The sequence below is a fragment of the Talpa occidentalis genome, unplaced genomic scaffold, assembly GCF_014898055.3.
Source record: "Talpa occidentalis isolate TD23 unplaced genomic scaffold, MPIMG_talOcc4v2.1 talOcc4.17, whole genome shotgun sequence".
Lineage (NCBI taxonomy): Eukaryota > Metazoa > Chordata > Mammalia > Eulipotyphla > Talpidae > Talpa > Talpa occidentalis.
This window is the reverse complement of record NW_023601754.1, coordinates 34,713,249-35,866,681: the sequence shown is the minus strand read 5'-3', so window position 1 is coordinate 35,866,681 and position 1,153,433 is coordinate 34,713,249. Positions and strand designations below refer to the sequence as shown.

Here is a 1,153,433-nt window from a genome sequence, read left to right as displayed (position 1 = left end):
GTCAAGCTCCAAAGCAGTGCCACAGGAGTGACTCAGGGGCCATACACTGTGTGGCATTGAATCCTGTCAATATCAGTAACATTCTATTGTGCAGGTGTGAAAACCTGCAGGTTACTTACTTATCCAAAGTCTGTTGAAAGTGTTAAAAGCCAAGGTACATGGGCTTCATGGAGGAAACTAAGGTTTACAAATTTTAATCAACTTTCTCTAAGAGGCACACTAATAATAATTATCTTGTATAGGGCCTCCCCATTGGCCTAGGCATTAAGTCTCAGCGCTATCATGCTGCTGTTATAGGGCAGCCCTGATATTGAATGGGTTGCCTGGCTGTGGGTCCTCATCCGCGCGCTTAAAAAGGACTTATTAATACTACACTACAGGCATACACAAAAGGTTAATAAAAGGTTTATTTACAAGGGAAAAGGAAATAAGGAAAATGTACAACTACCCGATCCACCGACCTGGAAACCCAAAGGCACTCTCAGAGCTGGCCAGACGCTGCGAGCTGGCCGAGAGCCAAAATGGGGGACCCCTCCAAAGCCCATGTGTCTGGCTTTATATCAATCTGGCTGCTTGACCCCACCCTCAGGTCCCAGCCACCTTCCCTTTGGTGGTGATGGGATTTGGAGTTCCCAGTGTCTTTGGCTTTGGCCTGGGGTGGGGGTGGAGTCCACAAAGCCTGTATGGAATTAGCTTTAGGACATCCTTTTCTCCCTAACACTACCACCACAACAGCCTGAGTTCAATACCTGGCCAGGGAGCTACCCACATGGCACAGCAGACCTCTGATGACTCGCTCACTGCTCCCCTCAGCAGTGTATTTCAGTCAATCCACTTGTTCTGCTCCCCACTCTGTCTCTGGTGAATTCTCTCACCCCTGCCTCACCTCTGCCCTACACCCCAGTTCTTCTACACTAAATTAAAAAAAAATTGTTTAGATTTTGTAAGCATGAAATGAGACAATTTGTGTAAACTCCTTAGAAACAATCTCAGATTGGTAAGAATCCAGTGGGTGTTAAATATTATGTTTAGTGCTAATGAAAGTATACACTTTTTAGCTTCTTTCTCTGGGACTAGGATGATATTTCTGGCAGCATAGCTGACAATGACGTAGAGTCCATGGGTATGTCAGTGTGATTTGTTGATTATTGGAAAGATGGTGAATCAAACCATCCTTTATTAAGGGTTATTCCATGAAGAGAAGCAAATATTTGCTCTGGGCAGGTAGAAGATATTTTTGCAGGAGATAATGATGGAAAAGCATTTTTACTAATTAACTCACTTTTAACACAGGAGAAAACTAAAGTTTACAAATTTTAATCAACTTTCCCTAGGAGGCACACAAATAATAATTTTCTTGTATAGAAATAATTATCTCTTATATACATATTAAGGAACTTCTTATATACAAATTTCTTGTATATAATTTCTTGTATACAAATTAAGGAATAGAATTATACAAATTCTATTTGTATAAGCAAGAAAACTTCTAGAAAGAAAGGAAATCATTTCGCTTTCTAACTCATGAATTAGTATTTTCCAGGCTGGTTTTGAACCCTGTTCCATTGAGGCGAAGTCTAGGGATATTCCATTTACATTAAGATTTTATATATTTTTTAAAATATAATAACTTTACATTTGTTTATTTATTATTAATAAGAATGACACCCATGTTAATTTTATTCATGTCAATATAAATAACAACTTTTAATGACTAGCATTTCTCATATATTTTGGGATTAACAGAAAATTTACCTAATGGCTACAAGATAATGTAAAACACATTCAAAGAACTCAGAATATGTCAGTTTAGGATATTAAAATTTCCCTCTGTAACATTTCCTCCTGAGTTAATTAATTCTTCTCACATAATAAAATATATATGTGTTATGACATTTTAAGAAATAGACTCAACTCACTCAATTTTTCATAATCTTACTTTTTTTAGTTTTGGAATTATTTAGTTTCTTCTTGCTAAGATGAAGAGTAATATATTAGAAAAGTCAGGAATTTTAAGTATCCATTAGGCCTATCTGAGAACATTGATAGCATTATATGTTTTTGAAGTTAGTTAAGTTTGCTTAGTAATCTCTTGTAAGATAATCATGCAACACCTAGGAGAACAAAAGAGTGGGAATTGCTCTTCTTCTAGTCTAGAATGCCTTTTGTTATTCACAAAGACAGAAATGTCCACTATTAACTCTCATTGTATTGGGAAACAATAATGTCATGAGAGATTGAACATGGACATTGAACTTTTTGGCTTTTGGAGAGTTACTAAAATGTACATTTTGAAACTTTAATTTTGGTGTTTAAATTGTGTGAATATATCTGCCTGGAAAATTTGATTGAGCTGAATTGCTATGAAATGCATGCATTTATGCAAAGGTCAATTATGATATAGGCAATCTATTTTAGGGTAAGCTTCCTTGCACCTTTGGAAATGATTCCTTTTTTAGCTAAGTGAGTATCTCTCTAGGAATACAAAAATTAAAGAAAAAAAGTCAAGCAGTGCTGTCTTTATTTTTTTTCATATAAGTCTCCCCAGTAGAGGCCCTCACATGCATTTATTCAGCAAAGGCAGCAAACTGCTGAGCCTAGAGAGCATTTAGCAATCACAGACAGGCATATCCTTCTGAAAAGAGAGATTGAAGGAAACCTAAAGCTGAAATAAAGCGATGAGGGGAATGCTGATACAGCATTAATAAAAAACAATAAAAGCAGGATAGAAAACAGCGTCATTCCAATTTTAAAGATGTTTGCATAACTATGTATGCACTGCATAAAAAATGCTGAGAAGAAATGCATCCAATTTTTAATGATGTTTATCTCACCATTGGAAGACTGGTGATTTGCACTTTATATTTTTTGAATTTTTCCATATTTTACCAAGAGAGAAATAGATCATTTCATTATAAAGCAAGTGTTACAGATTTTAAAAGGAATAATAGAAACCTAGTCTCTTTAATAAAAGTCTGTAGTCATCATTTCAAGGGCCATGATTAAATGGATAACCCAGGGAAAGCAAGTAGGTTTCTACTCGTCCTTTATTTCAATCATACTTCTCAGTTCCCCTTACGTGTCGAACAAATAGGGTACAAGATGAACATTGACCCTACGCTATAGATTTCATTCATGTGGAATGAATGTCAGTTCTCATTATTCATGGATTTCATATTTGCAAATCCCCCTACTCACTAAAATATATTTGTAGTCCCAAATCAATACGAGAGGTCTTTGGTGGTCATGATCTTAAGCAGCAAAAAAAAAATTAGAGTTGCCCCAAAGTGCACAAAGGTGACACTTGGCCTTTTTATTTCAGCTGTAATACTGCAAAGAAGTCCTTTCCTTGGTCTTAATGTAGTGCCAATTTTTTCACATTTTTGGTGCTTTGTGTTGGTGATTTCAATGTTGGAGATGGCTGCCAAGCCAAGTGCTGAAATGCTGACTAGTGTAGCCTGAGGGCAAGAAGTCTGGCACGTGCCTGTGGAGAAAATACATGTGCTAGGTGAGCTTCATCCATGCATGGATTGCAGGGGAGCTGGTTGTGTATTCAATGTTCACAAATGAAAATAGATATTAAATAAGGTGTCTCTAAACAAAAACAGGTAACAAAAAATAGTACATGAGAAGAGAACTTGAAATTGTATTTATTCTAGCAGCAATGTTTCAGAATTTGCTAATTCAGTGTTTATGGACACTTAACAAAACACAACTACTGCAAGTAACAAGAATCAACTATATAAAGTATATATAGACTTGCACATATTTGACTATATTATGTATATCCATATATGCAGTTTGTCCACATGTCATACTGTTATAGAGCAACCCCGATATTAAACGGGTTCCTGGCTGTGGGTCCTCACCCACGCGCTTTAAAGGGACTTATGAATACTCTACTACAGACACACACAAAAGGTTAATAAAAGGTTTATTTACAAGAAAAAAGGAAATAAGGAAAATGTACAACTCAGGGAGAAAATAGGGAAATAAAGTCTTTCATGCGTCCTACCCGATCTGATGACCTGGAAACCCAAAATCACTCTCAGAGGTGGCCGGACGCTGCGAGCTGGCGGAGAACCAAAAATGAGGGATCCCCAAAGCCCACGTGTCTGCCTTTTCTATCCACCTGGCTGCTTAACCCCACCCTCAGGTCCCAGCCACCTTCCCTTTGGTGGTGATGGGATTTGGAGTTCCCAGTGTCTTTGGCTTTGACCTGGGGTGGGGGTGGAGTCCACAAAGCCTATATGGAATTAGCTTTGGGACATCCTTTTCCCCCTAACAATACATGATTTAGAAACACACAAACACACACACAAAACACACACAGAAGCCCACACACAACCAATGCATGTATTTTTGTTTGTTTCTTTCTTTCTGCCATTCCTTCCTCTCCAGTTTTCCTGGCTCATACAGAATACAACAGTTTATATTTTATTTCTCAATAACTGCATATTGGAACTGAATGCATAGGAGGGTCCTTACCCTGGCTTTTTTCATCTGCAGAAACTACAGAAGAATGTTCCATCTAAAAATTTGAACTCCCTTAAGAAACAACAAAAAACAATGTTGATAGTAACAACAACACTAATTTCAAAGTCTTGGATTTTTTTTGTTTTATTTTGTTTTTTTGTGTTTTAACTGGGGAGTAGTCATCAAGGAATAGAGGACTCTGTAGTTTAAATTCTACTGAACAACCTCAGGGTTTTATTGGAAAGCATTATATTGAGGGAAAAAAGGAGCTAGATAATATGCTACCTAAGAATGTAAAATACTGGGCCTCCCCTGGAGGCGCAGGCAGTTGAGCTCAGGGGTGTGAGGCTGTCTGCAGCCTCTGCAGCGCTGGTTTGATCCTGGCCGGCCAGCGAGGGTCCCACATGGTGCGGCAGACCTCACCTGTCTTGCCCTCTGCTCCCCTCAGCAGTGTATTTCAGTCAATCTGCCTGTTCTGTTCCCCGCTCTGTCTCTGGTGAATCCTGTCACCCTCCCGCGCATCTGGCCTGTACCCTGGTTCTTGTATAAAAATAAATAAATCTTAAAAAAAAAGAATGTAAAATACAATATCAGCTGATACCCAGGAAGTTGGAGCAGTTTATGCTGTAGTTAGGATAATATTTCTATTCCTGAACATGCATTTTTAAAAATCTTCTTTCTCATAGTTCTATTGCTTGTGTTTTATATTGTTATCTGGTTCTTTGTGATGTTTGTGTTTCATGAAAAGGGTAACTATGAAGAAGAAAGACATATATTTGCATGCCACTCATAAGAAAAAATGTCTGTGCAACATCCATACTGACCGGGAAGTATAAACAAGTTTTGGAAGATAAGGATGAGCATTCCAGACAGAAGAGCAGCATGAGCAAAGCCATAGATAGGTGGAGACAGTGGGAAGCACTTGAAACTGCAAATCTTCACCCAGTGCATACATCAGATTGGTTCTGAATCCACAGAGAGGCTGTGAAAGAAAAGACTAGAGAATTGGGCAGCCTGACAATGACAATGAAGGTCCATGCTGCTAGGTCTCCCTCAAGGCTTGTTTTTTATTCAGAATGCCTTGGGGATCAACTGTGACCTCTAAGAAGGCAAACTTGCTGAGATTTCTATTTCAGAAGCCCTCTGGCAGTCCTGAAGAAGCTGGAACAGGCCATTTAAGAGTTTATTTCAGGATCAGACAGCAGCTAACAGTGGCACTAATTAGCCAAGTGCTTGTGATTTTAGTTTGAACTCCCTTTTGGGGCCACACAACCTCTCTTGCTACTGGGGCCTTCTGTCATTCCTCCTGGACCCTGCACATCTCACTCCAGCTTCCTGAGCCTCCAGCAAGCCTAAGATGCCCATGTAGGCTAAGCAGAAACATCTAAAACATTTAATGGATTCAGGGCCCAATTATTGGATCTTTCTGAAGATAAAGTATCAAATGAGAGTGAATATAAAGATATTATGCCCTTTATTAATTTAATCAACAAATATTTGTTAAGTTGCCAGTATGTACCAAATACTGGATTAAGCAACAAATGAGTAAGCAGTGACACAATATAGAGAATGCTGCTCCTAATTGAGTTTTTGTTCTAGTAGGGGAGATAAGAAAAAAAATAAATACAATAATTACATATTGTTATTTATATCATGGAGAAAATAAATGGAATGGAAGTTTGATCATGCATGAAAAAGAGGCTTTTCTAAGTGGGGGTCAGTGATGGTCTCTCTGAGTATTGCTTGATATTCGAGCAATATTTGAAGGATGAGAACAAAGTAGATGTCAAGAATTGAGAGAAAAGAGTACTTGGGGGGTCGGTGTGCAAAGACACTTCTTTGAGGGGAATTCAGGCCAGAATGTGCTTGCAATTCCATTTGTTTTTAATATGATCATTTGTGCCTTTAAGGATTTTCTATCAGTCTAGCCTACAGTCTGATTTTAGAACTTTTGACCTTTACCACTAGGATGCTACCTCCCACTTACGTAAGATGGTATCTGATTACTTTATAGGCATAATGTATTTCATTATTTTAAAATTTAATATTTTATAACCTATGGTGTTCTGTAGAACATCTTAATTTCCAATTGCTCTATCAACAAAAGGATTTGGGAATCACTGATCTAGTGTCTTCTCTGGAAATGGCTTCCTCAAATCCAGGACTTAGGTTCCTAAGAAGTAGTAAACCTTTAACTTGAATTATTCCTACTTTTAAATCCTTGTAATTATTATGCTGAATTGAAGGATAGCTGGACCAAACAGAATAGCATATTTTCATTTTTCAGCATTTTAAATTGAATAGCAGAGATGTTCATTTTTGTTCATACCAATCTCAAACCTATAGCAAAACAATCAAAATGTAAAATGCCAAATCCAAATACATCATCCAGGATGCAATTTTATTTCATTTTTTTTTTTTTTTTTTTTTTTTTGTTGAGCTGTATCTGTGCAATTTAAATAACTAGACCATGGTGTTTTAATGGGTGATTTGGCTTACCCAATGGCCAAGTCAATATACTGCAAAAATTGACTCCATTATGGCCCACGAAACCAAGTGGACTCTGAATGTACATAAACAATTTCTCTTTTGAGCTATAGTAAAAAGCAAACATTTTCAAATATGGGGAAATGGATCACGTAAGATTGACTCTAATTAAAAAAGCTGTTTTATGTGTGTATATATATATATGTAAAACTTTTGGTTGTTTTGCCCAGTCTGTTTTACTAATTCATTTGGCCTAAACTATGAGAAGAATGGTAACTAACACTTATTGAACTCTTATTATGTGCCAGGTATTATGTGAAGTGATTCTAACTTTGCTGATTTCAGTAACACTTAATCTTCACAACCATTCTCTGAACTAGGCGTTGTTTTTCTTGTTTATAGAAGAGGAAACTGAGCCTCAGGAAATCTGTTTAACTTCTGTGTTGCCACATGCATTAAATTGAGGTGTCACATTAGAGTCCAACATTCTGCATCACTGTTAATCCTCAACTCATGCCACATAAAGAGATTTTTTCAAGACCTAGCACCAGTATTTAGACCAATGCACAAAAGGAACTAAAATATTCATTTTCAGATTTGATCTCTAGAGAATCTCTTCTGTAAAGAGCAGCACTGTTTTTTTTTTAAAGAAGTGATTTTTCTGAATAATTGCAGCTGGTTGCCTCATGCTTTGTTCATCAAGTATCTGCACTTAACCATCTTATTTCAATCTGCAAGTTCTTGCTTGTGTTCTTAACTATTGCCATTGCTTTTAATTACTATCTGTAGACTGGTCACTCCTCTATCATCATTGTGAGCCAGTATCTCAGTAGTGAGTTCCATATGTAGACCTTCATGCCAGACCTCACATGCCCACTGGTATGTAATCACCTGTGGGCAAAAAGGATCTCAAACAAAGTATGTTGGTCACTGAGCATATTTATCATTCCAGAAAGTATCTCTTCCTCCAGTTATGCTTATCTCAGTAGATGGTTTCATCATCTTCCATTTGCATTCAAGAAACTTGGACTAAATCCTTAACAACTTCTTATCCACATCATTGAATTCTGGCTGTTTTGTTTCCTGTATCCCTTGTGCTTATCTGTGGTGACATGACTCTTGTAGGTCATCAGTCCTTTGCCTGTAGGTCTTTATCAGCTTGCAGACTCATGTTTATGTCTTTTAAGCCTTGCCTTCCATCTCTAGTGCCCTCCAGTGTGCTCTTCACATTTCAACAAGAGAGTTCTTTGGAAAATCAAATGTGATAATGCCTTCTTCTGATCTAACCTTGAATTGACTCACTATTAATTTCAGAATAATGTTCCAACTATTGAACTAGACTTGCTGGTTGCTTCATAGTGAAATGCTTTGTTTCTTCTTTGTCCACATCTTGTTCCTTTTCTTTTCCTTACTCTCTGATCCATCCACAATACCATGCTTTGTCAAAGATGCTTTATGTCTGCTTCCTCCCAGACTTTTGCATGTGTATGAAACATTCTTCCCTTCATTTCTTTCTAGGCAACTATAATTTATTCTTTAAAAGTTTTAGCGTAGACATCATTTCTTCTTTAGACCCATCCGTGATCACCATGTCTACATAAGGTACAGTCCCTGTGCTTTTGTATTTCTCTAAGAATGCTTAGGGTACTGCATTATTATAATTGTATATATTTTTGTTTTATCTCCCAATAGATTGCGAGGGTAGGGACTCTGCCTGGTACATAGCAAATTTTCTCTCTATGTAAATCTGGCCTTTTTCTCTCTCTCTCTCTCCATGTATCTACTGAATCATGAATGCATAAGTAATTCTTTAAATGTATACAACTGATTTACCTCCCTTATTCAGCTGTTGTCCCCTGTTAAGTCACTCAATCTGCAATAACGGAAAACATGAAATTTTAGGGTTGGAAATGACTTTTTTAAGTTCAGGGCCAGTTTTAGTACTCATTTTCTACATAAATTTAGATACATCACTAGCTCTCCCTGGGATTTAGGGATCATCTGTTTAAGTTCCTCTAGATTAGGTTCCCTTACTGTCTCTGATTCTAGGTCACTTTAGAAATGACCTTGAATCATTCCCATTCTTTTAACTTATGTGAAACAAAAACAAACAAACAAACAAACTTATAGTTTCATGTACCCATACTTGTCATCAATATCATCATTTCAAGCACTGAAGCTTGTTCTAATTCTGTTATAAGTTTGAATGTGGCTACTTGAACACACAAAGGACCTCCAACAAAGCATGTGAACTACTCAGCACACCAGTTGTCCTTAGAAAGCAGCAGGTGTGAAAGTACCTGCAGTGATTAAGGAGTAGGGTTGACTGACTACATGATCAACCTGGTTATATATACTAGACAGGTATGTTTTAAGGCTTTAATAACTTTTTAAAAAATTAGCTTTCTAAGGAAAAGTTATCTGTTCTCTGTTTAATCAGAAACAGTGTTTCTATCCAATGTTAACCTTTAAAATATTAAGAGTAATCACATAGTTACCTTTTCTAGTTACTGCTGAGAAGTGATGAAAGAATTACTGTTTGGCCAGTACTTTGTACTAAATAGAGTCCGGGGATAATTGACCATTGAAATTTTCTCCTAAATCAAACAAACCAATTCTTTAAATATAAAATTAATCAGTTTTATTTATATCTGACTTCAATCCTTACTCCATTAAATCCTTAAATTCATACTAGGGATGGCATAGGAAGAAAATTAAAATGGGATTCTTATAAAATGAGAAAGATAAAATCATGCCTTCTGAAGAAGCAATTTAATCTTAATAAATTATTTTCAATATTCTTTTTTTTCCAATGAGGCATCACACTGACCATAAAATGAAGTGCAAAAGGGCACTGATTGAGGAAACTGAGTTACAAAAAGACCACTATACCCTTGAATAGTTAGACCTGCAATAATTTGCTTCATAAATTTTTATGTTGCATTTTACATTTTTAAAGAAAACAAGTATTCCCAACAGTGTCATAATTAGAATTGTGAAAGTGTGAGTGTAACTAAAGGAAATTCTATTTGCTCTCTGGGGTATTTAGCTAAATAGTCTTAGGAAGGAATGTGTTGCTTTGTTGGAGACAGATAAGGGTTGACACAGAAGACATTCCCTGTGTAAGGTCCTTAACCTCAGATGGTCTGCACCCTTAAACAGGACTTCATAGAATCGTTGAGGATCCATTAAGAAGACCCGGGAAATGGAGATGATTTACCTAAGAGATTTATGGATCTCCATCTTTAAATATCAAATGTTAATATGCAGCATATGCTAACGCCTTCTCAAAATTTTATTTTGCTGTGCTTTATCGGCATTGTTTGAGAATTCAAAACTTTCACTAAGAAATATACTCCTGAGATACATGGTACATTTAGCAAGACCATTTTTACCTTTTCTGTAAAGAATTGCTCTCTCCACTGTCTACAGTATGAGGATGTTTTCCTGAAAGATATAGAACTGCCACAGTTGTCAAGACTCAGATGGTTTTCAGGAAGGATGTGCCCCCTTCTTAATCTAGCCAGCTTCTACTGCTTACACACAAACTTGCCTCTTGGAAGCATTTATCAGCCACTCAATTCCTGAGGACAGTGCCTGGGGCATTAGAGCTGCTCATTAATGACAGTCGTTCCTGCAGCTGTTCAATGTGTGCATTGTATGATGTGACCTAGGCTACGAAGGAAAAGCAGGGGGCGGTGTTCTGTTCAGGCCCTTATATGGGCCTGAAAGAAAGGACGGATGACCAAAACACAGAAAAAGGAGGGTAGATTTTCAGTCTCTTACCCCCCTAAGATCTGTAGGATGATTTTATAGCTTAGCATATCTGAGGTCCCAGAGAGTAAGATCCATGTTCAAGTCAGAAAAATTCCAGATCCAACTGTAATTCTAAGCATAACGGGAGTTTTTGTATCATTATTTTTATAATTAAAAGAGGCTCTGTCTCTGTTAGCCAGCAAATTCCTTGGCAGAAATAACAGGATAATAAACAAATATGAGTCAGTTGTTGTATAGTCCTCTTCTTCTGTCCTATCTATTGACATTTTTAATGAAAAGACATCTTGGAACAGTATCTATGTCAGTTGTACAAATTTATGTTATCTTGTGAGGGATCATTCTACTCTTTTAATTGTAATAGCAATAATACAAAAACTCTTGTCATGCTTGGAATTACAGTTGGATCTGGAAGTTTTCTGACTTGAACATGGATCTTACTCTCTGTGACCTCAAATATGCTAAGCTATAAAATTGTCCTACAGATTTTTGGGAGGTGAGGGACTGAAAATCTATCCTCTTTCTGTGTTTTGGTTAGCTGTCCTTTCACTGTTTACTAGGATAATCCCAACCAAGGTTATTGTTAAGGAAAGAAAAAAACATCAGGAAAAGATGGACTACTTAGACAAGATCACCCAGAGGTCCTGGGGGAGGACACTTTTGACCCAGTATGAAGCTAATATAATCATTTATTTGGGAATGAGTCACCTGGCACAACTAGGTTTGAAGAGAAATAAATTGAGAATGTTAGGGCACATTGAAGTCCTAATTTGGAAGTCCCTACATGCATAAGCTTGGCTTTGGGGAAGAGGAATTATTTTAGTTTGCCAGGCTTGATCAGAGGTCTATTTCTGGCAGTGGATAACATCATCTCTCAGGCCAATAAAAACCAGGGACATCGTGCAGCTGTGAGATACAATGTGTAGTGGACTAATCCTACCCTCTGATTGGCATGTGTGGGGTGACCAATTTTCTTTGGACTGAATCCCCCAGGTTCTTAGAGGACTCAAAAGGTAGCATGTGGGTCTCCTGCTAATAAAATTCATGAGAATTACTGCAATTAATTAGAAAAAATGTTGAAGGAATGGATTTTGAGGCCAAGTCATCACTTGTTATGCTAAATATACTCACAGGTATTATGTTATATTCAAATCCCTGCAGAACATCTCCTTTTAGATACCCTCATGCATAGCAAATGCAAGTCCAACATGAAGTTTAACATCTTTCCTAATTATGAAATAGCTGTTATTTTGTCTCCATTCCCTGTCTCCATTTCCCCCCTCCATTTTCCCCCCAAGCACCTGAAATAGAAAGCTTACAGTCATTCCAGATGTTTTTATGTCTCACCCTAATGTGTCATTAATTCCACAATGACACAATTCTACATTAATTCCAGCTGTTCTTAATCTCCAAAGTATCACAAATCCATTGTGTCTATGCGTCCCTGTGGCTGCTGTTGTAGGGCAGCCCTCGTGAAGTTCAGGCCAGGCCACTGCACTAATCTCCGAAGGGGATTCCACATGTCTACCCTGCCTCACTTCATTCCATTTTTCCATTCTACTACCAGATAATTACATGCTGTTCTTAAAAAAAAAAAAAAAAAAAAAAGACCTTTTAGCTTTTAGTGACTTAACTAACATTTCTTTGAGGATGAAGCCCGAGTCTTTAGCAGAATACTTTGCCTATTTCTACCACTACATTAAAGATTTTTTGGTAGAAAAACTAAACGTTCATTTTTGAAAAATTCCCCAGGAGCTTGTATATTTTATATTTTGCAAACCCTAAAAAATTGAATTGAATTAATTAGTGTGTATAGAAACAATACTTGGAAAGCTGAATCTTTATAGTGTTCAAGTTCATTGCATAATAACTGTCTTTGGTGCCATTTCTTGCCTGGAATATAGTTTTGCTTCCCTGGAGAAATTCTCCTCATGCCTTCTCTCTCCCTGTTGGTGAAGATTATACCTGCTGCTACTTTATTCCAGGAGCTGGATAACCTTCTGCCTTGTTTTTGTGCTGAGTGACCCTTTTGACAGACCCTGTGGCTCTGACCCTTTAGACAGTAGAAGTATCCTGGTGTTTTCTCTCGGCAGTGGATCGTGATATTTAGAAATCCCTTCGCCAAGCACCTTTGATTCTCCAGGGATGCCCATAATAAATATTTGCATTATTAAAAGAGTCATAAACACAGTATAAAAAAATGAGTGCACATGGAAGTCACCACTTGGCTTTTGATTATGTCTACCCAAATGAAAAATGAATGAATGTGCAATTAATAATAAATGTCCCTGTGTTCTTGTTTTAATTTTAACTCATCAGAGGATGTTAAAATTAAAGTGGAGCCAACAATTGCTTTATTGTTTTATTAAAGGCAGAATGTGGCCCTCATGTAGCCCAATCATGTAACTTCATAAAACATAGTATTCTAATACCTGTGTTGCCATATAGTAGCTGTTAGTTTTATGTAGGTTGCTTTTTCTGTATTAGCTTTGATTTTACAAATGGGGATTTCTAATGGGGATGATAATAACATGTTTTCATAGATCACCTGATGCTATTAAGTGGAATAATTTGCTTAATGTATAGTAACCAGCAAATGTGTACTAAGGTAGCACTTTTTTAGGTCTTACTTATTGTGAGGTAAACAGTCTAATGTAATCTTTTTTTTTTTCATTTGAGAGGTGAAGCAATGTTTTCAATAAAAATACTCTGTCAAAGAGCACTTAGCTCTTCTAAGTTCCACTATAATTTTTTTCAGTTGAAGAGAATGTGTCAAGGAAAATCTTTCTGTGTTCTCTAGCCTCCAGAGAAGAGAGAATTGGTATTATATTTATGACTAGTGATTGACATAGGAGAGGAATTTCACAATTCCTGCCTCTCCAACTTCCCCTAATCCCTTGAGTGGCATATTATAGCATTCTTTTTCAGCAGGAACATTTTTTTCTAGACCTGTCTGGACTTCATGTATTAACAGGGGTGACTGGCTCTAGTTAACCCAATATTAGAGCTTACGGCCCTTCAATCTATGACCATCCTTCGAAATGGGATTTTTAAAATTTTGGTGGGAGAAATGTGATCTTTTCTAAAAGATTTTGCCAAAGTCAGCAGATCTCTCATCCCTCTGTATAACATTTCCCCACGGAACCAAGTCATGTAGGAGAGAAATCATCACCAGTTTGGACAGGCATTTAAAATGATGAACATGTCTAATGTGCTTCCCTCAGGATGGGATAGGATAGGTAGGGAGGCAGGAAGTTCCTGTTTAAAATTTACCTATGACTTTCCTATGACTTAACCTCTCAAATCAGGAGGAGCTAGTCAGAGAGAGACCCCTGAGACTAACTGTGCCTGATAGCATTTTCTTTACTTCTTTTTGTTGCGTCGTGCAACACCACACTGATAAAGACACAGGAGTCGTGGAGCAGGCTGCACAAGGCAGGATGCTGCTGAGAGCAAGATCCTGGCCATTTTTATTGATAGAATCATCATAGAGCATCAGCTACGTGTGTTAGGAGGACAAGGAGAAAAGGATGGTGAAACTCAGGTATGTCATCCTGGGCTTCGGGGACATGAGTCTGCTGATCATGTTATCAGCTTGATGACCAAGTGTTGAAATTAGACCCCAGACCCCAGGCCATGGTCCTAATCTTATTTTCAAGGCATTCCACGATCAGCTTCTGGGGCCCTCACCCCCACCCTGGGTGTTCCTGGTCATACCTTATGATATATGAGTCGGGAGTAAGTTTATGCATCCATCCTCAGTCCTCCGGGGTGTTCCCGGTCATACCTCTTTTTTTTTTTAAGATTTAAAAAAAAAGATTTATTTATTTATTCATTCATTCATTCATTTATTTATTTATACAAGCACTGGGTACAGTCAGAAGCATGGGAGGGTGAGAGAATTCACCAGAGCCAGAGTGGGGAGCAGAGCAGGCAGAAGGACCAAAATACACTTCTGAGGAGAGCAGCGGGCGGCAGGAGAGGTCTGTGTGACATGTGGGACCCTCATTCGGTGGCCGAGGAGCAGCCGGGGATCTAACCAGCGCTGCAGAGGTCGCGGGCAGCTTCACAGTCCAGCGCTCAACTGCTGTGCCACCGGAGAGGCCCCCGGTCATACCTCTTGATGCATACCCTTCCCAGAGTGATCAAGCTTTCTGCTCTTGATTGATACGAGAGGCACCTTGCAAGGTTTGGCTCATATGACTGTGACTGGACAGTTCTGACCTTTGTATAGGAATGAGGAACTGCAGGAAACCATAATAGTGGCTGAGCAGGCCACTTAAGTCTAGCAGCCACTTAAGTATAGCAGACCCACACTTTTAGCCTTAGTTTCTAGCCTGTAGCTCACTGGACTGGGGAACTGTCGAGGGCAAGGCAGTAGCTTCATCTCTGTTTCGTTAGCATTTAGCAGCACTTGGTGAATGAAGGAATGCTTTGTAGACTCTATGGTTGCTTGAAGTTAGATTTTCTTTACCTTTCTATGCAGTATTTCACATGGGACTTGGGAAAGAGGAATCCATGCTGGAAGGACCCTATCCTTAACCCTCATGAATCCCCATTTTGTTCAAGAGTTCATCTGCTCATGGATACTCGAATTCTCCTGTTCACATTATGAACACAGCCAAGTGGGTGGAAGAACGGAATCCCCAACCCTGGGGAGCTGGGTGGGTGTGAAAATACCATCATTCTAGTGAGTTTCATTTACTGGAAGTTGCTATGGCCCAGGTTGCAGCTATGCCTGTGGCTACCTGAAGCTTCAATATTGGGATTTAGGTCGTATCTCATACCACGAGTGAGCGGTTGAAATGCTCTGGATAGAATGGATATATACTGTCCCATAGGGAAGGAAAAGAAAATATCGCTGTGGTGATTCACATTCCTAGAAGCAAAAATGTTCTAGGCAGTGAGGGATTTCTTTTCCATTTGTAGAAGGGAGGGATGAATTCTGTTGGGAAAAGTCTGTATTTGTTCCCCTTTTCTTCCTCACACATACCTCAAACATCACAAGATGTGAGTTTTACCTAGAGTATTGGTTATATTAGTGTTTTTTTTTTTTAATCTGTAAATAGCTTTCTGCAAGAGATAGGTGCCAATGTCAAGGTTACATTACAAGAAGTAGAGGAAGGCCATCAAGTCCCTGAGAAGAGCAATGCTGTCTTCCACCCACATGCAAAGGAGGCTTATCACTCAGAAAAGAGAAACCTACTTTCCAGTTGCTTTTTTAACAACACAGTTTCAGGAAGAATATGTTAAAGTCTTTCTCTATGTATGAAATCTCTTCTTGTTAAGAGGTATTTGAGGGGCTTCCCTGGTTGTACAGGGGGTTAAGATGCAACCTATGAAGCTGTCCACAGCCACTGCAGCACGAGTTCGATCCCTGGCCAGGAAGCTACCCACATGGTGCAGCAGACCTCTCCTGTCTCGCCCGCTGCTCCACTCAGCAGTGTATTTCAGTCAGTCTGCCTGTTCTGCTCCCCACTCTGTTTCTGGTGAATCTTCTCACCTTCCACACCTCTGGCCTACACCCCAGTTCTTGTATGCATAAATAAATAAATCTTTTTAAAAAAGGCATTTGACCACTTAAATGAAAACTGAAATATATCCTCTCAAGGACCACAATAATATTTTCTTCTTTGTTTAAACTGTATTATTTTATTATAGAGGTAACTTTGGTTTGCAACATTGTATATGATTTAGGGGTGTAGGTTCACATTGCTTCAGGCGTATGTTACCAGGCACACCCACCACCAAGGCACCCATAATCCTCCACCACCACTTTGTTCCCCAGTGCATCCTCTTTTGTAGACTCAATTCTATAGTCAGACTTACAGAGTTTGTTTTTGTTAATCTTGATGCTCCCTTGTTTTGTTTCTTCATATTCCACATGAGTGAAATCATCTGGCATATATCTTTCTCCTTCTGACATAGCTCGCTAAGCATAATCCTCTCCAGTTTCATCCATGTTGTCACAAATGTCCCAGGCCTTTACAGGCCAGGAAATCCTTGCATTAGGGTTAGGGCCTGAAAGAGGCTGTAAGAGGCAGGACAGGACACAGTGCAGGTTCTCTGATCCCATGCAGATCGGGTAAAGGAGGAGTCAGAGTCCTCAGTAGTTTTGCAGGTTTTTTATTTGGGGTTCACCAGGCATATGGCAGGCAGGGGTGCTGGCTGGGGGGCTGGGAGGCTGGCAGGCCTCCCAGCCCCCAGCAAGTCCTCACTCTATCTGGGCTCTCTAGCGTTTGTTCTGCTGCTTCTCGGCTTCGGCTGCGGCTGCTGCTGCTGCTGGTGCTGGTGCTGCTGGCGTCCCCCCGTGACGCCACCCTTAAAAGCACAGTCTTAACTCAGCTGAATCCCATCTTCCTATGCCCACACCCTATTCCAGGTGCCCGCCATCAGGCATGCATTCAGGACAAGGATCCATCATCTATCCTGATGGCGGAAGGGCAGAAAAGCCTGACATTTTCTTTACCCTACAGTCCACCCCCTCAGGGTTTTCTGCCATACAGTCTATACATACATATACAATTTTCTAAGCAAACAAACAATGCAGCCATGGCCCACAAAAGCAAATACATCAAATAACAAAATACAACATAACAAAATACAACAGAACACAAATAAGTCCAGGCAGGGCACCAACCAAGTGCAAAAGACAATTATTGGTACCAGCAGATGAGCCACCAAATCTGCTGCCGAAGGCACTGCTCATACGAGGGAGGGGAAATCACACACGGCATCTGCTATAACACACCAGGAGCCGTCAGGCTTCCTGGCCTTCTCTGGCTGTAGTCTCGGCTACAAGGCACACACAGCATCCACCCCCAGGATGCACTAGCTCTGGGATTGGCAATTTTATTCTGTTGGGGGTAATCGCCAACCCTCAGGGTTTCTGTCTGCAGTCGCTCCAACACTCGGCCTTCATGGCCACCCATGCGACTCACAGACCCCTGCACTCAAGCCAACCCACTGCACAAGCACATGGGTCGGGGATCCAAACTCTGCATTCGGCTTGGGCTCCACCCCAAGCCACATTCCCCACCCATCCCCCAAGGACAGGTTCCTCAGCTCCTCACCCTCGCTCAAGAATGAGCAGGGCATCACCCACAGGTGATTTTACGAGACTCACAGTTCTTCAGCATACCCAGGCTGCTTAACAGCCGCTCAGGGCTTCTCAACTTATCATCAGTACCAGCTTTTGCTTTCTCAGTTGGCTTTTCTCCTCCACCTGGCCACTGGGCATACACAGGCTGCTTTTGGCCATCTAGGCCCACTGGCCACCCCAAGATTCTCAAAAAATAAACATAACCTGCTAAGGTCCTCCGCCTTCTGGCAGGATTGTCAGTCCAAAATCATCAGTTCATCAGTCTATCAGTCCATTGGCCTCTCCCTGCTTCAGCAATGGCCTGCTGCCTCAGGGGTCATTGGCTGGTCCTTTCCGGTGTCGTTGGCTGGTCCTATCCGGTGTCGTTGGCTGGTCCTTTCCGGTGTCGTTGGCTGGTCCTTTCGGGCGTCTCCTTCACGCCAGGTCTCATCCTGTAGCTCGTGGACGTATCCATCTTCTATACCGCCATGGTGCCTCCAGCGTCGTCACAGGCAAAGTCTGTTCTCCTTAGTCCCTCCAGGTCTTCGGAGGGCTCCAATACCCGTCTGCATGGATCTTGCCGACATACGCCAATTGTAAGAGGCAGGACAGGACACAGTGCAGGTTCTCTGATCCCATGCAGATCGGGTAAAGGAGGAGTCAGAGTCCTCAGTAGTTTTGCAGGTTTTTTATTTGGGGTTCACCAGGCATATGGCAGGCAGGGGTGCTGGCTGGGGGGCTGGGAGGCTGGCAGGCCTCCCAGCCCCCAGCAAGTCCTCACTCTATCTGGGCTCTCTAGCGTTTGTTCTGCTGCTTCTCGGCTTCGGCTGCGGCTGCTGCTGGCTGGGGGGCTGGTGCTGCTGGCGTCCCCCCGTGACGCCACCCTTAAAAGCACAGTCTTAACTCAGCTGAATCCCATCTTCCTATGCCCACACCCTATTCCAGGTGCCCGCCATCAGGCATGCATTCAGGACAAGGATCCATCATCTATCCTGATGGCGGAAGGGCAGAAAAGCCTGACATTTTCTTTACCCTACAGAGGCTATGTAGGTCTTTTTTGATCCAAGCACAGAAAAGGAACTGTTAACTTCCAAAGGCAGGAAGGAGGGAAAGAAGTAGAAAAAGATAAGAGGAGAATATAAACTACGTTTTTGTGGAGAAAAAAACACCAGGCGAAAATAATGTTAGCTTGCCTCTAATTAGCGTAAAAAACATCGACCAAGTGAACATTTTTTCACTTTGAAAAAAGAAGGCACTACCGTTTGAAATTGGAACTGTTTACAAGACAAACTAAGTTACATGTGAATAACACTATCAGTGTGCCAACACCCAGTCTTGCACCGTATTGTGTATCCACTTAAGAAAAACTGGCTCCAATTAGGGATCTCCTGTCGAGCATCTTATTTATCAGCTTCCAGAACAGCTGTGAGCCATTCAGGATGCCACCAGTTTCTCCTCATTACACTCTCCTTAGAATTACAGATGTGCCTGGCTCATCCCCAGGGAGCTTCGTTCTGGTAAACACATTCTTCTATGTTTCAGGGGCTTCTCCGAAATAAGCTTGTGAACACTGGCTGACATGGTCAGTTGAAGCTGGCTTAAGAGCCTTAAGGCTGTAAATACCCTCTGTGATATCTCAGGGAAGGAAAGCTGGGTAATGAAAGAGACTTAAGATGCATGGAGAAAGGGAGGTAGCCAGTTAAAATAATGCACTTTTATTTATTTATTTATTTATTTTTATTTTATTTTTATATTCCCCATAAAAGTGCAACCCCTTTATTTTTATTTTTAATCAGCTTTACCAAACAAGTTGTATGGGGAACCTGTGACTGAGAAGCGGTGGCTGGGAGTGCACACTTGATGGTCGTAAGTTTATTTAATCAGGGATTAAGGAAAGAGGCTGAGGAAGTAAAAGGGAATGAGTGAATCAACATATTTCAAGCAACATACATATTTGTGCTTTGATAGCCAAACAACTGTAGTTAAAAATCATGTAGTGAGTTGTTTTTGCTCCTGGAAAGTGGTCTAGTAGAAGATGCATAATATGTTTAGCAAGTGACCTCAAAGTCATATTTCCTCTTCCCTTCCTTACCACTGTTTTCTCTCAAGAGTAAATGATTGTGTGAATGGTTTAATTATAGTACTTGTTATTGATAGAGCTAAGGAGGTTCTCAAGTTGTCATGCATGAGGTTATCTAGAGAAAAGAAAATGTAACAGAGAATTTTGAGGAGCATATATGTGGTGAAGATGCAGTGTTGATGCCTGGTGTGTTCACATCTTGCTGTTGTGCCATCTGTGGGTAATCTGGGTCATGTGACCAATGGGGTGTGCCTGATGCAAACAGAGGCTTGCACTTTGGGGTCTTCCTGCCTCTGCTGCTCTGGGAGCCTGCAACTAATTACCTTGTGAAGGATCCCGGGCTAAGCTGCAGTACCAACTTAACCGTGAGGGATTCCAGAATGGGTTAGCCGAGACAACCTGGATTAGAATGATCACCCCAATGATCCTCAGAAACCTGAGCCAAGTGGCTAACTGCTGTCCTAAACTGGTAGTCTTGGGAGTGTTATTCTAAACAAATCTAATCGACAAAGAGCACTGGATAATGAAGTAGCTTAGGGTATGTACTGGAATCACCCATATACCTATATTCAAAATCTATCATTTTTCTGGACACTCTGCAAAACATTAAAAAACAAGTAATTTCGCTTTAGTCTGTTGGAGAAAACTAAATGATCAGTAATACACTAGGAAGCTATTTATATTATAAAAAGGGGAAGTTAGAGTCTAGAGATAGGAAGCCCAACCCAAGTTTGGAGTTGCATTGGGGATCTTGTAGGAAAGTCTCAAAAGTAGTGCCTTAACCATGGGCTTTTGTTATTTAGATAGAGGTGGGTGGAAGTAAAGGGTAAAGGTGAGAGTTGAGTGGTGGTCTAGGCAGAATGAATGGCATGCAAAGCCTGGGGTGACAGCAGGTATTGTCTGCTGGAGGAAACTGGAGAAATGTCGCTGCAGGTCTAGAACTAGCTTTCTATTGTCACTCCATACATGACCTTCCTTTGTGCCTCTGTCCAGGAACACTCAGCTGCATTTATCAAGGTCTGGAACTTGCTTAAATTTTCCTCATGGTCTGCAAATGTAATGCCTGCGAGGCTCTTAGTGACACGTAGCTGAATGAATGCAGCTTGCTCTGTTGGGAGATTTGTGACACCACCTTAGACGAGTGATAAGCCTGGGGGTGGTGCCTGCCCATGTCTGAGTGGCCTTGTGCAGCCAATGGCCATAGCAGGGAAATAGAGCACACAAGAGTGTAAATATCAGATCTATGCTCCCCTTGCATGTCTGTCGTGAATAAGGACTGAAGTGCTGACCACCAAGTTACCTGACTACTTCACAGTATTGTTTTAAGGATAAAGAAATAACAGGGTATAAAGCACCCATTTAAAGTCTTCAAATGTGAGGTGATAGTACAACTATAATTTAATTAGATCTCATGGTTATTCATTATAACACCAGTTTGATGGGCCAAACATTGATATATTTCTAGAGCAGAAAAGAGGTAATAATGGAAGTGTCTCATAAAGGTGTTCTGTTTTTAGAAACCTCTACAACACTATTTGTTAGCTAGTATAATTTATCTTTCGATTTCTGTGTTCCTTTTTCATTTGTTTGCAGAAGGTACCACTAGGGAAAAAGTTGTTTATTTTGGACAGTAACATTCCTGTAAACAAAGTATATGGGTTTATCCAGAGCAATTGAAACAGGGCTGGTAGGGGCAGGAGGCTGGACGGGATACCAGGATAGGCCGGAATGGCTACCACCTGCTGGAGATCTAAGACAAGAGACCTGCCAAAAAGCCCCAAAAGGCCAAAAACCAAAACCAAGGGCTATAGCAATACAACACCCATATGTATGGGGTCCTATGGGCTTTAGATGAACAAAGGATAGTGCCTGATAACAGGACGGGGCATGGTCTGTGGGTTCTCACCCACACACACAATTGCAAAAGACTTCAGGTTCCGGGAACAACCACCATGTTTATTTTGCAAACAGGGGAAACAAAAGTTTATTGGCTGCCTATCTCACCCAGAGAGTGTCCACCAGAAGTGCAAGCAGAGTACCAGTCACCTGTCACCAGGAGTGCTGGACAGCACTGGCAGTAGTGATGGTCACTACTGGTCCCCCTGAGGTGGGGTCAGAGACACCAAGTGTTAAAAGCTCTTTGAGACACCAGGCCTGGAGCCTCTGATGTTCCTTTCTACGATGTCAGACATAGGATCACAGGCTCCATATCTGACAGAGGTCTTTGGCTTCTCTTCCCACCTCACAGGTCAGCTGCTGAATTTGTCTTTTCCTATTCCTACTTTCAGCTTCTGGTTCTTTTATCCTCAAAGGCCAGGAATGGAGTCTTCCCTTTCTTTATTCAGAGGCTGGAACAGTGTTGTTTGTTTGTTTGTTTTTTTCCTTTCTTTCAGCTTCCTCAGATCCTGGCTTGTATCCTCTTTCAGGGTGCCACACCCACAAGTCTGATTGAACCAATTATCACCAATCAGCTAATAGCTTGGATCTGATTGGTCCACTGCATGATCCGGAAAATAAAAGGGTGGTTGCTGGGCTCTGAGGAGCAACTGTCACAACTGACTTGTTGAGAGAACACCACTGTTGCTATCCGCTCCCACCGCTGAGATGGCTGGGATCCAGTAATGCAATGACTGGCAGTCGTCAAGAACTGGTTTCTTATCCAGCTTCCTCATTCTGTATATACAATCAAGTTGAAGTTCTACACATTTCCCTGGCATTAGAGATAGAAATGCTTTACCTTAGAGTGAATATAAAGACAGTTTTCATTGAACTTCCTGATATTTTATCAGTATTATGAACTTTGCCAGGTGGAGTCTCTGCATTGCTTGTGAAGTCTTACAGTTCCTGGCGTGGCAGGCAGCTCACCATTCAATGTATGTGCTTTTCATCCGAGGAGTGAAAATTGAGAAGATAGACTAGTATGGTTAAATAATCTGGATTTGTCAGAATCAGAACTCCGATCTAGCTATGCAATGTGGGACAAATAGCCTTATCTCCCTGGGACATAGAAGTTGTGTTTTATAGGTGATTAAGTAAGTACTGGGAGGAGAGGCCAGTTGACCAGACACTTGAGCAATCCATATCTCTTGCCCCACAGTCGTATAGCAGTATCTTTGGTGTCCAAAGACCTTATGACATTGCATGGTCTACAAGGAAGAAGTGAACTTGTCTGGGGAAGAAGATTGGAGCCCCGAAGACTGGTTTCCATGCTGAGGACCATCTCCTTGAATTCATTGAGGAGACTGAAAGTCACAAATTGATGGAACCCCTCACTTCCTACCTTACCTCCTCTCCTTATTTTATATCAAACTAGAAGATCAGAAACATGTAATCATTAGTAACCTTTTTTTTTACTTTCCACACAACCTTTAAGGACATTTGAGTCACTTTGCGATTTGGATGCTTCAAGATAGTGATTTGCAATGGGAGGTGGAGGGAAGACTTTGTACTCCTCCCACAGGGGCAATTGCCAATGTTTGGTGACATTCTGGAATTCATAACAGTGTGTGTGGTGGGGAATGGGGGCAGTGTTCTATTGACCTGTAGTGGGTAGAGTCCAGAAATGCTGCTAAACATGGTGTGGTGCATAGATTATACCTCAAAGGATTATCCGGTCCCAATGTCCACAGTGATGAGGGTCAGAAACACCGCGTTAGATTTCTAGGGGAGAAATGGGTTAATAATGGAATAACACTCATGATAGTGTCTGGCTTTAGAAACTTCAGCTTTCTACACTGACATTTGGTAACTAGGATGATATGTGCATCTATACAGGTATTTGTTCTTTTAGTGATATTTTTAAATAGTAGCATTTATTATTTGATCTAATTACAAAGATAAACATATGCATTATAGAACGTTTGAAGAGAAACAAAATATGAACACCAAGCAGGAAATGAAAATCATTCATAATCCCGTGACCAGAGATAACCTCTGTTAATTTTTTTTTCTATTTTACTAGTCCTTGTCATATCTAATTATATTTCTCAAAAAGGAGATTGTTGTGTGCTTACTTGGTAACATATTTTATAAACTGCTGCTTGACTGCACCTTAAATGCCTCTCTGTATCACCAAATCCAAAACTATTTGGAGATTGGTGCTCTGATTTATGAATTTATACAGATAAATTAGTCTGTCCACCGAGTTTGGGTTTTTCGTTATTTCCAGATAAATGATTTCGCAATGAAAACTGACAAGGTTACATTTTCCCCAAACCAAAGCCAACTTACTTAGGATAAAATCCAGTAGTTAAGTGCATGCAGTTTTTAAAACTTCCATTCATGATTTGAATTTTCATATTGTATGCTACAAAAGTATTTATCAAGGTTTCCTCCTATCTGCAGAATATTAAAGCTCCTCTTTCCCACCATCTTGCCAACCTGGATAAAATAGTGAGTCTTAAAATGGAAATCGTTATTCTGTAAATTTAATTCTTGCCTGTTAAATAGCAATGCGTAACCACAGCATATGCTTAGAAGCCCCTCCTGCACTGGCAGAGATTATTCAACATTTCCAAGGTAGCATCCCTTGGCCCCGAGGGGATTTCCCTTAAAGAAATTATTGATTTATATCATCAAACACCAAGTATTCAAGAAGCAGTGTGAGACCCTGGCTAAAAGCAAAGTATGTGGGTTTCCCAGGAGTACTATCTGTAAAAGGTTCATTGATTTTTGACCTTTTGGGATGTTTTATCTCTCTTCCTTTTTCCTTTTCAAAAATTCTCCTAATGTTTTATTATGTGCATAGATAACACAAGGAAGAAAGTAAACTAAGGGATAAATGACATGCTTTCCTTGGCTTTTGATTGGTATGGGCCAAGGACCTTAACAGACACATTAGTTTCGTGGTATAAAAAGTTTAAACAAACAAAAATCACTATGTCAAGATACATATCCTCCAATAGTCTGTATACTTTGTTTCCATTTGATTTTATTAAAACCTTCAAATAAGCAAAGAAAAGCTTCTTAGAGGCAATTAATTAATACAATAACCATGTTTATATAAAGCCATGTCATTTCCAAAGTGTTAGACGTAGTCCCCAAACTGGAATATAACTTATTTATCAGCTTTTAATGATCTGTTGAGATTTTCAAAAGTTCCTATAAAATCATCTCTCATAAATTTTCTTCAATATTTTGGGGGGTGCTAGATAACGCTCCTTTGCACATGCTGGATTTCATATCTTTAGGCATCTCAGCATAAGGAAAACCTCATAATTGATATTAACTGAAGGCTGTAAAAATGTCACTTCTAAACATGTAAGCATCAGAAAGCTAGTGGAGAAAAAAGAGAGAACCAATACCCTCTATTCATTGCCAAGGGTGAGAGTTCTGCATACTGGTACATGATCTGTTCATCACCTTTTGTTGTGTAACAACCATCTTCAGGATCCTGGTGGTTTCGAGCACAAGCATATATTTTATTGTTCATGAATCTGCTCTTCTCCTGTTACTCTACTGAGCTTGTCTCTAGTTGGCACATTGGGTTCAAATCTTTTTTTTTTTCATAGAAGAACTGGGGTGTAGGCTACAGGTACAGGTGGTGAGAGGATTCACCAGAGACAGAGTGGGGAGAAGAGCAGGCAGATCTACTGAACTACAATGCTAAGGGGCACAGCGGGCAAAACAGAAGAGGTCTGCTGTGCCATATGTGGGTCAGCAACCTGGCTGGGATTGAACTCGGGTCTTAGTGGTGACAGCGCTGAGCCTTAACTGCCAGGCCACCAGGGAGGCCCCCAGATCTATTCTACCTATTTGTTCATTCACCTTAGATCTGCAGCCACTTGAGGCATGTTCTCCTCAGGTCTGGTGGCCAAATGCAGGGGCCAAGCCAAGCCTGCAGCTCACGTAAAGTCTCTGCTTTGGTGTGTCTCCTGACACCCTTTACCCAAAGCAGGTCAGGTGACCAAGATTAACATCAGTAGAAAATATCCTCCACCTAATCTGTGTAGGGCACTTCAGAGGCCCTGCAAATTTTAATTACTTGCCCAAGGTCAGAGAGAAGTAAATGCCAGATTCAAGATTCATACCTAGCGCCAGCCTATATTGTTTCAATTTAGATTAAGTGGTTTCTATTTTAAAAAAGTTATAATGTTCTATCCATATGCTGTTCTTGTGTCACTCAGTATTAAATAGTAAAATTTTCAAGACAGAAACTTAGATTTTTCTTAGAATCCACCTCAAGCATAGCATTTATAGAGGAAATCCATGAATTGCTAGTGAAATACTAGTTTAATAAATAAATTCAATAAAATATATTCTAGTTGCATACTGGAAACTCAGTCAGATGGCTGAGCAGGGACATGTAGCTGCGTTACCCTAAAAAAATGTGATACAAGTCTTCTCTAAAACTGAATTATTTTAAAATGCCTATGCTTTTGCTCCTGTAGTTATTGTCATTTCAATGAGTCCATTTTATTTTATTTTTTAAAAAGATTTATTTATGCATACAAGAACTGGGGTATAGGCCATAGGTGTGGGGGGTGAGAGGATTCACCAGAAAGTGGGGAGCAGAGCAGGCAGATTGACTGAAAAACACTGCTGAGGAGAGCAGTGGGCGAGACAGGAGAGGTCTGCTGCACCATGTGGGTCAGCCCCCTGGCTGGGGATCGAACTCATGCTGCAGTGGCTGCTGATATCTTCATAGTGCTGAGATTTAACCCCTTATACCACCAGGGAGGCCCTCAGTGAGTCCATTTCAATCTGTTGTCAGGATGTAATGAAAACATGCAAAGTGATTTTATAAGCACTATTCCCTAATTATTTTAGTTTACTTTATCCTGAGTCTTATATCTGTGGTATATGTATACAATCATTTTTCAAGAGAAACAGGTGCTAAAAAGGAGGGGAAGCTTTGAGTGGAATGAATAGTTGACAGTTCCATGAACTCTCACTGTGGTCTTATCCTAGGGATCTGAGCTGCAGTCTTGTGATTTATATTTGCTCATTATTTTCACATTCCTGGTCACAAGAGTGATATATCTGTTACTAGGATCACTTAACATACAACTCTGAACACAAGAGGAAAATGAAAAATGGTTATGTTTTTCTCTACTTCTTTAAAGCTTTGCTCAACAGTATTTAGAACAGAAAGACATATATCGTTATTATACTTTAAGACTTAAATATGTACACAAATATATGGAAATACATATGAATACCTGTGTTTCTATAATAGTGCTAAAGCAAATAGAGGTTTTCTGAAAAGTAATACAAAAGAGGAAATGAAAAATCTTTCACTGCCTCTGTAATGGTATTTGTCCTCATAAATGTCAAAATTTGGAGGATGGGGGTGGGGGACTGCTACATCAGACTTAAATCACCAAATACCATCAGAATTGTTCAGGCTTGTGAATATTAGACAGTCGCAGGGATCCAAAGGCAGTCTATACTAATATATCATAAAAATTATGACTTCTAGATGGAGATCTGAGTTTGAATCCTAGCTCCACCACACCTTGTGTATTTTCTAAGATCACAAAGTTAGATTCTTTGAATCTTAGTTTCTTCATCTTTAAAATAATCACCAAAGGTTATGGTAAGGATTTACAAAGATACCTAAAACACCAAGTTTGATGTGTGCAATCCAGGTGCTAAATAAATTGTATTTCCTAACATGAACCAGAATGAATGTTCTGTCCATGTTGTGCAGCAGCAGATCCTGAACTTCACACTCAGAAATCCATCATTTACTAAGTGTATACCTCAGGCAAATTACTTGACTCTTCTAAGCCTTGATTTCCTAATTGATAACTATAATACATTTACTGAAAAATACTTGTGTTTCAGGAACTATATAAATCCTATTAACATGTTAATTCATTAATTCACTTATTTATCAAGTATCTACAAAGTGCAAGCCACTGTGGGAAGCCCTGGATAAAGAATGAATGAATGGAACTTGCACTGTCTTAGCTTTCATCAAGATAGAGAAGACAGGATTTCCCCCTTTGTGGTGCTTTCTCATTTTAAAATTACATCTTGATAGTCAGACAAAAAGATTTCTGGGAAAGACAGAAATAAAGTGAGACAGACAAGTACATAAAGAGGGCTAAAAGAGGAATGTTTTCACGATAGCTTTCTCTAAGTTCAGACTTGCCAATGAGATGGAGCTAAGCATAGTAATATTCTGTGAAGTGAAGCTTAAAATGTGGGGGATATTTAACCAGTAAAAAGCATCCTAATGTTTGTGGTTGCATGTAGAGTTTTTAATTCTTTTATTTATTTTATATACTTTTATTTTTTTTTTCATTTTTTATATTCCCAATACAATTGCAACCCCGATTTTGACCCCAATCCCTCCTCCCCAAAAAAAGAGTGTCTCTGGTTCATAGTTGTTTGTTGATTTTGATTTTTTTCTTTCTTATAGTTATTCTTTTTCCTGGTCCATATTTAGGTTTTCTAGATTCCTGTTATGAGTGAGACCATCTGGTATTTTTCTTTTTCTTTCTGGCTTATTTTGCTGAGCATGATCCCTTCCAGCTCCATCCATGAATTTTTTTAATTCTTAAAGGCATTGGTCTATTTCTTAATAGCCTTGAATATTTTATTAACCTTTCTGAGATTTTGTTCCCTTATTTTGAAGCTCAGTAAACATCGTTTTTTTTTTTCCTTGCCTCTGCTTCTTATTGTCCAATGTGGCCATATTGAAATAGAAGGTGATAATTTATAAGTAAAATAGATGATGAAAACTAAGTTACTGAACACCATTTATTCCACTTGGTGCACATAATCACTCAGAAATGTCAGATTTTTATGCCACTCTTAATCTTGTTTGTGTTTACTATAACAGAAAAAAAAAGTAATCTAGTTGCCTACTTGTGAATGAGATTAACTAGATGCATATCAATCTCATATTCTTCTGGGCATAGAGGACTCTAGATGCTTCCCTTGAAGGTAGGTTGGCATCATATCATTAGAGATTGACCAATAAAATGGAGGCAGAAGTACTATATGCCACTTGCAGGTTTGGCATGAATGTGTGTGTATTATCCTCCATGCTGTTTCTTTCCATTCTGCAGTGACCGTGGAGGCCTCAACTAATGGGTGTTGCAGAGGAAGAGCTTTGGTCCCATACTTACCATTGTAGGGCAGCCAATGCGAGAGCTACTCCCTGGCATCTAGGTAACAAGTAAACATGAACCACTGAGATCTGGAGATAACTTACTGTAACAGCTAACATCCCATACCCTGACTAATATCCCACACTCTCTGCATGCCCGAGGCCATTATGACCAACATACTGACTAAAAATTTGATTTTTGAGGAAGTCATCCTTTTTAAAGGTTACATTACAACCTATCTTCTTTTCCTAATTAAAAATCCATTTGAAAATGAATCAGATGGGATGGGGTTTGAGAGACAAAAACATTCATAATCCTTTAGGTTGAGATTTAACCACAAAATGGTTTTTAAAGCCCCAGATAGTTCCTTCTTCATTTATTCCTTACAAATAAAGGGAAATAGCTAATGCCCCCATAAAATGTGAGCAAAAGGAGCCCCTATTTGAAAGCAAAGCAAGCTCCACTATATTAGATGTGTTTTTCACAAAAGAATTAAGCAAGCGCGCGCGCACACACACACACACACACACACACACACACACACACCCCTTCTAAAGTACATGACATTTCCATTGTCCTCAGAGGCAGCCCTTTTCTGAGAACATATAATTATTAAAAGCCCTGGTTCAAGGTAAATATTTGTCTTCCAGGCAAGCTGAGCACTCTTATTGAAAACCACTGGTGCAGTTTAACACGGGGGCTGACCACCCACACAGGGAATGTGGACACAACAAAGGGTGTGAGATCAGAACTCAAGTTTGCCTATTACTCTCTGCATCATTTAGGTATGGCATCAGTTTCCTGAAATGCAAAGAGGAAATAATAGTGCTTTCCTTCAGGATAGTTTCATGCACTACATAACCAGTTTGACATTGCTCTGTCTTTTCAGTCTTACATGCTGTTGTGTTTTGAGAGGGATTTACACAATTTTGCAGATTTAACTCCTGTATCCTCAGATGTTTGCTAAGGGTTATTCAACAGTCCTCCATCTATCTCTCATCAGTTATCTCCCCCTTGTCCCAAAATGTCTATTCCAGCTTTACTTATTTATTTTTAAAGATTTATTTTTATACAAGAACTGGGGTATAGGCCAGATGCGCCGGAGAGTGAGAGGATTCACCAGAGACAGAGCGGGGAACAGAACAGGCAGATGGATCGAAATACGCTGCTGAGGGGAGCCGCGGGTGAGACAGGAGAGGTCTGCCGCGCCATGTGGGATTCTCGCCGGCCAGCCAGGATCGAACCCGCACTGCACAGGCTGCAGACAGCATCACAGTGTGGCGCTCAACCGCCTGTGCCCCCAGGAAGGCCCTAAAATTTCTCTCATTTGACTCTCACCCGTAGTCTGTCAATACCCTGAAGTTCATTTCTTGTCGTGTGAGGGGAAAATAAGATCAGAAAGGTTATTTTCCCTTTTAAAAAAATTCCCATCTCTCTCCTCTCTGAAATTAACAAACTCCTCTTCCAAACCTTATTCTCAACTCTTGCTTATTTTCCCTTTAAATCCATGCAGCCACTCCACTGCAACTGCTGTGGACAATGATCTGTTTGCCAAGTTGAAGTGAGTATATTCAGTTCTCTTTCCTTGGACTTGTTTGTAGCACTAGATGCTGCTGCAGTCCCTTGTTGAAATTAGCACTTCCTTTGGCATCTCTGATATCAGTTACCCCTCTGAGTTTTTCTTATTTTAAGTAGTTTACAAGAGTATTTCAAATGTTGGCCTCTGCCAATACTTTGTTAAGGTCACTTTTTCTAAAAATCTCTGCATTCTTCTTTTTAGGTTTAAATCATTCTTTTACTTTCACTTCAACTGACATGAAAATATCTCCAAAGTCTTTGCTTCCACCTTAATTTTCTAAATTCCACACCCAACCATTTACTCACATCTGAATATCCAACAGCCACCTCCATCTTCATATGCTCAAACCTCCACCTTCACTTCTGCTCTGTTTAAAGCTTCTATCAGGCTAGGTTCACATGGTGAATGACATTTTTCAATTGTGTGCTTTATTTAAAGTTACCTGTGATTCCTAGATTATAGTTTCTTTTATATCATCTATAAAATAAGAGTAACAATAGTCAATACAATTATTGTCAGAATGCACAAACAACAGAGAAGCTACTATTTATTACATATTGATTATACTCTATGTGCTAAATACAGTCCTAATATTTTATGTGAGTTGCTATTTGTGAGGGGAAAGTAGGGTATATAAGTGGTTATTGCTGTTATAACCAGGGCTGGGATTTGAAGCCCATTCCCTTCTAAATCCTTTCTCACTGAAACTTAGAGCCATGTCTACATCAGACATTACTTTCCTGAGCAAGATGAAAGCTATTCTTTCAAGTCTTTATTCTTGTATGTTTGGCAACTTCATTCTTCTTCTACCTCAGCAAATCTTTAAACCTATGGGAGAATCCTGCACACCAAATATGCAATTCGTAATTGAGATACATGGATTATTAATTTTCATGGTTCACATTTAAGAATTATTTACAATTCAGAAATATGAATTGTAATTGCTATTCAATTCTGCAATCATAGCTGGTCACCTGGTGGAATCACAGAAGAGAAACATGATTCTGCTTTGGAATTAAGACATTAAACACTTCCAATTCACTCTGTAGGTAGAATAGGGAACTTGGATGAACAGAGGGGGTAGACTTACTGATTTATAGATAAAAATCAACACCATTAGTATTTGCATTTCAATATGAATTTTCCTATCAGAGATTTGCAAGTTAATCTCATATGACTTACAAAATAGCTTGCATTTCTTTTTTTTTTTAAAGATTTATTTTTTATTTATATGATAGCTGGGGTATAGGCCAGAGGTGCGGGAGGGTTAGAGGATTCACCAGAGACAGAGTGGGGAGCAGAACAGGCAGATGGACCAAAATACACTGCCGAGGGGAGCAATGGGCGTGACAGGAGAGGTCTGCCGCACCATGTGGGAATCTCCCTGGCCGGCCGGCCAAAAATCAAACCTGCACTGCAAATGTTGCAGACAGCTTCACAGCGCCGTGCTCAACCTGCTGTGCCACCAGGGAGGCCCTAGCTTGTGTTTCTACACAGCTTGCATGCTCTCATAACTTATACCTAGTGGACTCAGTTGCAGTGGGTACAGTGGACCCATACTTTATTGGTACCTAGTGTCTTTATTCCATATTTATTTATTTGTTTAGTTTTACAATATATGCCAAATTGCTGACAAAATATTATCAGAAAAATTCACAAATGCAACCATATAAATATATATCAAATATAAATTGTTATTTGAAAGAATAACAGGTCATCTAAAGCTATCTATTAACCCTCTCTGGTTTAACCCCAGGTTAAAATTTTTCTCTATTTAGAGGATCTTTAAAGGTCTAGGGAATCCAAGCTTCCCAACAAGAACCATTAGCTACATATCCATTTGTGTAATAAAAAAGCCATTTACACCAGTTTCTTTTCTCAGTACAACTTGCTTCCTTAAGCATTCTCAAAATCTAGCAATTATTTAGAAGGGTTTCTGCTTGAAATTAAAGACATTTCTAGGGGTCAATGGATGAAATACTTAGATGTCTTATGGGAGAGATGGTATCTCTATGCTTGTTAAGAAACTCTTTGGACCTGAAGTGTTAATACCAACCAGAAGGAAGTAACATTAGAATAGAAAATAATTCTATGTAGTAATGTAATGAATAATCTTTTAATTGTAGAAAAATCAAAGATGTTTTCCTTTATTTCCTAATTTGGTGGTTTCCAGAGCATTTTTTAATTTTGTTTAAATAGATTAATAGCATGTATGACTTATTTCATGTATTTGGCCTTCTTGTCGTAATTTAGTTTCAGTATTTTTCATATGTGATCACCCAAGTATCTATCCTTTTTTTCCCCACATATTTGCACTTATTTTATTTTTTTAATTTAAATATTTTATGTAGTTCTTACATCTTTTTTCATCTTTGCACAATGTGTGCATTTTCATTTTGTTTATATTCTCCATACAATTGCACCTCCCCCCTTATTTTAACTCTAGTCCTTCCTTTCCAAGCCCCTCCCCCCCCCAACCCCCCACAGTGTGTCTCTGGTTTATAGTTGCTTGTTGATTTTGATTTTTACTTTGTATTGATTAGTCTTTTTCCTGGTCTCTTATTTAGGTTTTCTAAATTCCTGCTATGAGTGAGACCATCCGGCATTTTTCTTTTTCTTTCTGGCTTATTTCGCTGAGCATGATCCCTTCTAGCTCCATCTATGTTGCTGCAAACTGCAAGTGTTTATCCTTTTTGATTGCTGAGTAATATTCCATTATGTATATGTACCACATCTTCTTGATCCAGTCATCTATTTTTGGGCATTTGGGTTGCTCTCATAGCTTAGCTATTGTAAATAGTACTGTCTATAAACATAGGGGTGCAGGTGCCCTTTGGAATTACTGTTTCTGTGTCATTTGGATAAATACCTAGGAATGGAATTGCTGGATCATATCCTTTATGGAAAAATGACTTAAGTTTCCACAAACTGCTGTTGGTGGTATAAAACAAATTTAATCAAATGAAGAATTAAAAAAAGATTTTGAAAATGATACTCAAAGCATATTATTTTTTAGTGAATTGAATATTGTTTTCATTATTTTCTGCATTTCTCTTTAACAATTTCTAACAACCCTCATGATATTGGATCAGATTTTCCAGAGAGGTTATTTTTGGGATTTGGTCTCATACAGAATTTCACAGAGTGAATAAGAGATGTGCCAGGCAGGAGCAGAGAGGTCAGGCAAAGTCAAAGGGATGTGAGCTACCATTACATTTTATAGAACAGTCTCTTAATCCAAGTGTAATTATTTTGTTAAAAATGAAATTGCAACAACAAATCAAAAAGTTAACATTTCAACCTTGTGGGTATATTTCTTGGCATTTCTTCTGTGTTGGGCTGTTTGTTTTGGTTGTGGGTATTTTGTAGCCGTATGATATGAAGGACGACCATAGCATCAATCAACTTTTCATACTCACTTTCAAGACACAATCACAAACTAACTCCTCCCACATCATAAATCATGCTGCACTTCATTATGCTCTGGTATGTTCATATTACTCACTGAATATTCAATATGTTTCCTCAGTTACTCTATGTAGTAGATGTTATGTTTTCTTCAATAGGAAATGAAAGCCCAGGAAGATAAAATGAAAAGTTCAAGATCAAACAGTTAATGGCAGAACCAGGGTTTGAATCCACTCATTGTGCCTGCAGAGTAAATTCTCTTATCCACTGTACCATTGTTGGAGATAGATTGACAAGCTTGAACACGAAATACAGCAAATCTACAACCCTTCCTTCCATTTGAACTTGAATCACCTTTTCTTTCCTTTATCATAATCTACCCTTATTTTCCTAGCCCCTTCTTCTTGTGCCCACCCCCATAACATTTGAAACCTACCTTCCAGGTTTCGAGATTGATGTTCCAATACACAGTGGGATAAATATTTGTTTGTTTCTCATAGGATCATTCATTTGTATTTTCCTTTTTTGCAGGACTTTCTTTGGAATTCTGATGCTTATAAATGGGAAATTTTTCTTATTTTGTTAGTGAATACTTGCAGCTCTGTCCAGTTTTTTTTGACTGGCCTCATATACACAAATCCTCTTCCCCATTGCAATTTGGTACCAACGGAGTTAAAGAACAGAATTTGTATCATCTTTGCTACTAATGCAAGCTAATGCTAGAGAATACAGCTAATATCTCCAGGGAAAATGTCTTTCAAATAGTGACATTTAAAATCCAGCAAGCTCGGTCCTACACTGCACTGGGACAAGCTCCGACCATATGACAGAATACAATATATGATTTCTGCTGATAGCTTGAGTCCAGAAGGAAAACAAGAAGTAGTAAGGGGATACATTATGCACACATAATTTAACTTTCCAAACTTCCAAGTTGTCTGTCTTCTTTATGCACAAGAGAAGGATGTAACTGGGGATAAGAGGAGAGAAAATGGAGGTCCCAACAAGAAACAAAACTTCTGTAACAGGGAACCACCCCTCCACCCAGCACTCACATATTGTTAAACTAGGATAAAGATTAAAATGTGAAATGAGCCCAATAAAAGCTGTGCATATCACCAATAAAAAGAAAATGCAAAATTAGAGTAAAGGCAAGTGGCATATAAAATAGTTATGTCTTAAGAGGAAAATGAAGGACTTTTCTTTAATGGAGAGTACTTTCTCTTAAGATAGATAAAAGTGGTCAGTAAACTTACTGTTTTTCTCCTATCTGGTGATAGTTTTTAGAAGTGTTTTCTGAAATTGTATAATCTGGTCAAAACATTTCAGGTCAGGAAAGCATAGAAAATAATTCCTTAGATGCTTTGGTTAAAGCGTTGAGAGATGGTAGATTATGACTTGTCTGAAACTGCCCAACAGAGCACACATTTTAAGAGGAAAGCACATTATAGGAAATGTCTGTTTCTTTTGTCAATTGCTTGCGATTCCCCCAAAAAGAGCTGTTGAAAATTGAAGAATGAGAACATGCCTCTTCTTTGTTGTAGGAGAAAGTTAAAAAAAAAAGTTAAGAGGAGAATAATAGCTGAAAGTTGAGATTTGGCAGACAGTATGATATGATCTGATTTTCAATCAATCTCTAAACCGAGAATTTAAACACCTCCATCTGACATCAAATAGAAATGACCCATCGGTCATGCGGTCAGTGTTTCTGAACTCAGGATGCCTTGCAATAAAAGATTTTCTGCTTTATTTTACACTTTCTCCCCCTCTGCCATATTCTCAAATTCCCTCTTCTGCTTCTGGTCCAAACCAGTAGATTGATGAGATGGGACTGTGTAGGGATTAATGTTTTTGAGTATTAAGATATATAATTTTTTGTCTCACAATTATGAAAAGTATGTCTGAGCTTCAGAAGAATGTGGAAACTGATGATAATACTAGTTTTTAGCTGTGAAGGATTTTTCATTTATAATGCGGATGTTCCGTGGGGACAGGCATATCATATCATTGGCATGTCTTGAACAAATAGCACTGTGCTTGGCACATAATACAAGATCAGTTAATTTTAAAGGAATTGTAGGAAGTTGAACTACAAGGATTAAATATAAAAATATAGGCAGAACATGGGTCATGTAATTGTTTTCTAAGTATTACAAGAAAATGACATGGTATGTTTAAAGGAACAGAGAAATTGTGTCCTATCTTCATGTTTGCATTCATGAGTCATAGCAGATAAAGAATCTGGAACAGTTATCCTTTTCCTTAGTTTAAGAAGTTTCAGGTAGATACCACACAACTTAGGGAAATGTAGGAATTTACATACTCAGCAGAAACTTTTGTTTTTGATCCTCAAATGTATGATAATAATAATTTTCTATTTATGAAGTAAAGTTTAAAATAAAATAAATGTATTTGTTCACATAGAACCTTATTAAGAAATTTTTTTTCATCCTGTAAGCCAAGGAAGTATATTATGGTGCATAAAACTCAGATTTTGAAGTTCATGGAGCAGAAATTGAAATCAAAGTAGTCTAACCTCCTGTGTGACTTTGGGGAAATTACTTAACCTTTCTGAGCTTTACTAGCCCCATTTTGTAGATCAGTAAAGAAATCATATCTACCCATTATGACTTGTGAAGCTGAAATAATACATGTAAAACATTCCATATAATGATAAATAGACAAATTTAGTTAATTTTGGCATTCAATTTTTTTTAAAGATTTATTTATTTATTTATACAAGCACTGGGTACAGTCAGAAGCGCCGGAGGGTGAGAGAATTCACCAGAGCCAGAGTGGGGAATAGAACAGGCAGATTTTGATGAAATACCCTGCTGAGGGGAGTAGCGGGCACAGCAGGAGAGGTCTGTGCGCCATGTGGGACCCTCGCCCAGCAGCCGGCCATCGAACGGGTGCTGCAGAGGCTGTGGGCAGCTTCGCAACCTAGAGCTCAACTGCTGTGCCACTGGGGAGGCCCTTGGCATTCAATTTTTGTAAGTAAATGCCAATTTGGCCCCAGGCATTATACGAGGCAGATAAAATCATCTGCTACCAAAAGAAGATTGAAGGTGAGAAAAAATGACTTGCCTAGGTCACAGTTCCATTTGGTGTACAATAAGGATTTATACTCCAGATCTTCTGCTTCCAACTTCCACTAGTACAATTTTCAAGATGAATACAGCACAATTTGATATGGTAAGTATAGGTTAATGCTAATAGTGATCTTTAGAAGATGGAACTCTCTTTATCTATTCTTCCAGGTTTAAACTTTGAAGAATTACAATTGTCTGTCTCCTTGCAGGGTTAGTGATGACACTGCCTGTGTGGTCAGGTCAAAGAACCTCACCAGCCACCCTTCTTTATGGAATCCATGTGAATGGAACTGGGCCGAAGAAGTAACCAGATATCAAACCCAGTTGCCCCGAGAACAGCTTCATTCTGCAAAGCAAGTCTATAAGGTAGAAATTAACTCTTCATTTTATAGATGAGTAAATGAAGTCACAGTGTGTGTGACTAAATTGCTGAAGGCCACAAGCTAATACTACTAGAGTTGTTACTAATACTGGACAGTATTACTGTCAATGTAATTATTTTTAAGTAGTATATCTCTAGTGTATTTTTATATAAATATGCTTTCATGTGAGATAAATATATATATGTAATATATAATTACAAACATATATATCTTGTGGATGTGTTAGAATAATGCCAGGGCCTCCCGTGTGACCTCAGGGATGTCTCAGCATTAGCACCACAGCGGCCTGAGTTTGATCCCCAGCCTGGGAGCTGACTCATATGGCACAGCAGATCTCACCTGTCTCCCCCACTGCTCCCCTCAGTCTCTCCCACTGCTCCCCTCAGCCTCTCTGAGCTGCAAAATGCAAGGTAGAATAGATATTTTAAGACTGGATAATTTCCTTGTGACATCCGAGATTAATCACCAGTTGTCAATCTGCAAATATTGTGTAATACCAATAGTGAATCTGTAGCTTTCAGACCTCAGCTGCATTAAGTAATACATTTCTGATGCCTGGTAATATCCATATTACTGCTGCTTTTAGCTAGATTTGTTTGTTTATTTGGCTAGTAATTGGAGTATTTTTACTATATTAGGTTTAGAAATGATTTTTTAAAATTTAATATTGAGGCTATCTATTATTAATAAAACTATACAAGTTCTATGGTCTATTCTGTCTCCAATAACCTTACAATATCCTCAAACACTAATAACCAAAAAAGAAGATACTGACACCTCTGTAACTAACTGAAAAGCCTGCATTTTATCCCACTGGTGGGCAGACTGGAAACCAAGCCTGATACAACCTTCTTTTCTTTATGGACTTTGTTTTCTCAATTGTATAAATGGAGAGAATGTCAGATCTGTGTCAGAGTTCCCCTCTTAAATTCTCTGAATATCTGTACAAGGGTTCCTTATATTTCAGCTCAATCCTTTCTCTAGATCACATAGAAAAAAATAGTAAAGATGAGAATAGTAAATTGACAGGAAAAGTGCCCAGAAACCCTAAGGCCAAGTCTACCTTAAAAACCCTTTGGTCTTTTAGGCAGGACACAGTTTTGAAGTTCAAGGGCAGAGTCCTTGTGTTAAAAGGTGAGTATTTCCAAAGTTAAAAGCAACACTTTTTCCTTTTTTTTTTTTTTTTTTTCAAATGGCTCCGCAGAGCTGCCAAGGCCCAGAAAAGAAGATAAAGTGGTGCTTTTTCTTTTCTCATTTCTGGTTTTGTTTTTCTTTGTTAATGAGGAAGTGGAGCTCCAGCTGAGGTCAGGATCTTAGCCTCTTTGCAGTGCTGGGTAGAGGGCAGGCCCCATTTCAGTTGAGCTGAAGTGAGGACAAGCACCCATTTCAAGGTGGGAGCTGAATGGGGCCAGCTCAGGGCTGAGGACATCTGTGTCACTCCTGTCATTAGAACAGGGAAGCTGAAAATATGGCCAGGGTAACAGTGGGGAATCAGAAGGGGATGAAAATTTGCCCTCTGACAAATTCTGTGGCTCTGGAAGTCATCACGAGGTACTTGTGAGAGACGACATTATGATTTCTTGCCCCAAGAGTGCAATTGCCGCAAAAAACCTAGGAATAGAAGTTGAGCTTCAGACACAATTCTTAAAAAAGAAAAATCTAAGGACATAGTGAAGATGACTATTTGATATTCTCTCTTTCTGGCAAAATTACCCCTAAGGTAATGATTATATGATTCTGTGGCCAAAGGGGAAATCGAAGGCTAATACAGAGGAAAAGCTATTACAGACAAAAGTGTCAGATTGAGTGGACAGAGAGGTTTAGGGGAAGGAGATGAGAATGTTTCTGTACAGCTAAATTAACAGAAACATATTAGCACAAATGACATTTGAAAGATATTTTTGAATGTAAAAGATATGGATCTGTCTTTTTTGCACACATGTACATATGTGTACACACATACATACTCATTTCCTTCAATGACTGAATCTGGGGAATGAGGACAGGGTGGTAAATTAAGGGGGAAACTTTCCTTTTTTATGTCACTAATTCTTTGATTTTTTTTCAGTTTAAATATCAAATTTTCAGTAGACAAAAATTTATTTAAATTAATCAATTTGTTTATATATATTTTACATCATAGTTCATTTGTGTATAATGTAGGCTTTCTCCTCTCAGGTGTAGTCCCTATAAAATTCCCACCACCAATTCACCCATGAACCATTGCCATAGTCCCTATGCTCTTCCCTCCCCTGTTTTGATCCCTTACCTCCTCTGCAGAATGTCCCTGGGAATCAGGAAATAATAATGATGATAATAATAATAATAAATAAAAAACCAAAACTAATAGGCATCTATAAATCAGAGACAAAAGCTTTCAAATACACCATGTAGGAAGACACTGAAAGTTTTTATTTTTTTAGATTTATTTTTATTTATTTATGTATAGAAGAAATGGGGTATAGGCCAGACGTGGGGGTGGTGGTGAAAAGATTCACCAGAGGCAGAGGGAGGAGTAGAACAGATGGCTCTACTGAATTATACTGCTGAGGGGAGCAGTAGGTGCCACAGAAGAGGTCTGCTATGCCGTGTGGGTCAGCTCCCTGGCCGGGGATCGAACTCAGGCCACAGTGGCTGGTGATAGCTTGATAGCTCTGAGACTTTAATCCCTGTGCCACCATGGAGGCCCAGACACTGAAACCTTTTAAATACACCATGTAGGAAGACACTAGAGCATATTTAAAAAGGAATAAAATTTGTTTTCTTTAGTTGGTCTTGGAGAACAGTACTTTCATGATCATCCCTGGAGTGTGAACTCCAAGGGGCAGGGCTGTCATTACAAAGTTTGGAATAACCAGCCTCTCTCACTTAGTCTGGCATGTGTAAGTCTCTTAGTTGTTGTTGTTGATAAATGTATGGCCTGAGGAGTGAACAAAGGACCTGAATAGCTGAGTGTGCTCCATGTGGACCCGCCACCTGGTGAACACCAGACAGAGCTGTCCTGAAGCAGGGGTAGAGTCATCTTTCTACCCATTGGTAACCCTTTGACTGAATGTCTGGCAACTGAAAGAAGAGAGAACATCTGGGGGTGCTTTTATGCAGTAGCTGGGCTTGGCGTCTGTGGAGCAAAACATATCACATTGACTTACATAAATCCCAATCAATAAATTGGGTGTCACAGATACTACTGAAGTAGGTCTCGCATGGAAGGTTGATAAGGTGGAGGTGTAGAACGTGATCCCTTTGCTACTATGAAAACTGTAATTACTTAATGAAATATGTGAAATGAGAGTAATTCCTCAAGTGAAAAAGTGGAACTTTGTATTAAGTACATGCTAGATATCAGCCTAGATTTCGGTACTTATATGAGCTTGGCATTTGTGTTTTTTATACCGATAAAAAATTTGAGGGTGGAGTAATTACACACATTACAGACAATAATTCAAGGTGAAATATTTCTGTCTGCTGTAATGAGGACAAGAAAAGTGGTCTCTTGTGTGGAGGGGAGGAGAGCAGAGACTGAAGACTAGAATTTCCATTACTTCTTGAAGCTTAAGGTGGGTTTTTTAATAAAGATAGATACTCTCTATAGTGGCCAACCCCTTATCACATTTGTAATGTGAGGAACGATATTTCTGTCTCAGCATTCCTGTCTACTAGTTGAGTACGTGTGTGTGTGTGTGTGTGTGTATAATTTCTTGGGGAGTAACCCATGGGGAGCTCCAGAAGAGGGCACAGGTGGTGAGACCATTAAACCACTGCTTCATTCAGTCATCTGCAGAGTAGGCTCCAATAAGAGCAAGACCTTGACCCTGACAATGATATGACCCCCAAATTCCGATGAAGCTAACACCTGCCAGCTAATCATCCTGCTTGCACCTGTGCTTCTATATTGAAAGGAGATTTGAGAAACCTAGCTCTAATTCTCAGTTCAGTCTTAGTATATTTGGATCTCTTGGTACATTTGTTGATCAGTTCTTAAAACAAATGTTCTTTTCATCATTATACAATGAACTTTGGTGATTATAGCCAAATTTTGAAGGAAATTCTAAAACAAATCCAGTGTTTCATCTGGTAGCGTGATTTTCATAGTTTCATCAAACTTTAATTATTCTGTGAATTTTTACATGTTTGGATCATTAGAAAAAGCTATAAACTTCTCATAAAAATTTAATCAATCAATTAATTAGAGGTAATATTGGGTTGTAGCATTGTATATGATTTAGAAGAATAGGTTCACACCTCCTCAGATATGTATTCCTACCCCCACTCCCCATCCCAGTGGTCCAGAGGGGATAATTCCAATCCCCACTCCCCATCCCAATGGTCCAGAGGGGATAATTCCAATCCCCTCCCACCCCCTACCTCAAATTTGCAGTTATTTGTACATTTTGATTTAGTTCTGTCAGTTCCTTCATTTTGCTTCTCTATATTCCACATATTTATCATTACAAACATTTAATTTCTATACCAATATATATTTATTCAGATGCCCTGGCCATGATGCCAACCATGATTTAATTCATGCTTTGAGAAATAGAGGAAGGAATAATTTGGTTCATTAATTAATTTAAATTGAGATATAATTGATCTATAACATTATATTAGTTTCAGGTGCACAACATAGTAATTCAAATATTTATGTTTTTTGCAAATGACCTAGTTCATTTAATTATTTACTTTTTATAAATAATTCCTGGTTCAAGATAAATGATAATCTGAACTCAGTGCTGTGGGAGGGGTAACAGAGGATCACTAGATAAAGAGCCAGCAAACTCCGAAAAGATGATTTATTACAATGAAGTAGCAAGGAACAGAATATATGGACTCCTGGTGAGGAGAGAAGTTTGCATCAGGAGGTGATAAAAGCTAAGTGCATGTAGACTGTAAAGGGTCACATGTGACAGGGCGGAATTAATCAGCAGTGAAGAGTGTGGCCCCTGTGTCATAGGGAACAGGACTCAGATTCAAATTCTGTCATTTTCCAACAACAAAGAAGATTTTGGGCAGTTCCTCTATCCCGTTTCCTCATCGGCATAGGGGAGGGATGGTGTCTTCTTAAAATATTAAACAATACAATGAAAGCAAAATATCCCAGTGCTTAACACATATAAATTCTCAGTGTTAGATAATTTTTCAAAATAAGGACATGCATATCACTAATATTACAGTTATTTTATGTTACAGTAGTTTAAAAAAATTACTTAACAGTATGCATTAAGCACTCATATACTTCACATTCCTTAAATACCAAAGTCATCTCCCTTTTAAACAAGACCCTCTCCCAGAGGACAGGGTCTTCCCAGCAGATGCAAGCTAACTGGAAAGAGCCTCAGAAATTTGCATTTAGTACTGGAAGCAGATTGCATGGTACTAATTAGCTATGGAGATGGATGCATAGCCAATGTCTCCACAGCACTCACTGCTTTAGATTGTTTTCACAACAGTCTTTACCTGTCTATTTATTGTATTTCCTTTCCTTTTCTATAAGTTAGTGAAAAGCCTGTGGCTATAATCTTTAGGTAGTTAAAAGAAATAAACAATTCAAATGAGGTCTTTGGTTTATGTTTGTTTTCCTTTCTGTCTGTTAATTAGGGATGAATCATGCTTTACATTTATTCTCAAATGGGAAGTGTCCATAAAACTAGCAAGATATGTACAGTCAATTAGGGCAAAAGATGGCAAAGTTTTTGCCAATGACATTTTTACTCTTCTCTTATCTTTCTCTATCTAACCCCCCCATTTAAACTTATCCAGAATCTTTGGTTATTAATTTGTCATCTCTGAGTATCAATAACCCCCAAACTGCTAGATGTTGATGAGTAAGGCCACACATAGAATAATGTGGCTGCCTCGTTAGTGGCTTCTGCTTTCAGTCTATAGCTCCTTTTATCCATCCCAAGGCCGCTTCCAGCGTGACTCTTTAAAAATGTACATATGATCATGCAGGTCCCCTGCTTCAAACCTTTGGGGGTTCCCTCTACTATTGCTTTTTTAGATAAAATTCAAATATGTTAATATAGTGTTCAAGGTTTGTTTTTTTTTTTTTTTCTTTCCAGTTTTAGCCCCCAACTGCTGCCAGTCTCAGATGAAAGATGACATCTTTCATCCTACATTCTTTGCTGTGGAAGGAATAAGCTACCAGGGGAAGCGTTTGCTTTTATGCCCCAGTGCCTTTGCATCACACTGGAGCCCTGTTACATTTCCTCTCTATAGCTCACTCATATTCACAACTAACTCAAGGGTTATCGCTTCTTCTTCTTTTTTAAAAGCCTGCCTTGATAACCTACCTGACTTGGCTAAATTTGGATTCTTTTTTTGTTTCCATAGATACCTGAATAAACCTCCTTAACAGTAATTATGATAGCTTGTTGGAATCTAGTGGCATTCATATTTTGAGATAAGGAGAGGGAAGAGATGATTGAAAGTAGAATTGATATTCAGAATTAGACACAGCAGCTTTGATAAGAAAAATATAAAGGAAAAATTAAAAGCAGTATATCATAATTGTCCATGAATATTTTGACTATTCAGTGAGAATGATTGTAGAAATTTCTCTTGAACACACTTGTTCAGCCCTGTCACATACAAATTTTATGGAACGTCTAAAAATAAGCAGAGTCTATGTTATGCATGCACATGGGACATCATTCCTAAAATTAATAATTGGTCACATTTGTTGGCTTTTCAGACATTGCTTTTGAGCCTGTGATGAAGAGTAAAATACACTCCCTTTGCAGAAGAGAAAACTGATGCTTGAGTCTAAACTGTGCCAGATCTCAAAGTTACTCAGTGGTAGATTGAGAATGAAGCCTCTGGTGGTTACAGGGATAACACTGAAGGCTCCTTAGTGGATCAATGAAGATGAGATTGGCTGAAATGAAAACCTCCAGCCTGGTTTGCCAGACCTTATTGTTTAGCACAATTTGCTTTCCTTTCTAGGCCAAACCTAGGGAGACTAGACACACCTAATAATCTATCTTTAAATATCCTGATTATGATATGATACTAAAAAATCCTTCAGGATCTTAAAACTCATTAGAGGGAATGGGAAAGGGGTCTCTGTACTAACATCATATAATTAGACTGTCCCTTCTATGCTGATTTTTCTACCCAACTGTGAGCAACTTAATGTGGAGATACTTTCTTTTTAATTCTTGATTCCCTAATCAAATTTAATAGGTCCCCCACGGAAGCCAATCAATGTTTCGTAAATGGTGTTGAATGAATGGAGTGCATCAGTCTTGTAGGGGTAGAGTCCAATGTTGAAAGAAAAGTTTAGAATTCTCTTGACAGAAGATTCATAGATTTGGAAGGAAATGTAGGAAGTGGGTCATATAACACCTTTATAAGCCAGTGACCAATACATGCTTAGAAGCCCTGTTTCTGGTTTGCCTACTATCAGACCTTTTTCTTTTTTTACACTTTAATTTTCTCTGAACCAAATGTTTCTCAGATTCATAGCATCAGAGTTGATGAGAGATCTTAGTGTTCACCTTCTCACTTGTTAAAGAAACACAGATCCCTCTGCTCATTCTGGGGACTGGATATCAAGCAGTGTGACTCCGGGCATGTACTTAACTTGTGCCCAGGGTGATGGCAGCACCACAGTGCCCACAGCCTATTGTTTAGGGTTTCCACTGAGGGCCAGAACACTGGGCCTGTTCAAAAAATTCTTCCTGAGCTTTTGGACTACTCTGTTTCAAACCAAAATATTGAAATGTGGCATATAGCCAATATTTATAGCCCTTTTTGCCAAGGAACCTTCACTGAGCTTATTACCAGGAGGATTTTCATGATTAGTACCATTACAATAAAAAAAAGGAATTCATTTGAGAAATAAACCCTTGGGCTCAGTAAACAAAAACACAAGCACATCCAGAAGCCTGTGTTACCTTTGCCAAATTCTCTCCCTTCATCAGGCAATTGCCCAAAGAAATCCTAATGTCTAGCCAACCTGCATTTCATAGAGAAATACTCAGACCTCTCTTGTTTCACCTTCTTTCTTCCTGTCATGATTGCCTTAAAAAAATCTTATAGTGTTCTATAGATTCCATATTCCTAAATCCTAAATGCTAGATTTGGGAGATGGGTACACGTGATCAGATGCTCTGATTATCTGAAGCTGCCAATACTTTTTCACATTGCCAACACCTACAGCTACTCAGAGACAGGGGCAATTTTCCCATGTGAAATTATTACTCTTTGAAGGGGGGGTTAGCTAACAGCACTTCAAAGTCTATCTTCTCCTTTTCCCTAAACCACTTTTCCTTTACTGCCACAATGTGTCCTTCAGGATGGGGAGACATAGATATTTCAATATCATATACAACATTTCATTCATAAGTGTACTTGTTTGACTTGTTTAAGTTGAGATTTGCTAAGCAGTGATTTGCTGGAGCAGGCTCATGTGCTGTGAACTTTTCAGGAATTTTAATAACTGGTTGATGGCCAGAGAATGGATGTTGACAACATGGAAATCGTCAAAGGCAACAGATCGGGACTTTTAATTTTTTTATTTGTTTCAGAGTCTACTACTAGAAGTGTTCACACATTCATTCCTTTGGGCTTTGTTAAAATGCCATCTCCTCTTTGAAGCTTTCTGGAATACATCCCACTAGTCTAAAATAGGGGCCTCCCTGGTGGCGCAAGGAGTTAAGCACAGCACTGTGAGCAGTTTGCATCCTCTGCTGCACAAATTCAAATCTCCGGCCAGGTTGCTGACCCCACATGGCTCAGTAGACCTCTCCTGTCTTGCCTGTTGCTCCCCTCAGCAGTGTATTTCAGTACATCTGCCTGTTCTGCTCCCCACTCTGTCTCTGGTGAATCCTCTCACGCCCTGCACCTCTGGCCTGTATCCTAGTTCTTATATGCATAAATAAACAAATCTTTTTTTTTAAAGGATGATTTGAAATTTTTTTTAAAGATTTATTTATTTATTTATTTATACAAGCACTGGGTCCAGTCAGAGGTGCAGGAGGGTGAGAGAATTCACCAGAGCCAAAGCTGGGAACAGAACAGGCAGATGGATGAAGTACACTGCTGAGGGGAGCAGCGGGCATGGCAGGAGAGGTCTGCCGCGCCATGTGGGACCCTCGTCCAGTGGCCGGGGATAGAACTGGCACTGCAGAAGCTGCGGGCAACTTTGCAGCCCAGCGCTCAACCACTGCACCCTTGGGAGGCCCATAAATAAACAAATCTTTAAAAGAAAAACAGCTAGTCTAAAATACCTTTCTTAATAATCCTTTATTTTGAAACTCTTTGACAGTTTCAGCCACAAAGCATGGATATTTATCCATATCCATGTGTTTTATTTTCCTTTAGTATCTTAGTTTATAGAGTGTTGGATTGCTATCTGACTTTAAAAAATTTATTTTTGTGTAGAAGAACTGGGTTGTAGGCCAGAGGTGTGGGAGGCCAATGAAGGATTCACCAGAGACAGAGTGGTGAACAGAACAGGTGGACTGACTGAAAAACACTGCTGAGGGGAGCAGCGGGCATGACAGGAGAGGTCTGCTGTGCCATGTGGGTTAGCTCCCTGGCCTGCATCAAACTCAGGCTGCAGCAGTGATAGCACTGAGACTTAATCTGTATGCCATCAGGGAGGCCTTGTTATTTAATTTTTTAAAGTCCTCTGAAGTATCTAATGTGATGTCATGCAGGTTTAGCACTCAGAAAATACTTTGCCAATTAAATCAATAAAATAATAGCCCACCTGTGATGCAAGAGTCCACTTATGCTCAATTATACCATTGCTGCATTAAAACCTTTGTTGTTGACCAAGATTCTACCAGAGGGAACAATAATAATATCAAGGTATTGACGTGACCTGACATTTGAAAAAGGTAGAGCTAGGCATGGAATAGGGGGTGACCATCCCTATTGTTTAGCTTCAACTGTTATAACACTCATTATTTTAAGGCTGGTCACTGACTCCACTTCTTTGTATATGAAACTGCTCTCATTATGGACGAGGGTAGGATGGGATGTGCCATATTGTGCTTTTAAACTGATGAATTACTTCAGAGGCTGCATGCCAGAACATTAAGTGTTTTGTTTGTTTTTGCAATAGAGGACAGCTATGAGCATGCTTAAAGAAAAGAAGATTTTAAGAAGAGTGAATGATTAAAGTTTCATGTAGTCATTTTGTCTTCACTCAACAAACATGTATTAGGTGAATAATAGAGTCTAGATTTTATTTTAGGTGCTGAGGGTTTAACAATAAATAAGAACTTAATGTGTCCCTATGGAAATTGCAATCTACTAAAAGAGGAAGGTGAAACAATTTATTTGGATTGTTCCTCAAGATTAGGGGAAATTGCAGAGCCAAACACAATGGCCTTGAAGCATCAACTGAAAAAAAAAAGTTGTAGAATGTGAAATGTGTTGCATCTAATGAAGACTTATACAAAAGGTTCCCTCCTCTTTTTTTAGTAATTGCAGTTGAATTCAGAGGAAAAAAAGGGAAAGAGATAAGAATGTGGGTTTGAATAGATGCCTCCCTCTTCCTGCCCAGATTTAGTCTTCTAAAGGTATATATATATATATATATATATATGCTGTTTATACCCAGTGGAGCCATTAGTGCTGAAGAGCTTAGCACCATGGCTAGTAATTAGGAAGAGGCGATGAGGAAACCTATTTCCCTGCAGGCTTCGTCCTGCTTCACTCCCACAACTTCAGACTGCCCAGTTGTGCAATGGAGATCGTTGTAGCAATTCTGTTCCAACAGTGGCACAAAATAAATCACTGAAAGCCGTTTTGCACTTGCCCAGGGACTTTTAAGAGAGGATCTCAAAGTGGATCTGGGTTGCTGTGTGCCACAAAGAGGACCAACATTTCTCTTCGGCTTTAAAGGATGTCCCATTGTGAGAATGAACTTTGGGTTTTATCTCTCCCTTTGAAATAGAATCCATCAAAGTGAGACATCTGAAGGCAAAGACACAATGATCCCCAATCTAAAGCCAAGTTCAAAAACACAGAGATGAGTTGTGTTATTATGAAATTGTAGTTGCTGGCTGAGATGGAGGACAAAGAAAGATTAACTTGCAAACATAAAACAGGCCTTGAAATTCCTATTAGTCTCGGGCCCCGGGGCACATAGTTTTTCAGCAGGACACTTATATTTTAGAAGTCAGGGAGCAATGGCACATGTAACACATCAGGCCTCGTTTTTCTCCCAGTCTGAAGTGTAGAGTTATTAGAGTGAAATTTATTAATGATTCGATGATGGATGAGGAAAACCAGTTTGGGAAAGTTGCTATTGAGAAGTGTTTCCTTTGGGGGGCCCAAGTTCAGGCTGTTGAAGTCTGCATCTAGTGTCAGGCATTGTAAGTGCAACAAAGGCTTTCTGCATGCCAACTTTCTAAAACCTAATTCTGAGGTACACCTACCTAATTGTAACTGTGCTCAAAACCTAAAATTATGATTATAATGATATATGAATCAATCATGGTAGAGCACAAGTGCTTTCTAACCCAGCTGGATTTCAGTATAGAAAAAAAGCATTTTAAATCTATTCATTAAAAAAAAAATCCTGGTCATCTATATCTGTGTCTGCTTTTTGTTCTAGCAATTCTGGGGTCGTTCCTTTGCTCATTGCACACTCAACACGTGATTCTTTCCTTATACCACCTTCTGTGGTGTGGACCTGGGTTCTGTAGAACCAGACCAGGAGACAGGATTTGAATGAAAGGAGTTGATCCAAGTAGCACCAGAGACATGGTGAGGCAAGTGGATGGTAAGGTTAGAAAGGGAAGCAGCCAGTAGGAGGAAGCCACGATGCTGGCTGAGCAGAGACACTACTGCTGCTGGTGCAGGTCAGATTCACCTCTCTCACTGGCCATCAAATTCATATCCGGCAGGATTGTTCTGAAGCTGAAAAAAGGCAAAGTCACTGAGAATGCAGTGCATAATGATCATCTATCGTTATTATTGTAGCCAAATAATTAAGGAATAAATAACCTCTTCATGGAGCTTCTGGAAATAGACATTGTCTTAAAGGGAGAATTATTGTGTCATATCAGGGAATTGGAAAGAAGATCCATGCTTTATATCTTTTCCCTGAATATGTAGCCTGAAGATCTGAGGATCTTCAATTTTGTCCTTACTAATTGCTTTCATTTGAACACATTAAACATTTCACTGGAGCTGTTAGAGACTTTACAGCTCTTTCTCATCTCGAGTTGAGAGCAAAAAGGCACACTTTCAGAGATGAATTGAGTCCACCTAAGCATGAATGAGAGGAGCAGAGGAAGTTCCCTTCTGGCATCATTTCAGAGATTAGTAATTTGTGAAACTGAGATGATGCAGGGAACAGCATAGAAAGCCATTTCTATCCCCTTTGTCCAGTCTAAATGCAAATTTGAACTTTCCTGGCAGTTTGTTTGCATGTTAATGCCTGTGCCCTGTCACCCTGGAGAGTGCTTTAAATTTCCTAAATTATTTTGGGTGGGTGATTTAAGGAAGGGGTCATTTTATTACATAGGCTCCATTGCAGAGGTACAGTGCACAGAACTGGAAATCTACTGGAGCTTCATTTTATCCTGGGGATGGTGGCCTGATTGAGGCCAGGGGAGAAGGGACGTCAGGGACAAGTGGCTGAACCAAAGTAGCCACAAGTATGTTTCCCTAAAGATGGGGAGATGCAGCGAAAAAGGGTAAGAGTACACCATGGTCTCATTAGCATTTGCTTCTTGTAGTCCTGGAAATGTCAGTCACCAGTTGGTAGCAAAATAAAGATGTAATGTTAGTGATAATGAATTAAATTGTGGTCATTTGCATTGGAATGCCATGATAATGATCTGAAATTACCATTGTATATATTCCCCTTGACAGTTCAAAATTGGACTCCAAGCTAATAGTATTTTGGATGAACTTTAAACCAATGAAATTGCTTTGAGTACACTCCTTTTGGCAAGCCATGTGGATTTGAGAAAGTTAATTTACCTCTGCTTTGTTCAAGCTGTTTGGTAATTGATGAACATACCATAAAAGTTTTAATGAATAACCACAGGGACCATTTAACTTATTTACTAGGTAAAAGTGAAGTGTACTTGATTACTCTGCCTAATCTAGCTCTCCAAAGGAAGTCCACCCAGAATCAACACTGTCTTGTGTGTGTGTGTGTGTGCGCGCGCGCGCAATCTTTGTTGTACAGAACATTGCATGCAAATATTTTAGGAAGTCGGAAAGGGGAGTTGCATCTTCTCCCATTAGCTTCGATTTATAGTCATGCTGCAAGCATTAGACATTGCTTAGGGAGGACGTATGTCTGTGTGCCTGAGGACTGGAGGCTCTGTTGCAGTGGGGTTATGTAGCAACCCACAGAATCAGCACATATCTTCACAGCATCTGTTGTGTGAATAACTCTCCAGCATCACTCCATTATTGTGAAGCAGTTAAAATAAGAGCCACTTTTTTTTCCCCTGGTCTCTGGGAGTCTAATTACACCATAGCATCCTTTCATAAGTAGAATCTTATTATGGGATAAGTGCCCACATATATCTTAGTTTCCCATTAGATTATATTCCTTGGTTTCCTTTGTGCAGTGTTTTTAATGGTGCAGCCACACGCAAAGAAGGGTGCGTTGAATTAGTGGCAGAGTCAAAAGATGCACTCTATCCTGTTCACACCACCTCAGCAGGAATCTCTTACACATGTGGGTTATCTCCAGCATTATCACTTACTAGCTATGCCTTTTGGGACACATTAATTCAGCTCCCCAAGCCAGGGTTTCTGCATCAGAAGTTAAGCACCAACATTAAGTCTGTTGTGAGGACTAAATGATCTGGCTCCTGTGAAACACATGATGGGGTACCTAAGTTTTCTCTGAACCTCACTTCCAGAGATTTTGAGGTCTGAGTGGAGCTCAAGAAATTACATTTCTAACAAGGTCACAGGTGATGCTAGCCCATACTCGGACAGCCAATAGTCTGGAAGATAGAAGAGTTGGGAGTAAATCACTACATCTGTATAAACCTTTGGAGGCGATCCCAATCATAGTTTATCCTTCACGCTACCCATCTAGCCCAGAAACTAACATAATCAGCAAGGAGTACTGAAATAAATTGAATTGTGATTTCTTTTATATATTCTAGAAACTGCATAATATGGACTGTATTCATAGTATGAATATGAATATATTCAGAATATATTCATATATATTATCATATTCATATAATACATACTATAAATACAGATCATACATAATATGAACTGTATGTTCTATCAGAGAGCAGATTGCCTGTGATATTAACCTAGCTTTGCCACATATTATGTTTCCTTGGGCATGTTTTAAACTCCTTCAACCTCTGTCTTCTCATCTATAAATTCGGTACAGTGTATGCATCGTAGTAGTGTTTGTAATAGTTATATTTCTTAATCCTACAAAGTGCTTAGTGCAGTATTGGACACAGAAAGCATCCAAACATTTATAGCTATCATTATTGTAGATATTAATTTCTTTTTTATTCTCCCCACCCACCCCTTTCCCAATATATATTTCTCACCTCAGCTTTGTCCCCTCTGTGCCTAGCAGAGAGAATGAAGACCTCACTATGGTCCTGTTTCTGAAAATGTCACATATTAGAGGAATTTCAGTGTTTTGTTATATTAACTGGAATTGAAGTCTCAATGATTGTTAGACAAGGTTTATTAGATAATCAAAGTGAGGATTTGAACTCAGGAAGCAGTCTGACCAATTTTACTCTGTGAGAGCTCTTTCCAATAAACACAAGTTTGAATTTGGTTTGTTTAATTAGGAGCAGTAAGTCATTGACATTAAGAATGTAATTATTCTTGATAAGAGGAGTTTTAGTTATAAGTAGTCTTGACCTAAAGATATATGATGTTAGAAGAAGGCAATGCAGGATTTAATTCTTCCTTTCTAAAACATGCACTGCAGAGAGGCAAAGACTGGGTACCCACTGTTAAATTGGGGGGTGGGGTGGAGGGAGGTCCCCAGGAGATTTATCAATACTTTAATAGATATTTTCCTCAAAATGCAACTGTTCTTGTGAGTGATGACGTATTATTTAATTTGCATTTAAAAAATTTCTGTGGAAACAAAATGAAGAAATAGGTCCTATGGATGTAGCTAGATCTACTGGGTCAAGTGAAGTTAGTTTCGGATTTGGGGGTGACAGGTATGGAAAAATGCATTAAAGACCAGTTTTTCCTTTTCTGCCATTGTATGTTGGTCTGACTCTACTGTAGGTGGTGAGGGTTCTGAAATCAAGAGGGACCTAAAATAGGGATAGGATGGATAGAGATACTTTCAACTTTGCTTTTGCTTATGGAGGCATTGCAATGATTAAAACAATGTACTTGAAGAAAACAGAGACGTATAAAAAGAAAGTGAAAGCTATCCTTATTTTTATTTTCCATAGGTAACTGTGTTAATTTTTATACCTCTTGAATTTTTCTATATAAACACACAGACTATTTATTAAATCAAAATTATTTTATCCGTGCTGCTTTTAATATGTTCTTTCTCTATCAATAATAAATCATCTATAGCTTTCTATATTAAAAAATGACTAACAGCACTATTTTAATGTCTGCATAGAATTCTGTTTTATGGATATATCATTACTGTTTTATCAAATCTATGAATTGCAGTGTGATGAATACCTTCTAACTTTTTCATAAATTCTTTATGATAATTTATGAATAGTTTAATGATTCATCTAATGTTAGGAAAATTTTAGGATTTCAGAGCAGTGAGTTTATTTTTTACACAGAGTAAAGGAAATGCTTTATATATTGCAATGGTAATCATTTATTCATTAGTGATCATTCATTCATCCATTCATTCATTCATTCTGAATGAGTTCCTGAAATGTGCCAGGCCATTGATTATAGCAACAAATAAGTATACATTGAATTTGCTCAAGATAGAGAAAAGACCAATATATTTTCACTCATTGGCGATGAAACATGTTTTATTCTTGGGAAGGAATATTATCTTGTCCAGATTTTCTTTTCTTTTCTTTTTTAAAGATTTATTTATTTATTTATACAAGCACTGGGTACAGTCAGAAGCACGGGAGGGTGAGAGGATTCACCAGAGCCAGAGCGTGGAGCAGAGCAGGCAGAAGGACCGAAGTACACTGCTGAGGGGAGCAGTGGGCGGCAGGAGAGGTCTGCGAGCCGTGTGGGACCCTCTCCCGGCTGCCGGGGATCCAACCGGCGCTGCAGAGGCTGCGGGCAGCTTCGCAACCCACTGCTCAACCGCTGCGCCACCTGGGAGGCCCCCAGATTTTCTTACGTCATCTGAGCTGCATATTAGAATCACCCAAGAAACTTTTTAGAAATACTAATACCTGGTTTTCTTGACAGCTCTTATGGTTGGTTATGAGCCTCAAATAGTTAAAAATTTCACAGTTGATACTCTGAGCAGTCAGGTTTGAGAAATCCTGATCTGAACGTTCACCCCACTGTCACTGCCACTTTTACAAGACCTTACGTGCAAACTCCCAGCCCAGTTAAGTTTCAGTCGGCCTTTGTGTTCAGGCCTTAACCCACATTGTGACTGTATGGAATTTTTTTTTTTAAAGATTTATTTATTTACTTATACAAGCACTGGGTATAGTCAGAAGTGCAGGAGGGTGAGAGAATTCACCAGAGTCAGAGTGGGGAGCAGAACAGACAGACTGATGAAGTACACTGCTGAGGGGAACAGCGGGTGGCAGGGGAGGTCTGCACCATGTGGGACCCTCTTCTGGCGGCCGGGGATCGAACCGGCGCTGCAGAGGCTGTGGGCAGCTTCGCAACCCAGCGCTCAACCGCTGTACCACTGCGGAGGCCCGACTGTATGGAATATTATGTGACTCCATGGAGAGAATGAATTAATTCCTTCCTTCTCTGTCTCTCTCTCTCTGCCCCTCTCTCTCTCTGTCTCTCTTCTTCTCACTGAGTTGGAGAGGTTTGGGATGAAATTTAAGGTCATTAGTGTTTCCTTTACTGTTGAGATATTCTCAAATTTGAGGTATGTATGTTATATCTGATCTTTCTCCCATTTCGGGCTGTGATTAAAACACACACACACACACACACACACACAGATCTTTCATGCTGCTGAGTGGTGTTAGTTTATCACTGGGAGACCTAGTTTTAAACCATGCTTGCAGGTGGCTACATAATCCTGAGTGATTGAGAGTCTATTTTTTTAACAATATAGTTTAAATACTTGTATTATTAAAATCAAAATATACTTCAGAAAATACATTCTGGAAGAACAAATTGCTTGGCTGGGAAGGAGGATTTCTATGCACAGTGAGCGCCTCGTGGAACTTGTCTGTGGTCAGACGACAGGATCCCATTCATGCCTTTCCCAGCAGTGTGCTCTGAACCTCTGATGTGGGGGTGAGCCTAACACCCCGAGTGTTTGCTTGAGTAACTCAATTTACTTTCCCTGCATGGAGACATTAGGTTTTGAAAAATAGTAAAATGTGCTTGCCTTAGGCAATGTTTGAGAAAAATAAGAATTTCTTTCTTACTGTCTCTTAAACTTTCAAGAATCTTTACAAAGGTTCTGGTTAAAAGGGTTTGCTTTAGTTTACTCCTTTATAAGTATGTGATGTTCCAAAAGAGAATTAGAGTCACAACAATAAAAATTGCATCTCTCTGCCACTTGTTACTAATTTTTATTAAGAGATTGTTTCACTAGTCTTCAAATATGAAAGGATAGTCCTCCCTTCTTGGTAATATTTTTGAAGCTCTCTGAATTCAGATTATGTGCCAGGTATTATGCTGGGTGCTTTGTATTGTATCTCACAGAATCTGACAACTGGAATTTGTGTATAGACCAGGTGTCTGTGCACAGCAGCCAGATAAGTTCATGATTCATCTGCTGAGTCCTGTGCACTGGGTAGAAGGAAAAAGAACTTGTCCTTGATCTTAGGGTCATATGGTGGAAGAAACCCTTTAGGTTATAATAATCAGGTTTACTTTATGCAAGAGAGGAAGAATCAGTGTCTCCCAAAATATGGTACTATTCAGTGAGTCTTGGAAATTCCTGGGCTTGCCCTATTTCATCTCCTTGAAGTCTTAATGGCTCCAGCACTCAAATGTCCACTAATGACATGGAAGTTCTTGAGTACTTATCTCAGGCTTATTGGGTTAGGATGTGTTCAGAGCACAGTGGATTGCCCACTCAGCTGTTTTACACTCTCAGCATCTTTGATTCTCTGGTTCCAAGTTTGATAATATACATTGGGTCTGGGACTCTTTGCCTCTAGGGCTTTATGTGTGATAGCTTATCTTAGAACCTCCTTCAGACCTGGTTTCCTTGTCTTTTCAGCTCAATGACCTAATATGTACTTGTTTAGTAACTGCTTCTTGCTAGCACTCAGTGAAGCCCTGCAGTTTTCAAGAGTGGAAAACAAATACCTTTGAACATATTGTTGACAGGAGACTGTTATTGTTGTTCTTCAGTCTTCCTTTCTTGAGTAGTCTATTGTGTATGGAATACAAACAATTTAAGACTCTTTGACTTATTTCTTGACTGCAGTACTTCACCTTTATTAGTAGTGTAAATTTGACTTGTTATTTGATTTAACTCAAACTTGATTTCCTTACCTGGAGAAGAGGTTGATCCCAGGGCAAAATCTGTCTCCTAGGTTTATTGTAGAAGCCCAGAAATGCAAGAGGGAGTAAAAAAATGTTTATTTAAGCATTTAACATAGAGGAATAAAAAACCTGCAATGTTTATGTGATGGCATGCCATAAGACATCAAAACCAAAGGTGATATTTTGTCATGTGTTCACATGATTGAACCTATAAAAACACCAATATTTAATAAAAATTTAAAATTGAAGTCCATGTATATGGTATGATACTATTAATGAAGAATGAAAAAAATAATGTACCCCATGTTGCCTGTAGCAAAGTAGGAGCAAAGTAGGAGATGCATTTGGGCAGGGAATAAGAGTTCCCATCTTGTTTATCTATGACATTTGATTTCTTACACAAACATAACAAAATGCTGATTTTGCATGTTAAGATGGATACAGCATTTTTCTCATTCTCTTTGGAATTCAGATACTTCTTAATCATGAACTTATAGAGGAGGAGAAAAGGGGAAAGAAAGAAGAGGGAGCTTGGGTGACATACTCCCTCCTTCTCTCTGGGTTTGTCTCTCTTAGAGAAACGTGAAAGAGAGAGAAATTGAAAGTAGATTTAGCAAACAGCTCCACACTACATTATGCCGGCGGCCCCAGTACACAGAGAGACATTCTAATAGGCTACTGGTGAGGCACTGATTGTTTTGGCGGCTTTTGCTCTCATATGATTGAAGCAGCAAAGGTTTTAGAGCTTCAAACCCCAGCTCTGATCTGAAAATGAAGTTAGGTGTTTGAGAAACAGCTGCTCGAAACAGCTCGGCTCCCTCTGGAGCCTCTGGTGGGCTTCAAAGCAGCTGCCGGGAGGGAGGGAGGCAAGCAAACTATTTTGGGCATGTGTGTGTGTTAATAAAAACAAAATGGTTCTCCCTAAATAAAACATGGCTGGTTTCCCTAGGATGAAGAATTCAATTCTAGTTCCCATTTCTGTCTCTTTTGAGCTTTTGAGCAAAAATCTTAAAGCCGCAGTTTTTCCTTTCCCTTGGGACCTTTGAATTCGAGCAGTCCTGGACTCCTATCTTAGAATCTGCTTCAGCCTGGGGGAAGTAGGGCTAAGTAATTAAACCTCTCTGAGCCTCAGTTTCCTCTTCTGTAAGTTAGTGTAGGCCCTTGCTGTGATAATGTGCATGAACAACTTGAAAAATGGTAGAACTCAATGTAAGTGAATAACTTCTACTAACCTCATTTATGTTCATATCTACTTTATTGGACTCTCTTTTGATTGCCTTATATACTAAGAAGGAAGTCAGCTTGTCCTGTTTTGCTTAAGACTTTCCCAATTTTAGCACTGAAAGTTCTGTGTCTTAGGAAATCAATCCCTCAGTTCTGGGCAAGTCAGGATGGTTGGTTACCCAACTCTGTATTCTGGTACAGGAAAGGCAGAATTCATTGTCCTCAGGAAATTTATAAACTAATATTAAGTCTTTATCCTTTCATCATCTTTATATAAGTTGTTTTTATATTATTATTGCTATTATTCTGCAATCTCCCATACTAGACTATACATTCATAAAAAGCAGGGAATACATTATTTTTTGCCCTTATATCTATTTTCAAGCTCATATTTACTAGGGATTCATACATATGCCTCACACGCAAATTAATACATGAGATCAATGGAGTCCTTTTTTCCCCATTTTTTATAGTCTTAGTCATGACACTGAACTGTTTTAGCCTTTAAATTTTTCTGTGACTCACACACATTTATATGCAGAAATGCTGAACTTGACTTTCTCAATCACTGGTGCATAAACTTTAGTATGTTTAAGAATCACTTGGAGGTATTGTTAAGATGCAAATTCTGTGCCTGAGATTCTGATAAAGTAACTGAGGGACTGGGTCCAAGAATCTGCAAACACTCAAAGTGATTTGCATATCTCAGTAACATTGGGAAAAGCAGATTTTGCTCCATGAATAGGATACATATTGGTTTGCTCTGGTGGTCTGAGTTTGTACCAGATGATTCGGTGAAATTATCAACAGTGCCCCCTTTTATCTTGGAGTAGCCTTGATCCTTGACTTAGGAGACTGCTTTGTAGTGTTTAACATGCCCTACAGATAGAGAGGTCTTTTATAGTTATCTTTCTAGGGATTTTTTTTCCCCATAACTTAAAGGCTTCCTAACTACTCCTCTAGTAAAGTAGACATTGTCCCTCACATTTAAAAATCATGCATCATTTTAAAACTTAAAAGCCCAAGAGACTGTTTCAACTTGCATTCCATTCTTAGAGGAACAGGAAAACCAGCTTATGTCCATTCCCTTAATATAATACTTCGATATCCATAATGGAGATTTTTCTAGCCTTGAACTTTAAGATGTGTGTTTGTTAAACACAAAAAAATCTTCATAACCTCATCATTGCATTATCATTTCTGTGCAGGATGCTTAATCCATAAAGCCTGGTGGATTATTTTATTAGAAACCTTCATGAGAAGTGCTGGAGCCAGATTCATATAAGGATAGTCACAGCTTCAACTAAATCCTCTACATTTGGAAGCTACTTGCTTCCTAAAGATTGCTAGGGAAGTTTATTTAACCATGAATTTTATACTTGGAAATTATTCTTTGTATATATTAGTAAAAATAAGTCCTTGGACCCAATGTTGTGGGGATTATGATATTGGTGATAGATAATGTGGTGATTAAGACTTCAGGTCCTGTATAAATGGGTGGTGGGAATGTCATAGGGATTATAACTGAGATGAAAATGCATACATTGTACAAAAATGAGAAATGCTGTTAAAAAAAAAGACTCAGATCCTTGGATCATACCAGGTGTTTGAAGTCCTGTTCCACCACATGCTAGCTGTATGAAGTTGGGGGGAACAATATTAATCCCCCCAATTAATTAACAATTAATTAACAATATTAATTGGCTTTAATTTCCTCATCAGTATGTGGAAATAATAATGACATTGGGTTGTAGGAAAAATCATGATGCATTTTTGCATAGAAAGCAGAAAAATATGACTTTTCCGACAACCCAATAGAAGATTGTGAAGATTAAGTAAATTAAGCTGTGTCGTAGACCTTTTCATTGATTTTGCCACATCTGCTTGTCTTTGATGGATGACTTTGACTCACACAGATCACATCCCACCTCAGCTATTGCTTAGCAACTTTATTTTTTTTTTTTTTGCCCCAGGGCATTTTCCAGAAGTTCCCTTAGCTCATGTGCAAGGGCAGCCAAAAAGTGCAGAGGAGACAACCTTTGTTTAACCAACAGGAGCTGGAAGTCAGTGGACAAATGTCCCAGCCCTGTTGTTTAGAAGAACAACTCTGGAAGTCATTATGCCTGTTTCTTAAAAGTCTTCACCAGGTCAAGACCTTACTGCCCAAATCAGAGACCTGGGTAAAAGATACTTAGTGAAGTTTTTGCTCCTACCCCATCCACTTCCCCTCATTCCCTCATTCCTGTTTCCACGGATCATCTTCCCTCCATGCCCTCCTCATAAAAAAAATCTCCACCTCCAAACTCTAGTCTCACGCTCTAGGAAAATAAAACTAAGCTATATAAAATACAGAGCACAGATTTTAGCACATAATAAACTCCCAGTGAAAGTTAGCTACTACTGCTAATAGTAGTAAAAATGATATTTTTCTTTTGCACTACAGGGTGAGCTAGAGATCTGTATAATTTAGAGTAAAGGAAATGTTCTAATTCTTTTTTGAATTGGACTTGGGTTAAATTTTTTCCATCCAAAAAGCTCATACACCCTTCAGAGTCTTCATTTTTCTCAGATTTTTATCTATTGTTTTTGACTTGCTGCCTCACAGAAATGTCCTAAGAATCATAAGTGAATGCTTTTACTTACTTCTTTCATCCCGCAGGCAGAGAAAAGGAAACCAGGCGAATTCAGGGGAGTAGTTTGTATCGAACACCTGTTAATCTTTTTATATTTTACTGCTGCTTCTGCAGCACGAAAGAGACTAGTTTCATTACTGCCACCAGCAAATGTTATTTTTTGCTGAACATCCACTTGTCCTTGTATTTAGAGAGGTAGTCATCATTGACTTTCTGTTTGTCTAATCACTTTGCAGAAATTCTTATGGGTATTCTGAAGCTGAGAATATATCTCTTCCAGCTTGTTCTAAACATATAAATTTAATCTTCAATGATAAGAGATTTCCAGAGTTTATACATGTTTCCTGACTAGTTCTAGAAGATTATTCTAGAAATTTATAGTGCTAGAAGGGGCTTCATCATAGAAAGACTATTTCTTACACTCTCATCCTCTCCAAATTTTCAGTCTTGTAGAATTTTTCCTAGTGCTCATTGGTCAATTTTTTTCCAAACCATTTCTCTTTTTAAATTTTACTTTAATTCAAAAATAATCAAGAACATGTGTGTTTCCTTTGTTAGCTATATTACGAGAAAGTTGTTGGTATGAATTCCAATTGGTCAAGACCACCCACAATTGGTGTAGGTATCACTCTGCCTGCTACTGTGATGTCTTGTATTTATCCAATCACATCCAAGTAAATTGCCAACATTGTCTTACCTCCTGAACTGCAAGCTGCTGAAAGAAAAACCTTTTCTTAGTCACTGGTTCCTGACTAAAGGCGCTTCATGAATCTTTGGTTCATTTCCATATTATATTTACTTCAATGCCACAAATCCCATCATATAACTTCTCTGTGATAAATGTATAAGTATTAAGTAGAAAATCCTATAATCTGGTTACTAATGCCTATAGAAATAATTCCATTTTGGGCAAGACATATCTTCAATTCAGTGTCAGTGGTAGAAATGCATATTATGAAAAAGAAAATTGTCAAAATTGTAATGAGGTGGTAGTAACTAGTGTAATACTTTATACATCACAAATAATTTAAAGGGTAATAACAGATAACATTTAGTAACATCTCTGTACTAAGCACTTTGCATGCATTGTTTTGGTTGTATTTCACAATGATTCTATGAAATAAGTGCTTGTAAAAGATCAATCTGGTATTCTAACCAAGGTTTGCCTGACTCCAAGATCTATGCATTAACTACACCATATTCTATCTTACTTCCTATCCACTGTCTCATTTCATTCTTACTGCCCAGAGGCTATTAATTTTCCTCTCTTTGAGATAGGGACACTGAGATTGAGGAAGGTTCTGTGCTTAGCCTTAAGCCTACATCCTGGAAGGGGCAGAATTAATCGTGAGTTTGGGTTTTCTCCCTTCGCCTATCACCTCCCCATCCCAGTCCAAAGTATATGCTGATTAAAACCTCAAAGACTTAGTTGTTACATATTTGAGCTGCATATGCTTTTTCTATCTAAATAAAGTTCCGCTGGGGATTGTCTTAAAACAGATTCTCCTGAAAGCAGAGCCTGGGGCACAAGCTATGTGCTAGCATTTTATTAGGGAGAGCAATTTTCAGGAAGCAGAAGTGAGGTGAAAGGGAAATTGAGTGGGGAAGGAGGGAGGGCAAACACAGCAGACCTACAGCTCAGGTGGTCAGAGCTTTGTGAACTGGGGCTGGTTGCTCAGTCTCACTGGGGTGTAACTATCTGTGTAGCCTTTCTTTCTTTTTAAATAGTTAATCTTGGAAGAGGAAAGGAAACCAAGGTTTTCACCATTTATATCTCCCTGTACAAAATTCTCCCCATTATGTGTCACCTACCCAACACTTCTGGATTATTCTCAGTTGTCTGCCACAGGCTTTCTGGGGAGTTACCACACAAACTAAATCACAAGAAAATGGAAGTATCCATATAGCCAGTCAGAATATGTACCAATCTATGGGCAGTTTCTCCCTGGTTACTTGTTTACAGGTCCATGAACCCCAGGGACCGGCCAGGACACCCACGTGGAAACTGGGTAGTCTTCCCAAGTGACAGAGAAATCTGGAGGATGTGTTTTAAGATGTATGAGGCATGATGCTATTTCATGATGTGTTCACAGAGTGTCATCACAGTTCCAAAAAACACTGCAAGGGCCTCCTTGGTGGCTCGGGGGTTAAGTCTCAGCACCATCAAGCTATGACCAGTCCACTACAGCATAAGTTCAATCTCCAGCCAGGGAGCTAACCCACATGGTACAGCAGACCTCTCCTGTCTTGTCTGCTGTTCCCCTCAACAGTATATTTCATTAGATCTGCCTGTTCTGCTCCCCACTCTGTCTCTGGTGAATCCTCTTACCCCCTGCACCTCTGGTCTACACCCCAATTCTTGTATGCATAAATAAATACATACATACATACATACATAAAATCTTTTTAAAAAACAAACACTGCAATCTATGACAGAGAAAAGATGCAAGCAAGATTGAAGAGAATCAGGAATATTAGACACTTGGGGACCTCCTTCAGAGGATGATTTCTGTTTTCTTCACAGAAACAGGTTATAGCTTTCCAAAGAATCTAAATGCAGTGTTTGGGAGTTACCCTTGAAAGCCCTGACTGGATTTGATCAAATAACAGATGTATGTTCACATTTACAAATTATGTCAGGTTGTTTTGAACATTTATATAATAATAGCTCACTCCAAGCAGATGCTCAGCCTCATCATCATATAATATTATCTCTGCACACATATGTTCTCAGATGTCCAATAGGAGCTAAGCTTCTCTACTAGTGGATCTCACTCTGTCTCACTAAACATAAAGACACAGACCCTGACAGAAGGATGGTTGCTTAATTTAATGGCCCTCCCCGCAAAGAAGATAAAAACCAGCTCCTTATAGACTATTAGAATGTAATTATTGCCAGGCACTCTTCCTAAAAGGTTATCAAAGGCATCAAGCAGAAAACCATGGCTGGGCGAATCCAGGGAAGTATTTAAACCTTATTGTTTAAACTCCAATTTACCATGAACCAATGAGAGGGAATAGCTAAGCCTGGATCAGTCTGGATGGTTTTGATTCAGAAGGTGAGAGGGTCTCCTGACACGTGTTTATGTGATGGTCTCAAGTACTTCATGGGATAGAATTGCTATAGAATAAGTGGGGAATTTGGTGCCATGAAAAGCATCATCCCATGGAATAGGAGAGATTTGCCTCTACCCCATGTTCCTGGACTACCTAAGTCCTATCTGAGCAGTTTTTTTTTTTTTTAAGTGTAATCTAAAATACCATCTGCCTCTACTTTTCAATCTGTTGAAATTCCTGGCCACTGAGCCAGGATGTGGTGCATGTAGCATAATACTCCAGTAATAGTATTCCTTGAGTGATAAGCTAGCAAAGGCAGCATTTGTTATGTGATGAACTAAGACAGCCGTTCTGGTAGCAGCTACAGCAGTATTGTCAGTAGAGTCACCTCCCGGGCTCTCAACATCAGACATGACATCACCACACAGACATGAGTGTCTTTGGCTTCCAGTATCAGCAGCCTGGACCAGGCACCCTATGAGCCTCAGCTGCCTCAGCAGCATGAACAGCAGGGGGCGTGCCTTTGTTAAGGGAAGTAGGGGTTCCAGGGCAGCAACCTTGGTATAGAGCCTGCTTTTCTGTGTTCTCTTATTCATCACAGGCTGGAAAACACCCCCCACTCCTTTTCCCTCTTCTAATATTGCACCATTTCTTTCTCTGCCACCAACATTTTATTTTGACTTTATAACTCTTGAACTGCATGAAACATTTACATAAGACAGTAAAGTATAGTGATATATTCATTACTTTTTATTACCTGGAGGATGAGTGAAAATGAAATGTACTCACCAGCCACCGTAGTAAACTGATAAAATTATATGTTCTCCATTCAGCGATCAGTATATAAAACAGCATAAGAAATACATATTCCATTATTTTATAAGGATAATGTGTGAAACTCATAATTGCTCATAACACTAAATTCCAACTCATTCTGCGAGAGTCATGAGGCAAGTGAATAATTGAGGAATCATGTCCTAGGCATAATAAAATCTTCAGGATTATGTGCAAGATGCACATTAATTAAAGTGAAAACAATCCATGAAATCTAGTATCAACTGAATACTCTTGCACACGGATCAGCTTGAATATTTAAATATTTCCCCCTACCCACATAATACATAGGGTGGATATTTCTCTGTAGAGGAATGTGAGATTCCTTCAAGGGCCACTAAAATAGAGTTTCAGAGATAGGTGGTTGTTTCTATGTTTTTTATTATACTGATACATAGTAAGATATACTCATATACACACATATACCCATGGCATACATGCATATATTTACATCCACATGCATACACACATCTACTTACTTGTCAAGTTCTGTTGCTTTTTCTTTTTCTTTTTTCTTTTTATAGATTTATTTATTTATATAAGCACTGAGTACAATCAGAAGCACTGAGTACAGTCAGAAGCGCGGGAGGGTGGGAATTCACCAGAGCCAGAGCGGGGAACAGAACAGGCAGACTGACAAAGAAATACACTGCTGATGGGAGCAGCGGATGCAGCAGGAGAGGTCTGTGTGCCATGTGGGGCCCTCGCTGGCAGCTGGGGATCGAACCGGTGCTGCAGAGGTTGCGGGCAGCTTTGAAGCCCAATGCTCAACCACTGTGCCACCAGGGGAGGCCCCCTCAAGTTCTGTTGCTTTAATATCATTTAGGCTCAGGTTGTGTTGAAGGCAAAAAGGAAGAGAGCTCAGTCATCAACATCCACCTTATTTTCACTCAACAGAGTCTGCCACTGGGCATAGTCTACTCATGACATTATAATGCCAAATGAATTATGATTCAGAACACCCTCTTCATTCCTGCTGCTACCCTTTGGAGCTCTCATAGTCTCCACTTCCAGTGAAGTCAGTTACTCCTCCTTGCTGGTATTCCTTTTAAACTTACTACTCTTTTCATTATATTGAGACATTCTTCATTATTATTTTATTTCAAGCTCATGCGAACTTCCTATTTATCATTAGGAATGCAATAATGTGATCAGTTGTAGAAGATTTATAGTTTTTCAACACCAAAATGCATTTTCTACTATCCTGCTATCATGCCTTTGTAGCTGTTTATAAGTATTCTCAGATAGCAAATGAGCTCTCAATAAATATTACCATTTGCAATCATTGATTTAGGTAATTGAAGGTCTACTGAATATTGTGAAACCAAAAAAATGTAGAAATAAATTAGCTGAGGCATAAAGGAGGCTAGTTCTCATAGTTACTTCCTGATTTCAAGTGATCTTGCTATTTTCATGGGCTGACTTTGTTACAGTACACTTTTGAACTTAGGAAATAAGTCTGTTAACTATAACTTTTTATCAGTTTTACCAAACTTACTATAAAATATTTCTTAAAAGTTTCCTGCTACTTAAAAACACAATGAAAATCAGTGAATCAAAAAAATAAATGTGTTAAAAGGGAGTGCTAACAGGTGAATGTGATATATGCTGAGATACTTTACTAATCTAGAGTCAACACTGAAATTTAAGAAGTAAGTGTCCCCAAGACTAGTTCTCTGAATCAGAAGGAGCCTAAATACTTCCACACAAACTTATTCATTGATCACTGGTATATGAAGAGGCAAAACTTGTCTGTCCTGTCAGATCTGAAGATGCTGCAGTTGGGTTGTCCCTTTGTCACTCTGAACTGTCTAGCATTTTATTTAGTCATTGCTGGACTTCAGCTACAGCTTGCTCTGTCCTTGATGGTGGCAGATGAGAAAGTAGTTCACAAAGCCTGTGTGGCCTTCAGCTAGTCTTTATTACAGCAATAGGAGATACCCAGGTAGCAACAGCAGCAGTGTCCAGGAGAGGCAGCTCCCCTGGGCTCTGGCCACAAGTGTGGCCCCATAAATGGCCAGCAAGTACCCAGTGAGTAGCAACCCCCTCCTCCCCTCGAGGATACTTGCTAGATTTTGTATAATTTATAGACAGGGTCAGCACAGGGCCAAGTTTAAGCCTAGTTTACAGAATATATGTCCGTGCATGTGAATTATACATCAAGGTTACATATTATTTATTGCTTTCCATACTTGTGGATCACATCTCAAGGATCCATGTTATGTGCTAGGCCACCTGTGCTGGAAGGTCATGGTGAAAACAAGCTGAGAAACTGAGACAACTCAAAAAACTCTGTTTTCCAATGGGCCCTGCCACTGTTCGAGGTACTGGGTTAAAAAAAATCAGGCAAGATTCTTGCCTTCAGCGAGTTTAAATTCAGTCAGAGAAAACAAACAGGAAGTGTAATGTATACATGCATTTCTATAATGATAATATTAATTGCATAATACAATATCAATTATATACATAATGGTTCACAGGTGATGAGAGAAGAGTGAAGAGGCCAATGTGCTATAGTGGGAAGGGCAAAAACTATAAAAAACCCTGATTACTAACCTCTCTCCTCTGACATAGACCCTGCCGTTACTTTCAGACCCTTGGTTTTCAAAGTACTCTTATAGCCTTATCTAACCATTTAAAAACACTAAATAATAGAGGTTAAGATACTGACTCAGGGTCACTGAAATGTTATTTTTGTAGGTATTTTTAGTCTTCAGAGCACTGCTTTGCTCTTTAAACCTTAAACTTCTTATTTTGCCCCAAAGAAGCTCCAAAGAGGTTAAGTAACTTCAAGATTGAATAATAAATGCTAGAGATGGGATTAAAATCCAGTACTCTGTTTTTAAAATTGGTGCTCTTCTCCATTCATGGTTTTTTTTTGGGGGGGCCACCTGTACATGGGGAGTGGAATTTTGTGAAAATGCCTAAGAATACAACACGACAAATACAACTATATGTAGATAACAGAAAGTTTGTGAAATTTCCCAAAGGGGATATTAGTGTCATGAAAGCACAATTTTATATTAGATAAATGTAATCCACATTTACCTAATAGTTTTACAACTGGGAGAAAAAATTCCTTTAGAACTTGTGGAATGATGTCAGTTAAAGACACTAGCATGCAAACTCGCATCTGAAGCTTCAGATGCTGGTTGATTGTTAGGTCTGTGGTTCTAAATTGGAAGTAACTTTGTCCTCCAGGAACACTGAAATGTGTGGAGACATTTTCAAATGTCATGACCTGGGTTTGGTATTGCTGTTGCCATCCAGTGGGTAGAGGCCAGAGATGGTGCATATCATCCTACAATATACAGGAGAGCCCACCCTCTACCCCCAAAATCTCTAGCCCCATGTATCATAGTGCTAAGGTTGAGGAACCCCCTATCTTAGACAGGAGAGATAAGATGTAATTTGGGATCTAGAGTGTCTGAATTCAGACAAGCTAGTATTCGTGTTTTGCTTTTAATCAGGAAGACTTATTTTCAAAAACAGGTTACAAATAACATCTTTACTGAGGGAGAGAGTAGGGGCATAGTGAACTGGGGAAGACTGTGTATTTCAAATGGTATAGATATGAGAAAAAACTCTGGACCTGTTATCTGTTTCAGCTGCTTCGTGATTACTTCTGAAATTCTCAGTTTCTTTGTCTATAAAATGTAAGATGTAAAAAGATGTACTTTGCATTGTTTGGAGATTTTTTTTTTAAAAAAACTCAGGTTTGCACCTAAGTTGGGAACCACTAAACACATGTTAGTTATCTTTATTGAACACCTGTTCAAACCGAGAAGATAATACTATTAAATGATGGGAAAGAAGGGACAAATCATTCTCTCAGTTCCATGAGAAATTCTGAGAAATGTTCTCAGGTAAAGGCAGGTTTTATCTCGGTGAAACCAGACTCAATTTTGATCTACAGGTGTCACCTGTTTGATGTACTTTCGACTAAATTTCTCACCCTTCCAAATCTGATGAGAAAGGAAGTGTCTCACAAAGAGAATGCTGGCAATATTTCAAGGATAAAAATCATTTAAAATAATTTAAAGACTACAGTGTGTTGTAACATAGATCTGAAGGGGTATGCTCCTACACCTCTGAAACACATATAGTATTGCAAACCAGTGTTATACCAATACAAAAAATTGAAAATATATATATTTTACGATCTGGCTGCTAAACTTAATTGTTTTTATTTACTTTTCTAATTATAAAATAATGAATTTTACAAAGGAAATTATAATTGTGCATTTTCTAAGTATGATCATGCACAAAAAGTCAGATCACCCTCCAGATCAACATGTAACAAAAAAAAATCAGTGTGATTTGAGAGTTTGTTTTTAAATTGCTATCCTCGTTTTAGGTAGGTTGAATTCCTCCTAGGTTTTTCTTGGTTAAAGCAAAAGTAACAATTCTGACTGCCTGCCATTGAAAGAGGATATTTGTTACATTTAACCTAAAGGGCTCTGCTGGAGCAGGGGCAAGGGACATTCACTATCCTCATGGTGCTCAGACTGCTGTGCCATCTCCCAGATTGTTCCTTCCAGGCTCCTGCTGCTCAGCCTTCAGCAGCTGGGACTGTGTGGCCCTGAAAAGCTGCTGGAGGAAAGACTCAGAAGTGAACAGCTTTTCACTTCTGAAAAACTGTTAGTTATCTGTCACAGTGTGGGTGACGGCTGATCATTTTATGTGGCCTGTTTTATACTTTCAACTGAATCATCAGCTGCTCTTCTCCTCTGGCATATGAGAGCATGTTAAGTAATTGTTCCTCTAAAAACTTGTAAGAAAAAAAGTAGAGTAGCTTCTGGTTGGGAATTTTATTTTTACACTCCTTGATCTTTTTAAAATAAACTTATTTATTTACTTCTTTCATTTCTATTGAGGTAATGTTGGTTTACAATATTGTATGTGATTGGAGGGGTAGGATCACATATCCTCAGGTGAATGTCAACACACCACACCATACCATACCCACCACCGAGGCATCCACAATCCTCACTGTATTTTGCCTTCCCCATCTTATAGCCTGCATTTCCACAGTAAATTTCCTAAGGTTTGATTTTGGTTAGGTTTTATCTGATCCTTTGTTTTCTTTCTCTGTAGTCCACACAGAAGTTGAATCCATTGAGTATTTGTCTTTATCCTTCTAACTTACGTGGCTTAGCATTATTCTGTCCAATTCTATCCCCATTGTTGCAAATGGCTAGAGTTCATAATTTTTAATAGTTGAGTAGTATTCCATTGTGTGGCTGTTGTAAATAGTGCTGCAATGAACATAGGTGTGCATATGTCCCTTAGAATTAGTGTTTTTGCATTTTTTAAAAAATATTTTTATTTATACAAGAGCTGGGGTATAGGCCAGAGGTGCGGGAGGGTGAGAGAATTCACCAGAGACAGAGCAGGGAGCACAACAGGCAGATTGGCGGAAATACACTGCTGAGGGGAGCAGTGGGCGCGACAGGAGAGGTCTGCCTTGCCATGTAGGACCCTCGCCAGCCTGCTGGGATTGAATCGGTGCTGCAAAGGCTGCAGACAGCTTCACAGTGCTGCACTCAACCTGCTGTGCCACTGGGGAGGCCCTGTTTTTGCATTCTTCAGGCATGAACTATTATACAACTATTTTTAATATTTTGAGAAACCTCCATAATGTTTTAATTTATCTTTGAATGTTTGGCCGAACTTACTAGTGAATTGGTGGTTTTTAATACAATTAAGAAATACTAGAAGAAAAAAATTTTATTTCATTTTGTTTTGTTTTTTATATTGGAATCAAGCTTTTTTGTTGTTTTTTAATTGAGGTGACATTGATTTACAACCTGTATATGATTTAGGAGATTAGCTTCCCATCCCCTCACATGTATGACCCCACACCACACCCATCACTAAAGCATCCATAATTCTTTACCATAGACCATTGGGCCCCCCTCCCCATTTATTACAGTTCTACCCTGACTTCCCTTCTTGTACCCTCAATTTTGCAGTCATATTTCTAAGTTGTTTTTTTTTTTTTTAGTTTTGTCAGTTCCTTTATTTTGTTTTTCTGTATTCTATATATGAGTGAAATCACCCAGGGTTATGCTAAGTCAGAAGCAGAAAGACAAAATTTCATTTTAGCCAAGGAATAAGGTATTAGGATCAATATAAATCTTTGTTCCTTTCTGGATGGATGCTATGAAGGGATGTTTAGTTTTCAGTATGGGAAATGCAACTGTGTCCTAGCTGGAATTCTATGGGCTCTATGTAGACATGATAGGCATACTTTGTTATACGAGGCTATCTTTTTGCTAACACTGCAATGATTGTGTGACTTAAGAGGCTCTTTCAGTTTTTTATTTGTTTTGTTTTATTTTCAAGATTGTCTTATGGATAGATGCATATATATATATATATGCAGTAATAATTCTAGTTTTAGACTATAGCATATTTTATATTTCTGTAAGAAATCATCCAACATCCTTAACCATGAGCTAACATCAAAGTATAATAATGGGAAACTTTCTATTTGATTAAAATATATATGGCTAGAATAAAGTTCCTTATATTTCATTGTCTTTTTTTTATGTTCAAAGATAATATAGATATCATGTAATTTCCCCTGCATTCAATCCATTGTAACGTAACAGAGAAGTTTTGCCTTTGAATTTGAGGAATAAATTTCTTTCAGAGATAAACTTGCATAATATTTGCTTCAGAACCTAGGAGATTAATTTATAAATCCCCATTATGTTCATCAATTGTCAGAATAGAAGGCAATAGCAGATGGAAGAGTAAGGAGAGGAGTGTGAAAAACTGACTTTATTAGTATTTGACTTAAAACTTTTTACAGCTATTTTTTGCATAGTTTATATTTAAAGTAGCATCAGTGGCATTTCAGGTTTCCTTGGAGGTACTTGGTTTTGGACAGGAGGAGGTAGTGTAGGGAAGTTATTTTAAACTCCACCTTGACCTAAATGATTATGAAACTTATATATCCTATTTTTAGAGCACTGATACAGGAGCAGGGCTTAACATAAGCAGTTTTACCCATTGTTTTTGTATGTGAAATAAATTATTGAATTATAAATGCAAAGAAGACATAAATTATAATTTTATAGCTTGAAGAAAATTAGTTACATTCAAGTCAAGTAAGAGAATATTGCAAGTACTCCAGAAATACTCATTGCTGCCTCTAACTTACTAATCCCTCCTCATGATTTCTGAAATGGAAGACTAGTTTTATCTGTTTTTGAATTTTATAAAAATGAAGTATGTCTGCTTTTTTCTCATCTCAACATTTTGTTCATGAAATTTGTTACTGTTCTATATGCAACATGAGTGCACTTGCTCTATTTGATGTATGCTGTATTTAAGAAAATGCTTAATTTACTTATTTATTTTTGTTGATGGCTATTTAAGTTATTTATGAAATTTTCTGTTTAATTTTAATACTTTTAAAAATCATTTTTCTTGTGGGGGAAATGCAGCTACTGATCTTTATTTTAATTTTACTCTTGAAATGGAGGTGTTTTTTCCTTCCTTAAAATTTTTCTATTTTTGTTTCTATAAAATTTATTAAGATGTGTAGTTTTTTCCTTGTAATTTATCCTGCTTGAATCTGTACATTCTCTCTCTTTACCATTTGAATCTTTAATTGCATATGAATTAATCATTTTCATGGTCTTTTGCTCTGTTTTTTTCCCAGTGGTCCAGACTAAATCATCTTTCTGACTTATGTTCCAGATCACTAATCTTCTGATCATTTATATCTAATCTGCTTTTAGATCCATTCTGTCGAGTTCCTAAGTTCAATTTTTTCTTTATGTTCACGTCTAGAATTTCTAATTGATTTTGTTGTTAGATCCCAATTCTCTGATGATGTTCTTCATCTTTTTGCTATGGTCATTTCCCCACCCCTCTTCTAACTCTTGGGAGTTCTACTAACTTTTCATTTACTGCTGGTTGTGAACCACAAAAAATTGAAAAGACTGGATGAATCTTTTAGTTATCAGTTACCAATTTTTTAGTTATACAATCAGATCACCATAATTCAACAGAGTTTGACCTATTTACAAGCTGAATAGGGCCTACTTGTTTTCAAATCACCTTTTTTTTTTTTGCTTAGGTACAGTTTTTTGTGGTTACAAACAGAAAGTCTGAGGCATTTATTAGTGTTTATATCCCTTGTTAAACCTATATGTCAGCTTAAACATCTAAATCACTATGAGACTGCTCTGTTAACTATTATACTTCTTAGTGTCTGATTTCTGCTAAGCTTTTGTTGGCCCATGCCCATAGAAATCAGCAGAAATCTCAAGAGGGGAAAATGAGTATAAATTGGGCTCACCACCTGTATGGTGTCTTGAGCCTTCAAGTCTTAATACCTTGATATTCCTCATGCCTTTAAGCAGATATGCAGAGAGCTTTATCTGGTAAAAATTAATCCAACATTATTGGAAATAGATATTATACATGTCTTCTTGTATCTCATTTCACCGTAAACTTCTCTTTTAATATTAATCAGAATTGTAATTTAACATTTATCTTTATGATACTTTCTCTCCCATTATACTGTATACTGTAAGATGGGAATGCCCGTGTGTGTTTATGTGCATTATAATTGCTAGGTAACTAGCAGAGTACATGATACAGAGTATGGAATCAAACATTTATGAATGAATTAATGATTTGGGAGATTCTGAGTATGTGTAAAACATTAAGTATTCAAGTAGCAAGGAAAAACTAAAATCCTGATCTGAAAGGTCATCAGGAAACATATTAAGTTGTCTCTTGATATAAATCTTGAAAAGATGAACATAGACATTGCTGGGAAGTGAGAACAATCTTTTTATTATTTTTGTGAAATATTTTATTTTATTAGTCTTCAACACTGCATATGATTCAGAGGTAGAGATTCACACCTCTTCAAATATGTACACTACACCACACCCACCGCCAAGGCAACCATAGTTCTCAACCATTGGGTCTTTACCCCCATTTACTCTCTACCATCTTACTCTCTCTCTGGTAGACTCAATTTTTGAATCAGATTTCTAGGGTTTGATTTTGCATTGGTTTTGTCTGGCCCTTTGGTTTGTTTATAGCATAAATATAAGTAAAACCACTGATTTTTTGTCTTTCTATCCTCTCCAGTTCTGTCCACATTTTCCCAAATGGCAAGAGAGCATCTCTTTTTTTTTTTTCAGTTGAGTGGTATTCCACTGTGTATATATAAAACATCTTCTTAATCTGTCCATCTGTCATTAGGCACTTAGATTTTTTTCTATAACTTAGCTATTATAGCTAAGTTGTAGAATTGCTGGATCATAGGGTATATCTGTTTTTAATGATTTGAGAAACCTCCATACTGTTTTTCATAAATGTTGGACCACTCTGTATTCCCACCACTGGTTTATGAGAATTCCTTTTTTCCACACTCTTGCCTTTTATATGGGCCATCCTCAGAGATGTGAGATGGTATCTCATTGTGGGTTTGATTTGTATTTCCATGATGATAAGTGATGCTGAACATTTTTTCATGTGCCTGTCGGCTATCTGTTTGTTGGCTACCTCTCTTTTTTTGAGAAATATGTACTTAAATCTTCTGCCCATTTTTTGATTGGGTTATGTTCTTTTTGTTGAATTGTTTAAGTTCTTTATAGATCTTGGAATTAGCCTTTCATCAAGATGTGTGATGTGAAAATATTTTCTCCCATTCAGAATGGTCTTTTTTGTTTTAATGATAATTCCTTTCATTGTACAGAGGCTTTTTAGTTTGAAGTAGTCACATTATTTTATTTTTGCCTTTGATTCCCTTGCTGTTGGAGTCACGTGCCCAAAGACATCTAAGAAGCCAACGGCATGGAATATTCTGCCCATGTTTTCTTCTATGTATTTTATGATTTCAGGTTTTGCATTAAATCTTTAGTCCACTTTGAGTTCATTTTTGTATATGGTGTGAGACACATTCTAGTTTCATTCCTTTGCCTGTGGTTTTCCAGTTTTCCCAGCATCATTTGTTGAAGAGATTCTCTTTTTTTCACTGTACACTCTTGATTCCTTTACCACAAATTAACTCTCCGTATAAATGTGGGTTTATTTCTGGGCTCACATTTTTTTCCCATTGGTCTGAGTAGACACACAAATTTTCATTCAAGCCTTTAAGAGAACTTACAGATACAGAGTGTATTATCAAAGGCTCTGAGAATATAAATATCTGGACCCTGGAATATTTATGAGGATTAAACAAGATATTGCTCTGAAAATGCTCATCACATGCCTAGAGAATATAATAGGTATTCAGCCCCATGGATGGCAGAGTCCCAATCACCAAATGAATACTGACTTTTAAAATTCTGTGTGCTTTGAATTTTCATTCTCTGTTTTCAAAGGAGAATGTTAGTGCTGTTGATTATATAGAATCTTTTGGAATCTTATGTTTGAAAGGGCTTTGGCTATCACTAATATAATATAGCATACACTGAGGGTTTTAACTAAAAATAAATAAGTGGAAAGGCCTGTTTTACAGCTCTGGTATTGGGATTGCTTTGGGGATAGAGAGAAAATATATTTGATAACTTTGTTTAAATAAATCAGGATTGAGCAGAATGTTTCATACAAGACAGTTTAAGTTAAAAATGCAGAACACTATTTTTCAAATTCAAGTTGCCATTGATTCCTTGCAAGTTAAATCAGAGGTTGGAAAATCATTTCAGTATGCATAGTATATTATTAGGGTTGGACATCAGAATCTTCTATTTTCAATCTGGAAATGAGAGTATTTATTCATTTAATGTATGTGGATTGAGTGAATATTTTGTGCCTAACTGAGTCCTAGGCACATGGGATAAAGTCAGGTTGGTAGAAGACTGTGTTACACCTGTAGCCTTACTAGGCATTCAAATATGGTAACTTGAATGCATATAGTGTACGCTAAGTGGAATTAGAAAAGCAGAAGGGAAAGGCTGAATGCATTATCTTGAATGAGTCTAAAGGATACATTCAATGCTAGGAATGGCAAGGTGGCATAAAATGATTTTGGTACTGAACTGCTGCAGGATCCAAGAATATCATTGTCTTTCAATAAAGTAGTTTTTTTAATTTAATTTAATTTTATATAATTTTACATGATTTTTCATTTTTGCACAATGTATGCATTTTCATCTTGGTTATATTCCCCAGGGGAGGTGGGATTAGGGTCAACAAAGTAGCTTTTAATGCACGTGTCCATAGGCTAAATGGCTAGATTTAGGAATGAGATCCATTGTCACAGTGAGCATTCAATGTAGATCTTCCATGAGGCAGCATATCTCAAAGATGAGAAGGAAGTAGACAACCTGGTGTCAAGTCCTGATTCTGCCATTTGTTAACTGCCTGACCGCAGACAAAATCACTAACTTCTCGGCCTTCATCTGTAAACTCACAGTAAGATAATGATTCCACCAATATCAAAGGATTGTCACTAAGGCTTGAATAAGATATTGCATTTTGGTGTTTTCATGGAAGCTGCTACTTCTTTTCATATCTGGCTTTGATCTTATTTACTGGAGAGGAGAAACAAAAATAAAAGATGCATTGGATGACAACCTCAACCCTTCCTTACCTGCCCCCTCCAAAGCACTTAGACAAAACATTTTCAGTTCCTAAAACTGCCGTTTCTTTCTGCGCTTCAATACAGAAGAGGCATTATTTTTAGAACATCCTTGCCAAATGTTAGTGACCTTGACAAGCACCATTAGTTGAAACCCCAGTAAGCTCAGTTTGTCCGGCAGGGATCCACAGTAACTCATCATATTGCATTGTTTTGAGCAGATGCTCCAGAGCCAAACAATCTGTGAAGTGGGTTAGTACTACCCACACACCATCTACAGAAATGACCTGAGATAATTACAATAATTATCAGGGGAAAATATGGACACTTAACAGATTACATGAAGTTGCTGTTATTTTCAATTATGGGTTCTTTGTAAGATGCTTTGACAGGACCGCATTGCAAGTAAATACTAAGAAAATACAATATTTTTTTCCCTCCTGTTTGAAATATTCTTTTTATCATCAACTGTCATATCAGTTCCTCTGTGAGCAAAAGGAAGACCATATCTGCTATTTTACAGACAGAAACAATTAATGGTTAACTTAATTTCCCCCTGAGTATAGCTTGGTACACAGAAGGAATTAATTTTATCTTGTTAAGGAGCTATTTTAAGATGTCTGTTTACCTGATTTATTTATTGTTTATATAATAAGAGAAGATTCCATTCCCCTTCATTATGGAATGCCCATCATGTGCTGGGAGAGCTTAATTTTGGGAAACAAATGATTAACACAAAATTCTTTCCTCGGGCCTTCCCTGGTGGCTCAGTGGTTGAGCGCTGGGCTGTGAAGCAGCCTGCAGCCTCTGCAGCGCCGGTTCAATCCCCAGTCTCCAGCAAGGGTCCCACAAAAAAAAAAAAAAAAATCCTTTCCTTGAAGGAGCTAAAAGTGCAGCAGCAGGCACACAATGTACATACAGAGAGGTAGGTGAGAAACAACAGCATAAATGCAAGTGATGAAGGATCAAGTCTACAAAGCGAAGGGGGAGAGGTTATTTGAGTATTATCACCAGATTTGTAATGGATTGTACTCATGGATGTTGAAATGTCCTAAACTAAAAAAGAGGTACTTTGTAGACGTTGATTAGAATCCAGCTCATGTGGTCTCAGGCAAATTGCAGGGAATTATAGGCAGTTACTAGGGGATGGTAGAATGAGCTTTAATCAAAGAGAAGCAGAATGACTAGTGCAGTCATCAGAAGGTAGATATGGATTTCAGTCCACCAACCATCGTGCTGTGGGATCTGGTTGGTCTACACTGGAGAAGACTTGAGTAAGGACCTCATTTCTTTTCTTTTTTTTTTTTTTAACCAACCTTTTAATTTAAACATAATTGACAAACAACATTATATTAATTTCATGACTACAACATAATGTTCAATATTTTTATATATTGTGAAATGATCACCATAAGTCTAATTAACAACTGTTCCCATATATGGTTATAAAATTATTTTCCTTGTGATGAAATCCTTTAATATTTAGTCTAAACAACTTTCAAATACAATATATTATTATTGTCTATAGTAACCATGCTGTGCATTATATTACCACGATATTTATTTTATAACTGGAAGCTTGTACTTTTTAACTTCCATCTTGGATTTTACCTATTCACAGCCTTCTACCCCCAAGGGCTCAGTTTTTTGTTTGTTTGTTTCTGTGGATTTCACGTATAACTGAGATGATATGGCACTTGTCTTTTTTTGAAAAAAGGGGGGGAGGGGCCATGTACACAACTCAGTAGCAAAATAGCAAAAAAAAAAAAAAGGCAATAAATTTAAAGAGAATCTGAATATATACTTTTCTGAAGACATAAAGAAGGCCAGTGAAATGGTGCTTAGACAAGATAGATAGATAGATAGATAGATAGATAGATAGATAGATCTAGATATATTCATATACAATGGAATATTATTCAGTCATAAAAAGAAAGAAATCTGGCTATTTGTGGCAGCATAGATGAAATTTGAGGGAGTTATACTAAGTGAAATAACTGAGGACCTCATTTCTGTTAAGATAAGAGGAAGAAAATGCAATTTGTGCAATTTGAGGATAAGAAGACATTTTATAATATAAGAATGAGAGTTCCAGAGAGACTATCTGTGTGATGATTAAGGATTATGATGATGAAAGGGATCACAGGAACTTTTTTTTTTTTAAGATTTATTTATTTTTATACAATAGCTGGGGTAGAGGCCAAGGCATAGGAGGACAGGCACTGGGCAGCCTTTGGCTTGGAAATCTCTGTAATGGTTTGCAGTGGCTAAAGAGTTTCTTGTTCATGGTGATGGTTACCTTTTGGCTTAAAGAACTGCATCCATGGTGCTGGTTGGGAAGATCTGGAAAGTAACCAGTCCTGAAAAATCTTATGCTGTTTTCAGACTCTTCCCAGCCCTCTGAGTTATTTGAAACAATTCAATGACTTCTTGACATAGGACAGATTAAAGGTGCAAGAAAAAAAAAAAAAGATTCAATAGGACTCATCAACATTGTCAAGCTCTTAGGATATAAAAGGACACTTTTGTAAACTGAGAAATAGATGATTCCTTTAACTAAGTTATCAAATAGATTTGCCAGTAGTTTATGATAAGGTAAAGATGGTAAGAGAGCCCATGAATGTTAGCTCCTTCTTTGATCTCAGATTCTCTTCCTGCCCTTGCTCATTTTTGGTCAAAGGCAAATATATTTACTTTAATTTCGTGCCTCTGATTGGGTTTGGGCAACAGGAAGGTACTGACAAAATACAGGAGGGTAGGAGGGGATATTTGGGACTTTTTCCTTTCTCTTTCTGTTTCTGCAATCATCTCCAGCAGTTAGGGAGTCTCCTCTTGGCTTCCAGCTCCCATAAGAAAGCCCTTTTCTTCATGACACTGGTACCTTTCCTATAGTTCTCACTCCCAGAAAGGGCCTCACTTCTAGGCTCTAAGTCACAAATTTGTCATGTCATTTGCCCAGTTCTGGTGGAATAGCACCTTTCTGCTCTTAATAAACTCTGAGTTGTCTCATCAGCATCCTCAGCTCTTCACTTCTTCCATATCTAGATAATGGGTTTCCTTGATTGTAGTTCCTTTGTCTTAAATACCTCATTTACTTTCCTTTTCCCCTGCCATATCCTCACTCTTACTGAGGCCAGAGATTCAATAACATTTTGATTAAAAAATAAATTATTAATAGGAGATATTTTGAAGTTAAAAAAAAAAGCCACAAGATTATGAGAATCAATGGGGGCTGCCTCCCTGGTGGCCTAGGGGTTAAGTCACAGCTCTATCACCACTACTGCCCAAGTTCGATACCTGGCCAGGGAGGTGACCCACATGGCCCAACAGACCTCTCCTGTCTCGCCTGCTGCTCCTCTCAACAGTGTATTTCAGTAAATCCACCTATTCTGCTCCCCACTCTGTCTCTGGTGAATTCTCTCAACCCCCTGCGCCTCTGGCCTACACCCCAGTTCTATGCAATAAATAAATAAATAAATATAAAAAAATTGGAATCAAACAATTTGATTGCAATTATCCGTGGTAAGATAATGTGGCCCAGTGAGTAGAAGATGTAGATTAAGGCCCTTTCCTGACATGATCTTAATGACCTGTGCATTTCCAGAGGCCTAAGTCTCAAAAAATATTCGTCCCTTCCTTTAATTAAAAGGAAATTAGATCTTGAGTGCATCACATAATTGTACTCTATTTAGTTTAGGTACCAGAAATTTTTTTTTTGGTAAGGAATGGTGACTGCTTAGAAACTAGAGGCAACCCTGTATGTGCCTGGATGTCTTTTATTATTTCAAGTTTCTTAATCTCAGCATCTGCTCATAACCTTTCAAAGTGAGACTTTCCTGATGAGTGCCTCAGGAAAACAGAGACAATTCACAATGCAGTTGAAAATAATGACTTGATGTCACAGAATACAAGAACAATGACAATTGCCCAGGACACTCAGAACAGCTATTTACTGCTCTCTAATATATGTGTTCTGAGTGTCCCGGGCAATTGTCTTCCATTCTGTGCCATTAGCCTTCTGCCTTAAGTGGTGGCAGTGAATATTTTACAGGAGGAGAGACTGTCTGACGGGAATAAGCAAATGCTGGACTATCACACAGAGCTGTGTCCTGATGCCATGGTACTATATAACACCATTAAACATCATCCCTGGCAGCTACAACTCAACTGGATCAACAGTCCCTGCATCCAGTATCAAAACTTGACAATATCAAAACTTGACACACATACCATAGACCCTGGACACATAGAATGGAGGTTATTCAACAAACATTTCATTATTATCTATTATTCCAGGCCATGTGTTTCATTCAGGCCCACATCACGGAAACTGGCAACCTCTAAGACCTAATGACTATTCATCTTATTTTATGAACAGCTTAGAGGGATAAAATCTCTTCTCATCGTATTCATCCTCTAACACATTCCCTGCCTCTGGCCAGTTCCTATTCCAGTTTAGCTGGTACCTTCTATCACGATCATTTTAATTTCCATCTAATAGTTTCCTAAGTTTGTTCTCATATAGCAGCTAGGTTCTTTACTAGTGCCCCTGCTGTGTCTTTCATCTGAAGTAAATGCTGTAAGTCTGCATTTTAAAAAACCCATTCTCAAATGGCTAGTTATCAGGTTATTTGTACATTCCTCTCATGTGATATATTTGGAGTAGATCACAAGAGATACTTGCATATCTGGCCCCCTCCCACTCTATCCATTAGTTCATGATTGAATGGGGAGTCATTCATCTATGACTCCAGCATCCTGTGCAAAGTCTGACAAGTAGAAACTGTTCAATAAAGATTTTCAAACATTTATTTGTTGAATGAATAGATGAAGGGGCAGAGGAAAGACTTGACTTTCAAAGGGGATAAGTGGAAAATTGAGACTCCAGAAGGGACATCTATCATCTATCACATTGCCATCAATTATTGTCTAATGAAGCTTCATAATTCCATATGCAAAATTCTTTGGAGCAGTTGTGTTGTAGAGTTCAGTATTTGAGAGCTGGGGGTAGATTGTAAAAGGTAATATGAAACTTATACCATGTATTATGACCAATGCCAAGAAAAGTGGGGCTGTGTCACCTAAAAAAAATACATTAATATTTCCACAATGAAGGAAGAAATATTCACATTAAATAAAGCCTTAAAATTGCCATATATCAGCTTAAGTGCAGTTTTGTAGCCAAATGTATTTGCCTCAAATTTATGAAAAAACTTTCAATGTTTGAGCTTTTTGGATTTTGAAATTCAGATAATTGGTGACAAATGCAAACACATATCAACTCAGAGGAGTTTCCAATTGTTTATTGTGGAGATTGCAAACTGTTGGCTGGGGACAAAATCTTATGTGCAGACATGATTTCTCTGCCCTTACGGTGGGCACATACAGTGCTTAAGTAAATAAATGGTAGCTAAATTCTAATAACCAGATTACACATTTAAAATGGTTTCCTTTGAAAAATCCAAGCATCTGTTAACATTGGATCTTGACCCAATTTCTGGGCAATTTAATTAACTTTCTCAGTATTAGTTTTCTCTAATAAAGATGATGATAATAGCTATCACGTGGGATTCTTTTGAAGCTCAGATGAGAGAATACATGCTAAAATTTTAGTGGAGTATCTGATTATTCAAAATATAGTTACTTTTGGGCCTCCCTGGTGGCACAGGGGGTTAAGCACAGCACTGTGAAGCTATCTTCAGCCGCTGCAGCATGAGTTCAATCCCCGGCTAGCCAGGGAGCAATCCACATGGCACAACAGACCACTCCTGTTTCTCCCACTGCTCCCCTCAGCAGTGTATTTCATTAGACCCATCTGTTTTACCCCACTCTCTCTGGTGAATCCTCTCACCCCCCACACCTTTGGCCTGTACCCCAGTTCTTGTATGCATAAATAAATAAATCTTAAAAAAATAGTTAACTGTTGTTTTAGTATGTTATTTAAGTATGATTATTTTAAGTAAGTTTCTCATCTTATTCTATGCCATGGAATTCATACAAATTGTATTTGAGGTAAACTATGGTAGTGCTGAGTTTTTTAAAAAATCTTATTTTCTTAAAGTACTTATGATAAATTTAAAAATAGATTCTTCAAATATTGATGATAAACTTTTTCAAATTTTTAAATGAGAAACTGGGCTTGCTTTTGTGAACATAATTTCATTTATTCATTCTTTTGTTTACTTATTTATAATAATAATTTTTATTTGGGAGTAATAACAGAGCCACATGCAATTTAAGAAATAATTTGGAGATAGTCTATGTACTCTTATGCATTTTCCTTCAATTGTAAGATCTTGTAAAAATATACTACAATATCTCAACAAAGGTATTGATTTTGATACAAAGTACAGAACAATTCCATCTTCTGAAAAATTCTTATGCTGCCCTTTAATAGTCAAACCCACTTTCCTCACTATCAACCACTAAATTCTTTCTCATCTCTGTAATTCTGTCATTTATAAAATGCTGTATAAATGGAATCATACTGTATATAAGCTTTTGGGAATAACTTTAATTGGGTCTGATTCTCTGAAGATTCACTCATTTTCTTATATTTATCAATGCTTTATTCCTATTTATTGTTGTTATTCCATGGTGTGGAGGTACTACACTTTGTTTAGCTATTCATTCAATGAAGGGCATTGCACTGTTTTGAGTTGTTGGCTGTTTTGAATAAAACTTCTATCACTTTCTCTCAAAATGTTTTGTCTAAACATAAGTCTTCACTTCTCCAGGATCACAATACCAAACTATTTTTTCAGAGTGGCTCTACCACTTTACATTTCCACTATGTTTGATGATGTTACAGTTTCTTTACCTCCTGACTGTGGTGTTGTTATTCTTTATATTTGTCATCCTTAAGGTAGTGGTATAGTGGTGCATTACTGTTGTCTTGGCTTACATTTACCTAATGAATATTCACTTTTGTCACCATTAACTCATCCTCAGTTGAAACATCTCTTTGAGTCTTATGTAAAAATACAAAGTTTTTAATCTTGAAGAAGTTCAACTTACTGCTTTTTATTTTAATGGAATTTACTTTTGATGTCAAGCCTAAGAATTGCATGGGACGAAAGTTATTTAGTTATCCTTAGGTTCCACAGATTTTTCTCTGAATTTTCGTAGTTTCACATTTTTTTTTAAGTCCAGGATTTTTTTTTTTTTTTTTTTTAGCTATGGAACTTAAGTTAAAATTCCTTGTTTTTCTTTTCTGGCCAGGCATTTCTTTTCTTTTCTTTTTCTTTTTTTTTTTTTTAAAGATTTATTTATTTATTTGTACAAGCACTGGGTACAGTCAGAAGCGCAGAAGGGTGAGAGAATTCACCAGAGCCAGAGCGGGGAACAGACTAGGCAGAACAACGAAATGCACTTCTGAGGGGAGCAGCGGGTGCGGCAGGAGAGGTCTGTTGCACCATGTGGGACCCTCGCCAGCGGCCGGCAGCCGGGGATCGAACCGGCACTACAGAGGCTACGGGCAGCTTCACAGCCCAGTGCTCAACCGCTGCTCTACCAGGGGAGGCCCTGGCCATGCATTTCTGATTGTCCCAGCCACCCATATATTGAAAGGCTGTCTTCGTGCTGTTGAATTGCTTTTGCACCTTAGTGAAAGTTTCTATTATCAAATTTCTTTCTGTTTTGAGAATGTTTTTAATCATTTTAAAAAAAATAGTACGTCTGTTAGTAACACTTTCTCTTAGTTTTCTTCTATTACACATGTTTTTATTTCTTTATCATTCCTGAAGGCTATTTTTTTGCTGGGTATAGGATTCTTGGTTGAGGGTTCTTTTCTTCCAGCACGTGAAAATTATTTTGTCTTTTGGGTGTCTATTGTTTCTGACAGGATACTTAAATTTATATTGTTATTTCATCCAAGTCTGACTGCTTTCAAGTTTATTTCTTCATTTTCTATTTTTGAAATTTATCATGTATTTTGAGGTAGATTGGTTTGAGTTTATCTTGTTTGGATTTGCCCAGCTTCTTGAATGTGTTCAGGTCTGTATCTCTTGCCAAAATTGAGAAAATTTCAGCCATTATTTTTTCTTTGAGAACTCTTTCTACTCCACTTCTTTCATCTTACCTTCTGGAACACTTTTGAAAAAATGTTAGCTACTTTTGTTATTGTCTCACAGGCCTCCAAGGCTCAGTTCATTTTTTAAAATCTGCTTTTCTTCCCTTCAGACTGGGTAATTTCTAGTGTTCTAACAATTCAATGATTCTTTCTTCTTTTGCCTCCGTTTTGATGTTGAGCCCAATTGCTCAGCTTTTAACTGTGGTTATTATTTTTTTTCAGTTCTAAAATTTCTATTTTGTTCTTCATATTTTCTATTTCTTTGCTGAAATTTTCAATTTCTCCACTGAGTCTTTCAATTAAAAATAGTTAAAGTCATACTTGCTCTTTGAAGCATTTATCATGGCTGATCTTAAATTTTTATCAGATAATTCTAACATCTGTGTCATCTACAGTGATGTTACTGTTTGTTTGTTTGTTTGTTTGTTTTTAATTCACTTGGTTTGAGATTTTCTTGCTTCTCAGGGGGAGTGATTTCCCCTACTAATTTTATGCTCTGAGACTCTGGTTCTTATATCAACCTTCTGTTCTAGTTGGCCTCCTTTGACACCACTCCAGCAACAGAAGTAGAAGGAGCCACATTATATTATTATCATGTGTAGGTTGAAATTTGGGTCCACATTTGTCGTTCATTGAAATCCAAGGTTGTAATAGACCCCTTGTTACTGCAACCCAGGGGTGGGAGTTTATGTTTCTTGTGGTCTTCACTGGCACCATGATATTGGTGTCCTCATTATCACTGTTTACTCATGAAATTCTTAACTTCCCACTAAGATTCCTCTGACACTATTACAGTGGGGAGGAGGAGAGAGAATAGGTCTTGTTACTCTTGTGAAAGTCCTGGTTCCTTCCTCGATGTTCTTTGACATGGCCTGAGGTGTTGGGCACTTTTTCCAGCCTTGCAAGTGTGGAAGCCTCTGTTTCCCACTTAACCTTTGCTTGTATAAAGAATATGGCTAGATAGCATTACTATGTCTTGCACCTTGACCAAATTATAGACAACTTCTTTCTGCTTCTATGTTTGTGACTTTCCTTACTTTAGAAAGTATATTATTCCTTTTCTGCCACTTTAAGATATGTCTTTTTGAAAGGTCAGTACAGAAGGGTTAGTGTCCCTATCTTCTAGCCTTTGTAGGAGATAGGAGCCTAACTGTAGTGGTCAGTCACCAGTGAGTGAACACAGATAACCTAATTATAGGTTTTGCAGACTCAGGAATAGCAATGTATCATGAGATACATTGATCACTGTCCCCAAAACATCCTCCAATACTTTTCTGCTAGTTTATCCCAGTGATTAAAAACATCTTGCTTTTTGTGTAAGCTCATTTGAGTTGAGTCAGTTTCCCTTAATTGCAATAGTCTTAAATAACTAACTTTTGTCCCATGCAATTTTTATTTTGGCAAGTGTTAGGTTGGTGTGGAGAGATTGTTGTCTAATAACTCCTGTCTTGTTAGTCTTCCCTTTCATGGTTCTTTGACTGGAGAAAGTAGGATTTTTGTCTAGCTTTGTGTCTGTATCTCTCAGTGTTTCTGGTCTGCTGGTTTCTTTGGCTTCAAACCTGGAGTAAATGAGCCTGAAAGAAAACCCAGGGAACTCACTGCAGTGCTGTTGCTCAAGTCTTACACCCCCTAGTCACTTTGGTTTCTTCCTGCTTTTCAGAGTCTGTTTGTTTTATGCATATTGCCCAGGGTTTTTAGTTATCCTTAAGAGGTTGGGAAAGTGGGGATAAAATCTTCTACCCTATATTTCCAGAAGTGAAAGTCTTAACTATAACATCACATTTGTCCTTCAAATGGCTACTTGGCCTTTTCAAACTTTTGGTAGTTGTCATTAAAAGAGGAAATTTGTTCATATAAGTGATAACACATTAATTTTCTTTACAATCATTCAGAAATTTATAGCAGTTGACATTATATTTAAAGAATTGAACAGCTTTCCCTTATCTTTCATAGCTAAATGTAATGTTGAAATAAGTTATGATAATGAGTGTGGGTTTAGAATTTAATCAAACTCTTCCATATTTCAAAACAATGACAAGGCTATAATTTGTGGAGTATGTCTCTGTTATTAAGCAGTCATCTGGAAGTTATCATGTGTGCTGAAAGGCAATAACAACAACAACATGAAATGCATGAGCTGCCAATGAGCAGAAGTAGCAGATATTTATTGGCTTGCTGTGTGGAGCTGTTCCTTATAAAGGCTGAATGATCTTCTCGCCTTTTTCTCATCAGCAGCAAGCCAGAACTTGGACTGTCATGTTCTTTGGGTAGTGGGCCAGGTTCCTTCAGCAGCTCCTCATAGAGTTTCTGGATATCTAGTAACACATTCACATCTGCCTGTTGACATAGTTGCCCAGGTGGTAGAGGAACTTCTTGACCATATTTGGCAAGCCATATTGGGCAGTGCCAGATGGTGTGTACTGGATTCTCCAACTTGGCAGGATGGAGGGGAGACAGCAATCAGACACCACTGAGCTCAGGCCAGGCTCCCATGATTCCTAGAAACTTCTGGTCATTCCTGCCTTGAATAACCCATGTCTCATGCACACCAGTAACCTGTTTGCTGCACAGCAATTGAAAAACTGCTTTATGTGCAGATAGTAGGACTTGTCAATCTTACTCTTCTCTTCAGCTCCCATCACCATGCTCGGAGTCTGACAGAATTTAGTGGTCAATAAATGGTCCTAAATAAATTTATAAAAGAATAGATGGATCATCTCTAGGTTTTTCCATGCCCTTGCGTGGAGAGGTAGTTTTACCCTATCATTATTTATAAAAGTCTCCCAATAAAAAGAAGTGGTTATGATAGAAATGGATGTTTTAAAGGTATATAAAAATCTTTTTATTTGTCAAGTTTTGGAGCACCCGTATCCAGAGAAGAATGGAAATAATCCCACAACTAAATTGCCAGACCAATATGTTTTAGCTTCGCGAATATAGTGAGCACAGATTTCATCTTAATTCCTAAAGTGAGAGGTGCTTTGAAATATTTCAACTGTGCACACATGTATTCTGTAGTTGGAAACATCAAACACTAGGCTGACAGCTAACACCACAGATGCTTCTACGGAAACAAAAGGTGAATGCTGTTTGATTATTTCTCAAAGTCCTAAGAACAGTGCACAGTCATTTCATTTGGCTAACAGGAAATAAAAGGCCAGGCACAGCCACCATTTCCTATCTCAAATGGGCACGTTTTCCCCTGCACTTGTTTTCTTTTGTGACTGCTCTACATTTCCTTGAAATATATCCCCGGTCTGTTCTTCTAAAACTGGTATTTCTTAAAAAGCTCAGCTTCAAAAATGTCAAACATAATGAAAAATGAAAATCATAAAGAGAAGGTTGTTCACAGCCATCCCCCTGGGGTTCCCTCATGTTTCTGGGTCACCATGCTGACTCTCCATGTGTTAGAAATAACATCCATAGTATACTTAGCAGGTCACCCCTTGTGATCAGGGTCAGAGTGATCGCCAAATAAACAAAGCCAACCCTTTCTTGAAGACAATGCAACATCTGTTCAGAAATACTCCAACCATCCACCAAAGCAGTTCCAAAAGAAGTTCTCCTTTCAAAGTATAAGAATAAGAAAGCTTCTTTGGAAAATTGTAAAAGGGCACTTTATTTTCATCATTTGGGGCTAAAGCAGATGAAGGGCATAGGAGCAGAGACCTGCCAATAAGTGAAGGGGGGTTTGGGTAGGTTTGATGAAGACCATTCGAAGGAGGCAGTGAATAAGCACTGAGGTGCTGATGAATCAAAGACCTATAAGCTCAAATCAGTCAAGAGGAGAAACAAGTGACACAGAGTCTCAGAAGATTAAAGATAGAAATGAGCCTTATAGATTGTAAAATTCATTTCTGTCTTTTAAGGATGGGGCATCTGACATCAAGAAAGAAGTAGCCAGTACACATTTTATCCCCTATATACTTCCTTTTTAAATATTAATATCATAGATAATCTTAGATACTTTTGAGTGAATATGTGTTTTTGCTCAGACTCTGGTAGAAAGTACTAAAATCTTTGATTCTGGAATTGAAGAGGACCAAATTTGAATAGCACCTATCCCACCTGCTAGCTATGTGACCTTGACCAGATGATTTAATTGATACATTGCAGATGCAATTTCTTTATTTGCAAATTGTTTGCAATAGTAACTTCCTTATTACTTGTGGTTACAATGAAGTAGATAATGTAGCTTAGCAAAGTACTAGACAAATGGTAAATGATCCATAAATTTTATTATTTATATCAACTCAATTGTCATTGTACTAATTTTTATTATATATTATTACTTATATCAATTATTTATATTGACATATCAACTATGTTTATATATATATCAACTACTATGAATATTCCTTTCATTTTCTGCATGCTCTACAAATCAAAACAGGGAGAGAGTCATATACCTCACTTTTCAAACTTTTCCATAAGCAACAGCAGCTTCTGTGCAAAGCTATAAATATGGAGGATGATATTAAACATTGAATCCATTTGATAGCATCCTTTAAGTATTAAATATAGTGAATATTAATATATGTTCCTTATATACATTAGCTGATGCTTTTCCTAGTTTTAGCTAGTATTGTAGTTTCTACTGAGTGCTTCCCTATCTTGATATTTGTAACAGACCCTAGAGTATCTGCATTGCTTCTAATTTTCAAAATCATACTGTGCAGTGATTTTATAAAGGGAATTCACACAGAGAAGAAACACCAGGCAATCCAGTTAAACCCAAACTCTCAGTGCTTCCAATAAGTAGCCTAAATGGCCAAATGCCCTTCATAGCTTTTGAGAGGACTGTTCTGTCTGCCAGTTTTGTTCCAAATTGTTTCATTTGGAAACATCCATGGCACATCAGTGAGTTGTTGGCATGCCCGGATGTGTTTCTGACTGTCAAAGGCTTCGGTCCTTCCTCAGGTTTGTCTCAGCTGCCAGCTTGCTTTGGGATCATGAGCACCAATTTCTAGCTGGATTACATGGTGAAATTCAGAAATTTCACCATTAGGAAATGCTGGTTGTTGAGTATTCTTTCAGTATGACCTAATTGAGTAGAAGGTGAGGCATGCCAGAACTGTGAAGAGGCTGAGATTTTACCTTCCATGTAAGCTAACAAATTAGTTTCATACAGTTTCATAGATGCTGGCAGTAGATATGAGACCCTTGGGCCAGAGACAAAGAAGTTTATTACTCCCAGCACAACAGACAACAAGAACTTTATGTTTGTCGTTGGTTTTCCTTCTCCCCAAATGCCATGGGACAATGCAAAAGTGGATGCTACAGACATCGTGGGTCTGTGTTTCAGTTAAAGAAACTGAAAATATTCTATCTCATATGGGGAAATTCTAGCAAACCTGCCTGGCCTTTTCCCAGAGGCTCTCTGCACAGGAAACAAATCTATCCTCTGCTCCAGAGTGCTACACTGCCTTTGTCTTCCCAGGTTGTTTGCTATAGAAATATCTTTGCAAAGGTAGTCCAGAAGGAAAGAGGCCAGTGCCTTTGCCCAGAAGATGGGAGAAACACAAGAAGCCGTTGGGGAATTCTCTTTCAACAGGGTATAAATACCTGAGGGTCTGTTACAGCACATCTGTTGTGCTGCCATGGACAGGATGGATGGAGATACAGAGGGGTGGCTGTCACTTCTTATTTTACATAGTGGGCTTCTGTGTAAGTCTTCATATATGAAGAAAGATTTCTGTGGTTACCACCAAAACAATCCATCAAATAAGAAAATACCAAAACAAAGCAGTCATGTAATGAGATGTGGTTTAAAAAGATCATGTAATAGACTCTGAATTAACTAATGTGTGGTGGTGAATAAATTGCTTAAACACTAAGAGCCTCAAGTTTATCTGTAAAATGGTGATATTGTTCACCATACCAGGTAATTGGGAAGTTTGAGTAAAATAATGTATTGGAATCTGACACTTAGTACTCAAAAGTAGTGCTTCCCCTCTGTAGCAGATGCTATTGATGAACTGCGCAAATATTCTGGGATTCCTTTTATCAGATTCATCTGTCTATAGCAGTGATGATTCAACATCCTTTCCTAGAAGTATCTTGGACTTATGTCCTTTCTCTACCCCTAAAACCAGTGGTTGACTGCTGCTTATGTTCAGAACTCCATCTCCCATGCATCAAGTTGGGGCAACCTTTGCATGGAGATTTACATGCCAGAGGGCATCTGTGGAGTCAGGCTGAGGAGAGAAACTGCATCTTTACTTAGCTATCTCCAGCATGCCCCTCTTTCTTTCTTTCCTTCCTTACATGTTTCTCCTTGACAGGAATCCATTAGTAAATCACTTGAACATGAATCCCTGTCTCATGTTCTGCTTGCAAGGAACTTGATCTCTATGTTGGACACAGTAAACAGTGTTTAACTTTACCAGGTTAATGATATTCTTTTTTTTAAAGGTTTATTTTTATTTATGCATATAAGAACTGGGATGTAGGCCTGAGGTATGGGCTAGGAGGTGAGAAGATTCACCAGAGATAGAGTGGGTAGCAGAATAGGCAAATCTACTGAAATACACTGCAGAGGGAAGCAGCGGGCAAGGTCTGCTGCGCAAGGTCTGCTGTGGCAAGGGAGCAAGACAGGCAAAGTCTGTGTCGCCATGTGGGTCAGCTCCCTGGCCAGGGATGGAACTCATGCTGCAGTGGCTGCCGATAGCTTCATAGTACTGAGACTTAACCCCTTGTGCCATCAGGGAGGCCGGGTAATGAAATTCTGATGAATTTTAGTACCTATCTCTAACCTCTTGTGTAGTTCCAAAGTGTTGGAGATAAGCATCATATCCCCCTGTTATGTCCTCATGTAAAATAAGAAACATTTTTCTAACATAAATTGAAAAAAGCCAGAATATTTTAGCAGAGAAATCAGGTGACATATTGTTTTCTTTATCTTGTTGACCCAGATCTGTAATTAGCACTTTAATCTGTAGTTAGCACTTTATATATACACACACAGAAACAATATACACACACAGATTTCTGCCATAAGGCTAGTTTGTATATGTGGTTGATATATTAGGGAACCATTTAAGTATGATGTCATTCTTGCATTTCCTTGTGTGCAATGTCATCTATGAGAAACACTAAGTGAATACAGAAAACCAGACAGAACTGACCTGAGTTATGCAGGCCTAAAAACATGCACATGTGCCTGCATGAGCAACCCCCCAACCCACCACATCCACAGCTGTCTTGGTATACTGCAGTCTCACAATGCTGCATTTTGCTCTTCTTTGTCATCTATAAATTTTTCTACACTAAAGTCAAAACACCTATTCAATATCCCAAATGTTTTAGTGTCCTGAGACAAAATAACCAAGCAATTTGTGCAAAAGGGAAACTTTAAATATTAAACATAATGAGAGGACACCTGATATCTCCTGAACAACAGGTATAAAGGAATCCACATTGTGAACTGGCAGAGATAATGCCATGAAAATAAAAGACAGGTCTATGACATCTAGTCCTGTGAAGTCAATAGGAACATGGCCTAAAGAGATTAAAGAAATGGAATGACTGTTAAGTGTATGGATTGAAGACCAAAGAAAGAAGAAAAAGTTCAGGAACCACCTTTCTCACAATCAAAGAGAAAACACTGTAACTGAAGACCTTAAATGAAATCATTGAATCCTGCAGAAGTAACTCCTTTTAGTGATCTTAGTGACTGGCTTGGTGGTTTTGTACCTTGAGAAAATTTCCAAAGCCTTCAGCCATTGGGTGAAGCTGTAAGTGCATAGGAGAAAGCCCTGGAGGAAATTTCCAGCAGTGATACAGAAGAGGGTATTTTGAAAGTTAATTGAAGAAGGTATTCATTGTATTAAATGATCTGTTTTGATGAAATAGATGTCTCTTGCAAATGCATGCCTTGAAGGACATATATCTATAAGGTAGAAACCCATAAAGATTTAAGTCTGCAAAGATTGCCAATTTTGATAAAGTCCTCCTGCTGCTCCCAATAATTCACAAGCTGTGATCTTTCTCATGGTTATTTTCACAAGTGGTTTTCATATTCTTAACCATTTAGCACATATCTTTCCATGCTACCATTTCTATTATGTTCCTATCATTTTTCTGCGACACTCAAGACATTTTTGAGTGTTTTGTACGTAAGCCCATTTTCCCAATAAACCCTGCATTTTTTTTCTTATGGAATTTTGCCCATCATGGTGATTTTTAGGCATGCACGTGTCATGTTACAGAAATGTGTACATGTGTTCTTCCATGCTGCTGCTTCTGCCTATGCATCCTTCCCTCCTTAGTGTTTAAGCAATTTATTCACCACCACACATGTAAGGAGGGATACTTAATCATACTTGATACTTAATCATTCTTTGGATCCATCTCTGTTTCTTTAGGAAAACATACTGTCTTTGATTCATTGTCCATAGAGCAGACTCCGCAACAAGAATTTGGGGTGTATGTAGTTTATATTGGAGAAGATTCTAGGAGCATCCAGTTGGAGAATATAGAAGGCACACCATGAAAGGAAAGAGCATTATGAACAGGCTCCCTTGTGGACATCTGAGGCTCTAGCCTTCTGATACCTTCCTGGAGACAGTGTGGAATGCATTAGAGAGTTGTCCCACTTGGGAAGTTTATCTACCTACTCTCACCTGTCATTGACTGAAGACTTCCTTCAAAAGCATTAATGCCCTTGGGCCTCCCTGGTGGCACAGCAGTTGAGTGCTGGGCTGTGAATCTGCCCGCAACTTCTGCAGCACGGGTTCGATCCCTGGCCACCAGGCAAGGGTCCCACATGGTGCGCAGACCTCTCCTGTGTCGCCCGCTGCTCCCCTCAGCAGTGTACTTCTTTGTCAGTCTGCCTGTTCTGCTCCCTGCTCTGGCTCTGGTGAATTCTCTCACCCTCCTGCGCTTCTGACTGTACCCAGTGCTTGTATAAATAAATAAATAAATAAATCTTAAAAAAAAAAAAAAGGCATCAATGCCCTGGTACTTCCTGTCTGCCCACATGTGGACTGAGAGAAATCCCTTCAATGGAAAATGACAGGTGGCTGCAGTAACATGCTGTTAGCATATAATGAAATGGTGAAATGTTCGTGGATGTGGTGTGTGTTGGGGAGAGGGAGAGAATAACAGCTTCTGCTACCTTCCTTTGACTTCCTTGTCAAGGAAAAAAACCTCCTGTTATACACTTCCTTGAACTAACATTCTAACATTCTTTCCTTTTTTGCATTTACTACTTTGATCATTTTTCATTGACTAATGGATAATGAATATAGATTATCCATATATAATGGCCATTTGACTATATTATTTGATATATATATTCAGGCCACACTCACAAGAACTGATTTTTTTCTGCAGACCTATTGAAGTTAAACTGGTAGTTTGAATAGGCTGGCAGATGAATTTGCAGCATGGAAATTGCTGAACACCAAAACATTTCCCCTTCTTCTCAAGTCCTACCCTTTTCCCCCACTACCTTCTGGAGAGCCAGCTGTTAAACATTTACAAGAACATCCATTGTAGATGTCTGGTTTGGCTCACTAGTCTGTGAGCACACTGCTTTTGCTCTAAGCTATGTTGTAGATTGGGCCTCTCCTATGACTGAACCAATTCCGTGGCTGGATGAGGCGATTGAGAATGCCTGCCTGGATTATGAGGGATATCTGCCCAAAGCCACAATATTAATCTTGGCAGAGTGGATATTGACCTCTTCTTGGCAGTAATTAGGACACAGGAATTTGAGGCCACCATGTCGTCAGTGAAGAGGAGGGTATTTGTCATCCTAATGGCGCTGCTGAGAGAACATTCATCTAGTACATCTTAATGCTAAATATTATTTAACTTTGGAGAAGAAGGGGGAAGGTCATGAATTCTGAGACCGTATCTGAACCTCTGATCACATCCTCACTCTTGTTTTAAAGTATTGTTACCTAGATTTGCCAAACCAGATAAAATCACTGAACTTCATCACCAGTAAATATCCGTATGATTCTAAATAACTAGGATATCCTGCCAATAACTTCCCCGATTCTAAAAATTGTAATGTTAAGGTACATCACTTGGGAAGAAACATCAGCAATAATAAAAAGAACCACCAAAAACGTGCTATGTTTATGTCAGTGGATGAATGGAAAGAAATTTGGGAGGAGGGAGATAAAAGCCTCAGGGAAAAAAATTATCCAAGGCATGTGGATTCAAGCTGATTTGCTATAATTTGATATACTTGTGCACTTCCAGAAACCACTTTCATTGGCTCAAAGTGACTCTCCAAGTGTTGAATACTCACAGTCATATTGTAGAGAAAAATGAAAATTGCTATAAAACAGGCAAGTTTCTAACTCCCAGTGACCATCCATCCAAAGAGCGATTTTTTGTAATTTTTTTTTAAAGATTTATTTATTTATACAAGAACTGGGGTACAGGCCAGAGGGGCAGGAGGGTGAGAGAATCCACCAAAGACAGACCAGGAGCAGAACAGGCAGAATGACTGAAATACACTGCTGAGGGGAGCAGCGGGCGAGGCACGAGAGGTCTGCAGCGCCATGTGGGACTCTCCCTGGCCTGCCGGGAATTGAACCGGTGCCACGGAGGCTGCGGACAGCTTCACAGCACTGCGCTCAACCTTCTGCACCACCAGGGAGGCCCCAAAGAGCAATTATTTTTGACAAGGAATATATTGTTCCTGTGTGTACTTTCTGTAATATTGAGAGAGACCTGGAGTTATTAATGTCATAGAATGAGTAAAGATTTTTAAATTCGTTGCCTGAGATTTAGTGTGTGTGTCTATGTAAAAGGGCAAAACTGTATGCAAAGCTTTTAAGTTTTTCTTTATGATTTTAAAACACAATCCTTTCTTTGACTTCAAACATTACCAGCAACTTTATATTAATCATTGAAACCACCAAATAACATCTTTTCCTGGAATGCTACAGACATGAGGATGTCAGGTATTTGGTTAAAACCATGAACATCCACATCCGGATATGACAAAAGGCTACTCATTCAAATAACCACTAGTGATCCTCATGTCTGCATTTCAGTGAACTAAGAACTCCCAGTTGCTGCTGGTAATCGTCAGGGTTGCAACAGTATGGCTAACACTAGGTAAAACAGAAAAAGGCATTCTATGTCTACCTCCAAATCAAGATCATAATAGAAAACAGTCTGTACATGTTTACTTTTAATTTATTTTTAATCAGCTTCATTTTAATCAGAAAATTGTATCTAGAAAAAAGCTCATTGAATGATATCGAGAAGAAATGGCATGAACACTTGGTATTGTGCTGGCATAGTTGCTAGTGTAATATATCAGCATGGATTTATGCTAGACCGAGGAGATATTTTAAAGGGGAAGCTTAAATATTTAAAGGGCAAAGAAATAAGGAACTTTTTTAACTTGCATGATGTAGAGAGTTAGCCTCAGGATCTGTATATTTCTGTAAGTTTCTCACACTTGTGAACTCATTTTCATTTTCTTATACAAATCATACATAGCAACCATAAAAATAAAGGCTAAAAAAAGTTGTGAATATTACAACTTATTCTTCAGGCATGCTTTTAAGTGAGTTTTACCATTCTTTTAAAATTTATACAGCGTTATTTTGCCAGTATCATTCACTTATGCATGAATCTATAGATCTAACAATGATTGTCCAAGGAGTATGTATAAGCCAACTAACAGTCAGCCTTCTCAAATAATATACAAGTCATTTCCTATATAAAAAGGACACCAAATTTCAAAATTTCAAAACAGATGTCACATGATATACTGAAAAGTATGTATTGACAAATTCTACTATAGCGACAAAATCATGGTCAATGGAACCAGAATTCTTGGGTTAAATCCTAGCTCCGCCTATTATCAGGTCTATAATTTGTGTGTCGGTTTTCTTGCCTTTAAGATGGGAGTATTCAACTCCTTTCTGAGGCACCTAATGGCTCCATACACTGCATTTAAGCAATGATAACGGAGTATTTGGAAAGACCAGAAAGGAGAACTTGAATTATCTCATTCCTGCCATAATATGAGACTAAAGAATTTTTTATTTGTGCTAAAATTTAAGAGTTAGAGCATGAACTGTGAGGTATGATATTTTTGTTGGAATATACATTTTAGTTCATACATGAAATATTTTACTGAATTTCAATAATAAATTTAGTATCAAAAATTTTCCTATTGTTTATTAAACTATTTTGTCATAGCAATAGAGCATCATTTACTCTTAATTTCCCCTGAAAACACATTCATGTAATTAGCAAATACAGGTTGATTCCCTTTTTTGTAATGTTATATGTAATAATTTTTTTCTGAAATGATTATATATATAATGTTTAATAAAGGGACAATTTCCACTGGAAAAAAAGTCAATAAAATGGGAATGTTGATAACAGCAACTAGAGTGAAGATTAAATATAATGGCTATGTATATTTATGTTTGGAAGTGGCCTTAGCTTATAGTAATCATCAACAAGTTATTATTAATAGCTAATGAATGTACAGTGCTTGTTGTGTTCCACACAACAAGCTGGTTTGTGTTACTAACCAGCGAGAGAAATCTGTAAAGCAAATAAATACCTCATATTCTAACAGGGAGACCACCCATCCATAAATAGCTGTTACACAAGTCAGCAAGTAATACAACAGATGAACAAATTCTGTGTGACAGAAGTCAGAGAAAGGAGCAAAAATTGAGCTGAGATTCAAAACAGGACTCTTAGTTCTGCAAGGAGAGAAGAATGAAGTGTGTTGCAAGCACAGAGAACTCAATCTAATTCAAGGAGGCACCTGAATCCATGGTAGAACTACGCGTTTTACAAAAATTAAAACACATTCACAATGTTCACAGTGTATTTTTTTCAGGCAGGTGGTATCTTTATATTTAATTTAAGCTGATTACTTCAGTGACAAGATAAAATATTTTATAATGCCATGGAAAGAACACTGACTTGTGGGTGTAAAGAGCAGATTTTCTCTGCATCAGCTAACTGTGAGATTGGGACAAATTTCCCAAAGGGCTGAGTGACCTCTACTGCCCTTCTACCTCTCCGAGAGTTCTGCTTTTTTTCCCTAACACTTTTGAGTTAAGTTTGCATTTCAACACAAAAGCTCAACAACTTCTATGTAAAATGAATTTTCAGATCTATAAATAAAATTTAGTGTGGATGCTAGAAACAAAGATCAAAATGGATTTTGATGCTTGCTTTGTTAATTCACAAGGGTGTTTACATGACAAGGCAATGATGAAGACGAAAACATTTAGTTTGAATATTTATTGATAAATTTGCAATAATTTGTATTGGTTCAAGGATTGTGTTTTTCCCCAGATCATAAATCTTATTTATATTCTCATGGTTACGTCCATGGATTATTAAATTAATAAAATATTCCTTCTAGTGTGATACAATTTGCTCTTGCTCAACATGTGCCTTAAGGGACTGTATTGATAGTGAGCTCCTGGAGGCAAAGCATTGCAGCAGCTCCAACTTCCTTTCCCATCACTGTAGCAAGTTCTGAATGGTGGAGTGTCTTCTCTTTCCTGAATGTTCTAGCAGATGTTCTAGAATTGAGTGTCCTCTGCACAGAGTGTCCTGACATGGGTCAAGAGTCTTTCAGGAGTTGATCTGTGAGGCCCTGATTATGTTGGCTTTTAGCCTTACATGGCCACTTGGGCTGGGGTTGAGTTGGCTTCACGGAGCCTTGTGCGCTGACATAGGGGAACGGTGGTTTCCACGTAAAAGCTGGGTGGGGCTACCTGAAGTAGTAGAAGATGCTGTTCAGCAAGTAGCAATAAATACCCTGTGCAGACAAGGGCAAGCTAGGCACACAGCTCCACAAAGGGACCGCTTCCACCTACGTGACATAAAATAGCAATGGAATCCATAAATAACTTGACATTTTCTTTTCACTCAGTTGTCTCATTTTAGAGCTCTCTTTCAGGAGAAAGAGAAAGAATTATTATGCCCATTAGTATATGAAATGATGTAATGGCACTCTATGTGTCAAATTGCTTAAAATTATTTGTATTAAGGGCACAAAATGTGTCCCTAGCCTTTGCTCAAATAACATTTGCCTTCTTATTTAAAGATAATATATCCTCAAAACAGAGGAAAAATGGAGAGTAAAATAAAATCTGGAGACACATTGCAGGCAGGCCAGAGGAATTAGAAACTGTAAAAATTAGGTTTAGAAACTAATCATTGTAGACTCCTATTGTAGCTAAATATATATCCAGTTCAAATATTTACTAACATGATGTATGACTTTTAGTCATTGTTGTTGTTTAGATTCTAGGCTTGATGAAAGAAATTATTGTTTCCAGGGCTCAAATACATCTACTAAAATATAGGCAGAGTTTGGGTTAGAACAGATGCTACTCTTCTTGAAAAGGATGAAAAATAATCTGTTTACTTCATATTCATATTTAACATTTTAAAAAAGTATTGCAGGGCAGATAAATTTTTGATTTGGATCTGAAAGACTGCTACATTTCCTCCTCCTGCAAATTATGATCTGTGTGACTTGGGGCAGTTCATTTAATTTTCTTTAAGCTTCTGTCTTATAATGAATAGAATGAGGATTGAAAATCATGCCTACTTAAAGGAGTTATTGTAAGGATGACTTGAGATAGGTCACTTAAGGCATGGAGCACTGTTCCATCTTCAACTATTATTTTTGTTGTAGCTATTATAGAGGCCTACTACTGTTTATGCAATCATTCTGTTGTGGTTAAAAATATATAAATGTATCTATATCTAATTTGTACATTATCCCGAAATGAACATGTTTGTATACAAATCTTTTTCTTGGTAATTTGACTTCTGCCCTTGGAATATCATCCTAAAATGGTGCTCCCAGGCATTTCTAGAGTGTCAATATTTTTTGAAATTCCATTCCGATGCCCCTGATGGAGAGTAACCCGGCTTACTCCTGGATTGGAGCTTCTTATTGCATTGCAAACAGCCATAGGAGCGTGGCTTGTTTTCTGTGGAGTGACCCACACCCAGTGGTCTACTTTCCTGGTTGCTGGCCTTTAAAAAGGCTAACTGACAAGCTGTTAGACTGCTGCCCTTTGAAAGGGCAAATCCCAGACTGCATTCCCAAACCAGAATTGCTTATTTGTTCTAGCTTGATATTTTTGTTCTGCACATGCTAGAAGGTTTTCAGGTTGGTCCTGGTATTTGTTCCTGAATGCTGTGAGAGTGGCAGCTAACAGGAAATGAATAAAAATGTGGCATAAATGGGCCTCAATCTTAAAATTGTATTCCCTCAATTGACTCATTGATTATTTGTTGTCTGGATATGTGTGTGTTTTTCTTAAGGAAAGAATATTAAAGAGAGGGAGAGAGAAAGATATGTAAATAGATAGATGAAAGAAAAGATTCAAGCACTTTTTTTTTTTAAAGAAACAGAATTTGAAATAACCAAGAGTAATACTGCTCACACACTGAAACAGAACAGGGCTGTATAAAAAGCTGAGTTTAGATTGACCAATGGTTCCATTTCATCTGCAATTGAGGGATTTTCTGCAATGTGGGACTTTTCATGCTAAAACTGGGAGTGTCTTGGGACAATTCCTTAGGGGATTAACCCAAATCTTGATCAATAGTCTTTACATAAAAGCCCTGTTTTGCTTAGTCTGTTTTTCTCTGGATTTCTGCCACTTGGTGTAATAACAAGGAGTAATGCAACTTGCTGTCATATGCACCCCTCAACAATGCCTGGGGCACCATTCCCTGCAGGCTGTCCTAGGGTCTGCAAATTCTGTGCAGCATCTTGAAATCCTTACTTGTGTCCACAGAGGCTGCTTTCCTGGTCATAGTGGGCTCTGCCTTCCCGGGATCTGCTTGTCTGACTAGAGTTGTTTTGAACTAACTTTCTTGTGAGTCACACAAATGAATGACAGGAGATGTTCTTGGAAGAGTCTGGTAAAAATGGAAGTGGTAGGGTCATACATTTTTTTCAATTAAAAAACAGTTTTCTTGTTCCCTACTTTGGCTTTTAACACTTTTCCTAAATTCGCTTCCCACGATATTTGTGTTTATGAGTCACCAATAAGACAGATAACTGTGTTACTATTTCTGATCCTCTCCCTCTTCCTCATATTCCTCTTCCATTATTCCCTTCTTTACCACCATCTTCTTTTTATCATTAATGTTATATGGCACAAAGGAAACTTGGACACCAGGGCTAACAAGAAGCATGTTTATTGCACCGATGCTGACTCAGTGGATTTGCATCCAAAGGCTGAGCCCTGTCTGTAGGAAGTCAGGGGCTTAGATACATTTAGATACCTAGAGGTGAGTTGTATAGTTGCATACCAGAGAGTGAGTAAGGGTCAGTTGTCATGAGTACCCCCAGGTTCATTCTGCCTCATTGCGGTACATGGTCTAACATGAAGCAAAATTCATATCAGGAATATCAGGAACTAAGTTGCATACCAGGAACTGAGCAGAAGGTTGTTACTAAGACCTTCAGGCTGCTTATCTTAGGTCACCATGCTTCATTATCAATAGCCTCCATTTACTAAGCAAGTATTGACTGAGGCACTTTGTATATGATCTCATGAATTTCACCATGAATTCTGTAGATATTATCCCCATATCATGGAGAAAAGAATGAAGACTCTATGAGACACGTGGAGGTTTGAGATCAGGCAAACTTACATCCTAATCCTGGCTACTCTCCCTTCCAAAAGAGCAAGCAGCTGTTAAGGGTGAAATGGTACTCTCAATAGAATATTCTTCTCAGATTCTTCTGTGCCATATGAAACTGTTTCTCAAATTGTAATGTACAACAGATCACATGGAGGGCTTGTGAAGATGTAGATTCTGATTGGTAGCACTTGTGAGAGGCCTGAAATCCTGCAGTTCTCACTGGTCCCAAGTGGTGCAGATATCCCTTGGGCAGCAAGGTGGGGCACATACACCCCTGAAGCCATGTGACCCAGGAATCAGCACTGGAGATGTTTCTCATGTGCACAGAGTGCATACATTTCTCCTGACCCGTGGTAATGCTGCCATATCTAATCCTGCAGCCAGAAAATCCAAAGGCTTTCCCCTCAACAACTGTCAGTCTTTGCATAAGAATGCAGAAGGCCTCTGCTTGCCTCAGAAATTAGATTTCCCTTCAATGCTAACCTTCTTGTTAAAAGGGATCACCTTACACACAAGTTAAAGGTGAAGGAAAGGGCAGTTGATTTTACCCTGTGTACCAGTATTTGAGGTTGAAGAATTCAGCTCTAACTCAGTAGATGCCAACGAGTGTTGCTGAATTGTTTCTGCTCCTGTCCTTTTTATTGATTGGTCTAATAATTGATTAACAAGTCCTGTCACACAACACATTGCCTGGGACATCATGAGCATTTAGTGATTGAAGGCTTGTTGAATTCATTATATCCACATATCCCTTAATGATCCTTGAAACACCTCACTTCTTAAGATGTGTCACCAAACAAAAGGAGACTGTTTCAAATAAGTTTTGGAAACTGCATAGCATATACCACTCCTGGCTCCTGGAGGCTCACAGTATATTGTGTGTAAAATTCTCTGAGAAATGTTGCAGTAATAAATCCATTGAACAGATTGTTTTTCTGCTGTAATCTGGCCAAGATTTAGGGACCTCATGAGTCTAGAGTTCTGATTACATGAAAGAAGTAAAGGACTAAAGTAAAGGACTAAAGGACTGGCCTTGTAGAAAGGCCAGTCCCACTGGCCTTTCCCCTAACAACTGACACTAAATTTCAGCACCAGTGACATCCAAATACATTTTCAGGCAGAATCTGAAATAAGAAGTGTGACTGACAATCCTCAGCCTCCTACCTCTTGCTAGCTGCCTCTTCTCACATACTCAACTTTATGAACCTTGTGCTTTGGGGGCAAAAAAGCCAAATCTTAGGCTGACCAGGGTCAAGAGTGCAGTCTCTGGATGTGATACACATGGTTCAGTTTGCTTTTAACCTGCCCCTAAGCGTATGCTGGTTTTTTTTTTTTTTTTTGAATGTATGGGAATCAGCATGCATCTAACCATTATCTGCTTTCTTTATGAATAAGCAATAGAAAACATAACAGTATGCATATCTAGATTTTAGTATAATGTCAACACACAAAATATTCTCATTACTATTATTATTGCTATTATTATTGATAGGTGCATGACAAGACTCATATAAAAATAGTTATCTTTACTTATAGCCACTCAGTTATTCCTTCAGTTTTTTGTTTACCTGGTTCACATTTTCCTCTTCACACCAGTTTTTGTGCCCACCCTTTTACGATTATTACAATACTTATAGTTGACATTCTCAGAAAGGAATCCCATATAATTCCTTCAGTATAAGTTAATAAAGTTCATATTAGAGGGATCATATTGAAAAATAAACAGCTCTATGAAGGTAATATTTTTGTTTAGTGGAAGGAGGATTGGAATGGGAATAAGAGAAGTTGGGTTCTGTCTCTAGTTGTGTTTCTTTAAATCCAACTTTGTACAAACCACAGTACCTCTGTGAGTTTCCCTCCTTTGTCTATAAAAGGACGATGCTGAAAGTTCCCTTTGAGAAGTGGCAGGAATAGCACTGGAGGGCCAACACCTTGATTCCATAGTTACCAAGTTGGTTTGTAAACTTAACAGGCCCTTTCTCTTCTCTGAATTTCAGTTTGCCTTTTTCATAAGAAGACTGCGTTGAAATTGCATAGATGATTTCTGTCATCTTTCCAGGTATGTTAGAACCTCAATCCTCAACCTTCAAATTGTAAAACCTTAGAACCCGGTTCCCTTTTTCAATTTGGAGGCACAGTTAACCCGAATTTGGACCGAGTACCTTAAACTGGGAAATGATTTAGTTGTTTTTTTTTTTTTTTTTTTTTAGAGGCATGTTTTTTATTTATTTATTTTTTTGTTTGTTTGTTTTTGTTTATACATGTACTGGGTACAGTCAGAAGTGCAGGAGGGTGAGAGAATGAGCCAGAGCCAGAGCGGAGAACAGAACAGGCAGACTGACGAAGTACACTGCTGAGGGGAGCAGCGGGCGGCAGGAGAGGTCTGCGTGCCATGTGGGACCCTCCTCCGGTGGCCGGGGAGCAACCAGGGATCGAACTGGCGCCGCAGAGGCCGCGGGCAGCTTCGCAACCCAGCGCTCAACCGCTGCGCCACCCGGAAGGCCCGGAAATGATTTAGTTTTAAAGAAATAAAGAGAGGGGGACAGTATTTTTTCAGTAGTGGCTATTTAATTTAGTGTGGTGTGTGTATATATATATATATATATTTTTTTTAATGTTATGTTAGAGCTATGTTAGAAATGACAAAATTTCTAAACATGCCCACTTCAGCTACAGCATGTCCTTATGGGCTCCTCCTTATGTGCTGTTGACTTTGACGGGGCGGGGGGGGGCGGTGGTCATACAGCCTTTTGTTGAAAGGTAACTGGGCCATCCACACTAGAAAAATGCCTCTGCTCAGACAGATAAAAATTTTATATCCAATTTGAGGGCATCTTTGGATTGCTGAAATCCATATTTATATGGATTTCATATTTATATGGAAGCCATATTTATATGGAAATACATAATTCCTACCAAACTAGTATGGGAGTTTCATGACAATAGAGGTTTTGTTTGTTCAGTCTCCAGTTTCACCATCTAGAACAGCACCCAACAGTAGATGGATGAAGGAAAGCTTTTATGCCGGAAACACCTGAAAGAGTGGGAGAAACTAGTTTCTTTTGTGGCCTTGACCTTTTATGCTAACAGCTTGTGGTCATTATAATTACAGTGATAAAGGCTGCTCAGAGGAGTTAGTGTTAATGTCTGGAGGCGTGACAGCAGCTAACACCATAGTTTCCCAGAGGGGCTAAGATCTGCATGATGATTCTAAATTGGGGGTTGTTTTCCCCTGCCTAACACTGTCAGTGTTGAGAGCATAAGAAATCACAGGGGATGACAATGTCTTTTTCACTTCGGTTAAATCACCATGGTGATTACTAAAATTACAACACAGTCTCATGAGGCTTGTGAGGAAAGATTTCAAAACTGTCAATCATGAGTGTTCACACTCATCCAGAGTCCACAGCAAAACCAAAGGTTACTGTAAGTACTATTTCCGTCATTGACTCCCTAGAAAGACTAGTGTTGAAAAAAGACTAATGTTAAAAAGTTACAGGGACTCTTTATTGCTTTTATCAATTCAATATGTTTTACAGCTATACATTTTGAAGGTGCTTAAGTATTCTTCAGTGGTTTCGCACCATTCTCAGCATGCTATTCAAATTCCTTAGAATTGTATTTGAATTACTTTCCATGTTCTATAGACTATTTACCCCATCTTTTGCCATTCTTTGTCTTGCTCACTCTGCTAAGGTCACATGATTTTTCTGACAACTTCCTCAGCACAGAAAATTCTGCTCAGAATTACTCTTGCTTTTTCTTATTTTGGAGCATTTTCTCTGTGTGGTCTTCATGCCTGTCTCCTCAATCATCAGACCCCCAACTGAATCCCAACTCTCTGAAGAAACCTTCACCAATAACTGTCCAGGGAAGGTCTGTTCCCTAAAATCATCCAGCACCAAACCTTGTTTGTTTCCTTTAGATTCGAATTTATCCTAGGTCTTTTAGAAATGTTTGCCCTCTTATTACTTGGCTAGCTTCCTCCTACCCACCCCCTCTTTTAAAGTAAGTTCCACTAGAGTAGGGGCCAAAAATAATTCTTATTTTCCTTTTACCATGTGCAGTATGCTAGGTCCTAATGAAGGTGTTGAATTAATAATTTCAATAAATGAAAATACGATAAAGGAAAGAATCCCTGTCTGGCAATTCTTTTTGATTTCTTTAGGAAGAATAAATAAACTGTGCAAGACACGATCCATTGCTCTGGAACCCTGATTCCAGTCTCCCTACTTGAAATATTTCCTCAGCTCAGATTTTCAAATCTCCTTTCAGGCTTAGGGTCTGTGAATAGTCACATGGATCAGGGCATTCCTCCTGAAGGAATCACTTTCCTCTCTTTCAGATATTTAACTATTTGATTCATAATATATTTGTGCTTTTCTCAAAATAAAACTTTCATCGTGAGAATAAGAGAATAAGCAAGGCTTCTCTGTTTGGGTTTTATTTAAAATGGTCATTCTCAAACTGAATTATTTTTAAGGCACTAGTGTTGTATTTTCAATAGTGTTTATATAGGTTATTTGTGAATGCAAAATGCTGAAAATCTTACTTTTTCTTATTAATGAAAACTTTAGAATTATTTATCACCTGCATTGAAACACACATAGAGACATTTCAGTGATTTGCTAACACAGAGGTTGGCACACTGTTGTCTGGGGTCCAACCTAGCCCTCTGCCTGCTTTTTATGGCCTCCAAATTAAGACTGGTGTCTGTACTTGTAACTCTAAAATATCAAAGAGACTATTAGTCTTAAAACAAGAACAGTAGTTCAAAGAGTCGATGACCTTGTCTCTTAGCAATATTAACTCTCTGGTCCTTCTCAGCCCACCCCTCATCTAACACATGAATATAGAGTGCAGTGTGGCTGTTGGAAGTCCTGTCAGGAACTGTGTAATAGTAAAAATCTATTCCTATAAAATCTTCATGCTTATATTTATTTGGGGAAACAATAATTGCTGTTCCATTGGTAAAGTCTATAAGAGCTGCCTTTATTCTCTAACTACCAAATAATGAAAACATCAATGATAATTGCCATCATCATCAATTATGAGAATAGATATAATATTTGACATATTAGATTCTAAGCACTACTCTATGAATTTTTTAAAAATCAGCTGTTTCATTTTTTTCCTTGAAAGATATAAACTGCCACTATTAACTACCTAAATCCCTCCCTTGACCAAGTTTTAAGAAAGGGCTCTGCCTGACACTAGTGTTCCTGTTTTTCTGAAAGGCCTCTACAGATGATGAGGAAACTGTCCCAAAGTCTCAGATTCCAGGGGTTGGAAAGCAGCAAGAGAAACAAGTATACTGAGAAAAGACTTATGCCACCTATCACTGTCCTTGCTTCTTCATCAGAGTCCCTAGGAATAAGTGATATATGGACTTCCTTACCAGCCTTCTCTACAAGTATAAGCCTATGTGAACTGCATTTTCTTATACCCAAACTGGTGCTATCTGCTCTTGGGGGTAAAGTGCATTAAGTTGGTACCATCTGTATTTCCAGATCATGTACTGAGAATGTTTACAGTCAGATTGAATGTTATATGCCGTGACCACCCCCCCCCACCTTGCACTATTCCTTTTGAGCCCCAAGAATATCTACGAACTAGCTGCTTTATAAAAGTCAACTAAACTAATAAGCACATGTTTTTGTAAACCTATACAGACGGTATGAGAATAGGCTTTTGGGAATATACTTAGCAGGGCTCAATTCTTTGAGCTCTCTCCACTGACATTTTGAGATTGCTTTCTCTCAGTCCTGTCAGTCACCTCTCAAGCCAAATGGACATTAACTGCTTTTTCATAATTGGGGAAAGAGAATGTGCATAGTGTTCCTTTTTTTTTTTTTAAAGACTTATTTATTTATACAAGAGCTGGGGTACAGACCAGAAGAGCTGGAGGGTGAGAGAGTTCACCAGAGTCAGAGCAGGGAGCAGAACAGGCAGATGGAGCAGCGGGTGAGACAGGAGAGGTCTGCCTCACCATGTGGGTATCTCCCTGGCTGGCCAGGAATTGAACCCACGCTGCAGAGACTGCAGACAGCTTCACAGTGCTGCGCTCAACCCGCTGTGCCACTGGGGAGGCCCCATAGTGTTCCTTTTATTTATGGATTTACTTAAGAATCAAGGAATCAAAAGTTAGGAAAGTAATTGAACTTGAATCTTCTTGATCTGTTACTTGTCTTGTCCTGAACAGTCTTGCACAACTGGAAATATTTTAATATCACCAAGAATGTGTCCTTAGGATTTGAAAGAAAGCTATTTTAACCTCCTTCTTGCTTGATAATACCTCCATATTAAAAGTTCTGCATTGATTTTCCATAATCTATGCTTTCTTTCATTGTTAATGTTCCTATACTGATAAGCATATAATGTGGGGAAGGAATTAATTTTAAGAGGCTCTTGGCAAGAAAGTCGTGGGAACAGAGAAATCCCTTAGCTGAATTGGATGAGAACATCTGGCATGGCCAACAAAGAGGTATGGAAGGACCTGGTATCCTTAATATTACTGGTCTTTCCTACCCTTAGTTGGCATTAGAAAGTATATTAATATGAAGTAGACTTTATAACTGTCTAGTTCTGCTCCAGTTTGGCTGTGCAGAGGGTCTTCATCTATTCTGCCTTCAATATTTCATTACTACTTCCAAAAGAGAGTGGATAATTTTTTCACCGTGCAGGAATTATTTCCATTTTAATGTTTAAGGGCATTTAGGATCCTATGGCGGAGAATATCTACACTGCTTCTCAACCTCATCTTCTATCTCTACTGGACCTGTGAGAACCGAGTCCTACTTTTATGTCTAGATCACATGTTCCCTTGAAGTGTAACCTGACCTGAGATTGGGCTTATTGTCCCTTCCTTTGCACCTTCCATATTTTTATGTCCTCTTCTATTACAGGCACAAACAAATTGGACAATGGGGCTGTTTTTCTGTGTCTCTTGTTCTACCATGAATCTGTAGGCTGAACTGTCTTTACTATTGTATTTTCAATTACTAACTCAGTGCCTGGTAGAGGAGCCACTGAATGAATTGTTGTTAATGAATAGTGAAAAATGAGTAAGTAGAAAAAGATTCCCATTTCTTTGTTTATCTCCTGCTACTACTCTGTTTATATACCCAACCAGCCCCAACCAAATAGAGATTTCTCTAGCAGTTCAATTCCTTTCAAACCTTCTTGGTATTCCTCCTACATGTTGACTCTTACAGTCTTGTTTTCAGAGAAACTTTCTATTTCAAGCAGCGTGCTTGCACATCATGACCTTTATGTGATGTGAAGACAGGTTCAACATCCAGAGACTGAAGTGGTCATTCCCTTGTGTCCTTCCCTCCTGCTTTGTTCCACTCTCTGTCTAGCAGAACTACTTTTAGTGGGAATTGTTCCTCCTCATGAGGAAATGGAAATCCTTTGATCATCAGAACCATGCTTGTTTCAGTAACAAAGAATTGGTGTCATATAATAGTCTGTTTAATGTGGATTGTAGGAAGCTCTAACCTTTACTGGAGCATCATGTCCAAAGATGCTTCTTTATTTCAAATTTCATTCTCAGTCTATGTTAATGGGTCACCATATCCTTTCAGAATTTGGAAAACAAAGAGTTAGAAAGAACAGGTTGAAGAATTCTAAACATCTCACTAATGTCTTTCCTCATCATCTCCTTTTTGGTTAAGCCTTTCCCCAGGAGGCACTTAACCTTATTTATACTAAACACTAAATCACACACTAAAGCTCACTCACAAAGTGACTCAAGTGTTCAACTCACTTGACCCACTGCTTTAATTTGTATTTAATCATTTGGATCCCCCATTTTGGACAACTGTTTACCATTCATTTGATAATATTCTCTCTTAAGACTATGATTTCCTGTGAAGGAAGCAAGCAGTTCAACTGAAGAGAATAGGTTTTCTATCAGGTGCAAAGGTTTCAAAGAAAAGAGATTTGCATTTAATTCTTAGATATGGAGTTAACTATTACTATGGTTAATGGTGTATGAGAAAGCATTTCAAAGAAATCTGTAGTAGAAATGAATTAAAACAATTTTTTTGATACTGTTTCTCTAGAGCCTGTCCCACTTCCTTATCCTCATCTACTTGTTTATTGTAGATGCTAAAAGAAGAGTAGAATTTTTTGGTTGTAGAAATTCATTTTGGGAAAAGTATATAATGTGTTACGCTAGATAATTGGAGGAGGAAAAATTTCAGGGCAGAATGAAGCAACTGCAGGAAAGGGATAGAAATAACATATAAAAAGATAGCACTTCCTAGATTCTTCAAAGCCATCGTGTCCATCAATAAAGCCCCTTTTTAGCTTAGGCAATTTAAATTTTAGCTTGTGTTATTGCAAATAAGAGGCCCAACTAAGAAAAAAATTTCAAAGTCACATTCTGGCATTTGAAGAAAATGAAGACTATATGAATATGTAGGACATAATTTAACTAGAATATTATCGCTCTTCTTTCTATTGTGCCTCCATTTAGGTGACTGTGATAAGGAAACTGGCCTTCTATTTCAATGGAGACTTTGCTCTGGCCAATAATAATGTATTAGTTCATTATTTGTAGACTAATAAGTAAATTGCTGTCCATGTCTACTTCAAGTCTCTGACACCCATCTCCGGGCCTGTGCCTTTAAATTAATAAATTTGATAAGATATGACTGCAATGTGTCTCTACATATAAGGAATAATTTTTGGAAGAAGGGGTGGAATAGCTTTATCAAAATTTGAATATTGATAAGTCCACTAAAGGTACTGATGGGTTTTGTAGGAAAATGGCATGACAATGATCTGTATGCTGCATGGCATTTCATTTTATAGTTTCACATTCTTCAGTCTCCTCTCCAGAGTCTCTGATGCATATCACCATTTTTGCAGGCTAAATGGATTCTTATGTACTGTGAACATACTTTCCTTATTTTGTTAGCTTGCCACTATTTCTGAACTCTTGGTTTTGGATTTTGAAGTGTTCACTGAGTCATATTTGTGTAACTACCATATTCCTTAATAATAGTATCTAACATTTACTGAGGGATTACTATGTTCCAATTAGTCTTCCAAGTACTATTGGTATATTATTCTATTCATTCCTCACAAGTCAGGATGAGGAAGGTACTTTGAATACATATGTTTTACAAATTAGAAAAGTGAGGCAAAGTGAATTAATCAACTTGCTTGAGTTCACAAAGCTACCCAGTGTCATTCAGGATATAACTAAGACCTGTGTCTGGGACCCCACACTCTACACCTCTCCTGGTAACAAGGTTAGCAGATGAGAAAGCCAGATTCTGAGTTCTGACTCTACCATTCCATATCATGGCACCTCTCAACTCTTCTCCTGCCTGATGGGAACAATAAGACCTGCTGCACTGAGGTGTGGAGATTTAATAGGCAACATTCTTACCTAGTTGTGTGAGCAGTGCTTAGGATTTGATCAATATATTTTACTGGTTTGTAACATCTACATGAAAGGTTCTCAACTCGGGGTTGTTGGTAAATTAGACTCAAATGTTAATATTTGTACAACTATATCATTTTTATGGGTAGGTGGTCTGAGTTTGTATAATATTATTCAAGAGATGCACAACTTCCAAAGAGACAGACTAGATGAACATCTAATATATCTGTGAACCAGAAGATCCTTGAGAATAAAATGTGTGTTGGGAGAGACAGAGGAGGTCAGGGAGTATTCAGGGATTGAGTATTCAGGGGTTAGAATATGGAGGGTTTTGGCTACTATAATGCAAAATTAGCACATTTCCCTCTAAGTCATAGGGAAAACTGAATTTTTAGCTTGATTCTGTTTATGGATTTGATTAAGTTTCAGAAGCATTACTCACTTTAAAGACCATGAAATATCTTTTCTGTGATAATAGCATTCTGTGGTTTGACTTTGAAATATCATAAAGAAAGACAGAGGCCACAGGTTAGCAGAACTGCAGCCTTTTATTGGCACATGATAACCATCTGGTCCACACTCGTGTCACTGGAGAGGAAAGGCTTTCACACTGATTCTTTTCTGGGAAGCACCAAACCCATTCTTAGGAGAGGATGGAGAGCAAAATTTTCTGGGGAGACTAGAGCAATTAATCTGGAAACTATTTTGTCTAACCCTGTATTGGACTGGAGAGATTTTTGCATCTCTTACTGTGTGTTATTCCACATAGACCTTGGTGAAATTTGGTGGCACCTCAAGCTAAAGTTCAGACATCAGCAGTGACTGGCAGAGTCATGTCTCCAGTCCTGGCTAGGTTAGTCTGGCTCGCCAAGCAAAAGGTGCTGCTATGAACCTTGCTGAGCCAAACCTACCTTGATTCAGTATCATCTCTTAGAGAAGGAATTAGGAATTTGCCTGAGATCTTGATTCTTTTCATAAGTGATTGCAGATCTTAATATTGTTCATATATTCACATATATTTACCAAAATGTTTTAGGGTGAGTATACCTACTGTGTTCCTTTCTTGTTTAGGGGAAAAATAGGGCATTTTTCTTGAATAAATCGTTAAAACTTTTTTCCCCAAAAGTAAATTTTATCGACTCTTTTTAAAAATATTTATTTATTTATACAAGAACTGGGGTACAGGTCAGAGATGTGGGGGTGTGAAAGGATTCATCAGAGACAGAGCAGGGAACAGAATGGGCAGACTGACTGTAATACATATCTGAGGGGAGCAGCAGTGGAGAGGTCTGCCGCGCCATGTGGGACCCTTACTGGCTGGCTGGGAGCCAACCGGCTCTGCAGAGACTGTGGACAGCCTCACAGCGCTGTGCTCAACCGCCTGTGCCACCAGGGGAGGCCCAATTTTATCGACTCTTATCATCATGGCCCAACGTCTCAATTATTAGACTTCCTGTTGGACATTCTAAGGCATTACTTGCTTTTTAATGAGAAAACATGCAGTTTGCATTTTCCCTTTTTTAATGCACCCTTAAAAACTCTATTTATTTTGCTTTAGAAACCATTTGTTCTTTATTTTTCCAACAAAAATATTTGGGGTTTAATTAAAACCATCAAAAATGCCATTAAAAGATCATTAGTAAAAACACCTGCTGCCTTATTACAGAGCACAATTTTCCCTAGAGTCCAGAAAAGTCTCAGTTTGTGGAAATGTGTGCATCATGTGCTTTATGGAATTGTGTTGCTGGATTTTTGCCAAGGATGGGAATTTTTTTACCAACACAGCTCTGAAACTTCTATTTAGGGCAGACTGGGAAGTGTCACAGCCAAGAGAAACAAGCACCTTTATAATTTCTGAATTAACCTGAATCTAGATTCAGATTTTACTAGACTCTCACTTTCACTTTCAAATTTAAATCAGAAGCAAGAACACTGGGTAAAGCACAGGAATAACCTATACTCACTGTTGCATTCCTGCCATCAAAACGACTCCAGATTTCTGCAGCACATTTGTGATTTACCACTGGAAGGAGCTAGAGGAAAGATATTGAAAAAGCACACTGCAACTGGCTAGCAGTGTGGTTAAAATAACATAGAAGAAAATGACGGGGTGTTGGGGTGTTGCGGGGGGAAGACTGGTCTTACCTTCTGAAAGGCAGAGATGCAAGTTTGAAATTCCATGGCCCTGAGATACGTAAGATCACTTAAAAATTTGAAAAGTGGGACTTGTGTGAAAGTTGTAAGACAATAGCTTGAAAGCCTGTCATTTCCTTTTATTTTGCTTGCATCAAAGATTTGAAAGCTAAACAGAGAAGAAATTAGAGACCATTACTCTAACTCAGAAAACCTTAAATCTTTACAAAGGCGAGATTTAAAAAAAAAGAAAAGACCTGCTACAAATACTTAACTCTTTATTGGCCAAATGTCACAATCTTCTTTTTTTTTTTTTTAAACATTTATTTATTTATTTGTACAAGCACTGGGTACAGTCAGAAGCGCAGGAGGGCGAGAGAATTCACCAGAGCAGGAGGCAGAACAGGCAGGCTGACGAAATACACTGCTGAGGGGAGCAGTGAGCAGCAGGATAGGTCTGCGTGCCATGTGGGACCCTCACCAGCAGCTGGGGATCGAACTGGCGCTGCAGAGACTGAGGGCAGCTTCGCAGCCCAGCGCTCAACCGCTGTGCCACTGGGAAGGCCCAAATGTCACAATCTTCTTATCACAACTTAGACTTCAAATTTATTTGATTTAATGGCAAAACTTTTTCTGAGTCAGGACATTCGTTATCACTAATAATTCAATTAACATGAGAATACAGGCAGAAGTTAAAACTGTAATCAGACTGATTCTGAAAATATTGTCCTCCATCCAGACAAAGGATTCATTCACAAAACATTGAGAAGTAGAAAATTGGTAATTTTTGTTTATATTGACAAGTTTTGTAACTCAACTGCCAATAATAACCACAACATTCAATAATAATTCTTTGTTTCTTGTTATTGGCATAGCAGAAAATTAACCAGGAATTTCTCTTTTTTAAAAAAATGCTTATATAATTTATTTATATAATATATTTTATATCAGTGTTCATTTTTGTACAATGTTTGCTTTCTCCTCTCAGGTGTAGTCCCCAATTCACTTACCCATGCACCACCACCATAGTCCCTTGTGCTCTTCCTGCCCCTATTTTGACTACTCTCCTTCTCGCTCCCCTGCAGAATGTCTCTGCTTTATAGTTGCCTGCTGATTTTTTTAATTATTATTTTTCCCCTGACTCCTTATTTGGTTCCCTTATATTCCTCCTATAGGTGAAACCATCCGATATTTTTCTTTTTCCTTCTGACTAATTTCACTGAGCATAACCCCTTCTAGTTCCATCCATGTTGCTGCAAATGACATGAGTTTATCTTTTTTTGATTGCTGAATAGTGTTCCATTGTGTATATATAGACCACATCTTCCTGATCCAGTCATCTGTTTTTGGGCATTTGGGTTGTTTCCATAGCTTACCTATTATCAGTGGTGCTGCAATAAACACAGGGATGCAGATACCCTTTTGAATTAATGTTTTTGTGTCCTGTGGGTAGATTCCTAGGAGTGGAATTGCTGGGTCATATGGTGTTTGGACCAGTTTGCACTCCCACCATCAGTGGGAACAACATTTGTTATTTCCTCTTTCTTTAAAAAAATTTGTGCCATTCTCACTGGTGTAAGGTGGTATCTCATTGTGGTTTTGATATGTACTTCCCAACCAAGGAAATTCTCAACTCTTCAGCTATTACCCTGAGACCCAGGAGTATCTCCATGTTGAAGTTCACAGAGAAAATTGTAGTCCAGAATGTCCTGTCTTTCAGACACCATCCTATCTGGGCATATCATTCACTTTAATAATCATTTTTTAAAAAATCGAATCTATTTAAATATCTAAATCATGTAGCCATCCTCTTTTGGTGAAATGGTTGACTTTTTGGTGGAATCAACATTTCCAAAAATTAATCTACAACTGTTATGGTTAATTTTATGTGTCAACTTGACTGGGCTAAGGGATACCCAGAAAACTGATAAAACATTATTCTTTGGTGTGTGTATGAGGTTGTTTCTGGAAGAGATTAACATTTGAATTGGTGAACTGAATTAAGGCATACAACTCTCCCCAATGTGGGTGGGCCTCATGGGCAGAATGCAATATGTTGAGGGTCCTAATAGAACAAAAAAGCCAAGGGAAAGCAAATTTTCTCTTTTTCTGCTTGAGCTGGGACATCCAACTTCTCCTGGTATTGGCCATGAGGACTCCTGGTTCTCAGGTTTCTGGACTCACACCATCAACCCTTCATTCTCAGGCCTTTGGATTCAGATGGGATTATATGATCAGCGTCTCTTGGTTTTCTAGACTGTGAGCTTCTCCATTTCCATAATCCTGTGAATCAGTTCCTATAAGAACTGTCTCTGTCTCTAACTCTGTCTCTGTCTCTCTCACATTTATCTATCTATCTATCTATCTATCTATCTATCTATCTATCTATCTATCTATCTATCTATCTTCCTTCCTACCTACCTACCTACCTACTTACCTACCTACCTATTCTCTTATATACTGTTTCTCTAGAGAACCTTGACTAGAGCAGGAGAGAGAGTGATTTAATTTGAATTAATTCAGTTTAGCTTTCTCTTTGAGAGTTGTGATTTTCTTTAGTATATGAAAACCTCTAAAAACTAAAAATTTATTGTTTTGGTTTGTTTGTTTGTTTTGTGGTGTAGGCCAGAGGTGTGGATGGTGAGAGGATTCACCAGAGACAGATTTGGGAGCAGATCACCTTTGACTGAAATACACTGCTGAAATACACTGCTGGGAGCAGCCGCCAAGACAGGAGAGGTCTGCTGCATCCAATGTGATTTAGCTCCCTGGCTGGGCATTAAACTCAGGCCTTTGCAGTGATAGCGCTGAGATGTAACCCCTAGACCACTGAGGAGGCCCTGTGAAATTAGTTTTGCTTAACTCATCCATTTCCAAAATTAGCTGCTCTAAGAACCTTTAAAATTTTTTTCCATAGGGTTTACTTTGAGAAATGTATTATTATACAAAGCAACTTCTAGAGATGATGAAGGATGACCCTTAACACACATACACACACTGGTTGTTCTATATAAGCTATGTAATTTGGCTGATAGGTGTGTGCCCCATTGTTGCTCAAAGATAGCAACTTTTTTGAAGGAAAAGTATTGTTCATTTTGTTTTCCAATACTTGTACTTTAATGTTTCTACCATTTCTATATAATACTGTTTTAGGTAGAGGACTAATATAAATGAAAGAAATTGTCACTTACATTACCACATTTCTGAGCGAGTCAATAAAGATATTGACAGTTAAGCAGTGTAACAAGGGGCAGGGGATTCTACTTTTGGAGTAACCTTGACATTGGTGTGCAGCCACTCCGTCTTTTCTCAGTTTCTTTTGGAATTTTTTAGTTCTTATTTTCATTATTGAAATAGATAAAAGTCACAGTAAGTACAACTGAAATCATTATTTCATTTCAGCTTTATTAAAGTTAGCACAATGCTTTGTTCCCGTACTATAATCAAAACCCTGATACCCATTTTCAATTCATTCAGCCATTAATAGACCATTTATATGAAATAATAACCACCTTGATACTGTCATCAGGTTGGTCTTTTAGGAATTATGCACATAATCTTCTGGCCTGTTGAGTGAGCATTGCATGGTCAGTTCCATTCAAGATCCTTTAACATCTTCCCTTCAAACTACTGACTGGGTTAAAGATAAAGTCTTTCCCTCATAAAGGATAACTATTTCTCTGTAAAGGATTTGAGGATGGTGCCATTCTGTGATTTGAACTCTAATATATAACTGGATATATGAGGGAAAATATAAAAATGTCTATCATGAAAACTAAAGTGAATTGTGCAAAAACAGCCAGAACCTATTCAGTATGTGCCAGTGATCTAAAGTAACAGCTCGAAGGCCATGCATCAAAATTGAGCTTTGACTTTTGCTTCAGGAGAAAGATCGTTTCGAACATTTCTTTTCCTTTATGCTGTTTTTATTGGTTGTGCTTCTGTGCTTATATTGACGGGCGTGAAATATTTTCCTTATTTCTAAGCCTTTGGAAATGACTTCTAGGACTGCTTTTCTAAAAGAATAACTGCTTTTTTTGTCTATTTAGATGCTTGCATTGTTTTCTCATTTACTTTCAAAATGGGTGTGGTATGATCTGCCGATCAAAAGAATCCCTCAGAAATGGCAAATTGTAACAAAACTTTAAATCATTAAATTCAGAGGAAAGAATGATGTCAGAAAATCACTGCAACTTGGTATAATCATCATCAAATTAAGCAGCATGGAAACACACCTTCTAAGGGAGTCCCTTATTCCAATAAGTATATTATCTTTGGAGCCAAATGGGAATTTCTATAATGGGAATTAGGTTCCAGAAATTACCAAAACAGAAGGACACACACACACACACACCCCTTTATACTCATACAGAGAATCCGTGAATATATGATTGCATCCACTTGCCATGGAAATAACTCTGGAATGGGATTAATAGCAATGGGTTCTCTTCCCAGCACTGCAGGAAGTAGCTCTGGGAACTTTTATGAATTCTTTCACATTGTGTATTTCAGGGTTCAAATAGCAAATGACAGGCTTGGGTGATCTATATGTAGAAAGCTCCATTACAGATCTACAATAATATATTTTGCTATGTTATTATTTTCTTGGTCACAGTGGCGGGGTGTAGGAGTAGAACAGTTTTCCTGTGAGATGTTATTAGGCCCCAAACTTATTGGAACTTCACATTCATGCTCATACTTTCTGGGAACCTGGACACTGTTTATTTATAAAATAACCTAAAATTTATCTCTCTAGATTCTGAATCTTCTTGTTTATTGATATACATTCACTGTCAATGTATCTCTCCATATGTCCTCACTTTTTTCTATAGATCAGTCTTAGAACCAAAATATCTACTTAAAGTGCCCCGACAGGTATCAATAAATTAATTAAATCAATTACTATATCATTTTGACCACACAAAACCAGTTTTTAGCTTTGAACTTACCCAGTAAGTTGCTAATTTACTCTCATTTGCTTTTCCTTTTGACTACAATAAGAATGAATGTATTTGAAAATTATGATATTAAATATTGAGCTTAATCCTAAATGACTAATAATAAATACAGTTGGGGTGACACTTGCTTTAGAATTTCTCCAGATTTTTCTTATGCTATTTTAGATATATTAAATATACATAAGTTTATGCATGTTATTTAGTATTTATTTACTTACAGAGGAAATAATTCAAAGCATCAAATTGAAGTTCTGGTACTGGTCACATTTTAAAAATTAGGTTAATTAGAGGTTTTTAAATTGCTAATTTGTCCTTTTAAATAGAACATACTATTTATTTGCTTTTAAACAATCCTTGATTGCCAATGTCACACAATTAGATCTTAAACTTTATGTTAAAATAAGAAAAAATAAGTCTTTGAGTGGAAAGATGTATATATGTATGTGAGAGAGAGCCAGAGGCAGTCAGTAGGAAAGAGGAAAGAAAAATGGTTAAAGGGGATGTGTCATTAGCCAGGTAGGCAGAAGGTAATGTATAATGACAGACAATTCAATTAGAAAATTCTTTTTAGGCAAAAGGGGGCAGCAGAGTAGAAAGTCATGAACTACATAACATTTCATGACACAAATTCCCAGGGTAATCAGTTCCATCCCATTTTCAAATATGTGTATGAGAAAATCCTTGAATTATGGATTTCATATAATATCTTTGCTATGTATTATTTAAAATATTTGTGCTAACTGAAAGTGATCACATACATATATATTTTTTCATTACACTTTTGTGACATGGTTAATATTCTCTGCTTGTGCTTTTAGTATAGGGGCATTATACCAAACTTTGTTTTAAAGCTACAAGAGGTTGTCAGAATTTAGATGGCACTGTAATTATCTGGAAAAAATCCACAGCTACATGATTTTTCCAGAAGCACTCAACAATTGTATGTTGTGTTTTCCATGGAGAATTATGTGAAAATATAAAGGACAGATGTATGCCAGATTTTGGTTTGGTTAGTTTTCTGATTGAGTGTCATGGCTTATTCTGCATTTCACATCCCAGCAAAATCTTAGGAAAAGGCTCTTTTCCCCATCACCTACCTCCAACATGGTGGAACTTATCCAGGGAAAATAGAGTTTGAATGCAAATGACTTAATTATCTGAAAATATCAGACTCTCCAGCCAAAACTCATATATTTAAGCTTCCATCTCAGTAGGAAAGCATCTTAAAGCCAGGATGTCAATTTTGGAAGCTACCTCAAAGCTATTAAGGCTCATTTCGCTTTCATACAAAGGAGATGTCTGATGTAAGTTGGAAATTAAGCAAAGGTGGCATCATATAGCACCTTGAGGTGCTATGTTGTGCTTTATATACTAATAACATGACTCAGAATATAGCAGATCAGTGTAAGGGAATATTACTTTGTGGGCTTACTAATAATAATTTTTTATATTTGGGTAGATATAATGTAAAGAATATAATATATTTTATATTTAACTCTGAATTAATTATATTAACTATTAGCCTATATTCATATTTATCTCATCATGTGATATTAATGCAACATATAATGTGTTATTTTTATATGCTGCAGTAAAATAATCAGTCAAATCCTTTTGTGTAAATACCGTTTCAGTGTCAAACTCAAATTTTAAGGCTGTAGGTGAATGTGAGTGCTTTTAAATGTAGTTCTAATTACTGAAATGACCTGATTCAGTCTACTATTTCTTCAGTGGTTATTTTGTTTAATGAAGCATACTTTATGTAACATAAATCACAACTTTTCTGCACAGATTTAAAACAGCTGCATGTGGACAGGATTATGTCTGATTCATAGCTGTATCTACAGAATCCAGAATAGTACCCAAATACTATAGGTGATCAATGACATTTTTAATAAATGAGTGAACACTGTGTGTGTAGAATTATTATTTTCCCTACTTTAAAAGGTGGTTAAAACTGAAGTTCAAAGGAATTAGAATAATATATGTTAATTTTAATGGAATACACATTAATGCATACATAATCATTCTAATGACAAAACTCTCTTCCATTTGCGAGCTCTTAAGTAAAAGCCAAATCTTGGTCTAAGTCTTTTCCATAATTTCTCTCATTTAATTCTCACATGCCATGTGGATAGATAATTATTCTCATTTTAGAGATGGGGATATGGAAGCTTAGAGAGGTTGACTAATTTTGCACAATATCCTAATGTGAGCCACGGGCGGAGTTGGAATTCAATATGCGTTTTCTCTGATGCCAAAAATCCAACTTTTTAATGTTTGTGACATTTCTAATAGTTCAGATGCCAGCATGCTATGCTTGGTGGACCTAATTGAGTATAAGAAAAAATTCCATAATGTAAATTTTATTAAAAACTAAATCATTATTAATATTAGTATTAATAGAATTCTGAAAAGCACTCTAAAATTATTCAGAATGAATGAGTGTTTAGCTAAGGTGCTTACCTTGGTTGCCAAATTGTTATGTGTAAGACTTTTGCCCTCAAGAATGATGAAAGAATCATTAAAAGAATAGATGATTATTTTTTAACTTTTAAAATTTGAGTATAATGTAGATACAAAAATGCACAAATATACAGCTCACAGAAATTGCACAAATTGAACACATCTGTGTATTTGGCTGAAAGATAAAAACTAGAGTATAACCAGCATGAAGCTTCCTCCCCCTGTGTGGTTTCTAACAGTCACTAATTTCTCCCCTTCCCGAAGCAGGACCACTATCTCAACCCTCTTGACTTCTAACAGCATAGATTAGATTTGTCTATTTTTATACTTTATATCAATGGAGTTACTATCCTTAATTCTCTTCATTTCTTAGTTGATGTTTTATTTTAATTGCTGTATAGAAATGAAAAAAACAAAAATTTTTTCCAGTGGGTTTTTTTTTTTTTTTGAAAATTTCCTGTGAACATTCAAGTACATATATTTTGGTGAACATATTTGCACATTGTTTTGAGTTTATACTGATGAGTGGAATTAATGGTTCATTGTTAGGTGTATATTCATTTTAGTGGTTGTTGCTAAATATTTTTCCAAGTTTATGTTGCCATTAGCAGTGCATGAAAGTTCTGATGGCTCTACATACTTGCCAATACTTAGTACTTTTTGTCTTTTAAAAAAATTTCAATTTTCTATCATGGCAAGTTCAATATAGTGCAGTAAGTACTTCATCATGATTCTAATTTGTCTTTCTTCATGGTGAAATGATACGGAACACCTTTTCATGTTTATTGGTTTATCTTTTACAAAGTATGCATTTAAGTTTTACCTTTTAAGTTGTCTTTATCAGTATTAATTAGTAAGGGTTTCATAAGTAGTTTAGATACAAGTCCTTTGTCGGATATATGTGTTACAAAGAACTAATTTATGATGTGAGAAAAAATTTTACATATAGAAATAGGACAAATTTATATATATTTTAAGATAACTAAGATAATGCCTGTAGTATGTAGTATATAATATGTAATTATGTATTATATGTTATAGAATATGTTGTATATAGTATACAATATAAAATATCATGTATATACTATACATGTTTTTCGTACCTATATTTACATGTCTAAATATATGTGATATATACATCTACATGGAAAGAGATAGTGATAGAGAGAGACAGACACCAAATTTTTACAGTATTAGCTAACACCGGCTCCTTATGACTTTTCTTTTTAATCCTGCCCTCTACATGGATCCCAAGCACAGTGTTTTCTAGGAGATATAGGGGAATGTGTTGTTGACTTCCTGATGATTTACAAAATAAGATACAGTTCTTTGAGATTAAGAAACTAGCACTTTTCCTAACCTGTCTAAACTAACAATGAAAAAAAGACCACTAGAAAATCGTTTTCCAAGAAAACCCTAAACAATCAAGTTGGAAAATTCAGATAGTGATAAAAATTTCAACCTAAACAGCACTGGGTTATACTTACTCTGAACAATTTCCACTCTCTTTTTTTAAAAAAGATTTATTTATTAATGCATACAAGAACTGGGGTACAGGCCAGAGGTGTGGGGGGTGAGAGGATTCACCAGTGACAGAGTGGGGAGCAGAACAGGCAGATTGACTGAAAGTTATGCTGAAGGGTGCAGCGGGTGAGCCAGGAGAGGTCTGCTGCGCCATGTGGGTAGCTCCCTGGCCGGGAATAGAAATCGTGCTGCCGTGGCTGCAGATAGCTTCATAGGTTGCATCCTAACCCCTTGTGCCACCAGGGAATGCCCCCGAACACTTTCCACACTTAAGAAAATCAAGTTAAATGAGAACAACTTTTATAAGTCTGGGTTGAGTTGAGATGTTCGTGCGTCCAAAGATATTAAATCTCAATTTCTGAGGGTTAGAAACAGTAAGACGCCACTTGCTCTTTTCATGGCAAGACTCTCAACATTTTTTATAGAGCTTGTCATGGTATACGTCCCAATGGCTGTCAGCCAGGCTGCTATATATCTTGCTAAATGTAGGTTTGAATTAAAAATCTTCTGGCATTTATAGGAAAGTAGTTTAGATATAGCTGAGGGGACTCTGGAAAAGATAAATGACTCCACGTTCTTCCTATTAAGAACTGACCAGAAACAAGCACATAGACTCTGTTCTGTTTGGAGTAACAAAAGAAGACTGATAGTTTAATTAGTTTTTAAATGTGGTAATAAGTGACAAGTCCTGTGCTCCAGCTAGCTGGTGAGGCATCATTATATATTTAAAAAATATATATATGCCTATCCCACCCCCCCCCACCTCCAAGGAAAGAAAAGTATTTTTATTCATATGCATAAAAGTCCTTTTTAGGACCTCTTTGACACAGATTCTTTAATCATTGTCAGAAACATTGCTTTTCTTAAGTAAGCTTGGCGATTTCATGAATTGTGTTAGGAAGCAGGAAGGCTAAATTTTCCATTTTCATTAACTGACTCATTTATGCCTCCCTAGCAAAAGGGGGAATATTTATGAAAAAGAATGACTTGAAATGCACTGTTTTTCTTCTCAGTGAAATGGGAATCATGAGATTTGGGAGGAACAAAAGTTAGAACTTGCTGAAGTCTGAAAGTCCATCCTTCACCCTCTAGATCGGCTGCTTTTATTTGGATGGTCTTATTCCTTTTTCATCTCTGTTAACAAAATCAGATTCCATCTCTGTTTGTGTTGGACTAAAACATTCAGGATACTATCTGAAATCCTTAATTATGTAAGCAGTTTTCATAGTTCACGTTCATTTGAAAGAGTAGTTTGCCAAAAAAGGACTAGAAACATATTTGTAATACAGGTGACTTGCAAGAGGTATATACAAATATTTTGAAGGTCACCCATAGATTCCCCACAAAATGAAAGAAATGAAATAAAGACAGATCACTTGAATATCATAACCTTTTTCAAAGCCAGTAGTAAAGATAAGTATTAAAGGCATGATTTTCCATGCAATATATTTGCCACAGCCATTCTAATATATCAGATATTGGTTGTTCATTGATCAATATCAGTAGCTTTTATGCACATCATAGATTTTAATATAGATCACCTAGAGAGAATGAATGTATTAGGAAAAGCTAGGAGAAAGAATCGAAAAATGTGGAATGTAGTCAAGGAAGCAAAATGTGCAGAACCCAATTTACAGATGAGTAACTGAGATCCCAAGAGAATCATAATAAGCTTGTTTGAAATGATACAGTTTAAGAAAAAGTGTGCAAAGACTATAAAAGTAGCTCCATTTGCTTCCAAATTCTTATTCTGATCCCCTTTCTCATGCTCTCTTATTGTATCAGGGAAAAGTTGAGCTTCAACTGCTTAACTTCTGGAAAACTACAGAGATAAGTAAACATGAAATAGATAGGACAGTTTCAAATGAGCAATGACACTTTAACCAAAATGAAAATAGCTTTCATTTGAGTAGGATTATGTAATATATTCTAGTTATTTCATGAAACGTTCTCACTTCTTTTCATTGATGGAATAACGTGATATTACATCACTGTGCTATCATGTGGATCAAGAGCTGCTAGAACTTGGTCACTTGATTGCATTTCTAGAGTTTGAGAATACAAAGATAGATGTTTGGAAGGGAGCATTTAGAAGGAGATGCCTTCTATCTTTTGCATCATCTTAAGAGATACAAACAAAATTCCCTAAATACCCAGTGTGTTTTTCCCCCTTTTTCAAGAACAGTAATGTATATTGGGATTTTTTTATCCCAATGCAGAAAATGAAAAAAAAGAAAGCCAACCTTCTTATCCAGACAGTCCTCTCACTGCTGAATTTTTAACTGTTTGTCTATCTATTAAAAAAGTAATAAAAAATAAAAATTATACAAAATCTCCCAAATTAGTTCTCAAAAAAAATGCCAGAACATATGCAGTTTTTAAGGATTTTCTCACCTAAAGAAGTCAAATTTGCATGTTGCTTTTTTTTTTCCTGACTGATGAAGGGAGCTGTCCAGGATTTGTCGGGTAGGACTATATCCACTTTATTCTTTTTTAAGTTTTCATGGTGTGTATCACAATGGTTGTTTTGTAGCCATTTGTCACATTGAACTTCTAAATATTCCTATGAGATGATGATGCTCTGACACTAGGCTGCATCTGTCCCTAAATCAGGGATAAAGGCAGGTGGCTCGGGGAGATTTGCTTGAGATTCCAGGATGGTGAATGTTCGTTACCATATGTTCTATTACATTGGTAATTAGCACGGTGACTATATAATTTATCATCTAAACAGGGACACTTTTGCTAGAGAAAGGGGTGGTATTAATAATTACATCTGGGCCACAGGGATACACTAGGACTAAGTGGGGCAAGCTAGGTACATGGTCACTCTCCAGAGCTATGGGACCACACATGATGGGAGAAATTCTGTCCTGTCAAGATATGAACAAGGATGTAAAACAATGGTAATCATTAGTTAAAAAATGCAAATTACCTCTTTTTAATTTTTATTTATTTATTTATTAAAGATTTATTTATGTATGCATACAAGAACTGGGGGTACAGGCTAGAGGTACAGGGGGGTGAGAGGATTCACCAAAAACAGAGTAAAGGGCAGAATAGGAGGAATGACTGAAATACACTGCTGAGAGGAGCAGTGGGCAAGTCAGGAGAGGTCTACTGCACCTTCTGGGTAGCTCCCTGGCTGCCAGGCATCCTTCACAGTGCTGTGCTTAACCTCTTGTGCCACCAGGGAGGCCCCTCTTTTACATTTTTTACTGTATGCTAATATCACTTCCCCTCACCCTGTCTGTCACCCCTCACAGTTCTGTCAGGAACACACATTTGAGGCCCCTCTCATCAAATCAGTTTTTAAAGCAATAGTGATGCAGGAATTTCATGACCAATAGTATTTTTTTAACTTTCAATGGTTCACAATTTATTAATTAGACTGTACATTGACTTGTCATTCTTTTTATATGTATATTTTGTATTTTTTATGTCATTTTTTAAAAGACTATTGAATTAGTTATTTTAAAATTTAATTATTTTAGAGTATTCAAGAGATTTTCTCTGACTACAATATTTTTCCTTTTGTAATTATTTTTGATTTGTATTCAGTGCTTACCCCAATATGGAAATTCCCAACTTCTTGCTGTTCCCTACTTTCTGTGAGAACTTTGAAAAAAAAATTAACTTAGGCTTCTTCGTGTGTTGTTTATCAGTCAAACAGGAGTAATTCCAAAAGATTGCTTAATGGATGAATGTCAAAATATTAATGTCACAGTGCCTATGGTATCATGGAAAGGAAAAAAAAAACAGCACTGCAATCCTTTGAGTTGTATTCAAATTTCAAGAAACTGTCAAAAAAAAGTCTTAGTCACACACTGCTTCAGCTGGCAGATAAGATAATTCCCCATCTCAAATATCAAATGTTACACAAAGGATAAATGCGTATATGATAAATCAAGTGAGAAACTTATTAAGCTTGTCATTGATTTCATTCACCAATACATTTTGTGAACAGTCATTAATGTTCACACTAGCTATTTTTTAAATTTTATTTATTTTGCATAGAAGAACTGAGGTGTAGGCCAGAAGTGCTGGGGCGGAGGGAGGGTGGTGGTGAGAGGATTCACCAGAGACAGAGTGGGGAACAGAACAGGTGGATACACTGAAATTCACTGCTGAGGGGAGCAGCAGGTGAGACAGGAGAGGTCTGCTGTGCCCTTTGTGTCAGCTCCCTGGCCGGGCATGGAATGCAGGCCATTGTGGTGATAGTGCTGAGACTTAACCCCTATGCCACCAGGGATGTCCTAGCCATTGATTTATCAGTTGATGTAGTTATCAAAACATACCTTGAAACCAACTCAAAATATAAGGATTCCAGGTAGATATTTCAAAACTTGAAGTCTAAAAAAGGATGATACTTTTATTCTTCCCCATGGGAATCAAGAATATTTTAGCAGATATTCAATCTGATTTGAAGATATTTTTAAGAATTCTGGCTGGCAGTGGAAAGTTGTTTGAAAACTAGTTCCATTTCAAGAGGGAGTTTCATATTCCTGAGTTCATAATTTTATTTTTCAAGGTGATTGTTGCTGCCCTACCCCATTAGCATATTAAATGTTCAACTATAAGTTGCTTGGTTCCAAAGCTATTCACCTTCACAAAGAATTTAGTTATTGAACTTGAGAGCCCATCTTTACTAACCCAGGCAAGAAATACTTAAGTGCTCTGTTTTCATGTCTGTCTTCCCTAATCATGCAAACATCTTCAGTACACGCATTCTGCTTTTTCCAATTCTTAGCTCAGAGTAGCATCTACAATCTCAGTAAATGTTTGAACGAATGGCTGAGTGTTTTCTCTTCAACATTTCCTTTGGATATATCAGTTGTACTGGAGACCCCTCAGTTTATTCAGCCTTTCTTTACCTTTTCATGAGATTTAGAATGATGAGAATAAGCCACTACTGATACAAATTTTGCCTAACCACAGATAAGTATATTGTAAAAGCTCTGTCTTTTCAGATCCCCTTTTTATACATAGGTATCTTTTGGAGACTTCAAAATGCAACAGACAATGGAAACATTTTATAAATTTAATGGGGTGAAATTTTCATTTGCCACAAAATGCACATAATTTTCATTTGGCGTGATCAAGTACTCTGCAATTTGTCTTTACATCCTCCTTGGAAAGTTCTGGAATGCTATCATAAGATCATGTCACCTGACAGGAACTCCTGTAGAGCAAGATTTTTAAAAAGGCACTTAGATTACTTTTGAGAAGTGAGAGTTGTTTAAAATACCCAAATTCTTTACTCTTTAAGGAAGATCCTATCTCCCAGAAGGGCTGACTTCTGTGAGGTAGCTTTATTTATGTATTTACTTTTATATATTTTTTACATCATTGTTCATTTTTAAACAATGTTTGCTTTCTGCCCCCACCCCTTCAGTTGTAGTCCCCATAGAATTTCCTTCACCAAAGCACCTGTGCACCATCACCTCAGCCCCCCATGCTCCTCCGTCCCTCCTTTGATCCCTCTTCCTCCTCCTCCCCTGCAGGATGTCTCTGGTTTATAATTTTCCCCTATATTCCTGCTATAAGTGAAACCATCCGACATTTTTCTTTTTCCTTCTGACTTATCTCACTGAGAATAATTCCCTCTGCTCCATCAACATCGCTGCGAATGGCAATAGTTTTTCTTTTTTGATTGCTGAATAGTATTCCATTGTGTATATAGACCACATCTTCTTGATCCAGTCATCTATTTTTTGGGCATTTGGATTGTTTCTAGGTTTTACCTATTACAAATAGTGCTGCAATAAACATAGGGGTACAAGTATTCTTTTGAATCAATGTTTTTGTTTCCTTTTGGTATCCCTAGGAGTAGAATTGCTGTGTCATATGGTAGCTCTATTTTCAGTAGTTTGAGGAAGTTCCACACAGTTTTCCATAGTGGTCGGACCAGTTTGCACTCCCACCAGCAATGTAGGAGAGCTTCTTTCTCACCACATGTGAGGTAACTTTTAGACAACACCCTGGATGAGATGTGACGATGTCGCATAGTAGCTGTTTGTACCTCTCTATCTTGGGATGGCAAACATGTATTTGTGTGTTGAACTTTTATACAAATTCAAGAACAGCTGCCCATTGTGAGAAGCGAAATAAAATGATGGGAAAAGACTGCTGCTGTCATCCTGGGTGAGGGCGCCATCCGCAGGTCACAGTAGCATTTGACAAAAGAAAAACTCTGTGTGCTGGTGGCCTTGGGAGAAGAAGTAATTCTTTGACATGAAGGTGACTCTCCAGGGACTTTTTTTTTTTTTTTCCTTAATTGTTACCCTGCCATTCTGAGAAAGCTTTGGAATGGCAGGGGTTTAAATCCTGTTATCCTGGCAAGGAAGTAAATGGAAAAGTTACATAACTTGTCATATACTTAATGATTACAGATATTTCAGCTCTAACATTCAGTCTTTTAACCTGTAAAATAGGGATAATAGTAGAAACTACTTCAAAAAGTGTCAGTGATGATTCAATGAAATGTTTCTGTACCATATACAGTGGGTAATCAATACATGTCAGCTATTACTATCATATAGTAATTTATCCTTTAGACAGGATTCTTGGTCCAGGCTATGGACTAGCTGGGGAGGGAGATGGAGGAGTGGAGATGGAGGCGCAGAGAATGGCACTTAGAAAAATGATTGACACTTCCTACTCTTAAGGCTCTGGTAGTGTTTAAGGAGGTAAAGCAAACACATTAAAAGCTATTCTATTTGCAAATGAATCCATGATTGCCTTGAAAAGGTACTTTAGGAGTTCTGATTTAGATGTTATTATTTTCAGCTTGGGGTGGGAGGTATGTGAGGTGACTGGGTTTACTGGTTTGGGATACATTCTCTTAGAGATGGAATTCGAAGAATGTATACAAGTTACAGACCTGAGGTAAGGAAGCACCCCAACCCAGAGGGAACCCCAGGGACATGGGAAAACACTTGGTAGAAATGGGGAATGGTAAAGAATTGAGTTTGGATGGAAAGATTGGAAGCATGGCTTGGTGTCCAACTGCTGTCAGCTTTGAATGATAGCCTAGGTGTGTGAAATTTGTTCTGTAGATACCCAGAAGGCACTGAGTATTTTTGACAGAAGAGGATCAAAACAGTTCTTTAAAAGGATTAATCTTCTATAATATATAAGTTGGTGAGAAAAACGAATACAAACAATAAAAACACAGCAAAAAGGCTGAGACTCCAGTCAAAAAACCCTACTTACTAAACTGAATAATTTTAGACTGGTTTGAAAGTAGAGAGGATTCAAAGATAATCAACTGGGAAAAGATGATGGGAGTAAAAGTGATAGAATTAAACATAGACTGATTCCTAATGCCACAGGAACATTATAAGTTTGAATTTGAATTGCTGGGAATTTTCCATTGTTGGAGGAGAAATCAGGGAGGGTGTCTAAATTACTTAAGAAAAGATGATTTTTTATAATTTTGTAACAAGACATCTTGGAGGCGTTATCTTGGAGGTGTTATCCACTAGTTTTATGACTGTGAATGGTCTTATAGACTTCAGAAGTTGTATTTAGAGATGTATACTAGAAATTGGAGGTTATTTGCCAAAGGACTTATGCATAACTCTGTTCTAAATTTTAATCTTTAATAGGGCACAGTAGTTTTCTCACATGTGATTAACCTCTTGGAAATAGCTGACAATTAGTGCAATTTGACCAGAGTTCAATCTCAGTGTTTTAAGCAAAACTATGTTAGACTTAAACTTCATATTAAAAGAAAACTCTGCTTTAGAAGAATGTTCAGATAAAGAGAAGTTATGAATCTCTAATACTGGCATTCTGTTTCCACATTCACTTGTGATGGTTAAATTAATTCACAAAAGATTGCAAATTCAATCTTTTGATTCAATCATTTCAGAAGATTTAAATTCTGTAAGAAAATTTGCTATTCCTATTTCTTAGTTGATTATTACTAAGTAGAGGAAGAAAATGGTGGCACAGATAGTCCCTACTAACTCTGGCATGAACACAGTTTCAGTTGGATAATACAATAAATGAGTTTCTTATACTTTGTATTCCTTTAAAAAGTATTAGACATTGGAATTAGGAGGCCTAAAATCCAGTCCATCTCTGTGGCTACTTAGGCAAATCGTTTAACATCTTTGTCTTTTGTTTCTTTATCATATAAAACTTGGTGAGTTGGGGAATGTTTTTATTTAACTGACCTCATTAATGTCAAATACACCATATATATATATAATGATAGGGCATGTTTCTGAAGACATTTAATCAATGCTAGATACAAGAGAATCTGCATTTGACCTAGAAGATCCCAGCAGTAAGCGTGAGAGTGATGTCCAGCACATAACTGAAACATGTGAGTCACTTTAGAAACATATGCTATCTGAGTGAATGCAATTCAAGAGGTATGTGGAGAAAATCAGGCAAAAGAAATAGGGTATGGTCATATAAATTTGGGACTTTCAACATCAACTAAGTTGATTTTGCTCTTAATGAGCTTTTGTAAGTAATACATCTGGAAACTGGGAAGTTGAGACTTGATGAAGGAATCCATCATCTCAATTAAAAATATTTAATTTCATTTAAATGTGTACAAGACTAAGCTAATACATTTTACATATTAATAATAAACTTTGAAAGCCAGCATTTTCATTGGCTATTTCTGCCACCCCTTTTCCCAGAGATGGTAACTAAGTATGAGAGGCATATTAACTTGCAAGACTTTATCCATAGAAACACTGATTCTGATTGTGATCTACTCAAGCTAATCTTTGAAGGTCACAACTTTGTCAATATTTTCCTAGTACTTTCTAACAGCATCAGAGTAGTGGAGATCCCTTAGCTACCTAGAAATACGGTTCCCACAATGACTTGCTCACTTATTTGAAGTAGTAGCTTAACAAAGCTCAAAGTTCTTTCTGATTCCAACTGACTTTTATCCAAGCTCTCAGTTAATGGGCAGTCGCCAATGTGCAGAGCTGGGAAATGTGATATAATGGTGCCTGCAGGCTAGGAATCTGGTCTGTGGGACATACTGTTATTTACAGAGTTGCCATGAAACTTGGCTGGAGACCCAGCCCTCTATATGGGAGCCAGACTGTGAGTGTCTTTGGCTAATCAGCATGCTTCTGGGGAGAAAAAAATAATTGCTGGTAAGCAAAGGCACTGTTAATCATTAACTGTGTGGCATCTGCTTCCCAATTAAATTTCTGGAAGATCTGGAAAATCACATTCTTTTGAAAATGGTCTAATTGATGTGTTTTTGCTATTGTTTTATTTTTAGCATTGGTAATACCGAGCTAATCACTAAAAGCCTCCAATTTTATAGTATGCACAGATATCTTATTGATTGATGGAAATATCCAGAGAAAGTGACTTGAATCAGCAAAGACAATGATGACTCCAGCCTTTGCCAAACCCAAGGGAGTCAACTGATTGTTTTGTGCATGTTCTTCTCTCATAAGTTACTCTGGGCATAATCAGGAACATATCCCCACCCAATTATATCTTTCTATGCTCACACAGAGAAATAATGAAAAATATGGCCACCATGTAAAATGGGATTTGAATTTAGTACTGACACTAAACATCTGTGTGACAGTGAACATAAAGATTCTCAATATCAGTTGCCTTTTCTTTACAGTATGGGCTATAATTCATGCTTTTCAGTATTCTTATGATGTTTAAATGACACATAAAATGTACTGGCACATAAATTACACTAAATAATTCAGTTAATATTCAATAAATTATAATTTCCTTTCCTCAAATATTAGGGTATTGGTATGATGTCTCAATTTTTATGCTTTATGACCTGGCAAGTTAGAGTCCACTCATATGGACAGTAGACCCAAATATTACAATTTGGCCTGTGCAGCATGTATGGTTTCCAAAGCTATTAGACATTTGGTGAGAAAACTAAATGGTTCCTGGAGTTGAGTTAAGTAACAGAGCATTATGGCACCAATGATAACTGCAGAAACACTGACTGTCAGATTTAGCATTGACCATCAACAAGGCTTTGGTCTCTCCCAGTGAGGGGCACATATATATCAGCCACCAATGTCTTGCTACCTTTCCCTTGACTGTGAATGAGGAGGCTGTGTGGAGTTGACAAAGTGAAAATGAAGCCATCTTACAGACCCTAACGCAGATTTAAAAGAAAATATGAAATTTTCATTTATCCAAGTCTTAGACTTTATATTCTTTTTAAATTGCTACTTAGTTTATTATTTTCCCGATGGGAAAGATAGTCTAAAAATTACTATTGCTAGTTTTTATTGTTAGTTTATTTTATGACAGAAACTATGCTAGTTGATGCTTTTATTTTTACCACAAATATACCCAGCAGTTACTGTATTTCATTTTTCTAGATAAAGAAGCCAAGATACAGAAAGATTAAGTAATTTGTCACATAACATGCATGTAAGTAGTGGCATTGGGATTTGTATCAAGAGCTTGCACCTATTCTGAAGTGAAAGAAAAGAGTTATAATATTTTGAATCTGAAAGAAACTGGACAGAAACTCTTCAGGAGCTGTGCAATGTTTTGTGTCAAATGCCTCTAGTTCTAGTTATTGTTTGGTCCTAATACTTACCTGGGATTTGAAGAACCATAATGTTCATCTTGCCTCTCTTGAAACATTGGCAACTCACCCTTGGTCAAATGGGAGGAGTTTGTCACATGAGAAGTCAGAATTGTTCTTATGTATGTTCTTATGTTCCTATGTCTCTTAGATGAGGATCACAGATGCTATGGAAATATCCAAGGGAATATCACAATTGCTCTGTATCTTGATGCTTTCTAAAATAATTGTGATATTTCTAGCTTTGTCAGCTTTCAAACCTCATTTCCCAAATGACAAGCATTATTCAAGCTTTCTGTACTTAAAGCCTGAGCCAGTTGGGACTCAGCCACCTTCTTACCTTTCCCAGCTTCTGGGCTTAAATTTATGCAGTCAAGTTTTTTGAGCAGGAAGTAGAGCACTTGCTGTCCTTTCCTGTATAAGGAACTTCTTAGTCCTAAATTGTTTTATGATAAAAAAAATACAGGCAGAAATAAAGGCTAAAAAATGAAGGACTAATTTCTTTTATACTCTGAACTCAGTCCATCTCTTCAGCCAATAATTATAGAGATTTTACTATAAAATACATGTGTATTCTTTATAGATTGTTTTCTATATATTCAATAACTTAAAAAATATTGTTTTTATTTTTTCATAGATGTGTGTGCATTTTAGATATTTTAATACTTTTGTTTTATAAAACATTTCTCACAGGGAATTTTCCAGGTAAAAAAATGAAAGACTGAAATAAGAAATATACCAATCTGTCTCTTAATATCTAATGAAAGAAACAATAATTTGAAAACAGAGAAAAAGGACACTTCTGAACCACTACTGAACATGAAAGAACTAGGGTAATATATGTTTTCATATTCTACTGAATATGGAAGCAGAGAGCAGAAGTAAAAGATTCTGATACGGTATCCTGACCCATATCTCAGAAACAGTAATAAGGGCAGGTTCTATACAATCAGGTTCTGCGAGTTTTCATTGGTTGAAAGAAAAATGCACAATGGTAATCATATTATTTTGGAAAAAACAAAGTACGGGAAAGATTTTGCAAATTTAGAGATAAACATTTACAGATTCAAGCTCAGTGTGCATCGAGTGAGTAACTCATAGTCAACTGCTGAAAACCAAATATAAATATAAAAAATATAAAACCTTGAAAGTAGTTAGAGAAAAATGAGGCATTTCATGTTAGAATAGCCAATTTGAATAATTCTTCAGAAACGATGGAGGCCAGAATATTGAGAAAAAACATTGTAAAGTGCTAAGAAAAAATACCCATAATTTTTAATCCAGTGCTAACCTCCTTCAAGAATGTGTGAAGAAGGCCTCCCCGGTGGCGCAGCGGTTGAGCGCTGGGTTGCGAAGCTGCCCGCAGTCTCTGCGGCGCCGGTTCGATCCCCAGCTGCTCCCCAGCCACCAGAGGGTCCCACATGGCGCACAGACCTCTCCTGCCACCCGCTGCTCCCCTCAGCAGTGTACTTCGGTCCTTCTGCCTGCTCTGCTCCCCGCTCTGGCTCTGGTGAATTCTCTCACCCTCCCGTGCTTCTGACTGTACCCAGTGCATGTATAAACAAAACAAACAAACAAATAAATAAATAAATAAACATGCCTCTAGAAAATTAAAAAAAAAAAATGTGTGAAGACATTTTTAGATAAAACTTATTGCTAGCAAGACCTGCACTTGATGAATTGGTTAAGGAAATTTCTGAGACTGAAGGGAGATTATATCAGATGAAATTATATGTGATAACTTTAAATAAAAATTATATGTGATGATTTTAAATAAAAATTATCACACTTTCATGTGGGTTTTATAAACATGTTAGTATTATGATGCATTTGTGAAACAGAGCATAAAAGATGGGGGTAAATGAACTGATACGTTTATAGACTTTCCATATTTTACATGGCAAGAAGTGATATAATATTAATTATAAAAAGACAAAAAGGGGCCTCCCTGGTGGCGCAGCAGTTGAACGCTGGGCTGCGAAGCTGCCCGCAGCCTCTGCAGCACTGGTTCGATCCCCAGCCACTGGTGAGGGTCCCACATGGCGTGCAGACCTCTCCTGCCGCACGCTCCCTTCAGCAGTGTACTTCAGTCCTCCTGCCTGCTCTGCTCCCCGCTCTGGCGAATTCTCTCACCGTCCTGTGCTTCTGACTGTACCCAGTGCTTGTATAAATAAATAAAAATAAATCTTTAAAACAAATTGTTTTTAAAAAAAGACAAAAAGTAGATATATTATAACCACAAGAGCAACCATTAAAAATACAGAAGGCGGGCCTCCCTGGTGGTGCAGGTGGTTGAGCGCAGTGCAGTGAAGTTGTCTGTAGCCTCTGCAGTGTGGGTTCGATCTCTGCCGGCCGGCGAGATACCCACATGGTGTAGCAGACCTCTTCGGTCTTGCCTGCTGCTCCCCTCAGCAGTGTATTACAGTCAGTCTGCCTGTTCTGTTCCCCACTCTGTCTCTGGTGAATCCTCTCACACTCCTACACATCTGGCCTATACCCTGGTTCTTGTATAAATAAATAAATCCTAAAAAAAATACAGAAGGACATGCCTAAAAATCCATTAGATAAATTAAAACGGAATTCTGAAATTAAATAATGTTAAAGATGTTAGGAAAGGAAGAATTTTTTTAAAAAGGGAAAAACACAAGCAATAATAATAATGTACACCTTATTCCAACCATAAAGGAATTACAATAAATGTAAGTGAACAAGTCTTCCCACATAAAGTAGACATTTAACAATGGATAAAAAGGTGATTGCCAGAGGCAGGTAGGTAGAGGGGGAAAATATGTGAAGAGTATCAAAAGATACAAACTCCCATTTACAAAATAAATGAGTCATGGGATGTACATTATTATTAACTCTAGTTAATAATATTGTATTGCATATTTGAAAGTTGCTGAGAGTAAATCCCTTTTTTTTTTTTTAAAGATTTAGTTATTTGTCTATATAAGCACTGGGTACAGTAAAAGTGTGGGAGGGTAAGAGAATTTACCAGAGCCAGAGTGGGAAGCAGAACAGCTAGACTGACAAAGTATACTGCTGAGGGGCGCAGAGGGCGCAGCAGGAGAAGTCTGTGCAACACATGGGACCCTCGCTGGCGGCCTGGGATAGAACCGATGCTGCCGAGGCTGAGGGCAGCTTTGCAGCCCAGTACTCAACCGCTGAGCCACCGGGGAGACCCTGAGAGTAAATCTTAAAAGTTCTAGTGACAAGGTAAAAATGTAACTGTCAATGATGACAGATGTCAACTAGATTTATTGTGGTTATTTCATAATATATACAAATATCTAATCATTAACCTATATATCTACAACTAAAATGATGTTACATGCCAGTTGTACCTCAATTTTCAAGAATGTATTATATAAAATATTAAGGCATTTTTAGAGTTTGAAACAAAAGAAAGAACAGATTTTAAAAAAGCTAACTGCTGTTAGCTTAAGTATAAAAATACTTAAGGTATAAAGACAGATATATTAAATGATTGGGAAAAGATATACTGTACATGTAGATTAAGAACAGTGAACTATAGTAATATCTGACAAAATTGGATTTAAGAAAAAGAGCATCACTAGTGAAAAGGAAGGACAGCGGCCTCCCCTGGTGGTGCAGTGGTTGAGCTCAGGGCTGCAAAGCTGCCCGCAGCCTCTGCAGCGCTGGTTGGATCCCCGGCCACCAGCGAGGGTCCCACATGGCGCGACAGACCTCTCCTGCCACCCGCTGCTCTCCTCAGCAGTGTATTTCATCAGTCTGCCTGTTCTGTTCCCCACTCTGGCTCTGGTGAATTCTCTTACCCTCCCGCACTTCTGACTGTACCCTGGTTCTTGTATAAATAAATAAATAAATCTTTAAAAAAAAAGAAAAAAGGAAGGACATTTCATGCAGTTAGTAAGAACAATTCTCAATTTGTCAGAAAGATATAAGAATAATAAAAATGTATACATGTAATAATAGAGATTCATATTGGGAAGCAGGACTTGCTAGAATTAAGGGGTAATTGAATTGGCTAGATTAAGTTGGATAGTAACTAACTTTATACTGTATATAAAATAAACAGTTTAAATATAAAGACAGAATGGGATTCTAGAACAGGCAAAAAAGGAAAAAAAAAATCAACATAGTAGTTGTCTCTGCTGGGAGATGTGGATGGGACTGACTTGGAGGTTTATGAGGAAACCTTCTAGTGTGATGGTAATATTCAGTGTCTTGATGGAGTTTGGGCTTTAGCTATGTATATATCAATCTGCACTATTTGTGAACTTAATTGTATGTATAGTGTTTTGTTTTGTTTTGTTTTGTTTTTGTGGGACCCTCGCCGTTGGCCGGGGAATGAACCGGCACTGCAGAGGCTGCGGGCAGCCTCGCAGCCCAGCGCTCAACCTCTGCGCCACCAGGGAGGCCCTGTATATATAGTTTTATTAAAAATAGCTGTCAACAAATATTAAACTCCAGTTATTGGTATATGTGCTGAAGTATATAGTGTATTAATTTATTTTAAAATGTATTAAAAACAAAATGCATTAATGTGTGGACAGGGAATACATAGATTCAGATGTGATAAAACAAATATAGTAAGATGTTAATATTTGAATCTAGTTGTTAAGCATATATTTTACTGGGTTAAATAGTGTTTTTCAAAAATTTATGTCCATCTGGAACCTGTGACTGTGACTTTATTTGTAAATAGGGTCTTTGCAGAAATGATCAGGGTTTTTTTGTTTTCATTTTTTTTCTTTTTAAGTGGGGAATAGGCCTTAGTCACGGGGTGTGAGGAGATCCATCAGAGAGAGTGGGGAGCAGAACAGGTGGATCTACTGAAATATACTGCTAAGGGGAGCAGCGGGAGAGACAGGAGAGGTCTGCCTTGCCATGTGTGTTGCTCCCCAGCTGGGGATCTAAATGGTGCCATGGACAGCCTCACAGCACTGCGCTCAACTCCCTGCACCACCAGAGAGGCCCCAGAAATGATCAAGTTAAAATGAGGTCATAATGGATGAGAGTAGAATCCAATGCAATTCCCTATAACTTTGTTTTTTTTTTTAACTTGCCTTGTAATTATTTATTTTTTTATTGATTTAATGTTGGTTTATATTATGGTTTGCATTTTGGAAGTATAGCCTTTCGGTGCTGTTGCTATGGCACCACCAAAGCACCCATAGTCCACCACCATAGTCTATTGTGCTCCCTCCCCACTTCGTGCTTTTCCCTCCTTCTTCCTCTCCCCCTCTAAAAGTCTCAGTTCTGTAGTCTACTTTCAAGGGTTAGTTTTTGAGTTTCACCCTATCGATATTTTGTCTGTTTTCTCAATATTCCACATATAGGTGATACCATGTGGTATTTTTTCTTTTTACTTCTGACTTATTTTGCTTAACATAATCCCTCCCAGTTCCATCCATGTTGCCTCAAATGGCATGAGTATATCTTTATTGATAGCTGAGTTGTATTACATTGTTAATAAATACAACATCTTCTTGATCCACTTGTCTGTTTTGGGGTATTTAGGTTGTTTCCATCATTCGGAGAGTGTATATTGTGCAGCAGTGAGCATGAAGTGCAAGTTTTCCTTTGAATTCATGTTCTTCAGGTAGATACCAAGAAATGAAATCAATGATCATATAGTGGATTCATTTTTAATATTTTGAGAAATGCACATACTGTTTTCCATAGAGGTATTGGAGCCTATGTTTGGACCAGTCTACATTGTATGAGGGTTCCTTTTGGCTACATCCTTGCTAGAGTTGTTTCTGGTCTTTTTGATATGAGTCATTTTTGAAGGCATGAGGTGGTGTCTCATTGTGGTTTTGATTTAAGTTTCCCTGACAATAAGTGAAAATGAACATTTTTCATGTGCTTATTCTCTGCCTGTTTGTTTTCTTTAGAAAACTTTAACTCTTCTGCCCATTTTCAGGTTGGGTTATTAGTTTTCTTTTTGTTGAGCTGTATGAGTTCTTTGAATATCTTTGAAATCAGTCCCTTGTCAAATGTATGGTATGTGAATATCTTTTCCCATTCAGTTGGGTGTCTGTGTGTGTTAGTTATAGTTTATTTTGCTGTTCAGAAGCTTTTTAGTTTAATTTAGTCCCAATTTTACATTCTCTTTTGTTTTCCTTGCTGTTGAAGATGTATCTGTGAAGATATCTTTGGTGCTTATGTCAAAAAGTGTTTTCTCCCATGTATTTTATGTTTTCAAGTCTTACATCCATGTTCTTTATCCATTTTGGGTTGATCTTTGTGAATAGTGTGAAAGATTGATCTAGTTTCATTCTTTTGCATGTGGCTGTCCAGTTTTCCTAATATCATTTATTAAAGGAAAAGGTTTTCCTTCCTCCAATATATATTCTTGACTACTTTGTCGTATATTAACTGTCCAAATACATATAGGTGTATTTATGGGCTCTTGCTTCTATTCCATTGGTCTGTCTGTTTTTGTTCTAGTACCATGCTGTTTTAATTATTATAGTCTTATAGTTTAGTTGGAAGTTTGAAAGTGTAATACCACCATTTTCCCTCTTTTGTGTCGGGATTACTTTGGTTATATAGGATCTTTGTGATTTCATATGAATTTCAATAATCTCTGTAATTCCCTGTTTGCACATGACCTGGAAGAACATAACCCAGAAAGAGACATGCCCATCTGTGCCTCTGGAGATAGATGTGCAACTTTAGATCCAGAAGTACCCTATAACTTGACCATCAGGCTTACTCAGATATGGTCCAGTGACCCCCCAAAAAATCAATGAAGAAATAATGAACTTGAATAATATTGTAGAGCTAATGGACTTAACAGTCATATATAAAGTATCCCATTTAATAACACCACAATACAAATTCTTCTCAAGTCAATTATTCTCTTCTCTGGGATAGATCATATATTGGACTGCAATTTGAGAATATTGAAATCATATCAAATATATTTTCCAACCACAATGGTATGAAACTAGAAATTGATTATAGGAGGAAAGTAGACACACAGGAATCAATCCCTCTGCTACCGCAGATAACAAAAGGAATCATAAGAAACTATAAACAATTATGCACAAATAAATTGGATAACATAGAAGAAATGGGTAAATTGCTAGAAACATACAAACTACAAAGACTGAATCATGAATATCTAGAAAATCTAATCAGACTGATTATTAGTATGGAGGTTGAATCAGTAATCAAAAACATCCCCAAACGGAGAATTGCAGAATTAGATTTCTTTCTGAATGAATTCTATCAAACATATAAAAAAGAATTAGTACTAATGCTTCTCAAACACTACCAAAATAATTGAAGAGGAAAGAAAACTTCAAAACTCATCTTACAATGTCAGCATTACCTACATACTATCAGCAGTCAAGGATAATATAAGAAAAGAAAATTCCAGGCCAATATCCCTGCTGAACATAGACTCAAAAATTTTTAAGGCAATACTAGCAAGCTGAATTCAACAGCATATTAAAATATACAATACTCTGCTGGGAGTTATCCATGGGGTGCAAGGATGGTTCAACATATACAACATATGGTTCATCATATACCATATTAATAAAAGGCTAACACATGATCACCTCATTATATGCTGAAAAAATATTTGATGAATTTCAGCATCCTTTCATGATAAAAATGAATTATGTAGAGAAGGAAACTCAACATAACAAAGACTATATATAACAATCCCACAGCTAAACTTATACCCAATGAAGATATGTTAAAAGTATTCCTGTAAAGTCAGGAACAAGGTCGGGTACTATAGTTTATATCTGTCTTACAGACCACACACCTTTGTGATTATTATAAGAGGTGTATTTCATTCTATAAATATTAGAAATGAGATGTTATAAGAATAACAATATTTAGAATTGACATGATAAAATATTTACATGATGGAGACATGAAAATAATGAAATTGCCCCATAGTTTTTGTTTTCTTTTTTAATTTTTTTTTTATTTTTTACAATAACCGGGGTACAGACAAGATACGCGGGAGGGTGAGAGGATTTACCAGAGATAGAGCAGGGAACAGAACAGGCAGACTGACGAAATACACTGCTGAGGGGAGCAGCGGGCGAGACAGGAGAGGTGTGCTGAGCCATGTGGGCCCCTCGCAGGCCGTCAGGGATTGAACCGGCGCTGCAGAGGCTGCGGGCAGCTTCACAGCACGGTTCTCAACTGCCTGCGCCACCAGGGGAGGCCCTGCACCATACTTTTTCGATGTTAACTGTTTGCACCATAATGTCAGATACTCAAAATGGCATGGAACATGAACTGAGCAGACAAAATATGGGCAATTTCTACAAAGCAAAATTGAAAATAAAAGAAACAAGCACTTTTAGATGACCTGTCATCAATCTCCATTAACTTTGCATCAAATTTGGGGTTGGTAGGGGACAAGCAAAAATATCCTGCACAAAGAAGCAACCCTTTCTGACTGACTTATGGGAATGAGTAAGTGCTTCTGAGAGCTGCTTCAGCCAGAGCTGACTCTGAAGGGTTATATGTCCATAAAAAATGTTTTATCTTTAAGTGGCCTTCACCACCCCAGACTTTACAACATCTTATTAGCTTTTGATTTCAAGTGTCCTTATTTGATGGAATAAATTGTCTTTAGAAATTATATTCAAAGCTCTTTTTAAAATGCTTTTACAAGTAGTTATATTAATAATTAGGGGATACCAGTGATTTAAAGAGATGCCTATTTAATTTTTGTTCTATGATTTAAAATTTTTCCTTAGAACTTCTCTATGTAGACTCACTTTACAAGCTGAATAGGACTTGGCTAGAATGCCAGAGTGTGACATAATTCACTTATAAAATCCTATTTATTGGACATCTACTTTTATCCAAAGTGCTTACTTAGACTAAAAACAATGAACTCAACACATCAAATTCTTTCTTTCATTTTCTCTTCAATATTGGGGGAGAGGAGCACACCTAAAGTACAAATTTCTTTCAGACAGTTCTAAGTGTTTTCAGTACGGTGTACTTTCCAGGGGTTTTGTCTGTTTGACAGAGATAAGAGTATCCGGAGCAAACAGCTAGTGCAGAGGTCCTACAACCGGAATGCAATTGGCAAGGTCAAGGAGCAGAAAGGCTACCATGGTGATTAGCAAGCAGTGAGGGCAGAAAAAGAAATAGAACCAAAGGATGAGATGCACCACTGCATATAAAATACTACGTTTTAATGTTTGAGGATACTGGAAGATTTTATGGATGGTAAGAGAATCTGATATATTCTTTAAATACAGGCCTTTTTAGGGAGCAAGATTGGAAATAGGGATTATTGCAGTCATCATGAGAGAAGATAAATTAGAGTAGAGTGGAGTGGAGATGAAAAGAATTCTATTCAGAATAGCAATGGGAATAACAGGGCTTGAAAATGGTGTAAGAGAAAGTCCAACTCGAAAATACCTGTATCTATGGGTTTTATATTGATAGAATTTTCGTTCCATTCTCTTCTACTGTTTTATTCTATTCTACCTCAGAAGAACCTGATTATGCCATTGAGGACACAGACAAGGAGCACTTAATTTGGAAAGAGATCTTTAAAATCATTCAGCTCATTTAGCATTTTGTAAAGCACTTTCTTGTGGAGCAAAATTTGCTATAGGGAGCAATATAAAGATTCATATTATAAAATAATTGAGATTACAATGAAGGGAAAAAAAGGAAAAAAGAGGGAAGAAAAGGAAAAAGAGAACAGGAAATAAAAGAAGAGAAGGCGCAAGAGCAAGAAGCAAAACAAGAGGAGGAGTAGGAGGAATGGGCATGGTCAGGAAGAGAGAGGAGGAAATTTACAATCACGCATGATCATAGACAGTCCGAGAGAGTCTCATTCTGTCTTACCTGTCTCAGATTTTCTTTTTTCTATGTTTTATCTCTTTGTCCCTCTGTATTTACTTTTGGATGTTTTCTACAATTATGTCTTCCATTTAATGAATTTTCCCTATATGTGTCTTATTTTGCCACTTAGGATTTCCATTCTTGCTCTCTCAATGCATATAGATATATATCTTTGTTTTATTCATCTTGAATGATCATTTTTGATGGTCTCTTTTTTATCTCATAGTTCCAATGTTAGTTCCTCAAATATATTCTGCTTATAACTAATTTCTGCACTTTTGCATCTACCTGTTTATTTTAATTATGTGCTTTTTTATTCCTTGGACCTTATAGGCGCTATATTTTTGGTGTTTATTTCCAGAGATTGTTTAAATTTCATTCTTCCAGATGCCAGGGGTTGTTGTCAACCTAAATCATTAAAGTAAATTTTTGTCTTGACTTTGTTTCTGAAGGCCAGTGATGGCCAGTGAGCAATGATTCACTCTCCTAGGAGACCTTGTTCTACTTCAAGTTAGGGTTAAGATGATTTTCCTTCCAGTTTCCCTTATGGGGATGATATTTCCCCCTAGTTTACAGATTCACAGAAGGTTTGGCAGCATGGAAACTCCACTCTGTGGGGGGAGATTTATGATTTCTCCACACTATGTGGATTAGGGGCTTTGCCTCTAGTGCACTTGATGTGGTTATTAAATGCTTACTTACCCATCTGGATTCCTATTCATATTTTACTTCTGGATTCTGACAATTTCACTTTTCAGCCAAAAGAGGTTTAGAAATATATTATTCAGCACTTTCAGCTACTGTATAGTAGGGTGATTTTTCAATATACCTAATATGCTATATTGCCTAAAATAAAATCCTAAATTCATTTTTATTATTTATTTTCTACATCTAATTTCTTTTTTTTTTTTTTTTTTTTTTTGCAAAATGGGCAACTTTAATTATTATCTCTTGACAATTACCAAAGTGACTGAGAGGTCAAGATGGAAGAACTTTCCTCCTCCTGCTGAGTATTCTCTTCTATATTATGTGTCTTTTATTTATAACTTCCCTCCTGATCTGAATTTATAAATGAACACTGACGAATAAATATTGATTATCTCTGAATCTCCAAGGAGGCCAGACAGCATGGAGGAAGGTGAATGCCTATAATTCAGCAAGTTTTCCAAAGCACATAGAACTGAGACTGCATTTGATGTTTTCTGTGCTCTCTCTCTTTGTCCAAGTCATACTTACTGCCCAATGCTTAGAAGTGCTTTTAAGACAACTAAAAACTGTGCAACCAAGGAGTGTTACACAGAAATTTAGGCTCATAATGTAAATATGGTATTAAGTTTTGTTTTCTTGATTGTCCACACTGACTATTTTCTGCTCTCTTATTTTGCAATGCTAGTTTGGCTAATTTCTTTTCTGATTGCTAGATAGATAACTCCTCTTAGAAATTCCTCTCTGGAGAAGGAGAGTGAGCTTTAGGCCAAACTTTCCACTCAATCAAGATTTGATAATGTGCAGCTTTCATCCCTAACTTAATAATTTTAATTATACTCCCACTGGTCCCCCCCCCCCATACAACATCTTCTATTCTAGCAGTTGCCCCAGAACAAACTTTTTAAAGCTACTGAGGAGATTAACATTGTATTTCTCCTTTACTTAAAGTTTCTGTTTTAATTAGTCCTGTTGCTTTGCTTTATATTATTTTTCAGAGCAACTATAGAAAACACCCACAACAGCTTTCAAATCGAATCAGTAGTGTGTATGCTACTGATATTCTGGAAATTCTTTCACCCACCTTATTAATATATGCTTAGGGAGTAGAAAATTTTCAGATTTTATTTTGAGACGATAAACTATAATGGATCAAATCATGTGAAGATACATATTTAATGCATTTTAATGCCTTTATGGTCTCATTGTTAAAATGCAGAGCCCTAAATAATTCTGTGTAAGAATTCTTACATTATCCACACTGCATTCCCTACAGAGCTATGAATATGTTCTAGTGGGGACTCTACCACTCCAACATGTTGAAATATTTTTATCTCCACAACCTTTGCTTGGCACTGCAATTCCATTGTTAGTGAGTTTCATGTACTATTCCTGTGCGTTGTGCATCCAAAGGTGGAGACAAGTCTTGATTGTGTTTTCCACAGAGATTTTAAGACTAGCATTTTATGGAAGATATCTTGGGAAGCTCTGATGTAATTATTGTGGCTATTGCAAGTCTAGGCTTGTTATTATTGATGTTGAATTTTAATTTATTTTATTGAAGTAACATTGCATTATAATTTTATGAGTTTCAGTTGTTTGTCATTGAGAATCAACATGTGTATATATCACTAAGTCCACTGCTAAAAGTCCAAATCTATCTTTCACCATACCCTATGGAAATCAATTTTAATTTTATTAAATCTGTGCCATAGGTGCTGTTATTCACATTCTACATTTTTAAAAAAGATTTATTTATTTATGCATATAAGAACTGGGGTACAGGCCAGAGGTGTGGAGGGTGAGAGAATTCACCAGAGACAAAGTTGGGAATAGAACAGGCAGACTGACTGAAATACACTGCTGAGGGGAGCAGTGGGCAACAGGAGAGGTCTGCTGTGCCATGTGGATCTCTTCCCTGGCTGGGGAATCGAACTCATGCTGCAGTGGCTGCTGATAGCTTCATAGGTTGTGTCTTAACCGCTCATGCCACATGGAGGCCCCCACATTCTACATTTGAAGATGATAAATAGGTAAGTCACTTTGAGTAATAATGGGCCAATAATTATTGAGAAATTATATTGTAAAGCCTATCCTAATAATTTTGTTGTTTTATCTGTTTTAAAATAACAGTGCTTTGGGACCTCCCCAGGTGGCACAGTGGTTGAGCGCTGGGCTGTAAAGCTGCCTGCAGCCTCTGCAGTGCCTGTTCAATCCCCGGCCACCAGCGAGGGTCTCACGTGGCACGACAGACCTCTCCTGCCACGCCTGCTGCTCCCCTCAGCAGTGTATTTCGTCAGTCTGCCTGTTCTGTTCCCCACTCTGGCTCTGATGAGTTTTCTCACTCTCTTGCGCTTCTGACTGTACCCAGTGCTTGTATAAACCAATCAATCAATGAATCACTCTTAAAACAAAAAACCAAAAAACAATAGTGCTTTGATGTAGGATTATATGAACTCCACTTCCCAGAGTCAGTGAATGTTGGAACTTACATTACAACTTAGATTTTTCTCAACTAGAGATGAGCATATTGACTTTGGGGAGCTGGTTTAAAAGGAAGCACAGTACAAGTAGAATATGAACTAGTCATTTACAAGATTGGTACCTAGTGGAGATTTTAACGCTGACAGTGACTTGAACCTTTAGCATGCAGGGAAGATCTGTGTCCTTATTAGTTTATACATTTTATAGATTGCTGTCCTAGACTCACACAGTTAAGAATATCAAATCTAGGGCCACCCTGGTGGTGCAGGCAGTTGAGTGCCTCACTGTGAAGCTATCTGCAGTCTCTGCAGCGTAGGTTCGATCCTGGCCAGCCAGTGAGATACCCACATGGCATAGCAGACCTTTCCTCTCTCCTGCGCTGCTCCCCTCAGCAGTGTTTTCAGTCAGTCTGCCTGTTCTGTTCCCAGCTCTGTCTCTGGTGAATCCTCTCACCCTCCTGTGCATCTGGCCTGTACCCTGGTTCTTGTATAAAATAATAAATAAATCTTTAATAAATAAATAAAATAAAATAAAAGTAAGTATTTATTATTTTATACAAGAACCAGGGTACTGGCCAGATGCACAGGAGGGTGAGAGGATTCACCAGAGACAGAGCTGGGAACAGAACAGGCAGACTGACGAAATATACTCCTGAGGGGAGCAGCGGGCACTACAGGAGAGGGTTGCCACACCATGTGGGACCCTCGCTGGCCGGCCAGGATCAAACTAGTGCTGCAGGCTGTGGACAGCTTCTCAAGCATGGTGCTCAACCACCTGCACCACTAGGGGAGGCCCAATAAATATATCTTTAAAAAAAAAAAGAATCTTAGAAAAAAGAAGAGTATCAAATCTAGCAGGTCCTCATCAAGACCAGATGAAAATACATATTTTCATCTATTAGTCTAGAGAAAGAGATTTAATTAAAATACACCTTGTACTTTATTTCACATTGATCAATCATTTTTATCCACAACAGAATGTAAATCATTTAAGGTCTACATTGTGCCTCTCTGGCCAGAGCACACAGGGAGTTTGTTATATATTAAGTGAATGAAATTGCTTTTATAGCATTTTTGGCCACCTCATACATGTTACCAGCACTTACCAATTTAAATGCTAGTAACAACTAATGAGAAAACATATGTGTATATGCTTTAAATACTTGAAGGTTTGAATTTATTTTGCAGCATAAGCCTCTATAAAAAAAATTATATATTTTTTTAAGATTTATTTATTTATTTTTACAAGCACTGGGTACAGTCAGAAGCGCGGAAGGGTGAGAGAATTCACCAGAGCCAGAGCGGGGAACAGAACAGGCAGACTGACAAAATACACTGCTGAGGGGAGCAGCAGGCGAGACAGGAGAGGTCTGTTGCACCATGTGGGACCCTCGCTGGTGGCCAGGGATCAAACAGGCGCTACAGAGGCTGCGGGCAGCTTCGCAGCCCAGTGCTCAACCGCTGCACCACCAGGCAAGGCCCTACATTATATTTTGATGATCGAAATGGTCATTCGTTTTTTCTTCATAGTGATAATAAAATAGTGAAATAGTGAAAATAGTGATAATAAAATTTAGCTACCATAATCATCATTATTATTCATAATGAGTTCTTACAAAGTCTTTGGCATGACCCCAAGTTCTTTTATAATTATTACCTCAACTAATATACAAATCAACCCTATGTAATAGGTGACGAGGAAATGAATGCTTAGAAAATTTGGAAACTTATCCAAACAAATGTGTAGCAGAATTGGAATTTTAAATGCACCTTCCTTCTCCTTGACTCATTCTTTCTAATTGTCTTGAATATTAATTGAATTTGTCACAATATTCTATTACCTACTTTTTCTCTCTGTTCCCTTCTACCAATGTAACTTTCTTGGCTGCAGAATCTATTTCTACTTTTTCCCCATTGCCTTCCCAGAATGTAGATTAATGTTTGCCATAAACAACACACTTCTCACATCAGCAGAATTTGCTGAAAAAAATGAATGAATATTGGATTCTAAAGTCACATCTGGGGCCACTATACACATGAAAGTTTCTTCGAAACAGAATTATTCATTTTAAAGGGGGAAAATCCAGGTTTTAAAATAGGTAATGATTTTCTCTGCTAAAATTAGAAATGAGGTAATTTTATAAGAATTTTATGTCATAATTTAGTATCCTGAATTATTGAGTCTGGAGTACACAATCTTAAAATGTGACTTAATTACTGCCATCATATATTTGAGGGAAATTGTAATGAGAGGGGTGACCAGCTGTTCCCCATCTGCAGTGAGTATAGAAGAGGAGGAACAGGGTTTATATTAAAAGTGCAAAAATTAATCCAGTCTCAGAAAGGGCTGGAAGATATTGGGGTAGGCATTGGGGATGATATCAAACATCAGTTTTTCCACATATTTCTATTTACTTTTACTCTGAGTGCTTTCAGATGAGGTGTCCAATAACCTGACTATCTCCTTTCTGACTCCCAATAGACCTGGTGTCACTGGAAATATCAAAGGCCAAGAACAAGCTTTCCAAGTCCAGGTCATCACTGTGTATGGCACCACACACATAATTAATTCTGTTATGCTCTTGTACCAGCCAGTGAGATGAGCGATAATTGGTTTTATAAGTGAGGCAATTTGCAGTTTGTGACAAAGTAAAGGACTTGCTTGAATATCATTTAGACTGTATAACTTTGCTGGATTTAATTTTCTTAATGCATTTGTACTTCTATGTTTGATAATATCACTAAGAAATAGATGTAATCTTCCAAAATGATGATCGACTCTGAAATGGACAATTAGTTGAATCAAATATCCAAATCTGTAATTGATTACATAAGGAAGAAGTTTAATCTTCTCTGGCATTCTCACAGATAAGAAAATGAAAGAATATTGGATCTCCTTTTTATTCATGCAGGGCTAAGTTCTTTTGTTTTATTTAGTTTTGAGTAGAGCTAATTAACAATTTGTTGACCTTAACTTTACCCACTGTTATTTCTTGTGTACCATCAGTCTTCAGTTCAGTAAATATATTTGGGCATCCACTATACTCCACAGTACTTCAGGTGGTGGTGGTGGTGTTGACCAGCAATGAAGGCAAAAGACAGGCAAGGTTCGGAGAAGTTAAGTCCCAGCTCTGGTTACTCACAGATGAAACATTCTGAGAAAACACCATGTGAATGCAATAATTTTCCAGAATGTTTCACAGTTGGATGAACTCCAGCAGCCTTTGCATATTCCAAGGAGTGTCTAAGAACATAGCTCTGAAACCAGATCAAACGCTGTCTCTTCTGTCTGCTATAAGACTGAAGAAGTTACTTAGCCTTTTTGTGCCACAATTTCCTTGTCATCTGAGTGGCAATAGTAATAGTAGTAGCACTACTTTATAGCATTGCCTTGAGGATTTAATGTCTTATGTGTGTGTACATAAAAGAGGTTGTGCTTACAAAAGAGGTTGCACTTGCAAAAGAGGTCAGCACACTGGTCTGCAGGACAGCTTTGGACTGCTGACTGCTTTTTGCATGGTCCTGGGACTAAGAATAGCTTTTACATTTATTTATTTATTTATTTATTTATTTATTTATTTATTTTTAATAGAGGCATGTTTTATTTATTTATTTACTTGTTTGTTTTTGTTTATACATGCACTGGGTACAGTCAGAAGCGCAGGAGGGTGAGAGAATTCACCAGAGCGGGGAGCAGAGCAGGCAGAAGGACCGAATTCACCAGAGCGGGGAGCAGAGCAGGCAGAAGGACCGAAGTACACTGCTGAGGGGAGCAGCGGGCGGCAGGAGAGGTCTGCGCGCCATGTGGGACCCTCCTCCGGTGGCTGGGGAGCAGCCGGGGATCGAACTGGCACCGCAGAGGCTGCGGGCAGCTTCGCAACCCAGCGCTCAATCGCTGCGCCACCGGGGAGGCCCCAGCTTTTACATTTTTTAAATGGAAAAAAGTAAAAGGAAATATATTTTGACACATGAACATTATAAAAAAACTCAGTGTCCATTTATTCAGTGTCCATAAATAACACAATTGTAGTTATTTGCTTATGTGTAGTTATAGCTGCTTTCACTCTATAAAGTTGACTTGAATAATCGTGACAGATCACATAGGCTGCAAAGTCTAAAATTTTTATTATCTGGCCACTTGCAAAAAACGTGTCCAACTCTGGCTCATAACACTGATGTTAAGTATGTGTCTAAATTGTTACTTGCTATTATCGATGCATTTTCTAAGTTAGTAATAATTTGGCTTGAACGTTAGCGTGAGAACTTCAAGAAGCTATGTGTAATGAATTCAAAAGTATTCATGGGGTTGTGAAGTACAACCATGTCTCTGACTGAGATGTTTGTCTCCTTGTTGTACCTTAGAATTTCATTAAGAATGAATGAATCGCAGGTGGCACAGGTAATTGAGCGCAGTGCTGTGAAGCTGTCCGCAGCCTCTGCAGCGCTGGTTTGATCCTGGTCAGCCAGCGAGGGTCCCACATGGCGTGGCAGACCTCTCCTGTCTCATCGCTGCTCCCCTCCGCAGTGTATTTCGTCAGTCTGCCTGTTCTGTTCCCTGTTCTGTCTCTGGTGAATCCTCTTACCCTCCCGCGAATCTGGCCTGTACCCCGGTTCTTGTATGTATGAATGAATCTTGAATCACTTGTCTAGGCAGGTAAACCTTAAAGCTTCGTGGATCAAAATAAGCTTGGTAACTGGTCTAAGTGGTGTGATTGTCACAGAATATTTTTGGAAAATATTAACTAAAGCTCATGGATTTTATCCACCACACTCCTCTTCCCTCCCACCATCACACCTGTGGGAAATTAATCATCTTTGAGAGTACCTAAATTCTGTGAATAAAGGAGTTAAAAATTACCTCCATGGGCATCAGGCTCAAAGCTAACATGGGCTATCTGCCAGCACTCACTTTATCTTTGATGCCAAGAGCCCTCTCTGAGGTATTTCTAGCTGGACGCTCATTCTGGTCCCACGATCAGTCATCAGATTTGAGGAAGTATATTCTCTATACCATTATTTTAATTCCTGCTATGAAGTATTTCTTCAGCGAGGTGACTCATTCATTCTGCTATTATTTATTCATGTGTAGACTTCTTATATAAATTGCTTCACTTACTGCTTTTGGGCTCCCAATTCTGAAGCTCTCTTTTGAAAATCAATAACACCTAACTTCTGAAGGAAACTCTGGGTAAAGCAAGCTGTGATGTCTTTTGTTATACTTCTTGGCATTAATTATTCATGGTTATTTATTGAATAATTCAACATGTTATATGATAATTTTAAAATTCTCTACCTTGTTACTGAAAAGTGCAGACTTTTTGGGCCATCAATTGATTCATACCAAATGAAGCTATTATCAGCAAGAGCATGCAATATGTAAGAAGGTGACATTCAGTTTTCAGGTCTTCATTAAATAAAATAAAGATGATTTGCGTATATTCCAAGGTCCTCATGGTGAATAGGGACCCTATTCCTACTCAGGTTATACTGTAGGTAAAAGGGAACCACCAGTATAATGTCCAAGCAAGATTTAGAGGGGGGAAATAGGAAAGCTTTCTTATGTGGAAAATTGCCAATGAACTAATGAAGTAAAACCTCTTCTCTCTATAACTAATTAAATGATATAAGCTCTTCCCACAAAAGACTCTCTTCTTTTTCTCTTTGTTTTCCACTCCATTTTATTCTCTGGTTTTAATGGTCAAAAACCAAGAAACTTCTTAAGTATTTGCTTTTGTGAGTTTTATTTGTATCTCTATATTTTTTTTATTTTTTTATTCCTTTATTCTGATAATTTTATATTAACTGTCTTTCTGATGCTTATGGGTGTGTTGTAAATGCATAACCCCACCATCTCAATAATATATAAACCAATAAAATTTCAATATATCACTTGTTCTTTGATATAAAAGGCAACAAAATTAGTATTTCTGAGTCTTCCTCAGATTCCTCTCCCAAGTGTTCCAGTATTCCTACAGTAAATAATTCTCCTTTTAGCCTGCCTTTCAAGTACTTTTTATCTACATGAAAATATCTGCATGAAAATATAGCATGGAGACATGCTATATAATTTCAAAATCCTAGAGGTACGTTTGAATCAATGTCCTGTTTTAATATTATATCATCAGGTTGCATATTAAGTCCCACTGAGATGGGGCTGGGGCAAGAAAAACTGAATATGAATTCAATTATTTGTATAATCATAGTGCTACATGGACAAAAGCTTCTGAACTAAACTAAAATGTCCTTATCGAAATTTTTCACTCAGACAGGTCTAAAATTTGATAATATACCTGTAAATTATCAGTGAGTTAATTTTCTAGTTCCTATATTCCATGTTAATGGTAGAGCAAAAAAACTACATATGATTCAATGTAACATGGTTGAAATTTTTGGCATAGCAATTTTGTGGGGGATGAAAGGATTCACTAGAGACAGATCAGGGAATACAACAGGCAGATAGACTGAAGTACCCTGCTGAGGGGAGCAGCAGGCGAGTCAGGCGAGGTCTGCTGTGCCATGTGGATTGCTCCCTGGCCAGGGATCAAACTTGCATTGCCGAGGCTGCAGACAGCTTCACAGGCTGTGCTCAACCCCTTGCTCTGACAGGGAGACCCCTATATATTTTTTTTTCAAATATTTTTACCTATTATGTTTAACTTCATGGAACCAAGTTATTTTTTTCTAATTTTATTGTCTTTATTTTCCAAATTCTTCATATTGGACAATAGTTTTATAAGAAAAAACACTTACAGTTAGAAATTTTCAATTTTGGAAAAAGAGAAATTTCATATCGAAAAATTTAAATTTTTATTTTTATAAATAATTATATTTTAAAATTAATTCCATTCCTCTTTTTTTTTTTTTGCCCTCTGCTGTCTAAACTTCTTAGTAATCAAGGACTGCCTCCGTGAGCAAATGGGGACTTCTATGATTACAAATTATGGGAATACAGGAGGCACATGTGGTCTCTCCAAGTCTGGAACCCAATCTGTACCTCAGTACCTACTCCGAGAAGCTGAAACACAAAGAATGTAACCAGATGCAAACTTAGAACTTTTCACAGGGTGTACCTTTTACAAAGCTGGAATTCTAAAAATAATTGCATTTCTCTGTAGAGATATTTTTTAGAGTCCCTGTCAAGCAGATTTTGAAATCAGAAAGTTTTCTTGTGGTTAAAATGGATAAAACATTGATTGAATGATATCATGTCTTCTCCTGAAGATTTAAAAAGTCATTAAAAAGTAGTGAGGATTTAAATGCTAATGAAAAATGGGGTTAAGGGCATATAAGAGGAGGAATTAGATGACAAAAGTCCTGGAGCCAGGGCCTCCCTAGTGACCCAGTGGGTAAAGTCTCAGCACTATGAATTCAGCTATCCACAGCCATTGCTGCACAAGTTTGATCCCCAGCCAGGGAGGTGACCCACATGTTGCAGCAGACCTCTCCTGTCTCACTCACTGCTCCCATCAGCAGTGCATTTCAGTAGAATCTGCCTGTTTTGCTCCCTACTCTTTCTCTGGTGAATCCTCTCCCCCTCCCTCACCCCTGTACCTCTGGCCTATACTTTAGTACATATGCATAAATAAATAAAAATACATCTTAAAAAAATCAATCCTGGAGCCAGGCTCTGACTCATTGCAAGCAGTTTTTTTTTTTTGTTTGTTTTTATATGAAAACTTAAAATGAAGCATGAAATTTAAGACTGTGCCAATTTTTTCAGTTATTGTGCATATTGTCATAAATATTTTCTGATATTTTTAACCGGTTTGACTTGTTAGTTTTATGAAAAACAATCTTTGGAAATTTTGGTGTTCCTGAAATATGTGTAACAAGGACAGAGTATAACAAAGAGCCCCTAGCTCCATCCACATGGTGTGAACGGGGAGCATCTTCTGTTATATTCTTTCAGCAGGTATGTGGATACACCAGCAAGCTTAGATCATCACTTCTGAGGTTGTGCTCACAAGCATCCTGCCAGTAAGAATGAGTCTAAGAATCAGACCAAGATTTCCATTGTCAGCTTGAGGAACACTGTGTGTGGAATCTGCTTTTTTTCCCTATATGACACTACTATATGCAAGAATTTGCATGTCTTAAATTGCTTATTAAAAGACAGGTTAATGTCGAGACAACTGCATGGAGAGACATGTTCTACTGACCGATTGTGGCCAAATTTTATATTCATTTCAGAGCTAATTTGGGGACTTCAGTTTTATGCTTTATGTAGCTAATAATTCTAGTACTCATAGGCATAACAATGATGAAACTGCTATTTGCCTTACTACAAACCTCATAGCAGGTGTCACATGGGGTATGAATTGATTTTTTGGTTTTAGATGCTGTACAATACTTAAAATGAGGGGTAATTTTCCTTTTTCCTATTTTAATGAATGAAGTCTTTGATTTGGGGGCATGGGAGGCTATTCTTTTCCCTGGTGTGAATTATCAGGTCTTGACAAAATTAAAAACCTGCAATTTAATGGATGATGATATCAGATAACCCTAAAAGAGAAGATCCAAGGATAAGAGAGCCATCCTGGAGAAAGAGGAGTTTTGAAAGAGTGAACATGAAATGAACAGTTCTTTTATCAAGGAGGAGTGGAAAGGTAGGTCAAGATGATCTTCTGCTCACCCAGTGTCATTGAAAAATGGATATAGGGGCCTCCCTAGTGGCACAAAGGGTTAAGTCTCAGCACTATGAAGATATAGGCAGCCACTGCAACCTGAATTCCATCCCCATCTAGGGAGCTACCCAAATGGCTCAGTAGACCTCTCCTGTCTTGCCTGCTGCTCCCCTCAGCCGTGTATTTCTGTTGCTTTGCCTGTTCTGCTCCCTACTCTGTTTCTGGTGAATCCTCTCACCACCCCCACACCTCTGGCCTATACCCCAGCTCTTGTACACATGAATAAATAAATCTTTAAAAAAATGGATATAGGTGGCTGATATTTCCTAGGAGGTTTGATGAGGAATTGTAGGGTTGTGCTTATTGGCATAGATGTGGCTGCTCTGAGGACATCTGTGGCTGGCCTTGTTGCTGCAGGCAGGGCTGGACAGGATATGTAAAGAGAGAGGAAATAACTGTGTTGGCTCTGGTACATCTGCCCCTTCTACCATTTAAGGCTCAAATAGTTCTTCTACCACATGGTTCTCAAATGAGTTCACTGTGGAGGTAGGGGAGAGCCTAAACTTCACTTAATTTAGAAATCTGGTTTGCACTTTCAAGAGTTAGCTAGGTGCTAACAAACACAGACATTGCTGTTGCCTAAATGGTGGTTGTGGAACAAATATATATTTATTAGAGAAGTAAACGCGCAGATATTTTACTTGAACGATGTAATACACAGTTGGTCAGACAATCACACATTTTCTGGAAAAAGGATTTTACTGTGGCTTAAATTTGTACAGCTGGTCAGGACAATGACTACCTTAAGATCTACAGGTATAATGGGAAGGATATATTCTTTTTCTTGCTTATCTTAACTTATATCTATTATTCTCATTCATTTATGTGTTCTCTCAATTACAGCATAAAGGGTGATTGAAGAATGAGTAGCAGTATTAAAATAAAATTTACTGTTAAGAATTTTTGTTGTTGTGTTGAGAAAAATGCTTTCCAGTTCCCTTTTGGTGATAGACCAACCACCGTTTTGGAGGTGACCTTAGAATACTGTTAGTTCCACTATAGAGAATCATTGTCCATCAGAAAAGTTAAAGCCTTTTTCTATGCAGATATTTTCAGAGAATGTAAATGTTAGCAGTTCTCTCTGGCTTCTGTAAATTTTACATTCTACTCAAAATCAGTTCTGTCTAAAAAAGAATGAATCCAGTTTGTCTAATTATTCACTAAAGGATTTTTTTATTTTTGTAAACAGTGTCTCAATAAATTAATTCGTTCAGTTTAGTCATTCTATAGATTCCCCCCAGCCAACTTTTCTTTAAGGCCTGGATAGGTCCCACATATACTATGTAGCATTTATTTTGGTTATAGACATACACTAAAAGAGCTCATACTTAACTAAAGAAGATATAACCATTTGTTAAATGTAAAAGTATAAATGTTATATGGACACATTAGATGAGATTTTTAGTTTAGGGTTTCTCCATTGAGGTAGATTTGCCCCGTACAGGAATTTGGCTATGGTGAGATATTGCTGTTCATCCTGACTGCTGTTGAGGGAGGGCGCTACTGGAGCTGGTGGGTAGAGGCCAGGGATACTGTTCAACATCTCCCAGTGCACCTGTCAGTCCTCATGGCAAGGATTTATCTCCTCCTAAAAGTGAATAGAGGCACCATTGAGAAAGCCTGGTCTGCAGTGATGGGAGATGGCAGGGAGAGGGTGCAAAACTGAGAATTACTGTGGCAACAATATCGCCAAGCAACTGCTTTCTGGATGGTGATACCTTTTAAATATTCCACTCATTAGATGTATAATTCAATAATCCCATTGTGTTTTATAACTAGAGAACGCTTTGTAAAGGTTGGTTGAATAAATAAATCATAAAATGGCAAATGTTAATATGAAACAGATGGCACCCAACCTTCAATCTCCTTCCCTACCCCTTTATTCATTGACAGAATAATCAATGTTCCCCAGGTTTGATCTTGGCTCTGGTTACTGGCTGCATGACCTACAATTGTTACTGAAACTGTCAAGTGGAGATAATGATAGCTTCCCTTACAATTGTTGTGAGAATTAAATGAGAATGTTCAATAAATATAAAGTGTCCTGCGCAGTCTCTGAATAAATGGCAGCTATTAATCAGAGAAGATCACATTATGCTCCGAATGATATAAGTCATAGAGCTTCTGTGGCCCCATAAATTACAGAATTATTATATCTTACATGAAGACAGAAATGGAAATGATTACCTCTTTTGATGGAGAGCTATGTTGTGAATTACTTTTTTAAACCTTCGGATAGATGAGTTATATGTGAAAAGCCCTGGAACACTAAGTGTTTTTACAAGATTTGTTACTGGCAAGAAATGGGCAAGCATAAATGAGATCAGTCCAAAAAGATTACCCTGCAACTTGCTGATGTGCTGTCTGCTAACGTAGTGACAGACCATAAAACTAGTGAGAAAGACCGAGGCATAGGGCACTGGAAATATAAAATGCAATGTCCTTAGATCTTTACAAAGGCATCCTTTTTTAGAATTTATATTTCCACAAGGTTATACCTAGCATCGTGGTCTCTCCCATGTGTGGGGCAAGACACTGACCTGAGTTCAGACGAAGGTAATAATCACCAGGGGCTGCTCTGGTACATATCCTGGGTCGGTACCATGTGGTTGTTGAGTCAGGAGTGTGAGATAAACTGTAATGTTCCAACTCTCCTGAGTGGAAGCAGTGCAACTCAAGTATGTTCCATCACTCAGATAAATGTTCTGTTCTGTGCAATGGAGATATTCATAACACCCTCTTCTTTAGTTGTGTTGATTAAATTGGATAATTCTTGAGAAGCACTTTGTCCAGTACCATGGACTATGATGGTCATCCTCCTACTCATCACCATTTATCTTAAAATTTTTCTGTGTTAAAATAATTTGTACTGGGTCTCCTTGGTGGCATGTGGTTGAGTGCCGCACTGTGAAGCTGTCTGCAGCCTCTGCAGAGTAGGTTCGATCCCAGCCAGGCGGCAAGATACCCACATGGCGCGGCAGACCTCTCCTGTCTCGCCCGCTGCTCCCCTAAGCAGTGTATTTCCTCAGTCTGCCTGTTCTGTTCCCTGTTCTGTCTCTGGTGAATCCTCTCACCCTCCCGCGCATCTGGCCTGTACCCCAGTTCTTGTATAAATAAATAAATCTTTAAAAAAAATAAAATAATTCATACCACTTTTTAGCTTTGAGTAAAGGAGTGCCCTTAAAGTGGTTCTTTCATATGATTTTATTTAAATATGATTATGTTTCCAGATTGACATATGACTACATGGGCTTTCTGATTATATGAGTTTCATTATATGGAAAGAGCAAAGGATTTGTGTGTGTGTTGTGTTTTGTGTATGTACGAGTGTATGTGAGGTTTTCTACTTGATCATGCTTGAATTTGATAATATCTATAGAATTTCTTCTCATTAAATAATGTTTTTTATTTTCCCATTTGCCATTACCGTCTCTTTTATTTATTCAATTTACGAAAACAGCTAGTCAAACAGTATTCACAATTGCACTTGACTTTGTTTAAAATTTGGACAGTGTAGACTGAGGTTTTTCCTGATGTCTGACTTTTTCAAAAAGTGGGAGATGAGAGAGATGATAAAAAGCAGCCCATAACTACCATAGGTTGTGTACTGGGAACTTTCACGCATTAGGTATTTGACATCTTTCTCTTTAGGGAGAAATGGTCTGCAGGCAGCCATTTTTCTCCACCTTCCTGTGGCAGGCATCCTTGTTGATTGTAACATTCATTAGCACTGGTCTCTGAAGTTTTTTCAATTAACACTTAAAGTAGCCTTTATCCATTGATTAATAGCACCAAGTTTATTTTATTTTTTTATTTTTTAAATATATTTTTTATATCATTGTTCATTTTTAAACAATGGTTGCTTCTTTCCCCCCACCCCCCAGGTGTAATCCCCATAGAATTTCCTTCACCAGTGCACCCGTGCACCATCACCTCAGTCCTCTGTGCTCCTCCCTCCCTCTCTCTGATCCCTCTCCCTCCTCCTCCCCTGCAGGATGTCTCTGATTTGTAATTGTCTGTTTTTGTTTTGTTGTGTTTTGATTTGTTACTATTTTTTCCCCCTCATGTCTTATTTGGTTCCCCTACATTTCTCCTATAAGTGAAACCATCTGATATTTTTCTTTTTCCTTCTGACTTATTTTACCGAGCATAATTCTTTCTAGCTCCATCCATGTTGCTGCGAATGGCATGAGTTTCTCTTTTTTGACTGCAATAGCAGCAAGTTTAATGAAATCTCATCCTCATCTCTACTTGCATACAGATCCAAAAGATGCTGGTGTGAATTCTTAGATAAGCTGCAAGAGTAACTTAAAATATTTAGGTTGTATCCAAATATTCCCTGCAAAATTCAAGATGGAGGAGACAACACAACAGAAAGTTATAGGAAAGGTGTTTACTGTATACGTGATATAAGTCAACAAGCACTTGTGTGATGGGATACTGGAGAACCTGTTGACTGTTGTTCAGATGAGGGAAGCTGAGGACACATTTTGAAAGGGATGCCATGAATATGAAAAAGTAACAGCTTTTATGAGATTTGCAATTGGTAGAGTTGATAACATTAATAATCAACGAACTCTAATGATCTTTATTTTATTATTTGGATATATCCCCCACTTATTTCTCCCCATGCATTGGATATCTAAAGGCAGAACTGGATCACAGACACCAAGGCACAATCATCTTCATTTGTATAAAATAGGAAAGTTATATCACAGTTTTCTCAGTATGCAAAACTGTGGAAGTAAAGAGAGAAAGTGGTGAGAGGAGTATGACATTTGAGGGCTTTTTGTAGTTGCTGCTCTTGTTGCTGTTGCTTTTATTTTATTGGTTTGGTTTTGGGGCCTTTGTTTCCAGAGGTAATAAGCAGTGGGTATAGCTTTCTTTGGCTAAACTTGTCAGGGTTTAAATATCCAAGTCTGATTCTGCTCCTTTCATCAGGAATGAAGAGGAAGCACATCAAGACTTGAGATTTCTATCAGAAAAAAGAGTTTAAATGTGAATCAGTATTCAAAGTTATACTAATATAAATTCATCCTTAAAACTCAATATGAAAGATAGTCTTTGCCCAATTAACATATGAGGTAGATAAGCTACATACTCATGTATATATCACACACATACATAAACATACACACACACTGATATTATCATCTAACTCAGTGTTAAATTTGTCCCATGAACTTGAGAATGGGGGATAATTAGCTCCATTTGATGGGTTCAGAGGGGTCGTGTGACCTTGGGTAAGCCTCTTTGTGATTCACGTTTTCACTTTTTCATGTTCTTTTCTTCAGTATCTTTGTAATTATTATAGTATTTTATCATTACATATTGTTGTATTATAATGTAGCATGCATAATATATAATGTTAGACATATATGTATGCATATATACTGTGTAGACATATATGTATATACTATTTACATACTAATAGAGTATAGTACATGCTATAAAAATATTTTCACATATATAAACTCCATATTTTATGCTACCTATCTAGCTGTTGATCACAACATTCTCAAGGTGTTGTCGAAGATTTTCCCCAAATTTAATTATTCTGCAAGTTTTTGTTAGTTTTATTGCTCGCTTATTTTTAAAAAGCCTTGAATTTATATTTAAACAATTAATGGCATTTTTGCTAAAACTCTGGTCCTTATGAATATTTGAACATGTAACTTTCTTATAATTTCATTATATACCAAAGACTGTTTTGTGAAAGGAAGATAGCTAGGTGAAGAGGCACTGGTAAAAAGAGAGACGGAGGGTCACAGACCTGCCCGATGACAGCCAAAAGGCTGGTCCAGTCTTGGTTTTTGGTTTGGAAGAAGTAAGAATGTGTGAACAAATACCCCACGTGGTGTGTCATGTGGAGAAGGCACACTGGAGGCTCACATCTCTATGGGATGCAGATGGTGACCATTTGTTTTCATTAATGTCTCCTGAATAGACATGTAAAATGTATGCACAGAACAGAAATAATGACAAATGGCACTGAACACTAATGTGTCATTAAAGACTAATGCAGAATTTCAGGGGGGCATACACAACAAAGGGTGAATGTCATGGAAACATCTTCTGGGAATGGTGGCAGACTGCTCTAAACCATTTAAAATGGAACATGCAAAACCCCAACAGGATAATTAAGTGATAGAAAACAATCCTTGTTAAAACTGCCTGATTAGCGCATGACAGCCTTACTCTTCCTCATCTCTAGCATCTCATGCTACTTTTCAGTGGAAGAAACTTTTAAATACCTTTGACAAATTGATGGAAGAACTTTATGCAAAGGCCAAGTCTCCCTTCAGCAAGCATTTGTAATATTGATTAAAAGCAAATGCTATTTTGGTGTCTAGCTTTTAGAAATAGGCAACAATCATGTCAAGTCCTTTACTGGGTCATAAAAATGTTTAAAAAATGCAAATACAAGTACAAAAGTGCAAAAATAATGCTCTTTAGAAAAGGAGCTTACAATTTGTTCCATAAAATTATCTTACTTTTTGTCCAAAAAAGCGTGGGCATACTCAGGTATAGCATTGATACTTTAGGGTTAGATTTGTAGTATTATTTGTGCGTAAGAAGTACAGCAAAGATAAATGTTCTTCAGGGTTTTTTTAAATTTATATTTACTTGAAAATTTTAGAAACAAGCACTCCTTTTTGTATTTAGGGATTCTATAGGAAATGGAGTTCCTCCCTGTTGTTCAAATGTAAAAATAGTAAAGGACACAAAATGTTGTGGAATCTAGACACTTGGAACAGCAAGAAGCTCAAAGGGTGGAAAAATATGGGATGGAAATCATGGAACCTAGTCAGCTCTGGGACTGAGTGTCTTCATGGACTTAGAAAGAGAGCTGGATATTGCCCAAGGCTTGACAATAAATTTTTATTTCTTAGAGATACTCTTCTCCACACAAGTTAAAAGGTCTTGTGGTCCAAGAGATTGGTGAATAATAAAGAGTGGGAAATTATAGCCTATTAACAGGTTGCTTTACTTCAAGACTTCTCAGAATTTTTAGATTTTGGAAATATTGAGTTTAACAAAGTGTATCTGAGAAATTTCTGTTAATATTCTATAGGAACTGTGGCCACATGAAATATATTTTTTTAAACTTTATTTTTTTTAAGATTTATTTATTTATTTATACAAGCATTGGGTACTGTCAGAAGTGTGGGAGGGTGAAAGAATTCACCAGAGCCAGAGCAGGGAGCAGAACAGGCAGACTGACAAAGTACACTGAGGGGAGCAGCGGGCGGCAGGAGAGGTCTGCACACCATGTGGGACCCTTGCCGGTAGGCTGGTGATGGAACCGGCACTGCAGAGGCTGCAGGCAGCATCGCAACCCAGCACTCAAACGCTGCGCCACCAGGGAGGCCCATGAAATATATCTTAAAGACATTTCTTGCTAAGTTTATTCTTGAAGATTTTATATTTGTGTTGTAAACTCTGCTGCACCATGTGGGTTATCTTCCTAGCCAGGGATTGAACTCATGCCTCAGAGGCTGGTGGTAGCTTGATAGCACTGAGACTTTAACTCCTGTACCACCAGTAGGCCCTGATGTGCTAATTGCTAATTTTTTATTTAAGATGTTAGCTTTGGTGATCAGAAATGACATTTGCATTTTTCTTTGGGGCACTAACATTGCCAAGTAAAGTATCAATGTAGTTATGCTTAATTAAAAGACATAATTAATTTTTAAGTTGTTTTATGCTTTAAACCAGTTCAAAAGCATTGAAATTATTTGCTCTTTAAAAATTTGGTAGAATTCTCTCACAAAAGAGTTTGGGTTTTTGGTTGGAAGAGCAGTGCCCCAACAATATTCATGTTCAAATCTCTAGAACCTAAAATATGCTGTTTAGATGATGGCAAGGGAGAATTAAGTTTGCAGATAAAATTTAGGCTGCTAACCAATTCACATTAAAATAAGTTTGACCTGGTTTATCTAGTTGGGCTCAATGTAATCCCAGCATCCTTTAAATGAATGGTGGAGGTAGAGCAGGGATGCAAAATACTATGATGTTGGTTTAAAGGGGAAACACAGCAAACAATGCAGGTGGATTCCAAAGGTAGAGAAAGCAAGGGCACAGATTCTTCCTAAAGGCCTCCAAAAGGAATGCACCCCTGCCGACACATTGATTTAAGCACAGTGAGACCCATTTCAGACTTCTGCCTTCCAGAACTGTAAGAGTAAATTCGTGTTGTTTTAAGTTGCTACATCTGTGGTAACTTGTCACAACAACAAGAGGAACTATCACACATAGGTATATATACACATTTATGCTCATGTATATATAGGTATAAATCATACTATCAGTATGTAGGAATATATATCAAAATATCAGTATTGAACTTATAGATTCTATCTTAGCATACACATGAGGCAGTTTCAGAACCACTAATTCATACCCCTGTGGAAACCAGTTTACAGACTACAGTACAATGTTTATATACAGTTTTTTCATCAGCCTTACAGTATACGATAAAAACACCATTTTTTAAAGTTACTTAGGCTAGCTCCCTTTTCCTGCCTAATTCACATACAAAAATGTCTTTGAATAGTGATATATCAATTTAAGGCTACAAATTTTCCTCTGAGAATGTGTTTAGTTATATAGCTTGGTATCATCTATATAATTATCACTTTAACCTAGAACTTTTATTGGTTTTGGTTTATAATCATACTAAGCTAAGAAGTCTTAATACACTTCTCTTTTTTTCAGGTGGCAAGGATGATTTATTTTCTAATTTTATGAGTGTTTTAGTTCTATTGCATGTAATTAGAAAATTTTGCTTTATTTCCACATTTCTGAAGTTTATCGATGACTTTCTTATGGCATATATGATCATTATTGTGAATATTCCATGAGCACAGGAAAAGAAACTATATACTTTATTTTCAGGGATGGCAATTTAATACATGTTAGTTAAATCTTTTTTTATGGTTTTTGAAGTGTTCATTTATTTAGTTTTTATGTGTTGATATTCTATGGTCTAAGCTCTGTGAATTATAACTCCCTGCATATTGTGTACTTGCCTATGTTGTCTTCTCTAGTTTTTGTTTTATCACCACTTCTGCAGGATTATTTGACTCATGCGTATTTGCTGATCTGTTTTTAGTTATTTCCTAATTTTTGTTATTAATTTTTTTAGTTTTTTCTTTGCCTTATTTTTTTCTTTCGTGGATTTTTTTGGCTTTTGATTATTATTCTAATAATTTACCTTCATGATTTTTTAAAAATTATACATAGCTATGTAAATGGATTTTTTTTCTGGAAGTTGCTTGATAAAGTTCCCAAGGTCATCAGTGAATAAGTGATGGAGTCATAATTGTATTCATGTTACAATTGCCTGTGCAGTTTTTTGTTTCAGTCTGTTTTGAGAAAGCTCTCTGGACGTTGAGTATGGAGATATATTTTAATGAATTTGTAAGCCTTCTTGAATTCCCAATACCTTTCCCGCACCCCAGTTACATAAATGCACAAACCAGAAGATGATATGGATGGCTTGAATAAGTGATTGATAAAGATGGAGAAATTTTAGGTAATTGCCTTAACATTATAAGATCAGAGAATGTGATATTTTTTATGCAGAATTTCTTTTGGTTCTTAGCGTTGCTTTGTTTTCCCTCCAACTTTCTTCTCTTCAAAAACACCATGTCAGGAATATATTAAATATTATTGTGACCTGATGAATTTGTTAGCTTGTGAAAGACTTTATGTCACCCTGGATAGTAAAAACTGAACTGTTGTTTTGTCTACTTGCCTTCTCTTAAATCCTCTGCCTGTATACATAGACAGTTGAAAATTAGCAACAAATCACCCATTTAAAAGGAATGCTTTTCTAGAGATTTCATGATAGCGTATGGTAAGCCAGAGAGATACTTGTATTACATATTGTGTAGAGGAAAAAAGTAATGCCTGGCTTCCTGGACAACCACTTTTCAAAATATCTTTGAATAAGACAGTGCAAAATGAAACCTGTGCTAGATTTAATCAAATAAGGAAAATTTTCTGAGCTTAACATTTTCTTTCATAAAATGAGGGATTCATTCCATTCAGAATGCTGACATGTGTGTCATTATCCTTAAATGGAATTTTTCAGAAAAAATATCCAAGCTTTCTGTAGCTACAAAAAGCTGGGGTGAGACCCAGTTCGTTCATTCATTCATTCATTCATTCATTCATTTTTTTTTATTTTTATATTCCCCATACAATTGCACCCCCCTTATTTTGACCTCAATCCCTCCTTTCCCCGCTCCCCCCATAGTGTGTCTCTGGTTTATAGTTGTTTGTTGATTTTGATTTTTTCTTTCTTATAGTTATTCCTTTTCCTGGTCCCTTATTTAGGCTTTCTAGATTCCTGCTATGAGTGAGATCATCTGGTGTTTTTCTTTTTCTTTCTGGCTTATTTCGCTGAGCATGATCCCTTCCAGTTCCATCCATGTTGCAGCAAATTGCATGTGTTTATTTTTTTTTGATTGCTGAGTAATATTCCATTATGTATATGACCACATCTTCTTGATCCAGTCATCTATTTTTGGGCATTTGGGTTGTTTCCAAAGCTTAGCTATTGTAAATAGTGCTGCTATAAACATAGGGGTGCAGGTGCCCTTTGGAATTAATGTTTCTGTGTCCTTTGGGTAAATACCAATGAGTGGAATTGCTGGATCATATGGAAGCTCCATCTCTAGCAGATTGAGGAATCTCCATACAGGTTTCCATAGTGGTTGGAATATTTTGCACTCCCACAAGCAGTGCAGGAGAGTTCCCAGTTCATTTAGAATCAGAGTTCTGTCCACTGTTGGAATGTTTCTTAACTTCTCCGAAGCTCAGTTTTCTCATCTATGGAATGGGGGTAATCATACATAGCTTTCAGATTTGAGAGTTCTTAAATAAGGCAGTTTATTAAAACCACTGGTTGATAAGCACACAAGAACAAGAATTCCCTCGCTAAATCCCTGTCAGACAGGCAATCCAGAGGCTTCCACTGAGTCCCTTAATTCAGTTAAAACCAATTTCGAAACTTCACTCAACTACTTGAACTTTGGACAGCTGTCATGAATGTTCTGTATCAAGAAAGAAATGGGTTCAGTAGGATTAAAACACTCTTGAGCAGCAGTGTCTAGTATATTTTCTGAGAAAATGTGTTTTATTCTCTTGACCAGACCATTAGAAGTTTAGGCTTATCATAGCTTTTGTAACCACGTTGCCTGATACAAACGTTCATATTGGTAAATTTGCTTGCTAATACACGTAAATGCTAATAATAGACTCAGCAATGAAATTAAGTTTGCTTTATTAATTTTTCAATATTAAATTTCACTAACAGATGCATTAAAAATTAATTGTCATCTTTATTATGCTAACTCTAATGGAAAGACATACATCATTAGTGATATACTTACAATATAAAGTATGTGAGAACATTTATGAGAGAAAAATCCATAACCTCATTAAATATCTTTATATTTGTTCCTTCATTGTCAATTATCCCCACAGTTATTAGCATACCACATTATGACATGAAAACCATGAGTAGCATTTTTTTCCATTTAATAACTTGATCTAGGCTGTCTCTAACTTCACTTGTGTTTCATATTTGTTGGATATGTAAAAATCTTAATATTAAAAGAAGTTTGTAATTGAGACTTTATCAGATTTAGTTTTCATTTGCATTTGCATTACACATTTCTGAAAAAGTCAAAATAAACCTGAAGCAACCCCTTATATTAAAATTTTACATATATAAATGATTCAAATTTAAAATTCTACCTATAAGGCAAAATACATCTAGATTCTGCAAAATGCCCTTGTCTGGCAAGTTTTCCTTTTAAATATGAATCTGAAAACTAAGAATATCTTATAATGTCCTCAAGATTTGAAAACCTAAAAGATCACTGTAGACTACAATATTACTACAATGTAATATTGAAATAACTGCTTTACAACAGAAGAAGCAACAGATCCTTGGATGAGTGGTATTAAGTTCTATTAAATTTTCCAAATCTTGTTATTTGATAGACTTATTTTCAATCTATATATTTTACATATGTATACATGTATTTATATTTTGCACTTGTGCTAGATGTGTGTTTAATAATTATTGTTACCACAGTCCTATATTGAAATGTATTCTTTTATAAAAAAAACCTCTGCATTATAGTTGTTTCTAGTAGATGATAAATGATTGTATTCAATCTAAATATTTGAAAGACAAATCAGTGTAACAGTAAGGTAATGGAGGAAGAGAGAGAAACCTTTTCCAGGTACATAACAAGTAAACCTGCTTGGATATCCAGCAAATACTGTGTGAGTTTGTCAGTGTCTGAGATGGTAGGGCGTAGAATAACCAGTGTTTAAAAGAGATCAAGAAAGTAAACAAACGTTAGAATAAAAAGAAAATGTGCCCCCCCACAATTGATTGATGACTCCACTAAATTGAGTAGTCAAGGAATATTACAGTCCTAATAGTTATTATAATCATTGCAAAGCAATCTGAAGGTAGGTCAAGGCCCTCCCAACCTTGTGATTTAATTCTGTGGTTATAAATAATCCAATAGGAAACTCACCCACAGAAATGGAAGTTGTAATGGAATGAAATTACAACCTGGTGCTTGGCCTCTTGAGCCACAATAAATGTGCTATAAGAATGTCAAATACCTGCGATACCTTTTGTGAGAGATCATTTTAATGGCACAAACTGAAACTTAAAGAGACCAATGTGGTCTTTATTTCCACATGGAAGATGAGGAATATGAAATTGACAGTCAAAAATCTTCCAACTTTCCTGCATTGCCCCTAAGAATATCACCATAGCAAGGATGGACTTTGTATTCTGGATTTTAAATTCTTACATTAAATATTTTGGCTTAACTGTATTTTTTAAAGCTTTTTTTTTTCTTTCTCCAGAGAATATCAGAATAGAATGCTGGATTTACTAAGGGAAAAAACCACAAAATTTTAAGTAGTTAAAATTTCCCCTGAGATATTAAAAAAAAATGTTTAAGGTAGATTAAACCTAGACTAAAAATTAAATCAAATTATATTCTGTTGCTCAATTTTCTGTAGGGAACCAAGAGCCACTGGAGTGTAAAATTCTAATTAATTATGTGGAATGCTAATGGATTTTAAATTAAAAATACGTGCTATTTAACACCACCTCACTCCACACAGTTTTGCAAGTGGGTATTACAATGAGACTGTCCTATAAAATCTGGACAGTGTGGAAGGTATAATTGTCACTTCTCCAATTTAATCTAAGGGAAGAGCTAGACTGATCATCACTAGAGGCAGCCTTCACACCTCCTGCTTTGACAATTCAACCTGAGAGTATCCTATTCTACCCCACATACAGCAATGGATTCACAGTGACATTATTTTAACAGCCAAAGTATTATATTTTTTCTAAATTTACAGTAGTTTTTAGTGCTATCTTTTTTTATAGATATAAAAACAGGGTTAGCACATTTAAATGTTTCAGAGGACAGAACCAATGATGATCAGAGCTGACACTCAAAGACAAAGTTTCCCATCACATGTTGAGTATTCGGATAATTACAGAATATAACAATAAATACCTATTATTTTAAAACATCAAGCAGAAACCTTTATATCAGGCCATTACCAATATTTTCCTTAATTTTGTTCTTTTAATAGAAAAAGACCCTTTTAGAAAAGATAGGAGACCATCTAGGGTCAACATAGCTTCTCCCATCCATTTGTTCCTTCTGTGGCCATCTACTTTGTATGCGGAGTTGTTTTTTTTCTTTTTTTTCATGTAGACTCAGCAGTGAACAAAAAACAGATAAAATCTGCTTCCTTATGGAGTGTAGGACCTGGTGTAGAGTACTCTAAAAAAAAGCACAAAACAATCTCTGTCAAATTGTAATAAAAATTAAAAAGAAAAAAGCCAAGTTGAGTGTGGGTGATAGGTGGTTTCTCTTTGGTTCTCTGTGGTCAGAAAACACTCACTAATGACATGTTTTAGCAGACAACTTCAGAGCTTGAGAGAGCAGACTGTAGGGATATTAGGTAGAAGAGAGATCCAGGCAGAGGGCAGTACAAGGGCAAAGGCCCCGAGGTACGGGTACCCTTGAAGTGCATGAGATATGGGGTGGAGACCATATAGACGGAAGTGAACAGGGGCCAAACAAGATGGCTGTAGGAGGCATCTGCTTCCGTGGAGTCATGTGACTAAAGAAATAATGTGATGGCTGACTCCAGTGTCTTAGGAATGAGGATTACAGAGGAGGAAAAAAGATGCAGAAGCCAAGCAAGCGAGGCACACCCCCTTGCCAACTCAAAAGCCTGCTTTTTGTTTTTGAAGAAGCAAGTCTTATACCAGAATCTGTCCAAAAGTATTTCATGAAACACTCAACTAGACAAAAAAAGTGCAAACCCTCATCCATGGTATTTATAATTGAGGTGTCAAGTAAAACTCAAGTTACCAAGTAGCTGCTGTCCCATCTTCCCGTTTCTACAAACACTGTCCCTTGATCTTCTTTTATTGCTCCTTCCTTACCTAACTCTTCTTTGTTTTCAAAACCAAGTGGATGTATTCCAAAAATTTCTCTTCTTGCTGCCTTCCTGGAATCTCCTCCCACTTGGGTCGTGTTAGGTGCTTCTCCTCATTATTTTCCTGCCATCTAAACAAAACCTAAATGAAACCTTCTCAAAAACAGAGACACTGTGTTTTCCTTTCAGTGTTATATTAGCAATAGCTAGAAGAGATCTGGAAAATACTAGGCACTCAACAAGTAGTGAGTGTCTAAGAAGTGAATTAGAAACAGTTAACTCAATAGACGATAGGTAGATGATACCAAAAAGTCATGTTTTGTTTAGTTAAATATACAATTTAGAAGAGGAAAAAAAGTTGATAATTGTTGAAGTTGGGTGATGGATATGTAATATATTATTTATACTTTCATGTGTCTGAAATTTTTATTGTAAAAGCCAAAATTTTAAAAAGTGGCTAGGATTGTCATTCCAGCTGTCATCTCTTTAAGAATCAGTAGTTTGGTCATTTAGATTTTTTAAGCCAAAAACTCAATTCAGTTATCTTAGCAGTTGATTGTTCGTATGTTGTATTATCTAAAACCAGGACCCTCTTGAGTAGAAATGGAGGCACCCCAGTCACAAATCAGCACTGTGGCCTACCACTTTGCAGGAATTTTACCGGATACCCTTAAAAATGCATTTTCTGAAAGTCAACAAAGGAGTAAATATAATGAGCAAATAAGCCTGAGGAACAACGCCAGTTTTTCTGGTTTGAGCATTTACTGATGTGCCTAAATACATGAATGAGGCAGTTACTCATGAAGGGAGGGCTCTACCTGACTCTCCGGGAGTATGCATTTCCAAATGTGGGCTCCCTGGCAGTGAGTCTGCGTGGTTTGGACCCGGCACATGTGGCTAACCCTGTGAAAGTTAAGGAGCTCTCAGGTGCCAATTGGCTATGGAAGATTACGCGGCCCGCTGCCAACCCATACTCCCACAGTAGTCACAAAAGCCTCTTCCTTATCCACATGTCCAGCCAGCTGGCTGGGGTGTGAGCAGCAGACTGTGAGTGAGCTGCTGGCAAGAAGGCCACATGTGCCTCAGGAGTCTCAGGTGAATGCTTGACATGGTGGGCACACAGTTTCCCACATAATTACTTAGGCCTGACACCATTGTGAACACCATTGGTATATTTATAGGAATTGTGCAACTTGACTAATTTATTTTTATGATGAACTGTTTACCATTTCAAACTGAATATCATTTACTAAAATTATTACTTCCAGGTTTGTTTTTTGCCAAAAAATATTAATCTCAATTTCAAGCCAGCCTACGTAACAATACCATAAGAAACATGCCAGAAAGCACTACTCAAAAGAGACTTCATTGTTGGACAAACCTTGTTTTCATTTTCATAAGACTTTTTCTCAAGTTTTGACCTATGACAAATTTTAAGCAAAATATGTGTCTTGCAATCAACATTGATCATTCAATTAATTTGAATTCCTATCAACCGCAAATATAAAAATTATATACCAACTTCAAGAGCTTTGAAAATGCTCTTGGATTCCAACAGTGATGAATTCCAACCTGGGGATTTATGAAAGAAATGATCGAATGTTTTGTCATGATTTTACTTAAGGTTTAAATGAACAATAATTGAGGAAATGATTAAACATTTTGATACAATCCTATTGGAAATATTAGGCAGTCTTTAATATATAATATTTAAGGATATTTAGTGAATGTGAAAATATTAAACTGGTTGGTTTTTAATGCCTACTTTTAGCTAAGGATATTCAATGCTAAAAATGTATGTGTATAAGATAATATCAGAAATCCAATATCCAAAATAGTAGTTCTTATCTCTGACTTTGGAGTTGATGTATAATTATGAGTTTTATAGATATTCTACATTTTGTGAGTTTTCAGAAATGATTATTAATGTAATGATTATTAATGTAATTATTAATTTAATCTTTAAATAAGATCTATATATGTACATATAGGTATATTTGTGTGTACATAAATATATGTGTATATGTGAACACATAAATATCCACTTGCATATATATACATATATGGCAAGATTTATGGCTACTAACCACAGAGCAAGTCAGGAAAGTTTAACTTATTTCCAAATTCTGTCACCTGGAGGTTGTTACCCTGAGGGGTGACTATGTTCTATCATTAATGTCAATCTTAGGCCCATAATGGTTACCACTAATTTATTTAATACTATTGGTTTTAGAAAATTTGTATCATGTGTTTATAGTAAAGAAAGCTCATATTTCTGTTACTTATAAAATGTCTGAGCTAACTGATTGAGACTAAATCAGATATTTCTAAGTATCTGGAAAAAATATAACTTTAGATCATTAGTGGATCATCATTTTTATATAATTCCTGTTTTTCCAATCTCTTGTATGATCACTCAAGTTGTGATAGACATTTGTGTCTCACTTAGAGAGAACAAAATTTAAATTTGATCTTTGACTATGAGTTTCCTATCTTTGAAGATAGAACAATAGTATTAATACCCTATATATTATAAATTTGTGTACATTATATATATATACATAAGATGATGTAGTGCAAGCTGAAGAAATAGACATATAAAATATTACCTACCCATGTTGTTGAGGACTAATAGTAGGGTCAAACTAAGTATTTAAGTCGATTTGTTTTATTTAATTTAGGTGGATAAATGCTAGCTTTGTGATAAATCAAAGTTGTGCTTTGGAATACATTTATTATTTTGTGTACCTAGATAGCAAATGCTTCAAAGCAACAGTCCTTTTCACACAGGCATCTATGAATAATATTTTGGGAATAGTTTTGAAGAGAGAGGAAGATGCCAACATCATCCTAAATCCTTAGTCAGCAGCTCAATTAACAATGAGTAGTCTAGAAATTTTTTCCATGCATATAGCAGTTCTATTTGTTTTTCAGATTCTCCCTTCCTGTCTTTTACGTCCTGCACCAGTAAAAATCCTACTGATAACAACAAAGCTCATTTCAAAAGCCACCTCCTCCATCAGTCTTTTTCTGATTCGTTATCAACAAAAAATAATTTTTCATGCTGATACAATCTCTTTATAACTCTCCTAGGAGAGAGTTACTTTACTGTATATGTACTGTGCGGTGTGTGTGTGTGTGTGTGTGTGTGTGTGTGTGTGTGTGAAAAGTTTTTACATATACCTGATTTCAGTTTGGGGGAAATATATGGACTTTGGGCTCTAACAAACCTTAATTCATAAGTTACGTATCTTTGGCTGGGGATATCAGTTTCTGTTGTTTGTGTTGGGACTAAAATAGGTAATTATGTGGTTAGTGTGAGATGAAGCAAGTAGGTGTCAAAACTGGATTAACTTTACTGAAAATAGCAGCAGTTCAATGATGGCCAATTTATTATTGTTATTATTGCCATTACATTAATATATTATAATTTAATTTTTTTATCCCCAATGTGTCAATCATAGTGTTTATATTGGGAGTTTCAAAAAGTTTAAAACTTTAGTTGATATATGTTGTAATACATAAAGTCAGCTATTTTATGACTGTTGAATATTCTTTGTCTTCAATAAATGTCAAGCCATTTAGCAAATGATAAATGCATTAACTTTTAATTTGTTTAGCTTTATCAGTTTATTATTAACTTTAACCTTTTAATTTGTATACACATTGCATCAGGTAAATAATTTCCTACAGCTATCCCAGTATGCTCGGTGCTAAATGCTTTTTAATAATCTAATGTATGTCTGCATATAACTAAGCAGCATTTAGGGACTACACTACTAAGCATTTGATATTTTATTAATAATATATTTTAGTAGGTTAGGAATAAAGGCTAATCATAATTGTTATTTTCTTGTAATTTACAACCACAATGAATCATCTCAGAAATATTTAAGATTCTTATGATCAAATACTGATTTTGAAAACATAAATTTTGATATTTTTTTTTTGGTGGGGGCCACTTCTAAATGGTTATCTTCATAAAATCTCATTCACTAGATGGTGGTGCTGAAGGGATTTACATGATGCCCAAAAATCTGATTTAAAAATGAAAATACAGGGCCTCCCTGGTGGCGCAGGTGGTTGAGCGCCACACTGTGAAGCTGTCAGCAGCCTCTGCAGCGCGGGTTCAATCCCGGCCAGCTGGCAAGCTACCCACATGGCGTAGCAGACCTCTCCTATCTCACCCGCTGCTCCCCTCTGCAGTGTATTTCCTCAGTCTGTCTGTTCTGTTCCCCACTCTGTCTCTGGTGAATCCTCTCACCCTCCCACGCATCTCGCCTGTACTCCGGTTCTTATATAAATAAATAAATCTTGTGAAAAAATGAAAATACAGGGCCTCCCCGGTGGCGCAGCGGTTGAGCGCTGGGTTGCGAAGCTGCCCGCGGCCTCTGCGGCGCCGGTTCGATCCCCGGCTGCTCCCCGGCCACCAGAGGAGGGTCCCACATGGCGCGCAGACCTCTCCTAATGCCCGCTGCTCCCCTCAGCAGTGTACTTCGGTCCTTCTGCCTGCTCTGCTCCCCGCTCTGGCTCTGGTGAATTCTCTCACCCTCCCGCACTTCTGACTGTACCCAGTGCATGTATAAACAAAAAAACCAAATAAATAAATAAAGAAAACATGCCTCTATATAAAAAAAAAAAATGAAAATACAGATTTTAGATTTGTTTCTACCTAATGTCACATTTTCTTTCATCATTCCTCCAAATGCTGTTTATAAAACACCTTAGTCTTTGTCAGATTGGAATGAAAAACATTGGAGATATAACAGTGAAAACAGTGAATAGATTAGGATAGACTTGTCCTTTGCCTGATTTTAATCACTAAAATTTCATTTTCAGATATAAGGATCGTGTACTCCATTGAAAAAATAATTTATGCTTGTATTTTGACTTCAAAATAATAATTCATTATCAGGTTCTGTCATTATCCTAATCAAAAGACCCCACAATGATTGTCAAGATAGCCATGTGCTTTAGGTAATCCTCCAACAATCTCTGAAATTTTATTCATGAAAATTAACTGTTAGGAAGTGCATTGCACACAGCTTTTGAATTTCTTGAAATTCCACACTGTATATCTTTTAAAATATATAGAAATCTTAGAAAGTAAAATACGTTCACTTCCATCTCCAGCCTTTTAACTTAGAACTAAAGCTCCCCACAAAATAAATTCCACATTAAGTGTTGTGTCTGCCACTGTGTTTCATTAGATTCTGCAATATGGTAAGCATCAAAATGTTGTAAACTAAACAAAGATAACTTTTATGTCTGTTATTCTTCATGTGTCTGTTAAAAGAAAAGCGTGCTTTGTCAAAGTCAACCAAGATAGCCGTTAACTAAAAGTATCATGAATTTTTCTCTGAGCTTCAAAACAGACTGTTAATTCACTATGTAGTCAATGGGATTAATTTCATGAACTGTTCAAGCATAATGAGTAGCCAATGTATTTTAAGCCAGTTATTAACTGGTAGTAAAGTTTAAGGCACATTTAGCCTAAATAATTAGCCAGGTAACCTGTCCAATTTTTCCCACATCAGTTGCGTTGTCTTAAATATTTGCAGCATACTGCATCTTTTTTTTTTTTTTAATAAATTTGGGAACATGATATTTCTTTTTTTTTTTAAAAAAAAAGATTTATTTATTCATACAAGAACTGGGATACAGGTCAGAAGCACGGAAGGGTGAGAGAATTCACCAGAGCCAGATAGGGGAGCAAAATAGGTAGACGGACTGAAGTCACTGCTGAGGGGAGCAGCAGGCGAGGCAGGAGAGATATGCTGCGCCATGTCGGGTTCTCCCTGGCCAGCAGGTAATCGACCTGGTGCTGCAGAGGTGCTCAACCACTGCGCCACTGGGTCGGCCCAGCACACTGCATCTTTGAAAATACACAGCTGGGGCCTCCTGTTGGTGCAAGGGGTTGAGTCTCAGCACTATCACGCTGTCACTAACCACTGTGGCATGGGTTCCATGTGGCCAGGGAGGTGACACACATGGGGCAGCAGACCTCTCTTTTCTCACCCACTGCTCCTATCAGCAGTGTATATCAGTGGATCCTCCTGTTCTGTTCCCCACTTTGTCTCTGGTGAATTCTCTCACCACCCCTCCCCACACCTTTGGCCTGCATCCTAGTTCTTGTATGCACAAATAAATAAAAAATAAATCTTAAAAAAAACTAAATAAAAATACATAGCTATGCACAGTGAATTATAAATTAAACACTTTGCCTATCCTCTGTTCAACTTGACTGCATTTATTCTGATTTTAGCTTTGTAAAAGATATAATATTTTATGTACTGATTATACGTTTCTAAAACCAATTGATTACTCAACAAATATATTCTAATGTCAGACACTGTTTGCCAAAACCGTATAGTGAGAACCATGTAATTTAAATGGATATTAGCCTGATGTCTATATTTGAGAAAAACTAATTCCCACTATTCCTGATTGCATATTAGTTCAGCCTTAAAATTCTCTTACTATAATGATCATCCTACTTAAAAGGCAGATTCAGTATGATTTCCACTTTTCCAACTCCAGTGATGCGTTCTTTAGTTAGGCAATTTCCTCATTGCGTTTGTTACAAGGAACCAAGGATGCAAGTCCGCATTCCCGTGTACAAGAAATGAGGGAAAACCATGCTGAGATAGTCACCTCCACCATCACACATTCTGTTACAATCTACAGTAATAGACTCATACTCCAAGAAGGCTTGCTGTGTTTGTTTGCAAACTAGTGTGCAGTACTTACAAGTCTGTGGTTTTATTGACGTGCTCCTTTCTGTTCCTGTGGTTTTTAATTGAAACCCCACTGTTTTGCCCAGCTTCAGGAATGCAGAATATAGGAGTTTTACATTTACTTTCCAACTCAAACAAGAGGAACTCAGAGGCTCCATACGTGTAACAAAATCTATAGATTTTAGCATTGCCTTGATCTGTAAATAAAATGATGGGTCTGAGTAGGGAGGTTGGGAGTTAATGCCGGAATTAAATCTGAGTTTTTGAGAAATTTCAAATTTTCAATACATACAGATGTCATTACCTGTTGAGCTGGAACTGAATTTGTTTTCTCAAAAGTGCTTTGTGAACATATCCTATTAGGAAAACTCTATAATAAATGCCGAATCTCAAACACGTATACGATGACTTTACTTTTTAACGTAGTTGAGCTACTACACTGTGACAATTATTGCAGAGCATCTAATTGCCCATTTTTATTTATTTATTTATTTATTTGTTTGTTTGTTTATTTATTTATTTATTTATTTTAAAGATTTATTTATGCATGCATACAAGAGCTGAGGTACAGACCAGAGATGTGGAGGGGTGAGAGGACCCACCAGAGACAGAGTGGGGAACAGAACAGGCAAACAGACCGAAGCACACTGCTGCGGGGAGCAGTGGCAAGTCAGGAGAGGTCTGCTTGCCATTTGGGATGCTCCCTAGCGGCCGGGGATAGAACCTGTGCTGCAGAGGATGAGGATTGCCTCACAGTACAGTGCCTAACCCCCTGTGCCACCAGGGAGGCCCCTAGGTGTCTATTTTTATTTGACTTTCTTACTAGATATAGTGAAATAGGTGTTCAGTTCATATTTCTTTCTTTCTGCAGCTGTCAACTGATCATATTTTAATAATAGAGTTGAATATTCGAATGATAGTGAATCTTGTAACAAAGGACCAGGTGGTTCATAAGGATTAATTTGGATGAGTCTTTCCTATCCTTTTACCTCCCTGTTCATTCTTTTTTGAATAGTTTTCAAATTGTATTAAAAGTGAAATCATGTTTTTTTCAAATACTTTTATATACTAAAAATATGTAAAACGTACATGTATTAAAATATGAACACATAAAGTAATTTCTTCACTACTTGAAGAGAGGAAAAATAAGAGTTCCCCTCCCTCCTGTAGTTCCTCTGCCCAGGTCTCAAATTTATATTTACCTGGCCTATGGAAAACACAGAGTCCAAGAATGTTAAATTTATATTGTTATCTCACCAAAGATAGAAAGAATATTAGAGCACACCAAGTAAATCCAACATTCTCTAATTTCTCTGGCTAGATGTTCAGCTGGCTATAAGAAAAACACATATGTGCATGCTCACACACACACACACACACTTGTGAATTATATACATATATATATATGTGTGTGTGTGTATATACACACGTATTCATGTGGAGAAGTATATTGTTACCTAATGTTTTACAAATCCCAATGTAAGTTCTTAGGTGATATACATTATATGTTGATTTTCTTCAGATATGTTGAAGTCACTTGTTTTTACATATGAAAACAACAAATTAAAGATTTTTTTTACAGTGAGCAATAAAGCTAACTTAAAAAATTGTATTACTTGGGCCTCCCTGGTGGTGCAGTGGGTTGAGAGCAGCACTCTGAACCTGTCTGCAGCCTCTGCAGTGCGGGTTCAATTCCCGCTGGCAGGGGAGATACCCAGATGGCGCAGCAGACCTCTCCTGTCTTGCCCACTGCTCCCCTCAGCAGTGTATAGCAGTCAGTCTGCCTGTTCTACTCCCCACTCTGTCTCTGGTGAATCCCCTCACCCTCCTGTGCCTCTGGCCTGTACCCCAGCTCTTGTATAAATAAATAAATCTTTAAAAAAGATTGTATTACTTTTTCTTAAGGTAACCATGGTTTAAAACACTGTACATGATCTAGGTATAGAGGGTCATACCTCTTAGGATGTATGTTACCACACCATACCCACAATTAAAGCACCAATACATTTTTACCATAGTCCACAGGGTACATTTCTCCCTTTGAAACTTACCCTCTTACCCTCCCCTTTCTGTTAGCCTCAACTCTGCAGTCAGATTTCTAGGGTGTGTTGTGATTTCATTTTATCTGTTTCTTCCTTTTTTTCTTTATATTCCACAGATGAATAAATTCATCCTGACATATTTTGTTTTGCAAATCCCTTCCAGTTCCATGCATGTTACCACAGTAAGAAAGTAAGAATTCTTTTTTTTTAAAGATTTATTTATTTATTTATTTATTTATTTATTTATTTATTTATTTATTTATTTATTTATTTATTTATATAAGCACTGGGTACAGTCAGAAGTGCGGGAGGGTGAGAGAATTCACCAGAGCCAGAGCAGGGAGCAGAGCAGGCAGAAGGACCAAAGCACACTGCTGAGGGGAGCAGCGGGCATTAGGAGAGGTCTGCGCGCCATGTGGGACCCTCCTCTGGTGGCCAGGGAGCAGCCGGGGATCGAACTGGCGCTGCAGAGGCTGCAGGCAGCTTCATAACCCAGCGCTCAACCGCTGCGCCACTGGGGAGGCCCAAGAATTCTTTTTATGCATAGTAGAGTAATATTCTATCCTATATGTATATACCACATCTTTTTTTTTTTTTTTTTTTTATAGAGGCATGTTTTATTTATTTATTTATTTGTTTGTTCATTTGTTTTGTTTATACATGCACTGGGTACAGTCAGAAGCGCGGGAGGGTGAGAGAATTCACCAGAGCCAGAGCGGGGAGCAGAACAGGCAGAAGGACCGAAGTACACTGCTGAGGGGAGCAGCGGGTGGCAGGAGAGGTCTGCGCACCATGTGGGACCCTCCTCTGGTGGCCGGGGAGCAGCCGGGAATCGAACCGGCGCCGCAGAGGCTGCAGGCAGCTTCGCAACCCAGCGCTCTACCGCTGCGCCACCGGGGAGGCCCTGTATATACCACATCTTAATCCACTCATCTACTATTGGGTACTTACATTATTTACTTAATGTGGCTATTGTAAATAGTGCTGAAATGAACATAGTAGCGTATATATATGTCAAATAGTTTGTAAATTTAGGTACTAAAAGGTTTCCACTTTTATGAAAAATAGAAGTAAAGAACTTTAGCCCTTAATTATGGTGATGGATTACTATCAATAGGGTGAGATTCATGTTGAAACTTATGTTCCATCAACCCAATTAATAAAATAGTTTCCTTTTGACAAAACAATTTCAGGAAGTTTCTTTCTTTTTTTTTTTTTTTAAAGATTTATTTATTTATTTATACAAGCACTGGGTACAGTCAGAAGTGCGGGAGGGTGAGAGAATTCACCAGAGCCAGAGCAGGGAACAGAACAGGCAGACTGACGAAATATACTGCTGAGGGGAGCAGCGGGCATGGCAGGAGAAGTCTGCACACCATGTGGGACCCTCACCGGTGGCTAGGGATCGAACTGGCACTGCAGAGGCTGCGGGCAGCTTCGCAACCCAGTGCTCAACTGCTGCACCACCGGGGAGGCCCAGAAAGTTCGATGATATTATTCTTTTAGCACATTATATTCATTACTAGTAAGATACAAATGCTTAATAGAACTGTCCTCTCATCATATTTGAGTGATAATACTTTGTAAGACAGAGTTTCTCACTAAATCCTATATTGATATAACACTTGACGAATGAGAATTCTGAGATTTGGAGTGAATGAAGTGAAACGCTGGCTCTATTTCTGCCCCTTCACCCCTTTTTTAAAACATAATTTAACAATATATGTTTTTCCACTGAGATATTGACAAAGCTTATCTAATATCAGTGAAGCAATAGTCTCAATAACTAAAATGTGATATAAATAATGAAAAAAAGAAATTTTTGTTTTTCTCGCAAAACATTACTGGGTCTCTAACATATTTAAGATTTACCCCATTTCAATAACTTCAAGCTTTATAGCTTAAAGGCAATAGAGGTGAAAATATCTCAGACTTACCAGTTACCTGCTTATTTGCAGAGCATTATATGTGAAACGACAGGTTTGAGATTTCTATAACCAGTGCTCATAATCTGACCTCCTGACTTGGGCAGCTTAATGATTCTGAGATCAATTACTACAAAAGAATACAAACTTTGCATAATTTCTGTGAAAAATACAAATAATTGAGGTCTCAAGTCAGCCTTTTATAAGTATTTTTCCAATCTGCAAATCCTATTGTATGCCACTATTTTTTTTTTTTAGTGTATGCAGTTTCAGTGACCATTGATCATTGAGAATGTGGGGTAATTTTAAATTGATTTGGTATAAGTCCTTAAATTTTTAAATAAGCCATTATACACTAAAAGATTTATATTAAATAATTGATTAGAACCATATTTTCTCATTAAGAAAAAACTACTTAATAGCAATTTAATAATTTCAGTGATCATATCATGATATTTCATAAACTTTTTTTCCTTTTTGCCATAGTTCTTCATGGAGATGATCTGTGTTATAATAACTATTTTTCTTGTGCAAGGGAGAGGTTTTGATAAAATCCAGTATCAATTTCACCACTGGAAAAACTAACTGAAAAAGAAACAAAAAGACAAAAACCCAAATTACCAAGAACATAAAAGGAAGATACCAAAAACGATAACAGGAAGATCTTTGGAATAATTTGATAAATACAAAGTTTTTAATTTAGGTGAATAAGATGAATTATTTGAATCTCATGATCCCAAAACTGACACAAAAATAAATTGAAAACATCTCAAAAATTGAATATGAAATGGAAAAACTCCCACAGGATAATTGCAGCTCCAGGTGGCAGTATGTCCACCCAGAAGCAGAAACATTGCAAGGCAAAAACAAAGTGGAACTAAATAAATGGAAGGCTATACCATATTCATGGATTTGAAAACTCAATATTTTTAAGACGTCACTTTTTCCCAATTGCTCTTACCAGTATAATTTTGGTCAAAATTCCAACAAGATATTTTTTTGAGAAACTACAGTTCCACATAAAATTTAGAATCAGATTTCAAAAGACTGAAAGTCAAAATGTCATTGAAGAAACTTGAGTTTTACATTAACACAGATCAAGAGTTACTATGAAGCTACAATTATTAAAATAGCTTGAATATGGACTTACACATGGTCTCCTCATTTATAATTAAATTATCTCTACAGTGCAGAATGATAAGATCACTATAAATGGTTCTTCATTAATTAGATAACGCTCTGTATTTTTTCCAAATGACTATAAATTTAATGATGTAAATGAACAACATACAATAGTTAAATGAACAATCCAAATTTATTATCTTATACTTCTGGATGTCAGAAATCTGAAATGAGTCTCAGTTGCCTAAGATCAAGCTGTCTTTCTGGCTATAGTTATTCTGGAGATTATAGGGGAGAATCCACTTCTTGCCCTTTCTAGCTTCTAGAGGTTGTCTGCATTCTTTGGTTCATGTGCTCACTCTCCAACTTGAAACTCAGAAATACTGGGTTGAGTCTGAGTTGAGTCACAGCATAGCACTGGGTTGTGCTGCAATCTTTCTGGTTCTTTGCTGTCCCTTCTTTCCACTTTTAAAAGATCTTGTGATTACATTAGGTTCTCTCAGTATAAACCAGGATAGTCTTTGCATTTTAAGTTTAGTTGATTGACAGTCTTAATTCTGTATTATAAAACATAAATTATCCTCTGACGTGTAATAGAACATATTCAAGGTTTTGGGGATTAGAACATGGATATCTTTGAAAGGGTTATTATTCTGCTTACCACATCAACAGAAATGCACTGCATTTGTACATACCAATATAAATATAAAATAGCATTTTTGAAATCATTAAAGATAATAACACAATATTGGTACCAGTGTAAATGTCCTGACAGGGGACTGGATAAATATGTTGTATTATAGTCTTAAAATGAAAATGCCTGAAATTATATGGAAAAAAATGTGGCTGAATCTTAGAGACATATGTAAAAAAAAATAAACTGGACACAGAACAGTATACATACATGATTCCATCATATAAAGTAGAATCGTGGGAAACACTAATTTGTAGAGGTAAAGTCAGCATAGTAATTAACTTTGGGGGATTATCAACTTGGAAGAGGGTCTAAAAAAAAGGCTTGTGAGGTTCTAATAATATTCTGTAACTCAATTTATACAGTTACTTCATAGGTGTGTTCACTTACCAAATAATATTTTTGAGTTGTGCACAGAATTGTGTATCTTATTGAATCTCCTCCCATATGTGTATACATACATATACACACACACACATATATATACATTATATGTTTATAAATATATAATCTTCAAGGGTGTTTATCTATGACACTAAAATTAAATTTGTTTCCTTAAATTCCTTCTCACATTTAATAAACATCTTGTTTTATAAATAAAGTACAGCATAGTTCCCTAACATTGAATTAATACATATTTCTAATATACAGCATAGTTCCCTAACATTGAATTAATACATATTTCTAATATACCTCTGTATAGTAAGATATACCCTTTTTTTATTATACGTACCTTATTTGGTTAGTATTATTATTTTTTAAAGATTTATTTATTTATTTATACAAGCACTGGGTACAGTCAGAAGCGTGGGAGGGTGAGAGAATTCACCAGAGCCAGAGCGGGGAGCAGAGCAGGCAGAAGGACCGAAGTACACTGCTGAGGGGAGCAGCGGGTGGCAGGAGAGGTCTGCGCGCCATGTGGGACCCTCCTCCTGTGGCCAGGGAGCAGCTGGGATCGAACCGGTGCTGCAGAAGCTGCTGGCAGCTTCGCAACCCAGCGCTCAACCACTGCGCCACCGGGTAGGCTCTTGGTTATTATTTTAATCTTTCATTTCTTTGAGAAATCTAGCAATCATTACTTGCATAATTGGTCTCAATGGGGTGTTTTTATTAATCTTCAGTAATTAAATATAAGATATTTTTCTTAATAATTAACACCTGCCCTGACTTTCTGGCCATATGAGCGTGTCCTCACACATTCATGCATAGACATATATTTGGACAGCTGCTCCCTGGGTCAGCTAAGGGCAATGTTTATCTTACTCATTGGATCCAAGATGTGAAGTCAATGACAACTATTTTAGATGCCTTTTATTGGCCACCTTATTCAAAGATATAAGTGGAATGGAAAAGTATTATCTTGTTGTTGCAATTTTCAATGCCTATATCAAATTCTCATGCTAATGAGAACCAAAAGCTTATTGATTAAATAGGACTTGCTAATAAGCTTCTCAAAGTTAAGTAAAGATGAATATGAAGTATCTGATACTGTAAAATAGTTATTGAGTTGTTTGTGGAATACATGCTTGCAAACACACAAACACACACACACATGCTTTTAACAGAACAAAGAATGAGTGTGCTGTACCCATTCCAAAGATAAATTAATGTATCTATTACCCTCCTTGAAATTAAAATATTTGCAACCATCCTAGTTTTTGTTTATTTCACAAAACTGAATTTTACCACATTTATTTATAGTCTGAGATTGATATTACAGATTTTAAAAATTCTGTAAATGGTTGTTTATCAAATCCACATATTCAGTATGGACATTCAAATATTTGGGGAATTTTTCTGCATAAAAATATACCAATAATAACTTCATCACCCACATATTGTACTTTGCAGCACTGTTGTATACATGTTTTTATAAAATGAAGAATATATTAATGTATCCATAGTTTTTCCTACATTTTTCTTACTAGACAGTATTAACATTGCCTGTGTTGTTAAAACTATTCAATGTGTGTGTGCTGTTTTAATAACTACATAATCTTACAGCACATGGCTGTACTATAGCTGCTTGTGTGTGTACACACATAATACACACACACACAATTTCTTCTTTTCCTTCTCCTCCCTCTTCCCTTTCCTCCTGACCTTAGGCAATTTTCATACTTAGTCATTACTTAACCTTAATCGTGCCGCTTTCAACTATGAATAGGAGGAAATTCAAGAGCCTAGAAATCCAGTGAGAGATGATCACCAAGAAAGTCAGATCTTTGAAATTACAAGTTGGAATTCTTCATTCATTGGTTTACCTACTACATATGAGTGAAACCATGTGGTGTGTGTCTTTCTTCATCTGACTTACTGCACTTGGAATTGTGGAGCTTTTTGAGAATTGAATGGAATCATACCTGTAAAGCACGTGAAAGCATCTGATATAAAATAGACCCTGAAATGTTAGCTATCTTAATAGTTGTTACTCTTTTTCTATACCTCTCATTTGGATATTTAGTGAGGGAAGAAGGGTTGAGATATGGTAAATCTAGAAATTTTTGGGTCTTGCAGTAATCCTAATGCCACATTATAATATCCTGATCTCAATCCCATGTCAAACTGCATTGACACCCTCTCCCCCACATCGGACAACGTCATAGCTTGGATTCCCCCAGACACTGAGTCTGAGTAAAGATGGGAATGCAAGTCATTTAAGAGGTAAATAAACATGGGTAAAGGAGGCAGGGAATGATATAGAGAATCAAGGCAATAAATGGTAAATCATCAAGCCTCTTTCTATGGGTAACTGGAACTTAATACTTACAGGAACTCTGGGAGTCCGTGCAAAGCATGTGCTTCAAAATGATCTGACTCAAGGGGCAAGCAAGGTAGCCGGGTCATTAATATACCAAATTTAATCATTGATTTAGGGCTATAGGGACAGTATAAAATCCCAGGCCCTTGTAACTCGATCCGCTAGGTAGGCAGCCAACTGGTCTCTCGTGGCAAGAAATATCCTCAGGAAATGAAATGCTGTTCTGTCAGTTGGCAGTTGCGCTAGTATACTCTGAAGGTGATAAGAACAGGGGGCATGTGGGGGCACCAACAGCATCTAGTACTGTCATCAGTGTAATGAGAAATGCTTCTCTGTTCATCCGTCTGGCATTCCCCATGTGAGGTCTTCCATCCAGTGTAGGACAGATTATTTTCACTCATTTAGATATTGCAATGTCTATTCAGTGAAACTGTTCAAGACAAGGCTCTTACTCCAGAAAATTAAATCTCTGTCTCCCATATTTTCAGTAATATGTAATGAGACTGATAATTGATCCTGGGCTTCGATTCCTGGAGCGGGCTGCAAGTCCCTAGTCCCTGTTAATATATCCAAAAATGCTGGCACTTCAGAAAACTCCCAAAGCTGGGAGAAATCACTTAGAGTGCTGATGTCCCTGCCATCTTCTGATATCCAAAGTGATTTACTTTTAAAGGTGGCATTGTGTGAAATCATTGATTTAACTGTCCACTGCAAAGGGGCTTGCCTTTTTTCTTTTGAAGTGTTTTCTTTCAAGTCCTGGCTTTCTCTGTGATAAGCAAAGAAACCTTTCACACTTCAGAACCTGAGTTATTGAATGACATTTGAACAATTTTAGTCTCCTCTTTGTAAAAAAGATGGGGGGAGGGACAGAAGTATTGTATACATTTACATTTTAAATTGTGTAATCATGTTATTATCTGAAACTAATACCATGCTGTTAAAATTTAGATAAAGTGTCCTGTAATGCATACAAAATGTTCATTTGTTGAAGGCCATTAAGTTAATTTCCTGGCAACAAGATTAAATGCAAGGCATTTACATAATCATTAGTCGTGAGGTGTAGAAAAGATAATTAAATATTCCACCACATTAATTTATATTTAATTAACTGTGCTTTAGTGATCCTTCTGTCTGAATATTAATATTGTGTAAATAAACAATTAGAATGCATACTGACTTTATTAAAGATTTTATTCTTAAAATTAAATAAAAGATGAAATTATTAATTAAATTATATCTGATTTGAATCCTAATCATATTAATAAAGCCTAAAAAAGTCTATCATTGGCCTCAGTGATGACAGCTTCACATTTTATATCCCCAACTAGATGTACTTTGTGGATTTAAAAATATATTTATGTAGTTTATGCCAATAGTTAATAAACCTTCATAATATTCCATTCTGTTGCTTTTAATTCAAACCAACATTGTATTTTAAACATGAAAATTAGTTATTGTACAATAAGCCTCACTCAGATATGGCCATATTCACCTGGAACATGGTATTTCTGGAAAATAACTGTATTTATGGAATTGAGGAACAATTAAGCCATCCCAAATGAGGTCAGATTGGTGAAACTAAAGCTAAGGTACATTGCCAATGAAGAGTCTACTAGGAGATAAAATTGCTGAAGTTCTGAGAGGGTTTTGCATATAGCATTAAGAAAGTTCTTGCAAAGATAATCATATATTAGTAGGAGCAAGAACGTGGGTATTTGCTAGTGTTAAATGCTAGATGTTCATGGAGGTCATGGATTGTAGTAAAGAGAAATCCTGACAAAAGATCCACTGTTGTCTAAAATACTGTTGCCTTTATCTACCTGGACAATTTGGAAGCCAGTAAATGGAATGTCTAGGACTTCAATAAACATCCTTAATAGGAGAAGACAAAATATGATGTTGGGTGTAGGGGAGAGGAGGGAAGGTTGATCTTTCTGAATCATGAGAAAGCATTCTCAACTAAAATACAAAGCCACATTAAAATATCACTAAACAACAGTCATGGTTTCCTAAAAGAAGTTTTTTCATGTTAAACTATAACATCCCCAAGCATAAATGTTTGTATTTTCAGTATGAAATATTTATTTGGGCAAACAATTCAATATCAACTTTAAGTGGAATTTTCAGGGAAAAGATGTGTTTCACAAGCACATATTTCCTAATGGAAGCATTTGTTTCTAGAATTATAGGATGGGGAATAATAAGATTGCTTTTGCTTCTTTTCAAAGCTGTTGGGACTTTTATACTTATAATAGAACATGGTTATTATTCCCCTGGGCTGGCCAAAATATATTCCCTCCTGGTTTGTGAAAATAACCATTCTAAGGGTTTGGAAATCATTCTGCTTGTGTGGTAAATTCATACTTCCATACTTCTCAACTTCAAGTATGCAGGCATCATGTGCAAGGAATTCTGCAGTGCCACTTTCTTAGGCTAAATTCCAAACACTGGGTAACATCCACAACCCATGAATCCCATCAGTGGGTGTTCAGTATCTATTCAAAATAAATTATTGGAGTAACTTTCGTTGAGAATATCATATAGTTTTCATCTGTGTAGACCATATTATGATTCACACTAACTTGGACTTTCATCTATCACCATATAATTGATCCCTTTTACCCAAATTACACACCTCCCCTTCCCTTTTCTCCCTGATTAACACTGCTTGTTCTGATAATCTAAGAGTTTGTTTTGTTTTGCTCATTTACTTTGTTTCCTTATCTTCCACATGAGTGAAATCATATGGTATTTGTCTTTCTCTTTCTGACTTATTTCACGTAGCATATTTCCCTCTAAGTCCATCATGTTATTTTAAGTTGAAAAATTTCCTCTTTTTTTTTAATGGTGGAACAGCTTTTCATTGTGTATAGCACATATTCTTTATTACTCCATCTGCTGATGGACACTGAGGTTGTTTCTGTATCTTGGCTATTGAAAATATTACTGCAGTGAACATAAGGATGCATATATATCCCTTCCAATTAGTGTTTTCATATTCTTCAGGTAAATACCCAGGAGTAGAATAGCTGGATCATATGGTATTTCTATTTTTAATTTTTTGTAGAATATCCATACCATTTTCCATACTGGCTGCACCGATTTATATTCCCAAAATAGTGTATGTATAGGGTTCTTCCCCCCGCCCCTTGCCAATATTCTTTGATAGCTTTTTATTTTACGCCTTTCTCACAGGTTTGAAATAACATCTGTTTGAATTGATATTCAGGTAACTGTGACATTCATTGACAAATATTTTTGAACACTTAGTTTCTGACCCTACAAATATGGGTAAGACAAAGTTTCATAACTTTTGAAACTATATTTAAATTCTTGGTAGAGATGTAATAAATGGGTTATCAGTCACTAAGAAGACTCCCCAACTTTGAGGGTTGGATAAAAATGTTTAGGCCAGGGCCTCCCTGGTGGTCAAGGGGTTAAGTCTCAGTGCTATCACCACTATGGCCTCAGTTCAGTCCCTACCAGGGAGGTGACACACATATGATGCAGCAGACCTCTCCTCTCTTGCCCACTATAGATCAGTCTGTTCTGCTCCCCACTATGTCTCTGGTGAATCCTCTCACCCCCACCATACCTCTGGCCTACACCCAGTTCTTCAATGTATAATTTTTTTTTAGAGATTTATTTATTTATGCATACAAGAACTGGGGTACAAACCAGAGGTGTGGGGGTAAGAGGATTCATCAGAGACAGAGTGGGGAACCAAATAGGTAGACTGACTGAAATACACTGCCGAGGGGAGCAGCGGGCGAGACAGGAGAGGTCTGCTGCGCCATGTGGGTAGCTCCCTGGCTGGGGATCAAACTCAGGCTGCAGATAGCTTCATAGTGCTGTGCTTCATTCCTTGTGCCATCAGGGAGGCCCTTTCTGTGCATAATTAAATAAATCTTTTTAAAACATATTTAGGCTAATGACACATGAGTAGCAATTTCAGAAGTTGCATCCCCTTTCCAACAGGAAGTTTGTTTTTTCTAAGTCTCCACTTCGCTGAAGGATAAAACCTATATTGCCAAAGCAAAACAGTGAGACAGAAATTATAGGAAACGTGTCATTGGAGTCTGAGTCATGGAATGTTTCATTGCTGTGACTGATGAATCACTGCCCCTTCTTCTTGGGACAGGTGTTCCCACATTCTCTGATCTATGTGCTGGATCCCTCATGGAATACACAGATCATAAAATATAAAACATTCAGTAAATTGTTCCCTTTCTTCTGTGGGAAATGTGAAATTTCTTTCTTGAAGTTTTTCCTGTTTGATAGCAATATACAGTTTTGCTTGTTTCATTGCCAAAAAAAAATGGGAGGATGGAAGTGAATGCCTACCATTCTACAGGGAGGAGTAGGATTTCAAATTAAAAACAATTATGTGCAGTGTAGTAAGTTCTTCAACCTTTTTAAAATCTTTTTTTATGTTTAATATATTTTATTTTATATACTTCTTCTATCATTTTTCATTTTTGCACAATGCATGCATTTTCATTTTGGTAATAATCCCCACAGAATTGCATCCCCCTTATTTTGACCCCAATTGCTCCCCCACCCCCATAGTATGTCTCTGGTTTATAGTTGCTTGTTGATTTTGATTTTTCCTTTATTATAAATAGTCTTTTTCCTGGTCCCTTATTTCGGTTTTCTAAATTCCTGCTATGAGTGAGACCACTGGGTATTTTTCTTTTTCTTTCTGGCTTATTTTGCTTAGCATGATCCCTTCCAGCTCCATCTATGTTGCTGCAAATTACATGAGTTTATCTCTTTTGATTGCTGAGTAATGTTCCATTATGTTTAGGTACCACATCTTCTTGATCCAGTCATCTATTTTTGGGCATTTTGGTTGATTCCAGAGCTTAGCTTTTGTAAATAGTGCTGCTATAAACATAGGGGTGCAGGTGCCCTTTGGAATTAATGTTTCTGTGTCCTTTGGGTAAATACCTTGGAGTGGAATTGCTGGATCATATGGAAACTTCATCTTTAGCAGGTTGAGGAATCTCCACACAGCTTTCCATAGTGGTTGGATCATTTTGCAGTCCTACCAGCAGTGCAGGAGAGTTCCTTTTTCTCCATATCCTTGCCAACATTTGTTGTTGATAGTTTTTTTTTTTAGTATGTGCCATTCTCACTGGTGTAAGATGGTATCTCATGGTAGTTTTGATTTGCACTTGTCTGATTACAAGTGATGTTAAACATGTTTTCATATGCCTGTTGGCCATTTGCATTTCCTCTTTGGAGGTGTTTCTTTTTAGTTCTTCTGCCCATTTTTTGCCTGGATTATTTTCTTTGTTTTTGTTGAGCCTCATCTGCTCTTTGTAGATTTTTGTGATCAGTCCTTTATCATTAGTGTTGCATGCAAAAATTTTTTCCCAGTCAGTGGGGTATCTCTTTGTTTTGGTTATTGTCTCTTTTGCTGTGCAGAAGCTCTTTAATTTGATGTAGTCCCAGCTTTCTATCTTTGCCTTCACTATCACTGCTTTGGGTGATGTGTCTGTAAAGATGTTACTGAGGTGTATGTCATGTAGTGTTTTGCCTATATTTTCTTCTATATATTTTATGGTTTCAGGTCTTATGTCTAGTTCTTTAATCCATTTTGAGGTTTTTTTTTGTTGTTGCATGGTGTGAAGTAGTAGTCAAGCTTCATTCTTTTGCATGTTGCAACTCAGTTTTCCCAGCACCATTTATTGAACAAACTTTCTTTGCTCCAATGCATATTCTTTGATCCTTTGTCAAAGATTAGTTGGCTGTAAATCTGTGGGTTTATTTCTGGATTTACTATTTGGTTCCATTGGTCTGTGTGTCTGTTCTTGTTCTAATACCATGCAATTTTGATTATTATGGCTTTGAAGTATAGTTTGAAATCTGGGAGTGTGATACCTCCATTCCCTTCTTTTTTTTTTTTTCAGAAGGGCTTTGGCTATTCAGGGGTTTTGGTGGCTCCATATGAATTTCATAAATATTTGTTCTATTTCTTTGAAGAATGTCATTGAAATTTTTATTGGAATAGCATTGAATCTGTATATTGCTTTTGGTAGTATGGCCATGTTGATAATTTTAATTCCTCCAATCCATGAGCAAGGATGTCTTTCCATTTCTTTATGTCTTCTTTGATTTCTTTTAACAGTGTTTTATAGTTTTCTTTGTATAGGTCCTTTACCTCTTCTCTTAGGTTTATTCCCAAGTATTTGATTTTTTTTTGTTTCAGTAATGAAAGGGATGGTTTTCTTGATTTCTTCTTCTTCAGATTTATTGTTTGTGTATAGGAAGGCTACTGATTTTTGCATGCTGATTTTGTATCCTGCCACTTTACTAAACTAATTGATTAGTTGAATTAGTTTTTCTGTGGAGATTTTGGTATTCTCTATGTATGTTATCATATCATCTGTGAATAATGATAGTTTGACTTCTTCCTTGCCTATTTGGATTCCTTGTATGTCTTTCTCTTTTCTTACCTTTTTTTAATCTTTTAAGTAAAATCTAAATTCATCTTCTTTGCAAATAAAATTTTCCTCTAGAAAAATCACACCTCAAAATGCTCAGGTATTCACCTTAGGTGTATTATCTCTTTTATATAATTACATTATTATCTACACATACTTACATATGTTTTTGTGTCTTAATCATCATATTCATAAAATGCTTTGGATAAAAAGAGGGAAACATTCTTTAAACATTAAAAGCCAGGTATAAAAATTCTCAAACTCTGCACATTTCCATGGTGCTAGTGGTAGAAAACTTCCCACAGAATGAAATTTAAGAGCAATTCTGCAATTCTCTTAGCATAAAAAATACAACTCTTTATTTAATCACTAAGTTTGGTGATTTACCCAAGAACTACCAATATTTGTATTATAACCTAAAGCTTCTAGAAAATTTATCTTTTTCTCAGACACCTTTCTTCTGTTACAATTTGCACAAAAGTGTGATTGGTATTGAGCTCATATGAGACAAAAGTATCAAAATACCATGCCCAGATAAGCTGGCTTTGTGGCAATATTTTGATTATTTTATTATGTGGTCTCTGACAATGATCTGAAATACCTTCATTTGGTAATTTCACCTTTCTGCCTCAGTTCCCATAGTAAAATGAGTATGCTGTATAAGTTTAATTCTTTTATGTCCAGTAAGCCCAGTTATGCAATTTCTCCCTTTGGTTTGATTATCATATTAAGATAGGGATGCAATTGTGTTCACTTACAAGATCATATTTATGCATGTGCATATATTACCCTCATAGTAGCAGAACAATTTTTAAATACTTTTCAGTTTATAGATATCTGAATTCACATTTTTTAATAAAAAAAAAAGTCTACCAAACTTTCTCTAACACAGTTGGGCAGTAGATAATGCTAACAGGTTGTTATTTTTCCATTCTTAATTAAGTGGGTGGGAAATGAAAGGACAGGAGAATTATCCAAGTAACTTCAATTTGAATAAGAAATAAAAGTCTCAACAAGTGGCAATTCTTTCTATATTGAAGTTCCTAATTTAATCAAAAACTTATCCTCATGTTAGTCTACTGTCTATTTGATTTACTTTTTCCTCAGATGGACAAACAATTAACAAATCAAGGGAATGGAAACTATGATTAATTTTTTTAAAAAGAGTTATTTATTTATTTATACAAGAACTGGGGTACAAGCCAGATGCGCGGGAGGGTGAGAGGATTCACCAGAGACAGAGCAGGGAACAGAACAGGCAGACTGAGGAGATACACTGCTGAGTGGAGCAGCGGGCACGACAGGAGAGGTCTGCCGTGCCATATGGAACCCTCGCCAGCCAGCCGGGATCGAACTGGCACTGCAGAGGCTGTGGACAGCTTCACAGAGCTGAACTCAACTGCCTGCGCCACTAGGGGAGGCCCTATGATTAATTTTGAATGGAACAGGAGATGCAGAGTAGGTCTTATCATTGGAGTAGTCTTTGTTTTTAAAGATTTATTTGTTTATGCATACAAGAACTGGGGTATAGGACAGAGATGTGGGATGTGTGTGAGAGGATTCACCAGAGACAGAGTGGAGAGCAGAACAGGTGGATGTACTGAAATACACTGCTGAGTGGAGCAACAGGTGAGACAGGACAGGTCTGCTCTGCTGTGTGTGGCTCAGGTCCCTGGTAGGGGATTGAACTCATGCTTCAATGGCAGAAGTTAGCTTCATAGTGCTGTGACTTAACCCCTTGTGCCACCAGGGAGGCCCTTATCAGAGTAGTCTTGAAGGACAAGTGGGTAATTCCATAAGTCCTGACTCAAGAGCTAATTCCTTTGCCTGGTGGGATTAGACCTTTTAGAAATCTCTCTGTATCAAAAGAAATGAAGGAAAAGTCTTGGGGAGGAATTATTGTAATGACTTTTGTTCTTAATTCTTCCATAGTTTAGCATGACTATTTCCAGAAAGGAAACCCCAGATAAGATCTTATCTTAATATCATTATCCAGCTACTTCATACTACTGTGAGATTATTTTATGAGATTTCTCTGTGCACCAGTTTTCCTGTGCCACAATATCAGTGGAGATGATGGTTGGAATTAGCCATGGATAACAAACTAACAAAGTAACAAACATCAACTGCAGTAGAAACCTTCCTGCTATGATTCTTGCTAAGCCTTGAGAGAGAAAAAGAGGAATGTTCAGATACACACTTACTTATTTAAGGGTACTGGAAATTTGCTGTTTTTAAAAATTCACATGGATTCCATCTCCCAGCTCTGCGATTAATGAAGTTAAGATAAATTTTAAAAAATTTCCTTTGCTTCCCATGGGAAGTCAATGTAGTGTGTACTCTGCAGCTGAGTTTCTATTATTAGGAAGCCTCTAATAGTACTTAAATATCCACAGAGATTTATGAAACTAATTGAGCTCTAAACATATTGAAAATATTGATTAATTATATTTTCAGAGTAACCTATTCATGCAAGTATAGGTACAATGAAAATAAAATGAAACAATTGGCAGAATAGAGAATAGAACCTGTCTCTTGGCTCCTGGTATAAAGTTGGTAAAAAATTTCAGGATTTTTTTTATAAAGAAGAACACTGAGGGTTGACATTAGCCGACACTGCATAAATCTATATTTTGTGTTCTGACTTAAAAGAAGATGTTTCTCTTACATTTTATTTCTGATTTAACTTTGAATTAAATTTATTTTTCAGTTACTCTGGTAGAGATGACAGAGAAGTGTGGTGTAGTAGCATGATGTTCTTTGTTCCTTGAAAGCAGAGGCTACTTGAAAATTAATGAATGCATCATTTTTAATTGATGAAGGTGGTAATGGATTAAAAAACCTTTATGGTCACAAATGTATTCATTTACTATTCTGGTATACTCTCTTGCAAATATTCTCCCTTTGAACATATTTTAACTACGTATTTTCTAGAGGTGGTTCATTTGGAAACACATTCTCATTTAACTCTGAATAACTGAGAAAAGGAAGTTGTTTAGTGTGGATAATGGAGAGGCATTTAGGGTGGAAAAGACCTTGGCTTGGATACAAGTAGAATCAGTTTTCACCTGCTGCTTATTCAAGTGCTGTAAGTGGGTAGTTTCTCATTCCTTGTTTCCTCTTGTTCCTTTTTCTTCATTCCCCCCGTTTTGTTTCTCCTCCCTCCAGACCCTCTTCCTCCATTCTTTTATTATTATTATTATTATTTTTATTTTATATATTTTTTACATCATTTTTCATTTTTGCACAATGTATTCATTTTCATCTTGGTTACAGTCTCCATACAATTCCCTCCCACCTTGTTTTGATCCTACTCCCTACCCCCCCATAGTGTGTCTCTGGTTTATAGTTGCTTGTTGATTTTGATTTTTACTTTATTGTAACTAGTCTTTTTCCTGGTCCCTTATTTCAGTTTTCTAAATTCCTGCTATGAGTGAGACCATCTGGCATTTTTCTTTTTCTTTCTGGCTTGTTTCACTGAGCATGATCCCTTCCAGCTCCATCCATGTTGCTGCAAATTACATGAGTTTATCTTTTTTGATTGCTGAGTAATATTCCATTGTATTTATTACCCCATCTTCCTGATCCAGTCATCTATTTTTGGGCATTTGGTTGTTTCCAGAGCTTAGCTATTGTAAATAGTGCTGCTATACACATAGGGGTACAGGAGCCCTTTGGAATTAATGTTTCTGTGTCCTTTGGGTAAATACCTTGGAGTGGAATTGCTGGACAACATGGAAGCTCCATCTTTAATAGGTTGAGGAATGTCCACACAGCTCTTCATAGTGGTTGGATCATTTTGCACTCCCACCAGTAGTGCAGGAGAGTTCCTTGTTCTCCACATCCTCGCCAACATTTGTTGTTGCTAGTTTTTTTAGTATTTGCCATTCTCACTGGTGTAAGATGGTATCTCATGGTACTTTTGATTTGCATTTCCCTGATTACAAGTGATGTTGAACATGTTTTCATATGCCTGTTGGCCATTTGCATTTTCTCTTTGGAGAAGTTTCTTTTTAGCTCTTCTGCCCATTTTTTGTCTGGATTATTTTCTTTGTTTTTGTTGAGCCTCATCAGCTCTTTGTAGATTTTTGTGATCAGTCCTTTATCATTAGTGTTGTGTGCAAAAATTTTTTCCCAGTCGGTGGGGTTTCTCATTGTTTTTGTTATTGTCTCTTTTGCTGTGCACAAGCTCTTTAATTTGATGTAGTCCCAGCTGTTTATCTTTGTCTTTACTATCACTGCTTTGGGTGATGTGTCTGTAAACATGTCTTTGATGTGCATATCATGTAGTATTTCGCCTATATTTCCTTCTAAGTATTTTATGGTTTCAGGTCTTATGTCTAGTTCTTTAATCCATTTTGAGTTGTTTTTTGTGCATGGTGTGAGGAATCAGTATTCATCCAAATTTTGAAGATACAAAAATGTGATTATGTGTTTCTATACTTACTCATTTATTCACAAATTTACTCAGGCAGAGTACTCAGCACTGGGGATATAGTCATCAGGAAGCAATTATTTAAGTTTACAAGGAAGGTAGACTTTATTAGAAGAGAGCATTAGGTAAATAGACGATCATGATATAGCAGGATTTACATGCCACTGACAAATAGTAGGACAATATGAGCATGTGGAAGAAATATCTACACCTTTGGAAAGAGCCCATGTGTTGGAAATCAGAAAACACCTCCAATTTGCAGTTCAGATTTGGCCTGAGTTCTTTCTGAGGGTGCTATCAAAGCTAAGACATGGGAAATGAGGTGGTGATTTAATCGACATTCTTTGTCTAGAAAAAAAGAATTTAAGGAAAACCAAATTCTTTACCCCAGGGAATGTGAATGAGAAAAAAGGTAATGTGAGAAAGGGGAGTTGGGAAGAAAATACAAAATGGTATATAGCTTCACAAGAGAACCCAGTGGTTTTCTCATCAAGTTGGACATGGGAAGAAGTCACAAAGAACCTCTGTTTCTCTTTCCTATCTTTGCTCCTTTTGATCAAAGTTTATTTCATGGGTTGTTAGCCCCAACACACTTCTGGAATGTCTGACCTGATCCGTATAGGCAACCGTTGGGAAAACCAAAGTCTGATCTGGGGACCAGGTTGACCACTGCAGGACACTGAAAACTTGTCCAGTCCAGCCACACTGTTCTCTCAGAGAGCACTAAGAAAATGGCAGGTGTCAGGAGACGAAGCAACAGCAATGGTAAACACTGTTTTGACCATGGGGCCTCTCTGGCAGGATGTGAACTATTGCTGAGCATCTCTGGTGTGAAAATCATAGCTCAATGGCCAAGACCAGCTGGCAGCAAGGGCTCTTTGGAAGCAGACAGTCATTCCAGTGCCGAGAATCCATGTAGTTGCACAGGTGAGGGGCCTTATAGTCCATTACACTGTTTCTTTGCAGTTTCTCAAAGGGCTACCTGCACATATTAAATTTGATGATAGAGATGATAGGAGCAGGCAGATATAGAGCTGAAAGGAATGCCATTTTATACTTTTTCTGGAAGGGATTGTGAACCCATTGCAGGCATTTGCATTTTAAAATATTTATAAAATAATATGTATAACTCCAGATAGTTAATTCTAATTCAACCTGATCCATCATTCTGTACACTAGATGCTTATTAAAAATCGTGTATGAATCACCACTACCACAGTAATAATAATAATGAATGGTAGTAATATTATTAATTTTTACCACATTCACTTTTATAGATGTAGCCTTATGTGCATAATGAAGATATTAACATCTCTCACAGAGTGATGGCATGAAATATTTGTTCCTTATCTCATAGGTAGTAATTGTTGGCTGTAAGGTCTTTATCCAGATATTTAGTCCTTAACTGTGTAGCTGCACTCTCTTTCTTTAGAAGATATTAGAATGTAATTGTCCTGCACCATTATGCAATCATGTAATTCAATTTTTCCCCTAAAGTCTCATTTTACTTTCATATTTTCTTCATTTTTTTAATGCATGTGATTTTCAGAGCCAATCAGCTGTTATTAATCACAAGAATGTTTAAACTGTGGTCTAAGTTAAAAAGTACATAAATACAGGTAGAATTTTCCCTTGATTTTCTTTTGAAAATCAATGATTTTGTACTTGGCAGTTAAGTTATTCAAATAAATCTCAGATTATCTGATGCCTGAGAACAGTTTTCTTCCCTTCAAGGTACATTCTGAATATATTGACAATTTGGCTTCAGGGTCAAAAAAAGTGAATTACCTCCTTGTTTCTTCAATAGTTATCACCTTTTTTCATCTCTTTGTTTGCATTTCTACGTGTTTCCTGAAGCAAGCAAGCAAACAAAAAAAATATTACTTGTGTATGGTAATTACAGATTGTGATTGATAAAAATAAATGCTGTCTTAGGTTGAGCCTGTTTTCTTCTTGCAAGTGAAATTAGGTAGATGGTTTAAGATGAAAGTGCAAGAGACTTTGCACATTAATTTAAAAGAATACATCTACCATATCTGAGTTTGTCAGCTAGACATTCCACTAGCAGCTTCTCACAGTGAAAAAAAGGCATTCTTATTTCCAATTAGTCATCTAAGTTTTCCTACTTTGAGCAACAAATATTTCACAAATGTAGTTTCAAAAATATAAGAATTTTCCATTAGAATGTAGTCAGACCTAGCCTTATCTCTACTCTCCTAGCATTCTACTTAAATGGAGTCTATGATCACAGTCACCTTTCTTTCCCAGTTGTGTCTCAACTTCCTGTTCTGGTTTCTGAGGTATTCATTCATGTCCCCAAACTGCCAGCACTAATGTCACTGATTACTGGCTCTTGGTACAGTTTAGTGAATGATTTTCATTCTGTATCTTTGATGATCTTCCTGTGGTCTTTGATGTTGATTTCTCTCAATTGCTTAAAACTTGCTGGCCTCCACCACTCTATCCTCATATGGTTCTTTGCCTACATTCTTTTTTTTTTTTTTTAAGATTTTTTTATGCATACAAGAACTGGCTTACAGGCTAGAGGTGCTTGGGGCGGGTGAGAGGATTCACCAGAGACAGAGTGGGGAGCAGAACAGGCAGATCTGCTGAAATATACTGCTGAGGGGAGCAGCTAGCAAGACAGGAGAGGTCTGCTGCGCCATGGGGGTAGCTCCCTGGCCGGGGATCGAACTTGTGCTGCAGTGGCTGCAGATAGCTTCATAGGCTGCGTCTTAACACCTTGTGCCACCAGGAAGGCTCCTCTTTGCCTACATTCTGACTGTAGGCAAAGAGTGTCCAGCTTCTTTTATCCCTCTACATTGTCCTTCTAGGAGACAGTTTCAACCAGTTATATTAGGTTGATCGTGAACTACAATAACACTCCAAAACATATTTTTTTTAAAGATTTATTTTATTTATACAAGTGCTGGGGTACAGGCCAGATGCGCAGGAGGTTGAGAGGATTCACCAGATACAGAGTGAGGAACAGAACAGGCAGACTGACGAAACTCACTGCTGAGGGGAGCAGCGGTGTTGTCTGTCTATTTGAAATCTTAACCAGAACCTTAAACATACGTATGTTTTGTGTATGTATATGCATGTGTCTGTGTCTCCTACACAAATGAGTTTATAGCAACTTTCAAATAAGAAAAACTGGAACAATAATATAAATTCTTCCCTTGCCCTTATTATCATGTGTACTTGATGTATCCTTTCCTTTTAATATCTAATAATATACTCTGAGACTTGACCATTTTAAAAAGTTTAATAATGTTTTTATGTCTAACTCATCTCCCATCTTTGCTCATGTTATCCTCAAATTAAACCTCAACAGGGCCTCCCTGCTGGAGCAAGGGTTTACATCTCAACACTGTGAAGCTGTATGTAGCCACTGCAGCACAAGTTCAACCCCTGGCCAGGGAGCTGCCCACATGGCGCAGCAGACCTCTCCTGTCTTGCCCACTGCTCCCCTCAGCAGTGTATTTTAGTGAATCTGCCTGTTCTGCTCCCTACTCTGTCTCTGATGAATCCTCTCATCCCCAGTTCCTCTAGCCTGTACCCCAGTTCTTGTATGCATAAATAAATAAATCTTAAAAAAAATTAAACCTCGACATAACAAAAAAATATTTAAAAATTCAGTATTTCATGTTGTCACACAGATATAAACCTTTCAATAGTAATTACATGCTCCCAGTAGACTCCTAGTTTCATTGAATTGATTATGCAAGGCCCTTCATGATCTGGCACTTGAACAAGCCTGACCAGATTGCCATTTACACTCTAGACTCATGAAAAGTGAATGATTTGCCAACCTTTGAATGGACCATTTTCCCTGTCACTCATCTGTATGTGTTCTCACAGTTGTGTGCCCAGTGGATGGAAGGAAGATGCTTTTATCCATTTCTCTGTGTCTACATGGGTCATGGTTCCTTGACCCCTGGGGTTACTCCCTGTCCTTCTGGATTGCTCATGCGTAAGCACATTTGTTCCAGCATCATACCTGAAGGTGTCAGAGAAGGTGCTGGAGTTATTTAATAACAAGGGGCAGGAATATAGATTTTGTAGTTTTGGCCCGAGAAGGTGCTGTCTGGTTCCACCTGTGTCAGGCTCTCACACAGCAAGGCTGGAATAACAGATAGTACTAAAATCTTTTGATGTGCTATGCAAGAGGTTGTCAATACCCTTGTAATACCTTTCTTGCAGCGTGTCCTAGCTGTGCTACCAAAAAAAGACCCCTGGATACTTATGTCACCCATGCAGCTATGTGTTGTTAACATATACTTAAGTTTCTGTCTCTTATCGAGGGAGCTGCTTGAGCAAAATGAGACCTCTTCACCTCTATTGATATCTCTTCTGCATATGATATTTGGTGATAGATACAGATCTATTTAATTTGTTAACTGTTGCCTAGCATTCTGTCATATGGACGTGTTACATTTTATTTAACCATTCGTAGTTCATGTGAATTTTAGTTTTTTCCATATTCCATTGTCTCAAACAATGCAGTGAATGCACTGTGATGATTTTCTAAGTCCGAGATCTCTTTTTCCATAGATAAACATATGGAAATTAAGAATACCTCTTTGATTATGGAAAGCTTGTATTTTTTTTTGTTTTCTTTTTTTTTTTTTTTTTAAAGATTTATTTATTTATTTATTATTTATGCAAGCACTGGGTACAGTCAGAAGCACGGGAAGGTGATAGAATTCACCAGAGCCAGAGCGGGGAGCAGAGCAGGCAGAAAGACCGAAGTACACTGCTGAGGGGATCGGCAGGCAGTAGGAGAGGTCTGCTTGCCATGTGGGACCCTCCTCCAGTGGCTGGGGAGCAGCGGGGATCGAACCGGCGCTGTAGAGGCTGCAGGCAGCTTTGCAACCCAGCGCTCAACCACTGCACCACCGGGGAGGCCCAAGCTTGTATTTCTTTTAAAAAATTGCAAAGCAAATGTGTTTTCTGTAAATACTCCTGTTCAGAGAAGCCTCCTCTGTGTTTATAGTTAGCTAGGTATTTTCCAGATCTTATACTGGGTATTTTTTTATGTCCGTGTTAACTTGCCACCCTTCCTTCTTAGGATATATAGCATTTAGCATTGCTCATTACATAACATTGATCACAGTGCCCTATTTATAATTTTAATCTGCTTAAATATTTCTTGATCCTTTTGCCCATTTTGAAAAGGACGGCAGCTGAAACCATCATAATAAAACATATCCCCCTTTGTTCAAAGACCAGCTTATGTCTCTGCATTAATTTTCTTTCTTCTCTTTCACAGATAATTAATAGAAGATACTAGGAAGTACTTAACTTTACTTCAACCTATTTGAAGTTTATTACCCTTGTGACTCATACATCACAACTACCAAAAATGGATACATTGTAAAATCTACCAGAGTAAATCTTTCCTTCAAGGACTAAGGCTCCCAAATCTCCTAACAGTACATTTCAGACTGCCCTCTTTAATAACTCTGTCTCCCACAGAGCAAAGACCTTTTAGTACATTACAATTGTTACACTGTTGTTCATACTGACTGTATTCTGGAACTTTCATTTCTGATACACTTTAGATTGCTGTGCTCTGATATACTCCTTCAGTTCTCTCACTTCATGCCATTAATATGAAAGGTTCTGTTTTGACATTTACTCATTTTTGAAAATGGGCACTTGATTCATGGGTCAGAAAGCTGTATGTTTAGAGAGCTGAATATAAAGAAATAAAGTCAGGATTGCAAGAACACTCTTTTTTTTTTTTTTTTTTTTTTTTTTAAGGAAACATCTTAATTTCAGTGAGTTGTTAAATAGATTTTCTGCTGGTAAGAATATGTTCTATTTTCACATCTCCCACATATTTTGTTGCATTTATTTTTTGGATACTATCTCCCTTCTAATCAATCTTCTCCACATGTTTTTTTTTTTTTCATTCCTGCACCCAAGGCTACCTCTTGACATCTTCATTACATATTGCAGCAGAGACAGTGGTGTTCACAAATATTTCATTTGCTCCCTCACTTTTATTTGCCCCCCATGTATTTAGGCAGGCCCCATGACTAATTCTGGACAATGGACTATGGATGAAAATGACCTGGATACTTCTATGAAAACATGGAAGAGGCCAGTCCACTGTCCTCTTTTTGACTCTTTTCTAGACAAAGCATCTTCAAGATGGGGATCTGGGACCCTGAATACCCTTTCCTAATCTATGATGACTTGTGATAGCCATAGAAATAAAGAAATAAGCATCTGCTTTTGTAACCCCCTCAGAATTCCTTAAATCCTTAATGTGTTCCAGAAGCATATAGTCTATCAGCTAATAAAGAAGCCATCATCTCTAAAAGTCTTTTTGGAAGAGATTGAACCATTATTGAACTTGTGTCCCAAAGTCTTTCAAAACCGAATCCCACTCTACTAATGTCATAGAACTCCAAACAATGCAACCTCTATTCTACATAATTTATTCAACTCTTTTGTACATGACTTGGCCTATTATCATTATGATTTTATTTTTACAGTATGTTCTTTTGCTCAGTCTTTTAATTGTTCACTTTTATTCTTAGGATAAACTCCTTTATAAAACTTATAAAGTGCTTGATGTTCTGGCTCTTTGCTATATTTGCAGTCACAGCTTTTGACAGACCTGTTTTTGCTCTTTTTTTTTTTTTTCCGTTCTGCAACAACCTCCTCCCCCTGGCCTCCACTGCTACCTCCACTTCCAGCATACACTATTTACCATCTTTATTTTACTAACTGCTTATTTACAGGTCTCCACTAAGCAGTTGATTACTCAGGGAAGGTTGTTCTCCCTAGGTGAGACCTTTTCTGTATATTCCTTGGGGAAACAGAACTTCCTTCATAATAGCTGTCATTACACTGTATTTTCACTGTCTTGCTGCTTCTTTATATGCCCCACTAAACTGTGGGCTGTGACTCAGTCTGTCTCCTTTGCATATGTTCTCAATGGCTAACATAAAGCCTGGCACATAAGGAGAACACAGCAGGCCATTGAATTATAATATAGCCCCCATGCTGGGGAATATATCTCTAAGTACTTTCTCATTCCAGTACATGTCCCATCTCTTCCATGAGAAAGTATGATTTTATTCCACATAATGCTTTCATTTTGAGATATTCTTATAGACTTACTACCACCCAGTTTAGCATGCTTTTCTCTCTTTGTTGTTTTATTGCCTAAGTATTTTTTTGCAATTATAATCTTTGAAAACAGGAACTATTTTGAGTAAATTATTTATGGTGTTCAGCAGAGGCTTAGCCTGAGCCTGGCACTATGTTTGGATAAGTATGAATAAGGAAAAGGTCTGACCTCAGGGCATTCAGAACCTGATAGGACAAAATGTAAACAGATAAATAAATAGCAATAGTTTTGTTTGTTTGTGTGCCAAGAGAATATAACTGCTAAAATTGCTTTCACACATGAAAAGGCATAGAAAATGTCTTCCCAATAACAAAGGGAAATTATGGGAAATATAATTATCCATGTTGATTGTCAATCCTGGTCAAGTGAAGCAAAACTCCAAGATTATATTCAAAATTCCTCTATTCTGTTTCCATAATTTATGAGGAAGTAAGGAAGTCCCATTGTTTCTTACATTCCTTTAATTATTTATTCTCTACTGTATTATTCTGCCTTCCCAATTTGCCCTTCCAACACCACCCACTTTGTTGTCTGAAGTTATTATTGATTGTCACAAGCCTGTGCAGGTACTTCTCCCCCCAACAATTTCACACACACACACACATACACACACACACAGGGGGAAGGAGGAGGTGAGACAGATACAGGGAGAGAGAGAAGGGATTGGGGGGGAATCTGATTAGCTAAACTATTTATCCAACTCACATCATTCTTCTGTTTCTTTTCTTCTTCTACATTCCCTCCCTGTCTTCTTGGCCTAATCAAAAATACATGGACTTTGAAAATTGTGATTTTCATACTATCTGACTTATTATCCAAGATTCTGTTGGGTCTCTCGATAGATGAATTTGTGATGTTTTGGAAAGATCATCTAATTTTCAGGGGTATGTTGGTTCTAAGTAGACTAAGATAAAATATCTACTATTTAATTAACACTGGGTAGTTAAACCAGAAAGAAGTAAAGTCAGGGTCTTACTGAGCTAATGAGGAAAAAGAGGTGGCATATAAGCCAACAGAAATGTAAAAAACCCAATTTATTTGACATAGACTATTTAAAGAAAACCTAATTTTGTATTTTGACTATTCACCCTCCCATCTTATCCTGCAAATGTGAAATTGCTCATACTTTTATTTATTTATTCTTCACCTTGTTCTAAAAAGGATTTAAGATAGCTTATGAGGATATTTAAAATACATCAAAGCAGCTTAATTAGAAATAGGTGAGAAAGTAGAAAAATAACAAGACTAGAAGCTAGTCAAATCAGAAGTAGGACATAATACATGTACACTTCAATGAAAGTTTTATACACTTACTATTGTTTCTAAGACTTTCAGTGAACTAAGTAGAAAGAACTTGATAAGTGAGGGTGTTGGAAATATTCTGGAGATCAAAACAAATGAGCTATTCAGAAGAGATGGCCAGAAGAGGCGGGATAATCTCTTGAGAGATCTCAGAAAATATACTATACAATATAATGAACAGTACTCTCAGCCATGTTCTTAACAACCAAGTAACCATGGTGAGGTCCATAAGCCAGTTCCCTATTGCATTCTTCTTTATAGGCTGATATTACCAGATTAAAGTAAATTTTAGTGTAAGACACTGATTAACCACTTTGCAGGAGTAAGTAGGAAGGAAGAGGCAATAAGATCTCTAATAGGTAGCTACTGATTGTTTACAATGAATTATTATGACAGATTATGGAATCTTGATGTAATACCTTGGTACCACGTCCTTCATCTGATCCTCAGTATTTTAGTGTTAAAGACCTGTGTCAAACTTTTTTTAAAAGATTTATTTGACTTATGCATATAAAAACTGGAGTGTAGGCCAGAGGTGTGTGTGTGTGTTGGGAGGGAGGGCAGTGAAAGGATTCACAGAGTGAGGAGAAGAACAGGCAGATCTATTGAAATGCACTGCTGAGGGGAGCAGCTGGCTAGACAGGAGAGGTCTGCTGTGCCATATGGGTCAGCTCCCTGGCCGGGAATCAAACTCATGCTGGAGTGGCTGCTGATAGCTTCATAGCACCGAGGCTTAACCCCTTGTACCACCAGGGAGGCCTGGCCATAGCAGAGTTAATCCTAGTGTATGTCTCTTAGCTCCTTGCACTTTCCCTGGGAAATGCTGCCTTTTGCTTGCTTTTTTTTTTTTTTATCATAACCTAAAGCTCTTCATAGCTAAATCACCAAACTATCGTCAAATTTTGTCACATCTCTAATTATAGGTATTTGTTTGTTTACAAAAGTAAGTTGACTATTGAAATCCTAATGATAAAGGAATGATAGTTATTCGATTAGGAAATATTATAATGTCACTCTAAATTGTATTTGGTACATACTGATAATAGATAATGAATTATAATCTTACTTGGAAAGAATTCAATGCAACTTCTCATTTAATGAAATGGCCGTTTCTCCATGTGACATTTCATTACAACACCAGAATCAGGGACTTGAGAATTTATTTTTCCTCCTATTATTCAAGAAATATTACAAAATGCAGTTTCATTGTCATTAGGATGTACTTAAACTACCGGGTGTTATAAGATCTAATCTGTGGGATAATGTCTGCATTAAAGAATCTATGTCAGCTCAACCCTTCTTCCTTTCTGAGAATAATAACAGAAAGCATAACTAAATGATCTTTAAGGTGGCAATAAAAGCTTTTTTTGCTTCATTGTTTCTCATTGAGGGTCTCTCTTTTGATGAGCTCTCAGTATTCCAAAGCTAAAACTTTCCTTCAGAGAAATGAGAGAAACATATCCACTCACTTGTTCAAACTTATTCCAATTGTGTATATTTCCTAGCCAATAATTTTATCGAAGACAGTCAACTTTATTTTTTTCCAAAGAAGAGTGCATTTGAATCTCTGTATGTCTAGTCAAAAATAAAAGGAAAATCCCTATTTACAAATATATCATGAGTTAAAGGAGTATGAGATAAGAAAGTCTTGGCAGAAAATGTTTTAATAAGAACCTGCTATGAGATTTAGGATTGTCTTTGGCAAAAAAAAAGAATAGTGAAAGAGCTCATTTGAAGAGTATATATACCTTGTTCAACTAATGTCTGTCCTATATCCTTGGATTAGATCTGTTCATTTGGGGGCAGAAAGAGAATAGAGCTGCATAAATGTAGTCTTGATAATTAGGGGCGTATCTAAGCATTCATGTTTAGATGCAAAAAGTTCCTGAATGATTCACGAAAGGGTGGCCCTATTCACTTCTGGCAGCTAATCGGCTGAATGCCGAGGTGGGCAAGTCAGCTGTAATCTTCCAATTTGCACTCAACCCCTTTTCTATCATATTTCATTTATGGTGGAGCTTGTCAAGTATTTATTACAACATGAGAGTGTTACAGAGGTCTGCATTTCACTTTCCATAATGAGAAATCCCAAAGGGGAATCTTTATTGTCTTTTATGACTGAGAACAGTCCATCTTTCATTTTTTATAAGGTATCATGAGTCCTGAATGCAGTGAAATTTAAAAGAAAAGAAAAGAGATATGGTCCATGATACTAAATATAAATCAGATAGATAGATAGGTAGGTAGATAGATACATAGATAGATAGATAGATAGATAGATAGATAGATAGATAGATAGATAGATACAGATATACCTCAAAATACTGGAATGTTTCATTCGAGGATGGAAGTTATCAATTTACTCCATTCCATCTATGCATGCATTCTCACCAGAACTTGGTTAACATGGTTTATTGCTGCAGGGACTCAGACAGACCTAAGGAAGATCATATCTCTTGAAAAATAACAACTTTGCTTTCTTCAGCAGATGTTTATTGAGCTTCTACTGTGGGCCACACATTCTGCAATGGTTGGTGAGGATTACAGAGCAGAGATATTTGTGAACTGGATTCCTCTCATATAATGTGTAGCTGAAAAGGACAGACATACTATCACAAAGCATAAAATGGTGCATAATCCTACTGAGGGAATAGAAATAAGGAGTGTGACTATTTAAGAGAGGTTTCCAGGGAAAGTTAATGAATGAGATAGTGCATTTTTTTTCAAGATCTGAGACAATAGAACACATCCATAGTTCACTTATCAAATGGTATGTTGTAAAAATGGCATGGCAGGAAGATGTATGTACAGTTTAATGAAGAGGTACACTAGACTTTTAGGTCCCTCTAGAAGCAACATGATTCCAAACACTAGTGTAATTTCTTGGTGGCATTTTTTTTTAAGATTTATTAATTTACGCATACAAGAGCTGGGGTATAGGCCAGAGGCATGGGGGGTGAGAGGATCCACCAGAAACAGAGTGGGGAGCAGAACAGGTAGACTGACTGAAATATACTGCTGAGGGGAGCAGCAGGTGAGACAGGAGAGGTCTGCTGTGTCATGTGGGTAGCTCCCTGGCCTTGAATCGAATTCATGCTGCAGTGGCTGCGGATAGCTTCTTACTGCTGAATCTTATCCCCTTGCACCACCAGGGAGGCCCCCCTCTCCCTTTGATCTTTCAGGGTCATCAGTTCCAAAACATTTCTTGGCCTCTGCCTCCTGAAACACCCAACTACCACTATTACTGCTACATAAATAGACCTCAAAAACATGAATTGAATCATGGGGATTATACCTAATCACATGTATTGATTAAAAAAAAGAGGAAGATTAATTGGTTTGCCCATTTTCACAAAGCTGGGAAGTAGTAAAATGGGGCCAGTCTCCTTTCAAAATTGAATATTCATATCCTTAAATATAACAGTGCTTGTGTCTGTTGTGATTATTTTTATCTAGTGACATACCATTTGAACTACAACCATCACTTTGGGCATATTCTCCTTCTGTTTCTTCTTCTTCTTGTTATTTTTCAAACTTAGATTTGCTTACATTTGGTTCAAAAGGACTCTGTGTAGAAAACTATTTTTGGAGTTGATTTGAATTTATTTAAAACAGAGGGATGAGCATATATCATTCTGGTCGAACTGCCTTTATCTTCGCTCCATGTTCCAGTTCCAGCAGCATCCTGATCTCCAGGTTAAACAAAAAGCAAGATATTGATTGCATAGGCGCTTGCTGTTCTGATCCTTTTCCTTGCTATATGTAGCCATTGCTTTCCTTCATATGCTTTTCAATTAGTGTGATACACTCACTTCTTGGTCTGACATTCCAAGCCTATTTCCCACTCTCATCTCCACTTCACAACCAGAAATCACCACAGCAGATTCTTGGCTATTGCTCAAAATGTATTCTACTCTGAACATTTTTACAGTCCTTTGACCTAAATATGCTATTTCCTCTCTCTCATACCTTTTCATCATCTGACCTTTCTCTTCCTCAATATTTTAAGCTAAGTGAACAGGGAGTGAAGGAGAGCAGAATAAGTACTATACATGCCTCCAGGTCCTGTTAGATATAACTTCTTTTTTAAAAAAGATTTATTTATTTATGCATACAAGAACTGGGGTACAGACCAGAGGTTTGGGGTGAGAGGATTCACCAGAGATAGAGTGGGGAACAGTACAGGCAGATTGACTGAAATACACAGCTGAGGGGAGCAGCGGGCAAACAGGAGAGGTCTGCTACACCATGGGGTGGCTCCCTGGCTGGGGATAGAACTCATGCTGCAGGCTGAGATAGCTTCATAGGTTGCGTCTTAACCTCTTGCGCCACCAGGGAGGCTCTAGATATAATTTCTACCAGAAGTTTTCAATGACTTATTAATTTTTTTTATCCCTACAATGGGCTCTATTGCCCAACAATCATGTATTTATATAGGAGAGACCCTTTAGTGCAGAGACCAGCCTAGTGCAGCACCTGCCATACCATATAAAGGTGCCCGATGAATGATTATTGAAAATATTGTCATTGTAAAACTATCTATTTGTGTCACTAGAAAATTCGAATTTTGTCATTTCATTTTAAATCTTCCTCCCCCAATGAAAGCCTTGCACCTGGTGTCTGTGCCATCATTTCAATTCACTCCAATTTGGTAAAGTAATATTGTCGATGATGGAGTATAACAGCAGGAAAACGTACAGTGAATTTTTAATATATAATCCATGAGTCTAAATATCTACAAACTATTAAGCATTGTTGCCATTTTGTGTTAAAATTGTTTTTATTGTTAAAAGGTTTCTATAATTCAGTGGCAAAAAGTGCCAAACTAAAAGTTGTCATGAATTGACATTCTTCTTCAGTCATTAGATGTTAATAGATACCCAAAGGTTTTTATAGCTCTACCATTAATTGGAATTGAGCTGGGGAAATCACTCAGAATAGCATTAACCTCTGGGACCTTTTTGAGTATGTTTACCCTTAGGGGCAAATGATTTCCCTGGAGTAGTCATTTGGAACTGGTCAAATTCTCCAAGAATTGTAAATTCTCTGGATGGCCTCTCCTGTGTAAACTTTTCTCTAAATAATAAATTTGTAGCCCAGCAACAAGCCAGACATATTTGTATGACATTTCCACCTTCGTGTGTACATAGTTTGCTCAGCCTTTGAAAAAGTGTTTGGTAAAACACAAATTTGTTGGAAAAAGAAATATTAAAATATCACCCATTACTATTTTTAAAAGAGAAATATTTATCATAGCTGCAAGTCATACTTAGGATTATAACATTTTGGGGGTATAGTATATTTGCAGTCAGTTGTGAAATCAATGTACCTTAGGTCGGGACAAAGACTATTTTTCCTCTAGGCATTTCTGAAAAGGGAAAAAAAAAAACATTATATCGCCTCAGTGTCTCCAATGACCTAAATTCTCCAGGCAGTTAATATAAGATGAAAATTCAAAAAGAACATGAGAGAGAACAGAGATTCATGATTCAATAATGTTTCTGGAGGGAGTCAAGCTGCAGAAACAGAATAGGAACTTCATTTGAGACTTGCTGTGTCCAACCATTACTTCTCTTTTGCCTCTGCACATTAACTTGTAGCCAGTTGCACCATAAACACAGTGACTTACAAGAAGCAAAGTGACACATTCTTTTTATAAAAGAAACTGTGCAGAGCTAGAACTGGGAATATAAAACCAAAACACTCAGCAGATAAATTACATGTCATCTATCACTACTCTAGGACTGGGTACAAGGAGACGCTCCAGAGCTCATAAAGTTGGCTAGACAATTTCAGTGATCTATGGGGACTGACCAGTACCTTCTTGAACTCTGAGGATTGAAATTCAAAAGAATAACCAGAATGGAAGATCCAGGTCTGACTTTAGAAAAAAGGTGGACATAAAATAAAATTAAAATAGCAATGGCCATAGTGGTTAAATATTGTTCATCAGAGGTTTATAGATGTCAGGGAGACTCTCTTTGGAGTAGAAGGGTTTAAGTTTAAATGCTTTTCATATTGGAAGAGGCATAAAGTTGACAGCCTGCCTTTGAGTCCCTTTGAATTCTATTTAAAGTAACTTAATGAAATTCATAAGCTTCCCTCTATATAGTCATTAGGATTGGCAAGGATTGAGGACCAACCAAGAAAGTCTTATATCCAGCAAGTATAGGAATTAAATATATGATAGTAGGTAGAAACAATCAGTTCCAAACTAACAAGTTCTGTAAATAGAGGTTGGACTTTGATTCATTTTTTAAGGTCACAGGTCATGACAAAGAATATTTATCCTTCAGACATTTCTAAGAATACATGAATTATAGTTTATTTGCTTTGCCCTCCAACTCCATATATCTAGAAAGAAAGGACCAGCAGGATTTATAAATCATCTGCTCAATAAAAAAAAAAAAACACCTCTTATTTTTCTGATGGGAATTTTGATTCTCAGAGAACATAAGTGAGTTACAGTCTAGAAGTTAGAGTAGGCACAAGCCAGGAATAGACTCCAGGTGTGAAAGTGTCACTGTCAGAAGTAACCATACAAGGTTACTTGTTAGTTTTATTCTTATTTCCCAAAAGAAAAGTTGATATGAATTCTAGGATTGCTGGCTATTCCTTGGAATAGATGTATATATGTATTTTTCCACATAACCTTTTTGAATGAGTGAAGAAATCTTTTTTTTAAAACAAATATTTGATGATGTCAAATAGAAAGTATATATTGGAAGGATCTAACTATGTAGAGATGTATACATTAAGGTTATTAACCGAAGACTGAGCTTTATTCCACTACCACCTATTAATGGTTTGAATTTTTTCCCATTCTTAGTAGTTTCTTAGCTGCTATAGGGACATATATGTGCTGAATGAGATATCATGAAATTATGCTTCCTACTGATTGCAAAAATGATCTCAGGACCCATCTTTGGGAGAAAGGAGACATGGTAGTTATTGCAACTTATCTGCCTCTTCTCAACTATGTGATTTTGGACAAGTCAGATTTTCTCCATGAACCTTATTTTGTCATTTAACGCTCTCTGGGTACTTACAGTTGGCAACTCCCTGAATTTATGAGCATTAAAAGTTGAGTGAAAATTAAGAATTATAAACTAAAGATATTTAACATTTACTTTCATTATAATTATAGTTTCAGGTCCTTGAAATGCAAGCAAATTTCACAGAGCCATTGCTTAATATCATGAAATTGATGAGCATCAAGGCCAGGCATTTCTTTCCACTAGCCACACTAGTGTTGTTTCTCTATTATTCCGTTGTATCATTATCATGAAGGACACTCACCATACTACTGCTACATCAAGGGTAAATTGTGTAAACTATTAAAAGATCTATAACCTGAAAATACTGACAGATGAATTCTAGTTTCAGTTCCAACTGTTTATGATAACTTGGGTGAATCACTGGACCTCAGTTCCCATAATTATAGAAGGACGTGCTTGTGCTAGACTTATTTCATAGCTAGAATAATTTCGTTCATTCCTTCACTAAGGTATTTCTTACTCTGGACAGCCAGGTAGGTAGTGGAGAGAGGATAAAACTTGGAATTCATTTCCTTATGGCCACTACTTGTTAACACTCCCTGAAATACGGTGGGGGAAGAGTGTGAGACTTCATCCCTATACAGAATACTGCCATCTGTTTGTGATGGCTATAGGGATACTGGAATTATGTGCCACATGTTATCTTTCTGAAGATCATGCAATCTGCTGGAATTTTTCTAAGTGTTTATGGGGTTTGTTCAGGACATCCTTTCCCCTCAACAATGTCCTAAATGAACTCCACAAATACAAGTTCCCACACCCCTACCCACCCCCTCACAGTTTGCCTGTTCTACTCCCCACTCTGGCTCTGGTGAATTCTCTCACCCTCCCGCACTTCTGACTGTACCCAGTGCTTGTATAAATAAATAAATCTTTAAAAAAAAAGATAAAAGCTGACATTGTTATCCTTCCCATGGGTCTCTCACCCACATCTCTTTCAACCACTTCAAGACCAAAAGCAAGTGCAGTTTCTTCACATGTCTCTCTGCTCCACATGCCTCCTCCAGGTCTCTTTCTTGCTCCCCATCTTTATAACTTCTCCCATCTCCTCTCTAGCTTCTTCTCCTCCCTGCTCAGCTCTACCCTCCCTTGGGTGGGGCAGGGAACCTAGAACCTCCCCTTTTCCTGGGGGCCATCCTGTTACAAGGGCACTTATAATCAATGATTACATGTGGTAATATCTAGCCACTACGTGAAGGAGATGACATCAGGATGAATAAAGTTTGCTTTCTAGCCATATAAAATACAATTTACACAAATGAAATGTAGCTAAAAATTGATTTGACAAAATCTATAGCAAAACCTACATGGAATTTTTATTTTAGACATTGAGTCCATTATAAACTAAGTAGGCAGTATTATTGTTTAAAAATTGTTTATGGAATAAAGTTATTCATAGTCCCTTGGAAATCTCTGTTGGGCATGATGAGGTCCAGCCACAGCTGCAAACAATGCAAATTGGTGGAAAGGCCAGGGATGGCCAGTCACACCTAAATAGCTAATGTTTCTGATGTCATTCATTAAAGGGTGTGTTAATGGTGAATAGACTTATTTTATGAAAAGAAGAACATACTCAGGAGATACGAAAGTTAGTAAAAGAAAGCCAAGATTCTCTGTGTCCTCTAGACCAGTAATTGTAATCATTCAAGAATGTGATGAATTCTGAAAACTGATGAAGATGGAAAAACTTCCTAAATGACACCCACCAAGAGGGTAACAGACACTTTGTCTTCATTATAATATAATCAATAATGTGGATGATGATTTAAGAAGCCTCATTAGCAGATATGTAAATTATACAAAGCTGGGAGAGGAGTATTTCATTCAGTGGTGGAGGGTTGTTATCAGTCTGTTCTAATATATTTTAATCTTTAATCATTTGTACATTTTGCCTGAAAATATTATATAATGTTTCAGTCCCCTAGGCACCAGGAAGTTTCAAAATACCACTTCCAACAGATGTTTTAGACATTTTACTTGATATATGGCATAGTTGTTATCTCAGCTGACACTTTTAAATATCCAGATTAATGAAAGCACAGTCCCAGTTTACTTACAGTCATTAACTTTATAATTAAATAAATTTTAAGAAATAAATTGGTAATGTATGTAGAGCATGTAAACAAATGCACTGTGCTGGTAAGTGTGTTGGGACAAATGGTATAATAGAACTTACCACAATATTGCAGACGACACACTAATCAGTTTGGAGATTTGGGTAGTACTTAGTATATTAGGACAGATCAAAAAGCCATTGATCAAAATATGCTTCTTGTATTTTAGGTTCTAGATGAAAACAACTGAAAATACAACTTTTTGGTCACTTTCTGTACACTCATACCCTGGACATTGTCCTATAGCTGTTAATGTTCTGCTGGTGAAAACAGGAAGAAAACAACCATGTAATAAAAGAATTTATTTTCATCAACGAAAATAAAGCTGCTTAATTAAGTGATATATTACTGACATTCCCTTTATTTTGATGCCCTTTAATTCTTTTATAGGGGTCCTTTTGGATCCAAGAACTTCCCGAAAAGGAGGTAGCTCTGACCGAGGCTGAGCCCAAAGGCAGATGCAGCAATTATCCTATGCCTTTTGGAACCCAGGAGCATGAAATAAATGGGAATTCAGTAAAAATGTTTGTGAGAATAAAAATATGTAGCCTCAAACATTTAAGTTCAGTGATTCATTGCATATTTTGTTCTTTTTTTAAAATAGCAATTCAAGAAACCATAAAGGGAGCTGAAAAATTTAGAAAAAAGAAATACTAAAGTTAAGCAGTATTATAGCTGTGAAAATTAGAAGAATCAAAACAATAGAAAGCATCATCATCAGACGTTGCTTCTTTGAAAAGTCTAACTAAATATAACCTACCATTTATTGGCAAGATGTTTGAAAAAACACGAAGAGTCTTTTAGACTGTTAGGTATAAAAAGAGCATCCTTACAGTTATTACAGTTTATAGCATTAGATTTAAATTAAAAAAATAAAAATATTATAAATACCTTGATGCCAAATCTGATAAAAACAAGTTAAGAATGGGAAGTTAAGGATGATTTTGAATTAACATTGATGGAAAATTAAAATCCTAGCAATATATAGCTACATAATGCATAAAATTTATATGATCATGACACTATAGAGAACAAACTTTAATAACACTTTTTATGAAAAAATGTTTGATTCTGTTTCATGCATGCATGCATGCATGTGTGTGTATATTTTAAGTGTTGTAGAAGGAGACAGCAGATACTACACAGAATTGTAAATTGTTATTCTCTATTACTTATGAAAGTATTTATTTGTGAGCTGAAATAGCTAAGCTAACAGCATCACAAAAAAAAGTTTTTGATTCATAAGATCAAAGTTATTAGACTAGAGTAGTTGCAAGACAAATTTACCTCATGATTAAATCTCATTATTTTTATTGACCCAGTCACTAACAAAAGATATTTTTTTAACCAGCATACCTACATTTTTATTTCAAGGTGAAATATTTTATTTATTTTTTAAAGATTTATTTATTTATGTATATGAGAACTGGGATGCAAAGCTTGAACTGGGGTGCAAGGCTAGAGGTACAAGGCATGAGAGGATTCACCAGAGACAGAATGGGGAGCAGAAAAGGCAGATCTACTGAAATACACTGCTGAGGGGAGCAGTAGGCGAGCCAGGAGAGGTCTGCTGCGCCATGTGGGTAACTCCCTGACCAGGGATCAAACTCCTGCTACTGTGGCTGGCAATAGCTTGATAGTGCTGTCTTTAACCCCTGCGCCACTAAGGAGGTCCCCTCAAAGTGAAATATTTTTAAAAGAAATTATAATTCATAGTCTTTAGAAATTATCACCATAATTTTGATGCTTGACAGAAGGTGTGTGTGGAAGCAATTACACTAGGTTTATCTTCCAACACAATAAAAGCAGAGGATGTTCAGTGAGCATTTACTGTGGGTTAGGTATCATACCAAGCACTTACTCTACAGCAACTCATGTGATACTTTCACTACTCTCCGTAGAGCTAAAATTATTTTTGCTTTGTGGAACAATTAATAGAAGTTCATAGAAATTAAATGATTTGTCCAAGTTCATCTATTTAACAAAAAAAAATAGAATTCAAGTTCAATCCACTGATTTTACAACCCATGTTTCTAACAAGTATGCTCTAATGCCCATAAAAGAAAATTAAAATGGGAAATATTAAAACAAACCTAAAAAGTATTCTTTTAGTTTCCTATCCTGTTTTTTGATTTGAAGTATTCATATTCTTATCATTTTTCCCCTATACAGAAAAAAAATTGATATTTGAAATATGGTCATATATATTTTAAAGTTTTTTTCACATAAACCATACAATATTTATGATATGCTATTTGGAAACCATAATTTTAATGTTTGCTTAAAATTGCAGCATATGGGGCCTCCCCTGGTGGCGCAGCGGTTGAGCGCTGGGCTGCGAAGCTGCCTGCAGCCTCTGCAGCACTGGTTCGATCCCTGGCTGCTGGGGAGGGTCCCACATGGCGCGACAGAGCTCTCCTGCCTTGCCCTCTGCTTCCCTCAGCAGTGTATTTCGTCAGTCTGCCTGTTCTCTTCCCTGCTCTGGCTCTGGTGAATTCTCTCACCGTGCTTCTGACTGTACCCAGTGCTTGTATAAATAAATAAATAAATCTTTAAAAAATAAATTGCAGCATATGGAATAATAATTGATATTCCTCTATCCTTGGGCTTACACATTATTCCCAACTCGATGCTGTTATATCTGAATATTTTGTTTTTCTTCCTTGATATTAGCTGTCAACAATGTGACTCTTGGGTTATGTTCTATTTTTTTGTGTAGGTGTTCAAACTGTACATTTTTATATGAGTTACGGCTAGCCTTTCTGGTTTTATTTTGCATTGTTTTGGAATACGGATGATTTGCACTTGAGAGCAACTGTTTGAGCATCTGATTGACATTGATTGAAGGGTTTAGCTGGCTAATTGGTCAGTGGGAAGGTTCTCTTTTCCTTCCTTATTAATATATTTAAGTTGTCCTTGACCATACTGTCTTACTGAGTCTGTCTAATAAAGACTGACTTGTGGGACCCTCGCCGGCGGCCAGGAAACAAACCAGCGCTGCAGAGGCTTCGGGCAGCCTCGCAGCCCAGCGCTCAACTGCTGCGCCACCAGGGGAGGCCCTAAAGACTGACTTGTTCTTTACCAAGATGCAGAAGTAACTATGCTTAACTACAAGACAATCTTTAGTAATTATCATCTGTCATATGTTATCATGGAGAATATGCAAATTGACTACCTAAGGAAATGCTTGTAAAGCATGGTTCAGTTCTAAAACAAAAAATCATTTGTCTTTACGACAACCCATACATACTAGGTTAATAAATTAACTTCCTAATTCTAGTTTTTAAATCTCAAAACTAGATATAACTAAATAGGTCTACATTTACACAGCTAGTCAGAGCAGTCAACTAGAAAGGGCTTGGATAGGATGTTGTGCTTCACTTTGCATCATCTTGACCCAGCAGTTTTACTCCTGACCTGACAGTAACAAACAGCTGTCCATAGGGATTCTGTTCCACATGCAGGCAGGGAGGGCGTTACTGCACGGGACTACTCCTGACTAGGTACTGGCACATCAGTATTTCTCTCTTCCTCTTTAGTGATGTGCATCCTCCATAGCTTCCCAGAGGTTCCCAGTTGTTCAGATTGGTAAACAGATCCATATCCCTCCTTTCTTTTTTTTTTAAAAAAGATTTATTTTATTTATGCATAGAAGAGCTAGGGTACAGGCCAGAGGTGCAGGGGGGTGAGAGGATTCACCAGAGACAGAGTAAGGAGCAGAACAGGTGGACTGACTGAAATACACTGCTGAGGGGAGCAGCAGGTGAGACAGGAGAGGTCTGCTGCGCCATGTGGGTGAGCTCCCTGGGGATCAAACTCATGCTTCAGTGGCTGGCAATAGCCCAATAGTGCCAAGACTTAACCCCTTGTGCCACCAGGGAGGCCCCATATCCCTCCTTTCAGGCCCCTGAAACCTATATCTCATGGGACAATTTCCAAGATGAAGCCTTGAGTAAGATATGAGTAAGAAAGCCATTGCTTCTGGCTGTGTTTATGGAATAACCTAGGCTAAGCCATAAAGAAGTTGTATATTTAATTCCAATGGATAGAAAATGTCAAAACCTTAGTATAAACATTCTGAAACTCAGAGAAAAGACAGACATTTCCCATCTAGGATGCTTGTGGTTCTTTGTTTCCAATATTTGTTCACTATAAAACATTAAGATTAAAAACTATGAAATTAAAAAAAAATCTTACTAGTATTTTCAATTCCAGAAGCAACAGCTATTTATATGTTCATATGCCATGTAGTTTTTTCATGCAACTAAATTTATTTTGTTTGCAAAACTACATGAACTGTATGATCCTAATTTTGTTTATAGAGGTATAGACAGTTAAATGAGCTTTATAATTAAAGAATTGTATTGCACCATATGGATTTACTTGACTTTTAAAAAATACTCCCTTAATTATTAACATTATCCTAGGTCTGCAAAGACTATCACTGAATATAATATTTACAGAAGTATTATCAAAATAAAATAAGGACATATAAGCCTTAAGTATGTTGGTAAAATAATGACTTATTTCTGTTGGAAATTTTGTGTTACATTACATATCAATTAGTGATGTATGAGAATTCTCCTTTTGCTACACTGCCTTGGTTATTTAGTATGTATATATATATGTATATATATATATATATTTAAAGATTTATTTGTTTATGCATACAAGAGTTGGGGTGTAGGCCAGAGGTGCAGGGGGTAAGAAGATCCACCAGAGTCAAAATGGGGAGAACAGGTAGATCTACTGAAATACACTTCTGAGGGGAGCAGCGGGATGGACAGTTGAAGTCTGCTATGCCATGTGGGTCACCTCCCTGGTGGAGGATCAAACTTGTGCTGATAGCTTCATAGTGCTGAGATTTAACCCCTTGCGCCACCAGGGAGGCCCAATATGTATATATAATTGAAGGGAAAATGGCGTCTATATTCATCAGTATTTACATGAGTGTTAGTAAAGTTGAGAATTGCTTCAAGCTCTTAATATCTTATTCACCCTTTGTATTTTTTACTTATTTAATTTAACCTGTTTAGTCTTAAAAGAGCATTTCACAAAAGAAAAATTTCCAACAAGAGTTCATAAAACAGAACTGAGTAATTATGAAAACGATAAAATTGGGCCTCCCCGGTGGCACAGCGGGTTGAGCACAGTGCTGTGAAACTGTCTGCAGCCTCTGTAGCGTGGGTTCAATTCTCGGCCAGCCAGGGAGATACTCACATGGCACAGCAGACCTCTCCTGTCTTGCCCGCTGTTCCCCTGAGCAGTGTTTTCAGTCTGTCTACCTGTTCTGCTCCCCGCTCTGTCTCTGGTGAATCTTCTCACCCTCCCGTGCCACTGGCCAGTACCCCACTTCTTGTATAAAAATAAATAAAACTTTCAAAAAAATGAAAAGGTTAAAATTGGTGCTCCCTAGAAGGGTGATCTAAACACTATGTGCACACATGTGCGTGCACACACACGCACACACACACACACAGAAGGGTGGGTATTAAATGAAACTAAACTTGTCAGATATAAATTTTTCCAGCACTTTAATATTAAATGGATGTAAGAATAGAAATATCAAGCTATCACCAAAAAAATGCAAATGAAAAGAAAAAGACTCATTGTATTTCAATTTTAGCAAATACATATACTCTGCATTTAAGCTTCTCTTCATGCAAAAATCTGGGGGAGTATGGGAATAAGGGTGTAGGATAATGGTGTAATCAACATAAAGCTGAACTGAGCTGAACTTACAGATATGGGCTCTATGTTATAGCTCAAAGAGCACTACATTTGTTTTGTTTATTGGCTGAAGTATTGACTGAAACATGGCCAATAATAAATGGAGTTGAAATGTCTATAGAGCACTGGTACATTGTAGAAGGGGATCCAATGATTTTGGGGTTGGAATGTTAGAGTGGTTTTATCATATAAGACCTGCTCACCCACTGGGGAGGGTCCAAAACACACTTTCCAACATGATTGAGTATTAAGTCTGTGAAGCAAGCTCCAGTATCAATGAAGAGCTCTGTGGTCACTGTTATCTATAGACCAGAAATTAGAGTGAGACCTGCTGTTACTGAGCTAAGATCCTTAAATGCAATGGGAAAGGCAAAGGCCAAGTAGCATTTAATTGCCAAAGACAAGGTGCATGTGGTTACCTTAATAGATAGTAGAGTCAAAATATTGATAGTAATCAAAGTAGTTTGACTTGCACAGAACTATGGCATCAACTAGTTTATCAGTGTGACTCCAGAAAAGATCAGTCTAGGGCCTCCCTGGTGGCACAGAGGGTTGAGCGCCACGCTGTGAGGCTGTCTGCAGCCTCTGCAGCATGGCTTTGATCCCCTGCTAACCAGGGAGAGACCCACATGGCACAGCAGACCTCTCCTGTCTCACCTGCTGCTCCCCTCAGCAGTGTCTTTGGTCCGTCTGCCTGTTCTGCTCCCTGCTCTGTCTCTGGTGAATTCTTTCACCCTCCCGTGCCTGTGACTGTACCTCAGTTTTTGTATGAATAAATAAATCTTAAAAAAAAAAAAAAGAACAGTCTAGTAAATTTTTACTAGATATATAAAGAGGAAAAATTCTAGGTCAATTGAACTGAAGTATAACTTGAATTACCAAGGCATTGTCATGGGCTCTCAACTGATTCTCAGACATGAACACATGAGCCAGTTTTTTTTTAACTACCCAGAACCCTTGGAATGAAGGAAGATCTGGTTCCCATTGAGGACCAAAATTTGTACTGTTAGTATTACTCCCAGCCTTCCCCAAAGGGATCATGGCTTTTTATACGGTACTGGGGAGAAAGGAATGATCAGATTCTCCAGGGATTAGTGGACACTAGTTCTAATCTGACACAGGAGACCTGAAACTTCACATCAGTCAGACAACTGTGACTGATGAAGGTCACTTTTGAAGGTCAAGTGATCAATGAAGCTTTAGCTCAGACCTATCTCATAATAGGTTCAGTGGTTCTCTGAACATATCCTGAGGTTATTTTTCTAGTTCTGGGATGCATAATTAGAATCAACACACTCAGCAACTGGCAGAATTGTGATACCATAACACTTCTGCCTAACATATTGTGATTATCTCAAGTTAAACCAAAAATGTGTGCTTCTTCCCCAAACACAAATCACTCAAAGTCATGATCAGTTATTGAATCTAGCAAGAAGCCCTCAATCTTTAATGACGTAACTCCTTTCTTAGGTTCAGTAGTGTAAAATCAACAGTCCTCTGATTTTGTGAAGTAATCACTGAATTAAATAGTGTACACTCAGCTTTGTTTTTTTATATGCACTATTTTCTTTTTTCATTTTTAATTAATTTTTTCAATTTTTTTACATTTTTTATATGTTCATTTTTAAACAATATTTGCTTCCCCCAACCCCCTCCCATGTAGTCCCTATAGAGTTTCCTTCACCAGTGCACCCATGTACCATCACCTCAGTCACCTGTGCTCCTCCCTCCCTCCCTGTGATACCTCTCCCTCATCCTCCCCTGCAGGATGTCTCTGGTTTATAATTGTCTGTTTTTGTTGTGTTGTGTTTTGTATTGCTATCATTTTTCCCCTGATGTCTTAATTTTGTTCCCCTATATTCCTCCTATAAGTGAAACCATCCAATATTTTTCTTTTTCCTTCTGGCTTATTTCACTGAGCATAATTCCTTCTAGCTCCATCCACGTTGCTGTGAATGGCATGAGTTTATCTTTTTTGATTGCTGACTAATATTCCATTGTGTGTATATACCACATCTTCTTGATCCAGTCATCTATTTTGGGGCATTTGGGTTGTTTCCAGTTTTTACCTACTATAAATAGTGCTGTAATAAACACAGGGGTACAGGTGTTCTTTTGAATCAATGTTTTTGTGTCCTTTGGGTCCCTACATGCCTAAGAATGGAATTGCCAGGTCATATGGTAGCTCCATTTTTAGTAGATTGAGGAAACTCCAGATAGCTTTCTGCAGTGGTTGGACTAGTTTGCACTCCCACCAGCAATGTAGGAGAGTTCCTTTTTCACCACATCCTCGCCAACATTTCTTGCTTAGTTTTTTGATATGTGCCATTCTTACTGGTGTACACTCAACTTTGATGTAATACCTGTGTTAATGACGACTTGCTAGTGCCTTCTACCTCATGTCACCACCATTTCTCAAGAGCTGCAGGGAGTTCTGGGAAGGAAGAGATGAGATGAGCTCTTTTCATGGCCAATACTGCTTTGGTTTGTGTCTGTTTTTTGTTTTTGAAGACTGATGCTTATTATTTGCCATAATAACAGTAGTTGCTGTACATTCTAACTCATATTGAGTGACTAGTAAAATGTAATCTCCCTAAAGCTTGGCATTCAAGTTATTCTTCAACAAAAAGATTCAAGTGGTTTTGTTACATTTGCACACACTCCATTTGGTACTGATTTTACTGAAAACCACACTTCTAAGATGTTTAAATTGTATTTTCACCCACTGAAGTGAAAAGCTACCCTTTCATAAATGGGCTGTGCGATAGTTCAGACCATCAACCAGATATTTCAACCTTGTGCAGCTAACATTGCTAAAAGCATCTTAAGCACTTGATGGAAGAAATCTCTAGAAAATGAATATGAAAACAATCATCTCCTTGCTAGTTGTCCCCAAAGTATTTCTCCAAGGCATTTTGCATGGAATAAATGGCCTAAGATTTAAACTGCATTATGAAAGCTAATGAGGATGAGGAAGATGACGTCATTCATGATCAGGAAATGAAATATGCAAAACAAGTCCACTCTCTTCCACTGAGCAGGGCCTGAGATAGATGTTGTGATAGATGGAAAATTCAGAAGCTGCATTCTATATGATTCAGCAGAGAAGAGAGGGAGTAAAGTTAGAAAACTACAGAATAACTTCCCCAGGACTACATTTTGACTGCTCTGAAGTACACGCAGTGGCAGTCTTTCTTGTTTTATGTAAAAGTGTACGTGGGTGGAAAAGCAAGAATTATGGCTTATAGAAATCTTTTGCTATCAGGGGAAATTCTGATTGCAAAGGCAGAGGAACTGAACTGGGAAAACACACAATTTATTGGCCCCTAACTCATACTTTTCTCTTCACAAAGCAACTTCAACAGATAGAAGCTGCTTCAGAGGAAAGAAAGAAAAAACGATGTTGTATGGCTTTGTTTTAGGATTTCCGTTTTCTGTTTCCCCATATTTCTTTTGATTTTTTTTTTTTTTCAGAAGAGGACATTTGAAGATTTCCTAATTTCAAACTTTCTGAATTTTTCTGTTACTAGGAAAGAAAGCTATGCAGTGGTCACTTTGTTGGGGTTAATTCATAGGCAGTAAGGATACTGCCTTGGTCACAAATGTCCCTAGAACTACATTTTCTTGCTTTCCTATACTCACCACCAGCATTGTCCTCAGCACTTCCCAGAACAAAGAAACATCGATATTTGTTTCTGAATTGGCAGCATCTTGCTGAATGGTTTTGGACTCTTTGTGCACAAAGACTCATACTCTGTGACGTTACAATTAAGTAACAATAACCATAATCTTATAGTCCAACATATGTTCGATGGCATATTTTTGTTTTGTAGATTAAGTTTCTGAGAAGTCTTACAAATAGATGTCAGTCACCTTAAAGTCATTAAATTTAATGCTAATAAAGTAAAAACAAACTATATAAAACTTAAGCTGCAGCAAAAACCCACAACTTTTTGCTGCTGTGGTTAAATTGTATTTCTTTAAGGCAGACGTGACAAGAGAAATTTAGATTTAAATTAAAAATTGGACTGGTGAAACCATTCAGAGAAAACTCCCAAGTACCAGTGTCCACCCCATTCTTATTCCCCCAAGAAGAATAACTATGACATGCAAGGAAAGTAATCACTGTTGACTCAGTGTAGGGTTGGTATTGAAAATAAGTGTTCTATCTTATTTTTTTTAAAGATTTATTTATTTATTTTTATACAAGAACTGGAGTACAGGCCAGATGCACTGGAGGGTGAGAGGATTCACCAGAGACAGAGTGGGGAACAGAACAGGCAGACTGATGAAATACACTGATGAGAGGAGCAGCAAGCGAGACAGGAGAGTTCTGCCATGCCATGTGGGGTTCTCGCTTGCCGGCTGGGATCCAACTGGTGCGCGGACAGCTCCACAGCACGGTGCTCAACTGCCTGCGCCACCAGGGAAGGCCCTGTTCTATCTTATAATTTTGTTACTTTCTGTGCTCAGTATATTGCATTTCAGAAATAAAGTTAGAAATATATTCTTATTCAAGACCATGGTAAAGGCATGGAAAATATGCTAAATCTAAATGTAGAGACTGAACATTAATACTTAGGAATTATGGATTTCGTAATGACTCGGCTAGTCTGATTAAAATTATAGACTATAGAGGTTTCTATATGGAAACAGCTTAAGATACAATTTACAATGGAATAGTAAAAAATGGAATAATTGCAGTTTTTCACAGTTCGTCTTTATGGTGACTTGGATACCTAAGCAGACCCATTTTTCACACATGGAACACACTAGGACTTTGACTCTTAGCATCCTTTGGGATTTACCCTAATTCTTATTTTCCTGAAACTAAGAGAAATATTTTCTTCAATTAGGGTTTTAGATAATTTTAAAAAAGTAGAAGGAATGAATGGACTTACACTTTGAACTGAGGTGTAAGTCCATTTGTTTATGGAGTTGGGTAGACTTTCATGCTGTATCAGTAAATAGGGTCACTGAATCCTTTCTCATCTGCTTTGCAGCAGAGTCTCCCCATTCCTTTGACCAACTTCTATTTCTCTAACTATTTTGGGGCCATTCAGAATTGAGATTGGAAAATCCTCTTTTTTGGTTAAGATCAAACCAATTACAATGTAATTTTGCAATTTTTTTTTGTGAACTAGACTTTCTCTTTGTCTCTGCATACAAATTTTGAGGGGCTTGCAAGCAGTATCTCTTTATAAACATCATCGCCCTTCCCTTGCCCTCTCCCATATACAGAAATTAATTCTCTTCTTTTAGTGGATTAGTTGTTGATGCTTGTCCAATGACACATTAGAACAATACAGAATGAGTCTCATATTCTTCAAATATGTAAAAAGAATAAACCTTAGGAGGTATTCTGAAATAGTGAAGTTATATAATTCCTAAAAGTTGACTCTCTGATTTTATTAAGATACAGGCAATTGATTGATCTAGCTTATTACTAAGTATATTGCTTAGATATCTGTTTTTTAACCAAAATACACTCTAGACACTGGGAAAAGGTAAGGACGCCTGTACCCAAATATCTTAGTCTTGTGGGGGAAGAAAAGTATGAAACTGTTTGCTGTGATATTCAAATCAGAGATAGCTTAATTCCAGGAAGATATTTTTGAAGGGAAATTTCCAAAGGATGAAACCAAATCAGGTAGAGGACAAGGGAACTTCCAAGGTGGCAAAAGAGTGAACGGGCTATAAACTTCCAAGCAAATTGACCAGAAGAGTAAGGCACAAAGAGTCAAAGTAGAAGATGAGGCTGTAAAGGAAGGTTGGCATCTTTTCATGGAGGTTCTTTAATATCCACTTAATTAAATTGAAGCTTATTCACTAGGTATTAGGGAATAATCAATGGTTTTTGAGGTCACAAAGTGAGGAAAAAGTGTTGGGTAATGGACGTAGCAGTGGAACTAGGAGATAATGGAGCCAGACCAGTTATTGCAGGAGGCCAGGCAAGAGGTGATGAAGTCTGAATCAATATGTGTCTGTGTGAAAAACCCTGCAATAATAATGTGAGCCTTTAAAAACCATTTCCTGTGATTAGATTACACTCAGAATATTCAGAATTTAAATGACCTATCAAATTTTATGTAATCATCCTTATGTAATGCTATCCATATTAACCTCTATCTACTAGGTCAGTTACTTATTTTTATTAACTGTGGGCTCTGGAGTCTGATAAATCCAACACTATTTTTAACAAACTGCCATAGCATTGATAGAGAATAGGGTTCACTATCTATAATGCCAACAAATGGGAAATAATTTACATTCTTGCCAGAAATCCAGTGTCAACAGATATCAGCTTCTAGAAATATACTTGTTATTAAAGTGGTAACCATATACAAAACTCATAAATGACCAAAGGAGGAAAGAGACTTTGATAGAAAACTAAACTTAAAGTGCAAAAAAGGGACATGGCTATTATTGATGTCATTTGTTTAAATTTCCTACTTTAAGAAAGCACTTTAATTACCATATGCTTATCATGTTGGTTGAATTCATTTATAGAGAGAATACAATCATTAATTATCATAATTAAGACACCTGAATTCAAAATGAATGGCATTCATTCTAACCTCAGTTGTAGCTATGTTTTATCTCTGACAGTTGGGTTTCCAATCAAATGTTATCTGATTTTTCCCCTTAATCATTAAGAAATGCTTTACTAATTAGCACATGAAATTCATGCCACATCAGACTGAATTGAATCAAGGCCTATTATCTTGAGCAGTGAGACACTTTGAAATTCTCAGTAATAGGGCATGAATATGTTATATGGTTCATACACATTTCATGAACCTCCGCATTAGCACTGTTTTTTTTTTTTTTTTTTTCCAAGACAGTGCCATTAGTTATGCCATTTTCAGGACCTTTAATTCGATCATGCTGTTTAACAGCCTGTTAGATTGTGGTGCTATAAAGTCATACATTAATTTAGCTTTGGTTACACTTTGGCAAAATGATTGTATTTGGTTATAAATATCCCATGTGGAATGAAAAAGAGCAGGCTGTTGAGATTAGCTTGGGCTTTCATAGTTGATGAACAGTCATTTAGGCTTTGTGCCAGATATCCTCTCTCAACTCTCCAAATCCTCTCTCCCTGACCTTCTTCATCCTGATCTCCACCCAGGGTGCTGCCCTGTGTGACCACATCAATGGCTCCCTCTGGGGCTGGCTTCTCTTTAGGCTTGGCTAATGGGGAGCTCCTACTGGAGGCCCCAGGGATGGAGAGAGAGAAGGAGGGAGGGATAGAGGAGAGTCATTTGAGAGCTTTATGCCATTCGCTCCTCCTGAGAATGCCTGCATCTCTTGATAGAAAGTCCCTATTTTGGTCAAAACAAACTTGTCTTAAGAATTTCCTTTCCAGATTTGGTAAATGTCTTCTTTATTTATCATCCCTTCCTGTGCTCTTAGTGTTACTAGTCCTAGTAACACCTAAAATCTCTTACATAAAATTTTGGCCATCACTATTTAAAAATAACGTCAAAGACAAAAGTCCACAATGTAGTTGGTGGTCAACACTGAGAAACTACCAAACATTTTGGATTTCTTGCCTGCAATCTGACAATGCAGAACCCACCTTCCACATGACAACTATTGTGGGGGAGTGGTGGGCTACGTGGGTCTGTACTCCTGGAAGATGAAGCTTCCAATCTACCTCATTCCTTATCAAGTCCTATTTTGCTTTAATCTTCTGCTTTCCTTACAATACTTGATATTCTTTGCAAATACTTAAGTTTGGTATTTTCACACTAGCAGGCTTTATAATAAATGGGTTGTATACCCATGTAATGCAAACATTTCTTCTGGAATAATATACCTCAATCTGCATCATGTGGTCATTGGTCCAAATAATTTTCAGTTGAGCCTCTCCATTTTACAAAGAAGCAGCAGCAGAAAATTTAAGTTATTCAAGCTCCACAAATAATTTGGCAGCACTAAAATTGCTGAAAGGTATAAAAAAAAATCAGGAAAACAAATCCCTTTTTAATTTTTAGGACAGAAAACTTTTTGATGCTTACTAAAAATAAACCAATCCATTGCTGTAAAATCTAAGAGTTAATGTTAAAAAACTGTCACTTACATATAGTATATTGTTATTCATTTGATTATGTAGTATGACATCTAATTTATTGAATAAGTGCTATTAAACACAATATTAATTTGTGATAAAATAAGCCAATAATTTATTACACACCAAATTTTAATACATTATACTAGCAAATTAGATCATAGAAATAGCTAGAAAGAAATTTAAACCAATGTCAGAAAAATAACTACAGTATTTGTATTTTTCCCTTAAGAATAACAATTGTATAAATTATCACCCCTTCAAAAATATATCGTATAGATACCCCGTGATTATCTTAACAAAACCAATTTTAAGCTAATTGTCTCATATATCTTGACATAAATTCTTGGGTTGGTCACCTTTTGCGTAGTTGTAAAGGTTTTTCCTCATAATGTTTACAATATAATACCACAAAGAAGTAAAAATACAAATATTTTGACAAATTTTCTTTGTGCAAATAAGTAATCAATTAAAAAGTTGGGTATGCCATGTATCAGGCACAGAACAGACTGCACTGTTTTGATATATTTTAACTTACCTTTTCCCACTCAGATAATTATAATCTTGGAATCATAGAATTGTAAAGATCAGTAAATATTTATTTGTCATTTACTATGCATAAGGCAAAAAATGTATGTTCTAATAAGACCCAACTTCCTCTATTTTATGGATTCTTAATATAGTTGAATTTTGAATTCTGATTGTTGTTGAGTCAATGAATTTCTATGCCAGGCCAAATAACATGCACACATAAAATAACAAAATAACATGTGCACCCACAATCATGGACATTTTCCTTTTGTACAATGAATAAAAACTATTTTTGTTCATGTTTTTCCACTACACCATTCTTTCAGTAATCAGAAAAAGTCTGGATGCTATAAAATCAAACCTGAAACTATTTGAACAAAGAGTTCTTTATGTCAAAGCCTTGATTTAATTGTGTGTGTGTGTGTATCTTTGTCTGTGTGTGTGGTCAGAGGGAACAAGAACTCCTGGGGATGGCCAGGTGACAGTCCACAATTTTAGAGGTCACGATTTATAGATATCTTTACTTGGAAGTCCTTCAGTTTTCATCTAATTTACCCCTTCTTGACACAGTGGGAAAACTGAAAAACCAGCAAGATACATTATCTTAGCTAATGTCAAGCAGCTAATTAGTGACAGGACTATTTCCTACAATTTATTAATCCAGAGGCTACGTTCCAGATGAAGTTTGAGAACACACTGGGTTTTTGTAGTTGACTTTGTTTGCTCTCTTTCATGGGAAGCAATGAGATTTGCAGTCACACTGTGTGGGGTCTTTGACACTGTCCCAGTAGACCAAATAAAAGACAGTGGATTGCATGCAATGTTATTTCAAGATCATAAGATATTTCAAAAACAGATGGCAGTATACATGAAAGATCACAGGAGAGAGCAGTTCACAGCAGTAATTAAAAGGATCTTGTACAATAGAAAGGCTTTTAAATTAAGGAGTAAACTTTACATAATTAGGTATTCTTTTTTGTCATTGTTCCTCTTTGGCACAGGTTTTAGAGAGGAAGTCCTTTTACTGTAAACAGTATCTTTCCCCTTATATTTTATGCAATGAGGGTATTTGAACATTACTCCCTGTCATAGATCAGGAGAGTGAAGTAAGATCTGGCTGAATCACAGACTGCTTTAGGAATTTTCCTAAAGCCTTACAGTGAGTCCATCCCATTATCTGTACTCCTTGGCATAACACAAGGATAAGCTGACTGAGAAGGAAATGTGACAATGCAGAAATTCTTTGAAAAAGGCATGAGCAGGGCCTCCCCTGGTGGCACAGGAGGCTGAGCGCTACACTGTGAAGGTCTCTGCAGCCTCTGCAATGCGAGTTCGATCCCGGCCTGCCGGCGAGGGTCCCACGTGGTGCAGCAGACCCTCTCCTGTCTTGCCTGCTGCTCCCCTCAGCAGTGTATTTTGTCAGTCTGCCTGTTCTGTTCCCCACTCTGTCTCTGGTGAATCCTCTCACCCTCCCGTGCCTCTGGCCAGTACCCTGGTTCTTGTATAAATGAATAAAAAAATCTTAAAAAAAAAAAGGCATGAGCATACATTTTCACCATTTCTAGTTCTGAAAGAGTGCTTTGTTTCTAGACCAAACTTAAAACAAAAATAGTAACAAAGGATCTGGCATAAACTTTGTGGATTGATTTGCTGAACTGCACAAGCAGAAGCAGAAATCCAGGTAACTCAGACTAATCATATCACTGGATCTGACAGTACTATCAGGTCAATAATCATAGCTATTAATATTTACCATAGCTATGATTTCTATCCCAAATAGGGGGTATCAGCAAAGATTTCTATACAAATAGGGGTGCATCTGTGCAGACATTTTAAAGTCATTAAAAGTGGTAAAGGTAGGGCCTTCCCGGTGGCGCAGCAGTTGAGCGCTGGGTTGCGAAGCTGCCCGCAGCCTCTGCAGCACCGGTTCGATCCCCGGCTGCTCCCCAGCCACCGGTGGAAAGTCCCACATGGCGCGCTGCTCCCCTCAGCAGTGTACTTCAGTCTTTCTGCCTGCTTTGCTCCCCGCTCTGGCTCTGGTGAATCCTGTCACCCTCCCGAGCTTCTGACTGTACCCAGTGCTTATATAAATAAATAAAAATAAATCTTTAAAAAAAAAGTGGTAAAGGTAAAAGGACAGTCATTATGATAAAGGTCAGATGGAAGCAAGTCAGAAACAAGGCAGCGATGACTGATCATCAGAGAGGGGGACCACAGGCCATAGTTTAAGTAATTCTAACAGTGAGGTAGAGATAAAAGCATTATTGTCAATTCTTCGGTCATTTTAGTGGGCTAGAAACTGCCAGAAAAAAACAAAAAAAAATTTTCTTCAGGAAATACGTTCCTCTCTGTGTGTTATTTTGCTGACAACATGTTAGGGGGAAAGGAAGTCCCAAGCTAATTTCATACCGGCTTTGTGGACTCCACCCCCACTCCAGACCAAAGCCATCAAGACATTGGGAAAGACAAATCTCATTACCATCAAAGGGAAGGTGGCTGGGACCTGAGGGTGGGGTTAAGCAGCCAGGTTTGGTATTAAAAACTAGACACGTGGGTCTTGGGGGTCTCTCTCCCTCGCTGGCTTCCTGGCTTCAAGGCTCGTGCCTCAGAGTGCCATTTGGGATTCCAGATCCCCGGATTGGGTAGGACACATTTTAGACTTTATCTCCCACTTTTCTCTCTGAGTTGCACACTCCCTCATTTGCCCTTCCCTTGTAAATAAACCTTTTATTAACCTTTCCTGTGTGCCTGCAGTAGAGTATTGATAAGTCCTTTAAAGTGCTCGGGTGAGGACCCACAGTCAGGCAACCCGTTTTGTATGGGGCTGCCCTGTAACAAACACACCAACAAATGTACATGTATTTCATCACACACATATCTTTACATATTAAATGTGCTTGTGCAAGTCACCATCTTTTCAAACATTTACACCATGGACTATTACTCAGCAATCAAAAAAGATAAACACATGCAATTTGCAGCAACATGGATGGCGCTGGAAGGGATCATGCTCAGCAAAATAAGCCAGAAAGAAAAAGAAAAATACCGGATGGTCTCACTCATAGCAGGAATTTAGAAAACCTAAATAAGGGACCAGGAAAATGAAGAACTATAAGAAAGTGAAAATCAAAATCAACAAAAAACTATGAACCAGAGACACTCTATGGGGGGTGGAGGGCGGGGAGGGGAGGGATTGGGGGCAAAATAAGGGGGTTGCAATTGTATGGGGAATATAAAAATAAAATTTATTTAAAAAAAGAAATAAAAAAATTCTCAATATTTTAATGACATGTTGAAAAAAAAATCCCAATAACTTCGCTATTATAAAATGTAGTATAACATTTAAATATATCAAAACAAAATAAAGCATCACAATGATAGCTTAAAAAAAAAAAAAACCTAACGTTTTTGCCCCCTAAGTAACCCAAGGAAGGTTTGTACTTTACGACAAGATGTAAAGTCCAGAGATTTTTTTTTTCACTTTTACGACAGAAGCCGGAAAGCAGAACGCGTTGGGCTCTGTGGGCGCAGAACCCAGAGCGGCGCGGCCAGAGGCGCGGGCCTCGGTCCCCTGGAGCGACTTCACACAGGCGTGAGGTACCATCCCGCCCTGCTTGATTCTGTGTTATTTTACTTTGCATGTGTTGTTTGGTAGAAGAAGGCAAGCTGTTTTTCGGGTCTGGGAACGCTTCAAAATGCTCCTGTAGGGCCCCCCCTGGTGGCGCAGCGGTTGAGCGCTGGCTCTGCAACGCCGGTTCGATCCCCACCTGCTCCCCGAACACCGGGCGAGGGTCCCACATGGCACACAGACCTTTCCTGTCACGCCTGCTGCTCCCCTCAGCAGTGTACTTCGGTCCTTCTGCCTGTTCTGCTCCCCGCTCTGGCTCTGGTGAATTCTGTCACCCTCCCGCGCTTCTGACTGTGCCCAGTGCATGTATAAATAAATCTAGAAAAAAAAAAAAATTCTCCTGTAGGTTAGTGGCAGTGGCGTCTTGGCTTTAGGCCACTTGGCCTTGTACAGGCTCCCTGTAGGTGCACACGTGTACAGTATGTAGATGTGTGTAGATACACACGTGTGTGTATACATGCACAGACGTGAACACACATGTGCAAATGCCCTTGCGTCCTTTCATGCCTCCTCACAGCAACCACCACGGTGAGGCTTCGCTCTGTGACTTGAGGTAGGTAAATATTTGGTAAATATCAGCGAACCGGCTATGAGTGAGACCATCCGGTGTTTTTTCTTTTTCTTTTTGGCTTATTTCGCTAAGCATGATCCCTTCCAGCTCCATCCATGGCATTCATAGCAGGAATTTAGAAAACCTAAATAAGGGACCAGGAAAAAGACCTATTATAATAAAGAAAAAATCAAAATCAACAAGTAACTATAAACCAGAGACACACTGTGGGGGGGGGGTGGGGAGGAGAGGAGGGATTAGGGTCAGAATAAGGGGGTGGGAATTGTATGGGGAATATAACCAAAATGAAAATGCAGACATTGTGCAAAAATGAAAAATGATGAAAGAGTTTTGTAAAAGAAAATATTTTTTAAAAAATACACCAACGCCTGGTATTCCAGTGGGATTACAGTGGTACATCCAGTAGACGCCAATCCTACAGTGTTTGTGTCGTTCACCGACTGGAGAGACGAGGTTCTCGAGCCTAATTCCGCGTTCTGGGACACCTGGGGGCAGGTGCAGGCCAGGTGGGCTCGCCCGCGTTCTGATGAGCCCAGTGCTGCGTCCTGGTGGGTGCACCTGGCGCCAGTACTCAGGCAGCGCTGAGCGCTCAGGAATGGTGAGGGAACTTTGAGGGAAATGCTTTCGTTGGTCACAGCTTTATTTTTTTTTTCCCCTCCTTTGTGTGTCCATGGCTAAGAAACTATTGGGTGGTTCTGGATAAGCAAGGAATTAAAGTAAATATAATGTTGTAAAAACACTTTAGTTGAGGGTCTCCCAGGTGGCACAGGCGGTTGAGCGCCGCACTGTGAAGCTCTCCGCAGCCTCTGCAGCGCGGGTTCGATCCCGGCCAGCGGGCGAGGGTCCCACATGGCGCACACTTCTCCTGTCTCACCCGCTGCCCCCCTCAGCAGTGTATTTCAGTCAGTCTCCCTGTTCTGTTACCAACTCTGTCTCTGGTGAATCCTCTCACCCTCCCGTGCCTCTGGCCTGTACCCCAATTCTTGCATAAAAATGAATCTTAAAAAAAAAAGTGTCAAAAAAAAAAAAAACCTTTAGTTGAAAGAAGTTGATATTTGATGAGGAAAGTGATTAAAGAAGTCAGTTGGACCCCAATGAACAGCTGGCATTACTGCCATTTTTTGGAAAAAAAAATATTAGAGTTGGAAAATTTCATGATGAACCAGAGAGCAAGATAATAAAACTGAGGAACTGACTAAAATATCTATTCCATGGCTGAAACACCCGGGGTTTATCTTAAAAACCCAACATTTTTTTCAGCTACTCACAGATGGCTATTTAATATATAGCCCTGTTGAAATATTTTATATATAAGCCACAATTTCTGAAAAAGAGTTATAAAATTATTCAGCTAGTTATTGATTTTGTGATTTTATTCATCATATCAGTTAATGTAAAACATAATATATGTACATATATCTACAGCAGACATACACACATACATAACTTGGATCAGAGTCTTCAGGCTTTTGTTGACCTGGTAGCTGTTATTAATGAACTTGGTAGGGATTAAAACAGAAAAACGTAGGGCAACATTTGGCACATTATAAATTAAAAAACTGACAAAAATAACATTTTAGGTCATAAAAAAATACTTTTAAAGATGATTATAATGCACAGGTGTAAATTTAATTTCTTTATTACACTTGACCTTGAAGATCTTGTAGCCATCTAATGTTATTTAGATTTTTATGTGGAAAACTGTATCTATCCTCTTGTTCACTGTGACCTGTTCTCTGTACCTTCTCTGTTAGTTACTTTGTTTTCATTCATGAAGGACATAGAAAGCTGTTTGGCTATGCACAGGAGGTCTTGGATTCAATCTAATGTCCTTTGTTTGCATCTGCAAGTCTCTGAATATTTTAAATGAATAATATCTCAAAACAGATGGCAAAATTCTTCCCCTCATAACTCACCTAAAGTAGTCCTTGACCTCAACGTGAGTTTGGTTGACTTAGTAGAATGTGTTCCCACAGGAATTCTGAATGCTTGAGTATGAGTGGAATTGTGGCTAGTGGGTTTTTTTTTTTAATTTTCTTCTCCCTTATGGTAGCAAATTAATCCCTGAGTTTGACCAATTTAGTCTTTCTTCTATCAGATATTTTAATAAAACCTCACAAATAAGCATGAAATAAATTGTCCTGGTTGGCTGCACACATGTTTCTAAATTGCTTCAGTGGTAAAATGATTCCCAGACTATTTAAGGTTTTCTTGAGTTCTAAAGAAACTTTACATTTTACTCTAATGTGTAAATGTAAATTTGATGTTCACATAGTCCTTAAAGAATCGACGTATTACCACTGTCAGTGTGATAAACAGGAAATGGAATCCTCAATCTTTGTATCCTAGAATTCTACTGAGATGTCACTGGTCTTGCTTTGGCAGAGCCTGATAGTGGTGTTCTTAGTGGAGATAGATGATAGAACTCCTCACACCAGAAATGCATGTATGTAAACTAGAAACCTACCTCCAGAGCAGCATGTTGTGATGGCCACAGTTCCCTCCAGAATAGAACTTCCCTGAGATCAAGATCTAATGACCTATTTGTGTGTGTGTGTGTGTGTGTGTGTGTGTGTGTGTGAATGAGTGACTAAAGGGTGCAGAGAAAGGGCCCTTGATCTGTGATATGAGGGAGTATAGTTTTAATTTTTGACATAGCAAGGGTTATACTTTACTGACATGTTTCTTCTCCTGTTATCTTGATTTGGATTTTTTTATTTTATTCATCATTGTTCATTTCATAGGGTTATTTTTGATCTTTTATGAATACATATTTGTTGAATTAATTGATTTTGTGGGGAAGAGAATTCCAAAGATGAATAGGGAGCAGTATTGTGATTCTACAGATAAAGTAGCTCTTAGAGTTCATAGCGCTGTCCACAAAAAGGGTCCCTGTGAGATAGTGAATACTTTATGTAACCAGGTTTGAATTTGGTAAATCTTGATGTGGTACAGATGCCATCATTAGAATCCTTTCCTACAGACAGATACATTCATTTCTGCAGAGATGACAAGGAAGAGTTGTGAGAAGTATTATTTTACTTGTTTTTTCTTCTTTAAATGTACTTGAGATGTCAAGGTATAGTGTAGGACTAAAGCCAGAAGGTTTTTTTTTTTTTTTTTTTTTTTTTAGTTTTTGGGCAATATATTATTTCTCCCCCCAGGTATGGTCACTGTAGTTCTCTCAACACCAAAGCACCCATATTCCCTTGTGTTCTCCCTTCCACTCTCAGTAGCACCCCTCTCCTCCCGCTCTCCCCTCATGGATGCCTCATATCTATGGTCAGCTTTCGAGGTTTGGCTTTGTCTGACACTTTGTCTGACTTTTCTATATTCCACATCTAAGTGAAACCATCCTGTATTTATCTTTTTTTTTCTTCACTTATTTTGCTTAGTATCAACCCTTCCAGCTCCATCCACATTGCCACAAATGGCACGAGTTTATCTTTTTGGATCGCTGAGTAGTTTTCCGTAGTATATATATATACACCACATCTTCTTTATTCAGTCATCTGTTTTGGGTCACATAGGTTGTTCCCATATCTTGATTATTGTAAGCGGTGCTGCAGTAAATACAGGCATGCGGGCTTCCTTTTGAGTTAGTGTCTTTGTGTTCTTTGGCTAGATTCCTGGAATTGGAATAGCTGGGTCATTTGGCAGATCCATTTCTAGTGTTTTGAGTCACCTCTACACAGCTTTCCATGGTGGCTGGATTAATTTGCATTCCACCAGCAATGTAATAGGGTTCCTTTTTCTCTACATCCTTGCCAGCACTTGTTGCTCCTGTTTTGATTTGCTTCCTTAATATGGATCATTCTCACTGGTTTGTGTCTTATTGTGGTTTTGATTTGTGTTTCCCTGAATACAAGTGATGATGAAAATTTTTTCATATGCCTGTTTGTCATTTGCATTTCTTCTCTGGAGAAGTGTCTGTTTAGCTCTTCTGTCCATTTTTTGATTGGGTGTTTTATTTCACTTTGTTGTGTGAGCTATCGATACTTGTAGATCTTCGATATCAGCCCCTTATCAGGTGTATGGTGTGCAAATATTTTCTCCTATTCCATGGGGTGTCTCTTCATTTTGGTTCCTATAAAGAGAAATTTGTAGATGGTAGATGTGGTATGGTGTGACAATATTCATTCGAAGAGGTGCTAACCTGTACTCCTGAAACATTTGCAGTGCTGTAAATGATGGCCAAAAAAAAAAAAAAAAAAAAAAAAACCCACAAGTTTTTAAGTTAAAGTACTTGAATTTTAATTCTAACTTCACTAATAAGATATGTGACTTTGGGCAGGTTACATAAATTGAAGACTATATCGCTATCAGTGTAGTATTTTTGTGATAATGATTACGGGCACCTCACTTGTCAAAAAATGTTATAATGGCTACTGTTTTCTCTTATTGAAGCTAAATATTTACATATTAATCAGTTTTTATAATGTGTTAGTAACATTAACCTTAACTCCAAATTGTCTAAAAGCTTGCTTAAGCAAGCTTCAAAAATGTCTACGTTTTATGGATATGTATATTTGTGAACTACTCATTGCTTAAGGCTAAAGTGTTACCAAAGTCCTGCCTCATCATAAATGACCATTTTATTTTGTGGATATCAGAAAAACACATCATAACCTGATTCTCTTAAGACTAATTGCATTTGTTGGAGAATTATCAAACACACACAGAAGTATAATTTCTGACATTTAATACCCTAGTCAAAAGTGAAAGTTGAATTAAACCTAGGAAAAATGTCATTTATTTTTAAAGGAGAGCATAAGGTGATAAAAATAGTCTTTCAATTAATGTTCATGCCCTCAGAGTCATACTTCGGAATTAATATAAATTAGTCCCCAGAAATCTATTTCAACATGTCATTTGAGGAGAAAGAAATATGATAATCATATCCCCTGAGAAATAAATAGCATTTCTCAAGATGAACTTGAGCTTCTGGACCAAAAGTGACTGGGTCAAGAAACTTGGATTGAAACAGTAGTAGAAAGAGAATGAATGTTATTCTTAAGCAGGATGGTCCACTTTTGATGAGATTTGCATGAATACCAAAGTCCAACAGAGAAAAGTGGACAAGATGAAAGGACAAAGTGAGATTAAAATTCTTTAATAGAATTCAGAAGTCTTAGGGGATTAACAAGAAAACAACAGAAGACTGCAAAGTCATTTCTGGATCCTTAAGAGGAGATCATTGAAAGCTATTCTGAAATCAAAGAAAACAAAAGTCACTTCAAACATCCCTCCCTAGGACAAAAGGAAATTAAATTTGAGTCCAATTTGCATTGAACTTTGTTTCTAAGAATAAATTGGCTTAAAAGAAGATACAAATTCATTTTGATAGGATGGTGCCAGATTATGAGATTTATCTTTATTCATGAATCCTTTGCAAATTCTTGAAAAATATTATTTAAGTTTCCATCCATTTGATAACCTCACCTTTCTATAAATTTCTAAGTCCCTAAATTGGTATTTTCAGCATCCAGTTACATGGTGATTGAGTCTATTTTCTGAAAATAATGCATCAAGGGGTCTTCCAAAATAGAAAATTTGTTTCTAACTTTAAGGTAGAATAAGTAGAATTCCTCTCATGTTTTATATTTGTTTGTGCCTGAAGCATAGAGAAACCAAATTCTTGCCCTTCTAGGGATTTTATTTTGTTTTATAATTAATGTTTATCTGGATGTCTTCTTTATATCTTGATTTTTTTTTTTTCAGTCAGTGGGACACTTCCAAATCCAAACTGTACTTTCACAGAGACGTTCCTAGGAAAACAGCATTATTAGGACTCTTTCCATAATTTAAAGTTTTTTTTTCCTTAATTCTCAGCCCTTGTGTAACAGGAGCAAAATGTGTTGGGTGCATGGTTGTGGGATTCTGATCCGGAATGAATCTGGAATTTAGGATTACTTGTTTTTGCTAATGGGGGATGTCCTTAATCAGAATGAGTAGAGTCAGAGGTGAATGCCTAGGTGGTGTGAGTAAGTGAAGGAAGTTGTCAGACCAAAGGCATCAGTTTAAAGGGACTGGACATTCTGTTCCCCTCTTCACTGAGTCTTCACACAGTAATGAAAAGGAAAGTCAGCAACCAAGGCACAAAGAATGCAAAGTTCTTGAGGCTCTGTGGTTCTTTTTAAGCTTGACTGTGTATCAGAATTGCCTTGGAGTTTTGTTAGATGTGATAATCCCCAAGTTTCTGCCTGAAAGGTCCTAATTCAAGAAGCCTGGGTTAAAGCGTGACTCGGTCGCTCCAAGATTTCCAGATGAATCGAATGAAGGCAATGTTTGGAAAATTTCTCAGGAATCAAATATGTAGAACTGATGAGGCACAATGACATTTTCTTTCTTTTTTTTTTTTTTTTTTTTAAAGATTTATCTTTATACAAGAGCTGGGGTATAGGCCAGAGGCGCGGGATAGTGAGAGGGTTCACCAGAGACAGAGCCGGGCAGAAGACCGAAACACACTGCTGAGGGGAGAAGCGGGCACAAGAGAAGAAGTCTGCTGTGCCATGTGGGACTCTCCCTAGCCGGCCGGCCCGGAATCGAACCCACACTGCAGAGGCTGCAGACAGCTTCACAGCACTGCGCTCAACCTGCTGTGCCACTGGGGAGGCCCGACATTTTCTTTTTATGTTACCTGTTACTTTTTTTCTAGGATAGTAATTGTTTTGAGGTTGTAAACTATTGTATTTTCTCTTTGTATCTTTAGCATTCTTTTTCTTTCCCTCTTAGCTTTGCTTTATGGTGATTAAGGGTTTTACTCCATAAATCTGATCACTTCCTGCAGGAATCAGAAGCTATTACTGCCCGTCCTCCCCCCAGGTCAAATCTAGCTACATTCATTCATATATTGTCTATGGCTGCTTGTGTGTTTCAATGGGAGAGTTGAATAGCTGCAACAAAGACTAACTGTTTATTTTCTGGGTGTAGTGGCAGGAAGGGCCACAGGGCAGGTTCTCTGTGATTCTAGCAAACCGGGTAAGGAAAAGTCCTGGAGCCCTCGGTGGTTTTTCCAGGCTTTTGTTGGGATTTACCAGGTACAAGGCCGGCTGGCAGGCCTCCCAGTCCCCAGCAAGTCTTCACTCTCTCTGGGCTCTCGGACGTTCTCTCCTGGTCTCGTTCTCCTTCTGTTCTCCTTCCCTCCGCTCTTCCGGTAGTTGAGTTCTGCTGGTGTCCCCGTGACCCCGCCCTTGTAAGTCCACTCTTAGCCCAGCCCAGGTGTATCCACTGATGTATGCCCACACCTTACTCCAGGTGTCTGCCATCAGGCATGCATTCAGGACCACAGGGTTCCATCATCATCCTAATGGTGGGAGGGCAGAAAAGCCTGGTAATTTACTTATCCTACACTGGGGATCTAAATATGTAATATTTAGTTCTTTATTGAAAAAAAGCTTGTCAATCCCTAGTAAATTCATGATAAAGGATATCATTGGGCATACTTGGAAGAACATTCTTAGTGGTCTGAAAAGGGGACACAGAGGCTGATCTGACAACAGTCAAGAGGTTAAGATGGTTTTTTCTATTTTTTTGTTATTTTGTTTTCTCACATCATTGTTTGTTTTGTGTAAAATTTGATTTTTTTCCCTTCAAGTGTAGTCCCTGTAGTTCTCCCACCACCATAGCACCCGTGAACCATCACCAAAGTCCCTTGTGCTCTTGCCTCCCCTGTGTGAACCTTCTCCCACTCCCTCCCCTGCAGTATACCTCACACCTGTGGTTGGCTTGCAAGTTTGTCTTTTCCTGACCATTTGTTCAGTTTTCCCATGTTCCACCTATAAATGAAATAAGGTGGTTTCTTCTAAATCCACTAAATCTAAATGCACTGGACAGGGGCACAAGGTTGCCCAGCAGTTAGGACAACTGATTCGGTTTTAGAATTGGAGTATTAAGTATCAGAATCTTAGGATAGAAAACTTTAGTTAGAGACTGACTCTTATCCTAACCCCTGCTAAGTCAGTAGCTAGCAATCAATTGTTCATTTAAGTCTAAAATTCTTTTGTATCATCTTGAGTCTCATAACAGATCCCTGGTCTGCAGAAGCCAGCACTTACACAGATAAGAATCAAGTTGATAAGGCATTAGAAGGGATTATGAAAGCCAGCTTAATTAAAGAAACTTCAACGGGATCATAAATAATCAGTGCAAGTTATTAACTTTTGACAACTGCTCATCCGTACTGAGTTCGAATGACTTCTGGCCTATAAAGTCCTTAATCTAATTCTGAGTGAATAAGGGAAAATGCCCTTTATAATGCTTTGACTATAATCAACAAATCTTTGAAGCAGAAGTGTCCCCAAATATATTAAACATATTCCGCATTTTCTTCTATTCATACCTCTGATTCCATCATTTTTTTTTTCCACTTAGGAAACTCACTGGTCAAACTTTAGTCTGTTCTATAAAAAAATAGATCAGTTAACATATTCTCTTCAAACTCTACTCTAGACGTCATTGCCATTGCTTGTTTTTTTCCTCTTCATTCACTAAGTATACTTTAGATACTTGCCTTGTAGTAGTAATCTGATTTGGCAATTTAGTCGTGTATAATCTTACACTGCCCGTCAGACCACATAAACTTCAAGTGGTCATAGGCTGTATCTTACTCTGCCATGAACCCCCCAACATGGCTGTATGAAATAGGCACTCAAACTGATCAGTTTGCTTTCCTGCTTTTCATGGTTTCTCTTTGAGATATCATTCATGTTCAGGTACCTAAGAATAATTTTCTCAATAGGAGAAACGTACCGTTTTTCTTGGCTCATATACTTTTTGAGAGAATTCAGCACCTTTTCTAATTTTTTCACTTTTGTTGGCTTATGTTTTTAAACACATTATCAGAAACTGAACAAAGTTAAGAGTGATAGTTTAAAAAAAAAAATGGGTTGATTTAATTTAGTAATTTCCCATGTGTTCACCGTGCTTTGCTGTATTAGTTAATTTTTGCGCAATGTGTACATACATATTGAATTGCTCTGTGACTTTTTTTAAAAAAGGAGAAATGTGAATCAAGGGGTTAGTTGACATCTTTCAAATGAGATGACTTCAGGAACATTCAGTGACCCATTGGAGATTTCTGACACTCTATCTTAGAGGTTCTAGTAAATGTTGTCCAGAATAGATTTTCAATCTGTGTTTCAGTGGATATTGGTAAATATGAGAAAAATAGTTGAATGATTAATTAAAGGCAAATGATTAGACATACTGGGTTTTAAAAAAGTCCACAAAATTTATACTGAGTACTTTTATATTAGATAGGTTGTTGAAAGAGCATTCAAGAAAGAAATGTTGATCTGAAAAGGACAAAGTAGGAATTTATTTGTAGTGAGCAGGATGTAAGATATATGTAGTATTAAAATAATTTTGTTCTATTAAATCTGCATATGGGGTAGCAAATAATGTCAGTGTGTGAACCTACATGCACCTTATATTGAAGTTTTTAGCTATGATGGTTCCAAGTGAGAGAAAGAGAAAACCAGAGCGCAAGAGTCCATTCACTTAGAGAACTCTACAGGGTTCACTGAAGATGGGTGGGTGTAAGGAAAATGGGGTACTCAGGGTCTTTTTCGCCTCTCACCCCTAGCCTCTGCAGCCACCAGATGTACCTTTGCTTTCCTCCCAGGTTGCATTACCTGCACGTGCTACCCTGCTGTTGCAAAAAGTGTTTGGACTTGAGAGCATGGCCTGTGTGCATATGTACATAGACACCTGGGCCGAGGAGTAGGGGATAGAAGGGAGAATCAGAATCGTGGGGGCTGGGGGCTCAGTTGCTACCTCTCCACCGGCTGGTTCTGTCTGTGACTCTGGTCCCCTGATTCAGGATTAAAGGCATGTTAGGAATACTGAGTGCTTCAAAATTCTCTCTTTGTCAGGGGCCTCCCCAGTGGCATAGCAGTTGAGCACTGGGCTGCGAAGCTGCCCGCAGCCTCTGCAGTGCTGGTTTGATCCCTGGCCATCGGAGAGGGTCCCACATGGAGCGCAGACCTCTCCTGCTGTGCCCGCTGCTCCCCTCAGCAGTGTGCTCCGCCGCTCTGCCTGTTCTGCTCCCCGCTCTGGCTCTGGTGAATTCTCTCACCCTCCCATGCTTCTGACTATTATACCCAGTGCTTGTATAAATAAATAAATAAATCTTTAAAAAAAATTCTCTTTGCCTGAATCAACAATGAATCTACCCTGTCTGGGATGGTTGCACAACAGTAGGGGATCCCACTTTCAGCCCCTATAAAGGAGCACATCTGAGTCTTCTTTAAACTTCTTTAAATACTCATGATAAACAGATTTTGTTTGCTTATTTGCTTTTAATTTAGGATTTCTTAGAGGTATTAGAATATACGTCTTGGCTTTCCTTAAAGCAGAGGTTTTCAAGGGGTTGTCTGAGAGTTTAGGGTTCCCTGAGACCTTTTCAGGAGGTCAGTGAGATCTTTCCCTTTCAAATAACCTGCTTCTGTGAGGCCAGATGTTCATTTGCTTCAAACAAAATGACTTAGGCAATAGACTGACTACAGAAGCATATATAAGAATACAGCTGCTTGAATTAGAAAGATATTACAAAGATTTGAAAAAATGAGAAACAATGTGACATTTCTCCTTTTTTCCCAGAATTATTTTTTTACTTAAACTAACATAATGAGTTTACTATTTTAAAATCAGTTAATAAAATTTTTAAATCCTCCATTAAAAAATTTAATATGTATCAGCAGATAGAACCACATAAATCTCTGGAGTCCACTTTTTTAAGAGTGTAAAATTTTCATGAGACAAGAAAAAAATTGAAAACTTCTATCCTAGAGGGAAGTCGGGTGTGATGTGTTTTCCAAAATCATTTGAACAATAACTACAAGCAACTATGCTTTTGTGTACAACAATAGTTTCAAGATAATGTCATCACTAGGAATCATGAAGTAATGAGAGTGGACAGTTGCTGCTTTGAAGGAAAGGTGATGTAGCTTATACATTCATCATTCATCTCCTTTTCTCTTCTGATTGGGGATCATTTTAAATGGCCTATTTTCAAATTCATGGCCTTTTACTTTTGCTTGAACAAGATTGCTTGTGATGCTCCCTATTGCATTTTCTATTTTATTGGACTCTTCAACTCCAGAAATTCTGTTTGGTCCTTTCGCTATGATTTCTATTGAAGAAGTTTCACCTCCTGCAGACTTTGCTGACTGGTTTCAGGAGAGAAATAGTTTCATCAGTTGTCTGGCTAAGAATTCTGAGGCTCCCGGAGGCTTTTATGGACATATGCACTCTACATCTCTTGTTCCCTCTTGTGGGGAAAGAGGGAACTCAAGATTATCTGACTCCTCTCAGTCCTGCAGTGCCAGGCCAGATGCTGAAAGTCCTTGTTTACACTGTGGTGATGCCCTGAACTTAAGTTTCCATGCTTTTTCCTAATCTCGCTAACAGTTTGACTTTCTGTGTGTGTTCACAAGTCATCTGTAAAGTCTTACAGTAATAATCCACTGGGAGCCAATCACAGTGTAGAAGGGGGTTTGGGTGGGTGAAGTACAAGGAGCTTTGGAGGTACCCATGGACCAGTTGGGGGCATCCAACCTGCGTGGTAATCTGTGTGATTTATGGGGTCTTTCTTGTAGTGTTTCTGAAACCCTTAGTAGGATATACAGCCCTTTGATGAATTCTAAGCCTTGGTTGCTATCTCCTAGCTTCTTTCAGTCTCTTTTGTGTGCTAATCACCTCATTCTGGTTTGGGTAAAAAAGAGGTGGGCACCTTAGGCTATGTCCCACATGGATAGGGAGATAAGATACTCACTGTACTCTCTTTCCCAAGTAGGCAGAATTGCAGACCATGAGGTAGATCTCTGTTTCTCTCTTGGCATTGAAATATGTCACCTTTGGGGAGGGGTGATGCATTTAAAATTGAAATTGTTCTAACCTTCTTCAATGCATTTATTTTCAGATTTTTTCATTCCGTTGGTATGCTGGAACTTCTCTGCTGTACTCCTGGACTCCCACAAAGGTACTATCATCCAGGGTGGTGGTTAGGATCAATGTTCTGTGGGTGAATGATGGTAGAAAGCTCCTTTTTCTGTTGTCCTGCTGACATTGCTTTTTGGAATTTATACATTGAATAATCATTTTCACTTTATGGTTTGGATAAAGCAAATTTGGGGAACTTGCAGCTGGAGTGAATATTCTGAATAATTTCTTGAATCACAGTGCTAGGATCTATAGCGATTTCCCATACTGTGAACAAATGGGCTTGAGTGGAAGGGTGAGATTGATAAGAGGATTTTGAAGGTCAGGTTGAATGGAGAATAAGAGACTTAATAGATATTTGTTTAAAATGGTGGAAAAGGAAGGAAGACCCAAAAAGTTTGAGCAAAATAAGAAGGTATTTCAGTTGGATTACAACTGATTCATACTTGCTTATCAATAGATGTTGATAATAAAAGCACCGGGGTGCAGAGAGAGCTGTGCAGTGGGAGGGGTTTCTAAGTGGGGACTGTGAAGTTCAGCATGTCTGGAACTTTAAGGCCTGTCAACCTCGTCTCTATTTGGGCAGCAACACCTTAAGCCTCTAGTCCTTTTACCTTTGATTGGCCCCTGGAAGTGTTAATCATTTTGCTGTTGTTTATTTGTTTTGGATGTGCACTTTATCATGAGGGTGTGGCTATGAGAAGTGAAACCTGAAGGACCCTGGTTATACTGGTGGTGATGACAGCAGTGGGTGGGTAAGGGTGGGGGCATAGATGGAAGATGGTTATTGCAATGTGAGGAAGGGCAAGATGGGCTCAGTTCTTAAAAGGTTTGCAAAACCTACCCCTGTGAAGTAGTTTTGATTTATCGCAGTCCTTGTCTCTCCAAGTTGCTGATATACACAGTACCATCAAACATCGCCTAAGTTGCTATAAGTGAATACAATCTGTCTTTGGCATATTGGTATGGGGGTGTGTGTTATCACAGCACCGGTTCTCTCCATCATGTTGGTGCAAGGTGAGGTCAGGAAGACCTGCGTTGTGCAATGGCAGCATGAGTATCAAAACATTCTATTTTAAAACATGATGTGACTTTTGCTAGTAATGAGCCAGGTTAAATGATTTACAGCTCTGAGACTCCACTTCTTCTTCTTTGTGCTGAAAAGGACTGCAAAATAAGATTTTAAGTATTTACAATCATCTAATAAAATACTTCATGAGTATTTATGAGGCACTTCTTTAACTGGATAAATTGTAATATTAATCAAAATCAAGATTACTACTTGGAGCTCTTCCAAGGACCCAGATCACAAAGCTTTTCAGGTATTTCTCAATTCATTAATTCTCGGTTAAGTTGTTTATCCCATTCTTTCTGGATGTACAAGAATGCAGCCATTTGACAGGAAGTCAAACAATCCCAATACGAATTACTGTTTGCCGGTTTATTAACTAAATCATGATGACTTAGGATATTGTTAATATTAAATAAAATCCCTTCTAAGTGAATATGCATGAATGCAATTTCATTATGTTATGATTTCCTCTTTGTTCTGTGATTGAGACCCTGTGGGAGGCAATTTCATAGCTCAAAGTTAATTCTTTTCACATCCTCTTTCCTTACCCTCCTCTCCTGCACCCACTGGCCCCCTCTCGGTGGAGTAGGGAGCGAAGCATAGTGCTTTACCTCAGTGAGACAGACTCTTTGAGACAGACTCTGAAAGAATCCCTTAGAAGACTCATCTGTCTAGACTCTGAAAGAATTCCAGGAATGATCTAGATTGCTTCAACTTTCTATTTTTTAGTTTTTTTATATTTTTTTATTTTATATATTTTTTACATCATTTTTCATTTTTGCACAATGTATGCATTTTCATCTTGGTTATAGTCCCCATACAATTCCCACCGCCCTTGTTTTGATCCTACTCCCTTCTCTTCCCCCTCCCCAGCCGTGACTTTTTCAAGACTTGTTTGTAATACATAAGCTATGTATTATACATTTATGTATTTATATGCATTATCATCTAAATAAATTAAAATGTTCATTATGTGGGCAGGAGTTTAGCACTTGTCCACATCTTCTGCCTCAAGTTCAATATGTTTTCCTAAGGAATCACTTTAGGTATCCTAGGGCAATTGACCAGTTGTACTAGAACATCAACAAGAAACAGAAAGTAGAAGATCTGGAGTTTGATCATAGGTCTAGCTATGAGATTTTGAAACAGTTATTAAGATCTTTGCACCTCATTTGCTTTTCTATAAAATAGAGATATAATTATCTACCACTTGGATATTTTTATGGTATTTCTGAAGACAAATATATCATACCAGAAGATATAATCAAACATATCTTTTAAAAATAATAATGATAATGAATTTTATAATAAGGATTTTTACCCTTAAGCTCCTTATTTCTTCCACCTGGACTATTATTTGTCTAACTATATTCTTGCTCACTCTTACCCATCTCCAAATGACTTTATCAAGAGGATTGAGAAAATATAACATAATTTAAAAAACAAATGAAATTATGTTGTCCCTGATTAAATTGCTTAGTGACTTGACATTGCATACTACATTATCTAAAAGGATACATTCGTTTATTAATTCAATTAACACTTATTGACTGTGCTAGGCTTATAAAAGATGTTAATGAGAAAACTACAATTCCAGACATTAGGGATTTTAGATAATTTGTCTTTAGTCCCCTTCTGAAGAGTCATTTATAATCTTAGATAATATAATTGGACGAAAGAAAGGAAATGCTAATATGAAAGACAGTTGACATGAACACCTTTACATGTGGGTTACAAAGAGACTGATCCAGGAAATTATGTTATATGGTGTGAAAACACAAGTGTCCATAGGGGAGTGGAGGACTGGACTCATTCACCTGCATGGTGACAGTGCTCCCCTCCACAGGGCTGCAGAGTCGACTGCCATCAGCAATGTCTGTGGATTCCATGATTGTACATTTTCAATTTAGTAAGGGATCATCTGCACAGCTTTCTCAAAATAGGCAAACTTTCCTTTAACCGAACGACTATGCATCATATGAGGCCAGGGGTCTCTTTTTACTGATCACTTTTTACTGAAGTGTTTTTTTTTTTTTTTAATTTATATATATTTTACATCATTTTTCAGTTTTTTGTTTTTTTTTTTTAAGATTTATTTTATTTATACAAGAACCGGGGTACAGGCCAGATGTGCGGGAGGGTGAGGGGATTCACCAGAGACAGAGCGGGGAACAGAATAGGCAGACTGATGAAATACACTGCTGAGGGGAGCAGCTGGCAAGACAGGAGAGGTCTGCTCCCATGTGGGACCCTCTCTGGCCTGCAGGATCTTCACACCGCTATGCTCAGCTGCCTGTGCCACCAGGGATGCCCCTCATTGTTCAGTTTTAAACAGTGTTTGCTTTCCCCTCCCCCAACCTCAGGTGGAGTCCCCATAGAATTTCCTTCAGGATGCACCCATGCACCATCACCTCAGTCCCCTGTGCTCCTCCCTCCCTCCCTCTGATCCCTCTCCCTCCTCCTCCCCTGCAGGAAGTCTCTGGTTTATAATCGTCTGTTTTTATTTTGTTGTGTTTTTTATTGTCACTATTTTTTTCCCCTAATGTCTTATTTGGTTCCTCTAGTTCCTCCTATAAGTGATGACACATTATTTTCCTCTACACAAAAGAAAATGAGATGATGAGATAACTTGGTTCACTTTTGAGCGTTAGCATTCAAGAGCTGCTTGACCTTTGGCAGTTCACATAATCTTCTGAATCTTCTCCATTTCTTCACCTTTGAGGTAGATAGTATCACTGAAGGCTTTTCAAAGTAGGTTTAAGGATACTGTATGCACTACTGAAGAAAAATTCAGTTTATACTCTTCCACTTCTATTCCTTATTTGTATTATTTGCATAATTAGTTGCAATAAGTTGGCCTTTATTTGGTAGAGAAGGGAATCTAGAATTCCTATAGAAATTCTTAGAAATCTAGAAATTACTGGATGATGATGTAATGTAAGAGGAGAATATATTCTGAAATCATATTTCAAAATGATGTTACTCCATTCTTAAAAGGACTTCAGACAGCTAGAATGCTAGCTTTAAATTTAAAAATAATTATTGTTTGGAACCATGTTTTATTCCCTTTTTTAACATTCTCAGTACCAAAGTCAAGCCACATGGAAGGCATACAATAAATATGTTGATAATTTAATAAAATAAAATTAACAGGAGCTATAGAATAAATATGCAAAGTAAATGCATGCAAAATTAAGATTAAAGCTTACTTAGTACATGTCTAGTGCTCACTGTTACTGTACCAGCGTGACAGAAGGGGAGCTCCAGTTCATCTCTTTCTTTCTTCAGTCTCCTCTATGATCCTTTTTAATTTTTAATTTTCCTGGATACTCAGCTTTACCCTTCCTTGGGTGGGGCAGGGAATCTGGAACTCCCCTTTCTATAGCTATCGCACTGTTACCACTGTTTTTTTATATTATTATTATATTATGTAGTTTTATATTATATTATGTTACAAAGTGCATAGTACAAGTTAGTAATCTTGTTAGTACTTTGACTTTTTCTCTAAACTTTCAGGGGAGGTAAAACAACTTGAGTTAAATTGTTCATATTATTCTTTGGCATGATAGGAAAATTTTTATCTACAGAAAAAATTAGGAACAACTTAATTCAAGATATCCTCTCAAAGGCTGGGGGTGGGGAGTCATCTTGCCTCTAACATTGGTTTTGTGAACACCACCAGTATATTACTCAAAATCTATTTTATATGGACAGTATCCAGGAATATGTTTGTGTATAGCAGCCCAAATCAAGGTTATTATATTAAAACATGTAGAAGTGTGCCTAAGTAACTGTTTTAAAAAAGATTTATTTATGCTACAAGAACTGGGCTGTAGGCAAGAGGCAGACTGGGGAGCAGAACAGGCAAATTTACTGAAATATACAGCTGAGGGGAGAAGCAGGCGAGACAGGAGAGGTCTGCTGTACCATGTGGGTAGCTCCCTGGCTGGGGATTCAGCTTGTGCTGCAGTAACTGGTGAGAGCATGATAGCACTGAGACTTAACCCTTGTGCCACTAGGGAGGCCCTTTAGTAATATGGTATAACATTTTGGAGCTGTGAGAAGTTAGAGAATTGAATGATTCTCATTCCTTCCAGTTGAGGAATGGATCGCTACTTTTGTTATCAGTAGGGAATTTCATGTACCCTGGTACCTAGTCATCTAATTTCTGTGTTAAAATTGCTGGTAAAGGATACATTATTCAGTCTTCTTCAGGATGTACCCGTGCTTTTGTATATAGTTGACTTTCCTATTGTTTAGCTCTATCTCTCTGCCTGTTCTTTACATAATAATGGATAATTTAAAATTCAACTCCTAATTGTCAATCTGTCAGATAAGTAAAGAATTTTTTACATAACTAATTCATAGGTCAAATATTGTGGTTCACAGGCATCCTGAATGCATTTGCACATTTTCTTTAATTTAGCTCTCTCTGTAACTCATTTGAAGAGGCTGACTTTTATATACAGTGACCTATATCAGTGCCCCCTTGGCTATCCCAAAACATCTTTTACCATCCGATGGGAAAACAAACTCATTTCCATTAAACAAAACCAAGCGAAAGCAAACTTTTCCAAATCAGGACTAGAGCCCTTCCATTCCATTCTTCCTAAAGTCCTTGGAAACAATTTCTTAATCATAGGAGTAATGGGAATATACTGTAAAGTCTTAATTATATGCATGCCATTTGCATTTTTATGAACAAAATATTTAACATGTACTTCAACACCCTGAAAGGTCTTTCTTCTTCTGGTACCACATTATTCTTGACTTTTTGCTCAACAGTGAGCATGTTATTGGACAGGGAGAGGGGCACCCCAGACCCCCACAAACCTGCCTATTCTAAATGGGTTCTGCCATCCGCCGCATCAACACAAAACATATGACGCTTTAATGGGAAGGAACTTTAATAAAAACTAGGAAACAATACAGGTAAGGCAAAGAGTCTAGTTTCTAAATGAAGCACCCAAAGTTACCCATCCCCTCGTGGGTAAAACTCCATCCATATGGGGTCGGCCCAGAGCAAGGCCCCAAAGCCTGCCACAAGTCTGAAACATCTTCCAGTGGGGACCCACAGAAAAGGGTCACAAACAACCGGACAAGCCCGGAAGGAAAAGAGCAAAATCAACATCCAGATAAAAGCTGCCATTGTCACCTCCCCACGGGTCTCACCCACATCTGTGTCACCCAGTCCACAACCCAAAAGACAAGCGCAGTTTCTTCACATGTCTCTAGGCTCCATGTGCCTCCTCCAGGTCTCCTTGCTCCATCCTGCTTCCTTCCTCAGTCTCTTCTTGCAGCTTCCTCTCTTGCTGCTCAGCTCCACCCTCCCTTGGGTGGGGCAGGGAACCTCCCCCTTTCCTGGGGACCACCCTGTTGCAAGCAGAAAGTGTTTTTTGCACCCCTGTGTCTTTACATGCACTAATTCTTCTATGTGGAAAAACTCCCCCCATACTCATCCTTACCTTAGTGACTTCTTTGCTTTTTTCCAGATATCAGCTCAAAACAGTAGAAATATCTGGCTGAAGTGCCTTACCAGGTCCAGTTCTTCTATTCTTGCTCCTGAAAGTCAGTTTTCTTTTTCCCATACATAAACCAGACATTTACTGCCTTTCTTACTGCCTTCCTTACATCTTCTCACACTAGGCAGGACAAAGTAGGCACTAAATAACTTTTGAATAAAAAAGAATATTACTAAAAAAATGACTAAACAACTTTATAAAGGTTGCTTAAAATTCTGTAGTACAATTTACAAGAAGGTTAGGTCATGAATCATACAAATAAAAAGGGAAAACCTGTCAAAATTGTGTGTAACATTAATAATGGGGAACTAGGAAGATGTTAAAACTGAGTTCAAAGGTGAATTTGAAATAGAGATAATCATACAATCAGGAATGCTGAAAAGAATGTCATGATAGATGCAAAACTGGCTAAAATCCTCCCATATAATGAAATGTAGTATCAAGAATCACCTTTTTCCATAGATAATAAAATTGATTTTATCTTTAGCAGATAAAATTAATTTTTATTGCTGTGAACAGTAATCATTTGCATGATACTTAGTTTTCTACAACTTCTGCCCCCTGGGAGGCGTATAGACAAGTTAATTGAAAGACAATTAAAAGTATTTATCCTGTAGAATCCGATAATGCCCAAAGGGCCCCCATTCCTCTGAAAGGATACTCCATAATCTCTCTTGCCCTTTTCTAAGCATTTGACTCCTTTTTCTGAAAAATATGATTCACTTTTGCAGAAAATTTGAATTTTATTCTCATCCCTATCCCACATGCTTAAAGTGCTATTCGGGCAAAGCTATTACTAATCCTGGTAAGTTTTAATCTTTAGATTTTCATTCCAAGAATCTGTCTCTTAATCCAACTGCCAAAAAAATATTTTGAATCTTTTTGCTTCATTTAAGAAGTGAGAGTATTCAGATAAATAATTTTGTTAGGAAGAAAATGTCATGTAATTTACCCACTCTTGTCATTTGCGTCTCTTACTGGGGAACAAGGCTGACAGTATTGAAAGATAGTCAGCTCCACATATCTCACTTACGTGAATGTTTCACCGAGTCTGTTTAACTCATCAAGCAGGTTATGGTTTTATAAATGATCATAAAAATATTTCAAAAATGAAAATAAAGGCCAGATGGGTTAAATCTCCAAAGCACATAGGCACAGCAGAAAAAAATTACTCAAACCAGAATTAACAACTGTTCCAGTTCTCCAACTGATGGTTGTATGATGAGAAAATGATTTATCCTCTCTGCACCATAATACAAGAAAGGATAGTCTCATTGCTGAAGCCCATGCAAGTCTCTTGGAGTCAGTGACTGAAATAAAAGTCTCAGTGATAGGACGATACAGAGTGTTTTTTTTTAAAGATTTATTTTGCATACAAGAATAGAGGTGTGTGTGTGTGGGGGGGTGCGGTGAGAGGATTCACCAGAGAGAGTGTGGGGCAGAACAGACAGATGTACTAAAATACACTGCTGAGGAGGGCAGCGGGCAAGACAGGAGAGGTCTGCTGCGCCATGTGAATCAGCGACCTGGCCAGCCAGGGATCACACTCAAGCTGCAGTGGCTGGCGATAGCTCGATAGTGCTGTCTTTTAACCTCTGCGCCACCAGGGAGGCCCTAGAAGATAGTATTTTTGGTGGTCCAAGTGAGGATTTGGACCCAGACTGTACTCTGTGAGAAATGTTGGAACAATTACATGTGTGAGTTCAGTTTATATGCCTTGTTCCAGAGTAGAGTACATGTGGAAGAAGAAAGGAGAAGTGAGAAATAGATGTGAAAAAAAAAAAAAAAAAAAAGCCCCAACTGGGGGCTTCTGGTTTTCATCTATAGGTTTATTTTTTTTTTTTTAATTTTTTTTAAAGACTTTTTTATTTATTATTTATACAAGCACTGGGTACAGTCAGAAGCGTGGGAAGGTGAGAGAATTCACTAGAGCCAGAGCGGGGAGCAGAGCAGGCAGACTGACGAAATCCACTGCTGAGGGGAGCAGTAGGCGCGGCAGGAGAGGTCTGCATGCCATGTGGGACCCTCGCCTGGTGGCTGGGGATCGAACCAGCGCAGTTGAGGATGCGGGCAGCTTCGCAACCCAGCGCTCAACCGCTGCGCCACCAGGGAGGCCCTGGTTTTCATCTATAGGTTTAGTTCTTTTGATTTTCTAAGTTATGTTCATCTAAGGAAATGTTGATGCTGCCTACACATGGAAGAGGACAAATGCTGTGGTTTAGTCCTTTTCCTGACTTCCAAAGAATGACTGTGGAGACCCACAGACTAGGTGCCCTTTGTTTATCGCTCCTTTAGCCGACTTCCTGGTCATTAGTAGAGGGTGACAGCTTGGTTTTCCATGGGCACTAGATTCCTGTTTCACAGCACAGGATAAAACCTCTTTGACTTTAAATTTGTGCAGCTGGCTCTGTCTGCTCTCTTACCAGCTGGACCAGGGGTGAAGGGGGGTGTCCTAGGATGTCCACATTATGTTCACAATGGCCTGGTGGATTCCAAGGTCACACTCTTGACTGAGTTGAAAGCCTAGTGCCTACAACCTCCCCTCCCCTCACCCCCTCTAAGGTTTGCAGGCAGACATCCACTCTGAGGTATTGTGTACTCTTGACACTGGGTGGGGGCGGGGTTCCCTCCTCCTATGTGCAGAGCTGGAGGAGCCACAGTGCCATCTTCTTTCTCACTGTGCTGAAATCTCCCTCTTCTTGATTTCTTCCTGCAGTGGATATATCCTTTGCCTCCAGATCCACTCTTTGCCTCTGTCTGCCATGCTTGTTTTCCAGAAGCCTGATGGGTATGGCCGGCATTCAAGAACTTTTTGCTTCTTAGCTGGCAGTTGTCTTCCATTGCTGCATGTTTTGGCAGGAGCAAATGGGGTGGATGGGGTGGAGAAAAGTGAGATGAGGCTTTTATTTACCCTCTTCTGTCACTGCTATGTGTTGCCGTCAGCACTCTACTGAAAGTCACAGCTCCTCTGGGGAAGACCTTGCAGGCAGCTAACCTAGTCTGGATGCTGCTCAGCTACCTTAAGGCCTGAGAGTAGCAAGAGTTCCAAACTTTGCTAGCCTTAGGGCATTGCACTATTTCATGCTTGTTTTCCCTAAACCCTACCCATATGTTTGCAAGCAGCTTATAGCAAGCTCTTCTCAAGAACTAGTTTGAGTGGTTGATCACATTGCTGCAGGGACCCTGCTTCATGGCAGTGCAAAGTCCAGTCTCAAGAATTGTTGCCTTCAGATTGCTGCTGCTTTACTCCCGCCAACATCTTGGATGTGAAAAAGTGCTGGCTAGCTAAAAGAGATGATGATAGGGAGGAAAAAGAGAACATACCACTTTCAAATTGTTCTAACAGGATGTGTTAATGAACCAGTTTCTACTATACTAACCACCACTCTCTATTGTAGACCATTAAATATTTTTTTCTTGTTTTTCATCTCAATTTCTCAAGAGAAAGCTTATATGCCACCATACTTAAGAAACAGCAGATGTTTAAATTATACATTTGCCATGTGTTAGAGTCTCTTTTTTTCAAAGATTTATTTATTTATACATATAAGAACTGGGGCACAGGCCAGAGGGGAGGCAAGGAGAGGATTCACCAGAGACAGAGTAGGGAGTAGAACAGGCAGATTGACTGAAATATACTGCTGAGGGGAGCAGTGGGCGAGGCAGAAGGGGTCTGCTGCTTCATGTGGGTAGCTCCCTGACTGGCCAGGGTATCAAACTCGTGCTGCAGTGGCTGGCAATAGCTTGATAGTGCTGTCTTTAACCTCTGCGCCACCAGGGAGGCCCTGAATTTTTCTTTAAGCATTTCTTCCAGTTCTTGCAAAACAGAAATAGTCTCTATAGTTTCCTTTTTCCTATAGCAGGTGATCTGTTCCTTTTCTGTTTTGTTTAATCTTCTTCCAGATGCCTTGGCTATTTCTGTCAGAATTAGCCATTTTTCCCTTCTCATTGCTCTAAATCATGCTTTATTGAATGTTTAAAATTATGTGTGCTTTTAGAATATTATCAAATATAACACTTAATGATAGCAATAGGAAGAACCTTTACTTTTACCAAACTTTTATTCTCATTCTAACCCAGTGTTGTCATATGTAAGATTTTGTTCAATTTTCAAAGCAATCTGGTAAGGAGAGTATCTATAGAATTACCTTTTTCAGATAGGTAAAGGTGAGAAGAAGTTATTTTGCTGGAAGTTACTCTTCTAAGAAGCAGTAGAATTTGAGCCCATGTGCTTGATCCAGTGCCCAAGCTCTTGTCCATTTTACCAACAGAAAGAACATCGAAAGGCAGCATGGTGTCCTGGGGAAGAAAGCAGACTTCAGAGAGAGAACACACATGTGTAAATCCTGAGTGTTCCCTGATCTAGCCGGTTGACTTCAGGAGTCAATAGGCCCTTGATGCCTCAGGTTCCTTATCTTCAAAGATTGACTGAAATACACTGCTGAGGGGAGCAGCAGTGTAAGGGAGCAATGGTAGGGCTCTGAGGCACTTCCTAGGACAGTGGTGAGAGACTTAGATCCATTAATACAGGTGGCAGCCCAACGGTAGCCATTTAACAACTATAAGTGTTGTAACAGTATTTCAAGAAGGAACCAAATTCTTCCATGGTAGGAATGACCAGGGATTTAAAATTTGTACAAATACTATAAATTCAACATTCTTTATATGACATTGAAGTTAAATACAATTAAGGAGAGTTTAACATGTCTCCCAAATATAAAAAAAGCAAAACATCACCTTTCCTTTTGAAGCTATACCTAATTGCTTCCTCTTACTGCTTCTTCATCTCTTAAGTGGCAACATCAGAAGACCTTATCAGGAAGCGCTTCACGCTGGGCGTGAGCCTTGAGCAGAGCCTGGTTTTATTTATAGTCCTTTGCATCTTCGAGCTGTGAGGACAGCAGTTTCTGCAAGGGCTGATAATTGCAGATTTATGTGACTGAATCAGTAAAGTAGATGTTCAAAACCAGTGTGCTGGGCCTCCCCTGGTGGCGCAGTGGTTGAGCGCTGGGCTGTGAAGCTGCCCACAGCCTCTGCAGCACTGGTTTGATCCCTGGCCACCGGCAAGAGTCCTACATGGTGCAACAGACCTCTCCTACTGCGCCTGCTGCTCCCCTCAGCAGTGTATTCCGTCGGTCGGCCTGTTCTGTTCCCTGCTCTGGTGAATTCTCTCACCCTCCTGCGCTTCTGACTGTACCCAGGGCTTGTATGAATGAATGAATGAATGAATGAATGAATGAATGAATGAATGAATGAATAAATAAATCTTTACAAAACAAAACAAAACAGTGTGCTTACTAACAGACAAACAGATTGAATGGATAGAACCACCACCCCACTCTATAGGCAAATAAATAAAAATTTGGTATCTGAACTATCTTGGATTTCCATAGCCTGATTTTATGATTTTATGTGTTTCAGGAATAAGTTAGCTAACCCACTGTTAGGTATTTTCTTGTTTTCTGGAAACCGTGCAATTTCATAATCTCCTGTGCCACAGCAACTTAATCAGTATATTCTAAGTCTTTATGGAGAGCAAATGCCCTTAGCATCTGAGAAGAAAAAATTTAATCAGAGGGTAAGACAACAATGGCAAAAAGAAAAATAAGTAAATTACACTAATTGAATGCTTTAATTATTTTTTTAACACATACAAGCCTTGTACTAGGTGATGTACCCCTCAGACCTTAGTATCTTTATTTCAAAGAGGGTTAAATTACAAGATGCCTCAAGTTCTTTGAAATTTGACTAATTTATCACTTTTAGATAACCTGTCCAGTGATTTCCACCACACAAGTACACCCACCTGCTCTTTCCTAATCTTAATGCCTGATGGGGTGTCTACCCGGTCTTTGTCATAAAGAAGTAGTCATGTTCTTGATGGGAGATAGTATGGAAATATCTCAGCACATGAGAAGACAAGTATCTGTATTTTTTTGTGTGATATTAACTGCTTTGCCCATTTATAAATCTAAACAAAACTGTAAAAGGCAGATACCGATCCCAGTTAAACTCACCTTTCCTTTCTCTTCTTCCCAATTATCAGTGGAGAATTGAATTGCATGAGTGAACTAAATACGTGGTAACTGGAACTAAATATAAAAATAGGAGGCATCAGGCATTTTGCTAATAATTTACTGAAGCCTCCAGAAGTCGGAGCCCCTCTCTGCTCACATGTATGAGATTCCTGCATAGAAAAGTGCTTCTTTTAGTTCAGAGAAATACTTACCCCTTGTTCGTTAGGTGGTTGTTATTGTTACTTTGGCTTTTGATAAACTTACAAAAAGCAGAAACTAACCCATATGGCCTTTAGGAGAGGTAATTTGTCAAATAAGTAAGATTTACATCAGGGCTTTCAGCTTCCTAACTAATGTATACATATAATAGCTAGATTTCAGACAATTATTGCTGAAATTATTCCGAATACTTTCACAGGGTACACGCTCTCTCTAGACAGCCTTCTTTGATTAAGTTGGTGGCATCTTCCTTCTCTGCTATTACAAAGTCAAATGATTTGTATTGATTCTGCTTTGAACCTGAAGTAATGATATGGTGTTGGCAGAGACTATAATGAATGTGGATCCTAGTGTTGCCCCAGGGTTTATTCTCAGACTAAGTCTTTTTCCCATGTAGCCAATGTAGGTTATTTTTAAAAATTAAATAAATTTGAAAGGATTCATGTTATCTTCTTGTTCCCAGTAAGCCCAGAATTTTCAAGGTGCTATCTTAAGATGAGAAAAACCCTCAGACGTAAGTAATCCTACTGGAAAGATTATATGGGATTTGGTCTAATCCTTATTTTTTTTCCACATTTTTATCTTTGTCTTTCATCAAACTAAATCAATGAATATGACTAGTATTGGGGATCTTCTTATCTTAATGGACTTTTTAAAACATCAGCTAAAGCTTGTTATATTTCTAATTTAGAATCCTAACTCCCCTTAATGAAATGTGTTCCTAAATTCTCATCAGATATTTACTTTGAAAGGATTTCTGTGGCTTCAGAAATTTCTTGAGCTAAAAATGAGAAATAAGTTCATTTAATTTCTTTGTTTGAAATCTTCCTTTGAAATATTTACTTACTTTATAATCATGTTTTTCTCTTCTTTTGATATAATTTTTTTTTTTTTTGATTTTGAAAAGAAACTTTTGTCTCCTTAGGTTTAAAGTCTGAGTTGTTTTTTCTTTTATTTATTTAGATTGGAAAACAATGGCAACAGTTGTAACTAAGTTTCCTCAGAGATTTACTATGTACCTAAGTAATGCATAGTACACATGTATTCAACTCTTGTAACTCACCCAGGGAGGTTATTCTTACTCCTTTTCAAAGTGAGGAAACTGAGGTTTTGGTAGTGTAAGTTCCTTAAGGCTACACTACTAAACAAGTTTAGCTTTGTCTAAGCCAGTGAATCAGCCAAGAAGCAGGCAGGAAAGGAACATATCATCTAATTGGGTACTTTTGACGAGAGTTTAATGAAGTTACCATTTACAAAGAAGGGACAGGGGTAGAGAAATCACTAGGTATCATCAGTTTCTCAGAGATAATAATAGCCAGGACCCTTTTTTATAAGGAGGCCTGAATGTAGAGCAAGAAATTATTACTGGAAATCTAAGAAGAGATCACCTGGACCCCCTGACAAGAGCTGTCCTTTGGTCCAGCCTGGAGAGATGGTGAGGGGATGAAGCCTACAGCAGCAGTAAATTTTGGATGTCCAACAAATTAGTCCTTCCAGGATCAGGTTTCTGGGAGTATGTGCACTCAATTCAGATTGCTGAATCTAAGGAACAACACCTGAGTCTGCATGTTTGAGTAAAGGCCGTAGATGAATTTCTGTAACCCTCTGTAACTTATTAGAGAAGACTTGAAGGTCTAGACAAATTAACCACCTTTAAATTTCAAAAGAACTACTATATAGAAGAGATTGTTGTAGATGTTAGTACTTGAGTAAAGGAGACCAAGGACTAATGAATGAAAGTTATAGGATGGCAGGCATTTGTTTAATACCAGGAAGAGTGATCTTGTAACCTAAGCTGCTGATCTAAATGAGACTCTCTTAGTTGTTCTTGTTATTGGAGGTGTTCAAGCAGTAAATATTTGATGAGATAATAGATGTAAACTACTTCAAAAATGTAAATTTAGGTGATGATAATGATGACAACAATGATGAGGAGATACACAATCATTTATTTGCATTGAAAAACTGAACTGTTAAAATGTAAAGATGCTAATAGTGATGCTAATAACTGTTTGGCACCTATAATGCATCAAGGTGCCATGCTAAGTATTTTATTTAACCTTATCTAATGTAATCTGCAACAACCCCGAACATAAATATGAACATTCTCATTTGCAAGTGAGGAAAGAGACAAAAATGACATCAAAAGTAGTAACAACCAGGGCGTTTTGGTTCCAGGACCTCAATTCCTTTTCCATATGCTATATTTGCTTTTTATTGAGCATATTGAATGATAGACTCTTCTCCAGAGAACAGAGTAAGAAGTCTGTTACTATCTATTCCAGTTTCAAGGCAGACATAGCTAATTGAACAGGTAACCATTTGTATAGAACAGGTAACCATTTGTTGACACCACTGATTCATTCCTGGGGTTAAAACCTAATCATCATCTTTGTGCAGAGTCAATAAATATGCAAACAGAAACATCAAAGTATTAACTCTTGTTCAATAGGCTGGAATAGGATAAAGATGTTTCAGGAAGACTCTGGGTCATTATGTTTGATGGTGTAAAATTCTAAAATGTTGAATGGAGTGTTTAAAAATCTCCCCTGAGCCTTTGGAAGCTTTGAGAGCCATTCCTGTTCTAAAATTTAGTTGGCCAACAATTCTCTTAGTACTGATGTCTGGACTTCCATATTTCTCTGTGAAGAGTCAAGTCAGCAGTCCCTAGTAAGAGTTCAGGTCTCTGTAAAAATTGGAAGCTGAAAGATTTCTAGCTTTGCTCATTTTAGCACAGTCACTGGAGAGTGATTCATTTGTATAATAAAAGAGCAACTTGGGAGGAAAATGGTCACAGCTTTTAAAGGGCAAGCTCATTTTGCCTTGTGCTAGACTATGTCAGGAATGAAAGGATTTAAACTGTGACAGCTGCCTGCCTTGTGCAATATCAGTCCTCACCATTATCACCTTCAGACAAACTTGGGATACAAATTGGAAGGCAATTGTAAGACATTTCACAAATTGACTTTAATATTGGAGATTCAATTAGACACATTGCTTTGACTTTGTTTGCATAGCTGTTGAAACATGTGCTCTTGTGAAGGGATTTTAGTTATTAATGTAAGAATGATAGGGGGAAAAATCCATGTGATACTTTATAACTCTTTACACTCGTAACTTTATCATCCAGGCTGATTTTTTTTTAAGAAATAAATCTTTTTTTAATATAACCATCCTGATTTACGGTTTCAGTGAATAGATTCCAGTTCTTGTACTTTTCTCATGATTGTTCCTTATTAGAAATAGATTCTCAAAATCTTTGGAATATCTATCTATATTGCTTTGGCATGTGATTAACATTTGCTTTTATTTTTGTAAATATCTTCTATTCGGAAGTAATCTCTAGAAGTTAGGTAAGGGCTGTCCATCTCTTTATTTTGACATTTCCTAGTGTGATGCTAAGTATAAAAGTAAGGACTCAGAACTTATACTGGAAATGCTGGTGTCAGCTAAAGAGGATAAGAATGTGGAGGATACACAGAATAGAAATACAGATCTGTGATTGGGAAGCTGGATCCTGGAGTTTGTTTATCTTCTTCCATAAAGGTCATGACCAGAGCACACCTGACTGACAGAACTATGACAAAGTTAGAGGAGAACACAGATCAGCTGGAATAGACTTTGATCTTTCCCAAAAAGGATAATGTAGAATTTGACCTTTCTGGAATCCAGACTGTGAAACCTGGCTCCAGTCTCAGCTAAATCATAGGACCTAACACCCCGGTGTCATTAAACCAACACTCTCTCGCCTACAGCTCCATAAATCCCAAATTCCCAAGTTTTACTCTTATAATATGGTTTGAACATTCCAATGAAGCCTAACTTATGTAGCCTTTATAAAAGACAGTCATCTCAGCTAATTTATTTATTCTTTTGCTGTAATTATCATCATTCAAATTATTTTCATACTTACTTAAGAGGAAAAACTTTTTTGAATAAATATCTCCTTCTTGATTTTCCCTGAAGACCTACCATAAAGACCTACATGAGAGTATTCTAGAGAATACTCTCTAGAGCATTCTAGGAAGACTATCACTGGGCCAACTAAATGTGGTCTACCTTCCTGAAGTTGACCATTTATACGACTGGGTCATCGGTCAGAACCAGGAAAGACTGCCAAGCTGAGGGAAATTTAAACTGAAAACAAAGTTTATTGGATCAAACTGACAAAGGTTGAATGACAGAATCACAGATCATTTCCCTCAAGCTTTTGGAAATATGTTTGGCCTTTGTCATCTTTTGGACATATAGCTGCCCAGAAAATATTTGTGAAATGAAAAGCGAAAATGCTGCTGCCAAATGAGCAAGATGCTGGCGCCTGTAGGCATAAACTTCAGACTGTACTTCCTGCCAGGGGGAGTCAGCCATTCATCACACCTCTCCTCAGCCGTCCCTGTTAACCTCCCTGACTGTGCACTGGGACACATTGAAGCCATCTTCACATATCAAATCCTTTTCGTAACTCTTCACTACATTGAGTGAGAGCTTTCTCATTTTTGTTTTCTTGAGAAATATCCATATTGCTTTCCATAGGAGCTGTACCAACTTGCATCCCCACCAGCATTGGGTGAGAATTACTTATCCATGTGATCCAGCAATATATCTGCTAGTATTTACTCCCCCTCTCCCACCTAAACATGAAAACTTTAATACAAAAGTACTGTCATACTCCTATGTGCATAGCAGTACTGTCTGTAGTTGACAAGTCCTAGAACCAGACTAAGTTCCCATTGACAGGTGAGAAGATAAAGAAAATATAGATTTGTAGTTTGCCTGCTAGTTTTTTTTTCCTAATCTCTTGTTTAGTTCCCCTATATTCCCCCTATAAGTTAAATCATCTGATATTTTTCTTTTTCCTTCTGACTTAATTTCACTGAGCATGATACCTTCCATAATAATACCTTCCATAAGCTGCAGTGGGGATTCCACCTGAGAAGAGAAATCAAACATTGTACAAAAATGAGTAACGATGTAAAATATAAATAAATTTATAAATAAATTTAATAAAAAATAAAAAGATGGAATAGTACCTTTTGGGACAAAATGGGTAGAACTTGTGGTGATTATGCTAAGTGAAATAAGTCAGAAAATGAAAGACAGAGATTAGATGGTTTCTCTGATATGTGGACTATAAATAACCAAAAAACATCTATTAGCAAAATACACAAAAACAAATCTTGGACTTAGTGAAAAATTGTATTGGCTACCAGAGGGAACCAGAGAGAAGGAGAAAGGGATAGGGGAGGGGTGTAAATAGGGTATTGCCGTGGGTGGTTTGGTGGAGGGTGAGTGGAACATGAGCAGACAGGGAGGAATAAAAATACAATCCCAAAATTATAATAATAGTGAACATTACATTTAAAAATGAATGAATATACTAGGGACTGAGAATATAAGGTAGTTAGGAAGATTGATACAATTATTGCTCTCAAGTTATTTAGAATGAGACAGCCCTTTAATTTTGTGTTATCTGGAAACCATATTTCATATAACAAGGTTTCTAGGGACCCAGAGTTCTTATCAACCTCCTCTATACTATCTCTAGTTATCTCTGGAAGCCTTTGTTACTACTATCAGCTTCTACTTTCTTAATAGTTGTATGTACTAAAGCACTAGAGTCTAGTAAAATTATAGTCCCTTTCCAAAGGGTTCCGTAATGACCTAGGATATCTACAAAATGATTTATACAAGTGAGTCTCTATGGAAACACATTGCATCTCATAAGATATTTTTAAAAATTTTAAGGAAGAGGTATAAGTTGTGAATCCCAAAGCAGCAACATAAAGTAATTGGAAGGCAATGCTATGGGTTTGCAGCATCTGTAAATTGTATTTTAGGGATCCCAGTAGAGCAGGTAGAAAACAAGGAGGAAAAGTTAGTGTTAAAAATAAGGGGAAAATAAAATAAAAAGGCAGGTGTAGTGCGCCCACTTTTAGGTTTGGCATGTTGAAGGGGGAGAAAATGATTGTATGTGTGAAAAAGGAAAAAATGTCTTTTCAAATGCTAACTGTAAATTCACAATAAGATGAATTTATCAATAGGCTTTTGAATATCAGTGTGAAAGGAATTTAAATTATTGCTTATCAAATTTTGAATGGCCTTAATGGGAAAGAATAATTGACTGTTTTAGGAAATCAAAGTAATTCCAAATAGATAATGATCTCACTGAGATAAAAGTGTTTGGAGATTACATACACTGAGATGAGTAAGGCACTTTCATGATGATGTAATAGATTTTAGAATATCAATCACATATACTCTTGATGCTCATTGATTGTGTTAGTGAGGTTGCATGATTGATGGAGGCAAGATGTAAATATGCGCGAATGCTGTAATTTTACCTCCATTATTTGAAGTTTTCCTTTCGAACCTCATGTCTGTGTTCTTTTGGACAATAAAAAATGACCAAGAGGAGCCAACATGTTCAAGTAGTTAGAGTTAGAGACTGGAACTTTTGTTATATAAGTTTAATAACATAGTCTTCATTTTATCACTGGCTCATGAAGGAATCCAATGTCCCATTTGGTGAGCTTAATTATCCCCTCTGGTGCTTTTCTATAGTCTATGCTAAATATTAGGCTATGATGTTATATCATTGAGTGGAACAGCTAGGCCATAAAAAAAAAATGGTAAGTCTCTTAGAATTGTAATTTCCAAAAGAAAAAGACTTCAATAATAAAAGCATCTAACTGAAGATACTTGGTATTAGGCTGGGGGCAAAGAAATGGAAGCATGGCTCCATGAACATTAAATTTCTCAGCATGATTGATGTATTATCATTGTTCCTAAGTATACCCTTTTCTCACAAGTTATTTTATTGATTAAGGAAAGATTATTCTCTGGAATGGCTATGTTGACATGTTTGTTTCTGTCTCTAGTTTTGCAATTCCTGTTTGGGATAACCAATTAAAAAGTGTGTAATGTTACATAACTGTTGCATCACTACCCAGATCTACAAGTAACTGTGTGTTCAGGTGTATAATGAAATATATAACTAGAGTTGAGGCCACTGGCCGATGAACTCACAAGTGTAGGTAGTGTGCTACATGAGGGGCAAGTTTTTTACTAATGCCACAGGGTCTTGGCCCAATGAGTGGAGGTTTTGATAATCCTTGCTACAAGTTAAAAAAAGAAATATATATATATATATATATATGTATGAAACTAGGGTATATGAATCACAGGGTACCACTGAGCTAGATACTTTAAAAATGTTAGCAGGAGTGCTGTTGGGTAATTTAAAGCAACAGAAAAGCTCACTGCTGCAAATCTACTCCTTCTATATCTGTAGTAGTAATAATAAGGCAGAAAGGAGAGCTTCCCATTGTGACCTAGCTGGACTTACGAGTTGACATGGTCATGAACAAATCCCCATTATTGTCATAGAAAAGAGGAACACGTCAGAGGTTAAAAAAAAAAAATGAGATGGAGAGTATTTGGAAAAGCTGAAGTGTCACAGGGAGTCTTGAAGTTTTGACAAATCATTTGGAGATGGTTTCCATGATATTTCATCTTTCTATATACTCAACTGAAAGCAGGGAAGGGGCACATTAACTTGAGGTTTAAAATCAAAGGTAGTGCTCCTTTTTCTATTTGCGTGCATAGATATATTCAACTTGGAAATCCTGTAGAGAGGATCTACAAAAACCATTAAAAACTTGACCCTTCTTCCTGGTGTCTCAACTATGGCAGGGCCAGACTGAGGGAGAGGCAGAGGCACCTAGGGTGTAGATGTAAGGAGATACTCATTCTCAGGGATATTCAAGTGCAGGATCAGCCCCTGCATGAACCCGGGAGTGAATGCTCTCATAAATCCCAGTTGTCTAGCATCATGTAACCCTTGACTTTGAATAGTGGAGTCAAACTTTTTTTATTGCTTAATAACTTTCTGACTTTACTTTTCTGACAGTGTTTACACTGTGGTATCCAGAGGATAGTAACTTGGGCTCATATGGCAGGAGAACTGAGAAGCACATTTTCATGGCTGTCTCATTATTGATTATTCTAAGTCCCTGGTCTTCTTTTATTAGGTTACAAAGGTTGAAGTATGTCTCCCAAAGCCAAATTTCTTTTTATTCTTTCTTGAGCTTATCTTTAATTTAGGATCAAAATCCCAAATGAAAAGTGCCAGAGAATCTTAAGTTTAGTATACTGCCAAAAAAATCCAGGAAGCCCCTCTGTACCCTGGGAAGGTCATGATGTATTAACTGAATGAGTCAGACAGGTGCAGGAGGAGGCAATATAGTTTGATACTAACATTGTTGGTTCTAGAAAAGTCTTTCTATACAAATCCCACCAGTTGAACAATTTCACCTTTTAGTTGTAGTTTCTTTACCTATAATGTTGGGGCAATCTTCACAACTATGTACTGAGAGTGTCCTAAAGTGTTTTGAACTGTACCTTACTACAGTGAAAGTGCCTGAAAGTGGTTGAGCAGTTGCCTGCTCTTTGCCAAACCTTGTGCTTGAGATAGATAGGATCTCACAGTCCTCGAGGAGAGAGAGTGGAAGTGGGTATAGAAATGAGGAAATGGAATTGAAAGTTGTTTTGAAGGTAAAACCTACAAAATTAGATAACTGATTGGATGTTGGAGCTTTAGGGTGACCAGTGTCAAGGTAAATTCCCAGCTCTGGCACAAGCAACTGGGTCAGTGGTGGAGACAATGAAACAGAAACACTAAGAAAGGTAAATTTCTGGGGAATATAATGAGTCTTGTTACAGATACTTTCCACTCTAAAGAAATTTTCAGTCTGCCTGCCTGTTCTGCTGCCCACTCTCTCTTTGCTGAGTCCTCTCTCCCCCTGTATCTCTGGCCTGTACTCCAGTTTTTGTATGCATAAATCTTAAAAAAAAAATCAGGACTGGGCTTTATATTTGGGTTACAAATAGGTACATTGGGTTGAAAAACTTCCTATATCTGCCACCTGCTCATGTTAGTGCTGACTTTTCTTTTTCCATTGATACTATTTCCCCAACACACACACATACATGAATGTAAAGCCTGTCTCTAGTTGTTTAAAATATACTAGGATAACTAAATTATCACATTAGAAATAGACTCATGTTTAAAATAAAGTTTAATTCCTTTTAAGTCCTAAGCTATATTATATTGTTTCTGTTTATGATCTGTTCCTAATACAGGCTGATATTTCTGAAACCAAACCACTTTGGCTTTTGTTTGATTTTGTTGGGTACCTATTATGTGCTGACTCCCAGGTCCCTCAATAAATGATCTGGAAGCTGTTTGTTCATTTAACAAAGAGATGCTAATTAGATATTCATGTAGACATCTCAAGTAGGCAGTTGGATCTACAAATATAGATTTCAAGTTAGAAGTTAGGAAACAAGTTATAAAATTTAAGGTTTTAAGGGATAAATGTTTGTAACTATGAAATTACTGTGAATCTAATGTTACAAGAACAGTCACAAAGGCTCAGAAGTGATTTACATTTAATAAGCAATAGAGAAATAGAGAAACAAATAATTACCAGGGGATATAGCCTCAGCCCTGATATTGCTAATAGTTTGAAACTAAGGAGAAGAATAAATCTGATCTTACTTAAGGTTAAGAGAATTTAAGTTATTTTTTAGGAACATACATACTGTGTTCCTGACATTTAATAATTGGACAAATTTATATTCCCACCAACATTGTACGAGGGTTCCCTTTTCTCTATATCCTTGCCATCATTTTTTTTTTAATATCCTATTGTCTTTTTTGATAAATCCCACTTATCTTTTTTGATATATCCCACTGGTGTGAGATGATGTCTCACTGTGTTTTGTTTTGTTTTTTTTTAAAGATTTATTTATTTTTATGCAAGAACTGGGGTACAGGCCAGATGCGCGGGAGAGTGAGAGGATTCATCAGAGCCAGAGCCGGGAACAGAACAGGCAGATTGACGGATGTACACTGCTGAGGGGAGCAGCAGGCGAGACAGGAGAGGTCTGCTGCACCATGTGGGATTCTCACCAGCCGGCTGGGATCGAACCCGGCACTGCAGAGGCTGCGGACAGCTTCACGGTGCGGCACTCAACTGCCTTTGCCACCAGAGAGGCCGCGCTATGGTTTTGACTTCAATTTCCCTACTAATAAGTGATGGTAAGTGTCTTTTCCTATGCCTGGCCATCTTTCTGTCTTCTTTGGAGGATGTTTACTCAAATCTTCTGCCCATTTTTTGTTGTTGAGTTGTAACAGTTCTTTATATACTTTGGATATTAATCCCTTGTCAGATGTGTGAGTTGGGAGTATATTTTGCCAACATCTTAACAGATCAACTATATTTCTCACATGAAATTTAACCTATGCATGCACAGGTTCTCTAGGATTCTGACTGGTTACTTTTCTGGGAAAATTTTAAGAGGAAGTTCATTGATATAGCCTAGCATTCCCAATGCCAACTCCGTTGCATGGGTCTGTCAGCTGGTGTGCACTAAACTGTAGGGCTTCTTTACTAAAGATTAAATCTACTAGAGAGTGACTTTTTGTTCTTGAACTGACTCAAAACTAACATCCTCTCTGTCATCAAATAGTCATTAGAATAATACTCCCAAGTGTGGGGCATTTCTAAATACTGAAGAGGCCTACCCATTGTTATACTTGTCTATTGGTGATAAGTAGTATAAGGCACAATCACATGTCCTTTGCTTCAGAGGGGATGTTGCTGCAAACATGTTCTAGAACTTTGGGCTCCTAAGAATTTCACTGTGGAATTTGCTCCTCAACTTTGTACATTCTTCCAGCTTCTGACCATCATGCACTTTACCATGACTGATGAGGGTATCCAACACATTCGCCACTTACTGGTCCTCAGTTACAGTAGGAAAAATAGTTGGCTGATGTCTTATTCTTTCTTTTTTTAAAGATTTATTTTTATTTATGCATGTAAGAACAGGGGCATAGGCCAGAGATGGAGGGGGGTGAGAGGATTCACCAGAGACACAGTGGGGAGCAGAACAGGCAGATCTACTCAAATACACTGCTGAGGGGAGCAGCAGGTGAGACAAGAGAGATCTGCTATGCCATGTGGGTCAGCTCCCTGGCTGGGGATCGAACTCATGCTGCAGTAGCTGGTGATAGCTTGACAGTGCTGAGACTTTAACCTTGTGCCACCAGGAAGGCCCTGATGTCTTATTCTATGAATTCTCTGGATCATCATCATTTGATAGAAACACAATACAAGACACATATAAATATTAAAGCAATTCTAGTAACCATATTATTAAAAAAGGAAATGTGAAATTAATTTTAATAATCTATCTACTTTAACACAATTTAGTCCAAATATCACATTTTAACATGCTATCAATGTAAAAACTTTTAACAGAGGCCATAACTGCTGTTCTTTTTTCTTTGCCCCGGGTCTGAAAAGTGAACTTTGAATGAGATTGGACAGCCTGTCTCTATCACTTACTCCAGTGCAGGGAAGTAAAAATAGAATGTTTAAGTATATGGCCAGTTATTTCCTCCCAAGGAGAGATGCTGATAAAGAAATGGAGAAAAGACCTAGAAAGAGTAATAGGTTTCCTCTACTATAATGCTACTTAATAAAAACAGTAATAGGTTTCCTCTGCTATGTTCTGGGGTTGAACCACGGAGTAACAGAGACACCCCAGCCTCTCTAAAAAGAATCCATGGTCATTCGGGCTACCCAGGTTACCATCTATAATTTCAACAGCTTTTTCCCATGTTAAGAAAGTATAGCCTAAAGCAGGACATTATTATAGGAATAATCTAGAACCTGTCTAACTGATAAAGAAGTAAGCTGTTTGCGAACTTTCATACTTTATTGCATGCCAAGACAGGTTGGTCCCTCCTAAGGCTAAATTTATGGCTGTCCTCACTTACAGCTCTGTTGTAGATGACATTAGAAATGATCTATTCTGATACCCTCATTTTTCTGATGACCTCCCAGGTAAGCCTTGTAAATCTCTGGATTGGCAACTCTTTTTTTTATGTTTCTTGTTCAGTAGTTTCCTCTGTTTGCTCAGCATTTATTTTTATGTTTAACAAAAGGATGTGGATTATGTTATGTTATAATTGAAAGCCACCAGCATAGACAGTCTAAATCCAATTCCTCTTTATTTCAGTCAAATTTCACATTTCATTACGACAGAATTAATTTGATGGCCAAATCTGGGATGTTATTGCTTTCCAGCTAGATTTGCTTCCAATTTAACATCCTAACTGTGCTTGTAAAATAGACAATAAAACAATCTTTTCTGATTTGGGAAATACTCTTTATTCTTCATTTCTCTCTGCTCCACTGTAACATTTTAGCTGAATTTTATGGAACAATCACTTTCCTCATCTAATTACTGCAATTCCCTGGTAGATGGCCTCCCTTGCCCTGTAATAGAAAAATTATCATAAATACACAATTCCACTGCCAGCATCTCGTCTTGCACATGCGTCAGTGAGCAGAGCTAGGTTTTCCCTCTCTAAATTGTGTTCTTACTAAATTGACAATTTTCGTGTCAACCAATCAACTCTTTCTGTGACATTCCAGCAAATTTCTGAGAAAGTTAATCCTGCTACATAGGTGCTCTTCAGGTTCAGTGGATCAAAACTGAGACTGGCTCCATTGTCCAGCCATGGTTTGTCCTGTCCTTCAAAATGCTCTTCAAAAGAAAGGGAGGAGGGATCCATTGACTCTTAGCAGGAAGAATGGTTATCTCCAACTTTATAAGAGGATCTTTATGAGACTAATCTCCACTTCCTTTTCCGGTGGAGTTCCTGACCACTTGCCAGTCTGAATTTTGTTTCCCTCACATTGCAGTCTTGTGGTTCCCTGACAGAGCTGCCACTTTCTTGCACCTATGCCCCCGGGACCCATCTTCCCTCTGCTGAAATGCCATTCCTTTCACTTGTCTCTTGTTTAATTTATATTCATCTTGAAATCTCAGCTCAATAAAGTTCTTTTGTAAAGCCTGCCCTGCCTTGTCACACATCCAGTTTTCATATTGCATCATAATTACTGGGTTACATATCTTACCTCCTTCACCAGATTGATCACTTAGGTTTTGGAGTAAGAAAGCTGAGTTCAAACCCAACTTTATGACCTGATCATTTCCCATTTTTTTGACGAATCATATATGCAATGAGGTTAAGAACTTGGAACATGGCATCAAACAAATACTTGATGACTCTTGGCTATGTTACTAAAATGCAGTATAACTTCTGGCCAATTTCTTAAGTTCTGTAATTCCCATTTGCTCTTTAGTATAGTAAGAGTAATAATATTTCTGATCTTTTAAGATTGTTGTGAAGATTCAGTGAGAAACATCCTCTCTCTGCCACATAAGGGGCACAGAGAGTTAGCTATTATTGAAATGCTAGTTCTCACTTTCCTTTTTGGGAAATGGGTCTAGAGATACAGAATAGGGAAGAAGAAAGTTCCATTCACAATGCAATTTCATGAGGAAAGAACCTAGTTGAGGCTTGATACTTATTTGATACTCAATGCATTTTATTGCATGAATAAATTAATTAATGATGTAGAGTGTCTGCCGTGAGTGTCATGATGATGTCTTGCTTTTTTTTTGACAAGAAGTTATTGTGGGAAGAACTAATTGGGTATTGCATTCCTTGAGCATGCAAGGAATTTCCTTTGCCCATATTGGTAACATTCTCAGTATAATTCTTTACTTGCTACTCATGTATTTTCAAATATGAGGCATCCAGCATATTTCTCATTTTAAAAAGCACAGACATGTCGGAAGGCAAAATTTATTGATTAATTTTGTTATTTGTTCCCAGAATTGCAACAACATTCTTTTTTATTTCCTGGGATAAAATATATTACTTTATGCATTGTGAGTTAAATATAATTTTTTTTTGTTTGCCAACTGAAAAATCAAGTCTTGGCAAACAATATTTTGTCTCAAATGACTGCCTGGAAATAAACTTTTACAACTTAACCTGTTGACATTGCTGTATATGGCCTCTATGGAAAATACACACACACACACACACACACACACACACACACAAACACACACACGATGAGAGGGAATTAAAAAACTTAATGGGTTTTCCTAAGAATGTGCTTTGCAATGAATTCTTTGAAATTTTCTTTATGATTATGTCTGTATTAAAAGCGAGAAAAAACCTTTTATTAAAGAAGGATAAAAATGTTTTCTATAGAACACTTGCCCATCTGCATCAAAACCATTTTATTTCCCAGCTGCTATTAGTTTATATTGAATGCATATTCAGATGGGCTTCCACATACCCAGAGTCATCTCTTTTTTCTTCAGTGCACATTGAGCCATGTTTGAAACAGGATTAGTTTTCAGCTTAAATGAATACTGCATTTTGATAAATTCAAGTGAATAGCCAATTCAAGTGTATTCAAACTGCATTATTTACAAAACTGGGATGATTTTTTTCTCAATCCTTTTCTGTTTGTTTTCCTTCTTTTTGTTCTTTAATCTACATCTCATGTGGTGAATAGAAAGAATTTTGATAAGGGTTGAAAAGGTTTCTCTCAGGGTACTGCACTGGAACTGAAATTAATTGTTTTCATTTCATTTTTATGTTTGATTGTTTTCTATATTTATAGGGATAATTTAAAAGTTGGTTGTAACCTACATGATCTCGGTGAAGTAGGCATAAAAATCCTGTATTTTAAACTAGGTATTTTTGGAAAATTTATTGTGATGAGAGAAATAAATATATAGGCAAAAAAATCTTTACAACATTTTGCCCTCTGCCTTATTTGGATTATTTCATCTTTTTTTTTTTTTTTATGTATGTGAATTATTGAGAGGGAAAACTGAGAGGAACCAGCAGATTTTTTCTGATTTGTAATAGAATATAAATAACATTAAAGTAGAACAGAAATGAGGGTCTAAAGAGAGAATAGGGAAGAAGAAAATAAATCAAACAAGGTAAAGGTAAAGTAGCATGGAGAGAATATGAGATAATATTAGAGAAGAGAGAGAAGAGAGAATATGAGATAATATTAGAGAAGAAAATGAAGGAGAGAATGATTTGTGTCTGTGGCCCAGGGCCACTATGTGAGTTCCCTGTTGCTGCTGTGACAAACTGCTGACTTAGAACAACAACAACAAAAATTATGATGTTGTGGTTCTGGACATCAGCCCTATACTCAGTCTTTCTGGGTTGAAGTCAGTGTGTCAACAGGGTTACATCCCTTCTGGGAGAGAAATCTGCTTATTTACCCTCTTACCCCCCTTGTGGGGTTTACCTTCATTCCTTGGCTCATGGCTGCTTTCCATATGTAAAACCCATGAAAGCTGGTGGAATCTCATATTACATTGGCTATTCTGCTAAGCAGAATTTTGATTACTCAGCTCCCGGCCAGGTAATCTAGAATAACCACTTTCTTTTAAGGTCAGCTGATAGCATTCTTAATATTACTTGAAACCTTCATTCCCCTCTGCCATTTAACATGACATATTTACAGGTCCTGGGGAGTAAGATGTGGCATATGTTGGGGACATTATTCTTCCTACCACAGACACTAAGTCTGTAGCTTGTATTTTATCCAGAAAAAAACCATCTGAAAAATAAAATGCCCTCTCCTGCAAAGTAAAAGTTGTATAGTATGTTTTGTCGTAATGTGGTATGACTCATTTAAAAAAAAATCTGCAATTTCTTGAATTTCAGTTATTTTTGATGGCTTTATTTTGCCCATAAAACTAGCAAATACCTTTGTAATTTTTGCTGAGCATTTATTCCTTACAAATTTTCATTTTAAGTATCTTTTGATCTCTGTGCATTCTTTTTGTGTAATTTTTTTTTTTTTACTGGAGTTACTATGGTGAGAAACAAGTGATTTACTTTGTTTCTTTCCACAGTACACTGTAACTTAGTTTCATGTTCTTAGTTGGGGACTGAAGTTCTTTGGGACAAGGGTCCTACCTTTGTTAGCTTTCATATTTTATATTTAACAATGCCTGATGTAATGTATACAGTGGAAACAGTTAAATACTTTTCAAATGCATGAGTGGATAAAGGATAGAAGGAATGAGGTAGCAATAAGATTTGGATGAAGAGTAACCAGATCTTGCTTATTATTTAGTCCTGTTTGTGTCACTGATGTTTGTTGTTGTCTCTCAATAATTAAACTGATATGATGTGGCACATCTGGACGACTTTTGAAACTTTTACTTTTTCTAGAACTGAAGTTCTGTGATTGAAATGGCTTCAGACACACCTTTCACTTACTTTCCAAGGAGGTGTCTAATTGCAATCTATTGGAATGTAATTTTGATCTTATGGGGAAGCCAGAGCATCAAAATCGTATCATCCATGATAAAGCTACATCAGCCAGTGGGGGAGGAAAAATATTTGTTCAACATAGGAAACCAGAGGACTAGAATGCAAATGGGGAAAGAGTAAAAAGTGGACTTCAATGCCTGCACATTTTTGTTAAAATGATAAGTAAAATGCTTGGGAAGTTCTTTGAAGATAAGGATACTATTGTCTATCACTCTTTACCCTCGGCCCCCCACCCCCACCTCAGAGAACTGACTTATGCTTTTTTACTTGTCAGTTTTGGCACAGATGGAAACTGGTTTACCAAATGTTGTACCAAATGATGTGCTTGAGGAAAGGGAAGAAAATGCAGCTCTCAGTACAAGGTATTTTGGAGCATTATTGTTACGATGTAGCCAGCCTGAATCAAAGTTATGGTTACTTGACTGTTCCAATTCTGATGTTGGATACTTCTTCCCACTTACTATCTATATGTTCACACACATATTCAAATGCATACACTTGAGGCTTACAAATGCATGTGCATGTAAACACACACACACAGAGGGGAATAAATGCTTACTCTTTTAGATAGCTGAGGGGAAAATGAGGTCAAAGTCTGGATGTGAGGCAGGAACATGCCCAGTGTTCCCAATGACTAGATCCATGGGTCTGTCCCGGTCCTTTTGCTCCTCATTTTCAAATCCATTATCTCTTATACTCTTTGTGGATTGGCCATTACAGCTGGAACCTGCAGCACTGTTTTCCAACATTTTTTTTTTCCCTGAGACTTTCTGTGAACGCCCCTGACTGGTGTTTAATAACAGCTCCTGTTGCCTGCCATTTTATTATCTGGAGCAAAATGCTGAGCTCACATTTAATTTTTGCAAGCAGATTTGTCTACTAGTTTATACACTAGTTAACAAAACAGTCATTTGAGCAAAGGTCTTCTCTTTGCAGGTGACTATTGCCTCCACTTTTGTATATACTTTTTACTTTTGTATATACTTTTTTTTTTTTACTTTTGTATATACTTTTTACTTTTGTTACTGTTTTCATTTTTTCCCTAACATGGTGTTTAACAATGGAGCCTCCTGGCTTTACTCTTAAGGAAAGTGAGATGTGTGCTTTTGTTGGCATTAACAGCAATTGGATCTGTCACTTGTCATAACCCTGTTCTGTATGTCAGCACAGAGAAAGCCCAGTTTATCAGACCAGCCCTCCAGGCACTTTGCCAAATATACAAGAAATGAAGGGCTCACAGGTACCCTGATCATTGTGAAGATATTCTCCTGCAGTTTCGAGCTGGAAGGGCTGGCAGTACCTATGCTATTGTCCTCAGATTTTTTTCTGGCTACAAGTTCAGAATTCACAATGTCTAGAATTGCCACTCTCTGAGTGTGTCCCGAGTGGCTTGTTTCCTTGAGTGTAAATCAACTGTCACTCTTTTTTGTTTTCAGAGACCTCTAGAAATAGTGAGATTTCACTGTGGGCACTAGGGCCTGAGCTAGAAAAATATTCTCATGCAAAATAGCCTCTGGTTTCTTCTATTGGAGTGTGAACATTATCTTCCCATTCCAAATTTGAAATTTGCTCTAATTATTACAATTTAGGCAAAGTGGTGCTGACTTCGAAGTGCCACACTTGTTATACTCTCTGTGCTTGATGTGCTGAGCTTTTTCTTGTCTTACTCATCCTTGAAGATCCAACCCCTGTAAGGAGGCTTCTCAGGTCTATCCAGTAAACATTATCCAGTTCCCATGTTCTCAGGTTACCCTGCATGCTCTGTTCTTGGTCTTCAACCTCGTTCAGTTCCATCATGTAGTTGTGTATCCTCTCACCTTGCTAAAGGTCGATTTCCTCAAGATTGGGAGCAAAGATTTATTTATCTAAATGTGGACAGGGATGATTTTCTGGCTTTTTTATCCTTTTGGTTCTTGCCCATTCTTGCTATTAATAGGGAGGTAAATTTCAGAAAGTAGCTATTCAAAATTTTCATATGAAATGCTATGTATTAGCAAGGTTGAGATTTGAAGGTGCTCTGTGTGAAAGGTCAGCTGTTTTCATCCTTGAATGAGGCCAGGGTGACTCATAATATCCTCAACAGTAAACACCACCCCCAAAATTAAGGGAGGGACTTTGAGGGAGTGAAGCATAGCAGAAGCTGAAAAGAGAAAAGGGAACAAGGGCCATTTAAACCCTGAAGCTATGACTAAAGCTGAAAGGACTGAATGTAAATCCTGTGGAATCAATAAATAATAACAACACCCCCATTTGGAGTCTTGTTTCATGCCTCTGGGTGAGATTCTATCCTTTCTGGTTTTGGGTTATATCTGTAAGCCCTTTGCAAATAATATATGATGAAAAAGCAGGGTTTAATAGATAGATCTAGCTAGAGAGACAGACAGACAGATAGGAGCTATTGCCCAGAATAAATATTTGACAAATTCAATGACTTGCAATTCCTGAAAGAACATTACAAACATCATTTCATCCTGAGTTCATCCTCAGTCAAGCGAGCATTACAAAGAGTGGCTTAGTGTAATCCTCAGCTCCACATCAGCAGAGTCATTAGCTAAGACATGTGGAAAAGGGTAAATACATGAGCTGCTAGAGTGAAGAAATAGTCTGCCTCTGTTGTTCCTGCTCCGTGGACCCAGACCCATGTTTCAGGGGATGGCTTATCACAGACCAGCTATGGCACAGTCGTATTTACCAAGGACAGAGGAAGATAGAGGCACTAGCTTTAGATGGGTGGAACAGAACAAACAGAAATTTGTTTATTTGTTTGGAATAAAAATTAAATAGACCGAGTGAGTGTATTATTTGTACTCTGATACGTTGATGTGGTGGTGCATTTGAATGGCCACATTTTATTCTAAAATGGCCACATTTTAGAATAGTTGGAGGATATTTGTAAAAATTACAAAGGCCCAAGTCTTCAATTAGCAGTTCGCCTTTTTAAAAGAACACTCCTGCATAATTAATGCCACCGGTGTAGTTGAGTGTGCGTGGATTGTCCATGCTGTTTTTTTTTTTAACATTTTTATTTTTTAATGCATTCAAGCAGTGGGGTATAGGCCAGAGGTGGGGGTGGGGGAGTGAGTGGATTCATCGGAGGCAGAGTAGGGAGCAGAACAGGAGCATCTACTGAGATACATTGCTGAGGGGAGCAGTGGGTGAGGCAGGAGAGGTCTGCTGTGACACATGGGTCAGCTCCCTGGCCGGGAATTGAACTCATGCTGCAGTGGCTGGTGAAAGCTTGATAACGCTGAGACTTTAACTGCTGTGCCACCAGGGAGGCCCGTGTCCGTGCTGTTTTTAATGCTATCCATGTCCAAATAGAACATGTTGGAATTTCTTTGTTAAGGAGTACAGTGAAGAAATAACAGTAAGACATTGCTAAAGAATATAACATAGCTGTTAAAAAAGAATGAGGTAGATATTCACATAATGATCTGGATGCATGTTATATTGAGTGAAAAATGTGTACTGTAGGAGTACACACACAGATATAGTCACATATATCTGGAGTTTTCTTAGTATTTCAGCCTACAATAATTTGTATACATATATTTTTTCATGTATATATTTATAAGCATACAGAAAATTATGGGAGTAACTTGCTAAAACCAGGTTAACTAGTTGTATATGCTGTAACCTTTATAAACAGGTGGTTCACTCCAGTACTAGACAAAATGGAACTGAAACAAACTGGTTAAGTATAATTTTCATGGTAGTAAAACTAGAAAGAAGTGGACCTGGGGCTAACATTTAGGTCTAACTGAGCTATGTTTCTCTGCACAAGTTACATTCTTTACTGCTCTGTGTGTGTGTGTGCATTCTGTAAATCTTTGTGAAGTGCAAAAATGTGTCATTGCATAGTTTGTAGGAAAAGGTTGTCCTTGGGGCCAGATGACCTGGTCTTAAGTCTTGCTGAACTGAGCTCTATAATATCTCATTGTATTGAACTAGTCACTTAAAATATCTAAACCATTATTTCTATGATTCTGAAAAGGGAATAATAATTTCTACATTTCCTTATAAGGTGGTTGTGCTGATTGAGTTGATGACACAGGTATTAGAAAAGCAGACTAGAGAATAACCTCCATCGAAGCTGGGGTCACACATATTTCTGTTATTATCCTACACCCAGTGCATAGCACAAGGCTTGGAACATCACAGCTACTTCATAGTCTTTTATTTTAATATAAATTTACTGTGATACAGCATCCTTATAATAGAACTCAGGCATATTAGGTGTAAAGGGATGATTTTTTGTGTAATGTTTAAGCTTTATAACTACCACCTGATTAAGCCTGACCATTACCATTGCCAAAGAAAGGTTTGTTAATTCTGCCAGCCCTTGAACCACTGATCTGATTTCAATCACTAAGTGATAGTTTTCCCAATTCTAGAATTTTATGTGTTATCTTTAGCAGAGCTAAAGGTGTTAATTTTAACTAGCTCTAATTTGGTTTTGTTTTATTTGTGTGTTAAAATATTGTTTGTACTGTTTTGTCCAAAGAAATCTTTTATTTTTTAAATGCTTCTATATGATCTTTATTTTATTTTATATATTTTTACATCATTTTTCATTTTTGCACAATGTATGCATTTTCATCTTGGTTATAGTCCCCATACCATCCCATACCATTTCCACCCCCTTGTTTTGATCCTACTCCCTTCTCCCTCCTGCACCGCCCCCCCCCCATAATGTGTGTCTGGTTTATAGTTGCTTCTTGGTTTTGATTTTTACTTTAGTATAATTAGTCTTTTTTTCCTGGTCCCTTATTTAGGTTTTCTTTTTTTAAAAAAAGATTTATTTATTTATTTGTACAAGCACTGGGTACAGTCAGAAGAGCAGGAGGGTGAGAGAATTCACCAGAGCCAGAGCAGGGAACAGAACAGGCAGACTGACGAAATACACTGCTGAGGGGAGCAGTGGGCGGCAGGAGAAGTTTGCTGTGCCATGTGGGACCCTCGCCAGTGGCCGGGAATCAAACCGTGGCCGGAGATAGAACCGTGACCGGGGATCAAACCAGGGCTACAGAGGCTACGGGCAGCTTCGCAGCCCAGCGCTCAAGCTCTGTGCCACCAGGGGAGGCCCCTCATTTAGGTTTTCTAAATTCCTGCTATGAGTGAGACCATCGGTATTGTCCAAAGAAATCTTTACCTGCTGCAAGTTAACAAAGAAATTCGCCTGTATTTTATTCTAAAAGTCTTAGAGTTCTAACTTTTAACATTTAGGTCTATGATCCATTTTAAGTAAAATTTTTTGCCACGTGCTATGAAGGTCGTGTGTGTGTGTGTGTGTGTGCGCAGGCACATACATATGTTTATAGGTAAATAGTCATTTCAAAACAATTTTTGAAAAGTGTATCTACGCAATTTCCCTTTGGGTCCGTTACTAGAAGACCCCAAGGCCTAGAGAGTTTATTTATATAATAAAAATAATGACACTTGTCAGTGTCAGTTTAAACAGAGTTTAAGTTGGAGGGATTTAAACATGAAATAAGGAGCTTACAAAGGCTTGGAAGAGTTGGAGGGAAGACCTTTTGTTGAGTATCCAGGAATGCATATAGGATCCGCCCTCCAGATCTGTCTATCCTGGGTGATTCCACCTCTTCTGTGGAAACTTAGTAGCTTAAGGCAACATGTTTTAATTATCTCATTTTTCATGGACTTATCATAGCTGGGAATTGTCTTCAGGCTTACATATGGGGTGCAATCAAGGTGTTTTATGCAAGGTGCCAGGACAATATGCAGTCTCCACCTAGGACCATTGAGAATACATGGGAATAACAAGGTGTCCATTGTCCAGGATATTGTAAAACAGCACATACAGTGGATAAATGTTAGGGTGTATCCCACTTTATGTGCCTGGATTTTAAATGACATTTAAAGATAGGAGGAAATTATGATTCTTCTTATTGTACTCAGTTTCATCTGGATTAACTGTGTGCTGGGCACTTGTCTATGTATTTTGCATGCAGTGACTCATATAATCTACACAGTGAGCCAATGTGATAAGCACTGTTCTTCATGAGGTACAGAGTTTAAGACATTTACTGTAGTTCACATATTAGAGCCAAGAATTAACCCCAGGCATCAGAACACCCCAGCCTGACATCAGAACTCATGCACCCACTATCACTCATGCAGTTTCCCTTGCCTAACAAGAGAGTTGTTCTCCTAAGGGTGTGCAGCTGATCAGACATAATGGTAGCTCAGTAATAGCCAATCGATCCTGGAATTTGGTACATGTTTGTGCCAGGAACCTCATCTCCAACACAGTGCCAGGGATCCTTTACACCCATTTCCTGAGTCATACTTTAGGAGACAATTTTAATTTCAAGCATTCTCAAATCAGAGCTTCTCATTATGAGTCTTTAGGCACCCACATGTGGGTGGTGTTGGAATAAAATCCCTTGTTCATCCATGGATACCAATGTCTGATACCAATTTTTCCTTTGAAGAAATTCATTATTTACATCTCCAATTTTAACATACACCATTTAATAAAGAAAATATGGGCTACAACTCTGAAATCAGAGTAAGTTTGTTTTCATTCACCCATTTGTATATACAAGCAGGTCCTCATTCCTTTGATAAGAACTCACTGAGAACATAATTGGTACTAGGAATTGAAGTTTAATAAGATACATTTTTTAAGTAAGGCAAGGAAATAATACAATGGGAAATAAGTCTATTTATCTATGAAGTGATGGTAAAACATTTTACTACACATTTTACCTCATCTATATGATGTTTTGACTAAATGCTGATATTTAACTTCATGAAACTCATGCAGGTATCATTGTATTACTCCACTTCATTGGTGAAGAAACAGACTCTAGAAAGTGAAGTGCATTATCTTTCACTTTCTTCTGCTTTGTCCAGGCTCACAGTAACAAGTTAGAGATTGGGAATTTTTGAAAATTTAACTGTGGTCTTGAGCATATGACTCATTGGATTTGGTGTTAAATGTGAATTTCACAGTTTTGTGAGCATTGTCTGCTGTGCTGCACTTATGTGTGTTTTGCAAAATATGAAGTGTTGAGCAAAATGCATGTCTTGATTGTGGGTATCGCCTGTTCCTACTTGAGTGCCTTCATTTAAGGAAATGTTTCTTTCTGGGAAAAATGGTGTGGTACAGGTGTCTTTGTCCAGGGCTGTCCAGCACTTTTTTCCTTTCTTTCACTTATAGCACCATATTTTCCTTTGGGAAATGACTACTTTCTCATTTGCTTATTTCATGCTCCCCAGGTGGAATTGTCAATCCCAGAACTCTAAATACTTGTTTCAAGTCCAGGCGGATGTTTAATGTTGACTAATAAGAGCCCGTGCCTTGTCCCTACCTCATCCCAGGATTTTGGCTGGAGTTATTGAGAGCGGTTATCTTCTAAAATGGGCTTTGAAGTTCCCAGTTTTATCAGCCAAGATCTTTTCATGAATAAGTTAGTGCAAATGCCATTTCCCACATGACTATCCCCTCCCTGGGAAGTAGAAGCCTGAGGAGAGAATAGCAATGCTTTTCTTATGTTTATTTTTCCATCACAGCATATAGTCCATGGGACATAGTAAACTCTCAGCAAAGCTGCAGGAGTTCACTGCAGTACTTACAGATATTGACTACTTCAGGCAAAGAACAAGTTTTTGAAACACCCAAGGGTTTGATGAATGTGTGGGGGCTCCCTGAACTTCCTCCTCATGTCTCATCCCAGCGTGTCCAATCACAGCATTTAATCCACTTGTTCCAATGTTAAAATAGAAGAGTTGCTCTTACTAGTTGTGGCTGAGCATTGACATGCAAGCTTATTCTCAGAGAAAAGGGCTGCGGTTTTTTACTTAATTATAATTATGTTGAATAGTCAAGCATCAAGGAGGGAAAAACCACATGAAAATGGGTGCCAAGTAATGAACAGGGTGTGTCCTTTGCATTTCTAATGATTTCTTGCTTCCTAGGGAGGAAGGTGGAAAGGAGACCTAACCAAGATGCTGAATATTTTAAGGCTGATCAACAAATGACTTCATTATGGGGAAGATTGCTGCTCCACTTTTGTAATGTCACAACTTTTGGTATAATTCAGCTTTTAAAGACTCTGTGGGGAAGCCAGAATCTCAGAACAAACTGCCATTAATATTTAACACACACACACCAAAAAATATTAGCCCCTTAAGCTTTTATGAAGTCTTTATGGGGAAAAAAACGACAAAACTACAAGTGAAGTCACACTTTCCAAATAAAAAGCAGCAATCTTAACTATAGTATAACTATGGAGAGAATTAATAAACAAATTTCAATTTTGAGTTGTTATGGCTGCAATAAATAGTTATTTTGGTCCTTGGGAAATGACACAAATCCCCCCAACCCCCGCTTTTTTTGGTTTTTATTTGGTGTCTTTGGTTGTGAGAGCAGTTGTAGAATTCTAAAAAAATAGTGTAACATCTGTGACTGTCACTAAATATACCTTAGCACTAGCCGCAACTTCATATTTTGAGTCATTCCCTACTTCTTTTTAAGATTAATGTGCTGGGCCAGGGCCTCATAGAATAAGCAATCCTTCCCCTTCTACCCCTAAGCCCCACTGGAAATGTTGCCTGATTAGATCTTGAGCTAAGGCTAAGTGGTATTTCCTTGCCCTCCACAAGGAAGTAGGGCTTCTAGAATCTTGGCACTCTCTACTTGCTCGTGTAAACGCACCAAGTGCAGTGGTAGCTCCATGGGGAAGGGCAGTTACCCCTTCTGTGACTGGTGCTTGCCTGGCTGGAACTGTCTCATGATGTCCATGTAAAACAGTGCCAGAAAATGCAAAGTTGAGTTGAAGCGCTGAAGGTCACATTGCAAAGTGTTTTGTGAGAATGTCTACCCTGAATCCTACTACTTAGGGACCAAAGGGCACAATCAGGATGGAGAGAAGGCGGAACTCTGAAAATGTAAAAGCCGCTCATCACCGCTAAAAACTCTTGGGGCACAAGGTGGAGACAGATGGACAGAAACAGAAGCAGCAGGTCTTGAGAGCTGAATCACGGCAGCAGGCTGCAAACCTAGATTCAGATTTGGTTTTCAGCCAGTTATTGAACTTTCTGTGCCCTTTCATTATTTTTAAATCTTTTATGAGTGTTATGATCTTTCATAGCTGATTGGTGAGTGCCACTCAATGTATTATAGTTTTTGACTTTTTTTTATAGACTGTGTAATGATGTATTTGCCTGGATTATTTTCTTTGTTTTTGGTGAGTCTCATCAGCTCTTTGTAGATTTTGTGATCAGTCCTTTATCATTAGTGTTGTGTGCAAAAATGTTCTTCCAGTCGGTGGGGTTTCTCTTTGTTTTGGTTATTGTCTCTTTTGCTGTGCAGAAGCTCTTTAATTTGATGTAGTCCCAGCTGTTTCTCTTTGCCTTCACTATCATTTCTTTGGGTGATGTGTTTGTAAAGTTGTTTTTGAGGTGCATGTCATGTAGTGTTTCGCCTGTATTTCCTTCTATATACTTTATGGTTTCAGGCCTTATGTCTAGTTCATTAATCCATTTTGAGTTGGTTTTTGTGCATGGTGTGAGATAGTGGTCAAGTGTCATTCTTTTGCATGTAGCAACCCAATTTTCCCAGCACCATTTATTGAACAAACTTTCTTTGCTCCATTGCGTATTCTTTGCTCCTTTGTCAAAGATTAGTTGACCATTAATCTGCGGGTTTATTTCTGTGTTTTCTATTTGGTTTCATTGGTCCGTGTGTCTGTTCTTGTTCCAATACCATGCAGTTTTGATTATTATGGTTTTGTAGTATAGTTTGAAATCTGGGAGTGTGATGCTCCATTCCCTTCTTTTTTTTTTTTTCAGGACATTCACTATATTTAGTAAAATACTTCTCAGGTCTAAACACCTTGATGTAAGTGATGTCACTTAATTTCTGTAACAACCTTATAACTTAGAGCTTCAGTCTTCTCATCTAGAAAATAAAACCCCAAAATCCAGAATTTAATCAACTTTGACAGTAGTATTGAGAGTTTAGTTAAACAACTCTGTGGGAAAGCTACCTTCGCATATATTTTGCTTGACAGTGTGGCCTATGGGGACCTTAAGTGGACACTAACCCCTCCATATAAGCACAGTCTTAGATAGCAGTTGCAAAGCCACAATCAAATGTAAGCTCCTGATATGACTATCCCAATAGTCTTGCAATCAACAGTGTCCCTTTCTAGCACATGTGTGCCTCATGCCCCCTCTAGGGAAGATCCCCATGTGAAACCCAATCTTTTGGCTTGAGTTGACCTGTCCACTCACCTTGGTGCCCTAGGTCCTCCTCCCTCTTTCTGCACCTGCCTTGCCCTCATGGTGTGGCACGTCTAGCACACCATGTTCTTCCTCCAGGCCCTGTGAGTCATAAACTTCTTTATTTCAATTGCTTTTGTGGTCTGCTCTTGAACTCTGGCTCATCAGGCACCCTGTGTTCCTTATAACAGATGTTAATTTATCAAAATCCTAACACAGTTACAGAAGGCAATGCCAAGTGTAACACAAAGGTCTAGTGGTGGACTCAGAAGTTGAGTCCTTAACTGTCATGCCATAAGTCAGAGCTGATCACATCTGTTTCCATCCTCCCTCTCTGTAGCGAGCGCATGCCTCCACCGCTGCATTCATCACATTGTGTCACAGTTGTTAGTGCTAGCATTGCGTATTTCATGTGACGCTGATCACTGAGGATTCAGGCATGAGACATGGTCCATTTTCATAAAGATGCCATGTCCAAGTGTGAGCCCTGAACTCCTGCAGCTCCCTCCTAACTGTTCCCACTCCTTTTACTCTTTTCGTTCAGACCACTTTACAGTGAGAGCCATCCTTGCAGAATTCTAAACTAATAGTGTAATATCTGTAACTGTTACTAAATACACCTTAGCACTAGCCATGATGCTCTCCAAATGGTTAAAAACAATTTGATTCAGCCATCTGATTATGTCATGTGCCTGACTAAAACCAACTCATGGTTTCCATTGCTCTTAGGATCAAAATGGGAATCCTTCACACATCCTACAGTGCCATCATGGTCTGTCTCTGTGCAGCTTGGTAGTCTTTTCTCTTATCTCCCACCGTGTTCTCTGCTCCAGTCACACAAAACTACAAAACTTCTTGCAGTCCCTCAAGTGCGTGATGCTCATCAGACCACATTGCCTGGAATCATTTCTTCCTCATTATACATGTACTTCCCTCTGCCTAGCACAGATCTGTCTCATAGAGCTTGCTCCGTCTCCGCCTTCCAATTTTAGCTCAGAAACACTTGTTGGGGAAGCCTGCCTTCACCCTGAATATGGAAAATATCCCCTTTATAATTCCTCCATTCCCATTGTGTTTCTCTTCTCTTGTAGCTCTTTCCCTGGGAATAATTTTACTTTTTGTCACGAGTCACAAATATAGGTGTCCCTGTTAGATACTAAGCCCCAGTAAGGTAACTATGTCTCGTTTTGCTCTCCATGATCAGCATCTTAGGCACTGAATTTGTAGTTGTTAAAAACCATGTAGTTGAGAATATGCTAATGGGGAATGGACAGTCCCAGTGCACAGAGGAGTTACACAGAGAAGTATTGCTATAATTAGCAACTTCTTTTCAAGGAATGTTTACTAGTCTTCTCTATCATATTATCTTAAACATGAAAAGAATCTTCAGGTCACCCATCTGATTCCTTGTGGCTACTTGAATTCTGATACCATTATAGAATTTTGGCCTGAAAAGACACTGATAATCAGTAAAAGGAACTTAGCTCCCTGTCATTCCCCAGCCTCAGGCCCCCTGCAGCACTAACCGTGTATACATTTCTGTTCAGATTTTTTTTTTAGCAGAAACTGGAATTGTGATAGATACCATCAATAAAGAAATTGCAAGATATGCAGGGAGGTTACTATTATAAAAATCATGTGACCAATTTTATTGAGACTGAGTAATTGATCAAGAGTACATGGCCAGTTCTAAGAGAAGACTGAGTTTAACTCACAGACTCTATTTTCCCTGTAGGTTAAGTTCATGTTAATTGTGGCCCTGCCACTTAGTAACACTGCTTTCTGTATCACTACTCTGTCCCTAATTTTATTTTATTTTTTTAAAAGATTGATTTTATTTATGCATATAAGAACTGGGGTATAGGCCAGAGGTGTGGGGGGTGAGAGGATTCACTAGAGACAGAGTGGGGAGCAGAACAGGCAGACTGACCAAAACACACTGCTGAGGGGAGCAGTAGGCTAGACAGGAGAGGTCAGAGTGGCTGCAGAGAGCTTCATAGTGCTGAGACTTAACCCCTTGCACTACCACAGAGGCCCAGTACTTAATTTTAAAATATCTGTCACTGGTGATTTTGTGTGTATGTGCGCACGTGCATGCATGTATTATGCTATGAATGTTAATTCAGTAATAATAGTAAAGTTTATGAGCATTGTTATTACTACCATTAATATTGTTGTGGCTGTTTTCTTTATGAGCATTTGACCTGCCCTGGGGTTAGTTATGTTAGGGGAAAAGGATGTCCCAAAGCAAATTCCATATAGGCTTTGTGGACTCCACCCCCACCCCAGGTCAAAGCCAAAGACACTGGGAACTCCAAATCCCATCACCACCAAAGGGAAGGTGGCTGGGACCTGAGGGTGGGGTTAAGCAGCCAGGTGGATATAAAAGGCAGACACGTGGGCTTTGGGGGACCCCATTTTGGCTCTCCGCCAGCTCGCAGCGTCCGGCCAGCTCTGAGAGTGACTTTGGGTTTCCAGGTCGTCGGATTGGGTAGGACGCATTAAAGACTTTATTTCCCTATTTTCTCCCTGAGTTGTATATTTTCCTATTTCCTTTCCTCTTGTAAATAAACTTTTTATTAACCTTTTTGTGTGTGTCTGTTGTAGAGTATTCATAAGTCCCTTTAAAGCGCGTGGGTGAGGACCCACAGCCAGGAACCCATTTAATATCGGGGTTGCTCTATAACAGTTACTTCAGTCAGTATTTGAGAAACCTACATCGTCAGTTTATGTTCTAGCTCCTTCTAAACCACTGTGTTTCTGGGGAGCCGAGAACCTACCTTAGCCTCTGTGGTCACACACAGCAAGTTTAGTTCCTTCAGCTCCAGCTCTATAATTATTGGTCAATATTTATTCCACATGTTTGTTTTTATCACTAGGTGATATATAGCATCATATCTTATGAGCTTTTTCTAATTGTTGCAGGTAAAGTTATTAATAATAAACTTAGTGGTTACTATTGGAAAAAGACATCACTCCCCATAAGCAAACCAAATATGTATGAAGTCATCTAGCAATATATTTCTCACATCGCAGAAAAGGAGTACTTTTCAATTTAGCATTTGTGGCTGTATATTTATACAAAATGGGCATAAATCTACCCCAGTAACACAAAAAGCCAAATTTAGGCTGCTGCTAACACAATTTCCAATGTCACTGAATGTTTCAATTCCAGAGAAGACTTAATAGATTGAGTTTCTTTCACTGGGACAGAGGAGGTGACTTGAGGCCTTGGTTAAATGGACACGAAAGAATAGCTCCTGATATCAGTGTAGCTGGAATCTCATTACTATTCATGGCTCTTGCTGTCCCTTTGTTCTCTGCACTTTCTGAGGCTCCGGGCATTTCTTTTGGGTTTCATTTTCATTTCATTAATTTTCTGACTTTTTTCTTCTCTGCCTGAAGACTTGAATAACATTTTTGCCTTGGACATTCAAATGTAAGGGGCAAGTTCTTTCCTTCCAATGTCCTTGTTTGGTTGTTTTGTACCCCCTCCCCGCAAATTCTGCCTACTTCCACAGAGTTTTTTAGGCAACTCATAACAAGAGCACAAAATACTCACAAGCCATTTTCACAGATTATGAGTCAAAATTAAGTACTGAAAGAGGCCAAGATAGGAAAGCTATATTAGGGAAAGTCAGTCAGGGAAAGTAGTGTTCAAGCATATTTTTTAGAGAGAGAGAGAGAGAGAGGGAGTGTGTGTGTATGTGTATTGCTATTCTGTATTACTTAAGAGTGTGTGTGTGTGTGTATTGCTATTCTGTATTACTTAAGTTAAAATATTTCCAGGAATTTATACATTTTGAAGAATATTCTTCATTGTATCTTTGGGTTCCCTCTAAAGTTCTGCATAAGAAATGCCCTTTAGAATCAATGGTGGGAAGAGTCTGAGGAACCTTAGTATATTCTAAGGACGACTAATATTAATAATCTTATTCCTTTTTTCTCCTTGAATGCCTTTGGGAGATGTATAGCTGGTATGTTTCTCTTTTCTGTGGAATTGATTTTCTTACTCTGTTTCTGTATTTTTCATAAACATATCTTTTGTGTGGTTAAGTGCTCATTTAATGTCAGGGTTCCAGGTTCTTGGAAATTGCAACTTCAATGGAAAGGAAATATAATGAAACCAATTTTACCAGGTAATTCACAGATATAAAAGTTATACTCCTTCTAAACAAAGGTCCAAAACACTTTTAGTATTAAACAGTGCTTTGTATTTATTCATTCATTTTCCAGCCTAGTAATTCCAGTTCAGGGTTGAAGGTGGCAGAGCCTATCCCTGCAGCTCAGGGCATAAGTCAGGAACTGAGCCAGCAGAAGGAGCGTTCAGCGGCAGGGTGCATTCATACCCACTTCTTCTGGGACAATTTAGACTGGTCAATGAGCCAAATGAAGACATGTTTGGAATGTGGGGGGCTGGGGGAGGCCAGCATTTACTATAGTAATACTTGTAGTAACAGTAATAGAAGTTGCAGTGTTATTTTGCAATGGAAACTATTTAGAGGTTAGTTTTTTAATTTGTGTATCAATGCCTTAGCAGTATAGACAAATACAGTGTTATACTACATAATCTCTTTCTAAAAAATTTTAAGTAATAGTCTGCTCAGGCTGCCAGGACAAAATACCACAGACCTGGAGGCCTTAAATTTGTTGCTCAAAGTCCTGGGGACTGGGAAGGTCAAGGTGGCAGTTGATTGAGACACAATTATTTTGATTTTGTGCCTATCCTTCAAGGTTCTTTCAAGTTCCATCATCTCTTAGAGTTAGTATTTGTGACAGGAGTTTTCCTCCCTCCATCCCAGCCATGGGTACACATCAGTAACCTGTGCTCAGCTCCGCTGCAGCACTTGGGTTACTGGGACAAGATTACAGGTCCTATTCTAGAACGCAAGCAGCTCCTTGATGGCACAGACCACCACATGCTCATCTTCACAGTGCCAGTGCCTAATAATTTTCTTTTGCATGTTGTGGAGAGTTAACACATGATCAGTTGTTCCCCTTGGCCTTTTGAACTTTCATGTAAGTTCTTATGCCACACTTGTCCATGTCTTTTACATGCATAAAAAAGACATTGTTATTTTTACACTTAGAAGATATTACAGTGAATTTTGAATCTGAGAAAATTCTTACCCTGTACTGTAGCTCCAGGTATCTGAAAGATTAAAAAGCATTAACACCATTTGTTGGTCAGTTATGGGATTTTTTTTTTGCATTGCTAATGTGTCTTAAATTGAAATTAACTATGTACAGTCCTCAGTTGTCTTAATTCCAACGCAGTCTTTCTGCGCTTTTCACCTTCAGTAAAAGTATAGCCTAGTTGCTCAAGTAGGGGCACCACAAGCATCACTCACTCATCTCTCAAGACACTGTGGATTTATTGTAACAGATGGACCACACACTAGACCCTTCTTAAAATTATATGAGTTGGTATATGCATGGGAGTCATTAAGTGATTCAGTTGCTGAATCATGGAACAGTTACAACAAACCCATACACTGCAGTCCTGTTCCTTAACAAAAATATGCTAGTATAACACTTGTGTCTGCTGGAGATATAGTTGCTGTAGAGAAAGTTACAGTGGCTGCCATCTGCTAATTTCAAACATGGAATTCTTAATGTGCTTCAGGAGCCCGCTACTCTCATATTACCTGATCTTATAGTGATCAACTACATCAAGCAGAACTTGTACTTTGAGGTATTTTTGTTTTCTTTAAAGCAAAAAGAATATGAGATGTTGCATTTTTATAGCCTGAGATCATATTATTCCTAGAATCTAAGCATACATAAAATAAACATACATATATAGAAGACGAAAAAAATTAAAAACCTCATAAAAAGGAGCCACTGCCAACACCAAACTCTGCCTCGTATCACAGGGCCATAAAACAGGTGAGAGTTTGGATTAGAGACTTGATTTGGAGTTGCTGTGTGAACTTTGACAGGTCAGTTAATTTCTATGTGGCTCAGTTTCCTTATTTTTTTTTTTTTGAAATTACTTACATTAATTCATTTTATGTAGGCTTATTCTAAAGATTAAATGTAACTAGATATTGAAAGCGTCAACTGTGATGTTTGGTCATATCAATAACAGAGCTCTCAGTTATACAGAAAGGCATTTCTTTAATATTTGAAAACTTTTTGGGGGGTAATACTTTCTTCCTTTGAAATACACACTAATTTATAATTATCATCTGGTCCTGGATAAATTTAGCACACATCAGACTAAAAAATAATTATACCTATATCCACAAAATATGTATGTTCTGCTTGATAGGTGGGAGAGACACAGAAAGAAAGAAGAGAAGAGACAGGGAAGAGAGGAGGGAAGCAGGAAGGCAAAGAGAAAGGGGTGGGGGAGAGACTAATATCTCTTTTTTTTGACACTAATTTTATCACATGGGCTCCATCCTCATGACATCACCTAAAACTAGTTACCTCCCTAAGTCTCCAAATTCCCCATCTCCAAATACCATCACATTGTGGTTAGGGCTGTAACATGAATTTTAAGGGGTGCACAACTCACTCCAGAGCATGCCCCTTGAGGTTAAACACACTCTAGCCAGTGAACTCTGTGTAGAGGCTTGAATCACCAGCACTGGGAACTCCAGTTTACTCTCCTGCTATAGTGGTCATGGAGTAGTAGGTAAGAGTCTGAATTTCTGAGCACATAGATGGTACTATCTGTAGGGTTAACTGGGACTCCATGGTCTTTTCTAACTAAGAAATAAACTTTGTTATGATTAACCTTTGAAACGTGAGGGTCGTTTATTACCACAGATAACATATCCTATATCTGCTTAATAGAATGCCCAGAGCACATGAGTGCCTTTCCCCAGAAAAATGATTTAGAGATCTGGAGTCTATCAAACTAATTTTAAGTTGTATAATTCTTCGGGGAAAAAAAATCAGTGCTCATAAAATAAATATAATGTGTAATTTAAATAAAACCATAGTGGGTTTTAAATTATTTACTCAATCCACTTGCAGATACTTAGAATTTTTTAAGAACGAAAATGAATTTTAAAAAATAATCAAATTGTTTTTTTTTTTTTTTTTTACAAATTTATACACCAGTTCTTTCAGATGGTAGAAGAGGGTGCTATCTTGAACATTACTTCAGCATAATGTGTAATTTAAATAAAACCACAGTGGGTTTTAAACGATTTCATCAATACAGTTGCAATTATTTTGAATATTATAAGAGGCAAAAGTGATTTTTAGAAATCTTCAAAAATTGTTGTTTTTACCAATTTAGACCATTTTTAGATGGTAATTTAGGATACTGTCTTGAGCGTTACTGAGGTTGGTGCAAAAACAGAGCTTAGTAGGCAGTGGGAGAATCATTATTTCACTGACATTATGAGTTTTTTGGGAGAGTTTTATAAAACATTTCATTATTTGGTGAGATTGATTTACATCATCTTTCAAAAGAAAATATATGGGTGATGGCATATTCTAGAACATCACAGGTCTATTGTGATGGCAACAGAATTTTAAAACTTTGTATTTTTCTTAAAATTTTTAATGAATAGATTTATTATTACCATTTGTGCTGTCACAATTAATAAGATGCATTAGTTTCATTTATTTCAAAATACAGTGATGGTGTTCATTGCTCCCAACTGCTTCAGAATGAGGAAACTGTATATTAACTGTTCACCAAACTAATATATGGAAATTTCAACTTTGTCAAAAATTTTAAACTCTTGTTTATAACAACAATTAAAATCCAATCAAGGAAAAATAGTTCATCATGGCACACCTGTGAAAAATGGGACTTAATTGAAGAATAAATGTGTTAATATTTGGGAAATTAATTAACAGAACTTAGTTTTCATGATTAAAAAATTGCCTTTACTTATTTGCTTGTTTATGTAACTTCCATAGTTCGCAAAACCTCCAGGAGCTTAATTTCATCAAGCTTGTTTTTATTATCTAAATACTTTTAAAAACCTTTTTTTTTTTTTTTTTTTAATATTTGTGTAGAAGAACTGAGGTGCTGGCCAGAGGTGTGGAGGGTGAAAAGATTTACCAGAGACTGAGTGGGGAACAGCACAGGTGGATCTACTGAAATACACTGCTGAGAGGAGCAGTGGGCAAGACAGCAGAGTTCTGTTGTGCTGTGTGGGTCAGCTCTACCCTGGGGATCGAATGCAGGCCATAGTGTTGATAGAACTGACACTTGATCCTGACACCACTAGGGAGGCCCTAAAACCTTTTCTTTGTGGGGGGTAAAAAACAAGCAAGCAAGCACACTGTTCCCTTTCCATATCATTGTATTTTCTTTTTACATACACTCATTTGTCTTAGATTGTAATCAAATAATAGAGCAATCACACCAACTATCTGCACACAAAATCTATAAGGGAACTGTGGTATGGTTAGTAAGTTTGGGAAGAGAGTCTCAAATCCAGGTTTCCAATTCTAGTGCTATTTTTCCTGTTTCCTGAATAACAAGGTCCCATAAACTTAAGAGAATATTATGTTTAAATCCTCTAGTGCCTACCATGAATCTGCATTATTTTTCTTCTAGGTTTGTAGTTCAGCTTGGTTTAAAAAAAGGAAACAGTTTTCTTATTATTCTCACAAAGAAGTATATTTCTTGGGAAGCAGAAAGCCTGTCTTACTGCATTTGTGTCTTTCTAGAATCCTCACTGACTACCATTTATAACTGATCAGAGACCTGGGATTTTTCCTGGTTATGCCTCAGTGACCACTGTTTTACAGCTTACGTGCCTAACACTTTCAAAATCTGTTTATGTGCAAAACCATCAAATATAGTTGCCTTCTGAATGAATTACACTTTTGATTTTGTTTTGGTCAGTTTGCAAATGCTTTTCTAGAACTATAATCTTCTCTGGGTTATTTATGTCTGAAAAGATTATATCTTATTTTGCATGCCACCATTTCTTTAAAATTATTTATTATTCATGTTACATTTTAAACTGGTGCTGGGCTATGCAGATTTTAAATGTGTTTGTCATATACCATTAGTCACTGTGTGAAATCTCTCAGTAATAGTTAGCCCTTGAATTTTCTGCAGCTAAGGAGAATTTAACACTGATTGATGGCAGATCACTTAGCTGGTTGGCAGACTTTCCAATTTACGGAGGGGAAATTGCTCTTTTCTTTTTGTTCATTCCTTCTGCTGCTTGTGCCGAGCAGTAAGACATATGTGCCAGACTGCATGCGAGAAGCAGCACTGGATTGGCAATATGGCATGTCTTTTTTACAATTATGATTTTATCAGTTGCCCAAACTGTACAAGGAATGTCAAATACCTGCGCTGACATTCTTCGATTATCATAGGCAGTTTATTTATGGGTGTCTTGTACTCTAGCCCCTCGTGGGCACGGCATGACCTACCATCTCTTGCATGATAAAGTGATCCTGAACGCCCAAGAAAGTGAAGTTTGTATTTTGCTTATGGGCTGCAGATCATTTCTTTTATCAATTTTACTTTTACTCCTTTATCCTTGCTGAGGAAAACAGTTCTCCACCAGGTTGCATTAGATACCTTACTTAGAAAAGATACTGGCTGCAAGCAACAAGAAGTTCAATCTAGAGTAGCTTAAGGAAGCAATGGATTATTTTTCTTACATAACAAGAAAGCACTTGGTTTCTGCCACTGGTTCAGCTGCTCGTGGGTGTGTTCAATGATACCAGTTTTACTTGTCTTTGCCGCCATGTTTAGAACTGTAGCCGTCAACTGTGGGTGAGGAAAGGCTTACAGTATTCTTCATTTTAAAAACAACTAGTATGCGAAAATTGTGTGAATGGAATTTAATTAACAGTCCTTTACTATAGATCTTACCAATGGGGGAATTTTCAGTTGACTTAGCATTTTATTTAAGAGGCTTATAAAATGTGGCTTGTATTAAACATTCATTTAACAAATACTTATTGAGCAATGTGTGTGTATCCAGCACTAGCCTTGGCACCATGGATAAACCAGATATTAATCATACAAAAATCAGGATCCTCATGGATCATATATTTATCCAACCAACTTAATTGTCTTATTGAAACAATTGCTTCAGAATAGACAGATTAAAAATTATCCCCTCTTGAAATGTCAAACTATCCTTTTCCTACTTTGCATAATACCACCTCATTTAGTGGTGTCCTGACTCTTAACTGGACTCATACTAGCTCCAAAGCACCAATTGTAATATTTTCAGGAAGTTTACTAGCCAAAATTGTTAAACACAACCATTATTGAGAATTAATTATGTAACCTTACAGTTCATTCAATTATATCATAAACTGTGGACTTCTAGTGAGTCCGAACCTGGGACACGACGGGGAGGGAAATCAGACATGGGGGACTGTCATGTCCAGCATGCAATAAATCTTTATTGTCTTAGTGCTCATTATATACTATTTTAATTGCAGCAGGTGTAACATCAAAGCATACCATATAATGATAACATGCATGAGTGATTAGTCTATTTTCTTACTATTATCTATTTACTTCAGACAGTAGAGTACCAGGTGGTTAGTTCTCGTGCACATAATCTTATCGCCCCCTAGCCATAGCCTGGGAAGTTCACTCATTATTTTGTTATTCTCAAGCTGTGGAGATGTACGCAGGTCACTTCCAGGCTCTCAACACCAAGTCCTGTCACCCAGAGGTTTTCCTCCGAGACACATGTGTTTTCACATGACTTAGGGACTCGGGTCAAGGCCCTTCTGCTCACTGCACAGGGTCTCTCCATTTTGTTATTCTCAGACTGTGGAGATGTAGAAGCCTGACTCTACGCAGGTCACTTTCCAGGCTCTCAACACCAAGTCCTGTCACTCAGAGGTTTTCCTCTGAGACGCATGTGTTTTCACATGCCTTAGGGACTTGGGTCAAGGCCCTTCTGCTCACTACGTGGGGTGTCCTCCAACAATAAACCAAAGTAATAGATACTAAAAATAATTTCTTCCTAATTATTTTACTATATTTTACATCCGTGCTTTGGGTTTTATTAAGTAACATTATATGAAAACGGTAGACCTACCATGTAGTGACACAGGAAGTCTGCATGTTCAGTGACACCCATTAAACTCAAGACACTGGGAGATTTACACCTTGAAAATTAGCAGACGCTATAAATTATAACCCTTTTGTTTCCTGGGGATCCAGCTCTGAAACATATACCAGCACACCATTTGGCCCCATGTACAATAAGCCTTTTCTTTCCTTAACTTTTACAGCATGTATTTTTGGTAAAACATAAAGTTCTTTCAGCCTACATCTGCTCAGCTGTATTGAATGCTAGGCACTGGTTATAATAGTGAGGATTGGGGTTTATAGGGTTAAAAGCTCAATCTCTTCCTTGACTTCAGACTGGGATGGGAAGTTTTGAACACACATGGGGAACTGTGCTCTAGATTTTGGGCAGGTAGAGGAACCAGATAATTGTTATTGAAACAGGTCCTGAAGGCCACCTGTGGCCATTAAATAAAGGCTGATGTAAATTCTAAAAATGTAGGGGCCAATCCCAGTCTAACATTTTAGTAGAGAGCTCAGTCTGCCTTTTCTACTTTCCATACTGTCTTTTTTTGAGTTCTTTTTGTCTCACAAACACACAAACCCCACACTGCCTTTTGATTTCCCCCCTCTCATGGCAATGCAATTTAGAATCTAGAAGAGTCAGATAAATGAACAAATATTTCTACTAAGGGAGATGGGCCTTATAATATTTGTGAGTAAGGTTAGAGGAGATAAAACAATGGCATTAATTAATATTGGATGAGTCAGAGGACTTGGGACTTGAAGAAACAGAAGGTGCCTGCTGGGCAGATGAGGCGAAAGAGCATTCCACAGACAAGATATGTTTGCAGAAGATCCGAGATTTGGAAAGCATGAGTGATTCTGCACTCTAATTGTTCAATGTGACAAGACACTGGCAAGGGGATGGCACCAAGACAAGGTTAGCTTATGCATCCCAAAAAGCTATCACAGTGCTTGTACTATAAATATTGCTCAAAAATATTTATTTGTTGAAAAAATGCTAAGCAATTTGGAGTTGGTTTCCAATTCAACAAGAGTGGGGAGAAACCAATCACTTTAAATATTTCAATTACATAGCTATTGTAGCTCTATACCCAGGGGACTCTTCCTTGATGGAAAAGCTCAGGTTTTAAATTTTTTAGTGAGCATAGTTTCTTAAACCTATCTGGTATTTGGAGAAGTTTAACTTTTATTCAACCTGGTTTCCTATGTCAAGATTTTAAAATTAGTTTCATTGATGTATAACTGATAGGCAAAAACATGCACTGATAGGCAAAACATAGGTTTGTATGTATGCAGCTATGAAATATGCATGCAGCTGTGAAACATCACCACAATCAGGTTAATAATGATATCCATCATCTCCAGAAATTCACTCCTATCTCTGCTTTATGGTTCATGGTTGGTAGTTGTGTCTGTGTGTGTCTGTGGAAAGAGAACATAACACATGATCTACTCTCAACCAATTTTTAATTGCACAGCAGTGCAGTATTGTTAACTAAACAAAACATAGGTTTGTATGTATGTAGCTATGAAACATGCATGCAGCTATGAAACATCACCACAATCAGGTTAATTACGATATTCATCATCTCCAGAAATTCAAATCCATCATCTCCAGAAATCCAGAACCTCTGTTGCCTGGTACATTTCTGAATGTAATTCATCTTGCACAATGGAAACTTATACCCATTTAACAGCTTCCCATTTTTCTTCCCTTCTCCAGTCACTGGCAACCACCAATTACTCTGTGCGTCTAAATTTTTTGTTTTATTTTATTTTTTTAAAGATTTATTTATACAAGCACTGGGTACAGTCAGAAGCACAGGAGGGTGAGAGAATTCACCAGAGCCAGAGCGGAGAGCAGAACAGGCAGACTGATGAAGTACACTGCTGAGGGAAACAGCGCGCGGCAGGAGAGGTCTGTGTGCCATGTGGGACCCTTGCCCGGCAGCCGGGGATCAAACCGGCGCTGCAGAGGCTGCGGGCAGCTTCGCAACCCAGCACTCAACCGCTGCGCCACCGGGGAGGCCCATGTGCTTCTAAATTTGATTGATTATTTTAGAAATTTTGTGTAAGTTGAGTAATGCAGTGTTTGCCCTTTTGTGACTGACTTACTTCACTTAACAGTTATGTCCTCCAGGTTCACTGATGTAGCCCCAAATGGCTAAATATTGCATTTTGTGAATATACCACATGTTCTATATGCAGTCATTTGTCAATGGCATTTAGGGTTGTATCTGTATCTTAGCTGTTGTGATTGAAGCTGCCAGGAACATAGGAGCACAGATATCCCTTTGAGATCCTGATTTTAATTCTTTTAGGTATGTATCCACAACTGGATATGCTAGATCATGTGGTAGTTCCTTTTTAAATTTTTTGAGGAACCTCCATACTGTTTTTCACAGTAACTTTACCAACTTACATTCCTACCAGCAGTGCACTTGAGTTTCATTTTCTCCACACCCAATCAACTTATTATATCATCTTTTTCATAATAGTCATTCTAAGAGATGTGAGAGAATGCCGTGATGAGTTTAATTCATATTTTCCTGGTGCTTAGTGATATTGGTGTCCTTTTAATATACTTGTTGGCCATCGATGTATCTTCTTTGGAAAAATGCCTATTTAGATCGTCGATTAACTCAAAATCAGAATTATTTTTATCCTGTCAAGTTGTATGAAATATTTTTATCCTGTCAAGTTGTATGTTTATCCTGTCAAGTTCATTCATTTTGGAGTTCAGCAAGTTTTCACATATATCCTTTCAAATATTTTCCCCCATTCTCTGGTTGCCCTTTTCATTTGTTGATGGTTTCCTTTACCATGCAGAAGCCATTTAGTTTGATATAGCTGCACTTGTTTATTTTTTCCTTTTGTTATCTTTGCTTTTGATATCAAATCCTGAAAAATCATTGCCAAGACCTATGTCAAGGAACTTATTGTCTCTGATTTCTTCTAGGGGTTTTATGGTTTCATGTCTTACAGTCAAGTCTTTAGTCCATCTTGAGTTGATTTTTGTGCATGGTGTTATAGTTGTTCAATTACATTCTTTTGCATGTGGTTATCCAGTTTTCCCAATACCATTTATTGAAGAGTCTATCCTTTCCCCCTTGTATATTCTTTGATCCTTTGTCATAAATTAATTGGCCACATGTGTGTATGTTTATTTCTGGACTCTTTATACTGTCCCATTGATCGATGTGTCCATTTTTTAAGCCAGTATCATTGCTCTGTAATATTGTTTGAAGTCAGGGATTATGATGCCTCCAGATTTGTTCCTTATCAAGATTATTTTGACTATTTGGGGTCTTTTGTACTTCCATACAAATTTAATGATAGATCGTTTCATTGCTGAGAAAAATGCCATTGAAATTTTGACACAGATTGCACAGAATCTGTAGATTACTTTGGATACTATGGACATTTTAACAAAGTCAATTCTTCCAGTTCAGGAGCACAAAATATATTTACATTTATTTGTGCCTTCAATTAATTTCATCAGTATCATCTATTTCAGTGCACAGGTCCTGTTACCTTCTTAGGTAATTATGTTCCTGGGTGTTTTATTCCTTTTAATGAAATTATAAATGACATCATTTTCTTAATGTCTCTTTCATGACCTCTTTGTTGACATATCTTAATTTTATTTTAGCAATTTGCATTTGTCATTTAAGCTGTCTTTTGAAAAAACTGGCTACAAACCTTTTGATGAGAAGTATGCACATAACCTTATTGATCATTCCTGGTATGTGACAATTCACTCTCTTGTTGCTGTTCTCTTGATGCAGTTTTACATGGCATTGTTTTCTTATTTCTTTTTCATGAACATTTGGTTGACATTTTATATAAATTGTGTGTTATCACTTTGCCTATGTCAACAAACTGATGAGAAAGCTGGCTTGCAAACTCTGATGAAAAATATTGATATTATTGCAGGTGGCAGTTCACACTCATGCTGCTTTGAGATTCTTTTTTGGTTTTTGGCTTTTAAAAACTCCATCACACTGTGTCTCATCATGGGTTTCTTTGAGTTCAAGAAGAAATTTGGAGTTTGTTGAATTTCTCAGATGTTTATATTCATTTTCTTCTGCTTAATGGTACCATTAGGTCCTTTAGACCCTACTAATTTTATTTTGTTAATCTTTCTGTTTCTCCAACTTGATAATTTTCATTTTCCTGTCTTCTAGTTTGCTAATTTTCTTTCTCTCCCAAATCTACCTTTGAATCTCTAGAGAATTTTTCATTGCAGTTACTGTACTTTTCAGGTCCAGAATTTTTTTTTTTCAAAATTTCATCTCTTTATTGATACTTCCATCTTGCTGCACATCATTAAGACAAAACAAAACTTTGTCCTATTGTACTTTAGCCCTTTTAGCATGTTTGAAAGTTGTTTAATGTCTTTCAGCACTTTGAACACATCTTCCTATTAGTTTCTTGCCCTGAAAGTATCTGCTAAGAAATCTGATTTTTGATTTGTAAGGGCTCCCTTATATTCGACAAGTCACTTTTATATTACTTACTGCTTTCAAAATTCTTTCTGCCTTTGACTGTTGGCATTTTGTTTACAATGATCTCATTGTAGATTTCTTTGGATTGCTTCTATTTGTGACATTTTGTTTCATGAATCTCAATACTTGTTTCCCACCTGACATTTGCAATGTCTTCAGCCATTATTTTAAAAATAAGTTTTGGGCCTCCCTGTTGTAGCAGCGGGTTGAGCGCTGCGCTGTGAAGCTGTCTGCAGCCTCTGCAGTGTGGGTTCAATCCCAGCCATCTGGTGAGAATTCCAAATAGCATGGCAGACCTCTCCTGTCGCGCCTACTGCTCCCCTCAGCAGTGTATTTCTGTCGCCTGCCTTTTCTGTTCCCTGCTCTGTCTCTGGTGAATCCTCTCACCTGCCCGTGCAGCTGGCCTGTACCCCAGCTCTTGTATAAAAATAAATAAATCTTTAAAAAAATAAGTTTTACGCCCCATTCTCTCTTTCTTCTCCTTTGACATACCCATAAACCATGTATTTTTTTATGGTATCCCATAAGTTCTGAAGGGTTTTTAATTTTTTTTTTCTTTTTGTTCCTGAGGTAGGAAAATTTCAAATGACCTCTTTTTGGTTTTACTGACTCTTCTGCTTGATCTCTTCTGCTTTTAAAGTTCTCTATTGAAATTTCATTTCAGTTATTGCAAAATTCAGCTCTTTTTAATATGTACTGTTTGTTGATATTCTCATTTTGTTCATATATCATTTTCCTGATTTCATTTAGTTGTCTGAGTTCTGTTGTGACTTGTGGGACCCAATATGATCATTTTCAATTCTTGTGCAATTCATAGATCTCAATTTCTTTAGGGTAAGTTACTGTAAATTTGTTCCCTTGATTATGTGTTATTACTCTGATTATTCATGTTCCTTGTAGCTTTACTTTGGTGCATTTTGAAGGAATTTACATCTCCCACTCTTTATAAGCTGACTTTAATATGAAATGTCCCTTACAAATCAGCTTGGATATATATTCTTGGTGACACAAAATTTTTCTTTGGATATACATCCTTCAATCTTCTCTCTTTCTCCTTGGAGAGTTATCTGGGTTGTCCACCTTTTCCAGTCTTGCAGGTCAATGTTGATCACAGTAGGCCACCTACCTCATTTCCCTGGGGCAGAGCACTGAAATGTGAAGATGTTGGATGTACACTTCACTACTATCTCTCCCTCCTAAGGATAAGGCACAGGATTGTACACTTTTTCTCGACCTCACACAGCCATGCCAGTAGTAGGAAACCACCCTCTCTTTTTCCTTTGCTTTAGCTGTCCCTAGGTCTTCAAACTATGTCAATTCCCTGAGCAGTCTGAGTGATGTAAGAAACAGTTTCCTTGGGTAAGTCTTCTAAATTTCAATTGTCTTGAATGCATTGTCTATTCTCTTTCTTTCTGAGGGAGAAAGCACAGCCCGAGTCACTCTTTCTCAGTGCTGAGTTGTGGGGACTTTACAGAGCAGTTTATATATGTAAAGTAAAATTGCTCTTCTTTTCTGACTCACTGTTGCTGTTCTCAGGTTTTTGCTTCTTTGGGATACTTCAACTTCTTGATTATATTCTGAACTTGTAAGATATTATGTACTGTGCATCATTGCTAGCTCTGTGTTTGTGTGAGGGAGGAGGGTTAGGTCTTCCCCTCTTGTCATCTTGCTTATAGTGCACTCTATGACAGTTTTTTTTTAAGCAAATATTTTAACAAAGATGGACATTTCAATGAAAGATAGTAGACATGGATGTAAGACTACCTTTTGGGAATCTGTTATGGATTTTAATGGCCATCTTAGAAAATGACTCCTTTTATTCCCACTAACAGGATGCATGGGAAGGGTTGCCTCAAGGTAAATTCTATATGAGGATTTATTTTATAAGCTTTGTTAAAATTTTCCATTTGAAATAAGGGAACAAAGGTAACTCTTTGAATGTGGCAGACTCAATCAGCAAAGAATTTATTAAATCAGAAGTATGCTAAGTCCCTTTTATGAGGCTGTGTGACTATTGGTCCTGAGAGAGATTTGACAGAAAGTATTAACTTCGTTGGAGAAAGAATATGAAAGTTCTAAAGTGAGTGGAAAGTCCATTAGTATTGCTCAGTACTATCTGGTCAAGCTCCAGTGTAGGTGGAGGGAAAATTAACTCTTTCTTGATGAACACAAAATCTCAAGTATCAGGGATAGCCATGTCATACAACTGAATGAATCAGTGTATTTGTTATCCAAAGAAATATTCTTTTTACCTAGAATCATGTTCACAACTCAGCCATCTAATTATCATATCCCTAATCACAATGTCTATCGTTCAATAAGGAAATGAGGCACAGCGAGAATTTACTTATACTGTCAGGTATGTCATAGGAAGAAATTGCAATACTCTTTGTGTTTAAGAACTTTCTGACTTTCTGTTGCAATGACAATTAAGGTTTTTTTTTTTTTTTGTGGTACCCTCGCCGGCGGCTGGGGAATGAACCGGCGCTGCAGAGGCTGCGGGCAGCCTTGCAGCCCAGTGCTCAACTGCTGCGCCATCAGGGGAGGCCCGGCAATTAAGTTTTTCATTGTGCATGAATAAATTTTCCTGATTTTATTCATTGATTACATAAGTCTGATGACTTTGAACTGCCATTCTAACTCCTCTGAATTAAATGTACATGTGCATGGGCACACACACATACATGCATGCACCCACAAACACAACTACCTGCTCTGAGTTGGAAAAAGCATTGCTGAGCCTACAAGACCCAATTGAAACCTTAACTGTTGTAATGAATGCAATCCCAGTGCAGGCTTTTTGGAAGGCAGCTGGTTGACGTTTCCTAGTGACCCTCTGTACCAAAGAACACCTTTCCAGTAGAAGCTTTAGCTTTTCATGAGTTAGGGATTGGACAAAACAGGATAGTAATTTAAATGATAATTGCAGGATGGCGTATCCTTGACTGGCAGTTCTTGTCTTTTAGGACTGTGAACATTTCATTCCACTCTTCTAGCCTGAGGGGTGACTGGGGCAAAATCTGACGAATGCCTAATTTGGATGCCTTTGTAAAGTCCCTTCTTTTCCAGAAATTTTTTTTATCTTTGTTTTGTGATCATTTAACAATGATGTGTCTTGACATAAGCCACTTTGCATTTTAGAAATTTGTATATTCTCTCTGCTTTCGGTATATCTAGCCTTATTTCATTGTCAGCTATTATTTCTTTGAATAGGGTCTCTGCTCCCTTTCTCTCTCTCCACCTTCTGGAATACTCATTATCTTTGTTTCCTTTTCTATTTGAGGCTGATATTTCTCATAATGTTCTTATTTTTCCTATGTCTTGTTGCTTTCTTTTTAGGGTAATTTGAACATTTGAGTATTTCTGAAATTCTCTCTTCAGCCAGTTTAATTCTTTTTAAAGTGCTCTCTATACTTGTCTTCATTTCATTTAGAGTATCTTTTTGTGTTCTTTTAATATTTTCAGTGCCTTTGCTGAAGAATGGTCATTGTTACTAGATCTCACTTCTAAGATTTTGCACCTGTCTGTTTGCCTTTGACCTTCCAGTAGCTCATTTAGCATTTTAAATATTGTTTTAAAGTCTTTGTCTGATAAGTTCTCTATTTATTCTTTATACATGTTCCAGAACTTATTTTCTTCTCTTTTTGATTTTCCATCCTGGCTTCAGATGGTCCTTCCTTCTTAGGCATGTGTGTTGCCTTATTTGCTATTTTTTTTGTGGTTGGGGCATTATAGGTTTAGTTTTGTTTCTCTTCTTACTATACCTTGGTATTGAGTGAAGGCTGGATAGGAGTCTGCAACTTAAATATTGGGTCTCAGTCTTGTTGAGCTTGGTCACTTCTGCCTCCTCTTGTCTTTCTCCACAGCAAGCCCTATTCAGTGTTTCAGTTATTCTGACTTCCTGCCCTGCCTCCCTTCTGCTCTATTATTCTGCAGATGATGATCTACAAAGCCTGCATCTCCTGGGTCCAGGCCTGTTCCACAGAACTCAACCTCTGGGATTCACTTGGCCCCAGCAGGCAGTGGGCACCCAGGATGGCTGTGTGCCTGTCACTAAGCTATGGCCACGGCTGCCGCCACCACCCCCACCCCCACCTTGCTGAGGGACCGAGGTGCAAATACTGTGTGTCCGTTTGGTGCTTTCCAAGTTATTGGCAAGTTATGTCTCTCAACAGTCCTTCCCTCTGTTCTTGTGCCTGTGACCAAGGTTGGCACTTCTGGCCAGTTCCATCTGAAGACTATTTCATCTCTTACTTCTGGGCAGGGTGTAGGGGGGACATTTTCCTTGTTGTTGCCAGTCACAGATCTTCCCATGACACAGGTGAGACCTGTGCACATGCATGACTGCACTCCCTTCCCCCAAAGCCCCACTGATTAAACTCACGATGCCCCAGAGCACCCTGTGGATTCTCTGACCAATGAGCATACCATATTTATTTTTCTGCTTATGCTCCTTTTCACTTGCTCCTTCTCCTTCCTTGGTGCAAGCCATCAACCTAAGTGCAGACTCTCTTAAAGTCCCAGGGAAAGTCCTGGGACTCTGTCAGGAAACTTCTGAATCTTCCTTTAAGCAATTTTTTTTTATTTAATATATTTTATTTTATATAATTCTTACACCGTTTTTCATTTTTGCAAAATGTATGCATTTTCATTTTGGTTATATTACCCATACAATTCCACCCCCCTTATTCTGACCCTAATCCCTCCTTTCCCTCCCGCTCCCCCACCCCTACCCATAGTGTGTCTCTGGTTTATAGTTGCTTGTTGAATTTCATTTTTTTATTATAATAACCATTAAGCAATTTTTAAAATAGTTATATATATGGAAGAAGGTGATCCCAACTTCTCTATTGCACCATGATGTGGGTGGAGCCCTTGAATTCATTTTGACCCTATTGATAATATTCCTGTAAAAGTCTGGGTGTTTCATTTCCCCCCATTGGGATGCCTAATTTTATTTGTGAAAGAGAATGATTTTCTTCCTGAATCCCCAGGTTCATTGGGAAAATAAAATGAGATAACATACACAAAATTTTGAGAATTTTAAAATGCATTGTTATTAGTACATTGTTATTAGTATCCTTGTATTAAGTTGGATCAAAAACTTTAGCAGTCAAGATATATCCTTAAGGAGAATTTTTTATGCTATTTCTTACTATATATTACATGTATATACTTATGTTTATGCATTTATGTATCTATTTCAATCATATTTCCATTATTATGGTTCTATTATATTCAGTAGAAATTTTCCCCCTATCTTTGTATATATATATTTGCTGTATGTACATATTTGAACCTTAGAAATACTTGTGAATTTATGACAGGTACATGAAGCAAGCTGATAAATTTTCAGTTTTTCCCTTATGTGAAATAGCATCCTTAACTTCCTAAGTGGAGAATTATTTTCCAGCTTCAGAGATTTCCAGCCAGGTGTTTATTATGGCTCCTTGCTAGTTCCAAAGTCTGTTACAAGAGATGCAAATTGAAGTCTTTATGTCATTGGTTTGTGGGGCAGCCCACAGAGAAATAAAAATATGTTTGTAAACTCTGAACATAGGTGGGCATTTTTGAAAGCCTCCAGATCTGACAGAATGATTTCCAACTAAGAGTGCAGTATTGTTTATTACAACTTTGAGTGGCAGTCTAATATATTAAATCAGCTCAGAAGATTGTAAAATGCATTAGCATTAGCAATTTAATACCTTCAACAAATTTAACTGTCACTCAGGAGCATATCTGCCCTTGTTGTTTAAAAAAAAAAAATAGTCAAAAGTGAAACTCCTTTCTTGATGGACAGTAACATTCAAGAAGACAAAAGCTTTTTCATGTATATAGCCACACACAGGAAGGGTACACTGCATTTAGCAAAATTAAGTGGCACAAAATTAATAAAAACATTTGGCTATGACTGGACAGCTTGAAGGCTTAAAAAAAATGTATGACAAAATAATGAAGTGGGTACCACCTACCACCCAGGAAGTCTTGCTCATGAAAATGCATGGACATGTCTCTCCATCAGAAAATGGTCCTCCTGCTTCCATAACCACCTGTCAACTTTGTGCTCCTTCCATTAAGAAGAACATTTATGAAGTATTCTGAATGGCATGGTAAATGTTTCTGTGCTGATGTTAATTGAAAAAAAGCAGAACATAAAACTCCATATAAAATATAATAACAATATCAGTAAATTATTATTGAAAGCCTATAAAGGAAGAATCATCATCATTAAGCACTATTTACCAGACATTGATATAAGTACTTTATCTATTCTGTGCTATTTCATTGAAGTCTTTCAAACAAGTTTGTGAGCAAGCGAGTTATTTTATGGGTGTAGAAACTGAGGCCCAGAGTGTGGAAGTAACTTGCTTAAATGTCCCAGCTAACTTGCTTAAGTGTCATTTGCTTAAATGACAGTCAGGCTTTAACCTGAAGTCTGTTAATTCCCTTAATTGTAAACACACTGCTGGGTTACCTTCGATCTGTTACTCCACGCTGAGAATTTCACTTTTTAGACATGTTAGTCTTTCCACTCACAGTAGAATTAAGAAACAATTTTCCCATTTTACAGATGAGATATTGATGATTAAAGGAAAATAAGTAACCAGCCAAATTTTCATAGAGCCACCATGGGTACTTAATGGTATTAGGATGGTTCGTTGTTTCTAGAATTTTCACTGTTAAATATAACATATTTTGTAATTTAAGGTAAATTACATAATGAGATCACATTGATATTTCCAAATCACCTTAAGTGATTTTTCGCTTAATCTCATTCATCTTTTGCCACATTGCTTCTTAATTATAGTGAAAATTCTTCCAATCAGGTTACTCATTTTCTTTATGCCATGAAATATATATTATCACTGTTGCTTAAAAAAATGGTTAATAAAATGAGTTTTATTTATTTACTTATTTATTTTCATCTCTTTATATCCAAAGAACGGTAGCTTAGTTGTGTTGTGCAGAAAAATGAAACTTTTCTCTATGTGATTATGTTGAAAGTAGGATACATAATAAATCCATATTTCACGCCACTTTTAATTTTGGGGATTTTTAATTTTTGTATAAAATAAATATATAAAATATGTAATTTCCTAAGTCAAAACTACAAAATAAGACAGATATTTTGGAGTCATTGTCCTTATTTCTTTCTCAAGTGCGGAATACCTGTTAGGTCAGTCTCCTATCTACATATTTGCTTCAATTATGGCCTTGTTGGTCTGTTTTTAAAGTGTTGCCACTGTATCTTTGGGAAAGAGGTCTATAAACATAATTGTTTCATCAAATATTAAGTGAATATGTAATTTTTCTAAGTATTGCCAAATGTCCCTCCTTTTGTTTTAGCATTTGTATTCCCATCAGCAATGTATGAGAACTTTTTTCCCACAGCATTGCCACAGAGTATGTTGTCAAGTTTCTGGAATTTTTCTAGTCTGATAGATGAATAAATCTATCCTAGCAAAGTATTAATTAGCATTTCTCTTTCTATGAGTAAAGCTATCTTTTCAAATGATTGAGGGACATTTGTCTATGTGTGAGTGTTTCATTTTAACTGTCCAGTTTTTCTATAGTATTGTTGGTATATTTCTTCTTTAATTTTAAGGAATGGGATATTTCTTTGGGCTATTTGAAATATTAATCTTTTGTCAGTAATAGAAGGGACAGTTTTTCCAACTTAGTACGTGTCTTTTACATAGTAAATTTTAATCAGATTTTCCAGTCAAATTTAATCAAATTTGAATAGGCTTTTGGTTTTTTTATTGGCTCTGATGAAAACCAATTTCTTAATCTCTTGGGATTCCCTTTAAGGCTTGACTTTTACCCCTCCTCCCCCTAGCTTAACAGTATAAACAGGGATTCTGGTTCCTGCCTATCTGTGTTCAATGAGAGAGAGTAGAGGTTTACCTGTTTTCCACTTGAGTTTCTTTGTCTTTCACAGGCTTAGTTAAAAACATATTTATGACATATTTGTTGGCTTTCCCATAATACATACAAAGCGATATGGTTGGCATCTGGCAATATAGGGGTCTGGTATGCAGTCTTCCAAAAGAATGTGCTATTGCTTTGCAGCTCTAAGCAAGAATTTTGCTGTGATGAGAGGTATGATGTCACATGGAGGGTTATTATTTATGAGGCTCAGATTACTGAAGAATGCTGACAGAGAGCTGTGCCTGCCACCCTTGGGGCAGGAACAATCTAGAGACTTCCAACTAATCCTAAGCAAAGAATCAACCTCCATATTTCCTTCTCCCCTGGCTGGTTGTATTTTTCTTGTTAATTATTTTTATAATGTCATACTCTCAGGGCTTCAAGCTTCATATTTTGTTTTTCCTTTGTAAACAATTTATTTTGTACTTGGACGTATGTGTGCACACTAACACTATGAAGGTACAATTAATTGATCACTTTCATGACAAAAGATATTTTTCTTCTAGTTTGAGAATAAAAGGATTAAAAGGATATATTTATTATCTCCAAACAAAACACTTACATACTTTTTTTTTTTAAAAAAAAGATTTATTTATTTATACAAGCACTGGGTACAGTCAGAAGCACGGGAGGGTGAGAGAATCCACCAGAGCCAGAGCAGGGAACAGGACAGACTGACGAAATACACTGCTGAGGGGAGCAGCGGGCGGCAGGAGAGGTCTGGGAGCCCTGTGGGACTCTCACAGGTGGCCGGGGATCAAACCAGCACTGCAGAGGCTGCGGGCAGCTTCGCAGCCCAGTGCTCAACCGCTGCCCCACCAGGAGAGGCCCCACACTTACATACTTTTTTTTTTTTTAAAGATTTATTTATTTATTTATACAAGCACTGGGTACAGTCAAAATTGCGGAAGGGTGAGAGAATTCACCAGAGCCAGAGCCAGAGCAGGGAGCAGAGCAGGCAGAAGGACCGAGGTACACTGCTGAGGGGAACAGTGGGCGGCAGGAGAAGTCTGCACACCATGTGGGACCCTCCTCCTGTGGCCGGGGAGAAGCTGGGGATTGAACTGGCGCTGCAGAGGCTGCGGGCAGCTTCGCAACCCAGTGCTCCACCGCTGCGCCACCAGGGAGGCCCACATTTATATACCTTTAAGCAGTGTAAATTCCTCTACTCCCTGCAGTCCAGCAATAGTGACAGTATATTCTTGTTTCAGTTACATTTATAGAAATCTAAACAGGCATACCTAAAGGAATATATACTATTCTTAAAATTTTAAAGTATAAAATTAGATGGTTTTTGATTTCTCATTTGAGATGTGTACATTTTTCATGATGGTTATGAAAAAACTCCTTTGAGCTTGAAAGTAGTGCTAGAAATTAAAAGGTACTTTACAGGTTCCATAAAGGCAATTTGCATATTTGACAATATTTGACAGTATTTTCCTGACTGAGATTGATAAGCCATGAAAGCAACTTCTTTGCACAGCCCAAAACATGCACAGGTGAAAGTAGCATTCCATGCTCATGAATTTAAAAAAAGGTATGTTATAGAAGGAAATATAGGCGAAACACTACGGGATTTGCACATCAAAGACATCTTTACAGACACATCACCCAAAGCAGTGATAGTGAAGAGAAAGATAAACAGCTGGGACTACATCAAATTAAAGAGCTTCTGCACAGCAAAAGAGACAATAACAAAAACAAAGAGAAACCCCACCAACTGGGAGAACATTTTTGCACCCAACACTAATGATAAAGGACTGATCACAAAAATCTGCAAAGAGCTGATGAGACTCAGCAACAACAAAGAAAATAATCCAGTCAAAAAATGGGCAGAAGAGCTAAAAAGAAACTTCTCTGAAGAGGAAATGCAAATGGCCAACAGATATATGAAAAAATGTTCAACATCACTTGTAATCAGGGAAATGCAAATCAAAACTACCATGAGATACCATCTCACACCAGTGAGAATGGCACATATTAAAAAAACTAGCAACAACAAATGTTGGCGAGGATGTGGAGAAAAAGGAACTCTTGTGCACTGTTGGTGGGAGTGCAAACTGGTCCAACCACTATGGAGAGCTGTGTGGAGATTTCTGGACCTACTAAACATAGAGCTTCCATATGATCCAGCAATTCCACTCCTAGGTATTTACCCAAAGGACACAGAAACATCAATTCCAAAGAGCACCTGCATTCCTATGTTTATAGCAGCACTGTTTACAATAGCTAAGCTTTGGAAACAGCCCAAATGCCCAAAAATAGATGACTGGATCAAGAAGATGTGGTACATATATACCATGGAATATTACTCAGCATTCAAAAAAGATAAACACATGCAATTTGCAGCAACATGGATGGCACTGGAAGGGATCATGCTCAGCGAAATAAGCCAAAAAGAAAAAGAAAAATACCGGATGGTCTCACTCATAGCAGGAATCTAGAAAACTTAAATAAGGGACCAGGAAAATGAATATAAGAAAGTGAAAATCAAAATCAACAAAAAAACTATGAACCAGAGACACTTTTTGGGGGGTGGGGGGGCGGGAGGGGAAGGATTGGGGTCAGAATGGGGCGTTTGCAATTGTATGGGGGAATATAAAAATAAAATTTAATATTTAAAAAATAAAAAAAAAAAAAAAAAAAAAAAACCAATACTAATCACTCTACCAAAAAAAATTATAGAAAAAAAATAAATGAAAAAAGTTGGAGGGCACAAAATCAATACACAAAAATATGTTTCATTTCTATATGTTAACAGTGAATTAGAATAAAGAAAAATGAGGAAAAAAAAAAAATAAAAAAGGTATGTTTTTGGATCTGTTACTATGATTACTGTTTAAAATTTGAGACATCAGAAACTGTATTGAAGTTAGAAATTTATTCTGAACTTGTTAATTTATATGTTTGATTTGAAGCAAATTGGTTGCTTGGTCAATTGCATTTAATTTTGGCAAACTTTATTTTCATCTGGCTAAGGAAGCTTTAGTGGAAGTAGCTAACTGGTGCTTTCATGTGTTATGCCTTTTAGGCTCTTTGTAACTTTTTAGAAGTGTAGCTGCTTGTGATTCTGTTTCTGTTTATGTTTCTATTGTCCTTTGATTTATTACTTGTTGTTTATCTTGAATTAAAAAAAAATAATATGTTTTCCTGTGACTGCGGGTTTCCATAATATGTAGTAATGTAGATACAGGTCACAAAAAATTTGTGATACTTGTATTTATGATTCCTAAAGGTAGTAATACATTATATCTTTGTTTCTAGGGAACTAATTAGTAAATATCAATATTACTGTTCTAGAAATTATAGCATATAGTGATCACTCATATTCTTAGATGGTATGGTATGTATTTTCCTTCATCATATTTAATCTTTGCAATAACCTCATATATTTGCCAAGTTTTCATTTGCATAGATGAAGTCTCAGAAATTATCTGAGCTTACACAGCTAGTAAATAGACTAGTTAGGAATTGATTGTGTGGCTCTTTATGCTCAAAGTCTATGACTTAACTACAACACAAACTGTATTACTTTACTTTGATTCAAGTAGTCCATTTTTCATTACGTGTGAAGTGATTTTTGAATTTTAATGAATTCGTAGAAATATTCTGCTGTGGATTATCACCACATATCCAAAGTCATTCAAAAAGTTAATCTACTGATAATGACTATGGATCTGACCAGAATAATTTAAGGTTTACAGACTGCAGGATGTGTTGTGCCAGAATGAATTCTGTTGAAATTAATTCCCAGTGTATAGAAAGGTGGGGTGAGTTCATTAGTGTGTTGAAAGGAAATAACCAGATTCTAAACTTCAAAAAGTCCCACTGTAAAAGTGGATTTTCTATAATGACACTATTTGATAGGATTTGATTCACCTTTTCACCATCATGTTATGTGGTAAACAAAGTCTCCCAGGAAATTACATGAATTTCACTATCATAAGAGTGAAAACTTTTGGAGAGTTAGCGTGTTTTGCACAATGTCTGCCTTCTTAGAAAAACTCAGTTGAATCCAAATAAGTAAGTGATTTATTATCAAAAATTCATTATTAGTCATTACTGTTGACACTGACTGAAGACCACGCTGGCTTCTGACACAGTCTTTCATTTCTCATGCTGTGCCCATCCCTTGCACTACATTGATATTCTTGTTAGATTCTTTCTACTTCGATTCTCACAATTGCCTTAGACAGAACTTTCAGTTAGTCCTTTGAGGCTTTGATCATAGACTTTGGATAATCATATCTGGAAAACCCACCCTAATGTTTGTGTCCCAACTGGAAGCCCTGCTAATTTCACCCTTCAACATATCAGAAGATGTCCAAGTATTTGATAACTAGGAATAAATAAGCAAGCAATATCTATCTACAAACCAAAAAACCACTGCCAGTGTTAGTTGTCTTGTTGTTGTTCTGTGTTTTTCTGTTAACCCATGAAGGCCTTATTTAATGGAGGTAAATGAACTATTTAACTTACAGTGAAATATATTGATTCTCTCTGATTCCTCAAAGGTGACCTCCAGGCAATTGTAGATTCTAAATTATAGCAAGGCAAACAGATATTACAGATTTAGCTCAGCATTTTGAAATCTATCAGCCAGTTAATTCCTACCTCCTTTTATCGTCCATTAAATACTCTTTTTAATTGCAATTATAATATTTATTTTCTCCAACTAACCTGTGTGGGTATGCTGCATTTCTTTGGTAATTTCTCTAGAGATTTGTGGTTGGATTTAATTTTTTTCTTTCCATTATCTATAGTGCATTTGTCCTTTTATTCAGGGTTTGGAATCAGAAGTAGATTATCTAACACTCAGAATGAAATTCTTTTGAGAAAATGAAAAAAGGTGTTCATAACTTTAAGTTTGGCAAACATCAGGGTCCAGCCTTGATACGGGAATGAAAACCTGTATAACAATCTGATTTAAAGAGAAAACTCACTAATTGAAGTGTTGAGATTTACCAGTTCTCACTGTTTGTTTGTTTTGTTTTGACAAACATATTCTATCCCCATAATGAAATGACTATGCACACTATCAAAACGAAAAATCAAATAATAAATGATAGCAATATTTGTAAAATAGAACATACACGTACTCTCCTTTGTAGGTCTAATTATAGTAATTAATTCCTGCATTCAATAGAAGCTGAAGTAAGATACTTTTTTTTCATTCATTGGATGATCATATTTTTAGCTTTGAATTTGTTTTGTGACTATAAAGTAAAAAGTAGCTTTTAGGTTGACTTTTTTTTTTAAAGATTTATTATTTATACAAGCACTGGGTACAGTGAGAAGCGCGGGAGGGTGAGAGAATTCACCAGAGCCAGACGGGGGAACAGAACAGGCAGACTGATGAAATACACTGCTGAGGGAAGCAGCAGGCATGGCAGGAGAGGGCTGCAAGCCATGTGGGACTCTTGTTGGCAGCCAGCAATCGAACCGGTGCTGTAGAGGCTGTGGGCAACTTCACAGCCCAGCGCTCAACTGCTGTGCCATCAGGGGAGGCCCTTAGGTTGACTTTTGATTTTTACTTTGTATTGATTAGTCTTTTTCCTGGTCTCTTATTTAGGTTTTCTAAATTCATGCTATGAGTGAGACCATCTGGTATTTTTCTTTTTCTTTCTGACTTATTTCGCTGAGCATGATCCCTTCTAGCTCCATCCGTGTTGTTGCAAACTGCATGTGTTTATCTTTTTTGATTGCTGAGTAATATTCCATTGTGTATATGTACCACATCTTCTTGATCCAGTCATCTATTTCTGGGCATTTGGGTTGTTTCCATAGCTTAGCTATTGTAAATAGTGCTGCTATAAACATAGGCTTGCAGGTGCCCTTTGGAATTACTGTTTCTGTGTCCTTTGGGTAAATACCTAGGAGTGGAATTGCTGGATCATATGGAAGCTCTATGTTTAGTAGGTCAAGAATTCTCCACCCAGCTCTCCATAGTGGTTGGACCAGTTTGCACTCCCACCAGCAGTGCAGGAGAGTTCCTTTTTCTCCACAACCTCACCAACATTTATTGTTGCTAGTTTTTTTTAATTTGTGCCGTTCTCACTGGTGTAAGATGGTATATCAATGTAGTTTTGATTTGCAGTTCCCTAATTAGAAGTGATGTTGAACATTTTTTTATATGCCTGTTGGCCGTTTGCATTTCTTCTTCAGAGCAGTTTCTTTTTAGCTCTTCTGGCCATTTTTTTCCTAGATTATTTTCTTTGTTTTTGTTGAGTTTCATCAGCTTTTTTTAGATTTTTGTGATCAGTCCTTTATCATTAGTGTTGTGTGCAAAAGTATTCTCCCAGTTGGTGGGGTTTCTCTTTGTTTTGGTTATTTTCTCTTTTGCCATGCAGAAGCGCTTTAATTTGATGTAGTCCCATCCATTTATCTTTGCCTTCACTATCACTGCTTTGGGTGATGTGTCTGTAAAGATGTCCTTGATGTGCATGTCCTGTAGTGTTTCTCCTATATTTTCTTCTATGTATTTTATGGTTTCAGGTCTTATGAGTAGTTCTTTAATCCATTTTGAGTTAGTTTTTGTGCATGGTGTGAGGTAGTGGTCAAGCTTCATTCTTTTGCATGTAGCAACCCAGTTTTCCCAGCACCATTTATTGAACAAACTTTCTTTGCTCCAGTGCATATTCTTTGCTCCTTTGTCAAATATTAGTTGACCATAAATCTGTGGGTTTATTTCTGGATTTTCTATTTGATTCCATTGGTCTGTGTGTCTGTTCTTGTTCCAATACCATGCAGTTTTGATGATTATGGCTTTGTAGTATAGTTTGAAGTCTGGGAGTGTGATGCCTCCATTCCCTTCTTTTTTTTTCAGGAGAGCTTTGGCTGTTCCTGGTTTTTGGTGATTCCATATGAATTTCATCAATAATTGATCTATTTCTTTGAAGAATGTCATTGAAATTTTCATTGGAAGAGCATTGAATCTGTATATTGCTTTTGGTAGGATGGCCATTTTGATAATGTTAATTCTTCCAATCCATGAGCAGGGGATGTCTTTCCATTTCTTTGTGTCTTCTTCTGTTTCTTTTAACAGTGTTTTATAGTTTTCTTTGTATAGGTCCTTTACCTCTTTTGTGAGATTTATTACCAAGTATTTGATTTTTTTTTTTGTTTCAATGATAAAAGGGATGGTTTTTTTGATTTCTTCTTTTTCAGATTTATTGTTTGTGTATAGGAAGGCTACTGATTTTTGCGTGTTGATTTTGTTTCCTGCCACTTTACTTAAACTGATTGATGAGTTGAATTAGTTTTTCTGTGGAGTTTTTGGGGTTCTCTATGTATATTATCATATCATCTGCAAATAGTCATAGTTTAACTTCTTCTTTTCCTATTTGGATTCCTTGTATGTCTTTCTCTTGTCTTATTGCTCTGGCTAGGACTTCCAGTATTATATTGAAAAGCAGTGGTGAGAGTGGACATCCTTGTCTTGTTCCAGATCTTAATGGAAATGCTTTTTGCTTTTTGCCATTGAGAATGATACTGGCTGTTGGCTTGTCATATATGGTCTTTATGATGTTGAGGTATGTTCCTTGTATCCCAAGAATTTCAAGGGCTTTTATCATGAATAGGTGTTGTACTTTATCGAAAGCTTTCTCAGCATCTATTGATATTATCATATGGTTTTTATGTTTCTTTTTGTTGGTGTTGGATGACGTTGATTGATTTTCGGATGTTGAACCATCCTTGTGTCTCTGGAATGAATCCTACTTGGTCGTGGTGAATTATCTTATGGATACATTGTTGGATTCTGATAGCTAAAATTTTATTGAGGATTTTTGCATCAGTGTTCATTAGCGAGATTGGCCTGTAGTTTTCTTTTTTTTTTGTGTTGTCCTTGTTCGGTTTTGGTATTAGTGTAATGTTGTCTTCATAGAACGAGTTTGGTCTTATCGCTTCCTTCTCAATTTTTTGGAAGAATTTGTGAAGGATAGGCACTAATTCATCTCTGAATGTTTGGTAGAATTCATTTGTAAATCTATCAGGTCCTGGGTTTTTGTTTTTGGGGAGGTTTTTGACTACTGTTTCAATTTCGCTGCATGTAATTGGTCTGTTTAGGTAGGTGTTCTGTTTCTTCTTTATCTAGCTTTGGGTGATTGTAGAGTTGTAGGAATTTGTCCATCTCTTCTAGATTGTTGAACTTGTTTCCATATAACTGTTCATAGTAGTTTCTGATTATTCTTTTGATTTCTGCTGTGTCCATTGTGATTTTTCCTCTTTCATTTGTGATCCTGTTTATTTGTGCTTTCTTCCTTTTTTCCTTCATGAACCTGGCTAGGGGTTTGTCTATTTTATTTCTTTTTTCGAAGAACCAGCTCTTGGTTTCATTGATATTTTGGATTTTTTTTTTTTAGTTTTGATTTCATTTATTTGTGCTTTGGTTTTTATTATTTCTTTTCTTCTACTGGTTTTAGGGTTTTTTTTTTTTTCTAGTTCTTTGAGTTTTGAGATGAGGTTGTTTCTTTGAGTTCTTTCTTGTTTCTTGATGTGAGCCTCTATTGCTGTATATTTTCCTCTTATTACTGCTTTTGCTGCATCCCATACATTTAGGAAATTGGTGTCCTCCTTGTTACTCAACTCAAAAATTTTTTAATTTCTTCTTTGATCTCCTCATTAGTCCATTGGTCTTCCAGCAGTGTGGGTTTCAGTCTCCATGAGGTCGGAGAGTTCCTTGCCTTCTTTTTATGGTTTATTTCTAGCTTGATGCCTTCATGGTCAGAGAAGATGGTTGGTATGATTTCAATCTTGGTGTATCTGTTGATGTTTGTCTTGTGTCCCAGTATGTGATCGATCCTGGAGAATGATCCGTGTGCACTTGAGAAAAATGTGTACTCAGATTTTTTTGGGTTTGGTGTTCTATAGATGTCTGTTAAGCCCAAGTGCTCTAGATTCTTATTTAGAGCTTTGGTGTCTTTACTTATTTTTTGTCTCGTTGATCTATCCATTGTTGATAGTGGTGTGTTGAAGTCTCCCACTACATATGTGTTTTCTCTGATGTCTGTTTTTAAAGATGATAATAGTTGTCTGATATATTTTGTGCTCCTTCATTTGGTGAGTCTATGTTAATGAGTGTTATTTCTTCTTGAAGTATTATCCCCTTGCTCATAATGTAATGACCGTTGGGGTCTCTTTTTACCTTTTTGAGTTTGAAATCTGTTTTATCTCATACAAGTATAGCTGTTCCTGCTTTCTTTTTTGGTCCATTTGATTGTAGGATTGTTTTCCATCCTGTAACTTTGAGTCTATTTTTATCTTTTGTAGTTAATTGTGTTTCCTGGAGACAGCGAAAGGTTGGGTTTTGTTTCTTAATCCAGCCTGCGACTCTGTGTCTTTTATTGAAGAGTTTAGTCCATTTACATTTAGAGTTAATATTGATATGTTAGCATCTGTATTTGCCATTGTGTTTGTCTTTCCTCTGGTTTTATTCATTTTTCTTTTAATAACTTTTTTTTGTGGGGGCCTTCTTTCGTTGTTACTCATCCCTCTGTTGGTTCTGGCTTTAGGACTCCTTGTATTAATTTTTGGAGTGGGGGTTTAGTCGGAATGAAATTCCAGAGTTCCTGTTTGTCTGGGAAGGTCCTTATTTTTTCTTCATAGAGGAAGGAAAGCTTTGCAGGATAGAGTATTCTTGGTTGGCATTTGTTTTCTTGGAATCTGTTGACTATGTCCCTCCACTCTCTCCTTGCCTGTAGTGTTTCTTCGGAGAAGTCTGATGTCAGTCTGATTGGTTTTCCTTTGACTGTTATCTGTTTCTTCCCTCTTGTCAGATTCATTATTTTTACCTTGTCTTGCTTTCTTGGGAGCTTTATTATTACGTGTCTTGCTGTATTTTTCCTTTCATCATGGAAGTTTGGTGTTCTTCTTGCTTCTTGTATGTCTATTTTCAGCTTCTTCATGTTTGGGAAGTTCTCTTCAATTATTTCCTCGAATATTTTCTCTGTTCCTACGTCTCTCTCCTCTCCTTCTGGGATTCCTATAACTCTTATATTTCCTTTCCTCATGGAGTCAGATAGTTCCCAAAGTCTTTCTTCAGTCTTTTTCCTCTGTACTTCTCTTTCCTTTTCTGTTTTGGTTCATTTTATTTCTGTGTCTTCAAGAGTACTTATTCGTTCTTCCATTTCATCTATTCTGCTTTCACTGCTTTCCCCAGAGTTCTTTAGCACCTCCATTAATTCTTTGATCTTCTGCATTTCTTTTACTTCCCTCTTTTTAGGGACTCAATTTCATTTTTCTGATCATTGATTATTTTTCCCATGTCATTTTTGACTTTCTTCATATTTTTAATCATGGCAATTTTAAATTCTCTTTCTGGAAGGCTCAGAAGTTCTTCCAAGTCACTGTCGTTGCATTCTGATGGGTATTTTTTTTTTTTTTTTTTTTTTTTTTGTGGTGTGTCTTTTTCCTGAGGAGTTGCTAGGTTGCATGTAGTTTTTCTTCTCCCTGCTGCCTGTTTTCTAATTTGCCGTATGCGTTGGGACACTGTGTTGCTGGTACTGGCCAGTATCTTTTTGTTGTGCTCTTTGTGGGGTTTTGGAAACTGGCGGTCCAAAGGAGTCAAATACTGTTATGCCAGAAGTCTAGTGAGGCAGTGGTACTTTGAGTATGTTAATGGTTGCTTTTACAGAATATCTCCTCCTTCCATGTTTAATTACAAAGTTGTGCCTTGAAGTCCCACAAACTTCCCTGGAGGTGGGGCAGCTGGATTGTACTCTGGGTTCCAAATCATGGATCCCCCTCTGGGCTCCAACTTCCTGCCAGGTGGGACCAGGCTTGTGGGGCCTTCAGCTCACCCCTGACTTCACAGGGAACCTTCTCCCTTTGACTCCACTGGGAGCCTCCTGCCAGTTTCAAGTGGTCTTTATTGAAGAAAGATCCCTGTTCTAAAATGGTGATGCAGAGATGCACTCCCCTGTGCGCCTGGTCTGCCCCAGCCTTGGGTGCAGCTACCCGTCTGGGCTTGGACTGCTGGCCAGAAGGGACCTGGCGTGGGCGAACTTCCCTGCTCACCTTTGGCTCCACCGGGAGCCTTCTGCCAGTTTCATGCAGTCTTTATTGAAGCTAATCTGGTGATTTTAATCTAGTTCCTAAAGTTAGAGTCAGGTGATGTGCTTTAATTCTGAGTGACACTAATTGACTCATTGCTATATTACTTATTTTTCCATTAAGCCATTTTTCAATTTATCCTATCAGCCAAAACCCAGCTCTTTCTTTTTTAGCAGTGGGAACTCAATGAAAAAGAAGATAAATATAATTTCTACTCTGAGTCCTGAGTCTTGGCAACCTCATCAGTAAATCAGCAGCAGCAGCATCTTCATCTTTTATAAGTGTGTACTATCCTTTAGTATTTAATGGGCATTTATACCTATTATTTTATTTATTATCAGTTGATATTAAAATGTCTAGTACATATTACATTGTGAAATACAATGCTGCGTAGTTGATTTTGGATAGGATAAATGGAAACAAGAAAGCATAAGAGATTGTTCACATCACTCCCTCCTGGCAATTTATAAGGAGTGAGCAGATCTCCTGGGTATTTCTAGAAAGCTCCAAATAGGGAACTTAGTCTTCATTGATCAAAGTGCTAGTCACTTTTCATCTTTTGAATAGAACTTACTGATATAACTTTCTTATATAAGTAGATGTAGTATCTTATATACTAAATCTCTGGAGAGTTACTCATGTAGACTTGTCAACTTGCTTAGAAATTTCTTGTCTTTCTTTTTATTGGCATCATCTTACTTTCAACAGAATTCAAAGAGGAGAGATGATGGAAACATTCATTTTATATGATGAACAAGGGCAATAATTAATATTTAGCTTTTTGTCTATAAAATTGTAATTTCCACTGCTTTCTTTTATTCTATAAGATTTCAATTTATAGTGTGTTATCTATTTTTCAGTGTCTTAATTAGGACCATTTAAATCAAACAGCACTGATGTGGATATGTTTGGCAGCTTGTATTTGAGTGTTTAATACACAGTTTTGAAAAATTTGAATGAAAACAATAAAAGCCTGTTTCCAAAGCAAATACGCAAAGTAAAGCTCCTTTGGAATAATTAGTGTTTTAAAAAGACTATAAATTATTGTGATTATAAATTCCAGCTATGGGGACAAGGACAAATGTGTTTGTACTCTAATAAATATATTTTGAAATATCTCTAACTTAAATGTATTTTAAAATTTCTCTAACAGAAAATAAATAGTAGATAAGTTTTTAATATCAGCATGACTATCCTGTGGAGTGCTAAGAAATGAACTGGAGAAGCTGTCAGGAGACCTGTTTTCTAGGGTGGATTCAGCTAATGAGCATAGGCAAGGCATACGCGCTCCCCAGGCATCAGTTTTCATCTGAAAATGTGGACTTAGTAAATAAGTAGATTTCCTACACAGCTCTTTCAGTGCATGATTCAGTGATTCCCACAAATGTTAAATGTTCAGTGATTCCTTAAATGTTAAGTAGCATTTATAGTAATAAATTCTCATTAGAGCACGAGATGGCCTAGTGGACTGTGGAGGAGGATGGTGGGTGCCTCGGTGGTGGGTGTGGTGTGGTGACATCTGAGGTGTGAACCTGTACCTCTGAGTCATGTATGGTGTGGTAACCCAACACTACCACAATAAATAAATATAGTCTAATTGGAATAGAGAGTCTTGACAGAGGTTTTGAGGTTTTGCTGAAATAAAAAATAAAAATTTTAAATTTGCCTCTAATTATAGCGCACGTTAGGGGGCTATTGGTAGATTGGAGGGTAATATTTTTAGTTGTACCTTAAATATATTTAATGAGGGGCTCCCTGATGGCCAAGGGTCTAAGCAATGCACCATGCAGCAATCTGCAGCCTCTGCAGCATGAGTTCGATCCACGGCCGGCCAGAGAGAAACCCACATGGCGAAGCAGACCTCTCCTGTCTCGCCTGCTGCTCCCCTCAGCAGTGTATTTCCGTCTGTCTGCCAGTTCTGTTCCCTGCTCTGTCTCTGGTGAATCCTCTCACCACCCCGCCCCGCACATCTCTGGCCTCTACCCCAGCTCTTATATGTATAAGTGAATGAATCTTTAAAAAAAAAAAAAATATATATATATATATTTAATGAATAGAAATGAGAGGATTATCAATTTTTTTGTGCACTGAGATATTTCATGACACCCATTTTCTTAATCTGTTACATAATAGTGGCTTTAGTAATTATACTAAAGTTTAATAATTTTGCATTTCTGGAATAAATCCAAATTGTTCATAGCCTGTGTCACATGAGTACTTGGAGAATATTATATTTTGATTTGTTATATGAATATTATGTCATTAAATGTGATGTTAAGGAAAAAAAATGCTACTTTGAGAAAAATGTATGGAATAGCAGACTTGCTATTTTGACAAATACTAAAGCTATTACAGTAGATTACAGAAATAACCATAAATTCTCCTACTCTCGGTATTTGTATCCTTGCATGTCTGTGTGATTTCCTTTGGCCAAGAAAAACCACCGGAAGCAGTGTTCTGTCAGTTTGGGAGTTTAGGCTCCTTGAGACTTGGCCATCTCTGCTTCCCTACTGTAACTGGGAGAAGTAACCCTGGCGGGGCTGGTGTTAGACCAGGGAGTCCAGCCAGCAAAAGAGCCCAGTCAGAACTGGCCTGCTGCCTAAGTTGCCCACGGCAGATCCTGGAGTGAGACCCATTTAGGAAGAGAAGAGCACCAAGATGGCTGCGCAGCCATTAGTCCTTTCTACCCTTATGGCCCCAAAGAATTTTTTTGTTTTTTAAAGATTTATTTTTATACAAGAGCTGGGGTACAGGCCAGAGGTGTGGGAGGGTAAGAGGATTCACCAGAGGCAGAGCGGGGAACAGAACAGGCAGACAACAGAAATACACTGCTAAGGGGAGCAGCGGGCGAGACAGGAGAGGTCTGCTGCGCCATGTGGGATTCTCACCCGTTGACCCAGATCAAACCTACACTGCAGAGGTTGCGGACAGACAGCTTCATAGCACTGCACTCAACCTGCTGCACCACTGGGGAGGCCCCCCAAAGAATTTTTTTTAACATTTCTTATAAAAATATTACATCTTCTCATTTCTGAAAGTAGTACCTTTGTTAGGTGAAAAAAACGTGCTTTTAAAATATTCTTAATCTAATCTGAAGCATGTTTTGTGTGTATTGAATGCTTTGATGCTGTGGCCATAGAAATCATTACCTTAAATGTTTGTATCATCAAAAGTAGAGTGAAACTAAGGGAAAAAAGAAAAGGAAAATCTAGAATACAAAAATCAAGTGTCCCTTTGATACAATCAAAAACTGTGTTTTGACACTTGAGAATATGATTATTATTTCTCATCCTCTTGCAATTGGTGTTTTTGCTCTGCAAGATACCTGCTGTTCTTGGACATAACACAAACATTTTATTGACTATTTGATCATGATGAATAAAACTTATGTTATAACTAGAATTCAGAGTAGAGGCCATGATAACCACACCTAATTTTATTATTGGTTTACATTATTGTTGACAATTTGGAAGTATAGGATCCCCTGTCAGGTATCACCACCATAGTGCATCCCCCTCCAAATCACCCATAGCCCATCACCCAGTAGCCCATTTTTCTCCTCTCTTTGTGCCTACTCCTCCTCTATCCCCTCCCCATCTGCATGGTTCAGTTCTATAGTCAGCTTTCAAAGGCTAGTTTTTAAGCTTGTCTTTATCTGATGCATAAGTTTGGTTTCTCTACATGACAACATCCAGTATTTATATTTCAATATGACAGCATCTGGTATTTATATTTCTTCTTCTTATACTTCTTATATTTCACTTAGTATTATCCCTTCCCACTCTACCCATGTTGCCACAAATGGCATGAGTTTGTTTTTTTTTGATCACTGAGTAGTATTCCATTGTGTATGTATGTGCATGTGTGTGTGTATATCTATCTATCTATCTATCTATCTATCTATCTATCTATCTATATATATATATATATATATCTATATATGTATCTATCTCAGATCTCTCAGTCCACTCATCTGTATTTGGCATTTAGGCTATTTCCATAGTTGGTTGTTATAAACAGTACTGCAGTAAACATTGGAGTGAAAGTTTGCTTTCAAAGTAGCATTTTTGAACTTTTTGGGTAGATGCCAAGGAATGGCCTTACTGAGTCATGGCAAATTTGCTTGTAATCTTTTGAGACACCTCAGTACTACTTTCCTCAGGGGATGGAGCAGTCTGCATCCCCACCAATACCCTTTTCTCCACATACTCACCAGTACTTGTTTTTCTTTTTTTTTTTCCCCCATTTGGGCCATTCTCACAGGAGTGAGGTGGTATCTCATTGTGGTTTTGATTTGCCATTTCCTGATAAGTGATTAGTACTTCTTTGTGTACCTGTTTGCCATCTGTATTTCTTCTTAGAGACTGGTTTCCCAGATACCAAAAATAAATCCTAGTACCTCCTGATTCTAGTTCAGTTTTTTCTAGCTCTTACAAATTTAGGTCTTCTGCCCATTTTTTGAGTGGGTTACTTGTTTTCTTTTTGTTGAATTGTAGAGTTCCTTGTAGAATTTGATATTAGCCCCATGTCAGATGAATAATGTGCAAATATTTTCTCCCTTTCAGTAGGGTGGCTTTTCATTCTAGCAACAGTTTCCTTTGCTGTGTAGAAGCTTTTTAGTTTATGTAGTCTCAGTTGTTTATGTTCATTTTTGTTTTCCTTGCTGTTGGAGACAGATTCCTAAAGACACTACTAAAGCTTATGTCATGAATTGTTTTGCCTGTGTTATCTTCTGTATATTTTATGGTTATAGGTCTTGCATCCACGTATTTTACCCAATTTGAATAGATGCTTGTGTATGTTATGAGATAGTTGTCTAGATTCATTCTTTTGCATGAGACCATCTAATTTTCCCAACACCATTTATTGAAGAAGTTTTCCTTGTTTCATTGTATGTCCTGGGCTCCTTTGTTGCAGGAAAACTGTCCACATAGGTGAGGGTTTATTGAGAAATTCTTGACAAAGGAACAACTTTTTTTTTTTAAGATTTATTTATTTTTATACAAGAACTGGGGTATGGGCCAGATGCATGGGAGAGTGAGAAGCTTCACCAGAGACAGAGTGGGTAACAGAACAGGCAGATTGACAAAATACACTGCTGAGAGGAGCAGCGGGCAAGGCAGGAGGTGTCTGCTTCGCCATGTGGGATTCTTGCCAGCCGGCTGGGATCGAACCCGCGCTGAAGAGGCTACTGACAGCTTCACAGAGAAGCGCTCAACTGCCTGCGCCACCAGGGAGGCCCCCAAAGGAACATTCTTAAATGGACAACTCATATCCCTGATAGTGGAAAAGCATTTGGATGTGTAAAAGAAAGTGCGAGGTGAAGCAAAAGTTTCTTCAAGGATGTTGGTAAATCATTAACTTATAAGGATTAGGTGTTTGTGCTTCAGTTCAGATGATTGCACATTTCATTTTAATGTTTCCTTACCATGTATGGTTTGCATAGCTGTTGTTGAGCTTGTTAATTTTTGTTATTGTCCTTGCTGCAATTTTTCTACTGATCATGTTACCAGTAGGTCTTCACCTTAACCCAATGGAGCCATCAACATAATCAGCAGAGACATAAGCACCACACTCTGGGCTAAAGGTCTTAGAACTTTCACAAGAATAATCACCAAGTATAGATGGGACTGTTAATCAAAACCTAATATTTAGATGTCCATTTCAATATAATTCTTTCAGATTGTCAGTCAGGCATACTTTGTTTATTCCAAGGTAGATAAAAATACTTCTGGTTTCCTTTAGGAAGTCAGACATAAAAGCAAGCACATCATAAGAATATATGCAGATGTAAACTTGGAAAAGAGAATATCTGTGAAGTTGGCACAGTTCTAGCTCACGCAGTTTAAAAACAAAAAGTCTGGGCAAACATATTTGCAAGGTAATATTAAAATAAAGGTAATAAAAGTTAGCATAGAAGAAATCCTTTAGATTAAGTCATGATTTACTTTTTCAGGTGGAATGAGTAGACTCAACTAGTGACAATAATTGTGCTTCCTTTTTATTTACTTATTTATTTAAATTAATTTACATATTTTTAACTGAGGTAATATGGGGTATCCCTGTCAGGTCTTACCACTATAGTGCACCCACCACCAACTCACCCATATTCTACCACCACAGACCGTTGTGCTTCCTTCAAGTTCTGGTATTTTTTTTTTTTTAAGATTTATTTATGCATGCAAGAGCTGGGGTACAGGTCAGAGATGCAGGGGGTGAGAGGATTCACCAGAGACAGAATGGGCAACAGAACAGGCAGACTGACTGAAATACACTGCTGAGGGGAGCAGCTGGTGAGACAGAAGAGGTTTGCCTCACCATGTGGTTGCTCACTGGCAGTCAGGGGATTGAACTCGTGCTGCAGAGCCTGCGTATTGCTTCATGGTGAGGTGCTTAAACCCTTGCGCCACCAGGGAGGCCCCTCAAGTTCTTGTTTTAAAGAGTAATGTGACCCTCAGGAAAGTCACTTCACTTTTTGCTATGGATTTGCCTCTTACCTCATGTAGATTCTATGCCATGTTCATTCATTCCATTTTGCCATTATTTCAGTGGTGACAAAGGCAATTTAGGTATTTATATTAGCACCTGAAACTCTTTGGAATGAATATTCCTAAATGAAAACTATCATTTTAAAAAAGTTTTATGCAGACATACTGGGAATCTCAAAAGACAATGACAAGCTATACAGAGGCCCTAATGCAGAGGTAATGTTTTAACCTTTAGCTACAAATGCAATAAAATGTATCAGAAATAAATAAGATGCATCCATATTAATTCTTTCCATCTTTTGTTTTTTATATCTTAGAGGAAAATTCTTTGCTTAGCTTACATGCATTTAAATAGGGAAATTTCTCATGTGTTGTTCATTTTTGCATTGCAGAATTAACAACTAACCCTGTTAATGGGCTAAAATGAGGTTGATGTTTTCTTAATAGTTGTACTTAAGAACTTCCACTGGGTTATTTTGAGCTGTTTAGTCATATACTTAGTTAAAAAAAAAAAAGTATTTTGTGCTTTTTAAAAGATTTCCTGATAAAACTTCTTGTCTTCTCCCCAGGAGCCCTTCATATAATTCTGATTTTATTTTTTAAAATGATATTCATCTCTCTTTATTGGAAAATGTCACTTCATCAATCCTTTAACAATAAACTCTTGCTGTGTCTTGACCTCCCTCTGTAACTTTTGTGACTTTACAATTCATTCTTTAAGTGGAACTGTCATTTTGATATGATCCTTGGTTTAATCCTGTTAAACTCTTGCAAGCATCCCATTTTATATATGTTGAACGCTTAGTTGAAATGTAAGACACTTTCACAATCCATTTTTCATCTCTGAAGCTGCTGCTATAGAGTAGATTGACCATTCACTCTGAAATGGTAGGTTTCCAAGCAGATTGACATGCTTAAAATTGTATCATCACTCCTCTCATTCAATGTACCTGTCATTTCTTTATCTGTTCCTACTCTTCACAGTCCCAAGTGTGTCCTGAAATTCACCTACATTCACCCTAGCTTCTTATAGATCTAAAAGCAATACCCATTTATGTTGAAGGAAAATAGAACATTGTGTCTGGAAATCATAGACCTGATTTTCATTCTTACCTCATCACAGCTTGTGTGGATTGGAAACAAACAAAAACATTTCCATTAATTAATTTTTTAAATAATTGTCAATGATCCAACAAGCTTGATCAGAAAGATACACCACAGTCTAGCCACCATCTAATATATACAAAGGACTGAACTCTGTATTTTACATTTATTTAAAAATACTACCATTAGAGAGTTGCTTTAAAGACATAATGTGAATTAGTCTCTGTATGTGCTGTCCGGGTACATTTTTGTATAAATATGAAAACAGTGCATTCAGGTTTTTCAATTTATACAAGTCTCAGTGCCCTTACATGAATACGAGTGTAAAAATATCACTCCATTCAAGTATTACTTAGAGGATTAATGAAATCATGCAAATGTCTTAGCAAAATATATTGGAAAGTGACTTTTCAGTAAAAGTTAGTAGTAGTTGCTATACTGGTAGTGGTGGGAGAGATGATGAGCAAAAAATGTCCAGTTTATGAATAACTTGTATAACCCAAATGATCCTACCATTTCTAAGGTGATATGAAGGTAACATATACATACACACATATATATTTACTAATGTTGTGTGTGTGTGTGGTATGTGTGTGTGTACTTGAAGGTGGTATTGCGATTAGATGTTCAGGGAGGTCCTTAAAGCACACTTAAGCGGAAACAATACCAGGCTGTCTTATTCACAAGGCTAGTTCTCTTATGCTGAAGTGTTGTCCCTGCACAATTATGTATTTACCATTTAGGGTTTCAGATTTTCACAGGGAAACCAAAATGAGCCAATTTTGACGGTGGGCCTTAAAGAATACGTTTGTTATGACAGTACTCCAAACTGATGATCTCTTAAAGCTTTTGAAATACAAATCTTTAAAACTTTGAGTGTTTCTAGTGTAACTTGTTGCCATGAATAAACAAACCTCAAAACAGCAGAGGTGATAAACATCCACCCAGACCCAGAAATGAAGACCCATATTCATCCTTCCAATCAGTTATCTTAGTCTGCACTGGGAAAATTAGGATTTTGGTGGTCTTACCTTTTTTCCATATATCACTAGAAATACTGCTTGTCAACCACAATTCCATTGCCTGAGTATATTAAGTATTTTATTTGCATTTTTTTATTGTTTGTCTTCAGGTTTTCAGTATAAATTCAGGGCATTTGTTTTCCAGTAAGTTGGCCTTTAAGACATGATGATTGATTTGTTATTTATTGAATCCTACTTAAATGCCTGGTTAAGTTAATTACTAATAACCTTTCTCATTTTACATGGATTACTTAGGAAGAGTGATATCAGATGATGACTAAATTCTCATTTTGGGGGGCCGACAATTCCAACCATTGCTCCAGGATATGTTGGTATTTTTCATCTCTCAAGTGATAACAGAAGAAGAGAAAGGTTCTGTTATTTAAATTATTGTTTCTCACAATATCCTGTTCAATCAATTTGTGGAATATGAGATCCTTTTAGGTGGTACATAAACTTTCATTAAAATACGTATTTAACTTACATTTATCAGCAAATGAAAATAACCCCTTGTCCTCATTATGTTACAAATGCTATGACTTTAGGTTATTGATTATATAATTTAGTAGATTTAAAGAAACCATTAAATGAATATATGGGTGGTATAGGCTTTGGAAATTTGGTGAAGGCAACATATAATTTTGAAACTACTGGTGAAATCAATTATTGGGGAAAGATGTCTTCAAAGTAAGAATTGAGGGTGTGTTGAGTGTGCTGGGAAGTTTGCATATAGTCCTTTGGGAAAACGTGTGATTGGAGAGCAGATGTGTATGTGGCTGGAAGATGAAAAGATATAATCTTAAGGATGTGTTAGTGAAAATTGCTCTGAGAGAAAAGTAAAACCATTTTCCTTATATAGAATGTTGTTAATATGGTATTAGTACATAGTAAGCATACAAACAATCAATAGCAGCAGGGGATTTCACGGCCAAATAAACTAAGTTAAGCAAGCTTCCTTGCTCCAGATATTATATTGTCAGTCTCATGATGCTAACTGCATGCAAATCAACAAGAGGGGACCAAAAACATGTTATTTCCTCAGTGTATTTAAATCATGGAGCTTTTCTTTCAGAAATTCCCTATTAATATTTCATAGAAGCGGAGTATTGGGAGTGATGGTCATGGGAATAATGTTAGAAAAAGACACAGTGAACAAATTATTCTCTTTAATTTCTCAGTAGTACGAACTAATTTTTATTTCTACATTCTCATGCCTAGACATAGCAACTTTAAAAAAATATGGTATGAATGAATACCTGCAATATTCATAAAGTTTAATATATTAGAAAGATTAGGATGAGGTATCATCTTAATTGTGAAGTAAATTGAGTTACTCAGAAGAATGTAAACAAATATTGAAATTTGAGATACTTTTCATCTTATCTATGCTCTTCACTTTTATTAATGTCTCCTGCCTTTTGCTCTAAATTTAGAACCAACTAACTTCTTACAGATAGTCCACAAACTCCTCAAATTGAAGTCCAAGATAAAATTATCTTCCTCAAGCCAGTTTCTCCTGTTGTATTGCCTATCTCAATGAATGATTTGGGCACTTAAAAGCTTATGAATCTGAGACCTTTACTAATTCATACTTTTTTTGCCCCCACTCACAAAGTGATTATCTTTTTCAGCATGCTCTTCTTCTTTCTGCTCTTAGTATGCTTGGAATACTACACTCTGTGTCTGACAAAGTTTTGAAAATGTGATTATAGGATAAACAAGTGAATATCCAATTCTAAGTTATCTTGTACATATAGCTTAGATTTTCTTTGATCCAGAAAAATCTTTCCTCAATCCCTGACATTGGTTGAAATTACATTTATTGCAGCACTATTTATAATAGCCAAATTATAGACACAACCTAAGTGTCCAAGGATTGATGAGTGGATTAAGAACTTTTGGAATATATGTACACAATGTAATAGTAATCAGTTATAAAAAATGATGAAATTTTGCCATTTTTGATGACATGGGTGGGACTGGAGGAGATGATGATGCTATGTGAAATAAACCAGAAGAGAAAGCAAATACCAGATGGTTTCACTCATATGGAATATAGAATAAAGATTCAGACAACAATCACCCAGAAACAAACTCTAGAAATCTGACTGTAAACCTGAGGCTACCAGATTGTAGAGGGAGTACAGAAAAAGGGAGCAAAGAGCATCATGAATGATAGTGGAGGATTACAGGTGCTATGGTGGTGGGTATGATGTGGTAACATACCTTAAAAGATGGGATCCTATGTATCTGAATCATATACAGTGTTGTAAAACAGTGTACTCTAATAAAATGTGTATATATGTAAATATATGTATGTATATATGTGGAAGATCATACAGCATAAATTTTCTGATCACAGCAGAATCAAGTTAAAAATTAAAAGCAGAAGTAAAATAGGAATGTTCACAAATTTTGTGGAAATTATACAACTCTTAACCATGGTTCAAAGATAAATTACAAGTAAAATTATAAGATACTAAGGTAACATTAACCACGAAAATACAACTTACCAAGACTTACGGGGTACAGTGAAAATAGTACACAGGGAAATTTATACCTATAAATGCTTACAAGACACACCTCAAATCAGTACCCAAACTTTACCATGTCAAGGATCCAGAATAATAATGAATAAACAAAAAATATGATCTTTTTACTGGATGCAGAGAAAGCATTTGACTAATTTAAAATTCTTTCATCACTTCTCGGCCTTTTGGCTAAGATCAAGTGTAGTAAAATTGTTTCATGAGGGGCTTCCCTGGTGGAAAAATGGGTTAAGCACAGCACTGTGATGCTATCAGCAGCCACTGCAGCACGAGTTCAGTCCCCCGCCAGGGAGCTACCCACATGGCTCAGCAGACCTCTCCTGTCTCACCCATTGCTCCCCTCAGCAGTGTATTTCAGTAGATCCACCTGTTCTGTTCCCCACTCTGTCTCTGGCGAATCTTCTCACTCCCTGCATCTCTGGCCTGTACTCCAGTACTTGTATGCATAAATAAATAAATAAATAAATAAATAAATTTTTTAAAAATAAAATTGTTTCATGATAAAAACAGTTAACAAACTTGAAATAGAAGGAAATAGGAAACTACCTTAACCTAATAGAACTCATATTTGAAAAATCTACAATGAATATCATACTCAGTAGTGAAGACTGAAAAATTTTCCTCTATGATCCAGATAAAGTATGGGTGCCATTTTTATGCCACTGTCTTGGAAGTAATAGCCAGAATAACTAGGAAAGAAAAAGTAAAAGGCATCCAAATTGGAAAGGAAGACAAAATTATTTCTATTGGTAGATGATGCAATCTTATATTTAAAAAACTGTAAAGATTCCACATTATTAGAATAGGGCCTCCCCTGGTGGCGCAGTGCTTGAGTGCTGGGCTGCGAAGCTGCTCACAGCCTCTGCAGCACCGGTTCAATCCCTGGCCACCGGCGAGGGTCCCTCATGGTGCACAGATCTCGCCTGCTGCGCCCGCTGCTCCCCTCAGCAATGTATTCTGTCAGTCTGCCTGTTCTGCTTCCCGCTTGGGCTCTGGTGAATTCTCTCACCCTCCTGCACTTCTGACTGTGTCCAGTGCTTGTTTAAATAAATAAATATATTTTTAAAGTCTATTAGAATAATACAAGAGTTCATTAAATAACAGGTTACAAAGTCAACAAGCAAAAATCAGTTGCATTTCTATATACTAAAACAATCTGAAAAGGAAATTAAAACAATTCCCTTTACAATAGCATTGAAAAGAATAAAATACTTTAAAATTAATGAAGGAGGCAAACAGCTTAAACAAAATTCCTGAAAGAAATTAAAGAAGACACAAATAAATGGAAATACATTTTATGTTCATGGATTGTTAAGAAGACACAACTACCCACAGTGATTTACAGATTTAATGCAATCCCTATAAAAATCCTAATGACTTTTTTTTTAAAATTAGGAAATAAAAAGCCCTTGCTAAAATGCAAATGGAACATCAAGGTATTCTGATTTGGTAAATCATGTGGAAAAAAAAAAGCTAGAGGTCTCATACTTCTAAAACTTATATTGATCAAAGCAGTGGTACTAGCATAAAGACAGATCCATGGAAGAGAATAGTGAGCCCAGAAATAAACTTTTGTGTATATGGGCAAATGATTTTTGACAAGGATTCCAAGCCCATTCAATGGGGAAAGGACAATCTTTAAAACAATTGATGCTTCAGAAATAGGATACCCACAAATTAAAGAATGAAGCTTTGACACTTTCCTAATACCACATACAAAATTAACTCAAATGAGTGAAAAACCAAAATGTAGAGCCTAAAATGATAAAACTCTTAGAAGAAAATGCAGGACAAGCACTTCACACATTGGATTTGACAGTGCTTGCTTGGACATGACACCATAGGCATAGGTAACAAAAAAAAAAAAGATAAATTGAACCTCATGAAAAAAATTTTTAAATATATGCATCAAAGGATAACATGAAAAGCATAAAAAATGTTTTAAAATATCAGAAAGAGTTAATATACAATACTAAAACACTTAAATATGAGTAAGTGGGTAAAATTTGTTAGGTCTATTTTACTACAGTGAAAAAAAATGAGAAAAATTTTAAAGGGAGAACATGGAGTATGATTTTTAAGGCATGAAGATTGTGACTAATCTTTCCCTTTTTTCAGTGCTCTCTATATTTACATTTAGTTAAAATGATGAGTCCTTACATTTATTCCTGAATCATGTTCACTCCAATCTACCTTAAATCTTATTTCCAGAAGGACTTATGCTCCTGAAAATTTTCCTAAGTGATGGAGAATTTGCAATTGTAAACTTAACTCTCAAATTTGGGTAGAAAAATTATGGCATCTGCCATTTTCCTTGCAGTAATACAGCATATAGTCACCTAAGACACAAGTTTTTTCTTTAAACTGAGAATAGCATTTTTGTTTGGAATTAACTGGTATTAGAAGTATGTCCCTTCTGGTGTCAACATGGTAAGATTTATCTATTGATCAAGTAGCATTCCAGAGGGAAAAGCTGTTTCCAGAGGCAGACGTTCTATTATACAAACTGTCACTCTTTTACTTTCCTGGAGCCAGGAGTAACCCAGCTGCTAATTAAACTGGGATGAATTAAGGTAAATTGAATCAGTCTGCACATCTGCTCCAGGTCTGCAAACAGGACCATGAAGCAGAGCAGACACAGCTCACTTGACAAGTGCCTTGTTTTATTTCCAAAACATTTCCAGAGAATCCCAACACCTTAGTTTATGGAAGCCAGAAGCAAGACAGAAAGTGAGAGAAAACTAAGAACCATCTCATGCCTATCTTGACATTAAAGGAGAGGTCTGCAAAACAAGAATTCCATATGTGTAGAATCTCCAAAGCATTCAAAGTTAGGTCATTCTAGAAGACAGATTATGCACATTTATAAAAATAAGCTATTAGATTAGGATGAACCAGTCATCCCCTGGAATTCTGTTAAACATACTTGAAGGATTGCTCTATAACATATTATATATAAACTATATAAACTATCCATAGAACATAATCCTATCATGTATGTTACAAATGCCCTGTTGTTGAACAATTTTGTGGTTTAGATTTCTGCCTTTCTTCCCCTTATTACAAGAAAAGCTGTATTTGCCATATATAGAGAAATGTTTTCCAAGTTCTGCTTATTTCCTTGATTTTTAGAACTAAAACTTGGGGGGATGAAATTTTATGCCCAACTCTTCATTTGTGTATATTACTAAACTGCTATGAGTCTATTTTCTTTCTTTTATCTATTACTTAATGCACTATTAACACTACTTCCTTGCAACCTCTTCCTTCTTTCAACTTCCTCCTCCTTTTTGTTTCTTATTCATTTCATTTCCCCTTCTTTCCCCGCCCTGCCTCTCCTTTCCTTCTCTCCTATCTTTATACCATACTAAATGTTCCCTGAATGGGTTCACAGAGGTGAAATTCAAAATATGGAAAGATAATACACTTACACTGATAATATATAATTATTGGAAAGATCCTAATCAAATATCATAGAAAATTTATATTGTTCATTTTCAGACAACAGAAAGCTTATTCTTATACTTAATTTTAAAATGATTTGGTATAAATTTTTTTTATCACAATGAAATGATCTTGATTATGTTGCCTAGAAAATTAGATACTAAGTAATAAGCAAGAAGAAATATGTGGAATAAGAGTAATTTTAGCTTGATTATAGTATAGCTATATCAATTGATTCAATTTATTTTTTTCTAGTAATCAAGTGCTAATGACTGTGCTAGGATTGGTAGGAGAAAGACACAGAGATTCTGTATCCAAGTGGTCTGTGTCCGCTCTGGAGTGGAGACATAAGGTACTGAACAGTAAGGAACACGGGCTATTTTTGTATGTTTGAAGCATAAAAAGTGTTAGGAGGACTGAGAGGAAATGTAAGAGGTGGGAAATTATGCTAATAGTGAAAAATCTTGATGTCCAAGCTAATAAATTTCTACTCTAAATTTCACAGGTCACTAGTAGCCATCTTTGTACCTCAGAAGAGTGAAATGTACATTAACCTATAAGAAGATCTAAGAAGTATTTCAGTAAGAAATCTTCTTAGTTTAACCCAGCCCAACATTTCTTAAACCCACTTGACTAAGGCCACTTTTAATATGTAACCCCTGATGATGTCCTATGGTAGGGCTTTTTTTTTTTTTTAAGATTTATTTATTTATACATACGAGAGCTGGGGCACAGGCCAGAGGTGTGGGGACTGAAAGTATCCACCAGAGACAGAGTGGGGAACAGATAAGCAGACCAACCAAAGCACACTGCTGAGGGGAACAGCGGGTGAGTCAGGAGAGGTCTGCTGCGCCATGTGGGTAGCTCCCTGGCCAGCCGGGGATCAAACCCGTGCTGCAGTGGCTGCGGACAGCCTCATAGGCTGTGTCCCAACCCCTTGCACCACCAGGGAGGCCCCTATGATAGGGCTTTTGAGACATATTCTTCTAGACCTAAGAAGCCACCAAAGGTTTTTAATGAGGATGTGATATTATCCCATTTCACATATAAAGACATTGATCCAAGAAGCAAGAGGGAAATAGAAAGGTCCTCCCTGGTGGCGCAAGGGGAAGCAGTCCACAGCTTCTGAGGCATGAGTCTGATCCCCTCCTGGCCAGAGAGCTGCCCATATGGCACAGCAGACCTCTCCTGTCTGGCCTGCTGCTCCCCTCAGCAGTGTGTTTTGGTCAGTCTGCCTGTTCTGCTCCCCTCTGTGTCTCTGCTGGTTCCTCTCACCCCCTGCACCTCTGGCCTGTACTCCAGTTCTTATATGCATAGATGAATACATCTTTAAAAAAAAATAGAAAAGTGCTTCTGACTAAAATATGCTGGATGTATCTGAAAATCTCATTTTTATCCAGCATTTTCTGTGCTGTGACTTACCAGAAATTCATTCTTTCCTTTTTTTAATCTGTGGTTGAGGCATTACTAATTTTTTCAGGTCTCTATATATTACCATTTCCTACATTCCTGTAAATATCAACTTTACTTAGATCTGTCATCCATGATCTAAGAATAGTGAAAGAACCTATTATTTTTCCAATCATCTTTTTTTTTTTTTTTTGTGGTATCATTGGTTTTCCACATTCCATATGGCTCAGAGATATAGGTTCATAGCTCTTGAGAGGTATGTCGCCTCACCACCAAGGCACCCATATTCCACGATAGTCCATTGTGCCCCCTCTACAACTTAGCCCCCCCCCCCCGTCTCCCATTCTAGTAGCCTCAGTTCTATAGTTAGATGCCTAGAGTTTGTTACTGGTTTGTTTCTGTCACACCCTTGGTTTGTTTCTTCATTATTCCACCCATAAGTGACACCATCTAATATTTGTTTCCCATAATCTTTTTCTTCTCTTCTAATCTGTTCTCTGGGTATCATAAGAAATATCCTTCTATATATCAGTAACCTAAAGAATCTGAGAGTCTGCTGTTATCAGTGGAACTCCCAAGTGGGGTATTCAAAAGTCTTAATAACTTAGCTTTGGCTGACTTCTCATTCCCTTCCACAGATTAAATACTCCTATTATACTGCACCTAGTATTCTTTATAAAGAGAATATCTGGTTTGTTCATACTTTTTTTTTTTTTGAGAAGGGCAGATATTATTGTCTACTCCTGATTCTCTCACTGTGTTATTCATTTTTCATTTCAACCTAGAATCAAATAATTGTGTGTGTGTGTATATATATATATTTTTTTTTCCCCCTGTAGATTTTTTTTCAGGAATCATGTGGATTTTAGCTTTTTTTTTCCTTCACAATGTTTAGAATTTTGCCTTACATGCTTTTAAACTCAGTAACAACTTTGTATTTGCGAAGTTATTTTTCTGCATACTTAAAAAACGTACTGTGCTCACTGATTTTGAGTTCAGAAATTATCTCATCTGTGTTTTAAAACATCTAGATCCTCAGTTGGGGGGGGTCACATTAAATCATGTGTCTGGATCCTGAGCTGGTATCACCAAAGAAGGAGCACACACCAGAGTCTCTGTGTGGCTTAGCTTCCTCACAACATGATGTTCTCAGGGAAGTCAGACTTCTCACTGCGGTTCATGGCTTGAAGTACAAATGTATCATCAAACCTGGAGGAAATCCCAGTTCCCTTTATGACCTGCCCAGAAATCGTTTCACATCATTTCTGCCTTATTCTGTGACTTGAACATAGTCACACTACTGTCCAAATTCAAGGAGAGGGTACACAGCCCTGCTCTGATGGGAGAATATGTCACTACATGCTGCTGTTTGTCAGGTAGCCACTCTTGGTGTGTATAGAAATGAATTCCTGTGAAATGGCAATGGACAATTCCTATAGTCAATGGATTCAGTAATAAAATTCTTTATTCTTCCCTAAATTGCTGTGTCTGCAGCCCAATGAAAGCAGAACAACATGGACTTTGGAGTAGTACTGGATTCAAATCCTGGTCATGTAATTTGTCAGTATGTGGCATTGAGCAAATTATTATACATATCTAATTCTCTAATTACTCAGTTTTGCAATGAAGATGATAATACCTCAAGGAATTCGGTAAGATAATGCACATAAAATGAGATGTCTGTGACAAAGTTCGCTTTAAATAAATTTGGTCTTTGGTCTTTCTTCCTCGAATCATGTCAAGTTATCTTGACACAAACAGGCTTCCTATGAGGAGCAAATATTTGCATTTACTTGAACAGACAGGGGATTCATAGGGGGTGCTAAATCAAGAGAAGACAGAGGGGGCACTAGGCAAAGGCACCACCTGGGGACTGATACTAATTTCATTTGACTGGAAAACAGACTCTGGGCAGAGATAGAAAAGGGGTAAATCCAGAGAAATAGCATGGGTAGGACTTAAATTTTCTATTTCATTTTATTTTTCACTTTTCCTATATTTATCTCAACTGACACAGATTTCAATTCTGTCTAATGGAAATCCCTGTGGCCCTTACTGAAGTGACATGGCAGGGGGCTCCTCCATGGCCACAGTGCCAAGCAGTTGCATTTTCTCTTTGTTCTTCTATTAACTTCTCCACATCACAACTCTGTGGGAATGAGCATCCACAGGGTGCACTGAATATTAATCTCAGATCCGCAAGCTGATCAGGGAAGGAATATGCTAGCTAGAGACACCCAGGAGGGAAATGACTCCAATTAATGTGACAGCTTATGATTATTTATGCTATTATTTTTGTTTTTTATTCCTTTTAAAGGGATTGATAACTTCATTTGAAACTGGAAGCAAATAAATTTGACCTGTGAGGAAAGAGTTGAATAATGATTCCGCAAGATGTATTTCAAGTGGTGCTAAGAGGGCTTTTAATTATTCAGGGTTGGAGTTAGCATGGAGCACCCAGAGAGGCCCTGCTTAACTCCCGACAGGAGGGAGATTGCCTTTTAATGGGATTAGTCAACATCATCACCAAAGTCACATTGTCTCCTTATTATTCTACACACATATAATAATTGTGCTATACCTGTATAGTATACGGAAGTATGTATATGAAGTCCATGTAAGTTGTAAGAAGTTGTAAGTTGATAGAAAGTTGATATGTTAAGAAAATGCTTATGTTAATATAGTGATTATGATTGTCAGGCTTCATATATATATATATATATGTATGTATGTACACACACACACACACACTCACACATCCCCACACACACACAGACATACATATCTGTCTCACACATTTAATCCTAACACTAATGCTATGATGGGTAGGGTCTGTTGTCATCCCAAGTTTACAAATAAGGAAACTAAGGCACAGAGAGATTAAGTAACTTGCTCATGGTCACACTTTATAAGTGGCAGAACTGTTATTCAAACAAAAGCACTCTAGTTCCAAATGGTATATATCTCTGTTTATGTATGTATATGTATCTCTGTGTGTATGTGTGTGTGCGCACACACTGTAGTTTCGTTGGTTGGTGTAGGGCTAGTAAATATATAGCAAGGTAGCTACAGATGCAGATAAAGTTAGATTTGCAAATACAGGGGTAATCGTTAGGGTACATTTTCTTTGACCTCTCTGTATTATACTAATTTTAAAATAGACATTTGAAATAGATCACTAGATATGAAGATTTTTAATGATATTTTATTTGACAGAGACATTTAATATGTTTCATGCATCAAGCAATGAATTATGTCAAGCTTAAAACAAATGCAAAATATTTTATAGTCTCTGGAATTAAAACAAATTGTATCTTTTTTATTCTACTTTGCCCCCTTTCATCCTATATATCATTTAAAATATATAGAAGACATTGAGATTATTTTTTTTTATTTTTCAACATTTACACATCCATTAGGAAGATTAGCGTTGTGACTTATGGAAGATAGTTTCCAAATATTTATATATCCTTGGCAATTATTCTTTTAATAGGGTCATATTATGTGGCAGAGAGTTATCTCACATGCCCACAGAGTCTGCATGAAGGAACTGATGCCAGACAATTGCAGAGGGAGGGCATAGGGAAAGAATAAACATGGCAATTTTCTATTTGACTACTTGAGCCACTTTAATACCTTTCTTTGAAATTATTAACACTGCAGTAAAACAAGCATCATAGTTAAGAAAGAATTCCTTTTTAAAAAAGAATTCCTAGTAATTGTTCCACCATAGGAGAGAAGAATTTGTAATCTTTGTCCTTCAGCTCTCACCTATTATTGGCTGAGGGATAGTCTCCAGGTCATCACATTCTGCAAACATGCCAGAGAAATCTCACCAGTGCTTGCTTTAGGAAACGACTGTAGGTATGAGATTGATGAGTCCTGAGAGACATGAATGAGGCACTGCCAGGATTTGCTAAACAGATTCTGTGACATATACTCCCCAGTCCTGCGCAGTACCTGGTCATCACATAGAGTCTTTGATATATATATATATATATATATATATATATATATATATATATATATATATATATCTTACATTTTTTTCCATGCCTTAGTTCATTTAATTCTAAATTCCAATTCTGATTTCAGTAGCAGTGATATGGTACCTAAATAGCTTGTGTGTTTCCAAGGATTAGTAAATGAAATATTAAAAGCGAGACTACTTAAACTGAGGGTGCCCACCCAATACGTTTCCTCTAGAAACTAAAGCACTTTCTTTAGACTGGATTGTGCCCAGGCTTTGTAGCCTCAGCCAGTGTGGAAGGGAGTCATCATCTGTGGACACTGAAAATGTCAGAGCTTCTATCCAAGACTGTCTTCAAAGATTATAGGTCTACTTGGTTGAGAAACATGGATCCAAAAGGGTACCAGTGCCCCTGTGTTTATTGCAGCACTATTTACGATAGGTTGAGAGCATTCTTAAAAACAAGGGCAAAATCTTTCTTATGGAAGTCCCCTGCATAGAAAAATTTCATTAACACTGGGTGGAAGTTATTGAAGGCCCTCTGGTGTACAGACTGAGAAGACAGGGCCATTACACCAGTTGGAGGTGACAAAGACCTGGTTCTAATGCAGCTTCTGCTGTCTGTCAGCTGTGTGGCAGGGATTACACCACTTGTCCTCATGAAACCCCGGGTTCCCCAACTGAAAATGGAGATCTTCATACTTGAAGTGCATTCTGAGACTCTTCAGAAGTGATGTTACATTGAAGTAGTAAATTGCTTTACAAATGTGAGTGATTATATGCTTTTTTAGAGAACCCAGCACTTTGGAATATTAGTGAAGACCATGGCTAATTAGACTTTCCTACATTGGATTGAACTTCCTTAAATGCCACCTTCCTGGTATCTCCCCTTCTACTGCTCCTCCCTCTCTCCTTCTCTTTCTTCCCTCATGCTCCCCTCTCCTTAACCTAATTTCCCTGTCTGCTGATTCTGCATGCTGTAAGAGAACGTGACTTGACATCGCACATGGCTTTGAGGATCATGCCTCTGTTGCCCAAGTAAAACAATTACTTGCCCAATTAAAGTGAACACTTGGAGGAAATAATAGCTGGAATGCTCAGTGATCTTTAGGGTACACTGAAAAAAGAATGATTTGGGTGTTTTCTTCATGTCAGTATTTCGAAAAGGCACAATGCTTACTGGGTTCAAAGTCAGCCTGGCAGTTGTCCCCCAATCTATAAATTACAGAAGTAGTTGATCATTACACATACTCATCAACTCACCAATAGAGAAGCCAGTGACAATTTAGGGGGGAAATAACATACACACATACATACATGCATGCATACATATATATGTACAAACACACATATATATATAACATTTATTCCATTCAGAACCAAATTGTTTTTTAACGTTTATTTTTCCCTAGTTAAGTTTCAAGTTAGCTGAGAGTCTGTCAGGATGACAGAAACTCATTTAGAATCCATGAAGACAGCTGACAGAAAGTGCATTAAAAATTAGATTTTGAATTCAAAGAATGAAAGCTTTAAATCACTACAGTCAAGTCGTGAGACAAGATTGATACCAGATGTTATTTTGTTCATGTTATTAAGGAAGTATTCCAGCCTTGAAGAGACCTTGTCACTACATAGCTTCTGTCTATGTAAATAAGAATGAAGTTAATATATCTGGTGTCAATGATAAAAAACATCTAGTGCCTCAAAGCAACAGGCTGGATCGTATAGGGAGGATACTTAAACTTGGGAGATCCCTGAGAGGTCATACACGCCCATTGAATCTGTGTATATGGGAGAATAGAAACACCACAGGAGATGTTTAGTAGATGTACTGTAGATGCATGGCCTCTTCAAAGGAAGTAGTCTGAGCAGGGGTTCTCAGTCATCATCTCCATAGGTGGCTTTGGGAAAGACACTGGACCACTCTCGTTATCATGGTGAAAGCCAATCATTCATTTACCGTGTGTGTGTTTTGGTCAGCTTAGCATCTGTTCCACTTCCCTGCAACATATCCCTTCATTCTTTTGGAACTACTCCATTGCAACATATGTATTTTTTTTAAGATTTATTTATTTGTGCATACAAGAACCGGGGTACAGGCCAGATGTGCGGGAGGGTGAAAGGATTCACTGGAGACAGAGCAGGGAACAGAACAGGGAGACTGACGAAATACACTGCTAAGGGGAGCAGCAGGTGAGACAGGAGAAGTCTGCCGTGCCATGTGGGCATCTCCGCAGCTGGTGGGGATTGAACCAGCACTGCAGAGGCTACAGACAGCTTCACAGCACTGTGCTTAACCACCTGCACCACCAGGGAGGTGGTATTGTATGTATTCTTTTTTTAATTATTGTATGTATTCTTAATGTATGTATTCTTTTTTTTATTATTATTTTAAATATTTTATTTTATATAATTGTTACACCATTTTTCATTTTTGCACAATGTATGCATTTTCATTTTGGTTATATTCCCCAAACGATTGCACCCCCCCTTATTTTGACCCTGATCCCTCCTCCCCCCCAATAGTGTGGAATATAACTCAGCAATCAAAAAAGATAACTCATGCAATTTGCAGCAACATGGATGGAGCAAGAAGGGATCATGCTCAGTGAAATAAGCCAGAAAGAAAAAGAAAAATACCAGATGGTCTCATTCATAGCAGGAATTTAGAAACCCTAAATAAGGGATCAGGAAAAAGACTAATTATAATAAAGTAAAAATCAAATCAACAAGCAACTATAAACCAATGTATGTATTCTTTTTTTCTAAGATTTATTTATGCATACAAGAACTGGGGTACAGGCCAGAGGTATGGATGGTGAGAGGATTCACCAGAGACAGAGTGGGGAACAGAACAGGCAGACTGACTGAAACACACTGCTGATGGGAGCAGTGGGTGAGAAAGGAGAAGTCTGCTGCGCCATGTGGGTTGCTTCCTGGCCGGCTGGGGGATCGAACTCATGCTGCAGTGGCTGCGGGTTTCTTCATAGGTTATGTCTTAATCCCTTGTGCCACCAGGAAGGACCCCAGTGTATGTATTCTTGATGGGATTTTCCATTCAGTTATTCTGCCCTCCTCAGGGACTCATACATACTTAATACAAACTGTGTCAACTAGCCTTTTGGAGTGGAAGCCTCTCCTAAGTGTAGTCACAGAAATATAGAAAAAAAAAATATTAGACTTAATTTATCCTGGCATGATCTTCTTGAAGACATTATCCATTTGTCCTACTTGCCCAAACCTCTAAAACTCCCCTGAGTTTTCCCCTTTGACTGATATTTTTATTTTCTCCTTTACTCTATATAAGCTGCCTGAAAACTTTAACACCCATTTTAATCTTGATTGCAGGAGTCTCTGTTGCTTGCAATTAAGAAACTGTAGCTGGTATATTTGTATGTGTAAAATGTGGATAGTTCAACTTTACTCCAAAGATAATATTATGCTTTTTCATAAAATATCATAGCTACTGGCACTGAGAATAAAACTTAAAAGGAGCCCAATAATTATTGTTTCTGGGGTTTATCATGTAATCTATATAATTTCATTTTTATTCCTGGCTTCTGTTGAGATGCTTGATGGGAACCATGAACCACATGCTCAGTCTCTTCAAGGAACCCTCTGTGTGAATCATCTGATTCTTTGATCCTTTTGAGACATCAGCTAAGTGTTCCAACTTTATCCTTGATTTTCCCTTCAGAGCACACTATGCTAACAGTGAATCTCCTACTTTTGGCATCTTTTTTGCAATCCAGACAGCCTGAGAATTTCCACAATCACTAAGACTTTGTTCTTCTTCATCAATGCTTCCTTAATTTGTGTCCTCACCCCCTCACATTTTACTATCAGCAAAAACAACAGCAACAAGAAAATGTGTTACACCTTCAACCCATTCCTTGGACTTCTCAGCTGAATGCCCAAGTTCATTTCTTACAAATTCTGTTTTCCACATAGTTGGAGGACAGGATCCAGCTGGGCTCTCAGTTCACTGCCTAACAAGTGCATGATTCCCTTTTCTTCAGTTCCAAAATCACATCCCACCAGTTCCTTCTGAGATCTCAGCAGCAGCTCTTTTAACATTTATATTTTTATTCACATTCTGCTTATGACAATATGTGTGTATGCTTTAAGATAATATAGATTCTCTCTCATGCACTTAGCTTCCTTTTGAGCTCTCAGCAGAACTTTTAATGCACATACTTCTAACACATACTTCTAAGGCAATCACCCTTTTCCATCCTGCATCTCAGAAATCTTCCAGCCTCTGTTCATTACCCAATTCCAAAGCCACTTCTACATTTTAGGCATTTGTTACAGAAGTAGCCCACTCTCCATGCCAAAATCTGTATTAGTTTCCTGTGGCTACTGTAATAAAGTACCACAAATGCAGTAGCTTAAAACAAAAGAAATTTATTGTCTCCTAAATTCTGGAGACTGGAAATCTGAAATCAGTGTAACTGCCCTGGTGTCTGGGATTGCTAGGGTTGCACAACCTCTGGAAGCTCTAAGAAAGACTCTGTTTCTTACCTTTACCAGCTTCTGGTGGCAGATGACCTTCACTGGATTATAGCCACGTATTTTAATTCTTATCTCTGTGGACGCATTCTCTTTTCCTTTTATGTCAACTCTCCCTCTCCTTTTGTCTTGTAAGGATACATATGACTATATTTAAGGCCCATAGGGTTATCAAGAATGGTCTTCCTAGTTCTAGATTCTTAACTTAGTTACATCTACAATGTCCTATTTTTTTTTTTTTGTCATATAAAGGAATACTCATAGGATTCTGGCATTGGCACATGGATAGGTTTTGGGGGGATTCAGCTTACCACATGCTTACCCTAACTTTGGTTCCGTTTAGTTCAATTCCAAAAAAAAAACATTTTTGTAACTGTCTCCAGTGTGTGACCCTTTGGAAATACTAACATTTTGCTTACTGAAAGAATTTTATGTAGGAGAATGCATAACATTTAAATTCTAAATTTTGTTATGGGACTTTAATTGCTCAAAGTTACTTTTGTTAACTTTGATGGAATCAGGTGGTGAGCCACTGCATGCAACACACATCCACCTGTGTCTACATACATTATTCTTCTGTAAATCTTCCTCTTAAAATTTTAAGTTTTGTAAAAATCACTTAAGAACATGAATTAATCTATAGTAAATCTTGCAGGAGTTCTTCAATATAAGATTTTATTTGAATATAATAGTTTAATTGGAGATTGGGCAAACTAATCCATGAGTTGGAAATTGCATAGAATTTTACCACTCCACACAGTTGAGCATTATTATATCAAATGCTATAGATCAAGGAATATAGTCTAATATTTTTCCAATTTCTTTCTTGCCCAATAATTGATGTAGCATCTTAAATTATTTGGGCTATTAAGTTGCTTTTCTATTTGAATCTGAAGTGTTCTTAATTTCTTTCAATATACAAACTGAAAATCAGAGTGTCGGGCCTCCCCTGGTGGCACAGTGGTTGAGCACTGGGCTGAGAAGCTGCCCACAGCCTCTGCAGCACCAGTTCGATCCCTGGCCACCGGTGAGGGTCCCACATGGCGCGCAGACCTCTCCTGCCACCGGCTGCTCCCCTCAGCAGTGTATTTCGTCAGTCTGCCTGTTCTGTTCCCCGCTCTGGCTCTGGTGAATTCTCTCACCCTCCGACGCTTCTGACTGTACCCAGTGCATGTATAAATAAATAAATAAATAAATAAATAAATAAATCTTTAAAAAAATTAAAAAAAAAAAAGAAAATCAGAGTGTCTCTTCCCACAATTTTCAGAACAAGTTGTATTAGTTTCCTATTACTGTTGTGCCAAATTGCTGTAACCATAGTGGCTTAAAATAACACAAATGAATTATCTTACAGTTCTGGAGGGCAGAGGTCTTATACTCTTTCTGGAGGCTTAAGGGAAGAATCCTTTTCTTTGTGTGGCCTGGTTTACAGAGATTGTCTAAATTCTGACTTAGTGCCTCATCTTTCTGTCAGCTTCTCTCTGCTTCTGTCATCACATTGTTTTTTATGACTCTGGCCTTCCTCTCTCCCTTTTATGAGAACTTTGTAGTTACATCAAGACCATGTAGACAATCCTGGATAATCTCAACATCTCTAGCTGAATCACATCTGTAGAGTACCTTTTATCATGTAAAGTAATATATTCCTAGATTCTGGGGATTTGGATGTGGACACCTTTGGGGGTCCACTGCTCACCCTACCACATGGAGCTTGGTAAATTCTAAACCCAAGCCTTTACCACTATTTCTCTGTTTCTGCTAACAAAAAATGTCAAAATTGCATTGAAATACATGGGGGAGCTATATTTTAAATATGTATTACTGTGAAGAACATCTTTCAAATGGAGTCTGAGGCAAAAGTGGAAACCTTCATTGGGCAGAAGTAGACCCCATGACACTCTAAAGATAGTTAATTAAACATCCATCTTAACTGCAGAATTTCTCACTGTTCTCAGAAGTTACTGATTCAAGCTTGTGTGGGTGATCCATAGCCTTTTGGTGAGTGGCACTGAAGGGGCAAGAGGAACACATTTAGAACAGAAGTGCTCTCTTGACTTGGCTAAGTTGAGGGAAATGAACAGGCAAGATGATCCACTGATGATCCAGAGGAGAGAAGCTGTTCCATTTTTTTAAGAGTGGGATGAATTGAGTGTCAAGCATAGTGTATTATTGCTTTAGTGAGTTAGTGACATTGGTCAACTCACTTCACCTCTGGGTCATAATGAATTCAGTTTGTTGACCTCTAAAATCTTCACTAGTCCTAACCTTGAAGGATTAGCCTTGACATTTACTGGTGTTGCCTCTCTAGCTTAATCTTTTACACTAATGGAAATATTAGTTGTAAGTACTGGGAGAAGAATGTATTTTAACAACTAACAGCATTGCTACTTCTGAGAAAGTGGTGGAGAAGTATTTATCAAAGGCATCTTGCTTATAGCAATAAGAAATGTCAGCAGAGAGAAAAATGTGAATTAAACAGTTAAGTACTTTGTAGTCGAGGCTGAAAGATGCTGCCTGAGTAGGGACTGTTCATTTTAAGGGGAAATTCTACACTTCTAAATCCCATCAGACAACATTATACGTTCTTCACAGATTTTTACCAGTTACATGACTATATTTAATGGAAAACACCCAATTACTGAAAAATACTGAGTGATTTTTGGGATTAATGAAATGTATTCATTGGTGACAGAAATAAAAAAGCAGCGCCTTATAATGTGGGTAAAAAATCACTTTGATATCATCAAGGTACTGGAGGGTCACTGGCACATTTAAATAAACATGTATTTGTTTCATTTCATCAATTCCTTCATTTAATCAAACAGCAACATATTTGTTGAGTAGATAGGCTGTAGGCTATATGAATATTAAGTTACAAAAATAAAATAGAAACCCTATACATCAGGGGCAGTACTCTCTATTGGGGAGATTAAGATATAGCCACAACTAATGAGAAAATAAGGGATAAGGTGTCATTTGCCACATGAACCTTGTAGAAGAGTAGGTCAAATAACTAACTGCTAGAGTTTGAATCTCTACTGATCATTAGCTATTTCACCTTGAAGTGGCTTATACTCTGTGCCTATGGTTGTTGAGAATATTAAATAATTTATGTGTAAAGTACTTAAAATAATACCTTCCCCAAACTAACATATGCTCTTAGAAATCACAGCAGGGGTAGGGATAGTAGTAGAAAATGAACACAAAGGAGAAAGGATAATTAAGGTGGTAATGCCGCTGTTTCTTGCTATGGGTACTAGATATAAGGGTGTGTTTCTTTTTGTGATGATTCAGTGACTTATATACATACTACATGTTTATATTCTGAAAGTATGTATTTCATCAACAAAATGTTGTGAAATTCAGTGCCTCCATCGTGGAATTTTCAAAACAAATACGAATTACGCTCAAATCACAATCCTTAGAACTCAGTGGTGTGCAGCATACCTCTCCTGCCTTGCCCGCTGCTTCTCTTAACAGTGTATTTCAATAAATATGCCTTTTCTGTTCTTAAAAACAAAACAAAACAAATTAAATGAAGAGGAGCCACACCATTTAGCTTGGGCCATGAACAGTGATTTCCAGGAACAGAGCATTTGAACCACATCCTCAGTTTAGTTTGGCTATTGACATGCAAGTGGAGAACTTTCATTAAGTATGTGATTTCAGTTTGAATATGCCGCCCATGATTTAATATGTTTGTTTTGTGCAAACTACTCAAACTCTTTGAAGCAGCTTCCTCATTTATGAAAGTTCCTACTTCACAGCATTATCGTCAAAGCCAAATGAAGTCGCATATACAACGCCCTGTCAAAGATAAGTCCATTTGAAAAACTCAAGTGAAAGTATTGTGATGAGGAAATCTGCCTGAGCTGTTTGACATAGGGTTTTGTAGAGTAGCACCAAATATTAGTTTGTTCTAAAATCATTTAACTCATGTAATTTACAGTTTTAATTATTTTCCGGTGCACTTTAAAGACACCAGTTATCTATTAGAACCCATATACATTGTAAGTATTGAAATGGAAAAATAGTTTGAGATTATATAGTTTTTTTCAAGTTTTTATTTCTAATAATCATTAATACATTTTAGCCTCAATTTTTTATATTATCTAGTCTCTATATGGGTTTTTCAGATTTGACTCAGTTTCCTGCTGAGCACCTAAATTGTAACAATGTATATAATTTATAACTTTGTTATGATTTAAAAAATCAGTTTGTAATGATTTACTTAAATATTTTTTTGTAGTACTAGACTTTTGAAAGTCAAGGCTTCCTACTCGTCTTTCTACAGAATGGTGGCTAACATGTAATATGATTGATTTAATGTTTTCTAAAATATGTAGATGATACTATCCCTTTTTGCATCAACAGTGCACTTGATCACATATTTTACATGTGAATGATATCCACCCTTTTATGGCTTTGGGGATAGATATGCAGCCAAAGTTTCCCAGTCTTAACTCCATATCCCTCAGTCACAGCAGTTCATTAAGGCACTTGCCCCTATTTTTTTTCTTTTTTTTTTTAAAGATTTTTTTTTTATAGAGGCATGTTTTATTTATTTATTTGTTTGTTTGTTTTTGTCTATACAAGCACTGGGTACAGTCAGAAACGCGGGAGGGTGAGAGGATTCACCAGAGCCAAAGAGGGGAACAGAGCAGGCAGAAGGACCGAAGTACACTGCTGAGGGGAGCAGCGGGCGGCAGGAGAGGTCTGCGAGCCATGTGGGACCCTCCTCCGGTGTCCGGGGAGCAGCCGGGGATTGAACGCGCTGCAGAGGCTGCGGGCAGCGTCGCAACCCAGCGCTCAACTGCTGCGCCATCGGGGAGGCCCCACTTGCCCCTATTGAACAATTAAGAACCTGTTAGTGAATATTAACAAGGTGTTTCTCAGATTCCCCCTGTCCACATTTTGCTCTTCTCCCTCTTTTTGGGTGAACATTCCTCTATGTAGGTTGTCGTTCTGAGATTTGGATAAAGCAGCCAGAGTGCAGGACATGGGATCTGATTTCTTGAGAATGCTAACTGATGAAAAATGGGAAATAGAAAGATTCCACTTCCCTTCTTTTTCTTGCATTGAGTCTCAGATAAGGGTCCTTTATTTAATCCTTGGGAAGTGAATATGCCAGTTGGGACTGCTGCTGTGTCTCTTCATCACTTTTTGAAGCGCAGGTGGTATGTTTTAGCCTTATTTACAGCATATCTTTATTTTCCTCGGTTTGGTTTTCTCTTACCTTCACTGCCTTTGTTTGAACCTCTCAGAAAAGTGTTGGCATCTTAATCTTTACCTCAGTCTCTGCTTTTTGGGAAATTATCTCTGTTTTCTACATGAAGAAGTTAGATGAGGGTGAATATTAGGTGAATCATCTATGCTGACTTGCACAGTTAGTGGGATTAAATTTGATATGAAATGAAATGAAGTTTAAAGGGTAACACAAAATTTTAATGCCCACCATTTTAGAGTAATGAGTTATATATGGTCAACAGGGCCCAAGAATTGTCTAAATTAGGGAATAGCCCTTTTATAATATAGTTTTAATAGATTCAAGTTCAAACTCTGTTTAAATTATAGTGAAATTACAGTGAAGATTTGTAATGTAAGTCAACAGATTACACGTCAGTTGACATACATTAAGAGAGTACATTTCAGGGAATTTTACATTTATTAGGCAAAAATTGATCACTGACATTAAAGTTTTTAATAATAGTTTTACTATTTTGAGACTTCTTGAAAAATACAAAAATTAAAGATGGTTATCTTTTCTGCAGATGCTAAATGTCACTAAAAACAAACTATTATAAATTTATCAAAGAAGGTTACTGTCCTAAGTGATTTTAGAATCTCTGATAAATCTTGATAAAGAGTTAAAATTGTTATTTTGTCAATCTGTTAATTACAGGCATAGTTATCCTTTGGATGTGGCAAGATTTTACCTTATCCATGCAAAGGACTGAGAGATACTTCAAAGATAGTGCTCAAAATTTCACATCTTCCCACCCCTCCTGAGGATAATCTTTTAAAAATATCTATCTTGTAATCACTATTTACCATGAACAGTCAATATTAAGTCTGTGAAAAAAGGACATTAACTTATTGAACCATAATTCAAAATAAGTCACAATTTAATCTTTTTTAAAAAACACTTTAGTTAATTGTAATTAATGTTTGACAGCTTGAAAGACATCTGTTATATTAACATATTGGTCTTATTGCACATGAAGTGCAGCAGAGTTGAATTATGGGTATTTTGTAAATAATGGAAGAAAATTCCAATAAAAACAAAGTAGTTTCACTATTTGTTCAGCAAATGGGATTTTTTTTCCTCTTGACACATTAATTAATGAAGCATATGTGTTTCTTTAAGAGAAGAACATATTTCCTACTGGCTCATTATAAACTTGGTGCTGATGGAGACAGTGGGTTCTGTGTCTTACAATTTAAAGGCATTCACATACTTTATAATTTCATGCAGGCCTTCATTATTAGCTGTAATTATACTGGAGGTCACTTAAACTCTTTAGATTATTCCTTGTTATTGCACAAATATTTTAAATAAATGAGTGAGTGAAACAAATTCTTGACAAAAAACGTTTTACCATTCAGTTCATTTCTTAATTTAGTGGTTCTTGGCCAGGGGATAATTGCTAATATCTGAAAATGTTTGGGGTTGTCACAACTGGGAGAGAGGGCTTACCAGAGCGTAGGGATGCTGCTGAAAACATCTATAGGAAATTCACTCTTCTATGTAACCCAACATGTCAATATTGTTTCGATTGAGAATCCCTTTTATAAATCAATATTAAAAATCAAAAAGATTTAAAACATCAATACTTTTGGCCCTATAGGGAGCAACTCTGACACACAAAATATGCAGAGGCAAACTTTATAAATGCCAGCAAATCTCCTTGCATCTCCTATCTATTTACTCCATAGATTTGTCATTATGAAAGGTTGGTTCTGAATGGAGCTCTGTGGCTCACATTCTAAAGCAACTTTGGAATGACTGATTTTGTTAAGGATTTATTTCACTAAGTGTTTATGTTTCTTCCTGTTCAAAAAGAAAAGTGAAGCCTGAAATAAAGACACTAATTTGGTGCATCAGAAAAGTAAAGGGCAACAGTACAAGAATAATTTTAAACTGGGATAATGTTAATGCACAAAGATATACACTGGTTAAAACTAGGCAGAATATTTTATTTAAGCTTCCTGTTAGGAAATATAAAGAGGCATACTTGAGGAGTTATGAGATTTTCAGGTTCTGTAAATTTAAGTTTATCTATACTTGTTACTATATTACCTAAGCATTATCAAATACAATTCCTGAAACACAGAAGTTACTCAGTAAATAAATGCTGGGGACAGTGAATGAAATAATGGTGTGAAAATTCTTTGAAAAGCCACACATTATTGTTCAAAGAGCCCATGTATACGTGCCATTCCTGTGCATGCTTCTGCCTTTCTAGAAATTCCCTTTCCTACCTGTGCTTGGTCACCACCTACGTACTTTCAGGGATGCATGTGCTCTTATGTAATGCAAAAATAATCTGATAGGTGAATGTACAAATGTTATTAAATTTGGCAATCAAAGCTGATTGCTAAATTCTATTTTAGGTTACATGTATTGATTTGTTCAGTTCTAAAAGTAACTCTGTAAGTGCTATATAGCTCTCCATAGCCTATAAGTTGCAGATGTTAAAATGAAGAAACATATCAGAAACTTACCATACTCACTAGGTTGATACAGTGACTGGTCTAATTTTCATTTGTATTGATTTATTGTTTTTGTAATTAAGGTAATAGTTTACAACACTGTATGTGATTTAGGGGAATATGTTCATACTTCCTCAGATGTATGTCACCACAGTTCTTTACTTCAGAGCACTTGGCCCCCACCCTCTCTTTGTTTTCATATCCTCCCTTCCTGTTCCCTTCCCTCCCTCCCCCTGTAGTAATTCATTATGTCTGTAGTCAGATTTCAGTGGTGCAGTATTAGCCATCTTTTTAACAATGCCCACAATTCACATCCTCTTATAGCCTTGAACAGTGATAACCATCAGATGGTCCTTCTACGTGTTTGGAATACTTCTCTGTAAGCATCATGTATTCAACTTCAGATCCTCTTTCAAGTATCAGACTAAAAGTCCTACCTCACAGAAGAATAAATCCCCATTCCAGTTATAGGAACTATTCTTTTTTCCTTTTAATTAAGCTTTGTGGGAAAGATGTTAAGAGTCTCTCCATCCCAAATCTTCACTACTTAAAAGAGCAGATACATATTAGCTTTTGAGTCTGGGTTTGGAGAGTTGAATAGGATTCATCTAGGTAGTTTTTTGGTGTTGGCTGGGTTTACTGAGAGATCTGTGACTCTGTTTGGAAAGATTTGCTGGTCATTGGTTGGGCTAATGAAGGCCGCTGGGCTGTGTATCTCTTGTCATCCAGTAAGTTAGTTCACTCAAGGGAGACTGAGCAAGTTTTCAAGAGTGAGCTGATATACCAGCTCAGACCTGGCATAGCATTGCCTGTGTGGTGTTCTGCTTGTCAAAACAATACACAGAGGTAGCATGGATTCAGGTTGGTGGGAAATAAACTCTTATCTCTAGAGGGTGGAGTCACAGTGTCACACTGAAAGGGGTCTATATCTAGGTAGGGGAATAGTTATAGTCATAATTTTAACCAGTCTACCTGGTTCACCAATATATCCTGTAGTCTTGAAGTGAAGTATCTTATCTTGTAGAAAAGACTGAGTATACAGTAAAAGCTTGATGTAGGCTTTGAATCCGTGAGTGGTTATTTTCAATTGTAAAGTTACCTTTTCTTCTTGGCTAACGTGATTAAAAAAGGAATCTGGGTCATGGCTCATTCACTGGCCTGATTGCAATTACTTTGGTTCTTAAATCAATATTAGTCTGTTTCTAGGAATTAGTAGAATAATCTGTCTAAAGGAACATATTTCAGAGGTGAGTACCCATCAGTGTGTTATGCCCTTGAAATTAATTTATTTCAAGAGGTGGTTTAAATGTTCTTGGAGCTCTAACTAGCAGTGTCTCTCAAAGTTAGAATACACATACCCTTTAATCAGTTTCACTTCTAGTAACTAATTCAAAGTTAACAAAAATAAGTTCATAAGGATGTTCACAGCATTGTTGTATATAAAATACCTCCATTTAGTTTGTGGCCTGTTGGCATTTTCTGAAATTCATAAAAAGAAGGAATTCCGCATAAAATGGATATATAGATGGAAAAAAGAAAACTTACAGGAACAGACGAGCTAATGAGAAAAAAGTACTATTCTTGAAACCAGAATGATTGAGCTTTATTTCCAGATTTGTTATTTATTATTTGTGATTTTAAATATTAGTACATATAAACCTGTCTCTTTATCCACACATTTATGATGTCTTTTGGCTTAATAATAATAATAATAATAATAACAACAACAACAACAACTGGTGCAATGGGATAGTACATTAAAAGTAGCTAACATGAAGTTGCTCGCGCCTAAAAGATAATTAAAAATTATTACATATTTAAAAATCACTAAAATGCACTATAGACATCTTAAACAGAATGATACAGAAAATACTTTAACTCTACAGTTGAATTGAGGCTACTCTTTTGAATATCAATAGTATATTACTTCGTAAGAGAGTAAAAATGGTGTTGGATTGTGAAGTCAAATTTTCCCAGGGTCCCTTGTATAAAATTTAATTTGTATCATTTTTATACTAATCTGTTCTTTCTTCTCCTGTCACTTTCAGTTTCTTAAAGTCTGTTGATGTACTGGTAACTAACATCTCAGATTTGACACAAAGTATTTTATAGATTAAGTAATCAAAAGGAAACTATTATCGTAATTGTGACAAAATAGGAGCACAGAGGTTCTAAGTGAAAATCTGAGAGACTCTCCTTTAGGAAAGTGTGAGATAATAGAAAAAATAAATACACATACAATATGTATATATATATATATATGTGTGTGTGTGTGTGTATTTATCCAAACATGGGTCTAAGCATCCATCCATGCATCCATCCATCCTTGGTTCCTGACACAGAACTCCTGAAACTCTGAAACTCTTGTAAATGTCTAACTGATAAAAGCGCTAGGAGAAGATTTTGTTCTAATATTTGGTCTTTGACCTTTGACTACAGTTTCTTACAGAGATCTCCCTAAACTATTGTAATTTTCTGGAAAATAGGAGTGTCTTTTAGTCTCATGAGGCTACTCTGTGTGGGTTTATGGATGACTCTTAGGTGGGACTGGTCACTGGAAAGGCCAAGCCTTGATTAAAAGCGTGAAATTTTCAGTTCTGCTCCTTTCCACTTCACCCTGCCCTACTTCTCCAGAGAGGGGGAGAGGTTGGGAATGGAATTAATAATTGATCATGCTTCGGTGAAGAAGCCTGCATGAAAATCCTAGTATGATTGGCACAGGGGTTGGGGTGTGTGGCAAGCTTCCAGGCAGGGAAACACATCCATGTCACCTATAAGGAGGTGACATAATCCAGCTTCCCGGGGACAGAAACACCTATGCTCAGTACCATAGCAGACGTCACTTTATGTATCTGTCCATCAGGCTTTTCACCCATATCCTTTTCTTTTTTAAAAAAAGATTTGTTTATTTATACAAGAACTGGGGACAAGCCAGATGTGCAGGAGGGTGAGAGGATTCACCAGAGACAGCATAGGGAACAGAACAGGCAGACTGATGAAATAAACTGCTGAGGGGAGCAGTGGGTGAGACAGGAGAGGTCTGCCCTGCCATGTAGGCATCTCCGTGGCTGGCGGCTATCAAACTGGCACTGCAGGGGCTGCGGACAGCTTCACAGTGCTGCGCTCAACCACCTGCGCCACCAGGGAGGCCCCATCCATATCCTTTTCTTTTTCTTTAATCAACTGGTAAACACATGTGAGCATTTTCTGAGTTTGGTGAGCCTCTCTAGTAAATTATTGGAATCTGAGGAAGGAGTTGTGCTATCTCTCAGATGTATAGCAGATGAGTCAGAAGCACTTGGACTTGTGGTTGGACTTCAAAGTGAGGGGAGCAGTGTTGTGGGACTGAATTTTTAGCCTGTGGGGTCTAACCTTAATTGCCAGGTTAGATAGGGTCAAAATTGAGCTCTGCTTGTATTACAGAGAATTGTTTAGCTAATACACAGCTAAGGAGAGCAGCACATGAGACAAGAGAGGTCTACTGGGCCTTATGTGGGTCAGCTCCCTGGCCTGGGATTGAACTCAGACCACAGGGGTGATTGTGTCATAGTGCTGAGACTTAATCCTTACTCCACAAGGGAGGCCCGCAAAGCAGTTTTCTTTCTTGAATAATGTACTTCCTGTCTTAATATGGTAAAAAAAAAAATTGATCTAATTACTCATCTTCCATGCATGGCTTAGTAGTATTTCCCTGGCAAAATGAAGAATGTATATGTAGACAGTGTTTTGGAAAGAAAGTTGGGCAGTTTCTTGTCCCTTTCTGTATACAAGGAAAATAAATTGTTTTCCTAATAACTGTCTACAAATTATTGATACCATTTATGACACATAATATTTATTAAGGCCCTAGTAATTATCCATCATTGTGTAGAATTTATTGTTTAGTTTATTCTATTTTTAAATAATTTTAGGAGGATAATATCCTGATGAAATTCATTTGTATCTTTGTAATATTGCAAAAGTCACAATGAAACCAGAATGAAAGAATTAAAGATTTATTCAGGTAAGAAATTTTTGAAGCAATGTTATTCTTCATGGGGAGCTTAGGATTCTTGGCATTTATGACTTTGAAGAGCATAGAGGTTGTGAACTGCTCTGAATTATCCTAAATTTCCGGTGTAAAAGCAGGGCTTGTTACAGAATGATAGCCATATTTTTACAGTATTTTTCTTAGAAATACAGTTTTAATGTTTTATTTTTTTAAAGGTTGGTTTATTTATGTATACAAGAACTGGGGTACAGGCCAGAGGTGCAAGGGGTGAGAGGATTCACCAGAGACAGAATGGGGAACAGAACAGGAGGATCCACTGAAATACACTGCTGAGGGGAGCAGTGGGAGAGACAGGAGAGGTCTGCTGTGCCATGTGGGCAGGTCCCTGGCTGGGAATTGAACTTGAACTGTGGTGGTTGCAGGATAGTTTCATAGTGCTGAGACTTAACCCCTTGAGCTACCAGGGAGCCCCCAGTTATAATGTTTTAGACAAAATGGTTTGCTCTGGTTTTGACACCCTTTGCAGGGAGGAATAAAAGTCATGTATTACTTTTTACTTGTTTGTACTTGATTTCACTCCCCAAGTAGCCAGTGCCATCACGTATCAGATTCCATTTTTGTGAGGTATTATAATTTACAGAAAGCATTTGCTTAAATTTGGGAAGGGAGGTTCTGTAGAATGTATTATGCTGAGATGAAATGGGAGTGGAGAACAGGGCCAGAGGAAGCAGCAGTGTAGAAGGGAGATCTGGGATTTAAATGGTGCCAGGATTGCATGTGTAGCAGACACATGACCTCTGCTTGTTCGTCCTTTACATCACATATCACACAAACCTGTCTTTGGAGTCTATTGAATATTAAAGTGACTTGTGAATGTGTATGTACTGTACAAAAGTAATGAGTAGTCATGCTTTTACTGTTTCTATTATAATCTTTTTATACATAGAAAGTGGTGAGTCCTGATGCTTTGTGTTAAATCTGTAAGGTCAAATATCTTTATCTGCTCCTGATAAGAGGCGCAATAAAAAAAAATAAACACTACACAAGCATCAATTTCTTTAAGAATCCTTCACCACAAAACCTTTATACACTCTCCTGTGCTACATAATAAGCCATTTTATATGTGTGTGTGTGTGGAGTTCTTCGACTGTTTCAATAGAACATGAGTTCCTTAGGGAAGAGGTTATATTTTATTGATCCCTGGATATTAATTTTGTATCTGAAATATATTTTCCAAAAAAAAAATGAACCTAGAATATTTCAAGGAAAATTGAAATGAAGGAAGAAAGGAAAGGAAGAAGAGGGAGAGCGGAAGGAAAGGTGAGGGAGGGAGGGAAGAAGAAAGGGAAGAGAAAATAAGGGAAGGAAGAAAGGGGAAAGAAGAGGCAAGTTTCCATTAGAAAAAGCTAGAAGTGAGCCTCCCTGGTGGCGCAGGGGGTTAAGACGCAACCTCTGAAGCTGTCCGCAGCCTCTGCAGGATGAGTTCCATCCCCGGCCAGGGAGCTACCCACATGGCGCAGCAGACCTCTCCTGACTCGCCCCGCTGCTCCCCTCAGCAGTGTATTTCAGTCTATCTGCCTGTTCTGCTCCCCACTCTGTCTCTGGTGAGTCCTATCAACTCCTGCATCTCTGGCCTGCACCCCAGCTCCTGTATGCGTAAATAAATAAATCTTAAAAAAAAGCTGGAAGTGACAAATGAACAACTTATATTTTCTGTGCTTATGAAGCCCACGTCTTGTAACATTAATATCGCCTTTCTATACCACTGATAGGAGATGAGGTCTGGGGTCAGGGGTGCAGAAATGGTAAACCCAGAGCGCTGCAGGTAATGTTGCATATGCTAATAGCATGTGCTTCACTGCTTATCTGGTTGTTCACTATTACACCTGTCCTCAGGGACCAAATCAATGAGACAGTTGGTGTCATGCTTTTGTGTGATCATCGTTGTTTATTTGGAAGCAGTGTTTGCTTTCTCTTTGGATAAGCTGATAGGATATGCTAGGGAAACCAGCTATTTAAGCCAGGATCTTGCAAAGAGTGGATGTGGATGAACATTGATAGTAGTTAAGCATCCAGGCTGGGGTCTTATGGGAGAAGGTGGAATGTGGAATCATTGTGTTTAAGGGCCCAAATGATTGGTGATGTTGTCTAACGCAGCATTTGGCTTTTGATTCTGCAAAAGGTCAGGTAATAAACATTTTAAGTTGCAGGCCATACTCTGTAACCATTGTCATTGTAATGTGAAAACAGCCACAGACAATAACAACTGACTAGGTTACTTCACATAGCTATAAGTATTTTTTTTTAAAGATTTATTTTATTTATTTACACAAGCACTGGGTACAGTCAGAAGCGCGGGAAGGTGAGAGAATTCACCAGAGCCAGAGCGGGGAACAGAACAGGCAGACTGATGAAATACATTGCTGAGGGGAGCAGCGGGTGCAACAGGAGAGGTCTGCGCACCATGTGGGACCCTTGCTGCGCGGCCGGGGATCAAACCCGTGCTGCAGAGGCTGTGGGCAGCTTCACAGCCCAGAGCTGAATTGCTGCGCCACCGGGGAGGCCCAGCTACAAGCATTTAAGCTTCGTTCATGCCTTTCCCATGGCTTTGCAACATGGCACTGGTACATTCTTTAGTTCGGGAGGGTTGTGGAGGAGGCTCTGGCTTATTCATGTGATGACTCTTCCCTAGCCCCTGCCAGAGCCACATGGGGATTTTTCTTGGATCCTCTTTGAAAATCTTGTAGGTTTCCTGGAGGTTACATCTATGAAAGTGTGGGGATCTCCTGGAAACTATAAAGCTCCAGCAGGTCAGCAAAATTAACATTTCTAGTCCATGTATAGTCTAGTAGCTTCTGTTCCAGCTTAGCAGTGCTTGGGTGATTTTTCTGGATTTACCTCTTCTCCAGATTTCAGCACATTCAAGGTTTGTCCTGCAAACACTACTCCCAAATGGCCCCAGATGAGGTCACTAATTTTCTGTTCCCATTCTTTCTTCTAAGGGTGGGACTGACAATTTCTAAGATCTTTAGATGTTGGAGCTGAAAATGGAATTCTGTCCTGAGTTTTCTGTTGTCCATCAAAATGCCAGTTGTTTCAAACATATTTTCATTATCCCTAATTTTAAGTTCCTTTGAAAACATGTGAAGAAAGGTCGGGAATGTAATTACTCTCTAAATGTGGGATGAACCCAATTGGTATTAGTATTCCAGGGGTAGGCCCAGCAATGCAGAAAATACTCCTCTCCCTTATTAATAGGGCTTGAAATGGCTTAAGCCATTTAGATGGCTTCATATTTTTTCTTCATTTTCCTCAGTATTTTCTACAATGTGGAAATGTCATGAAGACTTGAGGAATGCTGTTTCTAGCTGATTTTATAGAGCCTCTTTTTAAAAAAACCTCACATGTATGCAGAAAAAGTATAGACTGTTTTATCAGGTGATTTTTGTAGCATTAAAGAAGATTAAGTAATTCTTACAGATTTCATGAGGAAATTAAAGTGTTTTTTAAATAATAATTGACAGAATTTTATAGCATGCAATTTTTAAAAATTAAACAATGTGTTAGTCTGTAAAGTAAGTCTTCTATGAATTATAATGCAAGCACAACTTCAGACAACATTACAGGATTATTGGAGAATTAGATTTATTTTTTTAAATACCTAGCATTGTCTCATAAATTGTAAGAATTAACTGAATTATTGCTTCTTCCATCCTCATTTTATAGATAAGAAATCTAAGATTATGAGACACTACTGTTTTTCCTAAAAAGTAACTCATTTATCGAGTTAAATTCTCCTCCTCCTGCTTTATGAGGTCCTTCATAATACAGTATTGGTATTTTGAAATAATTTTTTTTATTCTGCTTTCTTCATTTAATAAAAAGTCAGGCGTGTTTGTCCACAGTCTAGACGTTTGATTCTGATGGATACAGACATGGATTTCTTCACAGTGCTTTCTTCAGCAATGTAAACTTGGCCTGGTTTTCCAAATCCTGGCCATCGTGAGTGTCTCCACATTCCCAAGAGTGTGAGTGCGCTCGCAGTGGGAAAGGACTTTGAGCTCCAGCCACACAGCAGTGCAGCCCTTAATTAAATGATGCAGTAACATATGGGAATTAGCAAAGAGATTAAGAGACTAATAGAGCAGAACACAGTAATGCTGATGTCAATGGAGGGGAGCTCATGGTGGCAAATTGAAAAAATAAAAAAGAACTCATGATGAAGTGCAGGATCATAGAGAAAGGAGCTGAGTATTGGGTGGTAAAAAGGACTCAAAAGGTCATTTCACTTTATACCTTATATATTCTAGTTTTTGAGTGCTTTTAGTGGGGAGGTTACATGCATGGACCCTTGTAAAACCTTTTAAAACATAAAAGACAAAACCCTTTGAGGTAACTTATCATATAATTTACTTAGCCATTTCTTAACTACTTTGATCAACAAATAATGTTAAAACTTACCATGTGCCTCTGCAGCTGTAGGTTTATGCAAGATAAGACAGACATGGTGCCTACCCTCATGAAACAAAAAAGATCTGAGTTGAAATAATTTGTTATGTCAACCCACAATGAGTGTCTCCAAGTGTTTCTGATTGTTTTTGTGGTTTTTTTTTTTTTTTTTAATCTTATAAGGCATTTAGTCTATTATGTGATTTGGTCAAATAATTGAAGACAGATATTGTGTTCTAGAATATGTTCTACTTCATGACTAAAATTTCTCATTTTCCTAAATGTCAGATTATACTTTCTTTGGATTCATAACAAGTATTGGGTTACTCAGAAGGAGTAAAACGGGGGGAGAAGATTATCGCTGTTGTATTTCTGCCATGTGCCAGATCCATGGGTTGCCCGTCCCATGCATCTGGAATGCGAGATCTGCAGGTATACAGATGTTCCTGTGTTCTTCACTCCTGTATCCTGGTGCCTCAAGAGTTACTAGGAGTAGGTTGTGTACTCAGAACATATTTGAGGAATAGAAGAACCCAGACCTTCAGTTAGTGCCGCATTGCAGTTCATTTCACAGGTGACAAAGCTTGTGTGGTATAAGAACAGTACTCTCCCAACTGCAAGCTGACAGACCCTTATAACTAGTATAAGTGAAGTCTACTGCTAATATTACTTCTAGCAATAATGACAATTATTCAATAGATTGTAAAAATGAGAAGTGACATACTGGATAGGATACTTCAAAGGATGTATTCTGAGCTGTTATTCTTTTTGATCTCATATCTCAGTTTGTCTTTTTTGCTGAAATACTACCTTTTCTCCCCCCAAGAATGGGACCTCTATTATGTAACAAAGGCAGCCACAGCTAGCTCTAGACTTACTATATGTACCTGTATGGTCATTGTTTTAGCACGGTGCCTGAACTATTAACCACTTCTGAACTATGTTGAATGGCAACGTCCATGAAAAATGTTGTAGATGAATTTTTAACATTATTTTCACTGGAGCAAAGACAAATTTCATGGAACATAAAAGGTTTTTGGTTCTAGAACTATAGAATAATAAAAAACACTCCAAAGAATAACACTTTTATCCTGTTTGGAGAAAAAGAAAACAGGGATGTTTGCAAATTAAATCCTCCTCCTGTTCAAAAGCAAGAAATGGAAGTCACCTTTCCCTGAAAGTTTAATGAGGGCTGGGAGCTGGTCAGAAGTGGTGCAAATGACAAGAGGAAAGAATTGGGATTGTGGTCTTGAATTGAAGTGATATAGAAGAGCCATTTTATTTTAGTTAAGATAGTAAGAACTGAAATGTTCCTAATAGAGTAGGTTTCACCTGTTTTCATGCTATGATATATGTAATATAGAGAAATAGTGAAAATAGCTAAAACATTTACTGAGCACTCCTTCATACCAAGTATAAATGATTTAAAATATTGTCTATTTTAAGAATCTTTGCAAAAGCCTTATGGAATTGAGAATTCTATTTTTATTTTTTGAATATGAATAAAAGACACAGATAGGTTAAATAACATACCCAAGATTCTACAAGAAATATATAATGAGGCCATATATCTGTGTTTAATAGTTTGGTTGTTGAATCCATACAGCAAAATATCATCTGTACAGCGTGAGAAAACACTCCTGGTACTTTACAGGGAAAACTTTGACTGTGTTGTCCTCAGAGCAGTTGTGTGTTGGAAGGATAAATAGAAGATTACAAGGAAGGCAAGGGAAGGGACATTTGAGACAAAACATGTACAAAGACGTGGCATATTGGGGGAAGTGCAGGGAGTTGAGTATTCTTCCCTCGTAATGAGTGAGGAGGGAAATACTGGAAGAATATGTTGGAGGATACTGCATGTTCACTTTGTAGTGTGCTTGTTAGGTGGTGCTAGCAGTGGCAACCAGACTCAGAATCTATTTCCTTATGATTTCCAGACTTCAAGATACCTGTATCTGTGTCCCTCTTTATTCCTCACTCCTGCTCTACTCCAATTTCGAACTTGGTCAAGGGGAAGGAGAATTAAAGAGCACCTCCAAAAAGAAATTACTACATTTGCTGTATCTCACTACAGTCCATTTACCCTATATGATTTTATATGTTCCACAGAAGTGTTCACATTTCAGAGCATTTAAAACAAATGAGACATTTATTAGTGTAACCTTTATTCTGTAGATGAGTTAAGCCATTTCAAAAGTAACTAAAAGAGGAACACTATTACCCTTATGCTTGAGTCTTCCCTGGGCCCCCACCAGCTCACAAAACGCTTCAGTAGTTTTAATGTGCTGTACATCTCCTGAAATACCTACATAAATAATCTATTGTTCAAAAGGTCACAAAGGTAGAGGATCACTTTGAAATGCCAGGGAAGTAAATGAATTGGTAATGTGGTGTCATAAGTTTGGATATGTCCATTACTGCTTTATCTTTAGACACCAGTGCACTTTGGAAGGCATGAGGCAGAGGTCCTGGGGAGTGTGAAAGCCTTTGGGCTGTGCAAGGGACAAATGAATGGCAAAAAGTATGTGGACTCTTCTCCCCCAGGACAAAAATAATAATCAAATGTCTTGCAGACATGGCATTTTGGCTGGCCTTCCTTGCCTCTGTTCAAATGGGATGAAACCTCATTAAAACACCAAGTCTCAAAGACAGAGTTTGGCCACAGATCTCTTTCAAGTTAAAGGCCACCTCGTTAACATGGCCCTGAGAGTTCACTTGCAACTTTCCAACAACCCATCAATTTGCAGTTAATAGGAAGTTTGATAAATTCTTTCACACTTCAACTGCTATCCAGAGCTGTCATCCTTCTTGATAGATGTCCTACCCTAAGGAAGGGATTTGTACATTTCCAAATGGGGTTAAGCATCTCAAATTATTTTTGTATATTGCCTGGGTAAACAAAACAATGTTCTAATGGAACATTAGGATTGGACAGATAGAGACCTCAGAGACAGATACGGACCTGAAATCTTTTGTTTTACAGGTGGCTGGGGGCAGGAGGTAGTCTCGGGTGACCAGAGCATAGTCTGACATCTCCCTTGGTTAGCCTGTACTATCCCCAGAGACAAACCAATCTCCAGAATGACTCACGATTGAACCATGCCTGTCACTGACACTCAGTAAAAATAGCAGGCTTCAAGTTGGAAGAGAAAGTTCTGAAACACCTACTATGTGCCACGCAGTGTGTGAACTCAGTATCAGTGATCTAGGTATTTATTGGCCTGTTACTCAGAGGAAAAGGATTATGTAACTTGTGTAAGGTGATCCAGGTTGTAGGTAATGGGTGTGCATTTGAACCTGTGATCCTCTGAATGTGAAGTTATGGCTTAGTTAAAGAAGAATCACAATTTCAAAAAGCATGAAAGCACCACCTAAAAATTTAATTAATCGATGCCTAGTTTAGCTTGCCTATTTGTGAAATGTTCAGAAAGCAATCCTCTCTAGGACAAGTCATCCATAATACACACCATGAAGACTTTAAATATATGTTTAGGTGAAAAAAAAAATAATCAAAATCATGTGAAATTGGGAACCATTTTTAGTCTTAGAATAAGAACTTTGTTTTTAATTCCCTAATGAATACATCAACCGGAAGGAGAAACAGGTAATATGAGTGTTTCCTACAGGCTGATGTGCACTTACTATAAAATGAAATCATGACCAGCCTTTGCTGGAAACCTTTCAAATGATTTCTAAAACTATGAGAGTGAAATTGAGGTCCTCATCGAAGCCTGTGTGCACTCGTCCTCTGACTCAAATTCCAGTCTTTTCCACTTTCACCCTCATGGGATCAGCACCGGCCACCCAGGCTTCTCCTACCTTGGGGGCAGCTGCCGTGTCCCTGACTCATTATCATTGTTTGGAAATAACTCAGACTCAAATTCTCATTTCCCTTGGATTGATGTTTAAACAGCACCTGCTCAGGGATCACATCTCTGATGCTACCTGTCCTTCTGTCTTTAGCTTGCTTTACTTTTTATTTTAACATACAACATTATGTAACATACCTATTTATCTTATAATAGCTGCCTGTTTTATTAAATTACACACTTGATGAAGGTAAGGGAGTTGAGTACTTACTCACTGTTGTTTCCATGGCACATAGTATAGAGTCTGGCACAGACAAGTGTCTAAATTTTCCTGAAAATTTTTTTTTAATATTTATTTTTATACAAGAACCGGGGTACAGGCCAGATGCGTGGGAGGATGAGCGGATTCATTGGAGACAGAGTGGGGAACAGAACAGGCAGACTGATGAAATACACTGCTGAGGGGAGCAGCAGGCAAGACAGGAGAAGTCTGCTTTGCCATGTGGGATTCTCGCTGGCTCGCCGCCTAGGATCAGACCCGCACTGCAGAGGCTGCGGACAGCTTCACAGTGCGGTGCTCAACTGCCTGCGCCACAAGGGAGGCCCCAAATTATTGTTCTTTTGCAGAGAATTAATTGCCGTTGCATAGAAGTCACTCCAGAGAATCCGCATCTACCAGGGTTGTCATCCCTGTAAGAAAGATCGCTGGCAGCTAAACAGGATTCAGTTGTAGGTCCTGGAAGACTACCCAGGGCTAACAGATTATTGCCTTTACCATCACGATAAAGCAAAAACTAAGAAATAGTAAAAAAAAAATTACTAGTGTAATTCAACTCATCAATCAATTCAGTAAAGTGGCAGGATACAAAATCAACACGCAAAAGTCAGTAGCCTTCCTATACACAAACAATAAATCTGAAGAAGAAGAAATCAAAAAAACCATCCCTTTTATTATTGAAACAAAAAAAATCAAATATTTGGGAATAAATCTAACAAAAGAGGTAAAGGACCTATACAAAGAAAACTATAAAACACTGTTAAAAGAAATAGAAGAAGACACAAAGAAATGGAAAGACATCCCCTGCTCATGGATTGGAAGAATAAACATTATTAAAATGGCCATCCTACCAAAAGCAATATACAGATTCAATGCTATTCCAATCAAAATCTCAATGGCATTCTTCAAAGAAATAGAACAATTATTGATGAAATTCATATGGAATCACCAAAAACCCCGAATAGCCAAAGCTCTACTGAAAAAAAAAAGAAGGAAATGGAGGCATCACACTTCCAGACTTCAAACTATACTACAAAGCCATAATCATCAAAACTGCATGGTAGTGGAACAAGAACAGACATACAGACCAATGGAATCGAATAGAAAATCCAGAAATAAACCCACAGATTTATGGTCAACTAATGTTTGACAAAGGAGCAAAGACTATGCATTGGAGCAAAGAAAGTTTGTTTAATAAATGGTGCTGGGAAAACTGGGTTGCTACATGCAAAAGAATGAAGCTTGACCACTACCTCACACCATACACAAAAATCAACTCAAAATGGATTAAAGAACTAGACATAAGACCTGAAACCATAAAATACATAGAAGGAAATATAGGCGAAACACTACGGGATTTGCACATCAAAGACATCTTTACAGACACATCACCCAAAGCAGTGATAGTGAAGGCAAAGATAAACAGCTGGGACTACATCAAATTAAAGAGCTTCTGCACAGCAAAAGAGACAATAACAAAAACAAAGAGAAACCCCACCAACTGGGAGAACATTTTTGCACCCAACACTAATGATAAAGGACTGATCACAAAAATCTGCAAAGAGCTGATGAGACTCAGCAACAACAAAGAAAATAATCCAGTCAAAAAATGGGCAGAAGAACTAAAAAGAAACTTCTCTGAAGAGGAAATGCAAATGGCCAACAGACATACGAAAAAATGTTCAACATCACTTGTAATCAGGGAAATGCAAATCAAAACTACCATGAGATACCATCTCACACCAGTGAGAATGGCACATATTAAAAAAACTAGCAACAACAAATGTTGGCAAGGGTGTGGAGAAAAAGGAACTCTTGTGCACTGTTGGTGGGAGTGCAAACTGGTCCAACCATTATGGAGAGCTGTGTGGAGATTTCTGGACCTACTAAACATAGAGCTTCCATATGATCCAGCAATTCCACTCCTAGGTATTTACCCAAAGGACACAGAAACATCAATTCCAAAGAGCACCTGCACCCCTATGTTTATAGCAGCACTGTTTACAATAGCTAAGCTTTGGAAACAACCCAAATGCCCAAAAATAGATGACTGGATCAAGAAGATGTGGTACATATATACCATGGAATATTACTCAGCATTCAAAAAAGATAAACACATGCAATTTGCAGCAACATGGATGGCGCTGGAAGGGATCATGCTCAGCGAAATAAGCCAAAAAGAAAAAGAAAAATACCGGATGGTCTCACTCATAGCAGGAATCTAGAAAACTTAAATAAGGGACCAGGAAAATGAATATAAGAAAGTGAAAATCAAAATCAACAAAAAACTATGAACCAGAGACACTTTTTGGGGGTGGGGCGGGAGGGGAAGGATTGGGGTCAGAATGGGGCGTTTGCAATTGTATGGGGGAATATAAAAATAAAATTTATTATTTAAAAAAAAATTACTAGTGTATATTAATTATAGGACATATGATATCACCCTGGAAACTGAATTATATAATTCAGGTTCTGTAAACATCTTCTAATGAAGATATCACTAGCTCTCTTTTGCTGATGAGAATCCTGCAACTTTAGAAGTCATGTAACTTGTTGAAGGTCAATCATTGGTTAATTACATAGTTTGAATTCAAAACTACTTTATTTGACTCCGTATCTATTCCCTTCTCCTTATAAAATACTGATAGTCTGAACAGCGGTGATAACAAGAACAAGAAGAGTACTCTTTATTATTGTAAAACAACTTTGAATTGAGGTTATTGGTCATCTTCACCTACTTCATATGTTATAGAAACTGAGCGATTACAAAAATACTAACATTAACACTATTAATCAGGTAAATAATAAATGAGTTAACACATTTCATTCAGTAATAATTTGATCAAAAATAGTTTATGTGTAAAGACTTTTTCTGTCTCATTCCCATTAAGCCAATCAGAGGGATAGACTGGGAAGAACCAGACCTTCAAAAAAGACTCACATGTTTACTGTTTTTCCATATAATATACAGACATTCAGTTTCTTGGCAATTTTGGTTTTGAAAGTTCTTCTCATCCTCAAGTACTCTGTGATTCATTTCCCCATGCAAAAAATATTTGTTGATGTCTCTTATATATCAGGCATAGTACTGGGTGAAAAAATAAGTTCAGACTCCCTACATTGCAGGAGACTGTGGAACAGTTTGATAAAGAAATCCAAGCAAGCAAATAAACAGTTATCTAATTTTGATTTTCACTACATACTAATAAGGCCTCAGGATGTTATGACAGAGAATAAAGAGTAAGGGTTGCATTTTATTTATTTCAATTTTTATGGAAATAAATGTGCTTTTTTCCCTTCTAAATTATGTTTATTGAAGAAAGGTACTTTTTTTTTTTAAGATTTTTTTAATTTATTTGTACAAGCACTGGGTACAGTCAGAAGTGCGGGAGGGTGAGAGAATTCACCAGAGCCAGAGCTGGGAACAGAATAGGCAGACTGATGAAATACACTGCTGAGGGGAGCAGCGGGTGCTGCAGGAGAAGTCTGTCGCAGCATGTGGGACCCTCGCCAGCGGTTGGGGATCGAATTGGCGCTGCAGAGGCTGCCCGCAGCCCAGCGCTCAACCCCTGCGCCACCAGGGGAGGCCTGAGGAAAGATAGGTTTGCATCTTTGTATCGGTTCCAGGGGTTATGGGCTCAAACCTCTACAAATGTTATAGGCTCAAACCTCACACCCTGCCCACTATCATCCCAACTGTCCTTCACCATGTTCTGGGGGACACATTTTAAATAGGAAGGAAAGGTAAGGATGTTTTGAGTAGAAAAACCTTACAACTGGCTAGCTCAGCTGGGTGGCAGACTTGAATGGAATTGAGTAATGTAGAATGGGCAAAGTAGAGAGATTGAAAAATTCTGGAGGGGCATACTATACAATAATGTAAAAAATTTGGATTTTATTTGAAATAAGTAGATCTTTAATGCTAACTCTAAATGGAGATATAATTAGTAGAGTAGCAGAGTATAGATTACGTGTTTTGAGAAGTCACAATGCAGATCTCTTCCCACCACACCCTCTCATCTTCCTGTCTTTTCAGTGTGTGCTTTGTCCATGCAGAAATATTTACAGAGCTAACAGTTCTTCCAGAAAAGCAAAGAACATGGAATAGCAAAGAATTCCCTAAATACTTCCAACAAAAGAAAGATTTGTCATTATGGATTAATTTCTGTCTACCAGGCATCATAAAGGGCATTTTATGTGTCTATTACTTTCATTGTATTTGTGTCCCCCTCCTTCAGGTGAAGAAATAAATTATTTCTCATGGTTTCTCAGCCATGAAATAGGAATCACAACCTACCTTCAAAACAAACCTTTAGGGCCTCCCCTAGTGGTACAGCGGTTGAGCACTGGGCTGTGAAGCTGCCCGCAGCCTCTGCAGCACCGGTTCAATTCCCGGCCGCCATCGAGGGTCCCACATGGCGCGCAGACCTCTCCTGCCATGCCCGCTGCTCCCCTCAGCAGGGTACTTCATCAGTCTGCCTGCTCGGCTTTCCCCTCTGGCTCTGGTGAATTCTCTCACCCTCCCGTGCTTCTGACTGTACCCAGTGCTTGTATAAATAAATAAATAAATCTTAAAAAAAAAAATAAAAAACCTTTATTATCTCACCACAGAGTTTTCCATTTGAAGATTAAAAATATATGAGCAGTACATTCTGGTTATCTGTTTTAGTCATAACTGATATCATTTGTTTCCTTAGAAAACTATGAAATTGTAGTTTGGGAATTCAAAATCATTTCCTCAATTCAGAGCATCGCACCTCCTATGTTCTTTGCATAAGAGTTCAGTCTTAGGTGTGTTTTATTATTTTAGAGTTTCACTCCTGAATTTTATATTGTGAGCCCGTAGATTTCCTTCATTTAATACCTTTGGTTGGGATGGTAGTACACCTTAGACTACGATTCAGAATAGACCAACCAGATACGACCTGGAAAAAAAACAATAGTTTGTTTTATCAACCGGCATGGATACCATAGTGGGCAATTGCAGTTCAGCTGAAACATGTTGGGGAACTCTGGAAAACAGTGTAGATAATAACAGTAATCACTGTTAGTATTATTATGGCACTTCAGTGCATCACCTTATACCAGAGATCACTGAGCATAAACCCTAATTGATATCACTGCTGTATTATACTTTAAAGTAAAAACTGCTTTGCAAAATGGTGGTGGAAGAGTTCTGCTGGGGGTGAACTTTTTGAAGTTTTCTGCCTATAATTGTGACAATAGTCTTCTTGGGCTAAGTTGAACTATCATCCACATAAATATGTATGTATAATGGAATGAAATAAAAATGTTCTCATTATTGAGGTTTATTTTATAGTCAGATTCACAGATATATTATCCAGTACTGGCATATTGCTGGTTTTGATCTCATGCTAGTACAAAAAAATCACTCTTTGTCAAAATGTGTCACATTGTCAAAATGTGTCACATTTAAGGAATGAGTTTTTGAGAGGAATGGTCATTTTGAATTGGATAGTACTGTGATAGATACAATATATTAAAGCATAGAAAAATACTTTTAAATGTTTGAAATTTATTTTTCCATTTTCTTCCAAATAAGTGATACTGTCTTTTTATTACTCTAAGTGTTCTGTTTCTATAATCCTTACTGTCATATCTATATTATTGACATATCTGTATGTCATTTATCTATGAGACATGAAGAAAGGCTTAAAGCCTATGATTCAAGTTTCTACTATAAGAAGTTAGAGGATGAAACTCCACTTAAAATCAAAGAAAGTATTAAGACAGAAATTATTTTTAAAAAGGAGACAGAAATATATGTAACACAGAACAACAGTGGTAGAAAAAAATGAACCAAGTCAAAAGTAAGTCATACACTAAGTATGAAAGGCAACTTTAAGATTACTGTAGGATGAGGTTGAATATCCTGGCAGGAGATTATGGGTATTAAGATACTAATTATAATCAGACACACATACTACCTTTAATGGGTGTGTGTGTGAGAGAGCTCAAATGTCCTCTTTAGGTAGATGTGCACAGGACATTACCACAATAGATGTTATGACTGGCTGCCAGGGGCAGGTCCATTCTTTGGGGCTTCCTGTCACTTCCCTTGTGGTCTACAATCATCCTTTCCAAGATGTCTGTTCAGCATACACCCATCAGCATGACTAGTCTGTTTTCTTAGAATTCAAAACAGGGAAGTAAGCCCTGCTCAAGTAGATAATCATGGGGCCACTCATGGACAAAGTAAGATCCTGAAGCACAAAAGGCAGTGACTCAGCCCCCATTGAGATCTGTTTCTTTGACTCCCACTTCTCTCACCACATCCAGCTCATACCACCTTTTGACCTTCCAGCTCTGCCAGTTCTCCCCAGAGAGTATTGCAATTATTGTGTCAAACCCATGGGCGATCTCTTAGTTAATGCCTTCGTTGTAAGTTCTGCCAGGGAACAAAGTGTCTGCAATAGGCCTTGTTTGTTCTCAGGCTTGAAGTACTAACAAGGCTTCTTAACAATTAATTACACCCCTGTTTTACAAGTGTGACTATTTTGACTTGTGAACTTTCAAGAGAACTTCAGGGAAATTTAATTTGCCCTCCAACAACTACCCAGTTCATTGCCCTGCACTATGCAAATTCAATATGAAATGATCAAATGTGAACCCCAAACCCCGCGAGGTCGTTGAATCCCTTGATTTGGGACCAGGTGTACAGAGATGTTCAATTATTAAATAATTAGTTTGGAAACAATAACTAGTGTAGTTTAATTCTCTTGCTGATTTCCTAATGTTTATTAATTTAAGCACCTGTGTCTTCCTGTAACACTTTCCTGCAGAAAGCTTACCAGGATATGCATAGCATGTAAATTTACAATGAATATAATTACCTTTTTGCAGCTCATTCCAGGTGCCTAAGTGAGTAGAAATGAATTATGACTTTAATTGTCAGAAAGGTTTCAATATTCTGAATCTAATTAGTTAAAAATTGTTTAAATTTCTAGCTAAGCAACTATGTGTTGGTGTTAATTAAAACACCAAAATATGATATTTTTTAGGCTAACCCAATGTTCCATTAAAGAAGATTCAAAGAAATAATTATGTAGTGAAAAGAAGCAGTTTTCTTAGCTTCCCTAATTTGTTCTCAAAATATTTCAGGGATGATTGAAGTGAGAGAGACATCTCTTCGCCTTTAGAGAAGTCCCTAATTCTTTCTTTTGACCTTCCCCATTTTTCTTGGGAGTAAAAGAACACAATCTTTGCAGAGAAATGCCTCATTGACTTTTCAAATTCATGTTCAAAATTGAACTCCTTATGTTCCTCTAAGGCCGCCTTCATTCTCCAACAGGATTCTTTAAGTTTATAATAGGATCACCATTCCCCATCTTACTAAATCAGAATGTGGAAATCAGCCTAGATTTCTCCATCTCCCTTTTAATCCCCACATCTATTGGTTACCAGCTGTAAGTGCTGGTCATGTTTCCTCAGATACATCACCAAATTCTCAGTGTTACTGCTTCAGACCCTTATCTTACCTTGCTTAATCTATCCAAGTAGTGTTTCCCTGGTGGAGTGGCACCCTCATTTCTCTAGGATCCTTGCCCCCAGCCCCAGGCTGTGAACTCTGCACACCAGAGTTATTTTTATGAAGCATAATTTTGCATGAGACCAGTTCCAAATAGAGGTGTTATTAATGAGTCCTTCCTGATGGAAATAGGAGTTGATTTTAAAAGATGAAGAGAGCACATATTGAGATTTTGAAACTATCCTTTGGATCAGCTATTTATGGAATCTCATTCACCAGAAAATTATTCAGCCAGCCTTTTCATAGATGCAGTGTGTCAAATGAGAATTTTAATGGACACTAACCACAATAACAACATGGTAAAAAGTTAAAAAGTGCAACCTCTTTCTAGCATTGAAATTCCAGTGTAATTATTCCGATTCTCAATTACATGCTCACACAGAGACAGCAAAAGGCGTAGCATCTTAGGACATAATTATGGCTAGGTCACCCCAATCATTCTTTGACAATTTCATCCTGGGCCTTAAGGTCAGATAGTAGATGTATGTGTCCGAAGATGATTTTGTTAAAGTGCTCTGTTAGTACAAATTGATTTGATAAAGACACTGGCAAAGTTTTGACCAAAATGGAAATATATATGTGTGTGTGTCTCTGTGTGTGTGTATATGTGTGTATGTGTAAAATGATTTTTCAGAAAGTCCATTACTTTGATGGCTTTGGTAGGGGTACCCCATTATGTGGTGTAATATATTTTACTCCACTCATAAGAATGTGTATTGAAATGACAGGAAATAAACAGCAGGATTGAAATGAGAATGAGGTTGCCTGCATACAGCATTTCTTAGAAACATAATTACAGCATCATTGAAGCATGAAGGTAGCCGCACATATTTGCTGCCGCTGTAATCAGTGTAATTGGCCTGCCATTTCCTCCACTCACCCTCCTTCAGTTAAGATATTAAGAGTGTTTCTGCAGGAATGATACAGTTAATGCCCATTTGTTTTCTTCATGCTGTTAAATCATGTTATTCTCCTGTGCACATATTGCTACAGTATCATATGACATCATTTGCAGAGTAGAGCAACTATCAAACAGGCTTCTGTTTCCTATAGAATAAATAGTCCATAAAATAAAGGATGTAAGATTTGTTTTCAACATTTTTCTTTCAACATTTCCAGGTTTGCTTAAATGCCCACTTGATTGGTTCCACTCTGCTTGGGTACCTTGGTTGTGTAACGTCAGGAAGGGACGGGGCAGGTTCTCCATTATCTGAGCAAATGAGTGAAGGAGGAGTCCAGGAGCCCTAGGTGGCTTTTGCAGGTTTTTATTAAGTTTAACAGGTACATGGCAGGCAAGGGTGCCCGGGGGCCAGGAGGCTGGCAGTCCTCCTAGCCTCCGGCGAATCTTCACTTTTTCTGGGCTCTCTGGCGTTCTCTTGTGGCCTCTGCTTCTCTGCTGGTGCTTCTTCTGGTTCTTTTTTGTTTTGCTGGCATCCCTGTGACACCGCCCTTATAAGCCCAATCTCTCAGCCCAGGTGTACCCCACTATGCATGCCCACACCCAACTCTAGGTGTCCGCCATCAGTCATGCATTCAGGACTGCAGGGATCATTAATCTAATGGAGGGAGGGCGGAAAAGCCTGATACCTTTTTACTTGCCCTACAGGTTGGCTCTAGCAGTGTTAGCTTATCTGGCCAAAGATACCACATATATAAAAAACTGGAGATAGGAAAAGCAAAGAGTATTTGTAAATTGCTAATTCTAAGGCAGGATCTCTGAAACTTACCTCCTAATAGTTATTCTCCAAAGAATGTGTGTGTGTGTGTGTGTGTGTGTGTGCACGCGCGCCTGTGCGTACACACTGCTCAAATCGGTATCTGCATATATCTGCATATATATCTCTATACATTAATATCTATAGATTTAGGTATCTCTGTATCTATCTATATCCTTCTCTCTCTATATATATGTATTTACCAAGATTATTTTCATGTACCTATAGCCTGACAATTTTAAAAAAACCTCTGGTCACTTAAATTCTACTTATCATCCCACTAGATAAATGGACATCAACTATTATCTAAAATACTTTTAAAATTGCTTTACAAACATGTGTTTACATATGTATGGTTGTTATAAGATGTATGGTTGTTACAGTTGACGTATGTTATGACTTATGTATGGTTGTTATAAGAATTAATTGTTTTGAGACTATGGTAGTCCACAATAACTATCTAATCTCCCCCAGGTAGGATTTTTCATTATGCATTATTTCATGATTCAATTGACTCCTCTTAGGAATTGATATACTTGCTACTCTTTTCAGTAGAGAACTATGTAATCCAGACATGGAAAAGCATTACAATTATCACTGACCTTCTTTCAACTATGTAACACCTTATCCATCTTACTGTGTTAAGATGGATTATTCAGAAAAACTTTTCTGGGCAGTTTCTCTCTGTCATTGGATAAAATATGAACCTTTAATCAAGATATCTTGTTCTCATGAAGATATGTCAAATTGTCGATTACTTGCTGAACTATAAATGAATCTTGGGGTGTCCAATAAAAATAAGAAAATTAGTAGAACTCATTTAACAATCGAGTAATCCCTTTACCTTGATATTCTTAGGAGCCTGAGTCCTTGTCCATTTTTGGACCTAATTTCTTGTCAAAATAGAAGATACTAATTTTGTCTTCAATTAATTCAACTTCTTTGTGCATTATCCTGACCCAGTATTCATAGCCAAAGAACTCTAACTTATGTAAGTGGGTGAAATGGATTAATACAGTGTCCAAATTGCCTTTGGCTTCTAGAAACTCATAACAAATTAAATTCTCTATTCCATCAAATTTCTGTCTCAAATTAACATATATCCTTCTATAGTACTATCACTATCTTTCTACACTTACTTTATGTTTATTAAATATGTTGCATTCACGTTGCATTGGCTATAAATCTACTGAGATAAATTTGAGTGTTAGGATGTTAAAATATCAGAGTTTTTTAACATATAATTTATTTTATGATTCAAGTAATTTTTAGAACTTAACTAATTTTATGTAAATATTAAGAAGAAATGTTGATCATTGAAGAATACTGAAGATCAATGACGGAAGTCATTGAAAAATTTAACTAAGGGAGATATAATAGTTTTACTGATAAATGATTTTTAAAATTATTTTTATTGATGTAACATTGATTTGCAATGTTGTATGTTATCACTCTGTATCTACCACCAAAACCTGATAATCCTGATAATCCTCTCCCCTTTGTACATTACCCCTTTTACCCCGTTATAGCCTCAGTTCAAGGGTTTGTATTGATTAGATTTTTTTATGTTCCTTTGCTCTGTTTATATTCCACATATGAGTGAAATTATCCAGTATTTGTCTTTCTCCTTCTGACTTATTTGGCTAGCACAATCCCCTCTAATTTCATCCATGTTATCACAACTGGCAAAATTTCATCATTTTTAAATAACTGAATAGTATTTCATTTTAAATGTGTATCTCTACCACATTTTCTTTATTCATCTTTCTTTGGCTACTTAGGTCACCTCCATAACTAAGCTAATGTAAATAGTGCTGCAATAAACACAGCATGTATCCCTTCAAATTAGTGGGTTTTTTTTTTTTTTTCATTATTTGCTTAGATACTTAGGATTGGAAATGCTGAAGTATATGGTAGTTCTATTTTAAATATTTTGAGAAATATCCATATGGTCTACATTCCCCCCAGCAGTACAGAAGGTTCCTATTACTACACATCTTAGGTGATGCATGTTATTTTTTGTCTTTTTGATAAGAATCATTGTCATGGATATGAATTGGATATTTGTCTCTTTAGCTTTTCTGCACATTTTTTTAAAGGATTTATTTATTTATTATTTATACAAGAGCTGGGGTACAGGCCATAGGTGCTGGAGGGTGAGAGAATTCACAAGAGACAGAGCGGGGAACAGAACAGGCAGATGGACTGAAGACACTGCTGAGGGGAGCAGCAGGAGAGACAGGAGAGGTCTGCTGTGCCATGTGGGAATCTCCCTGGCTGGCCAGGAATCAAACCCGTGCTGCAGAGGCTGCGGACAGCTTCACAGTGCGACGCTCAACCCTCTGCACCACGAGGGAGGCCTCCGCACATTTGTCTTTTAAAAAAAAAAAAATTATGTCGTATTATTAGGGTAGATTCACGGAATTAGGATTATTGGGTCAAATGGTAAATATATGTGTGGTTTTTGAAGGTACTGCCAAACTACTAGGGGTTATATCGTTTTACTTTCTTTCCAGCGATGTATAAATAAGTTAACATTCCGAAAGCCACCAACAGAACAGATTGTCAAACATTTTCTGCCACTATTTGTGAAAAATATTACCTTGGTGTGGTTTTAAGTTCTATTATTTTATTAAGAGTGAGTCGAGTACTTTCCAAAAGGTTTTGGGCTATTTGCATTTCTTTTTCTGTGAACTCTCTTTTGTATCTTTGAGCCAATTTTCTCTCTATTTCCCGAGGGCTTTTTTCCCTCCATTGAAGTTCTCCATATATTAGGGATATGAATTCTGTGTAGTACATATTTTTCTAAGTTTGTCATTTTTTGGCATATAACCAAAAGAAAGATGACCAGACCTTATATACGTCTGAAAGCTATTAATCAAGAATTTAAATGTAACCTAGATATTACCAAATAATGTTAATGAGCAAAGACTTGAAAAATTCTACAATGCAAACCACACAGTTTCAGTATTTTTTTAAAAATTGGTGTGGGCCTCCCTGGTGGCGTAGGCGGTTGAGCACAGCACTGTGAAGCTGTTTGCAGCCTCTTTAGTGCCGGTTCAATCCTGTCCGGCCAGTTAGAATCCCACATGGTGAAGCAGACCTCTCCTGTCTCGCCCGCTGCTTCCCTCAGCAGTGTATTTCATCAGTCTGCCTGTTCTGTTCCCCACTCTGCCTCTGGTGAATCCTCCCACCCTCCTGTGCTTCTGGCCTGTACCCCGGTTCTTGTATAAATAAATAAATCTTAAAAAAAATGGTGTAAGAAAAAATGTGCAGAAAAAGAGAGCCTATATTATTAAAAGGGATGAGGCATGTCACCCATTCACAATGTATGGAGTTTATTTAGATTTCAATTCAAATAATCTCTCTAAGATATCTCACTATTTAGGGAAAAAAATGGAGAAATGTTAATACTTACAGGATATAATTGAATGGACAAGACTGCTAGACTCCATTGAAATTATAGTCATAGATGTGGGTGAAAAAAAGATGATTATGGAAGATAGACATGAGAATTTATCAATTAATTATGGTGGATATTGGTTGAAGGCAGCATGTTTGGAAAATTAAAGCAAATTATTTTATCACAAAGGTTTAGTAAGATTTAGTAAGTATATTTTGAATGCTTGCAAAAAAATATTGCTTTTAGTTGGTCGAAGGAAACAAAAATGAAAATGACTTTCCTTATTATATGAAACTGTAGTTATGTGCAGAGTAAAATGAGAAGGGCTTTTTTCATGGGATCCCTGGTTGATATCTGCACTCCTGGAGAGGAAATGGATGCCACTCTTTCGTCATTAATGGGCACACTTCATGTTACTATTTTTTTTAAAGATTTATTTACTTATGCATACAAGAACTGTGGTACAGGCCAGAGGTGTGGGAGGTGAGAGGAGTCACCAGAGACAGAGTAGGGAACAGAACAGGCAGATCTACGGAGGTACACTGCTGAGGGGAGCAGCGGGCGAGTCAGGAGAGGTCTGCTGTGCCATGTGGGATGCTCCGTGGCCGGGGATCGAACTCGCACTGCAGCGGCTGCAGACAGCTTCTTAGGTTGTGTCTTAACCGCTTGTGCCACCAGGGAGGCCCCCACTTCATACTACTCTTAAGGCCCTTTATTCTTAGCCCTGTTTAAGGTGCTGTAACATTTCTACCTCCAATATGTAAGTAATAGTCACAAGAGTAACAGCTATTACTTAGTGGGTGTTCATTGAGTGTATTTTGGTTCCTGGTGCTCTATAGACCATGTATTGGTCAAAACTATTATAGGAGTTATATGAGAATAAAAAGAATATCTTGTAGCCGAAGAAATGGATGCAATGAGATGTATTGTAATTCATCTAGAAATCAAATAGCTGATGAGAAATTTGGAATTCAAACCCTAGAATAAGTAAGAAGCCAAAGTTCTTTCTGCTTTACCAGGATGTCTTTCCTTTCCTTGCTTCTCACATGTTCAAAAATGCTCTATCCTGTTTGGAAATTGGAAATCTTTTTATATCCATCCATCCATCCATCCATCCATCCATCCATCCATCCATCCATCCATCCATCCATCCATCCTATCTTGCTATCTAGCTGTTTATCTTTATCTTTAAATATTTCAGAAATGATGGAGCCAAGCATACTCTTCGTTAACATAGGTCAGGTTCATAATATCTGTCCACTCATAAAAAATAAATCTGAACTAGATGCTGCCATTGCAGGTTTATAAATATATGCAATCAGTGGCATTTTCTCACTTTTCTGAGAACTATGGTGTATAGAATCTCAGCATTTACCCAAGTACCAATGAACACGAGTATAGAACAGAAGTGGAACTTAAGGCAGAGACTTGGGTGCACATTGCTATTGGCAGAGGGCACTGCAGTGTTCCTTTAGTGAGCTACTTAGTAGAGCATGGGAATGAATTTAGGGAACTTGTCAGAATCACTGTGACTGGCGCACAGAGAGGTAAAAAGTTGAAAGCAGAAATTAAGATGGTTTGATACTAAGCCCATTGAAAGAGAAACTGCATCTGATTGAAGACTTCTAATCACTAGTTAAGACTGGCTTAATTCTGGTGTCAGAACCTGGAATTTAGATGAAGTAGTATATTCATCTCTGAAGGATTGAGTATCACTCATTTTCTCTTTGCTTTCTGCTTTTGATTATGTAAGTGTACCTGTGTATGTGGCCATATGTTTACTTTTGTCCATCCACAAATACAGCTGTCTGTGGAAAATTTCACATCAGTGTTGAAAAGAACAAGAATGTAAGATAAGCTGCTATCTATCTGGTATGTCAACAGTCTGGTTCAGGATTTGGCAGCTCTGGTTTCCCAATAACATATTTCTAGTCTTCTACTTGAGTCCAATTTGTATTCCCAACAAAATTGTGAGCATACTTTCCCTCATGGATACAATTATTTGTGTATATTAAGCTTAGCTAATGGCTGTATTAGTACTTTACATCATACTTTGCTGATTGCTAAAGTATTGTAATGTCTCCCAAAGCAGTTACCAAACACACAAAAAAATATGGTTGAATAAAATAACTTTACAGATATAGGACAGTTCACACATTTTTGTGTTGTTTATTATATCCTCTGAAGAGTTATAAATATGTCCACAGAAGATTATGTGATCTGAAAAAAATAGAAGAATTCTTTGTTTTTAATGCCACAGAATACATATAGCTACAACAAAATATGGAATTTCTTTCCCAAAAGAAAAGTAGAAAGTGAAATCAGAACATAGGCAATTCATCCTCTTTCATCTTCCTTTTTGAAATGTAATATTAAACACTATCAACATTCTCTGTGTGGATTTGTTGATTTTGTGATTATTGAGTTTCATGAGAACAGTGTAAAATTTCTCATCCATGGCATGTGATTTTAAATTCATGCAGGCCAGTTTTGCTTCAGCAATAGTTTTCTGTGTGTGATGAATGTGTGTTAAATAATAAGCAAAAAGTTCTGCTCTTGATCTTTTGTAGGGGGAAAGCAATAGGGGATTTTGAACATATAGGGAAAAAGGGGAGTATTATACAGGGCACAAAAAGGTTCATATTATGTTCATTTGTTGGTCTTAACTATTAATGATATTGGAAAATGCACATATTAAATTAAATTAAGACTCACATGCTTAGAATTTGCTTTAGGCAATTTAAAGATGATTTCCGCTCTTCTCCCCTAGGGGAGGTGGGTGTGAGCCCTCTCCTGCAAGCCTGCCTCTTCTCCAGCCATCATTTCAAAGTGACATATATCGCCTCCAAAGTGCTTTAAGGCAGCCTCAAGCAAGTGTCACTTTGAGTTAAATGCATTATTAAACTGTTGGGAAATTTCACATCATGGGTCATTTATCTATGCTAAATTGGGTCAAAAGCCTGTGCACATGCCTACATAAATGAGAGTGAAAACCAAAATTCTCCTGTGGGTAGTAGTACTTTGACAAGCTTTTTGAGTGTGGGTTATTTATTTATTGAGTAGTCATGAGCAGAAGAGGGTTTCTTGTTGGTGGTTGTGTATGTGGTTATTTTAAGAGGTGATCAAACACTGTTTGGAAATCTTCTTCACTGATAAATGTCGTTAGATATTCACCACCTCTCTAATGTGTCCCGAATTAGATGTTGTAGAAAGTATAAATCACTGAAGATTTATTTGACAGGCATTTGCATGAGTTCTGTGTATCATGCACTGTGTAAGAAGGAAAGAGTGCAAAAATAATTTTTGAGACATAACTCTGATATTGAAGACTTTCTGGCATGGTGGGAAGGACTTAATTAACCTGGTAGGTTTACCTAAATGAATGAAGTGAAGATGCAGACAAGATGGATTAGATGGAGCTCTGCGTTTAAAGAAAGCAGCAATGGGAGGTAACCTGAGCAGGGTCTTCCATGATGAGTAATGATTTGCCAGATGAGGAAGTCCAGTTTCAGGATGAAGAAATAGCAGGAGGGCCTCCCTGGTGGTGCAGGGATTAAAGTCTCAGCACTATCATCAGCCACTGCAGCCTGAGTTCGATCTTCAGCCAGGGAGCTGACCTACATAGCTCAGCAGAAACTCTCCTGTCTTGCCCACTGCACCCCTCAGCAGTGTGATTCTGTCAATCTGCCTGTTCTGCTCCCCATTCTGTCTCTGGTGAACCCTCTCACCCCTGCACCTCTGGCCTCTACCCCATATCTACACAAAATGGAAGAAAAAAGAAACAGTAGGAAGTCAGAAAGTAGGAGAGAACTAGGTATGATATGGGTGTGGCAGAGGTTTAATTTATCTTCCAAATCAGGGCATTTTGTTGTTTGAAAACCACTAAGTTGGAGCCACATATCTAAACCAGGTGTTTTCCAGACAAATTGAGCTGCGTAGTTAACATAGGTGTGTTCCTTGTCATGGCAGTACCACAAATTCTGATGTTAAGTCTTTGTAAAGGCAATTTGGGCTCAGTTATGTGAGTGTGCTTAATGCCATGGAACTATACATTTAATATGGTGAAAGTGGTAAATTTTATGTTTGTTTTGCACAATAAATAAGGCAATCCCAAACTTGAGAAAAATGAGCACATTTTCATGGTAAACATTTAAGTGGTATTGAGATTCAGAGAGAAAACGTGATAATAAAGTAAGGAACTTTATGATTTCACCTCAATTATTTCATCAAACCTTATTGTTCATCATTTATGTAGTTTACATGTAGGAGAGAAAAGGAGCTCTGGGAGAGACCTGAAGACAGTATTTTCCTGACTGGCTAAATCTTTTGTATTTTACACACAAGCACTTATTGACGATCTAGCAAGTATTTTTGTTATACTGTTAAAGGTTTGTGTCACAAAACATGAAGTCTCTCCTGAGTCTTTGCTCAATCTTTTTGTCCTGTTGTGAGCTTGCATTCAGATATAATTCACTCATTAATGTGTGACATTCAGTGGCTGTTATTATATGACAGAGTTGTGCAACCATCACTACAATCTATTTGTAGAAAATTTTCATGAACACCCTTCCCCCCAAACCATATGTCAGCAGTTATTCCCCACCCCTTCCCACAAATTCTAAGTCTAACCCTAGACAAGCACAAATGTACTTTCTCACTGAAAAGATTTGCTTGTTTTGAACATTTTGTATAAATATAATCTTACAAAATGTAGTCTATTGTGACTGGTTTCTCTTACTCAGCCTGCTTTCAAGATTTATCCATGTCTTACTTTTTTAAATATTCAATCCTTTTCATTGTCAAACACTATTTTACTGTATGGTTACTCCACACTTTATTTAGTTGTTTGTTGATTGCTTCTCCTTTTTTGTTAGTAATGCTATTATGAATATCCATTTACAAGTTATGTGTAGATGTACATCTTCATTTCTTTTAGATGTCAATCAAGGAGTTGGGGCTGAGAGAACTAATAACTCAATGGTTAATCTTTTGAGGAACTTTCATGCTATTTTCCAAAGTGACTGTACCATTTTACATTCCCACCAGCAATATTTAAAGATTACAATTCTTCCACGTACTGGTCACTTGCTGTTATTGCTATTTTTTAATCATAGCCATCACAGCATGCTTGAAATGGTAACACACTGAGGTTTTGATTTGTGTTTTCTTGATGGCTAATGATGTTGAACATTTTTTGCGTGTGTTTTGGGGTGCCTTAGTTAGTATGGGCTTGCTGTACAAAATCCCATAGCCTGAGCAATGTAAAGACTATGGTGATAAACCCAATTCCAGGACTTATCTCCCTAATGCACTCATCTGTCTTTGGGCACACAGGTTGTTTCCATAGCTTGGCTATTATAAACAATGTTTCAATGAACAAAGGAGTGCATATCCCTTTGAATTAGTGATTTTGTATTCTTTGGTATCTACCAAAGAACTAGAATGGTTGTATCATATGGTAGGTCTATATTTAATATTTTGAGAAATCTCCATGCTGTTTTCCATAAAAGGTTTGTCTCCACGCCAACTAACAATGTATGAAGGTTCCTACTTCTCCACATCCTTGCCAACACTTATGGTTGCTGTTATTTTGAAATGAGCATTTCTTATGGGTTGAAATGGGAGCTTTCTCTGAGCATTTTTTTTCACATGCCTATTGGCTCTTTGTCTATATTCTTTGGAGAAATATTTATAATTCTTCTCTCATTTTTTGATTGGGTTACCTTTTTTTTTATTTTGAGTTGTGTTAGTTCTTTGTAGATCTTAATATAAGCCCCTTATTAGATGTATGGTGTGCAAATATTTTCTCCCATTCAGTAGGGTGACTCTTTGTTTCAGTGGTAGTTTCTTTTGCTGTGCAAAAGCTCTTTTTTTCCCAGATATAATCACAGTCTTTCATATTCTTTTTTGTCTCTCTTGCTGTTGGAGATGAATCCACAAAGACATCACTGAAGTATATAACAAACACATACTTATATTGAAAGCAAATCTATGACAAAGGAGCCAAAAGCATATATCGGAGAAAGAAAAAGTTTCTTCAATAAATTGTCTTGGGAGAACTGGACAGCTACATACAGAAGTATGAAACTTGAACATTGTTTCACACTATACACACAATTTTTGGGAAGGTAGTTTTGCTGGATATATGATTCTTAGTTGAAGGTCTTTGAATGTATCTTTTCACTCACAGAACTCCAGAGCCAGGTGCAGAGGTTTTACTCTGGGGGTGGGCTGGGTATAAGAGTAGATTGTAGGCTATAAGATCAATTCTCCCAAAGGAATTGACATTATTTGGAGCAAGGTATAGAAAAGATCAAGCTTGAAGGCACTACTGAAGATGATGAAGGTAGTGGTGGTAAGCAAATTGGAGGAAGATGATAGCTCTAGGAGAAAAATAAGCCAAATAGCTAAAAGTTTACAGAGCAAACCAGGAAAGGTAACAGCTAAGAAAAACCCTTCTTAGAACAAATCTCAAAGACTGCTCAGAAACTGCCCTTCAAAGTGGACTGAATTTAAGTGAATTGGAATATGGAGCAATTTATGACTTTTGGGGAATTATTAAAAACAATAACACAAATAAATGGCAGTTGGTGGAGGCAAACAGCTCTCAGTGATAAAAATGGAGACATTAGGAAAAGAAACAATCAAAGAGAACCCAGATAATCCATTCATTTCAGGGTCACTGGGTAAATGACCAGAGCTGTTTTCCCTAAAGAAAACATTAAAGGTTGTACATGGTGGTGGAAATAGACTTAATTAAAATAGTCCATCCAAGTCACTAAATAAGCAAACAAGCAGCAACAATGGACATGGTGAAAAATTAGTCTCTGGAGTTGCTACAGTATATTATTTAAAGGTCCTTGAACCATCTCTGGTTGGCAAAGCAGGCTCAAGCTGCCAGTGTAAACCCTATGGCCAAGAAAAATAGATGTAGCCAGCTGGAATTAGGGACAACTTTCAGGAAAACTGTGAAGGAAAGGGGCTATGGGTGGGGCAACAAAAATATCTACTCTGTTATAGACAAAGCTGTAAGTATTCTGATGCTGGGCCTATCAATTCCTATGTGGACTATTCCCTTACTTAAAGGAACAACAAACCACACACCGTACTTTTGAGCAAACATATCTAGTGAAATTCTGTCGAGGTGCTGGCATTTGAACAAAATGAGACATAAAGAGTGAATGTGATGTTAGCTCACTTGTGTGCGAGCCAGAGCAGTGACATTTGGTGCTACAGAAGGAGTGGGAAACATCTCGCTGGACATATGAATCTTCATTTATTTAGTGAAGGCTTTCATGAAGGGTGGTCTCTGAAAAGAGTCTTGGAAAATGGATAGAAATTCATAACATGGCAGGAAAGATTGAGAATAAGCATGAAAAGAAATTTGGATATGGAGAAAGGCATGATGGAAGCAGAGAGGTAAAACAAATGCCAAGTTCAGGATGGTATGTCAGTGTATTTAAAAGTCAAATTTCAGTGTACTAGCATTTTTCAATAAAGATGCTGGTTGGGAAGGCAGAGCTAATCTCCACCTTTTTATTATAAACCATAGAAGGAACTTATTCACTGGTATTTTGTACTCAGCAATACATTTAGATATTTTTTCTTTTTCTTATTCTTTTTCTACATAGGTTGCCGAAGAGCAAAGTGCCAGAAAAGGCAAACTAAGGCTTTCTCTGCAATTAGAAGAAAGCAGTTAAAGAAAGTTTTTTTTTTTTTTTTCTTCTTTCTCTCTCTCTGGAGGAGCTAAAGCTGCTGGCAGCTGAGAAAAGCCACACAGAAGGATTTTTGATGCCTAGCTGGCTTGAATCCCAGAGTCATGCATATTCCTTCGAAAAGGGGTTTTGACTCCAGGCTAAAAAATCAGACTATGTTAGAAGGAAATATCCTCATCAAAGTCTGAGCATTTGCATTTAATTCACCGCTTTGCTCCATCCCAAGATGGAGCAAAACGTAAGCCACTCTTCCCCTGAGAAAGAAAAAAGAGACTCATCCATTTTTGTTTTGAGACTTAAAGTTTATGTGGTTCCTTAATTACCATGAGCATGGTTGGAACTAGCTCCCTTGATGAAAAGACATTCTGTTTACATATATGGGTGTGCTTGTCTATTCTGAAAGGGAAACAAACTGTCTAAAATGAGAATGTCTAGATGTATGTGGACTTTAGTGTTTGTAAATTTTTATGTATAGCTCGTTAGGGGTTAATACTAAATGTTCCAAAGAGTGATACCACCTGTAAAGGAAATTAGAAAAAATATCCAGGTATTGTCAGTTTATGTTAATTTCTGCTGAGGCTATCGCCTGACCTGGCAAATACTCGATCGTGTATTGCATGAGCTATACTAAAATCTTATTTCTTCTGTATTGAAATTCAGTTTTAACCGAGTGTTCTCTTTTGTTTGCTGAAAATGGCACACCTAGGTCCCTCGGTTCTCGAAGTACCAGAACTCAAGCCCCACTGCTTTAAAGCTTTAACTGAAGCACAATGCAGTGTTGGTAGAAACATATCATGTGATGATGCTGAATGTCTTGAATAAATACTGATTGTAATTTTCTCCACAATGAGCAATTCCGCTATGTCAGGGAGCAGCTGTCAATACTGTGGTTAGAGCCTGCACCTAAGAACCAGATTTGAGTTTGTGCTCTTCTGCTTGTCAACTGAGCAATTTTTGTCATGTTATCTGTCCCTTAGTTTTCTTTTTTTTTTTTTATTTTTTGTTAAGATTTATTTATTTATGCATGCAAGAACTGGGGTGCAGGTCAGAGGTGCGGGGGTGAGAAGACTTACCAGAGACAGAGCAGGGAGCAGAACAGGTGGATCTACTGAAATACACTTCTGAGGGGAGCAGCAGGTGAGACAGGAGAGGTCTGCTGTCCCATGTGGGTAGCTCCCTGGCAAGGGATAGAACTCATGCTGCATTGGCTCCGGACAGCTTCACAGTCTGAGACTTATCCCCTTGTGCCACCAGGAAGGCCCCTGCCCCTTAGTTTTCTAATTTGCAAAATTGGTATTATTTTCCCTCCACCAACATGTAGGGAAGGTAGGTTGAGGAATTGATGCATATGTGACATGTCATAAATAATTAAACATTAGTCCAGTTAATCTCATAAAAAGCTCTGAATTAGACACTTGTAATAACAAACCTGACTCCATTTTTTGACATTTGACTGCTAGCAGTTTTTAAATTTCATCCTACTTCATCCCCTTGTACCCCATATCTGAGCTGGCTGTAAAACTTCAGTGGTGCTTACCTTTCGTGCTAGGAGTAAATTCCAGGTACAGGAACCTATATCCCATCCCTACTCAGCACCTGAATCCCTTTCTAACCTAGAAACCTCAAGTCATTCTCCTTTCCCTGATCTTTCAAGAATCTGCTTGGGAAGCCTGCTCTGTTCTTATGACTCATTCTATGAGTAATAAACATTTTTCATATTCTCCTGGGGGTGGAGTTGTTTGCATGTTTGTGTGTTTGTATTTGTGTGTGTGTTTGTATGTCTTCAGTCTCAACATTTGAACCAAACTTTAGTTAAGTGTCCAACTACCTCTTTAGAGTGAGTATAAAGCAATACTATTATTTTCCCTAATTTAGAAATGAGAAAATTGGGGCTTAAACAAGGTAATTAACTTAACACCAATTCACATCAGCTACTAAATTACAGATGCTGGTTGAACCAAGGCCGTCTGCCTTTAAAGCCCCAGTTCAGCCCCCATTCAGACACTCTGGTGTCAAAGAGACAAAATGAGGCAATTCCCATGAAACATTTTGCACAGTACCTGATCCTTGTGTAACGCTCCACAGACACATGTCACATCTGGGTCAACCAGCATGCGTGGACAGGAAAGTAGATTACTAACTCACAGTGTTTTGCCATCTCTACTGAACCTAGAAATTTCTTAGAAATAAAGGTTTACATGTATAACAAACAACCACCTGATGCTTGCAAACATATTGCGTCTTTCTTTCCAAAGCACTAAAAGCGCACAGCTTCCAGCAGCCCAAGACATGTTTATTTTCCAGTCTCACGTCTTTCATCCCCTGCTTGTTTGCTGGAGGCTGCTGGCTGGCTGTCAGCGGTGACAGCCCCCATCTGCCGTCAGTGCATGGTGTGCCTGTGCTGCCTTTCACAGAGACTTGCAGGCTGTGCCTTCCAGTTGCCTGTGAGGAGGAGGCTCTTCTAGGCACTTCTGAACCCCAGTGTTCACTCCCACTCTGAACAGCGCAGCCAAATCCATCCTATCAGAGAGCTATCGCTCCCCAATCTTTGGGAAAATATGCACTGGCCGGTAGTGGGATGGCTGGGAATTACGCTGAATGCTGTCTTAGAAGAATCAGAATCATGATTACAAATGCTTCTGAGCTTTGAATTCTGGTGGTTAGTAGACATTTGTCCTCTACAGACAGCCCCTCAGGTTTAATTTTTCACAGCGGAAAAAAATGTGATGGTAACAGACTTACTGCTAGAGCTGAAAATATTTTTGTTGTAAACAGTATCTTACCAAGAAGATGCATATGCTCAACAGAATTTTGAAATATTAATGTGTCTTCCTAACAGTCACTCTATCCTGTCCTCCCCCCAGCACCACTGCTGCCATTGCTACAATTGCTAGTAATAATAAGCAGGCATTCCCAAACAGTGGCTTGTTTACATCACTGATTATTCTGAGTGCTTTACAAGTTGGAGTCTATCCTCACTACTGTACTAGAGGACAGGTTTTATTATTGCATTTTTTTTATAAAGATTTATTTTTTATTTATTTATACAAGCACTGGGTACAGTCAGAAGCGCAGGAGGGTGAGAGAATCCACCAGAGCCAGAGCGGGGAGCAGAGCAGGCAGAAAGACCGAAGTACACTGCTGAGGGGAGCAGCGGGCGGCAGGAGAGGTCTGCGCACCATGTGGGACCCTCCTCCAGTGGCCGGGGAGCAGCCGGGGATTGAAACGGCGCTGCAGAGGCTGCGGGCAGCTCTGCAACCCAGCGCTCAACCGCTGCACCACCGGGGAGGCCCTATTGCATTTTTTTTTAATGAGGATAGTGACCACGGAACTGTGCCCAGGTAATTCAACTACTTGATAATTAAGCAAGGCTCCAGAGAGTCCTCAGCTTCTTTGGCACATAAATGTTACCTTGTCTGGTATTTTCTAGTGGAGGAATCTAAATCCCAGGGACTGTGGTAATGTGTCACAGGTTCCAGGGCAGAAGGTCTAGAACCCGAGTTTTCCAGAACACAGAGAAATACTAACTCTTATTTTATTGCAAGGTAAATAATGGTGAAGTGTTAGCCTATATCCTCAGTGATGCTGTCTCTAGTGCTAAATATAGGTGCAAATTTTGGAAAGGACACTATGCTTACTCTACTTGTGGAAAGATAAAGGTCTGAGAGAAAGGGTGGGATGTGTTCAGTGGACGAGTTACATATACTTAACAGCTTTGGAATACTATATACTCATTTCTTTCCTCCCCTGGCCCCCATGCTTTCCCCCACATTCCTCTTTCAGCCCTCCACTGCACACCTCATTGAGCCCGAGGCACACTGCATGATCCCTTTCTGCATCTCTCACGTGGCTCTGTGATGTCACCTGCCTGTTTCCTATTAGATTGCAAGCAGCTTGCGGAGAAGCCATCTATTCTGTCATTGCTGAATCTTAGGTTTCTTAGGTAACAGAAGGTTAGGCATCCATAGTAATATCACAGAAGGCTGACTGGTGAACTCATTCTGATTGCCACTAGTTGCAAATGTCTTTGCCTTTTTTCGTTGGACACAGTGACCTGTGGGCCAGAGTGGCACGTGTGGCATCACAGCAAAGGTAGGCGGGGTTATTGTGCACTCTGAGCTCTGCTAAGATCACATGAAAGCCAAATAACATTAAGTAGAATATGAAATGCTATTTATAAGTAGATTATTCGATTGCAGACATTTCTCCCGAATAAGAACATCATACTGATTCAGACAGCCTAGGCTACAGAATACTTGGTATCATCAAATCTTTGGTGCTTTCTGGGAAACAAAGAATGCGTTCAGTGAATGCTCTTTCATGCGTAGAATATGATCAGTGTTATTCACCAGGTGATCCTTAAAGTGTTAAAGAAAGATGTGGGGCTTCTGAGGGTGAAAAACTGCATTCAAAATATTCCTTTGATTTGCTTAAGACACTTTGCAGGGAAGCATCCAGAATGAGGAATTAAGTGGAGGAAAAAAAGCATGCTAAGTAAAATAAGAAACAACTTGAATACCTTCACTGTTGAATGTGTGGTATTTTATGAAGTGGCTTAAATGGAAAATATTTTTTAAAAGGTAAAAGATGACAGGAATTATTGAACTGAACCAGAGAAAGTGTTTTAGGTAAATCCTCAGAGGTATTGTAGAAATATTATCAACTCTTGGAATCATCACACGCTGTCCATACATATTCAAGGCAAACTGTTCTTCAAATGTCAGCACATTACACTGCAAGTTTATATCTGATTTTCTGTCTGTTCTTACGGGTAGATCTCTTTAGGAATTGCTGAATTTCAACCATACTTTTTACCCCTGCTGGATGGCACACTGAATATTTAGGGCATTAAGAAATCAGAACCCTAAGTTGTCAGTACTGAGACATCTGCCTTATAGATGGAATGTGTGAGTGGAGGCAAGAAGCTTACATTGGTGGGATATGGGTAGCAGGATATAAAAATAAATGTCTAACACTAGGCTCTACTGTTCAGGTGGAGGAATGATTATATAAACAGGAAGTACTGCCAGCATGTCTGTGGATGCAAGGGAGGCATTTTCTTTTTTGAGGAGGAAAAAAAAAGGCAAAATGTAAAATCACTATAAAATATGATTTTAAAATTCATCATTCACACATTCCATCTATAAAATCACTATATAAATATAAAATCACTATATTAATATAAAATCACTATTAAAAAGGAGGAGATGGCATAATAGAAAACAATGTTTGCATTGTTGAGCATTTGAGAGATGATCGCACATAATCCTCATGACCACATAGTGGAAAAAATGATCAACGATACTTTTGTAAGTGAGTCAACTAATATTTTGGGGGGCAAATAAAGAATTTAAACCCACCAGACAGCAAAAATCACGGTTTAGAAATATCAAGTTTTGCTGAAGGTTTGTCGTTATGGAAGCTCTGATAGAGACTGGTGGGAATACGTGTTTTTTAAATGATTGTCCCACTTACAGTTGTGTGACCTTAAACAAATGACCTTATTTCTCTGAGACTTTTCCTAATTCTTAAAAAGAGAAAAAGATCATTATAATGTCAATATAAGGATTAACTATGATGAAATTTTAGGTAAAAATAGGGTGGATAAGTATTTGTGGTGATTGTGGAAGTGATGATGATAAGGATGCTTAAGATAAATACACAAGAGGGTAAAGAAAAAATTGATGTTTTTTTCCCTTTCCAAATGCTGCCATTGGCGAAAGTTACACTAACCAAGTGTAGGTCAGTGACTCCCAAAGGAGAAGAAGGATTGCAGTCAACTGCACACCATCCTGGGTTGGGGTGAGACCTACAAAAAAATGCAAGGAGTCCTAAAAGCTGCCCTTCAGCCATTGCAGTTTAAATGACTTGTATTTAAATCCTGGCTATTTTGGCATTGGGAGAAAGAATTATCACTTTCAAGTTTCAGTACTGAATGTGAATTCTGCATTATTTTGTGTCAATTAAATTTCAGTGGAAAAAAACAAACCATGAGCTAATGTGTGAACTGTTAGGGACAAAGAACATAAGGTGATCACAGACTTGGCTGTGTTCTTTGTTGCCATTGGTTGTGGTCAAAATAGTCAGCTGAGAAGAAAAGGAAGTTTTGTAAAGATTGGAGATGTTTGATTGTATGTGAGTAGGCCTAGAGTCTGCAGGAAATATTTTTGCACACACCTTATGATAAAAGGGATTTAAAGATCTCCCTTTATTTTTGGAAGAATGCATAAAAAAACAGATGGTCACTAAAGAAATACTTTTAGAAGGAAGAATCTGCCATGAGTACAATATTGAGCTAGATTATGATAACTTTTAGCTTAGAGATTTAAGTTTTGATTGGAATATTTATTTTACATAGTGTTTGTATTTTCATTAAAACCTAAAATAGATTGGTAAATCTCAGTGATGAAACACAGGGACTGGCAAAATGGAAACTATTGCTATTATAAACTTTCAACTGAGTACAGAAATTTCATCAGTTTTTTTAAAAAAAGAATTGGTAAAATCTCATCCTGATATCTATCTTGTTTTTGAAAATTTCTAATCATTCTTGTCCTACTATGTTATATTACTTCTGGGTATTTGCAATCATGTCAGATATAACCTTCACATACCATAAGCATAATACATAAAAACATAAGAGTGATATTTTTAATCCTAGATAACAAATAGAATAACACCAACTTCTTTATGTCTGCAAATTAAAGAGCTGGAAAGTCATGTTATGGAATAGAAAATTGGAAACCATCTAAATGTTCCCAGTTGTTAGTGATAATAATTTTTATTCAACTTTTTTTGAGTTTTTTATCAGGTAATAGGAATGTAATGAAGGAAAAAAAATCTGCATTGTAGGTAATATGATTTCATATTAGCTACAGGATGTGCGGGATAGGCACTTCCAAATGGCAGGGAACCTTTTATATAAATGATTGATTGGGACTGTCCTTTATGTGGGACTGGAACATCCTGTGAGTCAGCTGTGTCTACACAGTGGGCGGCACAGCACCTGACTCTACGTTTATACCCATCTGTACCTTGGGGACTGTATCTGCTCATAGCTTCTGGAGACTCAGCATCTTCAGGACAGTTCAGACATTCATTAGCCTTCTTATGCATGCAATAAGGACTGTGATAACTACCAGCTTTAGTATGTAGTTCTCTGTAGAATAATTCTCATTTTTCTAACCTGTCATCAGATAACATTAATGTCTCAGTGAAAAACAATTTTCTTTCCAAATCGTCTTTCAGGTAGCTGAAAGTAAGAGTCAGGCCACTTATTTGTCTGATTTTCCTAACCAGAGATAATGAGTTTGTAAGGAAAATAAAATTTGGTAATTATACATATCAAATGTCTAGCATCTTCTCTGGAAAGGTAAATTATATGTTGTTACACAAACATACAATAGACAGAATTTCGCAATTACTGTGTAATGAATGTGCTAAGAGCAAAGAAGAAGAATCTGAAATAGCAATTATAATATCCTAATATATGACATTCTGCTATTTTTAACTGCACCCCCCAAAATAAGCTTAAAATCCTCTGCTGTCCCACTTCTACATATTTCATGTGACAAATACTTCACAATAATTGTATTCCATAGGAATTATGGAAGCCCCTGCTCTGGAATTTTACGGAAAAACCTTCAATGAATTATTGCAAATATTTTAGTGGTGGCAAGGTTTGGTTCATGGTCACCAATAAATCACATGTAATTAATATTGGTAACATATAAAACAGAGTTTTTCTTGTCAAGGGAAATTTATCCAATGATGGCATAAGGTGATCACCCTCTGTACCTGATTTAAGAAGTTTTATGGAAGGCCAGGTGGTGAGTTCGGAGCGCTCTCCATAAACAAATATTTCAGGTAATGAAAATTAAATTTTAAGCCCAAGAATGATGATACATACATCAGCAGCCTGGGTTTCTTAAGCCTTTCAGCAAATATAAATCAAACCACATTAAATGTTTAGGCTTTGAAATTTCGCTCAGCTTCAAGTTGGGCTTTGTGGTTGATTATCCTTTTCTAAACTGTTCAAAGACATCATCAATCAGATTTGAGAGTCCTGGAATGAGTATTAAAACCAGCACACGAGTAGATGAGAGTCCAGCTATGAGAAGAAATGTATATTTTGATTTATTTGATTAGGATTGCTTTCTGAAGACATTATAAATTGCAGTACTGTTCTCTTGCATTAGCATGATGAGATCATTGTGCAGAAGTTGTGCTAATGTCCATATTTAACAGAAAATGTTTGATAGACAGAGACCAAAACCTGAAATCTGCAAATCAGCATGCTTCTGGCCATCTTGAAGTACTGCCCACGTTTGCTGGAGGCAAAATCTACTTTCAGCAAAGGAAAACATATTAGCAAGAACATCCTGAGAATTAAATACCCTGAAAATAAATGTCTATTATTGACTTTCACTGTTTTTCACAATCATAATCTTTTGACTAGTTAATTCTGTGACTTTGACCCATTACGGATTATTATAGTTTTCTTTTTTCCCAATTAGGTAACTAGCGATGAAATTGAAGGTAGTGACTATGATCACATTTGTGTTTCTTCTTTTTGCTTCTCTGTCCTTTCTAAATTGTTCCTAATCTCTTAATATAAGCATGTTTAATTATCACTAGATGTAATATTGTTGGATGTCGTTTTACTAACTACGGTCACTAGGTTTGTGCCTAAAATGTAGAAAATCAGAGCAAGTATTTTGAAAAGCTGAACTTGATCATTCTTTGTAGTCTTATAAGGTTTACTGGCCTTTTGTAAAGTCTTGAATTGGTTCTCAAAGTTAGTTCATCCTTGGCATCTATTAAATGATATTAATTGATGCTCTCTGAAGGATGCAGGGAATAGCCAGGGAGCATTAGTGATATTAGAATAGACAAAGGCTTGTATTAAATTTAGACCAATGCTAATAATTATAATACAACTGATAGTTTTGAATTCTTAGCACATGATATGGCAGACTAAAATATTTGTCATGGGTTATCTCATTTAATCCTCATGGTCTGGACAATAATTACAGGTAGGTACAATTATTAATTGGTTTTAGAGACTGAAAACTGAGGCTAAGGGAGGCAGACATAGCTCACATGACTGGTGGGACTCAGTATTAGGATCCAGTTGTAAGCATCTACCTCCAGGAATTGTGCTCAGAATACCCCTTGTGTACAGGCCAGCTGTCTGTGTGTCTGCGTAGAGCATCACTGTCTGCAGAAATGCCACACGATATTTCATCAGGCATGTTCTGGTCTTGCCCAAAGCACTTGGGACCAATCTTGCAGAATGGTTCCTGGCTGAATGGGTAAGAAATGGAAGAAAAAGGGATTTTAAAAAAAAGTTCTTTTTTCCCCCATGTTAATTAGACTACCAAGGACTCTGATTTGTAGTGCAAATGTAGGGTATTCAAATAGAAGTGCTTAAAATTCTTCAAAAATCATATGAAAATTGTGGAGAATATTTTTTTGCTTCTCTCTGAGGGCCATTTGTGCTCACATTCTAGGATGTTAATTCACCAGAGTTGTTGGCATAAACAAAAGCAATTGATGTTATGGGCTAGTTTTAACACTATCTCATTCATAAGAATATTAAATTATTTTAGGCAAAGTGGCTATGTCAAATTGAATAGAAATAAAGGGAAAGTGGTAATTAGGCTATGTTAAAATATAACCTCCAAGGATATTAAATATGCAAGAGCTCATCCATGAAAAATTAGACTGCAAGAGGTTATACCATGTATTGGCTTATTTTGTAAGATATCAAATTACCTCTCATGAATAAATATGACTAATAATGGCAATGCTATAATTTAATGCTATAATATTAAAAATACTTTTTGATTTAGAAAACTAGTAATATATATTTGATCCTTTTCCATTACCAAACCCTAACTGTACAAGTAATTCTACGAATAATTTCTATTTTGAGAGGTTTTATACGTTAAGCTCAACTAATAAAATATTTTAACAAATGCTAGTTAATTGAATATTGAAATTTAAATTTTAAATGGAAAACAGTCACACATACTATTCCACTTCATATTAATCCTCTCAAATGGCCTGAAAGATTAAAATGAGGGCTTTCCTTATGAATCAGGAATTTTGCGAGATGCTCAGATTCTGAGGGCAAATATGAGCAAGAGAAATATCATTGCAAATAATTAGTATATCAAGAATTTTACAACCTACTGTTTCTACCTAAGAAACTGAATCACTGAATATATCTCTGTCTTGTTGATGAAGGAGCCCCAGAGGAAAATGAGCTACAGGAGAGAGACTGTCTATGAAGGCGGCAGAGGTGAAATATGATGGGGAGGTGCTGCCTCTTAGGCAGTGATTCTCTTGTAGCCTGGGACCAGACTGGTTTGAATTTCTGTGTTTTCAGTTTTTTTTCAACCTCTTTCCCATCCTTCTTTTGTCTTATCCTGCTTTGGCATTTCACTTACTTGTAATAATGTTTGCAAAAAACAATTCTTGGTTGCTAAAGGAAGCATTGAATACGTTTCCAAGTAAAGACTCTGTGCCAGCCACTGCTTGGGCCTAGGGATGAAAGTGAGGAAAATACTGGCACTCTCTTTCCTCACTGTATCGATAGCTGATGGGGAAATGCTCATAAAAGCAAAGAAGTCAAGTGTAGTATAGTAGCAACTGCAGTATTTTACACAGTGAAGTAAGAACCAAGAAGGGGAATGAACCAGTGAGGCATAAGTTTGAGAGTTTTTATTTCCAGGAAAAAAAAAGGCTTTAATATGATCATTAAAAGTTGCATAATTTCTTGCTGGGATGTCAAGCATGGTTAAGCCTTCGTAGGTGAATGGAAACAATGTGGGAGGAGTGAAGGGGAGAGTGGGCAGCATGAAATGTTGGGGAGACTCTAAGTGTTGTATTCCTGGAACATGAAGTGTCATGTGCATTGACTCAGCTGTGCAGAGAGTTAAGTTTAGAGGAGTACCCAGGATCAGATCTCTTCATTCTCTTGGGGAATGCTGTAAAAATCCAGCTTCAGGATTCTGGTTATTGTTCAAACTTTAGCATTACATTTATAATTGTAGAGGGGATACATCTGCCCAGCAAATCTACAGCATTATGTAGTACTGCTCTTTTTTTTTTTTCCCTGTTGGGAACTTTTTTTTTTTTTTTTAATCAAAGATGTATTTATTTATGCATACAAGAGCTGGGGTACAGGCCAGAGATGCGGGGGCTGAGAGGATTCACCAGAGACAAAGTGGGGAACAGAACAGGCAGACTGACTGAAATACACTGCTGAGGGGCATAGTGGGAGAAACAGGAGAAGGTCTGCTGCACCACATGGGTGCTCCCTGGCAGGCCGAGGATTGAACTCTTGCTGCAGAGGTTGTGGATTGCTTCATAGTGTGGTGCTTAACCCCTTGTGCTACCAGGGGTCCCTCTGCTGGGAACTCTTGTGTAAAATTGTATCAACTCTTAGTCACACAGGTTGGAAGTCTTAGAATCATGGCAGTAGGTTCTGCCTCCCTGCACCTGCATATTTCAGGAGTGGCCATGCTCAAAGATGTATGTTCACTTGTATTGTAAGACTTCCTGACCACAAATACTGCAAACCTAAGAACCAGAATAATGTGACATTTTCCTCATTACGATAGCACTTTTCTTTCCTCTAGTCCTATACTTAGGCTGTTCTTTGGGATATTTTCTCTCTTTTTTGTTTTTTTCAAATTTTTTTTTAAAGATTTATTTATTTATTTATACAAGCACTGGGTACAGTCAGAAGTGCAGGAGGGTGAGAGAATTCACCAGAGCCAGAGTGGGGAACAGAATAGTCAGAAGGACCGAAGTACACTGCTGAGGGGAGCAGCAGGGGGCGAGTCAGGAGAGGTCTGCTGAGCCATGTGGGCTGCTCCCTGCCTGGCAGGTAATCAAACTCGTGATGCAGTGGCTGCAGACCGCTTCATAGGCTGCGTCCCAACCCTTGCGCCACCATGGAGGCCCTCTTTGGATATTTTCTTTCCCTCTTATTTTCTAATCCAATGCTAAATTCACCAAACCTCATGTGACCTTTTCAGATTTTCTGATTTTCTGTCTTCTGTCTCTGAACTCCTTCTGTACTTTCTCTGTGCTTCTTTTTGAAACTTCTTGTGTTCTGTCTTTGTTATAATTCTATAAAGGAAACATGCTCTTACAACTAATCAGGTTATAAAGAGAAATGCTGAGCCTCATGCACCCATCTTGATTCCGGTAGTTCCTATCTTTTCTAAAATTAAAAACAAAAAAGTACATGAGCACAAATTGGTGAATGCTGACTTTTAAAGTTTACGTATATATTTTATAAATCTAAGGTCAATTCCCTGCAAGAATTGTCGGGATGCTAAAAAATTAATTCAACTATTTTAATGATCCTGGATTGACATGGGGAATTAAATTTTTATATCAGTTTCAGCAATGTGGAACTACATGAGATAGTACCACATCCTTAGCTGCTTTCTTTTCTTTGGATGTCCACAAAATACCTCTTGTCTTTGAAACCTCTTAATTTAACACTCTCATGTTCATTAACTTGATAAAAATTTCCATAAACCAAACTAATATAATTCATAGCTCACTCCCTTTGGGTCAGCCTGAGAATGTGGAAAAATTGTCTTGCCTGAAAAATGATGAATATTATCAAAAACATTAACCACAGAGTCAGATATAACCTGGATATCATCTGGTATCTCTCAATTTCTACATATCTAGATAATATTGCTTCTAATTTTTTCCCAGACTTTCACAGTGCTACCATAAATGGACAGCTAAATTAACTCTCAAGATTTCTTTACTGTATTATTATCTCTACATCTCCCAATTTTAAGCCTGAAATTAGGTTCCATAATTTTAAATGAAAGGAAATATGTTTGTGTTCACATATCACATGCCATGTAGTCCACAATCATCTCTATATCCCCAGTTGTTGAACCCTAGTAAGAGGACTTCCTCCCCTGTTTTCTGTAGCTTTAAAAATCAGAATGTTAACTCTAAAAGTATAGTCTAGAAAGCAGTAAACAATAAGAATCAATTTCCTTTGGAATAACTGATAGCTATAAACAAAATTGCTCTTTCACCTCAAAGGTCAAGCCGTGTCTTGACTTCAGGGTTTTCAGTATTTGGGAAAGATTATGGGGAGAAAAATCATTTTAATATATAAAGTTGATAAACATAATAGTAACATTCTCTGCAACTAAGATCCCCCCCATTCATTCTCTTCCCTCATATGTAAGAAATGTTCTAATTCTCTCACACATGCAGTGTTACTTTGTCCTGAACTATCCTGAGATACTTGTCACTTAGGTATAAGTTTTCTGCATAACAAATGGAATTCTAGAAAGGAAAAATAACTTGCATTCCCAGAATCTTCACAGCATATATGAGATTCAAACTGAAAGCCTTTCTCACCTCACCACACCACCTCAGAGTATCTTACTGTCCAGATTTATTGCTAAGGCTTCCCACCCTCATATCCCATAGTACATGATCTTTAAGTAAATACTACTAAGGTAGTGGGTCATTATCCTTTATCCCATTAACAAATTTAAAAAGAACCCATCACAAATACCTCTCAAATTCATCTATTTATGTTTCAACTATAACTGTCATCCTATTCCAAACCACCACCATTTGCTAGCTATATGGTGCAGTAGCCTCCCCATTGGTTCTTTTATCACAGCCCTCTGGACCATCTCCAGTCTTCTCATGTCATCCTGTCTGCTCTCATGCACATGTATCAACGAAAACCTTTCATGGATTCCCATTGCTCTGAAAGGAAAAAACAAAACAAAACAAAACAAAAACCTTCACAAATTCTACAAAGCCACAACTGCTCCACAAACCTAATTGTAGCCTTTTTGCTATAGTTGGCTTCATGTTTACTAGATTTCAGCTGCTCAGGCATTGCAGTCAGTCTTTTTGGGTGTGAATCTCAGGTCTTTTGCTTACCTGTGTTAGGGATTGAATAATTTTGCCACTACGTTTTGCTTCATTTTTGTTATTAGAAGTTGTTGGCTAATGATTGCATCCATCCCACAGTGTTGTTTTAAGAACTAAGTGATAGCAGTGTAATGAGAGAGATAAGCCTGGGACAAGTGACTAAATAATAAGCACAGATTTTCTTTTTTTTTTAATTTTTTATTTATTTATGCATACAAGAGCTGGAGTACAGGCCAGAGATGCGGGGGATGAGAGGATTTACCAGAGACAGAGCGGGAAACAGAACAGGCAGACTGACTGAAATACACTGCTGAGGGGAGCAGCGGGCGAGTAAGCAGAGGTCTGCTGAGCCATGTGGGTCGGTCTCTGGCTGGCCAGGGATTGAACTCGTGCTGCAGATGCTGCAGATTGCTTCATAGTGTGGTGCTTAACCCCTTGCATCACCAGGGAGGCCCCACAGATTTTCTTTTATTTATTTATTTATTTATTTGTTTATTTATTTATTTATTTATTTATTATTTTTATATTCCCCCATACAATTGCAAACGCCCCATTCTGACCCCAATCCTTCCCCTCCCGTCCCCCACCCCCCAAAAAGTGTCTCTGGTTCATAGTTTTTTGTTGATTTTGATTTTCACTTTCTTATATTCATTTTCCTGGTCCCTTCTTTAAGTTTTCTAGATTCCTGCTATGAGTGAGACCATCCGGTATTTTTCTTTTTCTTTTTGGCTTATTTCGCTGAGCATGATCCCTTCCAGCGCCATCCATGTTGCTGCAAATTGCATGTGTTTATCTTTTTTGAATGCTGAGTAATATTCCATGGTATATATGTACCACATCTTCTTGATCCAGTCATCTATTTTTGGGCATTTGGGTTGTTTCCAAAGCTTAGCTATTGTAAACAGTGCTGCTATAAACATAGGAGTGCAGGTGCTCTTTGGAATTGTTGTTTCTGTGTCCTTTGGGTAAATACCTAGGAGTGGAATTGCTGGATCATATGGAAGCTCTATGTTTAGTAGGTCCAGAAATCTCCACACAGCTCTCCATAGTGGTTGGACCAGTTTGCACTCCCACCAACAGTGCACAAGAGTTCCTTTTTCTCCACATCCTCGCCAACATTTGTTGTTGCTAGTTTTTTTAATATGTGCCATTCTCACTGGTGTGAGATGGTATCTCATGGTAGTTTTGATTTGCATTTCCCTGATTACAAGTGATGTTGAACATTTTTTCATATGTCTGTTGGCCATTTGCATTTCCTCTTCAGAGAAGTTTCTTTTTAGCTCTTCTGCCCATTTTTTGACTGGATTATTTTCTTTGTTGTTGCTGAGTCTCATCAGCTCTTTGCAGATTTTTGTGATCAGTCCTTTATCATTAGTGTTGGGTGCAAAAATGTTCTCCCAGTTGGTGGGGTTTCTCTTTGTTTTTGTTATTGTCTCTTTTGCTGTGCAGAAGCTCTTTAATTTGATGTAGTCCCAGCTGTTTATCTTTCTCTTCACTATCACTGCTTTGGGTGATGTGTCTGTAAAGATGTCTTTGATGTGCAAATCCCGTAGTGTTTCGCCTATATTTCCTTCTATGTATTTTATGGTTTCAGGTCTTATGTCTAGTTCTTTAATCCATTTTGAGTTGATTTTTGTGTATGGTGTGAGGTAGTGGTCAAGCTTCATTCTTTTGCATGTAGCGACCCAGTTTTCCCAGCACCATTTATTGAACAAACTTTCTTTGCTCCAATGCATAGTCTTTGCTCCTTTGTCAAACATTAGTTGACCATAAATCTGTGGGTTTATTTCTGGATTTTCTATTCGATTCCATTGGTCTGTATGTCTGTTCTTGTGCCAATACCATGCAGTTTTGATGATTATGGCTTTGTAGTATAGTTTGAAGTCTGGGAGTGTGATGCCTCCATTTCCTTCTTTTTTTTTCAGTAGAGCTTTGGCTATTCGGGGTTTTTGGTGATTCCATATGAATTTCATCAGTAATTGTTCTATTTCTTTGAAGAATGCCATTGAGATTTTGATTGGAATAGCATTGAATCTGTATATTGCTTTTGGTAGGATGGCCATTTTAATAATGTTTATTCTTCCAATCCATGAGCAGGGGATGTCTTTCCATTTCTTTGTGTCTTCTTCTATTTCTTTTAACAGTGTTTTATAGTTTTCTTTGTATAGGTCCTTTACCTCTTTTGTTAGATTTATTCCCAAATATTTGATTTTTTTTGTTTCGATAATAAAAGGGGTGGTTTTTTTGATTTTTTCTTCTTCAGATTTATTGTTTGTGTATAGGAAGGCTACTGACTTTTGCGTGTTGATTTTGTATCCTGCCACTTTACTTAATTGATTGATGAGTTGAATTAGTTTTTCTGTGGAGATTTTGGGGTTCTCTATGTATATTATCATATCATCTGCAAATAGTGATAGTTTGACTTCTTCTTTTCCTATTTGGATTCCTTGGATGTCTTTCTCTTGTCTTATTGCTCTGGCTAGGACTTCTAATATTATATTGAAAAGCAGTGGTGAGAGTGGACATCCTTGTCTTGTTCCAGATCTTAATGGAATTGCTTTCAGCTTTTCACCATTGAGAATGATACTGGCTGTTGGCTTGTCATAGATGGCCTTTATGATGTTGAGGTATGTTCCTTGTATCCCAAGAATTTCAAGGGCTTTTATCATGAATGGGTGTTGCACTTTGTCGAAAGCTTTCTCAGCATCTATTGATATTATCATATGGTTTTTATATTTCTTTTTGTTGATGTGTTGGATAACGTTGATTGATTTTCGGATGTTAAACCATCCTTGTGCCCCTGGAATGAATCCAACTTGGTCGTGGTGAATTATCTTATGGATACATTGTTGGATTCTGATAGCTAAAATTTTATTGAGGATTTTTGCATCAGTGTTCATTAGGGAGATTGGCCTATAGTTTTCCTTTTTTGTGTTGTCCTTATTCGGTTTTGGTATTAGTGTAATATTGGCTTCATAGAACGTGTTTGGTATTGTCCCTTCCTTCTCAATTTTTTGGAAGAGTTTGTGAAGGATAGGCACTAATTCGTCTCTGAATGTTTGGTAGAATTCATTTGTAAATCCATCAGGTCCTGGGCTTTTGTTTTTGGGGAGGTTTTTGATTACCATTTCAATTTCGCTGCTTGTAATTGGTCTGTTTTGGTGTTCTATTTCTTCTTTATCTAGCTTTGGGTGATTGTAGAGTTGTAGGACTTTGTCCATCTCCTCTAGATTGTTGAACTTTTTTCCATATAACTGTTCATAGTAGTTACTGATTATTCTTTTGATTTCTGCTGTGTCCGTTGTGATTTCTCCTCTTTCATTTATGATCCTGTGTATTTGTGCTTTCTCCCTTTTTTCCTTTGTGAGCCTGGCTAGGGGTTTGTCTATTTTATTTATTTTTTCAAAGAACCAGCTCTTGGTTTCATTGATCTTTTGGATTGTTTTTTTAGTTTCAATTTCATTTATTTCTGCTTTGGTTTTTATTATTTCTTTTCTTCTACTGGTTTTGGGGTTTTTTTGTTGTTCTTTTTCTAGATCTTTGAGCTTCGAGATTAGGTTGTTTCTTTGAGTTCTTTCTTGTTTTTTGATGTGAGCTTTTATTGCTATATATTTTCCTCTTATTACTGCTTTTGCTGCATCCCATACATTTAGGATATTGGTGTCCTCCTTGTCATTCAATTCAAAGAATTTTTTAATTTCTTCTTTGATCTCCTCATTAGTCCAGTGGTCTTCCAGTAGTGTGGCTTTTAATCTCCATGAGGTAGGATAGTTCCTTGCCTTCTTTTTATGATTTATTTCTAGTTTGATGCCTTCGTGGTCAGAAAAGATGGTTGGTATGATTTCAATCTTGGTGTATCTGTTGATGTTTGTCTTGTGCCCCAGTATGTGATCGATCCTGGAGAATGATCCGTGTGCGCTTGAGAAAAATGTGTACTCCGTTTTTTTTGGGTTTAGTGTTCTATAGATGTCTGTTAAGCCCAAATGCTCTAGGTCCTTATTTAGAGCTTTAGTTTCTTTACTTATTTTTTGTCTTGTTGATCTATCCATTGTTGATAGTGGTGTGTTGAAGTCTCCCACTACATATGTGTTTTCTCTGATGTCTGTTTTCAGAGAGGACAACAGTTGTCTGATATATTTTGGTGCTCTTTCGTTTGGTGAGTATATGTTAATGAGTGTTATTTCTTCTTGAAGTATTGTCCCCTTAATCATAATGTAGTGACCATTGGGGTCTCTTTTTATTTTTTTGAGTTTGAAGTCTGTTTTATCTGATATAAGTATAGCTGTTCCTGCTTTCTTTTTTGGCCCATTTGCTTGTAGGATTGTTTTCCATCCTTTGACTTTGAGCCTATTTTTATCTTTTGTAGCTAAATGTGTTTCCTGGAGACAGCAAAAGGTTGGGTTTTGTTTCTTAATCCAGGCTGCAACTCTGTGTCTTTTTATTGAAGAGTTTAGTCCATTTACATTTAGAGTTAATATTGATATGTTAGCATCTGTATTTGCCATTATGTTTGTCTTTCCTTTGATTTTATTTATTTATTCTTTTAATAACTTTTTTTTTTTTGGTCTTCATTCGTTGTTATTCGTCCCTCTGAGGTTCTGGCTTTAGGATTCCTTGTAGTATTTTTTGGAGTGGGGGTTCAGTCGCAATGAAATTCCGGAGTTTCTCTTTGTCTGGGAAGGTCCATATTCTTTCTTCATGGAGGAAAGAGAGCTTTGCGGGATAGAGTATTCTTGGTTGGCATCTGTTTTCTTGGAGTCTGTTGACTATGTCCCTCCACTCTCTCCTTGCCCGTAGTGTTTCTTCAGAGAAGTCTGATGTCAGCCTGATTGGTTTTCTTTTGAATGTTATCTGTTTCTTCCCTCTTGTCAGCTTCATTATTTTTTCCTTGTCCTGGATTCTTGGGAGCTTTACTATTATGTGTCTTGCTGTGTTTTTCCTTTCGTCGTGGAAGTTTGGTGTTCTTCTTGCTTCTTGTATATCAATTTTCAGCTCCTTCTTCGCATTTGGGAAGTTCTCTTCAATTATATCCATGAATATTTTCTCTGTTCCTACATCTCTCTCCTCTCCTTCTGGAATTCCTATAACTCTTATATTTACTTTCCTCATGGAGTCAGATAGTTCCCGAAGTCTTTCTTCATTCTTTTTCCTTCGTACTTCTCTTTCCTTTTCTGTTTTGGTTCTTTTTATTTCTGTGTCTTCAAGATTACTTATTCGTTCTTCCATTTCATCTATTCTGCTTTCATTGCTTTTCCCAGAGTTCTTTAGTTCCTCCATTAATTCTTTGATCTCCTGCATTTCTCTTACTTCCCTCTTTAGGGACTCAATTTCCTTCTTCTGATCTATCACTTTTTTAATCATGGCAATTTTAAATTCTCTTTCTGGAAGGCTCAGAAGTTCTTCCAAGTTACTGTCGTTGCAATCTGGGGAGTGGTTTTCTTTTTGTGGTGTGCTTCTTTCCTGAGGAGTTGTTAGGTTGCGTGTGGTTCTTCTACTCCCTACTGTCTGTTTTCTAATTTGTCGTATGCGTTGGGACACTGTGTTGCTCGGACTGACTGACATCTTGGGTGAACTTCTCCGCTCCCCTCTGGCTCTTCCAGGAGCCATCTCTGTCTTCTGGGGGAGCTTTCTGCTGGTTTTAGGCAGTTTTTACTGAGGAAATGTCCCTGTTCTCAAATGGCGAAGCGGGATGCAGTCCCTGCGCCTCCGGTTTCAGGCACACTCTTCTGCGCACCCGGTCTGCCCCGGACGTGGGTGCCTGCTCCCTCTGTGGGCTCAGACTGCTGGTCGGAAGGGGCCTGGTGTGGGGTGGGCTAACTTCCCGGCTGGCCACTGGGTCCTCTAGAAGCCTTCTGCCCTTTTCAAGCAGTCTTAAGAAATTTCCTGTTTTATGGGGTGTTAGTGACTTTTTTTTTCCTGATCGCTAGGTGGCGCCAGAGATCTCTCCTATTGTCCTTGGGGGGCTGTTTTTCGCCTCCCCCCACCCCGTGGGACAGGAAACAGTGCGGGAATGGTAGGGTACACCTCAACAGCTTTGGGGTGCTGTGTCTGCCTTGTGCCCCACCGTCGTGGAGAACCCACGCCCCGAATTTTCGTTCCCCGGGTCTCAGTTCAAAGCCCTCAGTTCCAGGACGCGGGCTGTAGCCCAGTTCAGTGGCGCAGGAATGGCGCCTTTTGCACAGCTCCCGTGCCTGGGCGCCTGGTTCCTGCTTACTCAGGGAGGGACCTTCACCTCAGTGAGGACCTCCGCGCGTCTCCCCGCAAGCCTAGGTCGTCTCCCCACAAGCAAGCCTAGGTCGCAGGCGCGGGGACCTGGGCAGCTGCGATCCCGGTCTGCACTTGCTTTTCAAGCGCGCCAAGCGCGCCGCTTTCCGCGCAAGCTTACCGGCAGCCCGGGCTGTGTGCGCGTCTCCCGGGGTCTTTGTTCTTCTCTAATGGCGCCCGGAGCCGTTCGCTCACCACCGTGGCGAATCCTGCAGGGTTCGCCTCAGCTCCCGTTCACGGGGTGTGGTGGCTGCAATAGTTCCTTTCCACTCCCAGTCCCACTTGCTGCGTCGTTTGTTTTTGTTGGCCGTTTTGGTTTGTTGTTTCCCTCCTCTCTGCGGGTCGGAGAGTGCCGCCTCTGTGGGCGGGGGAGGGGAGCAGGGTTCTGCGCTTCCCTCCCTTCTAGTCCTCTTTTATGGCCACTTTCTTCTTCGGGTAGTTTGCTGGAGTCACCCGTTTATCTTCCGTGTCCCAGTTCTCACTGGGACCTGCCGCTTTTCCTCCCTATTAACTTTTTTTAATGGGAGATCTTACTCGCAGTGTCTCCTCGCCGCCATGTTGCTCCGCCCCTCTTTTTTTTTTTTTTTTTTTTTTGGTGGGACACTCGCCGGTGGCCGGGGAACGAACCAGCGCCGCAGAGGCTGCTGGCAGCCTTGCAGCCCAACGCTCAACCGCTGCGCCACCAGGGGAGGCCACCCCCCCAGATTTTCTTTAGATCAGTAATGACTTTACTGAAGTGGTGATATTAACTGAGAACCCAGAGATAGGAAAAGGAGTCAAAAAGACAAGATATTATGGGTCCAAAGCATAACACAGTCAATGACCCACTGAATGCATTTGATCTTTGCTCTCAGAATGAAAGGAATGAAGTAAGGTGGGAGTGGGGAAAGGAAACAAGAAAAGCATCTTTACCATTATTTTAACTTTTCCCAACTTATTTGAAAGTCTAAAATCTGACTATTGTTTAAGACATAAGTCAAATTTACCTTCTTTCATGTTCTCCTATTTTGAAACTTATTACTCTCTTCTGGTGCATCTATTGCATTTATTGGTAACCCATGTAACTTAGCTACTCTGGGACAAAGAGATTCAATACAAATGAGAAGTATGCTTGTTGAACTTAACTTCTTAGCTGTGTGATCTCTTGTAAAGGTGTAACTGTTGGAATCTTGGTGCCATTTAAGGTTCTCTGTTCAGTGATTTTAAAAATGAAATGGATTAAATAAACCAAGTTCCTGGCATTGTTTCCCTGCATGGGTCTCAGATACCTTTCTTATGTAGCTATGTTTACCTTTTACCATGCTTAATCAAACTGAAGATTGATATAGAATATTTCATAGCAGTCTTCCTTATTATTCTTGTCAATTGGTGTCAATCAGTCCATCAACAGTTAAATCTTTGAAATTACTAATTTACTTATTGGAATTATTGTCTTTCATTCCTTATTCTTAACTGGAGATTCCTTATGATTTCTGTGTTTTTTCTCCTGCCTTAGCAAAGGTTAATAGTAACATCTGAATCACAGCTTTCTTAGTTATGCAACAACAAAGAGGGGCAACAACAAAACTTTTTTTTTAAATACTGAAGGTTAAAGTTGCATCAGTAGTTTTAATACTGGTAAGATGTTAATTCTCAAAAAAATAAAATTGTCTTAGAGTCAAAGCAATCCCAACCAAGGTTTTCTTTGTATATATCAACAAGCTCACTCTAAATTTTACATGGAAAGACAAAACAATATTATTAACAATATAGTTAATTGATTCTGGAGAGCGTTTTTTATGCAAAATAGCACATACTAAATGCATGAATATAGTTATATGAAGTTTCCATAATAGGGAACTTTAATTTATATTGCAGACATTAGAATAATCTTTTCTTCTGTGCACAAGTACAGGGACATGAGAAACATATAGGGTGATAATGTACTCATGTTTGAAAAAGGATGTGTATATAGGCGAATGCTTGTCAAAATTAAGTGAACATGTATTAGGAATTGTACATTTTATTGTATTCAAATAGTAAAACAGTAAAGATAACTGTAAACTGAAAAAAAGCAATAGAGTATTTTAAGCGTCTGCCAAAATAGTTAAAGTTGGGAATTTGCAAGAACAAACTATTGCAAATACAGTCAAGACTGAAAACAATTTTCTGAAATAAAGCCCTCCCTACTTAGGAGACAATATTGATATCGCCATAAGATTTTTTTTTTTTTCAGTTGGAGATTTTATAGAGAGCATATGATCTGGAGAAATTGGGCAAGCCCATAGACTATCCACAAGAAGATCAAAGGGATGGAAAATAATACCAGTGAAGAGAGATAAAAGGAACTTGGGTTATTTTGTGTAATTTACAGAACAGAAGTCGGAGACTGCTCAACAGCAATCTTCCCCTTTTATAGAGGAAACGTGCTGTGTTCAGTGAGACCCGTGTAACTAGTGGGAAGTTTAAATTCATCTTATCCAGGTTCCCTTTTTACAGGTGGGAACACTGATGCCCAGTGATCAGTTGTGACTTGCAAAAAAACCCCTGTGAGTCATTAAATCTTGAGGTTGGGAATAGGACACAGCATGAATGCAACCCCAGATATCAAGCTAAAACTATATTAAACCTGCAAATGTGAGAGTTCAGGAAGCCTTAGAAAATGTTCTGTTTAACATAGAAATAGGAAATTCATTTGGAGAATATAATTTCACAGTGCTTATTCACACAATTCTGTTCCCAGTCCTCCATCCCCTCCTGACTGCGGCTTTTTGGTTCAGTTCATCTAGGCCTAAACCAGATGCTACCAAAGCTTTCCCCAGACATCTTGGATTTCAGTTGTAACTTAATTAGAAGTAAAGTCAACAATTTTCCTCAGTATCTTAAACATAGCGATCTTTTGGATATTGTGGAACACAAGCTTGAAGTGTAGGGTTTCTACAGGTATTTTCCAATCATGAGGGGTGCCACTCTGAATGCTTAACTGAAAAACAAGCAAGTTGAGTCCAGAAAATGGCCACCCCACGAAAATCACAATATGAATCAAATTATGCCTAAACCCACTCTGGATATTTAAAACTACGTGGTCCACTAATTTCTCTGTAATTTAAACTTTCTACATTGAGTTTCTGGATATTCACAGCCAAAGGCATTTAAAATAATGTTAGCCAAAGAAATAATCATTTTGAGGAGTAGGTTACTAAGAGTAACTTATTAACAACTTAATTTCTGAAACAGGTAACCAATATTTGTTGTAAAGCCCTATGCGCTTTGCATCCATGATTATGTTTAATCCTGACACCCCTTGAGGCGAACACTCTTGTTAACTTTATTTTACAAATGAGAGAACTGTGGCTCGCTAGGCTCACCGTGGATTGCCATTTATGTTCACACAGACAAAGGTAGTAGAGTTGGAATTTGACCCAGTCTGGTTCTAGGTCCATTACTAAGCACTTCTGCTTCACCTACATGGATGGCGTATATGGTACAAAGCAGTTCTTTACTGGATTGTAGATAATTGAAGTTCCACCTAAGCTTTGGCTTCTAAAAGTTTCTGGGACACCTTCATTCACACGGGAAGAAAAGGAGGAGGGAGAAGGGAACAGACCCAAGAAAACTCCTTTTCACTTCACATTAAAAAACTTTGTTAGAAATGAGCTATGTTTCCTAGCCTTGAAAAGGACCCTGGACCCTGAAGGCATATATGTCTCTCATTCACGCTGTTCTTCAGGTCAGAACGCCCCGGGTTCGCATCCAAGCTCCTCTGTTGGCATCGCCTTAGCTGCGGATGTGCCCTCCTGTTGAGCAGCATGGAGAACTTCCACTCCAAGCACAGCCATTTGGAGAATGAAACGACTGGTCTTTTTCCCGTAATGGCTTGCCAACAGATGGGACCCTATGGGGGATTCATTACAGAATCCAAAAATGTGACTTCTAAGGAGACATCCACCCACTCGATGATTCACAGCAACAGAATATTAATAAATTAACTCACCTTGCTTTCTGCGTTATCAACTATCTGAGATGGTTATAATTTTAAGACTAAGGCTTCAGTGGTTGGTTATGGTGAGGCACAGATGTTTCAGGAGTTTAAAAACCAGAACAAATAAATTTTACCAAGAATAAGTTATTCAACTTAATTTCATAAGTTAATTAAAACAAAGTGGAATTAATAGTAATATTATGCTATTGCTTTTTATCTCAACATTCTTCTTTTTTATTCACCTCAATGAGAAGCCTGTTGCTTTTTTTTTTCCCTTTCTGTCTCCTAGCACAGTCCTGAAAATTTCTACTGACTTTGTATGTTATTTTGTAAATGACTTTATTGAACCCACCTATTTCACTGGACCATTACTTCATTTCCTGTGATTTTCCTGGCAGATATGTGTGTCATCCATAAGGAATGATGATTTTGTCTTCTTTCTAATATTTATTCTTTTTATTTTAGTTTGTTTTTGTTTTACCTAAGTATGTTGGCTGTAACTTCAATAGCATGGCTTAATAATACTACCATACAAATCTTAGTTATATTCCTAATCTTATTAAGAAGACTTCCATTATCATATTTTAAAAGCAATATCGGCTGCTGTTTTTCATTAAGGAGTTCTTTTCTATGACTATTTTACTAAGATGATCATTAACATTATTTTAATTAAGAAAAACCAGATTTTTTCTTTGATAATTTCTTTGTGGATTCTAGATATTTCTTTAAAAAAGTGAGGTTTCTTAGTTTTCTGTTTTGCACAGGCCCTAGGACTTGTATGGGAGGCAGTGGAGAATTGAGCTACGTAATATACGATCAGTATATTACATATACTACTACGAATTGAGCTACGTAATATACTGATACGGATGGGACCCTATGAGGGATTCATTACAGAATCCAAAAATGTGACTTTTAAGGAGACATCCACCCACTCGATGATTCATAGCAACAGAATGTTAATAAATTAACTCACCTTGCTTTCTGTGTTATCAACTGTCTGAGATGGTTATAATTTTAAGACTAAGGCTTCAGGGGTTGGTTATGATGAGGCACAGATGTTATATATACTGATCGCACAGATATACTGATCGCTTTTTATATACGATAAGTTTTAGCTCTGTCACACAAACTATAATTCCTCTTCCCCCCCACCCCCCCCGGCCCCGGTTCTGTCAGTAGATGCCTTTTGAAAATTCATTCTGAAATGTATTCATAGGTTGCGATTCTTGGTGTATTGTTGTGATGTGAGTTGTATTCTTTTTTCATGTCTTCATAAATGTTTTTTAAAGGGACACTATGAAAGGTTGCATCAAAACCTGGTGGAGACAGGTCATTTTAAATGCCGGCCTGGTCATTTGTCAGCCCTTTGTCACCATTATAATGTTCAGCTTATTTTATTTTTATTTTTTTAATTAACTTTTTAATTTTCTTACAGCGTTGTTCATTTTAGAATGGTGTTATTGATCATACCTTCTGGGTTAGCATGGTGCTGATACTCTGCTTATTATGTTAAATGTCAAAAATATTTAATAGCTCATGAGTTTAAGTGAAGGAGCCACATCAGTTGACTTCAAATTATTGTACTAGTGTCTTTCTCTCTCCCTCAATCTCTCCCTCAATCTCCCTTTTCCCTACCCTTCTCTCTCTCTCTCTCTCTCTCTCTCTCTCTCTCTCTCTCTCACACACACACACACACACAGAGTAAATTTTAGAGATAACATGTAAGCTGCCTACCCTTATGCCCTGAGGCCATTATTCAGTCAGTGAATATTTTGGAGACTAGCTGAGCATCAGACCTTCTACAAGGTGCCAAGACTGATTAAGAAGGACACAGTCACTGCCCTAGTACAGATAAGACTGGAAACAAATCTACTAGCAAAGACATATGTTTCTCTGCTCTAATCTGTAATTTTTAACTATGATCAGTAACAGGAAACACAACTGTGTTTAGAATTGTGCAATGGGTGTGCATCAATCAGGGTTCTGGTAGGAAGCAGATGGCACACCCAAATTGACATGAAAGAGAGAGGTCCATTGTCAAAGGTGTGGGCAGCATGGAGGAAAACACAGAGGGTGGTAGAGAACCTTGGAGCAAGTAACAACTGTACCTGGATGGGTGAGAGAAAGGAATGGTTTTGTCTTTGGAGACAGAGAAGTGTACTCAGAAAGGGCCACACAGTCAGCCTGTGGCCCCTGGGGAGGGAAAGAGAGTGAAAACACTGCCTTTTGCCTCCTCTTCCTCTCTGCTCTTTCTCTGGTGGTCCATTATGGACAGCACCTGCAGGAAGCAAGCTCAGGGATTTTGATTATCACTACAGGTCAGCTCCCCTGGGAACAGAGCAGTGTGGGATGTTTGGGAAGTGGATCTGGCAGAAGAAATGGAACATACGAAATACTTAATTTGAGGCCTAAGGAAGTTTGGAAAATCACAAAGTCCTGGATTATAATGTAGATAGTCAGTGACATTACAACTTTGAGTCAGTTATTCTTTCCTAAACCCAATATCATCATCAGAAAGTTTTTAATAATAGTAGTTACCACCTGGGCTTATTATAAGCATGAAAGGAAAAAATGGTTACAAAGCCCTTAGCTTTGTATATGGCCCATGTAAAAAGCAGCATGTTCAGTGATAGTATTAATGCTAGTTACAATTTGTGCTACCTTTCCTGCTCTTGTTAGTAGTGGCCCTAAGTGTCTCTCTGACTTTTCCTGGACATGAAAACAGCAAATCAAAGGGTAGACTAAGCACATTGTGTGAATTGGCAAAAGAGGCTGGTGCTACTTTTAACAGAGGAATCTGTGCATTTTTATAAATAACTAGTTCTGCCAATTCCAGTCCAGAACAGTTGTGAAGTTGTACAGAGGTATTCAATTTTTTGAAACTGAACACATATAGCTACACCAGGTTGATCTAGAAAGAAGGATGGAATAAAGGAAACTAAAAATCTTGACTATTTATTATGATGAAAATCTTAGAATGTGTGCTTTGTGTAATTATTATAACACAAGAATCCTCATATTGTGGTTATGTTTATATTCGTGTGTGCACATGCATGGAGAGATGTGTGTGTGTGTGTGTGTATTTAAGTCTTTACACACATACAAAGATGCACACAGATTAATTAATTAATAATTAATTAATAAGCTGAGTCAATTTTTTTTTCCACCACCCTAGCCCCTCAATCCTCTAAAAACCGAGTAGGGCAAAAAGAGGAAAATCTCTAGGCAAAGAAGAATGTTAACATCTAACTACATATTTTTATACCTTCAGATTTTTTAAAGGTTTTTATGGTAAATGATTTACATTTCTTTTAAAATCACTTTTGACTTTAAAGATGATTACTTGAATAAATTATTTTTTAATGGAGAAGGGTGGGAAGAGTAGATAGGGTAATTAATTCATCCTTCTTTTTATACCAATTTTCTATCTCAAAGTAAAATTTAATTTAAGTTCTTGAGGCCGTTAGTGTTAATGAGTATTTATTCCTCTTTTTCTTATATAAAAAACATGAGCATTTTTAGCATGATTAAACTTGATGACATTTTATTTACATAATTACAATGTAAAGCTTTACAGAGATGTATCAAAAATAATTTTCCTGGTGTGTATGGTATGTGTGGTGTGCATAATTTTTCTCCAGAAGGGAAGTAGAGGGGGGGCAAATGGGTATTTGTTTGAAAGAGATACTTTTACTCCTCAATAATTTCCTGTTTGAACTGGATTCTAGATCCATCAACTCTGTGCTTGAGCATGAGCTGCACAAACTAGAACTTGTTCCTTTGCATGTAAAATGGGGTAATGGTAGACTCAACCTCAGAAGATTTCAGTACATCAGTGTAGTCAAACACTGTGAACGCTGCCTGATGTATCACAAAGCCCAAATAAATACTATTATTGTTGGTAATATTGAATATTGTTGAAATAATATTGAATATGTTGTTGAAAAGGCACTTGAAAGAGAAAGCTTTGAACCAATGTCCATTCTATATTCTGTCAGTCTCCATTTTCTGGGGCACTGACTCTCCACTGCTTTAACACAAGGTCTGGGGAAGGTGCAAAAGGGGCAACAGGGTGGTTTATATCTTACTCTGCCATTGTTTCAAGTATGTGCAATGAGTGAATCCAAAATGGTGAATTAAATGTGACAAAAAGTGAATTGCCAAGTTTGACATCCATTATAATGTCACCCATGAAAATAGGCATCTGGATAAAAGGTTCTGTGTGCATCACCTCGTGTTACCATGAACTTTGCCAACATATGTCAGTTCCTCACTAACGTTAGTGTGAAGAAAGCATTTGAGTTCCTTTAGAGAAGTTGTAGCTTTTGTATTTTTAAACGCTAGTTTATAAGTTTCTAAATTAGCTCTCCAATTGTATTTCAGTCCCATAAAATGATTATAAACACAAAGCTCAACATCAAGTGGGGCAGACAGCCTCTAAATCCACACTTCTCTGAACCAAGCACCTGAATCTTTTCATTATACTTGATTGAAAAGCCAATTCTCCTGACTTGAAAGGTCGCATAAAGTATTGGATGTGACCATGCACTTTGGGGTCATAGAGATGTGAACTTGGATTTATTTCTTCTTATCTACTGGCCATGTGTGCTGCACCTCCCCCTGCAGTGACCCTTAGGGCTAATGGCTTGCGCCACGGTCCCTAGGTCCGGCTGGGCAACCAGCGCGCAGGCGGAGAACAGCAAAACCCCCTGAAGATATACTTGCTGCACCTCCTCCTGCAGTGACCTCTAGGAATCCCTAGGTCCGGCTGGACAACCATCGCGCAGGAGGAGAACAGCAAAAACCGCCTGAAGACATAGATAAGACGGAAGCTTGTTGAAAGATAACGACCACCAGGAGCCACTACAGGAATGCTGTCCGCACGGAAACTTATCTCACCTTCTCTAGACCCACAAACTTTATTCTAATACAACTGTCTCTCTAAAATCTTTTCTCTTTCTCTGTTTAAAAGGTCATTGGTTTGCCGATTAAAAAAGAACATATGAAATCTAATAACTAGGCTGATTCAAATGAAACGTTACTAAACTCTGTGTATTAATAGAACTGCTAGCTTAATAATTTCTCTGTTGTATACTTAGCCTAGTTTGTATTAATCTAAATGATAAAAATATTACATTGTGAAAAGTAAAATTCACCCGTGTTAATTAATAGTAATAGTGAGTAGTTAAAACAAAAAGTAATCATATAAAACAAAAAGAAAAATTAATAGCCTAACTACTTAGGAATGCGCCTGGGTCCAGATGTAAATCACTGCCCTGTCAATGATAAGCTAAACCTATAAGCAAGCTGATTTCTTCACTGATGTTTGCCATTCCTATGCTTTTAGAAAACATATATATACTGGTCACCAACTCAAATAAAATTACACTCAGATTTTCACTCTTGAAGTGTGTCTGTTTGTCATTTCTTTAACCAAATCCCTGACCACCCTGCGCAGTCTCTCAACCCTGAGGTGGCCTCATCGCTCACTGCTGTGCTGGTCCGCGGCAGGTGGCGCCCAACGTGGGGCCCGAATTCAAATATTGCTGAGTTTTTCCACCCAAAGGAGAGGTGAGTAACAAAGAGATTGCGTTTGGGTAAGCTATCTCCCTTCTTGTGTGTGAGTGTGAATGTGATTCCCTTAAAAATACCCTCTTTTAAAAGTCAGGAATAGGATCCTCACTGAAGCGTCCGGAGCTTGCTGATAAAGGGTGATCAGTTTGAAATAGTGAGAAGTTTTTCTAAGAGTGAATGCTCGTGGTGCTGTGTGTGTGTGAGAGTGTATGAATACGGCTCCACGGCCTCGTAGCTACGGAGTCTGAGTGGGCTGCACCCGCGATTCCCGTGGAGGAACGTCATATGGCATAACGGTCATCTGCTCTTCGGAGTAGCCTGGTCCGGGACTTATACGGACAGACCTTAGCTAAGACGCCTCCGCAAGTTCCCGCGAGGGACACGGGCCGGACAGCACAGTTGAAAGAAATCTCTGCTTGAGTGAACGAAAGCACCACGAGACCATGGGTCAACAGCAGACCAAAAATAGAGATCTTTTTCTATCTATATTAAAAAATATGATTGAAACACAAGGTATTAAAGTAAATAAAAAAGCTCTACTGCAACTTTATGAATTTATATCACGGGTATGTCCGTGGTTTCCAGAAGAAGGCAGTCTATCACTAGAAATCTGGAAAAAAGTAAGAAAGGAAGTAAAAGAATTTTATGCCCTTCATGGGCCGCCTCAGTCCCGACACAGGCTTTGTCCCTGTGGGTATAAATTAGAGATTTGTTGGTTGACACCACTGAGGCAGAATTTTGGGACAATCAACAAAAAGAGGTTCAGGAAGATCCCAAAAACAAAAACCTAGATATAACACCATTGCTCGCTCAAGCCTCCGCTCCCACACTAGAGGATCTCCTTCCCCACTCGGAGGATGAGCTTAATGATCATGAATATACTGAAATGTTAAATAAATTAACTTTCAAAAATGATACACCCTCCCGCCCAACCGCTAACCTTTTTCCAGTTGTTACCAAACCTAAAATTGCATTAGATAATAATCCTAATCATATCAAGGCCCATCGAGGGCCGCTGGGTGGCATTCTAGGATCAGCAAGGGAGGCCAGTAAGACGGGAGATTTTTCATTTGCCTTTCCCGTGGCCGGACCTCCGACTTTGACTCGTGATGATGACGATGGCCCTGCATGGGAGGCCATCCCTATAAAAACCCTAAAAGAATTACAGTTAGCTGTTCAGACAACAGGTCATAACTCCCCTTATACTTATCAAATTATGCTGGTCCGCGGCACATGTGATCTTGAATTAGTTATTTAATCTGTCTTCATCTGTAAAACTAGGATAATGGTTCCAGTATCCTAGACTTGCAAGGATTAAATTCAATCATGAGTGTCAGGTCCTGTCCACCTAATAAGTCATCAATAAATGGTGACTTTTATCATTTCTAAGCCTAGGTTATGCTAAATTCAAATGTGGTATCGTGAAAAAGTAAACTTTACTCAGAATTTTCCGTCACTGACATTCTAAAAGTTAATGAAAAAATATTGTTCCTAAAAATGTGTATTACACCAGCTTTATAATTGCTATTTAACCTAAGTGTGGATCAACTTTAAGACATAATTTGAACAGACTCAATGGACTCCTGATATTGATTGACTGGTATGTTTTATCAGTTGTCACAAATGTGATTCTTTAGATAAGTGTGGTAATTCATCTTTAAAATTTTGACATACCAGCACTTAAACAAATTCATTCCATTTACACCAGCGGATTCAACGAGTATTTGCTGTCATTTTTTAAATGAAAAATCAAATTCAATTCACCAAAGTTATAGGTAAACATGATTTTATAAATGGAAGATTTTTAATTTCCTGATGTCCTGAAGGTGATTTTATAATATAGACATTGTTCTGGAAATCTTTGTTTAATTGCCTATTATGTTTAGTTTTTTCTAACCAAAAGCACTACTTGATCATGTTAGTATGTATGAAGAGCCAATTGATGTTTTCATAATATAAAGCCTCAGTTCATTTGTTTATGTAAAATCATCATGTCATTAGACATACTGATTTCATACACGTGGGAGTCATTCTGTTGGCATAACTCTTTGTTAAAGTTTCAGTATAAATTCTTGGAATGCACATTTGAAACAGCATATTGTAGCACCTTTAGTAGATTTTCATTTTTCATATACATTTACCATATTTTTCTCTTCCAAAATTTCTACAAGAAAGATATCACCACTTTGCCAAAGGGAGATTGTTGTTGATATAAAGAGATGTGACTAGTAAAGGGTGGTGTACAGTCTGTAGCCCACATTTTTTGGTGCATTATGTTCAATGTCATTTCTACCTAAATATACCAAATAGTTCCTCCTAATGTACTTTAATTTTGTGTAGTCATTCAGGTGTAAGAGCGCTCAATGCAGAATAACTTAAACATAAGTTAAAAATTATGATCAGGGCCTCCCCGGTGGCACAGCGGTTGAGCGCTGGGCTACGAAGCTGCCTGCAGCCTCTGCAGTGCTGGTTTGATCCCCAGCCGCCGGCGAAGGTCCCACATGGTGCGCAGACCTCTCCTGCCGCCTGCTGCTCCCCTCAGCAGTGTACTTCGTCACTCTGCCTGTTCTGCTCCCGCTCTGGCTCTAGTGAATTCTCTCACCCTCCCGTGCTTCTGACTGTACCCAGTGCTTGCATAAATAAACAAACAAACAAATAAATAAATAAATCTTAAAAAAATATGATCAAATCTCATATCAAGTCCTAAATGAATACATGTTAATTATAGTTAATCAGAGTTTCATTGTCATTAAGTACCTCTCATTACATCTTTCTGCCCTGATGTGCTCTGAATTGACTGCATCCCTCAAGCACATCCCCCTTATGCTCAAAAGATGGACAGTGGAGATATAAGCAAAAGCCTGTCTCATCAGAAGGAACTGCTGATCTTGAAAGTAAACTACGCAGAGATTATTGTAAACAACATCAATACAATCTAGTCACCACTGGAAGCTTAAGTTCAGTCATTATTGGGAAATTTAATTAAGTGAAGTGTCTTCTGCAGGCAGATTTAAAATGACATAACCTGATTTCTAAAACCAATAAAAATCTAAGAACCCAAAGACATTTTCCTCATTTATCCACATCATAAAAACAGATGCAATAAATGGTTGGGACCATCTAAAGATATTTTACAAACTGTTCCATCTGCCTTGCTGGCATCCTACCCAAGTAGTGTAGGTGGTTCTGAGTTCTTAGTCATTGCTAACATTTGCACAACTTGGCATGAGTAGGGACCATTTCCTTTTACTTTTTTTTAATGGCCTCGAGTAGATTAGAAGATGGTATTTGTTTTGTTTTGTTTGAACCTGTAAATCAAGGAGAGAGAGAATTAGTTTTTGGTACCTGTTCAGTGTCTCAGAGTGCCTTGCTTCCTGGGGGTTCCTTTGAAGGCAAGATAGAAGCTGTAATCTCTTGGTTGCCTGCCAGCTCAACTCTTTTGCCTGGCTGTGCCCATGTTCATCTATACATCTTCTAGTTGCTGTGTGCCTGGTGTATTACAAGTGAAATGTATGTCGATATTCACCAACATGAAAAAAACATGACTTTGCACCTGATATTTATGTCCTACCTGTTCAAAGAAAATTTCGTACATCAAATTTCACTCAGGTAGCAGCTTTTACTCTATACAATGTAAGAATATGGGAAACAGTCATGAATTTAGGCTTAGGAAAAGTAGGACCTCCAATGAGTTATCTTTAGGTAATCTTATAATTTTCCAATCTTTGCTCCATTCATGATTTGAGTTTTCCCAAACTAATATGCTGACAAGTAGGTTATAGGAGATATTAATATTTCTTTATTTTATAAGGGAATTCTGATCTCTGGAGATGTCAAGTTATTTTTCTGAAAGTATAAATATTGATAGTGATTGGAATCTAATTTTTTAATGTCTCTGAACAACACTAAGTATCAACTAGACAAAGTGTGAATGAAGTTTCTGAAGGGATCCTGGTGTTTATGCACAGATACTTCTTCAAGAGTGAGACAGTCATTCTGCAAAGTTTTCAATTGACAGTTGAATTTCTTACTGGGAATTTATACTCAGCCAGAATCTTGCAGTCATGTGCTCTTCCTAGGGACACTGTATCCACTAAGTAGTTGTTATGGCAGTATAAATGCCTCCTCTCTTTATTCCAAAACATGAAGACTAAAAATTCACCCCAAGTTAAGAGCTGCTCATCAAATCAGCTCATACCTTTACTGTGAATGCACTGCAATTAAATTATGCCAGCCCTCCACTTAATCACACTTCTTTTACTTTTCTATAAATTTTTTGCAGGCAGATCTCCTTCTTAAGATCTGTCTCATTACCTCAGGCAGGTAATGCCAAGAAGAAATCAGGCTCTGACAAAACATGTTAGAGATGGACCAACCACCAAAGAATTGGCAATATTTACCAGGGATACGTGGAGTATGGGTTATCCATTTAATGTGCTACAGTCGTGCATTTGTAAAGCTTTTTTAATCATGTTAAAAATGGATAAGATCTTAGTGAAGGAAAGTGTGCTGATAAGGACAATGTCTTAAATATTTGAAAAAATCAGAGAAGATAATGATTAATAAAATTAGATGGATTAAAGAACTAAGTTTGAATTGTTAGCATCATATCAAGGAAGTCATGCAACCAGAGACAAAAAATAATTCAAGTTAGGTATAAAAATTAATTCAAAGAGACATATTTAAGACCATAAAGTCTTCAATATGCCAAGATCTGGCCTCTTATTGGGATATTGTAGGATGCTCTGAAAATATAGCATGAGGACATTTTGGTCAATACATCCATAAATCTCAAATCCCTGGATGCTCCACAATTCTCTGCACTTGTAGAAATATAAAAACTTTTTTTCATGTTTAAAGGGCACTGTGTCCTTTAAGCAGTATCTTCCGTGACAAAAACATAGAGGAGTTTCCTTGCAGGATCATAAAAAGAATTTATCTCAGGATCTTCTGTAAGTTTCCTTTTGGCCAACCAATAATCTGCATCAATTTGCAACATAATTTAATTGGACAAGTACTTGATGCACTAGGGGTGATAGGAAATATACCACCAATTAGGTATAAGATATAGCCACCATGTACCAGCACAAAGTAGGAGAATTTTGTAGAACTTGGTCTTGAAGGTGAGGAATCGAGGAGATCATAAAGTTGTTTAAGAGACTTAATATAAGTTATTTAACATCACATGATGCACATTTTTAATATTATGTTCATTTTTAAGGTGTTTGTAGTATCTACTGATTTTGGAAAGCTTTTTGTTCCATATAACCAGCGTCTTCCCTATTTTAACACAGTACCGTGGTAGAGTAAATGCTGTGTGGTTTGGTTTTGTTTCAGTTGGATTGGTTGTCTTTTATTATAGAACTCTTAAATTTTTGTTCTTTCATTATGAGGTATGTTAAATTATTGTTCTTTTATTATGAGGTATTCATTATGAGGTATGCTTCACATAGCATCCTATTAGGTTCAGGAATGCAACATATGATTTGACACTTGTTCACGTTGCAAGATGATCACCACAATAAGTCTAACATCTATCACCACAAGTAATCACTAAATTGGTATTTGTCTCTCTCTAATTTCACTTACCAAACACCTTCAAGGTCCATCCATGATGTTGGACATGGCACTCTCTTCGTTTTATGGATGAATAGTATTCTATGTGGCGTGTATCTGTATATAGATATGTATCTATATATAGGTACAGATGTAGACATAGATATCACATTGTCTTTATTTATCCATTACTGGTTACTGAGACTGTTTCCATATCTTGTATGTTGTAAATAATGCTGCACATTAACTCAGTGGTATGTCTTTTCAACTTACTGTTTTCATTTTCTTCAGATAAATATCTAGCAGTGAAATTTCTGAATCATGGTAGTCATATCTTAAACTTTTTGAGAACCCTCCATACTGTTTTCCACAGAGATTGCTCCAGTTTATATTCTTACTAATAACGCACAAGGGTTTCTTTTTCTTAAGACCCTCACTGGTATTTGGTGTCTCTTATCTGTTTTGACAGAAGCTATTTTAACAGTGATGAGGTTATTATAGCTCATTGAGGTTTTTATTTGCATTTCCCTCATTGTTAGTGAGATTTTTCACTTTCCATGTTGACCATCCATATGTCTTGTTTAGAAAAAAAGTGTATTTAGATCATATGCCCATTTTTAGATTGAATTGTCTGGGTCTTTTTGTTATGTTGTGTAACTCCCTTACTTATTTTGGACATTGGCCCCTTATCAGATACATGATTTGCCAATATTTTCCCCTTTTACTAGGTAACCTTTTTATTTTCTTGATTGTTTCCTTTGTTTTGCAAAAGCTTTTTAATTTGATGTGTTTTTCCCCCTTTATTGTCTATACTTTTGGTGTTAGGGCCAAAAATAATCATTGCCAAGATCAAAGTCAAGAGCTTACTGCCTTTGTTTTCTTTCGCAGTACTAGAATTTGGCTTCTTATGTTTATGTCATTAATGCATGTCAAATTAATTTATGTGTATGGTATAGGATATTGTTCAGTTTCATTCTTTTTCATGTGGTTATGCAGTTTCCCAAGCACCATTAATTATTGAAAGTGTTTTTTTCCACATTATATATTCTTGTCTCCTTTGTCATAAGTTAATTTAACTATGTATGCATGGATTTATTTCTGAGCTTTCTTACTATAGCTTTACAATATAGTTTTAAATCAGGGCCTGTAATGTTTTAAGCTTTTTACTTTCTTAGTATTTTTTGGCTATTCAGGGTTTTTTGTGGTTCCATTTCTGTGAATGGTTGTTTATTTTATTTCTATGAAAAATGCTTTGGGTATTTTGTTAGAGAGTCCATTGAATCAGTAAATTGCTTTGGTTAGAGTGGACATTTTAATGTCATTGGTTCTTCTAATCTGTGAGCATGTACTATATTTTTGTTTCTTTGTATCCTCAATTTATTTTATTAGCATCTTAGAGCTTTCAGTATACTGTGCACAGGAGCTAGGCTATGTATACTGTTTTCCCTATGGATATCAGGAGGGAAATTTTCCTCTAGATGTTTTGTCTTCTGTAATTTATAGCTGCACTATTGATATGACTGTGTGTGTGTTTGTGAGTTGTGTATGTATTTGTGTCTACAGTCTTCTGATCAAGTTTTGGTGTATTATAGATTATGTTTCTTGTGAATGCTTCTGGTGTACCCCACCCACCAGAAAAGCCTAAGGGGTGGAGTTGGATATTTCTCTTCCTGAGGTTGGTTAGGTTATTGTAAACTAGGTTCTCCATTTTCAAAAGGATGACTTTTCTTCTCATCCTGTAGATCTTCCCTGTGAGAACCTGTCAGGACTCCTGGAGTAAAACTCACAGACTGTAGCCTTGAAGACTGGGTCCTTGGTGATTTTTGGTCTCAAGATTGTACACTATAAGTCTCTATCACTTTGGTAGTTGTAATTTAGGTTTTCTAACCACAGCATTGATTCTGTGAGCCTTTCTGCTCTTGGACTTTTGCTACGGCACATTGTGAATCTCTGCATTCATCTTTCCAGCTTGGAAGTGGGTAATAGTTTGCCAATGACATCAGTTCTTTGCTGTATCTAAGAAGAGTTGTTGTTTTTCAGATTTTAAAACTTTTTTCTTATTAGAACTCAAACGATTTCCAAGGTCCTTGCATGGCAGATTAGAAACTGAAATTCCCCTCAAGTTGTAGTGTCAAGAAATTCAGTGCTTCCTTCATGAAAAACTGGAGTGTTTTTAGCAAAACATTTTTTGTCAATAGAAGCCCAGAGTCATTTTTTGTTAATTGAGCAGTTGAATTGCACTTTATGATAGCCTGTTGCATAGGCATTGCCCCTGCTTTATTCCATTTTACCTTATCTATATTACTGTCTTTAATTTGTATTAATGTATCTACCTGTGAACATGGCCTTGGCTTTTAAAATTAAATTAGTAAGTTTTTGCCTTATCTCATTAATAATAGAAAGTGTCAAACTTTGGTAAAAGAAGAAAAGTGAGAAAAAACAAAAAAATGACTACAATAGTCAGCTTTAGCTCTGAACTTATTGATGAAGTCGACATTAGACAATGTCAGTCTTTTCACCCCACATCATTTTCTCCACCTACAAAATAGGGGAATTAAATTGGGAGCCATTAGAAATCTAGTCTAGAATTTTCTCACCTTCGTTTGAGTAAATGTTCTACAAAAAGTGAAGAATAAGGATGTCACTAAGTTTCCATTATTATTGTGATTTCTACTACATTATAGCATTGATTACAGGAATCATTGTGTCTATTAATTAGCTCTTAGTCAAAGTCTTAAGCAATGGAATTTTCATTATAGAAACTCAGATTATACTTTTTACATTTCCTTATAATAAAATAGAGACAACATATCTAACAGAGCTTTTGTGTTTTTTATCACCCTACTTTTCCTCTTAAGATCTAAATTAGAAAGTCCAATAGTATATTTTAGAATTTAGGAAACAGGTGAATATTATAGAATCATTAAGTTAGAATTAATAAAAAGTTGAATGTGAGATTTATTTATTTTTTATGTGAGATTTATTTTTAAGCTATCTATATGTGGTAGGGGATTGTGACTGGGAAAAGTTACATCATGTCTCATCAATAAAATAATTCATATTTTTCACTACCTAATTATATCATGTGTACCTTAATACTTCATGAATTTGTTTAATAGAAATAATGCATGGGACAAGTATTCCGAATTGTATTCAGCATGGGAAGATTTGAAAGCAGTCTTCTGTTTTTGTTTTTCCTTTTTTCCCCCTTTTTTCATCAAGAAATTCCTGGGTCACTAAGGAAGAAACAGTCGGGTCTAATGCAATTTCCAGGTAGTTAGGCATTATCCGAAATGCCAAACTATTGAACTTCAACTTAACTTAAAAACCAGGCCCTGAACACTGAGAAGGCTAATGGGCTGCTTCACTCTTTTCTCTACTGGATTGCACCCTTCAGTCTTCCATTCCTCGATAAAGCCGCATTTCTTCTAGGCAAACACCCCTGCAAGGGTAGGCAGGAAGAACAACCTCATCTGTTATGGTGACACAGTTAATCGTCTCTGACAATATTCATTTGTGACTGAAGTGAAGCATTTCCAGACCAGAACTGACACTTTGATAGTGTAGTGCTATTAGCACCTAGATCCACAAATGCAGGGATTTTGGTCAAAGATGCTGAAACCCATTTCACACACATACTGTGTCACCCCTGAATTTGCTGACTCTTGACCAAGAGTTAATCTTGGGCATCTATAAATACCAATAATATTCTGTAACCTCCTTCAAGTAGTATAAACAACCAAGAAGTGAGAATTTTATTCATTTAGCTTTTTAAAACAAAGTAATCCAGAAAAAAAAATTAATATAGTTAAGTCTTACTTACCCTCTGACAAATGTTTAGAACTGAGAGAACCTTGCATGGCATTTTAGTGGCTCCCCTAAGAATAACATTGAGACCAGGCTGAAGACTTCACAACAGGCTTCCTAGTGGAGATGGATTCTTGGGTAGCTGATGAACAGGAATAGCCATTCAAGTGAAGGAGTGGAGGCAGGACATTTTACTGTGGAAATTTCAAAGAAACTATTACAAATGGAACAGTAGAGAATATGGAGTGTCCAAAAAGTGAAAAATGGTGGGCAAGTCGGCTGGAGTAAAAAATAGGGGCCAAGTTTTAGAAAACTTGGTGTATCACATTAAGATGGTTAGATTATATCCAATAAAGAATGAGGTTTACACAGTTTGAAAAAATTGAAGAAAATTATTGCTGATGAAATTCTGTCTGCCCCAAAGCATATTGTCAAATCTGGTCACCGATCCTACCTCCAAAATAATAGAAGTATAAGGAAGCTTGGGTATTAGAAAAAAATTTAAAAATCCTCCTTGCTCTTTACAGATGAGGAATTTGAGACCTGGACAAAGCAGGGAGTGACTTGCTCTAAATCACACAGTAAAACAAATAGAAAACATTCAATTAAAATGGGAATCTCTAAAATCCAGCCTAGCATAGTTTCCATCCAAATGATATCTTTCTCATGATCTTCACAGACCTAATATAAGTGTTACCGCACATTCCAACTCAATGCAAGATTACTGTTCTGTAATTTGAAAGAAGATGAAATTTAGTAAATTAGCTAAACATTTTGAAAGTGTTAATTCTTTGAAAGAATCAAGAAACATGCATGTTGTAGTTCAGTGCTTCAGAATGTGAAATATGAGAAGCCAAAATGAACATCAGAATAGAAAAGTTCTGTTATGTTGGGAGGAAGTAGTTGACCTTACGTAATGAGTAACCATCTGCCTTGGTTTTCTTTTTTTTTTTCTTTTTTTTTAAAGATTTATTTATTTATTTATACAAGCACTGGGTACAGTCAGAAGCGTGGGAGGGCGAGAGAATTCACCAGAGCGGAGAGCAGAGCAGAGCAGGCCGACTGACGAAGTACACTGCTGAGGGGAGCAGCGGGCGGCAGGAGAGGTCTGTAGGTCTGTGTGCCATGTGGGACCCTCACCCTGTGGCTGGGGATAGAACCGGCGCTGCAGAGGCTGCAGGCAGCTTCGCAACCCAGCGCTCAACCACTGCGCCACCAGGGAGGCACTGCCTTGGTTTTCTAATCTATAAAGTGAAGTTTAGTCTAGACCAGCAATACCATCCACCTGCATAGAGGTTGTAAGGATAATCTGTAATATTGGATGTGAAGTTGTATATTTAAAACTCATTGTTCTATGTCAGTATTTCTTAGTATGGTTCCTGTGCTACTGGGACAGCATAGGATGATTTTAGACATCAAGTGAAAACCTGTGTAAGTGATCACATTGCCTCTTAGCTCCAAATCCTCTATCCTTTGTTCTAATTAGAACAACTAGAACCTGTAAATATTTCTCCTCTGCCCAGTTGTACAATGTTGAATTCAGTCCCCAGAGACCTTTATAGGGACATTGGAAGGTGTAGAAGAGAAAAGCTTTTCTACTTGGTTCCTATTGACTGTTTTCTTCCTCTTGAGGCTGCCCCTGGTATATGGGATACAACAGCACCCACTCTCCAGCAAATTCCCTAGGCTCCCAATGAGTGCCTTCTTGTGGGCGAGCTGCAGCCCTCTGGCACCTCAGCTGCTTGTGTCTTCTGGAAAAACTCAGCCCCAAATCATACCCACAAACTTTTACACTTTGCAAGAACTGCATACAAAAAGATCGTAATCTCAGCCTTGCAGACCACTCCTCTTCCAGGTGCTTATTTCTCTCCCTGATCCTTTGCCTCCACTCTGAAAGGCAGGTTTTTCTTACCAAAGTTGCTATAGTTGTATTTGTTTGATTGTTTTTTTTTTCCACTTCTTTTTGTAATTATCTACTATTGCTAGTTAATGTTTTTTACATTGATTTTCTTTTTTTCTGGTCCACATTACCATTTTCTCTCTTCTGATGGGATCTTGCTTAAGACAGAATGTATTGATATATAGCATTGTTTTATAGCATGTTTATTATGAATTTTTGATCAAGTTCAAAATCATTTCCTGACAGAAATGTTGCTACCCTACAAGCACTGACTTTAAATTTACATAAATTGACAAATATATTATGCATATAAGAGTGAACATATCTCACAGATATGGCAAAGTCAAAACCATGTTATACAAATATAGGAATTAAGGAGAGCCAGAACTACTTAATAACCAAAATATTTAATAAACAAAATGTCTAAGTTATTTAATAGTTGTGGGATTTCTAAGTCATGTCACAAATTTAATAGTTACATGGAATGTAGTAGGTGTTTATTTAAGCATAGTAAACTCATTGTATCTTTGCAAGAACCATGAAAACTTACTCCTTGTTAGTATTTTTCTGTATTTTTTAATCGTTTTAAGTACATTGCATTCTTACAACTATGTCAACTGTATTTTGCATAATCCTCCAAAAATATGAACTCTCACAGATGCTTTCACTGGAGGCAGTAGTCATAGAGCAAGATCAGAGGAAATTACTCCTTGAAAGCAATATCAGCAGAAAATCCAGCATGGCATGTAATTACTCTCTAAACTGCCCATGCCCAGTGTGGTGTGGACTTCCACTGCCAGTCTGGATGATTTCCTATCATGTTGGCTAAGCAAGTTTGACCTCTCCTCTCAAAATACTGGTACTCCCTATTAACTTCTTATGCCATGAAGATTCATGCTACATTCATAGAAGCTACAGGTTCTGAACATAAAAAGTGCAATGGATAGCTTGAGGTTTTAATTGCCTTCTCTTCACCGAGTTAATGAGGGAAGGATTTCTGCACTCAAGTTATGAGCTGGCCAAAGCCAGTGCTGCACAGATGAGGTTATTTGTTTATTGGCTGCATGTACTCCCAGTGTAGGGGAGGAGAACAGGCCATGCCAGACCACACTTGCTCTACATTTGGGAATGGACTGAGCAGCCATGACTGTGGGAGCAGACTTTGTGATATCAAAAGAGCAGAATGCCAGCTAGGACCTATGGACAGGATGTGATAGATTTGTTAGGTTTGTTGGAATAATTCCAAGGGCTGAAAAAGGACTAGAGTCTATGTATTATCTTAAACCTATGTATATTCAGGGATCATACCTAGTCTTTTAATAAAGAGGATTTTGGGGTTTGGGGCTAGGGGACCTTATTTACAGGAACAGAGGGGGAAGAGGAACTTGTAGTTAGGCCATTTAAGACTTTGCCAATTTCATCAAATGTCATGACAACACTTGATATTAAACCTTAGTTTTTGGTCCCTCATCACCTCCCCCCACAATGGGCAAGGTATGTTACAGCTCAGATCCTTTAGAGGGGTCAAATCAAGTAGGTCACACTTAGAATGCTGAAGTCTGGTAATTTTCTAAAAACAGCAGCCTAGTTATTCCAGGATTTCTGTGGTAGTATTTGTTTTAGTTTTAAAATATATTTGTTGACTTCTTAAAACAATTTCACATGTACTTTAGGGAAAACATCATGTTTTATTTATCTCTGTTAGCTTCCATAAATTGCCCCCACCTTCACACTACAAAATTAATTTCTGTCCTTGAATTAGAACTTGGAGATTTTTCATAAAAGGAAAAAGAACAACCATTTTCATGTTCATCTAGCATTTTTAATATCTGACTTAAAAATGATTTTAGAACAGCACCCATAAGAACATAAACATGGGCATTATAATTAATCTGCAGCTGGGCCGAGAAATAAACAACTGTATAGGGAACTGATTGTGCAAATAAGTACATTCTATTAAGAGGCCAGAAGATAGTAACATGTGGATTTAACTACCAAGGCCCTGTAGGAAAAGCATATTGTTGGTAATAACCAGGGAAAAAGTCATAAAAGTTTGTAACTACTGAAAACAATTCAGTATGATGAACATAAATTGAATGTAGGAACAAGGAAGTATTTTTAAAGGACACTATGTAGGGATTGGTTAAATGAAATGGGACTTTGGTACTATCATGTTCGCTGAGAACCAGACCTGCTGTGGCCTACCACCTATCAGCTGTGTCCTACCACCTACCAGAACACTGGGTGTGTCATCATTTCTCAATGGATATTAGTGTCTTTCTCCATCCTGCACTAGCAATGAATTGTTCATCAAAAGGAGGGTAAATTATGTATCATCCAAGTGCTACCTCAGTTTTCCAGAATAGTGGATCTCTGAGTGGAGTCTACAGAGGAGTCACTTGGAAGGTAATTGGGATGTGGTTTTTTGACTCCACATCTGGGATTCTGTACCAGCTTATGGATAATGGGACCCGTATCTGCTACTTCAACATGTACTTCAAGTAATTCTTGGATACACTTTGAGACACTCAAGAGTTTTCATCCTAAATAATCTGATGTCTCCCAACTGTCGTCTTCACATTATCACAGTACTTAAAAAGGAGCACTTGTATTTTAGTGACCATGGAGAAAAAACAACACAGCAAAGAACTAATATTTAATTACAGATAAATAGTTCCTTTTCATGAATGATAAACGTGATGGGAAGTCCTTTTATCAATGATATGTACCACCTGGTAGGAAAAGTCATGGAAAAGTTTCAGCAGGGACACAGTACAAAAATCATGTCTGTTGTTCTTTTGAGGATACCACAGGATTGTTCTCTACTCCTTGCCAGAAGCCTGCTGTGGAACAAAATTCCTTCCCTCTCTGCTTCCAGGACCTGGCCCTTTAAGGAATTGACATCTGTTCAGATTTCAGTACTGCTTGGGAATACAGGGCAAAAAACACTGATTTGATCTGAATTGTGTCATCTCAGCAGACAGAGAAGGCCTGCAAGGAGTAGAGATCAGTGCCCTATGAAAAACCAGGAACACATAGGATGCTGAAGAAGGTATAAAAAAAAGAATGCTCAGTGTATCCCATTACTGTTTGTGAGTAATGTGGGAGATTAAGGACATCTGTGGAAGGAAGAAGAATGGGGAAAGGGAAAATGTGGGGAGTGGGGTATATCTATATGCCAAGGAACTGCTCCATATCACCTAGTGTCTTTTATTTTTTTAGGAGGAAAGTACTCATACTACCAGGGCTATCATTCAATCCCCACAGATCCTCAGGTTCAGGAATTACTGTCCTGAATTTAGGGGAAAAAGTAATGTTCAGGAAGTTACTCCCTAAAGTCACAACTGGAAAGTGGCAGAAATGGAATTGTAATTTTTGAACAAGATGATGCTATTTTAACATGTCACCTTATCTAAGATGCAAAAAATATACAAAGAGAGAGAGAGAGAGAGAGAGAGAGAGAGAGAGAGAGAGAGAGAGAAAACACCTCCTTTTCTCCTCATGCTTCCTCAAAGAGTGTGGGCAGTGAGGTGTGAGACAGAATGAGATGCCTGGAAGTGAGCTATACCAGCTCCAGCATTTCATTGTCTAATTTCATGGCTATAATAACCAACCACCCCCCCCCTTCTTCTTTTCTCCATTTTACCGACATTCCTTCCAGAAATGATCCTATCAGTGACTATTAGCTGTCAGTCGCTATGCTGCAGACTGTGGACACTGTCCTCCTTTTCTGATGTCTGCTCTCCTGCTCTGCTGGACACACTATATTCCAGACATGAACTTTCTTGCTTTGTCCCTAACATGTCCCTCAGTTGTTGATCACCTTTCCATGTACTGGACAACTTGCTAGGTTTCATTCTCAGTCTAACACTGTGGCACTCAGATAATTTCTCTCCACACCATAGGGAGAGTATTTGGTACATCAAGAATTCTTAACTTCGGCCTAAGCAAATATGGTGGCAGCAGAGAAGGGAAGTTTTGCCTGTAGAGGTTGTAAAGCAAAATCAACATCAGCTTTGGTTCTTTGAAATCCTATAATTCTTAAGCAACAGGGCCCCAAGGCCCCTTTTAGCCTTCAGCACAAATAAGCTTTGACTCCTGCAGTATGTGTTAAATTTATAATCTTGGTTTACAAATATCTTCAGCCTATAGCAAATTGCTGCAACTATTTCCTGTTCCTATCCCAAGGCAATATGTGATGAGTACTTAAACCCACACATACTCACCTCTATATATTATTTGTAAAATAATGTATATAGTCTCTCCCCAGAGCAGTCTGTAGAGAGTGGTGGCATGCAAGCCTTTACTCTGGAGGACTCAAACTATACAGTACCAAACCCTCCAAATGATTTCATAATCCTGGCAGATACAGACCAAACAGATGAAAGTTATTGTGTTATAGGTGGCCCTTTAGATCGATGGGTATCAGCACAGAGTTTTAAAAGGCATAAATTAGAGAAATGAATTACACTTCCCTAAAGGTGTAACTCGGTGGCATTGCTAATCCAGCATGAAACAGTCCAAACAGTGCTATTCTTAGAGCTAATGGCCCCAGTGACAAACTAAATATAAATACACGCCAAGGAAGAGAGAGTCTCTGCATTTAACAATGTCATTTCTCCAAAGTTGCTGGAGGTAGCCTGTAAAAGGCCAGACAGGAGAGCCTCCCAAATATCAAGTCTCACGTTGCTTTCTTGCTTAATTACGCATGCATTAAGTGCTAAGTGGCCTGAGGAACAGGAGCGCTGACTTATAATTGGGTGCTTTCCTGCTTCACCATGCCCTGCTGTCCTTTCTTATGTGTCCACCTGCTCTTTTCCTCACCTGTTTAGAAGAGTCAGTCCCAAGCCTCATTGGGCTCTGCTCTCCTTTCCTCCAGCTAGTGTGCAATTATGTGAACAATAGGTCATCTGGTTGCCATGCACTTATTTTCAAAGGAACCTCTGAAATGGCTCCTTGATGGAACTTGTCGGAATCCAAAATAAATCCCCTTTTACTTGGGCATGGTAAACATAAAACTTCAAGGAAAACAAAAGACCTGACTAAGAAAAATCAATATATCCTTACATATTATTTTTATTAGGGACCTTGTCAGCGTAAAATAACAACTCTCTTTTTCTCTGGCACTGAACACACTATTTTATGGACAGAACAAAATGGCCTTTATTTTCACCTCTCAGGGGCCGGAGGGGCCTTGGCTGCAAGGAAGGGAGAGGGAATGTGCTGAGTTTCTCTGTGTTCTCACAGCTGATGGAGTCTCTCTTGCTTTCAAGGTAGTCATTGCCCCTGTGCTTTCAGGCAGGGTTAAGGTTAATAAGAACTATGCTCATTTCATGATGGATACTGCTTTCTCCCAGGTAAACATTTCTGAAAATTACTCCAATTCAGTGAATATTTATTGAGCACTTACTACATTCTAACCATGCTCTTTAACATATGCGTTATTTTCATCATATTTATCTATAGCATACGTTATTTTATCTTTATTTATGAGACTGTAGGCTTCAGTGGGGTTATGATTATTTTATTCGCTGCTTATCAGCGGCCTGTTGAACACTCTACTCCAAATAGATACAATAAAATGTTAAGTGAATAATTGAGTCTGTGACAAGTCTATGAAATAAATCATATTATCTGCCCTGATTTCAGATGGTAAGCAGAAGCCCTAAAAGATACATAGCTTACTGAAAACATGACAGGTAGTAAAATCTAGCATTTGAAGCATGTCATGGATTTGACCTCAGAATCCTTGCTCCTTCACTTTCTTTAACGCAAATTGCAGTATCGGTTTTATGCATTCAGATGTGAATGCCACTTAGAGGAGAACAATCAGGGAAATTCCACCTCTCACGTTTAAAAATCACAATTTTGAAGAATGGGTTCTATTATTCTAGAAAGTTTTCTACTCTGAAACTCAGTTCAACCACAGTCAGAGTGAGGATAGGAAAAGTGTTGAGATGACCTGGAGACAGAAGAGAACATTGGAGAGAAAGGGAGAGCAAAGGGGGAAAGACTGTAAAGATAAAAGATGAATGGAAAAGACAGGAAGAAGAATACCACGAAAAAAGGAACATGTTTGTCTTTGGAGAATTCATGTATTTCCTGAGAAATCTGAATCGCTTCCCTGTGTCATTCAATCTCTACACGGTTGAGTGGTTTAGATTGTTGTGAGTCCATTAGTGGTGATTTGCAGCAGATCAATTTAGAGGTCACTTAGGCATGAAAACACTGAGCAAGAAATTGTATACCTAATGAAACAATATCAGTAATAGCATATTTAAATGAACAGTATCCGTAATAGCATATTCTAAATGTTTCATTAAGTCTGAATTGTTAGAATCGGAGTACTGCTGTCTAATAGATTTTACCTTCTTTAACAAGTGCTTCCTTGTTAGTCATATTGTGTCTCTTTATTGAAGTTAGGAAGCTCTCAAAAGTTAAAGTATTTGTATAATCATATGATTTTTTACAGTAATATTTTATTTGGGCCACTCTTTTTGAATGTACTGTTTATATTAAACACAATAGCAAATTTATTAAAAAACAACATAAAATATGTTTCTGTTTGTCAAGGAATATTTTTAGGTACGTACATATTAAAGTACCTTAAAAAGAAGGTGACCAGTTCAGTCTAGTTGATCTTTGCAGCACCACATATGGAAAAGTAATGCCGTCAATCAGTTGTAGGTTTGCTTTCGATTCAGGATCAAGTGGCAATATTGGATCTTCAGAGACCATAATACCAGTACTTTCATGTTCTTGCATTTTTTTCATGCATTTTTCTTGACTTCATCCAAGTTGTCTTTTTGGATTATTCTTGTGTTTACAAAAAGAAAAGGGGAGACGTTTGAGAAAAGTTTTCAGCTGTTTATGCAGTCATCATTATAAAACTGAGGAATCCAGAGGGGATGAAGTAGAGGGGTGAAAGCAAGGTGTGGGGGCACAGTGGACTATGGTGGTAGGCCATAGGTGCTTTGATGGCAGGTGCCCTATGATAACAACACTTGATGGAGTGAGTGTGCTATAGTCCCAAAATACAATGATGTAAACCAATATCATATCAATAATTAAAAAATATAAAGAAAAAATTCATTATGACTCCATGGCTGTTTGCACAGAGCCCTAGATCTGCCCTTGCTCCCTAGAACAAAGGCGGATCAGCAGGCAGGCCCTGACTGATTCCTGCCACCAGCCTGCAACTGTGTCCATTGCTTTCTCTTAAGGGCCCTTAATCTCTCTTACTGCTCAAAAGATTACCACAGGGAAGGCTCACAGTTCACATAGAGAAACTGAAAGTGGCGCAAGCTGTCATTACTCACTGTACATCAGTGAATGAGGAGATAAAGTTTTGGTATAGATGAAATCCTACCATCAGCAAGAAAACGAAAGGACCTAGAGGACATAATACTAAGTAAAATAAGTTAGATGGAGAAAGAGAAATGCCATATGACTTCGCTCATATGTGGTAGATAAAAGAAATGAAAGAAAACAAAAGCAAACCTTTAGACTGTATATAGATGATTGGATCAAGAAGATTATTTTTCTATATACACAATAGAATACTATTCAGCAATCAAAAAAGATAAAGTCATGCCATTTGCAGCAACATGGATAGGGCTGGAAGGGATTATGCTCAGTGAAATAAGCCAGAAGGAAAAAAGAAAAATAGTGGATGGTTTCACTTATAGGAGGAATATAGGGGAACCAAATAAGGGATCAGAAAAAAAAATAATAATAAATAAAATTAACAGGCACCTATAAATAAGAGACACTCTGTAGGAGACAGGGGAGAGAGAGGGACCAAAACAGGGGAGGGAAGAGCACAAGGGACTATGGTGATGGGGCATGGATGAATTGGTGGTAGGAATTTTACAGAGACTACACCTGAGAGGAGAAAGCAAACATTGTACAAAAATGACCAATGATGTAAAATAAATAAAAATAAATAAATTATAAAAATAAAAATAAAACAATGTAAGGAAAATATAGTTACCAGAAGGGAAGGTGGGTAGGGGTAGAAGGGGCAATTACATGGTGAAGGCTAAATATAGAGTTCTGATGATATAATAATATATATAGATGTTGATATTAGGTTTATACATGTGAAAGCTGTAAGGTTATAAACCAGTATTACTTCAGTTTTTTAAAGCTTCATTAAAATAGTACTACAAACAAAAAATAATTTTAAAAAGAGGCACAAACTGTGGAAGTGGTTGAATTTAGATCCACGTCACTCAGTCCACAGCTTTTGTGTTCTGCATGGTGACATGCTGCAAGTGGATTCCACTGAACTCTTTACCTTTTGCTTCTTGCTGCAGTGGAATTTTGGGCAAATTAGGATTGTGTCAGAACTGATCTAAATAAATGAGGCCAATGAGTTATTTAAGTAATTTTATTAAGAATTGCTTATCACAGAGGGCAGACTGATGTCTTGAATATCATGGGCGCCATTTTTAGCGAATCTGGGTTGTTTCATTTCTGTTCCTTCTCCTAAAGATGTCATCGTCTTCCTTGATTTTCAACTGTCTGTCATTGAGAACTTTACTCTTGGCTGCACTCCAGAAAATGTTTCAGATTATTTGATGGCATTCTCTACTTTCTCCATAAATCTCTCATAAATCCATAAATTTTCTCCATAAATCTCTCATATACAACATTTACTCATTACAGATATCTTCTCTCCAAATCTGCTTCTCCTCTGTTTTCCTGTTCAAAATCCTGACTTGAAACATTGAAACTATATCATTGTTGGGTTGACTTTGATAGAGGTTCGGAGCTAGCAGTGAGGCACCATATGTGGTAGACTCTGCAAGCAGCACAAACATTTGCCTTGAATGAGTCATGAAAGAAAAGACTTACATTGGGCATTTCTAGAGTCCATGACCCCCTAACCCTTATGGGACTTTTCAGAGATATAATTCAACTTCTCAGAGATAAGCCCTTACATATAAGATTGCATTCTTACAAAATTCAAGTTGGTGACTTTGATTCCATTTTTTATGTAAGCGAATATTTAGTAGTACTACATAACTTGGTTAAGATGGTACAATAGAGAGGGATTCAAACATTTTCCATTTCTTAATAAGATATGATCAATCAAAACTTTTCTGAAATATATATTATTGCAAAACATCTTTATTAAAACATTTTTATAGTTATATTTAAATGCAAAATGTGAGTGGTTATGCATAGAAGTGGTCAAATTCTGGTTATATTTTGAGATAAAGTCTGCACCATTTGCTGACATACTGGATATAAAATATGAGAGAAAAAGATGAGTCAAAATAATTTCAGTATTTCACCTAAACAAAGGATAGTTGCCATCAACCTTGATGAGGAAGACAGTAGCTTGAGGAGATTTGTGTGAAACATCAGGAGTTCACTAAAAGATACATTGAATTCTCAGTGTCTATTAGACATTCAGGTGCTGTGATGAGTAGGCGATTGGATATACAAATGTGGTATTTAGGACAGAGGACTTTGCTGAAGAAAATATGAGAATTGCTGGATAATACGTGTCATTTTAAAGCAGTGCTAGCTGAGCTCATTAGGGAAGTCAGACAGATAAAGAAGAGAAAGTTACCTAAGATTGATCCTCAAGCACTTTGACTCAAGGAGACTGGGGACAGAAATAGGAACAATAGGAACGATTAAATAAATCAGAGAAGGGCCATCAATTAGATGAAGGGAAAATTTAGTGTTCTGTGAATTAAATAATGAGACTACATCAAGGAGGAAGAAGAAGTGATATAAGAAGCTAGTGATGGATAAGGAGATAATTCAGAATTTTCAAATGAGTTTTTCGTTTAGATATTTATTAGCCTTTTATCTTGGAAGATGAAAGATAGAATTTCAGAAGTGTGATGAAAAGAAAAATAGGGCCTGTGGATATTCAAACTTTTTAAAAGTATTACTTGTTTTCTTGAAAACAAATCTCCATATATTTAATTTTACTTCATTTAACATAGCTTCTAGATCTCTCCCATTTGGAACAATGTTTGCTATGACTCCTTCCTCTGCTCTCAAAGATGAGGAACTAAACTCCAGGATATTCTTGGAAGGATGAGGTTGCTCAGTCTGAACATTGGGAATGTTAATTCCCTTAGGGACAGATTGAATCAATGAATTCAGAAACTTGGAAGGAGCTGGAAGATAATTTTTTCTTGTTTTCCTCAGTTGATTGTTGTAAGTTACAGTGATTCTACTCACCATGGAAATCATTGCCTTTTTATGCCAGCTCTATAATATACCACTTTGTGTTTGTTGTTAGTTCTTCCTTTCCTTTTTTTTCACCTTACTTTTTGCTGCCCTCCATTGAAATCTAGACTTGACTTTACCTAAAACTTTGCCTTGGGCTTTTTTCTAGGAAACCTGGGGTAAGAAACAGATACTTAACTTTCGAAAGCTTTTGAAATAGTTTTTTTTTTTTTCCTTCCAAGCATTACTGTCATATGCTTTCATGAACAGATGAGATTTCCTTAATTTTCTGTTGAATCAGAAGAGAATAGAATATATTAAACCAAAACTGAAGGCCAATTACCAGGTTCTTGTGTCCTCAGCAATGTTCCTAGCTACCCTAGAAGAGATTTTCAACAGTAATAAACTGAGATCACCCCCTAAATTTGGAAAAAGTTTGAATTACTGTGTGCATATGTTTCTAAAACATGTTCTTTTCTAAAATATTTTCAATATATTTAGTATTGGTGAAGTGCTGACCCTTTGGGGTTAAGGAGGGTCGAGTCGACATGACATAAAAACTACTTCTTACCTCTCTTGTGATCTCCTAGATAGGAAGCAGCTAGACCTGTCCCATTCTCAGTTATCCACATCTTTATGAAGAGGGCATAACTCTTTACCTTGACTATTGTGAGGATTAAATTAGATGATGTTAATAAAGCATTTGCTATAGAATTCTAGAACTGCTGCTTGCTTAGCATCTAAAGCTGCATCTTTACCCCACTGTCACTCAGAATGCAACACGGGATCTATAATTCATTCCCCATGTCCCAGAAAAAAAATGGGACTTTGAAACATATGTTACAAAGAGCTTAGAGATAATTGCCTTGTTGATATAAAAGATAAGAATGAGAAGGTTCAAAAGGAAGGAATTTTTTTTTCCTCTCCTGATCCTTGCTCTTTAAGAAACTGTTAGTGGTCACAAGGAAAAGGGCACTGAGAATCCCCTGTATCACCTTTTACATAATTCCTTCTTGTTTCATCTTGGGGTGGTAAAATTCTACCAAAAAAAAAAAAAAAAATCAGGAGACCAGCCCTGCAAGAATAACGGAGGTCTCTCTTCTTTCTATCTATTAATAATAATATGAACAATTATTTTTATTTGTTATTTTGATTTTAAGTCTACTATGATTTTAACTAGTTAATGGGAATGTAAAGGATTTTTAAAGTACCAACCTTTATTTAATAAGGTAAGAAATATTTAATATTTTATTTTTATTTTTTATTAATAAAATATCCTATTCTTGATTTTTTAAATTATTTTTCAGAGGAGTTCCTTCTACTTCTAGAAATTACTTATCTACTTGTTTTAAACGGCAAAAGATTTATCAATATGAAGAGTAAACAAAGTGTATTATCTACCTGTTTTAGGAATAAATGCTTTTCCACTGAAACTTTGTAAAGTTTATGTTTTAGGAAGTTTCTTTATATGATCTTAGTTATATCTTAAAATCCCACACTCACTTTTTCCATTTTCCATTTAAATTACTTTTAAATTATTTTTTGAGATAATACTGGTTTACAACATATGTTTCAGATGCACAAATCTTGAAATGTACATTATCACACCACACCCATGACCAAAGCACCTATAATCCTCCACCATATTCTATTGATTCCTCCCACCTTTGCTTTCTACCCCCCTTCCTTCTGAAGCCTAAGACTAAGGGTTTGGTTTGATCTGTTCCTTTGTATTGTTTCTTTATATTCCCTAAATGAGTGAATCATCTGGTATTTATCTTTCTCCTTCTCACTTATTTCACTTAACATAATCCCCTTCAGTTCCACCCATGTTTTTTCAAATGGCAAGATTTCTTTTCTTTTCTTTTCTTCTTTATTTTTTTTTTTTTTTTAAATAGCTAAGTAGTGTTCCACTGTGTATAGGTACCATATCCTGGAAATGCATATATCCCTTCAAACTGGTGTTCTGTATTTGGACAGAGTGGGATTGCCGGTCACAGAGTAGACTATTTTGAATCTTTAGAGCAACGTCCATCCCATTTTCATTAGGGGCTGAACCAGTTGATAACTCCCTCCAACACTGTATGAGTTTTCTTTTTCCTCCACGTCTTTGCTTTTTATATGGGATACCACAGGAGATTGTTTATCTTAATATCTCCCCAGCCTATTTCCTCTCTGCACTTTAAAGGTTTAAACTTTATTCCAACCAGGAGAAAAGTTAGGCATCTCTGTTTTTTTTTTTTTGGAGGGTGGTAGGAAGAAAAAGTCCCCTCTCTCTTAAGAAACTGCTTCCTCCTTTCAAAATGGCAGCTTAGTAAGGAGACAGTAATTCTGGTCTGGGTTGATGCTAGAAAATAAAATACATTTTTTCCTTTGATCAGGTCTTCCCAAACATTGCATTTTTACTCCTTGCCAGTCTTTCTCTTTCTCTTCCATGAAGAGTTGATAATTGTATCTGTTCATCTGGGTGGAAATGAACAGAAACCAACCTCTTGGCCTTCTTTATTCTGGTTTACATAGACCTTCAAAACAGATTAAAAAATGATTTCTTCAATTGTTCCAGGCTCTATCACTGGTGTTCTTCATAGAGCTGTGGGAATGAAATGTCAACCCAGTAATAAAGTTTTACTCTGCCTTGCTTCATCCTTTGTGTATACATCTCCCTGGAAGAACTCAAGAGAGGGAATATTGGCCAAATGCCATCTCAATTTCATCTCACTTTATTATTTCCCAAAGAGCAAACTAGATAACATTTTAACTCCTGGTAAGGAAACTAATTTATGGAGATTCAAAACAGAATGCAAATGACCCAAGGCCAACAAATGAGAAAAAGTTTAAGGCATGTTTGAAATCCACTTTTAAAAGTCATTTTCTTCTATATCTCTTCTTTTCACACATTTATTTGTTAACATTCACTATAAAACCTGGACAGTATTATATGGGCAGCAGAGTAGTGAACAAGAGAGATTTATTCTCTACCTTATTTTAAAAGGGCAACTGAAAAATAAACTAATAGTTTAATATAGTGATATTGTTATAGGACAGGGAGAGGGTCAGCCCAAACCCCGCAAACCTGCCTATTCTAAATGGGTTCTGCCATCCGCCGCATCAACACAAAACATATGAGACTCTAATGGGAAGGAACTTTAATTAAACTAGGAAACAACACAGGTAAGGCAAAAAGTCTAGTTTCTAAATGAAGCACCCAAAGTTACCCATCCCCTCGTGGGTAAAAGTCCATATGGGAATGGCGCAGAACAAGGCCCCAAAGCCTGCCACAAGTCTAAAGCATCTTCCAGTGGGGACCCACAGAAAAGGGTCACAAACAACCAGACAAGCCCGGAAGGAAAAGAGCAAAATCAACATCAAGATAAAATCTGCCATTGTCACCTCCCCACGGGTCTCACCCACATCTGTGTCACCCAGTCCACGACCAAAAGACAAGCGCAGTTTCTTCACGTGTCTCCTGGCTCCATCCTGCTTCCTTCCTTCCTCAGTCTCTTCTTGCAGCTTCTTCTCTTCCTGCTCAGCTCCACCCTCCCTTGGGTGGGGCAGGGAACCTCCCCCTTTCCTGGGGACCACCCTGTTGCAATCCCCCCTTTTAATTTTTATTCCACCATATCTATGGTGGCACAATCTCAGGGTGTAGTCTTAGGAGACAGTCTTTTTTTCAGGGTTACAATGTGTGTAAGAGAAGCAACAATTAGTCAGCAGCATTGTCCATGAATGTCCAGTATGACAGTTTCATTACTTAAAAATAGTCCATTATCCAAGCCAAAAGAAAAAAAAATCTGGAGAATTGGCTAAAACAAGATAGCAAATATATCAAAATCACAGGGAAAAAAAATGTTAAAATGGTTCAACTGATGTAAAACACAAATTTTCTCAACCTTGATCCCAAACTTTTAACAGCAAAGCAAAAGTTTGCAAACTAAATCTACTTTTAAACCATTTTTTTCTATTTTTGCATAAAATCACAGGGCAGAAATAACTAACAGCAATTTTTAGCTGGCTTTGTTGAAATATTCCATACAGGATCAGAGCGAACCGGTGGCATCCAGTCGATGTATGCTTCAGGTATAAAGTTGGTCTCATCAGACTCCACCTGGGCTTTCCTCTTCTCGAGGGTACCAGGGCATTTTCGTTGGCCGGGTTGTCCAGTCCTGCCAATGGAGGCAAGCTTCCTCACCTTCTTTGGAGGTCTCTGGAACCCTACAAACAAGGCAAACAGGTTCTCCTCTTCTTGGTTCAGCTTTTTTTCAACTTTCTGGAAGAACTCCACACAAAGCCACACAATCAAACTCATGTCCAATTTTTTTTTTTAAAACAGACAAAATCCCTATGGAAGTTATGCAAAAACAGACTCTAAGATAAGTAGCAAAAATTACTACCACTATTTGTATGCTGTGTTGGTATCAAGGGGAGAGAAAATGTGACAAGTTAGCTTTGCTGGAAAAAAAAATTGCAGATCCTGGTTACTCAAAACAAAACAAAACAAAACAAAAACTTCATGGATTCAGGACAGAATGCATAAAAAAATTTCCAGTATGTCAAAGAAACCTTAGTAAATATCAGGTGTATTTCCAGGTCTATTCAGTTCTTTGTAGGAAAGTTTTTTCCTCTCAACAGTTCCATCAATAGGAATCTGTTGAGACCTTTTCTCCCTATATTTCTGGAAACAATTTCTGTAGGTGTGAAACAATTGAATTATACAATATTACAAGGTGACAATCACCATTGACAATTTACATACATACCAGATACCGAGAGGGTTTTTTTCATACACATTTTAGAAAACTACTGTTAACATTTTGTACATACCAAAGTTTTACCAGTTTCCCAAGTGACAATGCTTCCCTTCCAGTTTTACTTCATTAGGTAAAAGCCAAATAAAACAAATTCATGTAATGCCTTCCCAGGAGGAAAAGGAGAAACTTCGTGGAGTGTCTCAGGAGCTCTACTGAGGTTCCACAAAATTTCCTTGCATCAGTCAAATGACAGGCTACCAAATTTGTACTTGAATTTAGATTTCTGGGAAGCTTTACCATAGATATCAGAAAATTAACAGAAACAACAATATTCAATCTCTGTGAAGGCACCGGCTTAGTTCAGTAGCACAATGTTGACAATCAAACCGTAACTTTTTGTTTTTCTCATAACTGGAGACTCTTTTTTTTTTCCTTTCCAACGTCTATGGGCACCATGTATATCAATTCGTCGATCACTGGAGGTCAAGACAGTTAGACACAAGGACATACAGACATACAACATATAGACAAAGACAGTTTTTTTTTTTTTTTTAGTTATGCCACCTAGAATATGTTATGTAACTGCAGTTTTACTCCATAGGCTTAGAAAAAAAAAGTCAAAGTCCAAAAAAAATGTGGAGTGTTGGTGGCAGAAAAATTTCCGGTTGTCATCCTGCAAACCTAAGACTTTAGAAATAGAAAGGAAAAGTTTTATTAATCACAAGAGTTACATGACCTTGTTTATCACCTTAGGGTTTTCAGTGTTGAAGACTTTTTATTAGAAGTCAATCCTGGGGTATTCTGTACAGCAACTGAAAGAATAAAAGTAACAGTTAACTTTCAAGCAAAAGGAGTCATCTCTTGTTAGCCACCAAGCAGGCACTGCTTGGGTTTCCTGGAATAGAACCTGAAAAAGCAAAATCAAAATATCAGTAATTAACTTTCAATTAAAAGGAGTCATCTCCTTACTTCTGTTAGCCACTCTGGGACAGAAGCTGAAAGAGCAGATTAAACATCTAAGCACAAATTACACCTCCCCCACACTAGGGAGGGGCAACAACAACACAGGTATGAAAACCTGGTACAGTTACATGATGCACCCTAAAGAGTGCTTTCCATAACAGACCTTCCTCAGTAGGAAGCAGAAACTTAGAATCTTGTCTTACACCAGCAATTGAACAAATCCAGTATTCAAAATGGCAAACATGCCCAAAACAAATTGTGTAGACAAAATTCACAGCAGCAAATCCTTTCAGACTCAGACAAAATCTTGTTAATTTTTCTGATCCAGACTTCGCAAAAATTCAAGTTATCTCCAAGAATCCATCAAGGATACCAGCGATTACCAGTTACTGCTTAAGGCTACTCTTTCCTTAACACCCAGGCATACATTTGCTAATTAAAACACCACTGCTCCACAGTTGGCTTGCAAAATCCATCAGGCAGAGAGCAGGAAGTTGCCAAAGACAAAGCAACATACCACTGAAGAACCATTATTGCCTTTAGAAATGCTAATGAGACAGCAGAGATTGCAAAAAGAAAGAAAAAAAAAGTTCCAAGTGGCCTCAGACGCCATCTTTGATCTGGCCACATGGTCCAATGTACTGCCTAATCTTTTGAGTAAAACTGGCACAGAACAATTTCCACAAAATCAAATGTCTTAGCAAGTCACTACAAACAAATTACATACAGACACACAGATCTTCACAAAGCCCAAGCCAGTTTTTCAACAGCAAATCGACATATGAAACAAACACACCGGAGAAACCAAAAATCACATTTGCGCTTGTGGTAGCCAGTGCCATAGGGAAGCCCAATTTCCCATGGGGCTGACTAACCATGGATGGCTCTGTCCTAAATCACGTTGGACGCCAAATCTGCTTTAGACTTGTGGCAGGCTTTGGGGCCTTGTTCTGCACCATTCCCATATGGATGGACTTTTACCCACGAGGGGATGGGTAACTTTGGGTGCTTCATTTAGAAACTAGACTTTTTGCCTTACCTGTGTTGTTTCCTAGTTTAATTAAAGTTCCTTCCCATTAGAGTCTCATATGTTTTGTGTTGATGCGGCGGATGGCAGAACCCATTTAGAATAGGCAGGTTTGCGGGGTTTGGGCTGCCCCTCTCCCTGTCCTATAACAATATGTTCTTTTTTTTTAAAAAAGATTTATTTATTTATTTATTTATTTATACAAGCACTGGCTACAGTCAGAAGCACGGGAGGGTGAGAGGATTCACCAGAGCCAGAGCAGGGAACAGAATAGGCAGAGTGACGAATTACACTGCTGAGGGGAGCAGCGGGCAGCAGGAGAGGTCTGCGTGCCATGTGGGACCCTCGCCTGGCAGCTGGAGATCGAACCTGCGCTGCAGTTGCAACAGGGTGGTCCTAGGCAGGTTTGCGGGGTTTGGGCTGCCCCTCTCCCTTGCTCTATAACACAGTGGCTGCGGGCAGCTTCGCAGCCCAGTGCTCAACCGCTGCGCCACCAGGGGAGGCCCTATAGTGATATGTTCTTTTTTTTTTTAATAGAGGCATGTTTTATTTATTTATTTGTTTGTTTTGTTTATACATGCACTGAGTACAGTCAGAAGCGCAGGAGGGTGAGAGAATTCACCAGAGCCAGAGCAGGGAGTAGAGCAGGCAGAAGGACCGAAGTACACTGCTGAGGGGAGCAGCGGGCGGCAGGAGAGGTCTGCGCGCCATGTGGGACCCTCCTCCGGTGGCCGGGGAGCAGCTGGGGATTGAACCAGCGCCGCAGAGGCCGCGGGCAGCTTTGCAACCCAGCGCTCTACTGCTGCACCACTGGGGAGGCCCTATAGTGATATGTTCTTAAAAGTAAATTCATAGCATAGATTAGCAGTCAGGTAGGTCTCTTGATGTAAGCTTACTCTCCTCCCTGCCATTCCCTGTAGCCCACATGACAATTACTCTCATAAAGTGGTCATATGTGAGTATGAATCTGAGTATAAGAAGTCATCCTCTGCTTGGAAAAGAACATTACAAGCAGAGAGAAAAGCATTAGTAGAAACCTAGTGATACCGGAATTGTCAGGCCTAGTCTCCCAGCCAGGAACGGATCCCAGGCTGCAGGGCAGCACTGAGCCCCAGCCACTAGACCCCCCAGGGTTGGTGTCTCACGAAGGCGCAGCAGGAACTTCGCAGACGCTCAGGCAAGCAAGCAAGAAGAGGCAGTTTGTTTAGAAAAAGAAAAAGTTTATTGAGGCGAAAAAGAACAGAAATAAAGTGGGACTCCCAGGCCAGGGAACCAGGCCTGGGAGGGGCAAGGAAGCCCAAGTGGAATTGTGTCTCAGGGAATATATACCTTTTTTCCCTCATTATTCTAAAACTTCACCAGTCTCTCTGTGATTGGTTAGTTCTCGGCTGTCTCTCTTAATTTGCTACTGAGTGGGGATCTTTACATTCCTTATCTAACAGCTTTCTCTTTCCTCATTTGTTGCATCTTTACATTTATGGCCCAGTCTTCTGGATGGGCATCCCTGCATTGAAGTTAAACAGCTGCCCTTCTAATGTGACCATAAATTAAACCACTCTCCATTTCTCCAATCTCCGCCTCCCTTTACCACCTGAAGGAAACCAGGACCAGCATTAACAATGTTGTCCTTGGTCCTGGCATGTTTGTTTTTCCTAATGGAATTGGTTATATTTCTTTGGTTGTCCTTATCTCTGAAGCCTCCCTAAATTCTTCAGAGGTCCCCTCCTGCACTATCCCTAAAACTGCCTAATAACCCTAGCTTGCCCTGTCTCACTAGGATAGGAGTAAGTTGACATCTTCAGGAAACATGTCAACTAATATATCTGGAATGCAGTGAACTAGGCTAACAGTGAAACAAAGTATAAGATAGACAAAGCTAAAATATCTAGGATCTATGATTTCTTAATGATATTTTCATTTTCAGTAGCTAAAAAGGAAAAAAATTAGGGCCTCCCTGGTGGTGCAAGGTGTTAAGCACAGCACTATGACACTAACCACAGCCTCTGAAACGAGTTTGATCCCCCGCCAGCCAGAGAGCTACCCACATGGTGCAGCAGACCTCTCCTGACTTGCTCGCTGCTCCCCTCAGCAGTGTATTTCAGTCAGTCAGCCTGTTTTGTTCCCCACTCTGTGTCTGGTGAATCCTCTCACCCCCTGCCCCCGCATCTCTAGTCTGTACCCCAGTTCTTGTATGCATAAATAAATAAATTTTAAGAAAAACATTAATACAGTCGTGGTGTAACCAACTATCATATTGTTTTTCTCAGTATTTACACTCAGGATTTCAATTCCTGAAAATTTTCTTGTATTAGAAATGTACAAAACATAATAGAATTGAGGATTTTCATACCTTAACTATCACTATATGTGTGTGTGTGTGTGTGTATACACACTATACATATATATATATATATATATATATATATATATATATAGTGTTCTACAGCTGCTCATGGTAATATAACATTTTCTCAGATGGTATTTTACACTGTCAACATGTTTCCCAAACTTTCAATATCACTCTTCTTTCTCACTCTCCAAATTGACAAATAAATTCAACTAAACCATAATAAAAATCCCTGCAGGCAACTTTTATAGAAATTTTGAAGCTGATTTAAACTCTCATATGGAAGTACAAAAAACCCCACAAAAAAATAGAGATCGCCAAAACACTGTGAAAAATAAAAGAACAAACTTGAAGGACTAATATTGCCTGATTTCAAGATAAATTACAAAGCTAAAGTCAAGACAGTGTGATATTTGTATCTTAATAGAAAAACAGATCAATTATCTTTTGAACTAGCATTGGTTAAAAATTTTGTTTCTGCCTAGAGGTATAGGATCTCCCCTTTCAGGTATTGTAACTACATCACACCCACCACGGAGCACCCACAATCCATCTCCATACTCCATTGTGCTCCATCCTCACATTGTTCTAGTCCTTCCCCCTTGCACACTCCCTGTCTTAGCCTCTGTTCTGTAATCAGGTTTCTAGGGTTTGTTGTTAGTTTAGCTTTATCTGACCCTTTATTTCACTCTCTACATTCCATATATAAGTGACACGATCCGATATTTTTTTTTTTTTTTAATGCTTTATTTTTTTTAATGCTTTATTTTTGGGTTAAATATGACATTCTTTTTTTTTTTTTTTAAAGATTTATTTATTTATTTTATGCAAGCACTGGATACAGTCAGAAATGTGGGAGGGTGAGAGAATTCACCAGAGCCAGAACGGGGAGTAGAACAGGCAGAAGGACCGAAGTACACTGCTGAGGGGAGCAGCGGGTGGCAGGAGAGGTCTGTGCTGCCATGTGGGGCTCTCCTCAGGTGGCCGGGGAGCAGCTGGGGATCAAACCGGTGTTTCAGAGGCTGACGGGCAGCTTCGCAACCCAGCACTCAACTGCTGCGCCACCGGGGAGGCCCAGTATCCGATATTTGTATCTCTTCTTTTGCCTTTTTTTATTGCACATTCATTTATGTTGTTTCAAATGCTTAGAGTTTTTCTTTTTTAAAAACTGAGCATTACAAATCAAAACTACCATGAGATACCATCTCACACCAGTGAGAATGGCACATATTAAAAAAACTAGCAACAACAAATGTTGGCGAGGATGTGGAGAAAAAGGAACTCTTGTGCACTGTTGGTGGGAGTGCAAACTGGTCCAACCACTATGGAGAGCTGTGTGGAGATTTCTGGACCTACTAAACATAGAGCTTCCATATGATCCAGCAATTCCACTCCTAGGTATTTACCCAAAGGACACAGAAACATCAATTCCAAAGAGCACCTGCACTCCTATGTTTATAGCAGCACTGTTTACAATAGCTAAGCTTTGGAAACAACCCAAATGCCCAAAAATAGATGACTGGATCAAGAAGATGTGGTACATATATACCATGGAATATTACTCAGCATTCAAAAAAGATAAACACATGCAATTTGCAGCAACATGGATGGCGCTGGAAGGGATCATGCTCAGCGAAATAAGCCAAAAAGAAAAAGAAAAATACCGGATGGTCTCACTCATAGCAGGAATCTAGAAAACTTAAATAAGGGACCAGGAAAATGAATATAAGAAAGTGAAAATCAAAATCAACAAAAAAACTATGAACCAGAGACAGTTTTTGGGGGGTGGGGGGCGGGAGGGGAAGGATTGGGGTCAGAATGGGGCGTTTGCAATTGTATGGGGGAATATAAAAATAAAATTTAATATTTAAAAAAAAAAAAAAAAACTGAGCATTAGTCCATTGTGATATATCAAACCTTCCTGATTCACTCTTCTGTTTTTGGGTATTTAGGTTGTTTCCATAGCTTGAATATTGTAAATAGTTCTACTTGCCCACAGAGAATATAACAAATGTAAGAGTGCATATTTCCCTTTGAATTAGTGTCTTTATTTTATTCAGGCAGATACCTAGGAGTGGAATTAGTATATCATATAATAGATGTATTTTTAATATTGTAGGAAACCTCCATCCTTTTGTCTATAGTGGCTAGAGCAGTCTACATTCCTGGTCTGCGTTTCTTCAATTATATATATGATAGACTTTTATTATCCCAAAGATCACAGTGACTCAATTATTTTCACTCCCTTCTTTCCTCATTTCCTTTAGTTTGGTTCTTTCCAAGTTCACTAGATCCCTGAGATGAAGTTATTGACTCAAAGAGGCTGCTGTGACTTCCTTATCTAAGATGGCACATTGTCTTTTCTCTACCGATCCCCTTACATTTGCTGATATTTTCCTTATAACACTTTTCACCACCTGGTAATATATTTAACTCTACTTGTTTTTATTTTTCTATCACCCTCACTATAGTGTATGTAGTTTTAAGAAACAGGATTTGTTAAATTTGTTGTATTCTCTATGGGCATGTATCAATAGTAGTCCCACGATAAATGTTTCTTTAAAGGAACAAGTAAGGTATGCATACACAGTGCCTGATACTATTTTTTCACACTCTTTAGATAGTGTTAGAAGTGAATTAGGCAAGGCTTCTTCCCAGCATTTATAATTAAAAATTGAAAATTTCCTAAAACTTGTGTACCTAATGTATTATTTATTTTGAGGTCATATATTTTTTAATTTCTTTGTGTTCTCTGTAAATACTCCTTTTCCTCCTTTTAATTAGGTGATATGGACTATAAAGTTAACTAATGAAAGTGTGTATTTTTTTAAAAGAATTTTTATTTTTGAAGTAGCATTGTATCACAACATTGTATGAATTTCACATGTTCATTGAGATTCACATGTGTACATACTACATTAAGATTATTGCTAAAAGTCCAGTTTTATGTGTGCAGTTGTCTCCTTGTCCCAATTTCCCCACCCTTAATCCCTCAAGAATAGGTTCTTTTTCGAAAGTTGCTCTAGTGGACAGTGATTGTGCTCTATCAAATCAGGCTCCTTTTACCTTTTAGCCTTTGAGCACTTGTTCAGAAAACTACCTTGAGCAATGCCCACATACAGGGATGGAAAAAAAGCTTTATCAGTGATCCCTCATTGTTCAGTATAAAACCTAAATTCCTTTCCCTATACATATACTATGAGGTGTCATTTTCATGCCAATATTCTCCTGACAGAGGATGCAAATGCTGTCTACTATTGTGACTTCTCTGCACTGTTTTTCTTTCTATAGTCACTCTCCCCAATTTTTCCCGGTGGGAATTCTTAGACAGGCAGGTGCATATGATTCCTTATCTAATATGATAGATGTATTTATCAGGCTGTAAAATTTGATGAGCGTGAAAATAAGAAACCATTTTCATATCCTTAATGATCTCTATGACTTAATACATGAGGTTTATTTCTTCCTGATGTGACATGTTTATCATAGGCCAGTTAAGGGGTAGGGGGTTCTTTTCTATAATACTCTAGAAAATTGTCTGGTTCCATAAGTCAAGGGCCCCATAGGAAATAGATAGCATGTTTAAATTATTATAATTCGGGCCTCCCCGGTGGTATGGTGGTTGAGCACTGGGTTGCAAAGCTGCCCGCAGCCTCTGCAGCACCGGTTTGATCCCTGCCCCCGGGGCGAGGGTCCCACACGGCGTGCAGACCTCTCCTGCTACTCCCCTCAGCAGTGTACTTCTTAGTCAGTCTGCCTGTTCTGCTCTCCGCTCTGACTCTGGTGAATTCTCACACACTTCCACGCTTCTGACTGTATCCAGTGCTTGTATAAATAAATAAATCTTTAAAAAAATAAATTATTATAATTCAAGGAATATTTAATAAAGAGGCACTTCACTAAAGTATTAACAGAGTTAAAGGGAATCACAAGAGATAGGCAGTATTCACAGAGATGATGCTCTTTCACTTGCCCTACCTGGAATCTGAGACTAATTTGAATGCCAGAGCTGGGAAGAAAGACTTAGAAGCCAGCATAGATTTTATAGTGTCCCTGCCTTAAAATAATGTACATCCGATTTGCTCACATTTTATTGGCCAGAACTTGTCATATGGACCCACCTGACTGGAAATAGACATTTCCAATGTTTTTGGTCTTAGTTCTTTCAAATATATTTTTTTATTGACTTATCTAATGTGCAGACCATTCAATGGATTCCCTTTTAGGAAATTGATACTTATTGCACAAACTGTGCATTTTTCAAACATACTTACCAACTTTTTGAACTTTCATCAGTCTTTAAAGTTAGGTACCTTCAGCTGTCAAGTTATCATAATCTCTATTTTTGATCAGTATAATTTTTTAATTTTTGATCGGTGTCATAAGTGAGCATGGCAGATAGAATTCTGGGTAAAGTTAATAATTAAACATTTTAAATTAAAGGATTTCACAAAGCAACTTTCTTTTTACATGATCAAAGTGACAACTTGTTGACAGATGACTGTTACATGCCCTCCAATCTGGTGGGTTTTTTTTTTTTTTTTTTGTGAAGGAGAAGAACGTATCACACCATTCCATGTTTAATTAGATACACTTAATATTTCATATTTAATATTTTAACATGTTACTCCAGCAATATTTCTTCTCCTACTTTATTTTTCTGAAGTAAAGATAATAAAAAATATATCATGTATATTTGTCAGGTGAGATTGTGCTTCAGTAACAAACAACCCTAAAAATCTTGGTGGGTTAAAATGACTTCTTATTCATGAGACATTTACTTGACTGAGTAGCTAATGGGATTTGCCGTGCATTGTCCTTATGCAGAGACACCATGTGAATTAGTTTCAGTGTCTCATGAGCACTCATGATTGCAAAGGCAGAAAAATTAAATCAGGGTATTAACTCCTAACTCATACACATTATTTCCACTCATATTTTATTGACCAGTGCTGGTTGTATTGCCACATTAACTTCCAGAGATAATTGGAATCCTAGCTGGAAGGAAAAATAGAAGAATTTGGTAAACTGCTAAAGATTTCCACACTGAGAAATGGAATTTATCTGAATATATTGAGAAATGCTCTGTCATTTCAGACACCTGCAAGATTCATTTATGTGCTGACACTCCTATTTAAAATGTGGTTTAAATATATATTCTAGAAAAGAGTTGTATTCATCTCATAAATTGAGTATAGAAATACCACAAAGAATATTTTACCTTTTTATAATATCTTGGGACCACATTTATTTATATCAATAATTTTGTCCCCAAACTAGATAGCCCCAAACACTAAATGGAAATGAGATACATATTGCTTTAGCAATTTTTGTAACTATAAAAGGAAATAATTCTTTTGTTGAGACAAAATCAAACAATAAAATGATATGGAAATTCAGAGGGAAAAATTGCTTATCTGTCTAGGGAAATCATTGTTCATAGAGGGGATGGATTTTGAGTTTAAGCAATCAGGATTTCAAGGGGGTTTTTCTGCCACTGCCATGATTTTTTTGGCCTTAATTCTAACACTTTCAAGTCACTTTATTGAGGTATAATTGACATTCAAAAAGCTGGACATACTTAATGTATACAACCTGATGATTTTAGAAATGAGGAAACATTTGTGAAATCACCACCACAAGATTCCTTCTATGTTCTTTGTTTTGTTGTTACTGTTATTATTATTATTATTGTCATTGCTATTGTGATAATGCTAAGCACAAATCTGCCCTCAGAAATTATCTAAGTATACAATATGTTATTATTAACTACAGATCTCTAGGATTATTCATCTTGCATAACTTAAACTTTGTACTCTGACTTATACTTTGCCATTTCTCCCTCCCCCATCATAAAAACCACCATTCTATACTCTACTTCTATAATTTTGACTGTTTTAAATTCTTCACAACTATTTTGCAGTACTAATCTTTCTTTGTCTAGATTATTGCATTTAACATAATGATTTCCATATTTATACACATTGTTGCAAATGCAGGATTTTTTTTTAAGAATCAATAATATTCCATTATATATAATGCAGTATATATAAAGATACCATATTTTCTTTATCTTTTCATCCATTGGTAGACATTTATGTTGTTTCCATGTGTTGGCTTTTGTGAGTAGTGCTGCAATGAACACCTAAGTGCAGATATTTTTTTGAGATAATGGTTTCATTTATTTTGGATATGTATCTAGACGTGGGGTTACTGGACCATATAGCAGTTCTATTTTTAATTTTTTGAGGCACTTCCATGCTGTTTTCCATAGTGGTTGTGCCAATGCCACTGCTACTTAAGTGCTGCCTCTTTAAATGTTACAGTTGAAATGTCTATAGTGTTTCACTCTTCTTTAAATAAAGTTTTCAACTTAATAATTTTGGATTTAAAGAAAAATTGCAAAGAGAGCATAGAGACTTCCCACAATCTTCACAGCTGGTTTTACTTATATTATTGGGGCATATTTGTCACAACTAAAGAAATTTATTAATACATATTTATTAACTAAAATGCATATTTCATTAAAGATTTGCTGAGTTTCCCCTGAATATCCTTCTTTTCCTGTAGTATCTTAGGCAGGATATGACATTACATTTTGTTATCATGCCCTTACAGCATCCTTGAGCTGTGAATGTTTCTTGCACATTCCTTCTTCTTGATGACGTTTAAAGTTTTGATGAGTATTTTATAGAATGCCGCACAAAAGTGATTTCACTGGATTTTTCTCATGATTGGACTAGAGGTATGAGTTTTGCGGAGGAGCGCTACAGACAAAGTGGCATTACCCTTAGTCATGTCATTATCAAATATTATTAAATTTTATCACTACATGTTATATAATATCAACATGACTTATGCAGTATTGTCATTTTCAAGAAATGTATTTGGTTATTCATGTTTCATCTACAGATCTTTGTCCACTGTTCTCCCACATTTCCTCAGTGTTATGATAAGGGTGTCTTTTGCTATGTTAATGAAAGTAACTTTTGGAAAACACCAGAGGATGCCTGGAAAGGGCATGGAAGTTTAGCATCTTTTCCCTATTCTATACCCTATGCATCTCTTCCATCTTTCTGGTGATTCATATTATTTAGTATTCTTTTTTCTTTCTTTTTTTTTTTAAACATTTATTTATTTATTTATACAAGCACTGGGTACAGTCAGAAGCGTGGGAGGGTGAGAGAATTCACCAGAGCCGGAGCGGAGAGCAGAACAGGCAGAGTGACGAAGTACTGCTTAGGGGAGCAGTGGGCGGCAGGAGAGGTCTGCGCGCCATGTGGGACCATCGCCCGGTGGCCGGGGATTGAACCGGCACTGTAGGGCTGGGGGCAGCTTTGCAACCCAGCGCTCAACCACTGTGCCACTGGGGAGGCCCTATTTAGTATTCTTTCTAATAATGATCCAATGAGTAAATGGGTTTCCAGAGTTGCTGCAATGTGCTGCTCTAGCAAATTAATAGAAGCTGGGGTATGTGTCCTGGGCTTATGACTGGTACCTGAAATCTGAGGAGGGAATCATGGAGACTTCTGATCAGTTGATCAGAGCATGGGCTTGCCTGGGACTTGTTGCCAGCATCAGACGTTGGGCACAGTCTTGGAAGACTTAACCCTTAGCTTGTGGAATCCAGGTAGATAGTGTGAGAATTGAGTTGAACTCTTGACATCCTGCTGGAGACCCAGTGTTGCTTGTTGGTGTGGGAAGACTAAGCACCTGTATCTCTGTTGGAAATTGGGCTTCAGGACACTACTTACTATGCAATGTATCATTGTTGCTGTTGACAATGATCTTCTGGGCTGAGATAGTGTTTGTCACATCTTCACTGTAAAGTTTCTTTTTTACTCGCCCCCTTTTTTATTAATTTTCTTGGAAGAATGCTGTCATGTACAGTACACACTTAGAAGTGGGGAGTGATGCCCCTGTACTTTAGAATGCCTGTCTCTGTAAATTATTCAGCATTCTTTTGATTGGGGAGAGGGGGTATTCTCATTCTATCTATTTTTTTCCAATCATTTATTCATGTTAGTAAAGACTCACAGATATTTGTTCTTTATTTTTTATTTTGGGTTATAATCCACTATGTTTTAGTTATTGTGTACCTCAAATTATGCTGGCAATGGCCCTTGAGAACTCTTTCAGTTAGTTATTGGTCCTTTAAATTATAGTGGCTCCATCATTATGGATTTTTTTAAAACATTTCCCTACTTCTGGCACTATAGATGCTCCAGATTCATCTTAGATATTTCTTACCTCATTCCTAAAATCAATTGTTTCCCCATTGAGCCCAAGTTTCTAGTGTGGGAGAAATGGTATCAGTAACCAGTTTCTTGGTGGTAGGTGAGCTCCAGGCTTTTGGAATATTGTTGCTTCTAGGAATCCTGAACTGAATAAGCAAGGAAATTTGTGAGCATGCTAACCTGTAATATAAACATATCTATACTATTTCTAATTATAATCACCTATATCTATATACAGATACCCCTGGAAACTAACACCATCCATCCTAATCCATTTTCATGTGGATCACTCTAGCTTTTCCCTTTTGCTTATCTGTAACCTCTCATCCCAACAACGAGGTCATTGGCTCCCACTGTCTGCCAAGATTTACTTAACTGTTTAATTCCATTATATGTGTATAGTGATTTCAAAATGTTTAACCTGTTTTCTAGTGAGAACAACTTTATCAACTAGAGTACCATGCTTATGTACATTTTCTTTTATCTTTATTCTTACAGATTCTACTCATTCTTGTATTTTTTTTTAAGTTTTGAGGCTTTTTTTTCTTTTGTAAATTTATTTTTTACATCATTGTTCATTTTTAAACAATATTTGCGTCCCCCCCAGGTGTAATAACCATAGAATGATAAATCACTCTCAAAATTATTTAGGTCAGTACCTTATTCCACCAAACCCTTGAGTAAAAAGGGTTCCATATATTTACAAAACAATACTAATTTTTGGTTGCTTTCTGCTTTTTACTTTTAGACCCCCAACCCTCGTAACCACTTTTTTTTTTTTAAAGATTGATTTATTTTTATACAAGAACCAGGGTACAGGCCAGATGCGCGGGAGGGTGAGAGGATTCATTGGAGACAGAGCAGGGAACAGAACAGGCAGACTGACAAAATGTACTGCTGAGGGGAGCAGTGGGCGACACAGGAAAGGTCTGCTTTACCATGTGGGATTCTCGCTGGCCGGCCAGGATTGAACCCATGCTGCAGAGGCTGCGGACAGTTTCACAGCACGGCGCTCAACTGCCTGCACCACCAGGGAGGCCCATCTAAACACTTTTTTTAAATTTGCATGCCTTAATATTCATTCTTTGTGTTCTATAGTTTCCTGCATTTGTGGAAATATATATTGTCTTGAATCCTTTATAACATTATCATAGAGAATAATTTTACTCTACACTATTTTGATGAGCTCATTCTTCATATCTCTAATAGTATTTTTTATTTTCATTATCTTTTATCCTTAGTTTCTATCTCTCTGCTTACTCTTTAACATTCACTCTTTTTTTCTTTAGAGCCCGTAGCACATTAACCTTAGTTACTTTAAATTCTTTACTTGGTAATTCCAATCTCTATGTTATAGGTGAGTCTGGTCCTGATAATCACTCTCCTATGTTTTGGCTAGCTTTGAAAAAGTTTTGTGGAAATACAGTAATGTGTTCGATAATAAATAGCAGTGGAGGTACATAGCCCTTTAGCATGAGTATTCATGTTTATTTGGCTAGGAGTTGGACTATACTTAACAGTTACTATAGCTAAAGTTGCTAGCTTTTGCTTCATACATATCCTCATATGCAATAGTAGTATTGTTTTTGTTACCCCCTTGATGCTGAGCCTTCATAACTATGTCTCCTGAGAGGAAATTATGTCCTCTAGCTCTTTTAGCTATAATTGACTATAATCACTCTTCTTGTACTAGAATCCAGGTGACACAGTCACTTAGTGTGGGAAGAAAGGAGCATTTCCTAATCTTCCCACTAAATCTTAATGTTTTTTGGGACTGTCTTTAAGCCTGCAATGGTATAATTCCCTAATCCTTTCACTGCATGCAGCATTTTGAATCTACTTCCTGAAGCCCTGGCTCATATTGACTGAATTTTCCCCTCCTCACTTTACCTGAGACAAGAAAGACAAGATGGGGAAGATTTTGCCAACTGAAATAAGGCTCCATGAAAAGGATTTTTCCCTGGAGACTTGGCTTTGATCATAAAGTTGGACTAGGGTGTTTACCACATAATTATTCTTTCTTCTTGTCAAGAGTTAAGAGGTTATCTTTCCCAGATCTTTACTGTGAGAACCTGGGGGAATTCAGTGAGGTGAAGTCCTGGAAACTCTGCTCCCTCCCACAAACTGTAGCCCTCAGGAGTTTTTTGCTCTTTTATTAATTTACTCTCAGTTTTTGGTTATTTGTTCTTGGGCAACCATAAGTGCTCCTGCTACTTAAACGCTCCAAAAGCTTTTGGTCCAGTAGACAATCTCAACTATCTTTGTGGATTTCCCTCTCTCTTCAGATTTTGGAGTGACCTTTTATTTCTGCAACCTCAGGTCTCTGATAGGTCATTGATTTTACATTTGTCCAGCTTTTATTTAGGTAGTTGAGTGGTAACTTTAAAAAAACTTTACATGTTAGAGCTGAAGTTCTACATTCATTTTCAGCTGTTTGAGCAATGTTTGGGAAATAAAACAAGAGTTATTTGAAGTTCTTTTGAGATAAAAATGTTTGTAGATGGTATATGTGTATGGATGTGTTCTGATTTCTAATTATTCATTAGTAATGTAAAAACATATATTTTAATAACAGTATGATTAGAATATATTATTAAATCAGAAAAAGCCAGAATGAGTTTTATTGTGTATACTTATTTCCAAATTTCTCCTAGTCTCCCTAAACTAAATCAGGAGATATATATTATCTGTATATACACACACTAATATAAATGTGTGTATATCTTTGTGTGCATACATATACTCATATATAAATATATGTAATTTTCATTAGTGGAAGCCTTGAGCCAATTTATATTTTTATATAGCTTGCAATTAATTGAAGGCATTCACTATTGAGATATCATTAACTATGATGAAGATTCTATTAGCCATTCTGATTATGTTTCATATTGGTTAAAGGCTGCCAAGAACTAGAACCCAAATAAAAATAGTAACTATTTTGTGTGTGCATTTCATTTAGAATTATTCAGAACTGACAGCCTATACAATCTTACAGTTGTCCTAGTCTTTTCAAAATATTGATTAGCTGTACTGTCAATTACATAAAATGTGGCTTTAAGATCAAATATTAACTTTGCATTTTCTTTGTTCTGTATCACCCAAATTGTTTGCTAACTTGATTTGCTGCTATTTGAGTCAGTTGCTTAATCAAAAAAATCCATGTCACATATCGGAAAGTAGAGTTCCCTGGATTCTACAGTGTTTATGCTGACATCAAAATTACTAGCAATTTTTATCAAGAAGAGTAGCCTTATGAAAATTTGTTAAAGATTCATCGAACTCAACTTGCATTTATCTCAATTGATCGATTGCACTTACACCAGCAATTTTCACATTTGTTACAATACACACAGAAAAGAAAAATAGCTAAGGGTATAAATTAGTTCTTATTTGCTCTAACTACAAACATGAAAGGGAGTACATTAAAGCTAATCATCCTTCTATTACCTTGTCATTGCCACATTTTTACTGATCCATGGTGTGAAATGAAATACAGAGAGCTTTGGGAGCATGGTGATAATGGAATGCATGAGTGATCAGCTGGTCTCTCCTGCTTGCTTCAGCATCCTGTCATTTGGGCTGTTTAAAGCTGCCTCTAAACCATAGGATTTTGACCTTTTATGAAGAATAATACAGCCTAAGCTTTGAGGATTGGTTAATAATGAAGCATATTAATGGTTAATATTTTCAAAGATTGTGTTATTTTTTAAAGACCAGACATTCACATCCTTACTGCACAAATATATTAGCTATTTTAGGGACTATATGCTTATCTCTAAAATAAAAACTGAAACAGCAACATCTAGTAAAAAATTAACAGCAGAGTCTAGTTTAACTAGAAATATTTCTATTAGTATTCAGACTTCTTGAAGACATAATGTTCATAGGAACAGTTTTGTCAGCAGGTTGAACTAAGATGAACTTCTTACTAGATGAGATCAAGTCGATAACCAACAACCTGACTCAAATAAGGACATTGAAAATGGACAGACTTTCATTCTGAGTAAAATGGACATTGGAGGGTTCTGCATAGAGCTGTTGCAGGATGATAGTATTTTTCAGGAGACTTTTTGGTTGTTTTGAGAATGGAGTACAGGGATGGGAATAAGGTAGGAATAGGAGGTGGTAGGAATAAAAAAAAAAAAGTACCTCTTGCTATTTAATCGAGGTGAGAAGTCTCAGAGGCTCTGAGAAGGAAGGTAGTCATTGAAGTGATAAAGATCAGAATCTGGATACGTAGGAGCCACAGCATTTACATTTGCTGGTGGATTTGGTTGTGGAATCATATTCATATTCTGCAAGAACATGTATTTATTCTGGCAGAGAAAGCTCAGGCCGCAACCACATATACCTTATTATCTTCATGTGTAGTTTTACAGCATTCTGGAAAGCCTGTTTTCCTATTAATATGAATGGAGAAGTCACTGTCATTTCATTAAGGTAAATATAAATAAATATAAATATAAACATTAAGGTAAATATAAATCCAAAGACAATAAAACCATGCAATTATATCTTAACAAGACAGTATTCTTTTATGAAAGCTTTGTGCCATAAACCTAATCTTAGGTAGAATTACCAAGCGTTAGAATAGTGTTCAGGACATACTAACACCAAACTGAAACTTTTGATATCTTCAAAAGAAGTGAAAGATGGAATGAAAAGAAAGTTACTTTTGCAGTATGAAATTATATTTTGTATTTGGGTATTTTTCACCTAAAATCATTTTATGTGTCACATGTGGGATTTGTGGCCTTTGTAAATGACTGTCCACAGGATCAGCGTGTAAATTATGTGGTCACAGAATTCTCCACATGTCCCCGTTTGTGAATCATACATAGAATTTATAAATGATTTGTGTTAGGATTTCTTTCAGTTTCTCTCCTGGTCTTATCAGTCTGGCTGTCCTTTGTGTCAGCATTAGCCATGTTATATTTGCAGTCTCCTTTTGGGGCTCTAAACATTTCATATATTATTTACTGCTCTATTCTAACCATTAATAGTGAAAAATTACTTGTTTAAAAGTTATTTTTAGGGCCTCCCCTGGTGGTGCAGCAGTTGAACACTGGGCTGCGAAGCTGCCCGCAGCCTCTGCAGCACGGGATCGATCCCTGGCTGCCAGTGAGGGTCCCACATGGCGCATACAGACCTCTCCTGCCATGCCCACTGCTACCCTCAGCAGTGTATTTCGTCAGTCTGCCTGTTCTGTTCCCTGTTCTGGCTCCGGTGAATTCTCTCACCCTCCTGCACTTCTGACTGTACCCAGTGCTTGTATAAATAAATTAATTAATTAAAAAAATAAAAGTTATTTTTATTCAACAAAATATTATTTATGATAGAATATTATAATTTTATAAGAGGTTATATACATTTTTGTAAGCAGTAGTCAGCTATAAAGTTATACTTTTGTAAGACCTACTTCCTAATAAACTTTTTATAAACTGAGCTTCAAAAATAGGAGTTGATCATGATTTTCATCATTTGAGCTTATTACTATCCCAAAGGCTAATAATGTATTGATTTAGTGATAATCAGCAATAGAATTTTCAAGGTTTTCAAATTACAAAAATACTAGACAAGAAATACTTGACATAAAGTATGTGAAACAAAAATCTGAATGAAATATGAGAAATCTATTGATACAATCCTTTATTACTTATTATATTTTACATTCTGCAATTCAGTTTTATTAAGTAACCATTCCCCTTAGTCAAGTAATATTTTGTGTATATCAAAATCAAATCACTTCTTATTAACTCAAGTCATTTTGTTGTATTTTTCATGTAATACCTCATCTACCATATTAAAATATGTTTTTATTTTGGCATTTGATCCCATAAATAAAAAAGATTATGGAACAAGTTAGAGAATAATGATTGCAAATATTTCATAAAAATACCGTAATTTAAATTTTAAAAAATCTATGTTTTTCTAAACGAAAAAAATCCTTGGTAAGAAATAGTGTGTGTGACATTCTGTTGTGTCCCTAATGTTTAGCATAATACCCAGCAAGTAGTAAAGGCAAAATCAAAATTTATTCTCTAAGAGAAGAGTGATTCATTGATTAAATGAATGATTAGATAATCATTAGTGTGTTTTATATAAAATAATTTAAAGAAGTATTTTCTTTCCCAGACTGTATCCATATTTGTATTACTTTAGACAAAAAAACTATATCACATCATGTTCATGGTGAATTTAGTTTGCAAAAATGCCAGAGGACTCTTAGTCAAAATAAGGGAGGGCATTTCTTTAGTCTGTATCCTTTAGGTTTTCAGATAAATATGTTTTTCCAGTTAACTTAATTCTTTATGTGAAACTATGACAACCATTGCCATTTTGTTTCATGTCATGGTTTTGTGGTTAGGAATTCAGAGGAGGGATCTGCTGAGTGATTATTCTACCTATATGTGATGTCAGACATCTTTCTGTAGTAGCATGAGGGCAAATGCGCTGAAGGGCCCAGAAAAGCTTCAGTAACTTGTGTGGTACCTTGGCAAAGATGGTTTGTCTCTCCATTATGGTAGTCTCAAAGGCATTGGACTTCCCATGTAAAGACTTAGGGCTTCAAGAATGAGTTTTCCAGGAAATAAGGCAAAAGCTGCATGACTTTTTTTTGATATAGCTGTGAAGTCACATTGTGTCGCTTCTGCCGTATGTTTATAGTCAGAGTAATCACTGGCCAGATTCAATGCAGCAGCATTCCTGTGCCTCTTATTGGGAGGAGTGTCAGGAATTTGCAGTTATGTTGTAAAACTACTAGTAGTTTAATGTTTAATAGACCCTCTGCAAGGTGTTTGTAATTGTATCAAAAAGTTACATATCTGCAAATATTCTTCTCCTGCTAATAAAACCTGAATTTCTCAACCATAGCATATTCCTGGTGGTTTGATAGGTCATTTGACAGGTGACTGATAACATCACTATATGGCAAGTGCATGATGGAATAAGTGTCAGTGTTAGCCACTGTTGTTTCTAGCAGTAAAATTGGCACAACCAATACTGTATCCCCTTTTCTTCTTTCTGTTCATATTATGTTATTCACATAATTTGTATAATGGCTTATAGTTATCAGGAAGATAACTAAGATAACTAAGATAACTAAGTTATCAGGAAGATAAATAAGTTTTTAGGATGTGATGCTTGAGTATGGTAGTCCAAAAGAACATAGAACTGCAAAGATGAGGCATGGGGCTGTGCATGAGGGATGGGATACGTGCATGATGTTAGCGAGAACACAGGAAATCTGCCTTAGATCATCTTTGCAGGGAAATTTTCAGCTGAAAGACTTCATCTAATAATATATTAAGAACGCTAATGGTAGTCAATGAATAACAAATAACTACATAGCAAAATGATAGTCTCTGTTGCTTTTTCTAGACACAAAGTTAGCTCAAATTAAAAATTTATGGTAATTTATGTTTAGGGAATTTAAAGGCAGTTGAAAGTCAATGGCAATTTAACCTACTACATGATCAGTGTCATTGATTATGTAATCAGCATATTAGCAAATGCATTCAAAATTTCCTAATATTTATGCGACTTTAAAGCTTTATTAAGAGACATAGTTAAATCAAATGGAGAGGCATAGGAGGTTCTTAATTGGGGCATTCCAATGGATGTACTAGTTTGCATATCTTAAACACGAAGCCAGCACATCTTTCATGATGAGTGAAATGTTTCAAAATGTGGTATGTTTATAATTGCATGTGGGTGGAGTTTTGATATGTATGGCATGAAAAGTTCCACTGTTGATTCATATCTTGCGACTACTTCCAATTCTTTAACATTGTTAGTTGGGGATGGGAGCCTTGCATTAGAGTCAGACCTACCAGCTATTTCAGTCCTGACCCCTGTTCCTTCTACTTGTAGCTTCAGCAGTTTTGTTAAAGACTCTGCATCTTAGAATTTTTTTTAATTGAAAAATCAAGATTGTGTTATTTAACTCATGTGCATGATGATCATGCAAATTGAGAAAAAGAATGTCATATTATCCGTACTTAGTGTTACTCAAGTAAACACTCTCTTTTTGAGATTCCAAGATTAAGCATCAGTTACTTTTATCAATGCAAATGAATTGATCATCCCAGCACCAGAAAAAATCTTGAACTACATGAGTATATGACACTTTTTCTCTTCCTGAAAGAGAAAGTACATTCTTGAAGGCCCAGAGATCCAAAACCAGAACATCTCATTACAAAGCTCTAAGTCCTTTTAAAGAGATGGTAAGCTTCTTGGTAGCAGGGCATAAGACTTTATCTCTCTAGTACTTAGTTTAGTGCAACCCTCCTTATAGACAACCAGCCCATGCTCTCTTGAAACAAACTTTCCAAGTTTAGATCCATTGTATCATCTACTCTAATTTCATTTTTACCTGATTTAGATCAAGAAAGTATTGTTGATCTCCATTTTACTATTGTTTATCTTTCTCTAATATTTTTGGGACAGTCCCTCTCAACCTCACTGACTGGCAGCATGAGTAGAGTTACAGGTTAGAGTATTCCCTCTGCAGTGGGTCCATGAGGCCATAATTTTGTGCAGAGTCCAGTGAAATTAATGCCCAAGCCATAAATTTCAATACACAGGAGATCTTTATCTGGCAGCTTGTATACAATGTTGGAGGTGAGCAGCTTGAGGAACCATTTTCATAGTAGCTGCTTACTTATTTTAAAAACAAATCAGTTTTCAAAGAGTACCCTTGAAACTTCTTTGTAAATGATCCTGAGCAGAAATGGCAAAAGTGCTCCTTTGTCCCAAACAACAAGCACAGCTTATCTAACATAGTTCAGTTCTGAAAGCCAGTGACAAACATGAATTTGTTTTCTGTTCCCTACCTCAGACTAATTTTGTTCTTGTGAAACATCTGCTTAGCTTTTAATCTTCTGGACTAACAGGTCATTATTCATTTGTTTATGGACCAAATGATTCACATCAGTGTAAATAACTCCTATAATATTGTTCTCTCAATTGAGTGACTCTTCAACAAAGCAATAATGAGCAGGATGTGTAACTTCCGCTAATCTTGTTTATTGTTTGTGGACGATGCCAATGTTTTCAGTTTATTATGATTTCTGGCAGGAAAGCAAAGTGCAGTCTTCCACCTGCAGATAAACTTGCATTCTTGAGAATCTTGATGGAGATATTTCAAGATGACCCTCAAAGAAATAGAATTTCTGCATTCCACTAGCAGCTCTTAAAATCTTCCTAGTTCTAGTTCTATTGAGTCTTCCTAGTTCTAATTCTAATTTTAGTTCTGATCTGCTTTTGGAAATCACAGCTGCACCGTAACATCAGGATACTATCCTGTTGAAAACTCAGGTGTTGGACTCTGTCCAACCATGTTGGTTTTAATTAAGACCACCCAGTGAGACAAATTAAGTTTCATATTTCATGATATGCATTGTCCACAAAATGCTTTGTCTACTTTTTACCCAAAGATATTTAAAGATCTCTCATACCCTTCCATGTCTTCATTAAAGAAAATGTATTGATTTTATTTTGAAGAACAACAATGATTTGAGTTGTTATTTAAATAAAAAAAAACCTTATCAATCAGAATGGCAGTGGAAAAAATTGTACATAATAATTATTCAAATAGAAAAACTTGCAAATCGGGCCTCCCCGGTGGCGCAGCGGTTGAGCGCTGGGTTGCGAAGCTGCCCGCAACCTCTGCAGCGCCGGTTCAATCCCCAGCCACAGGAGGAGGATCCCACATGGCACGCAGACCTCTCCTGCCGCCCACTGCTCCCCTCAGCAGTGTGTTTCATCAATCTGCTTGTTCTGTTCCCCACTCAGGCTCTGGTGAATTCTCTCGCCCTCCCGTGCTTCTGACTGTACCTAGTGCTTGTATAAATAAATAAATAAATCTTTTTTTTTTTTTTAAAAAAAAAAAAAGAAAGCAGCACCCACCGCTGGGGCAGACCAGGCGTGCAGGGGAGCGCGTCGCCGGCACCGGCATTTTGCAGCAGGGACCCTTCTTGCTGGAGACTGTGTGAACCCAGCAGAAGGCTCACCGAGGAGACAGAGGTTAAGCTGGGAGGCCTGCCCACACCGGGCACCTTCTAGCCTGCAGTTCCAGCCCAGAGGGGAGCAGCACCCACCGCTGGGGCAGACCGGGCGTGCAGGGGAGCTCGTTCCTGCATCGCCATTTTGCAACAGGGATCTTTCTTGCTGGAGACTGTGTGCACCAGCAGAAGGCTCACCAAGGAGACAGAGGTAAGCTGGGAGGCTTGCCCATGCTGGGCGCCTTCTAGCCTGCAGTTCCAGCCCAGAGGGGAGCAGCACCCACCGCTGGGGCAGACCAGGCGTGCAGGGGAGCGCGTCGCAGGCACCGCCATTTTGCAGCAGGGACCCTTCTTGCTGGAGACTGTGTGAACCCAGCAGAAGGCTCACCGAGGAGACAGAGCAGGGACCTGTCTTTGCTGGAGACTTGTGAACCCAGCAGAAGTTCCCCAGAGGAGCCAGTGGTGAGCTGGGAAGGTCGCCCAAGATGCCGGCCAGTACCAGCAACACAGTGTCACAAGGAATATGGCAAATTAGAAAACAGGCAGTAGGGAGTAGAAAAACAACATGCAACCCAGCAACTCCTCAACAAAATAGCACACCACAAAAAGAAAACCATCTACCAGATTGCAACGACAGTAACTTGGAAGAACTTCTGAGCCTTCCAGATAGAGAATTTAAAATTGCTGTGATTAAAAAACTGACAGAAGTCATAAAGGAAAACAATGATAAGGGGAAAATAATTAATGACCAGAAGAATGAAATTGAGTCCCTAAAGAGGGAAGTAAAAGAAATGCAGGAGATCAAAGAATTAATGGAGATGCTAAAGAACTCTGGGAAAAGCAGTGAAAGCAGAATAGATGAAATGGAGGAACGAATAAGTACTCTTGAAGACACAGAAATAAAAAGAACTAAAACAGAAAAGGAAGGAGAAGTACGAAGGAAAAAGACCGAAGAAAGACTTCGGGAACTATCTGACTCCATGAGGAAAGGAAATATAAGAGTTATAGGAATCCCAGAAGGAGAGGAGAGAGATGTAGGAACAGAGAAAATATTCATGGATATAATTGAAGAGAACTTCCCAAACGCTAAGAAGGATCTGAAAATTGATATACAAGAAGCAAGAAGAACACCAAACTTCCATGACGAAAGGAAAAATACAGCAAGACACATAATAGTAAAGCTCCCAAGAATCCAAGACAAAGAAAAAATAATGAAACTAACAAGAGGGAAGAAACAGATAACATTCAAAGGGAAACCAATCAGACTGACATCAGACTTCTCTGAAGAAACACTACGGGCAAGGAGAGAGTGGAGGGACATAGTCAACAGACTCCAATAAAACAGATGCCAACCAAGAATACTCTATCCCGCAAAGCTCTCCTTCCTCTTTGAAGAAAGAATATGGACCTTCCCAGACAAAGAGAAACTCCGGAATTTCATTGCGACTAAACCCCCACTCCAAAAAATACTACAAGGAGTCCTAAAGCCAGAACCTCAGAGGGACGAATAACAACAAAAGAAGGCCAAAGAAAGTTATTAAAAGAATAAATAAATAAAATCAAAGGAAAGACAAACACAATGGCAAATACAGATGCTAACATATCAATACTAACTCTAAATGTAAATGGACTAAACTCTCCAATAAAAAGACACAGAGTTGCAGGCTGGATTAAGAAACAAAACCCAACCTTTTGCTGTCTCCAGGAAACACATTTAGCTGCAAAAGATAAAAATAGACTCAAAGTTAAAGGATGGAAAACAATTCTACAAGCAAATGGACCAAAAAAGAAGGCAGGAACAGCTATACTCATATCAGATAATACAGATTTCAAACTTAAAAAGATAAAAAGAGACCCCAGTGGTCATTACATTATGATCAAGGGGATAATACTTCAAGAAGAAATAACACTCATTAACATATATTCACCAAACGAAGGAGCACCAAAATATATCCGACAACTATTGGCATCTCTGAAAACAGTCATCAGAGAAAACACATACGTAGTGGGAGACTTCAACACACCACTATCAACAATGGATAGATCAACAAGACAAAAAATAAGTAAAGACACTAAAGCTCTAAATAAGGATCTAGAGTGCTTAGGCTTAACAGACATATATAGAACACTAAACCCAAAAAAATCTGAGTATACATTTTTCTCAAATGCACACGGATCATTCTCTAGGATCGATCATATACTGGGGCACAAGACAAACATCAACAGATACACCAAGATTGAAATCATACCAACCATCTTTTCTGACCATGAAGGCATCAAACTAGAAATAAACCATAAAGAGAAGGCAAGGTATTCTCCTACCTCGTGGAGATTGAAACCCACACTACTGGAAGTCCACTGGACTAACGAGGAGATAAAAGAAGAAATTAAAAAATTCTTTGAATTGAATGACAAGGAGGACACCAATTTCCTAAATGTATGGGATGCAGCAAAAGCAGTAATAAGAGGAAAATATATAGCAATAGATGCTCACATCAAGAAACAAGAAAGAGCTCAAAGAAACAACCTAATCTCGAAACTCAAAGATCTAGAAAAAGAACAACAAAAAAGCCCCAAAACCAGTAGAAGAAAAGAAATTATAAAAACCAAAGCAGAAATAAATGAAATCGAAACTAAAAAAACAATCCAAAAGATCAATGAAACCAAGAGCTGGTTCTTTGAAAAAATAAATAAAATAGATAAACCCCTTGCCAGGCTCACAAGGGCAAAAAGGGAGAAAGCACAAATAAATAGGATAATAAATGAAAGAGGAGAAATCACAACGGACACAGCAGAAATCAAAAGAATTATTAATAACTACTATGAACAGTTATATGGAAACAAGTTTAACAATCTAGAAGAGATGGACAAATTCCTACAACTCTACAATCACCCAAAGCTAGATAAAGAAGAAATAGAACACCTAAACAGACCAATTACAATTAGCAAAATTGAAATGGTAATCAAAAACCTCCCCAAAAACAAAAGCCCAGGACCTGATGGATTTACAAATGAATTCTACCAAACATTCAGAGACGAATTGGTACCTATCCTTAACAAACTCTTCCAAAAAATTGAGAAGGAAGGTATAATACCTAACACGTTCTATGAAGCCAACATTACACTAATACCAAAACCGAACAAGGACAACACAAAAAAAGAAAACTATAGGCCAATCTCCCTAATGAACACTGATGCAAAAATCCTCAATAAAATTTTAGCTATCAGAATCCAACAATGTATCCATAAGGTAATTCACCACGACCAAGTAGGATTCATTCCAGGGACACAAGGATGGTTTAACATCCGAAAATCAATCAACGTTATCCAACACATCAACAAAAAGAAATATAAAAACCATATGATAATATCAATAGATGCTGAGAAAGCTTTCGACAAAGTGCAACACCCATTCATGATAAAAGCCCTTGAAATTCTTGGGATACAAGGAACGTACCTCAACATCATAAAGGCTGTATATGACAAGCCAACAGCCAGTATCATTCTCAATGGTGAAAAGCTGAAAGCAATTCCATTAAGATCTGGAACAAGACAAGGATGTCCACTTTCACCACTGCTTTTCAATATAATACTGGAAGTCCTAGCCAGAGCAATAAGACAAGAGAAAGACATCCAAGGAATCCAAATAGGAAAAGAAGAAGTCAAACTATCACTCTTTGCAGATGATATGATAATATACATAGAGAACCCCAAAAACTCCACAGAAAAACTAATTCAACTCATCAATCAGTTCAGTAAAGTGGCAGGATACAAAATCAACACGCAAAAGTCAGTAGCCTTCCTATATACAAACAATAAATCTGAAGAAGAAGAAATCAAAAAAACCATCCCTTTTATTATTGAAACAAAAAAAAATCAAATATTTGGGAATAAATCTAACAAAAGAGGTAAAGGACCTATACAAAGAAAACTATAAAACACTGTTAAAAGAAATAGAAGAAGACACAAAGAAATGGAAAGACATCCCCTGCTCATGGATTGGGAGAATAAACATTATTAAAATGGCCATCCTTCCAAAAGCAATATAAAGATTCAATGCTATTCCAATCAAAATTTCAATGTCATTCTTCAAAGAAATAGAACAATTATTGATGAAATTCATATGGAATCACAAAAAACCCCGAATAGCCAAACTCTCCTGAAAAAAAAAGAAGGGAATGGAGGCATCACACTCCCAGACTTCAAACTCTACTACAAAGCCATAATCATCAAAACTGCATGGTATTGGCACAAGAACAGACATACAGACCAATGGAATCGAATAGAAAATCCAGAAATAAACCCACAGATTTATGGTCAACTAATCTTTGACAAAGGAGCAAAGACTATGCATTGGAGCAAAGAAAGTTTGTTCAATAAATGGTGCTGGGAAAACTGGGTCGCTACATGCAAAAGAATGAAGCTTGACCACTACCTCACACCATACACAAAAATCAACTCAAAATGGATTAAAGAACTAGACATAAGACCTGAAACCATAAAATACATAGAAGGAAATATAGGCGAAACACTACGTGATTTGCATATCAAAGACATCTTTGCAGACGCATCACCCAAAGCAGTGATAGTGAAGGCAAAGATAAACAGCTGGGACTACATCAAATTAAAGAGCTTCTGCACAGCAAAAGAGACAATAACAAAAACAAAGAGAAACCCCACCAACTGGGAGAAAATTTTTGCACCCAACACTAATGATAAAGGACTGATCACAAAAATCTGCAAAGAGCTGATGAGACTCAACAACAACAAAGAAAAGAATCCAGTCAAAAAATGGACAGAGGGGGCCTCCCTGGTGGCGCAGGCGGTTGAGCGCAGCGCTGTGAAGGTGTCCGCAGCCTCTGCAGCGCGGATTCGATCCTCGGTCGGCCAGGGAGCTACCCACATGGCGCGGCAGACCGCTCCTGGCTCGCCCGCTGCTCCCCTCAGCAGTGTATTTCAGTCAGTCTGCCTGTTCTGTTACCCAGTCTGCCTCTGGTGAATCCTCTCACCCACCCGCACATCTGGCCTGTACTCCAGTTCTTGCATAAATAAATTTAAAAAAAAAAAAAAACTTTAAAAAAAAAAATGGACAGAGGAACTAAAAAGAAACTTCTCTGAAGAGGAAATGCGAATGGCCAACAGGCATATGAAAAAATGTTCAACATCACTTGCAATCAGGGAAATGCAAATCAAAACTACCATGAGATACCATCTTACACCAGTGAGAATGGCACATATTAAAAAAACTAGCAACAACAAATGTTGGCGAGGTTGTGGAGAAAAAGGAACTCTTCTGCACTGTTGGTGGGAGTGCAAACTGGTCCAACCACTATGGAGAGCTGTGTGGAGATTTCTGGACCTACTAAACATAGAGCTTCCACAGGATCCAGCAATTCCACTCCTAGGTATTTACCCAAAGAACACAGAAACATCAATTCCAAAGAACACCTGCACCCCTATGTTTATAGCAGCACTGTTTACAATAGCTAAGCTTTGGAAACAGCCCAAATGCCCAAAAATAGATGACTGGATCAAGAAGATGTGGTACATATATACCATGGAATATTACTCAGCATTCCAAAAAGATAAACACATGCAATTTGCAGCAACATGGATGACGCTGGAAGGGATCATGCTCAGTGAAATAAGCCAAAAAGAAAAAGAAAAATACCGGATGGTCTCACTCATAGCAGGGATCTAGAAAACTTAAATAAGGGACCAGGAAAATGAATAACTATAAGAAAGTGAAAATCAAGATCAACAAAAAACTATGAACCAGAGACACTTTTTGGGGGTGGGGGGCGGGAGGGGAGGGATTGGGGTCAGAATGGGGGGATTGCAATTGTATGGGGAATATAAAAATAAAATTTATTAATTAAAAAAAAAAAAGAAAAAAAAAGTGAAACATCAGAAAAAAAAATTAAAAAAAAAATAAATAAAAAAAAAAAAGAAAAACTTGCAAATCAGGGCCACATATTAATAATCCAGTGGATATAAAGCTCTAAGTTGTTCATAAGGCACTAAAAAGTAATGTTAGCATATCTATTTGAATGTACCTTTCTCATACATCTGTATTAATCCATTCATATAACATATCAGAGGGGTGGTTGCCTACTTGAGAGATTTCAAAGTAAATCTTTCTGGCTTGATGGAAATGTTTTATAGTTTGGTTTGGCTGAATTACAACTTCACCAAACTATATAGACGTTTTACATTTTTTTTTAATAAAAATAAGGTTAATTCATTTTAAAACTGCAAAAATGTAATGTTCAAATCAAACCTTTCACAGATTAACAGTCTTCAGTACAATCCTTATGTATAATTATTCCTTATGTTGCTTTACTTTTTTTTTTAAAGATTGATTTATTTATTTATACAAGCACTGGGTACAGTCAGAAGCGCGGGAGGGTGAGAGAATCCACCAGAGCCAGAGCGGGGAGCAGAGCAGGCAGAAGGACCAAAGTACACTGCTGAGGGGAGCAGCGGGCGGCAGGAGAGGTCTGCGCGCCATGCGGGACCTTCCTCCAGTGACCAGGAGCAGCCGGGGATCGAACCGGCGTTACCGAGGCTGCGGGCAGATCGCAACCCAGCGCTCGACTGCTGCACCACCAGGGAGGCCCTGTTGCTTTACTTTTTAAGAAAAGAAAAATATTGCTGAGAAAATATTTCATTATTAATAATAATAGTCTTAGTGCTTTTCCACTGGTCAAACTGAAACTCTGTCAAACAGAAAAAAAAAAAAAAATTTGGCATCACTAATGTCACATGTTTAAGACTGAGAACACCAAGTAGGATAAAGTGACTTCCTTTCCTTCAGTTGTGTCTGTTTAATAAGCCTAGCTAGTCAGAAATTTAACATGCACTCTGAGAAGCATCTGATACCAGTGGTTTGCCTGAGTGACACATAGTTCAGAAAAACAAGCATTCATTGGCTTGATGAAATGGAATTTTTTTCAGTAAATACATTAAGTCAAATGTTTGTTGAGGGTCTGCCCTGTAAGAGACACTATTGGAACTGGGGATAAACAAGAAGTGTGCAAAATCCAGTAGAGTCATCATTTTCATGGTGTTCACAGTTTAGTAAGGCCAAGCTTGAGCAAAGAGGGCAGGATTCAGGATTCAGAGATTTAGAGAGAAAGACATCCTGAAAGGTATAGTAATGCACATCCTTGCTGTGACATTAATGCAGATAAGAAGCACCTACTGGGACTTGAGCTCACTAAAGAAAGGGACCTGGGTGTTTACTTAGCTCCTAATGCTTATTCCAGGCTGGCACAGAATGCATTAACTATATAGTTGTCAAATAATTACGTGACTGAATGATAAAGTGAAACTACACTGCTCCTAGATACAAAGGCATCATTGATTAAGGACATCACAATACAAAGCATCATTTAAGTAATATCTTCTAAATAAGTGATCTATGTATCCTACAGAATTCTAATTAAAGTCATCTACTCCTTCCATGTTTACCTTAAAGTTCAGAAATTCTTTTGAGCAAGGGCTTCAAAATCAGACTGGAATTGCTAGTGTCAAATACCTGCAAGAACCCAGGCAGATACAGGGTTGTACACAGGGGTGGGGGGAGATTGTCGCTACAATATTAGGATTAGACCTGTGTTTTCATGGTTTTAATCCATCATATCCTAGGAGAAGGCAGCTCTTTAGAGATTTAACAAATGTTAGACTCACTTTGCTTTGTGTATAAAGCACTTCACACCTCTGCTCTTGTTACATGAGAAGCTGATTAGATCTGAGCCCGGAAAGCTCAGAAATGCAGAGACTAATATTAGTGGGTTCCAAGTCTTTGGTGCAAGAACAAAAACAAAAGGAAGAAGAAGCAGGGCTCTGAAGGAGTTGGGCGAGTTAATGAATGATGGCCTCCTTCCATCTTCTGGTATTCAATTGAGCCACAGCAGATGGGCAGGGGCTCCATGGGAAAAATGAATTATGCACATCAGACTGTTGTTACATCTCTCACAATCACATTTTCATCACTTCACCTGTTGTATATCTCGGGCTGATTAGTTATGCATCTCATCTCATATTGGCAGTCCTGGTTCAGAGATAATCTTTAATTGGTTTTTCCCTCCCATATGTGAATCTGTTAAAGATTTTTGTCTCTTCTTTCCCTCATCAGACAAAGCTTGTGCACTGAATTATTTTGAAGAGGATGACGATGAGGGTTATAATATTAATATTAATGGAGTAGCTTGGGTGGAATAATTTGTGAGAAAGGTATGTTCTAAGTGGTAAGCTAGAAGAAAGTTATAGATATTAATATTCATCCTGTACCTTTGGAATGGAATATATAGATATTAATATTCATCCTGTACCTTTGGAATGGAATATTTTATAAGACATTAAACAAAAAACAAGAGTTAGCAAAAGTTACTATGTCAGGGTTAGTTAGATCAGACGTTAGATTAAGCTCTTGCTAAAAGGCACATTCATTTGCTCTTATTTGACATCACCACAGTTAAACTCATCATTTTACTTTCCAAAACTCTTCTTGTAACTTTAAGATCAGATAAGTGTTTAATCATCAAGGGAAGCAGGATCGTGTGTGGAAAGACCTAATTTTGTGTTTAGTCTGATTTTGTATGCTTATTTACTGGGTAGGTGTAGGCAAGCCACTTCAATTTTCTAAAACTCAGTTTCAGAATAACACTTCCACCTTTAAATGGTTGATGGGAAGATTAAGCAAAATAATATGGGTAATGTCCCTTACAATGCTTGGAAAAAGGTAAATGGACAGGATTTTTTTTTTCCTAAGAAAAGGCTGGTGAATCTAAAAGGACAGTGTGGAAAGTGAACTGGGCAAAATAAAAGTCAATTCCACTCCTAGGTATTTACCCAAAGGACACAGAAACATCCATTCCAAAGAACACCTGCACCCCTATGTTTATAGCAGCACTGTTTACAATAGCTAAGCTTTGGAAACAACCCAAATGCCCAAAAATAGATGACTGGATCAAGAAGATGTGGTACATATATACCATGGAATATTACTCAGCATTCAAAAAAGATAAACACATGCAATTTGCAGCAACATGGATGGTGCTGGAAGGGATCATGCTCAGCGAAATAAGCCAAAAAGAAAAAGAAAAATACCAGATGGTCTCACTCATAGCAGGAATCTAGAAAACTTAAATAAGGGACCAGGAAAATGAATAACTATAAGAAAGTGAAAATCAAAATCAACAAAAAACTATGAACCAGAGACACTTTTAGGGGGGCAGGGGCGGGAGGGGAGGGATTGGGGTCAGAATGGGGGCGCTGCAATTGTATGGGGAATATAACAATAAAATTTATTATCTAATAAAAAAAAAGTCAATTCTTATCTGGACCTTTTCTTTAATATTAGGGAAAGCAAATTTGTCTATGGAACACTTTTTTTTTTTTTTAATGACAAAGAACCAGTACATATAAGCAGGTATTTACAATAAGCTTACTGAAGCAAGAATAAGAGCTTAACAACCTTACCCATTTGTCTTTCTCCTTTTCCCTACCACACATTGAGCCTTGCTGAGTAATCTCCAGGATTTTTTTCGCATCTTGAATCCTATGAGAAAATAATAGTGCATTAATTTTTTTATTGGTTCTGTAAAACCCTTACATTAACTGGAGTCTAACCGGGAAAACAGAAACCACTACAAGTATGTAAGTCACAAGAGACACATGCTGGGAATTTATTATATGGAATGATAGAATTGCTGAGAAACCAAAATAAAATGCTTTTGTCCCACCTCTTCAGGACAAAACAAAGGAAGGACAGGATTGGCAGGTCCTAAGAGCTAGAACTGCTGAAGTAATTCTGATGCTGCACAAATGCAGCTTGAGGAAGAGAAAGAGAAGGGAAATCCCTGGCTCTTCTAGTCCTTCCGTTCTTCAGTCTCTCATCAACAGTTGTTGGCTGAACCCAACCAAAATGCTGCTGAATGAGAGCCTGCACAGAACAGTTACACTGCCACCCAAAGAACAGCAGATAAAGAGTGTCAGGTAGATCTAAGGGCAAACAGGTCACAGGGTGGTGAAGGTTAAGTGAAAGTAGAAAGATATTATTCATTCCAGCTCTCAGTTGAATGAAAGAGTTACTCCAAGACCTCTTAAATCTGCTGCCAGTAGTTACCTCAGCCATAGTGACTTATGCATTCCCTGCTGGGTAAAAGTGGTCAGACAGTGCCCCCATATCACCGCTTTCACTATCATCATGTTGTGGTTCTGGGATAACCCCATGCACTCATACAATGTTGGGTACTCATGTTAAATGCCAATATGGTGATTAGCCCCTGTATTTTATTATATATGTATTTATTCTTTAACATACCAATGTTGTAATGTGTAAGAAAGTGTTTTGAGCAAGGGCAGTCAGAGGGCAAAATAATGTCTTGAGACCTGAGACTCACTAAAATATTTTACTCTTTTAATCCATATCCCCTCCTCCCCAATAATCGCTTGGATATGCACAATATTATTTGAAGTACTCTGATAAATCCTGTAATTAAAAAGTCTAATTTAACTCCATGTTTTTCTTTTGTTTCTCAGAAGCATCTTTTAACCTGACCTGAATTTACTCTTCTCTGGCACACACCTTGTAAACCTAAGTGTAAAACATATTTAGAAATCTTCTCCTTGACACTCTCTTGCTTCAAGTATTTACATGATGGCAACTCACTCTTGCATCAGATACTGTATTCCCTGTCTCCATTTGAAAACATCCGAAGTAATTTCTTTGTCCCCTTCCCCCAATTACTGGTTTTGACTTCTTGGAACAAGTTAAAGGGATACCATATGGAAACAAACTATTTACAAATTATCTTCAGTGAAATCTATTATGTACTTACCTCACATCTTTTTTTTTTTTAAAGATTTTACTTATTTATTTATTTATTTATTTATTTATTTATTTATTTATTTATTTATTTATACAAGCACTGGGTACAGTCAGAAGCGCGGGAGGGTGAGAGAATTCACCAGAGCCAGAGCGGGGAACAGAACAGGCAGACTGATGAAGAAACACACTGCTGAGGGGAGCAGCAGTTGGCAGGAGAGGTCTGCACGCCCTGTGGGATCCTCGCCTGGTGGCCGGGGAATGAACCAGCTCTGCAGAGGCTGCGGGCAGCTTCGCAACCCAGCGCTCAACAGCTGTGCCACCGGGGCGCCACTGGGGAGGCCCACATCTTATTTATATGTAAACATCACTGCTTCCTTGGAACCCTTAAATACTTGGTGTTTTCTTCATCATTCTGGTCATTTCCCTGAAATTGTTACAGTTCACAATATATGTGTGATTGTCAGATAGTGTATCTCATGCCAAGTTGGTTCTTTCTAACAGAGAGGTTACTATTCCATTCCTCTTATTTATTTTTTTAAGATTTATTTTTGCATACAGGCCAGAGATGCGGGGCGTGAGAGGATCCACCAGAGACAGAGTGGGAAACAGAACAGGCAGATCTACTGAAATGCACTGCTGAGGGGAGCAAGAGAACAAGACAGGAGAGGTCTGCCTCACCATGTGGATTTCTTCCTGGCTAGCCGGGGATTGAACTTGTGCTGCAGAGGCTGCGGATTGCCTCACTCTGTGGTTCTCAACCCCTTGCACCACCAGGGAGGTCTCATTCCTCTTATTTAAAAACAGTTTCGTGGGGGTCTCCCCCGTGGCACAGCAGTTGAGCACTGGGCTGCGAAGCTTCCCGCAGCCTCTGCAGCGCCGGTTTGATCCCCGGCTACCGGGTGAGGGTCCCACATGGCACGCAGACCTCTCCTGCCGCCCGCTGCTCCCCTCAGCAGTGTATTTTGTCAGTCTGCCTGTTCTGTTCCCCACTTTGGCTCTGGTGAATTCTCTCACCCTCCCGCACTTCTGGATGTACCCAGTGCTTGTAAAAATAAATAAATCTTAAAAAAAAGAAATAACAGTTTCATGGGATAAGTTGTTATAAATATAGGATGTCTTATGTGGGCCTCATAAAGAAAAAAATCTGTATTAGATACACAAAAGATAAGGAGAAAGGTATCAAGTCATACCACTGGAAAAAATCAATCCCAAAGCAGGCAGCAAGAGAAGAAAATAAGGATCTACAAAATTGTCGAAAATAATGAATAAATGGCCATAGTGGTCACATCACCAAAATGCTCTTCTGCCTGTAGGATACTGTCAAGTATCCCATACATGGGTTTTGCAGCAGGGAAAGTGACTTCATTACTCACTAGTCTAGTAAGGAGGTAGGAGTCTCAGCTTAATTCTGACCGCTTCATGCCAAATGATTCAGGGGTTTTAAAGGGTGAATGGGAGGTGGGGAATGGTCAGAAAAAGGGGACATGTGGAATTTTCATTGTGTAGAAAGAGGTATTTTCATACCTCTTCATGGATCACATGCTCATTTCCAGAGGGGGGTGTCTGGTAAGTGCTCCGAAGGTTTTGGTGGGCTTGGTGTCACAGAGTTATTCTCTGTCAGCTTCTCAGGGGGTAGTGCCTGTGATTTGGAACTTTGTGGATGATTAGTCTAAACCTTCCCCAACTAGTTCTTGTTATTATACAGATTGACTCTGGAAACAAGGAGGCAGGGTTGTAAGAGGGGAAAAGGAGGGTGCGAAGAGAGGATGCAGGAGATGTACAATAGAAGTTCGTCTTTACACAATCAATATTTTGATTTCCTTGGAAAAACAGACTCCTGTGCTTTGCAGGACTGCCTTTTACCTCTGTGCTCTGCAAAATAAATTTGGTACTTTATCAAAACAACTCCAGGGCTTTATATACCGTCTTCTAGCCATGGATATAAGTCCCTGATTTATATGACAGTTTGTGACTACGGCTTCACTAGTAAATCCTTGTCTATCGATAATTTCTTAAATGTATATGAATCGAATTATCAAAAGACATGGACCAACTGTATGGTAAAAAAAGGTAAGATCCTACTATATGCCATCCACAAGAACTCTCTTGAATGTTAAGGACAAAGAAAGACTGAAAATGAAAAGATGGGAAAAAGCTATTAAATGCAAATTGTAACCACGAGAGAGTATGGATAGCTATGCTTATATTAGACACACTAAACTTTAACTCTACACTATCACAAGATACAGAGAAGGTCATTATATAATGATAAAGGGGTCAGTTCATCAAGAGGATAGAGTAATTTAAATATGCATGCACCCAACATTTGACCATCTAAATATATAAAGCAAATGTTAGCAGATGAAAAGGGAGAAATAGATAGCAATACAAAAAAAGTGGGAGACTTCATACCCCATGTTGAAGAATGAAATGGACCCATATTTTATACCATACACAAAATTCACCTGACTGCCATCATAAAACTTCTGTAATAAAACATTGGGGGAAAGCCTCAGCAATGGTATTTTTAAGTATGACACCAGAAGCGCTGGCAAAGAAAAATTATCAAGTGAGATAACATAAAACTAAAATCTTTCTGTTTTTAAGATTTATTTATTTATTTATACAAGCACTGGGTACAGTCAGAAGTGTGGGAGGGTGAGAGAATTCACCAGCCAGAGCAGGGAGCAGAACAGACAGACTGACAAAGTACACTACTGAGGGGAGCAGCGGGTGCAGCAGGAGAGGTCTGCGTGCCATGTGGGATCCTCGCCAGGTGGCCGGGGATCGAACTGGCGCTGCAGAAGCTGTGGGCAACTTTGCAGCCCAGCACTCAACTGCTGTGCCACTGGGGAGACCCTAAATCTAAAATGTTCTGCACAGCAAAAGAAATAATAAATGATGGGCAAGGAGGGAGGTAAATGGTGAAGTGATAGCCAAAGGATATAAGGTTTTAGTGGTGCAAGCTAAATAAGTTCTTTAGAGTTCCACTATAGAGCATAAACCCTATAGCTAACAATGCTTTTCTATGCTGTATACTTAAAATTGTATGGGAGAATAGATCTCATGTAAAATGTTTTAAAAGAAATAATAATAAATGTGGCAAGTGGAAACTTTGAATGGCAATAAATAAGTCTATGACCTTGATGGTAGTGATGTTTCCATAGGTGAAAGCCTGTCCATAAGTTCATAGAGTTGCTATATTGTAGAGCTTTTTAACATGTCCCTCATACCTCAGTAAAGCAGTTTATATAATGCATAACTCATAGGACTTTGTGAAAAATGAGGTGAGCCTCCATATATCCATATATTACACTTAGCTGGTGACTTAATTTGCCTTGTTCTCTTCATTTACAAAATGCAATCCTAGACACAGGAATTGGTTCACTTGTGATAATCAACCTTTTTTTTTTTTTTTTGTACAGTGAAGGAAATTGAGATTCAGAAAGGTTAGTGTTGACATTTTCTAGCTGAGTTACCGCTGATGGAGAAGGCTAGGAAGTGCGGTGATTTTGTAATGTACAGGTATGATGGAAGTAGAAATAAATAGCTACAATAACTGTCTAGAGTTTAGCCATGTTTGCTTTTCAGTACTACTTTGGGCAAAGTAGGCCCTGCTAAGATTGTTGACCTATTAGTAGATTCAAAAAGATCCCTTTGCAAAGGGTTAGAGTATGGCTTGCCACTATTTGGCGAGCATGAACTAAAGAAGTTTAGAAGCTGAAATAATAGAAGTGAAAAACTCTATAGAAGATTTATAGAAGGACAGTTGTCCTTGATTTGCCCAAGACTTTACCCTGTTAACACTAAAAGTCCAGTATCCTGAATTACCCTTAGTCCTAAACAATTTAACAGATGGGTAATCCCAAAATACCCATAATCCCAAATGGGTATTTGGGTCATAATTGTATAACCTCATTAGATGGAAGACTCTACTTTCTCATCAGTATTTCAGTACTCACCTTTCTTTATTTTTAATTAAATTTATGGGTTTGGAGTCCTGATAGCTTCATAATTGCATGCCATTCTCTGCCAAATAAAGACTGATTCTGTTAGTTCCTTCAGGATTTAGTTGTTATTGTTCTTCTTTATTGCCTCAGTGTATTTGGAATACCGATTTGACATGCTAGTTTACTATACTTCTGATTGACTTAACAAGGGCAAAGTCTTTCCCAAACCCTCTTTGAAAATCAAAACAGGCATGGAGAGTGTGCTAAATTTAATGATTTGTTGTTTGGAAACCAGTAGTGTTAATGAGGTGGTGATAATATGGCCTCGCAAATAGATCAGATAGTTGAACATTGAGAAATGAGTTTCATTCTTGACTATTCAGTCAACTTCTACCTCTGTCTTCCTTCGAATAAAGAGGTTTGTACTGAGATAAGAGATCTATTCCTATATGAAGAAAAAAACTGCTTACTGTATATTTTTATTACTTATTTTCTTAAATGTTAGTTTTCACAGTGTAATTAATCATATTTATTAATATATGCCCTGATTTATACTCAGTTCTATGAAGCAGGTATAGTTCTGTCTAGTTGACCCAGTGTATTTCTAAAATTTGCACAGAGGGCCTCCCCGGTGGCACAGAAGTTGAGTGCTGGGTTGCGAGGCTGCCCGCAGCCTCTGCAGCCCCTGTTCGATCCCTGGCCGCAAGGCGAGGGTCCCACATGACGCACAGACCTCTCGTGCCGCCTGCTGCTCCCTTTAGCAGTGTACTTTGTTAGTCTGCCTGCTCTGCTCCCCTCTCTGGCTCTGGTGAATTCTCTCACCCTCTCACGCTTCTGACTGTACCCAGTGCTTGTATAAATAAATAAATAAATCTTTAAAAATAAAATAAAATAAAATTTACATGCATAGGTGGATGAAACTGAGAGCCAAAGCTAACAATCTGGCTGTAGGATACATGATAATTCTGACAGGTCTAAACAATTTATATAGCCTTTAAGTTTCTAAAATATAGCTTTGTGAGGATCTAGTGACTATTTCCTTTCTTCTGGCTGGAAGTAGACATATGTACTCTTGTACCCATGCATGACGGGAAAGTAAAGAAACCTGAGAAGATACACTTCTTGTCCAATATTAAAATAAGTTTTATTATGTGTTCATTAATTATACCCCTTCCTCAAACTGAGGAGGTTAGAGTGGAGATAAATTTTATGGCTCACTTAATTCAAATTACCTTTTTTAAAGGGGAGAAAAAGGGCCCCCTGGTGGTTCAAGGGGTTAAGCGCAGCACTGTGAAGCAATCCACAGCCTGTGCAGCATGGATTCAATCCCTGGCTGGCCAGGGAGCTGCCCACATGGCGCAGCAGACCTCTCCTGTCTCGCCCGCTACTCGCCTCAGCAGTGAGTTTCAGTCAGTCTGCCTGTCCTGCTTCCCACTCTGTCTCTGGTGAATCCTCTCATCCCCCACACCCTGGCCTGTACCCCAGTTCTTGTTTGCATAAATAAATAAATCTTTTTAAAAAATGGGGAAGGAAAAAGTAGGCCCTGTGGTGATAATCTACTCAGTACTATTTCCATTATTCATTATTAAGAGTCAACAATAGGCCCTCCCTGGTGGCGCAGGCAGTTGAACGCTGTGTTGTGAAGCTATCTGCAGTCTCTGCAGTGCGGTTTGATCCCGGCCAGCCCGGGAGAAACCCACATGGTGTGGCAGACATCTCCTGTCTCATCCACTGCTCTCCTCAGTGGTGTATTCCGTCAGTCTGTCTGTTCTGTTCCCTGCTCTGTCTCTGGTGAATCCTCTCACCCTCCCACGCATCTGGCCTGTACCCTGGTTCTTATATAAATAAATAAATCTTAAAAAAAAAAGTCAACAATATATGCCAAGACTGTTGTGACCGGCTCTTAGTTGCCTTATGCTATTGGCTTAAATGTATTTTAACTCTGTAATGTTTCCTCAATGAGCCAGATTCCTTGAAGCCATCACAGACCTGTTTGACCTAGGTTAATAAAACAGAGGAACATTTAGCCTTGACAGGGCCTCTTGCTAAGCTGTATTTCCCATATCAGCCTCTTAGTCAACCTAAGTCTGATTCTTCATGCTCTGAGAGAAACATCAGGTAAATATCTTGCAAACATGTGATACCTGAGAAAAACAGTAGCACATCCAGGAAAGTTTTCAGGGTGAATGACAATCTGGTAATCCTTCCCATAAGCATCACCCTCAAAAGGATTTCACATTCACTTTCCAACTTTTTCAATTCATGCATACTTCACACAGAGTTTTGGATTTATATGGAAGACCTCTTTTTTTCTATATTTATACATTTTGAATACCTGAGTTGAAGGTTATACACAGTAATAGAAATGCAGCCAGGTGGAAATTGTCTACAGTAGAACTATTACTGGGTCCATGGTGTGATATCTCTACATACAATATGCTTTCGGCATAAATGAGGGGAGGAAAAAATGGCACTGAAATAGGATTTCCCTGCTAACTAAGGCCATTCTAACTGAGGAAGAATTACTTTATTGGAAAGATGCCACTAGCTTCTATTCAATATTCATTTAAAGGGAACATTCTGATAGCTTCATTTCTGCACATTTTCAACAAATAACAATCCAAAGAATCAGAATTTACTGTATTCAATTTTATGCAGCTCAGTAAATGACCAATAAGAGAGAAAGCACTTCTACTTTTTCATGCTTAGGTTACTACCAAAATGAAACAATTAACAAATGTATGCTTGCCGATATAGAGTCCTTTCTTCCAACATTTTGCAGTGTTGACAAAATCAAAATCAAAACACTTTTGGAAAGCATTACGTTTAAGAAAATAACTGGTCTTTATTGTGTGAGCTAATTAATTTGATTGATGATTCCAAACAGGTGGCTTATGGCTCAATAAGAACTATTATTTTGCTAGTATTTTTTTAATTTTCATCTAAAAGTTGGACAAACTGAATGCTTGTGCCTGGTACAGTAAGAGAAAATGTTCTTGTTGGCTACTTGACAGGGTAAATAAAGTAAGGAACTACTGGCAGAAGAGAATATATTGCTCCCTCAAGGTGCAAGTGTTTCTTCGAGCTGAAAATTACACATTTATGAGAAAAGCCAAGTGCCTCCCAATGGAGAGTTGGATGTCTCAAATCAACTGAAGTTAAATGAAATACATATATTGAATAGATAACTAAATTCCACAAATGAAACTCAAGGAAATGCATTTTCCCTTGTTAAAACAGTTCACATAGATTCAAATAATGAGGACCAAGCATCACTTTATAGAATTAATTCATTTAAAACTAAGTTGGTTTAAAAATCAAGGACAATATTTTAATTTAAATTTTTCATTTTCTCCTTTTTCCAATTTTCTGCCTCTTTTTCCCATTCCAGAGACTCCTGTGAGACTTTGATTTAAGTATGCATCAAGGCATTTTCTACCTTGCCTTTCTTTATACTACTAACATTTCCTTTTGCTTATAGCAAATAATGTAGTGCTGTTCAGCTTCTTATTGCTACATAAATGATTTACACTTAATATTTAGCACATCAAACGTTTCATAAAGATACAAACATATGCACCAATTGAATGCACTTAATCCACCAAGACAGTTTCTGCAACAAGAGATTGTCCCATTTGGAGGATAGCAGTGATAGGCTAATTTAATGACATTTGACTATCTTTTTTCTTGTACAATTTCAGCCATTCTGGGTCTTCTTCTATTATTTTTCTATGGATAGTCCCAAAACTAGCATCCACATTTTCTCCTTTTGAGAAATACCCTACAGACACTTCCACCTGGGGTTTCACTGATGCTTTATATTTATCATGTACTCAAATGATGACCCACTCTAATTGTGCTCTGTATAGGCTCTTGGTGTATACTGCCCAGAAGCTGCATCACATGAGGATGCAGCCTCATGTTGAAAGGTGTGGCCTCGGGACCAAGCCAAGTACCTGTGGAACTGCATGTCCAGAGTGCTGTCTTCCGTTTTCAGAATAGTGCTGTGAAAATAGTAATTTGTGATAAGAAATGTATATTGATCTTCATTCATGGTTCCTGGCAACAGCTCCCGAAGCCCTTGGAATTTTCCAAGTTTTGAGAGTGATAACGGGGTCTTTTGTTATATTAATGAGTGATTTTTGGAAAGCCCTTAAAGCTGGTTCCTAGTGATGCCAACTTGTGGTTGGAGAGTCAGAATTTTTTTGTCCCTTTGCTCTATCTTCCAGGGTGAGGAGAGGAGCTGGAATTTGAATCAGTCATGATTAAGTAATGAAAATTCTATAACAACTCAGATAGATAGGATTCAGAGGGCTTCCAGTTTGGTAAACACATGGAGATTTGGGGAGATGGCACCTGAAGAGGGCCTGGGAGTGCCTTGCCACTTCCCACATACCTTGCCTTATGATCACTTCCATCTGACTCTTCCTGAGTTAATCCTTTTATAACAAATCAATAATCTAGTAAGTAAAATGTTTCCCTGAGTTCTGTGAGCTCTAGCAAGTTAATAAACCAAGGTAGGGAGGGATCATGGGATTTTTAGTCAGAAGCACAGGTAATCACCCCAGCTTTCACCTTGTATCTGAAGAGGGTGGCAGATGGCAGGGTTGAGAGTGTGCAGCCTTAAAGGATTAAATCTTTAACCTGTGAAATTTGATGCTATTTCTGGGCAGATACCATCAGAATTGAGTTGAATTGTAGGACACCTTGCCGGAGTCCTAATAATTGTTTGTTGGTATGAGAAACCTCCCACACATGTTGGAAAATTAGTCTCAGAACACCCAGTTAGGTGCTCTGCAATCAGAGCTGCTTTGATGGGACTCTTGTATTTTCTTCCTCATTCTTCCTAAATTTCTCATTTCTGTTGAAGGTGATTCTAATTTGGAGACTAAAATCACTTTATTACCTTTACTTCTCATTTCTCTCCTCATCCAGTTCGTTTCTATATTATGTTAAAAGGCACCTTAACAAATGCTTTTGCTATTCATCAGAGAGCCTTTGCTCCTGTGGAGGAAATAGGCAGCAGCCTTAGAGTTCAACGCTGCACATTAATGTCTATAGCACACACCATTTTGCATCAGTAGTTCAGCAACTGCCTCTTTTTAACCGTTCCCCATCCTGCAGGATGGTTCTTCACATTAACTGCCACTGCATCAGAGAGTCCTTCTCAAATAGAAAATTTATCATGTCATGTCTGCTTATAATTTGTGGTAAGTGAAAAAAAATGGCTTCCCAAAGATGTTCATGTCCTCATGTCTAAAACCTGTGAATGTCTTACATAGAAATAGGACTTTGTTTTTTTTTATTTTTTTTTGACTAATTCTTTTTTATTTGATCAACTTTGTGGAGCTGTCATTTACATAAAATCAAATTTCAGTTTTAGGAATACAGTTAGATGAGTTTTCACAAATATTTATTAATGATTATTAATAAATAATTTATAATAAATAAATAATTTATTAATAATTATTAAGAAATAGGAATTTGTGGGGGTGATTAAGTTGGGGACCTGGTGGGGATATTATACTGGATTAGCCAGCTCAGCCTGATGTAATCACAAGAGTCCTTATAACAAGGAAAGGCGAATCAGAATCAGTAGTAAGAGATGTGGCAATGGAAGTTTAGTTTAAGGTAACTAACCTTGATATATAATTTGTTACAGCAGTACTAGGAAGCTAATGCATCATCATTCAGGGCTCTTTTTTTTAAAAAAAAATACTAATTTAAGGGCCTCCCCGGTGGCGCCGCAGTTGAGTGCCACACTGCAAAGCTCTCCACAGCCTCTGCAGTGCCAGTTCGATTCCCTGCCGGCCAGAGAGAGCCCCACATGGCTGCCTGTCAGTCTGCCTGTTCTGCTCCCCGCTCTGGCTCTGGTGAATTCTCTCACCCTCCCGCGCGCGCTTCTGACTGTACCCCAGTTCTTATATAAATAAATAAATAAATCTTTTAAAAAATACTACTTCAAAAATAACCTTTTTCACATTGTAGTAGTCCCCATAGTTCTGCCCCCAAATATCACCTTTGAACCATCACCGTGTTCCCTTGCATTCTTCTCTCCCCTTCTCTCCTCCCCTGCTCCCTTTCCTTTGCTGTGTGCTTGAGTTCTGTGGTCAGTGTGCTAGTTTTGACTTTTTCTTGACCTTTTGTTTGGTTTCCCTTTGTTCCAGAAAAAAGTGAGACCATCCAGTATTTATCTTTTTTTCTTCTGACTAATTTTGGCTAGTATAATCCCTTCTAGCTGCATCTGTATTGCTGCAAATGGCATGAGTTTGTCTTTTTTGATCACTGAGTAATATTCCATTGTATAAATATACCACACTTTTTTTTATCTGCTCTTTTTTTTAAAATGAAGTGTAATGAACATGTTAGTTTCAAGTGTAAAACAATGATTCGATGCTGGTGTATTTTGTGAAATGATCCCCACAAATAAGTCCAGTGACTATCTTTCATGGCACGTATTTAGATGCTTTCTAATGGCTCTTTATTTATTTATGTGTACAAGAACTGGGGTACAGGACAGAGATGTGGGGGGTGAGAGGATTCACCAGAGATAGAGTGGGGAATAGAAAAGACAGATGGACCAAAGTACACTGCTGAGGGGAGCCGTTGGGGAGACAGGAGAGGTCTGCTGCACTGTGTGGGTAGCTCCCTCGCTGGCCAGAATCAAACTCATGCTGCAGTGGATGCGAATAGCTTCATAAGTTGTGTCTTAACCTTTGCACCACCAAGGAAGCCCAAAACTTAAAAATTCTTAATTTAGCACAGAAGTGCCTCCATGATGAGATAGTAAAATCCTATGACCTTGCTTTCTGCCAATTGCCAAAGGTGTCCTTCTTCCATCTCTGAATTACTCTTACAGTTTCTGGAAGAAAGTTAATAGGCCATTTCAAGCTGCTTCCTTGTGTAGAGACTGGGAATGTTTTACCCCTCCCTTTTCTCTTACCCCCTCACTAGAATGAGCTTGTCATTTCCTTCAGGAATCTTTTTAATACTCCAATCCATTCTGAAAAATGCACAAATGAAAGAATAAGTGAATCAAAATTTTGATAAGCAGAACATGTTTTAACCCAATATTTGCCATGTTTTTAAAGTTGAGTTTTTGTCATTTTTCTATACTTGGGGAGGGACTTTAGATTTCAGTCTCCATTTTCACATTTAAATACCTTTTCTTTTAGGGCACAGTTTCTGATTTTAAAAGATTATTTTTAGAGGATTCTTAAGGAAGCAATGCACAGCTATCTTTGGAGTAGAATATTCTTTAATTCTCTAGGGAGGTAAAATTGTTTTTCTATGGGCAGTGTTAAATTTCCACTTGTGATGAGTGCTTAAAAGTCCTGTTAGATTCGTGACTCACCCAATTCTTTGTTCTTACCAGAATTATAGTATTGAACTCAAAGCTCCCCTTGAGAGAAATACTTGTGCCCTATACACAATATTTATAGCTCTGTGGTGTCTTCTTTGGGACATGCCATAGGCTCCTTTGTTAGGACAACATTTCAATAAAACCAAATTCCTCAAAAGACAGCAAATCTAACAAGAGGGAAGTTCCATCTACAATTAATAATACATCTAAATAGTAAGACTGGTAACCATTAAAAGGAATTGTTGAATATTTAATAGGATCTAATTAAAATTAATAGGGAAAAACAGTATGATAAAATTTAATAAGTACATTTTTCTCTTCCATTATGGGAGTAAATGCCCAGTTCTTAAAATAGACTGCTTTCATGGCCACATTCATTGTGCCCACATTTGTTTTCTTTACTGGCTTCCTTTGTCAAGCATACAATGAATTTTCAGTCAACAATTTTTTATGTGATGTTTTAAATAGCAATGATGTGCTCAATTCTGTGCTATGTACTTTCATTATTCTTGTCTCTCTGTTCCCCTGTCCACATGAATGGTAAATGTAGGTGCCATTGTATACAATATAGGCTGAGGAAATAAAATGGACAGTGAGGTAGCAAGGAGAAAAGTCTAGTTAGATTTAAACCCCTTTCTTCTAGCTTTGGTTTAGGGTGTTCACCCTATTATATTTTGCCTCACCTTTGAACAATGTCACTACAATATTGAACTTATATTAGTTGAGACAAGAGTTCCACTGTTCCTAGAAAAATGAGTTTAGAAGGATGCGTACAGTCCATATCCCCTTCTATACTTCACTCCCTCCCTCATATATTGATTTTGACTTCAACACAAGTCACATCTCTCCATATTCCAGTGATGTACCAGTTATAGCATCTGTGTAAAGTAATAATTTATGGGGCAGACAGTTGTAAGTAATCAATAAATAAATGTTGGCTACTGCCATTTGGAATAGTTTCCACTTGGGTACATCACGTCTTTCTAACAAGACTCACTACAAATCATTTCTAATAGCGAATTCCAAACTCAGACACATAGGTTCTCTGACCTATGAGAGTCAATATGGGTGATAGATAATGTATTATCTTCAGAGGTACAGGATATTATTTTGAATTTCCATTGCTTTTTTAAATAACTTTGTGATCTTGGTTTGATTACATGGTCTGCCTGAGCTTCATTTTCCGCTGCTTTAAAATAAAAAGTAGCATTACTTCCCCTGTAAATACACAGGAGCTAGCATCTCTGTCCTTCAGATGAGATAATTATGCTCCCCATACAGGATTCTTATGCAGAGTTATTTATAGTTTAACATTTTCATGATCATTGTTTCTCACGGGAAACTTCTTTAAGTGACTGGTAATTCTGTTTTCCAAGTGAACAGCTTTTGCTAATGTATCAGTGGTGTTTGGTAGGAAAGGAGAAGCTTGGATATTGGAAAAAGTGGGAAAAGGGAAACAGAAAATGCATGTCAGTTATATAAAATAAGCACATTTAAGCAAAAAAAAAAGAAAAGCTGGAAAGAATACTTAAGAGACTACACAGAGAATCTGCTCACTCTCTTTGCATTCCCTGTATCATTTCAAACTCCTATCTCTACAACTTACTATTTAAATTCTAAGTTATTAAATCTCTGATTTATCTGTATTGTTTGAAGAAATTAGCACATACCTTACCAGTTGCTGAGAGGTTTAAATGAGATAAAGTAAGATTCCTGTCATTCTTAAAAAGATAATTATTTTTACTTGCCTTTTTTTTGGTCACAGGTAGACATTGCTAGTTGTTTTCACTGATGCTGTCAATCATCCCAATTTCCTTCTGAGTTTAACTTCCTTTATACTAAAATATATTCTTTTTTTAAAGATTTGTTTTATTTATTTATGCATACAAGAACTGGGGTATAGGCCAGAGGTGCTGGGCGGTGAGATGATTCACCGGAAACAGAATGGGGAGCAGAACAGGTGGGTGCACTGAAATACATTGCTGAGGGGAGCAGCAGGCGAAACAGAAGAGGTCTGCTGTACCATGTGGGTCAGCTCCCTGGCCAGGGATCAAACTCATGCTGGTGACAGCTTGATAGTGTTGAGACTTAACCTCTTGTGCTCCCAGAGAGAACCTATACTAAAATGTATTCTTATGGGGTTCATTCAGAGATGCTATGGTAATAATAAATATTTTCATTCAGTCTTTTAGGTTAAATATTTTCAGTCTTTTAGGTTAAAGTTGTGGTTTTGCTCTTAATCCTGACTGATTATTTGGCAGGGTGTAGATGTCTACATTGGCAATTACCCACATTAATTGAAAGTTAATATTCCATTACCTTCTCATTTTTTTCACTGCTGTTAAGAAATTTTCTTTTAATCTTCCAATTGTTTATTTGTACATAATGTATCCTTTTAATTTATTCAAAACCTCACTTTTTTTTCAAAGATTTATTTATTTATTTATGTAAGCACTGGGTACAGTCAGAGCACGGGAGGGTGAGAGAACCCACCAGATCCAGAGCGGGAAACGGAACAGGCAGACTGACGAACTACACTACTGAGGGGAGCAGCGGGTGCGGCAGGAGAGGTCTGTGTACCATGTGGGACCCTCGCCTGGCAGCCGGGGATCGAACTGGCGCTGCGGAGTCTGCGGGCAGCCTTGCAGCCCAGCGCTCAACTGCTCCGCCACCAGGGGAGGCCCACCTCACATTTTTGTTGTTCTGCTCTCCACAATGAATCCAAGTAGAAATCATTTATCTTACTTGGGACTTGATGTGATTCTTTAAGGATTGATTTTGTGTTTTTCATTTTGGAAAATTCTCATCCATCATTTCTGCTCCAGATATCTATTGTTCTCTAAAAGATATAATTGGTGTAAAGCACAAACATGTAATGATTTCTCATGATTTGAGAGCTCAGTGGGGTGATGTTTGTCTCCCATATGGCAGAGAGAGGTCACTCAATGATACTTAGATGGTTGCTGCTCTGATCTGGAGGGTGCAAGTAGACTAGTGATTTGTCAGAGATGACTTGACCTCTGATCTCCATCGGGCCACTCACCTTGTCCATGTAACCATGTAAAGTCCCTCCATAGGGTGTAGATCCACTACTCAGCACCGGGTGCCATATAGGGGCTTCCTGTACAGCAGTTCAGGGCTTCCACCCAGCAAGTGCAAGTGGCTTGTCATTGTAAAGGCTAGGTGCAAAACTGGCTTCACTATATTCAAATTCAAATTAATCACCAGTTAATCTCTCTTCAGTAGGAGGAGCAGCAGATTCCTCACCATAATGCAGGTGTGTTAAAGAATTCGTGGACATCTTTAATCCCACCAAAATCATTTTTATTATTGCTACTTTCCCTTCTTTTTCTTTTGGTATTCTGTAATGTAATTCTTTAAATAAGTAAATATCACATCTTTAAACATAGATGTATTCTTTAAACATATATAAATTTGACACCTAATGCTTAATTTCTCTAAATCTTTTTAAAATACTCTATCTCAGCTTAATTCTGGATGTCTTCCCAATGATATTACAGTCCAATAACTCTTCAACTATGTTGAAGTTTTTTATATGAAAACTGAAGTTTTATTTTGTTCTTTTAAAATCTGGCCATTCTGTGAGGGGAGGCAAGGGGTTGAGTTGCAGCACTGTGAAGCTATCTCCAGCCACTGCATCATGAGTTCAGTCCCTGTCCGGCCAGGGAGCTGACCCACATGGTGCAACAGACCTCTTCTGTCTCCCCTGCTGCTCCCCTCAGTAGTGTATTTCAGTGGATATGACTGTTCTGCTCCCCACTCTCTCTGATGAATCCTCTCACTCCATGTACCTTTGGCCTGTACCCCAGCTCTTGTATGCATAAATAAATCTTTAAAAAATAAAAATAGAATTCCAGATTTAAATATGATTTAAATATATTTTAAGGTTGATAAAACCTGAAATCTAAGACACTAGAGTGCCAAGGCCAACCACTCTCTCCTGAGATTTCTACATCTTCCTCTCAACTGGATGGAGACACACACACACACACACACACACACACCCCCACGCTCCCACCCCCATAGCACTAGATTGATGTAAGTTCTTCAACTTTAGTTTTTAGTCACCTGACTGTGGATGTTACAGATTACCTTTTCATTTATAAACTAAACTTTTTGTTTTATTTATTATTAGTTTAGCCAACATTTCAGTATAGGTGTATGAAAGATTTCTCTGTCATTTTGCTGTAAGAAGATTTAGGTTCTTATTTTCTTTTTTCTTTTTTTTTTTTAAAGATTTATTTATTTGTTTATACAAGCACTAGGTACAGTCAGAAGCATGGGAGGGTGAGAGAAATCACCAGAGCCAGAGTGGGGAGCAGAGCAGGCAGAAGGACTGAAGTACACTGCTGAGGGGAGGAGCGGGTAGCAGGAGAGGTCTGGGCGCCATGTAGGACCCTCCTCCGGTGGACTGGGAACAGCCAGGGATCGAACCGGCGCTGCAGAGGCTGCGGGTAGTTTCGCAACCCAGCGCTCAACCGCTGTGCCACCGGGGAGACCCAGGTTCTTATTTTCTAATTAAAGATTAAAAAAAAAGAAAGACTTAAATCAGAGTCATTATTGCTTACGTTATTGCAAGAATGCACAAAAATGTAAATATCTGAAAATTTAGGAAGCACAAAGTCTTAGATTGGTATGAAAATTTACCAGAAATCTCAATTCAAAATATAAGTATTTTGAGCAAGCACTATATAATTAAATAATGGTGCATATGAAGCAAGTTCTTCCTTACAGAGCTATTCCCCTTGATAATGTGTGAATGGATATTTTTATAGAAAAATGCTTTCCCAACTTAGTTGCTTTCTGCATTAATATTATAGTCAGAATAATGGAGGACAATAAAATTAGGTTCTGCTACCTAAAGTTTCATTCTTCAATATGACAAAATAATGTTTCTTATTTATCTTTTTTCCTCTATGCATAGTCTTCTGCTGACAACCCAACTTTTCTTGTGCATATCTACAAACAAATAAAATTATCATGTGCTAATAATTTAGCACAATATACACCATTTTATGGATAATGGCTTTCATTTAAAAAACAAGGCATTTTTATTTGTCCAATGGTTTCCTCAAAGTTCCTCCAAAATGAAAATTATGCCCAACTAGTTTGTTGAGATTACAGTGATGCTAGCTGTAGGATTCAGTGTTTTTTACTTTAAAAACTAGTATTAGGAATATTATGACAATAAATAGGCCAATATTCATTTTTTCAAAAAATGTGAGTGCTTGCTTCTGAACAAAAAGTGCCAGTACTATTTTAGTTTTGAGACTGAAGCAAAGAAATAAAAGGAAATTCCTATTCCAGCTCAGGCCTTCTAAGAGAAACTGGTGTGCCCGTGCCCATGATAATGGACACCAGAAATCAGTAAATGATCTTGCTGTAGGTTATGCAGTCCCATCTCTGGAATAACCAATATTAATTTATTGTCCTACTCCTCTTAATTATTGCCCTCCTCACAACTGGTTGCAAAACTTTCTTGCTCTGCCCAAATATTTCAGTCTCTGAATCAAATCCTTTACTTGACCTATAGGAGGTACAGTTGTAATAATAGTAATAATAATAATAATGTAAAACTTCTTTTCTCCTTCACTCTTCTTATATTCTGTTTTTCTGTACAACACATCACTCCAGTAATGTATCCAGATTCCACTGAGCCCCTGCATAGGAATTACTAATAATTTTGAATTTATTTTTATTCTTCTTTTAATTATCTCCTACCAAATTATTCCAACATTCAATTTATTTATTTATTTATTTGTTTTTTAGATTTATTTATTTATTTATACGAGCACTGGGTACAGTCAGAAGCGCGGGAGGGTGAGAGAATTCACCAGAGCCAGAGCAGGGAGCAGAGCAGGCAGAAGGACCGAAGTACACTGCTGAGGGAAGTAGTGGGCGGCAGGAGAGGTCTGCGCGCCATATGGGACCCTCCTCCCGTGGCTGGGGAGCAGCCGGGGATCGAACCGGTGCTGCAGAGGCTGTGGGCAGCTTTGCAACCCAGCGCTCAACTGCTGCGCCACCAGGGGGGCCTTCCAACACTCAATTTAGATGCCACTTCCTCTAGGAAGCTTTCCTTGAACCATGAGATCAGCACTAAATGCTCATCCTGTGTGTTCTGTGGTACTTGTTCTTAATTCTCTAATGATGCATATCACACATCTTTTCAGTAAGTGGCAAAGAATGTATTTCAAAAAAATTTCCCTTTTTACTGGGAAAGACTGATGTAGTATGTGCAATGCAATCACGTCTGGATTGTAATCAACAAACAGAAATTGTTTTTCAATGAATAAATCAACAAATTGACCAAAAATTGAGTCAAAGTTAGCAAACAGGAAGAAGAAAATCCTGTTTAGTATAAATGAGATTTTAATTAATTAATGATTGATATAACTGATATCAATTGATATATAATTGATATAAAAATAATGATAAATTGTTTCTAATCCCACCATACATGCTTTTAATATAGTATGTGTGTGTATAAGTATGTATTAATTATAATGGGAGTGAATTTCGAGATAGGTCATCTGAGAACAAAATTCACTTTGCTCATGATTTTATATGTAGGGCATTTAATATTATTTTGCAATCCAAGAAAAGGAATAGCAAGATCTTTTAAAAATAGGATAAATTAATCAAGTTTCACAACCTCTTTTGTAAAACTCTTTCCCTCCCTGTACACGAAAATATATATATATAACCACATATATATACATGCTTACATAATTATTTGTATATACACATATACTTATATATAATACATATGTATGTGCATACATACACACATACATCTGTGCATATTTTTCTTTTGTAACTTAAATGTTAGCTCATCTAGAAAAGTGAAAAAAAAACATTCAATACTTTTTAAAATTTTTTTTTATTTTTTATAATAAATTTTATTTTTATATTCCCCATACAATTGCAACCCCCTTATTTTGACCCCAATCCCTCCCCTCCCTCCCTCTACCACCCATAGAGTGTCTTTGGTTCATAGTTTTTGTTGATTTTAATTTTCACTTTCTTATAGTTATTCATTTTCCTAGTCCCTTATTTAAGTTTTCTAGATTCCTGCTATGAGTGAGACCATCCGGTATTTTTCTTTTTCTTTCTGGCTTATTTCGCTGAGCATGATCCCTTCCAGCGCCATCCATGTTATTGCAAATTGCATGTGTTTATCTTTTTTGAATGCTGAGTAATATTCCATGGTATATATGTACCACATCTTCTTTTTTTTTTTTTTAGTTTTTCTTAGCATTTTTTTTTTTTATTTTATAATCACAAAGACTAATTCCAGGAATAACCAAATACTATAAATTCTAAAATCATTTTGTCTCTATAGTATAATTTTTTTTTAAATAATAAATTTTATTTTTATATTCCCCATACATTTGCAACTCCCCCCATTCTGACCCCAATCCCTCCCCTCCCGCCCCCCACTCCCCAAAAACTGTCTGTGGTTCATAGTTTTTTGTTGATTTTGATTTTCACTTTCTTATAGTTATTCATTTTCCTGGTCCCTTATTTAAGTTTTCTAGATTCCTGCTATGAGTGAGACCATCCGGTATTTTTCCTTTTCTTTCTGGCTTATTTCGCTGAGCATGATCCCTTCCAGTGCCATCCATGTTGCTGCAAATTGCATGTGTTTATCTTTTTTGAATGCTGAGTAATATTCCATGGTATATATGTACCACATCTTCTTGATCCAGTCATCTATTTTTGGGCATTTGGGTTGTTTCCAAAGCTTAGCTATTGTAAACAGTGCTGCTATAAACATAGGGGTGCAGGTGCTCTTTGGAATGGATGTTTCTGTGTCCTTTGGGTAAATATCTAGGAGTGGAATTGCTGGATCATATGGAAGCTCTATGTTTAGTAGGTCCAGAAATCTCCACACAGCTCTCCATAGTGGTTGGACCAGTTTGCACTCCCACCAACAGTGCAGAAGATTTCCTTTTTCTCCACACCCTCGCCAACATTTGTTGGTGATAGTTTTAATATGTGCCATTCTCACTGGTGTAAGATGGTATCTCATTATAGTTTTGATTTGCATTTCTCTGATTACAAGTGATGTTGAACATTTTTTCATATGACTGTTGGCCATTTGCATTTCCTCTTCAGAGAAGTTTCTTTTTAGCTCTTCTGCCCATTTTTTGACTGGATTATTTTCTTTGTTGTTGTTGAGTCTCATCAGCTCTTTGCAGATTTTTGTGATCATCCTTTATCATTAGTGTTGTGTGCAAAAATGTTCTCCCAGTTGGTGGGGTTTCTCTTTGTTTTTGTTATTGTCTCTTTTGATGTGCAGAAGCTCTTTAATTTGATGTAGTCCCAGCTGTTTATCTTTGCCTTCACTATCACTGCTTTGGGTGATGTGTCTGTAAAGATGTCTTTGATGTGTATATCACGTAGTGTTTCGCCTATATTTCCTTCTATGTATTTTATGGTTTCAGGTCTTATGTCTAGTTCTTTAATCCATTTTGAGTTGATTTTTGTGTATGGTGTGAGGTAGGTACCACATCTTCTTGATCCAGTCATCTATTTTTGGGCATTTGGGTTGTTTCCAAAGCTTAGCTATTGTAAATAGTGCTGCTATAAACATAGGGGTGCAGGTGCTCTTTGGAATTGATGTTTCTGTGTCCTTTGGGTAAATACCTAGAGTTAAGCCAAATAATTACTAATTGCAAATATTCTTATTGAATAAAGCAGTTTAAGAGCAAAATACATTTTTTTTTAAATTTTTTTATACATACAAGAGCTAGGGTACAGGCCAGAGATGCAGGAGGTAAGAGAATTCACCAGAGACAGAGTGGGAAACAGAACAGGCAGACTGACTGACTGAAATACACTGCTGAGGGGAGCAGCAGGTGAGACAGGAGAGGTCTGCTGCTCCTTGTGGGTATTTCCCTGGGCTGGCCAGGGATCGAACTGGTGCTACAGAGGCTGCAAATTGCTTCATAGTGCTGTGCTTAACCCCTTGTGCCACCAGGGAGGCCCACAAAATACATTTTCAAAAGATACCTAATTTGATTTTCACAAGAACTGATAAGACTAGCAGAGAAAATATTGCTGTTGTCATCATAGTCATGAAAAAGTAGAAGTTAAGTAAATTATCTTTTTGACAAAATCAATGAATCTTGAATTTGGGGCTTGAAGCCATAACTCCCAGTGATATCAACAATTGTCACTATTATTGAGCTACATCTGTGTTCTGTGCTCTATGCTTTATGACTTAAGTATATACATACTCAGCTTTTATATTGAAATAGTTATATATTCACAAGGAGTTACAAATAGTGTAGAATGTCTACATGTACCCTTTACCCAGTTTGACTCAATTTTAATATTTTAAAGTATCATGTAGTATATTATATCCAAATCAGGAATTTGACATTGATACAGTCCAGAGTTTTTACTGGTATCATTGGTTTTTACATGTACTCATTTTTGCATAGATGTGTGTACATGTATGTGCACACATGCACATTTGTATTCAGTTTTAATATGTGCATAGATTTATATACCCACTACCACATCCAGATATTGTTCCTTCCTCACATAATCCCCCATGGTACAATATATCTACACATTCCCTATACTTCCTTTCATTCCTAACCCCTGAAAACTTCTCATTTGTCGTCTATTATCATAATTTTGTCATTTCTAGAACAATGTATAGAATCATGCAACTTACAAATTTTTGACATCAGCGATCTTCTCATAATTCCTTGAGCTCCATCCACATTGTGTATATTGACAGTTTCTTCTGTTGTATTTCTTAGTAGTATTCCATGATACAAATATAGCACAGGTCATTTAACTTACTCACCCCCGGATGGGCATATGGGTTGTCTCCAGTTTGGGGCTATTATAGAAAAACATTAGGTGCATATTTTTGTGTTGAAGACAGCTTTAATTTCTCTAGATAAATGTCCAGGTGTGTAATTACTGACCAAAATGTTTGTTCTTAATATCAAACTATTTTTTCAGAATGACTGTGCCACTTTATGTTTCTCTCTTCATGTGTGAGAGATCTAGTTTCTCTGCATCTTTTTCAGCAGTTGATATTATCACTATTTTTTTTTAATTTTAGCTATTTTATTAGATATACACTAATATTCCATAGTGGTTTTAGTTTCTATTTCCCTGATGAGTCATGACATTAATATATTTTTGTGTACTTATTTTCTGTGTGTGCCTCTTTTTTGGTGAAATCTACATTCATAAAATATTTCTGTTTAATAGACATGCTTTAATGTATCTGTACCTATGAACTTATGACATTTTTAGCATTCCACATCTTCTTTTCATGGAAGAGTTAAGAAAATTACAAAGAAATTATGTAATATGCTTAAAGGTATTAGAAGTAGCAAAGTTTAAAGTTCTGATTTAATGCCAACTTTATGTTATCCCCTTTATATCACACTTTGCTGATTTTTCCACTTACTGATTATTTTATGGAACTGGCTAGATTGTAGATCTGAGGCTGAAATCTTGAAGAAAGAAAACATGTTGGATCTTTATTATGTACTTACAAATATCACTTCTCAAATACTTTGTTAAGTGAAAAAATTAGTACATCGATTATGCATTTTATGAGCATTTACAACATGCCTTGATCAGTAAACCAAAGTGGAATTTTCCCTGAGATTTGCTTTGCAACTCAAGATATGAACTTAGAGTAGAAATATCTTTTCCAGTTCTTTGAGGATTGCCATTGATGTTTTTATTGGGATTGTATGAATCTGTGTATTGCTTTGGTTAGGATGGCCGTTTTGACAATGTTGATTCTTCCAATCCATTAGCAGGGAATATTTTTTTCCATTTAGCCAAACTCTGAGAACATCCAAAGTGCTCAAAATCACATGAGTGGGTCAAGAGATGTGTTGTATATACACAATGGAATACTACTCAGTGATCTAAACAGACAAACTCATGCCATTCGTGGCAACATGGATGGAGTGCAAGTGATAATGCTAAGTGAAATAAGTCAGAAGAAGAAAAATAAATACTGAATGGTGTTACATGGAATATAGAGAAACCAAACATATGGATCACACAAAGACAAGCTTGAAAACCACCCTTTGAAAGCTAACTATAGAACTGAACCATGCAGAAGGTGAAGGGATAGGGGAGGAGTGGACACAAAAAGGGAAGAATAATGGACTGTGGTTGTGGACTATGGAAGATTTGGGGGGAAGGTGCATTGTGGTGATACCTGCAGCGGGGGATCCTATATTTCCAAAATACCCCAAATAATGTAAGCCATTTTTACTTAATTAAAAAATATATATCTTTTTAAGAAAATAACTGTTATGCTTCCATTGAATTTTAGAAATTCCATTTAAAACATGACAAGTAATGTGTGGTAGGGTAGAAGTTCTGGAGAGTTTGAGGAGGAAGGTGGAACAACCAAGCAGTGTGTTTGTAGCTTGCCCTCACTAACTCACCTTGCCACGTGCTTACCACAGTAGAGGACTAGTGTGTGTAGCGGGGTGCGCAATGTGGCTAATTACAGACTGGCAGATATCTTCCTGCTGGAATTAATTACCTTCCTCTAGGTGGGAGAGGCCCAGTGTGATATCTGAAATAGGGTCATGATTCCCCATATCAATTTTGTGTTTGAGTATATTAGTCTTGACAAGCTTTTCACTGACGACGTTATATAGTTAAGTCAATGGTGATATTATTCTTCAAGTTATTTCAACACCAAATTAATAGAGATTACTTTTTGATATCCTTGGTGCACTGTTTTTCTAAGATTCTGGTTCTTGTTAAATACAGATATTTATCATATTTTCCTGAATTTACACCTAAATTATTGTTAGTTGATTGGAATATCTTATTTGAGGATGACTAAACCCTTTCCTATCTTATTGTAATTTGAAAAAAAAAGTCTTTCTTATTTTGAATCTGAAGGATAACAAATTATATCATGTTTAACTGCAATGAATAAATTAATGTGTTAGCAGGTATCAGTTCATGTCTGGAATAATCCATCCATCCATCCATCCATCCACCCAATTATCCATCTATTCATTTAGCTGGGCATTTATTAACTAGAGAGACAGTTAAACAGCACTCTGGAATGGGTGTGCTAGAAAGAGTGGAGCATAAAATGGCTGTCCAACAAAGCCACAGGGTATGACCACCAAACAGCAGGCTTGATATTGCAATGCAGGAGAAAACATAAATGTCAATATCTTCTGTTCAGTGGGGGAGCCTTTTTTTAGGTCACATACAACTTGGAAGTCATTCTTGTTCCAAGTCAAAATCTATAGCAGCCACTTCAACATCAGAGGGTTCTCAAAACAGTGTGAATTCAAGCACAGTAGCAAGCAAATTGCAGCAGGCATTTTCTAGACCTGGCATTCGGAAGTCAGTTCAGCACAGATATTTGCAGTAACCAATTTCAAGCAGACTGAGCGTGAGCAATTTAGAATCTTCTATTTAAATTTATAAACTTTGAACTGTAGTTGAAAAGATTGAAATCTCCCTATAGTAAGTATGTCAAGGTGCATATTACAGATAAAATAAATGACTTGAGATACAAAATAAGAGGTGACATAAAGGAATCAGAGGATAGTCCTTGAAATCATTGGCCAAAGATGTCATCTTGATAGATCCCACTGACTCGGCCTCAACTTGCTAAGGTTTTCTTTAGACAAGAGATCTTGAAAGTTAATATCAGAATGGGACTTAATGAAATGTGTAAGTGAAAACACAAAATAGTTGAAGGCAGTGTGACAAAGTGAAATTTCACACTCATGTTCTTAGCAGTATTATTCACTTGCCAGGAAATGAGAACTATGCCAATGTCCATGGAGGAATAACGGATAAAATACAATGTGGCATATCCATACAGTGGTATATTATTCAGCTTTAAAAAGAAGGAAATTCTGTCACGTGGCATAACATAGATGTAAACACATGTTACATGAAATAAACCAGTCACAAGAAAAATAATGTATGATTCCACTTAAATGAAGTACTTAGTCAAAAGTGAATGGTGGTTAACCAGTATTGCAATAAGCAGGAAATGGTGAATAGTTGTTTAATATATACAGAATTTCAGTCTTGCATTATGAAAATGTTCAGGAGCACTTTTCACAGTAATGTTGAACACACTTAATGCTACCAAACTGTACACTTAAAATGATTAAGATGGTAAATTTTATGTTCTCTCCCCTTTACTACCATTAAAAATGAAAATTTCAGGGAAAAGACCTAAGGCTCAGTATGCTATCAAAATATGGGTTGGTTCAAAAATATATGGGCTCATGCATGTGCATATGTGTGTGTGTGCATGTGCACAGTGAAATGTAAGCAGGAAAATAAACCATGTACCTAAGCTGATTTCTGTAACAGTCGTACATGAATCTTTTAATTTCCTTTTTCATGGGTTTCCCTCAGTGTCTTCTCTCAGGTAAACTTGACTAATCACTAAATGTGACTGTCTAAATGTATTAATACATGACTGTGCTAAAATACTATTAAAGGTCTGACCCAAGCCCACAGAGAAATGGGGTTCTCTGTCTCAGAGAAGGTAGATGCTTTTATTCTGTGCTATGAAGAACACCGCGCAGGGTCAGAAATCCTTTGAGAAATTCTTTACTAATACAGAGCTTTGGTGGAAACACCATCAGGAATATTCAAACCTGTTCCTGCTCAATTCCTTTTCACCACATCAGAATTTCCCCAGATCTGCATGCCAAAGTGCTCTATAAATTATAGGGATCAGCTTCATGTTGACTATTAAAACTAATATTCTTTTAAAATTAGTGTTATATCACTTCAAGGGGATTTGGTTTAAATACTTTAATTGAAAAGAGAGAGGGGAAAAAAAGATGTATGGGTGTTTTAATAACATGGAATTAGCCGTCACCCAACACAGATCAAATTTTAGTTTGGTCATTTATTATATATGCCTCTTAAACTTCTTAGGTCTCCATTTTAACTCTGTAAATTGCAGATAATTTGTACCTAGATGGAGCACTATGAGGATTGTTTTTGTTTTATTAAAGGATCTGCCACATACGTAAGACCTAATAAATGGTAATAAGTTGTTATTTTATAGTAATTATGAAAAATAAATGCAAACATTAATTATGATATATAAATTTTAATATTTTAAGTGTAATAAAATAAATGTGTTTATATAATAAATAGTGCCTATAAATTATAAGTAGTATTTGTAAATAGTAATTACATATATAGCAATTTTTTTAAAGATTAATTTACGTATACGAGAACTGGGGTATAGGCCAGAGGTGCAGGGGTGAGAGTATTCACTAGAGACAGAGTGGGGAGCAGAACAGGCAGATTGACTGAAATATACTGCTGAGGGAGTAGCAGATGAGACAGGAGAGGTCTACTGCACCATGTGGGTCACCTCCTTGGTGGGGATTGAACTCATACCGCAGCAGCTGGCAATAGCTTGAAAGTCTGTGACTTTAACCCGTGCGCCACTAAGGAGGCTCTACATATATAGTGTTTTAATATTCATTATCTGATTTCTTTAAGAGAGAAAGCTATTATAATGAAATAATGTTGAAGATAGATCAACGATATTCTGACCAGGTTATGCAATAATCCAGAAATAAATCGCTATATACTTTTACATTGTACTATGCATGTTCAGCATACCCTGGAGAATGACAGCATCAAAAAGGACCACCCTTGTATCCCTGCAATCCTATAACTCTTTATGAAACTGTAGCATTCTGTCTAGACTATGAATCTGAACTTACTGGTGATAGTGCTAAAAACTGTTAGTAAAATCTTTTCCTAGCTATCTTTAGATGTAGTCAAGGCACAGCATTTATTGGCCAATAAAGCCAGCAGGACAGTATCACACTCAAGTTTATAGTATAGTAAGAGTCTTTTGTATTTGCATAGTGCTTTAGCCATTTATAAAGCATTTACACATACAGTATATTGTTTGAGTTTCACAATAGCCCTGTATAATTATCTTTCTTTATGGCTGAGAAAATAAACCAGGGAGTGAAATAACTTGCTCAACATGAGGCAGAAGTGATGTGTTTGATTTGAGGTTTGATCCCTTTTAAGTCCAGTGCTGTTTCCATAATGTCATTTCTCCTGTGGCAAACTATCATCAGCACTATGTTGATAGAAAATTGAGAGAATCACTAATGTTAGATAATGCAGTGAGTTACAAAAATCAAAGGAAAAAATTGATACTCTCAGTTTCCTGAATTTAAAGTGATGCTACCTGTGCCCATCCCACAAATCAATGTACTACACTGCTTTCTTTCCAGCGTAGGTTGTTTCAGTTAATCACATGGAAATGCGTTATCAGGTTTCCATATATGATCTGCTCACTCTCTAACCCTGTACAGTTAACTCCCAGTTCTGTAACCTCCTCTTTCATAACACTAATATCATTGCTTAATGTTTGTGTCCCCACAGAGATTATGATGGAGTGGGAGGAGTGGGGAGTAGGAAATTGTTCATTTGTCCAAACGTTTGAGTTAGGCAATATGAATGAATTCTGGAGATTAGCTTTAAAACAGTACCTAGAGTTAACTGTATTTTGCACTTGAAATTCATGAATAGAGTTGATCTCCTGTCAAGTGTTCTGCACACATACACACATACAAACACACACACACACACACGGCACAATGAGACTTTTGTTGCTGATGGGTATGGGATGTTGATGGTGGTGATAGTTTCACTGATCCTTGCATATATTCAAATTCATCAAATGTTTTCTTTTTTTGCATATCTATTATACTTAAATAAGGCTTAAAAAACAAAGCAATGCAGAGGATTTGTGGAGTTGTTGGATATGTTGCTACCGTGACTGTAGTGATGGTATCATTGATGTTTGCATAAGTCAAAACTCATAAAATTATACAAAGATTTTAATGTGCAGTTCTTTGTATATCGATTATACCTCAATTAAAACTGTTAAAAATATTTCACTGTCATAGAAGAATTTATTTAGAGACAAAGGATGTAATAAAAAATAACCTCAGTTAAGCAAAATCTCTTCAGACAACTAGAGGGCCTACTTTGCATTTAAAAGCAGATACCTTGTTCCTCACAAAGTTAGTGAGAAATTCAGATTATGAATAAAGGGTCTTTTTAACAATTTTCATCATTTATTCCTGTCATGAAAGTAAACATACTTTAAAACGAGAGATTAAACTAAGTAATATTAAAGTCTATTTTAGTTTATGAATTTAGTTTTATTTTATACCTGTATCAAATAAGAAGTGCTACAATTAAAAAAAAAAGCAACTGAAATCTTAAACACTCTCAGGGGACAATGTAGTCTTTTCAGGAAAGAGAAAATACCATTCATAATGTTTGATAATTGTTCTGATAATGATAATGGTCAACCAATAAACATGCTTAATACTGAGAATCAAAGGTCAGGATCTTTAAAATGATAAGGAAAAATTAAAAATACAGTTTTTGCTAACTTACTAAAATAATACTTAGTAATAATCCTCTTTAGATTGGTGACCTGCTCTAATCCAGAGTGTCAACATGCATTTATTGTTCTTTCTAATCTTCTCTGCTACCTGCTAAGGTGCTTTATAGGTTGGAATAGAGATTGAGAAAGGACAAGTACTTTTCCCAATATGACAAGAAAGTACAGCACTAAACTATGAACCTGACTCTTCTTGACTTGAAAGTTTGCTTTCTATTCATATCTGAAAAGTTTATCTTTATTTTTTTAAAATATGGTTTTTTTTTCTTTTTTCCTTTTTTAAAAGATTTATTTATTCATTCATTCATTCATTCATTCATTCATTTATTTATTTATTTATACATACATACAAGCACTGGGTACAGTCAGAAGCACGGGAGGGTAAGAGAATTCACCAGAGCCAGAGCGGGGAGCAGAACAGGCAGACTGACGAAGTACACTGCTGAGGGGAGCAACAGGCGCGGCAGGAGAGGTCTATGCGCCATGTGGGACCCTCACCGGAGCCCAGGGATTGAACCAGTGCTGCAGAGTCTGTGGACAGCTTTGCAGCCCGGCGCTCAACCACTGCGCCACCAGGGGAGGCCCTGAAAAGTTTATCTTTAAATTCCAAAAACTGGGCCTCCTTGGTGGTGCAAGGGGTTAAGCACAACACTATGAAGCTGTTCGAAGCCTCTGCAGCACAAGTTAGATCCCCGGTAGGCTAGGGGGCTACCCACATGGTGCAGCAGACCTCTCCTATCTCGCCTGCTGCTCCCCTTAGCAATGTATTTCAGTACATCTGCCTGTTCCATTCCCCACTCTGTCTCTGGTGAATCTTCTCACCCCTCATACCTCTGGCCTGTACCCCAGTTCTTGTACGCATAAATAAATAAATCTTTAAAATAATAAAAATGAATAAATTCCCAAAACTTCTCTTTTCAGAGAGGAATGAAACACAGAAATCCTTGCTTCTGGATGAACATTGCCTGAATATTAAATGTTTTCAGCAAGATTGAGTTTATGCATAAAATGCCACTAGAGCAAAGCCAGGTGAAGAAGTAGAGCCCAAGTCTCAGCCAGGCCCACTCATCAGCTGAAGAACTTGTACTAAAACTTAGCATCATGAGGCACACATTTCAAATTTGAGCTTCAGGAATGACAAATCACTCCTCATGTGTCTTCAGGGCTGGGCATGAATAGTAAAAACCACACGGTTCAGTCTGTGAAAGCCAAGGGCCTACTGAACTGCTGGAGAAAAAAAAGAGCTCTGTAAAACCTTGTAAGAAATATGGGTAATTAAAAACACATCGACTTTCAGGATGCTGTTATTTAATTAATAGTAAAATAACAACTGTGACAATAAAGTGATTTAATATATCCAGGAGCAAAAACAAACCTTGCCAATTATTCAGAGGTTTTCAAATGCCTTTCAAACAACCTGGAAACAGGAATAATAAACAGTTTGGAGACAGTTTGGGGAATTTGGGAACAGCAGAAATAGAGATGAGTGTTAACAGAGGACAGAGAGAGAGAAAATAGAATCAAAGATTTACCTGTAAAACAAGTATATCTTCAAATCACAAAAATGTTTTATGCAGACTAGATATATGGACAACAGTAACAATCAAATCCAAAAAAATAGTATTTCAAAAGTATTCAAGAGATAAAAATATATCTGCATGAATGCACTACCTAGTACCATGACTTTAATTATAGGAGTTAAGGTTGACTCAAACTGGTGATCACACTAGAAACTTGTAGTTTCTTTTTAAAAAATAAATTTAGTTTTTTAATTGAGGTAACATTTGGAAAATAGAGCATTCTGGTGGAGAGGAGAAAAACAAAGAGAATTGCACTAATAGTTCATATGCAGTTCTCAAGCATGACGTCAGTATACATGAGTTTTATATTTACTCACAAAAAGTTTAGGACATTGGATTTGTAAAGGAAGTTTTTTTTCTATAAATTGGAGCAAAATCAAGGTTATTCTTATGTAGTCTCCCAAAAAAGAACATATCAAGGTGTGAGTGAAACAAGTATTGAAAAGGGAAGGTGTGTTTAATAGGCCTGTGATAGAAGTCAGGGGAGACATCCCGTACCAGTGAGGGCTCTGGTCCAGGAGAGAAAAACAGATCAGATTAGGTTCTGCGGAAGTTGGGTTTTATTCATTTTAGTCACTAAATTATAAAATTGGAATGGGAAAAGAGTGATGTCAGGAGTCCTGGAGGCAGGGACTTCATCTACCAAGTTACACCCTCTTCTTTGGCTATGTCTTTCCCTGGAGTAGTTTCATTTTCTGCTTAGCTTCTTCTGTGTGGGTGGAGACATGGTGGTGGGCAGAACCCATAGTCACAACTTCTTTAGCAATTCAGAGGGAAGCTGAAGCATGATGCTTTTTTCTAATTGTAAATTTTAATTTACTACTACTAATACAACATTAACCATGCTGATGACGACAACAACAAATGAGCACTGATTTGTCCAATGGCTGGGTTTACGGGTGTAAATTATTCTGAGTGGTTGAACTAGGTTAAGTTTTCGATTCAGAGTAATTTATAATATGCCTGGAAAAAGCAGCACCCACTGTCACCCCAGTTCCCCAATCCCCATCAAATCTAATGAAGGGGCAGTGAGATCCATGGAGGCAACGCGATCCAATAGCAGGATGCTATTCTGTGCAGACATAGTAGGATGTATCCACTACTTGGAAAACTTTCTCTGTTCACTTATGTTCTTTATTCTTTAGTGATCCCTTAATGCCACACTTATCTTTTAAGTTTTTCCATTTTATTTCACATCATTTCTTCTCTCCTTGTTTTTTTTTTTAAAGTTTCATCTCTAAATATTAGTAGTGACACACTATCCTCAAAACAAAATTGTACAGTAATGATTATTCTGTTAGTCATCAAGTCACACTCTCTGATGTCCAGATATCTTTGCAACTTTACCAGGTGTCTACCTGTTCGTTTCATGACTCTCAAGGTCACGAAAGGAAGGCTAGAAAGCTGAAGGAGGAAGAATTCTTGCTTTATTTTCCTTTCATTGTCAACCCAGCTGAGTTTCCCATGTCAATATCCAACACTTGCACAGTCAGCCTCCTCATCCCCACTGCAGATGCAGCAGAACCAACTGATTGGTGCCATCAGGGTTGGCACCTTAGGAAAATTAACCTTCTCCTGAGCAGAGACACCCCGACACCATCTGAGCAGTGACCCCTCTCAAAGAGCCAAATCTCAGCTTCGCAGGACCCCACTCTCAAGCCTCAAAGTTTGAGTCATTCCAGCCTCTTCCTTGTCTTCCAGCCTTTTGGAAGGTAGCTGCTCCTTGAAGTTATTTCCACTGTAATATGTTAGTGTCTTCTTCCTTTTCATCTTGTCAACACCTCATTAAGATAGTTTATATTAAAGTGAAATCTTCTTTGTTAAAATACATGATATGGTCTGTTTCTTGAGCAGTTCCTACCTAATGAGATGATAATAATTTACCCCAATGCTGTTTCAGTTTGCAGCATGCCTCTTCTGGCACTCGTGACTCCAGTATTTGCAATGAGTACTTAGTTGTCCACTGTATCTAGGATATTCATGTATCAGGCACAATGCTGGAAATCTCAGGTTCTTCTGACATGACCGAATATTTGCCAGCTCACTCCTCTTAAAAAATTAAATTTTTTTAATTTAAAATATCAGAAAGAAAAACCCTCAACTTACAGAACACATGTGGCAGGACATCTTGTGTTCTGGTAATAACATTGAAGACTACTTAAAGTTACTGGATAATCATCATCTAGAAGATAGACGCATAAAATCTCAGCTCCAGAATAATCAACTCATCTTCCTCCAAGTCTCAGAGAGACCTTTTGGAAATAGATGTTGAATTTGTCTTTACTCAAAAACATCATAAACATTATAACCCTATATAAAATATAATAATTTCATAATTATAGATACAATATATAAAATATATAGATATAATATGTAAATGTATAGGAAATATACTTTATATGTTATTGTATAAATAATAGGGATAGTGTAAAATAAGTTTCAGATATCTTACCTTGAAGTTAGAGTATATGTATGTCTGCTTGAGTATGAGTGTTCTCTTCCACATAATCATGTCATGCTCACAATCAGATGATTTCATGAAGTCTTTATTACAGAGACCTAGAAATTTCCTTGGGTGTAAAGTCCTTTCAAAAGGCTCCTCCTAACCTGCTGCTATTATATGACTACCATTGATTGAATATCTGCTCTTTGCTAAACCCTGTGCTAAGCATTTTATAGACATCTAGTATGACTATCATGAGAAATAAAGTAAGAATTCACTTTTAAACTGTCCTATGAAACATCCCAAAACCACACAGCTAGTAAATGACAAAGAGTGATTTAGATCCAGTTCTGCTCAGTGGGTTTGGAAAGAACATGGGCTGAGGGCCAAATACTCCACTCTTATTCTGGCCAAATAAATAAACATACTCCAGGATAATATTTAGTGGTAGGATATATGCAATGCCAGATCAAATTCACTGCAATTCTGAAAGATATATTTATCTTTATTAACAGGAATAGAGAAATGTCAAAGTATTACAAAAATTTAAAAATAAGGACACAGAAGAATTTTATGCCAATGGAAGTTCAGTGATTCTTCTGTTAAATTTCCACTAGAATTCCATAAAGATATGATGAAAATGGTAGAATGTGCAGAAGATGCTATAAAATAACTTTTGTGTGGGGCTAGGGGAGGAAAGGGATAAAGATGAATTCTAATCACAAGGTTTCAACCCCCAAATATTCCTTTTGAAAGTTTAAAAGTTACAACAATGATAACAGAAGCCACATGTTATGATAGAGATAGATATATTTATTTAGTTTTAATTCCAAGCAGGTAACTCCCTTCTTTCCTAAATATACATACACCTTTCTGCCTAAATTTATCAAAATAATATTCTTAATTTTTCTATCTTTAATGACTGTTTCCTTATTTAAACAACTTGTACTCTTTTCCTTTTTCTTCTGGAGAAAAACTCCTCAAACCAGATGGTTGATCTTAATTAATTCTTATCACAGAGACATCTTTGTCATAAAATATTTTTCACAGATGAACAGGATTATATAAGAGCCTTTGTTTACTAAATTACTAAAAGAATGACTTTTCATGAGGGAAGCAGTCGCTGTAATTTTATCTTTTATTTCTCCAACTTCCTTGGCACTTAAAAGCAATTATAACATTTAGGCTATTGAGTCGTCGCTGAAGCAAGAGGCATATTTGTTTTAAATGCTTATGTTTTCAAAAAAATAAAATTTTCAGCATTTTTATGTACTGCAGTGGTTGGTTTCAAAATAAATATTGAAAAGGCCACATTTGTAGTAGGCTCTCCATCTGCATGCTTAAACTTGTACCAAGGCATCCAGTGGATGTTGGAAATTTTAACTTCCTTTTTTCTCCACTTAATTCCAATCTTACCCAGCAAAAATATCAAATGAAATTCACCATCAAATATTTAGGCCATAAGGAAACAAACTTTTCTTTTAGAAAGAGATAAGAACTAAATTGTTTAATTTGATTTCACCTAGGAAAGGTAATACAGTTATGCTCTATATATTTTGGGAGAAACTTTAAGGAAATATACAATAGAAATAATAAAAAATAAGTAAAAAGAAATCACAGTGGCTTGATTACAGACATAAGCACACATAAGCGTGCACACACACACACAAGAATTTGAAATAGAATTAAATTTCCTGTAAGAAATGTTTCCCATGGAGAATCTAGAGTATGAAAAAAAAAACCAAGTTTGACGTTGTTCTCTATTGTCATTTTTCAGGACAGTCCTCTCAAGGTAGGCCAAGCAATGTCATGTGGTTAGTAAATGACAAAGTCAAATTCAAACAGGTTGTCTGACGCCAGCCCTCAAAATAATTTGCATTTCATCACCACACCTCCTTTCCTCCCTTAGTGGAAAACACATTTTCCCAGAGTTTCTATTTTTCTTTCTGATGTGACAAGGGGTTTTTGTATGAGTTCAAGTAAAAAGTGTAAGTTCCTTTTCATTTCAATGGCTCATCAGAGAAATATATTCAAATTCATCATGTAACCTTGAATTATTCTCTCTGTGTGTGTTTGTGTTTGTATTTTCTTTATAGTTCTTTTTCCTGATATCAAGGCATTGCCCACCCACCCCCACCCCCTGTCCATAAATCTGGTGTGACAAGCTGTTTCTCCTTCTTTTGCTTCAAGTCATCATTGACATATTTCTGGCTGAATATATTGATTTGTCTGTCTAAATATAGCCCATATAGGGGATATAGTTTACTTACTATTGCCAGGTTTAACTTATGTGACAGTCTCCATAGTAAAATACAGAATAATATTTTTTTTCTAAATAATAAATATTAAAAATCATAGGATAGTTTTTTCTACCATTTTCTGTTGCAACTCCCTCCACCTCTTCCTAGCCCATTCACAGCATCAGAGAAAGCAAGGGGGAAGCTCAGGGAATAAAAAGTGGGATTGTAAAGGGAGATTTTTTTTAATTTTTCAAAATTAGTTCATCCCCTCAGCAAATATTTGATGAGAAACTTCTGTGTACCAGGCACTGTGCTAGTATCAGTGATGAATAACATCAGAAAAAATATTATAGGTCTTATAAAAATGCTTAAGAGAGCCTACATAAGAATACGGAATACAAAGTGATGTGTGATACATAGTGTTTTAAGTATTTTTTTCAGGGCAGAGTATGATACAAACTAATTACAATATCATTATCTTATGAATTAAGAGCTTCTGAAAAAATTTAAATAATTTATTCATGTCAACCAATTAAGCATGTGAAGAGAAAAGAAACCTTTTATATTGGTTGATAACTGATGAAAGGCATGCGTAATGACATTTCTACCACAAATAATTTGAGAATTTAATCTATGGATATTAAAGAGTAAAATAAATTTTCTAGTTGTTTTTGCCTCACACACGGCTTTGAATAGTGATGAAGAGACAGAATCTGTGTGGTCATCAAGCATGGCCCACTGTGTTTGAACTTGAGTTTTCTCCTTGACTCCCAGTCTCCCACATGTTGCAGTTCAGTGGTGAGTGGATGACAGCTCTGGTTCTGCCTGTCAATGTAGAATTCAATCTGTGTAAGCTGTAAATAGAACACCAGGCATAAACTGCCAGTTTTACCTCTGAACTTGGAATAGCCAATGTGATACTGTTTTTCTCCTTAGAATACATCATTATCAGTATTCATATCATTCTTAGTTGTTATTGAGGCATTGTGATTACCTCAGACCTCTGAATCCAATTAATCTCTTCAAGTGGCAGAGGGGCATCTGTTATTTAAAGTAATACAACAGTTACTCTTGTGTTACTTGATTATACTATGAAAATACCTGACTACTGAAACTTTAAAATCATAAACTTTACCTGTATGCTGATTTGGACATGGGGAAAAAATAATTTTCAGATATAAAGAGTGAAAAGAAATCTTCCAACAACTCGAATTTTTCTTAAGATTTCGATGAAAATGAGAAATATATTACTTTAAAATAGTTTGTAAAATAAGGTAGAGGAGGTATAATTTTTAAGGGGGTTTATATTTATTAATGTACCTTGCTGGAGTCCATTATATCTTTTTTTAATATTTTATTTTATATAATTCTTACATCATTTTTCATTTTTGCATAATGTATGCATTTTCATTTTGGTTATATTCCCCATACAATTGCACCCCCCCTTTATTTTGACCCTAATCTTTCCTCTCCACACTGCCCCCCACCCCACCGTAGTGTGTCTCTAGTTTATAGTTGCTTGTTGATTTTGATTTTTACTTTGTATTAATTAGTCATTTTCCTGGTCACTTATTTCGGTTTTCTAAATTCCTGCTGTGAGTGAGACCATCTGGTATTTTTCTTTTTCTTTCTGACTTATTTCGCTGAGCATGATCCCTTCTAGCTCCATCCATGTTGCTGCAAACTGCATGTGTTTATCTCTTTTGATTGCTGAGTAATATTCCATGGTGTATATGTACCACATCTTCTTGACCCAGTCATCTATTTTTGGGCATTTGGGTTGTTTCTATAGCTTAGCTATTGTAAGTAGTGCTGCTATAAACATAGGGGTGCAAGTGCACTTTGGAATTAATGTTTCTGTGTCCTTTGGGTAAATACCTAGGAGTGGAATTGCTGGATCATATGGAAGCTCTGTCTTTAGTAGGTTGAGGAATCTCCACACAGCTTTCCATAGTGGTTGGACCAGTTTGCACTCCCACCAACAGTGCAGGAGAGTTCCTTTTTCTCCACAACCTCGCCAACATTTGTTGTTGCTAGCTTTTTAAGTATGTGCCATTCTCACTGGTGTAAGATGGTATCTCATTATAGTTTTGATTTGCATTTCCCTGATTATAAGTGATGTTGAACATTTTTTCGTATGCCTGTTGGCCATTTGCATTTCCTCTTTGGAGAAGTTTCTTTTTAGCTCTTCTGCCCATTTTTTGACTGGATTATTATATCTTAATGGTGGAAGTAGGAACAATGTTAAATCAGTAAAACAGATGAGCTTGTTTTAGTTGGCAATGGCATTCTTGGTGAGCAAGATACTTTAGACATCGTTGGGGACTCCTTGATTCTCTTGCTGATTTCTAAGCCAAGTGTGTTGGGCAGATTTCCACAAGGGTTGACAAAAAGCAACCAGGGAGCCTTTCTTCTGGAATCCAAGGCTTCCCATGGCGGGGTCAAACATTCCATTTGCCCATTCACTTAGCCAAAGTGAAACAGGGAATTCAGTACAACACCACAAGCTCCTGTCTCCATGGTGGGACCAGAGTTACTCCAGGGTATTCTAGATCTGTCCTTACAAAGCTTTTGTTTGAAAGAGCCTCTCGTGAATCAAGCTAATCCAAAGACAATTTAGCTGCCTGGCAATCTAGTCCTGCCACCATTTGAAAGAAAACAGTAAAATTTTAGCAGCTAATGATGTGAAATTACCAAGCCCAGCTCCTTGTCAAAATGTACTAAACATATGTGGGTGGGAGGAAGGCACAATGTAACTTATATCCTGAAAAAGAGCATTTAAATATGCTTGAGAATTTAAAGGAAAACTAACGATTTTTAATAAGGAATAAAAAGCAAAAAAAAAAAAAAAAAGAGAGAAACAAAAAACTTTCAGAGATGAAAACTACAATATCTAAGCCAAAAACTCCCTGACGGATTAACAGCAAGTGAGATACTATAGGAGAAGCACAGAGAAAAAAGTATGCAGGTAATGCCATGCAGTCTAAAATGCATGCAATAGGAGTCCCAGAAAAGGGAGAGAGGGCTTGTTTAAGGGTAATTATTTGAAAATTATTTGATAAAAATTTATAAAGCCATAGATCCAAGAAGTTCAAGGAAAGCCAGCACAATAAACACAAAGACCATCAAGGTCTATCACATTGAAGGGGCAGGAAACTAGTGATAGAGGTAACATCCTAAAGCAGTCACAGTTAAAAATATATATTACAGGGCCTCCCTGGTGGCACAGTGGTTGAGTGCTGGGCTGCTTAGCTGCCCGCAGCCTCTGCAGTGCCAGTTCGATTCCCAGCCACCGGCAGGGGTACCGCCTGCTGCTCCCCTCAGCAGTGTATCATTGGTCTGCCTGTACTGTTTCCCACTCTGGCTCTGGTGAATTCTCTCACCCTCCCGCGCTTCTGACTGTACCCAGTCTTGTATGTATGTATAAATAAATAAATAAACAAATAAATCTTTAAAATATATATATATATATAGTTATATATATATATATATATATTACAAACTTGGGCCTCCCCAGTGGCACAGCGGTTAGGTGCTGGGTTGCGAAGCTGCCCGCAGCCTCTGCAGCACCAGTTCAATCCCCGGCTGCTCCCCGGCCACCGGAGGAGGGTCCCGCATGGCTCTCAGACCTCTCCTGCTGCCCGCTGCTCCCCTCAGCAGTGTACTTCGGTCCTTCTGCCTGCTCTGCTCCCCGCTCTGGCTCTGGTGAATTCTCTTACCCTCCCATGCTTCTGACTATACCCAGTGCTTGAATAAATAAATAAATAAACAAACAAACAAACAAACAAATAAATAAATAAATAAAGCTTTAAAATATATATATATATATATATATATTACAAACTTGGGACAAAGCAAAGAATGTCTTCAGATTTCTTGTCAGAAAAAAATATGAGCCAAAAAAAAAATAGAATGATAGTTTTAAAGTACTTGAGAAAAATTCTGTATTTAGGAAAAATGGCATTAAAAATGAAGGTGAAATAAAAATTTTTCAAACAAACAAAAGTTGAAGCAGTTTGTTGCCAGAAGATTGTATTATAAGGACTATTAAAGGGAATTTTTTACATAAGAAGGAAAATTACAGATTGAAACTTGTATGTATGTAGATGAATGAAGAGTGTCAGAGATGGTGATAGGAGACTAATAGGAGTATTTTCCAATTTTAAATATTCTTATCAAAGATCTTTAGTTTTTGTAAAGCAAAAATAATTATATTGTGAAGTTTCTGACATATATAGGAATAAAACATGATTATAATAAATTTAATGAATAAAATAAATAAAATAACTAACATAAATGAGGCAGAAACAGGAAATTGTAAAATTTGTGCATTAAAAGTAATACAATATTTGCAGATAAGCTGTGCTAAATTAATGAAACATAAAGCTTAGAATAACCACTAACAATAAAGCAGCAAGAAATAGTTATCTTACCAATGATGGCTATGAAATTATATATATATAATATGGATATACTTAGATTTACATATTTACTTGTATAGATCTGTGTATCTAGAAATCTGTAGATAGATCTGTATCAATCTACATATGTATATACTCCAGTTAAAAAGCAGAAACTATACACTGTTAGGACATAAAAAGCATTTGGCTGTATGCTTTCTACAAGAACTCATTTTAAGTGTAAAGATACAGATGGCTTAAAAGTAACGATTTTTAAAAAGTAAACCCATATAAACACTAATCAGGAAAAAGTTGGAATGGTTCCTTTAATAGCAAAAGTAGATGCCAGAAGAAGAAACATTAGGAATTAAAGGTTCCACTTCATAGTGATGAAGGGATCAATTCATCACAAAGACATATATAACCTAAACATGTATCCATATGTTAACAGAATAAGGGAAAGGAAAAATAGACAACTCTATATTTATAGTGAGTATTTCATATACCTCTCTTAGAAATTGATTTAAACGTAGAGAAACAAAAAATAAAAATATAGAAAATGTGAATACTGTCAACTAATATGAAATAATTGATATTTATAAGATCCAGACCTATGAACATTACTAACATGACGTGTCAACTTCAGAAATATCACAAAACAACTGAAAACACACATCTTTTTCAAATGCTTCCACAAATTTACCAAGATAGAGCACATTTTGGCATCAAAATAAGTTCCAACAAATTCCAAAGATTGAAATAATGCAGGATGTAGTCTTTTACCACAACATAATTAAAAGAGAAATCAACAGCAGAAAGATAACTGAAAAATCTTTATGTAATTGAAAAATAATAGATTTCTAAGTAACCCATGGGTTAAAGAAGAAATCAGAAGAGGACTCAAACTGAATGAAAATAAAAAATGCAACGATTGCGATTTGAAGGATGCAACTGGACATTTACAGGAAATTATGAAGTTTGAGTGCTCAAGTATAAATAGAAAAAAAAGATGGCTAAAATCAATGGTATAAACTTCATGTTAAGAAAGGCTCCAAAGGAGCAAATTAAAGGTATGCATGTATGCACATACATGTAGTGAGAGAAAGTAGGAGGGAAGAAATGTAAGGGAAATGAGGTGAAGTGGTGTAGATGAGTAAGTCCTAAAAGAGTAAATGATTTTTGCATTTTTTTCTTTTCCAACTTTTCTATAAGTTTGATGTTATTTTCATATAAAAAATAATATATTGAATATTCATGATCTGTAAGTATATGACAAGATCTGCATCAGAGGTCATCAGAAAAACGAATCTTAAAATGACAATGATTTTCTACTTTATACTTATTTGAATGGCTAAGACCTTGGTAATAGCAAGGATTGCTGCATACTCTACTTACATAGGAATGGCACAGTACAATTTGGCAGTTTCTTCAAATGTTAAACATATACTTGCTACTTAACCTAACATTTCTATTCCTGTGTAATTAAGTGAGGGAAATGAAAATGTGTTTCTTCACAAAGATTTATACATGGATATCTTAGCAGCTTTATCCATGAAAGCTCCAAACTAGAAACAAACCAAAGGTCCACCAGTAAGTGACAGAAGAGATAAACTCTGTGATAGCCACACTTTGAGTAACAGAAGGAGGTCATCCAGTTCTGCACACACATAGTGTATAATTCTATTTGTATGCAATTTCAAACCATATGAAGTTCTTCTATACGTCTTTCAACATACAAGGGGTTTGTATTTCCATCCATGAATTTTGAGAAATAAATATGCACAAGTGTTCAGACCATAGGACTATGTGATGTTTCTTAAATAAGAGTTGACCACTAATTCCTTTTCAGCTTCACTGCTAGCAAGAATGCACACATGCCAGATAATACTCTCTTCTTTTGGAAAATGAGACTCAAATCATTCAATAGATTTCCTTTTCGATAGCAGTCATTAGGAAGTACAGCACTGTTTAATTATACTTAATAATTAATGTAAAAATGCTATATTACTGGTCCCTAGACAATTATCTGTCTCTTATGTGGCCAAATTCCCTTTTTAAAATATTCTAAGTCCTGTCAAATCACTTGTAGTTACAGAAAGAGAATGAGCTATTAATGGGGCCCAACAAAAGTAACTGTGCTGTGAAAGTCCAACTCAATGAGCCCATATGACAGAGAAAGGAGAGATAAATTAAAAATTCAATATTGAATTTAATCCCTTGCTCACTGTCACTTATGATGTGATTGGGATGCGAATGCAAGCTAAGTGAGATGTCATTTGACATCTAACAGAATGGCTGTTATATATAAACAAATTTAATCCCCTAAAAAGTATACATTTGTGAAATTCATTACTTTATAACCAAATAGAATATGTGATTGCTGACTGTCTATAATTACAGGGGTCTCAATAGAAAATGACTAAATATCACAGGGCCATGTCAGTGCCACCATTATAGAAACCACAGTCATGCACTGCATATGCCACGTGCTGATTTATTTACTTTCATCAAACACTTCATAAAAATTTGTTCTAAAAACAGACAACATAATTTCTGTATTCTTCCAGAGTTCTCAAGTGATTGGGATTATAAAACACCATTTAGGAAGGTATAAGAAATGATCTGTATTCCTTCTGTGATAGCATGAATGATTTAAAGACCTGGTCACATGAATCTGGTGACCACACACCCACTCCTTTCATCTTAAACTAAGTAGTATATTTTCCTCCCTTCTGGATTCTTCTAAATTATTAACATTCACATGCTTCATGATTTTTCTTTCAACCCACCAACAAAGATAAGGAGCAGAGATGTTCTTTCTAAGGGCATTTCCCCCACTAGTTCCTAAATCATGATGGGAGGGAGGGTGCTCTCTAAGCTGAGAGACCTTCCCTTGTTCTTGCTATCAAGATGAAAGATTTTGTTTTGTTTTATAAAAATCCATTTCAGTTAGTGTTGGAAAACATAAAGATAGGAGAAAAGAAGGAAGAAAAAATGTAAATAGAAGGTCAGTTTGACAGAGTATACATTCCAAATCATCACCATTTCTTTTGTTCTGATTATTATCTATAAAATAGATTTATAGATGTATGATTAGATATATGAACAGATATGTGCATATAAGGGTATTATTTTAGTGTTATTTTTTAAATGAAGTACCTTTTTTTTTTACATGCTGGTTAATATTCTGACAGTATGGGATTTCTTCCTTTAAGTGTGGTCACTGTGAACTAGACATAAGACCTGAAACCATAAAATACATAGAAGGAAATATAGGCGAAACACTACGGGATTTGCACATCAAAGACATCTTTACAGACACATCACCCAAAGCAGTGATAGTGAAGGCAAAGATAAACAGCTGGGACTACATCAAATTAAAGAGCTTCTGCACAGCAAAAGAGACAATAACAAAAACAAATAGAAACCCCACCAACTGGGAGAACATTTTTGCACCCAACACTAATGATAAAGGACTGATCACAAAAATCTGCAAAGAGCTGATGAGACTCAGCAACAACAAAGAAAATAATCCAGTCAAAAAATGGGCAGAAGAGCTAAAAAGAAACTTCTCTGAAGAGGAAATGCAAATGGCCAACAGACATATGAAAAAATGTTCAACATCACTTGCAATCAGGGAAATGCAAATCAAAACTACCATGAGATACCATCTCACACCAGTGAGAATGGCACATATTAAAAAAACTAGCAACAACAAATGTTGGCGAGGATGTGGAGAAAAAGGAACTCTTCTGCACTGTTGGTGGGAGTGCAAACTGGTCCAACCACTATGGAGAGCTGTGTGGAGATTTCTGGACCTACTAAACATAGAGCTTCCATATGATCCAGCAATTCCACTCCTAGGTATTTACCCAAAGGACACAGAAACATCAATTCCAAAGAGCACCTGCACCCCTATGTTTATAGCAGCACTGTTTACAATAGCTAAGCTTTGGAAACAACCCAAATGCCCAAAAATAGATGACTGGATCAAGAAGATGTGGTACATATATACCATGGAATATTACTCAGCATTCAAAAAAGATAAACACATGCAATTTGCAGCAACATGGATGGCGCTGGAAGGGATCATGCTCAACGAAATAAGCCAAAAAGAAAAAGAAAAATACCGGATGGTCTCACTCATAGCAGGAATCTAGAAAACTTAAATAAGGGAACAGGAAAATGAATATAAGAAAGTGAAAATCAAAATCAACAAAAAACTATGAACCAGAGACACTTTTTGGGGGGTGGGGGGCGGGAGGGGAAGGATTGGGGTCAGAATGGGGCGTTTGCAATTGTATGGGGGAATATAAAAATAAAAAAAAAAAAAGAATTCTGAAAAGACATAATAAAATATATGTGAGATGAAAAAAAAAAAAAAAAAAACACCTAAAGTTCTCCACCACAGTCCATTGTGCTCTTTTTGCAGTATTATTTCAACAGTCAAAAACTTTAATAATCTAAAAATCCAACCAGAGGAGAAGAGTTGAATAAACTCTTATACACACTATTTAATGGCTATGTAGTCTCTGTGTTATCAAGACATTTTAAATGCATGATATTGTACTCTTTTTCCATGTTATAGAAACAAGAATCAATATGTTAAAAGATACACACAGAAACACTTGAATATTATTTAGAGGTAGAATTGAATTTTCTGTCTTATCTGATGCTCCAGAATACACTAAATGGTTTTCTGTTTATGGATATATATAAATTTGAAATTGAAAATACATGTATATATGTACATATGGAATCTCTGATTGGATATCAGAGATGGCAATCTCCTTCAGTTTTCTATTGATTTAATTTTTTTAAAGATTTATTTATTTATGCATACAAGAGCATGGGTATAGGCCAAAAATGTGGGGGGTGAGAGGATTCACCAGAGACAGAGTGGGAAACAGAACAGGTAGACTGACTGAAATACACTGTTGAGGGGAGCAGTGGGTGAAACAGGAGAGGTCTGCTGTGCCATGTGGGTCACCTCCCTGGCCAGGGATCGAATTGATGCTGTAGCAGCTGTGGATTGCTTCATAGTGCTGACACTTTACCTCTTGCACCACCAAGGAGGCCCCTCTATTGATTTAAATATTAGTTATCCAAAAGTGCCCTCCTAGAAACACGCAAAATTATGTCTGACCAAATATCTGGCACAGTCAAGTCAACACGCAAAATGAACCATCACAGAGATAGTGCATTTAAAAAGTGAGTAGCTCCATATTAATATAAAAATCCCTGACACAAAGTAATGGAAAAGTATGCTGAGTCAGCACAAGCATGGATATTTTTTTTTGTCAATACCTTTCATGAAAACAAAGCAAAGCAATACATGTTCTAGGCAAAGTTAGTTTCAATATATGTATGATCATGTCCCCCTTAGTTTGATATTCTATAATTCCTTTCAGTGCTCATAATATTCCTGTAGTTAAGATTATCAGGGATGCATAAGTATCCATTTGTCCCAGTCATTACCAACCTTTTCTCTAGGTTATCCCTTTTAAGTCACCAGGGCATACTATGAAAGACTTGGAAATGATCACAAGGTGCCCCTTTTGCAGGAATGCTGTAAAAGAACTGGTGAACCCTCTAGAAATTAGCTGGCTGCATGAGATGACTTTTAATGTCTTTGAATGATGAGATTTTTTTTTTCCCACAACTGTGTAGGGATAGAGAAAACTGATAGTAATGCTTTCAGTCCAGAGCAATGAAAATTATTCCTGCTCGTAATAATGAAATAAATCTTATTTGGTAGAGTATAAATCTCTGTAAAATAGATTCTCATTTGAATTAATTTCAATATATTTCTGCTTCCCTTATTAATTTACAAATTATATGAAAACTTTGACATATGTTCATTTGATATTATATAAAATATTTATATTTGCATTATGCCTTGAACTTCTTTGTTAAATTCACTGTTCTTGTAATTACTTCCTCAAAAATCTGTTTTAGCCAGTGGATTACAAGCTCCGTGAAGGCAAGGACCACATTTGTCTTGTTTATTGCTCTATCCCCAGGGCTTACTATCAGGAATTTAGTAAGGGCTCAGAAAATATCCTCATGGTTCCCTGAATTAGTAAATGCAAATGAATCAAAGAAGTTTCTGAGCAATCAAATGAGTCCTGGGGGAGAAAGTTTCAGTGGTATTAAGAAAGCATTGAATGGCCTCATTAAATTGGAACATGCAATGTGTTTACATGCAAAATTTATAATGAAAAAAGTCACTATTTAAAGAGCTTTTTTGAACATCATTTCTGGGAAGCCACAGTGTTTTTGGAGGAGTCCTATAGTGTCAGAAAGGCCTGGACTACCATTGCAGCCTGGAGCAGAAAAATCTTGGATTACAAGATAATTTCTTTATACTTCTGGTACCTAGGGTTTTTTTTTTTTTTAACAACTCACACAGTTCTGATTCTTTTTCAAAGATGACTTTTGCTATTTTATTTCTTTAGTTAAAATTTTCTGTGAAGTATTTTGCAAGATATTAGGAAAGTAAAGCTTATTAAATATTTGAACCTTTTACATATCAACCAGTCAGATTTGGATCCCTTATAAACTGATGCAGTTTTTTTCCTACATCAAAGATGATTTTATGAAGACTGGTGGGAACTGAAAGTTCTTCTTTCTTGATAGACTTAGTACTCTTGTTAATATTAATATCTAAACTCTGGCTTAGACCCATAATCTCTCAATAAACATTTAGGGGAAGTTACCATTTCTTTATAACATTGGTAATAAAGTTTATTAGTTGTGTCTCTCTTTGGTATTTGTATGCTTTGGAAAGAATGAGAAGGGATGAAAAGACTTGGTGTGGAAGTAGTATATCCTTCCATAGAGGACAGCAAGAACAATAACCAAAAAAAGACTTTTGAAATCAAAATTTGTAATTTTGATTAGGCAGTAGAAAATCACCCAAGCCAACATACACAGACCATTAAATTACGTTGCAGTATTAAAATATTCAAGTTATTGTGATTCTCTTTGGTAAGATTCCTGTCTTAGAACTGCAAACAGGTTACCTATTGGGACACTGTTTTGTCTTGCATCAGTATAGTCAGAAATGATGAGAATCTTGGCTTCTTTTTTTTTTTTTTAGTATAATCCCTGATAGCTTTCTTAATTTTAATTTTTTTACTCCAACACCAAAACATTTCTGATGAGTTAATTAACATTTCTAAGTGACAAACCTCTCCTTCCAATAAATGATATAGGGTAAATTAAATGCCTATGATTATCATCTAGATTTTTCTAATTAGTAATTAATATTTTAAAATTCAAATAAGCCTCTAAATGGTCAAAGAAAGTAAAGATAGCCTCATCTACTTTCATGGTTTCCTTTATCTATTTATTCGTAACCTGTAGCGGCCTAGAAAAGAAAAGTTTGCTGAAGCATACTTTTTTAAATGGAAAATCATAAGGCACTCTTTGTGTTAAAATAAAGATGTACTTATTGGTGCATTGAGAACTCAGCTTGAATTCTGAACCCTCTATTTGAGTGAGTAGCCCAAGGTCAAGGTTGTTTAATGATTAAGTTCTCTGACCTTCATTTTCCTTATAGAGGATTGCATGAAGGAATACATGAAGGAACATAGCTGAATGTAGCCTGAATTTAATGTAGTAGAATCTGAATTTGTGAATACTACTGATTTGAGAGCATTTACTATGCCTGTCCTTTTGACAGAATCACTTTTTTCAGTCCAAACTTTTACACAGATTTATTTAGAAGTCTTAACTAAATGAGAGAGATATCTAAGAAGGCAACCAGAGAGAGACACAGTTGACATCAAAACCTAAAAAGGAAAATTTGACAAAGAGAATAACAAAATTGAGGCAAAAATCAAACAACGAAGTAAGGGATATTTTGTATCTGACCAAAGTGGTGGCTCTATTCATTTGTTATTTGGTTTTCTAGTACTTATACTGCTGTATAATTGACCATTGAGAGAACTGGGTAGTTTCCATAACAACAGAGCTGGTGACCTGGAAAATTGAGGCAGTTCTACTATTTATGTCTGTGTGTCTTCAGGCAAGACACTTGATCACGCTGGTTACTTTGTTCATTTGAGGGTCTTAAAATGTATACTTGGTGCTTCCTTTCAGCTTGAATATTTCTGTAGTCTTTGTTCTTTGATTCTATCCCCTGCATTTATTCTTTAGAGCCCAATTTTCTCTCAGCCATGGTTATATAGTTTCACTTTTTATTCTTTAGTCCTTTCTTTTCAAATTCTGTAACACTTGTCCCATATCCCTCTTACTCTGATCTTAAAGAAAATACCCTTGGCAGGTTTGTGAAGAAAAAGACAAGTACATTATGAAGAATAGGTAACTCCAAGATTTTCAAGATAGGCCTCTCAAAGATGTTTAGAAGAGACCTCCCTAAAATATTGAAAACACATCTTCCTAAGACATGTCACTTTGAAATGCAAATTATTTCCAAATGAGGTCAATCGAGGACCCTCCAGCCTAAAGGGGAACGTTTACCACCCCCTTAACTATCTGGAAGCATGAAAATTGAAAGTATTACCTAGAATTAAAGCTATATCAGAAATAACCTTTCTACTGGAGAAACCTGTCTGTATGTAAGATCTGATATCTAATTAGAGCTTCTGATCTTGCTCGTATGAATCAACCCCCTTCTTCTAAAGCTCAGGCCCCTATCCCATTTCTTATTCCAGGATATAAACCTCCTCTTTGCCTCATGACTTTAGAATCTACATGTTTATAGATTCTCCATGTGTCTGTGATTAAATTTGTTTTTTAACTCCTACTAATCTATTTGATATTAAGTTGATTGCATGACCAACCTGAGAAAAACCCATAAGATAAGAGGAAATGCACTGCCCTCTCTAACAATATTGGACAATATCATTAAAATAAAACAATTTAGTCTTAAAATTCTTTATCAACTTTATAATTGATAGTTTATCACCTAGATAAACAAAGCTGTGCTTAGCCATATCTCATAAGCACAGAGAAGATAAATATCAAAAATAACGATTGAAGTATTATGTCCATGAAGTAATTATCTGTGTAATATTTTAACCATCCCCCCCACCTCACACTATAACATTGTTCTTAGAAAATAAAATTACAGTATTGTGACTGTGAATCTCAGAGTTCTTTGTAGAAGGAAAAGATAACTATCACACTAAATTTTGTAAATTTATTGTTTTTAAAGTGAAGAGTAGAAATAACGTAAGGTAACTAGGGGTACCTAGAACTATCCTTCCTAACTATAATTTTCAAAAGGTGCCAGTAGATCATCTGAAGGAATCTTAAAGTAATGAATTTATGATCTAGTAGCTATGAGGTAGGGACTGAGCCTGAATTTTTAGCAAGTTGCCAGCAATGCTAGTGCTACTGGTCTGGGGGCCAGATGTAGAGTGATGAAGGCCTAGATCACACCACTTGAAATCTTGGTAAATATGTGTTAGGGTAAAGCAAACATAACTGCTCCATTGTTTTGCTCATAGGATAGTTGTTTTGTCTTTCACTATTCTTTCTGAAAAAGGATAGACTTTTGTTTTGGCCAATAGTTAAAACATTCAATGGAACAATGAATGATAAAAACTCTTCTCAAACAGTCTATTAGTAGGAAGTTACTGAGTTCCATTGATTTCCTTGATGTCTTCTACTTAAGGGTAAAAGAATCTTCTGAGAGTTTTGTCAGGAGCTGCTAAAAGAGAGTAAAGGAACCAAGAAAAGAGTGAGTTCAAAAAGTCCTTGGAAGAGCTTTGAAAGGCTTTAGGAATGTGTATCTTTCATGGATTGATCATCTAACCAGTATCAACATAAGAAGATAGGCTTAGGAGATGCTATAATGATCTATTACATCAAATATGTGAGCAAACCCTTAAATTTTATTAGAAATTTCAAGCAACTACATTGTCTATCTTTTCCGTTAGGAAGAAAGAGAAATCTGGTGGTAGGAGTGTAAAGAGTAATTACTTATCTGGACTTGGTGTCCCACCATTTCTGGACTGGAATATTGGTGCCTTCTATTACCCACCATATTTCATGGCATCTCTACATTTTGATTTCCTTAATTCTGGAATGAGGACTGTTCACAATTAATGGAATTGATCTTATAGGGCCATTATGAGGTTTAAATAAGATCATGCATATAAAAGTTTTCATATTATGCAAAATGTATACACACACAACCATACATACACACACACAGAGCAAGGCAAAGCAAAAAAAAAAAAAAAAGCTAAAAAAAAATGTAGACATCACACCTCCTTAGAAAAAAGCTGCCTTCTTAATTAGTTTCCCAGATCTTATTTTATGGACAAAATACTTCAGGTGTTCAGAATGCAACCACTAAAATTTTTGCCAAATTTTCCCTTTTCCTTGAAATCTCATTTGATTCCTGCTGTTTACTGTGCTGGCCACAGGGATGCACTGTGCTTCTTTCAAAATCTCTTTGAAAGCATTTTCAATTTGGCTGATGGAACATGTGGGTCAGAACTCAAACTGAGGGAGAACCCTGGAAGACATGGATTTATGGTAGAGAACACCTAGGACTAAAACTCCTGGGACTGAAAAAGAGACCTACATAGAAATCCGGCTTCTAGCAAGACTCCAACCTCAACCAACCTTATCTGTAAAATGGAGGTCACAAGTCCCACCTCTAATAGAAACAGTGAGTGAAGAGGTATAGAGGTAAAGGTTGTAACAATCCAACTGTGTCCTGGTAGAAAATAAATATGGAAAGCTCCTCATTTTTTGCAGCATCCTGTATGATGAGAATTTCACTTTGTCTGGAATGAATTTGTTTGTTTGTTGTTTATAGTTAACAAAGGATTCTCTGCTCACTTCCCAGTAACTATAATATTGATCATGTTCCTAACTACTCAGACAAATTGAAATTTTATAATATGATCCACTCAAAACTTTGATTCACAGTTTTAGCCCATAAGGGGAAAATAGGCACATCCTTTTGTCTCCCTCCTGGACTGGAGCTGGGAAAGCAGCATAAAGTGCTTGGCAGCCTGTAGCCTGTTCAAAGGTCTCTGCTTTTCAATATTGGCTTCTCAGCCTAGCAGATTGAACTGGATCACGGTAAAGACTTTTCAACAAAGAAGGGTAAAACCTGAGATTTTAAAAATAGTCAAGATTATGTCCTTAGAACATTTTCTTAGCCTTAGAAAGAAATACATTTCTAGTAAGCACAAGACTATGAGACAAGTCTAGTCAATATTCAGAGATTCAATAAAATGACAAGTTGATCAAGACATATGATGCGGCACATTTTCTCCTCAAATCCAGGAAACAGTTTTGACATTTCCCTTCTTGCCATAATATAATGCACTTTCAATACTGTAGTGAAATCCTCTCAGAGTGAAGTCATTTATCATAAGACTAAATGCATGAACTGTCTTGCTTCACTGTGATCCTTGGACTGGAAATTTTGGTGGGCCTTAAAATGTATAATTATAATTAAGATTTGTTTCTAACTTTCTGACGGCAATCCCTCTTTCTAATTCTGACTGGAAGCAATCCAGATATCCTTAATGGATGAATTAACCATCATCCATCTCGACCATGAAATACTACTCAGCAATAAAATGGAATAAAATACAGATACAGTCCAGATGAATCTCCAGAGAATTATTTAAGTTTTTCAAAAGATGGCCACTCCCATAGGTTATCTACTGTATGATTCTGTTTATATTAAATTCTTGAAATGATATAATTACAGAAATGGCAAGTAAATTTTGGTTGCCTGAGGTTAAGGAGGGGATTGGGCCTGGGAAGTGGTTGTGGCTTTAATGGGTCCTTTGGTGGGGGAAGGGGTCTACACCTTAATGTCAATATGCTGTTGTGATATTGATCTGCAGATTTGCAGGATGTTATAATTGGGTGAAACTGGGTGAATGATACATAAGATATTTTTTAAAAAAATATTTATATAAGAACTGGAGTAAAGGCCAGAGGCGCCGGAGGGTGAGAGAATTTACCAGAGACACAGCGGGGAGCAGAACATGCAGACCACTGAAAATACTGCTGAGGGGAGCAGCAGGCGAGACAGGAGAGGTCTGCTGCACCATGTGGGTTATCTCCTTGGCCGGCTGGGAATTGAACCCACACTGCAGAGGCTGTGGACGGTTCCACAGTGCTGCACTCAACCCGCTGTGCCACTGGGGAGGCCCAAATATTTCTATTTATACCTGCATTTGACTCTAAAATTTTCCCAAAATAGGCATTTTTAAAAAACAACAAAAAACAAAGAAGCTTTGAAGAAAATATTTTAGTCAGTCATTACTTATCATCGTCGGTGCCTTGTTGGTGATTTTCACCACACTACAACCACCACCAAGGCACCATAGTCCTCCACCATAGTATTATCCTCTCCCAACTGTGTTTCCTTCTCCTCCTCTTGCCACCTCCATTCCTCAGCTTGATTATTAGGATTTGTTATTGATTTTCACTTGATATTTTTATTTTGTAAGGGAAGTGTATATGACCATATATATAAAAAATAAAAATATATTCATATATGTTATATATTTATATATATTTATATATAAGTAAAAAATAAATCCTTAAAATAAAAAATAATAGTTTTATATATATATATATATATATATATATATAGAGAGAGAGAGAGAGAGATAGATATATATATAAAATATGAGATGAGCGATGCGAGAGGTGAGAGGATTCTCCAGAAACAGTGGGGAACAGAACAGGGAGATCCATTGAAAGACACTGCTGAGGGGAGTAGCTGGTGAGACAGGAGAGGTCTGCTGAGCCATGTGGGTTACTCCCTGGCCAGGGATTGAATTCAGGCTGCAATGACTGGCGTTAACTTCATGGCACTGAAACTTTAACCCCTGTGCCACCAGGGAGCCCTGAGTGGTTATTTTAAAAGATTGCATACAAGTCTCCTGGTGAGGCCCCTTGGGACCTTCCAAAAACTCAGCTTTCATTATGACACCAAATGTTCTGATCACTGAATCCTACCGAGGCAACTGACTCAAAAGAGACATACTGGTGTTGATCAGTCTAAAGTTTTCCTAGGATATCAACTACTGATTGGTAGTGTAAGGGGAACTTTCCCAGGCATGGCTAGAGAAGAGAGAGATTTCTTCTGAGTTTTCTTAGTCTTTGTTTTCTCCATCATCTTCAGTACATCTCACACATACATTGTATGCACTCAGTAGAGTAGTTAAAGCAAAATGAGGTGATTTTCCTTCTGTAGGACACGCCTCCTCCCTCCCTCCCATGGTCTCACCACCTCATCGTTGAGACTGTAAAACTTGGCAATTTCCATTCACAGCTTTGAATGATTTAGAATTCTGTTTTGCATTTCAGTTTTGTCTGAACCCATATGGCAAAGTCAAAACTCCAAACAAATCTGATAAATTCCATCTTGTGCTAGCCATTCCCTGTGGCTTGGTAAAGCACTGCAAGCATTTCACTACTTAATTCTTTCTTATTCCATGACCATCTGTATCTCCATCTTCAGACTTGGATGGTCTCATGTTGTTCTGAAACACAGTACAAAAGAGCTCCACTATGTTCTTTTGCCAAGAGTGAGTGTCTTAAGAGACCAAGAGAGTAAATAAACCAATCTGAAAACACTAGTTTGAGGTAGTTAGTTGCTCAGTGCAGGTGTACTCACCTTTATGTTACTCTCAGGGCTAGAAAGCCCTTGTTTAGAATACATAAATGTCACTTATTATCTAGCATGAATATTCACCAAGTCATTAATATGTATCAAGTCCTAAGGGTTTAACATTTATTGTCATATTAAATTCTGTAAACACTCTGTTGAACTCAACACTAGCATTACTCCCACTTAGTCTTTCAGCTTGGGGTCTTTATCTCTCTAAGTGCTGGGCACCCAAAAACCTAGTGTAAGTGGCATGTATGAAGACACAGACTAAAATGCGTAGGTAGGCTTCGGCAAGAATTTTGCCTTTGCTCTGTGTCTTGAAGAATGAGTGAAATTTAGACAAACAGAGCATGATGGGAACATATTTGGGGATAAAAGACCAATTTGTACTCAAAAAATTCCAAAGGAATGTTTAATTGAATGATTTATTTAGATGCCAACAAGGCAAAACATATGACTAGAGCACAGGGTGAGGAGATGTCTGATGATGAGGAAAGTAGCTGTGGCATTATTATTGGCAGCCTTCAATACCAGGCATAACTTCTTTTTCAGTTGGGGAGGAACTGAAATGAGGAGTGCTTTGACCTTCGGGCAGCAGCGTGAATGATTCATTGAAGAAGAATCAGAGACGGGGACACGAGGTAGGTCTTCTCAGACTAATTGGTTGAGGGTGAACATGAGCCTTGAGCTCATTAATATGCTTTGCTCTCTATTAGACTTTATGTCCTGTGGCTCATTAATTCCCTGTTGATAGAGCCTCAGGCTGAGTTTCATCCTCACTGAGTTCACGGGGCAAAGATTTTCCTCTCGCTCTTAAAACTATATCAACATCCGGCCTCACTGGGCCATGCAACATTTGCTGATTCCTTTGTGAACACCTCTGACCCATAAGTGAGTTCAGTTTCAAACTTTAACTTAAAAACTGGGGGAAGAAATTTTTATGTGATCTAATCTGGCTGAGATATTCACAACATCTATTTCTGAGACTTTCCACAGCTAGGACAGTTTCTGTTATGTCGTTGGTCTTATTTCTCCAGAGGGTGGAATGTGTGATGATTTCTGGGGTGAATTTTATCATTTAGCATATTTGTTTGATGAGAAGAGATGAAAGAGGACAGAGACATAGGTCATCGTGTTATTTTTTAATAATTTGAACACATTATATTGTTTATGTGTTTGTCTATACATAACCCCCTAAAATAAATAATAAAATCTAAAGTAAAAGGGTGAAAGAATGAATGGAAAATGAAACTTAGAACAAGAGAAAGGTGAGTGATACTAATATCCAAAAATGTTTCTCTCAAATGTTCTTTTATCTGATGGACCATAATTTGGAATATGACTTTTCATGAACCTTTTCAATGTCCCCTGAGGGTAAAAAGGGAAAAGTAAACAACAAGCAAAAGTAGGTATTCAGAAGCAAGTCATTTGTGTTCCAGTTTTTCCAATATGTAATAGTAACCAGAGGAATATTATGGACTGTAATGATAACAGTCCTTCAGAAATATCCTGGTGGTATAGATGCCACATCAGAGAATCTTTCTGGTTTACCCACTAGTATAAGATTAAATACTTTTCAATAGCATAAATCTCATGAGGTCAGGTAATAGAAGAAGAGAATGGTAAGAATGTTCAAATATGTAGTTTCCTATCAACTTATAAAATCCAAGAGGATGTTAAAAAGCAGGTATTTTTTACGTCAGATGCTACTGACCTCTAATAATTTTTCCAAGTGCATGGTTGTTGGAGTTAACCTCACATTTGTCAGAATATTTTATCTTAGATCAAGTTTCTGTCTCAGGTACAGCTAAGGTAAACTAGGCACAAAACATCCAGCTAAGGAATCCAACAAACTAATTTATGATACAATGATAACAAATGTCAGTTTTAATATTGGGAGACTTTGCCAAAATTATTGCTACATGTACTATAGCAATTTTTTATTGATTGATTATAGTTTTTTGACTTATGTTGAAAATAATTGATTAGTTTTTGAAAACAAAAGTGAGGCACAAGGTGTTTCTTGGATAATGAAAGGCCACATGACCCCTCAAGACCCCGAGTGCCTGATGCTGTGAGCTGGGGAGGAGACTGTGGAGAAATAGGACACTTTAGAGACAAACTTCTGCTCCACAGCCTCACATGTGGCTCTGCCAATTAATGAAACATGTAAATTGGATCCCATCCAAGGAAAGGTTAAAAAATGAGAGTTTTATTTCTTGCTTTCTCTGTTGAGCATTTTCAGCATCTTTGCTGTAGAACCTCACAAAGTTATTTACCACAGGTGTGCTGGTAATTATGATATATTATAAACATTTACGTTGTATAATGGTCCTCAACGTCTTCCACCTGTGACCTGGTGCCTGCATACCAAGCAGTCATGCAAAGCAGGTAGAAGTGTAGGCTGCCAGCTTAAGATTGTTGTTTTTTTTTTTTTTTTCCTTTTTTCAAATGTACCATTCTCTTCCGCCACAAATGTGTATCTAGGGATTTCCCCCTGCTCAGTTGTCTAAATTATTGCACATAATTACATTTATTTTAATCTTAAGGTATTAACATTTTTAAGCAGAAACCTTTCCAAATTGACATGCATGCTTCATTCTTCTCAAACCAAGCAGAGTTTTAAGATAAATTTACATTTATTTTCTAAATGACCTAGATCTTATTTTGTCAATAATTTGACCATGATGGAATAAGTCTTAGTGTTGGGTATTGGTGATGCCAAAGCAGGTTTTGCTTCTGCTAAGTGGTTGCATATGTCTGTGTCTTAATGAACACTTCATTTCCTTTTAATAATCGTTGTCACTGTCGACATCCATTATAGGTCCAACTGTTCTTTATTGGTATCAATAATTCTGCTTTTAGTAACTTCTCCCCGGTCTACCCACCTTGTAAGGGGCACCCATTTATCTTCACACACACTGCAGTAACAGGAGTGGTGACTGTCACCACCCAGAACACTCCATTCCTAATGTGACCCGGGAATTCCATTAGAAACTTTACATTGAATGCTTTGTTTTCCTTCACACCTGCTTATGGGGTCACTGTTATTAAACTAGGTAAGGAATTATTTGAGATAAGAGAGCTGAAGCAAAGAGAATGTTTGATTTGCTGTGTCTACTTGGGGTGGACATTAGTAGTGAACACACACTCGGATTTCAATATTTCCAGAGCAACAGATCCCGAGGGTCCACATTGTAAGCAAAGTAGGCAGGGAATTCTGCCTTGTGACTCCCACAGTGACTATAGGATTGAGGATAATGGAGAGCTGACCTCTAGAGAAACAGGATTGAATGTGCTGAAATCTGAGAATAAGGAGATGCCAGATTTTTTTTCCTTTTTAAGAGATTTTAAGTTGCCAGGAAACTAGGAAAGAACACAAATTAACACAGCTCTGGAGTCCAAATATTCCAAGAGAGATAATAATGTGATATTCACACAGAAAAAAGAGAAAAAAAAAAAAAAACACTACAGAAACAAACGCAACAAAACATCCTCTGGAAAGAAATCCATGAAGGCATCTATCCTACGGGTAAATAAAGTAAATCGAATATTACTAAACAAAGATCCTCAAGTCTCATACTCACAGTAAATTGCATAGATATGTAAATTTTGCATTCTAGTCATTAACCATTATAAAGTCTGGACTTGGGGGGGTATAATATATGTCTTAAGCTCAGTTCTGTTTACATTAACCATTACTGAAATTCAGCCTAAGTGGTGAAGAGGGCCCTGAATGTGGTAAGCTAGAAAGATAAAAGCCAAAAATCCCTCTGTGGATACTTCTGGAAGCCAGTAGATGTTAATGAATAGCTTCTGGGATCAAGAAGAGGAATTGATTTGGGGACAAAGATGTTATTTGCATGTTGATTTTGAAGTGTCAGCAATACAGCTAGGTGATTTTCAATGGGCAGTTGGTTTTTCTCTTTTTTACTATCCAAAGGAAAACAGGCTTGGATCTGGAGATACTTCACATGAGAAAGCTGAGGAGGAGATTCCCCAGTAGGAGGGAGCAGAAAACTTAGGTTAATATAGTATCATAGAAGCCAAAGACAGAAAGGATGTCAAATAGAATAGGGTGTTTGGCCTACCAAATTAATCCTTGAAAAATATTTTCATAATTTCAGTGATTCTTTCATGTGAAAATGTGGATTGAATCCCTCTGTCCTAGGAGGACATCAAGTATGTGGGACAGCTGGGTTCCCTTTAAATTTGCAGTCTGTCTTGATACTCTTTAAGAACAATCTATTGAATCTAAATGTGGTGCGCCTAAGCCCTCTAGTTTTTAACTTGGATGTATAACATTTACCCTTTGGAACTTTTTTTATACCTTTGTAATTGCTAGGAATTTCTTTCTCAGTTTCTATTCTAACCTTTCCAAACATATTTTGTGGTTCTGTCTCACCACAAAGGAATGACCAGACTGTCTCACCAGCCACATATAAAAACTTCTCGGTTTGAAATGTCTCTTCACCTACCAGCCCTGTAACATCCTCACAGACAAATTCACACACACACAGGCATAGACTGGACACCAAAGAGGCCCTAGGGGTGCATACAAACAACTGGAAAACCCAAATAATTACTTCATTAATTAAAGTTTACAACAGAGTTCAAAATAAACATTTTTACTGTTTTAAGTTTTTTTTTTTTTTTTAAGCTTTTATATGTAAATGCTCCCATTTTCTAGTTGATACCACTCGGAACACCTGAAGTCATCAAACATCCCATTTCTACCACGTTCTGTAGATAAAAACAAAAATCATAGGGAAAGAAAGTAAAGCTAGCTACTGGAGAAGGAAGTAAGTGTTAACCAAATATAGAGCTTGTCCACTTTCTTAGTCAGTTCAGGCTGCTGTAACGAAATACCAGACTGGATGACATAAATAGATATGTAATTGTCACAGTTCTGGAGATTGAGCAGGCCACGATCAAAGTACCAGCAGATGCCATGTCTGGGAAACCTCTTTCTGGCCTGCAGATGGCTGCTTTGACCTTATGAGGACATAACCTCCCCTCCAGGGAGTCACTCAGTTTCTCTCTTTGTGTGTTTCTCCCCTCCTCCCCTCCTCCCCCTGCCACACAACCACATACACCAAGGCAGTAGCATATAATGTGGGTTCCACCATCATGACCTCATCTATACCTAACCACTTCTCAAAGGGCTGCACTCCACATACCATTGCATCAGGAGTTAGGACTTCAACATACGAATTTGGGGAAGGTGGTGGTGGATGAACATGGATATTTAGCCCATGAAACTCAGTGACTCTCTCATGTCTCATTTTCCTCCTTTCTCCTCCTCCCTAATTGACTTTGGTTTTGGTTTGTTTTGTTGTTGTTTTATAAGCTGTCATGGCACTAGATACAGATTGAAGCTCTAGGCAATTGCAATTAAATCAGGGAAAAGATATGCATTCACCAAGGTTAACACAAGCTGCAGCTTAATCAGGATGAAACAGATAAACACATCTGAGACCTCAAAATAAATACCGCCATTTCAATCACATTGTCTTTAATTTCTCCCTTCACCCCCCAAATTCCAGAAAACATGCCCAATCAAAAGCTAAATAAATAAGTTCCCAAATCAATATGCCTGTCACTAAAATTTTCAACCTACAAATGCAAAATGTCATTTCAGTTTATGGAATATTGTTCTCAAATAAGTTATTATTCTATTAAAGGCAAATTTTAAAATAATAGTAACTCCTTGTGTATAAGCTATAGAAACATGTATTAGCTTAGTACTGATATAAATAACAGATAAATACTTATAATGAGCTCAGTCGCTTTAATTTTGGAATACATGCCTGCTCTAAAACTTCATTTTCAGATATAAATTTTAGTAAGTTTCATTTGGTGCTTTCTCTATAGGCTTATCAATCTTATATTAAGAAGCTGCACATGTTACAATGAGGATGGTCACTGGTATAATAGGGCATATAAACATATTAATAGATTCTTTTGAATTACATTTATCATCACCCCTTCCCATTGTTATTTAAATAGCCTCCTATTTCATGCGAATGTTTTCAGTATCTACAGGGAACTCTTTATATTACTGCCAGTTATTAGCCTTAAAATGATTGATTACTAATTTTTGCAAAATGTTTTGTGATCCCTCTTTGTTCAGAATACACTCTAAATTCTTCAGCCTAATTTCTAAAACTGTTTGTGTTCTTTCCCACGCTATGATTGTTTCGTTTTTTTTTTCCTGATTAAATCATATTAGAGGACTCTACTCCATTAAAGCCCAGGATACACAGACCTGGTCATATCATCTCTGACCAAATATTTACAGCTTCGAACAGTATTTTATTTACCTCTGTATCTGTCAGTTTCCTACTCTTTCTTCAACTTAAGTCAGCTCTATCCCCTCCATGATCCTTGCCTGAGGCTCCCATTTAAGCTCCCCCCCCACACTGGAATATTATTTTGCAATCAAAAAAGATAAACTCATGCCATTCGCAGCAACGGGGGTGGAGCTAGAAGGAATTATGCTCAGTGAAATAAGCCAGAAGGAAAAAGAAAAATATCAGATGGTTTCACTTACAGAGGGAATATAGGGGAACCAAATAAGACATCAGTGTAAAAAAATAATAACAATACAAAACACAACAAAGCAAAAACAGACAATTTTAAATCAGAGACATACTGTACGGGTGGAGGAGGGAAGAGGGATTAGAGGGAGGGAGGGAGGAGCACAGGGGACTGAGGTGATGGTGCACAGGTGCATCGTTGAAAGAATTCTATGGGGACTACACCTGAGGGGGTTGGGGGAAGCAGATATTGTTTAAAAAATTAACAATGATGTAAAAATTTAAAAAATAATTAATAAAAATAAATAAAATATGTCCAGATAAAACAAAATTAAAAATAAATAAAAATAAAAATAAACTCACTTCTTTCTTTGCCTTTCCTGAAGTACTTGCTGATACTTTTTGAAAGAGCTCATGTTTTATTCTCCTGCCTTAGTGTTAGTCATTTGCATGTGTATCTCTTGTCCTAAAAATTATTAACACCTTAAAATAAGGCGTCCTATCCCATTCATTTCCTCATTCTACCTATCCATAACCTAGAATACTACTGATACCTGTTAGATTTACATTTGTTAATTAAACTTCTTATCCTCCTATCTATCCAACCATTTAGTCAATTATCTATTCATTACCTCAATAAATGCTGAGCTCTTGCATGTGATATCCAGTGCTAAGGAGGACACAGTGACTGAACATAACTAAGGCGATAGCACCTTGAATTCTTTGACATCCTAGTGGTTCAGACAAACTTAAACAAGTAGTTGCAGTGACATATGCAGTGAGTTGTAGGCATAGTTTGAAGACCAGGAAAGGAAATGACGTACTCTAGGGTCATAAAAGTTCTCGAAAAAGTGATCTTTAACTTGAAACTTGAATGATTAAATAATATTCACCAGTCTAAGAAGTAACAGGAGGCAGAGTTGGGGTTTTAAAATAAGCTAGTCATGCTGAAGAAGAAAGAAAATATGGAAATCTGGAGAGAGGAGAAGTTGTTTGGAGTTATTTTCTGAATGAGAAAGTAGGAGAAAAGAATGAAGGCAAAGAAAGAGGGACAGAAAGTGGAATTTAAAAAAAATAAGGAATAAGAAAGTCCTTTAAATTTAGAATCCCAAGTAATATGGAAATAAATAGTAGGCTGTGATATTTTATTTTATTCTAACTTCTCAAAAAAAGGGAGATGCTAAACAACAGTCAAGTAATATGGAAATGGGAAAAATGAAAAGAGCTTCTTTCTAAAACCTCTAGAGTGAAAGACCTACCAAGCAACAGTACGGATGTGTACTTAATTGCTTATCTTTAGTAAACTCTGAAATACCCCAAATTTAGTTGCTATCAAACAGTTTTGATTGGGATTAAGTATGTAAAACTTTGCTTATCTTATTGTAGAGCTTGTTACCTTGCCTATGTTGTGGGAAATATGACTCCTTCCACTTTTACTTTCATACCTCTCTTTTGTATCCTTTTGCTTCATTAGCTTCAAGCCTAATATTCATATCATAAAACCTCACCCTAATGGCACATTATGCTACAAGCATCTCCCTGCTTCTAAAGTTGTATATTCCCAATCCTGTACCATTACTTCACCCATCCATTATTTTCGGAATTTTCTGAAGTTAAGATTCTTCTCTTTGTCTCCTGTCATTCAGAATTAATTTATTCTCTTAAAAATTGCATTCAAGTCGGAACCAGTTATGACTATTATGTTTTCCCTTTTCTAATGCATTTTATTTTGTTTTTTTAATGCTTTTATTATTTTTTTAAGATTTATTCATGCATATAAGAGCTGGGGTACAGGCCAGAGATGCGGGGTGTGAGAGGATTCACCAGAGACAGAGTGGGGAGCAGAAAAGGCAGACTGACTGAGATACACTGCTGAGGGTAGCAGCAGGTGAGACAGGAGAGGTCTGCTGCACCATGTGGGTTGCTCCTTGGCAGTCTGGGGATTGAACTTGTGCTGCAGAGGCTGCGGATTGCCTCATAGTGTGGTGCTTAACCCCTTGCGCCACCAGGGAGGCTCATATGCTTTTATTTTTGTTTTTAGGAAGAGTCCTTAAGAACAGCTCCTCCATTATCCTCTCTAGGGCTTAAATACCTTGTGCAGTAATGCCAACTAGTGATTATTTTATTCTGCTTAAAAACAAACAGAAACAAGTTCCCAATCTTCCAATAATTTTCTGCACAATGAATTGTCCAGATACTCTTCATTTTAATGAACTAGAGATGGCCTCCTTGTAACCTTTGAAAAAATTGTTCTCCGCTATGTTTTCTGGAGACATTAAGAAAAAGGCTAAATAAAATGACTCTCTTACCCGCATTGCAGAATTCTTGTATTTTAAGGCCGATCTTTTAGCACTATGTCCTCCTTCTAAACACAATGTGTTCCAGAAGACAGGTTAGGTTTCCTGGCTCTGAGATGTTCGTAGATGATATCAGCCCTTTATCTCTTGTTCCACAAAAGTCTAAATCAACCACAAATATTTTTGAGACTTTTAAGGGAACCTGAGTTTTATATACAATCATCCTCAGCCAAACATCATTAATCAAGGCAGGGAATTCAGTACTCTGCTTATTTCTTGCTTTCATTTAACCCAAATGATGTGCTAAAGATTGGGGATTCTGAGAATATGGTGATATAAAAGAGCAGCTGAGTTCCCCAAAATGCCTCTCCTTCAAACTGAACAGTTAGTTGTCCTGTCCTCATATTGTCTTTTAACTACAACAGAGTATATGTTGCTGGCCAACTTCATTCCACGTCCTTCCCAATCTCTTTGTCTTCTCACTGGCTCTTCTTCAAACATTTCCCTTCTCTCTGAGATTATAGGCAGGTCTTCTCTTCCTCTCTATCCTTTCTTCTTCCACTTCCTCATCCTGCGCCTCCTGTTACTCCTCCTCTCACCATCTTCTTCATTATCCCTCTTCTCATTATTTGTTCTAGTTTATAAATGTAGCTATGTGACTCAGAGAAGTTAAGGCCTTGAAAGAGATTACCTAGCTAGCAAGTAATAGAACCAGTATTCACTGTCTGGTCTGTCAGCCTACTTTAGAAAAGGCATTATACTCTTCTCAGTAGTTCCTCATACTATCCTGGAATGCCTACATACCATTTTATTGACGCATGCATGGTATAGTTATAACAGTAATATAGCAACTTATTAGGTGCCAGGGAAAGTGTGTGTGTGTGTGTGTGTGTGTGTGTGTGTGTGTGTGTGTGTGTGTGTGTGAGAGAGAGAGAGAGAGACAGAGAAACAGAGAGACAGAGAGACAGAGAGACAGAGAGACAGAGAGATAGAGAATGTGAATATGCATTACATGTGTTTGGGTATTTCCCACTCTTTATATATTTTTCTATCCCAGTATGTTTCTCTACTCTCTTTCCTCTCTCTCTCACTCCTTTTCTGCTAGATCGCTTGATCTTGTCCCATAGATCACTGAGGCATTTTTCATTTATCTTTAGTCTTGTCATTTTTTTCTTTATTAAACTGATAAATAGCTCTTGATTTTTCTTCAAATTCATTGATCTTTTCCTTTTCTGCCTCTATTTTTCTATTAAGCTCTTCAGGTGAACTATTCATTTAACATATTCTACCTTACAACTTTATCTTCTTATTTTTTCTGTTTTACTGCTGGGATACTCCTTGTGTTCAGTCATCATAACCATTTATGTTAACATCTATAAAAGCTGCTTTGCAGATCATGTGTGAAATTTGGCCTGTCTGTACTATTTGGCAATCAACTTTTATTTACTGTTTTCTCTCTTGTGTATCAGTCACAGAGTTCTTATTCTTTGTATGTCCTTTTTTTTTTTTTTTTTAATTGCACACTAACCATTGTGAAGAATACAACTCAGAGACCCTGGATACTGTTATCTTCTGCTGAAGAGTATTTAACTGGTTAATTAACCATTTAAACAGGTTGAAATCCAACTCAAGTTTTATGGTGGCAATAGCTAAAACTGTTTATCTCCCTTTTTTCTGCTTTTTAACTGATGCTTTTACTGGAAATCCCTCCTTTTAGATACATAGTTGAAGAATCAGTTAATAATATTGATGTAGTTTATTTTCATAAATTTGGAATTTTATCTCTCTTGTATCTCATTTCCAGGATTTCTACAACCCATACCTCAATTTCAATCTTAACTTGCCCAACAGTAACCCAAAATAAAACTTTTCCTCTTTTTAGTTCAAGTCAGCCTTCTTTCACACAGGAAAATCATCTTTGATCTTTTAAAAATAAGCTGTAATAGCATAACACTTCGGGGTGGAAAAAACAATCCCACAAAAATGTCACAGTAGAAATCAAAAGGAAAATAAAACATTCCACAGATTCCTCTGCTAGGATGCTAAAGTCATGGATATGCATTTCTTTAAGATAAGCAAAATTCAAGTAGTATAACTGATGTTTAAACATATAATACTCTAATTGTTTTCTGAAATCACTTTTGTTTGATATCAAAAACCTGTTGCTGGCACCCAGAGTAATAACAATTTAGAATGGGTCATCTTTCAATGTGAAAGATGTGGTATCTTTCCAAGTGAAATGATAGAGAATGATAAGGTTTTTGGAGAGAGATTTTTTAATGATGGGCTTCAAAATAGTTTAAGAATATTGGAATAGTTTATTTTTATTTTTAATTTTGCTCCTGCACATATGAACTGATATTGAAAATACACCTAAAGTGTTTGAGTCTCATTTTTCTTTTTTCTTTTCTTTTTTTTTAACAGTTCTTAACGATATTAGTTTTTTTTTTTTTTTTTTTTAAGATTTATTTATTTATTTATTTTTACAAGGACTGGCTACAGTCAGAAGCGCGGGAGGGTGAGACAATTCACCAGAGCCAGAGCGGGGAACAGAACAGGCAGACTGATGAAGTACACTGCTGAGGGGAGCAGTGGCCGCCAGGAGAGGTCTGCGCACCATGTGGGACCCTCGCCCACTGGCCGGGGATTGAACCGGCGCTGCAGAGGCTGCAGGCAGCTTCGCAGCCCAGCGTTCAACCTCTGTGCCACCAGGGGAGGCCCGAGTCTCATTTTTCTTGCACTGTCTCCTTGCTCATTTTCCTTTGCCAATGTTAGATGCACACCTCTGTTTTATCTGTAAATAATTATATTTTGTTTTTTAAAGAGGCAATTCTTTGTGGGAAAAAATGTCCTTTCTTTTATTCGGGTGATATGGAATAATGATTAAAAGTAGTATAAGTTTCCCTTTAACTTATGCATCTATGATGAAATTGTGCACATGTACTTTCTTTCAAATCATAGTATACAGAGAGCTAGTGCCCTCTGAGATCTCCCAATATAAATGAAATTGTCCAGGCTGTAATTTAGCTCTCATAATTTTGAGTTATGCCAGTTCTTTTACTTCACTTCTTTCCTGGGTAAAAATGGTACAAATCCTTCCTCAACAAAATATTTCTTCAAGAATCTCAGAGCAGAACATCAGCCTGTCTCCTCTTAATTATACATGAGTATGACTTAATTTCCAACACCTCATTGAGATTAAAAGGAGGAAAGCATTCCAGAGAGGACCTGTGCTGCTGGCTCACTGAAGGTTTTTCAGTCTATATTTATTAATTACTATAGCCTGGCATTGTGCTGGGAACTGGAAAGGGACTAATAAATAAGACCCAGGTCCTGTCGTCATGGAATTCAAACTAGCGAGGCTCACAATAAATACTATTCTAGAGACATGAAATATGACATAATGGAAAAGTGATGGTGAGAATAATTCTAGTGAGTGATCACAGAAGGATTCAGAGAGGCAGTTCTGTTTGGTCTTCATGTTGTAGGATAAATAGGACTTGCATCAGAGAGGAGAGTATCGGATGGCTTTACAGACTAACGTGGACACTGTGGCATTTTACCCTGAATCCCCATTAGGACCCAGACAGTCAGCCTTCTGTCTGTTTCTAGTGTTGGTTGTTTATAACTCACAATTGAGTCCCTTCCAGTGGCTTGCTTTCAGCTATAGGGAGATGTCTTACTTAAGGTCATTCTCAGAGTCAGAATACATTCAATGACAGGTCAGGTTGGGCTACAAAGTTCTGCACCCTTTTCCTTTTTTTCCCACCTTTATTTCCTTTAAATGGGATGTACCAGGCTTTTATTTCAGGGGGTTCACAATTCAACCTCTCCCACTACACAGTTCTGCTTTTCTCACTTCCCTCATTTTGTTCCAGAGAGCATGCCTGAATAAATAAGCTGCAGTCCCAGTAACTTCCCTGGAGAACTTTTTTAGACACAGAAAAAGGGAACATTTGGTTCAGGAATCAAGAAGAGTCTAAAAACTAAGTTTCAGCAGTTTTTATGCGTGCATTTGGTGAAATTGAAAGAAGTGACTGGAAATGTGGCTAAAGAAGATTAGTGCTGATGGTCTTGCTGAGGAATACAGAACTAACCTTGGGGACACTAGGAGATCACTGAATTTCGGGGGTGCGGTGAGGAGTGCATGTCAGGAGGAGAAAGTTCAGTGAAATGATCGGTCATTGGCAGGAATGAGGAATACAACTAATCCTAGTTCTGTCTTTTCTATTACTAGAATTTTCCATACAGAATTAGTTTTTTTTCCATTGCAGAAAAAAAAAATACTTAAAAAAGATGTGATTGTACCATGGGGGGTGGGGGGAATGAGGTCATAGTTCTGTCAAACTTTCAAAAATTATCTGAGACACCATCTGCAAGGGAATGGTCTACACTGTAAGAGAGAAATACTGCAGGGAATTTTGAGGAAGACAATGAAAAGAGTATATGGAAATATTTTCATATCATATTCAAATATTCATCACCCATCAATCCTCAGAATAGTGTTGAATACTTCTTTGTTTGTATCAAATAAAAATAATTTTGTCATCTTCAATGGAATTTCACCCGAGGCTTGAAGGGTGAGCAATATGAAAGTCTTTCCATATACAATTTGCACATATGATTTCACGTCTTCCTATCTGGATTTTGTGATAACAAGGTGCTGCCGCAGAACGTTCTCTAGATTTCAGGTCACAAGTTCTGAATTCTAGTCCCACACTTCTGTTTCCCCACCTATGTGGAATGATTATCTGCTGGAATGATTACCTTACTGCACATTTAACTAGGCACATTTATGTTTTCTTTCTCTTCATTTTAGGAGTAAATGTTAGCGAGTAACTGAGGGGTACCCAGGGACCCCCAGGCTTACACACACCAGAACAGTATTCTGCCTTCTGCCATATAAAGACAAAGCAAACTCTTAGTGTGAAAGAACTTCAAAAGAATTAGTGTGCATAGAGAGAGAATAAGAAAGGATATTGTTCCCAGTAAATTACCCATAATTACCCATTCCCTTGTGAGTAATAGTCCTGCCAAACAGACCAAAGAAGGGTAAATGAGACCTGAAAGCTTGCCACAAGTCTAACATGCCTCTGCCAGGGAACCAGGGGAATGGGGTTCTGAAGCACGTCCCAGAAAGCTGAGACTGAAAGAGCAACACCAAAATGCAAATCAAGATAACAGCTGCCCTGGTCAGGCTTCCCCTGTATCTCTCACCCCTGTGACCCTTTCTAGGGTCTCTATTTGTCTCTCCTCTATGTGTCTCTTTCCCAGCAGGACCAGGGACAAGTCAGGCCACAAGAACAAGAGGACACTCTTTGACCCACCTGCCCTCTATTTACTATAACTTCACCTGGCCCCACAGCTGCACCCCTTGTCCCAGTAGATAGTCCACAGCCTCATTTGTAAGTGGGGCTGGGAACGTGGTGCCTCCCCCTATTATGGAGATGCCGCTGTACACAATTGCTCAGTTTTCTGAGCTTCAGCTTTCTCAACAGAAAATGGGAAGGAAATTATCCTTCTTTGTATGCACATCTGAGGATTGAAGATATTAGGCATCTGCAGTCTCCTACAAACTGTAAGACATCACATGGCTGCGAGTCAGAACCGGAAAGTCCTGGACAAGTAAAGTAACTCATTTTACAAAGTGTTGGATGACTGAGTTTAAAGCTTCAAGCTCTTAAATATACTATTCAACACACTGAAAACATAAAGTCTGGAAAAGGGAGACAAAAGGAAGGAAGGATTACTGCTTTTGGAAGGGGACCTGAATATCCATTAAAATGCATCTAGCAAGGACATAAAACCAATGAGAAGGAGCAATTTACTTTTACTGCTGGGGCAGGAGTCATGCAACTATTTTTACTTACTACAGCTGCTCCCATGTCTAGCGGAGTACCTAAAATATTTATGAGAGCTGTGTCTGTGTGAGACACTGTCTGTCGCAAGCAGAAAAGCTAACCTGCGCAGGGATGTGTTTGTTGTCATTTTCTTGTCTGATAAGTTAAAGAGTGAAAATAGAGAGGGGCTGAGCGAAATCCTCATCTAACACGTCAAGAAAAGAAAAATGAGGGAGCTATGGCGCCATGCCAGGAGTAAGAGCTTTGCCAATTTGGCACTTTGCCTGCCTAGACGTGGGGATTACCCTGTAGTATATTAAAGTATCAGCTTTTTAATTTACCATATTATTTTCCAGATGTTTTTGGTAGAAAGGGACTTCTCGGCAAACACTTGAGTGCTTGTCAGAGAATTACACATTTAATATTACACTACTCATTATTTTAATTAATGACAGGAAGAAGTCACTTGAAGACAATTCTTAGTCACACAAAAAAGAATGTTAACATTTTATGAGGGGAGGAAATTTTCTTTTAACATTGATGAATTGGAACATTCAGGAATTATAACAGGAGGAATATTACTGGAAAATACGAGCTGGTTGTAGTGCCATTTAATATTATATGCCAATTCTGATCGAAAATTGATATTCAGACAGCATGGGATAATATTAAAATATCTATGAAATTGACAAGTATCATGGCCCAAAAGTCAATAATTCATTTAGAATTTGGAAATAGATTTTTAAGTAGTGATAGAGGCATTGACATAAATCCTATCCTCTCATTTGTTGTAGCTTTGTGCATTAACAATATGATGTTCATTTATTTAATGCTCCCTATTTGTTAAACAATTTGCATAACATTTTATGACTTACGGCAGTTATTTGTTACTGGTGAAGATATTGAGGCTTATAGAATTTAAATAATTTGCTCAAGTTCACTGAGTACGTAAGTGGCCAAGCCATTCTACAGTCTGAGTTTTGAGCTATGTTTTAATTACCTTCTTAAGTCTCTCAGAAAAAAAGTAAATTTAAAATCACTTACTTAGCTTTCAAATGAATTGGCTGCCATAGGAATTCTATTAGATCTTCTCCAGTTTTAAAATTCTGAGATTTCATTTTCAATATGTACTTATTAATTCCTGTAAGGTGCCAACTCTCTGCCAACTACTGAGCTTCAAGATCAGATTTGTTTCAATGGATTCTTAAATCTGTCCTTCAGATACCTGTTCAGTATTCGCCCTCTGCAACCCTCTAGGTTTGAGCTATGTAGAAAGTCCCTTTCTATCAAAAAATATATGGAAGTGGGGCATCCCTGGTGGTATAAGGGTTAAAGTCTCAGTGCTATCAAGCTGTCACCACCCACAAAGGCATGAGTTCGATCCCCGGGCAGGGAGCTTACCCACGTGGCATAGCAGACCTCTCCTCCTGCTCCCCTCAGCAGTGTGTTTCAGTAGATCCTCCTGTTCTGCTCTCACTCTCTCTGGTGAATGCTCTCACCCCCATGCCTCTGGCCTACACCCCAGCTCTTGCATGCATGCATAAATAAAATTAAATCTTTTTAAAAATCTGGACGAAAGTATGGTAACATTGCCAGACACTACCCTGATCCAACCAGGATGAGAAATTGGAAACATATGTGACTTGAAGCATATTCTCTTCTTTTCATCATAACTTAAACTTACAAGATGGTCATTTGTTTACTAAGGCACCCCTGATTTTTCCATACAACTCTCGGCTATTTCTATCCTCATTTGTTCCTTTTTAACTCATCAACTTTTTGATAGCTTCCCTTACAAACTATTTTATTTGTATATTAAAGGTTTACAACCTTATTATTACTCTGTTAGTGAGGTGAGTCTTGAGAAATAGAATGGTTAGTGTTAACAGCATCAATGTTAGAAGATGTTTTCTTTTTGGAAGAAATGAGTACAATGGAAAGTAAGATCTCTGACATCACTCTCACAAGCTTCTACTGCTGTAATTCTTTCTTGAATCAGAGAGGAAAAAAAATGACGGTGATATAGCTAACACACACGTTATTGGATAGCTTACAGAATGTCTTTTTCATCGGTATAAAAATTAACCATCATTTGTTTTGCTCTAGAAAAAGCTAAGAATAGTGGCTATGCCTCTATGTCAAGATCGATGTGTCCTTAAATACCGAACCCTGCCAATAATGACCATTAGCATGAGCCTCCCTAGAATACTGTCGTAGGCTGGGGTACTCATAATATCCCAGGCTCCACTCCATCTGAACCAACATTATTTGTGCACCTTGAAAGTCACATCTAGTCCCACTTTCACAGTGACAGTCACCACCGGCTTATATTCCTGGCTCTCCCTTCCCCAGCACAGTTGGTTTTGTCACCCGACTCCCAGTACTGGTTTGTATATCATTTTTCCTATCCTAATGACTTTGCCCTTTAGAATGAACTTTTATTCTTTTAAAAATAATTATTTCAGCATTTGGAAAGAACAGCACAGAGTATACTTTATGGTTTAAGGGATTTATATGCAATAAAAGTTTACTTTAAAAACTCAATGGAAGAACTACATGAACATTTAGTTGCCTCATTTCCTCAGCTGTATAGAGAAAGCCCAAAGTAAATGCTGCTTTTAACATTTAATATGAATGCTCACATATTTGTTTTAAATAAATGCCAAAAGTCAGATACTAGTTATATTTTTAAAGAATCACTGATATTTAGTTTCAGGACATAAGAAGCAATGTGTACTTGTCACAAAACACTTGACTTGTAATTCAAGTGTCAATGTACCTAAAACCATTAGTTGTCAAGTTCCAGGATAACAATTCTTCTGCCAAGATTTCAGTTCCACAGAGGTCCAGGAAATATGGTTTCTATTAATTCCCTGAAGAAACTGAACTCCTCAAGAGAGATTCAAATCCATTCCAAGGATAGTGTTTCATATTCAGCCACAAAGCACTGGAAATGACAGAAAACAGCCTCAGTGCCAACAAATTGAATAAACTAAAATCACTGGATAAATTCCTAGAAATACACAACTAGCCAAAACAGAACCATGAGAAACAGAAAATCTGAACACACAAGTAGTGAATGAAGAGATTCAATCATTTTTTTCAAATACTTCCTCGCAAATAAAAGCTCCAAGTCACATGGTCTATACCCAACATTTAAAGAAGAAAAAATGCTAGTTCTTGTCATCATTGCTCATCCTCAGGAAAATTCAGTCAAAATCACAATTAGTTATCACTTGATGCCTGTTAAAAAGGTTATCATTAAAAAAAAGAAACAGTAAGTATTGGCAAGAATGTGAAGAAAAGGAGACCTTTGTACAATGATGTTCAAAATAAAAACGGATGAAGCCACAATGGAGAACAATATAAAGATTCCTCAAAAAATTAAAATCGTATTTCCATGTGATCTAGCAATTCCCACCTCCTCTGAGTATATAGCTAAGGAAATGAAAGTAGGATCTGGAAGAGACACCTATACTCTCTTATTCTTGGCAATATTATTCACAATAGCCAATATGTGCAAACAAGCAAAGCATCAGTGGTGAGTGGATCAAGATGTGGCATATGCTGTCACATGCTGCTTCACGACAGGAATGTGTTCTGAGAATTGTACTTTTAGGCAGTTTCCTCATTGTGCAAATATTGTATAGAGTGTAATCACACATATCTACATGGTGTAACCTACTGCACACCTAGCCGATAGACCATAGGGACCACTGTTGTGTGTGCCCATCCTTGACTGAAATGTCATTAAGCAATGCAAGTGTGTGTGTGTGTGTGTGTGTGTGTGTGTGAATATTATTCAGCCAGAAGAATGACATCCTGCCATTACAAGAAAATGGGTAGACCTAGAGGATATTTTGCTAAGTAAAATATGTCAAAGCAGTAGAAATCCTATATGATCTCACTTATATGTGAATCTAAAAAAAGCCAAAGTCGTAGAAAGAGAATATAATAGTGGTTATCTGGGCCCGTGGACTGCGGGGAATGGGGAGATCACAAATTTAAGTGATAAGATGAGTAAGTTCTGGGGATCCTGGAGATCCAGTGTAGGACATATTGATTATGGTTAATAATATTGTTTGATATACCTGAAAGTTGATAAAAGAATAGATCTTAAATATTCTTACCACAAAAAAAGTAGTGGTAATTATATGATACAACAGAGATGTAGGTTAATGACTGGGTGATAATCATTTTGTAGTATTTAAGTGTGTCAAATTAACACACTGTATATTTTATTTTATTTTAAATATTTTATTTTATATAATTCTTACATCATTTTTCATTTTTGCACAATGTATGCATTTTCATTTTGGTTATATTCCCCATACAATTGCACCCCCCCCCTTATTTTGACCCTAGTCCTTCCTCTCCCCTCCCTCCCCCCAACACACTGTATATTTTAAACTAACATAATGTTGGATATCAATTATATCTCAGAAAGGGAAAGTAAAATAAGCCAGTCTGTTAATGGGTAGGCCTATTAGAAAAGACAAGATTATTCCTTCATCTCATCTATATCCACTTACTAGAAAAGGGCATGAAGCATTTTAAAGAGAGCTGGTAACAGAGGATGAACTACTGGGGAGATGTCTAATTCAGACCTATACTATCTGCCCTTCCATTTGAATTCCCTGTACTTGCGTTGCTCCTACTTAAAACCATAGCATGTAGTAGTGCATCTTATCATTGATACTTTTTTACCGCTACATAACAAATATCTCCCAAATCTACCAATTGAACACTAAACTTGGTTTGTCTCACCCTAAATGTTTCACCCTGTCAAGAAGTCAGGCTTAACCTTAAGAGGTAACTGTGGTCTCACTTCTGTCAGGAGGTTGCAGTTAAGCTTCTGCTTAAGGCTGTAATAATCACATAGCTCAGTTGAAGCTGGAGAACCTACTTCCAAGTTTACTTATATTGTTTGTTTCAGGTCTTAGTGCTTTGCTATTTGTTGACCAGAACTTAGGGAGAAGTGGACAGTCATATTGGAAGGTGGCTGCCACTATCCCTCCTTTCAACCGCCAGTGACTCATCTCTTTCTCACATGTAATATGTACTCACCTCCTCTCAAGAGCCCCCGCATTATCATCCTAGTAGGGTATCAGTCCAAACTCAAGCATCTTACCCTTTAACCTAGATCCAGGTCTAGAGAGGCTCCTCAGTTATCATTCCTTGAGTACAGGCACTCAAATACTCTTCTTCTTCACCTGTGGAGATAAACAAGTTCTTTGCACCCCTAGACCCAATGTATAATGATGTCTCTGATAGATAGTAACTGCCATAGACAAATAAATGTAGAAAAGATTTTCTCGATTAAGTCTCGAGGTCTGAGGGATAATTCTTTTATTTCTCTTCACTCAACACTCTTTAAGTTTTGGTTCTGACCTCTAAGTAATCCTCCCCATTGCATGAAAGGTACTATGTGTTTGAAGAGGAGTAATTCTTTCAGCCTACATCTTGTCAATAGATTTTGGAATGTCTGAAGATTTCCTTTCACTTTGTACTCTTTTTATCCGTTCAATAGGGGGATTGCAAAGAAAATAGTGAATATTTAAGAGTTTGCATATTCACAGGTTTTATGTTTTAAAATAACTCCCATCACAGACTCTCTTTCTATCAAACTTTCATTCCAGGGTTTATAAGTTATGGAAACTTAGTTTTCCAGTTGACATTAATGCTAAAATTTTCTGATAGTGCTGAATAAATCTAAGAACTTTCAAACACCTACCTTAACTACTTGAAGAAAGTAAGAAAAGGAATTACCACATTATGGGAGAGGCATGCTCGGTGTTTCTCTTCAAGAGAGCTAAAGCTTCCTGCAAGGAGCTAAAGAATTATTTGATATACAACTTGACATGATGTCAGCTAGTGAGCAATATTGACAAATCTAAACTTCAGTACTTATATCAAAATTATTCAGGACCATTTGTACTTTAGCAGTGATTTTTTTTTTTTTGAGATCATGGTTTCTTCTTTCTCTCTGTCATCTTTATTTCTTAAAATATGGCCTCTTTTTGAAATAGTTCCGATACCTTGATACCAGAACACATATTGAATAAGGCTCATAATGTCTCATTCTTGGGGATCTGATAATTATCTGCCATGTAAGCATGTACATTTCTTGTGTGACTAAGGAAGTCTCAATGGGAATAATTAATAGGAAAAATCATTCCATTTTAGTAAGAACATTTTTTTCTTTCAGTAGAGGACATTTTTTTCTGATTAATAATTCTCTGTGAACAAAAATATTGTCTAATATAATCATAGCTTTTTTTTTTTTATTTTCTAACCTCAGACAACTAAGAGACAGTGATTATGTTGACTGGATTTCAGGGTCTATTATAATTATATGCTTAACTGCTGTGAATGACAATTTAAACCCTTTCTATTGTAGTGTTGAGGAATTATTTTCAGTCCTAATAAAATATTGCTCATTTCCACACACTCAGTGCTTTACATTTGTTAACTGTCAGAGTCCTCATTTTTCTGCAGGTGTTGCTGTTGTTGTTGCACAATAGGTATGGAGATTCTCTTTGTCACTTGCTTGATTAAAATAATGGAAAAACATACACTGAAAAGAATATTCCAATACAGTTCACTCATTAACATAGCTTCCTTTTATGAGCACGTTCTTCCAGGAGCTTCACAAAGAATATTAGTCTGTGTGTTCTCAGAGGTGATTTACAAAACTCATTAAAGATACGGAAATTATTTTAGAAACTATCTAAATTGAATTTAGGAGTGCCAATAAATCCTGTGTATGATTTCAAACAGTACACATATCGTGCAAAGTAAAGCTCTTAAATTAAAATGGGGGGAAAAAAGATCCTGGATTTTCCATGACAGACAAAATTTCTGTGGATTTTTCATGATGCCGTTTAAATCTGAATTCAGAAAATATGATTGCCTTATTTGAAAAAGAGAATGTGCAAAAATGTATGAAGCTTTTAATTAGTGGGTCTTTCTACCATTCGTTAGTTACTGAATAAATATTTTGGAGTAAAGCAGATCTAGTCTTTCACCTGTTTGGACCATGCAATAACTAGCTATTACTCTGAGAAAAAAAAAAAAAACAGAGTTGTGTAAGTAGTTCACCTACATCCTTCCCTGCCATTTGTTTTGTGGCATTTATTGTCATAACCCTTATCTCAGTAGTCACATGAACTTTAAATCAAACATCAGATCTCGGTGGTCTTGAGTTGTCCCACAAGCTGAAACTGGCTTTTGCATTTCCTGATCTCCCTTGAAACTTCTAACCACCCTAATACTTAATTAATCATAGTTTCTCTAGAAATTAGACTAAACAGAAATGGGTCTTGGCTACTTCAGGTTGGAAGTAGCACCACACCTAACTGATAGGCATTGCTTTTTTTTACACCCAGGGTGGTATACAGCGCACAGGGTGAAAAATCTGTAATTGTATTGGTTGGCTGAAAAAGAAAGTGAGAGAAGAACAGGTGAATTAATTAGTTTAACTTTAGATTCTTCTTAAATATTTATTTGGAGAAGGTTTATCAAGGCAGAGTCAGCTTGTTGTCTGCCTCCAAAATCTTATACTCCCCATCTCTACTTCCTCTTTAGGAACATGACCCTTGTCCTATTCAGGGGTGAACTGTGCCACTCTGCCTGTATAGTCATGAGATTATGTTCTGGCTAGTGTGATGTAAGCAGAAATGTTGCTTGAGATTTCTGGGAAGGCGAGAGATTAAATGTGTTGGCTCAAGTGAAAGGAACTCTCTTTGCCTCTCCACCTTCTCTTCTGTTCTACACAGAAGGGAATGACTAGAATTAATGACTGGAATTCCAGTGTTCATCTGAACTGTGTAGTGACCTTGAAAACAAAAGGTGCATTAGTATGTCAGAGCAGAAAGATGGTACAGCTTGAGTCTCTGGTATCACTATGAATTCAGTAAACCAGCCCTGAAGTGGCTATGTTCAAACTCATTTTGCATGAGAAAAAAATCGACTTTTCTTTTGCTTCAACTGTTGCCGTTTTGCAATGTTAAATGTGATAAAACTACTGAAACTTTGTCTGAACTTCTAATATCGGTGTGAATTGTTACTGAAATAATCCACATGAAAACTGTTAATACAATGCTATCATATACCATTATATCTTTCATTGATCTGTCTCCCCCTCCTCTCTCTATAATATATCCTATATAAAATATCATATGCACAGCATATATAATACATATCATATATAAAATATATGCTGTGCATATGATACATACTTTCCTATTTTTCTTGAGTACTCAACCATTTAAAAAGGAAGGAGAGTAAACTGTTCATAGCAAAGTGTACATAGCACATGGACCATGGACTTTGTTTTGAGAATCCAAACTATTCCAAATCCTCAAGTTTACCATGGTGTTGCTGAAAGAAAATTTTGAATTGCTTCTCTCACTAAAGAGAGAACATCTGGAATTTATTATCCCTTAGCATCATAATACGCAGACTAGGCTGCTGTGGGCGTGGTAGTCACTGAACACTTTAGGGGCACACTGAAAAAACTACTGGAGCCCCATGCACACCAGTTAACAGATGATATTTGAACATGTAAAATACATGTTTTGTTAATTCCTTGAAATTCTTAGTGACAAATGTTTGGGTATGTGTATTAATACTTTTGTCCTTAATTCCAAAGGCCTTCTGTTTATTAAAAGTTGAAAAATTAAGTTTCAGTTGTATGAGGTGATTCGGGTCTAGAGAGTCACCGTACAATACCATGCCTGCAGTTAGCCTTGCTGTGCTGTGCTCTTAAAATTTGTTAAGAGTAGAGTGCTTAAGACACTTCAAAAGTGTAAAATACGTATTTTCTAATGAATTCATGCATTTATATAGAAAATGAGTGGGTCAAAAATAATTACCTTGGTCTGACTTATATGCAGTTTGGGCTTAAATCACTTCCTCTTTGTCTTGACTCTGTTAAAATACAAGCATCCTGGAAAACACCATTGAGGACTGTTCCCCTGTTAGAGCAATCCTCCAGAACACAATGGGTGTCTTAATAATGTTTATTTTGCAAGTAATAAGCACAGTGCCCAATTTGCTGTGGGACTAAAAAAATATGCTGACTCCATTGCAGAGTACTTTAAAAAATTATTTTCTCATAAATTTGTTACAACAGATCACTCTCTAAATTGATAACTTGTTTCTGATGGTTCAGGATTTTCCAAAGAAATCCTCATAGATTTTCCTTCACCCTTCAAATTATCATCCTTCGTCAGTATTGATTACATATCTTTTTTAGCTCTGTCCCCTTGTATATACTGAGTAAAGCAAGTTCAATCAGCAGTTTCTTCTCTTAAAGAGTCTTAGACCTCAGAGACACGATGATGGTCAACTACTGACGGTCTCAGAGCACATGGGTGACCCATTTTTCATACCAGAGATGGGTGTTTGTGAGCTGAAGAGGGAGGAAGGTGGAAAATGAACAGGCTTCTCTGGCTTGGGTCCTTTAACAATTCTGGCTATGAAAGGAAATGTCTGTGTGAAAAGCTAGACAAGGTAGTATTGTTGCTTGCTTTGAAGAAAACTTCAACTCTCTGTCAAACTCTGAAATCTGTGATACCACTTTGGAAATAGCTGAGCACAGAGAGAACATGAACTGAAGATATGATATCATTTTGTCTCTTCAGAGGCTAGTGTATGTTTGCAGTTATAATTGTTTAACGTCCTGTACTTAGGAAACTTTGTTTGTTAAGTTAGATTCAGTGAAATATTTATGTGGATAGGAGTAAAACAGCTGCAGACAGGAGAGATCAATTAAAATGCTTTCCATAGCACTTCTATAAGACATTGAAAAGTCTAACAATGTAAACTATTTTAAAGAGAGTAATGGTAACATTAGTGATGTTAATAATGATAGTGATAATATTATTGCCAGTATTTTAAGCACATATTTGGGTACATTCTATCCCACCACTTTGTGAGTATTATCCCATGGAATCTTTATAAACACGATACAATACAGTTAAAGGTCTTCAAGTCAACTTGACTACGAAAGCTCTTGTAGATACTTTTCTCTAGATATATTTTTTTCTTCACTATAAATCATTAATTAGGAAAGGAGGTTTGTGATAGCGATGGATATGGTGATGACCTGAATTTGTCTTTCCTATCTGCAATTTGTATTACCCTGTTTGTTTTGTGGTTTGCTAATGATTTGATCTCAGAGGAGGGAATGAAGCAATAAACAAAAATTTATCATACATTTCATAGAATTACTCCTCACGCTAATGAACCATGAAAATTCAATATCAATACTTGAAGTTTTTACAAGTCCTCTTAAAGTAAAAAATGACTGAAATACAGAAAGCAGTAATTATGTTTTTAAGCATTTATTTAAACAATTACTTATTTCTGCATTTCCATTCAATAAATTGGCTTCTTGTGTCTCTACTTATACATTTTTGGGATCTCTTGCATTTCATGTATTTCAGTATCATTTCTCATGTTTTACTTAGTATTTTTCAGTGCTTAATATGCATTTGAAATAATAGTACTTGCCCATTTTTTTATCCATTAATAGTATAGTTTATATTTCAAACATCTCTCTGAAACATAAATCAACAAAATAATGGTGTCTATCTATAAATGAATGAAACTGCTAAATTGCAAAAATGTCAGATTGTTACAGTCACTAGTGTATGAGAATATTTAATGGTTAACAATAAATATCAGTGCCTCAGTGATCTACATATGTTGTTGACAGAAATCGTTCAAACATATGTTATCCTCCAAAAAGTAATATGATGTTAAACACTCACTAAAAATATTAACATGTATTCAGTGAAAAATATCAGATACTGTTAATAGTTCTTTACATATACTATTTTATTTTACTTTTATAAATCAAATAGTTTTAAGCAAGTTTATATTTCTATTTTCTAAATCTCTTGGTGTTAATGGTGTTCTTTAGAATTGTCCTGTTTTTAAGTTGCTGTTAAGATATAAATACAGCAGCTGCATTGACCTTATAAGGACAAGCAAAAACATCTGAATGGTGACCAAATTGAACAAATATGGTATTCAGTTTGCCTCACAATTGTGTGAATATTTTACACTTTAAACCCATGTATGCTGTTACTTAAAATAGGAAGTATATTATTGTCATTTTTATCCTGAGATACAGCTAACTTAAGCTCCCAAACTTCCAATGCTAACGAGGTGCAATTAAAAATTCTTTGATGTGACTTTGAAATAGTATCATCCAAACAAAATTTATGTAGAAATGTTCAAATCCATAAATGTGTTTTTCCACCTAACAGCAAATCATGAAAACAACACCATCAGTAAAATTCAAAAGAAAGTTGGTATAAATAAAACAACTTCATTGGATTGGTTTCTCAAAAATTAAGCTGAAATTTTAAAATGGGTGATAATTTTATAATGAATGATAATATATTCGACTACATGGGACCATGGTGATGGTTCACACGTGAGGTGGTAGTGGGAGATTTATGGGGACTACACATGAGAAAAAAATAAACAACAATTTTTAAAAAATAAAAAAAAGTTTAATAAAAAGAAAAGAAAAAAAAAAGTATGACTATATGGAAACTCTTGAATTGACCAAGATTGACAAGTTTGATACAGTTTTGATAAGATTGATCTTATCAATAAGATTGATAAGATTTGATAAAGTTGATACAGTTGTTGTTTTCTTTTGCTCCCTCAACCCAACTATTGCCATGTAAATAAGCTGAAGGTAGTCTGTGGGAGGATGAGAGATAAGTAATTCAGTCCTCAACCTTGCCCTACCTGACTGCGATGCCATTCTAGACTTTTCCATCCCCGACTGACCAGCCACTGAGTGCTGACACATGACTGAGTCTGACCCAAATCAACCCTGATAACCCAGAGCTGTTAAGCAACAATAAATACTTATTCTTCAAAGCTACAGGTTTGGGAGGTGACTCTTTATATATATATATATATATATATATATATATATATATATCTCAAGATCTAATACAGAATTTATATGAGAAAAAAGATAAACTCTTTTTGAGGATAACCAAAACTGAGTCAGAAAAAAGTAGGTTAGTAACAAAATATCTCTAATCCCTCATTAGCGGGATTTCCAACAGCTGGTTTTGTTGTTTTACTGAAAATGTTCAAATATTGCACATCATTCTTTCCACTCCACTAAGGGAAGAACCCCTGCAGGTGGAAATTTAGACTGAGTTCACATTCATCTGCAACCTGTGTTACTAAGAAAGGCAAAGATCCAGATATTAACCCTTGATTCTGATCACAGCTATAAAGATGACAAAGATTAAGAAATAGGTGTCTTCTTACCTAGTTCCACTGAATGAGGACAAACAACTGCTCTCCTAGACTTTGGGCCATCCCTCAGTGTTTATTTTATTTATTTTTTTTAAAGATTTATTTATTTTTTTTAATACAAGAGCAGGGGTACAGGCCAGAGGTGCGGGAGGGTGAGAGGATTCACCAGAGACAGAGTGGGGAGCAGAACAGGCAGAACGACCGAAACATACTGCTGAGGGGAGCAGCAGGCGAGACAGGAGAGGTCTGCCGTGCCATGTAGGCTTCTTGCTGGCTGGCTGGGATTGAACCCACACTGCAGAGGCTGCAGACAGCTTCACAGTACTGCGCTCAACCCGCTGTGCCACCCAGGAGGCCCCCTCAGTGTTTATTGATCTAACTGGCAATATACTGAGACTGAGAAGATTTTGTTTGAAAACTGCCTTCAACATCCAGGTACTGTAGTGAATCCAATAGTATGCTGTCATAGGACAATGGGCCTCCTGTTCAAAGAAAAAGAGCATCAAGGTGAAGGAACATCATTTATCAATATATAAGTGCAGAGGCAAAGATGGGAAATTTCAAGGGAAGGTATTTATCATGAGATATTGTTCTATTAAGCTGGCTTTATTTTGGTTTTGTCAAGTGATTGATGTGCGGTAGATGTAATCATTTTGTCAAAAAGATGTTAGCCCAGCAAAGTGTCAACTGCTCACTGTACCATTATTAAACAGCCGCCTTCTGATTGACTCCGAACAAGAGACTTTCAAGCTTCTGTTAATCAGAAACAGGCAATCCAAACGCAAGTGCAAAGTCAAAAGAAGTGACAAAAGTACTTGATAGACTTTTAAAGTGTCAAGCGAAAGAACCAAATTACATTAAATACAACTTATCATTAAAGAAAAGGCAAAAAATCATATAAGGCAATAATTGGAAAATCATACACTCTTTGCTTTACAACTTTTTTGATAATTGACTCTTATTATCTCTCTTGAGGAAGATAATTAATCTTGGGAAATTGTTGATGGCTTTAAAATTAAATTTCTTTGAAAAAACTGCATAGTGGATTTCATATTTTTTTAAAAAGCTGTTCTGACCTTGGACCTTTTTCAAACTGAATTTCCTTCAATTACTGACATTTAAAGGCAAAAAACACTTCACTCTGACATTTGTGCAAATCCCCCATAGCAGTGACCAGACTTTGACAAATGTTCCTCTAATTTAAAAAATGTGATTAACACATATTTTATGAGCATATTTTGAGTGCCCCACACTATTCTAGGCACTGGGGATATAGCGGTGAATAAAACTGATACCTTGCTGGATTTAATTTTCTTCCTGAATTTAACTAAATTGACTTTGGAAAGATCTGATAACCCCCCGCCCTGTTCAGATCCTACTACATGTACTCATAGGTGTCAAACTCTGAGCTTAGCTGTATATCACAGCTGCAACTCAGGGAGGTTTCTTGGAAAACGTATCTCATGAAGTTCAATAAACACATGACGCTTGCCCAAGGCCTCATCATCTTCTACCTGTATGGTTTTCTGCAAAACATATAGTCCTTTTCATCCTCCTTTATTCATTATGAAAAATGAGCATTACTGTATTTCTTTATATGGTTATGAAGAGAATTAGACTTATTTGTTCTCAGCACTAGAGAAGATATATCTTCAGTGACTAAGGCAGTGACTGCATGTAATAATTGCTCAACACTGAAGTTAATATAAAATGTGGAAGAAGTTCTTTGTTTTTTATGTTTGTGTTTTATTTGCCTTTTCCTTTGGAAATGTAATATTAGGCTTAGTTGTATAACAGAAGATTGTGAGACTCATTCCATGGGGTATGACTATTAACTATCAAAAGGAGAATAGTGGACACAGAAAAATCTCTGATGTGAAAACATACATCCTCCAAGAGGAAGAAGTCATTTCTTTGATTTTGTTTTTTCCTGTTCTTTGGTTTTCTTTCTTTCTGTTTTGAAGCCCAGGGTCTCATTTAGTGTGAAATAGGTGAGAAACTTGCCCCAGGCACAAAATGTAGGAAGACCACAAAACAGCCAGTTTTCAATACAATGAATAATTCAATGCAGTGTATTTTTAAATGAACATTATTGTTTAAAAGTCTACAATTAATACAATACCAGGGATTTTTAAAGACAGAATCAGTGTTACTTAATTTTCCTTTTGCCTTAGTTAGTGTACACACTCAAAAGTGTGTGTACACCAAAGAGCACATAAGTTTACAACTTAAACTTTTTCACAAACTAAACACAATACTCACTTCAAGAGACAATACAACCAACCTCTCCATGGCCTCTTCATACTCTTTTTCAGTCACTAATCCCCTTTCCTCAAAGGTTAGCAAAATTCTGCCTTTTAAGTACCTTAAATTAGGTTGCATTGTTTTTGTAATTTATATAATTGGAGTTGTACAGTATGTCCTCTTTTTGGCTGACATCTTTTGTTTATTGTTTTGAGATTTTTTCCACATGTGTGTACAGTTACAGATGTATTTTCACTACTGGACAGTGCTTTGTTATGTGGATATAGTACATTTTATTCACTTTACCCCTGAAGGGCATTTGAGCAGTTTCCTGCAGCAACTTGAAAATAAAGGGACATGGATTTCACTATGCAACAACAGACAGATGAAGACAGACTGAATACACACAACCAGAACAGCGGTTGTGGGCATTTCCTTCCTTTGTTCTTTCCCCCCGCTCTTTTTTTTTTTTTTTTTTATTTTTTTTATGGTGTCTCTGACCATTTGGGAAACTTCCACTCCTACATTCCATATTGTGACTTTGGAGTTCTTCATTATAATGCTTTTCCACCACCTCCCAACCAAGGTGACTTCATGGTCTAAATTAGCACAATCCTTGGAATTAAATTCTTAGCACATGATACGCAGAAAATGTTAATGCTTCAAGGAGATTGTGCAAAATTACTGGCAACTAATATCTTTCAATACGCCATGATTCTTTTCCCAGATATCCAGGTGTTCGGCTTTAGATCTGATTCTTTGAATTCCCCAGTGTCCTTTCAATCAATTGCTTGCAGAGATTAAGCCAGCCAAATTATGTTTCTGTTGCTTGTGTCCAAAGAATCTTAACTGAGAGAGAGGAGTTAGAGCATTTCACAGGGGAAGGAAGAGACAGCTAACCTGGATAAATATAAAAGGCAGAAAATGTAAAACTGCGTTCCTTGTGTGTAGGAAGAGTTTTAAAAATCCCCATAGTATGTGCAACACTACGAACTGAAAGTATTTTTAAAACCCAAAGAGGATTTATGCTTTAAATGCAATTTTGATCATCATAGCTGACATCCTGTCTCCGCAAACTTTGGAAAGTGATGCCCATGACTTTTGGATATGTCTACCCAGATGTTTTATAACATTTATACTGCATTTCCATAAGAGTCAGCAGCGTGAGAGCTTTACAGGAGCAATTCACTGTGGAATGCCTACAACTGTCCTCCCCTCAGGAAGCACAGTGTCTGATAATGGAGGCAGCCTTAGTGTACCTTCCCCGGGCTTGAAGCCCATCTGAGTCATGCAGGGGCATGTCTTGAAGGCCCCACCAAACATATCAAGTTTGTTGGCAGCAGCACAGGATACAATCTGCCGTATATAGTTTCTGGTTCCTGAAGACTTTGGAAACATCTTTCATCTTCAGGCTTTCGAGACAATTTCTCATTGTGGATGCAGCAAAACGAGTTGTCAGTTCATTGAGACTGTCACTTGTCTCTTCAGGATACCTGGGAAAGTCACTATTTCATTCCTTTGAAAGGTAAATGTTCCCGCATTCTTTCCTGCCTTTATGTTTTTTAGGTCTTGAAAGAAGTCAAAGCCATGAGAGCTGAAACTTTTCTACCTCTCCTATCTTCTGAGCAGTTGTCAACTACTAGGACACATGTAAAGATCTTGAAAATGGTTACTATGAATCCAGTCCGTTTCATCTCTGTTCTTTTTGTGGAGCAGAAAAGGTAGCTTGATAGAAAACAAGTGCCAGAATGTATGTGCCAGGATGGCATTTTGGAACAAATAGCTCTACAGTCAAAGGTAGATATTTTATAGTTAAATTTAGAATGAGTTTTACGTGGAGAAATGAAATAAGTGGAATGTGGTGTCTGTTTTTCTCTATTTAAAATAGGGTGAATAATCTTGAAGCATCTGTCAGTTTTCTTAAATAATTTCAAAGCCAGTCTTTGTTTGCAAGGAAAGTGTAGGATGATGACTGATTTCTAATACCATCAGTAATGTTAGTTCTACAAATGAATAATGAACGAAAGTTCCTTGGAAGTTAATTTGGACTTTCTAAGATGCAGAGCAACTTGATCTATCCAGGTAGTTAAATTTTACCTATTGTTTGGACAACTTTGTAGTTCATGTGTTTCAAGGAATCTCCCTATGATTACTTGTTAGTAAACTCAGTATTTCAAGTGAGCCTGAGTCCACTTTCAAAAAGAAATATGAAATCTTAATTCACATATGAGTTTACTAGCTCTGTAACATTGGGGAAAGTTAGTCATTCTCTTATTTGACACTTGGAAAAGAATAAACTTTACTTCACAGGATAGATATGAGGATTAAATAAGATGATATAAACTACTAGAAAATTTGTGAGACTTCATATCCTTAGCTCTATGCTTCCTCCAGTCTCAAAAATCTTTGCGTATACCATCCCTCAATCTAGAATGTCTTCAGGGTCTCCCTGGTGGCCTAGAGGTTAAGTCTCAGAGCTATCACCTGAGGCCTGAGTTTGATCCCTGGCCAGCGAGCTAACCCAGACATAGCGCCGCAGACCTCTCCTGTCTTGCCTGTTGCTCCCTGCAGCCGTGTATTTCAGTCAGTCTGCCTTTTCTGCTCCCGGCTGTGTCTGGTGAATACGCTCACCTCTCGTACCTCTGGTCTACACCCCAGTTCTTCTGTGCAAAAGAAAAAAAAAAAAAGATTGTCTTTAATCCCTCTCTGCTTTTCACCTAAATGACCCCTGCATATTCTTGTTGCTTCTTAAATACCCCATGCTTCCACCCTAAGTCTGGTTTCTCATTTCATGCACAATCAGAATCTCTTTAATAGAGGCATTAGTTAGAACACACTATACAGCTTACTGCAGTGAATCCCTGAATCCATACTCCCTATGATTATAGGGCTTGTGTCTATTTTTTTTTTACCATTTGATCACCCAATAGAAATCAACATTTTGCACATGGTAAAGCTGCCTCTTTAAAACCACTGCCCTCCCCCAAAGGTCAACACCTCTACTAGTTTTTTACATAGGATATTAGCAGTGATGATGGTGACAAACTATTTAGAACACCTAGATAGCCCCCACGTGGAAGTAGTTTGGTCAAACCATGGGTAACTCTCCAACCTTTATCTCTTTGATTTTCTGCTTTAGACTTTGAAATGCAGATTATACTTTTTCCTGTTGTTTAGAGGATTGTGGCCAAGTAATGACTTTTTTTTTTCATTGCAATTATTACTGGGATTAAAACAATCTTGAATATTTTGAGCTTTGTTTAGAACCTCATGTTGAGAGTCCAGCCATATGAACAGTACCACCCACAATCTAGTTTTTTTTTTTCACGTTCCACCTAATGAATTAAGTTTTTAATCCATACCAGACCTACCTAATTCCAAAGACTCCTCACTGATTCCACATGCAACAATAATGGTTGGAATTAGTTACTTTTACTTTTCCATCTTGTATGTAGCACAGAAAGGACTGCTAAGTAAGGGGAAGCCTTATGATATCGCAGTCCATGATTATAGGATTTTGCTGCTAGCACAGCACCTGATAATTAACTGCCCAATCAATACTAGGAAATGAATACCACGATTAAATTTGATCTACAAATTGTTATCCTGGAGTTTAGTTTCTACTGGGGGAGCATACTTATATATTTATCATTTTACTTACATTTATTTTAAGAGAAAAAAAGGAAGTGTCTTTATAAGCACATAGAGGGACCTAAAACAAAGGTTATCTTGGTGATGAGGTGCTTAAGCTGAGAGTCATGTGTCTAGTGGAAACACAGAGGAACTTTCCCTCCTCCTTCCTTTTCCATAAATTACAGAGATTCAGGATGAGAAAGAGATTAGACTATGTGAAATGCCAACAGGATGAGAGGGAAAGTATCATGGGAAAAATGGTTATGGGTTGAATCATGAGCTGCCTCCACGCCTCAGGTTCCTCACTTACAAAGTGACACTAATGGTGATTGTCCACATATTTAATAAATACCATCAGAAACCAATGACACAATATAAAAGCATTTGTGAATTTTTTAAAAAGATTTATTTCTTTATACAAGCACTGGGTACTGTCGGAAGCGTGGGAGGGTAAGAGAATTCACCAGAGCCAGAGTGGGGAGTAGAACAGGCAGACTGACGAAGTACACTGCTGAGGGGAGCATTGAGTGCGGCAGGAGAGGTCTGCTGTGCCATGTGGGACCCTCGCTGGCGGCCGGAGATCGAACCGGTGCTGCAGAGGCTGCGGGCAGCCTCGCAGCACAGGGCTCAACCGCTGCGCCACCAGGGGAGACCCCATTTGTGAATTTTAATGCCACATATAAAATACTAGACAGTCACATTTTATAATGTTGCATACACCTGCATAAGCTGCAGTGAGAAAACATTGTGTAATGCATCTATACAAATGCAAGATGCCTGAAGCCCAAGCTGTAGCTATATGGAATTAAACTTAAATTTTTCACTGGGAGGGGGATCCTAATAAGAGGAATCTTAACATACTACAATTCACAAGCTGATACTATAACAAGACTTTGAGCACGGTTTATTTCAGACGCAATTTGAGCTATTGAGTACATACCAATACGAATGCCAGCATTCATTACATTTGGAGAGACAGATGGTCTGGACTGAGACAACCAATTAATGTAAAATGTGTTCTTTGTTGGCACTTACCACAAAGGAAGATCTTTTTTTGAAGTACCTTGTTCTTAAAGTTTATTCTCTTTTCAGGCTAATGTTCCTTTATGTAGAAAGTAAAGATACTTAGAGCATCAATGAGCAAAATTCTGCCCTTTTTTTATATTTATAGTAACTTAATACATATAAATCATCACTTGTTTAATTTTAAAGAATGTGAAATAAGATGATCATTTGAATTCTAATGTTTCATTAACCATATTTTTAATCTGGTAGAACATTATAAAGACAATTGCTCTTTCATAGATTTGCACCAATGAGATCATTTCCCGCCTTCCAAAGTCTTTTATTAAATTGCGTAGGTGTCACTGGATGTAAGAATTGCTCTGGGTTGTTTGCAGAAGGGAGAAAACATAAACACACCCTTTATTTACAAAACATATCCTTTGAGGTCCTGGCTGTTTGATCAAAACATGGAGAACATTTTTATAGCAGAAACATTCTAAGCGATCTCTGCCAAATGTCCTATTATTCAAGTTTTGTTAATCCTTAGGGTCACACGAGGGAGTGTCTCCCTCGTGTGACCCTAAGCAAAGGAATCAGGTTTCTCTGGAATAATGAAAGAAAGGCAGGAGGTAGGGCTAGGGCTATATTTTGGCCTCATGCATTTTACATTAGACATTGAAAGGTAAGATTTAGAGATCAGATGCCATCTGAGTCAAAGTAAGGTGAGAAATAGAATTTTCTGTATTGTGGAAAGAAAACATTAGAAGTTTTTCTGTTGTTGTCATCTTTAAAAATGTTTTATTTTCTACTTTTTTATAATACATAGATTATAGTAAAGCAAAAGTCCTCATATATTATTTACAAATAAATATACATAAACCAGTGATAGATGCTTACATATTTTTCTGAGTACTTGAAAAAGTTATAGAATCATTGATCAAGGTAAAGTATATTAAGCCCGAGATACTACTTTTAAAAATAAAGAAGACAGAGAACAGAAAGACAGGGAAAAAGTGGAGGAAGATATACACACACATATATGTATACACTATATATACATTATATATACATATACATGCACATGGGCTAATAAAAATGATCATCATCTATCTGGAACTATCTTTCTGTATGGACTTTAGAAATCAACTTCACAGACTCAGACCATGTAACTCTTTGAAATGAGAGGCAACTTGATTTTACCTCTAGAGGTGACACAGACACTGTGAAAAGTCATCTAAGCCTTAAGTGTTAATATGTTTTGTGGTCTATTGTATATTATGTTTCTGCTAATTTTTGTAGTGATTAATGAAAATCTAGGACATTTCTGAGAAGTACAATAGTAGTGAGAATATTGAAAGTGCTAATAAGAAGTGGCATCAAATTATTACAGAAATAAAGGCAGAAATGATGGTGACTTAAAATCAAAATGGTGAGATTAATATTACCTGTGATTATGGAACAAATGGCACAATAGATAGAATAATTGTGAAGGAGAAAGCAATTTGAGCTCAGCATCAGTGGATCTAAGATGTAGGAAAAAATACTTCCGGGCAGTAAATTTTATGTTCTCTGAATTGTCTAATTTCAAAAATTAATCATTTATACATATAGATGAACTGCATAAAAGATGCAGGTGTGTTCAGGGTACTTATTTCCTAAGAAAATATAAATGTTCTAGATAGAACATGAAATTTTAATTCACATGAGGAACGCTTTATCATAATTCCAAAGCATGGCACTAACAAGCTGTCAGATGTAAAGAAGCTACTTAACCTCTCTGAGTTTAAGGTTCATCAAGCATTAAGATGAAATAAAAAAAAAAAAAACAGCTATGAGTATTTTAAATGATTCATGCAAAGTCCCTAGCTGTTGGTGTATGAGAGGTCTTCAATAAGACTATTATTGTAAAATATCTTCTTATTTGTAGCCATAATAATCAATTACCATAATAAAAATGTTAGCTAGATGAATATTTCACCATATCAGGCACTTAGTAAAGCATACAATGAATGTTGGTCTTTTTATTTCTTTTTCACTTATTCCATTAATTTCAAGTAGAAAGTGCGTAATAAACTTTCATAAGGAAATAGAAAATCAATTATTAAACATGTGCTTATTCTTACATAATGAATGACTGAATTCTGTTCATTTAAGCTGTTGTTAAAAATATTCTATTCCTGCTTCATAAATGACAGAATTTTGCCAAAGTAGATTAATAGGTAGGTTTTGATATGATCCCTTTTCACGTTTTTATTAGAATGGGTTTTGCAATGGTAAACTAAAGGTAGGCTTACACGAAGACAAAAAATATATACATAATGGGAATATATGCAAGCTCCTACTCATGCCTCTTACAGGATGGCAAGCATGACCAGAAAATACATTGAATGGAAAAACAGTCTTTTCAGTCTCCATTAGATTTTCTGAAGGTACTTAAACTCAGAAAAACAGGTAATGCATGGAGTCATTTAAAATATGCAAAACTTGGGCCTCCCCGGTGGCGCAGTGGTTGAGCGCTGGGTTGCGAAGCTGCGCGCGGCCTCTGCGGCGCCGGTTCGATCCCCGGCTGCTCCCCGGCCACCAGAGGAGGGTCCCACATGGCGCGCAGACCTCTCCTGCCGCCCGCTGCTCCCCTCAGCAGTGTACTTCGGTCCTTCTGCCTGCTCTGCTCCCCGCTCTGGCTCTGGTGAATTCTCTCGCCCTCCCACGCTTCTGACTGTACCCAGTGCATGTATAAACAAAACAAACAAACAAACCAGCAAACAAATAAATAAAGCATGCCTCTATAAAAAAAAATAAAATAAAATAAAATAAAATATGCAAAACAAGGAGCATTTGGGGAAGCCCAAAATATTCTGATGATAGATGGAGATGTTGGATGGGCAACCTAGACTGAGGGATAATCTACTGCATTTCTTTTTTTTTTTTTTTAAAGATTTATACATACAAGAACTGGGATACAGGCCAGAGGTATGGAGGTGAGGGGATTCACCAGAGACAGAGTGGGGAACAGAATAGGCAGACTGAAATACACTGCTGAGGGGAGCAGCAGGCTAGTAAGGAGAGGTCTGCCTCCGCATGTGGTTAGCTCTCTGGCCAGGGCATAGAACATGCTGCAGAGGCTGCAGATAGCTTCACAATGCTGTGCTTTAACCCCTTATGCCACCAGGGAGACCCCTCTGCTGCATTTCTGACAGCAAATTAGAACTGGAATGAAGTCAGTCACATCTTTAAAATCCCTTGATCTGATTACTTTTTCATTTTATTGTAATATTACTTTGAATTATCCAGGATGGAAATATTTTAGTTGGCATCTTTTTACAACTAAAAAATATTTGTTGATAAAGAATTTATAAATGCCCTGGCCCTAAATATGTGCTATATTGTGTACTGTACATAGGAATTCATTTATCAGCTTATGTATGTGTGTCCAGGCACACAGGAGTGGATGAGAATGCCTTATGTCAGACATAGTGACTTTCTCTAGGAAAGGGATTCTTCCCTTTTGTTGATTGAAGAACTTCAGGATGTGTTAAATTGGCAGCATGTATGTTCAGTGGGGTAGATGGAGGTGACTTAATATTCTTTTTTTAATAGTCTATTGTTTCATAGGTCAAAGTTTATGAATATGCTTTCAATATTAGACTTTCTGAAGCATGTTCTAATTCAAAGTTGACTTGAGTTTATTCTAAGTTGTTTTGAACAAGAAGGCAGCTAGTTGGCAGCCCTTTCACCCACATCGGTAAAGTCTTGTCTTCCATTACCTCCACCTCTTCATTTTCCTTGGTTTGTTTGTTCATCATCTCTTTCCTTGAAAGGCAAGAGTCATCATCTTAGGAAAATGATTAAAGCACCAAGGTGTGTGAATTGTCATAAACAGAGGGGTTTGTGTTTTTGAGGCATTTTTCTAGAAAGAAGGGTACTATTGGTTTTGAATCCTCAGAACTGACATAGAAGACAGTAGGTGAAAACTGCCTTCTTCAAACAAAGGAAGAGGAATTCTGAGAAAAAGAGTGAACCCATTACATTTTGAGAGAGACAAGAACAAATTATTTCCAGGAATAAGTAAGATTTAAAACAGCCCACAGACAAGGCATAAATGTTTAAAATCATTCTTTTGACGCTAGATGTGGTTAACAGCCCTTCTGAAATTCTTATGTATCATTATCTTATTATTATCATATCTCATCAATAGCCAATGCTTTGTTCATTAGTTTATTGTATCTCTATCATAACATTTTATTGGTGAATCTAGTAACAGCTTGTTAAGTGGTGTGATGAAATGAGCTCTGAATGACAAAATTAGAGATAAACAAGATTTGCAAATTGACTAAAATTATTTAGAGGTTTGCTATTCAATGCATAATTTTGCAGACCAGCAGCAGCAACTCAAACTGGGATTTTGTCAGATATGCTGAATATCAGGCCCTGACACATGATTACTGCGTCTGTGCTTTAACAAGATGCCTAGATGAATCGTGCATATAAATTTTATGAGCATAGGTTCACATAAGTCCTTCATCTTTTTGTAAAACAGTTATGAGTCTCCAGCCAGGCCTTAGCGATGATGGTATGGACTAAATCCTGAGCCAGCCTCAGTGTCCAGCAGACATTTTGGATTCTGTCAGCTCAAAAAGCCTGCCTCTGGAATCATGACATTTACTTCATTTACCCCTCTACTTAAAGTGATAATAATGATGACTCCATTATAAGTGAAGGCTTAGATTTAGCAAAACAGAATGAGAATTTTTTAGGGTTCCAATTTACAACTATGCCCCAGTATAATTTTTAATCATATTCTATTTTATTTTCACACATACCTGGGTTTAGGTGAAGTATATGGTCACCCAAGAATGGCGCATATGCATTGTTACTTTTATATTTGCTTGCTAATTGATAGCAACATATAGGCTTTGGGGAGAAGGGGAAATTTCCCCCTGCCCTCTGAATTATTCTCAGGCAGGTTGAGCATTCCGGTTAACACTGGCAAGACTAGTAGGAGAAAAAAATTAATTACGAACCTATAGGTATTCTCCATGGCATGGATTTGGAAAGATAGTAGGCAAAGTGGGGGCGGTGGGGAGGATTTGTATATCCTGAGCTAAAATATGGGGTAGGGGCCTGGGGCTTCAAGGAGAGAGGAGGGACACTCACATGATGGGGAAAGGTGTCACTCAGGTGACAAAGACCAGCTGGTCTGTAATTAGACGTTTGCTTGCCGTATAGACAGGTTTCTGGTAAAAACACTAATTCTGGGTAATACCCACAGTTTTCAGCCTTCTGGGCAGTTGAGGGAATAGTAATAGTTTCTCATGAATCTGCAACATCTCGATTTACCTCAACTCAAATAACCCACAATTAGGGAGCCCTAAACTTCATAAGCATATTTATCAAAAAAATAAAACAGAAACAAAACAGACTCAGAATATTTATGTGGATCATGTGCACACACAGACAAAACTTGTTGGTAGCAGTGGGTAACTGGAGACAGATGAGCCTGACAGAGCTAAGAGCCCCCTCTTGGGAACTGACAGCCTTCACATTTGTGCCTCTACAAGAACAATTCAACTTGTTTTCTAGGAACAAGTGACAGTCCACCCCAGAGGGGCGTTCAAGCCTTGACTCTTGTAAGACAGATACTGATTTTGAAATGCCATTTCTTTTGAGAGTCTCATTTTTTTGTTGTTAGGAAGCTTGGTTTTGGTTTCTTTCTTTCTTTCTTTCTTTCTTTCTTTCTTTCTTTCTTTCTTTCTTTCTTTCTTTCTTTCTTTCTTTCTTTCTTTCTTTCTTTCTTTCTCTCTCTCTCTCTCTCTCTCTCTCTCTCTCTCTCTCTCTCTCTCTCTCTCTCTCTTTCTCTCTTTCTCTCTTTCTTTCTCTCTCTCTCTCTCTCTTTCTTTCTTTCTCTCTTTCTCTCTCTCTCTCTCTCTCTCTCTCTCTCTTTCTTTCTTTCTTTCTTTCTTTCTTTCTTTCTTTCTTTCTTTCTTTCTTTCTTCTTTTCTTGGTTTACAACATTGTGTATGATTTATAGGTATAGGATCACACCATTCTGGTGTTTGTTACCACACCACACACACCTCCTAGGGCTGAGAGACTCAGGCCATGGTCCATTGTGGCCTTCTCATTTTAATCACAATGGACTTAAAGACTATGGGTCAGATTTTATTTAAAGTTCAAGCTGAAGGTGTTGTGTGCTCCCTGCCTTCTGCTTTCTCTGTAAGAAAAGAGATTTGTATGTGGGGGAGTGCAACTTTCTCAGAATAAGTGTTTTTAAAAAGGTTAATAAGATATAGCAGAATTTTGGGGGGGCTTCAAAATCACATGCAATAAAATTTTCTTATTTTTTTAAAAAAGAGATTTGCCAGCACTTTGGCCAAGAAACTCAGTCTTTGATAATGCAGCTGAGATTTTACTTCTCACCTCCTTTTCCTTAAGTGTATACCAACTACAGTGATTCCTATGACACATTTTCATAGGTTGTCTAACCTGTTGTTTAAAAAAAGATCTCTACTTGCTAAAGAGCTTTTCACCTTTCTTTCTTCCTATTATCTTATTTCTTCCTACTGTCTCATATCCTTCTAGGTTTAGAAAACCCTTTAGTAAAGTTCTTATTTTCTCCTACTCTATCCCAGCAAATATGTCACACAAATTAAAAAAAAAAAAAGGTAAAGCTACTTAAGTAGCAATGAAATAAAAGAAAACTCCAACATCAACTATCTACAGTAAAACTCACATCAGAGGAACATATTTTATATCCCACAATAAATATTGCCAATTTAACAGTCTTTTCTTGGAGCTATTAAATATTTATTTCACCTAAACCTCAAAGTATTGCCTAGAGAAATGAATGTATAGCCAAATGATAGGCACATTATTCTGATTAGACAAAAAAAATCTGTTTCCTCTGGCAGGCCCAGGAAAAATAACAAAGCTTTAACAGAGCAAACTGCAATAATAATCAATATAGTGCATGTTGCAACTTGTGTATTTGCCCAGAAACATTGTTAGCAATGATTTCCAACAGGAGGTAACTCGCTCTCAATGTTGGAACCACACTCTTTCTACATTCAAGTCAGTAAGAAGAGGAAGAGAAATAGATCACTACTCTGTTGTACTTTTTAATTTTCATTGAAATTATTTAGCTCAAAACTGTTTAAAATTAACATTCTGCTTCTCTATAAGGTAATTGATGTGGGTTACAATAAAATCACTTTCAAACCACAGTAAATGGTGTGCAGAGATATCTAGAAAGCATTCATGGAAAAGTGATCACTGTCCTGGGAATCGGAGCCATATTGCACTGTGCGCTTCCTGGCAGCCAGTGCAAAGAGTGAAAGAGGAAGCTGGACAGGTGAAAAAGAGGGAGGGAGATAAATTACATAGTTGCCATTACTTGACACAAGGCTGTCCTGTAATGTTCAGAACTACCACACATACACTGTTGTTTGTAAACAAAGTGGCAGTGCTGACTACCTAATCACTGTCTCAACATGGCCCCAGCCTACTCTTTAACAATATTATATATAAGTAAAATTTATGTTAAAGCATATGTATTGCCAGAAATATTTCCCTGCCTTACATATTTCACTTTACGGTTCATTACTCACATTTGCTCTTAAATACAGTAGTTTTAACAGCTGTCTCTAGTTCCTATCAAAGTACCCTAAAAATCCTATAATAATATTTTCCACCTCATTTCCTCCTTTCTTTCCACGGCACTATGATAAAGCACTGTGTCCGATAAGAGACAGTGACAGCCTTGTCAAACTCTGGAGCAAGCATTTGCATACTATTATTTTTTTCAGATGATTAGAGCAACCACCGGAAACTGAAGGAATTTACTTTCCCTAAATAATACATTTTCACTGATGATGGTGTTTTATCCTACAATCTGTCACTCACAAACTATCTCTTTTGTAGCTCTGCTTTTTTAAATAGAGGAAAAAATTTCTTATGTTCTACTATAAAATATATTGTTAAGAAAATTAAATCAACAGAAAACACTATGCAGTGCCCTTACTTTTTGATGAGGTGATGGAGAATGGTTGTTAATGTTAATATAGTGATAAAACCCACTAAAAACTTTATCTTTAACCCCAGAAGGTGAAAGTGCTTTCCAAACCTTAAGCAAATACTAAAAGGTCAGTGAAACTTCTCCAGAAGATTTGAATAGATGCTTCAGAAAAACATCTTATTTCTTCTCCACAAGTCACTAAATGCATTTGGCTGGGCTGGGGAGGGAGAGAGAATAATCCATCACTCAAAGGTTTCAGTTACTCTCCAAAGAGTAGAACACCTTTAAATGTTTTTGAGCTTCTTTTGTCTCAAGTTCATCCATTCAAAAGGTAAAATTGGTGCATTGAGTAATTTTTCCTCACCAGCTTTTTTCTGGCCAAACTTGGCAGGAAGTTTTTCAACCAGCCAACTCTGACAGTAATTGTGCTAATTTCTAGCTTTTTCTCTATTAATTTATGAGTGTGAGGATGCTTACTGCAGGAAAGAATAATTGTCAGAGGAGGAAACCAAGATCTTTAAAAATATTCTGTAATAATTTCTTATGGTAATAACACAATTTGTAACTTTGTTCTGTTAGTTAGTCACAAGCAAAACAGCAGAGCAAAGCGCATGTTCTCTGGGGTGAGATAGGACTGTGTTTGCATTCCTGGGCTTCTCTTACTAGGTTCTGTTACCTTGGAGAGCTACTTCAGTTTTCTGAGTTTGCATTCACATCTGAAAAATGGTGAAACTGCTTACTGTTATTTTTCTGCCATAAGTAAAAGGGATTCTGTGTTTGTTTTGGATTCTTTTTTCAAGATTTATTTATTTACACATACAAGAACTAGGGGTACAGGCCAGAGGTGTGTGTGGGGGTGAGAGGATTCACCAGAGACAGAGTGGGGAACAGAACAGGCAGACTGACCAAAGTACACTGCTGAGGGGAACAGCCGGCGAATCAGGAGAGGTCTGCTGTGCCATGTGGGTAGCTCCCTGCCCGGGCATCGAAATTGTGCTACAGTGGCTGCGGACAGCCCCATAGGTGCATCTAAACCGCCAGCATCACCAGGGAGGCCCTGTTTTGGATTCTTGAGATTGCAAGAAGTTTGCCCCTGCCTAAGTAGGTAAAGGCATTTTCTTTTATCTATATAAAATAAAGGAAATGATAACAGTTTTTTATATCCCCTATCCCGAGATTCAAGAATCCTTAACTATATGGATTTATTATCCTTCAAACAGAAATTCACACCCCCAGATACCATTCAGAAGGTCTGAATCAGCAGATCTTCCACATTGTGTCTCTTATAGCACACATGGAATTTTGTTCCAAGGTTAAGCATCCTGGGCTCCTTGTCTCTGTGCATATGTCTAACTCGGTCTCTGTTACTGAAGGTAAACTTGTAAAATTTTCTATTCCTACATGCTGGTATAGACATACGAACTCAGATTCAGCCAGATCTGACTGTAAGCCCAGGCCCAGCACTGTACTAGGGAGATGACACTCAACAACTCACTTAGCAACTCTGAATATCGTTGACCTTGTCTGTGAAAGTAGATTAATCAGAGAATCTATTGCCTAGAGTTGTTGTGGAGATTCGATTTAAAAACTAATGTTTGTGGACTCGTACTCTGTAGTGTTATGAACTTTGGTCATATTAGACTCGGACAGCACCCGATTTTAATTCTGAAATCCTTTAATGGTGAGAAAAACAAAAACTCCTTTCTCACATAGTGCTTCCTATCAGTTTATTTATAGATCATGTCTGAACTATTCTCTTCTCCCCTAACTCCTCTGCTTTCCATTTCCAAGATCCTTTCTTTCTTCCTTGTCTCTATCCTGGGCAGTTACTCATTCCTATACATAAAGATTCCCTTTGACAAAGCTGGAAGTAACTTCAATTCTGCACATTGGCAGATGGGATAGCAGGAGAGAGAAACATCTTAGTTCCCCCCTGCTGAAGTATCTATTGTAAAAAAAAATTACAATGATTTAATTAGCAAAGGAGTTGAGGTGTGAAAAATCCTTCTTAGACTTTCATTATTATTTAGCACTGCTGATTTGTCAATAATGGTTTTCTTAACATTAATTGGCTCAGGTGTGTGGTTTGTGCCAGCAGATTCTCTGATTCTTAGTCTGATTCTCTAGCTTTCGGAGGAGGCTGAGATTTTAATCTCTGTTGCTCAAACAATTCTGCCCATGTTTCATGACCACAGGAGGGAAAAATAAGTGTCCTAGAAATGGTAAACAACCATGTATTACCAAATTTTTATTTGCTAACTACTATGGATATTTAAATGAGAGAATTTTATGAATAGCTTTAAACACTGTCAACATATATTTGGTTGACATGTTTCTATTCTCCTTATATAATATTTGTGTTGAGGGAAGAGGACAGTTATATGCACACTTATTAATGGGATCTACTAAGCTGTAAATCTGTAATTGGTGTTTTATGATCACGAAAGTCTGAGAAAGATTTAACCTCTTAAATTTTGGAAGCTCTAAATGATTTTCATTTTTGTTCTGCTGTTTTTATTCATCATATTAGAATGTCAACAAAAATGCTTGGCAAGATTTTTTAGTGAAATTACACCATGTATCAAAATCAAATTTACTGACATCTCGCAATGCATATAAAGAGAGAGGGAGCAAAAGGAATACTACATTTATTTAAAATTGTCCTAGGTGAAGTAAAAATTTCTGATTTTATGTAAAATAATGTTTCTTTGTATACCAGTGTGTAATTATTGCTTGTGTTTTGCTTTACTTGTAGGTATTGCATTTAGGTTAAAATTAAATAAATAGCAAAGTGCATGTATTTTCCCTCTGCTTTTAGAAAATTTGCGTTGCAGGTAAATGTTAGAGATAGTCTTGCTTGTCTGGAAATAAGACGTCTTTTTCAAGAACACAACCATCATTGTAGAGCATGTGCATTTTCAGACTATAGGAGACATGACAATGGAAATTTTACCTTAACGTCAAATTTGTTTGCTTTATGATGACCAAAACATTAGGAAAAATATTAAGCCATACAGAAAATGCTCACTTTGTTACTTGAAAGTGTAGAGACAGTCAACCCTTCTAGATTCTGATACAACATTGAATATAGAATAATTTTCTAGTTGTCAGAATCCTCATAGTGTCTGCAGAATTGTCCTTGTTTTACAAAGCAATGGTAAAGGATCGTATTTCCCCAAGACCCTTGTTAAAATTCACTAGAACTAAATCATGTGCAAAGATTATAATAGGAATTTAAATGTAATACTGGTCACTTTCCAAGTTCACACAAATGACTAAGAAGGGTATAGCATAAACAAGCATGATGAAATTTCAAGCTTGTTTCCAAATCCAAAGAGATATCCCAATCAAATTTGAAGCTAGAGAGCAGACATGAAATGAAACAGCTGAGAAGCAGGATACTGACATATTACAAACCCAAGATCCCCAATGGCACAGTGTCGAAGACATGTGATGGGATAAGGCACAGCATCGAGCTTTGAAGTCAGCCATACTTAGGTCGGAATCCAGCCCTATTCTTCCTTAGCTTTGCCTCAAGCATATTACTTAAATTTTCTAAAGTCTCAGTGTCTTTTTTGCTTAAGGAATCTATTGTCTACCTCCAAAGCTTTTGAAGAATCATACTAAAAAAAAAAAAAAAAAGTGGGTAAAATGTTTAAATTACTGTCTCTGGCATATAATGACTAATTCAAATATTTATTCCTTTTCTCACTTCTTTCAGAAAAATGGCATTAATCCCCACTGCCTCTTCTTTTACCATGAGACTTTGCCAGTGCTAAATTAATCATTGCCGTGTTAGTTTCTGTGCTGAAGGCTTTATCATTTTCCAGTTAATGTTATTGTGTTTTATGTATATACATACTTGTGTGTATGTATGTAAAACAGGGAGAGAAAAGTCTTGATTCTGTTCAGCTGTTCTGTTTTCAGAGATTTCTGACGTAGGAAGTGTGGAGAAAACACAACAGTAAAATTTCAATTTGCAAAGAAAAAAAAAAAACGTGACAGAAAGATTTCTCTGCAACTCCTGAATGTCATCCATCAAAAAGTCACTGGTTTGTTTTCAAAGGAAATAGCCATTTTTTTTTTAATTTGTAAAATAAGTTATAAAAGTCTGTTCCTTGAAAGCTGCCAGTTAGAGTGAACTTTTCCCATTACTAAGAAGTCCACAGAATAGTTGGAGAGCTCTAATTGTTAAATGTGTGTGTATGTGTGTGTGTGTGTGTGTGTGTGTGTGTGTGTGTGTGTGTGTAGAGAGAGAGGTTTAGGGTGGGCCAAGATTTTTGCTTCAGAGAGAAAATTATTAGCACTTTTAAAGAAGCACTAAGAATAAGACAAGTATTTGAAGAACTGTCACTTTGCTGAGAATTAAAAATAAAAAAAGATCCTTCTGCACTTTCTTTCAAAATGAATAAGGACTTTTATTTATTTCTAAATTGAGTATAGCTTTGGATATCACACTGATGTTCTAATTCTGGCTTTATCAACTGTAGACCTTGGGAACTTTTCCTCACTTTGTTGTTGATTCTGTTTCTACTTAACATAGAAAGTAAGATAATAATGTTGCATCCAGACCTTGAGCGATGCCCAATAAATGATTATGGGTATCCTAACAGAATTAAGGTCATTATGTTCTTCAATTCTGACCAACATTGAGGACTAGATACTCCAACACTTAATTTTCTAGTTGGGAAAGACTTGATATTCATCTGTGAAATTTGTTCCTTTTGCTTTTAATTCTTCATTACAGCATATTGCAAGTATTTTTTTTAAACACTTTTTTTTGAAGATTTATTTATTTATACAAGCATTGGGTACAGTCAGAAGCACGGGAGAGTGAGAGAATTAACCAGAGCCAGAGTGGGGAGCAGAACAGGCAGAGTGTCGAAGTACACTGCTGAGGGGAGCAGCGGGCACGGCAGGAGAGGTCTGCATGCCATGTGGGACCCTCGTTGGCAGCCGGTGATCGAACCGGCGCTGCAGAGGCTACGGGCAGCTTTGCAGCCCAGTGCTCAACCCCTGGGCCACCAGGGAGGCCCTTATTGCGAGTATTTTGGACCTTGGCTCTATTGATGATTTAAAATCAACATGATTGTGGTTTCCATAATTTTATCCAAGTGTTTGATAAAGACAAAACCAAAGGTGTCTCTTAAAGTGAGGCCTACCTGGTGGCACAAGGGGTTAAGCACAGTACTATGAAGCTATCCCCAGCCACTGCAGCACGAGTTCGATCCCCGGCTGGCTAGGGAGCAACCCGCATGGCACTGCAGACCTCTCCTGCTCCCCTCAGCAGTCCTCTAACCAGAGGACTCACCAGAGACAGAGTGGGGAACAGAACAGGCAGACTGACCAAAGTACACTGCTGAGGGGAGCAGCAGGTAAGACAGGAGAGTTATGCTGCACCATGTGGGTAGCTCCCTGGCCGGCCGGGGATCTAACTCGTGCTGCAGTGGCTGCAGATTGCTTCATAGTGTGGTGCTTAACTCCTTGTGCCACCAGGGAGGCCCCATAAATACATAAATCTTTAAAAAAAAAAAGTGAGGTCCTGTTGTTATATGGCACAAAGGAAAAGTGGATACCAGGGCTAACAAGAAGCAGGTTTAACGCACTGGTGCTGACTCATTGGATTTGTATCCCAAGGCTGAGCCCCATCCATGGGAAGTCAGGGGCTTATACACACTTTCAGTTTCTACAAAGTTCCAGATGGGTTTGCATTGGAAGCTGTACATGGTCAGATAGGACGTGGCTACATACCAAAAGGTGAATCGAGTCATATAGTTGCATACCGAGGAGTGAGTAAAGGGTCAGTAGTCATGGCACCCCCAAGTACATCCTGCCTCATTCTGTATGGTCTAAGATTCATATCAGGGACTTAGTTGCATACCAGGAACTGAGCAAAAGGTTGATGTTAAGGTCCCCATGCTGCTTATCCCAGGTTACCAGGCTTCACGGTAGTGAAATGTTGCAAAGCATGTCTTGAATGTGGATCTCAATGAGCTTGAAAGTGTTGGATCCATATTTACAGTATTTTTAGGAGTTCTTTTCTTTATCTGGCTCACAGAGCTATAACGTAAATTTTTGCTGCTTGAAATAAAGTCATGGTGTATGGGCATCATTTACTTATTTGAAATATCTTTAAAAGAAAAAGGAGTATGTAACCAATATTCAGAAGCAAAAAGGTTGGGCAGAACATTTGCTTTATTCGTCAGTTTCATCCCTGACATCCAGCTCAATGTCTCTTACACGTTGTTGCTCACAAAACAATTCATTTTTATCAAACCACAAAATGAGTTGCTTTAGTCAGTGTGCAATTTGTACCTGTCGTCTGTTTTCATCTAAGTGTTTGCTATATGGACTTTCATCAAGTCTACAATGCCACACAGAACACAAAATGAACTCATTCACAACATAAGTTCCTAAAGAATAATCAGTGAATGAACTCCAGTTTTGTCCAGTATAACTCAAACTTGATACTTTGCTCTGAGACCATCTGCCTTTTGTTTCCATAAAACTAAATCTGAGTTTTGAATTTATCCTCAGAGACCTTCTTGGAGAAGTAACCCCAGGCATACCAGTACTAAACTTACATTCTGACAATTAATCCTGTAGATTTTCCATTTAGGTAGTTACTGTTTCTGACCTACTTACAAAGACAAATAAAATTAAGCTCAAATACTTTGTTTTTATTAAGTTCTCCTATGGCTAAGTATTACTTAGGACTTTTGTCTTCTTGAATTTACAGGAGTTTTGACAGGTTTTGAAGGCTGAAGGTGAGAATAAGTGGATAAAACTAAATTTTTCATTAATCAAATTTTCTTCAGTTTAGAAGTGTCTATACAGTGAGTTTTGGAAAATAAAATTTAGTTCATTTCTAAATCCAGTCCTCTCACCTCCCAAATTAGGTTACTAATTTGGAGTGGAAAATAGAATGGAAATGCCTAGTAATTATTTTAATTGACAAATGAAACCTTATCTTCATATAATATCCAGATATTCCAAACTGTAAAAGAATAAAAGATGTAAATATTTTTACAGTGTATCCTATGCCTTTAAAAATGAAGTTGGTCGGTCTCTATGAATGTATTTGTTTCGATTTTCCATTTACTGAGTCAGATCTGCATATTTACCACTTTGAGAGAATCTTACTTTTGCACCACTTTTACCCATTGTTCAACTTAAGGACAATGATATGGAATAATGTTTCAAATTTTATTGGGATGACAATACCTTATGAATTTATATGTGTCAGATTAACATACATTTAAAGTTATGAAAATATTTCAAAATATTCTGATATGCATGCTTTAAAAATAATGTCCTTAGAGAAACTGTCATAAATGGGTGTAACTTAATGCTTAACACAGTGCCTTATAGTTATTGATTGATAAATAGATAGATGTCAAGAATATATAAAACAACATTTCTTCAGGGAAATCACAGTCATAGAAAATGATACTGGAAAAATGCTAACAAAGTGGCAAGCAATTTAGCACAAATGTCTTTTAGTTAAATGATCATGCAGTATAGAAAAGGGGTTACTTATTGGTTAATTCATTGAATGGAAAATCATTCAAGTCGCTGATAGCTACTTCAAGCTCAATGCAAGTTTGATTTGAAAACATTTTAATTGAGTGCTACTAGTTAACTATAATTGGCTCTATAATATAGATGATTCTTTCTAACTATTAGATAACATGAGAGTTTTACAATACAATGATCACCACCTTTATTATCTGTGACATTTTGTGATGCAGATGTTGCATTCTTATGCAAAATGCAATAGATAATTGTTATAAAATACTATGCTGAAATTTGGCTGATTATTCTATTTGACTTAAAATGTCATGTAATAAAGGTTATTTTCACTCATTAAGATTAAATGCAAGTAGCCATATGTTAGAACAATCTTTTGAATTCAAAGTATACTCAGCTGAAAATTGTCAACAAACTCAGAAATATCCAAAGAAAAATAGCTTTCCTCTATTTGCCAAAGCATCTTCTCTCAATTAAAATGTCATTATGTTACACTCATGCATGACACTTCATTATGACAAATCTGATCTTGAAAGCAAATCATTCTATATATAAATTTGATGGCATTTTGATATTAAAAATGTGTAAAATTTGTCAATACTACAGAAATGTAACGTCAGCATAGAGGATTATTGGTCTACCCAAATAATATTGTAGCCATTAAGAGAATCACATTTTCCAATTGCAATTACATGCCCTAATTTTAAAGGGGCTATCATTTACAATAATTTGGCAGATTTGGTCCATATTTCTCTCAGAAATTCATTTCTTCATTATGCCTCAAAACAATTTATGTTGCATTTATGTTGGTAGAGATAATTTGCTTATTTTATTGTGAATGGAAATCAGTAATTACATACAATCCCATTTTCTGCAGACATAAAGTTAATTCATGATAGTAATTTTATACAGAATATTAGCTTGTGTTACTACTTATGATGAAAATGTAACTATGGCAGATGCCTCCATTATAACTGAATTTTCTTGGACTTGATGGAAAAAGAAATGTTGACTTAATCCTAGCCACTCCATGGAAGATTTTATGACAAGCCTGCCAATCACTTTGCCAAACTAGCAATGTTTGAAGTGAGCTTCACTCCCAACTTCTATATGTCTATGCTATGTGACTTTGGGCAAGTAATTTTGCTTCTCCAAGCCTTAGTTTTATCACCTGCAACATTTGAAAAATTGTGATACCCATGTCATATAGTTGATAGAGTAAAGTGAGAACATACAAGTGTGATTTTAGTTTGCTTCCCATGTGTATATCATCGGCTTTTTGAAAAGTACCTGAAAATTAGTGCATTAAATTTATTTAAGACCACTCAACTCTGTAAGATGTGTATGTCATACAATATACAATACAATGAATACCCAAAAATTATATAAAAAATAATTAAATGCAGACAGAAAGTAATAGAGAAGGAAAGAGGGGAGGAAGGGAAAAAGAAAAGGTAACATTTATTTAATTGAATGATTTTTATGTATGTTATAATATTAGTCTGTAATACTGTGTTTTAGGAATATAGGTTCATACCTCTTTAAATGTATGTTATTACCTCATATCCACCACCCAGAGCACCAATAATCCTCCACCATAGTCCATTGCCCGCTCCCTTTATTGCCAAAGTCAGGCTCCCCCCAATGCTAGCCTCAGGTATGGCAATCAGACTACAAATGCTTGTTTTCTTTTTCTCCCTGTTTCTTTGCTTCGTTTCTTTCTTTTTTAAAGATTTATTTATTTATGCATACAAGAGCTGGGGCACAGGCCAGAGGTGTAGGGGGTGGGATGAGAGGATTTGCCAGAGACAGAGCGGGGAACAGAACAGGCAGACTGACTGAAATACACTGCTGAGGGGAGCAGCTCGCAAGTCAGGATTGGTCTGCTACCCCTGGCCTGCTGCAGATCGAACTGGCCCTGCAAAGGTTGCAGACAGCTTCATTGGTTGCATCTTAACCCCTTGAGCCACCAGGGAGGCCCTTTTTGTTTTGTTTCTTGGTATTCCACGTAGGAGTAAAATCATCCAGTATTTTATTTTCTCCTTCTGATTTATTTTACTTAGGATATTCCTCTCTACTACCATTCATGGCAGGGCTTAATTTTTTTTAAAGGCTGAGTAGTATACCATAGGTAATACTCCTTATCCACTACTTTATTTTGGATACTTAGATTGTTTCCACAGATGGATTATTGTAAACAATGCTACAATGGACATAGGAGTATATGCATACCTTCAGATTAGACAAATTAGTGTTTTTTTATTCCTTAGGTATATGCCTAAAAGTGGGGTTACTATATCATATGGTAGATCTAATTTTAATATTTTGAGAAATCTCCATACTATTTTACATAGGGACTAGACCAGTCTACATTCCCACCTACAGTGTGGCAGAGTTCATTTGTCTCCAAACACTTACTAACACCTTTTTTTTTCTGGTGAAAAATAGGATTTAAAAGGAACATTGAGGGACTACATTAGCTGGTGCTTGGAACCTACTAATGAGGACTAAGTATTAAGAATATTTTATTATTAAGTACACTGTCAAAATGATAGGGAAAAGATTGGAAAGTTCACAATACAAATTGACAAATTATAGATGGAGCCATTTATAGAAAAGTAACTTAAAAAATGTTCATTGTAGCTATTCAAGCATTAAAAGAAAAGTCGGAAGTAATTCAGTTTAGCTCTAGATAAAACATCAAAACCCCCAAATACATTTTGAAAACTAAATTTCATAAGATACAGTGAAAAAGTTAAATTACAATATTGAAATAGTCCATTCTGTTCTGTGGAGGTCATTTTTTTCTGTGTCTTTACTTTAGCAAATTAGAAAATAAATTAATGTCAATAGATCTACTCCCTGAGATTGTTAAGAAGTTTAAATGAAGTCATATACTTAAAGTTATTAAAATACCCCCAGTGTTCAAAACTGTAAAAATTAGTTATGAAGTATTTTTATGAAATTTTCTTTCTTATCTTGAATCACCAAAATTTTTTAGGAGAACAGTTATCTCTCAGAATAGTCATAAGTTTACCTAAAAACTCTCAGATATTAAGTGGCCAGTTCTTCTTGCTAATGACAACTATACAGAGTCTCCCATTGGATGAAAGAACTTATTTTTAGGACCTTGTTGACCAGTTTTCGCTTTTCCCCTTTAATGTGATAAATTATTGATTTTCTAATGTTTAAGCAGGCTATCATTTACAGAAAAGTCATAATATGATTTTCTTTTATTATATTACTGTATTCTACTTGTGACTATTTTATCAATTGTTTCTGAGTTATTACTTTGGAATCTTATGTTCTTGTCTAGTTTTCCTATCAGAATTATGCTGACCTTATAAGACCTGTTAGAATGAATTCCTGCCTCCACTATTTTCTGAGTTGGTTTAAGACTGATAGTATTTCTTCCATTAATATTTTTTACAATTTAACTGTGAAACCATCTGCACCTGATGATTTTTTTTGTGTGTGTGGGGAGATTATTAATTTAAAAAATCCTCTATCTCTAAAAATACAGTGTATTTAAATTACCTTTGTGTTAGTCTAATTTATGTTTTTCAATGGATGTGGCCTTTTTATATGAGTTGTCAAATGCATAAGTTTCAAGTTGTTCATATAGTTCTGGAATCGATGCTACTTATTTTCTGATACTATATTTTCTTTTTTAATTAGCCTAGTTATGGGCTTATAAAGGTTTTATTTTAATTATTTTATCTTATGCATATCTCCACAATACTAATGATTAGTTTGATATTTTTTAGTCAGTGTTTTCTATTTGAGTTCCCTTTCAGTTCTTATTATTTGATTTGATTTTGATTTAATTAGTTAATTTTATATCAACTAATATATAACATATTACCTAAAATATAACTATATTCTTATCAGCTCTTTTGACGTTTGGATATTTGATTTTAGGCCTTTTTTTCTTACATAAGCAATTAAATTTATAGTTTTCACTCCGCTTATAAATACAGTGTGATCCTACAGATTCTTATGCTGTGTTTTTATTACCATTCAGTTCTAGGAATTTCCTAATTTTATTAGCTTTTATTTCAACCATAAACTATTTATGAGTGTGTTACCAATGCATCAAGATTCTCCATATTTCATTTTTTGATGCCTAATTTAACTCTCATAATTAGAGTACATACTGTATATGATATGATGTCAAATCTTTGTCATTCAGTGAGACTAGTACTATGATTCAAAATATGTTTTCTTGTTCTGAATTTTCTAGGTAAATATACATTCAGCATTTGTTGCGCAGAGTGTTATAATATCAACTAGGTTCTTATTTCAGTCTTCTATATCCTTACTGTATACTTTTTCTATCACTAAACATATAGTGTATGTCTTCTTAATGAAATGTCCTTTTTTCATTATGAAATGCCCTTTTTTGTCTCTGATAATAAGCTTTTCCTCTTGAGGTCTGCTTTGCAGTTCATGTAGGCATGCATGCTTTCTCTTGGTTACTGTTTCCGTTGTTTTTCTTTTAACTCTCTGTGTCATTATAAAGGGCAGCTCTTGTGTGGGTTCAGTCTCTCCAAAAAGGTCAGACTTCAGTATGCCCAGAGTAGATCTCTTCCAACAAGTGTCACATTGATATGAATTGTCAGTGGAGACCCTGTGAGCCTCAGGAAATCTACTATCAAGTATTACCTTCCTGAAATATGCTAGGTGAAATAAGTCAGAAGCAAAAAATAGAATTATCAGATGATTTCACATATAGGTAGAATTAGGGAAACTGAAGACGGGTCAGGAAAAAGACAAAAATTGCAAACCAACCATAGATCTGAGGCACAGAGAAGGGGAGTGGGAGGAGGGCCAAAACAGGGGAGGGAAGAGTGCAAGGATTTGGTGATGGGTCATGGGTGCTTGGTGGTGGGAGAACTACAGGGACTGCACCTGAGGGGCGAAATCAAATATTACACAAAAATTAACAGTGGGGCCTCCCCTGGTGGCTCAGGCGGTTGAACACAGCTCTGTGAAGCTGTCCGCAGCCTCTGCAGCGCCAGTTCAATCCCGGCTGGCCAGCGAGGGTCCCACATTGTGCAGCAGACCTCTCCTGCTTCGCCCGCTGCTCCCCTCGGCAGTGTATTTCGTCAGTCTGCCTGTTCTGCTCCCCACTCTGGCTCTGGTGAATCCTCTCACTCTCCCGCGCATCTGGCCTGTACCTGGTTCTTGTATAAATAAATAAATACATCTTTAAAACAACAACAACAGCAACAGAAACAAAAATGAAAAATGGTGTAAGGACATAAACAAATGGTGTAGGAAAATAAATTTAAAATAAAAAATAAATCTTTAATCCATAATAAATTATTGCACTGAAAAACCTAGAGTTAAATTATGTATCTATATATCTTACCTTCTTTTAGCCTGTAATACTTTCTTCAGTATTTTACTTCTTGTGTACTGATGTCAAATTCTGTCTCAGCTCTTATCCTGCTTATGTTTTTAATGTTATTTTCTCTGGGTATAGAATTCAAATATGACTTTCATTCTTAGTAATTTGAAGATATTAGGTTGGCTCCTGTCTGGCATAGTTCTAATGAAAAATCAACACCCGTTTTCTGTCTGTTCTTATCTTTCTCCATCTGCACATTTTTAATATTTTCCATCTGGTTTTCAGCGATTCAAGCAATAATTTGCTTAGATTTACCCTTTTTTTTGTTTATATTGCTTGTTTAATATTTCTGTCAAAATCAGAGACATTTTTCTTTCCAAATCCTTTTTCATGTTTTATCCTTCTTTTCTATTAAATACATGAGCATATTAACATTACTGCTTGAGATCACTATTCTGCTAATTCTTAGTGTCAGCTCTTAGTCTGTTCCTATTGACTATTTTCTCTTGGTTATACATTGTAAATATTTTTATTGTACCATGCTCATGAGAATCTGTATTTCTTTTCAACAGTTTTCAGTTCTTTTCTGTTGGGCACTTAAATTACTGTTTAATGTCACTGGAGGTAGGTTTAGATTTTGTTTTGAATGAATTAGTATAACTCTTACTCTAAGGTTACATCACGTTCATTTAGAAGGAGAGGCTTTTCTGAAACTTTAATTGAATGATTTGGTATTCAGTGATAGTTCTTTTTATCTTTGATTAGAGCTCTAATCCTTCTCAAGACTGTTTGACCTCTATAAAGCAAGAAATTCTTTGTTAGTCCATACAGAGTCTTATTCCGTAAATACAAATTTTGTATTCAGCCAAAGACACAAGATAGCACTCTGCAGTTACCTAGGTTCTTTCTCTGCCCTGCAAATTTCTGCTTACTCAACAATCTCAAGCTCTGATTTCTGTTTCTTCTGCCCAATGAAAAGATTACTTTGTTTGCTTCCTACTGCCCTATGAGGGTGTTTTGAAAATGCCTCCAGACAGATGGAAGTGGGGTTCATAAGGAGCTCACTTTCCTTATTTCCATTCTCTCTGCATTCAGTGCCTATAAATATCTGCTTCATAAATTTTATTCGTTGATATAGTTGTTTATGGTTGGAGCATATGTAGGCTATCCATAACTCTTATCTTCACCTGAATTGGAAATCCATTTTAATTATATTTACTTCCCATTAAATTTTGCTGGACCTATTCAGCATGCCTAAAATAATAGTCTTTCTTTAGGTAGTCTCCCTTTGCTTATTGAAGCAGAAAAACTAGATTATTTGAACCATGTGGATAAATTTTCTCATACATATCAGTCACAGCTAGTTTTGAATATCCATATAGCTTGAATGTACAAATAATCTTAGACTTGGCAAAATGTAATTGCTATATTGCTAAATGATTTTTTCAGAGTTTGCAAGACATGTTTAGTAGGTGAGAGACAGATCTGAGATGAAAACTGGAAGCTTCAAAACTCACTTTTAGGGGCTTTATCTCCTGGACTGGATTTAGGGCTAAGGAATAATTGAAATAGACTGGGCTGAATTTATTAAAGAATGCCAGTGCCATCAGAGCATTTAATTTAAATATATCTCATTGTATACATTTATCTCCTCTAAGATGAGTAAAATAGTATGTTATATCTAACTCTCTGATCAGCAAAGAAGAAAAAGTACTAAAGTTTTTCTAAACTCTTTGTTGCCCAACAGCCTGTTCTATGGGGCATTTTATTGTAATTGTTTATGTTGTTAAATGTGCCCACCACCACGTCTCCATCAATGAGATGTACAATGCAGCATCAATAGTGGTAAAAGCAACAGGTTATATAAGATCTTTTCATCCCTCATCAATTTATTATTTGTGAAACATACTACGTTAAAGTTAACTATCAATTAAAAATAGGCATTTCTTCTAACAAAAAAAGTCATTCTCATATGGCATGCAACAATTGTAGAATGTTTTCTTATTCCCCTTGAGAAGTTCTGATTTGCATAACATTTTAACTATCGCACATTTTTTTTTTCCTTTTAGATAGAATATTCCCATGCTGGAGTTCTGAATGTGTAACATTAAAGGCTGGCAATTCATTTTTCTTTCTTTTTTTTTTCTTTTTTAAGTTGCTAACTGTGAAGATGTAAGAAACAGGCTGACACTAACCACTTCAATGTTTTGCTTAGAAATGGAGCAATGGATTGTGCACAATGTAGTTCATTCATGTTGGGGAAGGACTGAACTCCTCAGGGATCCAAAGTGGCAACATATCCCTTTGTACAGTTTTTCATACAAACCTTGGACCTGTGTTAAATAAAGTTTTGACATGGATGCCCTTGAAAAATCCCCATGCCTGTTAACAGCTGGGTGCTAGCTAGTTCTAATTATCTTGTTTAACAAGTTGAGGGATCTTTTTTTTTTCCTCATGAAAAATAGCCAAACTGGAAGGGATGGTTTAGCTAGAGGGTGGGGGTTTGCTTGGCAGTGACCATTCTCACAGTCCTCTTTGTACCTGGAATCAAACTTTATACTTTTAAAAAGATCCCTGCAATTTTCTAGGATGCTGATTGACCTGCCTTGAATATAACCATGAAGGAATTTTGCTGAAAATTACTCTACTATAAACTGACATTTAAATAGTGGCAACTTATTTGACAAAAGATAAAACTTTTTAGAATTTTCAAATGTTGTATATTGAGACTTTTCTCGAAAAAGAAAGAATGCTGTGTGTTCTTGAAAGGATCAGAATATCTCTGTTATTAATAAGTAATATGGACCCAAAATGATGATCGTTTACATTCTTTAATTCTGGTCCTCACAATTAGCTTTCTTTTTTTGAGTTGTAATATCTCCTTTCTATATTTGAGAAAGAATAACTTTAGACTTTTAAAAATGTGTTCATGTCATATAGATAAATGGGACAGAACCTAGATGCAAAATTCAGTTGATGTGATCCTGACTGGACACCCTTTAAACTATACACTTAAATATCTACATAATAAGAAGTAAAACATGCTGTTCTCCAAATTAGCTTTCTTTTATTCTTCACATTTGTATTGCTCATATCATTATCTCCTCAATATGACTCAAAATTTTAAATTATCATTACATTTTCCCTCTAGCATGTCTCTTTCTCATCTACTGCTCTCTCAAAATAATCACCTGAACCATTTGATTATTACATTGCTTTTTTGAACTCATGTATGTCTGTTAACTATGATTTTTACTGTATTCCCTCTTTCTTTAAAATATAACACTCCCTACACTTTGTTAATAATACGTACGCTTGTTGATAATACGTAAGAGCTTAATTCTAACCATTACTCCTCATCTTTCATCTTTATTTTCTCCAAATCACACTCAAGCTTGTACTTCAATTTTGGGTGTGTGTTTGTTTATGTGTGTTTCTTACTATCTCATTTTCAAATGAAACCACAAACTTCTTTAAGGTGATTTTTTATTGAATTATTTTGTATTTTAATTCTTTTTGAAAATTGATGTAAACTTCATTCACAGCACTGTGTGTGATTCAGAGACACAGGTCCACACTTTGTCAGGTACTACACAATCTCTGCCATAGTTCATTGTTTCTCCCTGCCTCACATACACTTTGTTCTCCTCCTTCCTGCTCCCTGTCTTTTGGCGTCAATCAGATTTTCAGGGATGGGAGGTGATTTTTGTACACAAACAACAAATGTAGTATTATAAATCCACAAGAGGACGGGAAAAGAGAATACACATTTTCTGAGGGTCTGCTATACTTTCATGTGCTCATACTTTTTTATTTTGTTTAATATCCTACAAAACATCAACTGTGTATTTAAGTACCCATGCTATAAAAATCAGGAATGTATCATTCAAAGTATTTATTGTAATTACCTTATGTCATCTGCGAAGTAAATAGCTGAATCTAGTTTTTTTAACACTAGTCTCTGATTCCAAACCTGTTCTCATTCAGTTTTACCAAAGAGTTTTTCCCAGATTTCTGCTAATTTAACTTTTGTATTTATTTGAGTTTGCAATGGTAAAGGAAAGTTACAAGTTAAATATTTTGACATGGTCTACGCATATGTACTGCTATTAATAAATTTAGAAAGTCTCAAAGCATGAATTTTAGCAGTTATTGACAAATTATATAAATTGGAAGAAAATCACATTCTATATAAAATAAGAAGTGTGGAAATAGCAGAATCAAATAATAGAAATGTGTGAAATTAGCATGTAAAACCTCAATTGTATAAGGAGACTCATTACCTAGCAGAGAATATATGCCAAAAGGGTTTGATTAAGTTGCAAAACACCAGGCATTTCTGCTACTAAATTATGACCATATACTCAATGAAATCTCTTTGAGTTCTTAAACTAAAGTAAAAATATATAACCTCTGGCTTCAAAAAGATTTGAAAGTATGCAATGTGGCATGGGTGATAAATTGAAATCTTCATTCCCTTTTTATTCATTCTTCTTCATTTTCTGTGGGTAGACAAGGTTTACTAGCAAGACTGGCCCAACAGACACACACAATAACAAAAGGTTATTCTTACAGGAGAGATTCAGATTAGTTTGCAAATCAAAGGGAATTGTTACCACTGTCAAGATGAAATCAGATTTACTTATTTAAGCATAGTTTCTTGAGCTTTTTGTTTATGTCACTAAATAGGTAGAGGCCAACATAATTTAAGAAGAGAATGACAAAATTTAGATGCAATAAACTTTCATTTACAAAGTCATAAAGAATTTTTTTTAAAAAGGTTAAAGTTGAAATTGCAGATGATTTATTTGGTGTGTGTTTTTTTTTTTTTAACATAAAATACATTGCTATCTTACTATACTCAAAGGTTTATTTTTTGTTTAGCCAGAATATTTTTTTTCTATTTGCCCCATAGTTTCCCCATATCCAATATTTGCTTCATAGAATTTTATATATTTGATGGCTTAATATAAAAAGAATTTATATATAGTCTAGCTACCATTCCCTTATCAGTTATATGATTTCAAATATTTTCTTCCAGACTGTAATCAGTCTGCTCACTTTGTTTCAGATGTCCTTTGATGCAGTTTTTAATTTTGCTGAGGTCTAGTTCACTTCTTCTTGTGCTAACTGAGCTTTAGATGTCTCAGGTAACAAGCTATTTCCTAGCCCGAGTTTGTGAAGATTTATGCTGATGTCTACTTCTAGGAGTTCTATAGTTTTAACCTTTACATTTAAGTCTGATTTATTTTGAGTTAATTTTTGATTTTTTAAAATGTATGCATATAAGAGCTGGGGTGCAGGTCAGAGGTGCGAGGAGTGGGGTGAGAGGATTCACCAGAGACAGAGTGGAGAGCAGAACAGGCAGATCTACTGAAATACACTTTTTTTTTTTAATAGAGGCATGTTTTATTTATTTATTTGTTTGTTTGTTTGTTTGTTTATACATGCACTGGGTACAGTCAGAAGCGTGGGAGGGTGAGAGAATTCACCAGAGCCAGAGCGGGGAGCAGAGCAGGCAGAAGGACCAAAGTACACTGCTGAGGGGAGCAGCGGGCGGCAGGAGAGGTCTGCGCGCCATGTGGGACCCTCCTCTGGTGGCTGGGGAGCAGCCGGGGATCGAACCGGCGCCGCAGAGGCCGCGGGCAGCTTCACAACCCAGCGCTCAACCGCTGCGCCACCGGGGAGGCCCTGAAATACACTGTTGATAGGAGCAGCGGGCAAGACAGGAGAGGTCTGCTTTGCCATGTGGGTCAGCTCCCTGGCTGGAATCGAACTCTTCAGTGGCTGCAAATAGCTTCGTAGTACTGAGACTTAACCCCTTGAGCCATCAGGGAGGACCTCTGAGTTAATTTTTGTATCTGATTTGAAGTAGAGATTCAGATTCCCTCATTTACATGTAGATATTCACTTATGTCAGCATCATTTTTTGAAAAGACTATCCTTATCTCCAATGAACTGCCTTAACATGCTTGTCAAAAGTCACATGACACAATGTTGAATTTAATCGGGGGCCTCTCTCTTAATAGTCTGTAAAGCTATGTGTTTTAATTCTATGCAATACACAGTCTTATTGCTTTAGCTTTGTAGTAGATTTTGAAACAGGGAAATGTGTGTCATCTAACTTTTCTATTTCAAGTTTGTTTTCACTATTATGGGATACTTGCATTTCTATGTGAATTTTAGAATCACCGTTGCAATTCCTTCAAAAAAAGCAGCTAGAGTTTACATTGAATCTGCAAATAAAGACCAGGGATATTGCTATTTTAACAATATCAGTTCTACAAATACATGATCCTGAGGTATCTTTGCAATCATTTATATCTCTAATTTCTTTCAGTAGTGTGTTTGCAGTTTTCAGATGACAAGTTTTGCATGTTTTTGTTAAATTTATCCCTAAACATTTTATTTCCTTAATGATATTATACATGGAATTATGTTCTTATTTAATTTTTACAGTATTCTTTGTAGTATGTGTTGAAATATACATTTTTCTATTTTATTCTTGTTCCCTGTGGTTTTGCTGAACATATGTATTAGTACTATAGGTTTTTTGTAATTCTATAGAATTGTATGTATATAAGGTCATGACATTTCTAAAAGGAGGTGGTTTTATATCTTTCTTTTCAATCTGTTTATTTTTATTTGTTGTTACCAAAATTGCCCTAACTAAAAAAATCCAACTAATATGGAATAATAGTGGCATAAATAGAGAGTTTTTATTGTTGATAGTGACAGAGATACATAGAGTTTTTTAAGATTTGGTTAAGTGTGGTTTTACCAAAAAGATTAAGTGTGAGTTTTTCGTGATGCTTTTTATTAGATTGCAGAAGTTCCCATCTATTCCTAGTTTGTTGGGTGTTTTTATCTTGGAAGTGTGTGTTTGGTTGATGCAATGTATTATTGAGTTTTGGATGTTAACCCAACTTTACATTCCTTGGAAAACTACCATTTGGTTTTCATGTATATTTCTTTATTGAACATTGCTAGATTTAAATTATTTTTAAGATATTTACATCAATATTTGTTAGAGATTTTGGAGTGCAGTTTTCTTGTGAATTTTGTCATTATTTGGTATCAGAGTAATGTTAGCCTCATAGAATAATTTGCAATATGTTCTTTCCTTTTCTACCATTAGGAGGAATTTGTGATAAGATGATTGATTTATACGTAAATATTTGGTGGAATTCACAAGTGAAAACTTCATCTGGACATGGGCTTTTATTTTGGGAAAGTTTTAAAATCATTAAATCTCTTCAAGATTTAAATTACTTAAATCTATTAAGATGTTCAGTTTATACCTGAGTCAACTTTGGTAGCTTCTAGGTATTTGTTCATTTCATTTTATCTAAATTGTTAGCACAGATGTTCAGTCATTCTTTTATAATAATTGTCTGTTATAGTCTCTCTCTTTCTTCTCTCTCTCTCTTTTTCTCTCTATCTCTCTCCTCTTTATACTTAGTTTTCTCTTAGTTTCCTATCCTCTTTAGGTGGAATATATAGCTTTTTATATTGGATAACTTTTTTCTTTACTGATATAGGAAGGTGTAGCTATATATTTTTTACATATTTTCCTTTGAGCACTGTTTTACCTACATCCCATAGGGCCTGATAGTTTGTTTTTATATCATCAATATCAAAGTATTTTCTATTTTTCTTGCCATTCCTTCTTTGATACATTGGTTATTTAGGAGTGTTATTTTTTGACATATTTGTCACTATCCCCACTTTCGTCATTTATTTCTAATGTCACCCATTGCAGTCAGAGTGTTTACTTTGATTTCAATAATTTTCTTTAACTTCTTTAAGATCTAGAATAGTGTCTTCCTTGGGGAGTGTTTCATGTGCACATCAGGAGACTGTCCTTGGTTGGATGTTAGATGATATATCTGACCCATATAGATGATTTAAAATTGCATTTTCTTGTTGATCTTCTACCTACTTTTACTATATATTTTTGAGAATGTAGTTGTAATAAGGGGTTTTAATCCATTTTATTTATTTATTTTTTTTTTTTGGTGTTCTGACAGTTTTTAAATATTATCCATTTCTCTTCCCCTCTGCTTAAGCTAATTAGAAAGACCAGCCTCTCCTTCATTTTTTTGATATTTACATCACACATGGAAACCTTCATCTCTGCTTTATTCTTTTTTAAAAGATTTATTTAGGCATACAAAAACTGGGGTACAGGTCAGAGGTGTGGGGGTGAGAGGATTCACCAGAGACAGAGTGGGGAACAGCAGGTAGACTGACTGAAATACACTGCTGAGGGGAGCAGTGGGTGAGACTGGAGAGGTCTGCTGCACCATGTGGATCAGCTCCCTGGCTGGGGATCGAACTCATGAAGCAGTGGCTGTTGACAGCTTTATAGTGCTGACACTTAACCCCTTGCACCATCAGGGAGGTCCTGATTATGGTTGTTTTGATGAGGAGCTCATCTCACTACCATTCTGGAATTCAGCTCTGTCATATTTGTATTATATAGCTTGCAGAAGAAAATATTTATTGGGGGCAGAGAGAGGAAGATTAGGGTCAAAATAAGGGGGGGTGCAATTGTATGGGGAATATAACCAAAATGAAAATGCATACATTGTGCAAAAATGAAAAAATGATGTAAGAATTATATAAAATAAAATATAAAAAATAAAATGTAAAAGAAAAAAGACTTATTTTTACTTATGCATATAAGAATGGGGGTGAAGGCCAGGGGTGTGGGGAGTGAGAGGGTGATTCACCAGAGACAGAATAGTTGGATTTACTAAAATATACTTCTGGGGGAATAGCAGGCGAGATAGGAGAGGTCTACTGTGCCATGTGGGTTAGCTCCCATGCCGGGGATAGAACTCAGGTCCTAGTAGTGATAGTGTGGTAGAGCTGAGACTTAACTCCTGCACCACCAGGGAGGCCCAACTGAGATTACTTTTGAGCAAAATTTGGCATGGCTCTTTGCCTTTACTTAGTCTTTAGTGAGGTTTCTTTTCCCCTCTCATTTTTTGAAATAACTTTCCTAACTACTTGCCTATTTTTTTCTTATTAACCCTTTAATACTCAACTCAAATGTTTATATGTTGAAACTCTACAATTCAATCCACTTTTTGACTTAAATGCTGTTATTTTTTCCCCCCATGAATAGCACTTACCGGAAAGAGTTTACAATTTAGTGTAGTGTTTCATGACATGTGCTCTGAGCATATGAATTTGATAAAGGAGCATGAATTTTGAGGGTCCCCAGTAGGCAAAAACTCTACTGGACTTTAATGAAGGCAGTTTTTTGCCAAATGAACAAAGGGCTTATTTCAACCAACTGTATAGACTTTTGGACTCATTCTGTCTTATCCCTATGGCTACATTTTAATGGCTAATTAGCATGGAACCATGAGCTTCAAATCTAGGTCTTAAAAATACATGCATTTTCCAAATGGCCAACAGGCATATGAAAAAATGTTCAACATCACTTGTCATCAGGGAAATGCAAATCAAAACTACCATGAGATACCATCTTACACCAGTGAGAATGGCACATATTAAAAAAACTAGCAACAACAAATGTTGGCGAGGGTGTGGAGAAAAAGGAACTCTTCTGCACTGTTGGTGGGAGTGCAAACTGGTCCAACCTCTGTGGAAAGCTGTGTGGAGATTTCTGGACCTACTAAACATAGAGCTTCCATATGACCCAGCAATTCCACTCCTAGGTATTTACCCAAAGGACACAGAAACATCAATTCCAAAGAACACCTGCACCCCTATGTTTATAGCAGCACTGTTTACAATAGCTAAGCTTTGGAAACAACCCAAATGCCCAAAAATAGAGGACTGGATCAAGAAGATGTGGTACATATATACCATGGAATATTACTCAGCATTCAAAAAAGATAAACACATGCAATTTGCTGCAACATGGATGGCGCTGGAAGGGATCATGCTCAGCGAAATAAGCCAAAAAGAAAAAGAAAAATACCGGATGGTCTCACTCATAGCAGGAATCTAGAAAACTTAAATAATGGACCAGGAAAATGAAAAACTATAAGAAAGTGAAAATCAAAATCAACAAAAAACTATGAACCAGAGACACTTTTAGGGGGGCGGGGGCAGGAGGGGAGGGATTGGGGTCAGAATGGGGGGCGGCAATTGTATGGGGAATATAACAATAAAATTTATAAAAAAAAAAAAAAAAAATGAACAATGATGTAAAAAATTTAAATAAGAAAAAAGAAAAACAATAAACAATGTCATCTCAATTTTAAAAAAATAACAATAAAAATAATAAAGTGTGTACACTGTAAATAAAAATACATGCATTTTCAACCTCAGATGAACAAATTTGTGAATCTCTTAACTGGGTTATGTTACCTTACCTAAGACATTTAGACACTCATTTTTCTTCTCTCTCTCTCTTCCCCTTTTATCTCTGATTTTTTTTTTCTTTAACAATGATTCCTTATGCTTACTATCAGTGCCACAGTCTTTCTTTTTTTTTTTTTTTTTTTTTTTTTAGTCTTTCTTTCCATATGCTAAATGTTACGTGATTTTTTTGTTAAATTTTGAAGGTAAGTCCATATACTCTGTAACCCCCAACATCCAGTACATTTTTATAATATATGTCTAACATATTTTGTTAAGTCAGCAGATAAAATTCTAGTAGGGAAAATTAATTCTTTACCCTACTATTGCAAACATTTCTTTAAACAAAAAAAAAAAAAAAAAAAAGTTTACTTGGTAAACCGTGATTTCTAATCGTAACATTATAGGATTTTTGGTATTCCAATTAAAATTTTAAAACATTTTGCTATTAACAATTTTAGTTATTTCTATTATACATACTTAAATTTAATAATAATTATTTGAGGACTTCCCCGGTGGCGCAGCGTTTGAACGCTGGGTTGTGAAGCTGCCCGCAGCCTCTGCAGCGCCAGTTCGATCCCTGGCTGCTCCCCGGCCACCAGAGGATGGTCCCACATGGCATGCAGACCTCTCCTGCTGCCTGCTGCTCCCCTCAGCAGTGTACTTTGGTCCTTCTGCCTGCTCTGCTCCCCGCTCTGGCTCTGGTGAATTCTCTCACCCTCCCGCGCTTCTGACTGTACCCAGTGCTTGTATAAATAAATAAAAATAAATCTTTTAAAAAATAATTATTTGATACATATATTGGAATAACATAAAGACATCCAAGAAAGATATAGTTTCCTTCTTGATTACATTAGTCTTAAATAAAATATTAACTGAATAAAGTCTCAAAACTATGCCACAGTATAACATACCAAGAGGAGCCATTTTCATCTTAGGTATGAAAGTATGTTACAATTATACCATTTTACATTAAAACATAGGAGATGATCATACTAATGTATATGTGGAATATTTCTGTCAAATCCAGTTTTAAAATAAAAAAAATATTAACAAGGGATTAAATAGAACATCTTATTATCATAAACATATATTCACATATATACATTCACACAAGTATTTATGTAGTAATATAAATCTAAATTAGTTACAGAAAAATAGAGTATTCTTCTTAATTATTTAAAAAAAATTCTACCAGGGTTGAAAAAATATGTGGTACTTCCCCTATCACCATTGTTGCATCCAAGTGAAGAAAAAAATACTTGGAAAGATACCTCACTTGCTCTTTTTGATTGAAAGACACAATGCAGATATATATCCATTAGTCTGTGAATTTAATGTCATCCTAGCCAAAATTCTTCTTTCTGTAAAAATTACTTTTTTTAGATAAACTTTAGGCTCCTTTTTAATAACATATTCACCAGAAAGACTCTGGGGAAGTGAATAATAAGAAAGTAATGTATATCCAATATGATATATATTTTCAGATTATGTTAAATAAAATAGCTTTAGCCTTGAAGCTAAAGTAGGCATATCAATGATACTGTAGAGTGACAAGATAAACTCAATTATTAATGTATGATAAAGGCAGCAATTCAAATTGTTGTGTGTCTGGTAACTGATATTAGGACATCTCTAGCTCACTTATAAAAAATTAAAAACCAAATACCATAAAGATTAATATATTAAAAAAAGAAAAATGTACTATGGGTGATCAAGAAGATGATTTCTAGGTATTATAGTGGCAGATTGCAGTAACAAAAGAAACAAATCAACCAAGGATAAGTTAAATAAAAAGGATAATATTTGTTTCAGGAAAAAGATGTGTTATACAGAACAAGGTATTGATTAAACACGTGTCTTATTCTGCTTGAGAATGAGATAATTAAAAAAGTAGAGTGGATGAAATGATAGGGCTGTAAGTAGAAAGATAAATGAGTAGATGGATAGGTTGATAAAACAAATAGTATTGTGATTTGAATTATACCCCCCCCCAAAAAAAATGTTGAAGTGCTGATTGTCAATATCTCAGGTCACTGCAGATATAATTAATAAGATTTGCCTCTAATCCAACATGACTGATGGCATTTTAAGAGTAGAGGAGACATAGATGGACACATAGGGGAAATGCCATATGAAGAATATTAGAGTTATACTTTTACATTAAGCAAGACTTGGGGATACCAGAAGCTGGAAACGGAAAACAGGATCTTCCTCTACAGATTTCAGAGAGAATATAGCAGACTCAGTTCATTGAATCCAGACTTGTAGATTCTGGAACTGTGAAAGAATAAACTTCTGTTGTGTTAAGCTACCCAGTTGGCAATGCTTTTTACAGAGCCCCAGAAAAATTTATATATATATATATAGATGCATGGATGGAGTGGACACACAGACAGTGGTAGGACATAGGAAACTGTGTAAATGCCAGAACACAAATTATGAGAGATTCCTGGATGAAATAAAGCAGATGCCATTGAATTGACAATACTGAAAAACATGATGAGGATGATGACTATGGAAAGGCCAGAGAAGCCAGCAAATAATTGCTGTTCATTTACAAAATACTTTTCTCAGTGCCTGGTGCAAAGAATGGGTATGAATATCAATGAAGATAATCTAATGATATTGAAAGTGTTGTTATCCTCATTGGATATTTTATATTTTTATTCACTTCTCTGAAATAGAGTGAAAATATAACTCACTCAAGCCAACTCAAGTGGGTTATAATTCAAAGAAAAATCTTGAACATGACCTTTAGTCCAGACTGTTCTTACCGTTACACCATTACCCCTTGACCCACACACCCCCAGCTATTGTTTTTTTTTGTATTCTTTTTTTCAGGATTAGAAAGCTTGCTCTCTTGGGAAAAGTGTTCATATAGTTTAATTGAAATTTTCTAGTCACTGTGAATGTACGTCATGGATATAATACTGATAAAAATTGCCTTGGCATTAAATGTTAGTCTTAGTAACTAATTGGCTTGTACTGCTACAGATAATAATTATTTTTAAATGAATCTCTTCTGTGTTACTTAGAAAATACATCTAAAATATTTATGAACTTGTGAGTTTATTCTTACTAATTTTGTTTTTCAACTTATTTTAGTATGAAAATGAATTTTTAAAGACTGTGTCAAAAATTCATTTCTAGAAATTAGGATGAGAAATTTCAACAAATTTTCGAAGATTTTCATAGATTATACCAGTGATTTCAACACTTCAGTTTGCTTTATCATTCACTCACCTATTAAACTGATTTATTGGTATGAGATAAGGGCCAGATTCTGTATTATACAATGGGAACTCACCAATTAGTTTAGACAAGACTCCTGGCTTCATAGATTTTTACATGCAGATAACAGGAAAAAAAATAACCAAATAGACAAAAAAAAAAAAAGAACATGAAGATTATAGAATGCTTGTTTGTTAAATCAAAAGGAAATACCTAAGATGATGTGATAAAGAGGACTATTACCTAATTTCTGCTTGAGAAGGAGATACTCAGTTGAAGGCCTCAAATTAAGAAGAAATCAGTCATATAATCAGTCTAGAGAATGGCATTGTAAACAGAGAAAACAGCCAGTTAAAAGCTTGCAGGGGAAGGGAAACCTTGGCATGAAAATCAAAAGGGAATCCAGCTGGGTGATTGAACTGGAGGATGATGAAGAAGCTGGAAGCCAGGGTAAGGAATTAGATTTTGTTCAAATGCAATATAGTGGCACTTAAAGTTTTCCATGGCTTTGTGCAGAGAAAGAATTTGGCTCAAATTGCTTTATGATTGTGTCATTAACTGGGTTTGTTAACAATAAAAAAATTATTTTTTATGCATTAAGTCTGAGATGCCTTTAAGACCCTGTAGTGGAGATATTAGGGAGGCAAATATGTGTATGCGTCTGAACCTTAAAGAAGGTGATAAATTTGGTTGGCATAGTTTATACAGGTTGACATAGTTTATATAGGTTTATGCAGATAAATTTGATTGACATAGTTTATAAGGTTACTTAAAGTCATGTGGTCATCAGATAAGGAGAAAGCATAGCCAGTTCAGTCCCTTTTGGATTGGAATATTTAAAGGTTACAGAAGTGGGGAGTATGGCAAGAAACTTGAAAAAGACTTTTATATGGGAGAAGAAGTACAGGATGTCATTTTTCTCAAGCACCTGAGAACAGAAAATAAGAGAAAGGCCTCTTGGATTGGACCATGTGCAGATATTGGTGTTCATTAAATTAGTATTTGGGGTACTGTAAAGAAATAAAGCAAAGATGAGTGATTAAAAGTTGCACTTATTTTGTTTTTTTATATTTTATTTTATATAATTCTTACATCATTTTTCATTTTTGCACAATGTATGCATTTTCATTTTGGTTATATTCCCCATACAATTCCCACCCCCCTTGTTTTGGCCATAATCCCTTCTCTCCTCCCCCTCTGCCGTTAGTGTGTCTCTAGTTTTTTTTGCTTTTTTTGTTTCATTTTACATTTCTACTTTTTTTTGTTTTATGTTGAATATACACCAAAGTTGCTTTTTAAATTTCAGTTGTACCTTCAAAATCCCACTTAAACTCCGATGGCAAATATATACCTAATACCCAGATCTTGGTTTCTAATACCTTCTCCAATGAAGGAGACAGACTTCCTGGGTTTGTTGATTCTAGACCTGGGCTCTTGGTGTTGGAAATCCTAGCAAGAATAATGAGACAAGAAAAGGATATAAAAATTAACCAAATTGGAAAGAAATACTAAAACCATCACTCTTTGCCGATGGTAGGACAGTATACATAGGAAATCCCAAAGACTTCAGTTTAAAAAATTAGAAATAGGGACCTCCCTGGTGGTGCAAGGGGTTAAGACGCAGTCTATAAAGCTGTCCGCAGCCACTGCAGCAGAAGTTTGATCCCCACATGGCACAGCAGACCTCTCCTGTCTCCTCTGCTGCTCCCCTCAGCAGTGTATTTAAGTCAATCTGCCCGTTCTGTTCCCCACTCTGTCTCTGGTGAATCCTCTCAACCCCCACCTCCATCCTGTACCCCCAGTACTTGTATACATAAATAAATCTTTAAAAATTGAAAAAAAAAAAAGGGCCTCCTCTGGTGGCGCAGTGGTGAGTGCTGGGCTGTGAAGCTGCCCTCAGCCTCTGCAGTGCTGGATTGATCCCCAGCCACCAGCAAGGGTCCCACATGGCACGACAGACCTCTCCTGCCATGCCCGCTGCTCCCCTCAGCAGTGTATTTCATTGGTCTGCCTGTTCTGCTCCCCGCTCTGGCTCTGGTGAATTCTCTCACCCTCCCGCACTTCTGACTGTACCCAGTGCTCGCATAAATGAATGAATGAATGAATCTTTTAAAAATAAATAAATAAATTAAAAAATAGAAATAAGTGACTATAGAAATGTCAGACTATAGAATTAACATAAAAATACGTTGTGCAAATAATCAACTAACAAAAAGAGAAATCAGGAAAACAATACCAATTGCAGTCACCTCAAGAATAAGAAAGTAATGTATCTATCAAATATGATGTATATTTTCAAGTTACGTCAAATAACTTTAGCCTTGAAGCTAAAGAAGGCATATCAATGGTACTGTAGAGTGACAAGATAAACTCAATTATTAATGTATGATAAAGGCAGCAATTCAAATTGTTGTGTGTCTAGTAACTGCTATTAGGACATCTCTAGCTCACTTATAAAAAATTAAAAACCAAATACCATAAAGATTAATATATTAAAAAAAAAGAAAAATGTACTATGGGTGATCAGAAGATGATTTCTATGTATAACAACAGCAGACTGCAGTAACAAAAGAAACAAATCAAGGAGTGAAGGTCTGTACACTGAAAATGGTAAGACATTGTTGAATGAAAGAGAAGATACAGAGGTAGACACAGAGGTAGCTACTCCATGTTTATGAATTGGAAGATATCATTAAACTGCCTATATTACCTAAAATAATATACCAATTCAGTACAATTCCTATCAAAATCCTAAAAGCATTCTTCACAGAAATAGAACAGAAACATATGAAATTTCTTTGGAACTACAAAAGACCCCAACTAGCAAAAACATGCCTGGAAATAAGAAGAAAAAATGGAGTTCAAACAATACCAATAAGTGATAGAAATTAGAATAATTAGAAAAAAAATTTAATTAGAATGAAAAGACACATTGATCAATGGATCAGAATTGAGAACACAGAAAAAAAAAAAGTTGCACAACTAATTTACAACAGAGGAGCCAGAAGCTTACGATGGAGCAAGGAAATTCTCTTTAATAAATCATTTTGGGATAGGTAGATAGCCACATGCAAAAGAACGAAATTAGATCACTGTCTTACACAATACACAAAAATTAAATCAAAGTGGATTAAAGACTGCATATAAGACCCAAACCCACAAAATCCATAGAAGAAAACAAAGGCAATATGCTCCTGGATTTCAAATGTACAGAATGTAGTTGGGGGCTTGACTCCAATGGCAAGGGAAACAAAAGCAACAAAAAAATGCATGGAACTATGTCATGCTAAAAAGCTTCTGCACAGCGAAAGAAATGTATGAAAATGAAAAGACATTCTACTGAATGGGAGAAAATATTTCTCTAATGGGGGATTAATATCCAAATACACAAAGAACTCAAAAACTCAGTAATAAACAACAACCCAATTAAAAACTGGGGCAGACTCTAAATAGTTTCTTCTCTAAATAAGTCATGCAGATGACCAATAGATATATGAAAAAAGATGATCATTATCTCTTATTATTTGGGAAATGCAAATCAAAGCAATGAGATATCACCTCACATCTGTGAGAATATCTATTATCCTAAAGACAACCAAGAAATGGTGTAGAAGATGTGGAGAGAATGGCACCCCATACGCTATTGGTAGAAATGGAAATTATTATAACCGTTAACAGTATGGAAATTCCTAAAACAATTAAAAATAGAATTCCCATATGACCCAGTTATCCTACTTCTAGGTATTTATCTCCTAAATACGAAAATACTAGTTCTGAGAGATAAATGTACCCCCATGTTTATTATAGCATTATTAACATTAGCCTAGAACTGGGAAAATAAAAAACCAAAAACTAAGTGCCATTTATTGATGAATGGACAAGGTATATAAGTAGCTTATATACACAATAGAATAATATTCAGCTATAGAAAAAAAATGAAATCATGCAATTTGCAAAATAACTTAGGTGGTAGAGGAAATTATTGTACTTAATGAAATAAATCAAAGAAAAAGACAATTATATGATTTCACTCACAGGTGGTATCTATAGAAAACAAACAGATGAAACAATGAAACAAAAATAAACTTTGGTTCTCTAAGACCAGTTAGTGGTTACCAGAAGGGGAGGGGAAAGGAAGGTGGGTAGACAGGACAAAGGGGGCATTGCAAGGTGATGGATAGACCTAGACTTTCAGTGTTGAGCTTAATACAATATGGACATGCTGGTTTCAGTGATGCGTATCTGAAACTTATGTAACATTATAACACAATTTTACTTCAAAAATATAGTCTTTGTAAAAAATAGGTGTATCTTTTTAAAGATGTGTGTATTCAACAAACACCTAGAATATGCTCAGTTTAGTGTGAGATGAAAGTGAATTTAGGGCACTATTGCTACCTTGAAGAGTCAACATTTGTACTCAGAAATGAAACACTATTTACCGATGCACTCCTAATCATTCTAAAAATGAAAAGCTTTTTGCTTTCCTCAAGTTTTCTGTCATCAGATAGAGCTGATGGTTAGTGTTGGGTTACTGTTGGGAGATACGATGATGAGTGAGAATGAAAGAAAATCTTTTTTCAGAAACAAATTCAATCAGTGCTTGAAAAATGGATAGATTACACAAAGAGTGAGCAGAAAACACTGCTATTTGGCTACAGTAGCAGTTGTCAGTATTCATCCTTTATGTTTGATTGATGGAATATAATCAGACATTTAAAATTGCTCAATTTTGAAGTGTTTAAGAAAAATGTTTGCATATAGTCATAGCATTTTAGCTATCAATAAAAAATCAAATATATAAAAATAACTCAAACAGGTTTATTTTTAAAAGCACACATACAAAAATATATACATATTTAATAAATTGTAAAGGGTAATAAATTTAAATTAATTTTTTTGTCTCATCTCTTTCATTAACTTCATGTGACTCTTAGATCCTTCTCTGGAGTTAATTATTCTTTTCTATTTTACTTCAAATTTCTTACAAAACATTATTCTAACCCATCTTCATTCTATATAACTAAATGCATATTAGTTTCCTTGTATGAATCAACTTTTAAAAGATAAATGAATATTATGTGACTAAATTAGGACAAATCATCTTTAAATGTCAAGGACTGTATCTGAACTAATTACTAATATATTTGCATTTATGTCATGGTGGCATATATTTTTCTGTTTTCTCCTTTTAATAATTTAATGTCAATTAGGATCTTTTTTTAACATTGATTCACTGATCTATCAACTTTTAAAATAACTTACTATTCAAGAAGTCTTTATAGAAAAACATAATGATCTGATCAGACTCTTTCACATAATTAATTTGATGCCAGTGCACTGTCTAGAAAGTAGTTGTCTATATTAGATTTCAGCCACCAAAACAGGGGAAAATGACACACATTATTGTGAAATTGACCCAGCATTATTAAATTATTCCCTTAAATTATTAGCAACTTGACAAGAAGTCATGTAGAATATAAGAATATTGTTTAGCAACACTGGATCCTGGATCTACAACATAAGCCTCAAACATTCTGTGTCTTAACTTTTCTACATCTCTTTTAAGTGAAAACATTTAGATAAACAAGAATTTTCAGAATTATTAGATTTCTAATTCAAAGCTTATTGAATTAAAATTATCCAATTACCAATAAGTAAGCTTTTGATAAGTATCCAGAATATTGTACTAGATTAGGGGGAAAAAAAGTACCATATATAAAATTGGGGTTTCGGGGTAGTTTTTATAACAGAATTTGGGTCCTAGTAACCTGACATTATTTTTTCTTGACTTCACTTTTATTCCTCCCCAAAGTAAAGGATCATCAGAAGAGTCCTACACATTACAAAGTCTCCCCTGTTTCAGGATCCTAATTACCAAATAGATCTTCTTAGAAATCTTTACAAGTGAAGCTAAAAAAAAAAAAAAAACAAACTAAAAACAAACTCTAAAGTATATGATTACATGCAATTTTTCCTTAAAAAATTCTATTCCTATACTTCTAAATGATATACAATGTTGAAAACCAATGTTATGTCAATAAAAATGAAATAGAATAAAATAAAAATTATATTCCATGGAGGCCTGGGGAAATATGGAGTTAGTAAAACCAGCCCTTCATTTCTAACTCTCCATGATTCCAAAGTCATGCTTAGACAGAGTCATTGTAAGATCATGAAAAATATTTTTCACAGGTGACATTTCATTCCATATTTTTAAATGAAATTAACATAATCTCTGCACACACAAAATGCATCCTATGGATACTGTAAAAATGCTAACTACATGGGTAAATAACATTGTCATGATTAATTAGACACATCTCAAATTTTATTTAAAAGTTGTTAGAAAGAATCAGAAACTTTATTAGTACCATCTCAGTCCTCACTTGGTAATATATTGAGCTCTCAAAATAATTGCACATTATACTTACAAGCCTTGCCTATAAATTCTCCTCACTATCTATAAATAAAAGTTAGAGTGAGTCTAGAAAGAACAAGGTAATAAGTCCTTTCACAGATGAAAGAAGACATATGTCGATTTAAATCATGCAGTAGATATGGCAAATATAGACAGGCATAATCTGTAATATAAGTCAATTTACAGTGTTTTTCTTTTTCTCTTTAACAAATAATATGCCTTCTAGATTGTCTGAAATATCATCTGTTAAATAAAAATATCAATTTGTTCCCCTGCTGTACTGGTTATAAATTGCTTAGACCTAGTCACAAGTTAAATTTAGTTTCTTTACTGTGTGGTATTTTCCATTTCCAGTAAAGGCAGGGTGTTTACTCACATGACTCCTCATAGCATTAACATTCCGGAAAACTACATTATACTTAAATCCTGTGTTAAACAGGTAAGAGAAACACCCAGTGCAGTCCTCAAAGTGAATGCTCATAAAGGGCCTAAAAATACAGATTTCGTGTTTATTGCTTTGCCATCAACCTAACCACTCAATACTATGCATTATATAAAGTCCAGTCCAATGACTGGATTTTGCTTTTGAAAATAAATGCCTTTTCAAAGATAAATAAATGAATCTTCTTAAGTACTGCCATGAAACACTTCACCAGAGAAGCTGATTATCTGTCAATAGAAAAACTGTTGAACTTAAGAAACTTAACATTTTAAGATTGCCCTCTGCAACTCAGAAGTATTATGTTTTAATAAACTACAGCTTTAAAACTCTGTAGGCATATTTATTTTCCAAATATATTGAGCCAATTGTATTTGTAAGCCAAATAAGGAAATGAGGGAGGAGGAAGGTGATTCCATAATGCTTATGCACATATTTTCAAATAGGCAATAATCATTCAAATGATGGGATTAAATGCAAGCCTCAATTAAAAAGGGTGTTTTAGATTTGATTTGCAAAAACAATAAGAATAATCATTCTTCAAGTATGCTAAAAAGGTCACTAGTCTTGGCAAGTAGTGTATCTAGTTTCTTTTCAATTGTTCCATCTTTCCTTGTTAATGCTTATTGTATGTAATTGGGGTTTCAGGTTAAACTTCCAGGGGATTGTTTTTTTTTAACAGCCACCTCTTAAGTATCTTCAATCAATCTCTTGTTTCTTATAGAGCTCTGTGTGTGTGTGTGTGTGTGCGTGTTGCAATAACAGGCTCTTTTGGTATTAGAAATGGGAATCCTGGCAGAGGCAGCTTGAAACAATAGCTATGGTAGCATTCATATAAACTGACCACAGTTTTAGAACTTGGCTCGCTCACAAGTGTAGCCCCCAAGGGCCTCCCTGGTGGCACAAGGGGTTATGCACAGCACTATGAAGCAATCTGCAGCCTCTGCGCCACAAATTAGATCCCCGGCCAGGGAGATATGCACATGGCACAGCCGACCTCTCCTGTCTTGCTTGCTGCTCCCCTCAGCAGAGTATTTCAGTCAGTCTGCCTGTTCTGTTCCCTGCTCTGTCTCTGGTGAATCCTCTCACCCCCTGCACCTCTGGCCTGTACCCCAGTTCTTGTATGCATAAATAAACTTTAGAAAAAAGGAATAGTAATACAAAGTATTTTTAAAAATCTGTGCTTAATGAAATAGCAACATTTGTTAAAATACTCTCTTAACATGAAAAAAAAAACACTACTAAATAAATAGTAAAAGATGCTATTTTTTCTTTTTTTTTTAAGATTTATTTATTTATTTATACAAGCACTGGGTACAGTCAGAAGCGTGGGAGGGTGAGAGAATTCACCAGAGTCAGAGCGGGGAACAGAGCTGGCAGACCGACTAAGTACACTGCTGAGGGGAGCAGCGGATGCGGCTGGAGAGATCTGTCCCGCCATGTGGGACCCTCGCCGGCAGCTGAGGAGTGAACCCGCACTGCAGAGGCTGCGGGCAGCTTCGCAGCCCAGTGCTCAACTGCTGCACCACCAGGGGAGGCCCAAGAGATGCTATTCTAAGTAAATATATTTTATTGAAAATTTGTTAATGCATCTGATCCTGACAATGGATTAAAAAATTTTGTCATTTTTAAAAATACCAAAATTTTTATAAGAAATACAAAATCACAGGCATACTATGAACATACAAAAATTAGAATAATAGGGCCTCCCTGGTTGTGCAGTGGGTTGAGCGTAGTGCTGTGAAGTTGTCTGCAACCTTTGCAGCGCCAGTTGAGATTTGCAGCCAGGGAGATTGCCACATGGTATGGCAGACCTCTCCTGTCATGCCCGCTGCTCCTCTCAACAGTGTATTTTGGTGGTCTGCCTGTTCTGCTCCCTGCTTGCTCTGTCTCTGGTGAATCCTGTCATCTTCCCATGCCTCTGGCCTGTATCCCAACTCTTGTATAAAAATAAATAAATCTTTAAAAAATTAGAATAATAAATTAAGACATGAACATTTTTTCTCAACCAATCCCATTATCACTAACTTCCTCATAGGTGATGACTTGTGGAAAAACAGCTCAGTATTGGGGAGGGTATTGCTATGGCATGTTTACATGTAGTTATTTTCTATTTGAATTTATTTTTTCATTCAAAATATATTTGAAAGGTCTTTTTACACGTCTTATTAGAATTATTACATTATGTTTAAAATTCCTTAATATGGATGTATACTAAAAATTTATTTAGTCCTGACACTCACTTGAGATATTTGTGGGTTTTTCTCCTATTTGTCAATAATAAAATATTAAAATAGCTTGATAGGTCCTATGCATGGGAATCCATATGAGCACAGATAGGAATACGTCTTCTGTTTAGATTCCAGAAATACATTCTTGTATCAAGAGAAGTACACCATTTTTTTTTTTGACATTGTTATTTACCCCATAGCTTTTCAAATAAGGGTCCTGCCTATACCAGATCACATGTTTTCATATTCATTCTGTTCTAGGCTCTTTTCTCTGTTAATGGGGTCAAAAGTCTCTGAACTAGATTAGGCTTACTGAAACAGATGAAAGTGGCAGTGTGGAACCTGGGGATTTCTTTTCAGGAGGATTAGCAAATTTGCATTAAGAGTTCCCTTCTCCTTTTTTGCTCTTGAGATATCTCCATTTCCTCCCTTTTACTCTTAACATCCTTCCAAGGAGAGTTGCTACTCTCAAACACATAGGTGAATTAAGTACTTTTTTTTTTTAATAGAGGCATGCTTTATTTATTTATTTGTTTGTTTGTTTGTTTGTTTGTTTGTTTTTTAGACATGCACTGGGTACAGTCAGAAGCACGGGAGGGTGAGAGAATTCACCAGAGCCAGAGTGGGGAGCAGAGCAGCCAGAAGGACCGAAGTACACTGCTGAGGGGAGCAGCGGGCGGCAGGAGAGGTCTGCGCGCCATGTGGGACCCTCCTCTGGTGGCCGGGGAGCAGCCGGGGATCGAACCGGCTCCTCGGGCGCGGGCAGCTTCGCAACCCAGCGCTCAACTGCTGCGCCACCAGGGAGGCCCGAATTAAGTACTTTTTCCATGTATGTAAAAGCTGAGAATCACACCACAAGAAAACTTATAACCAAAAACTAGATCTTTGAAAAAGATGAAATTGTTTGGATAAAAATATGCCTAAAATCATTTAGGTAGAGAAGACATAGTATTTACAAAGTGACTGAAATATATGAGAATGGCTTCAAAGAGAGCTAAACTTCCTAGCATCCAATAGAGAAAACTTGGCAGCAAAAGCAGAATGAAGTTGCATTTCTTCTTATCTGTTAATATCATGCTTGAATTTTTTTCTGGGAGTGAAAAAACATACAATCTTTCTTTGGGATCAAAATCAATGGCTTGGAGGTTCAGGTGATAATTAGGATGCATTGCTTTCTTTCTAGGGCTATAACCCCTCATCACAAACATGTACTGAACACATAGGAATAAGTAAACCGTGACCTCCTACTTCTGTCCTCACAGCTGAAAGTTGAGGTTGTGTCAGGCATTTTGTTAAGTGAAAATTCCTTCTTGAATCTGGCTTTCACTTTAAATATGGAACTTTCTTGAATAGCAGTTTCTAATTACAAGGGTCAAACTCACAGAGATGCATTTATTTCTGGCCATAAGGATCATGAAAGACTATTCGCTATGGGAAAACCACCAAGAGTAAGCAGACTACAAGAATGGGTCTGATGTCTTGAAGCTAATCAAGGAGCAAGGCTTAAATCCCCCAGTTAAGAGCCAAGTTTCACTTTTATTTTACTGAAGTAACCTGCCCGTCTTATCCTCAGCCTTGTAGAAAGGAGAGCTGGGGTCAGGAAGAAGGCTTTCTTAAAATGAAAGATCATTTCCCCTGGGTTAAGTCAAGTGAAGATTCATAGCCCGCGATGTACCACTGAATAAAGGCTGCCTCATTGGTTCTGCTTAGTTCTTTTTCCCTCTCACCTTTCCACTTGGCTTCTGAGTCTTGAAATGACAATTAGAGCTCTTTATGTTTGGAGATCAAATTAACTATTTAGCCAAATCACTAAAGTGGAGAATATAATGCTCAGAAGCAAGCATTTCATTTACAAAAATGCACGCTATCTAATGCAATAAATGGTGATAGTGTGTCTTTAGGCCCTGCTTTTTCCAGTGTTTGGGGAAATAATAAAGACTTTTCATTTTCTCCGTTAGATCATAATTGCTGTGTTATTAGTGCCGTCTCAGCGTTAAACCAGGTTGCAAGCTGCTTATTCTTCAAAATGAAGCTTTATTTTTTAGTTTAATTGCTTTTTCAGGAGCATTATTAACTTCCAGAAGGGGAGAAAAAATTAAAGCAGCTGAAGCTGTGGTTTAGTATATTTGAAGCTAAAAAACACATTTCAAAAACTAATTCAACAATACTGTACCAATTATCAAGAATAATATTAGGGAATATACATAGTGTGATAATTATAGAAAGAAAGATCTTTTAAATACCAGGTGTGAGCACCATCTGTATTTTTCTGTTTAGTGTTCTTAGCATGCTGAATTAAGAATTATCCTAGTATCCTGAGAGACTAGATGATACCCAAACGACATGAACTTTTCAAAAACAAATTTCTACCAAACTTCATATTGTAATCAATCACCAAATTCTAGTTGCAACTGTCTTAATGTCTCTCAAATTCATCACCTCATTTACACAAGCCTACACCCAATTCAGAACTAGAGTATTTGCCATCACCTTCACCACCCCTCCCCCAAACCAGTTTCCTTATCTTTTTTTTTTTTTTTAAAGATTTATTTATTTATACAAGCACTGGGTACAGTCAGAAGTGTGGGAGGGTGAGAAAATTCGCCAGAGCCGGAGCGGAGAACAGAACAGGCAGATTGAGGAAATATGCTGCTGAGGGGAGCAGCAGGAGGCAGGAGAGGTCTGTGTGCCATGTGGGACCTCGCCCGGTGGATGGGGATTGAACCGGCGCTGCAGAGGCTGCAGGCAGCTTCGAAACCCAGTGCTCAACCGCTCCGCCACCAGGGAGACCCAAGTTTCCTCATCTTTCAACTCAATACCAGTTGCAGGATAGTTTTTCACTAAATCAGTTCTGTGCTATTCCCCCAGAAGTTTTGATCATCTGTAGAAGTTTTTTTTTTAAAATAATTATTTTTAAAAAGATTTTTTTACATCATTGTTCATTTTTTAACAATATTTGCTTTCCCCCACCCCTCCACAGAATTTCTTCATCAGTGCACCTGTGCACCATCACCTCAGTCCCCTGTGCGCCTCCCTCTCTCCCTCCGATCATCCCCCAATCCCCCTACAGTGAATCTCTGATTCATAATTGTCTGTCTTTGCCCTGTTGTGTTTTGCACTGGTATTATTTTTGTACACTGACGTCTTATTTGGTTCCCCTGTATTCCTGCTATAAGTGAAACCATCCAATATTTTTCTTTTTTCCTTCTGGCTTATTTCACTGAGCATAATTCCTTCTAGTTCCATCCATGTTGCTGCAAATGGCATGAATTTATCTTATTTGATTGCTGAATAATATTTCATTGTGTATATATACCACATCTTCCTGATCCAGTCATCTATTTTTGGGCATTTGGATTGTTTCCAGGTTTTGCCTATTGCAAATAGTGCTGCAATAAACATAGGTGTACAGGTGTTCTTTTGGATCAGTGTTTTTGTGTCCTTTGGGTAGATCCCTAGGAGTGGGATTGCTGGGTCATATGGTAGCTCCATTTTTAGTATAAGTTGTTTTTAATAAAGACAAAAAGCCAGTGTACAGAATTTCATGACCTGATTTAACCTTATCTTTGCCTCTCCTTTTGCTAAAGGAAAGTTCAGCTTCTTTCTGATATATGTCTTTTCCCTTTGCTCTGTTTAGTTTAACCTAGTTGGGCCTCCCCGGTGGCGCAGCGGTTGAGCGCTGGGTTGCGAAGCCGCCCCACAGCCTCTGCAGCGCCGGTTCGATCCCCGGCTGCTCCCCGGCCACTGGAGGAGGGTCCCACATGGCAGGCAGACCTCTCCTGCCGCCCGCTGCTCCCCTCAGCACCCGCTGCTCCCCTCAGCAGTGTACTTCGGTCCTTCTGCCTGCTCTGCTCCCTGCTCTGGCTCTGGTGAATTCTCTCACCCTCCTGCGATTCTGACTGTACCCAGTGCTTGTATAAATGAATAAATGAATAAATAAATAAATAAAATATAGAATAGTCTCATAGCATATTTAAAAAAAAAATAGTTTAACCTAGTTGCTGTCTCCAACCTACCAGGTGTCCCCATAGACTAAGATTGGAAGTTGGTGATGAATAGATTATGGGATGAAGCACACATAGACCCAAGGTTGTTGATGCAAAGTATAGGACTCTTATATCACATTATTATAATCTACCAGAGAGCATTCTGCACAAAAAAAGGGTTAATAAAGAGAATAGGTTGAGTTAGATGTAAGCAAGCCTCTGTCTTTAGCTACCGTAGTGCTTGTACTGTGGATTTAGGAATGGAACAGTCAGATAGCAAATGACCGCCTTTGACTAATGAATGCCTGAGATAGATTTCATTGCATGGTTTCTGTCTCATCAAATCTGATTCAGCAACTGTTATTGCTGCATGTTTAAACTATCGGCAACAGAAACCCACCCTGTGCTCCTGACAGAGCACCATCCTTCGAGGAGAAAAGTCAGCTACTTGTTGGAAAGTTGATGATATTGGACTTCTTTTACAGAAATGGTAATGTTTCATCCTGATAGGTATGGGCACTTTCTACACATGTGCTTCTTTCCTACCCTCAGTACCTAAGCCGCATTCAAGGAGGTATTCAGAGTGCCTGGCCTACTGACATGAGATATTATCTAATTTTGATTTTGGCCAATGAGCCCAGTTTAATGCAAAAGAGGAAAAGTTCTGGGCATACAACCTTAAGATTATTACTGAAAACCATAACAGTTTGCTTTTCTTCAGTTGCTACCTTGAAAGAGTAGTGAAATTGCTTCTAAACTATGCAGCTGAAGCATCAGCTTGGAAATGTCACCCACTAAGTGTACTACATCCTTCAAGATACAGAATATACCTAAAGTTGAGTAGATACCTCAAGAGATAGAAAAAAAATTATGAAAAGTAAGATTTGAAAGTAGGATGTGGCCACTCTTTCCATCACTTTCACTAATCACTTGAGATACTAGTGGGTCTAAATATTCAGGCTTCCAAATGGGGACTCTTTTTTACCAAAACACACCAAGTCCCACTCAACTCAATGCCATGTCCATCTTTTGGTCACCATTGGTTATAAGGCCAGCAGACAAAGAAAAGAATTACAAAACTTTAGTAACTATGCTGCTATAGAATGTTGTCAGGGAGGGGTTAAGTTGTGTTTGAGTGATTCCCTGAGGCATCTCTTGATATTCCTAAGCACAAATTTAATTTTAAATGGGAAGGTACAGCAACTGCAACCTGGTAAGGGCTTGGTAACTAGAACCTCTGGTGTCTCAGGGATGAGAGTATTAGTCCACCAGATGGAGCTGACCATGGGGGAAGGGAATGTAGAAAGGTGGTAGAAGATAGAGATGTCATTTATGGCTTTGGGACAATTACAGGAGTGGAGAATTTTGTCCCACCAGCCTTCCTTTTATAAGTTCTTCCCTAAATTGCGGCCAATCAGAATTATGGAGAGGCCGTATCTTGAAGAACTAAAATCAGTGGAGCTACTGGAGCTAATAGTATAAAGATAATCTCATAAATACTGTTGGTGTCTAGTTTTCTATGTACTTTGCTTGAACAGGTGTACCTATGCCACAACTCCTGTGTTGGGACATATTTTAGAGACTTGTCCTTGGGAACTGCCTCACTATGAAGTGTCTAGAGTTGATGCCCTTTCCTAGACCAATATCAATACATTCAGTATTTAGTGCTACTGTACAAAATTTCTGTCCCTTTATCTCCAGGTTGGTTCAAACTATGGGGCTGTTTGGAATTCAGAGCTTGCCATGGGATCAGGTTTAGACTAGACTCCCACTAACATTACATATATTTTTGTATAGTGGGTTTGAATGTCCAGATTTCCCAATGGGGACTCTCTCTTACCAAAACATCTCAGTGGATGATTTTCATAAGATTTATCTCTTTGGACTCTTAGGGAAACTGGTTAAGGCTACCTCATCTTTATAATACTATTTTCACTCATACTTATATTTGTGGCTTACTTAAACCACATTGCTAAATTTCCGTTGCTCCTTAATAATCTACAATTTGAGAGCTTCATATTGAAGCCCCATTTTACATCCTGAAGGGAATGCTGGTGATCTTTGGTGCTCAACCCATAAGGGAAAGACACTAATCCTCAGAGGAACTAGCTGATCAAGCCACCAGTGAATGAACGAAACTCCAAGGTATTTCCCACAGTGGTCTGCCTTAGTGACTTACCATGAGCAACCAGAGTTCACAGCAGTTTTATTACAAGTATGGCAATCATACCAGAGCCAGATAGACAAAGTCATGAATTGTAGTCAATAGGAATCATTCTGGGATCTCTCTGTTCTTACTCATTTTCTGCTGCTGGATATTCCCTTTTTGTATTCATGTTTTCTTTAATAAGATTAATGAAATGTTAGTCTTCTAAATACCATGTTATACTCTTTAAAGGTGTAGCATAGTGTATGCCAGGACAATTGCACAAGTCCAAGTTGTTGCCTGCTTTCTCCCGCCCCCCTGCCAAAATATCTTTTAGTAGCTCTAAAAGCAGTTGAAATGAAACAGATATTTCTGGGCTATCTGAACATTTACATGCTAAAAAATGAATCTAGTCTCTTAGTAGTCATAAAAATTAGTTCAAAAAGGATCCTAGACCTAAGTGTAAAATCCAAAACTGTAAAATTCTTAGAAAAAAAGTTCTAGATGACTTTGGATATGGTGAAGGCTTTTTCAGTGCAATACCAAAGGCATGATTCATGAAAGAAATGATTAATACATTAGACTTTATTAAAATTAAACTCTTCTGCTCAGAAAAAAAAAAAAACACTTTCAAAATAATGAGAAGATAGTCTACAGACTGGGAGAAGCTGCTCGTAAAAGATGTATCTGGTAGAGGGTTTTTATCAAAAATGTATAAAGAACTCTTAAAAATCAACAAAAGGAAAGCATATAGCTTTATTACAAAATGGACAAAATACCTGAGCAGACACAGATGACAAATAAGATGTTCCATATTGTAAGTCATTAGGAAAAGCAAATTAAAGCAACAAAGAGATATTATTACACATCTCAAAACCAGATTACTGAATATTCTAATAGCTATTGAGGGTATGAAACAACAGGAGCTTGCATTCACTGCCGGTGGGAATGCAAAATTCTACAGCCTCTTTAGAAGGTAATCTGTTAGCTTCTTGCAAAATAAACATATTCTTACTTTATGATCCAGCAGTCATACTCCTTGGTATTTACTCCAAAGAGGTGAAAACTAATGTCCACACAAAAACCTACACATGGATATTTATAGCTGCCTTATTCATAATTAACAAAACTGGAAGCAAAAAAAGATGTCCTAAGTAGATAAATAGATAAATAAATTGTGCTACATTCAGTCAAAGGAATACTATTCATAGCTAAAAAGAAATGAGCTATCAAGCCATGAAAAGACATGGTGGAGCCTTAACTGTCCATTATTAAAGAATGGAAGCCAATCTGAAAAGGCTACATACTGGTCTTAACTATATGACATTCTAGAAAAGGCAAAACTATGGAGTTAATAAAAAGAACAATGGTTGCCAGGGGTTAGAAGAGAGGGAAGAATGAAGAGACAGCACAGTGGATTTTTAGTGCAGTAAAACTATTCTGTATGATACTATTAAGGTGGATGCATGCCATTATATAGCTGTCAAAACCCATAGACTGTACAATACCCAAAGGGAATCCTAATGTAAACCATGAACTTCAACTGATGTCATATCATTGTAGGTTTTTCACTTGTAACAAATGTACCTTCTGGTGTGGGAGGCTGATAATGGGGGAGATTCTATGCATTTGGGAGTAGGGGGTATGCAGGAACTCTCTGTACTTTTTGTTGAACCTGAAAGTACTCTAAAAAACAAAATCTGTTTTAAAAATTGAATGGAATAGACTCTAAGGATGGCATTTAAAAAAGTATACATTCCTTAAATATTTCTTCTTACCTCTTTTCTGTGAGAGAAAGTGGGAAGTGAAAGTCAATAAAAAATCAAGATATATATGTCAGGTTAAACATTTCTTTGCACTGTTATTTTAAATATAATATTCCTTGTCATATTCATGAAACACCTCATGCATAGTATGTATTTATGAAAATTTTAAGGTTTAGTCCACACTTTCCTGTAAAAATGTTTTTACATACGCTAGTTTCTAAATGCTTTCAAGAAAGTAATTTTCGTTTCCCAGTGTCATTTATTGGGGCTAACTTCAAGTCAACTGACCCCTTTCTCATGCACAATCATATAGTTATAGAATATGTTACAGATATAGAATATGTTACATACATACCACTTCTTGACCTTTCATCTAAAATTGAGTGCGGTCGGTCACAGATCCAAATAATGGGTGTATAACAAAGTCTCAGTGTGCTTGATGAATATTCAACTCTCTTTCCATTCTGATTTTCCAGACCCAGGTTATTGGTAGTCATTTACTATTAGATGAAACTAAATTGTTTACCCAAACTTTCCAAATAAATACAAATGCTTTATAAAGGTATTTAACATTTTCAAATTTTATAAATGTAACTATCAATTAAACATATATAGAAGAAAAAGGAATTCCTTGGACAGTATATGTTACAGGTCAGCTATTTTTGAATACTGTATAGGAGTTTTATAATGAGTACTGTCTGGAATGCTATATACTGTTTCCCAAACTGCTGGTCTGATGCCAGTTGGTGTGACTTGCTACCATCTGATTAGCATGCCCTGGGAAAATGTCAAATTCTCTCTGAGTTAAGCAGTTTTCAATTATGTCACTGCCTTCTTTACCATAATATAAATTTTCTGTACCACTGTGTTGAATAGCTTTAGAAAATAAGTGAAGTTGCTTAGTTTCAAAGTCTCCACCAGCCTCTAAACAGTTACAAATTCAAGTAATTATTTCATGACTTCAAATCATGTCTTATAGATTATTTGATATACCCATTATATGCCATAATATATGAAAAAAACTCTTCCTTCACTATCTACTGAATTTTTAATTTTTTAAATTTTGGGGTAGAAGAACTAGGGTGTAGACCAGAGATACAGGGGATTAGCGATTCACCAGAGACAGGGTGGGGAGCAGAAAAGGCAGATCTACTGAAATATACTGCTGAGGGGAGCAGCAGGTGAGACAGGAGAGGTCTTTTGTGCCATATATGGTTTAGCTCCCTGGTTGGGGATCCAACTCAGGCTGTAGAAGTGATAGTGCAGAGATTTAACCCATAGGCTGCTAGGGAAGCCTTAACTGAATTATTAAGAGACTGATGTCCTGAAATTTATTGAACTCTACTCTTTGTTAAGCACAAGTGTATCAGCAGGTCTACCAGATAATTGAGGAAGGTTAGATTATACCCAGAGGAACATTTTAAAAGATCTGACTGTAGGATGGGAAACCACAAGGTATAACACAAAACCCTCAAATTAGTAATAAGTATAATAATAACTATCTCTGGGCCAGAAGGGATGTGGCAAAATCAGGTATCAGAGGTAGTCATATAAAAGTAGCAAAGGGGGGGGGGGCTCTCTGGTGGTGCATTGGGTTAAGACACAGAAATATGAAGCTATTCGCAGCCACTGCAGCACAAGTTCGATCCCCTGCCAAGGAGGTGACCCACATGACACAACAGACCTCTCCTATCTCGCCCACTGCTCCCCTCAGCAGTGTATTTCAGTCAGTCTGCCTGTTCTGTTCCCCACTCTGTCTCTGGTGAATCCTCTCACCCTCCACACCTCTGGCCTATACCCCAGTTCATGTATGCATAAATAAATCTTTTTTATTTTTAAAGTAGTGAAGGGGAAGGATGAAGTAGCACTTGGACCTAGAGTGACAATTGGAAGGGATCAGGGACAACTTGGCTATAGTCTGCAGATGTAAAGGTAAACAGTGTGGTGCCCCTGACCTCAAATATCCAAGCATGGTTTTTACAAAATCATTATTTTAATATTATAGGCATTCTTAACATGGAATTGTGAACAAAGGTAGTTTTAGTCTAATACAATTTCCAACAGTATATTCAACCTTTAGTCACTTTATGCAGTCCTTTGGTTTTATGTAAAAACATAGAAAATAAAGAAAATTGGGCACTCTGAGGTAGGCAGATTGTGGTGGTGCACCTCTGAAGACATATGAACCTATCCTCTGAGTCCTAACAGTGATGTTAACCAGTATTGCTTCAAATTGTTTTAAGAAAAATATTCTGTTGAACTAACTAGCATGGCGGAAATTCTCATATATGTATTTTCTTATTCAACTTCACTTTCAGAATCCTAGTTTTGACTTTTTTTCCCCACAAACCTTTTGGTAGTGAATTCCTCATTACTACGTGATTTCTGATATCTGGGATTTCTTGGTATGTCTGAATCCTATTATATTAGATTAAAATTTTTATGTGCTTTTATCAAGCCAAATTGAAAGTCTAGTGATACGGTGGCATTTGCTACTCTTTAAACTAAATAATTTTATCACTCAGCTTCTCAAAGACCGATTTACTAAATGAGAACTTTTTAAAATGATAAGACACACTGCATAATTTTCTGTGTTAGTAAACTAGAGGTGGTACAGGCTCTGCTGAGAAATCCTAGAGTCTTATGTGCATTGCTTCCTATAGTAAAAATGTGACTTTTTCACAAACCATAAATGGTGAAGGTCAGCTGCTGAGATTGGGTGGGAATTAGATCCCAGTGAGGACTTAAATCATAAGACCTTGAGCCCTCACTAGAATTGAAACAGGCACCTGAATGTTCCATACTGCAGAAGCTCAATGTTATAATAGGACATTAAGAAAACTAGTTTATTAATCATTGAGGGTGAGATAAATGTCAAACATTATGCAGAATGCTTTCTATATGTCACCTTTGAAAGGTGACAAACCTTTTAGTTCCTTGGGAATATTCTTTGTATCATATCTGCCTGATCATAGTTCCCCAGTGACTATAACCAGGAAGATAGGGATCCTTGCCTTACATGGTCCTCTGGTGATTAAGAAAGTGGCCCATTCCTCAGTAACTTTTGCAGTAATTGTTAAAATATGAACTCCTTTCTCTTTCTTATATCGTTGTTATTTAAAAATGTTTAATAAAGAACATGAATTGTTAGCCACATTCAAATCTTTAAGGAAAACCTAAGTATCCTTCTCTGATTTCCATAACATCGGTTAAGCCCCTTTATGGGGTGAGTATATAAAGAAAGAGTTAAATGATTATAGCATTATATTTTATTGATCAAGGTCAGAGGTGATAAAATGAGTTATGTCTTCTCATTTGCTAAATGCAAAATTTAGTTCCTAAATTTATATTAGAATATTTTGAAATAATATTTTGAGTTGGTTTAACTGCTTACTTTTTGGAATTAAACTAATGCTTTCCTCCTCTCATTTCTTTTCTGAAGCATTTCTGGCAGGCTGGTGAAGTAGAGGGGCGCTGTGTATGAGAATGATTGTTGAAATAGACAATGTAACTCGTTATGATTAGATTTTAGAGAGCTGTCATAGTTACCTTAAATACAATTTCCAACATCATTGTTTCCTAATCCATTTGAATTATCAGAAAAGTGAGGCGTATCATGTAAACAGCATCATGTACAAGGAGCAAGGATAGAAAATTCAATTCATGAGTTGTTTATCCAAGAGAAATAATGTTTCTTTCATCATGAATGGTAGATAAATAACAAAGATCTAGACATGAGAGGAAAGAAACCTCTATTTCCTACTTAAACATAACAACAAAAGTAGAGTAGTGGTTAGGAGACTATATTTAATAGCTTTTGATCCTAGCTCTGCCATTTCCTAGCAGTTCAACTTTGAACAGTGCACTGAAACGTTAGTACTCCGTTGTTTATACTTGATTCTTTTGAAAATGTTTGTCCATCAAAGAGTTATCGGGTGCTTATGCTGTAATAAGAAATGTTCTAGTATTTGTGGCATGACCTTAAGAAATCAAGTTCTTTATCTTATGAGAGCTACACATTTTAATGGAGGGAGACATTCCAATATCTTCTACTATCATTTGTCAGGTGGAGATGAATACTATAAAAACTGCTAGTCAGGAAATGCCTCTCTGGTAAGATGACACTTGAACATGTCCTCTTCCAGCTCAGGCAATGGAGATCATGGAGTCCTGTGGACAGCATTCTGAATTCTTACTATGCAGACTGCATTTTTATTTGCTAGATCTAACAACCATACATGGAGGCTACCATGTAGTAAGGGCCTCTAGTTAGGGAGTTGTGAAATCCTCTTTAGCCATCCTTGGAAAAGGCTGTCCTCTTGAAAGTAATAAGTAGGGGCTAAAACAGAGGGAGGCAAGGGGAAATGATGGCAACTTTGACCAATGTCTTAGTGAATAGAAAACTCATCAAATCTGACTTAACTCCTGTTCCTAATCAATATTCAAACTTTCAGCAAAAGAAATTAGCGTAGAGGAAAATCATATCTTCCTTTTCTTTCAAATTTCTTTGAAAGGGGATCTTCATGTCTTTCGGAGGTTGGTTGATTTTATCTAAAAAATGATTTTATCTAATTATTTTAATATTAAATACCTCAACCCAGAAAGCTGCAAAAACTGGTTTTTTAAAAATACTTACATATATGATATATATGGCATATATATGCTTATTATGATATGCAAAATACTTTTACATATATATAATACTTTAATATTTTTGCATACATGGTGCCTAGAGTCATTTAGAAGAGTCCTCAAGGTATACACATAAAGAATAATAATAAGCTTATGCTCCAGAAATGCATACTATTTACCTAGAAAAAGTATTTGTGGAAGATAATTAAATGGCTATCATTGAAGTACCTTCCAAATGACATTCTATGTTTAAATTAAGAAAACAAGCAACATGGGGATTTGATTCTTTCTTTTTTTAAAATTTATGTATATTTTGCATCATCGTTCATTTTCATACAATGTTTGCTTTCTCCTCTCAGATGTGGTCTCCATAAAATTCCCACTACCAGTTCACCCGTGCACCACCACCTTAGTTCCTTGTGCTCTTCTCTCCCCTGTTTTGATTCCTCTACCTCTCCCTCCCTTGCAGAATGACTCTGATTTATAGTTGCTTGTTTATTTATTTATTTATTATCTTTTTTTCCTGATCCCTTATTTGGTTCCCCTATGTTCCTCCTCTAAGTGACATTTGATTTTTAACTGCATTTATGGCTCTTCAGATGAGAAACAAATTTGAATGCAGTTATTTGTACTGCAGACAGTAACTGAAAGATTGACTTCAGGTGAAAAATAGTGATAAGCTATTGACTTCATAGGCAAAAGGAGTTGCTGAGGCAGATAGAGTATGTCAGAGCTGATGGACTTGAGTTCTTTTTTTAATTAATTAATTAATCTTTTATTCTTACAATGTTTGCTTTCTTTTCTCAGGTGCAGTCAGTATAGAATTTCTACCACCAATATACTGTGCACCATTACCATAGTTCCTTGTTTTCTTCCTTCCCTTGTTTTGATCCCTTTCCCTCCCCCTCTCCTGTAGAATATCTTTGATTCACAGTTGTCTGCTTATTTTCATTTTGTTTTGTTGTGGTTTTTGTTGTTGTTATCATTTTTTTCCCTTGATCCCCTGTATTCCTCCTATAAGTGAAACCATTTGGTATTTTTCTTTTTCCTTCTGACTTATTTCACTGAGCATAATCCCTTCAAGTTCCATCCATGTTGCTGCAAATGGCATGAGTTTATCTTTTTTGATTGCTTAATGGTATTTCATTGTGTATATATGCCACATTCTCTTGGTTCAGTCACATATTTTTGGACATTTGGATTGATTCCAAGTCTTACCTCCTACAAATAGTGTTGCGGTAAAAAATAGGGTGTTTGTATTCTTTTGAAATAATGTTTTTGTGTGATGGGCTTGAGTTCTGAAGCCCAGCAATTCTCTTCAAGTCTCCCTGCAAGGAAATTGAATGTACTTGATGGTGAAAGACATGTGAATCTACCTCTGTCTCCAGGTGTGAGAGACAGCAACAGTTCAGGTGACCAGCCTTCGTTATCACCGGAGTATGGAGAAAGCTTTGCATCCTGCAAGTCTCATAGAAAGGGAAGAGAGAAATTGAGAAGAAGGAAATGAGTAGCAGAGTTGAGATTCTGAGAGCATAGCTGGCAGGAAAAGGTTTCAAGGGAGCAAATCCCCTTGTGCTCATTGGCCAAAAATTCCCTCACCCATATCTGTAATCTAATTTTATACATTTCTGGCATATTCGTATGTCATATAATATCTGCTTATATGTTGACATTACAAATTTCATGTTTTTCATGGGGGCAGAGGACAATGCAGCCTGTGTTAGTGGAATTTATTTTCAAAAGTAAGTCCCAATATTGGGAATATCAGATTTATTTGTTTGTTTGTTTTTATATATACCTTTATGTGTACATCTATCTTTTACTGAAAATCATACATGTTAGGTAATATTTCAAGCATTGAGTATGCAGAATTTAATTACTCTTTACAACAATCTTACATGGAAGTCAGAAAGTTAGATGTTTTATAATTTACTTACAAAGAAGCAGAACTCCATAGTTTTTTTTTTTAAGATTTATGCATATAAGAACTGGGGTACAGGCCAGAGTTAGGGGATGTGAGAGGATTCACCAGAGACAAAGTGGGAATCAGAACAGGCAGACTGACTGAAATACACTGCTAAGGGGAGCAGCGAGTGAGACAGGAGAGGTCTGCTGCGCCATGTGAGTCAGCTCCCTGGCAGGCTGGGGATTGAACTTGTGTTGCAGAGGCTGAGGATGGCTTCACTGTGCTGTGCTTAACCCCTTGTGCCACCAGGGAGGCCTCAGAACCCCACAATTTAAAAATACATATAATCTTATCAAGATTATATGACAAATAAGTAGCAGAGGCAAGATTTAAACTCAGGACAGCCTGACTCCAACACCTAAGTAAATTATTAAAGGCTGTATTGCCTTTTAAGTGCTATACAAGCTATACGTAATTTATAGAGGAGGACTATATCATTTTTCTTTCAAACCAAGATATTTTTTGCAGGACAAATACTAAATAAGAATACAAGGCAACAGGAATGAACTGACACCCTGCCAAACAAATTGGGACATGCAGTCACCCTAACTGTATGTAATGACTATGTTATTGAGTGAGATCCTATAATATGTCTACCTGTAGGGTTCTTCTGGAGAATCTGAACTATTACCTAATCTGCATTTATAAAATGTAGACTTGAATCCAATTTGCAGGAATTATTCATCACAAATGGCTGATTTCCTGCCTTTACTCAGATTTGTGTAAGTGACTCAATTATAATCAAGAAACAGCAGAGCACACGATGTAACTATGCAATCATCAATATGGATCTCAAGTTCTGATGGGACGCTTCTCTGATATTAAATGAAAGCTGAAAAGAGGGCAGAGTAAATGAAGGATTTGTACTTCAGTATTTCTGAAACTAATAGTATATTTTCTTCATTTCAACAGGTCAGTTTTTCAAATTTGCTGTCTTAGCATATCTCGGTATTCTGGGGTGGGGGAGGGCGGTGAATCAGTAGGAGGTCAATAAATAAACACCAAGAGTGAATAATACAATTATGAATGCTTTAATGCAAATGAGAAATAAGTCTCATCAATTATAAAAAGTCACTGGCAAATGGATCTTTTTCTGGCCTCCTTTTGGCGGCATCATCTAGGAGAGTTCAGAGAGCTATGTCTGCCCAGCATCAAGGTTTCTGCCTTTCTCTGGGAGATGGAGTTGTCACTTCCCTCTCTGGACATCTATAGAACAGGTCATTCATTCGGTAAGTTAAGGAAGTAATGTAGAAAATGGTCTGTTTGGTTAGCTCTGACGCCAACTCACCTATCCAGGGCCCCAAGAGAACAAGGGTTCTCCAGTCTGCGATTCCTTTCATATCAAGTCGCCCATCACTTCAAATAGGCACAACATCAGTACCACTATGTGACTGGCCCAGAGCTAGCAATCGTACCTAATGCCCTGGCAAATACAGAGATTTGGATTTCCAGATTATACAGTCTCCTCCAAATGCCCTTTCTTTTTACAGAAAGAAGAAAGTCCTTCTTGCTAAATGCAATCTGCCTTGAGTATCATGAACATCAACTTACAGGTGTAATACCCCTTTGAACCAACCATGACATAGCAATAGAAGAGATGCTTTGCGTACAATTTTGTACCTTACAGACTTTCTTGTGTGGTGACTTTTAATATCCTTAAGGTCAATTGGAGTGAGCTGATAATAAAATCAGTGTGTTTTTCTCAGTATATATGTAGATAGGTAGATAGGTAGGTAGGTAGGTAGGTAGGTAGGTGGGTGGGTGGGTGGGTGGATGGATGGATGGATGGATGGATGGATGGATGGATGGATGGATGGATGGATGGATGGATGGATGGTTGGATGGATGGATGGATATATAGATAGGCAGACAGGTAGATAATATATACACATATATAGAAATATAGTATTTCAACTTTTTGATATATTCCTGGTTTTTACTTTTGGTAAATTCCCATTAAAAATCAATCTTTCTAAAACAACCTACAATCTAATTTAAATATTACTTTATTTCCTATGTGTCAGAAGCTTACCTGAAAAAAGGAGATAGGCCTAGGAGTCTTCCAGTCAGAGCATTCAAATCCCAGAGAGATTTATTACTCTGCCTGTAAGAATCCAATGATGGATGCAGGTCTACAGTTGGGTAAAATGTCAGGAGTCAGGAAATTCCAAGAGGTTTTTGTTTGTCGGTTTCCTACCATATCATGACATCTTTAGGAAAGGAGTGTAACCACTACCAGATTGAGTGGGTGAGATTCCTTCTTGGCCATATCCTTATGCCTAGGAGAGATTGTAGCATATGTAAGTGCTCAATAAATATTTGTTAACTGTAACATTTCACAGTCCAAAATGCAAACATACAAATCACTAAAAAAGAACATATTGAAGCAAAATATTAAAAAAATAACATGACCCCAAGCATAAGCTCCTCTTTAATATTTGCTTCAAAATTGAATACATTTTCTTGTGGATATATATTTGTCCATTTTTGCATACATTACATAAAATGTACACAGCTATGAGAACATCGCAACTTTTATGCAACGTCTCAAAAGAAATCTAGCCTATAATGGAGTGTGGAGATAATTTATAATTTTGTGATTCTGTATTTGGGAGAAAAATAAAAAAGATCCTTTCATTTTATTGATGAGATGTTTCATAAATATGTTTTAAAGCAACTGGATGGTAATAATCAAGACTAGAGGAAGGTGGATTTCCAGAAAGTTTAAAAGGACTTGAGGCATGTGGCTTTGCCATCATCCCAGAGAATATATTAGCTTTTACCTGATGAGAGTATGTGACTTGGGGGTTTAAAAGGAAACTTCCAAATAATAACCAGAAGAAATAGTTTTTAAAATATTAGAATTGGTTGCTGCTGGGGAATGGATATATCTAGATGGTAGATGGGGAAAGGACAAAAAATTATATTTTATAATATGTTCTTCACTCCTGACTTTTGTTTTTAATATTTTTGTCCATGTGTCTATATTGATTAGATATGTTTGTGAAATTTTAAAAATAAGATTACAGAGTAACTTACTTCCATGGTCAGTAAATGGCTATTCAGGTATAACTGAGTTTTATGTGAAATTGGGTAGTTTGAAGCATAAATATTCAGTGGAAATCCCCTCTCATTAGTGCTCAGTGAAGAATCTAACTCTAATACTGAGAAAGGTAGCTGTGGTAGCCTTACCACGAACTTATCCTATAATGTCCAACAACAGATTTTATTATTTGCTATGGCACTGGCAATAATTTTTATCCAGCCAAGCTGGGTTCAGCCATAACCACACATTAGATTATGCTCAGAGATAAATGATCTTAGGACTCCAAAAAGCAGGTGCCCCACAGTAGTCATCTAAAGAGGCTTTATTTGTCATCCTCTGGTCAGTCGCTCACCACTTTTCTCAAGGAATCACCGAGGTTGGGGCTTTATCAGCTTCCCATATTCCATCCCTTCCACAGAACCTTTACAATATTTCTTTAGATCGGTTTCTTAGGGATTCTGTGTTAAGTGGAGTTATAATCCCCAATAAGATTTTATAATGGAGTAATGAGACATCATGTCTGCAGGTATGTTATTTTCACATATCAATCATGGTTACTGATTAGTTGACTGCAAATAGGGAAATTATTCTTGGTTATCGGCAAAACTCAGCTATAATCACATGATCTCTTATTGTAATCACAGAACTTTCTCTGACTTATTAGGAAATAGGAAGGTGAAATGGGAAGCAGGGAGTCCAAGTATTAGAAGGATTTAAGGGCCTCCCTGGTGGCGCAAGGGGTTAAGTCTCAGCACTGTGAAGCTATCAGCAGCCACTGCAGCACGAGTTCAATCCCCAGCCAGGGAGCTAACCCACAAAACTCTGCTGCTGGTTTTGAAGATAGAGGGAGCCAGGGGCCTCAGTTCAATAATCTCAAGGAAGTGCTTTATGCCAGCAACCTGAATGAGCTTAAAAACATATTCTTCTCTAAGAGTTTTCTGATAAACACCTAAAGGACAGAAACATCACATTTTGCCCCATGGAATAAGAAGCAACTCAGCTATATCGTGCCTGAATTTGCAAACTCTGGAAACTGTGATAAATGTGGTGTTTAAACTTATAAATTTGTGATGTGTGTTAGAACAGCAATACGAAACTAACAGATCCTTCAACCATGTTTGACTTTAAAATGTTGAGGCTGGGCCTCCCCTGGTGGCACGGCAGTTGAGTGCTGGGCTGCGAGGCTACCCGCAGCTTCTGCAGCGCCGGTTCGATCCCCGGCCACCGGCGAGGGTCCCACATGGTGTGCAGACCTCTCTTGTCTCGCCTGCTGCTTCCCTCAGCAGTGTATTTCGTCTGTCTGCCTGTTCTGTTCCCTGCTCTGGCTCTGATGAATTCTCTCACCCTCCCGTGCTTCTGTCTGTACCCAGTGCTTGTATAAATAAATAAATAAATCTTTAAAAAAAAATGTTGAGGCTCAGAGAAATTGAATGTAGCATACACAAATCTAGCTTACAGTGTTAGTCCAACACTATGAATTATATCCACGTGGGGTGATACCCACAATAGTATTCCTGTGTTCACAGATATACTTCTCAAACTTTAGCATGGGTCAGAATCATCTAGGCAGCTTTTTAATATGCATACTTTTTCTGGCTCCCAATCTCTGAGTTTCTGATTCTTTAAGTCATGACAGTGATTCCATTTTGAAAACCACTGATAGGCCAGATATTGTCAGTTCCTCTTCATTTTTTTCACTAATATTTTTTTGGAAAGGGAATAATATTCTTTGGAAATATTCTGTTGTCTGTAGTTTGGAGTGTCTAAAACATCATTATTGGGCAGGAGAATATGCCTACAATGCCTTGTTTTGTCTTGCTCACCTCTGCCTAAGAAATTGAAGCAGAAACCAGGCAACATCAACCTTAACCACTTTTGAGAAAGTTCAGTGAAAATCATTCAATTCTTTTTTGTGGCAACAATGTTAACCACACACCCAGCTTCTCACAGATTTCACTCCAACTCAGCAAGCAAAAAAATTGTTTGTCTCATCTGGTATTTTTAAATCTTTAGCACATATTGACTCCCCATTGTCAAGAAGTTAAGAATTAAAAAGTCAATGGACAAACAACAGACAAATCTATGCTCTGGAAATTCCCCAAGAAAAGCAGTTCAAACAAGGTAACTATGTCCTACAGGATAATAAGGACAAACAAATTATTTCACTTAGGAGGAAAATGGACTGGTATGTGCACCTTAAGGAAAGCAGAACCAATGTTTTCATTTTTTTATGTAATACAAACCAAAATGTTTTTCACATTTCATCAAAAAAGGAATCTACTATCTACTTGATACTATTTTTACATTAGGTGAAATTTCAATTTTTTTCTCTAATTGTATTAATTTTTAGTCATTTACTTGCATATGTAAATTGGAGTTGCGTCTGCACACCTCCATATATGTTCATACTTCACTCATCCTCTCCCAAAACACCTAAGCTGATTTCTATCATTTCCTCTAGTAACCAGTATATGTTTCACAGAGCCTAAGAAATATTTCTGTTGTGCTTTGCCTGTTTGTTTTCTTTGGTTATGTATATTCTATAACTGAAACCATCTGGTATCTGTCATTCTCTTTCTGACCTTTCATTTCAGGTAATTTCCTTGTGATCCATCTATTTTGAATTTTCAGTTTTTAACAAATGTATGGAGGTAGAGTTTACTCACTGTAAATTTCACTAAATGTAAGTATATAACCCGGTAGTTTTTAGCCTGTGTACTGGTTTATTCAACCATCCCCATTAACCAGTTTTAGGTTTTAATTGTCCCTGTAAGAGCTCTCATGTTGGTTAGTAGTAAATCTTCGTTCCCACCAGTCCCTAAGGACCTACTAATGTACTTTCTGAACATTTACATGGGGCTATACAGTGCCTGTTCTTTTTAGCCTGGCTTTTCACATAGCATGTTTTTGAGGCTCATCTATGTTGCAACATGTATTAGGGCTTCATTCCTTCTTAGTTCTAGTTATTATTCCCGATGGATATTTGAAAAGAAATCTTAATGCTTATAATATTAATATTCCCTCCTTCCAAAAAGTGAATTTCTAGATCATGGTTTCTTTATTTCTTTCTACCAAATACAGAGGTGGGTGATCCTTGGGATAAGCATTTGACCCTAACTCTTTACCCTTTTTTGAAAAGAATGGCCTAAAATGTCATTGCTGTATTGTATCATAAGGGAGGCAGCAGGATTTCCTTTATCTGGGTAAGGGAGTTGGCCTTAAGAATTAGTCAATGACAGTCAATACCTGAAAATGGATACAGTATACACTTACCATGTTTAAGTATTAGAGCTACAAATTTTCTGTTGGACAGGTTCTCTCTTATAGAGCTCTTTATTCTATGAAATTAGACGTGGGAGGTTATGTGCAGTGCTTGAAGCCTCACTGTGTAATATCCTTTCACATTTACCTCTGACCTTGGTTTAGAATCTATAATGACTCTCCACTGCATGCTGGATACAGTTTCTCATCCTTTCTATGGTTTATAAGACCCTCTGTGAACATCACTTTCCAGTCTCATTAGTTTGTCTCCCTCCATTTCATCTCTCTGCCCCTATTTCAGATTTTGTTTTCAGTTTCTGAACTTTTCCTTTCTTAATGTTCTTACATTAAGAAATTTGATTGATAATTATTGGTAATTATTTCTGTAAAAACTGGAGACCAGTATCAGTGTCAGTAGTCTGTTGGCCATATTATACTACAGTTTTGCAAAATGTTACTGGGAGAACTGGTTAAAGTGTAGAGAGCATCTCTTTATATTATTTTTACAGCTGCATGTGTATCTAGAGTGTTCTCAATAAAAATTACAATTTAAAGCAAAGAAGAAAACAAGCAAGCCTCCCCCCACCCCCTTATAAATACCATGAGTCAAAGGCTGCGTCTGTCTTGCTAATTTTTGCATCTTTTCTGCTTGGCTCAGTGCCTAGGAAACATTGAATGTTGGTTAATATTTGCAGCATGAAATAAATTCATTAATGCTCTTATCCAAGGGACACATAATTAGTTGGTGACAGAGATTGTTCAACTGAGATTTGATTACAAAGAATTTGGTCTTTCATTACAGCTCTTTTTCTAGGTAAAGATGTCTGATTTTTTGTATTCATTCATGCATTGACAAATATATTACCAGATTCTCTGATAGGTCGAGATATCATGGTAAACAGTTCAGGAGGTCCCTGCTGTATGGACGTATGGTCTGATTGGAGAGCCACACCACTTTGGTGCGTGCTGCTAGGACCCTCGAACAAACTGAACTGAGTGCAGAGAGGAAAGGGAGCTGGAGTCCATAAAAGCAAATATCAGAGGAACTGACCGACCCTGAGAGAGGAGAAAAACATTGCTGGAGAGTGAGACAAGTTAACTTAGATCTGAATATTGAGTAGGACGTCACTTTCAGACAGGAAATAGCAGCTGCATGACACCCTAGCAGGAGGAAACAAAATAGATTCAAGGAATGGAAAGAAAGCCATTTGGGTTGTCATGTAAATGTGAAGAGGATTGGAAGAGCCCTTCTGAGGAGAGTTCTGCCTGGGACATATCTCTTGTCAGAGTGACTGGGAGATGGACTTCAGTTACCAAGCAAATTTGAATATAAACCAGATCCTACCTTTGAGAACCACTGATGCATGTCAGCCTCATCATCTCTTCCCTAGACTCCCAGGGAGCTCCCAGGTTATAGCACAGCCCGCTGGGACCTGCTAATCAGAGCTGTGGCCTTTACACTGAGGAATGTAAAGAGATGACTTTAACATACAAAGATGCAAGGCCTCCAGTTAAGTCTCAGAGCTACCACTGTCGCAGCCTTTGTTTGATCTCTGGCCAGGGAGCAAACCCACATAGGGTGCAGCAGACTTCTCTCTCACCCGCTGCCCCGCGCTGCAGGGTATCTCAGTAGATCTGCCTTTTCTGCTCCCCACTCTGTCTCCAGTGAATCCTCTCACTTCTGCACCTACACTCCAGTTCTTCTACACAAAATCAATAAACTTAAAAAAATTTACAGAGATGCTGAGGATGGTTTGAGTGACTCCTTTTCAGCTTGAGGGCATTCACTGGAGCTTCTGCGAGCAAGTCAATTCGGGTAGGGAAGCAAGAATGTCCACATGGGACTGACTTGTTTGCGGGGTAGTTGTCTAGGGAAGAGATGATGAGGCTGACATGCATCAGTGGTTCTCAAAGGTAGAATCTGGTTTATATTCAAATTTGCTTAGTAACCAAAGTCTATCTCCCAGTCACTCTGACAGGAGATATGTCCCAGGCAGAGCTCTCCTCAGAAGGGTTCCTCTTCCAGTCTTCTCTTGTCCAATTTTGACTCCTGGATCTGCCATAACATATCAAATGCTATCTCTTGAGAAATCAGATAGAACTAAATTCAAATTACATCTCCCCTTCCTATTAACTCCGGGCACAGGCCAGTCACTTACGTTTTCTGCACCTTAAGGTTTTTAGGAATAACAAGACCCAATTCATAACTTCACTGTGGTACTAAATCAAGATAAAGTAAAAATGTATATAGCACAGTGCCTGGTATCTCATAGCCTCTTATTCAATATTTGGTTACGTTTTCAAAAGATAAGAATAACTGGCAAGTCAGGTATGCTCCATGATTCTAATTTTGTCTGTATTTTCCCCATCATCTTTTGTCATCAGAACACTACTTAGAACAAGCTTTAAAGATAAATATTTATTACAGCCACAGAGCAGAATTTTAAAACTAAGTATGCAGTCTCAAGCAGAAAATAATTTTAAAATGTCCATCTCAACCCTCACTAATAGACTCATGATAGATATTTTAGGAAGAGTCAGCATGGGGAAAAATCTCACCCTAGGCTACACCCATCTTAACAATTAGATCTGAGGATTCAGTTCATGTCTCTCATTATAAATGAATGCCACGTATTGAATGAAGAAGACCAGGCAGTCTACCCCTTCTTCATGGGTTTGCAAACATGTGAGATTTGACTACACCATTTTCATTTTCATTGCTATGTGCTGGCATTCTCCTGTAATCTCTCTGTAGGTAAGTTTTCTTCCCAGTCATGTACTCTGTGACAGGTTAGCAACAATTCCAACTTCATGCTCCATTTTCTCTGCCTACTGAGGTAATTTGCTATCCATGCACTTTGTTATTTCCTCTGCTTTGTGGCTCCGACCTGGAAGGTGTTTCATGATGGGAACTGCACTTTGAATACTGACACTTCAATTGCACTCCAGGCTGAATACTATCTATGCCACTTTAGGGGGAGGATTTTAATATATAGGTCACCCTATTACATTAAAATAGTTGGTCAAGACTCTGGGTTGAGTTGTTTAAAAAATGGATCTCATTGCACTTTGCCAGCTTTCAGCATTGTACCGTCATGACACTGAAGGATCTCTGGGATCCGGCCTCTGCCCACCTCTCCAGGCTCATCTTCTACCACTGCTTTGATATTTATGATCGGGGATATTAAACTGTGTAATATGCTCAAAATTCACTATGCCATTTTACACTTCCTTTGCAGAAGCTACTCTCTCTGTCTGTAAGACTCAACCCTCTCCTTAGTCTCTTTACTTGGCTAATCAACTGCTCTGCTCCCATGCTTCGCCTGTGGCATCACTGCCCCGGGTAGGTAGCCTTCATAAGTGTCACTTGTGGATGTAGCCAAGTTCTGTTTATATTCTCCTGGCTCCCTGGGCATCTGTCTATCATAAAATTATTTATTATATTACAGCTATTCATTTATAAATACATTTCTCCACCCAGACAATGCATTCTTGAGTCCATGTCTAATCCGTCCCCCACATTTCCAGCACCTCTGTGCTCGGAGCACAGCACGTTATTAAATGCTTATTGAAGTGGTTGATATGTTTGAAGAAAGCAAAGGAGGAAAGCAAAGAAAACAATGACACTAAACCTTTATTGACTGTTCGTTCTGTGGCACATACTCTGTTAGGTCCTAAGGACTCAAAATTCCCACAGTAAGCATAAGCCTTGCTTCTAGATATAGAAAGTCTAAAGGGTAATAATTGATCATCATAATTCTATGATGAAGTAAACACAGGCTACCAGACAGGCGGGGAAAGATATCTAGATCGGAGGAGGTATCCTGGGGCTGTGAGGGGACGATAAACTCTTTTACTGACCTTGTTAGTGTTTTGACAGTATAGGATTTGTCCCCTCAGGGGTGGTCACCTTAGCTTTCCCACCACCAGAATACCCAGAGTCCTTCACTGCAGTCCATTGTGTTCTCACCCACCTCCCAGCCTCCCATTCTCTTACCTGACATGCTAAGGACTTACTATAGACTAGGTTCATTGCAGTCTTAGGAAGTGAATGCTGTTAGGCTATGGGGTAGGGGCGAGGCTGAGGATACTGAGGCACAGAACGGTGAAAAACCTGTCCTCACATCACACATCTGTAAAGTGATAGAACTGGAGTTAGAACATGGACCTTTCTAATTACAAATAACACTTCTGCTCCAATTCTTTTGCTGCAATCATCTGCCACCTCCATATGATTGAAGAAATTGATCAAAATAGAGACACACACAAAAAGTATGGGCATCATCATGGATGTGAAGATCATGCTGTATTTGGTGGAGCTCTAGATTGCTCAGCATGTTGAGGTCCAGACCCGATAGAATGTCAAAGGAAAATAAAACAGATGCATTCCCAATTCCAAGCCTACCCATTCTAACCTGCCTAAGGGGCAGCCCTTACATTCTCAAGGGTAGCAAAATGTGGTGGGCAGCACCGAAGAAAATAACTATTGGTTTTCTTATTTAGGAAGCGCTACACTGCTCAGATGTATTAGAAAATGACAAAGTACCTGGATCCTTCATCTTCCTCCTTTGCTGAGGCTAAAAGGAGAGAATAAATAACAGCTGGGAGAAAAGATCAATGAAGGCTTTGCCTGCAATAATAGATAGAAAGTACCTGGCAAAGGGAGACCATAAATGCTGCAGAACCTCATTCTTCATCCTTTGCACAGAAGGTCCCCTCTGACCCAAGCATTAAAGATCAACTGCAGGCCTTCCCTTGAGCATCGAGTTTTGCTTTACTTATCTTAGTGCCAGCTATCCAGGGTGGCATTGAAAACCTTTCTGCAGACACAGTGGAGGCTTTCCCTGTGGACTAATCCATAAACTTCATAAAAGCTACATTTATTTCTCAAGACTCACGCGTTGTTAGTATACACACTAGGGCATTTACTCTCCCCTTTTTCCATTAGTGATAACATCAAACATAACAGGTGGGCAGAGAACAGGGTGCTCAGGACACCCATCCAGTTGTCTCCTGTCTTTCACTGGTGATGGATGGATGTGACTGTGTTTTTCATTCTAAGCTGCTGAGCTCCTTTAGATTGTGCTGGAGGATGAGAGGGTTCCTGCCGAAGTAGTTCCTGGAGCCTAAGGAAAATAGATTCTTTGTCAGGCTGGGTCCAGGAACTACTCAGGAGCTGGGTGGAGTCCTGAGGAATCTGCCCGAGAGAGAGCTGAGTGGGTGGGGGCATCTGAGCAGTCTCAATGCTTAGGTTTCTAGTACCATGTCAGTTTTCAGATGGAGAATGATCTCTTCAAGTAAAAAACCTGAAACTCTGCCAGAGTGGGAAGAGACACATGACTTTGGAGACTGAACCTGTCAAGATTGGTGTCGCCACTCGCTGGGCTGTTACTAGCTCTGCTGCGTTGCTTGTCTTTCTCTCAGCTTTATGAGTCTTACCTCTTCAATGGATGTGAAGATAGACATGGTCTCGATTTCACGGGGGTCATAGGAGAGTCATCTGAGATATTATAGGTAAAAGCACTGTTTCTGTGTAGAGTACTGAGGAAGTGTCTGTAAAATGAGTTACGATTTTGGAGTCTTCCTATTTGTGGGATAGCTTTTAATTGACCCCACCATGCTATGCGATATGTATTAGTAAACATATTTCACTTGATTTTCTTTCTTTTTTTTTTTTTAATAGAGGCATGTTTTTATTTTATTTATTTATTTGTTTGTTTGTTTTTGTTTATACATGCACTGGGTACAGTCAGAAATGCGGGAGGGTGAGAGAATTCACCAGAGCCAGAGCAGGTTGCAGAGCAGCCAGAAGGACCGAAGTACACTGCTGAGGGGAGCAGTGGGCGGCAGGAGAGGTCTGCGCGCCATGTGGGACCCTCCTCCAGTGGCCGGGGAGCAGCCGGGGATCGAACCGGCGCTGCAGAGGCCGCGGGCAGCTTCGCAACCCAGTGCTCAACCGCTGCGCCACTGGGGAGGCCCATTGATTTTCTTTTATGTGAGTTATCATGGAGTATAAAGCTGAACTCCTAAATAAGGGTTTCTGCGCAAATGATTTATTAAGGAAGTGGACCCTGGGGAATTCACTATGGGACTGGAGAACCAGGAAAGGGAAGGCAGGGGGCCAGGTATGGGTGCAATTTCAGGCCAAGTCCTAGAAAATATAACTTCATCCAACAGACCTAAATTACACTTCAGGATTAGTTTGTCTGAAACAATAAAGCGGAGATTTTCATGTTTTCTTTTCCATCAGTCTTTGGTTAAGGGCGCCCCTTCTGCCAACACGTTCTGTCTCAGAGATGCAATCATTTGCTGAATGGGCGAGCAAAGGGATAGGGGCATCATTTATGTCATAGATGCTGTTTCAGGTCCTAGGGACACAGAAGTAAAAATCAGACTTCCTCATGGGAGAGACCTCACTAAATAAATACATGTATTTCTTATCAGGAGATGGTGAGTGGGACAGGTGGGCTGAACTTTGGCTGTACCAGCGACCTGGGTCAAGTAGGTTCTGGTGCATATAGAGAGGCACTAGTGGGAGACTGCAGGTTGGAGGAGAGAAACCAGCCTCACCCCTCCCCACCCTGCTTCAGGCTGGGGCTCCAGCAGCAGTTGTGGCTCCTGCCTCTGGACCCCCTAGATGGAGTTCCTGTGCACGCAGCTCCCGTTGGCCTGTGGCAGCTCACTCCTTCCTTTCCTGTCCCCAACCAGCGGTGGCAGTGGCTTCTTGCTGCTGCCAACTTGTGGGCTGTCTGACTCAGCCCTCCCACCACTGATGGAATAATGCCCCTGCCTCTTCCTTCTTATCCTGGCTGGACCCGCACTATGGTGCCCTCCTCCAGTGGCCTCCAATGAGCTCCACACGCCCCCCCCCCATGTTTCATCACCTCCACCAGGCAAAGCAGCTGACCCATAGGGTCATTGGGAGTGATGCAAAGTGATTCCTGAGACGCAGTCAGAGCCATTAGTGCAGTGGCCACCCTTATTCCACTCTTCTCACTCGCTCTGGGGAGCGTCTTCACACCATAAAGACACTCAAGCAGCCTGGGGCACGACCTATGTGGGAAGAAACTGAGGCTACTTCTCAACAGTCAGCACCAAATTTTTGCCATGTGAGGGGGCTACGTTGGAAGCAGATCCTTCAGCACCAGATAGGCATTCGGGGGACTGACGCTGCAGCCAACATCCTCACAGCAGCCTTGTGCCTGACCCTGAGCCTGGAGGACCCTTTTAGCCCCTTCCAAATTCCCAACCCACAGAAACTGTGCCATGAGAAATGATTATTTCTATGTTTTGGGGTGTTTTGTTATGTAACTATAGGTAAGTAATATATTTAATAACCAGTGTTCTGACAGTATAGACTTAGGGGCAGTCAGAGATGTAGACAAAGATCTGTGGAAAACATGAAATAGAATTTCAGAGGCAACTCTATCACCAACTTTCTTGTCGCTGTCCATGCGTGGGTCTGTGAGAGGTCATTCCGTACTAGACATGAGTGGGGAAAAGAGCGATTCAAGACCCTGCTTTGTCTCTTGCTAGCCTTGCCCCTGAGCAACTTTGGTAACTTCTCAAACACTCAAACCTTCACTTTTGTAAAATGAGAAAAATAATCAAATCTTCACAATCACCCCATGAGTTAGATTCTATGAAATGATGAAAATGAAGGACTTTGCATAATACAAGTGCATGATGAATATTCACCGTGATAGTTGTTTTTATTTTCTATTCTGAGTCTTTGTGTGAATACACCTCAGTTGCTATAAAACAGGGATCATAAAACCTACTTCTCTGTGTTGTCCTGGGGTTGATTTCCCAATGCATGATGGTTTGCTGTGCCAAGGATTGGCTATTCCGTGACAGCACATATGAACAAAAATGGACAGGGGAGTATTTGGGACTCTTTTATGGATGAAAAGCCTAAGTCATTGATTTGAGAATAATCACCAAAACTTTATGAGGTAGCACTCTCATGAAAATTTTAGAAAATGCATGATATTACATCTGTTTTACCAAGGTGAATTTGACCTCAATTTGAGCAATTTATGGAAGATCACACAGTTAGGAAGAAATGGGACCAAGATTTCACATGACAAAGCTTCTCACAGTAGATGAATATGCCAGAATCAATATTTTACTACCACAGGCATTTAAAATACATATTACTTATTGTTCTACTAATTATTCAAGTCCATGGTCATAAATGAACATGGCCCTACCTCATCCATTTTGAGTTGTTGCTTTTTTTTTTTTACCTTAAACTCTCAAATATTTCTCACCATAGGCTCAATTGTTTCCATTTTTCTTTGCAGTGTCTTCCTTTCTCCCTCCTTCTCCCGCTCTTCCCTTCCCTTTCTGCTCTCCTTTTTTCTTTTTATATTTTTTTCTCTCCTGAAATGAACTGTGTATTTGGTGAGTCTGCAAAGCAAAACTCCTGAAGAAGCTTATGTTCTAACCGGGGAGGCAAGTTAACCTGTGACCTTTAATGAAGATGAAAATAGAGAAAATTAACAGTAACGTAGGCTCTGGGGCCAGACTGAATTAGGTCTGAAATGTGCCACCTCGATTCACTAATGTATATCAGTCAATCAAGTTACTTAAGCTTGAAAGCTAACAATATGTCTACCCCTAGTGCTGTCAAGCAGATTAAATTATATAATCCATGCAAAACACATAGTCATGAGGTATGGAAAAGCTAGTAATAGCCAACATTTATGAAGTCTTCCTCAGTAATATGGGAGTGGTGTACAGAGTCATTACCATTTCTTTCTCTGAGAGAAGTTTTAGAAACAGCCAAGGAACTCATCCTGAGTAATAAAACTAAGAACTAAAACTGGAGCAGCAAAGCAGTGGGTTCATTAGAATAACAGCATGGCTTTCCTGAAACTCTAGGCAGGGAACCCCAAATTGTGCTCAGTACTAACTGCGTATATTACTGGAATTACATTACAATTAGGTTGCTGCTATAGCTAATGTCTCTGGTCACTGTGCTGGGTACTGAGTCAATTCCAGCTCTTGACTGATTTCCATGGTGCCTATACTGGCACAGTGGAACAGTAAAACCACACCTTAGGGAATTAGAAAGTGTGTTAGGGCTAGAAATTAAACTACCAGTTGATTGCCAATTTGTTTTTTAAAAAAGATTCTTTTAACTGGGTTTTACCCAAGACTGCCTTTCAAGAAAATGTTGATTCATTTAGGAAGAAGAAAACCATATTTGCACTATCCATTTATACTATCCATTCCACTGTAAGTAAAAGCCTTCATTTGTGTAGGGGGAAGAGAGGGGGTGTATGTCTCTGTGAAGAGTCTCTATGTAAAAGGACCTGCTGAAATCAAACACTTTATTGTGTAGAGACACAGTGGAACATTCTTCCTCCCCTGTGGGTTGTTCTTGGGTTGGTTGAGTAATCAAGACAGCCTCAAACAGATTAGTAGGAAAGACCAAATTTAATTACACTCATATGGAGAATTTACATGGCTATAAATTCTACAGTAAATGGGACAAATCAAGTGTCTATGCTAAGGAATGGGAACAGGACCTGGGCATCAAGGGCAGACAGAGGAGGAGATTCACATAATGGGATGGGGATGAAGTTGTGTGACAAAACTTTGTCTGCATGTTTGCTCTACTCTCAAATAGGTTTCTCCAATGAAAATATTTTTTCTGGAGATGACCCAAAATCTGCACTAATTTCATTCTTTAAGGTAATGATAGGAGTTTAAAGCCTCTGTTGATCTTAGTTTCACATACCAAGGTTAAATTATTAGAAAAAAAAATTGCCCTGGACATCTTGGGGGAAAAGAAAATCCAACTTGAACATTTTTGGGGAGGCCAGCCTTACAACAGAAATCAAATGAGTTAATTCTCACTGCCCTCTTCCCCTCGCCAACTCAGCCTCCTCAGGATTGATTGCAGGGAGGTTATTTAACTCTGTTCTAAAGTGATTTTCTTGAAAAGATACCAATTAGATAAAAAGCCAAATGTTTGAGCCAAGACTTTCCTTGATTTGATCCTCGCCTAACTTTCAAGGTTTCATCTTATCACATCAATTTATATACCTGAGTCTTTAACCAAGCTAACCAATTTGCCAAATTGTTCGGAACTTGACTTTCATGCAACTTTGCCCTTTGTTTTTGCTGTTCCCTTTGCATCCAATATCTGCCATCAGTCTCTGCTCGCAATCCTATTCTGGAGTTGTATCTATCAGCAAAAAGGAAAAAAAAAAAAAAAGCATGCTTCCTTCTCCCTTTCCCCAGAACTTCCTCTCTGCTTGCCCTTTTAATCGTGGAGTTCCTCAGGGTTCAATTTTAGCTCTTTTAATTTTATACTCTTTTCCTAAATAATTTCATTCATTCTGTCAGTGAAATTACCGTCTATATGCTGATGAATCAAACATTTATATGTCTAGCTCAGACATTTTGTTTGGCTCTAGAATCTTATGTCCAACTCTGGACCTGATAGTTCCATTTAAATACGTCACAAATGGAATTCAAAGTGCATCCCATACCCCAAAGTAAAAGTTCAATGGTGGTCTTTAAATCAGCAAAAGGCACTTTCCCTTACTTAGAAGCTTAGCCTGGAAATCTCAAAGTTTTCTTGATATCACTTGGTCTCACACCCTCACTGAAGCTAATTCTCATAGAGTGAGCGGTTGATATATTTCTCAACCTCAACTACATCTTTCAGTCTCCGTCAATAGCACTCAATATCAAATCTTGTTTTAAGATATCATATATATCTTATATATTCAAATCACCTCCATTGCAATTTATTTTGTCTGTTTAATCTCATCTTCATAGAGCTGGAGGTCTTTTTTAAAAAAATATTTATTTATACATATAAGAACTGGGTTACAGGCCAGAGTTGTGGGGGGGGTGAGAGGACTCACCAGAGACAGAGTGGGCAACAGAACAGGCAGGTCGACTGAAATACACTGTCGAGGGGAGCAGCGGACAGTTAGGAGAGGTCTGCTGTGCCATGTGAGTAGCTCCCTGGCCGGGGATCAGACTCATGCTGCAGTGGCTGCGGATAGCTTCATGGGTTGCGTCTTAATCCCGTGCACCACTAGGGAGGCCCGAGCTGGAGGTCTTGATCAATGATTTGTAACCATGTCAGCCTATGGAATAGTTCACAATCCAAGCCACATCCACAGAGTTCTACATAGTCAATGTGCTATTGTCTGTCTGCACCTCCTGATACTCTTCATTCACATTCTTTTTTTTTTTTTTTAAGATTTCTTTATTTTTATACAAAAGCTGGGGTACAGGCCAGAGGTGTGGGTGGGTGAGAGGATTCACCAGAGACAGAGTGGGGAGCAGAACAGGTAGATTGAAATACATGGCTGAGGGGAGCAGTGGGCAGACAGGAAAGGTCTGCCACGCCATGTGGGAATCTCCCTGGCTGGCTGGGAATCGAACCCACGCTGCAAAGGCTGTGGACAGCCTCACAGCACTGCACTCAACCTGCTGCACCACCGGGAAGGCCCTTCATTCACATCCTTATGCTGAATTCCTAGAACATGATATTCTTTTCCAGTCCCAGTTCTTTTTATATGACTTTCCTTCTGCAAGGGATGTGCTTTTCTCCTCTCTGTGTGTTTGATGTCTTTTGGCCCTTTGGTTTATCTTGAGTGTTACTTTTTCAGAGAAACCTTCTCTAAACCTGAACCAATATAGAGCTTATTTTCATTCTCCAAGCAGCCTGTAGTTCTTATAAAAAAGACTATATTTTTATAAACAAATTTCTTTGTAATTGTATTAAAGCCTGTCTTCCCCACTAGGCTGTTGAGTCTTTGAGCCCAAATAATGGTTTAACCCCTTGACCAGCCTATCTTCCACACCTAGTATATAATAAATTTTTGTGTCTATTTTTATGGCTTGAATTTTGTTGCCGAAAAGCAAATGTTGCAGTTCTTACCTCCAGTGCCTCAGAATATGTCCTTAATAGGATATAGGTTAGTTGCAGATGTGATTAGTCAAAATGAGGTCACACAAGAGTATAATAGGCCCTTAGTCCAATATAACTGGGATCCTTGAAAGAAGTTACTGGTAGATAGAAGGGAGGCAGAGACTGAAGTACTATGACTGCAGGCCAAGGAGAGCCAAGGACTGGTGGCTTGCACCAGAAGTTAGAAAGAAAACAGGGGAGCCTCCACGGTGGCGCAGCGGTTGAGCGCTGGGTTGCGAAGCTGCCCGCGGCCTTGCAGCGCCGGTTCAATCCCCGGCTGCTCCCCGGCCACCAGAGGAGGGTCCCACATGGCGCGCAGACCTCTCCTGCCGCCTGCTGCTCCCCTCAGCAGTGTACTTCGGTCCCTCTGCCTGCTCTGCTCCCCGCTCTGGCTCTGGTGAATTCTCTCACCCTCCCGCGCTTCTGACTGTACCCAGTGCATGAACAAACAAACAAATAAATAAATAAAACATGCCTCTATAAAAAAAAAAATAAAATATTTAAAAAAAAAAAAAGAAAGAAAACAGGAGGGATTTCCGCTGAGTCTAAGAGGGAGCGTGGCACTGCTAATGCCTTGATTTTGGGCTCCCAGACTTTAGATCCAGGAGAGAACACTTGTCTGTTGTTTGAAGTTACTTAATTTATAGTACTTTGTTATAGCAACCTGAGGAAACTAATACATGCTATATCCATGCTTTGTGCACTTATTTAATATACAATGCATTATTCATCCCTGGGTCTCCATGTCTGGCACTGATTGGAAGAGAATATGCAGTTAATAATAAAGTACTATATATTAATTATGTATGGCCACAGTCAGAATGTATCCATCTACTTGTGTATGTGCATGTGGCAGGTGGGGGTGCATGGGGCAGGAATTAAGTAGTTAAAGCTGAAAGTTTATTCAGATTTACAACATGACCCAAAAATCTGACTCATAGGTCTTTTTCCAAGAAAAATGTAAATTTATACATACAAATATTTATAGCAGCATTACTCATAATAGCTAAAAACTGGAATCAACTGAAATGGCCTTCAAGTGTGATTTCAGGGACTGTGGATCCCCCATGCCATGGTAGACAACGCAGCAATTAAGAGAAATGAATTTTTGATACACAGACAGCACAGGTGGATCTCAGATGCATGCTGCTAAATTGAAGAAGCCAGGCTTACAAGGTTATACACCATGTGAAGTCATTTATTCAGTGTTCCAGAAAAGGCGAAACTATAGGAACAGAGAACTGATAAATGGTTCTAGAGTGTGAGGTGAGAGAGCATTTCAGTATGAAGATCCAGCACAGGGGAGCTTTGCTGAGTGTTGCATTGTCCTGTCCATGACGGTGGCAGTTATGGGGGTCTCTGAGAGCTCTAAAACTCATAGACTTGCATAGAAGTTTAAAAGTTCGCAACAACAATATGGGGGTCATAGGGTAGCACACCAAAGCCAACAAACAAATCAAATACTTTTTTTCAAAAGACTAAAAGTAGTGGTGCTTACTGTGAAGTGGCTATTCTTCGTGAGAAAACAGCCCTAATTTTTTCTCAGATGAATGTCTGTGACTTTTCAGACATCAGGAGGAGTCACATACATGAAAGCCTGGTGTAGGCAAACCATTTCTGCCCTAATGTATCATTATGTACTTAACTAAGGGGAACATTTTACTGGGATTTGTAAAAGTACTTAAGGCCTTTTTAGTTCCTCACCACTAATCCAAAACTGGCCCTGAGCACTAGCGGCTGGAAGCTATTACTTCACAATAGTTACTTCCCACTCTGTTGCCTCCGTAAAGTGAATGGATGGTTCCAGTCCAATTCCTAATGGACAGGTGTCTGTGTATCACAGATTGTGCTGATTGTCACCCTGCTGTCAGATTTAGTGGATCCCTGAGAGAGAATGAACCTCAGAGGCTGAAACACCCCATAGGGCACTCTTGAATTGAATGATTTAAAACACATGGTCCTGGCAGGCTCCCTGGGTGTTCCCAGGCCTGAGACACCCTGAGTGGGCCTGGGGAGGGGGATGGAGCACTGGCTGCTCTTTCCATGCCCCACTTCCTGTTCTGCCAGCAGGAAATGGACTTCAGGACCATAGAGCCAACACCTGTCATTCAACAAGTACAAACACAGCAATTTTGGGGACAATTCCCTCCTTTAACAGCCATAATAAATGCAGCCTTTAGGCTTCCATTGCCTGAAGCTAACATCTCCCCTCACTTATTCTAAAGCGGCATTGGTATTTTCTTACATGAGGTTCAGTAGTGGTTCAGTAGTGGTTCTTATAATACAGTGTAACCGATGCGATGGAGCACCACGGGGAAAGGCAGACTGACTGTTTCAGGATTTGTAGAAGACTGGTATTATCATATTTTGGTCACTATGACTTGAGTTTTTTTTCCTTTTTTTAAAGATTTTTTTTTAAGATTTATTTTTATTTACGCATACAAGAACTGGGGTACAGGCCAGAAATACGGGAGGGTGAGAGGATTCACCAGAGACAGAGTGGGGAGCAGAACAGGCAGATCTACTGAAATATACTGCTGAGGGGAGCAGCGGGCAGGAGAGACAAGAGAGGTCTGCTGTGCCCTGTAGGTCAGCTCCCTGGTTGGGGATTGAGCTTGGCTGGCTGTAGCTTGATAGTGCTGAGACTTTAATCCTTGCATCACTGCAGGAAGACCCCTATGACTCGAGATTTAGTCATTGGCTTGGCAAGAGTCCAATATTGTCATTGTCCCTAGATTGATGAGTTTTGAGGGGCTTATTCTTACTCAGCAACTTCATAAAAGATTACAGTATAATCCAACACACAATTGAAAAATACTTGTAAATATTCAATTACAGTTAAATTATGGTTGATTAGAATTCTGCTTTCTATGCCATTGTCAACATTGCCCCTCCCTAGGGCAAACCATATGTGGAAAAATTAGCTCTCTCATGTAGCAAAAATGTAACATTGAAGGTGCCGGGGGCACTCAAGATGTGCCATCTAGGCATGCTCGTCATTTCCAGCTAAGCTCAAATGAGGCCCTGCAGGCCCAGCAGAAACTATGACCACCCTCTTAGCTACCTAAAGGGATGATAATTCAGGGTATGACCCAGATTCAGGCTTATCTGCAGAAATGTCCTTTCTATCAGAGTAACGCGTCAGTGTAGCAGGAGAAACATAATTATCACACATCTGGTTTTCATTACAAGTCATCCTCTTTTTGTCATAAGTCTTACTCCTCTCTCCTTGAAGCCTCAGGCCTTCATCCTACACCTTAGTTCAGGAGATAAACCCTCATCTTCCCAGCTGAAAGTGGAATCCTCCTCATCTATGTAGATCCTCTGGATGTGTGAATTAACAGATCTTTTACTCCTACTAATTTGTCTGATGTTTTGATTACCCAGCCAGTCTGCAGAAAACCTAGAGAGGAACGGGAGACTTTTTCCCTCCTCCCCTACAATACACATGTCTATTTCAAAGGCGACTTACCATAATCTTTCAATGAGACCATGAAGGTTACATGCCTTTAAATATTTGAATTGGGCCTCCCCGGTGGCGCAGCGGTTGAGCGCTGGGTTGCGAAGCTGCCCGCAGCCTCTGCAGCGCCAGTTCGATCCCTGCCTGCTCCCCGGCCACCGGAGGAGGATCCCACATGGCGCGCAGACCTCTCCTGCCGCCCGCTGCTCCCCTCAGCAGTGTCCTTCTGCCTGCTCTGCTCCCCGCTCTGGCTCTGGTGAATTCTCTCCCCATCCTGTGCTTCTGACTGTACCCAGTGTTTGTATAAATGAATGAATGAATGAATGAATGAATCTTAATAAATAAATAAATAAATACATATTTGAATTGTATTGTTATTTCCTATGAACAAAGAAAAAAGGTGGTTCTGTACTAAGGTGTGTGTATGTTTTCAAATTTGAATCACTACATTATCTTTTAAATGGAGAAATGGAGGTCCTTTTAGATGTGCATGTGTTATGGAAACATCTCCATAAAAGGGGGAGTACATGTCCCCTGCCCCCACTCACAGGCAGTAGCCTGTGACTAGCTGCTGGGAATAAGGGGTGCGGCTGAGCATCTAGGGGAAGCTACATAACATGGAAGGCAGGTGGGCTCTGGGGGAAAAAGAAAGAGAAGAAGAGGGGCCTCTCTGGTGGCACAAGGGGTTAAGACACAGCACTACGAAGCTGTCCGAAACCTCTGCAACACCAGTTCGATCCCCGGGCAGGGAGGTGACCCACATGGCACAGCATTCTCCTGTCTCACCTGCTGCTCCCCTCAGCAGTGTATTTCAGTGGATCTGCCTGTTCTGCTCCCCACTCTGCCTCTGGTGAATCTTCTCACCCCCCCATGCTTCATGCCTGTACCCCAGTTCTTGTATGCATAAATAAATAAATCTTTAAAAAAAAGAGAAGAAGAAAGATGAGAGCTCTCATTTCTATAGCCCCTGGTATGGCTGGGAGGAGCTATGTGGAAGAAAGAAACTTGGAGATGTGGGGGGTGAAAGACCCGTGGGTACAGGTGGCAGCCATTATCTTGATATGGCTTCTCCATTTGTCCCAGCTTCCTGGGACCTGCTTCAGAACCCTTTCCCTATGGTTTCCCACCAGAAGGTGCCTTAGACTTATGGCAAGTTTTCAGGCTGCATTGGCCCTGCTTCAGGGCAACCCTGTTTGGGTAGAGATATCCTGGGAGCGGATGGGTAATTTTAAGTGCTTTATTCGTAATAAACTCTCTTCTCTTCACTCTCTGTGCACACTAATTTTGTTAAAGATCTTTTCAGTAAGAGTCGGTTTTTCCTTTATGCGCACAGATGGCCAGGTCCCTGTAGAGCATGCAAGTTTGGGTGTCCTAGAGTGCCCCATGGACACTCACTAACACAAGGTGTGAACATATTGTGAATGATCTGGGACTACTCCTCTCCCCCTCGCTGGTCTAGCAGGCAAGAGAGCAAAGACAACTGCTTGGGCTTAAAGTCAGAACGGGGTCTTTCCTCTCCTGTGAAGCAGTCATGTAGGAACCTGTTGCCTCTGTGTAAACCAACCTTTTACTACTCTCCCTGCCCCCCACTAAGGAGCAAGGAGCCAAATAAAGATTTAAGCAATGGGCCCCTAACCTTTGCATCCCCACAGTGTATTCTTTAGAAGTCAGGCAAGTGGTCACACCCCGCCTTTGCCTTCCTCTGAGCAGATACAGCGTCGACATTTCTTTAGGTCAAGAGACTTAGAAAATTGAAAGATCTAAACCTACAGATGAAAACCAGAAACCTCCTGTCAAGATTAATTACATCTCTGTCACTCACTCTTCCTACCTATATAACGTGAACTCAAACTTGTGATTGTTGGGTCTGTTCTTGCAGAGTAGAATCTATTGGTCTACTTCCCAAGTTCACATCCTCATGTTGATTATCTTATAAACTCTTTGTCTAACTATCCTGAGCCTTTTTTTTTAAGATTTATTTATGCACACAAGAACTGGGGTACAGGCCAGAGGTGTGGGGGTGAGAGGATTCACCAGAGACAGAGTGGGGAGCAGAACAGGCAGATCTTCTGAAATACACTGCTGAGGGGAGCAGCGGGCAAGACAGGAGAGGTCTGCTGGGCCCTGTGGGCAGCTCCCTGGCTGGGGATTGAACTTGTGCTGCAGTGGCTGCAGATAGATTCATGGGTTGCGTCTTAACCCTTGTGCCATCAGGGAGATCCTATCCTGAGATTTTTATTTCAATCAACAAAACTCTCAAAATGAAACTGTCTCTTATATACCATATATCAGGAAAATATGAAAAAATGGTTTCCAAAAAACAAGGGAGTACAACATCAATTAAAGTCAGGATGAAGTCAGGAGTAGAAGCTACTAGAAGCTACAGCTCCTGACAGAGTAAAGGGTGTGACCAAGAAGAAGGGGAGATGAACCGCAGGAGCACAAGGCCAGGGAAGAAACAGACACAGAGAACATAGGCTTCTTGAAGCCTGTGTCTACTCCAGTGGTCAGAGCTGAACGGGGCAGGGCCATTTGGTAAATTAGGTATCTGTGGGAGTTGGGAATGAATTAATAATAGATGGAAACTGTTGGGGCAGAGAGGAAATCTCTCCTTCCATGTCTGGGTTGTTCTTGTGTTAGTTGAACAGTCAAATTAAGATCAGGAAGATACATAGGAGAAAAGAACACATTTAGTTATATACCTATGGAAAATCTACATGGCTGTATATTCTAGATTAATAGGACAAAGCCAGGGGTTTTATTCTGAGTTGAGGAATGGAATGGGATCAGGGCCTGGGGCTTCAAGGAAAGGAGGGGACTGATGTGACCAAGACCAGATGCTAGGTAACTATTTGTTGGACCTGTTACTTAAATAGGCCTCTCTTTTTTTTTTTCCTCAAGATTTTTCTGGTGATGACTCTAAATCTGGGTCATACCCCCAATCTTCATTCATTTTGGTAGTTAAGGTAACTGTTTCTCTTGGAACCTATAGGGTCTTGACTGATTTTAGCTCATACTAATCCATATACTAAGGTGAAATGTTTTGGAAAAGCCTGTTCTGGCCTCTTGCGTAGGATTCTCTTAATTTCGGGAGGACTGAACCGTTAAAATCAAATTAAAAATTTAAAAAAGAGGCAACTATTTGTTTATTCTGATTAAAACCATGTACTGTGATTATCTTATTACTATTATATGAATATTGCTCTGTGAAAAGTAACTGTAACTGCTTATTATTTAACTGGTAATTGTAATATAATTATAGTGTTCAGGTAAGAATGCTTAATGCTCATATTTCATGCTAGAAAGTCAGTGATGTTTCAAATTGATAATACAAGAAATGTACAATAAATGCAGTGTTGTAAATATAGAGATAACTACCAGGAGAAAAAGTTAAGGGTAGTAAGTAGTAGTTGGCTTCATAAGTGGAAGCTTTTCTGAAAAACTATATTGACTGTACTTATTTTTATGATTTTGTCTTCATGCACTATGTATGTTTTCTAGAATACTTTCATATAATGATTATAAAATTGGTAGCATATGTAGATATATATTCGATAATGTTTTATTAAAATAGTATATATAAAGATGCCATACCATTTGGATAACTATTTCTATAAGAAGTAATTATTTATTAAATGATTATGACATAGGTTCATTCTCCCCAAAAAGTATCAAGTAGGCATTTCTCAATATGCTCAGGGGAGGTCTGTTCCACTAAGTGTCATCTTAGTGTGGGAAGGTGCTGGGAGTCTGTTACCATCACTTAAGGACTGTAGATTATTTAAGTTAAGAACAGTGAAGGTTCTAGAGGCCAAGAGATATTTCATCTTGGTCTTGGTCATCTGTGCTTTATATAATCAAAAAAGCAATCATTGTTTCTCCTTTTTACGACCTAGAAGTATGTGATTTGGGGGGTTATCACTCAGGTGTAGGTATATGAGTGAACATGTCTCCCTGATCTGAGAAATTAATCTTTCACTCTCAGTGTAGAAGATGAGGTGCCCCTGTTGTCTTTCCTGTGAAGCTCTCCCTTTCTCCTTTATATCCCAGGTTCTTAAACACAGGCTAGATGTTCCTGGTCCTTTCCATTTTACTTTAGAATTTTTAACCATATAAATTCTCACCTGTATGTTATTGAATTGATTTTTTTCTTTGCTAACTTGTCTGATGCTGTTCTATTTATTTTTTAAAATATGTTTAATTTTTTATTTATTTATGCATAGAAGAACTGAGGTATATAGGCCAGAGGTGCAGGGAAGCACCAGACACAGAGTGGGGAGCAGAACAGGCAGATCTACTGAAATACACTGTTGAGGGGAGCAGCAGGCGGGACAGGAGAGGTCTGCTGCACCATGTGGGTAGCTCCCTGGCCAGGCATTGAACTCATGCCACAGTGGCTGGTGATAGCTTGATAGTGCCGAGACTTAACCCCTGTGCCACTAGGGAGGCCCCTGTCTGATGCTGTTTTAATTACTTGTCCAGCCCGAGAAGAACCTAGAGAGGTGGGATAAATTTCCGCAAATAGGCACTACCTTTCATCAGGTCATTTTTTAATAGCCATTTCCATGATTTATTACCCAAATACAGTTAATATTAAAACTCAACGTCAGGTTTCAGTGACTTCAGGGACACATTTCCCTAAGTACATCTCCCTATCGACAAGTACAAGGTGTGTGTTTCTTCTCTATTCATTTAAGATGTCAAATTTATGCCTTGCTTGAAGTTAATGGATATTCCCAGTTTTTGCATCTCTTTTTGAAAATGAGCCAGTCACGCAAATGCCATAAAGCAGGTTTGTCATAAAATGTCTTTGATGAACAAGAACAATTCCGCAGTGCAAAAAGTCTTTCAAAGCAGAGTCACCCAAAAGCATGGGGATTTAGAACTTCAATTTTATGGCCCATATCAATATTTTACTGTGGTTACAAATCTAACACAGATGCCAAGATATTTTATGTTGCCAAATGGTTCTTTTATTTTGTAGCACATGTTGTGTGTTCTATTTAGTAGTGATCACATCTGGTAGAACGGTTTTTCTTTTCTCTCTCCCTGCATTTTTTGTTTGTTTGTTTGCAATTCCAGCTCCTCTGAAGATACAAACTCATACATCAGCCCGATGCATGTTTTATGACTTGTAAACATTGTTAAACGATGCCATTCCAAACAGTCGTGGGGAAGGAAATCACTGCTTTGGGAAAGGTATTTTTAGTGGCAAAAGTACTTTTCATTAATCTCAATTCTCCAGGTTTAGAATCCTAGCAGAGTGTGATCACTCTGAAAGCAGCTGGATTTGAGATGCTCTTGGGAGTGAGCAAGGCAGAAATAAACAGTTGTTTCACGTGATGCCATTCAACTGGTTTTCTGCTTGCCCTTCTTCCCTTCAAGTTGGAATCACTTGCCAGTTTGGCAAAAGTTTGCTTCAAAGGCAAGGGAGGGGGTGTGCTTGCTTTTTCGTGCCAATGAAAACTTGGAGGTGTGTTATTTTCTGGAGTCTTTGCCAGTGGTCCTCCTCCAGCTGCACCTAACCGAGTTGAATCACCATTTTCAGATCCAGCCCCTCTGGAGTGATCAATGAGAGGTGTTGCTTGGAGAGGAACTGAATGATTTAGCACAGAGGGAAGGTGCTGGCGAGGGTAGTGGCAGCAGCAGCAGCAGCAGCAGCACCAGCAACAGATCCACAACCACTAGCAGGGGCTAAGGGACAGACTGACAGTGGCTTTTATAGCTTTGACACACACGTGGAAAGACGTGCATAATGAGGAGGACTGGAATCATGGGAGTAATATCTGTCAGGCACAGATAAGCTTTCTCTTTGTCACAGTCAATTTGGATGTAGTTTGCATTTTAGATTTTGGGGAGATTAGCATGTGATAACTACAGTGGAGTTGAGTAGCAGAAATCCCTCCGGACAAGTAAAAAAAAAATCATAAAAAAATAAAAGAGGGAGGCCTCTGTGTTTGTGTGTGTGTGAGAGAGAGAGAGAGAGACAGAGACAGAGAGAGGGGGAGAGAGAGAGGGAGAGAGAGAGAGAGAGAGAGAGAGAGAGAGAGAAAGACCTGGCCTCTCTATCAGAGAAACTAATCTTTGCTATTCTCAGAATAAGAGTGAGGTCATTCTTTCCTTGTCATGTGAAGAACCCCATCCCCTGCCCGCCCTTTCCTTGACTCCCTAGGTTTTTTTTTTTTTGTTTGTTTGTTTTGTTTTAAGATTGATTTATTTTTATACAAGAGCTGGGGTACAGGTCAGAGGGTGAGAGGATTCACCAGAGGCAGAGCAGGGAGCGGAACAGGCAGACTGACGAAATTCACTGCTGAGGGGAGCAGTGGGCGCGATAGGAGAGGTCTGCCATGCCATGTGGGACCCTTGCTGGCTGGCCGAGATAGAATTGGCACTGTGGAGGTTGCTGACACCTTCACAGCGCGACGCTCAACCCACCGCGCCACAAGGGAGGCCCTTGACTTCCTAGGTCTTAACAACGATAAATGTCCCAGGTCTGCCCGATTATTCTTTAGAATTTATAGTCATAAATTCTCCATGAGAATTATTACTGTTATTAAATTTTTGCTTTTTGTCCTATTAATATGTCTGATGTTAATTTTTCTGTCCAACTTTGAAAAACCTAAATGGGGTGAGGGAATTTTTTTCCTGCATCTGAATAATAGAATGGTCATGGATCTTAAAGCAACAGGTTATCTATAACTTAAGCACTTCTACTTCCACAGTTTGATGGGAATCCCAAGGCTTTGGGTATTTTCCTTTTGTTTTCTTAAAAGAATCATATTTCAGGGCCTCCCTGGTGGCATAGCGGTTGAGCGCTGGGTTGCGAAGCTGCCCGCCGCCTAGCAGTGCTGGTTCAATCCCGTGGCCGCTGGGCGAGGGTCCCACATGGTGCGACAGACCTCTCCTGCTGCCCGCTGCTCCCCTCAGCAGTGTACTTGAGTCATTCTGCCTGTTCTGCTCCATGCTCCCTGCTCTGGCTCTGGTGAAATCTCTCACCCTCCGGTGATTCTGATTGTACCCAATGCTTGTATGAATAAACAAATCTTTGAAAAAAAAAATCGTATCTCAGAATCCAGGCTGGTTTATTTATTTATTAATTTATTTTATTTATTTATTTATTTATTTATTTTTAGCGAGAGAGACACATAAACAAGCTGCTCTGTTTCAAATTTGGGTTACTGTGAGGGCTTCTTTAAATTACTTTTAATTTTCACCAGCTAGCTTTTGATGTTAAAATATGTATGATTACAGAGCCTCAAGTAAGAATTAACTTTAAAGTCATGATTATTAATTAATTCATTCAGACACCAGCCTTGGGTAACTCTCCAAATTGTGCTATTTCATTCCTAATCAACCACGTTTACAGTAAACTCAGAGTTCCTTTGGCAAAAACAAATGTGTGCCTGGAGATATCCTATTTTACCCAGTTATGTTTAAAAAGCTAAATAATAGAGGTCTTCTTTACAGATTCTACCCAAACAGCAGTTTGTTTCAAATGCAGAGATCCATTGTACAATGAGATAATTTCTTTTCCTAGATTAATATCTTGTGAACCACAAACTTGATTCTTCATATAATATATTCAACTGAGTAGTAAACATGACATGAAATACTTATAAATCTTGAGCGTAATGATTACTTATCAGTTGCCATATGCAAATCTATGATATAAGACGAGAAGTTTAATGTATATTAGATTGACTTCTGCAGAGTTTAGATCAGGATTTTGAAGAGGAGAGAATTTATGAAATGAATGTAATGTGGATGATACTGAGTAGAATTAATCAATATTAAAGTTCTGTGCATTTAACATACTGAAGCAGGTGCTTCAGAAAACACAAACTCTGCCCTTTTAAATCACTTTAAATTTATTCACAATTGTATTCTTAGTCTAATTTGTTGTCATTGGCTGGTCTAATGGATGCTGTTGATGGTGGGAGGTGGAAAACAAACTACTTCCTTGTGTGAAGTTGTCAGGATGGTGAAAAATTCATTCTTGTTTAACGTGTTATTTTGAACAAAATTTAAACTACTTTTTTTAGCAGTTGGTGCACTAATGTGGGACAGGCGAGAACAGTGATACGGTGTCCACAGTTGTTTTATGAGGTTTCAAAGTGTCCCTATTCAGGTTTATCCTGGGGATGGTTAAAGTGGATTAAGGAGTTAGGAATTGTGTCTTTTTTTCTTTTTCTTTTCTTTTTTTTTTTTTTTTTTTTTGGTTAAACATCACAGAGCCACCTTCTGGCTCTACTAAGAAAAACATCTCTGATAGCTGAGATTAGAAGGAAAAAGAAAAGTGAGGGAAAAACAACCATAAGCGAATCATTTGTAAGAGTTGATTATTGGGAGGGAAAATACATGATTTTATTTAATTCATTGTTGACATTTCTAGTTGCATAGGCCCCTTGAACAAATTGTTTTTAAGAAGTGAATTAGAACCCTATAAAGTGGCCATAAGCATGTCCATCCAGGGTTAAGTTTTTAAAGGGTTTTCACTTTCATTACCTTATGGAATTGAGCATAATGACTTTTCATAGTTGAGGGAGAGCAGGTAGAAGCTGAGGCTGGTTGGTGTTCAGTTGAACAGAGAGCTAAGCTATTTATATAGCAAAATGAAGCTTTCTGAAAAAAAAGAACAGTTGATTTTTTTTTCAATTTCATTCCATTGGCTCAATTATTATTTCATTTGTTTTATAGTTCTACATTGCATTTCATTGGCCTCCATAGTGGCCTAGGGGTTAAGTCTCAGCTTTCTCACCACTGTGGCCTGAGTCTGATCCCTGGCCAGGGAGCTAACCCGCGTATGTCTCAGCAGACCTCTCCTGTCTTACCCGCTGCTCCCCTCAGCAGTGTATTTCGGTCAATCTGCCTGTTCTGCTCACTACCCTGTCTCGGTGAATTCTCTCATCACCCCCTTCACCTCTGGCCTACACTCCAGTTCTTCTATGCAAATAACTAAATAAACTGCATTTCACTATGTATTAGTAGAGTATGGTTACTAACATTTTTATAACTTATTGTGGCAGTAAATTAAGATTGACTTGCTGTATAAATCTATACCTGGAAATTGCCGGGGTTGGGCTGCCTGTTGCTGGCTTCTGGCAGCAACAGGGGTAGGAATTGAATCTGAAACACATGCTTTGTTGTCAGAAAGCTGGCAATCTCAGAGAATGGGGGTATTTTACCCCAAAAACCCATTCTGACATCGCAACTCAAGCTGACATTTTTCTAGTGAGCTAAGCAAAGACATTTAACCATAATCAACCCTAGCAACAAAACAGCCTGTCACAGTTAGTGCCCTGGTCTTCATCATGTCCCCAGCGTTTGTTGTTGCCTCCTTGGTCATCTTGTCGCAGGTTCACCCTATTTTCCTGATGGCGTCAATGTCTGACACTTTTTCAGGCCTCACTGGCGCAGGACTGTCAGTTCCAAACAGGAGTTTTAGTTCAAAGAAAAAAGATTAGTAATCACATAGTGTTTGCATGTAGTCTGTGCTGTGTGTTTGTGCAACTTTCTATACCCATCTCTTACTCTCTAGCCACTATCAAATCCGAAAAGAAAAGCAGAGATTTGACTCAGGTACTACATGAGGAGCTCCTTCATAGAGTGTGTCCATTCTTTTTGAAGGTTGTAAACCATTAGAGATCACTTCCTGTTGGAATAGCTGTAGTGATTTTTTAAAATGCTTTATTTTTGTTTCTATTAAATGTCATCAGATTTGGTTCTTAATCCTATGAAACTTTAGATTTTCTTACCATCTGTATTAGATATTCCTCTTTAGTAATCTTTTTATCTTTTACATCTTTTTATGCCTACTTACATTGTTGACCTGCTCTTCCTTTCACTGCCTGTCTATTTTGAAAGAGAATACAGGGACTTTGCCACCTAGGAATTAAGTCCCTGTGAAATAGTTATGTGGCTTGTATGGTCTTCCCAGCTACTTCAGGCACTAGCTGGATGACATTGGAAAAATTTCTTAATCACTCTGAACCATACCTTCTTCATCAGCAAGCATCATGTTAACAGTGTCACCAAATCCACAGAGTATGTGTTGAAATGTGAAACACTTTTGTTAAAAAATATATTATTTCACTGTTTATTAAGCTCTTATTTTCCTATCCTATTTTAGGAAATTCTACTCTATAATCATTTTTTCATCACTTTTTATGTGTGTGCAAAGACTTATTTATTTATGCATACAAGAACTGGGGTACAGGTCAGAGGTGCAGGGGTGAGAGGATTCACCAGAGACAGAGTAGGGAACAGAACAGGCAGACTGACTGAAGTACACTGCTGAGTAGTGCAGCAGGCGAGACAGGAAAGGCCTGCCATGCCATGTGGGTAGCTCCCTGGGCACAGGGGATCAAACTTATATTGCAAAGACTGGGGATAGCTCCACAGTGCTGTGCTTAACCCCTTGTGCCACCAGGGAGGCCATTTTTTCACCACTTGTAAGAAATATTATTCTCAATCTACAGGTTCAAGAACTTGGCTATTTTACAGATTAGGCTACTCAATTTATGTGACACTCACTAATTTGATGAACTCTATAACCAATAAAATTCTGTTATTCTGTCATCTTCTGGGACTGAAAGCTTCGTTATTCTGTGAATCATGTCTTCTGCAGAATTACTATTTATAGATACCTATTATTCACGAGAAGCTGTCATATCATATATAATTCTCATAATTATAATATGCCTTTCCCCTCCAATAGTTTTCCATTATATTTTAGAATAGAATCCCGATTCCTGTCTCTGTCCACTGAGAGCCTGCATGATTTGGCCCCTACTCAACTCTCCAAACTTTATTTCATGCTACTTTTCCCCAATGTAGTTGGCTCTTATTGGTGAGTTTCTCCCTAACTCAGAACCTTACTCCTGTTTTTCTCTATCTGATATACTCTCTCCACCCCTTTGCCTGCATGAATGTGATCCCCTAAGTTATTTCCTCAGGGACAATCCATCATTCCAAATATCTCCATCTTTCCCTTTAATCTTGGTTGTTGTCTTCTAAAGAACTTTTTCTTTGCATCACAAAAATGCCATCACAATATGTTACTGAGCTTCCAGATACCCACATCTACACATCTTGTCTTCTCCCTTATTTCCAAAAGGCAGATGCTCTGTGTTGTTCATCATCCCATTCCCTATTCTATTTTAGGTGCTTGATCCCCACTTGTTGCTTAATATTTATTTGTAGATTGAGTTGATTTAACACAGTCAAGGCAGATTTACTATCTGCATTTCACAGAAGAGAAAACTTGGGAAGTATTAAAGCAGCAAATGTTAGACACCTAGAAATTGACCAACCTGCCTTTGAATCCAGGTCCCCCTGCCCAGCCCCCAAGCTCTCCTGTCAGTCTTTCTATAAACACCCCAGATGTACTCTCAGATTCTTAAAAAGATATTCCTGTGGAGAAAGACAGAAACACTGAGCTCTGGACTATATGGATCAAAAGGCAAGGTGAGAACAGTGATTTTGAAGAAAGTCAAATCTAGATACTCTAGAGGGAAGTCTCTACTGTCTGACCATCCCTGGAGTGTCAGAACCACCACAGGAAAGCATCTACTGAGGACAGAGGAGCTGCCTCCTCCCTCTGGGAAAGAGTTGCTGATGATCATTAACACTTGGAAGCAGCAGAGGCTGCACAGCGGGAACCTTTCATATAAAGCCCTGCCTTCATTAGCCATGCAGAGGAAGAGCTTCCAGCTCTTTCTTAAGATTGAAAGGGGAAAATATTCTTTGGAAATAAGCCTTTTTTTCTTAGTGACACATTTCAAGGGTCCCCTGGCCATCTCTCCATCTAATCCTGCTGTATGGACCATCCTGACCTGCATAAAGACATCCTTTCTAAAGTGTGGCTGTAGAGCACTGGCAGAACAATCTAGGGAAACACAAAATGTGTAGCGCCTGAGTTCACCAACAGATCTAATAACTCCTAACCCCTAAGCTAGGTCTGGCAACCTGCATCTCTACATAGGTTCTCACAGTTACTCTGAATCATTAAACTGATATAATACCTAAAGTTTGATCTGTTGATCTACTTTTTCATCCTTTGAAGACATGGCATCTCGTTCAAAAGCCAGTTTTTACACCTGCACAGAATAGTCACAGTCTTTTGTCTCTTATATTGATAGTTTCCCAGAAAGTTAAAATGCTCCCAACCACTAAATGCATTATAATGGTAACAGATTCCATCCTTCTTCCCTGCCCCTACCAACATGTCCTATTCACATTAGAGATTCTGCTCAACCTTCCAAATTGACTTTCCATTCTTACCTCAAGCACCTATATTTAGCTTTAGATTTGGATAAGTGCTCATATGTATATTTATTTTAAACTCTTTTTTTTTTTAAATATTTATTTATTTATTTATACAAGCACAGGAAGGTGAGAGAATTCACCAGAGCCAGAGCGGGCAGCAGAACAGGCAGACTGACAAAATACACTGCTGAGGGGAGCAGCGAGCGCGGTAAGAGAGGTCTGTTGTGCCATGTGGGACCCTCGCCTGTGGCCCTGGGGATCGAACCGGTGCTTCAGAGGCTGCGGGCAGCCTCGCAGACCAGCGCTCAACCGCTGCGCCACCAGGGGAGGCCCTATTTTAAACTCTTTTTTTAAAAAAATTATTTATTTATACAAGAACTGGGGTACAGATCAGAGGCATGGGAGGGTGAGAGAATTCACCAGCGACAGAGCGAGGAGCAGAACAAGCAGACAGATCAAAGACATTGTAGAAGGGACCAGCAGGCGAGGCAGGAGAGGTCCGCCACGCCATGTGGGTCTCTCCCTGGCTGCCCAGGAATCAAACCTGTGCTGCAGAGGCTGTGGACAGCTCCACAGTGCCACATTCAATCTGCTGCACCAATAGTGAGGCCTCATATGTATATTTATATGTGCTTCTCCCTAATCTCATCAGGGAATTGGTGTATTAGGTTGCCACATCATTGTCTGAACTTCTTTTTTTAACATCCAGAAAATGTCAAGTTAGCCAATCTAAGTGTTCACCCATTCATTCATGCTGTAAACCTACATTAAGCACCAGGCATTCTGAATAACTGAGATGCCAAGTGTGTGTCTTGCACATTGCTGTATCTCCAAGAATTACCTAAGTAAGAAACTGTCATTAATAAAACAAAACAGGGCCTCCTGGTGGCACAGGAGTTAAATACAGCACTGTCAAGCTATTGCCAGCCACTGCAGCATGAGTTCGATTCCCAGCCTGGGAGCTTCCCACATGGCACAGCAGACATCTCCTGTCTGGCCTACTGCTCCCTTCAGCAGTGTATTTTAGTTGATCTGACTTTTCTGCTCCCCACTCTCTCTCTGATGAATCTTATCACCCTCTACACCTTTGGCTTACGCCCCAGTTCTTGTATGCATAAATAAATAAATCAAAACTATCTGCAGCAATTGGTCAAGAACTATGACAGAAGTGTATAGAAGAGCATGTTAACAAACAAATTAAGTCCGCATTAATGTATTTCCACACAAAATATATTGTGAAAATCACATCTTGCCCATTTCTAGTCTTGTACTCAGTGAACTACCTAGTTGATAATGGTTCTTAAACAATAGGTCAGGAGCCTCCCTTGTGACACAAGGGATTAAGAAAGCAACCTATGAAGCTGTCCGCTGCCACTGCAGCATGAGTTCGATCCCCAGTTGGCCAGGGAGCTACCCACATGGCACAGCAGACCTCTCCTGGCTCACCTGCTGCTCCCCTCAGCAGTGTATTTCAGAGTTTTTCCGCCTGTTCTGTTCCCCACTCTGTGTCTGCTGAATCCTCTCACCCCACACCTCTGGCCTGTACCCCAGTTCTTGTATGCATAAATAAATAAATCTTAAAAAAAAAGAAACAATAGGTGAATGAATAGATATGGGAAAACAGAGGTGGGATAATAATTATTGTATTTGACCAATGAAGTATCACTAGGGTAAAACCAGTCCATACACAGAGAGCATCATGGTCAAAGGCCAGGGTTTAAATGATGTCTGGACAAGTTTGGAAAACAAGTGTGTGCCTTTTTTACATATATTCCAGTTTCCTTTTCCCCATCATCCTTGGATTTCTACCCTGCTCTATTCTTCTATCTGAATTTGGGCTCAGAGGATCAAACTTCTGTTTGATTTGCTTGAGAATCAGGGACCTGGGTAATTGCCATAACCATCTTTATGCAGAAGTGGCCAGTTAGCATCATAAGATTTAAGTTTTTCAAGATTGGTCATGGATTTATCAGCAACAGTTTCTAATAGTGGAAATTCTCATGACCTGGCGAGAGATACTCACTGGGCGTTGGATCCTGGCTATGCCACTGGCATCCTCCGTTTTGTTGAGCAAGATCCTGAAACTCGGTGAGCCTCAGTTGCTTGTGTGGTAAAATGTGAGTAATGTGACCTCACATGGTGGTTAGAAATGAAGTGAATGGCAAGCAAATAAAGATCTTGAGTGTTATTTTTCTTCAACAAATGTATTTCCCTTTCATGTTGGAAAATCAGTAACTGTGTTCCCAAAGGAGCACTGGAAGTCTGGTCTGTAATAGTGTTTTTCATTTGCTTTACTGTTCCTTCTTGGCTATAATGTTTAAGTTTAACTGAGCAGATTACCTGAATTTAATAATGGAAGAATCTCCTTGTTCTTGTGAAAAAAAAAAAAAAATTCCTGAGTTTGCATTTGTCACATTTCTTTAGTTTCATTTTTAGAAATACTCCTCCCACCGCCTCTATTTCAAAAGATGAAATTTAGAATTGGACTACTTGTTACACTGACCTGACTTAGTGCAATTGCTTTCTCAATTTCTGACGTGAAATTGAGACTATTTTTGTTATGATAAGCATTAATTATCATGTACGTATGTCTCTTTATATTTGTATATGATATTTTCCTCATGTTCCACCTTGTTCCCAAGCAAACTTATGGCAATACATCATCAAGAAGAAAAATGAAAACGAATGTGCAAACACACACACAGATTCACAAATGCAAACACGCATAAACTTGTAGTGAAGGTACAATAAATATAAAGGTTTTAAATGCTAGATTTAGGGTCAAAGTTCAAACCATGTGAACTGGGTTTAAATTTGGTTCTGTAATTACAAGGATCTGATGGGAACCAACAAGTCCAGTTACACAAGCAAAAGACAAGTTTCCAGGAAGCCTACTGGTGTACTTGTTATGAGGCTGCAGTAGCACGGCTTCAAGCTTTTTCATACTATGGAGCAAAGGGAAAGTGTCATATTTTTAAAGTGCAGAGTAATAAATAAATGAGGTGGCTCTCAGCTAGAAGACATGAACCCTGGGGTGTTACCATATGTCCCTAAAGCCTGAGTGATGCAGCACTTGACATACCCCCTAATTCACCAGACACTGGTTGAAAATTCTATCATGGAGGACACATTGTTGACAATTTTTCTCAGGCCTCAAAACAAGTAGGGCTAAGTTTTCATGAGACTGACTCCTATACTGTCCTTTAATGCAGGTCCATGGAATAGCAAAACCCAAGTCAGTGAAAGCAATTCCATCAGAAGCTAAGAGCTTATGGCCCAGGTACCTGACAGTATGATGGTGGGCTAGATCCAGAGAGAAAATTTACCTTATCTAGAGAAATGGATGAATTGCTTATCTTTCAGGCAAGTTAAATCCTTCTACTTGATAAAGCCTTGAGTAATCAGGAAATGAAGGAGACTAATGAATTCACCCTTGATGAAAATTGACACCCACATGCAAGTCTCAGGGAAAGTGAATTTTCCAGACAAAACCTGTTTGGGTAATGTAAATCAGGCCTGGAAGGCAGCATTTGTATGCAAACAGTCTTAAGTTAAGGACTTAGTGCAATTGCTTTCTGTCATCTGGATCACAAACAAGATGAACAGATTTAAAGTGAAAAGGCTTATCTATAAACCTAGTGGAAAATAGACCTAGATCTTTGTACAAAGAACTCAAGGAACTTAAAGAGAAAAGCAAATGCAGATCTGATAGTTGGGGAAGAAATGAATAAAGGAAGGCATGTTCAGATATTTATATTCTTTTCATTTTGATATCATCATTATTTAACTATTTCTATAAATGACTTAATTCATTTTAAAAGTTTGTGGTAGAGTACTTCTTAACAAAAATGTCTCTTTAATTTACAGTTTTGTTATTGAAATAACATTGGTTAACAGCAGTGTATAGGATTTGGGGGAATAGGCTCACACCTCCTTAGATATGCATCATCACACCACACCCACAACAAAGCCCTCATAGTCCTTTACCTTAGATCACTGGCTCCTATTTCCTCTTTGTTCCCTCTCCCTCTGGAATCCTCAGTTCTGCTGCTGCAATGACTAATTTTTAAATGTTCATCTTTGTTCATTAATTTCATACATAATAACCCAGAGGTGCAGAGCAGAAAGAACTCTTTAGGTGTGTACTCGTATGTTGTTTGGGACATGGTGGTTCATTTTTTTGTGGCTTATTAAGTTGTTCATATAATATAGGAAAACTACATTCACTGGGCTGGTTATAAATTTATGGTCATAAATGTCTCCATCACATGTTACTTGTAAGGTTTCTTAATTTATTTACATTTAAATCTTTTTAAAAATCTTGCCCTACCTATATATAAAGGAATATAGATGTAACATAAGTAGCAGCATTCTACCATTGGCCAGTCCAACATTAGCTTCAAGATTAAATTCATTCTGCCTAGTGAGGCCAAGTCAAAAGAAACTGGTCCACAAGGCAGATCATATTGGCAAGAAATCCAAGAATTTATGACCAGGAGAAAAGCTGAGAAGAAAAAGATAAGCAGTAAGGAATATAGCTTCTATTCTTCACGTGAGAACAGTAGATGAAATTTACTGTTTATTTGTTTGCCAGTGACACAAAATACAAGTCACAGTGGGTTATGACACGTAGAGATTTGTTGGATGTAATCACTGCTAAGACCAAGAATTAGGGTGCTTCCTGTATGATTGAATTGGAGGGTCAATTTTTAACATCAGTGCTTTTTGCACTCCCCTTTCCTGTCTTTGCTTAGCTTTGGTTATTTAAATCTCAGGCACCAGATCGGACAAAGTAGCTCTACCTCTCTACCTGTAGCCCTTCCATCTTCTCAGGTTAATGCCTAGTGAGGAAAACAAAAACTCAAGAAAAACCCAAGATTATTTCTTACTTCTCTTACTTCACCCAGTTATCTTGGTTTGGATCATAAACACATTTCTAACCAATTACTATGGCAAAGGCTTTTAATGCATCCATTGGCTGACATTTAAGTTGTAGGATTTATTTCTTGATGAAGACATAAAAGATAATTGTGACTGATAAGAAATAAATGTTTGCTCACTTTGATATACCAAAATATATTTCTTATACCTATTCTACCTTTAATCACATTTCTGGGCTCACAGCTCTGGAAACCTTTGGATTTCCAAAGCAGAGAGGGTGATAAAGGCATTTTTTGTTATACAAATGAGGTAACTTATGGAAGCACCTAAGGGTAGGGAATGGTTTCTAGGTCAAAGAACTCTTTGATTAGAGGGTTGGAATTTTTAGTTCCCTGTCCCTTCCTTTTCCTGGGAGGGGAGAAATACTGAGGTGGAATCAATCATCCATGGCTGAGGAATTAGTCATACTGTTACAGGGCAGCCCCGATACAAAACGGGGTGCCTGACTGTGGGTCCTCACCCGCGCGCTTAATAGGACTTATCAATACTCTACTGCAGGCACACGGGGAAGGTTAATAAAAGGTTTACTTACAAGGGAAGGGCAAATGAGGAAATGTACAACTCAGGGAGAAAAGTGGGAGACAACGTTTTAAATGTGTCCTACCCGATCCGGAATCCCAAATTGCGCTCTGAGAGCTGGCCGTGAAGCCAGGAGGCAAGCGAGAGAGCGAGCCCCCCAAGGCCCACGTGTTTGGTTTTTATACCCAACCTGGCTGCTTAACTGCACCCTCAGGTCCCAGCCACCTTCGCTTTGGTGGTGATAACATTTGTCTTTTCCAGTGTCTTGATGGCTTTGGTCTGGAGTGGGGGTGGAGTCCACAAAGTCTGCATGGAATTAGCTCAGGACATCCTTTCCCCCTAACAATACCTGTGTAATGAAGCCTCCATGAAAACCATCTCTTCCGACCGGCTATCCCTAAATAATATCCTTTGTGAGCAATTGGTGATCTTGTGAGTAAACTAGTTTTCTGAGTTCCGTGAGCCACTTCAGAAAGTTGGTGGAGTGCCTCCTTGGTGGTGCAAGGGATAAGACGCAACCTAGGAAGCAATCTGCAGCCACTGCAGCACGAGTTTGAGTTTGATTCCTGGCCAGCCAGGGAGCAACCCACATGGCGCAGCCAAACTCTCCTGTCTCGCCTGCTGCTCCCCTCACCAGTGTTCTTTGGTCAATATGCCTGTTCTGTTCCCCACTCTGTCTCTGGTGAATCCTCTCACCCCCCGTGCCTCTGGACTGGACCCCAGCTCTTGTGTGCATAAATAAATAAATCTTAAAAAAAAAAAAAAAAGAAAATTGGTGGAAGATGATCACTGGAGGTGGTCATGGGAACCTCTGATTTATAAACAGTTGTTCAGAAGCACAGGGAATAGCCTGGGCCTGTAACTGCTATCTGAAGCGGAGGATAATCTTGAGAGGCCAAGCCCTTTACCTGTGGAAAATGATAGGTAGTATGAAATCTGAGCTAGATTCTTGGACAACTTTGGTGTCCAAACACTGCTTGTTGGTGCAGGGAAGCTCTACACACTTATCTGCAACTGGATCCAGGAACCCTTTTCATTAATTTACCAAAATACTTACTACCAAAAAATGGGAAAGTCAAGAGGTCTAACTCAAAATACTTTAGGGGAGGTAGACAATTTTCCCTCTTAGTTCTTGACTGAGATCCCTATAATAAGACAGAATAGTAAGGTAAAAACAAAAAGAAGTTTATGAATCTGTATACCTCAGGAGAAAATTAGTAACTTGAAGAGGTGACTTTAGAATTCCGGATTAAATACCATCTTTATAGGGAAAGGGAAAGGAAGATGTAAGCCTTTTACCAGAGACAAATGACTTTGATGTAAGATGAATGTGACCTTAACAGAAAAATAGGAAATAGGATAGTTTGTGGAAAAGTTGTCTGAGAGTGATGTCAACTTCTAGTCTCTTATCCTCTAACAAGAGCCAATTTTCCCTCATTGAAGAAACTCCTAGGAGAAGACCAGTGAGTTCCTTTTGGAGGATGTATCTTTAGCAGAGAGTTCAGAGAAAGCTTCTTGCATTTTCTATCTCCTAAGTAAGTATCTACAGTTCAAAATAATCAGTTCTTCAAAGTGTTCTATTTTGGGGTAGCATGTCCTGAACTCCCACAATGACTTAAAATCCATGCCACAACTGCCATATTTTTCAACCTTACCCTTCATTTCTAGTTTGGAAATACTCTAGATAAATTTGATATGCGCCTGTATCATGGGGAGTAGAGAGGGACACTGTTTTACCATGCTAGTGGATTGAAATTTCATCGGGAGGAAGTAAGGTTTATAAAATTCTTTTTCATATATGGGTATATTAATTCTTAGGATAGTTTTTGACTTGGATAGTATTCTGAATTTCTTGAGATTGAATCCCAGGGAGATAGTGTTGTAAGGGAATCTAATTTCTTTGAAAAAATTTTTTTTACACACTTATTGGAGGCCTATATAGGAGTGATTATTACAGGTGTCCATTGTTGAAAGAACCCACTGTTTATTAACAAAATACATGTTAATAGTACTGGTACCACATTGATTTGAAGTTTCAGTTTTCCCAGTAAGTCTCTATTTATAGTGAGTACAATGAAGTTTTTTTCTTGTGATAATAATGCTAGACCCTCACTCTAAACCTATGTTATTCTCAGTTTCATAATTAAGAGTTGGTTAAACAAGGCTGATATAAATGACCAGTGAAGCCATTACTACACACACACACACACACACACACACACACACACAACCTAACATGTTTTATTTCAATACAGTTTAGAAAAAAATATTTCTTCCCTATAAACTTCCCCTCATTCTTTGCCCGGTGAATCTCCTTGAATTCATTTTTCAGAATTTGCTTATTAGAAATACAAAATTAATCAACAGTCTTTAACAATGAAAAAGAAGCTGAACTCTTTTGGGGTAGATAAACTTCACTTCAAAGCTAGTTGAATTAAATGTTAAACGGTATCAGAAAAGAAAAATCTACCAGCAAATCACTGATTCTTCATTTATAATAGAAATGAAATTTTCTGTCATTATTCCTTTTTACTTTCATTGAAGTGGCATTTACCACATATGTATTAATTTGTATCTGATAAACAGATTTTGGCTTTTAATCTCTTAGGCACAAATCCTTGTCACTTTCCTCAGAGCAAAGTGCATATAAACTTCCATCACCCCTTAAAATTGTTGGAACTTGAATTATGAACTTAAATACTTTCCTCTTTAGTAAAATTTTGAAAGAGGGACAATATTAAATCATATTATTAAAATTATTTAATGATTTACTGGTGGATTGACTTGGTCACAAACTGTAACTTCATTTAAAATATGTATTTCCTAGTTTGCAACCTGCACCCTTCTAGCTGACCTTCATCATCCTGAAAAACAAATATTGCCATCACCTGACTCAGATCCCATTTCCAGTTAAGGCATGATACCGTAGGAATCCATGAGTCAAGTTCAATTACTAATCTTATTTTGTAAACTTTCAGACAGAACCTCAATGTACAATATACACATCTCACAGGCAAAGTTGCATCAAACAAACGTCAGTTGTCACTTGTTGGGGCCATTAAGTAGACAAGTCCAAAATAAAACTGAGAACAGAGAAGACATGTCATGCATTCCATAAATTGTGTGTTCTGAGAACCTATTAAAGCTGACAGGGAAGGGAGCCTGCGATTGGTGAGCACCTGATTACACCTTGTACTTTATTCCCTGTTGACTTTGGTTATGCCATACCTTTCCATTTCCTAGAGAAATAAATTAAAAGTCAGAAGTAATTTGCCTGACGGAGGGTGCAGGTGGAATTTTGCTACGAAGAGTGTTTGCACACTGTGAAATCCAATTTAACCCCTTGCTGGGGGATAGCTTATTTTCTTTTGTTGACAGCTTTGTGGCAGCTAAAATAGGGACCTGATTAAATAGAGACAGTGAGAGATTGAGGTCTTGTTCTAACAGCAGGGGGATCAAGGCCTCTAATCTTATCTCCGGGAACACTGAGATGAACTGAGGTCTTAGGCAGAGAGATAAGTCCAAATATTTGGTGCAATGGGAGGGAAAATAGAAAGAGGGGACATGAGGAAGTGAGTATGAACAACTGTTAACCCCCGCCCCCCAAAAAAAGCAACAGAATGATTAAAAATAGAAAGCCTAGACTGTGCAGTAAAAGAAAAAAAGGGGGGGGATCCCTAAGGTAACTGTTTGAAAAGACTTGTGTTTTATAATTACATCTTCTGATAATGGTTTCTTAAACATGGAGTGCTTTTAATAGTAATATATAGTGAATTTTTCATGTACTTAAAACACTGCAATTTCATTTGGTTCCGTTTGTGTGCCACATTTATCTGACAAAACTATTATTTACAAATCTACTTGCCACAATTGCATATAACCTCAACACATAGTGTCTGTTATAGAAGTTGAAAAATTGATGTGTCAAGTCACCAACTACTACTTTTCTTTGTTGTTGTTTTTTTAAATTATCCTGCCAATCTGATTGCAAACATAGAACATACATTTATAACCTTTTGGTTGTTAATGCATTTTGAAATTTTAGTAGGTGTGAGTCTTAAGTGTGTGCTTTCATTGAAAGTCTGAGTGTACAGTAAAAGATTACTGGAGTATACTCAAAGATTACTGGAAATCATATAAATCATATTTACCAATTAGGCATATGCTTTCTACCTGAACTTTGGCTGAAAGTTTTGTCTCCATGTGACTTCTACAATATTACCTCTCCCTTCCATCTACTAGTCCTACTTTCTTCTGTTCAAAGGTGAGTTTAGAGGTTGGTTCTGGTCAGAATTGTTTGTTGTGAGTTCTTTATAATACTTGTACAATGCGAAAAAGTTTTATGTAGCCTTAGATTCAATATAACACACATCCACACACACAAAAGTTCTCTGGCTCACATATTTGAGGAATATGTTGGGAACTGTGCTGCCTCACACAGTGCAGTGTTGGGAGTGGCGCGGGACAAGGGAGAGATTGCTCTAAGTCCAAATGGGTTGGAGCAATGAGAAACCTAGAGGGGCTACCCCAAGAAGGTGCAGCCCCAATCCAAAGGCAGTCTCATGTTTATTTAGAATCAAATTCAAAGTAGGTGGGCAAGCTGCGGGGAATACACATGCATGGACCTGTTATTGTCTGATGCAAGCTAGTGTGAGTGACCAGAGGCTTTTGCTTGGGGGGAGGGGGTCTCCATTGTTCCCACTAGTCAAAGAATATTATCTCCATTCTCTATTTTTACTTAACTTTCCGTTAATCTTTAAGTAAGGTAGTTAGCTGATTTTGCTAATCTGGCTGTAATATTTGCCTGTTGTTTTTAATAGATATTAATAGATACTGGTTTCCCAGTATGTTCCTCATTCCAGGACTTTTTTTTTTTTTTGTATGATTTTAATTTATTTATACATACAAAATCTGGGGTGCAGGACAGAGGTGTGGGAGATGAGAGGATTCACAAGCGACAGAGTGGGGAGCAGAACAGGCAGATTGACTGAAATACACTGCTGAGGGGAGCAGCTGGTGAGTCAGGAGAGGTCTGCTGTGCCATGTGGGCAGTAGTTGAGGATCGTTTCATAGTGCTGACACTTGTCTTTGGTGAGAGGCCCCCTGTCTGACTGTATGTTTAGTTGAGCAGGAAGAACTCTGGGCACTGAGACAATAACCTGGAGAACAATGAGGGCCGGGGATCCCACAGGAATATAAGCATTTCCATTTTAAGGGATCAACAGGAATGCAAATTACAATTCTTGAATATATAAAACAAAACAATGTATTAAGTAGCATTTTCTTTAGTAATTTTACCTTGGAAATATCTCTCAGCTCTGCTGTTAGAAACCATATTCTTCTTCTTTGGTGATGTCCAGGTGTTGACATGAACTTGTCTGATCACAGCTTCTGTGTGTCTCCCTTAAGCGACACTCACAAATCCAGGTCCACAGAGGTGAATGTGTGGGGCTGGGACTCAGGTGAAGGATGCTTTGGGGCACGTTGGCCCCTCTCTCAGCTTGAGTACCCTTGCTACTTTCCAAGTCACTTGGGCAAATCTCTCATCTCATATGAGCTTTCAAGTGTCTCCACTTTAGCTCTTGTTATTTTCACTTTACTTTTCAACTATTAATATTTCCAGAATAAGTGAGATGAGTTCATAGGAAATTTACCTTTCTGAAGATTCTCTTGGGGGAATTTGGGAGAATATACACATTACTGTATTCATTGGTTTTATTTCATGATTTACTAAATGGGCAGATTATGTACCACATGTAGTGCACTTAGTTTTCTGACATTGAGCTGCTGAGCCTAGCAAAAGTGAAATAAATGTCAGGGCAATACTAAGAGGGCTTCCCTGATTCACCAACATAGGTAAACTAAGCCCCTGATTATTTTTTTTTAAGATTTATTTATTCATGCATACACGAACTGGGGTACAGGCCAGACACGCAGGCGGGTGAGAGGATTCACCAAAGACAGAGCAGGGAATATTACAGGCAGATTGAGTGAAATACACTGCTGAGGGGAGCAGCGGACGAGACAGGAGAGGTCTGCCTTGCCATGTGGGATTCTCGCCGGCTGGGATCGAACCGGCGCTGCAGAGGCTGCGGACAGCTTCACAGCACTGTGCTTACCTGCCTGCGCCACCAGGGGAGGCCCTAAGCCCCTGATTATCAAGGGATTGTAAAATGGGCTAGGTAGGGATTTTGAAATTAAACAGTGTTTTAAATGTTTAGAAGTTATAACACTACCCAGCCTCAGCTTTCTCATCTCTTCAGTGGGAATAATTATTATCATCTCATATAGATATTATGAGAATTAAATAAGATGATAAGCAAAACTGTATAATATAGGGACTCACAGTTCTTTTCTCCCCCACCCCCAGTGTACATGCTATTTTGGTTAAATTTAATTTTCTGTTTACACCAAAGGATTTCTATGATGAGAATTAAATTCTGAATGCATTTAAAATTCCTTGACTCTCTCCTAGACTCAATTACACAAAAAGCCATACAATAATATTTAATATTGTTTTCTTCAGAAAGACAAATGCTGAGAATTGACTTTCTTAAATTAAATTCCATCATTCTTCAAGCATGAGGTGGTAGGAAAGTTAACAAGTACATTTCCCAGGTTCTCAGTTTGACAGAGGCTCAACTATGTTTAGTCCCTGCCAATCAAATAAACCTGAATTAGGTTTAAAACAAGTCAGGTAGGCAGAGGCAGAGTAGGGTTTTGGTTTCTTTTTTCTGTTACAGATTATGATTCAGAGATGATAATAGTTTGCTGGGACTGAGCTGTAATGTAGTCACTCTCTCTAACTAGGTGATTCTAGGAAGGGGATTGAATCTACCACAGAGGTCTCAAAAATACTAGGGAGCTCTCATTTCCCAAGACTTGACTGAATTAGTCTGGTATCTAGTTTGTTGAAAGCTTCCCAGATAACACTAGCATGAACCCAAAATAAAAAATCCACCGCTTTAGATGAAACATCATCATTTTATTCAGTTCTTTATGTGTTCACTTTCCTTATTTACATAAATCGCCACGTTCCTCAAGTATCTGAAGTTTCCAGATGTGGTCTCTCATGAAGTAAAAAGTGACATCTTATACTTGAAATGTTAAAAGGAGAGTAGGTGTTTTTAGGAGGGAATAGGGATTGGTCAATCAAATGGAAACCGAAGCATTAGGGACCAAGTTCAAGGGAAAGTTATGATAATTAGAATTGGGGTTCTGGGTATGGGATGAAAAAAAAAAAGGTATATCCCAGTGTAGTGAAGTGGAAAGTGCCTGAGACTTGGGGTCCACTTACAGGTGTGTCTCTGTGTAGCTAAGTGACCTCAGGAGAGTTTGCCATTCTTCAGCTGGCCTTCATTTCCAAAATGAAAAAAAAAAAAAAGAGAGAGAGAGAGAGAGAGAAAGAGAGAGAAGGTCTATTAATTTTCCCTGACTGCCATAAGAAATTACGGCAGAATTGGTACTGAAAACAACATGAATTTGTCCTATCAGTTTTGGTGCATTGTAGTCCAAAATCGGTATCACTGGGCCAGAATCAGTGTTGTCAACCGGGCTGCGTGTCCTATGAATACTTTCAGGAAACAACAGTCCTTTGCCTCTTCCAGTTAAACTATGTGTGATCATCTCTTCTTAACAATCTCTACTTCCTCATCCACACTGCCTTTCCTGTGTCCTTTCTCTGTAATAATGGGCTTATCTCCCTCTACCTCTATCTTAAAGGGCCCTCCAGATAACTCTGGTTAATATCCCCTTTTGAAAAATAAGGTTAACATTCACCAGTTCTAGAGAGAAGGATTTGGGTATTTTTAAGGAGGGAGTAATTTTTAACTCATAAAGATATGAATTTGAGGGAATCAGAGCTTTCCAGGCTGTTTCCCTCAGAGACCTTCCAAAGATTGCCTTGGAAGTTGCTAGAAACAAGTATGGATCAATCTTCCCTTATCCCCATCTCTGTGTCTCATTCTTGAGGGCTTCTTCTGTATGTCACATAGATGGCTATTTAGTTGCCAGATTAAACATTATCTCCGAGGATGTCTGAGAGGGTGAATCTGTGTTTGAATTTGTTCACTCAGTTAAGTAGCTTGTCCTCCCCAGTGTGGGGGTGATCGATCTGTTGAGGTCTGAATAGAAGAAAGTGTAAAGGAAGGAAAAATACACACAGAGATATATTAAACTGAGCAGATTCAGAGACATTCTTTTATGTAAAATAAATTTCTGGGCGTCTCCTGGTGGTGCAGGTGGTTGAGCGCAGCTCTGTGAAACTGTTTGCAGCCTCTGTAGCATGAATTAGATCCCGGCCAGCTGGCTAGACACCCACTTGGCACGGCAGACCTCTCCTGTCTCGTGCACTGCTCCCCTCAGCAGTGTATTTCAGTTGGTCTGCCTGTTCTGCTCCCCGCTTTGTCTCTGGTGAATCCTCACACCCTCCCATGCCTCTGGCTCATACTCCAGCTCTTGTATAAATTTAAAAAAAAAATAAATTAAAAAACAAATTTCCTCTGTGGCAAAGAAATTGGCAGATTTGAATGATCACAAAACAAGAGGATCACTGTGGTTATTAATCCTAAGAAGGTCACAGGAACAGAATGAGTTCAAAGTCCATTTCAAATTCCATACTGTAAACTTTACCCAGAGAAAGCACTTGTTTTTTTTTTTTTTTTTAAATCAGTAAATGCTTTTATTTATTTATTTATTTTTGACTTGTCTTTTTTTTTTTTTTTCTACTCAAAGTAGTACTATTTTCTGTTTGTCCTTTGGGCCTTTTCAAGATTTGCTTCCAGGGCAAATTTCCCCTAAGGGTAGTGACAATAATAACTACTCTTGTGGTCACAGTGTTTCAAAAATAGAGGAACATTTGCTTTGTGGTTTTGATAACCACATTTGCTACCTGTGCCTCGGCTTATTCTGACATGTGGAGAAAGGAAGTAGTGTTTAACAAGGTTGGCTAAAGATGACGCTGTTTCTGCCACTCTTCCTCTTAAATGTCACAAAGGGAAAGAGAGGGTAGCCGGAACGTCACTGAAAGGCAAGGAACAGTGTTCTGGAGGAAGTCAAGCACTTGTTTCATGTTAACAACCAATCCGCAGACATGAATGCTTTGCAGAGTTTCTGCCACATGAGTTTCTGGAAGCTTTTGACAATATCAGTGGCCAAAGAAAAATCGCCTTCCTGCAGGAGCCCTTCTAAAAGCAGCTCCTCAATATGAACCAGTTGCCACCTCTTCACTAACCACCCACTGAGTGCTAGACAGCTTTAAATGCTGACAGGGCACAAAATTCTAGCCTGAAATGGAAACATCACTCAGATTTCATGCAGAGAATTAGCAGTGGATGGTCACCAGAAACAGCTTTACTTCTACTTTGCAGAGTCAACTTCAGGGAAACTCTGGGCTTTTTCTGTGCAGATAGGAGGGAGAAGATGTGACTAGTTCTCTCAGGCATAATATCAATTTACCACCTTGTTTCTTATGTACAATGGTAGATGTTCACCATAAAGTCACAGTGACACTTACTAGTCATTATAATAAAACGATATAGGGATTTCCTCAATGATTTTTAAAAATTACCTTGGGATATAGATATTATTAGTCCCATTTTAGAAAAAGAAACCAAAAAACAGATGATGTGTGAATTCTCCAAGCAATGTATTTCTTGAAGATTAAGACTAAGCTGTATACAAAATCAATCTTTTTTTTCAGTTATAGTAAATAAGGGTGGGGAAAAATCCAATTATTCTTACTGCTTTTCTATAAGTGTGAGAAAGTATTTTAAGTCTTAAAAGGAATCACTATCAAGTTTCCAGTCTCTTGTGTCTTTAATGTTTGTGTTTTATTTAGTTATTATGTGATTTATATATATATATATATATATTTTATTCACTCTTATTTAGTCTTCTTTTATAAAGATCATATTTGGCAAGTTCTTGAGTATTCTCTCAGAAATGTCATATATGTGTGTATATATATATATGCATTTAATGTGAGTAACTTATGCATAGATGGAAACATACTGTACACATTTCTTAAATGATTTGCAAAAGGCCCACAGTCAATGGGAAGTGAAGCTGAGACTTGGAACTAAGAAAAGCTAACTCCAAGTTGGTTAACTTAAGTGCAAATGAAAGGACATACTGTCTTGCATGATATCCTCACAATAATTGTGTCAAAGGAGCTGTGGTTGGGTCTCCTTTTATACATGAGGAATTGGAGACTCACGGTGGAGAAATAAACTACTCAAGGTCATAATGTCAATACAGAGTGGACCTGGAACATAGACGCACTTCTATGTAAAACCAAGTATAACTGTGCTTCGTAGCAGTGCACTCCTGGCTGCCAAAATTGTATTTACTTTTATCTTTGCCTTCCTGCATCAAACAAAAGCAAAAAATAAAAAAAAAAATAAAAATATCCTCTTGTTCTTTACAAAGCCAACTTGCTTTGACTAAGGATCTTAAAAAAGAAAACAGATTGATGTTCCTGGTTTTTCTAGTAAATCTTAGCATTTGCTGCTATAATATTTAGTGGCATAATCTGTTCTTTCCCCCATCATATCCCTTATTGATGTCTAAGAAAAAAGATGGGCCTGACAAACTACCTCGAGTACCTCTCCAAGCAATGTATTTCTTGAAGATTATAGACTAAGCTGTATACAAAATCAATCTATTTTTTTCAGCCTTGCTCTGTGGGTTTGTCTTTTCTTGTAAAGATATTAATTGGGCCAAAGGGGCTCTGAGGAAGTAGTTTAGTGGGACTTAAAATCTATCAAAATATTTATTGAATGTCTACTTCATCACATATTGCCTTGTGAACATCTTGCAAAATTCTTCTGTGCTCCTGCATTGTTTGGGTTAAAGAAAGGGGTGATGGGAAAGATTAAAATGAGTGATTTGCTTTTTCAAATTCTATCCACAGTATTCTCCACAAAGCTCACTATGAATGACTTTAAGAGTGTGGCCCTATAGCTGGGTAGAAGGGAGAAAGGGAAGCAATCCACAGGGAAGAGATATGAGCAGAGGTATATGTAAAAAAAAATGGGGAGGATAAAGTAACCTCAAAATAAGGCTGTCAAGACATTTTTTGGTGTGCCTTTTACCATTTCTTTCCTTCTTATAGGCACCCACAATCTTCTACAGCTATGCCATGTTTTTTGGGTGGAGCCTCAGGTTTGGTGCATGAGATCAAGCCAGGCATGTCAGAGAATCAAATATTACTGTCTATAGATATTGGCTCCACCATTGGCGTACATATAACCTCAGCCTCGTGGTTTTTGGAGGAACTAATAGACAAAGGACTTCCTTTCCTAGAGGTACAGGGACGATTTGAAGATAATGTTTTTGCTGCAGTCATCTCAACACCATTTATATCCCAAAAATGAAGTCAGCATAGGAAAAGTGGAGAGTCAACCCCAAATGGAAATAGAGTAGTCCTTTTTTTTTTAATTTTATGTATTTTTTCTTTTATTTTATATATTTTTACATCATTTTTCATTTTTTGCACAATATATGCATTTAAATCTTGGTTATAGTTCCCATACAATTCCCACCTCCCTTGTTTTGATCCTACTCCCTCCCCCCGCAGTGTGTCTCTGGTTTATAATTGCTTGTTGATTTTGATTTTTACTTTATTATAATTACCACATGTGATGTTCTGAATCTAGTCCTAACCCTGAACATTTTAACCCCCATGCATAATGGCCATTGGCCAGTTTTTATTTTGTTATAGTTGTTTGATATAATGTAGGTTGGTTTACTGTCACTTGCAATAGGTTACTAATTTATGGAGGGAGAACTATGATTAGGGTGAAAATTTAACAAGAAGCTAGCAAAAGTGAGGGCAGTCCGAGACTAATTTGAAAAGATGATCTGAAGCAATCTCAGAACTGCAATGTAAAAGTTGAATGAATGTAGAAGTCGGGGAGAGCAGCCTCCTCCAATAAACATGTTAGGAATAAGTGACCCAGCCACTATAAGGGATAGAAAAGACATAGGCCTCAGGTAGTCTACTGGAATCTTAGGTAAGACAGGGCATGCTGGTTACCACAGGGCTTTGTGTAGTAAGTGAGAAATGGCAGGTATTTACAAGTTATTGTCACACATCTTTTCAATCCTGCTGACACTGTGAAATGTAATATAATATCAACTCTGCGTGCATTGTATCTGGGCAAGGGGATTTGTTGACTTTTAGAGGCAAGTTATACTTGGATATTCTCTTTAGAATAGAAAGTAAGCGCAAGACAGGATTTCACAAAGAAATGTAGCAAAGGATGGTAGAACTACAAAAAAAATAGTGGGGTATTTTTATTCCCAGGTGATTGAAAATTAGGGCAGAAGGCACAGAAGCAAGAAGAATGAGGCGTAAGAGAAGTTCTTTGAGGTGTGAGAGAGATTCTTTAAGGTTGGATCTATATGGGAAATGGAAATAGACATTTTTTGGTTGGGCTCAATGCTTAATGTGTCTCAGACTTCGTGGTTGTGCTTTGCTAAAATTACTCTTTCAACTCTGCCCCAAATTATGACTGTCTGCTTTGCTAACAATTATTTTGAAGATATAATCCTTTTTCATATTTGCTCAAAATTTATACTGCTTCTTTCCTTATATAGAAAAATGTCCAGCACACAGAGGCAGACATGAACATGGAGATTCCAATGCACCACATACAGGTTTTTTGAAATTTGTATCTATGACAGAGATTTAAGCTAGGATGATCTTATATTCCATTTTCCCAGGACAATTCTGATATAATTCCATAGTCCTAAAAAGTTATTAATATTTTTTGGACCTTTACATTTTTTGCAGTTTATAAAGCAAGCATAAACACCTAGATTTAAACCCATTTCATATAGATATCAAGGGACTGAAAGGATCCCCCTTAAAATCTCACAAAGTATTTAACAAAATGCATGATATACAATAATTTCTTGAAAATAATAAAGATATTTAATATCTTATCACTCTAATTTTCTAAGGTTCAAGCTTTTCATTTGTTATGTGGGTAAAAAAATGCTTCCTTCTTAGAACTAGGTAAGTTCTTCATGGAGAGTTGCCCATCCAGTTATTTACTGTCACATTGATTTGTTCACCTATGGATGTGCCTGCTCATTTTCTTTTCACTGTTTCCAACAATTGCCATCTCCATGCTAGGGAGAATGAAATGGTTTGGGGATAAAAAGATGAATCCAAAATGGGTTCTTGCTTTCAAGCAGTTCATGGTGTAAAGGGAAGGGAGATGAGTGAAGAAGTAAATTGAAATGTGCATAGCACCAAGTTTTCAGAACAGATGATAAAAAAAAAAAAATCCAGAGGGCCTCCCCTGTGGCGCAATGGTTGAGCGCTGTGCTGCGAAGCTGCCCACAGGCTCTGCAGCACCTGTTCCATCCCTGGCTGCCTGTGAGGATCCCACATGGCATGCAGACCTCTCCTGCTGTGCCCACTGCTCCCCTCAGCAGTGTATTTCGTCAATCTGCCTGTTCTGCTCCCTGCTCTGGCCCTAGTGAATTCTCTCACCCTCTGGCACTTCTGACTGTACCCAGTGCTTGTATAAATAAATCAATAAATCTTAAAAAAAAATCCACAGCATTGATTCCAAGATAATTAAATATGTTGGGACAAAGTCAATGTCAATATCAAGGATAAGAACACATATGCCACAGATAATTTTTTTTCTTTTATAATTTAACCACAGCTTTCAATGAGTCTCTACTTTCCAATAATGGCTCACACATGCAAGGTTCAATCATGTATTTCTAAATGAAACTGATAGGTGTAATTGTTTTCTGAGCTCCCAAAAAAGAAATCTCATATAGCTATATGAAAGATGGTATTATTTCTGATTCTGATTTGAGTCAAAATTCCCTGGAGCATATTTTATGCCATTACTGAAGATTGATTATCACACAAAGAATGTTTCATCCCATACTTCCCTGGATTAATCACGCATACACAGTGCATTCACACAGATACACATACAATTGACCAATGAAATCTTAGTATGAGGTCATGGGGTCATGGCATGTTTGCCTTTAGTTAATTGTTGGCTTATGGAAATTAGAAAAACACATTTATATTATTGCCAGTACATGAAAGAGTCTTTTAGTGGGTATAAAAATGGGAAGTGCAGAACATTTACTCAATACATATTTAAATGAGTGAATGATGAAATTTTATATGATGTAGCTTTGTTGCTCTGTAATAATGCAAAATTTATAAGCTCTTCCTTGGCTACATTACTTAGGTTTTCTTTTTTTTTTTTTAAGATTTATTTATTTATACAAGCACTGGGTACAGTCAGAAGCTTGGGAGGGTGAGAGGATTCACCCAAGACAGAGCAGGGAACAGAACAGACAGACTGACGAAGCACACTGCCTAGGGGAGCAGCGGGCACAGCAGGAGAGGTCTGCGGGCCATGTGGGACCCTTGCTGGCAGCCGGGGATCTAACCAGCACTGCAGAGGCTGCGGGCAGCCTCGCAGCCCAGCGCTCAACCGCTGCGCCACTGGGGAGGCCCTACATTACTTAGGTTTTCAAGTAAGCATGTGACTATACTCTTGAAAGATGCTTGTTCGTGTGTGTGTGTGTGTGTGTGTGTGTGTACCACACATGATTCCTGAAACAAACCGTATCAACATAATTGGGGTCTATTATATAGGGTTAGCATTTTTTTTTTAGATTTCATTTTATCTATACAAGAACTGGGGTGCAGGCCAGATGCGCGGGAAGGTGAGAGAATTCACCAGAGATAGAGCGGGGAGCAGAACAGGCGGACTGATGAAATACACTGCTGAGGGGAGCAGCAGGCGAGACAGGAGAGGTCTGCTGCACCATGTGGGTTGCTCCGTGGCCGGCCGGGATCGAACTGGCACTGTAGAGGCTGTGGACAGCTTCACAGTGCGGCGCTCAACCGCCTGCACCACCAGGGAGGCCCTAGGGTTAGCATTTTGACCTTTTTATTCTTTTTGAGAGAACCCATTAAATCAAATGAGATGCAAAGATAATGCACCACAGATACAGGTCAAAGTCTAAACTTCCTTTTGGTTCTGGTACTGTATCAAGTTTGGTATATCAAAGATACCATGAAAGATTAGTGATGTGACCAAATGAGCTTAACTTTCTGTTGAGAATGCCAAATAAGGAAATGATACTCACATGATATCTAGAAATTCAGTCTTTTAAAAGATTCTGAATTTGGCTTTTGTCCTCATCTTCTGTTCCACTCCCTTCTATCCTTTGCTTGTGCATTCTCTTCAGAAACTGCTTCATCCATTACCCTTTGGTCCTTGTAATTTCTTCTGCCTGGAATGGCCTTCCTATTTTATTCTATTGAGATAAACTCAAAATTATTGTCCAATAAGATGCTGCTCAAACATTATTACTTCTACAAAAACTTCTAAATATCTCTAGGAATGGACAGCCACTGTTTTGTTCTCAAATGGTGCCTGTGACTGTCCATAGCTTATAATAATGCTCATAGGTTATTGTGTCTCCTACTTCATGGTGAACTTTAGAAAGGCAGTGAATTTTTTTTTTTTTACATTGACTCTGAATCCTTTTTAATCCAATGTTCTTCAAATTTGTCGTATCAAAACAATTTATCATTTATCTTCTGAATTCAGCATAGCACATTCATAAGATTCAATTAATGAAAGTGAATCAATGAATGGGTCACCGTGGTAATAAAAGGCATATGTTGAAATTGCGGTGTCAGCATCACAGCTTCTCGTTTTCACTAAGCTCTTGATTTCATCAATGGTAAGATGCACCATGATTTTATATGCTGATATAAAGAAATTATGCAGCCAATTATGCTCTAATGCTATGGTTTCTTAACACTCAAAGTAATTTAACACTCAGAATAATTTTAATAACTTACTATATTAATCTCTTATAGACTTTTGTAAAAATTTTTATTTTCATCATCTCTGCAGCTGTGCATACATGTGTGTTGTGAAATGCACTAAAATTAAAGTGTCAATAATGTATCCTAGCATTTAGAGGCAGACCTTCAGAAGCTTTTTGGAAATGTGTTTACAGCTGTTGCTCACTTATTGTTATTTATCCTTTGTACAATAAAAAGTGCTGATAATGTTGCGTTTTCTAAAAGAGGGCTTCTGTAGACATTCTGGTATTTACTTCCAAGTTGCTGGCATTAATTTTACTGTTTTAAAAAGACTGAATTGAAATTAACACAACATAAAATTAACTGTTTTAAAGTGCACAGCCAGTGGCGTTTAATCCATCACAATAGTGCCGCCACTTCTTTCCAGCTCTAAAACATTTTTATCACCCAAAAGAAAGCCATTGCCCATTAAGCCATCACTTCTCATAGCTTATCCACTCCTTTCTTGACAATCTTTATCTACTCTCTGTTACCATAAACTTACCTATTCTTGATATTTTGTATACAAGGAATCGTAAAATATGTAATATTTTGTGTCTGCCTATGTTCACTTAGAAAAGTATTTTCAGAGTTCATCTACCTTGAAGCAGATATCAGCACTCCATTCCTTTCTATCGCTGAATAATCTTCTGTTGTATGTATGAGCAAGCTATAATATTTTGATCTGTTCATTGATTGATGGATATTTGGATTATTTTCATCACTTGGATTATTTTCATCACTTGGCTAAAGTGTACCATATGTGTGTACAAGTATTTGAGTACTTGTTTCCAGATCTTTGGGGTAGAAATGGAATTTCTGGGTCATTTGGTAATTTTATGTAGAATTTTTTGAGTAACTATGGGGCCATTTTCATGTGTGACTATATCATTTTAGATCTCACCAGCAATATACAGGGTTCAAATTTCTCCACATCCTTACCAATATTGTTCTGTTCTTTAAAAAATAATATAGCCTCCTGAGTAGGTGAGAACTCATGGTGATTTTGATTTGTATTTCCCCAGAGACTGATGATATTGAACACCTTTCATGTACTTGTTTACCTTTTTAATACTGTCTTTGAAGCAATCTCTATTCATCTTATGCCCATTTAATTTAGACTACAAGACCAAATTTAGTGGCTATGAGAAGGGAAGAAGAAAGGGTGGGTAAATCAGGGAAAAGGAATCAACTGTATAGTGAAGGAAGGAATTAGACTTTTAGTGGTGAGCAGAAAGTAGTATATGCAGGTGTTGATTTATATGATGTACACCTGAAGCCTATATAATTTTGTCAAGGAATGTTACTCCATAAAAAGGCTAACATTTATTTAAAGAATGAATAATGTATAAAATCCATGATTCATTCATCTAAAAAAGTCTGTTTTTTTTGTCACTGATTTGTAAATGTTCTTTATTCTGTATCTAATCAAATATATACATTGTGCACATATATCTCCTATTCTGTAGGTTTTCTTTTCAATTTATTGTTAATTGATTGTTAATTTATTCAATTTATTGTTAATGTTATTTTATACACAAATAATTTTAATTTACTGAAGTGAATTTATCTAGTGTTTTCTCTTGTGTCCATGTTTCTGTGTCATGTCGGAAAGTCCAGGACCAAACTCTGAGATCATGATAATTTACCATCATATTTTCTTCTAAAACCCTTATACATATGAGTTGGGTTTCAACCTTATTCTTCAGCATGTGCATATATAGTTACTTCAGTACCATTTATTAAAAATTCTATTCTTCCTAGGAATATGTTATTCTTTCCTGAATTTGTTCACTTGATCTAGCTTATTAATTTTTTTCTTGTGAAACTATTCATAACATTCTCTTATAATTATTTCTAGTTATCTATGGTTGGTAATGATTACTTTCAATTCAGATTTTAATTATTTTCAACTTCTCTCTTTTTTTAGTCTAGTTAAAGGTTGGTAATTTTCTCAAGCTTTTTAAAGAACCAACTTTTGGTTAATTAATTCCCCGTATTGTTTTCCTATTCTTTATTTAATTTGCTTCTGCTCTAATCATTATTTTCATTCACATTCTAGTTTTGACTTTTGTTTGCTCTTCTTTTCCTGCTTAAGGTATAAAGTTAGATCACTGAGATATTTTTCTTTTAATGTAAGTATTTATAGCTGTTCATTTCCCTGTATACTCTGAGTTCATAGTTTTCCATACCTTTTGGCACATCATATTTTAATTTTCATTCATCTCTAAGTATTTTTAATTTTCTTTTTATTTCTTCTTTTACCTATTGTTTTAATCTGTATAAATTTGTGAATTTTCTAGTTTTCCTTCTGTTATTGATTTCCAGATGTATTTCATTGTGATGAGAAGATACTTTGCATGAGTTCAATATTAAACATTTGTTCAGACTTCCTTGGCTACCTGATATATGGTCCATTCTTGTGACTATTAACTGTACAGCCAGTCACTTGAAAAGAATATGTTCTCAGTTGTTTTGGGATGGAGCATTTTTTTTGTGTGTGTGTGTATATATGTGTGTGTGTGTGTGTGTATACATGTATGTATGTTAGGTTTACGGGTTTATAGTGTTGTTCAACTACTCCCTTTTTAATCTTCTGTTTATATATTCTGTGCATTGCTGCAAATGAATTATTTCTCTATTACTGTAAAACTGTCTCTTTAATTTTGTCAATGTTTTCTTTATATAATTTTGTTATTTGTTTTAGATGTTTGTAATTGTTTTAGCTTCTTGATGAGTTCACCCTTTCGTCAACATGTGGTTACCATTTTTTGATTCTAAACATTTTTTATTATCTCTTTTTTATTTGTTATCAATATAATCATCCAACTTCCTTTTTGGTTACTACTTACATGGCATATCTTATTTCATCCTTTCACTTTCTACTTATTTGTGTCTTGTATCTCAGGTTAGTCTCTTGCAAACAGCGTATAGTTATGTCAGATTTTTTATCCATTCTGTTAGGTGCTGTCTTTAAAATGGCAAGGTAGTTGATTTACATTAATACTGGTTTGTCATAAAGAAGGAAATTTCATTCTCAAAAAGACAAGAAACAACAAGTGTTGGTGAGGATTTGGAGAAAAGGGAATCCTTGTACAATGTTGGTGGGAATTTAAACTCAGGCAGTCAGCATGGAAGACAGTCTGGAAGTTTCTTAAAAGTTAAAAATAGAACTACATATGACCCAACAATTCCTCTTTGTCCAAAGGAAATGAAAACACTAACTCATAAAGATGGCTACAACTCCTCCCCCATGTTTATTGCAGCCTTATTTACAATAGCCAAAAGATGTGAACAACCTAAGTGTCCATTGATGAATAGGTAAATGAATTTTTTCCGTAAATTATGAAATATTTTATTTAAAATAAAATGAAATATTATTCAGTCAAAAATTGAAATCTTGTCATTTGTAACAATATGGATGGATCATGAGGATGGTATGCTCAGTGAAATAAAAAAGGGAGAGAGAAAAAGAAAAGAAGGAAGTACTACTCCCTTTTTATTTTTTGTTTTCTATGTGCTATGCCATTTTCAATTTTTCAGTTCCTTCAGTATTGCTTTTTTGGTTGTAGATTTTTTTTTTCTCTTTACTCATTTTCATTCCCTCATATCTTTTTCTGTATATCTTTTAGTTACTTTCTTTGTGATTAGCATGGGATTAAAATTATATAACAATTTAGCTTGAATTGTGGGCCTCCCCTGGTGGCGCAGCGGTTGAGCACTGGACTGCTAAACTGCCCGCAGCCTCTGCAGCACCAGTTCAATTCCTGGCCGCTGGTGAGGGTCCCACATGGCGTGCAGACCTCTCCTGCAGTGCCCACTGCTCCCCTCAGCAGTGTACTTCGTCAGTCTGCCTGTTCTGCTCCCTGCTCTGGCTCTGGTGAATTCTCTCACCCTCCCACGCTTCTGACTGTACCCAGTGCTTGTATAAATAAATAAATAAATAAATCTTTAAAAAAAGTAAAAAATAAATCATATGAGGAAGCAAAAATCAGTTACTAATTCAAGAAATAATAATGGATTTTATATATTCTTACATAGTTATCTTTATTGAAGTTATTTATTTCTTCATATATAACTTCTAGGTATTATCTAGTCTCTTTTCATTACAACATGATGAACTCCTTGTAGCGATTCTTATAGGGAAGGATTAATTACCTCAGTTTTTTTATTTATCCAGGATTTTATTTCTCTGTCTTTTGTGAAGGTTAATTTTGTCTGTTAAAATTCCTGATTGACCTTTTCTTTTTCCTTTTAAGACCTTTAAATTTGTATTAACATGGTCTTCTGCCTTAAAAGATATCTGATGAGAAATTGTTTGTTAATTTTAATAAGTATCCATTTTGTGTCTAAGTCTAAAATAGTTGGTTTCCTCTTGGCTGCTTTTAAGATTTTTGCCTTTGGCTCTCATTTGTTTGATTTTAATTGCTTTGTGTGTATCTTGTGATTTTTTTTCTTTTTTTTTAAGATTTATTTATTTATACAAGCACTGGGTATAGTCAGAAGTGCGGGAGGGTGAGAGAATCCACCAGGGCCAGAGTGGGGAGCAGAACAAGCAGACTGACGAGGTACACTGCTAAGGGGAGCAGCAGGCGCCGCAGGAGAGGTCTGTGCACCATGTGGGACCCTCGCCTGGTGGCTGGGGATCGAACCGGCACTGCAGAGGCTGCGGGCAGCTTCACAGCCCAGCGCTCTACCGCTGTGCCATCGGGGAGGCCCTGATTTTTTTTTTTCCTTATGCAGAGTTTATTTAGCTTCCTTAGTGGGTAAGTTTATTTATTTTACTGAATTTGGGAGATCTTCAACCATTATTTCTTTAAATATTCTTACTGTCCCCTTTCATTTTTTTCTTCTTTTAGAACTCCCACAACATATACATTGTTTCATTTGATGATGTACAACACTCAGTTGCACTCAGTTAATTTTCATTCATTCCTTCTTCTTGTTCTACAAACTGGATAATTTTAATCATCTAATATTCAAGTCTGCTGATTCATTCTTCTGCCTGTTTAAGTCTGCTGCTAAACTCCACTTGTGATGTTCTCATTTCAGCTAATGAATTTTCATCTCTAGGATCTTAATTTTTCCTTTTTGTAATTTCATCCCTCTGTTGTTCTCCATTTGTTCATACAAAGTTCTTCTGCTATACTTTAGTTCTTTTCTCATTGTTTCCATTAACTTTTTTTTTAAAGATTTATTTATTTATTTATGCATACAAGAGCTGAGGTATAGCCCAGAGATGAAGGGGGTGAGAGGATTCACCAGAGACAGAGTGGGGAGCAGAACAGGCAGACTGACTGAAATACACTGCTGAGGGGAGTAGCAGGAGAGATAGGAGAGGTGTGCTGTGCCATGTGGGCTTCTCCCTGGCTGGCCGGGAATCGAACTCATGCTTCAGAGCCTGCAGACTGCCGTGCTTAACCCCTTATGCCACCAGGGAGGCCCAGTTTCCATAAACTTTTTGAGCACATTTAAGACTTTTAATTTGAAAGATTTGCCTAATAAGTCCAATATCTGGGTTTCCTCAGAGCTGGTTCCTGTTCATGGGTCATGCTTTCCTGTTTCTTTTTATGCCTTGTGGGGTTTTCTGTTTTTTGTTTTTGTTTGTTTGTTTTGTTTTTGCTTAGAAATTGGAAAAATTTTGAGTAATACTATATAGTAAACCTGTAATTGGGTTCTCTTCCTCTCTAGAATTTTCTGTTGTTGCTTATAGAGCTGTATTCATTTAGTTGTTTAATATCTTTTCCTAAATATTTTGCAAGGAATGTATATTCCTTCTCATATGTAGTCATCAAAGTCTCAGTTCTGTTATCTCAGTGCTCAGTCAGTGACCAATAGATTTCCTTAAACATTTGGAGCCATCTCATTGCAGATTAGCTGGTGTACTTGTGAAATTTTTACCCTGGCCATCTGTAATTCTGACATAACATTTGCCTCCTGGTTGCACAGACATTACAGAACCACCAGAGGTACAACCTCTCAGACCCTTTTATGAGCATTTTTGTATAACCCTGAGCTTACATGTTGCATTCCATATTCCTGATATACCCAGTAGCTCTTAAAAGCCCTTATTTTCCTAATATTATCTTCCTCCTCAACATTTGTCTTCCCAAGATTTTTATACTTGTCTGCTTCTTGCCTTCCCCTGCTACCCAGTCATCTCCTGTCTTTTGTACCAGGTGGTACTGGTAGCATATATCTTTTTTTAAGATTTATTTATTTTTGTACAAGAACTGGGGTACAGGCCAGAGGTGTGGGAGGGTGAGAGGATTCACCAGCGACAGAGTGGGGAGCAGAACAGGCAGACGGATGGAAATACACTGGTGAGGGGAGCAGTGGGCAAGACAGGAGAGGTCTGCCACGCCATGTGGGTAGCTCCTTGGCCGGCAGGAAATCAAACCCGCACTGCAGAGGATGTGGACAGCTTCACAGCGCTGTGCTCAACCCACTGTGCCACCGGGTTGTTAAATATTCTTTTAACAACATCAGTGTAGTGAGCTTCTGAGAGAGGACACTTCTCAGCTGGTCCCCAGGTAATCGCCAGACAAGTTAAAATGCATAGTCAAATGTTTTGATAATAAGATCTATCATACACTATCTAGCACCAGGAATCTGTGTCTGGAATGCAACCCACCATTCCCTGACCACCACTGTGTTAGGGAATGGGGCATAGGAGATGTGAGTTAGTTAAAATGATCGTGTTACTTTCTTACCAATAATTTAGCAGCCACTTTCTTACCAATAATTTAGCAGCCTCTTTCTTCATTACACATATCCTGGTTATTGTTGTTGTTTTTTTAACAAAAACTTTTTAAACAGAGATTCAAGAAAATTTGATCTATCAGTGTTAGTCAAGAAAATGGTTACTTCAGTGGAGGGAACAATTCTGTTTTATTTTTCGTTTTTTTTTTGCTAGCACTTTCTTGAGCTTATCAAAAACAAAAACTGCTGATGGAATGTCATCAGATAACTCAGATTCAGATTCTTTTCTCAAATGGTTTGTCATTTTTGGTTTGTTGACTGATATATAAAAGGGGCTTACTACTATTTAATTGTGCCTTCAGGAGATGCATCGAGAAAATTCATGTATTGGTTATGGCAGCTAAAGGAAAGGAGAACCTTAATCTCAGAATCAGACATTTTTAAGGGTGATTGTATAGAACCATCTATTATATGACTCATCCTGACTTCTGAGATAATAAAATGTGAAATAAACATGCAATTCGAATTGATGAAATATGGAAGATATTTCATCTGGCAATCAAGACGATTTGTATTTTCACTTACATTTGTTCAACTTCTAACATCCGTTATTTCAAAACTACAGATTGCAACGAATATTTGTTTTTCCCCATAAAATAGCAGTATTCTCTCAAATATTCTGGTTTCTCATCTTTTATTATTGTTCATCTATCTTAATGGGTCCTTTTAATACCCTATATAGTTAGCTATTTTCTCCCTTTAAAATACAGAGTTGCTCTTAGCTGTTGAATTGAAAATAATCCTATACTTTGTTTAATATCGTGCTGGGTTTTATGTGTGTTTGCCTTATTTTTTGAGGAAATGCTTTCTACTCTGACTTCTGTTAAAGTTGAGGTGGGTTTGTAGTTTACTACACTAAGGTGGCTTTTCTCTGTAACTGAAAACAAAAATCAGATTTTAATCATTTTCTTAATCTAGGCAATATATTATGAAACTTGGGACAGAATGTTCCTCTCCTGTAAAAAGAAATGGCTAGTTGAATCTCTCTTAGGCTTGTGGTAACATAATTTAGGTGCTAAGAAGTCAACAAATAATAGTTATTACAGTTTTCTCTCTTCCTTCTCCCTTTCTCTTCCTCCATCATTGCTTCCCTGTTTCAGACTGCACTTTTCCAATCCTGCTGACCTGCTGTAAATCTGTGCTTGTCAACTAATTCTATGTATATAGAAACTGGATGTGGTTGATGTTGGGAGGCTGATCTTTCCAAGCTTGAGCTACCAAGCATTCATGAAAGTAAAACTGAACTCTACTCTCTTGCAGTTCTTTCTGCAACTAAGTGAATGTGAGATTGAATATATATAATTGTTAGGTAATATTGATTAAATTCTCTAATCTCCAATCTTATTTTAAAATAGTAATCATATTAAACATTGCAAGGAGGCTTCATATCATGTGGTGATAATATGCTATAAAGCAAGATGGACTTATCTATGTTTCTTTGAAAAATAGGCAAAATAAATATATCAAACTTAGCATATATAAAATAAGTAATGTTAAATGAATATTAAGAATACTGTCATAAGGATGGAAATTGGTGCAACCACTGTGGAAAACAGTATGGAGGTTACCGAATTATTTGAAAGTAGGGCCACCATATGATCCAGCAATTCAACACTGGACTATTTATCTAAAGAAAATGAGAACATTACTTCAAAAAGATATATGCAGCCCAGTGTTACTTGTAGCATTATTTACAATAGCCAAGATATGAAAACAACCTAAATCACCATTATTGAATGGATAAAGTCATTTTATTTGTATGTATATGCATATATATATCCATAATATATAGTATAATATATAGTATATGTTACACATACACATATGTATATAATACAGGTATATATGCAATATAATATATATTGTTATGTGTATTGCATAGTTATATACTATGTAAGTATATATAATACTATATATTATTCAACCATTAACCAGTAGAAATACTATATGATCTTACTTACATGTGGAATCTGAAAAAAAAAAAAAACACATAAAACCAAGCTAATAAATGTAGAACCCAGATTAATGGTTGTAAGACACAGGGGATGAGTTAAGGAGTCAAAAGGTACAAACTTAGTTATGAAAGAAAAGATAACATGGTGATTATAATGTAATGCATATTTGAAATTTAAGAATTAGATCTTAAAAGTCCTTCTGAAACTTTTTTTGTACTTGTGTAACTATATGTTGTTGGATGTTAACTAGACTAAATGTGGTAATCATATAATATACAAATATTGTCATTATGTGCAAATAAAACTAATATAATGCTATATGTCAATTATAAATCTCAGTAAAAAATCAGAATCCCACCATCCAGATGTCTCAAGAGGTGCATAATATGCTGTTGATGTTTTAAGTAGTGTGTGCTATGCATAAGAGACAATTATATTTATATCAAAAATGTGCGAAGTTTTTTTTCTTTGTGGGGTACATTATTCAGCATACATCTTTTTATATGTAAGGTCCTAAATTCTTTGATCATAGTATACATGAGGTTTTAAGGAATGTAACTCCCAGATTAGGAAAGAAATGCTCTTAGCCTGTGACTAGTCCATGCAGTCTGAATCTTGATGTAATCAAATTCTTTATAACAACCAGTAGTGTGCAGTAGAATCTCTTGGGCAGTAAGTGATTCTAATGCAGGTGGTCTATGGACATTTTGAGATATGTGTACAGCAAGCATAATACCTCTAGTTGGAATAATGAGGTAGATGAAAAGAGAAAGAAGAATCTCCATAGCGTATGATGCAATTGCCATTTCATATGCTGGTGGACTACCTCTGACATATGCAACATTATAGAATCATAGGTAACAGGTAACAGTTTCCCTAAGTAGAAAAGCTTTAATTCACAATCAGGACTTCCAAATGCAAAGATTTTTCATTTCCAGCTAGGTGTCAGTGATACAGACTTTAATTAAGATACTGATACAGTGATCCAGACTGTACTTGCTATTAAAAAAAAAAAAATCAAATGTAGAAATGTAGAAGTAAAAGCCCATTATCTGTCCAGTGCCAGCTTGCCATTGGTACTTTGCCCCAGGACGTGTACAGCAGTGGGTTCTAACTAATCAGTTGTCTGCTAGATCCCTGTGATATTTCTCTCTGAATTAGCAGAAAGTGCCTCCCTGTTCTGGTGGAGGTCAGAATCCTTGGTGCCATTCCCCCAGTTGGGGGGAGATTGCTGTGGTGAGAAGTGGTGAGAAGCTGATGTTCTTGGTGTGGAAGTGAGGCAGGCACCTCCAGAGTGTGGCAGATCAATGCCATCTGCATGTCTGCAAGCCCTCAGCTCAGCTGCTCCTGAGGAGGGAGGAAAAGTAATTTAGAATGTTTGTGTCATCTGTTCCACGTAGGCTGTTGCACTGTCTCTCTTTAGCCTGAGACCCACCAGGCTCATTTCATTAGTCAGATTCTTAGAAACACAAATTGCATGTGGTTTGCAGAAGCCATTCAGGAATGATGCGAACTTGAGAACTTGCTCCATCTATCATCATTAGAGATTTCTCCCAATCCCTGAATTGCGGAAAAGCAACCACTTTTCAGTCAGCTGACTCGGGGAATGTCATGGAGAACAGGGAGGTGAAGGTCACTGCCTTCTTGGGGAGTATTCTCTTGGGAGCCAGGGTCAGTAAATCACATAATAATCCCCACTTAGCTACTCACTCATAAGTGATATGTAATTATTAATCAGAGTTTGGATATACAAACTGTATTTTGATTCCCTTTCACTGTGCTTCTTCCCACACAAAGAAATGGATGAGTTCTTTTGGTTTATTTAACTCATCTTATTTTAGGGGAGAAGTTGATCATTAGCCTGAGGACATATTGAGTAAATGGGGTGAGGTACATGATGGCAAAGAGGGAAACTTTTTTTTTGAGATTTATTTATGCATATAAGAGTGAGGGTGCAGGCCAGAAGTGTAGGGGCTGAGATGATTCATCAGAGACAGAATGGGGAGCAGAACAGGCAGATGTACTGAAGTACACTGCTGAGGGGAGCAGCGGGTGAGGCAGGAGAGGTCTGCTGTGCCATGTCGTTCAGCTCCCTGGCCGGGGATCGAACTTGTGTTGCAGTGGCTGTGGATAGCTTCACAGTGCTGTTCTTAACCCCTTGCACCACCAGGTAGGCCCCAGGAGGGAAAATTATTTCACAAAGGAGACACTTCATAAAGACCAGGAACGTCCACCTTGCTCCACAGGGCTGGAGGGTGGGTGAACTTGGGTGGGTGAATAGCACATGAAGCTATTTTATGTTATCTTTACCAACCAATTTCCATAAGATTCTTGGGTAAAAAAATCACTGTCATTTAAAGGAAATGCCTTACATAATAATTTATGAAGCTAGTAGCTTTCACATCTTTTCCCTCTCCCTCTCATAATCTCTCCTCTCATCATTTCTATTAGTCTCTTGCACATCCACAGGCATCATGCAAATGCATGAACAGCAGATATTTTGAATGGTAAAAGCTGGCATATTTTCCAAAATTTTACATTTTAAAGAATGGTTTGAAGTTACTTGTGAGAAACTGGGCAAAGTCTCACTGTACCACAGGGATTGGAGGAAGCATAAAGTAGTGGAAAGGCCATGAACCGTGAAGGCAAATTATCCTGAATTTAAATGCTGATTCTGCCATCTACCAAATGTCTGCGCTTAGGCAAGTCACTTACCACTTGTATCTTGTTTTGTCATCTGTAAAATGAGGATAATAAAACTGCTACCTGGCAAACCTTCTGTGTAAATTATATAAAATCACATTTGTCGGGGGTCCAAATACATTTCTATACTCTGGGACTTTATGCAAAATATTATATTTATGTGCATTTGAGGGGACATAAGCAGGCATAAACTTTATCAGATTTGTCAAATTGTTCGAATCATTAATCTCAAAGTACCCAAGGCTCAAAACAAGGGCTCCAAAAAGATAATTTCCCTTGCCTTGAAAATACTATATTTATGATTTTTTTCAAATAGTAAATATGCGTCTATTTTTAGCAGAGATAGATAACAGTCACAATAAATTACTAATTGATTTCCCCAATCAACATAATAATAAGATAGTTGCCAAATAGGATGGAATGAGATAAGTATTCACAATTCTAGTGAAGGGAATTTATTCATCTGGTTAGTAGTAGTATAATATAGTGGTTAATATCTTAACCATCTCTCCAGAATCACACAGTCTGAGTTCACTCAATTATGTCCCTAGTGCTAGGTAGCTTTTCCATAAATATCACAGTTAGTAGCCAATAAATCTTACTGTGTAGTAAGCCACTGACCTTTTAAAAGTTAATTCCTGTTTAAAATAAGGTCTAATGGGTAGCTAAGGGGATCTGTAGGGCACACTTTCTTTAATTTTTTTTCTTTTTTAAATTTTTTTACACTGTTGTTCATTTTTTATGTTAAAGATTTATTTATGCATATAAGAACTGTGGTACAGGCCAGGAGTGTGGGGTGTGAGAGGATTCACCAGAGACAGAGTAGAAAACAGAACCGGTGGATGGACTGAACTACAAGGAGAGGTCTGCTGCGCCATATGGGTAGCTCCCTGGCTGGAGACCAAACTCGTGCTGCAGAGGCTGCTGCGGATAGCTTCATAGTGCTGTGCTTAACCCCTTGCACCACCAGGGAGGCCCGTGTTATTCTTATTTTTACAGTATTTGATTTCTCCCCATGATCACATCACCTATGAACCATCACCATGGTCTCTTGCGTAGGGCACCCTTTCTTTAATCAATACATGACTTAGGTTCTTCCTCTTTGGTGGCTTCTTGATCTTTCGAGCAGCCTGGGTTTGCTCTCTATTCAGTCAATGATGAGGAAAGGGCCTATATGGACTTACATCATTTCTGCGCAGTTGCAATTGGCCAAAAATAATTGGCCACACCTAATTTCTGGGAATGTTGGAAAATGTAGTCTTTAGCAGTTTCTAAACCTAGTACCTCATGGATGAAAACAATTGCTTCTTATGAATGCTGAACGCAATGTGTCTTCTCATTACATGTGGAATATGGGCTTCAAGTTTACTTTTCTGCAGCCAGTGGCCCCAGTACCTAACATGCTATCATAAGTATATAATCAGGGGCCTCCCCGGTGGTGCAGCGGTTGAGCGCTGGGTTGCGAAGCTGCCCGCGGCCTCTGCGGCGCCGGTTCGATCCCCGGCTGCTCCCCGGCCACCGGAGGAGGATCCCACATGGTGCGCAGACCTCTCCTGCCACCCGCTGCTCCCCTCAGCAGTGTACCTCAGCCCTTCTGCCTGCTCTGCTCCCTGCTCTGGCTCTGGTGAATTCTCTCACCCTCCCGCGCTTCTGACTGTACCCAGTGCATGTATAAACAAAACAAACAAATATAATAAATAAATAAAAACATGCCTCTATAAAAAAAAAAAAACTATAAGTATATAATCATTTCTACTGGAGTCAGAAGCACCTTTACAAGTAAATGGTACTTGGGTGAAGCCAAGGTTCTCATCTGCAAAGGTTCCAAGGAATTTGGTACCTTGAAAGACTTGTCCAGAGCTCCTGAGATGAGAAAGAATGGGTCCAAATGTTATTCTTTGATAGAGTAGTTGTCACAAGACCTAATTGCTGTAGTCACCGTTAAATATGAATTGAATTATGGCACAGATGCCTTTTATTCAGCATTGTGGTTTAAGACTTTGCCACTGGCTTCAGTGTATGGCTGCTGAATGAAAAAAATAGAAGACAGCACCCACCAGAAACCAAAAGACTGTAACCACAGATCATTCTGATTTTTCAAAATGTAATCTCTGAGAAAGTTTGAAAGATAGCAAATGCAAGCACATTTTTCCTTGAAATTTCAAATGGAAGTGAGACATATTTTGATCTGGCTCAGCAGAGCTATCTTTGCTCTTGGAAGGATTTTGTTTATATAATTCAACTCTTCCTTCTTGTTTTTATGTCCTCCCTTCCACACAATCCATTGTTAGGTCGTCAAATCATCCATAGAACATTTCAAACATCCTAAAATAGACATGCAAAATTGAGAGCCATTTAGCAAATATTAGATAGAAAAACAAAACAAAACAAAAAAAAAACAATGGCTTTAGACAGACTATATAAGATATTAACATTTAGAATCAAGAATTAAAAAGCTGAACTCTGCAATGGGAGCTGTTTGCCTATTCATTTTTATTCTGGAAAGTAAGGGCTTAGATGGAGTCCATGCAGACTGATATATTTCTCTCAATCAATCATTTTATGTATAGATCTACAAATATACACATATATCAATCAATATACATATTGATACACATACATATATTGATAAATTTGTATGTTAGAGATGTATCTAAATAGGTAAATTAATGTAGATATCTCTACATATATGTTGATTGATAGGAATAGATGATTGGAAAATTAGATAATAAAATAATAAAACCAAGAAAAACATTATATGATAATGGCTATGGCTAACCCATGATTTTAGAATGCAAATGCCATATATTTTACCATCATTACTAATATTGATTTAACTTCTCCTTTGACCAAGTATTTGCTGTAAGCTTTGTGTATGCAGTATCTTAAATACTCAGAGTAGTCCCATAGAATGTATTTTATTATTTCCATTCATGAATGAAGAAACTAAGGCTTGGAGATACTGGTTTGCCCAACTTTACCCAGGTGTCAAGTGACAGAGCCAGGATTTAATTTCAGATACTTCTAACCTCAAAGTTGTCATGCCTCTTACCATACAACATAAAGAATGAGATTTAGAGGCCTCCCTGGTGGCGTAAGGGGTTAAGATGCAACCTGTGAAGCTGTGTGCAGCCACTGCATCCTGAGTTCGATTCCCCGGCCGGCCGGGGAGGTGACCCACATGGCACAGCCGACCTCTCCTGACTCGCCCGCTGCTCCCCTCAGCAGTGCATTTCAGTTAGTCTGCCTGTTCTGCTCCCCACTCTGGTGAATCCTCTCACCCCCCCATCTCTGGCCTGTACCCCAGTTCTTGTATGCATAAATAAATCTTTTTTTTTTTTAATGAGATTTAGATACTGGTCCCTGTCTTCCACTTTCACTTCACTTTTTACTTTGTGTGCTTTTACAGACTCTAGAGAATTATGTGTATGTGTGTATGGATATGTGTTTCTCTCTAGCTCTGACATAACTTACTAAGAGCCCTTTCATTGATTGTCTGTCTCTGTCAACATTGCCATCCTATTGGCCACAAAGTGGTAGTGTTGTAAGGTGGGAAAAGTCACTTCCAGCTTCCAAAAATGAAAGTGTCAGCTCCTTTGCTGACCCTCCATTTGCTTCTCTCTACTGCAGAGGAAACCACAATCTGTAATTTTGTGAATCTCTTCCTCTCTTTGTCTCCCTGAAAACACCAATGATGGTTGTTTATAACTTTTCTTCCTCTTCTGTACCTTGTTTCCTCCAAGTTGTTTGCTTTCATCATTTTACCTGCTATCCCATCTGGCATTATCTATTCTATTTGTTTTGGCTGGTGCTCCTCCTAGTAGAGAATTTTCACAAGTCTGGAAATTGTTGACTTTAAAAAAAATGTTCAAAAATAATGCATTCCCTATTCTCCAACTTGGCAGATGAAACCTTTTCGTAGTATCCTGAGAGCTTTTAGACACAGGCTGGGGAGAAGTTCTTAAAATTCAACATTCAGTCTTTCACTTAATCCCTCCCTCCATTAGTAATAAATCCATTGCTCTCTTTATCTGTTCTCTTTGCCTTTATGAGTTTATGTCTTTTGTTGGTGTCTCTTTATGGATACTATTTAAGCCTTTAAGGGAGAAAAACTTAATGCATGTCTTTAATGGAACAATTCTAAATGAAAATATCTTCATCAATATTTTAACTTACATTTCCTTGATTACTAATGAGGGGCCATATCTATATGTATATATAGAATCTATAAAAGATATATCTGTTTTCTGTTAAGTGCTTATTTCTGTATTTTGCACATTTTAAAAAATGAGTTGTCTGTTTATACCTCTATAGGGATTCTTTATATATTCAAGTATTAATCCTGTGTTATATATGTTGCAGAAGAGATAATTACTCTTCAGCATTACACATGAGAGAATGTACTGAATATAGAGCCTAATAGATAACAGAATCTATTATTTATTGTTTCTAATCTTCATATCATTGGTACAAAGAAGATGAGATTTTTCTCTACTTGTAGATAAGCAACTGAGGGGTTAGAACATTAATAATTCTTCTGAAGTCTTCCCAATTTGTTAGACAGACCACTGTGTAAGATCCAAATCTAAAACCACCCTATTGTATATACTATTCAGACATTCTCTAAGGACATAAAGTAGTACTGCCCATATCTTTTTGTGATTGGTCTTTGAAACAGGGATAGAATAGAACATTTCTATTCTAAAGGAAATTAAATTCTAAAATTCTAGAATATAAATTAGTTTCTTTTATTTTCCTCAACTAAGACTTATTTAAGTCTTGTCTACTAAAATTCAAAATGAGTAATTGGAAATTTCATTTTGACAGGTTAAAAAGACAGGGAAATTGATATCATTCCTTTTTTTTTCAAATTTCTTTTTATTAATTTCCTTAATTTTAAAATAAGTGCTATCAGAGTCACTTTTGGATACCTCAATACTCTAATATTATGCTGATTATTTGAAACAAATCTTGTAAATTAAGCTAGGTGATAAAATACTTAGTTTTATGCATGTTCTTTGTGTATTGTGTTAATGAACAGAAGAAGGGCAGTATCATATGTAGAAAATGCATAGACTGTAATTGCTGATAAGCTGAAATGTACAAACTTTAGTGGCACAACATTTCACTTGAGGCATGTTGTAGGAATAATGGTGGGTGTTGATAGCAGAAAATACTTTCAGTGTTTTCTTTAAGATCCCCAAAATTGTCCCAGGTTGTATATGGCATGAAAGAAGTCAGCCCCACATCTATATTCACAGGGCTATGTAATGGCCTTTCAAAAATGTTTCCCCTGGAGTAGAGATCAGAATCATAACTAGGGTCTAGGATTGCAGGTGAAAGGGTAATTATCCACCAAAAGAAGGTACCACATGTCATTCTGTGCAGGGGAAAGACACCTGAGCACTCTGTTCCCTGTCATCTTGCCTACTTGGAAAGTGGCATATATTTGTGGAACATTAGACATTGAGCTAGAAATTCATTTATTTCTTAACTTTACCTATTCATAGATTTAATGATTTGGGGGATGCCAATAAATTTCTTTGAGTCTTAATTTCTTCACCTGTAAAGTTAGGAGGAAAATCTCTGCCACACATCATCGTTTTAAGAATCAAATTATGTAATTACGGAAAAGCGCTTTGTAAGCAGTAAAACACTGCACCAATTAAGTTATCATTAGTACTTTGATTAGCTAATCTCTGTTGCTAATTATGATGCATCAAGTGAACTTTGCTATAAAGGTTTAAATACTTAACTACCTACGTGACTCAATAATTCTGCATAATGGATCAAAATCAAAGGATCTTCTCTGGATTAGGGAGGCAATAGGTGCTTTCATGGAAATCAGAATATGAGTTACAGACTAGAGTCTAATTCCTTCACCTACTAGCTTTGTGTCCTTGAGCAGATTCCAAATCTCACTGTATTTTACTTATTTTTCTGTAAAATAAGAATACTCACTTCTACTTCTAAAGGATGTAATGATTAAATAAAATGATAAACAATAACCATGTAACAAGAATTTAATTAATTATTATTCCTATGCTTGCCATCACACCCATTTTATCTTGAACCTGGTTTGAATGTGGAGAAACCATTATTTTTTATTTATTTATTTTTTTTGGAGAATCTCATGTTGGATGAAGGATTAAGTTTAGGCAGGCACAGCATATGGAGAAAAGAATAGTCTGTGGTTTATCCTTTTTCTGAATCTGGGCATATTATATGACAATGACAGCATCCAAAAGTTACATGGTATAATATCTATATTTATTTCTTAAAGAATTTGTGAGAACTTCAGCATCTCTAGTTAGGTATTACTCTCTCTTTTTTTAAGATTTATTTATTTATACAAGCACTGGCTATAGTCAAAAGCGCGGGAGGGTGAGAGAATTCACCAGAGCCAGAGTGGGGAACAGGACAGACTGACAAAACACACTGCTGAGGGGAGCAGCGGGCATAGCAGGAAAGGTCTGCACGCCATGCCGGACCCTTGTTGGTGGCGGGGGATCGAACCAGTGCTGCAGAGGCTGCGGGCAGCTTCGTAGCCCAGCGCTCAACTGCTGCGCCACCAGGGGAGGCCCTAGATACTCTTTATTTGGGTATTTGGTCTTTTATAGTCAACTATGACTGTCCTCTTTGTCCCAGTTATATGTGCCTTCACAGCATGGGGCTGGTCTGCAGTAGGTCATGATAAACACTGCTAATGAATAAAGATATTCTCCTTTCTACATTAACTAGCTGTATCTGTTTTTGTTATTGTTATTAATGATGATGATAGTGATCATATAACATTAACAATAGTCCTCCGTTTAGTTAGTGCGATGTTCCATGCACAACGCTAGATTGTGTGACATAATTTCTTTTTTAAGTCTTTAAACCAATTCTGCACTAAATGAGTTAATTTTTGTGGAGTAGGAAATAGGGCAAGTCACTTCAAAACCTTTAGCTTGGAGGGAAAGAGGGAGGGGGGAGGAAAGAGGGAGAAGGAAGGAGGGGGAAACAGAAGAGGGGAAGCAAGAGGAGAGACACTGTGTTGAGTTATCAACGTATTAAAATACCTGGTTTGCTTCATTCTACTTTCGGTATTGTTACAGTCCTGTGTTAGACTATGACTTGTTCCTGCCTGCCTTCCCAATTTATTTCCTTAGTGGTTTCATTATGTAAATAAACACCTATATTCTGCACTATATTTTTATCCATGCCATTCTAGTTATCCCATAATATGTGGGTTTATATTTACTTTATGAATCTCATGTCATATCAGTGAGGTTGTACTCAAACACATTATTTTCTTCCTGGATAAGACATACCAAATCTTTTCACACACGCCTTTTTTTGACAGATTCTTTTTTTAAAGATATATTTATTTATGCATACAAGAGCTGGGGCACAGGCCAGAGATGAGGAGAGTGAGAGGATCACCAGAGACATAGTGGGAAACAGAACAGGCAGATCCACTGAAATACACTGCTGAGAGGAGCAGCAGGCAGGTCAGGGGAGGTCTGCTGCACAATGTGGGTTGCTCCCTGGCAGGCCGGGATCAAACACGTGCTGCAGAGGCTGCGGATTTCTTCATAGTACGGTGCTTAACCCATTGCACCACCACGGAGGCCCCATTCACACAAGCCTTTTTGCCAAGAATCTGAGCCACATCCAGAAATCTGAATTACATTGATTGAATTTTGCATGGCTATTCTTTTGCTTTCCCAAGATTTTTTTTTTGCAAGTTCTCATCAATTGGCAGAAAGAAGGGATGCCCTCAGTAATTTCTTTCCCATGGTGTAAATAATGGCATCATGGTCTCTGTTGGTTTTATTATCCACTATAGAAATCTGTAGATTAATAAATGTCTGTGAACTTTTCATATGTCCTGGGTAACTGTTTGAGAAAACAACCATCTCTTCTCTGCCTTGTTCTTCCTTCCATTTTCTCACTTTTTGGTTTTCTTTCTGTTCACTTTGATATGGATACCTAATCCTAGAATGGTAACTGAAGCATAGCTACTAATTTTTATATATCAGAGTGTTGAAAAATGAGTTTTGATTTTGTTTGTATTACTTGATTGTGGCATTATTGGGTTGTGTCACAGGTGTATGACCTTGCATAATTTTATGGTTCTTGAAAATATTTATACTTCACTCATCATGGTGTACTCAGAGCAGAGTTAATGGTGTGCTACATCACATGTATTACAAAAGACATTGTAATAATATAGTTCTTTATTTTACCCATTCTTTATGCTGTGATAGTCATATACAGTATTGCAGATCAAAGAGCTTATATACTCCATGATATTGTAGGGATTGTATTTCTTATAGCAATAAGTAGGCATATATTTCATATTGTAATTAGGAGAAGAAAAGGCAAGTTATAGGCTACCTTTTCGCTCATATTTACCATTTTTGATGTTCCTCCTATTTTTTGCCTTTAGATCCGTGTTTCTATGTGGCATTATCTCCCTTGAACCTAACAATCATCCTTGTTTCTTGTTGTGAAAGGCAGTTGTTGATAGATTCTCTGTTTATTGTGAAATTACTTTAATGCACTTTTATTTTTGAAGGGTATATTTCCAAGGTCTAGATTAGGCTTGGCACGTATTTGCCTGTTTGTATGCTGGGAAGATGTTCCATTATCTTAGAGACATTATTTTATTCCTATAGTTCTATATATTTCTATTGCTGTGTGCATATAAGTAGGGATTTTACTTGCATAGTTTTCAAGATGTTCCCTTTATGTTTGGTTTTTAATCTCTGAGTCTGATGTACCCAAGGATAATTTCCTCTGTATTTCTTTTGCTTGATGCTTAATAACTAGGCATTTTCGTAAGTTAGTATCTTTTTAAAATTTTGTGAATTTGTTAACTATTGTTATTTCAAATATTTTTTTCAGTTCTGTTCTTTCCTTTTGGGACTCAAAGTACATGTATTTTAGGTTGCTTCAAATATTCTTTTATTCAACAAGGTTCTTTTCTCTTTTATTGTCTATTTTTTTTCTGTTCTTTAGAAAGGATGTACTATTTACATTGTTTTCTCTTAATAGTCCTCGACTCTTTTTTTCTACTATATCAAATCTGACCTTAAGCCCATGTAGAGAATTATTTTCTTTTAGGTCAGACATTATATTTTATATATCTAGAATTTCCATTTATTAAAAAAGCTTTTTATTGTAACTATTTTTTTTCTTGTTATTCCTGTCTATTTATTTTGACCAAATTTATCTTTGAGTTATTGCACATATTTGTAACAGTGACTTTGAAGTCCTTATCTGAATATGCCAAGATATGACTCTTTCAGTTTCTGATTTTCATTCCTAATTTTTCTGTTATGTGCATGTATACTATTTTTAAATATTATTTATAGGCATTTAAGGTAACATATTCTAGAGAGGCGTGAATGTTGGAGAATACGACAATAGAATAAAGTAGAGAAGAATTAAAAAAAGAAAAAAATGTGCCTCCCCTGGTGGCGCAGTGGTTGAGCACTGGGGTGCAAATCTGCCCGGAGCCTCTGCAACGCTGGTTTGATCCCCGGCTGCTGGCGAGGGTCCCACATGGTGTGCAGACCTCTTCTGTCTCACCTGCTGCTCCCCTCAGCAGTGTATTTTGTGAGTCTGACTGTTCTATTCCCTGCTCTGGCTCTGGTGAATTCTCTCACTATCCCGTGCTTGTGACTGTACCCAGTGCTTGTATGTATGCATAAATAAACAAAAAAACAAACAAATAAATAAACAAATAAATAAACAAATAAATAAATAAATCTTTGGGAAAAAAAGAAAAAAATGTAAGAATGATCTGGTACAACATAGAGATAATATCCGTTTATGGGGGTCCAGAAGGAAAAGAGTAAGAGAAAGTCATCGAAAACTTATATAGAGAAATAATCACTAAAAACCTTCTAAATCTGGGAAATAAACCAGAAGTTGTAATCCAAGAGGACCAAAGAGTTCCAAACAAAATAATACCAGGTAGAAATACAGGAAGACATAACAAAATTGTTGAGAACCAGTGACAAGGACTGAATAATAAAAAATATCAATAGAAAAAAACGATAACCTGTAAGGAAATACCAGTCAAATTGTCAGCAGACTTTTCAGCAGAAACATTTCAAGTGTGAAGGACCTGGAAAAAGATACTTAAATTACTTAAAGCAAAATACTTCCAGCCCAGACTTAATAGCTAGATTAACAATCAAGATAGAAGGAAGAGTGAGGAGCTTCACTGATGAATGGGAAGGATCAATAAAATCAAAATGACTCCCCTACCTAAATTGACATATACATTTAATGTAATACCCATCAAATGCCAGAAATATCTTTCAAAGAAATTAAACAAAAAAATGGTGAAATTTATATGGAAATAAAAAAGGCAAATACAGCCCTAATAAAAAGAAGAGAAATGGGGGTACATGTTACCTAACTTCAAACTTTAGTATAAAGCAACAGTATTGAAAACATTATGGTATTGGCACAGAAATAGAACTTGGACCAGTGGAACTGAATTGAAAGCCCAGAAATAAACCCATATACATGACCAACTTATAATCTATGATAAAACATCCTTGACCACAAAATGGGGAAGAGACAATCTTTTTAACAAAAGGTGCCAGGAAAATTAGAAGGCATCATAAAAGAATGAAGTTGGATAGCTTGCTAACACCATATACAAAAATTAACTCCACATGGATTATAGATTTAGATACCAGACCAGCAACAATAAACTATATAGAAAACAACACTGGCAATCCATTTCATCATGTCAACCATAAAGATATTTTTGTTGATTCAACCCATATGGCAAGGAAATTTTCAAAAAGAACTAATTGGGATTACCATTACCACAAGTTAAAAAGTTCCTACACAGTCAAAAAAAAAAAAAAAAAAACACAAGATGATTAAATAGACACCCTACTGAATGAAGAAAACTTTCACACAATACATAACTAATAAGGGACTAATATCTAAGATAAAAATGTCATGATATTCAACAACAATAAAAGAATTAAATCCAGTGATGAACACAAAAACACTAATTCGTAGGAAAGCCTGCACTCCTATGTTTTTGCAGTTCTATTTATGGTAGCTAAGATATGAAAACAATGTAAAATACCCCAAAACAAATGAATAGATGAAGAAGATGCCTATTTACACAATGGAATACTACTCAGCAGTAAAAAAGATAAACTTATGACATTTGTAGCAACATGGATAGAGATGGAAGGGATTATGCTAAGTGAAATAAGCCTGAAGGAAAAATAAAAAAAATATATTAGATGGTTTCACTTATAGGGGTAATGTAGGGACACTGAACAAATGATTAGGAAAAAGACCAAACTTGCAGGCAAACCATAAATCTGATGCATACAGCAGGGAAAGTGGAGAAGGGAGAGAACAAGGCAAGGGAGAGAAGAACACAAGGGACTGTGGTGGGAGACCAGACCATGGGGACCACACATGTGGGGAGATAGCAGATATTGTACAAAAATGAACAAAGATAAAAGGAAATTTACAAAATAATACTTATAAAAAGAATTATGAAGCAGCAAATACGAACAATTCACTAAAGAAGATATCCAGAAGGCAAAAAAGTGTATGAAAAAATGTTCATCAATTCTAATAAAACAGATACAAATTAAAACTACAGTGACATACCACCTCATACCCATGAACGACACATATGAAAAAGACCCACAAAAATTGCCGAAGAGGATGTAGAGAAAAAGGGAAGCCTATTATACTTTTGTTGGTAATGTGAGCCAGTGAAACCATTATGGAAAGAAATTTGGATTTACCTGGAAAAAAATCAAAATCCCACTCTTGGGCATAAACCCACTGAGTATGAAGCCATCAACAGAAAGCCCCATATGTACCACATTATGCACAGCAGCATTATTTGCAATTGCTCAACCATGGAATCAACTTAAATGTCCATCAATGGATGCTTGGTTCTAGAAGATGTGGTTTATACACCCCATCAAGATTTACATAGCCATAGAAAAGGATGAAATGCAGCTATTTTCAACACATCAGAGAGGCTTTGAGAGAATTATGGGCAGCAGAGAAAGAAAGAATAATAAAAACAAATACTGGACATTTCCATAGCAAACAACTGGATAAAACACTTTAAAAAAAACTAGTGTATTAATAAACATCCTAAAGTCTTTTAAGAAAGAGAGGGGGATAGGGCCTCCCCTGGTGGCGCAGCAGTTGAGCTCGCAGCCTCTGCAGCACCAGTTTGATCCCCGGCCACCAGCGAGGGTCCCACCAAAAAAAAAAAAAAAAAAAAAAAAAGAAAGAGAGGGGGATAGAAAGGGAGAAGGGGAGTGGGGTAGAGGAAAATAATCTCCTGAAACAATCTCATCATCTGGAGAAAACATCATTGTCCTTTAGGGAAAAAAAAAGACAAAACTTATTTTAAAGTTTTATATAAGGTTTTATATAAACAGTTTAATTATTTTATATAAATATAATATAGTGTTTATAAACAATAAATACCCTCTGTCCTGTGAACATTAGTTTTTATTTTAGTTAGTATTTATTTACATGGAATTATTTTTTGAAAGTCATACAGTGAGAGAGCAAGGGTATTATTTATTAAAGTCATTAGGTTGTGTGGAAGTTCTACTTTCAAAGGATGATGCATAAGCAATCAATCCTGTTTTTATACTCTTTCAATGTGAATCTTCTGTCGAATCCATAAAGTCTCAAATTCTTTACGGATGAAAGGGGATGCAAAGATAATAAACTGATATGTCTAACTGAATATTGTCCTTAGAACAAACAAAACAAAACCATTCTATTATTTCTCATCCAAGTTGCGTTTTGGGTCCAATCTACTGAGAGGTTAAATCTGTGTATATAATTATCATTATCACAACAATACAATGTTTATATTAAATTATTATTTCTGAGAGCCATCTGTCAAAGCTTTGCTACTGACATAGCTGAACTGTGGAATGGTGTGGTCTGACAACGCCTGTGCCATAGGCTGTTTCATCTCCAGTTCATTCCTGGGGCACCACAGGCCATTTTTCTAGCAAGCAATAATCTACGTGACTAGATCTTTGATCAAAAGATTCTGTCAAACAGGATGACTGTTGTAGGTGGCAGAGAAGAGCTAAAATGAACACAGACAGCCATTCTCCTTGGCCCATTTAATCTTTCTTAAACTCAGATGAATCTTCATTGTAATCTATTTCTAAATCTTGTCACCTATCATGATATTAGGCAGTGGGAATGTGTGGATGCAGGAAACAGCAAGTTCACTTGGGGAAATATAGAGTCAGGACTAGTGGAGGAAGGAAAGGGCACCTGTGATGAAATAGAGGGAGATAAGTTTTAAAAGGTTGTCAAAAACCATGTAACTGGGTTCTTAGGTGATAAATATTTGGAGGACATGGTTCTTTACGAGTATTGGCAGGCTCTCCCATCCAAGTACTAACCAGGCCCGACCCTGCTTAAAATAGATGACTGGATCAAGAAGATGTAGCACATATACACAAAGGAATATTATTCAGCAATCAAAAAAGATAAACTCATGCCATTTGCAGCAACATGGATGGAATTAAAAGGAGTTATGCTCAGTGAAGTAAGCCAAAAGAAAAAAGAAAAAATATTGGATAGTTTCACTTATAGCAGGAATACAGGGGAACCCAATAAGACATTGGCGTAAAAGAATAATAACAGTACAAAACACAACAAAGCAGAAATGGACAATTATAAATCAGAGACATCCTGCAGGGGAGGAGGAGGAAGAGGGATCAGAGGGAGGGAGGGAGGAGCACAGGGGACTGAGGTGATGGTGCACAGGTGCATTGGTGAAGGAAACTCTATGGGGACTACACCTGAGGGGGTGGAGGGAAGCAAATATTGTTTAAAAATGAACAATGATGTAAAAAATAAAAAATTAATATTGAAAAATTAAATTAAATTAAAAAAGAGTATTGGCAGGAAGTGATGTGATTGGCTGTGCATTTCAACAAGATTAGTCTAACAGTTTTCTCAGCTCAGGGCACTATTGCTCAGAGGTAGTGTTTGCAAGTGTGTGTATAGTGGGTCATTTTAGAAATAATGTTTTTTTTAATTTTGAAATAATTTTAGATTTGCAAAAAATCTTGTATAGTAAGTAGAGATCCAAATACTTCTCACCCAATTACCCCTATTGCTATTATCTTACATTACCTTATATTGTGTCCAGATATATTAATGTCTTATAGTACATTTGTAAAAGCAAATGCATTATTCTTTTCTGAATTCCAGGCATGTGAATGTCAATAGTTTTCTCCATTGGTGTCCTCTTTATGTTCAAGGAGCTGATCTCAATTAGTATATCACTTGCTTTAAAGAATCAGGTCTCTTTAGTGCCTTCTGATCTGTGACACTGCTCAGTTTTTCTGTCTGATGTGAACTTGATTATTCAGTCTAGGAAGAATCCACAGGGAGTCATAGGGGAAGTTTCTTCTTCCACCAGAGCAAGGGTGTCAGCCAGGAGGTTATCTCACTTCATGTCCAGATCAGGCACATTATACAATTAAATGAATGTGCTGTTTCTTTTTTGTTTTTAACTGGCCTTTGTGTGATTTGGGACTATTACCTTAAATAATTCTGTCACTCAAAATATGGCAGATAGTTATTTAAAAATTTGCAGGTAAAATAGCAAGTTCTAATTTGTTTTTTTCTCCCAAAGCTAATAAAAATTTGTTATGCATTGCTTATATTTAACAACATTCTTCATCTTTTTATCTTTCTCTTATAACTTACCACTAGTTTCACAGACATTTTTCTAGATAATTGAAGTTCCTTGAACACTGGATTCTGGAAAAAAATGGAAAGATCATTATACATATTATTACTCTGTTACTGAGTTAACCCAGACAGGAAGTCTTGAAATATGATGTTAAGATTTCGTGTATATATTGCAAAGAAAAATCTGAGAGTAAGCAACACAATTTTAAAACTTTTCAATGGGAGGAGTAGAGGAGAGTAAAATCCAGTTATTTATCTTCTCTTGAACTAATCTTGAAGTTGTATGTACTTAGAAAGTTTAGAAAATAAAGAGAAAAATACAGAAGAAAATGCATATGGCATACAATTTTTTTGTAATTTTAGTACTTTGCTAGCCAGTATTTTTTAGGAATATAAACATATATGTTTTTGATATTAACATTTTAATAACTTGCTAAAATATTCTGGCACTTGAGTTATATATTTTTCCTCAAATTTCCTCACTTTTTCTACTCAGTATACAATTTCTTTCAATTCAAGTAGTTTCAGCGTAATATCACTTGCCTTTTCGTGAGCATTTCTGTCATCTTCCTTTTCCAACTTCATGACCTTTCACTCTGTGAATTATCTAAGGATGCCCTTTAAACAGCATTCTTCTGTGGACAAAGCACAGAGAGAAGTTTAAAAAAATTGAGTGAGTCTTATTTAGTATGGTGAAAAACTGTGAATGGTTATGGAAATGAGTAGTTATATTTAATGCATCTCACAGTCAGTTGTGTGTATACATTATAATGACACCAAAATAGAGGTCTTAAATGAGTTCAAGGGCCTCAGTCAAGATTTATGACTTCCCAGGGTACTGAAGTAAGTAGGAAATTAGATTGCCAAACCACTGATCTCTGAAGAATAATAGGGAGTGGAAGAGAAACAGGGAGATGGAACACAGGGAAGTAATATCCTGATTTTCAAGAAGACAAGGAAGTTATATTCCTTAAATAATGAGCAATGAGCATGACATTAATACCCAATGACATTGACATTTTTCTTAGGTTTGACTGCTTAATTTCTATCCCCACTCACTAAAGCTATTACAGATTTCCTTTGAGATCTAAATTATTTTTGAATCTTAGGTCATGAGTTGGTAGATATGGTGATGGTTAGGACAGAGGTTAACCCTACCGCTGCTCCCCTAGTTGAGTTCCCAGGGCTTAAAACAATCAGCATTTGTTACTTCTGTGGTGCTAATGATTTGACAGTGTGTGGGCATATCAGACATATGGAACAATGATAGATAGAGGCAGAAATCATTCTATTCATTTTGAGAAAGAAGCTCTTGTCTGCACAAGAGCTTATGGCCTTAATAGAATACAAGGTCTGTAGGTGCTGAGGGTTTCATGGTATTTGCAGAAGAGCACATGGTAGAGAACAAAGCCAACAAAGAGAATGGGATAGACATTGGAGAATCCTGTCCTGGTCCCATCACTGGAGGCTCAATATGACCAAGATTGAGGACAGTTTATTTCTTCATATGTTAATTACATAATTTTGAGATGCCTTATTTGCTTCTTTTACTTGCTGCTGAGTACATTCTCTGCTTATCTAAGAGTATAAGTTTTCCTTAGGGCCTTTAAAAGAAATTAAAGTTTACTTGAGAATATTCTTCTTGAATAATATTACCAATCTCCATAATTTCAGTGATAACCTTTGTGCTGGTGACTCCCAAATATGGTTTTACAGTTCCCTAAGTGACATACAGCTATTTTCCAGAACCTCCTGGATTCATTTACTTGGGAATACTGGGGGAAATTTGATCTTTTCCAAATATCAAAACTGTCTCCTATAATGTCAGTTTCAGCTAGTAGAATCATATTCACCCATTTTCTCCTAGTACCGCTGGTAACAACCTTGACACATTGCCTTTATCCATTCCCCAGTCCTGTCTGTCATCACATTAAACCAATTATTCTCCAAGTTCACATTCATTTAACCTTCCCACGACACTGGTAGATTCCAACTTTTTCTTCTTCTACTAAGATCTTTATTCATTCATTGTGGGTTGGGGTTCAGGGACATGTATTTTATTAGCTCCTCGGGTTATTCTGATGTAGGTGACCTGTAGATGATATTGAGAGACAAATTATATTGACATCATAAAATCATGGGGGATGAGGGTCATGACCTACCAAATTTTTATCTCCAGTATATAGGAATATGCTTAATATATCTTAAGTGATTAAAATATTGGGGAACTAAATACAGCAAATTTAGAAATACCATCCATTGGCCTTTTCCATCATTAAATCTGCTTCTACTTTAGTCTAATAAGAATTACCTATGGTATTAAATTTAATAGATTTTCTGAGTTAGGTCTAGACATCTATGTTATTAAATATCAGCCCAAGCTATTTTTATGAGACCAAGAAAAAGTTTACTGAGTGAGGAATTACTCCCTCTTTATATGCCCCTTTTACTCTCAAAAATTTATCAGTCTATTAACAATTTTCTCTTTACCACAATTTCCATACTTCCACAGGAGCTGCCTTTGCAAAGCATGAATCAATATATGACATTGCTTTTCACAAACTTTTGTGTAGGCTGTTCATTTCCTAGAAGATAGCATCCCTAAATGTCAATCTCTTTTATGACAAATATGTCTTTGTGTGTGATGCTTCCTTGGAATGCCTCGTTCTGTCTATTTGAGAAAAAAAAATAGATAAATAGATAGCATCTCCCCATCAAGGTCCACCTAAAGGCACCTCATCAATAAACCTGTCACTCCTTTTATGCAAAACCATGGGCTTCAACCTATGCAACTCTAAGCAGAACTTTCTTTATATTTCAAAGGACTGTCTAGGTGTATTCTATTGTTTCCATTTGCATGACCTTTGTTTGCAAAACTGACAGCTAAACTTTGTAGATTTACTACACATCTTCATAGTGTTCATATGTCAATCAAGCTCACATATCAAGTTTATTGGAGATGTTTACTAGTTTCTGATCATTTGCCAAATGTGAGTCTAATATCTCATGGTTCACGGCTGATAGTGATAAAATTCCATGGAACGCAGATGACAAAGAGTTTCCTTGAAAAATGCACAAAGATTTTTTTTTAATTTTATTTTATGTATATTTTACATCATCCTTTCTTTTTGTACAGTGCATGCTTTCTCCTCTCAGGTGTAGCCCCCGTAAAATTCCCACTACCAATTCACCTGTGCACTATAAACATAGTCCCTTATGTAAGAACATAAAGGTTTTTTTTTAATGATCTAGTCTCCTTCAGTTTCACCTCTTTCTTCTCTTTTTTTCATTCTGTACTTCACCCATAACAAGCTGCTTGGCAAGATGTAAATATCCCTTTCCTCTCTGCTTTTGTGTAAGTTGTTTATTTTGCATAGACACACGCCCCTTTCTCTTTTCCCATCACACTTGCAAATGCTTTTTTAAAAAAGATTTATTTATGAATGCAAGATCTGGGGTACAGGCCAGAGGTGTGTGGGGGTGTGTGTGTGTGAGAGGATTTACCAGAGACAGAGTGGGGAACAGAACAGGCAGACTGACTGAAATACACTGCTGAGGAAAGCAGCGGGCGAGACAGGAGAGGTCTGCTGCACCATGTGGGTAGCTCCCTGGAGGGCTGGGGATCAAACTCATGCTACAGAGGCCAAGGATAGCTTCACAGTGCTGTTCTTAACGCCTTGTGCCAGTTGGGAAACCCCATATGCTTTCTGAGCTCAGTTCAGGGTTCACTTCCTCAGGGATACCCCCTGCAAGTGGTATCTGGACTTGATGGTCTATTATAAGAATGACAACCCACTACACTGGGGTTTTTTTCACTCTTCACATGGACATTTTATTTTTCCTATCATACATACACCCTGAGTTTCATCATCCCTGCATACCCTGTATGTACCACAAACTTCAATAAATTAATTACTGATGAAGTAATTCAATAAATAATTGATGACCAATTATAGTGTAATAGATGCTTTCTATAAATAAATAAATTAATATTACAGATGTTTCTAAAGTAAAAGTAGAATGAGGTTTTATTATTGCCTCCTTCCCTCTGTCCCCTACCCTGCCCCCTGAATTTTGGAACACACAATAATCTAAAGTCATTCACTTAAACAGATTTATTTAATAATGGTACCTGGATCATGGACCTATGAAATTTAAAAACTGTAAAAAAAGATCAGAGTGCTACATCCAACTTAATGTACATTAGACTATCTCAGAATTTATAGTTTAATTTTTTAAAAATAATTTGTAGGAAGACTTGATTACTGTTTGTGTGAAAACATTATTCAGATTTTAATTTGGACAATGAATTAGACCTCAGAAAGAAAAGGTGTAGGGCCCTTAAAAATCATTGTGCATCTATCAATAGAGTGATTATAACTGTAATGGAAAACATTTGTAGTGACGCCTGTTCAAGGTGGCCGTAGACCTGTGCAACAGAGGAGTCTGTCTTCACACTTACACTGGAGAGATGCTTTAAATTAGTCTCTATCAGAGTCTCATTTCTTTCATATTCTCTGACTTCGTTTCTGAGTTAAATTTGTACATGCAAATGAGATAAATTAGTCTACATCACAAGGCCTCTTACCTAGAATGGGAAACGAGATTCTGTAAAACTCTCAGGAGAAAACTTATAAGGTTTTCATTTTCCTTTCCTCTTCCTTTTTCCATCCCTCCTCTGTCTCCTTCTCCTCCAACTTTTCCTCCTCCATTTTATTTTCCCTTTCTCTTTAAGATGACCATTGAAATACCTCTATTAAATTGTAAAATAAAAATTTATGCCTTACTGCTTTCTTTGCATCAGTAGTTTCCTGAATTATATTTTAACCAAGTAATTATTTTTTTTTTTTTTTTAGGGAAAAGGCAATGGACTTTTCTTGGGGGGTGCCATATATATGGTTCCAGATGAGTGTTTTAATATTTCTAGAACTATGTATTACATTACATGACATTTTTAATTAATTAAATTTGAATGAAATTAAAAATCCAGTTTTCACTCACACAGGCAGCATTTCAAGAACTTAATAATCACATGTAGCTCGTATGCTCAATGTTTAGGTCATCTCCTAGGTAAGCTAAATCCAACCTGCCACTCTCCTTCATTCCCATTTGTTTCATCTCCTTGCATTCTAATTTGATGAGACATGCCTCTTCATATATATATGTGACCAAGGTGAGGTCAGGTGACACCAACAATACAAGTTCTTACCACAGTTTGCAAATGTCAGTAGAGTTGCATTAGTCATCAAATTTATACTGTTCTAAGTTCCAGTAGGAAAACGTACTATCACAGTAAATGACTTAGTAAGTATTTTGGGGTAAATGAATGGACAGGATAGTCAATAGTATGGCTTAGAAGACATTAGATGTCAGAAAGGATGTGGAGGTTATAGAACTTAAGCAGGTATAAGACATCATAAATTTTATTTATTTTATTTTATTTTTATTTTTATTTGAGCATCTATCAATAGATAAGAGTGATTGTAACTGTAGTCGAAAACATTTGTAGAGACGCCTCTTCAAGGTGGCTGTAGACCTATGCAACAGAGGAGTCTGCCTTCATACTTACACTGGAGAGATTATTTTTTTTTAAGAGTTACTTATTTTTATACAAGAACTGGGGTACAGGCCAGATGTGCAGGGGGCCGAGAGGATTCCTCAGAGACAGAGTGGGGAACAGAACAGGCAGACTGAAGAAATACACTGCTGAGGGGAGCAGCAGGTGAGACATGAGAGGTCTGCTTCGCTATGTGGGATTCTCGCCGGCTGGCTGGGATAGAACCCACGCTGCAGAGGCTGTGGACAGCTTCATAGTGCGGCGCTCAACCGCCTGTACCACCAGGGATGCCCAAGACATCACAATTTTATATTTAAGAGAAAGTTTATACACCTGTCCATGTGTGTGCTGTAGGGAAAGAACATTTTTTTTTCCTATTACTCCTCTAGGTTCTTTGATTGGAGCTTTGGAAGCTGGATCACAAAAGACAGCAAGAGAAAAGTTGTAGACATTTATTAGCATCTATATCACGCTTACGTGAGAGAGTTTGTTAGAACTTGGGCTCATATACATTCAGCAAAGGAACAATACATCAAGTTTTAGAGAAGCAACAAGACAATGGAAAAGTATTTTGAGTCTTCATGGTGATAAATTTTGAAAAAGCAGATATATGGAAACAAATGGTTGATGAAAGCTTGTTAGTACAGTTTATTATGGGGATTCCTCTGGCACTGTCTCCCATTTGATAAAGGTCTCAAATTGTCCTGAATGGTTAACTTTTGCCCTCTGGGTAGAAAGGAGTACAATTTAACAATTTATACCCTGCTTTTAGGAAAATGGGGGGGGACATGAAACTTTTCTAATATCTGTTTCTTCTCATTTGCCTCCAGCTCAAAATAATGCTTATGCCCAAGTGGCGTATGTTGGACTGATGTATTCTTTTACCTTATAATCTGAGTTCCACTCTCCATACCCACTGTGATATGTCCATTTTTGTCATCATACTTGACAATTTTCACAGGAAAGTTTTGTAGGAGTAGGGGTCACTATCATTTTCTTCCTCTATGTAGACTACACAATTTCTTTCAATAGCATTAAAAAGAGATATGAAAATCTTGTTAGGAATGCATGCTGAAATGAGAGAAGACACTCCAAAGGACAGACTTGAAGATGCTTATCTAATATACTCTAAAGATAATCATATAAAATTCCCACCTAGGATTCAAACTACACTTATTATATTCCTTAATAACACAATAATTTTTCTTTTGTCCCAACTTTACAATGTTCTTTATTTTTTAACTTTCAGCTATGACATGATTACCTGACTTTATGAAGTTACAAAGTTGCAACTAGCTCCTCAGATTGCTTTATTTCAATCTCTAAGAAAAAGAGGAAGAACTATTGGACACACTATTTCCCAGTTGGTAAGCAGTAAAACTGCCACTTATTTTCATTTGATGAAGTATGATGGATGGGAATATACTTACTTACCAGTAGAAAAAATATTAATGCTGAAAAATTCATTTGTCTAAAGCTTACGGAATATATATTACTTTTTAATTTTTTAAAAGATTTATTTATTTATGCATACAAAAACGGGGGTACAGACCAGAAGTGTGGGGGGTGAGAAGATTCACCAGAGGCAAAGTGGGGAGCAGAACAGGCAGACTGAAATACACTGCTGAGGGTTGCTGTGGGTGAGTCAGGAGAGGTCTGCTGTGCCATGTGAGTTGCTCCCTGGCTGGCCTGGAATCGAACTCATGCTGTAGTATCTGCAGATAGCTTCATTGCTTGCGTCTTAACCCCTTGCATCACCAGGGAGGCCCTATATTACTTTAAAAAAAATGCAAGAATTAGTACCAACTATTGTTTTCTCCATAAGAGGATATAAACATTCTTTATAAATAAATATAAAGAGGGCCTCCCTAGTGGCGCAGGTGGTTGAACGCTGCACTGTGAAGCTGTCCGAAGCCTCTGCAGCGTGGGTTCGATCTCGGCCAGCCATCGAGAATCCCACATGGCACAGTAGACCTCTTCTCTCTCACCCGCTGCTCCCCTCAGCAATGTATTTCATCAGTCTGCCTGTTCTGTTCCCCTCTCTGTCTCCAGTGAATCCTCTCATCCTCCTGTGCCTGTACCCTGGTTCTTGTATAAAAATAAATAAATCTTAAAAAGATTTATTTACTAAATCTTTAATAGATTTATTTAAATAATTAAATAAATAGAATATTACTAGTCTTCAGCAAATTACTTTAAAGTCTAGTTCTTAGGTCTACCAGAATCATGGTTTCAGAGTTATAAAAATGCTTTTTTGCCACTATTTCCTTGTAAATGTGTTTGTCATGTAACTTCAATGTTCCTCAGTTTCCCTAACATGAAGCAGTATGACAAATACATTGAATTATTTAGGGTCTGAGTTCTAAGTAACAGGCAAGTTGTTATACTGATGGTATTTTACTGATGCTATCAAATGCACATTTTTCCTGGAATTCAAAATACAATATGATTAAGATAGCTAAGAGGATAAATGTCGGGTAAAAATGTTGTTCTAGCAAGATATTAAATAAGAAAAGGTTAACATTTTTCTTACTGGTGGCTATAAAACTATCAGAAAGATTTCTCCTTCTTTCTTACCGTGTGTGTGTGTGTGTGTGTGTGTGTGTGTGTGTGTGTGTGTGTCCTAGGATAAAACACTTGAAAACGAATGGGTTATAAATTAGACATATATTGTACCCGTCTCAGTTTTAAATGCTTATAAAGAATCTGATCCTGTAAGAAACAATCTACATAATGAGGCCAAAATTCTTTGTTCTATAAAATAGATGAATTGCAATTTTGATGACCCTGCAAAAACACTAGTTAATTGTAACCACATTTTTATTTTCTGAAGCAAGATTGTGACCCTATGTCTTTGAACCAGAGTTCATTCTTCTCAATTTAGGGTTTGTAATAAGCTATTATTTTCTTTTCATTTGAAGTTAATGTGTGAAAATTACCAAAAAATGAACATAAAGTTACCTTTACTTCTAAATAAGTCATCATCTATGGTATTCATTTTCTTAGAAAATAACAGAGGTTGTTTAAGTGGTGAATGTGATAAAATAAGTAAATCGTGAATTCAAGATTAGGTAAGAACAGAATGTTTTAGATAAAATTCAGCTTTCTATTTGCCAATTTTCCTTATGGTTCTGACAAGTTATAAAAATACTACTTCAATATTTTAGTAGTGATGGGGACCAAGGAGCAGTAAATTACATTACGAAAATATGCCATTTGGGAATGTGGATTGTTTTGTGTTAAAAATAATTAAGACCCAGTAGATTCAGGAAAGACTTCGTTTGTTAGTTGGTTAGTTTTACAATTCCTGAAAGAATTGTGAGATAAGGAACTGTATCAGGAAGAGAGGGATTACCAGGTAAAACTCTGTGTATCAGAAAACTTATCTGTATAGCAGGGAAAACAATTTCAGTTCCTGTGATGTGTCTTCCTCCCCCTATGATCCCCAAGATCCCTACCCCCTCCTCCTTACCTCAGAAGGTATGGAAGTCTTAATTGCCTCACTCCTGTGAATTTTGTATTTTTGGGGTCCCCCGTAAGCAAGAATTTATTTTTTTTCTCCAGTTAATCTGTCTTATGCCAAGTTAATTGTCCAACCAAAGAATGTGGAATAAAAAAGGAAAAAGTTTTTCACCCCAATACAGGCTGAAAGCTGTGCCAAACACTCTGGGTCTAATCAGAAGTAGATTATATTCTGTGATCTGCATTTTTGTTGGACATATAAAGAAAAAAAAATAAAAAAAAAACATTGTAGCAAGAATGAAAACAATATTATTCAAGAGACACAGAGTAACTCAGATGAGAGTGTGAATAATTCTGTCTGAGGTGTCAGTAAAGTTTTCCCACAGGAGGTAATTAGGATTATCAATATTAAAGGAAAGACTAATACGATTACTTGGTAGAGAGATAAATTATAACACTGAACACTTGTATTTACTTCATTCCATTAATACATATAATAAAGATGGTCATAAATGCACAGTACCTTAGCGTAGTGAACAATCAAATGCCAGATAGCAATTCATTCAAAATAGTCTGCAGGCTTTTGTGCTCAATAAAAATAAAGGTAAAGCGTGCAAAGGAAAATGAAAGGGCCCTTTTTTGTTAACAATATGTCACTTATTGTGTGTGGCGGTTGAATTGTCACTGAAAAGCCTCTTGGTTTCTGTAAGTGGCAAATCTTCATTGTAATGTAATAGAGAAGTAATAACAAAGCAGAATTGTTTGACTATAACCAGGAACTACAGCTATAATGTACCTATAAAGTCTATTTAATTAATTCAGTTGACAACTGCCTTATCATCAGTGAGAATTAAGCCAAGTTTGACCAAGAACTTGAAACATAATTCAGTTAGTAAACTATTGAAAACCAATGGGGGGAAAAATACTTTCTCTGTACTTGTTTTTAAATATTCATGCTATTGAACCATTCCCACTAAATGCATAAATGACAACATAATATTCAACTGTAACAGTTGGTGGAAGCCATTTTAAGTAGCAGTTTAACAAACAGAGATGAATTTTAATTTGCAATGCCAGTTGAGCTGTAATAAAAACTAGTATTCCAGCTGTGAAAAAAAAAAAAATACCACACAGCTTGGTTTAGAGTTATTTACAGTTTTTTGGTGTGTTTTTTTTTTTTTCCACTTTACAGTACAATGAAACCATCTTGTTTCTATCCATGCCAGAAGTTTGTTAAATCCCAAAACATGTCTTAGGAAATGAGAAAGGCACGTCTTTAGGGAAATAAAAATATCTTTGTTGTATTAGATTACTGTGTTCAATTTAGTACAAGTTAACATAGAAGCTGAATGCACTATAGTTTTTGCACTATTTCAGAAATTGTAAAGATTACTTTAGAATGGAAAATTTGAACTGTTGCCATTGCACTCAATAGAAGACAGGTATTTTCAAGCATTGTAGTTTTCAAAAATGTAGTTTTGCAATCGGTGCTCCCTTCCCAGGTTGATACTTCATTAACAAAAATATTAACTTGTCATTTATTGGGAGAGCAAACCCCCTTACATTCTGGAGGGTGAGCATTAAAGAATGCCAATCTAGAATTTTTGTAGATCTATCACATTTTCAAAATGGCCATCTCATTAACATGTGATAACTGAACCAGCAAAAGGGTACTGAGAGTTTCCAACTTACTCTTCCATTTGACTATTGTGTTTAAAATTATGCTGCCGGCCTCCCTGGTGGCGCAGCAGGTTGAGCTCAGCACTGTGAAGCTGTCCACAGCCTCTGCAACGTGGGTTCGATTCCCGGCCGAACAGGGAGAGTCCCACATGGCTTGGCAGACCTCTTCTGTCTTGGCCACCACTCCCCTCAGCAATGTTTTTGGTCGTCTGCTTGTTCTGCTCCCCCCTCTGCCTCTGGTGAATTCTCTCGCCCTCCCGTGCCTCTGGCCTGTACCCCAGTTCCAGTATAAATGAATAAGTCTTTAAAAAAATAAAATTATGCCGCTGCCTTCTAAAAAGCAAATCATAGGGTTGTGGATTTATCCATATAATTTTTTTTTTCATGGTGGGGATGAAAAGAGCTGTGACAAGAAAAAACAAGAAGGGAAAGAACAATATCCACTACCAGGAAAATCCTTTTTCTGCCTTCTGAGGCTGTTGGGATATAAGAAAGGTGCTTGTTGTGCTGAGTGGGGTGAGTGACGGGACCAAGGAGGCTGTACAGAATAGCACGGTGAGGAACACTGTGCCCCGTCACCAAGGGAATCCCAAGACACGGCTGCAGAACTCCAGAAAGGAGAGAGAGGAGGAGGCAGGGAAAGCAGGGGGCTGGAGTGGGTATGGGTAGAGATGGGGGGGAAGAAGGGGGACAAGGTGCAAGAGGGAGAGGAAGACAAAGAGCATGAGCAGGAGTGCAAAGCATAGCTGCTAAGATGAAGGAATGAAGGGGAAGAAGTGATAAAATGGCTTACGTAGATGGTTTTGCTTGATGAATGACACGTAACATCTCCTGTCCAGTCAGGAAGATGTTGCTACAGTTTATGTTAATCAGCACTACTTTGAAATTGAATCTCTCATCCGAGGATATGAAGATGTTCTGACTGTGCTTGAAGAAGACACGGGGAAGACCTGGAATCCCCCAAAGGATTGCTATTAACATCCTCTTTCAGCCACATATGTGCCCTTCCAGAGAAACATTAACCTTTCTTTATACAGAAGAATGCATAAGCTTTTGATATTCAGTTTAGCCAAATATTATCAAATACTTCTTCACCGTAGTGCATCCGAAGAAACACACAATTTATTTCTCTTTGATACAGGGACCCGGAAAATAGAAGGTACATAGCAAAATACCTGTTAAAGGAATGGCTGTGCAGATCGATTTTTTTTTCCCAAAGACAAGATGTTTTTGCTGTTGTTTAATATGATCATTAACATCATTAAGGTTTTAATCAAGTGTCTTTGGATCGCTGAGAGTACTCAGGTTTCCAAATATGATTTCTTCCATTTTATCTGGTTTAAAGATCTGACAGGGTAACGGGTGCTGCTGCCGCTGCCCTTCAGATCACTTAATTTCTCGAAATAGTGTCAGTGAAAAGTCTCCGCTGAGAGCACAGCCATGCAACGAAGGCTGTTACGTGCCGTAATGAAACCTAATGAAAAATCTCTGGGCTAGATTAGATGGTGATCTGATGTGAGGCCAAGCAAAAGAGAACACTTAAGAGAAGTCCATGGAGTTGAAATTACACTTCGCAGAAGAACAGGCAGGACGGCTAAGGGACTGAAGGCGGAATACCAAACACCAGCAGCACACCTGCATTTTTTTTTTCAACTTCCCAAGAGATGGCTGTGAAAGAGAGAGAGAGACAGATGCCAGCAGGAGTGGCTGGGAATCTGTTTATGAGTTACGGTATGTGGTCTGACAGGTGGGAGGGAATTTGTATGGATGAGGGCACCAACACGAGAAGTAGGAGCCATGTGATAAGGTGTTCACCTGTAATTCCTGCAGCTCAAAAAGTAACCGCAGAAAGGAATGATGAGTAGGAAATGTAAGAAAGGTGTGAGGACAGCACATAAGTGCTGAAAGGAAATAATCAGAGGTTTGGGAATATATCAAGAGAAAAAAATGTGGAAGGAGTTTATGGGCCTTCCCTTAAAGTCTTTGGAAATCTCACCCCTCCAAATCCGCAGGAAATGGAACTGGGTATGCAAGTAATTATGTAAATTCACAATGCAGGTATGCCAAGTACATATGTGCTTCAGACACTCGGAGCAACTCAGTTCCAATATCAAATAATAGTGGGGAGGGGCGGAATTCAATGTCAGAATACGGGTGCATCAATGATGGAGGCAAAGGAATGGGAAGGGCTTCTTGGGTCATCCCACTCATGTAATCAGAGGGCGTTTGTTTCCCATTGTGAGCCAGCAACTGTGCTGGGCATTGTCCAAGCAGTGGGGATGCAGCTGTTTCCCAGTATCTGTGCAGCTTTCTTCTCAGACCAGTCCCACGCTAATAATAAAATTATAAGAGGCTCGGTGAGTGTAGCAACATAGGCCAATTGGGTTCACTCTGGCTGCTTTAGGTGTCTGTCCACGTGACGGCCAGGAGGCCATGGACCTTCTCTTTGCCTCAGTTCCTCACCAGGCAACAGGGATGGTAAAGGATTTCTGAGGAAGTGCTGGGAGAAAACATTCCAAACATCTTTATGACTGAGAGATTTTTTTTTTTTTTTAAAGTCACCTTTGCTTGTTAATAAAGTAACCATTTGTGCACGTAAAAATATTTTCATATAGGTTTAGGTCAAAGGAACAGATTGTTTTATTAAAGCAGAGTTAGGCCTACTTTCAAAAAGGAAAAGCTTACTTTAAAGTAAGAAGTAACTTTTGAAAAGCAGCAGGAGCTCCACATCGAGCTGTGTGGTTTTTGAGGGTTGAGTATGCAAGGCACTCCCATCTTTAAAGTGGTGATCTTAGCAGTGTCTCCCCCCAAAGCTTGGGAATCTTACCCAAAATGTGTCCAGAGCTTGGTCGGGCACATATACGAGGTTTATTCATTTGTGTATTTATTTTTGCTTGGTAGAACTGGGGTGCAGGCCAAAGGTGTGTGAGCATGAGAGGATTTTCCAGACACAGAATGGGGAGCAGGAAAGGCAGATCTACCGAAATACACTGCTGAGGGGAACTGCAGGTGAGACAGGAGAGGTCTGCTGTGCCATGTGGGTTAGCCCCTGGCAGGGCTTAACTCAGACCACAGGGGTGACAGCACTGAGACTTAACCCCTAGGCCACCAGGGAGGCCCCCAATGATTATTCTGAGAGCTTTAGATACGTCCCTGTTATACCTTTAGTAAGTCAGGGGTACCTTGTGCCCTCAGACTAGGCTAGATTTCACTGTTACTGCTTTCACAGCTACCTGTGCTATCTTTCCCTGTACTCACCACAACCCACAACTCAAAAAACTATTTTCATAAATACCAATTTAGTGATGGCCCCCTGAGGATGCAGGAAGCTCCGTGAAGGTAGGCCTCATGATTCTGATCAACAGCAGCATTTCTCCAGCACCTAGCCCAGCTCCACACTTGGCAGCCCTCAGCTGTACTTCAAATGACAGAAAAAATGGAAAGAAGAAGCAAATGTCTATCTCTAAGGGCAAATTTTTAATGTGTAGTTTTGTTTTAATTTTTCCTTTTCATCACAAACATTTCCCTCTTCAAAATTGTATAGAACACAGCATGCAGAGCAGTACAGAATATTTCATTAGCAGGCTAAGAAGAAGGAGAAAGGAGACCATTTACATGTAAATGTATGCTTAACTCAGCCCCTGATGGAGAATACCCAACGGGTACTGCCAGCTTCCTTAGATAGTAATTGGAAGCCTAATTCAGATAGGTTAATTGTAGGGTAGTGGCAATGCATGCTGGGCTGTGCAAAATAGCAGAGGAGAAACTGGCATACTCCCTGGCTCCAGAGTAAAATAATGCAATGAGATCCACATCTTTGGTGTTTGCATGTCAGTGGTCAAGAGTAACTCAGAAGAAATGAAAATATTTCTCTAGACATATAAAAATAGATCTTCATCTGACCCACAAATTGATTGTACTAGGAACAGCTTAAATGGAATTATCAGGAGCAAATACAGGGCAAGAACTGGGTCTGGTTTTGTGCCTAGATCATGCTAACATCTATTTGAGAGAAACTGACCTCAAAAACCTATAGTAACACTACTAACTGTGGTTTGGGGCACACTTCTTAAACTCTCCAAACTTCAATTTGCACTTGTGTAAATCAGGGTAAAAATAGAATCTAGTTTACAATGTTAAAAGCAAATTAGACAAGGTAATCCGTGTAAAGCACATAGACAAGAGTCTGGCCCTGAGTAAGTCTTGGATAATGTCTTGGATACTGTTAACTGTCTTTTTTTCAAACTCTTTGAAGATTCTCATAGAGTAAAACATGCATCTATCCTGTGGTCTAACACTTTCACTCTTAGGTTTTTACCCAAAAGAAATGAAAATAAACATTCACAAAAATACAAATGGGAGAATGTGCATAAAAACAAATACCTGGTGAGGACTGGGGAGAACACCTTTTCACCATTGTTTATTGGGCATATAAACTAGGCTTTTATCCTTTGGATGCTACTAAGGATGGCAATAGAATGAACTGTTGATACAGGAAATAACATAAATGACATCCTAAAATGTCACTTTATGTTAAAGAAGTCAGACACAGAGATCTTATGCTCTATTATTCCTTTACACAGAACATTTAACAACAGGCAAAAAGATAATATATGGTGACTGAAGCCAAAGTAGGGCTTGTCCATGGGAAGTAGGAATTGAACTGAAAATGGACAAAAGGACATGTCCTAGGGTAATGGGAAAGTTCTAGAAATTGATTGGAATGTTGGTACACTAATGTCCATATTTATTGAATTCATTGATTCTGTATGTAAGAAATAGAGAATATTGTGTAAGCACAGAAGTAGAGCTTGAGGCCGTGAGCCAAGGAAGGCAGGCCGCCTGAACAAGGTGAGGAGTGAGTGGATTCTCCTATTCTGCAATCTTCACAAGGAAGTCAACCTTGCTGCCACCTGATTTTGGCCTAGGGACACCATTTAAGACTTCTGACACTCAGAACCATGAGATAGCAAATTAGTATTGCTTTAAACCATTAAGCTTTTGTTAAATTGTTATAGTAGCAACAGGAAACTATTGCTAATAGATATTTATCATCCTTCGCCAAAAAAGTAAAACAAAACAAAAAATATCCCTATAATTATAAGGGTTTTGATCTCAGTTTTTTCATCTTTCAAAAGTCACACAGTTCATGCATTACTGCATGTACCTGACAAAGTTCATGCCTCAGGATATCAAATTTCTACTAATTTTTCTAAACTGTGAATTCCTCAGAAACAAGCTATTGAAAATATAAGCACATAATTGCAATACTTGTTTGGAAATAAGATAGAGGGATTATCAGTATTAGGTGGTTGTAGGGATAGTGACTGAGTTACTAATAGAAACTTTCTGTTAAATTACTATGAGTGAGGCCCTGTTGTATCTAGATTCTACTACCTTACAGGTAACAAATGAAGAACCAGGTTCATAGTGGATAGGAAATTTTCTATGATTGTACAAGTAGAAGAGGATGGAAGCCAGAATTCTCACTTAGGTTTGTTAGACTCCAGGTTTAATAATTATAAATGCAGTTACCTGCAGTTTCCAGCAGAGAAAGTCAAGAGTAGGCTTTGCTGGTAAAGACTGATAAAATCTTTTTATAGGAAGAAATGCTTGATCTAGATCATGAAAAACAGAATGAATAGGAGACTAAGGGTCAATTAAGGTCTGAAAGGCTTTCCAGAAAATAAAACAGCATGAAGGTGTATAACCTTATAATACTTCAAGGTACCTCTAATGTCTTAGAATAAACAATCCTAAAGTATGAGAGAGAATATTAGTCAGAAAAAGCTATGGTCGAACCATCCAAAGTAACAATGAGAGAGCAATGAAACCCAATTTGCTGTTCATGTCAAGGTCCAATGAGAATCTGCCTGACAAACATGTGCTGCTCTGTGACTGTCCAGCAGATTATGTTTCTAGGATGAAAACACAGGAGCTTTTCATTTTTGGCTCTGACATCCTCTGGGACTTGGGGTTTTTCTTACCAGCCACTAGGGCGGGGGGAAAAAAGTGTTTGGAGGACAGAAGGGGAAATTTTTAACAAGCTGCTTTGAAAATGGCATCCATCACTCCTGAATACATTTCACTGGTCACCACTTATTGAATATAAGATTCTACTCTATTTCAAGGACATCTGGGAAATGGATTTAACTGTGGACTCAGTAAGAGAAGCAAATGAAAAGCAAGACTTGATGATCATGCACAGTCGTCTCTCTCCGGGAAAGGATGAGGTGATTAGGGCATGGGGGTGAACCAGAACACACACCAGATCGTAGAGCTTCCCACCATGAGCCTCCTTAAGAAAAGGGATCTTATAGTGGCTATTCCCTTTACTGATGTTCAGACTTCTGAAAGCATGGCTAGTATTTTCTGTGAGATAGGCAACTATGTACAATTTTCTGTGCAGAGAGGGCCCATATGATTCATGAATTTGTCACTCCAAAAGTCTCCTAATGAGGCTTCAGAAGAAACCCAGCATGGATACACGTGGGTCGTATTCACTGTGGCTAGACTGGCAAATTCCACATGTCAGCTCTGCATAGTAAAAGACGGTATCATAATCCTTAGCTCACCACTCATTTTAGGCTTCTTTCTGTTCACATTGTGAAGATTTCATTTTCTGAACTATTTCGGCAAATGTTTTTCTTTTATCTCATGTTTGCCAAGGGCATAGTAATGATTAATCAGGTAATAACCTGGTCTGCACACTTTTTTTTTTTAAATAAAAAGAGTTGAAAACACATGACCTTGTAAATAAACCTAGATTTGAGAGAATTGAGTGAAATTCTACAGTAGAGAATGAAAACAATGTCTTGGGATTAAAAGAAATGTTTCTTGGGGGCCTCCCTGGTGACGTAGCACTTAAGTCTCAACACTATCACTGCTATGGTCTGAGCTCTATCCCCGGCCAGGGAGCTGAGCCACATGGTACAGCAGATCTCTCCTGTCTCTCCTGATACTCCCCGCAGCAGTGTATTTCAGTAGATCCATCTGTTCTGCTCCCCATTCTATCTCTGGTGAATCCCACCTCTGGTCTACACTCCAGATCTTATATACGTAAATGAAAATAAATATTTTTAAAAAATAAATAAATAAAGGTGTCTTATTACTTTTCCAAAGAGATAGGTTCAAAGTTATTTTTTTTAATATTAGAGCCCACCTTCAATATTAACCTCAAAATGGAAAATATAAAGGAACAACACTTTCCTACCTCCCTTCCTCCCATATCTCTTTACTAGTTTCAGAAGGATTCTAGGCTGCAGGTGTCCCTGCCACAAAAAAGATGCCTGCAAGACAGTCATGTCACTTTGGAAAATGCTATTTACATCTTTACACATTTTAAATTGAAAAGTGTTACATGATGGAAGTCTTGGCCTTGGGATTGAAAAGATTTTGCCAGATGTTCAGCCACACAGTGAGAGAGTTATCACTACCCCTATTGTCCAGAGGACCAGCTAAGATCTCACAGTGAAAGAGCAGAGCAAGAATTCAAACCTAGAGGTCTCTGATTTCAGTGTCTACGAAGCAATTAACAATCAAGCAGTTCTTTTAAACTCTCTATCAAGAAATAAAGAAAAGTTATTTTTTGAGGAGTGTTAACAGACACTGAGTTGCTCCGTGTATAGTTGAGTGGCTCTATAAGTAGATGTTTGCAGTCAAATTACACATAATATGCCTTAAGATTCTCCAATGAAAAGGCTAAACAAGTTTAATTATGGAAAGGTTCTGTATGAGATTCCAGAAGGAATAGCCAGAATCTGCACACGTTATAAACTCGAGTGGGGTCTGGAGGGGATGATTACAGAATCTACCAGTCTATCAATTAATTGCCGTGAAAGACTAGATCAGACCAGCTGCTCCAACCTTATTATTGAAGTCCACATATTTCAGCTGAATAAAAAATTAGCAATTTTTTTCCTATTAAGATTTCTTATTTTCAGCATTGCCTAATCTGAACAGTTATATGAAACCATCATCTCTTATTAAGTAAACTCATTTCCATTCTTTCTGGGAAGAAAAATAATAAAATCTCAGTTGCATTAATGCTAACGGCTTATCTAGCATATTTAGAGTAAACACAAAAATGTTATGATATTCTTTTTGTAATTTCATGGCAATATAATAAGGATTAGTATGTGAACACTAGACTATAATAAAGAGGAGAATTAAAATCAGTCTCATATTTGCAGCAGGTAAACCTTTGAAAATAGGTTAAAATGCTCCCTTAAATAGCATAATAATTGGAATGTGTGAATTTTCCCCTTTATCAGCATATTATAGAAATTAAAATTTATGGGAGATTTAAGACGTCAAAGTTAAGTCACTGAAAAAAAACTCATGCCCTTTATATGTGGAAAGAACTTGATGATCTGTAGAACTTTGAACAGGTCTGCTGCACACGAATAAGAACAAAATGGGGGCCTCCCTGGTGGTGCAGGGGTTAAGACGCAACCTATGAGGCAATCCGCAGCCACTGCAACATGAGTTCGATTCACAGCCGGCCAGGGAGAAACCCACATGATGGGACAGACCTCTTCTGTCTCGCCCACTGCTCCCTTCAGCAGTGTATTTCAGTCAGTCTGCCTGTTCTGCTCCCCACTCTGCCTCTGGTGAATCCTCTCACCCCCCGCATCTCTGGCCTGTACCCCAATTTTAAAGATTTAAAAAAAAATCTTTTTTTTAAAAAGAGCAAAATTTGAAATCGCCAGTGTCAACAGGTTCATCCAGGATCCCCAGATATTTGCTGTGTCTTCCTGTAACTCCTAGCACTGTCCTTCTACTCGTCATTTTTGCTCAGTGTACATACTCTTCTGGGTATTTCTGGTCAGTTTCCCAAAAATGTTATTTTTCACTCCTCTTTAATTCAAACGAGGCCATATATATAGATATATATATATTTTAAAGATTTATTTATTTATTTATTTATTTGTTTGTTTGTTTGTTTATTTATACAGCACTGGGTACAGTCAGAAGTGCGGGAGGGTGAGAGAATTCACCAGAGCCAGAGCAGGGAATAGAACAGGCAGACTGACGAAACACTGCTGAGGGGAGCAGCGGGCGTGGCAGGTCTGTCGTGCCATGTGGGACCCTCGCTGGTGGCCGGGGATCGAACTGGCACTGCAAAGGCTGCAGGCAGCTTTGCAGCCCAGTGCTCAACCGCTGCGCCACCAGGTGAGGCCCAAGACCATATATTTTTTAAAGATTTATTTTTATTTATTTATGCATACAAGAACTGGGGTGAGGCCAGAGGTGTGGGGGGTGAGAGGATTCACCAGAGACAGAGTGGGGAGCAGAACAGGCAGATTGACTGAAATACACTGCTGAGGGGAGCAGTGGGTGAGACAGGAGAGGTCTGCTGCGCCATGTGGGTCACTCCCTGCCCAGGGATTGAACTCAGGCTATAGTGGTGACAGTGCTGAGACTTAATCCCTAGACCACCAGGGAGTCCCTTAATGAGGCCATATTTGTAAAGCTATAAACTCATTCACTAATCCAAACCCCAAATCTCCTCTCTTTCTCCGTTATAATGACCAACATTTCAGTCTTTTCCAACAACATATGGATGTTGGTGTGGAAAGGCTCACACTCAGGGAAATTCCTTGCAAGCTGGAACAGTATGTCCCTTTGACCATTTTCTGGTATTCTGTGTTGTTTATGTCCTATATCCATTGGGTAGGGGAAATCTCTCAAATTAATTTTGTTTGCAAAAAGAAAAAATTTACTATATGTCGTATCTACAGTTTCAATCCTACAGTGTTGGTGTTCAGTACAATGATAATCTTTTTTCTTCTATTTTTAAATTCTTCTTCTTCTGTTTTTGAGTTATTTATTTTTAACAGTCTCTTTTACATGAAAAACTAGGAAACCCAGTCTTACTTTCAAGTCAAGTCAAATTGTCAAAAATAAATGACTGATTTTCCAACCATCATGTGTAAGATTTATCAAGTAATTTGCATGTATAAAGAACATTTAGACTGTCCTTAAAATAAGCAGCAGTGAAGAAAAATGTCCTGGAGAATGAGAAAACCCGGTGATTGGGGTAGCGATGAAAATCTTCAAATAATTCCTTTGAATTTCCACTATTTTCTCTATTTTGGAAGCACTTTATTATTTCTTTTCAGGTTTATCTAATGTTTTAGAAACAGTAGCTTACTTTTATTTGTTTCAAAGGAAACACATGGTTATATATCTGGCACCAAGGAACAAAACTTGTTACTTGTAAAGAACCTTGAAGACATTCATTCATTTGAAGTTCTGTCCGAGGCTCACTCTCCCCAATCTTCAGATGCATTCAAGAATAACAGAACAGAAAATCGTGAACTGTAGTTCTTCTATGAGATTGAACTGGGATTCCAACAGACTTTCCACATTTCAAAAAATTCTTCTATTAAACCAAAAACAGGCTGATGATGGAAAATATCTAACAATGCATAAATAATAGGACAAAGAAATAGGGAGGGGACTGTGGTAATTTGAGTTGTCAAATTAGCATTAAGTTTTGAAAACAGACTTACAGACAAATTAAGTCGTATATCAAATTAAGTCATATATCGACTTATTCTGTATATCATCTCCTTGTATATCATCTTTTTCTGTTTATCATCTTTTTAATCTGTACAGTCCAATTATAGGTTCTGTAAAGAACGATTTCAACAGAATTTTCATGTTCTATATTTACTCAAAAGTATAGCACTAAAATTACCCTTTCATAAATATGGTGCAAAATAGAAAGTAGTGACACTAGTAATACATGCATCAATAGTGAACTTTAATTTTATGTTCATTTTAAGTGAACATATTTTTCACAGTATTGGGACCAGAAGAAAAGGCTATTGTTTATATCTGTTCAGACAGATAAAGTCATGGAAAGTGATATAAACAGGATTTTCTAAACCCTTTGAATTAAAATGAATGTCAATAGATATATGTATGTAAGCATATGCAGTTACATACATTTATACATATGTATGTATGTGTGCATATATGTACTTAGTAGAACTTTTAACAGAAACCTTTAAAAAGATGAAAATTAAAACATTATCCAACAAAGAGGTGGCTTTTCCAGATTTTTTTTTAAAGATTTATTTATACATACAAGAACGGGGTTACAGGCCAGAGGTGTGGGGGGTGAGAGGATTCACCGGAGACAGAGGGGAACAAAACAGGCAGATTGACCAAAACACACTGCTGAGGGGAACAGTGGGTGAGTCAGGAGAGGTCTGCTGTGCCATGTGGGTTTCTTCCTGGCCGGGGATCGAACTTGTGCTGCAGAGGCTGTGGTTAGTTTCATAGGTTGCATCTTAACCCCTTGCGCCACCAGGGAGGCCCTATATTTTGATTACTTTCATGTGCCGTCTTGATATTTTGTCTGTAGCCATTGAATGGTTTTTGAGAAATCTGGAACAAACATGCTTCCTTTTTGATATCTCCTTCTTGAAAAATATCAAATCATTAATGTTGCCCATGCAGTAAGTCTTTATGTGGAACCTTCAGTGTCATCCAAGTTGTCACAATTATAAGCAGTGATGAACATCCTCTTGGGTAAATCTTTAGACACACATCCATATTCCATAATTACATCATAAGAATACATCTTTGTAATTAGCATTGATGTAAAGAGATGTTTCCTTTGCACCTTTTAGGAGGTCATGACTTTTAAACTTTAATGTGCTCAGCCCACTGAGGGCCCCCCAAAAATTCAGATGCTGGATCTCATCCACAGAGTTTTCTGATACAGTAGCTCTGAAGTGAGTCATGAGAGTTTCCATTTCTCAGCTCCAGGGAATCCTGAAGCTACTCAACTGGGTTCACACCTGGAGAACCTCCATGCCGGATATAGTCAAATGCAGAAAACTTTAAGCTATTTAAAGACTAGTCATTTTAATGCTTGTATTTGTTACTTGAGAAAATATGTGTCTGCATATGTCTCGAGAATTCACTGCAGCAAAGCTTGGGTCCTTAGAGATAGGGATGTCGTTCTTTCATCACAAGTCATTGATTTTCTGCCAATTGATTTCAAAACAAGTATTCATTCTTCATACTTTGATATTTCTCTGTTGCCTTTTTGCACACCTAATTTGTTTGTTGCTGAACAAACATTTTGAGTTAGGTTACCGTGGTGCTGACTGAGAGGCACAATTTTCAGCTTTGTTACCAATTGTGATTGCTAGAGAAGTACATTTTTTATATAAAACAAAAGTATATACAAGCATGCATATATTTTATTGTGTTAGAATTTGGATAGGGAAATACAAAAACTGCAGATATTAGGAATAAGAAGTATGTGTCATTGCAAAAAGAGTCTGAGACAAATAGAGAAATAATTAGTAAGTCTTTATGCATACAAGAACGGGGAATGCTGAAAAATAGAGTTTAGCCTGTATTAGATGCACAATGGCTTAAAGTGGTTGACTCTCCATACAGTTGTAAAAAGCAAAATAAACCACATGTCTTTCTCAAATATAACATGCAACTCTATTAGGGGCTTGAATTTTGTTTTATATATATAGCTCTTTAGGAAGAGAACCTTAGGAGATAAAATGATGAATTTCATGAGTCTAATACCCACACCAAATGCTTAAAATGTTATTCCTTATTCATGTTTGAGTCAGCTCTTCTTCTAGATTGGACCATCACCCTCTTTAGTTCTCTTGTGCAAGTAGAGGACTTTTCCAATAAAACTGACTTAGAGATCCAGACTTAGGTCTCAAAGGGAATGACTCTCTACTACTTCAATTTTCAGATGCCTGCTCAGACTGACTTATTAATCTAATCATTGTGATGGTGCTGGAATGTTGAGAGGTATGGCTGGGCTTGTTAGGACAGGGTTAGTCAGGTTAGTTACCAAATCTTTCTCAGAAGCTTAGAAGGCTTTTGCCATGCAAGAATTGGAGAATGAGCAAGACTTTTATCACCTCCCATTTTTAAAAATATTTTATTTTATGTAATTCTTACATCATTTTCATTTTTGCACAATGTGTGTGTTTTCATTTTGGTTATATTCCCCATACAATTGCACCCCCTCTTATTTTGACCCTAATCCTTCCTCTCCCCTTCCCTCCCTCCCCCCAGTAGTGTGTCTCTGGTCCATAGTTGCTTGTTGATTTTTACTTTGTATTAATTAGTCTTTTTCTTGGTCCCTTATTTAGGTTTTCTAAATTCCTGCTATGAGTGAGACCATCCGGTATTTTTCTTTTTCTTTCTGGCTTATTTCGCTGAGCATGATCCCTTCTAGCTCCATCCATGTTGCTGCAAACTGCATGTGTTTATCTTTTTTGATTGTTGAGTAATATTCCATGGTGTATATGTACCACATCTTCATCTTCTTGGTACATATACACCATGGAATATTACTCAGCAATCACCTCCCATTTTTATTTTGCAATTTTCTCTCCCATGAGTCATTCAAATCAGTTACATTTAGCCATTGTGACTAGCAATTCCTCATATCCAGACACATGGGGAGAGGCCAGAGGTGCAGAATACCAAAAATTGGACCGAATCATCCTGTTCCTTAATGGCCTTGGGAGAAATATTTGAGGAGTAGAAATTATAGTACCCAGCCTCTCCGCTTCAGCCCCACCTACACATAAATGTACAGTTATGTCTAGAAAGCTAGGTGCACTTGGTTGTTTAATATGTTTTATATTCTGTGCTAACAAAGTTGATTCAGCATCTTTCTATTAAACAAAACCAAGATGATCTGATATGAGACATTTGTACATAAGGGCTCCTGGAAAAGACCCATGTGGAGAGTATTTTGAATGGGAGTGGGGGCTTGAAAGAGAATTTTTTGGTACATCCTGCTAAGTCTGGCTATATAACTGAAGAACAAATCATGAACAAAGAATGTCCATGATTTAAGCAGTGTTGTGTAAGGAAAGTGTTTTGTGCAATAAAAATACGTTTGCCTTGAAGCGTTTTTTTTTTTTTAATCTGTGAATTCTTTTTTTTCCCCCCAAAGATTTATTTATTTATTCATTTATTTATTCATACAAGCACTGGGTACAGGCAGAAGCGCGGGAGGGTGAGAGAATTCACCAGAGCCAGAGCAGGGAGCAGAGCAGGCAGAAGAACCGAAGTACACTGCTGAGGGGAGCAGCGGGCGGCAGGAGAGGTCTGCGTGCCATGTGGGACCCTCCTCCGGTGGCCGGGGAGCAGCCGGGGATCGAACAGGCGCTGCAGAGGCTGCGGGCAGCCTCGCAACCCAGCAATCAACCGCCGCGCCACCGGGGAGGCCCTGCCTTGAAGCGTTTTAAGAAAACTAAATCTGATTTACAAACAGGGCTGGATGTGGTGGGAGCTTGACCAACACAGTAATGGATTAGGGCAGTGGGATAACAATAAAAACTGTTCTTGGCATAAATATGACACCATATAAGTCACATTTCTTTGCCTGGCATATAATAAAGTTTCAATCCCTTCTAATAGCATTCATTGAGGGATTATGTGTAGTGTCCTTCCATTGCTGAAGAATCTGGAAAAGAAGAATGCACTGTCAATTATAATTATGCCTCTCCCTCTTGTCAAGTATTGATTAAACATCTGCTTGGTTGGTAGCAATATTCCTAGAGTGTGGATCATTTACTACCTGGTGATTTCAGTACTGAATGAGAAGAAATTTGGTGGCACAGAGATAGGTCATTATTATATAGTTTGAATGACTTAGAAAGGAAAAAAAGGTGTTGGTGGGTTCATCAGTGGGAGTTGAAGAGACTGAAAGGCTACGCCCTGTTTTGTAGCTATTGTGACTTTCACATCAAATGAGTACCTTCCCTCTCCCCACAAACTGAGTATTCTTACTACATATTCAAAACCTTAGGCAGGAAACAGAACATCACAGTAAGAGTTTTTTAACGGTGGATTTATTTTTATGATTATCCTTTTATGTGACTACTGCAAAAATAAAATGTACATGATGTATACTTGCCTTAACATTTCCTTTTAAAACAGAGTTTTATTTCCAACAACATGGATAGAGCTGGAAGGGATTATGCTCAGTGAAATAAGTCAGCAGGAAAAAGAAAAATTTCAGATGGTTTCACTTAGAGGAGGAATATAGGGAAACCAAATGAAGGGGAAAAAAGAGACAAAAATAGCGGACAAATTATAGATCTAAGACAGAAAGAAGGGGAGGAGGAGGGAGAGGGGTCAAAACAGGGGAAGGAAGAGCACAACAGACTGTGGTGAGGGGTCATGGTTGACATGGTGGTAGGAGATTTATGAGGATTACACCTGAGGGGAGAAATAAAATACTGCACAAAAACGAACAACAATGAAAGAAAAATAAATAAATAAAAGAGTTTTGTAAGTGAAAATTAACTCCGTTTAGAGAAAAAATAAATTGTGCAAGTTCCTTAAAGAAATCACAAAAAGTGGCCTCCCTGGTGGCTCAGCAGTTGAGCGCTGGGTTGTGAAGCTGCCCGCAGCCTCTGTAGCACCAGTTCATTACGCCACCCGGTGAGGGTCCCACATGGCATGCAGATCTCTCCTGCCGCCCACTGCTCCCCTCAGCAGTATATCCTCAGTCTGCCTGTTCTGTTCCCCCCTCTGGTTCTGGTGAATTCTCCCACCCTCCCACGCTTCTGACTGTACCCAGTGCTTGTACAAATAAATAAATCTTTAAAAAAAAAAAAGAAATCACAAAAAATAAGAGTAGTTATAGAAAAAGGAAGTTTGGGAAATATTAGCCACCAGATATGAAAATTAACCCTTAGAATAACTAGTAGGTATCTCAAAATTAATACAGTCAGAGCAGAATTTATTTCTCACCCTGTGCACCCTGCCTGCTAAGTTTTGTCCACTTTCCCTGTCCATGCATCTGCTCAAACTGAAGACCTAAAGTTGTTCTTGAGTCTTCTCTTACCCTCCCTCATCTCCACAACAAATGCTTCAGAAACTTACTAGGTCTGCCTCCAAAGCAGTCAGAAAGTGCCCACTCTCTGGAAACTCTCCAGCTCTCTGCTGTTGCCATCTTAGTCTAAATCCTAATCATCTCTGGTAACCTGTTTGCCTTGTCTTCTGCCAGCCTCAGTCACGCATGTCCTCAGAACACCAGTGATCGTTTTCCTCCACTGACTTCTCATTACCCTAAGAGTGAAATAGAAGCAGCTCCAGGTCCAGGAGGTGTGACCTGATCCTCCCCCTCCCTCACTCTCAGTGTGCATGTCTTTTGTCCATACCATCTTTTCCTTGCTCACCCTTTACATTAAGCCCTGCAAGCGTGACTCTGTCATGAGATGTTACAACTGTCTGTGATATCCAGAGTCTGGTGGGCTCAGCTGACTTCTCAGCTGCAAGGATCACAAGGTTGCAATAAGCCATCCAGGTTGTTGGCAGAATTCAGCCTCATGGCCTGTAGGACTGACTTTTTCTTGCTGACTGTCAGCCAAGGCTTGTTCTCAGCTTCTGGAGACCATTTGCTCCCATGGCTCAAATATAGGCTGGCAGGTCCTGTCTTTCTCACCTCCAGGTCTCTCTGCCTTATTGCTCTCCCTTTTCCTCTGCCACTGCATCTCTCTAACTCACCCTTGTCAGAGAAACTTCTCTGTCTTTAAAAGCTCAAGTGATTGATTGCACCTACTAGGGACATCTCCTTATTTTCAAGTCCACAACTAATTTTATCTGAAAAATCCCTTTTGACTTGGTAAGCAATATGTTCACAGGCACAAGAGCAGAGGTGGAAGCTCATGGGCCACACAATCCTGCCTACCGCAGGGGGTCTCCATTCAGGGCTAGAACATTCCCATGCTACAAATAAATCCTAGCTCCTAGCATTGGTAGGCAGGGATTCAGCCAGTGATTCATGGTCACAAGGTAGCTGCTGTAGCTTTAGCCATTATTTCCACCTTTTTTTTAAATTTAATTATTTTTTTAATTTTTGCATAAAACTGGAGTCCTAGTAGGTTAGAGGTGTGGGGAATGAGAGGGTTCACCAAAGAGAGACAGAGTGGAGAGCAGAACAGACAGATCCACTGAAATACACTGCTGAGGGGAGCAGTAGGCAAGACAGGAGAGGCCTGCTGTGCCATGTGGGTCAGCTCCCTGACAGGGGATGGAGCTTAGGCCACAGGGGTGATAGCACTAAGACTTAACCCCTAGGCTACCAGGTATGCCCCATTATGTCCAATTTTAAAGATAGGAAGGAATGTGGGTTGGAAAGATATAAAAAAAATAAAAAGACCCCTTTCTTGGAAGGAGTCTCCCCTATACCAGGAGATTTTCTCTTCTGTTTTTTAGCCCATATTGATACACGGGCTATATAGCATCTGAAGTCTCCAAAGTAGGTCAGTGCATTTCCCAGCTTCCTTAATAAAAGATTAGCAAGAGAAAGGGAATGGGAGATTATCTCTGTCTGCCATAAATATACCAAGGAAGAGAAAATAAAAAGGTTATAATTGTATCTGTTCAGAAAAAAAAAAAATACCAGCTAACCTTTCCATTCCCCTTGCTATGCAGAATTTATTTATTGATGGTATTCTGACTTGTGGTACTATGTGCTCTAATATTTTCATCGAATAAGAAGGAGAGCAATTTTTCCATGCTATTACAGATGAGACAAGTCCCTTGGAAACTAAGAAGGCATGGGATGATTGACACTCTGCCTGCATTCTTATTTTATTGAGATGTTAGCATGCCACTCATTGGGAAATAGACTGCTAAATGACATTCACATTTACCAGATGGACTGTCAAGGTATATTCAGTGTCGCCCTTCTCCAGAATATAACTTAACGCCTGATGCCATTTTGTCAGGAGTTTCAGATTTGATGTTCCAGAATAAGTTGGCTCACATCATACCAACTCCCTGTGTGTTCTCCTGCTTGGGATAAGCATGGTGCATCTCTAATTTCTCATCTGAAAATCTACACAATGCCAAGAAAAATCATCTTCAGTCTGCTCCATTTAACTGCATCTCTTCAACATTATTGGAATATTTTTTCTGCTATTATGTGTTTGACCTGCTGGAACACCGAGGATAGGGAAATCCAGTTAGATGTCATATATGAAGCCTTAACTCAAGGGATTTTATTTATAAACCTCAGCATTCTCAAATCCTTTCGAATTTGAAAAACATGAAGCCAATAATCACATCTCTCTGCAAAAGAAAAATAAGAGCCTTTGAAAACCCCAATTCTGAGATTTCCTTTTTAAACTGATCTGTATCTCAAAGATAGAAATTAACTTCAAATCTATTGCTAAGTAAAGAAACAGTAAGTTACAGTCTGTCTTTTACTTCATATTAAGTACTATTTTATTCCATTTCTTGCAATAATATCATGGAATAAAAATATGCTATTGCTGTCCTCATCTTTTAGATGAAGAATCTGAGGGGCTGCCTTAGCCATGCTACTGTAACAAAACACCACAGAGTGATGTTATAAGCAGCAGAAGTCTGTTTGATCACAGTTCTGGAAGCTAATAGTCAGGCCAGGGTATCAGTGGGGTAGCTATTATGGGACTGCATGCCCCCTTGGGTGGGAGAGGACCACCTTCTTACTGTGTGCTCGTGACCTTTCTTTGAAGGCCACTCATAAGAGAGCAAGTTCTCTGGGGTCTGTTCATAGAAGGACGCGGATCCCATCTAGAATGCCATCCTCTCATCTCCTGACTTAGCCTTCATTTCCTCCCAAAGCCCCCATCTTCAGTTACCATCATATTGGATGTTAGTGCTTCACTATATGAATTTGGGGTGAATACAGACAGGCAGTCTATCATAGGTACAGGGAGGCCAAGTATCTTGGTCATGGACACACAGCTATTAAGAAAAATAACCATTATGCAAACCTACAGAGGCAGAATCCAAAAGCCTTGTCCTTAATGTACAGGATGGCCTCTATGATACCCACAATCATGAGCCTTAGTAAATAGGGTAGGGGGAAATAGAAGCAATGGCTCAAAATCTTCGTGGAATTATCAGTATAAACTCAGAATTATTTTCTTTCAACGTGTACTATTTGTCAAAAAATATATATTGTCTACCATCTTTCAGCATATTTCAGCATTTTGACTACAATTTTTATAGTCAGAATTTCCAAACATAAAGCCCCCAGACGTAAAATATCCATAAATTTATAATTAGGATTATTTATTTTAGGGGCCGTTCTGGTGGCACAAGGGGTTAAGTCTCAGCATTATGAAGCTATCTACAGCCACTGCAGCATGAGTCCGAATCCTGGCCAGGGAGCTACCCACATGGCGCAGCAGACCTCTCCTATCTTAGCCGCTGCTCCCCTCAGCAGTGTATTTCAGTGGATCTGCCTGTTCTGCTCCCCACTCTGTCTCTGGTGAATCCTCTCACCCCACACCTCTGGACTGCACACCAGCTCTTATATGTATAAATAAATCTTTAAAGGTTGTTTTAAATAGTTTAAAATATTTTACCAAATTTAAAAAAAAATTATTTTTAAGTGCAGTAACATCGGGGTACCCCCATCAGGTATCACCACCATAGTGCATCCTCCACCAGTTCACCCGAACTTCACCATTGTGCCTTCCTTCCTCCCTTCCTCCCTGTTCTTTCTCCCCACCCCCCCTGCCTCCTTGGTGTCTCAGTTCTGTAGTCAGCCATCAAGGCTTAGCTTTCCAGTTTGTCTTTGTTAATAATTCTCTGAAGCCTTAAATCTTTGGTTTGAGTTATAGTCACATTAATTTGGTATGGAGGCACCAATGATTGAATCTTGCTTATATGCCCTGACTGGCTTTTGTTAAAATCAAAGAAATTCCTTGGAGGTAATTAAACCTGGTCAGTCTGTGTACTAATAAGCAATGCACTCCCAGCAGAGATACAATCAACATGATACAACTAAGAATGGTGGGGCAATGAAGGGCTTGTGTGCCAATTTAATGTTACTCTTCATTGTGTGTTAGATCTGAGTGGGATTTAATATACCATGCCATGATGAATTTCAACTATTTTGGAGTATGATGTATTATTTTTGTTTTCCATTTTATAGTTGGTGGTCTGTTTTACACATCAGATTTATTTTTTATTTTTTTATTATTTTTCCTGTATTTATTTATTTTTAAATTTTATTTTATATATTTTTACATCATTTTTCATTTTTGCACAGTGTATGCATTTTCATCTTGGTTATAGTCCCCATACAATTCCCACCCCCCTTGTTTTGATCCTGCTCCCTTCTCTCCCCTGACCCCAGTGTGTCTCTGGTTTATAGTTGCTTGTTGATTTTAATTTTTACTTTATTAGTCTTTTTCCTGGTCCCTTATTTAGGTTTTCTAAATTCCTGCTATGAATGAGACCATCCAGTATTTTTCTTTTTCTTTCTGGCTTATTTCGCTGAGCATGATCCCGTCCAGCACCATCCATGTTGCAGCAAATTGCATGAGTTTAACATCATATTAATTTTAAAAGGATGAATGTCTCTTCATCACACAGTGACCACTTTGGTGATCTAATCTAAATCTTCGTTTCTGGGACTAAATCTAAGGTGGACTCAAAACAAGCTGAACGATACAGCAGATCCTTGAATGATGTGTTTCATTCTGTGCCCCTCTGTTAAAAGAAGAATAAAATGTCTGTTCTGGCCAGGCCTGCTGTCTGTGTGGGGTTTGTATGTTCCATCCATGTCTACATGGGTTGTCTCTGGGTACCCCAGTTTCCTTCTCATTCCCCAAATGTGCATGTTCGGCTCATGGCCATGTTTAAGTTGGAGCAATCTGGTTGAGTACAGGGGTGTGTGAGTGACATCTGTGATGGAAAGGTAACTTGTCCTGGCCTGGTTCCCACCTGGCGCTCTGCACTGCTGGAGAGGCTGTGGTCACTTGAGGCTCTCAAATGGAATAAACAAGTTGAAAATGAATAAATACACGAGTAACTGAATGAATGCCAAAGATTGTTTCACATTCAAAGTGTTTGGGTGTCTCTCTTTAGAAGTTTGGAAATATGTTTGTGAGCAGAAATATGCCGAAAGAACTGAACTCTTGTCTCTATCATTCAGACAGTGGTCAAATTGGTTTCATTATACATCATTTTCCTTGAAGTCCACTTTCCATGAACCTAGCAACAATCTTAAATGAAGACTTACTGTAGTTTCCAACAGATTATTGATACATCAAAGGCAATACTGGAACCAGGGGTTAGATTGGGTTCTAAAGTCAGAAAGTTCTGATTTCCATTGCTATGGTCCACTTTACTAGTTTTGTGAACTTTGATTCAACGAGTCTGATGTTTAGGGCTAACAGAACACAGGTCAACTCAGCCCAGAAGTCTAGTGAGGTGTAGCCAGTCTAGTTACTACACATTCAATTTATTAAAGTTGTGTTTGTGTAAGCTAATTGTGGGACTTATCATATCTGTATGTCAATCTTCCTTTTAGAAGTTTGCAAATGAGTTCCAAAGAACTTAAGCATTTGGGACAGCAAAATGCATCCTATATCAAAGATAATTTTGGATTCTCAACAGGGCATATATGAAATAATATTTTTTAGTGTGTACAATGCCGTGGTTTTATATTTGTATACATTATGAACGATTATTGAGATCAAATTAACACATCTGTCACCTCATATAGTTACTATTTTACAATCTATATATACACACACATAATTTTTTGAATTGTCAATCATATTTTGACAAGGCTGGAAAAACAAGAGAACGTTTTGATGATCTTATTGTATTAGCCTGTTTGCCGCCCCCGGAAAAGCAGCACCTGAGATACTAAGTACAGATGATTTATTTTAGAAAGTGACAGGGGGTGTGTAGATAAGAGTGAAATGATGATGACAGTGAAACAGATGCAGAGGGAAGCACAACATGAAGTGGGTTCTTGAGTTATTCACTGGGGCTTCTGGCTGGGGTCTCATACGGGTCATGCAAAATGGGCCTCACCATTTGCACCTGTGAAGGCTGGCAAAGGGGGTGCTCATTCACTCACATTCTCCAAGTGTAAGATTTTCCCCAGGAGGGATGTGATGGTTAATTTTTTTGTTTTGACTTGAGTAGGTCCCAGGAGGCCCAGATATTTGGTCAACATATTCTGGGTATTTCTTTTGAGGGTGCTTATGGATGAAGTTAATATTTAAATGAGTAGAATGAACAAAGCAGATTACCTTCCCTAATGTCAAATGCAGGCCTGAGAGAACAAAAGGTTGATCCTCTTCCTGGTACCAAAGGTATCTCCTGCCTGTAGGGACATTGACTCTCTGGCCTAGAGCAGTCACTGGCCTTCCAGTGCCAATGGGGTCTCAACTTTGCAGAGTTGGATTTGCCAGCCTCCAGAATCATGTGAGCCAATTATTTTGAATAAATAAGTAAATATAAGTACAGGTATCTAGGTATATTTGCCAGGAGGCAATGTGTATTGTGACAACATATCCCGTTGTTTGCTTCTTTGGAGAAACAAGACCAACACAGGTGTCAGCTCCCTCTTCTGAGTGATCTGTCTCTTGTCTGAGTGCTTGGCAGATGTTTGCAAGCGATTTTTAGAAAAGACCTAGGGTAAAAATGGAAAGTTACCAGATGTGGAGCTCAGGTGAAAGTGCCATCAGGTTACACGTGTGGAAAACTTTTTGGTGCAGCAATAGTTGGATGAGAAGGTACATGGAGAAGATGTAATGTGGAGCACTAGAGGCAGTTGACACATATGCTTACAAAGAGAAGTTACATGTTGTCTGAGGTTAAGGTTAAGCAAATCATCTCCATTTTTTTGTCCTATACAAATGGAAAATAAATGAACTTCCTTGCTTGTTTCAGTATTGTTTTCTTCTCCAAAAATATGACTCCAATTCCATTAAGATTTTGAGTAAAAGTACCATTCTAGATGTCATAATTGTTTAAACACAAAAACACTAATGGCCAGAAAGGAAAAAAGAAAGAAAGAGGCAAACAGAATATGATGTGTCTTTGTCTTTAGTGACAGAATTTTTATGCAATGCATGATTTATTAAAGGAATTTCAGCTATTAAATCAGGGCAAGAGAGAATGAAAATTCATATCCTGTTTATAATGAGGCTTTGAAAATGATGCCAATTCATTAAACAGTCACTCAATGAATATTTATTAAGAACCTACTATATTACAGGAATTGTGCTATGTAGGATACATTAGTGAATTAATACTTCCTTTTCTTGTGGAGTTTATTATCTAGTATGGGGTACAAAGAACTTCTCATGAGAACAGTTTGTTGGGAGACAAGAGGCTTAAAGGAAGCTTTTCTGTAAGAATATATTATGACCTTTGCTCTTAAAAATGCAGGGCTTCAATAATACTCATTTATATACACAGTGCCAGAATCCAAAGACACACTCTTCCTTGCTTAGATGGTGTCAACAGCATTACAAACAATAAAAAACAAAAGGAAGGAACAAAGGCATGGAGGAAAAAAAAAAATCTCCATAGTCAATCAATTCTCATTAACAATTAGAATTTCTTTCTAAAAGTGAGAGTCTCTTTTATAATTATTTACACAAAATTAAGGGTTTAGTCATCTGCCTAGCAGTTCCTACTCTAGTGTTTTGCCATTAAGACAGCTTAGTCACTGTCTCTTCTGCTTTTATACTTTGCTGACTCCAACTAATTGCTTTTCTGTATAACTCTCATTGTGAGAGGATGATTGGGCTGCAAATCATCCTTTTGAGTAAGCCTATTATGCCAAGTTCCTTATAGGTTTCTATGCAATTTGTCAGGAGGCAATGTGAGTTGTGGCAATGGAAGGAATCATGTCTAAGGAAGGAGCCTTTCTTCCGAAGGGGAGGCAGTCATAAAACAATAGATCTCTACCTTGCAGAGACAAAATGTGTAAACACATTCTTTTATTCTACTAAAAAAAAAAAAAATAAGGCTCTATTCTATACCAGGCAGTGTTCTAAGAACTAGAAAAAACAATGATGTCTTTTCTTATTTCGGTTTTGTTTTTCCTTCTCCAAAAATCTAATTCTCGGTTCCATTGAGTCGGTAATAAAATATAGCCCATAACATCATGGAGCCTTCTTTCTGTCTAGCAGGAAAAATGGACATTGAAATAGAATCCAACAAATAAACATGCACCTGAGAAAACATTGGAAATTGCTGTGCTCCTCAGATCTGGTTATAATAAACTTCAACTCTGATTTCATAGCTGTGTGATTCCCTATATCACCCCCAAATTTCTGTCAATTCCCGGGATACACTGCCTATTCTTTCTTGTATTTGTACATCTATGTTCTCTTTTCTGACTTGCTTCTATACTGTGGAAAAAAAAAAACAAACCTAAGTATAAAAATCACTTGTTTTAGATTTATATAAAAAAAATTCTGATTGTACCCTCACCATTTTGATGCTGATTTTATTGATGATTTTAGGAATCATAAGATAGTTAAGTCTCAAAGGGCATGGGCTTTTTCAAAGTTGCTCAATCTATAATGACTTTGTGCCCCTATCCACTATCAACTTCTTCTCCAGTAAGAATATCCTAATTTTTATGCAGAAAGTAGTGTGTTTTTCCAATTTCTCTTTAAGATGATGGTGCTAGGCAATATCAGGGATCAAGAGTGCCCTATCTTGAGCTCTATTTCCTGATATTTATGACCTGTAATGTTTCTTGCCTTGGAGTGAGGCCTGGGGTTATTCACTCACTTGTAGTGACTAGAGTGTGGCAGAAATGATAAGCTATCACTTCTGAGATTAGGTTATAAAAATGTGTTGGGTTTTCTCCCACATCCTCCCTGGGATTTCTTGTGCTGTGGAATCCAGGGACCAGATTATAAGACAGCCCTGTCCTGAGGCCCATAGGAGTGATCTTTGGAGCGTATATTGTTAGTCCTGATAGCACCCCATGAGTAACCTTGGATGTAGGGCCTCCCTAACTTGATTTTTGAGAATACCATAACCCCAACCAACACTGTGATTGCAGCCTTAAAGAAAAAAAAAAAATCCTGAGCCAGATCCCACCAGCCATGCTACTCTAAGATTCCTAGCCTACAGAAATTGTGCAATAATAAATATCTGTTGTTTTGAGCTATTAATCCTTGGGGTAATTTGCAATACTGCAATAAGTAACTAAAACATCATTTAATTCAGTAGACTAAATGTTAGTGGAACGCATATGCAGAATAGACTTTAATTTTAAAACATGGAGGGTAGAAAGAAAAATTGGAGATGATTTCCACCCTCAAAGAGTAACGATTGAGTATTATAAATCAGGGTTTAGAGAAACAAAACGTAAAAAGAGAAAATTTAGTCAGGGGAATAGTCCACCATTTTTTTTTCCTCTGTGTCTCTTCAGACTATTTCATTTTGATCCCCATCAGTTTTATTAATGTGCTTAGTCCAAATAGTAAGTTTTATAGGAAAACCTAAGGGCATTGTCTCTATGTATTGTCAGGTAAGCAGGTATCTGGATCTCAGCACAGTTGTAGTAAATAACTGGGACTAGAGTATCTTAATTTTTCCTGCTGGAATCAAGCTTACATTTGACAATGTTGTTTTGTGCCAAACGTAAGAGGCTTAGCCAGCAGAAGAAAATCTCTTGAGACAGCGGTGTGTTACAAGTCTGAACTCAGCAGTACAAGGTGTACCTTGGTTTTCTTCCCTTTATTGTTTATTGTTCAATGTGTTAGATTTGAGATTAAACTGTTTCACCATGGAGCTCACAGATGTGGCCACAATCTTGCTAATAGACTGAACGCTACATTGTCATTTCTCTTTAGCCACTGAGACTCTGCATTCCAGTCTTCTGAGAGTTCTTGCATGCCTCAGAGCTGTTGGACTTCTGACCTCCAGCCCATAGAACGTACGACTCCATCTCTTCGGGGTTCTCTTCTCCATCTCTTAGGTAAAGAGTTTTCGTTATTTAATATTCAGATACCACTTTGCCCAGGATACCATTCATCAGTGAATCCAGGCAACTTCCACTGTCCTTTTCCCAGGGCATCATTAACATGCTATTCAGTTGTTTGCATAAACATTAAAACCATTGGTTCAAACCAGAGAACTTTCAGTCTTTACAGACTCTGTCCAATCCCACACATATTTTTTTTGTAAAAAAAAAAAACAAAAACAAAAACACACAGCAAAACTGATATTCAGTTAATTTTTCTCAAAATTAAAGTTTCTCAAAATCTTAAGAGCTTGGTTCACAAGTTCTCCAAGAGTGGCAATATTTCTTATTGTCTTTTAAATGGCTGCCATTCCAAGTTTGCAATACTTGCCTGCCTTTGCCTCTCTGTGACCCTTTGAAGACAAAAACAATTTTTTGTTCATTTTTCATGTCCTTAGCATTTGTCATTGCTCTTGACATACTGTATATGCTTTACAAAGAATTAGTGAATGAATGAGTGAGTGAATGAGTGCACCATTTAATTATTCGTCCCCAAACGCTTATGCTTTATGCTCTGCACCATCAGGGTGGTGTTTGCTCTCCAGCTTTGATCTCTTCACACTGTGTGCCAGCTTTGTTCTCTATGGGGAGTAATTCATCAAGATTCTGATGAATGAACAGATTCCTATAAACTGTAGAAACCCCACTCCATCCCCTCTTCAGTCTCCTGCACTAATCTCGCAGTCATAGTTCCTTCTTTCAAAATTCTACTTATTTTCACCTTATAAATTAGGTGTTCTGTGAAATATCTTTTTAAATAATTTTGTAACACTTTCCCCTCCAGTCAGACTTATTCCCCAACTCTTTCTTATATCAACATTGCCACCCACCCCCACAGCTAAAAATCTGTGTGTAAGTTTAGACTTCTCCAAAACTTAACTACTATAAGCCTGCTGTTGAATAATAGCCTGGTGTTCAAGGGTTCACCTCATCATCTCTCATCACCTATATCTATCTATCTGTCTGTCTATCTATCTATCTATCTATCTATCTATCTATCTATCTATCTATCTATCTGGACTGTTTGCCTCCCAGGCCCCCCACTCTGCCTCTCTCAATCAATTTAGATGAGTTCCCTTTAAAATGGATTTGGAGCCTAGGGATAAGAGGCTGAAACAGAATCACCTTAGACCTAATAGCACCCAAACTGATTATTTTGTGTCTGAGGAAAGAGTGCCATAAAATTTCACTTCCAGCAAGTCAAGCGTGCCAATATTTGTTATAAATTGTTCTCCTTTAGATTAAGTTTTTGTTACAAACTGTTCTCTTTTAGATTCTCCTAAAAGCTTCAGCATCCAGCCTCTTAATTAATATAAAAATCCACTGAAAATGTACTAGAACAATAGGAACAATATCAGCAGCCCCACTTATGAAAGCTAGACTCTCAAGAGTCATCTGGGGTTCCTCTTCCCTCACACCCCTCATTTAAACCTTCACTATAGGGTTTCATTGACTCCTCTCTTATGTCCTATAACCCATTCTTTATGAAGCAGTCAAAGTGAACTTTCAAAATTATAATACTGTTGTGTAAACACTGTGTAAGCTGCCGGGTGGCTTGCTGTCACATTTAGGGAGAGGTAGAGAAATGGGCAGAGATCAGATCACATAAAATCAAGTAAACCACCTTAAGGAGTTTGGATATTAGGCTCACTAATATGTTCCTTAGCTCACTCTCTTCCTCTCATATTTCTGTTTTAAGAATATTACAAATTTATTCTGGTTTTGACTCCAGTGCATTTTAATCCCTGTGTCTGAAGTCCTCTTTCCCTGGATGTCTGCTTAATTAACTTCTTATCATTTGATTCTCTAAGAAACCTTCCCTATCATCTTTGAAATTTGCCCACACCTTCATTTGAACTGACATTCAATTGTGCCAGTTTCAATTTACCATCTGTCTTACTTATATTTCTGTATTTTAAATTTATCTCATTTTGTACTTTCCTGGAGAGTATTATTTATAATAAGATGTTTAGATGATATCCCCATTCCTTTACTTCCCAACAAAACTCCCCATAGTAGGCATAAAGGTGGGTCCTCAGAGATGTCCACATTCTTATCCCAAGTATCTGTAAATATGTTAAATTACCTGGAAAAAGGGAATTAAAGTCACAGATGAAATTGAGATTACTAATCAGTTGATGTTGAGATGTGGAGATTATCCCGGGTTATCCAGGTGGCCTAGTGGAATCACAAAGTTAATATGAATGGAAGAAGGAAAGAGAAGAATTAGTGTCACAAAGATGTGATGTGGGAAGGATTTGGCTGGCTGTGGCCGGCCTTTAGATGTAAGGGGACTTTCAACCAAGAAATGCAGGAAGCCTCTGAAAACTAGAAAGAAGCAACTAGAACTTTTAGAAGGAACATAATCCTGTTGATGCCTTGATGTTATGCCAGTGGAAACCTGTTTTAGACCTTTGTCCTCAGGAATTACAACGTAATATATTTGTACTATTTTAAGCTATTCAATTTTTGATAATTTTGTACACTCCCAATAGGAATCTTATTAGCTCCTGACACACTGACCGTATTTCTCTTGTTCAGCCTGGTATCTCCAGACTTAGAACTTCTGATTTATAAACTGTAAAAATTTGGCATCCAAACCTTAGGTTTTATTTATTTATTTATTTATTTATTTATTTATTTATTTGCAAATTAAATGTGTTAATACACATGATTACATGACACAAAATACTCAGAGATTAGTTCTAACTTCCACGTATCTGTAACACTTAAATATATGACAGTGCGTTCATTCCATTCCCTTGACTAATGAAAGAGTCTGAGGAGAAAAAAAGTATTTTACTTTGTTAACAAATTGAGGAGGACAGCAGACTTGTGTCTGAAAGACCACAGTCCTGCTCTTTGGTAGAGTGCAGGAGTGTTCATCTAGAATTAAAAGGGAGCAGAAGCCGGGAGTGGGCGAGGGTCAGCATGTCCATTGTTGTAATGCAAGTGTCTGGAGGTTTTGGGTGATGCCAGTTTGTTTTTGCTATCATCTGGTGGTAACAATTCTGATGTTATCTTCCTAGGGATGCTCTTTTGCCCTCTGAATGTAAGAAAACAGAGTTTGTTAAGCCTGGAGGGTAAATAAAGTAAGGAAATGGGAGAGCTTATCTGGTGGGGCAGAGAGAGACATGTACCTTGTTGCTACACCAATTAGAACACAGAAAACATCAATATATATTCAAAAGTAGAAACAACCATTACTCATCTTTATTTGATTAAAATGAGCCATTACTTAACATTTACATCAGTAGGTTGGGATATTTTTCTTTAAATATAAAGTGTAATACTTTGTAACAAAATTTGGTGTAAAGAATCAATAAAAGTTAAGTAATATTCTGTTAAGAAAATGAATCTTTTTAAAAGCCATGACTTCAAAATATTTTATTTTCTTGGATGAATGAAATGATCAAATGAAATAACTAAATAATGGGCCTCCCCGGTGGCGCAGCGGTTGAGCGCTGGGTTGCGAAGATGCCTGCAGCCTCTGCAGCGCCGGTTCGATCCCCGGCTGCTCCCCGGCCACCCGAGGAGGGTCCCACATGGCGCGCAGACCTCTCCTGCCGCCCGCTGCTCCCCTCAGCAGTGTACTTCGGTCCTTCTGCCTGTTCTGCCCCCAGCTATGGCTCTGGTGAATTCTCTCACCCTCCCGTGCTTCTGACTGTGCCCAGTGCTTGTATAAATAAATGAAAATAAATCTTAAAAAAAAGAAATAACTAAATAATCATCTAAAACTTAAAAAAAAAGATTTTGAGGGGAAAAACTTAAATGGCAAGTACAAAAGTAAGTACATGAAATACATAGAATGAAAAAAAATCTGAGAATTAATTCTGTGGAAAAACAGCTATATCTCTGAACATTGTAATTTTGAAAGTTAAAGGAATTAAAAAGTAATAAAGCAAAGAGAATCAAAAACTGAAAAACTGAATTAGGATTTAAAATTAAAAAAAACTATTTTATTCATAAATATGAGCGTAATTATTGCAGTACTTTTTATCGTGTTGACTCTGAGTTAATATATTTTATTGTTCGAACATACAGAAAAAGAAAAACAAAATTACCAGGACAAGTCCTTGGTAGAAATCTCTCCTTCAAAGGTATGCATATAAGCACCTTTATACTCTGAAAACTACCGGTGACCTACAACTTACAATTGAAAATATCTTCCCAATTTAAAAGCCAAAGAAATTTTCATTAATAGCCTTCGTGACTTCAAATAGAAGACAAAGTTCTAGCTCAGAAAATTCTGGAACTACGGGCACCGTAAGAAGACTTTTAAAAGTCTTAAGCACATTTTCTATGACACAATGACAAATTTCAAGAGCATGTAAATAATTAGAGTTGTCCCTTAATGTATGATCTATATTATATACACTGAGAAAATAATGACAAGACTACAAGTCAACACAAATAAGACAAAAAGAAAGATCTAAGTCCTTGGCAAAGTGATTGTTCTTTTCTAACAAGAAATGAATGGGTAACTGGTTCCCTCCTTGGCTCATCTGTCTAAACAGCTGTAGAGTTTATGTTTTTATGTAATATTTTGAATGCTAGTAACTTTGAAACCCCACTGAATAGATTAACATACCCATTGTCTCTGTAAATTATCACATCTTATTGTGTGGAGGAGGGTGATGCCACAACCATTTGATTTCAAATTGCTTGATGTGGGCACTTATCTCTGCAGAGAAGCCTGAATGCTCCATGTTTAATTGAATTATATGGCCAACCTAACCATTGGAATATAGAGGGAAAATTCCCCGTATCTGCTATTTGATGATATATCCTATAAAGTTGCTACAATAACTTGCAATTAATTTAACGCCATGTATTTAGCACAATTGATGACTGCCAAAAGCTTTGTGTTCTGCTAAATATCAACTTGTTAAACATTGGATTTCCTCATGAAAACATCAGTCCCATTTTATTTCTATTTAAAAATAGAAATGATTTTTTTCTTTCTGTGCGTGTGTGTGTGTGTGCGTGTGTGCATGGTTCACTATGGTTAATTTATAGATGCAGTCTATTTCTTCTGTTGAATTAATTAAATGAGGAAAGAGGTGGTCCTGTTGCCATGGAGAGCTACCTAAACAAACCAAAATATAAGCCTGTACATGCCTCAAGGTGATAAAATCAAAACCCTAACAACAGCCAGTTGTCAACAGTTTAGTCTTTAAGTTATTCCAGTCCAGTAATTTCCTTTCTTTGCTTCCACACTTTGTCTATATAATTCTTGTCCCTAGCTCCTGCTAGTGGAATACTCCAACCACCTCCCGCTCACTCTATCCAATTCAAATCTTTAATTTTTGCTTAAATAAACTCTTAAAATGTTTAATGTGCTTCAGTTTAACTTTTAACACTCTATAATCCATGACTCTTGATGAGGTGCTACTCTGAGGCAGCCACTCAAGCAAGTTCCATTTCAATTCTTGGAGAAGTATATCTGAAAATAATAGGTAGTTGTGGCATTTTTCTTTATTTGGTGAGGAATTCTATAGTTCACTGCTGTTAATAAAGTTTCAAGTAACTAGTAACACTGGTTACTAGTGTTACTAGTAACACTATTTAAAATATTTGATTATTTAAACAACATTGAGCCACTAGATCTGTCTCTGTGTGTGTAGATATTGAATACCTACAGTGTGAGTGAGTAGTTTTAACCAGTGTTTTAAAAAACAGGCCCAAAATGGAGTCATCTATGCCTGCTTTCTTCCCAACCCTCAAGAATTACTACCCAACCTTATAGCAGTTACAGAGAGCCTCCTCAAAAGCAATGAGTGCAGGGTAAGACCCTCAACTTTCCCCGTAGGTAAAGTGTTCTTGACTGAAATACCCTTTCTTTTCTTTCACTAATAACTTCCCACCTTAATTTGAGTGTAAAACCTTTCCATTTTATACATTTCTCAGAGCTCCCTCCAAGTAGCTAGTTGGGATACTGCCTGATTCATGAATCTTTGAATTAAGCCAATTAGATCTACAAATTTACAAGGATGAATTTTGCTTTTTAACATATTTGTAAAAATCTATGGGAAGGTAGGAAAATGTGAACTTCATTCATTATTCTTTTGGTTCTAATTAAGTGTAGAGAACAGTTAAAGTGAAGAGAGGTGTTATTTTTGAAAGCTGACCCTAAATGTGAACTTCTGCTCCTAGAATAGTGATTTAACCCAATCTTCTTGATGGGTACTTCAATATAAACATTGTAAATCACTTTATATCTGCCTTCTTAAAAATTATTGGAGCTCATTGGATCATCGTCTTGAGCACTGACTTATAAAAGATATGGCCTATTTTATTTTTCTCTTGATTTTTTTCCTCTCGTATTTATGCTCATATGTGTACTTTGATGAGAATCACAGAGTTTACAATGACATTTAAAGTCAGAAAGACATTCTTGTTATACAAACTGTGTAACAATGAACAAGCCAAAAATCTTCAACAAGTCTTCTATATCATTTTTTTATGGACAGGAATATATCTACCTTAAGGGAGCGTAATGGGGACTAAATGACCAAATACTCAAAAACGCATGAAAAAAGAGATTTTACCATTACTAAAAGAGGACCACAGTCTCTGGTTTAAATTCTTGGTGTTAAATATTTCAGAATTCAGAATCCTTTACAGATTTTAGAAACACAATAATGAGCACATACACGATATTATATTGCAGTGACATTAATAATTCAATTTTTTGAATATTAAGACAGATTTTAAAAATACTACAATTGACTTACATATTTTCAGGTCAGATCCTGCCAAAAAATGAGTGTAGGTCAGGTCAACCTTCGCATTCACAAGTTACAAAATGTATTATTAAAAGATTCGGATTTTACCATACATATTATAGGAGATAGTATGTTTTAAGTGCCTAGCAAACATCTGTGTATGCATTGGGTGCATGTTAAATGCTCATCCTTTCTTGAGTGTTGCTGTCATCTTCCAGCTAACATGTAATCCACTTCTATTGATAGAATTCCCCAGGATGTGGTTTCCCTGATGTCCCCTATGGAAAAGCATGTGTTAGAGCAAAGGTTGGACTTCCAAACAGCTTTGAACCTGCAAGAATTTTTGCCACCTTCCAAACATTCTTGTCTTTCTCTTATTTCCCTTGTCTATGAATGTGCTACTTCCTGATGTGTTATTTAAAGCTGGTGATATTAGCTTCCTCCTCTGGCAATTGTGTCAATAGATGGAGTCTAATTCACTACAAATATCCCCTAAAAGATTTTCTAAATGCTGCCATCAGTTTTATGCCTTTTCTGAGTCAATAATGATTGCAGAATCAGAGGAAGGTGGATTTAGTGTAAATGACACACAGCTAAACACATCAATATGTATGCTTATAAATGTGTGACTGTTATAACATATATCACATATATGGACACATGGGCACACACAGAACACATGCACACACACACACATTTTCCCCTCTGGGTATAGACCTAAAACAAGACTGAGATGTGTCTTCCTGACCTATATTCACTGGAAAGCCATGAAAGTCTGAATGATTACCCTGAGATTCGCCTGTGAAAGAGGCAGGAGAGCAGCTACCTCCCATGTCTTTAGAATCTCCTTCCTTGAAGGGCAACTCATAAAAAAAACACTCCGTGGATATTTAAAACAGTTTAGGCATCATAATAGGCTCTATTCTGGGTCACTTTGTACACCCAAATTGTTTTTTGGAGACTATTAACAATGTCATGCTGAGCAATTTAATAAACACAATCAGTGGTAAAGCCTGTTACTTTTGCTTTACTGGTTTGAAAAATAATCTTCATATATATCTACTCATGGTTATAAGCCTGCTTACTTAACTAGGGAATCTTCAAGAATAACTTCTGCATGTACGATCGGGATCTTTTATTCCTGGGTGACAGAGCCTATTTTGCAGTTTCTATTCACACCCAAATTGTTCTTGAGGAACAATTCAGGCATCATTTTTGTGGGCCTCCCACACTCAGAATAGGTTAATAGCCAATGTCACCTTCACTGGACTATTCTTTGGATAGAGACCATTAAGGGAAATAGCTATTTCAGTGAGTGGCATATTAAAGTTCTAGCCCAGAGCTCTGTCTGCCCCTGGTTCCAATATGTGCGATCCTGGCTCAGTGCAGAAACTGCATTCCTACCTTCTCAAGAATATAAATACGTGGGAGAGCTGATGCGTGAGAAAGTGGGGGAAGCCAGGAATGATCCAAAGAAGCAGGAAGGGAAAGCTCATTTCTCACCCAAACTCCCTCTTCTCCAAGAACCTGTCCGCAGACACACGTTTCCTGAAATCCGCTCCTACAGCATCCAGCCCTTGATGCTCTTCTTTCAATCTCCAGCCACTCTTATTCATGAGGTGATCAGTTCATGCCTGGAATATTGCCTGTGGCCCCTCTGGTTATTAATTCTCAGTATCTGTACACTTAAATTTTGTTTTGGAGTGAAGTGTTAGGAAAGTTTTGTTTCTTTCCATGGAGTCGATATGTTTATTGCCTCTGGAAAATAAGAATTATAAAACTAGCCCTTTTCCCTTTTAATTTTGGCTGGCTTGGAGCTCAGAGACAAATACTCAGAATTCTAATGAAAAATCTAAAGACTTACTCTAAGAGCATTTGGGGGTGGGCAGGGTAGGGATGTGTGTTTAACAATCACTCAGCCCAGGTCTAGAGCTCACATTATAACATATACCTTTCCTGGCCCTAATATCTTCTTATTTATTTATTTATTTTAAAGATCTATTTTTATTTATACAAGAGCTGAGGTACAGTCCAGATGAGCAGGAGGGTGAGAGGATTCACCAGAGACAGAGCAAGGAACAGAACAGGCAGACTGACGAAATACACTGCTGAGGGGAGCAGCGGGCAAGACAGGAGAGGTCTGCTGGCCATGTGGGTTGCTCCAAGGCCGGCGGGGATCGAACCGGCGTTGCAGAGGCTGCGGATAGCTTCACAGTGCTGCGCTCAACTGCATGCGCCACCAGGGAGGCCCTAATATCTTCTTTAACTCATTTGCCTTGTCCCCATTTTGAACAGAACTGGATTAATTGTGATTCTTTGTTCATACTGTACTTACATTTTCTTTTTCTTTTTTCTTGCATATGATCCTGTAATAAAATTAATCCTTTGTGGAATGAGATAAGGTATAAATAAATTACGAGCACCTAAGTAAGCAATACCTTTGCAGCAAGAAGAGAAATGAATATAGAAGCAGGAGAAGGCGGACAGACATCTAAATTACTCTCTATGACAGTCTACACTGGGATGGGGCAGAGTTTTCCAGGAATACAAACAAGATGTGAGGAGATGGGAAAGAGAGAAAAAAATAATTATCAGGAATAAATTCTCTGATAATATGGAAAATGCCCATAGGTTTGTAGGAGCAGTGAAATCTTAGCCTCAATGCAAGGGATTTCTGTGTTAAAGAAGACCTCTCTCTCGCTCTCTCTCTTTCTCTCTCTCTCTCTCTCTCACACACACACATACATACACACACGCGTGTGCGCACACACACACATAAATTCTATCTGCTACATAATAGTAGCTGGTAAATCCTACCTGCTATATAATGGCCTGGAATTAATAGCACATGGAGGAAAAGATGGTTTCCTCAATGTGATCTGACTGGCTATTAGAGTAGGATGGCGGGACAAAGAAAGCAAATTAGGTTTGTTAAAAAATGGTAAAGCAGGGGGGAATGGGGACATGTACAGAAATAGTTAAGTCTCCCAGTACATGGGATAAAGCTTGAGTCACCTTCCTTTTCCCCTTTCTCAAGTTTTTCCTTCTTCTTTGCCCTCCCCATTCCTTTCTTCTTCGACAGTGCTTGACTGTCTTCTGGATGTCAGAGATTGTTGAGCACAGATACTTAAGAGTAAAGAAGAAATGCATTGCTCTGACATGCTGAAATACACATTTTAGTAAATAATCTGTAAGAAGAAATGAATTGAAAATAAATGAGTTGAATTTATGATTAGTGCTGTAGTAAAATAATTGAGGTAGACAGAGGGAGTCTGTAAGATGGGTAAGGTGAAGTAGAAGTTATTTTTGTTAGGGAACATATTTCTTAAGCCATGTGAATGATGACTGACTGAATGAAAGAAAGGCTTCCTCAAAAACTGGAGGAATTATGGGTCTCCCTGCTGGCTCAAGGGGCTAAGCACAGTGCTGTGAAGCTATCTGCAGCCTCTGCAACATGAGTTTGATGCCCCTCCAGCCAGGGAGCTACCCGCATGGCGCAGCAGAACTCTCCTGTCTCGTCTGCTACTCCCCTCAGCAGTGTATTTCATTCAATCCTACTGTTCTGTTCCCAACTCTGTCTCTGGTGAATCCTCTCACACACACACCCTCTACCCCGCATCTCTGGCCTGTACCCCAGTTCTGGTATTCATAAATATTTTTTTCAATAAATATTTAAAAAAAGAAATTTTATTATTTTTTTTTATTTATTTTATTTATTTATTTGTACAAGCACTGGGTACAGTCAGAAGCGCGGGAGGGTGAGAGAATTCACCAGAGCCAGAGCAGGGAGCAGAGCAGGCAGAAGGACCAAGTACACTGCTGAGGGGAGCAGCGGGCGGCAGGAGAGGTCTGTGCGCCATGTGGGACCCTCCTCTGGTGGCCGGGGAGCAGCCGGGGATCGAACTGGCGCCGCAGAGGCTGCGGTCAGCCTCGCAACCCAGCGCTCAACCGCTGCGCCACCGGGGAGGCCCTAAAAAAAGAAATTTTAAATTAAAAAAAAAAAAACTGGAGGAATTTGGGGTACCACATCTCATTTCCATATTTCTTCTCATTAGGTAGTGCTAAAATTGGCTACAGGATGGGAAACAAAGGTGTTGCTGGTTATGTATTTTCTGCTTGAATCTTGCTTATATTCTTACTTAACTCTCCAAAATCAACACCTATTGAAATTTTCACAAAAAATTTTAAAATTCTTCAAAGCAGCCATGGTCCATGTTTCAAATAAATTTCTACTGCTCACCTTATGCCACACTAAGAAGAGATTTGCAGATATCTGATGGCCATGTTATGGATTGAGTTTATGGGTTTTAGGTCTCATGACTATCGTTTTCCTTTAGTCATGCATTGATTGATTCAGTGTATGAATCTTGAGTGTCTTTGTTCAAATTTATTTCTAGGAAATATTTTAATTTTTCCAAATTAGGGGTCTGAACCTATTTAAAACTGGGAAACCGAACATTAGCTCTACCCTGAGTAAGGTAAGTTTTGAGGCTAGTTTGTGATTGTTTTGGTGAATCAGGCTCAGCAGGGCCCTGTCCCTCCCGGATGCTCCCTGACAGCATACTCAGCTCTCTCATTTCCAGGCACAGGGAGAAAAAGACCAGGAGCCAGACCTTGATCGTTTACAATGTGTGTTTTTTTTTTAAGATTTATTTATTTATGCATACAAGAACTGGGGTATAGGCCAGAGGTGTGGGGTGGGGGGCGGTGAGAGGATTCACCAGAGACAGAGTGGGGAGCAGAACAGGCAGACTGACTGAAATACACTGCTTAGGGGAGCAGTAGGCAACACAGATCTCCTGCACCATGTGGGTGAGCTCCCTGGCTAGGGATTGAACTCGTGCTGCAGTGGCTGAGGATTGCTTCATAATGCTGATGCTTAACCCCTTGAGCCAACGGGGAGGTCCCAGGACTGCGTTTTTTAAAAAAATGACGTAATAATTATAGTAATATCTTTCATTTTCCCCACTATTCAGGCATTTTGCATAAACTTATTTCATTCTAAAACCTTTATAATAGGATTGTTGGTGCTCTGTATATGATAGGAGGAAACTGAGGTTTAGAAAACTAAGTAAAGAACTTCACAACTAGCTGTGTCAATTCAAAGGAGGCTGTGTCAATTCAAAGGAGGTCAAAAACAGGGAAACTGGATTACATAGACTTTTTATAAATCCCAAAATGTATTCCTCCATCTACTAGGCTACAATATTGTTCTCTAGTCAAAGAAAATAATAGACTAATATAAACAACTAAGACTCTCACAGGGCCTTCTGCTTGGTAGGTCCTCAGAAAATACTGAGTAGTATGAGGGGCATGCCATACTAATCTTATGGGAAACAGGATGTTGGCTGTATGTAAAAAGTAGCTCCTACCATGTGTTGGGGCAATTTAGCATAGCACTGACTCCTTGAGGCACCTGCTTGAAAATAGTTGTTATTATCATACTTTGCAGCTTAAGAAATAGAACTGAGGGCCTCCCTGGTGGCACAGGGGTTAAAGTCTAAGCACTATCAAGCTATTGCCAGCTACTGTGGTGTGAGTTCTATCCCTGCAGGGAGCTGACCCACATGGCGCAGCAGACCTCTCCTGTTCCCCTCAGCAGTGTATTTCAATAGGTCCTCCTATTGTGCTCCCCTACTCTGTTTCTGGTGAATCCTCTCAGCCCCCACACCACTGGCCTACACCCTAGTTCTTATGCATAAATAAATAAAAAGATCTTTAAAAAGATCTTTAAAAATAAATAAGGCTGAGCTAAATTAAGTGATTCGATACTTACTGAGTAAGTCATCTTGCACAGAGCCTGGGTCTCTCCATCTTTCCAATGGAGGAAAATATAAAACTCCTTTTAAAGTTATTATTATCCAATGACAACATTAGAGTTAACTCATGTGAAATGGCTGTTTGAATAACATGTGAATAGAAGGTGCTCACTACTCATCACATTTTTTACTATTTATTATTATCATCACAGTTGCCCAAAACCATTGCTCTTTTCTCTTCATCATATCAAGGGCTCCTGGCAACGATGTCCTTGCTTGTCTCCAACAGTAAATCATCACCCACCACCAATAAAACCTCCTTAAAGTTCAGGAAACCTGCTACCACAGGTGAAGAGTATCAGAGGGCAAATGAGAGAAGTGTCACTTAGTAGTTTAGGAAATCGTGAAGGCCATAGAAGTGTCCCTCTCAGATCTCCAGCTGTAGACAGTGTACTTGACCAATAGCCTCAGCTGCTGCCCTCAGAGAGTCTCACAGCTCTTGCATAGAGAAACTATACTCTCAACAGCTCTCAGCCAATTGCTGAGCCTGGCCAAGATTCTAGGTGAGCTGGTTGCTGGGAGACAGGAGACCTCTCTGACTGGCAGCCTTAGTTCCAAGACTCATCATTGAATTTAATGGAACATTCTTAGCACAGTACTGCAGTCTAAGACTTTTCTAGCCATTCTCTACTTCCTGTTTTATTCCACAGAAGTTAAACTTGTGTTAAGGTCGATGGCACACACTCAGGCTCCCCCTTCCTTATTTTTCTCTTACTTTTCCCTAATTACTACCTTGCAATCTGAACCTCTGATGACGTCTGCATCCAATAAAAGCAAAACGAAAGCCCTCCACCCCCCCCCAAAAAAAAAGAAAAAAAAGAAAAAGAATCCCAGGCTATTTAGAGATTTTCCAATATCTGATCTCTGTCTCCAGTTAACATTATCTTTGAATAATTCACTTCTTCTTAGGTCTCTACTTTTTCATCAAAAAAGACAAGGTTGTGGTAGATGACTCTTTTAATTACTTTTATGCTTCTAGAATTCTCAGATGCTGTCTGTAATATGGATTAACACATTGTGCCTTACATTTTAGTGCTGGATCATAGTGACACTAAATGGTTATTCCATGTGTAAATTATCCTTTCAACTAAAAACAAATATTGTTTTATCAAAGAGTAAATATTGCTTTGATTTTTGACTCATGTATCCCAACATATTGCAACATAACAGCTACAACAAAAATGTGTATTTGAAGATTTGCCATCATTAACACTTCTGATCCAGAATTACTTATATAATTTTAGGGTAAAGCATGAAATGTCTTTCTAATTGGTTTTCCCCCCCAAATTAAAAAGTACTCTAATTAAATGATATTTATATCTATTATCACCATCAAAAGCTGACTTAAAATTCAGCTTCTCTCTTATGTTTGTTTTGAGTTAGTGGCAATAATAGCAGTTTTAAATCCAATCATGATAAAAAACACAATCTTACTCCTAGAAAGATTGCTTCTTCCTAAGTCAATACTTCATTCTTTAAAGACACAATAGTTTTATTATTCGCCTAAATGACAAATAGATCAAATGTAGGATTTTTAATACAGAAGAGAAAGGTTATGGCATTTGTGCTACAACTATAAGAAACAACAGTTATTGTTTGTTCTTAATTAAGAGGCAAACACTGATAATCCATCTTTATCAATGGAATAGAACATGAGCTGGAAAACCTGCTAGATTTAATCTAAAATGGAGTGTTGAGATTTTCCAAAATCTCTTACATATTATCTCAGTGTAAGACTAATTTTAAAATAATCTTGTTCTAAGGCTATGATCAATGAAAACTTAAGAAGGATTTAGTGATGATGATAGGATTTTCTTCTCTTGAAAGATGCCACACTAGGGAAAATTGCATTAATGGAAAATAATTTTTGAAACTCACTACTTGACAAAATTTAACGATACATCTTTAAAACTTTTGTTTTCAAAAGGGAATAGCCTTGATATAAATATGTATTCAACCTTGTCACACAAGACCAAAAGTATAATCACTCCAGATTTTCGAGATGTCCCAAATTAAAATACAATTACACCGTGCTTAGGCAAAGTTCATTAATCACATGTTTATTTAAATCCAGCCTGTGATCCTTATATTCAAATTTTATGAAAATGATATGCATTTAAACTATTTTCATAGCATTTATAGATTTGTGCAAATTTGGGTTCAGTTCTCATAAGCTTGTGGGGAAAACAGATGTACTATTAGTGCCCATGGGAATCAAGAACAAGACTCAAAACTGTGCTGCCGAGTGGTAGGAGTAACCTGCCCCAGCTTAATTTGTGATCAGATTAGCTATCATTTCAGCTAGAAAGATACCAAGAATATTAGCTATCTTCCCAGAAGAAAGCCAAAAAATGAGAGCAGGGATAGAGTGCCGACATTATTTCAAAGAATTCCTACTATTTCTCAACTCAGGGGTGAAAGTTAGAGTATTTAGTACTGCTCTACCAACTCAGTCTCTTTAGGCTGTTTGTGCTTAGATTACAGCAATAATCATGAACATTTTAAAATCTGATAAAACAGAATGTGGCTGGCCAAGAGTCTGTCATTTTTATTTTTAAGCCTACTTGTAAAGTACACTAAATTCTCTGCTTCTCAGTGGGTAGAATTGAACTTATTAAATGTTGTCTGTGAAGAGGGTTTCTTTTCAACCACAATGTACTTTGACTGTCTTGTATACACCATAGTGACTATGTTCTCTCTCACTCCTCCTTCTCACTCCCTCCTTCTCTTTCTCCCTTCCCTCCTTCTTAAAAAAAACAAAAAACAAAAACAAAAAACAAAAATGCAAGTTTCATTGTGTTCAAATACTTCAGATCATTACTATCAAGTAGATTTTTCATTTGGAAAGCATCTTCCCTTCCTGATATTAATTGAATTTTAATTCTAATCAAAATGTTTTTTCCAAAATGAAATAACATATTGCATTGAAAAGGCAGATTCCTTTGGTCTTAATTATTAGCACTTCTAAATGGGTATTTTTCAGTCTTAGTTGTCATTTGTTTACAGAAAAAAAATTTCTTTGTAAAGAAGCCTGGCAATATACCTGCCAACTCATATCTTTGGTTATTATAATGCTCTTAAATCTGAAAGTCCTCTCGTTTCATTGTCTTGCTCTTGTCATGTTTTCTTTCTGGCTTGGTTTGCTTTCTCCCATTATTGCCAAAAATTCAAGCCAAACTATTCCCCAGTGCCACACTCTTTCCCAGGTAATTATTTGATGGAAAACTTAGGTTTTCTCTGCCCACCACCCTAGGCAATTCCCCCCCCTTATTTTAAGGTTAGAAAATGTTGTCTTTTTATTACTCCAGAGTATTAAAAACTCACCTAACTATCCATTCTCATGAAGTGGGAAAATCACCCCAAATAATAGTTATAGCCACTGCCATCATCATTATCATCGTCACCATATTGTTAGCAGTATATTTACATATTTGGAGACTACTGGAGAATAAGCAGCAAATATTAGAAATTTGTTCAACAGTTTACAGACATAATTGCACTGAATGAAAGCAATAGCACCACCTAATTAAACAAGCCAGTAACCTGGAATTCTCTTTAGACTAGAGATTACAAATGGGTCATTGATTGGCTGTACTCCATGTGCAGATGTGTTCTTTAACCACAAAAATTTTTGAAACCGAATAGCAAAAGACTTTAAAAAAAAACACTGCATTGGGCCTCCCCTGGTGGCACAGCGGTTGAGTGCTGGGCTGCGAGGCTGTCCGCAGCCTCTGCAGCACAGGTTCATTCCCCGGCCGCCGGCGAGGGTCCCACAAAAAAATAAATTGCATTTTTCCTTTTGGGCAGAAAAATTAGTAGATTTGGCAACATTTGGCCTGATTTCTGTATTAGGTCAGTTAACAAGTGCTTCCCCCTTTAAGAAGAGTCTGCTCAGCCTTTTGTCACTGCCTCCACCATGCTTTAACCTTTGGTACCTCCTCAATCACTCATTTTATTTCCTGTCTAACTCCAATAAGCATTTGTATTTTTGAAACCTGTTCAGTTCCCTTATGTTATTCATTACATCTCCATGGTCAGCAAGTTCTGGCAATCTTATCCTTTGAATCATATTTTGGCAAACTTTTTCTTTAAAGGGACAGGTAGTAAATGTGCTAAGCTTTGCAGAAACCCAGGTGTTGGTTGTAACTTCTCTGCTATTGTAGTCTTATTGTCATCATAGAATATAGGAAAAAACTATATTCTGATTCAGTTTTATTTACAAAAAAAGGCAGAAGCTGAATGTCATCCACAAGCTGCAATTTGCTTAGTCATTCTCTAGATGACCATATACCAGATGTTTTGTCCAGGACATTATATTCATGAAATGCTATGCAAACAAGGATCCACTTGACAATGAAATATACACCTATCAGATATTTAAATTATCTGGAAAATGTTACTACTCTGATCCTTCACATTTCTTTATCTGTGGTACGCCCAATCATATCCAACTACAAAATCTTCTCAATTTTAAATTTAATAACTCTTACTACCTCAGGAGACAATTTGAACATCTTCTGTGGAAGTCTTGATGCATCACCTCTTTTCCTTCTTCGCTGTCACGGATGTCCTTCCACCCCTTGGTTCTTAAACAGCCAGTTTTTTTGTTGTTGTTGATGTTGTTGTTTTTTGGTTATTAATGAATGCATATGGGAATAAAATGGAAAAAGTTATCCTGCTAAAAAGCAAGTGCCTTTTACTGGAGCCCTAATTTCCACCTCCGTGTGAAATGGTGTGCTGTGTTATCCATTCTATACCGACATAAGAACAATATGAAAGTGTGTGTGCGCATCTGTGTGCACATCATATTCATCTTTTTTTCTTTAACACATTTGAGGATACTAAAAAAATTTTAAAAAGCAAAAACAGAATTTAGGTACCATTGAATGTTGTCCTATTATCTAAGGACAGAATTAGAACTCTTAGGGGAGAAAATAGTAGAAATCTTGATCTGACAATTTCCTATCTCCAGATTTATTTCCCAACAATAGTCCTTTTAAAAATTCTTAAGCCCTCTGGTCCTCAGGTTTTTGGCTGTAATATGGAAGGGAGGGAGGAACTAAGACTTCATCATTGATATTTAATGGACAATGTCTATAAAATGTGAAGCATACACAAGTATGCAGTAAATGGTAGCTGGGGAGTAGTGACGAGAATACTAACCATCTCGAAAGTTTGAAAGCCATTGTGCAATTGAGGTATTGCCAACAAATACATAATGGGTAATGGTATTTTGCAGTTTAAAAATTATTTTAAATGTGAAATGCCATGTAATCCTTACTCATACATTCAACAACTATTCTTTCTCTCAATCACAATAATTGGAGCATACTGAGAACTCAAATGTTAAATAACACTGACATGGGCACTGATTTCAAGGAACTTAGGTTTTATAAAGGAAAAAAAGGTGATAAGTCAAGCAATGCAGAGATGATGATTCTATGAGATGGTGAGGATTCTATAGGTACAATCCAGAGTACTGGTTAAAGGGTAGCTGGCCACTGAAATTATGTATCTGGGCTACTGGGGCCATACTCTCTGTGGGTACCATTATCTTAAAACATAAAATGTTAACATTGGCTCTGGGGTTGAGCAAAACCAGGCCCTGTTTCATTGGGGGGGGGGAGGGGTGCCAGGAATATTCCAGAAACATATAACCTGAGCCCAGCAGAAAAGGTCATTAGAATTCCTGCAGAATTGATATATTTCCTCTGAAAAACTCAGTAAAAAAAAAAAAAAAATGCAAGTTGGGCCTCCCTGATGGCACAGGCAATTGGGCGCGGCGCTGTGAAGCTGCCCGCATTCTCTGCAGTGTGGGTTTGATCCTGGCCGGCCGGCGAGAATCCCACATGGCGCAGCAGACCTCTCCTGTCTCGCCCGCTGCTCCCCTCCACAGTGTATTTCAATCAGTCTGCCAGTTCTGTTCCCTACTTGGTCTCTGGTGAATCCTCTCACCCTCCCGCGTCTGTGGCCTGTGCCCCGGTTCTTGTACAAAAATAGCTAAATCTTTTTAAAAAATGCAAGCTTCTGTAATAGACTGTTGGTGGGAGGATGAAAAGTAAAAATAGAACAAAATAACAACAACGAAAGGACCTCAGGCTAACTTCATGGTTAAGTGCAACAACACAAATGGCAAAAACATTTTGTCTTACGCGTTCTTCAATATTTCTTATTGAATTTAGAGGGATAAATGAAGAAGGCGCAACTACATGTTTAGGAAATGTTGGCTTATCTACTTTTCCTGAGATATGACACACATTTGGGAAGGCATGTAATCAAATGGTTGTCAGAGCTTGTTAGGTAGGATTAGAATTGTGTAATAAATCTTGGTCACTTTTGTTTTCTGCAGCCAGACAAAGAGAAGTCATTGAATCATTTGGTGTATCTTCTAATACTGCTGAGCATTAACTAAGGGAAAAAATACTTACTGTGCAGCTCTTTTATGCTAAGCATTGACTTTAGTATAAGCCTTTCATAGACATTATCTTATTAGTCCATCTAATAACTGCAGGAAGTAAACATTAATATTCCTATTTTACAGATGAAGAAACACTTCCTAAGTATCTGAGACAAATAGGAGACAATTTAGAAGAACCTGTATTTCAGTCCAGATAGAAATGCATTTACCACACCTCAGTTCTGGGTGTGTGTGTGTGTGTGCACGCGTGTGCGTGTACCAAGTTCTCACCATGCTCTGAAACTAATGTGCTTTCCTATCAAAATAATACATGCATGGAAGTAAAAGCTTTTTCTGCCTGTGTTATCTTATGTTACAGCTGAAATAAAGTAGATTCTTTGAAGCTTAAATGGTCTTCACCATAGCTATCTGAACAGGTAACTCAAGAGCTGATGCTTTTCTGGCTCATCGAAGGTCCAGAGCCCTGTCTTGGTCTTGTTCCTAGTGACCAGCCCTAACCATTATTCCAATGAGGTTTTTGTGGTTTAATTATCTTAAAACTTTAAGTAGACAAAGAGTCCATTGATACAGATAGATTTAGAGATATCAGGGTGCTGCCAGAGTGTCCTGGAGGGGAGAGTGTTTCGCTGACCAGGAGAGCAGAGACAGGGTGGCAGGGTCTGCCCCAACTGCAGTGGTGGTGAAGCAGGGGCCAGGAGAGAGCAGAGCTGTGAAAACACCTAGTTTTCCATGCCACTTGGGAGCCATCTGTGTGCAGGGTCAGCAGGTGCTCATATCTATATCAGAAGACCAGTTGCTTAACCGTCAGAACCTTACTCTAGTGCTTGTGTAATATGTAGTCTGTATGTGTGCACACACAGCCATGTGTGCGAGGTACTCTGAAATCTTAATTTCAGTGGAAAATACTGAGTCAGTGGTAAAAGGCATTTGGTGACATGACTTTTTTCCCCTGTGTGTGTTGGATTTTTTTTTTCCTTCTTCTGAAATACTTGGCTACTTCTTCTACCTGGCCTCTCCTATCAGCTTTTTAAACACAGCTCATTTGTGAAGCCTTACTTGACTCCACTCATAATTCTCCTTTTTTTTTGCTTTGTACTTTCCTCTATGGGTTTGCTCACCACACATACTCAAAGCTGTTTATTTTCTGCTTGTCTCTGGACTCTGAAGTTACCTGGGGGCAGGGCCATTGCCTTAATAATCTTTCTGTCCCTCCTACCAACCCCAATAGGTAGAACACAATTGCCCTTTGACTTGAATTGAATTAAACAAATGGTAAATGAATATTTGCAATTTTACCATATGAAGGCCAAATGGGGTTAATTAGCTGAAGATTCTAGAGAAACACTGCATGAGAAATCAATGCCATTTTCTCTCCCAAATCCAGTTCTCCCCCCTCCTTACAATTTCCTGGTTTGTGATGAAAAATGTAAAGCTGTCGTTGTTTTATGAATCTTGCCACTAGCCTACAAAACCTTTCAAATATGATTCAATTTCATGCAGAGACTCAGAGCAACTTGGCAGTTAACAGCTAATGGCTTTTAAGGGTTTAAGTCAGCCCTAAACATTATTCCAATGAGTTTTTGTGGTTTAATTACCTTAAAACATTAAGTAGTCAAAGAGCCCATCAATACAGATGCATTTAGAGATATCAGATGTGCATTGCTCACAAATACCGCCTTGAAGGTGTCTAATACAGCATCTTATTTTGCCAAAAAGCATGTAAAAAATAGTTTAAGTCTACCTATTTGAGCCTAATGGTGTGTGCCACCATTAAGCTGGGAGAAAAGTGAAATCAAAATGATGCTCCAAACAGGAAGGAAGAGCTTTACAGAGGAAAGGACAAAGTGGCTGCTGCCCTCCGGTCATCGTCATCCCTAATCCTCACCCAGTTCATCTTAAACTGGGTACTTAGTGCCCTGGCTTCTGGATTTCAGCAATTCTGGGTTCAAATCTCACCTCTGTGATTTGTAGGGAAGTGATATAACAGGAAAATAAGTCTCAAGAAGGATAAAAAAATAATAATTACATAGCTGGATGTTTGTGAAGATTTGAAAAGATGTATGTAGCAATGCTAATAATAAGAGCTAATGTGGTAGGCATTGAAAGCTTTTTTCATGGTGATGGTGCACAGGAGAACTGCTGGTTTGGAATTCTATGAGGGCTACACCTGAGAGGAGAAAGCAAACATTGTGCAAAAATGAATGATGATGTAAAATGTATAAAAATAATTATATTTTAAAAAACCTTTCAAAGGTGATTTTGTAGCTTTGGAGGAAAGGGAAAAAAGTGAACTTAGAGGGTCAGTATCCAATTTTAAGGCTGTAAAATATGGGCCTAAGAGTGCTGTGGTGGTTTTCCTTGTTTGAACTGTAATTAAAGAAACCATAGGTTGTCACTTACTTTTACACTGTTTCAAATATTTTTTCTGCAAATCTCATTTCTATCCTTGGATTCACAATAACTTCATTACTCTTTTCAAGTCAAATCACATCCCAATTCTCAAAAATTCAAATTGGCCTAAGATCCCCCACTAACAAATGTTAATATTTATGAGAAATGCATTTGGGGTTCAGAGATAGAAAGAGAAACCTTCAGGGAGGCAGAAATGAGTTATTGGCCTGCTATAGAATGTGTCACTTGGAAAGAGCTGCTTTGTAGGGAGAGATGATTCAAATGCACAATTTCAGGGGGCAATGCAATCTAGTTTACTAATCTCTCATTATACTAAGGTGAGGCTTTTGTGAATGCTGACTGCTCATTAGCATCTCCATCCCAACAAAGAATCCAGCTAATGGGTGCCAGTTTTATTCTCATTATTGAACAATTCAAATGTTTGCATTCCTTTCATTAAACTGTCATTTGAAAAATGAAGAGGAGCAAAAGGCAGAGGTAGATCTTTTAAACCCTATAATCACTGGCCTTCTATGTTAGATAATATTCATTTACTTTTAATGTGAAGGTCTCAGAGTAATTTAAGTAAAATCCTCATGACCTCTGGAGTCATTTGTGACCCCTCTTGAGCCACCTCTCCCCATGGCTGCCCTTGAGGCTGGTTGTTCCTTCCTCGCATTCTGTTTTTACTTCCACATCCAAGTTCTATCTCTGCTCTCTTCCCTATAATGGACCTCATTTTTGAGACTATACCTGAAATCTGTTGGTCAGTGTGATCTAATGTATGCAAAAGTGTTTTTGCCCATTAACTGGCTAGAGAAAATGTAGACATTTTTTCTTTAATGAGATTACATGGAAGTTGGACAGGCCAGTAGAAAGCTATAACTTAACATTTGTTAGTTGAAGCTAGGCAAAACAATTCCCCCAAATTGGCATATAACCCCTTTGAGTGAGTTAAACTCCATGTGCTAGCTCAGAGATTTCAATTAGATTATAATATGGTACTTAAGAAAGAAAAAAATATATATATAGACTCTTCTAATTTTTTATTTAGGCTGCATATGGTATTGTTCTTATCACCTAGTGATCTAGTAAAAGAAAAATAATAATCAAAAACCCTAGCAACTTCAGTACCCGATATCTGAATGTATCTAGAAGGTCCTCTGAGTGTGGGAGGAGGGGAAGCTGCAAGTGAGAAGCATAGGACTGGTGTGAGAACCAATGAAGTAAAGCACATAAAATGCATATGTAAATTTTATTGCACTATATCAATCTAAGGTGTCATTAGATTAACAGAATAATGAATAACTGTTCACCACCATTTATTAGCTTTTAATTGTCTTAATAATAATGATAGCAGAAAGTACTAGGATAATTATAAACCTTTCTGTAGCTGGATGCACATGAGTTTGGAGTCAGACAGACCTAAATTAACCCCATGGTTTCGTTCTCATAGCTTTGTGACATTGGACAGTGCAGTTCAGCTCTATGAAATGTGGATACTAATTTCCACTTCCAGGTTTGTTTTAATTGCTAGAGATAATGTATCTAAAGCATCTAGCATAGAGTCCGACTCAGTGCTACTCAATATTCAGCAAAGCAGTCACAGCAGTAACTTAGTATTATTGTCCTTGCTTCAAGAAATTTCCCTCATAAAAAGAGAATGAGCTCCTCTAGAAGTAAAACAGAGTCAGTGCACCTTCCGCAGGGCCCGAGGCAAGGGTGGCAATGAAGCAGAGAGAGTGGATAGCCCATGGCCTGGATTCTGGCAGCTTAAAGGGAAGTCTGGCAGATGCTACCAACCAGACAGACACTTGTTCTTTGGGGTCATTTGGATGATCTGTTTTATAGGACACACAAGAGAAAACATTTCCACCGAGAAACATCTTGTTTCATGCACACACACCATTAAAGTCACTTGAAAGCTAATGTTCTTGGTCAGCATCACTGGCTTCTACCAGAAGAGGAGTCGGAATCAAGTTTCATTGATGTTTTTATCAGAGAAGGAAGCCATTGAGCATTTTCCTTATGCCCCTGGGTTAGGCTCATTGTGAATTGACTTTAAGTTTTTATAGGTAAGTTGCTAAATTGCTCTAAGTGTCAGTTATCTCATCAGTAAAAGCAGGACCACTGAGGCCCAAAAGTTTGTCTAAAGCACCTTCTGGTGGATACCCATAGGATAGGGGAAGAATAGACAGGAAAGAAAAGAACAAAATCAAAATCAAGATAAAAGCTACCATTGGCAACCTTCCCCCAGGTCTCTCTGACTGTACCCAGTGCTTGTATAAATAAAAAACAAATAAATAAATATATAAATAAAACATGCCTCTATAAAAAAAAATAGAAGAGGAACACTCATGCAGACATCATGAAACATGAAAAACTGGTAACAAAAACTGGTCTTTTAACCAGTCCAAGACCAGGAAGCAAGGGTCACTTCTTCACGTGTCTCTGTTTTATGTCTCTCCTGCAGGTCTCCTTCTGGCTCACTATTCTCCTCCCTTCCTTATTTTCTCCAGTCCCCTCTCCAGCTTCTCCTCCTCTCTGCTCTGCTCCGCCCTTCCTTGGGTGGCACACGGAACCTGAAACCTGCCCCTACCCTGGGGGCTGTCATGTTACTTGATCACTGAATAATATGAAAAAGTTTATTGCTATGAATGTCCAAAGACCTGGGAGACTAGTACTTAGGTACAATACACACACTCACACATGTACACACACACACACACTCCATTGCTTTTGTAGTGTTGCCATGAATCAACACCTATTTTCAATGTATCTGAATATTCTGTATTTTGTGTTTTTTGTCTTTTTCACATTACATTTGTATTAGAATATTTTGTATTTTAAATTTTGTTACCAGTTTTTCATGTTTCATGATGTCTGCATGAGTGTTCCTCTTCTATTTTTTTTTATAGAGGCATGTTTTATTTATATATTTATTTATTTGTTTTTTATTTATACAAGCACTGGGTACAGTCAGAAGCGCGGGAGGGTGAGAGAATTCACCAGAGCCAGAGCGGGGAGCAGAGCAGGCAGAAGGACCGAAGTACACTGCTGAGGGGAGCAGCGGGCGGCAGGAGAGGTCTGCGCGCCATGTGGGATCCTCCTCCGGTGGCCGGGGAGCAGCCGGGATTGAACCTGCGCCCCAGAGGCCGCGGGCAGCTTCGCAACCCAGCGCTCAACCGCTGCGACACCAGGGAGGCCCTCCTCTTCTATTTTTTTTTTCCTCTTTTACAGCAAAATTGCTTTACGGCCAAATTCATGACGAGTTGTGCGACGAAAATGTTTTACGGCAGAGCTACTTGTAAGAAGATGCTGAAAGAAATTACCTAGGACATGTTATTTTAGCTGATTCCTCGAACAACATTACAAGGTAAGAGTTATTATTCTCCCCATTTTATAGATGAGGAAGCTGAGACTTGTTTTGGTGGATAATCTGCCCCATCTTTAGAGCTACTACAGGAGATGCCAGAGTTGAAATAACATTTTCTGGTTGTTTCTTCCGTTTAAAACTCTGTATAAATTGTTTCCTAAAAACCTGCGTCTAAGTAACTTAAACTCATATTTTCATGCTACCTAACTTCGTTTTCTGTGGGACGTCATTCGTATGCGACAACAAAGAGGTTATTTGTTCATTTTCCCGTCTTTATCTCTAAGAAAAGTTCCTATTCAACTAGAATCATCAGTGTGGCAACTGTAAGCACATCTTCTCATAAGTGTCTGCTGATAATATGTTCCTGAATTGTTTTAATTTATAGGAGGAGTAGAGGAATATTATGCACATCAGTCTTATACATAACAGTTGCATTTAGTTGCAATTATTTCCTTCTGAAGTAATCATTCATTTTTAGTGGGAACAGGAAATTTGCATCCAGTGTTGTCTCTTTACATAATTTGAGTGAGGATCCTCTATTCAATTGTCTGGAAGTTTAATACCAGCAAATAATTAGTTTTCTTTTGAAAATTGTCAAGATCTACTGATACTTTTTATTTTGACCTGTGGTAAAAAGCGAGATCGTGTTTATGGTAACAGTGATACTAGTACCTGTTTTGCTGTCAACTTTGTAGAATTGCTGTGGAGTTACCATAACAAATTTCCAGTGCCTGGTGCTGTGCTCAGCTCATTCGTATATTCATTCATTCTGTAATTGTTCAGAGACATCTACTATATGCTGGCTCACTGTGGTGAATGCAATAGAAATCAACAGACGTAAACACTGATTTCAGGAACTTTTTTTGTGTGTGTCAATTCCAGGAACATTTTTGTCCAGAGTAAGATACAGAGGATTAACAAGGAAAAAAATATTTTGCAAATTTCAATCGGCCCTATAAAAAATAAAGACCTGTAAAGGCCAGTAGCTTACTGACCAGGAACTATGAGAACTGGATTTTAAGTAGGTTTCTGACATAGTGGGGTCCCCCAGGCCTGGGAATGGAAAAGGTATATAAGGAAGAGGAATGAGAACATATGATTCTTTGGAGTTAGAAACCACATAATGTTTTTGAGGAAATGAATGAAAGCCAGTAGAGATTGGAATTAGTAAGTCAAGATGAGTTATGATTGTGGTGAGGTCAGAGAAGTTGATGTAAAAACAATGGAATTTCACAAAAATTAAGGAATTTTCTCTGGGCCATCTAGTCAATTAGTGCTCATCTGAGCCTAGGGTTCTCCGACTGCAAATCCTAGCTTATTTCTCATAAATCCCCAGAAATGAATCACTCAACAAAATAATTATAATTTGTATTGGTAATGATAATAGCTAAACTGATTTAGTACCTCTGTGTGTCAAACATACTTCTAATCACTTTTCATGCACTGTAGAGCTTAATCCTCAATACTTTCCACACCACACAAATGTATGGGATTAAATGGTTTATGCATATCACAGAACTACTAATGGTCAGACTTGAATTTGAACCCAGAGTTAGATGACACTTCTTTAAAGACTGGATGTTTATACCTCATCTTAATATATTAAAACATTTTTATAAAGCTCTTTTCTATTTACTCAAAAATTTTAAGTATGATATAAATTTTTGTTTTGAACTGTTTGAGAGTAAGTTGTTGACATGATGCATTATATCCCTGGGAAATGCTAGCTTCTGATATCTACAGCCAAGACTTTCTTTTACATTAGTGTAATACAAACATCAAAATCATAAAAAATTGAAATTGATCTGTTTTCTCTTAATGTAATGCTAAATTCAGTTGTTCCTGATTGTGCCAGTAGCATCTTTTTAACAAAAGAATCCAGTCCATCATAAATTGTATATAGTTGTCATGTCAATTTGGGTCTCCTTCTACCCCCAGAACCCCTCTCCCACCATGCTTTGCTCAACTCTCATGACCTTTCCACAGGTCTTACAGATTATAGATTTACACAATATAGGACAGTTGTTTTATATAACTTCCCTCAGTTTGGGCTGATCTGGTGTTTCCTCATAATTGGATTCATGTTATACAATGTTTTGGGCAGGAATATGACAGAAATATTGCTGTGTTCTTATCACAATTTTGACCTGTCTCAATTCTGAAGATAATCTCTTTGCTGGTTTGATGAGAGTGGGGTCTGTGAGGCTGGTCTTCACTGAGCACCAGCATCCTGTACTGTTCTGCTGCTGCCCCCCTCCCCCTATCCCCAACCCCCCTTGTGCCCTGCTCACCTCTTTGTGCTGACTTATACACAGGCTCCGTCATGTGCAGGCTCCAATCCTCCTGATCGCATACCTGCCTTTCTCAGTCTCTCCTGATGGCTGTTGGACAGAATTATAGAGGAAGGGAGAGGAAAAGAAGGGAGACCAAGGGATAACTTTTAGTTTAAAGTAAAAGCAGAAAGAAATCAATTGCTTTTATTTGTGACAAGCACTCAGAGAGAGGCTAGCTGAGATAATGTTGAACATGTTGTTCTTCCTCATGACATGCCATAGAAATTATTGCACAGGCCCAAAACAACAACAACAGTTAGAAAAGCACTGCCCCTCTCAACAAGACACAACTAGAATATGGAGAGTCAAAGAGTACACTTTGGGCCTCCCCGGTGGCTCAGTGGTTGAGCGCTGGGTTGCGAAGCTGCCCGCAGCCTCTGCACCACCGGTTTGATCCCCGGCTGCTTCCCGGCCACTGGAGGAGGGTCCCACATGGCGCGCAGACCTCCCCTGCTGCCCACTGCTCCCCTCAGCAGTGTACTTCGGTCCTTCTCCTGCTCTGCTCCCCGCTCTGGCTCTGGTGAATTCTCTCACCCTCCCGCGCTTCTGACTGTACCCAGTGCTTGTATAAATAAAATAAATAAATCTTTAAAAAAAAAAAAAGAGTACCCTTTTTTGGCAGAAGGATCAGTAATATGTTTGTATATGTGTGTAGGGTGTGTGTGTGTGTGTGTGTGTCTAAAATAAATATGTATATATAGTGACTTCCCAAGTGCTATGACCTCTTCATCTGCCTCTTCCTGTTCAGTTGTCTAATCAGTGTTTTCAGGAACTGGGCTATTTTCTTACAGTCAAGAGGCTAATGTTAATTATTATTTATCACCCAAGATCTTTTTCTTCTCTGCTCTGGATGGCATAAATATGAAACTGGAGGATACAGTTAAGCTTCCCCTCACTTTTGTACCAGATAGCTGTTGAGCCCCTTGTCCATGAAAATCACAAGCTTAGTATTTACAGGAAGGAGTTTTGGGGTCAAGTTCAGGATCTACTCACATGTTGACTTTCGTCATTTGACTGACTTATTTAAGGTTCAGCCTCTTTGCCTCTAATATCATTATAATGTTATGATAGAAATTATTGTTATGAGGATTAAATGAAATAAAGTGTCTAGTAGGTTCCAGACTATTAAGCATAGTCTTAACATTTATCAAATACTTCTAATACTTATAGTTACTCTCCATTGTACTTTGCTATTTTCTCTCTCAATATCAGTTGTATTTGTGAATCATGTGGAGGGCTATTTGGGAATTATATGGAGTTCTTCCCTCCAGACTGAGATACTCTTTTTGTTTTCGGTTTTTTTTAAAGATTTATTTATTTATTTATACAAGCACTGGGTACAGTCAGAAGCACGGGAGGGTGAGAGAATTCACCAGAGCCAGAGCAGGGAGCAGAACAGACAGACCGACAAAACACACTACTGAGGGGAGCAGCAGGCGCGGCAGGAGAGGTCTGCGCGCCATGTGGGACCCTTGCCGGCGGCCGGGGATCGAACCGACCTACAGAGGCTGCGGGCAGCTTCGCAGCCCAGCGCTCAACTGCTGTGCCACCGGGGAGGCCCCAGACTGAGATATTCTTAAAAGGCAGAAAGTTTTTGGTGCTATATCCTCAGCACTCAGCAGAGTTACATGTAGCATAAAATGTAATTGATGATTTTGTGAATTGAAGGATGGAGGGTGATGTAATTGTGGGATAGTTTGATGAATGAAAAAGAAGATAAAAGCTTAAATGTATGAAAGGATAAATGGACTAAAGAATAAAAAAATATAACAAAATCGGGGGTGAGGTACTCAACATTCATTGGTCAGCCATCATGTGCAAAGCAATTAATTGCCTATTTTACATACATTATGTTATTAATATCTCATCAGGTAATTAAGTTATAGAAGAGAAAAACAAAGCTTAATAAAGGAAGTAAAAAACCAAAAACATGCATTCTTTTAACTGTACTGAAAGAATTTTGTAAGTTGTTTCTGCTTTGATGCAACATATGGTAGACACAAGAAAGAAATATTTGTTGTCCACACAGGAGATTGAATTGTGCAGTTACTAAGAAAACTGAACAGAGTCTATAAATTGTTAAGGAAGAAAAATTACACAATCCAATTAGAGGGAAAAAATGAAAATTTTGGTGAGCCTTTCAAATACAAACAAGCCTGTGGTCTTCTCTAGAAGAGACATAATTTTCTGTATCTCGATTCAATTCAGTGATGTCAGAAATGAAGAATTAGACCTAGGGAGCATATTTGAATGATAACTCTGAGGGGTTGTCTGGAGAAATAATTAGAAGACTCATACAGATCACCCCTATAGCATCATTTACAATTTCTTGGCCAAATTCCATGCCTGTGAGTAGACAATGTAAACTAAAATGTGAGGAAATGGAACTTAGAATAGAGGGGGAATTAAAGAATCCAAAAAGGAAAGTAGCATATCTATCAGCCCATATATAGAGTAGATATTGGTGGAATGTGAGGGCATTCCCATTCCTAGAATGTGGTTGTAGTTATTTGGGAGGAAAAGCTAGTGATTTGTGTGAATGTATGTTGTCTGCCCTCCAGTGTCTCTAGCTTGGAGTAGTGAAGATTTGGGGAGAAAATAATAATTTCAGAGATGTGATGAATGTTGGTGTAGCAGTATGAAAGAATTTCTAGTGGAGAACTGAGAATATGGCCCTTAGTAGCGTTCATGAAGAAGTTATTGGTTCTCTAAATCAAGTGGAATTTTTTTTTTAATTATGAAAGGTGAGTGGGAGAGACATGGATGCATGTCAAAGAGGAGATGTTAAGGCATATCTGGAAAGGAAACCACAATCAGATGCACACTTGGGACTTCAGATGATTCTTTTTAGCTGTCATGAGTCCATGTGACTTTGAGCTGACAAGCAAAGGTTCATGTTGGAGAGGAACAGCTGAGTCTGGGAAAGCTGAGGCAGGCTGGGGTCAGATGTGAACCCCAAAGGGAAAGCCCACTAGCATATCCTTGTCCTTAATTACTCTCATTTGGGAGCCTCTTCAAATTACACACACACACACAAACACATACAATGTATTTGGAAACAATTTCCAAACATATGCATGTATATGTGCACTTATAGATACATAATGCATATACATACACACACATATATACACACATATAGATATAAAATATTTTTGAAGTACAAGTTGCCAACTACAATTGTATTTGTTAGTACTTGCAGGCAAAAGAGTGAGCTTGACAATTGTCTTCTCCTTCCCTTTTAAGTTTTGTATTGTTTTCTCTCACAGGAGTAGTCACATCTTGGTTCTTCCTAAATGATGCAACTCTTTTTTGTTGCACAGTACTCAAATCTTGAATGAATGAAAAAAACAGTGTCTTATACTCTCCCTTATTGTTCTGAGAGCCAACTAAGAGCAAGCCTGATAGGATTAGGAAAACCAGAATTTCCTAGGGAAACGCCTGATGAGGAGCCCGGCTAAGCCTTTGCTATTGTCACCTCCATGTCATGCCAGGTTGTGTGAAGTCACATGTATGCTGATGCTTAATCAACTCCAGGGGACCCTCCTGGAGACTTGGTGGTACCACCTAGCAGTGCGCCACCTGCTGTGAGGTTGCCCTTTCTGGCCCATATTTTCCTAGCCTGAGTAGTCCCTCCTAGAAACAGGACCCCTGATACACTCTGTCAGTGATTTGTAAAGTCCTGTTGGTATCTGCATTCTGTCAAAAAATTGAAATCAAGAGATAAATCAAAGTAGCTTTTTATAGCAACAGGTAGGAAGTGTCCCACTGCCTTTATTACCGGATGAGGATGGGCATGTCCCACAGCACAGCCCACCAGCACGGAGCTCCAATGCAGTCACTTTTCCTCTTTTCTCTCTAGGCCATGTTTTGTGCCACTCATATTCTATACTTGAAATACTTGAAAGAGATCTTTCGTTTTCCTAACCAGGTTGTTAGGTTTCCAAAAGCAAGATAACACAGTTTAGGTTTTTTTGAAAAGCAAAGAATCCCTTCAAGAAAGACTCTCTGTTCCTTTGAAGGTAATCATTTGTGGAAAACAGTCAGCCAAGAACAAAGGAATAACAGCAGCCTGACTAAGGCTTAGAGAACTGGCTCAGGAAGGGTTCCAGAAAGCAGATCTCTGGAAGCTAGTGTTTTCAACTTGTGACAGGCGATCTCATTGGCTTCAGCACTCATGGTCATCAGATTATGCCTCCTCATAAACAGCCAAATTAATCTCAATACCTTTAAAAGTCATTATGCCTGTAGAACTCAAGAATATGTGGCGAGTTCACTGTCACTCCTGAGAAGTTCTGTTTCTCTGGTAGTAACTGATAAAGAAGGGGATTTCTCAAAGTCAATCACTCAAAATAAAGAACTTAAATCCATTTTAGCATGCCTCTGGGAAGCAAGTCTGCATTAACCTGCTCTATGACTTCTCTAGCAATAATAAGGTTTAAGAGAGTATACAGCCACTGATGATTTCTGCAAGTGATACAATGAGGGGACAGAGACAATGAGGCAAACATAAAATGGGACCTGGGATTAAGGGATCTTCCACTCAGCCATGTGTGGAACTTTGAAAATTAATGTGGTATTGTTTAGCGAGCAGCTGTCAAGTTATTGTAATTTGCAGAATTTTTTTTTTTTTTACCCTCTTCTCCTTCACTGAAGGAATATTAGAAATGGCTTCATTTCTGAGGGATGACAAAGTTAATCCCATTTTGAGTTTCATTGGAAGGAAATGACACTTAAAGCTTGTTTTGCATTTATCAAATGAGCCGGCGAGTTCAACATTTACCAGCACCTTTGAATAGAAGACACAGTGTTAGATACTAGGCTTGTAAAGATGAATTGAGAACAGTTTCTTCCATCAAAACAATTATTATCTTGGTGGGAATTACAAACAGAGCAGAACATTGTATTTCTCTGTCACTATAAATTTATGATTAGCAGTAGGCAAAGCGTGCTTGGGGAGAACATAGGTGGACCTAATGGGTGACCTTAACTTTAAAGAGCAGGGTCCTGGGTTGGGCCTGGGTCTTTTGAGGTCTTTTAAAATGTGTTTGACAGCAATCCACACCCCCCTAGAAATACCTCATTGTATTGCAATCACACAATACTTATAAAATGGTATTTAATTACATGCACATGAGCGAGAGTGGGGTATTTTCATCTCCAGCATCTAACAGTATATCATATCTTGTATGCACATATCATATCTTGAATAAATGAATCAAGAGGGGACAGAAATTTAGTTATGTCTGAAGAAAGTTTTTGAGAACAGTATCAGTGGTACAATATTCAAGTTCAAAAGAAACAACACAAGGCTATTATTGTGATACAAAACAGCAGCTGAGAAGCTTAGACAATGATAAACACTTCATTGGGGGGAGGGGATGGAAGGTGGGCAAGAAGAATAATCTGGGATATTGCCTGTGGGGACACTTAGGAGTAATTCATAGGAGGTGGTGAAGTTTGATGGTGCAGAGTCAGTCAGTAAATTTAACAGTATAAGAAATATTTAGACAAGCTGCAATAAATTAGATAGATAGAAAGAAAGGGCCTTCATCTTTTTACATCTCCTTTGTGCCAGGACATACCAGAATGGCATGGGCTTTAAATATCCATGCTCCTTTTTCTACATTACTCTGCTGATTTTCCAGTCATAGGCCTGCACCCCCAAATAAGAATGTCATAAAATTTATTTTGTGAGATGGAACTCATTCTGTATCTGAATGGTATCGTGGACCCGGCACTTTTCTGATGGCTGCCTGGGTTCCCACTCACGGGGACTTCCTACTTGCCAGTTGCTCTAAGGCGGATCAGCTGCCATGGCCTCACTTTGATCCATTACATAGTATATATTTTTTTTCTTTTTCTGCAGCCAACGAACTTGGCATCCAAACAAAAGTGGCATCACTTGATAATGGACATGATTGTGTCTTCCAAGCCACCCGTTCAGCAGCAGGCTGTTTGTCAGTCTCTCTGATTAAAGAAAAGAAGGTGCTTTAGAAAATGTTCCTTTCATTTCCATTGATTTTCAAGGTTGGGGTTTTCTCATGTGGCATCTGTTTTGTTTCTAATTTTCTCAGTTTGGTTGAACATGTTGTAGGGGAAATAAGGAAAATTCAAAGATACACCAGGAGACATCAGGGCAGTAGCCTGGATTATAAACTCAGATGTACCAGTTTGTTTTTTCCCCCTACTCTCCCCCTCTCATTCCCTACTACATTTTAGATGACTTTAGGTTAATCACTAACTCTGTAGGATCCTTTATCTGTAAATCTTTTCCATCTTTCATCCATTCATCCATCCATCCAAGTACATAATGAGGATGTTGAAAGGTTCTGCATGGTAAAGAAAAGGAGAGCCAGGCTAAATTTCTCAAAGGGGGGGGATTTATTGTGCCCCCAGGCGGGATTCATGGACCCAAGGTGGGGGTCCTGAAGTTGTGCCCATTGCCAGGGGGAGGCAGGCTTTTATAGGGTGTAGAGAGGTCAGGTGGGAAGCTGGGTTTGCAAGGTGGGGGGCCGGGAGTTTGTAAGGTGGGAAAAGATTTGTAGGGCAGGGAGAGGCTTATTGTCTGAATTTTCTAGGCAGTCTTCTGCATTCCTGGCCCCCAGGTGGGCTTCCTGGTGGGCTTTTGCATTCTGGCCTCCTGCATACAATCTAGGTACTAGGAACATAATGCTAAGAAAAAAATCCATTATCATTGATGGCTCATGAAGTTTATTTTTTTAAAGATTTATTTATTTATGCATGCAAGAGCTGGGGTGCAGGCCAGAGATGTGGGGGCGGGGGGCAGTGAGAGGATTCACTTCACCAGACACAGAGTGGGGAACAGAACAGGCAGACTAACTGAAATACACTGCTGAGGGGAGCAGTGGGAGAGTCAGGAGAGGTCTGCTGCGCCACGTGGATCAATTCCCTGGCTGGGGATTGAACTCATGCTGCAGAGGCTGCAGATAGCTTCATAGGCTGCGTCTTAACCCCCCGCGCCACCAGGGAGTCCCCATGAAGTTTATTTTAATATGCATCATATTAGGTTAAAGGTTCCCATAATATAAACATGTGTAACAGGTGCTAACCTAATCAAAAAGATGCCTAGGAGAAAATGAGACTTGAACTGAGATCTGCAATTTAAAGATATATTAGCTAGGTGAAGAGAACAGAAAACAGTGGTCAAGGCAGGGAAATATTTGCAAAGTTGCTGTGATAGAAACGGTGTGTGGGGAGAGTGAATAAAGACCAATGTGAATTGAACATTGACAGTAGGGAAAAATTGCCGCTCTATTAGGGTTTCTCTATCTTTCTTGTCCATAAAGCATTTGGGAAGTTTCTTTTAAATGCACATTCTTATTGTATAGGTTTGAAATGTAACCTGAGATTCTTCTACTCCAAAGAGACCTCCTGAGTGATATCAATGTTCCCGGCCCAGAGACCACACTGGAGTAATAAATTGCTAAGTGGTGTTTGTTTTTTGCCACTATGACCCAAAATGGGGGTTTGGAGGTTTATTTTAACATTATCTCAGAAAGGGCAGGACTGGTACATCAGGCATAACACAGCAACTTTGTCATGGTCCCATATCTCCCTCCTTTTTCTCCTCTTACTCTTCCCTAGTTTTTACTGCCAAACTCTCTCCAGAGCAAATGTAAAGAGCATTATTTTGGCAACTACACACAGCCTTTTTGTTCCCACAGAGAATGGGATATGCCTGCTGGTTAGTGTCATGCCAACAGTCTGAGCCAGTCTCTGTGTGCCGAGGGCAAATCGTCAGCCCATCTTGGTTCATAAACCTATCCTGGTCGCGTGCACCCTAACTACCTGGATATGTAGTTGTCAGCATGTCAACACGGGAAAGGGAATAATTGTGGGTTTATCAATGACCCTAGTTTATGTCTCCCAATAATATCAAAAACAATAGAGTAAATTTATAGGCAAAACTCTTGACTAAATAGTCCAGGATTTATAATGGTCTGGGCAAGAAATAGAGAGATGTCAGTTACCCTTTAATAATTCTATTTATTTATGCACTAACACAAGAAAGCAATTGTTATTTAGGAAGGACTGCAAGAAGATGACAAATTAAATCCTACTACTAACAACCCCTCAAAATGTATCTTGGAACTAAATCAACAGAATTCTATTTTGAGTGGCTCTAATTCTATAGACAATTCCTGCGGGTGTTCAGAACAGAGTCAGTAAAGGTCAACAGCATTACACGTGATCCAGGACCTTATCACAAGCTCCTCCAGCATGTGGAGAATTATTATGAGACCAGGGACTCTTTCTTCTCCTAACAGCAGGTCCCTATTAGTCAAGTGGAAACATCAGTTGAAAAGGCAGAAGCCAGTGTAGGAATGTGTTATCACAGTCACTCTAATATGGTTATTAAAAATAATAACAGGACACTATAGAAAGATGCAAGCTTGGGTATAGTCCCGTGACCCTGGTATAGCGTGGTTTATTTATAATACACTTTAAACATATCTCATGATATGCCCTGGATTTTTAGAAGCTTAAAATCTGCAGAGGAGGACAGTCATGTTTACAAACAATTCTATAAGAAGAGAAATTTTAATAATAGGCAAAGTTTGAATAAGGAGGAATATCTTTGGGAGATGGAGAACCAAAACTTTCTTGTGGGAGTTAGAGAGATTTTCACAGCAGATGCATGTCAGGCATTTCAAATGAGCCATGAAGAATTAATTAGTGGGAATTTTTCAGGTGGTAAGTGTGGGTGTGGGTGATTTTTGTGGAGTGTAGGGCAGGAGACAGGGTTGGGTCAATTTCAATGAAAGCAGGTTACCTGGATAGGTAGGAGCATATACTACATAACTTAATTTGGACTTCAATTCTTCTGCCTGTTAGATGAGCGTTAAGACGCTAATCCTTTCTCGTGTTGGTGGTCAGAACACTTAAAAGGGTAAAGGAAGTGTCTGGGGCAATTTTAACACTTAATTAGCATTGGCTGAATGAGAATCTTATTGATACTGAAAAGCAGAGTGGTTTGTGTGTGTGTGTGAGAGAGAGAAAAAGAGAGCGAGCGAGCGTGGAGAGAGGGAGACACACACACACACACACACACACACACAGACTTTGGCAAGGAAAAAAATGGAAAAGAAGCACTTTTATTTTTAGATTTTTGGTTTTCAAATTAAGGAGAATGACCCATGTATTCTAGAAGAAGTTCAACCACTAAGATTTAGTAGGGAAAACATTGCTTATTTTATTAGTTTTTTTTTTTTTTAATCCTGTTAAGTACTTCCAACACCAGACACTGTAGATAAATGATTTGAAGATCTTATTTAAGTCTGTATTCCACATCAACATACTCTCATAACAATCCCAGTTGTCCTCATTTTGTAAGTGAAAAATTGTATGGGGGGTGGGGGGGAGTGTGTTTTGGTAGTTAGTGAATTGAACAGTTTACATCTTTAAGTAGCAGAAACCACAATCCCTGTAGTTGTAGTGGCAGCCTTCTATAAAACCCAAATGTGATCCTGTCTTCTTGAATTCAGATTCATGCTCTATAAAGCAGTAGAGGAGGAGGAAGCAAGAGATGACAATGAACTCTTTGCTGTGATTTCTAATCCATCCTCCTCAGAGATCTTTTAGTGATCCAAGTATTTTTGTTTAGTATTATATTGTGACTTTGGCATCTATTAAAATATGTCAGCATTCTCCTCTTGAATATTGCATCTCTCCTGGAAACAAAACCCCACAATAAGAAGAAACACACACATAAAACAAAAACACGAAACAAGACCACAGACTAACACAAATGGCAAAATAGGGGGGAGGTAGGCAGGGCAGTCAGGTGGAGAGGCATTTTGTACTTTCTCAAGATATTTTTTTTAAAGATTTATTTATTTTTTTATACAAGCACTGGGTATAGTCAGAAGCATGGGAGGGTGAGAGAATTCACCAGAGCCAGAGCTGGGAACAGAACAGGCAGACTGACGAAATACGCTGCTGAGGGGAGCAGCGGGCGGCAGGAGAGGTCTGTGCACCATGTGGGATCCTCGCTGGTGGCCGGGGATCAAACCGGCGCTGCAGAGGCTACGGGCAGCTTCGCAACCCAGCTCTCAACTGCTGCACCACCGGGGAGGCCCTCAAGTTATTTTTTTGACCCTTGATTTTACAAAGGAATAAAAAGACATGTTGAGTGAAGTGAGGTGGAGAAAGGAGGGCTTGTCTTCCTTATCTTGTCTTTCTTCAAGTTATTAGTACTTCCTTTGAATTTTAATGAGGCACCAGGGTGCTTCCATAAATGCCACAAAATTACAGTGAATTAGGAAAATGAATCAAAGGCTCATATACTACTCCATCTCGGTGTGATGGACGCTTCCTGTAAACTGTAACATTAGAACCTGGCACATAAATGCTCAGGAAACATTTGTTGGATGCCTAACTTAAGTTGCTTAATTACCAGAAAGGTAGAGATAGTAGCTTTACTTTGGGGGAAGGGGTAGGGAAAATGATTTGCATCTCTTTCATTTTCCCTTTCTTCTTTTTCTTTTGTATTCCTCTTCTGATGCAGGATGCTGTAAGTTTTATTCTTTTATTCCAAACAATTCTATTCAGCTCCAAAGGCAAATGACAGAAGAGGTTTGTGTGTGTGTGTGTGTGTGTGTAAGTATCTGTGTGTCTCCATGCATGAGTTTGGATAGATATATATTGTATCTGTGAGGATGTGTGAGCCTGTGTATTTGTATACATATAGGTTTGTGCATATGAGCTGGGTGTATCTGTGTGTATATTTGTATGTGTACACTTCTATCTACATACACTGCTCTGTGTCTAGCTACCTGCATGTCAATGTCAGTGCACATTTGTACTTGTCTTTATGCCTGTACCTTTAATCCCTAAGTATGTATATATCTGTGTATTATATGCCTGTGTAGACCTGTGCACACATATGTGCCTTTATGCATGTGTGTCTGCATGGGTGAATATATGTGTGTCTGTATGCAGTGACTATGTGTGTGTCTACTTATGTAAGTTTGTATATCTATGTGCATGCACCATTAGACATATTTCCTACATTTTAAATAAATGAAAGTATTGCTTGCTGAAAAAATAAGCTACTTAGAACCTAATGTTCTGGAAAAATTCATATTAAAAGACATCTGCTTATAGCAAATTCTGTTTTGTCTGCATTTAGCCACAGGTGTTAAAAAAATGATAAGGACTTGGAAAGTAGACAAACTGGAAATTGTCAGAGTATTCATATTCATCCTAGCTTTCACCATGAATCAAAGTGTAAACAATGAAGGGAAGTCAGTCCACGATTTTCATAAGTGAGCTCTGTTTAGAATAAACAGGGCTCATTTCTCAGAGAAATGTGCTGACATTAGGCACGTTCTGAAAGGTTAGAGTGCAACACAGCTACTTTTCTTATATTAATTTACTTTTTATAGTTTTTAGATATAGTATTGATTAAATTAGCATTTGGATTAATGATGTTTTAAATTCAGAGGGACTGAAGCAGTGTTCTTTTCATATCAAATAACTGAAAGACCACATTATTTGAAAATCAGTTTTCTAAATACGTTACGCCTGTCAATTGTGTGTATCTTTATATATCCATGGGATACATTTATACTAACTATAAAAATGTATAACATAAATATGTAGATATTCAGATGGTACATAGATATCTGCACACACACTAGACATAAATCAAAATATATTCAGGTTAATTATCTCAGAAAGAATTTTTGAATATCTGATAAATGCCAGATATTATGTTAGTTACGGAATAGCCAGAGAGGCACATACCCCGACCTTAAAGAACTCAGTTTCAGGAAAAAATTTGGATAGATACATCATTTGCAAGTCATTGAAAAATGCAAGTGTGGGGTCCTTTGTTCAAAAAGCAGGCAAAACTACAATTAAAATTACATATAAAAGTTTTTCTTGTTTTCCATGAACTCTTCTCTCCTATTCATGATGTTGTTGTTGTTTTTAATTTGCTAGGGAATGCCATTCTAGGTAAGGAAACTTGAAAATACTAAATTATTAGTGTGAATTTCACCTTTCATTTTTATATTATGCAGTGGCAGTTTGACATGCAAATATCGCCGCATGTAACCCTTATGCAGAATCACTGCAATGATATACTCGTATTACACGGTTGGCTCCTGGAGGGTGCCTCGAGCTGCCAGAGGAGACAAACTCAAGTCAGACTCAGACAGGTGGGAAGAAGGAAGGGAGTGTTTCTCTAGGCAGGAAGGAGTACTTGGAGCAGGAGGGTATCCAGTGCCAGTGAGGAAAGTCACAACAATGTTGTTCTTGCTGTCAGAAGCCAGACATCTTCCCAGTGTCCTAGACAGGATGGGATCTGGGAAGTTGAAGGAGACATTTCCCTTTTCTCATAAGTCTGACACGGCAGCCTGTATAGATGCGAGAACTCTACAAAGATCTTTGAGCCTACGTGCTAGGAAATGCTGGGTACTTGGGTAGCGGTTCCAGAGGCACATGCCATCACGAACTGCAGCTTGCTTCTGCTCAGAGGTGGGCCACGCACTCCTGTGGGATGGCCGCCCCGTGCCCCTACCCAAGAGGCCATGGAGTGTATGCAGCCAACCTTCTAACCAGCAGGCAGTGGAAGGAGGGAGAGCGGGGCTGGGCTAGGAATCGAGGGGCATGGACAGCTGAAAATCTGTTCCTGGGAGACTGCGGGAGGCAGAAGTTAAGGCGCTAACGTCCAGACATGTGCTCCATTGAGCCATTTTAAAAAGCACAGGTTAAAAAAAATAATAATAAACTTTTGATAATGGCCATTGTAGAGTGTTATTCCCTAAATAGAAACCATTCTGGAGGTTGTGAATAGTGCCTGCTCACATCCCCCATGAAGCCAGTCCTGAGTAGATGAGACAGATACAGTTTAAAGAAATAATAGAAATACGTATTGAGAGCACGGTCGGCAGAGAGAAGGGTATCATTGGCCCTATCAATATTAGGGGAAAAAGAGATGATTTCTAGAGGAGTGTAGATCTAAGCTAAATCTAAATCTGAATTATCTGAGCCAATAAAGACAGGAAATGGTTTTCCAGACCCATGACCAAAGTCTTGGAAATGTGCAAAATCATAGCATATTTAAAAAACTGCAAATGGTGGTAGAGTTGCAATGAGTCCATGTACCAGGACTCACATGCGCATGCAGGGTAAGAAAGATGCAAGAAGAAAATTAAGCATTTGGTGATTGGGTTGCTTTATGATAGAACATGTATTCCTCATAAGGGGCTTGGGCTGTGTAGATACTTAAAGTTAATTAAGACATATGTATACCCAGGATCAAAAACAAGATCTCCAATTGCCAAATAGCAAAAGGTAACAGGATATATTCTGCGTCTCAAAACGTCAGAAATTCTTCATTGATATACAGCAGCATAAATCCTTCAAGGTCTTAAGTTAAATGAAAAGAAAAGATTTTAAGATTTTCTCTGACTTTCCTCTAGTTGGGTATGCGATTCATGTTATTAAATAACTAAGTGAAAATGAATTTAGTATTTAGTGTTCAGGTCATTGACACTAGAGGTAACATACCTGGCCAAAACCCCAGCTATAATTTTCCTTTTAAGTGTGTAAATCGCTTTTTAAAACAGCCTCTTTTATTTGTGCTTGTTTTAAGGAAAAGAATATGTAGACATACTGCTCCAAGCAAGAGTAGTAAATATTATTTTCCTCTCCTCTACCTTGCTAATAAAGTTGGGATTTTAAGTCTACATTGGAGATTAAAAGTAAAACCAGAATTATTTGTATAGTGTGTCCTTTGTCATTGGCTGATGACAGATGAAGAAGAGCCTTTTAGTCGTTACTGTGAATCAGCTTTCTAAATAATAAAACTGTTGGGGGCTCCTCTAACTCTTCTTTATCTTGTCAGTTTATAAAAGGTCCTCCTTCCTGACGTATCCAAAGCAAGTGTGTTCTCCCTATTTTATATACCCCTGGGGTCCTGTGTTAATTTGCTATAATGATTGTAAATGCATTTAATTATGTTTATATGTTAAAATATGCTTGATGCAATATCCCACTCTAGTCTGATTGCTCAGAGTTCTGGAACCTTTTTCTTCTTATTCCCTCTGGTATATACCGGCCACTAACATTAATTTTGGCTTATAAATACCTCTTTAATGTTGTATTAAATTGAAGTCAACTAAGGGGATTAGTTATGGTAATTAACTATGACTTTAAGAGTCATACAGTTAAGGAATAGTCCTGAATTTCTGTTTTCAAAATATATCCATTATATATTTTTTAAATATAGTTTAGTTTACAGATTCAAAATATCTGAGTCACAGATCCCTTTATCAGAGCTACAAAGGGTCTGCGTAGATCATGTAGAGGTAGGTGAAGAATTATAAAAATAATCCTATAGTTTATAGCATGTTAATACTTCTGAATCAGCGAATACTGATTTTTAAGACTTTGAGTCTGAAATCTTGATTTGCAGACTCTAGAGATTATGCCCAAGTCATTTTTATGTGAAGGTCATTTCTTTTTTTTTAATAAAGATTTATTTATTTATGCATACAAGATCTGGGGTGCAAGCCAGAGGTGTGTGTGGGGGGGGTGAGAGTATTCAATGAGAGAGAGTGGGGAGCAGAACAGGTTTTAGGATCTACTGTAACACTGCTGAGGGGAGTAGTGGGCGGGACAGGAGAGGTCTGCTGTGCCATATGTAGGTCAGTTCCCAGGCCGGGGATCGAACTCATGCTGTAGTGGCTGGTGATAGCTTGATAAAGCTGTGTCTTTAACCTCTGTGCCACCAGAGAGGCTCCAAGGCCATGTTTCTTTTCTCCATTTATGTTTCTTAATGCAGTCTATGGATGGGCTATAATATATTCACTTGTATGTGAGGATTCCTGGCTGGGAATGCATTTGAACATTTTTAGGGGATGTCATTCATGGCACATCTCTGCCCAGGCTCCATCTACCACACTATAAAGCCTCTGAGGGTGGGATCCAGGAATCTACTTTTGAACTAATTACCTTTTGAGAACCACGACACTGCACCATACTGTTCTGAAAGAAAAATTGCAGTGGACGGGATTTTAAAGTTAAATATGAAATCAAAACTGGGAGAGGAAGAAGTGAGGAAAGAGGACCTGATGTTTGCCATATCAAGAAGTCTTCTCCTGGGCCTCCCCGGTGGCGCAGCGGTTGAGCACTGGGTTGCGAAGCTGCCCAAGGCCTCTGCAGCGCCGGTTCGATCCCCGGCTGCTCCCAGGCCACCAGAGGAGGGTCCCACATGGCGCGCAGACCTCTCCTGCCGCCCGCTGCTCCCCTCAGCAGTGTCCTTAGGTCCTTCTGCCTGCTCTGCTCCCTGCTCTGGCTCTGGTGAATTCTCTCACCCTCCCGCGCTTCTGACTGTACCCAGTGCATGTATAAAAAAAAACAAACAAACAAACAAATAAATAAATAAATAACATGCCTCTATTAAAAAAAAAAAAAAAAAAGTCTTCTCCTTGTAGCTACTTTAAACAACTGTCAGGTCCATATTGCTGACTATCCAACAACTTTGAACTTGGGCCAATAGACCTGGTCACCAAATTTTAATCACCGGGCAGCTTATGCTGTGCCTGTGAGTTAGGCTTTGGAACTTGCTGCATGGATAGTAAGTTTTGTGTGTGACATCAAAAGTCTTTTTTCAGCCCTTTAAGCCGATTGGGGTTTTCTTAGTCTTTGTTTATTTGGGGAAGTAGTTTAATCTAATCTTTATTTATTCTAAGAAAATGTCAAATTTAGCATTAGCCCAAATGCTGTATAATCACGACCCTGATGTAAACTCCAGAGCTGGACTTGAGCAAATTTAACACATTGCATTTTGTAATGTAATAACCAAGTTTTAATCCAACTGTGCTAGCAAACGACCAAGAATGTAAGGGCAATTTAAAGTCTAATGATCATATTTGCTGTTGCTGATGGAGATGATGATGTCTGTTCCTTAAAATGACTCTAGTCAAGGAAAGCAATGCAATGGATTCTGAGCTTATGAATTTAAAAAAAAAAAAAAAGAGAGAGAGAGAGAAGAAAAACAGGGAAAAAAAAGGAAAGGAAATGTTCTACATTGTCCCAAAATGCAATAAGTTTGATTTTCAGTGACTGTACTTCCATATTCCTTGGTTCAGACACCAAATCAGGAAAGACAAAGCTCCTCACCTGTGTCATATCAACTCTACATATTCAATAAATATTTCTTACTTTTACTTTTCTTGGCCATTGGCTTACTGCAGGAGGCAGCATAAGCTTAGGGGTGAAGAGCGCATTACTGAGAACAGACACATGAATAAGGACCTCGCCTCTTCATATTGCATAAGTAAACTTGACCTTGCCACTTTGTCTTTTACTCCATTACCAAAAAAGTAGGATGGTAAGAGTGCTTGCCTCATAGGAATTGTTTTTAATATACAAGATAACACAGGTAACATGTTTAACTCAGATGTTACCACTTATTATTGTCATAAATGTTCATTATGATCATTATTCAACCATTATTGATTTTATAACAGAGGACTGTTGGACACTCCTGAGGATGATGATATAGAGATCTAACTTGGATGGGGTTTGTCAGTGAGCAAAGAATAAAGTGGAGGCGTTGATGGCATCACAGCTCAAGAGGCAGAACATTCATAGTGGTGGCAACGTTGTGCCATAGAAGGACGAAAAGGACCTTACTCAGATTAATTGATTTCTTGAAACAAGTACTATGGTTTATGCTCAACATTTATTATTAATTCATGCATCCAAATTTGAAATTTTGAGAATTAACCAGAAAACAATAACCAGTAAAATGGAATGAAGAATTTTATTTTGTGGGAGGTCATGGGTTATAATAGAGATAGCAATCAAAGTGTGCCTAAGATTTACTTGCTCCAAAAGCCTGGGCAAGTCATTTTACCTCCTTAGGCATCTACTTTCCCACCAGAAAATGCAGAAAATGCTGCTAGCTCTATCCCTACAGGGATAGAGACAGTAAGCAGGTTGTTTGCATAGCATTGGTATTTGTAAAGTAAATTTTCAGATATCATAGTAATTATATGTATTTATACTTTTTTTTTTTCTACTGATATCCTTCCTTAAAAAATACATCTGTCTGCTCACTAATCTAGAGTTGCTACAGCTGGTCCATGCCAATATCCACACGTTTATTTATTGTCATTTTTTTAAAACCTAAGTTTGCTTTGCAGAAAGTCCCTCTTCTACTCTGTTGGAAGAGCTTTTGTGATTCTTGAAGATAAACCAGATTGTCCTCTCCACTATAAAGGCTTTCTTCCTCCCACTACTCAGTCTCACACATTTCAGCATTCCCTCTTCTGTAGTTACATAGCCAATTCGAAATTTCTCTTAGTACTGATATTAAATTATCTTGTAATTGTCTGTGTGCCTGTCTGCATCTCCAGACAGTAAGCTTCTTGATACAAGGATGCGTTTACTTTTGTATTCACAGCACCTGGCATGACATCTGGTAGAAAAATGGACTCAATACGTGCTTGTTAAATCTAATGATATTTAATCCATCGTTATTAGAACCATTGATATTAGAGAAGCATTCCTACTTCAGTTTTGGACATATTACCATTAGGGAGAAAGGAAGAAGAAATCAAAGGTATTTCCAGGATGGTTCATATAAAGCATGGAAAAGAAATTCTGGTATATAGGTTTATCGCATTACATGTGATTTGGAGGAATAGGTTCATACCTGTTCAGAAGTATGTTACCAAACTGAAGCACCCATAATCCTCCAACATTCAGTCCCTTTATACCCCATTCAGTCCATTCAGTCCCTTTATATCCCATTCCCTATGCTCCGCTTTTCGTAGCCTCAATTCTATAGCCAGATTTGTAGGGTTTGCTTTAGTTTCGCTTGTCTGTTTCTTTGTTTTGTTTCTTTATATTTTCTGTGTGAGTGAAAAATTTGATATTTATAGTCTTTCTTCTTCTGATTTGTTTCACTTAATATAAGCCTCTCCATTTCCATCCAGGTTATCACAAACGACCAGATTTCATCTATTTTATAGCTGAATAGTATTCCATTATATGCATGTACCTCGTCTTCTTAACCTACTCATCTGTCACTAGGGACTGAGGTTGTTTCCACCAACAATGTCCAAGTGTTCCTTTTTCTCCATATCCTCATTTGTTGTTTCTGTTATTTTTTGTTGGTTCATTTGATAGGGCCATTCTTACAGGAAGGTGGTGATATTGATTTGCATTTCCCTGATGTTAAGTGACACTGAACACATTTCCATGTGCCTGTTGGCCACCTGTATGTCTTCTTTTTTTTTAAAGGTTTTTTTTTTTAAGATTTATTTATTTATTTATACAAGCACTGGGCACAGTCAGAAGCACAGGAGGGTGAGAGAATCCACCACACCAGAGCGGGGAGCAGAAGAGGCAGACCGATGAAACACACTGCTGAAGGGAGCAGCGGGCATGGCAGGAGAGTTCTGCGTGCCATGTGGGACCCTCGCCGGCAGCCGGGATTAAACTGGTGCTGCAGAGGCTGTGGGCAGCTTCGCAGCCCAGTGCTCAACCTCTGCGCCACCAGTCCCTGCCCATTTTTGATTGGTTGTATGTGTACTTTTTGTTGAGGTGTAAGAGTTCTTTATCGACCTTAAGTATTAGTTCCATGTCAGATGTATGATGTTATCATGATGTGCAAATAGCTTCTCCCAATAAGTAGGAGATCTTTTCATTCTAATGGTAGTATATTCTGCTGTACAAAACCTTTTTAGTCCAATGCGGTCCATTTGCTGTTGGAAAATGCAAGTTGAGTCTTCAAAGACACCCCTGCACCCAAGCAATGACCTGTGGTGTTCAGTCTATGTTTTCTTCAATGAATTTTTATTGTTTCTGGCCTTATATTTAAGTCTTTGATACATTTTGAATTAATTTTTATGTAATGTTAGAAATGTTAGTGTGTGGAGGGTTTCTTTTTGTTTTTTTTCGTGTGGCTGTCTTGTTTCTCCACACCATTTGTTGACGACTTTCCCTTTACTTTTGCAAACTCTTGGCTGATGGTACATTTTTAATATAATACAATATATAACTTTTCATAGCATATATTATATGAACCATATTCCTTCTTTGAAATGTTTTCTAGTTATTTATGGCTTTTATTTTTGTTTTTAATTAATATTTTATTTTATATAATTCTTTTTTTTTTTTAATCTTAAATTTTATTTTTATATTCACCCATACAATTGCAAACGCCCCATTCTGACCCCAATCCTTCCCCTCCCGCCCCCCACCCCCAAAAAGTGTCTCTGGTTCATAGTTTTTGTTGATTTTGATTTTCACTTTCTTATATTCATTTTCCTGGTCCCTTATTTAAGTTTTCTAGATTCCTGCTATGAGTGAGACCATCCGGTATTTTTCTTTTTCTTTTTGGCTTATTTCGCTGAGCATGATCCCTTCCAGTGCCATCCATGTTGCTGCAAATTGCATGTGTTTATCTTTTTTGAATGCTGAGTAATATTCCATGGTATATATGTACCACATCTTCTTGATCCAGTCATCTACTTTTGGGCATTTGGGTTGTTTCCAAAGCTTAGCTATTGTAAACAGTGCTGCTATAAACATAGGGGTGCAGGTGCTCTTTGGAATTGATGTTTCTGTGTCCTTTGGGTAAATACCTAGGAGTGGAATTGCTGGATCATATGGAAGCTCTATGTTTAGTAGGTCCAGAAATCTCCACACAGCTCTCCATAGTGGTTGGACCAGTTTGCACTCCCACCAACAGTGCAGAAGAGTTCCTTTTTCTCCACATCCTCGCCAACATTTGTTGTTGCTAGTTTTTTTAATATGTGCCATTCTCGCTGGTGTAAGATGGTATCTCATGGTAGTTTTGATTTGCATTTCCCTGATTGCAAGTGATGTTGAACATTTTTTCATATGTCTGTTGGCCATTTGCATTTCCTCTTCAGAGAAGTTTCTTTTTAGCTCTTCTGCCCATTTTTTGACTGGATTATTTTCTTTGTTGTTGCTGAGTCTCATCAGCTCTTTGCAGATTTTTGTGATCAGTCCTTTATCATTAGTGTTGGGTGCAAAAATGTTCTCCCAGTTGGTGGGGTTTCTCTTTGTTTTTGTTATTGTCTCTTTTGCTGTGCAGAAGCTCTTTAATTTGATGTAGTCCCAGCTGTTTATCTTTGCCTTCACTATCACTGCTTTGGGTGATGTGTCTGTAAAGATGTCTTTGATGTGCAAATCCCGTAGTGTTTTGCCTATATTTCCTTCTATGTATTTTATGGTTTCAGGTCTTATGTCTAGTTCTTTAATCCATTTTGAGTTGATTTTTGTGTATGGTGTGAGGTAGTGGTCAAGCTTCATTCTTTTGCATGTAGCGACCCAGTTTTCCCAGCACCATTTATTGAACAAACTTTCTTTGCTCCAATGCATAGTCTTTGCTCCTTTGTCAAAGATTAGTTGACCATAAATCTGTGGGTTTATTTCTGGATTTTCTATTCGATTCCATTGGTCTGTATGTCTGTTCTTGTTCCAATACCATGCAGTTTTGATGATTATGGCTTTGTAGTATAGTTTGAAGTCTGGGAGTTTGATGCCTCCATTTCCTTCTTTTTTTTTTCAGTAGAGCTTTGGCTATTCGGGGTTTTTGGTGATTCCATATGAATTTCATCAATAATTGTTCTATTTCTTTGAAGAATGCCATTGAGATTTTGATTGGAATAGCATTGAATCTGTATATTGCTTTTGGTAGGATGGCCATTTTAATAATGTTTATTCTTCCAATCCATGAGCAGGGGATGTCTTTCCATTTCTTTGTGTCTTCTTCTATTTCTTTTAACAGTGTTTTATAGTTTTCTTTGTATAGGTCCTTTACCTCTTTTGTTAGATTTATTCCCAAATATTTGATTTTTTTTGTTTCAATAATAAAAGGGGTGGTTTTTTTGATTTCTTCTTCTTCAGATTTATTGTTTGTGTATAGGAAGGCTACTGACTTTTGCATGTTGATTTTGTATCCTGCCACTTTACTGAACTGACCGATGAGTTGAATTAGTTTTTCTGTGGAGATTTTGGGGTTCTCTATGTATATTATCATATCATCTGCAAATAGTGATAGTTTGACTTCTTCTTTTCCTATTTGGATTCCTTGGATGTCTTTCTCTTGTCTTATTGCTCTGGCTAGGACTTCCAGTATTATATTGAAAAGCAGTGGTGAGAGTGGACATCCTTGTCTTGTTCCAGATCTTAATGGAATTGCTTTCAGCTTTTCACCATTGAGAATGATACTGGCTGTTGGCTTGTCATAGATGGCCTTTATGATGTTGAGGTATGTTCCTTGTATCCCAAGAATTTCAAGGGCTTTTATCATGAATGGGTGTTGCACTTTGTCGAAAGCTTTCTCAGCATCTATTGATATTATCATATGGTTTTTATATTTCTTTTTGTTGATGTGTTGGATAACGTTGATTGATTTTCGGATGTTAAACCATCCTTGTGCCCCTGGAATGAATCCAACTTGGTCGTGGTGAATTATCTTATGGATACATTGTTGGATTCTGATAGCTAAAATTTTATTGAGGATTTTTGCATCAGTGTTCATTAGGGAGATTGGCCTATAGTTTTCCTTTTTTGTGTTGTCCTTATTCGGTTTTGGTATTAGTGTAATATTGGCTTCATAGAACGTGTTTGGTATTGTCCCTTCCTTCTCAATTTTTTGGAAGAGTTTGTGAAGGATAGGCACTAATTCGTCTCTGAATGTTTGGTAGAATTCATTTGTAAATCCATCAGGTCCTGGGCTTTTGTTTTTGGGGAGGTTTTTGATTACCATTTCAATTTCGCTGCTTGTAATTGGTCTGTTTAGGTGTTCTATTTCTTCTTTATCTAGCTTTGGGTGATTGTAGAGTTGTAGGAATTTGTCCATCTCCTCTAGATTGTTGAACTTGTTTCCATATAACTGTTCATAGTAGTTACTGATTATTCTTTTGATTTCTGCTGTGTCCGTTGTGATTTCTCCTCTTTCATTTATGATCCTGTGTATTTGTGCTTTCTCCCTTTTTTCCTTTGTGAGCCTGGCTAGGGGTTTGTCTATTTTATTTATTTTTTCAAAGAACCAGCTCTTGGTTTCATTGATCTTTTGGATTGTTTTTTTAGTTTCAATTTCATTTATTTCTGCTTTGGTTTTTATTATTTCTTTTCTTCTACTGGATTTGGGTTTTTTTTGTTGTTCTTTTTCTAGATCTTTGAGCTTCGAGATTAGGTTGTTTCTTTGAGTTCTTTCTTGTTTTTTGATGTGAGCTTCTATTGCTATATATTTTCCTCTTATTACTGCTTTTGCTGCATCCCATACATTTAGGATATTGGTGTCCTCCTTGTCATTCAATTCAAAGAATTTTTTAATTTCTTCTTTGATCTCCTCGTTAGTCCAGTGGTCTTCCAGTAGTGTGGCTTTTAATCTCCATGAGGTAGGATAGTTCCTTGCCTTCTTTTTATGATTTATTTCTAGTTTGATGCCTTCGTGGTCAGAAAAGATGGTTGGTATGATTTCAATCTTGGTGTATCTGTTGATGTTTGTCTTGTGCCCCAGTATGTGATCGATCCTGGAGAATGATCCGTGTGCGCTTGAGAAAAATGTGTACTCCGTTTTTTTTGGGTTTAGTGTTCTATAGATGTCTGTTAAGCCCAAATGCTCTAGGTCCTTATTTAGAGCTTTAGTTTCTTTACTTATTTTTTGTCTTGTTGATCTATCCATTGTTGATAGTGGTGTGTTGAAGTCTCCCACTACATATGTGTTTTCTCTGATGTCTGTTTTCAGAGAGGACAACAGTTGTCTGATATATTTTGGTGCTCTTTCGTTTGGTGAGTATATGTTAATGAGTGTTATTTCTTCTTGAAGTATTGTCCCCTTAATCATAATGTAGTGACCATTGGGGTCTCTTTTTATTTTTTTGAGTTTGAAGTGTGTTTTATCTGATATAAGTATAGCTGTTCCTGCTTTCTTTTTTGGCCCATTTGCTTGTAGGATTGTTTTCCATCCTTTGACTTTGAGCCTATTTTTATCTTTTGTAGCTAAATGTGTTTCCTGGAGACAGCAAAAGGTTGGGTTTTGTTTCTTAATCCAGGCTGCAACTCTGTGTCTTTTTATTGAAGAGTTTAGTCCATTTACATTTAGAGTTAATATTGATATGTTAGCATCTGTATTTGCCATTATGTTTGTCTTTTTTTTTTTTTTGGTCTTCTTTCGTTGTTATTCGTCCCTCTGAGGTTCTGGCTTTAGGATTCCTTGTAGTATTTTTTGGAGTGGGGGTTTATTCGTAATGAAATTCCGGAGTTTCTCTTTGTCTGGGAAGGTCCATATTCTTTCTTCATGGAGGAAAGAGAGCTTTGCGGGATAGAGTATTCTTGGTTGGCATCTGTTTTCTTGGAGTCTGTTGACTATGTCCCTCCACTCTCTCCTTGCCCGTAGTGTTTCTTCAGAGAAGTCTGATGTCAGCCTGATTGGTTTTCCTTTGAATGTTATCTGTTTCTTCCCTCTTGTCAGCTTCATTATTTTTTCCTTGTCCTGGATTCTTGGGAGCTTTACTATTATGTGTCTTGCTGTGTTTTTCCTTTCGTCGTGGAAGTTTGGTGTTCTTCTTGCTTCTTGTATATCAATTTTCAGCTCCTTCTTCGCATTTGGGAAGTTCTCTTCAATTATCTCCTGGAATATTTTCTCTGTTCCTACATCTCTCTCCTCTCCTTCTGGAATTCCTATAACTCTTATATTTCCTTTCCTCATGGAGTCAGATAGTTCTCGAAGTCTTTCTTCATTCTTTTTCCTTCGTACTTCTCTTTCCTTTTCTGTTTTGGTTCTTTTTATTTCTGTGTCTTCAAGAGAACTTATTCGTTCTTCCATTTCATCTATTCTGCTTTCCTTGCTTTTCCCGGAGTTCTTTAGTTCCTCCATTAATTCTTTGATCTCCTGCATTTCTTTTACTTCCCTCTTTAGGGACTCAATTTCATTCTTCTGACCATTGTTTTCCCTCTTTAGGGACTCAATTTCCTTCTTCTGATCTATCACTTTTTTAATCATGGCAATTTTAAATTCTCTTTCTGGAAGGCTCAGAAGTTCTTCCAAGTTGCTGTCGTTGCAATCTGGGGAGTGGTTTTCTTTTTGTGGTGTGCTTCTTTCCTGAGGAGTTGTTAGGTTGCGTGTGGTTCTTCTACTCCCTACTGTCTGTTTTCTAATTTGTCGTATGCGTTGGGACACTGTGATGCTCGGACTGACTGGCATCTTGGGTGAACTTCTCTGCTCCCCTCTGGCTCTTCCAGGAGCCATCTCTGCCTTCTGGGGGAGCTTTCTGCTGGTTTTAGGCAGTTTTTACTGAAGAAATGTCCCTGTTCTCAAATGGCGAAGCGGGATGCAGTCCCTGCGCCTCCGGTTTCAGGCACACTCTTCTGCGCCCCCGGTCTGCCCCGGACGTGAGTGCCTGCTCCCTCTGTGGGCTCAGACTGCTGGTCGGAAGGGGCCTGGCATGGAATAACTTCCCGGCTGGCCACTGCAGAAGCCTTCTGCCCTTTTCAAGCAGTCTTAAGAAATTTCCTGTTCTATGGGGTGTTAGTGACTTTTTTTTTCCTGGTCACTAGGTGGCGCCAGAGATCTCTCCTAGTGTCCTTGGGGGGCTGTTTTTCGTCCCCCCAACCCCGTGGGACAGGGAGCAGAGCGGGAATGGTAGGGTACACCTCAACAGCTTTGGGGTGCTGTGTCTGCCTTGTGTCCCACCGTCGTGGAGAACCCACGCCCCGAATTTTCGTGCCCCGGGTCTCAGTTCAAAGCCCTCAGTTCCAGGACGCGGGCTGTAGCCCAGTTCAGTGGCGCGGGAATGGCGCCTTTTGCACTGCTCCCGTGCCCGGGTGCCTGGTTCCTGCTCACTCAGGGAGGGACCTTCACCTCAGTGAGGACCTCCGCGCGTCTCCCCGCAAGCCTAGGTCGCAGGCGCGGGTACCTGGGCAGCCGCGATTTCGGTCTGCACTTGCTTTTCAAGCTCCCCGAGTGCGCCGCGTTTCCGTGCAAGCTTACCGGCAGCCCTGGCTGGGTGCGCGTCTCCCGGGGTCTTTCTTCTTCTCTATTGGCGCCTGGAGCCGTTCGCTCACCGCTGTGGCGGATCCTGCAGGGTTCGCCTCAGCTCCCGTTCACGGGGTGTGGTGGCTGCAATAGTTCCTTTCCACTCACAGTCCCGCTTGCTGCGTCGTTTGTTCTTGTTGGTTGTTTTAGTTTGTTGTTTCCTCCTCTCTGCTGGTCGGAGAGTGCCACCTCTGTGGGCGGGGGAGGGGAGCAGGGTTCTGCGCTTCCCTCCCTTCTGGTCCTCTTTTATGGCCACTTTCTTCTTCGGGTAGTTTGCTGGAGTCGTCCGTTTATCTTCCGTGTCCCGGTTCTCACTGGGACCTGCCGCTTTTCCTCCCTATTCACTTTTTTTAATGGGAGATCTTACTCGCAGCGTCTCCTCGCCGCCATGTTGCTCCGCCCATATATTTTATATAATTCTTACATCATTTTTCATTTTTGCACAATGTATGCATTTTCATTTTGGTTATATTCCCCATACAATTGCGCCCCCCTTATTTTGACTCTAATCCTTCTTCTCTCCACCCCTCCCAGCCCCCCCTGTAGTGTGTCTCTGGTATATAGTTGCTTGTTGATTTTGATTTTTACTTTGTATTAATTAGTCTTTTTCCTGGTCCCTTATTTAGGTTTTCTAGATTCCTGCTATGAGTGAGACCATCCAGTATTTTCATTTTTTTTTCTGACTTATTTCGCTGAGCATGATCCCTTCTAGCTCCATCCACGTTGCTGCAAACTGCATGCATTTATCTTTTTTGATTGCTGAGTAATATTCCATTGTGTGTATGTACCACATCTTCTTGATCCAGTCATCTATTTTTGGGCATTTGTGTTGTTTCCATAGCTTAGCTATTGTAAATAGTGCTGCTATAAACATAGGGGTGCAGGTGCCCTTTGGAATTAATGTTTCTTTGTCCTTTGGGTAAATACCTAGGAGTGGAATTGCTGGATCATATGGAAGCTCTATCTTTAGTAGGTGAAGAAATCTTCACCCAGCTCTCCATAGTGGTTCAACCTTTTTGCACTCCTACCAGCAATGCAGGAGAGTTCCTTTTTCTCCACAACCTCACCAATATTTGTTGTTGCTGGTTTTTTTAATATGTGCCATTCTCACTGGTGTAAGATGGTATCTCAAGCCATAATCATCAAAATGCATGGTATTGGAACAAAAACAGACACACGGACCAATGGAACTGAATAGAAAATCCAGAAATAAACCCACAGATTTATGGTCAACTAATCTTTGACAAAGGAGCAAAGAATATGCACTGGAGCAAAGAAAGTTTGTTAAATAAATGTTGCTGAGAAAACTGGATCGCTACATGCAAAAGAATGAAGCTTGACTACTACCTCACACCATGCATAAAAACCAACTCCAAAGGGATTAAAGAACTAGACATAAGACCTGAAACCATAAAATACATCGAAGAAATATAGGCGAAACACTACATGACATGCACCTCAAAGACATCTTTACATACACATCACCAAAGCAGTGATAGTGAAGGCAAAGATAAACAGCTGGGACTACATGAAATTAAAGAGTTTCTGCACGGCAAAAGAGACAATAACCAAAAGAAAGAGAAACCCCGCTGACTGGGAAAAAAATTTTTGCACACAACACTAATGATAAAGGACTGATCACAAAAATCTACAAAGAGCTGATGAGACTCAACAAAAACAAAGAAAATAATCCACTCAAAAAATGGGCAGAAGAGCTAAAAAGAAACTTCTCCAAAGAGGAAATGCAAATGGCCAACAGGTATATTTATAGCTTTTAACTGTTAAAAGCCCTGTGTATTCTTCCTCTATTAATTGTCTCCTTTTTTGCCTTCTCCTCCACATCTTAAATTCAAATGCTTCCTGATTTGTACTTCCCTTGTGCTCATCAACTGTTCATTTTGTCATTAGCTATAATAGTCCCAGTAGATTTTAATAGCACCATTATTTCCTGGTATCCACTTTACATTATCCTGCCCTATAACCAGGGCATAGGAGTTGCCACCTTGTGGGAATGCTGATACCAAGTGGAGGTGTGGTCGTTTGTTTCAACACACTCCAGGAAGCTTGATTAGCACTGGACGACTGAACATATATTTAAAACCCTTGACCAGTGGCTCTTGGATATCCTTATGGTCCCATCCTGTCTATAACTAAGTGGACATGAAATCAATATGTATTTGTGGAAAGCTGGCCCTTATGAGATACATTCTAAATAATGCAGCATATTGTAACAATCAGATAGTGCATAATTTCTTCCATCTAAAACAAAATTGATTTTTGTCTTCTAACTATTATCCTTGCTCTGTAGAGGGATCTATTTTCATTTAAAGTTTCAAACTTTTCAGCCACATACCATAAACAAACACTAAAAGATTCTATAATATTCTTAATATTGTCCACTCTCAACAGCAAAGAAGTGCCACTAAGAATGCTAAAGGCTAAGAAGTAATAAACCATCAAAAGCTCCATTGCAAATGCTCTGAAAAATCCTCTTCCTTCCACAGCTCAGCAGGACACAGCTCCACTTACAGTTTCAGGTTATGATCCAGAAAGTTGCCATTGACCTTAACTGACCCCTTTTCTCCATGTCCAAAAGGGAGAGAGAAAACACTCACAAGATAGCATAAAGAATTGAGTGGTCTGCTAGTTTCTGTCAACCCCAATGTCTGCTACAAAAAGAACAAGGAAAAAAAAAAAAAAAAACCTGGATAACTACAGTCTAAGCAAGTGCTTCTTATTAATACTTATTAATACGCATGTGTCTCCTGGTGATCTTGATAATTGCTGCTTCAGTAAATATGGGGTGGGCCCTGAAATCCTGCATTTCCAGGTGAGGTTGCTGCTTATAGTCTGAGGAACACAGCTTGGGTATTGTTTCAGGCAGAATCGCAACTCTGCTCTGCTCTATACTAAAACTGTTGGACCCTGGTTATTCAATCAAACACCCCTCTAGGTACTGCTTGGAAGGGAGTGTGCCATTGTAATTAAAGCCCAAGTCAGTTGACCTTAAGATATGGAGGTTATCCATTTGAGCCTCATCTAATCTCATGAGACCTTTAAAAGTCAGACTTGGAGGCAAAAGAGGAGTCAATCAAATTTGAAGCATACTTCCATTCCTCGGGCCTGTGCCCCAGTTCTTCTAATCATAAATAAATAAATCTTTGAAAAATTAAAAAAAATGAAAATAAAACCTGTTAAATCCTGAAAAAAAAATTTTGAAGCATAAAGAGGGGTGTGGCGTGCTGCAGTCTCTTTGAACGTGAAGGGGCATGTCAGCCTGGAAGAGATGAGGGTGGTTCCCAGTTAACATCCAGCATGGAAATGGACTCATGCCGTTCCTCAGTGCCTTCAATTTAAACCTACTTACACCTTCAAAGAGCTGGATTCTGCCAACAACCTGGATGAGTCTGGAGGAGAATTCATGCTCGCAGCCTCTGTGACATAAAGCACCCTTGCTGACACCTTGGCTTCTGCATATTGAGATTCTGACGTAGGGCACCCAGCTCAGGCAAGCTGCACCCAGACTCCTGACCCACAGGAATGATGAGATGATAAATGGCTGTTTTAAGCTACTAAACTGGCGGTTAATTTGTTACGCCATCACAGCAAATACAAGTAGGAGGATGCTAATTCAGTACAACCAACTAAAATCTTGCCATTCACATGTGGGAAAGAAAGAACTTGTCATCATTGTTCTTCAAAATCTAAGGATAGTCTTTTTAATGTGGAGAAGAATTAATTTGCAGTTCACAATGCACACAGTCTCCTCGTATGTCTTTCTCTTATTATTGCTTTGACTTTGAAGAATCTTTAAACTTCTACAAGCCTCGATACCTTCAATTTTTTTTTAAAAAAAGATTAATAGTACCTGTTCTAACCAACAGGTTAGATAGGTTAAGAATAACATACGAAACGAGAGAAAGTCTTGTAAACTGAAACTGCTAGACGTATATACAGAATCAGATACAGCACACCTTTAAATAATGCCTCATTGGATTTTTCTCTGGTCATAAAAAGTTCTTGAGATGTTAAAATACCGTAAGTTATCGTTCAAAAATCTCATCATTCCAAGGAGAATAAAAGTGAACATAAACAGTTTGAAAATACTATGTTGTCACCCATGCTTTTTATTGGAAATAATAATTTAATAGCAGTCCCCAGTCCAAATGTATGCCATGTCTTCTTTAAGAGCCGTAAGGTAAATACTGGATTTTATTGTATTAATTGGGAAAACTAGTCCATTCCAACTTTCTTTCTCCTTTGCTGTCATATACACTTAGGTAGATTGTAAATTATTCAGGTGTTATTTGCAAACAAGATTGTTCTCAGATGAACAAGATAGAAATTGCTGAGAGATTGGATATGGGTGAGTTGTGAGTCAGGAAAGAGCAATGCAGAGATGTGTTTAGGGTTAAGAGAAGAGTTATCTAATATTTAATATCTTCCCCATGCATGGTGCCAAATCATTTTTTTATGGCAACCTTTCCTCTGCTTTTAGTGTGTGTTAACTTTCTGCAGTGAGCAGATGTGGCCCCACACATTCTGTTTGGCAGTAGGCAGATGCCAGCCTCCGAAATGGGTGTCTGGTTCCAAGGGCAACATCTGGATCCCTGGCTTGGCTGTGTTCCTGTCTGTGCTTGTGGCTATACAATGCCCCCTGGAGACATTTTATGATTAGTCTGCTACAGAGTTGGCATGAGTGTCTTGTCTCCCTGGCAACCATTTTCCCTTTGATTCTTATACATCTGCTCAGTAATATACAGTACTTGGGAAACTGCTCCCCATCTCATTTCCAATCACAAAGCAGATGACAGAGGACTTTTGTTAAATAGTATATTATTTTCCCTGGTGTCTAAAGCTATTGTTTTCCAGGGCACTCACAACTGTGCTGAATTGCAGATTGAATGCTCTCTGCAAGGTTGGTAGGTTCAAGACAGAGTGTGATACTTTTGTGAATACCCAGTAGCACATCTTGAACCTGTGAGGATTTTTCAGAAACCAGGGGGTGCCAGGTGATTGGAGTAGCCTGCCCAGGCTTGGATGAGAAGGGTCTGGTTGGATGAAATCGTTCCCTTCATTTTTCAGGTATCTTTCTCGCTCCCTCTTTCTTTCCCTCTTTTCTCCCTCTAATTGCCAGATCCTTAAGGCAGTAAGAACTCACATTTCCTCATTTAAAGAGCATTAGGCTCTGCCTTTATTAACTCCCTTCCAGAAAAAGGCTATTGTTAACCAGGTGGTATCCTTCAGGCTGCTCTTTTGTCTAGAGAGAAAAAGGGATACGATTCAGGCATTTGGCAAAACTAAATCAGTCATTAGCCATTCCCCAGGTGACACTGGAGCAGAGATTGGATGGTGAATGAGGAATACCTCTTATCAGTCACCTTGCATCTTTCCATGAAAAATGGATTTGAATTATGTACAGAAAGAGAAGAGTTAAAACTTCACAAGTATCTGTAACAGCCAGGAACCTACAGAAAGAAAATAATTCCAATTACCCTTTAGGACAGTATTCCCATTTTATATGTGTATTCCCATTTTATAATCGAGGTGCTTGAGGCTCAGAGAAGTTTAATTGTTGGAGCATAAAGGAGGCATGAGTGTCTTAATTGATTGATCTCTTAAGCTAGTGCTGTGTGTAATGGGAGCAATACAAGCTATGCAGAGAACAGTTAACCTGACAGTATGGTCATTGAGGGGGCTGCCAAAGATGACAGCCTTCAAAATTTAGTTGAGGGCCTCCCTGGTGGCGCAAGGGATTAAGATGCAACCTATGAAGCTGTCCGCAGCCACTGTAGCACGCGTTTGATCCCCAGCCAGGGAGCTACCCACATGGCGCAGCAGACCTCTCCTGTCTCGCCGCTGCCCTCCTCAGCAGTGTATTTCAGTCAATCCACCTGTTCTGTTCCCCATTCTGTCTCTGGTGAATCCTCTCACCCCCCACACTTCTGGCCTGTACCTCAGTTCTTGTATGCATAAATAAATCTTTAAAAAAATTAGTTGAACATCACTCTTTAAGTCAGGAGGAGATTAAAGAGGCTCCCAGGGAAAGGGAGTATCCCAAACTTGAATTCAATAGCAAGAATGGTAGCTCATAATATATATAGGATTTGGTGGGCCTCCCTGGTGACCTAGGGGTTAAGTCCCAGACTGTCACCTCTATGGCCCAAGTGCGATCTCTGGCCAGGGAGCTGACCCATATGGCTCAGCAGACCTAACCTCTCCTCTCACCCGCTGCTCCCCTCAGCAGTGTATTTCAGTAGATCTATCTGTTCTGCTCCCCACTCTGTCTCTGGTGAATCCTTTCAACCCCTACATTTCTGGCCTATACCCCAGTTCTTCTATACAAAAATAAAAAAAAAAATAAATCTTAAAACAAAGGGATTGCTGAAAAAACAAACAAAACAGCACAAAACTTTCATTTTTAACTCATTGAAACGCGTCTCAAATGGTACTTTTTATTGAAGACCTTCCTAAGTTATCACCTTAACATTCCCTCACTCTGCCTCTTTACTTATCCCCACAAACGGAGAAATAGAGAAACAGCTAGATAGTGTTAGGAGCTAAACAATAACATAAGAGAGTTCATTAACAAAGGATGTCAGCCCGAGAACAGGCCTGCTGCCCATGTGTGTCCATAGGTCCTTGTTTTCTCAGAGCAGGGCGCTCTTACTGCCAAACCTGCCCACCTCCAGCTTTTGGGGGATCAAGGACTCTTGCATTATAGGACTTAACTAACACCTGACCAGTAAATCAGTATTCGCCTACCTTTGACACTCTGTGCTTTGTCATCAATCCTGTCTTCTGGATGTTGCCAACATCCTGTCCTGTTTTCTTTTCTGTTGTAAATATTATGCAAATGATAGCTATATGGAATTTTTCAAACTACGATCTTGCATGGATCTAGACTAACATCCCCCAGCATTCACTGGCATAAAAAATGATAGGTGAAAAGGAAAAAGTTTGAAAAAGTGTGAAAATATGATCTCAAATGTAACAGTGCTTTCCATAGTTACAGAAAGATTCAAAACTTAGCTGATACTAGAAGTGCCTGCCCCCCAATAACTGTATGATTTTCAGCTACTCTGTCATAAGAACTGAGGAAGTGTCAGTTTCATCAATTCTCAAATAGTAGCAATAAAAGCAATCAAAAATTTGTGAGAACTAGGGCCTCCCTGGTGGCACAGGGGTTAAAGACAGCACTATCAAACTATCCCCAGCCACTGTGGCATGAGTTCAATCCCCAGCCAGGGAGCTGACCCACTTGGCACAGCAGACTGCTCCTGTCTCCCCACTGCTCCCTTCAGCAGTGTCTTTCAGTAGATCCACCTGTTCTGCTCCCTACTCTGTCTCTGGTGAACCCTCTCATCCCCTGCACTTCTGGCCTACACCCCAATTCTTGTATGCATAAATAAATCTTTTTAAAAAGGGAAATTTGTATGAACTAAATGATGTAGCTCACAGAAAATGCCTGGAAAGAGGCTAATAGTAAAAATAAGCGTTTTGGTTGGTTAGTCAGGAAAGCTGACTCTGAGGCAGAGCTTAACATGAAGGAAGATAATTGGGCAGTGATCTGGGGATGTGCTATGTGGTGAAGGTCAGGAGACTGGGCTGGGCAGCAGTAGAAGTTGGGTTGTAGTGGAAGGTGTCTACCAACACCCTAGGTAGCGCATGTCACGGGACCCTTTGAATTGCTCTGAGTTGGCCTGAAGGTCATTCCTTCAGATGAAGTGCTCTCTCTAGAAAAATACATTCCCCAGAGAGGGCTACTCCAGAGGCTGTGATAGTCCTTTAATTACTGAAGATATTTCTGGAAGGCACAGTAAAGTATTGCTAACCTATTTGATAATGATTGTGTATTATTATTGCTCTCATGATTCTTTTGTTCACCTTGAATGATTTTCCTCCAATTTGGCTCTCTCCACAATAAAACCAATATTTGTGGAGTCCAGGGCAGTCGGTCAAATAAAGGGTCATATACCATATGTCTAATATATGAAAGGTAAACACAGGCTACAGACAATTAAATGCATGAGAGTGGGGGCCTCCCTGGTGGTGCAAGGGTTTAAGACACAACCTATGAAGCTATCCACAGCCACTGCAGCACAGGTTTGATCCCTGGCCAGGGAGCTACCCGCATGGCACAGCAGACCTCTCCTGACTCGCCCACTGCTCCCCTCAGCAGTGTATTTCAGTCAGTCTGCCTGTTCTGTTCCCTACTCTGTCTCTGGTGAATCCTCTCACCCCCTGCAACTCTGGCCTGTACCCCAGTTCTTGTATACATAAATAAATAAATCTTAAAAAAATCAAATTCACAAGGGTGCTATATTTTATGAAAAAAAGCTTTAATTATGACTTGGTAGGCTAAGTAGGAATTTAGAGTTTTCAGACTTCTTGGAATTCTGTACTAGTACAAAGTTGAGAGTTGAAACTCTGTCCCCAGGCACAGACCATGGTCTCTCTTTTCCATCCTCATTGTGATGTTGTCCAAGCCACAGGAACTTGTGTGTGAAACTGCTGCCAAACACTGTCCATAATACTGAAAAATAACTGCACTTTTGTTATCCTTCAGGCTAGGGGTACATACTCTGGTGAGGTGATCCATCCTCAGGTGGGTAGACTTGGCACGATGCTTGTAGGTGATCTCAAAGCAAGCTTTGGACCATTAGGGAAAGAAATTCTGGGGGCCACACATCTGAAACAAGATCTAGAAGGGGACACCCTTTTGTGTATCTGTTCTTTTGGCCTTAAAGATAACTTATTCTGTTGAGAGAGTAGGATAACCGCCGTAGAAAGAGTGGAAACTATCTAAACTCTGGTAGGATGACCTAAAGTCCTGGTTAGCCCAGGCCTGAGGGGTTACTGGACATGGGGAATGCAGTGCTAAAATCTGCAGTCTCAGCCAAGGGACAAAGAGTTGGTTATCCTCATATGACTTAGGCAGGGACCTCCCGTTCAGATCCGTCCCCTCTGCCCAGGCAGTGTGCACATGCCAACCCTCCTTTGGAAGGCTGGAGCCTCCTCCCAACCTTGCTGCCATCCAGCCTTGCTTGATGCTCTTTCCTGGGCCACTTTACCTGGCGAAGGTCCAGCAGCAGCATATGCTGCCCTACTAGAATTTCCATCGTGGTTGCTGGTGCACATGTGCATCTCACGGTGGACAATTACTTGCATGACCTTATCATCCTGAGTGTCACATGCTGCTTCACTGTGGCTCATTCTCAAGTGCTCAGATGCAGGCAGGAGAGGAGCTGGGGAGGCAAGTGAGCCTGGAGTGAGCAAGAATATTTTAACCCATCTTAACTAATTCTATCACAAGAAATATGTCCTCAAAAATATAAAACATTTATGGTTTAAAACAAATTAGCAGAGGAAAATTGATATAACATCTCCACACTTACAGATCTAGATTAGCCTGGTGATGCTCTGATGTATCGCTGTTCATTATCTTCTTGTGATGTATTAACACAAACTTGAAATAAAATATCTAAGTTGTACCATACTTTTCTTCTTACTTACAAACTCCCATGGCATTAAATGTGCTTTGAAATTATCATTATTTTTGCCTGCATAATTCTTTATCCTAATTTATTTTACCCATCCCCTTTTGTAATCATTCAACTTGTTTTTAATTTATTACTACTACAACCAGGATGGCAATGGAGAGCCATGTAAATCATTAGAAATAGCCAGTTTAATTTATTTTTTTTCTACATAGCGTGATAGAATTGAAATATATATATATACATTTCTATACGTATTATGCAAACAACAAAATTTGCCTTATTTTTTTTTTTCTTTCTCTTCTCTCTCCTACACTATTTATCTCCTATGCCTATGCCTAGATCAGTGCTTGGCTTCAACAAGGGCTCACTAATTATTTATTAGATGAGAGTTTGAATGCAAGTTCTGATCAAAGGATAAGAGTGAATTTAAGAGAAAATATTGTTTTTAAAGGATCAGAATAGAACTTTTAAAGATTTATTTATTTATGCATACAAGAACTAGGATGTGGACCAGAGGTGTGGGAGATGAGAGGATTCACCAGAGAGAGTAGAGAGAACAGGCGCATCAACTGAAACACACTGGTGAGGGGAGCAGCAGGCGAGACAGGAGAGGTCTGCTGCGCCATGTGGGTTGCTTCCTGGCCAGCCAGGAATTGAACTAGTGCTTCAGTGGCTGCTGATGGCTTAATAGCACTGTGTCTTTAAGCCCTGCACCAACAGGCAGGCCCCCAGAATAGAACACATGGAGTCAGCATTAGCCTTTATGCTTTGGTGAGGAGGGAGGCCCTGTGTACAACACTATAAAGCAGAAGAAGGCCCTAATTGCCCTGTGTTCAGACAGTCCTGGTGTGCACTCATTGCCCGATCTTCAACAGAACACCAATCTTCACTTAACACAGTTAATGATATAATTTTTATTTTTAAGAGGAAGTGCTGATGTTCCTACCAGCTTCAGAAGATGTTTCAAATCTGGTTGTGGAGTCATTCTATTTCCAATTAAGCAGTGGGGGGATTCAATTACAAGCTGTGGGAAGCGAAGAGTTTGTGTCAATAAACCAGCAGTGGTATTAAGGGTGGCTGTCTGGTTTGCAAACATTAACAGCTTGAAACCTAAAGGCATATGCTTTTGAAATTATCTAACTATTGCGTCTCATGTAGACAGGATTAAGAATACCTGAAACCCAGCCCAGAGTTTCCTTCAGAAGCGTTTTCTTTCCTTGAAATCATAGCAAATGTGAACATTAAAGTGTTAAAGAGCTCATTGAAGCCTGTTAATGATGCTAAAACCATTTTTAAAAAAATATATGGTAAATATGAATAAAACACAAAATAATTTGTGGCAGGATCTGGTTAGGGAGAGTAAAGGGAAGATTCACATAAAATTTAAAAAGTAGAGATGATAGGGCTTTGGAAAGTAATTTACTATATACAAAATAAGACAATAAAGCTTCCAAAGGTGAAGGCACCGCCCAAGACCTACCAGACCAGACTGAAATTCCCCCAAAATGTCAAAATCATTTAAGCCACACAAGCAATGTAGTTCATGAATGTAAGCGAAACTTAGCCTATTTTTTGAAAATGCTTCTGATAATCGTAATAAAATGTAAGCTATCATCCTTAAATGGTAGGAGATAAACACTTTTAATGAATCCCTTGCTATCTGGAAACTCCATTCTGATAATCAGTCACTGAAAAGTTCCTCTTTTTTACTTTGTAAGCTGGTCAGTAACATCCTGCCTCTGATCTTCTTAACTTATCAATTTTAGGTTTAGAGTCTTCCTGTTTTTAGAAATGGTTTGTTTATCACAAAATAAATTATTCACGTCAGTAAAGCTTTCTGATTTTTCTTTTGACATATGAGACAGGTGTAAGGGACCTATTGTGTGTCAGGTACTCTGCCAAGAATCAGAGATAGAAATGGATACAGCCTTAATATCTCCCTCAAGATTTCTGCCCACATGGACCAATTTGTAAATCTGGAATTCTTTTCTTTGCTTCTCTTGAGTGACCTAAAATGTGCTCATCCCTTTACCAAAGCAGTCATTCTTCCAAATATGTCCAAACTCTGTTTTCCTTCCTTTTCGTGTCGCCTTCTTTCACAATTTTCCCTTGCTTTTCAACACAATTTGAAATTATTTCCTTATAGTTGGCTTCAAAGGCAGATTGTTTTGCTAATTGTCTAGTTGAGAGTATTTAGCCTTCAAGTCATCCCCTTTGGAAAGAAAATTTCTCTCTTAGAACTGAAACAGTTTTCCCCCAACCGTATTGTTTCCCAAACAAGAGCTATATGCACTTAACTCTCCATGAAGCTGAAAGTAATTCCAGCTTCTCCAAATTACCACTGTTTCCTGGGGGAGGAGAATTATTCATGCGATAGTGACTTTGGGAGAGGAACCGGGTGAGCCAATTTCGCCCTTCTTTCTCCTGCTCTGCTCAGAGTTGACGGAAGGTTGGCACATAGTCAGCCAGCCTGCTATGGCCTGGCTTGAGGTTTAACTCAGGAGCGAAGTGGTGTCATGTCTAGTTGGTCTCTTCTGAAATAACCTACATTGTCTAACCTACTTTTTTGGAAGCAAAGTTGAGGTTTTGACCTCCACCTGTATATCCTTTTTCAATTGGTTTCAGAGTTGAGTCTGTTGAGAGAGGATTTTATTGGGCAGGGGAGAAGGGTCCTGAACTATAATACATTTGTTGAGCTGAAAAGCACTGAGTAGTAACTATATACTGAACAGAACAGTTTTTCAATTCCAAGAGAACCTTCTACTAAATGGCCCCAGGAGACAGTACTTTTCTTTGTTAGAGGGAAGAGATACAAGAAACAAGTTGGTGCTTAACTTTTCTTGCTTCTTTCCAAAGACATGGGATTAGCAGGGGAAAGGCAAGAGAGCAGGCAATACAGAAAAGAAATTAAACCAGGGCTTCAGAAATTTAATCCTGTAAGTTAATAGAGAATTGAAGTTCTGGGAGCTTCAGATAACTAGGTAAGGCAGGGTGGAATTTTGTGTTCACCTTTCTCTCTTCCTGTTTTTCTTTTTTTTTTTTCTAGATCTTTTATCCTGTGGAAGGTGTATGTGTGAGGAAAAGGGTGGTCTTTAATGTATTAAAATGCTATCAGTATCTTTTTTCCCTTCCATATGTATCTATGCTGCCTTATATAGATAAGGAGAAAATTCAAGTAAGTGTGTGTGCAAACAAACAAAGCATATATAAGCTTAAGTGTGTGATGATTGGGGAAACAGTTAAAAAAGTACAAAATAACTAAAAAAATTGTTTCCCATCCTCCTGTATTTCTACATTAGGTAAGAGTGGAAAATCTGAAATATCGACTATGTGAAATGATGGTAGACTGAACAGTGTTCTCCAAAGGTGATCCTAACCTTTGAAACCTATCAGTATGGGTTTTGCAGACATAAAGAAAGTAAGGATTTTGAGATAAGTTTATCCTGCATTACCAGGTGGGTGAAATGATACCATAATGGTCCTTCTAAGAAAGAGAAAGGAGGGTCAGAGTTAGACATGGAAGATGGGGTGATGGAAGTGGAGGCTGGAGTGGGGCATCAGCCAAGGAATGTGGACAGCCACTAGAAGCTGGAGAAGATAAGGAAACCAATTCTTCCCTAAAGCTTCCATAAGGAATAAACCTTGACAGCTCCAACATTTGAACTTTAGAACTGTAGGATAATAACTTAGTATTGTTTTAAGCCACTGAATTTCTGGTAACTTGAGCAGCAATAAGAAATTAATCAAGGTGCTTAATGACTATATGGTAAAGGAATAAATGGAATGCAGTTATTCTGATTTCCACATATTTGTGATGAACTAAGTATATATGTGTTTTTGGGCTTTTGGCCACTATGTTTCTTTCTACTGAGAGATTTGCAGGTACATTCCAAGTCAGTGAAATTCCTGGAATACTGATGCTACCTTAGGGGGAATCAACAAGAAACTGGGAAAGAGAATTAACCCATTGAATCTAGTGAACTATTATTATGAGCAAGCTCTTAAACACAAGGAATAAGACCTGTGGCGTGGGCCTTGGCTGCGGCAGAACTGAAGGCAGGTTTAATATGAGCAGTTCTGAGGGCCTGGCAGGTTGCAAGTGTTGGGATTCATTAACAGACTAAAAGCCCATTAAACACCATAGAGCCATTCTTCTTTAAGCCGTTCAAATTACTTCTTACATAAGGAAATAAGTTTAATAGCTTATTCAGGAAATAATTGGATTTTTAAAACCCTAAAATTAATTATAATATAAAATTATTGCATTTTTCCTTAAACAAAATAGAGTAGTAAAATTTTGAGTGTCTTAACTAAAGCCATCTTTTTTCCATATAAACTTTCATTTCAAAGAAGTTCCGATTTTAATAGTTCTTAAAAGTCTCTTTTTTAAGAAACTAAACTTTACTATTATAGTTAAAATTGGATTATAAAATCAATCTAATATAAATTGAATCATTAATTAAGTCAATTTTAAAAGAAATAATTCAATTTCATTAAGGAATTGTTGCACTGATATTACAAAGCGAATGGATTCCTGTAATTAAAAAGCATTGAATTCCATATGACCATTTATCTTTCTACTTCTTTTAACCATTTTGGTGAATTTCTAAAATAGAATTTAATTAAATGCTGAAACAAAGACATAATTCAGAATTAAAATTCTGTAGAAGAATTCACTGGCAAATCAGCAAAGTAATTCCCTTCCCTTCATTATTTTTAGGAAACAATAACAACATGAAATATATATATATATATATATATATATATATATAAAGAGATACATATATCTCTCTATATATCTCTATATAGGTAGATAGGTAGATAAATAAATACACAGATACATATTTATATAAACATACACATATATGTAGACATACATATAAAGATAGATATTCACATACACTCACATAATACACCCACACACATATATAAAATGAGAATGTGTATAATAGGGTCATTGCTATTAAAGTTTCGTTCATTATCTATGTGATCTCCCACCAAGTGAAAGGTTCTTTTCTAAATGCCTAAGGCCAATGTTTATTAGGTGATTGACATTTTCCTGAAGTTTAAACCCAGATTCAAACTGTGTTTTCCCGCATTAGATTTGGTGTTATTCAAACCTTAGAGAAAATAAACCACACGTTTGGAAGATCATAATTTTGAGGAAAGAGTCTCTGAGGTCAGATAGACTTCAGCTTGCTCTTTCCCAGTGGTGTGGAGCTTTGTCAAACCATTGACTTTATTGATACCCCATTTCTTCATCTGTCAACTGCAGGTCCTAGAACATAGGAGATGATTAATAAATATTATTTTCCCCTTTTGTCTTATAAAATCATGAAACTGTCACAGGAGAGGGAAACTTTCACCCCTGTTAGATGGGGTATGCTAATGGGAGTGACTGTTTTCTACCTTTGCTTCAAAACTGTATATTACAATTTCTGTTAGGTGATTTAAGTGGACATCTTTTTTTTAAAAGCTTTATTTATGAAGACAAGAGCTGGGTTACAGGCCAGAGGTGTGGGGGCTGAGAAGATTCACCAGAGACAGAGTGGGGAGCAGAACAGGCAGACTGACTGAAACACACTGCTGAGGGGAGCAGCAGGGGAGATAGGAGAGGTCTGCTGTGACATGTAGGTAGTGCCCTGGCCGGCCGGGGATTGAACTCGTGCTACAGAGGCTGCGGATCTCTCCATAGTGCTTTGCTCAGCCCCTTGTGCCACCAGGGAGGCCCCTAAGTGGGCATCTTTTAGGTAAAACAAGCCTATGACAAAATGGCCTTGATAGCATATTTGTAAACTGTATAGTGTATGTGTGTGTGTGCATGCATATGCCTGTGATATGAAACTGATACTATCCTATAGTTGTACAAATAAGTTTTAGTTTATGCTACTTTTCCATTTTCTGTTTGGTTTCATGGATATATTCATTTGAATGACTTCCATCAGTGACTTCATCCACAGACCTGCATGTTTAAAGAGGCTTTGACTGGGCCTCCTGTTTTTGCCTCTCTCCAATAATTTGGACCATGGCAGCTAATTGCAGTGTCTAATTGTATCCTCAATTGGCTGATTGCACCCACAATTAGCTAAATATAAGTACCAGGCATCTTGGTACATTCAATTTTATGCCTGAGAGGGAGCATGTCTGAGAGGGTAGTTGGCAGTTGGCTGTCTTCAGGAAAACAACTTCTCAGACTTGGAATGGTAGGTCTTATTTTAATGCTTCCAAATATTTTCTTTTTTTTAAAGACTTATTTATTCATGCATATGAGAACCAGGGTACAGGCCAGATGTGTGGGAGGGTGAGAGGAGTCACCAGAGACAGAACAGGGAACAGAACAGATAGACTGACAGAAATACACTGCTAAGAGGAGCAGCGGGCAAGACAGGAGAGGTCTGCCACACCATGTGGATATTTCTACAGCTAGCTGGGATCTAACCTGCACTGCCAAGGCTGCAGACAGCTTCACAGTGCTAAGCTCAACTGCCTGCGCCGCCAGGGAGGCCTCCACATATTCCCTAACTGGCACAGACCATAGACCGGGTGACTATTTTAGTACACTTCCAGGGCATAGACTCCAGATGAGCTGCAGACAGACCCCCTTTTCAGAAAAATATCAGTAGAGACTTGAGAATATGTCTCATTGGACCTCCCCGTGTAATATGCTGAGCCCTTGATGGAATGGCTGTACTGCTCAGTATTCGTGTAATCATGGCTGACAGGAATGGGAGCAGGGGCCTTCACGTGTCTTCATCCCACAACAGGTTGAACTGTTTTTCCAGCAATTTGAAAGCCCTCTTTTAGGAGTTAGTTGCAATGATGTGTTTAAAAATGGAGGTGCTTCTATAATGTAAGGTCAATAATCTGACTGGGAGTCAGTAGAAATACCGCTCTGGAAATCGAGCTGGAAATACCATTGGGGGGAAGCCAATCAAATCTGGGCTTCAACTTCCAAATTAGCGTAACTTTATCAGTTGTGCCAGAGGTATTACTGGTTGATCCACCACTTAAGGTAGAAATTTAAACTCAAAAGTTTGCAAAGGTTATTCAGTAATCAATAGTATGTTGTTTTGAAGGCAAATTGAGAGGCTACATAATCTAGAGTTGTTATCTCTAGATTAGGTACTTCCTAATTTAGGTAGACTATGTAGAACTAGATCAAATACCTAGAAATAGAAACTCAGAGACAAAGAAAAGATAAGTCTATGGAAGCATTTTCTGCCTTTGTTTTCATTTTGTCATTTTAGCTAGAGCAACTTTCGTATTTTCCGCCACTGTTTCCAGCATAGCCCTTACTTTCATGGTTTCAACAGTAACCTTCTCTAATTCATAGGGTATGGTAGGCCTGACTTGGATATGAATTAATCCCAGGCTACAGATAACTCTATTTCCAATGAAGATTAACATTTTTATCATAGAAGGAATTCCATAAATTTGAGGGGGGCAAACAGACCTGAAAATTTAGAGTAGCTTTATATATTTGTGTGTGTGTGTGCATGCACACATATGTGTGTATACCTCTTGATGGATAAAATACATTTTTTTAATAGCTGAGAGGTAATAGTCCTTATAAAATAAAATCATGTGACAACTGTGTTCAGGGTTAATAGGTAGGGGAAACTTACATAAAAATTTGGAGATTAAAAAATGCAAAAGAGACATGGAGATCATTTGTTCTTCTGTTTTATGGGTGTTAGGGGTAAAGAAGATAACAGAAAGATTAAAAAAAAAGGAGAGAACCCAGAGAATATGTAACTGCAAAACATGATTGGGATTTTGGCAAGATTATTTTAAGAACAGATTGTCTAAGACGAGGCCTTGATTCAGTGTGGGGATATGATGCATAGTGTCGCCTTGGTAAGATCTACTCTTTTCACAGAAAATAGTAAACTGTGCATGTTGAAGTCAATGAATTAGGTTGTTAGGTTCTCCTGTAGCATGTTCAAAGGTGTGGGCTCAGAAACAAAGGGCCTGTGGAAAAAATAAGTTCCTAGGAACTTCCCCAAATATAGGCTAGACCTTAGACTTCTTCAGGGCATGGACTTGGATCTTCCATAAGAAACTTGCATTAAAAACAAACAAACAAACCCCAAAAACAGAAGCCAGGGAGATCCCACTTTCCATCTGAGTTACACCCTACTGAGGACCAATCCAAGTCCCACAAAAAACACAGACATGCTTGTAGGAATGAGACATTCCAGTGAGATGCCTCCTTTTTAATAAGGGAGACTCTGATGGCCAAGTGGTGATAAAATGGTGAGATCCAGGTGATATCAAAAATCTGCAGTGTGCTGTGATGTTGGTGAGAGAACACAAACTGGGGGCTGGCTAGGGGCTCCCTGACATAGGTGAAGTCTGCGGCGTGTGTTTGGAGGACAGTGACTGCTCAATCCTGTGAGGCTTAACTCCTGGATATAGTACGCCAGAACTAGATGCATTGAGATCTCTGGAGACCATGAAAAATCGGCAATTTCCTAGTCTCTCCCAAGTCCCTTTGAACAGTCATCTTTGATGCCAATATGTTACCCTGTTGAATCTTCGCATCAGAACTTTTCCAGTTAGGCAATGAGAAATCTGAAGTAATAGCCTGCTATTGTCAAGATTGTGGAGTTTTAAAGAGTTTAGAAAGTTCAAATGAGGTTTGCATGGCAATTTACAATTCTGAGTGCTTTATCAGAAGCGACATGGGGATCACAAATCCATCACTACAGGATCAGCCTAAATGGTCCTCTTTTCCTTTTTCTTAGAACTGATGTGCTTTTTCCATCTATGGGAGAAAATACTCTGCCTTTACCAGTAACCAGTCAGCTGTCATTTATTTTTTGGCATAATTTAAAAACCTTTAAATGCTTATTTTTAATTTTAATAATTTTGGAGGTGTTCACTTGTACATTAAAATTCAGGAAGCTAGCATAGCCCTCGGCTTACCTTCAGGGCAAACTGTGTGCAAGACATGCTTCTATGAGATAATTTGTTTCCTAATTGGCATCCGTTTGCTGAAATACAATTAAAGTTATTGCTCTAATATTAACATCAACATCTTGATTGCTCTATAAAATATGAATATTTATAAATTTTTTCTTCCATAGCAGATATATCTTAGGCACTTACTTTTTTTGTATTGGCAGGTTCATTTTTATTGAGAAGTTTCATTTCTTCTGAGCAGTGCTAACATAAGGAAGGTCTGGGTAGCTTGCTGAGGCTTACAACACTGCAGGGTTTGACCATTTAGGCTCTAACAATGGGTGAAGATCAATGCTAAGAAACTGTGTGTGGATTCTGGAGCCCAACGGACTTTTAAAAACCTGCAAGTTGCATGGTCTCCTTTACGTACCATGCACAGTTACAGCAAAGACCATGTAAATGGTTACGTGAAATACACACGTATTAAATACACATAAGACTCTGTGTTTGTACAGCCCTCTATGAGTTTTTGGTAGGCTTCGCATCAGTCTCCATCAGTATGACTGATTTATGAGCTTTGATGTTTCACCACTAAGTTTTTAGCAGCACCACTTAGAGGCTTTCTTTTCTTTTTCTTGTGAGTGTGAATGGAAGCATTCATAGTTGCTTAAAAACAAGACTGTAAGAACATATCTCTGCAACTATGCATTCAGAATAAAATGATTACTGTTTATCAGTTCTAATTTTTAGATTACCCTTCAAACTCTTTTCATGTATCTTTTAAATTGGAAAGGTAATATAGGCATCGTTCGTGTTAAACATATCAAATTATAAGAAAAGGTATGCAGTAACTAACAAATCAAAGCATCCTCTCATCTTTGAACACTCAATTTTCCTCTCTTAACTCTATAGTTGCATCTAATTGCCACTGCAATTAAGAGTCCCTAGATTTCCCTCTTCCTTTTTGTCCTGCATGACTATCTACTATCATTAGGTGGTGCCAACCAAGACAGCCGACCTCATGAAGGAAGAGGTCCTTCAACAGTGCAGTGCATTTATCTGAGCTGCTGTAAAGTAAACAAAACATCTGTGCAAAGGGTGGAGAGGCTACTTATATGGGTGCAAAAGTCCGGGAGGGAAAAGAGTAGAGTCTATACATGTTGTGGGGGAGAGTAAGGCCCAGATTCTGATCCACCACCCATGTAGGTGTTGGGGAGACCTGAAGAGAGACGGGTACTTGTCGAGTCCCGATGGAGAAGTAATGTATTAATTATAATGGGGTCCTTGTTCTCACTGATAAGAGTATTTTAAATTCAAGAAGGAGAAAACGGTGAGAAACCCTAGTGTTGAATTAGAAGACGTGATATTGGGAGAGAGCAGGAGGAAGGCGGGAGGGAAATTATATAGATAAGTTATATATACAAATGTGAGATTTATGTGTTACATATAAATAAATGCGTTTCTACCCCTGCCCACTGAAAGAGCCTGTGAGCTGGGCCACTCAACAAATAAGGGGCATACCTGGTCCCCCTTCATGGTTCAAAACATGACATTTTACCAAATGAAACCAAGGTGTCCAAGACTGAAGTAGGAAAATAAGACAAATAAGCCAGATTATGCACTAGAAAGTAAGAATGATGAGAACATATAAAAAATAACACCGATGCCAGCTTAAAGGAACTCCCACTGGCCAAATCTAGATAAATCTCAGCTTTATAGTAAATAATGAAAGTAATAGATTAAAACCCATGGAACAAAAGTAATCCATAAGATTATAGTGATGTAAGCATATGAATAAATTAATTGCAAGTTCCATGAGGAATGGAATTTGCATAATCTTATAATATCCCCCCTCAAAAAAAACACATTATTTATATTGGGATAATAAGTGTATAATGAAAGGCCTAGGAACACCCCCTTCACCAAGTGATCAAAATTAGCATCAACTGCCTTGGAATACATTAAATTCAGTTATATTGGGAGGAGGCAGTGTATTACTGCTGTACATTGTTTCCAAAATTGCATCATGTAAGTGTAATAAGGAGGTGATATTAGGCAATCCTAAATAGAGGACAAGTCTATAGTATGACTGGCCTGTCATTTTCAAAGAAACAAGTTCATGAAAATTAAAACATGACTGAGCAACTGTTCTAGATCAGAGGAAACTAAGAAGGAGCTGTCAATTAAATACAGCACAAGACTCTGGATTGTAAATGTTGTTATGAAGGGTATTTGTTAGGACAACTGACAGAACTTTAATGGGCCATTGGTGAAACTTGATGTGTCTGAAGAGTAAAATGGCAAGAAAATAGCCAAGTTCCTGTCCTAATTTTTATGTTTTTATCACATTATATAAAAGAAGGCCCTTGTTAGCAGATAACCTAAACTCTTCAGGAGTTTGAAGTAATTTACTCTTAAATGATTCAGGAAAACTCATCTGTACTGGTTTGCAGCTTTTCTCTGAGTTGCAAAATAAAAAGTAAAAAATTTCTAATATGCTTCTAGAAATGCCACCTCCATATGAAGCTAGTAGTGTGTATATAAGTGCATGTTTATGTTTTACACACAAATGGGAGAATGTACATACTATTCTTTACTTGGCATTTTTCTGCTAGGGGTGATGTTGGCAATCCCTATATATTAACATATGTACCAGGCATCCACAAGTACTCATTTTTTAAAATGGGAAATTAACCATCTGTTTTCTTTGAATCACAATTCTAAGCAAAACCCCATGGTCATATTCTGATCTCAGAAACATTTTACTGCTTGCTGTCTACATGTCTTTCTTGGGCTTAAGTGAATGGCGGTCCTCTAGGTGTAACTAGATTTATTTTAATTGAACTCATTTCAAATCACCTGAGTTTCTCAGGAAAATCCAGTTGAATACATGTGCATGTGTGTGTTGGAGGGGAATATAACAGCATATTTTCTTTGACTTTTGGGATCACAAGTTTTAAAATATCTTTGTTTTATCTCATATTGTTTTAGAAGAAAACATTGGATCATGCTTAAAATAGAGTATTGATGACAAGATACTCTTTGAAAGATTTATTATGCATTTATTTATTTTTGTTTGCAAAGAAGAACTGGGTGTAGGCCAGAGGTACCAGGGGTGAGAGGATTCACCAGCAACAGAGTGGGGAGCATAACAGGTGGATCTATTGATACACACTGCTGAGGGGAGCAGTGGGCGAGACAGGAGATGTCTGCTATGCCATGTGCGTCAGCTCCCTGGTTGGGGATCCTACTCAGGCTCTGGAGGTGCTAGTGCTGAGACTTAACCCCTAAGCCACCAGGGAGGCCTGACAAGATACTCTTTGAGGTCTCTAATAGTTTGAATATTTCTGTCGAGAATCATTCCTCCATTCACAAATGCTGGTACCTGTTTTGTCACAAATCTCTAGGTGTGGCTCGATAATCCCAAAATACAGACTGATCATATCAGGAAAACCACACTTCTAGGAGAGCTAGGTCAATATTGCTCTATTTGGGTAAGTGGGGTGCATGTAGAAGTTAGAATTTGAGACGTAGACAGAAAATACATAGAACAGTGAATATGGGAGACTTGCCAATGCCTAGTCCCTGTCCTTCAGATTTCACTGTGTCTATCTCCCACTTGCTAGAATCTGCCTCTTAGTGCTTGGTGTTCTTTTAATACCACGGAGAGCTGCCTTGTTCCAGTCAACAGCAGATCGTGAGTGCCAGGGAATCGACACTATGCTGGAACAATATTTAACCTGTGGCTGAAAGCAATTGACATGTAAATGCTTCCATTTCCATGCTCACTTGGGATGTCTGAGTTTGAGTCTTACACTATTACCTAGACTTTCTCTCCTGAGGTTCAGCTTTAGTTGGTGATGATTAGCTGGCTCGGTGATGTAATCTGTTTTGACTGCTTCCTCTCCCTATGTCACTTCTCCATGTCCTATCAATGTTTTCTGCATTTGCTAAAGAAGGTACTTGCACTGAAATCCTAGTTCCAGGGTCAATTCTTGGAGGATTGTTAGCTAGTATGCTGGTAACAATAGTATTGGTCTGTAGAAGTGAGGGGAAGGGAAAGTATGTGGGAGGAGAGAGAGAGAGAGAAAGAGAGGTGGGGGAGGGAGAGAGAGTGTCAGTCTTATTTCAAAGAAATTGTCCTATTTAGGCAGTTGAGTGACTGATTATAGGATGATAGAATTCCGGGGCCAGGTCATCTAGTGACCAGAACTGTTGGAAGTCTGAATTTCTGTAACATGCCAACTTTAATGTCTTCAATGACTAGGATTTCAGGTCCTCTTCAAGTTTCTTCTTGTTACAAAGTTCTTTTTATTTGGAGACAAAATTAGAGTCTCCAATTTTCCACTGAGGGCACCTAATAATTCCAATTTATTTTCCAATCTCAAAACTTCTGATATTTGGAGACAGTCATTGCATCTTTTCTGGCACTTCTCCAGACTAATTTTCAACTCCTTCAATCTATCTTTGTGCAAAATTGTGTAAAGTCACTTCTTGATGTCTAATATATCTCTGGTAGACAGAACATCAGGTGGAACAATCTTGCTCTGTGATCCCAAAAGTGTATGTGATATGTAGTCCAAGAAGAACACTGGCTGCTTAAGAGTAGAATAGAACCCTCACCTGTTCTGTACATTGCACAACTGAAAGTTCAGTCAAAGACATTAATAGCTTTTTCATGCCTCTTTCTGATCTGGGGATAGTTTTACCAAGTCATGATCTAACCATTTTTAGCTTACTGTTCAAATGGCCATTCAGATGCTAGTTCTTGGCTGTCCCTCCAGCATTGCCATCCTCTGCAGCTGGGAAAGTGATGCCAAGAAATCCCACATCAGCCATGGCACTTGCCAATGCAATGGAATTTTCCTGTCTAACTACCTTTGAAGTCCTATGCTTTTTTTAAATTTGATCATGGCAAAGACAAGGGAATGCAGGGCACCTTGAGTAATGTGCACCATGAAAATCATGCCACCCATGTCAAACCAGACAGAGCAACCAGGGAAGTGAAAACTCACCAAGGCAGCACAGACAGCTGCAGGATTGTTTCCCTGTCTGAGTAAAGTATCAGCATAGCATCACCAACATCGGCCCAGGAGTACCTGTGGACAGGAACACAGTGTTTTATTTAAACTGAGAAACAATCTTTGCAAAAGCCTTAGGATATCAGCAACACTTTCTAGGCTGGAGACTTGAGGTTGACTCTTAGAAATAATGCCAGTGAGGATGCCATGTGAGTGACGCAAGAGCACAGAGAGACAGAGCAAGAGACAGGTGAGGAGAGGTTAGTGGGGTAGCACCAGTGGGATGTGTCTTATCCAGCTAATGGGGGTTAATGAGGTACTGAGGAGAGGGAAAAAATAAACAGGTTAGGTTTCTGATTGTGAGTCTAATTCCTATAAGAGAAAGACAATGAGAGCACTTCTTGCACTTGTCTTTAAAATGCATGGAATTAATTGCATTTTAAAATGTTCCAAAAGGCCACATGAGTCTTAGAGGAAGTTGCTCCTTCACTCAACTTGAAGTTATAGTATCCAGGAAGGAGAAAAAAAAAAAATAACAAGCTAGTCTGGATTAACTTGTGCTGGACTGTCATCTACCTGACATAATTTTCTCTCTCTGCACTTCCCCATACATGCGGGGTCATCTCCACTATAATCTTGTTTAACTCTGGACAGAACATTTGAGCAACATCATTGTTGCTCAGCAACAAGTGAAGCCAACAAGTGAAGCCAAGCTCAGCAGAGAGAGAACAGAATCATGAAATTATTATTCCACAGAATATGCACTGGGGAAAAGTGGGAAGAGTTCTTTGAATAGGGCCTCCCCGGTGGCGCAGCGGTTGAGCGCTGGGTTGCGAAGCTGCCCACAGCCTCTGCGACGCCGGTTCGATCCCCGGCTGCTCCCTGGCCACCTGAGGAGGGTCCCACATGGCGCGCAGACCTCTCCTGCCGCCCGCTGCTCCCCTCAGCAGTGTATTTCGTCAGTGTGCCTGTTCTGCTCTCCGCTCTGGCTCTGGTGAATTCTCTCACCCTCCCGCGCTTCTGACTATACCCAGTGCTTGTGTAAAATAAATAAATAAATAAATAATTTAAAAAAAGAAAAAGAAAAAAAAGTTCTTTGAATACATAGTTTGCATGTATCTATGCAATAAAATATGAAAAATGCTTTAATAGTTAATTGATTACTTTTGTCTTGCCCTCAAGTCTACAGCATTATTGAATGTGGAGACCGTTATTATCCCCAACAAAAGACTCTGTGATTCTTTTTTTATTTTCCAAGATTTATTTATTTATGCATAAAAGAACTGTGGTACAGGCTAGAGGTGCAGGGGATGAAAGGATTTACCAGACACAGATTGGGGAACAGAACAGGCAGGCTGAGGGGAGCAGTGGGGAGACAGGAGAGGTCTGCTGCGCCTTGTGGGCAGCTCCCTGGCAGGCTGGGGATTGAATTCATGTTGCAGAGGCTGTGGAAAACTTCAGAGTGCTGTCCTTGCACAACGAGGGAGGTCCAAGACTCCGTTTACCTTATTGCTTCCATTGACATTTTGTAAAGTCATTAACAATAGCATTGATTTCACTGTATTTATATATATATATATATATATATATATATTTGTTGATCTTCCTCCTGTACTGCCTCCTATACTGTTAATACTGTCCTCTCCCCCAACCTCTCTCTCTTTCTCTCTCTCTCTCTCATTCTCTCTCTCTCTCTGTTTCTCTCTCCCTCCCTCCTCCCTCCCCAACACCTCTCTTTTTCATACTTCCCCTGCCCTTCACCACTACTGACCAATACTACTGTTACCAGCACACTAGCTAACAATCCTCCAAGAAATGACCCTGGAACTAGGATTTCAGTGCAAGCACCTTCTTTAGCAAATAGTTTCACTGAAGGTTGAATAAATGAATGGAAGAATGAATGAATGAAGACCCTCCGATTGCTGACTAGAGCCAGTAGATGAGTAAACTTAGATGGTTGATTCTAAATTTCTCCTTACTGTATTTTTTAATATTTGGCAGTGCTATTGGGTCAGCAGATAAAGGCTACTTTTCTCCCTCTATATTTCTTTGTTTTTTTTCCTCTTCATAGAGCGTGTAAGAAAATAATGCCTTGCTGCTCTTGCTTACTACTCTTCTTCTAGCAGGGAAGACCTCTGTACAGGAAATATCACAGACTCATATTATCGCTGCAGAAATATTGGGGTCCATTTCATCCCAATTGGCCCCTAGATTTGGGGAGTGACAGAGTATATGGATAAATGGCATCTTTGCTGTATTAATTCTATTCCCCATTGTCCCATTTAGCTGAGCAAGTTTCTTTACTCCTAGCATCAAACTCTTTGAATTACCTGCCTTGAGAATTGAGATCTTTCTCAATATAATTGTTTTCTTCAGACTGACATGCCAGTTAGCATAAAGAATGCTTCAGTGACCCCATTGTGTAGAGTTGAAGCAGGCCCTAGAAGTGTGTGGCATGGTCACTATGGAACCCTATTTTGAAGAGTTGACAATTATAATTTTACCTTTTGATAGCCTCCAATTGCATATTAATTCCAGGGCTATTAATATTCGCATCTCTCTATACCTGTGATACTACAGAGATGTATCATCATCATTAGGTTAAATCTAAATTCCATAACTACAATGGTCCTACCTCAATAGTAGAGTTCTTCTTTGTCTTTGGTAGGTAGGAAAGTATGCAACAGTCACTCAACACACATAAAACACATAAAGCACTCCTCATGGTTTATCTCCATTTACTATGTGCCTACCATGTACTAGAATTTTCATACACAGTGTTGTAAAGCTTCAGGAACATGTCAAAAGCAGAGAGTTAGTGTGTAGCAGAACCATATTTTGCATTCAGATTTATATGATGCTTGAGCTTATTCTACCAAAGCATGCTGGCTGTGGGTGTGTATGGACTCTGATGTTTAAGGAGATATTTTATTGTCATGAATTGACACACTCAGGGCCAAATATGATAACTCATTGGGGAATATATGAAATACAGCATTGCCTACGCACATGAGAGTTTCACAAGTAACTGATTTTCAAGTTGTATTGTATTTGCATATTTCATCCATCCCAGACAATGTCAGAGATGCTTCTTGGCAATACAAGAGAGAGCTGAACAATATTTACAAATTTTAACCTGATCAATATACTTTTAACCTGATCAATATAAGCCAAGGAAATTATTCTAGAAACGAAAAAGATGTGAGGAAAAGGGAAACTGAAGTACAGAGAGGTTTATAGTAGCATGTTTTAGTGCAGTACAGGAGAGTGGGAGAGCATGCATGTCTCCAGCTGGGGATTAGTTAAGTAGTTAATGGCACATCTACTTCGTAAAATATTATGCACTCATTAGCATATATTTTTTAAAAGATTTATTTATTTATGCACACAAGAGTTGGGGTACAGAGGTGCAAGGGGTGAGAGGATCCACCAGAGACAGAGTAGGGAACAGAACAGAGTAGGGACTGAAATACACTGCAGAGGGGAGCAGCAGGCAAGACAGGAGAGGTCGATGTGCCATGTGGGTTTCCTCCCTGGCCTGCCGGGGATCGAACTCATGCTACAGAGGCTGTGGATTGCTTCATAGTGTGGTGTTTAACCCCTCCTGCCGCCAGGGAGTCCCATTAGCATATAATTTTGAAGATTTTATAATAACATAGAAAATGCTTATGGTATCATATTAAGTAAATTTACTTTGCTTTAACTGCACCTGTATCTATAATCCCTTTATACCAAATCTTCTGTGCCTTTGTTCCTGAGAAACAGTTTGCAGGATTTGAACTCATATTTGTAACCCCATGGCTCCTTCCACAACACGTCTTCATTAAAATCTAACAGCCCCTCAAGCTCCTGGGAGAGAAGAGAATCTAAGTAGAGATGTAAAATTGATACAGGAGGGATAAGGAGCCTGCAGATGAACAATACAGCAGTTCCAGTCTCAGATGAAATTCTCTTTTTTTCTCTTCCCTCATTTGCTTCCTGAAGATCCTTTAAAATCTTATTTCTCAGTGAGTAATTTTGTCTTTATAGTACAAAAGGTAATTCCCATACCTAATATTGTTTCTAAGCACATGTGAGTACCCTGCTGAGTTATATATGAGTTTTTTTATGAATATGACACAAAATGAAAATTCCATTTCTCGAATTGAAAAAAATGTAAATTGACTTTCATGCTTAAGTGAGTTGTTTCAGGGACTTGGGTGTGTGTGGGGGGGGAAGGGGGTTGGGGACAGATTCCGTGCTTCATCCAGTCTCTATTCATGTGTAATTGGTATGACTTTTGGCAAGTGTCCTACAGTTACAAACTTCATATTCAAGGAGTAAAGTAAGTAATAGACATTATTGATTTTAAACAGATCTTAGGTTGCCCTCATCAAAAGTTGTCTTCTCTTGGGTAAAAGCATCAGCACTCTCTTTAAAAAAAAAAAAATGGTAAACTGCTGAGCACTGTTAGTTTTTTAGTCCTTTTGTTGTTCTGGTAGGATTCCTGGATTTCCTGCATTATACCTATTACGTAGTGAGAGATAGGTGGCTGACATCGTTGCTGTCTTCATTCATATGTTCCTCAGTTTTTAGGAAATCATTGTAAAGCTCTCTAGAGGGAGAAGCAAAGCTTTGATGTGGCAGAAGGAACTGTTTTTAGTGACCCTGGTTGGTCAATAACAAGAAAGCCATTTCTGCTAGAGCAAACAAAATTATGAATAGACAACACATTAGTGCTGAAACGTGACAGGGTTCTTAAAGTTGGGGAAGACATTTCACAGAGAAAAGATGGCAACAATGAAAATGCAGACATACTGGTGCTATGAAAGGTGGTTTTCAATTTGTAAGTATAAACCATGAAGTTCAAACTTTAAGAGGAACTTTCACATGCAAAACAGTGCAGGTTAGATGTCCTCACGTCCTACCTGTCCTAGTAGGTTCCAAAGTTGAGCTTAAGGTTACTTAAGCAAAGGATTTTAGCTTTTATTTTATTTTTTTTTTTACAGGATTTTTTTTTTAAGATTGATTTATTTATTTACTTATACAAGCACTGGGTACAGTCAGAAGCGTGGGAGGGTGAGAGAATTCACCAGAGCCAGAGTGGGGAGCAGAGCAGGCAGAAGGACCAAAGTACACTGCTGAGGGGAGCAGCGGGTGGCAGGAGAGGTCTGCGCGCCATGTGGGACCCTCCTCTGGTGGCCTGGGAGCAGCCGGGGATCGAACTGGCACCGCAGAGGCCTTGGGCAGCTTCGCAACCCAGCGCTCAACTGCTGCGCCACAGGGGAGGCCCAGGATTTTAGCTTTTAAAGGGCAACTTACGGGATCAAACTCAGGTCATATAACAGTAAAACTTCTGCTGTGTTATTACACAACAGTAAAGCACCTGAGGAGACAGGTGTGCCAACATGCATGTAAATGTGTGTGCACTCACTCAGGGTGTGTCTCTGATTGATGTTATCAATTAAGTTTGTTGTCTTTTATCTACTCTAAAGTATTGCATCATACTTACTGATATATCTGTAAAGCTTATTACTCTCAGGTGTATAATCAGTTCTCAGTATCTTTCCAGTGTGTAAGTAACTGGATCATGTGATCATGCATTTCTAGTGAGAATATTTTCAGAAATGCTTTATGTATTTATCAACACAAATAATTCTTAGGCTTAGAATAAATATCAGTTTTCCCGAACACATGGTAAAAGGTGAATCACTCAATTTGATACTGCTACATACAGAGAAGTGTTTAGGGAACAAGCTAGAAAGTACAACTGATAAGCTCTGAGATATCCAATATCCTTACTTCCTGACGGCTCTGCTTTTAGCAAGAGTTTGCTGTCAGAGTTGCTGGACACCAGTGGCTATACACTGATTTTTATTACCTTGCTTTGCAGGAACCATAGATTAAATTTATGTGAAGGAATTCCAAGTGCAGGTTAATTTTTTAAGTGTCTTCATTGGCAGCCTTTTGAGGCTATTGATCAATATACATAATATTCATCCTTTCAGGAAGGAAAATATAACCTTGATAGGAAAGAACACAGACTTCCATGCAAAATTAAAACAGTGATACAGGATGAGGTTTTCCAGCTGGCACTATTATATCAGAATTTTAAGGGAATTTTGATTTTAAAACACTTCACTATTTCCAGGACTCCCCTGATGGTGCAGTGGTTGAGCGCTGGGCTGCGAGGCTGCCTGCAGCCTCTGCAGCACCGGTTCATTCCCCGGCCGCCGGCGAGGGTCCCACGAAAAAAAAACAAAAAACAAAAAACAAAAAACACTTCACTATTTCCATTAAGTACATTTTATGCCATAATTTAGAACTGTGAGTGTGTCAATCTTAGAAAATATTGGATAGTATCTCTTCCACCTCCTTGTATGTTTTTTAAGACAAAAAAAAAATCTTGAGCTCTCCCAGCAGAGAAGTTTTCTCAGTGCCTTGGGAGATACGTAACTTCACGCTTTGAATGAAGGATTCTGCATAGAACTTATCTATAGATTCTCAACTTGCATGTTAAAATAATTCTGTAGCAGAACTTACTCTTAGGGAAATCTTGAGACATTGGCCTAAACAAGTTGAAAGCTTACCTTTTCTTCTGTGCTTTTCAGAAGCTGACTGCAATTGCTATGTTTTTTACATTTGAATTGAATAATTCCATAAACTTAAATTGGTATTATTAGTAGTTTTATCTTTACTTTTCTCATAGTTATTTAGTGCAGCATAGTCCTAACACAAAAAGTTAATAGCGGAATTGACATTTGTAAAAATGTCAATTTGTGTAGCTTTGTTATGTCACACACACACAAAAAAAAATCATTGAGATTGTAATGTGATCCTGTCTTTTTTTATAACATTCTTAACACCTTTTCTTTCTGAGACCATTTCAGGGGGAAAGGAATAGAGAGAAGACTAAGGTGAAGGTTAGACATGCTCAGGAATCAACCAGTGAGCATGAATTAGAGAAAAAGATGGAATCACAAATAGTAGCTTGTTCTCCAACTGTGACTAGTCAGGATTATTGGATACAAAGTTGCTGGATGCTCCTAGTTGATTGATCAAAAAAGCAATTTGGTTTCTGCAACCTGTGACTATCCAAAATGTAATTTTAAAAGTGATTGTTATATGTGTTGTGCAGCTCAAGTCAAAGCCCATTTACTAAAGTAGATTCCCCTACTTTCCAAGAATAATGCTAAATTCTGAACAAAGATAATTAAGATAGAAGCCAGGCTTACAGGCAGTTCAGTTTGGCGAAGTCACCAACATATATTAGCATGTGTGAAATATACATTGTCAAAGCCATCAAGCTAAAAACATGCCACCTCTTTCCCCATGGAAATCAAGAGCCAAAACCTGAATTACTTGTAAAAGGGGAAGTAGAGTTCCACATATATGAACAAGGTGGGAGGGAATATCTTTGATCTCATGGGCATTGCATAGCAAAGTAATCCTTCAGGTATCCAGACAATTATTAAAGACAAAGAGAGGTTATCAAAATGAATATAGCAATCCACATGTGGAAGAGGTAGACTTTATCTAACTTTAGTATTGGAGTAGCTTGGGTCATTTCATCCCCTGTTCCTTTCTTATCCTGAGTGTGCAGGTTCTAAACCAGCACTTCCATCTTGCAAAACTCACATCTCCCGTGCTGAGAGTAAGTGTATGAATTTGAGCACAAGATCTTCCAAAAAACCCAAGAGTTGCTGGATCCTGGGACAAACCTCCACATTGTGCATATCTGTATGTATTTGATATTAGAGTTTTTTTCTGACGGTGGTAATCACTGAGTGCCTCATTCTTAACTCCTACACTATTCTATATTTGGGGGTACCCTTGTAACCAAGATCCCTCACAGTCCAAGGAAGAGGTTTTACCATCATACACCTTAGAAGCCAAAAGCCTTACCAGAAACAGGACAGATCTGACTGTGTGAGAAGTACCCTGGGATTCACTTAGGTAGGGAATTTATGTCTCTTGACAAATTATGTCCCTGATCTGTTTTGGTTACTTTGTAAATAGTGTGAGAGCTGATTTCACATCAGGTCTTGACTTGTGTTTGGAATTTTGTTCCTTTTGTGGACACAGTCCACACACTGCCTTCAGCCACTGCGTCTGTCTGGGCTCCAGGCGGGGTGCAGAGGGGATACAGTGTTCTCTGAATGTGTTGCATGAATCTATTACTTGTGTTATGTTCCCTCCTGTCTTTGTCCATGACTGCTGACAAAGCATTGTTTGCTCTACACTTTTAGCTCCTGCCTCGATATTCAGACTCTTATTTAACAGTTTCCCCAGCTTCATACAACCTCACTGTTTTTCCAAAGCATTTGGGTTTTCATCTAGCAGTCTGCCTCCTATTTTCTCTCTCCGTTTAATTTAGCCTTTTAAGTAGGGACTGGGCAGCTGCCAAAGACATAACTCTACAGGAACCAAAATGTCTTCTTTGTGGAGCCATTTAAAGTTACAGAACAGGGCCTCTCTGATGACGCAGGGGTTAAAGTCGCAGTGCTATCAAGCTATCCCAGCCACTGCAGCCTGAGTTCGATCCCCTGGCCAGGTTGCTCACCCACAGTGGGCAGCAGACCTCTCCTGTACTGTCCACTGCTCCCCTCAGCAGTATATTTCAGTCAGTCTGCCTGTCCTGCTCCCCACTCTGTCTCTGATGAATCCTCTCATCACCCCCCACATACCTCTGACCTATACCCCAGTTTTTGTATGTATAAATAAATAAAATAAATCTTAAAAAATAAAGTTACAGAACATAGTTGGATAGTCTTACTATCGATGTCTATGTGAAATGAAATACTTTTGTCTTAACTAAGCTGGCTTTGGGTTTTGGTGCTGGTTGGAGTTCGGTATGGGGACTCTCACTCCTTCAAAGAAGGAAGTGATGATTTAAGTGGTATTTGTAATAATATATAGTGCCATCCAGATCTGGACCATCATTATTTGTACTGGTTTTTCTTATTCTTCTATGCATTCATTTATCCCTGTTGGTCCTGCTTTTAGATACTATTTTTTCCAAAAAAAAAAAAAATCCTTTTGATCAGAACATTTGAATTTGCTACAATCTTCCCCATCACCATAAGAACCAACATGAAAGGCTGGTTAGGCCCCTTTTTGCTAGTGCAATACAGTGGCTGCTCCCTGGAGAAATAAAAGCTCAACCATCAAGATTGGGACAGGATGTATTCATGTGACAATCACATAATGAGTTGTGAAATCAGGATTTTTAATGAAACTCCATTGTCTGATATACATATTAGAGAATGTCATCCTCATGAACAAGGAGAAACATTTCCAGATTGATTGAGCCGTCTTTACTAAAGCAATATCTCCATTTATTTTGCTGGGGCCTTTAACCCCTAAGAATAGTAGCTGATTGTAATTGCATAAATGACATAATATTTTAGAGACCTATGGAGAACTCATGAGGAACTGAAGCCTTTTTTGAGCACAACCTGCCATTGTACATAGTTCTTATTCATCTTTCCTGATTTCATTAGTAAGGATATTTGTATGGAAATGGATTAGGGTTTATAGGTTTATTTTATTGTGCTGTAGATCATGCTGTAATTATACCACTGATGGATTATATTAAACTGCTTTGTGGGAAGCTTTCAAAACACATCAGACTCTGGAAGTGCCTATGATCTACAAAATCTCTTTATTTTGGGGGTGGGGAAACCCACCTGGAGTTACTAAAAGAGTCCCCTTCTTAACTCACCCACACCTTCCAACTCATATCATTTTTCTCTTCATTTTTAAGCTTAAAGGGTATTAACTTGGTTTTGGAAAATACACTTGAATGACCCTCCATTTCCAAGTATATAAATATTCATAAAAACCAAGCACAATTGAATAAGGAGAAAGAGAATGAACGAGATGTTTAGTCTTATTGTGTGCTTTTTATGCTTACCTATGGCATTTTGAATAAAGAATTCTCTAGATGCAGAAGCACTCTCATGAACGTTCTGATTAGAGAAGTGTGAAAGTCTTGGTGTGAACTTCGATTAATTTCTAAGTTACCTTATAACTTCCCAGGAAATGGAGTCATGTGACTCAAGTTGGTATGTCATCAAATCACAACTTGGTGCTTGGAAACTCAGAAAATGCTCCTTTTCCATTCATACTTTATCAGTTTTGAAGCTGATAGAAATGACTTGTTAGTCCATGCATTTCAAAATCCAAGAACAGATTCTGAGGATATCTTAACTTTTGGGCCCAGCCTCTGGATAGTGTTTCCTTCAAAAGAAATAAGCCTGAAGTAGTCTCACTAATGAAGCAAAGTAGAATGTGACAGGGGAGTGTGTATAGTCCTCTTCTCTGAGCACCAAATCCTGTATACCCATTGTCTGGCCCACATTTACATGTAGCTGGCAGATATGCATCTGGAATTTAACCATTTCAAAACGAATATAAAGAACAAAATATCTTGGTTCCTGAATGAAGGCCTGCTCCTGTCTCTGCCATCCTCAACCCTATTTCTTGTCATTCTTGCCCCATCACAACAAATGGCATTACCATTTTCCAGACCACAACCATATAGGCCATCTCTCTGCAGTCTCTTACAGATGTTTTATCCAGCACCAAATCAATTGCTTTAGACTCGGCTTTAAAAGTTGATCTCGTATCTTAGCTATTGCAAATAGTGCTGCAATAAAACCTAGGAGTACAGATTTCCTTTTGAATTAATTCCAAATTTCCCAGCTTTAGGATAAACCCCACTGATTTATCTCCTGGATTACCAACATAACTTCCTTCCTGGGATGTATTCCTGGCTATAGTTTTATATGTCTAGGGTACATTCTCCACCTGGAAGCCAGAGTGCTTGTTTAAAAATTGAAAATCGAACACATCAAAACCCTTCAGTGGTATGCCCTAGGAGAATAAATTGCACACCTTGCCTGCTGCTGCTTCCCTCTGTGTCTTCTTATCCTCCTTACCTTCCAGAACTTAGTTGCAACTCTCCTCTTTGTTGCATATTCTTCTCCATAAACATCGGCCTTCTTGTCATTACTAGAACATGTTCAGCTCATCAGTGTCATAACAATTTATATTTTCTCTTACCTCTGCCCAGAGTATTTTATCTCAGTTCTTTCTGTGTCTTGTTTCCCTGTCATTCAAGTCTCTGTGCACGTTACCTCCTCACAAATGCATTTTATAATCTTTCTATACAAAATGACTGTTCTCATCATAATACTCTTTATATGTGTATTTTATTTTACATTTGTTAATTTATGTTTTATATTTATTTCCCCCCAAAATTGTAAAATTCCAGGAAGATGGAGTGTTTTGCCTCAAACACTGGTGACTACTAGACTACTAGATAGTGCCTGTGCGTGGTAGGCACTCATTATGTATTAGATGAATTAGTGATCAAATGAATGAATGTGGCAAAGAGAGGTTCAGGTTGAGTCCTAAGAATTTTAATTTTTAAACTCTGTGGAAAGGTAAATAAAGACAAAGGGCTAAGAAGAACCGAGAAAAATTGGGAAAGCTACTAAATATGGTAGACCCTTGACTTCTCTTCCATAAATATATATTCCAGTGAGATATTTAGTGCTTCTTAGAAAAACAAACAAGTCATCAAACTGGCATTTGGGAATGGGATGGGGAGGAGGCAAGCAAAGGAGAAGTGGAATCATTTAGAAGCTGCAGACTGTCCCTTTTGCAAATGACTGAATGCTAAATTTAATTGGATGTGCTCCACTAGAGAAAATAGTCTACTCATTAAAACATCAATACTTGAAGTTCCAAGCAATCTGGCATCTTTTTTGAATTACAATATGTGCAAAAGAAAGTCTTATACAATGTTTTATCCCAATAATATTTTTTATCCACAATTTTTATTAGGTGTGCAATCTGTAGTGATAAGAATTTTCTAGATATTGATCATCTGGTTTTGAATCAATGTTCTAAGCACATTCATATTTGTAAAACTGAAAGACTGTTATATTCCAGTCCCTTGAGATGTAATCAATTTCAAACACATATTTTCAAATCCTTTTAATTTTGATTTGAAGTTCAAAGTAGAGGGCTGGCTTTGTGTGGTGGAAAGAATGTAAACAGTTCCAAGTTCTGGGTTCTTGTCCTAGGTTTAAACTTTCTTTAGCTTTGCACTAGTTCTTCAGACTTGCCTTCCCCATATACACATTAAAGATTATTCCCAGGGCTGTTTTAAAGAGAAATAATACAGCATTTATTTCTGAAAGTTACAATTTTAAAAATAGCATTAAGAATGTTATTAAAGTAAATATTAAATTTCGTGGTATAACCTTAATAACTTTGATTTAAAGGATTTAATACGCATCATTTTGGCAGTAAAATGTAAACTTTGCCCTATGGCCTTAAAATCCTATGTATTATGTCTCCTCACTATCGCTCCCAACACATCGATCTTGTCACCCTGGTTTTACTTTTCCCCTGATATGTCATTCTCATTCTCACATCGAAGTTTCTCTTTTGCTGTTCCTTCATCTCGGAGATTTCTTCTTCGGTATGAGTTGGCTCCATGTCAAGTGTTTGATGCACCTCAAAAGTATGTTCTCAGAAAGACATTTTGTGGCACCCCTATATAAACACCCCACCCATACATACCTTCTCCAGTAGGTGTTTATTAGCAAATTTCCATCTTGTGTTAACTTAAAAGTCCTTATACACATACTGAATTTGTGAATCTTTATCTTCCTTTACTTAAGTACACACTCATCTCTTTATTGTCTACTGTATATTTACAAAGGAATGTAAGTTTCATGAGAATAGGAACTCCTGTTTACTGCTATACACTTAGTTTTAGTAAAAGGCGAAAGATTTATGCGATCTGAAGAGAAACCAGAGTATATATACACTTAGTTTTAGATCCATGGTTATAGAAGGAAGAAAGGAAGGAAAGGAAGATAGAAACGATGAAATGACAGAAAGAATAAAAGGGCTCCCAGGTGGTTAAAGTCTCAGCGCTGTCAAGCTATCCCCAGCCACTGTGGCATGAGTTCAATCCCTGGCCAGGAAGCTGACCCACATGGCATAGCAGACCTCTCCTGACTAGCCCGCTGGTCTCCTCAGCAGTGTATTTCAGTAGATTTGTCTGTTCTGCTCCCCACTGTATCTGGTGAATCCTCTCACCCCCCGCCCCCCGCACCTTTGGCCTACACCCCAGTTCTTGTATGCATAAATAAATAAAAATGAATCTTTTTTTTAAAAGAAAGAGATAACTTAAAATTATATTGGAAAATCTTAGTGGAAGAGTTTATGATATTACTGGTGAATAGTTCATGCCTAATGAATGGCAGCTGTAATGGTTATGGTTGTTTTTGTTCTCTTGTTAGCATTATGTAGATTCATTCCCCAGGAGGCAGGAAAATAAATTCTGATATCTTGCTTGGGCATCATTGTCTCCAGTAAATTCCTAAAAAGAGTTAATGCTATTACCCAGTTACTAGAACAGTCATCAGTGTTATAGGCAATATCATGAGAAGCATCTTGGGCAACTAATACCTGAGATTTGAGAAAGAAAGTTCATGTGAACCTAGAATTTCTGAACCATTAAGTCAATGTACAACCCTTTACTTTGAAATTTTCAAAATGTATTTGTTTTCCTTAAGCATCTCGTGCTTCTGTATTACAAATACATATAAGGTGATTATTGTGGTGTTTTGGTTTAGGGAAAACTGTCTTAATATTTGATTATCAATGAGATTGCTATTGTTTTTCCAACCCTAGGGAAGTTTAAGATTTCTTTGTCTTTTGAGCATTCAGACTGACGAACAATCTGCTCACTCTCAGTAAGTGTATTGAAAGAAGATATTTCAGAAATTTTTATTAGACATAATTTCTCATTTATACATTGAAAAGGTATCATAAGATTTATAGCAAAAAAAAAACTAAAGGAACTTGTAGAAGGTATTATAAGTGATATAATAAATAATTAGGATCTAGTTACAGTGATTATAACATATAAACAATGATGATAGACATTGTTAATAATAGCCCCAACTCTTTTTAATAAATATTTATTGTTATTATTATTGTTGTGTATGTTTTGGAAAATTGAGAATGTTGATGAGGATGTGACTAGACAGCTTCTCAGGCAATCCTCTATACTATATACATACATGACAGTCAGCACATAGGATTACAATTAAGAATAAAATAAATAATTCACTTTCATTGATTTAATCAAAACCCCTGTCAGTCTCAATATATTAGGTTTTCCTGGTGTGTCAGTATAGGCTGAGCAATTTGGAAGAAAATCAAGACAAATTTTCATAGGGCTTGTCTAAGAAGTAGCAATTTACAAATGAAATACTTCTTGTAAGCCTGAGGAATTTAATTTTAAAAATCTATTCTTAAGAGAATCACTTGAATCATTATCTTTCAGTGTTAAGCATACTATATTATATATGATTTTTAGCTAAATTATAGCCCGATTAATATTTGAAACCCCTGCACTCAAACTGTCACCCATGTAGGAAGCACTTGTGGTGAAGTCAAAAGAAAACATTCTTTCTTGACTTGTCTTTATAAAGAGCTAGTTGCTTTGTATTCTCCTGACTTGGTAGTGACCATTACTCTTCTCTTTTGCCAATTACCTCCATTATTATTTTTACCTTTAATAGACCTCCTTCTTTTGTCAGCTTTTCCATTCCAGAGATTTCAGACCTTTTCACAGAATTATTCTTGAATAAAGCCAGCAGGAGATCCTTAAGTCATGCTTTTACTTTGGTTAATTTTTATTGTATTTTTCTCATTAACAGACTTCTTTAAGGATTAGATTGAAAGAACCAGGTGTATTATTCTATATGACCTCATTAGTTGGGATTCAGAGTTTGAATAATTACATTTGATTTATAGTTAGAACTTTTGTTTATGGTTTTGAGATTTTAGTGTTCTTTTATATTCTTTAGTCCCTATTCAAAAGATAAAAAGGCTAAGACAAAATGGGCATTTTCTAAATTTCCATTAGGAATAAACAAGGACATTAAATTATATAAAAGCTAGATTAAGCACTGGTTTGAAACCAAACCCAAGATAAAACCTTTTGTTTTGGCTTCTACACAATTTAACTAGAGGATGGTGGGTTTGAGATTTTCTCTATTTCCTGATTTTCGTTTTTATTTATTTATTTATTTTTTTGAAGCCATAAAATCTTTTTGCTCTTGGAATTCCCAAACACAAACATTATTAATTTTGTATTGTCTGCTTTATTTTTGCAATAAATAAAATCATAAAAGATTTGGGCACAGATATTTAAGCACAGATTCTTCACTTATTTGAATTTATCTGATGAGATAACAAAAGGTCTCTTGTAGTAATCAGTGATACCTGGTTATGCAGCTGATAAGCATTTGGGTCAAGGATTTATTTGTAAATGTACATCTAACCATGGGTTACAAGGATGTGTTTGCTCCTATGAGAAATACTAAGCTTTTTGAGAAACAGTAATGTAACCAAAACAGTCCCTACTGACAATATCAAGTAGGGTGTGTATTGATATTAAAACAGAATTGAACACATAGCATATGGGTGTGGGGAAGAGAGGCTTTTGGACAGCTTGGAAGGATATGTGATCTGAGTAAAACCTTGAGTTAGTGCTTTCATAACTGGAGATAAGCAGGGAATAAAGACAACCAGGTTCAAGGAATGGCATAAAGATGTATCAGACTATAAAAGGAACCCTCACTTGAACATGCTAGAAATGGGAACTGATGGAGCAAATTCTCCCAGTACATGTCAAGGAACTCAAACACTGTTGATACAATCCATTATTTTAATTTTTTGTTCTTGTTCTTTGCTCAGTCAACTAGTTTCCAAATTGTGGTTCCTGTTTCATGTATTTCTTGTTTGCTTAAATTGGCTAGCTTGCTCATAATCTACTTTCTTCATTTCTTCTTGTGTCTCAGGTCTCTTACCTGGAACCCCCTTCTGTCTGAAGAATTTGGTATAGAACTTCCTGTAGTGAAATATTGATAACAATGCATGATATGTTTGTTCTCTCTCTTTTTTATTATCGTTCTTCCTTAAATGGAGGAACTTGTATATTAATAGAATTATTATTTGGATACTCACGCTTAATATTTATTCTGTATCTTCTTAATCTTTGTTCTCTTTCCTCCCGATCTTGCTCTTTCATCTGACTCTGATTTATTGACAGTGGCCTAAACAAATTTTCCCTCTGCTTGTGTGATAATAATTCCCTCTAATTCCGAAATTTCAATGACTAACCTAGAAATGAAACATGCATCCTTAACTCACCAAATTCTAATGTTGATCAAGGCCATGTTTTCCCTTCTGAATAACTATAGGAACTATATAAATAATCTCAGACTTTCACTTCCCTTGTAAATTATACACATTGCTTTTGTGTTTTATAATTCTAATCCATTTATGCCCCACAAAATACTACTTTTGCTGCAATGTAGTCAATGTTTATATATACATTAATTATCTGATCTTCATTCTATTGAAAAATCTTTCCATTTGGGATCACTTTCTGTCTCACTAAAATGTCCTGTAGAATTACCTTTATTATAGGTCTGAGGGTAGAGAATTCTTTTTATGTATGTCTTAAATGTCTTTACTTCTGAAGAATATTTTCAGTGAGACTTGAATTCTAAGTTGGCACTTGTTTTTTGCTTTCTGTGTTTTTTCATATTTGAGATATCATTCTACGTCCTCAGGATTCCATCGTTTCTGTTGAGAGGTTGGGTGTCAGTGAAACTTCCACTTCTTTGAAGTAGTGCTTTATTTTCCCCTGTTTGATACAAGATTTGCTCTTTATCTGTTTATATATTGGTTTATTATGATGTATCAGATGGTGGATTTAATTTGAACTGTAATGCTGGGATATTTTTGAGATTCTTGAAACTGGAGATTAATAACTTATTTAGTTCTGGAAAATCATCAGCACTAATCTTAGTATTTCTTCTGCTCTTATGTTTTCCTCTTTGTGTTCTTGAACTTTCCACCTTTTTTTCACTCTATTTTCTATATCTCAACTTTTCTTTTAGTTGACAACTCTTGTCTTACCTTACTGAATTCCAGATAATTCTAAAATGTGTATTTTCCAGATTACTAGTTGTATTTTGTTTTCCCTTATCTCTCATCTGACCTGACCAGTGAATTATTATTTTTTTATATTTCTAGAATTCCTGTTTGCTATATTGCTCTTATAATGTCCTGCTTGCTCCCTGTACATCTCATTATTGATTTGTTAAATATATTGATTTGTTTAAATATACAAAAGTATGTTTTTATAATATTGGTTTGATACTTTCACTATTCAAAATTCAGTATGTCTTTTTGTGCTCTTTATTGCTTTTCTGCTTGTTTTTCTGATTGTTTTGCAACAGGGTGGTCCCCAGGAAAGGGGGAGGTTCCCTGCCCCACCCAAGGGAGGGTGGAGCTGAGCAGGAAGAGGAGAAGCTGCAGAAGAGACTGAGGAAGGAAGCAGGATGGAGCCAGGAGACCTGGAGGAGGCGCATGGAGCCTAGAGACACGTGAAGAAACTGCGCTTGTCTTTTGGTCGTGGACTGGGTGACACAGATGTGGGTAAGACCCGTGGGGAGGTGACAATGGCAGCTTTTATCTGGATGTTGATTTTGCTCTTTTCCTTCCGGGCTTGTCCGGTTGTTTGTGACCCTTTTCTGTGGGTCCCCACTGGAAGATGTTTTAGACTTGTGGCAGGCTTTGGGGCCTTGCTCTGGGCCGACCCCATATGGATGGAGTTTTACCCACGAGGGGACGGGTAACTTTGGGTGCTTCATTTAGAAACTAGACTCTTTGCCTCACCTGTATTGTTTCCTAGTTTTTATTAAAGATCCTTCCCATTAAAGTGTCCTATGTTTTGTGTTGATGCGGCGGATGGCAGAACCCATCTAGAATAGGCAGGTTTGCGGGGTTTGGGCTGCCCCTCTCCCTGTCCTATAACAGTTTCCTAGGACAGGGAGAGGGGCAGCCCAAATCCCGCAAACCTGCCTATTCTAAATGGGTTCTGCCATCCGCCGCATCAACACAAAACATAGGACACTTTAATGGGAAGGAACTTTAATAAAACTAGGAAACAATACAGGTAAGGCAAAGAGTCTAGTTTCTAAATGAAGCACCCAAAGTTACCCGTCCCCTCGTGGGTAAAACTCCATCCATATGGGATCGGCCCAAAACAAGGCCCCAAAGCCTACTACAAGTCTAAAGCATCTTCCAGTGGGGACCCACAAAAAAAGGGTCACAAACAACCGGACAAGCCCGGAAGGAAAAGAGCAAAATCAACATCAAAATAAAAGCTGCCATTGTCACCTCCCCACGGGTCTCACCCACATCTGTGTCACCCAGTCCACGACCAAAAGACGAGCACAGTTTCTTTACGTGTCTCTAGGCTCCAAGCGCCTCCTCCAGGTCTCCTTCTGGCTCCATCCTGCTCCTTCCTCCTTCTCTTCTGCAGCTTCTTCTCTCCCAGCTCAGCTCCACCCTCCCTTGGGTGGGGCAGGGAACCTCCCCCTTTCCTGGGGACCACCCTGTTACAATTCCACTAGATGTCTGGGGAAGCTGCTATTTTGGGACTACCTAAAATCAAGTTTCAGACTTGAGATTCCCTGCCCTACTTAGCTTATGTGTAAAACTAAAGGAAGCTGCACTATGATCAAAACTTACAGAAACACTTAGCTCTTTCCCTTCTCACAGTAGACTCTGTATGCAAATATTCTTTTAATGGTTACTTTTATTTCGGATGGTGGAAGGAGGATCATAAATGTTTGCTGATCTCTGAAATTTTAGTTTCATTTAAGGGAGGATATTCTAATGAGGCACTTTGTTTTGACAAGCCTACCTTTTGATTGGCTTTTCTCACTTTACAAAGATAACATTGAATCCACAAGTATGCCATCAGCAAATGCTACAGGGCAAAAGTGGCTTTGTGATGAAGTTCCTGAGATTATTGAGATTACTATCTTTTGAGATCTACACATTTTTTTTTTTGAACTTTATTTCTTATTTATTTATTTATTGGTTCTAACTTTTTTTTCTTTCTTTTTTTAAACGATGATTTCCTAAACAAATTCTACTACCTCCATTGTTTTCAAAGAAGAGCTGATTAGGTGATATGGTTTATTTTGCCGCAATTTTCATTGACTGCTCATTCTTCCCTTTCTGACCACGCTCTCTGTAATTATTTTTGCACATTGTCAAATTATATAAAATTCCTTCTTACCCAAGATTCTTAAATTCCTTACAAAAAATGAAAAATGAAAAATAATGAGCTCTGTTGATAACTCTGACATTTGCCTTTTTCTCTTCATTTTTGTCATTCTTGTGCCATTATAGCTCTTCCTCTTTTAACAGTGGATGGCATTAATTCTTACATTTTAATAACCCTCTCTTTCTGTTAGGGGGAAAAGGATGTCCCAAAGCAAATTCCATATAGGCTTTGTGGATTCCACCCCCACCCCAGGTCAAAGCCAAAGACACTGGGAACTCCAAATCCCATCACCACCAAAGGGAAGGTGGCTGGGACCTGAGGGTAGGGTTAAGCAGCCAGGTGGATACAAAAGGCAGACACGTGGGCTTTGGGGATCCCCCATTTTGGCTCTCCGCCAGCTCCCAGCGTCCGGCCAGCTCTGAGAGTGACTTTGGGTTTCCAGGTCATCGGATCGGGTAGGACGCATGAAAGACTTTATTTCCCTATTTTCTCCCTGAGTTGTACATTTTCCTTATTTCTTTTTCTCTTGTAAATAAACCTTTTATTAACCCTTTTGTGTGTGTCTGTAGTAGAGTATTCATAAGTCCCTTTAAAGCGCACGGGTGAGGACCCACAGCCAGGAACCTGCTTAATATCGGGGTTGCTCTATAACATTTCCACAATACTGCCTTTCTTTCCATAAGACAGGACATATTTGTGTGGCTCACAATTTTTCACTGGCCAACTATTTATAATTTTCGATACCTACATTTGGTTTTGGAACACCAAACTGGAATATGAATGTTGCAGGAAATCATAGCAATATGTAGAAAATGACTAGCATACCTGTTATCATTTTGGGATATTTGTTTTCACTTTTGTAGAATTTTTTATTACAAAGTTGTTAAGCTCAAATTGATGTATTGTTGTCTCTCTTTAGTTTACGTGGGTAAATGTTCCTTTAGTAATGTTATCTCAACTGGTTGACTGCTGCTAGTAATGTTATAGGGCAGCCCTGATACAAAACGGGGTGCCTGACTGTGGGTCCTCACCCGCGCGCTTAAAAGGACTTATCAATGTTCTACTGCAGGCACACGTGAAAGGTTAATAAAAGGTTTATTTACAAGGGAAGGGGAAATGAGGAAATGTACAGCTCTGGGAGAAAAGTGGGAGACAAAGTTTTAAATGAATCCTACCCGATCCGCTGATCAGGAATCCCAAAATGGCGCTCTCAGAGTTGGCCGCCAGCCAGGAGCGGTGAAGCCAGGAGGCGAGCGATCGCGAGCCAGAGAGCCCAAGGCCCACGTCTTTGGTTTTTATATCCAACCTGGCTGCCCAACTCCACCCTCAGGTCCCAGCCACCCTCCCTTGGTGGTGATGGGATTTGTCTTTCCCAGAGTCTTGATGGCTTTAGTCTGGAGTGGGGGTGGGGTCCCCAAAGCCTGTATGGGATTAACTCAGGACATCACTTCCCCCTAACAGGTCCTCACCCGTGCTCTTAAAAGGACTTATTAATACTCTACTGCAGGCACACACGAAAGTTTAATAAAAGGTTTATTTACAAGGGAAGGGCAAATGAGGGAATGTGCAACTCAGGGAGAAAAGTGGGAGACAAAGTTTTAAATGCGTCCTACCCGATCCGCCGATCTGGAATCCCATATGGTACTCTGAGAACAGGAGGCGAGCTAGAGAGCGAGCCCCCCAAGGCCCATGTGTCTGGTTTTTTATACCAAACCTGGCTGCTTAACTCCACCCTCAGGTCCCAGCCACCTTCCCTTTGGTGATGACGGGATTTGTCTTTCCCAGTGTCTTGATGGCTTTGGTTGGTCTGGAGTGGGGGTGAAGTCCACAAAGCCTGCATGGAATTAGCTCAGGACATCCTTTCTCCTATCCTTTCCCCCTAACAGTAATGGCTGCATAATACTGCATTGTCCAGTAGACTCAAGTTAAAAGCTAATGCACTGAAGAAATTTCATCTGGGTTTGACTTCTGGATCATGATTTATGCCATAGCAATTTCCACAAACTGTTTAGAAGTCATGTATGGAATAAAGGTAATGTATTCCATTAGATAATACATATAAAACCATTAGTCATCTTTCTGAGACATATTCAGCACTCTGATGCTTGTCACTTTTAATATCCAAAATTTCAGGCAATTGGGCAGACGATAATGCACAAAGTTTTGTTCATATATTGTACTAGGAATGCCATTTAATTAGCATTTCCCAGAAGTCTCCAGTAAACAGTATAGAAAAAATAATAGCACAAACTAGTTGAAATTCTTCCCTTTCTGGAATTTTATGACTCATCAAGTCAAAAACATTACACCCTAGTTCTTTAGGGTAAAATTATGTTGTGTGTTGGGGGAGAGGGTGTTTCCTTACTACTCATGATTTTATCTATTTCTCACATTTTTTTGAAGATTTATTTATTTATGCACACAAGAACTGGGGTGTAAGCCAGAGGTGCTGGGGAGAGAGTGGGGGGCGTGAGAGGATTCACCAGTGAGAGTGGGCAGAACAGGCAGATCTACTGAAATACACTGCTGAGGGGAGCGGCAGGCGAGGCAGAGGTCTGCTGCTCCACTCACATTTTCTTAGCATTGATTCTGCTGATAATCAGAAATTTCCTTTTCTTTTTCAAAAATGTGTCCATAAAGTCTATAGTGATAATTAACTGAATCATCACACATTCTATTCCTGCTCTGTATTCAACTATTTTTCTGTATACATGAATGTTAGTACATCTGTAATTCTCTTTGTATATGCCATGTGGAGAGATTGATGCTTTCTGAAGACTGTTTTCTCATAAACACTAGGTGTCTGCTTTATAGAATTATTAAGCCTGAAGTTTTTTGTTTCGCTGATGAAGCTGCACAGAGTAGACAGGGGAGCTCTTCCCCAATTTAGGGATCTGTTGGTGATTAGAGCTGAGAAGCATCTTCGAAGCAATCTTACTTTTCAGGTGATGAACTGGAATTTCTGAGATTGTTTCCCCATCATGTCAAGACAGACCTGAGCAGTCACCTCCATCCCTTGGAAGATCCACTTGACCCTTATCTTCAAAAATTTAGTTTGGTTATTCATGTGTCTCCTTGGACTCTCTCATCAGTGATTCAGAGACCTCCTCTAATCTCCCTGTATCTTGAATTCCAAATCATAATGACTTTCCCACAGTGCTTACCCCTTTGAAGGGCTTACAAGTTTTTCTAAATTCTTCCTAGATTTTCTACTACATTTATAGACACTCACTTTTGTTTCCATTATTCATGAAGGTATGCAAACAGTTGGAAAATCTCAAAATGTGAGCCCAAGATTTTTTTTTCAATTACTGAGCATATTTGAATTAAACCCACCTTGAAATGCCCTCTAGACATTAATTTTCAGTAGTTGTCACGTAAAGGCTTTATTTTGCTTTTGTTCACAGGCAGGCCACAGATGTGAAATTTGGCTGTGCCAATTAGAAAGACTCTAGCACTCAGAAACAGCAAGCAGTTCACTATTCAAATTGACTTAAATGAAAAGGGAATATATTACCTCACAAAGCAAGGAGCCCCTGTTGCAGCACAGTATATTATGTGGCTACAGGTTAAGCTATTGTAAAATTGAGACTTCAAAATGCAATGGTTAAACAAGGTAAGAGATGTATTTCTGAAGATGTAGGCAGATCATGAGTTCACTGTGCAAATAAAGGAGGGCCCTATGGAGGGTGACTATTCAGGATGTGTGGATGGCTCTAGTCTATGAAGTCATCCCCAGAAAGTTCTTCTTATCTTTCCCCCCAATATCCTATATGATGTTATCACCATATTTCTGTTCATTTATAGTTCACTGGACCCAAATATAGGTTCTTTTTTCATTTATTTATTTATTTATTTATTTTTTTTTTATAGAGGCATGCTTTATTTATTTGTTTGCTGGTTTCTTTGTTTGTTTTGTTTATACATGCACTGGGTACAGTCAGAAGCGCGGGAGGGCGAGAGAATTCACCAGAGCCAGAGCGGGGAGCAGAGCAGGCAGAAGGACCGAAGTACACTGCTGAGGGGAGCAGCGGGCGGCAGGAGGGGTCTGCGCGCCATGCGGGACCCTCCTCTGGTGGCCGGGGAGCAGCCGGGGATCGAACCGGCGCCGCAGAGGCCGCGCGCAGCTTCGCAACCCAGCGCTCAACCGCTGCGCCACCGGGGAGGCCCCAAATATAGGTTCTTGACCACAGAAAAGGGAACAGGGATAGTACAAAACCAGCAATTTTCTTTTAAAGCGGTAACAATGAAGTTAAAAGTAACATCAGTTTTGTCCATATTCTGTTTCCAAGGACTCAGTCTCAATGGTTGACTTAGTAAAATTGAAGTGAATTTTATTGCATAAAAGGAAAAAAGAGAATAAATGGGTGTAGGGCCAGTGGCAGGCGGAATTAGCAGCACCAGCCAGAAGTAGGTTTTTTTTTTATAAATATAAAGAATTATTTGTTCATTCTAAGATATTTATGTTACTTATTTTTGTGTAGAACTGGGGTGTGGGCCAGAGGTGTCGGGAGTGAGAGATTCACCAGAGGCAGAGTGGGGAGCCGAACAGGCGGATCTACTGAAATACACTGCTGAGGGGAGCAGTGGGCAAGGCAGGAGAGGTCTGCTGCGCCATGTGGGTTAGCTTCCTGGCTGGGGATCGAACTCAGGCCATGGCAGTTATCTGATAAGGCCTGAGACTTCACCCCTAGGCCACCAGGGAGGCCTCAAAAGTAGGTTTTATAATGTACTGATTTAGTAGCCAATTCGGTCAACTCCGTTCCTTTGCTCTCTTCAACAATGTGTGAATTTTGCCTTTTGCAGTTCCCTCTCACTGTCTCAAGAAAGCCACAGGTGATCCATGTTTGCACAGATATTCAGGGGCTAAAAGGACTGTCTGAACTATTCTCTTTGTAGGATTTTATTTCAGGAGTGATTTAACCTTAGCAGAGGTCCTTCAGCAGAATCTCACAGGGACATATGCCATGCCCATGGATGGATCCTGGAGAAGAATAAGCACTTAGAACAGTCCTTATTACCTGATGAGGTGGGACTGAGTCATGATCCCAGGTCACAGAGACAAGGGGTTATTGCTTGAACAATGCTGGAGTTCTGTTTTCAAGGAAGAAGAGGGAAGATAAATAAAAGGTAGCTACGGCTCACTGAACAGTTCTGTGGTGAGGCCAACAGACAGTCCAGCTGTCCAGCTTAAAGTTGTTCAGGGACTCTTATAATAATCTTCGTTTCCCCCAACCAAGAAATTAAAGTCCAGGTAGTTTAAAGGACTTGCAGAAGGTCAAATGTCTGGTCCATGGTTGAACTGTATAATGCCATTCTTTCAAAAGTCCAAAACCAGACAAATGTGCATATAAATAAAGTAACCCATTTTCAGCACATGTTTATGTTGATAAAGAAACAGTTATGTAAATTTATACACATGAATGAACAGAACTCATTGTAACACTTTCTTGAAGGGGTCTTAAAAATAACAACTGTCTTCAAGTGTAATTTTCCATTTTGGTCCCTCAAGAAAAGCAAATGTTGTGCCTCTCTGTGACTTCCATCAGGTCCAAGCATTTGAATGAATAGTGATTTAAATCAAGCAATGTTGATTCTGCAATTACTGTGTGCCAGTTGTGTGTGGGAGAATGAAAGGAAGAAGGGAGGGGGAAAAAACTGGACAATTCTAGGGCCTCCCCTGGTGGCGCAGGCAGTTGAGAGCAGCGCTGTGAAGCTGTCCGCAGCCTCTGCAGCTCCAGTTTGATCCCGGCCAGCTGGTGATGGTCCCACATGGCGTGGCAGACCTCTCCTGTCTTGCCCGCTGCTCCCCTCAGCAGTGTGTTTCATCAGTCTGCCTGTTCTGCTCCCTGCTTTGTCTCTGGTGAATCCTCTCACCCTCCTGTGAATCTGGCCTGTACCCCGGTTCTTGTATAAATAAATAAATAAATCTTAAAAAAAACCAAAAACCAAAAAACAAAAATGGGACAATTCTATATAAGCAACGCAAAGGCATAAAAAAATTAGTATGGATATGGGAGAAATCTGAGAAATCAGAATAAATATTGTAATAAAGAAAATATTAATGAAGTAGATGGTTTTAGACTCCTGGTGACTAGGCATCAAGAACAGAGGTGTCCATTTGGAGCACTCTGGATGACAAAGACATAGAGGAGGGATCAAGTGTTAGGGCAGGAGGATAAGGAGAAGAAAGCAATGGCCGGGAGAGGTGGAGAATGGTACCCAGTAGCCCAATGGACCTGCATAAGTTTGGCTCAGATTACCTTCCAAATTAGAATTTGATTCTTCTCTGGAGAGTAAGACACTCTAGGAGGTTTTAGCTGGGGTTGAAAATTCCATCTGTAAAAGAGAGGAATTGGACTTGTGTGTAGATGAACCATTGAGAGATGAAAAGAATGAAGTTAGTGAAACCAGTTCAGAAACCATTGAGTGATCATAAACAAAATGAAAATGCATACATTGTGCAAAGATGAAAAATGATGTAAGAATTTTATTTTATTTATTTATTTTTTAAGATTTATTTCTTTATTTTTTAGATTTATTTGTACAAGCACTAGGTACAGTCAGAAGCGTGGGAGGGTGAGAGAATTCACCAGAGCCAGAGCGGGGAGCAGAGCAGGCAGAAGGACTGAAGTACACCGGTGAGGGGAGCAGTGGGTGGCAGGAGAGGTCTGCGCGCCATGTGGGACTCTCCTCCAGTGGCCGGGGAGCAGCCGGGGATCGAACTGGCGCTGCAGAGGCCGCGGTTAGCCTCGCAACCCAGCGCTCAACTGCTGCGCCACCGGGGAGGCCCAAGAATTTTATTAAATAAAATATTTTTTAAAAAACCATTGAGTGATCAAGGAGCAAGTTTTTCTTTTGTTTTGCTTGTTTTACTTGCTTTTTATCAAAGGTTTAGACTCAAGCATAGTGGGAAACAGAACCTAGTGATAAACTTGTCAAAAAGGTTGAAGTAGCAGGCCATGCTAATTTTCAGAGGTCATGACTTGTAGTGATGTGTGGACACATTTCAGCTCAATATGTCATACAACTTTGATAACTAGAGCTTTCTAAAATAGTTTTCCCAGTAGTTTTGGAACACTACGGTTTTGGAAAGTAGCAACTCCTCTGTCACTCCCTTGTCACTAACGTCATCAGTCTGGACTTGGAAGGACACCTGGGAAAGAAAACATTATCTTAACTTCTGTATTCAGTGTGGTTGGTCAGGAAAATAAGCCATAATTAAACCTTTCATCCCAATCATGCAGATACATTATGGCTGCATACTGATTTGCCCTCACGTGGAAGAGTTTTTTAATATAACACAGAAAATGTATAAAAATCTGTAATAATAAAACACCTTGCAGATTTATTAAATGAGAGAGAGAGAGAGATGAATTGTCTAAGCTTGATGTAATGTGTATATTATAGTGTTTCTCAGTGGGAGCCAATGTTACTCCCTTGGGGCCATTAGCAAATGTCCAGAGACTTATTCCTTTTCACAACTGGAGTGGTGTTACTGGTATCTAAAAGGAAGAGATAAAAGACCACCCTCCAAACCCCACCTCAAAAAAAAAAAAATAAATAAAGCATTATCTGGCCCAAGATTTCAATAATACTGTGATGAGAAAGCCTACTTTAAATAAAAAGGAACAATGGTCACTCAATCAACATTCTTGTTTGCTTTAAAATCATGGATGCTGTTGGTCATATGTTGTGCTGATTTATCTTTACATGTGGAAGGGATGTAGGAGTTAGGTTATTTCCCCAGTGCGTGCTCTAAGTAAAGCATCAGAAATAAAAAGTGTCTTAGATATTAGACTAAGACTGCATTCTTCTCCCTGTGAATGCCTTCCTGTTCTTTTTTGTTATTAAAATAGGCTCCTCTTTCTTAGAGGCATAACATAACTTCAGTGTGACATCTCATTTAAAATTGTCCTTGAGAATAGCACATAATAGTTCTGTATTTGGTTTCATAATTTGACTCAAAAGCTGAAAACTGACCAAATTTGTTAAGCATTTTACTGAAAATTTGCTAATATGTGAAAATGTCAAAGAGTGACATCTTTCCAAAAAAGCCTATTTAAATCACACTATAATAAAAGTATGCCTTAAATTCAAGAGCGAATTTGTTATTAATATGAACCTTGGGGACTATTTGGTAAGGACGACTTTCTGACAGGGAAAATTGCCAAATGCCTGGAAATGATTGTGTAGCAAAGAGTAGAGGCTTTCCTGGTGTATAATTATTAAAAGAGCTTAGAAATTACTGAGTTTTTAATGATGAAACAAAGCTCAGAGAAAGGAAGTGCAAAGAATCTCATTCGATCCTAGCAGTTTATTTACAGATTGGAATACAGACATTCTAACCCAGACCAAGGCTTCTTTCCGGATATTTAAGTTTAAAAACATAGCAAGTTTAGGGGATAAATTAATGCAGTCTCTCTGTTATAGGACAGGGAGAGGGGCAGCCCAAACCCCACAAACCTCCCTTGGGTGGGGCAGGGAACCTCCCCCTTTCCTGGGGACCACCCTGTTACATCTCCAGGGTTGCATTTGCACTCACTGAAACTGAGAGATGCTTAAGATGAAAAAAAAAAATTTTTGTCATAACCAAAAAAAGGTTGGGAACATCACATGCTGTAACTTAGGTACATTTGCACTTGAAAGTTATCTGAATTCATTTCACTTAAAAGCTTGATTAGCTTTATTTACAATAACTTGTGTATGGGATTATAGATTCATGGAGCCCCAACTAATGGTCTCTGGCTCACTGTTTCTTGCAAAACAGTAAAATCAGCCAAGCTCTATCATGTTCAGAGGTATTTTTGAAGAAAAAAAAAAAAAGATGTATTTATGCATGCAGGAGCTGGGTGCAGGCCAGAGGTGTGGGGTGTGGTGGTAAGAGTGTTACAGAGCAGCCCTGATACAAAACGGGTTGCCTGACTGTGGGTCCTCACCCGCGCGCTTTAAAGGACTTATCAATACTCTATTGCAGGCACACAGGAAAGGTTAATAAAAGGTTTATTTACAAGGGAAGGGCAAATGAGGAAATGTACAACTCAGGGAGAAAAATGGGAAATAAAGTTTTAAATGCGTCCTACCCTATCTGATCCTCCAATCTGGAATCCCAAATGGCACTCTGAGAGCTGGCCACAAGCCAGGAGCCATGAAGCCAGGAGGCAAGGGAGAGAGTGAGAGAGCGAGCCCCCCAAGTCCCGCGTGTTTGGTTTTTATACCAAACCTGGCTGCTTAACTCCACCCTCAGGTCCCAGCTACCTTCCCTTTGGTGGTGATGGGATTTGTCTTTCCCAATGTCTTGATGGCTTTGGTCTGGAGTGGGGGTGGAGTCCACAAAGCCTGCATGGAATTAGCTCAGGACATCCTTTCCCCCTAATAAGAGGATTCACCAGAGACAGAGTGGGGAGCAGAACAGGCAGATCTACTGAAATACACTGCTGAGGGGAGCAGCGGGTGAGACAGGAGAGGTCTGCTGCGCCATGTGGGTCACCTCCCTGGCTGGCCGGGGAATCGAAATCATGCTGCAGTGGCAGGCAATAGCTTGATAGTTCTGTCTTTAACCCCTGCGCCACCAGGGAGGATCCTCATGTTCAGAGTTTTATCCTGGAATCCCTGGAGTGGTTTTCTCTCCCTCCCTGGTTGGCCTAACTCCCCCTTAGCCTAAAGACCCATGTTCAGTGTTATACCCTCTGGGAATCTTCCCTGATCACCCCAGAGATTTGGGGGCATTTCTCTACTTCTAACATCTGTGACAAGACATTCCACATGCTAACTTGTGTGTTTTCTTTCCCACTAAGGAGGGTGATCCTTGAGTTGTCTTTGTTACCAACTCACATCAGTGTCAGGATTCAAATAGCCCCTTAGTAAATGCAATCTTAGTGCTGCAGTCTCTTTAAATATCTTTAAAGAAGATAATCCCAAGCTTCTTTGCACATACAACTTTTCCTCTTAGAAAATTTACATCTTGGGCCTCCCCAGTGGTGGAACAGTTGAGCACTGGGTTGCGAAGCTGCCTGCAGCCCCTGCAGCACCGGGTCAATCCCCAGCTGCCAGTGAGGGTCCCACATGGAGAGCAGACCTCACCTGCCGCCGGCTGCTCCTCTCAGCAGTGTATTTCGTCAGTCTGCCTGCTCTGCTCCCTGCTCTAGCTCTGGTGAATTCTCTCACCCTCCCGTGCCTCTGACTGTACTCAGTGCTTGTATAAATAAATAAACAAACAAACAAATAAATAAATAAATCTTAAAAAAAAAAGAAAAGAAAATTTACATCTTATTTTATTTAGATATTTCCAATTGTTTTGTCAGTAAAATACATATTCATTTAGCTGCGCACAGAGTTTGTCTCTGGTGTCTTTCACACATGTGTGAATGAGTACATGTATACACGTACATATATTCATGAATATATGTACACATATACTATGCATGAGAAAAAAGGAGCCCTGTGTAGATTATTATATCGATCATCTGTAGTATATCACTAATAAATGTACGACGCTCTAAAGAGAAATGATAATTGATATTATTGACAAAAAGACTACTGTGTACCAAGATATATAATCCAGTCCTTCCCAGAATATCACCCAAAAATCTTGCAACCGCCTTCAAAGTCAACTAGACAAAGAGCAAGCTCTGAATTTGGAGCATTGCTTTGAATTTTTGGCATTTGAATTTGGATTTGGCTATTAATATTTTTAAACATCAGATCAATAATGTTAATAATATCAAACATCTGTCATAAAAATTAAAATAGTACCTTAAAATCTTAGCACATCGAAGGGTATCACCATTTACTGCATATTTGTTTCGTCCTTTATTCATTATTGTTATCTAAAGGATTTAAAACCTCTTTGTAGCATAAATCCTTTATATCTGAGTTAAGCATATCAATTTTCAGATAATTATGTGTTTTAAGAATATTCTACTTATTTATCAGCTATTAAAGAAATTAGTGATTCAGTTCATTTTAATTTCACTCACCTGTTTCCTTTTCTTGAAGCTGTGATGTATTTACATTTTGTGAAATTCATGGTTCTTTGAATAGATGGGTTTTCCTAATCCATCTGCCTTTGTGTGAGAGCTTCCTTAGCCCCCATCACTGTAATCTGCAGGGCTTTGACAAGCCTGCAGTCTAAGACCAGAACAATCTAGGAGAGAGAGGACACATATGCTCAGTTGTGTAAATGTGGGGATAAGGAAAAGCAGTCTGGCTGTACATTAAGTGTGATAAATTTCAGTAGCTGTATTTGAAATTTATTATTTTTAATTATTTCCAGGTTGAGTTAAGTTAAAGTCACTCTCTCTGAGAGATTTGCTCTGTTTCCCCCTCCAGTATATCATGAAGGGGCTGACTCAGATATGTGATACTGGATTAAATATATGGGATATAAACACAGGTCTTGGACCTGCCTTCCTACTAGACCAGCCAGTTCCTTCTCCCCTTTATGTTCACTGTTTATGTAGTTAGTTGAATGGACAAGTTTATAAGTACATGGATTTGTCATGCATTTTATTTATTTAGTTTTTACTTTATTGACGTTAACACTGGTTTATAATTTTGTATTTATCACACAATTAAACTGTGGCTCTTGACCTTGGACCTGGATTCTTCCTTTTGAGCCTGGGTTCTCTCTCTGTGAACTCAGCTTGTTCTTAATCAGAATGCTTTGTGGAGCAGCGGATGAAACGGGAGAGGTCTGCCTTGCCATGTGGGTATTTCGCCGGCCCGCCAGGCTCGAACCCGTGCTGCAGAGGCTGCAGACAGCCCCACAGCGTTGTGCTCAACCACCTACGCCACCAGGGAGGCCCAAAAACCTATTATATTTTTAAAGACCCCTCTTAACTCTTAAGAAAAACAATTTAACAACTTCCCCTGGAAAGCCAGTTCAGTATTTAACTGTCTTCCCTGTTATCACAGACCTCCTTATCTCTAGTTTCAGTCTTTTCTCTAACTAGTGGCTCTCTGTCACTTCTTGAAAAGATTATAGGAGAAATTAAGTGACACAGCCAGTGTCCTGGAGTGCAGTGGATTTCTGGGTGGGTCCCTCAACCAGCAGCATCTACCCATCTGGGGATTTGATAGATGATGGTAATTACAGCAAAGACCTAAAGGTGACACTGGCAACAGATTCTAAACATTAGGGCACTGGATAAAATGACAACATTCCTGAAACTTTTCATGTTGTTACTATTATTTTCAGTAATTCTGCCTTGTTTTACCTCCTAGAATGAGATACATGATCAGTTTTATCATTGTCAGTTCGAACTACTCCTTGATTTCACAAGAAAGCTAGGAGAATCTGTGTGTGTGTGTTTCTTCTGAAATAAATTTTAGTCACTTTAGTAATGGAAAGTAAAAGTGCAATAATTAAGTGCTGGATGCTTTGGAATAAATAAACAACAGCTTCCCTTTGGAAAAACTTTAGAGATCAGCCATTGCAATAACCTGACACACCAGTTTCCTCACATGTATCCCTGACAAGACTTTGCCATCCTCAGTGTGGGGAGCTCTGCAACCTCTCAGACTGAAATGTCACTTTCTTCAACCTTTTTAATTGTCAGAATAAAAGGAAACTTGCTTCTCTGTAGTCTCTCTCCTTTCATGAGCAGTCTGCAGGGCTATGTACAGGCTAATTAACCTCCAAGGGCCTCTGCTTCTCTTTAGAAGGGAGATAAGCATGTCAGCCTTGCAGGTGTACCTGAGGATCCAGTGAGAAGACATGGTGGAGCATCAGGCACCAAGTTGTTGCTCAACAAATGTCTTTCTGAAGAGAAACTTCTGTAAAGTAGGAGGAGGCTGAGACACATGAGCGTGGGACGAAAGCCCTTTTTTTCTTTAAGACTGATGATTGTGTTAGGCAGAAGCAGGATTTTAGCACAGGGAACAAGCTTTGAAAAAAGAATTAGGTCTCACTGGAAGGGGGTCTAGGCTGAGAAAAAGGTCTGTAACGACCAACGCATAATTTGCAGCTGCAATAGGTTTGGAGCATAGTGTTTGCTGACAGTTCTTTCTTTGACAGCTCTCATTACTATTTATGAGATTGTCTTATTTTTGGCAATATTAGAATGTGATTTCCAAGTTTGCCTGCTTATTTAATCTTTCCTACTCCTTGATATAGTTCTTGCCACTTGTGTTTGCAAGTGTTTGGATGTCACCTTTTTGTTAATTAACTCCTTTATTTTTTTGGTCTCATTTTTGTGTACTCTGCAGGTTTCCTTTTTTTGGTTTCCTAGTGACAGCTTCCTTTCAATTCCTCTCCTCTGTTTGCCTCTCCTGAGAAGGAGCCAGTGTCAAAATGTTAGCTCAGTCGGGTTTCCCATTACCAGCTCTGCAAGTCCCCGAGCCCCTCCTGTATTTAGCAGTCTAGAAGCCATAATGGCCCAAACATAATTTTCAAATTGTCATGTAAATACGTTCACAAGGCTCAGGAAAATAGAAAAAATTCAAACACCTGTGAAATAATGATTACTAGTGCCTTACCTCATGCCCACTTTGTGTTAGTTTATCCAAATTCTTTCATTGGAAGCTGATATAACTAAGTTATAACTGTGAAATTAATTATCAGCTAGTAGGGTTAAGGACTTTAGGTGTGAAAATTGCTGGTTGACAAAGGCCATGGCTCCATTTCATCTTAAAATTGAAGGAGATAAAATGAAGTAGGCTAAAAACCTCAAGTTTATTAATCTGTTAAATATCCCTAGAATATGTCCTATAGAGAAGCATTTCTGAAATAACAAAATAAAAATGAAATAGGCTATTCTGCATAAGTGCATTTTTTGGACTTGACTGCTTTGAAGCAAATCCTGGGGTATTACCAGGTATTCATTTGTAAGAAGCAAGTTGGGTTGGGCGAGTTAGAAATATGTGAGCCGCCTATGCAGTCTGAATTCTTTGGAGAGTTGGTCTTTTCCCAACTGTGAGTTTCTGGTGAAATTATCAATTTAGTACTCGCCCCTCACCTCTATCCAAAAGTTATTGGTATAAAGAGGACATGTGCCAAAGAAGCACCAAACACTATGTGATATTTGATAAATACATTCTAGCCTGGGTTGAAAGTTGTTGAGATACCTGAAATTGTCAGCAGCCATCATTTTCCTTTCCTGGAGAACATTTCTCTCCAATGAAAGAGGCCAATAGAGGGAGGAGGGAAATGAAGATGACAGTTAGAGAAATATAAAGTCCTTGGTAAAATCATACCTAAGTCAGCTTTGACTTTGGGTGTGAAGATTTCATGAGTCAATAAATTCACTTTCACTTGAGCTTTCTGAGTTGGATATCTGACCCTTGCTAACAGATGACTTTAGAATATTCTGGAAACCTTATTAAGAACTCTCAATTTCCTGAGAGCCCACACTTACAGGAACAATTATGACAAAGATCCAGGAACGTACATGGGAAGAAAGGAAGGTCTGTTCAGCAAATGTACTGGGGAATGGGGACAACAACATGCAAAAGGATGGAACTAGACCGTTACCTCACATCATACACAAAAATTAATTCAAAATAGAGCAAAGGCTTGAATTTAAGAGTGGAAAGCATAAAATTTGTAGAAAAAATATAGACAAAATATGCCAGGACATTTGCTTCAGGAATGTCTGTGGGGCTGGACTCCAAGCACAAGGGAAACAAAAATAAACAAATGGGACCACATGGATTTACAAAGTGTTTGTCCTACAAAATAAACTGTCATTAAAATGAAAAGGCATTCTACTGTTGAATGGGAGAAAATATTTGCATATCATATATCCAATAAGGGGCTGATATTCAAGATCTACAAAGAACACATACAACTCAAGAAAAAGAAAAAAGAATACAATCATAAAGTGGGCAGAAGAGGTAGACACTTCTCCAAAGAAGACATCTAAGTGGTCAACAGGCAAATTAAAAAATGCTCATCTTATCAGAGAAATGAAAATTAAAACCACAATGAGATATAACCTCACACCTGTGTGAGTGGCCTGTATCAATAGACCAAAGACAGTGAGTGTTGGCAAGGGTGTGGAGAGAAAGGAACCCTCTTCTACTGTTCTTAGGAATGTAGACTGATCTATGGGAAATGGAATGGAGGTTACTCAAAATTGACCTACCCTATGATTTAGTGATCCCTACCTTAGGTATTTACTCTAAGAATAAAAATAAACACTATTTTGAAGTGAAGGCACTTGTCACAAAGCCAAGATATGGAAACAACCTAAGTGCACATGGAAGATAAGTAGATAAAAAAGATGTGGCACAGATACAGAATAAAAATACTACTCAGCTGTCAAAAAAAAAAAAAAAAGAGGACATTTGCAACAACATGGCTAGAACTAGAGTGGATTATGCTAAGTTGCTAAGTGAAATAAGTCAGATGGAGAAAGACAAATACCGATGAACTCACTCATACATGGAGTATAAAAAACAAAGTGAAGAAGCAGACAAAACCAAACCAAAACAAACCCTAGAAGAAGTCTGACTGTAGAACTTAGGCTACCAGAGAGGGAGGGTAGGGGTTTGGGGGTAAAGGAAAGAGGGGCCTCCATGCTCTATATTTGGAGATTATTGGTGCTTTTGGTGAGTACGGTGTGGTAACATTGGTAGAGGTGTGAACCTATAACCCTAAAACATATGCAGTGTTAGAGATCACTATTATCTCAATAAATCCAAAAAAATCAACTTTGTCCATTCCAAGGTAAAGTGTTCTTTGTTGAGTGCCTAAATATGAGGCCTACAGGAGCATGGGGTAGAAAGCTATCTAAGAGACACCACTTGGCCTTAATGACCTCTTCAGGTCATTGGGAATACAGGTCATCTTGCATAAATAGACCCCTAGTACACTAGAGGGTAGAGTAATTATTAAATAAGTAAGAGGCAATATACTACTAAGGGATTTTAAGAAATTGATTTTAGCAAGCAAAACACTAGGAAATAAAACTGCCACAGTGTTGCTTTACAAACAAGTTCAAAAGCTCCAGAAGTTGGTTTAAGAATCTTTTCAAGAGGGCCTCCCCGGTGGTGCAGTGGTTGAGCACTGGGTTGCGAAGCCGCCCGCAGCCTCTACGGTGCCGGTTCGATCCCCAGCCACGGGTGAGGGCCCCACATGGCGCAAAGACCTCTCATGCCACGCCCACTGCTCCCCTCAGCAGTGTATTTTGTCACTCTACCTGCTCTGCTCCCCGCTCTGACTCTGGTAAATTCCTTCACCCTCCCGTGCTTCTGACTATACCCAGTGCTTGTATAAATAAATAAGTTAATTTTAAAAAAAAAAAAGAATCTCTTCAAGAGAAACTAAAATTTTTTTAAATGAGAAATTGGACTGGAAGTAACTGAAATACTGGCTACAATGACTTGCATTAGAGGCAGAAACCATGATAATTTTGATGGAAACTGCATTTTCTGAGTATCCACAGACTTCTCCATACCCCCCTCAATTCGTCCTCATCTTTGTCCATCTTGGGAACCCTTATGGTTATATTAAAAACATCTCTTACCTGTGTCCTCTTCTCTGAAACCTTCCTGCTCAGCATCGTAGATAGAGTGAATTTTTGATTTTCAGAAATATTTTTACATGATTTATATGACTTTAATGTACAGAGGTCTCCACCCTCAAGGAGTTGATACTACATGTACCTGATGGGTTTTAGTCTCCTCCTGGTCTGTGCCAGATGCATATCTGTTTCTGCAGCCTTAGCGCCAGAATACCATGAATGAAAGATGTTAGCCATCTGACATGGATTAGACTGAACCAAACTAATTGGTAGAGTGGTGATTATCATGTGTTAAATGACTGCCTTCCTCTCAGAATTAAAGTTCCATAAGTAGTCTGCTTAATTCATCCATAGAATCAGCAAGTTCTCTCATCAGTCAGCACAGCACTAAGCTTTTAATATTTACTAATGATTAGAGATGTACAGTATTTTATTTGGAACTACTCCATAACTATACCAATTACTATGTGCAGATGTTACTTAAAAATACTCCAATAGGTTAGTTATTGTCATGCATGGAGAATTAACTGGTAGACATTTGTCTTTTTATTTGACACTCATCAAAGAGATGTATTTCTCAGACCCTATCTATAGAGGAAAACCTCACCATTAAAGGAGGGAAATGCCTTCTAAGGGGGTCATTCTTCTCTTTGGAGACGTCATGGAAAATAAGCTAATGAACTATAAAAGCTAGCATCCACAGTACAGTCACATCGAAATTAGACAAGCTTTTATTTCACGTTCACTTTGTACATCTTTCTTTCATTAACTATATTCATGAACTTTTGAAGTCACAATTTCTTTTAGTGCTACCAAAGCCATTGAAGAGTAGATAATTAGTGGGAATTTTGCCTACTCTTGATGCAGAAGACAAAAGGAGACAAGGATGGTGTAAGGAGTAGAAAATAAAATTGGAACCTATTTGAAGGGAGGGGAATGATAAGAACTAAAGAATTTAGAACATCTGCTCCTCCCTATAGATAACTGGCACATGTAAGTATTTTTTTAAGATTTATTTACACATACAAGAATTAGGGTGTAGGCCAGAGATGCAGGGGGTGAGAGGATTCACCAGAGACAGAGTGGGGATTAGAATAGGTGGACCAACCGAAATCCACTGCTAAGGGGAGCTGTGGGTGAGACAGGAGAGGTCTGCTGTGCCATGTGGGTCATCTCCCTGGCCAGGGATCGAGCTCAGACTGTAGTGGTGATAGCTCTGAGACTTAATCCCTATGCCACCAGAAAGGGCCTCGGCTTTGCAAATTTTATGTTATAAATGATCAAGTGATGCTCTATCCTTGACATGAGTCCCACAGGGAAGTATCACTTCATTCTTGATTTTTTATGCATCCATTCACGCATTCAATAAATGTTGAGGGCTAACTTTATACCCGGTATAAACATTTAGATAGAACACTTAATAGTTTAGACCTGGTTGTTTACCTCAAGGGACTTCAATTCTTATAGGGGAAAGAGTCTGTAAATAAGTAAACACATAAATAAGAAAAGTAGGCTTTCTATGGCATATAAAATTGTTATTGCATTATGTAAACAGAATGAGCGTAAAGACTGTATACAAAATGAGAGAGGACCCCTGAGGTTGTGATATTTAAACTGCGATGCAAAGAGTGAGGAGAAGCCTGTCATTTCAGCTACCAGCGGCGCAGCTCTCCAAGATGAGGTGCTGTGAATTCATTGACATTGCAGGGGGCTTGAAGCTTGGAAAGCCAGGAGGACACCAGTGTGCCTGCTGTGTGCTCAGCCAGGTGCTGGCATCGGGGAGCCTCCCCCATGAGATGCAAGATAGTGTAGGGTTTTGAAGGCTATGAAAAGAGTTTAATTTCAATTAATTAGTAACAGGAAACATTGGGAAGGTTTTAAAAGGGAAAGTGGCAGGAACTGTATCTCCAAAATTCTCCGGAGAATGGTTTGTGGTAAGAGGAATGGAAGAAGGAAGATGTGAGCATCTTGGAAAATGTGAAAATGAACAGTGCTGAAGGCATTTCTTTTTTAAGATTCGTTTATTTATGCATACAAGAACTGGGGTACAGGCCAGAGGTGTGAGGGGTGAGAGGATTCACCAGAGACAGAGTGGGTAGCAGAACAGGCAAACTGACTGAGGGGAGCAGAGGGCGAGTCAGGAGTGGTCTGCTGCATCATGTGGGTAGCTCCCTGGCCGGGTATTGAACTTGTGCTGCAGTGGCTGTGGATAGCTTCATAGGTTGCGCTTAACCCCTTGTACCACCAGGGAGGCCCAGAAGGCATGTTTTTAAGGGTGATTCATACATTATATCACCTCCTATATAAACTCCTTAAATACCATACCCACTCCCCCATTTTGCAGCTCTGCTCTTGGAGTGAACTGTTAACACACAGGTTACTACCTAGCTGATTATTTCTAGATCTCTCTCTCACCCAAAGCTGTCCGCTTTCTATTCTTTTTTTTTTTTTTAATTCAGTTTATCAAGTAGCCAACTAGGGTATCTTTTGCCTTGAGATATATTTCCTGAACATATTTCCAGGTTTTCTAAAATGTTTAGTTAAGAATATATCAAAGTAAAATCCCTAATCTTCTTACCAGAGCTAGGTATAACTATGATTTGTGTAAACAGGTTTTTTACTTCCTAGTTGGATGAGCTACCAACCCTCCTCTGCCCTCCCCCCACCCCATATCATGCCCTGTTATTTTGGTAATTAGCTATCCATATTTAGATATAAAGAGACATAGTGATAGAGACTGGCTAGAGAGAAATAACGTAGTATTGTTATATCAAAACTAGTAACTACATGAATAAAGGACAAGTAGAAAAAGTTCTGATTGTTACAAACCTGGGATCTCTGGCTCAGGGAAGAGAGTGAATGAGAAAAAAAGTAATGTCATTTTTCAAACTAGAGTCTTTAGCATTGGTCAGAAACCAGGACAAAAGTGTTGGTCATCTACTCAAATTCCTAGGTGAGCCATGAGATGTTAGGTAAAGTTTACAAGGATCTTCCGGTTTGAAAAAATTTTACACTATCTGCTGTAAGTCGCTTGTGCTGTTGGTTTATTATGTTACATCTTTTCACAAGAAATGGGAAAGTTGAGGTGTGCAAAACTGGGGTCGTTATTTAGATGCCACACTAAACTTTTAGAACTTGTAGTTGTATTCTTCAGTAGTTTCTAATTCATAAGGAAATAATACTATCTTGCATTTTCTAGTTTGCCAAAGCAAATTAACTACATTGTTGACTTTTTGCAGCCTGCCTTTGAATGGAAAAAGCAATAAAAATGAAATAATGGTAATAATCACAGTTACTGGAAGGTTTTCTCCATCGTGCCTACAGAGAACAGAAGCACCCATAAATGAAAACCCATAAGATCAGGTCTTGAAACAGGCCACTAATTAGCTTCTATAATTAACACCTTACTAGAGTAGGGGGAACCAGGTAATTATCTAGTATTTTCTGAAGGTGAGTCACCTCATTTTAAGTAGCCATCAGCCTAGAAATACAATTGTAAAATAACAACTTCTCTGTGTTTAAAGCCATCATAAACCTCTCCAGCAGTTCTCACTACAGCTGTGTGAAGCACCCTCCCTGTCTGTGTCAGCAAAGAGAATCTAGCTTGAAAGCTTTATCCTTTTGTCCATGGTGTCAATAAATAGCTTGCTTCATTTTTTAAAAGATACCCCTTTTTCTTTTCTTTATTTTTTTGATGCAAGAGATTTAAACTATTTGAACGTTTCATGTGAAATTAGAATTTAGCCCTTTTGTTTTCTGAAGTTGTCTTTTAATACATTTCCACTTCCTAGCCCACTCAACTGGCATAGTATTTATCCCTTCAAACTTCTTATTTACTACTAAGGCAGGACCTGTTTGGGGTGAGGAGAGTGAGCAAAGAATTATTACAAGGAAAAGAAAGGATCAGAATTCATGTGATGCAATCTATAAATTCTCTTAAAGACATGGAATTTTCTTCTCCATGTCACCTCCTATTAAGATACCATGTCCCTGTTTTTTTTTTTTTTTTTAAGATTTATTTATTTATGCGTACAAGAACTGGGGTACAGACCAGAGGTGTGGGAGGTTGAGAGGATTCACCAGAGACAGAGTGGGGAGCAGAACAGGCAGATAGACTGAAGTACACTGCTGAGGGAAGTAGCAGGTGAGCCAGGAGAGGTCTTCTGTGCCACGTGGGTAGCTCCCCAGCCAAGCATTGAACTCGCACTGCGGAGGCTGCGAACAGCTTCACAGCGCTGTGCTCAACCCCTTGGGCCACCAGGGAGGTCCCATGTCCCTGTTTTTATTCTAACTTTTTGAACTGTATTCTCCCATGCCTCCCTTCCTTCTTTCCTTTCTCTATTTATCTGAAAAGGAAAAACACATACATACTTATCTATAATTCTATGATCTTATCATTTCCAGGTAATTGAATTTCCTAAATTACTATTCTAAGAATTAAAATAATACTAGCAATTAAAAATATTTTAGCCTTGGGGCCTCCCTGAGGTGCAAGGGACTTAATCCTACCTAAGGCCTACCTAAGGCACTATGAAGCTGTAGGTAGCCTAAGTTTGATCCCAGGCCAGGGAGCTGACCCACATGTTTTTCCTGCTACTCCCCTCAACACTGTATTTCAAGTAGATCTGCCTGTTCTGCTCCCCACTCTGTTTCTGGTGATTCCTCTTACCACCTCTACACCTCTGGCCTGCACTCCAGTGCTGGTATGCATAAAAAAATAAATCTTTTAAAAATATATCTTAGCCTAATATGACATGATGTTAAATAATTTAGGTATATTAACTCATCTTTATAGAAATGTTGCCACAATTCCTGGTTTCACGTTTACACATTAGTAATTTGAGACTCAAAATTCTGGCCTGTTTAGAGAAACTTCAAAATACTGCTTGCATTAATCTACATTGCTTCATCTATTACTGGTGCTTGTTTGCTTGTTTGTTAGCAATATGATGGACATGTTTCACTGAGATATGAACATATGAATGTATCAGGGCATTATAAAAAAGCAAGTCTGTGCAGAGTATTGAATTTCTTTATTGGCTATGCTAAGAGTGGGAAAACCGTGGTCCATGTGCCAGATTCAACCAGTGACATATTCTTATAAATAAAATGCTATTGGAACATGCCTAACTGTTTACATACTGTCAACTGCTTTCACACAATGGTGGCAGAAATGAATAGTTGTGACAGAGAATACCAGGACCATGCACTTAAAAAACTTATTCTCTAGGGCCTCACTGGTGGCGCAGGGGTTAAAGTCTCAACACTATCAGGCTATTGTCAGTCACGGCCAGCCACTGCTGCCTGAGTTCAATCCCTGGCCAGGGAGCTAACCCACTTGGCGCAGCAGACTTCTCCTGTCTCGCCAGCTGCTCCCCTCAGCAGTGTATTTCGGTAGATCCCCCTGTCCTGTTCCCCACTCTGTCTCTGGTGAATCTTATCACCCTTACACCTCTGGCCTACACCCCTGTTCCTGTATGCATAGATAAATAAAATAATTTTTTTAACAAAAATGATCTTACTCTTGGTTGCTTTACAAAAAAAGTTGCCAACAACTGACTAAATCCCTGCTGTAGTAACTGCGTTGTGGAAGGTTTTTTCAAAGCAGTGTACACAATCATTAACTTTAAGTCACAGAAACCCACAAAGAGCATTAAATTAATTTTCTTGCCATCAGATGAAATTCTTCCATAATACCTAAACCACAGTCATTCAGTTTTATTCATAAAACAAAAAAGTAATCACAATTATGTTTTGTGATGCATTTTCCCATTCACGATATTTTCCTTAAGTGGAACTCCAGTCTTACAGTACGGCTGTCTAGATATCTTTGTCTCATCATAACCATCTTTGAAAGTGCCTCGTATGTACATTCATTTTATGATAAAACCTTATCAGTTTTGTCTCCAATATTTTGTTGCTGTTATGTTCAAACCATAGTTTTAAATTCAAAGTCTCTTCACATTTTCATCCCTTTACCATGTTATACCTTAAATAGAGATAATTTCATGTAGTGATACATGCTATGGAGAAAATTTGGGAACAAAACATATTGAAATGGGTCAGAATGTTGACTACTTTGAATATAGTAATATTTCTGAGCCTTAAACTCCCAATGTGTAAAAAATGCATCTGAGAATTATGACATAATTTCTATAAGGATTAGTATTGATATAGATAAATTAATCTCTTAGTCCTTCCTTTATCCCCTTCCTCAATATATGCAGCTTTTAGTTTCTCCATCCCATCTGCCATGAATACAGTAAGAAGCTGTTTTTCCAAAGATGACTGCCACAGCATGGCCACCCCACACGATTTCCTTGTCACATGTGTCATGCAATATATGCATCCTTTCCTGGAAACTGGGCCACCTTAGTGACCAGTCTGATCAGTGGAGTAATGCCAAAACAAACTAGGTCGTAAAAAAGGCTAAGCACTTCAACCTTGTTGTCTTGAACATTCCCTTTTGAAACACAGTCACCGTGCTAGGAGGAAGGTAGTCATCATGTGGGGAAACCACAGCAATGAGTTCCAGCTGCCAGCCCCAGCTCAGCTCTCAGCTGACCATCGGCAGCTCCTGTTGGATCATACTTCTAGACCTCTTGCTCCAATCAGATTAAGTTATCCTTGCTGAGCCCTGCCTAAACTGCAGATTCACCATCAAAGTAAATTTTATTGTTTTATGCCACTAAGTTGCATGGTGATGTGTTGCAGTGCAATGGAAAACTAAAACACTCATCAGGGGCCATATTCTTCCTCCTGCTTTCTCCCCAGTGCTCTGTCTACACTGGCCTTCTTTCATACCTTAGCTCCTTCTCTCCCTCTCCACCCCCACCCCCTCCTGACAACCCTCACTCCACCTCACACACATCTAGGGGATTCAGGTACACCACCACTGTCTGCTATGACACTCAGGGCACGGTACCCAAATTTAAAACCTGTACTTTTGCCTCTTTTGAACCCTCAGGGGACACATGTCATCTATGGGGTTTGCTGAGTATGTAAATTACATAAAATCTTCTTCAATAAATATTTATTATCTTGAATTCACAAAGTACCTGTCACAAGGACAAACATTAATCACTATGTATTTTCATGTGTGTGTGTGTAGAAGATAGAGAATAAATAAAGGAAGAGCTTGTTTGTTTCTAATCATTCAAATGACTACTATAATCCCTAAAAACACAAGGCATATCCACTCCATGCCATTTTTAAAAAAAAAAATTATAGTCAATAGACTTCCAACCTTCCCTTGTGTCCCTCTATCCTTCCTCTTGACCACAGAACCCTCAGAATGTTTATTAATGTCCAGTTGTTTTTGAAAATGTTTTATGTTGTCAATTGTTATGTGAATGGTGGATACTTATTTTTATAATTCAGACTTGTTTTGTTGCATATAATTTTTTCTAATTCCTTCAGTTTTGTTGACTGTGACTGTATTTCAACCTTTCTTGTGATGGTGTAATATTCTGTGGTGTGTATGTATCACATCTTTTTTGATCCATTTGGCCACTGAAGGAGATTTAGACAGGTTCCATGTCTTAACTATTGTAAATAATGCTGCTGTAAATTTTGTAAAATATATGTTTTTTTGTTGTTGTTGTTGATAGTTTCATATTCTGTGGATCTGTGCCTAACAGTGGGATTGCCAGGTTGTATGGTATTTCTACATTTAATTTTTTTCTTACATTATTGTTCATTTTTGCATAGTATTTGGCTTTTCCCCTTAGGTGTAGTCCCTTAGTTCTCCCACCTGTTAACTATCATCATAGTCCACCATGGTTCCTTGTGCTCTTCCCTGCCCTGTTTTGACCTCTTCCCTCCATTTCCCTTGCTCTATGACTCAGATCAATGGTCAGCTTGCACGTTTATCTTTTTCTTCACATTTTCTTTGGTTTCACTACATTCCACATGAAACCATCTGATATTTATCTGTTTCCTTCTGACTTATTTTCTTAGCATAATCCCTTCCAGTTCCATCCATGTTGCCACAAATGGCTGATAATCATTTTTTTTCCCTCGGATGTTATCAGCTTTGTCTTTGCCTAACCATAAGCATGAATGTATGTGTCTGGCAGAGAGAAGCGTGGTGTCTTCATTCTGTGACTATCTTTCCAGACTCCTCTCCTTTACACACTGTTTTTTTCTGCTGGGATACAGTGTCTATTTTTTTAAATGATTTTATTTATTTTTGCATAGAAGAACTGGGGTGTAGGTCGGAGGGCGGAAATTGAGAGAATTTGCCAGAGACAGTATGTAGCAGAATAGGCAGATCTACTGAAATACACTGCTAAGGGGAGCAGCAGGCGAGACAGGAGAGGTCTTCAATGCCATGTGTAGGTTAGTTCCCTGGCCGGGCATGGAACTCAGGCCCTAGTGATGATAGCGCTGATACTTAACCCCTACACCACCAGGAAAATCCCTATGGTGTCTCATTTCTAATTAAGTTTATTAATTAATTCTTATTTATCAATAGATCTCTGTCCAATCATCTTTCACTATGGAGGACATTTCAGACTTCCAGTTTAGTTCTTAATCTTTTCCTTCCCCGCCCTCTCCACCTTAGGAAATTGGTATAATAATTTGATTGTGGTCTGTCTCTCAAACCAAGCTAAAATTCCCATGAAGGAAAACCTCTTTACTTCTTCACTGTATTCCAGAATCTGCCGTAGAGTATGGCAAATACTAAATTCTCTGTATTTGTCAAATTGATGATGGAAATAATATAGTAATTGTTCAAAAATTCTTACCTAGTTCCTAAGTTGTCTCATGCAATGTTCTAGGTAGTAGGAATTTTGCTTTGAGTCAGAAAGACTGGCCCTAGCCTTTATGCGATTCCAGTGAAACAGAGAAAAATAGTAGAAATAGTTTCAGGTAATGATACATACTGTGGAGGAAAACAAATCAGTAATGTAAGAAAAATAGGATGATGGGGTGAGTATTTTTGATAGAGTTGACTTAAAAAGAAATATTTCATTAGGTATCCAAAGGAAGCTATATATCAGGAAAAGGGGGGAATGCATGGAGCCCCCTAGATTAACAGGTAAAAACTAATGGGGAGTGGCCTGGAGGGACCAGGGAGAGCCAGAGTGAAAGAAGACAAGGTCAGACCGCAGTGATTTCCTCCTGATTGATGGTTTTAAAGCATGCAAAGAACTTTGGATTTTTTTTTTTTTTAAGTGTTGATGAGTTTTGAGTAATGGCACCTAGTGTTAATTATTTTTTTTAAAGTGTATACGTGGACACTGTGTTTTTGGGTGGAAAGAGTGAAAGTAAATGAAGTCAAGGCTATGACAGTGTAGACTAGACCTTAGACTGTATGACTTACACTGGAGGTTTTGCAAAAGTGTAAAACTGTGCAGAAGCTAGATCTTTTGTGAAGGTGGAACCCACAGGAATCACTGAATTAATGAAAGAGTAACCTATCTTCCAGGGATCTGATGTCTCACAGCTCTCTCTTTTCTCCTTCTGATGTAATTTCTTCTGCTTTTCTGTTCATTCCAACTTTTCACTCATTATTCTGCAGTCCCCTAGAACTCTCGCCAAATATACAGGTCCCCTGTAGCTTTTTATATGCATCTGGTGCTTAATGACAAAATTAAAGTCACTGGAGTTGAGAATGAATCACCATTTGCAGGGGTCTAAGTTCTTTAAATCGGCAATTCTTTGCTTTGTTGTAATAAAGAAATCCTCCTTGGGTACTTCTGTTAATATGTATGATTGTATTCTTCCTTCCCACCCATATGAGATTAAATGCAATCTCTTCCCCAATACACAAGTGCCTATGCAGCTTTCCAGGTGAATTAATTGTTTGTTTCATTTGATTTTCTCCAAATGAGCTCCAGTTTATTTCTCCTCAATTTGTCTTTGGCAGATTTATTTTTAAAGTCTTTTATTTCAGTTTCTAAAGTATTTATCCTCTGGGTCTATTCTCTTTCCTGTACGATGGGAGACTAATTATTCTTCTCCTAATGAATGTTCTAAATGTATCCCATATGGTGGCATATGTGTGTTCAGACCAAAGATGCTTTGGGATAAAATAAGTAAATTCCTCTCGCGAGGTTTCCTCACAAACTTTGCTTTGTAACAGTGATAAGTTCAAAGATTCATAGACTCTGGGTTGCTATAGAGATCATCTTCTTCCCCCCACCTTCCTCATTTTGCAGAAGGAACAGAAGCCTAGGAACTACTTAGCTGGATTATGAAAGAGCTGAAGGCTGGGAATCAAGAAACTTGAGCTCTATTCCCAACTCTGCCACTGACATTTTAAAAGTCTTTCATATCACAGTCACTTGATTTCCAGATGAGAAAACTGGTTCAAAGAGATGAGGGGAATGTGAATTCCTAAGGGTCATCTTGCCTGGCCCTCCCATTCTAAGTCGGCTTCTTTTCTTCAAAGTAATTATCTGTTTGTAAATAATATAAATCAAGTAATTACAGTAATGAATTCTGAATCCCTTTTGCAGTATGAGCTCAAACAGTATGAATGCTCTTGTTCACCTTGCCTTATAGATAGTAGGCACTAAATAAATACTTGCTGAATGAATCAATCGATGATACACTATTATGAAGTTACCTATTACATGTATAGCAGTACAGCAAGTACTTTATGTAAATTAGTATAACCTTCCCAAGAAGCTGCTGATATTTGGAAATAATGCCTTTGAAAAATGAGAAAGAGTCTCAGAAAGTTTAAATAATCTGTGACCACAACCAATGTGCTGAACTAAAATAAAACATCTGATTTCAAAACCCAAGTTCTTTCTACATCAAAGCCATAGTCCCAGTCTTTGCTGTGTGCCTACCACTGTTGCTAACAGCCTTACATGTTTTATGCCATTAATTTTTCAAAATGCCCTTCTCTGCAAAGCACAGTTTTATTCCATCAAGAAACCAAAACTTGAGATTTCTAAGAATGTCATGGTCAGAGAGCAAGAAAGTGAATCAGGATTTTTTTTTAATTTTATTTTTATTAATTATTTTTCTTACATCATTGTAGTTCCCATATTTCTCCTGCCACCTTATCATCCGTGAACAATCACCACATTCCCTGGTGTTCATCCCTCCCTCGTTTTGCCCCCTCCAACCCCCTCCTTTGCTGTATTCACCAGTTTTATGGTCAGTTTCAGTTTTCTAGTTTTGACTTTTCCTTGACCTTTTGTTTCGTTTCTCTATATTCCACGTATAAGTGAGAACTTCCAGTATTTATTTTTTACCTTCTGACTAATTTTGGCTAGTATAATCCCTTCCAGTTCCATCCATGATGGAGCAGATGGCATGAGCTTGTCATTTTTGATCACTGAGTAATATTCCATATATATATATATATATATATACCCCACAACTTTTGGATCCATTCATCTATTTTGGGGCACTTCAGTTGGTTCCATAGTTTGGCCATTGTAATTAGGGTTTTAATAAACATAGGAGTGCATGTTCCCTTTCAGATTAGTATTTTGAATCTAGATTTGTGTGGTGATATTCCACAATCCAAATTAGGGTGTCATATATCCCCATAGATTAAAAAGCCACCTTGCCGAAGAAAATTTCCATTATATAATTTTTAGAAATCAGAATTTTCCACAGTACTCCCAAGTTACTGATTTCTTTTTTTATTATTTAAATTTTATTTTTATATTCCCCTTACAATTGCAACACCCTTATTTTGACCCCAAGCCCTCAATTCCCTGCCTGATTTCTTTTTTTTTTTTAAGATTTATTTATTTATGCATACAGTAACTAGGGTACAGGCCAAAGGTGTGGTGGGTGAGAGGAATCACCAGAGACAGAGTGGGGAACAGAACAGGCAGGTTGAGTGAAATATACTGCCGAGGGAAGAAGCGGGTGAGACAGGAGAGGTCTGCTGCGCCATGTGGGTAGCTCCCTGGCTGAGGATCAAACTCATGCTACAGTGGCTATGGATAGCTTTATAGTGCTGCATCTTAACCCCTTTCACTGCCAGGGAGGCCCAAGTTACTGATTTCTTTCACAAGGGGCATTTTACTTAACTTGATGCCCATGCTACTTGGTACAGAAGAGAAGCAGAATTATAGATGAACCCATGATGTTTTGGGGGAAAAATCAAGAAATAAATTATAAATGCTGAATAAATGGTGCTATATCAAGTTTTATTTGCTTTGACAGATATTTTGTCATTCTTGGAGACCTCTCTACCTCTTGCTGTCGGGGATGCTGAAGGGGAATTATTTTCTGAAGAGCAGCACTAACCACACCCCTAATCAGCGCAAAACTGAAGGACGATCCATTCTTCATTTCTTACCAAGTAAGTTATAAACTCTTTGAAGTTATTTTAAATTCTAGGTACAAATAGTTTTCATAGTCACCTTTTTCCAACTTACCCTACACCACTTTTTCAGACACATATCTGATTGAGATTCCAGCAATGTGATGTGCCTTCTGTGATCTTTGAGATTTCCTTTCCTGTCTATCCAACCTCTTCTTCCTTCACTTTACCAGGTATCAGCTTTTCCTACTCATCCTGGAAATAACTATTGAATATTACTTATATCCTATATGAATGGGATAGTTAGATAACATATATGCAAATTTGGAGACATATTTCTACAAAATATGGATCTGTAATTTATCTTAAATACAAATTTAATTTGTGGCACCTATTTTATTTGCTAAATCTGGCAGTCTTATACATAAGGGATCCTTTACCCCGCAGATGTTGTGATCTCATAGCCCTGTGCACATAAAATCTACACAGGTGGTATTTTGTTTTTTAGTTTGTATAAGTAGCTTCCTAGCATGATCATGAGTTATCCGGGTAAAGATTTGAGTTGTATCCTTTTACATAAGAAATTATAATCACTGTTCATTCCTTTTCCCTTAACTATTTACTAATGACACGTATCAATGCATTTTGTTGTGGAACTAGAGAGAGGGAGAAGATAAGGTAGGAGATAGCATTTTTAATTCCAGAAATACCAGAGTCTCTTGTTCAGTGTCCACCATAATACTCCATTCTTAATAAAATCACATAACTTTCCTTGCTGCAAATTATGTGATTATGTTATTTTTAGGTAACCTTGAATTTAATGAATAATTTTTACTTTGTCATGTAAGTTTTTATGTAATTGCTGCACAGTGGATATACATATGCAATATTTAAATTGCCCATAAATTGGTTATAATATGTTTCCTACAAAAGAAAGAGGAAACAGAAGAGAAAGGAGTATCATTTATTGTGAGATTGCTATGTGCCAGGCTCTGGTGTAATCATTTTTATGTTATTTATCTTCATATCAAAGCCATAAGGATTATATAATAACCTCCTCATTGTAGATCAAGCAAATGAATGTTTGAGAACTTAAGTAATTTGCCCAAGGACCATGTACATTAAGCATTGAAGTAAAATTTAAAACTACTACTACCTATAAAATCATATAATAATTCATATGCATAAAGAGCTCATTATAAACTTAAAATGATTCATTTGCTTTGTATCAAATCTACCATATTTAAATGGAAAAACATTTCATAAAAAAGATCAATAGCTATTTTCCCATCAACAAGAATTACAAACTGTTAATGTATTTGCATGTATACTTTCTGTGGTTTCATTGATGCAAATGATACTTTAAGAAAAAAAAACTGTTCTTATTTTTATAAAATGAAAAATATGTATTACAAAAATTCAAGCAATGTAGGAAACTGTAAGAAAGAAAGTTTAAGCAATCACATCAAATCCTAATATTAAACACTGAGTCCCTATAATTCTAAGCTGCTTTCTTGTATATATAAAAGTGAAAAGAAGAGAGGGCAGAGGGAAAGATAAGGGAAGGAAGAAAGATAGTAAGGATAAGAGAAATAATAGGAGAGATTTAAGTATAGTCTCACAAAAAATGAAATCATGCTTAGTACTCTTAAAAATTGGTTAAATTGAATATTATTTCACTACTACATACTTAAAATGAACTGGAATAAATCTGAAAGATTGGGAAAATCAAATTGTTTCTTCCCTATAAGTGGTATTATTTACTGAAATTCCTCTTATGCTAACATAAGTGAGACATTATGAAAGAAACATTGAATGTTGCACTTATTTTTTTAGTTTATGATTTTAGCTCATATAATAACTACTTTGAAAGATGAAGATGCAAGAGCTCTTTCCTCTACCAACTCACCAAAAATGTTTGCTTGTGTGTGTATGTTTATAAATCTGAAAAATATAAAAATAACACTGTACCTTTTATATCCTTAATTGGGATCATTTTTATTTGGTTCAGTATTGTTATACTTATGACTTCCGGTTTGCCACTGGTTTTTTTTTTTTTTTTGTCACAGATTGTGTCATCCTGGTTTGTTGATTTTGATTCTCCTCTTAATTACTGGGACTTCATCAAGCAAAGTTTCAAAGAAGATGTCGTAGATTCTCTGCTGATTCTGTTTTTTAATGATTGAGGTCTCTGCTTGTCTTTATAGGTTAGTGGCATTTTAACTAAATGTGATATTCTCAAATGCCACTCCCTTATTTTCTGTTGATCTGCTGCTCATTATCTTACTAGACGTGAGTACAGCTATGAAGCAGGTTGAGGCCAGTGTATTTTTTTCCCCTATGTAGCTGATGTGTTTTGTCTACCTAGATGATGCTTGGTGCATTCTTTCTTTTATTCTCAAATTAGGGAGTATTAATCAGGCATATATATTCATCCTCAAAATTTGGTAGCTGGAACACTGTATGTTCTTTGATTATATATTCAATAAGTCTTTCAATAAGCAATTTTGCATTATATGATTAAGCATATTCTTTGCTCTGTATGTGGGTTTTTACTTCAAGAAATTTGATTCTGTTATTCTTCTGTTCTTATTACCGTGATCCCAGTGTCAGTGATGCAGGGTAAGAGTCTATATTCTGTTCTTTGCGTACTTTAAAGTTTATTTCCTTTCATTGATTTACCATTGGCTTATAAACATTTTGAATTTGATTAGTTACATAATGAAAACATTCGATCTCTCATGTACTGCTTTCAACCTACAACTTCTCTTTTTGTTTAATTTGATTGTTGTTACAGTTTGTTGAGTTCAAGCTCCTAAAAAGTTATTCTGTGATGTGAGGCAATTTTAAGGAATTGTAAGAAAAATCTTATTCTTAATTAGATAGCACATTCCTCCCCCTCCTCTCCATAATTTGTTTTAAGTTCCTGTTGTAGATTTGTTTATTTTCTCCTTAATTACTTTGGAGTGACTCTTTAGAAATTTCATTTGTTTTGATAGAACAACAAAAAAAAAAGAGTCAAGTGACCTGCACTGTACCTGAGAACAGTTTTTTTTTTTTTTTTTTCTGTTTTGAGCATTTCTTGAAGGTTTTCTTGTGTTTTATTATTGCCTCATTTCCAAAAGTAAATGAATGGGGTGATAGTAGCGACAGCGTATTGGAGGAACAAAAGCCATCTATAGACTGTGCTAAAATGCACACATTCTGTTCTCTTGTGAGAGTGTTTATGGCACAAGATTATTTGTCAACTAAATCAACCTTAATATACAAGGTTAATGATTTTTTTTTTGAAGATTTATCTATGCATACAAGAACCAGGAGTCAGGCCAGATGTGCGGGAGGGTGAGAGGACTCACCAGAGACAGAGTGGGGAACAGAATAGGCAGACTGACTGAGCTACAATGCTGAGGGGAGCAGCGGGTGAGTCAGGAGAGGTCTGCTGTGCCATGTGGGTCACCTCCCTGGCTGGGGATTGAACTCGTGCTGCAGTGGCTGTGGATAGCTTCACATGTCATGTTTTAACCCCTTGCACCACCAGGGAGGCCCCTACATAGTTAAGAATTTATAATTCCCATTTGGGTTGTTTCCTCCTTCACTGTCTTCACGTTCCTCATATCACACATCTTGCCTCAGTGATGCTTCCCATGACTACTCAGTGGAGGGGAAATAAAGTATGACTCCCTAATAACCTAATAATGAGGGAAGAATTACAGAATACTGTCACTTAGAGATTTGTTGTCTTACAGATGATATCTGTACTCTCCACTTCACTCCACATTCTTTTCTTTCTTTGAGTGTATTATATGAGATTCATGTTCTCTCTCTCTTTCTGTCTCTCACTGATGGCCTTTATCCCAAGTGGGTGATAATGATACCGATGATGTTCTAAGATAATGGGTGAGAAAATTAGGAAGTGTTAATGTTTATTTAAATCTGAATTTTAAAACATGTCATTGTATCTCTATATTCAAGATGATAATTCAGGTGGCCCACTTCTTCACTCCTCATTCATCCATTTAATTGGCTACCTAATGTATTATGTTGTTAATACGTAATTGTTCATCTGTTGCCCTTGTCCTTAAGAGTAGAGTTTGTGCCTTGTCTTCCTTTTTTTTCATACCCAACATCTAGCCCACTGCACACTATATGTAAAATAAATAAATAGATGAATGGACTTAACATAGTACCTCATGTTCAATATAAAGACTTTCTAATAGGTGAGGTCCTCTAAAAATATTATAGAGGTTTTTCAAGGTAAAGCTACTGTAAAAATGTTCAAACTAGTCCCTTATTTAGGTTTTCTAAATCCCTGTTGTGAGTGAGACCATCTGGTATTTTTCTTTTTCTTTCTGGCTTGTTTTGCTGACCATGATCCCTTCCAGCTCCATCCATGTTGCTGCAAATTGCATGAGTTTATCTTTTTTGATTGCGGAGTAATATTCCATTGTGTTATGTACCACATCTTGATACAGGAAAAAAACTAATTATAATAAAGTAAAAATCAAAATCAACAAGCAACAATAAACCAGAGACACACTATGGGGGGCAGGGGGAGAAGGGAGTCAGATCAAAACAAGGGTGGTGGGAATTGTATGGGGACTATAACCAAGATGAAAATGCATACATTGTGCAAAAATGAAAAATGATGTAAAAAATATATAAAATTTAAAAAAATTAAAAATGTTCAAACTAGTGACTGATCAGCTAAAAGTGCTATATGGGAAAACGATTTTCTTTCTTTCATTATTTCACAGAATACCTACCTCCATCAATTACACCCATTTGTCTCTTATTCCTATTCCCCACACGTTCATTTCTGAAAATCTCATTTTGGTGTTCTATATATACTATAGAACTGGGTACAGTCAGAAGTGCGAGAGGGTGAGAGAATTCACCAGGGCCAGAGCGGGGAGCAGAACAGACAGACTGATGAAATACACTGCTGAGGGGAGCAGCGGGCGTGGCAGGAGAGGTCTGCTGCACCATGTGGGACCCTCGCCAGGTGGCCGGGTTTCAGACTGGTGCTGCAGAGGCTGCAGGCAGCTTTGCAGCCCAGCGCTCAACCACTGCGCCACTGGGGAGGCCCTGTATATACTATTTTATTTCTATTTTGTTTTGTCCATTCATCCACTGATCCCTTATGGTATGTGTAGTTATGAAATCATACAATATTTGGCTTTATCTTTCTGAATAATTTCACTTCATATAATCCCCTGGAGTTCCTTCCATTTTGCTGCAAATGGGAAAATACCTCCTTCCTTATGGCTGAATAGTATTTCATTCATAGATATATATTCATATATATTCATAATTATATATGTATATATGAAATACTATTCAGACACACACACACACACACATGTATTCTTTATCCAATCATCTATCAGTGGTCACTTAGGTAATTTCATTATCTTAGCTATTTCAAATAATGCTGCAGTAAACATTGTGGTGCATGTAACCCCTCCAGTTTATGATTTCTTTCCTTTGGATTTAGATGCCCAGAAGTGGGATTTGCTGGATCATACAGTAATTTTATTTTTAGTGTTTTGAGCAGGTCCATACTGTTTTCCAAACTGGCTACACTGATTTACATTCCTACTAACAGTGTATATAAGTGCTTCTCTTTTTCCACATCCTTGCCAATACTTATTATTACCAGTCTTTTTGATGTAAGCCATTCTCACAGATGTGACAATATTTCATCATTTCTTTGATTTGTATTTCCCTAATAAGAAGCAATAGATATTTTTTATGACTGTTGGCTAATTTTACATCCTGTTTGGATAAGTGTCCACTAAGATCTTCTTCCACTTTTAAATTGGATTTTGTTATTATTGTTAAACTGGTGGAAGAAGATTTTTAACATTAAGTTGAAATTGGACATCATGTCCTCCAGCTAGGATTTTTCTCACAAGCACTTTCTTAAAGATTTCCCAAATAGAGCTCTACAGAATTTCCAGGTAGAAATCTTTAGGAAAAGAAGAAAGACTTTTTTTAAAAAAATATTCTAGAAACTTCTAATTCAAGGTGGGAATTAATTTATAAGAACTTTTTCTCTGTTAAACTTTTCACACACCATCTCTTTCTTTCTGGACATTTTCCCCAGTGACTTGTAATATAAGGATAACAGCACCAACAACAATAGTACCACCAACAGAGCAATAAAAAAGTAAATATGCCATCTTTCAAATAAACCTTTATGCCATTCCACTGTTGAATCTGAAACTCTGGCATTGTCTGTGACTATTTGGAAGGAAATGTGAGAGTTCACTCAGATGCATTTTAAGCTTATGATTATTCACTGTTCAAACTTGGATGCATCCCTGGTGGTCTCTTCAATAACTATGTCCTCTACCTGACTTTCAGTCTTTGACTGCAAACAATCACAGGAGTGCAGACCATTATAAAGTAAAATCACTTTGGCAAAAAGGTTTGTTTCCCCTTCTTCTGTTGTCTTGCAATACTACTCATTTCAAATGCCTAATTTAAACTTGAAAGAAAATTCCTGATGTCCTTGCTTTAAATTTCTAGAGAGCCAATGGTGTACCAGGTCCTGAGGTAATAATCTATTCATAGATTTATAGAAACAGTGAATAACTTAAGTAGGATAAACTTACTCTAGGTCAGGAGCTTTTTAAAAATTTCTGAGAACTATGACAATATAAATAAATGTGAATAAACCTCTTGACTTTGTCATGTGACTAACAACTAAGCATTTATCAAGAATAATAAGTATTAGTATACCATGTCTGAAGTGTGGCTGATGATACCACATGATAATCACTTTCTGTTTTCATGAAAAGGAAATTTAATGTTCAGAGTAGGCATCACACCAAATTAATAAAACAGAGCTAGAATTTGAATTATGCGCTTTCTGATCCTACCGCCAATATGAAACAATGTGAATTCCTGTAGTTAGGCTGAACTGGCTACAAGATTTAGAGAAAGAAAATGTCTAACATTTAAGTAAAGGCAAGAACAAGTTAAAGTTTCAAGAGAAATTTCATGTCCAGAGTGGACTGCTTTGAGAAAGCAGTGTGTAAGGGGAAAAAAAGCGATTAAGAGAGGTAAGAAAAAGGATTTCCCATATTTTTTTTCAGCTTTTTGAGGTATGTTTGATTGTGTAAATTTAAGCTATGTAATGTGATGCTTTGACATGTATATATAAAGTAGTATGATGACTAAAATAACATTACTTAATACCTTGTCATCTCATAATTTGTGTGTGTGTGTGTGAGGGGGTGATAACATTCAAAATCAACTTTCTTAGCAACTTTGATGTATGCAACATTGTTAATGATCATCACCCTATTGTACATAAGATCCCAAACAGTCATCTTATAACTGGAGATTTATACCCTTTGACCCACATCTCTGAATTTGCACTGCTCCTCAACCCCCAGCAACCACCATTCAATTCTGTTTTTATGAGTCAGGTTTATAATCAAATGGTCTCTTTTAGGAAAACCTGTGAGCATAAAATTGAGGAGGTGAGTCATTGTAGGTATATGGAAGAAGAGAATTAGAAACAGACTTAGCAGTTTTTTAAAAGATTTATTTATGCATAGAAGAACTGGGGTACAGGCCAGAGGTGTGGGGGTGAGAGGATTTACCAGAGACAGAGAAGGGAACAGAACAGGCAGATTGACAGAAATACAATGCTGAGGGGAGCACCGGGCAAGTAAGGAGAGGTCTGCTGTACCATGTGGGTAGCTCCCTGGCCAGGGATCACACTCGTGCTGCAGTGGCTGAGGATTGCTTCATAGGTTGCATCTTAACCCCTTGCACCACCAGGGAGGTCCTAGAATTTGGTACAGAGATTCCAAGGAGCATGTTTGGTGAAATTGTGAGCTCAAGAACCTGGAACCATGTGGTTGGGGTAAAGGGGGAGGTGATTTAGTCTGAGGTCAAGTTAGGTCATGGATGCCTGATGACATATCATAGTTAAACAGGATGGATATTAGGCATGATGTAGTGAGGGAGCTTGTGCTAAACTCAGGTTAAGGACCTCTGGGTTACATCTAAAATAATAGGGTACAGTCTTCACCAACAACACACATTTGGGGATAGTATTTAATCAGTGGAACACTAGTCTATAATTCCTCAATTAACTCCACATCTTTCATTTAGAGAGAGAAATGCTGAGTTCATGGAAGTGTCATGTCGCAGCTCGCAAATGTCAGAAATTCATTCTCTAAAATGCCCATTCATTTCCTCATTGCTCTACAAAATGTTCTGTGACTTGACAACATTTTGGAAAACGGGTTTGAGCATAAGGTGGAAGAAACTCAATTTCCAAGGAAAGCTTGGAGTGACTTAGAAACCATGAGCTATCATTGCATAATCTAAAAGAACAAGTTGGCTTTTAAAAACTGTTTTGTTAAATCCATAGCAACATCCCCAAATCCCCATGATAGAGGATAAATTTCACCACCAGTTGAACTTCCATCAATGCAACTTGGTGAAATGACTTTTGGCTCAAGATAATCCCTTCCTTTTTCTACCTGGTTCTGCAGGAGCTATCATTTTAGATGATAAGGACTCTTCTCCCCTAGTATGCATTTATCTTTCTCATCTTTCAGAATGCTGAGCCTTAGGAATGCAGTAAGAGTTGGTGCCTGCATCATGTGGCACTTAAATTACTCTTTCCAAAATGTTATAATGTCTAGAAAGGGTAGATAATAAAGTTGAATGACCGATGTCCTAGGGCCTAGAGTGTTTATGTGTCTTTTTTCCCTTTTGGTTCCCAAGATGATTAAAACTTCTGACACACAATAACCCATTTTTTAAAGATTTATTTATGCATATAAGAACTGGGGGGCCTCCCCTGGTGGCACAGCGGTTGAGTGCTGGCCTGCAAAGCTGCCCGCAGCCAGTTCAATCTCCAGCCACCAGCAAGGGTCCCACATGGAGCGCAGACCTCTCCTGCCACGTCTGCTGCTCCCCTCAGCAGTGTATTTCATCAGTCTGCCTGTTCTGTTCCCTGCTTTGGCTCTAGTGAATTCTCTCACCCTCCCGTGCTTCTGACTGTACCCAGTGCTTGTATAAATGAATAAATAAATAAAAATCTTTTTTAAAAAAAAGGAACTGGGTGTAAGCAGAGGTGCAGGAGGTAAGATGATTCAACAGAGAGAGCGGGGAGTAGAATAGGCAGATCTACTGAAATACACTGCTGAGGGGAGCAGTGGGCAAGGTAGGAGAGGTCTGCTGTGCCATGTGGGTTGCTCCCTGGCTGGATGGGGATCAAACTACTGCTGCAGTGGCTGGCAATAGCCTGATAGTGCTGTCTTTAATCCCTGTGTCACCAGGAGGCCCAATAACCCATTTTTAATAACTGCCTAATTATTCCCACATCCTTTCTAACAATTATGGTAAAGGTGGTAGTATGGTGTGAGTTTTACTTAATTCCAGTTTCCTTTCTGTATTTCTATGTGCCACACACTCTGTGCAGCATTATGTCTAAGGCATGGCTAATTAGATTGATTGGTGGATGGACAGACACATGAACGAGTGAATAAATCAATAGATAAATTGTTTTGCAGAGTTCAACAATTTGGTTAATGTGGATGGGCATCTACTATTTCATCTGGTCAATGACAATATCTAAATATCACATCCAACTCTGAAAGTTTATGATTTTATAAATAGTATTTTTCTTACGCTGTCACCAGGCTCACATCATATGTTGAAGAAATGTTTCTTCTTTTTATTAAAAGTTAGCTATATTAGTAGCTATATATAGGAGATACATGAATATGAAGCTCTTGGATTCCCAAAGCATTGAATCCTTTCAGCGATACAGTGACCTGTAAATTATTACTATATTTTTACTAGAGTTTTATGTCTGCATAAGAACAATTAGTACTTACAGGAACTTTTGAAGAGAATAGCGAAAAGCCCTCAATTTATAACTGGAGGTGGGGGCTTAAGGCCTAGAATAATCAAAAGCAATCTTACTCTGATTTTGTTCATCATTAACTATGGCTCTTTTAGGCTTATCTATTTTAATAAACAAAGGCAGAAATGACTTTTAAGGTCAATGGACAGAGGTCAAATATTAAATTTGGATAAAAAGAAACATGATATCTTGAGGTTTTCTAAAGCTGAAATACACTCTTTGTAATCTTTACACACTTTTTCAAAGAGCTTAAACTAAAAATCCTAAAATGTTTGCAGATTTTTCTTTACCTGATGTGTTAAATTTTAAAATTAATCCAATGCCCTCAAATCTGTGTTTCTTGTTTTACAAAATAGTTTATTGATTAGCCAAGGTCTAAACAAAGCTTCCTACATGACTCATTGATCAAAAATAAGATCTGAGAGCTCATTAACTTGGTTGTCAGATACATTCATTTATTCATAGCTTCTTTTTACCCTTACAAACCTTTCACAATAATAAAGGAAGAAGAGTATATCTATTTTTATATTTTGCCAAGCATATTTTAGTCATCATTATGATTTTTCCTAAATAAAACTTTACAGAAAATGTATGTTGCAAAATATCTTATTGGAAGGATGAAATATCCTAAACATAAAACTGTTTAATATAGTATTATAGCTGTTAATACAAGAGAAAATGTAGGGAGGCACTTAATTTTCCTTATTTGATATCATTAATCACAAGCTCAATCCACCCGTAACACAAAATACCAACTTATTAAGGAAGTGAAGGGACCTTTGGAAAATGTTCTTTGGGTATTTCCTATGGTGGATTCTTTGGTAGAAGCCTTCATGTTTTATCACTAACCTTTGACTTGACTGATGGTTAAATTTGTCTCATATTTATTCATAGCTTCTGTATTATAGACAGTCAACTCAACTTGGGTAAACAGTCCCATATTAGTATGCATGGATTCCAATCTATATTTGCAAGAAGTCATCTTTTGTAAAGGTGACTATATAATTTATCAACCAGGTGAGTGAATGATAGTACAATTCATAATTAAGCTGGATAACTTTCGATGCCTTGATGTGTTGCCGTAATATAAACCTCAAAGGAAAACTATATACAATGCTGTAAACCATTGTTACTTCAATTAAAAAAAATAAAAAAAAATAAACTGCAGTCTTTTTAAAAAAGGAACAAATAATTATTCTGGAACAAACAAGTCTTATACAACAGGAACTTAGAATCACCCTGCATTTAGTTAAATAAAAGACAATTCTTACTATACACGATTACTCACCAAGTACTTTGTACATTACTGTTCCACAATATCATTTAGGGCAAATTCTTTCCCTCCAGATCGTCTAATTATGTGCATCTCAGGTTCCATTGTTGCAGTGAAGTTTCCTAGTCTCCTCTTTCATGGGTCTTTCTGAGACAGCATTTGGAGTTTACTCAGAACGTTGTTATTGGCTCTGACCTTGTTTGCTCTTGTTTCATATGCATGTAAGTTTTCTCTTCCCAAGTATACCACAGATTTCTCATAAGTACAGTTGAATGCCTTATAATTGTTCATCTCCAGCAAACCTAACATCACAATTACCAGCTGGCATCACAAACATGTTTTGAGTGATTCTTAAAACGGTCATGGCGTGTTTTTCCTCACTCCAACCTTGAAATTTCCCATTGTGCTCCAACCCCTCTGACCTACTTACTATATTCCAGGCATGCTGAATGCATAGTAGTCAATCAATTACCCCGTCGTGTACTTTCTTATACTTACTTGTACATCGGTTTCTCTACTTTAGTTTTGTCCTCCAAAGCTAGAAGAGAGTTTTTTGCAATTGTTTATTTTGTGTTCACTTTCTGCCCTGGTAGCCTTATTTCCCTCACCACTGCCCATCTTTATTACTCTATCAATACTCTAATCTTTCTCTTTCTTTCCTAACACTAAACCCACACAAAGATGTCACCCCTCCTCCAATAATAAACCTCCTATCTTGTTTATCTATTACTGATATTTAGATGTGTGCCAAAAACATAAAGGCTCCTCCACGAATTTCTATATATGTTGGAAGTATGGCAGGGGAAGAGAAATGTGCCTAAATAAGCAGTGGCTGTGGGGGATGCAGGGAAGTATGGACTGGTTTATTTGAGAGAGAAGAGGAATCATGATATTTTAGAGTATAGAACCTCTACATTTGTTCTTGAACTCAAATCTATCTTTTGACCTTATGCCCCATAAAGTTTTTACTGGTTATGAAATACTGAATAATCACCAAGGCTAATATAAATTCTGAGAAATTTTCCATTTTTAGAAACCCTTGAACATATCTTCCTAACAAGGAGTTAATTGGAAACTATGTTCTGTTTTGAAATTCTTTCTCAGTTGAAAAACCAAAAATGAGCAAGTATGAATGTTGCTGAGATCTTATTTTTTATTAAATATTGGGAAGGAAATGGTGTGGAAATAACAAATAATTGTCTTAGGTGTATTATATATCATTACTCCTTACAAGACAAATTTAGCCTCTGTTGCTTTAAAATAACCACTCATGGTCCAATGAAAATAGTAGCTGTAAACAAAGCATTTTAATAGACGTTCACTTTAATGCTGTCAGTGTAGATAAAATTGAACTACAAGATCCATTTTTAGAGATGTAATAATGTCTATGAAATTTGTTTGACCATCCACCCATCTCATTTTTCTGGGAACAGCACCCTTTTTATATTGAGAGCTTTTTTTTTTTTTCCCCAAAGAATGTGTGGTGAGTTTTTCCTTTTTTTTTTTTTTTTTAATAATTATTTATTTATACAAGTGCTGGGTACAGTCAGAAGTGCGGGAGGGTGAGAGAATTCACCAGAGCCAGAGCGGAGAGCAGAACAGGCAGACTGACGAAATACACTGCTGAAGGGAGCAGCGGGCGGCAGGAGAGGTCTGCGCGCCATGCTGGACCCTCCTCCAGTGGCCGGGGAGCAGCAGGAGATCGAACCGGCGCTGCAGAGGCTGCGGGCAGCTTCGCAACCCAGCGCTCAACCGCTGTGCCACCGGGGAGGCCCGAGAGCTCTTTTTTTATGGTTATATGGTTGGAATAGAAACTGGTGCCTTCTGATAGCTTCTACCTAAGGAACACACACCCAAGCTCAGACTGTCATCGCCATTTAAGATGAACAGGCCAAACTCAGACCAATAAAAATCTTTCCTCTGTGTTTTTCAAATTTGAGCTAGGAAATAAAGCCCTTTGCTCCTTGGCTGTATAGAAATCTGGAAATTGATAAGACCTGTACTACACTTTGTATGGACAGCATGACTGTTTTAATTACCCAAGGTAAACTCTTAAACCACCCTTTACTTGGTCTTAATTAAGTGAATTGAGAAATTCTGCAGAACTTTGTGTTTCTTTTATTTTCTGCTGCTCTTTTGGGGACTCCTAGACATGCTCCAATGTACATTGCAAACTATTTTTTTTAAGATTTATTTTTATTTTTATTTTTTTTAAAGATTATATCTTTTTTTATTTATTAGATTTATTTTTTATTTATTTATTTATACAAGCAGTGGGTACAGTCAGAAGCGTGGGAGGGCGAGAGAATTCACCAGAGCCAGAGCCGGGAGCAGAGCAGGCAGAAGGACCGAAGCACACTGCTGAGGGGAGCAGCGGGCGGCAGGAGAGGTCTGCGCGCCATGTGGGACCCTCCTCCGGTGGTCGGGGAGCAGCCGGGGATCGAACCGGCGCTGCAGAGGCTGTGCTTCGCAACCCAGCGCTCAACCGCTGCACCACCGGGGAGGCCCGAGATTTATTTTTATTTATGCAAGAACTGAGGTACAGGCCAGAGGTCGTGGGAGGGTGAGAGGATTCACCAAAAAAAAGAGTGGGGAGCAGAGCAGGCATGTGGACCAAGGACCATGCTGAGGGGAGCATTGGGCAAGGTAGGAGAGGTCTGCTGCACCATGTGGGTATCTCCCTGGCTGGCCAGCAATCGAACCCTTGCTGCAGAGGCTGCAGACAGCTTCACAGTGCTGCGCTTAACCTGCTGCACCACTGGGGAGGCCCATATTGCAAACTTTTTCAGGGGGTCTCTGCTGTGATGCATCTCTTGAAATCTTAGACCAAATTACTTACTCTGTCTCCTCTACACTGTATTTTGTGTCATAGTTCTATAGTTACATGTCCCATTATAGTGCAGCTTATGTGTGTGTTTCCACTGCTGTGGTATGTGCTCTGAGGAGAGCAAGTTTTTATTTTTAACCTCCAGTATTGGAACCTGGCACTTTCTTGCCAGTCATTAGGTTCTAGGTAAGTGTTTGAAGTAATGCACAACTTTGGGACTCTTTATGTCTTGTTAAAAAGTCGAGGGTACTCTGCTGGTGTCACTCCTGATATTTGACAGAATCAATAACATGAAACAAGTAAAAAACTTCAACAAAATAATGACACCGACACTAGAGGCAAATGCTTTCTTGTTATATTACATTCAACTTTTTGGTCACTTTCAATCTTTTTTTTCTGTTACACTATTAATTATTCTCTTTCTGTAGAAATGCTTCATCATAAATATTCTTAATCTTTCTCTGCTTCTTTTCGTGTATTTCATTACATCTCTTAATTAAATGACACTTGAGATTAATTTTCATTTGAAAAAGAGAAGTATGCAATGGTACTATATAACAAAATGATCTGTGTCTAAATATTACCCTACTTATTTCACTTGACTTCATGCCACATAATTTAATATTTTACATTGGTAATGCACTTATGCTTTATTTTGCATTTTTTTTGCCTGTTGAAATAAAAGAATAAGAGCAACAAGAAGGACTTATATAGATGGGCAGTGGTGATTCAATCAGATCCTGATTTCATAAAATAAATGCCCCTGCAATATTTTACATGCATTACACATTTATGTAATCTTCCATAATTCCATCATCCAGATAGATTTCAGGGAGGGGCGTTTAAAACATATTTTTGTCAAAATTAGATTTTAGTTGAAAAACATCCAGGGGAAATTGTAGAGAATTACTTCTGTTTTTAGCATTATGCTATTACACAAAGATTCAAGTCCAGTGTACATTGAAACAGACAGTGCAATGTGTTTATCTTGGCACTGGAAGGAGCAGAGATGGTTCCACCTAAAGTTTATTAGACAAGAATCATCTTCAGGGGCCTCCCTAGTGGCGCAGCAGTTGAGTGCTGGGTTGAGAAGCTGCCCGCAGCCTCTGCGGCACCGGTTCGATCCCCAGCTGCTCCCCGGCCACCCGAGGAGGGTCCCACTTGGCGCGCAGACCTCTCCTGCCACCCGCTGCTGCCCTCAGCAGTGTGCTTCGGTCCTTCTGCCTGCTCTGCTCCCTGCTCTGGGTCTGTTGAATTCTCTCACCCTCCCACGCTTCTGACTGTACCCAGTGCTTGTGTAAATAAATAAATAAATCTTAAGGGGGAAAAAAAAATCATCTTTGGTAAATTCAAGCTAACTTTAAGCAAAACAAAACAAAACAAAACACCTCTAGTTCATATACTTTCCTCACAGATGGACTTGCATTTGTTTGAATTTAGATTTTTTTCCTGTATCAAATATTTAACCTTACAACCATTTTAGCCATATTGGAAAATATAATCATAAAACCAAATATTTAATATACATTCCTGAAAATCATTATTATCCATAACATTGAAAAGTTTTCCCTTGTCTAAAGTTTCCATTTAACTGATTCTGGATTGTATTGGAAGATGAGCGTTTAGTGACATAATTAGCTTAAGTACTATAATGTGGCCCCTAAACTGGACACTAAATACACTTTGTTACCTCTCCATCAGAAAGAAAAATTTCCTTTTCTGTGACTTAGCATTTCAGATCTGCCTATTTTTGAATTCTCCTTTCGTATTTCTCATTTCTCACCACTCAGTTTTAACTTCACACTATGTAGTCTAAACATATTGAACTCACTACAGTCCCCCAAGCATGGCTTCTTAAACTGTGTGTGTTTGTGTGAGTGCTTGATTCATCTAACACATTTTATCACCCCTCAAAGACTGTGGCACATTTGTTCTAAAAAATGGGGAAGTTTCCATTAGGTGGACAAGAGCTTCAGTTTCAGCCACACACATTTCTTGGCTTTGTCACTGATTAGCTCACTGTAGGCAAATTGCATAATCTCTCTATCTCATTTTCTTCATGTGTAAATCAATGATTCTATAGTATCTAACAGTTGTGTGTGTGTATATATAGTTATATATAGATATTTTCTCTTCACACATTTGCAGGCAGGCAGGCATTTCGGAATGTTTGCAAATGTAAAAACTGCTAAAAATAAATAAAGCGAATTAACATAATTTTCTCTATACTGGTATCTTTGGCATGATGTTGCACGCATTGGAAAAGTGATAATTTTAATAAGAAAGTATATGTACATGCATGTGTTTTAGTACAGACTCCAACCAAGACAGCACTGGGATTTTTGTTCTATTCGCAGTAATCATCAGAAATAATTTTTTCATGCTCACACACTAGAATGAAAATGACATATCATCAGATTCATCCAACGACTTACAAAAATGCTGTGTCTTGTTTCCTACTTCCTCAGTGACATATGAGGAAAATTTTGAAGTTCTGGACAAAGTTGCAACGTTAGCTTCTAATGCACAGTCAGATTGGGTGGCTGCTGTGGTAATCTCTCCTCCTCCATGCCTCTTCTTATCTTTCTGCTATTTCATATTTAGTTATTGCATGTGATCCTTTTGAAAAGCTAACTGAAAGCACCCAAATCTACCTCCTTTGCTATGCATTCTTTTTTTAAAAAATGATTTATTTATTTATTTATGCATACAAGAACGGGGTAGAGGCCAGAGGTCGGGTTGGGGGGGGGGTTGGTGAGAGGATTCACCAGAGACAGAGTGGGGTACAGAATAGGCAGGCTGACTTAAATACACTGCTGAGGGGAGCAGCGGGCAAGACGGGAGAGGTCTGCTGCGCCATGTGGGTAGCTCCCTGGCCAGAGAGGAGATTGAACTTGTGCTGCAATGGCTGTGAATAGCTTCATAGGCTGTATCCTAACCCCTTGTGCCACCAGGGAGGCCCTGCTATGCATTCTTTCATTTATTCTTAACCACAGGTCCTCACCGAGTGACTTAAGTTTTTGTCACTGTACTATCTGCTAGGTGTATGTGGTTTCCAGCTTGCTCTAGCTGTGGTTCTGCTGAGCAATAGTAACTCAGACCTCCTGGGTTTTAATCAGGCATGAATTGCTAAGTCTTCTGTAACACTGGGTGGCCTGTAACCTTACTCATTCTGTTCAGCATCGCGAGCTTGAGAAATTCATTGTCCCCAACTCTCAGCATTCTTTGTGAGATTTAGTATGTGATCTACTGGCACCTATTCACAAACATGTTATTACTTTTATCAATAGCAATATTAATAATCAGAGAGACAACATAAAGTAAACAAGTAGAAGAATATAAGGTGTGATCGGTTCTACCTACCAAGGGCAGACCTTGGATGCTTGTGAGAAAGCAGGTGGGTAAAAGTAAGATTATCAAAGAATGTTTCCTAAGAAGGTAATAATTATGGTATGTGGAAGATAAGGATGAAAATGGCTAAGAGATCCAGGGGCAAAGCATTTTGGTAGTGAGAAGCATGCCTCAAGGTTTTCATCAGAGAACTATCTGGCATATTTCAAAAGCTGAAAAAACAGAGTTCAACTTCCATCTACCCTGAGAAACAATTGACTGTTTTAAAGGAATTAGTGCCCAAGGCTACAGGACTACTAAGGCCCCTGAAGCCATTCTCTGCCCCTGGGCAGAACAGCTCTCCCATGCAGGGTGATGTTGCTGCCCAAGGCACAACAGATTGTTGGCAATAGTTGTGAAAAGCACAGTCAAAATTACCCATCCAGCAGGTAATATAGGGCAGTTACTCACCTAAAGACTCATATTGCGGCACTGTTGCCTTTTTTTTTTTTTAATTTCAGGTTACTACATTATAATTTTGACAGCTATATACTACGTTATGATCTCCACCAAAAGTCTAGTTTTTGCCCATCACCACAAAAAAAGACAAGCTTTACCAATTTTACTCACCATCCCAGCCCTTTTTACCTATGGTAACCACTGTTCTTTTCTCAGAATAGAAGTCTGTTTTTGTTTTACCTGAAAATTTCATCTAGAACCACAAGTTCAAAGCAATGCCTCTTTTTGTGTGAAATGCCTTATAGAAGTCTTAAGAATCAGTTCCTCTAGACTCAGCTTTAGACATGTGTTGTCAGCAGGTTAATTACAGGATCATGTTATGATTTATATATCTGCTTTGGAATTTAATTGCTATGTGACTTTTTAATATGCATTTTACATATATTATATATACATTTTATGTAAAATGTTGCATTTAAAAAAGTAAACAAAATTTTAGTGGCTTAAAATAACACCCAGTTATTAGCTCTCAGTTCTGTCAATCAGAGATCTAGACGCAGAATGACTATAATCTCAGCCCAGGGTCTCACAAAGTTGGAATCAACGTCTCAGCCAGACTCTCGCTTGAAGTCAAGGTGGTCTTCCAGCTCACACAGTTACAGCAGAATTCAGTTTTGTGTCGCTTTGGTCTCTATTTCCATGCTGGCTCTGAGCCAGCGGCTGCACTCCTCATCTAGACCCTGGCCATGTTCCTCTCCATTTGTCCCTCCATCTTGAAATTCAGCAAGAGAATCTCCCTCATGCCGAGCCCACTTCTTACTCCTCAGGTGCTTTCTTCTGGAAGATCCTGGTTCCTTTTAACGGCTCCCGTCACTGGGTCATGGCCACCAGATAGTCCCCTCTCTGAAGTTTAGCTGTGCCATAGAACATCACCGAATCACTGGATTGACAACCCTATCACAGTTTACGCCCACACCCACACTCAAAGGGAGGTCAGACACTTTGGGAGCCAGCTTAGAGTTCTACTTACCACACCTTATCACCCCTTTAAGCCATCGTTTTCTCTTCTGTAAATCGGGGGTAGTAATGGTCTTCAGAAACAGCAGTGCTGTTATCACACTGTCTCATCCCTAGGGATAAGCCTGTGTAGTCTAGGGCAGATGAGTTATTTTTATTTATGTTTTTCCTTTATTTTCTGACTCTAAGTTGATTATTTGCCTGAGAATGGCAGATCCTCTTGGCTCCAGGCTCCTGCAATCTTAGAAGATTTTCTTCATTATGTCCTTGCTACAGCCAAGGCATGCATTCCTTGGTTGAAAAAAAGCAACTTTTATACCCATCTACTTTTCTCCAATGCAAGCAAGGACTCATGCATGCCCTCACAGACACACACACACACTTCAAAGAGAGAGGTGATTATTTTCTGTGTTTTTTTAAAAAGATTTATTTTATTTATGCATACAAGAGCTGGGATGTAGGCCAGAGGTGTTGGGGGTGGGGTTTGGTAAGAGGATTCACCAGAGACAGAGTGGGGAGCAGAATAGGAGTGTCTACTGAAATACAGTGCTAAGGGGAGCAGGAGGCAAGAGAGGAGAGGGCTGCTGTGCCATGTGGATCAGCTCCCTGGCTGGGAATCAAACTCATGCTGCAGTGATTGCTGATAGCTTCATAGTGCTAACTTTTAATCCCTTGTGCCACTGTCAGGGCCCTATGTGTTTTATAATCAGATAAAGCTACATGTATATCCTCTCTCTACTGTGATATTTAACTTCAAAGAGTCTCCATGGTCTTCCATATAATAAAGGCCCATTGATGATGACCACCATATGGAGTGATTGTTAGAATTCAATTCTGTTAGAGTGACTTCCAGATAAATTATGTCTATTGCAATTAATACAAATTTAGCATGATTTATCATACCAGTTTTATCATGAAATCTACTCATGTTGAAAGAAAAAATTATTAAATGTGTTATTTATATTTTATTTCCTTTTTCTAACATGAAAAAAGGATAGATAACCCTAATTGTTCATCATTAAATGAAACATTTTCTTTCTGGATGGCCATGCAATAGTACTTAAAAAGAAAGACATATTTAATACTTTGTAGCATTTTATTCTTGCTTCTTTTCTTTTCTTTTTTAAAAAAGATTTTTTTTTTATTTATAGAATAGCTGGGGTACAGGTCAGTGGCACGGGAGGGTTAGAGGATTCACCAGAGACAGAGTGGGGAGCAGAAGAGGCAGACAGACAGAAAGCACTGCTGAGGGGAGCATCGGGTGAATAGGAGAGGTCTGCCTTGCCATGTGGGAATCTCCCTGGCTGGCCGGGAATCGAACCAGTGCTGTGCAGGCTGAGGACAGCTTCACAGTGCGCTCAACCCACTGCGCCACCAGGGAGGCCTATTCTTGCTTCTTTTCTGTCCAATCTGTTTGAATGAAATCTCAAAGTGTTTTAATGACGGGTCATAAGGAATGCTGGGTAGGTGTGTTTTGATGGATGCATTTGGAGGGGATACCAGTTAGTTTTTCTTATCCTAAGGATTCATGTTGATTGTATCCTGCATAATAGTGAGCTGGTCTCTTCCCTCATGCCTTCTTCTGTTTCTCCACCTGAGTCAGCATCTCCAGCTGTGGTTTTCCTACAGAGAACAAGCAAAAATGCACAGCGACAACCACCAGAATCAGTAAATGCTTTTCATAAAATTGGAAACTGAAATAGGAATAGGGGTATCAGTCTGATACGTTATCACCCTAAAGGGCTTGACATAGATTTGGTGACATTCAATGTTTCTCTCACTGGCATGCATCTCCTAAGATGAGCTATTTTGATTATGGTGAGAGATAATGTTACCATGTTCCTTTCCTTTTCTGTTCTTTTTGAATGACATAGAATTGTTTACTAGAATTTGAAGTGCATTCCCAGTAAGACATGCTCAAATGAAGGGTGATTTTTGTTATTTGGTACTAACATTTTGATCATATGCTGTACAGCATTTAATGTTGCATTTTTTGACTCAACAGAAATAGAGTTTATTTCTTCACTGATGGGATACTCCTTGAACAGTTACTTTTGGCAAGTGGGAAGTCAGACATTGAGAATTCTGTTAAGTGACATCAAATTATGTTAAAAGAACAGCTGGAACCAGGCTATCTGGTATTATTCCTTACTAGTTAAGGGGCTCTGGATAAGCTTCCTAATTTCTATTTAACTCAGTTTATATATATATAATGTAGATAATAGTAAGGTGTAATAAAGAGTAACCAAATCAATTTGGTTAAATGTGTTCAAAGACTTCCTAGTATATAAGAATATATAAATCAGTTTAAAAAGCAAAACTAAAAATAAGATAAATTAATATTTATCTCCATGTAGTCACATATTTAGGGAGAGGACCACCAGCCGACTATATTTCATGATGTTTGCTATTAACAATACATTTTCGGGCCACCCTGGTGGCATAAGGGGTTAAGCACAGCACTGTGAAGCTATCCACAGCCTCTGCAGCATGAGTTCGAACCCCAGCCGGCCAGGGAGCTATCCACATGGCGCAGCAGACCTCTCCTTGCCTGCTGCTCCCCTCAGCAGTGTATTTCAGTCAGTCTGCCTGTTCTGTTCCCCACTGTGTCTCTGGTGAATGCTCTCACCCCCTGCACCTCTGGCCTGTACCCCAGTTCTTGTATAAATAAATAAATAAATCTTTAAAAAATAAATTTTCATAGGAGTGACACCTAGTATAGTCAGGACTGGGAAGAGGGAGGAGAATAAGGCAGGCTTTGAGGAAAACTGAAGCTTGATTTGCATGTATAAGAATGAGTAGAAGTTGATGAAGAAAAGGGGTGAAAGATCCCTTTTCAAAAGGGGTATATTATACTGAGTAATACAGCAGAATGACCAGAAGAATGAGACTGTGGGGGACTCGGGGGTCCACAGGTGATGAGACTGTGGAAATCAACAGACACTAGATAATGGAAGGGATGTTTATTATTATTTATTATTTTTTTCTTTTTCTGAATGTACCAGTCACTTTGAAGTTATTTAAATTACAGAGACAAGGTATACTATGTTAGAAGACTCATATTATCAGTAGGCATGAGGGGGAAAGAGAAAAAAGGTAGACTGGACAATGAATCTACAACAATAGAATTGAGCCTGGTAAGTCAATAACAGTGTAGTAAAAGTCAGAAACTAGACATAGAACATGGCTGGATATTAGCAGTTAGAGGAGAGGAAAGACACCTCGATGATTGGGTGAAGAAACCAGAAAATTGGCTTACTAATAACCACTGATCATTCCCGGTTTAGTGCTTCCATTCACATTTCACGGCAAAGAAGAAAAATATGTTAATTAATTTTTAGGATCATTGATGACACTTATTGTATTAATAGAACTTCATGAATCAGTGGACTGTAGTAGAGAACAGAATTAGAAAGCTTCTAATCTACCACACCCATGGATCAGAGAGATTAAGGATTTAAACAAGATTTAGACACATGCTAGTTTTAGCACAATTAAAAAGCACATGAATTCTGTATTTAGTTAGACCTGATTTGAATGAGTCACTTGAGCTTTCAACCTGGGGAAGCCACTATTTTGTCTCCGTCATCTCTTCTGTAAAAGGGTGTAAAGATGTCTGCTCGAGATAGTCATGGTGAAAATTAAAATCTTGTACTATAGTGAATAAATTGGTTAGATCCTACTATATGTTAGCGCCTCAAACAAATGTTGAAAACAACAGCCACTTCCATTTATTCACATTTCCAATTCTTTATTTTTCATATTTGACCCATAAACGACTTGAGTTGGCTTACAAAGAGACATTCATTAAATAATAGAATATTGAGCTAAGAAAGTAAAAATCAAGGCCACAGGAAATGCAAACAAAATCTGGATCCTAGAAAGAGGAGTTAAGTGTTGTACATAAAGATCAATTTAGTTGCCAGAGCTGAGAGGCTCTTCTCAACAACCAAATACGTAAATGTAGCAGAACCAAGAATGATATCAAGCCTCCTGATTGCTGGGGTGTACACTTTCCACCACACCAAGAAATACACAAATTAAGAGTAAAATATGATAGGAAGAAATGTCCTTCAGTTAATTAACAGCTATCTATTATTTAGGAGAAAAGATGACGCATGCATTTTTTCACCCACATGTTTCACTCTACTGCATGGTAAATATGAGGAGTCACATTTGCTGTTCTAGTTCCTTCTGTGTAGTGCTGCAGTTTGTAGCTTTCCTTAATGTACCATCTTATTTTTTTTATTTTTCTTTTAAAAGATTTATTTATTTATATAAGCACGGGTACAGTCAGAAGCGCGGTGGGGTGAGAGAATTCAACAGAGCCAGAGCAGGGAGCAGAGCAGGCAGACTGACGAAGTACACTGCTGAGGGGAGCAGCGGGCAGCAGGAAAGGTCTGCGTGCCATGTGGGACCCTCGCTGGTGGCTGGGGATTGAACCGGCGCTGCAGAGGCTGCGGACAGCTTTGCAGCCCAGCGCTCAACCACTGCGCCACCAGGGGAGGCCCAATGTACCATCTTATTAATGAAGAATTATTAAGGCAAAGAAATCTTCTGAGGCAGTTTAAACTGGTGAACTACTTAAGGGAGTGAAAGGGATGTTTTCAAGTTGTGATCAGGGGCTCCTCAACATTAGGACACGTATCATGTTGCTCCTTTTCTCCCACTGGAGGCACCTTCATAATGCACTTCTTTTTGGAGTATTGGCAAAGGGGGAGGAGATAAACAGTATTCAGCAGAAAATAACTGTTGTATTTTCAGTGAAGCAGTATTCACACAGATGTTAAACTTGGAAATAAGAAAAAGGTGAGTCTCTGGAGACAAGTAGCTATGTGGAATTCAAAGATAAATACTGGGATTTCTTGTAGAAAGAAGAACTGCCAAATAATCAGTCAAGAGAAAAAAAAATGGTTTGTAGAACCTTCTTGTGATAAAACAAAGATAACTGATTGACCCATATGTTCCTACAGGAAGCAAGGAAAGGGAGATATCTTTGTTTCTTTAGGAAGCAGAAGCATTATCATTTATAAAATGACAACTTTTACTTTCCATCAAAATGTACACACTGGCTATTCTCTTGAGATCTTAATCAGAATGGGAAAATAAAATGCAAGAAAAAGGACTCTGATCTGTTACAGGACAGAACAATTTTACTGAATTCTAAAAGCTGATTATTCTAAAAGAAGTTAGAACTCGGTGGATTAATCACCATTTAAGCCCTGGTGATGGCGTTAAAGTAAGCAAGCAAACAAACAAAAAATAAAAGCAAACAAAAATGATGTGCTGAGGTATCATAGAAACAAGTGATTTCTGTCAGTTCAATCCTCTTTGAGTTTTAATTTTAATAACCACGATTGATGAGTTAATTTGCTCCATTATTTGTCTATTACTATGAAACAAATGACCTCAAAATGCAGTGCCACAACTTCACCCATTTATTATTTTATAATTTTTGTGGTTCATTATTTCAGGAGAAATTTTGCCAAGTGTTTATAGCTTAGGGTCTTTGTGACATTGAAGTCAAGGCATCCTTCAGAGCTGTCATCTGAAGGTTTGTTTGGGGTTGAGGACTAGCCTCCAAGAAGGTTCATTCTGATGTTTGGCAAGAGAGGAAGGAGGAGTAGACTTTCTAGTTATTTTCCTGAATTTAAAAGCAAGGCTTCTGATGTTTCCAGATTTGGCTACTACTTAGGTATTTTACTTTTCTTCTTTTACGAACTTGTCAGATGTTGGGCCTCACTGGTGGCTTAGGGGTTAAGTCTCAGCACTGTCTCTGATACAGCCTGAGTTCGATCCCCAGCCAGGGAGCTACCCACATAGGGCAGCAGACATTTCCTGTCTCACCCACTGCTTCCCTCAGCAGTGCATTTCATTAGATCCACCTGTTCTGCTCCCACTCTGTCTCTGGTGAATGTTCTCATCCCCTGCACCTCTGGCCTACACCCCAGTTCTTCCATAGAAAAATAAATAAAATCTTTTTTTTTTTTAAATAACTTGTCAGATGTTTAAGACATGCAGTAAAAAGATCAGTTGTTCTATCTATGTAATCTATAAGCTATCTAGCATCTATCTAAAGCAACAAATCTTTTTGTTTATTTTTTAAGTCATAAGACTGAAAAGTAGAGAAGGTTTTGGGAAAGGAACATTGAATGAGGTAGAAAAAAAGATTGGACAAAAAAGAAAATATTTCACTTTTTCAGAAATAAAATAAGGAGACTTGATTGTCCTTTTCTTGGAACTGCAGTTAAATGATGAGAAAATGTTAAAAAATATGAGAACGATGAAAGTCCAATTAGTTTGTGGAGTGGTGGCCATTGAAGCAGTTTTGTTGATGTTTTCAATGCAGTGGTAGGGAGGAACATCTAATAGGATGAACTAATAAGAAAATGCAAGAAGAAATTGAGATATAACACATATGTGTATGTGTATGTGTATGTGTGTGTATATATGTATTTCACATTTTAAAACTAGAGTGGTCATTTTTTAATAAGTAATATATAATTATGTACAGGAAATTAACCCTACTTTTATAAATTTTGACAAATGCATACAGTGTATATGTATACACTTATATAGAACATGCATTGCATGCTTCTAAATAGTAGTGTGCTCTTTTAGTGAAGATAGTTTAGTTAATGCCAAAATTATTAAATCATTGACTTTAGTATAAAAATATCATAATAATCTTAAATGATATCACAAAAATCCAATCAGAAATTAACAGTATTTTTTTTAAAGATTTATTTATTTATTTATACAAGCACTGGGTACAGTCAGAAGCACGGGAGGGTGAGAGAATTCACCAGAGCCAGAGCGGGGAGCAGAACAGGCAGAAGGACCAAAGTACACTAATGAGGGGAGCAACGGGCAATGCAGGAGAGGTCTGCGCACCATGTGGGACTCTCCCTGGAAGCAGGGGATTGAACCGGTGCTGCAGAGGCCGCGGGCAGCTTCGCAGCCCAGCGCTCAACCTCTGCGCCACCAGGGGAGGCCCAGAAATTAACAGTATTAATTGTTGAATTAATTTGTGAACATTATAAAAAACAACTTCTTTTGTACAAATAAGTAGCCTATGAGTAAAACTAAGATAGGGATCTTAGAATAAGTGACTGAATGTAGTTGTTGAATGAGTAACTAAAAATATTTCCAATTAAACAGGTTACAAAAAGCAAATAATTTCTGGGGGAAAGTTTTTTTTTTTTTTTTTCCAGAAACATTTTATATGTAGTTTAACCAAACTTATCAATCTTTCTCTCATCATTTGTTAGTGATACATGAATGTAAACTTGGGAAGTGTTCAATTATGGTGACACTGAAGGAAAAATAGGTGCTAGAGTCACAGTGGTTAGCCTTTTTTTTTTTTTTGTATCATAGAAGTTCAATAAAAAACAACAATATTTAAAGCATTCTTTTTTGTAAGAAGTATTGGTAAGCTGGAATATTGGAGACAATTTAGGAAATCATTTCAAATATCTAAATATCATAAGAGTACAGCAATTAGGCAACAGAAGGATATAAGAGGAATGCAAATAGGGAAAGAAGAAACTATCATTATATGCTGACAACATGATAATATACTTAGAGAGCCCTAAAGACACCACTGAAAAAAACTAATTGAAAGAATAAATCAGTTCAGTAAAGTGGCAGGTTATAAAAACAATACACAAAATCGGTTGACTTCCTACATATGAACAATGAACTAGAAGAGAAAGACATTAAGAAAACTATCTCGTTTACAGTGACACCAATCTCATTGACAATGTTTAAAGACCTAGGAGTAGACTTAACAAAGGAGGTGAAGAGTCTGTGCAAAGGTAACTTACATTTTTAAAAGAAACAGAAGAATACATAAAGAAATGGCAATATATCCCCTGCTCATGGATTGGAAAAATGATCGTAGTCAAAATAATCATTCTACCCAAAGCAATATACAGATTCAGTGCAAACTCTAGAAAAACTTCAATGATATTCTTCAAAGAAATAGAACCAAATTACTGAAATTCATGTAGAACCACAAAAGATCCCAAATAACCAAAGCAGTCCAGACAAAAAAAGAAAGAATGGTGACATCACACTCCCAGATCTCACTATATTTTAAATCCATAATAATCAGAATGGTATGGTACTACAACAAAAAATAGGAACACAAAGACCAATGAAATAAAATTGAGAGCTCAGGAAATAAACCCACATGTATATGGACAGTTAAAATACGGTAAAAGAGCCACAACATACTTTGGAGCAAGGAAAGCCTCTTCAATAAATGGTGTTGGGAAAATTGGACTTCCTTGTGGAAAAGAGTAAAACTAAATCAAACACAAAAAATCAACTGAAATGGATTGTAAGCCCTGAAACCATTAAGTAGATAGAAAAAAACTTATAAACAATTGTGACTACATCAAACTAAAAAGTTTCTGTACACCAAAAGAAGCTATAACCAAGCCACAAAGATACCCTACTGAAGGGGAGAAGGTATCTACACACCATAAATCTGATAAGGGGCTAATAGGAAAGATTTACAAAGAACTCATAAAAATCAACAAATAAAAAACAAATAACCTGATCAAGAACTGGGAAGAAGAGCTAAATAGGCAGTCTTTTTTTTTTTTTTTTGAGATTTATTTATTTATGAATACAAGAACTGGGGTACAGGCAAGAGGTGCAGGGGATGAGAACATTCACCGGAGACAGAGTGGGAAACAGGACAGGCAGACTGACTGAAATACACTATTGAGGGGAGCAGTGGACAAGACAGGAGAGGTCTGCTGTACTATGTGGGAGCTCCCTGGCTGGCCAGCCGGAGATCACTTGTGTTGCAGTGGCTGTGGATAGCTTCACAGTGCTGTGCTTAACCCCTTGTGCAACCAGGGAGGTCCCTAAATAGGCAGCTCTTAAAAGAACACATGCAGATTTTCAACAGGTACATGAAAAAAAAAAAAATTCGTCTTCAATTATCAGGGAAAGACAAGTCAAAACCAAATGAGATATCACCTTACTTATAGAATAACCCATATTATAAAACAAACACAAAACAAACTGAGAAACAAGAAGTATGCATATAGATGTAGAAAAAGCAAACATTATACACTATTGGTGGGAGGGTAAACTGGTCTAGCCCCTAAGGAAAGTACTATGGAAGCTTTCTCAAAAGATTAAAAATGGTTCTACCATATGACCTAGACACTCCTAGGTATCTACCTGAGGAACAAAAATTCACTAGTTCAAAAGGAACCTTGCACTCCTATGGTCATTGCAGCACTATTACATTAGTCAAGCTATGGAAACAACCTAATAGCCCCCAAACAGATGAATGGATCAAGAATATATAGTATATATACACAATGGAATACTAGTCATGGTGAAAAATAAAGCCATGTCATATGTGGCAATGTGGATGGAGCTGGAAGAGATGATGCCAAGTGAAATATCTGAAAGAGAAAGGCAAATACCAGATGGTATCACTTATATGTGGAATATAGAGAGACCAGACAAAGGGTCAGATAAGGCCAAACTCAAAAACTAACCCTGGAAAGTAGACTAAAGAACAGAGACATTTAGAAGGAGACGGGAAAAGACGGGAAAGCTCAAAGTGTGGACAGAGCACAGTGGAATATGGTAGTGAATTATGATTGTTTTGCTGATAGGAGTACAATAATAGCATTCATGGAAGGGGCGGGGGGCGCGGATCCTGTACTTCCAAAATGCAGACAAGGATGTAAACCAGTGTTACCTCAATTAAAAAAAAAATTACTTACATAAAAAAGTCAGGTGATCAGCATTAATATCCTAAAATGAACCTCTACAGTCTTCAAACATTTTGTCTTTTTCAAAGAAGGCCAAAGGAACCAAGAGTTGTTTAGATGTTTTATAGCGGCAAAATGGATAAACCTAGGGGCCTATCTGTCGTTCATTTTCATTTAAAAAAAAATAGAGAAAAAAATTTCCTGTTAAATTATTTGCTCTGGAAAAATACATTGACAAGTTCTTCTCCTGGTAGTGATTTCAGAAGGGCACCAAGTGCATAATTCCTGCTCAGTGAAGAGTTTAATGCATCCATACTACTCCTCTGTTCAAAAAACCTGACAATGGAATGAGCACTATTGTAATAATATTCCGAAATGAAAATGAAAATGAATGCCAGAAATAATGATAGGAGGTTTCACAGACTGCCAGTCCAAATCTAACAAGAGGAAAACTGTGATTCTAATAGTTCTGCCTATTATGTATTTCAAAATACCATAGGTAGAATTTTTGTATGTAATGAAAGATAAACATATGAGGGTCTCTTTAACTATTTCTTAGTAAATAACAGCTAGATAAATGCATATGCATAGGCATACAACTGTATATACAAAAATGTGTTTTCTACTCTCATCTGAACAGGATCAAGAAAATTAAAACTTTCTAGATCTGTTTCTAGCTCAATGTCAAATTCAACTTCCAGACCCCCAACACATTTGCAAGAATTTTTATGAAAAATATAATATACTTTTATCTTTTAAAAAGTCATCCTTCAAAACCACCTTATAGATCATAACCTTAGGATGCTAAGAGAGAATAAATTCATCAGAAAGTAAAGAGTCATATGTATGAAAATAGGAAGCTTATTAACAGATATGGAACACTTGACCCCAAGCTAGTAACAAACATACATGTCAAGTGGTTGAGAAGCAGTGAATAAACAAGAACCATAAACTACAATGGTGCCACATATTCATATTTTGTATTTCCTATAAGATAGCAGCAATAGTAAACTATTACATTATAATAAAATAAACAGGCATTTGATAATATTATAGAGGAGGGATGAAACTTAGGGAACCGAGTATTGGGTAGTAGTATCTGTCATTCTCCCATACTTCTATTCACAATATTTTCCATCAGTGATATCACCTAGTCGTTTAGTTTATACACTTTCCTTAATTTACTGTTTATTTCAATCTCTGATTTTTTGTTATTCTTAGTTCCAAAATAAAGTAATAAATATACTAAAGGCATATTAAAATACATAAAATAATATACCAACATTTGTTCAGATACTACCTAAAAAATATACCACTATTGGTGGTAAAGACACTGTTTTTTGGAAAACTCTGAAATAAATTGTCATAATTTTCTTTTTACTTAGCCATTATATAATTGAGACTTATTGTTTGTAAGACTCTCTCTCAAAGACTGCGTGAATAAGAGTTAATTGAGCATTATTTTTGCTCTTGTGACACTCAGAGTCCAAAAGGGAAGAAACACACATTTTCAGATGAGACTGAATTACTCCTTTGAGCCCGTCCAGTGTGCAGATTCTGTGATATTCTGAATCTGTAAAGCATGTTGAAAGTTAAACTTAAAAAATGAAGTTCTTTGACTTCTCAGAGATCTCTAGAAGGACTTAACATTCATCTGATATGCAAGAAGTTGAAAGATCAGTTTAAGGGGAAAAAAGACTTCTTCCCAGAACATATTATAAATCTATCAGATATATCGAAATAAAAGGTCACTGAGTCAAGTGAGCCAGGCAATTTATATCCAAGAACAATATTTGTGGTTGTGAATATAATGAAATCTTTTGCTTCGAGAATTAATTTCCCCAATGTATAGTTGGCTGAATAATTGGTTCAGTGAAGGTAGACAAGTTTTCATATTTCTCCAAAGCAATATTGGCCACTGCTCATTTGAAGGCACCTGTCTTTTTGTGGGATGGCACATGCCATGTTCCTATTAAGCAAATTGAGCTCATGATGGTTGTCTGTAAGTGGCAGAGAAATGGAAAACATTCTGTCACTCAGCATCAATTGAGAATTTAATACCAAATGTTCTTGTCATCAGAAACTCTGCACATGAGTCCTAACATGGACAATGCTTCAGTTCTGCTGTCACTGTCGAGTTATTCTAGCTTAAAACAAAGGGAATTCAGATATTTCGTCCCTGATACACACTTCAGTTCAAATTTAGAAATTTATTTTCCATGTCCAGAAAAAACCCTGTGAAAGGTATTTTCTCTGAACATATACAGGAACTAGCTTTGTATCTTTGTCCTCTTAACCACCTTCAAAATCACAGCTTTTGGTGTGTGGGAAAATGGCAGTACAGTCAAGATGTCAGACTTGCTTCTGCCACATATTCACAATGAAATTGTAATGAGAAAAGACAACAGCCCATAAAGGATAAACTATGGCATACATTGGAAACAACAGTGTGGCAGAAATGGGTAGGAAAAAGCTAATTACGCTGTTTTGAGTGATACTAGGGCATTCTAACCCACAAAAGGAAGGGGATTGCTGTTCAGAGTCCCTCTGCTGTTACTCAAGGGAATACCTCACATATAGGATGTTAAAACTGGGCGCTATGATGAAGAAAAGGGGGTCCACAGAGTTGGCCTGTGGTTAGAGGCTATACCGCCAGAGGCTATAGGGATAAGAAGGGTGTAGTTAGTGATTACTGGCTTGCACCTGAGCATCCCAGACTAGAACAGGTGAAGCCTTAATTGGCAGGGAGAGCTTGATCAGTCCCTGTGTGTGTGTCCTGCACTGTTGGTGGGAGTGCAAAGTGGTCCAACCACTATGGAGAGCTGTGTGGAGATTTCTTGACCTACTAAACATAGAGCTTCCATATGATCCAGCAATTCCACTCCTAGGTATTTACCCAAAGGACACGGAAACATCAATTCCAAAGAGCACCTGCACCCCTATGTTTATAGCAGCACTATTTACAATAGCTAAGCTTTGGAAACAACCCAAATGCCCAAAAATAGATAACTGGATCAAGAAGATGTGGTACATATACACCATGGAATATTACTCAGCAATCAAAAAAGATAAACACATGCAATTTGCAGCAACATGGATGGCGCTGGAAGGGATCATGCTCAGCGAAATAAGCCAGAAAGAAAAAGAAAAATACCAGATGGTCTCACTCATAGCAGGAATCTAGAAAATTTAAATAAGGGACCAGGAAAAAGGATAACTATAAGAAAGTGAAAATCAAAATCAACAAACAACTATGAACCAGAGACACTCTATGGGGGATGGGGGACGGGAAAGGAGGGCTTGGGGTCAAAATAAGGGGGTTGTAATTGTATGGGGAATATAAAAATAAAATTAAAAAAAAAAGAAGCTATTTTTTTGAAACCTCAGATTTTGATATGGAAAAAACCTGCCTTATCCCTACCTAAAGTGAAAACTAAGACAACCACTGAATGCTCTCATAACCAAGCATCCGGAACTAGGATCTTAACAGTGGGAGCCAGCACTCCAGGGTAAGAATCCAAACATAAAAAGCAAAGAAAACATTTCCCAGCTGAAGCCCTTTCTCAACTATAGTCCTCATTCAGGGCAACTTCTGTTACTCAACCATAACCTTGATGCTGGCATAAGATCAGACCAAATGTTTTGGCTGAGGAGTTGGCCTGGGGGAGGAAATCCCCATGAATCCCCTCCATACAACTCAGGTACCCTTAGTACTGTAGGAAACTTGAACCTTGATGCTCACTAAAGGTGACTTTTCAGTGCACTTCCTCTGATTCCTTCCTACCTATCCCCCCTTACTGACATCAGTGCTCCAGCCAGCTGAACAGGTAGAAGACATCAGTCTATGAAAGATCCTAAATAAAAAATTAAGAATTACATACAGCTTCTTGGAGAAGGAGGATAAACTCAGTTTATCAGGATAACTGAATTCACTATTACACCCCATGAAAACTGAAACCAAGAAACAGAACATACCACAAATGCTAGAGCAAAAAAATAAGATAAAGAGAGAAAACATCAATCCAGCTGAACTCCAGCATGTGTCTGTTGAGCAGTTTAAGGTAACAGATATGCCATGTTTACTGAATTAAGAAAAACAATGGATTATATGAAAGAAGAACATACTAAAGATCAAGAAAATATGAGACTATTGCAACTAGAGCTCATGAAAGAATGCTGTATCCAAATTAAAAAACAACAGAGGGCCTCAAGAATGGAGAAAAACAGTGATCTTGACAGTACAATAGTGGAAACACACCAATGGAACAATACTTTTGGGGATTACCTAAACAGAAGTAACATCCATATCATGGAAGTTCCGGAAGGAGATGAGAAAGAGAGAAGCATGGGAAAGTTTTTAAGAAAATAATTGCTGAGAACTCTTTCAAACTGGGAAACATCAGAATTCATGTGAGTCAGCAAGTGTAATCTTAAGAAAAAAGAACTTAGCAGTTGAGACCCATATAAAAAGCAAGAAATATCCCAAAATAAAGAACTTAGTTTCCCACCTAAAGCAACTTGAAAAAGAAGGCCAAACAAGACCCAAAGTTAGCAGAAGGAAATAAAAAAAATAATAAAAGCAGAGATAAATGAATAGACATAAAAAATAGTATACAAAATATCAATGAAACTAAGAGTTGGTTCTTTGAGAGACAAAATTAATAAAGACGAGAAATCAAGAGACAATATGTTAATAAGCAGGGGGAAATGAAAGCGGTTGCCACAGATGGCATAGTAAGACAAAGGATTATAAGAGATTGCTATGAACAAGTATACACCAGTAAGTTCGATGACCTGGAAGATGTGGACAGATTTCTAGAATAATATAGTTTACCAGGACTAAACCTGCAGGGAGCAGAAAAGTGGAAATAAGCCAAATACAATCATGACCATTGAAATAGTAGTCAAAATCTTCCACAAACAAACAAATAAACAAACATATAACAGAGCCAGACAGCTTTACAAGCTAATCCTATCAAATCTTTAAGGGAAAACTTATACCATTTTGCTCAAATTATTTCTAAAATTCCAAGAAAAGGGAAAATCCCTAATACAGTTTATGATGACAATATTACCCTGCTACCAAAACCAGGCAAAGACAGCACAAGAAAAGAAAACCACAGACCAGTATCTTGGATGATTAGTGATGTGAAAATCTTCAATAAAATATAAGTAGATCAAATTCAATAATACAAAACTTGTACATCATGATCAAGTGGGATTCATCCCAGGGATACAAGGATAGCTTAATATATATAAATCAGTGTCATACATCATATGATGCATAATAAAAGTAATATATGAATAAAATATGAATACCATGGATAAAATCACATAATAAAGTCAATAGATGGACAGATGACTTTTGATATGCTAAGGCATCAATTTATCATAAAAACTCTTAACAAGATGGAAATAGAAGGAGCCCCTTCAACACCACAGGCCATGTAATCTAAACCTACAGCCAATATAATACCCAAGGGTAAAAGACTGAAGGCTTCCCTTGAAGATCAAGAATAAGACAAGGCCATCTACTTCTGTTTAATATTAGAGGTTTTAGTTAGCACAATCAAACAAAAAAAGGAAATAAAAGGGATCCAGGTTCAAAAAGAAGTGAAACTGTTATTTTTTATAGACAATATGACTATATATGTAGAATCACCTAAAGGTGCCACACACACAAAAAAATCAAATAGTAAATGAATACATTAAAGTGGCAAATTATAAAGTCAACATGGAGAAATATGTTATTGCATTTTTATATATAGTCAATAAATGAGAAGAAAAATATTAAAATAATTCTAATCTAGAGGATCTTTTCATTAGCATAAAGGTGAATTTTCTGTCTTATTTGCCAACTCCACCATGCCACTCCCCCAAAAAGAGAAGTCCTTAATACAGTTGTCCTTACTGCTTCTTGTAGCACTGTGTTCCCTGTATTATTCATGTTACACGGATTTAGGGGGAATCATCTGACTTCATATGGATCACTACACAATTTCTTCTAAAGAGAAGGTAAGTTCTTGATCAAAGAATTCAGGAACATTTGTCCTCACTATTCATAGCAAGCTATCACTTCAAGGATTTGTGAAAAAAAGAAATGGCTTCAACCCTACATCCAAGAGTTCTTTTTGATGTGGTAAGAAAAGCAGTTAAAAGAAGAAGACAAGGAGCTATACTAAAATATGGAAAGTCCATCACTCTATTTTTCTGTTATAAATGGAATCATTCAGATCATAAAATACAAAGAATTAAGTACAAAAATGTCTGTTCTAAAAGAAAAGAATCAATTTTAGGATCAAATGAAGTCTGGTTTGAATGTCTTAGCTGCTAATTTAGTCACGGTGCTTAACCTAACTGCCCTAAGTATCCTATTTTGAAAAGAATGAAAAGAATATATATTGGGCATATTTTGGTTGCTCTTACTTAATACAATGCTTGATAACAGGCACTTGAGAATAACTCTTATTGTCAATATTATTATAATCTATGGCATCTTGAAATAAATATTTACTCTAAGAACATTCATTGGGAGTGAAACCCACAGTATAGATGGGAGTCACTATGTTTGTGTGGAGACTCTGAATGATGTCTTTACCTTCTGGCATGCCACAACATATAAACATTCATCAATAACATGGGACTAGTCAAAATCCCTCAAGAACTGTTTCTTGAAGTTATAAAAATCTAAACTTTGATCTCTGAGGAACCCACTTACTACTTGATTCAGGATTCCCTAAAAACAATATTAAGCAAACAAGGGATCACAACCGCATGAGTAAGTTTTGCTCTAGGGCAATTAATCATAACTTGAAAAGGTTAGTAGTGTTGGTGCTAGCTATTTAATCTATGCTCTTTTACTTTCTTGCCACTTTTGCCCACTTATTAGCAATAATTACATCCCACAATGAGTATAATTTGATTTTATGAAACATCATCTGTTAACCTTTGCAGTAGCTTTCTTCTTGAATACTGTTGACCCTGTCCTCACCTGTTGGAAACAAATGAGTTCTTTAAACTCAAAGGAACCTAATCAATGTCAGTAGTTTCTGAGCTTTTTTAAAGAAATAAATCAATTTTTCCAATAAAAGTCTCATAAGAAAGATACCCAGAACATAAAGCAGATGAAAATAAACTTACTTTGGGTGAAGTAGGATGATTTTGTTCCCAACCTACATAACCTTTACTAGATTAAGTAATTTATTTTAGATGATGTAATATAAATGCCTTCTTGTTTTATATGAAACTAGTGTTTCCTTGTAAGAATTATCTATATCTCAATTTGTGCATCTCTTTTAAAGATATCAACCATGTCACCTTTTCCCCCCCATTACCATAACAACCTAGACTGGACTATCACATCACACCATCTCTCTTGGCTGTTGGAATGATGGCAAAACAGAGAGCATCTTCATTGAAATGTGCCATTCATACGCTGGGGAAGGGATGATCATACCGCTTGGGGACCCAACATTGTAAGTTGTTAGACTTGGAGTAGCTTAACATGATGGAGACGCTCTGATAATTAAGTTAGCACACACTGGGTGTTCAGTTAAGAGTCTTGATGGAGGGCCTGCCCGGTGGCACAGCGGGTTGAGTACAGTGCTGTGAAGCTGTCTGCAGCCTCTGCAGTGCAGGTTTGATTCCAAGCCAGCCAGGGAGATTCCCACATGGCTTGGCAGACCTCTCCTGTCTCGCCCGCTGCTTCCCTCAGCAGTGTATTTCAGTGGATCCACCTGTTCTGCTCCCCGCTCTATGCTCTATCTCTGGTGAATCCTCTCACCCTCCTGCTCCTCTGGCCTGTACCTCAGCTCTTGTATAAAAATAAATAAATATTTTTTAAAAAAGAGTCTTGATGGATAGTCATTACTCCTTGACTCAGAGTTGCCCCAAGCAAGACCTGTCCTTAGATTTACCAGCATTTTGAGCCAATAACTATCCCCCATACACGCATTGTTGAGGTATTAGATTATTTTATCTTATTTGTTATTTCCTTATTTTTTGTACTTCGGTGATATCTGAAAGAGACCTGACAACCTCTTCTTCACCTCCTTTTCCTTCATCCTCTGAGATATAGATCCCACTTTGCTCAAGTGTAATAATGTTCTATAATGAAGTGCATCCAGTGAAAATTAGCAAGATTTCTTTTAAACAGAAGATTCATATATTTTCCAGAAAGAGAAGCCATTTGTCTTCCTAAAATATTTGTTGCTCAGAAGCCAAAAAAATGTATACAATTAACTACAAATGATGGAGATTAATGCATTATACAAATATAAGGGAACATCATTACTGTTCGTTTCTTGAGATTACAAAACATGAATCACTTTAAAATTCACTTTGAGTATGATTTCTTAGCAAATGCCAAGCAAACCTTGTGGCATTTTTCAAATTAGTCTGGATGCCAGAATGAAATAATACACACACACACACACACACACACACGCAATCTAATAAATTGTACCACTCTGTTAATGTGTACTTAGTGAAGACCATTTGTTTTACTTTTTCTTTTAAAAACTTACTAATTAAGGGGGGGTGTGATCTAAATAATTCAAAGTTGAATAATTATGAGTAAGTTGTTAATTAAGTAGTTGTTATCCCTTCATTCATTCTTGACTTGAGTTGTGCCTGTGAACTACTTAATATGCGTTAGTAGAGAGGACTTTCTTTATCCCATGGATCTTAAGTGTCTAAGCGTCTGGATTCATTTAATGTTCAAAATGTATTGGACTAGTGCTTACTGTGTACCAGGTTTATGTTGGGTATTGAATGATGCTAAAGTAAACACAAAGTCATACAATGCTTCCACTCTCAAGGAATTTAATACAGTATCCTTGATTCAATGCAGCACTTTTCCATTAATTATTGAAACTGTTCATATTCTTTAAAAGCTTAAAAAGTGGAGAAAAATACAGACAATAGCCATAAAATTGCAATTCTCTAAGACTCGTTCAGATTGTATTTACAATGTGCCAGGTACGTTATTAGATGTTGGAGACACAATGAAAGCAAAACAGTTCCTGCCCTCATGGTCAAGTGGGGGAAATTAAATATATGAATAACTTCAATAATAGATAGACTATACAGAGCCACTTTTGAGAGGTCATGTGTAGGATATAAATCAGCATAGCTAACCGAGGTGTATAATTTGGGGAAGGAGAAACAGCATATAAATTGGGTAATAAACCCAAGCTGGCAAGCAAATAGTCAATGAAAGAAGAGTGACGACTGTATAGGAAACAGACTTGATGGGGGACTCTTGCATATAGTAGAATATAGCAAATGGTCCTAGAACGGGGAACATGAAATGAGGATATGGCAATAAGCAGGGAGCTAATCATCAAGGACTTTGGTAAGCCCTGTTAAGCCCTTGCTTGGACTTTATTAAAAAGGTAAAGGGGATACTGAAGAATAATTTTAAACAGGAGAACTATGATAAATTGACCTTTAGATTGATCCTTGTTCTGCTGGATGAATAATGGTTTGATAGAGAAACTATTCCTATGTGGCTTAGAATGTATAGATAAAGAGAGATGTTCTGGAATTATAAGCAGAGTCTTAGAGCAGAGATTTTAATGCATATCCCTAGACAACAAATTTTAGGGAGGGCCCCCACATAATTTGTACCCTTTATATCATAATATTTTTAAGGTTATCCCTGTGATTTGCATATGCATAGTAGCTAAAAAATATAGTGCATTGTAAAGCAAAGGAATATATTCCTTATTTAAATGTAAATGTTTAATAAACTCTGTCCCACCACTAGGGATATTAAGAGCATAGTCAAGATGCCTCACACACTTTAAACCATAAGAATAAATATTTCACTAAACAAATATTTAAACTCCAGCAAATACAATACTACTTGTAATAGAAAATGTTAATTTTTAAAGGTTTCATGAGGATTACCTCATTTAATCCTGCCATCAACCCTATTAGATATAAACCATTTTAAAATTTCACAAATTGAGTCAACTGAAACTCAGAAAGATTCATTTGACCAGTCAGACCTAAATGAATAGGAAGAACAGAATTCAAAACTAGACTGCACAACCAGAAGTTTTAACTTTTTCTTTGAAAGCTGCAACAGCTTACTTTTTTTGAAACTAAGGAAACTCTTGGTATGTCAGTCCTATTCCCTAATTTTGTCTTAAGTTTTAATCTCTGATGGGAGAAGGTATCAGGGTGCCTTTTTCTCGTATCTCTATGTAAAAGGAATGTCAAGGAAGTGAAAATGCAGATAACAGGCTGTGGAAAGTGAACCCTCAACTCCAAACCAAATCAGTCTGAGAATCAAATCAGTTCCAGAAGCTGCAAAGCAAGTATTTCTTCATTATTTTTTGACTAGTGTTACCTGGCTGTAACCTCACATGAGCTTGAGCAAGTATGTTCCTTTATTTAAAATGAGCAATTATATTGAAAATCTAGATTTGGGGAAATATAGAATTATTATTATTAAAACCTTGTGGTGATCTTCACAACAGAATTAAACTCTTGAATTATTGTATGTTTTAATATGTCTTTGCCAAAGGGAAGGCAATTTGACTTTCTTGGCATTGCTTTCTTTTTCTCTCCTTTCAAAGCTATGATTAAGAACTAATTTATTTAGATCTGGCTGTGATTAGTTGAATGATTCTGTTCCTTGTTGTAATTAATTTTCAGACACTTTAATTGATAGTACCTGTACTATATTTAATGCATTTCTAGGGACTAGAATAAAAGTGCTGCTTGTTGAAATAGTCACATATCCACTCCACTAAATAGGATACTGATTTATTCTATATCAACAGTATATATTTGTTTTTTATGACAACTTTGGAAGAGAATACTCAAAGTCAATCATATGGTTTATTTCAGTATATATGAGGGACAAAGACACAAAACTATTTCATAAAATAATACTGCAGTACCTGACCTCAAGGCCAGGAGGCCACAAATTGCTATAATAACCATGAATGAGATTTGGGGATGCCTCTGTTCTTATGCTTACACACACACATACATTTTTGCAGATTTGAGGATATTTATCAGATAGGTACTTGGGTTCAGAAATTTCCAGTTCCTAATACACTCTCTGATCTTATATTGAATCAGCTTTTAGCTTTCAGAAAATACATACTTAGATAATCAATTGCTGAATCAGAATTCCTAGAATTGCTATTTTGAGGCTTATCCAGAATTCAAGCTGAAGATGCATATAGGCAAACACTGTAAGATAGGGATTGTGCTATACATATTAAAGACTTATCTCTTTTAGCTCTCTTTCTACATTTGTGTGGTTGTATTGTCATGATTACCTTTCAGATAAAGAAACTGAATCGTCCAGATGAAATATATGTGTTTTCTTTGTTGTTCAAGATTGATTTATTTATGCATACAAGAACTAAGGTGTAAGCCAGAGATTCTGGGGGTGAGAGAATTCGCCAGATACAGAGTGGGGAGCAGAACAGACTGATCTACTGAAATACATTTTTAAGAGGAGCAGTGGGCGAAATGGGAGAGGCCTGCTGTGCCATATGTGGATTAGCTCCCTGGCCAGGGATTGAATTTGGGTCATGGTGGTGATAGCGCTGAGACTTAACCCCTAGGCCACCAGGGAGGCCCATGTTGATTATTAATTATGGTTTTATCTGTGTTCATTTATGTTTTACAAAGTATTAGGGAATGTTGGTTTTTTCTTTCATTTTGTAATACTGAATTTTTATATTCTTTTTCAACTATTATCTTCTTAACTTTTCAGTTTATTTCCAAGAGAGATTTTTACTATAGTCAAAATAAATCTGCATTTATATTTAAATCTATTGTTCTGTTTTTTCCTAGAATATAGCATTTTTGGAAACAAGCTTCTGTAGGATTTCCCAGGTCTCCTATTCCCTCCCACTGAGGGACTATTATATTGTCACACTGTTCCTTGCTGAATTGTATTAAATACCACACTGCTTACTTTTGACATTCATGGTACTAATCAGTGGCCTGCTCCCCCTAACATTTCATTAACGGTTCTTCCATTTTATAGTGTTACACCAAATATTGTATATTTTAAAGTACCTTTAAAAAAACTTTATTTTCTTGTTGAAAGTATCCTGACTGAAATGCATGGGGGAAACAGCATTGCAAATTTAAATGTCACATTTATCCCTGGCAGTGAACTCTATTTTCAGGCGTGGGAAGTCTAGTGAGGTTTTCTTGTCAATTGTCAGCAATCTATTGGATCGTTCACCTTCTCACTTTCTGGAAGACTCCAAGGCATAGGAAACTCATGACAAAAAGGCGTTTTTTACTTACTGAAACAGAGCAGTCGTGGCACATTCATTTTTGAAATCTGATACTTGGGTTCTAGGTAACGTGTTCCACACTTAGTAAAAGGATGGAAGACTGTAGAAATTTAGAGTACCTCTGACAGTTTTTTTCCTTAGAAAAATTGCATATACCTGAGACTAGAAACATCTAGCTTCCCACTGCTTAACTTTACCTGGTCACACACTGTTCCCAGACTCTCCCGACAGGAAGCTGATCTTCCCGAGGTCAGGGATTTTTTTTACATCATTTTTCATTTTGTACAATGTGTGCTTTCTCCTCTCAGGTGTATCCCCATAAAATTCCCACCACCAATTCACCTGTGCACCATCACCATAGTCCCTTGTGCTCTTCCCTCCTGTTTTTATCCCTCTCCCTTCCCCTCCCCTGCAGAATGTCTCTGATTTATGGTTGCCTGTTAATTTTATTTTTTAAATTAATATCATTTTTCCCCCTGATCCCTTATTTGGTTTCCCTATATTCCTCCTATAAGTAAAAACATCCGATCTTTTTCTTTTTCATTTTGGCTTATTTAACTGAGCAAAATCCCCAGTAAAATGTTAATGTGAATGTTGAGTGAGACTCCTCAGCGAAAACATTTAATCCCTGATGTCCCATGCCGCCCCTCTCTCCCCCCACTGCTTCTCTTATGACGGCAGCATGGATTGATTTGGAGGTGAAAATGCAGAGACATCAGTAGGAAGACAGTTGCCTGGAGAGTACTCCAACCCACACCTCCTCTATGAGAAGGAGATAGGAGTGTTGCCTTTTGTCTCTGAAATTCTGCATTGATTGTTATCTCCTCACCACCTAGCCTATTCTGAGTAGTACCTGCCCTTTACAGCAGAATAACCCTCATGATATTTTGCCATCAGACTTATTGGTGCTTCAAAATCACCCAAAATTTACTTGCAAAAACACTCTTTTTATAGATCTTGAATTAATTTCTCCTACACTTCCTTATATTTTATCTATCGCTGTCTTAAAACTGTATTCATGGCTGTCTGTTAAATGTGGAGACATTAGAATATGGAGACTAAAGATACATCTTTAAATAAGAGATCCCAAAAAAATGTGTCAAGATTTAAAACAAGAAAGCATCTATGTTATTTGTGGGACCTTTCCACTTAAAGTCACTCAACAAAAAAACTTCATCATGGCACTCTTGAATGTATGTCCATCTGATTCTAGACTTGATGTTCTTTTCACTAAAATCTAAACTTTGTCTAGCTAATGAAACCTGACTTCTAAAGTCATGAGGATTAGATGGGATATCCTCTGCAAAGCAGCCTCCCCAGAGCCTGGCACCAAGAAATAAGCAATAAATGTTAATTTAGCTTCAGAGGTAGTAGAGACCTCTTAAATTTTAATCAGGTGCTCTTACATATTGAAAATATCATCAGCAATCATTGTGGCCCTCAGTGATTTTGTCTTTCCACAATGGGTCATAGTGCTCTTTCTAGACCTTTACAATGAAATTGCAATTTAATCCTGTGTCCTTTTGTTTCAGCTTAGTAAGATCTGAACCCCTGTATGGGTTGCGTTATGAAATGACTAAAACCTTCAGTGGACTTTGCTTATGTGAGATTGTCTGTTTTCTGGTTGGACCCCACTACCTCTGGCATTATATTGATAAATCATGTAATAATCTAGTCCCAAGTTCCATTTTCATTAGTAAATTTCACTTTAAATTACACTTAGAAAATACACAGAGAATCTGAGTTTTTCAACCAATTGAATTTAGATGTATACAATATTACTTCTACTGAGCTGCATTTTTGTTACTGATTTTGTGTATATTTCCAGTGTCTTCTGAAGATGGCATTTTCTTTTTTTTTGTTACTTTTCTAGGCAAAAGGCCATATCATAGTTTGCATTAGAGAATTGGTTTAAGAAATATCTATTGAAGGAGAATGATTAAAGAAAAGGTTGTGGTAGGTGATGTTTACTAGGGAAAATAGCCAGAACTGACAAGTGTATTGGTGATATGGACACAGGCTTCTTCTGTTAAGTTATTTGGTTTTATAAGGTGTCTTTACTTGCTGTAGTTTTCCAGTACTTAGGAATATTTAGCACTAAATTTCTACTTGTAGATTAGGAAATGCATTTACAAACACTGAGAATATTAGAATAAAGTGTTTTTGAAGATCAAGCTAATATGCCCTTTTAGTTTGTACAAGTGAAATCTAAAGTTCATGAAGAGACTAGGAGAAAACAGGGTTCTGGCTCGTAGCTCACAGCCAGTCCTATGAGCAGTTGAGCAGGGAGAGGGTAGATATCCCCAGTCTCTGCACAGAAGTAAAACTTACTCTTTTCTGTTACTTCACATGAGTTCCGAACTGCAACTGTTAAGACCAGGCTTTTAGACATTAGCTTTGTGAAACACTTTAGATATGTCTGGAGTAAGGTGAGATATAACTAAAATATCTAAAGAAACAAAAGGAAATACCAGTTCCAGAAACAAAGAGACTAGTGCGATTACCTTGGTAAACTCAAGCTAAGCCATTGTTGATGTCATCCCTCTCCACTGGGATGTTGAAATCAGATGTGAAATATCAGGGAGGGTAAAGGACTAATTAATTGCAAACCAATCTTGACTTCCTAGTTGACTGACACAAGGGACTTTAAATATTGCAAAGTGCAACTTGTTGAACCTAGAATATTTTAATATTATAAACACATTTCCTAATCTACAAGTAGAAGTTTAGTGCTAAATATTCAGTTAGTACTGGAAAACTAAAGCAAGTAATGATGCCTTTGTAATATACTTTTGATATACCAAATAGCTTCACTGAATCATACCTATAAACTTCTAGTTTAAGAGTACAGGCTCTGGGCCTCCCTGGTGGCGCAGGTGATTTTGAGCACTGCATTGTGAAGCTGTCCGCAGCCTCTGAGGTGCAGGTCTGATCCCGGCCAGGGAGAAACCTACATGGCATGGCAGACCTCTCCTGTCTCACCCGCTGCTCCACTCAGCAGTGTATTTTGTCAGTCTGCCTGTTCTGTTCCCCTCTCTGTCTCTGGTGAATCCTCTCACCCTCCTGCACATCTGGCTTGTGCCCTGGTTCTTGTATAAATAAATCTTAAAAAAAAAAAATAATATGAGTATGGGCTGTGATGCAAAATTGCCTGGAATTAATCCCAGTTCCTTGTTGACTAGCTGTAGACTGACTTTGGACATGTTACGTAATATCTCTGAGTCTTAGATTTTTCACCTGGAAAGTCAGATAATATAAATGAGAATAAATAATAAACACATTAAAAAAAAAAGAAAATAGGCTCTCCCTGGTGGCTCAGGGATTAAAAGTTTCAGCACTGTCAAGCTATCACCAGCCACAGTAGGCATTAGATCAATCCCCAACCAGGGAGCTGACCCACATGGTGTGGCAGGCCTCTCCTGTCTTACCTGCTGCTCCCCTCGGCAGTGTATGTCAGTAGATCCACCTGTTCTGCTTCCCACTCTGTCTCTGGTGAATCCTCTAACCCCCGCACCTCTGGCCTGTGCACTTACACCTCAGTTCTTGTATGCATAAATAAATTTTTAAAAAAGTAAATATTTTTAAAAAATGAAAAATAATTTGAATATGCCAGCATGCAGTGTATAGAGTGCACATTAACATATGCTCACATAGCATTGTTTTATTTTATTTTATTTTATTTTATTATTACTTCCCTGTACACCAGCCACAAATTCCACAGAGAGCTTCTAATAAGTTGAACTTTGCTCTAGGATTCCTCTGTTGTGAAGTATTTCCATCCCACCAAGGTCATCCTTTCTGTTCCAGGTGCTAATTTGTGCTGCTCCTGGTCTACTCATATTATTGTTAGTGGAGTCCTTGGTACATTAGTAACATTTGTACAATGTTTGATTTCTCCTCTCAGGTGTAGTCCCCATAAAATTCCCACCACCACGTCACCCTTGAACCATCACCATAGCCTCTTAGGCTTTTCCTGTCACTGTTTTAATCCCTCTTCCTCCCCATCGCCTACTGAATGTCTCCCATTTATAGGACTTTTATTTTTAAGACACTAAAAACTTCAAGCCACAATAAGATCTCTTACCTTCTGTCTGAAGGCACATGAGAAAATCTTTTTGCTGTTAGTTGATGTCGTGGGCTTGATGTAGGTATTCCTTCTGCCACTGACCATCCTGTGGGATGGTCACGTCTCCCCATTTTACTTAGCTTTATTGATATGTACATGATTAGTCTAAAAATCTGAGGCCCTCACTAGACTCTGCTAGCAGCTCCCATTAGTTTGCATATATTCTATAGAATTCTGGTAATCAGACCGTGTAGCCATATTTAAATTTAATCTCTAGAGATTTCTTGGCCCCCACTTTCCAAACAGCAAGGTGTTCTCGGTGAGAAGTCAGAGTTTTAAATGTGATTACTGCTCTTTCCTCGCCTTGCTCTCACACTGTGAGAGGCATCTCCCTATAGAGACATGTCAGGGAATCTCAATGCAGCTTGCAAATCAGCGCCAGCTAAAACTGATCTCAGTTCTATGCAGTAAATATGAGAGTGATATCATTGAGCAGAAATCCATTTAATTCTGTCCATCTGATATTTTGTTTTGATAGGTCCCTTTGTTTTACCATTAACAGTGCTGGCAAATTATTTAATAATTAGGCACAGAACTGATGAATAAGATTTGATGGTTCACAATTAGGTTTTACTGTTTTAGCTCCACACTTACTGAAAGTTTGTCTGCTGTTAGACTGGTGATTTGAATGATACATGCTAATTGATTTACATCCGTCTTTCCCTTTCATTTACTCAGATGAACTGTATTTGTAACCATGGCGTAGGGTATAGTACACATTCACGAGATACTTTGGAAACCAATCTGCCCCCAAATCTTTGCTTTATTGCTACAGATTATTAAGCAGTTCCACATTATAGACACAAAGAATGACTTGGGATTCAAATTAAAACAAGTTTAAATAGACTGCAAAAGCTTTCCTCAGCAGACTGACTTGTACATTAAATACCCAAATTAATGCACATTACCATTCAGACAGAGGAACCACCATTTTCTAGAATCTGTAATATCTACTCTTAAAAAAGCAGAACCTTACATAAAATACATTAAGTTAACTGCATTACTGTATCATTGCCTAGCATGTCTGTTTAACATAGCCTCTTATTGCTCACTAATTATGGCCAAAATCCAGTAGCTCATACTCAAGTTGTTCTTTAAAGTCACAAGTAATATCACCTAAACTTTAAAACATTTATTAATGCTTATTCAATCTTTGTTTACTTTTCATTCATTCTCTCAACTCTTTGCAAGACTCTGCTAGTCATGTATTATACCTCTTGCCTTCATTTCCCTTTTCCTCTTATTGATAATCTATATTTTCTAATCAAGCAGTTTTGCACATCCTTATTTCTAGGTGTGGGTCTTGGTTAGCTTAAATTAATTAAAATAACCATCATTCTATTCCCAGGATTAGCTCAGCCTGAATTTGTTAAAGGTCATAATTCACAATGATGATGTAATAGCTATTAATATCTCTGTATAAAATGCCACAACATACATCTTCTGAGAGCAGGGCTTCCTGAAGATAAACAAGGAGAGAAACAGAAATACAGTTAAAAAAAACTGCCATAATATTTTGTAATTTCTGGCATTTATTTTATATCAGCTGTCTATTGTTGCACTAAAATTGTGCAGCAAACCCAAACTGCTCAGGTATTGCGTGTGGTCAATTAGGTCACGCTCCTATTCTTTTTTTTTTTGAAGATTTATTTATTTATGCATACAAGAACTGGGGTACAGGCCAGAGGTGTGGGAGGAGGGGAGAGGATTCACCAGAGACTGAGTGGGGAGCAGAACAGGCAGATCTGCTGAAATACACCGTTGAGGGGAGCAGCAGGCAACACAGGAGAGGTCTGCTGTACCATGTGGGTTGCTCCCTGGCCGGAGTTACTCATGCTGCAGAGGCTGTGGATAGCTTCCCACTCTCCTATTCCTTCCTTTGTTTGCTCAGATATGTGGCAGTTGGCCTCTTAGGATAGACTTGGTTGGAATAGTTGGAGAAACTCACCTTGATCCACGTGTCTCTCATCTTCCTCCTGGGACCACTGGTCTAGCCTGGGTGTTTTCTCATGGTGATAGGAAAAGAATGAGTGAGCCCAATAATCCTCTAATCCTCCATGTGATGTTTGCTGAGATTTAAATGGCTCAAAGCAAACCATGTTGCTGAACTTGGAGGCAGAGAAGGAGGTTATTACAAAGATATAAGGCAAAGGGTACAAATACAGAAAGTGTTTTAGAATTGGGACCATTATTACAATCTGCAGTGTACTTTATTTTTACAAATGTTGCATTACAAAAAATTCTATTACTATAGCGACCCTCAATTTTGTCTTGCTTTTAGTACTCAACCACAATCCTCTATTTTATATATTCTGTTCTCTGTTTCATAGTTACTGTTCTGTGCCCTTTAATTAAACTACCCCATGTGTGCATTTTGCTTAACCCTTGGGTCACCTGAGTATGTAGCTTGTGAGCATTCCTTGCTTGGAATTCTTTTCCTTAGGGAAACCAATGTAGAATAGATAGAAGGCCACATTAAAAAAAAAATCTAGATTGTGGAAATTTATTTTTGAAATCTTGAAGCTTCTATTTAACACTTTATGATCATAGGAATGTGCTAGAATACTTCAATCCCAGATTTCTTCCAATTTATAATGAAAGCCTAATTAGTCTTTGTTGGGAGTGCTTTTGGGGAGATTGGATGTGATATCACTGAGATTTCAAGGCCAGCAGGCCAGTGTCTTAATGTGTGATAAATAATTGAAAAAATTATTTTCTCAACTCTCCCTCCCTGTGTAGATAGAAACATGTGGGTTACTTTTGTAGCAGGTGCACAAGCTTCTGGCCTAAAAGGAATTTTGCTCAATGAGGGGAAAAAAAAAAAAAGCATTCTACTTTTCTTCTACTTCAGAAACTATCACTTGGATACAATTATGAGTGATGCTTTCCATTTAAATTATCCAATTCTGCTAATCTGTTTTGATTTTTAATTGTATCTTACCTCACAATGCCAAAGTGCAGCTTTTCTAGCATCTGCCAAGAAAGGTATGTAGAGATGGGCACATGAAAGGGTAGTCTGACTGTCTTTTCTGTTTGGAAATTGTGTCTTGCCATCTGCTTTCATGTTGACTCTTTTGCCCATTAGGAATTCCTGTTCCCTCCAGCCACGGGTTCCACATAGAGCTTCTAATAAGTTGAACTTTGCTCTAGGATTTCTTTGTTGTGAAGTATTTCCCTCCCACCAAGGTCATCCTTCCTGTCCCAAGTGCTAATATGTGCTGCTCCTGATCCACTCATGTTATTGATAGTGGAGTCCTTGGTACGTGTTCTATTGAAATATTACTAATGTATGAACTGTAACATTACATTTCTAATCTAATCAATCAAATAGCATACATATGCAGTAGATGCTTGGCTAGTAAAAAGATTAATTGCCATGTGCAACAAAAACTAGCTCTTATAAGGTGAAATATTGCATGTCTCCCACGGAAAGATGGAAGGCTGAACACTGTGTTAAGCTAATGACTACTTCTGCCATTCAACCATATGGATTGCCTTTAAGACAAACTGAAATGAAGATTAAAGGCATGTAAAATCAACTCTCTATTAAAGCAGTTAGGGCTTTTTTCCAGATTCTACAGGAAAAAAATATGCAATCTGTTGCAAAACCAGGCTCTTGTCTCCCAGCTGGTGCTCAGAATCTATTTGAGCAAACATTTCTTCCCTTCTCTGTTACAAACCTTGCATATTTTTGATTCTCTGTGCTTGATTATGCATCTGAAGACATTTACACGGAAGGACCTTGTAGAGTTAAACTTGTTAAACTTCACAATGTTATAATATACACTCTCAGAGCAAACCTGAAGTTATGAAGTAAAAGACAATGAAGGTCTTTTTGAAATGCAGTTACCCTGATATTTTAAAGCCTTCTGCACTTGATCAGGAAATAAGACTGTAGTTTTCTGATTGTTAATAATCTCTATTAATTAATGTCAGCAGATTGCTCTCTGTGGGCCTTTTGCAGGTTATATTACCAGTAGTAGGATACATGTTTTTAATATTTTTGAGGGAATCTTAAGAAGAAAGATCATTCTAATTTGAATGGCTGCCTAAAAGGGTTTCATTTCTTTATCTATAGTAAGTATGTTTGTTTACATATTTAGTGGTATGATTGTTGGTGAATTGTGTTGTGGTTAAAGACCAAGCTGCATTATATAACACATCTTTTCCACCAGTTTTTCCTGGGTCTTGCTTCCTGTCACTACTGTGCCCCTCTCTGACTTGACCAACTCAAGAGCACCCTCAGGCTCAAATCAGATGTTCTTATTCTAGGAATGTATTTCTCTTGGCTTAGCACTGAATTAGGTTCATGCTTTTCACTTCCAAGTGGAAAGCATTGATCTGTATGGAATTCTAACTTCTGGCCTTCTGTGCTGACATGTAAAGCACCTGGAAGTCATTACTTCAATTCCCATATCAAGGAAAAAAACAATGAACAAACTGAAAACCAATGACCAGAGAATTGAGGTCACAAAGTGGAACACCACCCCAAAAACAAGGGACAGGCTAACACAGAGAATACACAGCAGCTTACCTGAAGCAGAAAGCAGTAGAGCCACTAACTTTTAGGAATATTTATTGATTTATTTATTAAGATTTATTTATTTGTTTGTTTGTTTGTTTGTTTATTTATTTATACAAGAACAGGGGTACAGGCCAGATGATAGAGGGGAGAACAAAACAGGTAGATTGACGAAATAAACTGCTGAGGGGAGCAGCGGGTGAGACAGGAGAGGTCTACTGCACCATGTGGGAATCTCGCTGGCCTGCCAGGATTGAACCCGCGCTGCAGAGGCTGTGGATAGCTTCATGGTGCGGTGCTCAACTGCCTGCACCATTAGGGGAGGCCCACTTTTAGGAATATTTAAATGGCATTGCTAGATGTTGCATGTGAACCGGTTTGAATATTAAAAACTTGTGTGGGTCAGACTAAGGGCAGTCACTCACTTTAATTCACCAGGTTGTCATGATGAAGATCAAGATTGGAGATAAATCCCAAGTTTGGTCAGGATGAAGGTGAAAGTAACTGTTTTTTATACCCATGAGGGAATAGCAACCATTGTGAGATATCCCTAGAGTTTTATCTTAGGCTTACCCAGTGAAGGAAAAAAACTTGAGCACAGCCTTATCTCACTTAAGAAAGCGAAGTCAGGGCCTCCCCGGTGGCTCAACGGTTGAGTGCTGGGTTTTGAAGCTGCCCGCAGCCTCTGCAGCACCGGTTTGATCCCCGGCTGCTCCCTGGCCACCTAAGGAGGGTCCCACATGGCGCGCAGACCTCTCCTGCCGCCCAGTGCTCTCCTCAGCAGAGTATTTCATCAACCTGCCTGTTCTGCTCCCCGCTCTGGCTCTGGTGAATCCTCTCACCCTCCCACGCTTCTGACTGTACCCAGTGCTTGTATAAACAAATAAATAAATCTTAAAAAAAAAAAAAAAAAGAAAAACAAATCCTTTAAAAAAAAAAAAAGAAAGAAAGAAAGCAAAGTCACCCAACTTAGGCCTTCTGTAGCCTTCCTGACATTGGTGTGGGCTGTTAATTTAGTCCTTGAACCACCAGGGCCTCTTGTCCCATGAAGCCCTCAAAAAGAATTCACAGACACTTTAGATAAGTAAGCAGAGAGAAACAAACTTTGTTTAAGAAAGTAATGAGAAGTTACTTTAAATGAAGAAAGCAAGGACTCCCAAGGAAGCCATTGTGGGCCTGTGTCTAGGGGTATTTAAGCCTTTTTTTGTCTATTCTAACATCTCATCCTACTTTGTGATTGGCTTTTTCTCCTAGTGGCCATTCTCATCCAGGCATATGTGCCCATTTTCCCAGCTCATGTCTTAGAGTTTTTCTTTTTACCACCCCTGTCCAAGGCCTCCTAAAATTTTCTGTTTATTGCCCTCATCAGCCTTCCTGAATTTCTCTGCCCTTATCTCAGAGGCCTCCCTTAACTCTCCCGAAGTCCCTGCCTGCACTGTCCCTGAAGCTGCCTCCTTATCCCTAACTTGCTCTAGGACTCATTCTTTTCTCATCAAAGAGAGGAAAAAGAAAACCCTGAGAAGCAGTGATGGTGACGTCTCATAAACATAAGGCCACTAAAAGACTGAGACCTTCTAATGAAATTCAAACCATTTTTTTTTAAGATTTATTTATTTATGCATACAAGAACAGGGGTACAGGCCAGAGGGGTGGGGGTAGTAAGAGGATTCACCAGAAACAGAGTGGGGAACAGAATAGGCAGACTGACTGAAATACACTGCTGAGGGGAGCAGCCGGCAAGTCAGGAGAGGTCTGCTGCGCCATGTGTGTAGCTCCTTGGCCAGGGATCGAACTCGTGTTGCAGTGGCTGTGGACAGCGTCATAGTTTGCATCTTAACGCCTTACGCCACCAGGGAGTCTCAGAACCATTTTTTTTCCCTCAAATCTCGCCATCAGGCGAACAGGAATCCTGTATAATAACAGGGTGGAGTTATAGCTAAAGGAATTTCTCTGAGAAAGCATTTCTAGGGAAACCCAAAGAAAACAAGGACACTAGAGTAAATTTCAAGTTTTGAATTTTATAGCTATATCAAACAGCTAACACATCCTAACTTCTTGCTAGATAAGCATAAAACCTTACACTAATTTTTAAAACTGATTGAAATAATGTACAACTTTGAATAACAATAATAAAAAAAATTACAAGTCATGCCGAACTGAAATGCAAGTAAAGTGAGTCACAAGCAGACTTAGATACTGGAGGTATTTTAGAATCATCAGACCCAGAACTTAAAATGACTAAGAATATTATGCTAAAGCAACCAATGATAAATGTCACTAATATATAAACTAAAATAGATAAATGTAAGCAGAGCTATTAAAACCATAAGAAAATATAAAAAAAGGAAAATAGCAAAAGCAATATATACTTCCCAAACAGAAAAGTATTATTAGCAAAACTGAGAAGAAGAAATAGAACAGTATCCAAGAATCATGAGACATGTTTAAATTTCAGAAGGCAATGGAATTAAACATGTTCAACTTTTGAAAATGTGTTTAATAGACTCTTAAGACAATTTACAATTAAGGAACTTAAGATTAATAATGAAAATAAGATTTGACTGAGTTGTATGAGTAGCTATTAAAATGTAGTTTCAAATATGATTTAGTGTTTATTTAAAATCATATTTTTGTGGGTTTTTTTTTTTTGTTTTGTTTTTTGCCTTAGTGAAGATGATATCTGACATTTAATGCATTAATGCATGGGACTTGTTCTCCATAATCTAAATTTGTTGTACATACATAATAGAAGCTCTTGAGATTTGACCCCAGATAAATTTTTTTGTTACATCATATCTTACATAACATTTAGTATTTTCTTTAACAACTGACTTCAAGTATAATTTCTTTACCTTATTATAATGTAATAAAATAATACTTTCTTCCACAAAAATATACCCTTAGAAATAGATCTTTATTTTTTTCCTCTTTTTAATAGTATAAAAATTCCTTCAAAGGGAAAAGAACTCCAAAATGTCACAGCTTTCCATAGACACAATTCCCAATTTCTAGTCATAAAAGCAACCATTTTATGTTATCTAGGAATTTATCAAATGTGGGACTTTATGGTCTCTAATTCTCTAGATGCACTTTGAGCCTTTACTAATATACTTCAAGTATCTGGATGTACTGGGAAACTTGACCCTAATTAAGATTTTAAGTATGGAGAAACATATAAAACACATGTCCTTAAGTTCAGTTCTTCTTTAAGAATGGTTCATTCTTTAAGCCAAGCATTTTAAAATTGCATTGCCATTTGATTTTATGGTTTACATTGTGTTCTATACTTTTTGGTAAGTATTTAGCAAATTTTATCAGTAAAAGTCCAGATACCTAATATGTTTCCCTTGAGGACTGTGTAGCATTTGCCCCAACTACTCATCTCTGCCTTTATGGGGGGAAATAGTAATGGGTAAAACAATAGAACTTTATTTACAAAGGGTGGTGGTGTGGTAGACTTGACCCACAGGCCTTAGTTTGGCAATTTCTATTTGAGTGATATGCACATTCTATCACAGTATATAAAACCACATAGAACATTACACTAACATTTAGTTTTATACACAGACTATAGATTATATACCCTTCTTACTCAACTTTTAGTTAGATGACGGAGTCAATCCCTCAGTTTCTCTCTATTGCTCATTATGAATGATCTATTCTGTTAAAACCACCAAAAGTGATATGACTTGAGCAACATGAACTGCTTTGTGAATATCATCATCCATAAAGAGATAAAAAAGACAGACACAGAGAAAGATGCATCGAAGAATGCAAATCAATTAAATAAATTGGCCAAAGGAAAATCGTGTTTTATTTTCTGATTTGAAACAGACATTTTATTTCTGGAAAAGTCTAAAGCCATATGGGGTTAAATCAGTATCAGCAGCATCGATCTTTCTGGTGGTTCCAGAGAAGAATCTGTTCATTGCCTTTTCCAGCTTCTGGGTGCTGGTGACTGCTGACGTTGATAGGCTAGTGGTCATACACTCATCTCTGCTTCCTTTGTCACCCCACTCTCTTCATAGTCAAACTTCATAGTCTTTCTCTTTCTTAGAAGGACACTTGGGATTATAGTTAGAGCCTACCCTGAAGATTTAGGATAGCCTCACAGGAGGCCTGCCAGGTGGCCTAGGGGTTAAGTCTCAGCACTATCACCTCTGTCACGTGAGTTCGATTCCCTGTCAGGGAGCTGACCCACATAATGCACAGCAGACCTCTCCTGTCTCGCCCGCTGCTCCCCTCAGCAGTGTTTTCTGTCCCTCTACCTGTTCTGCTCCCCACTCTGTCTATGGTGAATCATCTCACCCTCCCACATCTCTGTCCTGTACCCCAGCTCTTGTATAAATAAATAAATCTTTAAAAAAAAGCAAAAAATGTTTAGGACCATTGATTTTACATCAAATTGTGAAAGACTTTCGAGTTCTCACCTTTTCTCCAACATAAGCCTCACCACCATCAACTCTACTCAGGCTATGACGTAATTTGAATTTTGTATCAGGAAAATGACTCTAGAACCATGTTGCATGGAGAAAGCAATGAGGTGTTGAGCAGAGACACTAGTTACGATACAAGTTATGATGCTTGCCCAGAGAAGAGAAAAAGAGGGGTAAATGCAATGATTCTATGAATGAAAAGTCCAGAGAATTTAAAAAGTGACAATGTGTCTATGTTTGCTGTACCAAGGATGGAATGATAAGAGGGTAAGGACAGCAAAAGAAAAAGAGTTAATGACTACACCAACAGTAGTTGACTTAAAACTTGGGTGATTCATATAGGATGTTAAGAGGAAAAAAAAGATTTATGGGAAATAATTTCTTTTTTGATATTTTGATCTCCTGCTAGTTCACAGTTGGAAATAACTGGAGGAGAATTTGAGTTAGAAATATCTTGCAGAGCACTGGTGATGGAGATAAAGAATTATCTTCATATTGGTAGAAGAAATTATATTACTGGATAAAATCCTTAAGAGTAAAAGTTTAGGCAGAAGAGAATGGGGTGGTAGCAAATTTTATGTTCTGTGATTAAATAACAGTAAAGATACTGAAGTAATTAAAAGGATGTTTGAAATACTCAATAGTATAATAAATAGTTCCCTCAGAACTACATATCATCAACACCAATACCGGCTATCAGTACCAAATTACATTCTGTCAAAAAAAAAATCAATTGTTTAAATATACTGAAGTGTTTGAAGTGCTGATGCAAAATGTCATTGACTAGAATTATATTTTATTTATTGAATTGATTCCATCAAGATGCAGTAAATTCTGAATATGGCTGATAGAATTTGTAAAATGACCAGCCTGTTCATTCTGGTCAAAGAGGCTAAGGGGAGCAAAGAGATTTATAATCTCATGGTTTAAAAGCATAATGAGTACTATTAACTAGTTATTATTAAAATAAAGCACTGTGCTGGAAACAGTAGTGATTCTTTGGAGGCATGATTCTTTTCAATTCCACTGAAATGTTTTCATAAATTAAACATGTCACCAACCTTTAAGAATTCATGCACGCTGTTCTTTTAGGTATACTTGGACTTAAAAAAAAAATGGCCCTTGTAATATTGTTCTAAAATGATATCTAAGTAAATCACAGAGAGATGACTGCATGAAAATGAAGGCATTGAAAGGCGTTTGAGACACATTTCACTTAGTCATGAATACTAAATAAAAGAGAAGTGAGTTGGTTTGATGTTCCTATTTGATTTATAAAAATATCTTTGAAAAGAAGAGAATATGCCCTAGCTAAGATATCCTAGGTATAAAGCAGATTGACATGGAAATAATTTGGTGATTCTTGTATCACTTAAATTTTTCAAGTATTGATGCTAATAAGGAATGGTGGAAAATTCATGAATGAATGAAAAAAGAAGTAGAATAAATACAGCTATAATATATGGCTATATACAATAGTTATAGAATAGTTAATTGTTCACTTTTAATGAGGATATTTTAATGTTTTCTTGAATATCTAGAAACTGAACACATCCCTTGTGTTCTGTAATTTCTGGAAATACAATTGATACAATCTCTTCAACACTGGCAAAATACATACATTACTTCATGTCAAGAAAGGCACTGGGATACAGATTAAATGATTTCAGTACTGCTGTGCTAATAATAGAATTTATCAGCTTGTTTTTCTGTACTTTGGGGAATGATAGGAACTGAAGGGCACGTGGTAGAGAATGCCCTGCCTTCTCTCTTAAGTCCTAACATGATGAGGGAGCTCATTACACAGATAAACAGCCACAAACTTCCTCCTCCTCTAATGACATCGATTCAGTTCCATCCTGAGTCTTAAAGCCCTCAGAGGCTCAGGATTCATGTACCTCAATAAACATGGCCCGATGTGTTGTCAAAAGCAGAGCTGCAGAACTGAAAGCATCTCCACATCAACACATAAAACACATTTGTTCACTTGCTATGGAAGGAACATATAATTCTACCACTTACAAAGATAAAAGAAAGCTAAATGATGTTTTTTAAAACCTCATCTTTCTATCATTTGTTTAAGACCCTTTTTCTCCCCTTTCACTATGCAGACTTATTCAGAGGCATTGTAGATCCGTCACCCTTTATTATGTCTATTTTAGCAGAGTGACATTGCAACAGAATCTGCTGGTTCTATAGATAGAATGCAAAGCTCCTTAAAGCAAAAAAAGAAAAAAAGAAAAAAATTAAAAAGAACTTTGAGATCTTTGAGGAGTTTATTTTTCTAATATTGTATAAATGTTTTACATAATTGCAGAATAAATTTTCCTAGGGTAATATATTGCATATTAAATTTCTATAGTGAGACACATCAGTTGCCTGGGAGTTGAAGTACAATTGTGCAGTTTTTATTGTCCAGCCAAATAAACAATTAGGGAAAGACTATTTACTGAAGGCCATGTTCATGAATAATATGGCAAGAATTTATCCAGAAGCATTAAGCTGTTTAACAGTACTTTTTATTTTGTTCATGTTTAAATATTTAAATTTAATTTCCTTAGTCCTTTGAATTTTATTAATGATATGTAAAAATGCAGTTGCTTTCATGGCTTCAAATTTTGGAAATTTTCATCTACTCTCCATTTCTTCATTTAAGATACCTATTTTTATATTTGATCACACACTGCAGTTAATTTTCAAGAAAATAATAATGACAAAAACTACTTCTTTACAGTTTTAGATTTCTGAAAATTTCCTTTTTTGAGAAGCACAGCTAAAATCATAAGCCCATAGGGATATTTGACAGTGATCCTATTAGTATGCTTAATATGGTCACTCCAAGTGGGTAGCTTTGACTCCAGAGAATATTTGTTTAGTAAAGTTTTGTGGTTTTTCTTAATAATGGGGGTAACTGTCTGATATACCTTCTCCAATGGAACAAATATAAAAATTAGAGATTTTTCATTGTAATTAATTTGTTTCAGTTTTCTAATATTATTGCACAAAAGTGGAATGTTAGCAAGTAATTGCAAAAATGAAGATTGATGAATACAGATTTAAGGATCAAAAAGAATTCATTGGATTAATGTGGTTGGTATGCCTAATGCATCTCATATAGTTTATACTGTGAATTAGGTATTTAAAGAATACCCAAAATACTGAATGGTTATTTTCAAAAACTATGGGTCTAGACAAAGATATTTCAATATTTATACCTATTCATAAATATTAAGTAGAGTAACTGAGAATTTCCCATTAAATAGTAGCTTTTGAACTGTATGCATGAAATCTTAGTTTCCAAATGCCATTCCCAACTCTTGCAAATGCTGCAGTTTTTCTTGCTAACCCATCACATGAAACTATACTTTAGGCTTTGGTCCCAGTCAATAAAGCTTTTCTTTCTTTACTTTCTCAGGAACCAAGAAGAATTGTGGGGATAAAAATCTTGGATAGTAATGTGCTTAATATCTAAAGTTGTTTATGATGGATTCATTGTCACTGAAAGAATATACTTACTAATAGTGGTGACAAAACTGCTTTAGGCCATTCTTGAATTCATTTCTTCCCACATACCCCAAACATGCACATTTTCCTTATTTTTGATAAAGCAATGCTATGAAACTTTATAACTGATATTGTCTTCCAAAACTAATATTGAGATTTAAAATAAATTTGGCTTTATCAACACCAATTTCCCATTACTGGAGTCCAGAATTTTTTAACCATGTAGTCTAAGTCAGTAGATGCCCCCAACTTTTGCATGTCCCTTGCAACATTGGGCATGTTATGGACAAATATATGAGTGTGCTTCTCTTTAATACTTAGAGTGGATTGTTCTGTATTTGGAGAAGGGGGTTTTGATAGTTTTCTTACAATTCTCTTGCTAATGATATCGTTATATTTGTTATGCTTTTTCTTGCTATTTTTACTTCTGTTGGTAAACATATGCTGTGCATTCATAGACAAGAAAGATCCTCAAACTCAAAGATCATTTTCCTGAATTGTAGCTGCAATGCTTTGGAATTGTGTTTATTTGTAAAGAGAGTCAACTAAATTGAATTATACAGATAAAGGTGTCTTTCACATATATGGATGACATCAGCAGTAGGCAGTTGTTGATTTGTCCACTAACTTAAGCATGTCAAGATGAAGATATTTGTCATTCTTTTAGTTTTTTCTTCAGAGTCTAAAATGACTGTGGAACTTCCAGTTGTCAGTTTTGAACTATGGACATGAAGAATAAAGAGAACAGGGATAACAAGATAGTTTTTAAGTGATTTAACTCCCTTTAAAGGACTTTCTCATAATATCATTCTTCAATTTTTTTTCTTTACAGTTCATTAGTTAACTCTATTTGTAAGAGAGATTGGGAAATACAGTTTTTAGAACCATACCATTGCAATTTTTTTTTAAGAACAAGGAAATGGAATATTTTCTGGGAAGCTAATAAATTCTGCCACTCTAATTCAGACACTTTTATCCCACATCAATTAACTATTACTTGGTTTATGTTCTGGAAGATACATTGCCGTATATTTGCAAAAATGGAACTTAACCTATTCACCTAGTACTATAGTATTGCTGGAGTTTTTCTCATTGATTTGTTGTTACTTGCTGTGAAGATAAATATCTAACTTCAGTATTCATCTTTTTTTTTAAAGATTTATTTATTTATGCATACAAGAGCTGGAGTACAGGCCAGACATGTGGGGAGTGAGTGGACCCACCAGAGACAGTGGGGAATAGAACAGGCAGACGGATTGAAATACACTGCTGAGGGGAGAGCGGGTGAGTCCGGAGAGGTCTGCCTTGCCATGTGGGTAGCTCCCTGGCTGGCTGGGGATCAAACTTGTGCAGCAGAGGCTGTAGATTGCTTCATAGTGTGGTGCTTAACCCCTTGAGCCACCAGGGAGGCCCTTCAATTTTCATTTTGAAAAAGATATAAAATGTATATTAAAATTTCATTTTGATATTGCCATCTAAGGGAAATCACTTTAATCTCTTTTCTCTTTTGTCAGATTTTGTTTTTAAGTGAGAAAAACTTAAAGTGAGAAATGCTTGCATGATAGCATTGTACCTCAAGTGATAGCAAAAAGAATTAAAGATACTTCTAGAAAACTTAGGTGCTAGAGCACTGAACCAGTTGTCATATAGTTCCTGTCTTTGCATCCTATCTTGTTTCTCCTTCTCTCTGTGTGTTGCCCTAGCTTTCTCCCGAAGTCTGTAGACTTCTGTCTAGCTGGAAACATAGTCAGACTCTTCCTACATCATATATTCCATCTCCCTGACCTGAGAAATAAGAGATCCTCTCTCACAATGGCCATCACCAAAAATCCCGAAAAAGATTCTAACTAGCTCTACTTACATCACATTTCCACGTCTGGTCCAAGCTCTGTAAACAGGGCAGAGGGTACTGTAACTAGTTCAGTGCAGGAAAATGACCTAAATCCTGAGTCATGGAATAAGGTCTTTTGCCAAAAGGGATGAGGGTGTGCTGGGTAGCCAAGGATAGAGTTACAGAATTGAAAAAAAAATTAACTAAAAATAAGGTAAAATAAAATTTTCTGTCATACTAAATAGTTGGTACTTGGGCACAGTGGTGAAAAAGCAGAGGTCATTTTTTATGTTTAGGTATTCCTAAAGTAAGAGAACTCTCAGAACAACAGAGAGTTTAAAAGGGTATAATACTTAAACATAGCCCCAGGTTCTGTATTCATCATGTGTCTTATGTATAATCCAAAGACTGTGTTAAGTCTTGGATTTTTTTGGCCAGAATATGGTTTTGTACTTTACTGCCTAAGAAAGAAATGATTGCTATAGTTTTTGGAAATAAAGTCAAAAAATGAAAAACAGCATGTCTGTAAAAATGTGTATCATCAAAATTCAGTCCTCTCCAAGGTTGTAATCAACCAAGTAATGTCACTGAGTCGGGGGAGAGAAAAGTCCAATGAGAAGCTATGCTTTCCCAGATGTTAAATATTTGTGAGCAGGTTACAGGAACAACATACCCTGCTCTGAATGAGCTTTGCCAACCAGATTGTGAAAGCTGAAGGGAAAGAAAAATAGAATGTCTAAGCAACCCAGGGGATTTTCCAGCAAGAGAATTGTGAAGGATGTTTGCTGGTACAGATCCCTACATGGGATAAACCTGGTTTTATGTTTCTATTTACATATTAATTGTAATTCAACTATGGCATAATTAGGGAGGCTCAGTACAAGGTTGTATAAAAACACCAATTGCATAAGCAATAAGTATTGGGCTTTTGAGGATTGATACAAAGTTTAGTTAAAATGCTGTCACAGTTCTTGTCTCTTGATTTTATTCATGCATAGTTTTCATTTTAATGATTGATTTATTATTTCTCATAAATTGAAATGAAGCTACTTTTGGCAGTAATACTCTTTCATTCCATTATAATTTTACATGAAAAAAATTTTCTTGAGGGCTTTAGACATCATAGTTAGTGATTTTTTTTCAACCAAGGGAACAGAATAAATGGAATCTATCATATGAGGTTTAAATTATTTGTTTTATGCATGAAAATTAGAATGGTGTCATGGTATATTGATATATTCTTTAGGGGTTCAAAAGATAAAATTAAAGTATTTAGGATTTCAAACCTGAAAACAACTGTAAAAAGAAATTAGAATTCAACCATTACATTCATACAGTACATAACTATTAAGTAAATATCAGGTTATTTATTGACCATTCCAAATTGACTTTATTTGCTATTAAAATGATTCACTATACACGGGAGAAAGAGAGTTAGTTTTAAATCACAGAATTTTTAAAACAATGGAAATCCCATGTGCTCTAGCAATACCTCTGCTGGATTTTTACACAGAGAATATGAGTATATGTATGTGCTCCTATTTTCATAACAATACTGTCCACAATTGCCTAGTCTGGCCTCCCCAGTGGTGCAGCGGGTTGAACAACGCGCTGTGAAGCTGTCCACAGCCTTTGCAGAGTGGGTTCCATTCCCGGCCAGCCAGGAAGAAACCCACATGGCACGTCAGACCTCTCCTGCCTCACCTGCTGCTCCCCTCAGCAGTGTCTTTGATCTGTCTGCCTGTTCTGCTCCCTGCTCTGTCTCTGGTGAATTCTCTCTCTCTCTCCCCCGCGCTTCTGACTATACCCCAGTTCTTGTATAAATGGATAAATATTAAAAAAAAAAAAACCACAATTGCCAAGTCTTGGGGACCATCCTTAGTTCCCAGTTAAAGAAGCCTGGTTAAAGAAATGAAGGAATATGTGCTCAGTGGAATACTACTTGGCCCTTAAAAAAGATTAGACAGTCAGAAGTTAAAAGAGAGATATCAGGTGGTTTCATTTATCTGTGGACTATAAATAAAATGTGCATTGGCAAAGCACAGCAACAACAAATCTTAGGCTTTGTGAAAAATATACTAGTTACCAGAGGGACAAGGGGGTAGAGAGGCAAGGTAAGGAAAGGGATAGGACAGTGGCATAGCACGTCTGGTGAGGGCTAGTGAAGCATATGCCCATATGCAGGAGTGTAGATGGAAACCAGAATTTAGACATGTAAATAACTGACATTAATAATAAAAAAAGAAAATATACTATGACAAAAAGTCACTGAATTTTGGTAATTATATCAAACATCAAACTATATTAACTTATTAAATATGAAAAGATGATGGAAATCTCAATACAGCACTGAAAGAAATGGGAACTTTCAGTTAGACTCATAAAGCTAAAGATGCAATTGTCTGTTTTCTATCTAAAGTCAGAGATTATTTTAATTCTATCTGTAGATCCATATATTAATATATAATCCATCCATATATTAAAAACACGTGCTGTAGATATAGAAAATGAATGCCTCACCTTTCCATTTGTAGCATTAATTTCTCTAAAGCCAAAGTCTTCCAGATTTATGGACCAACAGATCACCTGTCAGTTGTGTCTTATATTTTCTTTTAAAATTCATGTTCTAGGGTCCCTTTTCAAACAGAGCTGTGGACAGCAGTGTTTTAGGCACCTATAATGCCACTTGTAATGGGGGAGATTTTGAAGAGAAGTTGTTTCTCGGTTCTAGGTTGAACTTCACCAAGAAAATTCTCTCCATCTACTTATAACATTCTTAACAATGAAAGCTACAACAATGATGACAACAGAAATATTTAAACAAACACATATTGGCACTTCTCACTCAAGTAACTTTTGGCAAATTGCTAGATAATTAATGTGTGTGTGTGTGTGTGTGTGTGTGTGTGTGTGTGTCACTAAAATACCAGCAGTATAGAAAAATAGAAAGCATGCAATTTTGGAAGATAATTCACAACAGATATATTGACTTCTCTAATGCTAATTCTATATTATGGACACATCATTTAATTATTCAAAGCTTCAAAAGTGATAGCATAAATGCAAAATCTAGATACTTTAGCATCTAGCAGAACCGGCACTCAAATAATGGTTGTAGCATTTTTTTTTTTTTAATGATTTCCCCTGTAGTGTTGGATTTTCTTTTTTCGTGCTCATCCCAACTGGTGAGAATTTTTGTTAATAAAACAAGTGTTGGTCTCTTTCTGTGTATTTTGTCTACCTCAGTGCTTTTATAGGAAGTTCTGTATATTCACAATAATAAGAGATGGTTATATATGATATATGTCCAGACTGAATGAAAATGAAATTCCCAGATCTCCCCCTACTACCAGCAGTAGGACTTGCTTCAGTCAGATTTGTGAGAATTAGAAATCCTCATATATAGGGAAAGGAATATTAATGACTCTGATCTAGGAAGTTAGGGAGGATGAGTGAAGATGTCTAAGAGACGAAAGAAGTCCAAATATCCTGCAGAAACCAAATCTTTATGACATAAAATATATGAAAAATAAAATCTCCATTACCCCCAGCTATTTTATAAGGGGGAGAGGGTGATATCTTTTGGCTTTCCTTCTCCCTAATGGTGTTAGTTCCAACAGGCACAATACAGATAACAACAAATCAAAGATTCATCAGTAAAGAAATTCTGAGATTCTCTGTATTTTGATCAAGTGAAGGAGCAGGACTTCCCTGAGTTAAAAAAATAAACACTAGTTCATTAAGAGTCAGACTATAGGGCCTCCCCGGTGGCGCAGCGGTTGAGCGCTGGGTTGCGGAGCTGCCCGCGGCCTCTGCGGCACCGGTTCGATCCCCGGCTGCTCCCTGGCCACCGGAGGAGGGTCCCACATGGCGCGCAGACCTCTCCTGCCGCCCGCTGCTCCCCTCAGCAGTGTACTTCGGTCCTTCTGCCTGCTCTGCTCTCCGCTCTGGCTCTGGTGAATTCTCTCACCCTCCTGCGCTTCTGACTGTACCCAGTGCATGTATAAACAAAAAAAACAAAGAAAGAAAGAAAACATGCCTCTATATATAAAAAAAAAAAAAAAAGTCAGACCATAGAATATCATTAAAATGGAGTCAGGGCACTTAAATCTCTTCCCTTATTGCAACTAAAAGAAAATGTAAAGACACTTAATGAAGGACTCTGTAAATTAAATAAGAGCAGGTAGAAAAGATAGGAGAATCAAAACTCAAATGATGACTCACAAGGCAATGAGCAAGACATGTTTTCCACCTGTATTTCCAAGGCAGCTCAAACCACAAATTAGTATAGATATAATATTCTTCTCAGAGCATGAGGAAGGGACTCTTTGTGCAATGGAACACATCTGTTCTTCTGGTGCTACCCAAGTCAGACATCAGCTTGCATGGCAGTGGGATGACATGGCAGTGATGGTAACCCCACAAGTTGCTTCCTCGAGTGCCTTTGTCTAGTGCAGACTCAGTCACAGGAAGTGAACAGCAGTGAAGGGGAGGGTCAAGTCCTGCTTTCTACCATGCCCATCAGGTTGTTAAAGGGAAGATTTCCTTCTTTTTTATGGCTAAATAATATTTTGCTCTACATATAGCTGTCAAATTTTACAGTGCTAACAGAAAAATAATAGAAAATAACAAAATTATTTTACTATCATTTTATCTTGTGAGTTTAAAAACAGTAGTTAATAATAATGAAATATTTAATAGAAGTAGAAAATATTTTAAATTCATATACACATAAAACCTTGTAATAAAAATATTATTACCCGAATCCTGTGTAGATAAAGACAAAGCAACAAAAACAGAACAACAATTATCTCTGTCTCTTAAAAAGAAACCTAAGTGCTATATAGGTTTTATGCTAATGGAATTATTATTTTGACTTCTAAAACTTTGATTTCAAGACTCCAGGGCCTGGCATCACTAACCAGAATCTAAGATAAATCTGTTGCAGAAGTTCTATATGCATTATTATGAAAAGTAACAGTTTAGAACTGTGCTATTCAAAGTGTACTTCACATAAGGTTTCTAGATAAAATACTCTAGGTTAGATTTGCATGTCATATAATCAAAAAATAATGTTTTTGCACAAGTTTTTTCATGCAATTTTGGGAGCCAGTATACTGAAAGTAAACTTCTTTTTTTTGAAATTCAAATTGAACTGGAAACCCTAAAACTTACCTGCTAAATCTAATTAACCCGATATACTCCAACCAGCAGAATCAACATAACTCATGGATTTGACAGACATCCCTAACCATAACTGAATCAGAATTGCAGATCTGGGCCTCCCCGGTGGCACAGTGGGTTGAACGCAGCACTGTGAAGCTGTCCTAAGCCTCTGCAGCGCCGGTTCTGATCCTGGCCTGCTGGCGAGAATCCCACTTGGCCTGGCAGACCTCTCTTGTCTCGCCCGCTGCTCCCCTCAGCAGTGTATTTCAGTCAGTCTGCCTGTTCTGCTCCCCACTCTGTGTCTGGTGAATCCCCTTACCTTCCCGCTCCTCTGGTCCGTACCCTGGTTCTTGTATGCATAAATAAATAATTTTTAAAAAATTGCATATCTAATGACATATCTAGACTACTACTGGATTGAACTCAACATGTAAAAAGGTCGTCACTCAGAGCAAAGTTGAAAAAAACTGAAAATCAACAACTTTTATTTGACCAGAGAATTAAAGTTTTAGGGAAAACTACTATCCCTAGATTTAGGGTGAGAGATGAATCCAGAAAGTCCAATCACTATCTAATTAGGCAGAATATTAAACTGTTAGGAATACTTAGTATTGATGAACTGTGGGATGCTAAGAGAATACTAGCATGAGTGTGAGAACTCCTAGCAGCAGTTTTGGATGATCCCCATACTTTCATAGTTTTATCCTCTGGGAAATCCACCACATTTCAAAGTACAAAAGGAAGATTCTCTGTGGCTCTGACAAGGAGAGGAGAAAAGTAACACTTGTCAAATATACCCAGAGTAGTCTCCACAGTAATAGCTCACATTCTTGGATCAAAGAATTTACCAGAGTCTTATCCTGCCCTGGGCTAAGGGAATTTCTCTAATTTCAATCCCTTCTAACCTTCCTGTGTCACTTAATGGGGCGGGGTGGAGGGCAGGGGGTGTGGGCGAGAAGTATGCTAAGAAATAACTTTTGAAGATCTCAACCCAGTGATAGGGCTGTTTCTACTGAAAACTGAGATCTAATCACAAGATTATAGAACATTTCCTCTCCCATTTGTTGATCACTATGCCCGCAGGTTCCAGTTTAATAATAGATTGCAGTTAAAAGACCTGCAGGAGGCAGACTATATCTGAGGTGGATTTTTAGGGAGGTCCAAAGCCAACATAGGAGATGTAACCTAGAGGAGTTAGACTCCTTGGGCATATCCAGCTACAGCAAACACTAAACAAAGACCAACTTTGATGTGAAATTCCCTACCACATGCTACTTACTTCAGTTCTTATTATCCAATACGTCATATTCAGCTTTTAACAAAGAAGTTAAAAATAATGCTGACAGGCAAGAAGAAACAATCTCAAGAGATAAAACAAGCATCCGAATAGACTCAGAAATGATGCAGATTTTGTAATTATCAGAAAATATAAAATTACTGATTATTATGCTAGAGTGCTAGTTGGAAAAGTACAACCTGCAAGGCTTGATGGGTAATATAAATAGAAAGATGAAAATTCTATGAAGGAAAAACAAAAAAATGTAAGATATTAAATAAAATAACTGAATGGTATATATGCATATGAAGTTTGAGAAGCACCAATCTAGAACAGTGTTACATTTCATACATGAGCCAAAGTACTTTTTTCCCAGTGTTATTTATTTATTTTTTTACTATTTCTGCCTCTTAAGATATATATATCCACTTGCCCTAAGAGTCCTGTTCAGAACAAGTTTTCATTTTCTGAACTAGGAAACCCGCATTCACTGGGTATTTTCCATCTTAAGTCAAGAAAATAAGAGAATAATAGTTTTCCTGGGTGATATGATACCCAAGAAAAATTTTACCTAACGTTCTAATTCTAAATGTAAGATACACTTAGATTTAACTGCTATGCTTTCTACTGACCTGATCAAAATTGTGATTGAGTTTTCCATATGTTCTTGTTCTATACAATATAAAAGGAAAATAAAATTTGGTTATATCACTACTGAAAAATTTTTGCTTTGCAATGATTCCTGGGTTCTTAACCATAATAAATTTCTAATATTCTAACACCAAGTAAGAGTCTAAAATGATATTCATATCTAGAGACAAGAAGGCAAATCAAATCTGGAAAATTTTCATTTTGTCTTATCACTTTGTTTTCATGATGTTTTATCATCATCATTCTTTGACACTAGCTTTCAAGATAAAAATCAAGTTGAAACTTAAAGTCAAAATCAGTCCTCAGAAATCTCTACAGGTTTGGAAGTTCAGAGTCATCGTTCCCTGTTTTCAATTGAGAAAACTGAGCTTCTAAGAGCTGAAATTATTTATGCAGGTTATATGACTAATTGATATTGTCTGAATAGCATTCCAATTAAGCTTCATATTAATGAGTGATAAATAAAACTGCATAAATGTGTTGAGTTAAAATGTGTTTAAATGTAAACTGGAATATTTAAAACATATCTTAAGGAACCATATTGGTTGAGTAGCTAAAAAACAAACCCAGTGGAATGCAAGTCTTTGTATATTTGAAAATAATGCTTTGTTCTTCTTATAGATTGTTTCACTTAAACTGGCATTGTAATTTCTGATAAGCGGAAAAAGAATAAAGTCCTTTGAAAGTCAAACAAGTTATCAGTAAAAAAAAGAGTAAAAAGTGTTTTTTCAGCTATAACCATCTAAAAGGCATTGTGCAAGAAGTGTATTTTACATTGAAGCAATCGCCTTAGGAAATACTACAATAAGCCCAATTTTCTTGTATAAGAATTTTCACTATTTTAAAACACATTTTCTTTTATTTTTGTAGATTTTTTTGTAATACAGCTCAGGAGATTGGTGACAAAAACAACATAATGAATTTTCAGTCTGCATAATTTATGACTTCATACTCATAGCAACAGTTTTAACCTCCACTCGTATTTACATTTGCCCTCTATTTCCCAGATTCAAATGGTCTTTCTAAGGAGATTGGTTTCATGCAGAGACAGGATAGTAATAAGAAATTTCTATCTTACTCACAATAAATCAGAATGATTTCTGTCCACATTTGTGGTCACTATTCAAGCAAAATGCACCTCTGACTGGGAGATACATGTGGGCTATTAACTGCTTGAGTTTTGATTTCCTATAAAGATACCTTTCCAATATATTTAAAGCTTCCAAAATAGGGGTGTGGTTTCCTGGCATATTAGAACAATTTAGTTAACAGCTGAAGTCTGTGCCAGTTCATAAAAGCATGTGTAAGTACTGTAATTATAGCAAATGTTTGTGAGGCAGAAAAGGAAAATATAATAAGAAGGAAAACAGAGAAGCATATATTTTATTGATGTTTGAAAAAGTGAATTGCAAACACAAACACCTTTTACATTCAGGCTCTTTTGGCAGAAGTAAATTAGAATATGAAGTTTTCCCCCATCACCTTAAATAGATTGGAGTCTTGTGTAGGGATTGCAGCAGCAATGCTATCAACAATGGCAAAAGATGAATAAATTACTTGAAAATTTGAGTCAGAAGAAATTGACATTCAAAATACCCAGGCAGTCCAGACAGTCCATTATCCATTTAACCACATAACTGACTCAGACACAACTGCCTGATCATCGCTGGCCCAGATGCTTTAGCTAGAAAACTGTCTGTAACAGCTAGGCATCTGGATGTAGCAATTGCTAGAATTGAGGATGAGATAATTTACAAGGAACCCTAAAAGGAGAGGAGTTTTTGCTTTTCCAAAGAGAACATTTGGGCAAGTTTCCAAAGCAGCACAGGCTACCTATTTGCGGGTATATTGAGGAGCAAGGCATGCATTGTTATGCCTTAAGTAAAAATTAAGAGTTGCTCACAGAATTGCATGCACTTGAGGTTTCTTAACTATCATTTAGTAAAGACAAATACTGAATATGCTGATGAGGCTGTGCCTATTCTGTTCCCACGATTAGAAATTGATCCAGTTCTTTCTAATTTCCATCAGAGAGTTTAGTACTTTTATATATATATAATATATATATATATATATATTTTTTTTTGATTCCTAACAGTCTCATGTTGTGCATACCTGGTGTTGCAAAGGTGTGACTAGAAAAATCACACTACTTGATAAGAAGAAAAAACTGCATATATAGGACTGTTCGTCCATGCAATAATGAAACAACTTACCAATTCTGGGGTAAGATCAATAAAAGCTGGAGTTTATTAATGATAACTGAAACAATGGGCACATTTTCCAACAAGTTATTTTGTTGTTATATAGGCATAGCTTTTCCAGCAAGTAGAATTAAATGGCAGCCATGTCAACACGAGAAGTGTCACTTTTCAGCATGATATGCACAACCTTACTTCTTTACTTTCTTTAAAATCTAAGACCATATTGTTGACTCCAAGCATATTCAGTAGGGATTTTACTGGAAGGCAGAATAGCGAGTGCTATGTTTAACCAAGACAGCTGAAACAAACTTAGTGAGGGAGTGTCAAAGTCTTGGCAAAATTGTTAAGTTGAAATAAAAATCACAGTGATGGAGCTGAATAGTCCTTCATTCATTTATTCTGTAGATACTTAATGACAGCCATGTTGTGCCAGATGTAATGTGAATGAACAAGATCTTTTTCTTGAAAAAAGATCATTTGACTGGTGATAGATACAGGGTAGTCGTTAAAACCACATATTCCTACTCCAACTCTGCTCTACTGAATCAATTTTGTGAAGTTTGGATTTCTAATTTCTGCATCTAATCAAACTCTCCAGTTTGTACTGGTTAAAATTTGAAAACCACTCATCTGTTGGGATTAATTTTATTAAATTAGCAACTCCCAATGTGATATCATGACAAAGAGCCTTGCTTCTTATTTTTTAATCAGTTTTTAATTTAAAAAAATTTACATCATGTTAGTGATGTATTTATTTTCCTTAATTCAGGTTTCATTTTTCCAATAAGAAGGTTATGTTCTCTAAAAGCTAGTTAAAGTAAACATTCTAGGAAGGAGACAGGATACTTTATATGATTATACAATATTGAAATTATATAGCATCAATTAAGTTCTAGAACATTTCCATTACCCCTTGAAGTTTCCTTTTATTACCTTCCAGTTAATCCCCAACCCCTTTATAGATATGGGACTTTAATAGTAGGGCACAGATAATGGTTACAAAGGATTAATATATAATTATGAAGAGGACGAAGTATTATATATTATCTTAAGAGTTAAGACTCTGGAATCTTATCTGGGTTCACTAACTCCACTAAATATTACACATATGATATAAGTTTAAGTTTATGAACTGATTGCTATTCTGTTATGTTATCACAATAAATTATTCTGATCGGCTTTTGCATTACCTATATGTACTGTTTTGAACCTGGCTTCTTTTACTTACTAAATTTTTTAGAGATTAATTCATGTTGTCAGTGTCAGTAGTTTATTCCTTGTTATTGGTGGATATTATTATACTTTATGGATATTTCATCTTAATCATTTTCCTATTCGATAGATACTTGGGTTATTTCCAGTTGTTTTTTTTTTTTTTTGCAATTAAGCATAAAGAATTTAGAATAAAGGATATTTTTAGTTTTTTTGCAGACATACAATTTCATTTTTTTAAGTAAATATCCAGTAATGGAATTATGGTACCCCAAATTAGATGTATGTTTAATTTGATAGGAAATTATCTTCAATTTTCCTGAGTAGTTGTGTAAATTTACACACATGCCAAAATTTTTAAGAGTTCCATTGCTTACAGGCTAGACTATACTGGTGTGATCAGTGTTTTTGTAACTTCTTATAGATTAAAAAAAAGGGTCTGTTAAGTGGAATTTTAATAGAAGGGGTCAGGAAAAAAATACAAAACTAATAGAAAACTTATTTTTATTTATTTTAAAGATTTATTTTCATTTATGCATATAAGAACTGGGGTGTAGGCCAGAGGTATAGGAGGGTGAGAGGACTCACCAGAGACAGTGGGGACAGAACCGTTGGACTTTTGCAATACACAACTGAGGGGAGCAGCAGGCGATACAGGAGAGATCTAACAGGCAAACTAGAAATCTGAGACATTCAGGGGAGGGGGACAGAGAGGATTCAAAATGGGAGGGATGAGCACAAGAGTCCACGGTGATGGTTCACCGGTATCTTTGTGGTGGGAATTTTATGGGAACAACACCTGAGAGAAGTCAAACATTATACAAAAATGAACAACAGTGTAAAAATATTTAAGTGAAATTGAAAACAAAATGTGTGTCACTGGAAAATGGCAGTTTTTTTTTTTTTTTTTTAAGATTTATTTATTTATCTACACAAGCACTGGGTACAGTCAAAAGCCCAGGAGGGTGAGAGGATTCACCAAAGCCAGAGCAGGGAACAGAACAGGCAGACAGACGAAATATACTACTGAGGGGAGCAGTGGGTGCCACAGGAGAGGTCTGCGCAACATGTGGGACCTTTTCCGGGGGCCGGGGATCGAACCAGTGCTGTAGAGGCTGTGCTACCAGGGGAGGCCCGGCAGTGAGTATTTTAAGGAAACTGTCTCTTTGGTGAGTGAAGGATCCTTCTAGGGTCTGGGAAGGCACCAGGCAGCCTAGGGCTGCTTATTCACATGGTTATTGATGCTCTTCCTGGAATAGTTGCTCTCTTCATTGTTACCAATTTTAAAGGCTGCACCAGGTATTTAGCATCTTTGAAGTGAACAGTAATATTTTATTAAGCATTAAGCAACCTATGACCATGATCCTGAGGAATGTGGCATAGTGCTTTACACTAATCTGCTAGGTTAAAAGGTAAGGCAGGGTTTGTGCCATAGTCCTGGGCTCAGCCCCAGCCATGATACTGAGTGTTTATAATTTTTTTTATTTTTATTTTTTTAGATTTTTTACATTACTGTTCATTTTTAACAATATTTGCTTCCCCCAACCCCCTCTGGTGTAGTTCCCATAGAATTTCTTACTGGTGCACACGTGCACTATCACCTCAGTCCCCTGTGCTCCTCCCTCCTTCCCTCCCTCTGATCCCTCTCCCTCCTCCTCCCCTGCAGTATATCTCTGATGTCTCTCTAATGTACTGTTATTATATTTTTACACTGATGTCTTATTTGGTTCCCCGATATTCCTGCTATAAGTGGAAACCATCTGATGTTTTTCTTTTTCATCATCACTGAGTATGATCCCTTCCAGCTCCATCCATTTACTGTGAATGGCATGAGTTTATCTTTTTTGATTGCTGAATAATATTCCATTGTGTATATATACCACATCTTCTTGATCCAGTTATCTATTTTTGGGCATTTGGGTTGTTTCCAGGTTTTGCCTATTGTAAATAGTGCTGCAATAAACATAGGGGTACAGGTGTTCTTTTGAATCAATGATTTTGTGTCCTTTGGGTAGATCCCTAGGAGTGGAATTGCCAGGTCATATGGAAGCGTCATTTTTAGTAGACTGAGGAACCTCCAGACAGCTCTCCATAGTGGTTGGACCAGTTTGCACTCCCACCAGCAGTGTAGGAGAGTTCCTTTTTCACCACATCCTCGCCAACATTTGTTGTTGCTAGTTTTTTTAATATGTGCCATTCTTACTGGTGTAAGATGGTATCTCAATATGGTTTTAATTTGCATTTCCCTGATTATCAGGGATGTTGAACTGCCTGTTGGCTGTTTGTATTTCCTCTTTGGAGAAATGTCTTTTAAGTTCTTTTGCCCATTTCTTGACTGGATTGTTTACTTTGTTTTTGTTGAGTCATGTGAGTTCTTTGTGTTATCTTTGTGATAAATCCCTCATCAGTTGCATGAAGTGCAAAAGTTTTTTCCCAATCAGTGGGGTGTCTCTTTGTTTTGGTTGATGTCTCCTTTGCTGTACAGAAGCTTTTCAGTTTGATGCAATCCCAGGTATTTATCTCTTCCTTGACTCTCTTTGTTTTCGTGATGAGTCTTTAAAGATGTTACTGAGAGGGGCCTCCCCACTAGCGCAGCGGTTGAGCGCTGGGCTGTGAAGCTGCCCGCAGCCTCTGCAGCGCCAGTTCGATCCCCAGCCGCTAGCAAGGGTCCCACATGGCACGCAGACCCCTCCTGCCACGCACGCTGCTCCCCTCAGCAGTGTACATCTTTGGTCTCCCTGTTCTGCTCCCCACTCTGGCTCTGGTGAATTCTCTCACCTCCTGCACTTCTGACTGTACCCAGTGCTTGTATAAATAAATAAATAAATCTTACAATAAAAAGATGTTACTGAGATGTTTGTCTTGTAGTGTTCTACCTATGTTTTCTTCTGTATATTTTATGCTTTTAGGTCTTATGTCCAGGTCTCGTATTCATTTTGGGTTGATTTTTGTGCATGGTGAGAGGTAATGGTCTAGTTTCATTTTTTTGCATGTGGTGGTCCAGTTTTCCCAGCACCATTTATTGAACAAACTGTCCATGTTCCATTGCATATTCTTTGCTCCTTTGTCAAAAATCAGTTGTCCATATAAGTGTGGTTTTATTTTTGGGTTCTCTATTTGGTTCCATTGGTCTGTGTGTCTGTTTTTGTTCCAGTACCAGCCTGTTATAATTATTATGGCTTTTTAAAATCTGATTTTTAGTCCTTTCTCTGGTCTAAATATAAAATATTTCACACACATCTATTCCATTTTATGATCCTGTTCCTAGCCTACCTTTTTTAATTTAATTAATATTATTTTGTGGCAAAAATGAAAAAATGATGTAAAATATATAAAATAAAGATAATATAATAAAAATAGTATTTTGTGGAGAACAAAAGGATATATATATGTGTGTGTGTGTTTATAAATTCAGATTCTCTCATTTATTTATTCATTCATTTATTTTAGATTTATTTATTTATTTATTTATTTATTTATTTATTTATTTATTTATGCAAGCACTGGGTATAGTCAGAAGCGTGGGAGGGTGAGAGAATTCACCAGAGCCAGAGCAGGGAGCAGAGCAGGCAGAAGGACCGAAGTACACTGCTGAGGGGAGCAGCGGGCAGCAGGAGAGGTCTGCGCGCCATGTGGGACCCGCCTCCGGTGGCCGGGGAGCAGCCAGGGATCGAACCGGCGCTGCCGAGGCTGCGGACAGCTTCGCAACCCAGCGCTCAACCGCTGCGCCACCGAGGAGGCCCTCTCTCTCTCTTTTTTAAATGATAATTCATTTTATGTCTAATATATGGAAACTTTCTTTACCCCAAGGTCATGAATATTTTCTCTTGTTCTTTCTTACACAGATATTTTTGTTTTAGCTGATGCATTTATGTCACTTATCCTCCTTGAATTAATGTCTGTATACAGTTTGATATAGAGGGCAAAGTTTTTCTTTATATCACAACTATTTATGGTGCACTTTAATATATGTCAAACATCCCTCTAAATGCTTTTCAGCTATTACATTAATTCCTACAGAAAAATTGTGAGTCATTTTTTCAATGTATTTTATTTTTGAAGCAGTTTTGGATTCTCAACAACAACAAAAATAGAGCAGGATGTGCAAAGATTTCCCCTATATGCTTGGATATACAATGTTTTAATTTCAGTAAATATTAATGAATGTGATTGCTGGATCATATGGTAAGAATATTTACTTTTGTAAAGAACTGTCAAACTGTCTTCCAAAATGGTTGCTTCAGTTTGCATTCCCACCACAATGAATGAGAGTTCCTGTTGTTCCTCATGCTCATCAGCATTTGGTGGTGTTAGTATTTTGGCTTTTGGCCATTTTAACAGGCATGTAGTGGAATCTCATTGTTATTTTAATTTGAAAATTCTTTCATAATATATGATGTCGAGCATATTTTCCTATTTTCATATGTATATCTTTTTTAAATATTTATTTATTTATACATACAAGAACTGGGGTATAGGCCAGAGGTCTAGGGGTAGAGGTGAGAGGATTCACCAGAGACAGAGTGGGGAACAGAACAGGCAGACTGATTGAAATACACTCTGAGGGGAGCAGCGGGCGAGACAGGAGAGGTCTGCTACGCCAAGTGATTAGCTTCCTGGATGGGCCTGGGATCGAGCTCATGCAGCAGAGGCTGCAGATAGCTTCACATTGCTGTGCTTAACCACTTGTGCCACAAGGGAGGCCCCAAGATATCTGTTCTTACCCATGTTTTTAATTGGGTAGCTTGTGTGCTGTGAGTGTAGAGTGAATTTTACATTTTGAATAACATTATTATTATTTGTAATAAATTAACTTTGATTTACAATTTCCATTGCATTTTAGAGGTCTAGGATCTCTCCTTTCACATGTTGTTACCACACCACACCACCATGAGAACCCTCATAGTCAGCCATAGTCTGTTGAGCTACCCTCAAACTTTGTTCTTGCCCATGTCCCTCTCCTTCCCCCTCTGGTCCTTCAGCTCTATAGTCATATTTCTAGGATTTGTTACAGGTTTGGCTTTATCTGGCCCTTTGGTTTGTTTCTCTGTATTTCTAGCATTTGTCTTTCTCCTGATGACTCATTTTACTTAGCATAATCCCATCCAGTTCCCTCCATGTTGTTGCAAATGACAAGAGTTTATCTGTTTAAATAGCTGAACAATATTCCGTTATGTGTATATAACATATCCTCCTAATTTGCTCATCTGTTTTGGGTCACTTAGGTTGTTTCTGTAGCTTGGCTATTGTAAATTAGGCTGCAATGAATGCAAGAATTCATCTTTCCCTTTGAACTAGTGTTCTTGTAATCATCTAGTAGATACATAGGAGAGGCAATTCTGGGTCATTTGGTAGATCCGTTTTTGATATTTTGAGAAGCCTCCATACTGATTTTCATAAGGATTAGGCAAATCTTCATTTCTACCAAAAGTGTAATGAGTTTCTTTTTCTCCACATTCTTCACCAACAGTTGTTGTTTCTGGCCTTTTTGATGTGAGTCATTGTTCCAGATACTTCCAGATGTGTTTTTGATTTGCATTTCCCTGATGATAATGATGAACATTTTCCCATGTGCCTATCAGCCATCTGTATGTCTTTTTTTGATAAGTATCTTTTCACATTCTCTTACCATTTTTTAACCTAGTTTTTTTTTTTTTTTCTTCTTATTTATCTATGCCTACAAGAGCTGGGATACAGGCCAGAAGTGTGTGTGTGTGTGTGGTGGGGGAGGGCGAGAGAATCCACCAGAGACAGAGCGGGGAATAGAACAGGGAGACAGACTGAAATGCACTGCGGAGGGGAGAGGTGTCCAAGACAGGAGAGGTCTGCTGTGCCATGTGGGTTGCTTACTGGCCGGCCTAGAATCGAACTTGTGCTACAGAGGCTGCATTTGGACATCTCCATAGGCTGCACCCTAACCCCCCTGCTCCACCAGGGAGATCCTAACCTAGTTGTTTTTTATATTGCTAGGTTTTATGAGTTCTTTGTATATTTTGGATATTAACTCCTTATGAAATGAATAATGTACAAATATCTCCTCCCATTCAATAGGAGGTCTTCATGTTGATACAAGTTTATTATACTATTGTACTGTATACAAACTTTTTAGTTTAATATAATCCCAAATGTTTATTTTTTTCATTGACATTTTAGTAGAGTTCCAGAATAACTCTCTAAGATTGATATATTGTCAAGGTGTAAACCACCTATGTTGTCTTCCATGTATTTTGTGGTGTCAGATCTTAAATCTAAGTCTTTAATCACAAATAAACAATGTAAGCTCATACCTAAAGGAACTGGAAAACAAGAAAATCCCAGTCAGTAGGTATAAGGGAATAAAAATTAAAGCAGAGATTAACAAAAAGACAAAAGATGAATGAAAAGGTTTTTTTTTTTTTTTAATTATCAAAATTGACAAATCTTTAGCCAGACTCACAAAGAGAAAATATAAATGAATAAAATGGGGGGGGGGAGTTGTAATGAATAATACAAAGTGTTAGGGAGTATTATGGAAAAATACATGGCAATAAACAACAACCCAGAGGAAATGGACAAATTCTTAGAAACATAAAACATTCTCAGACAGAATCAAGAGGAAATAGAAATCCTGAACAGACTCATCACAAGTAATAAAATAAAAGCACAAACCTCTTAGAAACCAAAACTGTGGGCCATTTGCCTTCCCTGGTGCATTCTACTGAGCTTTCAAAGGAACATTTATACCTATCCTCCTCAAACTAGTCACTAGTCTCTCAATAGTCCTCAAATCCTGTGAGCGTTTATTATTTCTCAAACATATGCTTACAGTAAATGTTACATCTTGAGGTTCTATCTCCTTGGACTCCGTGTTGACCATAAAACAACAGCTTCTTAGAAGAGCCATGAGTTTTAGAAACCTGTTAACTGAAAAACAGATTGAGGGACAGAACTCATTCCTGTGATACAGATACTTCAGACACACAAAGACAATTAAGTAATATATGTTAACCAACAGATTTTTTAAAATCAGTTTTAGCTAAGAAAAAAAATAACTAGTGTTCTAAATGTGGTTGCTCTTACTTATTTTAATTTGTGTGTTAGCAAATATTGGCGTATGACGTGAACCCTTGTGATTGTTACTTTGCTGTGTGTGAGCTTTGGTGACATAGTGTCTTTTTTTCATCTAGACTCTTATATTAATTTTTAAATAGTTTACTGATCACATTCTATGGGAACGATGCTGTGTGTGTTAGTTAATGACAAAATGCAGAGATGAGGTAAAGAAATGGTGCTGTTTTTCGAAGGGCTCCTAATGTTGAAGAGAAGAGGAAAAATAAAACAGTGCATTTACATTTAATGGAGTGACATGCCATTACTAAATGGAAGTTATGTATATATAAATTGCTCTCACATGAGAGAATTTGGCTACCCCACATGGAGTTCACTGTGCAATTGTGGAAAAGTACCTAACTCCTCTAAGCCTCTGCCCCTTCACTTGCAAACTTTGGTTAATAATAGTACCCATTTTATAAGAATGTTAAGAAAGAGGAGAAAACCTATATGAATATATATATGTGATTATATATATATATAAATGTAATTTATATTTACATTGTATTAGTTAAATAGCACATAACTAGCCTCTAATCTGGGTATGTTGGTGCTGGTTATGATGGAATTAGACAGGCATGAACAGATAACCTATACTTCAGGAGCTAATGGCAAGAGCAGCTATGCCTTTAGTAGTTTAATTTTAACCAACAACTTGTGACATAAATCCTGAGATACGGTTTTCTTGAGATTATTTTTCTCCTTGTTGCTACACTTTCTGAACATTCTATAACATAGATGTGTTTGATCCAAGTGCTCCTATTAACTTTCTATAATGATGAAATGAATTGAACTGTACACCAGTTTGAAAGATAAAAGTGACCCCCAAAGAGTTGAAAGCTTTAACTGACATTGATTCCTGGTTGGCTCTGTTCCTATGTTTGGGTAGATATTAGTTTAACTAGAATTCGCCTGCAGCAAGGACTCAGCTGCTTGGGAAACTGAGCCTTCTGCTATCCTTACTTTTGAATGTCATTGGAATTAGTGGTATTAGAATGACTTTATTATAGAGACATAATTATGTATTATGCTTACATTGTAAATATTCACACCTATCTTCATTTGAATGGCAGAATAACACTACAGTTATTAAAAGACCGGACACAATTTTGTACTTTATATATTGCCTGATAGTGTTTTATATTATATGAAATAAAAAATTAGGTTATATTTATTAAGTATAAAGTGGTTATTTTAGGAAACATTTCTTCTCTGAACCACAATTTCTTTATATGTAAATTGGAGTTTATATATTATATATTTTATATATGTGTCATGCCTCTCATCTACCACTGTGGTTTTTATTTGATAAATGATTGCACTAGCTTAATGAACTGATTTTTACATACGGGGAGACTAAGTCTCAGAACCAAAGAGAAAGGCAGTTGTCCAATGGCTGAACTAGGATATTGAAACTCCAGTCTCCCAATGCCCTCATCAATATTTTCTTTAGTGTGAGCATACTGGTAGCTGTAATTAGAGATAGTTGAGTTTAGCCCCCAAATAGGATCACACAAAGTACTGAAACTGGGATGCATAGGAAAAGAAAAATATAGCCCTGGGTCCTACAGGTGATCACTTGGAAGAGTCCATCACCTTTATTTATATCTATATTATAATGACATTTGAATAATTCTTATTCCATAGAAAATGAAGATATAGCAAGGAACCACCTTCTCTATTTCTTTTATAACCCAGTTACTTAAAAAAAAAAAAAAAAAGAGAGAGAGAGCTGATCTTGCCAGTTCTCTGGCAACTGCTGGTAGAAGTAGAGATGTAGTCTTTGGTTTACAGAGTTATCCCAGGAGAAATGGCAAGGCTTTCATGCGGAGGAGTGATTGAGGAAACTAGACCTAAGTACCAAGACACAGCAGATTCCTGCATTTTAAATGTGTTCCTCAGTTATCTCCACTCTGACGTCAAGTCTAGAAAAGCTACAACACTAAAGGCGATTGCAATGATAGAAACATTAGAGTCTTGCCTATGTGCTGATCTGGGTATGACCAAGGGGCCTTTAGATATTTGTTGAATGTGTAGATAAGGACATATGTTTGTATGTGCACATACATGCAGTGTCAGAAAATGACTGAGATGGAAACTCTTCCCGGCCTAGCGGGAAGAGATGTCAGAGTTAGATTTAGACTACTCTCTGAAATAGAGAAATGTGACTACTTTCAGTGAAATAGAAAAATGTGACTTTTTTTATACGTAACTTTGCATATACATATACACATGTATAGTAAATAGTAGTTTGGAATGAAGTTAGGGAAGGAAGCTGAATGGGTGCATATTTGAACTCCAGAGATACTATACAAAATACTTAAAGATGAAAATAATATTTTGCTGTTTGGATCCTTTCTTTTTTTTGGCAGAGTAATTTGGAAGGAATAAAGACAGGCATATTTTGCTCCATTTTATGTCTCACCTATATTTTTTTTTTGTTGTGAACTCTATTTTCTTCTTAATTTTTTATCCTCCAATTCCTGAAAGCAAGCTCCTCTTTGATTTCCAGTCCTTACCTGGTTATACCCTTTTCCATTTAATTCCAGAAATTACTCTGTCCTTTTTTTAAGGGGGAAAAAAAAAAAGGGCTAGGGCCTCCCTGGTGGCGCAGGGGTTAAAGACAGCACTATCAAGCTATTGCTAGCCACTGCAGCATGAGTTCAATCCCCAGCCAGGTAGCTGACTCACATGGCGTAGCAGACCTCTCCTGCCTCACCCATTGCTCCCCTCAGCAGTATATTTCAGTAGATCTGCTCCCCACTCTTCTTTGGTGAATGCTCTCATTGCCCACCCCACACCTCTGGCTTACACCCCAGTTCTTGTATGCATAAGTTAGCAAATCTTTAAAAAAAAATAGGCTAAGTAAAATAAGCTCTATTGTTGACTTGTGTAAAATTTTTTCTTTTAAGTCTCCAGTTAGGATGTTAGTTTATCATAAGATCATATATAATTGAATGTGAATCTTCTAAAAATATTTTGGATTGAAGCAACATTGAATCAGAGCATTATGTACATTCAATCGTTATATAAGTGGCATCATCATTTACTATAAAGTGGCATGGGAATATACTACATTAAGTTAACAACTAAAAATCCATTTCTGTCCTGCACCTTACAATGAACATATCCATTTTGTCCACACTTTTTCTCCTTCTCTTCTAGTAACCACTATTTGGTCTTATTGTCTAAAAATTCATTGTCACCTTATTTAATATACCAGTTACTAGCTGGTGGATCTTATTCTACTCCTCTAGTTATCTTCTTATACAATTGAAAATTCTGTTTGACAGCACCATCTGACATACATCATTTAATTAGTTTACTTATATACTTATTGCCTTTCTTTGCCCACAAAAATGAAGACTACCATGACAGCTTTTTGAGTTTTTTTTTTTTTGTATGTATATAAACAATACTGTGCCCTCCGCCCACTCAGTTCTAGAACAGCACTACCCAACAGTAGGCATTCAGTATCTGTTGATTGAAAGAGTGAATAAGTGGAATGTCTCTGATTCACACTTAAATCATTAGTAAATGCAGATGATATAATGATTTTCATAAGATAATTGTGGAAATTAGAAGGTATACTAAAAATAAAGTGGCAAATACTGTGTTTCTGTGTTCAATATGATAGTGTGTCTGTTGTAGCCTTAAAGTAATAGAAATAAGGAGAGGCAGGATGCTGGCATAGATAACAGAAAAATCAGAATAATTTTATGGGGAAATAAAATATCAAGAAGGGAATTTAATCTGAGAGGAGAGGATACTAAGGGATTGACAATATAGGCGATATGCTGAACATATAATGTTGTTCCAATAGAGCATGTGTGAAGGAGTAAATGTCCTATGTTTGTGTTATCCAGTATGGTAGCTATGGTGAAATTAAATAAAACGGACTACTGAGCACTTGAGAGGAAAATAATGCAATAAGAACTGTTTTAAAATTATTTTATTTAGTTAATTTACTTTTTTAAAAGATTTATTTATTTATTTATTTATTTATTTATTTATTTATTTATACTGGGGTACAGGCTAGAGGTGTGGGCATGAGAGGATTCACTAGAGACAAAGTGGGGTGAAGAACAGGTGGACTGACTGAAATACACTGCTGAGGAAGCAGTGGGCGAGGCAAAAGAGGTCTGCTGCACCAAGTGGGTAGCTCCCTGGCTGGGATCAAATTCAGGCCACGGTGGCTGTGGATAGCTTCATAGTGCTGAGACTTAACCCCTTGCAACACCAGAGAGGCCCCAGTTAATTTACTTTTAAACTCAAGTAAATATGACCAGTGACTACAGGATGACAGAGCTGATCTTGAGTAATGGTCCCCAAATTAAATAGATTTAATGAAGACTTACTTGAGAGCACTCATTAAACTGCATATTTTAATTTTATCTCTGAAGTTTAAGAGTGTGAGGCCCAGAAGTCAGCATTTTAAAGAACTAGTTTTGTGTCACTGATGTAGTTCATCCATATGCCATGCTTTGATCCCGCTTTGCCAATTCCTGGAGGTCTTTCCTTGTCTTTTTTTTTTATTAAGATTTATTCATTTATCCAAAAACTGGGGTACAGGCCAGAGGCACAGGAGGGTGAGAGAATTCACCAGAGACAGAGTGGGGAGCAGAACAGGCAGATCCACTGAAATACACTGCTGAGGGGAGCAGTGGGAGAGACAGGAGAGGTCTGCTGCACCATGTAGGAATCTCCCTGGCTGGCGCGGAATTGAACCCACGCTGCAGAGGCTGCGGACAGCTTCACAGCGCGGTACTCCACCCGCTGCACCACTGGGGAGGCCCTCCTTGTTGTTTTGTCTTTGCTTGCAAAGAATCCCATCTCGCCCCCTGAAATTCTGTTTCACACAGAATGTTTTGTGGTTTTGTCCCTACAGTCCAGAAATAAGATCATACCTAGGAAGCAGTGTTCATTTTATTTATTTTGATCTTATTAAATGTGTATTAATTTGTAATACTGTTATCACCATTTACCTCTAGACTTAACATTTCTTAGCTTTCCGAAAGTTAAAACTTTACTATAAGTAGCATGAAAATCCTGGTAGTTGTATTATTCTGCCAGGACTAAATTCTGTATGCCCACTATTAAAGCTTCTACAATTATGTCTAAAAACTGCTGAAGAATATAGAATTTTAGAAGCTTGTTGGAACCTTTGAAGATTCTACACTTTTTTTTTTAACAAATAATAAATATGATAACCAAAATCTTCAAGACCAAGAACATAATGATTATTGCTTCCTTTTCTCTGAATGGTTGGTCTTGGAATGCCAAAGGCAAAATGGTCATGAGCTAAGATTAATGAAGATTACAACTTATTGATCACTCCTTCCCCTGAACACAATTATTTTTTCTGAAACTTAACGAGTGTAGAGGTTGTTTCTATTACCTTCCTAATGTAGTTGCAACATGGACCATAGTGACACACCAGCTTCCATGATTTTGGTTGGAAGGGGTAAAAATGGCCTGAAAATGACATATATAATAAGAAGGCTAATTATTTTTAAATTAAGAAGTCTGGGGAGAAAGAGTTGCGGCATTAGTTTAGTAATAATGCCATCCACATTCCACTTTTTTTTTCTCTTTGTCACTGTTATCTTTGTGTGTTGATCGTCCATTCTGTCTTGTAAATTCCTGGTGACAAGATGATTGTCAAAGACCCTAACATATCTCTTCCAAAGACCCCAACATATCTCTTCCAAACACAGAAAGAAAGAATGTGGAACTTTATTTTTAGAAGAGGAATAAACCTTTCACATGCCCTCAGCGTATTTATGTACATGTAATTGGCCAGGATTTTGATGCTCGACTCCGAACTGCAGAAAAGACTTGGAAAGAAAGGACCCAGCATTTCAGTCTCTATGATGGGAATCAGTTTCTTTCAGAATACAGGGAAGATGAAAAGAAATAGCTGTGGCTGGGCAAACAATTTCTACCAGAAAATAATATGTACTTGCAATAGAAAGATAAAAATTTTATAGGAATCTAGGAGATGACTATTAAGACATTTCCATCTTGGAAATTAGTAGAGAGGACTGTCTACCCAATGGATGTCATCTTGGAAATGCTTTCCTTCCTCAGAGTGTGGAGGAAATAAAACAATCATCAGACAAGAGGAATGAGCAGTAAGACAGAGAAGGAGTCCTGAAGTTAAATAAAACAAGCTCTAACATTTTTACCGCAAAAGAATTTGGGGAGGGAGTACAGAATAAATTCTTTATAGCTCTCAGTCTTATATTGAGCTGCCATTGAATAAGATAAACAGTCTACTAGTGTGTGAGGCAGAGAAACACAGTGTGAATCAAAGCAGGCAATGTTATTGCTTTCCGAGGCAGTGGTTTGACTAGACTGAGGGTACTATATCTGGTATTTGTCACTATTTCTTAGATGGGGTGTAATTTCTCTTGAAGGACTATTGCACCGAGTCACTTAATGATACCAAGTCCTAAGATTTAAGATGTATAAGAAGAATGTTAAAAGTTGGTGCATTTGTTCACTGGGTGGTAAAAGGGAGTTTAAATTCCTATTTAGCTTTTGCAATTTCCATCAGTGGCAAAGACTATTCTTTTCTCTCATATTTTTCTCTTTATTCAGTTCCCGTCCATATTCTTCTGCTGCTTTCCTCACTCACTACTTTAACTACAGCATTTTATGTGAAGGGCACAAGTAAGCCAAGGAATCAGTGTTGCTCTGTGAATCAGCTGTCAGATGGAGATTTAAATGCATGTTTCTTACCTGCCCAGAGGAAAATGCAGTAAGTGCATTCTGAGGCAGGGGGAGAAAGTTATGTGTCCTTAATAACTGGCATATTTTATTGTGACTTAAAAGGGAAATTGCATATTTACAGGTTGAAAACCACAGTTGCTTATCTTTGTCCACAAGCAAAATTGCAGCCAGGGCTATAAGTATGGCTATAAGGCTATTCCAGGGCTAAGAAGACTATTCCTCAGTAGAATTAGTAGAATAAGGCAGACTTGAATCAGCTCTTTCGCTGTTCCTTGGTATAGATGTGGCAACTTGAGAAAAGCACATGAATATTCTGAGCTTCAATTTCCTCATTCATAAAGTAGGAATAGTAATTGTACCTATCATTTTAGGTTTCAGTAAGATTAGGTGAGATTGTGACTATAAATTTTTGAGTTAGAATCTGATATATAGAAAGTGCTTAATACTTATTAGCTATGATGCTGACAATGATAATGCGGAAAAAAAAAAAAAACCCAGGTAGGCAATATGTGATATTCACATGACATTTTACATACAAGGTATTCATGAAACAAGGTATTCATGAAAGTGTGTGTGTGTGTGTGTGTGTATACACACAGACACATAAAATAACTAAGAGTGAAATATATTTTTAAAAACTGTAAGATGCATAATAAACTTGACTTTTAAAGACAGAAAAGTGAGTAGAATTGGTCTTTATAGAGCAGAGCTAAATGCCTTTCTGCATTTTATATGGATCTATTGTCCACATAAGTAGTGTTATAGCAGTCATATTGTAGCTATTTGACATTTGTGGTTAATATGACGGGCTATTGCCTCATGAATCGGTTGGTTCATACCAGTCTCAGCATTTAGTAGTCCTTTGACCTTGGGAAATTTCTTTACAATCTCTGTGATTAAGACTTTCCATTGTGAATTAGAGATAATTATAACAGCTATTCCATAGAATTGCTTTTGAGAATTTCATGAACTTATCATGCAGAGCACTTAAATAGCACATAGTATAAAGTAATTATTCAGTTAAAAAATTAGCAATTATTAGTGGTGGAAAGAAAGAACTTTCCCCATCAATTAAAGTAGGGGAAATGGACTGGATTGCCATCCCACGTATTCTAGTTTGTCAATAATACTCAACTCAAATCAGGTGAGAATAAAACACCGTCTTATCTACATACATTAGAATTTGATACCAAGAATAATGGTAACTTAAATAGTTGCTTTTTTATTTTTCCTCTGAAGGTACACAGTCCAGGAAGTTTTAGTAAGAGTCAAAGGGGAGACAGACAGCTTGCTGTTCACAGACTCGAACTAGAACATCCACTGTCATGTCACACCTTTTCTGAGGCTTGACAACATATTCTAAGTGCAAGAACTGTCTAGAAAATCTCTAATACCTCATTGATTATTTTGAAGTATTACAGAAATGTATGTTTAATTCCTCAAGCATTGGAGCCCTGTTTATAGGTCTGCAGAAATCCAAATTTTGCACTTTCACCTTGAAAGATAGGATGCCTTCTCTTCTCTTTGAGATTCTCCCAGAATAGGAATGATGATGCCATAATAGTTGAAGTATTGTTGCATCTAGAAGATAAGTTACAACTGTCATTATCTTACTACACTTGCTTTACTTACAAATCCCCATGAAAAATGATCTTGTTAAGAGTTTAAATGGGCACATTGGCGCTGGATAATTTGAGACAAGAATGGAAGACATTTTTCAAAATCGCTAGCCGACCTCTGCTTTTTACTAGACCTGGTGTGCAAGCAACAGAAACCCCAAAAGAAAAGAGCAACAGTCAAGGCTTATAATAGTAGGAAGGGCATTGCCACAACACAGTTTTCTCGGGAGTTCTAAAGTGCATATTGGAGAAGATGACGCTTGGTAGTCAGAAGCACATTGCTTCTGTCCTTAAGGAAATATAACTTCATTGTCTCTCAGCATTATTTTTGTTTTTGCTGAAATCTGAGTCATGAAACTAAAAAGCAGTGACTGTCCTTGTTTACCTATGCGTGGAGATGCCACGGTTCTTTACCTGTCCACATTTCACAGACTTGTACTGCCCAGCATGGTAACTACTCACATATCTAACTATTGCCTCTTAATTAATTTATTTTAAAATTCAGTCCCCCAGTTCAAATCACATTAGAGTGCTCTGTAGTTACATGTGGCTGTGGCACCATGTTGGAAAGTACAGATACAAGACATTGTCATAATCATGAAAATTTTATTGGTCATTTATTGGGGTTATGTCATTCTTTATATTAAATCAAGTTGCTTGTCTAGGGTCATTGGACATCTATATTGAACAGTCTTAGATTAAAAAGTACAATTTATTCCGGGACATTTATTGCCTGCAACAATAGACTTTCCTTAACACCCCTACCCCCAGGCACGCACAGTTCTTCAGTCCATGCTGATATATCCTTGTCATTTCTCCTTCATATAGTTTAGTAAAAAAAGATTCATACAGAGGAATCAATCTAATGCTCTCTCAGCTTCTAGACCTGGGTGTGGAACTCTGCTGGAAATGATGGATTTTGATCTTTTTTCTCATGAAAGTTGTTAGTAATTCTCTGTTCTGGGTCTCTACTCCATTATGACAGATAAGAGCTTTCCATCTGGGGGTGGGGGGAGTTGACATTTCCCAGCTGCCTCTTACCTTGTGCTGTAACCATGCTCTTGTGCTATCCACACTTTGAATTTTTAACACACACCTCTCCAGGAAGCAACATTTTGGAAGGCAAATCATGTCATACCTCCCCCACTTCAGTCTAAAACTTTTAGATGACTATCCATTTTTCTTAAAGGAAGACTAATAATACCTGGCATATTTTGAGTTTTGTGCCAGTTGCTGTTCTATCTGATTAGCTAGATTACCTCTTTTAATCCTCAAAATGATTCTACGAGGTCCTCATTATTATCTCCCCAATGACCCTGATACATGATATAGATGAGGAAACTGCAAAAGGAAGAGAAAAGATAACTTTCTGAAGGTCATATAGCCAATAGAATGACCGAGCCAGTACTAGGAACTGAGTAGATTTGCTCCATAGGAAAACAATCAGATTATCATATTTGGATTGCCTCAGTGATTAGAATATTCCAGTGCCTGCCTATACCTCACATCATAAAGTACCCATCTCAGAAGAGACAGAAATTTAGGTTTCCTCAGTAAACTCATCAGGGGGAGAGATTAGAACGCAGACTTCAAATCTTAATCTTTTCTTCCTTATGTAATCCTGTATTATTTAGCATGTTCAGGCATTGAATGATAAAGAAATCTGGTAAGCAGTAAAACAGTCAAATAGTATTTATTTGTACCCTGTTAGGTGTCATGCTTTCTTCAAGACACTAAGTTTCAAAACTTATAAATTATAAATGCATATAGTACCATGAAATGCCAAATAATGGAATCACAGTTGACCATATCCTCAAATGACTGGGATTTTTAAATACTGCTGCATTTTGCATAAATAGAAATTCCATTGTATGACAAACTCTATTGCAGGAAGCCCATTTCCTTTTAAATGTTATTCTCTAAGCCTGCAGCAGCCTGGCATCATGCAGGCAAGAATAAAGCCTCTATTAACTACTGTGCCCAAAGTTTCATAACTGTGGCATAACAAGCTTTGGAATTTATAGAACAATTACAGAATTATAGAACAATCAAAGCTTATATAACTGCCATAAATGCTAGTTTCAGCACCACAGGTGGGATTTTAAAAATGCTAGTGCTACTATTACAAATGCTTTATATAATTTTTTTTTTTTTTTGTGGCTCTTTTTTTTTTTCAGGGGGGTTGTTTGTTTTGCTTGTTTGGTTGGTTGATTTGTCTTTATAGTCTATTTCTGTTTAACATTTAAAGCTACTTAAGCATCTATACTTCTAAAAAGTGTGTTTAGGATAGGATGGCTGCTTTAACAAAATTACACCCTTCAATCCAGGTAATAGTCTTCATTTGAAAGATGGAAAAATAGACATATAGGGAGGTGAAATTGTTGCTCCAGGTGAAACAGCAGGTAAATGTAAGAGCAAAATATTCAGTTCTATTTTGTTGACCTTTTAATGCATTTCTTGTTGCGCTTTTAATGTATTTTTTATTCTGGCCTCCTCAGTGCAGCTCTCCATTCCCCACCCTCCTTGTTTCTTTCTGGAGCTGGTATAGTAGGAACTATACCATGAATTTTGGTACTAGAGTGGTTAATTAAGAATTAAGATTCTGAACATTAATATCTTTCAGCTTTCCCCCTCATTATCATTTAATTTGTTCATTGTTGGTCCCTCCCGCAGGCCTAAGGGGTTCAGGAGCACGGCGGAGGGGCTGGGGATGAAAGATGCGTACAGTCACTTGGCTGGAAGCAGCAACTCTCTTTATTACCGAAATATATATATATATTTGGAAAGTCTGGAAAGTCTGCACATGCGCTTTACGTGGCTTGCACATGCGCTTTACGTGGCCTGCACATGTGCTTTACGTGGATCTTATAACATCCGGTTTTTATTGCATCAGCTTTTGCCGAATCATGCTTGAGCGGAAGCAACCACTACCCCAGGTCCCTCTGCTGGTGAGCCCTGTACTAACAGTTCATCTTACCTTTTAGAAAATTTTTGGAGAATAAATTGAGATACCCAACAGGTAAGCCAAATGTCCAGATTTTAGGTCTCCAACTTTCCTTTCTCCAGGGGACATTCCCTTCATCAGTTTCCGCTTTTCCTTTGATTAACAACATTCTGCTCTACTTCATTCTGCATTATTCTCTTCTTGCATGTCACTACCACCCCATCTGCTTTCCACCTTTTATTAGTGGAATTTTGGGGGAAAAAAAAATCAGATCAACTCCTAGCCTTGCCACTTAATTGAATTGAATGGAATTACACAGCATTTTACCCTTGCGTCTGTGTCTTCATCTATAAAATTCGATAGGTATTATCAAAGATCCTTCTCAGAAATTCCACTTTATAATGTTGATGATATTTCTCTCAGACACTCCAGGCATTTATAAAATTTTATTCTACAGATTCTATCCTAATGTTCCCACATTTCCTGACTCCTGTACTTTCTCCTAATTTTCTAATCTTTTATCTACAAATGGCAAGTCATTAAACATTTGAAATGAAATTAAACATCTTGCTCCATCACATTTCAGTTCTCCATCTGGCTTTTGCAATTGGAATTTAGTGGCAAATGTGATTTTGAGCTTTGGGGGGCTGTATGTGAGCAAGAAATACTGATGCCATCAGCTCACATATCTGCACAACTATGAACTTTGTAGTCTCCATCATTTTCTGAGGAACAGATGGTGAAGAAAATAATCCTGCAATGTTCCCATCATGGGTAGGTTGGGGGGGGGAGAGAGAGAGAGAGAGAGAGAGAGAGAGAGAGGCATGCAATGCACATGTATTGGCTTAGGGGGAAAAGATTTCATTGGGAGAAAGACAGCTTTGCCTGTTGAGTGAAGCACAATGATGCAATATATGAAGGAATATCTGAAGACTTTGAGAAGTCACTGAAAAATTACTTGTTTAAAGTTAAGGGTATAAAGAAGAAGCTACAAATATTACAACAAGAGATATAATTGAATGCCCCAAACTTTTGTTATTCTAGTTAACCCCAAATCTGTGCTACATAGACACTGATTCTATTTCATGACTTAAGTCAACTATGGGAAAGATTGCCAGGACTATGACACACACCCCATGTAAGATGGGCCGGGAGCTGGTGTCTAAGTGGAAATCACCACACATTCTCAGCACAAAATGTTAAAGGATGTGGCAGCCTTTTCCCAACACTTACTGAAAAACACAATTGTGATTAACAACAGCAGAATATCTGGGTACTTTTGTTTCTTCTTTCTGTGTAACCAACTGTCCCCCAAACAGGTAGTTTAAAACAACAACTAGTTATTCTTGCTCACGAGTGGGCAGGTTGCCTGGGGGTTTGCTGACCTAGTTGAGACACGGTTGGGTGTTTGTGCTTCAAACTGTAGTGTCAGGCAGATATGCTTCTCGAGTACAGGTTCCTCCCTGCACGATGGACACAGGCTTACTGCCCAGATCCTGCCTGTTCCGTGCAAAAGTGGGCTCCCACTGTCCTTAATCAAGCTGTGTCAGTAGTACAGATAAAAAAGATAAAAGCAGGGCCTCCCTGGTGGCAGAAGGGGTTAAACACAGCATTGTGAAGCTATCCAGAGCCACTGCAGCAAGAGTTTGATCTCCAGTGGCCAGGGAGCTACCAACATGGTGCAGCAGACCTCTCCTGTCGTGCCCACTGTTCCCCTCAGCAGTGTATTTCAGTCTGCCTATTCTGTTCCCCATTTGGTCTCTGGTGAAGCTCTCACCCCCCACACCTCTGGCCTGTACCCCAGTTCTTGTATGCATAAATAAATCTTTTTTAAAAAAGGTAAAAGCGGTAAATTCCCTCGAGATGTAGGTTTAGAAATGACACACTGTTGCTTCCACCTGTATCTCACCAACCTAAGGAGGCATGAGCTTTTCAAGTTATTGCTGCGAAACAAAGTATCCCATAACTGAGTGGTGCAAAACAACTACTTTATTGTTGTCTTAGATTCTGTTGGGTAAATATTTGGAAAGGTTCTACCTTGGATGACTCTCCTCTACTCTGTGATCCTCATGTCCTTACCTGAGATGGTTGGAATAGCTGATGACTTAACTGGTATGGACTGGAGGATCCCCTTTCAGAATGATTCCTTTTATGTCTGGTTTCCGGTGATTCCTTTTATGTTCAAAAAATTCCTTTTATGTTTCGGATTACTAGAGTACAAAATCAGTTAAGACTTTTGGACAAAATTCCTGAATGTGACCTTTCCAGCTGCAAGGAAGCTGGACTTGGGAACCTCCCTAGTGGCCTAGGGGTTAAGTCTCAGTGCTATCAAAGCTGCCTGAGTTCGACTCCCAGCCAGGGAGCTGACCCACATGGTACAGCAGACCTCTCCTGTCTTGCTTGCTGCTCCCCTCAGCAGTGTATTTCAGTGGGCATATATGTGTGCATATATACATTTTCATCTTTACATACATACACACACACACACACACACACACAGAGGACATCTTCTTGAACACGAGGGTCCTCAAGAAAGAGCTTACCTTGACATCATGGTCTTGTTTATTTTTTATATATTTTTTACATCATTTTTCATTTTTGCACAATGTACGCATTTTCATCTTGGATATATCCTCCATACAATTCCCACCCCCCTTATTTTGGCCCTAATCCCACCTTCCCCCGCCTCCTCCATAGTGTGTCTCTGGTTTATAGCATGGTCTTGTTTTTCTGAGAACTAAAACAGATCATTGTTTTCTATGCCTTGAATTTTACTATTTCCCTAGTGCTTTGATGATTTAAATATTTCTAAATAGAAAGGTCCAGTTCAAATACACTTTGCTCCCAGAAGCTATTTCTGATCTCTGAAGATGGAAATATTCTAGTGCCTCTACTCCAGAAAACCAAGAAGCTTATTATGCCTGTTCTTAATATTTAGCACTTTCCAGTTTCAACTAAGTTTCTTGATAAACTTTCTGTATTACATAAAATAAACCTCTCTCCCATAGAACTTCATCCATAAACCTTTACATGGGAGGTGATGAATTGATTATTGAAAGAAAATTTTAATTAATATACCTTTCATTTTTTTTTTCTGATAGAGAAGCATTTCATGCATTCTCCTGGTGTATCTTGAATGTATGCATAGAAATATAAACAATATGAGTAAGACTGAACATTTTATGATATGTAAAATAGGCTTCAATTAAGGTCAATAATACTAGGAAAGAAATTAAGTTACTGTCTTTTCCTTAAAAGCATATCAGTTATGTACAGTGTCTAAAAATTGTGCCTTGGAGACCTCAAACTCTAATTCCCTGTTCTGTCCTCCTCTGTGCTATTTCTTTCTCTCTTTTTTTGATTTATTTATCAATGCATACAAGAGCTGGGATACAGGCCAGAGGAGTGGTGGGCGGTGAGAGGATCCATCAGAAACAGAGTGGGGAGCAGAACAGGCAAGATGTACTGAAATACACTGCTGAGGGGAGCAGTGGACAAGGCAGGAGAGGTCTGCTGTGCCATGTGGGTCAACTCCCTGGCCAGGGATCAAACTCATGCTGCAGTGGCTGCAGATAGCTTCATAGTGCTGCGACATAACCCTTTGTGCCACCAGGGAGACCCCTGTCCTGTTTCTTGATTAGCAAAAGATAGATAACCTGGGAAAGCTAGCCACGCCACAGGGAGATGCAGCAATATTACTTTCGAACTTACTTTCTTTGGGTCCTTCGTATCAGTTGCTTGAACAGTAGATTTATTCTGTCTTCCAAGGAGATCTTTCCAAAATACAAACATGACCAAATCATTACTTCTTCCCTTGCCTCATGACCTTCCGTATAACATCTAAACTCCCAGTATATCATTTATAGACCTTCAAGCTGCAGCCACAGTTTGTATCCCACACCTCCAAGTGTATTTGCATATAAAAAGACATTTACTACTTTTTATGAGGAGTTTTGCTCACCTTTTCTAAATTGGCTGCAGCAATATCTTTATTGCCATTTTCTGGGAACACTTATGCAGCTAAATGTTTGATAATGACATTTCCTTCCTGAGCATCCTGAACTACCAAGTGACATCATAGAATTTCCTGAGAGGAGCAAATAAGGCTTTAAAGCCATTGATGTTATATTTACACCTGACAGATACCACATATTGGCAAATGCTATTATTTTTAATTAATGCCAAGTATATCCTGGGTTACTTACAAAAGTATCTTTTAGCTATTCGCTGGTTCCTCTGTATAAACTTTAAATTTATCAAAGATAAAGCTGTGTTTGACATGTTTGCAAAATATTGAAGAGAAATAAAGATCAGACAAAGGGTAAAACTTATACTCTTGCTTTATTTGTCTGGAACATTCTCATATGATTTTGGATGAGATTTTATATTTGAAGAGGCTTCTATACACAAACTATATCTTAGTTCAGGTATAACACTTTGTATAATTTAGGAAACTTCTTATTATAAATCTTTTACCTTGATAAATAATGTATATTTGGTTGAGTCACAAGCTTAGTCTATTCTCTGGTGATACCAACTGTGTCACTTAAGACAAAATATAAGTGGTAGAATATTGTAATTGCTTCTAGCATCCTTTTAAGAACTTTTTTTCAATATGGTAAATTTATACATCAACTTTTTTTCCTGGAAATCTGTTCATAGTGTATGTGCATCATTGTTCAAAAATGCAATTCATATACTTAGGTGAGAATGGAGTATGGTGAGTAAGGATAAGAGCCCAGAATAAGAAGGTCTGGATTTTTATTTTTATTTATTTATTTATTTATTTATTTATTTATTTATTTAATTTATTTTTACAGATTCATTTATTTATACATACAGCAACTGGAGTACAGGCCAGAGTTGTGGGGGGTGAGAGGATTCACCAGAGACAGAGTGGGGAACAGAACAGGCAGATCAATGGAAATACACTGCTGAGGGGAGCAGCAGGCGAGTCAGGAGAGGTCTGCTGTGCCATGTGGGTAGCTCCCTAACCAGTGACTGAAATCATTCTGCAGTGGCTGCTGATAGCTTTATAGGTTGCGTCTTAACCCCTTGTGCTGGGGTCTGGCTTTTTATTGGCAAACCTGAACTAACTGACCTTGGGAAGGTTACTTAATTTTATTTGTGCCTCAGTCTGCCTACATATAAAACAAGATCAATGTTAGCATTTGTCTCCTGGTGTCATTGTAAGAACTAAAGAGGTTTATGTGCTTATAGTGAATATTACAATGCAGCTCTCATTGTAGGCACTTGTTAAATCTTGCTCATTATTTTGTTTTCTTTTTTAGATTTGTTATCAATACTTTATATATTTTACATAATTGTTTATTTTTATACAATTCATGCTTTCTCCTCACAGGTGTAGTCCCCATAAAATTCCCACCACCAGTTCATCTGTGCACCATCACCATAGTCCCTTTTTCTCTTCCCTCCCCTGTTTTGCTGCTTCCCTTCCTCCTTCCCTGAAGAATGTCTCTGAATTATTGTTGTCTGTTACTTTTGTTTTTTTGTTTATTATTGTTACTATTTTTTTCCTGATCCCTTATTTGGTTCCCTTATATTCCTCCTGTAAGTGAAACCATCCCATATTTTTCTTTTTCCTTCTGGCTTGTCTCACTGAGCATAATCCCTTCCAGCTCCATCTATGTTGCTTTGAATGGCCTATCTTTTTTGCTAGCTGAGTAGTATTCCATTGTGTATATGTATCACAACTTCTTGATCCAATCATCTATTTTTGGGCATTTGGGTTGTTCCTAAATCTTTACCTATTGTATATAGTGCTGCAGTATACATAGGGGTGCAGGTATGCTTTAGAATTAATGTTTTTGTATTCTTAGGGTAGATCCCTAGGAATGGAATCACTAGTCATATGGTAGCTCCATTTTTAGTAGTTTGAGGAACCTCCACACAGCTTTCCACAGTGGTTGGATAAGTTTGCATTCCCATCAGCTGTGTAGGGGAGTTCTTTTCCACCACATCCTCACCAAAGTTTATTGTTGCTAGTTTTTTTTTTTTTTTTTTTTTTTTTTTTTTTTAGTATGGACCATTCTCACTGGTGTGAAGTGATACCTCATTGTGGTTTTGATTTGCATTTCCCTGATTCTAAGTGATTTTGAACATTTTTTATTTTATTTTATATATTTTTACATCATTTTTCATTTTTGCACAATGTATGCATTTTCATCTTGTTTATTTTCCCCATACAATTCCCACACCCCTTATTTTGACCCTACTCCCTCTTCCCCTTCTCCCCCCCACCGTAGTATGTCTCTCTTCAATAACTATAAACCAGATGTTGAGCATTTTGTCATATACCTGTTGGCCATTTGCATTTCCTCTTTGGAGAAGTGTCTTTTAAATCTTCTGCCCATTTTTTTGCCTGGGTTGTTTACTTTGTTTTTGTTGAGTCCTGTGTTATTTTTATTACATAATGATAATATTGGCATCTCTCTCACCCTCCTGAGACTATAGTTACTTATCTCTGTATAACTGATAACACCCAGATGTTTAACCCTTCTTCCTTTTTTAATTTATATTATTTTTTATTTTGTATATTTTACATTGTTCTTCATTTTCTTACAATGTATGCTTTCTCATCTCAGTTATAGTCTCCATGAAATTCCCACCACTCATTCACCTATGTACCATCACCATAGTCCTTTATTCTTCCCATCCCTGTTTTGAATCAACTCTCTTCTCCCCCTCTGCAGAATGCCTCTGGCTTATAGTTGCTTGTTGATTCTGATTTTCAGTTTATTATAATTACCCTCCATGCCTTATTTGGATTCTCTACATTCTTCCTATAAGTGAAACTAGTCATTCTATTGTGTATATGTACAACATCTTCTTGAACCAGTCATCTTTTTTGGGGCATTATAACTATTGCCCCATTTCATTTCTTGAGGTACTAATATATATGGTGTTTATATAATACTCAAGTCATTGACGTACATGGTATTTGTAAAATATAAAGTATCTAAAAAGATTTCAGAATTCACACTATTATCAGTCCATTTGATCCCTGAGATTTTGTAGTAGACAACAGAAATATAGACTACAATAAACAAAGTTTCTATTTTTATGATTAAAAACATTTACTTTTTTATTTCTAGCAGGGAAGACTTCTTTGTGTGACATTAAGGTTTAAATAGTCACAAGCACGTGTGTGCGATTTTAGAAGCCCAGATTTCTTCATGTATTTGCTTGCAAGCTGTTTGTTTTCTTCTATCTCTTCCAGCTGGAAGTCACTTAGAGTCCCTCTCAGAAAGAATTACCAGCACAAACAATGCCGATTACAGAATGAGAACATCCAAAACAAAAGTACTCATAGCTGCAGGTAAATATGTTTCACAACTAAATATTTTCGTTTGCAGCTTCCGTTATTAAAAAGGTATTTTTTTGCTTGTATTTCTTAAGCTTTCTCAATCTGTAGCATGTGAAGGTAGGACATTTGTGGGAGATGGTCTATAAAAGCATGATTTCTGCTCCTTCAAGACTACTTCTTGTACTAACCATTCAAACCCATTCAAGGAGGAGAATGTTAAACCTGAGCTAATAAGTTCCTTGACTAAACCTGAGCTAATAAGTTCCATATGAGTGGACTTATAAAGTGAGAGCATACTAAGGAGAATGAAAAAGACTAAGTGAAAAGTCTGGCATAAAACCTTATGTGTCTGGGGAAGGTATGTGGTTCTAAAAGTAGGATGATGGCCCTAGCATCAATAAGACTGTGCTGAATCTGGGAATGAAACAAAGCAATTCAATACCCAGGGAAGATTTAGCCAAGGCTCACTAAGCCCGCAGTATGTACAGTAAAAGCCAACAGGGCTAGCTACAGGCTAAAAATTGGTGATAATAGCTGATTTGTGCAGGACAAATGCCATGTGTCAGGATTCTTCTCTTCTTTCCCCAACACCAGTCATCAGCAGGTTGCACCTTATATCCTTTTTGTAGTTAGGGAAACACATGCAAAGAGAAATTAAGTAAGTGCCTACGTTCACACAAATTCTATTGAGTGGAGCCAAGCCTTCTCTGTAGTCACCTTGTCTTTTGAACCTTAATTACTGTGCCATTTTTCAGTGGAATGAGCAAGAGTTAAGTGGAGGGGAGCAAAGTAAATCTGGCTGTGTTTTCTTTTCATCTATCTAGCTGTCACATATAAGGGCAGTTTTTTCATATGAAGTACAATATCATTCTCATCAGTGAAATAGAAAATTCAAATTATGCATGTAATGGTGTTATAAAGACTGGAAATAGATATTGAAAGTGTGTAAAAGGAAGCTGAGTCAATCATCCTACCAAAAGCAATATACAGATTCAGTGCAATCACTATCAAAATTGTAACAATGTTTTTCAAGGAAATAGAACAAAAATTACTAAAATTTCTGTGGAACCACAAAGACCAAAATGGATAAATCAATTTTGAGAAAAAAAGAAAACAGTGGAGGGATCATGTTACCTGATTTTAAGCCATATTACAGAGCTATAGTAATTAAAACAGCACATTAGAATTAAAACAGACACATAGATCAATGGAATATTGAGAGTGCAGAAAAAAAATCCACACATATGTCAACACCTCACTTATGACGACGAAGCCAAACTTAACTATACAATTGAGGAAGGAAATCTCTTGAACAAATGATATTGGAAAAAGTGGACAGTCACATGTAAAAAATTGGAAGTGGAACACTGTCTAATTCCATACACAAAAATAAATTCAAAATAGATTAAACACTTGATTGTAAGACCTGAAACCATAGGATACGTAGAAGAAAATATAGGTGCTAGGTTCTGTGACATCAGGGAAAGAGAAGTCTTTCGGGACTTAACACAAACAGTGAGGGAAATGAAAGAACAATTTAATAATTGGGACTGTATATATAAAAATCTTCTGTACAGTGAAAGAAAATATCCACAGACTAAAGAACAGCCTAATTAAAGGGAGAAGATACTTCCACTTCACCCTTCCAGTAAGGGTGTGCCTAAGATATATAAAAACTCATCCAATTTAACAACAAAAAAAAAACACACAAGCCAATTTGAAAATGGACAGACGTTCTGATAAACACTTTCAAAGTGTATGTACAGATGGCCAACAGATGTATGAAAAAGAACAGTCATTATCATTTATTAGGGAAATACAAATCAAAACCACCAATGAGATATCATGTCTCACCTTGTTAGAATGGTCCACATCAAGAAGACTGCTAACAAGTGTTGTAGAGATGTGGAGAAAGTGGCATCCTTACACACTATTGGTGGAATTTGAACTGGTACAGGCATTATGGAAAGCATTGAAGAGATTCCTCAAAATAAAAAGAGAAATTCCTTATAATACATTATTCTGCTTCCTCCTATTTACTTCTAGATTACATAAACACTATTTCAAAAAGATATATGCAACATCATGTTTATTACCACATTATCTAGAATAGCCAAAATTTGGAAACAAGCTAAGTTCCCATTGACTGAAAAATGTATGTATAAGGAAGATGTGGTATGTATATGTATATACCCAGCATATAGTCAGCTATAAGGAAAGAGGAAAATTTGTCATTGCAGGAAACTGGAGGAAATTCAAAGGAATTATGTGAAGTGAAATTATTCAAAAAGATAAAGACAATATTGGATGAGTTAATGATTATGTGTAGTATAAGGAAACATAATGTATTCTTTACTTCTCACTTTTCTGGGCCATATATTATAAAATTGGCCTTCAAAATTATGGTCATTTTGTATGACCAAGTATATAAAATCTCACATTAATAGTAATTATTTCTTTGGCCATAATTCTATAGTGAGGTCAATTTCCCTGGCTATATATATATTCATAGCATCATTATCCTTTCTACTTATCGTAGCTATCATTCTTCTGTATAATTCTCTTTTTCATTGTCTTCTAGGTTAGTTGTCATTATATAGATGTAGGGCATACTTAAGTTGTGTTTAGCTCAATATTTTATATATATCTATATCTATATATAGATATTTGTATATTGGCACATAGTAACTGTACAATAAGTATCTCTTGGATGTCTTAAAAGAACAGGTCCAATTTCCAGGTCTAGAGCTCATTAAAGAGAACACCTGTAGATGGTATCTTATTTTTAATGATAAAGGAAGATCTAGTGAGAAAGAAAAGGGTGGGCGGACCAGAAGATAACAAAATAAAACCTCCTAAGTAGAAGTCAAACAGAAATGTTGGATGAAAGTTTTGAGCCATTTAGTTAAAGGATTTGGTAGTTATAGGATTTGGTAGTCTACCCTTCTTCCATTTCAATGAATCATGAGCGAACTATGTGAGGGACATTGAGGTTTTTCTAAGTTACATTTTAACATTGGGTCCAGCTGTGTGTGTTTGTGTGTTTGTGCTTATACAGTCACAGAAAAAGAGAAAGAGAAATGTATTTTTTTAGACCAGAAATGAGTACACAGTAACTATTCCTTGTGTCTCAAATATGGGAAAAAGGGTTTGCATACAAACCCCAAATTTATCCAAAATATGTAGCTTTTGTCCCATGTTTGAATTATTTCAGTAAGTTATTTGATCTAAGTTTTATCTCTCAGTTACTAGTTGATTTTTTATTTTTCCAAACAAATACCTGCCATCAGAAGACAAATGATAATTAGTAATAGGACAGTGTAGCTCCAGTGAAATGATTTTGTCCAAATAATTACATCAAATGCAAGTTGGATCTATTTTCTTTTCAAGATAAACATCATTTACTTTAGCATCAAAATTGCAGTCACGGGTATAGAAATAAAAATAGAATGTTGTTAATAATCCCAAAATGAGTAGTTCTGATTCTAATGGCACAATTAACCCCAGGAAGCTCTCCTTGTGGATTTCCTTTCTTTGAGGTACTAATAACAATCACCTTAGGAAAAGAGATGTATATATAACAGATGATCTCTTCTGTATACCTGACTTTATGTCTTGGGCCTATAGTTGTTTTTTTTTTTATTAAAAATCTTTTTTTTTTAAATTTATTTATTTATACAAGCACTGGGTACAGTCAGAAGCACAGGAGGGTGAGAGAATTCACCAGAGCCAGGAACAGAACAGGCAGAGTGACAAAGTACACTGCTGAGGGGAGCAGCAGGTGACAGGAGAGGTCTGTCGCATCATGTGGGACCCTCGCCGGCGGCCGAGGATCGAACCGCTGCAGAGGCTGCGGGCAGCTTTTCAACCCAGCACTCAACCGCTGTGCCCCCGGGGAGGCCCAGACCTATAGTTTTTTTTAGGAATGTTCACATCAACACATAATCCTAATACATCTGAGACATTGAAAGAAAGAGGAATCATATAGCCTGATGTTTATGAGCAACAATATTAGAGGTATATACTTCTGTATTGTTATTTTTTTTTAATCTGACAAACTCAATAACTAACTGATTTTGGAAGCTAATTAACTTCACCATGAATTGGGCTCCTTGTATTTAAAATGGGAATACTAGTTCTTAATTCTTTGATAAATTGTTCAGAAATAACACCACAATGCTTCTAAAGTGTCAAGTAGAGTAATCCAGCATAAACTTGAATAGGAGTAGGAATAGGAATAATCCCTTCATATTTGTATTCTGTTACATCCATGTATGTACTGACAGCATACAAAGAGAAAAGTTCTTATTTTAAATGGCAGGGGAATCCATACAATCTCATCTCAAATAGAATTGATATAGATGAGTTGACACTATCACTTTCAAAGAGCAGTGTCTCTGGAGTTATGGCGCTATAGGGTGGTTGGAGAGAAACAATACCCAGTTCTGCTATGCTTTCATCATAACAACCACTACTTAGCATACTGTTTATAAAATGTTTCAATGTAACTTCTAATTTCCTTCATCTGGGTATATGTAAATTCATAATATAGCTATTTATTCATACTCTCACATATGCGAATGACTTTAGATATTAGGAACTAGAGTTCTTCAGGGAAGACAGCCTAGCTTCCATTCTCAGTCCAGTTCCATGATGTGAAGGCAGTTTAACTAACCTGTGGATATTGTGTCTCTGTTCTCCAAGCCTCTGTCCAGTGTGGACAACAATTTTATAAGGTAGGGGTGAGGATTTAATTATACTGTATGTCTGAAGCACTAGCAATAACCATATGGTGAGAGTTCAGTAAGTGCAGGAAGCTTTTCAGGTTAAGTACTGAGCTTTTGTTTTATGGTTGTTTTTGATTATGATTAATTTTATGGTTGTCAGTATTTAGTAGACCCATAGCATGGGCTTAAAAATCAAGATAATCAAATCTTTAGCCTTTTAATGTCTTTTTTGAGCCTGGATCTTTTACATCTATGAAATAATTTTGACCTTACAAGATCATTGTGAGAAACAAATGAACTTTTATATACAAAGTAATTTGCCTGGTGACTGTCACAGTAGAAGCATGCATAAATTTGTTTTTATATTCATAAGGCAGTATATTAAAATATTATATATGGTATATATAAAAAATACTTTAAATATGTATGTTTGCTAGATTCTGGACTTGTCCTTTTCTCTGCAGTGTTTTGTTTGCTCATCCTGTTTATTTTTATGGGTGCTTAATGGCATAATAACTAACCAGGAAGCAAACAGACTTCAAAAACTGTCCTTGATGTATATTTCATATTCAAAACTGGACAGAAAAAAGACAACTTGTTTTATTCTATTGTCTTCTGTCTGTCTGCATCTATCTCTCTAGTGTCAAATGCTATTCTTTTACAAACAAAACATATCATTGACATGATTGTCAAAAACAAATGGTTTTTCTTGAACATTAATTGACAACATTGCTGGCAAGAAAATACCAATGTCAAAATCGTCCACATTCAGAGGCATGTTTCTGTTTTCCCATTCAACTGTTAAAAATATGGTCTGTCAGATGTATTTATATAGAACTTGCTATGAAAAAAAAAAACAAAACAACTTTTTTGTAATGAGCTCTCTGGCCTTAAATAATATCTTAGTGTCAGAGTATATGTCACCTAGTATTAAATGAGTACTCACTATGGAATTAACCACAATGTTAGCTCTATAAACACAAAGTTTATGTGGCTCATGCACAGGAGGAAATTTTAATATATTGGAAAATTCTGGAATGAAGCAATGGAGACAATGAACTCAGAATTAAATGCGTTGGTATGGAATAAGAAAAATACAATATTGGGGTGGGGGTAGGCAGTGTATTTCTAGATCAGTTGACACCAAGTTATACTTCCAATAGGCCCTTGTTTTTTTTTTTTTTTTGGCCCTTGTTTTTTTTTTTTTTTTTAAGTTTACTAAGGTAGGGAAGTGATTGAGAAACATGATGAACAAAAGATCTGACACTTGAAATGACAAGGTAGGCTAGGCATGTTAATTAGTTAATTAAAACAGTTAAATAACTACTATTAGAATATTAGGGGAAGAAAAAGAAATGGGAGAAATTAAGGCTAAATCAAGAAACAGAAATTTGGACAAGAAGCATCTTTAACTTGCAGTGCCTGGAAGCCAAGGACAACATGTAAGCAGAGAAAGCACCATAGAGATTTTGTTGTTGTTGTTGTTGTTTACTTAAAAATGTCTTATTTCAGTTTTTTAAAAAATTAACTTTATTGATTTATTTATATCTAGAAAAAGGTCTAAAATTCAAATTGTACTGTAAAAGACCCCAAATAGTCAAAGCACCTTTGATCAAAAAAAAAAAAAAAAAAAGCAAAAACTGGAGGTACCCATTTTACTTCCTGACATCACATTGTAATCAAAACTGTGTGATGTTGGCATAAAAACAGATAAATACATCAGTGGAGCAGAATAAAGTACAGAGAAATTAACCCACACATTTACTGTCAATTGGTTTTCAACAAGCATGCCAAAACACACAATGGGGAAAAGCAGTCTTTTCAACAAGTGGTATTAACAAAACTACATATCCATATACAAAACACATGAAATTAGACCTATCTCATAGCATGTAAAAAATCAGCTCAAAATGGATTAAAGAATTAAACATAAGACTTGAAACTATAAAGTTCCCAGAAAAAAATCATAGAAGGAAATATTAACAGTGGACTTGATAATAATTTTTTTTAAAAGATTATTTTATTTATTTATACAAGAACTGGGGCACAGGCCAGATCTGCAGGAGGGTGAGAGGATTCATCAGAGACAGAGTGCGGAGCAGAACAGGGCAAACGGACCAAAATACACTGCTGAGGGGAGCAGCAGGCGAGACAGGAGAGGTCTGCTGCACCATGTGGGACCCTTGCCGGCCTGCCGGGATTGAACCCATGCTGCACAGGCTGCAGACAGCTTCACAGCACAGCGCTCAACCACCTGCGCCACCAGGGGAGGCCTGATGATAATTTTTTTTTTTAATATGATAACAAAAGCACAGGAAACAAGCAAAAATAGAGAAGTGGGATTATATAAGACTAAAATACTACTGCAGAACAAATACAATAATAGACATAATGAAAAGTAACCTATGAAATGGGAACAAATATTTATAAACTCGATCCCCAATAAAGAATTAATATTTAAAATATATCAGGAATTCATACAACTCAATACTGAAGGTACAAATTAATTTAAAAAAACAGGCAAAGGACTGAAATAGATACTTGCAAAACAAGAAATTCAAATGGTGAGCAGACATTTGAAAAAGTGCTCAACATCCCTAATCATCAGGGAAATGAAAATCAAAATCACAATGAGACATCACTTCACATCTGTTAGGATGACTATTATCAAAAAGACAAAAGATAACTAGTGTTGGCAAGGATGTAGAGGAAAGGAAACCCTTGTACACTGCTGGTGGGAATGCAAATGAGTACAGCCATTATGAAAAACAGAATGGAGATTCCTCAAAAAAATTAAAAATAGAACTAACATATGATCCAGCAATTCAACTTCTGGGTACACATCCAAAGGAACTGAAATCAGGATGCTGAGGAGACATTTGCACTCCCACATTCATCACAGGATTATTCTTATAGTCAAGTTAGAGAATCAACATAAATTCAGTGGATGAATGAATAAAGAAAATGCCAGACAGACAGACACACACACACACATCCTGGAATATTCAATTTTACAAAAGAGACAAATCCTGCCATTTGTGAGAGTGTAATGGAGCTGAAGGGCATTATGCTAAGTAAAGTAAGTCAAAGACAAATACTGTGTGAGCTCATTTCTATGTGGAGTCTAAACTCATGATACAGAGAACAGGTAGGTGGTGCCCACGGGTAGAGGCAGGGAGAAATAGGGTGATGCTAGTTAAAGGATACAAGTACATCATAGAGATCTGATGTCCAACAGGGGGACCTAGTTAACATACTGTATTATATACTGAAAATTTGCTAAAAAGGGAGATCTTAAGTTAAATCCCATGCTCTCCCCCCACACCACACAAACACACAGATAATAGAAACTATAGATAGGTTGATTAAATTTGTTGTAGTAATGTTTTCCAATGTATATGTCAGTCAGATAGTCATTATTTCATTGGTTTTTTGCTTTCAGTGAACGAGGAACTAAAACTGCAGCTTCTAAAAATTTCCTCCAGATTTTCCTACATAACTATCAAAAATTCATCTTTGACTTCTTTCTATATAATGTCCAACAGGGTAAACTGAACTTCCCCAAGTAGAAGCATATATAAAATAATAATTCAAGGGCCTCCCCTGGTGGCACAGTGGTTGAGCGCTGGGCTGCGAAGCTGCCCACAGCCTCTGCAGCGCCGGTTCGATCCCTGGCCGCTGGTGAGGGTCCCACATGGCACGACAGACCTCTCCTGCCACACCCGCTGCTCCCCTCAGCAGTGTATTTCGTCGGTCTGCCTGTTCTGTTCCCCGCTCTGGCTCTGGTGAATCCTCTCACCCTCCTGCGTTCTGACTGTACCCAGGGCTTGTATAAATAAATAAATCTTAAAAAAAAAACAAAACAATAATTCAAAACAAAGTCTTTGAAGTCAGACTAATTTGGGTTTTGGCACATACTCTTAATCATCCTCTTTAAATCTAAAAAAAAAATGGGAGGTGTCTCTTAGTCCATTTAGGCTGCTATGACAAACAACCATATGCTAAGTGACCTATAAACAACAGAAATTTACTTCTCACAATTGCAGAGAGTGGACAGGGTAAGATTAGGTGTCAAGGTGAAGGCCACATCATAGTACATGGCCAGTTTCTCCACTGTAGCCTTCACACATGCAGAAAACCTCTTTTATTAGTATCCTAACCTGATTCCTGATGGTTCCACCATCATTACCTAGCAGAGGGATTATGTTAGTAATGAGTTTCTCCTTCTACTGCATGCCTAGAACTTTCTCTTCCCCAGGGCTGGCTTCATGGGCATGTGAATCAGAGTAATGGCACAAAGCCCCACACTAGGTAGGAAGAAAAGGCAGGAAGGAGGGAAAGGAGAGGCAGAGGGAGGAAGGGCTGGCTGTTTTAGGATTTAGTATTCCACAGTTGCTGTCTTGAAATTCTTAATAATTTTATCTGTGAGATTGTATTTTGTGAGAGAGAATGGAGCATGTGCCAAGGCTTAAAACTTTGATCCTCATTATAGTATCACCTAACCCCAACGCCCTGCCCACCTGTCTCCTTTTTCCTCGAACCCTGTACCCACCCACCTCTTCTTTCTTTCTCTTACCTGTAACTTCTGTCACCCTCCACCTGGCAGGAACATGGGTGCACAGGGTTAGGAATGGATGTACCTGCCCTGTGGGATTGTTGGGTGAGACATGAGGTGGCTATACCTACTCTAGGCTGTAGCACGATGGTGTTTCTGGCAGATGATTTACCAGAGACTGAAGCTCCTCAGGACAAAGCCTTTGCCTAGGACAATCCAGTTACTACCTATGTCCTGGATTGGAAGTTTAAAGATACTTGAAGTTAGTCATCTGCTGTTGTGTTATTGGTGAGACAGAGCGGGGAGCAGAACAGGCAGATTAAGTGAAATACACTGCTGAGGGGAGCAGCGGGTGAGACAGGAGAGATCTGCTGCACCATGTAGGTAGCTCCCTGGCTGGGGATTGAACTTGTGCTGTAGAGGCTGTGGACAGCTTCACAGTGCTGTGCTTAACCCCTTGTGCCACCAGGGAGGCCCTTAGTTATGGCTCTTGGTTAATCTTCTGACATGCTTTGTTCTATATTTTCTTCTGATTGCAATGTTCATCATCCCTCTTATCCTCTGCCCATTCCTTGCAAGTACATACTCATCCATGTACATGTGAAAGTATCTAAAATATGACATCCCCAAGGGGCCTGTATTTACATTGCTGGCTGGGCCATCTCTTCATGCATGTCCTCTAATCACACCACTGCACAGAAGTACATATCAGAGTTGTGATTAATTGCTGTGTGATCTCTGCATGTTTTTGGTGTGTCTGTCACTAACCATATTCTGCACTCATGTAGGGTTTGTAGTTTTACTCAACATGACAGTTTGATACATAGCTCAGACCCTGCCACATAGCATACATTTTAATGCATAAATTAATGATGGAAAATGTACAAAATAATGTTGCAGCAAAGGAAGATGGTGGGTGATTAATAGAAAGAAACATTTTAAGCAGTGGACACATTATTCTCGATGGATTCTCTTTCTTGCTTTTTATGCACCCCCTTTTTGAATACTTATGGCATCTATTCAGGTCTCTGTGTATATTTATTTGTGTGTTCTCCATGCAGTTCCTTTCTTCCAAAACCCCCCATGGTAGCTCTGACAAATCAAGAGAGTATAACCATTGCTTTGGCTTGCAGACCTCTGCAATGCAGCCTCAGGTAAAACTGCTCCAAGAGCCCAAAAAGAAAGCAAGGAGAGTCTACTTCGAATGGGCCAGGATGCCATCTTTCCCCTCAGATTTACTTTTCCTGCATCTCTAGACCATGCTGAGTTTTGCTTGAGGGAAACTGTGTCCTCAACAACTTGAAAGGCTTAGTCTAATTCCTGTATATTGTGATGATATTCTAGAAAAGGTACGTTCATGTTTTGTAGGTCTTGAACCTTTCAAAATTTGAGTGAAGCCTTCTTTAAGATAAAGGATATACACTCCAGAATGTAAACTTGTATGAAATGTAGTATTTATTTAGAATGAGGAAATAAATCAGAGCAGATCATAAATTAAAAAAATCATATAATGAATACAACACGATGCAAAAGAATAATGTATTTTTAAATTAATGGACTCCTTGAAACACTTTCATAATATTTTTTATCCCTAAATTATAATCTTGGGCAGCTGCATAATTTTATGGCAGCTTTAGATTATTTTGTTTGGTAGGGTGAAGAAAAAATTAATTTCAGTCTTCTGGCAAATTTGTTTTTTATTTTTTTATTAAAGTGACAGGTCTGTTTTTGGATGGGGTAAAAACTGTGCTTAGACTCGGCATCATGAGAGGTAAATCTTTTCTTTAAAAAGTTGCAAGTGTATTTGTTGGAAGAATATTCCAGGGACATATTTTAAATTTCAAATCTTCTTTTTTTCTCTTCTATCACATAAATCTGGTGCCAGCACTAGAGCACATATTTGCATTACAATACCCCCATCAGGATGGTGCTATGTTGGGAGGTAGGTCAACCTTTCGAATTCCATACTTTGAGACAAGTAGCAATAACTACCACTCACAGCACAACTGAACTCCAAACACATATTCTGCTAAATCTCCATTATCTCGGCACAATTTTCAGTTAACTGGGTCCCCAAAATAACTACAGGGCCCCTCACCTCAAACCCAAGGGAGAAGTGAGGCAAAGATGGGAGGGGAACAGTGAAGGATAGGACAGTGGTCTTAACTAATTGAGGTTGTCTTTTACATTGGGCCTCCCTGGCTGTGCAAGGGGTTAAGACACAACCTATGGAGCTATCCGCAGCCATTGCAGCACAAGTTCGAGCCCTGGTCAGGGAGCTACCCACATGGCGCAGCAGACCTCTCCTGTCTCGCCTGCTGCTCCCCTCAGCAGCGTGCTTCAAACTAAGTAAACTGTTCCAAGGACAAACTGGTAGAACTAGCATTTTCACTATGGAAATTTGATTCCAATTGGAACTTTTAGCCAATGCATACTACTGCTTCATGGCATTGTTTTGTTCTTCCTGTTCCCTAATACACTGAAAAGGAATAGAATCATCTCTCCCTATGATGTAGAGAAGAGAATCTAACATTTGGAATGTAACGAAATTAAAATAAATTCTTTCTTAAGTGTTATTAGTTAAATGAGCCAGTTCTTTTGTTGTTATACTTTCTTTTGCTTCTCCTTTGTAGTATATTTTCAAGTACCTACTCTTTATGATACTTTCTGAAGAATGACTGAGATAATACAGGAGGCACTTTATAGCTCTTGGGATTAAATGACATTTCTGAACTTCAGTTTTTCACGCAGTAGCTGTTTGACCTTAAGCAACTCTCTTTCCCTTACCTGCATGATGGGATTACATCATTTATTTTCTATGAATAAAATGAAAATGATATGTCAGTTATAAAGTATAAAGCTAAATGTTACTAATATCTTCTACTATCTTCTATTGAAACCATAATTATTACAACATTTAAATTGACTGACCGTTATGGCTATTAATGAGCTTAAGTTCAAGTCTTATTGACCTTATTTTATGACGTGCTCACAGGGTCTTAAATGCTTTCAACTGTGCTGTTCTCCACAGGAAGATCAGAAAAGCAAAGGAAAAGTCAAGTAAGACTTGTGCTTATATCTATCTTTGAGAAAGCTGAGGAGATAGGAAAAAAAGGTTTGAGTCTGTCCTATCAATTAGAACTCAGCTCCTTTCTTTGACACTCTGTTCCCCGCGTAGGTAGTGATTTAGCACCCAGGTAAACTCCTCGGTCACCTTTACTGTAATTTTTTGTCTCACAAAGAACAAATCTGCCTGGAATATAGAAATAACATTTTGAAGAGTCGGCATTCAAAGAAATAAAAGACCTGTTTATGCATTAATGTAACTGCATTTCAGACATGTTCTCCAGATTATCCCTTTCTTTTGTATAATGATGGTGACATTTTCTTTGGTGTTTCTTTAAAAAAGTAGACTGTAAACACTGAGAAAGAAAAAAGGTGGCAATACCTACACAGTGCGTTTAAATATATTATATTAATCCGTTTACATGATTTTATTCATTTATTCACATCCCGTGTCTTCCTTGGACCTCAGTATGCTATGAGAGCTGTACCTATCCCCTTCATTTTAATTTGGACTAAACCCCAATGAAGCTATGCAAAAGCACAGGTATAAAAAAAAGATGGGATGGTCTATTATATGAGGACAGGAAACAGAAATACCTATCACTCTCCCCAAGTGAGGATGTGACATTTTCAGAAGAGTCAAAAAAAGTTGCAAAGTCACCTTTTCCATTTTCTGCCCATTTAATAATGGTATGCATGTGTCTGTTAGAAGAAAAGACAGGGTAAATCACACTAGGGAACAGTAATTCACTTTGGGCAATTATCAGCAAGGAGTAGTGGGGAAGTTTCCAAAATGCCAGTGTGCGCAAAATATTTTTGTAGTAAGATTAATGAGGCAGGGAGAGAAATACCCTTCGCGTTGGCACACAGTGGCCAAGTGCTCCGACATTGTACCACGTGCTCACAGAGTCTTAAAATGCTCTCCTATGTTGTTCTCCACTGGAAGATCAGAATGGCAAATGAAAAGCACGAGTGCATTGTTCTTAGGAAGTCAAGCTGTTCCTCCTCTAACTTGTGTGTGGCTCTTGAATTGCTGCTGCCAGTAATGCTTGGTCTTCTTGCTGGTCTTTTGCCTATCAAGTTACTCAATAAGGTTTTCCTCTCTGTGGAAGGAGATTTCAGTACAACAAATGTTCTGTAGAGTTTCATATCTTCTCAGTCTAATGGGACTTCAAGGTTCTTCCTCCATTCCTCAAATGTTTAATCTGATTTAATTTTTTTTTTAAGGTTTACCCAACTGTCCATTTGGGCGTTCACTCTTGCAACATCTCTCCCTGCCCCCAGGCCGAGCTTGAGGACAGAATACAGTCCTGTGGCTCCTCATTACTGTGACTGCCTAAACAAACATGTTCCTTTTTTTAAAAAAATATTTATTTATTTATTCATACAAGAACTTGTGTGTAAGCCAGAGGTGCTGGTGTTGAGAGGATTCACCAGAGAGAGTGGGGAGCAGAACAGGCAGATGTACTGACATACACTGCTGAGGGGAGCAGTGGGAGAGACAGGAGAGGTCTGCTGCACCATGTGGGCTGCTCCCTGGCCAGCTGGGGATTGAACTTGTGCTTCAGTTGATGGCAGTAGCTTGATAGTTCTGTTTTTAACACCTGCGCCACCAGGGAGGCCCACATTCCTTTTGTTTATGTTATTATTTTATGTCAAAGGATTAGACACTGATAATATGGGAAAGTAGAAAATACTGACAAAATTATAATGTGAGCAATGGCAAACAGTTTCAAAAATAACCCCAATTGTATGGCACTATCCCAATTCTGATTCCTAGATTGATTTTTTTTATTTTTTTAAGATTTATTTATTTATACAAGCACTGGGTACAGTCAAAAACGTGGGAGTGTGAGAGAATTCACCAGAGCCAGAGCAGGGAGCAGAATAGGCAGACTGACGAAGTACACTGCTGAGGAGAGCAGCAGGCATGGCAGGAGAGGTCTGCGCGCCATGTGGGACCCTCAAGGGCGTCCGGAGATCGAACAGGTGCTGCAGAGGCTGCGGGCAGCTTCACAGCCCAGCGCTCAACCACTGTGCCACTGGGGAGGCCCCCGAGACTGATTTCTAACTTCCCTCCGAAGTAACAAATGGACATTCTTTTGATTCAGGCTCTTAAATTGTTTTCTTGTCCATTGGTCTGACCATATATATTTTTTCTCTTCTACAATCTAAACACCATGACATTTTAATGACCTTTAAAATGAGTGGGCCCCACACAAGCATATAGCATAGCACAGACAAGGAGCTTCCGTCTCCAAATGGCCCATTTGCAAAGTTGTCGAGTGCTGCAGGTTGGGATCGGTTTTATTTAGCCATTTGTTCCACTGTAGGATAGTGCCCATTTCCTTCCCTTAGAACTTTTCCCCTCAGATCGTAGGCCCAAGTCAGGATCCCAGGTTGGTGATATGGTCAGCAGCTGGTTTATTGCTGGGTCCTCCTTTTCTGGTTCTAACCGGAGGGTCCCCGCTGCCTCACTCCCTCTTTCTAATATCACCCTCTCCTATTAGGGCCATCCCTTGTCTTTTAAGGTTACACACCCTGGAGATTTTCACCCACAGTATGGGCGTCCCCTATATGCCTGGATTCAAATACTTCTAAAATATTAGGGAGTGATTTGGTTTCCTTCTTGACCTTTCCCAGAGATTTATTCATTTATGCATACAAGAAATTGGGTACAGGCCTCCCCTGGTGGCACAGGCAGTTGAGCACTGTGCTGTGAAGCTGTCCGCAGCCTTTGCAGCGCTGGTTCGATCCCGGCCGGCTGGCGAGGGTCCCACATGGCTTGGCAGACCTCTCCTGTCTCGCCCGCTGCTCCCCTCAGCAGTGTATTTCATCAGTCTGCCTGTTCTGTTCCCTGTTCTGGCTCTGGTGAATCCTCTCACCCCCACACCTCTGGCCTGTACCCCAGTTCTTGTATAAATAAATAAATAAATATTAAAAAAAAAAAAAGAAATTGCGTACAGGCCAGAAGCGTGGGATGGGGGGCGGGGTGAGAGGATTCACCAGAGAGAGTGGGAAATAGAACAGGAAGATTGTGAAATACACTGCTGAGGGGAGCAGCAGGCGAGTCAGGAGAGGTCTGCTGTACCATGTGGGTATCTCCCTGGTCGGGGATCAGACTTGTGCTGCAATGGCTGCTGGTATCTTCATAGGTTGCGGCTTAACCCTTTGTACCACCAGAAAGGCCCAAGAACATAAATTTTGATGCATATGTGTATTTCTGGGACAAGGAAGTAAATGCCTTTAAGGACCTATTTTGAGGACTCTCCAGCACTGTCACTTCTTCTCTACTGGTTCTCTACTGCCCCAGTTCCTCCTGGGTAACTTCATGTATGTCTCTGCTTTCAGCTTCTACTGTAACTATGGCTCAGTCATTGCCAGAATTGCAGCAAGAATGATAATTGGCATTTGAAAGATATTTCTAATGTCCGGCACTGTACTAATGCTTTGCAAACATTATACCTTTAATTCTTCTTGTTATTGATCATAGATGAGATAATTGAGTCTCAGAGTTTAATGTATACAAGGTGACATAATAACTATGTGACAGATCAACTTAGAACACTAAGTCATTGTAATCCTCAAGATCCTTGCTCTTAACCTTAAAGTCAAAACTGCACTAGAAATGCTTGCCCAACCACACTGAGATCTTTATATAGCTCTCCTTATCTGAATGTAAACTTAAAAGGTCTTGGGGAAAAAGTCTGCTGAATGCCAATCAGTGAAAGCAGTGCCTAGGACATTGAGGATGCTTCATACTTATTTATTGAGTACATGAAATATATAGTGGCCTAATTTTTAAGCAGAACTGGAAAGAAATTTCAGAAAATTTTTACTTGTGAATTTTCTGATAATCTCTTAACACTCAGATATACAGGGCAGCATCATTGTTTCTATACAGAAAAGTTTCTTACAAATGCAGACTCTCGGGCCTCCTCTGATGGTGCAGTTGTTGAGCGCTGGGCTGCAAAGCTGCCTGCAACCTCTGCAGCACCAGTTCGATCCCCAGCCACCGGTGAGGGTCCCACATGGGACTCAGACTCTCCTGCCACGCCTGCTGCTCCCCTCAGCAGTGTATTTTGTCAGTCTGCCTGTTCTGTTCCCCTCTCTGGCTCTGGTGAATTCTCTCACCCTCCCGAGCTTCTGACTGTACCCAGTGCTTGTATAAATAAATAAATAAATAAATATTTTTAAAAAAATGCAGACTATCACCTTCTCATGGAGGTGAGGGATCAGCATTTCTGTTGATGGGACTTCCCCGGTGATTTCTATGCAAATTAAGTTGGAGAAGGACTGACCTAAACACAGGTAGAGTTCTTTGAGGCAGAATGGTTTTTTAAAAGTCTCCTCTTCTATGTAAGAGGCATTTGTTATGTTCACTCTGCTAATTGCCAGACTCTCTAGGATTAAGACTCTCCAGGACTAACACCGTTATAGACCTTTATAAATATAAAGTTGGAAAAAAATGACTTGCTTAGTTTGAGAGAAAATTAGAGGTCTATTCTTTTAAAGGTCTACCTTTAAAAGAGAGGAAGGTACTGCTGTAAATAAACTTAGGAAGTTTTTTTAAAAATAATTTGGAAGCATAAAACATTATGAAATCTCTTGTAGGCTGTCTGAGGTCTTTACAAAAATTCTCATAAAAAATTGAGAGCTCCAGGCCTCCCTAGTGGTGCAAGGGGTTAAGCACCACACTGTGAAGCAACCCACAGCTTCTGGAGCAATCCCAAGTGGCCATGGAGAAACCCACATGGTGAGGCAGACCTCTCCTGTTTCGCCCACTGCTCCCTTCATCAGTGTATATCGGTCAGTCTGCCTGTTTCTGTTCCCCACTCTGTCTCTGGTGGATCCGCTCACCCCCCGCATCTCTGACCTGTACCCCAGCTCTGGTATGTATAAATAAATAAATCTTAAAAAAAAAAAAAGGAAAAAGGAAAATCGAGTGCTCCATAGCTACTAACTCTAACATTCTTCTAGCCATACTATCCTTAGTTGTATTACCTGAGGAAATTAGGGAATGTTGGTAAAGGATGTATGTTTATTGAAAGGGATAGTCTTTGTATTGGTTTTCTAATTCTAAATAACTTTTTTTTTTTGATTTTTTTTTTATAGAGGCATGTTTTATTTATTTTATTTGTTTGTTTGTTTTGTTTTTACATGCACTGGGTACAGTCAGAAGCGCGGGAGGGTGAGAGAATTCACCAGAGCCAGAGTGGGGAGCAGAGCAGGCAGAAGGACTGAAGTACACTGCTGAGGGGAGCAGCGGGCGGCAGGAGAGGTCTGCGCGCCATGTGGGACCCTCCTCCGGTGGCCAGGGAGCAGCCGGGGATCGAACCGGCGCCGCAGAGGCCGCGGGCAGCCTCGCAACCCAGCGCTCAACCGCTGCGCCACCGGGGAGGCCCGGTTTTCTAATTCTATAACTCATAAACTTAAAAGAAATTATTACCTGGGATGTATTCAGTATCCATACTTTTTAAAAAATATTTTATTTTATATAATTCTTTCTTATAAATTTTTTTCATTTTTGCACAAAATATGTATTTTCATTTTGGTTATATTCCCCATACACTTGCACCCCCCCCCCTTATTTTGACCCAAATACTTCCTCTCCCTGCCACTCTCCAACCTTCCCCATAGTGTGTCTCTGGTTTATAGTTGCTTGTTGATTTTGATTTTTTTCTTTATTATAGTTAGTCTTTTTCTAAATTCCTGCTATGAGTGAGACCATCCAGTATTTTTCTTTTTCTTTCTGGCTTATTTCGCTGAGCATGATCCCTTCCAGCTCCATCCATGTTGCTGAAAATTGCATGAGTTTATCTTTTTGGATTGCTGAGTAATATTCCATTGTGTATATATACCACATTTTCTTGACCCAGTCATCTATTTTTGGGTAATGCTTAGCTATTGTAAATAGTGCTACTATTGTAAATAGCTTAGCTATTGTAAATAGTGCTACCATAAACATAGGGGTGCAGGTGCCCTTTGGAAGTAATGTTTCTGTGTCATTTGGGTAAATACCTAGAAGTGGAATTGTTGGATCATATGGAAGCTCTATCTTTAGTAGGTTGAGCAATCTCCACACAGCTTTCCATAGTGGTTGGACCAGTTTGCACTCCCACCAGCAGTGCAAGACAGTTGTTTTTTCTCCACACCCTCGCCAACATTTGTTGTTGCTAGTTTTTTTAATGTGTGCCATTCTCACTGGTGTAAGATGGTATCTCATTGTAGTTTTGAGTGCATTTCCCTGATTATGAGTGATGTTGAACATTTTTTCATATGCCTGTTGGCCATTTGCATTTCCTCTTTGGAGGAGTTTCTTTTTAGCTCTTCTGCCCATTTTTTGACTGGATTATTTACTTTGTTTTTGGTGGGTCTCATCAGCTCTTTGTAGATCAGTCCTTTATCATTATTGTTGCATGCAAAAATTTTCTCCCAGTTGGTGGGGTTTCTCTTTGTTTTGGTTATTGTCTCTTTTTGCTGTGCAGAAGCTCTTTAATTTGATGTAGCCCCAGCTGTTTATCTTTGCCTTCACTGGCACTGCTTTGGGTGATGGATGTGTCCGTAAAGATGTTTTTGAGGTGCATGTCATGTAGTGTTTCACCTATATTTCCTTCTACATATTTTATAGTTTTAGGTTTTATGTCTAGTTCTTTAATCCATTTTGAGTTGGTTTTTGTGCATGGTGTGAGGTAGTAGTCAAGCTTTGTTCTTTTGCATGTAGCGACCCAGTTTTCCCAGCATCTTTTATTGAACAAACTTTCTTTGTTCCAGTGCATATTCTTTGCTCCTTTGTCAAAGATTAGTTAACCGTAAGTCTGTGTGTTTATTTCTGGATTTTCTATTGGGTTCCGTTGGTCCATGTGTCTGTTCTTGTTCCAATACCATGCAGTTTTGATTATTATGGCTTTGTAGTATAGTTTGAAATCTGGGCGTGTGATACCTCCATTCCTTTCTATTTTTTTCAGGACGGCTTTGACTATTCAGGGTTTTTGGTGGCTCCATATGAATTTCATCAATATTTCTTCTATTTCTTTGAAGAATGTCATTGAAATTTTTATTGGAATAGCATTAAATCTTTAAATTGTTTTTGTTAGGATGGTCATTTTGATAATGTTAATTCTTCCAATCCATGAGCAGGGGATGTCTTTCCATTTCTTTGTGTCTTATTCTGTTTCTTTTAACAGTGTTTTATAGTGTTCTTTGTATAGGTCCTTTACCTCTTTTGTTAGGTTTATTCCCAAATATTTGATTTTTTTTTGTTTCAATAATGAAAATGATGGTTTTCTTGATTTCTTCTTCTTCAGATTTATTGTTATGTATAGGAAGGCTACTGATTTTTGCATGTTGATTTTGTATCCTGCCACTTTACTAAACTGATTGATGAGTTGAATTAGTTTTTCTGTGGAGTTTTTGGGGTTCTCTATGTATATTATCATAGCATCTGCAAATAGTGATACTTTGACTTCTTCCTTGCCTATTTGGATTCCTTGTCTGTCTTTCTCTTGTCTTATTGCTCTGGCTAGGACTTCCAGTATTATACTGAAAAGCAGTGGTGAGAGTGGACATCCTTGTCTTGTTCCAGATCTTAATGGAAATGCCTTCAGCTTTTCACCATTGAGAATGATATTGGCTGTGGGTTTGCCGTATATGGCCTTTTTAAAGAAAACAAGTAACAATAATTTCTTTCAGAATCACCAGTAAAACACAGAGAGATAGGGTGACTTTGAGCTGAAACAAATTTGGGAAACATTTTTGTATCAGAGCTTGAGTGACAATGTCTTCTTTCTGATCCCTAAAACATAATAGAACCGGCCCTAAAATAGTGCATTCAGTTTTGACTGTAATGCTTTGAAAATAATGTGCAAAAATTGGCACAGTCTTTAAGAGATGAGGAAACAGGATAACTAACAGAAAATTGAGAAATGATAGAAGGAACTGACGGTATTTCAGAAGGAGAAGACATATTTGAAGGAGTGATGACAATCTGACATAGCGTATATACCCTGGCGAGAGTGATTAGAAACCTGGTGAGTAGCCTCACTGTATAGAAAGACAGTGTGGGGGCCTCCCTGGTGGTGCAAGGGTTTAAGATGCAGCGCTAAGGCTATGAAGCTAACCCCACAGCCACTGTGGCACAAGTTCGATTCCCTGGCAAACAAGGGAGGTGTCCCACATGGCGTAGCAGGCCTCTTCTGTCTCACCTGCTGTGCCCCTCATCAGTGCATTTCAGTAGATCTGCCTGTTCTGCTCCCCACTCTGCCTCTGGTGAATCCTCTCACCCCCCACATTTCTGGCCTGCACCCCAAATTTTGTATGCATAAATAAATCTCGAAAAGAAAAAGAAAGACAGTGTGGTTGAAGAAACTTGTCCATAATAGTTAGGACCACCTACGTGAGTTTTTTGCTACAGAAAATGTCAGTGAGAAATTTAAACAAACAAACATACGCTGTGTTGGTGGGAGGATGATGTCAGACATAGGTCTCATATGTCTCTATGGCCAGAGCTTGCCATTCGTGGATGACCAGGCCTATGTTAAGGTAAACCTGCTATTTCTTGCCTGAGCTGCCCCTTGCCTTTCACTGTCTATTATCAGAACTTTCCACCAGCCTCAGAGATGATGAGGAAACTAGTTCTTACATTTTGCCCTTGAGCTCAGATGCTTGACCATTTCACCTTCCTTTGCTTTAGATGCGTATCATTTCTCACTCAATAATTATATTACACTGTCAGGGTTTTCATCATCACCTCATAAAGTCTCTACTTATTTTCCTTAAACTGACTCCCTTTTTTAATGTAAATAAATGTATCTTAAAAGGAAACTTTGTATTACTACACATGGGAAATTAACAAGTGTTAATAAAGTGCTAAAGACATGTTAACATAAAGCCCAGACTTCTTTGTGAAATGTAATTTGAAAACGTGAGAAGGAATGGAAAAGAAGTAACTTTCTCTCTTAGCAGTTCAGTGGCATTTGACTCTCCAGTAAGACAATTTTGAGTATTACTCATACTTATTATGCTTTGGTGAATGTCTAAGGCAGTATGTTTTTGATGCCCTTTGAGCTGACTTCTCTGAATTGGGGATCTACTGCACACACACACACACTCACACACACACACAAATTCTTTGACTTATTTTCTACAACCTTGGCTTTTTATACCAACCCCTCATGCATTGCACCCTGCTGGTATTGGGCATCCATTTTTTGTACCCTATACCGTAGAGTTTGACTTGAGCTGATAACTCTTTTCTTTCTTTCAGTATGTCTATATTAAATCCTCCGACCCATTAATTTCTTTGTGTGACATCTTTTATATCCCAGAGTCTCTAACATCTCATTCTACTTAAGCTGTGCTATTGATGACAAAAATCCTGAAATTATGTTCTTGATACTTACCTTCTTTTTCTAGATGACTGACTAGTTAACTGACTGGTAAGAAGAGGGTTTGGTTAGAATGACATTGGGGTGAATTTGTTCTTTACAATCCAACAATAGACCCATCATTGAAAATGTAAATTGCATTCCCATGTGAGCTGTCTAATTTCTTAAGTCATGTGCTCTGTGTGAGGGGAAAAAAGGCAAAATGATTAATAGCAGAGTCTTGCGTGCAGAAGGGGATCGATTCTTTGTACTGAACGTTTTGGTGATAAATGCTAAATCTGACATCTGTCAATGATTTTGCCCCAGTGCCGTTGGCACTGTGCAGCTTGTGGTGTAACATCAAGATTATAAGCCTTTGAATCTGAATTATAAGCCTGATTCTGAGTCTAAACTCTCTACTAATCAAGAGAAGCTCTGGCCTAGTCACTCAATGACTGAGAATTAATACTTGTAGGAGGTTATATAGTAGGTCTAAATCCATGCCTGTCTTAGAATGGTATGGAAAAGGACCAGCATAAAAGAATCTTAGAAGGATTATTGGTGAATATTAAATGCCTCACATTGTGGGAAGAGAGAATAAAGGAATGCCAGAAAATTAACCCTGAAAGTGAAAAGTAAGGCTTTTTTTCATCAACTCTGAAATGGGAAAATATCCTGAATGTATCATACGAACACCACTATCGTAGAAACCCAATGTCAACTTTATTTGCACATATCCTATCTTTTACAGAGAGAAAAACATAAAAAGATTGTTTAAGTTTATATTTCTTGACTTTAACAGTATCTAATTCTTAAGACAACAACCTGTGAAAAATAGAACATAAAGTTATATTAATCCTTTTAAATGTCTGTGCATGAGCCTAAATCAAATACCCTCCCTGCCCCCCAACACTCACACACAGACACATACACAGACGCATACAACTTGCAGGTATGCTGTTTGATAGGCTGACACAATGATGGTTAAGAAAAATAAATGTATTAGGGAATTACTGTTTAGTTGTTTAGGAAATGGGATTTCAAATTCATTTAAATAAGGTGATAAAGACCTTTCAGCCCTATTCCCTCTTGTTTTATAGTTTCATTTTTTAATAATTTTTTTTTGGCCAAACAGTGTACCCTAAGTAGATGTCTACATGTTTGACATAATGAAACAATGCCATTACTTTATTTAAAAAAATTGCCAGTGTAATAATAACCCAAATAACTTCTTATAAGCTACAAATGTCTGTGTCAAAAGAGGAAGGAGAATTGCATAGACTGGAGCTATTTCCTACCTCTCAGACCTTCATATCTGGATGTCTTTTTTCATAGCATAAGCGATAAATTGAATGGCATAATTTGATGATGGACATAGAACTGTGTATTAGTTTTTATTTTGACAAAATCATTAAACATCACATAGGTTGAAAAATGAATCACGGGGCCCTCAGCCTGCCTTAGAAGATTGCACTTCATAAACTGAATTGCTCACATGGGCAACATTTTGGTGGGAGTTATAGATTTTCTAGCATATCTCTGATAGATAGGACTAATATAACTTCAATAAAAACTCTGGATATGTCAATATAAAATTTTCCCTACCATTGAAAGATGTAAGATACTCCAACTAATAAATTGGACGACAACCTATTCCTTAAGGTATACTAACGTACATACTGGGTTACAACAAGCAACAAAATCATTGAGGTAATAAACCACAGTCACAGAGGAACCATTGAAAAAGGTTTCTCTTCATTGCAGAACCCAGCATGATGGCTGTAGGTATCAATACCCTCAGAATGTTAATTTCCAATAGTGCACCCTGCTGTATGCACAATGATTTAGAACTACCTATAAACTATACCTCAATGTCACATATGCCACTTATATTTATGATACTTCATATGAATTATAACACATAAACTTTTACTAGTCATGCAAATCCATTAGCGGGCCTTCAGCTGTGGAATATACATGTTAATACATTTTGAGTTTAATGGAAGTTTGTCCATAATATATGAACTTGGTAACAAATTCTGGTTAATCGATAGTGGTGGTATTGGTGGCATCCATTTTTTGTACCCTATATTATAGAGTTCGACTTGAGCTGATAAGTGGGGTTTAACCACATTGGGCCTGTGGTGCTATATAGATTAAAAACACAAAACCAGGACATCGCTGGTGGTACAAGGGGTTAAGTTGCAACACTGTGAAGCTATTCGCAGCTACAGCAACACAAGTTCTATCCCTGACTGGCCAAGGAACTAACCCACATGGTGCAGCAGACCTCTCCTGTCTTGCCCGCTGCTCCCCTCAGCAGGATATTTTGGGCAATCTGCCTGTTCTGCTCCCCACTCTGTCTCTGGTGAAGCCTCTCACCCCCCACCTCTGACCAGTACCCCAGTTCTTGTATGCATAAATAAATAAATCTTTAAAAACCCACAAAACCAAAGAACTACCAATAAACTATACCTCAGCTACCTTTAGTTTATAGGTAGTTCTGTTTTACACAATTACCCCAAAATTTTACGGTTCCTGGAAACTGGGTATTACTTAACTTTTCAGAGCTTGTGATCATTGCTTGAAAGTTGAAGATGATAATAAATATCTCCCAGTGAGTCTTTGGTAGTTAAATATTGAAACAAGTAGCACAATCCTTGATAACTAAAAGATATTAGTTTCCTTTCATCACCCATGCAGGTCACTTTATACCTTCATGACATAAACACTACTGTGATATTGTCATTTATAATAAGAACCTGCTGGGGCATAAAATAAATCATTCCCCACCCCTTTGGGTTATCTTTGGGCTGGATAAGTAAGGAAATTTTGGAAAAGTTAGCAAAGAAAAGAAAATTAATTTAATAACAAAACCTATGAAGAGTTCACATAATTGCCAATTTTAAATAATAATCAAACAGATCGGGAATATTTTTTCAGGGTTCTAGAACCTGGGCTCTTAAGGACAAAGCAGGGATACTTCACAAAACGGACTTGAAGAGGGTAACCACATCTTGAGAGTAACTTGAGATTCTTAGAGACAGCATGTTTACTGATAAACCTAGAAAAAGGTGAGACCCTCCCTGATACACTCTTTTAAGTCATATTAGGGAAAGCAGTGATTGCTTCTTAGATTCGCAAGGGCCTATGAATATGGGCAGGGGTAGAAGTTTCCCCTAGCCTTCAGAGCTAGGCGTATAATGCTTTAAATAATGGAAATAGACCCCCAGAAGTTCACAGAGCCTTGTTTGACCTCTGGTTCTCATACCAGGGTGATAAGAGACCTATTTTGGACTTCATGAGAAAACCCTCTGTGGCATTTGGGGGGTGACTCACAATACAAAATGTGTATTTGTTCTTTGTCCCCATTTCTGGCACAGAAATCCTAAAGCCTGGGAATTTCCTAAGTGATGAGAGCAACAACATATTATCATGGACCATACCTAAGAATGGGGACCCAACCATATGAGCAGAGGGTTGGAACTCTCAATCCCTCTACAGACCTCCTGACAATGCTTAGGCAGTCATGCCTATGTAATGAAGTGCCCATAAAATCCCAAAAGGACTATGTAGGAAGACCTGCCAGGCTGGTGGACCAGAAAATTTCTTGATGTCTTAGTTCAGGGTCCCAATCTCTCCATGAGGACACAAGTTCCTTTTTAGGGGACTTTGTCCTGTGTATCTCTTTATGTGACTGCTTATTTACATTCTTTATAATTCTTTGTATTAAACTAACAATCTCATGAGTAAACTAGTTTGCTGAGATCTGTGATCCACTCTAGAAAATTCATTGATCAAGGAAAGGTGTTGGGAGAACCTCTTATTTATAGCCACTAAGTCAGAAGCCTAGTTAACAGTCTGAGCTTGTGATTGGTATCTAAACTGGAGGGCAGTCTCCTGGGACTGAGCCCTTAAGCTGTGAAATCTGATATTATCTCTAGGTAGATAGTGTCAGAATTGAGTTGAATTGCAGGAGCTTGTGTCTGGTGGTGTGGAGAAAATCTCTGCCATGTTGGAATTGGTAGGTAGAATTCTCACTGCTCTTGATAGTATGCCTTTTCAATTTCATTTATTTCTGGAACATAAATCACTTCTTTCTCCCTTTGTATTAGTCAAGGTCAGAGAAGTAGCACCAATTGTGTGTGTATGTGTGTGTGCGTGTGTCTGTGTGTGTAAATGAGTCTCCCTATATATAGAGAGAGAGACTCATTCCAATGAATTGTGGGGGCTGGCAAGTCCAAAATTCGAAGTTCAAGTACAAAAGTCCCTCTTGCTGTTGGGGTGGGGGTGCTGGATGTTCGGCAATGCAGTGAGGGAGTAGTTGGGGGTCAATCTTTGTTCTGTTAAGACCTTCAACTGATTGGATGAGACCCTTCACCCTACTGATGGCAGTCTGCTTTATTCAGAGTCCACTGATTAAAAGCTAATCTCATCTCAAAACACCCTCAAAGAAACATTTAAAATAAATGTTTGATTCAGCCAAGTTGACACACAAAATTAGCTATTACCTTTTTATTCATAAACCTATCATTATGTCTCTTTGTCAAACATTGTTCTTTCTCTAGAACTCTACTCTGGCAACTGAGCTTCATATTTACTACATTTTGTTAACTGGTGAACATCAGATTATGAAACAGTCATTTTTAAAAAGTTGAAATGAGTATAAAATGCATTTACTAGGAAGGAGGTACCTTTTATTTTTAAACTGTGTAGGTACAAGTCAGAAACTTTGATTTTCAGAGGTCCAAATTGACATTTTTATCAAATATATTAAAAAGCTTTCAAATACCAGTTTTAATAATGGATTGTAAGTATTCTTATAGTTAGCCTTTCTAGCAATTTGCTCATAAGTAACTTATTTAATAGGAAATTGAGTATGTACTCTCAGCAAATATAGTGCCCACTTAACAGTTACTACAAAGTCAAAAAATCTAACCTGCATGTTTTCAATGTGATGGGTATTTTCTGATGGCTAATTTAACAACTCATTTGTTTTAAAATTAATGAGTTATCTTTTTTTTTTTTGAGTTGTTTTAATGTTACCAAAGGAAGTTATATTTAGCAAATTCCAAACAGTACAGAGTGATGGTAGTGACTGAGGACTTTGTAAGGATAAAGCCTGTATGGTGTTAAACTTTTTTATTGGCATTTATTCAATGGAAAGCCAGTAAGAGCTGGAATGTCCATACTCATCCACCCACAGACTCATATCCCTATACAAATGTATGCCAATTGCTGCATAACCTATATAATATCTTTGTAAGTGCTCACCTTATTGATCTCCATTGCTATCACTGAAGTCCTTCAACAGTTGTAGATATTTTTGCGTGGTTTTTATTGTTTTATTGTTTTGCATGGTGTTTATTGTTTTATTAGTTTTTGTTATTTTGCAAATGAGCTCTTTCAGGCAATACCAATGAAAGGTGCTGGAAAATGGTGAGCCAAATTCTAGCAATTGCTTTCAGTACCCCGGAACCAAATTCTAGCAAAAGTTAAAATATTTTTTAGGTGTATAATATTGCTAAGTTATTTAAACTTTTTTCTAACTTTCTCTCATGTGTAGAGTAAGGCTAACAAATACCTCTGATGCTGTTGTAGACATTGAAAGATACAGTGCACTCTGATAACCTCTGTTCCTATGAACACCCGTAAAATGGAGGCCATTTCTGTGACCCAGTCCATGTTACAAATCTAAACCTATATTATCCTGCACTCACAAGAAATACCTGCCAAAAAATATAACATTCAGCAATTACAGTCCTCTAACTCAGCTTTAGTTAACTTACTTTACCTTGGAAAATAAGACCTTCTTTTCTTCTAATTGAATCAATCCCTGATTCTATTGGCTTATCATACCTGGCTTTTATAACTACCCTTCTAATACTCTATACAACTGCCTTTTGCCCAAATCCACAGGAACAGCTTTCTACTACTGTGTTCCCCAGACTTGGAATAAAAGACATTACTTTTCCTGGAATAAAACATATCTAACACATTACTGAAATATTTAGCTTTGTTATTTGACAAGTCATATCACCTAGAATGAAAAAGAGGGAAGGAGAAAAATAAAGGGGAAAAACATCTATTCAATATCTATTAATGCTCTGACTTCTATGTTTATTTCTCAGCAGGATATATTTTTGATAATATTTACTCTCCTATTTCCCTAATAACTGTCTATATTAAAGTACTAAGGAAATGACAGAGTAGCTGATTAGAGAAATGTTGGTGTCTGATTCAAATAGATGTTTTATTTTATGACTGAAACATCATTTAATAAGTAAAAAAAAATCAATGATAAACAAAAAGTTTCAGCTTCTTCTGTTAAAAAAAAAAAGTTGATTCTGGGTCATTGCAGCTGTCTTATCCCTGCCTTTTGGTGATTTAGATGAAAAATAAAGAGATTTAAAAAAATTATTTTTCATTGACCAAACTAGAATGATTTATTTATAGTCAAGAATCCATAATTCTGTTACAAACAACAACAAAGAAAGTTCCCAATTATCCCAAAATTAGAGGACTCTAAACATACAAATGGTTTAGTTAGCACTTTAAGCTTTCCAAAAGAATAACTGACAAATTTTACTCAGGGTAGTGGAAATGTTTTGCTTTTCACTTCCTACAGGAATTAAAAAACAACTAAAATTAGTTAAAATGGCCTAAAATAGAGTTAAGAGGAGACAATTCTGACATGACATGAGAGCAGGGGGAGTCATCATTCCATTAAACACAGTGTCTTCAGTGGGAAAATTGCACTGGTCAAGACTCGTCAGATAGTATTAAGTGAAAGAAGATGGCTAATAGCATGTCACAGAGATCGATGCCTGGCCCACCTCTGCCCACCTATTGGCATGCCTTCCCATCACAATGGACAGAGGTGTAAATCACAGGAAATTGGAAAGAAATGTTGACTGCCAAGAGGAAGGGTTGAGAAGTAAGTTTCCTTAAAGTTACAATACATTGCCATTTTTTGTGAGATTTTCAGTTTATAGCAAAAATTTATGAATCAATGCAATCTAATATCCTGTTTGCACAATGACTTTATTACAGCGTTCCACTATGAAAACTGATGGATATCAACCTATTACTTTCTGTTCAAACTTAGTAAAAGTTAATGCAGTTTGCACATGGAAATACTAGATATGAGCACAGGCAAAATTAGTCATTAATTGTTAGATAGCTACTGTTATGAAATGAGTAGTATTAGCCTCCACTATGTATTTATCATTATAGCCTGGCAATATTGCATGACTGCATCTTTCTAAAGATGACATCATTATATTGTATGAGGACTTGAAGATGTTCATGCTACTCAGATGATACCAGAGTTGAACTTGAACTTCTAATCATAATTTATCTTATCTTAGAGTTAGAGATTTTAAAAAAGATCTACCAATACACATGCACCTGGACACAGACATAACAACAGCATGTCCCATATATATGTGTATATAAGTGTGTGTATATATATGTGTATATATATGTATATTATATATACATATATGTGTGTGTGTGTGTGTGTGTGTGTAAGCATGCCTGCACCTGTGTGTCTACCTACCTGAGCATCCATATTCTGACGATTGGAATTGTTCTTGTGCATCTTACACGATTGCCCTCATCGAATCCATTTGAAGAAGTGATAGGAACTATTCTCCAGGTGAGAATAGAGTGGCCTTGGATAGAAGAGCACGCAGTAACAGGGAAAGGCAGGGAGAAAGAAAAATCGCTAAGTTTTATTTCTACTATAAGAAGGTAAAAAGAACCAAGGTTGCAATTTAAAGCCCCATGTATCTTTCAAAGCATTCTAAGAGGCACATTAAGCCAAAGTGAGAAATTGATATGGGATTTTACTGAAGTAGTCAGAATTTCCAGATTGAAGAAAATAAGCTGCTAAACCAATCTTGGGTTCCTTGGATCTGCCAAAATTTCATCCTTTGTCCCTGACACAAAACGTTCTTTTTAAATATAAGGCAGTTTTCCTAAATGTGGTGGCATTTTTTTTTCATGTAAGTACTGCATAGATGTGCTTAAGTCTATGAATATATGTCAAGATACATGTTTCTATAATACAGATGCATAAATTTCTCAAAATATAGACCTTCTGCTGAATGAAATAATGAGGCAAAAAATACTGCAGTTCTGAAAAAGATAGTTTTGGGTTTAAGCCCTAACTCTTAATATGCATTAGCATTTTCATTATAAGATGAAAATAGTATTACGTAAATCTTGGAGTTTTTGTGAGAAAATAAAATTAGTAATATATATACAAAGTCTCACAATAATGATAGGTCTTATGTGGGCTTAGAAGTCCCACCCCTCCCCCCCCGCCGTTTCTGTTCCCCTCATCCCAAATCATATTCAGAACCTACAGGGGCTTTAGGGGAAAAGTAGAAATGTATATTTCATTGGCCAAGTTAGGATTTTGCCACCAAAGATGATTATTTAAATTCATTCACAAATTAATGAAACAACAGTGTTATCATTTGTTGTCATCAGTACCTGCATTTAATACCTTTGGCTTCTATTCTGAGTTGAACTAATATGCAACAGCATCTTTCTCTGGCATATACTATACTGAACAGACAATACTTTGTAAGTAAGTCTACCTCTGAGTTCACTGACTGCATGCTCTGTTCAGGGTGCATAAAAGTTTATCTCTATGAAACAAGGATAAACTAAACATAGTTCTTATTCTTGAACTTCAGAATGTGCACTGGGGCAGGATAAGTGATTTCAATATGAAGTTAAATGCATTGTGTTAAGTACTAAGGTAAAAAGCAGTATGAAATTCTTTGGGGACAGCCAATTTTGTCCTTTGATAATATATAGCAGAGCATGTTATTTCTCAGAATTCTGGCTTCTTCCCAAGTTTACTCAAGGTTAGAGCCAAAATTTTTACAGTAGTCTGCAAGGCCACATGTGGTCATTTTCTTCATATAACTTTATGACTTCTGTCTCTTACACTTTGCTTCTGCTCACTCCAGTTCAACTTATTTACTGTTCCTCAAACATGGCACACATATTCTGGCCTTAGATTCTTTGCACCAGCTTGTTTCTGTCAAGATCACTCTTCTTTAGCTATTCATTTGGTTTTCCCTATCAACTACTTCAAGATTTTGTATAAATTTCACCTTCTCAAAAAATCTACTCTATCATTCCATTGAAGTGAAATGCAGAAATATGTTTTCAGGCACAAGACGTAATGAATGAATAGATGCTGTCTTTGGTTGGCTATTAGGAATTAGAAAGTTTGGTGGTGTGGGGGGAATGTGAAGCAGTTAAAGTGAGATCAGATTAGAAAGTTAATACAGTATCTTATACATCAAGGGAACTACATTTTTATCCTGGGAAATTTCTTTTAGGTTTTAAGCAAAAGAGAATTTATTAGATCCATCTTAAGTAATATCTTTTGGGCATGCTGGAATGTTGAACCATAAGAAAGAAGATAGGGATCATTCAAGCTAGATTAGTACTGGTAAAGATGAAGAGAAGTTGATAGAATTAAATCACATTTCTGTTATAGAATCAACAGAATTTGGCAGTTCAATGGATACAAGAAACAAAGGAAAGAAATAAATTGAGAAATTGCAAGAGGTTTTCTCCATTAAAGAGACTGGGTATCCAGTAATATGACCAGGTGACATAAGACTAGAGTGTGAGGAGCAATAGACAATGGGATCAAATTTACGTGTGGAAAAAATCAAAGCACCAAGGCAGGGGAATTAAAGGAAACAGATTGCATAAAATTCTGAAGTTTGAGGGAAGGAGGATTTGAAGAGACAATTAAGAATAATTGTCATGTACATAGCCGAGTCATGACATAGATCTATCTATTTGTTCATGAGAATGAAATAGAGAAAATAGAGAAAAATGAAATAGAGAAAATAGAGAAAATGATCTGGAGATGACTTAGGAGGATACTGAAATTTCTGAGCAGAGCATGCGTGCACAAGTGCTCTTCCAGGCCATATGTAAAGAACCGTGGAAGGACAGGGGAAAGGATGTTCACTGTTCGTCTGTTGAGGAAGGTCTTCACAGAGCAAGTCTTAGAGGCCTCAAAAAGAAAGAATTTTACTCAAAGAGCTTTTCAGAAAAGACATGTAATGGTTCATGTAAATACCCTATGATTCTGGGAGTAGTTTCCTGTAGGTAATGCACAGAGTTATGGGTTTGGAGATAGACATTCACAGGAAAGTTACCCTGACTTACAAGAGCCCTACACAAACTGACTGCTTGCTGCCCTGAAAAATGGCATTGTTTCCACTGTGAGTGGTACATTTGTAATGAGTTTTGAAATAAGAGAGAAATGTTAATATTAAGTTTTGAAAAGATAAAGCAATAGTTTCAAAAGATAGATATACTGGGAGGGGTATCAGGGAGTCAAATTAGAAGGGAGAGTTATCGTGAAGGCAGGAAAGAGGAAGGATCTGAGCTACTAGAAGACTTACAGTAAGGAGGGAGGAAGAAAAGAAGCACTTGAGAAATGTTGAAATGAATAGGCAGGAAGGCTGAAAATATGAATAGACATAGAAGGTGAGGGGAAGGAAGGATAAAAGATAATTACAGCTTGAGCAAACATTCTATTATGAGCAAACATTCTATTATGGGAAAAGGTGATGCCTGCATTTACACTAGATTCTTCTAGAAAATTTCTAGGTCATAGTGGGAGGAGGAAGAATTCAGAAAATCCCTGACAGGCTTCTAGGTCTAGGAAACTGGGATGGCAAAGGCAACTAGAGTTTCAGGGCAGAGTGTCCAGAAGGAAGAGGTAGAACTCCAGAGATCTGCAGAGGGTGACTCTAGTCTTCAGATGAGTCCTGGTAGTGCAGGAACATGGAGAAACTAATGGCCACTGGGATAGAACCATTAAAAACTTTCAGAGTTAACGATGTCCAGAGAATACTTGATACCAGGAATAAAGTCTTTTCCCACCAACTAAAGTGAAAAAACTTCATAATTTATAGGACATCAAGCATAGTTCAACAAAGGGTTGTGTCTCAGTACAAAGTGAAAATAACACTAGAATGAATAGTGACTGAACTCACTCAATACAAACTTAGGAGCAAAACTCAGAGGATCACAATGTTGTAAGTAAGCTCACCACTTCCAATGGTATTTATAAGCATGCAAAAATAACTAGCACTAAGCAAGGCAAAATTGATAGTCTACAAAGCATGCAATAAAAAGTCAACACAGGGCCTCCCCAGTGGCACAGTGGGTTGCGCGCCATGCTGTGAAGCTGTCTTGCAGCCTCTGCAGTGCGGGTTCGATCCCTGCCAGCTGGCGAAAATCCCTCATGGCTCAGCAGACCTCTCCTGTTGCGCCTGCTGCTCCCCTCAGCAGTGTATTACAGTCGTCTGCTGTTCTGTTCCCCACTCTGTCTCTGGTGAATCCGTTCACCCTCCCGCACCTCTGGCCTGTACCCCAGCTCTTGTATAAAAATAAATAAATCTTAAAAAAAAAGTCAACACAGTAAACATGTTAAGAAACAGAAAAAATACAATAATTAATGAACAGTAAAATAAATTGAATCTGCCCAAGGCGTAACACACATGATAGAAAATCGATTAAGGCAAAAAAGGAAAAGAGTAAAAAAGAAATTTTATTCCTTTGTTCAAGAAACTAGAAGAAAAAAAGACTCAGCATGATAAGTAAAATTACACAAAACTCGACTCAAATAAAACTTTTTAGGATTAAATGTATAGTGTTTGAAAAGAAAAATACTCTACATGGGATTAAAAAATGAGGATCAATGAACTGGGGGTTAAATTAGGTAGTCTAATATACTTTTATGTGTCTCTGAAAGAAGAAAATACCATTTGAAGAAACAATAGCCAAACTTTTTGTAAACTTAATGAAAAGTAAAATCTCACAAATCCTAATCACAAATCAATGTACCTCAGAATCAACAAATATAAACTACATCTGAACATATAAAAAATCAAATTGCTTAAAACCATTGATAAAGGAAAAATGTTAAAATCATCTAGAGAAAAAGGTACATTATGTACAGAAGAACAAAAATGAAAATGGTAGAATTCTTATTGGAGATAATCTATGCTAGAAAATAGCAATATTCCTAACTTATTGGGAAAGAAAGAATCTACTAACCTACATCCTTTTACTCATAATTAATATCTTACAAAAATGAAAACTAAAGGATTTTTAAAAAATAAATTGCGCATATACATTACTTCAGACCCACAGTCCAGGAATTGTTAAAGAAAGTATTTTCAGTAAAAGAAAAATCATAGTAGATATTAAATCTACCTACACAAAAGTACAAAAACATTGGAAATAATAACTTTGGTAATAAAAATTAAGATTAATTAAAGAAAACAAATAAGATAGTATATGTAGATTCCAGTATTTAAATAATCACTTTAAATGTAAATGGTCTGAATATCCCAGTTAAAGATAGAGATTATCAGATTTTATTGAAGGGAAAAAAAGCAAAGGCTAATTATATGCTACCTACCAAAATGTCACTTTAACTATAGACACATTAAAATGAATGATTGGAAGACACTATATTAGCATTAATTAAAAGAAAATTTAAGTTGTTATATTCACATCAGTAAATAGACTTCAGAATAAAGAATATTATCAGAAATAGTATTATTCTGTGTGTATGTATATATATATACACACACACATACATGTATGTATATATATGTACATACACACACACATACTTACCCACCCACCTGCCTACTCATCCATTCATGCGACTATTCATCTGCCTACCTAGCAATCTATCTATAAATTTATCTTAACAATCTATACCTTTAATTCAATAAGGAAAAACTAGACAATTCAATATAAGAGCCAAAGTAATCAGATACCTCACCTCCCAATAAATAGAGGTGCCCTATATTCCTAACAGAATGACTAAAATTGAAACAAAGCTTGTACCCAACAGATATATAAACTTCCCACGGTATAATACACATGATAGAAATAGAAACATACAACTAAATATGTTTCATATCAGATTGTTCAAAACCTGCGTTAGAATTATCCCATAACAATGAGGTGCTAGGGCCTCCCGGGTGGCACAGCGGTTGAGCGCTGGGTTGCGAAGCTGCCCACAGCCTCTGCAGCACCGGTTAGATTCCCAGCCACCAGGCGAGGGTCCCACGTGGTGGGCAGACCTCTCCTGCCGCCCGCTGCTCCCCTCAGCAGTGTACTTCGGTCCTCCTGCCTGCTCTGCTTCCCACTCTGGTTCTGGTGAATTCTCTCACCCTCCTGTGCTTCTGACTAGACCTAGTGCCAGTGCTTGTATAAATAAATAAATAAAATCTTTAAAAAAAATGAGGTGATCAAACCAATACTACGTTTTATGTCATAGTGCTAACGAATAGCAGAAATACAACATTCAGGAAAAATATTGACAATGCCTACGTGTTCTGTTAATACATCTATAAATATAATTTAAACAGGCACAATTTACATATGTTGACAAGGGCATAGGTGTGGTTTCATTTTGGGGACATAATGACTGGCATGGAACAAAAAGTAAGCTTTTGGGGTGTTGGTAATGTTCAAATTTCATCTGCATTGTGATTAAACAAGTGTATTCCCTTTTCAAAAATTTATTGGCTTTACCCATTTATGAGTTGTGCACATTTTATGAATATATATTTTGTTCTACCAAAATGTGTAGTTAAAAATAAATGGTCTTTCAATATTCAAAATCAGATTCTCACAGAAAAAATCCTTGAAGATTATTTGATAGAATAAACATCACTATACAAAAAAAAAAAAAAACTGTAAAAGGCATATAAATTTAAAACACAGAGACACATGTTTGCCATTTTGTTCCTGAAAAAGAAAATCTTTTTAAGTGTGGTTTCTATGGTTTTGAAAAAACACAACAGTTGTTATTTTCTTTATAAAATGCATTAGTGCTGTGATATAGAAATGAGATATGAAAAATGATAAAGACAACTTAGTATCATAAGGAGAAAGCTGAGTGTCATTGTGAAATATAAATACAATAATACATTTAATCACAAAAACTTCTATATTCTATCCTCCCTCCCTCCATCAAACACTTAAATTTCAAACTGAAAAAAACTGAAAAATTATTTTGCACTGTGTGCTTGGTGTTCTTTTTTCTTCTTTTTATTGACTAATGCATAGTTTGGATAAACACAGCTCCTCTCTTTTCAAATTTGCACAAATTATTTTGGATATTACCACAGTTAAAAATGCATGTCAACATTAAAAAGAGGAGGAATAATGTTGCTGAATGTTTCATGATCAGCATTTCCAGTTTTGCTTGCATGTAAATATGAATAACACCCTGTCTCTGATTATGGACTATGAGTTTTACACACTTGAACAGCCTTGGCTTCTTCATGCTAATTTCTGCCCTGTGTGAAATCTCATAAATGTCACATCTGCCACAGTTCCTTTCCCAGTCTAACATATGTTTTCAGTGGAGCTAAATGTTCATCATTATCAAATGAGAAAATCTATGTGGAAGTGCTTGGAAAACTATAAACCACTAAAGAAATAGATATAACCCTCTCTTGTCACTGATGGGTCCTTGTTTCTGACTTAGTAAATTAAGTCTATGGGGAATTCCTGGAGGAAGAGAAATGCTGTTTATTGAGAGTAAAAGCTTGCTTCACCTGTAATTCTCAGAGACCATTTGGGCCTGCACCATTTCTAGAGCTTGATGGGTGTCAGGTTGGTCAATCTGTAACGGTCACTTTCTCCCCAGAGATGAAGGAAGTTTTGACTGTAGAGAAGAAAATCCCAAAGTAAAAGATGGCTTTCTCTTCCAGATAATATGCAGAAAGTTTTGTGGATGGACTCTAATAAACATTGGTCAACAGGTGTCAGTTCTTTGGGTCTTCTGTCAAAGATAAAGCCAGATCTTTGTTGCAAAATCATTATAAAATAACTCATACTTTAGGGCCTCCCCAGTGGCGCAGCGGTTGAGCACTGAGTTGCAAAGCTGCCTGCAGCCTCTGCAGCGCTGGTTCGATCCCTGGCCGCCGGGCGAGGGTCCCACATGGCACGCAGACCTCTCCTGCCGCCCGCTGCTTCCCTCAGCAGTGCACTTCAGTCCTTCTGCCTGTTCTGGTCCCTGCTCTGGTTCTGGTGAATTCTCTCACCCACCCACGCTTCTGACTGTACCCAGTGCTTGTATAAATAAATAAATAAATCTAAAAAAAAATTAAAAAAAAAACTCATACTTTACTGAACTCTGAACCCAGATTATTCGCCCTCGTTGTTCTAAATAGTATCATCCTATTTAATCTATTTTTCCTAAAGGTACACCTTTTCTTTTCCTCCCATCAACACACTCCCCATCCCAACAAATAGAGATATTTAACAATCAGGAAGGAAGATGATCAGGCAATTAAGGCATTTAGATATCATTAGATACTCAAACTGTTTCTTCCTGTTATTGCACATTTCCTATCTGGGTAGATGAAATATCTGAAAACAATCATTGCAAGGAAGAACTTTAAGTAAAATCAGATATAAGCAACAAAAATCTTGAGAAGCGCTGAAGCTTCATGAATAATTCTTAAATAGCGTGGTGTGAATGCTGCCTTGCTCAACTCCCAGAGTCTTTCAAGATGTTAGTTTCATGTTTTATTTAAGCTCAACATAAATGTTAACGTGGTCCTCATCAGATTCCTTTTATCTACCTCCGAAGACTGATGTGTTGATGTTGTAATATGGGAAGAGGGCCTTGGGGATAGACTTTAAATACTCATCCAGGTACTGTGTGAGGAGTCACAAATGAATTTATTTTCCAGGGACAGTAGTTATAAATTTGTTTGTCTTGGTGAACCACCTCAGCAGGCACATCTGCTGATCACTGTTAATTAGTCTTCTATTGTCCAATTTGTAATCTAGATATGTTTTATGGAGACATTACTGGTGAAACATCATTGTATATAATCTTGCTCTAAAAGATTCTGCTGAGCAAGTGACCAATAAATTGCACACAATGCAAACATTAATCAGAGCGAATGTTATTGAAAGCTTACTATAACACAGTTTCCATTGAGAAAGAACACTAATCTAATGATTGGCCTATCTTTATTATGAATTGTCACTATTATGATTGTTTTATGATTCTACCAGTCAATAGTCCTCATGGGATATTTAAGTCCCAGAGTTACTTGCAAATTAAGGTTTAGACCTCAAGTCATGTGTAAATCAATTAGTTATTGGTTTCTTAGTGGAAAACCTGCTTTGAGCTAAGGTGTTCTCTGTGATAATGGCCCCTGGCTATTCTGAATGGTGTATTGCCATTAGATTTGAACATTAGGGAATGAAACAAAGGAGATTGCCATGATGCCTATAGTTGGATCATTCTTACTAAAATATTATTCCATTAGTATCATGAGTTACTTAATGGAAACCTGATAAAGACAATGCAAATTTTTATGTGACACTTAAACAAAGCATGAAACTAACATATAGAAAGTCTTGGCATTTATCACTGCAGCAATTCAGACACTCATTCCAAGACTTGGAAGTTACCCTGGCTGTCCTATATGTATTGAGAAAGTAGTTTAGGGGAGATCTGAGCTCCTGGAATATAGTTTCCCAGAATATAGTTCCCCAGAATATAGTTCAGAAGGTTACCCATATGGGATGCCTACAAAATAACTGGGCAGTCTAAATTTAAATTCTTTCTTTTGGGTGAGCAGAGGACAGAGTCCAGCTGTATTAGCAATATGTTGTACTGCAGATCACCTAGCTGGAATAGGTAGTTCAATAATTTTGTGTAAAAGAAATCCTTGAGTCCAGTAGTGGTTGACTTCCAAAGGTTATTTAGTTTGAACTAAGACATGCATTTCAACTATGGTCAAATATTTGACTCTCTGTACCATGACTTACAATGTGGTGTTCATCTGACTAAACTTTACAAGACTGCACAGAATTTGGAATCCAATTATATCAAAACAGACCATCTGTCTATGTGTTTGAAGCAAACAAGAGCATGAATCTTGGATTTGTGTTCATTTATTATTGGAAAATTGACCAATCTCTTCTTCTGCCTACTCAGTGTCCAAAACCAGAAACCATATTCGCATAGAAGGTAGATGAATTAATCTAATGGGCTGCACCTAAGTGCAAGCAAGGTAAGAGATCATCTTTTTATCATTATTAAGAATTATGAGTAATAATAATAGCGACTAGTATATGTTAAGGAATAACATACGAACATATACTATTTAGCATATACTATTTAGCATATACTAACATATTTAACATATACTGACATATACTAACATATACTATTTAGCAGTTTGCTAAATACTTCCTGTGAACTTATTTTACCAGCACAACAACTTAGGACATTGGGAATATTATCATTCCAATTTTCCAAATGAGACAACTCAGGAAAAGAGTGATCAAGACTTTTGTCCAAGGTCACATAAAAGTTGTTGATCTCGGCTTTGGAATCAGGGCCTTCTGTCTCCCGTGCTATGATCAGGCATTTAAACTGTTACCGTATTACCTCACTTTGCTGCACAGCTCACGTAGAACTTAAAAATCAGTCTGAAAATGGTTGATAGAGTTGAAACCACTCATCATCAGTAATGGGGTCAATAACATTTTCAAGGTATCATATCTGCAGTTTTCTTTGAATATGTGCTTGATTCGTGGGTCATTTGGGTCACAGAATAGGACACAATAGGAGGACTGGCATGTGAGGCTGGTCTCTTTCCTCATTCCTCTTCTACTAGTTATGTGAACTTCAGCAATTCCCTTGACCTCTTAGGACTCCAATTGTCCTCATCTTTAAAAATGAAGAGACTGGACTAAATTATGTCTAAATCCTTACCAGGCCTGACCTTCTGTTTGTCCAAAACCATATCCTTTACATTCACAGAGGGACAAAGACATAAATAGTAATAACATAATAGATGTGTGTAAATACCCTTATAGATTTTACTAACCTCGCACTCTGCAAATACTATCTCCATTACATTGTCTGAAGTATATTCCTGCATTTCCCCTTCAGCCCTGGTTGACACATGCTAATTAGAAGAAAAATGCCTTCATCTCTCAGTTCACTGTATGACTCCTAGACTCAAAGAAACATTTTATGGGCATTTTTTAATATGCTACTGTTTTAACCTGTTGACCTTATCTTGGGCACTTTATTTTCTGTCTTCAGCTTCTATATTCATTAGTAATACTGTGACAAAAAGAAATATAAGTGGTATCAGGAAATTGAGCCCTACTTAAACTAAGAAAACAAAGCTAGTACTTATACATTATAATATGGCATAGATGTTTGAAATTCCCATACAAATGGCTGGTTTCAAAGGATCGTGAAAATGTGCAAAGACTTTTCATATGAACAGCACATTTAAAAACAAATACGTTTGAAAAAATAACAATAAAGGCAGAATTTACTTCCCCATCCAAAGTAAAAACTTCATTATGTGTCAAATATATTATTTGGGGCTGGTATAGAGCACAACATACTAAATGTTCTGACCGTTGTAGCATATGCATAGATAATATATTGCTCATACAACTTTCATAAGCCTTCTCTGCTGATTCTCTTCTAATATCTCTCTAAAGACATTTGTGGTATCATTCTTCATTTATTTTGCATGCTGCTTTCACCCATTGTGGATAAACATGAATAAAAAATTCTGGAGGTATGAACAGTTATCTTTGCTGATGCTTGGTGAGGTTTTAATAAAATATACATGACATCAGTGTCCGGGAATGTATCTATGAATCACAGAGCAGTGAAGAAATGCAGGGATAATTATGATCTTTTATGATGATGGTAAAATTATCACCTCAGTAAAATGCAATGTAAAGTAGCATGGACAGCCTCCTCTTTGCCCTTGAACCACTTGATAGGAATGCAGATAACAAATGAATAGAATTCCAATTTTGAAGAACCTGTTCAGGAATGTGAAGAGGTTTAAAAGATGCCAAGAAAAGCACTTGTAGAATTTACTAGAGAAAATCTCTCTTAGTGAATCATTAGTGCATAGATGTCTCCCAACTGAAAACAAAGGATCCAAAAAAGAATGTCTAGATCTCCTGGCTTAAAAACAAAAATTCTCTCCTTTTCCTCCCCTGGATGAATGTTCCTCAGGTCTGTGCAAAAAGCAAAACTCTTCATATACCTTTAACTAGGTTTTCTATAGGTTATTTACAGTACGCTCCTTCGCTTCCTTGGCTTTATCAAACTATATCAAATGTACCTATAGTTTTTGGCTTCAGGAAAACACAGGCCATTTCCAGGATCAGTCAATTCCAGTTTAGTCTTACACACATGTAGACATCACACACACTTAGACGTCTGAATGATTAAACCTAGGCCAAGCTTACAGCACTTAGCAGACCAGGAATAACTGAAACTCTTTGTACTGAGTAAAGAGATCTGCATCATAAAACCTGAAGACATATTCACAGTTATGTTAACGCTGTTTGCTTTTGTGTGATCAGTAGTTTTTTTCATCTTTCTCTTTGGTGCATTTAACTATAATTTTCTCGTACACATTTGCAAAAATGATAAAGCTTAATAAAAATAAGCTAGCAAAGTGAATGGCTGCTCTTCGCAATAAGTTTACATTTCTTTCATTGCTCCACTTAAACAAAACAAAAAAAAAAAAACAACTCAGTAAGTAAACACTGTGCTATTCAATTACATATATTGCACAACAATATTTAGGGTATAATACCTGCCAGAAACTGTGGACGGTATTGTATATGAATTAACTCAGTTTTGTATCGTGTCTGCATTGAGGCATTGTTATTCCTATTTTATAGGTGAAGATCCAGAGACTTTAAGTAACTTGTAAACAGCAGTAGCACTAGAGCTATTAAAATTCATAAGAGATCACTTGTAACATTCTTTTTTTTTTCCTCTGGGAGGAGACCCAGGACCATACTCAGCTGAATCATTCCTCAGTGTGTGGCTCTAGGTCATAGCATGGTCAGAAATTTTAAAATCACTTTTATAATTAGTCTTTATTTCAGATGAAGTGCTCTAAAGCTTAGTTCAAAAATATATGTTTTTCTGTTTCTAAGCACGTTAATTAATTTGGATCATCACGTGGTTGTGGCAGATGACATGCCATTGACTAGTTCTGGTCTCTAGGTTTCTCCTTGCTACGTATTTATTTTTTAAAACCAATGCATACCTTTATGAGATCAACTCTGCCTCGTAACTTTGACCAGCTCAGGTGGTCTTAGGATGCTTAACCTAGAGATAAGCAGATGTGAGTTCTTTTACTGATTCCTCATTCATTAGCATTCTACTTCGCTCTCCTGTTAGCAGTCAGAGCTGAGCAAGAATTAGGCTCTGAGGTTCAACTGCCTGCCCTAAAGTCCCAGGTCAGCCATTATAGCTCAAGTCACTCCAGAGAATCTCCATAACACTCCTTAAACACAGCCCCTCATCAGCCCTGCAGGGGCTGAGGCAGACCTGTGTCTGGCCTGCGTCTGGATTCATCACTCACTCTACTTCTTTTTTTTATTACATTTTATTTATTTATTTATTCCTTTTAATATTTTATTTTATATAATTCTTACATCATTTTTCCACAATGTATGCATTTTCATTTTGGTTATATTCCCCATACAATTGCATCCCCCCTTATTTAATTTATTTTTTTAAAGATATATTTATTTATATAAGAAGCACCGGGTATAATCAGTAGCGCGGGAGGGTGAGAGAATTCACCAGAGCCAGAGCTGGGAACAGCACAGGCAGAATGACGAAATACACTTCTGAGGGGAGCAGCAGGCATGGCAGGAAAGGTCTGTCGTGCCATGTGGGACCCTCGCCGGTGGCCAGGGATCAAACCGGTGCTGCAGAGGCTGCGGGCAGCTTTGCAGCCCAGTGCTCAACCGCTGCGCCACCAGGGTAGGCCCAACATCCCCCCTTATTTTAACTTTAATCCTTGCTTTCCCCGTTCTCCCCCATAGGGTATCTCTGGTTTATAGTTGCTTGTTGATTTTGACTTTGTATTAATTAGTCTTTTACCTGGTCCCTTATTTAGGTTTTCTAGATTCCTGCTATGAGTGAGACCATCCGGCATTTTTCTTTTTCTTTCTGACTTATTTCACTGAGCATGATCCCTTCTAGCTCCATCCATGTTGCTGCAAACTGCATGTGTTTATCTTTTTTGATTGCTGAGTAATATTCCATTGTGTATATGTACCACATCTTCTTGATCCAGTCATCTGTTTTTGGGCATTTGGGTTGTTTCCATAGCTTAGCTATTGTAAAGAGTGCTGCTATAAACATAGGGGTGCAGGTGCTCTTTGGAATTAATGTTTCTGTGCCCTTTGGGTAAATACCTAGGAGTGGAATTGCTGGATCATATGGAAGCTCTATCTTTAGTAGGTTCACTCTACTTCTTAACCACAACTCTCTAGTATTCTTGCTACGCATTTGATAGCCCAAGTTTACTAGTCCTCTGGTTAGAATAACTTTCCTCAAGTATTTATTTTCATCATTTGTATTATTCAGCAGTCACCCCCATTGAGGCCATCCCCAACAAATTTTCATAGAAGAATCTGCTGTGCCCACATACTGTATATCCACACCCTCCTTCCTTCACACAGCAAACGATATCACTACCTAGTGCTATTGGATATATCCAGGCCCCCAAATAGACAGTAAGCACCATTAGGAAGGGTGGGATTTTTTTTCTGCCTTAATCACTGCTGAGTTGTTAGCTCCTCGAACAATGTAGGTATTCAATAAACATTTGCTATATGAATTGATGCTGTTTTACTGAACACTAGTTAATGTAAAAGCCAATAATTACCATATTAATTTCAGAGATGCTAGTTACCCTCTGTACCTATTTCAAAGTAAAAACAAAACCATAATAGTTCTATTAATATAGATGCAAAACTTCACTTTGCTTTTTACCAAGTTCAAGCAAATTTAGCAGGTCAGGCACATGTTCTGCTCCTTGTATACACTGGAAAATACCTTATATTAACCCCTTCTCTTTGTGGGGTGACTTTATATACCATCCTGAGTATGATGAAAAGAGAACAGTAACCAGATTGAATCATCTTAATGATGGGAATAAGTCATTTCATTGTTTTTGGGAAGAGAATTCTAAATATTTTAGAAAACTTTCCCATAAAGACATAAAAAAGAGATGTTGTAATTCTCCCCCAGTTATAGAAGACATTAAATTGAGCAGAATATTAATACCATCTCTTCACATACTCCAGTTCATTGAAACAGCATCTTGTATATTTAGTAATAGCTGTATAAACTATTAGACTATACACTGATTACTCCTGATAAATGGGAATTCTACTGATATAAATATATCCATGAATTTGAAAACTATATATAGATTGATTTATATATATATATATATATGCATATACACATACATACATACATACATACGTCATGCATATACATCTTCATGAGTTAAACAATTTTATAGGCCCCACCATTTTATTGTATTAACTTTGTAGCAAAAATATTCTCCAGATTTAAAGCTCCAATTCTAAATGCCATCCAATTATAAACATTGCTATTACTTAAGCCAGAGAAATGTTTGATATTAGATATTAACTTGGTATAAAATAAGGTACTTTAAGTGATGAAAAAGCCTGTCTTTGAAAAGGAAATGTTGTGCAGATTAATGAAATTATGTGAGAGGCACTTTAGTCTCCTCAGAAGGATATTAAAAGGAAAATACATATTATTAACTGATTTAGAAACAGCTAAAATGGAACTTCTTATATAGTAATTGCTGTTTTAAAATGCTTGAAGGACTCCGGGCATATAAAATAAGAGCAGATGATTTTTAGTGTGGCCATCTCTCCCTGATAGACAGGTAGGGGTAAGGAGGTCCCATTTGCTGCATCCAAAGCCAGTCCTCGCGGACCTCAGTTTCAGAGGCCACCTGATGGACAGAGTCTCCCAGTCTGTGGTCTTGCAAGCTGGCATATGCCTATGACTGCAGAGCAGGTGGTCATGTGCCAGGAGGCTACAGTGACTATGGATAAAATGTCCTAGGGCAGAGATTTTACCCACACATTTTAGAGAAAATGAATGTTTTCTTACATTTAAACTAACATGGCTGTATTTTGAGTAGAATATAAAATTTACATGAATTGTTCAAATAAATCCAGACTTAAAAGAAATTCACTCTTCTAGTTGGTTGAGAGCCTCTTGGGGTTCTTGTTCACCCCCCTTTCCTATTAGAATAATTCAGGGGAAAAGTTTGTGAAACGGCATCACCTGCTCTTTGATATTCTACATTAAATAAAAATGAATTTCTGTCAAGATGGCAGTTATGCATATTCTATAGAAACTTGCTTATACCTCTTTCCTTGGGGCCAGCTCAAGCCTACGTTTTGCTTGGGAAAACTTGTATTCAGGGAACTCATTCCTTTTTCTTCCCTCTGCCTCTTTTTCCTTTCTTGACTTTGTCCCTTCTGACTTCTCCTGCTAATCTAGTCCTCTCTCTCACTTTCCTTCTCCTATTCTTTTGCTTTTTGATTTTTTTTCTTCCTTCAAATATATATCTATATACTGGCACCCCATACTCAGGCAATGCATGAAAATACATTGGTTATCTAGATGGATGATGAAGTTTGAAATTTGATGAATTCTGCCATCAACTCCAGGATAGAATGATCTATATTTATTTATTCCTAAGTATGCCTGGTGTAAGGCCTAGCATATCAGATGCTTAATAAATGATTATGAATAACCAAAGAATGTAATGTGATAGTAGCGAGTTAGTAGACTACATATGTTGCTTCAGTTGATCCTATCATTTGAAATTTGACTCAGTGATAAGTGAGGAAAGAGGAAGAACTAAAGTTGTGAGACCAAAGTGGCCTGTCACGGCTTCCCAGCACCAGATCGAGCTTTGAATCATTCTTTACTTTTTGATGAAGCCTGCACAGGTTATAGAAAAGGGAAGAACACCCTCTGCAGACCTTCAAATACAATAAGGGCATGTGGTGTTCAGCACACTATTCAACTTTATTTCAGTGTGGCTAATTGTGCAAAGGAGATGAATGTTTGAGAGTAAAGATAAATTGGTTGGTAGAGATAATGAAAAATATCTTGGCAAAGAAAGAAAAATGATCTTATATACCAATTTAAATACTTTTGTATCGTCCTCAAACCTCTCTGATCCTTGATGTTCATTTAACTCCTTCAAACATGTCTTCACAAGGTGGTAAATAATTCAGTTGCACTTTTCACACTCTTAACTGTTTAATTATGGCTTAATGGGATTCTGACTCCAATTTTACAAGGACCCTTCAGGTTATATTAATGTATGGGGCTACTAAGAATAAATTTTGAAGAGAATGGCTAATGGTTTCAGTGTTCATGTACTTGGTTAAAAGAACTCAACTCCAGCTGATTGTTTCCATGCAGGGAGGGAGGTAGAATATTATCAGATACTTTTATTTTTCAAAAGAGGAGGTATATCCATGCCTATATAAAAAATATATTGTACTTATATTTTGGCCAATGGCATTGGTTTTTCTATTGATGCCATACAAATTACCACAACTTTGGTGACTTAAATTTATTATCACATAGTTCTATAGGTGATCAATCCAACAAAGGTCTCACTGTGCTAACTCAAAACCCTTTTTGAGAGCTGTGTCTCCTTCTAGAGGCTCAGGAGAATCTGTTTCCCTGCCTTTTCCCACCTCTAGAGGCAGCTCACACTTCCTGGCTCATAGCTTACCTTCTTGATCTTCCAAACCAGAAATGTTGCTTCTTTCTGTACCTTTTTTTCTGTCATCATAAAACCAGTCTGCTGCTTAGAAAGTTTCTTTATTCAACCATGCCTGTGATTAGATTGGACTGGTCTGTATAATTCATCTCAGATTCTTAGCTTATATCACATTTAGCTTTAGGAAAAGTCCTTCTGTAACAAAAGATAACAGTTGCAGGCTTGTTTCTAAGCTTAGGGCTAGAATTAATCTGTCCACCACACAAATTTATGATTATTTAATATATGTTTTTATCAAAACAATACCAATGATCACAGGAAACAAACAAATAAGCAACAACATAATTACTGTCAGGTATATATTTCTTATAAAGTCATCCTTTATTCATCTTTAATGTGTCAGTCTTTTCAATTTTCTTTAAAAAAAAAGTCTAACCCATTCAGTTGAAGGTTTAAGTTGAAGAATCTTTAAGTAAAGAAATGTCTGTTATCCTCAACAAGCTGATTGAGGATTTTATTGCTAACGTCTTTCATTCACATAGTTTATTTATTTGTTACTTAACCAAATAGATTAAGTGCCTATTGCTTATGCTACTTTGTATTATAGTAATTAATTTAAAAATATGGATATGATTTTCTGCTTGGGTTAAATAATTCTTCATTCTTGCCACCTTTTGTTTTCCTCACCAAGGTTTCAGATTTTCTTCCAACAAAGTATTCTCTACTCCCTGAGACTCTTTTCCATTAAATTCCTTCTTCTCTTTCACCCTGAAGGCCATTGAGGTCCTACAGACTCAGGAGAAATTTTTACCACTTCCTTGAACTACCTAGGGGGGGTCTTACAAAAGTTGATTTACTACCAGAAGTTACCTTTCCCCTGGATAAATATATCTATATGGTCAGATGAGCATCTAATTCTGGAGCATCTGGTCTTCACCATACAAGATACCATCTCTTTATCATATGAGTCCCCCTCCTACCTCCTTGAAGTGCCAGGCTCCTGTCCTGTGCCTTAGCTATGGATATATACCCCATATTTCCTGACTAACTTTAGAACCCTCATTTCCTTGTAAATTCCCCATGCATACCTAATCTTTTTTTTTTCCCTCTCTTTATAATCTGTCTGATACTCTTTTGATTATTTGACCATTCTGGGAATAATAAGAGGGATAGGGGGAATTTCTACAGCTTTCTAACAACAATAAAGCATCCCAACCATGTTATATCTAACCATATGTATTGATTGAAATTTAGGCAAACTTTGTCACTTAATTCTAAGCAGTGATCAGAGTTATCCCAGAAGTGTCTACAAATTATTGTAATGACAAAATTGTTGTATATCTTTGCTGTCCAAAATGGTAGCCACTCATCCCCTGTAGCTGTTGAGTACTTGAAATGTGGCTAAGTGTGAGTGAGGACTGCATTCTTAATTTAATTTATTTTTTTTAATTTATTTACCTGAGGTAACATCATTTTACATCACTATGTATGGCTCAGAATAATATGATTTAATTTTAAATTAAAATTTAAACATTGATCAGTACAATGGAACTTTCTTGACTAAATATATAGTATGCCATCATGTCAGGGCAGGTTGTAGTAATAATGCATTCATTGGATCATCTTGTCATTGATGGTGACACCACGAGGAAGCCAATGAGGAACCATGATCTCTGGTTTTTAGTTTTGCATTTGCAAGAAACTATGGTAGTAGAAAGAGTTTTGAGCAGGGAATTAGAATAACTAAACTCTAATTCTGTGTGTTCTTTTCTAAGATTATTTTTCATACATAAAAGAAATTTGTAGAAGCTCATCAAAAGCAAGGATCACATCTTGTGCCTTCTGATATTCCAGTACTTAAACTGAGTGTATTCCCAGATAAGAACTTTTATAGTGGTAACACTTACATTTGAAAAGTTATTAAGCACCTGCTAATTGCTGGATAGAAGGCAAGTTATTGGGTTGCAGAGATAAAGACCTCAAGATTACAGTTAGTTCAGCTTTAGACTGTGAAAATTGATTTACTGTTTATCAGGTGCTATGGGAAAAATAATATTATTTTCCAAATAATAAATTTACAAGTTTAGCAGCTATATAAATGTCAGACACCCCCCCCACTAACAACAACAGGTATTGGAATGGCATAAAGTCAGAAAATAAAAGATCAGGTTGAGGAAAGCTGAATGTTCCAAGACCACAGGTCTCTCTCAGGGAGTGGTATCACAGAGATGACAAGAAGGCAAGGGGCTTTCTATTTGATTGAAAACAATAATGAACATTGATATCTGACCAGTATTTTAAGCTTTATGAAATACGATCACAATATCTAAGCCCCCATTTAAGGTTTAAAATATAAATTCTGGTATGGTAGAAAACAAGAAATGGTAGAGAAATAAGAAGAAAACAAATCTGAAAAACAATGACCCAAAGCTAGAGGTAGGGCAGGTCATGAACAAGGAAAATATTAATGAAAAAAGAAGTAAGATAAAGATTTTTCTGTTCTGTTCCTGAAACAAACAGATAGAGGTAAATATAAAATGGCTCTCAGGGTGAGACCAATGCCTTCTCATATTTACAGCCACCAATCACAGTCTTGAGTTGAGTCTGAAGGACTGAGGATGTCAACATTAGTCAGATTGAGGTTACCAAATCATTTTGGTAGGTATTACTGTCTCTTAGCAACAGATTTATCAACCTGTTTTTGTTAGGGTTTTAAATTATTTAATCTATGCCAGTTAATATAACAACTTCTTTAGTCCTTACAACCTTGTAAATGAATAACCATGATAATCTCTGTCTATTGAGCTACTAAGAGGTTAAGTAAGCTATCCCAGGTGAAGAAATTATTAAGTGATGTTAAATTTCTTCTTTTTAAATGAGATGTATACATATTTTGAAAAGACTTTTATTCAAAGAAGAAACAAATGACTAAACTGGTGTTTCCAAGCTTAAAAGTTTAAGTTTCATTCATTGGACTACTCAGTAATGTAGTTCATCTTTTTTTTTTTTTTTTTTTTTTGTGGGACCCTCGCTGGTGGCCATGGATGGAACTGGCACTGCAGAGGCTGTAGGCAGCCTCGCAACCCAGCGCTCAACCACTGCACCACCAGGGGAGGCCCACTAGTTCATCTTTTTAATTCCTCGAAGTGTAGTTATTATTTGATGAAAACTAAACAGCTTTTGCCTGGGAACATACTTGGTTTAAGTACTGGGATATCACAAGACATAAGATGTGATCTCTGCCTTGAATAACTTCTACAGATTTCTTTCTTCTCAGTCTTCTTCCACTGATACCCAAAATTAAATATATCTAAAGAGTCCAACTCTAACTCCTTTCCTCAAATTCAGATTGCTGTTTTCACTACTAATAGGCTATCAGCCTCCTCTAATCTTCTAATTCAAAATTTAATATTTGCTCCTACTTTATCTTACCTACTTCGCACCAATACCCATATACCACTACTGACTCTGTAAAATGGGCCTCAGGAAGTAGACATCCTCCCTGAAGTCCTCCATCACTGAGACCAATAGGTGATGTAACCATATCTTACAGATTTGTAGCAAATATGACTCTCTATAAAGAGTCAGTTCCTTTCAGACTTTGCATTGTGGCATCTGTCTGCTCTTTGCCTTTGTGGCAACTGTAGCCATGGTCTTGACTTGTTACTATAGTTACAATAAAACTTTATTTACAAAAGCTGCATGCCTGCAGATTTAACCCTTCGATGGTGATTTACTAGCCCTGAATATTCCTTCATTTATAACAAATGAATTTGAGTTTATGTCTTCATTGTATTTTTCTGGTCAGGCATCTGAAGTATCTAGAAGTATACTCACACCATGTCCTGGAGATTAGTGAGGTGTAGACATCCATGTTTTGGGGGGAATTCTGTGGAGATAGTCACATCTCAGGAAGAGCATTTGGAATTGTGACATTCACAATTTGTCTCTTTTTTTAAAGATTTATTTTATTTATTTATGCATACAAGAACTGGGGTACAGGCTAGAGGTGCAGGGGACGAGAGGATTCACCAGAGTGGGGAGCAGAACAGGAGGATCCACTAAAATACACTGCTAAAGGGACCAGCAGCTGCGACAGGAGAGGTCTTCTGCGCCATGTGGGTCAGCTCCCTGGCCAGGGATCGAACTCGTGCTGCAGTGACTGGTGATAGGTTGATAGTGCTGAGTCTTTAACCCCTGTACTACCAGGGACGCCTCAGTTCACAGCCTGTCTTACTGCTCAGTTTATTCCTTCCCTAAAAACTTTGAGGGGTTGTGTAATTTTATTTAAGTAATTGGTGAATTTCTTCATACAATTCAGCTTATCGGCCTTTAGGCACTAGTTAAAAGTGCTAAGAAAAAGGCAGATCTAAAAGTCTAGGAAAAATCAAGATTCAGTTCATTATACTTACAGGAATGAAAAAAAAAAAGATTTAAAAAAAAGTTGTGGAAAGATGATGATACCTGGTGGCAGATAATGATATGTTACTGTATTCTGGATCAGTTAATTTGTCTGAATCCTCTTTCAACTATTTATATTCTCAGGCTCTAGAGAAAATGGAGGTATAGATATGCTACCTACTGAGTTAAATGGTACTTACTCTTATTTCTCATAATCTGACCTTTATCAAGATTGACAAGGGGGTGTTCTCATTGCTTCAACAAATCTCAGAATGCCAAATCTGTGTTCACTCTCTCGAGTCCTCTTGTGATGTGCTAGGGTATAATCATCCACCCTCTGAGCCATCATCATTCTGGTTAAAGATCTAATCCTCTTGTGAGTAATCCCAGACTTCAGGGACTCTCAAGAAATTTTTAATCTAATTTGAGAATAGAGAGAAATTGTTCTGGAGTAAAAAGATACAACAATTTAGGGTACTAAGGAATAAGTATTCCTTTAGTTGTTTTTTTTTTTTTCTTTCTTCACTGCAGGAACTAAGATCAAGGACTCCATTATTAAGGGGGAAAACACATTTATCAAAGCACCAGATATAATATATTAAGCCCTAGTGAGAAAGTATTGAATAAAATAGACATTGGGCCTCCCTGGTGGCACAGCGGTTTGGGCGCAGTACTGTGAAGCTGTCTGCAGCCTCTATTGCACAGGTTCGATTTCTGACTGGCCAGGGAGATACCCACATGGCTTGGCAGACCTCTTCTGTCTCTCCCGCTGATTAGATCTTTCAGTAGATCTTCCTGTTCTGTTCCCCACTCTGACTCTGGTGAATCCTCGCACCCTCCCGTGCCCTGGTCTATACCCCAATTCTTGTATAAATAAAAAAAATCTTTAAAAAAATAAATAAAATAGACATTACTATATTCTCCTAGAACTTGAGTGGGAGAGGAAGGAAAAACTGACATGTATATTTTACTGTGGCTATACCTCAGCCATGCCCGCTGCCTTGTTTGTTTGCTTATTGCAATGGGTAATGCAGTAGGGCAGGTAGACCCCCCCTGAGAAAAGATGTCCATTCTGAGAGGGGAAGGATTAATGGGGCTGGTTGGGCAACCCCATTCTATACAAATGTAATAGCACAGGTCAAATTCTTCATATGTGAAAATTAAGGGAGCAGGAGAGAGAGCGGGAGAGATAGAAACAGAGAGGGAGAGGAGAGAAATATTATCAGAAATGAGAGATACATTGAGAATGGATGTGAGTCATACAGGTCTTTTTTTTTAAAGATTTATTTATTTATGCATATAAGAACTGGGGTACAGGCCAGAGGTGCAGGGGATGAGACGATGCACCAGAGACAGAGTGGGGAGCAGAACAGGCAGACTGACTGAAATACACTGCTGAGGGGAGCAGTGGGTGAGACAGGAGAGGTCTGCTGCACCTTGTGGGTAGCTCCCTGGCTGGACTGGGATCAAACTTGTGCTGCAGAGGCTGCAGATAGCTTCACAGTGCTGTGCTTAACCCCTTGCACCACCTGGGAGGCCCCATACAGAAGGTCTTAAAGACAAAAAGATGAGTCTACTAAAGGCAGGTGGAGTTCAGCCAGAATCTTGTAGCCACAAACTGTAAATGCTAAAAAATAAAATGCCATTAATGAATTTTGAGCAGGAGAATGACATAAACAGAATTAGCTTTTTGAATCATTACTCTGGTGTTTAGGTAAAGAGTGGAAGAATAAAGATGCAAAACAAGCAGCTGAGGGCCACTGCACTGTTGCTGGTAAAATAGAAGAGCTGAGCCTAAGTAGGTATTTTGGAAATGGCAAGAGAACACAGCTATGTATTTCAGGGCACTAGCCTTGGATTACTGCAGACAAGCTGCACATGGATAACATTTTCACTCCCTTAGCAGGGTAGATTCTCATCCATGGAAGCATCTTCCTTTCCTTCTGCCTTCTGGGGTGGGGGATTGAAAGGCCAATTTCAAAATTTGGGAGGGGGATGAGAGATTTTGATAGGACTCTCATACCAGCCCCCAGTTAAGAATTACTGTTTTTAAGAGGATCCATTAAGGATGAAAATGCATTCACTACTAAATGGTGCAGAGTAGAGCAGAGTTTCTTGACCTTGATCGCATCATAGATCTCTTGGAGACCTAGGAAAAAATGTTAAATAGTGCCCACTGGATATGGGGTGATTAGAAGGAAGGGGAAAAGAAAGGGAAAGCAGAAAAGAGGAACAAAGATCAAAAGAGTAGAGAAAATGCATTATTTAAGTATATATTTCACAATGACATTTAGAATGAAAATATTGGATGAATAATTTGGGACAGCTTTGAAAGGATTCGGAATATGTGTTACTGCAAAAGAAAGCCAAAGGTGCTTTGAAATGCCAGAAAAGAGGGCAGCCAGTTGGAGTTTTGATTGAAGACCAAAAATTAAAAGTAGATAAACAAGGCAGAGATCTAACAATTGGAATGGAATGAGTTTGGGGTTTGAAAAAGGCACTGTTGTGTGAACTTGATCCCTTCTAGGGTGGCAGTAAGGGCACCTCAGAAGGAAAATAGCCCTGTGGTCAATGGGATGAGAGAGGATTCAGTGTATGATAAAGCAAATTCTGAAATTGCTTCTACTCATGTTATCATTCACTGCTGAGGACTTTGGTCTTATCTCCTCTAAAACATAAAAGAAGGCTAATTCATTTTAAAAGCAGTGTTCTATTTGTTCCTCTGCAGTCCACTCAAGGAGCTAATGTATTTAGAGAGCTTTTATCATGGAGCCAGCTTAATTTCCCCCTTCCTCATACTAAGTAAATTTCAGTGAATTAAATGACAAAAAGCCATCTGCTTTCTATAAATAAGCTCTCCTAATACCTGGCAAATCTTAAAAGTCAAGCTGACAACGAAACTCTGTATGATCAATGATCCAAACTGTATAATTCATCTTCTGCTGAGAAACGCTGGTCTTGTTGTGGTCAACAGGAAGAGAATGTGTCCATGTTTCCAACTTGGAGGTCAGCATTTTATAGGAAATTCAATTTTACTTTGATAACCATTGCATATACTGTTCCAGATGACAGGGTTTGTTGTCTTCTGTTACAATGAAGGGGCAGAACTTACTCATCCTTAAATAGTCATCTCAGACTCAGCTTCCTTCAGACAGCTGTTGTCATTCATGAAATTCCAAGAAAGCAATAAACTTATTGGCAATAATAACTATTACTTAATTACTAGGAAATGAATGTGTGCTTGCCACTTACATGCACTATTTATATTTATTCCCTATGACAACCCATGGAGATAAGAACAAATATCAAGTTTATTAACCATCAGAGGAAAAGGAGGCATAGAACAGTTTAATTATTTTCCCAAGACTATTCAGCCAAGTGACGATGAAGCAAAATTTGGAATTAGAACAATTTGAAATCAAAAGTATTTGTACTAATCATCATGTGATTAATATGCAAATATAGGACTTCACTCATTATATCATAAAGATTTATGTACGTATTTGTTTCCCCCCTCAAAAAAAAAAAATAGAAATGCCTGGGTCTCCCCTGGTGGTGCAGACGGTTGAGCGCTGCGCTGTGAAGCTGTCCACAGCCTCTGCAGTGTCAGTTTGATCCCTGCCGGCCGTGGAGCAACACACATGGCACAGCAGACCTCTCCTGTCGTGCCCGCTGCTCCCCTCAGCAGTGTATTTCCTCAGTCTGCCTGTTTTGTTCCCCACTCTGTCTTTGGTGAATCCTCTCACCCTCCCGTGCATCTGGCCTGTACCCTGGTTCTTGTATAAAATAAATAAATAAATCTTTAAAAAAAATGGAAATGCCTTAGGAGGAGAGACCATATATCATTCATTTTCATATCCCTTGACATGGCGTTTGGGCCATTGTATTGTAGACATTCAGCTAAACTTTTCAGTGCCCCTTCCCATTTTACATAAAAGTCTTTACATAAAAGACTGTCAATAAAAGGTGTAGTACAATTTGGATAAATTGTTACAGTGTTAAGATTTTTACAACTATGTCTGGCATGTAGGAAATTTGTATTAACTACATCAAGGAGTTTGGGACTATTTCTCAGAAGCAGTGTGTGAGATCTTTCTAATAAAGGATGACTAGTAGATAGTGAAAAGAAAAGTGAAAATGTGCTATCCTTCATAAGAATAGTTGCTCAGTGGACCTTCCTCATGGTGCAGGGGGTTAAGTCTCAGCACAATGAAGCTATCCGCAATCACTGCAACATGAGTTCGATCCCCTGCCAGGGAACTGACCCACATGGCGCAGCAGACCTCTCCTGTCTCACCCACTGCTCCCCTCAGCAGTGTAATTCAGTGGATCTTCCTGTTCTGCTCCCCACTCTGTCTCTGGTGAATCCTCTCGCCCCCTGCACCTCTGACCCACACCCCAGTTCTTGTATGCATAAATAAATAGGATAAATATTAAAAAAAAAGAATGATTGCTAAGAAATGGGAGTGAGAATAGAAAGGATCTCTGTGTAAACTATGGATGAGTGATCCTAGGAAGAGGATTTCTAGAAAATTTGTGTTCTACTTAAAAATATACATTCTAGATCTCAAGGGAAAAGGTGAAAGGAGTGTGAAGCAGTGCTCTGTGGATGCCCAGAAGTCATGTGTATCTACTTTCTCTTCATAGGCTACAGCAAATTCAGATTGTGTTGTGGCTATTTCTGTATATCTGCCTTTCTCTTCAGTGTGTATTTATCAAGTGTCTGCTCTATGCTAGGTCCTGTACTAGGCACTGGATATATTGTGATAGAAAAAATGAAGAGTCCAGCCTTCATGAAAATAACAATCAGCTGTCACACGTCATAGACTGTTGTTTTTATGTTACTTTGTTTTTAGTAAGAATGTGATACAGATAATATGCATTCTAAATGAGCACTTTTAGTAGCCATAAATCAAAAAATTTCCAGGAAATACCTTGATTTCCTATCTTCACTGATCATTTTATTTTTTTAAAGATTTATTTATTATGTTTACAAGAACTGGGGTATAGGCCAGAGTTGTGGGGGGTGAGAGGATTCACCAGAGACAGAGTGGGGAGCAGATCTGGCAGACTGACTGAACTACACTGCTGAGGGGAGCAGCGGGTGAGTCAGGAGAGGTCTGCTGCGCCATGTGGGTCATCTCCCTTCACTTCCCTGTCCAGGGATCGAACTTGTGCTGCAATGGCTACGGATAGCTTCATAGTACTGAGTCTTAACCCCTTATGCCACCAGGGAGGCCCCTCCACTGATCATTTTATTCAGAAGAATGCTCTAGAGATTACAATACCTATGTATCCTTTTACACATGGAAACAAAAGAAATTGTTAGTCTCCTGAACTGGTATTTGAGAAATGTGGTCTTGGTTCCAGTGGTTAGTTGCAAAGTCTCTGAGATAGATGAAATCTGAAGAAGAGTAAGTGACACAGTTAGGTGTTGTTCTGTGATCAGGACCTTCAACTGTTTGTCTGGATGTGGGGCTATTCAGCAAGTTAAAATAATGTATGTTGAGAGATCCTAGGCGAGCATTTTTAGACACAAAACACCAGGCAGGGAGCGCAGCCTTTAATGTGCTCAAGGAAACCTCAAAGCATCAGTCACTCACTGCAAAATGTATCCCTAACATATTATTTCTGGTCTTTCATATATAATTTACTTGCATACCTCATGATAAATTGCCATATATTAAGAGTGTCAATTAAGAAAAAGGCTTGGGATGAGAGTAGGCGTGAAGACCAGTAATACAGAGACTGGGTTTCAAACACATATGGGAAAAAAAAAAAACTTGTTAATATTAATGTATTTTATTCAAAAAATATGACTAGGTCAACAGAATTCATTGAATTGGTGGCTCCTTTTTCCCTGCTTCTGTGTGTGTGTGTGTGTGTGTGTGCGCGCGTGTGCACACATGCATGCATATGTGCCATCTGCAGGACTGGGTTCAGGGCTTTGATTAACACATATGAACACATCAGACAAATGAAGTTATTTTCCTAGGGAAAGAAACAATTCTTACGGAATTCACACATTTTGTTTTCCATTTGAATTTTAGAGAAATCTTTAGGAACCTGGGACTCTATGACATCATGGTGGGTAGTCAGAAAGGAAATTCAATTTGAGTTTTTAAAAAAAAGCCTCAGTGGAACAATTTTAACAAAGGGATAAAAAAGGACTCAGGAGATAGTATAATGAGAAATAGTAATAACCCTTCCAGCAATCATGGCTCGATGGGTGAACATAATCTGAGATTAGAAGACTCACCAGGGAGCTGCAAAGTTACAGGACTGCTTGATGAAATAATTTAATACCTACTGGCTCCAATAAACAGCAGGTACAGAGAATGCCTGGTGACCTGGCAGCCCTGCTAATGCAGAGATGAGGGGATCTGTTGGAGGATGAGATAGGCTTCAGATTTCCTACAAGCCCTTCTTTGCTCCCTTACTATTTACCTCAGAGTTTATCTATGCCCAGAGTGTTAATCGGCCCCTGATGACTTTGTCTGAAACCTCAGGAATACGTTATATTTGACAAATAACACTTGATTATACACAAAATAAAAATAAACTGGAGGCTACTATAATTATTAATGTGTGTCACATTTTAAAAATATTTATTTATTTATTTATTTATGCATACAAAAACTGGGGTGTAGGCTAGAGGTGCGGGAGGTGAGAGGATTCACCAGATAGAGTGGGGAACAGAGCAGGCAGATTGACTGAAATACACTGCTGAGGGGAGCAGTGAGCGAGACAGGAGAGGTCAGCTGCATCATGTGAGTCAGCTCCCTGCCTGGGGATTGAACTCAGGCCATGGCAGTGATAGCGCTGAGACTTAACCCCTATGCTACAAGAGAAGTCCTACACACTTCACAGTTGTCATGCCCCTTTTGATCAGTTGACCCTCATAGCAAGCCTACATGTAGGTTTTGCAAAACAGGTGTAAATAATAATAATAATGATAACAATACTACTGCTATTACTTTTTAATGCTAGGAATACTATAAACAGTGTTATTATGTGTTTACTCTATGCCAGCGCTAATATGTGTTTATTCATTATATGTATTAACACTTTTGGTCTCACAACAGTCATATAATGGTAGTTACTACTTGTAGATTAGGGAGAATGAGTGATATGCCTAATGTCCTACAGTTATTCATGGCAGAACCGTATTTGAAACCAGACTGTCTGTCTTTGAGTCAATGCTCTTATATAAATCCATAGTCTTACACTGAAGACAGCATAATGTTAGTATTTGCCCCTGATTCACATATCTTTCTAATTTCAATTCTGCCTTCCACTACACCAATGTTAAACATTGTGTTCTGTGCAAATTGGAGAGTAGGGAGCCATGTCAATCTCTCCTGAATCCCTGTAGCCTAGAGCGAGTTTTGAGTCCTCTAAAATCACCATTTTGTTTGTATGGACTTCCTCCCTAGCCAGTAGGGGGCAAGACACATTGTGCCCAGCTCCTTAAGACAGATCTCCAGGACCTTGGAGAGTGAAAGTATGAGCCACCAGAAGCAATCTTTGATTTATTTACATCAAAGCCCAAGATAGGCCCAGATAAACTTCATACCTGTCTTTCCCATCATGGGAAAGCAACCAAGTACAGAGTGAGAATGTAATTCCATTTTCAGATGTTGGATTCCTTCTTGAAATACCGGCAATTGGACCAATTAGCTCCAGTTGTTTGAATGGTGTTACATCCCTATCTGGTAACCATCAGAGTGAAACCAGCAATTCATTTCACATAGGCACTGCAGTGCCATCAGATAGTAATGCCTTTTAGTTACTGCCAACTTGGGGCATTTTTGAAATAGTGACCTCAAGATTTAAGCTGCAAAATTCCATTATCTATCCTCAAGCCAGCCAGAGCTGAATTTTTGAAATATCCTATTAAGTTTTCTGCTCTGATAAAAATTCAGAGGCCCTTTTCATATTAATCTCCCCATGGCAAATGAAATTTGCTGAGTGGTAGATTTAATTTGCTTCTATTTATGTATTGCTCTATAAAAATAATAATTGCTCTCAATATCACTTTTTCAGCATTGCTAAAAAAAAAAATCATAAAAATTTAAGTCCTTTTCCCCTTCATTTCATTGTTTAGACTCCACGCTGTAAATAGCTTATTTTTCACCTTTCGATCACTTTGGCATTTTAATTAAAATATAATTACCATTCAAAGGGTATTAATGTACAACTTTCAGTAATTATCTGTGTCAGGTCATTAAATATATTTTTGAAAAGAACCTAAAATCACCAAATATATTCTGTAAAAATATTTTTTTCTATGTATTTACCTAAGATAGGTATATCCTAACATTTTATTTCCCAGGGCAACTTCCCCATTTTAATTATGTAATGAAATTGAGAAAGAGTATAAAAGAGAGAGCAGGATCCCTGTGGAATTTTCAATAATGAAATATAAATGTTTTCATTGTGGTAGATTTGTAGAAAATCTATAGGATCTTGAAATAAAGAAAATTGATGGCTCATATTTCTATCAAAATTGAACAAGGAAAAATAAATGCCTTTTAATAATAGAAGAGGGACCTGTGTCTCAAACACACACACCCCAGCTCCCTAACCTGATGTGGGGCCTCTACCTAGTTATCACTTTGTTTTGGTGGGTGATGTTGGAACTTTTGAGGATTTTACTTTTTGTCTTCTTTTGAAATCAGTTTAAGATACCCACATCGGGAAAGAGGTGCCTGGGTCATGCTCAAACATCAAACGATGACCCTGTTTTAACTGCTTCTAACAATTAGAGGTTATTTCTTCTCATTCTACAGGCCACTGACTTTCTTTTCTCTCTGAAAATCAGGCTGATGAGACAGCTCCCCTTCAGACATTACAGGGAACCAAAGTCAAAACCTTTAGTCAAGCAGGGCCTCCCCGGTGGCGCAGCAGTTGAGCGCTGGGCTGCGAAGCTGCCCGCAGCCTCTGCAGTGCCTGTTGGATCCCCAGCCACCGGCAAGGGTCCCACATGGCAGCGCAGACCTCTCCTGCTGCCCGCTGCTCCCCTCAGCAGTGTACTTCATCAGTCTGCCTGCTCTGCTCCCTGCTCTGGCTCTGGTGAATTCTCTCACCCTCCCGTGCTTCTGACTGTACCCAGTGCTTGTATAAATAAATAAATAAATCTTAAAAAACAAACAACCTTTAGTCAAGCAGCAAAATGTGCAATTGTTTTCCAAAATATATTGGGCAAAACAATTCACGAACTTCCTTTGTCTCCTTGGGGAATAGGTAGGGCCCATCTTGCTACATGTCCCAAGCAGAGGACTGGACACATTTGGTGACCATCACTCATGAATACCCCAAATAGCTATTTGTGACATTTTATTATAATAGTCCTGCAATTATTAGTAGTAGGGTTATAATTCTTTACATAAGACATGAGATCAAGGCCTTTATTTATTCAGCGATCAAGATAGCCTCAAATGTCCTTCAGCTTGATTAAGCATTAGACTGGTTTCTTCTTGACTGAATGTCCCTGACCTCCCTTTTTGTAGAGCATTTGCTTTATAAATTACTTTTAATTTCTATTATAAATTCTTTCTCTGCCTCAGAGAGATATAAATCTTCTCCCAGCCTATTGCCAGTTTTATAACCTAGCAATGTCTTTTTCAAGTATCTGGGAACTGCCCCTTGAAATGTAATCATTAAAGAAAATAGTGCCCCTCCTTCTGGTCTCTGTGGGAGAATTTGAGCCCAACTTCCATGCATGTGGATTTGCAAACCCAGATGTCTGGTCACGGTGACTAACCTTTTCCCAGGTGGCCAGCAGCATTTCCACTAGTTCATTCCAGCACTTAAAGTTTTCCCTTTTTTTTTTTTTTTTTTTTGTATCAGTGTTGCTGTGTTTAGTCTCTCTCCTCTTTTGCAATAGGCACAAATAAAATCTTCCTTGCCCATTTAATTATATGGTACAATTTCTTTACTTCAGCAAACATTTACTTAGCATCGATGCTATGCAAGACTAACTTTGGGAATGTATGATAATAATAATAATAATAATAATAATAATAATAATAATGATAACAACAACAACAATAGCAGTTGATATTTAGAGAACACTTAATTTTTGGGCCAGCACACAATGGCCACTTTATTGTATTGCTTACTTCATCCTCAGAGCAATCCTATGAGACATTTACAATTATACTCTTTATGTTACAGATATGTAAACAAGTCACACAGTGGCTTAATTAAAGAATTGCCTGTAATCAGTTAGGAAGTGACGTGGCCACATTTTCTAGTTGAATACAAAGAAACAGAAATCACTAAAATATAAATGTAAGCAGGGCTTTAAAGAGAGGTATATGTTTAAGATTCTGTGGAAAGAGCTTTTGTAGTGGTATCTCACTTAGGGTTTGGAGAAAGGAAAGTCCAGGGAAAGATACCCAGGGGAGGAGATACCTCAATTGAGTCTTGAACACAGCCTGAAATGTTCTTTCATAGTCTTGTGTGAAGGAACAGTTTACTCAAAGTCAAGGAGCCAAGCAAAGCCACAGTGCTTTTGGAAAAGGAGTTGGAGTAAAGGAGTTGGAGAAGCTGGGAATTATATCTGTTGCATTTTTTTTTGGGGGGGGGGTTACTTTACTATCTGTTGAATGCCTTTTTTTCTGCCCGACACTTTTATGCCTTATATTCACCTGTGATTAAACTGTTGGTTGTGTTTGTGCTAGAGCACATGTAGATTCTGAAGAGAGAGCAGAAACCAAGCAGACTTGGTTCTTGCATTCTTGAGTTTATAATGAAGACAACAGAAAATCATGAGTTTCAAGAATAGAACTTTCGATAATTGCAGTGAAAAGTGCAATCAGTTGTTCCAGTAGGGTTCAGGAATTGAATGTAATAGACAGAAGGTATCTCACGATCTGCAGTGTGGCCAGTGGAGAGCCTCCCTATGAAGGGGGCCTGTGAAAAGAAACATGAATGATATGAAGGATCAGAGCAGAGAGAGCCATGTGGGTAAGGACACTCTGGTGGAAATAAGCACTTTCTGCCTCTGTTGGAGGAATAAGAAGAAACTTTGGATGTCTGCAAATGAGGGAAGCATGGAAAACATAAAGTCCGAGAAGTGGGCTGGGAACAGATCATATTAGAAATGTAGGTTAGTATAAATAAAAGGGGTTTTATTTTAACATAAATATGAAAGTATTGGAAGATTTGAAGTGGGAAGATGACATGACTAGATTTAGTCATATGATGATTACTCGGGTTGTTGAGTGAAGGAGAGAGTGTATTGAATGAACGGAGCTTAGATGGGGCATGAATTGGGAAGGTGCATCTATGGACCATGTAGGAGGTGCGGGTGGCTTGAAAAAGGCACAGAGTCAGGGAAAAGTATTCAGGTTTTGGGTACATTTTTTAAAAAGATTTACTTATTTATATATACAAGAACTGGGGTACAGGCCAGAAGTGTGGGGGAGTGAGAGGATTCACCAAAGACAGTTTAGGAAACAGAACAGGCAGAGTGACTGAAATACACTGCTGAGGGGAGCAGCGGGCGAGTCAGGAGAGGTCTGCCCCACCATGAGGATAGCTCCCTGACTGGCTAGGGATGGAACTTGTATTGCAATGACTGTGGATAGCTTTATCGGTTGTGTCTTAGTCCCTTGCGCCACCAGGGAGGCCCAGGTTTTGAGTACATTTTAAAGACAGAATTAACAGGATTTGCCAAAGGACTAGGTGTAGTATGATATTAAAAAAGAGGAATCAAGATTAAGATTTACTTTGTCTGAAATATGACCCTATTTACTGAGATGCTAATAATTCAGGCATCAGCAATATGAAGTGATAGGAATCAAAAGTCTAGGTTTGTATATATTAATTTGGAGGATATATTACTTTTAAGATAACTGTTATGTGCCCATGATAAGATTTCAGATGGGAAGTTCAATATTTCGTCTGAAGCTCAAGGGAAATGCCAGAATAGTAATGTTATTTAAGACCGTGAGATTAAATGAGGCAATTTAAGAGGTTAATATAAAGGGAGGAGAAAGTAGGTTTATTCTTGATCCTGTTTTTTATTTCAAAGTGCTGTTTTAAATACTTTGAAGCAGTGATTAAATGAGATGATAAATGTGCACTTATTCAATCATTACAAAACTGTAGTTGATAATGTTGTTATCTGTATTATAGAGAAGAAAATGACTCAGAGATTTCGTAAATTGAACAAGGTTGCACAACTATTAGAGGCTGGGATGCAAAACTACAGTTGACAGTTCTCAAGGACTGCTTTGTGCTACTCAAACAATTGTACATAATCAGCAACAGCATCACTATTTTAAAGTTCAGGGCTGACATGAATGGGGATGGAGGGTCTGTCTTACCCCTGGACTCTGGAGAATTCCATAGCAAATCAATCCAAAAGGATGCCCTGGTGTTCTGTCATCTTACTACAGCTCTCAAAGCCCAGAACACACTTCTGACCTCATTATTACAGTTCTCCTCTCAGTTTGCCAATATTGACTCATTTATATTATTTGTTTGATGACAGTTTCCTTGTCAGTCAAACTGTCAAACCTTTATTGAGATCTCTCTCTCAAATCAATACTGAGTGAATGAATGAATGAATGCTTCCTTTTAATCTGTGATGTCTTTCTTGGTTTAATAAATTAGAACCCCCTACTTCCCTGTTTCTTTTTAGCACTTTGTAGAAAATTAACCTTGACTGCTCTTAGCAGGCACATTCACCATCTGGAATTTTACTTTCATTGAGCACGTTTGGCTCAATTAATAAAAGGAACTATGATTTTCTCCCTAGGACTTGTTGTTTCAAAGAAGAGACAAATAATAGCCTTGCTGGCTTGTTAAAACGCACATTCCCAAACTCTACACCTAAGGATTTAGACTTAAGAAGTCCTTAAGAAGCACTCCAGGTAATCATCAAACACCTTAAGATTAAAAACCTTTACCTTATTACAGTGATCTGCTCTTTGTGCCAAGGAACCTGACAATTCCCACATCCATCCCACTAATATGTGGATTGGGAAAAAATGTGTTCTCCAAAGCTTGGAATTAACAGCACTGGACCCCAAGTCCAGCTGTTCTTCACAGGGCCATAACCTTTCTAAGATAATTTTCATTCCTTTGAAATTAATTATCATTCATTTTCTCAATACTTACAGTTATTTTGTCCAATAGAAAGACCAAGGAAGGTGCTTAACATGTAGGATACTCAATAAATGGTAGAAATTATCACAGATTTCATGATGATAGTAATAGCTTATATGTGCAAAGAGACTGGCTAGTTAGGCAGTGATGTGGTATTTATAGAAGTCCACAGAACAATTCATCTTATGAACAAGACTGTCCTTTAGGTCATGGAAAGCTCTAAGTTATAAGCAGGGTGATATAATACTGCTACAGGATAAGTGGAATATAGGAGCAAATAGTATTTTCAAGTATTAGAAGGGACTTGATTTTCAATGATGTGATCTAAAGAATTGCTTGGCTACTGTCGGAGGTGACACGACTATTAAATCACATGCTGTTCTAGGGGAAAAAAAAAAAAAAAGACTATGCCCAGGTAGACTATAAAATAGTCATTCTAAAGTATCCTGTCTAGCATGACCTGAATCACTTTAAATAGACTCTGGGTCGAATAATTAGAATCCTATCTTTTGGAATCCTACATGGAGTTGGAACATCTGTGCAAAATGGCAAAGTAGTGCCTTTCTTTTGGCACTTACGGAATGGAGACAGCTGCCTCTCTCCACCCTGCACGGAGAGGTGAATTCTGTCATCCCTACTCACCCTTGGCCTAAACTCTGTGGCTTACTTCTGCCTGGATTCTGAGGACAGTGGAAGGCAGCACTAAAATATTCTTTTGGTTTACTTGTAACTAAGAATCTTTTTTCTCTATTTAAGAATGAATTTATTTAGAGAACAAGAATCTGCTAAAAGACTTGCCTTTGGTACTAGGCATTAAGACTTTAACATGAAAAAACAGATGTTTACCTACAGCATTCTGAGACTACTTAGCCAGAAAGGATTTCACATTATTTTCACAAATGGAAGTAAAAATGGCACCCTGAAGTTAGTGTAAATATCATATCCAAGGAAAAGGGTGAAAAGATAGAATAGAGGGTAGGGTAGGTTAAGACATTGTAGTGGGGCCTCCCTGGTGGCACAAGAGGTTGAGATGCAACTTATGAAGCTGTCCTCAGCTGCTGCAGCACGAGTTTGATCCCCAGCCAGGGAGCCACCCACATGTTGCAGCAGACCTCTCCTGACTAGCCTGCTGCTCCCCTCAGCAGTGCATTTCAGTCAGTCTGCCTGTTCTGTTCCCCACTCTGTCTCTGGTGAGTCCTCTCAACTCCTCACACACGCCTCTGGCCTGTGCCCCAGTTCTTGTATGCATAAATAGATAAATCTTTTTTTAAAAAAAGGCATTGTAGTGAGTAAAAATCACTTAAGATTGAGACTATCAGAAGAAGCTTACAGACATGTGCACTTTGAGGGGCCTCCCTGGTGGCACAAGGGGTTAAGATGCAACCTTTGAAGCAATCCGCAGCCACTGCAGCACGAGTTTGATCCCAGGCCAGGCAGCAACCCACATGGCACAGCAGACCTCTCCTCACTTGTCCGCTGCTCCCATCGGCAGTGTATTTCAGTAGATCTGCCTGTTCTGTTCCCCACTCTGTCTCTGGTGAATCCTTTCACCTCCCGCACTTCTAACCTGTACCCCAGTTCTTGTATGCATAAATAAATAAATCTTTAAAAAAAAAAGAAATGTGCACTTTGAGATAAAAATAATAACAAATGAGTTCTGAACATCAGTTATCAATAAGCACTAGATGTTTTATGTAAAATATCTCATTTAATAGCAGTAATTTTTGTGGTACATTTGGAAACAGAAACAGAGACACAGAGGCAAAATCAGTTGCTTATAGTCCCAAATAAGTCTTTAGAGTAACGTTATTTAATAAAGTTATTTGTGATGATAGAAATGTTTATAATGTAGGATGCTCAGGAGGTGAGTGAGAATCTTTTATTTGAATATGTGCATGTACATACAAGCACACATGTACATACAGACATAAAATACACACATATGAACAGTAGTAGAGTGTAATTGTTGGAAACGGAAGTATTATAGTGAGAATTTGGTCTCACGTTTCAGTGCAACTTTTATTTTTTATTTTTTTATTTTATTAAGATTTATTTATACAAGAACTGGGGTACAGGCCGGATGCACTGGTGGTGAGAGGATTCACCAGAGACAGACCCGGGGGCAGAACAGGCAGACTGACGAAATACACTGCTGAGGGGAGCAGCAAGTGTGACAGGAGAGGTCTGCCACTCCATGTGGGACCCTCGCCGGCTGGCTGGGATTGAACCTGCGCTGCAGAGGCTGCAGACAGCTTCACAAAGTGGTGCTCAACCGCCTGCACCACCAGGGGAGGCCTCATTGCAACTTTTACTGCATAACCTTGGAAATGTCACTTAGTATCACTGGGGTTCAGTTTTCTCATCAGTAAAGAGAAAATTTGAAATCTCCCACTTTTTTTTTATTTTGAGTAATATATGAATTAATATGTGGAGCCAGATGATCACAGTTGATCCTTAAATAGCATAGTTTTGAACTGCATGGGTCCACTTAGACACAGATTTTTATTTTCTGCCCGTGGGTCCTGCCTTCATGGACTCATCCATTTGTGGATGTCAGTGGCTCACTCCCTGGGGGTGCAATCATGGGTATGGAGGACTAACTAATTATATGTAGAGTTTCAACTGCACAGAGGGTCATTTCCCCTAGCCTTTCCACCCCATTGTTCAAGAGTCTACAGTATATGAGTATACTACTCATGTTTTAGTCATTATCTTTAATAACATCAGATTACAAGTGAAGCATATCAAATCCCAAGAGTTTGAATGAATTTCCAAGCTCAAACACCAGGGCCTTTCAAGTTTCTTTCTCTCCAAGCCTAGTACCTACTGAGATATAAAAGTTATATAGTGCCATCGGTGGTGTTAGACTTCCTGAAATTGAATCCAGACTCTTAGCTGTTACATGTGTGCAAGAAATATTTTTGAACATCTCTAAAATTCACTTTTTTTATGTTGTAAGATGAGAAGAGTAACACTAGCTCATTCCTAAGATGTTGAGATTGGAATGAAAATGCATAGAGCACTGTTACCAGTGCTTGACACAAAGCCAGCACTCAATAAATTGCATCGATAGAGATGATGATGATGGTGTAATGATGACAATCATTCTGCTACTATATTCTTATTATATAAACATTATTTCATTAAGTGAATGATTAGAGATCATTTAAGTAAGCGATTTCATGTCTTAATAGTAAGAAAAATGGAGCATAACCGTTCTAGGGTATATCTGATCTTTTTAGACTACTTCTGTTACAAATGATGTTTTTAACAATTCAGTCATATAGCACTGAAAGGAAAAGAGAAAATTAAATCAATGTCCACACATGCTTTAAACAGTGAAACATCTATAAAATCATTTTAGAACATGCTGAATTTTAATAATTAATAACTCATTGATAGAAATAGTGGTTAATATATTACGATGGAGTCCTCACCCATATTTCAGATACATTACTAATATTTAAATATAATACATTATACTTCTGACATTTGTGCAGATAACTCATGAGCTAGAGTCTATGATTTATTCACATCTGTTATAACACATTCTGATAATTTATTTGGAAGAAAGCAATCTGCATTAATCATTTATTAATTATTAATAAAATATAAGCAATGCATTAAAAAAACTGATGTTCAAAAATAACCTTTCCTCTTGAAGCCAAGGACTTATTTATTTTCACCTTGTACTTTGTAAAGATTAATCACCTTTTTAGATGGTGTCCTCTAATTTGACCCTGAAAGGCTTAGGAGAATGTTTCTTACATTTAGATAGGTCTGTATCTGTTATGGGTTTAATTGTGTCCCCTAAGAAAGATATGTTTAAATCCTAGCTTCTTGTAGCTCAGAATGTGATCTTATTTTTAAATGGGATGGGTGCAGATATAGTTATTTAAGTTAAGATGAGGTCATACTGGAAAATTTTGACCATTATTATGGGTGCCCTGATGAAAATTCATCCCATGTGAAAACACAGAGACACAGATAGAATGTCAGGTGAAGACAGAGGCAGAGACTGGAGTAATGCATTGGCAAGTCAAGGAAGGTCAAGTACTGCTGGTTGTCATATAAAGATGGAAATAGATTCTCCCTCAGAATAAAACAAACTTACTGACACCTTGATTTTTGACTTCCAGTCTTTGGAAGGGTGAGAAAATGCATTTCCGTTGTTTTATACTATCTAGTTTTTGGTACTGTGCCTATAAAGGATTCCCAGTGTTTGGAAAGACCTCATCTGTGGTACTTAGAGACCCAAGTATAAAGACCAGTTCCTGGCATTTACTAAGATGTGTGTTGCAGTAGGTTTGGTAAATTTATTTGAATCTCAGCAACTTCATCATCTCTGTATCTTCAGAGATAATCATATTACCCTTGTACAATTATTATATCAAGGTTATTATGTAACCTGATAGTTTACATAGAATGATTCATTTCATTCCAAGTCTGCTTTTTAATTTTTTTTTTTTCTGTTAGCAAGGGCACTAATCATACTAGTACTAATTGTACTAAGTAGCACTTAGAGGAATAATACTAGGGTACTAGCAGTCTGTATAGTTCTTATGTCATTCACAAAGAGAGAGCGATGATGGCTATGAGGAATGTCTTCCTAACACAGGTAGGATTTTACTTATCCTGAAATTAGTATATGTTGGTACCCAGTTTGAAGACCTTACTCAACATTCCTGATTTGCTTTGCTTTTCCCAACCAATCAAAACGCTTGCAGACTTTGAGAAATTAGAGTAATTGTTCCAGTGAATGTCAGTCATAAACACACTTAAAGGGACAGGATGCTATTGGTTTTTGTGATACAAGAGAGGTGATTCTCCAGGATGTCAGGTATAGATTTAATGATCAGTATACAGTGCTGAAATTGTGTCATATTTATGTCTAACTTTTTTTTTTTTAATATTAAATTTTATTTTTATATTCCCCCATACAATTGCAAACGCCCCATTCTGACCCCAATCCTTCCCCTCCCGCCCCCCACCCCCCAAAAAGTGTCTCTGGTTCATAGTTTTTTGTTGATTTTGATTTTCACTTTCTTATATTCATTTTCCTGGTCCCTTTTTTAAGTTTTCTAGATTCCTGCTATGAGTGAGACCATCCGGTATTTTTCTTTTTCTTTTTGGCTTATTTCGCTGAGCATGATCCCTTCCAGTGCCATCCTGCACTCCTATGTTTATAGCAGCACTGTTTACAATAGCTAAGCTATGGAAACAACCCAAATGCCCAAAAAATAGATGACTGGATCAAGAAGATGTGGTACATATATACCATGGAATATTACTCAGCATTCAAAAAAGATAAACACATGCAATTTGCAGCAATATGTCTAACTTTTTAATGTATCTTAAGTGTGGAAAAAGAGAGGGAAAGATAGCAATAAGGCTCAGTCCTCTTAATAGAGAAATGGGGGAAAATACGAAGCAAAGAACCATTAGAATAGTACAGTTACGTTTACTGATCATTGTATGACTTACACTAATGTACCAAAAAGAACTCAAGATAGGCAATACTGCACATGTTTTCCTATTTTCAGGAGTCCCGAGGCTTTGTCATATGTACAGTTTAGTCTGATGAGATTTATTTAAATGTTTAAAGATACAGCATGTAATTTTCATGAAATGCAGCATCTAAACACATCTTCTGAAAAGGGAGTTATTTCTCTGCACCACCAGAGGAAAAGTAGGTTTGTGGGTTTTGCTGAGTAAGGTGAAAAGAGGGGAAATTTAAAGAATTTTTTAAAAGATTTCTTTATTTTATTTACACAAGCACTGGGTACAGTCAGAAGTGCAGGAGGGTGAGAGAATTCACCAGAGCGGGGAGCGGAGCAGGCAGAAGGACCCGAAGTACACTGCTGAGGGGAGCAGCAGGCAGCAGGAGAGGTCTGTGCACCATGTAGGACCCTCCTCTGGTGGCCAGGGAGCAGCCGGGGATCAAACCGGCGCTGCAGAGGCTGCGGGCAGCTTCCCAACCCAGCGCTCAACCGCTGTGCCACCGGGGAGGCCCAACAATTTTTTTATAGGTATATGCAGTCAGCAGAAAATTGGCTCTTAAAGAGGTCCATTCCCTAATCCCTAAAATCTATGCATATAATATCTTGGTTTAAAAAAAAAAGACTAGGAAGATAAGATTAAGGTTAAAGACCTTGAGATTGGGATTTTATCCTTGATTATCATAGTGGGCCAAATGTAATCAAATGAGTAATTTAAAATTAAGAAACTGAGTGTGTTGAGAGAGAGATTTGATGACTGAGGAGTAAGAGAGAGAGGTGACTTGAGAAAGACTTGACCCATTAATGCTAGTTTTGAAGACTGAGTACAGTAACTGAGTCAGGAATGTGATGGCTTCTAGGAATTGAGAGAAGTGCTCAGCTGATAGCCAGGAAGAAAACACAGGTTTAATTCGCACAACCACATGAAATTGAAATCTGTCAACAACCTGAGTAAATGGGAAACACATTTTTTTCCTAAAGAACTTCTAGAAAGAACACAATTTTGATTTTAGTGAGTAAACTACATCCTGTACTACTGATCTAAAAAAAAATGATAACATAATAGATTCGCAGTATGTTAAGTTTCTAAGGTGCGGTAATGTATTACATCTGTAAAAGAAAACTAATGTAGCACGGCTGACCATAAGTGGTTTTCCTGTTATGTAGTAATACTAGATGTTTATGGCTTTTTATAATATAACCTACTGTGTATTAATCAATTCATCAGTTTAATACATTTTTATTGATCATGCAGCATATACAAGGAAATATACTAGCTACTGGGATATGACAGTTACAGGAGGAGATGTCTTTTTTAGATTAATTAAATTTCCAGAGACTTTCCTAATCTAGATATGTATGATTTTTTTTCCTCATTGTTTATAGTCAAGAACTAAATCTGGGGATATAAGAAGAAAATGTTAAATAAATAAATTATATAAAAAATAATTCTTATCATTTAAAAAACTAAGAACCAGATTTTATCTAACCAGTGACATGTGTGAGTGTATCAGATTTGGAAAAGCATAGAGAATTTCAACCTGAGTTCCTCACATGACTCAGGTCTTTATATATTTAGTCATGATATAAAATCACAAAGGTTAAAGGAATCTCAGCTATCTTTGTCTTTCACACACTGCTCAACTTCACAAAAATGGCCTTTCTTTTAAGGGTTCACACTTATCATTCACACCTAATTTTCCACTAAAACCAATGGAGCCCTTTTGTTAAATATCTCTTAAAAGAGATAATATATTTCCTATCTAAAGTTCTACTAACTTGATCCATGTGTCCTTGATCTCTGATGGATTAGTGTAGCTCTACCAAAAATGTCCCTTCCAACTTTCACATTTCAATGTTTATATTTTTTTCCCTAAAATAAAACTAGCCATTCCTCTGCCAAAAGTCTTTGTGTAGTTATACATTTTCCAAAGGATAAACCACGTTTCTGACATTTATTTCTAAAATCTTGTCTTCTGTCTACCCTTCCACTGAAATCCCATACCATACTACCTGTTTTCATTTCCTTGAAGAAACCACATCATTTTATATCTTTGCACTCTTTGTTCCTTTTTTCAAAAATGCTCTTTCTCTACTTATTTTGCCTCCATTTTCTTACTCATCCTTTATCAGGCAGGGTAAAAATTCTCAGCTGCTATTCCCTCTTTAGTGCTATCAAGCTTAATCCCTGTGCCTTGATTTTTTTCATAACATCTCCTTTTTTAGGTCAATCTTCACAATTAAGTAATTTTCACAATTAATTCACAATTTAATTTTAATTCACAATTAAATTTAATTTTCACAATTCACAAGTAAATTTCACAATTAAGTAATTTTCACAATCTTCACAATTAATTAATTTTCCAAACCTATAGACGTTTCAACTAAGTTGTAGAATGATCTGAAACAACTCTATTACACAAATACGTGCCTTTGGAGAGTCACATATCGTTCTTTCTTGTTTGTCCATTACCTGGTGTTGCATATTTTGCTATGATAAAATACTCAAGCCGTTTGTCTTCATGTTGAAGTTTCTTTTAAATTATTTAGTGGCTGAAATTCCTCAAACATATTTTTGGAATCTACTAGTTTCATTGAGAAGGGCCATAGAGCCAATAACCTTGGGGTATTTCGATGTATGTGTGTGACCATTTTCCTGGAGTCTTTATTCTTGGAGATCAGTTTGCTGGATATAAAATCTTTGCTTCACACTTTCATTACTCCATCACCTTCAGTATATTACCCCAATTTCTCCTAAAATAAAGTTTTATATATTTTTTAAATCTCATCACTCTGTCTCTCTTTTAGAAGAAATAAAGTGAACTTTGCTTGAATGTGCAAATTTCAGTCTATTCTCCAAAGTTTAAAAATCCCAGTACAGTGTGTCTTATAATACAGTAAATTGTCAATTATTCCAAATTTTCCCTTTCAATATGAAAGCTTTTATCTTAATTTGGGAAAGTCTTGTTGGTACTCCATTTAATAGCATTGTTTGTGTCTCTGTGATTTTTTTTTTCATTGTTTCTTTTTTGGTTTGTTATTACAACATGCTTCCTTATGTTTGATTTTCTTCCATATCTTTTTAAATTTTTTTTCTTTACTTCCATTGACAATTTCAGTTTTCTCAAAAACTGAGGCTATATTTTCTCAAAAACAGAGTTTTCTCAAAAACTGAACTATATTTTCTCTCTGAGATTATTTGTGCTATCTATAACCCAATGAATATTTTAATTACCCTTATTTTTCAGTTTTTTTTTTTTTTTAAACAAAACTCAATCTTTCTTGAGCCTTATCAGTCCTTTATCATGGCCTATTATTGCCTACTATCTTATACAGTAATTTTAAAATTAAATTTATTTTTCTTTAATTTGTTATGAAATATAAGGATTTTCATCAGTCTTTTTTTCTGATATTTCTTCAGTTTGTACAGGTCTTTATTTAGATTACTGTGGTAGAACATATTTTTTTCAGGTAATATCGTGGTGTTGGGTGGAACCAAATACTTTGTCATTTCTATAAAAACTTTATTTACTTCTCTTCTAAACAGCATAGAATAATAGGAATACAATTTACCATTACTCCCTAAAAAAGCAGTTGTTATATAAATTAATGTAAATTTATATAAAACAAAATTATACATCAAAAGTTTGGAGATGATGAAACTGTTAATGAGCTTGATTGTGGTGATCATTTTACACTTTATAACTATATTAAAACATCAAGTATATATCATAAACATACATAATTTTAGTTTCTCAGTCAATCATCAAGCAATCATCACTCAGTACCTCGATACAGCTGAAAAGCTATTTATAATATTGTAAATAAAATAACAGTGTTAAATGTCACACTTATGTAAGAGGTAGCATGTAGTCTTTAGAATTTAATGAGTTGTTTGGGAAAAATTATTTTTTAAATTACTCTCTTTTGAAATAAATTCGAGGTCATCTTTTACTACCTTAAGTAGAGTGATCCCATAATTTTGCTGAAACGTCTTGGGACTGGACTTTGACTTACAATTAAAAATAAATCAATGATAAAAACTTATTTCTTTAAGAAAAGAATATGAATATAGGCAACAAAGGGCAGTGTAGTGTTTCTTGAAAAATAGGAAATAATTTGAACCTTACAATGGATCAGTTTAAAGACTGATGTGAGTCTCCAGACCATATCTCTGAGAAGAAGATTTAAGTAAGTAAAGCCCAAAGAAATGAAGAGATGGAGTGGAAAATCTACAGAGGCAAAGATGACTTTGCCAAAAGAATTTGCCAAAAAAAAAATGTATATATATATATATATATATATATATGGAGAAGAGAGGGGGTGGATATTTGTAGATGTTCTCCTTCAAGTCTTACTGGGTATTGTGCACCAAATGCATGTGTTGTAGAAATTACCCAAGGCTGGGGAAAGAATAACCAAAAAATATTAGAAGCAAATCATCCTTGAAGCTCACACACTGGAAACATCTCCTGTCTTATAAAGTGTAGTGATGTCCTTCTGAAGTGATGATGCCTCAGGAAACTTACTCAGAATCATTGCCTCAACAATGAAACAAAATTAATTTTAGATTAAATGCTGCTTTTATCCCAACACATTTTAAAAACAGTACCCGATAGAATAAAACTATTTCCATAATTCTTAACTGCAACCCAGGCAAAATAAAAATATTTTTTGAAATATCAAATCTTCCATGATGACACGTGAAAAAAGCATACAGTGATTGGAATTCAATGAAAATTTCCAGGCCTGCAAAATAATCAGAAACTATAATGCATGATAAAGAGAAAAATTAGTAAATTAAAATTAACCCATAAACTATACACTGCACATTTGGTAGATGAAGTCATTAAAAGAATTAACATAACTATAATCCATATGTTTCGGAAGGGAGAGGAAATATTAAACATGGTATGTGGAGACATGAAAGGTATAAAATTGCCCAAAATGAATCACATAAAGTACATCCTGAAAACTACCTACAGATGACATGTTTTTATAAGAAGGACTGAATGCTTTGATCCTTAAATCAGCAACAAAGCAAGATTGAACACTCACTATTTCTATTCAACCTTGTACTTAGATTCTAGATAATGTCAAGAGATATGAAAAAGAAATAGAAATGGTCAAGACTGGAAAATAGGAAGTATAACATTTTAAAGCAGCAGAGTCTTATAAGGAGAAATGCATAAGTATGCTGAAAAAAAAAATTCTAGGACTAACAACTGAATTTATCAACACTGTTATCTATAAGATAAACGTGCAAAAAAATCAGTTGTATTCCCTTATACTGGTAAAGAAATATTAGAGATTTAAAATAAAAAATGTCCCTTACCATCAAATCAAATATGTAAAATATTCGGCAACAAACCTGACCAACAATATGTTATTCCAGTCCACTGAAAACTGCAAAATATTTTCAGAAAGGAAAAACAAACAAAAACTCAGTACAGTTAATGGAGAGTTCTGCTATGTGCACAGATCTAAAGATTCAATAGTGATAATGTTATCAATTTTCTTTAAATTTATTTTATAGGCAACACAATCTCAATCAAAATTCCAAGATTTTTGTTTCTTTTTTTTTTCAATAAATGATAATGTGTTGCTAAAATTCATGTAGAAATGCAAAGAACCAAAAGTATCCAACACAACTTTGAAAAAGGAACTACAGATTTGGGAAACTTATCCTCCCGAAATTCGAGACATGTTATAAAATATCCATTTATGCAGCTGGTGTTAGAGTCAACATAGAGAGATCAATGGTACATCCAGGGCTCCCATACACAGCTGGCTATTTGGTTGATTATTTGGAACAAAGATGCAGAGCTGATTTAATGGAAAAAGAAAATATCTTGCATCCATACCCACACCCTAAGTATCCATTCTCACACTGGTCCCCTGATTTTTGCTTACATAAATTAGGAAGCTCCAGTATTTATTTGTATGTATAGTACCTCCCCATATGTATGTTTGGGTTTTTTTTTAATAATTTTTTTTAAGATTTATTTTATTTATACAAGATCTGGGGTACAGGCAGAGGCGTGAGAGGGTGAGAGGATTCACCAGAGACAGAGCAGGGAGAACAGGCAGACTGACAGAAATACACTGCTGAGGGGAGCAGCAGGTGAGACAGAAGAGGTATCTGCCGTGACATGTAGGTATCTCCATGGCTGGCCAGGAATTGAACTCGTGCTGCAGAGACTGCGGATAGCTTCACAACGTTGCGCTCAACCCGCTGTGACTCCGGGGAGTCCCGCCATATATATGTTGGGTGTGTCAGTGTATGCATGTATCTATTATTTACCTTCCTTATTTAATATGTTTAAGCTGAACAGTACATTGGCAAATATGGCTCAAAATCTATACCCTCACTTCCAAATAATTCTAGCGTTTCCTTTATGACACATACTTTTGTGTCCAGGTGGAGCAGTTTTAAAAAGACCATCTGTGAAAACCCACACATTTTCCAGCCATCCTTTCCTCTTAAAAGTAAAGCACAATTTCTGGATGGGGAGAGGGCAGGTGACTAAGCTCTCTGTGGTGTATTGATATAAAACTACTCCTCCACCCCCCAGTAACAGCAGGAATCCTGTAGATAACATCACAGTCAGGAACAGGTAACAAGGATGCGGTAGGCTAGATGACTGCAATTAATCCTGCAATTCCTGTCCTCAGTGAAGTCAAGAGACATCAAACCTGTTACCAAAGCAACTCCCTTTCTCTCTTATATGGGAAGAGGGATAGTATCAATTGTGAGATCAAATATTTAAAAAGTTATCTTTTGTGCCTATCATCAGATTCTTACAAATTTTCAGACCTATATGCAAAGCTTTGAAAGGTTTAGAAGCCAACAAGACAGAACTAGAAGCCTAGTAGGAGAGAACAAAAATTTCACTACATTCTGTATAACAAGCCAGGATGGTGATATATTAATAACTTCTTTTTTAAAAGATTTATTTATGCATACAATAGCTGGGGTATAGTAGACCAGAGGTGCAAGGGGTGACAGCACTCACCAGATTCAGTGGAGAACAGAACAGGCAGATCTACTGAAATCTATTTCTGAGGGGAGTAGGGCGAGACAGAAGAGGTCTGCTGCACCATGTGGGTTACCTCCTTAGCGGGCCTGGGAATCGAACTTGTGCTGCAGTGACTGGCAATAGTTCGATAGTGCTGTCTTTAACCCCTGAGCTACCAGGGAGGCCCCTAATAACTTCTTGATACCAAAACATAAGATAGTTATTGTTATAGCTGTTTCATGGAAGAACAAACTGGGTTTAAATTTTCCTATAGTTCAGTTTCCAATCCACATCTGTATGAATGGACATCTGTAGAGGCAGGAATGGACACGGTGCAGGTTTTCTGATCCCATGCAGACCAGGTAAAGGAGGAGTCAGAGTCCTCAGTGGTTTTTGCAGGTCTTTTATTGGGATGTTACCTGGTACACAGCAGGCAGGGGTGCTGGGGGGCCGGGAGGCTGGTAGGCCTCCCAGCCCCCAGCAAGTCTTTACTCTTTCTGGGCTCTCTGGAGTTCTCTCTGCTTCTCTGCTCTTGGCTTCTCTTTCAGCTTTTCTTTTGGCTTCTGGTAGCTTCTCTTTCGACTACTGCTGCTGCTCGGCTTCTGCTGGCATCCCTGTGAGGCCGCCCTTAAAAGCCCAGTCTCAGCCCAGGTGAATCCCATCTACCTATGCCCACACCCTATTCCAGGTGCCCGCCATCAGGCATGCATTCAGGACTGCAGGGATCCATCATCTGTCCTGATGGCGGGAGGGCAGAAAAGCCTGACATTTTTCCTTATCCTACAACATCAGAGGCTGGTAGTCTAGGATTTAGCATAAAACTAGAGAAAGGCTTGACTTGGACTGGAGAACAAAATAATATCACTAGCTTAAGAAATTATTCTGGAGAGTTACAACGACAAAGAAGGACTCGATTTTCTTTACATTTTTGTGGAGTATTGTGCTGAAAGTAAGTTGAGGAAATTATAAGCTACAGCTTGGCTGCTAAGTCAAGAAAAATTCTACAGGTCTCCAAGAGTGGAGAGAGTTTTTTCCTGTATGGTGATGTCCCTCTCTCCAAAGGAGTTCAAACTAAGGCCTGCAACAGGCCTGCAATGCTAGCCATATGTTACTATTTTAATTTAAATTATTTAAAAGTCAGTGAAATAAAAATTGTTCCTCAGTTGAACTAGCCAAATTCCACATGCTCATTTGGCTTGCACCACCACATGTAAAATATTAAAAGAGCATTATTATGAGATTCACAAATTTAGTTCCATGCTTTATTTGAGAATTCTTTTTTAAATCTTAGCAATATTGTATTATCTCAGAATGTGAAGTCTTCACAGTGGTGACCAGGTGAATGGAATTCTTTGAGGGTATTTATAGATGCTCCCTAACTCTCTCCTTGGTGCTTCCTAACTATCTTCCTAACTGTCTTTTTTCCCACCTGATAAAAATTCCAAGACAAAATCATCATTGAGAGGTGAGAGTTTCTGCGCTTTTTCTTAATCATTAATAATAAAATATCTGGGGAAGGGAGGTTTCATTATTGACATGCATCTGTCCATACCCAACAAAAGTTATATAGAATCAGTACTAATATATTTATTTCCCCTCAAGGAAATAGTAGAGAAGTTTCCTTATTTTGTCTTTAACTACTATTTCCACGAAAGCGTAAGTATTGAGGAAAAAAACAAGATGCAGGAGGAGAAAAAACATTTGTCAAATTTCAGCCTGGAATTTATATCCTCCAATTCAACTATACCCCTTGCTTTTCAAAAGCTACTCACTTTCTCTGGTCTCTTTAACAAATACATGTAGGTAATAAAGTTCCTGCCTTTTCTCCCTGTCCTGACAATTACTCTCAAATAATGAGCATGTCTTAATTTCTGGGGTCTGTTATCTAATGAAATATTTTTCAAAACGTGCTAGTCATAAAATATTCTAGTCAGATATTTAGGCATCCATTATGTTTGAGGCAGTTATTTCATTATTATTTTAAATAAATTTATACATTTATATAAAATATTTTAAATTTAAAATCCCTTTAGTTAAATTCCAAGAGAATATCAAATAACACATTTTCTTAAACTTAAATTTTCAGTCCCTCTCTCTCTCCCCCCACGCCCCCTTCTCTCTTCCTTCAAGGAATTACCTTCTAGAAGCAAGTTCAGTGTTTCCTTTTGTCTTCTGTTACAGATGACTATTTCTGTAAGAGTTTTAATGAAGATATGCACTGAGTATATTGAATAGAAAAGACAATCTCAAATAGAAAGCCTTCACAATACAGCTGCCAGTTCTTTTGGGACTTGAAACCAAAGTAGGATTTCTAAATGGAGAGTACATTTTTTAAAAAATGTGACACTGTTATTTTTTTTTTGTAGATAGTCCTATATCACTATACAGACTACCCTAGAACAGATGCCCATTGAAATCATCCTAGATACTCAAAATTCAGATGTGATAGTCCCTCCTCTGAGAATTTGATTTGATTGATCTCCGGAGAGGCCTGATCACAGAGGTTTTAAGAGCTCTTCAGGTGATTCTTATGATCTGCCAGAGTTGAGAACTACTGCCAAGTGATAATAGGTGAAACAAAATAGCCATTTTGCAAGGTTGTTGTAAAAATCTCCTATTTATAAAATGATAAGACTTAATGATAATTTGATATAATCCATTCTTACATTGATGAAGGAAAAAAATATTTACCACCTTATTAAAAAAAAGTCTTATCCAGTGCCTGCCACATAAATCATGGAGGATATAAACTAATGTTTATTGAATAACTGTTTTGCAACCGTACCAGATCGGGTAGGTACACCATAGGTTCTAGCAATTTGAAGGAGAATGGTGGAGCCCTTGGCATCATTTTCACAGGTTTTAATGGTGTCCAAGGGAAACAGGCCAGCAGGGAAACAGCAACCTAAGCCTCCTGCGAATCTCTACAGCCTCTTTCTCAGGCTTTGCCTGGTGTTCTCATGTGGTTTCTTCCTCTCATAGCTGTTACTCCTTAGCTGTCTCTGTATAACGCCATCTGTTTAGCCCTGACCTCTAGGCTCAAGTGTGCATCTTGCACATGCGCACATACCCATACTCAGATGTCTATAGTCAGGCATGTGTGCCCCACTCCCACATGCCCTCTATGTTAACAAGATCAACATAGCCGCAGGTGATAGCTACAAAGGCCACTGCCATACAAGACTGACCAACTTCGTCACCCTACACTCATGTAAGTCCAGGCCTGGACTGGGGAATTACTAAGTAAAATTAATTCACCCCTCTAGGCTGAAATGCCTATTTCGTATATTATAATTTCATGCATGTATATATGCACACGTGTAGATATCAGAATATGAAACTCTTAATCATAAACCTTCCATTAATAGTTTTTTTCCTAAGAAAATGTTATGGAAACACTTTGCCTTTTAAGTGGGAAGAGCATTATGCATACCTCAGCTACCGTGTTTTCACCTGCACTAGGTCAGTGCAAAGGACAGGTTTTCAAGGTCACACAAGATTACCACCCCTTGTAGCAACCTTGTTATCAGACTAAGCCACAGTGTTTACCCTGGTAGATTGCTGGCTAGAACCCACTCACACACACCACCTAATAAGGGAGTAGTAATGGTTATTATAACTTAAAAATAAAGAGGGAAAACTCAGCTCCCTGAAGTCATTCTTTCAAGTCTTATTAAATAAAACAGGGTGGAATTTAGAAAATGTAAATAAGGGACCAGGAAAAAGACTAATTGCAATAAAGTAAAAATCAAAATCAACAAGCAACTATAGACCAGAGACACACTACGGTGGGAGGTGGGGGGAGGAGAAGTGGGATTAGGGTCAGAATAAGGGGGTGGGAATTGTATGGGGAATATAACCAAAATGAAAATGCAGACATTGTGCAAAAATGAAAAATGATGTAAGAATTATGTAAAAATAAAATAATTAAAAAAAAAAAAAAACAGGGTGAAACCTCCCTGGTGGCACAGGGGTTAAAGACAGAGCTATCAAGCTATCACCAACCACTGCAGCAGGAGTATGAATTTGATCCCTGGCTGGCCAAGGAGAAACCCACATGGCGCAGCAGACCTCTCCTGGCTCACCCGCAACTCCCCTCAGCAGTGTATTTCAGTCAGTCTGCCTGTTCTGCTCCCCACTCTGTCTCTGATAAATCCTCTCACCTACCCCCCCATACCTCTGGCCTTTACCCCAGTTCTTGTATGCATAAATAAATAAATCTTTATAAATAAATAAATAAATAAAACAGGGTGGACAACCACAAGACTCATCGTTAATTGGTCCCCTCCTACCTTTCCCACTCTCACATTCAAATGCACACACATACAACGTGGACAAGTTGCACCTGACTGCTTTTATCTCCGCAAGCCACCCCTGTTTTCTTTGCATGTCTCCCAAATATAAGCCTCATGGATCAGGAAGTTCATTGTTTTGTTTGCAACAGTTGATCCAGCATCAATTGACTTACAGTAGGCTCACATAGTAGCTAAGTGAATAAAATAAATGATGAAACACAGCTCTAACATGTATCTAACCACTGAAATAGAACTTTCATGAACAGAGCTTTGGCCAACTGCTCATAAATTGTAGGAATTTGTTGGGCGAGGCAATATTCAGTTCTCTTTCAGCTATGACCAAAAGATTCAATTAAAAAATAAATTATTAAAAGAACAGAAGGCAATTGAAAGATCCTTAGCCTTAGCCAAAAATAGTTAATATTGAATGATTTCATCAAACATGGAAAATTACAGGTTCTGTTATTAGAAGATAATAGAATTCTTGTAAATTATTTAAAAGGAACAAGACAGGAAAATGTGAAATTGGATATGAAATTGAGAAATGACTAGTTTTTTAAAATGGTGATATTGTTTGTTTTAAAGTACATATCAAGCATGACGGGTAAAGTAATCCAATTCCTGGTCATAATAGCAATCTTGAGTCTTAAATAAAATTGTGATGGGATTGATTTACAACCTCCTTGGTACACTGTCATAAATAGTTGTTCTGTACCCCAGTCCTTGCACCCCTGTGTTTGTGATATGCATAATTTGAACTGCAAAAGTGTGATAACAGAAGACAGTTGTGAGGCAGTGGTACATCTGTTATAAAATAAGGATGTCACACATCATGAGGGCAGATCAAGAGGTGTGATCCTCATGATGAGTGGAAAGATATTAACTGTGGAAATGATGTTAATTACTTTCTAAATGTCATTTAGTCAGTGTGTTCATGCTATATTAGCAAAAGAATTATCTATTACCTCTTAATGGTTACTGGGACAAATAAATGCCATATTGCTGAAATAATTAAATCCTTTTAAAAGGAATGTGTTTGCTGGAATAAAATTTGTTTGTACAGATTAAAGTTTCAAATGGGTGAAAGGTACAGTGATCTGGGTAGTCTGGACAATGTTAATTTGTGCTTTTTGGAATGTCTGAGTCCAGTTAGATAAACAATACAAATGATAAATATAGAGAGAAAGGACTTGAGGGTGAACAGGTATGAAGTCAACGTGAAAGCTGCAGTTAGAAAAGAACACTTTGGCACACGTCTCTTTTGGGGACTACCATTCACCGTTCTGATGTGTGAGACAAATATTTCAAGGTTCATTGCCAAGTATATTTTCTTTCTTATTTTTACAGCACTGTTCATTTTTGTACAGTATTTCTTTCTCCTCTCAGGTGTAGTCCCCGTAAAATTCCTACCACCAGTTCACCCATGTACCATTACCATATCCCTTGTGCTCTTCCCTCCCCTGTCTTAGTCCCTCTCCCTCTCTCTCCCCGTAGAGTGTCTCTGATTTATAGTTACCTGTTAATTTTTTTTATTTATTATCATTTTTTTCCTGATCTCTTACTTGGTTTTCCTATATTCCTCCTATAAGTGAAGCCATCCGCTATTTCTTTTTCCTTCTGGCTTATTTCCCAGAGCATAACCCCTTCCAGCCCCATCCAAGTTGCTTTGAATGACATAAGTTTATCTTCTTTGATTGCTGAATAGTATTCCATTGTGTATATATGTCACATCTTCTTGATCCAGTCATGTATTTTTGGGCATGTGAGTTGTTTTCCTATCTTACCTATTGTAAACAGTGCTGCAGTAAACATAGGGTGCAGGTATCCTTTTGAATTAATGTGTTTGTGTCCTTTGGGAATATTCCTAGGAGTGGAATTGCTGGGTCATAGGGTAGCTCCATTTTTAGTAGTTTCATGCAAAAGAATGAAGCCAGACTACTACCTCACACCATGCACAAAACAGCTCAAAATGGATAAATGAATTGAACATAAGACCTGATATGATCAAATGTATAGAAAAAAACACAGGAAAAAAACTCCATGGCATTTATCTCAATAGTATCTTTATTTTTTTTTTTAAGATTTATTTATTATGCAAGCACTGGGTACAGTCAGAAGCGTGGGAGGGTGAGAGAATTCACCAGAGCCAGAGCAGGGAGCAGAGCAGGCAGAGGGACCGAAGTACACTGCTGAGGGGAGCAGCAGGTGGCGGGAGAGGTCTGCGCGCCATGCAGGGCCCTCCTCCGGTGGCTGGGGAGCAGCCGGGGATCGAACCGGCGCTGCAAAGGCTGCGGGCAGCTTCGCAACCCAGCGCTCAACCGCTGCGCCACCGGGGAGGCCCGCCCTCAATAGTATCTTTAAAGATATACCCCAAAGCAAAGAAAGTGAAGGAAAAGATATACAGCTGGGATTATATCTAACTAAAAAGCTTCTGTGCAGCAAAAGATACATTAACCAAAACAAAGAGACACCCTACAAAGTGTATTTTCTGATAAACATATATAAACCATAGGAGTTTTTTAAGATTTATTTATTTTTATACAAGAACCCAGGTGAGATGAGCGGAACCCTGGCCAGATGAGCGGGAGGGTGAGAAGACTCACCAGAGACAGAGTGGGAAACAGAACAGGCAGACGGACGAAATACACTGCCGAGGGGAGCAGCAGGTGAGACAGGAGAGGTCTGCTCACCATGTGGGACCCTCACCGGCAGGCCTGGATCTAACCCGCACTGCAGAGGCTGCGGACAGCTTCACAATGTGGCGCTCAACTGCCTGCGCCACTGGGGAGGCCCAAACCATAAGATTTTTTAAGTCACCTATTTATGTATTCAAATCATGTACATAGTAGTCTTTTGTGAGGTTATTGAGCACCAGTTCACCCATGTATCAAGAAAAGACTCCCACCTCTCTGTAGTCCCCACTTTTACTAACCTTCAGGTATGTAAGAAACTACTCAGGGTTTCTTAGTACAGAAAGGGGTTGAGTGCAGTGCTGTGAAGCTGCGTCAGCCTCCGCCAGGGAGCTACCAGAATTGAAAGGAGTTGAAAGGAGTAACACATTTCTTAAGGACACTGTCTCCTGAATAATTTTATTTTTAATACCGATTTTATACAGACAAATCAAACCTGATTAGAAATTAATATTGGGGTCCTCCCCTGGTGGCGCAGGTGGTTGAGCACAGTGCTGTGAAGCTGTCTGCAGCCTCTGCACTGCCGGTTCGATCCCAGCCGGCCAGGGAGGGCCCCACATGGTGAGCAGACCTCTCCTGTCGTTTGTGCTGCTCCCCTCAGCAGTGTATTTCTTCGTCAGTCTGCCTGTTCTGTTCCCCACTCTGTCTCTGGTGAATCCTCTCACCCTCCCACGAATCTGGCCTGTACCCCGTTCCTTGTATAAAGTTAATAAATCTTTAAAAAAAAGAAATTAAAATTGGGTCAACTCTTAGAAGGAAATATTTATTGAGCTTTTATAACCGTGCAAAGGTCTTTGTTGGGCCCTGGTGTAGAAATGTTATGAAAAGAACAATGTAGCTGTTTAGTTGATATACAAGTTCCTATCTAAATACGAAAAAGTAACTTTTCTTACCATAAGTCTGACATATACCAAGCAGAAAAAACGAATGTTGGCATTTCTGAAATTTTATCATTGTGTTTCATGGAATACTAATCCTATGAAATGCCTGGACACATACCATATATTTCATATATGTTCTTGAATAAATCATGGACTAAAAGTTTTAAGAGACAGTTATTCCACTATCAATGTTTATCACAACCCCCCTTGACTGATTCAGGATGCATAGTATTTTAGGTCTCTCAACACCTTTGGGTAGACTCAGTCTACTTATTCTTTTGATGATGTTTATCACATTTCCTCCATTTTTTGTGTGTGGGACCCTCGCCGGCGGCCTGGGAACGAACCACAGCCTCACAGCCCAGAGCTCAACCACTGCACCACCAGGGGAGGCCCATTTCCTCCACTTTTTAGGTGTTATGCATACTTACAGTTGCTTCAGATCAAATACTAAGTAATAAATATGTACCCATCAAAAGGAGGCTTACCGCCCCTCCCCCAGCGCTGTTTTGAATTGGCAACAGGCAAGACCTGAGCCCAATAGAAGCCAGCTGGGGTCATTAAGGCCCAGTATAGAACAAAGACACTGTCCAGAGCAAAAACATCAACAGCTGTCAGTTAAACTGGAGCACCTGGTGCCTCCCCGAGCCTCCCCGAGAAACTCTCTAAGTGCTCCTCTTTATATAGCCTCTCAAGGGTTGGCTCTGTGGCTGCTCTTTCAAAGTCTGGTTTTGGCATCTCCTGCTGGGAGCGCTACTTGGACCAAAAGTTCCTTTGCAGAAATGTCTTGTGCTTCAGTCCTTGACTTTCTGAGCCACAAAATAAATGGCCTGGCTCAAGTCGATAACGGATATTTCATGCTACCCGTTTCTGAGAACTACTGTTAGGATTATTTAACTTGTTAACACAGAGGCTGTGAAATGTCTGACATGTATGTTCCCAGCAGGTGAGATGGAGCAAGGCAGCGGGCAAGCCAGAAAACCAGCCTTGGCTTCCTGGAAGCTGATCTGAGCCCCCCACAAGTGTGTCAGACTGGAAAGACACCTACCCTCTGGCGAGAGCTGCAGGACGAGCATACAGGCCTTCTCTGAAAGACCGCGGCGTGTTCCAGGCCTGTGGTTCCTGCTCAGAACAGTTTCTGTGCTTTTTACTGTCCTCTGAGACCCAGCACCTACAGAGCCGGGCGGTCTGGGGTGTTCCTGGGTTGTAGTCGCCAAGACCGGGTCTCCAGATGTGTGCAGAAGCGTCCTTCCAGGAGACGCTGGTGCCCTGGCTCACAACAGGACTGGTATCAAGATGGCAACCACGGAAGAAACGAAAAAGAAGAAAAAGAGATGGTGCACGTCAGCAGAGCAGGGAGATGGCACCCACCGGCCTTGGACTGGAGGGCGACACAGCAGGCCCTGCTGCTCTGGCCAATGCGTGAATCTCTGACCTGAAGTCTGGACATTTTTCTGAGGCTGCTGCGGCGCTGGACCCCGAGGTAAGCGAGTCTGCGTGCCGGTCCTGTTCGACCCTTTCTCCGTTGAGTTGGTAGCAGACTGGTGGGTCGGAACCTTGTTTTGAAAGCTGGATATTTTGGATATTTGCCCCTCAGATGCACGTCTTTAAAGTTGAGGTGCCTGATTATGGGGTAGGAACTGTTCACTGTTAAGAGAGAAGCTTCCAGTTTTGAGTTCGCTCCCGGGTAGGGTGTGCGGTCACAGGGAGATTGCGCCGCGCTTTCCTACCTGCTTCCATGTGCTTCTTATTTCCCCTAATGTGCTTAATCTGAAGGAGTCACCCTCCTAGTCTTCATAGGAAGAAATCATTCCACATGCAGTGGTAGTTTTTGTGTCTGTGGAAGGTGAGATTGGATCTCCCAGTGTCGCCCTCTTTAACCAGCCCCTGATTAGTTTTATACGTACTAGTTTAGTTTCTTAAGAAATAGCTAAGACAGAATCCGACACTCTGGAGATTTTGAGGGTAAAGTGGGGTGCATCTTCAGAGTAAAATGTGGATCATGGATGCTTGTAAAGCAGAGCTAGAAGGAAAAAATTTCACAGTGCAGCACATACAGACCTAAGAAAGTTCCAGCCAGGTGGCTGGGGAGTTCTCAGCTGATGGCAATTACAGGGTAACTCTACCCAGCTCTGCTCTCCCCTGAGGGCAGCCGGCACAGAGCTTGGCCTTGGTGCAAACTTGGTGGAGCTCACTGAAGGGTAACAGTTGGAGTTTTCACATCTGTAATAGCATTTGTGAGCAACACATCTTCACGATGTCTTTGTTTTGTCATTTTGTTCTTCTCTATTCAAATCCCTAATTATTTTTTAATTACAAAGTGTGAACATTTGTAAGACCCTTCATAAATATTTTCAAACGGTCCTCCTTCTGGGGGGCCGACTTGGTTGTGTTCATTAATAGGTGGATTAAAAGACTCTTGTCATTGACTATTATTAGTTTTAGTCTCTAGGACTTTGAGTATCACAAAGTGATAAACCGATTTGATTGCAGTTGTGTGCTTCTGGACTATATTTGGCACTGTTTGGAGTATAACAGGACCTAAAATGGTGTCCTTAGAACTATAACATGGGGAGTGTAGGATTTCCACTGCTTTATGATATAGTTCTCAACTTTGCCTATTGTATGGCTTGGCTTAATGCCAACCCTGTTCCGTATTTTCACTGCCTCCTGCTCCTCCCATTCATTTGCTCACTCATTTGATACCGTGCTGGGGCAATGGTAGGGGAGCATATGGAGGATCCTGCCTTTGGAGGATTGGAAACAACAGCAACAGCAGGCCTGCTGGTGGGGAAGCAGCATCTTGTTTGTTAAAGTCAACCCTCTTCCCACTGAATCAGCCCCAGGCAGAGGGCCACACAGCAGAGAATGTCAGAAAACATGGCGTGTCTCAGACCTTCACCGAGACTGGCAGATCAGGCAGAAAGGCAGCCTTTGCCTAGGGGATGTCACTGCAGAGTTTGATGGTTCTTAGTAATTAATCAACTGCTTCAAATGAAAGCATCGGGCTGTTATCAGGAAGAGTGAATGAGGAGAGAACTTCATGTGACTATAGAGCAAAGTAGAATTATTTTCAGCAAAGATAACGCTACGCTGTGTGAGCCTCTCCAGAGGACTTGGTCCCTGCATATACAAAACAATCAAAGTGCTTTCCATAGCTCTGTCACTAGCTCGAGCTATAACCTTGGGCAAAGTTGGGTCTTCCGTTTCTTTCACTGTAAGATAAAGCAACTGAAAATGAAACCCCTAAGAATCTTTCCTCATTTCACATTCTTGGACCCTGTTGACACCTCCCATCCTATCTAGCCTGATGCATCTCTGACCCACTGAACTTGGGATCCTTTGAATTTTATTTCTCCTGTATTGCTTCCACCAGGACAGCTTTGATAGGAGTGTTAGTTGGTTTGAGCTGCCTTAACAAAATGTCAGAGATTGGGTGGCTTTAATAACAGAAATGATTTCTCACAGTTCTAGATGTTGGGAGGTGTAAGATGAAGGTGCTGGAATGTGTCAGTCGGAGACCTCTTCTCATGACTTGCAGGTGGTTGGCTATTGCAATACCCTCACGTTCTGGAAAGTATGAGTGGTAGGTCTCCCTCTTTCTATAAGCACACTGATCCGACCCACTTAGGGCTCCTCTCTTAGGAGCTTTGAAGGTGATTAAAATTAAATGCAATCCTATCTAAATGCAACTATATTAGGAGTTAGGATCTCAGCATTTGAATTTTGGAGAGGAACACAATTCCATCCATAGCAATAGAAACTATATGAAGAAACATAGATAATGTCACTCAACTTTTTCTGAAATACGGAAACTTGTGACTTCTGTTGTTTGGGGGTGAATGAGCTTGGCTCTCAGGTATGAGCCAGTAAATAGAACCAGTAATTGTACACTAATTAAGCTGAACAGGTTTTGTGATGGAAATCATTCCACCAAAATAATTCACTATGTCTAATGCCTTCTGTTTCATACCTGGATTTTCAGTGGTGCTGGTGATAATAATCTGGACAAAATCAGGTATTAGAGATTTTGATCGTTTTTCTAGAATTTATTGCCTAGCAATTTGGGTTTAGTGTTGGTTTCTTTTTTGAGAAATTTAGTGGTATTTTTCTTTAATAATTACAAATTTATGCAAATTAAAAATGTTAGTATTCATGAAAGAACAGGAACAAAACATTTCTAGAGAAAATAGGCCCTTTAAAAATGATTAAGCAAAAGGTTGTGCTCAGAAATCTTCTGAGTACCTAAGATCCTCCTTAGATCTAGGACCTCTTTTCATTCATAATGTTCAATTCTGTCGCTCTTTCATTCTTCATTCGTTTAGCAGAGACACGTGTGTGAGTGTGAGTGTGTGTGTGTGTGTGTGTGTGTGTGTAAGTATATATCAATTTCTATTTTTTAGAATAATCAGTTTTAGGTTTAGTTGATCACCTGTTGTTTTTTTTTTCAGTTAAACAGTTTTACCTTTATTATTTCCATCCTTTCTACATTCTCTGTATTCATGATGCAGTTATTCAATCTAATAGAATTTTTAATCTGTGTTACATCTGCTGTTGCTTTTCCCTCCTCCAATGTCTTTATCCTCCTCACCTGTATGGAAGATGGTAGAATTTGGTATGCAGAGTGGTCATTAACTAAAAAGAAACAGGGATTTGTTAAAGTGGTTGTGTCCTAGCATTCCAGCAAGACTGTAAAGAAGACCAAATGATTATAATGCTTCACTCATTCACCACTTCAGATCTCCTGGGTGTTTACATTAGATTTTGGGGGAGAGTAATTTGCACAACAATTTCAAATTTACAGCTGGAAAAATTGAGATTTAAATAGTGTAAGAGAAATGTGTAAGTTGACACAACTAGGAAATGATGATGCTGTATTTGAAACAATGTAAAAAAGAATGTGCCTAGATGAAAACATTGGAAGCTAGTTGTGACTCAGTGTTACTGGCTACAGTGTGATGAGAGACAGGCAATGAATCCAGAGATGGCGAAATTAGGAAGAGTCCCAGGAAACAGATGGAGCTGGAGGTTTTAGGATAATGGCCTTAAATAAGAATATAATACCCAAAGCTCTGTGTGGGAAGGAAAGCCAGTATGAGGCTAAGGTCTTAGAGTATTGTCTAGTCACTGTGACACTGAATGACTACATTGTATCTGTTTACCCAAGCTGACAGTTAACCGAATTGCCTTTGTAAGCTAACTTGGACTTCAATTTTGAAATGCCCAGTGAGTAATAATTGGAAAACAAACACAGCCAAATGTTTGTCAGATTGTACTACTCAGCTGCATTTGTACAAATGTGAGGTTAGAGATTTTTTTTTTCTTTGTGATTGTAGAATAAAGTCTCTGAAATGGCCTCATCCCCAAAACAACAGGAACTACTCTCTCAGCATTCTCTATCATATATAGAATAGGAAGTGCATAGATTTCCAGATTACGTACAATGTAGTCATACACACACTCAAACCTGTTTCTTGCCTGGTTCAGGAATTTATTTCCCATATGCTCCATTCTCTGGCGTTCTAATGGTTTTATGATACGATATTGTTTCACACATGAATGAATTGAAAGACATAAGAAGCAATCTGCCTGCTGTGAATTTACTTCTAAATCCTTTCTTTTTTCTTAATGTCCATGCATTTGAGCCTCCATAACAAAGTGCCAAGAAAGATTTTTTTCACTGCTTGATATTTACAATCTGTCTGCATTTCCACTCTACCCCACCCTCAAAGAAAATATTTGGACTTAGTTCAGAGTTCTGGAAGAGTATTTGCATTGTAGATTCCCTTTTAACATTTGCAGTGAAAATAATGAGAGACGACTCATTCCCTAATGCTCCCATTACAGATTATTTGCGTAAAATTAATTAGAAAAGAATTAATATTGTATATGCCACACTTATAGACCCAAGCATTTTCATGGAATTAATATGATGTTTTATAAATGTGCACAAAGTCATGGCTTTTCAGAATATAGTCAGCAGGATGCAAATACTCATTTCATTTTCATTTATTGGAATGAACAAAATAGGCTTTTCTCTTTTTCTTACAGATTTTTGTGCTTACCTTGATCAAAAATTCTAGCCATAGTATTTCTTTATAGAGAAATAAAACCTGTACATTTTATATATAGAAATCCATTGATTGACAATCAGACACAGTTCCTGACCTCACTGGGTTTATAGTCTAGTATGGAAGAAGGTTCTTCCATAGGTGATTGTAGGTAGGGATATTCAGAAAATGCTGTTCAACTCTACAACCTGCACTTTGAACCTAGACTGTGTCAGCATTGAGACCTTCTAGAGAAAATGACCTTGCAATTAAAAGCCTACAGATGAGTAGCTTTCTCTGAATGCCCTTAAGCAGGAGAGAACTATGCAAATCACTCATTATAATTTTCAGTCCTGCAGACAAGCAGGCTTGCTGCAAGTCACCTCCTCTAAAGAGCTTCATTTGTAAGAGAAGGAACTTTTTTTCATGGTTGTCCTAACCCAACACAATGAGAAATTTGTTGAAATGTGCTGAAGTTGAGATGGCAAGTCCAAGTATAGATTTCTTTTTTTCGTTAGCTGTAATGTTAAAAGCAAGTTTCTATATTTCATTATTCATGATAGATTCATTGTGTGAATGTAAGGTAGCTCAGTGAGAACTTTATTGCTCCCCCTGTTCCATGTAGCAGTCAGTGGTTTCAATTAAGCAATTAAATACCTGCCAAATGTTTTATTCAAGTGAAAATGTATAATAAAATTGCATATTCTAGAATTTGAGGCATGTTGCAAGGATCAGAGATATGTTTTTGGCAAGGGAGTGTATTAGTCAGGAGAAGCCTGCAGCAGGCATTGCCTGCTGGCCTGCTTATTAGTGAACTACCTTCTAGTTCCATCATCACCACTCTGCTTTGAAAAAAGGGTTTTTTAAGACATCTAGATAATGGCTTGACACATCTCTGAGTAGCCTTGGCAAATGGACGAGATACAGTGATCTTGGAGATAAAGGATCATCTCAACATTCAAAAATGGGAGGACGATTCATTTCACAAATATTAACCATGAGATTAGTAGGAGTTTGTATGATTTATATCATTCTTCATTTAGAGGGGCATTTAAAGAAGGAATGGCAGGAAATAGCACCCCTTGAAAGAAAACTAATACCTAATTACACAAAGTTTAAGCCATATGACAGTCTATAAACTACTGGGAACTGCTTATCAGAAGACACTGAGGAAATTCACAGAATCAAAGCATAAGCTGAAGAAGTTGGAGCTCCAGGAGCTAAAACAAATCTGAATTGTGTCTCCGCCTCTTGCTTGTCATTAGTTTTCTTCCTAGTTTCATTCTGTAGCCAAGCTCTCTCCTTACTCCTGAGAAGGATGCTCCCAGCAGCTGCAGAGCCCTGTCCTCCCAGTTGAATAACCCAGGGAAGAGAGAAAGCATAGTTTTTTTCCAGACATATAAATACCAGGAAAGACTTCAATTCTATGCTTGCGTGGTTTCCACACCCTCTTGTTTGCTTCATTGAAGGCTCTGAGGAAATAAATTAAGGCCAGTGAATCAGGTAGATTTCAAAGTTTTAGCAGTTGGGCTTGAGCCTATGCAAAGTGGGATGCTTTCCAGGAAAGAATAAGCATGCAGTGTATTATGATAGGCAGTAGGATGTACGTGCAACTACTATTTTTAATTTTTTGTTTCGTCACATCACTGTTAATTTTTAAACGGTATTTGATTTCTCCCCTCAGGTGTTGTTTGGTAGTTCTCCCACCATCACAGCACCTGAGATCCATCCCCAGTCCCCTGTGCTCTTCCCTCCAGTTTTGACCCCTCTGCCTCCCCCTCCCCTGCTGTACCCTTGGATCTATGGTCAGCTTGAAAGTTGTGTCATTTTCCTGATTCTTTATTTGGTTTCTCTATATTCCTCATCTTTTTCCCTTTAAGATAACACTTCACTGTATGCTTTAAGAGTGAATGTGTAATATGTTCTGTAGGGGGAGCTCAAGATATCTTTTGACTGAATTTTAGATACACTATATAGCCATAGAAGACACTAGATGAATTTAACATCTCAGAGAATCCAAAAGGAACTATTATATGGATATTATATCCAAGAAGGGCAATATAAAAGGAAACTAGAAATTAATTCAAAAAGCTCAAAGTATATAAAAACCAATTTTAATTAATTAATTTATTATTATTTATTATTTATTTTTATATTTATTTATTTATTTATACATACATACATACATACATACATACAAGCACTGGGTACAGTCAGAAGCGCGGGAGGGTGAGAGAATTCACCAGAGCAGGGAGTAGAACAGGCAGAAGGACCGAAGTACACTGCTGAGGGGAGCAGCGGGCGGCAGGAGAGGTCTGCACGCCATGAGGACCCTCCTCCGGTGGCCGGGGAGCAGCCGGGGGTCGAACCAGCACTTCAGAGGATGCGGGCAGCTTTGCAACCCGGCGCTTAATCGCTGCGCCACCGGGGAGGCCCAATTTTAATTTATTATCTAAGAAATATTACCTACAAAACAGGCTTGGACTTAGCGTGTTAGTGAGTGTATCAAACATTGAAGTTACTATCCCTATGCTACAGAAATGATATAAGTGAGTCTGTGTATATATAATTTATTTTTCACATAAATGTAAACTGGGAAAATAAAACCAGCAAAATACTCTTAAAAATCAAACTCCAATAAATTTAATGCCACCATATTGTCAAATTATTAATCCCATTCACTGAAACCCAGAAATACAGCACTATTTTAATACTTGTCAATTGATTAGTTTGCTATGGCAAATCAATAGTGCATTGATTAATAAATCAGATTAATTAATGCAATAGTACATTAATTAATTAACTGAATAATATAATTATTAAGTGAATATTCCTCTTAACTAGTATTTTTCCCCTAGATTAGTTTCATAAAAGAATAAAATTATTCTTTAAAAAAAAAAGGCAAAATAGAGCCTCCCCTGGTGGCACAGTGGTTGAGCGGTGGGCTGCAAAGCTGCCCGCAGCCTCTGCATTGCTGATTCGATCCCCCGGGCTGCCAGCGAGGGTCCCACATGGCACGCAGACCTCTCCTGCCACACCCGCTGCTCCCCTTAGCAGTGTATGTCATCAGTCTGTCTCTTTTCCCCACTCTGGCTCTGGTGAATTCTCTCACCCTCCCGCACTTCTGACGGTACCCAGTGCTTGTATAAGTAAATAAATAAATAAATAAATATTTAAAAAAAATAAAGGACAAAATAATTAGGTTAATGAACTATTTTCATTATTTGGGGGCAAATAGGTCTCCTTTGATAAACTGATTTTTTAAAAACTGCTCTCTTCCAGGGAAGGGGGTAGTATGCAATATATAAAAACTAAGGTGTTTCTATGGACCTACAAACCCCAGAAATTGAATGCAATATTTGATGCACACTTGCAGTGAAAAGACATCACTTGTAAAATAGAGAATAGGAGAAATGAAGATACATTATCAGACATTCTTAACAATATTATGGAAATTCTGATCATTTCAATAAGATTTAGAATTCATGGAATTATGTGCATGTTTATTAATTCATTTGAAATTTGTTTCTATATAGAAATTAGGTTACATACTGGGAAATAGGGGTGATAGATACTAACAAAAATACTTACAGGCAACATTCTTCAAAGGATTATTTTGTTGTTTTGAAATGAATTTTGGTTCCGTAAATGCTTTTCCTATTTCCTCATAATAATTACTTGACAATGTAATGAAAAGTTATTCAGAATATCAATGACACATAAGTTGCAAATAATTCTGACAAAAACTGAGCAGAATATGTGAAAGTATTTCTGACTTTAGTACAGGATAACAAAGAACACATAAATGGGGAGAACTTGAATCTGCAGGAAAATGCATAGCATTACATTCATTTATGTGTATATATATAGATTTGTTTTTGACGTTTTCCAAATTTTATGCTATCTTAAGTTAATATAAATGGAAATATCTAGAGTATTTTGAGTCAGACTAAAGAATCTTTTCCTGCCTTCTCTGTTTTAGAAACTCTTTAAAATCTTATGTTGTCTTTTCAAGTTAATAAAATTTTACAAAAATAGTCTTTTGAATAGATCATGGAGAGTATCTTGAATAAGAAGACTAAGAATTGTTAGCCACTCTAAAGTGAATTTTTTTTTTTTAATTTGGGGATAAAACACAAAATCATACTGATCAGTGAAACAAAATAGTATATAAGGTCTATTTGGATAACAAAATCTTTTATCTTTTTTTTATAAAGTAGGGCTACAACTATCATAATCAATGGGAATACTGATAAGATAATCCAGCAAATGGGAAACCTAGAGGTCAAGTTATATTATCCTTTCATATCATGAATCAGCAATGCTTGTCCTGATAAAGACGACATCTATGAAAGCATAAAGACAACTGCACACACATTTGTAATAATAGTATTTGACAATAGCTCTTCTGAAAATCTTAAGGAACATTAGGTAGAAAGTTAAATACTAAGATAAATGTTGTATTAACAGAAGTTCACAAACATTTAAAACTGCAAAATAAAAAGGACAAAAAAACAATATGCTCAATTGAAGCCCTGTAAAATTTAATGAAACTGTTGTCTATAGTAATAAAAGCAAAGGGTACTAATAGGAGTGTTTCTAAATGAGTAATTCATATGGTTAATAAACATGTAAAATACATAATAAACTTCATGCTAATGCAAATGGAAATAGCACTTTGCCATTTCTTAACTAGCATGTGATAAATTGCTGGAGATTTTAGAGAAACAGCCTCACTTAAATCCTGCTGGTAGAAGTGAATTGACTCACCTCACTAGAAATTCCTTTGGTGATGCAAATCATTAGCCTTAATGTGTTCTAAACTTTGACCCAGTGCATCTTTATCTAGTGATCTATGAGAGAAGTGATGATGTATGTGGATAAAGGTTTGATTTTCAGTAACAGATACATTGTTTAAAATTTGAAATAATATAAATGTCTACGAGGGAAATTATCAAATTATAATAAGCCTTGTAACAATATTTTAAAATTTTAAAAATCATATTTTGAAGTATATAACATGACAGATAAAGACAAAAAGGATATGTCTCTATGTGTGTGGACATGCATCATATATGTGATTGTTTATAGGGAAATTATCAGTGACTGGGCTTTGTAAACAGATTTCATTTTTAGTTTTTATGTTTTTGTTGTAAATTTTCTCCTTTGTCCATGGTTTTTAAAGTTGGTCCATTAGTGGGCCTCCCTGGTGGCGGAGGGGTTAAGTCTCTGTGCTATCACCACTACAGCCTGAGTATGATCCCAGCCAGGGAGCTGACCCACATGGCACAGCAGACCTCTCCTGTCTTGCCAGATGCTCCCCTCAGCAGTGTATTTCAGTAGGTCTGCCTGTTCTGCTCCCAACTCAGTCTCTGGTGAGTCCTCTCACCCCCTACACCTCTGACCTACACACTACTTCTTCTATGCAAAAAATAATTAAACTTGGCCTATTACTTACTGTGTTTTCATGAATAAGTTTCACTATCTCCATCAACCACTGGAAGCTGAAATTGCTCAGAAATATTTGGCCAATGTATGCACTCTCCTGACCCAAAACCATACATTACCCTATAAAGGGAAAAGGAAATTTATAAATATTTGTTTCCATTAATAGTTCTCCTTCTACCCACTTAAGTAAATTCTGGGTATCACTTTGAGTGATATTTATAATTAGGAATTTATAACATATATGGAGAATGGGAAAGAGTCAGAGACAAGAATAGAGAAACAGATCTAGAGAAAATGGTAGAAAATAATAAGTTCTGTATAGTCTGGAAATTCAGGGAAATTAAATTTATTGAATGTATGATGAAGTGTCAATCTGGGCAATTAATTGTATCCCCTTTAATATTGTCTAGGTGATTCTAGTGACCGTTTTGTTGGACCCTTTTTTTTTTTTTTAAGCACAATATCATTGTGCAAGTATTAGGACAAATGTGAAACTGGGATTTATTGAGATTACAAATACTAATCTGAAGGAAAGATCTTTACAGGTTTAATTAGATTATAAAAAAAGACCCTGTCAGTAGTTGGCCACAATGCTATGTCTACCCACTGCACTCATGATTAGAGGGTCAACACTACAGATAGTTCTTTTCCCGAGGCATTTGTTTAGTGGTGATAACTTTGTCTTTTGTTTAAAGCTTTATTAGATTTTGCATCCCTAGAGTGCTAACTTCCAGGAAGTAGGGAGTTTTTGCTGATGACTCACACCAAATGCAAATAATCACAATATGAATTTATGGGGTAGAGGGAGGCGATCCACATTACTCTTGCCAAACCTTGGAGAAGATTCAGGACTATGGCTGTGGATTCCATAAGCATCTCACGCTGCCTTAAATTTTGTGCTTAGATTTATACTACTTTTCAGAAACATATATTCAGGACCAGCTGTTAATTTTGATTTAGGTGAGGTCTCTGCATAGCCAGGTTTTCATGTTTGCTTGCCTTTTGCATGTCTGTTTATCAGGTCTTCATAAACAATAAGCTAATTTGCTCCGTCCCCACTGCCCCTACCGGGTCAATGTCAGTGGTCAATGTCATTACAATGTCATTACAATGTCAATGCATACAATATCTTGATCACTCAGGATTATTACAATATCAGTATGTATGACAGGCTTTTGTTGGGAATGCAAGAGCCTATTTCTTCTGCAACTGCACCCAAGGTCTTCTATATTAATTGAGTCAGGGCCCCAGCACAAAAGAAACAATGTCTTCAAAAGGAATTATTAGAGTTTAATAAAAATATTATTTTTTAAAGTGTCATGAAGTTAGGAAATGAAAAAGTATGGTGTATTACCCTTGATTTATGTTTCTCTTGGCCTGTGGTGTAAGGAAAAGTTATTGAACCTGGGAAGAGCTTTAACTGCAGGGTAGCAACCACAAACAAAGGATGCAGCCTTTCAGAGGGCTCATATACATACTTTCAAACCTAAATCCAGTAAGGGGTTAGTGGGTCAAGAGAAGAAGTACCATGTTGTTTCTTTCCACCTTCTATTCTCCACCAGTTGTTGCACTGGAAGGACCCACTTAGACTTCAGAGGGTAAGGAAGCCCTCTGTATACAAGCTGTGATCCATGTCTGTCAGGCTTGCTCCATCAGGAAAAACTATAAAGGGTAGAGAGCTGATCTTGAGTAACAACCAGTGAATTTCCCAAACATTTGAAATGATAACCTGTCAGATAATTCTGTATTCCTAGATGAGAAGTTGATGTCACATATGTACCCCAAATACTCAAAGTATAAGAATAATCAAATTATCAGGATAGTGATAAGTGCACATACAAATATGCTCTCAAAATTTTGTGTATCTTTATACAAATTCTGTATATAATTATCAGTTGTTTTTTTTGTTGTTGTTGTTTGTTTTTTTACTTTTAGAATCTGAACCTTTCAGATCTATTGCTGTCTAATCTGAATTAAGAGCATTTGAGCTCTGGGGAATTAGTCAGCCTTAGTCATTTTTATTTTTTAAAATTTGTGTTTATGATATTCCCATTTTGCTGCATTAAATTACATGGCATGTTTTGATATAATCTAGAAATATTTTCAAATTCCAGGCCCACTGTTGACCAAGGTATAATGACTATTTCAGTAACTTTGCTTCTGTAAAAAATGTCTCTTTTTTGTAAACAAGGAATATTGATAACTTTCCAAGCAGTTGTTGAAGAGTACATAAGACAGTTTACAAAGGGCTCATATCACTACACTTGCCACATGATACTAATGAATTGTTAGTTTGAGGCTCAACACATTCCTCTAGAAAGACTGCCCCATTTGCAAAGTAGTGGGCTCATTCTTCCATTGAAAAAGACTAAGAATATTCTCTGGCTGTCACTACACTAGAGATTTTATCAAGAAAGGCTTTCATGAATGAAAAGTTTTGGCTAAAGTGGAGAACGTCTAGTGGTGTGTATTAGCATATGTGTGTAAATCTGTAGGGTGAGGGGTGTGGTAGGTACGGGCAAAAGAAATAAAGCACAGGATATAAGACTTTCACCATGCTTAATAATGTTGAATGAATAGAGCAAATAAGATTGACTGCTAAGTGGATGAAGCTCTGACCCTTCACCATTGGGACTGAAATTCAAGTTCAAAGTGATAACTGATCCCCACCACTGGGACTCTGGTTGAGGCAATATCTCAGTCACCCATGAAGGGTGCTTGAATTTACTGCCTATTAATAAACAGGGTGCATTTATTTTCTTAGTTGAGGTTCTAAAATTTGAAATTTTATAAAATGAAACAGCAAAAATAAAAAAGCCCTAGGGATTTAGTCTCTGAATGAGAAACATATTTCTGACAGAGGCCATCATCACCAACCAGTGCATGGTTGACTTTACATCTGCCTTGACAATTTTCCTGTCACTTAAATTAGAGAAATTTAGAATACATGCAAATACAGTTGCTTTCAATTCGCGAGAAGTACTGTTAGTGTGCCTAGAGGGACTTTCCAAAATGTCTGTTTATTATAAACTACTCCAAGCATAAAAAGTTTTCAAATGTTGAGTTGTGATCACCTATAAAAGCCATCAATGTTAATAATTCAAAAGATCTCTCTGTAAACTATGTGGCATTCTCTCCCTCTCTCACCCTCACCATGTTGCCAGATTATCATAATGCAACCTAATAGCATAGGCTGATAATTATCTAATGGATTTTCTATGTATAGAAAAGAAACAGAGGTGAATTCCATTTAATCAAGAGCATATCTCTATGTGCAGGATTGGAGACATTAAATGCTAGACCCCTTATGAAGTACCTGGCACACAACTGAGAAACAATAAATAGTAGTTCCATCTCAAATATCCTTTCCACAGCTCGACACAGCCATGTGTCCTGTGGTGACACGTTAGCCTTTGCTATCCTTCATTTTCTCTAACACAAAATAAGGACGAGCGTTTCTGTTCCACAGTGATACTGAAGAATGTGATGGAAAAGATGTCAAGTGACTAGTGGAGTGTCTTGCTTGTAGTAGTATTCAATAGATTTTTTTAAAACATGCCTCCCCATGACATAAAGCTGACTCTTTAAATAAAATATGAGTAAGTTAATGAGCTACTGGTATAAATATACACATGTTGCTCTCAGTTACAAATACCGATCTGAGAATTATTGGCTCTGAAAGTGTTGCTGTCAACAATGATTTATTTAAGGAGCCATTAGTTCCTATTAAAATTAATCTAAAACTGACAATGTTTCTATTCCTGGAAAAATAAGCCCAACATCATTGTGGTGGTAGTGATAGGATACTTTCATATTTACATACTACTGTAAACTTTGTCACCACATGAATAACATTTTAAAAATTCCTGAAGCAGCCAGACCCTTAGTAGCAACTGCACATCAGCTACTTCCTATTGTTCAGAAAGCAGCACTAATTGAACCTCTTCAGATCATCCATGGATTGTGTTAAACACCATCTCCTACATACCTGTGTCTGAGAGGGGTACTGATTTCATGCAAAAATGGTAAATTTTACATAGAAACATGGTTAAGGCAAAATATTGATCAAAATGTCATGCAAACCAATGTTGTACACTAAAAGCAATCATGAAAGCATGTATTTAAGAGACTGTAGCAGGTTCTGACATTGTTTTATGTGCCCCACTCCTAACCAGTTTGCATGCATATCAAAACTATATATGTAAGGTTGTATATTTTTTAAGGAAAATATTTTGTTAAAAAGGGAAAAAAATAGAGGGGAGTGATCCCGTGCCTAAAAATCACATGGAACGAATTATACAGTGTATATGATAGGATACACTTGTATCTCCTTAGTATTCTTAATATCTGAAGGGAATCAGTATAATTTCTCAGTAGTTTCCAAACTGTATTTTCCTGTTGAAGGAAAAAAAAAAAATCACCTTTAATCTGAGATAGTACATGAAATGTCATTTCTTTTTTCCTTTCTGCTTTCCGGTCCCACTTCAGAGGGAAATTGTCCTGCAGCTAGACCCTAGTAGAAGTACAGAATTTGAATTAAAACTAAACCACGCCAACCTAAGTTAAACTAACACAAAGCATTCAGTTAGGGGATGAAAGTATCTAAATAGAATCTGCTAAATAACATTGGTGGTCACAAAGGAAATCATCCCAGAAAAGAATCTCTGGGTTCTTGTAGGAGTAATCAAACACGCCTCAGACAGATTGAGAAAAGCTAAAATGAAGTTTAATAATAACATGTATACCTTCTGTATCCAGGGGAGAGACCCAGCATGAGCAAGGAACTCTCCCACTTGGCTTCAGATGCCTTCTTAAATAGCTTAACTAAGACAGAAGGACTTGGTGGGGGAGAAAAGGATTAGTTTGGGAAGCTTGAGCAGTAGACAAAAATAAGCAGGTTTCAGTTCTGCTTTCTCTGTTGAAAAGAGACAAGGAAGGAGATCAGGTCTTCCTGGTACACACAATTGTAGAAGTTGATAAGTAAACATCTTTTTCAAAAGCAACCTCCAGGCAGCCTTCAGAGCTTCTCTCATGAAATCAAATTTTGTCAATTAGGCATATTTTGGGGTGACAGATTTTTATTCCCTTACAACATACTCATAAAAATATTAGTTCTGCTGCTTTGACAGTATATCCACATACTTACAGATCAGGCTTTCTGAATCCTTCAGGTAGGAGGAGTGTTTGATTTCCCCCCCCCCACTTATGAAGGGGTAGGAGACAAAGTTAGGCAGAGGGAAGACTTCCCTTTCACCCTAGGGAAGCCTCAGGCCTTCCACCATGAAGACCTAGATAATCCATCTTTATTTGTCTGTGATACATACAATAGAGATTATCCTCAGGAGTGCTGATTTCAGCAAGAAGGGTCAAGAAAATTCATGTGCAAATCCAAAGGACAAAGCAAATGACCATATCAAGAGAAGCGACTTTCACATTTGCCCCAAGAGCAATATAATTCAGTTAGGTAGAAGCCATATTCTCACAACTTGGCTTAAAAATGGTTTGTGACATGAGCTGAATGTGCAACAGTGTCAGGGACTTTTAATATGATACTGCAAGCCTCACAATAGAGATTTCACTCTTAATACTGGAAAATGTGTCCTTCATTTTCTTCCCAGAATAGTGTTTGAATGGATAGAGCCCACCTGCTCCTCTAAACGATTTTTTTTTTAAATACTTGAAAGAACCCTCTTTGATTAGTACATTTGTTGATTGGGCTTTGGAGACCTATTTGGGAGTGTTCTCTTACTAAGTAAATGCCAGATCTCTATGATATAAACACTTAGGTTTGGGGATGAAAAAAGAAAAACTCTTGAACTGGTGGCATATTAGACCACATGTCTTTATTTGAGGCAACATAATATAATGGAAATCTACAGTCTTGTGATCAGACTTACCTAGTAACTAGCCTATTCCATATCTCAGCTCTCTGACCTTATTAACACGATTTTCTAGCAAAGAAGTTCACCAAGGACATAAAAGACATTAGTTCTCAAAAGTCTAAGGACACCTAATTATTTTCTCCCTTCTTAAAATCTCTGCTAAGTCACAACACTCATGAATTTCCAGGTGGCCAATACATCGTCCTTTCATCAGATGCCCTTCTGTCACTGTCATGTTTTCCTCTTGTCCCCAAATTATTTTCTTCCCTGAGATAAATATGCTCCAAATTTACTCTTCTCCAATGAAGTTTTAAAAATGACTAACATTCTTCCTGCCAGAAAATTAAAGTTAAATATTAACAGAGTGCCTCATTTATTCCTTAAACTTAAAGTCAGTACCTTCATGGCTGAGCTGATCTTTAATTACACTAACATTCATTATTTACAAATCACTACTGATACGTATTTTGTTTAGTCTACAACTAGTGTCTCTTAGAGTTCACAGCTGACAATGAGGAGGAAAGCTGAAACTTCTTCTGGCATTGCCATGATACCAATGAGGATGAGAAGAGGAATCAGCGGTTCAGCATTTGCTTAGAAATCAGATGTGACGGGCCTCCCCGGTGGCGCAGCGGTTGAGCGCTGGGTTGCGAAGCTGCCCGCAGTCTATGCGGCACCGGTTCCATCCCCGGTTGCTCCCCGGCCACCAGAGGAGGGTCCCGCATGGCGCGCAGACCTCTCCTGCCGCCTGCTGCTCCCCTCAGCAGTGTACTTTGTTCTGCCTGCTCTGCTCCCCGCTCTGGCTCTGGTGAATTCTCTCACCCTCCTGCGCTTCTGACTGTACCCAGTGCTTGTATGTATAAACAAACAAACAAATAAATAAATACATCTTTAAAAAAAAAAAAGTTAAAAAAAAAAAGAAATCAGATGTGACAACTAAAGCAACACACATAGGTTGGAACAAAAGTTCTACTGATTATCTATCAATGATTACCTATCAGTTTAAGGGTGACTTAGAAGAGCAGTGAGGTTTGAATATCCATATAGATGAGCATAGTAGTAAATATTTTACCTAAGGAAAACAGCTAACATTTGCTAAGCATTTGGTAGGTAGTAAAGTCCAGGGTACTTTTCATATATACATTTTATTTAATCCACTAATCCCAAAAATGTAAAACCTTTTACAACTGAAGAAATGGCTTCAGGGCCTCCCTGGTGGTACAGGCAGTTGAGCACTGCACTGGAAAGCTGTCCACAGCCTCTGCAGTGCAGGTTCAATCCCGGCTGGTGAGAATCCCACATGGCAAGGCAGACATCTCCTGCTGTGCTTGCTGCTCCCCTCAGTAGTGTATTTTGTCAGTCTGCCTGTTCTGTTCCCTGCATTGTCTCTGGTGAATCCTCTCACCCTCCCACACATCGGGCCTGTGCCCTGGTTCTTGTATAAATAAATAAATCTTAAAAAAAAATATACAAAAGGGCCTCCCTGGTGGTGCAGTGGTTGAGCGCCTGGCTGCAAAGCTGCCTGCAGCCTCTGCAGCACCGGTTTGATCCCTGGCCAGCAAGCAAGAGTCCCACATGGCGTGTAGACCTCTCCTGCCACACCCACTGCTCCCCTCAGCAGTGTGTTTCATCAGTCTGCCTGTTCTGCTCTGCGCTCTGGCTCTGGTGAATTTTCTCACCCTCCTGTACTTCTGACTGTACCCAGTGCTTATATAAATAAATAAATCTTTAAAAAAAAAAAAAAATGACTTCAGAAAGCTTATAGACAGAAAATATGTAGAAGAACCAAGGACTAAACAGCTCTATATAACTCCCAAAATTTTACCTTTTCAAAAATACCAAGTTAATAAAAATCCTATTAATAACTAGGGGCTCATAGAAACTGAACTTCTTCAAGTTATTAGATGATTAACTTTTAAAATGTAGTTTCTATATTAAAGGGAATGCCAATGCAGATTAATTGTGAAGTTTCTTTCTAGTAGTTGTAAATATCAAACACAATAAGAACCACCCCAATGATAATTATTTTCATTCCAAAATTTCTCAGCAAGCCATTTTTTAAATTTAAGTCTAAAGGTAAATTTCAGATCACTGTGTACATTATTCAAATCTCTTAATAGGTGGAGACCAAAGTATTTGAATTGTGTTGTATCACTCTGGACCAAATTAAGAGCATCAGTTTTCTGGAATAGTTGTATGCTAACTCTCTGGCGTTGATTCCATAATCGCCTATACAGATCTCACTTAATCACACCACTTTTCAGAGTGGCTAAGGCCTTTCCATTTCTCATCTTGTTTGATCAAGTCTTTCCCTTTTCACATCATCTTGTATTTTTCTGTTCTTTTTTATCTTGTGATCATTATAATGTGCATTAGATGCTAGACTTTTTTTTTCCTAAAGATTTATGTATGCATACAAGAGCTGGGGTATAGGCCAAAGGTGTGGGGGGGTGAGAGGATTCACCAGAGACAGAGTGGGGAGCAGAACAGGCAGATCCACTTAAATACACTGCTGAGGGGAGCAGTGGGTGAGTCAGGAGAGGTCTGCTGCGCTATGTGGGTTACTCCTTGGCCGGCGGGGGATTGAACTTGTGCTTTAGAGGCTGCGGATTGCTTCATAGTGCAGTGCTTAACCTCTTGTGCCATCAGGGAGGCCCCAGACTCTAGACATTTTTTAAACATTAAATTTCCCCTAATAGACCTTAAGCAAATTTGAGGGTAAGGAACAATTTTTGTTACTTTTTTATATCACTTAAATTCCCTTTAATAAAAAAAGTAGCAAAGGAGACATCATAGAGTCAAGAACTATAGAATAGATTTAGGATCAAATTTATAGATGGTGTTGGGAAAACTGGACAGCCACATGCAAAAGAATGAAGCTAGTCTACTCTTAAATAGCATATACAAAAGTTAGTTTAAAATAGACTGGGGAGTAAAACCTCAAATAATAAAATACAGAGGGGAAAAAAAAGCATAAGCAAAACCCTTGACATTAACCTTACAGATGTGTTTGGGGACTAGATTGCAAAAACAAAGGAAACATAAGCAAAAAGAAACAGATCAGACTATCTCAAACCAAAATGCTTCTCAACAGTAAAAGGAGCTGACATTATAATGAAGTCATCCTACTGACTGTAAGAAAATATCTGCACATCATATGTCCAACAAATTAGTATCTAAAATATAGGAAGAATTCATAAAACTCAACAATAAAAAAGAAACCTCATTAGATTCCTCTGCCCTTTTATTTTTAAATAGATGCTTCTCCAATGAAAACATGCAAATGGCCAATAGGTACATAAAGATAATCTTCATCTCTTTTTTATTAGAGAAATGAAATAACACCTCACACCAAAAAGAATAATTATTACCCAAAGATAAAAATCAATGTGTTGGGTAGTTTGTAGCAAAAAGGGAACCCTGATACACTGTTGATGGAATGTAAACTTGTGTAAGCCATTATGAAAAGCAATAGGGAGATTCTGCAAAAAAGAAAAAAAAAATTCTGTAAGATCCATTTATTCCACTTCTGGGAATTTATCCTGCGAGCACAAAAACTCTAATTCATATATACAATGGAATATTCTTCAGCTATGAAAAAATAAAATCAGCCATTTGCAACAACTAGAAGGAATTTTACTTATTGAAATATGGTAGGAAAAAAAGAAATACATTTGTATGAGTTCATTCATATGTATTTTGTAGGGACAAAAATAGATGAATAAAATAAAAACATTTGGATTATAAGTTCAGTTAGTGTTTGCCATATGGAAAGAGGGTTGGAGGATAGATCAATCTGGACCAAAAAAGATAATGGTATGGTGAAGAATAGAATTGGATATTTAACAGTGAACTTAAAATTCATACAGTGATTCTCAGTGATGCACACTTGAAACTTATTTAACTTTATAAAATGTTGATTCAATTAAAAAACCAAGTTGATAGAATTGTGATCAAATCTACTTATAGCTCTTACCTATATCAATTAAGCCAAGTTAACTACTCTGAATTTCAGGCCCTCATCTACTAATTGGAAATCTAAGACACTTATAAGTTGTTTCACGAAACTTTACAAAGCTGTCTCACAACTATTATTTTCAAAGAGAAGCTAGGATTTATTGGAAATGTACAAGTTGTATTTATTGACTTAATCTTGTTAAGGCTCAGTTTCTTTATCTGTAAACCTGATATGAAAATGATTTCCTTAGGACTACAATAGATATTGAATATGATAAGGTAATTGAGTTTCTTAGTCAAATGTTCAATGCATGTTCATATATTTTGGCAATTTCACTATATCCCCTAAAATGATGACTAGTATGCTTTCATTTTCACCTTCCTTCTGCTTCCTCAATATCTACATACTTTCCTTATCCTGGTACAAATCTAGCCTTCTTCATATGAGGGGGAAGATGTGGTCTATTGGAATGAAAATATAAAGCTCTACACTAGAATGAAGCATGGAGGCTCAGAGAGTTGAATAAAAGTCCATATGTTGTTAGGAGATAAGAAATACTCATGTGACATCACCTTTTCAAATACAGGAAGCAGACAATAAAAGGAACATTATGAATCCTCTGAAATGCAGCTAAAAAAAAGTATGGCTAAAATTTTAACAAGTGAGAGTCATTAGCTAAACAAATCCTGACAGTATCTCGGTCACATAGACACCTAACAAAGGCTTGATTTGTGAGACACCTTTAATAGGTCCCTCTGCATTTTCCTCAAACATTTCATTTTGTTCCTTTTCTGTAGATCCTAAAATGTCATTCCCTATTCTCTCTGCTACCACGTGTGTTTAAAAAGTACAGCTAACATTTCCCTTCATCAATGATCAGAAGAGAGATTCTGTTCTGCATCTGACTATATTGATCTCTCTAAAAAGAGAGATGTTGTTGAGGAAAAGGAATCAATTGATTCCTTTAAGCTTTTGGAATGGAGACTTTCTCAGGTCTTGCTAATTCTTCCTCAAATGCAAGAACACAGATGGTTCTTCTTCCCCTAACTCTAAATAAGACTGAAAATTTTTAGATAATTTCATGCATAATTTATAATACTTAAGAGAAAGGAGACCTGATAGATATACATTTTAATGAACACCTACCAAGTACTAGGCATTATGGTATTTAATTCACATGTAATTATCTTACAATCCTCACAAAGATGCAACGGGATAGGAAATATTAACCTTATTTTGCAATCAAAGAAACTAAGGTCAGAAGGTTGAAAATAAATGAAGATAAAAATCCCTCTTGGAAACAATACATGTAGGAGAAGAACTTGAAAGAGAAATGAATTGAGAAATGCATTTCATCTATTCACTTTCTAGCAGGGGAAAATTATTATTACTAAGAGTTCATGTTATATTCATAGTTCAAATTCATTTTTAGTCTTATTATATTTCCCTTTTCTTTTAATACAAGCAGAAAAGTGGAACTTTTAGGTAGAATTTTCTTAGAGTTACTTCCATCCCCTCACAGCAGTACATCTCAAAATTTACACTGCAGCTAATTATGAAAACCATGTTTTTTGGTAGGAAAAATGCACTCTATTTGCAACTAAGAGTAATAACTGGATATGAACATGTGCATTGATCCATAAAGGGATATCTTCTTTTATAGATTTTTATTAATGGACAGACATCTTCGTACAGAAGCAATAAAGCTAATACATTGAAATCACTGTAGCAAACGATCAAAAAAGCAAGTTGGTACAGAGAAGAGGGTATGCAAAATGGATTTCATTGAATTCTCAGTATTCTTTTATAAAGAAAATAAATTCTCTTACAAAAAAAAAAAAATCTGTGAAGCACAGATATTTCCCCAACCAGAAGTTTCATATGTGAGCTCTTTTTAGCACCTCCTAAACTGGGTTGCTCCTCTCAGGGAATCAGTTAACTTCAGTTAACTTCTGTAATCTTGGTCCCTTTTGAAAGGAAATCCATGTGTCTGGATGGTGCCTTCAACTTATTCACTTGGTGCAGGGAGAGGAATGAGGATGGGGTCTCGGTATATTTCCCCTCTGATGAATGCTTCACAGTCTGCCTGTGCACCCTGGTAGGGTGTCAAGAGACCGCTGTTCTGAATTCTCTGCGTAGGAAACATCCTGTGTAGATTATGGAGGAGGAAGAAAAAAATATGTTACTTAGGGGTAAAGAAATAATAGGTGGTGTGGGCTTTACTGATGGCCTAGGGTAAGTCTCAAGGCTCTTATCACTATGGCCTGAGTTTGATTCCCAATCAGGGACTTGACCCACATGGCACAGCAGACCTCTCTTGTCTCTCCCGCTGCTCCCCTCAGCAGTGTATTTCAGTGGATCTGCTTGTTCTGCTCCCCACTGCTCTGGTGAGAGAATTCACCAGAGCCAGTTCTTCTACACCCCAGTTCTTCTAGGGGAAAATGATGGTGGCTGTGCATGTTGAATGGGGGCTATGAATGTCTTCCTGCTATTGTTTCATTTGACATAGTTTTGCTAGAACTTTGATGACTGGCATAACTGTAGAGAAGTGATTTTTTTAATGCACATTTTTAAGGAAAATTCCACCCACCAACCAATCTATACATTAAAAACAAGGAAATAACATTGTTTTCATGTATCAAAAACAAAGATTTGAACAGATAATTTAAAGAGGGCTACTGACTGGAAAGTACATAAGGAAACAGTAAGCAATCAAATACAAAACTAGCTTAAGTGTTAGCGCAAGAGTGAAAATTAGAACATTCAGTGAACATGTTTATAGTAAAGAGGCAGTTTTACCAGGTAGTGAGGCAAAACTTGGGGAACATTGAGCAATAGCACGAATGATTAAAAGGGAAGGACTAGACTAATTTTGGCTTGCTTTATATGAAGAAATACTATGTAGGGAAATAAAGTAGTTCTGTATGTTATTATAATCATGAAAATATGTTGGTATGAAAAGATACATACTTCACATATGCAGGATTTAGTATGATCTCAAAATTATAGACAGATGAAAACATACAGCACAGGAGAAATACTGAAAAATGTTCATTTTTTTATCAGTGACTATACTGAGATGGTTTTTCTATTTTCTGAATCCCAAATATTTCCTCATGTGCACATTAATTTTTAAAATGAATAAAAATAAATCTCATTAAAATTATTTTTAAGATGCACCCTAGCACTGGGAAAGTTTTTAGAATAGCATCTATCGTTTTATTAAAACCTAAAATAAGCTAATCACTACCACCACCCCCAAAAATATTGAACGATGTCATCTGAATAGCATGGATGACTCCTCCACAAAACTAGATCACATTCCCACTTCATTATTATTTTAGAAAACTCACTTTTCAACCATCTGCAATATGGGCCATCATTCATATGGAACTTAATTAGAAAACATTTTGGAAGTTGGAGAATCCCTAATTTAAATCAATTAAAGGGAAAGTTGTCAGGTTCGCTTTTGGGTGGCTTATTTCTACTCTCACAGCAGGGCTGAAGAGATCTGTCTTCCCCAATCTCCGTGTCTTCCTCCAGGATTATGTCATGGGATGCAGTGCTTAAACCTAGGAGCTTAGGGTGGCAATTAGCATCTGAGACTCCTGCCAGAGCTTGGAGAAAAACCTGTGACAAAGGAAGGAAGGCATCTTAGGACTCCACACTGAAAAGACTTTGATGGGCACTTTCATTCACAAGTGACACATCTCTACCTGGTGGGGAAGGGCAACCTCTATTTCTATTCTGCATAGAGAGTTCTTCCTGCCCTGGCTCATGCCCTAAATCCTATTGTGTCACAGTTAATCTAGTTATCAAATGGAAAGAGCATGTCAGATAGTGACTATTTAAGGAGCATATTCTTTTTGCAGAGTAGATCATTATAGGCCCTTTACTTCTCCTTTACTAAAATAAGATCCCTTGCCTCATCTGCAGCCTACCCATATCCCTGCTAGATTTAATGTGTGCTCCCTCTGCACTCAACTTACATAGAACTACTTTCTATATAGTAATTTCATCTTTTCATGCATCCTGAAATCATCATCAGCCAAGCAACAAGGACAAGGTTCAGTTTATGTAGTGATATGTATATTTTTTTCCAAACCCCAAATTGGGGCACTTGAGCATTTATTTATCTGTTTCCTGTCTCTTAGGTTGTGACCCAGGAGAATAGGAGCTAAGTTTTAGCAATCTTTAATATCCCAGGATAAAGGTTACTCTCAACTTAAGACATGCATCAATGATGAGTTAAAAAAAAAAAAAAAGTTCTTTTCTATTACTTTGAGTGCAAAAGCAGTAGATTTCAAAGGGATGTGGTTACTGAAATCTTTTAACAGCTTGAGAAAATAACCCAGAATATTTTAAGTTAGATGTACCTTGAATGTCTAGAATAAAGTATGTTTATACATTGAATAGAGCAAAAGAAATTTCTGGAGTAGAGACGAGAAAATCTAGTCTATATCATGGTGATGCATTTGGGATATTTAATGGAAAATTCTAGACTAGAGGTTAGAAGATGCTTCAGAATTTCCCTCTATAATAAAAGTAGAAATAAAAGTCAACACAATTGCCCAGCTAATTAGAGTAAAAAAAAAGATTTTTTTCTCACAAAAAGTTTTATGTGTAACTTTATTTCTATCAGACTGTAAACTCTTAAAAGTTAAAATCCCCATTCTTTCTTGAGTTTGCAGTTACCTCTCCTGACGTCTGCTTGGTAGATAATTCGGTTTATTGCTGTCAGTTAGCTCCGATAGAATAAGAACAGGAAGACTCCAGGGATCGCTTTTTGCTACTTTTCCCAGCATCTCAGGCCTGGTTTATTAAGGTCCCTTCTGAGGGGCTGGACCAATGCAGAAAAACCCAGGGTGGCGAGGGGAGCTCTGCAAATTAAGAGGTGTCTCAGACATTCTCTGAACTGTCTTTAACTTTACTACGTTTTAAAACCATCTCAGGCACTTTTTTTTTTTTTAAAGATTTATTTATTTATACAAGCGCTGGGTACAGTCAGAAAGAAGCGCAGGAGGGTGAGAGAAATCACCAGAGCCAGAACAGGTAGCAGAACAGGCAGACTGATGAAATACACTGCTGAGGGGAGCAGCAGGCGGCAGGAGAGGTCTGTTGCACCATGTGGGACCCTCGCCCTGTGGCCGGGGATCGAACAGGTGCTACTGAGGCTGCGGGCAGCTTCTCAACCCAGCGCTCAACTGCTGCGCCACCAGGGGAGGCCCTCAGGCACTTTTTAAAGGAAGATTTCTAGGCTCACCCTCAGATATTCTGATTCAATGTGTTCCTGGACTAGAGCCCAGAAATACACAATTTAAACAGTCATCAACTGTTATTTATAAATAGGTGTTTTGTGGACCACATGCAGAGAAGCTGCCACTTACTGGCATTGCTGCCCCGAAGAAAGTCACTGCTTCTACTCCTCCTGCCTCCACTTAATAGCTCAGGTCCTTGCCCTTCCCCTCCAGGGTGATGGAGAGAAGGCAGGGGTGATCTTGCTCAGGCAATCTGGAGTAAACAACAAAATGGCACTATTCGTGGGATGCTTCAGTTCTGGCTGCAAAGAACTTTCCCTGAAGTCATTTTCCCATTTTCTCCTGATTGTTCCTCCCTTCCCACCCCCACCTCCTATTGCGATATGGATCCCTATCCCTTGAAGTCAGTCATGCCCTAAAGAAAAAAAGGGGTGACATAGTCTTCTGTGTCTCTTTGGGGTTGCCTCTCAGGATATGCTCTTTCTGTGGACTTCTGGCAAGTTTGGACGTTCCAATTATGAGCTTTCAAAGGGTCCAGAGGCAGAGGGATTTTTAGCATTCTAGCACCGGATAAATAAACCACATAGCAAATGAGGAAAAAAAAAAAAAGAGAGAGCTTTGTTTGAAATTCTAGGTCAAGTCTCAGTGCTATCACCATGATGGCCTGAGTTCCATCTGGCCAGGGAGCTACCCACATGGTGCAGCAGACCTCTCCTGTCTCACCTGCTGCTCCCCTCAGCAGTGTATTTCAGTAGATCTGCCTGTTCTGCTCCCCACTCTGTCTCTGGTGAGTCCTCTCACCCCTGACACCTGTGACCTGCAACCCACTTCTACACAAAAATAAATAACAAAATAAAAATATTTAAAAAATATAGCAACTATATGTTTGTATATTTGTAAATGGATAGTTTTGAAAAACAATGAACTTTCCCAGACTCCTCTCACCTTTCCCAGAAAAAGAAACAGGGCGACGGGTAGTCACGTGGCCTTTGTAATTAGAACTTTCTGTTAGTGTCAGTTTTTCGAATTTTCTTTGAAGTTGCTTTTGCTTTTTTGACAATTGCCACGTGTCCAAGTACCTCTTGAATATGTATTTTTAAAGTTGGCATTAATAATATATATTTAAAAATTTTACTTTCTGATAGCAGGAGGTCATGATAAGTAATGTCTCCATCATAAACACTTTTTTAATAGAAAAATTGAAGGAAAAAAGTAATAGTTGGGTTGGAATAAAAGGCTACTAATTGCAAGGGAAGGTCTCTGAAAATGTGTGTATTAGCATTTACTGTGGTTGTAATGAAGCATCTCCATTTAAGCCTCTTCCGAGAATGTATTTATAGAAGTTTCCTGGAAGCATTTGGAAGAAGATTTCTTTTTCATGTCTTACCTGAAAGAAGGTGTGGTCATTCTTAACACCAGCATTTCTTTTTTTTTTTTTTTAAGATTTATTTATTTATGCAAACAAGAACTGGAGTGCAGGCCAGAGGTGCAGGGTGTGAGAGGATTCACCAGAGACAGAGTGGGGAACAGAACAGGCAGACTGACTGAAATACACTGCTGAGGGGAGCAGTAGGTGAGACAGGAGAGGTCTGCTGCACCATGTGGGTTGCTCCCTGGGCGGCCAGGGATCGAACTTGTGCTGCAGAGGCTGTGGACAGCTGTACAGTGCTATGCTTAACCCCTTGCACCACCAGGGAGGCCCAAAACAACAGCATTTCTGAGCAACCCAGAGTTCTGTACAAATGTATAGATAGATGGATGGTGCAGTGCATGAATGATTCAGTAAACTGTTAGGAAATGAAACACCTGGCAACAGGTCATGACACACACATACATGCACACATGCCTTATCATGGCACCTATGCTTCTTTACAATGGGACCCTTTTTATTGGCTGGGGTTTACCTTGGAAATGGCAGTTGGTACCAGAGGAGAATATAAACATTATGACCACTGTAGCATGACAGTGAGAGGGGAAGGAGATGTTGAGCATGGCATTCAGGTTAAAGCAATAGGTTTAAACTTTGACTGCACATTATAATCGCCCGGAGAGCTTTTAAAAAGACATAGTGGAATCCCACCCTCATCGGTTCTGATTTAATGCTCTGAGCTGGGGCTCAGGCAATATTAGTTTTAAAAGCTCCCTGGTTGATTTTAATATGAAGTCGGGTTGAAAATCATCTGGTTAGAAAGAAAGAAGCCATTGTATTGGTGGAGAGTGTGCAGGTAGAGCAACCTTAGGAAGCAATCACTGGATAAGCATTTGAAACTTGAGGAAAATTGTGATCCATGGCAAGAAATGCTAGCAAGGACTCTGAAACAGGAAAAGAAAAAATATTAGGACACACCAGGGCAGCACAAAACTTTGGAACAATGAAGAGGAAAGACTACAGAATAGACACAATTTATTCATTTTAGGATCAGGGCATCAATATCTCAGCCATGCTGGCTAATATTTCTTCTCAGTTTCTTGTTGAGAAAGAACTAGGCAGTCATTATGGAGCCTACATACACCCCAGGTAGTCTATTACCTATATCCATGGCCTAATGTGGAGTAAAACACTCAAGGTGATCCTCAAACATGTGGGCATATTTGATCTCAACAATCATTTTCAGATATATTTGGAAAAGATTGCTTTGTAGTAAAGCCTGTCCCAGATTCTGGGTGGTAGTATCCAATAAATATTTATTGGTCAACCAAATAGGACTTGAATGAAGAGCATCTCCATTCAAATAGGATCATCAAAATCCCTGCTCTCATACAAGGGACCACCGTGACAGTTCACAGGTAACGTGGTGATGGGAGATTTACAGGGAGTCTACCTGAGGGGAGAAATCAAATACCAAACAAATGAACAACAATACAAGAAAATTTAAAACTTAATAAAAAAAAAGCCAAAAAAATAAATAATAAGACTAAAAGGTAAACTAAAATGAAAATCCTGTAAACTTATAGCCAAGGAAGCAGTTCAGCTTATTCTAAGGAGACTCTCATTTGGCATTTCATCTAGTTTTAAAAGAGACATCATTTTATGGAACTTTTTTTTTTTTTAAAGAGTCATGTATTTATTTATTTATACAAGCACTGGGTACAGTCAGAAGCATGGGAGGGTGAGAGAATTCACCAGAGCAAGAGTGGGGAGCAGAACAGGCAGACTGACGAAGTACACCGCTGAGGGGAGCAGCGGGTGTGGCAGGAGAGATCTGTGCGCCTTGTGGGACCCTCGCCAGCGGCCTCGAATCAAACTGGCACTGTAGAGGCTGCAGGCAGCTTCCCAGCCCAGCGCTCAACTGCTGCACCACCAGGGGAGGCCCTCCCAGCCTGTTTTATTCTGACCTTCTTGGGTTTATCTGTCACCTTCTGTCCCTCTTTATTGTTTTGTTACATGTGAAATTAAGAGTAGGGCATCACTGTCTAGGCATATATAGCATTTTATGTATATAACATAATCATTAAGGCCTTTTTATTGATCCAATTTTTCTTTTTTTCCCCCCTTTTATTTATTTTTGCATAGAAGAAGTGGGATGTAGGCCAGAAGTGAGGAGTGTGAGAAGGTTCACCAGAGACAGACTCAGGGGCAAAACAGGCAGATTTACTGAAATACACTGCTGAGGGGAGCAGCGGGCTAGTCAGGAGAGATATGATGCACCCTATGTGGGTCAGCTCCCTGGCCGAGGATGGAACTGAGGCCATAGTGGTGATAGCACTGAGACTTAACCCCTAGGCCATCAGGGAGGAATCTCTGATCTAAGTTTCTAAATGCATAGGGCTTTTAGAAATGTATGCTGCTATCATTAACAAATAAATGGAATATTTGCTAGATCCTAGAAGGCTGAATAATATTTACAACTTCGATGGTTTTCTATATTAAATAAAGGCTAAGTACCTCTTTAAAATTTCATTTTTCTTCTTTTTATATATCTCCTAGAGAGTTTTATGTGTTTATCCTAGAGAGGTTGGTATTTAAATACTCCTATTATTTTTATTTGCTTGTTTGCTTTTAGCTTTAATCCCTTTTGAAGTCATTCTGAAGACTAGTAGGAGGTTTTTGGACTAGTTGTTTTCTGGTGGTTGTAATCTTTAATTATAATGGTAAAATTTTGATGACATATTTACTGGATAATCACCAAATAAATCAAATGGTATTTTTGGCTTTGAAGGCTTATATTATTTAGAAGCAAGGTGACGTTTATCAGAAGGTCAATGATGATTTCATTTGCAAAAGCTCAATACTTTTATCCTGGGATTGTATTGACTTGTGACTAAGTTGACTCTGTTGCTCACACAATTTGTTATAACAGAAAAAAAAAATTAAATCACAGAGTGTGTGTGTGTCTGTGTGTGTTTGTGTATGTGAATGTTAGGGGAGAGAATTAAGTGATTTCATAGTTGAAAAACAAAATGCAGAAAGTGAAAATATTCTTTAGCCCTTTATCCTCCAGTTACAAAGTTATTTTGTGGCAATCACCTATAATAAATTTTCTACTGTAAAATGCTCAGTCCCTTGGTTTAGACAACAATGTCTTTATCCTCTGCAATTTCATCTTAAAATATATCTAGGGAGAACACCAGCTAATTTATTTTTCCAAGGGAATAAATATTACCACAAATCCTTTCTCAGGAACTCATTGCGTTTTTCTTATTATCTGAAGATAATTTTCAAAGCTATGTTTAATAGTTGTCTGTTAAAAAAAAAAAAAAATCCCAGAACCTGTATTTATTTAAAACCTCTCTCAATTCATTGTGAGTTATTATGATAACATTATTTGTTAAATGTTGGTCTCAATACCTAGATTACATATTGGCAACCTTTAGAGATTTCTTATAAGAAAAAATAGTACATCTTTAATATGGGCAGTAAAATGTCATTAATCTTTGCCTTAGGTTGGGACAGTGAGAACATGAAGCTCAATGATTAGGTGATTGATTTTAAAAAAGAACAGATAGTGGCACTCAATAAATAGGATGGAAAGAAGCTAGCCTTCTGTCATTTTCTATATGAGATAAATGTTTCTTTTCCCTTTTTCCAAGACATGCATTCTTGAAGCTTGTTATATGTTCTGATACGAAAAGGCTGTATTGTTTAAAGATTTTATTTTACTAGTGTAGCCTTCTTTTGCAGAAATTTGTCTATCATATATGATATGATAGAGAACATATCTGGTGGTTTCACACATAAGTGGTTATTGCCAAATTCAAAAAACCCAGATAAATCAGCTTCAGTAGTAACATGCAGCACATGGCCGAATTTTAAGAAATCAAGGAGTTAAAATTGAATTGTCTGTTTATTAGGCTATCATGTGCTTTTTCTACTTAGATTTCAAAACTAGGCTAGGTCTACCATGAAAATGGAGTTTTCATGAAGATTTCAAATATATTTCAAAGAGAAATGTATAAGGAAATAAAGACCAATTCTGTTTCTAAGTCAGTAAAAGCAATAGCAACAAAAATCAAATATGGATAAATGAAATTTTGTTCCATGTCTTCAAAAAAAAAAAAAACTTTGTTCCATATAATGAGTCTTTCATTTTGTTGGAACTGGCTTCCCAGTATTTTAACAGAAAGTGGAATTTAGAGTGGGTCTACAGAAAGCTATGTATAGGTATGATTAATTAAATAAATAGGTTGCCTTATGTATCAGGAAAGGATGAAATGTAGGCATACAAAAAGAAAAAGAAAAAGCTTTTTTCCCCCCTAAGTCATTATGGACTCTTGGAGTTCTAGTTTATTCAGTAAATTTTAGTCCGATGTAATCATAATTTACTTTTATGCTCAATTTTTCCCAGAATATAATCCCATCATTTTGCTTCTATGTCCTTTCGACAAATTTGTCATTTCTTATAATATTACATAGCTTCATGTATAACATAGGACTCTACTGGCCTTGTAAAATTATAAATTAGGAGGTTTTACCTTCCTGGTTCCACGTGTCTTCCCGTGACTGCAAATAATTTCTCTTACACATGTGATAATGACAAACTAATGAAGTGAAGACTTTAGGAAGGGCTCTGCAGATACCCTTGCTTTCTTACTATACAGATCACTTCTCTCCAAATAATTTGATCTTTCCCCTCTTGATCTCCCCTCTTTTAAGCATCTCCTGTTCACCCATTGATGAGGACAGGATTTCTATCCTGGAGTGGTGGGGATAATTAAACATATATGACCCGACACTCGCCAAATGAGATTTACTATAGTTACCTAAATCATATAAACTCACAGCCTAGAGGAGAAGGACACCACATATCACAAAGGGCCAGATAGAGATGACATTCAGGGAAAGAATGAACAGGAAAAGAATAATTGGCTTTTATGATAATTGCATGGGCAGTCAGGGAATCAGAAACCACTACAAAAGGATAAGCAAGACCTTGATAAGAAAGGTTATTTGACTAGAGGACCTATCCATGGAAATAGAGTTGGGAGGAGAATATATTGTTGTGTTATTAGAGTCCCACTTGGAGTAACCAGATATAAAGGCAACACATGATACTGGATTTTAATTATAGATTTTATACTATACTCCACAGACACTCAGCTCTATCTCCTCATCCCAAATGTCTGGGCTCCTACTAGGTCCCTTTTTTTCAATTCTGCAGTCTGGAAAACTTCTCTAGTCACTATATGGCCAATCACAAGTTTATCTTTCTGAGGCATGAATGCCTGTGTCATCTCTCGCATAAGGCTGGTTGGATAAATGTTCTTTTATAGATTCTTGTTTGTTACTGATTTTAGTTGAAATGATAAACCTGGCACTGCTTCCTCCATCTTGGCCTGAGCTTACCTGTAAGAAAACTTTGACAGGACATACATGATAAATTGAGGTTTAATGGAAACATTTTCATTATTAAGCAAATAGTAGTATTTGATCAGCAAGAGAACAATTTCACTAGAATTACTTTAAAAAGACTCCTATTGGGCCTCCCTGGTGGCGCAGTGGTTGAGCGCTGGGTTGCGAAGCTGCCCGCAGCCTCTGCAGTGCCGGTTCGATCCCCAGCTGCTCCCCGGCCACCAGAGGAGGGTCCCGCATGGCACGCAGACCTCTCCTGCCGCATGCTGCTCCCCTTAGCAGTGTACTTCGGTCCTTCTGCCTGCTCTGCTCCCCGCTCTGGCTCTGGTGAATTCTCTCACCCTCCCGCGCTTCTGACTGTACCCAGTGCTTGCATAAATAAATAAATAAATCTTAAAAAAAAATTTAAAAATTAATAAATAAATAAAAAAGACTCCTATTCTTCCAGAATCCTACTGATATTGACCAGTATGAAAAGGGAGGAAGGGCATAAAGGGGGGTGGGGAGAATCTCCCCGGATGTAGTATGGAAAGAGTAAATCAATTTTAAATAAATAATGTCTTTCCATCTTACCCTTCTCCTGAATTTCATAACCACATTTGAATCTGGAGGCTTAAGATTTATCAAAATGATGAGACACTTTGGCCATTGATTTTAAATAAGCATTTTAATGCTTTCATTATCAGTTCCCCTATTTTTAAAAAGGAAAAGAAAAATGCAGAAATAACATCCACATCAATGATTTATTGCAAAAACATGATATAAAACATGCATAGGCACTTTATCTAAGTTTGGCAACAATAGTTGCTCAATAAATACCATTTGCACTTAAACTACTTTGATTAATTCTTAAGGAGTTTCCTTTCTCAAAGTTTCCCTATCTCCTTTTGTGCAAACTAAAGTTATTTTACCAACTCACTGGTTTTGATTTCTTTTTTGCCATTTTCCTTTTCCATTTCCTCACTCTGGGAGGCTATAAACCATGCTGTGTCCATAAGTAAATAAAAAAAGTCCTCAGTCTCCCCAACAAAGAATATTTTTTGGCAAACAGTGCACTTACACGAAGTGTCAGAATTTCAAAGCCTCCCCAAGGAGTCCAGCAAACCTATCTAAAGAAAGGTAAAGAAGTGATTATGAGTTCTTTTCAAGGCAGCAATACCATTCTTCAGAAAAAAGGCAGGCTGTGTAAAGAGTCACTTGCTTATCCTACAAGACCTTTAGCAGCAGCAAAAAAAAAAAAAAAATACATGCAGACAAAGAATAAGGTATTGTTAGCTCAGAAGGAAAGATTACTTGAGAGATGTGAATTAGTTTTAAAACTTTGCTGTATTAAGTATGAAGGAAAACAAATCCTTTTGCTTATATTCAATTCAAATGATAGTGAATTGTGTTAACAAGTATGTATTGAACAAATTAATTGTTTGCATTAGGTTATGTTTAAATGTTTAGTGATAGAGATGCCCATGAACTGTATGGATAGTAACCTGGTGCAAATTATTATCTCTTACCTCTGAACCTCAGTTTCCATCTCTACTAATTATGAATATTTTGTAGGGCTTTTCTGAGAGTTAAAAAAACGAACAGAAATCAATCATAGTATAAAACTCATAAAAGACCCTCAGTAAATGATGGTCATCTACTGCTAGTGAAACATTAATTATTACAGCATTTATCATTAAATGTTTTCAAACAATGGGTATTTGTAGATTCTCCCAAAACTTATCAAAAGCAGAGCTCCTAAAATCAAAACAAGGATGCAGAGGAAAATGAAATATTATAGGCATGGTGATGGAAACTCAAAAAGAAAATCTATCATGTAAGAAAACATGGCATTTAAAATAATAATTCTTCATCATATATAAGAGGAGAAAAATAGGAAGACTCAGATAATTTCCTTGCAATTTTAACACCTTTATCCCTTGTACATCCATCCATTCATTTCATAGGTACTTACCAAGCACGTACAATGGTTTAGTCATTATTCTGGTCATGAGGAAGTTAACAAAATGAATACAATTTTCAACCTACATGGAGATTAAAAATTTGTAAGAGGAGATAGAAATAAATATCCTATCCATCAAATCTTATTCCTCTAATGGTGATGTATATGCCATGGGAAAAAATAAGACCAAGTATGGAAGCATTTGGATACGAATCTGCACTCCAGGGTGGAGATCCAAACTAGAGATGCAGATTTAGTCTTCAGCATATAGAGTTTTTTTCATATCCCTTTATTCCCAATCTGTAGGCATAGAATTTATCATTTTCCCAACATCATATTAATGTCTCTTTTAATGTTTCATAGTAACATTTCATATTATTCTAAGGGAAGTGAGGTATTCAGAAAATCTAGGTGTAAATAGTCAATTTTACTAGTTATCATTTTGATAGATTTGAGCTTGAACATGCTATTTTATCTGTGTGATCCTCAAGGGATGATGATGAGGTTCCTGATCTGCAAGTAGGAGATAATCAATACTTCATAAGCTTTTCTTTGAAGGTCACAAATCATTACATTCGTCATAATTGTCGTTTCTCTCAAGAGTGATAGTGAGATATGCAATGTATTAAGTATTTCATATCCATTTTTAAGTTTAATCCTCACTAAAAAGATACAGATGATGGACAATGTGTACATATGAAGACAGCTAGCTGCTAGCAGAAACAGAGCTATGAACTCAGTGTATATGTTTTGCCTTTTTATTTTTTTGCTTGTACATGTTTTCATACCTATATGAACCTATATTATTTGGACTAGTCTAAAAAAGGCAACATAATTCTCATGATTTCATTATTGTATTAAAGTTATACCTAAATAATTTTCTATGAAGATCAACCAAAATTATCACTTGAACAAATAATGTATGTGTGGTATTAATGGTAGCAACATACCTTCAAATGCAGTACCTTAGTTAAGTAGTACTTACAAGTATATTTCCCTAGGTAAATTTCAGATGCTCAATCTATGGGACAGTATAAGATGTCCAACATAATATTCAATGAATTTCTCTAAGATCTATGCAAAGTGCATCTGTGGAGTTTCTTATTTTCTCAAAGTGTCGACTTCTCCAGGATTCTGTGAAAGACCCTCTGGCACTCTGCATTAATCCTTTCCAGTGACTTCCATCAAGAAGTATCTATCCCAGACATCAGAATATAAACTAATTCATGCGGTGAATGAAACCAGCCCATTAACTAGCAAATAAAGTTGAAAAGATATAGATGGAGAAGCCGTTGTTTAATTATCTGCTGCAGCTGTGCCAAATGGAAGTAACCCATTTTTTTAAATAACTTGTCTGTTTCTAGTTTGCTTTCCTTCTCATTACTATTTATCAGATATGTTTTACTTTATTTATATAATAAAGAAGTCATAAATTATATCATAACACTTATTGTTATATAAAAGCCAAGAGATCTGTGCCAGCATAGTCAACCATGTGACAAGAGCACCAGTGTTGGGTAGGAATTATACCTTTGGCGTCCACTCATGTGAATCTGGTTAATGTGGGTAATCTCTTATAGAATTTAGTGTTTTCATCTGGACATTGGGAAGGGGATTCTGCTCTTTTAGGGTGTATATCATAATCAAATCACATAATTTTCAAGGCATCAGTAACTTACTAAAGATTGTATCTGTAGTGACATAGCTTTAAAACACAATGATTTATTGATTACCTATAGGCTAATTAGGTGCTCTAAATATTTATATGTAGTAGATGAACTAATCCTTTACAATGACCCTCAAAGGTAATTATTATAATTACATCTATTTTACAGATACAGAAATTAGAGCCTGAGGCCTAGAGAGAAGGACCTGGCCCAATGAGACATGTCTGGTATTTCCTCTCTGATTTAAAGTCCTGGCTCTTAAACATAGACCTTTAGGGAATCACAGTCTACTAAACCTTTCTGCAAAGCAGAAAATGCTCTCCATATGCCCTGTCCTATATGGTAAGCACTAGCCACATGTGGCTATTGAGCATTTGAAATGTGGGGAGAGAGATAGAGGAACAGAATTTTCAGTTGTATTTGATTTTAATTACAATTTAAATTAAATAGCCATATGTAGCTAGTGGCTAGCATATTGTACTCTGTAGCTCTAAAGTAAAAATTCATTAATCCTGTGAAACCTTCAGGGCTTATACTGTGTCCCTTGTGGCTTTGTGTCAGGGACTAGCACAGAGCTTGGACTGCAGATGTGTGGTGTATGTTTGCAGGAGCCAAGAAAGAAGAAATTTACTGGCAGGTTCTACCCTCACCTTGTGAGTCTAGTTTCTGCTTTGTGGATTCGCCATCGCAACTATCTTTTCCCAGACTTTTTAAGCTCTTGTTTAGTGAGCCTTTCCTTGGCTCCATTTCATCTTCCTCCGCTGGGTTTAGACAACAAATATCACCATTTCCAGGGAGGGAGTATGCCTAAGGGATGAGAGTGAGAAAAAGCTGCTTTGCTTGACATCCTGTCCCACAATCACTCATCCAACTGACCTTTCATGAAGTTTGGGGTAGTGTTGGATGGGGTAGTCCTTGAAGAACACTTTGCAGAATACCTGGCAAGTAGTTCGGTCATCAAATAATGAGTTTTATTGTTTTTCTTTCATATTCCCTGCTTCTGCTTTCTTTGAAACTCCTAGCATGTCACAGATGTAAAATTTCAGCGGAATATTTTACAGGAAACATTTTGAGACACTTATTAAGACTGAGTATACAGGATACTGGGCTCATTCCTTTATTCAAACAATCCTTGTTTGAGCCACAATCACTGCCAGTCTCTTGAGGTGAACAAGGAATATAAGGATAAATAAGAAATACCTGCCATCTCTTAAAAAGTTCACAGTCTGGTTGAAAAGACAGCTATCAGATTATACAGTAGTTTGTCCATGAGAGAGCAAGTAAGTCTCACAGGATGTTCATCATTACTCGACATGTAAGACTCATCAGGGAGGTCTTCATGTAAGAGGTGATATCTGACTGAATTATAAAGAACATCTAGCATTCACTGGATGCCTATAAAGTCAAATCCTCCTTGATGAGTCTGTCCTTAACTATGAGGAACTTAATGAATAAATTATGAAAAGTAGCTCCTGGGCCTCCTTGGTGGCACAGGGTTAAAGTCTCAGCCATATCAAGCTATGACCAGCCACTGCAGCATGAGTTAGATCCCCGGTCAGGGAGCTGACCCACATGGTGCAGCCGACCTCTCCTGTCTTGCCCACTGTTCCCCTCAGCAGTGTATTTCAGTAGATCCACCTGTTCTGTTCCCCACTCTCTCTGGTGAATCCTCTTACCCCCTGCACCTCTGGCCTACACCCCAGTTCTTATATGCATAAATAAATAAAAAATATATCTAAAAAGAAAAAGAAAAGTAAGTCCTTTTTTTTTCCCCTCTTTGTGCAGGAAAAAAAAATTCTGGAAAGTAAAATTCTTTTATACACATTAGATTTCCTCAACAAAAGGTTTTTGTTTTTTTTTTCCCTCTCTCATTAAAGTGCTAAAATGGGTACTAGTAAGAAAGAAAGGACAATAACTTGTATGTGATTATGTTTGCGATCTCACACTTGGGTAGGGGTCATATTAAAGGTGTTTTCAAAACAAAACCATGCCACAAAAAATACAATTCTTCTTTTAGATATTAAAAGAAAAAGTTAAATAATAGTGCAGCTGCTAACTTGATTACTGGCATATCTGCAGGAGAGCAGCTCAGCCTTGCTTACATCACTGTAATTATGTATCAGTCCAGACAATCTAGCTGCCTTGTCCTGCCAAGACCCCTCCTATCACTATGCACAGCCCATGCCACCAGCAGGACGCGTTGCACACGAAATGACATGTGCTAAATTAGGTGCCTGAAAGAGGCTCTCTAGCTGCAAAGTGGAGGCAGCTGCACCAAGATATTTGACCATCTCTCTTTTCTATGGCTTAGCCCAGTGTATTAAGAAGGAGCAGCATGTTTTAAATCTCTCTCTCCAAGGCACTAGAGTATAAGAATTGAGAGTTCTGGAGAGAGCTTTTATTCAGTCCTCCCTCTGATCGTTCCTGCCTGTGCCACCTCGGGTAAGCTACTCAATTGACACGTGCCTCAAATTTCTCAGCTGTAAATTAGGACTAATAATAGTATTTCCCTTATAGCATTGTTCTAGTAATTAAATCAGGTGACATGTCAAGTGTTTGGCCAGTGGCTGCCGTAATTAATGGCCAAAGAAATTTAGGTTTTGCCTCATTTGTTTTATCAGTTTAGACTGTTTTCTTTCTGCATTGTGTTCAAACAACTCATTTGCCCTTCAAAAAATGGTCACTTAATGATGAAATAAGTAAAGGAGACTCTCGTGGTGTTCACAGACAATTTTGAAATTATTCCAATAGATCCATGTCTCTGAATCTAATATTGCAAGAGTAACGTATTTTTTTCATAACTTGAGTAATGTCTTGAATAGTAAAATTATATTATTAAATGTCATTAATACTCCATAGTAGGAGCAGGGGATGGCATGTGGATTATTTTTAGAAATTATTTCAGTGTTTCCATTGATACTAATTAATTCATTGTTTAATCATTTGTTCTTGATTTGTGGTCATTTGCAGAAAAATGTTTGCCAAGTCATATATATACATAAACACATCCATGAACAATTTATAAATTATCATTATACAATGTTAAAGGAAAAAAGCTTAAGAAACGGATGGAAAATTTTTTTTTTCCTAAGAACATTCCTCATGAGCTATCTTACAGTTACTGACAATGGAGGCATAATCTTTTCTTCCTGTATTGTTTCACAAGGGTGGAGTTAGAAATCAGTATCACTAGAATGTGGCATTCAGATTATATAACCACGTTTTTCCTATTAACTATAACTTAACACAAGTTGTGAGGATCTGGGCTCCAGAAAAGTTTTAGATAATGTAATTAAAAAGAGACAGCATTTTCTCTAATGAATATGCTGCTGGTATAATAAAGGAAATGCATCATTTCAGCCGCCTAAGAAGAGCATTACAGTCAGCCATTGCACTGGAACTGGTCAGGGATGTTTTACAATACCTGAATTGTTCTTTTGTTATAGCCAAACAAATATATTCAGCACATGTATGGAAATATGAGTTTTCCTAAAATTCATGTTGGGGAGGAGATAGTTTTCACTTCTCTGTTGTTCTCTTGCTCTGTGATATTCCTCACCGCTCTCTGAAGTTGAATTCCCCTTGCTAGGTGTATCATTTGAGTGGGCTTCTCCTACCTTGTCTGTTCAGCATTCTCTACAGTGGCTAAGGGGTAGGTGTGAACCTGTAAATTATGTCTTTTCTAATTTCCCTCAGGTGGGGCTTAGGATAAAGAAGGACACATATTTTACTACAGCCTATTAAGTATCAGTTTTATTATTCACAAAACATACCTGTATTTTCTGAGGCGTTCTCTTATTGATTTCCATACTCATGTGAATTACCATCTTTATTTCTTAATGTTTGGAAAAAATCTCCATCCTATTGCTTACTCTAATGAGACTTTTTTTGTCCAAGTGGCCTCCATCCCAAAGTCCTCTGCTTTTTTCATCCAGTTGGAAAGGCCCTGTGGCCCAGCAATGCTGGGGGGCTCTGTTGTGGTACCACTTCTGGAAGGAAATCTCTTGCTGCCTTCAACTAAATGATCACTTAATGATGAAATAAGTAAAGGAGAGAGAAGCTTGTGTGTATAGGCAGTTTTGAAATCATTGCAATAAATAAATTTCTATGAAAACAATATTGCAATAGTAACAAGGTTTATGTCCTTATTTTTCTGGCACAGTCTCCTTGAACTGGAGAGGAAAAGCTGTATCTCACTGTTTTCTTGACTTGGGAGAATTTGTTCTGACCGACCCCCTTCTATCCCCACTAGTCAGTCTGGTCTTTCTCTTAGAGAAGAGGTGAGCCAGTAGGTCTTCCTCTGCCTCTCAGATTAACAGCAGCCTCCCTCAGCATTGTTCCTGAGGAGAGAAAGGGTTAGTCTCCGAAGGTTTTATGTGAAATATAAAGAGGTAGTAGAGGGGGAAAAAAGAGAGTTGTCAGTAATAAGGTTTTATCTTAATGTTGTCGAGTGACTTGTGGAGTTATCGCTGGTACATTTGTGAGTATTTGCCCCAACATCGGAATCTGCTTTTACAAAATCATTTTGTGCCAGGAGAGACTATTTAAAATTGTGCTCGTGGTGCTGTCTCCAGGCGGGAATCTGTTATTAGCAGCGGTGATAAGGAAGGCTTCAGACATGTCATGACATTGGTTACCCTCAGGATAAGAGGAGATCAAGGCTTTCTGTGAAAAGGGCGGAAAGGGAGAATTACTCCTTGTCACTGCCAGACTTTGTGGCTACCAGCAAAGGGTCATTTTAAGCTGCTTCCAACTCAGGAAATTGGGAAAATTGCAACTCATACACTGGTGATTGCTCCCCTCCGTCGTGTACCCAAGGCTGGTCTCTGTGGTGACTTCATTCAGTTTCATGGCCATAGCAGAGTTTTCCTATAAATAAAGGAAGAATTGCTTCATCTGTGTGTACAGGGCCCTCAGGATCAGATGTAATGGGTTGACATATTAGTAAAACTGTTTTTACACATTTCTACACACACGTTTTGAAAATACTGGCTATTCGTGTTTCAATGACTAATGTGTCCCAAGGGGTGAGGGAGTTATTTTTCCATTAATCAGAAAAAGTTTGTGAAACTTAACAATATATACTGGATGAAATGAGAAGACTTCTAAAAGTCTTTTTCTGAAAGTTTGAAAGAAATATTTATTAATCATGTTTTATGAATCAATTTTTCTCCCTGAAATAAAACATGAGAAATGACTGAGGGTTATTTTTGTGTCACATCAACACAATTATGTCATTCATTTATATTCTAGAGTATTAGTCAAATACCAGTAAAAGAAAGACACAGTGGACTCAAGGGATTTATTTATTTTATTTTTTTTAAAGATTATTTATTGTACAAGCACTGGGTACAGTCAGAAGCGCGAGAGGGTGAGAGAATTCACCAGAGCCAGAGCAGAGAGCAGAACAGGCAGACTGACAAAATACACTGCTGAGGGCAGCGGCGGGTGCGGCAGGAGAGGTCTGCTGCGCCATGTGGGCCCGGTGGCCGAGGATCGAACTGGCGCTGCAGAGGCTGCGGGTAGCTTTGCAGCCCAGCGCTCAACCCCTGTGCCACCTGGGAGGCCCGATATATTCATTTTAGACTGAAGGCTAAGCATGGTTGAACATGAAACTTGCAAGCCATTGGTTATATACCCTGTTATTCAAATATCTAAATGTCCTGTATATACAGGAGAAGAAAACACCAGGTACATTTGGATTCAGTATATCACCAACTACTTTTTTCAAGTATTCTGACTTTGGCAGAAGCCAAGAAACAGTTTGCAAAGCACTTTTCCTTAATATTTAAATTCCCTTTGAGGTTTAAGAGAAATTTAATCCACATGTTTCTAATTCATTTGCACTCAACTCATAAAAAATGTTCTTCAATTTGATCTCATTGTGGTCCAGGGGCATTAAAAAGCTTTCAAATGAGGCTTCCTCCTTGAATCGAAATCCAGATGTTGTGTGTTGTCAGCTCTAAGCAAATTTGAAACTCAAAAAGTCTTGGTCATAAATGAGGAGGCACAGATGGTCTTGGAACTTAGGGAGGAACGAATTCACAGATAATAGAAACCATCTTAAAATACAAGTAACTATCATTTTTAAGGATTTCATTCAACTGGTGAGTTAACATTATGCTCACTTAAAGATGGCAGTCTCTGCAGCTAAGAGAAATTGAAAGATCGGGGCCAAACTGAGTGAGAATAGAGCCAGGAATAGTCTCAGAGCCCTTCTTTTTACTAATCACGAGTAGTGATTAAAATAAATAAATAGTAGGAGGGTGAAAAGGATGGAACCAAATGCTAAAGCCATATGGTAACACCATCAGGGATAGAAAATAAAGGTTATTTTTCACATTTCACATATTTCTTCACATTAGCCACAAAAAAGATGGGCAGGGGAGAAGGGACTGAACTCTGCCATATGAGGCACAAGTGATCAAATTCTAAGTAATAGATATTCCAGGTCATTCCCAGAGAGGTCAGCTTCTAAATACTCAATTTTCTTCATTTTGAGACAAAGTGTCATTTCTTCCCACTTCAGTAGGAATTCTGTCTGAAAAATACTGAAATTTCTCTACATCTCTAAACCAATATGTCAATTTCTCCAAACACAAACATGCCATAAATGGCTAACTAGTCATCTGTCATATAAAATATAGGTTATTAACCTTTCTGACTTATAATTTTCTGCCTAAGCAGGATGAATGTATCAAAATGTTATGCATTTTTTTTACCTGTGATTTCTACCTCAGCACTTCCTTGTGGTTTTAAAAACCTTTTATTCAAGATAACTTGAAAATGAAGTCCTTACCTGAACATTATTTCTATTTCTCTATATTAGTAGTTTCCCCTTAGAGATATCTTTGGAGTCATCCAAATCCAGGATCAAATTCCAGCTCCACACTTACTAGCTAGATCACATAGGGAATTTCGGGATTTCTGTTTTCTTATCTCCTAGATAATGATGAAAATAAAAAAAAAGGAGAGATCAGGCAAGTTCATTGTGAGGATAAAGAGTGAGGTGTGCAATACCCATTTATTCTCTTTCCATTCACCCTTCCCACCCCAATAAGTGTACATGTGTGTGTTTGTGCGTGGTGTGTCTTTATAATTCAGTCCTTGATAGCCTCATGAATGCACATAGAACTTTGCAGATTTTTCATGGATTCTTTAAGCCCTATTCACTCTTATTGTAACTTTGCACTTTATAAGCAAGTGAGTGCTATGTTGTTCCCCTTGTATGTAGGTGTTTCATAAATTTTGTCCAGATCTGGACTTAGGATCCTTCAATCCCTCTTTCTTCCCACTAGAGACTGTGGAAGATAGCTGTGTCTACCCAGCAGTCATTCACCCACACTCTCAGAGTGAGCATTCCCATTTTTGTATTGAACCCACTTTCTTTCTCCCTCCACTTGGGCTTGGCACCAGGCCAGGAATAGCAAAGCAATGGTTTAATGTTAGGTAGCAGGTGACCCAGGGGAGGACAATCAGGGCTATTGGAACTAAACTGCAGTGCATTGGATTAAAAGAAGGAGGGGCAATGCTCTATTAGAGGTTCACTGAAAAATAGGTGTAGTGCCTAGAGCTACTGTGACTTCTGCAGGTATGAGTGGGAAACCGTGTCTGTGGAGGGTATCCCATGAAAGGGCAAAGAGGACAGCAAAAATATCTGATCACATTGTCTGTGCACCTGGAATCAGCCTTACCTGAAGCTTGGCAATTACATAAGACAATATTTTTCTTTGAGCACAATCCACTTTGAATAGAAGTCTTTTATTTAATACTAATGTGAAAAGAACATAGATAACTGCATTTTTCAGTGCTTCATAAGGTGGTTTTCATAAAAATAGTAACTACGGCAACTTAGTTGTTTTCCTTACTCTTGTTATTAACATGATTACTACTTTTAGCTGAAAGTAACAATAAAATAGAGTTTTCTTTGTTCATCTTGAACAAGTTTTTTTTTTTTTTTTTTTTTTTTTTTAATTTCAATCTAACACCTTAAGGTCCCACAGTGCTTGATGACATTGACAACTGTTTTGCTCAAGGAAAAAAAAAATAATTCCTCTTCTTAGATATGCCCCATAGCTCTATTAAACTACTATGACTTCTCAGTCATTCACAGTTACTGCATTGTTGCTCACAACTGTTTCAACAGATCCTTCACACTGTTTTTCTTTTTTCATTCCCTCTCTGTTAACTGGTTCACTATTTAGTACCTGCTTGCATAGACAGATACTACTGATTCTAAATGAGTTTCACTGCCTCTGGTTATTGACAATCTGATGCTGGCGTTTTCTTTTGAGAATGGATCCGAATTTGTATCAGAAAAGTTCATAAAGAAGCCAAGGGAATGGTCTTTGGTTAATAATTTGCTAAGAAAAAGGAAAAGGAAGGAAATGGTTGTTTTGGAAAAACAGCAACTGGATGGTGGGGATATATGTTAAGGAACTACCTTTCTTCCACTATGAATGAAGGCAGGGACCATAAGCACCCGGGAAAGAGTCACATTTGAATTGCTTTCTTTGGCAGCCCAGTTCCTAATAGAGGAAGATACATCGCCATATTCTCTTTGTATTTTCAGGACTTGTTTACTTTTGATGCATAGCACATCAGCAAAATAGTTGGTGGAAATAGGTTTTAATGTTTACCTTGTTCGAATTGGTTTCCAAATACAGATTTTATAAAGTGTCTCTAATCTGTTTAAGGGAAACTTTTAGAAAAGTTTATTTGGACAAAGGCAGAGATTCCCTTCAGCTATGTTGTCCTAAGCAGATCAATAAGACTGCCTAGATTTTTTTCTATCACAAATATCTAAACAGGAGGAAAAACTCAGTTACATTATTTTAGAATTGGTTCATCGGTTGGATAAAATGTCAGGCAGCTGCTCTGCAGACTGTAATTTAGAGATGGAAAATGAACACAATCTGAGTTGTAAGTGCTGCTATGTGACAACCAGTACATTCTCTTGGGGAGGATGACAATCTTAAGTAGCATCCAGATCCTCATTTTTGACCACTTCCTCCTCCTCGGCCATGCCCACCAGTGACTAGTGCACATTTCATGGATGCACATTACCCAAAAATTCTCAAATTCATGAAGATTATTCTTCATACAACATAATTTTAACTGATGCTTTTGAACAATGATAATGGCCTCCAGCTGACCTTGGTTGCCCATTCTGTTTAGTTCCAAGTGGAGGTGTCTGCCACAAGGTGTACTCAGAGGGCATTTGTCTTGGTGTCAGTGCACACGCCATGCACCACGAAAAGGATGTGTGCATATACATGTTTTTTCCTATCAAAAATAGATGAGCATGTATACAGAGAAATGTACATATGTGTATGTGCACATACATGTAGGCATTTTTTGAGACCTCAGCTTATCTGTGTTACAGGGCTAAATTACCTAACTTCTGTCACCCCTACCGTTGGTAAAACCAGAGGGAGTATCTGGATATCAGTAGTGCTCTAAACAGGAGAGACTTAGTGGCTTGAGCAAAGGATACAGGAATCACTCCAGCAGCTGTGCTGAAAGGGCACGTATCACACTCAGCCCCTGCAAAGTTCAAATATTGTCGACTTTCAGTTGAATCATTCATTTCAAATTACCTCTTCTTTTCCATTGATGTCACTATTAACAACCATTCTTAAGGGAATGCTGGAATTTTGCATATCTGTTGATTCGGCTTAAATTCTTTAATTTTGCATTTTAATCTGAAAATAAGTGTTTGAGTAATTATGTAAACATCTACAGTGGTTTGTTTTTTTAACTATAATATGAAGGGAAAAGATTAAAATGTGAAAATTCTTATAAAAAAGGAAGCTATTTTTAAAATGTGCTGAAAGCAGAGACCATTTTAGATTAAGTCATTCAATTTTTATGTTTCATCTGTAAAGCCAAATTAACAGCATTAAATGGCATGTCTTATAATGCTTCAAAAATACTTTAAGAAATGATAGTTAACACTGGTGAATTTTAATTAAGGAATTTAGACTGATGTTTTAACTCTTTGGTAATAGAATTGCTTTTGAATCTTGAGACTTTTACATATGAATCTAAGATGGCAATGCCTTACAATACAAGGGACTGTATGTGTAGGTGGCTTCCTTAGAAAAGAGTCTCAATAACAAACTTTCATCCAGCATTTGCTACTATTATTTTTTTTATATATTTTGACTACTTTTTCTGATAATCTTTACAAATTAAGAGAGTTGATATTAACCCCATGGAGCATCACTCCAAAGAAGTTGCAAAGCCCCATCGATTGGTAGAAAACAAAACAAAACAAAATATTGCTACAGAATTTCAGATTTAGCTGTATAACTTTTCCATCATTTGCTTTTTTTTTACCCCTAAAGATCTAAACATCCATTTTGCTGAATTTTTAACTATGATGCTAAATGTTCAGCATCACAAGCATCTCAGGCACATCTTCTGTCGTGTTCCCACATGGTCAACCATAGCTGTTTTGTAGCTGTGCTTGCAATCCTTTTGTGCAATGGCATATTTATCCTAATTTAGAATGATTGCAGAGATGACTATGTTCCTATCTCCTATGACTTGGCAGAATTGTTTGATAACAACTATGTTAAATCACATTCATTCCAGTTATTTGACACAGAGACTGTCATTCATGAATTCCACTTGTTCACACATGTCAAACATCTGCTGTGTGAAAGGTACTCTATAAGGAGTGGGCTAGCCTGGCACGAGAACTGTAGACATAAGTAAGGGACCATTATGAGTATGGAAAATAGGAAAGCATGTCATTACTCTCCATTGTGGTATTCAGAAGTATGTGTTAGAAGGGAAAGCTCACTTTGGTCTATGCGAAATTATGATGCTTTGGAAAGGATATGATATTAGTCTCTTACTGTTAGTCATCATGGAGGATTTCATTAATGTTTCCATTGTCAGTATATCTTTAAAGCTTCTCTGAGGTTACTCAAAGGATTCTGCTCCTCACTTTTTCACCTACTTATTAGAAAAATGAATGCTTGCACATCCCAAATAATCCATTTCTCTCCAGCTCTGCTGCCTCCTTATAGTTCCAATCAATCTCTGTACTGGGTCTCCTGATTTCATCCTTGCCAACTTGAGTGCATTCTCAGTTCACAGCAAAAAGAGGGAGAATGTAAATCAATTTGTCATTCTTTAGCTATTGACTTCCCAAAGGCTCACTTTAATGCCCTATGAAGTTTAGCAACATTTGGCTGCTTCTTTGAACAGTTTCACATCTTGCCAAACACCTGAAAAAGTCTTCGGAGTCTTCTTGCTGTGGCAGACTTCCTTCTGCTCATTTTTTGACTGGCTTTTCATTCTTTAGATTGCTCAGTTATATTATTTCATAGCCTCCTGCCCTTCCCCATTTTAACATGCCTTATCACTTGTAATTTGAATGTTTGTCTATTTTCCACATTAGATTATAAACCCTATTAGTGTTGAGACAGTTGTAGACTCCATCCCTCAGCAATGCCTGCCATTTATGGGACATTTACAAAAACTATTTTCTGGGTGAATTAATGTCATAACATTTGCATCTAGGCTAAATATTCCATCAATATGTTTACAGTACATACTGATCATTCTGTACTGTGAATTTAACTTTAAAAAAAAAGATTTATTTATTTATACATAAAAGAACTGGGGTACAGGCCAGAGATGTGGGGGGTGAGAGGATTCACCAAAACAGAGTGGGGAACAGAACAGGCAGAATGACTGAAATACACTGCTGAGGGGAGCAGCTGGTGCAAGAGGAGAGGTCTGCTGTGGGTGGCTCCCTGGCCGAGGATTGAACTCATGATGCAGTGGCTGTGGACAGCTTCATAAGTTGTGTCTTAACCCCTTGCACCACCAGGGAGGCCCAAATTGAACTTTTTAAGGATCGGGGCAGGGGGAACAAAAGAAATGTCTTAGGCAAAGAATTCATTGGAAAACATTGCATATTAGAATATTCTTTTCTGTTCTGTGCAACTTGGGCCCCAATTCAATATGTTTATTCTGTAGGCTACATTTACTACAATCAAACTACATTCAGCTATGGATAACCTGTCTTTGAACATATGCTGTAGGCTGCGTTCTATCAGAGGAGTGGGCAGCAAGCTGTGAGACTAAACTTTTATCATCATATCTATAAATCAAGATGAAAGCTATAGACTTCCTCCTGTGGACCTCACACTGCCTGTAGAAAAATAAAATGGTGAAATATTTAGATGGAAAAAAGAAAATATAAAAACAATTATTCGGTGCTAATAAAATATCACTGACTGTCCCATTTTCTTTTTAAAAAAATGGAGGACAAAGAACTCCCAAAATGCTGCACAGCCTAATTGGGTAATTTGGGCCCAAAAGTATGACCAGTATTTTAATATCCTGGCTGATGATGGCAACTCCGATGTCAGATGAATTTTCTCAAAATTGTGTGTATATATTTAGATACATTCACTTTTTCTCGCACATAAGTAGAGACTAATTCTAAGCCTTTTAAGACGCTCTAGCCTCCATGTTGCTCATCTTTTTCTTTTTCAAAGCATACTATAAACAAAACCCCTGCCAGAATAAAGTCTATTTTGGACTTGGAAAAATGAAAATAGATTAAATGGAATACCAACTGGGACCCATAGCAATCTCCACACCAAACCCAGAGCATATATATCCTGATACCTAAAGGCCACTGAGAATTCTACATATTCTTTTGTACAATACCAGATCATCAAAAAAATGTTTAATATTAACTTACCTATAGGTAGTAGATAAATCATATGCACATGCATTGTACATTTGCTTATTATATTTAGTAGGCAAGTATTAAAAATAAGTCTACAATTTTCTAAAAATTACCCATTTTAAAATCAAATGGTGACTTTTAGTAGCAGAGAGAATGTTTTTCATTGAATATAATAACACATTGAAAGAAGGCAGGGCATATTTCAACACCTTGGTGCACAATAGTCAAATTTAAATGATGTTTAAATATAGCTCCTCTTTTCACTTAAATATTAGGAAGAAGGAAAATAGACTTAATTGTGACAAATATACTTAGCTTCTACATTAGTAGTGTTTTTGATTTTGCTACCATTTTTTCTGAAGGTTGTCAAATATTTCCACATGTCCTATGTTATTTCTTCTTCTCATCATCCTGTGAAGTGAACTAGAAAAATAAAATTTGGTTAGAATCCAGGGAATTGACCTTCCAACTCTGTGATTCACAGGGTTTCCTGTTTAAATTATTTACTAAATCAGTTAGTTCCTCAATTTCTCCAACTATGGAGAGAATTATCTTTTTTGCTATTCTTGCCTTTTTGCACTGTCAAATGAAATATAAAATATATGTGTCTCTACAGATAGTGGTGTCACAGACATTTTTGTATTTTCTAGTTGAAAAACTAATTTACTTCCTAAATCATCTATTCAAAGAGATTCAACCTTGACACCTTGAACTTTAATTGGCTCTTCAGTGGCAAGAGAAGAAATTCCTTAGTTAACCCTCACGAAAGAGTTAGGTGCCTTCGAAGGAAACAAAATCAAATTTTGACTCATGTTGCCAGTTTAAAAATGAGTCTTTGGGTGCAGCATGAAACTAAAATGAGAAGAAAGTTAATTCTGTTGGGCATTGGTCTGTGTCAAGCTTGTAGCCGTTTTGTTTCATCATTCTAGTAATGTTGTCTGATAAAATAAAGGACCTCCAGTTAAATTTGAATTTCATATAAAAAAAATACTTTCCAATCCAAGTATGTTACATGCAATCTTTAGTTTATACTCACAGTAAAAAAGAAATTTTTGCTGTCCCTTGTCTGGCTTTTGAATTTAACTAGAAGCTTTGTATTCTCATTTGCTTAGATCATGCAACCCTTTTCTCCTAGCAACTATGCAAGTTAGGCTAGACCTGCCCCATGTTATAATTAGGAAAACTAAGAATCAAATGACATCCATGCCATGTCTTAGACCACATTGTCAACAAGTGGCAGAGGTGGAAATAAAACCAATCCTGTCTGTCCCCAATTCCAGTGCACATTCCAATATGTATTCCTGCCAGTGTCATACCACAACTCGTGTCTGGAAAATTGCTGATCCCTTGTACCAACATACACATGTCTCCCTAGCTAAACAGATTAAGAAAAGGGACAATATTTTATTTTATTCCACTTCCTCCCCAGGCAAAATCTCCCCCATTCCCCTTATTTCCTATTACTGTCAGAGGAGAAAAGAATTATTGACTCCTAGCTCATAACTGCAGCCATGTTCCCTCAAGGTGAGAAACCCAAAGTGCATTCAGAGAACTGAGGGACATATTTACAGCCTCCTAAGATGCCATCCTTGCTCCCTTACCAATATTTATCATTTTTGTGGTGAGACACATTTTGGGAAGGCCTGAGGTAATTCCCTCAAAGCAACAGTTCCAGGACTGCATATGGGCATAGGTGACCATCCGGTGTCTGTAGATCCTGAAGGATGAAAGGAAAACTGAGTTTACTTGCAGTTAAAGTGATGAAAGTGGCAGCTATTAAAGCTATTAGTTACTATTTTCTGTTCTCAAAAAAGAGAAGAGAGGATATTAACACTGGGGGCAAAGGAAGACGTATTGCCGAGCTCGGAGCGTCGAAGCCTTGCCCTGCAGTCTGTGTTGCTGCTCCCACACAGTTTGGCAGGGGACAAGTAGTGAATAGTGTTCTATTTTTAATTTTAAACTTTTAAGCAGAAGGCCATCAAGAATAATCTGCTCAGTAAACATTTGGTCTCGAGTCTTAGCATTTCTCTTCGTTCAGCAAACAGTATCACAAATGTTAAATGTTAGAAAAGAACCAATGGCATGTGTATTTTATCAAATGAATCCTTTGCCAAGAATATCTCTGGATTTTTTTTCTCCTGATGCAGTTTAGGAAAGAGATAAATAAACATAGCTGGAAGGTAGTAAATGTAGGTACAAAGCATGTGCTTTCTAGCCAGGTAGCACAGGTTCAAGGAGCAGCTCTACAATTTACCTGCTCTGTGTCCTTGAGCATGCCCCTTAAATTTCCTGACCTATTTCCTCTGGGAAGGGAATTAATAGCAACACCTACAAGATGGTGGCATCGCAAAGGGATGCAGAATAAAGGATAAAGGGATGATGTCCATGAAATGCAAACTGGCACCATGGCCAGATTAAACACCCCCACATTCTTATCAACTCCTTTTACTGTTATCTTTCAATTTCTGAGATGTAGTTTATTGAGAAGAAAACTTAGGAAGCAATATAAAATGGTAGATTTAGAGACATACTGTTTTATTTAAGGTTGTTACTAGTTCTTTAACACATGGACATGCTCTATATCCATAGACAGTGTTATTAACTCAGATAATCTTAATATTTCTGTATTTTTTACAGACCATGTGTGATGGGTTCAGTGGGTTGAAGTCATAGCTCCATTATTCATTATTCTTTATTAGTAACTCTCAGATATGTGGTACTGTATGCCATTGGAATTTAGGTACTCAGCTAGCCTCAGAATACACACACCCCACTATCTCGATGGAAGGGATTAAGGTAAATAGGTGGATGAGATAGCTTTTAAAGACAAGATTAGTTTTCAACTTTGAGATTCTGTATTTGAGTACAAGTGCTATAACTGATATATTGAATCTGAATTTATCCATTAAATTATTTATTCATCAAAAGTACATGTATGCAGTTCCTACTATGTGTCCATCACTGCTGGAAGCACTTACCAAATACTATGTCAAAATCAGAGAAACTATATTCAATTGTAGTGAGAAGAGAAAAAAAAATGTCAACCAATAGTTCCTTGTTACTGTACATTGAGCAATATATTTTATCCCATTACATTTTATTTGTGTCACTTCCATTCTGTTCTCAGTATGAACAGACAAGGCTAATATTGTTTCCGGGGAAGGCCTGACAGCTATTCTGTTGATTTGTTTGGCATTACATTTGAGCTGCACTCATGCAGTCCAGACTGCTGAAGGATGGCTTGGCTGAAAAAGCATAAACAGTATGCCCTAGGGAGGAAGGGCAAGGTTTGGGTAGAAGGAGAGATCTGGAACCAATACTTGCACACATATGCACTGTTAAAGGCTCTGAAAACTCCTGCACAGTGGTTTAGGTAGCTAAAAGAGAAATACCTTATACACTCAATAACAGAACCTAGAGCCACAGAAAATAGTTTTAAAGAATATGAGCTTAGATGTTGCATGACCCAGTCCCTGTATTTCCATTAAAATATGCCCAAAATGTTGCTTTCTCAGCAACATTTTCCACCTGATTTTTTTTCTTTTTCTTTTTAAAGATTTATTTATGCATACAAGAGCTGGGGTGCAGGTCAGAGATGCCATGGGTGAGAGGATTCACCAGAGACAGAGTGGGAAGCAGAACAGGCAGATTGACTGAAATACACTGCTGAGGGGAGCAGCGGGTAAGCCAGGAGAGGTCTGCTGCGCCATGTGGGTCACTTCCCTGGCCGGGGATCGAGCTTGTGTGCAGTGGCTGTGGACAGCTTTATAGCACTGCATCTTAATCCCTTGTGCCACCAGGGAGGCCCCCTCCACCTGATTTTTTCTTCAAGAAAATCTATGCTCCCCAATTAAGAGCCATAAAGGTAAGCATCTTCCTTGCTATACCATATATTATTATACAAGAAGCTTTCCTGACAATCGTTTTAGCTCTGGATGCAGTTGCGAGGTCTGAACATATACAACTATTTGCTCTCATGAAGCAACCATTCTAATGAGGAAGGCTTCATGTGGAGAATGGCAATGTCATCTTTTAGGAATGAGCCACAGCCTACATCATGAAAATTTGCATCAAATTGTCCCCAAGACTGACCTCTGAATTGTTCAGTCATATGAAGCTTACACGCTTCTTTATGTAGTAAGATGGTTTCAGCTGGGTTTGCTGATCACCTCCAAGAGATGTGTGCAAAATGATAAGTTCATGTCTTAACCTGTGCTACCATGAGCAGATTGCTTATCCTCCCTGAGTTTTTTGAATACGGATCCTAGCTTTCTTATTAATGGTTTGTGACTTTATTTTCTCTTCTGAAAGGTGAAAACGGTAATGGTTTTGAGAAGGACATTACTCTAGGTAATTGAGCACCTAACATGGTGTCTTGATACATACCAAATAATTACAATGTATAGTAATGTAACAGGGTGGTCCCCAGGAAAAGAGGGAGGTTCCAGGTTCCCTGCCCACCCAAGAGAGGGTGGAGCTGAGCAGGGAGGAGAAGCTGGAGAGGAAACTGGGAGAATGAAGAAAAAGGGAAAAAGAAGGAGGACTAAGGGGCAGGCACATGGGGCAGAGAGACATGTGAAGAAGCTGCACTGGCTTCTTGGTTTTGGTCTGGTTGAAACAGATGTGGCTGAGAGACCCCTGGGGAGGTTGACAATGGTAGCTTTTATCTTGATTTTGCTCTTTTTGTCTCAGATGTGTTAGGCCCCTTCTGCCCTTCTCCTATGGGTCTCCACCAGGAGGTCCCTTAGCCTTGTGGCAGGCTTCCAGGCCTCGGTGGCCCTATTTTGGGCCAACCCTGTTTGGCTGTACATTTACCCACGAGGGGCTAGGTAACTCTGGGTGCTTGATTTGCAAATTTTATTCTTCCCCTTTTCTGTATTGCACACTAATTGTATTAAAGTTCCTTTCCATTAAACGTGTTGCACACTAGAGTATGTTTTGTCTTAATGCAGAGGATGACATAACCTATTTAGAGTGGGTGGTTTGGGGGGCCTGGGGTACCCCTCTTCCTTCCCTGTAACAGTAATATGGAAAAAATTACTTTTTCAAAAGGAGCATGAGTAAAATTCAGTGCTTTTCAGATAAGACAAAGACACTGAGTAGAAATATCAAGAATCACTTAATGTTGGAGATAAAACAACCAGTTGTGCTGACAGAGGTTGAGTGTGGTAAACAAAAGAGCTCTGTCATTTCTTGACCAGCTCTTTTCTCACAGTAGAGATGACTGCAGTGGGGAAGGGTGTGTGGTGAGGAAGCGAGGTTAGCAGAGTGAGGGAACTGACAGAAGAGATTGAGACTTTCCCTGGAATTTGAGACTCTAAGCTTCTTAAGTGCAGGGATTGCAAATTCTTTTAAGTTTTGAGTGTAAGGGAATGTCTGTTCTATGAAAGTGCCAATATGTGTGCACTGATTGGAAGAATTCCAAAAACTTGTCATATTTAATGTTTATTTTTATTTACTTCTCATTTTCCTCTCCAGCCCCCTCACCAAATTCAGAGGCATCAAACATGAAAAGTGTGTGCATGATTACGCAGCTCTTGTAATCATGAAACTGGGACGATTTTTGCGTTCCTACTGTCAGTCTAAATGTTCTCTCCGTTTCTCTCTCTCGTTTCATTTTTTCTGAGATGAATTCTTTGATACAGACAATGGAATTCATATTTTGCACAGAGAAAGATTCAGAGTTTAAATTGGGCAGATTTATTGCAACTAAACATAATTGCTATGCCTAAAATGTCATATAATGGGAGGCTAGTGACATGGAGAACCTTTGATTTTTGTCTTTGTCATGCGTTATTGTTTGCTCAATTTCCTTTTGCTTTTGCCCCCTCTTGCCCCCTGCAGGTAATGGCAATAGTCTTGATCCACAAGCAGGGATACTTCATCTCTATAAATAGACTATTTTGAATCAAACGTGATGACAAGTTATACAATTTCTTTTCTTTTTCTTGACCCTAATTTTCAAACAGTATCTTTTGGTCCAATTTTCCTGACTATGTACTTAGGAAAATCACTATTAGGCAGTTAATTTGGTGACCCAGCCTCACACATCTATAATGGGGAGACATATTCAATATACAGGCCAATCTGAGGAAAAATAGATATAGTGGGGAGCAGTGTGCTAGTTGGGAGACTAGAGGATACACAAGCACTGAAGGCACCCTTGGCTAGAAGTATGAAAACAGAGACTTAAGAAACAAAGACAATCAGGGCCTCCCTGGTGGTGCAACGGGGTAAGCACAGCACTGTCAAACTATCCTCAGCCTCTGCAGCACGAGTTCGAACCCCGGCCAGGGAGCTGACCCACATGGCGCAGCAGACCTCTCCTGGCTCGCCCGCTGCTCCCCTCAGCAGTGGATTAGTCAGTCCGCCTGTTCTGCTCCCCACTCTGTCTCTGGTGAATCCTCTCACCCCTGCTCCTCTGGCCTGTACCCCAGTTCTTGTATGAATAAATAAATAAATCTTTAAAAAAAAGAAATATGCAATAGTAGTAAGACATAGTGCAGCATATTGTCATTATCTCTGGACTTCCTTGCTTTCTCCTCTCCTTTTTGCTGGTTTTATAACTTCTACCTCCTTCTTTTTGGTCACTCACTTTCTACTGAGGTACTTCTAACTAATGTTCCAATTAATAGTTTTACAGACTATGAAATTAAGTCTATATTAGAACAAAATGAAATCTCCCTAAAAATGTTTAAATATGCACTGAAAATTAAACAGAAATAATTGAACAAAACTCTGTGCCTGTCTAAATCTTAATATTTGGCAGTGTTAGCTTCAGATCACTTAAAAATTAACATACAAAAACTAAAGAGATTGTTTCCTTTTAAGTATTCCTCAGTCACATTTCCACATAGACAAATGCCTGTTTGAATAAAATCTATAGTTCACCAGTGCATTTTATTTTTTTTTATTTTTTTAAAGATTTTTATTTTTATTTCTTATTTATACAATAGCTGGGGCACAGACCAGAGGCGTGGGAGGGTGAGAGGATTCACCAGAGACAGAATGGGGAGCAGAACAGGCAGAAAGACCGAAAGCGCTGCTGAGAGGAGCAGCGGGCACAACAGGAGAGGTCTGCTGCACCATGTGGGAATCTCCCTGACCGGCCGGGAATCAAAACCCTGTTACAGAGGCTGCGGACAGCTTTACAGAGCTGCGCTCAACCCGCTGTGCCACTGGGGAGGCCCAGTTCACCAGTGCATTTTATTTTTTTATTATTTTTTTTAAAGATTTATTTATTTTATTTAAGCAAGCACTGGGTATAGTCAGAAGCGCAGAGGGTGAGAGAATTCACCAGAGCCAGAGTGGGGAATGGAACAGGCAGACTGACGAAATACACTGCTGAGGGGAGCAGCGGGCATGGTAGGAGAGGTCTGTGCACCATGTGGGACCCTTGTCAGCGGCTGGGGATCGAACCGACTCTGCAGAGGCTGCAGGCAGCCAGCCCTCAACCACGGCACCACCAGGGGAGGCCCTCACCAATGCATTTTAATGTGCATTTTATAACATCCATTCACTCAAAGGCAAACTATATTAGTTGTTAACTTACATAAATGATGTCATCGCATAGCTGTCACTTTGAAGCTTGAATTTTCATCTAACATTGTTTATAAGATATTCACATTGATGAATATAGCCTTTACATAGCTATTGATCATCTGTTTATTAGATATCTATTTGATGTATAGCATTTTATTATGACAATATATTGATGGTCATTTATATTATTTACTGTATTGTGCATTTTTAAACAATATAACTGATTATTTTTTGTCATATATGAAAGTTTCCAAAAAAAAAAAAAACTCTCTAGAAGTGAATTCTAGCTCAGACAAAATCATCTTTATTCCCAGTTATACCAGATGTTACTAAATTCATCTTTATTTTTCCATGCCCCTCCAACTTTTATATGTGTACATATATATACATATAAATGCACACACATGTATACAGTTAGACTAATAATAGTAGTTATTTGCTATTGAATTGGATCCATTTAAGAAGGTCAAAATAACTCTACCACTGTCTTCCTATCCCTCAATTGGAATGGATTAGTTTACTAGTTGGAACTGATCAATAAGTGCTTAAACCTTCCTTTATTCTGATCCTTGGTAAAGGCTGAGGTTAAAGGGAATGGATGTGTGTGTATGTGTGTGTGTGTGTGTGAGAGAGAGAGAGAGAGAGAGAGAGAGAGAGAGAGAGAGAGAGAGAGAGACTAATACAGCCAGAATCCAACTGCTAAGAAACCAGAGGATAAAGTAGGAACCAAAAATCAAATATTTCTTAAAATTTCCAATAGATGAGACATTTTATTCTTGCTGAAAAGCATTAATTGTTACTCTCCTGTTCATGAAGCAGGGAATTCTACCATGTTTGAGATGGTGTCTACAACTAGCTATAGGGTCTGCTATAGTTGAATTTATTAATGACATCCACTCAGAATAATTAATTGAATACTATTTATGTACCTGAGAGAGAAATACATGCTTCTCTTCTGAAAGATTTTATAAGGATCTGCAAGGGAGGCAAAACTGTGAACATGTAACATGTGCATTGATAGAACACATTATCATGTTTGTTGATAGAATGTTTAATTATGTTGTGTACCCTAGTTACACCCTTAGGGTTGTGTACCCTAAGAAAGGACTAAGCAGTGCTCTTGTTAGGATTGTGCTTTAGAAAATCTTTTGCCTTAAAATTTAAAAAAAATATTTGTAAACCCACAATACAAGAACAAATCACCCAATTAAAAAAAAGGGGCAAATATCTGAACTGGCACTTGATCAAGAAGATACACAGATGCTTAATATCATATGTCAAATTATGTGCAAAATTAAAACAAGGAGATGCCACTCTACACTTAATAGAATGGTTAAAATCCAAAACTCTGACAACACCAAATGCTGGTGAGGATGTAGTGAGTAGGAATCTTCATTTGTTGCTGGAGGGAATAAAAAGTGGCAAGCTATTTTAGAAGGCAATTTGGCAATTTTTACTAAATTAAACATAGTCTTAACATGTAATCTAACTATTAGATATTTATCCAGATGAGTTGAAAACTTATACCCACACAAAACCTTTGTAGCAGCCTTATCATAATTGCGAAAACTTGAAAGTAACCAAGGTGTTCTTCAAAAGAAATCTTATTCATATTGCTGAATAAGAAGTCAATATGAAAAGACTACATACTATCTGATTACACCTATGTGACAATCTGAAATATGGAAAAAAATGTAGAGGTAACAAAAGGTTTAATGTTTTCCATGGCATTGTGGGCTGATAGGTGGAAAATGGGATTTTTAGGGCACTAGAACTATTCTATATTATACTATGTTGGTAAGGACAAGTTATTATATATTTATCAAACAGAACTGTGCAATACATTGAGTGACTCCTAATATAAACATATCAACATCAGTCCATGAATTGTAAGCAATGTCCCACCTTAATATCAATTGTTAATTATAAGAGAAACTGTCAGGGCGAGAGGAGTATATGGGAACTCTCCATACTTTCTGCCCAATTTTTCTGGAAAATTTAATGTGCCCAAAAAATGAATATTAATTTAAAAAATGATTGTATGTCTATTAGGAACTCAAGAAGGAGCATGGATTAGAAGTAGTGACATTTTCTTAACCAAACCGGGAGCAAGAGTATATCGCTTTGACTAGGACAACAGTTTTAACAATATTCTTCCAATCCATGAGCAGAGAGTATCTTTTCATCCTCTTATGTCTTCTATTTCTTTTAACAATATCTTATAATTTTCATTGTTGAGGTCTTTTACCTCCCTTGTTAAGTTTGTTCCTAAATATTCTTTTTGATATTTTTATAAACAGACTTTCTTTCTTGATTTATTCCTCTTCTACGTCATTTGCATATAGGACAACTACTTTTTGTGTATTTATTTCATCAACCTGATTTATTATTTACGTTAGTTTTTTAGTGGAGTCTTCAGGGTTTCCTCTGTATATTATCATGTCATCTGAAAATTGTGGGATTTTACTATTCCCTTTACAATATGGAATCCATTTATATCCTGTGCTTGCATAATTGTTCTAGGTAGAGCTTTCAATACTGTTTTGAATAGTAGTGGTAAAAGTGGACGTCCTTATCTGTACCAGACTATAGTAGAAAAACTTTCATATTTTCACCACTGTGAATGATATTAGTTGTGGGTTTGTCTTATATAACATTTATTATGTTGGTTTGTCTTATATAACCTCGATTATGTTGAGGTATGTTCTGTTTTCATCTTTTCAGGGTTTTCATCATAAATTGATGTTGAATTTTAGCAAATACTTTCTTGGCATTTATTGATATATTCATATGATTTGTATCCTTTCTTGTTGAAGTAAATGGCATCGATTGATTTTTGGATGTTAAAATATTCTTGCATGCTTGTTTTATAGATTGTTTTTACTCTGTGTCACTGATGTTGTGGTCAGATGTGGTTGTTGGTCACCGATTTCCAAGAGGTGTTCTAGTTTCACCCCAAGTCATAGCATCAGCTGAGTCTAGTACCCCTGTGGAATACTTTATATTTTTAAGATTTATTTATTTATGCATACAAGAACTGGGGTACTATAGGCCAGAGGTTTGGGGGGTGAGAGGATTCACCAGAGATAGAGTGGGAGACAGAACAGGCAGATTGACTGAAATATGCTGCTGAGGGGAGCAGCAGGCAAGTCAGGAGAGGTCTGCTGTGCCATGTGGGTAGCTCCCTGGCTGGGGATCGAACTCGTGCTTCAGTGGCTGTCGACAGCTTCATAGGTTCCGTCTTACCCCCTTGCACCACCAGGGAGGCCCTCGAGTACTTTAGATTATTCTTCCAGGAGCAAAGCACAGAACCTTCTCTGTTGCCACTTTTCCTATGCTTAAATATATTTTAAAATACACTCTTTCAGGAATTTACCAATTAAAAGTTAAGCATTTGTAATTTATGGAGACTATCTTTTTTTTTTTGAAGATTTATTTATTTATTTTATACAAGCACTGGGTACAGTCAGAAGCACGGGAGGGTGAGAGGATTCACCAGAGCCAGAGCAGGAAACAGAACAGGCAGACTGATGAAATACACTGCTGAGGGGAGCAGCGGGCGGCAGGAGAGGTCTGCGCGCCATGTGGGACCCTCGCTGGCTGGCCGGAGATTGAACTGGCGCTGCAGAAGCTGTGGACAGCTTCGCAGCCCAGCACTCAACTGCTGCGCCACCAGCGAGGCCCCTATGGAGACTATCTTAATTACATAAAATACAATTAGGTAATAAGTGAAACTATTAAGTCCTTTTATTGCAATAGCAAAACTCAATTTTAGAAAGTACAAGGTAACAATTAGTGAGCGCCTATAAAATATACGTATTTCTTTCTGACATATTCATGGTTAAAAATAAAAAGCAAACTCGAGCACACATGCATTTTCACTGGTACCCAAAAAGAGATATGTTGTAATGGGATAGAAAAAGCATTAAAGTTTCAGATTATATACAGATATATTTTAAAATGAGACATTTACCTTAACGTTCTAAAATTTGAAGTCAACAGAGTGTATTTTTGGATGAAAAGTAAGAGATGTTTCAGGAGAGGTGTTGTGGTTTTAGAAATGCCATAAATGTTGATGAGCTTGGCTATAAAGTGGAATGAGCAGTAATTCCAGAGGTGGATGATAAGTGTTTGGGAGACTGGGAAGGAAAATGATTATATTTCACATTCTGATAAAATCAGGATCCAAAAATATCTTGGCAATGTGCTGGAAGAATGAGTAAGAAATTAGCAATAAAATTTAATAGGGGAAAACATATGTCTGCTAAAACAATCTGGTAGATTCAAGGTAGCAGAGAAATGAGTATCAGAAGAAAATAATAAAGTGTTAGGATTCCTGTTGGTGGTAATTCTATCCAAACTCACACCAATGGACAATTGGAGCAGCTGAAAATTGATCTCGATCTTTGGTGCCTAGAGAATATTTGGCACAATTTTTCCATTGGAAAGGTCACACTACTGTTGAATTTGTGTATATGTATTAACAAGTATACAGAAAGACTGAGTTTGTTCAGAGATGATTGTTTGGAGAATCCAAGATTAAAGTTCATAAAAGACAGTTGAAAGAAATATTTTCTCTATGACAAAGTCTCGCAGAGTAAGCAAGTGTTATCCTTAAATAGTTGAAAGCTTTTACTTACAAATGAATCAGACTTGTCCTTCTTGGCCCCAATAGACACCATATAGAAAGGAAGATTTTTGAAGTAGAAAGCAGCTTTGCAATGGACAACTTTATAAGGAGACATCAAGCAAAGGATGCCTTAGTAGAAACTGAATTTCCCATTATTTGTTATGAAGGGCAGTCACTTTTGGGGAGTGATTCATATGCTAGATAAGGAATCCTTTCTACCACTGCTCATTCTTTAGAAAGCTGAAATAAATTGCACAGAAGAGAAATACAACGTTAAAGCTAAGGCCCTATCCAGGCCTCAGAATGGTAAACTGTGTCTTGTTACAAGACTGTGTCTTGTTAGTTGGGCTAAATTCAGTCATTGGTTTAGTTTCATTTAAGTAGCCATTGACTAATGATTCCATGGTAGAGTATTTTGAATGGATCCAATTGCTTGACCCATCTATGCCACAATATATGACCTCAGGAATAGTAATGTCAACAAAACAGGGGTCACCGAGAGACAGATACCAAATCTCATGAAGATGCAATTCCTGTATGATTAAGGACAAAAATACAGAATGGTGAGGAGATCCTTATAAGTTGAACTGCATGTAATTGTAATAAATGATGATTGAGCTTCTATATCACAATCATATTTAGTAAAGCTAATAAAAAATAAAACAAAAGCAGAACATACTCTCTGTTCTCAAGAAACCCACTGCCTCTTTGCAAATACAGTTGGGCAACATACAAATGTAATATTCCTGCCTATGAGAATAATCATTTGATAAGACTGTGTGTGATCAATGCTTAGCTTCTCTGAACGTGGCTGATCCTCTCAAATCTGTGAATAATGTTTCATTATTGGTCTCATTTCCTAAAATTGGAAACTGAGACCTTGGGTGCTTGGGTGGTATGTAAGATGTTTCAGTCTACAAGTTAAAGTATGTCAGGTCCATGCCACTAAATACTGTACTGAAAAGATAGCTCGGCTACTAAAATAAAGGATGGCCTTGGCAGGAAGATTCTAGATTCAGCAAACCTATTTTGACATGAGGGCAATACAGAACGCCTGTGAAAGGTCAAGATTCCTGAAAGTACGATGGTAATGGACATTGTAAAACAGTCAGTGTAGAAACTCAAACAGTGTCACTATCCCTGCAGTTAAGAATGCAATGGGATTATAGCTACTGATTTAATCTCTGAATATATCAAACGGACACACTCCCAGATTATAACACAACTTCAAAAATTACAGAATTGTTCTAATGCCACCTTTAGTAAGCAGCGGGCTTCTGAATAAGAAAATGATAGTTTTTATAGAGGATACAAGACAGAGAAATCATGAAAAAGATGTGAGCAAAGTCTTATATACAAAAATGGCTTCATATTTTTACATAAGGCGAAGCCATTTGATCCAGAGCAAAAACTGAAAAGGAAACAAAAGTCAATAGTTGCTCAGTGTTGAGCTTTATTTTTCAAGCCCACCTTTAAGGTCAAAATTAATTTTAAGAAATGTCCTGTTAAACTATTGGTCTCTGCTTAACATTTTGAGAGACATTGTCTTTATAATGTTGAAGTTAGGAATCCATGTAATATAACTTGATGTAAAAAAAACAAACTTGTAGATGATTGTTTTTGGATCAATCCATTGTTTTAACATAAAAGAAGGTTTACCTTCATTAGTTTAGGTAAAAAAAAACTCAATAAACATAATGATAGATCATTTTTCTCTCAGAGGTAGAAAAAAGTTTAAGTAGCTGCTGTAATTTTAAGGAAAATGAGATCTTTTTAAATGATAATTTCATCTTATTACCATTTGAACAGCTTTTCTGTGAACCAAGGGGAAATGTATCTTTATCTGTTATTTCATAAATCCAGTTGCCAACTCTGTGCCCATAAGTTTAGAAGGAACTGATTTTATAAGTCTTAATTTGTCTTCAGTAATGAAAGCCTGTGACTTCAGCACTGAATCCCTCTAAAAACTAAAAATGGATTGTCACTCATCTTTTTCATTCTGTTCCTCAAATTGTCATCTCCATGTTTTGTTTACTGACATGGAAAACCAATTTGAGAATAAATGTTAGAGAATACTGTGGGTGTGAATAAGAGATAAAAGGCTTCTTGAAACCTAGATTCACCCAGGAGTAAAAATCTATAAAATGGCACAATTCCAGCAAAGGAAATTAAAGGCCAAGTCGCTGGGTACCATAAAAAAGCCATAAAATCTGTGGTGCAAGAAAAAAGTAGAGAGAAATTCAATAGTGGAATTGTACATGTTGGTGATAAATAAAAATGAAAAACAACCACAGATGTTAGTAAAAGAGATTAACTCTAAATCATCAAATATGGTTGAAGCTACAATGAATGAAAAATGGTCAAATTCTTAACTGGGAAAAGTTTGAGGGAAACGAACATGCAGGTCTTGTTTGTGTATCAGTTTGCAAGATCAGCATTTAATGTATTTAATGAAGTTGTTCTGCCTTCATGAAACTAATGAAGGAAATTGTGAGCATTTTGAAGTCCCGCAATGAATTCTGATTGCTCTTAGAATAAAACATAAATATATTGTGATGACCAACAAAAGCACAAAGAACTAGTGAATTAATTAATTAACTTATTAATGTGACATGAAAGCTAGGAGAGTAGTTGGCCATATAATTAATTTGATAATGCTCTGTTACCTATCTTTCAGACATCTGAATGTTCTCTGGGAAAAAGTAACTATTCATATCATTCTTTACTCCAACTACCGTGATGTCCATAAGACCTGACGTTATTTTTTTCTAGTGCCATAATTGATCTTATTTCTCCCTTATTAAAGGAAAATAAAATACTCTTTTCCACATCATATTATTAAGATGTAATAATCTATGTACTAATTATATGATGCAATTATGTTGAACTGGTCAAAACAGGGTAGGTTAGAGCAAAGTTTTACAAAGCAGGCAGTACCTTAGAAGTAGAAAGTTTTATGATGAGCTAAGGCCAGGAAAGAAGAGAGAAAAATCTAATCCAGGCAGAGGAAGTAGGTATGTTCTTTTATAATTAAAAGATACTTTGTGGTAATTTTATATTAATTTACTAGTGTGCTTCTGACTTAACTGCACTTGGGTCCACAGATTCTGTACATTAATAATGTATACTGGCATAGATAACAAATGTATATGGAAGCCATTCTGAAATTTATTTTTTTTAAGATTTATTTATTTATTTATACAAGCACCGGGTACAGTCAGAAGCACAGGAGGGTGAGAGAATTCGCCAGAGCTAGAGTGGGGAACAGAACAGGCAGACTGACAAAATACACTGCTGAGGGGAGCAGCGGGCGCAGCAGGAGAGGTCTGGTCGCACCATGTGGGACTCTTACTGGCAGCCGGGGATCAAACTGGCACTGTAGCGACTGCAGGCAGCTTTGCAGCCCAGCGCTCAATTGCTGCACCACCAGGGGAGTCCCCCATCTGAAATTTAAAACTGCAAATTTAAAATGACTGGACATCGGAATTTGCTCTAAATCATACTTAGTTTTTTCATTTGTCGTAATGGGAGATAGTGGGAAAAGTGTCCTCAGTGTTAATATTCTTTAAAATGCAATTTTCAGATGCAGTTTTCTTTACACACCTATTGTGAAAGATTAAGCTTTTCTAAAAATTAAAGGTGAAATGTCATTTTCAGCACATGCAGTTTGTTATTAAACATTGGTTTACTTTCTAATGGCAGTTTTTACTATTTGTAGAACACTAGTAAGTTTCCAAGCTCTCTTAGCTCTCGTATACTTACCTCAAAAATGTGTAACCTCAAACATAAGTTCCTGAGACTAGAAATTTCTCCAAAGAATAATTACAAATGGCTAGCGGGTATATGAAATATGCTTAAAACCAAATCAAAACCACAATATCAACACCTGTTAGAATGGCTTTTATCAAGAAGTCAAAGCTAACAAGTCTTGGTGGGATTGTATAGAAACTGGAACCCTTCTACACTCTCGGTGGAAATATAAAATGGAGCAGTTGATAAGGGAATCAGTATGGAGTTTCCTTAAAAAAAAAAAAGTCAAAAAAAGATCGGTATGATCTAGCACCCACTTTTGAGTACAAATCCAAAAGAATTAAAATCAGGTTCTCAAAGAGACATCTACACTCCCGTGTCACAATGGTTAGGATGTAAAAACATCCCAAATGTCCATCATTAGATGACTAGATAAAGAAATGTTATATATGTTTACAATTAAATAATACTATCCAGACTTAGAAAAGGAGGCAAAACTACTATTTGAGACATTGTGGATGAACCTGGAAGACATTTGGCAAAGTGAAATAAGATGCTCACAGAACAAATCATATGATCTGCATGATTCCTCTAATTTGAAGCATATAAAAGAGAGGGGGGAGAGAGAGAGAGAGAGAGAGAGAGAGAGAGAGAGAGAGATTGATTTCCAGTATGTAAGATAAAGAAGTTCCAGACATCTGTTATACTTTCTAGTGCCTGTAGTGAGCTAAGGTATTGTGCTCTTAAAGTTTAGTGGGTTGATCACATATTAAATGTTCTTTTCGCAAAAAATGGGGCACAAGGAAACTTCTGGAGGTAACTGTTTTAGTACCTTGATTTATGGTGATTGTAACACAAATGTATGCTCAAATTCATGTTTATATCATATGCAGTTTTTTGTCTATCAACTATCAAAAAAAAAAAAACTGGGACAAAGGGGAGAAAAGAGACTAGAACTAAGGGCAACTATAAGTGGCTAAGAAGAGAAAATATGCTAAATCATTGGGCAGAATACTCAGTAAATATAGAATCACTTACCCCTTAAGTTTTCCCTTTCTTTCTTCTTCTTTCTCCCTTCCCTCTTCATATGTCCCTTCTACCTTTTTTTCTCACAGCTCTAAGTTCCTGCATCCCACTTGTTCATCACAGTATTTAATCATTTAAAAAGAAAGTCTGAAACAGACCTTTCTGAAAGTTTGCTGATAATTGAAAGCTATTTTTTATGTGACACAGTTCATCTATGATCTGTCAGACATGACCCTTACAATCTAATCAGCGTAAGAAGAGAAATGGCAAGTGACATAAGAAATAGACACACTCTCATCCTTCGAAAGCCCAGGGAGGAAACAGACTTGTGAGGAGGCTGCTAATGAGTGCAGTCGGTTGCCTGCAAATCACAATGACCAAGGTCAGCAGTGAAATAACTTTCAAAAGTACTAACCTGGAGAGACTTCAAGTAGAAAAGAGCAAGGTTGAAGTGCACTTATCGCCGTGGTGGTGCCCATCAGAAGAGACTGTTCTCAGCATGCGATCTGAGCACACCCACTGGCCAGAGCCAGAGTTTTAGTAAAATGAAACAATAGTAATCAAAGAACATTTTGTATTTCACCCTAATGCTCCTTCATTTTCAAAAGTGTATTAGTTAGTCATTCCGTCATGATTAGAGAAACTTTTTGTTCCATTTCCTTCTACCCCAAACTCTGTTCTGTGAAGGCAGGAACACCTGAAGAATTTAAATTAGCCTTTATTAGGCAACTTTCTATCTGGGGGCCCCCGTTTTGAATAAAAGGCCAACATTGACATATATTCTTCCTTAAAAGAATAAGCTCTTAAATTTGCTAACCTTAACTTCAATTTTAGTGTAATATTTTACAACATAAAACAAGACTAAGAAAATGTCACGCTGCGCTTGAAGTATGCACCCCGAAGATAAAATGGCCCTTCCAGACTCTGGATGCCACTTTTAGGAAATGTTTAATTTAGTGTATGAGTCAGCTTTCTGAGTTGAAGTGAAACGTCAAGGTTTTTGCAATTGTTTCTCCATTCTCAAAAAAGGGCTGTTTTTCATGATGATATATGTTAAGCCAAACTTATAGTTGGTTCATACTTAAAGGACTAAAGTTTTATAGTAGTGAGAATATTCTACTCTAAATGAGTGGTATCGTTTATGTCTTTGTGATGCTCTTAATATCTAAAGCAAATATAGAAAGAAAGGTATGTGATTTTCAAAAATGAAGTGTTTTGACTTCTGTACCCAATGTACCCAATGTTGGCTGATTCTCTGCTACTGTCCTAACGATGTCCACTCCCTGAGTAGACCCAGTGACAGGGGAGAGTAAGACATCCTCTACATCATAGTGTATATGCAATGATAAAAGCAGTTCATTCTTATGTAGGGGTTCTCTGCAATTCCAATGTAAAATAGCTCATTAGAGCAGTTTATGCAGGTTATACTTAGGGTGGGTGGGGAAATGATTAGTAACCTGAATTTGTTTAAAAGTACTAGGAGGGTTCATTTGCTATGTTGTCAAATTTTGTGGTATAAATACTTGTCTCATGGAAAACTCCAAACTAACAACAAGATGTTGCTGGTTTAGTTGCATAGAATTGGGGACATGTGTGGATACCCAGATCTGGAAGCCAATAAGAGGTGTCTCCAGTCTGCTTCAGGACAAAACTCTACTCTGCTTCCAGAAACTATATTATCTGGCATAATTTAAATATTTCTGTGTTTTACTTTCCTCAAACACAAAGTGATGTGGAAGAATATATCACATGTTGAGAATCATATGCTCTGAATCACCCTAGGTGAATGTTATGTAAGTGATCATTGTCACTATTTATACTCTACTCATCTGCTGATACCTAAAGCAGAAGACTTCATATTCATCTTCTTTTTACTTCATGGTTATACAAGTATCTGAATTTCAGATACCATCTTCCCTCTATCTCATCACTTCTGAAACATAATCGTATTAAATTATCTTTTGTTTTTCTAAAGGATATCTCTATGTATACTTCACATTCCTCAAGTTGGTCGTACCCAGATAGGTTAGCTTTCCCCACACAAAATGCCAAAGTAATCCCATTTGTTGCTTCTCCTTTTGGAATTGATAGTAGTCAGACTGCCCTTATGTGATAGACTATGCCCATAATGTTCAATACTTTATTTTATCTAGAATGCTGGCCATGTCACTGGTTAACTGTTTTTGTTTTGCTCTCATAAATAGAATTTAGTATATGTTTATCCTTTTTTTTTTTTTTACAGATTTATTTATGCATACAAGAGCTGGGGTACAGGACAGAGATGCAGGGGGTGACAGGATCCACCAGAGACAGAGTGGGGAACAGAACAGACAGACTGACTGACATACACTTCTGAAGGGAGCAGTGGGCGAGGCAGGAGAGGTCCGCCTCACCATGTGGGTTTCTCTCTGGCCGGTCAGGGATTGAACTCGTGCTATAGAGGCTGTGAATTGCTTCCTAGTGCGGTGCTTAACCCCTTGTGCCACCAGGGAGGCCCTAGTAGATGTGTTATCTTAATACAAAGCATTCAGAAACAAAAACAATTTTCCGGGTATGATACACAGAGGCTGAAGTGCAGTGAGATCCATCATTGCATTTGTACTGAACATTGAATTTTGTAATGACTGGACCTAAAGCTATTCAATTATATCTTTTGAATATCTGAAAGAGAAAATTTGTCTACCAGAAAGAATTCTCTATTTTTCTTGAACAACTACTTTTGTATAATTTTTAAAAAGTATTCTCCTAGTTCAGTAAGATGCTTGAAATTAGAGAACGTAAGTATCAGAGAAATTGTATTTTGTAACAAAAACCTTCCCAGGAAAAAAGAATTAAAGACTGGATGATTTTATAGGTAAATTCTATCAGATATTTAAGTAGGAAATAATAGCAATACCAGTCAGTTATCCTTTAGAAAATAGAGAAGTGAACTGTTCTCAATTTTTTTTTGTTTAAAATGGAAACAGTATAAAGCCCAGATAATACAATTTTAAAAATGATGTTACAAAAAAAAAAAAGACTAAAATTCCTCAGGAAGATATATATAATAACTCTCAACAAATTATCAGTAAATAAATCTAGGAATGTATTTTAAAATGGATTTATTCTAGAAATGCAAATCTGATTTATATTAGAAAAATCAAAATAAGTCACATAGAGAGTATTAATCACCCCAATAGGATCATCCCAACAAATACAGAAAAACATTTGACAAATTCAACCTCTATTCATAGTAACAACACAGTACAGAAGAAAAATTCCTCAGTTTGATGAAAGGCATCAGACAAATCCTTTCAATATTAATTATAAGGATAAAGTTCCCTACACACATTTCAGCAAAATAAACTACAAATGTGGCTTCCTGGTAGCGCGGAGAGTTAAGCCCAGCACTGTGAAGCTGTCCACAGCCTCTGTAGCACGGATTCGATTCCCAGCCAGGGAGCTACCCACATGGCGCTGCCGACCTCTCCTGTCTCTCCCGCTGCTCCCCTCAGCAGTGTGGTCCGTCTGCCTGTTCTGCTCCCCACTCTGTCTCTGGTGAATCCTCTCACCCTCCTGCACTCCTGGCCTGTACCCCAGTTCTTGTATAAATAAATAAATCTAAAAAAAATACAGCTGGCGTCAGACTTGTTCTCTGAAGCTCTTAAATCCAGGAAGCAATAAAGCAACTGCTTACAAGGCTTTGTCAGAAAAATTGAATCAACTTTAAATTAGGCATTATTTCTATTCAAAGTTAAGGGAAGTTTCATTGAAAACCACAGAATTGCTTTTAAAAGGAACACTAAAGCAACTTAATATAGAAAGAATATTTTGGTTTGATTTTGGATTTGGGTTTACCTTTAGAAAATATTTACTTTATAACTAAATCTGGATAGAAGTGCCATTTATATAGAATTACCATATTTGCAATCATAAAGGTCACTTTTGCATAAAAACTGCTCTTAAGCTTTAGAATCAGGCGCTTGTCATTTAGATATGGCTCCTATGTGGATTTGCTGAATTACTTTCACCTTTGACTTGGACATCAAAAATACACACACCATTTGGGAGTAGTTATGACAAAGCTTGTATTCTCCACAAGCATGCTTGTGTGTTTCTCAAAAAAAAAAAAAATCATTATTTTGTATCAGTAATTATTTGACTTTAGGGGAACCCCACTTTTAATTGTAATTATTGGACAAACATACCAAGCTTGTTTGTCCCCGCTGATATCCCTTTCACTTACCATCCCTCAAGTAAGTAGCCCTCAGAAGTCATCCATTGCACCTCAACCATCTGTTGTGTAATATGGATTTCTTTTATTGTATATCAAGTACAAGTTCTTTTAAGAAATTTATCAAATATCAAAATTATAGAAAGAAAAATTTAACAATATATTTGTATATATAATCCTTATCTATACTCCTTGATTATAGGACATACATGTCCTATATAAACAAAAACAAAAGTTTAAAATTAGGAAAACAGTCTTCTCCTCATTGATTATTAATTGAAATGAGACAACTCTTGTCCATACCCAACAATATTTCCTCACTTATCTCTGCAGTGCATTATGCCTTGTCTCAACTACCTTTTCCCTGCTCTTCACCAATACATTCTCCCAAATATGCAAGTTATTTGTACCCTACATCTTCAAAAATTGTATTACCCATAAATAATCTATGACTCATTTACTTGTTGAGCACCGTATAAATCTTGTAATCATCCTTCACTGTCTTACTAGACTTTCATATATATTTTGGTAAACAAGCTTATTTCTCCTCTAATTTGAGCACCTGAAGAAATGAAACTAGCAACCTTCCTAAACAATGTGAGGACGGGGCTATGCACCTAGTAGGCATGCTAATCAATGGGCATTAAAAGATAAATGAAGAGGATTAGAGTCAAATATAGGCATCAAAACATCTCAGACTAAGTCTGACAAAAATAAATAAAATCCATACACATGTTTAAATCTGTCCACCAAAGCTCTATTCCCATTACATTTTAGATCCTGGCTTATGAGAAGCTTTCGCATATTTTTGTGGAGCCAGCATCACATTATAGACTATGATCCCCATGAAATGGAAGACGGGGCCTAATTCATTTTTTCCCTCTGAGTAGGGTGCTGTAAGCGAATGCCCATCCAAGCATCACTCTGACTGGCATGAACTCCTTATTTAGAATTTGTCTTACAGATCTCTTCCTCTGTCTCACCTATGTTGGATACCCAATTTTCTTTTAAAGATTTAATTAGTTATGCATACAAGAAGTGGGGTACAGGCCAGAGGTGTGGGGGGGTGAGAGGATTCACCAGCAGAGTAGGGAGCAGGACAGGTAGATCTACTGAAACACTGCTGAGGGAAGCAGCAGGCAAGACAGGAGAGGTCTGCTGCACCATGTGGGTCACCTCCTTGGCCGGGGATCGAACTTGTGCTGCAGTGGCTGCCAATAGCCCCATAGGTTGCGTCTTAACCCCTTGCGCCATGGAAGGATGTCATAAATTATGCAAGAAACTTAGTCTAAAGAAAGATCTCTAAATGGACAGAAGAGGTTTCTATTGCAAATTACCTGGATGTGATCTTTCATGCCTGTGCCTGATTCTGTCATATCATTTTGTACGGTTTTGCATTAGGTTTTTCCTAATTGCCTCCTTCTGTCACCCAACCCTCAACTGGCATGTATAGGAGAGTCCCTTCCCTTGTGTTCCCAAAGCATCACCTGTGGGCCTTCACCAACCCACCATCATGCAGCACTGCAGCCATCATTTCTGTGTACTTGAAGGCTGGCCCCTCAGTGGGGGCATCTGTATGAAAGAGGCAAATGCCTTACTCTGCATCTGTCTCTGGCATCTCGCACTGGGTCTGAAGCATCCTGGACACTCCAATTCCATGTCTCCTCAGCACATACTTCATGATCGGTCTTCTTCCAGGGAAAAGTAACATTTAATTGCAGCTTATTTATGGCAGTAACCAAACCTGCTGTGGGAGGATGGCCCAGACCTGGCCGAGTAAACTGAGAGAGGGGCTTTGTGATCTTGTTACAAAACTTTCTCCCCATCCAAGAGGGTATCAGACATTTGATATTCCAGCTTGATGCAAGGATTAAAGGAAAATCATGCAAGAAAGGATTCTGTTCCTGTAAGGAAAATGAGTGTGGAACACGAACTCTCATTGAATCAAACTAACCATTCTTGTACTTGCTGGCTGTGTGCTTTGAACTAGGCCTTTGCCCACTGCTCAATCTCACTTTTCTTGTGAAAGAAAGAGGTTGAATTGAGCATCTTTTCCCCTTTCAGCATAACTTATACAAGACATAGTACACAAATTGCTTCTTTCAAAGATAGATGCACAGGTTTACCTTGTATTATGTAATATCTTGACTTTGTGTTAAAGCTTCTTCTACCCCTGTTTTTAAAGTTCTTTGGAATATTCAAATAGAACCAGGATTTCATGTTCTTTATACTCTCACCAAATCTCTGAAGCAGGAAAGCATTTTTTTCATTCATGCTGTTTTCATTCACTCAACAATTAGTCCTTGAGCACCTTCTATATACCAGGCAATGTCTTAGGCATGAAGAATATAAAAGCAATGAAAATTTAATGAGTGACTGCCATTTATTCAATACTGAAATCAAATGATTAGCCAGGACTAATCAGTACCAAACCTGATTTCTTTAAGTCAACCAACAAATTCAATCCTTGTTCCATAAAACGTTGAAGCTCATTTCATTTTAGGGTTCTGCTTTGGAAGTCAAGATTTTTTTTTTTAATCTAGGTATTTTTAAAGATGGTACTTAGCCAAAAATATATGCACTTGTCTGAAAATTTGGCCTGGAAACAGATTCTACTTGGAAACCAGCTCTATTCCCCAGTTGCCAAAAGAGCCTCATCGCAGGAATGTGACCCCAGCAAGAAAGATATTGAGTATGTGTGAGTGAAATCACTGGGGGGTTGGTGTGAAACATCTGTGTGACTAAGGAGCCAAACTTTCAAGCAAAAAATAGAATTAATGGCATAGTTAGCCTACTTGAAAAGAAATTGAAAATGAAACATGTAACAGGCATGATTTACTTTCGTAAAAGAGGGAAGTACGTATATTACACATGGTGCACTTGGCCAAAGTACCAGTACTTTTGGCAACAGCATGGATTGAGCCTTATTCTGCTTTAGGAAGAAAAAGAAGGACATGGAATGTTGCGCCACTCTTTCTTCCCTCCACTTAACACCTTTTTTTAAAGATTTATTTCTTTATGCATACAAGAGCTGGTGTACAGGCCAGAGGTGTGGGGGTGAGAGGATTCACCAGAGACAGAGTGGGGAGCAGAACAGGCAGATCTACAGAAATACACTGCTGAGGGGAGCAGTGGGACAGATAGGAGAGGTCTGCTGTGCCTTGTGGGTATCTGAGCCATCTCCCTGGCCAGGGATCAAAGTCGTGCTGCAGTGGCTGTGGACAGTTTCATAGTGCTGCATCTTAACCACTTACACCACCAGGGAGACCCTCAATCCATTTTGTCTTAGCTCCCCTGTTCACATTTCATTTAAAAAATGTGCATCGGCAGCCCATTATTGAATATTTCCAGGCCTGTGTTATGTATATATAAGTAATATGTGATCCTGAATCCGAAAATGAGCCTGATTTTATAACATCATCAACTATTGAAGAGATAAGACATAGATATATGGGAGCCTGGATATATGAGAGAACTCTGGCTCCTCATGCCCTGTCTTTGAGTTGTGTGTGTGTGTGTGTGGAGGGAGGGGGTATAAAAACACATAATCTTTATCTCCAAACTATAAGTTATTTTAAATAATAACTTCTACAAAGTTGCTAGAGTTATTACAAACATTAACTAAGGTCATTCTCAAAAACTGATGAGTGTTTAAGCATTATGATGGGACGAGATCCATGCTTGGTACCCAGAAAAAGCCTTTTCTATAATTTTATGGTAAATCTCTCCTCTTTTTTTCTAACCTTTATGCTTCCTTCACATTCTGTTCATCACTTTTTTAAAAAAGGATTTGTTCATTTATGCATACAAGAACTGGGGTGCAGGCCAGAGGTGCAGGGGGTGAGAGGATTCACCAGAAACAGAGTGGGGAGCAGAACAGGTGGATTGACTGAAGTACACTGCTGAGGGGAGCAGCGGGTGAGACAGGAGAAGTCTGCTGTACCATGTGGGTAGCTCCCTGGTTAGGGATTGAACGTGTGCTGCAGTGTGCTGCCTATAACTTCATATTGCTGAGCCTTAATCCCTTGTGCCACCAGGGAGGCCTAGTTCATCACTTTCTTACATTCTCTGTCAATTGCATTTGAGGCTACTAAGAATTTTTTTTTCCCAGTTATTAGCCATATTAGTGAATACATTAAAACTCCAGCTTTCTGTCTTTTCTTCTCAGAGAGGAAATTATGTTGGACAATCCATTATTCTCTCTCTCATTGCTTTTTCTAAGAAAATATACATTAATCCAATGAATAAGTCCACTTTTTAAAATTTCTGTCCACTGTATAATACAGTTATAATTTAGCATTTCTGAAAAGGAAATGGTCATGAAAGGCAGAGGTGGCAAATGGTATCCTAGTAAAGATGACCTTGGATTCTGGATCAGACTCTGAAAAGGCCAGAGAAGAATTTGTCAATGCTTTTTAATTTTTCAAACTCAGTAGTTTACTGCTGTTGGATAATATCACTTTGCACGTTACTTTCTGGAATTAACCTTCAGTGTCGTAGAGATTCAAATGTAAGTTTAAACTGGAGACGGAGGGAAAGAGAATCTTGACAGTTTGTAAGTCCTCTTCCATATACCCCTCAGGCCCATTCTTATCCACCAGTCCTGTGGAACAAACCTACTTCCCTCCAAAAAGGGTTCCAGTTTTTATTAAGAACACAGTATGAATTTCTGTCACTATCCAGTCAAAAGTTTTTAACTATTTCAAATTATATAACAATCTAGGCAGGATACCACTTACATCCTATTTTTGTAGATGGTGAAATTGAGGCCGAGAGAAGTGGACATTTTAAATAGTTTCAGAAGATGAATACTGAGGATACTGTGTAGATGTGAATGATAGATACAAAGTTTATTCAACAAAAATTGATCTTTGAAGGTGAACTTCGGTGGGTGTGTATTTCTGAAAACTGCCTTTCTCAGTCCCTGTAGGCATATGTTTGTGTGTGCATGTGATGTGATGTGTATGTGAGTAGTGAAAATTTGAGCAAGGAATATGAGGACAAACTTGAAGAACAAGAAATGCATGGGGAAAAAAAAAATCAAATCTTGTCTCTGGCCAAAAAAAAAAAAAAATCTGTAAGTAATTGTAAAGGTGTCAGTGATATCCTTATTTTCCAAACCACTTGATCTTTGTCTCACTTCATTTTACCCATCTTTCAAGTACCCAGTAATCTGAAAAATAGAGGAAAGACTCACTTCTCTCTGTCCCCTGTGACAAATGAAGGCAGCTCTCAACTTGATAGTAATGGCAGCTCCTCCAAATTATTCTAAAAATACTGCCAGGGTATCAGGCTGTCCCTGAACTGCCTTGTTATCCTAATGCAATTATGTAACTTCCTAATCTCTTTGTCGGCAGTAGTCAGGAGAGAGGGTGGGGGGAAATTACTTTGAGCCAGAAAGACTGAATGTCTAAAGTGGAGGTGACTGATTAACCATGACTCTGCTTTAACTATCAATCCAGCCACCACTGGCATCTGGACCAATAACTTCTTAGGGTTCCTGAGCTGGTCAACAATTTTGTATTCAACAAATTCACTTTAATGCTCACAAATGTTATAACCTTCCTAAGCCAGCTTTCTCCCGCCTTGTTCCCAGCTCTAATCATCCTAAACATAGCCAGGGGCAGGTGATATATCTGGAGGTTCAGTGGACATTAAAAACCAGCCTGTCTGGGGAATGAGGAACGGATGGAATGACATGGAACCTACGTGGAAACGCTTTTCTTGGCTTAATGTCATCCCTGTGTGGGTGGAATTGAACTGTTCATGAAAATCTGCTGAACTTTCTGTGTGGGTACATTTTTTTTTTTTTTTTTTACATTGAGGGAAATAGAAATGGAAAGCAAAATCACTCGGGGTATAAAATCATAGGATTTTAAAGCTTCAAGAGACCAAAGAAATGCAATTGCTTTCACTTCAATTTTACAGATGAGGGAAATGAAGATCTCAGTTAAGTGAGGGAGGATGGTGTACAGAAAATATCCTGGGGCACAGAGACCCTGAAAGCTAGTTCTAAGTGGTGGAGTAAAAATAATGTTGGCCTTACTTCTTTAAAAAAAAAATATTTAGGGGCCTCCCCGGTGGCGCAGAGGTTGAGCGCTGGGTTGCGAAGCTGCCCACGGCCTCTGCGGCGCCGGTTCAATCCCCGGCTGCTCCCCGACCACCGGAGGAGGGTCCCACATGGCGCGCAGACCTCTCTTGCCGCCCGCTGCTCCCCTCAGCAGTGTACTTTGGTCCTTCTGCCTGCTCTGCTCCCTGCTCTACCTTTGGTGAATTCTCTCACCCTCCCGCGCTTCTAACTGTACCCAGTGCTTGTATAAATAAATAAATAAACAAACAAATAAATAAAACATGCCTCTATAAAAAAAAAAAAAAACACACTAAAAAAATTAAAAAAAAATGTATTTATGCTTACAGGAACTGGGGTACAGGCCAGAAGTGTGGGGGATGAGGGTTCACCAGAGATAGGGTGGGGAGCAGAACTGGCAGATCTACTGAAATAAACTGCTGAGGAGAGCAGCAGGGGAGAGAGGGAAGGGCTGAGGTGCCATGTGGGTCAGCTCCCTGGTTGGGGATCGAACTCATGCTGCTGTGGCTGCGGATAGCTTCATAGTGCTACATCTTTTTTTTTTTTTAAGATTTATTTATTTATGCATATAAGCAAGAATTGAGGTATAGGCCAGAGGTGCGGGGGCTAAAAGAGTTCACCAGAATGGGGAGCAGAACAGGCAGAATGACTGAAACACACTGCTGAGGGGAGCAGTGGGTGAGACAGGAAAGGTCTGCTGTGCCATGTGGGTAGCTCTCTGGCCAGCAGAATATCAAACTAGTGCTGCAGAGGCTGCAGAGAGCTTCACAAAGCTGTGCTTAAGCCCTTGTGCCACCAGGGAGGCCCCATTTTCTGATGTGACCATGCACTACTCTAAATAAAAAGTGCTGTTATTTAAATAACATATGGTCTGTTATAAACAAGCAACAGCCAGTTCTGACTAAATCTTAAATGTCCCATTAAGTGCTGGTTGACTGGAACAGGTTGTATGCCCTCTCTAGTGCTTGGCATTGTGTCTGTTTTATAAAAGCACTTGAATCAGTTTGCAAGAGTAATGTGAGGATTTGACAGAATGGAATGTCTAGGAAAAAAAAAAAAAACCCAGATTTAAGCTCCTTTCCCTAACTGCCCTCAACAAGTGTGTGTCAACAAGTTCATAGACACACACAGGCACAAGACTTAAATATCCCCAAATTTGTCCTCTCTTCTAAATGTACTAAAAGTACTTTCAGGTCAAATGACATACTACATTTTCCATGTTTATGTTTTGTTTCCAATCCTGTCTTAAAACTGGAGAGCTTCTGGGACCTCCCTTATGGCACAAGGGGTTAAGTCTCAGCATTATGATGCTATCACCAGCCACTGAGACATGAGTTTGTTCCCTGGCCAGAGAGCTGACCCACATGGCGCAGCAGACCTCTGGAGACTGTCTTGCCTGCTGCTCCCCTCAGCAGTGTAGTTCAGTACATCTGTCTGTTCTTCTCTCTACTCTGTCTCTGGTGAGTCCTCTCACCCCCAGCACCTGTGACCTGCACCCCAGTTCTTGTATGTATAAATAAATAAAATAAATCCTTAAAAAGAAAACAAAAACAAAAATGGGAAGCTTCTTTCCCCAAGGTGAAAAATTAGTGGAAGTGCTGTTCCTGCCTTTCTTTTTTTTATTTTTAATTTGTGCTAGGTCCTATGCTAATTCTGCATTAATAATGCTCCAAATCAGTGTGCATACTCCTTCCAGTAAGCCTCTGAAACACTTAATATTATCCTTGATAAACTGGATTAGAGAGGGCTAGGGGGGCCTGGTGAATACTTCAAGGTCACACAGCTATTGAATGATGGATCTAGAAATGGGTCCTGAGCTGCTGGCTCAAGATACTGTGCTCCTGACCAGCACTGACAGACGTGGGGGGCAGGATGGCAGACTTGATTCTGAACTAGACTTAAAACAACAAAGAGTATGAGGCTGATTAGACTGTAACATTCATGTTGAGAAAAAAATCATGGGCCTCCCTGGTGGCACAGGCGGTTGAGCACTGCACTGTGAAGCTGTCCGCAGCCTCTGCAGCGCGGGTTCGATCCCAGCTGGCAAGAATCCCACATGGTGCAGCAGACCTCTCCTGTCTTGCCCTCTGCTCCCCTCAGCAGTGTATTTCATCAGTCTGCCTATTCTGTTCCCCATTCTGTCTCTGGTGAAACCTCTCACCCTCCCGCACATCTGGATTGTACCCCTCTTCTTCTATAAATAAATAAGTCTTTTAAAAAGTCAGCAGAGAGTTCCAGTTCTCATCATTCATTCATTATTCTATTTATTCATTTTTCCCCATTTTGTAACCTTTTATTGAGTGCCTCCCAATCAATACTGTGAGAAATAGGACATGCCCTCTAGTAAGAGCACATTCTTTCTTAAGCCCTTAGTGTTAATTTACTTGCTGGTATCAGAGAAGAAATTCCTAAACATATTTTCACTAACCAAATATTATTCTCACAATACCGAAAGAGATATACAGTGGTGTCCTCATTTTATAGTTGAAACTCTGAAGATTATAGAAGCCTTCGTAGTTGGCTGTTCTGTGGATTTTTTTTTTTTCCATAGAAGACCCAGGGTGTAGGCCAGAGGTGCAAGGGTGAGAGGATTCACCAGAGATGAGTGGGGAACAGAATAGGCAGATCTACTGAAATACACTGCTGAGGGGAGCAGCGGGCGAGACAGGAGAGGTCTGCTGCACCATGTGGGTAGCTCCCTGGCCGGGGATCAAACTCAGACCGTGTTGTTGGGAGCACTGAGACTTAACTCCTAGGCTGTCAGGAAGGCCTTGGACTGTGATTTTAAGAGCTGTACCCCCACCACTCAGTCTGTGTTGACCCTTGAGACATTGGATGGAGCCAGAACAGCTAGGTCTGTGTACTTGTTACATCCCTGCCTCGTTGAATGACACTCTACCCTCTGCCCTGTTCTGTAAATGGAGACATAAGAACCTTTAGCACACAGTGGACCTTTCCTTGCTTCTTCACAGTAGCCCTCCCCAAATGAACACCTATGTATTCCACCCTCCCTGCAGCACTCAAGGTGGGTATTATCAATGCCGTTTCATAAATGAGGAAACTGAAGTTCAGAGAATCTGAGTAACCTGCCAAGTTTTGCTGTCTGTGAGCACCAGAGCCCCAACTCAAACCCAACCTCTGTTTTACATCTTTGTTCACCAACATCTTTTACCCCTTTTGATCAATGCTGGAGCCCTGGCATTTTAAAATAGAAGCAAAGCCTGATGACCAGGTTGGCATTACTGTGTCAAAACCCATGTTTCATTAAGGGAAATGTGTGCCTCTGCACTCACAGAGACCAGTGTAGCCACAGACTTTGATGCAAAACATGCAAGAATTAAGAATTATTAGACCACGTAACGGTATGTGTACAGGTTAGTGACCAGGCAGGTTCTGGGAACTTTTCTTTTACCTCTGCCTAGTGGGCCTAATTCCTTGGGAATGCTTATGTAACTCTCGGCAACATATTTGAAATTGTTTCTTGGCAACTCATTTTTCTCAGTACAGACCCATTGAAAGATACTCACTGTAAGCAATGCAAACCAAAAAAAGAAGTAAATAAAAATTACCTGAAACTCCAACAGTGCTGCCCAGCATGGATATGTCGGTGGCCATTTCTGGGGTGATGGACGGAGACAGGGTGCATGGGACTTAGCAATGCTCTAGGGATAGACTTGAGCATCAATAGATCTGACTTTTAGTCCTAGATCTGCTTCTGATATTAATTGACTATTGTAAGCAAATCAGCGAATATTTCCGGTCATTTATTCCATGGCGTATTAAAGGAAAGGCTTGCTATTTTGCACAGAAACTATAGTTCTCATGCAATTTGGAAGAAAGGTTGGTATGTATGAAAAGGGTTTCTATAATAACAGATCCTAAAACAGAGAAGCACATTTTCTGACAACTTTGAGCTCTAAAGTTCTGTTCACCTGTAACTTCACATGAATGCATTGGTTGCCAGATAATGTGTTGTTTTAATTATATAGTTTTTCCATTCCAGTGTGTTGATACTCCAGGTAAGGTAGTAGTTTCAGAGGTCATAATAGAATAATTGAGGGGCAACAAAGTAAGGCATATCACAACATAATATATTGCCATGATCACAGGATTTTCTGAGTCTGTGTATACACTATCTGAGCATATAAATGTGAAGGATAATGATTTAGAACAAAGGTTGGCAAATTTTTCTATTAAGGGCCAGAGAGTAAATCTGTCTCCTATGTAGACATTTATGTAACCTTTAAAATACAAACATTTAAAAATGTAAAACTTTCCTAGCTCCCAGGCTATACAAAAACAGTCAGGGGAGGGGCTGAGCTGTGAGTTGTAGTACGCCATTCCTTGATCTGAAAGATTAAGATTTATTCCTGAGACCTTTGCAGAAAGGTTTTTAGTTCAAGAAGTAAATCCTACATTGGGATGGATTTGAAAAGTAGTTCAAACAACAATAATACATTTTTTAAAAGTTCATAACTAAAGGATTTAGAAAATATGCTTATTAAAATAATTGCAAACAAATGTTTGCTTCAGTCCTTTTATTTTTTTTATTTATGCATACAAGAGCTGGGGTGTAGGCCAGAAGTGTGGGGGGTGAGAAGATGCCCCAGAGACAGAGTGGGGAGCAGAACACGCAGATTGACTGAAATACACTGCTGAGGGGAGCAGTGGGCAAGACAGGAGAGGTCTGCTTTGCCATGTGGGTCACCTCCCTGGCTGGGGATTGAACTCATGCTGCAGTAGCTGCGACTCGCTTCATAGTGCTAAGTCTTAACCCCTTGTACCACCAGGGAGGCCCCTGCTTCAGTCCTTTCTGTCAATCACCTTGCTCAGATGTGGTGGTCCAGCTTTCCTTTCATAGAAATTTCTACTGACTGAAACTAGAGAGTGTGTGTGTGAAGCTTTGTATCCCAAGTGAAGCCAGGCAGCTGAAGCCTAAACCTGATAGATGATAAACCCCTTTCTTTATACAGTGGTTGGCAGAGGCCTGACTCTCAGAGCCCGGTCATATGCATCCATCACATGCACTTTCTTCTTCAACTTCCGAGCTTTGTTATTAGAAGTCTCATGAATATATTATTTAAAAGTCCTGGTATTTTTAATAACCTCCTGATAATCTATCACCTGAGGAAAAAAGGAAAAAAAAAAAAAGAGTTTATGCTGTGAAACTCCAAGGGCAGATAAGAGATTTGCCTTGTATTTTTTCCCCTTCCACATAAGAATTGCTGCATTAGAGATAGGGCATTTCTTCCTGGAATATCTTTTGGGAAAGTATGTGTGATTTGAAAGTCCTATGAATAAATAAATTAAAACTTCAGTTAATTGTTGTTTTTTCCCCTAAGATACAACATTACTGCATTAAGATTGAGGTTGAAAAATACATAGATCCCTCTTGTTCAAGAGTCTGTATACTCAGCTGTGTTATCGCCTGGTGTTGACTCAGTGTTGACTTAGCTACACCCCCTCAACCAAACCAATTTAAAATATATATATAAATATATCTATAAATATATATAAAATATATCTATAAATGCTGTATTTTTCTATTCTATGTACTTGTCCCATCTTTAAACATTTGATTCTTACTTGCCTCTGACATTACCCTTTCAAAACCATCATCAGTCTCCTAAGTTCAGTCACTCTAGCCTGTGTTAGAACTGTCCCTCCAGCACACTTCCAGAATTTCCTCCTCACTTAAGCAAGATGGCCACTTCCATTTCAGTGCTGTTCTGAAGTGGGGACAAGAATAACCTAGCCAATAATCCCCCATCAGAGAGCTCTCACTTGTTTTTTCCCTAAACTGATTTTCTCTTTTCCTATTTCTGTCTAAGACTATAAATTAGTCCACTTTCAATAAAAGTTGAGCTGAAGACACATATCATGGTAGTAGGCGATTATGAAGATAAAGAATGAAAGTCTTTGTCCCTTACAAGTAGCTGCCAGATAGGGGATCGCTGTATGTTCTGCAATGTGACGACCTGGGAATAACTGGCACATGTATCACCATCATTTCCTCTACAAAACCTAGAAAACACTGAATAACTTCCTACTTTCTATCTGAATCTCACTGCTTAGCATGAGTTGTGGGACAAAACAGTTCTCTGTGTGTGTGCCTCGTGCACACACACACGCACACCCCGAGATATGAATATCATCTTACTTTGTCATTAGAACATTTTATTTCTTTTCTCTCATTTTTTCAATCTTTCATTCCATTCAAATAAAATTTATATGGTGTCTGCATTGCCCCAGGGAAATGGTGATAAAAGAAGGATGTGTACCTGACATCATGAAAGACAAAGACTTTCTTTCTCTCTCTTCCTTGGTTACTACAGGTGGCTCTCTTTTTCTGGCTTCTCTTGTAATACTTCCCTCTCTAGATCTCTTGCTGAGACTGCAGTGACTAAGTATCATATATCTCTGGGCATTTCTTTTGGTGATTTCATCAGTGTTTGTTTTATTGTATAAAATGCATGTGCGCTTTTGAAGGAATGGAAATAACTGGAGGAGAAGGTAAAGAACAGTTGAAGGCTGTGCCATTAAAAATCGTGAACTTTCTGTCCAGAACGATTGTTCAAAAATACCTGGTCAAATAACACAAATCCCTGACCCTTCTCCCATACTCCACCTGTCATCCTGAGTGGTGATAATGGCATAATGGAAGGTGTTCTTAGACTTCTCCCAATTATACTTCAGATGATTAAGATGTGTGAATAGAAAGTAGATAATATGAAAATGTTATATCCTCAGTGCTAAGTGAAGTCATAGGTCAGAACCAAAGACTTCCTGGGAGTACTTTTTTCAGGATCACCTTGTGGTTATATTGCAGTTTAACAAAAAGTAACTGGTCACTGTCTAAACGACAGTGATAAAAGGTACAAGGCAAGAGACAAAGTTGACAAAAGAGTGTAACAGACCAAAAATATAAGAATTTCCGAAACCTCTCAGTCCCTGAGGTCTCAGGCTTTGATGTGTATCTAAGTCATTTTTTTTTCTGATCGACTAAATTACTCTTTGGTCACAGACCAGAGGGCCAGCACCGGGAAGTATTCATCAGGGAGACACAAAGTAACACAGTTTAGAAATGATTTTTTTTCCTTATTTTTGAAAAAAGAAACTGCCTTAGACTATTCGTCTGGGTCCAAAAAAAAAAAAAAAAAAAACCCATCAACCATTATCAAAATGATTTACTTAAGAGCCATTTAACGAGATTCATTAATTTTAAGAGATTAAAAACAGTCTGTACAAAAGGACATTTTGACAGAAAAAAATAGGTTATAATAAAAGCTGAAAATCAGCAGTGTCTTTTTTATCAAAGATGATGCAGAACTCTCAGCAAAGTCTTCTTCATTCAAAGTGAAATTCTAGATCTGATTCAATTAATGGCAGTCTTTAAACAGGAAATAAAGAAAGTTTGCACTAGGTCAAAGTGCTAAATGTACTACTGACAAGAGCACAAAATGCTCAGCATTTTCCTAGAGAGATATCTAAAATGAATGGAAAGGGTGAAAACAGAGGGGTGAACCACACACATTTAACAATGAAAGAAGCAACTGGCCCAGACACAAGGCTAAGTTTTAACAAACCAAAAAATACTTTCCTGTCTCTCTTTAACTTTGAGCCAGCAATTGTCCTTAGTGTGTAATAATGAGATAACTCAGCTTCTTAACAGTGACACTTAGTTTTCTTAAATGCAGTACATTACAGAGGCAGGTACTAATATACCAGAATTCCTATGTCAGGAAGAATGATTCTATGATATATTTTCAGTTTATTTTTACCGTGTATTTTATATTTACAATATTTTATGCAGGGATAAATATGCAAACTTTTAAAAGGCAATATATGGGAATACGTATATATATATATATATGTATGTGTATATATATATATAGACACACAGTCTATATATATATATATATAGACACACACACACACATATATATATATATATATATATATATATATATATAGACACACAGAACCCAGCTAGCACAGTACCTTCACCTTCTAATTCTGTTCCTGGGCATATTTATTTATTTAGATTTTATTTTTTATTTTATTTATGCATACAAGAACTGGGGTATAGAGCAGAGGTGTGGAGGGTAAGAGGATTCACCAGAGACAGAGTGGGGAGCAGAACAGGCAGACTGACTGAAATACACTGCTGAGGGAGCAGCGGGCGAGGCAGGATAGGTATGCTGTGCTGTGGGAGTCAGCTCCCTGGCTGGGATTGAACTCAGGCCACAGTGGCTGGCGACAGCTTGACAGCTCTGAGACTTTAACCCCTGCATCATGGGAGGCCCTCTGGGCATCTTTAAAAAGATGAAAGAGGGTAGGTGTGTAAGTTGGCAGGGAAGTCACCCAGTCATGATATGGATTCTTCCTATTCTTAGTCCTCTTCACAGGGAGCCACATAGCCAGGAGCAACCTCAGACAACATTGTAGATTTGGATAGTTGATCAGAACCACATTGAATCTGTAGATCACATTGGGTGAATCTTCTATTCATTCCACTGTCTTTCCCTGTTCCCAGTAGTCAGCATATATATAGAATATCCCAGTGATGTTGTAATTGATGAAGGGAGTCATCTCTTGTAACTACTTAATTTTAAGGCCATTATCTTACAACTAGATAAAAAGATTTTCACTAAATATTTGGTTCTATGAGGTGCCTTCAAACTCAGTTTTCCTGCATCCAAAGTCCGGTGTATTTCAGTATCCAAAGGAGGGTATAGCAATGACTGCTTTATGGAGTTATGGCAAGATCCAAGTGATCTATATGTGATAAGCATCTAAATATTTGAAACATGATGCAATCTCAGGATGTAGAAACCTTAAAAAAAATAGCTACAACTTGAGGAACATTTCAGTACTTTTCTTATGCTCCTCCTTAAACTGAACTGCAGCCCTTGCCTCAGATGGCTCGTCAGTATTTCCAAAGCTCTCTGGGAAGAATGTTTTCCTGCACCAATATGGTGAATATCCATTTAATCTATGGCTAAGTAGTCTGAATTAACACTCTTCCTTAAGTTGAATCTTTTTCTATAGCTTTCTCTTAAGAAGTAAGATAAGAACCTAAATGTATAGTAAGTGTCAATTACATTCCAACCATTTTACATCTATTACTAATCTTTGAAATAATTTCAAAGTGGAATTTTCTCTGTTTATAAATGAAGATGCTGACACTCAGCAAGGTTAAGTAATTCACCCAAGGTCACACAGCTTATAAATGGTGAAGGTGCGTGTTCCATTGTCTGGCTCTGAAATTTTTGTCTTTCTACATTCATTATCTTACTCCTCTCTTTCATCTTGTGAAATGGTCTTCTAGGAAAATTCCCCTTGGCAAAAATCACACCTCCTTTTTGTTCAGAGCAGTAGCCTGTGAGTTATAGTTTAATAGACAGAGCTATGCTCTGCCAGGTTGCCTGAGTCGAGATTATTAAAATCCTGAGCACAGCTGGGCAGCTGTCCTACTAATAGGTACTTTTAGAGGGTCAGGAAGCGTTTTGACACAAAATAAACATAAATTACACACAAAATTAACCACTTAATTTTTCTAAGCAGATACCTGTGTGAGAGAAGAAAAAGACTTCTGATCCATGAAGGTGACACAGCTTGTCACCTGGTTAGATGGTTGTATTTCATAATTTTACAGTTCTTTTTGTCTTGTTCTTGGGGTTTTCGTTTGTTTTTGTCTACTTTTAGCCAAATACTCCCAACGTTTGCTTTCTAGTGAACATCTGTGGGAAAAAAATGAGCAAGCATTGTTCCCTTAGTAAAGCTTATAGAAAATCTGCTTTTTTCCCCCTAAGAAATAATAATAGTGGGTCTCCCTTGGGGGCGCAGTGGTTATGCACTGGGCTGCGAAGCTACCCGCAGCCTCTGCAGTGCCGGTTCGATCCCCGGCCAAAGGCGACGGTCCCACATGGCGCGCAGACCTCTCCTGCCACACCCGCTGCTCCCCTCAGCAGTGTATTTCGTCAGTCTGCCTGTTCTGTTCCCTGCTCTGGCTCTGGTGAATTTTGTCACCCTTCCGCGCTTCTGACTGTACCCAGTGCTTGTGTAAATAAATAAATAAATAAATCTTTTAAAAAAAATAGTAAATGATAAAATGGAACTTTAGTGACAGGAAATAAATAAAAGGTACATCTTATAAATTGATATTAAAAAGTGAGGTCTAGTAAATTTAATATTCACTATTGCTACCAGATTGTCTTAACCACATTACTAGCAATTCTGAATTCTACAGGCCTAGGTAAAGGACAGGTAAAAATATCAATAACAAATGCATATTTTTTTAAGATTTATATTTATTTATGCATATAAGATCTGGGATCTGGGCCAGAGTTTTGGGGGGTGAGATGATTCACCAGAGACCGTGTAGGGAGCAAAACAGGCAGACTGAAATACACTGCAGAGGGGAGCAGCGGGCAGGTTAGGAGAGGTCTGCTGCGCCCTGTGGGTCAGCTCCTTGGCCGGATCTAACTCAGGCAGCAGTGGCTGACAATAGCTTCATAGCACTGAGACTTAAACCCTGCGCCACCAGGGATACCCACAAATGGATATGTTTTACACGAGGCGGGGGGATTCTGTCAAGCAGTGGACAATCAACATGATGTATAGACTGGCCACTCCACATGCTGTTCACTTATTCACATCAGGATTCTAAACATGAGTCATCTCTTTGCATGAGTTTAGATATTTAAATAGCATTTAAAGCGCCTACTAGGTAGGCAATTTTGAGTAATTCAGTAATGCATAGAACTCAGGCACTAAACCTGAAAACGGTCAAGGTCTAAGTGAAAAGATAGGAATTGGAGCACTTATAGGTCTAAGTGCTACATTCCAGGGAGCCTTAAAAAAAAAAAAAAAGGAAGTCTTGCAGGGAAAACAACAATTAGGCTGACTTTTGAAAAGTTTACCACCCAGATAGGAAGGTGGAAGGACTGTCCTGGGCTGGAGAGATACAGTGCTATTCTATTGCTGTGAGAGCCACTGCTTGTGGGGGACCCAGCCTGAAACTAGGGCAGCCTTGATTGGGACCCCAGCAATTAGCTGAGTATTTCCTCTGTAGATACTACCTGGTTTGAACCTTGTTCTTAAACTTCCTGAAACAAAGAAGACAATATACCATAATATCTACCATAATATCTAATATCTACCACAATATCTAATATCTAATGTCTACCATAATGTCTAATATCGACCATAATATCTAATAATATACATAATATCTACCATCATATCTAATATTGCCATAATATCTAATATCCTGTCTGCCTTCAGAGATTCTGATGACATGTGTCTAGACTGGCTCACTTCTAACCAGCTCCTAACATTGTAATGATGGATTTTATCAAGAGACCGTATTTTGAAAAATGATGCAATAAATACCATGGGAAAGGGGCTATAAATGATTTAGAGTAGTTTTTAAATCCTTATACATACACACATGCATTCCTTCTAATCAAATACGTTAAATTAGCAAGAATACAGTGTTTCCACTGGGGTATTCCTACTCCACTAACCCTAGGTGTTTACGAAGCTGGTTTTTATTTTTGTTTATTTCTACTATATATCTATGTTCCCTGGGCAAAGTGTGTTTTATTTATCTCTGCTTTTTCCATAGCTCCTAAAGCATAGCATATGATCAGTGGACGATAAATATTAATTCAGTGATGTTACGTTTACATCTGACCTAATCACCATGGAGTGTAAATGCGTAGCCATCATCCATTGGCTGTGGTGGAGATCAGTTAAGTATTCTCAGCTGATGTGTTAAGACTTATGCACAAGCCCAAGAAAAGGGTGGGTGGAGCTTAGGGGACAGGGCATTTGCTTCTGTTTTTCAAGGCATACAAGAGCTGGGGTGAAGGCTGGAGGTGGGGGAAGTGAGAAGATGCACTAGAGACAGAGTGGGGAGCGGAATAGGAGGGTCAACTGAAATACACTGCTGAGGGGAACAGTGGGCGGGACAGGAGAGGTCTGCTGCTCCATGTGGGTTGTTTCCTGGCCGGGGATCTAACTCATGCTGCAGTGGCTGCAGATAGCTTCATAGGTTGCATCTTTAACCCCTTGTGCTTCCAGGGAGGTCCTTCTTTTTTCTTTTTTAGGGCACCAGAGGTCTTTCTGTTTGCATTTGTGGTGCTGGGTGGCTGAACTCAGAAGTGATGAGAGAGAGAGGGCCTGACCCAATGACAGATTTTAGGCTCTTTTCCTGGAAACAGTGGGGTCTTATTAAAGGAGAAACAGAGGAGCAAGAAGCCTGGAGTAAGAGCCTGGCACTGTTTGGTCTCCTGGTCTGAGGTGATGAAAATTCTACTGAGGGCTGGAATATATTTGACGAGGTTTTTTGAGTAGACTGAATTGAAGACGAGGTCGTTCAAAATCTCTAGGTCTATCCCCTCACCTTCTTCCTCCCTGGGTGCAGAAGACATACATCTTTAAACATTTCCTCTTTCTTTTACTTGGTGTTTTCTAGTAAAGGCATCTCTGGGTGATCTAAAGCATTTCCTGACACAGGACAAAGTTCCCGATCTTCTCCTGTTTCTTGTCACTCTGCAGCTTTTTAGTGATATGAACTTGTCGGAAATGGTCCCCACCTTCCTGCGCCAGACACTAATGATGACCTTCGCGGGTTGCCTGCTAGAGGTCAAATGATGAGGTTGAAAGGCTCTGTCTGGCATTCTCTATTGGCAGGGAGCTCAGCTGCCAGGAATACTCAAGTCTTGAGCCGAAAAGGAGAAACTTGCCCGGGTCTCACTGTTCATACCACCTCTCTCCAAACTGTGTTAGTCGGCTTAGATGCCTTCAGTGTCCAGACTGACTCTCGGTTGCTCTCCTATCTCTTTATGGCATGAATTATACAACAAGAATGAGGTCTGCTCAATAGTACAAGGAGCAATAAAAAGAAACAAAAGTGAAGTACTTCTTCCATGGAGAAATTAGGAGAAAATGAGAGAAGATTCACAGCACTGATTTTATTTTATTTTTTTAAAGATTTATTTATTTATACATACAAGACTTGGGGTGTAGGCCAGAGAGGCAGTGGGTGAGAGGATTCACCAGAGACATCGTGGGGAACAGAACAGGCAGATGTACTGAAATACACTGCTGAGGGGAGCAGTGGGTGAGCAGGAGAGGTCTGCTGTGCCTTGTGGGTAGCTCCCTGGCTGGGGATGGAACTCATGCTGCAGTTGCTGTGGACAGCTTCATAGTACCGTATCTTAACCCCTTGTGCCGCCAGGGAGGCCTGAGCACTCATTTTAATTCAAACTCAAATGCAGCTTTAGGGACACAGGCAGTGGGATACAGGGAGAAGCAGGACGACACCGCGGTTAAGTTCACAGAGCTAAATCTGAATCTCCCTTCAGCCACGTACTAGCTGTGTCACTGAGCTAGTTGTTTAACTTTCCTGGGCCTGTATTTTTATGGACATGCATATGTAATTTTAAAATATGGTATTAGTGACTCTTAGCTAGTAAAGCTTAAAAGGAGTTCATCTGTATAAAGCCTGTGAATCTGTGCCTAGCGCAGTGTTAGCACTCATAATGAGTGCTTGACCAGGGTAACTATAATTAGTACTTTGAGGAACTAATGACTCACATGCTTCCAGGCACTGGCCTTTTCCAGGCACAAAAGATACACGTCCTGTATCTATCTAGTCACCAACCAATGTGGTCAAAATGTTATCTCGTACTAGAAGTTCCAAGCACCAGGGACAGAGAAGGCAGAAGCAAAATAATTTAACTGAGTAAGGTAGCATCTCGGATCTGCTAAAGGGCAAATCCCTTCCCCATCATTTGCCTTATTATCTGTATCTCTCCAGTGAGGATTTTAACAGCTTCACTCCACCATGGGTTTGTAGGAAGGAATAAATGAGATAAAAAGTCTTGGCGCTTAGTGCTGGATTAAGCGCTTTGCATTCATTCTATTGAATCAACTCCTTGAGGAAGGCATTGCCAGTATCCCCATTTTAATTTTTTTATTTCTTAGAACAACTGGGTGTAGGCCAGAGGTGAGTGGGGAACGGGACAGGTAGATTTACTGAAATATACTGCTGAGGGGAGCAGTGGGTGAGACAAGAGAGGTCTGCTGCGCCATGTGTGGGTTAGCTTCTTGGCTGGGGATCAAACTCAGGCCTTAGTCATTATAGTGCTGAGACTTAACCCGTAGGCCACCAGGATCACCCATCAGTATCCACACTTTAAAAATTGTAAAAGTTGAAGTTCAGGGCCTCCTTGGCTGTGACCAGAGTTTGAACTCTGGCCAGGGAGCTACCCACATGGTGCAGCAGACCCCTCATGTCTTGCCCACTGCTCCTGTCAGCAGTGTATTTCAGTAGATCCATAGTAAAATGAGTAGCTGTGAGTTGTCTTTTTTTTTTTTTTTTTGGTGGGACCCTCGCCAGTGGCCGGGGAACAAACCAGCGCTGCAAAGGCTGCAGGCAGCCTTGCAGCCCAGCAGCCCAGCACTCAACCACAGCGCCACCAGGGGAGGCCCGGCTGACTTGTCCTTTTATCTGAAAAAGATGAATGCTAATCTTATTGAGGTGAATCCACCTTTCCCAGTAGTGCCATTCCAAAAGAAATTGAGGATTCTCTGTCCTTTCAAACACCACTTACTGTGGAGTTCTGAGAGAATTACTCACTGGCAGAGACTCCAGGCCACTCACTCAGTGAGTCCCTATTTTTAAACACTAGATACAGGCATCAGCCTCTTAAAATAGATACTCTAAATGGATAGGTGCTTGTTTTTGTAATAGTCAAAAATGGAGGGGGAAGGGGTTATCAGTAGTGCAACTAAGAGGACAGCCTTTAAAGAATGGAGGAGGAATTTTTTTAACACCACCAGGGATTGTGTTTATTCTTAATAGTTTGATGTCCTTACCAGTGTAACCACACAAAAATCCAGAAGCTCACGCTTGCTGTATTATAATTAGGGTCTTGGTTACTCAGTAAAACTTAATGATTGATAGTGTGGGATATCGAACCCTATTTTTAGGCTTAAATCTAAGACTCCTCACTTTAGAACTGCACCTTTTCAAGCAAGATGTTAATTTTTTTGGTGTTCCAACTTCCTCATCTAGACAATGGGCTAGTTATTTGCACTAAAATCTAGGGCCATGTGAGGATCACATGAGTTAATGCAAGACATTCATAACAGTGCCTAGCGTGTGGCAGGTGCTCAATAAATGTTTATTATTATTATTGTCTCCACATTCCTGGAATATCTTAATTTCATATATTTGCCAATGCAAAGAAAACATTAAAATATAAGAATAAAAAATATGCAAACTTTTTCTGTTTTTTGTTTTTTTAAAGGTGCACTTTATTTTTTATTTTTTTAAAGATTTATTTATTTTATACAAGAACTGGGGTACAGGCCAGATGCATGGGAGGGTGAGAGGACTCACCAGAGACAGAGCAGAAAACAGAACAGGCAGGCTGACGAAATACACTGCTGAGGGGAGCAGCGGGCGAGACAGGAGAAGTCTGCTGCACCATGTGGGACCCTTGCTGTCCTGACGGGATCCACAGGATCGAATTGGCACTGCAGAGGCTGCAGACAGCTTCATAGTGTGGTTGGTGCTCAAACACCTGCACCACCAGGGGAGGCCCACATTTTTGTTTTTGTTTAGAAATCAGTCATATTTACTGAGGGAGGGGGTGGGAAAACTTGTAATGGTTTGCATTTGAGGAAGAAAGGCAGATAAGTAAAGAGATAATTACACCACAGCATCCATCCCCTGAGATGTATGCAGCGTCTTGTTATTGGAAATAAAAGAGCAAGAGCAGACTTGTTGAGGGAGATTGGGAAGGATTCCTGGAGGGTGTAACATGAGCTAAGTGTGCCTACAAGTTAAACAAATAGAAAGACATTCCAGGAAAATCAAAGTCAAAAAGATACCCAGAGTAAGTCTGGTGTGTTTGATGAATGCACATTTGATGTCTTTAGAGGAGGAGGAAGACTAGGAGTGGTGAATATGCTTTCAAAATAGCCTGGGACAGCGAGGAAACTTCGCCTCAGAATTTCTTTCTCAAATTCCTTTTAGGTACGTAGTAGGGTCTCCGTGACAGCACCTCATTGCTTCTCCACAGACCCAGGAAAGCTTGTTCTTGAATCCTTCACCTTCCACTTCCCAACGGGGTGAAATAACACACTCTTTCTCTGCCTCAGCACTCTCGCCTGAAGAATGATGAAAACAGACCCTACATGAAGGGCTTTTGTGGGGAATTAATGACACAAAGACCATGTAAATCCTGAGGGTGCAGTGTTTTTATGTATTAGTGATTTTAAATATAATTCCAGTATTACCAGTGGCGAAACCAAGAATGTGAAACTTTCTAGCGTTAAAGATTGAAGCCAAGAACCAATGCCCAAATCCATGATTTTTTATTTTTGCCACAAGCTAACTTAAAAAAAATGCTTAAAAAATAAAGAGATATTAACCTTTCCCCAGAGCCTGGTGAGAAATCTGATTATTTTTCCCTCCGGAGCAGTTTCTAGTGTTATCACGATCTATTCACTGAATAGCGTTTGGCCACTTCAGAAGTATTTTCCCACTTCCATGTAAATGGTATGATTAGATGTGAAAGGTAATCGTGAGTGCTACCATGTTATGACATTAAAAGAGTAATTCAATTGTTAGTAACCACTCACAAACAACTATCCAATCCACTTGTGCTGAATACCTCAGCATCCTCTTGTGCCTTTGCTTTTTGAAACACAAAGCAGTATTGATTTCTCTTCATAACCAACTAAAAAGTGCTTTGAGCACTTTTATCATTTCATTATCCATCCGTAAATAAGTAAAATGACCTACAAAAATGAAAAACATGTCAGTGGGTTACTTTTATCCTTTTCTTCACAAAACTCGAATGCCACAGATGAGCGTGATTTTGATTTGAATGTCTTTATAGTTGAAGACATCTTGGTCGTCCTCATGAAAGACAGTTGACATTGAGATGTTGCAAGCGTAGAAACGGGAGTAATGGTCTGCTTGGATGGCCATAAAATTGCCACCAGTGGGCGTTTAAGCAACAACAATGTATTTTCTCATGGTTCAAGACTCTGGAAGTCGAAGGTCATGGTACACCTGGGTTTAGTTTCTGTTGAGGAATTTGGTTTTGGCTGCAAATTGTCAATTCTCACTTGGTCTTCACATAGTCTTTTGTCTGTCCTGATGCCTTTCCCTCCTGTGAGGGCTGACTTGACCTCTTTAAATGTATTATTGTCAAATACAATCACATTAGAGATTAGAGCTCCGACATAGGATTTGGGGGATCCACAAACTAGCCCTTAACACCAATTGGAGAATCAATTCTGCCACTTACTTACCATGTAACTTTCAGAAAAGGATTGGTCCCTTCCTTTGGGTCTCTGATTTCTCAAATGTAATCAAAGAAGCCAGACTGTAGCTGTGAACAGAGGAGCATTCCCTACTGAAATTAGTGTAGAAACCTCTTATCCTCCTTAACAATTCAAGAAGCCAAGATTCTGTGAAACAGAGCTGAGAGGTTCTAAATATGATCTGAGAATCTTCTGCTATTCTTACCTTCAAGGATTTTGTGAAGAACTGTCAGAATGTGACTAAGGGCTACCCCAGGACCCCAAACTATTAAGGGGCACATGCTCTGAGAGAGGTTCGGCCCAACCACACACACAAAGACGAAGGAAATAGACTTAGTGTGACAGATTTTTAATAGAATTGGTGTGCATAGAGAAGAAAGGATATTTTTAATGATACTTTCCCAGTAAAACTCCCAAATCACCCATCCCCTCAAACAGGGTTGGCTTGGAGCAGGGCCACTGAGATCAGAAAGCTTGCTACATGGTGAAGTTACTTTCCAGCAAGGAACTACAAGAAAGGGGTTAAGCAGGCCCCAAAGAGCAAGGACATAGGAGAGGGAGAAAATTCAAAATCAAAGTGCAAACCAAGGTAACACATGCCATTGTTTCTGCAAGGACAGCCTCCCCATGTGTTTCCCACCCATGTGGCTCTCCTCCAAGTGTCTCCACCAAGTGTCTTCCCAGCAGTATAAAAGTGCAGGTCAGGCAAGAAAAGTGATGGGCCCACCTGCCTTCCCAGTTATATAGGTTCACCTGGCCATACTGCTCCACCCACAGTTCTCAGTAGCTCCCTGTGCATGAAGTCTGGTTCACGGCAGCTTGTATTCCAAGGCATGTCAGTGGGTATGAGGAAAGTAATGGCTCCCCTTCATGCAGGTGCATCTGTAACAGAATTTCTTTACTTGTCCATTATGACAAACATGAAAAACTCACCTTTCTAGTTCTATCTGAGCCTCCTGGACTTGTCATAAATGATTTCCTCTGACTGTAATGCCACCCCCCGACTGTCAAAGACCTGCTTTATTTCCTGATGCCCAGCCCACTTCTTATATAATTTCAAGAGCCTGCTCTCAATCCCTCTTTTCTGGCTCAGTGCAAACTACTTAGTGATAGCAAACTACTTAGTGATAAGGATATGCAAATGTGAGTAGCAAACTACTTAGTGATAAGGATATGCAAATGTGATGTTCTTGTGCACTAGATTTGAAGCCAGTCGAGGCAAAAAGATCTCACATTCAGCTTTGAATCCCAAAGTACAAATCCCACATCACAAGGTGCTCGGGAGTGTGAGTTGGGGTAGGATGTGGAGTAAATATTAAGGGGATTCTTGTCACCTGGACACCCTTCCTTCCTCTTGTCTCATAAATCCTTGGGATGTGATATGGAGCAATCTTCAGCAGATGATGTACCTACAGTGGGCTTGTGTCATACCTGAGGAACCCCAGCTACCAAACCCCTGGGGGGATTCTGGGAAACTTACCAACATTTCCCCTGGAGGAAGCTGTTATCTTCATTCTGGCCAGGAAACAACTCTTGCTTCAGCTCTAGCAGCACCATTACCTTAAGATTGCTTGGTGTAAAGACATGATGGAAAACTACTCAAAGATAAAAACTGTCACAAGAGGTGTAGAAATGTCATAGACATCCATCCCCTATCTCCCTACCTTTTCTCCAGATTTGCCTCTTGCTCATTTCTCAGACAAACCCCGTGTTGACCCTTTCTTTTTTTTTTTTTTTTTTTAAGATTTATTTATTTACTTATACAAGCACTGGGTATAGTCAGAAGCATGGGAGGGTGAGAGAATTCACCAGAGCCAGAGCGGGGAGCAGAACAGGCAGACTGACGAAATACACTGCTGAGGGGAGCAGCGAGCCTGGCAGGAGAGGTCTGTCACACCATGTGGGACCCTCGCCTGTGGCCAGGGATCGAACCAGTGCTGCAAAGGCTGTGGGCAGCTTTGCAACCCAGCGCTCAACCGCTGCGCCACCAGGGGAAGCCCATGACCATTTTTTAAAAATATTTATTTATGTATGCATACAAGAACTGGGGTACAGGCCCCAGTTCACACCCCCCAGAGGTGGGGGTGTGAGAGGATTCACCAGAGACAGAGTGGGGAACAGAACAGGCAGACTGACTGAAATATACTGCTGAGGGGAGCAGCAGGCGAGACAGGAGAGGTTTGCTGTGCCATGCGGGTAGCTCCCTGGTCAGGGAACAAACTCGTGCAGCTGTGGTTACGGATAACTTCATAGGTTGCATCTTAACCCCTTATGCCACCAGGGATGCCCCATGTTGACCATTTCTTTCTCATGTCTTCCTCCTCCCTTTGCATCTGCAGAACAGTGACCTATTGGAATTGACTGAGTGACCGACTCTCTTCATTTTGAAATGTTTTTCTTCTCCCCAGATCATCTTCTTCATCTTCTTAGTTGGCATATTGTCCTTCAGTTCCCCAAAGCTGCTCTGACCTTGGTTCCTGACACATTTTCTTAGGCCAGACTTGTAAGAATTTGTTTTTCTGTAAGGGTAGTAGTCAGACATTTCAGTCAATATTTGTCTGAAACCATTGTGAAGGGGAGAGATGTTTTTGGCTAACCCCAGTTCATCCAGTTTACTTATTAAAATATATTTGGCAACCAGGAAAGCAGCACCCAGGGCATATAGAAGGGATTAATGGAACATTCCTTTCCATACATAGGATAAAGCTTAGGAAATATAGGGAGGAAATAAGGGAACATTCTCATCCTTACATAGAATAAGACTTAAGAAACCTCAGAATCCCTGTCACCTTCTGTGAACTAACTCTGCAAGTCATTCAGCGTTACTTCTGCCATATTCTACTAGCTGAGGTTCACAGAGTTCAAAGAGGACAGAATGTAACCCCCACTTCTCAATGGAAAAATCTCAGTATTACACCCTAAGAAGAGTTGGATTGATATGTATAAATTTGAATTTTTTTTGTAAAATACCAACACATATAAGATGTGCCACCATATGCAGACACTGCGTTAGATCATTGACCACAGTTGGCAGTTTGTTCCCAACAGAACTTGGTGAGCCTCCTCCAGTGGTATCTAAAAATTTCCTTTTCCTCCTACAACCTAGTTTTGCAGAAAAACATGGTTTGGCTTGATGTATTATAAACAAACTGATTGCTTCCTTGAAGAGATATGGACAGTTCTGGTAATGACCCAAAAGTCTAAATAGATGCAGTAATTGTTCCTGGAGACTGGACTGAAGCATATTGGGAAGTTGATTCAGACAGTTTGAATTCAATATATAACTAGGACAGTTACTAAAATATTCCTCAAGGAAGTAGGTCAAACTGGAAATGATAATTATGATCCTTATTTCATAAGAAGGGGGCAGGTTCTAGGAAAGGGGTGGGAGAAGAAGCCAAAATATGAAGACAAACTGGCAATGACAAGAGATACATAATGGAATACTTAATGAACCTGGCATTGTATAAAGGCAAATCGAGAGCAAGATAAGGTCTCTCATGGAAACTTTACAAGAAAGATGAGAATTCTCGTTGGGATCAATACTGGGGTATTCAACTCTTCATCTTATTGTAGTCTAACTACCTGCTGTGTGATTGAATCAGTCTGAGCAAAGCACAGTACAGGTATTTTTGCTCATGAAAGCTGACAACATTCAGGTAGATTTTTTGAGGTGCCTGAAATACAAAAGCAGTAAATCAGAGTCAAATGTTAATGCAGCTTATATGCGCACATTACAAAAGAACTACAATAGATGATCCTGATTCAATAGATGAACCCTACAGAAATGAGATTCTGATTCTGAATATCTGTTGCTCTTCCTGTACTTTATCTCTATATAGATATACATAGGTATTCTTTCTTCATAAATATTTATCTGGTTCTCAAAGGCAATGTAACTAATCACTACACTTTCCTTTAAATTAAAAAAAAAAAATCAAGGCTTAGGAGAGATCATATAAGAATCTCAGGAGGAAAATCTTTATGAAATACTCATGTAAATTGCCTTATCTCGTTGTAGTGTTAATACTTTTCAGTGGGTATTTTGATGTTCACATTTTTATTCATTTCTTTGTTGCATTTTGCTCTGGAATGAGATGCTATCTTATTATATCTTGTGCTGGCTTGGGAGAAATCACTCAAATTGCATTATTTAAGAAACAGATATAACAGAAATGATTTATTTTGAAATTGGTTTTTTTTTTTAAGATTGATTTATTTATACAAGAACTGGGGTACAGGCCAGAGGCACGGGAGGGTGAGAAGATTCACCAGAAACAGAGGGGAGCAGAACAGGCAGATGGACCAAAACCACTGCTGAGGGGAGCAGCGGGTGAGACAGGAGAGGGCTGTGGCGCCATGTGGGTATCTCCCTGGCCAGCTGGGGGATCGAACTCATGCTGCAGAGGCTGTGGATCACTTCAGATTGCTGTGTCTTAATGCCATGCATCACCAGGAAGGCCTTAATATTTTATTAAAGGAGAGGGTGCCAGAGTTTTTCCTAAGAATAATTGACATGGGCCTCCTGATGGTGCAGGGGTTCAAGACAGTGCTATCAAGCTACTGCCAGGCGCTAAAGCACGAATTTGATCCCTGGCCAGCCAGGGAGCAACCCACATGGCACAGCAGACCTCTCCTATCTTGCCCACTGCCCCCCTTAGCAGTGTATCTCAGTGCATCTGCCTGTTCTGCTCCCCACTGTCTCTCGTGAATCCTCTCACCTCCCACACCTCTGGCTTACACCCCAGTTCTTGTATACATAGATACATAAATCTTCAAGAAAAAAAGAATAATTGACTTCCTGGGTCTACTTTAATCCCCCCACTTAGTTACCAAGAAAGATCAATGGAGAAAAGCATTTGGTATACCTAGAAAGAGGAGCACAAGACCACAGATGATACTGAAGGGTGCCAAGATGAATCAGTTCCCTTAATGGCAAGGAAAAACATGCAACCTCTCTGGTCTTTGCTGCTTACTAGGCAGCTTTCCTCCCAGAGTTGGGCTACTTTTGTCTATTTAACTCCAGAAGGATATCTCGAATTCTCTACTGACAAACAGTATTTGTGGCAAATGCCCCCCAAATTTGTGAATACTTGTTTTCTGCAATGCATTTCAAGGATTAATTAGGATCTTCTGAACCCAAAATAGGATCACTGTGAAGACTCCTTTCATCCCATCCAGTTTTCTGACAAAGTATCAGTGCCCGGTGATAATGTGTGTATCTGCACACGCTCACACGCACAGATAAAATTCACAAACAGGATGTTGTGCTTGTGCCTTCTTCCAAATTTTAGGTTCTTTGCAAGAAAAACTGGTGAAAATTTTCAAATATCATCTGGGGTATGAGGTGGACTATTCGAACTGTGTTGTTTCTTATTCAATTTTTCATAGAATAAGATCGATGTGCAGTAGGCGACTTACATAAATTTTGTTTGGAAATCTCTAGATACATACACTGACCCAAGCAGAAAGCACATAAAGGGAGTGTCGGCTATATGTGATGTTGGAGGAGAGGAGGGAGTATCCATTCTTGGCGGGTTCCATCTTCATGTGCACATTTTTCTCCTTCACCTCACTTTTTTAACTGATGAGATTTAAATTGTTTATCCATACCTCTCGAAAGTAAATAAGGGGCATTTAGAGACCGTGTGCTGAATAGAAACCCATAGGTTTCTGAAGTGTGTGTGTGTGAGTACTTTTGCATGTTTCACAGAATGTTCAGCAGTATCAAAAAAAGAGCAGTTTTGTGGATGTCAGACTCAGAATTTCAACTTTAATTTTGAGCCTGTCCATTGGAACAATACCGGAATAAGATGGCATCTGGGAATAGGAAAGGAACAGGAAAGTCTTACCAGAAAGATTAGTGAAGGGGGGAAGGCGAGCAGACAGTCACAGTTTCTGCTCTTGAAATGACAAGAAAGAGGAACTTAATGAAATAACACAACAAGCAAAAAGCATTTGAAATATGTTACAACTCTCAGAATGCTGCGCTCTGAGTGTTGGTGGTGGTCATGAAAGTTGCCTAGGGTAGAAATGTCCTAGGGGTGAGAAGACCAATTTTAAGACACTTGGAGACTCTATAACAAAACGCAACAGAAGCCAGATGAACTGGAGTAAATGTTGATTTCAGTAAAGCAAAAATAAAATAAAATAAAAAATGAGAAGCAAAGAAGAGGAAGCCTTTCCTCACCTGACCAGACGTTGAGCTGTTCCCCTAACACATTCCAAATTCATTTCAAAAGGTGAATGACTTTTTCACCTTATATATTTCGCATGCTGAAGCCGTCACTTCATCAGAGTTATAGCATACATTATGCTTTTATATTAACTGTTCCTGAAAAATTCTTAAATGGAGAATTGACTTTGCTCAACAGAGGTTGTCAATTTATTGGTGTCTGGTATCACAGAGATGCCAAGAATCTGGAAGCTAAGGAAATGTTTGCAAATTAGTCTAAAGGGCTTCACTACATTATGGATATTTCAGTGGACAATTAAGAACAGGATATGGAGTAAACAATCAAAACAAATTACCAGAGGCTCAACGGTGAAATCCAAATCTTGATAAACCAGGATGGAGCAATGTACAGAGTTGGCCTTTTCCCGAAAAGGTCCTTAGGAGAATGAGTTCTTTTTATTTTCGTGTCCACAATTTACTCCTGAGGGAGTTTTATTTCCTAAGGATAACCACAGTATTTAGACATCATTTAGTTTGTTCTTAATCATAATGTTGAACAAATGCCAAATTTAGATGCTTTGACCATACGATCCTGAATACCGGAAAAGATCTTAAGAGATAACCTGTGAAGAACCTTTTGAATTTTTTTTTTTTTTTTTAAGGAAATGAGCCTTAAATAAGGAACGTTCAGTGGTTCTATAGTTGTGGTCTTCAGATGTTTTGAAAAGCTGACAATGGAAAACCCAGTAATACATCTACAAGAGTGATCATTAATTAGAAATTTCCAGAGAAAATTCTTGGGTTAGGAGTTCACCATCTTTGAAGGTGAAGCATTAAAAACAAACAACCAATTAAAACTTGGGAAGCTTTAACAGTTAAGAAATCGGGTTTATGGCAGAGAGAGGTTTTATTTTTTTATTTTTTATTATCTTTTTAAGATTTTATTTATGCATACAAGAACTAAGTTGTAGGGCAGAGGTGCAGAGGGTGAGAGGATTCACCAGAGACAGAGTGGGAAACAGAACAGGCAGAATGACTGAAGTACACTGCTGAGGGGAGCAGCAGATGAGACACGAGAGGTCTGCTGCACCATGTGGGTAGTTCCCTGGCCGGGGATCGAACTCATGCTACAGTGGCTGGCAATTGCTTGATAGTGCTAAAACTTAACCCCTTGTGCCAACAGGGAAGCCCATCAAGGAGAGAAGGTTTTGTTATGAGAAACAGGAACCTGAGACCCTGGGGGGGAGCTGAAATCCTGTAAGTGTGTCTGAAGCCAAACCCACCCCTCCCTGTGAACGTATTAGGACAGAAAAAAAGAACAGGCTTTTCATAGCATACGTACCAAGGTTTGGCACTGTAACGTAAAGAATTTATATTTTCATTCAGTTGGGTTTGCATTCCTAAAACTTAGAGGAGACATTTGAGCTGTGATATTAAATATAACAACAAACTAGACTGATGATGACCCTTTAAAGAGAATTCCAGGTTGAAGAAATAGCAAGTATAAACTCCTAGTGATACAACACAAACACACACACACACACACACACGTGCACACACACACAACCAAGATGCATATGAGGAACAGAAATGCATCCAGTATAGCTGGAGCAGTTTGTAGGGACATGGGAGGGGTGCAGTTTAGGGAGGGCATGTAGAGACCGGCCCCAGAATATTATGACCATGGTGAGATGTCCATACTTTTTCTAAGAGCAGCAAGTAGTCGTTGAAAATGATTTATCAGGAGAACAACAAATTTTGATTATTGTTTTGAGAATATAGCCCCAACAGCACAGAAAATGACAGACACACAAAATAGGAGTAACTGCAGGTCCTTTGCAATTTTTTGTATTTGTTAACATACTTTATAAAAAGTTAATTTATTATCAAGTATAATTGTGGTATCAATACAGCTATATGTTGGAGCTTAAAGGTGAATAAAATGTATAAAGCACTTTTAGAAGTATTCGTATTTCTACATAGAAGTGCATTTCTATGATTGGAACTATTTTATACTTTTTATGTGCATATGCTACCATCATGCTTCTTTTTCCCTCCATAGTTAATAAATTGGTGCATGTACAATTGTTATCATGATTTATTTTCAAGTCAGGTTACGTTTTGCAAATGCAAATGTAATAATATGAGGTAGCATAGTCTATGATTTCAGCTGATCAGTAGAATCTAATATCAAGAGCAAATAAATCAGTGACATATTCCTAAAATCATTTTTGAAAATACAGTTCTTTGTGCACAAAAAATAAAAACAAAGATTTATTTGAATGCTTATTTAGTGGTAACTTCCAAGCTTTCATGCTTTTTTCTAACATTTTTCTTTAAAGTATAATATTTTTATTGTAGAAAACCTCATTTTGACCATGTCAAGAAGGAATATAGAAATGGACGTGTGAAAATGGATGGATTTGTGGGTAAAGCTTTGGATTTAACTTTCAAATCAGGATTTTCAGGTGCCAGTGGCATCGCATGTCATGTTTTTCTTAAAGTTGTCTGCTTAAATATTGATCAGCACATATTCACCAAAAAGAAGCAGATATCAAGGTCTCCTAATCTTCCTGCCCAACTATAAATAAGTATTTATTAGATTCTGTTAGATCTTATTAGTCATTCTTATACAGATGCATTAGTCCAAGTCTTATCTTAAATAAATATAGCAGCTGTGAAAAGAGCTTATCTCCCTACTTACTTTCTATTACAGGGAAGGCATAGGTAGTCAAGGAAGAAACCAGAAACTTGTTTAACTCTTGAAATCTTCTAGACCTGTGGCTTAGGTGAGACACTTCTCCAGTCTTAATTTCTCCAGCTAGAGACAGTTGCAATATCTCAATTGACACGACACAGTTTTTATTAAAACCTAAAAATAAGATGTGTGGAGGATTACTTTACAAAGTATATGCCAAAATGTAATATCTTCTACCCCAATAGGTTGGAATCCTTTTTTGCAAAGCAGATTTTCATTATTCAGTTTAACATGATATGCTTGGTGGTTTTCCTTTGTGCTAAGATGAAATACATATTATTTAATGAGATCTCATGCCTGATGAACCCCCAATTTTTTCTTTTGTGGTGCTTCCCTCTCCTGTATCCAACCACATTAACCTACATGTGTCCCTCAAATGCTTCATTTATACAACATTCAGTAGACATTTTGAGGTCAGCTCATGTTCTGGGTTCTCTCTTTTTTTTAAGATTTATTTGTTTATACATACAAGAGCTGGGGTACAGGCCAGAGATGCGGGGGGTGAGAGGATTCGCCAGAGACAGAGTGGGGAACAGAACAGGCAGAATGACTGAAATATACTGCTGAGGGGAGCAGCGAGCAAGACAGGAGAGGTCTGCCTCGCCATGTGGGTTTCTCCCTGGCCAGCCGGGGATTGAACTTGTGCTACAGAGACTGTGGATTGCTGGGTTCTCTAATGGGTCATGGTAGTGAAAAGATTACCAAAGATGCCTCTTTTCATGGCACTCAGAGACCAGAAAATAATTACCAAAGAAATTGCCCAGGCAAGTAAGTTCATAAAAATTTGTATACAGTTTAAGTATGTGGACTGCAGTAAGAGGGAGGGAATAACACATTTAAAGGAGGCTGGTATGCTTCAGCTAATTTCTGTTATGCAAGTATTTAATTCCAGTATTGTCCTTTCACATTATTTTTCAAATAAAAGTAGGTATGCAACATTTTTTTTTTGTGTTTTAGCCAAACATTGATATTCCTGCTAATAGTTAGAAAAAAAAAAAGCCACCAAACTGTGAGTTTACGACACATTATTTTCAGCTGCTGGGTATGATCTTCATCCCTTTTCTAAAGGCATGTTTGGTCTCTGCCTCAGGACCTTTGCACATGCTGATTTCTCATTCAAAGCATCTTTTCTGCCACCAGTGGCATTCTTCCTCTACATATGCAATTCCTATTCTTCTTTAAGGCACTGGGAATATTTTGCTGATATTCTAGGACAGATATTATGTCATAATTCTTTGTTTTGCCATTTTAGGGATCATAATTATTATCAGTCTTGTGCCTAATTCTCTATGCTGTGTCTGATCACCAACCCCAATATCTTTTTGTCAGCACCATTTCAGTAAAAATGTGGAGACTTGTCATTAAGGAGCATATATCCTAAGCAGAAAACATTACCATATCTAAGAGTTATCATTAGATGAGCCCCTGACTAAGTTAGGGTTATACATTTCAGTCCTGAATTTGGCCACTAATGGGGTTATCATTACTTTGCTATCATGACCATTTGTAGTTTTTATGCAACTTTTTATTCCTAACATTAGAAACAGAGAGGGACCACCAAAATCCAAATTGCTTTTATCAGTTTCTCCTAGTTTCCACATATTTGTAATAACTTAGAATCCAAAAGTGAGGCTTAACGGTTCTAATATCTCAAACCTTACTCAGAAAATAAGGGCTTTTGCTGTGTTTTCTTTTTAAGATTTATTTATTTATTTATACAAGAACTGGAGTACAGTCAGAGGAATGAGGAAGGTAAGAGGATTCACCAGAGACAGAGAGGGGAGCAGAACAAGCAGATTGACCAAAGTATGCTGCTGAGGGGAGCAGCGGGTGAGTCAGGAGAGGTCTGCTGCGCCATGTGGGTTGCTCCCTGGCCGGCCGGGAATCGAACCCTTGCTGCAGAGACTGCGGACAACTTCACAGCACTCGTTCAACCCTCTGCGCCACTGGGGAGCCCCTGTTTATTTGTTATTGTTTTTGTTTTGTGGAAGGGAATTGTGATCGAGTTTGCAAACTGGGTTACAAGACTCCTGTAGAGATAGATTGCTGCATAGTAGGGTTTGAGAACTACACAGGGACCCTGGAAGATTGACTCACCTTCTTGGGCAATCAATTTTTTTTTTAAATAATAAATTTTATTTTTATATTCCCCCATACAATTGCAAAAGCCCCATTCTGCCCCCAATCCTTCCCTTCCCGCCCCCCACCCCCCAAAAAGTGTCTCTGGTTCATAGTTTTTTGTTGATTTTGATTTTCACTTTCTTATATTCATTTTCCTGGTCCCTTATTTAAGTTTTCTAGATTCCTGCTATGAGTGAGACCATCCGGTATTTTTCTTTTTCTTTTTGGCTTATTTCGCTGAGCATGATCCCTTCCAGCGCCATCCATGTTGCTGCAAATTGCATGTGTTTATCTTTTTTGAATGCTGAGTAATATTCCATGGTGTATATGTACCACATCTTCTTGATCCAGTCATCTATTTTTGGGCATTTGGGTTGTTTCCAAAGCTTAGCTATTGTAAACAGTGCTGCTATAAACACAGGGGTGCAGGTGCTCTTTGGAATTGATGTTTCTGTGTCCTTTGGGTAAATACCTAGGAGTGGAATTGCTGGATCATATGGAAGCTCTACTGTTGGTGGGAGTGCAAACTGGTCCAACCACTATGGAGAACTGTGTGGAGATTTTTGGGCAATCAATTTTTACCTGAGATTATATATTTATATTGATTAGAAAATAAAACTATTCTCAAGAATAGCCATTTATTAGTTAATTGAGAAGTGCATAAAACATCCTTCATTAATGGATTTTCAGAGGAAAATATATAATCATGCAGTTCTTTGTGTTTAGAAATACTTCGCATCATTGGTACCAGTGAAATGTACTAAGTCAGAAGAATTAGGTGAACCTGACTCAGTCACTAAGCCTTGTGTGTTATGGTCAGTAAGAAATTTAGAAATATAAGGATGATAGAGGAAGACTCGACCATTTTGATTTTCTTGGTTCCATGTGAAAGATCGAGGAAATGGTTTGAATTTTGGCAGAAACTTATATTAAGAGCATATATGCAGTCAATTAAGAAACAAGTGTGTAATGTAAAACTATCTGATACACTGGGCAGTGAATCCAAAATATTTGGGGGTAGCATTCTGATCAGTGTCCCTCCCATTGTTATGCTTACACAAATATAGGAAAACTAAAAATTTTAAATGGATTGTGTCTCTTCTGTCCACCTTGGCAGGTGTTGTTATTTGTAAGAAATTTTGGAGTAATCAAATGTGGGCTTAACTCACTCATGGACTTTAATAAGTTGGCTATATTAATTAATGATAAGGACAATAAACCTATGTCTTTGTCTATCTCATTGATCTGTCTGTATCTACCATCAATATTTATCTTTATGTCACAGTATATAAAAAGAAGTGGTGTGTCGGTGTAGATGGCTGAGTGTGTATGTCCTCATGTATATTAAAAAGTATGTTTTTCTTAACCCATATGTATACATTTTACTTACTTAAAGCTAAAAAATCTAATTATCAATATTGAAACATTTGCAATATGGGCTAAGAAAAGGGAGCATTTGGAATTTGATATATATATAGATATGCAATTATAAGTTGAGCATCATTAAATCGTTAAAACATCTATTGACCTTTTTTATTCTAAAATTCTAGTTTGTCAATGAACTGTTCCTGTTCCATTCCATACTGAGTTCTACCTCAGAGTAATTTAAAATAATCACTTTATTACTTTTGATTCTGAAATTATGCAAAGGTCTATGAACTATTTTAGTTATTAAGCAATCTTTTTAATATTGATGATTTTCTGGGATAATTCCTTCTATTTTAAATTGAGTATTGAATCCAATTTTTTTTTCTTTTGGTTATTATATGTAAGATATTTCATTTCCTAAATTATTCCTGTTTTCTGTTGTCACAGTGTTTAACTCCATGATAAAAACACAATATTTTATTGTTTTTTCTTTATTTTTGTCTAAATTTTGACAATTTTCATTTTCAAAACTTTTTCTTGTTTTGTTTCTTGTCATAACATTTTAATCTTTCTTTATGGATGCCTTATATCAAAGCCCTTTTCATAGATAATACAAGGACCAAAACGGGAAGGGAAAAAAACATTTTGCGTATATAACATAGCAATTTATTTGTATACGAATCTTGGCTTCTTTTCTTAAAATTATTGCCAGTTTTTAGAAATAAAGGAAGTATCGAGTTAAAAGTATCTTCCTCTTAGAAGCCCAAGTTCTCCATTTCCAATGAAACGTGATTTAAGAAAACAAAAATGTCTCCAAGCCCAAAAATGTCTTGCAAACCTGTTTCATGTTGGTAATGATATCACCCACATTATCTGAAACAATCTAATCAACACCTTCTGTTGATACTTCATATACTTGATACTTCATATAGTTCAGGAGACAAGAAGACTCCCGATATGCTTTAAAACTCCCCTCACCTTGTTTTCGCTTTGAATATTAATCCCTAAAAACCTATTTTTAATCATTATTTTATTAATTTTTCAAATCAGTTAACTCTGTGTCCTCAATATACTTTGTGATCTAGAATTTTGACATATTTAAATCTTCTACATATTTAATCATCAATTTTCATCTCAACAGGACATTTCAGACTTCATCCATCATAACTTCAGGGATGTGTGTCTCACCCTCTCTCTGGTAGGGATTCTTGAGCAGAAATGCATATCGAGACGTTCTCTGGGGAAAGAAGACTAGGAGTGATGGATGTGGCTTTAATCTTTCTTTTTATAATGTATTCACTTTATACTCTGGGATTCCTCACTTTTCGAAGATCCGGTTTCTTCATTTGACAATTGATAAGAATGGTGTCTGCCTAGCTCATAGGGGTTTTCTCTAAAATCAATTAAAAATATATATAAAGGAGGGGAGGGATTGGGGTCAGAATGGGGCGTTTGCAATTGTATGGGGGAATATAAAAATAAAATTTATTATTTAAAAAAAGCCATTTAGATAAGCATACTACCACTAAGAATAAAAAACTTTTTTTTATTTTTTAATCTTAGTGATTAATATGTCATACAAAATAAATTTGCAAAAGTAATAGCTCCCTCCCCTTTATAGAGATAGATGGCTGGCTGGATGAGAGAGAGAGAGAGAGAGAGAAGAGAAGAGAAAGAGAGAGAGAGACAGAGAAAGTGAGTAAGAGAGTGAGCAAGCACAAAGCTCTGTGGCTCTGTAACATTTATCTCAGTCTAGTGAAGAAATAGGTCCCCATTTTTATCTACATAGAAAGTTGTAAGGAAGATAAACACTTGGGTAAATATTAATGTCATTAACTTTGTTCATATATTTTTCTATAATTTCAAATTAATTGCACTTTTGTTATTTTTTATGGATTTGCCAAATCTGCACTCTTCAAATTTTCATAATAATATTAACATATTTAATTTACATATTATTTTATGTTGAAGGGATAATGTTCATTGAAATAAAGCCATGAATTATTACCTTAGATCAATATCATTAATAAACTTGATATAATCCCGGAAAAATATATAGATATAAATGAAATTACTTGGAAAGCTTTTAAATTTTAATTGTGCCCTCCAACAAGAATATAAAGGTGAATAAGATAGGGTTCATGGGAGAGATGTCACAGCCAATCATAGATGCCTATCAATGATGTTGGGATAGAAGGGAATAAATTCTATCAGGAGAGAATATTATTTCAAGCAATGATAAGAATAACAGTGTGCAAGATATTCAATATAGAGCAGCTTGCCATTTTTAAATGATTTTTACACAGGGTATATTTCCCATTTTACCTGTAAATGAAGTAAATATAGTTTCAAAAAGTAAATGGGTTTGTACAAAATTCAAAGACCAGGGCCTCCCTGGTGGCCTAGCAGTTAAGTCGTGACACTTCCACAGCTATGTCCTGAGTTCCATCCCTGCCTGGCCAGGGAGCTACCCACATATGGCACAGCAGACCTCTCCTGTTTTTCCCACTGCTCCCCCTCAGCAGTGTATTTCAGTACATCTGCCTGTTCTACTCTCCACTCCGTCTCTGGTAAATCCTCTCACCCCCTGCACCTCTGGCCTGTACCCCAGTTCTTCTACATAAAAATGCATAAAATTTTTAAAGAATGTAAAAAAAAAAAAGTTCAAACATCAAATGAATTGTAGGACTGGTACTACAAAATGATTCTGATCAAGTCCCTCATTCTTGCTCCCTTCCAAAAGATTTACAAGACCATTCAAAAGAAAATCAGCATGTTTTACAAAATGTGTCATGGAGTAGGCAGGAAGGGTGGGCATGAAAGAGCAAAGGCTTGTCCTAAAGTGACATAAAAGAAGTGGTGAAAGAAGCCAGCAATTGATTAGTGAGCTGCTTCTTTAAAATCATGTCAAATAGAGATGTCAGGTGAAGTTTTTCAGTGATGGTCATGACTTTTCTAACTCAGAAAGGAAAATGTGAAACTCACGCTTGTTACCAGGATGATGTGGTGATTCAGGCAAAAAGAAAAACAGCAAGAATAGCACTAGCTAAAGGCAGAAAACCACTGTCCCTTTGTTTCTTAAATGTGAATCTGATCATTAGAGACTCGATAGGGTCATGTGCATGGATATAAAAATGGAAGAATTTACCAAGACAGGTGCATTCTCATAAAGATTCAACTTCGGCATTCTCTAGAAGCTATATCCTAGAAGTCATGGTGAGCAAAAGCTCCAGAGGTAAGAATAGTAATCCAGGGCCTCCCTGGTGGTGCAGGTGGTTAAGTGCAGCACTTTGAAGCTGTCCGCAGCCTCTGCAGTGCTGGTTCGATCTCCGCCCACCTTGGAACATCCCACATGGCGAGCAGACCTCTCCTGCCTCTCCCCCAGCAGTGTATTTCGTCAGTCTGCCTGTTCTGCTCCCCACTCTGTCACTGGTGAATCCTCTCACCCTCCCGCACCTCTGGCCTGTACCCTAGTTCTTGTATAAATAAAAATAAATCTTTAAAAAAAAATAGTAATCCAAGTTTGAAAAATCAGAAGCATTTACCTGCATAACAAGTGTCTTTGTGCTGATCTGTCCCCTTAGACTGGCTAGATGTATTTTAACATAGAAACTATAAATAAAAAATAGTATCAACCAATACAAAAAATCCCAGAAAAGTTAGAAAATCAGATGTTTAATTGAAAATGATTTCATTCATGTTTGACTAACTGAACACGAAACAGACCATTATAGAAATAGTGGTTTAGTTGACTAGATTCTGATCGCTAGTGGGAGAGATAACTCATTATTGAACAATTTAATAGCAATGATCCCTCAAATAATTGGCACATTACAGTATAGTCTGAGATGAACTGAATTTCTAATTTCTATAATGCTAGCCATTTCTGTACTGAAATAGCCCAGGTGAAAGGAAGAGGAATCAGGTATTTGGGGGCGTGACCTTCTCTTTTGCACCTTTTCTCCTTTTCTTTGAGTAGTTAGTAAAAAGAATCTGAATGGTAATGTCAGCTGTTGTTTGCTTAGGTAATGATTTTCTTCTGATCATATCTTTTTTCTCTATTTATATGATAAGGAGATTGAACTGCATGTTTCCTAAGATTCCTTTAAGCTATGACATTCTGTGGTCACCTCTGTTAAACTAAATGTCAGTACCATCGGTTATAGATCCTTTCAGCATTGGCTTCCAATAAATTATGACTACCAGTAGATGTAGCTTGTCTAGTTTCCTCTGACATCCATGCTGGGCTTGGCCACACACTGTTGGCCCATAGGCCATCAGCAAAAATGTGACAAGCAGAGGCTTAAAGATACTGTGCACTGAATCTTGCCTTTTCGGATTGTTGACCAGTCTTCTTTACTGGAGAATAAGAAACTTATTCTTAAGAAATTTATTCTTAAGAAACTTATGTAGAAGGAACTGAGACACTTCAGTTGATAGCCAGGTCACTTTGCCAGAGGAATGAGACCATCTTCGACTTTTCAACTATGTGAGTTCAGCTCCGTGAGCAAGCTCAGACAAAACCAGCAGAGGAACCTCCAAGCTAGCTGAGAGTATCATGAGAAATAATCAGTCCTTGTTGTCTTAACATAGTAAGTTTTACGGTGGTTTGTTATAGAGCCGATAGATAACTGACACACCATTTTAAAATAGTTTCACATAAATAGAATACTGAGCTATAGCTGTATCTAAATTGGATAAGACAATTTTATTTGATTATTAGAATGCAAGCACTCAAAAGAAAAGAGACATCTATCTTTCTTATCACCATATAGCTAGCACTTAATACAATGTCAGCACTGTCTTAGTTATGTATTACTTCATAACAAATTACTCGAAAACTCAGTGGTTTAATACCACTCATATTTATTATCTCACAATTGCTTGGTTTAGGAGTTCTGGCATAGCTTAGCCTGGTCTTCTGTTTCAGTCTCACAAAGCCACAAGCAAGGTATTAAATAGGGCTGTGGTTTTATGTGAAGGCTCAATTGGGAAAGATCTAAATCCAAGCTCACTCACGCGGTCATTGGCAGGATTCAGTTCCTTTCTGGTGGTCAGCACAATGGCCAGCAGTTCTTTGTCATCTCAGTCTTCTCTAGCATGGCACGTAGCTTTATTAAGGCCAGGAAGAAGGAGAAGGTGCCAAAAAGGTGGAGGTGTTAATGCTGAGTGACTCCATTATGGAAAAGACATCTCATCACTGGTTCTGTGTTTCATTTATTAATCTAGGGGTGCACTCTTCACCCAATGGCAAGGAATAACACAATGATCTAAATACGAAAGATGAGGGGCCTCCCCTGGTGGCGCAGGCGGGTGAGCGCCACGCTGTGAAGCTGTCTGCAGCCTCTGCAGTGCTGGTTCGATCCTGGCCGGCCGGCAAGGGTCTCACATGGCACTGCAGACTTTCCCTGTCACACCCGCTGCTCCCCTCAGCAGTGTACTTCTTCAGTCTGCCTGTTCTGTTCCCCGCTCTGTCTCCGTTGAATCCTCTCACCCTCCGCAAATCTGGCCTGTACCCTGGTTCTTGTATAAATAAATAAATAAATCTTAAAAAAATAAATAAATATATACCAAAGACGAAGACCATTGGAAGGTCATATTAGAAGTCTTCCGACTACAGGTATATAGTAAGTGCTGAATATGTTTTTGAACAAATGTGCAAATAAATCAACAGCAAGCATGTGTTGATCAGCAAATATATGTCAGACACTGCAGCATGCTGGGGAGACATGGGCAGTAATGACACTGTCTCTGCTTTTTAGAACATAAAATAAGGGAGACAGAAATGTAAAAATTAAAGCCATAAAATAAAGTGCTCACCTATAGTTCTTGTGGAATGCATAAGGTACAGATGGAACTCAAATATGACATGATTAATTTTGTTGGGTAAGTCAGGATGGGATTTCTTTTGAGTATAGCAATAAATAAGCTAGCGATTTTAAGGATGTTTCATTATTCTTTATTTTAGAAATAAAGAATAGAAAGTCATTTCACAGAGAAGAGTACCCTGGGGGGAGGGGTGTGTGTGTGTGTGTGTGTGTGTGTAGCAGAGAGCAAGGGACAGATATGTATTTTCTCTGGTAAGAGTTTTTTCCCTTTGATTTTTCCCAAACAAGAAGTGCTGTCTTATAAGAAAGTTTGTGGAAGAGCCATCTGTCTCAGTCTTTAGGTGACCCAGTGAAGGTCTTCAAGGGAAAGCAGATATTTTAGTAGGTGAGAAGATGGGATACAGATGCAGGGAGGAATCCAGGTGTAATCGATTGCAGGCTGGCCCTTATCTCTGGAATTGTTCAGGTTAATTGCACATTGGAGAAAATTGACTAAGTTAGTAGTTTTGAGCAAAACTGTTCTAAAACTAATACTTTCAGATGGGAAAGATGAGGTCCTTTGACACCAGGGCACTTCTGAGGATGTGTGGTAGAGGAGAATTTAATGATCTGTAAACTTCCACATCTGTTGACAGTTGTTCTCTCCTGTTATCTCAGAGAGCAAAATAGGAAGGAAGTGTGATTTTTAAAATGAGTATACTGAAGGATTTATTAAAATTATATATAAATGTGAAGTGCATAAAACTCTGGAAGTGTCACTTGAGGAGGACTCTCTTACTATGTTTTGTGTTGGTTAAATAAGATCGGTAAAAGTGCATTTAGAATATTCAAGAGCATGATTCAGATTCATAACTAAATTCTAATGCTGGCTTTGTTTTAGTAGCTTGGGTAAGTCCCTTATCATCTATCAGCTTAAAAAAATACCCATTTTTTTTTAAATAAAATTCACCGATTTGTGTTGAAAAGTCATTGAAAATTACTGTTAAAATGCCTCAATTTAACTGGCATTTGAGTTTCTTTTATTTATATGCCTCAAGATTTGGGGAAATACATTTTGAAATGCCTCCTGTTTGGGCCTCCATCACCCCCTCTTTCTTCATATATACTTTTTTTTTTTTTTTGGTTTTTTGCTTTGTTTTAAAGATTGATTTATTTATACAAGAACCAGGGTATAGGCCAGATGCGCGGGAGGGTAAGAGGATTCACCAGAGACAGAGCGGGGAACAGAACAGGCAGACTGACGAAATACACTGCTGAGGGGAGCAGCGGGCAAATCAGAAGAGGTCTGTTGCACCATGAGGGTCACCTCCCTGGCCAGGGATCGAACTTGTGCTACAGTGGCTGCGGACAGCTTCATAGGTTGTGTCTTAACCCCTTGCTCCACCAGGGAGGCCCCTAATGTAGGTTTTTAATATGCATGATGCCCCAAATGTTGATAGCTTGACAGCTAAGTTAGCAAAGAAAGTCTAAATGAGTTGGCGATGTCAAAAAATAGGACATTGGAAAACTTTCCCAGCAAAGTTTGGGAAGAGCAATTAAGAACAATAAAATTCTCATCACAAAATCTATCATTTAATTTTAATTCATGGAGAGTCAAGTTAAAGTGACCTTCATGGATTCTGAGACTGAAGCCAGTGATTTAGTGGCAACACTTGAGTTGTTGGATGGAACTAAAGTTTGATCCTCCTGACTGGCTAACAGCCGTTTATTCAGATTCACTCAGCATCTGCACAGCCTTCTCTATTTTTGTAAAGAACAGCCCTGGCTGGAGGATGCAGACAAAGTCACCCTTCCCATACAGGGCAGCTGAGGTGGCCGCCACTGCAGCAGAGAAGGGAGTTCCAGATCCTGGTCACACGTCCCCTAGGATGTGTGGGGAGAGGCAGAAACCACACATAAGCAGCTCTCCAAGCCAACAATGTGGTGGTCCTTTTTATTGATAATTATCTCTTACATATCTGAATAAGCTTAGGCTCCTGAAGGTGTAAAAAATGCCCTGGAGGTATAGCTAGCAAAAATTAACACTCCACTGCACATCCTAATTAGGATTTAATTAGGGAATTTAAAAAAATGCCGAGCACATGTTTTTAGCAAGTGCATAATCACTGACTTATTGCTTGTAGGTTTTCTACATATTTTTCATTGTAAATATCCAGTTATAATTGTCATTTAGGTCAGACTTTAAGAATTCAAAGTCTTATTCAAAATAATGAGAATTTGTTTCCTTAAGCATAATGTCCTCTAGTGTAGCTTTTACATCTTTTAATTTACTATGTTGAGTCCACAGTTCCCTCTCCTACCATAGAACTTGGGTGGGGTTTTCTGTTTTCCTCATGAGGTGATGTATTGCTTTTCAACAAAGCCCCACATCTTGTATTTACAACCAGTGCATACGCCAAAAAAAAAAAAAAAAAAAAAAAAAAAAAAAAAAGTGACAGCCACATCTGTGCTCTTGTTCCTGAGAGATTTGTAACAAACCATGACGATAAAGCTGCATTCCTCTTTCCATAGTAAACGGCTGTGTCTCTGCCTCCAACTCTGACCAAACTTTTGGAGCGATTTATAGCAGGTCTGTTTTGACCTTCCCCTGATAATATTCAAATTAAAGTCACAGCTAGAAAAAAAATGTGGTATATGCCATGTGGTTTCCACTCAAGGTACAGAAAGTGTTCCAAGTTTGATTTGTGACCACTGCCACCAGCTTTTAAAAGCCACAGCTGATGGAGAATGATGTCTGATGTTGATTTCTTAATCACACTGCCATTATGGAAATAATAGGTTGCTACAGTAATAGTCATTACCCCCTTTCTGATGGTATTTCAGTGCTTTTTACAGTCACTTCTAATGACCATTGAACTGTTTGGTCTAATGAGTGAGAAGATTCCAACATCTTTATTCAAAAGTCACTAATGATAATTGCCACCTATCACCTCATTCTCCGGAACCCAGAACGTGGGTCCACCAGATTCCATTATCATCACTGCGGGTTCGCATCCCAATCTCCCCAGAATTGCGTAATTAGGCCTAATTTGTATCTGATGCAATGATGACTGTAGTCATTTCTCTCAAATTCATGTTTTCTGTTTCTGAATCTCACTCAACTCTAGAGAATTTTGAAAGCTTTTACTGAGAAATCATAAATATGATTAATGGCAGCTTTAATGTCAGTAAATCAGTGAAAAAATCATAACTACATTCATTTGTATAGTGTGGACTCTTGGTTAAAAGCAAGACACCTGGATCTGCAATTCAGGTTCCGTGTCTTAAGAGCTACTGTAACCTCACCGGAGGGAGCTCTCTCAGGCTCAGTGTTTTGTCTCTAAAATGGGACTAAGAATAGTGCTATCATGATAGGGCAATTGTGAATATTAAACTTAAAAATGGTAGTTAATATCATATCATCTGAATCACTTTTTTAAAAAAAAATTTATTTACTTATTTTTTGCGTAAAACTGGGGTGTGGGCCAAAGGTACCAGGGGTAAAAGGATTCACCAGAGACAAAACAGGGTGCAGAACAGGCAAATTTACTGAAATACACTACTGAGGGGAGCAGTGGACAAGATAGGAGAGGTCTACTGTGCTGTATGTGGGTCAGCTCCCTGGCTGGGGATTGAACTCAGGCTGTAGCAGTGATAGCGCTGAGCCTTAACTCCTAGGCCACCAGAGAAGCCCCTCAGTATAAACTTTAGCATCATTTTAATATCCACAAAATAATTTACTGGAGTTTTTTGGGGGGGATGATGCAGGGAGAAACACTGAATCTATAGATCAAGCCGGAAAGAACTGACATCTTCACAATATGTGTTTTTGTATGTATGAGCATGGAATAGCTTTCCATTTATTTAGGTCTTTGTGATTTTATTCTTCAGTTTTAGTGTTCCTTGTATTGAGCTTCTGTGTATTTTGTTAGATTTATATCTAAATATTTCTTGCATTGGGTGCTAATGTAAATGGTGTTACATTTTAATTTTAAAATTCTATCAGTTTTTTATATGCTAACCTTGTGTCCTACTACCTTGCTTTAATTCCTTATTGGGGGTGGGGTATGTGTGTGTGTCTGTCTGTCTGTCTGTGTCCCTTAAGATTTTCTATAAGGCCTCCCCAGTGGTGCAGTGGTTGAGCACTGGGCTGCAAAGCTGCCCGCAGCCTCTGCAGCGCCGGTTCGATCCCCAGCCACTGGCGAGGGTCCCACATGGCGCGCACCCCTCTCCTGCCATGCCTGCTGCTCCCCTCAGCAGTGTACTTCATCAGTCTGCCTGTTTTGCTCCCCGCTCTGTCTCTGATGAATTCTCTCACCCTCCAGCGCTTCTGACTGTACCCAGTGCTTGTATAAATAAATAAATAAATAAATAATAAAATAAAAAATATTTTCTATATAGAAAATCATGTCTCTGGTGAATGCTCTCACCCTTCCACACCTCTGGCCTGTATCCCAGCTATTGTGTAAATAAAAAATAAATCTTAAAAAAAAATCATGTCATCTACAAATAAGACAGTTTTATTTCTTCTTTCCCAATGAAGATACTTTTTAGTTCCATTTCCCATTACATTAGCTAGAACTTGCAGTATATTGCTGGAAAGGAAAAATGAAAGGGAAATAATAATCCTGGGGTACAATGGGCATGATAGTGGGGTATGTCCTTGCTTTGTACCTGATCACAGAGGTAAAGCTTTGAGTTTCTCACTATTTAGTATGGTATTATCTATATTGCGTGTGTGTGTAAATGTCTTTATCAAGTTGAGGAAAATTCCCCTGTCACATAACTGAGAGTTTTTATGAGGAATGGTTATTGGATTCTGCTAAGTGCTTTTTCTGCATCTATTGATACGATCATGTGATTATCTTTTTTAACCTGTTGATGTGATGGATTACATTAAATGCTTTTCTAATGTTGAATCAGCCTTCCATTCCTGGGATAAACCCAACTTGGTCATAGTGTATAATTCTTTTTACCCATTGTTGGATTCAATTTGCTAATATTTATTGAGGATTTTTACATTTATGTTCATGAGAGATAATGGTATGAGTTTTCTTTTCTTGTAATGTCTTTGGCTTTGGTATTAGGTTAATATTGACCCAAAGGGGTCAATTTACAAGTATTCACTCTGCTATTCTCTGAAGGAGATTGTAGAAAATTTGGATAATTTCTTCCTTAAATGTTCAGTATAATTCATGAATGAATCTGCCCGAATCTGCTGCTGTTTTGGAGGATTATTAACTATTGATTCATCTTCTTTAATGGATAGAGGCTTATTCATTTTCTATTTCTTTTTGTGTGCACTTTGACAAATTGTCCTTTTGAGGAATTGGTTCATTCCTCTAGCTTGTCGTATTTGTGAACATAAAATTCTCCATATTACTCTTTTATTATCCTTTTAATGTCAATAAGTTTGGTGTGCTGCCTCCTCTTTCATTTCTAATATTAGTAATTTATGTCCTCACTCTTTTTTTCTTAGTTAGCTGAACAACAGATAATTGCTTTTTCAATGAGGAGTATCCCCTTTTTGAGATAAATCTCCCTACTTAATTTACAGTCTGACTCCCAAAGCACCCCTAATACTCCCTAGTGATTTTAATTTCTTCCTTTAAGTTCTGAACACTTACGTTTTTATTTTTTTATTGTGTCACCTTTTATTTAGGTAACAGTGGTTCACAAAGGGATATATGACTTAGAGTATAGGTTCTCACCTCTAGATGTTTGATATACATGATACTCAGACCAGAGCACCCATAATCCTCCATCATAGTCCATTGGGTCCCCTCTACACTTTGTTGAGAAATGATGCCACACTCCTCTT

General features: G+C 37.7%; 1 long non-coding RNA gene and 1 other non-coding gene across 4 annotated transcripts; both read left to right on the top strand.

The window, feature by feature from the left end:
- Positions 1-228,918: 228,918 nt before the first annotated feature.
- Positions 228,919-989,536, top strand: LOC119250407 (uncharacterized). 3 transcript variants are annotated; one of them, XR_008552485.1, is made up of 10 exons: positions 228,919-228,983; positions 241,509-241,568; positions 264,162-264,460; positions 522,486-522,574; positions 702,125-702,242; positions 731,667-731,791; positions 756,433-756,568; positions 855,171-855,309; positions 950,654-950,752; positions 989,501-989,536. It is a non-coding gene; the product is annotated as an uncharacterized LOC119250407 (long non-coding RNA). The 3 variants fall into 3 exon arrangements; XR_008552486.1 differs by lacking the exon at positions 264,162-264,460; XR_005126287.2 differs by lacking the exons at positions 950,654-950,752; positions 989,501-989,536 and adding an exon at positions 857,340-857,699.
- LOC119250601 (small nucleolar RNA SNORA62/SNORA6 family) lies at positions 261,332-261,481 on the top strand. Its single transcript, XR_005126340.1, has one exon. It is a non-coding gene; the product is annotated as a small nucleolar RNA SNORA62/SNORA6 family (small nucleolar RNA).
- Positions 989,537-1,153,433: the final 163,897 nt, after the last annotated feature.